The sequence below is a fragment of the Lichenostomus cassidix genome, chromosome 2, assembly GCF_008360975.1.
Source record: "Lichenostomus cassidix isolate B80296 chromosome 2, HeHo_3.0, whole genome shotgun sequence".
In the NCBI taxonomy this organism is placed as follows: Eukaryota; Metazoa; Chordata; class Aves; order Passeriformes; family Meliphagidae; genus Lichenostomus; species Lichenostomus cassidix.
Window position 1 is genome coordinate 22,205,793 of NC_139482.1, and position 1,153,433 is coordinate 23,359,225.

The window sequence follows — 1,153,433 nt, forward strand, 5'->3', positions numbered from 1 at the left end:
CATTTGCTTTAGAGCCCCACAAGTCTTACACAGTCTATTTAATAGTTAAGTGAAGCTGAGCTTCTCCAAGGCAGGTCACAAAGGTAAAGTGCAGTAGAGCATTGAGTAAAGCATATCTGCACATGCACAGCTCAGATGTACTGTGTAGGCTCAGCATTTCCCAGAATCACACGGCTGATACACTCAGGTAAATCCTTGCTCATTCCAGAGCAGACTGCTTTCCTGGGGGCAGCTGGAGATTGGAAAGTAATGGTTGTTGGAAAGATAAATTGATCTGGCATCGAAGGCTTATGAGCCATCAATCTTCTTCTAGGGGACAACAATGGACTTGACTGTGCACATGCAGTACACTGAATATAAAATGCGGTGTGACACATGGGGAAAAGGGCAATTAGGAATTCTGCTTCTGGGACAGTCTGCAGCCTCTTCCTAAGAAGCCCTGTGGAGGCTGAAGGGCATATTACTACAATGAATAGAGCATTTGGATATTATAAAATATGAAAGGATAATTACACAATTACTCAGCCATGAAATTTTACATGGCTGTGAAGAAGCATCTCTGGTCAGACTATAAATTCCTTTTGAAAATAAGTAAAGTAACTAAATAGTGATAGCTTAGCAGTAAAGTTGCTTTTTTCTCCTCTTATGCTTTTCTTACCTCCTTGTTTTTCTAGCAGGTTGGATGAAGAAGAAGAGCAGCTAGCTAGGAAGAGAGAGGAACGAAGACTACAGTCTCTTCAGAGGTAAGTCTTGACAGCTTGATATATAGCTATACACTTCCTGATGATGTAGGAGTATTCTGCTTTTCTAAGGAATACATGGAGTACTGAACAAAGAGGCATTGTGAACTTAGACATGACAGTGTCAGACTTTTACAGAAACAGGACTTTATTATGAGATTGGTGAACCTGATTAGGAGCCGTATTGCTGTAAGTGAACAGAGAGCAAACAAGGTGATGCTCAGTGTAGCAGGTACCAGGAGTGCTCTGTGCCAGTCAGGAGCAAACAAGAGGAATGTGTCTGAAGTCTTGTCCAGTCTTTTCCTGGACCAGTGCCTGTCAGTGACATGAGTTCATGTCTAATTGAGGCTGGGATTCAGAGGTGAGACCCACTTGTTGGATTCATTTGATAATTGGTTCTTTTTTCATTTAAAATTTATCTGGAAAAAGTAGAGGAGTTGGTAGTGAGATACCTATTTGAAATCTCGCTCAAGGAGTGGAAAACTTTGGCTCAGATCTCACTTTAGCCTTAATTCCATATTTCCATCCTTTCTGTTAAAGCTGTGTAGCGCAGTGTGAAAAGAAGTGCAAGGGGCAGCTGTGATACAGTGTTTCAAAGGTGTGTAGCACAGTGTGAAAAGAAGTGCAAGGGGCAGCTGTGATACAGTGTTTCTCAGTGAGAACAGCATTCCGACTGATGTAGGTTTTTATGGCTTAGTTTTACAGTGACTTTTCTTGAGTTTCACATTTTTCTTTAGTTAAGCAATTTTTATTGCTAGGGTGATGATGCCTGGTACAAGCAAGGTGTACCTTTTGAATCTTACTTCCTTTCATGGTCTTTATTTCGGAGATTTACAGCTTCAGCAAGACAAAGATGTCCCAACCAAATGCTAGTCTTAGAGCTGTTGCATGTGGGTTTGAATCTTCATGCACTGACAGGGAAATTATTTAGGTTTTCACTTCCTGGTTTTGTTCTCTAAAGACTCTTCTGCCAAGTAACAGGTGGGCACCTTCGCTGCCTTGCTGATGCCTGCTGTTTTCTCTTGAACTCAGATTGATTGTTAATAAGGACAGGGAGCAAGGCATGCTTGCACGTGAGAACTCTTGTAGAGCTCTTGCATGAAGACATTAGGATTCTCTGTATAAATGTGCATAGGAAGACAAGGCAGGTATGTTTCTGACTTAGCACAAAAATGGGAGTCAGCAAGGGGGCCTTACAGATGTACCTGCTGTTGCTCATGTGTCTGACTGGCAGGAGCTAGGAGAATCATTCATCTTGATTCCATGCATCTGTTTTCTTGCTCTGAACTGCAAGGTTATATAAGCAAACACAGCAACTGCTTGCCCTGAATCTGATAATGATTATGACTCTGAGGTAGCGCTGTGATATTAAGCAGCAGAATAGATCCTGTTGTAATGGGTTAAATTGATGTGCTCTTTAGCCTCATACAAAATTCCTAATCTTGCTGGCAACAGAACGAATCGGAATAGGATACAATGAGGACATAAACCAAATAATTTTTCAGAGCCTGATGAAGTGCGAAGTTTAAATGATTAGCTTTTGGGTTTGTGATTATTATTATTTTTTTAAAGTATTACATACTGGCAGTTTTGTATAGCTATTTCCATTTTCTGCTAGCTGCATAATGTGGTTTAGTAGCTTTTAAATGTACCATATTTGAACTTAGATTATTTTTGTTCTGCACAGATTTTAATGGCACAGATTTACTGTTGCAATAGTGCATATTCTGCATTTGTACTCGTTTAAGAAACTGTAAGCTTAGAAGTAACTTTCTGAAAAGATGAGAATTAGATATCTCCTAGTGTAGTTGAGCTAAAAGTATTACTTTAAAAATATGCAAATATTTTAAAAATTTTTCAGGTGTAATAGTGGCACTAGTTTAACACTTTAGATTTTGTGTAAATGCATTTTACTTCTAAAGTAACTGAGAGCTGCTGATGCAAGAGCATTCTTACTTTTCTTTCATGCCTAAGGCACAACATTCCTTAATTCTGTGCTATGCCAAATTTTTTACATAAAGGTATTCACAATTCTGTGCGGGTTTTGAGGTTTTGCTTCTGCTGGATGAGTTCAGTGAACAGTCTCAGCATATATCCTATAAGATTTCTGGGATCTGTAGGATACAAGGACATCATGAATCCAGGGATGGGAGAAAAGCAAAGAAAGCATTTATTTGGGGGCTGAGTAGGAAGGACTACTTCCCCTTTCATTGTTGCAAGGTAATGTCAAACATTATCCAAGAAGAGAACAGATGCAAATTCGTTTTCATAAACATCTGAATTTGTGAGCTGAAAGTGTTAGACTTGAATGTGCATGGAAGGGTAAGAAATAGGTGTCCAGTTTAGGAAATATGCTCACATACAGTTTCTCAGGTAAGTTATGTTGAATATTTGCAATGGATCAGAAAAGTGGGGAATTTTCTACCTCTAAATCCAGTTATAACTACTCACAGCACAGTAGACTGAATGCTAGTGTGAAGGATATTTCTCCTGTAATGCTTTTGTTTCTTTCTTAAGAGAAGCCATCCAGTGAGGAATATCAACATTTTTTTGAATTCTAAAACTATGTGCCTTGTGGTGAAATGTACATCCTTAATTATACTACTTTGTTCAGTTAAGACAGCCCTTACCTGTGTTTGTTATAAACCAAAGACTTCTGACTAGGTGCATAATAGGGGATGATTGTATACCATAACCTTTCCACTGTGATTTGTGTATCAGCTTTAAATTCTTGGCACAGTTAATCTGTAGGAGCTCTGATGCTTCTGGAGTGTAAAGTGTGCTGTACACACCGAGCAAGTGGCATTGCACCAGGCAATTAGCAGCACAGAGCTAATACCAGCTCCATTCTTGAATTAGCCTAGGAACAAGGATCAGTGGGAGCAGACTGCTCTGCCAGAATGATTGCTGCAGCTTAGAGCAGCATCCCTCTTTCCCAGCTTGTCTTGGGAGTGTGTCTGTGAAACAAAAACTGCTTTAATTGCAGAAGAGAACTTAGTATAGTTCTCAGAACAGAGCCCTAGGGTATTTCCATGTTCTGAACATGCATACTTATTGTGTGTGTGGCTGGGGGTCATGGGAAAATACAAGTAGGCCACTTCTAGCAACCAGAGCACCTCACCCTATACCACTGCTTTCTACCTCTAAGAGATTTGGAGGATGAAGTGCTCACAGTAGGCTGTAGAACAAATTAATATTCTCAACAAGCCATTTTTGACAAGCAACCTGCAGAGGAAAACACTACTTTGTAGTCCTTCCTTTCTACTGTGAAGTTTTCACATAGTTTATGAAAATACCTGGGTAGGTGTTCAGATAAATATCATGGGAGGAAAATAGGCACAGCATTGACCTTGTGTCTGTCTGGTTTTGTTGGTTTTTTTCTTGCCATCTTACATGTTTCTTTTTTCTGTGGGTTACAGCCACTTCAAATATGACTGGTTATATCAGTTGGCAATGGAAGGAGAACAGGACTAGCCTGAGCTTAATTTCATGATTTTACTAGTGAATAGTAAAAACAAAGTAAGGAGGCCCAAGTTCCCTAGTGTTCCATGGAATTTCTTTTTGGAAGGTTTTAAGATAATTGCAGCACCTAGTATCTTCTGTCTGTTCAGGTAGACTGTAAAAGTCTGCTGTGTAAGTTTAATATTTGTTTGGATTAAAATTCAGTTAATTATCGATACTTGAGTGTCTCTTTGGAAGATGCCTGTTAAAATGAAACCTAAGGGTAATTATGTTGGCTCTCTGCTTGTCTACACAAGGATGAAACTAGCTGTCGATTGAGAGGGCTGAAAATCACTGGTGAGGGGTAGAGTTTGCACTTAGAGTGAGGGGCATGAGAAGAAGGATTCTTCATGTCTGGAGTTCAATTTTTGACTTAAAACAGATACCTTACTGCATAGCTTTTGTCCCTTATTTGACTTCATCATCTCTAACATGAAAAATAATTTTAAAGCATAGCATTGAGTAGTGAGTCTTTTTCTGTACACTCAATTATTTACAGCTACAAACACATGGTATATTTATATGTTAGAGTTATCTAATTTATAAATAATTTATTTTAGAAGTTTATAAACAAATGCTAAGCAATGAGATCCAGTGCCAAGTATAATTTGGTAGTGGACTGGTAAGGGAGAGCAAAGAGAGAGGCCAGAGAAAGAAAGGATGGCAGTTCATTTGTGAAGAACAAATATGGAATATTATTTTGTGAATTGTTGGTATTGGCAAAAATACTTCCTCACCTTACAGCAGGGGGGAAAACTTGGCATGAGAAGCCAAAACTTCAGCACGTATAAGAAGGAGTAACAACAGTAGTATTAAGAAACAGAACCAACTTGGAAGACTGAAGTGACTTGAGCTGCTCATAATGTGAGTTGTGGGTGGTGCAGTGATTCTCCTGGGTGGCTGATTTAGGGACTGCCTGTTCAGAGCTGTGTCTGGTTCTTCTGGGTTGATGTGTACCTAAGCCTTATTTACTGAGTGAGGATTTAGTCATGGGTGAAGTGATGCCATCATGGCTGCCTGTCAGAGTTTGAATGTTTCACTGATATTAATGGTTTTACCCTTCAAACTTAATTAGATGTTTGGTGGTTTGTTTTGAATAGCCTATGGAAGTATCCTAAAGCCTTTCTACACAGCCTGATTTTGCACATTCTCCCCACCCCCCCTTCTTAAGCAGGTGCTTTCTGAATTCAGAACTGATTCACACTGACTGCTGAATTACTGAGGTTTCAGCAGCTGAAACTGCAGCAATGACTCTCCATTACTTCAGACAGGGTGTGCAAAACAGTGAAGAAATGCCATTAGTACCACCAGTAACAAACCTGGTTTGAGGTCACGTGAAAACTATACTGTGGAAAGGTTTTGCTTTATACAGTACAAGGCTGCTTTAAGCAGAATTTCTCTATTCTCTTTCTGAAATCCCTTGCCCCATATAATATCTTCCTCTTATGTACCACAGAAAGCAGAAATTCAGGTTACCTTCAGTAGGTAAATTTGTGTCCTCTTTTTTTTTTTGTTCTCTTCAATATCTCAATCCTGGCTTTTTCCCTCTGTATGAATTTCATCACCCTGACTCCCCAGTTCCTCTTCCTGCATTTTGGCCAGGTTTATTTGTTTATTATGCTGTCTGGGCTTAATAGTGCAAAGGTATGTAATGGAAATAGGTATCTCTTGGAAATAGTAGTGGAAGGTTTTGAGTCTGTCTGTCTGATTTGGGTTTTCTCATCATGCTCTATATGCATGCTTTTCCAGAAGTGCAGTTGCTGGGAAAGGCCAGTTCATCCCTTCAGTTCTGTTGGAAGCAGGATAATTGCTTCTGTGGACACACAGAATCTGATTAGCAGTAGGAATTGTTTGGAGGTGGAATATGCATAGGGCAGATGGGATCTTTGGTGAATTAAGCTGTCAGTGCTTAACAGTTTTCTACTGAATACGTGCAAATTGGAATCCAGCAGAAGTCACAACTTGTCTAACTGGGTTGAATTTTGAGAGGGGGTAGAAAATTTTATTTTTATTTTGGTTTTATTTATTTAATTTTTCTTAGAGGAACATTTTTTTGACAAATTCTATGTCTTTTCCTCATAATATATAAATCTCTTGGATCATACTCATGAAGCAGTTGTGTAGGAGCTTTTATCTTAGTTTTTTAAACTAAGCAAAACAGATCGTTCCTTTGTAATATAGGAAAACTATCTGAGAAATGGTGCAATTTTTTCAATTTAAACTTCTTTAATTTTTCTCCCCTTCACCTTTGCAAAGAGGAAGGAGAAATTGACTCATCAGACGCTTGGTTTATGTGAATCGTTTAAGTTTGGCAATGTTAGATACAGCCTTGAAAACTGTCTTATGGTCAGACAACATAACAACCCATTTATATTTAGCACAATATCTTAATTTTTTCTCTGCATGGATGCTGTGCTGGATTTCAGACACCAGTAGTTTTCACTTACACTTGCCGTACAGCTTAACCAAAACAGTCATACACCTTTCATCTTTTTAGAAATTACATTGAATTAATATTCCGAAGTATGTTGTATTCACAGCTAAATTTTACAGTTATGCTCCCTGCTGGAAAGCATTAAGGAGTCTTCCTCTGTAGTGTAGTGCCTTGCTCCTTATGCACAGATGAACACCTCAGTGTGTGTATGTGTACATACTTGTGGATGCATTACATTTATAAAGAAAAGTATTTCTTACTGTTTATTGTAATACCTCTTATTTTTGCATTATCAATTAGTGAGAAGTTACAGGATGTCTTATAGATATAGTGTATGTAGATACTTAGAGATAAAGTGTAAATATAAAGATAATATATATAACTGCTAATTGTGATTTTTTTAAAGTTTGTAATGTAATTACCAATACTTATGTAAAAAATGCTATGCTCTTTTTTGGATATAATTATAGTTTGCTTACAGCTCAAAACAGTCTGAATATCTTTTTGATGCCTTTATTTCTTGCAGGAAACATGAAAGAAAACTGAAGCATGATGAAATACGTAAGAAGTATGGTATGTGTCATCTTGTTTTGATACTCTAAATTGATTCTTTTTCCCTAATTATTGTTAAAATTCACAGCAGAAATAAGCTGCTTTATGAGTGGCAGAAGTAATCAAGCCCAGTTTCCTACTGATGCCTGTCTTCTGACACCTGAGCAGCTGATCTCAGCAGTTTATGCTCCTGTTCTCTTCCTGCACTGACTGTCCAACTGGGCAAGAAGACAGTGTGCTAGAAGGGGTGTTTGCTTGGGATGGGCATTTAAATATATTGATTAAAATAAGTGGTTCATGCTGTCTGTTCGTAAGTAAGAGTACTGAGTTTGGGGGCTTATTTGTTTGTTTATTACTGAATGTGATAAATCAACCTACTTGAACTTTGCTACCGGAGTCATGGCTACTGAAGGAGAGACTGACTAGCAGATAGCAAGCTTTTTAAATTAAACTGGAAAAAGAAGGGTGGAGGATGCAGCCTAATGTAGGGATAAATTTTTTTTCTGTGCTTTTAAGTGGAGCTGTGGTCCAGTTGTAGAAGAATATCACAAGACTGTAGGACCTGCTGTGTTGCATAGGAGGCTCTTATTATGTAAGCTTGTCAGTGCTTGCACTTTCCATTTGATTTGTTCATAGGGTTAATAGTACTGTGTATTCAGAGACAGATCTGCTAAAACTCTGCTGCATTTTTTATTATGCAAATTGCACTAATGTCAGAGAAGGTGATTCTAGGGGTCTGAACAGTCACTCAAAGCTGTTAATTTTCATCCTCTTGTTAAACTGATTGGCAGAGTCTAGGAATGCCTGAATGAATCTGCAGCCTGCCCTTTGCCTGATGCAGAAGTGATACAGACAAACTCTGTAGGGAATTCTCTGCCTGGAGAACGTTTGTAAAAGAATGATCCTTTGCTGGAGCAGAGGAAAACTACACTGTGAAGCTTGAGCTACAGGAGAAAGAATATTGTAGAAACTGGAAGGAATTTTTGTTAAAGATCAGTCATGGAAGTTGTTCTGTGGCATTTTACAGGATAATTAACCTTGTAGCTCGACCACAATTCAGTTTTAAGAGGTGCTTGAGTGGTTGACAACAATAGTCCAAATGTAAAAAAGCAAAAAAAAAAAAAGCACAGAATAAAACAGCACAGGATTTTTGTGTTTGTTTCTCCTTAGAAGAGACCTCACAGTCAGTCTTAGGAAGTTTGAATCATTTGATTCATTAGGGCAATGGCTGTGTCCCCACAATAACTTACAGCACTCAGTGCAGATGTACCTTTGCATCTCCTGGATGCAGCCGAGAGAGCAGGTGCTGGGTGCAGGATTGCAGCTCCTGTATCAGAGCCCTGCACTGGGGTTCCATGATGTGAAAGCTGCATTCAGTTATGTTCTTGTGAAACCTGTTCACTTGTCTGCATGGCCCTGCATTTTACTGAAGACAGTTGTCTGTTCAGCGTTTACCTTTCAGACCTTTGTAGAGTGCTTTGCTGGATCTTGTTGGGAGTACTTGAGTTTCTTGAAGGATAAAACTGTATCATGTAATGCCTCTGGAATACATACATCAAATTCAATAAATAAATATTGCATGTAGCTATGCTGTGCACATAGTCATAGGAGAGCTAGTGTCATTTTGCCTCCACTGCCAATAAATTAGTGAGAAACAAGTTCATACATTCATTGTGTTAATGGAAAGTGTTCATTCTTGTAAGAAGTCAGACATACTCACTTTTTCCTGCAGTTGTTTTGCAATGCAGCTTACCTGCACAAGATTGAAATTGGACTATAAAACTTATATTTTATTAGCAAACTTCTATATAAAATTTGACAGGTTTGCTGTATTGTCTAAGCAAAGATAAAATTATATTATCAGATATATTAGTTTGAGGCCTAGAATCTCATGGTTAATTTTTGTCTTAAAGAAAAATCCAAATCTCACATAAACAATTAGCACATCCTGAAAGGGTATATGTAACTGAGGAAAAATGAAATACAAAATATGTATAAATTTTGAAGTCCAAAAATATAATTGCTGTTGTATATATGAGATGCATTCTGATAATATGCAGACAAGTGATTGTCAGAATAATTAAGTGAGACATAGAATAGACTTGGATCTTCTGTCTACAATTTTTACTGTCTAGAAAATACAGATGTTAGCATATTAAACATAATCTAATAAAAATTGCTGCAAATAATTATGGAGGCACTAGATTATTTTGCACTCTTACACACTGCAGAGAGGATTCTCAGTTAAGTAGGCATGGATGAGTGGCAGAATGACAATGACTTTGTTAACCTGACTCAGTAGATTAAGACGATCATGCCTGAAATTTCAGTATTTGGTGGGCTTTAAGGGAGTGCCTTTTCCCATTTCATCCCCCAGCTTTCCATACCCCATTTAAATGGTAATTACACATTTATAATGCACTGCAGGTGTCACTCTAGCCACAATCCTTTGGGAGCATTGGAAGCAATAGAGAGCTTTAGCAACCAGGAGTACACACTTTCAATTGTTTCTTTGTTGCACAATTTGATAGTATTTTTCATTTGCTCACATGTATGAATGCAATATGATTACACAAATTATACGTTGACTCTTAGGAAAAATTTAAAGTAGAATTCAGAATACTTTGCAGCTTGTGTAGTACACAAAGGAACTACAATTTAATTCCTGCTGCATTTGCTTCTATTGTGTATTCAGTATAGCATTAGTGAGATGCTGCTTTATTATTTATTTATTTCAGCATTTTGCCTAGTATTAGTGGAAGGATTTTTTTGTTTAATTTTTGCAGAATGATTACCATGTCATTGCTTTACTCCTGCAAAGGTTTTGATCAGCTGTTTTAATGATATGTAATCCTATCTCCTTTATTTTATGTGAGACATTGATTTTTATATTCAGTAGTTTATCATAGTAAATGTTTCTTCTGTTCAAGGCAGACACTTTGCCTTGACCTTCTTTAGTGTTCTGAGTGCAAGGCAGGAGAACCTTGCATTGCTATACACTGAAAGCTATTTAGTTTGTTTGTTGAGAATACAGTTGTTAATCTGGGGGCCAAAAATAAAGAAGGAAAGTTTAATAAGGGGTGAAGACATACAGCAAACTAGGGTTTTTTTTCCAACCATATGCAGTCTCTTGTAAGTATTTCACTTGTTAATTCTGCATTTGGGCAGTGTTGATACGTGGTGAGAGTCAAATTTCAGTGACTGAGAACCTGCATCGTCAGGTAGTGTACAATATAAATGAATATGCTGGAAAGAAGTATTAATTTCTTTTGACCATTGCTTTGTCATTTCATATTTATTGCAATGCCTCATTATTTCATACAAACTAATGAAAGATACTTGACTTTCAGAATTTTGAGTGTTTCTTAGATATTGCTAAGTAGGTCAAATACTAACCTCAAAATGAGGGTAAATAGGAGTAAGATGTTAAAAGCTCTTGTAAGTGACCTGTGTGTCAATATTCAAGTTCACCAGTAACATGTAATGGACTTGATTGCAAACAAGGCTCCTGAAGCTACAAACATCTGGTTTCTCTGAACCCCTGAGGGTAAATGACAACTTGGTTAGTGGCTCTCATGTCAGACAGGAAACCATCGAGAGACAACTCCCGTCTGGTTCAAGGCAGCACAAGAGCTTCAGCTGAACCTGACGTGCTACCCCATTAGCATGGGCTGCCAGCTCCTCGGACTGGCATGGGGAGAGTGGCTGTGGCAGCTGAGAGAAGCTTTTTGTCATGCCTCTTTTTTGTGTATGTCTCTCCAAATAGTTTTTGTCCACTTACTGGAACCTGATGTTTCTTCAGTAATAGCTGGTGCAAGGGTTGAGCTGCTGTCTCCCTCCTTTCACTTAATGTAATCTTGTGATGTACTTAAAATGCTGAGGACAAAAGAAATTTAAATGCTGGATGCAGGTTTGAGAGCAAGGCTGAGACCCAAGTGTATCAGGTATCATAACCCCTGGTTATCCTCATTTGGAAGGAGAGCTTGCCATTTTTCTTGGAGTCTGTTTTTCCTGGTGTTGCCTTTCAGCTGGTAGAATTATGAGGCAGACACAGTTAAAAAGGGTAAAAGGGTTTTACCTTGGTATTTTAATATGATTTTAGGTGCACAGCTCTTCAAAGGTGGAACACACCGAGATGCACTCACACCGTATAATGTGTATATGATTTTATGGACCTTGCAAATTAGCATATCTGTCTAAAATTCCCCCATAAGAAACTTAATAAATGAAGTCATGTCCCCCTATTCTAAGAAGTCCCCCCCAGAATGAGGCTAGAGCCCAGTTTACAAAACACGTTCCAGAGAGAAGGTTTCAACCAAGGTTGAAACTTCATGTTTTGAGGTAGTATAGGGCTCTCTGGCCTCCCACTGTGAATGTTTGGTCTTTCTGCCTTGCAGAAAGCCCAAAACTAAGCTAGAATGTCAGACTACAAAAATTACAAGCATGTAGGCTAAGGGTACGAAGAATATATAAAGGGTACAGAAAATATAAAGAGGGTATAAAAATGTATAAAAGGGTATATAAAAAGGAAAGGCAAAAAATCATCAGGCATCACTGGGGGATCAATTTCTGAAGTCAGAACCAATAGTATTCCACTGGATTGACCCATAGTTCTTAAAGCCTATTTAGTTTCAGTATTCTGTGATAAAACAGATGAGAGTACCTTACATTAGGCATACTAATGCCTGGTTGGTGGTGATTATGCCTGTTCATTCCTAAACATAATTCAGTAAAATTAAAGCAAATACTACTGGGAATGGCATTTGCAGTGAGGAGTAAAAATGACACATTCACTTGAAATATGAGAATTAGTTTTCTAAAATGGCTTTTAGCTGAGTGGTTTTGGGCAGGGGAAAAATATATTCACTCCTCAGAATGGTGTAGGAAAGGTTTATCAGGACTCTTAAACAATCCTCTGGTTAATTTGAAATTGGCACTACTGGATGTAAAAAATATTTTCCAGGGGGTTTCAGCTGTTTAAGCTGTAAAGAACAGTGTTTCACTGTGCTACTTTCAGACCTATGAAGTGTTGAGTATGTGTCCTGAATGAAATATCAAAAAAATATAATAAGCACTTGCCAAACTCTATAGAGAAAAGTCTGCAGCCTATGTTCATTTTGTTAGGGAATCTGGTACCACATCTTGCCACTTTGTGGAAAGCTTTTTGAAGTTAGATGCATTTATTTGTAGATGGAATTTAGTGAGTGCAGAGAGTTTATGCAATGGCAATTGTAAAAATAGTGGTAATTTCTACTATTGATGCTGATTTTCTGTAAGTGTTGTGTAAATATGTTTTGTATTTCACAGGGTTGAAATACAGAAATACTGCATTTTTAAAAAAAAAAATTGACTACTCAGTTGTGTTTCAGGTAACTAGATATATTAAGATCTATATCCTAACTGCCAAAGTATTAACAAGTCTAGAGGAAGGAGAGGGGAGTGGTGATTGTCTGGGAGTAAAAGAAATGTTTCTTCTCTCTTTGGGTTTGGGTTAAATTAATGCAGGAATGTTACCTGAAGGCACTAAAGGTTGAATGGCAGGCCAAGGATAAGAGGGTTTGTTTTTGTTGTGTATTAGCTTACTTGACAGCTACAGTAGACTCAGTGGGCATCACAACTCTTTGTTTAAATGCATGGAAGGTAAGATTAAATTTTGAGAAGTAACCACTTTTAGAAAGTTTAAAAATATAAAAATTTCAAAATCTGAAAATATTGTAGATTATTTTTGACAATTGTGTCATCTAAGCATATTCTTATTACACAAATGCTTAAATTATTTTCTTTTTTAAAACAATTACAGAAAGGGTTAGTACCTCTGATACAAGGTAATACGAGGTGAATAGACTGTGTGTCATGTTACCTGGCTGAAGCTTTATAAATGTGACTGGCATACTCCTTGGACAAATAAGGGTCATTATATATGAGGGCTGGTTTTGACATTAATATTTTACAAGTTGACTGCTCATAATCTTGTTTATTTGAGTGATTATAGGACTATCCATACTTATTCCAAATGTTTACTGTTCCCTATCAGGTAGTTAGTTGCAGTAACTGATACAGTAATCAGCACTGAGCAGTTGTGCTGCTTGATTGGCATCTTAAAATAACCTGGCAGTTCAAATGAAGCTCACCAGCTGCACAAGGTAGGAAAAAGTGTAGTCTGCCTACAGCACCATTAGGTTTTGACTTTCAGATAAAACAGTGAATGTTCAATGTCTGTGTGCAGGTGCATGTGGAAAAGAGGTATGGTGTGAAAAGGACTGAGGGAAGTTCTTACAAGGTTAGGCAGTGACTGGAATTTTTTTTCCCCCCCACTATTGTGAATCTGAACATTTGTGATTTGGGATTGCTCAGCTGCACTATCTTCTGTCTCCATGCCTAGACAAATCAGCTAGAGAAGAGCCCTTGTCAGACATCAGTATAAAAATCTTGGCAGAAAAGATAGCAGTAGTGTCCTGTCATTTTACAGCAGAAGGTCAGCCTCTGGACTCTTGCAGGACTCCTCTATTTTCAGTCTTCTTCCTACCCCTGTCTGGCTTAAAGTGTGGCTTAAAATCTCTTTTAAATAGTTACTGTGTGGAACAGCGAATGCTCAGCACCTTACAGAGGGTGCTCTGCATATCCAGGCACTTGGCATAATTGGATGGCTTTGCAGTGCTTTCTGTGACAGTGTTCTAGTATAAAGTCATTAAGAATCTTTGTGATGGAAACATACTGCAGCTTGGATTATGTGATGCTCTTGTTCTCGTCCCTGGAGGTTTTAGTGCACATAAGAAGTGATCTTCATTTTTTCTTAGAGATTATTGTCCTGTTGCAGAAAAGCTATAAGTGGCTGAAGGTGACAGATGGTTGGGTATAATTGAAGTAGAACTAAGTCAAAGTAGCAGCATCTTACATTTTAAAAGGATGATGATCTTATGTCACTTGCATTTATAAACTGGCCACTTGGAATCTGTTATTGAGACCTCTCTATGCTTAGGTTTTTGCCAACTTGACTCTCACAAGTGCATTTTTTGGGGTATACCTCACAAATGAGAAATGTTTTTTCCATAATAATTTTTCATAGAGAAATTTTCTCTCCCTGCTAAGTCATGAGATACTTATTCATGATTATAGTCTGAGAAGTAAGAGTGCTTAAGAACACTTTCAATTTATTATAATACTTGAGTGTTTAGGTAATAGAGCAACTATTAAAAGAATTGCCTTTTGGATTTGTTACATGCAGTACCCATTGCAATGAGGTCAGTAACTCAAAGTTTTTCTGTAATAAGAAAATTATAAAAGTAGTCCTGTTTTGTTTTACAGGTCTTCTCCAGGATTCTGATAACCCCTACAGCAGATTTGAGAATGAATAAAGATGAGCACCTTCCACAAGAGCTGTAACTCCAGAATACAGGAAGACAGTTTGTTTTCATTTGCCCTTTGTGCTCTTTCACTTTTGGTTTTTTTCTCTCCAAAGTGTTTTTTCCTGGTTGTAAAACTAGAATCAGCTAAAGACTTTCTGAAATAACATGTTTCTATCTCCTACCTGTATAGAACAAATTTTTTATAAATGGTTTTTGTTGTTGGAAAGTTTGCTGAAGTTAATGTTGGTTATCTTTCCTCTTCTTAAATCTATATTTTGTTACTTGATGTAGGTGGTTAATAGTCACAATAATGTGTTTGAGTTCAGTCTTAACTGCCACTTAAAGCGGTTGTTCTCATGTCTCTAAATAAAGAGATTTTACATATATATATATATAAAATAAAAAGCAACATGGAAGCACAGCTCCACATAGCAGAAATAGTTGATGGAAAAATACATGTTGTACATTCTTGTGGGTGGAGGTTTTTTTGCCTGGAGAAAGATCTTCCAAGAGAGTAATGTGTAAGCATTGAGAGAGAGGAGCATATTTGTCTTTGGATAATCAAATTCAGTTGTGGGAATGTTAATATGTACTTTGGATATAGCGCTGATGTGAAAAAGAAACTACTTCAGTTAGCAAAATTGGAAGAAAGTCATTCTTGAAGCAAACATAGGTATTCCTAAGTTTAAGAAATATTAGTCTGTGTGAGCACTGTCTTCTGCAAACTTAATGTATATTGGAAAAAAAAAAAGGTATAAAGTTGCCCAGATTCTGCAATTTACCAGGGCTGACCCTGGCCAGCAGCTTAAGCACTGCCCAGCTCCTTCCTTCCTCCCTCAGGGGGATGCAGGAGAGAATGGGAACAGCAAAGGCTTGAGATAAAGGCACAATAAGTGAAGGAAAGGAGGGTAGAGGGAACAAATTCTGCAAAAGCAATTGCCACCTCCCAGAAGCAGACCTCTGCCCAGCCTCCCCTCCATTTTCCTTGGTGAGCCTGGAATAGGGTAAGTTTGGGTCAGTTTTGGCCAGCTGTCCCAACCACATCCTCTCCCAGCTTCTTGCTCACCACTGGCCTACTTGCTGGAGCAAACAGAGTGGGGAAAAATGAAACCTTGATGCTGTGCAAGCAATGCTCAGCAAAAGCCAAAGCACTGGTGTTTTATCAGCACTGTTCCTGCCACAAACCCAAAGCAAAGCAGCACCATAAGGGCTGCTATGAAGAAAGTTACCTCAGTCCCTGCCAGACCCAGTGCAGTAAGAAAGCAGTATTTTTTTTTTAACCTTTTATTGTTCTTTTGATATTTCCATAATGTGATTTATTTCCTGTCTTTCTTTTCATAGAGGTGTTTCCTTGAGCACTTTTAGTAGCTGGCAGGCAAAGAGCTCTTCTGCCCCCCCAGTCTAATGTATGTTCCCATTTATTCTGTACACTTTAAATTGCCTCCCTTGCTGTGTATTATCTGTTAAACAAATGTACGATATTGAAGGTGTTTGTGTTATTTTTGTCCACATTCCTAAAATAAACTCTTTAACATCTTGAATATGGTTCTGTTGTTGGTCCATACCATTTTAAATTAACTTGGTGTAAAAGAAGTTACCAAGTATGGGTTTGGGAGAAGGAAGAATATGTGGTTTTCCTGGTTGTCCGTAGCAGGAATTAGATCATGCCTGTGGGTGAGGATGTGAATTGCCATTCCTTGCAGTGTCAAAGAACTTGCCTCTACTTAAGTTTAGTGGCTATCACTTATCACTGGTTTTGGTACAGTGTTCTTTCACTGGCTTTACCTCTGCAATCAGTTTATCTGTGTAGAGTTTCTCAGAAATTTATATAAAAATAGGTTTCCCACTTCCTGCATCTGTATTGTAATTAGTGTTAATGAAATATTGGTCTGTTTTTTCTTTTTCCTTTTCCTTTTCTTTCCTTAACTCATATTTAGCACTTTATTAGTAGGCACTGTGTTTAAATTCATGTTTCTTTATCTGCCAGCCATTGTCAAATCTGAAGTATTATTCAAATGCCTGTCTTAGAAGAATGATGGTCTGTGGTAAGAGTGAGTTGATAGTGTGGAAATGAAACATGCTGATAGTTTTCCCTGGAGATAACTTTTGCAAAAATGATGAAGGTCTGCCTGCTGTCTCACGACCCAAGTAGTGACATTCCTGACTTAATAGAAAAGCATTTTTCTTCAGCACCTGCTACAACGCACAAAGGGCTGTCATGTATTCTATCAAAAATGGGAGGAGGGACAACCTCTCTTACCATTTCAGAGACAGTAAGGTGCTTGGAGAACCAAAATATTTTGAGGAAAGGGAATAGGAGAATTAACATTCCTAAGTTGCAGTTGTGGACATCAAAAGGCAATGGCTGTGGTCAAAATTACCTCATACTAAGCTTTAACTTTAATCTGTAGTTTATGCAAAATGTTAAGCTGGACATCTTATATGCTATATTTTTGCTTATACAGTTAAAGACTATTCATTTAATGAGACTATTGTGGACACCAGTAATAGAAAACTCAAAAATCCTCACAAAATCCCCAGACTTTTCAGATTATTTAACCTTGCTTTTCTGTGTTCATTGGAGCAATTAATTGGATGGAAAAATCCCTTATCTCAATATATTAATTACCTTCCCTGCTTTCCTGTATGTCACTATTTCTTACTTTGGCTTACCACTAGAAGGGTTGCTTGCCTTTGTATTTCAGTGTAGCCACAAGAAATTGGTAAAACAGCTGTAGAACGAGGTATCATTGTATCTTTGTTTTTCAGGTGTGTGAACAAAGCATTTATCATCTTCAGTGTGAGCTTCCCCTCCTCCATGCTTTTTCAACAAAAGAAATAGAAGGTATGCAATATAATAATAAAATAAAAGTAGGAAAAGAGCATAACCGAAGCCTGAGCGCTGGATCTCTGCTAGTCATGTTTTTCTGATTTCCCCATCATCCACAATCTATTCTCTTTCCTCTATATTTATGCTTTTAGTGGTTATTTGTTAATTTTAGTAGTGAAGGTATTGCTTTCTGAAAAGAAGAGCAGTCTGGGAAGTGAAAAAATTAAAACTTGTGTTTTATCTTTCCACAGAATAGAGCTTCCAGTACTCAAAACACAAGTGGGTCAGGTTTAAGAGTGATATTGCTGGGTGTAATTTATATAAGTAAGGAAAATTGTTGTAGATTGAAGTATGTTGTTTTAACTGTGACTTTTTGCCACACATCCTTTTTACCACTCCAGAAATCTTGGATTTGACAACGACTCCATTTAGTTGTCTGAACCATGTCTTTCTTAGTTGTTATTTTATTATTAAATAGACATACAGAAGTAATTTTGGAAAATGATCAATTATTTTTTCTTAGGGTACCTTTGTTTCAGGCTCCCATCCATAGATTTCACCATGTATCCTTTCAAAGTTTCTTTTTACACCAAGCACCTGTGTGAGGAGTGGCTCTGGGCTGTGTGCCGGTGGCTGGCAACCCTCAGATGCCCCAAGTGAGCAATGTGCAGTGCTCTAGATTTGAGCTGGTCCAGAGAGAAATGGGACAGAAACAGTGAGGATGCTTTTCTTCCTCTCCTGAGTGTCAGGGGCCAAAAGGGAACAGGGAGGATGAAAGACACTTAGAGAAGAAATTATGGGGAATGGGGAAGGCAATAGTCTGGAGACAGTGAAGCTGGCTGCAATTACATGTGGCTCTGCCCACAGTTCCTGCCTGAATCTGGGCTTTATCACCTTTGGTTTTGGGGCTCTAATCAGCCAGCATCTCTGACTGCCCCTGTGCTTCAGATCATGAACTGGGGAGGTTACATGGGTGGATGGAAGCTTTTCAAGGCTCACATAGGCTCTCATCTTTCCCAATGCAGGTGGGCTGGGCTTGCTGTTGACTGATTTATCCTTTCTGTGAGTGCTGGAACAGCCATTTGAAGGGCAAAGAGGATGGAACACTTGTCAAAGTATGCAGAAAGTGGCATGTCAGGACTGAAGTATCAATATCTCCAGAGTATTCCTAAGGTCATGTTTCTTCTTGGTGGCACTTGGCAGAGTCCTCTGAGACCATTCCCCAAATGCTCCTTTGTCCAAAACTTAAAAGAAAGGTTGATTCTGATACCTTCAAACAACATTCAAAACCTTTGTTTATTTTAATGGCTTCACGTGGTTTATACTCAGTATCTGGCTGAGCAAATACATTTAGTCTTTATTGTGGTATCATTAAGGCTTTGGACATGGCATGAGACAATCAAATGTTTAAATGTGTGTAAGTGTATATTGGCTCTGAAGCCCAGAGCACTGTTTTGTCAACTTGGTGTCAGCTTCCTGGCTAGGTCTTGTCATGTGTCTCTGGTTTTGCATGAGTTCAAGTGTGTTTGTCCTCAACAACACACCTTAGTTATCAAGAAAAACAATCTCTGCTTTCTTTTCTGATGCTGAGTTCCTTCAAGAGATGTTAAATGTCAGAGATGAGAACAAAGTTCTTTGTTCCACTTTGGCTCCTCCTTGCTGTTTTAAGCCATGGTGAAGTAGTGAAGGATGGGATATGTGAACACAGTGAATGAGCCAAACCATACATGAATGGGAAGAGTGGTGAGTTGTAAAGGGAGGCAAAAGGGAATAAATAGTGGAGAAACACTAGAGCAGTGATCAACAAATGGTGTTCTCTTTTGCACACCTTTGAGATTTGCATTTTTGTATTTTGTTATGTCCTGTCGTCTTTAATAGAAATGAAAATATGCAACTGTACTGTATTGCTACATCAGACATTCCCAGGCTGATTCACTTGCTGTATCAACAGCCAGGCTCAGTGTTTGTTTATAGGAAAGCTGGCTGAAAATCACAAACTTTCCTATCTTTTTCCTATCTTACACAGTTTACAGAGAAAATATTTAGTGGTGTCGTAGAGCTTCTACAAAGCAGGAAGGTCAGAAGGTAAGTCTAGATCTAAAGAAACCTGCAGGTGGATTTCAGCAGCTTAACAATTTATCAGTTTTCTGACTGAATGTCTCGACCATCAGTATGTATTATTAATCAAATGGAGTGACTTTTCTCTTGCTGATATAGCAATTGCTTTTAAACAAGAAAAAGTAATAGAGGGCAGAGTTTTTGAGCTGTCACTTTGAGTCAAGTGCTGGCATGACAGATAAATGGGTGATAGACCAAGCAAAGTCACTTTGAGAACCCTGTAAGCTTGAATCTGTTTGTGTATTAACATGCTGAAGTAAGATGCAGGAAGAAGATAAAGATATTTACAGTTGATCCAGAGACTTGGTGGTTGGTTTTTTTTTTTCTTTTTAATTTGACCTTCAGTCCAATCTGTGCAAGGAGTTGTCAAGTAGCAGCATGGCAAAAAGGATTAGGAAGTGTTTGATTACCCCAAGCTGATGTGGATTTTGATACCACTGTTTCTGTCATAGTTCCTGAGCTCAATACTTCTCTGACCTGCATTTCAAGGGCAACATTTCCTACAGCCCTGATGGTCACCTGGTTTGAAATAGTATTGGGCACTTGGTGTTCTCAGACCAATCCTGGTTACTCATTTTCCATGCATCAACATAGGAATTACACACACATACCACTCTTGCCCTCAAGGAGAGGCCTTTAAGCTCCCATTACTTCATTTCATTATTTCTTTTTCCTGTTTATGAACCTGACACATCTTACTACAAGATGACCTAAGTTCTCAGCCCTGGCAAAAGAGGATTTGCAGCATTTCAAGGCGGTAATCTCCCAAGATGGCAATTTTGCCTCTTGTGTTGCAACATCATAGTTTTCTTTAATGCTGCATTCTTCTTCATGTACATTCTTGAAATTGTAATAACATAGATCACCATGGTGCAAATTCAGATCAGTTACAGTGGACAAAGCTTGTCATCCAGAAAAGCATTTCCATTCTTCAGTACTCACCAGTGGAGATCAGATGCTGTGGATTAGGAGGAGCAACTTCTTTCTGGGTTTTAGACTTCCTGATCTCAGTTATATCCCCAAATGTTCCCTCAAGGGTTACTGTTGCTCAGATGGAATTTTTGCAAAAATCCAAATGTCAGCACGGCAGTGTCATCTTCCTGAGTGTCTCTTGCTGCTGCAAGGGAGCTTCATACCTGAATAACAAAGAATAAAAACATTTAGAGAGTGGGTTTTTATCTTTTTAAACAGACTAAACACCTCTCCTGGGTTGCTAAAATCATGACTATCTGATGCTCTGAGTAGCTCCCACAGAAACACAGACTTCATTTTGGTGCTCAGATCTGTCCTCAAAATTAAGTTGATTCACAGGACTAAAACTGGGTGTCAGTTGATACCTAGTGAATTGGAGTCAGTGGGATCAGATGGACTGTGACTTCTAAGGGGAAAATATATCCCATGTACCCAAATTATGCTGAGGTAGTCAGGATCAGAGCCCATCTCCAATTTCCATTATCAAAATTGCCCTTCCCAGCTGTGAGGAAAATAATATGAAAAGAAGTCACGTTTCTAATTACAAACAGATCAACATAGGAATATATTCCCAAAGCAGAACCCCTCACCCATGATGGATCTTGTCTTTATTGAATGTCCATGTTCTGGGAATATCAGAAGCACCAGCTTCATCAGACTGTAATGTCCTTGATCATACCAAAGTAAGTTAATAAGCTTTTCCCTAGAGCTTACCATGCATTCATATGGGCACCTATGTCAGATGAAGAGGCTGTTTAATGCTGTAATGTGGGGCCATGAAAGTGAAAAAGGAGAATTCAAGACTATCCCAATGCTGAGCTAGTCCCCTCATCAAATGTAGAATATGATGGTTAGCCAAAGCTGTCCAGGCTTATGATATTCCAAAATGGGCAATAAAATGGTTGGCTGCAGGAAATCCTCTAGCACAAGGGTATTTGAGCCTCAAAACTGAAATAGTAGTAAGGGATGGTAGAAACCCTTCTTCACAGAGGAATTTGGAGAATCCCTTTTTCCATGGGTTAATTTTTGACCAGATGCACTTTGTTCAGGGGCTTTGCTCTGGGCTGCAGTGCCAGCTGTGCCTGACACTTCACTCGGGGTTTTGTCACTCTGTGTAGGTAAAACTGTGACTGCCCTTTTAGCTCATTTCTTTTTACATAACTTGCAATAGTTCAGTCACTGGCCCTGCATTTCTATTAGTGGCATGAAACCCCTAATCGCCCAATTAGAGTGTGTAATGATACTGTAAAAATCCCTATTAAACTGAGCAGAGGAATATTTTAAAAAGCTTGTAATAGTAGTCACTAGACATGATAGTAGAAGAGGGAGGATAGATACATGAGGTTTGTTACATGCAGATAACATGGTACTTTCTAAATTGAACTTCAAAGGACTATGCCAAGTTTATTAATGTAATTACTTATATGAAAAATTATAATATAATGAATAAATTAAAAATGTTATCTACATAGTATGTTATCAGTCTCATTTATCAGACTGGAATTAAAAAGAACACAAAGAATTACACTAATTTAGGCTCTTACTTATTTTCACATTCAGATGACATTTATAATGCTTCTAGATCTGTTGTTCAGCTCTATTATAAATCAGATTTAAACAGAGGAAGATGGAAATCTCTTTGCTTTAATTTGGAAGAGTACAGGAAGTCAGTGATGTTTTCACACATATATTGCTGAATTTGGCAACTCAAACACTAGAGCCCTCTCCCTCAGAGAATAAATAGAGAGTTTGGAAGCTGTTGAGGGAGTGGGGAGGTAAAGAAATTAAACCCTTCTACTCCTGTTGCTCACCTACTCCCAAAGGTGAGTTTTGCCTATGAACCTTGAGGCAGTGTTCTCCATCTGCCCCTCCTGGGGAAGGCACACAAGCCCCAGTGCTGGATCACAGCCATGCAGGGATGCTCCAACTGCCTGCCTATGGCCTGGATGTACTACCAGGATGCTTGGACAGGGGAGGAAAAGCATGGTGTTGGCTTCATTTTCATTCATGAGGCAAGATTTTTTTTTCAAAAGAACAGATTTTTAAACTTTGGAAGACAAGAATAGATAGACTCTGCAAATAGACATAACTGTGTCAGTCAGAGAAGGTATTTAATGCCCTCAGGCTAGACACCAGCAGATCTGGTGATCAGACAGTCCCGTGATGGACTTGTATCCTGAATATGATGGAACTGTACTACAATGTTGGTTTTGATCATTGCATTGGTTAGCACTTCCCTTAAATGAGAATCACAAGGGAACTGTCATTTGAACGAGTACCTAATTAGATCACGTTGTGAAGCAAGAAAAGGAGCCATAAAACTGTCTTTTATAATAAATTTCCTTCCTGACATTCTTTTCAGTACACCAAATAGATTAAAAATATATTTTTCCTTTTATTCCCTTGTCACATTACCTGATGAACTCTTATTCTAAAATACAGACACATGGCTTCAGCCAAATTAAGACAGACAGAAATACACTTAATGAAGGAGAATACGGAAGCAGCAAGGAGCATGACTTGGGAAAAGGGACTTGCAGCAAGAAACAAAGCATCAGGTATCTTTTTAATTCATTTTGAACACAGTAAAGCAAGTCTTCAAGATATTTTCTGAAGATCTATGATACAAAACTGTGCTCATTTACTCATCATGAAAGCTGCTCAGCTGGGCAGCAGGGTAGAAGCAGCCTGAGCTGTTTGTCATTACTGGGACCAATGTTCTCGTTGACATCAAACACAGACCATGAATCACAGCAGCTGATTTGTTTACTTGAAAAGATAGATAATCCTTAGACATCCTTGCACCACAGAAAGCCCTGTTAGGTCACTGGCTGTCACTCCCCAAAGCCAACCTCCAATCCTCAGTGTAAAAGTTGAAAAAAATAAAGTGATGCTGTTCTAGTAAACAATTAAAAAAAAAATTAGACACCACCCAATACTGAACTTGGTTAAATGACAGAAAATGTTCTTCTGTGTGAAAGTAGCTATCCATGAACTAGAGGAACTAGGTGAAAAGTTAGTCTAAGCCAATAGAGATTTTGTTTCATTTAATTGGTGAGGAGGAATGAGGTCTTAGTGTCACCTCCTTTGGGATGCTTGGAGCACCACATGCAATTATGAGAGCCTTGTTTTGTGAACTCAGGAAGCCAGAATTATCAGGGGCTTTCCTTAGGACTGTATCACAAACTTTTTTTGTTCTGAAAGACATTTTTCTTATCAGGGACTCTGTCAAGTGAAACTTTCACCAGAAAAAAAATTACTTTGCAGTGAATTTGTCTTCTGAATCACTCCTCAGGGACCTTTTCCCCTGGGTATATGCACTTGTTTATATTGTGTAGCACTTTTACAAATCTTAAAGACACATCCATTCTGGATGACTGTAACTGCGAGAGGAATTTCAGAAATATTGTAAATACTTCAGCAAGTAATTTGGGATTACTTACTTTTTAACCTCTTACTGTAATAAACTGGATCACACTGAAAGTCCTGTCCATTTTACCACATTTTATATGCTTCTTATAAAGGAGAAACATGAAATATATATTCTGGAAATTTCTGTACAAGTAAATGAAGTCCTGCTAAAATACCTTGTGACTGGTTGTCGCTGTTGAGCAGCTAGCAGAGTAATGAATGCACCAGTTCTCAGTGGCAAGAAGGAATGACCTTTATTGTTTACACAAAAAACCAAAACACCCAACACAAACCCCCCCACCACCACCCACCCAACTGGTGAATTTTTAATATATAAACTTAGCAATAAAAATGGGAATGTGAATCAATTCCTTATTTTCATCAGTTAGACAAAAGGATTAGGTACTAAATTTCAAACTTGAGGTTAGGGGACATGAGTGTATCCCCAACTTGAAATCTGTGGGTTTTTAAGTCTGATCATTAAATTCTCAGTAAGATAAATAACTAAAGGACATAAGCTCTGAATAAAGTTGCAATATTGTATGTATTTTGGGATCAATTCATTATGGATGCAAGTATACTTATCTTGTAATAATCCCTGGTTACATATAGACCAACAACAATAATAAATGATTTGAGAGATCCCTGGGGTGCTTGTACCTCTTATCACTAATTCTGAAGCCACAGGGCAGTTCTGGCTACCAGCTTTGCAGGGATGACTCACAGGTCTTTCTGTATCAGACTGACTTCCTTCTGCTTGGATCTGAACCTACTTCTCTGTTAACTCCTCTTGAGTGTCCAACTCAATCATCCCAGTCCACTGCCTTCCTCTTCATATCACCTTCTCCTCACCCATCCTTCTCTGTTGTGCCTCCTTGCATCCAGCTCTGGTACCTCAAAAATGCAGGTCTCAAAGAGACTGCTGGGCCCTTGGAGAGCACTGTCTCCATCCAGCACATCTCACAGAATCACAGTCACAGAATATCCTGAGCTGGAAGGACCCACAAGGACCATTGAGTCCAGCTGTTAAGTGAATTAGGATCAAACCCACAGCCTTTGGTGTTATTAGCACCAAGTATTTGCTCATGATCCCATTTTCCATCACCTTTGGAGAGCTGTATGTTTTACATGCAATCCTTTCAAGGCACAGTGGGATCCCAGTGGGGATTGTTGCTGGGCAGCACTGGTCAAACAGTGCCTGGCAATGCATGAAAGGAACTCTGGGTAGCACAGCCACAGGAGTGAACTGGATCAAGAAGCCACTAAATCTAATGCAGATGCTCTCTGCTCTGACTTGTTCCATGCTAGTTTGTATGAACAACACTTCATTAAAATAACTTGTGTTGTCACTGGCTCATAGGTCAAGCCACCTCGAGTTTTCACAGCACTGTCCTGACAAGACTGTCACAAGTGCTGTAATTAGTTGGTGTTCTTGGAGACCATCACAAATTTATTACAATAACCTGGGCTTTTCTCCTCCTAATTTTGCAGGAGGTCTCACCTTTTAGCATTTACTTCATACACTATTTTTAAAAAATGGAGGAAATTGTCACATCTAATTTTCACAAAGGTCCAGGCACTTTAAATCTGGCAGCTCCTTCTTGTCCAGAGTGACTTTTCCTCTTTCTCCATGCAACTCAAATTGTCTTCATCTCACAGGCTGGCTGCCACATGTTCCTAACCTTCAGTTTTGACAAAGGTTCTTTATCCTGCTTCCAAAATCTGTTTTATAGGTCATCTTTCCAGCTTATCATCCTGAGTATCTCTTTCCCACTTTGTTTCTTTCTGCTGCCTCTCTACCTTCTGCTGCATTAAACACCCCCACCTTTTCTTTCCTTTTAAAACTCCTAATTATATAAATCCATGCTCTTCTTAAGTTATGCAGTGGCACCAACCCCTGCCTCTAATTAGTGTTTCCAGCTCTTCTTCAGTTGAATTTTCCTTAAAATGTCTTTATACATTTTCCTCCTAACTCCTGGAAGCAAGGCTTTAAACAAACACAAAGCCTCTCTTTCATCTTTCTCAAAATCACTTATTTCCTGGGAGTTATACTCCATAGTGGCCAATTTGCTGTTTTCTTGTACTTCTGGCTCATTTTGCAGATGATGGGTACTGCCATCCTTCAGCTGTCACATCTACTGTGACAGTCCTTTGTTGTAAATTTTGGCCATAACACTTTTGTGATAAAGACCATACCTGTACTACCTGCAGGTATTACAAGATATCACTTCTGTGTGGTTTCTTATCTCTATATAAATCCCCTAAACAGCAACCAGAGCCTGTACTGCTACTGCACTGTAAGAAGGACCTGGGCTGAGAGGTCAGGAGCATTCATTTGTGCTGACTCTGTGAAGATCAGCTATATGGCAAGCTGGTAGTGAAGGACAGTATTTAGTTGTGAATTTGTGGCACTTAATTTGTGCAGTACTTCGTTACCACAGTGATGGGAACTAAATAAAACTGTAAGATACAGTTTCTGAAACCTTCCTTCAGCAGACTGCCATGTGGGCTGGACTGTTTTTAACTGGCTTAGGTACTGATTTTGGGATAGAACTTTGCACAAAGAACAAGTGATGTTTGCCTGCATGCCTGAAATCCATCTAGATTTTCATGTTAAGAGGGCAGACCTCCATTTTGACAGAGCAGCCTCTAATGTATAACACTTTCAAATATTTTGTATTATTTTTGAGGAAGGGTTTCTCTCTCCATGGGGGATAACATTCCCATTTATACTCTGTCCTACAGATTTAAGCCATCCAAAAGGGAACAGAGAAATATGAGTAAATGGAGTCCAGCTGCTTCTATAGCATGCTTCTCTAGTAGTCATTGCAAATGATTTAACTAGGTAAGGAACAGGGAAAAACCAAAAGCAGAGCAAGAAAAAGTTGGAAGATCTTAGAAATAAAGTAGAGTTAATATTTCAAGTTTGTTTCCATGAGATATCAGTATATGGGTTTTAATTTTACATGTAGTGCTTAAATATTCACACCTAGAATCAATTGGCTTTGTGTGCCTATGTGTTTTCAAAATCATCTACAAGAGGACCCTTGCCCATGAGAAATTTCCCCTGGCTGTGTATGCCAGTTATCATATTTTCCCAGCCCAAATCAGCAGGGCTTTGCATGTGTAGAGGCACAGACCTTTGAGTTGCACAAATAATGCTACAGTGCTGATGAGATTTTGCTGCAAAGAAAACTTGTGATGTTACAGTAAACACCCTTTATTATGATAAAATGACATGATTCACACATACTTTTTCAGTGCGTCTAAGTGGATCAACCTCAGCCGTCCTGCTTTTTCATTTTGCATAATTTTCATCATAAAAGTATTTCTTGAATACTTTGGTGACTTCAAAACATTGGGATCTAAAATCACAGTAGTTAAGGTCACTACATATTAAATCCCATTTTCCCTTTTACTAGAGTTTTATCAACATGACATAAGAAAATGAGCTCATTAAAAGGTGTTTCCACTTATTTCACAGGAACAACATTCAACATCAATACTATGTTGCTAGGTAGCCAGATGATTTTAAACTGGAAAGCACCTCAGCTTATTCCTGCATATCTAGCATACCTATACTTGCCCAGCAGAATCTCTGAGATGGCACAATTTATGCAGCAGCCCAAACTGTAAAAGATTTAAGTTCATCATTAATAATTATGTTACTTTATTATCTTGAAGTATGCAGGTTTCTGATACATTGTCATTCCCTTTTTTTTTTCTCTGCACATTTTATCCTCGGTGTGTTTTTCCTCCATGTGTACTAGGTCTGGCTGGGATGGAGTTAATTCTCTTCATCTGGAGTATGATGCTGTGTTTTGGATTTGTGACCAAAACAATGCTGCTGTATAGACTCTTTTTGCTATTGCTGGGCAGTGTTTGTGCAGCATCAAGGCTGCCTCTGTTTCTCCTGCTACCCAACCAGTGAAGAGGTCGGGGTGCACAGAGGTGGGGAGAGGATACAACTGGATAGATGACCCAAATTGTCCAACATAATATTCCATGCCATATAACAACATGCTCAGCAATACAGTGGAGAGGAGTGGAGTTTATGTAGGCCAGCTGTCTTTTGCCTCAGGAACAGGCTGGGCATCACTCTGGGGGAGGTGGCAAGTATTGCCTTTGTGTCACTTATTTTTTGTTTTCTTTCTTATTCCACTTCACTTATAAAATTATCAACCCATGAGTTTTGTGTTTGCTCTTACTTATCTCTTCCGTTCTGTGGATGTGAGTAAGCAGCTGTGCAGTGCTCAGCTGCCTATGGGGGTTAACCCACAACTTTATGTCCTGGCCAAACCAAAAAGAATCTATACCTTCCTAGAAATTAACCACTCATGTACATCACAAGGAAGCTGCCTAACAGGGACAGGAACCACAAGTATCAAGGTTAAAGATGTTGTATTTCACTTGCAGCTATTTAACCCCTGATGTGGTGGTGTAAGATAAGAATGAAACCGAAAACAAGTGACCCCTTATGTTGGTACATGAAATAAAGTGACCACGAGAGGGTACTAGAGGTGTAAAACCACGGGTGGCTCGGCAGGTCACCTCTAACCAGCAGTCAGATATAAAGCAGCAGGAAAAACACTTTCTTCCTGTTGTGCCTTTGGCACCATGTATGTGAACCTTAACTCATCCCATCTTACCCCACAGAGCAGCCTTTAGCACCAGCAGCCAGGCTGGAGAGGCAATAGCTGGACCTGTTTGCCCTCCATTCATCAGCAGGGGTGCATGGAATATCAACAACGGGAAAACTTCCATGGGTTGATAAAAACTGGGATTTAATTACAATCATCAACAAGGCAACATACAATGCATGAGCTCTGAGAAGTTTTTGTGTGAGCAAGTTATGGTGTGGATGCAGATTACACAGGCACTGTTCTGCTCTTGCCCAAGTTTAATTTTTGTCACTAATGCATTTTGCTAGCAGAGCTTAAAGGTCACGTCCCTAAGGATATGGCACCATTTGTGTTAGCAGAGCCTGGCTTTCTCTTCAGATAATAGTCATCTTGGATTGAGTATTATTAGAGGACAAGTGAAAGTGAGATTGGGGGAGGGGGGAGGGGGGAAGAGGAGGGGTGTGTGTTATGTGACTTTACATCCATCTTCATCACTGGAGGGTCACGAAAGGATTGCTGTGTGTTAACAAGCAACACAGCTCCAAGCAGTCAGGTCCCAGACGCTGCAGCAGAGAGATCTTTTCAAGGTGAGCAGACTGGCCTAATGGAGAATGTCTCCAGCCAGGGAGATTTATGAAAATCTACTTTATATTGGCAGCAGAAGGCCTGACAAGACAGCGCTCTCCCCAGAGAAGTTACACTGACAGTTTCATCTCCCTAGAGAGCTTTACTGCTCTCCCCGGGCAAACCACTTCATGCAAGGTCTTACTCTGCCCACATAACACCCCAATCAACAGCATTAACTACCTCTTCCACAAACACACACTGCTTGTTTATGTGCTCCTAAGGTTTCTGAAATTCAAACACTTGGCCCAGGAATGTAACTTAAGTACACTGCCTTTGGAGAGCCCCTAAGGAGAAGTGTTCCAGGGCCGGGGGTGGGGTGGGGGCACACACGACAAACACGGGGCTTTAGAGAGAGCTCAGACCACATAAAATTACCCCGTAAAATCAACAGCAAATGCCCTGAGAGCTGGAGAGTGCAGAGATCTGCATTACACCCTGAGCCACCATCTGCACCACGCATCACGGATTTATTTTTCTGTCGTTTCATCTTACCCTGCAAGTAATGAATAGCGCAGCCGTGGCTGCTCCATCTGCGGCAAGGAGGCTGCTGGCACACCCTGTGCTCCAGCCCAATGACCACACTGCTTGGAGCTCCAAACAATATGTTCTTTTACACAATAATGAACAAACTGCCAGCCCTGCTCTCTCCCCTTCCTCGGAAATAACCCACACCTCAGTGTGAAACATTGAAACGATGAGGCTCCTGGCTCGCACCATAGGCTGAGGCAAATGTTTCCTGTTGTCCAACTTGCAAGTGATATCTTGGCAACTATTTTCCCTGCGCTTGATAATACTTATATTTGCAGCGTGATTCAGCATGACTCAGTGTCAGCAGCAGAGGCCAGGATTTGTAGTGAATTCTTACCAAAGCCAGGCAAGGAGATGCTTGGGTCATAAAGTCACTGCCAGCAGTTTTTGTTCAGGGTGTTTCTTTGGAGAGTTGCTGTAAGAAAAGGTGATGTAAACAATGTGCCTGCCTTTTTATAAATCAGATGCCCCATTAAATGCAAACATGCTTTAACTTGGTAAAGGCTTGTGGAAGAAGGCAGCAAACAACAATATCATTTTGCTTGTTTTTCATGTTAATTTTTTTATGCCACAAATTGCAAGACTTAAACATAAAAAACAGAGCTGAAAGCCTGTCCCTACAAGGAAGCAAAATGTCATCATCAGAGTAGCTGCTATCTCTGTGGTTTGCTAATTGCGTGTTTCTGCTTTACTGGTTTCCTGAGATGGATGATGGAAATACAGAGATGAGAAATAAGAACCACCAGCTTATGAGCTTGATCAAAGCTACAAAAGTGATTCCACATTCCTGAATTCAATGAATTTTCAATACTGCTGCCCTTGGAAACAGAAGAGGTTTGGGTTGGGGAGAGAACAAAGAAGGACTTTAACAGAAATATTTCTGCCAAATAAAGACCACGGTGGGAAGAATGACACAAATTGCAGGGTGCAGTTGGAGAATCTGTGCACAGCTGGAAGCTTGTCCTTCCTCTGGTGGGGAAAGTCTGTGCAACATCTCTGCATCCTGACGTTGTACAATTTTCAGAAGACCTGGGTTTCTCTCACTTGGCACCACACAGGTGTCTAATTTAGACAAAATTTCCATTGATTTAAAAGACCCTGACATATGCTTGTAGATCATTTCCAAACAGCTGCAAAGCCAGATGCTTCTCAGAAATTTTGGGTTGCTTGTTTTTCTGTAAAAGAAAGCTGAACCCACTGCAGTAGCCTGGCAGAGACTTGTCCTTCAGAAGTGATAAAGTGATAGTTTAGTAGAAATAGGGAGAAAAAAAATGGAATATTGCTCCAAATTCACTAGGTTCTAGGATCTAGGCTAATTCACTAGGTAACACAGCATCTATCAATTAAGCATGCCTAATTACAGGTTCCTGAGAAGCTCTCAGAAATGATACCCCTAAATGCTGAAAGCAAGTCACAGACTGAATTATAATAATGTTGGTACAATTCTTAGCCAAGCAGCAGAGCTACCTGGAGTGAATGGTGCACACAGAAAATGCAAAGGGCTCAAATGCTAAACTCAGTTTCAGCTCCTGGATCAGAATATTTTATTTATGATGATGGTATTTTTCTTTCCACTCAAAACAGGGGTACTAATGTCAGGTTCAGACAAAGATCAAACCATCAGCTATTATTATGGACTTAAATGTAATTTTTTTAGGTGATTGAGTTAAACATCCTTAAGCACTTGTGTCCTCCTTCCCTTTTTCCTTCTAGTGCCCTTGTCTGTTTCTTCTTAACTTTTTTTTCCCTCCTTTTCCCTGCACTGCTCCCTGCAATGTTCCAGTTTCCACCCTTTCTCAATTTCCTTCCATAAGATGATGTAGCCAACATTGAAAATGCCATTTTAGCTCCTGTTTCAAAGATGCTAGCGGGGTCAACAGGATTCACACTTCTGAAAACCTTTTTATCAAACTGTCTGCACATTCAGGAGTTGTGCATAAGACATTTCACCAGCATTACTGTACTGCTATATGGCAGGACAAGTTCCTGTTACCTTGTATGCCACAAGATTAGTAGATTAAAATAGATAACTGCAATAGATTTCCACCTCAAGATGCTGCATACTGTTGACCCGTGTTGCATTGCAATAGAAAGGGCCAATCCCAGAGCAGACATGCAGGTGGCTTGAACCCAACTCACCTAAACACTTGTCTAGACAAATGTGCTTCTAAAACTGAGCTTAGACACCGTCTAATCCCAGTAAATTGTGTTAGCTGGCCTCATTAAAACCCAAGTTCATTTTAACCAGATAACATGTGTTAAAATACAATTTGAACCACAAACACCTGGGCTTTAAAATCTTACCTAATACATTGCCCTCGAAAAGTACCTGCTTTATACTTTAGACTGGACACGACCATCCATCTTGATGGGCTAAACCGATTTATTTTTCAATAACGTTGGTTCAATTGAGTTAACAAGATCAAAAGCTCCCAACACCCATTAAGTTGCAGGCTAAGGCACATTATGTGGCTGTGCCTGGAGAAGCACGTGGAGAGGACCCCGAGCTCCAGCCTGACGGGCGAGCGAGGTGCCCTTTCGGCCCCACGGCAGCAGCGGGGCAGCGTCCCGCCCCGGGCTCAGGCCGGGTGCCTCGTTCCGCCGCCAAGGGCTCGCTCAGCCGGCGGGGTACCGCAGCGTCCCCAGGGACCGCGCAGCAGCGGCGGGGGAGGACAGCCCCGGGCGGACGCGCTGTCTCCGCTGCTGCGCTTCTCCGCGCCGAGCGCTCCGGCCGGGAATCGCCGCCCCGCTCCGAGCCCCGGGACGCGCCGCAGCCAGCGCGCATCCCTCGGCGCGGCCCCAGCGCTCCCCGCCTGCCCCCCTCACGCCGCCGCCGCCCTTCCTCCCCGGGGCTCCCCGGCCCGCCCAGGCTCCTCCTCCTCCTTTCTCTCAGCGCACCCTCCCTCCCTCCCTTCCTCACGCCCTGCCTGCCGCCGCCGGCGCCCGCAGCCCCCGGCCGGACTTTGCTTTGGCTGCTCCATCCCTGCCGGGCGCTGCTGGCCGCCGGCCCTGCCCTGCCCTGCCCGCCGGTGGGCCGAGCCGGGCAGCCCGGGGCAGGGCGGCTCGGGGCTATGAGCAGGGCGCTGGCGGCGCGGAGCCCAGCAGCACCGGCAGCAGCCGCGGCCGCGGCGTAGGGCTCCGTGCCCGGGCGGGAGCGGCACTGTCCCGCGGCGCCCGGCGGCTCCTCGGGGCGCGGGAGAGCCCCGGGCCGGAGCGGGGTGTCTGCCCGGAGCCGGGGCAGGGGGTGGCGGCTGCGGGAGGGGGCGGGTCGCCCCCCGATGTGTGACATGATCGACTCGCAGTCCGCCGAGAAGATCAGCAGGATGAAAAAGTTGCGGAGAACTTTATCGGAGAGCTTCGGCCGAATAGGTGAGTGCCGCTGCCGGGCCCGGCGGCGCTGCGCGGGGGTCCCGGCAGGGAGGGCAGGGGGGCGGTGAGCTCAGCGCGGCCAGGCTGCAAATACTCGCGCCGACGTCGTCCCGAAAAACGCTTCTTGGGAAGAAAGCTCGGGAAATAAATGACTCCGGCAGCCTCAGCCGTGCTGCGTGGGTCTGTGATGGAGTTACAGAATCGGCTGGGAAGAACAAACTATAAATGAGAGTTGGCTCACGTGTCCCCATTGCCAAAGAGAAACCTCGTCAGAAAGCAATTGGTTATTTTCATTCTGTTGCAGGTCTGGTAATTTATTTTTTTGTATGGGCTGCAGGTTGTTTCTAGTCGAGGTGTGAGATGCTGAAGCAGGTAACAGCGGCCCAGTGATTTAGGAGGCCAGACAAAAGAAGTCTATCTGTCATCTGCTGTGAAGTCTTGTTGCTCTGTCGCTGACATAAAGCATCCTGAGGTAGCATCGTCTGAATGGCGCCGCCAAGCATGTTACCTCCCGGTGCCACCGCACCGTGTTGGGTTTTGACACCAGTTTATTTTGCAGTTGAATTTGTTATCAAGAACAATGCCAAAGAGTTCTAGTCTCCTCGGACTCGTGTTTTGAGTCTTTAGCACACCGTGTTGCTTAATTCACTGTTTAAAGCGTTAATTCCCACTGACATCATCTACACGCAGCTGAGCAGGGAGAGAAGGTACCTGAGAGGAGGTGTGAAGTATCCCCGAGCTGGTGGGACAGAGCAGCTGGCGGCAGTGCTCTAACACACGAGAGCAGATGCAGCAGCCCCTGTCCTTGCAGACCTTCTGTATGGCCCTTCCACAGTCCTTACCCACACGTTGTCCCATTGGGATGTCTTCCCTTACAGCCAGTCTGGCTGGCAGACGAGGGGCAACCTGCAGAGCTGCTTTGTCCCAGTGAGAGGATGTGAAGTGCCTGTGCTGCAGCCATGAGCTGTGGCATTTGGTTCTCCCCCAATGACCCTACCTAGGAGATGCACTGGCATCCTTGGGCATTTTAATTTTTCACATGTTGTGTATGCATTCCATTTACCTTTAGCTTTAAAGGACTGCAAGCCTTTAAGTGTGTGATTGCATTTGAAATCAGGTATTCTTTATTATCCTACTCTGGGATGAAAAAGACTGAGAAAAGCTCATTCTTCCTTGTAAAACCAGAGAGTTTCAAGGATGAATGCAAAGTTACACTTGTGAAGCAAATATCAAGTCACTGTTATAAATCTCTCTGTCCCCGTATGAAAACAGCTTTCACATATCATCAGTCTTAAACTTGTAAAATACATAAAATACATTTGACTGTCTTTCATTAGAAGAAAAAAATGAAGCAGTCAGGTGTTTGGTCTGTTATGTGTCTCTGTGCATGTATAAACACAGAAAGACACTCTTGCACAGAACTGTGAAAGGGTTTTACTAATGGTGGAAGTCATTAACAAAGAAAATGTTTTGAATGAGGATGCTGCTTTGTTGTAACAGTGACAGTCCCGTTAATGCCTTTTAGGGATCAAGGCCCCTCTGGCTGGTAATTTCTGCATGTTTTATTTGGCTCGGTTGGGTGATCATCTCTTTTTGTCATTTTGCACAAATTAAACAAGCTTTCAGTTTACTTGGGAGCTCTGGCCTGATTTTAGATACACAGATTTTTATGTCTAAAAGCACCTCCAGTTCTCTGTGCATATGTGCAGAAGTGTAGGAGTGTGGTCTGGTATGCAGTTTGTTTGTTTGTTTGCTGGTGGTTGTTTTGTGATTAAAACTCAGCTGCTACCAGCAAGTTTGTTCAATCTTCAGATGCTCAAATGTATTGATCATAATTCTGGTAACTGCACTTTAAGCAAAAAAACTTCTAATTTATCTGTTTGAGGTTCGAACATAGTCCACTCCTTGATACCAGAGCCACAGATAAGCCCAAGAAAAGAAACTGTAAACTTGCATACCAGGAAATCCTTGGTTGAAACATGTGCTGTACTTAACTCTTACGTTGAAGTGAAGGAGAGAAAACCAAAACCTCATTAGAAAAAAAGTCTTTCTGAGTATTTGACATTTGGGTTTTAAAGGTCTTTTTGTAAGAGCTGGTTGCTTGGTATGGTTAGCAAATTACAAATTTAATATGTATTTAAGCTGTAATTTTGTCAGTCATCTGTTCAGTTGTGATTTATTATAAATAATAAATTTGTGGCAGTGGTAAAGGCCAGGTTGGATGAGGCTTTGAGCAGCTTGGTCTAGTGGAAGTTGTCCCTGCCCATAACAGGGGGGTTGGGATGATCTTTAGGGTCTCTTCCAACCCAAACCATTCTATGATTCCATAGAACAATGAGGATATATTAACTTCTCCTGTTCTGCTGCAATTTCAGTGTTTTTATAGGTTTAAGTACACAGCATAGTATTATAAGCATAGTCATATAAATGATGTGAGAGTACTGTGGTGTTTGAATCAAATAATTAGTGAGTCAAACCTTCATGTTTTGCAGTAGGGAAGATCTGATGGTCATTCTTGAAATGATAATGCAGTGCTACACCTTCTCCCTGTGTTGGCAGTGTGCCATCTGCCAAATGGAATTCTCTCAATGCTGCAAGGCCCTGAACTTTGATACCAGATTTTGGTACCTAAGTTTATATTAGCCTCTTGGATAAGAGTGATGGAAATGTATCCTAATTGTCATTGGCAGTGAGCTTTTTTTTTTGTTAGAGCTTGCAGGTTAACACTCAATAAACTACCTTTCAGACCACCTTGTTCCCACCATGTAATCCTCTCAATCTGAGAGGTTATATCTGCAATTAATTTATAAGATGATTTTTTTTACAGTGCGCTGAAGTATGTTAGGTAATGTTTGAAGCTGTTTCCCCACCATCTCTAGACAAAACCAGTGTAGGTATCCCTGGGACACAGCAGAAGCCCAAAGGCTACGAAAGGTAGCCTGAAGTAGACTTGACCCATTTTCTTAGCTGTGAACTGATGCTTTGCAGCCAGTGGCTTTCCTGGAAGAGTGTGATGAAGATCTTGCTCATCATGCAAAACTGTGCTCAGTCCTGCAACTCTTAGAGCACCTAGTACTGAAAATGTTTATTTTGCTGAGTTGAAAAGTGTGATGTGTGAAATTGCCCATTCAGTGAGCCTTTTCCTGAGCATTTGCTTTGTGCCATTATATGCAAATCTGGCAGAGGACAATACAGCACTGTGGTGTGCTGGAGGAAATGTGTGTGGCCTGTGGTGCTAAACTAAAGTTTTTATTCTAAAGCTTTTTGTTGCAGAAATTGCATGCTTCCAGTTCTAGAGAAATGAAGTATCTTTGCAACTTAGGTACCCTTTCTCCTGGCAGAAATTTTCTGGTGTTTCCAGGAGTGCCCCACATAAAAGTTATCTCATCATAAAGAAGTTATAATGCTAAGAATCTGAAAAAATATACATAGTTCTTTTCATTCATAGGTTTCTGCCAGCCTATTCATTTTTATATGAACATCCATATTAGTTTAAAAAATTTGGTTTCCTTGCTTGCAGACTGTGTTGGCTATATAAATGAACACACCATAACTGCATGTTAACCAACTTTTAGAGATTCAGTTGACTCACTGTTTAATTTAGCATTTAAACCTTTATTAGGTTTGGTTCTTAGTTTTGCACTTTGATAATTATATAATTAAACTGATAGGGAATAATTTAATAAAATTAATAGTCATCTTTTAGTTATGTGGAGAGTTCTTAGCTATGCATTTGTCGAAGTTCATATAGTACCAGAATCATGTTTGAGATCTCTTCAGCTCATGCTGTTTAACTTCTGTTTTCTTATGCAATTTCTTTAGTCAAAAATTAACACCAGGTTACAAAGAAAGGAAGAAAGAGAGAAAGAAAGAGAGAAAACATCGCTGAGATTGATCACAGTGTGCTGAAAACAGTCTGTGGCCCTTCTGAGCATCCCTGGGCTTTGTTAACAGCTCCTCACTGATACAAAGGTTATCTGCACTAATCTCCCTGATGTACATCCACATAGCTCACATACCTGAGATAATGAGAAGTTCATTTGTAAACAGTTTATTTTTTTTTAAGTTCAGCAGAGCTTTTTTCAACTGTTTAGAAAGGAAAGGATTGCATTGAAGAGAAAAAGATATTTTTAATATAGTTTCTTCTATAAAGTATGCTTCTTTGATGTCTTCTTTTGGAGATTTTATGTAGTGAATGGGTTGAGACTGATATTATTATTAAACAGAATCTGATTAAAAGGGTGGCCAGAACTTTCATATTCTTTTGGTGATTCTTAAAAGCCCTCTTTTAGTCATAGGTAGAAGCTAAAGACAAGCCAAATCTATGCAGTGGATCACAGATTCCCATTTCTTCTTGTTCTGTTACATTGTTTAGCTATCAGTTGTTTGGCTATTCCTGTAATGTTCTGGTCATGTGAAAATCTTGTGTTTTGGTAAGGGAGAAAAGCTTGTCAGCATGACCTAGGTGTGTCATTTACTAATTTATAGCTTGTATGTCGTTGTGACCTGGATGGTAATTGAGAAGATTAAAAGTGTGTTCTTAAAAAGTGTTCCACAGGTTGGGGGGTTTTCCTTCTCTTTCCTTCTCTCTCCCTTTCCTTCTCTCTCCCTTTCCTTCTCTTTTCTTCTCTTTTCCTGACTCATCGTTCTGAGTACTTGGGATTGGCAGTCTGAAAATATTTTGTTCATCCTTCAAAACCGTAAAAATATATTTAATTATCAAAATGTACAATGTGTGCCTCAGATCTCCTCAGCAAAATAGCAGAGTTTGTTTGACTGTTTTTATCACTGAGCATGAAATCTAGATGAGTAACTGTAAAGCAGCGATCTTCAAAGATTTGAAGGAAGACATGTTTCATGTCCTAAAGAAATGGGAGTTTAAAAGCAAAGGAGGCTGGACCTTGCCTGCTTTTCTGTAAAAAGATAATTGGGATTTGTGCCTTGCTGCCCATGGTGGAGATTCTGGAGCTGCAGCACTGTTTGCTCAGGTGGTACTGCCCCTGTACCACCACCTCAGATACAGCTTCTATGCTTTCAGTAGGGTTTTTGCTTGGTTTGGTTTGAGTTTTTGTTTGGTTTTTTTTTTTTTTGGTCTTTTTCTTTGTGTTTTTGTTTGTTTTTTGGGTTGGTTGGGGTTTTTTGTTTGTTTTTGTTTGTTTGGGGTTTTTCTTTGTTTGGGGTTTTTGTTTTGTTTGGGTTTTTTTTTTTTTTTTGAAGCTGATAAGACAGTTGCTCTGAAGACAGGATTTGGAAGAGGTTTAGAAATTACTAATGATTTGAAGGCAGAAGGAGCATCTAAAGAAGAAAAAGAGCTACTGGAGTCTAGATCCTTAACCATGCTGGGTGCTTAAATATTTATCTCCTGCAGAAATATGCAGGAGTGGGAGAAACATTATGCTGCTTACATGATGAAGAGGGACCCTTCTGGGGCAGCACTGCATGAGCTGTGTGGTTGTTCAGATGACCTCCCTCAAACTGCAACCCTTCGTGATTTAAACTGAAAAGAAACAGTGCAATCACAAATGCAATGGTTTATCTAATTTTAGCTCTTCAGGAGAAGGAAACAAAGAGCACTTTCAGGTCATGGCATGCAGCTCTCAGTCCTTTGTGGGTCTGGTTGGGAAAAGGAACCAGTCTTGTTCATTCAGACTGACACAGTTCAGTGGAGATTTAGAGAAATAAATTTTCTTCACATGTCAGTAAAGATGTCCAGGATGCTAAAGGAAAACTTTTCATCAGCTTAATCTTTGCTACAATTCTAGAACTATTCATATCTTAATTTTCTTAGTTTACTAGTTCACATATTTTCTGCACTGTTTTTCTCTTCTTTGTTTGTTGATTGATTGCTTGTTAACAGTGTAAGAAAGAAATCTTTTCTGCTTTGGTGTAAGTCATTAAGAATTATAAAAGTAAAAAAAAAAAAAAAGGAAAAAATCATGCTGCAATGCATACTATTTCATAAGGAGTTAGTACTTGACAAATGGAAGACATGGTTGGGTGTTTGTTATACTTTTCCTTTTTGAAGTTCAGTCAAGCTCTCCATAAAGGGTTTTCACACTCACTAGGAATTAAAAGAAAAAAATGCAAACCACCCTTACAAACTCTTATTTTCTTCCACCTGAGATGATATTTTTCATAAATATGTAAATTTACTTTCTTGGAAACTCTCTGTACAGTTCTACATCCCATACACAGATTCAGATTTTCAGGATAAAATTGTTATTCATGCCTACCTGTTCTTTCCTATTATAACAGGAAAATGATGCTTTTTTTTTTCTTTTCTGGTGGTAGTTACTTTGTGTTCATTGAAATGTAGTACAGATAATAATTTCTTTTTTCTTTTTGTTTTAAAGCCTTGAAGAAGGAAGATAGCAGCTTTGATGAGGTAGGTTAAATATCTTTGTACCTTACACAGTCCAGGTATGCCTTTAGTATTTCTCAGTGGTGCTAAAAGAAACCCACAGATAGTAGTGTTATGATGTGCATGTGTATTAATACAGGCATATTGCTCAAATACATTTTCATTTTCCAGATAAGTGCTGGAAGAATTTGTTAGTCAGAGGGTCTGAATGGAATGCTTAGGGTTTTTTTTGATATAATACAACTGAATGTTTTAAGAAAAGTGGCCATTTAAAGCTGTTCAATGCTGAGAAATGTTGCATGCAGGGAAAATACTTTGTATAACTTTGCCCATGATAATTCCTGTAATTGTAGGCCTGTACTGTAACAGGCAGGGAAAAAACATCACTCTTGAGAGAACACTTTACATAAAGTGCTGCTACACTGGCTTCTTGCTGAATATGCCAATCGAGAGAGATACTTATTATGAAATTAAAAAGAAACCCAACCCAACAGCACAAAACCAGCATCTAGCCTACTGGTAAAACTGATACTTTTCTATCTAATCAGTTTGGCGTCTTGACCTATCTGTGATATGAGTTGCATGTTAATTTGTAAATATGCTGCTCAGGGTTTGTGCTTGGGAGGTCCAGGTCAGTGCAAGTAATCCCACAGAGCAGGTTTGTGCAGGAGGGGGCGATGATGGTGGGATGACTGGTCATACTGTAGTCAATGCTTGCCTTGTACTTCCCTCTGCCACCAGAGCTGGAAGCAAATGGAAGTATTTTCATGTGTTGATGTTACTCTTCTGGCATTTCTTCTTCATTGCCTGCTGTAAGCTTAAATTCTTGGCTGATTACAGTGAGATAGCTGTTGTGTAATGCCAGATTCTAGAATAAATAAATGATGATGTAATGTCCTGGATTCTGGATCAAATCAGACTTCATCTCTTTCTAAACAGATCACACTGATGCTCAAATACAGCAGTAACAATGTAAATGTTCTGTGGTTTTCTGACATGCCTTGCAAAAATCTGTAACATACCTTGACCCCTCTCAGGTCTGGAGCAAAGGTCATGGGGTTGGGCTCTGTTTTCAGGAACTCTGTTGCATCATGCAGTGGTCTTGACTATTTTATTCCTTTTGTAACACTGATGGAACTTGATTCCTCCCTAAAGGTTACACCTGTGCAAATATATGCAGATATGTGGTTAGTAAACTCTGAATTCTTGTTTTACAAATCTGGTCTGGTTCTGGTCAGTATTTTCTTCTGAAGGCTGCAGTGGTATATCTGTGCTATAACCTACTCAGTAAGTAGTAATACCTTGTATTCAATTTGCCTCAGAATTTGAAAGGATCTATTAAAAAGCATTGTCATATGAAGATGGCAGTTCTTCTGTCCCTTCTCCAGGATTGTTGATCTGCCAGTTGCATTTATTTTCTTTAAACCTGGTTTTCCGCTTTAAGAGGAGACAACTTGAGAAAAATTTTATTTAAATTCAAAGGGTTTGGGGAAAAATAATCTTTCAAATATGTTTTTCATGGAATCTGACAGATTGTTGATATGAGCTACTGCAGAGGCAGTAAGGGACAGCTAGTGGGAAGGGTACACAGAAGTATTTTCTTCCATTTCCTGTAAATAGGGAAGAGCTTGATGTGGCATTTGCATCATTTGATTCCATAGTTTTTGGTGTCATTTCGTAGAAGAAAGCAAAGTCTGTCAAGATTTTATGTTGTCCTTATTATCTCTTCAAATTCTACACAACAGTTCTTGGTGATTTTCTAGCCTAAAGCGTGAGTCAGAGAATGAGTTGTACCAGGTATCACTTAATCCCCTTTTTTTCAAACATCCTTCAAATCAGAAGATGAAACTGACATTGGTAACAATAGTGGACCTGATTTTAATGACACCTACTTCTCAGGAAGACAGTATCTGTGAGCAGAGGAGTGGGTGCACATATTGGTCTTAGAAGGCCAACCTGAAAAACACTACTAAGACCATAGCATGATATTAAAAAAAGCAGTTTAGGCTTCTGGCTTGTAAATATAGTATTGATATAACAGGGAAACAGTAATGAAGAAAGTTAAGATGACAATAAGTAGGAATATCAGATAAGAAGAAGAGAGAGGAAGTAGTTTTCCAAGCTGTCCAAAGCTGTCAGCTTTGGGTCTCCTACTGCAAAAAATGAAATAGTCAATTATTGAAACAGAAATTTCATTTAACAAGCAGCACATTCTCCTTGTATGCCTCGTGAAAAATACTCTTCCACACCACTGAAAGATGCTGTGTGTCTCTTCTCAACGTGTGTTTCCCCTTTCCTGGAGGGAGGTTGAGCCGTGAAGCACTGCTTGAGCAAGTAGCAATGAACTTGCAGAAGGACTTTACCCTCTTGACAAGTAGAGGAGGAGGACTCGTGTTTTAGCCTTTGGAGTTGTGACCAGAACAGCAGGAGCACAAGTTGGCCAGCAGGGACCCGAAATCTCTGATGGAGGAGAGAAAGTGGCATGAAGAAGAAGATGACCCTAGTAAAGCCGCGAGGTCTGCATTTGCAGCTGAATGGGTTGTCACCTCATTCTGCACATTGTAGGTGCTTACTTGTTTGTCTCTCAGGAACTCAGGGGAATAAATTGAGTAGTTCAGCAGCTCTTAATTCTACCTGCTTTGATTGCTTGCAGTAGCTGAAAAATGTACGACACTGCAGGAAGTTGTCTGTCGTTTGAAGAGAAACTACTAAAAATTAAGATGTCAGACATGACAGGCAGGTGTACCACATAATTGCTTTCTGTGGGTTATGAAATTAATTTCTCCAGTAAATGAGGACCAAAAGAATTACAAGCAGTGAATCCTTTGTCAGATTTGTTGCATGTCAGAAAATACTTTTATTTGTAGAATTGTTTCAGGGATCTTACTGGTGTATGTCGTCCTAACTGTAAGATCAGAGCACAGCAATAGTGTGAAGGAGTAAGTGTAGGATTTTTCACTTTTTAATATTTGTTATTGTGTTGCTTTGATTAAATTTTGAATGTAAACCCCACATTTCTGTAAATAATGCTCACCTTTGCTTTGGTCCATGAGAACACCTGAATTGATCCATTTAATGGATTTAGAGGTAGCCTGCTCACCTTCCTAAGATGTTGTGGCATCTTCCAGACACTCATGTGAATAAAGCAGTGGATACAGACCACTTCTACAGTCTTTCATTCAAAGCAGTAATTGTATGGTTTTGTTTGTTCTTTTTTAACCTTTAGCCTGTTCCTTTTTATCATACTGGCCACATTGTGGGAACTGAAACACAGGCCTGTGTTGGTATGTATGAAATCAGTGGGAAGATTCTCTGTGTTTTCAGTGGTTTGTGGATTGGTTTCCTCTGTCATGAAGTATCATGAGGAGGGGCTGTTCTTGCCTGTTGACAAAGTTATTTCAGTGAGTAAGGCACCTTCTCATTGTGTCTTGAAATGTACCTTATCTGTTCTCTGAAAATGGCAAACTGAAAACTCCTCACCCCCCAAAAAGCATCAAAACAAAACCCCAAACCAACACAACCCCTCCTCCATCCCCTATCCCAAAAGTAGCTGCCCTCTTTTTCAAAGCAACCTTAGTTTCACTCTCTGAGTGTAGGTAGCACAGTTAGCATCTGTTTTGTTGTTTTAGGCAAAACACTGATTATCTACACTGGATATCATGATAGAAAATGAACACCTCTGAGGAGCAGCACTACATGAAAACAGCAGTCTAAAAACAAATAAGTGTCCCTTGAGTGATCACTTTAATGGTGCTTCTTCAGTAGTTTATCAAAGTTTAGATTAATAATTTCCAGCTGTGCAGGATTGCTTTGATGTATTTGGACCATTGATGTAAAAAGTCCACTCTGTCTTATGATGATGGAATCTTTTTCTTTTTCATTACAATGTGATCAAGGCCAATAACAAGTGGCTGAATTGTAGTGTATTTGTTGGAATAACAGCCAGTGTTGATGTTGTGACTAAACCCATGTCAAGGCTGGTGGTAACCTGTTCCTTTGGTTAGCTGCTTGCTATTATGTTTTATTTCTAAATTATTGTCAGCAGTTGCAAGATATTGGTTTTTGTCTTTCTCTTGTTGGTTTCTCTAAGCACTTAAATCACGTTTTAAGACGTTCAGCCATATGTGTGCACACTAGACAAATTAATGTCACAATGAAATCAAAAGGAAATAATCTTCAGACTCAAAATAAAGATGAATTGCTCTTGTTCAGCTGTATTTTAGAGTTAATTTTTCCTGATATCAAGAGCACCTTTTGTTTTAAGGCCATCTTTCTTAGGAAATTAGGATACTGTGATTGTACCTGCTGCATGCGTAATATGTCTGACTTCACCCAGTAACTTTGAAGCTGGCTGACACTAGATGCTTAGATGCTTGGTGGAAAAGCATGTGAGCTGGCTGAGGAATAGAGATAAGAATCTCCTCTGATGGAAAAGCTGAAATGCAAGTTCTTGTGAGTATATGTGAATGTGGCTGGAGGTGTTACGAATATTCTGACTTCAGCAAAGTCCATAATACTCATCTACTCCTTACTACGTTTAGACTCTCCAACTCTGAAGAAGCCAAATTTCATTTATTTCACTCATGGAACAACTTCTGTGTGTTTGAAGTGGAAGTGTGTGAATGGGGAGAGAGTTCTGCCAAGTTACTTTTTGATTCTGTAATGTGCTTGCTCTCAGTCTCTCTCTCTCACCCCAAATAAAAAGGCTACTCCCTCTGTGGGATGTTGGCATGAAAAATGTCTTGGTTTAAAGGCCATCCATCTCTGAACCAGAACTTCTGTGTAGAGATTATTTTGACTTTGAACAGTTAAAGGAAAGGGTGTAGTTGGAAAAAAGTAAAGCTTTGTAAAGCATGAACAAGAGGTATTTTAAATGCCACAATGCAGGAGGTGCATAATACACTAAATAACTTTTCTGCATTTTTTTACAGTTTTATTTATAGTAAGTAGCTTGAGAGAGAAGTGTATGTATCACGGAAAGACAAAAACCCTTAAAACTGAATTTGGAAAAAAACCCCAGAAGTATAGGTGTTAAAGCATTTTCTAAGTAACACCAAGGAGCTGGGTCAGAAAAACTTAATCTGGTGGTTAGGTTGCTTTGCCAGATGTGTTCAAAGATGGTTAAAGTGTCTGGAAAAATGTATCTGTTCAGATGAATTGTCACAAAGCAAATGAAAGGAAATGTAATTCCAGGAAGAAGATAACTTAGTATTGGAAGTTGCTGCTTTTTGAGTGTCACTTGACACATGACACAGGTGAATATTTTTTTGGTGAAAAGAGGGAGGTAGAGGCTCAATAATGTAATCTGATGCCTTCTGCAGGAGGACCACCCTCTTGGGTTAGAGAGGTGTTTGTGTCTCTGATAGAGATCTTTCCAGACTGCCACCTTTGGGAGGGAAGATGGGTGGGGATGATGTCTCATGATCCTGCACATTACAGAGGAGATTTCCCAGGAGATGGTTTGTGTTCCTACCGCTCCTAATTCTAAGTCTTCTTTTCCCCAGTACTGTTCTCTTACACTACTGAGGATCTGGTGTTGGTCCAGTGGTTCCGTAGCAGCAGATGGTTTAGACATCAGCTTGCCCAACAGATTTACTGGTCTCTGCTGCTGTGTCTCTTTTGAGGCCATTCCAACAAAATATGGATCCGAATTGTGTTGCTAGTTCTCAGGACTGGCATGTGATGATAGTGTGTGTGCATTTGTAAGCAGAATAGTGCATTTCAGGACTTATAAAGTTGTTCTCATCTGCTTAAAGGGAATAGTTTTGTCTAGATTGATAATATTGTTAGCAATTGTGTTTCAGGTAAGTCTGAGAATGAAGGGCGTGAATGGAAAAGAGCAAATAATTGCCGTGTGCTAAAGCTTCTTATTGCATCAGCTGTGGGACAGATGTGCCTTCGTGGGACAGATGTGGCATTGTTCTGTAAAAAATGCTGGTTTGTGAGACTTCTGGTGGCTTAAAAAAGCCCAACCCTTGGGCAGCCTTGCATAATTTCTCAGAGAATTATTAATATTTATATGGTGACTGGGGATTCCTGCTGCTTCCCTGTGCTATGTTGCACTTGGAAATAAATCAGGTTCTGGAAGACTTGAGACACTTCAGAACCCAGTCTAGGTGACCACAATGCAAGCTGGTAAGTAACTGAGAAGTGGCAGGAAAGCCACCAAGAAAAACTGACTATGAAATAGCTGCTTTGTTTTGCCAGTTTCAAGACTTTGAAGCAAAACCTGAGATCATGTGGAAAGTTTTGAGATGTACTTGGCAGTGACTCTACCCATTCAGTACAGGAATTATTCTAAATGTTGGGGGATAGACCTGGTCTTTAGGAGATGAAAGTTTGAGAGCTCTATTTTGTAGCTGAAGAAGAGCTTTAATCTTGATCCCTTGAATCTGTTGGTGGCAGTAGTTTAAATTTTTACCCCAGCCATGGATATGTTCAATTGTGTGTTCTGCCTGGCATGCTTGGTGAGAGTGCATCCTTCCACCTTTTAGAAGGTGTGCAGTATTTTCATGACAGAAGCAAAGTGAAGTCAAGTGTGAACCTGCTTACTCTCCCCCTTCTCAGCCTTTTCTTCTGTAGAAACTGGATGGAAGAAGGGTTCATGTTACTAGTTAATACGCTTGTGTCCTTTGCTAATTTTTTCCTTGAAAGTGGATGGAGCAAAGGAGCAGAACTTGGTCTGAATCCATGTCTGCAGCAGTGACTTGTGAGGATTTGGCCAAAAGGCTGACATATATAGCTCTGTTCTGATCTGCAAGCATTTTAGCTATCAGAGAAACATTGCAAAATGAAGATGAATTTCCAGGCCTAGTTCTCTCACTTGTGCTTGTGTATTTTGGGATGTTTCTGCTGATCAGATGAGAGGGTGTATGCATTCCAGGAATGTGGAGTCTGAATGTAAGGTATTATTATTTTGATTAAGTATGCTTACATATTAATCTTGCTGTTTATTTTCTCGGGACATACAGGACATGGTAATTTATTGATAGATTAAATAGAGTAACAAAGCACAGTATGTTATATATGGGATCCATATCTTCTTGTTCTTGGCCTTGAGGGTAATCTCCCCATTTTGAGGCAAGAAATAATTGTGTCTCTTCCTTGATAGGTCTATTTCTTCCATCTACTTGGACATTATTTCTTTCTTTCTTTTCTCCTCTCTTCCAAGCCACACTACGAACAGACATGTGACTACATCTAAATTTTCTTCTCATGAAGGGATCTAAATGAAAATTATCTCTGTCTATATTTTAGCTTTCCTGAGAAATTCTGCATGTATGATGCCTGATCTGCTGTGTGTCACAATATTGCTGACAACCTTATATTTGCAGGATCCCATCCACAGTAATCAAAGTTCTGACTCAATTGACATCTCTTCTTAATTATTTGTAAGGGATAAGAAAAGGAGATTACAGGGTCTGCCTAGCTTATTCAAACAAAATGGATTATATGTGCACAAAACCATGTCATTTTGATGATATTAAGGCTTAAAGAAATTGTTATTGCCTTACACATCTTTTTCTATATATTCTGGATTTTATCTTTTTCCCCTTCTGGCAAACCTTTCTACTTCTAAGGCAGTTGAGTCAGAGTCCTTCTCGTACCTCCTATGTTCATTTCAGGTATGAAAATTCTCCTTATCAAGTTTGAAAATTCAAACTTGAATATTACTGGTTATTTAATTGTGATGTATTGGCAGTAATTTAATAATTAAAAATAAGTGTGAATACTGCCAAAAACTTAATGATAAATGATGGAGGTAGGGCCGCTGAGAGAGCACATAATGCATTATTACCAATTCTAAGTAACAACTGGAATTGATTGTGTTTGGGTTCCTCTGAGGTGGTTACTTCACTTGAATTAAGTTTTTCTGTAGAATCCAGGTTCTTTTTCAAACTTTTTCAGTTTTGAGAAATAAAAACATTACTAGCTTCAAAAGATACTCACCAATGTGCCAAGCCAGTGGCTTACAATGTTTTTCTTATTGTCATGTACTCAGTAGGGTTTTTCTTTGTACATGAACTTCTTTGATAGCTCATGCATGCAAAAAGATGTTCTTCCACACGTATGTGTTTGATGAATCTTCCTGTTTCTTTTAGTGAGAGTAAACCTCTTATTGCCAGTGGATTATTATTGTACATAATCACACTCAGCACCATTTAGTTTTACCTTCTTCTTTACCTTCCTTTTTCTCCACTGAGATGCACCTTGAGAATCAGGCATGGCAATCCTGAAACTGTACCTGAGGCTGGCTTCATACTGTTCTTGGACTTGTTTTCTGTCATCTGTCTTGAAAATTCAACACTGAAGGAATTTGTCTGAGGTCTCTTGCTGTGATTAGTTAGGCCAGATATGCCCTTCAGCTTTGAGATCTGTAAGACTTTTTGTTATCCCAAATATGTTGTAAGAAGCGGTGCAGAGAATGCATATTTTGGTTTGTATTATTTTTTTAAAAACTGTCTCAGATGAAGTATTGTTCCTTTCTGTATTGTGAGGAGAACATGTTGAAATTCATAGAGAGCTTAATCATTAATTATTTTTATCTTTACTTCTCCAATAATAGTTATTGTTGCTTTCTGACAGAGAAACATGATCTTCACTTGCTATTTTTTGAAAGTTTTTCTATTAAGTTTGGGTTTTTGTTTGGGTTTTTTTTTTTTGAAAACTACCTATGCACAAACCTGTACCATCCCCCTGGGAGACTATGTCCATCTTTTCCTTTATCTTTTGTAGTTAGTTGTCCTCTTGTTATAACAATTTCAGGTTTCATTTTAGTTATTTCCTCTTAACTAGTATGGTGACAAAAGCTGCATCATAGCTCAAATACTGTGCCCATAGCTGTTGGATGGCTCTTAAGCACAGATATACATTGATTTCTTCTTTTTCTTTCCTGTGTTTGTGCCTGTTTTCATTTATAGCTTAGTCTCGGTGTAATTATCTATATTCGCTGTATGCATTTATGCTTTTTGTCCTGCTGCCTTGTCTGTGGTGGAAAGGATGCTGCTGCAGCCCTTGCCAGTTGCTGAGGCAGCTGCAGGGAGTGCAGCCAGGGTGGGAGCTGCTCGTGTCCTGCGTGGAGTGGGCAGGGAGAGGAGGGAGCACCTGCTGCAGGCTGCTGCCTCTGGCAGACACCGGCAGAAGCCACGCCAAGTGTGGGTTGGTGGCTTTCATTTATTTATTGGCCTTCTAAACAGACAGATTTATTAAATGATCTCCAACCTGCTCTCCTTTGTCGATGCCAATTACTGGTGCAGTTTTACAGTTAAAATAGCAATCTATGCTCGCTCAGAAAAGGGGTAGTTTTTTTAGCTTATCCATGTGAAGAATTATGCCAGTTCCATGTGTCAAATTCATTATCATTCTTGTCGTGTCGTGGCTTGTTTAGATGTGGGAAGTCTCTCATGGCTGCAGGTTTGCTTGGTTTGGAGGGGAAAAAAGTTTTTTTGTTTAAAAAAAGAAAAAAGCAGTGATGGTTTACTTTAGCTCTTCATGCACAGAGAGGATCCAGATAAAAACAGGATGTTTGTTAGAGGCATCTCCTGATGACCTTGGAGATGCACAGAATTCCAGAAACTAGAGGACAGCATCTGGAAAAATAATTGAGTGGTTGTTTTTTTTCACTTATTTAGTTAGTTATTACTCTGGTGTGGCTCAGTTAAATGTGACTTGTCTGACCATCATCAAATCATGACAGAAGCTCAGAGAAGATGAAGGGAAATGCCTAATTTTCTTGCCCTTCAAAAAGTATGATGTCACACTTCAGAAGTTTTTTTGTTCAAATCAGCAAGGAAATGGTATTTTTATCTTTGAAAGAAAGTTTGCAGTAACTAAGCAGTTACAAGTTAGACTACATATATTTTTTATGTCTTAAGAACAGTTTTTTTTCTGTGGTGTGGACAGAATGCTTAGTCATGTATTTTATGTGGACATTTAGACAATGGGCTTGAACTATTAGATTTTTGATGATATTCAACAGCAAAAAAGCTATGATATTCAATAAAATGTTCCTTCAAAAGTAAAAAAATAAGTCACTATTATGAAAAAAGTTGTACCATATTTGAACAAATACTGTCACAGAATATGAGACTTTTTCTTAAAGTTCTGTCCTACACATTAATTTTGACAGCATCCTAACTGAGATGCTCTGGTAGGTTTATTTCCAGCAGTAATTATTTCATTCATCCACAGGTGGGGCAGAAATGATGTAGACTTTTACAGTGAAAATGATGTTTCATGTTGGTATTGGCAGTTATGCCTCAGAGAGACACCAATGTGAACCTGTGCCCCTAGGACCCAGCAGAGCTCAGGAGTGTATTCAATACTCACCAACAGGTGATTTCAAGAGGCTGCTGGGATTCAGTGGTGATGCAAGACTTTGGAGCAGATGCTCTACTGTGAGTGAGTCCTCGTCTTGGAAGTATATGTGAATTGAGTTTATTTTATTGTTAAGATTTGGGAGAATACCATGGCTATCTTCCTTGTTCAGTTTCTGTTGCAAGTGAAAAAATGTAGAGAGAAGGCCTCTCTGCATTGTGGAGATGGAATGTGGAGAGGAAGGCAAAAAATGGAAAATGTAATTCTTTTTTCTTGTGCCAAAGAACATAGATGGAATGAATCTGAGATATTCAGTTGGAATATATTAATTTGAATGTGAGCTTGCTTCTTAGCCTTCTTCAATATTTCAAATAGATATTAAATCAGCAAGAAGTTAGACTGAACTGTCATAATTCGCCATCTCACTGTTTTACCTCAGGACCATGTAACTTGCCCTCATGGTGTGTCACTAATGGGATGAGCCACTCTGACAGACAGCAACATCCAGAATGAACCCTATGTCTTCCACCAGGGCCTTTAACTGGGTACAAGATGGAATTTTGCTTGGAGTAAAAAAAGAGATTCACTCTCCGAGTTCAAACCACACTGTTTATTAAAACCTATTATGCTGGGAACTGACCAGCTCTGCAGAAAAGAACCTGAGGGTGCTGTTGGACATGAATGTGAGCCAGCAATGTGCTCTTGCTGCAAAGGTGGCTAATGGCATCCTGGGGTGCCCTGGGAGCAGTGTGCCAACAGGCAAAGGGGAGGTGATCTCTCCCTTCCACTCAGCACTGATTAAGCCACACCTGCAGTACAGCTCAGCTCTGAGTTCCTCAGTACAAGAGGGACATGAAAAAGAGTCACTAAACTGATTAAGGGCCTGGAGCATCTCTCCTGTGAGGAATGACAGAGAACTAGGACTGTTCAGCCTGGAGAAGAGAAGGCACAGTGGGGGATAGTTCCTATGTCTATAAATTCCTGAAGGCAGGAAGTACAGAAGACAAAGTTAGGCTCTTCTCAGTGGTGCCCTGTGACAGGACCAGCAGTGGGCATAAAGTGAGAAGGGAACTGAAAACCTCTGAACATTAGGAAACATTTTTACTGTGAGAGTGACCAAGCTGAAAGAGAAGTTTCCCATTGAGGTTGTGGAGTCACCATCTGTGGAGAAGCCATCTGGACAACCTGCCCATCCTGTGTACTGTGATTTAGGTGGCCCTGCTTGAGCAGATGGGTTGGACCAGATGACCTGCAGAGGAGTCTTCCAACCTCCACCTTTCTGTGACTCATGATTTTTTTTTACAGGCTGCTTTATTTCTGCATTTTTGGGAAGCTTTTTGCATTGTGTGTGTCACATGCAATTGATTTATTGTTAGTTTTGTCATATGTGGTTACTTATAATATTCTAAATGTTTCTGTAAGGAGGAGTGATTTGCTTCATATGTGATTCCATATGGTACATTGCAAATAATTGAGGTCTAAGTACTATAAAGACTATAACAGATACTGTTTCAAACCTCTTGTTTATAAACAAGCTTAGAAGAAATCTGAATGTGAAGATTCACAAGATTCTCTAGAAACATTTCAAATAAAATGTTTACCTTTAGAAGCTCATTCCTGTCCACTGCTCGTCTGCCAAAGACACCTCTGGAAAAGTCCTTCTGTTTCTTTCCCTCCCCAAATCCCAACACATGGTACTCCAGAGCAAGCAACACAGTGCTTATTGCTGTGGTTTGAATTTTCTTCCTCTTACAGGAATCTGTATCTTTGCCTCTCATCTCCTGTTTCCATGAGGAATTAAAAAAAAGGGGGCTCTTGTGCTGTTTGTTTTTATTAATATGCATAATATGTGTATTTAAGCTTCTCTTCTCCCTGCTCTTCCAGGAGGTTAGTTTCAAAAGAGGCTCTGAGGGAGTAACCTATAGATGGAAACCACCTGTATTTATGAACCTTTGAAAGAACCACATTCTTCCAACAGAAATAAAGCATCTTTTGCCTGGAATGATTCCTTCATAGCAAATGTACAGTCATTCTGGGGCTCCAGGCTGATTTATCTGGAAAGGGGAAACATTTGCTGCCAAAAGTGTGATAGCAAAAATAAGCTTTGTCAAATAAAGGGAGTTCTGCACCATATCTTGAGTTTTGCCTTTGTGAAGGACACTAGGAAAGCTGGAGAGGGACAGCATTAGAGAACTTTTTTCTGGTTAGTACTGGGTTTAGGCAGTAGGGTGGAAAGGTAGATACCTTTTTAATGTGTAGTTCTTCCTTCATAAACCCAGGGGAAGGGGCAGTGTCCCATCACACCTACTTCTCCTGTGTGCAACTTTTTCCCTCAGTTTTCAAATTAACTTATTCCTTAGATATGTGTCTAACTTTATGTGGAGTTGTGTGGAGCAAATGCAGACTAGTTGCAACCTCTCAATTCTTGATCTAAAGTGTGGCCTTTGTGTGCTTCTTATGGTGAATTGCTCTGCTTATGGACTTGTTCCTGAAACGTTTGCAGTTCTGGAATTAGCATTAGCATTTAGAAATATCCTGTGGAAAAAAAAACTTGGGAAATGAGAGTCTAGCCAGAATTACTCATTCCTTCATACCAGCTGTCAACAGGACTCCTGGTTGTAATTGTGGCTTTAACACTCTGAGGTCTAATGCTTTATTTCTAGGAAAGGGTCTGTGAGCTGATGGTAAGAGGGCTATATTCTTAATTTGAAAATATTGTGTTGTACCTGTAAGTTCTTTGTTTATGCAAAAAGCTGCTGTCAACATTAACGAAGCACAGCTGAATGACCTCTGTTTTTGACAGAGTGGCATACCTTTATTTCATTTTTCTGCCTAAGATTGGCACCTGATCGCATATTTCACTCCTTTTTTTTCACAGTTCACCCTTTAAGAGGTGAACTCCCTTATATTAGCTTGCAATTGCATGGAATTGTTTCGTAACAGCAGGATGGCGTGCATCTTGCAAACTCATTTATGAAGCTCTGTCCTGAGCACCAAACTTCTTCAGTAGAACAGTTCAAAAGATTGTGCTCATTATGCTAAAAAATGGTACCCTTAGGCTTCTGCTTGATCAAGGTAGGGGATGCTTTAAAACTGGGCCATAATTAATTGCACAGTAAAACAGATTTATTATTAATTTAAGTTTTTAAGAGAAGGGAGTAAATTATGTTCACTCTAGCTGCACAGTTTTGGAAAAGAAAAATATGCATTAATAAACAACTTGTCTGTAATTAATCAATGGTCCCCTGGAGAGGGTTTGCTCCCAAACTAGTTAATTAGTGTGTAAAGTACTAAAAAATTAATCCCAAAACACATCGTGAAAAATCAGCTATGGGTTAATGAATTGTGGTCATTAAAGCAAGACCATTTTTTGGTGTTTATTTGTTTTTTGGTTTTTTTCTCTTTTGTCTTAATGGCCAAAGTTAACAACTGAGACAAATGGAAAGCAAAGCACCAATGTTAAGGTGCATTTTGACATTTCTAATTAATGTGCTATGCCACTAAAAATATCATAAAGCTCTCTCTAGAATTAATGTGAGCTATAAACTTATTGTTTACTCTGGATTGATTTAAAAATGGGTATTGATTACTGTTTTGTTTTTTATTACTTAGGAGGATCTGGGCAGGGCCTAAATATTAGAGTCCTCAAATTCATCATTCCCTATGTTTTCTGTTATCCCTCTTTAATCTTCTGCTGTGTCTGTTATTTTTATCCCCTTTCAGATAGACTGATAAATCTCTTGAATTTGATCAAAAAAACACATTTCAGAAACCTACTGTTCTGGTAACCTAGATGGGGCCAGCATCTTAAGTACATTTTAATAAGCAGGTTACCATGTATTTCTGAGTCGGATTCATATTATTAGTAACTGAAGTAGATTTTAGTATTTGGTTCCTAAATTCTTAGGAAAAGCTTTTGCAAAGCATGAAATGCACTGTGCTTTGTGTGCTGAGAGCCTCACTGGCTTCCAGGGAAATAGAAGAACTTGTCAAAAATGTGTGTACTTATAGAATCAAAGCCTTAATTTGTAAAATGGTACTTAATAAGAAAAATGGGCACAAGGTAGTAATTTTTCTTGTTGAAAACAATGGTTATTGCTCAGGTAAATATTAGCAACCTTGATTGATTGCTCACAAGAAGTGCAGAAGTGATTAACATGACAATGTACAAATCATGTCATAAATTTTTTTGTCCCTTGCAGCCACAGCAGGTATGTAAACAGGTCTTTCAGGTTTTGTTTCATTTTTTGGAAGAAAAAAAGCATGTTACAAGTGTATTTTTGGGAGAAAAAACTAAAATTCTTTCATACTTAAGTTTTCCTTATGAAGTCTCTATGTAATGCTGCTTCAGCCTGATACCTATTTCTTTTATGCTATTTAAATGAAATTTTGATGCATGCATAAGTATCTCTCCCCCCATCACTTTTCTTCTCCACTCCTAAGAACTGTTATGTTATGCTTTAATATGAACAGATGAACTTTTCTTTAGGCTTCTTCTACGAAAATGAGTTTTTTAACTAATTCTGCATTCATCTTTGACTATATGTAACTTCAAAAAATTGTCTGTTTTTAAGGAAGAACATGTTCAAGAAGTAGCAAAGGATATTAGAAATATTCATAATGACTTTCAATCTTTTAAGGTAATAAAATAAACACAGATATTCTTTGAAGTATAAGGGAAAGTTTGGTATTGATTCAAAGGCTATATAAAGCAGTTGTGTCCAAACATGAATGACAGTATGGAATAAATTAATTTTTGTCTTTAACACACAATGTATTCAAACTGCAGATATCGAGGTTAGGCAGGTTGGGTCTTTACCTGCTCATTGAATCCTGTCTTTATCTGTTGTACCTATTGTGTATAAACTTTACCCTCTTTACTTGATATAAATTATTTCCCTTGTGTTAACCAGAGGGATTTGAGAGAGGAAGCTAACAGCTATGTTGCTAGTGTGTTCTCAGCTCTCCTAGATGATAGACACGCTGCCCTGCTCATTCTGTGATTTTAGCATGACACTTTGAAGGGACTGGGGAGGTGACAGCAGAGGGAGTCAAGGATATTTCTTCCTTTGCATGGCTTTACAGAAGGTGTCACTGTTTTCTTTGCTCTCTCTTTGGTAATCTATCAAGGTGCCCTCTGGAGTCCTTGGAAAGGCTTTGCTAGAGCTGGAGAACCCAAGTAGGGCAGTTATGGGACAGCTGTGTTGTCAGGAGAAAGCAAATAGAGTAGGATTGTCAAGCCTGGAAAAGACCACCAAAGAGAATTATGACAGATATGCAAAACTATGCATGATGTGGACAAGTTGAGTAAAAAAAAAAAAATTAAGCAGACAGAGGGAAGTTTTCTGTGGAGAGCTCCACTGAACAGACCTTACTGGCTCATGTTTCTGTCTCTGCCTTTCTGCAGGAAAAGTGCTTCAGGGGTGGTTCTGAGGGTGAAAGCCTTTGCAGGGCTTGGGGTGGGGGTGAGTTTTTCCCCAAGATGTGGGACAGTGAAGCATATCTGGGCAACAGAGCAGATGTTGGAGGAGGGGACAAATGGAAAACATCTGGAGGTGACTCTGACTGGAAGGAAATGTGCACTCCCTGAACAAAAACCACAGAGCTTGTCTATTGAAAGACAAAGACAGCATACTGGCTGAGGAATTTCATCCAATATTGGCATTTTTATGTTTGGAGCTAGGGGTGCATAAATGTCACAGTGACATGGTAATGTCTCTTAGGGATAATTTTGTTAAACAGTACTACTTTTGCTGGCAAAAATCCAGGTGTAGTCTTGGCTTTTTATTGGTTCATCTTTTGCAATTTCTGATTTATCTTACTCAAATGCCTGGCATAAATGAAGAGAAGAAAATAGTTCTTTTTGCAGAAATGAGTTGTCTCTTAGAAGAGAGCTGGAGCTGCTGACAAATCCATCACAGAATAGCCTGGAGAAAGTAAAGACAAGAAGAGTGAAGAAAAACTGGACTATAGTCAAGGATCTGGGTGTTTTCTAGGGAGGCGAAGATGTCTTATTGCTTACATAGTATTCAAAATGTGACTTCACATTCAGGCAGCACATTCTCTAGAGATTTTACAAACTTCACAAGAATGCTAATGAAAAGCAAGTGTTTTATTGTGAAGTTGTCTTCTTTCTGCCTTCTTTAAAATTCTTAAATATATTAAAATAGCTTACAACTAAACTGTTTTCTGTTTAGTTTCTATTTGCATTCCTAGTCAGAATAGTTTCACCTTACAACTTGGATTTCCTGTCCAGTATTTCCAAATGGGACCACAGGGACTTGTTGCTTTAATTTGTTTGTATTCTGTTTCCTACAAGTTTGGCTGTCTCTCTGGGCATTTTTTGTGTGTATATGTGCATGGGCTCTTCTGTTGAACATCAGGAAAGAGTTGTGAATAGTCTCCTTTACTGCAGAAGTGTAGTATGCCTTACTCTTTGAGCTGAGAAATAAACAGTTTGTCTATTCTTCAAAGTACTGAGATTTCAGATCCCCTTTTTGTCTGTAACAGGATGAAAGTCTTCTCTCTCCCCTTCTTAAAGAAGATCCAGCCCACTCTAGACAAGCTGATAGTGTTTCAGAATGTGTATCATACAGCCTAGCTGTGTTTTGTGATCACCAGATAATATTCTGTTTTACAGAGAGGAGGTGACAGCTAGGCCCAATTTTGGTTCTGAAAAATTCTTTCTTAATGGCATTTTTCCAGAAACCATTATGCTTATGCAAAAAAGTGGAAAATTTTTGACCAGCCTAATTTTCTGTGTTTTTCTATTTCCTGACTTGACACATGATAAATGCTTTATATTTAATAAAGATCATGTATAACTTTTGACATGTTTTTTAAAGTTGTGCTTATCATCATCTGTATTTCAAAACCTTTTGTGTACAAGAGTTCAGTTATCTTGCTTGTAGCTCTCATAGTAATATACCACAGGCTATTGTGTGTGTCGACTTCATTTTTCTGCTTTGTATGTCTATTTTTGTGGGATCACTTTCATTTCCTCTTTATGTTGTTGTTTATGCTTCAGAGTACTGCTTGTCTCAAATTAGCATTTTTTTTTTCAGATGGGAACATTAGTTTTTATCTTCACTCTGTAGAGTTTTTGCAGTGGTGGTGCAGTTTGTGCTTCTGTTGTTTGGGGTCTGACAGCTCTGCCATTAACTTCAACATTTCCAGGAGTTCATAAGTATGCAGTAGAACACCTCTGTGTGTAAAAGGGGCATACAAAAATTCATCTGAAAGAGAATAATAAAGTTGGAAGAAACCTCAGCACGTTGTTTTGTCTAGTCTCCCATTTGAATATTTTAGAAAATAATCCTAAAGAAAATACTTAGAAAACAAGGGAGACTGGAGGGGTTGTAGTTCTGCTCTGAATTCAAAGAGACACAGAAGCCCAAAATACTAGCCAGTATTCTCCCCTTTGTAAGGACTCTTTTTTTTTCTTCCCAAAAATAAAGGTAAAAGAAAAAAAGAGTAGGATGTGCCCTTCTGTTGGCATGCAGCCTCTTTCCACAAAAACATTATAATTTACAGTTTTAGCCCATATTTGCCTAACACTGGAACAGAAACTGTACTTACACTATTACTGGGAAGAAATGCTACACTTGCTCTGTTTTGTCCCTGGTTGTTTAATGACTAAAATCTACTTAAAATACTTGCAGCACTGCCTAAAGGTGCTCTGCACAACTGCTGCCATTCACAGAGATGTTTCTTGGTAATCCAGGGTTCTGAACCCTGCACGATGGGGATTCTGAAAGTACTGTACAATACAGAATCTCCTTTTATTCTTAATTATGCCCACATGATCTTGCAATTGTATTAAATACTTTGGTTTCATATATATAGAGTTTGAAAATATGATTCTTCTATTTCATTTCAACAAGTGATGAGTGTTTGCGTCTGTAATAGACATATATTTTAAGCAGCATGGTAAATACATTTCACAAGTATTTACATTAGAGCTTTTTAGTGAAGACCTTATGTGGTGGGTTTACCCCAGACAGCAGCTAAGCACCTACCAACCTCCCCTCCCACTTACAGTGGGATAAGAACTGGACAAGCAAAAGCAAGAAAACTTTGTGAGCTGAGATAAAGACCATTTAGTAAGTGAAGAAAACCCCCAAGTGATGCAAAGGCAGTCACTCACCATCTCCCACATACAGAGTGATCCCAACCAGTCTCTGAGCAGCAGCTACCTTGGAAAGTTCAAACCCCCAGGTTTTATAGCTGATCATCATGTTATGTATCACAGAATATCCCTTTGGTCACTAGGGGTCAGCTGTCCTAGCTGTCTCCTTGCCTACCTAAAGCTCTTGCCCACCCTCAGCCACATCACTGGGACAGTGTGAGAAGCAGAGAAGGTTTTGAGTCTGTGCATGCACAGCAGCAGCAGAGACATTGCTGTGTGACTTGCACTGTTTTGGTTGTAAATACAAGCAGCACCAGATGGGCTGCTATGACGAAAATTAAGTCCAGGCAGCCAGGGGCAGCACGCCTTACCTTGTTGTTCAGTTTACGTTGCTACAAACAACAGTACTTAAATGCTTTGGAAGGACATTAACCTTGACTTTGCAGTACTCTGGAGGCTGGAGCTCCTGCTCTGACGGCTCTAAGGGCACCACGTTTCCCAGAACAGCTGGGTTTTATGAAAGAAATGCTTTCTGCTGTTACTGTTAAGTGAGTAATGATACCAAATGACCTTAAACTGTCTGGTGGCACCTGAAAACTTCTGATAATAAATGCTGTTTCTTAATACATTTTATATTAAATTTAAAAGGAAAGGAGTATAGCTTTACTGATGTCATGACAGATGTGTGTATGAATTTTTATATCCTGATCATACTTCTAGATTGTGTTTCATGATGTGACTTGAAGTTTGTTGGATCTTATCTTTGTGTATCTGTTTTTGTTAGCATGGATGGTATGTGGTGTCTTACTCTAAATCTTTGTGGGATTTCCTTGCTGGGAGAGTACAGTCTAGAGGAAAGGTCTCAGGACACTGAAATCATCAGGAACAGCATCCCAGCTTCCTTTCATATGTCTAGCAAAGACACATTGTCCAGGATCACTGTAGTTGTTCACAGATTAAAAAAAACAGTTCATCCATTCATGCCTTCTGGCCTAATGTCTTGCCGTGTCTTACTCCCCTATCTGTCTGTTTTCCAAGTAGATGCTAATGTGCTGAATGACTTCCATTCAAGAAAGACTGGCCAAAGGACATGCACACAGCCACTGATATGGAGAGTGCCATGAAAGGGAAATGAGGGTATAGTGTTTAAAAACATCTATCAAAGGAAGGAAGGAAGGCAGGCAGGCAGGGAGGCGATTGGAAGTGGGTACACTCCATCTTTTACCAGTGTCAGTGTTGGAGAGAGAATGGGGAACGTCACAGATGGCTTCAAATATGTGTTGAAGGATCAGGATCTACAAGTTGAGTTAGACAGGTCTGCTAGATGATCATAGTGGCAAACAGAAACTTGGAAAGTCATTTGGTAAGATGGAGTGCCTCCTCTTCAGACAGTTAACTGAAATACAAGACGATGAAGTAATTCAAAGAAAGCCTAGATTTGATGTAGTCTACTGAAATATCATCTGTTTCTTCAAAATAAGACAGATGAAGTGAATCAGAATTTTATCATCCCCAAGGTAAAGAGTGGGAAAAGCAGAGGAAGTTAGGAAAGACTCTATAAGGGCACATAAGAAAAAAATTATACTGAAAAGTGATTAAGTACTTCAAAAATGTCATTTTATCTAGGAATTGGGTTATTAACATGAAGCTCTGAATGTGGCATAACAATGTCAACGCTCCATCTACTGGGGTGATTTACTCCTTCAATTATTTTAACTTTGTGAGCCTTCTCATTTGGGAGCTGCAGCTGACAAGAGCAAATTTCTATTCAGTGCACTAGGAAGAAGAGCAGGAATTCCTGTGTCTTTGTATAGCAACTCATTTCACATGCAACATTTCAACATTTATTATTCAAATAATATTGAAGTAAAAAATAGCTTCCATTAATTAGTGAGAAAGAAATGTTGACAGTATTTGAAGAACCTCTGCCATAAGGGAATTAAAACAAATTTCAAAACATGCATGAATAATCAGAAATCTATGTGTTACAGCTGCACTTAAGCCACTGTAGCAGGGCTGTTTCTGCAGGTTTGTTGGCATCCTTATTCAGTAGTGTATAGATAGTACAGCTGTGAGAAAGTATCTGAATCAATTAATGTTGGGGTGCATAAGGACACTGAGGGGAAAAAAGATGTCTTGGCCCTCAGAAATTCAATCTGAACCCATGTGGAACTTTCTAATAGGGCAGGAAAATCTGATCCCTTTCAAGACCAAAACAAAAGTTGAGAAAGGCACATGTGTTGGTGGCCTGCAGGAAGTTTCAGTGTCCAGTATTAGAGAAAAAGGTGTTCACAGTCAAAAACCTGGAAAAGTTTATTAGTTTTCAAAATGATGTAAAGAAGGAGTTCAATAACTTATTGTGCCTAAATTAGTTTATGAACATATGCTATAAATTCTATCAGCAGTGCTGTCTGTGTTTTCTTAGCAGATGATTTTATCAATATAAATTGAAATTGCTTTCATTATATCTTGGGGCATGAGACTCAGGCAAAAAAGAGTAAGAATATGTTGCTTTGCCAGTGTAATTTCCTACTAGTTGTGGTCCTTAGAGCTTGTCTCTGATAGAGCTGATGAGGGAAGATAGTTAATTTGGGTTTCTGAAGTCTTTTTAGCTTAAAGTGCTTCATGCAGAGGGATATAATTTTCTGTTTTACTTTCAGCAATAGCATTTGCATTTGTATGTCGAAAGCAAGTAATGGGAAGGAACTAAATAGTTACAAAATGGAGCTTTTAAAAGTGATACTTAAAATGTTTTTTCAAATGTTTCTGCTTGCTCTTCCCCTTGAAGCACAAATATCCATTTTTTCAAACTGGGAGGCAGATTGGAGTACTTTTCTATCACTGAAAAGTGCCCAGAATATAGTGGTTACATATTTTTGAGGGCAGGAGGTCTGGGACAGAGCCTTGCTGAGAGGAAGTGGGAGTCTCAAGATGTTTCTTTTACTTTCTTCCCTGGCTGTTTTGGGGAATGTCAGCCATCTGAAGTGAACTCTGCATGCTCAGAAAGTAAAACATTTGCCAAAGTAGTTCTGCAGACTGTACAAATAAACTCTGGCAGAAGGATGCCAGAGAAAATCTAAGATTGCCAATATTTGCTGTCATTTCCCTCAGTTTTGTAGCATTACAGAGACCCCTCTAACAAGAAGAAATGCTTTATTTTTTGATGTAAAGACTCTGTTTTGCATTGCTAAGGAATAATGTGTGGGAAAGAGAAGGAGCAAGACACTATCTTTTATTTCGCCTATCAGTGAGCAATTCTTTGAGGCAATAAGCAGATTCTCCTATAGCTGTGCTCAGTATGTTGGAAAACAAATAGGACAAAGCTTCCTTTCCAGCACAGAAGGCAGAAAGCAGAGTGAGAGGGATTAAAAAAAAAAAAAAAAGGTGTCTTGCCTGGCAGTGTCATCAGAGTAAGAGAATCTGGAAGGGGAATGATGGAGAGCACAGGGAAAGACTTGGAAATTGAGTCATTAGTTGGGAACCTATAGAGAGGCTTTTAATGGCATGTCTCTTTGGGTGTTTCCTTTCTGAATCATTCATACCATTCATGGACAAGTCTGTGAGGAAAAATATCCTCCAACCTTTGTGGTTTACATGTGAATGGAGGCAGCTGGTGGGAGTCATGCCAGAGGTTGCTGTTCTGCTGTCCAAAGCAATTGCCTCTGAATTGCTTGCAAGGATTGAGTAAAATGGGGTGGTATTGCTTTATAAAAAGAAGTTTCTTTGAAAAAGGTGTTCTTGTGGTTGTGTTGTTGTGTGTCTTTCAAGCAAATAATGTATAAAATCAGCATCTTATTTAAAGGCTAAAGAAATATTAATACTTTGTTATTAAGGGAAGTCGAATCAAAACAGCTATCTTTCAAAATGACCCTATTTCTGGTGGCTATCCAAGCCTGTGGTGTGGGTTGCAGGTTGTGGGGTTGTATGCAGTGTTCCCTCCTCTTGATCAAGCTAGTCAAATGATCTGCTTCTCATTCCTATTTGGAGGGTAATCTATTCAAGTAGCATTGGGATGCACACTGTGTTTTGGCAAGGTCATTTATTGTGTCTTGCTAGGAAAAGTAGTTTATGTTGATGGTAGATTTTCAATCCCATGCCCCCTGAGCTGTCTTCAGTTGATAAGCTAATTAATTGGTGGAGAAAAATGGTGCTGAGACCTTTGCTGCATAGCACCATGAGCATCCTTAGATGTGGAGGTGAATCAAGCACGTAATCCTAAAAAAACTGCTCATTGCTGGATCTGTGTCAACCCAGAGCAGCTGCTGATTTTGAACTTGGGAACGTTTAGGCTTGATTGATTAACTACTAAAGTGATGTTAGCAGTAGGATTTGGGTATATATTAAGCACCTGATAGGAACACATTATAAATGTATGCAGCTGCAAACTGGTGTCTGATCTAAGCAGCACTGAGATGAACAGGATGTGCTCCAAATGAGGTCAAGTGAAGCATCCTTTTCCCCATAACTGCACAGATTAACCACATTTGTGGGCATTTGGTAAACTTGTGGTTGGAGCAGCAATAGACAAAACCTTTTAAGATCCCTTATTGGCAGAGTCTAAATGTCAGAGTGGAAATGTGGAGGGTTGCAGTCTGTGCATGTGCATACCTTTGCATCCTTAGTTCCTGTGCATCTATGCAGTGTTGGCTCATGCCACAGGTTCAGAAGCATTTAATGAACAGTAAATCCAAATAATTCCTTGTTCTCACTGCCACCGTATTCCGGCAGTGTTAGAAGGTACTTTCTCCCATTGAGAAGTCTGTAATGGTAGCCAGCTGAATAAATTATTTCTTTGGCTGAAGAGGTAAAGAACAGAAGTCCTGCCTTCAGACCTGGGCAGCACATGTTCTGTACATGCCAAATGCATGTTGTTTGTGCTTTCCCTCTCAGATGTGGTAATTTAAAATTTAATCATGTGAAGGATTGTATTTATTTTACTCATGTGTTACTAATCTGTGTAATTTAACAGCAAGTAGGGACATAAACTTCATTAAGAACCAGATGATAAAAAATTGGCTGAGGTCCCTCCTCTCATTCTAATACTGAAAGCAAAAAGTGGCACTGGGAAGCACAAAACCGTGATTACAAAAGCTGTTATTTTTTGCTGATTATTGCATTATAACCTGGGGTGATGGTGCAGGGCTGCTAGAAAGGGTCTTCCATTTCTGCAGTCTCTGCACTCATCTCCTGTGTATTTAGATTTATTTGGTTGGTTTGTTTGCACTGACACTTAGGATAAAAAATAGTCCTTTAGATGACCAAGTGCCTTTTGCCTGCTGCTGCTGGGAGTTGAGTGAGTATCTCCTCTGCAGCTGGGGCAGGAAATCAAAGAAGCCAGTTGAGTTCTCTAAGTCTTCATAGAAATGAGTAAAAAAATGTTTTTCTATGTACAACTCACAGTTTCTTTTTGGTGTCAGCTGTCATCCATTCAGAGAACTCACCAAAACTATGGTATTTGGTTTTGGCAGTATTGATTTGAACTTTTTGATACTTTTATACTCATTAATATACTTTTGATGTAGTGTTAGTTTGAAGGAATTGATAAAATTTCATTAAGACTGTTCTTATGAGATGACTGAGAACATATGAAAACACGTCTTTTTGTTAAAAACACACTGGCAGACATTAGCATGGATATCAGGTTCTCCTAGTTTAAGTCCCGGTTAGAGAAATGTGCAGCTGCCTGTGTTCTGTGCAAATGAATGCTTTAATTCTGGGGAGCAGGCTACACTGCTTCTAAGGTGCAAATGTGTTAATATTTTGAAAAAAGGTACTCTTGTTCTTATATTTAATAAGCGGTGCCTGACACATAAAAAAGCTTTGCATTTTGTTTTTTTATAATGAAATACTATTTTTGTTTTTAAATAGGAGTAAAGGGTATGTGAGAATGCAAACAAAAGCAGTGGAAGTCAGTATGAAAATGAGGACATTTTAATTTGCTTTATGTTTGTAAGTAAGGGAAACTACCTCATCATCAGTAAAAGAATAAAAACCAAAGGAGTGAAGAGGCCTGGAAAGTTTTTGATGTACAGGCAATTTATGGAAATAATAAGCTTTATTTTGTATAATTTTATGCCCTCTAATACTTGTTTTGAAATCAGACTTGAAAATAACTGAACCATCACAGGCCAACACTGCCACCACTGCAGGGCACAAAGCTCACACACAGTGTGAAGCAGGTGAAGCCTGGGAGCTGAGAGTTTGGGTTGCTGCCGCCAGGGTTAGGAACCAATCCCAGCAACAGCACTTAAAAGTTTTTGACACAATTTCTCTTGATGTGACAGCTTATTTGAAGTTGGCCCCTCAGTCTTGCAGGAAGTCTCCTAGGCTGAGGACTTTAGGACTGGTTTGGATATCTCAGGTGTAAAACTACTTGAATGCAGCTGGTTCCATGTGTTGGTAGTGACTTTAGAGAACATGAAATGTACTAACTACAAGCATGTATTTAAACCCACAAAGAGGTAAACCCAAAACCCTTTCAACCTGCTTACATCTGTGTTTTTCTCTTTTCTGGACAGATTGATAAGGCTGAAGCTAAGCAGTGACACTTTGTCTAGTGGTTGTTGAGTGTAGCATATTCTTTGAGGAAATTTTTAGTCCAACCAGTTAAAGATTTCTAGCTCTGGAAGTAAGGCTTTGAGCTGTTGCAACTAACTTGCATAACTTAATATAACTTTTGTGGGTAAGAATGTTTGATATGCTTTCTGGTTTACTACAGCAGTTTTTTTATTGTATAAATACATTTAAAATTTTTCTGGCAGTTACTTTTTTGGGAAGAGTGAACAAATTTTGAGAATGTATCAAGCCTACAGTTTAATGAATCAGCATATTTAAAAAGCTTTAGTATAGAAAACAGATATTGTCCCTATTTGTTGTAAGTAAAGTATATTCAAATGAACTGGAGTGGTATTTGTTGTATATCAGATATTGCCAGGAGTCACTGATTTGTCATTTGATGGATTACTATAATGTGGTAAGACAGATTTTGCATGAGAGTAACTTTTTTTTATAACATTATTTTCTTATTATTTTCTTATTGTCAGAGGAGAGCCCTGAAATCAGGTGTCATGCATGCATTTGACTGACTGGGTGTGAGTTCAATATGAATTAAAACTTACACTGTGACTGAGAAGTCTGGAAAATTCTTATTTGTATGTAACATCTAATGATTTAATTACTTAAGTATGGCCTTTTGATGTTTGAAACTCTGACATGCGCTGGGGTATTTTATATGGAACTGCCTTTAGAAACAGAGGAATTAACCACAGAATTCTCTTGTTGAAAATGAATGCTTTTGTTTCTGCCATATAAAATAATTGTAGTCTCTTGAGCAGTTCTTTCTTCTTGCTTATATCCCCTTTGGATTTAAAGTGTTGTCATGGCAGTAATTTGTAAGCAAAAGAGCTGTTTTTTTCTGTGGGGTATTTTTTGGTACATTCTGTTCTTGATTGTACAATTCTCTCCAAGAGGAGAAAAGACAGCTTGCAGAATGAGGTGCAGCATGGGCTAAAGCACTTGACAACCTGTTTGATTAAGCTGGTTTATGCAGGATAAGTCATATGGCATTTGATGACCAGACTTTTGATTAGTCGTGGTGTTTCAGCAAAGCCTATGTGAGAAGGACATCAACACTGTACAGTGTGGTGAGTTGACCTTGGCTGGACTCCAGCTGCCCACCATCCACTCCATTACTCCTCTCTTCAGCAGGATGGAGGAGAGAGAAAATAAGATGGAAAAAATTTGAAGATCAAGATAAAGGCAGTTTAATAGAGTAAAGGTCACACACGTGGAAGCAAAGGGAAACAGAAGAGTTTATTCTCTACTTCCCATCAGTGTTCAGACACTTCCCAGGAAGCAGGGCTTCAGTGCCCTAACAGTTCCTCTGGAAGACAAACATCATAATGACAAATGCCCCACCTTTCTCCTCCTTTCTCTTGGCTTTTATTGCTGAGCAGACACCATATGGTGTGGAACACCCCTTGGTCAGTTCGGGTCAGCTGTCCTGGCTCTGTCCCCTCCCAAGATCTTGCCCAGCTCTAGCCAACAGGTAGAGGGGCTGAGAATGTTGGAGAGGCAGGGCAGATGCCATGCGAGCACTGCTCTGCAGTTGCCAAAACATGAGTGTGTTTATCAGCATCTCTCTAGCTACTGATACAAAGCACAGCACTTTGAGAGCTGCTGTGGGGAAAATGGGCTCCATCTCAGCCAGACCAATGCATATGGCTTCGGACTCTGCACACTTCCTAGTCATCAGGATCTCTGGAGTTATGATCCTGTTTCCCAAGGCTTTATCCCAGAGAAATGGATTGATTATGGCTTGGACAGCATACTCTTTGGTAGGTTGAAAACTGGCTGGAAGTCTTGGGCCAGAGAGGGGTGGTGAATGCTGCTGCCTCCAGTTGGTGGCTGGTCACTAGTGGGGTACTGCAAGGCTCATTACTGGGGTCAGTCCTGTTTAATATCTTTATCTGGTTTGAAGCAGGGATCAGTAAGTGTGCACACAACACCAAGTTGTGTGGAAGTTTTGCTCTTGCTGGAGGATAGAAAGGCTCTGCAGAGAGATTTGGGTGGGCTGGATTGATGGGCCAAGGCCAGTGGTTTGAGGTCATATAAATGAAGGCAATGTACCAGGTCCTTCACTTGGGTCACAACAACCCCATGTCGTGCTACAGGCTTGGGAATGAGTGGCTGGACAGCTGCCTGGTAGAAAAGGACCTTGCGGGGCTGGTTGGCAGATGGCTGAAGCTGAGCCAGCGTTGCCCAGGTGGCCAAGAAAGCCAATGGCATCCTGGCCTGTGTCAGATAGCATGGCCAGCAGGACCAGGGCAGGGATTGTCCCCCTGTACTCGGAACTGGTGGGGCTGCACCTCAAATCCTGGGTCCAGTTCTGGGCCCCTCAGCATGAGAAGGACATTGAGATGATGTCCAGAGAAAGGCAGCTAATCTGGGAAAAGTTCTGGAGCACAAGTCTGATGAGGAGCAGCTGAGGGAGCTGGGGTGTCTAGCCTGGAAAACAGGAGTCTCAGGAAGACCTTGCTGCTCTCTACAACTACCTGAAAGAGGCTGTAGCCAGGTGGGCGTCAGCCTTGTATCCCAGGTGACATGTGGGCAGGATGAAAAGAAATTACCTCAAGTTGCACCAGGGGAGGTTTAGATTGGATATTAGGAAAAATTTCTTCAGATGAAAGGATTGTCAAGCATTGAAACAGGTTGCCCAGGGAAGTGGTTGAATCACCATCCCTGAAGGTACTTAAAAGATGCAAAAAAAAAAAAAAAGTAAAAAAAAAAAAAGAAAAAAATACTTAAAAGTGTAGCTGTAGTGTCTTGGGGATATGGTTTAGTGGTGGACTTGGTGGTCTTAAGCTAACAGTTGGAATGGATGGTCTAAAGTTCTTTTCCAACCAAATGATTCTATAATTTGATAATTATATATCCTATTTTTTGCAGTAAAGATTTAGGCAAGCTTAATAATTTTTTATATACTGAGAGCTTTAATATTGAGTATCCTCTTTTTTGAAAGGGCTTCTTTGCATTTAATTTGATTCTCACAACCTCCATTCATGGTCTGTTATGTTAGGTGTGTTAATGCATTAAAATTCACAAAGACAGCTGGATAATAAAAATAGAGTATGTCAGAAGAAAATTTAAAAGGCTGTTTCTTAGTCTATTCTTAATCTAATTTAAAACAAACTGAAACAGTTCTTTTGATATATCAGCTTTCACTTCTATTTGGCTTCTTTAGTGCAGTGGAATAATCTATTGTGGGAGAAGTTAAGTGACTTCAGATTGGAGGATATTGCATTAAAATGTGGGCAGGCAAATGAATTCTCTTTGATTTTTGTTTTTCTGGTGGTTTGACACCAGCTGGGAATTAAACTCCAAACAGGCCACTACCCTTCTCCTTGCCACTTCTGGTAAGAGATAGACAGAGACTATGAGTTGAGATAAAAATTTTACTGGAAGCACAAAGCAATGGAATAAGAAATGCACAGTAACAGCAGCAATATTAAGAACAAAAGTATGCAAAAGAGAAAGTGTTTTACACACAGAAGGTGTTCACCACCTTGACTTAGTTCCATGTGGCCGCTGGGACAAAGACAAGATGGTGGCCACTGTCCCTGGGCCCAAGACAACACAAAACAATGGCAGACAAATCCCCAAGGTGAGATTGTGCACATCTCACCATGCTGCTGCTTCAGGTGCTGGACTTGATTGCACACAGCTATTTCCAGCATTGGTGCTGCTGATTTTGGCTGCTCTGCCTGGCTCCACTTGGCTCCTTCAGCTCAAGTTGGCTCCTTCAGCTCAGGTTGGACTCAGCTGGGCTCAGGCTCTTCTCCACCTCTTGGTTCCAGGTGGTGCTTCCCACACCAGCCCCTCTTCTCAGCACATCATGGAGCTGTGTCTCTGAGGAACAGGTAGGGATGGGCGTTGGTGACAGAGGATGGAGTCCACAGGGCAGATCCTGACAACCTGTCTGCTGGAGAGAAGGAGGCTAAAAGGTGCACTTCCAACAGTGTGTTCACCTTTTTGTACCCCCAAAACCAAGCCCCACAGTGATGGTGTGGGTGGTATAAAATAGCAAAAGAGCCATGCCCACACAGTGCTTAGCTTTGCCCCCTCCCTGCAAACAAGACGGTATCTTATATTGAAGGCTCCTGCTATGAAATTAGACCCTCATTGCTTAAATTCAAAGCTGATCACTGCTTAAAAGTCAATACTTCTGTTAACTCTGTGGTCCAAAAAGAGCAGTAGCTTCTGTTTTACAAATTGCCTTGGAATCTTCAATTTCATTTGTAAAACTGTGCCTTCTGTGTTTAGCACCAGCAAGAGGCTAAAGGAAAATCCACCTCTCTCTGTCTGCGTTTAATACAGGAGAATCAAGTTCAGCAAATATTTGAAGACCATTGTGTATTGTGTGTGAAACAAGAAGAAGCAGATCAATACCAGGCAAGCTATTTCCTACAAAATTTATACAAATAGAATTGAAGTGGATGTGGAATAATTTATTCTCCATACAGGATCAGGAAGAATTTGCTGCCTACAGCATCATGTTTAGATTACATATATTTATATACATATATATATATGCATATGTATATGGCTAGCTTATCTACTAGATCACCCTTAAAGCCTGAAGTTACTGCAGCTGAATATTGCTGCCAAAACTGTAAAGGAAATGGGAACTTCAAAATTAGTTTTTTCTCTGTCATATATTGGGAAGTATAAAGATGTCCCACACCAAACTATTATGTTACCATCTGGGAGTTAGCAAATGACACAGCAACTCGTGATCAATAAACCTCCCCTTGCCCCTAGGTCCCCTTGGCACTGGTAGGAGCTAACAGCTGGATTCTAAGTGGATTTGTACAAACTGGAAAACTAGAAAAGCTTAATTTCCCCTAATGGTCACTCTGGGCACTAGGATAGTGCTGTAAAATTGTGATTAGTGGGGATCTGAAGGGCTCTGCTGGTCCCTTCCTACTCTACTGGAAAAAGTCTTTCTCCTTCTCTCAATTTTTTTTTTTTTTTATTTTGGTACAGAACACTTTTGCTATGTTAAAATATAATATACTTGCAATGGGTGGTAATTGTTTTTTAAAGAATATTTTAAGAGTACAGTGAACCTGAATGCTTTTGATCCAATTAGTTTCCAATAGTTGTGTCTCACCCAAAACTGCTTCCAGAGCTATGCCCTGGGAATCCCTACTGCCTGTTGTATCACAACATGCATAACATTCAAGTTGCAAAAGATAAAACACCTGTTTTATTAATTATATACTTTCTCTTGACCATGTATGCAAAATAAATTTTAGCAGTACACTCAATAAAGAAAGTTTAGATAAAATGGATGTTTGAAAAACTGTCTTACTGTGACTGAACTAAACGTTGGTGCAGCAGATCTTTGTAATATCTTTTAGTTTAATTTGTTTCACTCAAGTAAAATATGCCTTCTAACACAAGGTTTGCCAATATATTTTTCATTTACCTTGGTTTTTGTCCAGTTTTGTAGAACAATGCGGCGTTCTTTCTCTGCCAACAAGAAGTGTGTAGCTATTGCTTCATGAAATGGAAGCAGGTTGAGATCTCATAATAAACAGCTCCAACTATTAGTTAAATTATTTTAGATAACTGCAGATTAATTACTTAATACAACATATACCTTTTTATTAATCAAAGTGAATGAACCAATAAGTCTTATGTGCATATTCTTGTTCTATTTCTGTCTCCCCCTCCTTTCATCCCCACACAAATCCTAGTTCTCTCACTCCCCTTTCAAAATGGCCTTTGTTTCCTTCTCTCTGCACATCTGGTAGTCCTGGTCTTCCCCCTTCCCCCTTCCAGCTTGATAGTCTCATTTTTAAAGCTTTGTTCTGCAAAGTACATAATTAAGCAGTAAGACATGACAGGGCATGAATATCATTGTATTAACTGAGGGTAGAGAGAGGGGGAAACCGAAGGAAAACTACAGAGAAACAATACCAGCTGGCACTCCATGGGTGTATAATTTGCAATTCATTTAGAAGAAAGCTCATCCATGGGGTGGAATTTTCATTGGAAAGTGATGGCCAAGCCCATGCACCAAATAGATGCTTCTCAGACAGGAGCTTTGCTTTGCCCTTCGGGCAGCATGACTGCTGCAGCTCTCACTTGTTAGACCTGCTCTGATCTCTGCTGCAGCCAAAGACCTGTTAATGATCCACAGAGGTAGACAGCTCCTTTTGATGGCTGTTGCAGTGCAAGTGACATTTTTCTGCTGAGAAGTAGGTATTAATAATGCCATTTTGTACTTAGCCAAGGTGACTGTAACATCTGTCCAGTGCTAGTAGTCATAACAGCCATTCCCACTTGAAAATGGGCAAAGAAAATACTGATGAGTGGTTGGCAAGGGACTGCAAGTGTGATGTCTGTGCTGCCTATCTCTGTGTCCAAGTGGTGTACAGTAAACTTTGTCTCTGAGGAGGAAGAAAGGGGCAAATAAAGACTTTTTCCTTCAGGAAAAGGGCAAGTTGGTAGCAGTCACAGTGGGGAGAGTTGGGAGAAGTAACAGTGTGCACAGAGCAGCCAGCTCCACTGTGCTAAAACTGGAACGACTCTTTATTTTTCTGTAGATTTGATGATGTATTGGTAATTTATACACTCCAAAATGGAAAAATAAAAGCTGTAGTGACTTGTGCAGTTGGGCTGGGTCAGATCAAAAGCCTTAAAAAGAAAAAAATCTAAGTGAATTCCAATAAAATCTCTTTCCTAGACTTGGTCTGTTTGCATTTCAAATGCAATCCTGAGTTTAAGTGAATCTATAAAACATGCCTACAGATATTTGAAACAACAAGGGATCTGCATGTAAATGTAATTGAGAATTAAACATGTAGTTTAACTTCTTCATCTGTGTGTGTGTGTGAGCATAATGATACATCACTGTCCTAGCCTGTAACAGTACAAAATGGTAAGGGCCAGAGAGGCACTTCATGACAGCCAATAAAGTACAGAACATTTTGTCTGTTTGCTCAGACTTTCATTCCTCCCAGCTGGTTACTGGCTTCCAAAAAGATGCCCAGGCATTGGTCTTGAGTGGTTCAAGAAACACAGAGACGTTATTCAAGAAATCAGTGATACATGGCATGATAAATTGCTTCCTCTTTTGTACATTTGTAAGTCTGATGTGAGACATGAAAATATTTAGATGATCTTGGCTGTTTTCTTGGGGGCACCATCTTTCCATTCATGAATGAAGTGGCAGAAAAATATGCAGCACTAAATGTAGTTTTATTACACAGCCATGTTTATACATATAGGACTTTGCACCATATATGAAAGTAATGTATTTGTGTATGATTGACTACTAGTTTTAATGATGAACGGCCTTTTCATTTGAGAAAGTGGTTTTTAATGTGTTGTTTTTGAAAACAAGTTTTGATACTGGAGCATCAGAACGATAGGAGGACCAAAATTCTTGTGGGCAGTCGTGCTATTCAGAAGAAATTCCAGATAAAACATTCCAGCTCCTTCTTAGTAATTATCCTGGGCCAGAATAGGAGCTGGGACCCACTTTGCTTTCATGCCTTTTTTCCTGGCCACTGGAAAAAGACAGCCTTGTTCTAATTTTATCTTTAAAACAAACACAATTTTGTTAACTCCATTCATCCTGTACACCACCTTACTTCACACAGTGATTTTGACCTTCCAGAATTCCCAACATGATAGTAATTTATTTTTATTTTGCCTTGTCTCTTGGAGGGAGGGCAATACTTTCACCTTCCATGCCAAGGTCTTGTGGCTGCAGCTTGTGTTGCAGATGATGTATTTGCTTTTGTTCCTCATGAACTGGGCTTCATTCACTTTCTGGCTTTGTGTAGGGCAGTGATTGGCATCTGTGAGCAGTGCCTGCTGAAGGTACTGAGAATTGAACACAAACATATGTGGGCAGAACATGGAACTGCTTTGAAAACTGTTGAAGTGATTTTGTTAATTTTTTCATCCTGTATTATACTAGAGCAGTTTTGAGAGGGCTGTCTTGGTCTCTTGGGAGAAATTCCCTCATGAAGATAAATGAATAAATAGTGAAAACTCATTGAGTGATCCCACAGCAAAAAAAAGAACTTACGGTATTTCTTGTATCTTATTATCCAGAAGATGTTGAATGTTGAAATGTAGTAAACAATGGGGAAGGAAAAAACCACTTTTCACTTCATTTTGTGGTGTTTCTGCTGCCTAGATTCTGTCACTGTTGCTTTATGGAGTACCTTGTTTCCACATTTGCATCCAAATTGAGCTAGACCCTTCTGAAACAGGGCAATTAAAAAAAATTAATACTTACTTTCTTCCCCCTGAGATTTAACTGTGCCCACAGCACCATCAAAGGAGTATGGATTTTGACTGAAATGTCATGGAAGTAGAGTGGGAACAAGATGTTCAATAAAGTTGCAGAGCCCTGTGTATCAATCTGTCTTCCAATTAAGTGTATTTAAACCTTGTGAGGCTCTTGCTGCAGCTCTTAGTTTTTTTGTCACAATAGTTCCAGTTTCCCCTTAGGCTTTGTTTTTCACCACCATTCGGTGAGAATACCTTATTATCCTCACCTGAATAAAGTAGTGGAGCAGACCTCTTTAGAGCTTGCGTGAGTGTAAGTAACTGAAAAACAAATTGTTAAATATTTTTCTTTCAGCTTCTGGTGTCTCACATCCTCCTTTCCTGCTAATGCTTTCCTGCTTGGTAGCAGATGCTGTTTGATTTCTGTCATATTTTCTGTGTTTTGGCTCACCTGTTCTGAATTTTTGTCAGAATTCAAAAATTCTGCTTTATTTTCCCTTTATATTTTAAGTGTTGTATCTCAGCCTTCAGGCTTTGCAGCTTCTTCTTTATAGTGGAGTATTAAAATATCTTGTCACTTTAATATAGTCTTGGCTTGCATCAAGAAGGTTCCTGTCCAGATTTCCCAACTGAGGGTTATGGGTAACTTGCCTTTGTCTTTGACTGCATGTAAAAAACCACATTCCTTCTCTGTTGTTGTTGTAGTATCCTTATTGCCATAAGAATAATTTCCTGTTTGTTATATGGTAGCACTTCAGTGTTTCAGATGTTAATGGCAATGGAAGCTCTTTCTGCCCACTTTGCTCCTGTGATTCATTTAATTCTACTTTTTTACCTCATTATATTTACTGTGTTTTCCGTATATATTTTTATTTATTATATAATAAGAGTATACTTCTTGTTTGAGAACTTGATCTTCATTCAAATCATAAAGTCAAGAAACCCATACACCAAATATTTGTGTTAGTAGAAAAATTGCTAGAATGGATCATTGTGTTGCAGTATCCTTTTGTTCATGGAAGATTTTGGGAAACAAGAAGGATTTTGGAGACCACTAGTAAAGAATGAAATATTACAGGAATTGCAAAAGTCTATGGCAAGCTGTGGCAAATTTGGCTGTGTCAGGATGGATATGGCAGGATAATTGTTCTAAATAGTAATAAATATTTATTTAAAGTTAATCAAATTAACCATAAAGTCAATGTAAATGCTACAGCTGGGAGAATTCTTACCTGTTGAGACAATCTGGATGAAAACCAGTATTTTCCCAAATTACTGGGTTTGGAAGTTCCAGTGCAGCATTAATCCAAATTAATGGGCAGTTGCTGCATGGTGGATCTATTTCCTGGACTGCCAAGTCTGCCTCTAACTCTAACATAATGCCTTGCAATAGGAAAATACGTTGTGGGAATGCCATATACAGTTTTGGCAGAAAGCCTATTCTTATGAGAAATCCAGCCCGTGGAAGTATGAATTGGAGAAGGAAAAAGTGGGTGGAACACAACTTTGTCCTATGTAAATAGAGATAGTTTTTGAGTGAAAATAGAAGGGCTTTAATATTCTTGATTATTTTCTGCTGAAAAATCAGCTTCTTTCTCATAAGAGCAGAATAATTTAGAAAAACTTGATGCAACCAGTTTTCAATAAAAAAGAATTTCATTGAAATTGTTTTATTTTGTGATTGTGTGTGGATGTGTTTGGGAGTTGACTGAGTTTGTCTGTGTTGTGGCTTCTTTTCCTAGTCATCAAAGAAGAGCAGTGAAGTCTCAGAGGCAGTTTTCTAATGATATCGTGGAGCATTAGCTATTTAAAAAAAGTTTGGAAACCAGCTGAGATGGACAATTGTCAGGAATTGTTTCAATTTAGGCAGTTAGGAAGTTCTTCCCTGAGAATGTCTTGCTTTCCAATATGTTTAAGGATGAATACAGATGCTTTCCAACCAGTGGAAGAAACTGACAGTCTTACAAGTCTCCAAAGCCATAAACTATTCCCAGTGCATGTAACTTCACAGTAATGTGGTGGGCAGAAATTTATGCTTGATCTCAGCTTGTTCTGTCTGTGCCCTGGAGCATGAAGACTGAGGTTCTTGCAATTTTTAGTCTAGTTACAGAGGCTATTAATCATTATGTTCAATCTCTTCTTGGATACTGCTAAGTTCTTTGTTCAATATGTTCTGAGCTATTGAACCTCACAGGTCAATTACACAGTGTTTATAAAGCTAATTCTAGATTTTGACCAGCAATGAAAACATAACGCTCAGTAGACCAGCTATTGCTTTTAAGTCAGCTGCTGTTTTCTCTGTTACATAGGTGAGTGGAAAAAACCAGCAAACTGAAAAAATACTCAGATTTCATAGAGAGGGAAGGGCAGCTAAGTGCAGATGACCTTTAGAAATTTCTGTAACCTTATCTTTGCTTCTGTTCAGGTTTCTCAATGGTAATTTTGGGGTTAATCTTAATTCTTAACAGTCTGTTGACCTGCCATGTCTCAGTGGGCAGTTTACTCCAGTGGATGGATGTCTGCTACCGTTGCAGTGCTGGGATTTGATTCCCTCCATCTGGAGTAGAGTGATGCTCAGCATGTTTATGTAATGTGAAATTTCATTCTTCACTGCCCAACAGGTGAGGCATCTGCACATGGTGGGGCCAGACAGAGACCTGGGATGTGATTGCTGTGGTTTTTTTCTTTCTTTATTTTTCTTCAAATCACTGATAATTTTGTTAGCCTAATTCTGGTGATGTACTAAAAAAAAAAAAAGGCAAATAATTAAAAAACTCAATCCAAAACAAAATGCCAAAATATAAAATGAAAAAAACCCCAACCCCAGTATTTTGTTATATATTCTGAAAATTTCAGGGAGCTATAGTTACTCTTAGGATAGCTGTCAATTTATAAAGGGTTATCAGCTTCCCAGACAATTTTGTGGACTTGGGAGAAGACCATCTGGAGGAGAAACGGAGCATATCCAATGATTGCAGAAGAGAATCATCACCAGTATCATACTCAATTAATGCAAATGTTCAGCTGCTGAATTGCTGCATAAAAAGCTGACACAACAACACCTTAATTTTTCCTTGGGGAAAATTTTAATAAAACATCACCCTGTTCTGGGAATGAAAATTGCCTATCATTAGGAGCATAGGCCAAAAGTTACATGTTTCTTTCTCTTCTAGGAAGTATAGTAGCTGGATAATTTGCATGCTAGGAAATGAAAACTTTCTCATGAACTTGCCAGTTGTGTAACATGCATTTCATCATGGTGAGTTGAACAGGCTGGGAAGTTTCCTTTCAAAATTAAAGGTGTTTTTAAAGAACATATTTTTTCCAGCTTGAACAGGCAAATATTACATTTCTTCTTTTGAAATGCTTAGTGTTGAGCATCTCTGAATCAGTACTTCCACAAAGGGAAGGGACCTTCTCTTTCTCCTGCATTCTTTTCTCCTGACTGGCCTCTGCAGTGAGGCTGTTAGGGAACTGGCCAAATTCTGTTCCTTATGTAGGAAAGATACCAGACTCACAAAGACTTTCATTGGTAGATACTGAAATGTTTTACAAAGTAAAATAAAGGGTTGTACATCATATTTTAATAAACAGAGAATATTAGAGCTGCTCTGTGATTTTCTAAGCAAGACAATTGTATGCATTCAAGAAGCTAAGAAATAATGTGTGGATTTTTTCCTGTTAAATTCCAAATTTCATTTGGAAATCTTTCAAATGTGGGTAGATAAATTGGACTGAATACTCAAGTTAGCATTGCCATATTAATGCTGTGCCCTTTCAGCTTCCAGTGAGTTACCAGAAAGCACTTTACTGCAGGGATGGTCTTTTCAGCAGTAGAAAAAAATTCTATGGAACTGTGTGATAATTCAGGTCAAGAGAGACCTGAGGAAGTCTCTTTTCTCCTGAAAATGTCTCTTCTCCAGGATAAGCAAACCTTGGACCCTCATACCACCTCCACAGGACAAGTTCTCTAGCCCCCAGCCTAGGGTGCTCTCCATTGAACTCATGGGTTTGTCAGTGCCTGATGCTGAAGGGCCCCAAACTGGTCTCAGTAATCTCAACATGGTCTAACGAGTGCTGAGCAGAGGTGGTGGATCACTTCCCTGGTTGCTGTTCCAGCTGCTGACCCCCACTGCTGCTGTGGTCATGGGCTCCTGTGCAGCTTCACTCTGCCACCCTCCCCTGGGCTGTGTCTACAGATCTGCCCCACACACTCACCCCTCACACTTCCACAGCGTTGGAAGGAGGGAACACTGTTTGGAAAGAGGGAACTTTCTCCCAGATGCAGAACTTTTGTATGTACTTGCTGAACTGCATGAAGTTTCCATCAGGACATTTCTCTAGCCTGTGCAGGTCTTTCTGGATACCAGCCCTGGCATACCAGCATCCCAACCCACCACCTGCAGAGAGGGCACTCCCTCATCTCCTCCAGTTGTTGATAGGGGTGTTAAACAGGACATGTCCCCAGATGGACCCTGCAGTACCTCATTTGTTACCAGCCTGCAGGTAGAGTACAACCCATTGGCACAGTCAGCTAAATTTTTTTTAGCCCAACTAGTTGTCTGCCCATCCAGAATGTAACATCTTAACTGGAACACTACAATGCTGTGTGAGACTGTCAAAACCTAGCTAAAGTCAGTGATGTTCATCACTCCCATGTTGCCCAGAAATCCAGTCGTTGTAACGGAGAAGACTGTTGCTGTTGAGCCGCTAGCAGGGAAAAGAACCCAGTTCTCAGTGGCAAGAAGGAAAGACCTTTATTGTTTTGATTTCATCATATATATAGAGTTTTCAAAGGTCACCCAGATTGGTCAGCCAGAAACCTCCCCCTAGGCCTGATTGGCCAGGCCTGCACCGTCCAAATCCTGGAACACTGTTTTCAATAACATCCAAACTTTATTTATAAAACACAAAAGGAATTCTCATGGGAAAGACCTGTGCTAGCCACAGAAGACAATTTGGTTATTCAGGCAAGATTTACCCATGCTAAACCCATGCCATCTGTTGCCAGTCACCACCATGTTTATGTGCCTGGAAATGTGCTCCAAGAGCATTTTCTCTGTGATTTTCCCATGGACCTAAGTGAGGTTGATTAGTTTGTAGTTCTTTGATTGTCCTTTTGGTCTTTTTCTGAAGAAGGGCACAACAATCTTTGGTCATCAGGGACCTTCTGCAATCTGCATTTCTAAGGGTTTGTCATGTCACCCAAAGGCTACTTCAGGAACTTGCCAGTACTTTATTATCTGCTTTGCAAGCCTGAATTCTTACTTCAGGCTTTCTGAAAATGCTTGAAAGAGAAAAAAGATCCTTTCACTATTTCTTCTAGAAGTTAAAATATTTTTAGTTTCTTTCAGATTTGTTTTTTTCCCCTGATACTCTGCTCCCTATAGAAAATGAAGTTTATATTTATTATGGTGTTTTCAAGTACAGTGAAGGCATTTCCACATTTGTAACACAGTTGATAATATGGTTATGCATTTAACCACATTATTACCAAGAAACTTCAGAAACTGTTTTGCAACATACCTCAGTCTTTTTTCTATAGCCAGAGTTTGTCAGAGGCACTGTGGTTGGCATAAACTGTTTAGAGGAGGATGCCAAGTGCTAATGTAGGGTCACAGTACTAAGGAAAATTGTGGGGTTTGATGTTTGACAGCATTCCCTGTTCTTGTCCTTGGAGGGGAGGTTGGCTAAGATTCTGGAAAAAATGATGCTGACTTTATTTTTGGTGCAGAGAAGCTGTTACGTAAATGCCTAATATCAAAGGTGTATGTGCCTTTGAAAATAACTGTGTGTGCTGGATTTTTTCCTCGCTGTCTGATCTCTCTAGCATCACCTGGATCTTCAACACCAGTAGCTGGTGTTCTGACAGAGCTTATTGCAAAGTATGAATCAGAGCCCTTAATGTTTTGTTTGTCTAAAAGAGCAACCTAGATAACATCTGTGTCTACCCAGCTGTTTTCTTGACTCCAAGCATTACTCATTTGGCTGAACATTTGCTTCACTGACCCTGTTGCTCTTCGTAAACTCTGGGGCAGGATTCTGGAATGCCTGAGCAAATATTTTTGAGATCTTAATCTCTGTTTTGACTAATATGAGCAGTGGCCTTCAGGTATTCCACAAAAGGCTCTTTGAGTATTGTACAAGACCTGAAAGGCTGGCATTTTAGGTTGTATCTGTGCAAGACACCTTGGTTTGTTATTACACAAATCACTCCCATCTCTGGGAATCATTCCCATTTGCCTGGGAAGGGTGTCTGTCACCATTTGCCTGTGACTGGTCTGGTTGGATGATCATCTGCACTGATGATGCAGGTGAGCCTCGTGCTGGTGGTACAGAGGAGCAGCACTGCTCAAGGAGATGCAGGCTGCCTCCCTGCATGCTGCTCCCCCAGCCCACCCTTGGGTGCTTCCTGCTCAGAACTACCTTTTTGTGCCTCTGGTATGCAGCACTAATAGTCACGTATGTGTGGGTTAAAATAAAAATAAGAAACCTAGAATGTCTTGTGTGTTATAAATAGCTGGGAACACATTGTGCTATTTTGGATTTATTAGCATGTAAAGTGGTGAGGTGGGATTTCAACAATAGTGTGGTCACTGTTCTGAGAAACAGACATGTAGCCATAAATGCTACTTGCACGTGCAGGCTATTGAATAGGTAGCATTACCTTTATGTAGCCCTATTTTGTGTGCACAAATACTGCATCCTTTCATCTGTCTGCAGTACAGGGGTGTGTATAGAGGGCATTATATACAGATAGTAAGCAAATTATGCATTATATTCATAACTTCCTTTCCTGTGCTTGCTTAGAGAATAAGTAAGTTATTATAGGCCATTCAGTAATACTGATTTGCACTGCGATAGATGACATATTATAGAAGTGCAATTGGGAATTAGCTGATTAAGTAAGCTGTATAGTGGGCACTCTTACAATACTGCCTGCTGTGTGGTTGATCCAAAAAAGTGAAGTTGTTTCATAATAATATATCCTACAGAAAGTATTTCAAGAAAGACCTATGGAGAAAATTGGCGAAATTTAGAAGAAAAGTATCTCTTTTTCCTATTGCATAAAAGCTTTTTAGGTTGTATATTTAGTCAAATATTTTGCCTTGTGGGTGGTGTTTTATTTGCCAAAATTTATTTCACAAATGCTTGACTTCTTTAAAGGCTATGTATCAGTCAAAGAGTATTCTCCTTCAGTTCTCTGTTATGTGATAGAAACTATTACAGTGTTTGGAATGCCTTTTCTTGAAGTGTTTGCAGTGTGTCAGACTCAACTTTTAACTGCCAGGGAACAGTTTAATGTGTTAATTTTGATGCATGAGTGTGGGAAACCTCTGGGCCTTTTAAAAGAGCAGTTTCTTTGCTGCTTGTAATTTGTGGCCACAGTCACTTTCTGGCTTGTTTTCATGCAGGTTAAAACCTCTTTGGCATCCACAGCAAGGCCCTTCTGCTTGCTGAATTCAGTTAAAACAAATCCTGTAAAGCTCCAGAATACAGTATCTCAAATTGTTCTTTGGAGAATGACTCTTAAATAGATATATGAAGGAAAGAAACTTAATGTTCCTGGTTTTCCCTTTCTCTTTCTCAGAAAAAGAATGGAAAACCAGGTGTCCACATTTTCTAACCTAAAGGTGAAATTTCCTTATGTGATAATGTTCTGTGGCAGCTGATGTTTTTTTCCAGCAGTCTGCATGTCTCAAACTTGGGCTGGCTTTTGTCTAATGGCTAATAATGTCACCTTTATGTGAGTTAGGCCGTTTTGAAGTCTTTTAAGTCCTGCAGATAAAGAGGATTCATACATATGGTGCTGAGCTTTGATTTCTCTGATAGAATACTGTAGCATCTTTCTTCAAGTGAAACAAGGAAATTGGCATTGGGTGTGTTTTAGGATAAAGCCTTTTTATTCCTGCTTTGCTTTAAACCTCAAAGTCTTAGCTTCAGAGGTCTACAGAACCTGATTGCATCCACCTATCAGTCCCCTCTATACCAAAACTGTTGCCTTCCTTTTAAAAATCTATTTCTTTTTTAAAATTATTTTTGGCATTTTTACCTTCACTGCTTGTGTCCCTTGAGCTTTCCTTTAGTAAACATCTGCTAAAATTGCTTCAACCATTTTTAATCTATCCTGCTTGTTTTGCTAGTTTTACTGCCATCCATTTCACCATGTTACAGACTAGTGCAGACTGCTCTTGTCACATGTTGGTCCATTTAAATAAATAAATGTTCCCAGTTTGCTGTGGTTTTCCTACGCTCTATCAGACGGCGCGTTTCAATTACGTGTTTCTGAGCAGGAGACTAGGTAAGTGACTGGAATCAGTGATTGGGAAGGTGAGTATCAGGTCTGTGAAAAATTCCTCTCTGCTCTGTGCACAGGAGCAGCCTAATCCACTGGGATGGCAGCCATCAGAGTGGGTAAAATGTAAGCAGAGGGTTTTGACTGCGCCAGCTGTGCAGCGGAAGAGCAGCTGGAGCGCTGCCGGAGAGCAGTTGGCAGCACTGAGCAGTGACAGAGGGGCTTCAGAGGCACATAGGAGTGTAAACACTTGTCTGGCTGAAATGAGTTGAGGAAGTGTTTCTATACTTCCATTATTAACTGCTCGTGAAAAATAGAGCTGATGTTTTAATGGTAAGCTCTGATATGACAAATAGACTAATGCAGGATGTAGTTTATTTGGGACTGCAGTGAAATCAGTGGAGCAGAAGAAGATTTTCTCTGTAGTTTTGGTGGCATCAAAATATGCCACTGGAAAGTATTTTATGTATGTTCTTATACAACTAAACTAATTTAGCATTATGCAAATAAATAAGATGGTAGAAAAGCATTTTAAAGATAAATGAGGGGAAAAAAGTTGTAAATTTTACATTTTTTATTATGTTATGTCAACCTTTAAAGAATTATTATTCAGAATAGTTTCGGCTAGAAAAAAAAGTTGAACATTTAATTGAGTGGGGCAAGAAATACTCTTCTGCTAAAGTTTCAAGCCAGACTGCTAACCTCTTGAATGTTGAATCAGTTTTTGACAGTAATATTTATTTCTGCAGACCTAAATTTTTTGACAAATATTTTCAGTAACTAGTTTATTCAGAAACTGAAATCTAGTTGGTAGCTGAAAATCAGGATGCTTTGTTCTCACTTCAGTGTATTGATGGCATGTACCAGTTCTTCAATCACCAAAAAATAGCAATGAGGAACTTTTCTAATTTCTAATAACTGCAGACAATAATGTCCATGTTAAAAGATGAAATGAATTTTTGTGGGTTTTTTATTGTCTACTATTTAAAATGGTTTTATTTACTCAAACATCTTAAATAATGGTATCAATGCATTTTTGTTCTGGTTTCCTTCTAAATGCTGCTTAAGACAAATGATATGGAAATAATTTTTATTTATGAGACCACAATTGCTTGGTTTTTAATACTAAAATGTAAATTGAAAATGTGAGTAGATACATAATTGCTGAAGCTCATCATTGTGTATTTCTTTCTTGAAAGAAATTGCAAACTTAATGCAACACTTCCAGTTAGTGAAAACCAGGTCTTTATCACCAGCTGATACTATGTAACCATTTAAGGATGACACTTTGGTATAAACTTATAATAAGTTCTAAAGTAAGTTTTTCAACTTGATTAAAAGGGATGATTATAATTCATTTGCAATGGAAATAAGAAGGACAAAACTTCTATATCTGCCAGAGGCTTTTATTCTTGAAGACAAGAAGTCCTACATAGAGATTGTGCGGTTAGATCTTAAATCTAGCAGTGTTCTGGAAATAAAGGTGTAGTTGAGGACTCACAGCTCATCAAAGAAGCCAAAAGCTGATGGGTCTGAGAACAGGTCACTGAATTTGCATTTGGAGGCAATTCTCTTTTTTTACCACAAAGTAAAGAAAACATAAAGAAAACATTAATTATATTCATTCAATGCTGCCATTTCTCAACAAAGTAATGTACTTATTGCAAAATGTTTTCCCATGATGACCTTTTTTAATTCTTATGTAACCATGTCTGATCTATGTTTCTGTTCGTGTAAAAACAAGAAATGGTACAGGAATAAAAGCAATTTAAAAAAAGAAAACAAAACCCTCTCCTCCCTAAGAACTGAGTCTACCATGCAGGTTATATAAAATGTACACTGATAAGTAAAGTCATGACTTTTACAGTTGTGAGGGAGGTGAAACAAAGCCTGGAGTCATGTGCAATGACTTTCCTATTTGTCTTCTGAAACCTCATTACACTTTGCAAATTTATTGCCTCTATTAATGCTGATCCACTAATGCTAATTCTTGGGAGCTCAATGCAATATATTTCTGTTGATTTTTCACTGTCATTAGTAACCATGAAAATATTATTTATATTTGGATTTGTCTGTGCATTGTTTGGGGCTTTTTTTCTGCAGATTCTGCTCATGAAGCCTAAGATAAATTTTTGGTGACCTAAATTTAGGCAGTGTTCATGTTCTACTGAAAATTTTGGGAGAAAGGGCAGTGTTAGTTCTTCTGAGAGCAGATAGAAAAAAGGGTTTTTTCGTAACATGAAATATGATAGAGGCTAGGAATTAATGTTGAAATGACTTAAATTTGAGTGCCTGTTGGGTGTAGGTTTGTAATGCTTAAGCTTAGGAGGCTGTACTTTAGAACTGCCGGCCTTAAAACTGCTTCAGAAGCATTTTGGTGACACACGTGCAAAATGTGCTCAAGGACTTTGAGCAGTTGGTGGTTGGGTTGGTGAGCAGAGGTAACATGGAGTGTAAGGTGCTGTGGAACCAGAGCAGTGTGAGCCTCTGGTGTGTGGTGATCTGCAAATGTCAGTGTGTGTGAGTCTCTAGCTGTGTCCAGTTAGGGATGCACATGAGTAAGGATCCAGGATCTCGTAGACTGGGTTAAATTTGAAAAGCTGCTTTTTATATTTTTGTTCTAAATCTCAGCTATAATAATTTCTGGTATGAATTGAAAAAATTTGCTGTGTAAAATGTGTTTTAAAAATGCTTATGAAGAGTCAAGACATTATGGAGATGAAGCACTGCTGACTGACCCTGCACTACATGCAATGTCCATGCATTTCAATAATGACGTTACTTTTCCCCATTAAGTTGAGGGAATTACAGCACTTTTTGTTTGAAGTGTTTGCTCTAGTTGTGGTATGAGTCAATTCTATGGCTTTTAAAGTATTGCAAGTGTTCTGTGGTTGTGGCTGCTTTGCAATCAGTTGCAGTTCAGCGCTTACTAAGAAACATAATTTCTTTTTTAGAGGGAATGTTATGATAGAAGCATATCTTAATAGATTACAGTGAGTGAAGGCAATGTTTTTGGAAGGAAGACGTGAAGGGAGGGAGTAAAGATGACATGTTTATGGTATAGTGCACAATACCTCAGATCTAATTTTATTTCATGTCTTTAATACTAATTGTTGATGCTGGTGTTAAGCCAAAGCAATAGCTTAATAGCAAACCTTAAAACCCTAAGGTTGTTCTATTGAGTGGAAGACATTAAAGTGACATAGAATGAAATCTTCTCACTGGAATTTGACAACCTGATAGCAGAATAAAATTTGTATAAAAGGCCAGGACTAAATGAGTGCATTAGATTTCACAGTACTTTTAACCTCAGAACTAACCTGTATTCAAAAACTGTTTCTTCTGGAAGAGAAAGTGCTGTGAGGCTTTTGGCAAGTTATTAAACATCTGAGTTTTAATTTTCCATCTGAGGGAGAAGAAAATTAGTGTTTTTCTCAGTGGATTTTGAAGATAGATTTCTTTGCACATCTTGAATATATTCAGATGTTAGAGTATTAGGGAGGATGGCCTTGAAAATACAAAGATGAAGTCAGACAAAAGCTATTCAGTATTGCTTGCATTCCTTTGCTCCCATAGCACAAAGAAGTTTTATCCTTTCTAATGTGTTTTTTGGATTGGCGTGGTTTTTTTAGCCTTTTGGTCAAAAACAATGAAATGAACCTTTGCCAAGACTGAAGTTTGGCACCTTCTTGTGAAAGAGTGCTTTATTTCTGGTGTTTTAAGTATAAAGGCCTTCACGAGACAGTCCAAGGAAAAGTCCTTTTTCTACTACTGGGTTCTGTTCTAAAGATACTTTATTATAGTAAAACCATGTTTTGCACTGCAAATTAACAGGTAACTGTGCATCACCCTACCTTTCCCCTAGTTGTAATTGTTTACTTTAATAACAAGGGGCGTGGTCATATTTTTTTCATATTAATAAGTTAGTTGGAGTTATGCCAAACTTACATTAACATCTGGGTTAGTTCAGAAAGGATTTACGTGAATTAAAGTATGCCAGTTATATGTAATGTGTGATTCAGGGAATGCTTGTAGCACTGAAGATATTAATTCTTATGTGTTGGTTTTCGGGGTTTGTTTGGTTGTTTTTTGAGGGCTGGCTTTTTTTTTGTGGTGCTCTTTTTTTTCACTCTATGTTTGTATTAATGGTTCTGTTATGTATAACTTCATGGACTGATTTTTGCTAAAGGAAGACCCAAGTTTGTGGGTTTTTTTAATTTTGTGCTTACATAATAAAGTGGGTTTTTAATTTTGTTTGGTTTTAATTTGGATTTTTAGAAATCTGCTCCTAGGTGTTTTATTCTAGAACTAATATTCAGGTTTCATAGTGCATCATATGGAAATGGGTTTGAACCTTTATTTGGTATTCATTTTTATTACTTTGGCTTCATATTTTGGTTAAAGAACAGCTGTTTGATAAGGGCAGGCTTAATGTTGTTTATATTACCTGGGTTTGAAATGAAAAGCAGCAATTAAAAAATGTAAATGAATATTTCTCAAAGGTGACCCCAGGGATGCACTTGATCTGTGTTGTTTGCTACTGTTTATGCCATATTATGCAGTTTAATATTCCATGATAGCTTTCCCCCTGCCCTCTCAAAAGTTGAGCTTTAGGGGAATGAAGTTGGCAGTCAGAATAAAGGCTAAAATATTAATTTAGAATAAGCAAATCCCAAATTCAATCCCCTTGAATTTTGAGATCATATCAAACAATGTACCAACTTGGAAACTTTTATTTCCCAGAGTTGCACACAGACAGGTACATCTTCTCACCTATTAAACTCTCCCTGTCCTGTGACAGAGCATTTCTGACTTCTTCATCTGCCTTGAAATGGCTTGGGAAATGGCAGTGCTCTGGCCTGGTGTGATCCTTGGAATGATGTGTCTGCAAAGATTGTTTCATTTGTTTCGTGATAAGACATCTGCTATGGGAAAGGAAGAATAAGAAAAGGATAATGTGACTATTCCAGTATAGGACAAGAATTTATTTCAGATCTCTGTAAACACTACTGGCAGCTTTTGCTGGTAATCGTAATAAGTAGTCCTCAGTGATCCAACATTACTAAGCTATGCTTTTTAAAGATGGATTTGAATTGCTTAACCCTAATTTCCAGCTCTTTTTAAAAAATACGTCCTCAATAAGCCTATCAAAAAATTGAGTCATTTTAGTTTCAGTGCTTGTTTGAAGCAGAAATATCCCAGCCTAGAAGTGAATATAAGCTTTTGGGGATGAGATGGAGGGCACCCTTTATTCTTTATACTGAAAAAAATCCAAGTTATTTTGCTTGCTTTCTCTCCACATTCATGAAGGAGTACAGGTGCATCCCAGAGTCCCTGTTCAGGCAGACAGAACTATTCTTTTCCTGCCTTGATAGCACATGCATTCTGCAAGCCAGGCTGTTTTCAGCATCACTTTGCAGGTGACATTTTTCAGGAAAGGAGGTGTAGGAATGATGGGTAATTTTAGAAATTACACGTCCTCATTGTCTCAAACATTTACAATTTAGCAAGGGCTAGCATTTATTCCCAAAACAATTTTTCTTCTATGTTTGTAATTTAATCCAGCTTTTCCTGAGGTTGGCACACTGAAAATACTCTTAATTAATACATATTAGAGACTTGTTAAAGCATAACAGAAATTTTATAGGATTTCATATTGTAGAAGCACATTGCAATTCTTTATAGGATCTGTGCTAACCTACCTGTGCATGTGCTAAAGAGCAAGAAGGGACTTCCATCTGGAAAGGGACAGTCAGACTGCTCCTGTGACATATTCCCTCAGGATTCAGGTGATAACCTGAGGGGCCTGAGGTAACTGTGAGGGCAAGGATGCTGCTTTTCCCCCGAGTATATTCAGTGCTTCTAGTAAATGAAATACAGAATTCGAAATACCCTCCAAGAAAAAGGAGCCTAATAAAGAATTTGGAGGATTCAGGAAGATATTGGAAAAGCACATTGGCGTGTATGGATATGCAGGGTAAAAGCAGAAGAGTGGGTATGGAGCAAAGTCAGGTTTTAGGGAGAATGGGCAAGAGTTTAGGACTGTGGGGGAAGATGATTTCTAATATTTGGAGGTCCTCTTGGGAATTCAGATCTCTTTGTGGAGTCTTCAGTCTCCCTATTCTGCTTCAGCAAATAGGTGTGAAACTTACTGATATGCAAAACTTACACACAGCTGATTTTGGGATGGAAGCTGTTACTGCTGTCCCTGTTAAAACTTAATTACAGAAGCCTGTGATCTAGTCCTCCTGTTTATATTGCTGAGCGAGATCTGTATCATCAGGTATTTTAGAGGAAGAAGCAATGTTACATACAATAGTTTTGAACAAAAAGGCCCTGTTAAAATTTACCTGTTAGCTTTGAAGACTGTTTCTTGCACTTATTTTAGTGGGTTTCAGTGTTGCCATTTCTGACAAATTAATTGTGAGCCTTGTAAACTTTGTTCTTGTTCTGAAATGCTTAGAATTCGTCATTTATGTGACAATCCTTTTAGCAATTCATAAGTAGCTGAGAGATAAAATCAATGTGTGTAGTGAAGACCTACATAAAATTTAATCAGGGATGTTGAGTATATCATGTAAACTACTATACATTTTTTTAGTTTTTGTTTGACCAAGTAGGGCAACACAACCCAAGGGGCCTCAACACATGAATTGGTTTTGTGCTGCTGGTACTAACCCTCAGAGAAATTGGGAAAGGTGGTGTCCGCCTTCCCAAACTTGTGAAAACTGTGATAAAACCAATTAGCCATCTGTGCATGTATTGTAATTGGTGGTTTGTGCTGTATTGGGTAGCTAAAGAACAACCAGCCTTTTGTGTGTTTATCTCTCAACATACTGGTTGCACCGAGGTTAATGAGACTCCCCAGGAATATAAACACCTCTGGTGTAAGTGTAGAGTATGAGATGTGTATTTTTATTGCAACATTTCAAATAGAAACTGTTTATTTTGGAAGTGTCAGATATGCGTTTGGCATATGAAATTCAAAGGCAGCCATAAGACATTTTAAAGTGATCTTTTGGGTTTTTTTTCCTATTACTGTGGCTTCAGTGGAATCTTTGAATTCTTCTTGTCTGAATTTTTATTGCTGTTTCTGCTTATTTCTGCTGTAATTGTTTCTGCTAGTACTGTCTTTTTACATTTTAAATTATTTCCACAACCTTTTTTGAGGACAGACAGATATTCTATTAGACATATAAACCCCTAAATATTATAAGCTCTAAAAGCATTTAAGGATATTTTTCAGTCATTTTTGTTAAAATTTTGTCAGCCAGGAGCCATAATTTTATGCTGAAGTACCTTATGCATAAGGGTTCTCCCACTTCTGTTGCGAATCATACCTCAAAAGAGATGTTCTGCAGCATTTACATTTCTGAGGCCTTAAAACATTTCCTCAGTTAACTTTAGGTTGCAGTTTGTCCTTGAAACGCTCTAGGGGAATCATAATTTATATGTTTTGATACTTCTTCTGTTCTAGACCTCTTTTCCCACTTACCATTCATAATTAAATGCACTATTGGTTTTTATGGTAAAACTTTTGTTTTGCTCCTGATGCTGTAAGGGGTTTTGTGAAAAAAAAATTGCTTCTCTGTCTATTAAGCATCTAGTAGAGTGAAGACCTATTTTAATAACTAAGCTGCTAGGCCAATGCTAATTTTATTTTTAAGTATCAATAAGGCATCTTACTATTTGGAAGAACAGCAGAATAATCAAATATCAGTGACTCTGCTTCATACAAGAAGTTTCTAAGAAAGTGTGTTCACTGCTACATGGTTTTGTCCACTAACCATATAGCTCATGTTGTCTCATTTTCAAGAATTTTTTGTTCTTTTCTAGAGAAAAAGGTCAGATTTCTCTTAAGAAAAGATCTGAAACAATACATTGTTATTATTTTAACTGCATTTAGATAGTCATGGGACATCTTAGATTGTGACAATTTTTGCTTTAAGGGGATTTGACTTTGTGCTATGGTACAGTAAGAATTTTTTTCATAGTAATCTTCTGCTAAATCAGTCAGAAATTAAATATACTACCAGGTTTAATTTTTTCCCACTGAAGTTTAGTGTGTCCATGCACACAAGAGAGAGTTGGTGGACACTGCAGGGAGGCTGCTCTTGATCATCTTTGAAAGGTCATGATAATCAGTCCAAGAGACTGGAGGAAAGCAAATGTCATCCAGACCTTTGGAAGGGGCGACAAGGAGGATGCAGGGAACTCCCAGCCAGTCAGCCTTACCTCAGTGCCCAGAAAGGTGATGAGCCTCTCCTGTTGGAGGCCATCTCTGTCCACATTTCTCTCACTGTTTGGAAGCACATCTCTCCACTCCCCAAAACTACAGATAGCTCTCATGAAAAGCTAAACGTTCAGTATTTTGTAGAGTTTTTGGGTTGAAACGTTGTGCTCTAAATCCTGTGGTGGTGATTTAAGTGGAAGAAGACATCTATTCTCAACTTTCAACCTGTTAGTTCTATGGAATCATTCACTTGTTTTGTCATAAACCTTAATTTTTCTCTTCCCGCATATAATGGATTCTTCATCTTGATACAAGAGAGATAGATATAAACTAGATAAATGAATCAATATATTTTTTCCATGTCATTTAACCAAAAGAAGTTACAATTGAATTTTTTAGCCTGAAACGGCATGTTTCCTTTAAAATGTCCTTCCAAGAAATTAATAAAAATCTGAAACAAAGTAAGGAAAATTCTTTCCCCCCTCTGAAATCAGTATTTTGCTCCTTTTAAAATTATTAAAACTTTAGGGGCCTCATGAATTTTTTTATAGGCCACATATTTGCTCTTGAATAAATCTCTTGATGTATAAATCTGTCCCAGCCCTTTGTAGCCACTGTGCTCCATCACATGAAAATCCATGTTCTTCTACTTAATAAGATCGTAGGGCAATAGGGAGTCTATTTTAGAACATGCTGTAATGGGCTTCTGCTCTAGAAGTATGGAAAGAGATGGTCTGGGGAGGGAAAAAACCGCTTAGGTGAAATATTCTGTGAGGATGGGTGCTCTGTGAACATTTAAGCTGCAGTAGCTGTACTACAACTAACTGTATTTTGTAGAGGTATTTTTAATAGTATGTGTAAGAGGCTTTTTTTTCCTTGTCCCTTCTGAAGTTTTTTATCTTCAGGAGCTCACTCCTCCTGAGATGCTTTCTATTTCTCACCTAAGAAATCCTGGGAAAATAGATAAGCTGCTCAACATGCATTAAAGCTTTATCAGCTTCTGGACTGAAGTGCCCTTCAGTGAGAATGCCCAGGTGAATGCAACCCTCTTGTCTGAATTACTGAGATAAAAGAGGACAAGAAAAGCAGTCTGCAAAGGGGTAGTGACCCAGACGGTAAAGGGTTTTATAGGTCAAAACCAACCCTTTGTATTTAACCAAAGAACAGATAAATATTAGTGCAATACCTGCACTTCTGGTGCTTGTTTCCTGTGAGCACTTGACTCAGCATTGCATCAGTCTGAGCTTTGACTCACCTTTTTGCTGATCATCATTCTGTGCCAATTTAATTAGTAAAGAACAAAAGTATGGGTGACTGCAGTGAAACCCTTGTCCGTCAGGTAGTGCAGCCTTCTAGACAAATAGAGCTGGAAGGAGGGGAGATGATTCTCACAGCTGCTCCTCATATTTTATAATGAGAATCAACAATATTCTTAAATCAGATGTTATTTGAGTGTTTCTATTTAGTTTGTCAGCCACTTGTTTAATCTCGTGTCATGCCACCATCTAACCTAGTGTTTTGCTATCATCAGATTTTCCAGTCATTGTGATTTGTGTGATGGTTTTACATCTGTCACATGTGCTGTGTATGCCATGCAGAACTGGTAAAATACTCATTTTTGAGATTTAGAGGTGAATGGCAACTAATCCTCCAGGTAGGAGACAAAGACATGGAAGAGGCATAAAAAACTGATGCATTAAAAAAAGTTATTTAGTTGAGTTGCCCAAGGATTCTGCAATATAGACTGTTTGGATGATGAAATGATAAGGGAATTTCATACTAGTATGTATGAACCAATGCATATGAAGAACTTAGATATGCATGTGTAACGGTGAATCTAAACAAACTACATTGTTCTGGATAAGAATTGTAGGGTCATTGAATGACAGTGTGAAGATAATGATTACATGTTAAGCAGTACTCTAAAAAATAGGCAAACCTTCAGAAAAAAATAGGAAAAGAAAGAACAAAATCGTAGCTGCCATGAGATTGTTGCAGAAATACTGTTTTTATAAATATATTAAATATTAAGCCTCATTATGCAGTCCATGTTCTTCCTGTGCAGGGACCCCAGAGCTGGAGGCAGTGTTCCAGATGGGATCTCACAGAGCAGAGCAGAGGTGCAGAATCCCCTCCCTGGCCCTGCTGCCCACAGTGCTCTGGATGCAGCCCAGGACACATTTGGCTCTCTGAGCTGTGAGTGCACATGGCTGGGTCATGTCCAGCCTCTCACCCACCAGCATCCCAAAGTCCACCTGGGCAGGGCTGCTCTCAATCGCCTCATCCCCCAGCCTGTGTGGATACGAGGGGTTACTCCAGCCCAGATGCAGCACTTGCACTTGGTCTTGTTAAACTGCATGACATTCCCATGGGCCACTTCTCAAGCTTGTCCAGGTCCCTCTGGATGGCATCCCGTCTCTCAGGAGAGCCATCAGCACCATGCAGCTTGGTGTCATCAGCAGATTTGCTGAGGCTACACTTGATCCCTTCATCTGTGTCACTAGTGAAGGTATTAAATAACACTGGTCCCAATAAGGACCCAAACCCAAAGCCTTTCATATGAGTATTGCAAAGTGAAAATGAAGGGAGGCTGAAATCCAGTGCTTTCCAAGAAGACAAGAATTTTGGTGGATGACATATTTCAATTTGAGAAAGAAATGAAGGTGAGCTCATCATTTTGTGTTAAGTTTTAATTCATTTATAGAAAGCTTTCTTCTCCTAGCTAAAATTCTGTGGATGACTTTGAAATAGGGTATCACTGAGCTTTGTCCTTTTATGAGATCTGCTGTAGCAATATATGTTACTCAAAATGAAACATTTTCAGGGATTCATCCCTGGGATTTATACTGGTAGATATTAAAAAGCTATTGTTAATCCTTTATAGCTCTCCCTAAAGAAAAACTCTGTAAACTCTGTCTCTTGTATTCATTATTAAAATTCATATCACAGAAATATTATTATCCTTTCCTGGTTAGCTTTTTTTATTTATTGGATTTTGGATTGCAAACATGAGTATTGTTAGCTAAGTGGGTGTCCTGCGTTACAGCAGCTCTGTGAGGAAGTCCTGAAGAACCTCCCCAGATTGTGGATTATAAAAGGAAAAATTGTGGAATAAAAAGAGCTGGTAAAGAAAGCATGGGAGGCTTATAGTCAAGGGTTGAAGAAGTGCCCCAATTCCATACCCCGGTGGCTTTTGCTGTCCAGGCTGGACGAGAAAGTCGGGCAGTTGACTAGAGCAAGAGCCATCTTGGAAAAGTCTTGCCTGAAGAATCCAAAGAATCTCAACCAGAAGATCACTGGTTGGAGTCTGTGTGGTTTTCAGCTGTGCTGAAAAACATTGCAAACACTCTGATGGCCAAGGCACTGCGAGAGTGCCCCAACTCGGGAATCCTCTGGTCAGAGGCAATTTCCCTTGAAGCGCGGCTGCAATGAAAGACCAAGAGTGTGGATGCTCTCAAGAAGTGTGAACATGACCCACATATCCTGCTGGCTGTGGCCAAGCTGTCCTGGAGGGAGGGTAAAATAACCAAGGCCAGATAGTGGTTCCACTGGAAGGTGAAGATAGACTCTGACCTGGGGGATGCCTGGGCCTTCTTTTACAAATTTGAGCTCCAACATGGTGCAAAGGAACAAAAAGAAGAGGTGAGGAAGCACTGTGAGAATGCCAAACCTCACCACAGAGAGAGCTCTGGTGTGATGTCTCCAAGGACACAGAGAATTGGCAGAAAAAGATTGGTCAGATTCTTGTGCTTCTGGCAGTCAATCTTAAAAATACCTTCCAGAGTGTGCTGGCTGCAGCTGCCTGAGTGGTCCCTGTAGGATTTACCTGTTCACGGTGCATTTGCTGTTACAGCGGCATGGATTTTGGAAGACAGGAGATGGATGGTGACAGGATAGTGCTTTCTCCCAAAAGGAAAACTGTTCCTGCTGCTGCTGCCACTCTCCTTGCTGCCTCTTGCAGACCAGCTCTGGTCCTGCCTCAGTCCCACTTTGGTCTCTCCTTGCTGCCACCACACTGGACAGATCCGGAGCAGAAACCAAACTTCCACAAGAGGACCAGACCTTCCACAGGACCACTGCTTTCAACAAGACTGCAACCATCACTTCAACAGCACTGCAACCACCGCTTAATCGGACTGTGACCACTGCCCTGATAACAGGGAGACAGGTCGTGCTTTGGCTTTGTAAGTTGAGGCCAGTTTTTCTGTATCATTGCATTTATTGTAATCTTTCTACAAATTGTAACTCCAACCTGAAATCTTTCTCAAGGTTATTTGTGTGGGGTTAATTTCTCCCGCTGGTTTACTTTCAAACCAGTACAGTGGGGTTTCTTTATGTGTCCATCATGGTAGATAGGTTAGTTTAATTAAAGCTACTGCACTAAGTCATCTTGCCAGTTGTTATCATCTTCCAATCACAGAGCATATGCTTGAATTTTACACTCTTTGAGTTCTCTTTGGTGTTTTTTAACCATTACTGACTGAGATGTTGATTTAAATGTCTTTTTTCCTAAGTATTCTAGGTTGTGGTGGTATTAATATATTAATTATATTAATGCATTAATAATATTGAGACTAAGATTATGTATATATACAGGTACATCGTAAGTCATGGGAATTACGGTGCATATTTTGCCTAGAATTTTATTTATGTGTTGGAAAGATTCCTTTATTTCAGTAGAGAAATGTAAATAATGTTGACAACACATGTAATTGTATGACTGAGAATTAATGATGCTGCTATCAGCTACTGTCTTGCAAGTTGGGGATGAGGAACTTTGGTGAATTTTGCCTGAAACTTGGTATAGGCTTCATATTCTTTCCAAATAGACTTTGCACTTCTTTTCAGTGCAATTTTAATGTATTATTAAAAGCATGAATACAGTACTAGCTCAGAATTCTGTCTGTGTGTAATAGTTGTGATTGTTTTTGCAAGCATGAATGAGAGAGAACTATTTATTTGTTTCTGTATAGCAAGACATACCTTGTTTTTGCAGGATGAGATGTGCTGGAGTCTCATTTTGGACCTAGCTGGGTGCCCACTGCCAGTGAGGAAAGCCCACAAACCTGCTTTCTTGAAAGTTCCATGTTTTGATCAAGTTCTACACTTGGTATCTGTGTATATTAACTGCTGATCATGCTGCAGATCTGATTGCCTCTGGCCTTTGGGTGTGTTTTCTTTAAGTACTTTTAGCTAATAAGCAGAGGTTAACATGATTCTTTAGAATGGTGCTTGTTCAATACCTTAAACTATGACCTTAAAACAAAGAAGAAAAAAGTGAGGCTTGGGAAATAATATTTGACTTTCCTACAAGGAAATCCTAAATCAAGATAAAATACCAAGTTTAATAGATACACTGCACCCATACGTTGTAGTCTGAATTATTTTATTTATATACAGTATTTTCTATGTTGCCGTTGTTCCCTTTGAGTTTGCAGTTTCAATATTCTTTGTAATGCAAACTGTACCTGCAACCAGTCCCTAAACCCACAAAATCTCCTTTTTGGTCTTAAAAGCTGCAAAACTAATCAGCACTATGTTGCCTTGCATTTTGTTTCAGAGTGACTTTTTAAGTGAAGTTCCACCATACCAGATGATGCAACTGCTATAGTTCAAATATTGGTATTGCAAATCATTCTAACAGCATATTATACTTGAAATAACTTGTCATGCATTCCAATGTGCAGTATTATTCACTGCTTCACTTGCCATCTTAAGATAAAAGTTACTTTCTTCACATTCAATACGTTTGTATCACTGCTGGATTGTTTTATTAAGGTCATGTCTGCTTGTACTCCATGTATTCTAACTCAAACCAAACCCAAACTTCTCAGTTTAGGGAAAGGGGGTCATATTTTACATAACCTATGATAGCAAGGACCTGTACTGGACTCTGACAGGTATCCCATCCAGCTGTCAATTTCTGAACACAACTTCTTAAGCATCTTGTTAAATAATTTCTTCATGAATATTATCAGTGGCTTGTGAAATGGCTTGCTAGATGTCCAAATGACTTTGACAAGTGAGTAAATTTTCAAAAGTGTTTATTTTTTCCTTGTATATTCAGTCTGCAGTTGTCAAAATGGAAAGGTTTGTGTTGAGAAGAAGTGGCTCTTCTTAGGCATGCAGTTCTTTCTGGGGAGAAAATGGGTTGATATGGATATATAAACTTTTACTAGTTACTACATTTGGTTATTACTTCTTGGAGAGGAGGGAAGTGTTAGCTGCCTTTCTCCCTTGCTTCCTGTCTTCCCTCCTCTCAGATGACTCAATGAAGACTAATGAAAATATGAAAATTTTAAGTGTAGCAATTTGCTATTATCTTGGAAAGCTCCAAAGACACCTCTTTATATGTGAAGAACTGTTCCCAAGTGCCACACAGCATTTTGCAGTCTGCCCTGGGATGAAAGTGTTGGCAGCACTTAAAGTACTGATAATGTGAAGCTTGTGTTTGCAGCTGGCTTCCATGGAGAGTTTTAAAATCTGAATCTAACTCCATAATTATTTGACTATTTTTATTTTTAGTTATTGTATTGATACTTTTTTTTAGGTCAGGTACTCTCCCACCCCCTTGAGAAACAAACCAGTCCCATGCTACAGAGGTCTTTGTGTGTTCCATCAATTCCTTTTGTAATTCTAGATAGCCTTTGCCTTCCAGCCAGGTTTCCCAATCCTCTCTGTGGTACCATGGGCAGCAGCAGAGCACATATTTGTGCTCCAGCCAAGTTATGTTCAACCACAGTCTGCAAATGGGGTTGGGAGTAGGGCAAGGGATGGGGCTAGCACAAGAGAAGGAGGGGGATAAGAATAGTAGGGAGTCAAGCAAAAATGCTGAGAAGGCTGCATGGATGAACAAAGACTTCCTAACAAGACTCAAATGTAAAAAGGAATTATATAGCAGTTGGAATGGGGAACAAATAATCAGGAAGGAATTTAGATATGTCTTCCAAGAATGCAGTTACAAAAGCCAAAGCCCAATTGGAATTGGATCTTTTGAGGAAGGTCAAAGACAAAGGCAACAAGAAGGGCTTTAATGAAATAAATGAAACTTTTTTTCAATAGAGTAAAAATAATTAACTTCTAAATATGGGATATTTCTGTGAGTAATATGTCACTACAGAGACGCCCTGCAGATAGAGATTTAGACAAATTACGATACCTGGGCAATAACCAACCATATGAAATTTAACAAGGGTGGGTGCCAGATTTTACGCCTGGAATGGGTCAGTAAAGTATGGAAAAACTGGAGAATGACTGGAAAGCAGCCCTGCAGAAAGGGACATGGGGTCATTGGTGAGTTGAACATGAGTCAGCAGTGCCCTGGCAGTCAGGAGGGCCAACCTTGTCCTGGGGGCATCAGGCACAGCATCACAGCCGGGCAAGGGAGGGGATTGTCCTGCTCTGCTCTGCACTGGGGTGGCCTCACCTTGAGTGTTGGGGGCAGAGGACACTGGAACAGCTCCCCAGGGAAGTGGTCACAGCACCAAGCCTGACAGAGTTCAAGAAGCATTTGGACAACACTTTCAGACACATGGTGCGATTCTTGGGGATGGTCCTGTGCAGGGTCAGGAGTTGGACTTCAGTGATCCTTGTGGATCCCTTCCAACTCATTCTGTGGTTCTATAACTTTGTAGTCTGTTTGGCTTTTTTTCAGTCTCTGTCCCTTGGCCCGAAACCTTGTTTGCCTCTGGAATGCAGTTCCCTGTTTCTCTGGCTTGCCTTCCTTGCCTTCTGTGTTTCCTTTTCCCAGGTCTGTCCACCACTTTTCCCTTAACATGGTGCCTGTCTTTTGGCACATATTGGTCTCTGCAGATGCTTACTCACACTTACTATCTCTTTTTTTTTTCCTGAGCATTCTTCTGTCCTCAGCCAAATTTGATGTTGTCAGAATAAGGTCAAGAAATGTAAATATTTTGAAAGTATTTTCTCATAAAATTTCCACTGGAAGCTCTTTTTCAGGTTTTCTTCTGAGCCTCACACTTGAGAGAGAGTAAAGGAAAATTTTTTTCAAGAGAGTGGAAGTCATGTTTTTTCAGGAGATGTGAAGAATTCTATCTGCTTAGAAACCAAGTTCAGAAACGGAGAAGTTTGATTATGCCCCTGTGACTAGGGCAGGGAAATAGATGAGGGGAAAAGATAACAATTGCTAGGTCATTTTGGAAGCATCTTATAGAATTTGCTTATGCCATTCAAGTTTTATGTGTCACTGGAGCCACTGATCTAGGTTCAGCTGTGAGCCTGGAGCTGAGAACTGTGTCAACACGTGTAAGTCTTGGTCACTATGGTGGGACTTGAGCAAAAGAGTTGAGTGACACTTTCTTCAAAGTGGGACTGTACAGGGGAGCCCATTTCCAATAGTTTTGTGATGAGGGTCACTGGAGCTGCCTGGGGCGTGACCCAGGGCTGTGTTTTGCCTGCTAGTTCATTGTACCTCATCATTATATAAATATGAACAATATTTCAGGGTGTTGAAGATGTCATCTCAGCTGATCTGTACTCTTCTCCTCCTGAAGGTTTTGCTGATGTACATGTTACTATTCCCTGTCCTGGTCAGTCACAGCACTGCACACAGTCTGCCCAGTGCTCCCCCAACCCCAGGAGGTTTCTGGGGAGCCAGGAGACATCTGAAGCACAGACCAGCAGGGGTTGCTGTAGGAGAAGGAGATGGAGAAGATGCGCTGCCTCCTTTTTGGAGAAGCCCTCCCTGAGGGTTTGCCAGGGTTTTCTCCTGCTGCCCTCTTTTCTCTCCTGCCTCACTCAAGCTTGCTTGGGCCGAGTAGTGTATTCCCAGCACGAAGTAGGTGTCTATTGCTTACTCACAGCTTTGTGTATTTTGTGCGTTCATAAATTAAATACTAAGTTTCATCCCTAAAATGCTGAAACTAAGTTCAGAATTCATATTCTGACTCAATCAATTTTAAATGCTTTTTAATATTTATTGTTTATGTAAAAGTGGATGGTGGTATTCATAGTGCTTTTTTCCCACAGATTGCCCATAGATTATTGCTATAATGTCATTTTGTCACTCCAGAACTTTCTGATATCTTTCAGGACTGGGACAGAATTGAATTGGGAATGATTAGTTTCATCCTTTGATTGAATGTTGAGTCTTTTTCCTTAATTCCTGTAAAATCACCATTAGCTATTTTGGCTGCAGTCCTGCGTTGGGTTGAGGCAGTGCTACACTGTAAATCAATATCTTTTCAAAAAGACTGCTGTAAATTGCCTCGATAGCATATGCATGGTTACTTTGGCTGCAATGCTGCTGCAGAGCCTGGATACTCTGCCTTTCTGGGAACTCCACAGGCAAGTCCATCATATATTTTAAAAAAAATCTATTTAGAAACATCATAGTATTGCTGTTGAAATTTAGACAGAGAAATACTGTACCCTCAGTGCTCATCTGTACCTTTTATATTCTACTCCACTGGGATTACCCTGTCTTGAGGGATTTCTTTGTTTGCTGCTTTAGATTTCCCCCTTTCTTAGCTGTAGTACAGCCGTACCATTTCAGCTTGCTAGTGCAGAAAGATGTTGTGAATTCAGTTGCTGAATGAGCCCGGCCTGACTGCAAACACTAACATTGCTAGAGAGATGCCAAAGAGTTGCAGGTGAATCTGACCTGATCTGGGCAACAGCAAAACGGTAAGATGGGGCTTGTTTAAATCTCTGGGATTAATTGGGTGCTGGGGTTTCCTGTTTCAACCTGAAGCCTAGTTATCACATGCTTCCAACTTGAGCAGGATTCATTCTGTGCATGTCAGGGTGGGTTTTCTCGGGAATGCTTAACATCCAGGCAGAGGGAGGCGGTGGGAAGCCGGGAACGCCACATGAGACCTCTCGGCAGCCACCCTGGTGAGATTCCCCAGCAGTACTGCCTGCGGTTTGTAAATACCAGGGAAAAGGTAGGGGAAGCTTAAAAGCGATGCTTTTCTCGGTACAGCTTTGTATCTCTCTCTCTCTCTGGCAGCCTTATTTATAATTGTATTAAGAGGATAGTATGGGCAATTTTTTCCGATACATGCTTGGCTGAACGCCCTCTGGGATGAGTGAGTGAAGGACGTGATCAGCCACTTTTTCATCTCTAACAAGTCTGTGCATCTTGCTAGATCTGAATAATGTCTATAACAGTTACAGATTTGCTGGGTGGTAGAAGATAAAATTAAAATGATCCTTTATAAATACATACTATATCATGGATGTCAGAATATTTTTTTGCCTTGTTAACCTCTGTCATGATTTTATTTCTCTTGCATGCTGTCTTTATTTAATATAACAAAAAGTGAGGTAGTCTTTTTAGGCAGTCGTTCTTGAATGCTTATGTAGGAGTGTGTTGACAGCGGTTTGGATCTTAGAGGAATATTTCAACATATGAAAGCTTAGAGCAGCAGCATGTTCAGGGAAAGAGAGGAGGAAAAGAGCAGCAGTTACCATTAGTACAAGACAGAAAAATTAAAATGTAGCCATAGAATGGAATTATTTGAATGATTTCTGATGACTTAACTGACAGCTAGTGTGTTTCAGTTGTAGATCAAGCCATAGAAAACTTACTCAACAGAAATCCAGGGGAACTGAGCAAAAAATAGTATTTCACCATATGTTCTACTATTTAAAGGAAATAAACTGTGGTAGTAATGGTAGTGATGAGAGATGGTTTTCGCTATTACTAGTTAAGGACAGAAGCAAAGGAGATTTTTTTCTGGAGGAGCATGCTTATCTTTATGCAGCATGTGAATTATACTCTAAGAAGAGATCAGTTGTATATCAATGTGGGATCAAATAACTAGTTTGACAGGGATTCATGTTTGCTTTTTCTGTACTTGCCAATTAAAGGGTTCTTCTTCTTTGTCACCGTATATGATTAAAGGGTAAAGATTCAGTCCTACATCAATTATTTTCCAAAGGTCTCATTATTATTTTGCTCGAGTTCTTTTCTTAAAAGATGCTATGTGTACTGCAATGTAAGTGATGTGAGGTGGTCAGTTTCACGCTATGTACAACCTTAATTTACATAGTTTTTTCTTAGAAAGTAGAGATGCTTTTTTTTTTTTTTTGAGAATTACCCAGAATGTTTCTGTGGCAAGAGATATTTCAGTTGTATTATTTTTTAATTATTTTTATGGAAGTTTTCCTTTGCTTATACTGTCATGCCTATTAATAAATTGCAAACCATTGTTTAATGCATAGAAGTCACCCAGCCACTTGTGTTTGCCCTCATATTGTACAAGGAATGGAAGTCCAGGCATGTGGGACTTTTTTTAAAGCAAATTTTAAGCTGCATTTTTCTCTCAGTTTTATCTTTTCATATATATGTGAAATTTGTTGCTTCCATCATCTTTCTACCTCCAAGTGGTTTTTTCTTCCCAAGTCTAAAGCCATCACCTCTACCTTGCTGTGTTACTACTGTCTCTAGAGTTCTCCCATTTTAGTTTTCTGAGCTTAAATACTGTTTTGGAAATACAGACCCCAAATTAACTAGCTGGAAAAATTAACTTAAAATGTGGAAAATGTGCCCAAAAGTTAGGAACACAGACGGGAAAGGGAAGAAATTTGTAGTTTAATAGGCAGTTATTGCCAAGTGCTCTATGAAGATAAAGATCTTTTGGTGAATCAATTCTGCAGTGAGGCTGGGGTCTGTCACAGCACGAGATGAGGGCTCACCTGAGGAGTGAGTGCTTGCAGTAGTCTCTTTCATGTCCCGGACTCCAGGCGGAAAGAGCTTCAAGGAGTTGTACAACTCATCTTAATGCAAGGTTGGCCAGCCATTGAGGTCCTATAGCAAAAATGTTCACCTATATATGTATACATTTTTTTTTTTAGTTATTTTGCTGTGTAAATCTTACACAAAACTAGTCCCTAAAATCTCTAAAACCAAACCTGTCCCAATGCTTTTGGATATTTTCCCATCACACTGTAAGCACTCGTGGGTTGTTTGGAGAGTTCTGTTTGTCTCGGGCAGGCAGTTCTTGTTTCTCCCAGAGCCCCTGCAGATGAGAGCATGGACAGAGCCGTGAAGGGGCTGTGATTAGGCTGAAGAGCAAGTGTGCCTGGCTGGTCCCACAGGACAGCTGCCACAGGCTGCTCTGCAGGGCTCCAGCTGTGGAGGGAACGGGGTAAGGGATTATTTTATTTTTTAAGGGAAATCCTTGCACAGTGCTGGCTTCCGTTTGCCCCTGCAGATTTCAGCAGCTGCCCTGGGTGGGTGTTTGGGGTCAGCAGGAGTTTGCTGGGGTGAGAGTGTGTGTGAGTGCTCAGCCTGGGGCAGGAGAGAATTTGGGCTGTCATGTATGGCAACTTCTGTATAAATGTGAGTGCAGGTGTGCCCCTTAAAGGTCACAGGAGCTGCTGAGCAGATCCAGACAGCTCTGTCTGTTGGGGTTATTCCCCTTTGAAGTCCCAGAAAGGCAAAAATACTCAGCTGTCAGGCAGTGCTATACATGGTTTGTAAATTGGATTTGATAATACTAGTGTTAAAATGTTCCTAAGTGTTTCAGGTATTGATACAATGATAATTACAGTTTACAATCACTGTTGAAATGAATAAGAGTATCCTATCAAATATTAACTGAAACAACAGAGAGGCTGGGCGATATCAGTTCTCCAAAGCCTGTTTCTGAACTAAAGGAATAGCTGGTGTTCTTAGTTTGGGAAGAGCAGGTTAATTACTATTTTCTGAACTTGAGTTCCCTTAGGTAAGACCATATTGGCTTCCAGCATCTTTAATTAAGTTTTTCTTCTGCTACTGTGTTAGGAAGGTACATGAATGTACTGGTGATGTTAAGAACCTGACCCTTAAGGACTTTATTTTTCTTAATACTCCTATTATAATGTTCATGTCAGCACAAGTTCTCCCAAGGGCAACTCCATCAGTCCTTAAGTGCTCCTTCCACCTACACTGTGACTTCTGGGTTTTGGTATAGCTCAGTAAATACCTTTCTGTGACTGCTTTTTGCTTTTGAGATAAGGATATTATATGTTGTCACAGTTATTGATTATATGCATCTCTTTGATGTGTGGCATATTTTTCACTGATATCTTTCATTCCACTCCCTGATAGAAGCCTACTTATATTTCTAGGTTTAGCAATTTGGCAAAAGCAAGTAGTGAATTAGTAATTTAATATAGTACTGAATATTGAATTCAGGGGGGTGATTTTGTATTACAAAATTTTTGAATCAGCCCAGTAAACACATAATTTTGCCTTTATAGCAAAATACAAAGTAGTATTTGTACCACTTTGTAGTAACTTCTGGGCTTTCTCTCTATTGCTGGTGAAGTGATCTTGTTATTTTGTTTATCATATTCCTGGGTGGATGGGCTTCTCTGAAGTTGCTGTATCAGTTCTGGACTGGCCTGAGGAGGACACAGAATTGTACAGTTTTATCTGTTAGTAGTCTTTGGTTTGGGGTGCTAGTCAGAAATGGTGTGGAAAGAGTGAGTAGAGATTTTTCTTTTATTTTGCAAAAATTTTTAGAAGGTTTTTTTGGAATTTGTGTATGTTAATTCTAGAGTTGAACTTGCTATCTCATCCTGCTGACTAGATCTGCTGCAGCTTCTGACTGAAAACTAACTTAATAAATTCAGCTAGATGTTATATAAATGTAAAATAACCTAAGGTAGTGACAAATACCATATCAGAAAGCTTTGGATCCAGTCTGTATCATTCTATCCAGGAAATTGAATAGAATTTATGTCAGTTATATTTCAGTTTTGCTGTGTTGGATGTTTGTAATTTAATATTAAATTGTGTACAACATACCTGAAGAGGAAAATACCAAATGTCGCCAAGTGAGCAGTGAGGAAATAAAATGACTAGGAAAAGGCATAATGTCCATTTGTATATTGTGAAAGCTCAGCTTCACTTAATTCATTTCTGATGCTTTTCAGTCTAGAGGCTTAGCATGTTTGAATATGTCCTTCTCCAGTTTATTAAATCTTTGTGTAAATACACAGAAAATATATTTAAACCATTAGAGAATATGTGCAAAATAGGTTTGCCCAGACCTTCCTGTAAATAGTGGGGGTTTTAATGAACAAATGGGTTCTGTTAAATATTGGTTATAGAAATTTTATTTTAATGTAACCCAGAAGAGTTATCTTGAAAAGTTCTACAGTTTAATGGTGGGGTGGTTGATTTTGCTGCTGCCCAGGAAAGTGTTGATACTAGCCCCCTAACTTTCAGGTTGGCAAGGAATTTTCTGTATTTGGCAAAGTAGTCCAGATACATGAAATCTTATAATTATAAAAAGTGATTTTACTGCTTGTAGGCAGCTGTGCAGGGAAAGCCATGCAAAATATCTACAATCACTCTCAGTTTTATGACAATTTCTTCATGAGAAGCTTCATGTACTGTAAGGTAGGAAGACTTCTCACACTGATGTTCTAATGATAGATGTGATTTTTGACCAACTTGATTCTTAGAATTTGTTGCTTGTTGAAGGTGATTCATGATGAACTCACAGCTTTGAAGGTGCAAATTGCCACCAACTGTAGAAGGCTTGGCTGCTTTGTACTGTTACAGCTTTTTCTTTAGAATTCATTTGAGCACAGTCATAAGTCTACTACAGCACATGTTTTGGCTTGAACACATCAAAGAAGCAGCAGTGATTTTCACTTCTCTGTTGAAATGCATAGTTGGTTTTGTCTCTTTTTTTTTTAAAATGAGCACTATCTCTATGCTGTTCATACAATACTCATATAAAATTGTAGTTGTCCCTCTTACAATGAGCTCTTCTCAGTATCAGTTTGAAACCTCTCCATTTTAAGTTTTATACATCTTGGCAAGAAAAGATATACTGGGGTGTTCTTCATATTCTAAATAACTTTAGATGCTATAATTTTCAATTATGCTTCTGACTAAACTGAATTGTGGGATATGGCATGTTTTCCAGTGTAGCACATAATGTACTGAGAAGCAAGTTTCATTATCCTCTCTTACACCATTTTGCTTTGAAAGTTACTGTGCTGCTGCAAGTCTGACAAACCTGCAGTAGCTGCTAGAAAATTCCTTTGAGACTTTTCATTCAAGTTTTATATAATTCTGTAACCAGGTCTTTTGTCTGAGGGGAAAAAAAACAGAAAGAACAAGTTAAAAAAAAGAGAAATCAGGTGTGTATGAGATCCAAACACAGGTGAGGACTTTTCATTTAATTATTTGTGAAACTGGGCTTGTCATCCTCATCTGAACTCTCAAACTTCCATGAAAGAAAGCAATGGCAGAAAGGTCATGGATGGCTGTTATTGAGATTTCTGGGAGACTGAATTGAAATGTAGGTTATTCAGCTCTTGGAAGATTACTCACACAAGAGAATAATGACAAAGTTGAAGCTGTTTTTCTGCCTCTACCTTTATACTGTGCTGATTTGATAGAGGATACTTTGTCAAATTCAGTGGTTTGGAAGATAATATGTAGAGGAGCAGGTCTAGAAACACACAGAGAGCTTGTCTTTCCTTGTGACATTGATCTGCCTTGGAGTCTGCATTTCTCAACCTGTAGGGTTGTTGGCCTCAGGGATGAAGCAACTAAGAGCAGGAGAGATTTCTTTCTTGGTGCTAGAATGAAACTTTGAAATGCATTAGCAGAATGAAGCAAACAACTCTCGTTACCTAGTTTATCCTCTGGCTTTTGCTAAAGGTAGTTAAAAAGGAAAAGAAAGGAAAGAAGAAAAATGAAGAAAACAAGGAAAGGAATGAAGTAAGTAAAATTTTGTGTGGTTTTTTTAATGATGGAAATGGTCTGAAGGAAAAAGAGCCAAACTAATTTACCATTGTAGTCTTGAATTATTTCTTGCAAAGCACATTTAAAGCATGTGCTGAAGCTAATGTGAGAGTGGCATGATTTGTAAATGACCATGCAACATGCATGCTGGTTCAGTAATGAAGGTTGTCATCAGACCAGACAGAAGATGGTTGCAAAACCTTTCCACCTGCAAATGCATATATTTCACAAATATGGTTACATGACCTGTTCCCTTCCTCTCCAGTGCTTATATGAAGAGCATATATGTTAAAGGTTTTGAGTGTTTGATGTTAAGTCCTATACTGTCAGTTGCATGACCAGATCTGACCAACAGCAGTGTTTTTGTTGCAGACACTGCTTGTAAGAGGACAAATTTTTTTTGTTTGAGTCAGAAGTACTTGGTGATAACTTTGAAAGAATCAAGAGGCTTGCTAGGGATAGGCAAAGGAGCCTAAAGGAACTGGGTAGACCCCATTTTCGAGGCATGGAGTTGTTTACGATTTATTTTCTTTAAAAACCTTACTGACAGCCTCAGAATCTAGCAAGAATAGGCATTTTGTTGTCAAGTCTCTCAAGATTTCTCACACTTGAACATGGCAGTGGGAAGACTTACTGCATTTATGGATGTGCCTTTGATAACTTCATGATCAGGGGGAGTTTTGGAGGATAGAATAAAATTATAAACCTGTAAACTCAGAAAGACTTAATATACTGTTAGCACAAAACTACTAATAATGCACTTATGGAAAGAAGACTATAAACTTGCACTGGCACATGTAGCCATCTGTTGGAGCAGGAGGCTGATATGGAAAAGGGATTGAAAATATTTTTTTAATCTTTATTTTTAAATCCTGTTCATATGGTTACAGAGGAGGATAGACAACAGATACAAGTGGGTAACTAAGTAAAAGAGTATAGAAACCACCTGTCACAATTTCTTAGGAGAGTGTTTATGTTCAGACACTTTCTCCACTGCTCTTCTGGTTACCAAGGCATCCTTGGCTTGTGCCTAGCACTGGAAGCTTCTTCTCTCACACTGACACCTCTGCTGATCCTCAACTGTGCCCCCCTGCTTGGTTATTTGGAGGAATAGTCCTCCTACCTTTGGATGCAGCAGGTCTGGAACCAGGTTAGTGGAAGCAGCAGCCTGGTTGCAATTCCAGGGAAGGCTTGCATGGCATACTGCATTACATACCACTGTGACAAATGTGAGCTCTGTGCAAGTAAAGGGAAGACTTTATTTGCCATGCTTTTTTACTAACACAGTTACTGTATTTTGGGACATCAGCACAGAAATAGAGCAAAACGCCCCTTTAGATCAGCTCAGTTGAGTTTCTGTCTCTTTTCATGAATGTTAGAGGCTGTCAGAACTTCAGTGTGACCTTTATTTGAGACCCTGTCCTTAGGTGACTCCTCCTGACGTCTGTTGTCACAGAACAGGGTTTTGCTTTGAGGACATATGTAGGTTTTTATAGACCTAAAATCTAATACAGACTCTCTTCAAAACTGGACCCTTTTTCTCTGCAAGGAGAGGAACATCAACTTTAATGGACTGGAAATTCACTTTTCTGAAGTTAGGCTGTGCTACAAACAGAAAAAAAATTAAAGTTTTAGAAATGCTCAGCTTTGCCTTACCATGTTGAGGGGGCCTAAAATAATTTTCAATAATTCCTGATCTCAGGATAGTTCTTGATTCAGGAATGGTGCTAATATTTAGGTATCAAGTTAGCAGAAAAAAATATGTACTATACTGCAGCTCTTGGTGTGTTGGTGGTGAAAGGAAAAAATTGTGTAACCAATTTTAACTTCTAGTATAAAATGTTATTTTACTTGATGCAGGTGTTTGATCTTTTCAGATTTTTATGAAAGTGCAATTCCCACCCCAGGTCTGATCAGTTGGTCTTTCTGTGAGGGTGACTATTTTCTCACTTGGCAATTCAGCACAGACATTTAATCTGCTCATTGAGTTCAGTGTTTCAGACAAACACAGAGAATTAATGTCAGAGCTTCTAGTTCAAAAATTCTCCCATCTGGCACTTCAGTGACCTTTTTATATTCGCCTTCTTCCATATGACAAAGACAGTTGGTTTAACATCAGCTTTGACTTTGGAAATAAAATGACCATTTTGGGCGAGTGCCTTTGAGATGGGCTGTGGGAGGTGTATGAGTAAGTCTGTGGTAGGTACAGCAAGGAGCACACCATATCCCCAGATACCACTTCCAGTCTCTCAGCTCTGTTTTCAGTTGCATTTGCTAGTCGATAGCTAGCATTGCTAGCAATCTCTGTATCCAATTAAAGTTAAATAAATATTACCCAAGAATATGAATTATAGCTCTTGGACACAGAGAGAGGCCATCAGGACAGGAAAAGAAGTGTCTTATTTTACAACCATTTCTTCCTTGCATCTTCCTTCCTGTCCACCCCGCCCTGCCTTTTTTTTCCCCCCTATCTTACTCAAGTTCTCTTTCTGCTTCTTTTAGCTCTGCCCATCAAATGTTCAAACCAAAGGGCTGGAGTAGGTGGTTAGAAGGAGGGGTGAGTGTGTTCAAGGACCTCTTTCAAACATGAGCCTGATTGCACTGGTAGCTCCGGTATGAGCTGGCTGGTGATGTCGTGCAGCATTACATGCTCTACTTCCCCTTTCACAATTTTATTCACTCCCTTATCTCATGTTCTTCATGGATCTTTTCCCATAATGTGGAGTTCTCACCGACTGAGCTCTCTTCTCAACCTGTGCATGTTTCTGCTTGTGAGTGCAGCAGTGATTTGCTGACCCTCTCTTGGGGAGGATGGAGAGTGCTACCAGCTGGGCCAAGAAGAAGCAGGCAAGACTTTTGTCTAAAATGAGAAAGAGCCTCCCTACTCCTTTATTCTGCAAAAAGAATGAATCTGCAGATAGCTGCATTTTTATTTTGAACAAAGCTGCTTATAATACTCCAGGAACATTCCCAAACTGTGTTTTATAAGTAGCAAATGTCAAATTCCAGGGATGCCAGAATCTGCAGATGACTTGTGTTCTCAATTGCCATGGTACCAAAGCATGATAGAAAATAACATGCTTATAAAAGGTAATAAAAACTGGTATCCAGATAGGATTTTTCCAGTGAAAATTAATGGCAGACTTCCATTCTAAGCAATTCAGCAGTTAAATCAGTAGTCAACTATATATTTTTTTCTTTCTACATCTCTCAGATGAATGCAAGTCCTAAGTCTTATTGTCTGTAAAAATGAGATTGTTGCACTACTTCCAGTGGGCTTTGGCTCTACAAATTATAATTTATATCTTCATAACGTTTCACTTAAAAAAGCCCAAGTGCTTTACAAACCTAATTTGTGCTCCCAGTCTCTGCTTGTGATAGGGGTAGGATCACTGTTGTGAACAGAAAAATGGAATTGTGGAGAGGTTAAGCGACTTCCTTACCTCACATCACTCAGTAATTTTTTCCCCCTCAGTGCATGCTAGACTTTGGGTTTCCCTGTATCTGGTCCTTTCATTCTACATCTCCTCGAATGGTGCAAATGGGAGGAATTCAGATATTTCCTTCATATTTTTCAGTAGACGTTTTGGAGGTCCACTCTGGTATTAACCCAACCAGTCATTTTCCCCCCAGATTTACACAGTGTCAGTGACTGAGAGAAAACAGTAGATGGTTGGCAATTTTTTTGACATTTTACATAAGTCCATAGCCACCAGATGACCAAAGTAAACATTTGTAGGATATTTAATGTAGGAATTAAAACCCAGATATAATGCATCTTCCTGAAAGATGTGATGAGCTTCAGAGGAGGGTCTCTTTATGCTGTACAAGCATTTTAAAATCTTCTGTGTGGTAGGATGTCTGGCCTGTTCTGCCAGAATTGGTTGTTCATTGTTACTGGGGAGATCTTTATTCATATGAATAAATTCCACTGATACGGGGCAGTCTATATTTTACTAAGTACCCAAACAGGTGATTAATTCCTGGCTCATTCATGACTGTTTTAAAATTCATGAACTGTAAGACTATAAATTACTTACATGGTTTAACTGATCAGCCTTACTCTTTCCATGCTATATGACTTTAAACAGTAAATTAATTAGTCCAGCAACTTTTAATTCTAAGAATCCTGTTTCTTTGGGACCTCTTAATTTTGCTGACAGTGATGATGTGAAGAAATCTTGCACTGAAACTGTATCACAATAACTACATCTGATACACCATTTATTATTTACACATTAATCCAAAATACAGATTAAGGACTATTGCTTGAAATGAAATATAAGGTGATTCAAAGAGGCATCGTTATTTAGAAACGTTTCTATGAATGATTATACTGATTTTTATTTATTTAATGCGGCTTATTATGGAGCAAAATTACTGTTCTTGTGATTTCAGTCTCTTTCTTAACTTCAGCAGTATTCTTTATGGGCAAAAAATTGGCTAAATGCAGACATGATGTTTTGAGATATGAGAAGTACCATGATGTTAGGGTGGAGGCTGTAGCCCTGTGGTCCATGCTGATGTAACGATGACTAAGTCTGTTTACCCTAGAGCAGCCTTGGGATCTTCTCAAATTGATTGTGGGACTGAGCAGGAGGAGCAGGGGAAAAAATACTGTCCAAGTTGTGCTGTTGTTTGTCATACACTGTCTTCAGATTTTGATCAGCAACCAAGAAAGTTGCAAAGTATAAACTGTGTTGTGCTCTTTTGTGGTTCTAACACAAGAAGCTCTTTCTTTAACATTCTGGCTCTTTTCATCTTAAATAAATGAAAACACCCAGAGAAACAGTAAAATAACTTTTAATACCAAGCTGCACTAACTTTTGTGGTGCTGCATTTTATTTTGCTTTACATTGCCAGAATCCGTGATAGCTCAAGTAATTACTGAAATTGGCATGAATATTCTGATTTTCTAGATAAATCTTCCTTTTGTGATTTCTTTTAAAAGTAGACAAGAGCTCTTCAGGTAGCTTCAAAGTGATTGTGCTGTAGTCTTTTAGTAGCCAAATGTCTCGTCATCTTGTCTCTTTTTGTCTTATATTTTTAGTTGAGACTGAGTAATTGTGGACAAATTTTAAAAGTGGGTTTATTTCAGACAGCAGAGTGTGGAGAATATATATTGCTTGGCAGCAGAATGTGGAACAACTTGGGAAGTACAGGTGTGTATTTGACATTAATGATCCATATGTGAGAAGTGTAATCTTGCATCCTGATGCTCATGGAGAGGTACTTCTCTTGGGCCACAGGCTGACAGGGATCTTTTTTCCAAGATCTGGAAATCAGATCTGGGATCAGGGACTCCCGACAATCAATACTGTTGCCTCACTAGGTAGGAATAGTCATTGCTATTTTCCAGATTAAGTCTTTTCCCACAAGATACCAAGTCCCTGGACAGTTTCTGAGTACTGGTTTGGAAGTACTTTTCCAAAGAGTAATTTAAAACACAAAAAATTAGTTTCTGTAGGATTATTCTGTTTTCTGTGTAGAAGAGCAAAACTCCTTAAAGGGAGGCTGGTATTGGAGTCTAGTTTAGCCTTTTCAGGATTTTAATCTTAGAACCAAAGCAGAGACTTTGGAGGTGAATGTTCCATATATAAAATCCTCTGGTGTGAGTACCATACATATCATTCCTATTGTTTTGTCTTGCCTTTTTTTACTTTTAGAAATTTTGGGTGTTTTTTGAGTTTTTTTGGGGGTTTTTTTTGTGTTGGTTTTTTTTTTTTTTTTTTTTTATCAGCTGCTCTTTGTCTCGGCCGCTCTCTTGCCATTTTTGCCAACATATGTTTTTCATCATGGTTCTCTGACATTCTGGGATTCCTGCGAGCTGGGAACCTTGGTGGCACAAAGCAGCTATTTAGTCTCTTATTTTTCTTGTCTGGGGCCACCTAACATGCCCAAAGTCAGAAGTGTTGAATAGTCCAGTGAATTCTTGAGCCTTTTCTAGCTGATACAAGGTTTGGAAATATAATAATGTTTGCTTGAACAATCCATACATGATGCAGGGGTTTTTGTGTATTCCCTGATAGCTGTTAAGTGTATGAAGTTCATTGGCTTATTTTTAAATCCTGTTTCCTGTAAAGAAGAGCGAAGGCATAAATGAAGATCCCATAACTCTGTTCCCCATAATTATGAGATCTGCTGGCAAAAATATCTCATCTGAGACAGATAACTGTGGTTTCACTGCCCTACTTTTAAAAGCCAAATAGTTTTGGAAATAGTTTATACTTCAGAAAATTAAGCCTTGAATGTAGTTTATGGTAGGAGAAGCACAAAATCATGGCAGTAACTCCTGAAGAGGAAAGAATAACTTCAAGCATTGACATACCCTAATGTTTACTTATATGATGACTTGTTTTTAAGAAATGCCAATTAAAACTGCATAATGATTCATGCAGTTTGCTAGATAGAGGTTTCTTTAAATGCACAGAATATTCATACTGAAAGTCTCTTCCTCTTGATTTTATAAAGCATAGTTGTCATCTTGCATATGACAAAACAAGATATTACTTGTAATGTCTCTACATACATTTGAGATAAGAGCTTTTAATAGTTAGGTGCCCTTGAATATCACCTCTTCATGTAGCACAGGTTTTTGACTGTGGTAGCATTTACAGCATCTCAATGAGTCTCTGAGCTCCACTGTTTTAAGCCCAGCATTACATAGATAGGGAGGGCTAATAAATCATAGAGATTGACTTCCTATATGTAATGGCTTGTTTAGCTTTATTTTTTGTTCTGCTAACTATAGCTAAATCAGATATTCAACAAAATCATGCAGTTTTGAGGCTGCATTGGAAAAAAGTTTCCCTAACTTTCAGGGTTGTCATCTTCATTGAGGTGCACAAGGGTTGTTCTGTGTGTAAAAGAAGAGTTAGTAAAAGAATAGTGCCCACTCTGAAGAACCTACTACTTATGTAGACAAAACAAATGAAATCAGGTGAAAAGTCTGGTCTTACAGGTAGCAGAATGTACATAGAGGGAAAGTCTGACTGTCCCAGGGGATCACACAGGAGCATCTAAAAGATTCTGAAAGTGAACTTGTGTTCATTTGACATATGACAAATATTGTGCTTTAACTGGAAAATGACCCTTAACTCTCTCATGCAAAAAGAAATGTGGAAATGAGAAGGTGTGTTAGGCTTCTCCTGACTACCAGCAAGGAGCTACTGGGTGGTAGGCACTGGTTTACAAGTCTAACACCTTCTAATGCTGAGTATTTGTACATATCCTTTGAGAGGTGGAAATTTATAAGCAGCAGTTATGCAGTAAGAGGGAAAATTATATTTTAAAGGCTGAATTAGTGTAAAAAAATTCAAACCCATAATGTTCCTGAAGGTGTTGTGGTCAAGCTGGTGAAGTCAATGATCATTTGTGTGCACAGGAAGATCTCCAAAGTATGTTATGTTTCAGTTTTGCTCAGCACACTGTTGCTTTTTTGCACGACAAGCCACTACAAAATAAGTTGTACCCTTAGCTGGAGCACAGGAGCAGCCTGTCAGCACTCCTGCTTACCAGGGGCAAAACCTGCTCTACTGTGGTAGCTTAGTCTTGCTGATGGAGGGAAACCTGAAACCACCAATGAGATTATTGTGCCCTTAAGTTGGTTACAGCCAGTGCTCAGTGCTGACCTTTTAGATCTGGTCCTTTCAGATTTCACAGAACAGAGTTTCAGCATGGAGGACTCGGCCTATCAATGGCAGAATGTAAAACAAATGCTTAAATATTGTTTCTCTTCAGTGTTATATAGGCATGGTAGACAGTTTGGAAATGTATACCCTTCAACAGCCTAAGCTTAGCTTTGCTGGCTTCAACAGTGTGCTCAGGTCAGCAGCCATTTGGAGAGAATGTTTTATTTCTGCCAAGGAAATAGTGATATCAGTGAGAGAGAAGTGATGAATGAACCCCTAGTCAGCCCTGGCAGGGGATGTGCTGCATTTCAGAGCAGGCAGATGGGCATGATGAGCAACCTCTACTTTTGCATTTCTCTGCAGTCCTCAGACTTTTTCACAGATGCCAGTTGTGTCCAGCCTGTGCATCCACCAGAGTGTTTGATTTCTGAGTGGGGAGCTGGTTGGTGCTTATCTTGATTTCAGTCATTTGCAAGTTGGAAGCTGGCTATTATAAGATGCTGGTGGAGATTTTTATCCTACTTCAGGTTCAGGCCTGAAGGCTAAAGTGTCTGCCTTCAATATCTAATTCCTATTATTACTTCCAGTCTAGACAATAACAAATGCTTGCATGACCCACATTAAACCTAGACATGGAGATTTTCCAGTGGAAAAAGAAACTAGAAGCAGTATTCGTGGCATTATTATCTATAGGATATTTATGGCTGTGTATTCCAAATATTTTAATCTTCTACAGGTGCCCTGTTAACCTGGAAGGAAGATAAGCACCGCTTTGTAACTTTTTGTCCATTATCTCCTGCCCCTGCTTTCTGGATCATAGGCTTTCAAATGCTGAGAAATACTTACTGATTTATTTGCATCCATGTTGATTAAGCATCATGGAAGTGCTGCTATATTAACATAATTTCAACTTGCATTGATTTAAAACATCTTTGTTTGTAGCAAGCATTGCAAGAACATGGAGATGACAGTGGGAAGTACGTGGGTATGTCTGTGTGTATGAGTTGTTCTAGGGAAAAGAAACCAATTAGTTTTACAACAAGACTAATCAAAAATTCTTTGTGCAGCAGCTCTTTATCTTTTGTCTCTGAAATAACAGGCCAAAATTACATAATTGGCTTAATTTTAGCTCAAAAAAGAATTAGCATTTGGAATGAAGGGGGACTTTTCCTTTTCTCAAGGAAGTTGGGGAAGTTCTAGTTTTGGAGAAATCACTTCAGTGAGAAGAAATGCGAACTCTTGTAAAGCCTGGTTTGTGACAGTAGTGATGTCCTTCATTAGAGTTGACATGGTATGTGATCATTTGGTCAGATATCACAGCACCAGAAACATACTTTAAATTTTTAATGTAGAAAAGAAATCTTTCATCTACTGTTACAGTAAATCATTAAAAAAAAAAAAAAGCACCAAACCCCACAAGGTATAATAATCCAGTATTTCTATAAACAGTTGAAGTAAGTTGGATTTCAAGGCACAAAATTCCTCTGGAAAGATGGCAAAGAATAATTTATTGGAGAAGTTTTTTGGAGATACTTTGATACTTTGGGTTAGGAGGGATTTAATGGTAATTTTTTATTTTTTTTTATATTAACTGTTTTAGGATGACAAGTTTTCAAAACTTAGTTTAGATTATAGCTGCTTGAATGGAATATTATGCTAGTTAAATTGTTTTTATGTGAAGAGTTCAACTGACAGCAAATTAACACTGTCTATCCTTAAACACATGTAAATATAATGGAAAAAGTATATTGTAGATTACTTTCATTTACCTTACAATTTAAAGGGCCTCTTGGGTCTGCTTGCATCATACTTCATAACTTTTCCCTGTAGCCTGAAAGCTGAATATATTTCTTTTCTTTCCAAGTAAAAGTCAAGTTTCTTTTGGGTGAAAACAGAAGCTGAGGCCTCAAATACAACCCCTCACCAACTGTGTGATTTTAAAAAATGTCATATGTGTTAGAGCGTATTGAAATTAAAACAGAAACCTACATGACTGGGGTATCTAAAGCTGCTGTTCTGCTCATTTAGTTCTTTTGAACTAACCATAGCCTATTTTGATAGCTCAAGCAGCAAGTGGCAGCCTTTAGAGCTTGGCAGAGTCGTACTTCACAGTAACAAAGAATTGAACTTCTGGGCTTTAGTGTGCCATTAAGCTGCAGTCTCACGTTTCAGTGGCTGGGAATTGATTTACTGATTTGATTTTCTGAGACATATGGTGATAATAATAATAACACTGTATAAGCATTATTTAAAAATACAGTAATATACCAGTATTGAATCTTTGGAAAGCCAGCACCAGCCAGTGCACAAACTACCATCATTTATTTTAGTTTAGTCTCATCCAATTTTGAACAAATGGAAATCAATACTGCTTGTGGATATCTGTGGCTAGATTGGAGAGAGAAGTGAAGTGGCATTGTTGCCAAGAACACATTGTACAAGAAAACACAAATGTATGAATTTATGTATGTTCCTCTTTTGCCTTCCTTTTTCAGGATCTTTTAATGCATTGTACAAAGACAGGCTTTTTATAGTTATGGCTGTGATGTGTGCATCCCCTATGTAAAATGTATCTGTTGTTTTCAGTTTTAACATAGAAATAGAAAGTGAATGCTTATGAAGTTCAATGCCTTTTTTGATGCTGGCTGGTGCATGGAATGATATCGACTTTATGCCTGTTAGAGTCAACAAATGATGTTTTTCTCTTTTCAGATATGTGTCACAAAGATGTCTACACGGAACTGCCAGGGAATGGATTCAGTGATCAAACCTCTGGATACAATTCCTGAGGATAAAAAAGTTCGGGTTCAGAGGACACAGAGTAGTTTCGATCCATTTGAGAAGCCAGCTAATCAAGTGAAGAGGGTTCATTCAGAGAACAACGCTTGCATTAACTTCAAAACCTCATCTGCAGGGAAGGAATCACCTAAAGTCCGGCGGCACTCCAGCCCCAGCTCTGTAAGTGCACAGTCCTGATGCCTCTGCATGCACCAAATAGTGGAATTAGAGGCACCAGATAAATGTTTTCTTGGTTAAGAAGGGGTTGTTTATTTGGAAATAAACAAACAAAAAAGGTCATTGCTGCTATTAAATAAGGTTTTAATATATTTGCAGTGTTATTAATAAAATAAGATCAGAAAATAGAACTTGAAAAAGAATATGAATTATGAAATTCCTTTCAGATATTATGGTGTCTTACAGGATTTCTAAGCATTTTCCTCTCCTTATCCTGGTATGTCATTACAGCTGCCATAATGTTTATGCAGCAAATTTGGCAGAGGACTGCTTATTTGTGAAGAGGAATTCTTTCCCATGAAGTTTAAAAAACCACATGAATTGCCTTTTTGATTTTTAGATTTCGGTTTTAGAGAAACGGATCAGATTTGGCAGATTTTGTTTACATTTTATAATTCTCTTTTTAAAATCAAGTAGTAAAGATAACATTTATTTCCCTGTCAGAAACTCTGAGAGAGAGAGAGAGGGAAGAGCGAAAAACAACAGAGAAGGGTTTGGCAACACATAACAATAGTTTTATTCTCAAGTATTTTGAAAGAATCTAGATAAATAAAATGTCATGTCCTTAATGAATAATGCCCAGAACAGATTTCCCCCAAAAGACCTTCAAAATTATTGAAAAGCTATATCTGTTATGCTTTGGCAGGAAAAATCCATAATAATGTGACCTTTGAGTTGAAGACTACAGATCTAAGCAGAATGGATGTTACACTTCAAATCTTATTTGGTGTGAAACAATTTAAAAGGTTGATTGCCTCTTCTTTTTCCTTTTCTTTCTTTTCTTTGTTTTGCCCTATCTTCTGGACATCTTCTGTCCTCCCTACAGAAGTTTGACTGAAGCCTGTCAGACTTCTAACGAGAAATGACAGAGGTTCATTTTCCGTAGATGAGCTGTGTTTAACCCGTGTGAATTTAGTGCGTAAGATGTCACGCCTCCAGGGGACTGTCCTTTTTAGAAAAGGTTACATTTTAAAATGTAACCATCTGTAGCAAAAACAAATTTGCTTTTTTCATCATCACTTGGCATTATATAGCTCCTGCCAAAGATATCTCTAGTGTATTCCATTTGAGTCCATGACAGGGAGTTCTTACCATAAAAGTTTTACAGTCATTAAGGATGGATGAAGCTATTTGCACTGGGTTTGCTTGTTTGTGATGCATGATCTTTTTTTTTTTGGCACCACAACTATTAATTTAAATTACTTTCTTTTGAAAATCTTAATTATGTTGTGGTATTAACTCACTCCTCATCTCTACTGTTCCTCCTAGGAACTTACTAATTTCTGTTAAAGCTTTTAACATTCTTCTGTTAAAACTGAAGGATTTCAGTTACTTTGCTTCCAGAATTTTGAAGCAGATATTTTTGAAACTGTTTTTGGCATCTTGTTCTTTTCCAGAGGGCTGGCACTCTACTGCATCCACACAATCTCCTATGATCCCAGTATTTTCTTATGTAAATGATATTAATACTTCCTCTACTAGTATGCTGCTGGTTATAGCCCTAGCTAAACATATGCTTTTGGTAATCTTCATCTGTGCTGACTCACACACACTGGATACAGGAGGTGCAAAGGAATTTCTTGAAATACAATTCTCATTTCTCAACTTCCCGTAATTCTCTCTGATTTTTATAGCCCTGTTTGGTGAACTCAGTTCTTCCTTCTGCTTGGAGGCATTGTTTGTAATTTTTGACATTTCCTTACAATGAAGAGCACTTGGAATAATGACAGTGTTCATACCAATGAAGAGGGAAGAGCAGTTCACAGCAAAATGTGGTGTTAACCCTCTGCTGATCAGGTCACACCTGGTCCTGCCTGGCAGACCTGAGTTCAGCCATTCAAGGCAGAGATACAATCAAGATGCTTCATTCCCATTCCCAGAATCTGAATACATTGCTTGAGGCAGTAGAAGCCCTGATGCACATTTTATAGAGTGATACCTGTGTGGTCAGTTGCAGAAATGTATCATTCTGTGATTTTGAATTTTACTTGAATTAATAAAGAGTTTAGGGTTTCATCTTTTTTCTAGCCCTGATGTTGTCTAGCAGATGCCCTTGCTAGTTGCTTTTCTGATCATAATGTCTTTTTCTTCCATGTCAGCTGCATATTCTCCCTTACTGACTTCATATTTGGTGCTTTGGAAATTCTTCTCTTTTATGCGTTATACCAGTCTGAAAGAGCATTTCAGTTTCTGTAAATGTTCTTGAACATGCTATGCCCTCTGGGTCGTATGGGCTACAGTTGTGGAGTTATGTTTCAGTTTTGGCTCTGCTTTCTGTGATATTCTGATAGAGAAATGCTACCTTCAATTTCCACTTTCTTTGCTTGATTAGTAAAGGAACTGAATTAGACATAGGCTTTCATTTAGTCTTTTCCTTTTGTTGTTTAAAGTCCTCTGTAGCCATCAGGTATGAAAATGATGTTTTACAGAATGTACATGGCTGAGGCTTGCAGTCTCCATATCACTCACTGCTTCTGCTCACGTAAAAGTCCTTTACTTGTCTCAGAAAAATAACATTTATCAAAATGTGACCTGAAAGACCTTGTTTATAATGCCCTGGGGTGTTAGTTTCTGCTTTGATTAATTTCAGCAGCTTTATCACCTCTCTGACAGGTATCAGTTTCAGTGTTTGTTAAAGATCACATAATACTCCACAGGTGGCATGTGGCCCATTTTGTGTTTTCCATACCTTTGAAATGCTCTGCATTTTGTGATGAGAAAGGTGAAAAACACACACAGAGGTTTTGGGGAAGCTGGAGCTCCATGATCCTGCCCACAGATTGTCACTTGGAAAATAAATCTCTTGCTTTTGAACATGGAGTAATTTTCTGCAGTTAATGTCACACCTTGTTGAAACCTGGTAGAATTCCTGCGTAGTTAATTAGTGCAGTAGTGTACAGACAGAATTGAGCACTTTTTTGTTTGTTCTTATATGCAAAACTTAATTTTTACATTCAGAATTTTTCCACCTTCTCCCCTGAAAAAATGTCTATGAGACTGATTCCCAAACTGCTTAAGCTGATTGAAATTGTGTGGTATTATGGGATGAATTTTACTGCAGAACAGAATTATTCCTTTATCACATCAGAGAAGTGGATTACTTGGAGGTAGTGAAGTAGGTGTTGCCTACCTGTGCATCGCCTGTCAGCCACTGTTAGAAGGGAATTTGGCTTTTCTCTGACCCATCCCAACACAATATACGTGTGTGTATATACATATGTATTATATACATATAGCTGTAGTTCTGTGTATCCATCTCTCTCTCTCTCTCTGTTTATAGCTACATCATCTATGTCTATATATATACATCTAATCCATATCAATATCTGTCTTTCTAAAAATCTCATGCTGAGTCCTTTGTCTACCAAGGCAAGAAAATGCTTTTCTTATCTTCTTAAATGAAGAAAAGGTAATACTACAAAATAAGCTAGTTAAAGTAGAAAAATCACTAAAAAACGGAAAAACAAACACATGCCACTCTTCCCCAAATATCTGGTTTTGAAAGATGGTTTGACTCTAATTATCTGAAAATTTTATTTGAGATCCATGCTCTTTAGACATGTGATCAAACTCTCCGGTGCAAGGTAAAGTTTTGGTGTATTCAGAGTACACATTTTATACACTAAAATAGTATTTTTGCACCATATGTAAATAGAATATTGCAAGCTGTATAAACGAGCCATCTGCTCAAGATTTAGTTATGTAGTGATACACATCAGTTTGTTCTCCTTGAATAGCTTGAGCTCCCTGGTGGTGAATTCAAATGTCGTGCTAAGGTGTATGTTACTACCTGTCAGTTACTTTTTAAAAACAAAATCAAGCAAAACGTTCTGCTAACACAGATAAATGTAAAAAATCCAAATATTCAAATAAAAATAATGGGATAAGCAGTGCTTTACTGCATTGACTACACTCTTTTTGGGAGAACAGCCTCTCTTCTGTTTCTGTAACTTTTATTAATTTTCAGTCTTGATATGTGCAACTTTCCTCCAAATAGTACAACCAAAAAGCCATGAATCCTATAATGATCCTGTTAGCACATTGCAAGTCAGTTTTGTGAGAAATGTAGCTTTTAAATAGACACTAATGTCAGGATTTTTTTCCAAAAGTGAGGGATCATTTCTGTCTGCCCAAACAAACACTTGCTGTGACATTCTTGCCTCTCTTCCTCTTCAGGGGCATGCAACCTTCTCCAGTTAGGAACCTGTTAGTAACTAGGGTTACTGCATCCTTCCTAGCTGATATGTTTTATGGAGGTAAAATAATTTCATAGTTCAGTGTAGAGAGTGGAATTTTCTTTACTGGCACAAAGGAAGCGTTAATAATCGTTAACCTGAGGGATACTCTCTCGATGAAAAGGCAGATAAAATGTGGCAGTTGAGCCAGCTCCTGTGCTCTAATAGCCTGGAGAGCAAGTGAACAGCTTTAAAAACTGCATCCAGCCCTTTCACAGAGAGCTGTATGGTTGCTTCTGCCCAGGTTGCTCTTAATTTATGGCTATGTGTTAAAGGGTTAGGAAGAGGGAAGCAACAGAATGGGATCAGAGAGTGAGAGAACTGAGACTGAGGCTTGGTTTGGATTCTTGACATCTTTGTATCCCTTGAACATTGCCCTAGAAAACAGTCCAAAATTCAAGGTATGGTCAAATTGGCCTATTGTTACAGGTCAGAGACAATCTGCAATTAATGTGAAAATTGCATATGGTTTCGTGAAAGAAGGTTTACTCTTGTGACAAAGAAGACAAAATGGTTAAAAAATTATTATTATCTTTTATTCTTGTGATTTAATCTCAGTTGAGCTTCTTGGCCTACCTTTCAAGTTTTTCTAGCAATTAATTTTTTTCTTTTGAGGTGTATAGCAAAGCCGATGTTCACTTTTGATTTTCTTTAATTTACAGAGGCACTGTGAAAATAATATTGTAATGATAGTTTTATGTTGAAGTTTAATATCCTGCAGTTAAAAAAAATAAGGGTCTATTTAAAACTTAGACTCGGGAGTGTGACGGTTAAGTGTGACATTCACAAGCTGTTCTGCAGTTATGAAAAATGCATGAGAACATAACCCACACAGCTTCTATAGGAATAGTCAGGTGATTTTCCGTGTAATTTTCCATTAAACCTTTCTTTATTACATAGATTTTGAAAAATTCTGAGAAAGAGAGATACTCACGTGGCGATGTAGTGCAGGGATTCATACTGCAAGATCTTGGATTAAGCCTTTATCTCCCCTACAGTCTGTACCAATGAAATGGCCATTTGAAACTATGTGGTCAGAAAAGACAGTTTATTCTCATTTCTTTTTTTCTCTGTTATTTTTAATACTCTCACGTCAGTTTGAAATACTAGCTTCTTCTATTTCTGTACTCAACATTTTGGCATACTCTTTCTATCCTTGTTACTATGATCTGTATTTCCTTAACCAGAGGGGAAAAAATATCTAATCTTGCTTACTGCAATCCATGCTGCTAAAAATGCTCACTCCCTGTGCTCAGGGGTGCTCTTAGACTAGCACTGGGGAGAAAATGTAGGCTTATAATGAGAAAGCTATCTAATAAAACTATTTTCAAAGAAAGTGAAATGTGAAGGCAAACAAGTAAAATTCACAGTGAGTTTCCTGACGGAAAAATCTGCTCTGTTCCACACTCCAGTTGCCAATGTCCTCTTGGGGATAGCATGATCTTTCACAACCTGTGCTGACTTTCTCAGTGAGTTGGGACTATGTTCTTCAGAGGTATGAGGACCTTTACTCCCTTTTGTCTCAGTAATTCATTTAACTTTCCCATTTGAGTTCTTTGAAAGATTTCTCCAGAGCATGAAAGTTCACTTTGCAGTGAGTTTTCCAGTTTTATCAATTTCTTGCTGACTGGTTGTTTACAGCCTGTGTAATTTTTTGCTGTTAGATAGTTCAATCTTGGTCACATATGCATCTAGATGTTGGGTTTTTTTCTTAGCTTTGAAAGTTGGGGTTTTTTTCGGTAATGCAGAGCTCTAACGTGGAGCAACAGGCTTCTTTATGCCTAAATAGTCCAAAATATATTTAGTACATAGAAGGGCTGCCAAGCACTGGAACAGGCTGCCCAGGGAAGCGCTTGAATCACAATCCCTGGAGGTATTTAAATGATGTGTAGATGTGGTGCTTGGGGACATGTGTGGTGGGCTTGGCAGTGTTAGGATTGGAGTTGGACTTAGTGATCTTTAAAGCCTTTTCAAACCTTAAATCATTCTGTGATTCTCTGTTGGTGTTTCAGAGGGTTAAAAAGCTGTTAGAGCAAAAGGAATTGAAAAATAATAGCTGTAGAAGTATTGTAAGTTTAGATCTTCAAAAAGAAGCTTTGAAAAAACTTTTACCAAAATACATATGTTCAGCTTAAATCAGTACTGTTTTCCATTGAGAAATATTGTCTGGGTCAAATTGGGAGATTGCACCAGTTATGTAAAATACAGGGGAATTTCTGCTGCTTGTGATGTCTGTCAGTGGCTGATGCAAGCACTGTACATCTGATGTGCTCTGGATATGTCACTCACTATGTGTATTTCAGTCAACAACATCCCAGGCAGAGTATGGGACTCCTGTGTTTTAACCAACACAAATCTCAATATGTATTCCCATCTCATATCTAAAATATGTATTCCCATATATTTTACCAGAAGGAATAAAACACTTTTGAAGAAGAAATTGTACTTAAAAGTGGATTTTCTATACTTGAATTTAGTATTAGCATTTACTAAAAAAAGCCACCAACCTTGCTGTAGCAAGGCATATTTTTAAAACAGAAATGGTTGAAAAGGATAAACAAATGTGGAGATATCTGAATAATGGAATTCATATCCATGAAGCTGAAAAAATAGCCATATGAATGGGAGAGTGTAAGCATACAGGAAAGTAGGCTGAAATGATTATAGTTTTCAGCAGTCATGTGGAACTCCAAATTATTTAGATTCTTTCCATAACCCTTTATTTAGATGCCTTCAAGCTCAAAAGTTAAGTTTTGAAAAGTTATGTATTTTTGCATTATTTTAGTCCATCTTCACCTCCTTTATAATCCATAAATAAAAGGAAATGTAAGAATTGTCTGAACTTCATAGATTTATAGGCAATTTGTAATTAGAAGTTTGCATTAGGATATGAGATTTCATTATAAAAAATTGAGAACATGTTGTGGAAATAGTAAAGCAGTTCCTTCATTGTCTGAAGAAATTACATATGCTGACTGTTTTGGTGTTTCTGGGCTGCTCATCCCCAGCTGAGCAGGCACTGGACAAAGGATGGAGCTGCCTGGGGAGGGTGGCAGGGCAGCCTTGCTTGTTCCCTCAGGACTGAACTGTCCTGATCCAGCCAGTGCCAGCTTTTAGAGCCTTGCCTGTTCTCAGTGAGGATGCAGCAGCTTCCAAGAGGAGAACAAGTCAAAAGGCATGACTTTCAGTCTGTGCTTCTGGCAGCTGGACCACAGAGAAATGAGCTTGAGGTTGTAGGAATAATTGTTGTTGATGATTTACTGCGTGGTAATGGATTAAAGGCATCCTGTTTCCTATCAGGATCTTAAGGCTTTACAAGTTGTTATGACCTTTAGATTATGGTTTCCAGCGGTAGAGAATAAAAGTATAGCTCAGTGTGAAAAGAAGAATGGATGTGAAACACATGTATAAACCCTGTCCTTTTTCTGTCTCACTATGAGGAAGCCAACAGTGAACTATTCACTGTTAACTAGGGCATCATTGCCACTCCAAACAAAGCTACTCACTGTGTGTTCATTGCAGCCTGCAATTTGGGAAATACTTTGCACTCCCTCTTCATTATATGCAAGACATTTAAACATCTAACCACTTATTTTCTGAAGTTTTTTAATGTTGCATTAGTCCATAATTGGATAGTTAAATGAGAAGGCTACTTGAATAAATATTTCAGTCACCTCTATTAGTGACATCTGTACTAAAACTGTGATTTAAAAAATCCTAAAATTTGTTTTTAACCAGGCAGAATGCCTGGTTAAGCACAGATTGGAAACCAAGAATATTACTACCTTATCTATAATGAAGTGTTCCAAATAATGTAGCAGGAAAAAGATCTGAGAGCTTCCATGTGACAAATTTGTGTAAGTCTATTAATACTTAGGAATTGGATAGCAAAATAATGGGTTGTCCTTTGTGCTGGAGAGAGGTGAAAGGGTTCCATTTTGCAAACATACGTATGTGTGTCCTTATACCATTCAACAGAAAGCTGGAATGTTAACGTCAAAAAAGGTGTATAGTTGCCAAAGTGCCAGAATTTTTGCATAGGACAAATGAAGAATAGTTGAGTAAAGACAATATTTGCATTTTCTGGCTAATGGTTAATTGGGTGTGGTAGACAAGTATGAGGCACCAAGTCAGCTTACCTGGGATACCCCAGCCTGTTTAAATAGAAGCAATTTTTAGGGTCAGTTGATATAAAACTTTCAACCATGTTTTAACAGGAATTTACACACACATATGTCCTGTAATGTAATGTTTTTTTCCTTTCAAAAAACTGAAACATGAATACTTTTTGTAATTCAGAAAAAGGGCCTGGATGTGAGTGTACCATGTGTGCAGCTGCACATGGCTCATCCCAGTTGAATTCAACCCTAAACATGCTGGGTTTGCTTGTCTGCTTTTCTTTGTAGCATTTAACCAGAGTGCTATCAAATCAGTGACTGTGTGTGATTTGAGTGTTAGTGCTGACCCTCCAAACTTTCTCTATGGTGTTTTGGTTGGTTTAGGTACAGGATATCTGAGCACTGCAGTCAAAAAGATGCGTATGTGATGGTGAGGGCAGCTGCAAGTCAGTTTCTTGCAGTGTCCATCTGGTCTTGGAGGAAAAATAAAGTGTCCTTTCCTAACAGACAACTGGAAAATGGGGAAATTTGGGAAAATAGCACTTCAAAAAAGTCAAACATTTTCTCAGAATTTCAGTGGAAAGTTTTAATGTCAGGTGAACTTCTGTTTTTGCAGCATTGAGTTGTTCTCTGTTAGGACTGTGTAAAAGGGGGCAACTATCAGTCTGTCACAGAGGCCAGCTGAGCTATCTGGCCCTTTGAGCAAGAATTATTGCTTAGCTTGATTCAGTTTTGGACTCCTCATTCATGCTGCAGATATTAAGGATACAGGACTTTAATAATGTAACATGTACATTAAAGTATGGTGTGATTACATCCACAATCTGAAGACTGTAATCATAATTCAGAATCGAGATGCTATTATTAAAAACGCTTTCCTGTAGCATTTTGACCACTCTCTGAACTATGATTGATGTACTGGGACATTGATTACTTAGAGCAATGTTTTTGGATGGGCTTTGGTCTAAGAAAATAAGAAAGAGAAAATGATTAAACAGCCCTATTAGTCTGATTTTGTAGGGCAGATTAAGGCTGCTGTTTAGATCTCTAAACATAGATAAGATGCTTTCATTGTCAGTGATCTTTTTCCCTCTATGAAGTGATATATGTGAAAAATGAAACAGAACCATTTCTTTGATTAAGAACAAAATCCTTCTCATAGATCCAGTTATGTAAAGGCATGGTTGATAGTAGCAACTACCATCTGGGTTTTTTTGAATGATATTTTATTTGAAAAAATATTAATTATTTTTTCCCCTATTCATTTTTTTGTTGTTGGCTACTGAAAACAGGCATGTCTCTGAGTCTTAAAAATGATGTTTGGTGTCTAAAGGCTTAATCAAAGCAGTTAACATTATGGGTGCAATACATGCTGAAAGGTCATCTTTTTGTTTTGTTTAGCCTACGAGCCCTAAGTTTGGAAAAGCAGACTCGTATGAAAAACTGGAAAAACTAGGGGAAGGGTCCTATGCCACAGTATACAAAGGAAAAAGCAAGTAAGTGGTATTTTTGTTTTTTTCCATTTAATTTTGTGTGTAAATGAATATATGCAGAAAGTATCAACTAAAGTTGCTGAACATGTGCATAGCTCCCTGTGAACCAAAGTGCTACTGACTGCCATGTGCTCTAGTGAAAGAGGCTGAGACCATATCGCACAGGTAACATATTGCCTTCACATCAGAACGGGATGAGGTCCTTGTTAATCTGATGTTTTGTTTGCACTTTAATGTTGTACTACTTTCTTGATATCCACGCCAAATTAATTTCTAGGGGTAAAAGCAAAATATGCTGTCAAGTAGGGTTTTCTGATGGTCTGAGAGCAATGCTGAATATATGTGATAAGTTTTTCATCTTTTGTTTATCATTAATAAAAAACTTTAATAAAACAACGTGAAGGGAATGAATGGAATTTTGGACTACTCTAGGTTTAGTTTGTTTACAAGAGTTTATTTACAATTGTTGCGACTACTCTACCTCAAAATAATCTACTCTGTACGCCAACTATTTTTTCAGCCACTTAAATGTTATTTAATGCAGCTTTTTGTCCCCAAATGCCCTAAGTGCTTCTATATTGCATAAAATAACTCAGTAAACACACTTAAAATATACTTCTTCAGCCAGTGCTTCCATTCAGAGTTATCTGTTGTAAAGCAGAGTATCTCGTGACATTTCACATATTTAATCAAATTTTCATAATCAGATTGCCAATAAAGGAAAGCAGTTCTGAAAGAGGGATTTGGTACATGTGATATCTTTATTTAAGAACTTTTGCTGGTCAGTGATACATGAGGCAACTCTGCCATTCCAGCAGAAAATATCACGATGGCCATGCGACAGAATAAGTACTGAGAAAAAGAACATATGTCCTAACATTTTCCAGGATCATTAACTTGGTTAGGTCCTGAAAATTATCTTTTTTTCACTGAATATTTTTAATAAATTAGAATGAGGGTTCCCTCATCTCTAAGTAGCTTAGGTATTGATGAGCATAATGACAGCTGATAGGAATAAAAACATGTTCTAAATGTAGAACAGATATTCACACTTCTGCCATGCCACTGCAAGTATTGTCTTTCACTGGCAGTTTTCTTCAAGGAAATGCTATTATGTTGTGTTGTTAATGGCTCAGTTATGCATTACCATAAGTTCCAGACATTATACACTGTAAGCTTTTTATTGGGGTCTATGTAATATGAGAAAACAGTATAGATTTCAGCTTGTGCCTTATTACTAAAACCCTTTAATAAAATCACCGTGAGTATCTGGTGACAGTCAGTCCATATGTCTTGGCTTTCAGTAAGACTGAACTAAGGCAACAGAGTCACTGGATGTCCCTTCAGTCAGTGGAACACACTGAAATTTAAAAACAAAGCAAAACCCTTCCCTGAAGCTATTGCATTGAGCGGTGACTTGTGAACATGTTACGAAACATAGATTGGTTAGAAATATGTGTCTTAGTAGAGTTGCCTGCAAATCTGAAAGAAATACTTCAATGATTTTAATGGTACTTGAATAATAAATTGAAATTACTGGGCACACTACATTCTCTATAATAAACAGCTTGCTCTGGGTAAGTAGTGAGAATTATAACAATTATATACTTCTTTATCCTGTTGCTTTATAACATCTTCTGCAAGGTCTTTAAAATGTGTCCTGAAAAAAATATGTTTTACCAGAGTGTGGATAAGAATTCATATGCAGAGAGTATTTCTACTGTTGTAGTAGGATTCCTTCACCTGTTTGAATTTGACTTTTTCCCCCACACTGAGAATTGAATAATTTCCATATTATCCAGCACTATCCAGATTCAGCACCTCCAGTCCAGCCTTCTGTTTTGTGAACTAGAGTTTTAGTAGTGGGCTTGGCAGTGCTGGGTTAACGGTTGGACGCAATGATAGAAGTCTTTTTCAGCCTAAACAATTCCATAATTCTATGGCTGAGACCTGAACCTGGCTGCTGCTTTTCATGCAGGACTGTCTATAGCTTTATCTTAAAATGATACAGGAATAGACACAGATTTTTTTTTCCTAGACTCTGATATGGGTACGAAGGGTGAGACTGTGATATGCATTTCTGTGTTCCCCTGCCTACAGACTCAGTGGGAATACAAATGAGCAAAAGAGGTCTGTTTATTTTGGTATGTGCCCAGTTTGACTGCTGAAGGATTAAGCTCTCATGGCCCAGTGCAGAATGCAGACACAGGTTTGCACATGATGGAAAAACTGGAGCTGGTAATACACAAGTGGATTTTGGTCAAAATGTTTGAGAATCCGTAGCAAACAAATGTAATGCTTGTTGTTTTTTTTTTTTTTTCTGTTTTGCCAGAATGTTTCTGAGATGAGTCCTTAACTGTTGTTGAAGAGGGAAAACTTAAGATTGTATTGAGCTTTTTTGAATGGTGCTTTGTACTCAGAGTTATTTTTCTCACTGTCACCAGCTGCATGTGGCAAATAGTACAGTTTGGGGTTTTTTATGTATTTCCTGAGATACATTTCAGCTTTTAAAATGATTTCCCCTACTGATCATAATGATGGAATGAAACATTCTTAATCTTGGCATACTATTTGGAGAGTCTAAAAGATGCATACCTGTCTGAAAGGACAAAAAATCAGCCATTCCCTTCCTAAAATTTAAAGCAATATATGCAGTAACTTGCTTTCAGGACAATCCTGGCTTTTTACACCTTGGAGCAGGATAAATGGTATCAAGCCCTTGTCTTCCTATAAAACCCATTACTTTTCTATCTTTTTGAGCATCTGTGGTAGTATTCCAGAAAAGTGAAATGAAATGGTCTAATTCCTTTTACTGGATGATGGATTTCTCTTTTTGTATTCAGATAAAAATGAATCCCTGGGGTGAAGAAGCAGCAGAGTGAACAGGACTTTGTTATTGAGGAAAGTGAAGCAGTATTCTTTTAGGCTGATCTTTTTTGTTTATAGGAGAAACAGCCAAGCAGTCATTTCTTTCTGGTTGATGGTTGCATCAATAGGCAGATCTATCTGATTTCATGTCTTGCACATCAGACGTGTGTAATGAAACTCATCTTGGCATGTTCATTTTCTACTTTCATTCAAGCTAGATTCTCATATTTTACTCAGTTGTATAAAATCCCAAGCAGCTACTTACTGCATGAAATTCAGATGACTTTGAAGGGATTTATTTTAATGTAAAATTTTGTAGAAGTGAGCTGAGTAATTTACTGATAACACTGTAAAAAATGATGCAAGATCCACTCTGTATTTGACCAACACCATGGACATTTGCCATACAGTAAGTGCAAAGCAATAGGTGTCCTTTGAATTCCTGCATCATTTCACTGTGTGGTTGAGCTGAGGAGGTGCTGGCTGGCTGTGTATTGACCTGTGTCTTCCTGCTGCTGCTGACCTTCTTCCCTCTTGATCCTGATCATAAATATACCTGAACATACAGCAGTGGGATCTGGCTTGATCTGTGGCACATAAATGTTGATGTGAGTTGTGAGTGTGGAGATGAAGCTGGTGACAGCACAGGGGAGCTGCTGCCAACCAGAGCCCCTTGCAAAGCAGTGTGGAGCCTTGCGTTCCCCCCCTGGGAGCTCTGCATATTGCACTTAAGGGAAAAACCTGTGCTTTTGGCAATATTGTGAGTTGGCGTGCTTTCCATCCTCTCCCACTGTGTTCAGTTGCCCTTCAAGGCAAAGAATTAAAAAAGATTCCCTCGGTTAAAGCGATGTGATCTGTAACTGCTGCTTGCACAGCGTGTGTCTGTGTTTTGAGAGGCACGCCAGTGATATATCCACTGTGATCTTGATCTGCTTCTTGAATGTCCATGTGATTTTTTAATTGTAATTTTTTTTGGCACTTTTACTGAATTGCATGTGCTCACAGTATTGCAATAATGTGTAAAATTTGTAACTGCTCAATCATGACATTTTGCCTAATTTCCCTGCCACAAAATGACATCATTTCAACTTAATAAAATACTTTGAATTCTGGTCCCTATCCTTTTTAGCCATAAGTATAAGAAATCAGTAGAGCACATAGCAGAGTGGAGCACAGTAGAAGCTGGTGCTGCCAACAGGAGCTCAAAGGCTGCAGAGATAGGGCAGTCCTTCAGTCAAGGCACCACTCCCATTTCAGTTTGAAATCTGAATTTTTTGTTTTCAAGGTGACTCCAACTTGTACCCAAAGATAAAACACATTTTTGCAGGTAGCCTGAGCATTTGACATTTATCTCCATCAAAGGCAGTACCTTTTACTATTCACTTAAAAAATCAATAGGGAGTTCATGGTGCAAAATGGAGAGAAATTGTGTTCAGGCAGGCATCGTACTCTGCACTGGTTTCCATGCTGTGTTGTTCTTAGGGCAGCAGGGAATCTTTGAATAATCAGTGGGAACTACCTGTATTTGTTGTTGGTGTGATGTATTGCAGTGTGTGTTACGAATATAGCTGACCCTCATATTTAATAATAGGTGTGTGGATGCTCACAAGAAAAGGGATGATGTGTGTATTTTGATTTTTAGACTTATGCTGAAACCTTCACTGAGGATGACTGACAGGACTAATTGCTGTTCTGAATTTTGTTTTTGAAGTTGCAGAACTCCTTTTACTTCTTTTACTAACCTCCTTGACTGTTTGATTGTGTTTTATGTTCAATCTATTTCAAGTGCCATAAGCTTCCAATGGTCAAGCTGCCATTTTTCAGTCATTCCCCTAGTTTCACTCTGTGCCCATGTGAGCTGTTGTGTTCACAGGCTCCCTGATAAGTTTCATGTACAATAGTCTGGTTCGCAGGAAAGTTTTACTTCCTGTTATGGCCAATTTATTTAGATTGATACTTCAAAATTACTCTGATTCATGTTGTTTTAATGACCTAAACTTTCTTAACCTTTTCTTTATTTCTTGAAAATTGTGTGAAATTAGTGTTCTGCAAATGAAAAAAATTTCATCTGAGGATAACAGATGGCTGGAAAAGGAATACATATTCATGGGTTATGAAAAGGCTCTTTATGGTTACCAACTAGGCTTTCTCTTTTTTCCCCCTCATTTCTTAACTGATTTACTTAACTGACTTTTGTAGGCAAGTCATGACATGGGATATAAAGTGTGTACATAAATTCTTTAAAAAAAATCTCTATCATTGGAAATCTTTAATAAAAATAATAACTTCAAGTTGAACTAGATAGAAAAGTAATGATAACTAGGTGTTCAACTAAAATGCCAAATGGCAGAAAAAATTAATAAAGTAGAGTAAATACTAAAATAAGTTACTAGGATTCTAACTAGAAGATGAGTCATTGACTATATTGATCATTTACTGAGTGAATTTCTCAGCATTTAAAATAAAGATTGGGAAAATTTTTCTCCATAGTTGAATGTATAAAAAGAACATTACACTAAAAATGCTGTATATATCTCAACCTGCAAAGCAGTTTAAAAATGTGACTTAGTATTACTGTGTCACATAGTGGAGGACAAAACTGGAGAAAGTAAGTCTGTTATATTACTTACCCAGGACTGCCCTGGAAAACTTGGTAGAAGAACTAGGATAGAGCATAGTTATGTTACACACACATGATAGACTCACTGGATAGTACCTTATTTGCCATATATGCATGATTGGAATGGTAGGGGAAATGCTGAAGTAATTTGCCAGCTGCCATTGTGCACCAATGCATTTTCCAGTTTCCTGAGCAGTGACATCTCTCAGATCCCCTGTGACTGTCAGTGTGCACAGTTGTAAGGAGCCACCTTACTTATCAGGGATATCTCTATGTCAGTCTTCTGATTCTCTCCATGAGCATCAGTGGGGCCTGGAGAGATGTGAGGGGTGTGGAGGAGGATGGGTCTTGCCCTGCTGCCCATCCCAGGTTATTCCCTTCCAGCAGGCATAGGTCAAGCACAGCCCCTGTGTTTGGATGAGCTGCTGAGCAGTTTGAGCTGATGTGGACTGGGGGTAGGGATGAGGGACCTGCAGGTAAACTCTTACCTGCTCCTGCTCAAGTGGTGAGGGCTGCCACGTTGTTTGCACGAGACTGCCTTGGCTCCTGAGTTCCAGTGACAGCACTAATTAATAATTTAAAACTTTTATCTCTCTTGAAACACTTTGATCTTCTGTTCTGTTGATCTTCTCAGCCCTAATAAATGTCAGCATTATGAGGTGTCTTGAATCCACTGGTTTCTACTTAAACAAGGTAACTTTTTTCTAGAATGAGGTTAAAAAGATGGTGGGATTCAAAAAGAGAGATTCAGGGCCTGTGTTAGTCCCTTGAGAATTTACATTATAGGGCTTTAGCAGGACTGGGAATGGCTTTTGTAAACTAGAAACGTAAGTCCTTTTTAATAAGAAAAATGTAATTTAAACAATGTTTACACTGAACTGCCTTTTATAGTAATGATTAAAAGAAGTGTTTCCCTCAATGTAGAATTAGTTATTTGTTGGTAGAATAATCAGAGGTGACTAAACCTACAGAGAATGTGTCTCTGTCAGGTTTCTTCAAAGGAAATTTCTGGCAGAGCCTGGTTTCATTAGGGCCCCATGGTCTGTTTGGAGCTTTAGGTCTCTGTTTATGACATTAACAGCACTATGGAGTAGATCTACTTAGATATTCTCAAGGTTTGATCGTCAAACTTCAAGCTTTTCCTGTAAATGAATATTTAATAATTGAAAGTTACTTCTCTTCATAAGAATTAGTTTCTTAAAATTAGTATAATAAATTAAAGCATCCTCCCAGTACCATCTACTGATTTTTGTTTACAGAAGTGTTCCCAAGCTTAGCACTTGCTCAAATTATGAGCTCAGCCTCAACTCCAGCCAGTGGTAAAACTCAATGTTAAATAAACAGACTGAAATCAGAATTGGCAGATTTTATGCTAATTGACTCTTTAAAATGTGTATATTTAGAACATTTATTTCGTCTAAATATATCTGAAGAACTTGAGAAAATAGTGTTATTGTGTTTTTTTGTTCTCTCTGTGGCATCATCAGCATTATCCCCAGTGAAGCCAATTAAGTCATCAGTTAGTTTTTATTCATCACTATTATGTGTTCTTAATGATGCAAAAAGCATTAAATAATTTCCAATCTTTTCTACTTTCTTATAAATGGTCATTTTTAATAAAGGTATTTATTTTGGTTATGCTGATATATGCTGGTTTAGAAGATGCAGAATGACATATTCTATTAGCATTTTTTGTAATATCTGGCTTATTTATATTTTTTATAGTATGCAGAGTTTTACTTTATGTTGTGTAAAGCAATTTGGACTAATTTTTCTTTTGCCCACATTGCATATATAATCAGAAATTTGTTAGAATGGATTATGTAATGCTAAAGTGCTGAATTTCCATAAATTGGAAAACTGTCCATCAGCTGCAGGTGTTTTGCCTAGAGTAAAGTAGTTTTGTGTGATAATGAGAGAGGTTTTGTGACTTCTGTACTTTCTCTGAAGGTTTTTGGAGAAAGTGAGTTAGTTTAGGAGGGAGGATGGCTTAGAAAATAGGAATTCTTCAGTCAATATTGTCCTTAATAGAAACTAATGAGGCAGTTGACAGGATGGGCATAAAATGATAAGTGTAATCCTTGACCCAGTGAAGGGTATTGTTTTGAGAAGGTGTGAAATTGTTTGCTTTGGACAGTGAGTAATAGAGGTTGTTTAATGAATCCTAGATGTTAAGAGGCAGCAGTGTTGCCTTTTCACTGTCTAAAAGGCAGTCTGCTGTCAGTTTTTTTACTTGTATTTGAAAATAATGAAAATACTGAGCATGCTTTGAAAGTTTGGAAGACAAATGTGAAGCAATATCTGGAAGGAATTCTGCTAACCTTATCTGATCACTTCTGAAACCTGCAAAGACAAATATTGATAGGTTGCAGAGGTAATTTTAACCAGGTTTCCTTTTTTCAATGTTGTTTCTAAGGAAATTGCCATATGATTTTGACATGGCATCAGAAGTTTCAGGGTGTAATTTCGTGCCACAGCTGTCTTGATCCTGTGACATATCTCTTCACAAAAGCAATGGGACCCAGTTCTTATGTATTTTCTAGTGTGGTTTTCTTTTTTTCATACCTTTATAATTTTATTTTTTTAAATATATGATTTAATTATTTTTGGAAGGGCCAGTTGTCTCTTATTTGGGCTCTCTAAGCAGTCTCATTGTAAAGTCCAGCAGAAATGAGAGCAAATACAAAGCAGTGGCAGGAGTGTGTGGCAAGGATTTAGCAGGAGAAACCTATGCCCTGAGGCAGCCCTTAGCTCATCTCTTCAGCATCATCTAACTGCATCCTGAGATTGCATCAGTGGGAGGATAATTAAAGGGTGTGAATATACACCCTATCTCTTTAATTGATACTTCATAATTTCTCACATCTCCAATTTTATATGCTCCTGTTTATAGAAAATTAAATGAAGAAAAGAAAGATTTTAATGGCTGGTAGTAAATGAGAATAAGGAGGCTGTTTTATTGTGGAAATTATAGATTGATATATTTGAGATAAATGATACTGAAGAGGAGAGTGAAATCCCAGAGGAACACTGCTTGAGATTAGTTTGATTATTTCAATAGTACTAGGAGTTACCATGATGTCTGTGAAAATGATGAGAGGTACCAATGACAGAGGGGCAATGATAACTAAAAAGCACAGCTCACCTACTGCGTTTAATTGTGAATTCTTTGAAATTAGTTCCATACTATTGCTATATTTGATATTTATTCCTCTTCATGAATCAATGGAATGTAGAACTTCAGATTAAAAAGAACATAATCTACACAATGCTGCATGTTATTTGTCTGTCTCTATCAAGAGACTCCATATCCCTGTTTCCTTAATACCTCTTTGATGTGCTTTCTTCCACTGTATTTTTCGTTGCCTTCTCTGAACACAGCACCTGTCCTTTATCTGCAAAATAATCTTGCTTTTCTTACTTAAATTCCCCCTGCAGTTATTTCATCCTTTGTGAAATATCCAAGTCATCCAGGTATCTAAGTAATAAGTATATGATAGGTAGGGTGGTGGATTGACAGAGGAATTGAAAACTGCACATGTATGTGAACTGCATGTCTGTCATCAGTCCTTCAACTTCTGCTTTTAATATGGTTTATTCTCCTGTCTGAGCATGACACATGGAGTTACTTGAGGCAAGGCTTATCTTTTTCTGATGCCATAAGTCCTGTTTAAATCCAAATAAAGAAATATGTAATGTGATCATAAGGAGAAACCCAGATAATCCAGTAGAGTTAAAATTACAATTTTCTTTCAACAGTGACTAGTGGTCTGAGACTTGAACTGGTGCCAGCCTGAAAGATTATGAGTAATTGGAAGGTGATGAGTAAACCATCTTTTGATAACCGGGGTTTCTTAACTTGCTCAGAGTCATTGTGCAATGTTCTGTATAGGGCTAATGAGTTTTTGGTAATTATAAAAGAAGAGTAATCAGAAGAAACAAGACAGTAGTCATCCGTCACTGAATTCATATAACTGCAAAAATTAAAAGCCTGAGGGAGAAGATGAATTCATAGTTGGTGCTTGTCCATATCATCTTGCTTTGAAAATTTAATACATCTTCTAGGGCCTAGTAGAGTAGGGAATTGCCTCCATGACTACAGGAGTGTAAAGGCGCCAATGAGTTCTGGAGCTTTGTGGCTGTAAAGGCTAATTTTGCTTTTACAGAAATAAATCTCAATAACAACAACAATATATTTTTAAACTGTATTATGCCTTTTTGGTAGTTTATCCTCACTATTGCTTGTCATACATGGGGAGTCTGTTAAAGTTTCATAGTATGAGTTCGTTCTTGAAGAGGATAATGAATATCAGCTTCATTCAGTTTTGTTGAGATTTTATTTGGATACTCTGAACCAACTGGATTTTTTTGCAAGGCCTGGAATGTAATTCATGTGTGGTGAAATTTTGAATGCTAAAAGTGAAACAATCCAAATAGATTTTACACTAAAATGACCTGTTGAGAAGATTTGACTCTTGGAGCACAAAATATTTTTAAACTTATAAATGAGAGTTGTTATATTCTAAAAGCAGCTTGGACCATGTAGTCCAGAATGTGCCTCAGGAACAGTCCTGCCCTAGTGGGAAATGGCCAGGATGACCTAAAAATTATTTCATTACTCAAACTTTGTAGCTTTTTGAAGAATATAATTATGTGTGTCATGCAGTGGGAAGGAGGTAATCTGTGTAAATGTGGATATACTGCATGTGAAGTGATTAATGAAAATCATATGCGTTTTTCTTTGAACAGTTTCATCAACTAATGAACAGATATTTTATAAGCAAATTTTACAATGTGATACTTCTTAACAAAGCTTCAGTAACAAAGCTGTGGTAGAAAGGAAACAGACTGAATCACAGCAAACTGAGATAATTTCTTGGATTGCATCTGAGTGTGAAAATATCAAGTTGACATTATGGAAGCTATGAAGTGTTTCTTAGAGTGCTATAAATGAATCACTGGTATTGATAGGAAGAAATTGAGTAAGAACATGATAGGAAACAAGTTCTATTATGAGAAATACTGTTTCTGCTGTAATTTTGGTTTTTCTAAATTTCTCCTTGCCCTCCCCTCTTTCCCTTTCAGGGTAAATGGAAAGCTGGTGGCATTGAAGGTGATTAGATTGCAAGAAGAGGAGGGAACCCCATTTACTGCTATCAGGGAAGGTATGCACTCACATTTAGTGATTATATATGTGGGTTTTTTTCATTTAATTACATTTTGCTTCTTATTGCTGTGCCATGCTATAGTGAATAGCTTGAGTATTCAAATTACATGGTTATGTTCTAAGTAGGAAGAAACTTTGGTGCTTCAAAAACAAAGCCTCTGGTGTGGGAGTTCTTGTTAAAGAACGCAGCTCTGCCTGTGCTTTGGTTCCTGTTAGATTTACTATACAAACGAGTACTTTAGAGCACGTTGAAGGTGGGTGTGAGGAGTCACTGGAAGATGAGGGAACTGTAAGATGCAATTCTTGCCTGCAGGCAGCACCTAGGATGAAGGTAGATGTAATCTTTCATATACACACAGCATGAAGCAATGACAAGCATTTCTTGATAAAGGCAATCAAAAGATCAGGGAGCAAAACTACAGGTGCCTTAGAAGCTGTGTGTAGTTTGTGACTAGCTTTTGTTTGTTTTTCTTTCCCCATGGACTCTGAGTTGTGTGGCTTGGGAATGATTCTTATCTAGCACGCTTGGAGATGCCTGTTAAGCTTTCTGCTCCACTCATTTATCCTTCCCTGTCAACCTCTGTGGGTCCCTAGTGACAGCTGCTTTATCTGAGTCTGTCTGTGTTGAGCTCCTTTACAGAAATTGCTAGATATGCCTTCTTTGTGTGGGCCTTCTCTGTTAGAAGGTACTAAAATTGAGCCTTGGTAGAGCAATAATAAACAATTTACCATCACACCACTGATCCAGACTCAGCTAAAATTGGCAATGAACTAGAGATGAAACTGTTACGACTTTGAGGAACCTTTTAAAATTGTACTATCAGCCTAATTCCCAGCGTGAGATGAGCCAGGGAGGTGCTGGAACATCAGCCCTCAGAGGGTCCTCAGCTGGCCCTGCATGTGAGGTGTGTCACTTCATGATCTTCACAGCCCCAGACACAGCAGCTACATCTCCCTTGTGCCTTTTCCTGCCAGTGTTCCTGCAGCATCTGTGTGCTGTAGGTCTGTCTGCACGATGAGCCCATTCTGGAGGGGACTGGGCAAAACCCCCCATGTTTCATGTGATGGACACTCTGAAGTTAGAAGTCTCTAAACTACTGAGGATTTCCATTCCAAGATTGTGTGTTTTAAAGGTGGCTCTTTCACAAAGGAGGGAAAACCGTGGGTGGCCAATTTATGAAGGAATTTCCACAGTTCTTTTATAATGCTTCATTTGAGTAACAATTATTGAATGATCTGACACATTTATTCATAATGATATCTGTTTTATCTGTGAGCTGTCTGTCCCTGCAGCTGTGCTGTGATAACGAGGTGTGCAGAGGGTTATGGGTGCAGCTTTCAATATTTGTAATGCTGAGTTCAAGTTATAACAGTCTGTGTTTCAAGTATGTTTATTGTTCTTCAGGTTTGTAGTTGATATGGTACTGACTTAATAAGAGAATAGTAAATACGGCTTTCTTGTGCCTTTTTAGTGACACTTAAAAGGTTTTTTAATGTGAGCTTGGTCTAGATGAAAGTTTGTAGCACTCTAACTGTCAAATGCAGTATAATCTATTTTCCTTCATAGTGTGTTGTGTGAGCTCAGTATAGAGAAGTATTCATTAGGAACAAGAACAGAGATTTTTCCCACTTGATATTTCTTTTAAATTATAAAGGCATACTTGCATGAAAATACTTCTCACACTGTCATTGGAGAAGTTTTCTTTTTAGCTGTGACTACAATACTGTGGTTGAAGCCGGTTAAAATTCTGGTGCTTTAATATTAGTAGAACAAAGGTCTTGTCTAGAAAAGCTCTTGAAGTTAATAATTAATACCAATTAAAGTGTGTGGTGTCTCACTGATTTTGATAGGATTGTATGCATCCATTATATTTTTAAGTCTTCATCTAAGCTGAGACTAGATTGAAAGAGTATTAGAATAATAAAAAGGTTTTTTCTTTTTTGATTTGTAGACTCTTGGTTAGGTTGAGTCAAACTTGGGTTATAGGTTGTTTATGGGGGGATTTTTTGGTAAATGAAATCTTGTCTCCTTGATAGCAGAATTTCATTCAGATCTAAAGGAGCTATCAGTAGAAATAGAGTGTTGTAAGTTTTATATCATGTAGAAGTCACACATACCTGGTATGTAAGATGGGAAAGGAAAGATCTATATTTAGTTAGGCTTTGATTTTTTCTGTTGTTGGTTTTGATTTTGTCAGAAACAAATATTAGGACCAGAAAAATAAAGAAAGCTGTATTACAAATGTAATTTTCAGAAGGCAGCCTCATTGATGTTGTACCAGGGCTATAGTATTTGACAGTAACACTACAACTGTGGGCTTCAGTAGCTGTTGCTTTCCTCTTGGCAGCCTCTAATCTATCTTGGGCATGCTGGGTTCTGTAATGCATCCATGGCTGCTGTCAGCTACAAGGGTGGGGGAAAAAAACAAGAAAAAAAGAGAAATTCTTCTGTGACCTCTTGAAATTATCTGATAAGTTTGATATGGAAAAACAGTAAGAATGGGACACTGTGTTAAGCAGTGTTTTCTTATCTTTGATGACTAACTAAGGGCTCCAGTGCTATAATTTAGGCTGGGATGGTTAGAAGAAGAACAAATACCACTGAAGATGAGATCAACTTCTAATTTCAGTTATCTGAGGAATAGTGTTCCCTTAATGGAAAAATGCATATATGGTGGTATGAGCCAGAGGTCTGTTGGAGGGCATTTCTTTCCAAACTCTTTCATAATGGAGAAACCAGGCAGGTTTCACCTTGACTTATTCCTTATTTGCTAATTTTCCACCAATGCAAGGCAAATTCAGGCAGAGGTCTTGTTAGTTGTAAATTAAAACTCCTGTTAGAAAATTGTTTAACATTTCTCATGGCTCCTTGAGTAAAGCAGTGAGAGAAAATAGCATTCCTGCTCGGTGCTCCTGAGGGGGATGCTGTGTGATGTTAATGAGGGGGAAGTTAGAGCCTGAAATCTTAAGCAGTGGTCATGCTGAGGGAATGTTGTCGCTGTCTGTGTACAGGGAAGCATATTGTTACTGTTGTGACAGCAGCAGAATGAAGCTCAAACGAATATAAAGCTACAAAGGAGAAAGACTAAGAGAAGTGGGAAAATGAAGGATATAAATATGGAATGTGTGACTGTAGAGACAAGCGCTAACTTGGTTGAAACAAAAAGTGGAAGGAAAATTAAAAAAACCCTAACAAAAGCCCCAGTAAAGATGCATAAGGAAAATCATAGTTAATTTTAAGGCCTGGGGGAGGTTTAGCTGAAACTTCAATTAAAGCTTATAAATATTTCTGCTTTTACAGCAGATATGGGTTTGTGTCTTCTACCATCAAATATACATAAGTTTGAATGAAAATAGGCAAATGTGGCATATTTGTTGGTGCTGTTCATTTCTATATTGTATTTCTAGAACAAAATTTAGAAGCAGCCTTTGCTAAATGTTCTTTCTACTTGGCCTGAGTCAGATGTACCATCTTGTTGTATGCAGTTTACAGGATGTTTCCCTCTGAATTTACCCCACTTATTCTGAGATAATCTAATTTACTTTTGAAGAGCCTGAGGGAAAAAAAAAAGGAAAAAAGGAGAAAAAAAGCACAACTGATTTGATGTATATACCTGAGTGGGATAAATCTATGAGATTTTCTGGTAACATATGTGAGTGGTTCAGGCCACCATATTACTGCAGTGGTTTAAATGTGCCTGCAACAGTGGTATCTGAGACACTGTGGAGTCTGAAAGTCATTTACATGCTACTTTCTCAATTAAAATAAATTCAGTAGTATACAGATCATCAAATGATTTGTTTTCTGTGTTAGTGCAGTTGTGGTTTATTATTTTACTGTAATGCTCATTATCAACTTTTCAGAGATCAACATCAGACTTGCAGTATTATTAAACCCACTGCAACCAGGAGAAAAGTTCACTGACCTCAACTTTTATCTCAGATATTTCATTCCCTTAATTTCCTGTAATACCATACATTCATCTGGGCTAAATACTGACCTGTGTGGTAGAGACTAATTCTGGGAACAGCTTGATTTACAGTTCTTTAGTTACTTTTTTTTCATTCTGGGTAATAATATTACTTATGTCCAGCATGACAAAGATTTTGCTTTTTGGGTATATATGTAGATAAACATCCCTTGGCTTTATCAGCACCTTGCTTCTGAGGTTAACTTGCTTGCTGTGCTCTTTTCTTGCATAACAAAATTCTTTCCTCCCCATCCCAATTGTGAAAACCTTTTTGCATTTGTTTTTCTTTTTCCACCCTTGGAAATATTGCTGTTTACTATAGCAAAAACCCTCTATTCCAGTGTTTTAGTATATGGTACTGTTTAATTTCCCCTAGGTCTAGATGGTGTTTCAAAGCATCATCTAGTTTTGTAGGTATTTTTGTACTTTGTCATTTAAATGCCATGATTGGGAATCTTTCAGTTTATTTTTCTTTTTATTAATTATTGTGTTTACATGTAATCTATATGTATTTGTACCAATTTGTGTGGCACATTTAAAAGTGCTCAGGTGATAGACAGTCTCTACATCTCTGATTTGGCAGTTTCTCAGATAATAATTTTCCATCTACTTCACTGTCAAAGGCTGTGGTCTTAATGCCATTTATGGATAGCAGCATGCAGAAATACCACATAAGTGCTTTGGAAGCAATCTGCTGTCTTGCATTATGAAATTACAAAGAATAGAGGAATTGCTTAATGCTTTTTTTTAATTTTTAAAGAGGAGTTTATCATGCATACTGAATAAGTTTATTCTGTGAGTTGGGGGAGAAAATTTAGTGCATTTGAGTGCCAGTACAGAGCATGGAAGAGAGATGCTTAACTCTTGGCCACAGAACATCTTCAGAAGTCTTCAAAGTTTCAGGAGTCTCAGCCTTACCTCACTGTGTGGTGGGAGTGAGTCAGGAGGAGGCTACCAAGATGATTAGAGGGATGGAGGACCTTTCCTGCAAGGAAAGGCTGAAAGAATTTGGTTTATTCAGCTTGGAAAAGAGAAGGCTTAGGAGTTACCTTATTGCAGCCCTCCAGTACCTGAGGGGAGCCTACAAGAAAGACAGAGAGGGACTTCAACAAGAGCGTGTAGAGACAGGACATGGGGAAATGGCTTTAAACTGACAGAGTAGACATTAAGATGAATTTCTTTACTGTGAGGGTTGTGAGGCACTGGCACAGGTTGCCCAGAGAAATTGGCTGTCCCACCCCTGGAAATATTTAAGGTCAGGTTAAATGAGGCTCTAGTGAAAGGTGTCCCTGCCTGTGGTGGGGGTTTGGAACTTGAAGATCTTTAAGGTCTTTTCCAACCCAGGCCATTCTATGATTACAAGAGAAACAAAAAATTAAAATCTGAAAAAGTCTCAAAGAAAAAAATGAGAGTTCACCTTTATTCCCCAGGACTTATATATATATAATACATGCTATATATGTTTTATATATTATGATATATAATATACTGTTTCCCAGGACATATATTTATACTTCACAGCCTCTTTGAGGCTAGGAGGTTTTCTGAGACCTCCCTTTCTGAAATTGTCAGGCTGGGAGGGATAAATCTTCACAAAACTTTTATCTGTGGAAAATATAAGTGGAATATCTGCTAAGAAAAGAATACAGGGAAGATCAAGACTCTGCCAAGAGAAAGCTCTTACCTAAGTGAATGTGTAATTTATTGCCCTGTGTTCCTAACTGGTGCACAATGGAAAACACTTCTTTATATTAACAATGCTACAAGTGATGTAAAGCAGCTGTGCTTTCATATTATCCCAGAGAAATAGCAGATTCTGTACCTGTACCATCTAAAGAAGAGCTCCAGAAAATTGTATTTTAACTCAGTAGGTGTAATTCTCGTGACCTCATCCTGAATTATGACCTGAGTTACTGCACACACTTCTCAGCTCAGTGATTTTTGACTGATATGTAGCCTAATGGCTGAAGTCACTGAGTCAGCCAATGACCTCATGGCTCTAGTTAGATGACTCACATTGATAAGCCTCCTATTTATTCACTGTGTCCGAGTGGGTCTGGAAGGTTGTGTGCTGTAGGTCAAGGGCACAGTGAAACACTATCTGCCTATCTTTTGTCAAGAGTCATTGGTTGATCTACTAGTACAAGGTAATATGAAAATTGCAGTGAAATTCCTGTCTTCATCTTCCAGTAAAGAATATTGTTTTTTTAAAATTGGAAGTTAAGTCATCCGCTTACATAAAATAAACCTATTCATTTTATTCAGGGTTGGTTTGGGGGTTTTTTGGTTCCCCCCCCCTCTTTTAATAAGTAAGCTTAACAACTGCTTTCTTTTGAGTGATAGGAGTTTGGAGAACTTTCAGATTTCCTTCACAAAGTCCAGTCAAAAAATTTAAATTTCCATCACTGAGATGCCTAAAAGCTTCACATGTATCTGGCTCAACAAGCCTCAGGGAACTTCAAGAGATTATGTTTAAGAATATGGAGATGTAGCTATTCTGAGCATGCATGTCACAAGAGTTACTATAGGGGGTTTGTGTCTATGTTTTCAGAGTCTGAGGATAAGCTTGCTCTCCCCAAAAGCCACATTGCTTTGGAGCATTTAGTAAAAAAAGAAAAGGACAGTAGCTTGGCTGTAGCTTGGGGAGCTTTTTCATTGCCTGAAGTTGGCAGAGCTGGTGCCCACTGCAGGCTAAATATCTACAGCTCAATTAACTGTAAAGTCCTGCAAAGCCAGTTGAGCTCAGAGTCGTAACAGCTTTGTTTTTCAGCGTTGGTACAAATAAAACACGCAAGCCAAGAACCCCTGGGACACTGGGTCGTTGCATATTTAAGGTCAGGAAGTGTTCAAAAGTAAAGGAGCTCCAGCAATTTTTATTTCTCTGTCTGATCTCTTTCTCTCATGGTCATCCTGCAACCTTACCCAAACTGTGGTTTTCCTCCAGATAAAAGAGGAATACAAGGTTCCTCAATAAGGACGGGCTGGACTTAAAAAAACTACAGTACAATTGGAAAAGGATGTTCCTGGGACCTTTTTCATGAAATGAAGTCAACTTTTAAAATTTCCAAGGCTTTTGGATGTTATTTGTTGAATACCCTCTCATGTTGCAGAGAAGTGTATACTACTTGTTCTTGCACATTAATAACAGAAAAATAGCCTTTGATTTCTGGAGGTTTTTTCTTTTGGTAGCTCAGATTTTCAGCTGTGTTTTATTTGTGCTTTCTCCTGCATGTGCAGTTGTGTATGTCTAAGAGAAGTGTGTTAGAACTTTGGCAGTGTGATACAGAGCTGGAAGCAGCAGGAGCTTTCATCTTTACTCTGCTTTTCCTCCTGCTGTTCTCTCCAACACTGACTGGCTGCTAATTTTTTTTAGTGACAGTACTCATTTGCTTTTCCCTGAAAGCAGTTGGACTGGATGGCTTAAGCAGGTGAATTCCTGGTCATCTAAGATAAATGTGGGAGAGCTAATAGTTTTCCAATCTCATATACAGTGCAAGTTATGATGTTATTTTATCCTGCTTTTCAGTGTGTCCAAATTTCACTCTGCTACTTACTTCTTTTTGGTGGGCCAAATGAAAGCTTCTGTCCATGTGGGGTGGTCAGAAATAGTAGAGATTGAAAAAGTGTCCTGTTTGTTTCTTCGTACCTTGCTATTCACAGACTGAGCATGGTCGTTCCTTTTTTTCCCCCTTCTGCTTTTTTTTTTTAATCAGTTAACAAATTAGCAGTTTTCTCAGTTAGAAAACCTTCAGGAGAGCTGGCATTACATAAATATGGCATAAGTTATGGTATTTCCCTTTGAGATTCATGTTATCAATTTTAAACTCTATAATGAGCTCACAACACATAGGAAAAGTGTCGTGCTTTTCTGAGAATTACAAATGCAAATTCCAAATTATCCAGTTTCATAGACCTAGATTTGTTCCACAGAATATTCCATCCCCTCTGTCCTCCTCCCATTCCCCCTACAACATTTTATCTGTGGCCTGCTGAGATGGAACATGACTGTATCAATTGAATCTTCATTCAGTACTTTTGATGTTCAAGCTGTGACCTTGTGCCTTTTGTTCTTGAGCACAGTTCAAGCAAGAAAAGAATGGGGTGACACTTTGAGGATTTTTTTTTAATATGATCATTTTGCCATCAAGAATTCTTTCCTCATCCTTGTTATGTTAGATTAATGGCAGACATTTCAGGCTCTGCCCTACTTCCACTGAAAAAGTTGCCTGTGCATCCTCATTGCTGACATGGAAAGTGTTGGATAAGGGATCTTGTGCTAATTCCAGCACTGGAAGCTTGCAAATCCATTAGTTCACAGGTGCTATTGAACTCTTCTCATTATGGCTTTTGCTTACAGTTTCCTCTCACCTGAGTTTCAGGGCTCTACGACTTGGTTTTTTGCCCCTGGGGCTTTCTGCTCAGGACAGTTTTCTTCTGCTCAAAAGCTGTTTTTCCTCTTCCCCGTGTAATGCAGGAGTTGGAACTGTTGCCTTATAGATTCTGCTCTGCTGCTCTCGCTGTCCCTGATAGTATGACAGGAAGGGTAGAAAACACATGACTATTAGAGAATATGGAAGATATAAGAAGGATGGCTATCCTTTCTTCATATATAATGATAATATACATCTATAAGTCACACAGAACCCTTATGCAGCCCTCATGGCTTTCTTGTTTGAATGGAAGTTGTTGAGAGTCTGTCTTTTTGTGCTGTATGCAATTTTAACGTCCTTTTAGAGCACATTCTGCTACCATAAAATGTAGAGCTAAGTTAATCCTTTTCCAAGTAGCTTTAGGTTTTACCATATCCCAGCTGGAATTGACTGAATTGGTGGTACAGAAACCAGATTCTTAAGATGAGTGGAGATGCTAGCAAGTGATGGCATCAGCTTGAACTGCCTGGAGACCCTCAGGCACCCATCCAAGTGCCAGTATCTTCCATGGTGAAATAAAAATTTGCTATCTCTGATGTTGAGGCAAAGAAATGTCTCCTGAACCTAGTTAGTTCTTCTAATTGTTTTTTCTGTGTTATATGTCACTTTTGCAAAAGGAGTAATCTAGGCAAAAATATCATTTAGCCTTATGATGAAAGTGGTGACTTTAAACTTGCACAAAGACATTTGTCTGTCAAGATCTCTGTGTGTGTTTTTCCACTGCTGTGTCCTGGATTTTGAAAATACCAAAGCGAGGTGGCAACTCAGGGTTTGAACCAGTTCAGTTGGCTTCAGTTTTATCCATGGTCTTTTGAACATGTAAAGCTAGTAGATGACTTCTATCTCAGAAGAATTGGTTTCAGCTTTGGGTAAATTACAAAATAAGGATTTCAGAAGGTTGTCCAGTTTCCTTGTGCTACAGCACTCCCCCTTGAAGGAGATACACCACTACATATAATGAAAGAAGAGTATGGGTGCATGTTGTGCGTTCATGTGTCTCCTGGATGTCTTTAAGAATTAGAAAAACCAATTAACCCTGTCCCCCAAAGAACAAAATCCTTTGTGAAGGGTCACATACTGTCTTTGATCTACCCAAACAATGTCTAATGTCAACTGGACATGTACCCAGCTCTCGATAAAGTAAAAATGCTTCCTGTGAAAGTTGCTCATCAGAAGACATGTCTGAGGAATGTCACCATCTCCTTGCCACTGAATTCAGTCATCATTCATAAACATCATCAGAACAGCTCTGTGTGTTTTTAACACAGAAAGATCATGAATGAATTATCCTAATTCTCTTGATGTGTATCAATTATTTAAACATTGTCTTGCTTCTTCTGATGTGAATATAACGAAGATATGCATGTGCTGATGCTGGATCCACAGCAATGTCTTTGTTTTCAATGCTTTTGTCCACAGCACAAGAAATACTTTTTTTTCCCTTTGAGAAAAATCCACTAGTTTATTTCAAAATTGTAACTTATAAAATTAAGCACCTTCAGTCTCTTTACAGATACAAGACACTATTCTGTTTTAATATCTAACAAATCACTCCTATATCAATGGGAAAATGACACTTATTTTCAAATGATGGAGCCATGACGGAAGTAGAGACTTGCTAGTTGAGAAGACAGGCAGCCTGAGAGGATGAGACTACTGCAGTATTTTGTTTTACTGCTTTTTATTCCCATCTTCTGTGGTAATGATTCAATTCTTCCTTAAATATGTTGTGTATATCAGGAAGTAAAAAATCCCAGTATGGTAAAATTCTGTGTTTAGATCACAGTAATTTGCTGAATGTTTTAAGCATGAATTGCTTTTAAACTTTGAAATAGTTGAGAAATATTTTCAGCAGCCTGCACCTTTGTACTGGCAGCAAATACGGCAGCAACCACTGTAGTTAATAAAAAGCACTATTACCTTTGTCATAGGAAGGAAAAGATCAATTGTAATCAAAACAGTGAAAAAAGTGCTAGCAAATACATGTTATTTTAAAGTTATATATGTGAGAAAAAATATATTCTTTTTTTCTGTTTCTTCACAGGCTCCTTTTTTTCTTTGGTCTACCTGCTGTCAGATGCTGTAGGCACAGTTTCTGGGTGAGACCATTCCTTTGGGAGACAGCACTGCTCTTTTTCCTCTTTTGTATTTTTTCCATAGCCTGAAGATTTTGTTGCAAACATTTCAGTTCAATTTTTCAGTTTTTTTGCTGGGAGATGTGGGAGATTATTATTCAGGACTTCTATGGAACTGGAATACATGCTTCATAATGGGGTCTCTTCTTCCAACATGGGTGGAGTTACTGCTTTTCAGGCTTTATAATCAATATGAAGAGAGTAGCATTTAAAAATTAGAATTTGACCTTTACTGTCTTCTTCAAAGCAATGGAAATGAATATCCACATTATTTTACTTCAGAATGTTCCTCCCGAGTAAGCAATATTAAAAAAGAAGCTCATAATGTGCCGCATTTTTCTGCTGAGATGAAGGGGAACTGGATGGTTCAGAGACTGGTAATAGGATATGTGACCTTCCACCTCTGACCCATTTATTAAAATACAAGCCATGACAATGGAGTCTAAACGTCATCACTATGGGATATTCAGCTGTAGAATCTGGAACTGTGTATTTCTGAATTTTTGTGGTCTGAGCCACTTGCCATAAAATTCCACAGCTTCTCAGCTGGCAGCAGATTTAGCTACAGCCAATTCAAAAGTGAATTTAAAACAAAATGAATGAAGGAAGCCTTGTAAATAAGGATATTTTAGGTGTGCTAAACTCAATTATTTCTATCTGTTCTGATCTGATCTAACTTGTTTGTCATGTGTGTTTTGTGGTGCTTGTTTCAGTTCCCTTAATGAGTGCAGAAGTGGTATAGACCAGTTTTATTTGACTTTTACTTTGGGGTGTTAGGAATAGGTTAATTCAAATAAGGATTCTGTGTATTTTGCCTTGAGGAGATGCTCAAAACTGGCACTGTCAATGACAGGTAATTTATATTATTTAACCTTTTGCTCTGGACCTCATGTGGAAGCTTCCTAACACCCCTTTTTTGTCTGTAGGCAACTTAACATGCAGGTTAGCTCTTTGAAGCTTAGTTGTACAGCTTAGGTAATTAGATTCACAGGTTTTACTTAATCTTAATTATCAGCTAGTTTTCCCTGAGCAGAAGCAATTGATAAAGTCAAGAGGGTGACAAGAATGTTGGTGTACCATCAAGGTAGCTTTGCCCATGGGCTGGTGGGAGTGCCAGTAGCTGGCTTCCATCTCAAAACATTCTCCCTTCCCTCATATCTCCTAGAACTTGAGAGGATGAAGTGCTGTGGTAGGTTAAATGCAACTAATCAGAAAAAAAAAAAAGTAAATCAAAACTGCTTGCAAACTAAAAAGAAAAGCTTTTTACACATTTCACACACACATTCTCACACACTTTGCCTTCCCTCTATTTCTTTGAAATCTGGGACACATGCTTGCTCTTTTGTGTGCTCTGAGAGTTCCAAAAATGTGTTTAATAATGGCAAGAACATTTTCATTCAGGCATTTGCTGGATTGTGTGAAGTTTTTATTAAGAAAACAAGAAGACACAAAACCGTAACCATTTAGCACATTATTCTCTGGACAAGATAAAAATTTGCTTTTGTTGTTTCATTTTGGGTTTTTTCAGGGCAGCAGTGTCTACATTGCCATTATTAGGAAACTGCCAGTTCTGAAGGGTCATCTAACTCAAGCAAAACCCAGCAGGTTGCAGGCGCATTGACAGAAAGCTGTAAAGAACTTTCACACTTCTCCAGATCACTTTATTTCTATGTATTTCTAGTTTTAAAAGATATTTTTCAATTTGCAATTACGTGTTTCTCAGAAAGTCTTGGTTATAAAGCTGACATGGTTGAAATACTGGCTTTGCATCAAGGTTTCTAACAGAATTAGCATTTGAATCACTTGAGGCCCTATTCACAAAGCAGAGGACTATTTGCATAATCAAAAATGCTTTATTTTGCATGCCAGTGGAGAAGCTAAGGGTTGTAGCTGTGGCTCACAAACAAAATTCAAGTGATCACATTGATGTGTGTCTGTGTGCTGCCGTCTCTCAGTCTTGCTTGCGCAAATTAGTACAAATGTATATAAAAGCAAAAGAAAAGGTTTTGGAGCAATGTATGGTCTCCATTAAAAGTCTGCTTAATCAGGCTTTGCTGAAGTTATCATTGTAAGGATTAGATGGACTTCCTACTCTTCCAAATGTGAATGAGGTTTGGGGGCACTTGTTCAGCTCTGTTGTTGCAAGACAACGGATGTCTGTCTAAAGATATGCGCAGTAAAAATTTATGAGCTTGGAAATTGCTTCTTGTGCTGAGGTCCAGCTAAATAACCTATAAAAGTATATATCTGTGGGTAGTGTGTTCGAGACTGCAACACCTTTCTGTCAGATTTCTGCCAGCAGTCCAAGAGGCTTATGAATTGCATTAATAATAGTCCCATCTTGCCATCAGCCTGTGCGTTCATGTTTTTCATCCATTTTTATGGCTGTGGACAAGAAAGTAGAATGTCACATTCAATTAGACATGAATAACTCCTGGTCACAGTTCAAGAGCACAAAGCAACTTCTAACCTCTCTGAGGCAAAAAAAAACCTTTGAACCTTAAAAATCCTCCTTAAATATCAGGAGATTTTACCCCCTTTTTTTTTTTCTAGAATGAACTTCTGTTGTGTTATTGCTGTTGAATCAAGTTCTTTAGTAAAGTTTGCATGGTGTAAGTTTTAGTTCCACAAAGATATTTGGTTATAATTATTACAGCTTCATATTATTTGACCTTAAAAAAAAGGGTATGCCGTGATCTAGCCTTTTACTTGCTAATATATGTCAATTTATTCAATATAAAAATTGTTGACACGATATGGATTAAATTAATTTATTTAAAAATGTACAAATTAAAAGCTTGAGGTCTAAATAAAAAATAAAAGAAAGTGAGGTTGAAAGTAAATTAAAACTATCTTCAATAATAGATATAATCCTGAAAAGACAATTTGTATTTTTGAGCCTTCAGTGTCATACAGTACAAACTTTTATTCTGGCATGTGTGTTTGTTTGTTATATTCAAATTATACCTTTGGAGTAAAAGTATGTCTCAGATGCATCTAGATCTAGAAACTAGACTAGAAATTCCATTAATTCCTATTCCTAGAATTTTAGGTTTCAAAATACTCCAGAGTCTAAGTGCGTCATTAATAGAAGTATCTCCCTTTCTGTACATTGCTTTGGAGCTGTCAGCAAAAGGTGAGTTTTACTCTGATTCATACATCCAGAGTTCTTTGCAGAGTTTGCGGTTTTTATGGTTGACTGAAGCGCATAAATTTAAACTAGTTCAGTTTCTCATTCATTTTTTTTAATTACAGAGGCCATTAACCTTGTAAAATCATTGACAGTTATAAATCTACATCTTTGAGAATTATGTAAACAAGTTTATAAAAGCTCCTCAAGTGAAATGAAAGCCAAACTGTATACAAGGACAAGGTTTTATTAACAGCACTTGTTAAAGCCCAATAAAATGTTGGAAAATAGCTGCAGATAATCACACACTCCTTAATGACAAAGACACCATTGCATTTGCTATGATGTGTAGCACTCATGGTACAGTTAACATTAAAGATACCTTCAAGATACAGATACACAGCTGTAGTTTCTTCTCAGTAAATGGTTCTTAATATTTTAGATGCAGTTTATTGTGGTCAGAGACTTTGGGAGAGGAGCATGTTTTACTGCGTCAGACCAGGTTTGTTTATCTGTGGAGTTCTTGTCAGGTTTGTTTCAAATGTTATCAGGTTGTCATATGACAGCATCTGAACCAGCTGGGGTAGAGGCATTTTGATGGACCTCACAGAGTCTGTGATCTGTCATCACTGGGTTGCTGAGCCCTCATTAGAAATAAATGAATAGTGTTCGTCTGCCTGTTTCATGGACTGATCTTTCCTTTTTTTTGTTTGGGAATATTTCTGTTCTGCTTTCATAAGGCTGATGCTATTTGAAAGATTGAACCATGTTGTGAATTTAGGGAGGATGTGAATATTAGCACTTTGGCTGCCACTATTTTAGTATCAGTATCTGAACTGGAATGTGCTCTTAGAGTTTTTGATGTAATCAGTTCTTGATTTTTAGCCAAAGCTTTCTGGCATGTGTTGGAGCAGGGATTTAGTATTCCTCATTTATCAATTTCCCTTAGAGGTGCAGTTTACTGTTGCAGAATGTCTGATATAACATACATGCTAACTAGCCACACTGAAGGAGGAAAAAGATTCATTAGTGCCCGTGGGTACTTGCTTCTGTCCTAATTCCTGTGGCCTTTTTTAGGTCAGAGTGTGTTCATTTGGGAGAAAAAACTGGCCCATAAAAATTTGGTGGCTTTGTTGAAGTCATCCTTTGATTTACTTGGCATGAGGTGATAAGGCAGCAAATCACTAGTAAAGAGCTCCAAGGACTTCACAGTGCTTGAGCTGTGTTTTCTGGCATACTAAGACATTCTCACTTTAGTTGTAGAAACTAAAAATGCATTTGCCCTTTTGCAGTATCTCAAAATACTGCAGATGAGCTGTCTTCAAGAGTTGCTTGGAAAAGGATTATTTAGAGAAACAAAACATTCCAAAGACTTTCAGAGTTTCAGAAACTGCTTCAAAGCACTTATGACTTTGCCATATTCCTCAACCTCGGTCTTATGTGCATGACATTGTTGCTTACACTGACCTTAAATTTCAGTGCAGTTGCAGTACACCAAGGAGTCTTTTGTCTGTGTTGGGCAAGTTTGTTTGGGATCAGTTGGTGAGATTATAGAGTCTCATCTTTGACCATCTGGTCGTGCTATATTTATAAGGAGATTATATCCAGGAGTTTTGGGGTATTTAGGTGCCATACTGGCAATATTCTTGTAGACTGAGTGGTCTGGTCCAGTTTGTGCTTGGTCAAGTCAGATTAACAGCTGAAATTTGATGTTTCTCCTTGCTTGGTTTTTGCAAGTAAAACGGAGCTCATCAGGTGGGATTGCTGCTACACTTACTGATTCAGCCACTCAATCGATTGGTATTTTATTTGCTTTGTCTTTCTAATTGAAAATGGAAGTTATAGGGGAATACAATCTAGGCATGTTGTGCTCCTTGTAAATCCTGCTGCTTAAGATGCCCTACTTGTTTTCTGTTCCATTTCTCCTCAGGAACAAAAACCCTCATGCCTCATGTGTTTGGTTAGCAAGTCACTTTTTTGTTTAACTATAATAATTAGTAAGAAGGATTTAAATAAACAACTAAAGAATTGTCTTTATCTCTAGGCTCAGGTACTATGTGGGATGGTGAACCAAGATTTAAGCTCTTGGGTTTTGGCTTGTTGGCTTGTCCTGAGCCTGTGAAAGTGCCCTTGTGAAATTTGCTTTTTAGGTGGTAATTTTCATTATACAGGTGTAGACCTCCCCCTCTGTATTTAGTTTTGGGTTTGGATATTTTTTTTCTCTTACTTACAGAGTTATAAACTCTACATGCATTATCCATGCATTTTTCTCCCCTTTTCCCTTCTGTATTCCCTCTAGCTTTCTTGCTTCCCTTTCTGATGTGCACTGGCAGCCTGGAGAAGACTGTCCCACTGAATGCTTCTGGGCAGTGGTAGGGAGGAGAACTAGGAGAAATGGAGGTTAGGAATAGATGTTGGTGTGAGGGTCACACCAACTATCACAGTGGGTTTGGAAGAATACAAATTCCAGGCTGTTCAAAGCAGCAGCAGAGGTAGAAAGCAGTAACAAGAAGATGGGAAGGGTTGGTGACTTTGGCTGGCCTCAGCCAGGAGACCATGGCATGGAGAATGGGGAATCTGATTGGACAGGTCTAGCATTTCCAACCCTCTGTGTCAATAGCAGGGGTGAAGAGTGAGGAGCGGAAGTGAGGCATAGGACCTGGAGATGCATTCAGGTTTGTGATTGTGATTTGGGGGAAACTGTTAGAATTGTTCTCCTGATGACACTGTCCTATCTATAACGGATGTTGGATTCTGTACTTCTTGTCTCAAACTTCTCATTCTGCCAAATACCTGAATGTTTAAGCATGCTCAGGGATGATGGATTCTCAGGGAGATTTTAGCTGCTTAAGTGCAGCTTTAAAGTACAATTTTCCATCTACTAGATGTAAACTTTGAGAAATTGGACAAATTTTCACAGAAACTAGAAAAATAATTTCCTTGACCTGAAGTGTAACTTTTGAAGGCCACCTTTCACCTTCAGATCAGCAACATTAAAGAGCATATTTGTTCTCTAGCTCTCTCTTGGAAAAGAGCTGACCTGTTTTAACTGGAACAAATACTGTTAGACACAAATTGGAAAAGATGACGACATTTGTTTAAAGTTTGTTAAGGCAATAGTGTCATCTTAGAGGAATGGGTACTTTAAGAAGCAGGGCTATCAATTTTGCTACTGTCATTGTTAATTACTATGATTCTATAAAAAGCATTTTTATCTGGAAAAGCAAACAGTAAATTGCTGTAATTATAATTGATGAATGACAAAACAGGATGGAAGAACTGAGTATATTTTCAAGGGGGCTGGATGTTTTATATCTATATGTAGTAGACAGACAAGCTGTTGACTGTTGAGTTGGCCTTTAAAAAAAAATTCTTACCACCTGTGGTGTTAATGGGTTATGCTCGAAGATCCCTTTAATGTGTTTTCTCACATTTCTTAGGAGTGGTTTAATTATGTCATTTCTCAGAATGACTTCCAGTATGATTTAGATCCATAGTTTGATTCATGTCATGCATCTTCACAGGTAATTTTGAATCTGTACTTGAAAATTATGGGTATGTTTTTCCCAAAAGCAGGAGGATAGAAATCACTACCTTACCTCAGCTAGGTCTCCTCTGAGCATCACTTAACTGTTGTTTCACCCTGTCACTGTCAGCTATGGCTGTCAGCTCCGTGAAGCTGAGACATTCCTTCAGCCCATCTTTTCTGTTCTAGCACTTCTCCTGCACTCTATGAGGGGCAGCTGCTTTTTAAAGAAACATGCAGAGCTTTCTGTCTTTAGCTTATGTAAAAATTTTTGTCCTTTACAACACATATTTCCAAGCTGGACAATGTCCCCAGCGTTTCAATAAGTGCATGCTGCTCCAGAGAGTGACATGATAATAACAGGTCTTCACTGTCATGTAAATGTAAATTCATGAAGTTTGCAGTCATACTGATTTGGATGTAGTTACATGGTGGGGTGAATATAGCAAAACTGCTGGGACTCCCAGTTTTTCTGTTTTGTCTCCATTGCTTGTACTTTAAGTTCAACTAACATTGGTGGGTACTATGAGCTGCGAGACTAAATGACAATTCAGTGATGAGGTGAGAATCAAGACAATACCTAGAGACCACAGGGCAAAGGCAGAAGGACGAGAGTATTTCTGTTCCTTGTGAATTGATGGGGACTTTACATGTGGAATGGACACGTAAAACTTATTTTCAGAGTATGTGCTCACAAAGTGGATGTCCAGCAGTGTTGGCACCAAAGGCCTTTGTTGGTCATGGTAAAGCATGTCCATTTCTGATACAATCTCTTTCAACTGGTTTAGTCTGGAAAAGAATTTAACCTTCACTGGGTTTTGCTGCTCTGGTGTCTGCAATCTTCCTTCATTGCTTTATTGCTTTTTTCACAGTAGGAATTAGTTTACAAGTTACTTGAAAGAATCTTGCCGTTTTGTAGTTTGCAGGCTTAGCATATTTTTGGATGGGAAAGAAAAAATAATTACAAATTTTATAAAAGGCATCAAAGAGATCTAGCCTAAATTAAGGTTATTTCCTATCCTTAAAAATGTTTTTTAAATGTTCTAGATATTATTCATATTCTAATTATGCTTAAGAGCCTAATTGTTTTGAGTTGCTTTTTAGGGTAAGTTACACTGTGACTGGATTTTGTTCACTTTATTATGAAATCTTTGGTTTTTTCCACTATACATTCTGTGTTTTTCTCTTTTCAGTTACAGAACAGTATGCCTTATTTTCACTGTGATTGATTTTGTTTACTAAAATAGTTGTAAAAATAATTGTTTTCTCTCTTTCTACTGAGTCTGCCTTTCTATAACATCTAAACCATTCCAAAAGAGACAAAGCAATGCTGCGAGCATTCCAGCTTTATTTTCCACTTATGGGCAAAGAGGCATGTTGAGCCTCACCCACCCAGAAGAAGAAAATTTACATGATATTTTAAAGGCTCCTGTCTCGCTCCCTTTTTGAAAAATAGCAAGACATATGCCACAAGCCTTTTTTTCTGCTGCCTGAAGTGTGTGCTGACAAATGAGTCTGCTTTTCGTGCAGTTTTTTTTTCTGAAGGAAATGGCCCACTGAGAAATAGAGCAAAAGTAATTTTTTTCTAAAATAGCTTTTCTGTAGAATTCCTCATTTGTAAGTAGTGGCTCAATTATTCTATAGACAACTGAGTTTCATGTCAATGCAATTTAATTATTTCCTATGATGCCTTTCTGTCTTCTGTGTACAAAAAGAAATATATTCATTGCAGGTACATAAGGTTAAGTGATTTCTTGTCATATTGATGCATTGGGAAAAGTGAGTAACAAAATGCTCACCGACTTCAGCAGAGCATGAGGTTCAGTCCTGGTACTTGATTATTTACCCCCTCATTTGGACAATGTCATATTAATATTGCAGGTATACTTTTTACAGCAGAGGATCTTTATTATGGTTGCAAAGTCAATCATTCAGAAGTTGTCAGAATAAAGTTTACCTGTGAAAACTTAATTTGGTCTCTCTACCTGTACTATTCTTTCCTTAATTACACAACAGCACCATGTTTGCTCCTGCTGTGTGATCTCTGCCTGTGTCAGATAATGATCGATTAATTTAATTTAATGTTCTTGATGGGTGGCTCTAGCTATAGGCACCTACTGTGCATTACTAAAACACAGATGGTTTTGAAAATTTTATAGAACACTCGTCACTCTACTCTGACTACTTAAATATTTGTTCATCTTGTCAGCACCCCACTTGCTGAGAGTCCTTTTAAATGATGATTTTGAGATGACTTTCAAATTATTTGCATAACATTGGGTAATATCAGTGTACAGGGTTGCTTGGGGTTCAGTAATAATTGTATGCACTCTATGGTTCTGGTAAGTGTGAATGAACATCAAAAGTTGAAATGTTCAGAAAAGGAGGGGCATGGTAATGATATCAGCTTGAGTGAGTTAAAGCGATGCTTAGCCACTGATAAGGTAAGGGTTAGGATCAGGCTGATTTTCTTCTGACTTGGACCTGGTGGAGTTTTCAGCTTCTCTGATGAATTGGCAAGATCCTTACACTGTTTATTCTGTCTGTAAAAAAAATTAAAGACTGGGAACAGTTAATGGGTACAAGCACACAAATTGGCCACTGCAGGATAAGTTAGGTTGTGAATTAGCAGGTTGTCGAAGTGTGGGATAAATGCAAGATAGATGTGAAGCAGCTGTGAGCTGAAACTCTGGCTTATCTCCTGGTAGTGACATCAGGAATGTGTCTTTCGGAGTTCACATTGCGGCAGCCATGTAACTGTAGTCTGTCTTTGTTTTGAGTGCTTGGCCTGGCATTCTTTATTTTAATTTGGATTTTTCTTTAAGTAATGTTCTAAGTGTAAAAAAAGCCAGTGGAAATCCATATTCCATTTTCTAGTGGTGCGTCTGCATGCCAATGTTGTATTATGTTTTCTAGCTCTCATATGGACACGTCCTGCTTGAACTGAAATGTTAAATGGTAGTTTGAAGGTTGCCTCACTCTGGGGACTGAAATTGTAGGAGAATGAGGAAAACTGCCAGATGTTTTCAGCGATTCCTGCTGAAAGCAGTGGGAATCTTGGTTTCTGGTATGGACATCAGTGGAGAATATGTGCTAGTGTCTGCAGGCTCTTGTGTACTTCCCCTGAAATGTGCTTGTCCACCCCATGCTCTGCATCCTGTCCTGTTTCCACGTCCTGCATTTTTCCACCTGTGAAGGATGTTTGTTTGTCCTCTGGCTTTTCTTTCTCCTTACCCAGCTGTCCTAGCTTCCACTGTGGATCACAGCCTCTCGTGTCATCTCCATTTTTTGGTATTCCTCCTTCCTTTCACACTGCTGATAGTCAGGCTGATCCAAAGAGACAATTTCCAAAGCTTTAACTTGACCACATGTAGAGTATTTTCATGGAGATGGCAAAGCATGTATTTCTTTTTTAAAGGCCTCTGTGTTTCCAGATTTTGAGTCTCTACTCCAAAACTTGGGGTTGGGAGGTTTGGGGTTTTTTTCAAAGGTAAAGTTACTCAGTGGGTTACAGAAGTCGTTACTAAAGCCTGTTTTTTGGGAGATAGGAGGACCTGTTTAGGCTGAAAACTTCCAAAGCGATCCTAAAGCGGAGAGATATTTATGTGAAGACAGTGCCTGAAATTCATCACGATAACAAGGCCAAGACCAGCCAGTGATGGTTTTATAAATAGATTGTGTTATTAGTAGCGGGCATGCTATGTGTGCATAAAAAAGTAATAGAAAGGTTCCTGCTTTCACATGCTACCTGCATTATAGAGTTGTTTTCTGCACACACTGCATATTTTTGGTTTACACAGTTTCCTCCTCTTGAATACTGATGGATAGGGAAGGCAAAATATGACTGGCTGGTACAAGATAGGAGTAGCATATTGCAGTTGCTTGCCACAAGAGTCTGGCTTTAATAGGATGATGTCTCATTATTTTTAACCTCCATCTGTACTTGCGTTGGAAGAGCATTGGGAACAATACACAATGCATAAATTTATATCTAGAGTGTAATGAAAGAGACATTCATTTCATATGGCAGCAGTCTTCTGTATAACTGTTAGGATAATATTTTGTAGTGCTTTTCTGAGCTTATTTGATCAGTCCTTCCAGTGTTTGGTTCCAGTTCAGTAGGCAAAGAGATTTTAGCAGGTTTGTGACTTGCCTTTTGCTTTGGGGGCTACAGCCATAACAAGAACTTTTGAAGGTGCCTATGTGTGGTTACACACGCCCTTTTTCTGTATTTCTTCTCCAAGAGCATACTATACTTTCAAGAAGGAGCAGCAATTAGAAATTACACAAATTAAAAAAGTATTTGGTTAAAAGCTCAAGCCACTCATGTAAGCCTGAATTGAGGCTGAGGAGGTAGATGAAGCTATTTTGATCCACGTAGTCCCTGCAGCAAAGCAGCCTACAGAGGACTACCAAGTCCTTTCTTGCAAGCATGTGAAACACTGTTTGCCTCCCTAATGCCAGAATATCTCTCTTTTTTTTTACTTAATGGAAGCTGGAATAAGGACATTTGTTAACTCTAGGAGAGAATTTCATGAGGTTGGAATTAGGTGTAAAGAAGGTAATTGAGCTAAGCTTATATAATAAATTATCCAAAGTTTTCTGTTCTGCTTTTTCTTCTTCTTGTAGCTGACAAATTCTTTTGAACTTTGTTATGAAACTTCCTCCTAGAAAGTTTTCTAAGCTGAAGAGTGACCTATATCTCTTTACTGCATTGTGTCCACTAAGATCAGAGTGGAAGCTGAGCGATTCTGTGCATTTATGGGTGTGCAACTCTAAAATAAATTACTTGGTATTATATATGTGCTATAAATAATGATCATTCTCCAGAATATATCCTGTGGCAAGAAGATGGGAAGTTTCTGGTCAGTGTGGTCTTACCTATGATGTACAGTTTTCACTGAATTGAATTTTTTTATGTTAGGGTTATAGGAAAGCAAAGCTATTTGCTTGTAGTAAATCATTTCAGATGGCTGAACTGGAAAATGGCAAAGTGTAGATTTGGGGACTGCATTTCTGAGGAGGAAATTACTGCACATTTATTGCAGCAAAACCAACAGAGTGCTGAATTCCTGTCTTTGTGGTAGAATTCTAAGTAACGCTTTGCACACAGAAATCCCTGCTGTGTGGGAAGTGGATGAGAAGCATAAGGGGCGTTGTGCTCTCAGGCCAGAATTTGGAAAATTGCTATGAAAGATATATGGATTGAAACATAAATTGCTGGGAGAGAAGCAGAACTGTAGTTTGTGCAGGCAGTAAGACACATTTGAGCGTGTTTGTTCAGAAAACATGATTATAGAAAAAAAACCACCCATGAATGTTTTCTCACTAGAGATGCCTTTCCAGGAGAGCTCAGAGACTGATCTCAACTGTGTATGTGAGGAAGCTGGCACTCTGACAGAGAGCACCGTTGTGTCTGCAGAGTGTGACAAGCTGCAGAATTTTAAAGATAAGTTGTTTGGCTCTGAAGCACAGCAGCTTACTTGCTTTCACAGATTTGTGTTACTGACTAGAATGTGTGTGCTTTGGCATCTCAGAAATCCAGCAGGGCAGCAAAGATGCACAGTTGCATTAACAGTATTAGAGAAGTGCAAGCTTCCATGCTGTGCAGTCCTCAAAAGCCTCCTGATGAGAGAAGTCCTCCTGGAGTGGCAGTGAGAAAGGGTGAGCACTGCATGTGAGTAGCAGCATGAGCAATATTTAGCACTGGTGCATGGTAATCCCAGAGGATACCACAACTACTGCATACCAAGGACAGCAGGCATTTTTACAGTTATACTTTTTCAGAAAAATGCTGAGAGTATCACAGCCTTTGCATATAGTTGGAAATACGAGAGAGCATGATCAGCAGTCGTACATTATGGTGCATATAAGCAGCATAGGGCTGAGTTCTTTTGCCACTGCTGAGAAAAGCTTCCAGGTCACTGAAACATCAGCCAATTTGAAAATCATGGGCTATTCTTCTGTCTAGGGCCACAGTGACAATTTGCGATTTTTCACAAAGTGAGAATAAAGTGACAGTCAGGAATTGAAAGACTGATCAAAGGACCCTAATTAATATTCAAGCTTAATGTACTTACCATGTCTGAAAGTGCTATCTTTGCTAGTGAAAAATTCCTCCATGTGACTTGGGAATCAATAGTAATAGTTTTGTTGAATTTATCATACAGCTGTGAAATGTTACTTTATGAGATATGGGAATAGCCTTTATCAAAATACTTCCAGGCTGAGGCTGATCTAAAAGTCACAAGGCTTTGTTAATGGAGTGTCAGGCTTGAGCTGATGCTGTAAACCCCTCAGGGAGCGAAGCACTGATTTACTGATGCTACTCAGGTTTTAGGTAAGAGTTGGCTGCAGTCCAGCTGGCTTGCCTTGCTCGTGGAGTGAGTGCACTTTAGAATCCAGCTCATCTGGGAACAGCAAAAACCTCCTTGACCAACACAAGCGATCTGGCAGTGTGCCAGGAGCTCATAATAGATGAGAGCATCCCCTTGTTGGAGAAGAAGTCTGTGATGGTTATTCAAGCAAATGCAATGTGTTTCCTTTAAGTATGCAAATATGGTTATTAGCCCTTGATGGAAAGTGTGGAGTGTTGGTACATTTAGGCGCTCAGATCATGAGCTTGTGGAAAAGTCACAGAAATTATCACCTGGGATATTGTTAATTGTTTAAATATGTCAACAATTCTCCTTCCCTGCTTTTTACTGTTAGAATTTGCTGTGTTGTACTGTGCAAACACGGGTGGCAGAACAAGTACCTGGCCGTTCAAACCTGTGAAATATTTTGTCCAAAGTGTTTCAAAAAAGCATTTTAACATTCCTTGCTGCTGTTCCTCCTTAGAACTCTTTGGAGAAATTAATTAAAAGTGCTGCCATCTGTTTATCTTACATTTCATACTGAGGGTAAAAAAAGGAGTGCCAGTACATTTGAAGCAGCATTGTATAATTTTGTTATTAAAAATACATGGTAAGCATACAGTGAGGACTAGTACATTGGTCCCAGTTTTGTGAGTTCTTGCAATGCTTTTTCAACAACATTTTAGTCTTTTTATCTTGAAAGAAAACAACTCTGTGTGAAATCTGTGGGTGATAATCACTGGATGGAGATGGCCTTCTCTGAGAGAATTATTTTGTTCTAGAAGTAACATCAGGCACAGCAGCACCTGACTTCTCACTAAGCTCCAGTAGCAGCTGCATTGGCAGCTTCAAAGGTAAAGTCAGTCTTGTCTCAAGTTGATGCTGACAGATTCCCTGGACGCTTTTTTATTCTTTTGCATGTGGATTTCTGGGTTTTGTCTTTGAATTAGTGGAGTTCATCCAAAGTTCTACCTCCTTTGAGTAAAAACTTGCCCAAAAGAGGAGGTGTATAGGTCATTTGTTCTGAAAGGCTGTTTTTCTGGAAAAGAGCTCCATATGATGGTTCATATTCCATTTTGTTTTTAAAGTACTCTGTGGAAGAAGAAACAGCTTTTCTATTTCAGGCAACTTTTTTTTTTTCTCTTTTTAATGTCCGCCTCCCCCCTCTTTCTTTTTTTTTAAATAAACAAAGCAGTTTTCACAAGACAGGCAATCTTAATAGTAACTCCTGATAGAAGAGCACGTGGGGTATTCTCTTACTTTCACCAGTTATGTTTGTTTTCTCACAATATAAATTGGTAGTGTAATTGCTTATTTCTTCAGTGTAAAATTAGTGCAATTAAGATGATTTTGCTCTCTGTACTATATTACCTACTGTATTTCACTTGGACTAATGGAGAAGACAGAAATTTCACCCTGCAGGTGATATTTTGTAGTTCTTGTAATATATGGCAGATGTTGATTACTGAGGCTGTAAAAGGGCAGAATTGGATATTAGAGAAGATAAATAAGAGTGGGGGAGGGGACTGAAAGGGAAAACCAGTATTTGCAAAGACCTCGCGGGAAGCTGCTTTCAATGTACTGTTTAAGTTTTAATGACCCATATAGAGATTCTAGCAACAAATAATGGCCAACTAGAGGAATTAAAGGCCTCAGGTGATGATCTGAACAGCAAAAGCTGTCAGAGGTCATAAATACTATTACAGTTCAACACAGGCTCTGCTAGGAGGCAGTTTTTTTGTTCCCAGTGTCTGTGAATGTATGGTTGTTCAAATTGGTTTGAGGAAAACGCTGGTAAAATCTCAGTTACTTCAGGCGAACTTTTCTCAGGGTTTCCCCAGGTTGAAAGTTCTTGTTTCTGTTAGAAGGTACCTTTCAAAACAGTTGTTTTTTGTCCTTTGTTTGTATCCATAACTTTTTCCACTAGCAATTTTTCATTGTTGTCTTTAAAAAAACCCCTAACATATCCAAATCTCTCTGAGCTTTAGCTCCAAGAAACTCTCAAAGTTATTAAGATGAGGATCCCCTGAAAATTGCGCACAGCTCTTCCGTATGGAAAAAGGCTTCTATTTAATTTGTGGAATGTTAAAAGTTGCTAGACATGCATTGTTGACTAGTTTAAAATACTTATTTGTAACTGAAGTAGCTGTTTTACAGCTCAGTGGCAACAAAATCACAGCACAGGAAAGGTTCCTCTGTGCTGGCTCTCTAAATAGTGTGAGCTGTGGAGTGCAGGCCAAAGAAAGCTCTTTTGAAATTTTTCTTCTCAGCTTCCAGCCAGGTTGTAGGGCTGCCTCATTCTTGGTCATAGAGCTTCCTCCTAGGTTTGGAGTCCTGTCATCATGATGTCTGTGATGATACTCACTTTGAAGCAGCTTTTCCCCTTTGCTGTGTGCCTTCTGCCCAGGATGCGCTCGAGTTTTGCTGCTAAAGATGCTTGTGGAGGAACAATGATGCAGCCATATGCCATATTGCTTTTGTGGTGCTTCACAGAGTGATTAACTTGCCAGATTGATCTCCCAAAGACCAGAGTGAGAGATGATATGTACTTATCTTAATTCAAAGCAAGATGACCCCTGGAGTTACCTCAGCCTGATGGAAAACCCTGAATAGGACAGCAAGGGGTAATAGTGCTGTGGAAACTCTGTTTCCATTTTGCACAGTGAAGGATTGAGATACACATTTCGTCTTTCATTTATTTTCTTTGACAAAAGTAGAAGGTGACAGAAGAAAGTTCCACATTATTCAGTTTAGAAATATGCCATTCATTTGCATGTCTTTGTATCTATTATTTACTTGCTAGGGTGACTGATAGTCCTGCTCAGATGTATGCATGAGATGACAAGGCACCGATGACAGAATGACATTGGTAACAACACATGGCTTATCAGCATATATTGCTAAAATATGCCATGTCTTGTGGAACATTAAATATGTAGTATGGAATGAACATTAAATATGTATTATGTTGTAAAAAAATTTAGCGGAAGAGATTACCTGAAAGTTCACTAGATAAGTCTTTATTTGTCTTTTCTGAAAACATGAGCTAGTGCCAGTAAAAAATATGAGAAAATACCTTGTATTTATTCTCATGGGCTAATACAAATGATTTCATTAAATTTGTGTTATGTTTGAGAGAAAGGAGAATTATTGCTTAAAACCCTCTTCTTAGGATAGATGCTGCACTTTATTTAGACAGCAACTCTGTTTTACTGGATAGGAAATATTATGTTTTGAAAATATATGCTTGACTTTTGTCTGAGACAAAAATAATTTTCTTTGAGTGCAGTAGTGCTCTTGGTGACTGGTTGCTCAGACATGAGTGCTTCACCTAGAGGAGTCTGCATAAAGAAAGACTCTATTGCTGCAGCTCATTTTGGCCTCTGAGTGAGGTTGGGTTTGACCAGCAAGGCGGAGAAAATAGCATTGAATGGGAAGGTGTGATCTTCAAAAACTGGATGCGTGGAACTCATGAATATAGAAGATACTAATGTACAACTATTGTTTGCCAAGTTATGAAGCTCATTTAAGTCACAAAAAAAAGGAAAGCCAATCAATATAAAATATTTGGATCCTTTTTAAGATAACATGTATGTTTTGCTTTTCAGCTTCTCTTTTGAAAGGATTGAAACATGCAAACATTGTGCTGCTTCATGACATCATTCACACCAAGGAAACCTTGACACTTGTGTTTGAATACGTGGTAAGTAACTCTATGTTCTGGATGTGGTCCAGAGTGTATTGAATTTTATGGAAATGGTCTCTTTACCATCAGTTATCTATGAATCAGGGCCAAATAACCCTTTGCTTTCTTCAGGAGAGTGATGTCTATAAGAGATGAAACTTTGTAGTGGAGTGAGCTTAAAGTGGAAAGCTGGGCTAAAGCAGATCCAGAGATGGAGAAGTGGCTGCTAGGGCTCTTGAAGGACCTTATACTGTTGAGTTGACTTTTCAAACTTACTCTGCTTCCTAGTTATAGTTTGTTTATTGGAGCTTTTTCTTTATTGATGTGATCAGGTGAATTTAGAAAAGTGAGAATAATGTAGGGAAGAAGAGCAGTATTGAAATGCTTAACAGGTAGCTCCTTCATGAAAAGCATATATCAAGTTTAAGTGGTGTTTATTGTGATTGGCTTCAGCAGAGTGTCTTTTTATAAGCAATGTCAGTTAAAAAAATGTCTGGTGGATGTGGTTTAGAATTTGGAATTTTTTTTTTTTAATTTTGCCATGAGTAATGCTTTACCTATTAATTAAAACTTCAATTTACATAGTAGGAAGTGTAAGGATCTAATTGTGTTGAGAGTATTACTTTCCAAAGTACTGGCCTTGGCCTCCTAATTAATCTTTTTAGTTTTTCTGAGACAAGCATATGGCATTTATGTAGAACTACTTTAGCATTTAGCTGTGGAGTTATGCAATGTACTATCATAATTAACGTTCCAGTTTTCACAGATGGGCCCAAGAACATGTAATTTAAAAGAAACAAATGAGTTTAGAAACAGATTTTCAGTATAATAGCAATTATTTTGTTGTATTCTGTAAGACACTGCATTTGTAAAGTACAGTGATTGCTACCGTTACTCTGAATACATCTCTGCTTAAGAGAGATGAAATTGTTTTGTGTGTTTCTTGGGGGCAGGCCTTAATTTTTACATGATAATGCACACAGCATCACAGAATATTGTCTGGAGAAGCTGCTCACCTTGTGTATTTACGCAGAAGTGCTACACTGTGAGGGTGTGGGAATTGAGCTGCAGCAGCCTGCAGAGCATTTGATACAGTATGAATTTTTTTACCTCAGGTATTGGAACAGTAATAAAAATTTAATTCCTTTTCTTAAAGTCAGTGATTTTCCTGCTCCTGACTTACACACTGAATTAGCATAGGAAAAGCCTTGATACTTAATTTTATGTAATGGTCAGTGTACACTTATTTGCATATCTTTACATGAATACATGTTGCAGTCCCATTTATCAGCAGCTGTATTTAGCTGTATTCCTCAGAATTGGTTGAGAAATTAGATGTATAGAATATGTTTCTTCCTAAAATATATGGGTTTGCCTATTATACTAATTTCAAATTTCTGGATTTTACATTTTGCTTATTACACTGATACAAATCTCTGGATTTTATATCCAGTAAGGTTGTTTAGACTCTGGCTCCCAGCCATGTGTTATGTCATTTTACTGTCCATCACAAATACAGACACAGATTAAGCTTCATGCAGTGGCACATTCTTCTGGATTCCCTCAGCTGTTTTTCTACAAGGTAACAACCCTGCTGGTGGTTGCCCCTTTTGGTTCCCATGGTGTTTGGTGGATGTTTCAGAATCTCATTTAGTAGTGGTTTCTAGCAACTGATCCAAGTAATATTTAGTCTTTAGGCTGGTGGGCAGTCTCTCAAGGTGCTGCTCAGGAAGAAGGGAAGGATACTTTCTTCTCTCCAAACAGCCTGAAGACTGTATAATAATGATATTTTAACATACTCCTGTGCTTTGAGATGACAGAATTGCTTGACAAAAGTTTGTTTTCGTTGTTAGGTAATGTGAAGTTACAGTCTGATCAAATAGCTAATGCTATGTGATAATACTTGAGAATGCCCACATAACCCGAATTGAATTCTTGTGGGTGTGCATGATACGGGTTATAATTGCATGATTGCAATGATCTCATTCGTTCTTTTTGCTAAAAAGCTTCCATTCAGTGCATAATATGAATGTGCAGAGGCAAAAATTACAGTTGCCCATTTAAATCTACACATTTTGGCTGGTTGAGTATGCAATCTAGCTGTGTAATTGGTGTTACTGAGCTTTCTATCTGTAATGTCTGGTTTGTTGTTATTTTAACACCTGTACATGGTTTTGCTCAATCATATGAGTAATTTGCACTGGAATAAGTCAAAATATTCTGTGATTAAAATTACCTGGTGGTGCACGTTTCTGAGTGACTGAAACCTAACAAACCTACAAGGGATTGAATTTGATTTATTTCATAAAGTGACATCATGGAACTGATACACTATTGCAATTGATCACTACTGACCTTTTCAAACATAATAAAAGACATTTGAGTGAGGTGTCATGACTAAATTAGGAATGAACAGTTAGTGATCCGAGAGTTCTTAGAAAATGGAAACTTTGGGTTGCCAGGTTGGTAATGGGAAAACAATTGGGAAAAAAATATTGGTGAAACATCTGAGGTTATCAGAGGCGTTTGGTTTCAGCATTGACCCTGAAAGAGTAGAATGAAATTTAATTTCATGTAGCACCTTTCATTGCAAAGTGCATTACAGTAATAAGTTAAAAGCTGAAAGCAGAATAGCCTCTGAAAGGAAACATGGCAGTCATTTAATTCTCTGGGTCCCTCAAATTAGCTTTTTTTTAATACGCATGTCTGTCAGATGAAAACGTGACAGAATTATTTAACCTTGGTGGTCCACAAAGCCAAGAAAAGTCAATCATTAAAAATTCTGTCTGAAAGTTGAAGATCAGGAGGAATGTATTCTCCATAGAAAAATTTTGGTGGTGAATGTGGAGCTGTACATTTCTGTGGAAGAACATAAAGGGATCTTGCTCCTTTTGAATGAAAGAACTTATTTGAAAATAGTTTAATACAGTACCTTGTTAGTAAGGCATAATTTCTTTTTGTTCTTTGTTAACTCTTACATCAGCACATTGCAAAGGATGCTTAGAGCTCAGTTTTATGGCTGGATGACTGAGAGACATTGCTTATTACCTATGGAGTTTTGAGAATGAACTGCTTGGAATTTCCTCTACAAAACCTGAATGGCTGATAGTCTTTAATGTATAAATGGTAAAGAAAATTATTTCTGTATAGTTAACTGGGAACTATAGCCAAACAAGACCTGAAAACTAGATTTTGATAAATTTGCAGATGCTGTCTGAGACTGCAGTGACTTCCCAAAGTAAAAGGTCAGTTCAGCTTTACAGTTCAGTGGACGAGTGCGACTGTTCCCATAGGTTTTGTTCTCTTCCTGTCCAGGCTCTGTTTAGGTGTTAGTTTAGGTGACCTTATGGGGATGGTGGCTTTAGTGCAAGTGTCACTGGTGCGGCCAGCTTTGCCCGAGGAGGTGCTGAATTTTACAGGTGAGGTCTCAGACATATTGAGAGATCTCTGAAGGTTGGCTCACATCTGTTTGCTCTAAAAGGATCATTAGTTGCTACCGTTTGTTGCTTCAGTTGTTTATTTAAAAGGAAGATGACTGAATTTAGAAACATTTAATTGCTGAAAGGCAATCCTAAGGAATATGTATTTGCTACAGGCTTGCTAGATTGATAATGAGTTTTTTAGTATTATGCATAATTATGTAAGTATATTATTATCAATAAATGAACCAGCAGTTTGTCCTATTCCTGGCATGTAAAAGTGAGCTTGTGTAGCAATACTTTACATCATGCTTTCAATATTTATGAACTGGGTTTGCAACAAGAGCAGATACTTATAATTGGGAGGATGAGTAATGAGCAATATTATGTCTGCCTCAACAGTGAAAACGCTCCAGACTAATCTAATAACGTAACTGAAACCCAAGCATTTGCAATTACCTTACCTGTTTTAATATTGTATGTTAATACTGTGTGGTTTTGCTTCTAAAAATTGCTTTCCATTGAAGAAGAAAGTTTGACTCATTGCTTCATTACAGCAGCTAAAATAAGTTATTATACAATGAGTTAACTTAAAAAAGTTCATTACATTTCCCTCCCATTTCCTGTTAGAAAAAAACAGATGTGGGTTTCTCATTTTAAAGCTCATTGGAAATTGACATACATACTCTGTATCAGAATTAAGAATTACGCAGCTGAGATTTTGAATTTGTCTTGGGAGAGATTTTTCTTATGTAATACTTACAAAGTATTATGCAAGAAAATGGGCAAAATGCATTACCTGCGAGGATCAAAAATTTTTCTATTGAAAAATTTCAATTACTTGTAACTTCTGATAACTTGGATCAAACACTATTTCTCGTTTTCCATTTTTATTTTTTTGACTATGGAACAAGAGTTGAAACTAAAGGTAGGATGGCATTGATTATTTGTGAAAATAAACCAAAATAGTCCCATTTTTTAGTGGGTGAGAATGCAGGGAAAATCAGTAGTGTCCCAGAGCTGCTCTTGGGCTCTCATCAGTAAGATCCTTCAGTGGTGTGTAATACCTAGGAAAAAAACAGCACAAGAATGAAGGAGGAGTCTTCTCGTCCTGGACTGAGAGTGAAAATTATTTGGAGCCTGAATTACATTATTTTGGTGTGAAAGTGAAAGGATGGGTGATTTTCTTCCCGTTTGAAGTCAGGGTGCCTGTCCAGCTATGGTAAGCAAGGGTTGAAAGCTAGTGAAGCTCTGCAACAAGCCAGGTGCCTCCAGCCACCTATTGTCAGACAGCCTTGCTTACTGTGAATGTGCTTGTCCTCTCTGGGATGGAGCAGAGTCAGAGGACTCTCAGCATGGGAACAGTGGAATTTAGTGGTTTCCATTTACCTTGACCAGAGAAGGAGCTGTTCCCCTGTAGTTTAACCCCTGCCTCATGCCCCAGGTTTGCCTCAAGTCAAATTGCAGTCAAAAAGATGACAGAATAAGGCTGAGAGTAAACAGAGAGAAGGGAAATCCTGTGCTATTGAGAAGAGGCAGTAAGGGAATACTGCTCTTGGGAAAGCCTTGTTTTTCAATTTTTAATGAGCAGATCAGAGACAGGAGCTGCTGATGTCCAAGTATAGGTTGGAAATGCAAACAAAATAAGCTTCAGGAGGGAGGGATTGAGGTGGGATTTCAGAAGGAAATTGCTTAGTGTTTTCCTGAGGGGTAAAGACTGCGCTAAAGACTGTGCCAGAGGTGGGAATCAGCTGGAAAGAAGAAATGAAAAATTATATTTAAATTTAAATAAAACCACTCCTTCTAGGCTAAGAAGTTTACACAGGTCTAGCAAGGACAGATGTTACTCGTGCAATATTCTTGGGCACATGGTGTGACTCTTGGGGATGGTGCTGTGCAGGGCTAGGGCTGGACTTGATGATCCTTGTGGGTCCTTTCCAACATAGCATATTCTGTGATTCTGCGACCCTGACTTTAAAGGATTTCCAAATGTTGGGTAGTCTTCATATGGAGGGCACATGCTGATAAATAGATGTGTTAATCAAATTAATCAAGATTTGCAGTCCAGCAGGCAGGAAGGCTGTGTGTATCTGAATGACCAATTTTTGTACAATTTACTAATGGGTAGGAAATGTTGTTTAGATTTGCGGTGTGCTGTGACCATTTAGTAATTAGCATCTAATATTTATTCTTTTTTAAGTATTAACAAGTGTATTCAGTGTAAGTGTTAAAAAAAACCCAAAACAATACACAGAACAAAATCAAAGCATAAGAAACATCCAGAGTTGAGCTGACGGGTGGAGTACTTGAATACACATGAGATGTTCTGTCTTCTGACAGATCCCAATTAGTTTTTCCCTAAATTACAGATAAAAATTCAAGTGTCATTGCAGTCCATCAAAAACATATGCATGTAGTAAAATAGCAGACATGCATGTGCATAGCAGACATGCCAGTGATGACACTGCTAAGTACAGGTAAGGCCACCATCCTAAAGAGTAAATTTGTACACAAAAGGAAGACATGAATCAGCTGGAGACCTGAGGGGGAAAAAGACAAGAATGAGTAAACATCAAGAATAAAGCCTTCTAAGGAAAAGTCAAACTAAGTAGGGCTCTTAAGAGTTGTGGATAAAAAAAGGATGAGACATTTACAACCTTTAAATATATCATAGAGAAAGTCAGTGACCTATTTCTATGTGAATGGTAAAGAGGATAAAAAAGAAAATCTGAAATTACAGTAAGGAAGAGAAAGATAAAGCTCCAAGAACTCTTCTTTCATGGTAACAATAATAAAGCACTAAAGAAGCTACTATGGGGTGATGGTTTGCCTAATACTGTCAGTTTTTGAAGGAAAATTTAGGTAAATAATCAACAGAACTATGCCACTGATAGTGGATATATTCAAGATTATTATTTTTTCATTTTGAAGTCCTTTCTATGTGTATCTTTCTGCATCATAATTTTAATCAGCAAAATATGAACACTTTTAGTCTTTCAGTGAAGTTAATATGCTGTTGTTTTCCTCTGTCAGGAACTGAAGAAAAAATGTATTAGTTTATTTTACTACTTTAAACAAAATTAAAAAAATAAGTCCTTCTAATTGGAGGCTTTGATTGTTTGTGTTGGTTTTTTGGTTGGGTTTTTTTAATAATTAATTATTTCTGTGTTATAGATTTCTGGAGAGCTCTACTATCAGTACTTCTGGTGGCATCCCATATATTCCTTATCTTTTAATTTCAGTCATAAACTGGCATTGCCTAAGTCCCTCTGAGGTGAAGCCTGACAGTATCTCAACTTGTGCTAGGGACTGTCCAGTCCAATTAAACTTATTTTCCTCAGGCTCTCTTTAATAATATGGGTTTTAACTCTTACTTAATTCCTCTTAAAATGTGAAGCTCTGATTTATTCAATGCAGATTGAAACAAACAAACAAACAAACAAAACACCAATCCAAAACTTACTGTTTGGAGAGTGATGATTATAGTAATTCTAAATCTTAAACATAGATTTTTCCTTCCTGAATAATGTATATAGCTTTGTACTGTTTTAGTAATATTGATAAAAATACATCTATGCAATCTTTAAAAACAGAAACTTGGGGTGAGTAGTTCTGGCAAAATAATAGTAATAAAAATCCTGAAGTAAGAATGAATAAATCAATAATTGCAGATATCTTTATGTTTATGGTTCTATGATATAAAAGATAATTAAGAAATGGTGAATAGGGGGAATCAAGAATCAAGCCTGAGTAATAAACAGAGCCAGCTCTTGAAAGTTAAAAAGCCCTATTAATTTTTTCTGTTTTACTACTTTGTGTAGAGAAAATCTAAGGCATGGAAGTATCATTTTTCTTTTGTGTGCCTTGCAGTCTGAACTGAGTTTTTCCCTATAAAATTTTTATTAATCTTACAGTTGTGCATGGACAATTAGGATTAGGATGCATGACAGGGAAAATTCACTCAGCCACTGTGAAGAGATGTCTACATAGGATGTGGAAGCTTTTAAAGGAAGCCTTTGCACTGGTAGTTTCCTGCTCTGAAGATAGCATTTATTTTGTAGCCCAGTACACCACCACAGGAAGGGTTCTTGTGCCTGCAGAGCTTGTTTAGATACAACTGTATTATCCATGGTCAGTGCCATGCCAGTATTAGTGTGGATACTTGACTAGTGTGGCTGTACTTAGACTGTCAGCCTCCCTGCCATGTGTGTGTTCTGCTTACGTGGTCCTGGAGCAAAGTACTCTCACCATGAGCTTATGGGTATCTTCCGTAAAGATAACAAGAAGAGTTTTAGTATCTTCAAATTTCTTTTTTATAATTTTTGTTTGTTTGTTTGTTATATGTGCATATTTTGGTCAGTGCTGTGTAAGCTCAATGACATAACAAATTAGAGAAAAGTGCACATGCACATCCTTGTGGGCAAATGTGTTACAGCTTGCAAAAATTATCCCAGCTCTGTTGGTTTTGGGGTCTCTAAGTCTATCCAGTTTGCACAAGCTGATGGTTTGATGCTGGGTTTTGATCAGACTGAACAGGAATTCCTACTGATTTTTGCAGTGTCATTTTTTGCTGAAATTATCTCACTAAATTAAGTGAGTTTTATCTCCTTAACCTGATTTACTAAGAACACAAAACTGTTAGAATTATTAAGGCAGCAGAGAACAAGGAGGAGGATAAACTGGTATCTTTAGAAAATTGTATTTTGTTGAAGATCTGTTAGATCATTCAGCAATTTTTCCCTCAGTGGTGTGTGTTTCACTTGTCTGTGAGGAGCCAGATTATTTTCTGTGAAATGAACAGGGGCTTTGTATCCATAAATAAATTTATCTCTTCTAGTAACAGCCAAAAATCAGACAACTGTGCATCCCTTTTTCTCTCTGGGATTTTCAGATAGGTTTCTATCTGTATTATGTACTCCCCCACCACCTAGCCTCCTTTTCTGTATAGTATGGTTCATGTATTTTGAAGTATACTTATCTTTGTTGACAGTGTGAGAGAAATCCAAGGCACTAAAAACATCTGTTAGCAGAATTGTTTTCATTAAAGGTGTCTTGTGGGGCAGTTTCTTCTTTCTTGAATCCCTAATATATATCTTTCCCCTGCTGCTTAGCCCAGCTGCTGGTGCTGCTGCCTGCTGCTGTTCTGCTGCAAGTTGCTTAGGTCTCACCCAGAGATAACTTGTAGGGCATTTTTTGTTAGCATAGCTAGCACTGTGTCGTCTCATAGATGGAAAAAAATGCATTATAGAAAGCCACAGAAATACAGGAAAATGAGACACTTTTGAAAACACCAGTGACATGAAATAAGTCTAAACTGTAGCACAATAATCTGCAGAGCACTTATGTTGGAGGATACATGCCATTTAAAAGGAATTAACTTTTTTTGTTCTCCTGTCACTTCAGATATTCCCGGTGCCCATGCTTTTATTGGTAAATTATATTATCGGTTTAAGAATTTGTTGGTGACAAAAGGGAAAGTATTTTAGTCAGGAGAGCTGCCAGGGCATAAATAATGTGTGCTGTCCTTTGAACAGAGAGGAATGGCTCACAACAGCCTCGCTGCCTCAGTGGAGCAGCACAATCTGTCTGCTGCATGATGGCATCGCTGGCAGCCAAATACTCCCGTTTTTGTTTTAATGGGAGGGTTCTTTCACATTGCTGGTTTTACATGATGGGAATGCAGTTGGAAGTGCTTCCTGTTCCATTCACAAGCCCCGGGCTCTCTGCATTTCAGCTTCAAAAATGACAGCTGAAACCAATTAGGCAGAATTATGGGACGTCTAAGTCACATGGAGATTTATCATGACTGAGGAAGAGGAGGGAAAGAGAATGTATTGCATGGGAAGTAGAAAGGACTAATTTAATTAGAAGAGAATGACAGTCACGTTATTATTATGGAAAAGGGTCGGCAAAGTAGAGATCATTTCATGTCACTGGCTGTGCCTTTGAAAGGAAACGTCCTGCCCTTTGTCCGAACACGTTTGTGTTCAATAGCAGAGCCTCTGATTTCTGAGCAAGATAGTTGAGCAAAATAGTTGATGTTAAAGTGAAGCACTGAGCATATCTGAGGACATTTCTAGCTTGTGGTTTACTCATCTATTCATAATTAGAATTCCTTCAAGAGGAGAAAGGAAGAGTCTGCACCATCAACATTTGTCTTTTTTTTCCTGCTCTGTTTGCATACTCTCTCTTTTCCAGAACTAGGATGCAATGTATATAAACCTTGCTTCAGCTGTATAAATATCAGCCAGAATTCTTTTCCCTTCAGCAGATGCTTATACACAGTATGCTCACAAACATAAACACACATGTGTCTACTTACATAAACCAGAGCCTTGGTGAATAAAAATGACCTTCATACAATTATACACTGCCCCAAGTTTAAATCAAAACCCCAATTCATCAATTCATTTCTTCATTTGAGCCTGGAAGACAATATTTCATAAGTAAATCATGCTTTTTGTAGAGTTGTCATGGTAGTTGATGGTATGGGGGAAAAATGAGGGAAAAATATTACAGAGGGAGTCCGAGCAACTCAGCTCTTTTTTTTTTTTTTTGTGCTTATACGACTTTGTTGATACTTGTTTAGGCTATGAGCAGTTATGTTGGAAAAGTAACTTAATCTCTCTCTCATTTGCAGGTACTTGTAGGAGTTGTGATACTTGTCTCCATCACAGAGAGGAAAATATTTGCAATTAATCAAAGTTTGAGTCAAAAATGGACATTGGCTGATGTGCTTCTACATTCAGTTTGGAAATAAGACTAGCTGAACCAGCATTGCTGAGCATGAGTTTTCTCTCCCCTGTCCTCAGAAGCATTGTGCAGTCTCTGCTCTGTCTAAAAATTGTGCCATCTAGCCCAGGAAGGGTCAGGGGTTTCTTAATGGAGGTCTTGTTACTTGATACATGCACTGAAAAAAGGGTTTGTGTTTTAACATACTGAGAGAAGGTAACAGAAAGTTGTACAGAACCTTCTCGAGGAGGTGTAGCTGTGTGTGCCAGAACCCTGAAGTCAAGGCGGAGCCCTAACAGTGATCTTCTGGCATAAAGTACTGAAATACCATTATTTGAAGGCAAAAATGCCAAAGTCTGCTTCAGGTTGCCTACACTTACTTTTACTTTCAGCCAAAATGGCCAAGATATCTTGAACCTGTATCTGGAGGATCCTTATTTTAAATACTCAAGCTGTACAGAATGGTCTTGGAATTTAGAGGACAGGTACCCTTTGTGCTGTGGGTAGCATCGAGCTATTATTTTGAAAATTGCTCCAAATTTGGTCAAGTGATAAGCTTCAGAAAAATGGTAAATTGTACTTAAGAATGATGTCTTTGGAGATTCCTCCTCTCTTCTTGAAGACTTGTCTTTAGTCTCTCACTTCAAGTATTGTAGCTATTCATTTCCAAGGAAGTGAGATTGTTTCTTGGGAAGCCAGTAGTGCGAGGAGAGATCAAGTTGTTCACTGAAAGCACAACAGGTTTTGCACTAAGCATTGTTAGTGAGGTATCAAAGCAAAGCTCTTAAAATTGGAGGACACCAAAATAAAGATGGCCTGTGCAATCTCCTTTTTTTCCTCCTTGTGGAAGTGGCTGTTGTGCAGCTCTGCAGAGAATTATGTCATGAAGGCCTGTGGTTGTTGAATTTCTCTCATTTTTTGTGAATGTGGGAACTAGGGTGTCTTTTGAGGTTCCTGCTTCATTCAAAGTACCATTGCAAGGCAGGTCAGGTAATACTGCTGTAGAGAACTGGGTTCCATCCCTGCTGTATTGGGAATTGTCATCACCAGGAGAAATCACTGTCATCACAATTCTGGTATGACAGATTTCTGCTATTCAGCATGAGATTCTCAGTCTCCTTTGCAGAAGCATTACACATTTACAGCTGTAACTGAGTATTGCAGAGCAACTGCAGTGTTGCAGAGTAGTTGAGACAAGGCTCTCAGCCAGGCATGAGAAGGTGGAGTGATTAGGTGGATGATCATGATTAGATTTATTGTTAATATGTATTTAAATATTACCAATGCATTATATACTCTTTTGCAGGCCAGTGTGCACCAAAGTCAATAACAACATATCAGCTTCCCCATCTCTGGAATGCAAGCATCCAGAAAGTTCCTTCTGCAATGCACACCTGGTGTTCTTGGCTTAGGACAAACCATATTGCTCATCAGGCAGCAAAAATGAAGAGGGTGTATGTGTGGAGGGCAAAGGATGCACATGAAGATCAGAATATCTTTCATTACCACCACAGTCAGTCAAAACACAGAAGGCAAAATAGCTCCAAATACTCTGAAAAGTCACCCCCAAAGTTCTTTAAATAGAGTTGCCCAGATCAGTGATTTTTAAGATTTTTTTTTCTCGTTGCTTCAATTTCCTGTCTGATAAAAGGAAGTTATGCCTTATGTCCCCTGCATTGCAATGAAATTATTCTATGTTTTTGAAGCATATCAATAGCATAACAATAAGCGCAGTAGGAAAACCTGTGATATTAATATTTCTCTCTTCAAAGTAATAAAAAAGCCAGACACTGCAAGCTGTTTGAGAACAGGAAAAAAATCCAAACCCTTAACCATAAAACAGCATAACTTTTTAAAGTCAAGTATCTCCTATACTGTTCAGTAAATATGTCTAATCCTGGGAAGGAAAAAAAGCATGTGATTACATTACACCTTTAAAGAGTTATCATAATACACGTATAATGGGGAAACAAAGGTTGGATAATCCCCACTAATTCTGGACTTCCTTAGCTTTTGAGTTCTTCTCTATAGAAACTTGATTTATCTGTTTATTGTTTTTTGTGTAGCTGTTCTGAGCAGAGGAGTGCTAATAGAATATTTGTATATTAAGGTGTGGGTAAACTGGTGGAGTGTAAAGAGCAGGAACTAATGGGATTTTGAACTTAAACTAAAATATCAAATGTTCTGTCAGCATGGTATGACTTTGGTGGTTTATGTGTGTTGGGGATTACCAGTATGGCTGATAGAGTTGTTAAAAGCTAGCTTGAAGCATAATTGGTCTAGCCAGACCCACTTGGGATCAGAATGTGTGCAATTACTTGGAAGTCTCTGTACTTCATTCCCAGTGTATACTGCTTCCCTGTGAGGTGGTCTCACCCTCTGAGACGGTGGAGAATGGACTGTAAAAGGTGTATTGGATGGTTTGTTTCTTGTCTTTGTACCTTGTTTCAGTATTGCTTTATGTTGTTGCCAATATGTAATTGTATCTAGAATTTTCCTTTAGGGTATATATTTTATTTGATCAAGGTGGTGACCACAGCAAAGACTCCAGTGTCAGAGTGTAGCACGCTGTATTTGCAGCCACTCTTCCACTTGGGAAAGCATGCTGTCTTCCACCTTGAAATACATCATGAAAAAAAGCCTCCATTCATCTATATGGTACCAATTTCATGGAATGGCATTAGAATACTGCTTCCATCCAGCTTGCTCTCTTGTTCTCTTTTTTAATGCTTTCCTGAAACTTGCATTCATATTGTCTTCTTCAATGTCAGTTGTGCACACAAGCACTGGAGCAGACACTTGGCTGCCAAAAGGGAAAACAAGTTTAGAAAGAGCTGTCTCGGCAGCACTGTCAGTTTTCCTGGCTATACTAATGTTTAATTCAACGTGCATTCAGTCCCTACCTTGGGAAAAGAGAAGCAGCTGATGCTGCCTTTGCTTTGCTGCTACCTTCTTTCTTAAAACGTGAGGAGCAATAGTCCAACGTTGCAAGTTGCTTTCATAGTGTGCACCATAATGTTTAATTACTTTTTTGAGAAGGACTCTTAGTTTTATGAGAGCAAATTGTTGAAATATTTGAACAGAAAAGAGATTTAATTTCTCTTCCCCATCTGAATGAAGGTTTGGTAGAGATTCTTCTGTGTCTGTAGTGTGTGTGTGTGTGTGTGTGTGTGTGTGTGTGTAGGGAAAAAATTAAATGCGAGAAGACTGCAGCACAATGACTCTGCAAGGTTTCCAGGACTCTGAGGAAATTGCTGCTTACACTGAATTTTAGGTAGATGTGTTCAATCAGTTTTTGAAGGTTTTGATGGTTAAACTGATGGCAGAAGGTTATATCAGGCTCTCAGGTGTCTTCATCCTTGGGGTAGGAAGAATAGGTTAATGATGGATAACACAAATATGATCGTTGTTGATGTTTCTATATGGAGAAAATGCATCCAAATAGTAACTGAAATATAAGTGTAAGAAAATTGAGTTATCCTCACCATTTATTACAAGTATATTGGAAATAAAAAATATGACATTGCTATTACTAGTGTTGTGACTCTGAATAGGAGGAGAAGCTTTCAGTGAATAAAAATATGCAGTTAGTGGGTGGCATGGTAGGGCTTCAGGAATGGGACTTTCAGAAGTGACTCTGGTTTTGTCTTCCTCTGGTCTGGTTTCTGTCAGCTGACCAGTTGCAAATAGTAGAAATCAATAGGAGGTGAAGGAGGCAACAAACTTCCCACCTCCCAGGTTGTCTGTTGCTCAGAAAGGCTGACAGACTGAACTGCAGGGAAATGGTAATTCCTCAAGCCAGCCCATGTGAGGGAGTGTGCTGAGCTCAGGGGCTGTGATGCCTGTCTGAGGATGGGACTGCTCTTCCCTGGCCACTCTAATGGGCTTTCTGAAGTGAAAATCCAGGCTTTTCTTTAAACTTCTCTTGAGCACTGCAGGTGCTAGCACTATTCAAAGACTGGCATTTCTCTTCAATAACAGATAACCCATTAAAATTAGTGGATTCCCACAAATTTCTTATTTAGCACCAGCCATCACCTGTAGTAATGGTATTTCAGCTGATACTTTGTCAGAGGCAGACTTTTGTGCTGGGATCAGTACTCAAAGCCTGTTAGTTTACTAAAACAAAAGACAAGGTTAGCAGGTGACTTTGTTTAAGTATGTTTTCTTAGTAAACATATGAGCAAGTAAAAATGTGTAAGTACAGCAAGCAAGACAAAAATGTGTGATGTGGAGATGGCATACTGAAGGATGACTGGTCCATTTGTGGCTTGGTTTATTAATGCAGTCCCAGAAAACTAATGGGGAGAATGGAAGAGGAATATGTCCCTTAAGGCTAAAGATTTTACAGAAATTAGGAATAAGTCTTTAAACTAAAGTTTTTCTGCAAAATGTACTTCTTTGACACTAACAATCCACTGGTAGAATAGTTTAAATTTATCTTTAAATTTTTTTTTGTAATTGCATTCACTATTTTGTAAACTATGAATTGAAGAATTGCTAGCTGTATCTTACATTTTGGAATAATCTCTGTTTTGTTGTATTTAGTGTGGTTTGCCTGTTTGAGTGTGCCCTCTGCCCTTGAGATACACACACAGCTCATTTTGGGGTTTGAGCAATTTCCTGCAGTCAGGGCTCTCATTCTCTTGAAGCCATGTAAGAATTCCTGAAAATAGTTCTGCTAGTGCAAAGCCTAAGCATCCAGTGCATCTTATGGCTTTGCAACGTTAATTCTACATGCACAGTGTGGTTTTTGTAGTTTGTGATTTCAGCAGTGATTATGCAGGACAGCTGTGGCCAGAACAAATTTTGTGTCTTGGGTGTGAACTCTCCAATGTATCTGTGTAACTCTGCAAAAGAGAACTAAAGAATGCCTCTTGGTTTGGGAAATGTTGCACAGAGAGACCATTTGGCTATGTGGAAAGCAACTTTTGTCCAAAACTCTCACTTTGAAAGCTGCCTGTATTTAGTTGGGCTGTTCTATATGTGAGGCAGGTATTGCCAAGCAGCTTTTCAAGGAATGTTGGATGATTTTTACCAGATGTGTTCAGAAACCAGATGTGGAAGGCAGAGTCTGTCTCTGAGTATTTGCTGGTTAACCGAGTACATATTTTTTGCTTTTTTTATTCTGAACATAATTCCAGAAGCTGCGCTGTGCAAACACATCAGGGAAGTAACATGCGACTTGACTGAAACCATGCTGCTGAAGTGTAGGAATGCAAGAGAAGAATTCAGAGAAAAGTGTTTCCATAGTGAAAGCTATAAATATTTATTTATTAAAAATAACATTTATCTATACATTGCAGGACTGCTTTTTTTTTTTTTTTTTTTTTTCTGAAGAGATTTTATGCTATGTTTGTTGGGAATATAGGTAACTAGGAAGTGAAAACACAGGTTTTGAATTTTCCATGAATCTTTTTTCTAAAGCATCTATATTTAATGGCTGTACATGTCCATAATATGTGCTTCTTTTTGAGCCGAAACATTCAGTACTTTGATATGCACTGTCTTTCAGCTTTATTTTCTAAACCTTTAAGCCATCTTCATCTAGAATCACTATAAAATTATATTTAAAATGCAATGTTTTAATGTGAACAATGAGAGTTGAGTGTGAGATTCTCCTGTTAGGTTTTTCCTAGTCTGTGTAGATATTATCTTTGTGGTGTTGATAGTGATACTGTCCTTACAAGTTTTAGAATACTAACATTTTAGATATTAAAATTCAGGTAATTAATCTACCAAATGCGGGGTGTTGTTAGAAAAAAAAATTGCATTTGTTGAATATTCATATAAGTTATCAAGGCTGTGAAATAAAATGTGTAAAGGTACAAGTGTGTATTTGCACATGTGTGGCTGAAAAAAAATCTTATTTTCTGTTTGTTCTGTCCGCTCATAAGTAGAGGAATATTTATTGCTGCAGTCATATGGATATTAATACAGTTTTCTCCATTTGACTTTCTTTTAGCACACTGATTTATGTCAGTACATGGACAAACACCCTGGAGGGCTTCATCCAGAGAATGTGAAGGTAAGAGTCAAAAAGAGCACACATTCAAGGCAAATGCAATATCAGTAACTTTGTGGAAAAATGTCATGTCAGTTGTTTCATAGAAACTGATTGCTAGCTAAAGGGAACATGACTGGCATATGAATTGTATTTTTAAATATTTGTTTTCATTAAAAGTGATTACAAATTCAAGTATTTGAGCATTCCCACAATACAATTTCTGAAGTTTGCAGAATTGATTCAGAGCCAAAATATATTTGTGAATGCTGTTAACAGTGTTGATAATCCCTCCCCTCCATTCAAATATTTGCTCTTAAGACAATACTGCCCTAAAACCCCAGGGTAAACATGCTTTAGGCTGTCTTTGCTAGATCTTCAGTAGGGTAAGTCAGTGTGGGTTCACCAAGTTTGAGGAAACTGTAATGAATTGTATTACCTGCATGTACTGCTTTTATATGAACATATAGAATCTTCCCTAATCTTTTTGCTCCCTTACTTGGATGAGATCAGCATTTTCATATCTGATCTCACTATGGAAATTTTTTTCCTTGTAAGGTAGATACTGAGAATCATCACACAGGAAGGAGAGAGTTTATTAGCAGGATTTAATGGAAAGATAGATGAGTGTAGACTTGATCTAGTTACTATTTGGGAAGTCAGCCAAATTATTTTAGCATCAAATGGAAGCCAATCAGACGTGCAGAATATGTTGTGTGTGTATAGATCATTCAGATGATACTTGTTACACTTGTCTTGCACTTTGACATCAGTCCCATTGTTCTACTTTGGAAGTGTTTAAGTCTTCACTTATACTGAGAACTTTATTCCAGTTTTTAACTTACTGAAATGTAGAAGTTCATGAAAACTCTCTCTCTCTTTTCTGGAAAAGTCAGAAGGCCTGTTTGGTTCAAAAAAAAAAAAAAAATTTTAAAAAGAGGAAGTATTTTTTCCTCCGCAATAGCTGATCATTGTTGCACTTCATGTGGCTTCATTTTCTGTGTTCTTTGAATGAAAAGTGGAATCTACAACATATGAATTTAGATGAGAATTACTGCCATCTAAAAAAAATAAGGAAAGTTCTCCCTCATGCATATATTTGGCCAAAAAAAAAATAAAGGTTATTTTTGAAAATACCCAGTGTGTATGCTGCACGGTAGCATCCTTGTAATGTCTGTCACTCAGACATTTCACTAGCATGGACGGGGGAAGCCTGTAGGTCTCATCTTGTTGCCTCTGTGAGTATGGCAGTAAAGGGGTGAAGTAGGACCTACTTTTCCACCCCTAAAACTTCTGAGCTTTCTTCACTGCTCAGTCTCCTAAGCAGAGTTTCAGTGTTGACTGTGCTTGTTAAAACAAGGGGTTTGTGTTGCACTTCCCTGTGGGGACACTTTTACATTAATTTCTCTGAGTTTTGGGATGAATGGAGATTGGCTTTGAAGGTTCTTTGTGCTGCTTCTGATTTGTAAGTCTTACTCCCAGGCTGCAGTGCTGTGTAGCTCAAGATCTGATATGGTCGTTGTAGCTGTAATTGTTCCCTGCTAAAAAAGACATCATAATTCACATAATTGTACTTGTATTTCATCATATCAGGGCCCAGTGAGCTTGTCTTTGAGGCAGATGGATATAATAGCTGGTCTTGCTAGTGTGTCACTCCTCTAAATCCTAAAATACCAGTCTTTTAAAACAGGAGCCTCAGAGGTAGCTGTAGCAGCAGGATTTCCCTTTTAGATTTTGCTGCAGGTATTCCTGTGGCTATCTGTACCATCTAACAGTGCTCAGCAACACTTTTGAAGCTTATAGACACATTAGAAATATTTCTTTGAGTAGCCAAGTGTAGAATCCTGATGTACTGCTGGTTCAAGTTTTTTGAAGTCCAGTGGATTATTAATAAAAATAAATTCGGTGGTGGGTGAGGGGGAGAGCGGGATGGGGGAAGGAAAAAGAATTTGGAAGTTGGAGTAGATGAAAGTTCAATCAGCAGATGAAACATGAGCAGTCCCATTGAACAATTAACCTTTTTTTTCCTCTTAAATAATATTGATGAAAATCAGTTATATATTTTTAGTAGACTCTCTTGTCAGGCCAGCAGCAAAGGCTAGCCTTAATCACCCAGTAATTACTAAAGGATGATTTCAGGTCCTACCATTTTAATAAATGACTCAGCCTGCTTGGGATTTTCAGTGCAATACCTGCTCTCAAAGCTGAGTTAAAAATAGCATAACAGTGATTTCTTCAGCTGGGAGGACAGAAACCCAGTCACGTATGCTAAAAACTCCCACACCTCCACCAGCCTGCCAGACTAAAAAGCTGGCACTGCACTTTTGTTCCAGAGGAAGTAAGATGGTCATTTCGTAATATCTTAATGCTTTGTTGTGCTCTACTCAGGTTGTTGACTTATGCAATTGAGGCTTTGCCACCTGTTTTGGCTTTAGCTTCTGGACAAAGTTATCTATTTTGAGCCACAGCTGAATTCTAAGGGTTAAGCTGAGCCATATTAATTAGCCTTCTCTCCCTGCCTTCTTTTTAGAGGTCCTTTAGTAATTTCTCTGTTAGGCAGACTTTTGGACAGTGTTTGTTCAGAATCAGTGGTTATGTGATCCCTAAATCCATTTTAAAAGCTTCCAGTTGAGCAATTATATTCCAGTAGCAATAAATTAGTCTCGGCTCTCTGGGGCTAACCTGTGGGATTAAGCCATTGATGCTCTCCCAGTATGACAAAAGACCCCCTGCCTTTTAATTTTGTTCTTGAGGGAAGTACTGCCTACTGATGGATATTCCTTTCTGGCTTGTTGCCAGTTATAAATACAAAACCACATACTCACACATCTTTCTTTTTCCAAAGAATATGTACAGTAGTTCCTGTAAAACTATTTTATAGCAAAGCAGAAGCAAAATCATTATTTACTTACATTTTGGTTTCTACAGGATATCTTCAGCCTAATTATATTTCTGAATTTTCTCCGTATTTGCAAGCTTAAGACAATGCTTGTTCCCTCAGGCTTACTTTTAAATGAAGATTTGTAAATAGAATAAAATTCCAAATTACTTTGATGGACACACATATTGCTGTCCCCTCAGGTGTTGTGTTTGACATTGCCTTTCTTTGCGGTTTTAAATAGGCTATTTGCTGTCACTTTACTATGTTAAATAAAGACTAAGCAGGATATTATAAGTATGTGGAAGTATAAAGAAGAATGTCTCAACTGACAGCCATAGAAGTCTGGGGACAGTATGCTTGGGAAATGAAACAATATTACTTCCCAAAGTATTAAGTTTAGCATTTTTATTGGTATGCATATATTGACACATAATGATTTCAGACTTCTATAATTCATGGTTGAAGGTGCAAGTCTTACAAATAACATCAGGCTTTAAACCCTTCAAGGAATTTGTGTGTGAAGCTGATATGTTATTTTAAAAATGCCTCTCCCTGATAATGTTAAACCAGTTATCCTGATGACATAAACGTGGTCAGGTACATCTTCATCAGCTGGAAGGGAAACTGGCATAGAGCAGTTTCAGTACATAGATTCTGCAAACTCCATTAGCTCCAAATACACAATTATTTACATCTTTGGTAGCTAGCAAACTTCCATGTCTACCATTTATTTATAGCTATAGATTAATATGCTTTGTACTGTGTTATAGTTAGAGGTGTTGAGAAAAAAAGGTAATCACTTAATAAGTCCCTGTGTAGTAGGCATGGGCTCATCTTCTATTGTCTGGCTTCAAAGATGTCTTTCTCTGTTTTGCCACAACTGAAGGCAAGCAATAAATCTTAAATACATGGCCCCATATATAATTATGTTCCTGCTGGAAGCTACCACTGCAGCCTTGTCCATGACTGGAAATAGGAATTGATTTATATGTGTACTGTGTGGTGCTTGTCAGGATGCAAAATGTGCTGTGGCAAACTGAGGTACAAGATTTGCTCCTGACTCTTCCTGTGCTGTTCCTCCTGGCCCAGACTGCTGACTTCTGTACTCGTGGCTTCCTTTCCTACAGTGTTGCAGCCTTTAGAGCTATTCCATGCTCAATTGGAACATCTGGGTTGCTTCCAGCAGCAGGAGCTCTAATGGGTTGGAGCAGCTAGCTGTCCCTACCATTGATATTTTATTTTTTTTTGTTAGGATCTTCATTCTGATTTATGTCCCTTTCTGTCTGGTACAGGGCTCTCTCCACCAGTCTTTTGTTTTACTGTCTTGGTTCTTCTGAGACTCTGTTTGCAGCTGTCCATAAATGTCTCTGGTTTTGTAAATTCATAATTTAATTTTTAAGTATCCTTTTATTTGTGTATTTCAGTATGTCCTGTGAAAACGTTACTGTTCTTAGCTTCTTCTAACTTTCAAATATCACCTTTGTTTTAACTGTGTCTTTTACTCCATATTATTACATTCCCAGTAATGCACACAAATTCATCTTTATGCCTTGATGCATTTATTTTATAGTTGAGTTTGTTTACTGTAACTCTTATTACTGGTAGAATAAGTGGAGCAAAGGCTTGCATCTGTCATGCCTGCATTGCTTGTTTGCATGCCTGCCTTAAAAATCAATCCATTAATGAAAGCTGATTTGCTTCTTAATTAGTGATGCTGCCTTGAGATGGCTGGAGTCTTTTGAGAAAAGCATCCTGAATTTTTTCTCTCTGCCTTTTTTCTTTTACTTGCAGTGTTAGAGATAATATTGATTTGTGTGAGCATTTGACAAAAAAACCCCATATTTGGCAATATAAAAAGGTACTTGCCTCTGACCCACTGTTCCTTAATCTGTGCAACACCAGCCTGAATTATAACGGGTTGTCAACCAGAAAAAAACTGTCCCTGTCTCTTAATCACTCTCAAAATCTTTTACTTCAGGCAACTTGGAAGCCTCCTGTAGTCTACTGTGACCAGAGGCAGAAGGAACTTCCAGTTTGTTCTCATTCTATCTAATATTGCTGCACTGATTTGTTCTTTTCCCTGGGCACCTCTTCTCTTCCTAGGGCCAAAAAGTGATAAGAAGAAATAGGCAGACCCTCTTGTGGAGCTTTGCATGCAGGGAACAAGAATATTCAGCCTTCTCCCAGAAGCTTTCAAGACTTCAGCTCTTACCCATCTCAATTTTGAGCCTTCCTTTCTGCTAGGAAGCAGGGCACAGCAGTCTTCTGTGCATAATGGATGGATATTTTTGAAGCAAAACCTCAAAGTACTAAGCCCTACCTCCACCACAACCTTTTAAAATATGTTTTATCACTGTAATACTGAGTTAGGGTATATGGCAAGACATGGATTGGAATTTGGGTACTAAGTTTCCTAGGGCAGCCCGATAATCTCTGTAAAAATATGCTTATGTTTCAGCAAAAAAATTATAATTGGTTTGTCTTAAAACTTTAAAAAAATATTTTAAAAGAAATGTAATAGCAATTAGTGACACATAATGGGCCACTGCAACATTTTTCTGTGCTAATGTTCAAGAAGAGATCAGTCAACTTTATAGGAACTATGTAGTTTAAAAAAATCCCAGATATGATAAAAATATTGGATTTGTTAAACCAAGGGTTTAATGCTTGTCTCCACCTAATTGGATTGAAAATGTTGAAATACACTGATTATTATCTGATATTATCTGAAATCTCTGGCACTTAGTCATTTATGGTATTCGTGTATTTGTCTCTGTACTGTAGCACTGTGAACATTGTCCTTAACTAATAGTTGCAGTTTTTAAAGTTAAATCTGTTTTTGTCAGATGAGTAATTTTGGTGTTTAATGACTAATGGGAAAATGAATAATCTGAGTCAAAGCCATAGAGTAGTTGTCATCTGATGTCTTCTGTAAATATTAATATTTATCACTGAACTGATTACAGCTTTGGGATGATGTGGAGTGCAAAGGGTAGGGAAGCATTCAGAACACACAAGGGTTAGGCAGCTCCTGTGTCCTATCCATATGAGGCTTACTGCATTTAAGTGACACTGCTTGAACTTTGGCAGTAGCACAGCATTGCATACTGACTCCTGCTAAGCAGTAGCTCCATTTATTATTAGTAAGACACAAACCTATGTGCTTGTTAGAAAAGCATTGTATCTGAAAAGCAGGATAAAAATGTTTTAGGTTTCAGGTTGCAGTTGTGTTAACTATACAGACTTCCTTAGCTTGTTTCTGTTTTCTTTCCATTGTGTGATTGTATCAACATGCGTGGCATGGACGGGAGGTTTGTGTTCCCCCTTTTTCTGTGGAGAGACGTGTTGGATTGCGCGGCCAGTCCTGCATCCCCATGTGACAAATACATGTTACATGATGCAGGGAAAGCTGTGGGGTGTGAGCACCTGGGTGTAACTAGAGGTGTCTGACCAGGAGGTTGAGGTGCACAGGGGCGGGCAGTTAAACCATGGCCATAGATCCAGCTATGATGAATTTTCATGTCATGGACTCACTGGGCTTTGAAAAAAACAGTCTTTACTCTGAGGTGAAAACCTGCTGTGGTGGTCCTTTTAATTTTATCTGTTGTTACTGGAAGCAAATCTGACTAATGTCACACTTTTGAAATCTCTCTCCTACTCACTAAAATTGGTCATGCTGCTGATGTGAAGTTGAATTAAAAGTGTATTTCAGAAGATACGTTAAATAAGAAGTGATGCTGTTTAATGTGGTTGATAAGTTGCTATTTTTTATTCCTCATTCAGTGAATTAGCAGGTGTGCAGCAGACAGAATAATGTTATGCCAGATTAAGGTTGTCTTTTGCACATGGCATTGAGAATTGATATTTAAATTAGACTTTTTAGTTATCAGACATTAAATATGGCATCAGCATTTCACTCTACTTATGTCAGTCTTGTCACTTAATGATTTGATAATATGCACAACTCTGAACAGTTAATGCAGAATCTTCATTAGCGTGCTAAAATTCATGCTAGAAAAATGTCACTTTCATAAGTGCATTTGTAATTTATTGTCTGTATGATCCTCATGATTCACATATGGCAAGAAAACATATGTATTGTAGGGAGAAAGAGAACACTTTAAAATCTTTAAAATTGGTGAGGCAACAATTGCCACTCTGACCCAGTTCAGCATGAAAGTGAGTTGATGAAAGTAGAAAAGCAGATTCAATTGAAATGAATTTATTTTTACTTCTGCAATTCAGAAGAAAAAAACCTGGGTCTTCCTCTTATTGAACATTAGCAGATGACTATAACTGATCATAAGGGAGTGTCTTTATACTCAGTTAATTAAGCACACCTTCCTCATTGCAAATGACTGTAGCAGTACCCAGAGGGGACAAAAAATGATTAAAAGAGCATCAAAGAGAATAGAAGTTAGCAAATTAACATATTCCAAACTCTTTCCTTTACAGTTCTGCTGCAAATAAGTGGAAAAATTTGTATATATATATATTTTTAAGCAATGATGCGACGCACATTCCCAGTGGCTGTATCATATGCATTTCTGTGTGACATTGCCTTTGGTAAGACTCTCCTGTAAGGAATGCAGGAGCAAGTTAGAAACCTTTGTAAACGGATTTTGGAGTGTATTATTTTAAAAATCTTTTGGTGACAACTTTTAATTCCGGAGAAGTCAGATAGGAGAAACCTTTTAGTGAGATAAAGCTCATTATGATCCTGAAAATCCTGCAGATTCAAATAACTCATAATTTTTAATTCAGATTTTCCTTATTCATAGAGATGCAAATATTTCTCAAGTCAATACTTTGTTCCTGGAATTTCTTCTTCTGACAATATAAGCAAAATGGTCAACAAAGCTTTGACCTAAAAAGTTCAATATTTCCCCAGGACATAGTTAGAAGTGAAAAGTTAGATTTTATCTCATGGTTATTATCCTGGTTGAGAAGAGGGAAATTAATAGCAAACCAAGAGTGATAAAAAAGATTGTGTTTGATGAGTTTTTGACAAGCTAGTAGAAGTCACAGAGGGGCATTTTTCGTTGCTTCTGTGATAGTACATATTACCGAGTAGCTTTTTCTTATGTTAATGTTTTGAAAAAGATAGTTCTAAAACTCCCAAACAATCTAGAAAACACAAATGGAACTGGAGCAATGTGTTCAGTTGTGTTTATTTCCAAGGCTGTGAGATGATACTGTAGTGATTTATTCCCTCATTTTGCCTTTTTAAATAGCCAGTAATTTACAGAAGCCTCTACTATCCTCTGGATGATAGGGGAAACTTCACTGGTTGCAAGCATGAGATGGGATGTCCCAAGTTTGGTTTTTTTTACTGATATTTTTAAGTTTGATGGACTATTAAGACTGAATATGATTTGATTCGTGCTGAATACACACATGGGAATTCAGGTGATTGTGTGATACCCAGACAGTGTTCTTTGATACACAGAGTAAGCAGGAGCATTTGTGTTATCAGTGATGGGCGATAGGTATGGTATTGTGTATTATTGTTCAAAAGTAACTATGCTAATAGAGCAATATTAGCTTGCTAAAGGAAACAAAGGCTTGCTTTCAGCTTTCTTCAGAAATAATGTTAACTCCTGTTATCTCAGCCTTTTTTGCAGTCTTAAGCTGCCAAGAGAAAAGAACCAAGAGCTTTGAGCATCTTCTGTAAACTGAAAATTCTGTCTAGCTTTCTATTTCTGTGTTTATGGTCAGGTCCTCTATTCCCTTAATACAACATGCATTAAGGGAGCTCAAATGCAGAAAATATTTTAGAAATCCCCCTGTGCCATCATGGAAAGATTTAAAAAAACCCTCCAAAGGCATCATTATTATGTCCTCTTGGCCAGCATTCTTTCTGTCACTGGAGTCCTCAGTGCCTCAGCAGAGACTGTGTAGACATAGTACATTTTCTGGAGAATCTCCCTAGGCATGTTGAGAATTTCTGCTTTTCTCTTACCCCAGTATCCTTTGCCAGAAACTCTCTACCATCACTGGCAATGGAGGGCAACTATATGGAGTCATCTGAGTACTTTACACAGATTACTTGTACATGAGTGATCCTCTTTATCATAACACTGGAAAGAGCTGTCTGAACCTAAGTCAGACAGTGTTAGCTGCCCTCAGTCCCACCCTTCAGATGTGTTTTGTATAGCCTGTGTCAGTGTCTAACTTACAAGCTTGTTCAGAGGCCAGCAGATTGTAAAGCTGTCCACAGCACATGGGCCACCTTCATGTATGGCTCAGGTTGTACACTGACCCAGACTCAGGAAAACACCAGGAAAGCTGCAGAACAGCTGGGCTGTTCATCCAGACAGCTGCAAGTCTCTCAGAAAATGTAGTATTTTAAAACTACTATGGGCTTTTGGTCAAATGTTGCATATAACTCAAATGGCTATCCAGGCTTTGCAATTGAAGGACTGTGTAGGTGTTAATTCACCCCTCTGTGGACTTGAGGGCTTTTTCTTGTAAGTTTTAAGAACTGCTAATGTTCTTTTAATATCACAGTCCATAAACCCTGAATTAGCTTTGACCTGCATGCATTTTTCTCGCTGACGATGAAAATTCTTCATTAAAATATGTTGCTCATTAAAGTGAGAGCTGCATAACAGTCAAGGGAAAAAAGGTATTTTTAAATGGCTATAATAAATAAGCTAGACTTGAAGCGACAAGTGTCAGATTTTTTTGTCTGAACATAAAGCGTTGAGCTTTCTAATGTTAAGCTTTGCTGAAAACCTGACTTCTAGAGACAAACCCCTGCCCTGCTTTCTGTGTTTTTCAACTCTCTCCACAATGACCTGTGTCAATCTGTGAGTCTGGTTTTATCACCAAAACCTTTGTTCGTAGTAATAAACTAGAAACTGTATACAAATGATGTCTTCTTTAATGATGTCTTAGGTTTTTTATTGCAGGTTATTCAATACCTACACAGCCTTGTGTATGACCATGCAAATATTAAAATTACCAACATAAAAGCTAAAGAGCTATGAATCTGTGCTGTTTTTACTCTCACAACCAACCTGTTGAAATACATATTGAATTAGCCATTGTCTCCTTTCAGAGTTGTCCTCTGGTCTGCAGGGCTGCCATCCTGGGGCTTTGGGGAATGGCAGTTCAGTTGCTTGTTCAAAACCCCCTGAAGAAGCCCCAGGGTGAGGTTTCATAATGTTCAGAATTGACTGAGGTGGAGGAAGGAGCAAGATGAGAGTATGACCATGGTAGGGAGTGTGTTGCTTTCAGATTGGGTATGTGGGTAAGAATTGATAGTACCCCATCTAGGATTCATTTCTGTCCTTGTGAAGGTAATGTAGATAGTCTGGAAAGAGAATGGGTTTCTTGGAGAAGGCTTTCCTCAAGATCAGGAGAGGGAATTTGACTGTGAGGGCAGAAGTGCTTTGTGAGGAATCAGAATCTTTTCTTTTTGTGGACTGGGGAACCATTGGGAATGGAGAGGCATCCCTTGGTATTTTCTCATCCTGAGCAATCACAAGGGGCTGTGGTTTGCAGAATGCTTTGCTGCCAGATGTTAGGCTTGTGTTCAATTAAATCTTTTCACATTTAATACTGCCAAATAAAAACAAAGTTGAAGAGAAAAAGAGAAAGCAGCAAAAAAATATCTGAGTTTACCCTGTAATGAATTCAGGAAGAATTTTTCCCCCTTCTCTTTCATGATCTTCCTCCAAGGAGGTGTGAGTGAATTAATTAACTTTTGTGGAAGTACTTAATGAGTACAGCGTGTCTACAAGTTTGGAATAAAACTACATTCCAAAGCTGTCCTCAAGAGCAGATGTTTATTCTGTTTAGCTGTGAAGTTGTTGGGCATTTTGTTTAACACGTTGTGTCAAATCACTTGACTCTTTGCACTAAAGCCAAATGAAAGACATTAATAAATATATTTTGAGTTATTATAAAGATTACAGTGCTGTAAGCTACCACGATAATTGAAATTTCTTTGCGTATTTAAAAATAATGTTTGAAATTAAATGCCATTTATTTAACCTAGCAAACTGGTTATTTTGCCCATCTTTTTTATTTTAAAAAATGTATTATTTTGAAATAATTTAATAGAGTTTAATTGATATTTTCATGCTGTAATGAAAGCCATTTCTGCTTCTTGCTCTTATTAAAACAGTTTTTATGGACCATGAATTCCACTTTAACCACAATTCAAAAAAGAATGAGCATGTTACTTATGACTTTCCTGCTATTCTTTGTTTCTGTATTTTGCTCTTAGGTTTCCTCAGCACATTGTTAGACCCAGCCCTGGCAAGAAGGTGATTGATATGGCTCTTTGTGCCCTGGCTAAATAGCTAAACATAGAGTGTATTGTGTCTGCACTCGGGGAAAAAATGAAATGCAATTAAATTCATTTCAACTTCAGTAACATGACATTTCTGTTTCTTTCATGTCAGCCTTTATTCTCTTCTATAATCAGATTTTGTAACCCTTTTTATAATGTCTCTTCACTTCAGTAATCACTAAATAGGATGCTTGTGTTGCAAGTTAATTAGAAATTCTCGTGTGCCTGGGTTGACTTTTCCCAACTCTTTGGTGTGTTTTCCACGTCTTCCTAGAGAGAATGTTTCACTCTCCTCTGAGCTGTGAGGCACAATGTATCTGTTCTTGAATCCTCAGTGTTTAGCTTTGGAAGGGGATTTTGTGTTCCCAGTTAGAAACTGAAATGTTTCTTAAAATATTTCAGGCAACAGGAAGAGTCTGTATATTAGCATAGGTTTTTCATAACTGCAAAGAAGACTCCTGAGAGTTCATTCACCCTTTGTGTTGACAAAGCCCATGATGGTTAACACAGCTTTTCACAGCAAGTCTCTGTAAGGATGCAGGAGAATGATGCATGCAGGAGATCAAAGGGGAGGACAAAAGATCTTCGTCCAGCTCTTTGTCCGTAATTGTAAATTGCAATATACACAATAGTAATGCATAGTTTTAGGGGTAAGCATTTATAGAGTCCAGGGAAAGACTTTAAGAAACTGGAGGGGGAGTGAGTTAGGTTTCTATCTGAATTTACCTTAAAGATTATTGTAAACAGGTTTCAAAAGTCGTCTTTAGGTTCAGTGAGAGTCATTATTTCCTAATGAAAAATACATAAGAAACTGCCATTAATATAAACTTCGAAGGATAAAACCTATTGTACTTGCAGATTTCCTTGGGTACACAGGCATTATTGTTATACTATTAATTTCTCCTTTGTTTTAGCCTCAGTGTCCCATCCCCCGGCCTTATCTCCCCATCCCTATCCACCCTGTACTGTTGTTTCCTATAATTAGTGAAGATACACATCTGTCTTCAGGCTACCACCTAATCTCTGAGGCCATATGGGTAAATGGAATATAATTATAATTTGGTAGAAACCAAGTCTTCTGCACATGGTTGTGTTACTCTTGTTCTTTTTAAAGCAGGCAAATTGAATCTATGATATAGTAGGGTTTGGAGGCTGGGTTTAGTCCCTACAAAGTAAGTATTTTTCAGATGGAAATTTCATTGTGTTAAATTTGGGTGGGAATTAGCCAGTTTGGGAGGAATTCTGACACAATGTTACCGCAATATGCAAGCACCCTGCATATTGTGAAGAAATCACCTGTGGTTATATGCAAAATATTAACAGAGGTCATTTTTTGTCCCCCTCTTTTTCAGTTATTTTTATTTCAGTTGCTGCGAGGACTGTCTTACATCCACCAGCGTTACATTTTGCACAGGGACCTGAAACCACAGAATCTTCTGATCAGTGACACGGGGGAGTTAAAGCTGGCAGACTTTGGTAGGCAAGCAGTTAATTACAAGTCTCTTATAATGTTGTAGGAATGTCAGACAGATGGTTCCATTGATTTCTCTTCCCCCCCACCCTATTCCTTAGACACACCTTCTTCATTGTAGATAATTGCACATTTTTCTCCTGAGTGAAGAAATTGATTATGGTCAACAAAATGCTTGATTAAAAGGGAGCAAGTGAAAAACAAATACCTACTCCGGTTCTCTCAAGGAAGTTAATGCTGAAAGTATTTCCATTTTATTTACCATGAGACCTCTGAATTAGAATTAAAAAACTTTAAAAGGAGAAAAAAAAAAATAGAGAGAGACCTGAGGAAATACAGACTGTATGAAAAACACAATCACTTTATGGAAGCAGCTCTAGGGTTGTGGAGATTTGGATTAACTTTCATTAAATGGTCATTGAAAAAGACTGAAGGACACAAGAATAAGCGTTCCTTCTGAAGAATAAAGGACACTAGGATGACTTGGACTGCTTTCTGTATCCATTAGTTCTTTGTGGGGCAGCCTTGTGTGGAGTATAAAATCAGGATAAATTACCCACTGAAATGGTAGCTTTTTGCCTATTTTTAATTTTTTAAGCCATTTTCTAGTGGCTACACCAGGGCAAGTACTCTTTCCTCTGAAAAACCATTGTGAATGCAGATGTGGAAAATGGCAATATTTTTCTATATTGGTTTTCACACAAGGTTGTAGGAATTTCTTTCTTTCCTGTATGTCAGCTTCTCAGTTATTGATTCCAGCAGAACTTCTGAAGTAAATGTGACCTATTGGTTTTTTAAAATGTGTTTTATTTTTATGGCTGCTATCCCCATCATGCTTCACATTTCATGCAGCAGCAGTAATGAGTAAACCTTGTGTGCTAATTGGCAATTTCACTGTTAATGTAGTCATGAGGTTTTGTCTTTTAATTAGCATTACTGCAATTAACAGCTCAGTGTGTATTTGCTGTGCTGGAGAAGGGAACAGGACTTAAGGTGGACACAGTCTGCAAGAAGTGATTGCCTTGGATTATTAGGGACAATAATATTGTGTTGGACAGTTAGGGAAATAGTATTTGAAGCAATTGTTTCCTGGTTTTACATATGATTTTTTGTTGTCATTTTTCAAAATTTGCTATTTCTTTAAATATATGCTAAAAAAAACATTCCTGGATGATGAGCATTCATCTTTTAAGTACTTGAAACAGGTGCATCATTCAGTGTTCTTGTAGTGAGATATGAGTTAACCCTCTGTTGGTGTTGTGCTGTTTAAGAATTTTGTTGTATCATTTATATGTATGGAACACTATGAGCTAATCTGACTGCCAAGTATCCTCTTATTATAAGCCTTTCAGGAGATTGTAATGATGGTTCTGTAGCTTTGTTGGATGCTGAAATCCATACAAGATCTCAGAAACTCTTTTGTGTGTAAAATATTTCCTATGGTGTGAGGGTGGGTTGCTGAAGCTCTGTGCTTGTGTGGCTGGGGAGAGGGAGGCTGCAAAGTTTTTAGCTGTGTTTTTAAGTAAACAGAAAACAGCCTGCCTTTCACCAGCACTATTACATGCATTGCTGGAGATGTGAACTGATCAATGAAATGTCTAACTCAGACATAAGTTGCCTCTGTCTGGTTGTGTTGCCTGGTGTTGCCATAGAGCAGGGGAAAGGGTGGGATGCTTATTTGCGCCCTGCTGCAGTAGGAAATGTAACTATCACTTCTGATTGAATTATTGCCTCCTTGTAGCACTAGGCTAAATATCCCAGTGATGACATCAAAAGCAGGATTTTCACAGCTTTGTGTTGGCAGGACTTTAAGGTTGACCATTGTGTATGGTTTTGATACAGGGACTAGAAATGTATAAGTACAACCAGAAAGAAATACACAGTGGTAGACACATGAATGTGTAATACTGTGCGAAAGATATTTTTTCTCTTTTAAGGTTGTCTTGACATAACAGAAACATCTGCATAATCTACTCTTATGCACAGAGAGAAGATTATATATCTCCCTTTTTTTTTTTTTTTTTAAGCTAGATTTTCTTTCATGGCTCATGACCTCATAAAACTGAAAACCAGATGGGTTAAATTTCTCCTCTGAGAACCAAGATGAAAAATTAGAAGTGATGAGGTTAAAGTCTGAAGGGTCATGACCTCTTTCACTGGAAGCATGAGAGATGAGAGCACACCCACGTGCTCTCTGTGTGCCCCCATGCATATTTACTTATTTACATGCTGTATTATTATAGCTCATCTTCCACCTCCCTAGTATGAAAGACTCTTCTTAAGATATAAAATACAGTCCTGTTTCTCTTCATGTTTTTCTCCCACGAATGACTAATTTGCAATAATGTGTTTGGAAAGGAAGTCGGTTTAGATTGTATACTTGATTAATTACATGAGGAGCAGTATGGAAATTAGAAAGATGGTTGCTTTGCTTTCAAATGCACTCAAAGAAGGGGACAACCTATCAAGAATTTAGTTTCTGACAGAGATAGGATTGACTTTGCTAGCATAATAAATATGAAATCCTAGAGCAAAGGCCTTTTAATCTCTAAGGACAAGACCTTCAGATTTTGGTTTCATAAGTTTACCAAAAAATCAACATCATGTCTGAAGTTTTTCATTTGGCATCAGGCTTATTTAATCTCTTCACTGTGGGATATCAAACACTTAAAAGCAGGCTAGTGGATCATACTTCTTGAATAAACAAGGTGAAACAAAGGCTATTCATGTCTGCCAGTGCCTTGCACTGCGGCTGAAGTGGAATCTTTGAATAACTGTGGGCATGTGCTTTTCTGTAGCAGGGCTCCCAGACATAAGATACTCCACTGTGTGGGAGTGTCTTTGTTCAGATGAACAGCGATTTGCTTTTCTGTCCATTGTGCCCTAGCTGCTAGGAAATGAACATTTATGAGAAGACTCAGCAGTCAAATGAAAAGGAAGAACAGAATATAGAGGCTTTATCAAATTAAAAATGGATAAGCTATAAAAAATGGCTTTCTTGAGAAGATATAATAGGGGAGACTACATCTTGAATAATTGTTGCTATGAAAAATAGTCCTTGAACACCATACCTGCATTCTTTTTTAAATCTAATTAAAATTCCAGAGTAAATTAAAGTATATTAGGAATTCTTATGGAATGAAGCACAAGAATTATGTTTGATCCTGCAGTGTGAATTAGGCTAACTGTCTGTAAGTCTGTTTATTTCTCCCCCCCCCACCCCCCCATATATCAGTCTTAGGTAGAAATAAAGTCTTTTAAACCTCTAATGAGTAATGCCATAAGAAATTTGCCTCTGTTTTCAACAGAAAGTCTGGTAATCCTCAGGGCCATCAGCCCCCTGAGGTGGCAGACATGGACAGGGAGCAGAACAGCGCCCCTGCAATCCAGGAGGAAGTAGTTAGTGACCTCCTGTGCCACTCAGACACTCACAAGTCTGTGGGTCCAGATGGGATTCATGTGAGGCTATTGAAGGAGCTGGCAGAAGAGCTCATCAAGCCACTCTCCATAATTTATCATTGATCCTGGTTAGCTGGGGAGGTCTCAGGTGACTGGAGATTAGCAAATGTGACACCCTCTACAAGAAGGGTTGGAAGGAGGATCTGGGGAACTACAGGCCTGTCAGTCTGACCTCAGAGTCAGGGAAGGTCATAGAGCAGGTCATTTTGAGTGCCTTCACGTGGCACATACAGACAGCCAGGGAATCAGGCTCAGCCAGTGTGGGTTTGTAAAAACCAGGTCCTGCTTGATCAATGTGGTTTTTTTCCGACCAGGTAACCTGCCTAGTGGATGAGGAAAGGCTGTGGATGTGTCTGCCTGGGTTTTAGTAAGGTCTTCAATGCTGTCTCCCACAGTACTTTGCTGGTGAAGCTGGCAGCCCATGGCTTACACAGATGCACTCTTTGATGGGTTAAAAACTATATAGATGTCTGGGCTCAGAGAGTGGTTGTGAATAGTCACATCCAGTTGGTGGCCAGTCACTAGTGGGGCTCCCCAGGGCTCACTATTGGGGCCAGTCCTAGTGAATATCTTTATTGATGATCTGGAAGAGAATCCCAGTGCACCCTCAGTCTGTTTGCCAGTGACACCAAGCTGGGTGGAAGTGGAGGGTAGGAAGGCTCTGCAGTGGGATCTGGACAAGCTGGATCGATGGACCAAGACCAGTTATATGGGATTCAATGAGGCAAAGTGCTGGGTCCTGCACCTGGGTTGCAACAAACCCATGCAGTGCCACAGCCTTAGGAATGAGTGTCTGGAAAGTGGCACTGGAGAAACGTTACTGTTTTACCCTTTTCCAAGAGGGGCAAGAAGGAGGATCTGGAGTGCTGCAGAATTGGTCAACCACTATCGCTGAGAAAATAACGGAGTGAGGCTTCTTGGAAGTAGCTTCTGTAAGTGTGAAGAAAGTGTTTGCCAGTTGTAGTCGAGGTGAATCATGTTTGATCCATGGATTGCCTTCTATAATGAAATGAGTAGCTAGAGTCTCCCAGGACCTTAAGGGTTAGCTACCAAGACCATGGTGATGCACAGCGTGATGGTGCTCTTTGCTGAGGTGCGCAGTGGGAGTATGAGGGATAATGGCCATAAGCTGAAACACATCTGGCTGTGAAAGTACTTCAGCACTGGAGCAGGCCAGAGACGGTATGAAATCTCTGTTTGCTTCCCTGACCGGACTGAGCCTTAAGCAATCTGGCAGATTGAGCTAGGCAAATACTCCTTCCTGTGTGGTTCTGTGAAGCAGTGAACACCACGCTTGATTTGTTTTGTTTCTCAATGATTTGATTCGGTATTATTTAGTTATTGTATATGCTGATCTAAATCAAGATTGGCTAATCAGTTATGTTTGCATGCAGATTATCATACTTAATAAACTCCAGCACCAAGTCCCTAAATAGCTGATGATAATCAGGTAGGAAGTGGGTCCCACCTTCTGTGTGGGACTTTCCAGGAAGGACTTACTCTTTCTGTGCCTCGTTTCCTATTCATATACAGGAGCCACTAGCAATCTAATATTCTGACACCTCCAGGAACAATGTGGACCTTTAATCTGATCATAGCGCAATTACTCTTACATATCCTTTAGTTAAAATAGGTTTTTGCTTTCCTAGTTGAAAAATACGTAGTTGTACTTGTTAGATATTTTCAGATGAAATATTTACATAGCTTTGAGGTGACATCACCTTTCAATGCACTGAGAAAATCATCAGGTCATGTGTGTCGAGAAAAAACCATTCAGACTTGACTAGCATGTGACTCAGTAAAACCGCTCCTGAAGCTGTGACAGAAACTGGCCAAGTCACTAGTAGGGCCCTTGGTCTGCTTCTGAGATGATCAGCTTGCTGCTGGGGTTTGTTTCTCAGGGAATTTCTTGTTTGTGGATCTTCCCTGCAGCTGCCTTTCTCTTTCAACTCTTCTCTTAGGCCTGCAGCAGAAGTGAAGTGCATGAAGTGCATGAAATGTGTGAATGTGAAGTTTGAAGACTTGTTTGGTCTCTGTTTTGGATTGTGCAATTATTGTAAGTGCAAGGACTTTCTGTGTAATCACATCTTTTAACTGGGATTATTTTTACTATGTATACTGACGTTTTTCCTGTGCTATGGATCCAAGACCTGGTGTATAAACTGTGCAGGCACCTGCATAGCTTAGGTACCTCCATAGCAGGCACACACGTGCGAAGTACGATTTTAAAGTATGGAACAACAGGTCTAGAAGTATTGCTTTACTGTAATTTTCAGGGATAGGACAGCTGGATGATTGATAATTTTCTAAACTGAAAAATTTAGGAAAGACTTGATGTTTCCTCTCCCTCCCAATCCTTGCACAGATTTTGGTCATTTTAGTACATTAAAAAGAATCTTCAAACTGCAGTAACACTACCAAAAAATTCTAGTGTTGCAAGGAGTGACAATGAGTATCAGGAACTTAGTGCTTTAATGCTTGTTTCTGAAGTAAAAGTGTTGCTCTTTCTCATCTGTGGGAGTGGGCTTTGGGGAGAAAAACCAGCATAACCTCTTCATGAAAATGTCTTCCATTTAGTCTCTCAAATAACACTGACCCTGAAGCTTTTCCTGACTGCTCTTTTTTATCTTTGGGGATCTCTTTGGATGAGTAAGGATTTGCAGGAGGTCTGTATTATGGTGAAAGTCCTACCTTAAGCTTTTGGACTTCTGTTAATATAAAGCCCTCTGATGTAATAAAAGAGGGAATCAAGTCAGTGTGATTCAACCATGCATCCTTCTAGATACATAGAGTGATTATTAATGGATAGCAGGAGCAAAGAGACTTAAGGATTATAATAAAGGGAATCATACTCAAAGGAGTTGCAGTTTAAAACTGCAACTGAGTATTAGGATGTTTCCATGAATTTTTATATGGATTTTTCTGTGGAGAGCATGACAGGGGTATATCATGAGGGAGAAAGTTATTCCTGTATATCTTACTGTTAAAATTGCTAAAACTATGTTGACATGTTGAAAAAAATCCAGTTTTTTTTCTTCACAGCAAGAATCCCATAAGAATTTCTTTATAATGTACTGTGTAAAATTCATATGAAAGGTTGAATAGCATAAAAGATTGCTTGCATGGATAACTGTTATGTTTTCACTGTGTAAATGCTCCACAGAGTATCAGTTCTTGAAGCTGCTGATATAAGGAGTTGTCCCAGTGCCCAAAGGGCTGGTATTATATTGTCAGTAAAGCTTGATGAAATTGTTAGCAAAACTCCTCTGGGAGTGCCTCTAGTTATGTAGGCTGGCTCCCTTTGGTGCCCTGTCTTTAAGTGAGCCTAAGGAGCATTGCAGCTACCTGGCATTTGGGGTGAGCTGTGGGAGCAGCCAGGTCACCCCTGGGGCAGCTGGCCCCACACAGCTCCTGCCCTCCACAGCAGCCCTGCTGCAGGCACTGGTGAAAGGCTGGAAGCTGTCTGCGTATTGCTTATCAGAGGCTGCTGCTGGTAAAGAAAACCAGTTTACACCAAACATAGGTCCACAGACCCTTCTAACACCCTGTCTGAGTTGAACATGGAAAGCAAAGACATTTCTTTCCCATATTCCTGTGGGAGGTTGCTGCTACTGCAGGTGCAGCCTTTTCCTTTCTGGCAACAGCCTTTGAAATCTTTAGAATTGGTTCATGTATCCCTCAGGAAGGACAGTAATGGGTTTCTTTGAGGACTCTAGTTGTATTAAATACCAAGAAATGAAGATGACTTCAGTGACAATGTTGTGAGGAAGTTGAAAAAAAAGGAAGTGGGATCCTGGAAAGTGAACCCCAAACTACTCAAACCTGAGTCAGCTTGCAGGTCTTTATAAAGCACAGCTATTTTTGTGATTAACTGTAAATACCTCATTTTCCATGGAGAGCAGAAGCTGCTGATGCTGTTTGCAGTGCAGTTGGGGCTGGAGCAGAGCAGACTAAGTGTGTTTGTCCTGGAATAGCCTCCATCACATGTTACTGACTCAGGGTAAAAAGCACTTGCTATACACACTTTCTAGATCCAGGCAAAATGAGGCTGGAGCTTAGGAGCAGAGCTGATAGATAGCTATGGCACCTTCAAACCTTTTTTCTTGGGGGAAAGATAAATGTTGTAGGCTGCAAAAGCTGTGGGCACTGTGGGCCCAGAGACCTGTGGCAGGCTGCCATGTTATTTATTTTGCTTTCCCAGGATGATACACTTGCCTAGACCTTCCTTCTCAGTTTCTAATGGTATAACTGGCTGCTGTGAGCGAGCAGCCAAAGCTGCCTCCTTCCCTTTCCCTCCCAGGGGAAAAGGCTTCATATGCTATGCTTGTGACGTTCTGTTGTCATGCTCAGATCTGTGGTGAAATGGGGAGGGAGAAGGGTAGGTGGCAGAAAATTTCAAACAACAACAGTGCAAAGGGGGAGATCTGATTTCTGGCATTTGGGCTAAAGGATTGTTTCAGAGGTGAAGATGTAGGAGAAGGTGTGGTCTAGTGATGCTGGAAATGTTTTTTTTCTTCTCATATTCATTTGGTTTGTCACTCTCACCATGGATCTCCATCTAATTTGCTTTGTATATCTGATGGTTTTATCAAGGTTCCAGTTAAAAATTACCCTGTGAGAGTCAACACAGGAAGAATACCTTGTGGGCAGAAATTGGGTTTCATAGTCTATGAAGAAAGAATAGATTTGACACGAGTTCACTCTCTGGAGACAGCAATTGCAAAAACTCTGAGGAGGTTCTGTATTCAACTAAGACTTGAACTTCTCCCTGCCAATAGTTAATGCAAAGTAGAGCCACATACTGAATTTTTGTCTGTGCTACTCTTCACTGATTGCTTTCTAACAATTGAAATTAAAATTCTTGAAATACCAGTCTTTTCAGCACTTACTAAAGCAGATGTTGTAACTTAAGCTCTTCCCACTGAGACGCACTGTGTAGGATTATTGACTGAAAAGGAAAATGTTTTATTTTTTAAAAAGCATGAAGGACCTGGAGATTGGTGTGACTCACTAAATGGGTCCCATGTTAAATGCATCTCAGATTACTTAGGCTTCAATCCAATTCTCTATTGTTACAAGTTAGAGTTATATCAAGCCTTTAAATAGGAAGAAAGCATCTTAATTATCCATTAAGGGCAATAAAGGAAGTTGGTTACGACACCATTAAAACAACTGTGATGAAAAATCTGTTTCAGTGTTTTGTACTTAAGAAGAACATGGGATTTGGATGTTATCTTTCCTGCAGCTAGCTCAGTGCTGCGTTATTATGAGAATCATGATTTTTTTTTATTGCCTTGTATTGCCCAGCTAAGTGTGGACTAGACTGTTATGTGACAATTGCACAAAAGACTTGGAGAACTGTGATTTGCTGTCTGTACAAAAGAGATCCATCCATCCAAATAAATCTCTAGGTGTATCTAAAACAAATATTGTTTTATTTGAAAACAAAAGAGCCTTATTCAGTCATGTGATGGTATTGTATCATTTTTATATGAGAACATTTTCTCTTCCTATATGTCTTGCTTCTGTCATAGCCTTAGTTCATATCCTTTTGATTACCATGGCTGCAAGCACCTGTATTTAAATATCAAATTTTCCTTAAAACTTTATTGTTTTGAAGCGTCTTTGCTCGTTTCTGTCACAGCTGTAACAGGGAAAAATGCTGTAGAGAAAGGTACTACTTATGGTAAAGCTTTTGAATATAGGCTTTTAGGTAGCCACAGAACTCTCTGTCTTTGCTTTATTGCTCTGATTATGATTTTGCTTTATGTTTCCTTATTTAAGAGAACATACTGTATTATATAGTGAGAAAATTATGCCAAGTTTTAAAGTTATTTTAATGCCATTAGTGTGTTAATATTTATGCAGATTTATTTTACACAGGAAATAGTCAGCTATGTAGATATTAAAGGTTAACTGGGAAAGGTGTGGATTAAAGAAGAAAAAATTCATCATCAGTCAGAACAAAAATATTGATATGCAAAGAAAAAGATTAACGTGAACAGAACTGGCAGTTCATTAAGAGAAATGTGCCATTTAATAAGGTCTGAAATAATTCCATAATTGAGGTTGCATTTTAAAGAAACGGTGGCTCTGTAATTTATAACATCATTTGTTTTGTCCCAGACAGTTTAAAACCTTACCTTTCTGCAACACAGTCACTTTTTATCTAGGTAATTCTTAATAATTTTTTCATTCCTTTAGAAAGACACAGTGCTAGTTGTATTAATATATTCATAGATGCATAATTTGTCCTAATATAAATTTAAAACATGCTTGCAGGGCTACCTGCATTAAGATGAGAATTTCCCCTGCATCAGTCTGCCTTGATGATAGCCAGAAGTGATCAGGGAGTGCTTATCTTTGCAATACTTGACACTTCTCCAGCAATTTCCATTTCCAAAAACTATACAAATAAATGATAACTCCAGGTAGCTACCCTTAGGTGTATTACAAATATCCAAACTTCTTTTGACCTTTTGGTCTCATAATTTGAAAAACCCAAAGTTAATGAAAGTTAAAAGGGGGAGATGGGTTTCAGCAGCTTTTTGTCTGGGTGATGTGGGAACATCAACCACCTCGTTGCATGGGGAGAAAAAGGTGCTGAATAACTTATGATTTACATGGTAGGGAGAAAGGCAGGTTAGATGTTCACCTTGTTAAAGGTCCTCAAGCTCTTCTCCAAGGTCAGTTTTACCACCTTTGACTTTTATAGCTTATAATTTGTCAAATTGTACAGCAATTTTTTTGTGTGGTCATTGGAAATAAGGTAGGAGGAGATTTGCAGATGTAATCTCTTTTATTCCCACCCACATATGCATATCCTTCTTATTGGAGTAATTTTAAAGTCATTCGGGCATCAAATTTATTTGCTCTTGTGACCATATTTGCTTTTAAGGATACATCATTGCAATGTTTTTTACGTTATTTATAGACTCTTCAAGCAGGCTGGAAATTTGGTTCAGCTCTGAACTGTCTGTAGACCTTAGGAAAAAACTAAAAAATCAAAAAAAGGTGAGGGGAGGGTTAAGAAAAAGGCCAGCAGATCACTGAAATGTAGTTAATAAACACAAATGCCTAATTTTAGCTTCTTGAAATTTTGGCAATTCCTTGGCCATTCGGTCTTACAGTGCTCAGGATTACCACCAGCTTTGCTACACAGCTTGCAGGATGCAATACTAAATGAGACATGCTTACATGTACTAACAATTGGTTCATGCATGCAAACTTGATACAGTAAATGGTTTAAATAAAGCATGGAATGCTTTTATAACAGTATGACAGTAGAATTTTGTTGGTGGTCAAAATGCTATTATACAAAATACTACCTTTGCTTGCAATTTACAAGTAATTTTTATTGAGCATTGCATTCAGAAGTACATTCATCATCCTCAAGTTAAAGAATAGATAAAAGAATGGCTTGGTTTCAGTACAGACAAATTTTCACTTTTTTTAATAGTTACAACACAGGGTTTTGCAGTTCTACTGATCTGGTAGGCTTACATCTGTATATAAAGGGCTAGATTGGGCTGCACAGCTCCAGCTTTGCCATTCTCACATTTTGGTGTACATTATTGCTTTAGAGAAAGATGCTGCATTAGGAGAAGTCATTTTTTAACTATATATTTCCAGAATCATAGTGTTAAGGAATAGCCTTAATGCCCTTCTAATGTAACTTTTTAAAAAATGAAATTGTCTGTTTTCATTTCTTCTTTTTCTTTGACAAAATTGTATTAAGAACTGATTAGGTGACTGCAAGAATATGGATGCCTTATTACTGATGCAAAGTCAAATAATCATTTAGACCTAAGCATATTGGAATGTCTCTCACATAAAACTTTTCTTCTAAGATTTGTGATTCAGGTAATTTAAGATGACATGTACATTAAATGAGTTTTGAGGAGTGATTCGGTTGAATGGGTGAATTTGAGACTCAAGAGATTTCTCTTGTTAGATGTTGCTTTATAATGTTGCTTTACAAAAGCAACAGTCCTTACACAGCATTTTGTAATGGCTTCTCTCTTAAAAGCAGTGGAAACAATTTTGAAAATTTGTGAAATCTTCAAGTTATTTAGTAGCTATTTTGTTCTTTGTATTTAAAAAAGCTTTTATATAATTGAATTTTCTTTTTCAGTTTTGTTAGTTTTGCACCAATATCTGTTTTCAGATCATTCTCTGACTTAAGCCTGTGCAGTCAGATGTGGCTTTAGATACTGTGAGTGTTACCTAGTATGGGAATGTATGTACTAATGTGATAACACATGCAAGATGTACTCGAGTTCTTTGGTAGAACTCCAAGGCAGTGTTTTACCTACTAAGGGAATACATGAGTTGGGAGATATCACGTTGTAGCAATGAGAAAAGTCAGCTGAATATTTGTCTTATCTATAAAGAGTCTGGCTCAGGTCCTGGCAGCAGCCTGGGTTAAACTCCATGAGCTCTAGAGAGTTTGTGCCAGGCAGGGCAGCTGTGGTTGGTAAGGTGAGGCTGCATGAGGGACCAAATGCAGTTGCATTCTGCAGCACAGGAATGAATGTATGCTCAGGTGACACCTTGGCTGGGAAAGGAGGCATGTCAAACCCACCTGCACTGGCTCTGCAGTACAGGGGCCACGATCTGGTGGATACTAGCTATGAAATTGTGTCATTTATATGTAAGTCAGACTTTGTATTGTAGGAATTGGTGCTTTCAGTACCCGTGGGGTGACAGTATTTCAAATTCGCAGATTCCACTCCTGCAGGGCAATGTCAAATGGCAGCATTGTTTGATTTATAAGTAAAATTCTTGTGAGATCTGATTTTCAAAAATACTGTTTGTCTATAATGTTAATATTGTTTAAATACTTGCTTTGCCATGTAGCCTGTTCTTTTTAAACTACTTATCCTAGAGAAATTCAAATAAATTTGCAGCTACTTGATTATGCTTTTAATAGCTGACCATGACTTGAGGTATGCTCTTCATCAAAGTTGTCCAGATATTTTACAGCTAGATAGGAAATGATAGATCAGCAAAACTGATCCCACTGGAATAAATCAGTCCATAGAGTAACATCCCAGTAGCCATACTACTGTTGCCTTTTGTCCAGCACTACATGGATTCACTTCACTGAGTTGTGGTCCCTTCAAGAGGTGGAGAGAGCAGTATGTGGCATCACCTTGTCACTGCTAGTCTCTACAGTCAGCTAAGAAACAAAATTACCTGAGTATAAAAAACTGGGATTAGATGTTTGAACATAAAACTGTCAGTGAAACTTAGCTTTTGTGTTTCTGTTTGGATGACTGTAAATCACTACAGTAGCACCAAATTGTGTTTATTAAACAGTTCTTCAGCTGTCAGGTTTAATGCAACATGAAACTAGAAGGATTTAAATGGTACTGATGCCCTGCATACAATTGGCTTGCATCTGGTATGTGTTTAGACCTCTTTGCACATGAGTAGAGAGGGAGGCAGTTTGTCTTCATGATGATTTTCTAAAAAAAGGTAAGTCTTGGAGAGCACAGAGCAAGAATATTTATTTCTTTACTGCTATGTTGTATTTAACCTGTCTCATGCCAGACATCGAGTACCTATCAAATGATAAGTTATCCAGGTACCAGTTGAAAAGGTTTGGTTTACTTTTACTTGAATGCCAGATGGAATCATCCAGAAATGGCTCTTGCAGTCCTGCTTTTAGTTGTAAGGGTAGAGTTCAGAGTAAAATGTTAGCTTCAAGCACAATAGCCTGCAGTAGGTTGTTAGCTTCTGTGTTTGGTGCTCGATGGACTATTATGCTTCAGCAAATAGGACATCTGTAGTCTCAATTTGTCTCCATACAATGCTGTTCTCCTTAAGCCCTTTTTTCCTTTTCTGGGTTCCTTTGATTTGTTAGGGAAAAATCCCAATGGCAATGAAACATTTATACCTCAAAACTGTATGAAAGTGGTCTGTTACCTTTCTTGTCTTCAGCAAGTTCATTACTCAGTTCTTAAAATTCCACATATAAATTATTACTATTACACAAATACTTGTCCAATATTGATTAGGATCACTCATTCATAGCTGCTTGCCTGTTTTCTCTCTTTTCTCAAGGAATATTAAAATATCCTGAGATGCATTACTTCTCAGTTTCAATGAAAATTATTTTCTGCCTGTTTGTCCTTTCTAGAACTTCCTCCCTGCACTCTGCAGATATTCTCAATTTAAAACCATCTGTTCAGCAATTGTTAACTCTTTGCTTCAAACCTAATAACTTCCCTGTGGAAAGAGTAATTCTGACATTTTCACTTACAGCCTTATTAGCAAAGTGATGTGTTCCTGCTGGGACATTTATAGGAGTAGGGGGCATCATCTTCTCAGACTTTTTGTAAGACAACAAATTGTTAAATTAAAATCCAGAATTTGGAAACCAAGATTGAAATCAATCTGCTGTTAAGACAATTGTGGGCATGTATACCACATCCATAATGAGTCCAAGTCTTTTCTGTAATGCAGAAGTTATCTTTGATGTGAAATTGCTTACTGTTTTTGAGTCCTGTTAGCTCTTACATCCTTGTGAATGTTTATAATGTTGACGCAGTTTGTTTCCTTTTTTTTTTTTTTTTTCTGCCTACACTGTTATTTTTCTACTTCCAGACTGGGGAGGCAATTTGAACATATTCATGCTGACTAGAATGCCATAGGAGTAAATAAATTTTCCTGGTGTCAAAAGTGGAGTATGTATTTCTTTTGTATTTCTGTGCCACTTTTTGCATAGTACCCAATTGTCAGTGTGTTTTTTTTCCTGCTCATAGATAATGAATTAATTTGTCAGTCATATTCAAAATCAGTGTGCTTTTTTCAAAACATATTAGAAATTCTTTATAAGGATTTTAAAGCAAAGAAATAAACAGCTTTATTGCTATGATAGCTTTCAGACAAATTAACCAAAGGGATCTTATAATATGCAACCAAGACCTGAGCTCTTCCTTGTATCCCTCTTTTCTATTCTGTATGATCCTTTGGATGGCATAGGAGGCAGAGGAGAGAGTCTTTAATGAAAAAGATGACACTGGATTTGTTGGAAAGAGACAACCACTTTTTATGAGTCCTAGAGTCATTCTTTCTGGTAGCAAGAAAAGTATTTCTGTGTCTCCCCATTCTGTAACTAGTGTTTGTCAATTGGCAGTTGAGTCCCATTCACAGACTAGAATAATTACCATCTGTGTTACTGTAAGTGATTGTCTGAGGACATACATGAGATAAGACATGGAGGGAAAAATAATCTTTTATTAGAACAGCTGATAACAGCTGGGAAAGCCAGACAGGCTGAGAGGCACACATGCCTTTTGTCTTACTTCTCTCTGTCTCTTGAAAACTGACTCCTGCACTCCAGTTTGGGAGACTAGTCATTGCTCAAGTGCATTTTGGGAATACTGATTTGAGATCCTAATTAGGCTCTCCCTGATAGGGAGTAACTTTTATAAATGAACAGCACTATCATAAGCTAATGGCTATATTAGGACCAGGAGGTAGGATATTGTAGGTAATTTATCTTATTTGAGAGGAATTTAACTCAGAGGCTCTGGTAAAGCTGCATGTTGGAAACAGATGAATTCAGACAAACAGCAGAGGGACCTAAAGGCTGCAGGACACTTTTGATTGCCAAGAACTTGCTTCTAGGTTAGATTGCTGACTGCTTCATTGAAGCAGTGTCCCTGTCTCCACCCATCTACTTCTTGGGTTTTTGTTGTCACTCAGGTATTCACTGAATAAATGTGCTTCTGTTGGAAAACAAGTAGCTGAGTAAATAGGTTGACAGTTCATGATCTGCAACAGAATACATTAGCAATATTTTAATATTATTACTGACTCACAGTTACAGTTCAATAAGCCATTTATCTCAAACTAAGTAATTGTTAAATAAACAAAACAGGAAACTTAAATGGAAGGACATAAAGAATCTGAATCAAGGAAAAGCAACAAGAAAACCCCTTTATTTTTTAGTATGCTTGCTAGAGCCCTTTTAATTGTATCTAAATCAAAATAATAAACTGCTCAACACATTTAAGGTATAACAGAAAGGGAAACCATGGACATGGTTGGTAAGCTTTATTTTTGCAGACGTGACTGGTTTTCTCATTTGCAGAATCATATTTGCTGTGAACAAAGGCTTCCTGATTGTCATATGAAGTTGACTAGAAAGCTATCCTGCAGCTAGAGAGATATCAAATATTAATATTTATGCTCATGTAGCCAAAGGTGTGTGTATTGGATAGGTCTTGAGTCTGGATGTAGCTACAGCCTCTTGTAAAAACCAAATATGATTTAAAAATTACAGTGATAAATCAGTGCAATATGTTTTGTCAATAACTAATCCTAGGTAAAATCAGATACATCTTCTGAGTCTAAGATACAGACAGATGAAGCAGAGACAATTGTGTTTACCAAGGAAGAAAATTTTTTCTTACTTTTTTTTTTTATAGTTCGGAGTAGGAAGCAGCAGGGGATTTTCTGTGTTAAAGACATAAACATACATAGGCACAGATAGCTCACTCTGTATTTTAAATGCAGAGCTTCCCAGGGAATCCTGAGCTGTTGTTTAATGAATGAGTTAAAATTAAGTTGTGGTTTGTGTCACAGTGCAGCTAGATGATGTTGTGCAAGCCTTGCAGTATGTAATGCATCAGAACAGTTTCTTCTTTTATTTAGGATAAATAATGGTCATAGAAGTCAGTGCCTCGAGAACATTAAACAGTGCCTGTCCTTCCCATAATTACACACAAGCTCCCCAGTAGATCTGCTACAACCTCAGTTTTAATAACTGAGCCTTATGCCTGGATTCCTTCTCTCAAAATAGGGCTGCAACAGCAGGACATTTGTCGACCTTTTATCTTTCATAAGACACAGGAATTGGAGGGGAGTTCACTGCTTGTCAGGGGGTCCTTCCTCCACCTTCCCAGGCTAAAAGAGTGCTCAGGCAGCAGTATGTAAATATTGGGTGCTCACCTGGTGTTCTGCCATTTACCTTTTGGCTTTTATGCACACTGGCCATTAAGGTTTGAAGTTTTGATGATCCCCCATAAGCTCCGTTTTTTTTAAAATGAGATTGTCATTCTTCCTGTAGTGTAACCATGGAAACAGACAGGGAACCCTTAAAGAAAGTGATCGAACATGCTGTGCTAATTAATCCTACCCTTCAGTTTTCTTTCAGTTGAAGGATGTGCTTAAATAAATTTTGCATGAGTAAGCATATTTGGATGTGCAAAGGGGTATAAAATATGTAGCAAATTTTCTTGCAGAAGGATATCTGAAAATAACCCTGGTTACTGTCATCTGTGTGTATCTGGACCATCAAAACAAGAAATGCAGTATCTGTTCGGTGTTTCACATATATATTTTGATAGCATTCCTTTTATAATGTAAAATATATCTGAAAGATGAGAGTACTTTTTTCACACCTCACACGCGATGAGACACATTTGCATTAATTTTGAGGCTTTGAGTGGAAGTGTTCATTATTGCAAATGCATTCTTTATGCAGAGCATTATTCAGAAAAAGCAAAGGTTGTTCCCTCCCTGTGAGAAAGCAGCTCCTCTGAGGCATTAGCCTGATCCAGGTCCCGTCAGTCCTGCACAAGGGGAATGACTGACTGACTGAACAGTGGGACTGTGCCAAATTTTTCCCTTCCAGATTTTAGCTTTTGTGAGTATTTCCCTTGGTTGTTCACTCCTCCTTTCCACTGAGACATTTAGTTTTCAAAGCAGTGCATGTGGCCAACTGGGAAACCCTTTGGCCACAACTTAGCACATGTGGCTTGTACTCATAAGCCTTTTGTTTTAGTTTAAAATATTTCAGTGAAACCTGGTGATGCTCTCTGATACCCATGTAGGGCCTTAGCTTGCTTTTACAAATTAAGATTTTGTTTAAACATTTCTCAATTCCATTAATGATCCTCTTGTAACTGAAAAAGCAGGTGCAGCAGCTCACCTCCAATGAAACTTTCATAGTGTTTTGGGAGTGAAGAATGGATTAAAGAAAAACATTTAGTTGTCCAACAGGCTGGGTCTAGCCCAAAAGGGGCCATAATTTGAAAATCAGATGGATTTACTTTCACCTGGAATGGATTAGAGGTGGAGGAGATCTAGAAGCATTATACTGAGAAAACAGTATAGGTGGCGTTCCCAGCAGGAGAGGAGGACTGGTTCCATGCTGAACAGTCACAGGAGAGGAGGAAAGGTGTGCTTGGGCTCACTATAACACTTGTAAAGCTCCATCCTGGTCAGTAAAGTGGCAGAAGCCAGCCGGAAAGCATGGTTATGGTATTGTTTGCAACATGATTTCTGGTATGGCAAGTTGGGTACTCATTCCTCTCTACATGGGAGATTTCTGCAGTGTGTGGATTAACAGCTTTGTGTCATGGAAATCTGAGTTTGTCATCCCATAAACTCCACAGGATTTTGAGTTTTCCCCAAAGTACATGATGTTGCTGGCTTCTTCAAGAGGCCTTTTCCCCAGCTGGATATGCCTCTTCTCCTATGCTTGGTAGGAAATTAGAATTTGCAACCAAATTCAGTCTTCCTCAGACAAGGCTAATGGGAAGGGCTCAAACAGGCAAGAAAGGATGGAGTCATTCACCATCCAGGCTTCTCAAATACCTTCATAATTTTTATATTGCTTAATAGTAGTAGGTCCATATCCACAAATTCAGGGAATATTGTTTCAGTTTAGTCCCATGGAATATAGATGCTCAGAAACTCAGGCTTGTTAATGGTTCTGTGTGCCAGGAATAATAACTGTTCACCAGTTAGAGCTTTTGGTGTTTTCTGGTTTCCTAGAAGCAAAAACATTAATCTGGAGGCAGAGTAACTGTGGAACATATGATGTGACCTCTCCTCTGGACTCTTTGGGGCTGTACTTGGCCAGCCCTGGATTGTCTTTGTAACCCAAATTGTTCATCAAGCTGATGGCCAGGTGCACAAACCTTAAAGAAATGGAGGTCTGAAAACTTTAAAACATAGGTATTCATGTTTCAAATGTAATTTTTAAGAGAAGAAATCATGGCATACAATTAAAATTATTCCCCTGCACTGGTCTAATTGCTATAATCAGCTGATAATGCAATCTGCTGGCAAGATTTGCCATCATTGCTATGGAGATGTATTCACTGACAGTAAATGTTCTTAAATAGCTTTTCCAGTGTATTAAGAATAAAGGGGCAAAGGACTCTCATCTGCAATCTTTTGGGAATTTTCATGTTGCTTATTTCTTTCTGAGTGTATGACTTTTCTTCTTTGTTTCTGTAAGGTGTAAAAGCATGACCTTCTGTTATAGTAATTTGATTTGTTTTCTGAAAGGAAAATCAGCTGCTCAGGAAGACACAAAAAAGCACCCAGTACTGCATTCTCCTGATTTCCATTACTTGTGCATGTCCAGTGTTCCCAGCAAGGAAATGGATGGTCTCAAGGCAGTAGCTAGGATCATATAATTTGGAAAAAGCATTTTCAGGCCTGTGATAGGAGCAATCACCTTAGCCCTGGAGATCTTTTTCCATTTTCTGGAGAGAGTCTTCTGTAGAAGAAACATACTTGTAAACTTCTGGGTTTAGCATATGATGATCTCTCTTTTATATGAGATAGATTATGTTGTAATGTGAATTATTTTAAATGACTGACAAGCTTAAAAGACAACTATTGTAAATATTATATCTTTAGTAGGCCACAGATTTCATTGAAATGGTTTCTGAAATTGGAACACTGCCAATACACAATTCTTGAGAGAGAAGAATTTTTCACATACAGTTTTCTGCTGCATTACTGCAATATTAATATTTATTTGAATCGTAATGTGTAAGTGTGTCAAACATAAACTTGAATAAGCAGGCTGGGCTTTGCAGTGTAAGCTGTGGAACATTTCCTTAGGCTTCTCTAAAAAGCTGAATCTCATCTGTGGCATCATTTGTCTGGGAGTTTCCTTTTCATTTTCTTTTTCTAGATAGCACTGAAATGGAAGACTATCCATGCCTGAGGATGAGCAGTTAATGGCAATTAAAGTCTTTATTTGTCATTTATTTAGGTATACAATAGTATATCTATGCATCTCTCCTGGGCCTGTGGCTGTCATTATGAAAAACATATTTCATTATCTCTTCATAATATTCACATACTCTGTTTAGCCAGGTACTAAACAATAGGTGCTACTATTAAGTAATATGCTCCAGTTATAGAAGAAAAATATGCTTGCAACATGCTGTCACATTATGTGATATGTGCTCATATATCCCTTTAGACTGTGACGGTACAGCAAACCATTTCTTTGCTTTGTGTAAATGAATTTATTTGTGTTTACCCCACAGGTCTTGCAAGAGCTAAATCAGTTCCTAGTCATACATATTCCAATGAAGTGGTAACCCTATGGTACAGGCCTCCAGATGTCCTTCTGGGATCAACAGAATATTCCACCTGCCTTGACATGTGGTAAGTGTAGATGCCAAGACTTTATGTAGATGCTTTAGCTCTTGGTTTTTTTAGACATGTAAACCAAATATGTAGTGAGATTGTTGGTACAGGTTAAAAAAAGTGTGTGTAGTGATAGGTGTGGTTCACACAGGATCTCCCTAAAGGAATCCCACCTGCCACCCCACTGGCTGGCAGCTGATCCCTGCTGTTGACAGAGCACCCATTGGTGCTTTGCAAGAGACTGAGTGATCGCTGGACTTTCGTAGTCTTAGTGTTGTACTTTCATATGATATGACCCTTGTTTTGCAAAACAGTCATTCACCATGCCCATTTGCGGCAAGGAAAAAACCAGAACTCTGGTTGTGAACATAAAACCTCAGTTCTTAATCTGATGTACTTGGTAGCAGTAAATATCATTGAATAGTTTTCTTTCACACCTACAGATTTTATTTAGACTTGCAGGTTTAGAAGAGTAGTTTGATTTGTACAATATGTATCACCTTACTCATTTTTGATGACAACATTTAGTCCTGTGTTGAACAAGGAACAAGGAAGGTATTTGGTTTTTTTACTGTTACAAACCAAGCTGGAGGTTCTTTGTTTATTCTGTAGGTTTTGAGATCACAAGATCTCTTCAATCTGTACAATTTCTGAAATATGGAAAAAAATCCTCTTCCTTGCAAAGAAAGTCTTATACTCTGGAATACGTTTGGGTTTTGTTTTGGTTGGTTGGTTATTTTCTTTGGGTGCTTTTTTTTTGTTTGTTTTGTTGTGAGGTTTTTTTGTTTGTTTGTTTGCTGAGGTGGTTTTTTGGGGGAGGGTTTGTTGTTTTTGTTTGGTTTTGGTGGTTTTTTGTGTGTGTGGTGGGTTTCTTTGTTTGGGTTTTTTGTTTGGTTGATTGCTTGGTTGATTGGTTTTGGTTTTGGTTTTTTAATGCATGTCTGACTTTTAAAACCTTTACATCTCATTCACTTGAGAAAAAAATATATTGAGGAATTTTCAGAAAAATACAGTAAATTTTTTGCTGTTCACTGAAATATCTGTCTTTAACACAGGCAACTCAAAGTTATGATTATAGTAAAATCTAGAGGTAAATGTAAAATAAGGTTAAACACACCTTATGTTTTCATGTGGTATGTGAATAACATTTTTAAGATAATCTTGCAGTGTAATATTGAAACTGAAGACCTAGCAGGAATATTTTTTTGCTGGGGAAGGGAACAAAGCACAGCTAAGTTGTGTTTAGTCCTGTAGCTGAAATCAGAGATTATGGGATGAAAACCTAGTTTTTCCTGAAAATCTGACTCCTGGGTGCATGATTTAGAAATCACAGGATCATGGCATGTGAAGTGGTTACAGAGTATATATACTAGAATATCTAACACTTGAGAGAGTGTTTAGCATAACTGAGTCCTGGCTGCTGCAGTTCCTTCCAAGAGGCAAGAAAGGGAGAGTGAGAAAACTTCTCCAAATGTGAACACTGTGGTATCCCAAGTGTGCCAGAGAGGCAAAGGTAGCATCTTCTGTATCAACTGGTTTTCCTCAGACCATTCCCCACCTCACAGATCTAAAATACTTTCCTTCTGCATCTCAGTTTCTCATCTATCCTAAAACTGTCCTGTTTTCCTCAATATCAGGTCCAAGCTGGTGTCTTCACAGGTTGCATACAATCTCTGCAGCCCATCTGCTCCTGATGGTTTGCAACCACCACTTTTCCAAGTAGTACCTCAGACAGCCTCAACAAGAAGCTCAACTTGCTTGGGGTGAGGCAGGACAACTGACTTAGAGGATGGAAATTGCTTGGAGAGATAAATGGTCCTTTCTGCTCGTCTTCTCACAGTTCCCTCTGCATTTGTTCAGTTCTTGAGTCATGCCTATTTGTGTATCTGCATGTACACAAGTCAACTTGTGAACTACAAGGAGAATATATGGAAACAGCTAAAGAAAACTTTTAATGCTTTAATAGAGCAAACTGCTCAAAAAGCACTTTAATATGTTTTTTAGTTAAAAAAAATTGGAGATTTATTTTTGTAACTTTTCACAATTTAAAAAAATTCCAAAGTTTAATAGCTTGTCAAAAATACATCTTTTAACGTTCCTCTCAATGATGATTCTAGTAAAAGAGCTGTTAGAAGGTCCAAAGTATGTGATATTCCTGTGATAAAGATTAAGTCATACAGCTAATTAAAAGCATTTAAAATGTACTGTACTTGCAGACTGAGCATGTCCTTCACAATCATATGTTTATATCCAAATTACATGGGCAACAGGGAAGATCAAGGAAGGACTTAAAATGCTACTTCAGCAATCCAGGTCATTGTTTTGTTTCCTGACAAAAATGACACAAGAGTATTGGGGAAGAACACGATAGTTATATCTTCAATGATATCAATAAATTAAGTTCTCTTGAAGAGAACATTTCATATAGGCCTAAAAAAGATGCAGGTGCTCAGAGACAGAGGTGATGTGTTCTGTTTCAAATGAAAAACAATGTCATATTCCTCTTGTACTCAATTTATAGTCTTTACAATATTTTCGCTGCCCTGAACAAACTGAGAAACTATGAAGAGCTTAGGAAAAAAGGCCCTAGTGGTACAGTTTCTTTCACGTGGCAGCAGTTAGTATAGAAGCTCAGCCTCTGCTGCATCAGAAATCAGATGAGAGGCAATACATATTTGCTATGGGTGAGAGAAGAGCTTTAGGTTTTTACTGCTATGCTTTGCTGGGCTACCCGAGACATCCCTTGCGGTTTGATTGCAGAGATGTTAGCTGCATGTTGAGGTCACTTGTGCTCACTTGGCACAGCTGACAGTGAGCTCTGCTGGAGCACAGGCAGGCTTGGGGCTCTGCTTACACAATGCTTGTACAGAGCTGAGACATAATTGCATTAAAGCCATTTAGTGGCTGCCCAGAGTGGGAGGAAGGGAGACATGGAGAAACCTGTCTACCATCAGATTCCAAGATAATTTGGTAATTTGTTATCAAAAGTGTCTTTGTAGCATTAGCATTTTTATGCAATTACTGGCATTATGTCCTTATGGCAGATAGTGTGTGCTCTCCTGTGTCGTTATTGATGATCTACATGATGACAAAACTAGGCAGCCACTTCACTAAATATTTAAATAATGTTAAGGTAGAAAGCACAGCTGTTTCCTTTATTTAGAGGAAAGGAAAAAAAAGAAAGTCAGAGGGTGTTTTCTATAGCCATGATAAATGGCATTTCATGGTGGTTCCCCAGGAACAGAAAGTGAGGCTCCCACTGAGTAGAAGATCAGCTGCATGAAAAAAGAGTCCAAATATTAACCACTGGACAGTGGCTGGGAAGCAGGTGGCACAGGCTGCAGGCTATTTTTACACTTCATTTGCTGGTGTAGAGAATTAGAATAGTAACTAAAAGCTAATGATCCACACGCAATGTTACATTCTCCTGCATTCTTTCATAAATAGCCACTGGCAATAAAATAATGTTAATGAAGACGTACATGCAATAGTGGTGTCAGGCTGGTGATGGAAATCAGCATGTTGGGCTTTGTGATTTACTGCTGACAGCGTTTGATACAGCAGGATTATGTGAATGTATTATACTACCCATGACTGCATCAAAGAGTTGTGATAACCTTTGATATAGCTTTTTTTTTTTTCCCCTCTTGATGAGGACTTACTAGTAGCTAGGAAAATGGTTTTGCATTGCCTCTGGTGTAACTTGTCCTAATCCTTGAATTTTACAGTCCTTTGAAAGTCAATGCAAGGAAAATAGGCTTCAACACATAAAGGGTTTATGGATTACTAAAACCCATATATAAGTAACACAGAAACATAGGGGAAAATCCCCAAATTAACCTATTCTATTTGTTCCTTACAGGAAGAGTATAATATTAGTAAATGAAGCAATTTAAACAGGCTATTAAATCCATTTGATTCTGGTAATGCATGTGCTGCTGCTGCATCTGGGTTGCTTACATCAAGAAGTCACTAGGGATATTTTATTTGGAAGTGCAGCTGGCTGTAAACTGTGTTTGCTAACAGCTGGCAATTTTTTTGCATATCCTCTTGTTTTGTTAAAAAACCCTCATGTTCTTAGTCACAGTATAGGTAACCTAAGCAGTTATGGGCCGGGATATATTTTAAATTCTCTTCTATTAACCAGCATCAGCTACGTTTTGTGCGGCAGAACAAATAAATTAAAATAAGGCGAGTGAAATGTTACAAAATGGCTTCTTAAATCACTTTCACTTTGTAACATCTGGGTTGTTATACATGAGTTCAAATCTGAACTTATTTTAGGGAAACCTATTCACAGGGAGATTTTCTATCTTATTATTAGAAAAATAAATTGTATTTTTCAGGAACACACCACTTTTCACACATAGCCTGCTATGAGTATGTATTTGAGTGCTCACTGTAATTCATTACATGCTTTCATGAATATTTGAACAATGAAGACCTGCAACCGTAATTAAGATATTTATTACATAAAAATGGGTTTTGCTGTAGACACAAGTGCACCAAATTATGGTTTTTACACTGGGGACATTACAAAGGCATCTTTATCCTGTTTCTCCTGTAAATAGTTTGCAGTGAGAGAAATGTGACAGCAGTAGTCCCAGTATGCCCTGAAGAAATACTTCTTGGGGCCTGAGAGAGAAAACAGCATAGGGGAAATTAGCTCTTTTGCTCTTGATGTTCCTCAGGATTATGACTTCCACTCCAAAGAAATGCTAATGTATAGGATTAGGGTATTAAGGTGGTGTTGCACTCACTATGAAGGTATTGTTATTTAAACTTCTCTCACTGTCAGTGAGTTCTTCAAAAGTTTTATCAGCTGAATTAGCTTTTGATTGGAAAATTCTATAGGCTGAGATTTATAGAAATGCTATGGGTGAGGAAGTGAGGAACTAAGAAGCTGTATGGGTCTGTAGTTATGGGAAGAACATTTCAGTTCTGAAAACTATTTTTATCCATTTGGAACATCAGATTTACTGTTACTTTTGCATTGCTAGATATACATTTCATGTGTGTAAGGAAAGTACATTATAAAGGCATCTGGATACAGAAGAGAAAGCCAGAAAGAACATGTTCAACAAGGAAGTGTCTCCTGAAAAAATGTTGCTCAAATTTGAGGAGTATTTTCTTGAGCTTATTTTCACTCTACTTTTACAGAATGTAAATATCTTTTACAGAATGACTCTACTTTTACAGAATGAGTCCAATAGAAAGAATCCTGCAAGAAGGGATCATGTAGAATTTAATCCCTCCTGAGTATAGTATTTCTTACTATAGGAACTGAGCATTGCTACAAAGAAAAACAAATTTCTGGAGCTTTTATTTCTGGGTATTCAGTGACAGAGGCAAGAACATGACCACTCTATTCTCTTGTAATTACAATTACTTCAAGGCTGACTGTAAAGAAATACCTTGAGCTATCATGGTCCCAGGTAAATTAGTTTTCATTCATTGCATATGCTCCCTGCACAAATTTTAATGGTTTTTGTCATCATGGAAGGGAAATTTTGATTCACTCATTACTTCTCATGTGAGAACTACAATCTGTTTGCCTTATTGCCACTGTATTTTTATCAGACTCTATCACCCATCAGATGTTATTTTTTATGTATCAAAGGGGTAATGCTCATGAAAAACAAATTCCAACCAACTTCAGCATTTGTGGGTATTCTGGCAGTGTGCCCCTGTAGAAATAAATCAGATTTTTGTCAGCTAAGGAGAAAAACATCCCTTGCTTTACATTCCTTTCCCCCCGAATTTGTTTTCACAGTTGTGTTCATAAGCAGGGTGATAAAGTAACATGACCCTTTTTTCCTGAATAAATCAGACAAGATAAAAATCTCTGTGCCCTTACAACGTGTGTATTGCTAGGATTTTGTAGAAGATGCTCCAGTATTACATCTTGGTGACAAATCCATGAAAAAGTAAAGCAGCAGGATTTTGAAGGGGAGTGTTTGTGGGGTTTGTGGAGTTTTATTTGTTTGTGTTTTACTTAGTTAGTTAGTCTTTTAATCCTGATACATTTAACATTACAAACTGTGTGCAGTTTGGGAAGCTTGAATTAAAACTCTGTTGTTCCTTTGAATTTCAGAAATCTCACCAGGAGAATTGCTAAAAGTAATTAGTTTTCATTAAATGCCTTCCCCTCTGAAACCAAGCCCAGCACACAGAAAACAGGCTTAATGACCAGATAGAAATATTATGTAAAGACCCAGCATAGGTTTTCACTGTGAAGGCCATGCTGAATATTATCACCTGCACTGATTCTGCTACAAAGCAGATCTGTCCAGGGCAGAATATTCAGTATTTTAAAAAATATATAATAAGAATGTAGGGTTTCAGTGTTCTTGATTTAAGTATAAACTAAAACTTGGTTTGTAAACAGCTCCTCATTCTGGAGTGTGTCCATAGTAGTTTATGACTACATCAAAAAAAATCATAATATTAACTGAAGGAATCGTCCCTTATAATCTTTTATATATATTGCCTTACCAAGGCTGTTATGCTATTTTTTTTTCAATATTCAAGTACAGATATGCTGGAGATTCTTGCAGCAATAAGTATCTTTGTTACACAGAGACAGAAATGTGAGTCCTTAAGCCAAAGATATAAAACCAATCCACCAGTCAGCAAGGTAATTTTAAGAGAATACCCTCCTGAATTATAAAAGTTGTGCAGAGGAGGGAAAAAAAAAGAAAAAGCGGGTGGGTTCCTGAGGCATTCAACTTCATTTTTACAGGCTCATTTACTATGTCAATTGAAATGCAAGAATAACCATTCAGCTGTGCTAGTAACTCTTGCTCTGTACAAGGCTGTATGGTGACAGCCAGAGTCCCAGAAAATTAAGCAGGACAATAGAAGAGCAATATTAGATAGCATGGCCACGTATGGTCTCATCAATATATCAATAGGTTTAGTCATGCTTTTTGTCATCAGAGAGTAAACCACCCATTTCAGCATTAAATGGCTGTCACTTTTGCTTTGCAAGTTTATCCTATGCCATTGCATTGGAAAGATCTCTGAACAACATTGCAGCATTTGGCTTATTTATCCAAACTCAGAAGTCTTGTAAAGAGAATAGGAAAATCTGAAGACACTGAAATTTGTTAAGGTAATATTATTTTGTCAAAAATTATTTTTCAAGTGCTTCCTGAAAATGTCATTGTATTGAACATGCACAAATTTACCTAAATAATATACTCTTGGAGATGCATGTGCATTAAAGCCTCTATTTCATAATTTAAGAAGTAATGTTTGCACCACAGAAACTAGAGATGGGAGTGATGTGTGAGATCATCTTATCCACTCTATTGTTAATGCAAGTCTGTTTCCTGAAGAATATCCTTAAATATTTCAGCTTGTCTACTTTTACATGACTGTAACTGTGCTTCAAGTCCATTGGGAGGCTAGGGTATAGCACAGTTATTAATTGTATTTCCCTAATACTTACCCTAAAATTTTTATTTCCTAAAGGCATTCTGCTATTTCTAGTTATACTATTTTGGACCTACCTACCATTCCTGGAACGGTTAAAATTGTAATCAGTTCTTCCCTGTCCTTCATTTTACATAATTTTAAACAGAGTCATCACATTCTCCCTGTCCTTTGGGTTTTCTTGTAGCCAGGAATGATGTAATTCTCTTAATTTTTCTTCAAAAAACAGTTCTTCTGGCTTGAAGTTTTGCTTCATTCAAAAACATCTCTAAACTGTTCAAAAGTTTGTGAGGTTTACACAAGACAAAATTTCAAGGCTTTCTAGAGACTATTTCTTTTCTCAATCACAGTGTGTGCACTTACAGTTTGCAATTCAGGGATCCTATAACAGATTTAAGTTTCTATTTACTGTAACCCTAAAATTCACCAATACACTTATGACATCTAATATACCATCCAGCCATCTTGAAACCTTTATATGCTACTATGACTTTCTGGGTATTTCCTAGCCATTTCCTAGTTCAATGTCATACTTTTTCTGTATTATTATTATTATTTCCCCCTTTTTTTAGTACTAATTTAAACTTCTCTTTCTATGATTCATCAATATGCTGAACACCATAATCTTTGAAACCAATCATAAACTTAATTTTCATGTGGGTTGAAGGGAAAAGCAATTTTCCAGCTCAAATCTTGAAGGTTGCTCATATTTCTCTCCCCAGTGATTATAATACCCTTTTGATTTTTGTATTAGGTGTTGATTTAAGTCCAGTGCTCTTTTGTTTCAGCTTATGACTAAATGGAATTTTAGGCTGCACAAGAGTCCAAGACATATAATAGGATTCTTTTTTCCAAGCAGGGAATTTTTCTTCAGTGCTGTTTGCCATTCTTACTTGATTTTTGGCTAATACTTGTGTCAGAACCACTAAAAGTGGAAAAATAATTTAAATAATGTAAACCAACGAAAATTTAGCAATATCATCCTGCTGCCCTTACAGCATTTCTGTTCAAACTGCTAGATGAAGCTTCTCTGCAGATTTGTGTATGCCCTCAAATAATACCCTGGTTTAATCAAAGGCCTGGTTTCTGGTTACTAGAATATAAAAGTAATCCTCTTTTATTTAGTCTAAGTTCAATTGTTTTTCTGCTTATCTTGAATAAATGGCTCCTGGAAAATCTTGAGATTTTCCTTGCCTGAGATGCTGGTACTGTTTGTAAGTATTTGACTAAGACATATTGTGCCTATCTGTGCCTAATGAAGCACTAACCAGACTGAATGATGAATGGCAGTTTAATCAATTCAGTTCATTTGGTAACCAGCAGAAGCATATGGAACATAAATTTTAACCTCTCTTTCATAAACACCTGGTTTATTCAAAAATTTGACCACAACTATGCTTTTCAAAGTTTTCTTCCACTTTTCTATGCCAAGGAGAAACTTTACTTAATATATCTATGTTTTAGGATGTAGAATTAGAAAATAGTGATGTATATTTAATTTTATTCCTCAAGTTGTTTCACTGTCAACTCTCAGTATCCTGGAATATAAAATTATTTTATTATTGGGTATTAGAGATTGGGTATTGGGTATTTTGACCTGAGAGATGAATAAAGCATGGGTTATTTACTGATACTTAAGTAGTATCTATAAATACTCAGCTCCAGTCTTAAGGAAAATACGCAACCTATTTTCATTAAGCTGTTTTATTCTAGAACCACTTCCTCACCAATATATGCACACATCTCCTAAAATTAAATGCTGCTTTCTGAATGCATCATCAGGATGCATAAGAAATGAAAAGGTATGCAATTACTACATTCCAAATAATTTACTTCTAAAAACAAAGTTAAATTAGAGAATATTGCTGGGATTTTCTGACACAGAAACAACTCTCAGTTTTAGGGGGAGGTGGTACCATAGTTAGAGTTGCAAATTCTTAGCTCATTTTGATATATATTTTGGGGATTTGAACATGTTATTACATTGAGTGAAGAGGGTTTTGTGTGGCTGCTTACACAGACATGGTTGTACAGCATATGTGGGTGTTTGCATATGAAAGTTGTAGAAAACTGTGTGCAGAAAAATGTAATTGAAGAAGTTGAAGTATATAATCAAATTCTGCATCCTATTGATAGCCAAGAGGGATGTTTTCTCTTAAAATTATTTTTGCTGAGAAAACAAGCAGCTCTTGAGCTGTTTTCATCCGGAAAAGACACAAGTGCAAGTTTGTAATTTGCTTTCCTTTTGAGACACAGGAAGTTTACAGATTATCTGGAATTTGAGATAGAGTCACAGAAGCTTTCCTCAACTTTTGAGAATGCATTCTTTGTGTTGTAGTTAGTGTGCCTCAGATATTTTTATTGTCTGATTTCCCAGTACTTCTGCCACTGGCTTAACTCAGTAGAATGAGGGGGACTCGTGTGAAGCACATTTTGTGGGAAACTGTGGAGAGGAGCTGTGAGGAGGTAGCTGTCCCCGTGGGGAGAGCAGGGAGCCTGTGGCTCAGCCCACTGCAGGACCTCTCAGCCAGAGCTTCTGGGGAATGGGGTCAGCAGCTATGGGCTTGGAGCTTCTTTCATTTATGCTGGAAGAAGTGAGAAGAAAGTCCAGCAAGTACATCCCCAAAGTTACCAGCATTTGGGCAGTAGCTTAGGTCAGTGACTGTGAGTAGCCATGTGCCCTTTTCCTTTTTACTCACCTTTTCCTAGATTCTCTTCCTATGCTAAGCCCTTCCAGTGTTCTTCCATGTCATTGTTCTGTCCCATTCAGCTTCTCCTATGGGAATGTTCTCTCACTGCCATTCCCACATCTCCAGAGTTTATTTGGGAGTGTGACTATTCTGCTTGGGAAGCACTAATACAGAAATCAGCGGCTCTGCCTTTATTGGTGTCAACACCTACCAACCATATTCCTGCTACCTCAATACTTGTCTACAAACACTGGAGAAGTGTTCATTTGTATTCATTGATTTTAGCAAATGCACATGCCTGTCCTCCTGCCTGACATCAATTTAAAAAAAAATTAAAATGCTGGTAAAGGATACAAAAGCATTGTTGTTGGCTTTTTGGTCTTTAAGAAGTCTTTCTAATGTTACCTTTTTTTTTCTCCTTCTGTAGGGGAGTTGGCTGTATCTTTGTAGAAATGATTCAAGGGGTCGCTGCTTTTCCAGGAATGAAAGACATTCAAGATCAACTTGAAAGGATATTTCTGGTGAGTTCTTTATTGCTGAAGTAAGATGAAAAAGGATTGATCAATAAATGTTCACATATTTATTTGTGTTAGGAATTAAAGTACTGCTAGGGCCGAGGCTCAGAAGCCCAGTCCACAAGCTAGATACAGTTTACTTGATACATTTTGTGTAAAAAGTTCTGTTCCTAATTTTTTTCACCTAATTTTTTTTTTTTAACAATGGGGGTTTTGCAATTGTGGAAAAGCCTTCCAAATGTAAGGCAATGGAAATCCAGTCAGTTTGTCATCCTCACTTTGCAGAGGATGACTCTGGATGGCCTTATTAATGATCTACTAATATTGTAGTGTTAATGCCGAGTATTTTTTTGTTATATAGATATAAAAAGGATATAAAATAAGATAGGAAGTGAGGTGAGAAACAGAATAGGAAATCTGAAGTCATGCTGATACTCAAGTTCAGCAGGGGTCCTTGACCACTGCTTCTGCAGCCTGGTTGGGGTCTTCATGTGAGTTGCTCAAAGGCACTGATGGCACATCCACATTGGGAGTGAAAGAAAAGGTAATTTATCTCAAGCATAATGATAATTTATGCATTTTTCTACCAAAGGATGTAGGTTTTGGGTTTTGTTTGTTTGCTTGGCATTTTATCTTTGTTTGCTCTTTCTTCTGTTTTGCTCTGGGTTTGGCAGTTCCCTTACAAAATGTTCAGGAACAACTTTTCTTGACTCCCAATAAAGGTTTATATTTACTCTGATGCCTCCTGGGAGTTGTGCAGTTGTGGAGTGGGTTTATCCAGAGATCCACTTCTCGCCCAGATGAGCCTGAGTGGCTCCTGGTACTGTTGGTGCTCATCAGGGAAAGTATTGTAGGAGCAGCATCTTACCTTAACCTGTCAATCTCTGGTCTTCTTCTCACCACAAATTTAGATGGGAAACATGAGCATGCCTTTGCTTTAAGAGGTTATTTTGTCAGCAGTCATTTATTTCAAATGCAGAGTGTTCGGTATCCTTTTTTAGTCCAAGGGGAGAGAAAGAAAGTCTTTCATAATATGTTTAAAAAATTTACATTCTTCACTTTACTCAGACTTCCTTGTACTATATCTCTTTCGTTGGGACATCAGGGAATTAAGCAAATGCTTTTAGGAATGACTCATAAAAAAAATGTCCCTCTAAAACACAGCCTTACTCGATTGTGATATAAATATAACTCATTTTCTGTAAAATATTCTGTTATTCTGCCCTGTTGGCTAATACTCTGAAAATTCTGTGCTGTGAAAGAATAGCTGTTGCTGCAACATAGTCTGGGAGCAGCAGCTCTGAGCAGTTCCTGTGACGTGTCTCATTGCTTTGTTGGTTTGCCAGCTCGTGTATTTTAAGCTAGCAACTTCTGAGCCAGTTTCCGGCTTTTGCTTTTTTAACTTATTATGCTTCTCATTTATTGAGTTGAAATTTTCTCCTTATTTATAGAACATGAAATTTTGAAAGAATAAATTCCTCTTTGGGTCTTCATCTTGATTATTGCAGTAAAATCTTATCGACTGTTTTTGCTGTTGAAATTAAGGATCCTTGTAACAGCAGAAATCAGTCCTTTCTTTAGCACTGCTTTTTTTGCAATTAATCATGTGAGATTGTAAGATACAGTGCAAGAAGTGATAGGTAAATCATATAAATCTATTTTTGTATGCCTTTCGTAAACCTTTTGTGTACTTCCACTTTTTTCTCTATCCTCACAACTATTTGTGTTTTAAAATGCCAAGATAAATACCACCTAGGATGAGGCCTGCCAATTTTTTTAAATGTTGTTTTGAAACTGCAGTGCCAGATACTGAGAAGAATGTTTAAATAACAAGGGATAATTTATTGATACTCTTTCTTTAAATTGATCTTTTGCAAACTGTCAAATAAATAGATAAAATTTTGGTCTGGATAGTTTTATGGTCCATTGCTAATCAGAGTTAATTTTAAATCCCAATTAATTAGGCTTTCTAATGGAAGTGTCTAGTTGCCATTAGCTAAATAGTTTCAGTGGGTGCCTTCCTAATGTACTCTAAGCATCATTAAAGCTTTAAGTTATCTATTTAAAAGTTATAAACCAAAGGATTTTTCTTGTTTGGGTTTGTATTTGAGCAGAAGGATTAAATTTATTAATTCTCCAATGAATCATATATAGTATGGTAGTTAATAACACTGAAGTACAAAATTAATCAGGTTGTTTTACCAGATAACTAATATGATTAACTCCCACACAGTGAGCACTTACACAGCTGGGAAAGAAACAGGTCAACCAATAAAAGACTTTTCCAGAAAGTCTTCCCATTGTTCATGCTTTCAACACCCTCCAGTGATGGTTTACTTGTAGCAGAGGGCTCTCTTCTGAAAATGGTGTAAGGTACAGTCCACCTTCACGCTAGTCCAGTAATCCTTTTGTTCACACCTTGTGCACAACTCACAACAAAGAGGAATATTAATCTGTGTCATGTCTCTGTTACTAGACATAGCTACATGCCCACAGTGTGTAAGGATTCTGGTTGCAGCTTTTAGGGAATTGGTTATGTTGTAGTAGGAAAGTGGAAAAATGTAAGAAATAGTAGCCAAGAAAATGGAATAAAAGTTAACATTATTAACAGTTTAAAAATCTTAAGAGGCTGTTTGATTTCCTATTGTTTAGTGCCTATTATTATTTAAATGAAATTAAAATACCTTTTATGTGCATTGTTTTAGCAATTATCAAGTTGTAGTCAGAGAGATTCCCTAAATGTTTTTGTGTGTTTCTACTACTGGCCTTCTTCACATATCTACATAGAAAAAATAGATGCAACACAACACACCACATATGTTTCTTCCTCATTATGAATTATGTTTATTTACATTTCATAACAGCTTAATTAAGTGATTGTGTACAGTAAATTAAGAACAGTGGTTGATCTTTCAGTTTTGTTTAGGGACTTTTCTCTTTAAGCTTCTGTCTCCTGACTTCTATTGATTCAATTTGTGGGTTTTTAAATGGTAATATACACTGATTCTCTATTTCTGTTACAGCAGCTGTTTTTAATAAGTGTACTCAGGTTCTATTACAACCACAGGCCTCAAAATAATAGCAAGAGTTTCTATACAGGATCTGTTCTCAGAATCAGACCAGCACTTAGAGATGTTGATGAATAAGCAGCTGCCAAGTTGTTATTGTCACACTTTGGATCTGATAATATGAATTCTTTTCCTGCCTATCCTTAAAAGTGTTGATAAGTCCTTTAAAAAAAAACCTATGCTTAACAAATTAAATGGGAATCACACATATAAGTAGGTTACTTTTTCAAAGAGGTTTAACAGTAAATAAAGTGCCTTAATTCAGAGGTGTTTTGATTTAATCAGTGTAGTATTACACCTTTGCTCCTGTTTTTTTTCCTGCATATTGAAACTGGGGTTACTTTCTGGATAGAAATGCATCACGGATAATAAGAGAGGAAATTAATCATGAATTAAATCATAAAATCATTAAGGTTGAATCCAACCTTTGGCTGAATACCACTTTGCCAACTAAATGATAGCACTAAATGCCATGTCCAGTCATTTCCTGAACACTTCCAGGGATGGTAACTCCACCACCTCTGGACAGCTTGTTCCAATGCTTGACAACCATTTCAGTGAAGAAATCCTTCCTAATGTCCAGCCTGCACCTCCCTAGGCACAGCTTGAGGCCATTTCCACCTGCTCTGTCCCTGTTTTTTGTAATTACAGCCTGTAAGAGCTAACAATCTCTTGCCTCTAAGTATTAAACTAATGATGTGTCATCATCATTTCCAGCAAACTTTTTCCTTTGCCATTCTCTGAGACAAGCGGCTTGGGGTTTTTGTTGCAAGGTGCTTAGTCTGATGGACTGATGACATGAAGTGATAATCTCATAATTTCTATTTGGTCTTGTAATATGTGCACAAGACAGGATGAAATTTGATGGAGTGCACATTGAGCAGTAAAACCGTGAGAATAGGAAAAATATGTGAGGCAATCTGTTGAATCAAAATAAAACTACACAAAATGGGAAAATATCATTTGGCTTCTGATTAGGAGTAGCTAAGATCTTTATCAGTCGTTTATTCCTGTCGATCATTTGTTAACATACATATCTCTATATGCAAACTTTGAGGTTTTCAGATCGAGGAGGACGTGCCATTGTAAATATAAAATTTAATTATGTTCAGAAGTTCAAGTTGCACCAAATGCCCTCAAGCTAGCCCCGTACCATGGAAAATTGACAGCTCCTTGGATCTGGTGATGATCAGTATGAATTAGTTGAGTGTTAAAGCTGATTACACTGAGCAGCCTGCAGTGCATGCCACACTGGAGATAGCAACTTGGTTACAGCTCTGATTTTTATATAAGCATGTGTTTTTATACTTGCTGTTCTTAACAGATTCAAAACAGATCAGAGTTGAATTTCTTGTGTTAGCTAAACTTTTCTTCTGCAGAGATTTTTTTTTAAGTGGGGAGGTATTTCTGTCTTTTCTATTTTACGTGAGCTTTCTGAGAGCCACAATTGATCAAAGTGAATTTTCCTCCCAGGCTCTGAAGCCTTCCCGATAAGGGAATAATCTGTGCATTGCCTGAACTTTAGCCTTGGTGCCAACTACACTGCAAATTAGATTTCACTGCAAGAATAATGTACAAAGAGTTCTCCTGGTACTTTGTAGCTCTCTGCACATTGCAGGACAATGGCATTTAAATGCTGGTTTGTCTGCAAATGGGCATTCTCTCTGCAAACATGGTTGGGGGAAGCATGTGCACCGCAGGAGCATCACCCTGCAGGTAGTGTGTCACAGCAGGAGTGGAAAATTGCAGCCAGAAGCTTCTGTCTTTTCTGACACACATATCGAGCAAGCTGAGGACTCCTCTCTGAAATTGGATGCTATTGCTCTGTTGGGTACCATAATATGCAGTGTTACAAAGTAATTAAAAGAGAACAATTTCTATTTGTTGAGCCCAGCAGCCTGATCTGCCAAAGGGTCACACCAGAAACGCCAGCTTTCTGCATGGAGCTGTGCAGCAAAAACTCACAAGAGTTTGCCGTTTCAGATAGCTATGAAAAATGACACTTTAATTTCAACAGGAATAGAAATGTTGCTTCTGTTATTGAAGATTTAAAAGGCTATAAATATATATATACATATATATATACATATATATATATATATATATACATGCACACATGCTTGTATATATGACTGCTAGCATAAAGTGTCTTGTAATGCAGGCTAGTCATGTTTCCTCCATGACTGCTGTTGACAGGCATTTGTGAAGCTCCAGAGCTTTCTCACTGTGGTTCTGTATCTGAAGGTTTGCTTCACGTCACTGACCCCCTCTGAAGCCTGAGATAATACCTTTCAAGAGTGTTTAAGCTTATGATGGACCTAAAGAAAATGTGCCTTCTGGTACATTGTATTAATAACATGTTTTGGGAAGCTAGCAATTCTAAACCCAAGGGAGGAGTACTTTAAACTATTGGATTTTGAAGTTCATCTGTGTAATCAGGTACTTAGTCAAATTTATTGGTCTTTTATTTCTGTTTCATTATTTAAAATGTGTTTTTCTTTCACTTGGTAAATACATTGGCTCTGAAGCACAGCTTGTTCATCTCTGATGGAATAGATGTAATTGTGAGGCCGAACGTGAGCTGAAATTTTATTTTGTGTGGGTGTGGTGTCTATGGTGCCATCTATTTATCTGGTTGGATTAATCTGTTGTAATATAAATAGTTCTTGCTTAGAGGGCAAAGTTTGTGCTTTCCTCCCATATCTTTCCATTTGTTTCCCAGCAATGACTTCATGAGGAAAATGAGGGGGATTTTGAAACTAATTGAGTAGGAACATGACTGCAGAGTTCTATCTTCTATAACACAGTATGTAAGTAGAATGAGAGAAGTGCAATCCTGCTAATGAATCTACCTCTCCTTTGCTTTATAACAATAACATGCAAAATATTTCACTTCTTTTCAGCACCACTGAAAATTAATTACATAAATAGCAGGCTTCTCTACCTCTGGGTCTTCTCTTTGAAGATTTTAGCACTTACTCAGTATTTTACTGTAGCTGCCTGCAGGTTTTGCACTGATACCACTTTTACAAGGTTCCTCTCTGGGCTTTATGTCTTATAAGAACTTCAAATGAAACTAATTCTAAACTAGGCAAGTATGAGCAAAATTAAATTTTAAAATGAACTTTAAAAAAACAACATAAATCTTCTATGTGTCCATAGAAGAATCCTTGTAAAGGATTCTGGGTTTGTTTTTTTATTTCTTTTGTGCAGTTTCAGCTCAATTTTTGCTCTCTGACTGCACTGTATTGTTTTGTGTTCCACTGCGTGAGTAGACTTTTTCTCATACAACAGGGCACAAGGTAAATTATGTTAATTTGCATTTACTTTTTATGAAGAACTCCCATCCTCACCATGTCTGAGTAGCTATAGTCTGTGCAGTTCTTTGCCTTATACCATTAAACCCGTATTGTACTGGGCAAACAACCTCGGCCCAGGATTTAAAAAGAGCAATCTTGTAAAAACGTAGGACAATTTCTAGGAGTATTGCCTATGTGTATTAGGAAAGGAGGCTTTAAAAAAGATGTATCTCTCACTCTGATAACATTTCATTTAGAAATTTGGACACATAACCTTCCATTCATCCATGTTTAAAGTCATAAAAATAGCCACCAGAGTGTTATGGGCACTTGCCAGGGGAGCTACCAGCTGGTAGCAGGAAGGGAGAGATGGAGAGGAAATAATAAATTAATGTGTAACCCATCTTTATGTTTTGAGGGTTGGCTGGATTTCAGGCCAGCTAGTCACACAACCTCAAGCACACAGGTGTCATGTGCCTGAAAGATGTTCCTGTCCAGCCTGCTAATTCTGGGCAAAACTCTAAGCATGGGTGGGCTGGCATTACAAGCGTGTGGCTTATTATCAGCTTGGTAGTGCAAAACATGAGGAGTAATTGGCCTTCAGAAAAAGAAAACAAATTAAGACATGGTTCAGTGGAAAACAATGGCTTTGAGGTTTTCTTTGGAATCAGAATGTTTACTTTCTGCCATATTTCGGTTGCTGAATGAGAAATGGGCTATAATTATAAGGAAGCATTGTTTCTTTTCCACACTTGCCTCTAGCCTTTGAGAGGGTGTTTACAGGCAATACATTGAAAAAAAACTCCTGAGGCTCAGCTGGTGCAAATCAGTACCTGGTGCAAATTGATGCACTGGTTTACATCTTTTCAGGCACCTTCCTTCTTGGCCCCTGAAACCATAGAAATATACTTTGCCATATAAAATCCCTCTCTGTGCAGGTTGTGTCCACATGTGTTATGGAGCTGTAATTGCAAACATTTTACTAAGGGAGCCAAAGCCCATTCTGAGCAAAAGTGTTCTGCTATCCCAAAACTTATTCTACAAGATAATATTGTACTACAAAAACCTAAGGCACATTCAAAAACTTACTCTGGCATGCTGGCTTTATTTGCTAGGGAAGATAATAAATGGTGAGGCATCAAATAGTTGCATTCCTTTCTCTTTCATAAGTAAAGAAACAATGTTCATTGCACTTGAGTCTTCTCTTTTTGCTTTCTTTTATTTGTGTCTGAATTGCACATTGATTGTCAAAAGGGAGTTTTCTGAATAGTATCTTGGTGGCAAAAATTGTTGATTATTATCTGTAGCAAAAGTTGAAACATCCCTAAGGTTGAAAATGTCTCAAAATCAATGTGAGGCTGTTTTAGATGATGATTTTGGAGATGAGTTATGAGAATCTAAGATTGATAAATCTTGCCTGTCTGCACGTGTTTCACAAAAGATTTCAGGAATAATAGCTGATTTCTCCTGCCCTCCTAAGAACTGGTAAAAGTAAATAGCTCTTTCTATCATGGTGTCTGGAAGAAATTTCCCCTGCAGCCTATGCACATGCTTCAGGTACCATTTGCAGTAAATGTAATTTGAATAAAGATAAACTTTAATACCTGTTTTAGTGTTTCCATAATCAGTGCCCTAGACTAGGTATTAATTTAGCAAGATGCTGATCACTTGCTATAAGATTGTCTTCAGCTATTATTTACCCAGTTTTACCTAAGCTGCCAGTCCTTAGTGTCATTCTGTAGGCTAAATGTAAATTTTGATATAAGCTTAGTGATTTCAAGAGGCTTCAAGTTTTCAAGGGCAGACATGGATACACCTTGAGTGCTTCTCTAGTTCATTATATGACTATGGTTCAATAACTTAGGCATAAAATTTTCATATGTTGAAATTTTTGTATAACCTCATCTAAGTTTTAATTTTACATATAAAAATGCTGTCACACCATTTCTGTGTCTCTGCTATTTGTGTGTTGTCATTTCTTATGAGACTTACACAGAGAAAAAAAAATCCAACTGACAAAACCAGTATTAATAAGTAGGAAAAGGAAAGAAAAAGGGCCACAGAAATGAAATGTATTCTGCTACATAAGAAAATGTAAAAAAAAAAAAAAAAAAAAAAAAAGGCCTCATAAGATATTGAGACTAGGAGAATTACCTGACTAGGATCTTAATGCTGCACGTATTCTCAACTGTCTGAGTGTGAAATAAACAGAGCAGGTTCTGAGGTATGCAATATTTTGTTTTATTCCTGTGCTTTGGTTCTTCCTTCCCCAGTCTTCCGAGCATTCCATTTAAAATAACTTGGAGGCTAAAGTGGAACAGGATTCTCCAGCTGTCAGTTGCAGGAAGAAAAATGTCCTGTGTTCCCTGTTTGTCTTTTGAGTGTGCATGTATATCACCGTGTAGCAGTATTTCTGGCAATTGAGGTTTGTTTCCAAGTACATCACAGAAAGCTAATGATATATTTTGTGAGACCATAGTGAGAATTCTTCACAGTACCTTTTCAGGGCAGAATGGGACCCAAATGGCTGCAGTGCAGGCTCTCAAACCTGCTGGTGATGGAGCAGAACAGCATTAGGTAAATTCTTAACAGAAAGGTAGTATGGTCCAGTTCTCACATAAATATGACTACCCTGGCGAGGACAAATCAAATAAATTTTTTAGCGTCTACTTAGAACACTGGATGATTACAGTTGGATTTCTATATCTTTTGATAGGTGAGAAATCAGTTGACTTTGTAAGCTTTCAACTTGATTAAACTTTATTACATCATAAAGAGGGATTTATTACTTTAGAATAATGCCTGCTTAATTCCTTTCACAGTTATTTCAAAATATTCTAAATTTACTTTTCTTTTTCAAAATGGTGTTCTTTGAATTACAACTAATTTTCATCTTAGAACATATTATATTTGCATTTTTAACCTATATGTCCTGAATGTGGCTGTTTTACAATAGCTTTTAATTGTGTTTTTCTCATAAGAGAAACAAAAAATTCTGTATCACCGAATTGGCCCTTTATAAAGATCAGAGGGAAAACAGCCAAGGATTTTATCCATCCTTTAGGTATCCTTCATGTCTCATCTTGGTGTGCATCCATAAAACATATTGCCCTCATTACTTAAATAGAGGCCTTAATAATTTGGATGTTGGAAGTGTTGTGGATTTTGGTATAATCTGCTCTGGTCTGATGACTGAGATATTTGGTTAATGGCATTGCTATGCTGCTGAGCCAGCTCATTAGAGTCTGTTAGTATTGCTCCTTCCTCTTGGAAAGGAAGGGGTAGGGATGAGGTCCTGCTGACCTCACTGCATCATATCACTTTATCAGCTGCTCAGCAGTTCAAAGCAGTTCAAACTGTAGCCAGGGAAAAATCATCTTTTGTTTGTTTAATTCATCTTTTCATGAAAACTCTGCAATACGCTATTCCATAAAAAAGAAATTTCAGACCAGTGAATGTAGCTGAAAACTAAGGGTAACGAAACACCTATTTGTTACTAAAGTCATCTCTTCATTTGGCTTCATTTACTTTCAGTAAAGTGTACTTTTGGTGCAGCTTCCTACCACTTCTGCTTTATATTATCTTATTCTTGCTGATGTTCTCATGGTTTTGTTGCTTTTGTGGCCTTTTATCTAGCTTAATGATAACATTGTGCTGCTCATCTGCATTCCTCACATAGTCAAGAGATCAGCTGTGCCTACAGTGTTGAGAGGTTGATTTTTTTCTCTGATAACTTGTGTGGTTGATTGTCCATGTTTCATTGGTGCAACATCTCCCTTTCTTCTATTTCAGTGACATCTTTAAAATGCACTTCCCAAACACCTTGTAACATCTCATGTTAAAGTTGTCATTTTACTGTTCTTGTATCTGATGCCTCATCATTTTTCAGCCTTTGTGTCGTCAGTATTTTAGGCAATGCATTTCTGTGGACCTTAACCTATTGGGGGTGGAAGATAAGAAATCGTAACTCCAGTCTTTCCCTTCCTCTCTCACGTTATTGACTACTAGTGGTACTGAAGCTCATTGTCATATATCTGTGCAAATTTTCTTTTTTTAATTTGTGTGTCCTATTTTTTTAGTTATCCATTTCCCCCTGTGGATTATTTTTATTCTGGTTTTCTGAAAAAAAAGTGGAGCATGATGTACAGGTGTTAAGTAGCTCCAATCTTTTGAGAATTTGCTGTTGTTCACTCACACTTCATCACTGATTATTTCAGTGCAAGCCCCCTCAATTCAGTCTGGAGCGGTAGGCAGTATGTTCCCTAAATGCTGCCCAGTCCTTTCAGCTCCCTTCTCCAGTGTGTAGCAAGGATCAATTCCAGCAGCTCCCTGGAAGTAGTTCCCTTTTGCCCAACAGTAGTGCTGCCAAGAGCAGGAGCTGCCCTGTAGATGCCTTAAAGTTTAATTGGATACAGGAGATGACTACTCTCTAATCCCTTCTGCATGGTGTTTTTGATAGCTCAGAAGTCATGGACGAAGTTACTGAGTGTACAAATGTCAAAACAAACAAGAGGGCTCACTGAAGATGGGAGTGCAGCTGCCTCTTGCAGTTGAGATACACCAGCTTTCACCTTCATTTCAATAGGCAAAATGAAAAGTCTAAGGCTATCTGCCATCTGTTTGTTAAAGCCACAACTGCTAAATGAGCAATAAATGGTTAAATCACAGTTTCCAATTTTTGAAAATTTTATCATCTCAACATTCTGCACTCTTTAAAAACCCACTTTTGATCTCAATGTTTGGACATGTACCTCATGGTGTCAGGACAAAAGACCCATTCCTCTTAATGGATTTGCCAGGAAATAGGTAAAGAAAGTGTCAGGAAAATGGGTAGATGTTTCAGGAAAGAATTCACTGTGAATTTCCAAAGTGCTCTGAGTGAGGTGTGTTAGCTCACTATGCTGCAGTGGAGGGTAAAGGTCCTGTTCAGCCAGTCTTCCCATAGATCCTACCATCCTCTGGATGAGAATTCAAAATTCCCTGGGATTGTGCACTGACCCCACTTAAAATGTCTCGGCTGCTTTTATAGCCACTCTCTCTCCATCAGATGTAAGCTGACATTTCCCCCATTTTTAGGGAAAAAAGTATTTCTCTACTTCCATTTTTCATTCTGCTTGCTTGTTCTGTGCCTGTGATTCAGAAGGATAGTATAAAACTCTTTTCTTCTGTAGCAGCAAAAACTGCTGTTTGGAGTGAATACACCAAGCATCATGCTGTGTTTTGTTACAGGAGGCACACTTCGAACTGTATCACTTGAAATGGATTTTAAGTGATAAGGTTAGACATTTTTAAACGTGATTTGATTTGGGAATTCTGATAAGGTTCAGTGTAGGAATCAGCTGGATATCTAGACATCCAAGAAGAGTACTCTTATCCATCAGATATACTCCTCGCAACTGGAGCTCATTATTAATGCCCTCACTGTTTCAGGAACATTGTAACACCTGGACCTGCACATTCTTCAAATGGCAGTATGACCGGCTGCCTTCATTTTCCACAGATTGTAGTTTAAAAAAACTTGACAAAATACCCACTGCATCACTGAGCTCCATGTGGCTGCACAAATCTATTCAAAATTGAGACTATTACAAGATCAAGACCTTAATTGGCAAAATAAGGAGCTGGCAAACTTCTGGATGATCTGATCAGATTCTACTGCCATGCTGTTCTGTGATGCTGAGCACCAGGCTTCATATATAGGTCTCCATGTCTGTTACCTCCCCTGATTTTTTAGGTCAGAGACAGAATTTTTATGATACTGCTCTTTTTTTTTTTTCTTCCCCAGACAGTGAGCTCAGTCAGCCCGGCCATAGTGTTCTATCTGTTTTACCACAAGAGCTTTCCTCTGCAAGTGTATTTCCATCACGTAAGCAGCACATGTCATGAGCCTCTATTGTGCTGTGCATATGCTGTTCCTTGGGCGTAAGGAATGGTGAGTCCTGGTGTGTTGTCATAACGAGGCACAATCGCTCCTCCCATGTGTTGTGACTGGGCACCAGGCCAGAGACAAAATGTTTCCAGAGAAATACAGTCTGCATTCACTGCTTTGGAGTGGGGAGACATTGGCTGGTTTCTGTGAAAACCAATGGGTCAGGTCCTGGTGCAGTTGTAATCCTAAAGGGGAATGGATGTGATCCCAAATGTTCTGGCTTGTTCAAACTGTTGTAGTTGAATGACACTATAGTGAAGAAACATAATTTTGTTTTAAATAAAAATGTTTTCCTTGCTATTTTTATGTTGATTCATAGGAATATGTGTATTTTGGTCTGTTAATTATTTAAATAAGCTTTGCAGCTGAATGGCAGCTTTTAGCCCTTAAGTTTCCTGATGCAATGGTGTAGCCTGGAGTGTGCCAATGAAATTGGACACTGCAACACCAGGTAGGAATTCATGTGTGTTAACTGAGCCAGTTTTACAGTCTTCAAAAAGACCATAAAGCCAGCTTTATGATCCAAAGGGAGCATTGCTTTTCTGATAAGCCAGTATTTCCAAAAAACCCCTGTGTAGTACATACCTGGAATTCAAATGAGCCAGCTGCTGAGCCAGCACAGCAGGGCTTCTGGAAGTGCATTCCATAAAAGCCTCCCACAGGGTTTTGGCTTTTATTTTTATTCCCCTTTTTCAGTTGAAAAAAAAAAAGTCAGTAAAAAAAATTAGAAATAAATCTTTAAAGAGCATGTTTAGGAGAGGACTGTCTGTTTGGGTGGATTATTCCAAAGGCTTTGCAACCCAGACAGGATAGGAAATGTGAAATGCAGAGTATATGCCAATCTGTACAGAGTAAATCAGAGCAGATTTTAAAGAATATATAAACAAGTATGACTTGTGAGCCATGGGGTCCTTCTGGCAGAAAATTTCTGGTTTTGCAGTAAAGAAAACTGTTCTGTTTGTTCCCAAACAGTAAGGAAGAGACCTTCCAGCACAGGTATCAGCAGCAGCTGCTTCTTCACATGTATTAACACCAATCTCTTCCTTGGTGAAATCATTCCCTCTCTGTAACCTTACCTGAGAGCTCACAAGCTCTGTCAATGCCAGGAGGGGGAGAGAAATCTCTTGAGGTCAGTTTGAGTCTTCTGCATGAATTTTCTCTCAAGTCTTTTCCTGATCAACTGCTTTGAGGTCTGAAAAAGCCTTCCAAATTATTTTCTCTTCTTACTAAGGATCAGTTTCATCCTGTTAAGGTCTTTTATACTTTCTGCAGCTCTAAAGCAACTATCAGAGACACTAAGTCTAGTTTATTGTCCGATTTTTTAAATTCTGATTATGGGATTGTTTGCTGATGGAAGGAGACACCTGAGCACTAGTGGCTGGGAAAGCTGGAAGGACAGGTTCTCTGTTCTACTTTTAGCAGTTCAGCATGGAGCATCACTCACAGAGGAGCCATCTTTTCATTTTGGTATTAAACAATCTGCTTTTACCATGTACATCATGGTTTAATTAACTTTTGATTTGGCAAAATTGCTGCATGGTTGCACTGGTTTGAGGGAAAGTGCAGTCTCTGTCAGGAGCTTCCTTTTTCCCCTTTTGCTGCTAATTTCAGATTAGAGATTGTGTCTCTACTGCCTAGACCCCTCTGTTTTCAAAATAAGTTTGCCAAACTCTTTTTTCTTACATTTTTTTTAGCATTCATCACATTCACATAAACATTTTTGTAAGAATCACTAAATAGAAAAACCAGTTTCTTCCACCATGTGAACTTTGATGAATGTTGTAAGTTACTAAAATAGAGCCTTATGATGAAATGTGCTGACTCCCTGTAGGAAGAGGATGTCACAGCCCTCCACAAATTGTTTCACACTCACTTTTTTCTTGTTGTGAAATTTAGATTAAATACTCTAGTTTTTGCGCTCATCCTGATTCAGTTTGGATAACGGACAGAATTAGTTTCTAAAAGTCACCTCACCAAATCACAGAAACATCCCTGTTGAAGTGTAATAAGCACTGAGTAGGTACTTTTTGGAATAAACCAAACTCTTCCCTGGCTGAGCAGTTAAGGACACTGGCACGTCAGAGCCCCGTGGTGCTTTGCTGCAAGGCTGGGGATTTCACTTCATCTGGAGCTGATGCTCTGCAGTGCTGTGTCTGTGGTGAGCCTGCTCAGTTCCTCCTCCTCCTCGCAGCTGTGGCTCCCAGCTCGGGCAGCAGAGTGGGCACAGCCTGGCTCTGGCAGGGCTGGCAGGGATGTTTGTGCAGCCCCCAGTGCCCCTTGTGTCCCTCCCCTTGGCACAGCTGCAGTGCTGTCTCTGCCAGGGTCCCCCAAAAAGGGAGCTGTGGGTGCCGTGGGTATGGAGAGAATGGTGAGTTTACTTGTGCTGCAAATGGCATGGAAACAGTGCTGGGATAAATTTAACTTTGCAATGCAGACAGCTACTAAAATATTGTTTATATACATAAAGTAATGTTGGAAAAAATCACATATTAAAAAGGTTTCCTGGCAAGACTTCATTGTGTTTTGCCTCTCTGGGGAAAGGAAGTTAAGAACAGTTGGGCCCTCTACTGTTTCAGGTACCTCATTTTTCATCCTTGACAGAGCTAAAGCACAAATATTAGTTGAGCTTGATTTTTTTTTTAATGAATGTGTGTTATTAATATTTTGTGGGAATGTTTTGCTTCCTTCATTCATACTGGTACATTACCTCAAGGTTTTAGAAGACAGCTTCATCATAAATCACTTATGCTCCAAAAAAGTGGTTCTATTACCCACACACAATGGAATGCTGATATTCTGCTTGATGCCTGAGTCAGTCTTTTGTTGAACCTCATTGTGTTCTTGCTGCTTCCTTTTTCACCCTAAAGAATAAGCCTCAATAACATCCATTTTTTCACAAAACAGCATCACTTTATGTACAGCAAAAACAAGTTTATGGGGTTGGTGAGGAGATGCCTTCTCTCTTTTGTGTTACAGTTGTGTTCTGACCTCATCATCTGTGTAGCAGGTACTTCATAAGGCTCTTGAAAGGATTTAATACCTTCCATTTTTTTGTTTGTTTTGTTGTTTGGTTTTTTGGGGGGATTTTTTGGTTAAGACCATGCTTAGATCATTCACAAAATAACTTGCAAAAGAAATACTCCGATCAGTTTGTTTTCTAGCCAGCCTTGTTTTCTCTTAAATCCATAATTCTGACTTATCCTCCTGAATGAATGCAGATCACATTAAAAGTATTCTTGTGCACATTACCAGTGTGCATGCAAAATTGTGGCTGTTGAATTTCTTTATCCTTTTGCCATGTATTGTGACTGCAACTATTTTTTTGAGACTTTGGTAACATTTATGGGCACATAAGGAAGCAAAAAAAAATCGCCACCTGTTTTACACATAAAATTGAGAATTTGAAAGTCTGATTTTGACTGTAATGAGTTATGTGTTCTTGTTTAACACTTTTGTTTTGAAGAGGAATCATACAAGTTATGTTTTCTGTGTTTAATCTGTTGCATTACATTTTCTGTGTGCTTAACCTGTTTTAACTGGCATTTCATTTCTTACCTATGTGGGAATAATGAAGGGATATTTGATGACAGTGACTAAAAAACCACAGAAAGTTTGCTATGTAATAAAAATATTTTTTACTAAAATATGGTTTTCAGGTTCTGAACAAGGCCTTTATTGTTTTCTATATGGGAAGAGGCTGCCTAGATTACATAATCTTACTTCAGTTTTTTCAACTTTGAATTGACATGGATTCCTGGTTTAGGAACTGTATATAATTTTTGCCATTCATTTAGTGAAGTAAGGCTTCAACAGTCTAAATCTTGAGGACAATGAATAGACATGTTGTCTTTATTTTTCATGAATCCAAATAAATATATTGTTGCCATCTTAGGTGATAGACATTGTTTCTTTAACGAAAAATGAGGTGACTTTTTCACTGTAGCTGTGAACACTGGAACATCCACAACATTCCCAAGGATAAAATGGTTTGGTCCCAGCCTAACAAACCTGTAAGTGTGTTACACAAATTGATAGATTTACAGACCCTTATGGAAGCTGAACTGCGAAAGCAAACCTCTGAGCTCCTGATGTGAAGAAATGACTGGTCTTGAGGCAATTCCATTTCTGACTCTATCTTTTGTATATTAAACTTGAAACTCAGCTGTCACCACTGTGCCCAGCAGAGAGTTGAAGGAAGCCTCATTGCAGTTGTCAGTCAGCAGACTCTGAGTCAGCATGCATAATACACGAATAGTTGATGAATTTTTTTTCTAACCTGTTATACTAAAACTGAATGCTAAGTTGAAGGATGAAGCTCATCCTTTGGTCCTCACTGCTACCTGTGCTTTGTGCTCACTGACATTATCAGGTGGCAATACAGCACTTTCCAGATTGTGAAAGATGTGGCTCAGATCTACTGACCCTGCTCCTCCGAGGGGGAATGTGGCTGTAGGTGGATCATCTGGACAGATGGCTTAGCACCAGCACAGACTGTGACAGAGAGGGATCACATAAGCTTCCCCTCTCTTCCAGACCAGAAATTCTGTGCTCCATCTGAGAGTGATGGAGCTGCTGTAGAAAAACCCTGGAACTCACACTGTTTCTCAAGAGCCAAATCTAAAAGAGTAATGTACTTTCCTCTAATGAAAAGGAAAAGAACTCCTAGGTTTTTGACTAAGTTGAAGACTTCATTAGATATGTATTTTTTTGAAGAATAAAGCAGATTTTGTTGAAAAACTGAGCATCTGAAACCTCCAAATATCACTGAACAGAAGGAGATTGCTGATTAGGAAATGGGTTTGCAATGCTTATTCTCTTCTTCATTTGATTAAGTTCAGTTCCTCAAACAGCTGTAGTCTCCTATTGCACATCATAGGCAAGGATTCACTGAATGCAGTGTGTTTTACCTAACAAACAGGAAGACTGGAAAAGAGATCTTGAACATTCTTAAAAGGAAAAACAAAGTAAAAGAGCATTTTTGCATCCAGTTTGTAACTTTTCCCAGTTAAAATTCCAGGGTGTTTTTCAACAACTCCCCCCCCTTTTTTTTAAAGGAAAAAAAAGCATTCTCCTGACACTTTTTTTTTCCTAAACCTTGTTTGTTGTCAAGTTGACCTAACATTAAAAAGATTGAAAATTCTGCGTATTACTTAGCCTGATTTCCATAACTCTTGTCTAAGGGAAGGCAGCTCATTTGCATTCTGGTCTTGTCTTTCATTCTGCTCTGAATAATGCCACAGGCTGCATATTCTTTGTCCGGTTGAAGTCCAAACCGTTGCCTTTCTTGAGGATCATCAACTCTAACAAGGGTTAAAGCATTATATCAGTAATATGCAGCTTTGCATACTCAAAACTTGGAGTGTAAGGGGAAATGCTTTTCTTTATTAATTATGCCAGCAGTTGGGAAAGAGCTGGTAGGAAGGATTTGCACTGCTGCTCATCTAATACATGGCAGTAATGTGGGATGTTTTTGCATTCGAAGCAGAATGCAGGACAACATGACTAATTGTGTTGGTAGAGTGGTGCAAAGCTCACTGTAAACTAATTATTCCCTTGTACACCAGGGAGTGATGAGTCTTTGCAAAACCAGATGCTTAACCCAAAAGTTCCCTTATATTAAAAAGTAAGGGAATGCAGTAGCCCTTGATGAATTTTTGTTGCATTTTGTAGGAAATCTTTCTATATCATGGAGTATGTGTATGGAGATTGAACACCAGGTTCTGTTTTTATAACTTTCTGCCAAACCCTAATGATATCAACTGGCAGTACAGGTGTTTGACCCTCAGTACCCTGATATATTGTAAATCTGTTATTTTTATATAAATAGACTTCTCCCACTACAAATGAAATTAGAATCTGATCCTGATTTTTAATAGCAAGTTTCAAATGAGAATGTCATTTTCTCTCCCTTGTCAGAGAATAAAAGCCCAGAGTGTTGTCAGCAGTGTGGAACAGCAGAACCTCAGTAGATTTTCTTTGCAGTTTTCTTTGGAGTTTTCCTTGCAGAAACCATAACCACCCTGCTCCCTGGAAAACATCAAGTCCATTCAAAATGTGAGAATTGTACATTAGTGTTGTGCAACTAATTCAATTTTTAAAAAATAGAATATTAAACTATGCAAGTTGAATGCTTACCTCACTGAGAAACATATTATCAGTAGAGAAAGCAAACAAGTTAGTCTTACTTTTCTGAATATTTCTTGATGCTAAATAAGTTTATTTCCAGTGTTAAGTTGGTGCTTGATTGCCATGACAGAAGTGGTTATTTTTATGGTTTTGGAGCATGAAATGGAAAGAAAAAGTGTTAAAATGTAGAGGAGGCACAACTCCTGGTGGCATGTTTGGTATGAGAAGTGGTAGACCATGAAAGCTGGGGCTAGGAGGTCACCTGTGAAATAACAGCTCCTGGTGTTCAGTTGTTGTCTGGGTCTGGGTGATCAGTCTTCACTGCTGAGTGACAATGTATTGGAGTAAAAACAGAAGACTGTTGGGTTCTTCCTTCTCCATCTCCCTTTTCCATGTGGGTGCCTTAATTCTCTTTTGTAAGCTGCAAAACAAGGCACATCCTTCTCCACTGTGGTGTTATGTGTGAACTCCACTTTGCTTTGTTTATAGCAGGTGTAAGAACTCATTGTTTTGAATTGCTTAATCCCACTTATGAAAATGGGATTGATTGCTGCTTAGGATAATCACTTACAAGGTGATGCTTACAAATCTCTTTATGTTGAGCTTACCTGGGAGCAGTGACTGCTTCATCTTATTCAAAACCACAGTTGTTTCACCACTGCCCTCTCCTTCTTGTTTGTTGGTTGTCACATATTGTGAATTTATCTATTGTATATGCTCAAAGTTGTGTGCAAGGAGGATGATCTTTACAGTGTTTCTACCAGGCATTAAGTGTTTGGATCCTTGCCTGAACTACAAAGTGCCTCTACCTTGAAAATGGTTGGCATTTAGATGATAGGAAACACCTAGTTGTTTTCAGCCTGACTGCTACCCTTGAGAGAAGGAATAAATATTTTAGGTGGTTTGAGTACTCCAATGCACAGAACTTGATTGTAGCTGGCTACTAAACACTGTGGCAGCAGATGTGCTAGAATATAATTTAAGAAATGGATTGGAAAAATAGTGAAACAAGAAATAGTGAGTCACATATGGTTCATTTAAAAAGTGAAAGGTTCAGATTTTGTTAGCTGGTTTTAATTTCCATCTGTACAGTTCCTTAGCTGCCTCTGTCTCATCTAAAATTTTAGATGCAAAATTTTTAGAGGCAAACAAGAACACACTTTTAGAGGAATGTGGATAATTTATTTAATATTCAGGAAAAATATATTAATAAATAATATATCTTATTTAATAAGAGAATGTTCCTTCGATTCACTAAGAGGGGTTGCAAAGTTGAGAACTGTATTTCTAAATATAAATTGATGCAAGAATCTCTGTTTTTGATCCACGGGCTCCCTCTCCTGGTCTGGGAGGTGCTTGGCACCAGGAGCTTGATTAATGCAGAAGGTAAGTGGAAGCTATTTGCAAATTGATTTTGTGACATAGTGTCGACGGTGTCTGCTAACTTCCTCAGTATTCAATGACAAAATTGTGCTCTCTCTAATAGCAATAATGAGATGAACACGGGTGTTGGGATGAATCAGGGCTGCAGGGCCAGGTTTATCTTATTCAAGTGCCAATTAAGATGTATCACAAGGACTGAAAGCAGTGTGCTACAAACAACAGTTACAAATAAAATCAGTGAATTTGCACATCAAAATAACTGTATGAATGCATACTCTCTAACTGCACTGACACTGTCATCTTTGTCACCCTGGTCTTCTGCTTTCACCTCTTACTGATCATACTACATCCAAGTTGGACTCTTTGCCCATTGTATTTGATTGTGGAAAAAACATCTTTGTGTTAATATTCTTAGATTGGAAACACATTACTATTGCAAACTGCTCAACAAATTTGAGGTCCTAGTCTCATAAAGCAAGTATTGTAGGGGGAAAAATGTATCTATTTTAGAAGTCACTTACTTTTGCCTCAAGTTTTTAAGCTCATTTCTAAATTAATTAAATAAATTTATGTCAGAGTTGAAGAAAATATTTTGTCTTTTATCTTGCCAGTCTTGCTTCTAAGAGCAAGATTTTCAGATTGAATTTATCAACATGGACTTAAAAAATGAAACAAGTATTCTAGAGTGGTGTCCTTTCTTTAATGCTCCTAATTCATATGTATAATGCACAAAATAAATCTCTTCAGTTCCAAATAATTTGGAATAGATGTTTTTCACATTTTTTGGAAAAAAAGATTTTCACGCTAACTTTGGGCTTCCTTCATTCTGATTTAAGTGACCACAGAATGTCATAGGGACACAAGATATGAAGGCCCAAAAGATTTATTTAGATGACCTGCAGTGCAGATAGAGGCAGGGCTAGGACAGGCTTTTGTGCACTGATTACAATGCAGAACAAGCATCAGACTAATGTGAACTACTTTCACTTTACCTTATCACTTACCCTTTTATTCCAGGGCCTAAGATTATAGCAAATATTCAAAAGAGTCTCTAGCATTTTCATTCATGTTAGAAATTGAGTGTAAATTTTTGAAAAGAAAGATCTTACTAGTGAAATATTGAATTCCACAGTTTATTCAGAAATGTGTTTCTAGATCTGCTAATTTAAGTGCTCCTCTAGGCTTTACTGAAAGCAAGCCTTGACAGTTTCATGTTATGAAGCAAAACCAGGTTTGGGAGAACCACTTATAGCAGTTCTCTCAATTTCCTTACTACTTGTGCCAAGGACACGGAGAGTGAACTTTTCATGTGAGGAGAGGATATAAGATGCATGTGAGAAGTGTTAAATACTTTGTTGCTGTAAGCTGGTCTGACTTACCAAGTAGGAAAGTTGAAGTGAATAGAAACAAAGGACAATGCACCAGTCAATAAAGTCTGTATCTCCTAAGAATTTACTATTTTAATGTATACTGCAGCTGCTTTAAAATAACAACTCTTTGCTGTGCATTCTTGCTCATGCCATACTCTTGATCATCCTCTTTACCATCTGTGTAAATCTTCTATCCTAACATCTATCTGTTTTCTGTTTATCTTATTTAAGTTTAGAGAAATTGGAGATATTTCTGAGCTAAATTATCTAGCCTCTGTAACACCAGTGCTCTCAGACAGCTTGATACTTGTCAGTGGAAGGTAGCTTTAACATCCATTGGTTAAATAGGTAGCGTGACAAGAACACAGCACTCCCATCTGCTTTACTGACTCCACTGGTACATTGAAACTGTTGTAATCATTTAACCTTTTGTACCTTCTTCCTCCTCCCCATCCCCCAGTTATGAAGACTGTTTGAAATTTAGGTTGTAAGGTAAATTGAGCTTTCTACAGTGTTATGACTTGTTAAGTCTTTTCCATTAAAGCAATGTGTGTTTTTTAAATTTTTTTGTGTACAGGTACTTGGAACACCAAATGAAGATACGTGGCCTGGAGTCCACTCTTTACCCCATTTCAAACCAGGTAGGTTGAAGTACCAAGTTCCTCCAAATTCCCTCCCTGGAAGTACACAGCAGAGATAATTACATCCCTGCCCCCAAATGATCAAAATGACCTGGTGTGCAGTGCATGAACCATAATGCACTTCTTCCAGCTGCTTTTTATTGTGCTCGAGGTGGGGGGATTTCTTTCATTTAATTTCTTTTCTTTCTTCTTCATTTTCTTCTGTTTATTACAGTATGAGCCCTGACCTGCTTGCGTTCCTCAGCCACTGAGTATTGTACCTTTCAGATGCTGATTCCTAGTCAGGATTGCTTTTCCAGCAGAGCACACCAAACTCTGACAAATACTAAAGGAAACTAAAGAGTAGAGAAAAGACGTTGTGAAAACTGAAGCTATTACTAGATCCTCTGTCAGTATCATTCTGCAAAGGTTAAATTTTTTAATAGGTGTTGTATTTGAAGTTGTCATACTCTATAACCATCCCTGAAAAACTGTTTCACCATCTCATACCTTTTTGTGAGAGGGAGCAGTTTGCCCCCTAGAGACTAGAAGGACATGCTCAGTTTTATTATGCTATATATGTATGCATGTTTATATATGTAATATATATAGTCTTGTGAACTTCTGAGTGGGGATCTTAGAAATATGTTTTTTAAACATGGCAGAGCAGGTGAATGAGTAGGCTGGAGATGAGGCAGAGGAGTTGTAAAGGACAAAGAGATGTAGATAGCACTCAAAATCAGAGAGGGAGAAAAATAAATATATTGTAGGGCTTACCCTGACAGAGACACAAAGCCTTGAGAAATAGGAATGCAGACAGCTTTCTTGCACATTGCTTTTCAGTTTCTGTCCTACAGCTGATTTACTGCTGTATAGTGAAATCACACTCTAGTGCTCTCTAGTTAATTAGTGGGAACTTCTTTAATAGTTTTTCACTGAAATAATAAAAATACTACAGTGTTCTTCCCTTAAACAATGTGTCATTAAGTTTGTAAGCTTTTGTCTTTCTCATTCTTGATACTGGTTGAAAGGTGAGCATATACAGAAATACAGTGGTCTGCAAAAGCAGTCCAAAAACATTGGTTTTAGCAAGAATAGTAAAGAGAAGGAGAAAGCCTGAAGGTGTCAGTGACTGTTCTTTGGGTCAGTTTGTTTTTATTCATCTATGAAATACAGGAAAGTTTTGAACAGTAGATGGCAGCCAAGAAATTTCCTGGTTTCATTTTTCGGTTTGGCTTCCAAGTGTGTCAAGGGATGTGGGTTTATTACCACAGAAGAACATCAGGAAATAAATCCACTGTAGGCACTTCATTAAATCTAATTTTTATACAGGCATTGTGTTAAACTTGCTCTTATTTTCTCCATCCCAGACTATAGATTTTTTTCAGCTATGAATACATGATATTTATACAAATGTAGAGTGGGGACAGGAGGAAAGGTGCCTCCAAAATAGAAAATGGTCACTCATTATTTTCACCATTTCTGCATGGTGTGGCCTTTGTTCTCTCAGATCCTTTCCACATCTGTGAAGTATGTAGAGTTTTAAGTCAGAATAATTGCTATTCTTACTGGAAATCATTTTTAGGGCCTGTTAATGCAAAGCACTGAGCTCCTTAGTTCCCTTGCACTGTGGAGGTCTGGGAGCATTCAAAAAATAAAATCCCTGTTCTGTACCCATATTGTGTTGTGCACTCCCTTTCTGCCACCCTATATCCTTGATGACTTTGGCAAAAGAATTTTTTGTTTGTTGTATGGTTCCTCATTTGCTGTTTTTAGAAATTACAGCAATAAAAGGCATCATCTAACTGGACTACCAAAACTGGCTTACATACCCCAAAACTGAGTAATTGGATTTTATACTGGTAAAGTGTGGAATGGTTAGAGCAGCAAAACACATCCTTCTGGGATCTTACTGGAGTACCAGCATCTAAGGTATCCTCTGCACAAAATGCTCTGACCTCTGGGCTGGGCTAGAATGAATACTATTTGCTCAGGCCATTAAGGTCATTGGAGATGTTTGGCCAAGGCTACCAGGTTCTCTGTTGCTTCTTAAAAATGTGCTTTCTCTCAGGCTGTTCTGTGCACAAAAGCTTTCTGGCTATGGCTATGGCTATATGCTGCATCATCTTCCACAGATGCTCAACCAGCAATGCTTCCCTCCCTGATGGTCTGATGTTGCTGTTACACTCTAGTTTTCCTGTCTGACTTCTTAGGAGCAAAAATGAAAGCTGAAGGTTTAATAATATGCTTGACAGTTGCACTCAGTGATCCTTGTGGATCACTTCCAACTCAGAATATTCTGTGATTCTGTGAAGATGACTTAATCTGTTTCTTTTCTTACCAAAAGAATGAAGGAAGGATCCTGAAATATCTTGCAAAATCTGAACCAATTCCATTATTCTTGAGGATTTGTGAAATTACTGTGTTTAAATATAGGTGATCTGGGGTTAAGTAACCCCTGTGCTTTGCATGTGTTTGTAAGTCTTAAAACTGATAACTGCTAACAGTAAGTGTGATAAATTGAGAAGTGCAGAGATCATTGGTGGTGAGGACATCAACACTCACTCAGGCAAGGCTTTGATTCTGTAAACTGAGTTGTGTAAGCATAAAAGAAAAGCATTTGAACAGAAAATATCAGTGATAAATGGCTGCTATAGTTTAAAAAATGCTGGGCACATTAAATGCCTGTGGATTTGGGAAGACTATTGAGAGTCAAAACAAATTTCATTGTATTTTTTGTTTGTGTACAGACTTCAATAACTAATTTTCATGCTGTGATTTGATAGGGCACAGTCTTGTGCTGCAGAGAGTTAATCACAGTTTACTAGGAGAAACGTCTGGAAAATGTGGTATTAGTCTATTCTCCTCTACAGTGGCCAAAGGGTCTTGATTATTATGGAAAGCAGCCAGTGCTTTAATAGCAATGATCTCTGACGTCTTAATATGTGGGAACATTTCTGAGCCTGAATAAGGAATGTGTTCCTAAGGCTAGTTGTGGGTGGCTCTAGGTCATTTAAACCCCTAACCTAGGTGATTTTAACTGCTTGTAATAGTGACAATAAAATGGTCATGATTTTGTTTGCCATCGTAAAAGTCAGAAAACAACTTGCATTTCATCTGCCTTCTTTGAGATTTTCTCTATCTTACAAGTGCTCCCAGTAATATATAAGATATATGAAGCTAAAAGTTGGCATGGTCTTTGAGCTTTCTCTATGCCTCAGCCTCCATCCTCTCAGTTTGTGTTTGCACCTGTGCACAGAGACACACATGTCCTGTTTAGTAAGTTACTGAAGGATAATCTAAATAATGCATTTGAAAATTCTGAAATAATTCAGGAGTATTTCAGTAACTTTGGGTTACCTCTGGGATTCCCTTTGAAACTGTTATGGATGCTATAATCTTGAGTGTCTTCCTGTACTCAGGTATCACCAAGGAAACCTAACCATTCTGGATCACTGTGAAGGTAAATTATCTGCCCTCAAACAGGAAAACAGTTTGAGGGAATTGTTAAAAAAGTGCTAGTTGCTGTTTCAATAAAATATTGATGTTTAACCCACATGAAAAGCCCGATGTTACAGGTTATTGGACAGACACTTTAAATGATGAACATGACCCCCTAGATCTTGGAGAACGTTTTCACTGTTTGCACTTTTGTTGCAATACTTTAGGAAATATGTAGATTTGCTGAGCTGAAACAGATCCAAACAACAATCCTATCACTGGACTCATATCTCCAGGAATGAAATCAAAGTAGGCATTAATTATGTCTTACCTGTACAAGTAGATGTGAAGCAGTATTCAAAAAAAAAGCTGCTTCCTTGCCAGTCTTGTGTCCAAGTCTTCCTGATTTTTTGCACGTTATGCTCTTCATTGTTATGAAATGTTCAATTTTTCTTAGTCTGGAGTCCTATCAACTTTTCCTCTCCAGCCATTTCTCCTGGATTCAGAGTCCTGTCCAAATAATTGAGCAAGATAAGCCTTTGGATAAATATCTACACTTAAGCCAAGTTTTCACTTTTTTGACATTCTCAGTTAGTGTTTGGGACTGATGCTGTGTAACCTCCATCCTGGGAAGTTAAATAGAGATTTATCAGGAGGTACTGTCAGTGAGTAAAGTGGGAGAAGGTAAGATGTGGTCACAATAGAAGATAAATGAACTGACCGTGGCAATGAAGAGATGGTAATGGTCAAGGAAAGGAAGGAATTTGTTAGGAAGGTGGAGAAAACATGAGAGTGCTTTGTAATGTTCATTGTGCATCAGTTTCTTTACAATACTGTTTCTAGGTGAAAGAAAGTTAACTATTTAATCTTGGGCTGATGGTATAGGAGCCTGAACCTCACAATGTTCCACAGATGATCAGATACAATAGAGAGTAATAAACCTGTAAAGGTGCCTTTATGAGACAATCGAAGCATCTGCTGAGCACTGATTTTTAAAAGAGAATCCCTAAAGTCAGGAAGAAAAGAGGTAAGAGAAAGAATCTCTCCTTAAGGAGAAAGCAGAATACAAAAAGAAACAGTGAGAAGAAAGCATTCATAGAAAATACTGCATAACACAGATTTTGCCAGGGACTGATGGGTACTTCCATGGATTTATTAAAAAATCACGAGCCTGCAACTGACAAAATCACTGCAGAGCTGGTGTTCTAACTCAGGAATTCTACTTTGCTTCCTAGGTCATCAATAAATATAGATTTGGTTTAGAAATATGATCTGCCTACATGCATCTTAACAGCTGATTGACAGCCAGAATTTTTTTCAAAAGATTAAGTCTTCATTCAGAGTAGAGCTGGACTAAGAGACTGAACTCCTTTGGCACAAACTCATGAACATACTGTATATGAGAACATATGGCTTTTCAAACTTTCATAGCAGTTTTTCCTGTAGAGTTTCACCAAAGCCTGTCAACATTTTGTTACATGCTGAATCAATATCTTGTTTGTTTACATCTACATTGATGCCAGGGAATGTTCCCAGGCAATGTGGGAGCCTCTGCTGTTAAACTGTTAGAGCAGCCTCTGGCATGCCTTGAGCTCATGACAGCTAGCACTTACAAATAATAGATTCCTGAGCACTAGGAAGCTTTCTTAGGGTTAGGAAGTTATTGTGGGCCAGGGACTGCTCCCTGTAAGAAGTTCCCCTCTCCTGTGTTGGAGGATGGAATACTAATAAGGGAGGTGCTGCAGCAGTGCTTCAGGATACTGATAGTGTCTCGGCCAAACAGTCTCCAGCTCATTTAAATTACTAGTATAGATGTACTCTTCAAGAATTTGAGTACTTAATGAAAGGAGGGATATTTGTAAAAGAGAATTAATTTCAAATTTCTCCCTCTTGTTTGACAAAACTAAATGGTATTGTTTAGTGTTTCTTCCATCTGTGGTATCCACAGCCGAAGGGAAGCAGAGTTGTCAGTGTTTTCACCATTCTTTAAACAAAATTCCATTAAGCTGAAAAGTAAAAGTAACTTATTTGCAGGGGGGGCAGGGTAAGCACTGCTAAAAGGTTCAACCATTTAATGTAGAGCTCTAGTGCTTTAGACAATGCTGGGTATTAAAATTACATTTTCAAGTCATGCTCAGGAGAGGGTTTAGAAAAGAGCAGCTATTCTTCCTCTTTACACAACCTGTGCTCTTCCACAGCAAGTGAAATGGAGAAGAGGAGATGGGATGGAGGGGAGGGAGTTGTAATTTTTCTCAAGATATTTGGCATACAACACTCCAAAGTCTAGTTCACGTATTTGATAAAACTCTGGTTGTGACTCAACTTTGGTAAAAACTGTAATTGCACATTAGCTCTGCAAATGTTATAGTGCTTGAATATTTGCTTGTCAACATGGATGCTTGTCTTTATATCTTTAACTAGCAAATTTTGAATAATTTTAGCATGGAATCTTTACTAAAAATAGCATATGAGTCATATATATCACAATATAGTGTTAGTCACGTTAGACTTTTAAATTAAATGTAAAGAAAACCCTTTCAAAAAACCATGAATTAGACTTTTCAAAATATTAATTATGTTGATGTTTAAATATTTGCATTTAAGCTAATCACATTTGGTTTTAAATAGAGAACATTAATCAAGAAATGCATATTAGCCATCATGTTTTGATTAACAACATAAAAAATGCCTTGAAGTCAAACTGCATTTTAAGTTCTTTGGTTTAGACTAGAAGCTGATTATCAATACTGTTAAAAAGAAGCTAAAAATCAAAATGTGTTCTGCTTCTAATTCCTTCTGTAGCTTTTCTTGCCTATCTTAGGTCCTTTCAAAGCAAATGTGGCAAAAGTATAATAGTTCATGTGTTTTTCTGACTGATAAAAGAGGAAAAATCCCTCATCTTTTTTTATGTCACTTAAAATGCAAGTGCTTATTTTTTCAACTCTCACAGCAGACCAGTGTTTCTGCAGTGGTCTGCTAATAAGCTCACTAGTGAGTTCTGCTGCAACTGATGTCTGTTTGAACCTGCCCTTGATGCAGGGCTGTCAGATGGAGCATGTTTATCAGGCAGATAATGATGTTTGCCGTGCAGAACATGTAGGTATATGTGTGGGCACACAAGTGGAGATGCATATAGAACAGTGTTGCTGTAGAGTGGTTATCTAAAGGAAATAAGAAATAGAAAGAAAGAAATGCTGTTATTTCTAAGACCACTTAATTACAGTGCTGAGTGTAATGGATTAGCTTTCTGGCCAGGCTTTTTTTCTTTTTTTTCTTTTTTTTTTTTTCCCAAGGCCTTCAAACTGGCTAGAATTTGGAAGCAGTTGTTTTAAAAACATAATTTTTTTGATACATCAAGTTTGTCAAATCGACTAGCTCAAGAAATTTCCTTCCTCTGGTTGCTCATTTTCATTTCTATTTTGCAGTTGTTATTCCAATAGCTTTGTCGATGCTACTGTTTCTGGGGCACAGTCCTAAAAACTTCCTTGGCAAATGAGTAAGCTGTGCTGCAAGGTCTGAAGCAAAGAGCAGCTCAGATCCTTGTGCTGCCAGAAGAACATTTGTGTCACTGCCCCAGTCACCATCTCTGAGTGGGTTTTGTGTAGGGCCCAGCAGAACAGAGTCCTGGTTCTGAGGCTGTGGATGTGACAGGTTAACCCAGACCTTTTTATATCCTTGGGACATCCTGAGAGTGAAAGGTATGCCACAGGAAGATGTTGCTACATCTTTCCAGTCAGAAATATACTATATGTTAGATCTAATTTATACAGTCATATACAGGCATCTCTTTACACTGAAGTTGATTATGGACGTGCTACTTAATCAAGATGTGGCTAACTTCTAAGAAGCAAATGGCAAACACTTTAGGGTGCTGTAGGATTCAAACAAAACTAAAAATATCCTCCTTCTTTTGTTTCACATAAGTAAAATTCACCTTTCACTGGGTGAAATACAGCACCCATGTGAAAAGCCAGCTCTATAACAGGGAGACATAGTTGGTAGTGAGGATGATGACTGTGTGTTTGGGATAAAATTGTAGAGGATCAAATTTTGTTTCCTGAATTTGTTCCCAAAAGATTTGCAAATATTGAAGTGCTTGCATAAGGGAAACTAAAATCACACTTTTTACTTAAAATTTCAGATGTGCTTGCTGTGTTGGTCTTCCATAGTTTTTATTCAAAATAAACACATTTAATAATAATAATCTGAAAATATTTGAACTCTGGTATACATACCTACAATTTGAACTGTAAAAATTCAACATACATCTGAGATCAAATCCTGATCTGTAAAAGCAGAGTTTTTCAGACTTCTCTAATCTCAGAACAATGAGAGAGAGCAGCTGCCTCAGCAAGATGGTTCACCTTGTGTTCTTGGGAATGGTTTGAATGTGCTGGAGGATGGCTGTGTGTGGGTGATCATGTGAGTGTCTGCATGAAAGTCTCATGTGTGCACGTTTGCTTTTCAGTTCTGAGGGAGAGGTATTAAGATTTTGCTACACAGGGTTTCTTCCACAGGGTTGGACTGAGATTGGAATTGCCAATACTCCTGCCTCTCAGTGTCAGGCAAAGATTTCTTTATCTCACATACAGACTTATGTTACTATTCTTCATGAACAAATCAATGGGAGCTTCTGAAAAACAAATACCAAAGCTATATGCTTGAAAGTGTCATAAAATGTAATTTCATGCAGTTGGTCACAGTCAGATAGTTATAGCTTTAGATTGGGTTTTTTTTACCTCCATTGAGCAGTGAAGGACAGAGGCATTCATACAGGTGTGTGAGAGTTGTTCACTCTGAAAAGTTACTCAAGCAAACTTGGGGAAGACAAGTTGTGAGACTGAATTCCAGTTCTGTGACTAGTTGGACACAAGCAGGAGATGCTCAGATTAAAGTTGGGAGGTTAAGTTACCTCTTTTTTTGCCTGTGCTGGGACTACAAGTTTGGTGGTTTTAGGTATGTAATTTTGTGGTTTCACAGTCCAGGACTTGAAAAACTGCACCATGGTGGAGGAGCTCAAGAAGATTATTGTAACTCCTCTGTTCTAGCAACTCTGAAATCAAAATCAGCTGGTTTTACTGTTTCTTTATTCTCTAAAGGATGAATTCAGGAAAATATTACAAGCTAGCATGTACACAAGGATGTGCTTAATTAACACAGCAGTCCGATCTCATTATCTTGTCCATGAAAGTTAGTAAGATTCTAGTTGTAGCCATGACCACAAAATTATGTAGAAAAATGTGAGCTGTATTTTATCAATGTGTGGTTTCTTTTTGTAAAAAGCATGTCGAGTAAGCAGTCTCTCATCTGCTTGGAGTAGAGAGGAAAGAGTTGCTACCAATAGTTAGGAGCAGCATGGTTTGCAGCACACAGCATATTCAGTAGAGTTTGAGATTAAGGACTTTGGGCTAACATTTGCCTCTCTATAGACAGGGTTTTGCCCTCTCCTGTCTCCCCCCTAGTTTTCCCTCTCCCTGCCTCAGAAATATGATGTATTAGGTACTTAAAAAGATGTTTAGACTAGAACTGTAGACAGCAAAGGAAGATCACTTTGAGTAGTCTGTTTGTTTGTCCCTTATAGCAGCATTTAAATAACTGGTTCCAGTGTATCACTTTTGCAGTAAAAATTCATCTGGCATAGCAATAGTTTTTCAGGGTTTTTGCAGAACTGGAAAAGATCTTTGGGCATTAAAGCCTTAAGGCAATTTGGCCAAGTGGGTGACTCTGGGGCTTTCCTCCCACAGTAAAAATAGTTTAAATTGATTAAAGTAAGCATCTGATAATCTGGTCATGAAAATATATTGTGTATGATACTTCTCAAATGTTTTAAGTGGATGTAGCTCTGTTGTAGTCAATGTTGCTGTGCCAGTTTGAACCAGCTCAGTATCTGACCAAAACATATTGCAGAATGACAGATAAAATCAAAATCTGGGTCTCTCTAGGTCTAGGTTACCTTTTCAGCAATACTTCAAGTTGGTTCAATTCTCTTTCCACCAGCATTTTTCTGTACTGAAATAGATTAATGTGCAGATTTACAGTTTATTAGCAGAACTCTCATGTGTATCTCAGACATGCTGCTACACAGCACTGTCCAGCTGCATTTTATTTTTCAATCCTTTGTCATAGATGAATTGACAGTGTTATGGTTGGACAATTTACTTAAAGAGTATAGAAAGTATTTTTTTCCCAGTTTTTAATGGGTAAGTATCAGTTCACATATATGTTTTTAATTCCCATTTGCAAACTGAAATTGAAAGCTTGTAGTCCTGTAGCTTCCAGTTGCCAGTACACTTGTCACTCATATCTAGAAGAGAGTAATTTAATTTCTTGGACTGCATCAGTATGGTTAAAACAACAAAACTTGTAAATGTGAAGTGACCCACAGACAGAGTTTGCAGGTCTACTGATTGTCAGTAACTTCCAATAGTGAAGTCAATGAGATTTGAAGGTTCTGCATTTGTCTTTTTAGTTAAAGGGGAAGAAAAACTAAAAAATATGTATAGGAAAGAAAATCAAAGCATCCACATTGATGCTAAGATTTTGCTTCTGCCTTGGTTTTGGCATCTTTAGAACTGACTGTGCATGAAGTGTACATGACGACTTTAGAAAGGATATAAGCAACTATACAAATACAGAAATTTGAACACAACTCTTTCAGAGTAACATTTACAGCTGTTTTTCACAGTAAGATGCATGCAGAGCTGTGTGCATATATATTAGAAATACTGTTGCAACTGTACAGTGGGTCTATTAAATGCCACACATGGGTGGAGAGGAAGCAATTTTTTTTTTTTTAAGATTTTTTTGCAGTATTTTTTAAGTCTAGAACTTCTTCACAGCAACTAATGCAATCACGTTAGGGTAGTTGGCCATGGTGAGTACCAGTCTACATGAGAGGATTTCAGAGTTACGAGTGTCCTTGGAAAATGTTATATTCTCCAGCTGAACTGTGTTTGTTACTACCTGAGAAGCATTTAGGTCCTGTACAAAAGGCTAACGAAGGACTGGCCTTTTATTTCTTCAGCAGCTTACATTGCATTTTCCTTTTTCAACTGGAGTCCTACTGCAGATCAAGCATCTTCTTGGATGTGAAAGGGAAATTACTTCTATCTGAACTGAAGAACTTAATGTTTGAGTAAATAAGCTGTCATTGCACTTGTTACTTCTCTCATTATCTATATGAATTCTTTAGAAAATAGACTCTTATGTGGCCATCATGTTCTGTGTGGCCCTGTGTGTCACAGAGACCCATGCTCACTCTTATGCTTCCTGAGAAGCACAAAAATATGACAGCGAAGTTGTAGAGAATTATATTTGTCATGAAGAAGAAAAAAATAGTGGATTTCAGGCTCCTTTTTTTTTCCCCTAGCAGTCAAAAACTACTTTAGAAATAATGAGAAAACTTTCCATTTCTGTTGATGCTATAGGTCACGCTAGTTTGGTTTGATTTGGTTTAACAAGATGGGTTTTTTTTTGGTTTTGGTGTTTTCTTTTCTTCTGTTTGTATGACAATTCATTCTAGGTTAGTTTTCTTTCCTTTTCTTGGGACTTGAGCTGCAGGAGATACATAGAAATGATGAAATTATAAAAATTGACAGTAAATAAATACTTCTTTAAAGTAAATCCTGGGTTTGGTGAAGTAATTGAATATTCCTCTTTTTCTCACAGAACGGTTTACACAGTACGGCCCTAAAAACCTTAGACAAGCATGGAATAAGTAAGTATTTTTTTTTTTTAATGCATTTTTTACTCTTCAAGGTCATGCTGAAGTTATCACATCTAACTTGAATGGTTCTATTATTTTCAAATAAGCCAGATTTTAGTTGCCATTTACTTGTAAATAGCAAGAAACTGCATAGGATTGTGTTTTCTTCTTGGGGGCTGACAAGTGTATTGAGCTCATGGAGAAATGCCGTGTTGTTGCTTTGTGCCATCAGTTTTGAAACTTGTTCTCTCTGTTCATCTATAAAAATTAGGAAACTTTTAAATAATATGTTTCTAACCCACTTTTGAATGTTGTTTTCACATGATCATCCCCTGTTGCCAGGTCTATCTGGTCATTGCTGTGAGCTGCTAACCATACTGCTGTAGTCTTAATTATCATGACTAAAAAAAGTCAATGTAAATTCACCGCTTTTTTTTTTTCTTTCCAATGTTTCCTAAGTGTGTCACATTTACATCAGATGGACATTGATATAAAGGCATTATGCTCAAAGCCCAGAAAGGTTACCTGATGAGCATTCAAATTAAATACCACAGCACTGACATTATTCTGAGTAATCATCTGCGTAAAGTTTGCTAGAAGATTTCTCAGCACATGTAGAATCTTCGTAGACAGGATATTTGGACTGCACTGTCTTGAGCAATTAATAGCTTTTATATTTTGAAGAAAGCATACAGAGTTTGAGTTGGATGACTGCAGCTATGTCAACAACTTGCCTTGCCAGAAAAACTGTTAGAATTTTTCTCCACCCTCTTTTGACCAAAAATCTTGCAACAAGGCTAAGCCTTTGCTGCACCAACATTGCTGTTTTCTTTCTGGTACCAATTCAAAATTTTATTTTTGCAACTAACTGGCTCTCATGTCAGTAGTTTACCAGGGAGTTCAAGAGATAAGTTCACCATGGAAATTGAAGACACTAAATGTTTTGATGAAGAAGCTTCCTTGTTGTAAAGAAAAAAAGTTATTGATAGACTAGAAATCCAAATGCTTTTTCAATATCTTAGTTTATTAGCAATGAAGTGTGTCTACAACTGCAAAATCCATAGCATGGTCACTTTTCCAAAGTGTGATTAGGTTTATATTCAGTTTGCTGTTCTATTACTTTTTTTTTCTCTGTCTGTTCCTTCCCAAACCAATTTGGTCCTGTGTTTTGGATTGAAACACAAATGGATTTTTCATTTAAAAAAAAACCCAACAAGTTTCAAAATTGTGTTTGACTGAAGGAGGAGGAATCTCTTAATGTAGCAGGATTGTTATTAAAATTAGATGTTAATCGTTGAATGTGATACCATCAATGTTTTTCCTTTGAGTCAAAACTTGCACTTCTGTAGTGCCAGGCATCTTCCATGACCCTGTAGCTCTCTTTGGAGTACTACTGGATCCTCCGTGGTTAGCAGTAACTTCCCAATTCCTGCAGTGAGAAATAAAGCTGGCACTGAAACCAGTTCAGGCCTCCACAAAGTTAAGTGTCACCAGCCTGCATTAATTGGCTTTCAGCATTCCATAGAAAAGTTCCTGGCTTGACCAGTTCAGTCTAGGAGCCTAATTTGGTGGATCTTGTGGACAGGTGCATCTCCTGTTTACTGCAGAGAGAACAACAGGAAGATTAACTCCACTTATATTTGACTTTTGTAAATATCTCAAACCATTTTGCAGGTTGTGATCCTTGCAGGCATCTTAGAATGTTTGACACTATGTAAATCTAATTCCTTGGAATACAGTTGAATTTTCTGAAAGTCACAGTTTTCCTTTTAAAAATTAAGTCACTATAATTGCCTGTATTTTGTCCTTTAACAATCAAAAAACTTACAAGTTCATTTTTTCTTTAAAAGTAGTTAATGAAATCCAAAAGCTTGGAAAAAGCAATTATATTACAACATAGGCAATTAGATCTGGATTGGGAAAGAAGGACAAGGAAACTAATATTGATGTGAATCCGTTTGCTTGGAGGCATATATTTGCATAAGTAATGTGAATAGATACTGGCATGTTATTCCATCCATCCTGCAGGCCTGGACTCAAGTATTTTGTCTGTATTTTAACAGCAGTTAGACTATTAAAATATAGCAGTTATGTATTAATAAGTACAATAATTTGTTTGAATTTGAAAAGTTGCTACCTTATATTTCCTTTGAGACCATTACATGAAATTTCTCTTTTCATAAAATACAAAAAAAAAAAAAAAAAAAAATAGAACAAAATCCAGTTTGCTTAAAACAGCTTCAGTCTCTGAGATTTCATAATTGACACAAGTTCTGATCACATTACAGGCTGACTCAAATAAGACCGAAGCTTTTTAAATTCTATGAAACGTCTTCAAAAATATTTATACATTTTCAATGCTCTGCGCATAAAGGATTTGCAATTTTTCAGCAGAAATGAAGGGATTGAAAGAGCAAAAGCAATGACAATACATCGAGATTGGTGCTTCATATGCATATTTCTACTATAATAGGAAATATTCAGCGCCTCAAAATTACGTATCATTTACATTTGAAATGTAAAGGGCTTTCTCTTTTTCCAGTGTAAATCTTTATCTGTGTGTTGTATTAGAGCACTGTTTGCTTGCACAGCTGTTGTTAAGGATGTATAAACATTTCTGTTATAGGCATCATTTTCCCAAGGGTTTATAATTCAGCTGTAAAACTTAACACATGGATAGACTGATTCAATCTAGAAATTTTCTTTCTTTCTTACTGTGTTTCAAAAAGCAGCAATCTCCAGTCTTAAATTCAAAAACCTTTTTAACTTCCTGATTTAATTTGTGGAATATTTTTGGTGACACAAAATATGTCACATATATAATTGTTTTAAGGACAATGAACTTGAAACCTGAGATGGGGAGAAAAACATACAGCTTTTTGTTTTTAAATATGCATTGGTTTTGGTACAGATTTACTTCCTCTCAACATCTTAGTACCTTTGAAAGATATACCTTAAAGAGCAGTGTTTATGATCTTGTAAGGACTTACCTGTATGCTTAACTTCTCTTGAGGTGAAGTCCCATTACCACATTTTATAGGGGAAGAATTGAGATACAAAAAAAAAAAATTAAAGGATTTTCACACAAAAACTGCCATAGAAACTGTACAACAGTGACACTGAACTTCATGCCCCCCTGATTGGAAGAGAGCACTTTTAATTTTTTAAACACAAAAATTTCACTATCTCTCGTTTCATCTTTCAGGCACAGACTGTTCCTTTGTCTTGTTTATATATATATATATGTTTTGAGATCATGGCATGTAAGGGTGAGCATATGGGCTTAGAAGCCTTCAAAGAGGCTCTTACCTCAAAATGTGCATTGTAATTCAATTTATTTAAGGGGAGGTTAGTAGGAGGAAGAATAATACTCTTGCAATATCTACAGAGGCAGCTTCATGTCTGTAAGGCAGAAGGAAGACAGTCAAAAAACTCCAACCCCATACCTTCCAAAAAAGTCACAGATAGTAGTCTGGGGGCAAAATCATTGCACCTGGCCAACTACATCAGCTTCCACGAGATGATTTTAAAGGCAGAGCAAGACAATGAAACAATATTGTACACAAGTCAATTGCTCTTTAATTCCCAGTCTAGCTGGGAATTCGTTAAAAGTGTGGAATTTGACAGCTATGAGAAAGTGAAACCCAGCAGGATCATTATATAAGTCAGATCCCTAAAATTCTTAAAATAGAATTCCCTAAAATTCTTGAAATAGAATTGGTTAATATTAGAGGCTTCTTTTGGGAAGTGTTTGAGGGAAATAATATAACTCTCACTTACAGTGAATTAAGTTCTTTGCAGACTTTAACACTGAATTTCTTCACTGGTTGTCAATCTACGTAAAGATTATAAAGAGAGTATTTACTAGATAAGATGGAATCTATAAATTTTGTAGTAATGCTTATAAAGTTAAGAAAGAAAACTTGCATTGATATTTGCTTCTATCTAGTATGAAGCTTCACCTACATAGTATGACATAACATACTGTGGAATGTAATTATAAAATGCTGGTCTAAAAAGAACTAAGATGTGGTAATCTGATCTTCTTATAGAGTTCATAATGAATTATATTTTCACCTTTTTTCCTGAACTTTTCTGTTCAATTATCTCTACACAATAAAAACCAAGAACAGCTCTGCTTTCAGAATGCAATGCAACCGCTTTCAATTTGCAAAAGCTTCTCCACAATAATAAACCCTTACAGAAGAATAACAAAAGAGAACTAATTATCCTTGTGTATATTTGGTAGGATATAAAAAGCTTTTTCAGATCCTTCTGCCATAATGGGTTGTATTGTGAGAAATTAGGTTGGAAAGAAAAGGTGCAGTTGAAAACAAATTCTGCTCTGCATAAATAGGACTACTACTTTGTAATTCCCCAACATGGCTGTATTTATGATATAAATAACACTTTATTCTCACAGCCAGTCCCACTGCTGAGGATTTCTTGCTTTAACAAGATGGCCTCTGTACTTGAAACCTCCCTTTCTGAGGCCAGAGTGTTTAAAAGTTGCATTCCAGGATGGACTAGCCTATTTTGGGACTGTCATTCAGTGAAAACTTCCTGAAGAAAGCAAAGTGAGTGAATAGACACGAGTCCATGTAGTTTGAGTCTCTATTTTGTTTCAAGCATGGCACAGACTATGGAATTGCTTAGAGCTAAGACTCAGGAAACATTTTGGTTTGGAGTTCTGTTGTTTGGTATTTAAAGAAAATCTTTGCCTTAGTTGGGTTTTGACTAAAGAAAAACACTCTTCTAATTGTCATTTTTATCCCTTCACCTCCTGTCCCTTCATCAGCATTGCTCATTGCGACACAGCGTGTAGTAGTACTGAAGGAATATTCGAGCTCTCCAGCACAACAGAAACAAAAAGCTTTAGTGTTGTGGAAACCTTTCTGATGGATAAACCCAAGAAGCAATGAGGATTTCAGGCAGTACCGAGCAGAGGTGGGCTGGCTGTGTGCTCCGTGTGCAGTGTCAGCACCTCGCAGGGATGCTGTGGCAAGGAGGGGCCACGGATCACGCTGGAGGGGCAAGGATGGAAACTGGACACAAAATGGAAATATTTTTTAGAAGTATATGTAATGTAGAGGCATATAAACCTGCCTCTGCCTCCTGAGGGTTTGCACTGATACTGCTGCACTGGGAAAAAAAACCAAAAAACAACGAACACTTTGTATTTCCCGGGTTTTTTCCTGTTTCCCATGGGTGCGCGGTTGCCGGGGTGCCTCGGGGCTCATGTCGCGACAAGCCCTGCGATAGCGGCTGGCGTTCCGCGCGCTCCGTGTGCGGCAGTGCCGCGCTGCCCGCGCCAGGGGGCGCTCGGAGCCGCCCGCCCGTGCCGCCCAGCAGCGCCTTTTGTTTATTTCGCTGCTTCGCGGGGTTTGTTAAATTAATTTCAGTCTGCTGGAAGCTGCTTGTTTGCACTTAAGCGCCTTTTCTTGCGCCCGCGTAGCGCTGTTTGCTGTGCGCGTAGCGCCGCGCTGAGCTGCAGGCGGCGGGGATTGTCAGCCCCGCGCTCCGGAATTACAGGATGCTCACTGAAGCCAAGCGCTGAGAAAGATCTCTGCAGTTTCTCCATTTATCCTCTCGCCGAGCTGAAAAAAAATCCTATCTGATTTACATTCCAATCATTCTTTCAAATTGAAGCAACCACAAAGTGCCATAATGTTACACCTTTTAAAACTGAGGGGGAAAACTATTCCTAACAGACCTCATGGATACAATGTTTATCCTGACAGTCGATTTATTTTAGCTTTATTCTAAATTTCCCCTCTTTTGTGTAGCTAAGCTTTAGGTATTGTGTTGCATCTTGTCCCAGTTAAAAATACTAATAAGCTTCCTCAACTGGACCACAAAGGCTTTTGTCATTTTTGTTTCAGAGTACTAATAACTCTATGTTGCTTCATTACTAAAATTACATTTTTACTGCCCTGTACCTTTCCCATCCATGACAGCAGTGAAAATACAGCCCCAATGTATATGGATATTCTTTGCTGTCTTCTGCAACATTTAATTCAGTATCTGGCACTGGGCTAGAGTTTGTTGGCGTTATTAACTCTGGACCACTCTCTATTTGGGGTTATTTTTCTGTGGAAATAATTGTTTGTAATTTTCTATGCTCTATACTGTTTTAAGATTTTCTGCCCACATATCTCACTTCTGTTAGTTTCTTTGTACTCATGTCTTTGTCTTTTGTGGTGATTTCAGCATTTAGTGCCATCTAAGAGTTGATTCAGTATGCAGGGTAACCCTTAGTCCAGGTCATTAATAAAGATGTTAAATAAAACTGTGACTAACGCTAATCCCTCTGGCACACAGCTGGACACTTCCCTTCCAACTCAGTACATTGCCACTCATCATTACCCTTTGCTTATGGTCTGTCAGCCAGTTTTCAGTCTGAGATAGTGTATCACATCCCAGCTCTTTGGAGTTTGTCTGCAGAGCAAGATTTTTTTTTGTAGGAATTGCATTAAATGTTATCTTTTGTTGCTTTGTTCCACCAATGGTTAAGTTCACTTTTAAAATTAATTTGTCTGATGTCTTATTCATTAATCACATCTTCTTTTGACTGCCATTTTGTCTTGTTTCTTCTGAAATCAAATTTTTTTTCCATATTACCTTTGTTTGTTGTCTGTATATTCTTTCTGTGTTGTGTATCAATGTCCAACAAATATTTGCCAAGATTCTCTTACTTGAAAACCAGAAAGGAAATATGGGCTTTTTTTTTTTTTTTTTTTTTTTTTAAGTCTAGCACAGTACTTTAGAGTGCAGAGCAAAATTAGATAATGTTACAGTAACTTATCTACAGTAATAAGCCTATGAGGAGAAGTGACAAAGAAGAACTAACTATTCTTGTGTAGAATTCCTGGAAAGACTTTTTTAAAAAGGTGCTTTATGTTTACTTGCTATCCTCACTAATTCCTTAAGAATTCCTTAGGATATTGAGACGTATATCAGATAGACATGTTTATTTGGTGTTTCCAGGTATGATTTTTTTTCAATGTATGTTCTTCATTAACCTTTTTGAATACTTTCTGATCAACTCTTCAGATGTTTCCAGTTGTTCTTTCTCCTTATGCATTTCTACATGCCAATGCTTTAATAATTTCCCAGAATTATGTTTTTTGGTAGTCTGTTACTCATATGTTGCCATAGTGTCTGTGTTCATTTCTTGGTTTGGAGTCTAATACTTTCTGATCAGAGGCACCAGGCACCAGTATTTCCTCATATTTGGAATTCTGTCCTCTTGCTTGAGTTCTGTGCTGTTGGTTTATCAGCTGAAATCTCTCTTATTCAGATAATGACACTGCTGACAAAGTTGAGTCTCTGAGATATGTCTTAAAAATATTTGTCTAAGGAATTGAAGGCATACTGTGAAGGCAGTAATATAAGTGAAGTAGACTTTACTGCTGGCTCTCTCATTATTTGTATGTAGCCATTAAAGGCAAGATTTTTCCAAAAGGGGAGTGAAAATGATAGGCAACTTGAGAACTGGGTTGGCATTCAAAAGTGCTTAATGCTAAGCAACTGCTCTTGGCTTATGTGGCTTGATATTATCCTCTGCTGTTTGCTCTGTATTACAGATAATTTTTCTTTAACTGAACAGTTCCTTTGATTTCTCATCTCAGAAATGTAGATAATTTTGAGAGATGGTGCAGACAGGCAATAAGTATAAAAACATGAATAATGTTCCTGGGTTTTGTCACCACTGCAGATGGTTTAAGCCAGTCTCAAAACTCATGCTGTTTGTCTCTGTTGTCAGCCAGAGATCTATGACAATAGTTAAGATTTCTGCAGTGACATAAACATTGTAAACTATCTTTGCCTTAGGCAAATACTTATTTTACTGACTTCTATGAGGATCTTATGTGGGGGTTTCAGTGTAATTTTGACCACTGCCTTTTCTGTGGTAGGATCACAGGTATTCAGGTGATTAATGCCATTCATAAGCATCTCCTGTGACTGTCTCTCAAAATTCATTCAAGAAAATCTTAATCACTTCCTTTCCTGCATTTTTGGTTGTGTTACTTCATGTATCTGCCTTCAGATTTCTGATGTCTTGCCTGCCATACAGTACAGAGAAATGAGAATTTTTGCTTTTCCATGCAGGTTTTCTTTTCCTTTTTATTAGTGATGCTGAAATACATATCATTGTAGTAGACTGGTGAAAACAGTGATTTTTTCATACCTTTAACTTATTTGCTAGCCAAACAGCTTAATATGTTAATTTAGCAATTTCTTTAAATGACCCACCTTAGAAAGTTTTAAGCTATTGTTTGAGAATTTGTGAACGATGCTGGCTGCAAGCAGGTCGTCATGTATATATATATATATATATTTTCAGTGCCTGCTTGACCCATGTCAAAATGGGAAGATGGGAGACTCTCCCCCTGCTGATGCATTGAAACACAGAGGTTAGATTATGTATCTGCAGCAACACTCTGTGAATAACGAGCCTCAGCACAGGGCTGGTGCACCTGTCATTGCTGGAGGGCAAAGAGGCAAGTGGTTCCAAAGGGAACTGACCTTTTTCTTTCAGGCATTGAGTCAATCCCATATCCTAAGGCACACATTCTGCGTTAAAATTACTATAACTCTCCTGGCATTAGGCTGAACAACAGATTCTGGTGAAAATGGAAAAAAAAACCCTCAAAAATTTGATGATGGTGGTTTGTCTATTGTTTATAATTAAGCCTTTATAGGAAATATATTCTGTAATTTTGAAAAGCATTAGCAAACCAGTTCAATTTTCCTCTGATAAAGATGAATTTAATTGAAGTTTAAATTAAAATTTTGAAATTCTTTGCCTGAATTAGCAGCTCACTAGATAGCAAAATGTAAATTACAGTAGTTATGACAAAATGTGATTCACAAAAGTCTGCATCCTTTTAAATTCTGTAATATAGTGTATATCCACTGGCTGCTACCTCAGCTGAATTTCTATCCTTAAGATCTGATTTACAAATAGACAACTTTCTTTTAAATTATTCACATCTCGTAATAATTGATGTAACAGAGTTGATCTTATGCTGGAGCATATTTGATCATAAATTCAATGAAAACAGCCACCATCTTTGTGATGTTTGTCCAGCTAAATCCTTCAGTGACTAAAATAATAAAGATGCCAGCTGTGTTTGTTTTGTGATCACTGCTGCAATAGGAGGCTGAAAATACAAATGAATAAAAGACCTAATTTTTCATGTTGGATTTATAAACTCAGAATCTTACAGTGAGGAATTTAAATTGAAAAAATAAAATTTTTATTTCTGTTGTATTCTCATAAAGGTATTGTTTGCCTTTTTGTTCCTGTTGTTTGGGAATACAGAATAGTTTTAAAATATTGATACTATATGGATCCAAAATTGCAAAACCCAAGGAAATCTTGTAAAAGGATGTTAAATGCATGCTTTTCTCTGACATCGTTGCATGGTAAAAATGGACTATCACTTTTGCATTGCCTTAGATTTTATAGCAGTTTTAAAATTCTGTTTATTACTGTATCCTGTTAGTGTGCCTCAAACCAATTTCACCACCCTGACATAAAAAAATCATGCTCTGGATCAGTACTGGCCTTCCTTCAGCATTATGACTTCTGCAGAATACTGTTACATTCCTTTTATTTCTTTCATATTTGATCCTTACAGTGCCCTTGAGTCAAGCTTTATTCAGCAACCATGAGGGCATGAATTTTCCTGAGATGTTGACAGATAGTGTTTGGTGAATACCATTTTTCTGTCAGCTACAGCCTACGTCTGTGCTGCAGACTAAAGCAGAGCCAGGGACTATCTTCTGGCCCCGAGGCCATGTGGCAGACCTTGGCTACAGCTGTGCTGAGGAACACTTGGGTTTGCATCTCCTGTGGGCTTTATGTGCAGCTGCAGGTGCAGTTATTATTTTGGGGTTGTGGAGCATTAGGTGTTTAAATAAAGATTTCCAGAATAGCAGGACTCGTGTTACAGACCATAGAAATGGTGTTTCTAGTGTAATATGTGGTGTACCTTGTGTGCAGGAGCCTAGTGCCTGCTGCCTTTTGGGAATGGTCTCTGGTTTGAGTTGTTTCCTGGACTGTGTCCAGGAGTGAGTTTGGAGCATGCTAGTGGATATGGCCAAATATTCCAGGGGCAATGTGGACACTCAGTAGTTGAGCAGTCAGGCTCTTTCACTAGCCCTGCTCAATTCAGCAGTAAGTCTTGGACAGAGAGATCCTTGCTACTCCCAGTGCACACCTGAGCATATTCCCAGTGAAATTTCCTGCTCTCACTGTACTCCTAGTATTCTTTGTCACTTAGGCCTGAAGTCTTAGGAAAGAAAAACAAGAAATATCTCTATCCTGTGCATCCAGAAAGATAAATGCATTTCAATTCTTTTCTTTCCAGCTTTTCCAAGATACCTTTTTGTCTTCCCCAAACAACTTTGTCACTCTGATCATGATTATTGTAATATACTTCTCATGTCCTCTCCTGATCAACAGCCTCATTCAAATCATATAAAAAGCAACCAGAAAATTCAGTTTATTTTTTTGTGTATTGTTTGATTCTCATCCCAACACTGGCTGTTTCACTCCATCATTTTTCAGCCCCTACTTATCCTTTTCAAAATCCTCCACAAATTTGCCTTTTCCTCCCTTTCTTCACAAAGCTCATATTTCCTATTTTTGTGTCAGTGATCCCTTTCTCATATTTAAGACTTCTCCTGTCCCCTAGATAGTTCAGGCACACTCACAACTACTGCTTTCCTTTCTGGGAATCAGATGGGCTTATGCCCAGACAGTGAATTTATCAGTTGTTCGTAGTACTTGACTCCAGGCTTCTTCTTCTCAGTTGGGAATCTGCTAGGACTTGTCAGCCTCAAATATCTGCTTTTGCAGAATCTTAATGTTCATTTAGCACCCTAAAATGAGATCCAAATGTTTATTTACCTGCCCATCCAGTTCAATGACAGCACACATGACCAGAGCTCCATGGATTCCACTATTCCATGTGTGCAATATCTTTTGAAAATCCACCTGGTCTTTGGGTTATTAGAAGTAGCCTGAGCTTTGCTGGCAGTTAATTTTTAGTGATAGCTGGCTCTTTGGGAAATCTGACCTTCAGTGGTTACTGTTATAGATAACAATTTTGATTTTAGTTCTTAAATCACCTATGCTGATTTATGCTTAAATAGCAGTAACTCCCTGCTTAGCTGTCTCTCTTTCATGATACTTTGACAGGATAGGATTTGCAAAAATAGTTCAGAGTTGAGTTCTTCCCTACTGCAAGCCAATTTCTGAGTGCCAGATAACACTGCATCCTCACACATATGTAAGTACAGGCACTTAGGATCCACGTGTTTCAGTAATTGGTAGTTAAAATAGATGGAGTTTGTGACTTGGTGATTCACCTCCAAGAGGCTAATAGATAAAATGGCATAAACTCTTGTGTCAAATTCAAGCAACTTTCTAAAATGACATTTCAATACAGGCATGTGTGGATATGTAGAGTTTCACTTTAAAAAAAATCAGTGCAAAATAGTGTTACATTTTTTTCAAATTGCATACTAGGGAAATCACTGATTTCTTCTTCCATGGTGGTCCCCAACTAAGAAACCTCTTTTTTTTCTTTTTCCTCTGTTCAAGTTCAAAGTCAAATTCATACATTAACACAAGCATATTTGTCTCTTAACAAGCATTACTGCCATTGGTGTCAGGCACTGGATTTTCAGTCTGCCTGATTCTCCCTACTCAAAGAGGACCTAATGTTCACTTTAGAAAGTTTCTATCTCCATCAGTGTAAAGAGAAAGTGGTGTGCTAATTGGGAGAGTGGATCTGGAGGAGGAATGGCACTTCCTACACTGCATTGCTGGTGTGAATGTGGTGTCCTATCCTGTGTTCTCCTGTAATGTCACCTGAACCAAGCACCCGAGTCAGGGAGCTTCAGCTAGCTCCATATGATGTAAGTCTGTCTAAATACAGACATAATAATACATAATAAAATATTCTTGACTGCATAGCTTGAATATATTGCCCACATGCTCCCATTACAACCATCTCAGTCTCCTCCTCTCAGTGTTTACTAGTCCTGCATCATTTCCCTGTTTTGCCTTAGCTTAGGAATATAGTTGCAAAAAGACCAGGATGCCTGCTTTTACATAATTGCTTAGTCTCCTTGGGTTCAGCCAGGCAACTCATCTGCATAAAGTTAAATACATGCATATGCCTGGGGTCTGTCTTCCTGAGTTTTCCAGGCTTGGGGCATTCTCTCTGCCTCCAAATCTCTATCCGCCTTTAATGAGCTGTATAAATAAATACAAAGTACTTCTGTAAGTTCCATACCCACAGAAATATATTTTATTAGCTGAGAGGTATACAGTAATAGAAGAGATCAGACCCATGCAATGTTTTAGGCAGCAGTGGGAGGACAGGACAAGTAGCTGCTTCCGAGTAGTTGATGACTCTGCAGCCCCGGCAGGACAGATTTGTAGGTTAACTGTGATAAATGATCTTTGGCTTCACTGACTGAAGCAAGGTCACCCTTCTCGGGGCACTGCCTGCATGCTGCAACCTTGTAGCAAATTCTTGTTGAAGGACTAAGCAAACAGACCAGTTCTTATTTACATTAGAAAGAAATTAAAACTTCACAAACCCAAAATGATAAAATTCCAGACAAGAGGGTAGAGATTCATAGAGCAGTATTAATTTTCACTTACTAGCACTTAATTCTGTCTTTGTTTTGTTTGTTTTCTAAAGGCAATAGGTCCAGAAAGACAGCTGGATAAGGGAGAATATGAAGGACTTTGTTTGCTTCCCTAACGGGTACACCCACTTGACAAATTTTAAATTCAGAGTTTGTTTTTTTCTTTTTCTTCAGAATATCTTTTGCATGGATTAATTTGGAGAGAAGCAATTCAGGTTGTTGAGGGTAGGATGAGGAAAAGCACAGAGCTTTGACTGCATTGTGTGCCAAAGGTTTATTTCATCTATTTTTATGTTGGGCGGTGGGGGGTTATTCCCTCCTTTTTTTTTGTTTTTTGCTTATGTCCAGCCAGTGAGGAAATAAATATGTGAAGAAAGAATACTATGGAATCCTAACTCCGCTGCTATATTTTCTTCCTTTTATCATGCCCCAAGATTCACTGAAGTTGATATAAATTCACCATGCCTTATTTTAAAAAGCATAACAGAAAGGCATTCTTCCTCTAAGAGTCAGACTGTAAAAGGTGATTTTCTTTCACTCAGTTTGGTTTAAGCCTGTAAAAAGCATTAAGTGAAAAATCTGATATATTTGTTAGGGCATTTATTGCATTACTAACTTATATTTTCAGTTCTCAGTGAAAGGTTTATAGAGAACATAAACCTTGAAGAGTTTTGTTCAGGATTAAAGTTATATTTTCTCCATTTTCTGGTGAAATAATAGCTCATAAAATGATTGGGGTGTTAATAATTATTTTTAGCTCTGTATATTTTCCAAGGGTATTCTGTTCAACTAGCTGAGGTGCACAGACAGCCCTTAAAAAACATTCACCTTGATCAGAAGATTCACACCCTTTAAAGAATTTGAAAATAATCAAAAGCCTCTGACTAGATGTGTCACCACTGTGTTGTTTTTCTTCATTAATTGCACTTACAGCAAGCAAAGATCTTCCAGTAAACTATAAATCTGGCACATTCGGTAGTGGTCTGTCGTGGTGTAAGTAATGTGCTATGTCTTCCATAATTAGTATCTTTAATACTGGGCTAATTGGGATTCTGAAAGAATTAGAATAGTTGATTGCTGGTGGTGGCATGTAAAATCAAAAAGAAGTAATTGCTAAATTCTTTCTGGGACAAAATGGTAAAGCATGTTCTAATTAAAATTTCTTAGGAAATACTTTTTCTGGGAAATACCTGTATCTAAGAGAAACTGCTGAAAACTGAGTGAAATAATGTGAATTACTTAAGGTAGTCTCATTTAAACGAGTTAGTTCTGATTTTAAACAGTAGCAAAACACCGTATGCAGCAGACATGTTGCCTGGAATATCATAATCTCAGAATTCCTAGGAATTAAGGAAGTTATGTGATGATATCACAGAAAACTACATTCTCAAGAGCTTAGGGTATGTTATCACTGGACATATATTGTATTTTTGCTGTTTAAATAAGCTTTTCTTCACTTTAGTGTCTACCATGTAGACTCCATACTTCTTGCTTCATTTGATACTCCAGAATACCTTATCCTGGCAAAAAGATGCCTAGCATCAAATGTAAACACTACTCTGTGTCAGAATTGTAAGGAACGAGTAGGAAAAGTATCTGGAATATTTTCAATGAACAGTATTAGCAATCTTCTTGCCCAAAGCTCTCAATAGCTGGTGCTGGGTTTCGTTGCAAGGTTTCATAGCTCAGCATATTTATTCTGAGGCATCAGAGCAAGAGCTAGCTCAGGTGCATGTCAGAATATAGGACAAAACTCAGAATACTTTTAGGTCTGTTGTATATTGACCGATTCTCCTTAAGCTTAGCCTTTAAACATCAAATCAACCAAATTCCATCTTTAAAAGTGGTGTGTTCTGTAATGCTGTTGATGTTCTGCTTCCTCTCTGAAGCAGACCTTCCAAGCTGGATATCACAAGCATCACTGTGTTGAAGAAATCCAGTAATACATCTGAAACAGACACTAAAACACTTCAAATCTAGTGCAGAGTGAATCACGGAGAAATAGACTTATATCTGAAGTTTTTGTCTTGAGTTGCATTCAGTGATGACACACACAAATGATGAAGCTGTAATTGAGCATAATGGCTACTGTAAAATGTGAATTGCCTTGAGATGTTGGATCACTTCGTTGTCTAGCTTAGGTGTGACTAAACTGAGTCTCAGAGGCTTAATGTGACTCATGAGCTGTTTAGGCATCTTAATTCTCTGTTCTGAGAAGTTCAGGAGCTGCAACTGTAATTTTGGTTTACCTACTGGGTCAGTAGATTCTTTTAAAAAATTACCAAGTATATACCACTATATGGCATTATATTATATATCTATATTAATTAAAATAGAAAAGCTAGTTATCTATATTGTTAGAACCTTCATTTGTTAGGTTCACCTTTTTTCATGAAATTCTGTTTGTCTTGGCTGCTTTCCAGCTCATGGCATCTGTGCAACTGTCAAGTGAGAATTAGTTCAGACAGGCCAGGGTTATTATTACCTTCCTGGAATGCGCTGAATGAACTTACCTCCACAGCTTTCCAAATGGGCCTCTGACCTCTGCTACATCGACATTAACAGCAGTGCCAAGGAGTCAAACACTGACACTTTTATTTTTATATCTGTTCCATATCAGTGAATACTTATCAGTGAATACTTATCAGTGGTTTTCATGGCTTTTTTTGTAATAATAAATATTCTTACCACCTTTTCCGTACTTCAGTGGGTGAGACTGCTGATGCTGTAATATGGTAATACAATTAAAGGGGATCAAACAAATTTTTAAATTTCCAAAGAGATCATTTCACACACAACCATGGAAATCATGATGGTCTGAAGACTGTGGAGTGCAGTGTTGAGCAGGAGCACAGAGCAAGGACAGACACTGGGAGCAGAATAGCCACGTTAGTGCAGGCTTTGTCCCAGCCTAGCTCATCCAAGAGCAGGATGTTGTGCTAATGTGGCAATCTGGCTTCTAGTCAGGTGCTGAGCTAGAAGACTCCAATTTAACCAATGGCCTAGGGAGCCTGGAGACTGGATTTTCCCACCCTGCCTGTGTGGAGAGCTCAGTGTTTCTGAATTTATTGTCATCACCTCAATTTAGGATGAGCAAGAGCAGCATCAGGTGTTTGGAGACATGCCTTTTCTAAGGAACTGCACAACCCAGGACTGCTGTTGGCAGCCCCATGCAGGTATGGGGTACAATCCCAACAGTGACATGTCACAGTGACTCTGCTTGATTGTATTATTTACTGTATAGTTTGATTTGAAGTACCTCTAATATTCTGCTGTAGAGCAAATTCTCTATTTTGTGATTGATCAGCAACAAGTAAAACACTGCTTCAGTGAGCCTTCAAATGGTTTTGTCTCTGTTTGTTCATCAGTTCTAGTCCTCCATCACCTTTGTGTAAAACACTGAAAAAATGGTAACATCTTTGCTCTGTTAGATTCTCTTCTTGAGGTACTGCTTTATGCCTTCATCTGTATCAAAAGCTAAAAGCCTCACATCAAAACTTGCGTTCACTTGTTGTGGTGGTTCCTTGATGGCTAAATAAACCCTACAAAAGCTCAGTGGAGGCACACCAGGCGCGTGGGGGAAGCAGCTCCTGCACGCTGGAGCTGGCGCGTCGGCTCTTTGAAGACAGTAGGAGCTCTCGGCGTGGCGGAAACAACAGAAAGGGCTGCTGGAGTTCGGAAAATGGAAATGCTGCTTAGGTAGGCCCTGCTCTGATTGGCTCTTCACACAGCTGCTGCGGCTAGCATCACGAGTATATTCAGAGGTATAAATATCAAGGCTCGTGAGGGCACGTCTGGATCAGCTGGTGAGAAGGCAATGAGTTGGCAAAGGAAGTGTTAACTACCATACATGGAATTGTACAGTTTTGTACTGAACTCAGGAGAAGCTAAAGCCTGGGACAAGAGGGAACACTGCTGTCCTCAAGCAGATTTGGGTTAAAATGGGGAATAGAACCATTGAGGCAGTGTGCTGGTAGGTGAGGTACCACAGGGACTGTACAGGAGCCCTGCTGTTGAGGGGAGCAGAGCATCCTCTGTGAAAGTAGCTGCAAGGGTTGCCATATGGCCTGCCTGGTTTACAACAATTTGCTAGTTCTCTTCATACCATTAAACTTTAAACTCTGCTAAATGGTGTGATTGTTCAGGTTAACTGTGGTTTTGTCTTTCAGCACTTCAGGTTGCAGGAGATTGCTTAGAATAAAGAAACAGCTGAGACTTCCAAAGGGAACTAGGTGCCTCACTCCTCTAGGCCATGCAATAAATGCCAGTCGAGAAATGAATTAATGATACACTGCGAGAATCACATCTTCACATGGAAAATGTGCACAGTAAATGATTTTTGCTTTGGGAAGTATTTACCTCATGCTGCTAGGAGCATATAGACAGCATATTATCTCCATTTGTTTTAATGCCCATTTGTCTTAATTATTAATGTGAATTTGAACTGCCTTCTTCATTGCATTTAAAAGCAAATCACCCCAAGTTCAGAAGTTCACTGCACATGCCCCAAACTTTTTTTTCTCGAGAGCTTAAACCAAACTTCAGTGATCTTAGTCATGTTCTGCTTGACCAAATACTGACCTTCCTCTGCAGTAGAAAGACATTTAAGCCTGTTTTCTGAAATTAAATCAAATTCTTGTAATCCAATGAGATTTACAACTGCTCAAGTCTAGTCAGATTCATATATGTTTCAAGTGAGACAGGTTCATATGGTGTTTGTTTTTCTTGAGCTAAGGCTGTATAAAGCATTTGGGATTAAATTGAAAATCAATGAGTTTCACAAATGTCATCAGAGTAGGTATGTAAAAATATTCCCAGTATTCCTCCAAACAATATCTACACATTATTTAATGCTCGTTGCAAAGGTTTCTCTGTATTCTGCTGTGCACCACATTTTCTGAAAGTATGTGTGCTGTCACGAGTAGTAACTATTCCTCAGTGATTAGTGTGACAGTAAGTGAAGCGTGAATATTGAGACTTGCCATATCATGCATGCCAAGTTCCTATATGGCCCAACTGCTGTGAGACAAAACATGCTATTATGTTTTAGACACAAAGCCATATTGTATGAAATTCCATCCTGTCTCGTACTGAAAGAGGTGTATTTAAAAATGAAATCTTTTTTTATCCTTCAGTTCTTTTTGTTAACTCCTGCATTAGGTATTTAACTACTGAACGCCATCAGAAAATTTAGCCTTTTTTTTCTATAGAGGAATCAGGTTTCAAACTTAAATCAGAGAAAATTGTTAATGTTTTAAGGAGGATATTTTAAAGAGACTATTGGTGCAAAAAAAAAAAAAAAGGAAAGATAAAAAAGCAATCATTCTGATGCTCGTTCCAGACCATTGAAGTTATGCACTAAATGGGGTTTTCCAAACAATTCTGATGTAGCAGATGTAATTTTAATACATGATCATGCAGTACATTTTTCATAAGTAAAGAATAGCTTGTCTTTAAACAAAGCAGCAAAATCAATCATGCATTCCACTAAGGCATCAGTTTTTAATACTGACAGCCTTAGGAGCCCATATGCATTGCTTTTTGCAGTGTCCACTGACTTCTAGTGGTGACTTTTGAAGAAGACATGAGTTTTGGAGAAGAACTTTTTCATTGCTGTGGAAAGATCCATAAACAAAATTAGAATTTTCATGTAGAACTTTATAGATACAGCTGAGCTAGGTGAAAGTGGTAATTTGATCCATCAGTTACTTGGATGTTCTTCTTTGGCCTGTCTTACACAAGAGGTGACACTCAGTCATTATGGTCCCTTCTGAGTGTAAAATCTATAAATGCTCAGAAACATAATACTAATAATGTAGCAACTGGAATCTTCAAAGCACTGACCAACAACTAACACCAACCCCACAAACTCAGCACTACATGGAGTGTGATCAGGGCAGATAGATCTAATAATTATAGCAGATTGAACTATTTTTGCAGACTGTGTGATTAATTTAGTCTTCTTTCTATTAATTATAAAACCAGTTCTAATTATGACTGATTTATTCATAATTATTCAATTAGTTGATGTGCTTATGTTGCAGCCCTAGATATTTTTGTTGGATTTATATTGTATTAATGTATAATCTGCTGATTATTTGATGTTTATCTTTGGTTTCTCCACTGATTTCAGAAATTTATCTTTTTTGTGTCTGAATTGGGAAGGTGACTTTGGCTTTCTAAACTGTTCTTATTCAAAACACTTTCAATTTATATTAGTGATTCTGAATTTCTTGCAATAAAAATCTTAGCTGTATCCCGGGTATGCTGGTGACCGTTAATATAGTCAAAATGTCAGCAATACTCTGTTTGAGGAACTACAGGTGCCATCTGTAATTTCATCTGCAATTCAGAATTTTTTAATGTTTGAATGTTATTTTCTTTTGCTTTGCATTGCCTTACTTAATTAGCACCTTTGCTATACATATGGATCCGCTAAGGAATGGTGTAATTGTTATATTGGAGGGTAATATTTCACTTCTTACTTGAGTGACTGCGTTTTTCTTAATTAACAGTAGTTCTCATTCAAGACAGAGTAAGTTTACTGTAGTTCCTAAAAAGTTTGCAGCTACCTCTGTGGAGAAAAATTGTGTTGGCAAAATGGTTTGACTGAACCTCTGAACAATTAATTGGTGCAGGGGGGATTAGGACTCAAGACAGGTCTCACAGACTCAATATAATCACCATTCCATGGAAATTTTGGATGTGTAGAAAGATGAATGCCAGTTCTCCTTGAATATTTACTGCTTCTTTTCCTTTTCTTTTTTAATAATAACCTTTGTTGCGGTATTTTGCTGTGTTCTGTAATGAAATTATCTGTAATTTTCACAAAAGTTTAACTAACATTTTCAACAATCTGGCAGTTTAAATAGCCTGGAATTATTCTAATTTATAATGTAATTTATAAGCAATGACTTTCATTCAAGATGTTTTTCGTTTATCAGAAACTGAAAATGAAAGCAGAAAAAAATATGCCCATCAGAAACACTGGAGTTCAGCATCTGTTTAACCTGAAATAGCAATTCTGAAATCTAATCCTGGGAATTCTGGGAAGATTATGACTGATGAGATATAATGTCTTAAAGTGGTCAGCACTCCTAAGCAATTCATCCCTGGGTAATTTCTGGACACATATCCTGCCAATTCTCAAGAAGAGATCAGATAGGCACAGTATTCAAATTTCTATCTAGGGTACAGTTGCTAGAAATTAAAAAGACAGCCAGTGGCATACTTTTTGAATGATTGCAAATATCAGCATATCATACATATGCCAGTACATAATGTAGTAGAGATCCTTTTGCTTTTTTTATTTTTCACACTGACTGTAGTATAGACATGAACAAAAAGTTGTGTCTGGGACATTTGTAACTTAAAGTTCTCACTGTAGTAACCATTTTTTTTATTTAGTGGTTTTAGTGTTGCCTGTTCTATGTTGAAGAGACAGTTTTCACCTGTGTCTATACTGATTCATATAAATTATGCCATATCAATCTGATAAAAGAGTAATTCTGCTTAATCCATTTTCTTGAATTGTTTTCTGGAAAGTCGGCTTGAGCGGAAAAAAAAAGAATATTTGCATGAAAAATGCTGTAAGATTATTTATTTTAGACGATAACATTTTTGAAATGCTCTGTTATTTTGGTCTGCAGTCTACTATCTACTGCTGTTGGGAAACCAGTACATTGAAAAATAAAAACCTTTTATACACTTTGGCATTTACCCAATGAGAGATCTTTACTGATCAAAGGCGTGGTTGAATTTCTGAAGTTTCCTAGTAATAGTAGCAACAGGATGTTAACAAGATTCAGCTTCTTTTTTTTTTACTGCATTTCACAAAAATTTGGTGGCTTTGGAAATTCAGGAGGCAGCTATAGGTTACTAGACCCAGGCCACATCTTGCTGATTACCATTTTACTTTCTCCACTCCAAGTCTTTTACTTCTAGGTTGTATTTTCTTATAATATTCCCAAGAATTTATGCCCCAGTGAAAGAGCAAGTTTTCTCAGACTTCTGTAGGAAGCTTAGAAAAGATAATTCACTTAAATTTACTGTTTGCTTTGCATTAACACTTAATGAAGAGTCAGCTCTCTGCCATGTGACAGTACTTCCTGAAAGACAAATGTCTTTGTGAAACATGGTGCATGTGTTGCATGTTAAGCATCGCTGGATTTTAAAATTTGATACTTCACAAAGTTGTGCGAATGTTGCTGTTATTGTAAGCCTGGATTTCATGCATTTAGATGGTAATAAGCATTTGTTTCCAGCACTGTAAATTTTCAGTCTGTCAGTATGCTCAATAAAATGTAAATGGAAGGATCAAAACAGTTGCTTTCAAGATGCTGTTGCTCATGATGCTTTAGCATACTAGGCAGGGCATATATGATATGGTATATTATATGCTCTGTAGTTGTAAAATTTATATCAATTTTGAGCTGTCAATACAGAAATAATTCATTCACTCCCTAACCTGAGGAATAGCTTTCCTGGCTATCAAGACTTGGTGTTTCAGCTGTTCTGACTGGAGATGGAATTAGTAAACAGAATAATGATACTGTTTTTCAGAAAAACCTTCTTGTTTATGTTTCAGGCTGAGCTGTGTGAACCACGCAGAAGATCTAGCCTCCAAACTACTCCAGTGTTTCCCAAAGAACAGATTGTCAGCACAGGCAGCTCTGAGCCACGAGTACTTCAGTGATCTGCCCCCACGGCTATGGGAGTTAACTGATAGTGAGTACAACCACCTCCAAACGGATTAAAAACAAAGATTCTGGCTCAGGCAGATGCATGTGTGTATGCTAACCCTCACATGCAGACAGCTTCATGGACACACTCAGCCACATACAAAATACGTGACTGCAATTGTGTAGATTGAAATTACATAGTTAGCTTGACACAGGACAAAATGGATTTTTTTTTTCTTTTTGCTATCTCTGCTCTGCAGTCTGCAGCCTGCTATCTTTGTATTTGATTATGTGTGGAGCCAATAGAATTCTCTGAATTGTCATAAAGCAAAAGGAAAAATGCAATTTACATATTTAGTGCTTTTCACTTATAACATACAGTACTTCTTAACTAGCTGCAGCACACAGGATAAAAATCCAGCTGTGTTTGATTCACAGAATTTCTATGTGTTATAACAGTAACCTTTAAGAAAGGACTTGACATTCAGAAGTCTGAGAAACACAAAGTAAACAATCAGTTAATTTGCTGAATTAGACTGTGTACGAAGAGGATGGCAGATGATATTCCTAACTAAGAATGCTTTCACAATGTACATACATCTTTTTGTTTCTTTTATTAAATTGAATGCATTCCAATTGACTTGGCAGAAATGTTCCTGTCATCATGTTTACTGTCAATTATCTTTATAGTAATTTCAAATAATTTCTATTGTATGTGTGCATGCTGTTTTTCAGTGTTAAAAGCACACTACTATTTATTCTGGGGCAAAATAGTATCATGAATGATAGTTTTTATTCAAAGAAGGTTCTGTTATTAAAAAAATGTTTCACAAGGGAATAACAGTCAGCATTTTGCTTTAACTCACTATGGTAGAGAGATGCATGCTTGCATTACAGCACTCTATGTTCTTTTCTGCTTTCAAACATGCATCCATTAGCAAAAGATCTAAATCCAGTACCTCAAGGCAGGAAGTTCAGAGATGCAACAATGGAACATGTGTGTGTAACTATGGCTGGTTTTAAAGTCTGCTTCTAAAAACTGAGCTCTCTTTCTGCATATTCATCAACAACAGAATCTGTTTACAGCAGTGTTGGTATGAAAACTTTTGTCTTCCTAAAGTTTATCTTTACCATCCTCAGCACCTGTAGTAGTAATGTTTTGAGCTGGTTCTGTGGCTTGGCTGTCCAAGTGCTCTACTCCTAGTTTTGCTCTGAAGACCACTCCCCCATTTGTAGAATATGAGCATTAAAATCAAAATAGCACCAATAATTTCTGTCCATCACTGTCATACACTGTGTTCCTGCTCTGCAAAAAGATTCCCAGTTTCCTCCTCCACAAGGTGAGGACCATATCAGAGGAGGACCCTGACATGGTCCTCCCGTGACGAAACCCTCCACTCAGTTTGCTGCCTGTGGTACTTGGTAAGCTGAAAATTTAAAGGTTCAGGGTAAATTAAGGCTACTGTTGAAAGTCTGCCTTTGCAGAAACTGATGCAAAGAGATTTTTTTCTCCAGGACTAATGAAACATCAAGAATGCCAGTTCATTTATCCTATTTCCACTAAATGGAAAACAAAAATCACTCTGCAGTGGTGACATCTCAATCCTTCTGACTGTGTGATTTAGTCTAGCCAGGATTTTGAATTCTGAATTCTGCAGTAGTAGTTTTCTGTTAATATGGGCTTATTACCCACTTGCCACTTAGTTTATCAGTCAGTGGTTAAATCCAGTTCTATCAGTGAAGTAAATGCCTACACATTATCACTCTGCAGCAGGCTGCCAACAGAGACAGTCTTGTCCTAGTCATTAACAAGCACAATGTATGCAGAACACCAGAGGGGAATTAAAACCACAAAAAATACCTCAGGGTGGTATTTTTAATATGAGAATTTAATTTGTAATTTCACAGATTAAGAATTTTGGCTGCATTAATCCTTTTATCAGCTCACAGCAGGTTATTTGCAGAAGCATAACCATAAGGCGATATTCATTGGCAGAAACACGTCTTTGCATAACGTTAAACATCAGGAGCAGTGAAACCTTTTGAAGGGGGGAGAATAAAGATGAAAAATCATTATATTTTAAAGCAAGGCTCTTCTAAATGCCTCCAGTAAAATTTTGAGTTACAGAAAGACTATTTCTGTGTCTAGCAGATAATCATTATGAAGCATAAATCCAGATGCAAGAAAGGACAATCCCAGTATCAAATACTACAATCATTTCTATTTAGTATTACTTGGATATACTTGTAAACATATTTACAAAACAAAGAAGTCATATACTTTGGAGAGTTGGAAAAATGTTTACTGTGTAGTAAAATTACCAGTTTTTGTCATTCTAGCTCTCTGTGCTAATATTTTACATCGAGAAATGCTACTGATAGTTAATTAAATATAGTTATAAACACATTGAGTTTTTATGTACAAACAAAATTACTGCTTTCTAATTCAGACACCACTGTGATTTTGCAAATCTTTAAAGTGAATAGCATTCATCATGGAATATATTTTGTCCAATTTTATCCTAATGCTGAATTGCAAATTTGGGGATTTAGTACTAAAAACCAGGGAAAGACTCATATGTGGGTAGGAAGGCAAATAGGAGGAATCAGTCAAATGATTTTCCATCAGAAAATTGTTTCCTTGGAATCACAGTATTTCATAAAATTATGGTGACTCTGCCTACATTGAAAAAGTAAAAATGAAGCATTTGACTTTCTATTCTGGTTTTGACCTTTAGTATTATGTATTTGTAGTCTATGTAATACTGTACAATATATTTTTTTGATGTGGTTTATTTTAAAAATGTGTGCAAAGTTAGTTCAGGTGAAAAGCACAATTTTGATTTTTTTACTTGGCTTAGTTTCAAATCAAGGCATACTTTCAATTGCGTTGGAAGTTCAATTTCCAGATAAGCTCTGTCTAAGCCACTTTCAGTTTTTGAAAGTACTACATTAAATAGGTAAGAGTAATGCAGTTCTGCTAAAAACACCTTGTCTAGGAATACAGTGGAATTTATGATGTAGCATCTCAAACCTGAGCAGTTATGCAGTAATCTATAGATTAATCCTTTTTACTAAATATGTGTACTTGTTATTATCTAGGGGGAAAAAGGCAAAAAATCACTCCTCCCACTTTTCTACTTTTATATTTGAGAGCTCATAATCATTTATTTGCATAGAATATCTGCTATTCACAGTGTGTGTTACCAAGGATAGCAGAATAAGAAATGCAAGTTGAGATGTCAAACCACAGTGAGAAGGGCTGTGCATAAAACAATAGCCAGGTCTTTTAAAGACATATAGATTAAAAAGTAGCTCCAAAAACTTGCAGTTATGCCAGCTGTTAGTGCAAAAAAGAAAACTCTCAGGGCCTTGAATAGTTCTTTAGCATTTCCTTATGGAATCTTGCAGAGGCAGCTCTCTTGAGGATATTGTTATTTGGAGGTTTGTTTTCAGGAGTTATTAAAGTCATTGATATTTCCCCATGAAATTGAGGCATTCTAAGCAAAAATGAGTTTTTATATTCTCAGTATGTTAGTCCTTAACCATTTGCAGTTTGATTCCTGTCATTATTATCATCATGTCTACTAATAATTAGTTGCCTGGTGTGATATTGAAGTTGTCAAGGTTTTTCTAGCTCATGCAAAAGGGGATTGCTTCATGTAACAGCCTTTTGAGTTATTAGGTTATTTTTAACAAGCCTAGTTGTCTTTAATAATTCAAAAAAGAAAGTCAAGCAAGGTAGTTCAGTTCTACTGACATCAAGATTCTGAAGATGTAATATGTGATATCAAGTTATTGAAAAACCTTGCTGCATGTTTTACCCTCTTATTTACTTCTAAGTTCTCTCAGCAGAGATTTGAAAGTGGAAGTTATTAATTGTGTAGCAGTGTAGAGGACAAATAAACACACACAATCTGGAAATAGGTTTTTTTGAAGATGCATGCAGCTAAGAATATTTGCATCATACAACTTCCATCATTCTGCATTCAGCTTCTTTCCATTTAGAATTTGTACAGTGCTTACTTGCAGAAATAGGTGGTATATGTAAAGGCTGTATATATTTAGTGCGTTGTGTTTGTCATATATATTAAATAATTATTTTTAATTTACTGCTTGTACTGCAAAAAGAAATCAAAGTTTCTGAACTGACACTCTTTTTTACAGTGTCTTCTATTTTTACTGTACCGAATGTAAGATTACAGCCAGAGACTGGAGAAAGCATGAGAGCCTTTGGGAAAAACAATAGTTACGGCAAAGGTGTATCGAACAGCAAACATTGAAGAATACCTATGTTCACAACTGATAATGCAGGTAAGACATGATTATTGGAAAGGATATCTTTGAAAATGCTCTCTGGTTTTCTTTAGAGAAACAAAATACAAAATTCACCTGCACGTGCCCATGGGCAGGCTGATAGTCTGTTTTCACAGTGTTGCAGTCCATATGAGGAGTGTAAGTTCTGAGCAGGAATGAGTGTCACTAACAGGTTGAAAATATTGCAGAAGTCAGTGCTAGTATATTAAACAATAGTTTGTCCTTAATTTGGACTGATACTTTTTTTCTTTTGCCCTGATAAGATATGCAGAGAGAAAATACCTCTTGCCAGTTTTGTTGTTAAACTTTGGGGCTAAGATAAGAAACTGTATGATTCTATGATTTAAGGTCCCTCACAACCCTAACCATTCTATGATTTTGTTATTTAGTAGGTTGGTAGTCTTGACAGCAGAAGGATCTTGATAGAGAAGGAGGTACTATCATGTTAGTGATTATAATCTATATCATTGGATCAGCTAATAATGGTTTTGTTTAACCATAGTTATTCAGCAGTGAAATAGTGTGTAATATGACTTCTGGTATTCTAAGAGTAGAACAGAACTTGGGAAGGCCAGGTGAATAGAGAGGCACTTAGCAAATTACAACAAGGGAATGGTGGTGTTATATCATGGTATTAATTCTCTTCTGCCCATATGCACCACCGCAGTGATTGTTCAGTGGGATTTAGCGCTTGACAGACTCTTCCAGATTAGCAGCATTCCCTTATATAGCTGCTTTGATTATGTTTCTACCAATGGTTTCATACCACAGTGTTTCACAAAATACCTAAAGTGCAGATTCTTTTCATTCAAAGAAATAAGGCCAAGGCCTGCCTTTTTTTTGTTTGTTTGTTTTTAAAGATATGGTTGCTTTCTCATGTTGAGTCCATTATAACAGTTTGTTCCAGACGTTCTAGGAGCTGAGGTAAATGCACATGCTGCTCATGTACCTATTTGAAGATATAGTCTCATATAAATGTAGTTGATATTCACGTGATGTCTATCTTTAGCTAACTCTGCTTTTCACAATATCAGATATAACTTTCTCCAATAAATTAAATTTGGGTTTACTGTTGTATGTTTATGTACAATTTGGTTTTTTAACCCTGTATTGTTATGGAGTCTTGGCCTGACAAGCAGTAACTACTGAAAAACTGGAGTGAATACATTTTGGTGCTGACAGCCTGCCCCAATTTTTGCACAAGCTCTTCGCCAGCAAACCGTTTAAGATTCTCTAATGTCAGAAATGAGGCTGCCTCAGAGCAGTCTGTTTACATCTTTATTGACAAGCTAATCCCTACTTTTTCCTGGGGCTGTGTCCCTGCAGACGTCTCTTCAACCTTGTCTGTTCTGACGTGACATATTATCCATCTAAAGTATATTTAGAATGTGCCCATCTGTGCTAAAGACCTTTGTGTAGAAGCTTATGTACAGAATCTCAATTCTCATGTACAGAACCTCCTTTCTGTTGCTTCCAAACCAATGTAAATTTTCATTTATACAATATGCAATGGAAGGTTTGTATGTGCAAACGAGCATGTAAAATAGCACAAAAGAGAACCAGTGGATCATTCTTACTGAATATCTATCTGAGCAGGTACAAATTACTGTTTTAAAATTTTATGTGTGAACAGAAAGAGAGAACCAGATGTACCCTTTACGTACATCACTATACTGTTATGGCTGCTCAACCACAGTTTTAATATGAAATAGCATGTTTCATTGTGAAAGGTCTGAAACCACTTAGCAAATGTTGTTGTGTGTACATTATTGATCAGTTTTCCATTGTGGCTTGTGACTTTGTTCTGTTAGGTGCTTACAGTGCAATAACATGTCAGCTCCCTGCTGTAGTATTTGACTTGTGACATGAGATGGGGACCAGCAGATAATGCTGGAAAAGTAGTAGTACCAAACAAAGATCCTCTTACTGGTACCATGTGGAGAGCTGGGGATTAATGAGATGAAGCTAAAATACCAGGACAGGCAGGAGGACTGTGGACATGGAAAATGCGTTTGGATGAGGAATTATCAAAATTAGTGTAAACCTTTAAAGGAATGAGACTACCAAGCAAGTGGAGGTGTGAGTCAGTGTGGAAAATGAAAGGAGCTAGGGAAAAGGACTGCAGTTTTGGTAATGTGAAAAGAAGATCTGGTGAATGTCAGGTGGCTGTAATTTTAAGAGTAGAGTAGTGACTGGCAAGTAGGATGTTCAGTCAGTCAAATGGATGAGTAATGAGTCAGTTACTCTAGCAGAAGACTAGAGTTGCAGTCAGCAGGAGAGTAGCATTAGGGAAGGGGTATTTATTACAATATATTCTGTCAAAGTCTCCATTCAGAAGGCCCACTGAAGCAAAAAATGCATGAATAGCAAAAGGAAAGATGGCAGTAGCTCTCGAGGACCATGAAGTTAACAGGTAAACAAGGCCAGTAGAGGGATGAAGGCAAGCAGCAGCAGATGTTAAAATGTCAGCAAGCATGATCAGATAACATCCTAGCTAGTAGGATAAAGGAAAATTAAAAGGGACACACATTGCAAGGACATAGATATTATTATTAAAAAAAAGCAACCATAGGCAAACAAAGGTTTCTAGCTTGTCTCCTGGACAAGGTAGGTACATATGTGTGTTACTCATCTTCCTGGGGTCACTTTATGCATTTATAGAGGTGGCAGAGAAATTAGCAAGGGCTGGAATTTTGAGGTTTTCCAGTGTCCTTCAGGAAGCTGTGAAAGAGAAAAATCTGTCGATAGTCACTCACTAAGTCCTCTGACACATGTGTAAAGGGAAGGTTTGATTTTTTATATATTGTTATACATTTATACCTTGTAAAGGAATTTATTAGAGGAACCCACAAGAAACACAAACAAGGAACCATGTTCAACCACCTCCAGAACCTGGTCCTGAAGAAAATTCTAGTCCGTCCTTCCTTCCTTCCGTCCTTCCTTCCTTCCTGCCTGCCTGCCTGCCTTCCTGCCTTCCTGCCTTCCTGCCTTCCTGCCTTCCTGCCTGCCTGCCTTCCTGCCTTCCTTTTGGGGGTAAATAGGAAATTAAACTGAGAGACCCAATAAAGATGCTGTGCCAACTCTTTCTGTGATAAGAAATTATCACCTCCTGCCGTTCTCTCACACACTTGCCAGATGTTACTGCCCTGATAGTGTACCTACTGAATTAAATCCACTTCTCTTTAGGGTTTGGAAGGCAAAAAGATTAGGGCAGGAATGGCTGAGACATCATCTGCTAACTTTGGAGGCAGCAATCTCTGGCAGATTGGTGAAGGAGAGGAACTAAAGGCAGTAAATTTTTAATTGGCTCCATCATCACTGATTAAGGCTCATCTTAAGCCCTCGGACATTGGTGCATCTCTGAGAATTTCTGCTGTCTTTAAAATACTGTAGTGCTTCAGCTGCCTGTCTGCAACTCACAAATCAACTTACCACTTGAAAAAGCAGTAACCTAGGACATGTTTCTGAAAACCTAGATAGTGTCTGTCAGACTTGGACTAATAGGGTCTTTTTGGACCACAATGTGTCATTGTCTTAGGCTCCAAGAGGAGACAACACATTATTCCAGTGCCCATGGGGAAAAACCTTTCTAATTTGGAGTTAGCAAGGTCAATGCTGAGGCTGCTCTCTACTGGAGAAAATTAGCAAATATGTGGTAATGAGCATCACTGCACACAGAAGAATCTGTCAGCAGTGAATTAGATGAGGCCTTTTGACCATATCCAAGCATCTTTAAACTTTGTGATTAAGCAAAACATTTTTGTTTTGTGCCTGGTGGTTTTCATTGACACTTTTTTCTCCATGGGGAGGAAGCATCTCTGTGGAAGCATTCCCCATCTGTACATGTCTTGATGAGTTATACTGTATATATATATATGCTGTCGTCATCCATCTTTACAGATCCTGTTTTATTGAGACAAGAATGGACCCTAAGAAACTCTAGAGCTCTGTTTTCATTTGGCTAGTGGAATACATGGCTAAAGCTTGTTCCTCTCTGGAAAAGGATGAGTCAAATAGTAATTGAAAAGACAAGGCATTACCTGATACCAGATAGCACGTGATGTTTCCTTGTGGTGATTTATAATCCCCAGTTCCCATTGGTGGACCAGAGACACGAGATGTGTTTCTGGCCTATTGTCTGCTTCCTGGAGCCAGCAGGGACAGCTTCATTCAGGATGGTAGCACCATATGCTTTTAAAGTATTTAACCTGTATTACCATAATGAGATCCCCTGGCTTTCTAAATCTCTTTGACAATTCACTGAAGCAAAACAAAAAGTGGTCTTTATTTGTATTGCTTCACCACAGGCACATGCATCCGAGCAAGCCTGAATTTCAATCACAGGATGCTGAATTCTTTCTTCTGTGTCTATTTAAGCCAGCAACTGACACCAGCCCAGCCAATCAAAGGGACGATGGCGTCATTCGGGTCAGCTCAGCTGTGTAAAACACAATAAAGCTGAAGAGGTGACAGTTATGACCACTATAATGGCAGAAAGTGCTTGTTATTTGGTTGCTTCTGACCAGGGGTGTTCAGCAGCACAGAATCATTATGTAAAATTACCTTTTTCTCTTTGCTAGCTAGAGAGGTGACTGTTGTTGCATCCCCATGCAAATAGTTTCATTTTTGTTTGTCATCCTCAGTTTCAAATTTATAAATTGTTTAAGAGTGTCTCTTCAGCACTGCTGTGTGGGAACATAATTTTTGCCTGCCTTGCCCTAGTCAAGCCACAGGGAAGCTGCAGTCCAGCAGTGTGTGTGTCCAGCAGTCAGTATTGAAAAGTCATTTTCATTCACTACTCCCCTGCATTTACTCTGTTCTGGGTATCCCAGCGTTGCTAAAACACTGTGGAAAACCATATACTGTGCATCTAAGTCTTCATTTCTGCAGCTTCAGGGGATAAAACTGTAGTAATTACAGTGGATAAAGGTTTGCATAAAAGAGAAATTCTGGACTGAGAGACTACATATCAGCCAGATTTTGTCACTGTTGATTTAATAAAAGGCTGAAAGTAGCCAGTAGTGCTTTATATGTGTGAAATCTAAAAATTCAGTGTAAAACCAGGTTGGGAGAGAAAAACAGAGCTATAAAAGCGCAGCAGTTACCAGTTTAATTTTTTAATGCATTTTTTAATAGATGGATTCAGATAAACGTGTACAAACTGACATTGTGCTGCTGCAGTCGAAAAGATGGAAGCCTAAGCACTGAGGATGGGAGGTTTAAATTTCCCTTGCATCTTTTAGTGCCAGACAGTGTCTATACATGAATGTTGAGGGTCAGTTTAATTATTTAACTAATACTGGATTTGCATAAATTGGCTTTCCTGAAAAGGCTAATAAGATGCAGTTGTGGTGGGCAGCTGAAAGCAATTTGGGTTTGAGTCCAGTAATGATAGTACTAAACAGTGTAGAAATTGTAACATCAATTTTGTAAAATGTTAAATTGGTATTAAGCCGTGAAAGATAACTGAAGAATCTAAGATATTTTTTGGCTCTCTAGTGCTTTTAGTGCCATTATTTTCTTATGTTAACAACATAATGGCTTTATGAGACTGTTCCAGCTGTGCTTTACTTAATATTGAAGAATAAGATCACCACGCTGCTAGAATATACCCTAAATTTAACACACAAGGGAAAAACTCCAGGCATTGGTCTACATTCTACTTGTGATATCTATTATCTTATTTCTATTGATCTAAGATGAATGTTATAGACAGAATTTTGCCCTCTATTTAACCATGAAGAAAATCCCTCCCCTCCCCATATTGACTGGACTCTGCACAGCAGGTGAAATGGACTGAGCAAATGGCTGTCCAGGGCAAGGCTGCTTTCAAATAAACTGCCCATCTTACCTCAGTGACCTGTGGTGACTGAGGATGGAAGAAATGTCCCTGAGGTACCCGGGCAGGCTCCAGTAAAGGAAACCCACCACCCAATCAAGGCTCATAAGGCTTAGAAAATATGTCTGATGGTGTTTTTGAGTCAGTTCTGTAACAGCTCACCTTGTCTGCTGCCATGTGAAATGAAGTCACTTCATTGCACTCTGTGTAAGTAGTAGAATGCACAGTCTCTTGACTTTCTTTATAAAAAGGGTTGGTAACCTAGAGGTATGGAATGCACAGAGGTATGGAGAATGAGTTGGGAAGGATGCCTGGTGGTCTTGCTAAGGAAGCTGAACACCAGTTGTGCTGAGAGCCTGTCCAACCTGGAGACTGAAAGCCCAGGACAGCCTCTATGTCTGGAAATAAGTATATGGAAATAAGTAGGCATGATCAAGATTTCTAAAATCATGGGAGTCTCTTTATGAAAGAAGAAGGAAAGAAAGGAAGCAGAACAGAGAGGGGAGGCCTTCACATTTATTGTTACATACTCCACTTGGTAGGACAAGTATTTCAAACCTCCATTGCTAGGAGATACTGATTTCCTCCCTGCAGTTACATACTCTATGTCATTCTGTGGGAAACTAGTGGCTACAAATTTATTAACATTATTTTTTTTAAAACTGTAGTGCATCGTGGCCAAATCAACTGCAGAGCTAGCAGAAGGAAAACAAAGCCTAACTACCATCCCAGATAACTTTTGTTGAAGGACAATACTGTATTTCCTTGTACCATGGCATAATATGGAGCCTATATTCAGTTCATTTCTAATGCATGATAATTTGCCTTCAGCACTGTGAAGATTCATTTTCAAATAATTTTTAGTGTGGAGGTTTGTAATGTAACAGTCATTTATGCTGTAGGAAAGATATTAGTGATATTTGCATGAATGCATGTGCTCAGTTGCAGTGCTGTTTATTTGTCTTTCCGGTTTGTTTGCTCATAAATTTAGGAGACGAAAGGTGGAATCCTCTGTGCCATAAGTGCACTGTATTGCATTATTAATATTAGGAGGGTGAGCAATTCCCACTAGACAGTCTTTGTGGTCTGTTCATGCTTAAGAAGTGTCTAGGCATGAAAGGCTGTTTGAGTTCCAGTGGGCTGATAGTCTGGGATGACATTTGAATGCGGCGAGGACAATGTCTAGATGACAATGACAGGGAGGGAGGCAAAAGCGGGTCTCAACTCTCCCTATTCTCCCATGGACAGTCACCTCTCCTTTAGGATTATTTCCTCACATGACTCCTCAGTTAGGCTTTGTCTAAGAGGAAAGTGGAACCACTGGAGGGGAGAAACTGAGGTTTCCAGACAAAGCAGAGGCTTCCAGTGCTGACACACAGCCCATAACCCAGAGAGACAGCAAAGCTAATGAGAGGCATTGCCTCTCAGGCACCATTTGCAGCATTCACAGTTAACAGAACATTTTACTTTCAGCCAACTTGTAAACAAAAAATGAATTTTAGTAGTTCCATATACCAGAATTTTTTCTGTGGAGGACAAGCTTTGTGGTGCCATTCCAAGTCTGTAGTTTACATTGCCTGATTCTCTATGAAATAAACAAACTAAACCAACCACTGCAAAATTGGATCTTAAGGCAACACCCAATAAAGTAAAAAAGCCCTGAATACTCCTAGCTGTGGGAAGATTCTTGCCTAAAAATGTAGCAATCGTTTACAAGTCAGTTAATAAATTACATTAATTTATTGTGCCCCATAAGTGGGATGAGGGTGGGTGGGTTTCCTGCTAGTGTTAATTGTTAAGTCTCAGGAGGAAAACTCAAAAAATTCAGGAAAAAATACCAAATTCTCAGATAAAAATATCTAATATAGAAGAATAGCTCTGGCACAGCATCTTTGGATATTTTAAGAAGTGGGAACAAAATTGAGTATTTCCATAATTTTGTGGTCTTGTTACAAATTATTAACATTGTTTTGGGCCATATATGTATTTTGAATTAGTAATTATGGGTGATCATTCTCTGCCATTAGTAACCTAGATTTTAATTCTGTACAGCCACTTCTGAAACTCTCTTTTGATGTAACGTAAAGACTAATTGTCGATTATATTTTCTGGCTTTTTTATTGTAACAATAAAATCACAGCCTTTTTCTTTTTCTCCCTGAAATTTTTATTTTACAATTGTTTTTATACCTCTCTTGTTCAGTATGTGAATTACATGTGTATTAAAATCTAGTTAGATTACAGTCTGAAGGGAAAGAAAATCTACACAATTAAATCTGTCCTTGTGTGCTTGAAAGATTCAGCACTAAGTAATCTGTCACATCATAAAAGGAACAAAAACAAAACAACTGAGTCATTATCATGACTCTGCTTGGTTTCAGCCCATGAAGTGACATCTAGACTCTGCAGATACTGTATTTGCTGTTTTATGTATCTGTGTGCAGACATTTGTAAATACGGAGGTGTAAATTGTGCCAGCATTTAAATTAGGTTAAAAGTGCTATTTATGGCTTACATCAACAACAAAAAAATATTCATAATCATCCCTAGGTGAAGATACTCATTTAACGAGCTTACAGCTCCTAATTAATTCTGTAAAGAACGCCATTTGGCAGAGCAGAATTATGAGGTTTGCATATTGATGGTGGCAGGGAAAAATATATCTGTTTTCTATTTATATGGTAAAATTAACTTCTGTTCTTTTGAAAATGGCACATCTCAGAGGTATTGCTTTCAAAATGATCTCAGGGTGTAAAGAAAGCAGTAATAAGAGCACCAGGCATTCAGTTCTGTCCTAATTTTCCCACCAGTTTTTCAATGTTTCAGCTGCCTCAGAGACTTAAAGTACTCTCATTAGGTAGCTGCAGAGGCTGCCTGCTCGCCTGCTCCATCACTCTCTAGCTGCCTCTCTCGCTCCCCCTCTGTTGCTCTCCCTTTTTTTCCCCCTCCTGCCTTGGGAGTGACTGTGAAGATCATTTGCTGGCGTGATTGGCAGGTTAGAGCATTCGATCAGATGAGTTCCTCTTAGTGCAGGTCAAAAAGGCTGGTTAGCAGGAGCTGTCGAAAAATGCCAGCAGCATTCGAAATGGGAAATGTCATGACTTCCAGGCAGGGGGTGCCACCTGGAACAGAAAGCCCCCAGCTCATTAGCAAGTTACAGGATGCAAGCTTAACTGGAGGGAGCAGAGGAGGAAAGATAATACCCAATAGGGAAAATTATTGTGAAGTGGAATTGATTTCATGTATAATTTGTTTATCACTAGAGGGGACAAATGCTGTCCTCCTGACATGTGCGGAGGAGTGTGGACTATGAATGAAGCAATTTAGCATAATCTCCAGGTTGAGCTCTGGATTTAAAGAATGCCAACTTCTTTCTTCCCAACTGTGGAGAAGTGATCAGGTCATGTTGTATTAATTAAACCTGACATACTCTCAAATGGTTTATCTGGGCAATTTTAGCAATTTAACAGAACGCGGTAGATATGAGCTGCATTCATTATTAACATGGGGCAGTGGTTTGTGTTCTGGATGAAGTGGGGTTGGGGGTTTTCTGCAAGCTGCTGTTGTAAAAAGACATGTTTCTGTTGCAAGTCAAATTATAAAAGAGCTCATTTTTAATGCTTAGTCGGACTGCATAAAATCAGAATGCAATTTCAGTTGCATGATATAATTTTATTTCCAAGAAAAACTATATACCCTTAGAAAGTATGGCTTTAAAAATAAATAAAGCATTCAGGCTTACTGTATAAAATTTAATCTGAAATGAAGACTACAGGGTCTGCTGCCTGTCATGGACTTAAAGAATGCATATATAAAATATCAGCATTACAAAATGCTTAGTCTTCTCCAAGATACTCTGTAGTGGTAAAATTGCAAGCAAACTCTTCATCCCAGGCAGTTCAACAAGCCCCTGGCTATTAATATTGCTAACCATTCATTTGCTTCATTGGTCTGTATTTTCGTATAAAAGGCATATTGCATATGAGTAGAAATGACTGCATAGATTTCCTCCCCTCCCCCCCCTCCCCGCCCAGTTTTTTTCAGAAATGGTAAGAAAATAAGATGGGATCATGGTACCTGCCAGACTGCTTTATCATGGTATCTTTGTGCAGCTTTGTGTCTAGCTCTGCTCCTCTGGAAGACAATGGGAGAATTCCATGGATTTCAATGGGAGTGGGGCTGGCTCCCTTATCAAAACTAATGTAGACACAACAATACCATCTCAGGCTGAAAAAATGAGACTTAAAAGCTGAAAGAGTCCCTGAAGAACTATTCTGCGAACTGTATCTCTTTTTGTTAAGGAATTCTGTCTTTTATATATTAAACTTCTCTCAGAAGTTTGGAGCTCATGCTTAAGCAGTTTCTTGGTTGGATGCTGAGGAATGTTTTGCTTACTGTTCAGATTCTTGATTATTTTTTTCAGCTTTCATTTTCTTCTATCCATCAAAGTTTTTAAGTTGGTAATGGAGTAGCTAGCATTTGCTTTATTGAGTAACCACAGGCTGTTGGATTTCACTTTCTCCGCCTAATGTGAATCAGATTTTAAAAAGGAGTTTCTTAATCAAAATATTTGTACAGTCTTACAGATGAGTGTTTTCTGTTTGTATTTCATGAAAAAAGCTCAGCATTACCAGCCTGCTAGTTTGCAAAAAAGAAAAGTTACTAACGCACTGTAAGAAGGGCATTCCTTACCTTCCAGATACCTTTTTAGTGTAAAGTTCTTTCAGAGAGGCACTGTGAACACTGACTGCTGTAGTCTGCACTAATGAACACACAGGCTCAGTCCTTTGCAAAGCTGAATGAAGAGAACAAAATATCAGAATAAAATATCCTCTGTGCAGATCCTGTGGTAGAATTTTTCTCACCTTGGGTAGCTCTGCAGATGCCCAAGCAGCATTTAAGTATTAACTATTAAAGTAAAAAGCTGGAAACTAATTTGAAAAGTTCAGAAAGTATTCATTACTTAATGTCTACCCTGGTACTTTGTTTGGGGAAGTGATATGCATTTAAATTATTTGAATAGAGTTTGAAAATTAGGCTTCTTTTGGGAAAAGAGAGTAAACTGGGAAATCTCCTAGTCTGTTAGCTCTATGGAGTAAAGACAAGGATCACTAAGCACTGGACAGACCTGCTAGATTTTAACCCTGAGGTATATTTGAGGGACCTGTGGTAGCTGTAGTGTCTGTCTGCATCTGGCAACGGCTGCTTGGACATGAGCAGAAGGATGTTCTGGCTCTGAAATTTGGCAGGTTCAGATAAGCTCTTTTCTAGGACTATGCGTGACACAGGTTATTGACCTGTGCATGTCCTAGGTTCATGACCAAAGAAGTTATCACTCAGAATTAGAAAAAATAGTTAAACAACTAATATTTCCCACATAACTACATTTTCTGGCAAGAAAAAGAGAAGTGTAGTCTGAAACAGAAGAAAGAATTTAATCACTGCTTCTCATTTTTTAACCAGACAACTTCTGGTTTTTCCAAACTGACAAGTATTTTCTTAACTTCTAGGAACTTGATAATTCAAATGATGAATAGTCGCCAGAAAAGAATCAGTAAATTCCTTGCTCCCCTTCAAAACTCATTATTCCTGCAGTTCTTTGTCATTCACTCAAATCCTGACTTCTCTATTCTAAATAAATAGTGGTTTGTTCCTTGACTCTTTAGGGAAGATCAGGCAGAAGCAATGAGTGGGAGAATCACATATTCATCATCTGATTTTTATATCTTTTCTCCCCAAAATTTCTGAGAAATCACTGGAACTTGCTAGTGATCCAATCTTTGTGACTCACTTTTCAGGTGAGAAACTCTAACGCACAGTCCATATTCCATCAGTTGCTCCTTTTATCATTACTTGTGTGTAAAAACACTTTCTGTATGAATTACCTTTGTCTTTTTAGAGGGCAGATATGTAGAGAGTGTTGGAAAAATCCAGTAAGCCCTGAGGTCGTCTAAATAACTCTATGTAATATGAGCAGCTGTTGATGAAATGTGGTTCAATCAGTAACATTTCAACTTTTTCTTTAGGTATTGTATTTCAAATTAAATACAGCAGTATAAAACAATCCATAAATTGAACCTACGACTGGGCCATACCGTTTTTTTAATGGATGTCTGTAGTTCTTGCCTTTGATATCATTCACTTTTTAATCTTCTTTTTCATCTGTGTTTTTAACTTGGGCTGCAGTAAAAGGATATCTCTCTCAAAATTTTTTTCTAAGACTTTGCCTACCACTGTTTTGGGTTTTTTTTACTAAGTCTTCCCCCCTGCATTAAATATCCCACAAATTATTTACATATACTGCTAAATCTTGAAGGAGGTATGTGTAGATAGATTGAGCATATTGAAGATTTCTTGGCCTGATCCTGTCAAAATCCTTGACCAGGAACTTTGTGCATAAGTCTTGATTTAGATTTTCCTAGTAGTTGGAGCATTGCTTTGGGATCATTAACCCTTGCCGTTTTTCCTCAGAGAATGTAAAAGCTGATATTTTCTGAATTGTCAAGTCCTGGACTTGCTCTCTTGTGTAGGCTGTCCTCCTCTGCCAAAAATCATCTCCAAACCTCACAATTTTCTGGGAGACTTCCGTAGCAGCTTGTGTGATATCAAAAGTAGAACTGCTAATGAGTCACAGCACTGCTCATGCCAGCAGACGGCAGGACATAGTCCTCTCTCCTTCATCCAGACTCCTAAATGCAGGGCAGAGAAACTGTAGCACACCTGGGGATTTAGAAAGATGTTTGAAATGTGCCTCAATGGAGCAGAGTGATTTAGAAACCTAATTTTCTTTCTGTGAGTTACTGTGGAAGAAAGAGAGTAAACGCAATGCAGTCTGAACACATGAGTCCTTATAGAATCATTAGAGGTAGAGAAAAGGTCTTCAGGGTCTGGACTGGAGGAAGAAATGCTGCTAGAGAGCAGCTAGAACACTGCAGGCAAAAAAGCAGGACCTCCACCAGGTGAAAACTGCAAAGCTTCTTATCTGTGTGGTGTTTCTCAGCTATTTTATTTGCATGGAAACAAGCATAGTTTCTTGCTAACAAGCATCAACATTTTCAGCTCATGTCTATTGAGAGATGCTCTGTTTTAAATTTCTGTTGTTAATCCACTGTGTGTTGTGATCACAATAATGCACAGAAGTTAAACAAACATCCCCCACCCCCAAACCTCCTCCCCTAAGAAAACAAAATCCCAGACCATGATGATAAAACAGATCATTAAGGTTTTCAGCAACAGCCTGTCAGCTTGGCTCTTAGTGTGTTTTTGCCTGACATTAAAAACCATATTGATCCACAAATTTGATATAGTCTAGAAATAACGGGAGGGAAAAAGGATTTTAGAAATATTTTACCCACCTTACTCTTCAACATTACGATTATTTTTTCAGAACAGAGTTTGTACTCCAGTGTTTGAACTAAAATAATTGCAGTTTTTTAATTCTTAAATATTTTACAAGTTTAAAGCAAATGTGGTATATTTGTAGATGGATGCTACTAAAAGGTGAAAACAGGATCTTTAATATGTGAACATAGGTAAAATGAGTTATTACATTACCTTGTTTTCTGAAGTTTTGCCCTCTCTTCTTTAGCTCTTTCTTTATTTATTGACTTTAGTTTTTACATTATGCCTGAAACATGGAATATAAATTCTGTATTTCAGAGATCTTACTCACCTTTGTCATGGAAGGTCCTACCACATTTTGTGGCTCTGGAAAAATATTGAATAAGAATAAGGAACCTCAGTGCTGTATTCAGCCCTTTTGGCACAGTTGCTGAATTTGCAGTGTTAACACACAGTCCCCCAGCACACGCACACGCACATCATGCATTCTTTGCAAAAGGCAGTGATTTCTTTGCCTCTGGAATGGAAAGGAGATTGGAATGTAAAGACATTTAGCTTTGCTGTCTCTTGCTTTTGTACATGCACTATGCACATTTATGATGGAAAGGTATCCAGTAGGTCCCAAACTTTCTGAAAGGCAGGAGAATTTCAGCAGATGCAAAGCATATAAGTAAGCAGAGAGTGCTGTCAACCCTTCTTTCATTTAAACTAAACCAGAAAACAGATAAGGGCAGACTTGAGATCATATTTTGCCTTTTAAGGTAAATAATCCATGTCAGATTCCCAAAGCTTCCCATCTCATCAGTGATAAACATGAGCTGGATCCATCATACCTTATCCCTGTGAGAACCCCACTGCATGCAGTAGGACATGGCATATGTTTGTGCTGTGGGGAGGAGGGAGGAATAGTGTGTAAAGTGCTTTTCATCTGCATAACTTGAACATTTTAGCTTGTTCAAATACATATACTCTGGTGCTAATGGAAACAGAGATCACTTATCACCATATCTAAGGAATTAGAAATGTATATTCATGGCTCCCTGTTACCCAAATAGGATGTCCATCATTCTGCATTAATGACATAGCTCTATTCTACTCATTTCATTTTTCTTTATGTTTTACCCAGCTGAATAGCTCAGTGCTGCCATGGGGTCCTGTATCGTATGGCAGACTTTGCCTTTTGAACTGCCCACATCACAGTTTTCTGCAGCTCCCTATCTCCACCGTCATTCCTTTTCTTTACTCTAAATGTTTCCAAGGAGGAAGAAAAGAAAGAAAGAAAAGATTAAATAAAGAAAAAAAGGCGGGGGGTTGGGGGGGAAGGAGGGGAGAAAGAGACTGCTGTGGAAAAATAAAAGTTTAAAAGAAAACCAGAATGAATGCTTCACTTGTTGGCTTTTAGCACAATTACCATACCTTAGGAAATATGCAGGGAATAGTTAATTATGACTAAATGAGCTCCTTTTAGAGTTCATGGCAGGCCCCAGCATCCAACTGTCAGTGTTGTGAAAGATTGAATTAAAAGGCTGGTCCCCCTGTCAGCCGATAGGATGGTCTGCTGGGGGAAAATAGACAGTGAAAAGATAGCTGGGTTAGAGTAGCCTCAGCAAGAGAAACACGTATAGCATTTGCATACTTCTCCTGCAAAGGGGGTTTAATCCAAATAAAGGAGGAGATTTCGGTATTGTCAGCCAAGGCTTTGTTCTTTGTGAAGAGCATAAGGAAATCTGATGAAGGGGCCTTTCTGAAGCCCTTGCACACAGACTGGAGGTTGTTCTAGTAAAGTTATATACTTTGGGATTGTTTACACACTGTTGTCTGTTTGAAGATCTCCTAAACTGAAAGACTCAAAGTATTCCTCTTTGCTAACACAAAAACGAAGCATTTGTGTGGTAAAAATTACTTACACTGCAGACCTGAACAAGTTCTTTTCATTTATCTTCACAGAATACCCTAAAGTTCCTTTTTTTGGTGTAGGCAAAGTTCTCCAATACTTCTTGGCGAATCATATATCACAAAATTTTTTCAGACTAGGAGAAAAAAGGGAGAATTTTGTTCCCAAAATGCAGAGAACAAAAATCAGATACTCTTCAGGCTTGAGGCAGACGAAATCTTGATTCTTCCTCCAACACAGTTCTTTTTTAAACAAATAGAGAGTTTCATACCAACTAGAAACAGTTTTGAAATTTAGTTGGGGTAAAGTGTTGTGTCTCTACTAAGGTCTCTTCTGTACTTTGTGGGTGTTTTTCTCACCTGAAAGATGAGCCAGAAGCCTCAAACCTCTTTTGTACTTAATCTGCAGACCCAGCTCATGCCTTAAAGCTTTTCCAGCAAAAATAACTGATCTGTATTTAAAAAAAACCTCAAAACTATTTAGAGGTGGTGGCAGGGAAGTTACTCCTCCTTAGAATGACTATCCATTTACAGTGTATACTGCCCTCTTCCAAGGTTTTCACATGGGACAAAGAGCATAATCTCAGAGATATGATTAATATTTAGGGACCAAATAGGTAATTTATCAGCATAGCACCTGAAATAGATGGCTTTTGCTTTTTGTTGCTGCAATTTTTTGTGTGATTGCCATAGTCTTAATGATATTAGCTAGTACTGAATTATTTATTTGGATGGTAATACTCATGGAAATAGTGTAAATATTTTTATTTATATATGCATAAATATATATACATGCACATATATAATAGTATATATATATGTATAATTTGTTCTAGAAATGTTTCTGTACATACTTAGCTCATTTTCTCATCAGTTTCATAACTAATAGTCATTGTAAAGCTACATATGTTTCTCTGTAATGCTTTGTGAGTGTTAGGGTGAGCAACATCCTGGCCTGAATTAAGCTTGAATTTGCTCTAGTAGAAGTGAATACTGTCTTTAAGGCTTGGTGCAATTCTGGGAAAGAAGATGAAGCAATTTTTAAGATACCAAAGAATATGATGTTAGATATACCTGTGTGGATGTATTTGTATTTACAATTGCTTAATAGTTATAATTAAGGGGAAATAATTACAATCTTCTTAATATTAATAAATGAGTCCACAGATGATGAAATCTGGCTCTCAGTTATACATGCTGTGACTTGTTTGGGGTGGTATTTTTAACCTGAAATGCTTCTTTATGCTAAGAGACACACATATGTGTTTTAGCTGAGATTTTGTTTAGCTATGATAAGTGTGAATCATTAAATACTTAATCATCTACTGGCCTTATTTTCTCCCACATGGTTGTCATAAATTCTCACAGAAACACAGGCAGAAGCAAGTCTGCAATCAGTAGGCCATAGGGCACCTCCAGTCCTCTGTCGGTGCAACTTAAAAATCAGTTATCAGAAAGGGGAGGTGGTGGAAAATGTGCTAAATCCTGTAGCTTGCTGAGCATTATCTGCCATCTGCACTCAAGAAAAGCCTGAATGAATTTCAGCATCTTCCTTTTTCTTCCACCCTAGAGAAAACTGGAAGGGAAGATCAAATTTTGGTAAAAACAGGAGCTGAATTGAGGCATCAGTTGGAACACAGTGTGCAGTTCACACTTTCTCTTATTAGTTTAACTTATTCCTTAAAGTGTTTACCTTTTCCCAGCTGAAGTGAGTAGTGGAAAATAAGGTACAGTGTTTTGAAAGGGTTATTTGCCGAATGGTATTTACTGCTTGGAAGCATAGCAGTGCAATCTGTAAAGTAGTTTTTGACTGCCTAAAGAGACAAGCAGCTTGAATCCAGCCTGGGTATAATGTAGCCTGCAATTTGAAAACAGTTACTTTTATATTAACTCATAAGTTTTTATTGCTTCATAAGAAAGTTATAACATCCTCCTACAGCGCTTAGCTCCTCAAGGAGATAAACTCCTGTGACTTTCTCATGTGCTGGCCATCTTTGTGCAGCCTTCACTGCTTATAAAGAACTCATACTCCAAAACACACTGTTGGGAAAACAAAGGACGGACCGTGGTGCTAATAAACATGTCGTTTAAACCATACAGGAAAATGAATGTGGTTTATTCAAACATCCCTTCTAAAGAATAGCTAATGGTAATATTTTAGTAACACAAAGAGGGAGATCTTCTAATGCTCCCATTCCTGGGCTCTGTTTCCACTGAAGGCAGCGGTAGCTGCACGTACAGATCCAGAAGACTTGCAACTTGAATAGCATCTCATACGGAATTGAAGAGTTTTTAAAAAAATAGGAACTGGGCTCACTCCAGCGCTTACAGTCTGCGTGCAGTGAAGTGGTGTTTTCACTTTCCATCTCCTCCTTTTTGTTTCACAGTAACGGTGCAATCTCCAATTAGAACTCACCCTTTGTTAGCAGTAGTCAACGATGCCTCATCCCGGTTTGCGTTTTTCCTGTGAGAAGCGTGTCAGAATTTGGGGGGACTAAATATACTCCTTTGTTGGCGAGCTTGTCAAGCACCGCGCTCTGTTCGCTTTCCCACCAGGAAGGTCAGGCCGCTGGGGGGCCTCTCTATTTTCTAAAATGATCCCTACTGTCTGTCCATGCTGTCTGACAGATTGAAACAGTTGTCTGTGTCACCGTTTTCAATGCTTTTTAAATGCCTCACTTTCCTTGAAAGACATAAAATATGTAGGCAGCGGGGGGAAAAAAAGTAAAAGGAGCTATACTTTTTCCTGCTTAAAGAAGCATTGGGTTTTCTTTTCTAAAGTAAACTTAATTTTGTTTAAAATATAAGATGACTTAGGGAAAAAAAACCCCACCAGCTAATCTGGAAGACTGGGTAAGTCACAGCTTACATATTCTGTTTCTGAAACCTCGTTTTAAAATGAGGGCAATAAAATTATTAAACACACATTCATTCAGTAGCTGAAGTGAAACAGTACATTTTCTTTGTTCACTTATATTTCAGTTTAATATATTTTGATCTGAGGTATGTATAAAGCCTGAAGAAATTGGTACTATGCTGAGCCTTCAATACTCTCCAGATAATTGAACTAATTAAATCTTTACCAACATTAACACAACTCCAGCATTCCGTGGACAGTGGTTAATTATTGCATGAACATGGCAAGCTTAAATTAAACAGATGAAAATAGAATCCTGTGGAATGGGTATTGAGTTTATTCTTTATTCATCTTTTGATAAGGTTTAATTAAAACTGCCTCTCTCCATTGTGGTGAGAATGAATGTGCTTGTTTTCTTAGTGAAAGCCAAATTATTCACTTCAGCCATGGTTCAATAATCAAAGCATTTGCAAAGTTTTGGGTTATATTGTAGCTGTGGAGATATAATTGCTGCAATTCTCTATGAAGGCTTTATCTTTTTATTACATTGTCTTTTTTTTTTTGCTTTATTTAGTAAATTAGAGCATCCATTTTCTGATTCGCTATTTTAATGTGCTTTAAGCAGGGCATTTTTGTCAACAGGGAGTGAGCTGATGAAAATGAAATTTAAAATAAAATATTGTTTCTAATAATTGGAAGGCAAAAAAAAATCCAAACAAATATATGTTCCAGTCTTTTAGAGTAATACACAAAATAAAATTGAAGCACAAAGCAAAAGCTGTCTTTATCAAATGCTGAATATGAATAAAGAAATGGTCATTTATTTTTATGACAGTAACAGAAGTGTGGATGTGGTGACTCCCCATGCTTATACTGTGGCTAGTTGATCACAGAGCAAAAATTGTTGAAAGAAACATCAATGGCTCATAATGATAGAAAATGCAAGATTGTAAAGTTACTTGAGCTGCTTACTTGTGTATGAAGTGCAAACTGCAGCACTGGTGATATAATGGAAAAAACAAATCCTTGAGAGTCGTGAAATTTTGAGCAAGAGCAATGGGGTACAACTGCAGGAAAATGAGAAGCATTCGTGAGCAGGAGTGCATGCATGCAAACTGCTGCCATTTGTGTTGCCATGGACTTGCCTTTCCATTTGGAAGGTTGTAAATCTGAGCTTCAACTCTCCAGCTGCAAATTAATGTGCAATCTTTGAGAAATAACACAGCAGGTAGGAAATGGATCAGTGTTCATCTGAAAAAACGTTTCCCGCTCTCTTTTCATACAGTTCTGCAGGTGGCTTAGATGGACTACCAAAAGGGTCATAGGAAAAGTTGCAGTTTTATTTGTATTCTGGTATATCACTCCGTTGTGTTTTGGAATGACGTCCTGGCAGAACCTTGGTTTCCTGACAGACTTTCCATTCCCATTTATAAAATATTAATTTCACTTTCTGTGATTTATCACAAACATCTATGCCATTGTTCTGTCTTGGGCTCATATTGCCATTAGGGGATTCCAGGCTGGCATAGTGGTTTTGATTTAAGGGAGGAAAATGTGTTTCCTTTTTATTTTGTTGTTCTAAGAGTTGTTTCTCTTAGAGTGAATTTCACTGGGTAATAAAAAATTTAAGACTATGAGTGCACCAAAGGAGAAAATAAGCTGAGGAAGGAATCTCTTGAACCATGGAGTTGGACTTAACTAGTAGTTCTTTCTCCTTTTCAGTGATAGTCAGTAGTGTGCTGGGTGCACGTCATGTGAATCCAGAGCTATTTGGAGTCACAGGACAAAGGGTTATCTGCTGGGAAGTCTTGGTCAGAAATGTCTTGCTCATGTTATTTGTCATGAAGGGATAGCATTTGAGTCTCCGCCAACCCCTGTTAAGGTTCTGTAAGTGCAGCCATTTGTTTAGACTTTACACTCAAGTCAAGACTTGGTCTATTCTGTTTCTGGAGGTATGGGAATATGGGAAACACTCCATGTTAGCTGTGCTCTGAGTGTGTGCGTATGGTCAGTCCTGTCCTAATGGTGAAAGTTTTAATGGTGTATTCTACTTCCCTGCTGACAGAAATACCCTCCTAAATATGTTGTTAGGTCACCTCTGAGACCACACATCCCCTTTAGTTGTTTGGAGATTTTTCCAGATAAACCGTTCCTATTTTGTGAAATTTAATTTTATTTGGCATGAAGAAAATAGCTGTGGAAGAACTGTTAATTTAGCTGAGTTCCTTTGTGTTACATTTTGTCTTTCAAAGCATTGGAAATCTGTTATTCCAGGACATAAATTTCTGAATTATTGTAAGGGCTTTACTGTATTTTGCATGAATAACACTCTGTTAGAGGTGTGCTTCCTGCATGAAGAGATTTTTCCAGCATTTGCTACAATTACAGGCTTTGGTTCCACAGTCATTGAGATGGGGTCTGGGCACTCCTGCTTTCCCAGCAGCACAAATTTGATGTGGATTGAGAATGGATGCCTGATTTTATTTGAGGAGTGTACAGTGGCTCCATGGTGGTTACTAGGAACCACCATAAACCCTGCTGGTTAAAAGTTAACTCATCAGTTTAGGGGTTTTTATCAGACTTGAAACAACAGAGGTAGATTGTGCTGGGTCAGCATGATTTTCACTCAATCATAGGAGCCTTAAAGCTGGATTTGTAGCCTTGTCACACATACTTTTGTCAATCAGATTTTCCTGAACTCTTAACGGAAAGAATCATCTTCTAATACTTGGTTACATTAAAATAATTTTGCCCTATAATTTATTTTTAAATTGTGATAATAATCTTGAATCAGACAGGAAAAAAACTGATGTCCTGGAAATAAGAAAGGGTTTCTAGCTGGAGTTGCTGAAAAAACTGCTTGCTCAAGAGATCACAATCTAATCTGAGTGGATTGAAAGATTTGAAAGTATCTTTAAATGTGAAGAGATTGTTGCATGTTAATTATTTATTAATATATGTGGGGTAATACCATTAGCATTTTTGAATATGGGCTGTACTTCACTTTGACAGCTTTGCATATTATCCCTACAGATGTCTTAATTTAGTGAGATTCTTAAGCACTTGGATAAGTCCAGGCATACACCAAAATGTGTGTTAATGTGTTTATTAAGGAGCTTCCCAGCTGTCCCCCAGTAGTCATTTGGTAAAGCATGCCTACTGAGGAGAAGCAAGAGGACAGACTGGACTGTCATGACTTTTGACTGCATTGATTCATTTTGACATAATGTGAATAATTTTTTGTCTAATGATGATTCTCGTTCCTGTTTATCAAAATTGCTACACTAGCAAGAACAATTCTGCTTGCTTCCTTCATTTTTTTAATTTGGCATAAAAGCTACAGGAGTGCAAAAAGGTGATTTCCCTAAAAGCAGGGCCATGTATAATTTACAGGGCTACCACAAAGAAATCCTAATGACTTACACATAACAAGACTATTATTAACTAACCTCCAGGCACAACATTTACATGGTAATATGTTGTCATCTTTGCTATCAAATACTAATACAATCTCCTGTTTTCTTTTCTTTATGGCTACTATGTCATGATGATCAATCCATGTATTTGCTGTCAACTTTGTTATTCCTTCTTCTTAGGAACTTCTTCATTATCTGCAGAACATGACTGGTCACTACCCTGAAGTGCACAATAAGGCCTTGACATTACAATATTTAAAAAATTGCTACATCTTTGCCTCTAGAAATGTTGATCTTTGTTTAGGAATGTGTTCTGTGTATTATGGAAATGTCATTATTTTACATTTGTCTTAGGATGTGGCTTCCCTGGCTCAGAGCAAGTCTATGTTCAGTCACACCAAGTACCATGCAATAGAATACTAAATAATACTCCTTCATGCAGAGATCTCAGGCCACGTGTTCAGCTTTGCAGACTGCTACACCACTCTGCACACAATCTGTTTTTATTGAGGTAACTGGCTGGCCTTTCCATTCAGGATTCATTCCTGCCTGTTCAATGATACTTAAATGCACCAGTCATATTAATTTGTAGATGGGAGTCTTGAGTAATTATTGAATTGCTATATCTTAAAAGAAATTCATGGGGCCTTATGCAGACAGATAGGAAAACAGCATGTAGATAAAGAGGATATTGCTTTAGGAGAAATGTTAATGCACAATTTCAGACAACCCCATGAATGCATATTATTAATGGAATTCATATTATTATTAAGAACTAAAAACTGGGACAGAAGTAAATTGTATTTATTGAACTTTCTTAACTATAATTATGTGAGAAGTCTTACAAAAATATAACCAAATTTTTGGGGCTGGAAAATATTGCTAATAAGTTCCTAGTGTAAAGACTTTGCTCACTTCCTCATCTCCTTCAATGAATGGAGTCAAGATCCAAGTCTCTACATTGATGCAAAAAACTGCTTGTGATGAGCAGGAGAGGTGGTAGACGGGAAGATTTTAGTCCATTATTTTTTGAGAATGCTGTCAGAAATGTCCTTGTATCTATAGAAGACAAGGTAGCCCTGTTTTACCTACTATGTTAAACAAGGTAGCCCTGTTTTACCTACTGTTTAAACTATACTGGACTTGATCCTCTGAACAAGCAAACACCAAGTGATGCCATTTCAGACAGGTTCAAGAACCATACACCAGTACCAAAGGGAGGAGGTGCACAAAGCTTGACTAAAAACAGAATATACAAGCATGTCTCTGATTAAGTCATGAAGGTTCACAGTTAGAAAGATACCCACTTCATTGCCTCTTTATTTCTCTATATAATCTTTATTATTGCAGATATTTCAGTCTTTACCTATGAAGAGATCTGGTCAGTTAACCAGTAAAATAATACCACAAAGATTTCAAACTCAAGATGCTTCAGGTAACTTTGGGGGATTTTTCTCCTGGAAAATACCCAGAATTCTTAGTAGTCAGGCTGAGGAGTAGCCTTGTCTATTATGCACAGTGCATTGCTGGAAAAGAAAACAGAACAAAAAACCCAAGAAACAAACAAACCCAACAAACTAAATCAACCAAGCAAACAAGTTAAAGAAAGATCCTGTTCAAGTGAATAGTATTCATTTATGGAAGAGCTGGGGAGTTCGAAATGAGCTGGCATGTTGTAACTAACATGACACCATACAGCTATCTCTGATTGCCATCACCCATCACAAAGGGTCAGAATCTAATAGAGATGAGCAAATATTGACAGCAAAAGGCATAGAAAGGAAGATGACCTTATGATAAACTTGGATGCAGAGTGGGCCTTTTCAAAGAACAGGGCAGAACAGGCTTTCAAATTCAGAAGCAGAGAAGGCATGTTCTGATATAGTGTGGAAGGAGCTTGACAGAAGACTTCTTAAAAGACAAGGCTCTATATTTTGCTGTCACATGAAACTGTACAGGTTTGTCTGAGTGATTTGGCATTAAAGGCTTCAAAAGATTGTTTCTCTGGGTATAGATAAACTATGTTTTTGAACACATATTGAAACCTTTCACTGATTTTAGCTGCTCCTCAGGCCAAGAACTGACACCCCCTGCCATCCCTGACCAAATCTGCAGATACCATTTTCTTATGAAAGAAATACAGAAGTGGGAGTTAAACCTTTCCATGTTCCTTGGGGTTTTATACAATGTTTCATCATCCCAAGGAAATATGGTACTCTTAAGTGAAGAATCAAATCTCAAAGCACTACACTAGTAAATGAAATCTCTTTTGCACACTAGGGACCTTTTCATCATAGTTTTGTGTTTCAGGGGATTTCACAACCTTTACTTGAGGGAAACAAATATTCAAATCCCAGTTAGACCAGAATAGAGGAAATATGCCAGGTTCAATTACCGCTGGAATTAGCAGCCTATGAGAATTTTGCCATTTGCATCTTCACCATCTTTTTCATGAAGTTTTGCATAAGCTGTTTCTGGGATCTGACAGCACAGAAAAGGAGTGACCATTTTAAAGGTAATCAGAAGAAAGGAGCTCCCAAAGGTCTCAAGAAATGCTGTAGTCCTGAGCAGCATGTTTCAGGGGAAGTCTCTCTCAGTTTTTAGTCTTCAGTTCTATGAATTTTCTGAAAGAGAAAATCCACCTTCAAGTACATATATATTGATATTGATATTGTTGCTTATACTTATATTTATATATATGCTTATATTTACATTTACATTTATAGTCAATCTTTTTTGAAGACAGTGAATTTGCAAAAACCATTTCTCTATTTTTTTCTTAGTTTGAATTAGATTAAATGTATGAAAAGCACAGTTTACTACTTGGTGTTGAATGTCATTCACACTCAAAAAAATGAGCAGAAAATGCTTGTGAGATATTTTATATATCTGAACGCCACAAGAAAGATGGTGATGTCCATTTATATATGAATAGCAGAAGAGAGATGGTGAAGTCCCTCAATAAGTAATGTCTATGGATGATGATAGCCAAAGAACAAATTAGTCAGTATGGACTGTGTTTTCTGTGGTTCCTCTGTTTGAAGCTAGTGCAATGTAATAGTGTTTCACTGACTGTGGCAAGGACCATGGATTTTCTGGGTATTTGAAGCTCTGTGTAAACCTGCTGACTGCATGTGGAATGTGGATAGCTTTGATATTTTCAAATAAGTACTATTCTAGATCCTGTGTAGCTTTGGGGGCTTCTGACATATTTTATCTATTTCTTTGTCCTTAGAGATTGATGGATGGAAATATGATTAGCTTCCACACTTATTAGCTCACATGCTAAACCCATCCCCCGTCTGTAACATTTTTAGAATACGCTGTCTACAAGATGTTGCAGCCAACTGTAGCATATCGTGTCCTTGTTTCTGAGGCACTGCTAAGTACTTAGTATTGGCTATCCTGTTCCCTTTCCTCCTCTCCTCTATCTGCTGTGGCTTCCTTCGCTAGGTGAGGTGGACTTTTTCTCAGTTCCAAGCTCCATCTCTACACAAAGAGAAATACGTTGGGAGAAAAAGTTGACATTCGCTGAAAATTGCAAAGAATGTTTCCACTCAACATTTTTTTTTGCCTTTGCTTCATATAATGGGACTCAGATTTTTACTAAAATAATACAAAGGTTGACTTAAATCACTGATATTGCCTGCCTTAAAGAGGTAAAAAATGTTATCTCAGGAAATCAGCTGTGCAGCACAGTGGGAGGGTAGACCCAGTCTCCATTTGTGTAAGAAATGTAAGTTCTGATTCTTCTCACACTTACTGCAGGACAGGGAGGAAAAGCTCTACTGAAGTCAGTGAAGTTGCACCAGTTTAAAAATAACATGAGATGAGAAAAGAATCAAGCCCCAGGGTGTTTCAAAGCTATGTGCTGAATCACTGAATCATAAAAAATAGGGCAGGAAGAGCCTTGAGAGGTCATCTAGTCTATCCTGCCTTCCCCAAGGCAGAATCAGCTCTATCTGTGTCATTCTGACAGATGTTTGACTAACCTGTTTTTAAAAACATCCAATAAGAGTGATACCACCCCCTCCTCTGGGTAGCTCTGTTCCAGAGCCTTTCTGTCCTTGCTGTTAGACATCAAGACAGACTTGGCTGTTCCTGCTGTGGTTTGAATCCATAGTTACTTCTATTTGCTAGAGACACGAAGAACAGTTGAATTTGCAAAAGCAATTTTAAATTTATAAACACATCACAGAATATTCTGAGGTGGAAGGGACCCACAAGGACTGTCAAGCCCAACTCTTTCAGTAATGTCCTATACAGGGATTCAACCCACAACCTTGGTGTTATTAGCACCATGCTCTAACCAACTGAGCTAAACTTTGGTCCTTTGTAGATTATAAAGTGACAGGATTTTTCAGTCTTAGTAAGGGATTTTGGCTTTTTTAACTCTGTAGGATAGTGGTGGAGGACAGAGGGTTTGTTTGGGATTTAGGAAAGACAGATTGGAAATTGAAGTTACATATGAAGAGGCAAATTCCTACCCAGCAGTGAGACCTTCTTTGGACAAGTGAGTGGATTTTCTTCCAGTAGAAGAAATGGTTTAATAATATAGATCTATAATAAAGTCATTCTTTTCAAGGGTGTTCCTATCAAAAGAAAAATTGGTCTTGGGGCTTTCAGCAAGCAACTTGATTAGGGTAAAATAGTCAGTAGGGCCTATGAAATCCCTCTAAATCCCTCTGTGATGGCTGTCCTTCAGATGAAGGCCATGGACATACTAGTATTATTAAGTGACAGTGATTTTTCACCAAGAGTGTACAGACACATGAGGTTCAATTCACATTGTAATGTAGCTGCTCTGAAATATATTCGCATCTAACACATAACACATATTTGGTTTTTTGTAACCATAGTTCCTGGGAGTAGGAGTATTTGGTGGTACAAAGTGATTTTTCTCTTCAAATACAGGAGAAAACTATTATTTCAGACAAATGTTTGATTTGGTTTTTTAAATGCAGGTAGTTTTAAAAATAAGGTTTTTAAAGTGCAGGTATGCTGTTTGTTTCTGTTATCAAATTACCCTGATTTATCATTAGGCTTCATGTTAGGGATCATTACCCTGCCATCAAAACTGTAGAGGATAAAGTAAAAGTCTGTAGGGACCACCTTTGCATTACCAATAATTCCAGGTATGCTTGGTTCTATCTTCAGACTTTTCAGCATGGTTCAGGAAAATGGGCAGGCTAGTGTATACTACTGAGCTAAAACTTGTTGGAAATGGGTCAGAGTAGCAACTAAGCAGTGGAGCAAATTGCCCCTGATTCTCAAACTGAAATGTAGCAGCTTAGCCCTATGCCTCTATCTAATCCTCCTTCCTACTAATTAATGCAATGAAAGTATCAGCCAGAAAATTTAGCACTTCAAACCTGTCTCTTATGTTTACACTTGCTTAATGTACAATGATGTAATTTTTATTTAAAGGAATAGTAAACCTTTTGAATGTCAAACAGATTGTACTACCAAGATGCATCATTGCAGGCCATACAGATCGCTTTGTTGTGTTCAATCTAATGTAGGTTTTCTTCATTTCTATTTTTAAAACTACATCAAGAGCATATTTTTTACATCATTATAATGAAAATAATCTTACAGGCTGGAAGAGATTTTGTAATTCTCTGCTGTTTCATCTGTTTTGGTCCATCCACATTTTTCTTCTTTTTGACCTTACCGTACAAATCTGTAATGAAAAATATTGATTGACTCTTAGAGTAGGGGATTGCAACGTCATGATTTCACGCTCAGTTGTTGGCTAACAAGGGTCCTTAGTTTTTATGTACAGAGGCCCAGTTGCAAAAACAAAAAAGAAGAACTGTATTAGCCCCAGCTGCCAAGGTTACAGAGCAAGCGGCTTAGAGGGCTCTGGGGTTCCAGGCGAGAGAGGGATTGTCTCTGCCCAGCAGGTAAGGGATAGAGCTAGACAGACACTGTTGTGTGCAAGATACAGACTGACCCCAGCAATTCATAAATCAAAAAAATTACGACATTTTCTGCTTATCAGTAAATGAAGTAGACACTCAGCTGTGTAATTAACCCTTTAAATGTTCAGCCGCGGTGCAGTTCTTTTGAAAGCTCTTTTCTGAATGTCTCCCTCATAATATCCCGGGAATATCTCGGGTGTTCAAGGTACTCATGCACTACTGGCAGTCTGTTATACAGTATATAAATACTTAAATATTTCATATATCCATTCTAAGGAGTGTTTTTCCTAGTTCTTAACATTTCATGTTTCATTGTCTATAGTATGTGTCACTTAAAACATTATACTAAATTCTCTGAGCTGGTATTGCTGCTTCAGGTGGAGATCATGGACTATATGAAAGAAAAGTAAGCCAGATACCCAGTCCTTACATGGCTCGATTTCAGGCAAATCTATGATTTTAGTTGATGGATAACTGATCTAAAAAGTCAGCTGTCAAAGTTGCTCAACAATCCCAAGCTTTCATTTTATCTATGTATAGGCTTTATATAAGGCATCAAGTTACAAGCTGCAGATAATTTTAGATTCTTAAACTCTTTATCTTTTATTATTTTGTTAGTGTTCTGTTTTAATAATTTCCATTTTAATAGAGCCCTGTGTGACTAATTCTCAAATTGTAAGCACAAATTTGGAAGGCCATCAAACTCTGCCTCTGCATACCAACACAAAAATCATTGCAGCTTTAAAAAACAGTAGGAAAACAGCAGACAGCTACTGCAATGATTGCAAGCCAAGATGAAATAAGCAGACCCATGTAACACAGTTAACTTTTTTCTTTTTTTTTTCTTTTAATGGAGCTGTGTCTGACTTTACCCTCTTTGGGTTTTTAATCTCTGCAAGGCAACAGCCTTATCAAAGCAGCCTTATGCCCCTTCTCTCTTGTCAGGCAAACTTGTATATGGTGAGTGCATTTTTAACCCTGACCCCAGATCCTCCCTAAAAAGAATTCCACATAATTCTTCAAAAGATACTTGTAAGGTTTCTTGATGCAGAGTCCTTTAGTTTAAACAACAGCAGAATTGTTAACTGCAGAACAAGTCAAAGTATAGGAAAGCATGGATTTGCTCCTTCAGTCTGTCATTGCTACATGGAAGGAAATTTGCAGGCACCTGGGTTATGTGTCCAAAGGTATTTTTGAGCAAAAAAGCTCCTCTTGGTGTTTGCTTTGCCCTCACTCCCCAGGAGGAGCTACTGTCCTTTGATTCTGCATTCGTTGTCTGTCTCTTGGGTATTGTATTTGTACATTACTAATCATAGATTTACTATGATTCAAAGAATATCCATTAACTTAAGCTAATATTCATCCACATACATTGTCTTCTTTCGTGGACTTTCTGAGGTTTGGTAATCTTGGCTAAATTTAGTAGGCAATGTAACCAGTATTTTCTTTTTCAGACTAAGATTAATGCCTTAATCTTAGTAGGGTATTTTCTCACGCAACTGCTAACACTCACTCTACATTTACCTTCATTTGGTGTTATCCACATGCTATTTTCCTATAATTCCACTCTATCAGGATGCTGCTTTCTCATGCCGTTTGGGTCCAATTCTGCCATTTGAAAAAGTACATTTAGTGCAGCACACTTCCCCCACCTCCCCGGGGTATCTGATCTATCATGTGTATTTGCTTGCTTGTATTTCATTATCACCTTCTATTCACATTTGCATTTATAAATCATGCATGAAATTCATTTGCAAATCTGCAGGCCTTCTTCTTCTGCAGTATCCCATAATGTAGTTAATATCCTTTAATATAAAATAAGCTACTTTTTTATTGCATAGCTTAATATCACATATGAGATTTCTAGGGTATGATTTTTTTTCTTTTTAGAAGGCTCACCAAACTGTGAGAATATTTTTAAGGCTATTCTTAGGGATTGGGGAAAAAATGGCCGTATTTATCACAGTAAATGCTTGCCATATTTTGCTTTTGAAAGTAAAGCTACTTCTAAAAAGTATACATGCAGAGCAGAAGTTCTTATGCCCACAGACATTTCCATTTTTTCATACTCATGTTGCTTAAAATCAGATGAAAGAATTTTTAGAAAATACCTGCTTGGAAAGTTTTAAATTACTGATATTTTTTCAGGTCAAGTTCAAACCTTTATGCAAAGCTTTTCCAGCACTAGAATGTATTGCTTGTCCTATCAGATAGATAACTATCTAGTTAACTGAACAGAAACATCAGGCAGTATGTTATTTCTGATCCTGTGTTGCAGAGCATATTGTTTTCCTTTTAATTAAATTGTTCCATGGTGTTCTACCCTTAAGATTGTGTGCTTGCATTTCATTATCACTTGTTATTCAAACTTGCATCTCATTTGAAATTTGCAAACCTGGCAGGTTTTTTCCTATCTCTGCTATAAATTATTACTTCATTTCCCATCTCATCTGTTAAGAGTGCAGCCTATTTTTAATGGTGTTTTCTCATGTGTAATGTTTCTCCAGCTCTGGATTCAGTCAACTTCGACTTCATTTCCCCCCACAAACCTGGCTAGATCTCCATGATTTTATTACTTTTGATTTACTTTCCTCATGCAGCTTCCATCCCGATTTGCTGTTTTCCTCCTGCTGCCATAGAGCACTTCTGTTAAAAACTCCTCCTTCTGGTTCAAAATAAATGAAAAGGAAGGAAGTAATATGAGATTTATGGAGTGAAAAGTACACTGGTTTGTTTAAGAGGGGGCAAAAGTGTAGTTGGTTCCTGTCAGCAAAGAAAGAAGCTTCTAGCACATAGTAATTTTTTATTTTATCCACTCTAAAAAGGCTAAGAAATCTGTACAGCTTGTAGCAATCTGTACAGCTTGTAACCAAACTAGGTACAATGTACTCAGCTTCCTATTAAATAATTATTGTTATTATCTGCTTGCAGTATGTTTAAGAAACTATCCATCTCTGCCACTAAGCTTAATGGTAAATTGCTTTGATATTTGGATTGCTTAGTTTGTTCCCCATTTGTCTGGAATGAGAATGAAGTTGGTTCCATTTTTTTCCCTCAATCTGACCCTTCATTCCCACCATGTGTGTTTATGGGATGCTTAAAATTACCCATGGAGAGGCAGAGGGAACAGCTGAAACCAAGATTCTGGATAGAAGCTGCAGGAATTTCAAAAGGTGTCCCTGAGCGTTCTTTCACTCTTCAATTTTATTTTTTTTTTAAATCAAGATTGAAACTGCCTCCTAGAAAACTATTCTCATTTTTTACATCCTGGCTTTGCTAGTTTTGCAATCCAGCTGTGAAGTGTACATCTTGAAAGCACGCCCATGTACACACACTTTACATATTCACTCTGAATTTACCATGCTGTGTTTTTACAGCCCCACTGCAGGCCTCTATGGAAAGACCACCATAGGAGCTGGATGCAGAGGACAGGGCTGGGGTGTGGGCTGCACGTGCTGATTTAGCCCTCCTTTGGCATTGCTCTTGGGGGCTTGGGCTGCCCTGAAGCCCCTGATGGAGCCTGATCCTCTCCTCCTGCTCAGACAGAAACCGGAATGAAAGCAGGGTTCATTTGGCATTGCAATGAATGGCAGCACTGCTGAACCCAGTGCCATGAGCAGAGCTCAGAGCAGGCATCTTTGCAGAGAAAGCCTTTCCCAGCCAGATAAGAAGTGTATGGTGGATAGAGTTGTCCTGCTGCTGTTGAACTCAGAGGAGTTGAATCCACGGGTGAGCAGTCCGTGCCAAATGTTACCTGCCTGTACACCAAGGATCTGACCTGCATGGGATCATCTGCAGAGCCTTGGAGGCAGATTGGGCCATAGGTGGGAGGTGAGGAGAAATAATGGGATTGCAGCTATGTGGAACAACCAGCCATTCTTCATTTCCCATAGGGTGGAAAGCAGGAGGAGGCTCTTGTCTCCAGAACAGTGTGGTCCTCAGCTGTGCCAGTTTCTATGTTTCTCACAGGGAGTGAGAGCAGACTTGTATCTTTTCTGGTTATACAAGCTCAGTGCTCTTTTATTTGGCTTAGTATTTAGTTATTAGAAGCTTTCCTGTTAAAAAAAAAAAATCTGGGGAGAGAAGTCTTCATTATGTCTTTAAGTGGCACGGGAATTCAAGTCAAAAATAAAGATTTCCTAAAATGTCATTTTTAGGAGATGATAAAGTTTTAACCTAAAACCAGAAAAAGGCATGTGATAGAAATATTTGTTGTAGCAAACACATCTAACTTTAAAATTACAAAGTATATGGATAAAACATGTCTGTGTAGAACCAGATTGTAAAGACAAACATTTACACACATACCTCAGGACTGACAATAAAAATGGCAATCACATTGCTTATCAGTGTTCTTATCCATTTAAGGAAAATGCTTGTATATAGTGTTAAAGTCTGTGAACACTTTATTTAATATTCAGCAAACATTATATGTTGGCAGTAGAAACCACGTATTATAGGCTTGTGGTTTGAATTATGGTTACAGTGCAACACTGATCTTGCAGTCATTTGGCTATGGAGATTGGCCTCTCAAATGAAAAACAGCACCATTTTTTGACAAATATTGTCTGGCACCTTTACATTTACTGTTAACTGAAAACATAAATGCTTGCTCAGGTCTCAGGTTCATTGAAAGATGTAGACTAACATTATGGATGGTATCACAAGAGGAAACAAATAGGAATTTAGGGCTCTTTCTCAGTTTTTCAAGTATATTTTCCTGTCAGGAAGCTTCTGGAATTAAATAGTGGGTTTTTCCCTCATCACTTAATCTCTACTACAGTAACTGTGAGGAGCATGGGCATGATGAGAATTTAACATGATCTGTAATCCAGAGCTATCTTTAACTCAGACTTTTCCATATATAGGAACATTTGCCTCAACCACTCCTAGTGTCCTCATAAGTGAGAGTATTTCTTGGTGTGGGAGGAGAGGAGGTATAATGGGAGAAAATATGTATAAAAAGCTTCTTTCTCAGCTTTGCCATATAAGTAGAAGAATTGACTTAAGCTTTGTACATTGCTTCCAAGTCTTGCCTCTGTCTTCAGCTTTCAATATTTCACATTCCTGACAGAATGGCTAAGCAGGCAGACACCTCTGCATGTGGTTCTCTTCCATCACCCCTGGCTGGGGAAGTGCTGTGGATCCAGTTGGAGTCACCTACCTACACTGGAAACCATCAGCCAGTTAGATAAACAATGAAAGCATTGTATAGCATCTGTGATAGTGAAAGGTAATTACTGGACACCTGAGGTTTGTTACACACTAGTGGAAAATGTTTAATTACTACTGGCAGATATTTTTCTTTCTGCTGATGAATTTAGAGGCTGTTACAGATGACTAGAACAGTTTTCCTTGTTTGTATAATGCTGTAAGATTTTTACCTACTATTGTAAATACATATTCTTTTCATAAAGTATTGTGCTTTACTGCAGAAAAATGCAATTTGTATGACACATACTGATGTTGAATCAAATCACGGGATTAGATATTGATTTGTTATTATTGTCAAGGTGCCATTGAACTCCAGCTCCAAAATTACCAAAATTAAAGATTAGTAGGAAAATGCATACAATTAAACATGAAATTTAATGTAAGAGTACCTGTAGATAACTACACTATGACTGTAAAATAATGTTCTAGGCTTAGAATTACATTTCTCAAAAAATTGCTGAATGAGCTTACAGGGTAGGTAGATTGTCCTGAGTACTCGCATGGTTAGCTGCCTCCCAGTGTGGAATTTGCAAGGTTCCTGCAAACATGAAAACATCCATATTGAGGCAGGCTAAAAAACATCAGGATGTATATTTTGTCCCTGACCGTTGCCATTGGCAAGTGGTAGAGAAAAGAGCAGAGGATGACACAAATACATAATACTGTGTTTTCAGTCTGCCTCACAAGAAATCTTTGGTGTAGAAACTACCAAAGATTGAATCTGGAGTTTTTTAGATCACATAACCATTCCCACGTCCTCTACCAAACCAATCTGTTTCTATTTTTTATCTTCCTCTGACCCACTTAACACTCTGGGCTAAGCTTTTCCCCAGTACTTCCAATTCTGTAGGGAAAAAAAAAAACACGTTTTTGAAAATAAAACCATTTGTGGATAATTTAAAAAAATGAAAAAGGATAGTAGCATAAACCAGCAGTACTGAGTGTTCATACTTAGGTATAGGGCATGTCCCTGAAAACACCTGAACTTCCATTTGAAACAGTGACATGATTTCATATCTTTTCTGTAGGATCTGAATCATTACTGTTTTCTGATGCTTTTCATCAATGTTAAACAAGAGAAAAGAAGTTCCTCTGGGCACCCTTTCCCCTGTACTAGATGAAAACAAGCAAAATTTGTAAAACACACCAAACCCTTTCTCACTGTGGTCCTGCCTGGTGATCCATGACTGGGGGAGTGAAAAGCAAAACAAAGGCAAAATGTACTTCAACCTGCCACTGCTACATGCACAATGAAGAGAATATTTTTATTTAAAAGACAGAAGCTGAGCAGCAGTTATTTAATCCATGCTGCCTGAGGGATGGTGGGGGGAAAGGGTATTTTTGTGAACTCTTCAATGGCTCTTGTGCAGCTTGATGGCCATGGCTCCAGCAGAAACCAGAACTATCATAACAACATTGCAATAGGCCAGAGTTATGTTGCAAGCATTTTCAGAGTTATACTTCACAGTCACATCCAGTTAGATTGCTTCCAGACCTAAGACATTTAGTTTGGTGGGGAAAAAAATGAAAAAAGACAACCCCACAAAAAGCCTTTATCTAGCTGAAAAGAATTTTCATGTTGATTAGCATGTATTCATAATTGTGAATTTGCATTCTATAGACTTTAATTAAACAGTCCCCTTTATTGGAAGTATTATTCTGATTGCTGTCATCAGCATTTGTTTTGTAACAGTGCAAAAGGGACAGTGAACTGTGCTAAGAAATCCTCCTCTCCAGGGACTAAGCTCCTTTGTGTGAAACTTGTGTGCTGGGATGTGTGCACACACCTAAAGGATGTACTTAGCCTTCAGATAATCTATTTAATTTATACAGTTAAGTCTGCCTAAAGTGTATGGGTGAAAATGGAAATGTGCTTGTGTTTGTATACTCAGGAAAAAAAGCTAATTGTATGTGTAAGTGAACTGTAAATATTAAATATTGGATAACATGGCATTTCACTGCTGTCTGTGTAATCTACCTTTTTTGTTGCCTTGCCATTTGTGAGTTATAGTACCATCCCTGTTCATGATGGTAACACCTCTAGCCCTCAGCTTACCGCTATACTGACCAGGCAACATCCACTCACACACAGAAGAAAATGAAATAACACTCAAATAATCTAAAGTTGCAACTGTTGAGAGTGTTTTTTGGGGTTTTTTTTCAAGAACAGTGACTTGAGCTCCACACATACTAGTATTTCCTACCTATAGAGTTGAAAGCAAATGATAAGCCCATTTCAAAGTGTGGAAATTCCACTTACTAATTGTTTGTTCTTGACAATGTGAAGTGTTTGACCTCAACTCTGAGGTATTTCTCCATAGACAGAATTGCCATGTCTGGTCCCAGACTGAATTATTTAGAAGTCATGTCTTGAGCTGTCAGCCTGCAGAGCAGCTCTGTCACTGCAAGACTTCCTTACTAACTCTCCCAGACATGCAGCAGGATTTCTTACCAAAACAGAAATGCAGATAGGGAAACCAGTGGGAAGCAGAAGATGAGAATGCAAAGGGTAACAAAAACAGAAGAGAAACGTGAAGACTCTGGTTCTTTGTTATTGTTTAGGAATGTTTAAAGATGTTTCCAAAAAATTTGTATGTGTGTGCAAATATTATCAACAATTTTACAAAGAATATAAAATCAAAGGCTTAGCTCTTCTCCTTGTGTAATCAATAAATGTAGAATTTTTGCCAAAACCACAGCTACTCATTTGTTAAAAACATACAAGAATCACAAAGAACTTTTCAAATGTATTACAAAGATGAGGATTGCTGTGAAAATATTCTCCTACATGCCTAAATTATTGCAAATACTGTAAAGGGAAGGAAAGACTGTTTTGCAGATGAAGATTATTTGGTTAATGGCCGTACCTCTGTTTTGAAAGCCTGAGTATATTTCTCCTAAAGATCTCAGTAGGCCTGGCCTATATGTGCATAAGTATATAATTTAGTTTTATTTATTTTAAAATTAAACAAGTGCATAAATTCCAGGCTCATGTGGAGATTCCTAATCAGCAATTCTCTCTGTAATTTTGGAAAACAAATCATGGGAGCTTTGTGTAAGAAAACAATGTGCCAAGTAATGAAATCATTATGAGCTAATTGCAAGTTAACTACTTTAAGCTAGCTACTGGTTGCCCTACTCCTCTAATATGGGTCAATAATTATATATGAAATTATGTTACCAGCAAACCATAATAATTATAACCAGGATGTTTTTAACACAGAATTATTGGAGAGTTCTCAATTTTCCAGTTCTGTAGCCTAAAATGGGAGCTTTGTACAGGGCTGTGCTCTGAATCATCACTCTGGTCACTTGAAAAGTGAAGCTTGTAGTGGTGCATGTTGTTAATTACAGCATTTTGGATGTAATTATCATGCTTACAGGATGACTCTTGGGGCTCACTGGTCTGCATGTATTGATTATCTAGCTGGCTGACCTACCCAGTGGAAAAATGGTTATGCCCCACAGAAAAAGAGGGAAATAGTCATCTATCATGTGCCCAGTAACATTGCAGAAGAAGGTGGGGAGGTTGGGAATTCAGGTACGCAGACTTGGGGCTCTCTGTGTGTCACTTCTCAGCTCCTGCTGTGCTCTACAAGCTGTAGGAAACTGATCTCTAACCTGTGAATAATGCGAAAAGAAGGAACTGATGGGAGAAAAATATGTACTGTACTATGGTTTTGCAATAGAGAGTGTGGCAGATAGGATTTCAAAGTGAAGTGGTTGACAGAATTTCTCATAATTCCAGTGAAAATTTCTTTTTCAGATATGTTTTTCTTATGACTCTTTGCCCCTTCCATTTTGTCAGGAACTTTTCTTTCCTTAGAAAGATCAGTCCTTAGGATTAATTTTATTTTTTTTAAGAAAAAGCTGTATTCCCATTCTTACAAGAAAATAAGACAGCATTTGCAGATTAGGTTTTTTTTTCTCCAAGACCATGGCTTAGAAGAGCAATCTCAAGGCTGAAAGCCATGGGAAACTTTCCACTTTTTCATATTTCCACCACCAACTGTCCTTAATCTTTTTCATTTATTCAGACATATAAAAAGATAATTCACTTAGGATTGAGAAACCATTTGTAAAGCAGGTGAAGTATTATTTGATGGGTCGACTAAGACAGGCAGCCCTTGTGTGATCCTTTCTGATCACAAGTACAACACTTAAGGCAGCAGCGGGTGCGTTGGTGTTCCCACTGTGGGAGGGGAGCGTTGTGCTTGGGCAGCAATATTGATGTAGAAAGCTGCAGACACAGCAGGGACAGGGCAGGGGACCAGACCCAGGGACCAGACCCAGGTCAGCATCAGTGAAGCTGAGGAGAGACCTTGGCACTGCCAGGGGTATTCATCCGCATTTATTCTTCAGTTCAGTCTTGGCAACTCTTGCCTGTCCAGTGCAAAGGGAAGCCTTTCCCAGGAAAGCAGGAAGAAATGGTCCTGCATCAAAGATTTTCTGCTTAAAATAAAACAAAACTGGAGAAATCCAAAGAGAAAAAGCCCATTCACGCGGAGCTCTGGTGGCTCAGAAACCTCTCAGCAGCTCAGGTGCATTTGGGCCAGTGGTTAAGAAGACAGGGCTTCAGTGTGGGAAGAGGCAAAGTGGAGGAGGATGCCTTCAAGTGAATGTGTGTGTCTGGGAAGATTGGGTAATGACTGGGTGAGGGCAGGATGGTAATTGGCTGTGAAAAATAACTGCAAATGTATGTGTAAGCGAATGCCAGGCATGAAGGGTTTTGTGAGGAAGAGATTAAAGGGCTTACTGTGCAAGTGGGTGTTGGTATTTATGGTAAGGAGAAAGGGAGGTTTGTAATTTACTTGTGCTTAAGGTGGTAACTTTTTTTTTTTGACAGCTTTTTCAATCTTTGCCAGGGTCAGCAATTTTTAAAGTGATCCCCATGCCCATAGCAGATGCCTCACAGAACCGGATTAAACAGTAAAACTTCAGAACTTTTCTGAAAAAATTTGAAGGTCACAGAGTCCTGCTGGTTCAGATATTTGGGATGTTTTAGTCTAAAATACACCATTTGGATTGTTTCAGCAGCTCATACTTCACAACTGTACAGTTTGTAATCAGGATGCTTTCTCCTTTTTTATTCTTTGCACCTACATTTCTTGTTTCCTATTGCTGAAAGTGATTACCAGTAATTGTAAAGTTGTGGAAACAATTTTGAAACAGCATAAAACTGTTACAGTGTCATCAACCCTTTAATTTTGTAGACAGATGTAGTCTGATAAAACCCTGTTGCCTGAATACCTCTGCTAGCTTTCAGCTTGCACGAGATTGCTAGAAATAGGAGACATTGCTTAGTGTCTAGTCATCTCATTTGGTGCATATTTCAGCCAGAATAAATTCTCTGTTGCCCTACCCATTTCCTTGTTTGCTCATGCAAGATGTCAGGTCAGTAACTCCTTCTTCTCCTTTTTCTCCTTCTTCTCCTTCTTCTTTTCTTCTTCTTCTTCTTCTTCTTCTCCTTCTCCTTCTTCTCCTTCTTCTTTTCTTCTTCTTCTTCTTCTTCTTCTCCTTCTTCTTCTTCTCCTTCTTCTTCTCCTTCTCCTTCTTCTCCTTCTTCTTTTCTTCTTCTTCTTCTTCTTCTTCTCCTTCTTCTTCTTCTCCTTCTTCTTCTCCTCCTTCTTCTTTTCTTCTTCTTCTTCTTCTTCTTCTTCTTCTTCTTCTTCTTCTTCTTCTTCTTCTTCTTCTTCTTCTTCTCCTTCTTCTTCTTCTTCTTCTTCTTCTTCTTCTTCTTCTTCTTCTTCTTCTTCTTCTTCTTCTTCTTCTTCTTCTTCTTTTCTTCTTCTTCTTCTTCAGAAGCATAGCTTTGTTCATCTGGTCGAAACACCCTAACAATGAGAATTACAAATATCTGGATTCTGTGGACTCTATACAACATGACATAGATGACATTCAATATCCTGTAACTGTCCTCTGAAACAGGCAGATTTGGGAGAGATTTGTGTCTACACACAAATCAGAATTATGTGTTTGCTACCTATCTATTCTTATTTTTGGGTTATCTTAAATACAGCTACCAATTTCATAAAAGTGAAGTTTCATGAGGAAATATGAAAAAGCATTTTTTGGGAAAGTATTGACGTATGTATACAAGGACAGACATTTATGTATATTAGTGTGTAGGATTCAGGAAATGTGAACATCTGGTTTCTCTTAATAGTCTTTTCTACTATTTAATTAATAAGAATTATTTTGATCTCATTCATGTCTGACCTGAAGAATTCATGAAATCTAGTTCTCCCTCAAGTCAATACATCTCCACTGTGTATACATATTTGACGTGTCTTTGTGAACTTAGTCAATCCATCTATTTGAAAGGACAGTGTGAAATTCTGTATTAAATCGTGGTCTGCTACACACATGTCCATTCTCCTTTTATTTTCTTTGAACACAGAACACAGTAAAATGTATTGTACAGTGTACCAGTTTGATATCACTTTGATAGACATGATGTGACCTTATATACACACTCCAATGTACTCCAATCCATGGTCTCCCAGCTCCCACTCTGCAGGATTTTTGCGATGTTGATGGAACCCTGTGCTTTCACAGAGCAGCTGCAGTGACCCCTCGCCCTGCTCACTGCTGCTGACAGCTGCCTACCATGTGTAGAGGAAACCTCACAGACAAAAATCTCCCTCATAAAGCAAAGATCTTTAGATAAGCATGCAGGCCTGATCATGCTACTACTTTAAAAATAAATAGTTTAAACCCAGAACTTTTGGTGTGGTGCTAAAAGAGCGGTAGCTAAATATTCAAGCCATTCTGCCTGGTAAAAATAATGGATATGTGACACAGTGTCTCCTTTTAAAAACAGAAAGGAGAAAACTTCAGTATAAACAATGAAAGGTATCCTAAGTGTAAATAATCTGCATAAGAAATTAGTTAATCTGTCTGTTAGGACAGGTTTGACTTGCTAAACAAGGCTCTCATCAGGTTCTTCTGGTTTATGTTTAAGAGCAGTGTCACAACTACCTGAAGTCAGAAAAACATCCATACAATTATTCATGTATCAAATGCAAAAAGTTTATTATTTCATCCAAATTGTAACTTTTGTTACACGTAAATACACACGGTGCATTTACTTCTATCAGGATTTTTATTTAGGAAAATATAAAACAGAAATGAGAGCAAGATTTGAAAATAAAAGTGAAGAACAAAGTTGGGGATGATGCTTATTTTTTTTATATTAAAACTTGAAAAATTATGAGGTAAAAACAGGTTGGTATTGTACTTCTTAAGGCATTTCTTCACATACAGTACCAAGAATTATATCATTGCTAATGTTTTCCCGCTGAGCTGCCGTCATCTTTTGTCTTGCTGTCGTAGTGTTACATTGATGTACCTTCCCCATTTGGGTAGAGGTCATTATCCTCGTGCCCGGCTGCATTGCCTCTGCTGTGCAGGTTAACTGCTTGAGGTCTTTTATCTAGACAAATGTTTTACCAGAGCTTTTGCTCCATGATGACACAAACTGTTCCTCAGAGGTCAAACCCAGATGAATTAGCAATGCTGTTCCCTCTATATTCACACAGTCATTCAGAGACCCATGGGAGTTATGGTATCAGCTTTGTGAAGTGAATAAAAATAATTATTAAAATATCCTTTATTGTTGCAACGTGGAGTTTTCTTCCCCTGAGTAAGTACTTGTATGTTGTCTCCATTTAGTACTTGTGTCACTGTAAAACTGGCTTGTCAAAAAGAATGCCATTTTACAATCAATTTTGACAAATGTATGGTAATCATAATAGCCAATTTTTAAAAATAAACTGTGTTCATAATGAGCTCAAATCACAGTTCACACATTTTTTATATGTTAGCTAATTCTATCAATATCTTCATTTTAAATAGTAGCTTTGAGACTATTAGCCATTCCCTGGGCATTTCTGGTAGTTTCTTTCTGTGCATGAGTGATAATCAAGAGGCAAAATAACAAGTGAGAAAATGCCCTAAAGCTTGCTCAGCTGGGCTCAGATTTTACAACATCTACTTTTTGCTATCAATTATAGGTTAAAAGGTCTAACAAGTACATATCACCATGCCCATAATTTCAGTAGATTTTGTCACCTTAGTCCCAAACTGGAAAAGATGTGTACAACAGCTAATCCTCTGCATCTCTTCATAGGAATTTGTATGCATTCCTTGAATTGTTAAATAGTATTTGATAAGATGTTGCTGAACGAAAGCAATGAGCACCGTAATTTGTCATACAAATAAAAGTTTTTTTTCTTCTACAAAACTCAGTTTAGGAACATAGCTGAAAAAATGTTTAGCTTTAGGGATGTGACTAAGACCTAGTGAAACAAATGAAGTTTCTGGAGGTGCCAGTGTGGGGACTAGGAATCCTTCTCTCAATCTGGACTAAATTTCCTTTAAAACTTAAAACTTTTAAGTTTAAAATGACAGAAGCAGGACCAAGGTCACTTGCCTTCCCAGAGATCTAAAAGTATCAATGCATAGTAGGATTTCAGTATTTATTGCTTTAGCTGCAAATATTTAATTTATGTTGAAAATACCAATACACAAATTTAACTCAGTAATTCCCATGTCTTCCTGTCTCCTACTGGGAAAACCACATTGGCTTCAAACAAGCTCTGTGTGGGTACTGGCCTCTTTGCACGGAGCCCCTGAAAGGGTCAGAGCTACAGTAGTAAAAAAAAAAAAAGATCATTTTTATCCATGTGTGTGCATGAAAGCAGAAATATATATATATATCTCAAGGTATGTCTTGTTGCCTTAGAACTTAAAGTGCACCTCTGAGCTTTGGAGCCAACACTTAGTGGTCATGGGTGATAGCTGCAGTCATGTTAGGAATACATCTGCTGCACAGAGAACCTGGGGGAACACTGCTGTTTGTATGAGCAATATATTAATTTTTTGTTGGTTCGGGTGGTTAGGATTTGGGGCTAGGATTTTTAAGCAGATCTGATTTAGAACTACACACACAAATACTCTTCTAAAGTCTTGTTTGTATGAAAGCATTGGGAGCCAGAGAAAAAGAAAATTGTTCTTCAGTCTGAATTATGATTTAGACCTGGCAAACACTTAGGTTTTGGGACCGGTTTCACTCTGGAGTGGAGGGATATTTTTAGCTGAACAGGAACTGATTCAATTAGTGCTTAAATTAATGAGTGATGTCTTTTCACTGTCTGCTGTCCCTACTGGGGATTAGGCGCAGTCTGCCAGGAAGGATGCAGGGCTCATCTGAAGTATTGAGGCCATGAGGATGCAGCAAGGGTATAGAGAACTGGCATTTTTATTTTTCAGTTAGGGCAATTAGTTGCATTAGCCTAATCATGTCCACATAGCTTGGTTCTCTATGAAATTTTCTGCTTTGGTACTAAAAAAATGATCAAAGACTGACACTAGAATTTGATTTTTGTTTGTTGTATGAGTTCATTTAGAGTATGCCAGCAGCTGCTGCAGCCAGTGAACCTAAATAAATGCCTGTTGGATATCTATTTAGCAGCAGGCTCCAGTTTTTTCAACACCGTCTCCATGTAACCTTTTTATCTAGTTCTTGTCTTTGACTTTTCATATTTTATATATTTAAACCCTTGATGCAGATATTTTGCATTAAGTGCTTTAGAAATCCTGATTTACTGCCTCAAGGGATTAACCAGAATTCCAGTATTCTTTCTTTATCTACATTCATTTACACAGACCATTTATTTCTAATAAGTATATTGGTCAGACCATATTTCTCTGCAAACTCTTAAGCCCTGAAAATAAATTCATGCAGTGACATAATCAAAATAATAAAAACTGTCTTGCATATTGATCTTATTCTTGCTTTAAATATCACCTTCCAAAGGCATGGTGGGTTTATATTCTCCAAGTAAACACCACATTTGAGGTTCATGCTGCAAAGCTCTAATTTTTAGTTGACTTCCAAGGGAATTTAATCAAACTACAGGATATATGATTCAAAGCAAAAAATGTAATTAAGAAAAATCTTTTTCTGTAGGCAAAGACCAGCTTGTTTTCATTAATTTTATGAAGAATGTTGTTTTTCTTGGCTGAAAACTTAAACTCATGGGACAAAGGAAGATTTATGGGGTGATCCGCAAAATCACGCAGGTTTTGTGTTGCAATGCTGTTTTTGCAGTGACCACTAGAGTCCCTATAGTTGGAAGTTTATCAGTATTTCTTTTTATAAATCTCTATTTTCAGAAGGGGCTTTTATTCAGAGATTAGTTTTGAGCTAAATATATGCACACAAAGGCTCAGTGTGTATGTAGTGTGGTGAGCATGTATATTTTAATGTAAACAATTTATAACATTTTAAGAGGTCTTACGTTACAAGTAAAAATGAAACTGAAGTAAGTAAGAACAGCTATTTAGATCTTCATTCATATACTGCTTGTGTTTCTTTGTCATTATGCTTTATTTAAACATATGGCAAACTCTCCAGCAGTTGCTGAAAGCCACTAGTGTAGAAGATCAGAGACGTGATGTCTCTTGCCCTACTCCTTCAAGGTGTCAGTGCCCCTTGTGAGGTGCTTGGGCTGAAGATCTACGTGTCATATAAAGTTTTCATCTTTGTGATCATTAGAGTGGAGGTGCAGAACCAGAGACACAGCCAGGTTATTGGGTGGCACTTTGACTTATTTCTCCCTTCTGAGTTTTGACCCCTTAAATGTGAAGTTCAAATTCGGGTTTAACTTTGACATAGGTATTTTTAAACCAAATAATGAGTTTATTTAGTTAACTGTATCAAATGAAATACCTTTTGTATCTTTAAAAATCTCTCTTTGAGAAGATCAGTAGTTCACGAACAGTAATGAAACAACAATCTTAACAGAATGCTCTTTCATTCCCCATAATGTCAGCAAGAGTGTCTACTTGTTTAATGTTGTAGTAAACAGAAAAGTTCATGGTTCAGTGCTTAAGCCTCTGAGCTGTCTCCCCAACTGTTCCTGGCTGCCAGTACTTTACTTACTCAACAGGAAACTAATTTAATTAGTACAAAGAACAGGCCAGTACAGATGCCTGTATGAAATTCTTTCAGTTTTTAGAAGGCACATGTTAAACTCCCTACATGAGACGGAAAAATGGAGATTGTAACATTTACACAATGAAATATCTGTTAACCTGTGTTATCAAAGGCTGCTGTCTCAAATTATGTTACTGTGGTCTTGCAACATCAAACCAGAAAAATATTTCAGTTGAAAGGCAAAGAAACTGATAGTAAATTTAAGACAAGCTTATGTTTCATATTAGGAATCTCTTCATCCAGTATGTGACTAACTGGGAAGATGTACCATTAGTTCTTAGCAACACTGTCTTCTTCTAAAGTCTGCTTCACAACATTTATTTGAGTGGCAAATTCAAGCAGTACTTAAGAAATACAAAAATTAAGGTTTCAAATTTAATTTCCTCCACCTGTGGTTTATGCACTCATCTACAGTTTTCATTTGCCAGGATCATATATTCTTATTTCTTTGGGCCCTCAAGTCACTTTTCTATAGGATAATGGATTGTGAACACAGATTGGATAGCACTGTTTCCTTTCATCTTCATCATTCAGTATTTCATCCTATGCATTATGGCTATAGCACCCATAATCTGCACCAGGTATGGAATCATTAGTTTTCATGGTGGCTTTTCATGATGTGCATTCTGTCTTAGTTCTTTGCCAGTATTGTGAAGCCACTTTCACAGTACCCCCATGAGCTGACATGCTATGAAGGTGTCCATTTTACGCACCAGGAGCTGAAGCACAGGTATTAAAATGGCAATTGTTAAAAATTAATCAATTATTCTTGCCTGATTTTTCAGAGCTCCTTGCATCCTTTAGTGCTCAATATGTTCAAATTGGATTTCATTTTGCATTGACCTCAGTTGGAGGAGTGAATGCTCAGCATATCTGCAGCCCAGCCAGGATCCATCTTGGATTATGCAGAAAATGAGAGAAGCCAAGTGAATTTCTGTTGGGAAAAAAAAATAAAAATAGGTTAACATAATTTCTCCAGTATTACGTAGGAGCTCTGATAGTAGTTTTTGCCATTTTGGAGCAACTATGGCAGAAGCAGGACTCAAATGCAACTTTCCAAGCATTCAGCTACTGAAACTTATTTTTTTCTTGTCTGCCCACTCAACTTACTTGGACCTTCCAACTTCCACAATAAAGTATTTGAGGGTCTTATTTTCAATAAAACCCTTTGTCTTGCAAAAACAACCTATAGTTTGAGCAGCAAATATGGCAAAGGTTTCTTTTGAGACAAGAAAATTATCTTGTGTTAAAGACTACTACAGGTGTACAAGGGATTAGCTATATTGCACAAGCACTTTAATTCCTTTCAAGAATTGTAATTTCCCAAATTTTCAGAAACTGATAACGTGGAAGAGGTTTTGGTGTATGGAATCATGCTGATCCCTTCTTTCACCTTCATCGAGATGTGTTGCCAGTGGGATTCATACCTTTCCACCCTCAGTGTGAGGTCGGTAGGTAGCAGTAGGAGGTGATTATCCTCTGTGTCAGGCTGACACAGGAGAAAACACAGTGCATTGTGCAAACAAGCTTACCTGCTGTTTGTTGGACAGGAGATAATGTTGTGTGACCCAAGAACAATAGGTCCTCCTGCTGCTGCTGAAGAGACAGGAAGCCTCCTGGCTATTTGCTCTCTGCTGTCTGCCCACTGCATCTCCCTGCCTCCCTCTGCCCTTTTTCCTGACAGTCACATCTCTGTTCCCTAACCTGGTGCTTCAGTCTGTTTCCTCTCTCCTTGTCAAAAAGGAGTCAGCCATGGGATTATGCACAATAATGCCTGTCCTGATTACTGTGTGTTTAACTTGAAAGGTATTTTTAATATTGCTCAGTGCTTAGCAACCCCACATTACAGCACCTCCCAAAAAAACCCCTTCAAAAATAGTCTTTGCAAGGATGGGAAGAGTCCATCCCTATCTTATCAAAGTTAAATGTTATGGAAGTTGGTTCTTTCTTTTTCAGCATATTATCCTTCTGACTGTTTTGTTTGCCTGACTGTCCTGGTCAAAGATTAAATGACTGAGAACATGGCAAATCCTGGCTTTCTCGTTTAACCAGTATTAATCACTTGACATTGCATTTAGAGCTAGTTTGCACAAGATATGTGAAAAGCAAAGAGTCTCACTCGCATGCTGGCTTAACTGCCAGCAACATTTTCCCCTCCCATCTGCTGTGTTCATTATTATTTAAAAGCATATCAGGAGACAGAATTGGATTAGCAGAGTGGGTGGCACCAGTGGAAAACAAGCTCTGTGTTGGCAGTCACCCTGCCAAGTTCATGTGAAATTGCCCATTTTAGTTGGCAGCTTCAGCTTAGCTTGGTGTGATGACATATGGGCCTAGAGGGTAAGAATCTATTTCCATATTATAGCAGCTTCTGCTGTGAAACCTCGTAGTTTGTAGCTGTGTGACTGCCTGGCTTTGGCTGCAGACTCCCCTCGTGGTCTGCTCTGCCACACAGGGCTCCTTGGCCATCATCTTGGCATTTTTCCAAGGTCCCCTTAGCAGCTCTTCCTACGTGTTGATTCTTGGGTTGCCCCCAGCCACTCTGCTGGTCCCAAGCCATAAGCATGTTGAATGTCAAGAAGCAAAACAGGGAAGCTCATAACTCCCTCGTCTGTGGCACCACCAGAATCAAAGGAGAGAAATCAAACCCTTGCTTTGACTTTTAAGGGTCAGTAGTTTCTCAAAACAGCAGGGATATGTATTTTATGTTTGAAAAATAAATAACATAGCATGTAATTTATACACTGGCTCAAAACTCAATCACCTCATAAATAGGCATGTACAAATGAAAAATTAACTTCTTAAAATTAATAAAAATTCTCTGTTACAAATATTAGTGTTCTAGAATTTTCCAGGATATGATTTCAGTGTCCAGTGTTGTCTATTGTACTTCTGCATAAAGGAAGTTTCGGTGCCTTGCATTAAAATCCATGTGACAGGGATACCACCAACTAAGTCAATTCTGTAAAATAAGCTCAAAGATATTTCAGAAACCAGACTGCCCCTAAGTCCCTCAGCTGTGATTAGTGAGTTAACAATAACATTTCTTATTTCAGAAATCTTTTTCATCCTCTACTTACTATATAAGGAAAATAATTAAAATAACTCTATGCAAAGCCCTTTCAAAGCACAAAGAATGTATCTCTCTGAGTTTACAGTACTGTTATTGTCAGTTATTACTTGATGGAATAAAATGTTTGAGGAAGGAGAGTTACAGGCTGTTGACATGCCTTTAAACTATTTATTATAATTTCTAGAATTTCCAGTGCCTTTTTGATCACTTTTTTTTCTTTTTTCTTTTTTCTTTTTTTTTTTAATACTTTGGACACTCTCTACTGCTATATATTACTTCAGATAGCTTTGTTTTGGGGATAGTGAAGGGGAGCAGAGAAATCTTGCTGTTAGGAGTATATAATCCTTTTCTGTGCAATGTGAAAAATGGGAAGACCTTATTCCTGTTAATCCTTGTTATCACAGCCTGTGCATGGTAACAACCCTGGTCTAACATAGTTTGACAAAGGTGGACAAAACATGATGCATTATGATGCAATATCATAATGAAGCCATTAAGAACCCCCAAGCACTTACAATGAGGAGATGAGTTGGACCTTGGAAGATGGGAGTTGGTGCACAGGTCTGCCTCCCCACCTGTGCTTGTCTCTGCTCATGCTGCAGTGGGGGCTTCTTGTGCATGATATCACTGTTGTCATCTTCCTGCTGTTAATTCAGCAAGGATGGGTTGAGAGAAGTGTCAGTTAAGGGGCAAATATGTCCCAGTCAATGATCAAAAAACAGCACTTTTGAAAAGGAGTGTATTTATCACCAAATGGCTGCAAAATTTGAACATAATGCACCAGTGAGGTGGTTAGATGGTATCACTATAAATATATCAAACTAAAGGCCTGCGTTTTGCAAGGATTTATTTCTGTGATGAACCCAGTTTTAGAAGTCCCTGCTGGGGGTGAGAGATGTGATCAATGCTCAGGCTTCAGTGGCAGCGTCTTTGTTACTGTCTATGCAGAGACCTGAGCACATCACTTAGGCACAAAGAGGCAGCTTAGTTCTTTGTTCATTCTTTATACGAGCTAGTTACTCATTTCTTCATACATAACTGCTATCATTCTTCATAGCTAAACTATATTTTATTTCTGGATGAAATTAGGAGGCTTTTTGGAAGGGTCTAATAATCAGACGCCTGCATTTTAAGGTGAAAAGTGCTAATGAGATACAGAAAGTCACACTATCTGTTTGTAGAGAGCAATTCAGTGTTCTGGTGCATCTATTTCACCTCCTTTTGATATTTAAACCCAGAGCATGACGGTTACACAGGAGCTGGGTATCATACTGTATAATTGTTATCTGTCCATCTGTTCTGCTCCTTCTTTCTCTCCTTTCCTGTAACACTTTTCAGCCTCATATCTTCGGTATTTTTCATAGATACAATTTACACTTTGCACAACTCAGAACAAACACAAGCTAATCAGGTGGACTGAGCTTCAGTTGCCCCAAACAAATGAGGACTTACTGTAGTTCTGTGCTGTTCAGTAATGCTAGAGAAGTTTCACTTTGAAAAAAGCCATCGCAAATGAATTTATGTGCCCACCCAGATTTATTTTAATTAAAATCATCCATGAGTCTTGGCTGTTGCTTTGACTACTAAGTACTTACAAATAAGCTTAATAGACATGTTTGTTTTTTCCGCAGCTGTAAAAATATATATTCTGCTACATGATTGGGTTTTTATCTGATTTATTTAAATAGAGCTAAGTAAAGATGCAGTTTATAGGGAAGGTTAAAGGGTCAAAATCCTATTTAATTAACTTATACCCACTTGGGAAGCAGCCAAGGTAAAAGAATGCAGTGAAAGTAAGCTTCAAATAATATGAAATCTTTGAAAAGGACTAACCACCTTTGGTGAAAGGCTTTCCTGTTCTTAACCTTGTGTCATTTAAACTATTTAAATGAGCTATGCAAAACCTTACATTTATAATGGAGCTTCAAAAAAAAAAAAAAAGATTAAGTATTTCTTGCAGTTACAAGAAAAGCAATGCTTATAGCACTTTTGAAAGAAAAGTCTTCAGTACTCCATCTTACCATGATCCCTGTCTTTGCATACCACAAAAGGCACAGTATGTTGCACCTGATTTGACATCTACTGTTTCTGCCACAAGCCTCTCAAGTGTGTGAAACTGCTTTTTAAAAACATTTAAGTCTTTTAAAAAACAGAAAGGAAGGGGGAAGCCCCTCTAATATCTGAAGGAGGTCTGATTTTCAAAGAGTGTAGATCCTACTTGGTTTCTAAAAGCTGTGTCTATGAGAAGAAGAAATCATGCTGGATTTCCCAAACCATGCATAATATTTGAACATAGTAGTCATACATGTGGAAAAGGTTCTTACCCCTACCAGAGTGGGAACTCTGAGAAATAAAATTACTGAGCCACTTTGTGATCTCTTTATGTACTAGATAGTATATCTTCATTGCTTTAGAGATGCTCTGTAGAGGTGCTAATTCTGGAACATTTTTTCCATTTAATACCACTGAGATTGAACTGGGGAAATATTTCTGCTTCAGTGCTCCATATGGTTTTGTACATAGAAATAGAACTGGCAGGGAAGAAAGCAGCTGGCCTGAAGCTGCCAGTAACTATTTCTAATGTCACATATTTTCAGCAAAAATCCCAAGTGGGAGCTGGATAGGTGAAAGGACGACATAGCAGTATTCAGCAAGTATCAGCACACCCTCTAGGGAATGAGCATGGAGACAAGCAATATCTCAAAAAGACACCCTTGCATTTCCTAAACTGGGAGTTTTTTTCTCCTGTGTTCCATTCTAGTCTTAAGAACTCTCAGGCTGGGAAACAATTCAGCTTGAAAATGTCAACTGCAAAGACTTCCTGATATCTCTGTCAATAAACACCATTGTATGGCATTCATGGTATGGGTGGATATACAGATTAAGACTTTAGGACATAATCATATTTGAAAATATATTCCAAAATTTAAATACATCTATTACTTAAACTTGCCATTAATATAATAGGCTGTAATCGTGGGGAAGATCCTTCTGCTTCAGCATGTGAGGTCTGTTTTCTGTCTAATTTATATGTGTTTAAGGGTTGCCATGCTGTCCTAAAAAATGTATTTTAATTGACATAACCACTTTGCCATGATGTTCAGTCTCTCAAAAGCCACAACAGCAAACAGAATGTACAACCAGATGGTGTTTAGCTAGAAGGATCTTTGCTATCCAGAGTCCAGCTGCAATGATATCTGTTCTGTCAAGATAAAACAAAGGCACTCATAACTCCACATTCCAGATTAAAAATTCCTTCCTGGTTAGAAAAGTATTTTCTAGGAAAAACACTAATGGAAATAAAAATGCAGGTGAGAAGTTGGTTTTTGTTGGGGTTTTTTTGTTTGTTTGTTGGGTTTTTTTTTTAGTTTACCCATCTCTGCTTCTTCTTCCTTCTGCACCTGAACACTCACTCTCTCTTCTCAAAGAAAAAAAAAAGGAAATAACTTAATTCCAAACTGCCTGTAGGTACGTGCAGGCTACTAGAATGATTTTGGTCATGATAAACATTCACACTTTGTTTTCTTAATGCTTAGCATTTATCTGTGGGGTCTGAGGTAGTTTATAGTGTTGTGATCCCTTGCAGAGGTATCTTTAAATTCCAAAGAATCTTTGTTAGAGCAAAATGGTCCACACCCATCTCAAGACTATCCCACAGCTACTCTGCACTGATTACACCAGCAGCATAAAATTTGTTCCAAGACCACTTAGCTTTCAAGAAGTAACTTGACTAATATTAACAATCATATGTATACAAAATGCCCTATTTTTAAGTACCTGTGGATGCTTTAATTTTTGCACGAGGCAGTGCTTAACTTTTGGGAGGACGTGAATACTAATGAGTCATCTGGCAGGCATTTAGTCTTTCATATGTCATTTTGTCCAGCAGACTTTGCTTTGGGGATAAAACCAATGACAGGGAAAAGCAGGAATAAATTTCTGATTATTTTGTCTGAAGATAGGTACTTCTTGTTGTATTAGATGTGGAGGAGTGGAAGGAGGTGGTCAAGCACATAATCTCATATGGGTTTTGAGTTAGTCAGCTGTTGTGTTTCAGATAAAATTGATTTAAAAATATGCTTAGGTTTGAGTTGATAAATAGCACTGTTATTAACAGTAACCATCATTCCTGACACTGGCAGTCAATAAGTTTCATTCATGGTATTTGCAGGGCACAGTTGATCAGCTCTCCCTGAACTCTAGGCTTGTATTCTTCATTCAAAGCTAGACAGTGACCTGTATTAGATGCTTTTCTATCCCATCTGAATTCTCTGAACTCTGGTTAACTATGACTGGAAGCTTCATAAACCGTTAAACATCTCCTTGATATGTTGGCAGGCCAACATATTTTTACTGCTAAAATAAATTAGAACCAACCAAAAAAATTCAAAGAACTTCCAGTCAGAGGCATGGGCTCCCAGCCATCTCTTGTTTGCTGCTCCCTTGAAACATGTACAGGAGATTATCCTTATTAGGCTATTTTACGGGTATTCCCAGATCTTTTGAGTATGGTTTTCTTCCTTTTTAATTAGTAGGTCATTATGTGACAACTTCTGTCTGCTCCCCTAAGTGGCTGGCTAAGGCAGATTTCACAGTGTTTCTGGATACCTGAAAATAATTAGCCATTTGTGAGTCGGGAGGTGGCTTCAGATGTTAGAATGTGAAGCTTTGTTCTTAGTAATGCACCAGGGAATGCTGCTGCTGAAAAATAAGAATGTTATTCCATCATTTTGTCTTTGCAGACAAAAACAATGTGATAAGTTTCTGTCTAGCTCTATCCAGGCAGCCTTCTTGCTCCCTCACCAGTTTTGAATCCCATTAGCTGTGATGTTGCAGGCATTTGGAAGTTTGGTGCAAACTGAATCACTGCGAAATTCTACATAAAAAAGTCACTTCTGATATTTTTAGTGATCCAGTGTACAGGGAGTTCCGCAGAAAATTTTACAAGTGACAGGGGCACAAGTTGCAAGGCAGGAGCAAGGCATGAGGTTTGCATCAGTGGGAATTTCTTAAGCTGGCTCTGCCACAAAGGTAACACATAGTACAATGGTACCACAGCTCAGCTCACTTGCACCTAGTTGCTTGTAGTTGAATCTCCCCTCCCTTGACTGTTTAGCTCTGCAAGAGTTTACCAATGAGAAGATGTGTTAGCAGCACTTCTGAAGCTCCTTTATTCCAGAGATGGGTTCAAACCAGTAACAAACCTGTTAACCAGGGCATTAATGCCTTTATATCATCTTCCAACAGGTATTTCCTTTTCTGAGTTCTGTTAAATACAACTGCAACAGATAAGCTTTTCTTTTTTTTCCCTTTCAGATATTTTAATTAAGCTATCTACAAATTTTGTTCAGACATAGCATTTACTTACATATTTGAGAGATGAGACCTGGTGCTACCAGAGATAAGGATCCCATTGTGAGAAAAACACTGGCAAAAACTGTAGGTTTAGGTTCTCTCATTATAGATCCAGAGGGACAGCATTTCTCTAATTCACATTTAGTCAGTTCCTCTTTGGCAGGCTTTTTTGCAAGTTAACAGGGTGAGAAGCATAGCGATTTAGACATGTTAATCAGACAGAAAAAAGGTTATAGGAAGTTGTAGGGATTTGGCTATTTGTCAGGTTTGAGAAGTATATTCTTGCAAACATTTCTGTTCTTCATGTGTTTCAAAACCCTCAATTTGCATTTTTGTTTTTAATAAGGTTTCCATGGCTTTGCTTGCAAACTATATTAAGCTCAGTAACACTGCTATTTTTGTAGTATCTTCATCTGAAGTACTAGTTTTCCCAGAGCTCACTCACAGAGGACTGTGCTTTATTCTCAAAAACTAGAAGACATGTAGTAGATTCAGTCCTGGCCATTTTTCATGTGAAGCCTTATTCAAATGGTAATTGTGAAAGGCTTTGTGGACTTTGTTCTCAACTCAAAGAATAAACTTCAGCTGTGGGCAGCTAGGGTAGGAAAGAATTTTTGCTGAAAGACTTCTATAAAACTAATTTGGAAGTTACCACAGCCACTCAAAAGTTAAAAGTATACCTACAAATCAACTGTGAAACCAATCACATTATCAAATAACACTGGAAATTAATACTGTGAATGAAATATATTACAGTGAAGATCAGGCTTTGTATTCCTTTTCTTCTCCTCACGAGACATACTATGAAGGAATTCATTATAATATTTTGTAGAGACCTGTGTGCAAAGTAGGCACAGTTGCTTTGCAATTATTGATATGCATATATGCTACTTAGCAACTGATGTATAATTTAAGTTGGCTCTTCAGAGTCAGCTTTCCACACTGGACTATTGGGGGCACATTTACAGAGTCTTCAGTGATGCAGGACTTTCATTTTGAAATCTTACTGTGCATAAAGGTACAATTTGGAAAACTCACAGTCCAAGTAAAGATTTCAAGTATTACCAAATGTTGCAGCTGTTTGAATATTGTATTTTTTATAAATATAACCATATTTATATAATTTGAACTATTGGTGGATCCAGCTAAAACTGGGCACTAATTTTGGAAGACACTCTAAACCCAGAGGCTGGGACATAAACCAGAGCCCTTGCTACAAAACAGGTTGCAGTGGGATGGAATTACTTGCCTACAGTCATATTCAGCAGCAAAACCAAAATCTTGATTTCTGTTTTCCAGCTCCATATCCACAGTGCCATTAACATCTCACCTTTCAAAGGTTATATCACTTATTTAAAGTATACTCATAAAATAACTTAGTTTATAATTGTATTACTATTCTGATTTTTTATTTTCTTACTAGTTTACAGTCCATATCTAGCACTCACTTCTTTTAGGGTCATCTCTTGGCACCCACCCTAAAACTGCAGTCAACTCCCACACACAAATCTCTTTATTTGGAGTTGCAGGGCTCTGCCCAGAGGCAAAGTCAATCTGTGAAAAATTCTTAACACAGCAATATGTCCATAAGAATCTGTACTATGATTTATATATTACCACCGTGGAGAAGAAAATACAGCAATTTTCATAACTTTAGACAGAGTCTGGGAATACCCATGTGTATAAGAATACCAATGCAGTAACTCAGACACAAGAGAAAAAGCAGAAAAAATTATTCAGTAAATCTTTTGTTACTTATTTGACAAATATGGTTTACTGCTACATACTGATGGCAGTTATTATTATGTGTAAGTATCCTGCATAGTGCTCCATCTGTAAAAGAGTAGTAGCCAACAATTGCCAAGAAAATCTAGAGGTGTCATTTGAACATTAAATGATATTAAATTGCTAAAGAAATATAAAATGAATTGGTAAAGATGTGGCCTGCATGAGGGGAGAAAGGTGAGGATATTCTCTCTTCATTGAGTTATGCCCCATCCTAGGAATAAGACTGGAAGTCACATTTATAGTGTGTTTTGCAAATGAGATTACACCTGATATTTTGGCCACACACGTAACTTGCATATTTTGCTAGGGCTTCTTTACCTCTTTAGTTACAGGGGTGCAGGATCCTGAGCTCACACTATAAACTGACCTTGTCAACACAAGCTTTGACAGAAACTGAAATTAAACTGTAATAATTAAGCTTTGTAATAAGTTGCTTTGTAGACACATGACAAGGAAGAAGATACTTGGCTTCAGTGCTACCTTAGAAGTGATGCAAATCCACTATCTTCCTATGTGTTACAGGGCTTTTGAGTTTAAGAATCACTAACCAGCCTATAGTTGAAAATATTTTCTTCAAACCCAGTTTATATTAAAAAAAAAAAAATTCACAGTTTTTCTAGTGTATCTGTTTTTGGGGGTTTTTTAATACATTTTTAATGACAGCCTTAAGTCTTGCCTCTCCTGTGTATTTTGGGGCATGGATAACTAGATAAAACTAAAGCCCAGCAGAAAGCAATTTAAGTAACCTCATATTTAGCCTTAGTGAACAGTATTCCTCAGGAAACCACAAACAAGGTATAGTCCATCGAAGAAGAGCTTCCAACAAAGCTAGGCTGTATACTGAAATAATCTTTGAACTAGCACCTGTGAAGATACACAGAGCAACTTTATAGGCATCATTCTACTGAGCCTTGTCCATGGGGTAATTCTGAGCCTGAGCTAACAACTCTGCAAATCATTTATTTTTCATATATAAGAACAAATGTATTTCTTTCAAATTTCACAGAAGTAAAACTTCCATGTGAAGGAAGGCACACTATACAGTGTAACAATTGCATATTTTAAAGCATATATTTATAGAAATGTCTTTATGTAGCCACCCTTTCCACACACATTCAGACTCATACATACACATTATTTGGATGTTTGCATTTGTGCACATATATTATAGACATAGATATGAAATAAAACATGTGTGCGTGTATATGTATATATATATATATATTTTTGAAGGGAGAAAAGGATTTATGGCAGCTGGCCAGATTTAATTTGTCTGCTTGTATTTAGCACTTTAGGGCTTATATACTCAGTTTGCTCAAAAGAGTGAAGAAGTACTCCTTGCTTATGCCTCAAATCAGAAATGCATGAAGTGCAGCTGCAGAGATAATACATTCTCCCCAAAGGCTTTGGCTGAGCAAATTAGGTGTCAATGGGGTGCCTGCGCAGGCAGTACTCTCTCTAATTAGTCTCTTGAGCCTAGTTGGTGGCAGGTATAAGATGATCTAATCAATTGGTCTGTGTCTGATGGTACGTGTAAAAATCCTAGCAGGCAGAGCTGTCTCCCACAGGTCACTCACCTGCACAGCAGGAACGCTCATTTTCATTTTTCATCTCTTCCATCACATGATGCTGACAGTTGGTTTTAAGGAAATTGAATCCAAAAAATATCTAGTTCATAGGGCATGTAGGTCAAAATAAAGTTGCATTATGGGTATTGGTGATCCAATTAATTAATATTTATAGCAACAAGTTGCATGTAGATATTATCTGAGTGCAAATAGTATTGCTAATGTTTGGTTGGCTTTTTAAAATGACTTCTCTAACAAAGGTAGGAATAAAAGGTGTGGGGAAAAATCACCTGTTAATACTGTACTTTTTTTCAGAGAGGATGAACAGTATCTGTGGTGTCTGCATATGTGGTAGAGGGAGAAGCAGAAAGAGTATTATTGCTGATGATCTTAAATACCTCCATATTTCAGCTCATAAAGAATACAGTTATCTCCAGTTGTCAGCTCACATTTTTATTTTAAAACTGGAATACTCTTATAATAATGCTAAATCAGCTGCCACATAAATAGACCTGCACTCTGAGTGTGCTTTGAATGCTAAAGACTCTGCGGGAGCACAGCTCCACCCGATGTGATAATTTATACAAAAATTAAAAGTACCTAGAGAAGGATGCTGATGCTGCCAAAAAGAGCATGTATTGAACTGGCATTTTACAGGGAAGGACATTATTTTGCTAATTAAAATAAAGAAAAATGTTTGGGATTTAATCACCCTCCTCTGCCTCATGTCTTGAGAGCATGATTAATGTTTAAATTACAAGCTTTGGTATCCCTTTCTAGAACCATTGTTACATCAACAGCTACTCCACTCTGAAGTTGGTGTCTGCTGTTCCTAAGGTGGATTAACACTCCATCCCATTTGGGTCTGGGACAAACAGAATGTATGCAGCAGCAGATTTCTCTAGGTAACAAACATAGAAATGAGTCGCTTCATGTAGATTACTTATTTCAACTACATCATTAACTTGCTTGTAGAAAGCTATTAGGTTTAGTAGAGATGTCAACAAAACCAGAAGTACCAGGAACTGTGGTGAAAAAAGTTCATTTTTAAGGCAGTCTGTTATGTTTCAGGGTTTGTTTTTGTTGTTTTGTTTGTTTGGGGTTTGTTGTTTGGTTTTGTTTTTAAGGAGATATGAAAGAACCCTATTTTGCTCTTGGGAAATCACAAGTTGTAAATATTCCATTTAACAATTTGCAATTTTATAAGCAAAGCTGTGACCAGAGGCCATAAACAAAATCTGCAAACTCACCAGGCAAAACTTTGATTTGTATGATGAGGGAAATGTAAAAATTCTAAGGAAGGATATTTCTAAAATATATCTTTAAAAATGCAAACATGGAATACTAAGCCATCTGGGAACTGAACGGCAGCACTGTGTGGAGGGCTCTGCCTCGGGTCTTTGTTGTGTGAACAACTGATGTTTCAGTTCAAGAGCCACGCTGAAGAAACAATGCTTTTTTAATAAAAAGATTGGTTCACACCAGTCTAAAATGTTCTGGGTTTTTTATTGCAGATTTTCTGCTGTGGATAAAGAGATGCTCTCCTCTTTTTCCAGTTTAGGAGAGGTGGCTATTTGATGTCTCATCTTAAATAAAAATAAATGTGAAGAGAAAGTGCACAGTGATTACAGCGCTCCTCTGACAAGTGGCATATCTGTGTTCAGTTTTTTCCTCTTCCCCAGCATAGAAGAAAGCTGGCACTCCACAAGGGCTCTCTGAGGCAGGGGAAGGGATTGCACCTGTTGACTCCACTTTTGAATTGACAATAAACATTCAGACAATTAGGGATTCAAATGCAAACATTTTCTATTCCTAACCACCATGCTTGTTGTGTCATGTAAGGATTTCATACACAGGGGAAACACCTTGGCTGCCAGAGCTGAGGGCTCAGCCTCAGAATGCCCTGCCCATTCAGGCACTGGTGCAAGCAGTGGGTCTGTCATGCAGGCTGAATTCCCAAAATTGGCAGGCTGTGCATTTCAACATGCCTGCAGAGAGACTGAGACCACCATACTGTTCCCTGGTTCCAGTTGTACTGTGTCTTCCAGCTTTGCTCAGCCGGAACCATTGGTGAAATGTGGCATAAAACCATGTTCTTTTCCAATGATCTAATCCAAATCTTGAGCCTGTGTAGAAGGTGGGGGTGATGTTGCCCACCATACTTTTACACAGGCTGAAAGCTTCACAGGAAACCAGTTGTAGACTTGGCATGATAGGATCCAGCAAAGCTGGAGCTGGTGGAATTGTGATCATAAAACTGTCAGCTGCCCTATACTGAGCCACAGCAGGAAACCTGTAAACTCTGCTACCCTTTCTTAGTCTTCACCTTTGTACCTGTGGTCTGCATTGGTGCTGGCAGTAGCTGCCAGTGTATAGAGACTTTTTTTTTCCCCATGTGTTAAATGGTAACAGCTCTCAGTTTATTAATTTCTAAAGAATTTCTTTATGTTCTAGGGCTTGATTCTGGAAGTGCTAAGCTTCCAATGATGGTATTCCCTGTTTCACAAGCTCAGACCCTACCCTGGAGAATATGTCATCAGCTTTGCCTACAGAGCCAAACTTGAAACCAGAAAATGTAGTATTGTTACTGGAAAATTGTAGCATAATCCTAGGAGAAGTGTGATGCTTATCTCCTTTAGAAATTGTCTGGAGGTCTTCTGATACAAAGGGAAAGTTCTGTGTAATTCATTTAATTGCAGCTATTCTCAAGTCTGAGCAATTTGATAAATACTGGAAAAGCATCCATCCAGAGACTTTTCTATCCCTATAATTTTGTTACCTGTCTCAGATGTCCCTGCTGCTTATGCCAGTCTTTGGAACTCCAGTAATTTGGGCATAGCCTTAAATCAGGCCAGCTATTCTGGATCTGGGCAGATGTGGCTTCCAAATTGCAAGCCTGCCTTCCACAGCTGTAATGTGGGTGGCAGTGGGGGCACCTGCAATCTCAGCATTGGAAGGACCTTTGAGAATTTAGTTGCTTCTTTCTAAGAAGGAGCTCCCAAAAGGACATCCTTAAAAATTGCTTTTGAAGGAAGGGAAATCTGGAATTTGGGGAATATTATCAGCGGTGTTTAGTCACTGAGCAGTCGTCAATCTCTGCATGTTCGGAACACTTCTTTTTAAGTTTTTGAAAGTAAACTAAATGCATCAACTCAAATGTATTCCTTGAAACAAGATTTATTGGCATTTCAGCCAAGCTTCTAGACCCTGGGGAAAATGGGACTTTCATGTGGAATAGATAGTCCACACAAACTCTAGACACATTTAGGAAACAACCCAAGAAGGACTCTAGAGGTGGTAGACCAAGCTCCAAGAGGGCCCAGGATGCTTAAGAACAGGCTTTTGTTAATCCAGTTCAGGTATCCTGCTGCTTAAAGAACAGAAGAAGAGCTGTCAAGAATCATGACAGGAACCCTGGAAATTATGGAACTTAAGATATTGCGTAGACATTGGGGTGCTTTGTTGAAAGCCACAATTAAAATGTTATGCTTGAAACTGCAGTTCAAAACTGATGCCTTGTTTTGCTCCTGCTTTTGAAATGAGAGCTAGACTAGATTCACTGGCACCTGCATCCAGTTTGATTTAAATAGTTTTAGAACATGCTAATACAAACCAGTTCCATGCTCAATGAATATTTAATCATTCTTTTTTTTAAGTGATGAAATTCCTTCACATCTGACTGTCTTCCTGCAACTGCATTTTAAAAATGTATCACGTCTGTAGTTCTAGTCTTGGAGAACTTAACAAATATATTTTCAGAATTTCTCAGAAAGTCTCACTTTATTAGTTGGCATAGAATTTTAACTGGACATTTGTTAAGAGTTAAATATGTTAATTATAAAATCATTTTAGTGTCTTCAGTCCATCCAGTTCATCTATCCTTCATTCAGCCTTCACGTGGCTCTTCTTGTAGTTATTGGATGCTTTGTTTTGGTGTCCCACATTCTCAGCCTCCCTTCTGTTTTGTGCAAACCTCAAAAACATCAGGATACCTTCTTGCAAGTCCAGCCATTGCTCTGAGCTTCTACATCAGTAGAGTGAAAGACAACATAAGTGAAGCTATTGATAGTGTTTATTTTTGTATTTGAAAAGAGAGTTTTTAGTTATCTGCCTAGTAATAGAAATACACTCAAATAGAAGTGGATACAATTAAACACAGCACACCAAGAAGCTCCATAACCTGGTTATGTTTCCAGAAATGTTTGTGATTTTACCCAGGGTACCTCAAACAACTCTTGGGAAGGAAACCTGAGGAGACCTTTTCAGAAACTAGTTGCAAGCATTGTTGGGGAGGAGATCACTAGGGAGAAAGGGGGCAAAAAGAAAAGGGGGCAAAAAAAGCTTGTAAACTCCAGAAGCTCTGCCAGCATTTTTAGCAACCTTCCTTTGCATTCAGGGGGTGTGACCCCCTTTAGAAGATGACTGTGTGTTTATGGCTGTTTATAATTTCCATGGAGAATGTTAGTGCTAATGGCACCTCTGAAGATTAGCTCTTGGGGCAGAGACGCATGAATATGGATTAATATATATCACTTAGGCGACCACCCTGAAAACATTGGTGTTTTAAGTTCTTTTTCCTGAGGTACCAGTTCTAAACATGCTTTGGAAGTCTGCCCTTCACTCTGAGCTTGTGTCTTCATAACTGGCTTTGGACTAACCTATCTTTTACCACGTAAAAAAAGCAAACATTTTAAAATGCAATTTATGAAGCTTATTATAATTTATATTGTTTCCTTACAGGATTAAATTTACCAGGTTGGAGGAGGGAAACAAAAACCTAATGAGGAGGCCGACACCAGGAAGGAACCACGGCCTGTTTCCTTTCTTTCTCTATGGTGGATTTCATTCAAAAGAAAATTGAAGCTGGCAAGACCCTGTTTTTCCCTGCAATTTATTTAAAACCTTGCACGCATTTGGATACCTTGTGATTTCAGAGAACTATGTGAAGATTAAGCTTTTGCTTACTGATACATGGCATGTACTCTTTCAGTCTTTTGTGTTTGATTTTGTTTGATTTTCCACTGCAGCGCTGCATCTTTGTAAGGATTTTATGCTTTCACCAGCAATGTCTTAAATTCTTTCAGACAACACATTTGGTGTTCACACTCCTTCAGTAACAACTGTACAAAAAGAGCCAACAGTGGCATAAAGGACTGTGTGTTTTCTTTGAGGGCTGTGCATAGTTTGCAACCACTGGGAAAACTATTTCTTCCCAGGGCAAGCCCAACTTGTCTGATCAGCTGACAATTACAGCACCTTGCCACTCTTCCTCAAGTGTTGTTGGGTTGTTTCTTTTTTCATTATCCCCTCAGACCATTCATATCCATTTAAAAACATGGCAATAATTGCATGTTTACTTCAGTACTCTAAATTTGGTTACACTGTTTAGGCTATGTAGCATGCCAGTTTTCAAAATAGGCCTGTGAGAAGGACAAAGCAAAAATTATGAGATGTATGCAGCTGACAGATATACAGTGAATTCTTTATGGTTTTATTCCCTTCAAGAATTTATCTTTCTTTTATGGGTCTTGGCTAACATCTCTATGTTTTTCCTCACACTAGTTACCTTTTGGAATATTTTCTTGAAAACAGTGATGATGAAACTGTTCTGTTTAATTCAAGGCAGATACTGAGGTACAGAAAAACTTCTGTTGAACGAGCCATTAAATCTAGCTCTGTTACTTTGCCACGTACAAAGCAAGGTGGAGAATTCTTCCCATCCCAGACTGTTTGCTGTTCCACACCAAAGCACCTTTCGAGTTATTTTCCATAGGTATTCTGAGCTGATTGGAAGGCACTACATGATCCTTAGTCTTTAGATAGGTTTTCTGAATGAATCATTCAAATGCAAACTTTGCAAGAAACTAAGTTGTGTGTGTGATTTTAGAAAAGGAAGCCCCTGCTACATTTTCGCTGGGGAGAGCATTGTGTTCAGGGGTGTGAAAAAAACTGCCCCGACTGTTTACAATGCTTTGCATTCAGAGGGGTCAGGGTATGGTGCAAAAATCACTGTTGAGTTATAGTCCTTCTTGGACAGAAACACTTGCTAGGCAATATTATTCTACACATAAATTTGACATCCTTTGCTTGCTGGATGCATTGAATTACATTTTAAGGAAGTGTGGTAATGCTTTGGTTAGCTTTCAGTGTTTAAAAGGAGGGGAAAAGGATTTGTGCTACTGCCATCTTATTAAACTCCAGCAGTGTTTAATAAGAAAAAGACACCCAATAAGGCAAATCCTTGAATGCACAAGTAGCTACAAAGGTCTCTTAATGAACTAGGACAGGAGTCTACACTTTCAAAGAACTGAACCATAGAAATATTCTCAATATTTGCACAGCCATTAAAAGACAATTTTCCCCAATGACATCTCTGTTTGAGGATCTGATAAAAGCCATCTGAAAGCCACTTTCAGTCACAATCCTATTTAGAACTTAGTACAGTTTTCTCCTGCATTTACAGGGGGAAAAGTGACCACTGAACTTTTGAATTTATCACACACTGAAACTGCCTTAGACGTGGTTTGTTTGGGTTTCATGTTTCTTTTTTTTTGTAAGAGAAAAGTCTTTTATACATTATCTTTGCTACTTAAATTGTGTGCAGTTTGATGATTAAAATTAGCTATTTTTAGAAAAAAAAAACTTGCTGCAAAATCTGAAGAATTTTTGAAAATGTAACAGAGATTTTGATTAGGAATATAAGGGTAGTTTCATAGATGCTTCTACTTGACAGCTTAAATTTGAAGGCAAGCAATTACACTGCTCATCTAACCATCTGAAGGTTTAATATAGAGAATAATTCCCCAACTGTTCCCACAAGCCTAGCACATTACTATCCATAGTGACTCACATACAGTGTTTGCTTAAGGTACATATATGTGTGTGTGTGTGTGTGTGTGAACACGTGTGTGTGTGAGATTATCTTCTATGCCCCATTCCCACTTTCAAGCAACCACTGAAATAAAGTAGGTCCAAAAATCTTGCAACTCAATTAATTGCCTGAAGGTAAGTTCATTAATGTCTAGGTTTCTAAATAGCAACTTAATCTTCAGCAGTAATGAGGTTATCTCAGCTACTGATCATTAAGGAGTGACCAGGGTCTCTTGCTTCTGCACCTACTTTCCGGGCACCCCGACTGCCTGTGGTGACTTGGTTTGCTGCTCTCCCATGGAGGCTCAGGGCCCTGGGGACGTTCTCCTGCCACTGAGGTGACCTAGGCTCAGCAGGATGGTGCTTTTGACATGTGCACTGCAAATTAATCTCCTGGAATATCAGATCTGCTGGGAAATATCAAGGGTGTTTTTAGAAAGTAGAAGCTCCTTTGGCCAGGGAACTAAGAGTTTACAACACAGCCTTATTTCCCTCTTCTCCCTTCCAGCAGAGTCCTTACCTGCATGGTTAGCCCAACTGACACCCATCAGTTAGGACCCCCAGACAGCTGCCTACCTCTCCAGCTGTTTTCACCACAGCTCTTCTCAGTGTTGCAGAATAGACTCTTTAAACCCCATCAATGTTCTTGAGACAGCTTCAGCAAAGATCAGTAGTGTTACTCTCTTTTCCTTTCAACCTTCCCAAGTAAGTTCCCCAAAGAATCTTCAGAGAGTCAGCAAGTAGCCCGGCCTTCCTGATGTGCTGTGGATGCCTGGAACATGATGTTTCACATTGTCAACACTCAAAAGTTGGCTTCAGTGACCAATAGTCTCTGGGCACAGTCCTGGAGAAACTGTGGGACTTGCTCAGAGTCAGTAGCCAGCAGCAGAATAACTTGCATTTTCCTACCACTTGGCTGAGACCCAGTACATCTTTCCTGGTGATAGTTGAGAGGATGTGGCTTTGCTGCAAGATGGGAGAGCAGACACAGGGCAGCAGATATAGCAGGCAGATAAAAGGGGGAGGACATGTTCTGACTCTGTATGGGATCTAATATTAAGTGAACGGGGAAGGGAAGATGGTGATAGAGATGGTCTGCATGATACAGAGAGTCCTTACAAGTTCAAGTTCACAGAACCTGACTTTACAAGTCAGCCAGCTGGAGATGGCTCAGTCCTCTCTCCTGCTGGGTTTAGAGCAGCTCTAATCCACACCCAGCAGGCACCACCCCAGAAAGGACACTCCAATAGTTCTGACATTACATTACTGTATGGTGTCCTGGATCAGTTGGGTCCTTTTAATTCTCACTCTTATTTTTAATCAGAACCATGGCTTAGGACGAGTCATCAGTACAACAGTGAAAATTCAATCTGCAGTAGACAGAGGCACAGGGGGTTTTGCTTTCTCTTTGGTGTGAAGGGGTTCTGCACTTCAAACTCCTGGGAAGAAAAAGTAAGATAAATAAATAAATACCCTGTGGGTTGGTGGGTGACGTACACCCCTGTGTCAGTGCACGCAACCAAATGTGTAGTCAATGCTCTGATATGCTCACATACAAAATATTCATCTGTGAATATTACTGGGTTTGTAATCATTGTTATATAAAAGGTTTAGGCTGTACAGACTGGGGAGCAAAATGCAGATACCCCATATAAACAGAATTAGGTTGCATTACTGAGCATAACAATACTCTCCCCTACCAGCATTTAGGTGGAGTGACTGTATGTTACTGCCTTGCATTTTTCACATAAGCAAAAAATCTGAAAGTAAAGGATGCACTAATAATTCCCATCCCCCAAAATACATTTCAATGGTGCTGCATACAAAATTCCTGCTTGCCAGCTTCCATGCGGATTTTTGTATGGTGCACTAAGAGGTGTTCTTTTTTTAACAAATAAAAAAGGGGAGGGCTGGTACATGAAAACAATGTTAATGTAATTAAATATATATATACTTCAGAAGAACAGCATAGTAAGCAGTACAGTAAAATAAATGTCGCATTATTTGTTACACCTTGTAATTTGTCTGTATTATGAAAGATGTAATGGTTTGTCAGCTGTAACTGTTGTTTTCTTGTAACATCATATTGAATAAAGTGTAGCAGAATCTCTCTTCTCCTTTGTATATGTGATCTAGACCTAACCCAAGGAATAAAGGCTTTCTTTTCCTTTTTGTTCTCCAAAAACCGAACAGGGAAATAGTTGTAAACAAGAGATTTTTAAGGAATGAAAAGTACTTGGAAGCAGGCAGGCACTAGACAGTAATGACCTGAAAAGATTAGGCACTGATTCAGTCAAACATGAGCTTCACCAAAACTACAAGACAGTGCTGACTACACAGAGCAAGATTCTTCGCATTTCTGTCTGTAAGTTAATTATTCGGTGTCTCTGTTTTGTTATATATGTGACAAGAGACCTCTTTACAGTACACTGGAACTTAACTGAAGTAGTGGAAAAGCCAGTATTCTGAAAAAAACCAAAATAAATCAACAGGTCTGATTTAAATGTATCATCATATGGAGGAAGAAGTCTGTTTTATTGCAACTTCTCTTGAAATAGAAAACTGCAAATTCTGGTAGAAAATCAAGCAAAACATACAATATGCATTTTTCACAACTTTGATGTGGAAGTGCAATTTATCCGTGTTCATACTTGATCATTTATTTCAATCAGTGAGCGTGTACTGCCTTGATTCTTTGTCGGTTTTTCTGTGCATTCATACCATTAGATATGTAGGTGCTTGCCCACACTATATATTATCAATATGTGCGTTCAGGATTTTCTCCTCCTTTCCATTGCTTCTAGCTTTTTTGGTACCAACATTTTGCTAGGACTTATTTTTAGACAATGAATGCTAAATCAATGCAGCTTGCACAGACCTCGTTAGAGTATTTGCGTGAAATGTCAGAATATGCTGTTTTAGCAAACACAAGACTCTATAGGAGTCATTTTGATCTGGGAAGGGGGATGGCTGGAGAGCAAGTGCTCGTACTGTGTAGGCTGATGGGGCAGCAGCACTAACCTAGAATATGGATAATGGAGGAGCTAGATTATAGTCTTGGCTCCAGCTGATTAGAACTATTTGAAGATAAAAGGGTCTTCCTTTGAGCTAGCACAATATAAGGCTGAATGTGGGCCTTCAGTGTCTCAGGTTTCATCTGGTAGAAAAATGTTCTGGCCCAGTTCTGATTAGAGCACTTTCAGGAGAAGAATCCTCATTTTTCAATCTAGAAAGTTGCTGCAGAATGACATCATCTGCACCCAGAGGGCATTGCACAAAAACAAACTAAGAAAACACATGCATGCTCATCTATTTATATTTTTCCCCCAGTTCCCACTGGCTAGGGCAGGTTTAGGAAGGTGTTGCCTTTTTATAGTCTAGATGAATAATTTGTATTCCTGACTCACTACCTGTATGGCAACTTTAACCTACAAATCCCTCAGATACAAATGAGGACCAAGAATTATTACCTAAAAAGGTTTGTATGTTTGAACACAGGATACCAGGAAGCATGTTCAGAGTCAGCCTTTAATTATGTAGTATAATCCTTAAAGCCGTCTCCTGACCCCCTTGGCTGCACTCCTAGCCTGTTTAGCCCCAAGGTTTTCTTCCTAAACTAGCCTGGCTGCTACAGCAAAGCAAGAGATGCATTTAGCTAGAATAGCAGCCACCCCTCCCCCGAGAAAAGAAAAACCAGAGGGAAGGTGTTGGAGCAACCCTGTGCCACTGGGTTAACACATACAGCTTCTCAATAATGCCTCTCCTTGTAAACCTCTGCAAAGTAAACCCTACAGCAGCGGAAGCGCTTGCTGCTACCAGTGGGGGGTGGTGTTATGGACATTAGATTTGAGAGGCTTATATAGCACATGGGCGAGGATAAAGGGATACAAATCAGAGAGAAAAAAAAAAAAACAACTGAAGAGATTTAAAAAAAATATCCAGGGCCAAGTATTTACTGTTCATTTCCCTTGCGAGTGGTGTTATATATTGTCTGCAGTGAGTCATGCTGAGAGCGAGCCAGGCACAATAATAGCTGAGAGCAGTCCTGCAGCCCCTTCGTTATTGCTTCTGCTGGCTGATACTGAGTTGGGCAAAAGAAAGTGATTCCAGAAATATTCCTTTTTTTCCCCTTTTCTCTTGTTTCCCAAAGGGCCCAGTAGTGATTGCTGGGGCTGTACTACCTTGAAAGAACTGCTAAATTAAAATCAAACATTTTAAAATTAATTTTTCAAGGACCCATATGGTGATTCACATAAAAGACGTAACAGTTCTAAGCGCTATACCAGATACTGCAGTGCTGTATATCCCAGTAAAGTCTTCATGCCTAAGAAGATTTATTATATCATAGAAACATTTCAACCTCACCTTTCAACTGGAATCAGGATTATGGTCACAAGGGTAGATGTTAATTTTACAATCCAGCTAATTATAAATTTGTCCCCAGCTTTCACCTGAGGAGCTCAGAGATATTTGTGCATCAAAGAAATGCGCATCCACAGCCCTGGAATATATCACGCAGATGCAAAGATACGTATTTTCGTTAAAGAAAAAAAACCTACCCCAAAACCCAAGGCACAGATTCAGTTTTTTTATTTTCAAAACTTTGCATGGGCAAAAACACCCAAGAGAGTATTTCACTTGGTCTTTGGTGATTCAAAATACTTTATTAGAACAGTTTCTCACAACAACAAAGTGTAATTTCTGTGTTCAAAACAAGTCATGTTTCACAGTACAGAGAGCTCCAAAGACATGCCAGAGTGTTGTGCTCTAACAGGACTGTGAAGAGTTGTTCATTGACCAAATGCCCAGCATCATGTCAGTGTGGAGAAGGAGAAATTGCATGTACCATCATTTGCTGGGAAATACTATAAACATGAACTGCCACTTGGCTGCATCAGGAGACACAACTTCCAGAGATCATTTCAGATATTCTTCTATAATTTCAATTTTTTTTCCACAACACACAATATACAGAGCAAAGGAGAAATGAGTTTCTGCACGGCAGGCTGTACTCTACAGCAATCCCAACAAGGAGTATTTTGGAACACAACTGCCTTCTTGGTGGGGATGTGAATCAAGCTACACTTCTGATTTCACATATCCACAAGGCTCTCTCCAGAAATGCCTGTTTGCATCAGGGCAACATACATGTTTTCACTACTGGCTTTTCAGCTTGCACTCACGCACGTGGAGTGACTAATTTGGAATAGCAGGAACCTGTAATTTTGGCAGCGGCTCCTTCAGTGGCCAGAGGTATCCTACTCTTCTGCCAGTCCAGAGACAGCAGCAAGTGAGCTCTGTTTGGCAGAATAAGGATTTGCTGCTCCATAGCTTCAGCAGCTCTTCCAAGCTCTTCTGTTCTTCTTGCATACACCTGTTGGTGCAGCAGGAGTGGAGACAGAGGAAGCAGGAGAGAGGGCATGAGACAGATGCATGTGTGGCCTGGGGGCAAGGTCATGAATCTGGCAGTGGTTAGGACATGGTCACAGGCAAGCTCCAGCATTTTAGAAAATTCCCTCTTTTCAGAAATTTCCCAAATGTTCTCCCTACTGCTAGCTGGGCCTTTCTTTTATGACCCACACATGAGAAAGGGACATTTGGATATCCTTTCCCCAAGCACCTGCAGTTTAGATTTAGCACAGCCAATTGATCAAAGGAAAGGGGAGAATCTCAGAGGGTTTCGGATGAGCCCTTACAAGTCCCTAAATATGAGGAAGTGTACTATACATTCACCACCTGTAATAACACAGAGCTATGAACACCCAGGTGTGTTTCTGCAGCGTTAGCCAGCAGGGCTCCCTATGACAGCATTGCCGAAGTAAACAATACCCAGTTTTTGGGAGAGGATGCTTGTGACACACCCCAGTTTGGCAGCAGTGCCAGATGGGCTGAAGGAGTCACCAGTTAAAGCAGGGAAAGAAAGGAGCTGGGGCCCGGGAATAACATCAGCTCTTACCGAAGGCGTGATGACACAGGGGAGCTAAAGCAGCTTTGCTCCCAGCTCCTTGTCTGAAAAACACCAAACCATCGGTGGCTCACTCGGTGGGATCTCCCAGCCCCTTCCCCCCACGGGGCCGTGTTAGCTCTACGGGAACTTCATGGTGAGAAACCGCAGCACCCTTCCAAACACTGGGCCCGGTGATTCCCGCACCTGCAACTCAGGATGCTGAGCTGCTTTGCACCGAAATGTTTTGACTGCAGGAATCTGTCTGGCAGGAGGGAGTGCCAGGAAGGAACAAGGAGCACATTCAGGTGCGCTGGCTGTGCTGACACCAGTGAGATGCCCGGTTTGAGCAGACAGGCTTCGTTCCCCACAGGGGCCGCGGACACGACGGCTCCCGGGGCATGGGGAGGAGGGCCGCTGGGAGGGCAGGGCCACAGCCCGGGGCGCCGTTCGCGGGCAGTCCCACGGAGGGTGCAGCTCCGTCCCGCCGGTGCCCGACTCCGCCGTCGTGCCGGGACCGCCCGCGCAGGGCGGGAAGGGCTGGGAGCCGAGCCGGGAAGGGCCGGGCTGGGTCTGCGCCCGCTGGGAAACGGGGAGCTCTGGCGCCAACGTGAGGGAAGAACAGCTCCGGAGTGCTAAATGCCGAGCTGGGCAGAGTGCGGCCGCCCCTGGGTTTGGCGCGGCGGAGCAGCCGTGCTGCTGGGAGAGGCGAGATCGGGGAGGGTCTCGCTCAGATTTTCCGCAGGTTGCAGGAAATGCCGCTGTGAATATGGGGATTCTCCTCCCGTCTCTCAGTCACGGCTTCAGGCTGTCGGGCAGAGTGGGTGCGGGGTGCTGGGACACGCCAGGCCCCTCGCTCCCCTCACGGCTTCCACAGCCTGGCCCTCAGCGCTGCTCCGGCCAGCCGGCATCCCGCCGGCCCTGAGGGACCCCAGCCCCAACCTCGCCTCTTTCCCACAGCCATCCAAACGCTGTCACCTGCAGGGCTTCACAGAATCATAAAATGCCTGGGTTGGAAAGTGTCTTAATCCCCTGGCTGTGGGCAGGGACACCTTCCACTAGACCAGGTGGCTCAAAGCCCCGTCCAGCCTGGCCTTGAACACTTCCAGGACTGGAGCAGCCACAACTTCTCCGGGCAGCCGGTCCCACCATCTTAGCACATCTGGAGGCGCTTTGCTGCATCCATCATTTCATGTGCAACACCTTCAGTCTTGTTTGCTGTATTGCCTCGGATCCCTAATCTGCCTTAAAATAGATCCATGCAGCAGCTGGTGCAGCAACCGGGCTTTGGGCTGGTGTGTGAATACCTGAAGATGGAATTGGAGTTTGCCATCACTAGAACACAGTATCAAACTCATACTTGCCCCCGATGCTGATCTTTTATTAATTTCTTCAACACAGAGAGAGAAAAAAAATGCAACCAAGTTCTTTTAAAGGTATCTCTGGAGCCTGAGTTAGAGAAATGGCCTTAGGATGATTTTTTTTTCATTTTTTATTTTTAACATGAACATTTACTTAAAAGAGAGAAAGAAAATGTGCTGTTTAATCTCTCTTTAGTCTCTGCCTGGTTTATTTTCCACACATATGATCTCTTTTGTTTTCTGGTAGTAATCACCTAAACAAGTGATTAACAAATGATCAGCCTGCACTGTTCCTATCAGCAGGATGCGAGGCAAGGGAAAAAATGCAGAAATCCACACTGATTCTTTTTCTTTCATAACTCAGTACTACACTGTCCCAACAGAGAAATTGGGGTTGTAGCAGCACACACACTTCTTTCTTTTGAGGTGTCCCTCAGCATTTACACAAATCTCCCAGAGCTCTCCCCGCACCTTCTTTCAATTAAATTGCTTTTCTTAACTTAATCTGGGACTGTTTAATTAGAGCGGTTGGAAGTTTTTCCCCAACAAAGCAAGGTTATTCAGCAGCTTTGAAACCCACTGATTTATCAGGAGAGAAGGACTTATCTTTCAATTAACTTCCTTCACCTGTAGATTGCCAAGAGCTCAGGTTTCTCAGCTCAGTGACAGGATTCCATTTGAATGACTGCGGGGTTGGAGACCTCAGGGATTTTTGTTTTTCGCCACGGAGCCAGGAGCCAATGCAATTTTCCAGTATGTGCAGCTATAGGATGCCAGAAATCATTGACTATTTTGGTTTCAGACTCCACGGGCTTATGTCATGAAACTCTCAAAACTGCCATCCCCAGATATTTCAGTATTTCAGTTTAGACACCATATTTCAATGTTCATTTCAAAACATTTCAATGTTTTGTTTTTAGTTTGGATTGATGGGTTCCCAGAAAACATTTCCCCACGATAGAACGAATTACTGATCATCATAAGCAATGGAACTTACCAAGAGGGATAAGAGGCTTCCCTGGTTGGAGGAGGCACTTGGTAAATTCGGAGTACCAACTAAGAAAATAATGACTTAATAGATAATGCTACCACTTACGAAGGGGAGATCTGGTTTTAATCTGGTTTGAAATCAGTTGGAAACCTGGTAACCCTGAATTGTTGGGGTTTTTGGGTTTTTTGGGTTTTTTTTGGTTTTGGGTTGTTTTTTTTGTTTGTTTGTTTTTGTGGGGGTTTTTTGTTGTTGTTGGTTGGTTGGGTTTTTTTGTTTGGTTGGTTGGTTGGTTTTTTTTGTCTTTTTGCATTGATTTCAGTAGCATAAGGACTTAGTCCAGGATGGCTTGCTAAGATAGACACAGCAGTTTAAACACAGATTGGAGCTGTGTCTAGATTCCACTTTGTGAATGTTGATGAGTTATGCAAGCAGGAAGTCAACCTTGATTACCTTATAATTTGTTAATTATATAAGCTGCAACAGCTACATGGCTTACCAATGGAGAAATTTACATTTTGTCCTGTTTAAACATATTTACAGATTTTACCGGTATGGTTGTTTCATAGTTGACTTTTTTCACCTTGCGGTGATGACAGTTTTTTTGTCTGCTATGTATACAGATATATGCATTTCTGGGAAAAAGGAATGTGATTGTCTAGGCAATGCAGTTCAGAAGAAGGAATTCAAGAAACTGCATCATAGGGGAAAGACTAAAATCTTAAATTTCATTAGCATAAACGTCCCATTTGCTGTCTTGGCAAAATCAACAGCTACTAGGCTTTAAACCTATTTACAGGAGTAAATGCTATCATGTGTAACTTCAGTACTAAAGGAAGAAAATTTCATCTGTAGGAGGTCATTATTTAACAAAAATACATCTCTATTCTGTTAATTGTTGTGCTAAGAAACCTTTAATGGATAAGACACTGCAGTAGGACATAGAGGTTAAAGTGAAGTCATTTACATTTTATTTTGTTGTACTCAAAACTGGTTGCAGCCTTTGCTTTCTGCTGTGATTTGTCTCTAATCAGCATTCCCACTGTTCTGAAAAATTGATTTGAATTCTAAGTTGATACAGGAGATGCATATAAACACATCTCCGCTCCCCTCCTGTGAGGGCAATTTATGCAAAATAAGTTTAGGGGCTCTGGGATTTAAAGTTTACTGACTTTTGTCTGTGGGAACTGGAGTGCCACTTTGCACATCGTGAACATTGTTTGTGAATTACCTGCCTTAAGGGGGATTGTTAGCACATGAATCAAAAGTGGCTGACTAATGTAGAACATCTCAAACAAAAGGATTAGACAATAGCTGAGACGAACCAAGATGCATTTTAAATCAGCTCAAGTTAAATTAGGTGCTTTTTAGTCTAATACTGCTCTTAAGTATAATGTTGAACACTGGCTGTGAGAATAGGCTGATATGTGGAGAAAAGGCTGATATATGTATCTTCGTGTATCTATTTTTTCTTCTCCTTAAAAGCAGTCTACTGCTTTTACCCATGGAAATGGTACTTGCTCGGCTGTATGCACTTCATTCATAAAGGAAGAGCACTCTATTCCTCCATGCCACAAAGTCCATAGTGATTCTCCTTTGATTCTGTGCATAACACTCTGGGGAATGAGACGATTATGCACACATATTTTCTTGTATTTTTATATTGAAAAAGAGTGGGTTTTTTTTCAGATGCTCCAGAGTTACATTCTGCTCCTACTTACAAATATTTGCAGCAGCAGCCTCAGTATGATGTTTGTCCTTGAGAATCCTGCTACAAAGGCACCCATATCTGAGTTCAGATCCAGTCCTTTGAGATGTGGGATCTTGCAAATGGTGTGTAGCATCACTTCCAAACTTTCCGGGAAAGTTTAAAGCATCTGTGGACTAAATGCTACTCAGCTTGATGACAAATGAAGAAGATTATTTCATCTGGTGTAAGAAAAAACCAGGCAGGTCTGCAGGGTGCTTCTTGCTGTGGCCTTACTTGGCACACTGATCTTCTGGTTTGCTGAATTCCCCCTTTGGGTGTAAAGACACCTAGCATGCTTTGGGGGTAAAGGCCTAATATGCTGCCTCCCTCCATCTCCAAACCACACACCATGGGAGTCTGAGAGAGATAAAATCGAGTATTTTGGACCAATTCTAATCCTACTGAAATGAGAGCTTAATCAGAATTTAGCCCTTAAGTGTAGTAAAGGTGCAATGTTTACTGCAAAGAGGGAGCTCCATGTTGGTTGTTAAAGAGAACTGGTGGGTTGACCTTCAATAGATGCCAGTTGCTTATCAAGCTGCTCCATCACTCCCATCCTCAGCAGCATTGGGAGCAAGAAAATTAAATGGAAAAAGCTCATGGGTCAAGGAAAAGGCAGTTTAGTAAAGCAAAAACAAAGGCCATGCACAGAAGCAAAGAAAAACAAAATATTTATTCTCTACTTCCCATCAGTGTTCAGACACTTCCCAGGAAGCAGGGCTTCAGTGCCCTAGCAGTTCCTCTGGAAGACAAACATCATAATGACAAATGCCCCACCTTTCTCCTCCTTTCTCTTGGCTTTTATTGCTGAGCAGACACCATATGGTGTGGAACACCCCTTGGTCAGTTCGGGTCAGCTGTCCACATCCTCCCCTCCAAGATCTTGCCCAGCTCTAGCCAACAGGTAGAGGGGCTGAGAATGTTGGAGAGGCAGTGCAGATGCCATGTGAGCACTGCTCTGCAGTTGCCAAAACATGAGTGTGTTTATCAGCATCTCTCTATCTACTGATACAAAGCACAGCACTTTGAGAGCTGCTATGGGGAAAATGGGCTCCATGTCAGCTAGACCCAGCTCAACTGGGCAGCAGTTTTACTCAGGGCAACAGCTTTTGGAACTAGAATGCTGAGCAACCAGACTGATGTTCTAAGCAAAGAACTAGCAGTACTTCTTATTTTAACTAGACCTGTGTGAATGGTCATATTTGGAGGAAAACTGTGCTGGCAATGTTTTAGGGAAAAAAGGAAAAATATTTTTGGATATAGATGAAACCAGGGTTTTTCAGATTGTTTGTCAGATAGGGAGGGTTTTTTTACAGGTTGAATAAATATTTCATATTGATCTGGGACATTTCTAAAGGGCATGGAAACAATGTAAAAATAAACTCATGCAGGATGACTGCAGCAATGCTCACTAAATTGAGGAGGGCATATCTCCTTTTGCACCCAGTGGTGCAAACTTTGACTTTTTAAGTAAGAGAATCCAACTGCTCCATAATCCCCAGGTTTTCCTCTTAGAAAAAATGTCCTAAATGCCAGGCTGCCCAAACCATGCCACACAGGCAGATCAAGTGAAACTCCTGAAGTGGATGTTGCCTGAGAAAGTAGCTCTGCTGGATTCAAGGCTGCTGAGCAACTTGTACACCGTGGGGTGGGACAGGTCAAACCGCAAAGGCTGTGGTGATGTGCACTGCCTTATGTCCCTGCTCCACCACCAGCCCAGCCCTGCTCCTAGTGTTCTGAGAGATGTAGAGCTCCCAGTCACTTGAACGCATTGGTATTTGCAGTGAAGAAAATTGACTGTGGCTGCTATAGATGATACAAAGGAGCCTCTTCTGAAGGCTGATGTGTCAGCATGTAGCTTGTGAACATTCACTGAATAAGAAAACAGGTGATGATTATGATCTGGGCTGGTATCTAGGGTACTCATCTAAATTTTCCACTCTCTTTCTCAAAGTATCTTCAAAGTGAAAAAAATTTGAGTTGTCCCACCTAGAATCATTGTCATTGTGAAGTCGGTTAGGAGGCCCATGATTCTAAGACCCAGCCTGAAATAAGGTAGGAAAATGAGTGGATATTTGTGTCCAGTCTCACAAGATGTAGTTGTTGCGGCATAGCGAAGTCTTTTCCCATTTTCTGTTGTTTCAGAAATCATTTTCAAGACAGCTTGTAAGTCTCGCATGAAAAGTCAAAACAAAAAACTTTTGCAAAACTACCAAAATAATCCTTTCTATGTTTTATTTCAGGTGAAACTGTTGACTAAATTTGACTTGATGTTACAAGTGTTTACATTTTTCTGTGACTAAGTGATTCCTTGCTAAGTCTGTGCTCAGCTTTGGCTTGAGCTCTGCTGTTAGTTCACCCTCCTTGTATTCTGCTTTGGGAGCATTTAAGATACCTGCTTCATTGCTGAGCCCCAGCCTGCTCCACAGGGATGGATGGACATACTAGCCTTGCGGTTGCATTGACTTTTCCAGCAAACTGGTTTCCACGATAAACACCTGAGGCTTTAAAGCAATGTGACTTCAGTCCTGCCCCTCCAAAACCCTCATCAAACAGCTGTTGTCTATGCATGTTCTACTCTGGCAAACATTTCATTTACTCTATAATCTGTGGAAAATGTAACAATTGATCTCTGAGCAATGTCACTAAAAGCTGCAGCTACTTTGCTTTCACTTGGAGTGTGTAAATGGCTTTTTGACAGATTTGACTTCTGGGCAGTTCCTGGCTGAAAATGCTATCATCAGCATTGATTTCCCTCCTGACCTGCCATCCTGGGATTGAACGGCAGCCTGGAACTATCAATATCTATTATTGGACTTCTTAGCTCGTGTGCACTGCTCCTCAGCATACTGAAAGTAGAGCTGGGCCAGAGGCAGATCTTCATCTTCAAAATGTAGGTCTTTTGAGTACACATCTTGGAGAGCCATGAAGAAGTGAAACTACTGCTTGCTTGCACCATGGAGCTCTCCACCCCCACTGAGATGCCACATCCTGCCGGAGGATTTTTACATGTAAATCTGGGTCACCCTGTGTATCCCCATCTTCTTCTCTCCAGCAAACCTGGCTTCTTTTTAAAGCTCCCACTGAAAGTGTGAACTCAGCTGGGAGGGGGGGTGTCTGTCTGCTTTTCCAACTTGCACATCGCAAAGCACAAGAGAGATGGGTGATTTGGCTCTTGCCCTCTCAACAGCTACAAGCTTCAGAAAACCACAGGTGGTGTTTCCAGCTCTGCTGCCTGCACTCTTTATCCAACAAATGAGCAGGTTTTCTGCCTCAATCCTGATGCTACCTCTTCTGTGGATGTGGGCCCTCCTTGTGTCACTGTTTTTAGCTCTTCCTCTGTCACTGTAGGTTTCTCTGGAAGTGAAGTGGCAGCTTCCTTGTGTGGGGTAGCTTTGCTGCATGGAGACCCACAGCAGGGCAGCTCTCCCCCATGAATGGCCCAAAGAACTCAGCTGTCAACTGCATGGGGGCTCAAGAGACCAAGCCCATGTGGGTCTGGAGAGCACTCAACACCTTCCAGGGCTTTGTGTACACCGTGGCTGTATCCTCCCTCCTCAAAATGGCCTTAATTCTTGGCACAAAAGTTCTCCAGTCTTCCAACCCCATACCCAGCTGCCAGTATGTGAGGAAGTGTCTGTGAATTTAAAAAGCCCTTAGAAACATCTCTAAGTTGTCTGTCAGCTCTCAACATTCTCCAGCCAAAGTATGTCCTGCGCTGGAGGTGGGGGCCTGTCAGGGGACAGCAAATGCCCTTTTACTGCCCCGTGAGATAGCAGCCTAGGTGAAATGGCCAGGAGCAGCCATAGCAAACCAACTAGAGTGTACCTGCTGCTCATTCCATTCCTAGCTCTGCTGAACACACTGCTCGGCTTGGACACAGTCTCCTCCTTGCCCTTTACATCCAGATATCTGAAACATAGAAGCTGCTTCCTGTGCAATGTAGTGTTGTGCTCTTGAAAGAAATCTGGAACTGAGTTTACTGTTTATTAGATCATCTTTAATTTGGGACATCAGTGGGAGTTTTTTGTATTTATCCAACAGCTTTTCTCTGTATGAACTCTAGTTCCCTGTGTTTCCCAGCTGTAGCTCACATGTGCTTCTTTATTTAATGCCATCAGTGGATATACTTAATGAGCAGAATCTTTCTGTTGGTTTATGCTGGATATTTCTAATTGCCAAAGTCTCTTCTTAGTGGTCTCAAATTAGCTGTTTTACATGGTCACCCTCTGGATAGCACAAGCCCGTATCATACCACGGACCAGGGATCAGGCTGGAGATCCTGCAAAGACACAAACATGCTGAGAGGAACATGAGCTTTCCTCATCTCCATTTCTTCAGAAAAACAGGCCCCACTATCCTGCCTGTAGTCTTGCCTGTAACTCTGGTCACATTTGTGCATATATGTTGTTTTCTGAAATGTCTATAGAAAGTCCTTCTCTAGCAGCAAGTGAACTTTGCAATACTCAGTTATGCTGCACACCGGGTCTCCCCGCTGCAATTCATTCCACTCTAAAGGTTTTTTCTAAAGAACAAATCTACTGAAATGGTTGTTTCTGGCTGGGCTTGGGGTTATCGAGATCCTCAGGAGCAATAACTTTCTGCAGTGCCAGACCTAGACCTCTGGTGAATGAGCAAACCAGCTCTGTGCCTGGAGTCTGTCAGGGAGAGCAGTAACACAGCTGGTTTTGCAATGCAGCCAGCACTGGAACTGACAGCCTGAGGCTGGAAGTGTTCTAGTGTGTGTATCCTCTTCAGGCTTCATCACTCAGCTGAGATTTTCAGCAAGATGGATTAGAGGCAAAATCAATTAATCAGCTGTGGAATTCCTACTGAGGATGAGATGTGCTGAATCCCTATCACTGTGGAAATTAAGGAACTGGTGGTGAGCATCTGTGTATAAACCAGATTTATGACAACCTTCATAGCACAACTGATTTCTTAAGAGCCCTTCCAGCCCCAGTTTCTGACTGAATGTGAGAAAGTTGTTGCTTGTTTAAACTATGCAAAAAGGGATACAGGGAACATTAAGAGCCATGGCTACTGCTTGAGATTGTTTTCTAAATCACATGCTTTTGTGACTGAACTCAGAAACAAGCTGCATCTTAAAAAAGCCAACAAAAAAATTGTCCCATAAAGTAGGAGCGTGGATGGTCTGTTGTTAAGAGATGAGTCCCAACACTACAATCTGGTTTTCAAAGCAAATTACTAGCTCTACTCATCCTTTGCTTGGATGAAGATACAGCTCTTGAAATTTGTGCTATGGTCAGCAGACAAGAAATGTAGCTACTTGGGCTTAACATTTTTACTCTAGGCTATCATACTGATTGCTTTTACAGATATTTTATTATTGTTCAGGAAAAGAGGAATAGAATATAGCATACTCTTCCAAACACACACACCCTTGTTATAAAACTATATTATGGGAGACATTTCTTCTTAGGCTTGATTTACCAAAGCAAGATTTTAATTTTAAGTGTCACAGACACTTTTAATGTATTTTGTGCTGGTTTGGGTTTATTTTCCTGGTTTCCATTTATTTCATGATATTGCCGGGGACTCCAAGACACAGCCAGACAGATCTGCTGAACACATGAATACTAAGGAAGTGGTTTCCCTAGTAACAATAACCATGTAACAGCTCACACAACTTCCTGCCCTTCCTTACGGGATTTGTTTGTGTGTTTCTCACTGGGTTAGATAGAGGAGACACCAAAATTGAGGCTGGCTAAAAGGCATTCAGGATGAGCTTACTGGAAGTGGGGAGAGTAGAAAGAATGACTGCTGCATTGAGTCTGGTTTTGGTTTGTCTTATGGGAATAATCCTGGGGGCATGCTCTAGCTGTCTCAGAGCATGGGTTGAACAGACTCTAGTACAACTCAGATTCATATTTCAGAATATTTTTTACAGTTTGTTGGGATTTTTTTTGCGGGTTTTTGGTTGGTTTTTTTTTAACAAATGTAACTATTGTCAAAATGGATTAAGTGCAGCTTTGAGTCAGTAATCGATTAATGGAAAACAGAGTGGGGGAACAAATACAGACCTTAAATATGCAGCCTCAGTGCAGGACTTACTGCTAGGACTTTAGAGACGGTGAATTAAGCAGCATTTGGGAACATGGACAGATATGCTTCTGGGTTCAGACTGCTAGTAGGGGATTGTCTGGCTGGCATGCTCTTGCTGTGGAAGAAGAGGGGAGATTCATTCTCTAATACATTGCAAAGTATTCCTCAAAGCAACTGTACTGCTATTCAGGTGAGGATTCTGGTAGGCATGTTATCTGTGATCATTAAATTGGTTATCTTTTTAGTCTTCTAATCAACTGGTCTATTTACAGCTCACTCTAAGCCAGGTGAAGAAATCTGCAGTACTAAACCCAGGTATTAAATCTGCTTCTTCAGGCATTGAAAAGCTGAATTCCTATACTTCATTAACCATTGTTCATATATGTATATTGAATGTTGTGACCACTTGTGTGTCGTTTCCTACATCAAAAAGACACTTTTACTGAAAAATAAAGCTTAGTATTATCTGTCAGTTCTCTGTAAAGCTGTGTCTTAAGATGGATCTGTTCCTGAACAAGCTGAAATGATTTTGTATGTTGCTAGAAGGAAGAACTGATAAAGGCCAAACTGCAATCAGCTGTGAGTTTGCTGTAAAGATAATAAACATGAACAGAGACTGTACAGAGATCAGCCATGTTTTCCTTTTTCAAGATCTTTGACCACAATGAAATCATGACATTATCTTAAAGCTGACACATGTAACTCTAGTCATACAGATATTTACAGCTAAAAATGATAAGCTTGATCCTGAGAGATGCTGGGTACACCCATCCTAGCTGCTTTTAATGGCAATTCTGGGTGTTCAGAGCCTTTGGATCAGATTAAGATCATCTCAACAAATCACAGTGAGGAAGACAGAGAGGAAATGGCTATCAGAAAACCAAAGACAGACTAAGATTTTATCCTTATCACACTGAGATGAGGTGCCTCAGAGCAATATACTGATTCTTTTCTCAGGCTATATCAAATATCAGGACTGGCTGTAGAAATAAGCATGAGCATATTTGTAATTAGCACTTACACTCTCCCAGCATGTAGAACTCCCACTATCACAACACTATCTTCACAGGTACCATATTTTAGACTAGGAATTTTAAGCTGTTTAATTGGGGTCTTCTGTAAACCGTGTTGGAATTCTTATTGCCCAAAATCCATGTCAAACCTGTGTGCAGTATCATCTTGGCAGAGAACAATAGTGTTTTGTGCTCTCATAATGAAATAATGTTGTCTTCCCAGATGAACACATATTAAGTCCAGTCATGTAAGAGAACATTATGCTCTTAGATAGTAAGAAGGAAAGAGTTAGTAAAATCTACTTTTTGATTTTAAAATTTCCCTGGAGGTACTGAGTCTTCCAAATTATGATATGCTTTTGAGACTTTTTTTCAAAAGTTTATTTTGCAAAATAAACTTTGTAATTAATACTGACTAACTAAATAAAACCAGCAGGTTTGCGTGTCTAATGACACGTACATATCAGCAGCAATCCTATAAACACATATGCAGATGTGTGCATCAATTCAGATGAGCACGGGAGCATGGCTGTATTCAATTCTGAAAAAAATAATCCAGCTCCTAATTATGCACATGGTTGGCTATGCTGATATAAGGCAGTGTATTCATTCTGTTTTTCTAACTGTGCATCAATGGACCTAAAGACTATAAATTACTAAAGCTGAATCAGATGTGTAGTAGAAAATTTAAAACATTTACTATTTTGTCAAATATCAAAACATTCTTGTTTTCACAGGGGTGTAACGTGGACCTTACAGGGTAACAAGAGCTATGAGTAATTTAAAATATGTGATAACCTTTGCATATCACAGATACTCTTCTCATGAATAAGGAACTTTTCACTGTAGGAAGACTTTTATAAGACTCCTGCTTGTTTATCCATCTATTTCCAGACTAAATTTACTGTAAAGAGAGAGGTTTTGCATCTGCCTATGTCAGTTCTCCAGTGTATTGAGGTCAGCTTCCATTCTCCTTGACTCTGATGCCTGCCTGTATAAACACAAATTCCATTTCCATCCTATTATTTTTCTAATCAAGGGTTTGTCATGCAAAAAAAGATCTGAGGTGACTGTGTTTTCCATTATGCAAAACATTCCATTATGATAATATCTTCAGGATAGTCTTATAAAGGTGCCCTGCCCAAAGACATCACAAATGAGAGCACTGAGATGGTTGAAAAATCCTGCATAATTTGCCCTCTCATTTAACATTCAGGCCACAGAGTTCACCCTAATTTGCCATACACATTTCCTCTGACATCCTCGATCTGTACATATGGTAAAAATAAGAATTGGCAGCTTTCACTGAATAGACTTCTGTTAAGTGCTTATCAAAAGAAGAAAAAAGGGGTTGTAAAATGCAGTCATATTTAGTACATCCTTCGTTTTCTTTTGCTTTCTCTGCTAAACTCACACTTAGTAAAATCTACAGTCAATGAAATTTACCTTTTGAGCTCAAGTTGTTTCCATTCAGAACAAAGTAAAAAATACGCCAGCAAAGAAAACCTGATATTTCTTAGAAATTCTCTTTTCTTTCTTATGCCAAATCCCAACGGGCAGGGCTCCACAGAAAGGGAGTTTATTTTCTAAATCCTTTGAACACAAAGCTCTTACATTTTCTAGGACAAGATGTTTTCCTAGACAATCTCAATATTGTACCTTTGTATTATTAATACTTTTGTCATAAAGACGAATACACACATTTATTTTATTGTATATCTTTAATTTCCATTAGATGTCATTTCAATTATTCAAACATGAATTGGTTTAAAAACAGACTCCTGTGAAGACTTGTGTCTGAGTCTTGGCAAGCACATCATATTTCTGCAGTTTCTGTGTATTTGGTTTATCTGTTCTTCTTACCGTGCAAATGTGTGTGTTGTATGTGCCCATGTGCTAAATACATAGGTCAGTGAATCTGCACTGACAGCTTTGTTTGAAAAAACTTCTGAATCTGTGGGGCTTTTTAACAAGTTTTTATAGGTGATGATTGTTTAGCCAGACAGATACATTTTAGGTCTGTAGAAAACTTAGGCATTTTAATTATAATCCAAAATAGATAAATGGGTCTTCTCTTCTCTGGCTTTCTAGAGTGTCCTTCCAGATCTGGGGAACACAATGCCATTGCTGGTCTTACCTATTCAGGGATTATTCCACTATTAAACATAGCTTATTTTAATGCAATATCTGGTCCTAAATTTGATACTAGCTTTCAGGCCTTGAATGTTTTGGGTTTTTTCCCTTAAGTATTGGTATGGCCTGGTGTATCATCATCATCATTATAATCTTTTCAATTAAAGTCAATCCCTTGCCTTGATTTCCTGACTCAGTCTCTGATATTTTAAAATGTTTTCCATTTCTAACTGCAATATTTTAAAGAGCTGTCTCCAGTCTTTTTCACAATTTTATCTCATTTACTGGAGCTGTTTTCAATCCATGAAGTAATAATGAATTTGAAAAAAAACCCATATGGATTGTAGATGTATTATCCTTATTGATCCATAATCTCACCATCTACTGTGCAGCATTTTTGACAAAGATACATGACTTTTAATTCACCTTTACTGACCCACTGATGCTGAACTAACTGATGCTGATGTGGATATAACTACGTGTAGGATTAGACTTCTCTGTAACTTCCCTTATTTACGTATCAGCACAGTATGTACTCTTCCTTCTCCAAGATGCAGCCATCTTGTCTTCTTGGAACTAGTTTCAAGTTCAAATCTACAAAATCAGTTTTCCAGGGTGCCAAAACATGCTTTCATTAAATCAGACATATTTGCCAGTGATCACATATAATTTTATGTTTACTGAAAAGCTTTGCTGTAGATCTTTAAAAATCATGCCCTCCAAGGCATCTCACAGCAACATTCATCTTCACGATTGAAAATGAGTATGGTTACATGTCCCCTACTGCTAAATTAAAACTGAACTTACCCAATTGATTGACATTTCTACCATTTCTTACTGCACTACAGGAGTCTCAACATACACCTTTTATAACTAGTTACCTGAAACTGCATGTCCCCACCCTCTATATTGTACCCACTCAAGCCAGTTGTTCTCCTCCAAAAGTTTTAACCCACCTTTATTATTCTCCTCCCATCAGTTGTCAAGAGCGATAATTTGATCAATAAAACTTGGGTCTGCTGTGAAGTCACACTGTTTCTGGCCATCTGCTTCCTCTGCCACTGCCCTTAATCTGTTAGTAAATATGTTCAGGATTATTTTTTCCACCAGTGACTAAGGTTAAGTCTCTGTAGTTACCTGGATCAGCAGGGTCTTCCTTTCCCTGCAGCTGGTAGAGGTATTGCCTTTAGCTGCTTACGTGCAACCTCCTTGTGTTCCTTTATGTATGAACATCTATTTTGGCCTCTTTGCTGGCCCTTGCACTGACAGCTTTCAACAGCTCAACCATTACTCTTTCTGTTCCTGCAGCTATCCCACTTCTGACCACTTTTCTGTTCCCACTTTCCTTTGTTTGCAAGCAGTAAGTAGAACCAATAAACACTCAACATAGCTACCAAGACCTTTCAAGTGAGTGATGCAAATATATTTTGTATTTAAAAAAAAACCAAAACATGAACAGGATTATTGGACCAAGGCCCAGCTTATCACAGCTGTATACACAGCTAATATGGCCATATTTCTGCTATTTTTTTGAAGTCTGATTTCTTCAAAGTGGTTCCTAAAGCCCAAGTTTTCATCTTCATGGGAGAGGATACAGCTTCCAAAAACCATCCTATGTCCAATGCTAGGCAGCCAGATTTAAAATTCTTGGTTGCAGCAGGCAGTTGTATGAAGCCTGAAGGCCAACATAGGCCGTCAGGTCTACTCTGTCAATCTCCATGGTTTAGCAGCAACTGTTTGGATTAGAGTTTGCTGCATCCGTTACCTCTCCTGCCATTGTGACTTCCATAGCTGCTGCTCCTCTCCTTCTGCCGGTGTTCCAAAAAGCAAGCCAGCATGGCACTGGATGTACACAGCTAAAATGCTCACAGTACTATCTGCTCTCTCTTGTACCCAGTGGTTCTAACCTCAATTGAAATTGGGTCGAGAAACTGCATGCTCAGATCAGCTACCAGAGCATAACAAGTTTCTGTGCAGCTGCTGATCTGTGGTATCTGCTCATTCTTTGCTTGAAGTGCAAAGGAAACAGGTATGAAACTGTAAAATCTTGTGTGATCTACAGGCTGCAACTCTATAATTGTGTTAGTCGTACACACAAAAAATTAAGCACCACTGTCTGCAGTCCTGGGCATCCAACTCCAGGACTGCAGACATCTTGAAGATGCTCACTGCAAGAGCTTTTCAGATATCACCATGTTTTTAATAATTCTCCTTGACTTTTACTTATTCTCTCTAACTGCCCAAAGCCAGTGAAACAGCCGGGCTTTCTGAGCCAAGCCGCGGCAAAGCTCCGTCACGCTCAGTCTCACAGTACTGCTGTGCCTGCTCAGAACTGGGCATCTTCTGCCTGGGGCAGTTCAAACACCAGCTGTTCCTGTGCAGGAGCACAGCAGAACTGTGAGGATAAATGAGAGGACATATTCTGCCTCCATTGCTGGATGAATCTGAGGTGGCTCTGTAAGAGAGGAGATTCTATCTGCTCACTACCAAGGGGATCAAGTTCTGCAGTACATTTCCTGGAGGAAGTGGTTGCACTTTTCTAGCTGAATGTGTGAACAGAGCTGTGCTTTCTGGTTCACTATCAAGACTATTATCTATAAGAGAGTACATTCCTTTAATTAAACAGCAAAGGATGTGTTTACTTAATTCTACTTTCTATTGCAAAAACACATGATAGTGGAAATTATGGATTCTGGTGTCTGCCAGGTCCCTGATACCCTTATGTGTTTTAGAATCTAGGCAATTAGAGAATTCATGTGGTAATTCCTCCATTATACTTTTCACACTAATATATTTTCTTCTGAATTTTTTAGTCAAATTAATTGCATTGAGCCTTATTTTGGGTATACTTAGCATACTTCTAAAGAGACTTATTAAACGACTAATTTTTATCTCACTTAAGAATTGCCTTAATAACAACATTCAGGGAAGCTGGTTCCTGATCTGATACAGTGATAGCTTCAATTTTTATATGTTGTGTTGTCAGGCTGCTTGTGAGATAATAGAAAAGATCTACTCTTGGCTAGGGAGAGATGAGATGTGAAGTTTTCTCTGCTGGAGTGCATATGCCTTCAGACATCAAAGCTTTTAAAACTTCCCATACAGCAGAATGGAAACTGGACATTTTATCACCTGGGGTGCTGCATGCTCCCTACTGCTTTGTCTGCCCAGCAGCTCCCCAGGGCCAGAGCAAAAGCTGTTCACATTAGAGGTCAGAAGTGATGGCACACTCCTGGCTACAGCTGCGGGCATCCACTGACAGCAGCCAGATGCCAGGACAAAAAACCCAACCAACCAACCAACCAACTAACCAAAAAAACCCCATTTTTCTTGGGAACTTTACTATGACAACGAACCTCATGAAAGCATCTATCCTGGGCAATTACAAACCAAGCACCTGCAAGAGACATTTCTTCGTTCTTTAAAGGCTCTGAACTTCAGCTCTCTCTTCTCCTCCAGCATGGTGTAGAAATAAACTGTAATCATGTAGCACTGACATTCTGTATTATAATGTTATAAGATAGGATCGATTCTGGTTACAGATTGGGAATGTCCACACACCCAATTTCTTTAGCATTAGTCTACAGCAACATGCAAGAGCTATGCATGATGAGCTCAGAGGCAGATGCTATGTGGGCTGCACAGAATTGGTCAGGGAGCAGCAGTGAGAAAGCCACAGCTGTCTTCTGCGGATGCAAAAAGGGTGTCTGAACAATGTCAGCTATGAGCAATGTCAGATATTAATTTGGTAGGGTGACATTTTTATTTATTTTTATTGGGTGATTATCCACTTGTGAGAAATACAGGCTAAGACTTGGGTCTGGGAAAACAAATTATGTCTGGAATTTATCTTGATAAAATACAAAGGCAGATTATGTCCCTTGCGTTAAAAACTGTTAGCGTAAGTATGAGATTGTGAGTTCCTTGGTTCTTTACTGCTTTAAGAAAAGAGAGAAAGAGAATTTAAAAAAAACCCAAAAGTAGTGAAATAATGACTATGTACATGCAGAGAGGACTTGTAGATTAAGCTGGTAGGTACTTCTGCAACATATTCTTGCTGATTTTAGGTGTCACGTGCATTACCTCAGCCAAAAGACAGTGATCACACATGCTGTAGTAAATAACCCTCCCCATGGTTTTTCTTCTTGTTTCTAAAAGATCATCTGAGACTCTTGGACTGTTGAGGTCTAGAAAAATGGAAAAAAGGGGGAGACAATCATTTTGAAAGCAATGTATATGCTGAAGGAAATCTCATTTGCACGTGCAGTCAGAAGCAGCCCAAGTGCCACTGTCTATACACAGGTGAAAGGAACATGAGGTGAAACATTTGGACTAAAGGCTGTGTATCTATGAAATTTCCACTTCAAATCCCAGCCAAATCTTCTCTGACTGACTTGAGATAAATAAGTACCCAACACTAATGAGCAAAGTTAAAATGTTGGGCATTTTCAACCTCGTTTTTAGTTGAACAATTCCATTATCTTAGTTCTTGTCCAATTGTTACTCCAAATGTTTTACAATGTAGTTCAGATTTGAATCCTGAGGATTCAAATTCTCATCCTACACCGGAATTTTAATGTTGGTGACCATCATTGTTGACCATCTGCCTCTGATCAAATTTCTTTTATCAAGGCTTTTTTTAATATGTATTCATTCTTATGCATTCCTATGAATGTGAATATGTATTCGTATGTATTAATATACATTTAATATGTATTTATGTATTCATTGAGGGTTTACTGCACAATATGACAAACACCCATTGACAGTGGCATGTTCTTAGGCTTGTCAAGAAGCAGTTAGGACACTCTGCCTCCTACCCCCAACATAAAAGGGGTAGAGTTTGTGTTTCTTCTTGCACCATTTCATCTTTACCAAGGGCTGCTTCTTCTCCCATGAAGAGAGCTGCCCTACAGTGTGAGTAGTGGCACAGGGAGATCCACTCACAGTAGATGTAGCCCACGTTACCTAGCTATTAAATTAAGTCCATATGCCCACTCCAGATTTTTTTCAGTGGCAGGTAGCTGTCTCCTCACTGCAGCAGAGGGGTACAGCCCCTTCAAAAATGCTCTGCAACCCACACTGCTAGAGATGGCAAGACTGCTGTTCACCACTGTCCTTGGACTTTCCCTTCATATTAACTAATAACACGTGAGCTGCTTGCATGGTCTGATGTGTAATTTAAATCACTATTGACAATGACATGCTGAGAGAGACATTTATTAGTTAGAGCGTAAAAGGGAGGCAGGGAGAGGAAACTGGCGATGAAGCAAGTCAAGTAAATACATAAATATAAACAAGCTTAGTCAGAACATTCATCTGTCATCTTGATTGCTTTTCAGATAAAAGAATAGATATTAAGAAGCTTGCATACTGCTGTGAGAGAGTTTAAGGTGATAGCTTGGTCATGGCCTAATACAGACTCATGTTAACAGTCCTGCCATGCATAGCAGGGGGGAGGTGTTAAGTGATGGCCTCAAGTCCTGTTGCCCCTCTGTTCAGGGAATGAGTCAACATCAAGGTGACTCAAGGTCGTTTCTACTCCCAGGCTTCTCAATTTCCCTTTGCCGCACAGGAAGGAACAAAACAGGGATTTCTCCCCACATTTGCCACCTCAGCAGCTGGTCCACCTATGACTACATTTTTTTTTCAAGTCAGAATAACTAATGATTACATTTTCTTTGGAAAGGTGTAGTCTGAGCTGCAGTTTCATGATTGCTTCATGCCCATTAAAGCTGGGCTGTTGCTGACAGGAAGCATTTCCTCCTCTCCCATGTTTCAGCTCATGCCTTCCTTCCTTTCCCCTCTGCTGGCACTAGCACCCCTGCAGCCATGCCAGGGGCTGGAGAAGGGAATTGCTGCAACTGGAACCAGAGTAGGCTTTGCTGGTAAGCTTTCAGCTGGGTCAGCACATTGCCCTACTTCTCTCCACTGCCACTGGTGCTGCTGTGGGAGAAACACCAGGAGTGGGACAAGGTTTGGGACCATCTCCCTCAGGGGGCTTAAAACAACTGTGATTTGCAGCCCTCCAAAGCTTTCCAGGGAGCAAAAATAGACCTCAGGAAAAAAGAATGTGTGTGCCAGCTTTAGGTTAAATTCCTTTTTCTACCACAGACTTCTTACCTGACTTTGAACAGGTCATTTTAATCTCTCTCTGCCTTAGATTTCCCTCTCCAAAACAAAGACAAAGCAGTGCTTTTATCTTTTAGAACAAGCACATTAGAGTTTTGAGGTGCTGAGGTGCCCAGGTACTCTGGGAATAGGGGCACAGAAAGACTTTTGATAAGTCTGCAAATATTTTTAAAGTCCTTCTGCCTCAAGCTTCCCTTTTTAATTGCCTTAATTGTAGACATCATTTGTGCTGCACAACTAAGGTCTTTGTAGCTTAGTATGTGTTAAGTATCCACACTTTTGGCAAATCATTGGTATAACTGAATTCCAGATAATAGAATTGAGAGTGTAAATCTGACATATATGACAAAGGATGGAAGTGGGATTTTTAGGCTTTAAAAAGCATTTTCACTGTGTTTCAAGTTTCAATAACTTTTAGTAGTGTCCCTCAACAACAGAGTGAGCAAGCACTCCGTGGTGAAAACACCAGCTGTGGTCTGGTTTACATGCAGTTACCTTCCAATCAGTCATACCATAGCAGCACTCACTCCATCTGAATTTCAGCCTGATCTGAGGAGATCGATCCAAGCTCATCAAACCTGACATTGTCACATTTTGTCCAACAGAGTTAATGTGTGGGTTTGTTTGACCAGACCCATCACTTGCAGGGCTTCAAACTAATACCCTTGTTTTAATACAGAGCAGACAGAGTGGTTGTTTGCACCACAAGCACTTTTTCAGAAATGAGTGATAGTGCTGCATCAATACTGTCATTGTGGTCCCCTTCCTAGACTAAAAAGCTCTGCTTGCAGCATAAGATTTGAAATGTTTATCCTTTGAAAAAATATACTTGGTGTAGCCATAACAAGTGGTGGAATATCCTTTTTGCCTCAGAATTTGAGATTAGAATGTCTATATTTATAGCTAAAGAAGGATACCACTAGAAATAAATATTTAGTAAGGTGGTGATAATATTACAAGGGCAGATCTTCATTCAAGAAGAAAAAGTCAGTCTTTTATTTACAAAGAGATTACAGAGTAGTTATTCTGGGATGCATCTGTCCAACCCTGGCAATATATTCTAAAGGGCTGATTATCAGTAAGTACAGGTACCAGCACTTCTTACGTACAAGGTGTTTGAAAGATGCTGGGACCAGGGATATTCAAAGTCATTGGTCTGTTTCTGAAACCACTTTACCACATACTCTTTTTTTGACCTTGGAAACACATTTAATTTCTCTATATTTAAGTTCCTGCATTTAGAAAATGGAGATTAAGAATGTAGAGGCAACACTGCTCTAAGTTTATTGATATTTGAAGCTTTCAGAGCTTTAATGGGTAGCACCAAAGGCAAAGAGTTCTTTACATTTTACTGAAGTGATTCGTTTTCCAGTAGAACACACTGTCGTACTGCAAATCTGCAATGAGTAAGAACTTGCCATTTTGAAGAAACAACTAATTTAACTAAATGGTTTTTCAAAGGCACATAGAAAAATAGGTGCAACCCCATCATGGAGATAAATTTATATCAGGCTGAGTGCCTCATATTGATTAAGCTTATGTCAGCAAGGAATCAACTTGCTAATGCCATGAAAGGCACTTTTACACTGAAATAAGAGTGTCTACACAAGGGATTAGTTTAATATTGACATTATTTCCTCCAAATAAGACAAGCCTTTAAGTCCCATATCCCTAGTGCAATGCATTGTGAATCTAAAAAAAAAGTAATAGAAGTGACATAGCAGACATGGCAAAAACCAATTAGTGCCTGCCCTTGGTACTCTGAGTGCTACACTGGCTCACAATTAGGCTTGCTATGATTTGAAGCATCTTTAAGCCTGCTGCTATTGAACACAATATGTGGGAACATGGTTTGTAAGAATTGACTCCGTGGGGTTTAGTTATGGGGGTAAAAATAGAGGCGAGAGATCTTCAAAGCACGTGGGTTTATTGCGAAATAGAGTGGGGGTGAGAGGCCTGCTGAGTCGCAAGACGCGACTCCAAGCAGGCCAGCAGAGAGGAGAGAGAGAGAGAGAGAGAGAGAGCAGGAAGAGAAGAAGCTAAAAGAGAGCGATTTTCCGTTTACAATACAATAAATTGTCTTCTCTGTTGAATATTCAACTCTTCTTTAACCAATCTAAGACAAACTACAAGTCCTACAGCATTTACATACAGCCTATAAGAATCATCACATTAGCATATAGGGTCTTGTTTCAAACCTTAGAAAAACTGCCTTTTTGGGATTTCTATCAGGCAGGTAAGGTCAGCCCTGGCCCTTGGACTTGCCTGGGCAGAGGGCATTGTTCAATCAGGAAGGGGGATTACCTGCCTTGGCCATACCATTGTTCTCTAGTTACTCTACAACTCGAATCTTGTTTTCATTTTAATCTCGCTCATATTTCCCATATTCTCATCATCTTTTGCAAGGCTATCATATCTGTAAGTCCTTCCTATTTCATCTTCCCCAACAATGGTTCTGTCACATTTTTTTAATGTTCTAGCAATGCTAACTGGCATATCCCAGAGATGTGAGTTCAAGCCTGTTGTTTCATGGAGGCCTAATTTCTACAGCAGACTGGCTGCCACTATGAAGTCACTAATACATTATTTGTGAGAAGGAGGGAAAAGTACCTCCCAAAGCAGTTTTGTGAATGCTTTTGCTTGCTATGGCACCTGTGTGGACAAAGTTTAGGATGAGCTGCTCCTAGCCCTTCTCTGCTAAAAGGAAGACCCAGACTTCCAACTCTGAACTGCCATCACATACGTACTTGGAAGAATGTAAGTGTAGGCACAGGGAAGACTTTAAGTAAATATTTAAATCAGTCTGCATTTTTAAAAAGTCATGATGTATTCAAAGAAGAAGCTATACAACTGTAAAAAAGTATATAAATAGAAATATAAAACTCAATGGCTTTGCAGAAATACTAACTAACTAATAGTTATACATCCACCTAGCTATAGTAAATGGCAGAGGAACAGACAATGTCCAAAAGAATCACCATCAGCAAAGTACTTCCTGAGTTTTAACAATGACTTCAACATTAATGGGTAACAACACAAAAGAGACACAAGGTAGATATCCGTCTTTTCCCTTTCCATCCTTTCCTAATGCTTTCTATTCAGTGCTCAAATTTTTATGCATATACTTCCTTCTGAATTAAAGAGCTCTGAAAATTGAAGAATAATCATGAAGTCCTTGTCTCTCTCACTTTCCAGGTAGAATATGTAAGGACAGGCATGACCAAACCTTGTTTTCAGTGGTGTGACTACTACTGAGAACTGAAGTGGGAAAAGGAGGTATTTTCATCTGAAAATACAGAAGTACATAAGCATGCCAGAATCTTCTGGATGTTACAGATTCATTCAGCCAGATGTTGCAGTAGCTGTGTCTCCTGGATATGGGCTCATTCCCGCTGAGCAGGCTCGAGGCTGAGGTGTTAGTGCAGTGGAATACAGCTGTAGTGGAATCAGGCTAGTATGACACTTTAAGATAAGGAAACAACTTTTATAGGCTCTGTATTCAGCACATGGATGGCTGAGGGGAACAGAAGACCTGGGACACAGAGGTGACATGGCTTGTCCTCCTGGTCTTCAGTGCTGGGAACTCTTGGATACATTTCTTAATGTCAGCAATACCATATGAAAGTACATGGAATTACAGTAATCATCCCTCGAGATGGCAAATATGTGGCTTTCCATCAACAAATCCAAATCCAGTAAAAATGATGCAATCTTATTAGTCACTAAGAAAAACAGAGGCATCACAAGATCCAGAAGCAAAGAGTGCAGATGCACCCACTGACCTGGGATAGGTTAATGTTCTGACAGGGATATTAGGGAAGGAGAGACTTAACACTTGCAATTGGGCTAAATGTTGTGGTTGGGTATGTGAGTGATACAGAATGACTACCTGTGACGATAGGAAATTAAATTTCATCATCCTGAAGGTAACATTCCCTACCATGAACTTTGAGATTTTTATGAAGTGCTCCTTTTTCTCCTCCTTGAAGACTGTGGGATCAGGCTAAGGCTGGTTTATCTGGGGCCCACATGGGATACTGGGGTGCTGCAGTGTTGAGCAGTTGCTGTGCAGCCAGGGTCAAAGAGTAGGGGAAATGCTGCTGACTAGAAAAGTCAGCTGCAGAATTGGAGGAAGGTCTAGAACACTACTGCTGTCTATCCTTAAGACAATTCCTTTCACACAACCAACCTATAATTTCCAAACCAATTTATTTCAAAATACAGCTGACCCCTCCTGTACGATGAAGAATGTATTTAGGGGAGAAGTGCTTACAATCAGATCCTTGTGGCACATTCCGTTAAGTCTTGCTGGGCATTCTGCCTCTGTTTACACTGGTTAAATATTTAAAGTTATCTTTACAAAGAAAAGCAAAAGCCAAACGTTTTCTTCTGAAGGGAAAGTCAAGATTATCCTTTAACATGTACCAAGCCACATTCCATTGAAAAAGGCTTATGCGGGCTGATTCCCGCTCTGATCTCATCCTGCTCACTCTCTAAATAACATTCATGAAAAACACACGCACACCTAAAAGACATAGCAAAACAACTTTCCTCCACTCTATCTCCCCACCTCACCCACACCCACACCCACACCCACACACCTTTTCAATTTGTGTATCTTGAAATAGTAATGCAGCAAATATGATCTGAATCTCATTTACATCAGTGGAAACGAAGAGTCATTTCTTTAAAAGGAATGTACTTGAAGCACAGCAAGAGCAGTGTGAGGCCAGAAGAGCTCATCACATAATTTCTCCTTGCATCACAGCCTTATGAAGCTCTACTTCTTTCCCTTGCATCTGTGAAATCAGCAGGTCTGCTCCTGGGAGTAAGGATTGCCATCTTAGGCCCTTAAATCAGCCTCTCTGTGTTTGAAGAACGAGAGTCTGTGTTTTCAGGCACTGTATGTAACTGTAGAAGAACTTGCTCAAGAAAGGGAAATAAAAAGAAAGTAAAAATGTTCACATTCCCTGAACAAAATGAGCTGTGATCTGCAATTGCCCTTTTAAGAGTTGTGACTTTTTCTTGTTCTCCGGAAAACTTCTGGCAGCAGCAGCCAGGCTGCAGCCCCTGCGCCTCTCACCCCAGCGCAGAACATGTCAAGGAAGGCAGGCAACATACGGCTTTAATTTGCAAGGGATCATCTACATTTCTTCTGAACAGAAAAGAAAACCAAATCAAATCTCCACATACTCCATCTATCTTGAATAAACAGCATTAAGGAAAAAATGCTGTGTGTATTGGGAGGAAGAGACTCTTTGTAGTCTGCTTTGACTGTACATACCGCTTCTCCTCATGCCTCTAAAACATATAAAATCCTCGTAATGGGGGGCTGACTTACACCAAAGCTGGCCAAAAACTGCTCTTTAATCCTAGCCCGTGCTACCTGGTAGAACATTCATGTCACAGTAGGTATTACTCAGCAGGAATAAATTCTATTTCTCTTGTTTCCATAACCCCCAAATACAAATAAAAGTACAATTTTTAACCTAAATTGACAATTGCAAACTAATATAGCCAATTAATAAAAGGCACATATAAAGGCACATGGGATGAATTTTTGGCTAAGCTGACCTGGGCCACCCTATGGTCAGAGAATTACTTGGTATCTTGTAAAATGCTTGTTAGTAACAACTGCCTCTGCACCGAGGTGACTTTCTGAGCACTTGGCTGTACAGCCCAGAGACCCTTTGCTGCAGAAAGTATTCTCGCTGCTGACTGCACCATCCCTAAAGTTTATGTTCAGCTCCTACTGATTTTCTTTGCCAATCACTGCATGTGTTTGTTATTTTTGTCAGCACAGGCATACTTCCAAGAGTCTTCTAGATGTTCCAAGAAATGGTCAATGTCCAAGGTTGGCTTTTAAATTTTAAGGATTTTGTTCTTCTGGCAAGACTAGATCTGTGAGATGCTTTGCCCATGGCCCTGGGGCAGATGGCTATGTCATTGGCATGTTGCAAACTGAAAAATATCTTATCATCCAACTGTAAAAGCTGCTTGGGAGTCTTGTCCAGGTACTTTCTCTCCAGAATTTTGGTTTGTAGATCTCTGTGTCAACTTCTAGTATCAAATGCCTTACTTTAAGGAGCATATACTATCTGGATTAAGGATTTTGTCACCCAAACGATATAGTAGTTTTAATATGGAAATGTAAGGATGTACCTTATTTCATCTTACCATTTGGGCTGTATGACACTGTAATCATCTCTCCTTCATTTCACTGCATTTACAATCTTTGTACAAATTCTTCAGCAATATGCCTGTCTGTGCATTGTGAGGACTTGATGTGATGTATAGTGCCAGTACTCAGAGCTGAAATGAGACCCACCTGAGATGTGAACCTGTACTCTCATTTGGAAACTCCAAAGAAACTTCATTAATGTAGTATACACATTGTTGCCCATCATAGTTTACATATTTTAATCCCTCTCTCTACCCAAATCTCAAAAATCCTTTCTTTCCATACAGAACTAATGGCTCTGCACCCAAAAAATATTAGCTGTTCCTTTCAGCCAAGATTCATGCTCAACATGAGACAAAAATCAACTTTTAACTTATCCTACTGTATTATGATGATCTTACTTTTAACCACTTATTTGACATTTAAATAATGTCAACCTTGAATGAACTGAAAACCTAATTATTTAGGCATAACTTTTGCTTTAATTTGGTGGACAAACACACATTATGTTATCATCTGGGTTTACATTTTATTCATTTGGGTGCTCACAAGCCTTACTGTCTACACATTTATGCTTCTATTTGGATTCTTTGTATGTAACACAGGTCTATGAGATAAAGCTGAATAATTTTCTCTCGGGAAACAAGTTTTCCTTAAGTGCTGTGGAATGGAAGCATTCACTCTATCCTATTTCTGCCAGTCACATAGAGGAAAACAAGAAAATATTGTGATGACTTCTTGCTTTGTTTCTTTCCAAAATTAAAGATTTACATAACTTTTAGTTTTTTTCAGACAATCCTCCATCTCCCATAACAAGTAAAACAAACACAAACCAGCACTCTAAGGATAGTATTGGTACATAAAGAATGTAACAGGACAAATCTCAGTACTCTGCCTACCTGCCAGAGCCCAAATATCCCCTAATGGCTAGTATAGCAAGTAACATCAGCACATTGTTTTGAAGTAAAAGCTGAAATTCCTTTTTATTATTATTCAGTGCCCAAATTTTAGTTTCTTTCTGAATGGAAGATTTTCTTTCCATGGCAAGGGGGAAGAGTGGCTGTGCTTTAAGAAATACACTGTGTGTCTTCGTAAGAACTTGATTACTGTCATATTTACCTCAGCGAAGGTGGCATCCAGTCCACTCTCTTCTCTCCAACTGTCACCCATGCATGATATCTTAGGAGCCATTAAAAGAACAAGGCAGACACACAGGAATAGTTTCCTGTGGATATGATGTGCAGTACTGGGCTTGCATGAAGAAGTAGTATATTTTATTAGACCAAGATATATAGGTAGAAAAATAAGACAGAATTTTGGTCACATTTTTCTGCAGCTTAAGAACAATCTTCAGAACAATTGCTTACCATTTACCAAGGTATTTATTAATTAGGCCACCTCTCAAAGGAAGAAGATGGTAGCTTCAAAATAGAGAGATGTTAATGTTGGGAGAAAGTGGCACTTATTAGCTAAGCAAAAAGGAGAGACAATTACTTTACAGTCTGTTGGAGAGGCATAAAGTGTGGGGGGGAGGTGGTATGTGGAAGCAGAAAGAAATTATAATGTACTATCAGACCAGCATCTCTACTGAGTCCACAGTTGTGAGCAGTTAGGAAACCTAGTTCCCATGTGCACTTCTGTGGGACAAGTTCTATAGTTTCCCTTAAGGATCAGGTCTGAAAGGAGAGAGAGAATGTCTGTTTTGTGAGAAAAACTTCACAACCAGCACAGTGGTTTGTTTGGTCTATGAAGATGGTCTCTGGGAGTTCGTGCTGGACCTGAGTGGTCCTTTTCAGCAGTAGAACTACAAGGAATGCAGCCGTACTCTGGATGAAGTACAGCCCTGGAACATCAAATGTAAGACAAGGTATGCTGGTGATTTGATGGCAGGGGGTGTTCATTGCTGTAGTAGTGGATGGGCATCGACACATCTGGTATTTCTTGCTCAGGCACAGTTTAAACTGATCCAGTGTTTTGGGCCACAGAGGATTATGCTCTAATGATGAGTTTTGCGGTCTGGGGTGTTTGAAATGTAGGACAAGTGCTTCTGGGAAGATTCTTTCCACAAAGGATTTTCTTCTGTTATGTGAAAAATCATTAAACAGTTAAAATGAGCAAGTACTAAAACTTTTCTGTTTTTTCTTCTGTACTAGCTGGTCTGAAAAAAATCCATTATGTACATGTACAAACCTTTCCTATATACACTGGTCTTTCTCCTAGAACAATCTTCTAGGTTATTAGAGATGGTGTTTTTCAGTTTGAGAAGTGTTTCCTTAATATTTCAAACACAGACCCCAGTAGCTAGAATTTCAACCAACTGATGATGCACTCAGGCATCTTAATTATCTCTCCTGGATTGTGTGATGTGTCCTCTCAAGAGGACAGGCAGAAAGCCAAGGAGGTTTCCCAAGAATAGTCAGAAATTCACGCTCATTTTTTATGAGAAAGAGCATGTATAATACTTCTTCCTGTCTAAAGATCCAGTGTTCAGTCTTTTGAGGATGAACAGAAAAACAATACTGCTATTTAGGGCTGAATATAAATTATGTTTTGTGCTAGAAAGGAGTTAATAATTTTAATCACTGATGTGGATCTGAAAAGAAAAATCTGTAGCTTAAAACTATATATACAATTTTTAAGGAATCAAACTTTTCAGCAGAAGATGGAAAAGGTATTTGTGCATTTCATTTTTGAACTGTGGTCCTCTGAGAAGAGAGCTCTTTATAGAACTCAGTGAACCTCAGTAAACGAGGACATCAGCAATTGACATTTTTAAGGATGTGCAATTTCTAAACATGATCCTAGTCCTGCAGTCGTTACACAGCATAGATTTTGCTATTAATTAGTTTGAATGTGGGACAGTACTGCTGGGAGAAAGAAAGTGGCCTAAATAGCATGGTCCAAATTTTATCTGTAGTTATCCAAGAAATATGGAGGTCTTTTATTAACCCTTGCCACCTCTGACAGCTGGAAATAAATGCTGGACTTGTCTTACTACTAATGCATTTTTGGAACTCAATTAACATGTAAGGCGGAAAGGGTGGGAGCATGCTGCAGCGAAGGAAGACAGCTGGTGGGAGAAGTCCCATGCTTGGTTCAGCTCTGAATGGCAGAATTAACCTTCGGACAAATATGAATGAGAACATTTGCACACATGACGGAGAGCCTTAATTACTGAATGTCTGGAGAACAGGGCAGGGCTCTTCTCCTCTCCAGGAGCAAACTTTATTATTCTTATTCAATTCCAGTGAGTACAGTAAATCCCCCATTCAGCCTTCATGATTTTTCTGGACTATGCATTTTGGGAGAGCCAACAGGACCTCCTTTCTGTTTGTGCAACGGGGCTTCAGACATGCAAAAATGGCCACTGCTGGTGGTCACTGTATGCCCATTCACCCCCTCCCCAGAATATAGCAAGAATTTCAAAAACCTGACGGGAGGTATTTCAAGCCACACAGCATTCGACTTGAGTTACACTGGAATAGTTGCCCACTGGGCAGAGGGAGGGAAGGGAAATGGGAAAGCCCTGCTGGGATTATTTTCGTATCTCAGGCTGCTGCTGTGGACACGATGGGAGGAAAGCGCAGATAACACACTGGCAGCAGCTCGGCAGCGAGCTACTTAAAGTGTCTCTGGGGTGACGCCAGTTTTAGCCACTCGATCATCACCGCGTGTGCGATGTGCAACATCGCGGACTGTGCCTTCGCGCTGCCGCGGGTCCTGCCCGCGCCCCAAGTGACCGCAGTGTGTCTCCCACGTTTCAGACCCGCAGAGAAGCCCCCAACTGCACCGCTCCCCGCAGCAGAGTCTGACAGCGGCGCGGATCCCTCCTCCAGCCCTGCCCTTTGCCATGTGCCAAACATCGATTCCCCCGCCCGGGATTAGCCCGGCTGCTTGCACGGCGGGGGGCACCGAGGGTGACGGGCCGCGGCCCAGTCCGGGCGCGCCGCTCAACGGCTTCAACAATCGTCACCACCGGGGAATCCAAAAGCACCCCCGGGACAGCCGGGCCCGATGCGCTGCCGGCCGACGCGGCACAGCCCCATCCCCCGATCGCCCCCCCGCCGCGGGGCCCCTTCCCCAGCGCCGCCCCCGCCGCCTTTGTGCGCAGCGCGGGGCAGCCCCGCGCCCGCCTGCGCCCGCCCCCGGGTGAGGCGTTGGGAGACGGTCCCTTACGCAGGAAAGTTCGGCGTCGGTTTCAAGGCTCCTCCCTCCGGTGAAGGCAGACTGCGGGGCGCCTGGAAACCGGTCGGAGGGAGCGCGGCGCGGCGAGGCGAGGGGCGCGGGCTCGAGGGGCCGGCACAAATGGTCAGGCGGCGGCGGCGGAGGCGGCGGCGGCGGCGGTAGTGGTAGTCGGAGGTGCGGTGGACGCTGCCGCCGGTGCGGGCAGAGCTGCGCGCTGCGCTCCGCGGCCGCGTGAGAGGCGGCCGGGGCTGCCCCGTCCCTGCCAGCCGCCCCCTTCATGAGTCGCAAGTTCGGGCCGGGAGGAGCAGCGGCGGCGGCGGCGGCGGGGCGGCGGGAGCCCGGCAGGGCAGGCGGCACCGACTGAGCATGGCCGAGCGGCGCGGGCCGGCGGTGAGCGGCGGCGGGGAAGTTGGCAGCGGCCGGTGCCCGCGGCTGCCGCTGCTGCTGGCGCTGCTGTGGGCGGCGGCGCTGCCGGCCGGGGGACAGCTGCCGGCGTCGCAGTACAACGGCGAGCGGGGCATCTCCATCCCCGACCACGGCTACTGCCAGCCTATCTCCATCCCGCTCTGCACTGACATCGCCTACAACCAGACCATCATGCCCAACCTGCTGGGCCACACCAACCAGGAGGACGCGGGGCTGGAGGTGCACCAGTTCTACCCGCTGGTGAAGGTGCAGTGTTCGGCCGAGCTCAAGTTCTTCCTCTGCTCCATGTACGCGCCGGTGTGCACCGTGCTGGAGCAGGCCCTGCCGCCCTGCCGCTCCCTCTGCGAGCGCGCCCGCCAGGGCTGCGAGGCCCTTATGAACAAGTTCGGCTTCCAGTGGCCCGACACGCTGCGCTGCGAAAAGTTCCCGGTGCACGGAGCCGGCGAGCTGTGCGTGGGGCAGAACGCCTCCGAGCGCGGCACCCCCACGCCCGCCCTGCGCCCCGAGAGCTGGACCAGCAATCCGCACCGCGGGGGCGCCGGCGGCGGTGCCGGGGGGCCGGGGCCCGGCGAGCCCCGCGGGCGCTTCACCTGCCCGCGGGCGCTGAAGGTGCCCTCCTACCTGAACTACCGCTTCCTGGGAGAGAAGGACTGCGGGGCACCCTGCGAGCCCGGCCGCCTCTACGGGCTCATGTACTTCGGGCCCGAGGAGCTGCGCTTCTCCCGCACCTGGATCGGCATTTGGTCCGTGCTCTGCTGTGCCTCCACCCTCTTCACTGTCCTCACCTACTTGGTGGACATGAAACGATTCAGCTACCCCGAGCGGCCCATCATCTTCCTCTCAGGCTGCTACACGGCCGTGGCCGTGGCCTACATTGCCGGCTTCCTCCTGGAGGAGAGGGTGGTCTGCAACGAGCGCTTCACCGAGGACGGTTCTCGCACCGTGGCGCAGGGCACGAAGCGAGAGGGCTGCACCATCCTCTTCATGATGCTCTACTTCTTTGGCATGGCCAGCTCCATCTGGTGGGTCATCCTCTCCCTCACCTGGTTCCTTGCTGCTGGCATGAAGTGGGGCCATGAGGCCATTGAGGCCAACTCCCAGTACTTTCATCTGGCTGCCTGGGCTGTACCGGCCATCAAGACCATCACCATCCTTGCCCTGGGACAAGTGGATGGGGATGTCCTCAGTGGCGTCTGCTTTGTGGGCATCAACAACGTGGATGCCCTGAGGGGCTTCGTGCTGGCCCCCTTGTTTGTCTACCTGTTCATCGGCACCTCTTTCCTGCTGGCTGGCTTTGTGTCCCTCTTCAGGATCCGGACCATCATGAAGCATGACGGCACCAAGACAGAAAAGCTGGAGAAGCTCATGGTGAGGATAGGCATCTTCAGCGTCCTCTACACGGTGCCAGCCACCATCGTCATTGCCTGCTATTTTTACGAGCAAGCTTTTAGGGAACAGTGGGAGAGGAGCTGGGTCACGCAGAGCTGTAAGAGCTATGCCATTCCCTGCCCCAACAACCACAGCGGCCACCACCCGCCCATGAGCCCCGACTTCACTGTCTTCATGATCAAGTATCTCATGACCTTAATCGTGGGCATCACCTCGGGCTTCTGGATCTGGTCTGGGAAAACCCTGAACTCCTGGAGGAAGTTTTACACCAGGCTCACCAACAGCAAGCAGGGCGAGACCACCGTCTGAGACCCCTGCCTGCCAGGCTAGGGAGATGCGGGCAGGCGGAGGACTGAGGCTCTGCCTCGGGAAGCAGCTCCTTATCCAGCCTGGGCAAACTTTTGGGACTGCGAGTGGCTTCCACAGGCGGTGGGGAGCGGAGGATGAGCCAGGGGGACCCCAGTGTCTGGGATCTCCGGGCTCTGCCCTCCCCGTGCCGCTCGGGCTGTCTCCTCTAGGAGCTGAACGCACTGTCAGGTTGGGGGAGAGGGATGTAAATAGCCTCTGTAAGATTTTGTAAGTATATTTGTATTTAAATTACAAAAAAACTCACTTTTTTAATTATTTAGGACCCTTCTAACCCGTCTGCGGATTTTACTTCCTCGCTTTCCCCCACTTTTTTTTATTTAAAGAAAGAAAAGGCTTTGTATTTTTATTTCGTAGGGCAGCGTGGGAAAAGCTGCCGGTAAGAGAATCGAAAACAAACCCCTTTCTTCTCCCCCACACAGGTTTTGTAATGGCTTTGCTTGGAATTTCAGCTGCATGAGCAGCAGGGCCCGGAGCGGGGCTGCGGCCGGGGGCGCCTCTTGACCCGGGCTGGGTCCCGGCCTCGGCCCGCCCGCGGGAGCCTGGAGGTGGGGATGGGGAGGAGCGCCGCTTCCCGGCCCCGGCCCTGGCCCCGGCCCCATCTGGGGGCACAGACCCCCGCCCGGCCCCGGACGGGGAGGACGGAAAAGCGCCCGGCCGTGGCGCTGGGACGGCGCTGTACCGAGCCCCGGCGGGGAGCCCCGGCCCCGCTGAGCCCCGGCGGGCCTTTCTGGGGCTGCAAAGAGCAGCCCTGGCCGGGCGGGCCTGCCGCTCTGTGCAGGGAGAGCCCCTGGCAGTGCCGGGGCTGCCGCCCGCCCGCCGCCGGGCTTACAGCGTGTGGCCGTGCGGCGCCTGGCTGGGAGCAGTTGGCCCGGTTCGGTGTAGGAGTTGGGGCTCAGCACCGCCTGCACCTGTAGCACCTCCGATGGCTCGGGAGGCGGATGGCGACAGGGACACACCGAAATTCCCTCCTGTGGTTCTTTCCTAATCCCACTTTGCAGTCCGGGGGCGCCCCGCGGGTGCTCGCACCGCCGCCTGCCCCGGTGCCTCCCCGCCGGGCTGCTGCTGGCTGGGGTCAGCGGGATCAGGAAATACGGGCTCAGTAAAAAGAGCTTCGTCAGAGTAAAACGCAGCATTCCGTTTGGGGCTTTTGTTTGTTTCCCCCCTGCCCCCCAGTTATGTTCGTACACGGTCTCTTCATATGGGAAGCACTGGGGCCATTGCCGTTCCTCTGAATTTCAGTTCATTGAGATTTAATTCATTACAGATCATGAGGGTCTGATGATTTTTGCCAGTAGTAAAAACAATGGAAAGGAAAAGAGAAGACCAGAATGCTTAAGCACTCTGGTGGGATGTGAGACCTGAAAGATCCTCTGCTGTCTTTTTTCCTCTCTTTTTTCGGTACAGAAATAACGTTGCATACTGCAAGGATAAGATACCATGTGTGCAGTATATCTACTACCTTGTATGCTCCTGGGTGTGTGGGATTGTGCTTCTAATACATTAAAAAAGTTAAAGACAAAATTGTAACTTTGGACAGATGCATTTGAATATGTAGACCTCTGTATGAAAAACAGCAGAATGCTTCTCTCCTGATTGTATTGTTTTAAATTTTTGTTTTATATTACAAATGCCTGTATTTAGGTTCATAAACATTATCTATGGCTTCCATACCCTGAAATGCAAAATTATTTTAATTTGGTATGCATTTATTTCTGTTCATTATCACAAGATCATCTATATTTATAGAGGAATAGAAATTTATATATATTAAATACCATATTTTTAATTTCTCTGAAATAAATTGAGGTTTTGTACAAAACTATCTTGTCCCTTTACGTATTCCTCTGACTAACTCATGCTGTGTGAAAGCAGTGTATATATTAGAAGATATGTGGGATTCCTTCTTTCTTATGTTGAGTTCACAGTAACAAGCTGGAATTCACTGTAGGAATTCATTGTTCATTTTGGTTTTTATCTCTGGGCTGGTCTAGATTAATCCTTCAAAAGAAGTAATGTAAACTGTTCAAGATCTCTGACAGGGTATGGTCGGTGGTGTGAAATCCAAGAAGAGATCTGCTATGTGGCAGGAGAAGAAAGAAACTCACCAGTTCTCTTTTGGTGGGTTGGTTTTTTTTGGTTTTGGTTTTTTGTTTTTTTGATTGCAGAAAAGAGTTCTCTCAACTTAGCCTTTATTTTCTTTTTCTTATTAAATTATAAAAAAATATATATTGTCACTGCTTAAAATGACACTCAGAGTATGTTGCAATATTGTCAGGATGTTTTAATGAGTAAAATAGTTTTATTTTCCTGAATTTGGAATGTTTGGTTAATCCAGAGTTAAGTGATATATTCATGGATGCATTTCAGCTTTATGAAAAGTACACACATTCTTTAACCTTTCAAGACAATACTTTTTTTTTCTTTTTTTTTTCCTGTAATTCATTGTTCAAAGTGCCATTCAGTAAGTGTGGGTTTATTAGGAAAGCCTGGTTACTTTATCAAATTTAATTTTTGATTTTTAGTGTTATAAGCTAGTAAAGCATTTAATTCTGTAGATATGAAGGCAGATAATAATGATTTTTAGCTTGTTTACTTTTTTCAAATCATGATGCATAAATAGCCGTAGAGAAGTATGGGAAGCTTAACAGAATTTCTCTAAGGTGAGACAAGGGGGCAGGGTTTTCTCATTATTTTAACATTTGTTCTACATAAACATAGTTCCTGCTTTCTCAGATATTTGGATATTTTTCTCAAGTTTTTTTCCCCCTTTTTTGGGGGGGTATTTTAGCTTTTAAAATTGTGCTGTTCAGCACTCTGCTAATTACCTGAACTACAAGCCATTCACTTTCAGTTGCAATGGAATTCTTTTTGGTCAGTATAATTACATTTCAGCTGTTTTGACTGATCTGTTTTCTTGCAATAATGTATGTGATTTATTTATGCACGGGAGAACACATTTATTTGTAACAGAAATGTTCTATTTATGGTAGGGATGGGAAGACCAATTTTTAAAAATACTTCTCCGAAATGAATAATGGAATTTTTTTTACAAGAAGTAAAATGTCAATATTTACAGTTCATGATTTCCAGCATGTATCGATCCCCTTCAGTTCTCTGGAATATATTTTTTTAATTTTTTTTTTTCAGAGCTGAGGCTCCATGTTCAATCTTGGATATTTTAATAAAGATACTAGAGAGCACAATATGTTCAGGAATCAGTTGAAAGAGCACCCCCTGCTTTTTTGTTTGCTAATTTTTGTGACCCTTCACAGGGCAGTAATTTGCAAAGGTCACAGTCATCACTGAATACTGTGGTGCTGTGTGGGTCACCCAGCTTTTTATATTTTATTTCTCAAGACATAATGGTATTTCAGGTACTTTATTAACATGATACAAAGATGTCTTTTGCATGGGACATCAGTAGTGGTTTACTGTAAAAAAGAAATCTGTCCATTGCTCCAGGGGGTTTGGATGGGGTTCTTTACAGCATAGTCTGGGTTATTGATGGGCCATGGTTACCAGAGAAAATATCAGTATACAGTAAGCAGAAAGTATCAAAGAAGCAGGTTTGCCCACTTCTCCTGTCCCTGACAAGAAGGATAATATAACAAAACTGGTATAACATAGTTTGTTGGGCTGAAGTTCTTGTTAAGACATTCCATAGCCAGCAGCTTTGCTTTGTCTCATGGGATATATTTATACCCTGGAATGAAGGGACACTCAGAATCACCATTCCCCTGAAGAGGGCTGTAGCCTGAAGAGCTGGGGATGTTGATTTACTGTTCATCCTTCAGTAACAGTAATGCTCTTAATGTAGTGGCAAATTTGTGGTATTGGAATGAAATTATATGCTGTTTCCATAACAAATCCTATTGAGGAAGAGGATTTCTGGTTTGTTCATACAGTAATGCCCAAAATTTCTGGTATAGGCATATATTTGTGTGCTTGTATTGTGTTTGGTTTTGGTTTTTTTCAATAGAGGGGCAAGACTGGAGTCTAGTGGGGCTCAGTTCTGCCCTCTGGATGAAGCCCACCCTTCTGCTTCCATCCCTTTGCACTTTAAAAAAAGTTACTATTCAAAGGGATTTTAACTAGGTATGAGAAGAGACTGTTTATTTCCAGGATGAGCATTTTTCAAAATAGGCTATGGGCTAGTATCTCATCAGTCTTTTGCCAATCCCAGTGACAAGAGACAACTTCCAGACTGACATTGTAGTCCTTTTGAAAAGTTGTGCACCTTGAAGCTGACCAGAGAGTAATCATAGGTTTGGCATGACACATACTTTAGAATTATTGAGGGTACTCTTACAAGAAGTTTGCATTTGTGTGATGTAACTCCACACCAGTGCTGCATGGCATCGGAAAGAGCTTCAGTTAGCAAAACTCAAGAAAGATGAAAAGGTGCTGAGTAAAGAGTTTAAATGCCTACCTATGAAGATAAGGAAACTGAGGCACAGCTCTCTTTTTATCATGAATTTACCCTCTAGTGCTCAGGCACTAGAATTGCATTTTATTTCATAGATAATTCCAAAGACAGCCCTACAAGACTGGCAATACTGTGCAAAACCAGTTCTGAATATCAGCCTCAGCACCCTTTTTAATTCTATATTTTATTGGTTGCTGTTTGCATTGCTGGACCCAGAGTATCATTGCTCTGCATGTTGTGCAAACTTGTAGTCAATGGATCATATGGATTCTGAATTCAAATGTTGATCCAAAAATGGAAGTCTGTAATCTGCTTAGTCCCATTGGAAGAGGGGGTTGCTCTTGCATCCATAACTGTGAGAGGTTGTTTTTTTTTTTAATATTTATTTGTAGATCTCTTGCCTCTGTTGTTCATCACTTGAGGTGTAAGGCTCACTTGAGGTGTAAGGCTTAAGCAATGATTAACACTCATTTGGAGAAGGAGAATTTTGTTTTTCTTGCTTTGGACTGACCCCATTGCTCTTTCTGTGTTTGCAGCATAAAAGAGAAATGCTTTGTTCTGGTGTTCCTGATCAATTTTGAAATAGCAGTACCATAATTTAAAAACTGGTTAGCAGGTAGGAAACAAGACTTGTCTTACAGCTGAGCCCTTGGTTTTCACAGTTTAATTTTAGAAGTTTACAAGCATTTTAAGATGTGAAATAGCTTCTTAAACCAAGTGTGTCAGGACTAGGTCCTGGACACATTGCAAGCATTATGAGCCCTAAATTAATTTGTGAATGGTTTTAAACACCATCAGCACCCAGTGATGGTGTTAAAGCAGACTAGATAAGCCCTGTAAGTAAAAGGGAAAGGCGTAATTGCTTTTATGGGCCAACTTAAATTCATTCTGCACCTTTTGTCATTTGAGGTCACTAAATGGAGAAGCAAATGTAATTTCTGTCATATGGGAGAGATTTTGGTGAATTAGCAAAATAGACCTTAATAAACAATATGTAACTGCAAGTGTAACATCTTTCAGATAAAAGCAATACCACTTTGATAGTTCAGTTGTAGACAATGCTTTTAAAAAATTTAAATACTTTCAAACATCCTGATTTTGTAGGCCATGACAACTCTGTTTCAGATCTCAGCTTGTGTTTATTCTATACTTCCAGTGTAACCACATCAGAGAGTCTGCCAGGCATGAGGTCTTGCCCTTGTTTGCATTCAAATCAGCAGCATTAAGTTGCTTATCTTGAGGTTGAGTAAATAAACTCTGTTTTCTACTCAGACAACACTTAATGAAGACCCAGACCTGCATTCAGCCACCGACCTCTTATGAAGTGAGACTCTACAAGCCTTGCCTTTTTCGTGTATCCTAAGGCTTTCTTGCAGTGTGTGAAACGTATTGGGCATGACCAAGCTTCACTAAGGGGGCAACTTCACAATAACCATTAAATTGCTGTAAACATGCTGCATTGGGAGGTTTCTGTCAGCCCCTATGTAAAGTGTTTTTGATGGGTTATCTTAGAAATAACTTCTTCAGAAGTGCTAAAGTGATAGACTTCTATTTGCAATTAGCTGTCATTTGGATGGTTGCGTTATTAGTGGTCTTCAGCATTTAATAAGGTGTTATCCTAGGCTAACATAGAATGCTACCCTATGTCAAAAGTGCAGCACAGTAGGCAGAATTTTTTCTCCTTACGGTATCATCAGGATCCCTTTGGGCGAGAGAAAAGGGTATTTTTGTGTAGTGGTAGTACATCTTGGCTAATATTAATTACTTGCTGAAACACAAATATAGAAATATTTATGTGGTAGCTCGATGACAAAGACCACAAGAAAAATGAAAATGTCCTGTATCCCTCAGGTGGGATGCCTTGATGCTGTTTTGTTGCATACTTGTTCGTGTAATTTAGATCCCATATAACTGTTTTACATCCTGTGACACGGTGCTAGTCTCACTGGCTGTGTTCACCTGCGACTAAAAGTGTGGCTCAGCGATGCTGTATGAGTTGTCATGTTCTCTTGTTCAGGTTAAGTGCAATTGCTTTGTTACTGGTAATTTGTTTGAGCTCCACTACCAAGCTCAGAACACGATACAAGTTAAGAGCAGGGCTGCCAGCCACAGGACTGTGCAGTCCATTTGAGCAAGGCAACATGCCAGCCCCACCCGGCGCCTTGCCCACCCCCGGTTCAGCCTGTAGCTCTGCTGGGCACTGCTCTGTCACTCTCCCTCAGAGGTAGTGTTGGCCTTTTGCTGCAAACTCCATGGATATGCTACTGGCAGCAGCACTGCTGAAGCTGTGCTGAAATGGCTGATTTTCCTGGCTGCCCGAGCAGTGTGCTGCCTCTTTGTTTTTTCCCCCACCCACCTAGGGCGGAGACTATCCTGGCTGCTCCTAAATCCCTGCATTTGATGGAGGAAGTTACGGGCAGTTTGTGCCATTACATCCCCAGCCAACCTTCTGTGGCTCCTGTTCTACTGCTTTCTTGCCTGTTACTCTCGGGTAGCTCCTCTGGAATTGTCCTTGCTCCAACCATTATCAGAATATAACTTGGTCAGATCCCCACTTATTGAGAACTGACTGTGCAGCGTTCATCATGTTCATCACAAAGTCATTGCTGTCCAAACAGAGAAGTGACTTACTCTCAAGGTGTTTGACAGCTTCTTTATTCATGATATTTCACTGTTAAATACAAACACAAACACTATCCCAAAGGAGCTGATCTTGAGTTAATACTGTGAATACAGAGTGGGCAGGTACCGATTTTCCAGTTGTTCAAATTAAAATATGACTGTGCATTGTGGTAAATTCACTCTATGTGAAATTGAGAAGAAAAGGCTGCAGCACACCTTCATGATTGCCTTCAGGAAAATGTGTGTTTCATTTATAGCCTACTCATCTACAAATGCATCTAAAGAGGAAATAATAATAAAAAAGCCAACAGAAAACCTCAAGGTGGGTTTCTCAAAATATTTATATAAATGAAAAAATTGCAGGAAAACCAGCTCATCACAAAGTCAGATTTTGCTATGGCTCTTGTTAACTTCTCAGTACTTATTTTTCTATAATGTTGAAAGCTTCGCTTTTATTTTCTGTGAATGGGGAGGGTAATTAGTCTCTTCTTAGCATGAAGCTGTCTCTTAAAAGACTGCAAATAGTTTATTTATTTACTTCTTAATTAAGAAAATAGCTATTCTAATTCTGAGGGAAGTGAAAGAAAGTTTTGCAACCTACTCAAAGGTTTAGCATTTTGTAGGATTGGGCACTTCAGTGTTAACAAAATTAATAGAAGCAAATGGTGCTCACCTGTAAGAAAATGGATTTTGACCAATTCCAGTTAGGAGTTGCAACTGGGATGACTTAACTTGGTGTCTGAGCACAATTTCCACTACCTGACACAAAGATTTGCAGTTCTGGAGTGATGGAGCATCTCAGCTCTCAGCTCATGGGTGTCAGCAAATGGGGAGTGCTGTGCTGAGTGCTGCTAAGCCTGGAGTCCTTGGTGTTGTGTTGGGGCTGCTGTCCCCAGGTGTGAGCACATGGAGGAGAGAGCTAGAAATCAGGGCCTGGGTAGGCAGCAGGCTATGGTGTGCAGGCAAGGAAAAGTCACAGAGGCAGGAGGAGGAGGGTTTGCAAAGGTGGAAGGCAGTAGAAGATGGCTGTCTGCACAGGCCAGGTTCGAGATGTTTAACTGGAACTCATGGCAGTGCAGGATTTGTGTCCCTCTTGCCAAGAGTAGCCGAAGACCACCATAACTCATATGTGGGAAGAGGATGGCTTTCCAGAGCATGCAGAAACCATGGGCAGGTCCTCCAGCACATGCCCCAGAGTCAGGGAAGATGGAGGCAGGGAAACAGCTAGTGTGGGTGTTTCTGAATCCCAACAAGACAAACCCTCTTTGTTGCATCATGGAAGAGGGGCAAGTGGAGTGGGCTGCAAAGCAGGGGCTGAGGTGATGGTGGGATGGGGAGCAGAGCAAGGCGAGGAGCCCAGCCAGAGCAGCTCTCTCTAGATGGCAGCCACAAGGCTTCCACAGGTTTCCCTGGATCCTGTTTTCCACTCCAAGATTAAAAGGGTTTTCTGTGTTTCCAGCTGACTATTTCCTTAAAGTGGGCAGCTGGGTCCAGTGTTTCTTAAGGTAACTTTACAGTCAGAGTAAAATCCCAGCTCTGCCGAAGGCAACAGGCAATTGCGAGCCTCCCATTGGCCTCATGAGGGCTGTAATTTCATCTTGGCTTCAAGATGCATTAGGAAGTGCATGGAGATCCTGGGAACAGGAAAAGGGAAAGTCAAAAGTAAAGATTTCTCATCCAAAAGTTTTTCACAGTGCTTAGTTAGTTTCATCAGAATTCAAAATGTTTTCAGTGTTTTTCTGGTTATCCAGATACTATCCAGAGGCAGACATTATCTAAGCATCTGAGACTTCAGTACCTCAATCCTCTGTTCTGTAAAAAAAAAGATACTAGTTCCTCAAAAATTATCAGTTACCAAATGATTGTTTAGGTTTTTAGGTTCCTTAAAAAAAAAAAAAGAAGAAAATAATCTTTGTTTGAAATGCGGCTCCTTTTACTTCTATGTGTGCTGACAATCTGAATGTCTAGCAGGTATTTCTACTATGATTTGGTTTTCCAAATCTTTGTAAAAGTCCCATGTTATACTTTCTCAGAAGTGGTGTTTTCTTGCAGCCGTTGTGGAAATAGCTCTTCTGTCGCAGCCAGCAAGGGGATGTGTACCATTTGTGAAGGCAGCCTGGAGAGCAGGCACAGGCAAACTGCAAAACAGCATAACTTGTGGAATTAACACTTCACGTTGACACCCATTAAAAATATTCAGAGATTGACTCAGCCTGCCCATGTTGCACAAATAACATGCTTGGCTCTGAGTGATTCAAGATCTTATCTGCTCTCAGCACAAGTTCACTGTGGAGGGCCTGATCCTGTTCTCATTAACCTACAAAGGAGTTTTGCTGCACACTTCAAAGAGAATTACATGAGCAGCATTTGCAGTGAAGCACACATAGTTCCTGTATCTTTTCCCTTTTTTCTTTCTGTTTTTAAAAAATTGTATTCCAAACTGCAACAAAACAAAACCAAACAAAAAAACTAGGCTAGGAAGCAGTTGAAATAAAGCTGCTGTCTGTTGAGCCATGTTATTGCTCGAGAGCTCTGTTTGTTTGTAGTTCTTAAGTGCAAATTGAGAGTAGAAACCAGAAATAGCTGAGAAGGGTTTGGTTATATTTGTAGCTGAGTACCGTCCATTCCCATCATCTCCATAACAGGATCCTTGCATTGCCCATGGTATTTTATTTGCACCTTGCACAAGTATTTGCAAAGATGTGGAGCAGAGCCAGTGTGTGCAGCCACTGATAATGTATCCATGCAAACAGCAGTGCCTGTGGAGGTCACTGCAACAGCTCTGCCCCCGGGAAAGGAACCGTGCTCCTTCTTTGTTTTCCCTGTGCACAGCTTTTGAAAAGGAGGAGACATGTATGGAGGAGGGATGGGATAGAGCAACCATTGGGGATTTTGTTTGGTTTTCTGTTTCTTCCATGCTGTCAGGTTAAATAAGAGAATGAGTTCACCTGTATTTTGCCCTTATGGTTTTACTGCTTTGTAAAAGAAAAGCCTTGTGGCTCTACAAATACTGCTGGTTCGTTTGGCAGAGGGAGCAGCAGCGTGTCGCTCAGCCATTCAACACACTCCAGGTGTTTTTAAAACCCTCTTTGTGGTAGAAGGGCATGGCACTCCAAATGCATCACCCACAGTGGTGTACAGCAGTGAATGCTCCTAGTCCAGAAGAACTGTCCCTCCTCTGGAGGCCCAGAGAGACTCTTTGCCTCTACTGTCCCCTTTCCTCCATCGGCAGGCCATAACCACAGCATCTGCCTCAGTTCAGATGCTGATCTCTGCTGCCCATGTTTGCCCATGAAAAAGCCATACAAGATCATCATCTGCTGCTACCTGAAACCCAATGGTACTGAGATGGTGACAAACTCAGATAGTTACTCCCATTGTCTCCCCAATTCAAACCTTTAGACTTCAGCTTAAAGGGTCTTGCATTCCCATTTCCTATGCTCTGAAGCTTGCTTACCTAGTTTCAAAGCTGTGAAGTCATCCTCTCTGGGGGATGCTCTGTGCTGTCCTGAGGGAGCAAACATGAACGAGCTTGCTTCTAGTCTTTGAGGGTTTTTTCCCCCCTGCCCTACTGTTGCCCTGTTTCATTCGCAGTCAGTCTTGCCAACTCCTCACCATGCCAGAAGATGGTTTCCTTACCCCCTTGCTGCAAACACCCTCTTCTCTCCTGGCTGTGGGCAGGCATCCCTCCAAGCTGTTTCCTTCTCGCTTTGGCAAGTCTTCCAACGTGAGGATTCAGGCAAATGACATGTGGGGACATGAACCTCTGCTCTTTTCTCCACCACAACTACCTCAGTTACTGGAAATTTTGCTATTCCCCCGTGGGTCCTGATGAGTGTCACCATCCCAGCCTGTATCACTCTGCACAATAATTCATTGAAATGCAGTGTGAGTCCGAGTCTGTAGTTCAGGCTTAGCATGGCAAGCTGATTTAAGTTTTGGGTCCACATGTCTGCTCTAAGGCCAACAGAGTAGGAATAGGACTCAAATTTTCTGTATCTCCCTTGTATATCCTGATAAATAGAGAATGTGTCCTCTCTTTTTCCACAAAGTAACTGCTAAGCATCTGAGGGTTCTCATAATGCGAGATGGGAAGAAGCCTGAAATTGAAAAGTTTCAGAGGACAGGTAGGTGACCTGTTTTCCAAGCCTTAGTAGGTGACTTCTTTTAGGTTGGTTCTTGCCTTCTGTGCTGTCTTCTTTCTGGTGTCAGGAGAACCCAAAAACCTTTCTGAAAACTTGTATGGATGGTTCTGCTCTGAGCTCCTCTGGTGGGTGTCACCAGGGATGTTCATGGGGAGGCCCAGCGAGCACCCTAGTCACTGCTGTGAAGACTGGGGGCAGCAGCTTGGCTGTCAGAAGCCACTGTGCTCTAGTTAGTTGGGAATGCTGCAGGGGCGAGCAGAGACATGAGCTTTGCCCTGCTGTCACTCTGCCGCTCCGGACTGAAAAGGACGTAAGCAAGGACAGCACACAAACGTGACAATAGCTAGTTTAAAAAGCCTTGATGTTCTACTGTGGTGTTCCTAATGGAAAAGAATGATTTTAGATAATCACAAAAACATGTCCTGTGGCAAAAAGCAATCCCTACTACCTCTGAGTGTGTTTAGAAGATGACACGCTCTTGGCAAATGCTTCAATAGCCACTGAAATGCCCAGTGCATGTTAATGATCTAACCAATAAGTTATAGGTTCTTGGTTTTTTTGCAATTCATTGAAGAACATTGACAAAACTGCAAACATATGTTTCTGCTGCTAAAGCTTAGTCTTATCACAGTTTGAAAATGTGGAAAATCAATTACATGCTTTGAATTGCTCCCTTTATTGCTATAAAAGAATTTCTTCATTCTTTCAGGATAGTGTACACTTGGTAACATCTACTGCTAACAGGCTGTTAGGACTTTCTGCTAAATTAATACACTACAAGTAAACTAAACAGAAGGCCAGTGGAATGCTAAACATCCACTTTCTCCTCTGTTGTGGCTGTGCTGCAGCTTGGGAACCCTCAGCCTTGTTGCTACAACATCTGGACAACATTTGGGGCTGTCTCTCAAGTGCACGGGTGTGCACCTCCGGTGAATTTTAACTTTCAACATCTCTCTGCCTCTAATCTATATTTAATGTTTCATGACTAGTAGTCAAAGAAACTTCAGCTAAATATCAGGTTGGAATGAAAATGATCCTTGGGAAAACACTAATTTTCAGCATTCGCCAGCAAAGTATCTGTGACAGAGACATTCCCTGGAGATTTGTAGCCCATTCTCTCACAGTAATAATAATTAAGACTCGTGATTACTGTGCCCACATAATCAAAGATCGCTTCATAAAATGTACTCCCTAAAGGGACGAATTCCCTGCTCCTTACTGGATGTCAGTCAGAGGGATCAGCACCCCCAGGGATCTGGAGTCTTTGCTTGCCCTTTTCATTACCGTGTTGTTAGCATTGTGTTACTTCATATTCTTCTCAATGCAAATGAGTAGGTAATCATGTGTAAATCGTGCCCTCCAGAAGGCACATGTAGTGAGGTTTTTTTCCCCAAATCTACCACAGGGATTTCTCACATGGAACATAATTACATCTCTGCCATATGGGCTCATTTATATTCTATTACAGGTTAAGCTAATACGACTCAGAAATATGCTAAAAATACCTCAAAGTATTTTGAGCACTGTCAAAACACTTGTCACTTCTTTCTTGCCTCTTTGATTGTGAATGACTTTATATTTATTTAGAGATCCACAGTGCCAAGTAACTTCAGAAAAACAAAATCAGACCAGTCTGTGTTGCCCAGTGTCCAAAAAATACTTTCAATTCTCTCTCATGACATCCTTCTTCAGTAATGGCAAATAGGTGGGTGAACAGTGGAACAGAAAAGCCTCTAAGACATATTTACCTGCAGCAACACCTCAGTGGGTTTTAGATTTCCCAGGAGGAAAGGAACGTGCATTTCAATCATGTAGTTTTATCATCATTAGGCTGGATCAGGCTTGTGTTTGATGTAATTGCATTGTCCTGGCAAAGCTATACCTGCACTTCAGCCATTATAAAAGTACAAAGCTCTCTGCCCACAGAGGCAGGGCTGCTGTGGAAATAACTGCTGCCTTAAAAAATTGTGGTAATATAAGAATAGGTCACCTTTAATACTGGAGTCACAGAAGGTTATATGATATTGTTTTCAGAACTGAAGTAGTAGATATGAGTATGTTATTTTCCAATTTCAGCACAACTGTTTAATTTCACAGTAATATTTTATTCGACAAGATTTTTTAATCATTATTAATTCACTGATTTTTAAAACTAATACCAGTAACACATCTGTATAAAGTCTGAGTCTGCTGCAATCAATCTTAATTTTCTTCTTTTTATTCATAAATTCAGTATTTCACCCTTTGAAATTTGATCAGGTTTCCTTTATCCCACTAACTAAGAAGTAAATGTAGAAAGTAATACACAGGTAGGAAGACTAGGCCAGAGGATGGGAGAGGACCACACTGGACCTGCACATGATATTTCAGTTGATACTTTACAAAACTGGTGACTGACTTTTGTTCCAAGGAGAACAAAATTACAGTTCTTGTGAAAATTGCATCAGAGTTTTCAAAATGGCAGCTGTATGTTTCCTATAACCAGGAGATAAAATTCAGTCCTGGTTTATAAAGTCCTTTGAGGTTTTCAGTGAAGAAAATTCTGTGTAGCTATAAAATCCATTCTATAACTATGAAATAAATTCTGGTACCTCTCTAGAATTGATTAATATATTTTAGAGTGTGTCCAGAAAGTGTTTGCTTTCTTTTTTTGCTTTCTTATTTTACTATACAATAGCATAAACTTTTAGATTATTCAACATTTGAACACTAAACTTGACCTTTACTGAATGCTTTTTGCATGTTTTCAGGGAAAAATAATTACTGCTAACACATTGTGCTCAGACTTCTGTGCAACAGCATGTGTAAACAACTAACATTATGTGTATGAAAAGCCCCCTTGAAGTCAGACACTTAAGTATTTTTCTGGATCAAAGCCTAGGAGCTACAATGTCTGTAATTGTGCAATCACATCAGACTCAGAGGAGAGTGTTTCCTTGGAGTTTACCTTGTTCTTGAAAGATACATTTCAAAATCAGCTGAAACAACAGGGTTTTGGTCAGAGGTATGCACTGGTCGTTGCTGGATAAGGAGAGCAGTCTGTTTGACTGTGTTTTCAGTGGAGAAAGGGAAAAATTTAGGCCAGCTACAAGTTTATTTAGTTACCCAAGGAAAGTATTTTTCCAGCCTTCGTAATTCCTGAAGCAGGGTAAAGGACACTACAGTGATTTCATACCTTGGGGAGGCATTAAAAAAAGAGTGGTCTCCAGAGTTGCAGAACAAAGAGAAACAAATTTCAAATCTCAGACCTAACTCCACTAACTAATGTTTTAATTCAGCTGTCACAGATGTTTGGTTAAAGAACCTGCTATACAATTTCTTTTGCAGGTTCTATAGCCCTTATTGTGTAAAAACATCCTGAGCCTTTGGAAAAGCAGCCTCTCCTAACATACACAAAAGGGTGTCTTTTTACACAGCATCTCGACAGCTTGCTTTCTTTTTCTTCAGGCAAGGTTTTTCATTTTCATTCCACAATTTCATTTATTGCAAAATAATAATGGTCACTGTGGATACTGCACTGAGATTGCTGTGTTCATGTCATGGTTTCATGCTCATCCCCAAGCATCCACCACTGCCCGCTGCTGCAGTTGCATCAGAGTGGTGGCACAAGGAGACAGGCATCCTGGCATCCCCATGTCCCACCAGACCATGGGCAGAGGCAGCAGAGATGGCACCAAATCAGTTAAAAATATTCCCATCTATTCCAGACAACAACCTTTCCAAGGGAGGTGATGACTGCTAATATGCCCTCCTAGAGTTCTCCTTTCTTAACTGCGTGCTGGAAGCAGCAATTTGGTGATATTTGCATTGCATATTTGTCAGTCATATGTCAGTATGTCAATATTTTCCTCTAGAGGGTGGGCAGCCATGGACTTTCCACAGAGATAACTAGCTGGTTCTGCATGTCTATGCTCAGTTCTGTGTTCTGGGCGAGGTGTTTATTTGCAGTCAGTGCCTGGATGGAAAATTCTGGCCTGCACTGAAAATGGGTGCATTTCATCATGCATATGGTTTGCAGGAATAGGGAAATCAAGGGCCTTTGTCTGAAAATTTGATTCCTAATATCCACACTGATGGTTTAAATCAATCATTCCTGGATAGATAAATCATCTCATGATTAAGTTTGGATCTTCTTTGTTATTTGATGGATAAATGTGAAATTCTTTCACTGTCTAATGTGGTCTACTGTCTGCTAATACCCAGCTCCCTGAAACCCTTTGTAAATCATTATAGTTGGCATCATCTATTTGGCTAACACACGGTGTCTGCTAACACACAGTGTCTGCTTTCCAAATCTGTGTAGATGATAATCTGTTTTAATACCTGTACAAATCAATTAAATTTATTTTGTGCACTGCTCACTAGCTGCCAAATTGGGTGGAGAATAGAAACACTTAGCAGGGGAATCAGACTCTACATAAACGTGCATTAGATGAGCCTTGCAATCTGATTGGGGGAGGATGTGAAATTTAGCATTTAATTTCCTCATCTACAAACAAATGTTAAAAAATGGCTTCCAGAAGCAAAAATATAGGGCAGAATTGTAGAGCCCTTACTCATGTTGCCAAGCAGATTCTTATTGGATTTATCCCACTGGAGCTTAATAATATCACCTCCAGGGTGGCTGAAAGGTTGCAGAGTTGCTTGCAAGGCACTTTGAGGCTTTGTCTACCACAGAACGTAGGCAGCATATCTTCAAACCTCCTCATGGGGCCAGACTTCTGACTCCTCCTTGCTCTTTCTGATCACCACTGATGGAGTGTAGTTTTGGAGTCTAAATGTAAATGTCCAAATGGACTGGTGGTAAGACTGATGTGTGTGCTGAGGTACCTGGTGGACTCTGCAAGAGGATTTGGGTTCAGTCTTCAAGCCTGTGTATCCCAGCTTTCAAGCCTTCATTTTAGACTATGTGAATTCTGTCATTTGCAAAATGAAGCTTTCTTTAAGTAAAAATTATCTACCTCCATTTCTCCCCTCACACCTATCTTCCTGTAGATAAAATGAAGTTGCACTGGGAAAATTTAAAGTTGACCATGACCATAATGCTTTTTATTAACAACTAAAATCCATATTTAAGCATTGACACAGAGGGATTCAAGAAAAAATTGCTAAACACATTTCAAAATACAGGGGTAGGAGGATGGAAATCAGTGCCAAGAAAACTGTTGTAAGGCAAAGTATCTATCAAGTGAGTGCTGCTAAAATTTTGCAGCATAAAACACTCTAGAAAAGGCCATTGTCAGAGGGAAGATGGATTGATTCATCCCAGTATTACAATAACATTCCTGATTTCAGGTAGTTGAGGACAGTTTAATTTTATAAAGAGCAGTACAGCATTTGTTCACTTGGTCTCTCACTTGTGAAAAAAAAAAATCCCTCCTCACATGCATTCACAATTCTTGTTAAAATACTCCATGGTATCAAACTCCTGGGGTAAGAGAGAATATCAAGCAAAAATGATTAAGTATTTTAAGACTGTTCCTCTCAGAAGAGAGCATTATATGCCCATACCCTTCTAGTTCTTTTGGAGAATTTCCTGGATAATGCAGAAAGAGGGCAGGCAAGTTTTTTATTTAAAAGTAAGTGCACCAGAATTTTTTCAATTGATTGAGAATTTTTATTGTGGGCATGGTCTGATTTTCTACTAGTTTGTATCCTCCATGACTGTTTGCACCAATGAAAAGAAGTTGTTAAGTGATGCACATTTTTATTGTGCCCTTGTTTAGCGGTAGTGCTTGTAATATGAAAGGTAGTGCAGCATTCAAGATGTACATGCATTTACCAGGATAATTATTATCCTCAAATATTAATGTGATTTGAATTTAAATGAGCAAAGAATTGCAGAAACAATGTCATATCTTCATCTCCTGGTGAGTAACAGGAGTTCTAATGTTGCAGCTCATGGCTCAGAAGCCAACATTATATTGACCATGAAGCCCTCAAATAACAGTGACCTCCATCACTGATTGTGTGAGCTGGACTCCTCCTGGTGACCTAGAGGCAGAGAGGCCATACATTTTCTCTTATTTTGTATGCCATTCAATAGTAGATACTGGGTTTAATTCTATTTAAGCTCTTGTATGCTACCCACCACTGTAGCTGAATGCTTTCACTAGAATTTTTCTGAGGGGAGAGAAGGCAACAAGACTCACATGTTATTTCCAGTTTTCCTTTGTCTTCCTGGACATTTATGGAAGGTTAGAGACTCTTCACTTTACTTTTTCTTTATTTTTTTTTTCTTTTTACTAATGGAGGTGGATTAGGGAGCTTGTCAAACACACAGAGCTGTTCAAATGATGTCTGCAGCATTGACTGCTTCCTGGAAAGCTCTCTGTCTTATATAAAAGACATTATTCCTTATTACAGAGAGATCCTTCATGCCAAAGTAATTCAGTAGTCAAGTGTATTCCTTGCCTCCACAAATTTTTTAGGCCATTTAATGGGAGCATGATTCTGAAGAGAATCTCTATAGGCAGTCAGTGTAGTGAGTAGTCGGACAGTGTTTACAAAACAGTTCATGTCACTGATGGGGACAAAGAGGGCTGCAAGTTACAGTTTCCATAGGCTATCATTTTCTCAGTAGACTTGCACTACCATCATTTTTCATATGTGTAATTTCTTCACAGTCACGGGTATTTTTTACACATCCTTTCTATTTCTCATGCGTGAGTCAAAGTTAGTGCCCAGCTGTATACATTCATCTGCACTGAATGGAACAGGTTGAACTCAGGTTTGAATTTAACCCTGTGAGTTTGTCCTGTCTCCATCAATATATGGTTAACAGATGAAAGTGTACTTTGGCTATTTTTGCATATTTAGGGAAAAGATGCATGTGTTTTAGCTGGGGGATAAATGCACAAAGGAATGAGAGTAGCCCTTAGCATCTTCTACTGCGAGTGATCTTTGAGGGGTTTAATGCTAGTTAAAGGTCTGTGGTATGGTGACCCCATTTACATGTAATTATTCAAAGTGCAGAGACTTTCAGAAAGACATGGACATTTATTTATGTGTACAGTGCATTAAGGCATATGATGTGCAGGTGGAAATATTATGGGCACCACAAAGCAAAAGCTGAGACTGTGACCCCACTGATTTATGGCTCTCAATACAAGAGATGGACAAGAAAAGCTGCACTGTGAGTCATCCTGACTGCACTTCAGGGGATGATGTACTGAACTGACCATTACTGGCATGTTTTAATTCTGAGATTTTGAGGTTGGGTAGTGCTGGAAATAACCCAAACAGTGACAGGAGAAAGCTGGAGGTGCATGGTGCACTGCAACGTGGGTGTCCATGTCATTGACAGCACATGTCATGTGGTCCTGTGTTCCTGGTGGGGGAAAACGACCCCAGGACCATCTGACAGCATGGATGGTTTAACTGGTTGGCAGTGGGCACCCAGCACTACCATAGTATCAGCAATTCCCACAAGACTGAATTTCCCTATTTACAGAATATATTGCTTTTATCTTCCAGATCAGACTTTAAAAATCCAAACCAAAACAAAACAAAAGAAACCCCAGAAAGTGAAAATCAAATAATTTTAAAAGAAGTTGCTGGTCAGCAAAGAGGAGGAAACCATCTTGCACTGGTGCTATTCTGCATCTGCACTGAAACACAAGACAGCAGCTGCCTTGGAGCTGCCTCCACAGCAAGGACGGACATTCATCTGCATTTAAAGATTCAGTGCACAGAAAGCAGAATGACGACATCTCCTCTCATTTCCATGCCCAACAACATGCACTCCAACACACAGCTATGCTTCTTCTACAATATCCCTTTATTTTCCTATATCTCTGCTTTTCTACCCCTTCCTTTCTCAAACCCTTCTTTAAGCTTTATATTTTATTTTGTTTAATTTGGAACTTATGCTCTTCAGTGAACAAATCTTTCTCCCTTTGTCTCTCATTAGAGCCTTCATTGCTTTACATCCGCTGGGAAGAACTGATCCAGTTATCTCCCAAATTATATTTCAAGAGTCTGCAAGCCTGACTTCACAGATAAACTGGAGAGCACCCCAACTGATATAAATTCAGGGCATAGCCTTTTGTGCTCCTTTCAGAAGTAGATGATGATTACCCAGTTTTGCTATAACATCAGTTGCTACCAGAGGGAACAGCATGCCCTGCCATTCCTAGTATTCAGACATTATATGGTGATTGTTATTGTCTGTTATTTTATATTAAGGTGGCAATTAGCACACTCAGAACTTGATATCTCCTGTTCAAACAGAGAAGATGGTTACATTCCCAGACTTCTGACGGACTAAACATAAGACAAGAGAAAATAGATATATCCAGCAAGCAGCTCAGATATCATGGGAAATGGTTATTGATGCAATGAGTCACAGCAATGCCTTATTATAATTTCTGCAGGCTCCTTTCTGGCTGCAGAAGGCAGAAACCTGTCTTGTTTGATTTTGTTTTGTTTGGAGAGTGACAAGCTCTCCCTCAGTCAGATCTATACTTTCCTTATACCTCTGCATATGATTCAAGCTTAGCTAATATAGCTATGCATCCCTTCTTGGAAGGGACATATATTTTCCATAAGCAGCAAAGCCAGTGTCTTTCAGCAAAATGTTGACTATCTAATTTCATCTCATTAGGGTAAATATAAAGCAGCCATGTCCCTGGACAGTGGTGTGCTCCACTCAGCTGATGCAACACTTCTTCAACAGTTTCAGATATCTCCATTTTACTGTCATCATGATTTTTGTAGGCAGGGAAAACACTGCTAGCACCCTAGCAGTCCTGGGGATGTACTTAGGGAGAAGCTGCCAAAGAACATCTTACTGCATTAGTGTAATGGTGTGTACATTTGCTTTACTTGATCTCACGTAATCCATCAAAATCTTCATGAATAGAAAAGGTTGAATCAGCCTTACTGATAGAAATTACATTCCCACTGTTATCTCCCTGACAAATCAACTCCTCCACTGCTAAGGGGTTCATATTCCTTTGATTTACAAGGTGCTTGGTAAAACTGCACTTCCTGGGAAAGTAGAGGTTTAAAACCATTGGTCAGAGAAAGCATCCAGTCAGAGGCTGTGCTTGGTGTTTGCTTTTGGTTTGCTGTTCATATCACAACCCCTGCTTTATTAGAGGAGAGTGACAGAAAGAAAAAAAAGTGAGGAACTGCTAAAAGGATGTCAGTCTCACCTTCCTTTAAGCACACATTATTAGGGAGAAGATTGTTTAGTTGTTTCTAATTTTAAGTGTTTCAAAAGGAGGATGTTAAACTCTGGAGTACATTCAGTGAGAGGCACTGAAGTGAGTTTCTCACCATCAGACAGACAAACTCAGGAACAAGGTTATGGAAGCAGACTGCAGGATCTCGTAACTGAGCCTCCTAGGGAATGCTCAAACATCTACCAGAAAGGGGTTAGCATCAGCAGCCTGGCTTTGGAGCTGGGAGCTGGACCTCTCCTTGTCCCTTCTGTGGTTACATTTGGGAGAGTTCACTTAATACTGCTCCCCTGAATTCCCATGGCTACTTCTGCATTCCTCACTTCATCCCTAGCCTTAGAATGCCTGCTGTAATTAACTGTGTGCCATTGATGTGTTTTATGAAATAGAAAAGGAAGTCTTGCTAGTGAGAAAAGTGGTTCCTGCCAACACTGAATTTTTATAAAAATTTAATGGAAGCTATTTTGTAAATAAATCCTCAGTTGCAGGTGCTGTGAGTGAGGATTTTTCGGTGTGAGATGAGAAGGCTTCAGGGAGCCTCTTAGACAAGGTGAAGGTGAGTGTTTGGACACTAGCTTGGCCCTTGGCATCCTCAGCAGCCCAGGGGTGGCACATTCCAGCTTAATACCTGCTTCCCCAGCAGAGATGGGAAGAACTGTTTGAGCAGAAAATGGTACCAGAAGTCAGATGCTCAGGGCCGACATCCACACAATCACACCTAGGAAATATTTGAACCATGCTACCTTAGACTCAGCCCAGATGTCAAGGTACGGTGAAGTGGCTTAAATGCCCTTTCCTTCTCTGGGTTTATAGACACCTCCCTGCAGCTTCAGGTTGGTATGATTTGTTGTGTCCTTGATGGATTGCTCTCAGCAACTGTGCACTCCTGTGCCCACATAGTGTACCACCAGCAGGTCTCTTCACAGTTCCAGTGCTGCAGAGTTTCAGGAGATGCTCTGGGGCTGTACCTGTGCCGCCTGCCTGGCAAGACTTTTTATTCACCAGAAAAAGACTGAAGGAGGGGTGCAAACTGTACCTCTAGGTTTTATACCCAGTTGTGCCATTGACCTACAGGTGACAAAAGAGGTTCTAGTGGGAGGCCTCAGCCTTGGTCCATCTGTCATTTAATAAAAATTATGCAGGTTATTTCTAAACTATGACTGTGTGGCAATATTAATCTCCAGGTATTAGGTGAGGCTGTTAAATCCCCTTTTCCTTCCTCACCACCAGTGATACCCACCTCTGTCCATTTCTGCTGGCACCTCCTGAGTGCTCTAGGCAGCAGGAGACCCACTTGTCTCCCATCCTGAGCCAAGCATGGGTATGCCCATCTCATGGAGGCCTTGAAAACTCTAATGGAAATCATGTTTATTCTCCCCTCTTCCTATCTCCTTTTGTTGGCAGGGATGGTGGTGGTTGCACAAGCACTATCCTGCTCAGAAGTAAAGCAGTTGCATAGACTTGCTCAGAAAAAAAGAGTAATTTACTTTTAGAGAAATGCTTACAAAGGCAGAGTGCAAGTCAAAAGAGAAGGAAAATAAGGAACTTAGAGTGGTTGGGTTTATCTTGCTGTTCAAAATGTGGACTCATGTCTGCCTGCAGCCTGCTTTCCAGCCTGAGCTCCACAGCTGATTGCATGGGATGGAGTCAGAAGGACTGCATCACCCATGTTTCTGGGGAGATTTCAGGTTATTAACAGCATCCTCTTCATGTATGACATCCACTCTTTCTTACCTTTCCTGCTGCTCCTTTAGTGTCCCCATCTATTTCTTGCCTAGCTTTCACGTTTCACCCAATCTTGACCAGAAAACAATTGAAGAAAAAGAGCAGGACTTCTGTGCCTTTTGGTGCATTTTAGCTAAAATATTCATCACAACTGAACAAAAGTTGTCCTTTTTGGAGTTGAATGATCTTTCATGTCAACATCCATGTTCCTCAATATTATTTTAAAACCACTTAGGATGGCTTCACTGGCAGCTTTTCAGAAAAAGAAAGCTATTTGAGTGTTTAGAGGAAGAGTTACATTTCCTGATCTGATATTTTTCAGTTCTCATCACAAGCTGTCATTTTTCTAACTCAGAATTCTAGAGTACTTTAACTATTTAAACAGTGTTTAATAAATTCCACAACCAACTGTTATAATAACATGAATAGAGAGGAAAATCAACAAAAATTGATCCAGGTCCTAGTTTTGTGACATATCTCTCTCCCCCACACCTGATTTTAAGATGCCCAAAGTCCTAAACAGATGCTCTGGCACCATTTCTAAATAAATAAATGAAATTAGCTCTGTAACTTTTGTATTATTCTCATTTTATTAGTCTGATTTATAGAGATTAAAGTTTAATTTGCTTGGACAAAATGACTCAGATTAAATTCCTGCTCAGGAAAACTTTGGGATAGCAACGGTTTCTTTGTTTGGAGTTTACACAGCAAAATGAAGTCCTGCACCATATCTAGGGGTCTTTGAAGCTCAGAGATATCACTAGCAAATGTTAGTGTTGTGAATCTGCTCTCTACCACCTGGCTTAGATACTTCTTCCCTGGCTTTCTCACTGTTGTTTTTTCTGGCTTATCACAGATAAGCTTTGAGTACCCTGCTGTGTCATGACCTCGATGATGGAGGATGTTTGTGAGGAGGGCAGCAACTTCTGCACAGTGACCAGTGACTGCTTTGCTACTTGTCTGCCTGCCTTCTCACTGATTTCCAAAGAAGCCATCGCCTGCTGCCAAGCACCATCCTTAAGCTGTTTCATCCTGACCACTTAACAAAATGTCTTCCCATGGGGAGAAGATTTACGTGAGGAATTCTCTGGGGTGGGAATCAGGATAGCCCTTCAACCAGCCACTCACACCTGCATTTTATGTTGCCACACTGAGCTGAAGAGTTCAGAGCATGCTCAGCTCTGAGCCTGTGCTCCTTGCCATGTCCTATTTTGACCTTTCCCCTGAGGTCCCCTAGTGATGAGAAGATAATTCAGATCATTTGGTCTCTTGGGACTCCCACTAAGGGGAAGAATAACAATTCATCAGCAGCTTTACTGATCTGCATAGAAATTCAGGCTCCTTTTATGGTGACCCTACTGGCTTGCCACATATAGCTGTCAAACTTTATGCTTGTAATCCAGAAAGGCAGCTAGAATTTTCAGCTGTAGGCTGTCAAATGTCATATTCATAACACATTGGATTAAATGATAATAGCAGAATAATTCCTTTAATAAGATATTTAAGGCATATTGAAATAGAGACTTTGGGGGAAAAAATAAATAGGCATTTTACAGAATCAGAGCAAGAGAACAGATTGTTATTGGTAATTCAGCAGATCTATCCTAGTAGTGTTACACACACACTCATGACCTCAGATTCCAGTGAAAGCCACCAGACTATTAATCTGAAAACTGGTGCTGAAAATCTATCACTTCATGATGCCCCTACTGTGGGACATCACTTACCTTTCTCTCTTTTACACAACTGCCTAGTCTATGCAAAAACTAAAATTACTATGTGAATGTGAACTGAAAAGGACTGTTTAGATCGCCAAGCCCAGCTACTTGTTACTGCATTTGACCATTTAATAGATGTTCAGCCACAAAGGAGCCACAATAAGCTTGCCAGCTCCCTATGACAACTTGCAGGTCTATAGCAAAAGGTCCAAACACACTGACATACATCACAGAGACAGCTGAGGGGATCAAGGGTTTCACTGCTGATTTCAGTTTTCATTAGCAGTTATGATGTCAGTTATTTGTCAGGTGATCCTAAAGATTCTACCACATTATCCTACAGATAAAGGTAGATAACACTCGATCACTCAGTCTGATTTTGGGGAAAATTCCTTTGCTGCCCCAAATCTGTCAAGTGGCAGGTATAACCTTGTGGGTGTAACTCAAAGGCACTCAAGGTGTTTATATTTCAGCAGAATCACCAATGTATCCTGCCCTGTCTCTTGTTGAGGTCTGTCTCTGATACTTCCGATGGGAGCCAAAAAAATCACAGCAGTGAAGTTTGTGGGAAGAGGGGAAATAAAAGATCTTTATAAAGGCCAAGAAAAATGTGAGGCATGAGATTACGTAGCTGGGGTGCAAATGAACACAATGAACAAATGCCTCCTTCTTTTGAAGACAAAGGACAAAAGGACTCATCGCAAGTTTAAACTTCTGACACCAGGATCTCCTCCATAGCCTACCACTCAGTCCCATTCAAAAAGCTGTAAGACTCAATTTTACAACTGGTGAGGATTTTTGCATCTCTTGGCTGGTCAGGAGTTCAATTTGTCTCTGCTCATCAGTTTGAAAATATGTTCCCATAACTTATGAGTCTGCTTTGCATTTTATTTGCTATAATCTTAAGCAGAAGAAATTCTTTCTTTCACTTATACAGGACAGACGCAACAGTACAGTTCAATTGTCATGCCTTTAGCAGAATTTTCTTTGCTTCAATTTTTTTTCAAAACATGTTATGATGCCAAGTGGGAACACATACCTGGCTGCTTTAATTGCATGGAAAAACTGTCACCTGTTTTATTTAGTGATCTGCTTCTATAAATGTAGACGTACTCACACTGGAGGACCTTAGAGGCTGCTTAGCTGCTAAGATGTAGCCTGTGCCCATAAGGATGATTGTTAGACAATGTCCAGCTGTTCCATTCGCACACACAATGAACACAGTCGGATGTGATGCTCAGGAGCTTGTCTCTCCCCATCTTTGAATCAGAACAAGATGTTTGCTGACCTTTCCACAAGTGACCTTTGGTCCCTAATCAGGAGGATATCTTCCCTGAAAATACATACAAGCTGAGAAAGTCATTCATTGGCCATAAGAATAAGAATTTTAATTTAAATGTTTCACTTTGATTGTAAGTAAGAACTATGCATATATAGGTGGATACAAATATTTCCTGCTTTTGGGTCTCCCTAAAACAGTTCATAGAGTTGAAAAAAAAATAAAAAGAGACTTTTAATAAGCTCTAGCCCAGTTTAATTAGCTGGCATTTTTATAACATCATGTCTTTAGAAATGCTGTAACAATCTATAGAGGAATATTTTTTCATAATGCTGTGCATGAGACAAAACCAAATTTGAGCAGTTTCCTCCGTTGCTGTTAATAAAGGATGTGAAAGCGCAGTGTCTATATAATAACTTACAGCTGTTGAGAAGCTATTTTAGTCAGTCAGTGCATGCACCAAGTTTACAGTCTCCAAATACCTGTGGTCTAGCCACTTCAGTCTGCTGATTATTTAGCTGGAATAATCTACCCTTAGCTCCTCTTCAGTCCCCTCCACTCCAACAAGGACCAAATGCGGAGCCATTTAAAGAAATCCAAACGTGGCTCCTGGGCACCCCTGTGACCCCAAGCCAGACCCTCCCCATGGCTTTGCTCTGCAGCTTTGGGCTGCCTCTGGCAAGGGTGGCTGCCACAGCCTGTTCAGACCTACTGGGGCCAAGGGTTAGGGGAAGTGTCACCAACAAAATGGTGGTTTTTGCTTGGTGGGAAGAGGTGGTTCCCAGTGCTCAGCTGGTGATCCCGCTCAGAGCCCAGCATGGAAAGTCGGGAGCTCAGCCACCCAGCACGGGCAGGAGGAGAGGGAGCAACAGAGGGAGATAACAGGGGTTTTTTATATGTAGTTTTATTTCTTTGTGGGCAACACAGAATCATTATTTCCTCCCTTTTTTTCCCCCTTCCTGCTGAATTAGGGGAAATTTCGTATCCTGATATGAATGCAGCCTGGCACTGGATGTTTGATTATTTAATTATGATTTTTTTATTATACAAAAAAATTATTTTCATTTAATTTGATCATTACCTCTAAAATTGCTTCATGCCTTTAATATCTAAGTCAGTCTTATTCCTAAAATGGAGCATATCTTTCTAATGAGCCCCACAGATTAATTTATATGCTTATTTCTGCCAATTATTATTCTTTCTGGGTTTTTTAGGGAGGAGGTTCACTGTTTGCTTGGTGCAGGATTTCATAAGGCTTTTTTTGATCCAATTCTTTTAATGAGCATTGGAACCAGTCTAGGAAACCATGATAGAAGGTAAATCCCTTTTAAACAAAAAATATTACAGCTGAGTTATCTGCTGCCTCTGCTGGGGTTGGTAGGGTTGTTATGCTTTTGTATACGAATTGCTTTGGGATAATAATGTTTTCTACTTGCTTATACATTTTTCATCAGACAATCAGGAAAAAGGTTGTATCGTACAGATCTGTAACCGTAGCTGCTTTCCTGTCCTGTAGCTGCAAGGTAAAGATGAGATACATTTTCATACTCAGAGAAAAAGGGTCAGAGTTAGAGGGGAAAAAGTGCAAAGTGAAAGTGCAAAGCCTTAGATATAAGTTGCTAGCCCCTAAAGCAGGTGCTAACAAGACCTTCTTGACAACCACTGAGTTTTGTGCATAGCAGAGGAAAAGTTACAGCTGAAAGAAAAGAAGCAGGCAAGGAATAGCATTGTACTGTATCTGACTGGGATTATAGCAGCTGAATGAGTCATTGTTATAAAATATGGGCAGCAGAGCGTCCTTTCAAGTCGCTCAACACAGACTGAATGCGGTTCTGACCAAGATGACAAAATTCATTTTGATTGAATAGTTGTCCATATTTTTAAATTAAATGCATGTGGGGCCATTAGCTCAGCTCCCCGTCGAAGGCGGCTGCGCCGCAGCCCTGCCATATGTTTGGCAGTGTTTGAAGCACCTGGCATCCTCCAGAACAGACAGTCACATTTGAATGGGGATAAATATTGAACCGTCTCGCAGCTTTCTCTTCCAACTCCAGGGTAGGTATTTTTTACATTAAAAAAAAAAAAAAACATAGCACAGTAGAAAAGGTTAGGCAAAAATTTATGTACATAAAGTGTTTTATAAAACCAGAAAGGAAGAGAAGGACAGGACTGGCAGGGATCCTGGACTCCTCCTGTGTCTGTGGAGGACAGGATGGGCAGGGACATAGAATTCTTTCTTTGTCTAAAGGCTTCAGGGACTTGAGAGCGCAAAAAATACAAATAATAATTTGTTCTTTTATTATGGATTTATCACAGTATTATTAAAGCTAATATGCAATTTCTCAGCCTGGAACAATCACTCCCACAAGTCCCATCCCTATCAAATTTTCTTCTCTTTAATATCATTAAGAAATTGATATGCTCAGCTGCATGCTGAGATCAGTCATGTCCTTTGGCTGAAAAACGAGCAAGTTACTTTGTCGTCGAATAAGGTTTAAATGTTTAGTGACCCACAAATCTGAATTTCTACCAAATAGAAATATCGCATGTCCTTGTGCTTCTCCTGGGTAATTTTTCGGTTTCTTTTTCTAAGTATTAGCACAGATTAATGGTATGTTTTGTGATTTAAAGAGCTATTGATTACATGGGACACAGTTAGAGCAGCCTCAATTACATCCACCACTGAAAGGTGAACTCAGGCAGGAATAGGTGAAAGCAAAGGCTAGGACAATACGCAGAGAACAGAAATCCCATCACATGACAGAATTAAAAAGGACTTTGCTAGTTTTATGTTGCAAAGGAAAGTCTTAGAGAAGACACCATTTATTTCTCTAAGCATGTCTCCAGGAGCAAAAGGACCTTTCTTCTGAAGGGCACTATGACACAAGGATATAAACCGTGTGAATACATTCATGTTGGACAAAAAAAAGTCTGGCAATGAAAGGAGTGAGAGTCTCAGCTGGACTTCTAGGAAGTTACTGGGGCCTAAAACCACAGTTTGAAGCTACTTTTTGATGACTGTATTCATGAAGTGTAATGACATGGTTGTCTAGAGTAGCAGGTAAATGACTTTGATGAGAAAAGAAAGAGCCTTCTTTAATTACTTTATCTGTGTTCCTAATACCAAAAATGTCTTCCAAAATAGATTGATGAGGAATACTGAGGGTTTCTCAGCACACTTTCTGTCTGCTGATAGCGCAGCATTTCTTCTTTTCTTTTAAAAACAGTGCAAACATGGAAATTAACTGAGGGTTTATGTTGTTTCACTCCTTCTGAGGATCATTTTCAGATCCCACTTGCATCATTTTTCTGCCTGCAGCTGCTTCCACAAACATCTCAGTGGGTGGACTCCATCTAAGAAATCCTTGTGCTTCTGCCAGGATTTCTTTTCTAGTCCAGCTCCCCACCTTTTAAAGAAATTATAAGAAGTACATGGCAATAGTGATGCAGAAAGGCTGCTGTCCTGGAACATAGGAATTTCTGACAGTGTTTTATAAGCTAATGTGGATGACCAGCTCTGTAAGAGGGACACTGCTGTTTATTTTTCTAGATAGTTATTAGGACTGTTCTGATTTTTTTGTTTAAAACATTAATCTGGGGTGATCCATATCCTATACAGTGTTGAAGTACAAATGAGCAAAAAACACAGCCACTTCTTGTGCTCTATTTTTTATCTGGAAAGAGGTGAGGTGTAATAATTCAAATGAAAATCTGCTAAAATGAAGGAGTTGCACGTCTATACTGGCCATTTTTGGTCCAGCTGAGCAGTGATGGGCATTACCATAGGAAGGTGTACATTGCCCACCTTGCTCAATGTGCATCTCGCTGGAGAGCCTGTAGGAATTCCAAAAAAGCAGGACCAAAAAATTTAGGGATAACTGCAGTCTCATTTACTAGCACCAAGCACTACTAGAACTCCATAAAATTGAAAGTAAAACAAGGGCATAGTGATGTGATACATCTGCAACTCTGCATATCAATATGTTTCATTCATAAGAGGAGATTTGACCTCTGTGGAATTACACTGCTCACTGCAATGAAATGGTTTTTGCACTAACAAAAGCCGAGCAAGGTCATTATCTTCATTTCCAAGTGTTTGAAAAATAAAATGGAATAGCCTTTTCACCCATATGTGTTATTTTGCTTGTTGTTTAGAAATCGTAAAAACAGAAATCTCAGACCGTTATTTTCTTGTCCTTATGGTACCAAAGAAGAAATATATCCTTTGGAAACACACTAAAATAAAAACAGTGTGAAGGAGGAATTCCTCAGGCCAGTAGCCTGTAATAACAGCAACCATCTGTGTTCAGGTGCCAGAAAAATGAATACATGCCACACTGTCCTATCAGCCCTGCTTAGGCTCCAAGGCTTAGTTGTACCAGCTCTGAATTTTTTTGTACAGTCCTTATTTCAGGTGGATAGGTCAATAATCACACCATATGCTATCAGATGTGTATATCAGCTCACGTCTCCAACTCCATAGCTGCTATATAATACATAATAAGCATATTGTTTCATGGTACAATAAATTACTAATACATTTCACTGAACATTTTCTCCATCTTTTTTTTTTAATCAGTAACTTCATGGAAATTCAGGGGAGGTTTAGAAACATCTGTACAGTTTTTTAATAGTTAATAGGTTTCTCTTTTTAGATTCCTGTAAAGGACTAGGGGTAGAAGCACTTCATTGTTTTGATTCAAGGTTTTTTTTGTTCACTAAGCAAAATAGTGATAAAAGCTGTGAACTTCATCAGTAATAGTATGTAAGGTTTCAGATACCATCGCTGGCTTGAACATTTTTGATTCCTGCTGTCTGGGTTGGCTTGCAGGATATGTGTTGCTTCTCCCTGGCCACAGCACTGCTTTATCTTTGTTCTGCTATAGTTAAATTGCTACCTGGGCATGTTTGTATTGTTACATGGGCATGGTGACCTTTGGTAGTAAATCATTTTGACTGGGCTAGATTGGGTTGAATTGCAAGGAGCAAACAAATGCATGTTTGTTTTCAATTTAAGAGACAGAGCAATTTAGATAAATTTAAAGTTTGGTAGCAGGAAAGCATTCTAAACTGTGTGTTTATATTTCATTACCCCAACTTTGATATCTCTAGAGTGTGAAATTTATCATATATAAAAAGAGACATATTTATTTATATACATTTATATGTGTACGTGTACGTATGTGTACAGCAAAACTAATGCACAAATAGGTGTGTATTGCATACATGGTAATAATATAGCTCCATCATTAGGGAAACATGGAGACATCCATTCTGAGTCAGTTGTGTAGGTCCCTCTGAGATCTATGGAGAGACACAGCCTGTTCCAGAGGGTGATCCATATTCATCTATTCAAGATGAGAGGTTGCCTGCTGAGAAATCCTATGTGACTAATTCAGAGCAAATACATAATGTTCAGAATGCTAAAGTTAGGGACAGGAAACCCAAACCAACTGTGTTCCCAAAAGAACACTCTTTTGTGGAGTTAACTGGTCATGTACCACTTCTGGTTCCTACTCGTGTTTTTTGTGGTGGCGATAATAGTGATGGTAGATACCACCAAGTTAGAAAATATGTTTTCCACTTTAAATTAGAAAGTTTTGTGGGTTTTTTAATGGTTATGGTAGTTGTTAAAGTAAAGAGGAAATTGTTCATGTTGCCAATTCATCTTTTTTTTTTCTCCTTAAAAATGTCTTTGAAGCAGATAATTGTATAAATATGACTTGATCACTGAAATCACTGGGTGGACTTTAAAATTGTGAGGGAAGAAGGAAAAGGGAGGAGAAGAATTCATGAGATCTACAGTAAAGAGAATTATTAATCTGTAGAAATATGTGCCTCTGTTACTATTGGCTCCGTGAAAAACTGATTTCGTATGTTATAACGTGCCTCCTAAAACTGAAAAAATAGGAATGGGTGTGGAAACCTAAATTTGTACAGCATATGAACACTTCGATCTCTTAAGAAGGCAGATGTAGAATAAAATGTAAATTAGATCAGGAAAAAAATGCAAACCCATAAGAGAAACAAAATTAAAACCCAAAAATATGTCTCCCGGTTTAACAGTGAGATTTGGCGATAACACCTTTGGGAGCTTCTGAAAGGAAAACTCAGATTCTTGGCTTAATGTGTAGCACAAAAATTGCCCTAAATATAAATTTTATCTCTGCCTTTCCAGTGCATTTTGAGAGCCAAATTCCAGCACTGTCTGAGAGAATGTTAGTATTTCTCTGCAGTGACAGTTTGAATCAATAGTTCATCCTATAAGCAAAGAAAATAATTGTGATAAAGGTCTTTGCTTAAGTAAAACAAGTGGAGAACATGGTGTGTCTAATGCAGCCTTGCTCCTGAGCTACTGTACAATAGCATGCAGTGCTCTGCAAAATTTGGAGGATGTGGTAAGTGAACTAAAAGAAATAACTGCACTTCCAGAGATAGTAATAATCTGGAAAAAAAAAAATCATTAACTAAGTTAGTACCATTTTGCTGTTATCTAGGATGAGAGGATTTAGGGCTCTAGTAATTTGCAAAGCTAATCTAGTTCAGTCATCCGCAGACTGTGACCTTTGACAACCCTCCTGGTGATTGGAAGAATAGAGCATCTGGATGTCAAGAAGATAAGAAGGTTGGGAAGGCAGCTGGGTCTGGAAGAAAAAGCAACCAAACCCCATTCTGTGGGGTTAATAAATACATCTTTTGTTTAGGTAGATGATGGATAATTTGGATGCATTAGCACCTAGTTTTCAAAAGTTGCTGTTAAATTAATATGCTTCAATTTCACAGAGAAAACTAAGAAACTAAGAAGAAAACAGAGAAGCTAAGAAACTCTATGCCAATTTTCATAACTTCAAAGTTATATTGCTTTCTAAATTAGATAAACAGAGCTTCCAAAAATTATGTCAACTCTGTGTCAAGTTGGCATGAAAAAGGAGAAACACCCTATGTCAGTGTCATTGAAATAAACAAGTTAACAGCTAGTCGTAAAGGCCATGAAGGGAGTAATTTAGGAGAATATGAGTTCCTGACTCCGGAATTCCAGTTTTCTGACCCAAACAACAGCACTCCCACACACTGGGGAATGTGTGTATGAAAGAAGCATGGGAGTGCCAAAGCTGGAAAGCTGTATCAAAAAAGGCCAAAGACACAGGAAACTGCAGATTTGGATCTGGATTTAAAATTAACTGCTCTGGACTCTGTCTAAAATTGAGTCCAACTCCCTTGAGTTTTGGGTAGAGCTCAGCATCTTATGGCAGGGAAGTCATTGAGAAGAGGCAAAAATGAAATGGCAATAGACATTAAGGATGGCAAGAGGGGTAGTGCTGGAGTAAAGAAGACGCTGCTGAAGACAGGGGGTGTTTTCAAGGCAACTGGATGCAGAGAAGGACTTGGAGAATTGAGAGAGGATGAATAAAGTGGAAAGAACTTATGTTTCATGATGGCTCTCATATGCCATCAAAACATGGCTCAGCTTAAGTGATTAAGGCAGGTTTGGCACAGAATTGCTCTAAAATAGAAATATGGAAAATGAATCCTGCTTTTAATTTTGCAGAAATGAGTCCCAAAGATTATTCAAATATCAGTGTCATTTTTTAACCAAGCTTCTCTATTCTGAAAGCACAGACACCTCTCAGTCTCCCCGGGGAGATAAGTTTCCTCTTTAGTCTGGTTCCAATCTCAGGAAAAAATAGATAGAGACATGAACTACAAGTTGTTTGTATGAACAACCTCGTGTCCAAACCTCTTGAGCTTTATCCATCACTGGTGATATACAGTCTTAAAACAAAAGACTCGATGGGAAACAATTATTAACATTTATCACTGCTTTGGTATACTGACTTGACTGAACTAATAATAATGATAATGATGAGAAACTTCAAGAGATTTATGCAAGCCAAATACTTGTTTCTTTTTACTAAGATCTTCAATGTATCTCTGCCATTTTTGGAAGCCATCATTTTTGTGAAAATTCTTTTTTAAAGGTTTTTTCTTGACTTTGTTAATGGTCTTGGGATTAATACAGCTAATGAGATAGAAAAAAATCTTTGTGTTGTATTTAGATTGGGGATTATCTGAGGAATACTTGAAAAGAAGCCAACCTTCCCCTTCTTATTACTATGTCCATCATGCTTTCAGAAAGATGCATCTAGATGTATAAAAACCAATCAGATGAAATGCTCTGCTTGCAGCTGTGATTGTAATGGGGAGTGGCACACCCTCCAAAGACAGAAAAAAAAAATTAAAGAAAAGACTATCCCAAATTCTTTTAAAGGTCAAATGTGGATTAAGGTTTGCCGTTGGAAGCCAAATGCAGGAGGACATCACCATGGAGTCTGGGAATTTTCCATCTGGGATCTCTGTTTTACAGCGGATTCATCTCTGTGTAATACAACTACAAGCAAACATTAACACAAATACCAAAGAGACAGGAATGATCCAGATCCATATCTGATGTTTACAGTTGCCTCATTTCCGGTCTCCTGATAGAGGTACAAGCATAACAAGTGCAGTTCAAAGATGATCTGGAGCCAGTGCTATGCCTTCTTCCTCTTTTTTCCCCTTTTCCTCTTATTTTCTTTCAATCCAAGACTGGCTGAAAGAGATATGACTCCTGCTGTGAGAACAGTCTATGTCATCAGATTTCCTCACACATTTTCTTCCATGATTTATGGTCATGGAAAGGAGTTTGAAGATTTTCTGAAAGACATCCTCCTTAGTCCTTCCTTCAATCCTTTTGGAAGGCTTGGGATGGAAAAACTAGACCCTTGAGAACAAAATAAGAAAAATTACAGGAAATTGTTTCTTCTAGAATAGAGAAAAGAATGGAATAATGTCTAAAAAGATGTTATTACTGATTTACTTTATTGCTGCATTTACTGCTTCATTTCAGTGGTTTAAACCACATTCAACAATGAACAGTATTCCCAGTGAAATGATTAGGTATTTCCAGTGCATTTATTCTGTAACTAAACTTTCCAATGTTATGGCAACTATAATTCCAATATATTTTGGACCAAATTTATTGTTAACATGTAATACTTCACTGCAGGTATTATATTCCTGTGAATGCATGTATGGGGATGTCATGTAGGTTTTCAAGCTTTTCTTTTAGAAATATGGGGGTTTTGTATTGGAGCCCAAGATAACTGTTTCAGACCTGAATGGTTAACATTTCCTTTGGTTTACAAGACAACGTGGCAATGCTCTCCAGTTTATTTCCCCCCCTCCCCTCTACTTTATAGAGGAACTTTCAGGGGAAAATACTTTTTCTTTTATGGGTAGAAAACCTGTCTTTACAGCGCTGTCCTCTTTCTCATTTTATTTTTTTAAAGTATATTTTTGTATTTTGTACACACATGTAGGAGTAATTGTTGTATTCCTCATCATTAAAGCAAAGAAATGTATTACTACATATATTTCGATTACTCCTCAATTTTTCTATTTTCAAAAAAAGAATTAAGAATATTTGTTTGGTTTTTTTAATGAGAATTTCATATTCCTAGCACTTACAAGAACTCCAGGTCTCCCTTAGAGCCACAGTAGTCTATTCAGAAAGCTGATCATCTTTCAGGAGTCCTAACAGCTATCTTCAAATACCATGTTACAACCAATTACTTTCACCACTACCCAAATGCTGTAAAATTTGGGAAAAAACTCTCTGCACGAGAACTTCAGTGAAGACTAAATATGTTATATGTGATCAAGCAAGAACATTCTAATGATTCAAAGAGAAAGAACAGCATTTTTTTATGTTACAGAATGAAAAATTCAAGTAAAGGACTGGAAGAAACATCACTAGAGGACTTGCCACAAGATACACAGACAGAACAGCTGGACCTTGTGGCCGTGGAGTTGATGTTGAGTTGAAACAAGAGAATGAACAGATTTTCAAGCTATTTAAAACTTACATCAAAGCAGGGTAGTCTTCCCAGAGGAAGTCTGCACTGGCAAATGCAATGTCCACAATTTAGGTATAGTTTGAATTTTACAAATATCCTTTATTACTTTTCAATTAGTACATTATGGTGGGACAGAAAGAAAAAGGTGCTACTGCAGGGGAAGAACACATTCAGGACTGCACTACATGTTCTATGGGACAGTATTTTTCTCCTCACAAGAAAGAAAAATCTAGACCTTCATCCTGCTGCATAAAGGTCAAGAAGTTTTGCCGAAGATTCTCAGGCATCAGAATTACTCAAAATATATGCAGCAGGGCTGCTGCCTGTCATTATAGTATTTGATGTGAAAGATTTATCTGTCTTTTTTAGTTTTTTATCCTGAACTGACAGTGGTATAATATGGATCAACCAACTAATACCACACATTTGTGTTATGTCATGAAACATCCTTGACGGCTCACAGTTTCCCACTTAGTCAAGTTCCTTTGTCACATAAGTGGTGTTTGGGAAGAAAATGCTTGGCAGTTCCCAAATCCCCAATCGAAGCAAGCTTATACAGTGATAGAGTTTAAAAATATGTGTCCTATTCACATGCCATTCATTCTTTTCACATTTATTCCTATGAGAAATCCTGCACTACATATACACACAGCTTGAGCTATATAACCTTTTCCAAGACCAGCTTCTGCAGCCCTGTCTGGATGCTTTCTATGTAGGTACCAAGTCCTCAGATTCACAAGGAATTGGCAGCCTTTCATGCCAACATTCACAATTCCAATTAAACTCTAAGTTGTTGGTCACAATATGCATTTCTTATTTAGATTATTCTCATGAAATTCTGAAGATGGAAGCTGCTGGGTATTTGCATGTATTCTGAGGAATGCAGGGAGGGATTTTTATTGTTACCATAAGGTTTCTCCTGATCGCTCTTCAGCCCCTTATATGTTTTGTATAATGGCAAAGTGACAGTGCTGAGCTGGGTTTTTAAATGCATGTCTATCTGTCAGTTCCAATGCATCTCACAGTGGCATGTATTAACTTATCATGCTTGAAAGTACAAAAAGATTATGCTGCGGTGAAATGTTAACAAGGTCATATCATATACACACTAGCTCGTTGCACTTTTCTTCCTTTCATTGCTCCTGTTAGGCATTATTCCATGTCATGCATAAATAATGTTGCTCTGGAGAGAACATCAGTGTACTCTGTATTACTGGTGCTGCCATACCATCGAGACAGTCTGAAGGTCTGGAGTGAATGTCAGAAGATGTCACTTGCTGAATTATTGGTACCAAGCCATCAAAGACAAGTGTAGTGGATGAATACAGGTATTCATGAATAGATGACTTTTGCTTTGGATTGCCACAGCAGTAACCATATTGAGATGGTTTTCATATAAATGAGGTTTGGCAAATCACTGTCTGGCACCACACATCTGCTTTTATGGGACTTTTGTGCAGTTTGTCAGACTGTACCAGGCAAAGCATGTGGAAGATCAGAAGAGCAGCCCAAGCAGGCAATTTGTGCACCAAGGAAATATTTCACAAGCAGAAAGCTTCAGCTACTGAAAGCTCTAACAGAGAGCCAGAGATAAATAATTTTCCCACAATACGGATCTGCAGGGCTATGGTGAGCATGCCAGTACATCTGCTGAAAGACCTCATCCCCTCCCTACTCCTCTGCTCCCAAAGATCACCAGCAGCAGGCTTGGACCTCCACAGAGTCCCAGCTCCAGGTTTTTCAGCCAATACCATTGGGTCTCTCTGAAATCTGTGTGGGCTATCTAGGCCTGCTGCCTGCTTCCCACCCCTTTTTATTCCCTCCAGATGGAAAACTGTGAATTCTAGGCTAGATATTCCTAGCAGGTGTTTGGTAAGAGACCTGCTTCAGCCTTTGACCCACAAATAAATTACCACCCACATGCAAATTTCAGATTTAATTGTAAATAAATCTAATACAATCCATGAGCTTTTGCTTGAACATCTGTCACAGTCTTTTTTGCTGGTGTATTTTTTCACGTCTATGTATATTTTTCAGGAAATCTTATTTTTTCCAGGCTGAGATTAAGTCAAAGTAAAGTTATCTACAGCAAATACTTTATTCCCATGGGCAGCAAACAGCAACAATGGTCAATTACAAATGGAGCCATAGATGTCTGCAAAGGGGGAAGGGGAATAGAAAAATGTTGTTGTTGGTAGAGAACAAAAACACCTGCTGCATTATTATGACTGATCCCACAAATACTGCTTGGTTTATTTCAGCTCTAATGGATATTTTTGCACAAGTAGAGAGTCATTTTAGTTTACTCAATGAGAAAGGAAATCCAATGCAAAATCAGGTTCAAACCAATTGCAGGATTAATCTGTTTAAAGTAGAGTTGCAGGTAATGCAGGTTCCCCACCACATGAACATCTGCATCCAGTCTTAGAGTCCCTGAACTTGCTGTTATCACTCTCCAGCAATGTTTGCAATTATAATGGCAAAGAAAAACTAAATGTTGGCTGCCTGAAATACAGATGAGTCGCTTTGGTGATGTAACTCGTACAGTGTTTGGTGGTCTTTGTAAGAACTCTGATTCTATGCTTCTAATACCATGAAGCTTTAATAAATCACAAGATAATTAACAGAGACGTGAATAGATACGTAGGGAGTGATCAATTGTTGTTCTCTGTTCGGCTGCTAGCAATAGCTGATATTTATAATTCTCAATTTAAAGAAGAAAAATCTCAGTTTCTGACTCTGGAAAGATGGAAATTCCTGGATTAGAAGACTGTGAGATAGGTAGCAACTTCTCTGGGTGTGGCATCCTTCTGTGGGATTTGATTTCTTCCCTGAGACCATGAGGTAAAGCCAATTTAAACTCAGGACTACTATTTCATTGTAAATCCCAAACTCTAAAAGACCTTCTCTGGGGTAAGCCAGAGAGTAAGAAATGAAGCAGGTGTTTTAGGAGTCAAAGACCCTCAGCTCAGGACAAACTATCACCTCATGAGGGCTCAGAGGTGGAGCAGCCACTCTTTTCCTACTTGCCATGGATAACTTCATGGTTACAAAGCAGAGTCATGATGGGCTTGATAGGAGATGCCGTTTTTGGGGACTTTGTGCTGCAAGAGCTGCATTACAGTGGGCTTGTGGTAGGAGTGGAACCCTGAAAGCCCAGGGGTACTTGGGATGAAGGATTTCTCATGAGGAAGCAGCCGAGCCACAGATTGAAGTTTGTCCTTCAGGCAAACCATGAGACAATTTTGTATGAAGCCTGGCAGTTTTTGGATACACCTTGGACTTCATTTTACTTCAAATTCTTCTCAGATGACTTCTTTACATAAAACTCTTCAGCTTAGTTGGAACTATTACTTTCAGATCAAAAACATTTCATCAAATCATTCTAGACCAGCTCTACCACTGAGTCTATTTGGATTGTGTTACTTTGGGGTTGTCTCAATAAAAGCAGACTATCTAATTTCACTTTAGCTTATAGTTTCTAGCATGTATGTTTGAAAAATGAAACTTCTGTCCCCAGTAAAATCCCAGTTTCAACATTTGTTTCATTTTGGAAATAAAATTTAAAACTATGAACAAATTGGTTTAATTTGGTTTGCATTTAGGTCATCAAGATATCAGAAATGGACTTCAATTTTCCTGTGAAATTGTTCAGATTTTCAAAAATTCTTCTCTGGAAAAGTGCCACAGGCTATTTTTTCTTGTTTCTAATGTAGCCATTCTCTGCTACTCAGAGATTGCTAAAATGAACCCATTCTTTTAAATCAGGAAATGTTATTCCTCCAATGAATTATCTATGAATAATTAAAGATAATTACAAATTTTTGTCCTGTATCTTCTATTCATCCCTTCCACCTGAGCTCTTCAAATTTCCAGCTTAACTTCTCCCATGGAGCAGCCATGGTGATCCTACTGTATATTTTTTTTGGATGGGCAAGAGCACAGCTGGGTCCTTCAAAAGAAGTAGAACAAGAGGAGAAGATGTATGAATCTGAATTTCCCAGGACTCTCTGCATCCTGCATAAGTGACCTGTTTCAGGGTTTCCTCAGGGAGAACTCCACATGTGGCAACTAGACTAATCAAAAATAATGTTGGCAGATGCAGACATGTACCATCACCAAAATAGTTTGACCAGGAAGGAAAATCTGCTGTGTGAACTGTCACTTTTTACTAAGTCACTGTTGCTTCATGAAGTTTTTCCTTGTATGTAACTTACTACTCCATTTCAGTTTTAACCACAGGTCGTTACTCCCTTGTTTTGTAAACTGTCATTTTACTTGATATATTAAACTAAAGGCTAACGATGCTTGCCATTTCTGTAGCATGACTAATGCCTTTGGACTTGAACTTCCAGATAACCTCTGGAAGTATATTAATTTCTGTAGAACCTACAGTGAAGAGGGTTATTAGCATGAAAGCAAAATTTCAGCTCTTTTACAAGGAGGAATTCAGCACATAGTCTGATATACTTATGACTTCAAGAAAGCAACAAAACTGGGGAAGGTTTATTTTTTGTGGTGAAGGTGATGTCTGATTGCTGTTGAATACTTTTCATGTATTTTTAATAGTTAAAATTCAATATTCACTGAAGGATCAAAGCACAACAGGCCAAATATTACTCTCAGATGTATATGTTTGGCTCATACTTTCTCTGGGATCACCTGAAATTTGAGGCACAGCCTTTTGCATCGGACACTTTGTAACCTGGTGGAAATGAGGAGCTGCTGCTCCTGTCGGCAGCAATATCCCTCAGGCTGCTCTCTCAGTGGTACCTTGTGCCTGTGGTACCATGGGGCTGACATGCAGCTTCCAGAGGCAGGAAACAGGCAGAAGAAAGTAATGGATCTTTCTGGGGTATCGAGTTTCTTAGAAATGCCTCAGGTTCACAATTCCTCATGCTAGCTCCTCTCAGCTTCTGCCAAAGCAGCTCCCCCTCATTTCTGCCCCATCCACACCCTCACACCTCCCATCTTTTAATCTGACATCTTCACTCATTGTAACCAAGTCCTGCAGTGCAATCCTGGTGGTGCCAGGCACTGGGGTGTCTGATCTCCTCACGCTCTGTCCTGGGCAGTGGGTGACTGTCTGCTCCTGCCATGCAGCACAGGGGACATGTGCATGACAGCTGTCCCCAGGCCCTATTTCCATACCCAGCACTTCCATCCCACAGGGACTGCAGGGATTTCTGTTTGGGCTAAACACCACTTTTCCTACCACTCCACTTAGTGCACGAGGTCCTGCGTTTGCTGTGTGGGCTGCTCAGACAGCTGCCCCTTGTAAATCCCTCTGGATTGTTGCTGTATTAGCCCAGTGATGCCCAGTGGTTTAAAGAGAGCAAAGCCTGTCTTTGATGTCTATCAACTGGGGCATCCATCTGGGACAAAAAAAAGGCAGGAATTTCACTTCTCCATCTTCCAATGCATATTTAAATGCCTTTTAACTCTGTCACAAGTATTTGTTGGAACATGGCTGATTCCAGATTTTCCTCTCTACTGTAAGCATGGGACTATAAAGTCACTGTGAGAGTCACTTCCTTTCTAATCAAAATAATTTTTAATTTATCCATGAACATTCAAGCAGCAAGAGCAATTTTCCATACATTTATCCCAGACTAACATGGTGGCCAAGTCTCTTGTGCTGATCTTGATTCACATCCCCTAGAGCAGAAAAGGAAATTGAACATGATTTCTCACATTCTAAGTCAGTGTACTAAACCTGTGGCTGTGAACTGAAAGCAGACATCCTCATCATGTTTAGGGAAAGAATAAATTATATGCCTAGAAATTTGTGAGAGTAATGCTGAAAAGACATAGGTTTTGCCTCTCCTGTTTTTGGACCATGGGTTTCTCCTTGTTATATTATCTTCCATTAATTGCATTGTGAGATGCCTGTCAGCATCCCCATGTCATTGAGACAGGGAATGCACTCAGTCCAGGGCTGCAAGTTTCAGTGCCAGGGAGGAGTTAACATCACATTCAAAAGTCTTGTAGCAACCAGGTCCCTTCTGGGATGCTCTTCATGAGCTGGGTTGGGTGAGCAAACACAGAATCTCTTTTTCACTTGTGATTTTTGAGGTCACCTAAAACTGTGGGCTGAGATAGCCAAAGCTCCAGCTTGAAGTGGGCAATCAATGGAGGATGGATGCCTTGCTGCTACTGCTGCTGCTGGAGCAGGAGATGAGCACCAGCAACAGTAGCCCTAAGGCCAGCCTTGCAGACAACATTTGGGATTGATATGGGAATAACGGAGCATGGAAATAAAACTAGGCCAAATATTGAGCGAACATCTGGCATGGGTGCTTTCAAACCATCGTCTGTGCTTCATTCTGCTTGCCAGCACACATCATTAACTTTTAATGTAAAGAGCAAACAAATGTGTTTGTGAGCAGGGTGATTATTCTCCATACATTTTTTTCCATCTCTAAACATGTTAATTATGGGTTACTCTAAAATACTCATTAATGTTAGCATTCTAAGCAAATATTTCTGTGACTTGGAGAAGCTCATGAGGACAGTTTGATTCTTGTCCAAGCATTTGAAGGGCTTGTGTTTATTACACCTAAATATTTATGTGCACCCTGCTGTGCTGTCACCATTCCCAAATGTTCCCAAAGTGTTACTCTATACCACACTCTTCCTCAGTTTCACAATAAGTCTACCATTCAGGATCTTTGTGCAAAGCAGATGGCAATTTTCATCTCCCAGATAAGGAAGCTGCTTACTGTATTTGGAATAAAAATCATTGAGAGGCCAGGAGGACATGCACAAAATTGCCATAATTCAGGAACTGACTCAAATCGGTTTATTCATCACTGACACCAGGAACAGATTTTTCCAGCCTCTGGTATATTCTGATCTCACCGTCAGAGCTATCAGTATACAAACACACAGTCCCAGGATGTAACAGGTTTCAGCTACAATCAGTTGGAATCAGAAGAAAATTCTGCATTTTCGTTGTTCTGAAGTTAATTTTACATAGAGAATTGCATACACAATCATATTCTATAAAGTGAACAAAATATATATGCTCAAGCACCCAAAAAAAGGAAAGGAAATTAAATAGTCAATTAAGCATTTGTGTCTGGAGCTAAAGGCACTTCACAGAAAATACTTTGCAGAAGGTTAAATGGGCTGCAGGTCTTCTCCAAGACTACTAGCACTATTCAGAGCAATATGTGCAACTCTAAAGCAGCAGCTAGTAGACAATACCCACAAATGAAGCTTGTGTTTCTGATACTGACTAGATTTGGAAGTCTGCAATGAGGAAATGGTTTACAAGGAAAAACATTTTTAGGAGCCGTCATTATGAAATACTAAACTAGAGCTCCAGTATTAAATGAAAGGTTTTCTTTCTTTCATAGGAAAGCATATTAAGAAGATTTACATAGGTTTGTACAAAAGTGAAAAGACAAAAGTGTTACTTTCCAGGTCTTCATGATCCCTCAATTAATCAAATTATGCTTATTAAATTTCTGCAGGTCAGAACAATTTTTACACATTCAAGGGTTAACAAAAAACTTTTCAAGTCAGGATAGACCTCTAATATACTAAAGAAATTCTTCTTGTACTTGGACTCCAACAAGCCATGAAATATTTAAACAAAAAAAGCTATTTCCCCAGTTACATGGCAACATTGCAGCTTTAAATATTAAAAACAATAGCACTGTAGCATTCTAAGCAAGTACAAGAGTTCATTGGCACCAGATATCTCTCATCTTCTCTTGCCAGAGTGGCAAAAAAGATACTTTATTATAAAAACAAAGAGAGACTAGTGAGGAATGCACACTCCCCAGATTCCTTCCTATCAGAGCATGGAGAAAGGAAATATCTTTCTGATTTATCTATCTAGGTATTTATATAGCACCATTCTCGAGAGTATCTGGATTTGTGGAGTGAGTAAGGCAAGAGGGACCATTTGCTTGTTATGGGAATAAGGTACATAATCCCCTGTGAGTGTGTATAACCACAGCTCAAGTAAATAGCAGCAATGATAACTTTCCAAAACATGTGAAAAGACATAAATATATATATACAGAAAGCTCTTTGTTCTCGGGTCGAAAAGTGACACAAAAATATGCAAAGAGCTGAGAGTAATAGTTGAAGAGAAATTCATCCATGCAACAGTGATGATGTGTCTTGTTTGTTAAGCTAATCTCTTTATCCCCAGTCAGGTGGGCAGATATTGTGGTAAATCAATTTGGAGGCCAAAAGCCAGAATTAAATATCTCAGGACATGCCTGTTACTGAGTTCAAATAGAGAACCTTCAGCGACAAGCGCAGCAGCCCAAGTGTTAATACAAGACTCCTGGCTTTCTATTTCATCCTAAAGTCTAACTCAAATACTAGTTTTATATTGCCTACTTGGGTTTTGTGGTCTGTGCAGCAGCTTTCCCAGTAATGTATTCTTTGCATCAGTTTCAACCTTCTACCCACCACAGTTCTCATCTTTTCCTCTTCCCTATCTCTCCTTCCCTCACTCCCCTTACTCTAGTTTCTTCTAATTGTTTTCTCACACATTCTAATCTCTTCTAATTGTTTCCTTCTGTCTCCCCCCACAGCCTGCACTGTAAGAGATCCCTTAGATAAACAGATGACAAAAATGAGGAAAAATGCCATAAAGCACAGGTCTGGCTGCAAAAGGACTGTAGTAAGCCTGCAGTTTTTCCTGTAGTAAGCCTGCAGTTTTTCTCAGCTTCTTTGCTCCCTTGGTGCACTTGTTGCCAGATTGATGACTGAGCAACAGAAACACACAAAGTCCCTGCCCTTTGCTCTGTTAGCCCTGAAGGGCAGTGTGGCCAAGGGAGGTGGTTTAACTCCTTTTGTGTGCTGTCAGCACCTGGTTTTTGTACTATAATTGTGTCCCATATGCTGGGACTGAGTGGGAACTGGGCAGCTGAGGAGCCATGCACGCTGATGTCCTGCTAGCTCTGACTATCCCATGGCTTCATCATCCATGGATGGTGGTTAACATGGGAAGGAAATAATATCCTTTTGAAGGACAAATCCAGGTGCTGTAGTACTGATGTCTGGAATTCCCTCTGCTTACATCTTGTTACTGTGACTGATCTGAAAGAGAATAAAGTTCACCCTCTTGTTAGGCACACTCGATCTGTCTCTGTGGGCAAGGGTGGGCAGAGGCAAGCTGCTCTGCCTGTGGCCCAGAAAAAATATTGGCTCCAGATTCATAAAGTTAAAGAAGTCCATCACTGAGCCCTCATTATACAAATGTCTATTTGTGCAGTTTCTGGTCCAGGGCAAGTTCACCACTGCCCAGCTCTGCAGACGGGAGGAGCTTATGCACATCTGCCTGCACCTGTGCATCCCAAAAGAAGTTTGAATGCCTGGCATGGGAAAAGGGGCAGCGAGGGCATGGGAAGTCCTTGCCATTCTCCCTTCATCCATGTGAAACAAGAGGCACTCCCAGCACTGGCACAGAGCTCTTTCTACTGATCTCCACATGTCAAGTTACAACAGCTCCCAACACTGCTTTTCTGTAACAGGGATCAGGAATACCTATCGGTGCTCAAGGATGCTTAAGGCTTTTCATTACAATAAGATGAAGATAAAGGGTGCTATCTACTGCAAACGCGAAGTCTAAGCTGTGAAATCAGCAAAATTTTCCAGTGCTTAAGAAAAAATAAATCAGAAACCAAACTTGACTTTTTCCTTCCAGCTTTGCCTGGAACAGGTCTCATTTGTCAAGGAGCGCTACATAATCACCCCACTGCAGCTTCCAGATTTTCCTAGTACAAAAATAAAAGTATGGAAGGCACCTATCTATAATACTGCAAGATATGAGAGCACAGCCAGTTTGGGAATATTGTTAGCTAGGCCTCATTAATAAAATAAGGCTAATGATTTATTCATATCCAGGACAATAAGAGGACAATGTAGAGCAGTTACATTAATGGTAAGTAGATGCTTTGGGGGAAAAATGTGAGTGCTAATGGAAATTAGTTCTGTCTGCTTCAGTGTTTTGTATAAGACAGCGTGGGTGATTTTTCTGACCAAATCAGTACATTAGGGACACAGAATTCCCTATTCTACATATTAAGATAGGAACTAGGAAATTATTCAGCTCAATGTAAGAATATATTATTACTTCAGTGCTTGAGTAACTCTCTCAATCTCATTTCCCCACATGCAATCTTTTATTCTATCTTTTCACCCTCATTTTCCAGAAGTCTTGAACTTGCTACTGTAATTATGAATGCAGAGATTATTGCTGTGAAAATAACACTCTGAAAATGGTCTGTGAAGACACTATTTGAAATGGTTACTATTTAAAGCTGACTTAGCTCTACTTCTGCTGTGCAAAATTATATAACGTGCCCTTCCAGAACAGTCCTGTAACATTTAAACTAGTGGTGGAAATTTTTTTTTTCACTAGTGTGGATTTTCTGCTCAGAAAGCAGACTATGTGAAATGTGCTTTTCTCCCCACACCCAGAATCCTTGTGCTGATCATCAAGTAAAGTCGTGGAGTTCCTTTAGGCACCTTTGTGGTTATTTGGTCACTCAATAGTGGCTATATTTTATATGGATTAATTAATTCGTTCATTCGGAATTCAGCATAGCCAAAGTGTGAACCTTCAGTTCAGGACAAGTGCCATGCTCCGTGTGTCCCTCTTCACAGCTGTCCAGTACCAGCTGTGAGTCTGGGAGCCACAAGCCCCAGGCTTTTTCAACCATTTTTCTATACCAGATGTAGTGTACATGCTGACAGCTGACCTACAGACTCTCTCTAGGGTGAAATTTGGAACAGGAGAGAGAGTTGAAAGTTGCTGAGATCCCCTGAGGTCCCAAGAGCAAATGCTGGTGGCCTGAAGGGTGGCAGATGAACAACCCATGTGCCCGTGGTGGCTTGAATCACTTTGTTACTGAGCTGCAGCATGAGCACAAACATGGCTAAATACAGGTATTATCTGATGAGCAGTATCTCGTAACTTGATTTTAAAATTGCATTTATGTAAAAAAAAAAAAAAGCAAAGAAGAGATGAATTATGCACTATCAATGACAGTGTTAGGTTACATGATCTAGCACTCTCCTATAGTAATACCACTGATAAAAGAGATGGCTATTTGTCCTCCATATGATAGTCCTCTGTTACTAGTATTTTGAGTATATCTGTACTGGTAAATGAAATGGAAGAAGGTCAGGCAGCTGAGTCCAAGACCTGGCTGCTTGGTCCACGTGCTGGAACTCTGTTTTCATTAATTTTAACGCAAATGAGGTGAGAAACACCAAGCGAAGGGCTAGGTAAGCTACACAGGAGTAGTAAACAAATGTACAATTGTATGTAACCTAACATGTAGCCTATCATGTAGCCTAACACCCTACCTTCTCCAGGCAATCCTGATTTTTTTTCCCCTTGCTTTTTGCCCAGATAATTTCTTATTTACAATGCCATGTCATTCAGAGCTTGTTGATACATAGGTTTAATATTATTTTAAAGAAACTACAAGTTTTGCAAAGCAGTTACAGTTCTTGGTTTTTCTCTTTGTCACATACCTGAATCCATGTTGAGAAGTTCTAAGTGGTAGGTAGTCTAGGGGAAAAAATGGGAGAAAACGGAAACACACACTAGCATGTCAGTATCAGAAAAATCAGATGTTTTGGTGGGGGAGCAAGAAAAGGGTTTTTTCTTTTTAAAAAAATTTTACAGAGATGAAAGCAGAAGGTAAAATTCCATTCTTTGACCAGTTCCAGGGCTTTGTACTGGCGTAGAGGAACTGTCAAATAGCTTCAACCACAATTGTCCTTCTCTTCAAGACTATTATTTCTCTGCTAAGTTTGATGATATCACCCACAAAATTTAGATCCACAATCTGTATTTCACGATATTATTGTGCCTGTACATCAGGTTTTGGGTTAAGCCTATTAATAATTACTGTAATTGCTCAAGCTCTAAAACCAGATTTTCTTTTATATGAAGGGTCTGCCTCTGATCTTATTCTTGATTTATATACCCATAAATCTGTGATGGATTGAGCCTGAGTTGAACTGGCAAAGCGGGGGAGCTGCATGGAGTGCCAGTCAGGCAGTGGAAGGAAAAGAAAAGATGTTAAATTGCTCTTGTGGCTGCCCTGTAAGCCTGTCCTGTAAATTATTGCATCAAAGTCCCAGGAAACTTCAGTGGTAGAAGTCTAGTCTGAAGCCTGTAGTGAGGTCTAACAAATCACCCTGTAATGCCCAGGATGAATGAATGCTTTATGGGCTTTTGAATTGTCTATATTTCACCTCCTGGACAGGTTAATACTATTTCTTTTTAAGCCCAGACAGGGCCAGAGTCTCAAAGATCTCTCTCCTCTACCCTGTGTTGCCTTTTCCCTCTTGCAAGGCACAGGAACAGCCTGCACTTCTCTCCCTTCTGGTAGGTCTTCCCATGGCCCCATTTTCTCACTCATACGCTCAAAGGCATCTGATTTCTATTGAATATTTTGGCAGATCTACTGCTCCAAAGCTTCCCCCACATAGTCTGACCACACTGGATCAAGAACCCTCTCTTATACAGGTGCTGTGCCTCCTTCCTTGTGTGTCCTGCACTGGGCAGATTCATTGCCAGTGATACCTTTCTAGCCTTGATGCCACGTTCTTCAGGTTTCTGCTTGCTGTTAAGCCCAGAGTTATAGACAGAGCTTCTTTCTTGGCATTTGTACAGCCTGTGGTGATGTTGTTTCAGAATATTTCTGTGCCACAAGTGCTGCCAGCCCTGCTCACTAAATGCTTTTTTTCTGCTTTGCCCACCTCTTTCTGTAGATTTCTGGAAAACATCAGGGAGTAACTTAACGTCACCATTCAAGTCCAGGTCTTCCTAGCACTTGACCTTCAGCCATTAAAGTTTATGCTGCTTGTGCTGTTCTCTCTTGTATGTTTACTTCTAACTTATTTTCTACAGACAGAAATGGGTACAGAAACCAGAAATGTGTTACCCTGAGAAGATAATCACCAGTTTCTACTTATAAATGAAACAGGGCTCCTCATGAAGATGTCATAAATTTTATACTAAGGCAGAAAAATTAGGCAAATAATTTTACTTTAATTTTTGTAATGGTACAGAAATTTAAAGGAAATTTTCCTGAGCAGTCATCTCAGGATGGCTACATTTAGCAAGTGGTGTGAATTTCAGGGCTTTGTCTTACACTTATCTACAGTTTTTCAAGATGGCTGCAGCAAGTTTTGGACATGCAAAAGTTTATTCTAAATAATAGCTTTTAAGAAAAGAGTCAGTGCTTTTAATGCAGCAATTAAATACCTACATTGTATAAACTACCCCCATATCCATAACTATTTCCAACCACAAAACTGTTTCTGCAGTTTCCCTGAAAAAAAAACCACCTAGATATTTCATTTCAATCTGTTAATGTTATTTTTTGATTACGTTAATGAACTAACTTAATGGTGTTTATCAATAGTTTTCTTCTTCATGGTTTAGGAAACAAATGTATGTGCAAGGTGCATTATATAAGGCAAATTCAGTAAAAACACATTGACATTTGAATGCACTTACAAAGCAAATTAATGCAGAGGCAGGCAGAAAGCAGAAAGGTAGCAGTATAAGAAACCTGAATGTGAAAGCATCAAATTCAGATAAATTGAGCCATTTCACCATGATCAAGACTGTACACAAATGTACAAGAGGAATGTCTCTCTCTTTCCCTCCTCCCCACCCCACTTCAAGGCAGTGGCACCCAGGGAGCTCAGGACTGAGGTGCAGTTTAAAGTTCAGTGGCTGTGCAGAGCCTTGCTCTAAGTGGTCAGTCCTCCTCTTCATCTACTTATCTGCAATTCCAAATCAGTAAGATGTTCTATATGACAGCCAAGGAAAAGACCAAATTTGTATTAATGTCTTGGGTACATCCTGACACTGTTGGTCGTCTTGCATGCTGTGGAGGAGCATGGGGAGGGATATGGTGTCTGTCTGCCTCGCTGTGCTTTAGTTACCCCCTCACTTTTCTGTGCTGGAGGCTGCAAGGATTTTGACCCGACACCACAGGCTTTCTGTCAGCACCACAATGCTCACATGGTATCTGGATAAACTGATCTAAATACAAAAGCCTGTCCCTTGGTATAAATAGAACTGTCACAGCAGATCAGTTTTATTTACGTCAAATTAAACAAAATTCTGCCTTTTGGCTGAGAGTTAATAGCTTTCAGCCAAAAGCAAATTCTTACCTCTGAGTTATATAAACCCCCTAAGTAGGCTGTTTATAATACAAATACTAACAGGCATGCAGCTTCTATGCAGTGGTGCTTCCAGGTAAAGCTAGCAGAAAGATCAGCTAAGTATCACAGCAATAGCAAAATGATGCTTGGTGGTGGATATGAGCTCCTTACAAAGCCCTGCAAGGAGGCACCAGGCTGAAGGCTGAGGCTAGGAGACATTTATTTTTAGGCTCTTGGTTTTTAAGGAGAGCAAAGGAACCGAGAGGGGAAAACAGTGTCAACAGTTCACACAGATTTGCTTTTCATGTTTGGGAGAAGCTGAGCTAGACTGAAACTATAACTATGATGGGATTTAAGAGTAGACACAATAAAGGCATCCACAATCTATACCTGTAACAAGGAAGGTCACTTCTAGGAGTTTTTGATGTAGTGAAACTTGAAAAATATATTCATTTTTGCCCAAAGGCAGAGGCTGGCATGGCAGCTTGGGGACCACAATGGTAATTGTTCCTAAGAGGAAAAAGAAAATGTTCCATAAAGTTCCAATTGCCTTTAAAAGAAAGAAACATTTGAAGGACTCTTCGGTGCTGTTCCAGGTTCAGCAGAAGGAAACCTCTCACATAGGGCTGCTTTCATCTGCAGGTGTTGCCGCAGTCAACACAAATTGCTGGAGAGAGGAGGTCAGGGGTGGAGGGAGGTGTTACTGTGACAGCAAACCAAAGCTGGGAAAAATGGAGTTTAAAAACCAAAATGTACCATTTTTTGTAGAGCACTGAGGAGTTTAAAATCCAAAAAACAGAAAAAAGGGGAGAAGTGGCAAAGAGACATCGGTAAGAATTTTTTTCTGGGAGGTTGGTCTTTATCAGTTATTTTGTTGCATTGTTGATTAATGTAATTGAAGTATATATAACTGAAACAGAAAGGGAAATAAGACTTCTTCAGGGACCCATTAATTTCTTAAGGATAAAGTGTTTGAAGGTTCAAAGGCTTTGTAAAGCTTATTTTAAATTTAAAATTTCCATTGCCAAGGGATTGATTACCATTCTTGCTTTAGCTTTGTCAAACAATAAGTTGATCCCAATCCTTTCAAAGTTTTATGGTGATGTACATACAATATTCAGCTAATTGTAAGAGAGGACTATCTTCTATGCTCAAGGACAGCTATTTCAAAAAAGGTCTGCAAATGTTCTTTCAAATGTTTGAAATCTTGGAAACTGCAGCACTTGGATCCACTGTTGGAAGTCACAGTATTTTGAGGTATCATAATGACTTTTGAATATATCTTCTCATTGGGAAAATTATGTAACATCATATATGTCAACATTTTGGGGTATGTGCAATACTGGATAATAATGCAATTTCAAGCCATTTAATAAAAACTACATCACTCTGAAAAGTGCTCTTGTGGCAGGCTGAGACTCCTGTTATTCTGTTAAGCTTTTTTTGTTTAATGTGACCTCATCAACCTGACTCATTTCTCTCTCCTCTGACTTGTATCCAGGTTTGTACATGTCCTGAAGCAGGGACAGATTTTCCTCTTCCTGTGACAACTACTACAGTGGGACTCTCATTTTAAATGGCAAAATTCCCATCATAGCAATAAGTAAAGGGTTACTTTATTTTGCTTATCTTGTGAATAAATTGGCAGAGAGTAACAATTCAGGCACATGTACACACAAAAACAGGAATGCTTAAAAGCATTCACATAAAAAATGTAGTCAAATAATTATTTTTTGGTTTCCAGAATTTTGATCTTTCAAAGAAAACTCAGATACTTGCTTTCAAATATTTTTCTTTTTTAAATGCAGGTTAAAGCTCATGTCTCATTGGAAAAATAATCTTTCATTAAAACAAATGAACAAACTTGTCAAAACTATCAAGATGATTTGTTATTTCTATTATAGCAGTAGTTAAAGACCTCAACCATTTTTTCTAGTCAAATCAAAATGATTTATTTGGTATCTTACACTTCACTCAGTAGGACTACAGTTCACTCTGCCATGTAGTAATTTCTAAAGCTTCACAGTACATTAAAGGAGGCTCTTTCAAAATAAAAGCACATCTGGAGCATTTTTTAATCAGAAGAAAATATTACTGCTTACTCTTAGTTTTCTACTCTCCAAATGTTGTAAAATGGAGCTGTTATTAAAGATGGTGAGATGAAATTGGCTTGAGCTGTAAACTGTGTTTATGCACTCCAATTTTGGATGGGTATCATGTGTCCTGACTCTCCTATCTGACACAGAGGAATTGGATTCTTGAGGCAGGAAGAGATGAGGACAGCAAAGGAGCCAGTGACATAAAATGTTGTCAGTTCTTGAGATTTTATTACAAGTATTAAAATATTTGATATTTTTCTTAAAGCCTCATCTGTGTAAAGAAGCTGTTAATGGCAGCCCGAAGTTCCATTTTAGGAAAAAATGTGTAGGCTTCATGATTGCATTCACTGGCATGACTCTGAAAACTCAAACCCAGAAGGCAAATAAAAAGCATCAAAATAAGCCATTTTGAAACAAGATTTTAAGGCTCTCTCCTGAATTTAGACAATCAGTTCACAGTATCTTTGGTGCTAGTAATTGGTAGCATTTGCCAAAACTGCACCGTGTGCGTGGATTGGAGATGGAGAGAGCAGTGGGGCCAGCAGTGCCTGCTGGGGAGCCAGAAAAGGAGCCCTGAGACACATAACGCTACCTCCATGCATCAGAAAGACTTTTATGCTTTTATGTTTTTGTCATTTTTTCAGCCAGACTGGCTAGAAACTGGTTGTTTAAGCCACTGGAAGTTCAGAGCCTGAGGAAGGCAATGCTCCTGCGTGTATTCCCTGGGAAGTCACCCTGTCATCTGGAGGTGGAGGGAGGCAGTGTAAGTCTTTAAAGATATATTAAATAGGCAAAGTCACTGTTTACAGTCAAAAGCTGCTTTTTAAGATTTCATGAGTTCTTTATTTAAAGACAAGCAAACAAATTCAGGTCACCTCTTTATCCTGCTTAATTTAGGAAGGCAACTCTTCAAGCAGATTTTCCTCCTCTGTTTTTCCTGCTGGAATCATCATCATCTTGGGCACTGAATCAGGAAAAACAAGAAAGAGGGAAAGGCTGAATATGATTAATCTGATTTCTTATATGAATCTGTCATAACAAGGTATCCCACAGTGCATTCCAGTCCCTCAGCACTGCTGCAAGACACACATCTCACCTGATGACTCTCACAGAAAGCCCCACAGCAGGATAAAGGGGGAAATAATTCTTTTCACCTATAGGAAAAATTTTAAAACCCCATCAGAGGCTGTGTGTTTTTCTCAAGTTTTCACCGTTTTTCCTCAGCAATAGCAATGTATCATCAAGTTTGCTGGGATAAATCATAGCTGGTCTCGAAAGCATAGCCCCCACCTCACTGGGGAGCCAATGATGCCCTGATGAATGACTCATCCACCCTGCTAGCTCTCTGTAATGAAGAGCATTTGCGTGGGCAGCTATGTCCATAGTGACAAAACTACGTTATAGAGGAGCACAAATAATAGCTCCTTGCCATAGGCAGCTCGTGGTGTAAACTAAGGGAATACACACAGCTCCAGCATAGCAACAGGCTGGGGGGAAATCTGAGAGGAGGGAACAGGAGGAAATACTGTTCCTGGAAAGTATGTTTCACAAATAGAGCAAACAGTGTGTTTCTCTAATTCCTCATGAATCTTCCAGGTTAACTCTGACGCTAGTGGGGTTGCTGCTGAAGCAAGTTAACAAGAACACAGAAAAAATGTGGTTTGTGGTTGGAATTTCAAAGAAATAAAAGCAGTGCATTTTTGGCCAGGTGCAACTTGCTGTTTAAACTCTTCTGCTTACTTTCACAGCAAAATTTAACTGGTATGGCCTCATATCCTGATGGTAGCTTGGTGAATCAGTATTGTTTGGGGATCATGAGCTCATTTCAGTTTCACCTCAAATCTCCAAAACGATGTCTATAAATTTAATACTTGCAGTCTGAGCTCAGATGGCTCCTTTCTGATGATAAGGGGTGATTGGGGGTCTGCAAGAGCAGGGCAGAAGGCATGGAGAGGCACACTGAGATGGCAGGGAGAAGCAGGCAGGATGCAGCTCTAATATATATACATATATATATCCCCAGCAGCACAGCTGCAGCTACATGTGAGCTTATGCTGCTGCTTTTTGTTCTCTCCTAAACAGCAAGTGAGCCTTGTGTCTGTAACTAACAGCGAGAGCTGTGTGAACTCTGGGTATCAGCACCAGCAGACCAGTGTTTGCTCAGGGTTTGTCAGTGTCTGGATACAGAGCAGTCCTGCAGGAACAGGACAACCCTTTGGTCACATGCACATCTTCTCGTGCATGCCACAGAGCTCTGTGTGTCTGGGAATACAGGCTGTGTCTGCAGTGCTTGGAGAAAGTGCCTGTGAAAGTGGGCCAGTGGGAAGCAGTCAGGGATGGGAGAAGACAGAGGCTGGCATGGAGGATGGAGAAGCATCAGCTCTTCTCTTACAGCAAAGTACAGGGGCAGACACATGAGGAACAAACCAGGACACATTGATGCATTGTCTTACACAACTTCTCCCTTGAGTTATTCAGCTGTGTGCTGCCTGTTGCAATAGAAAGGGCCAAACTGTCCCTTTCTATACTGCACCTGTTCTCATGAAAATAGCAAAGTACAGTTATAGCTGAGCTGAAATATTCATTGTCCCTCTGAACAAAAGAAGAAAAAAAGAGAAGCCTTCAGAGAATTCTTAAACTCCAAACTGTGTACCCATGCTCACTTCAGTCAGAACCTGAACAAACCTTCCTTCACAGCAACTCATGTGACAGCTATCATAGGTGAATGGTGCTTGCTACAGCATCTGGTGAATGAAAATACACAAAAGCCTTCATGTATTTTAGTACTAAGTCTGATTTTACTGCTTGACTCTATTCATTTGACATTAAACCCAAAAAGGGACCACCCAGCAATTATATTCCACTCGCTCAATGATAGCAGAAGTGATCTTTGGGTGATGGCAGAGGTATCTTCAACCACCCCTGTCTCACCTGGAAGTAGCAGTCTGTTCTTTCCCACAGCTCAGCTGGCAGTGCACTTACCCAAACTGCAGGAAAACAAGATGCAGGTACCTTTCTGAGCAGATTTTTACCCACATTACAAAGGATTTCCTGCCCTTTTGGTGGGGGTGGTCCTTCCTTCTAAAATTTGCACATTCACCAGGCAAAAGAGAGAGAACAATTCTGTGTTGTAATGATCCCTGTGCCAGTGCAGCACTTGTGACTGTGCTATTTACATTAAATATCCACAGAAGTGGAGCTGGAATCCAAGTCTCAAACAGCCAAGATCTACCTGTGAAGTTCTAGAGACTTTCTCAAATTTTGCCAGCTGCAAAGGTATCCCTTGTCATAGATTATCAAAAGAACTAAAAGATAAGGCAACTTTAGTGGCATCAGTGTTAGGGTTGAAATCACACAAACAGCAGAAGAAGCCAGAATGGGTCTTTTGAGTCCCCACTGACACCAAGTGGGTGGATTAGATGTCCAGCGTGGTCCCCACACATCCCATGGACACCCCTCTGTGGATATAGTCCTTTGCTTTAAGGTATCTCTTACATTATGGCATTTTATAAGTTTCCTAAAACAGTACCACCTGTGATCTACACTAGTCTAAGCATTTAATGACTTGGCTAAACCTTCATAGCTAATAGTTAAATTGCCAAATGCTCCATAAAAAAAATATGCAAACAGTTTGCCAGTTAATCATCTATCATAAATGGACTTACGCAGCTGCTGAGATATATAATTGCTGTTTCATCAGGGTTGGTACTTTATTTACATAATTCCCTTACTGATTTTAACATAGATTTTTTTTCAGGGAAATACGGAGAGTGAGAAATGCTAACATAATGTCTCATTAAATGCAGCATGTTAAAGAGACAGTTCTGGTCACAGCTGGTGGATAACAATAGTGAGTTTCTTTGATGTATTTTGAAAAATAATTGAAGTTTGTGTATCTGTATACTTACATATCTACATATATATGCACACGTTGTTATTTACTTATACAAGGTATTTGTATGTAAAATAGGCCTACAAATGTTTGTGTTAACATATTTAAATTAAGATCTGTTAAAAGTGCAGAAAATAGGTCCTTTATGCAAGTGAGAAAGATAAAACATGAGCAATAAAATATAAATCAGCATTTTTTTCTTTGATTCTGTTCAGTATTTTTGATTAAAGGGAATATCAGCTGCAGATAGAATCCAAGACATACAAATTAATATGTTTGCTGGCAGAGCATATTCAGTGGTTTAGTGGGGGTGTGTTTTTATTCTTTCTGGTTTTGTTTCCTTAAAAAAAAATTCCAGTTCAAAATGTAATGCACACCTCACTAGTGTTTTCTAGTGAAAGTGTTAGAAAAGAGTGATTGATAGCTTTCTGATTTTATGTCACCTTTTCTTTGTCAAGCTCTAGAGAGCAGACAAAATTTCTCTAAGCCTAGAAAATTTTAATGCTAAAATGATAGCTTCCACAGTTGTAGAAATAACAGTAGAAAGGAGAGTACCTGCAATACCCAGGGCTGCTTTCCTTGAAATGTTTTATTTGAATGGAAGCCCTGCACATACTGACTGGATATTGACAGTATTTGTATTAGAGAAACAAGGATATTGAGAATAAAAAAATTTAGCATGTGGGTTGTAAGTGGTGAAGGTTTATGGGGCTTTTTGTGTTTTGGGTTTTTTTTTGTTGTTTGTATTTTTTGTTTGTGGGGATTTTTCCCCCCTCCTCCCCATCATTCTCTGTTCTGTTTTTCTAGATCTAGGTGCAAAAGACAGGAATAGGTTCTAGAAGACTCCTTGTTACTTTGGGTGTTACATTCATGCCTTTGAGAAGGGTTAAACTCTCTCCTTTGATAATCGTGCTATAAGAAAACTACAAAATGTCAGTACTCTCCAAATTTAGCAATAGGGTTTACTGGCTTGGTAAGCTCCATCTTTTGTGCAGGTCTGGACTTTGGAGATATTTATGAGGAAGATATGTCCATTCCTCTATTTTGCCTCTTCTCTACTGTTTTCATTTTGATTCTTGAACTTCTATTAAATTATATTCAGCACAATGCCAGAAGAAAAATATTGGAAAACGTGCTTTATTTTACCAAACAGTAGAGCCAATAGCTATGCTTTTTCTTCCCTTCCCTTACCAAAGCTTTTTGATTTTCGACAGAAAGACCTCTCTTTCAAGTGCTAGGTAAAAGCAGTCTGCAGTCCCCAACTGATTTTTGCCTCTTAGCTATAAAACATAATTTCAGCTGAAGCTGACTTCTCTACATCTACCAACACTGGACAGAGATCATCAATGTTTCACTGTCTTTCGGTCATTGTAATCTGACATGAATTTAAAAAAGCAATTGAGTGGAGGGCACAGAATACTGTGTTTGTATCTGGATTTCCCACATACCTAACTTTAACATGCAGGTCTCTAAGTTTCATGCCTGTAAGGTCAAACATTTGACACTAGAGAACAATGCTGGAGTTGGCTTGATTTGACTTTAATCTGGCCTCTTTGAAAATATTCCTCATGACAGTCTTTAACAGTATGATTGTTATGCTTGTTTTCTTCGCACAGGGTCTACAACTGTACTTAACTTGCTGCTGCTGTTTCAGGTTCCATGTATTTGCATTCCTGAAAATCTGGGAGGTTTTTTTCTTCTTCTCTCCTTTGATCTCATGAAAACATCACCTCTTCCTTAAGAACCTGGGGACCGTTTTACATGATCAATAACATTACAAGATAAAAAAGCAGCTCTTTGTGATTTTGTTTGCAAAGGAATACGTTTGTGATTCATGACAACAAAATGAGAACCATAGACTTGAGAATGTCCTGTAGTGCCTCATGTGACCCAGGAGACATTTTCCATGTCTGGATGAAACAATCCTTCACAATTCCACAAGCCCTTCCATGCAAGAGCTTTCATGCTCTGAGCAATGGCCATCCTCTGTTCCAAAAGAGTCAGGGTGCCCACAGAAAAATGAGCATGTGGTCACTTCTTGTGCAGCCCTGTCCTCTCCCACGAGTAGCAGGAGAGCAAAGGGAGATCTATAATACAACCTGACTCAGGCATTTCCCATCTCTTCAGTACTTTGCAGTCTTGGTGTCCTTTTAACAGTAGTCTAATTTAATTCCTTCCCTTTTTATAAAATGTAAAGCTGAAAATGTCCAAGTCATTGTCCATATCATCTCAGGAGGGTTAAAAATCTCCAGGTTTCTGGTAGTGGGTATCTTGAAGCAACCAATGGCAATAGCATGCCGTTTGAGCCATCTCCTGAAAGGACTGCCACGCTGTTTCCATCACTGGTTTCCCAGGCATTTGCTGATAGCAGACAGTTGAGGATCAGGTCTCAGGTCCTGTGCTGGTGGAAGCGCTCCCCTTTCATCCTTCCTCCCCATTTATCTCTGGCACCTTTGCTGCCTTCTCCTGCCACTTGCCTTCTCCCTCTTGTGCTCCTGCCTCTCATTAGTCAGAAGTGATACAGGCAGCAGCTGGAGTCATGGGGAGGACTTCTTTATCCAGTGTGCTCACACATGCTGGGGCTTTAAAGTTATAGAGCTGGCAGTTGGAGCAGTTTGCATTGCTGAGCCTCTCAGTCCCCGTCTGAACTAGTCCCTCCTGCACCCACATGGACAAAACAATGCCTTTTCCTCCCTTAGCCTCATTCTCAGAGCCAGAAGAATTACTTTTGCTGAAAATTTCTCCTAGAAAATCAGCCACAGCCACAGCATGATTTTCTTCAATGCCAAAAGATGGTTAAAAAGTAAAAGTTCTAAGTAGGTGCAAATAAGATCTGCCAGCTCCAATAAAAAGTTATAGACAGTGTGGGCTCATCTCTCCTGACCTGCCCAAGCTGCCAGGTACTCAGGGATTGATTGACTACCAGACTATTACAAAGTAAGTCCTCAAGATGAAGCATGCACTTGTGGATTTATAGGTCTGGCAGCCAAAATGTTCTAATTTTATTTTTCTTCACAGGGCAATGATTTCACTCCTTTCAGTTTTTCAAGAAGTAATATGGACTTGAACCTTAGAGTCCTATCTCTTTTATTTTTTTCTTAAGCCACTGGGTCAAACTCTGTCCTTTAATGTACCCACCAAGTCCCACTAATGTCAGCTTTCCTTCAGAGGATGAAATAATATGATTTAGTCCCAGAAAGCAGACCTCAAAGTCAGAGGCTTTTATAAGCATGCTTCTTAGACCAACGGCTTTAGCAGGTGGATTCCAAGGATTTTATTATGAAGAGCTTGACATGGAGTGAAAACTCTGAGCCATGAGGACATGCCCTTTCTCTCTGCCAGGCTGTCATCAGATGTGCTGAGCTACAGGTCCTCTGCCTTTGTTCCAGCTGATCCTGGTGGTGGTTTATATTTTTTACAAGGGGCAAATATCTTTTACAGTAAATATTTTTTTTCTAGAATTAGACAATGGTAGACATTTGTAGCACTAAGAAAAGTGTATTCAGAATAAAACAAGTTTAAATACCTATAGGTCACTCAAGTGTTTATATATGTTAATGAGGGAAAATACTACTTTATAATCAACACCATATACTCTATTAGGTTCTTGCACACTAGACTGTTAGCTTATCTGTAGACTCAACAAATTTCAAGGTATGTTTCTGCTAGTTTACGAGGGCTGATTTTACATTAAATGCTTTTAAGCTGTTATTTATTACTTTATGCACCTGTGCTAATAAAAACAACTTTCCTCAAAAAGTGAGAAATAGGTCCTAGCTTTGACCATTACCATTGCTACAAATAATATTCAATACGAAACTTCTGAATCATAAATGGAGTTAATATTAAATGATTTTCCTTTTTTCTCTCCCAGATCTTTTTTATCATTTAAAATTTTGTCAGATTTCTACAGGCCACCTGCAAAGAACACATCTCAGGTTCTTGTAGAGCTTAGTGGAGATTGAAAAGGTACCAAAAATTCTGTCTGACCATTTTCTGTCAAAAGTGCTTTTCCCACCAGCTGATGAATACTGTTTTATAAGTTCTTGTGATGTTTCTTGTGAGAGGTGACTATTCTGTCTGTCTGTACACAGAAGTGTTTGGCAGTGTAAGCTGGACCCTCAGCCATTTCAGCGAGATCTGAAGAGCTTTATGAGCTCTTTGCTTCAAGGCTGAATTCCCCTAGCAGTGCACCTTGAATAAATGCACCTTGTGTCAGGTCATTGTATTTCCCCTGAAAAACAGCTGATTTTGTTTGTCCCTCACTTTGTGGGGAACTGAGCTCCAACTTCAGCAGGCAGAAGAACATTTGCTGTCTTCTAAGGAACGGTGTTGTTTGCATTAAACTATTTTTGTAAGTAGGGGGTTGGGCCCTCTGTCTGTGAGAAAATGAGAGGGTTCAAGGTGGCCCAAGAAGGAATAAGTGTTGCTTAGGGTTTTTTTTTTAGGCAAAGCTGTTGCTAGAGTAACTGCTGAGCAAGGTGATGTTGCATGGCATGAGAAGCTGAACACAGGTTTGTGGCCACCAACCCTCATTTGCCAGGAGGAGTCCTGAAGGAAGATTAAACCCATCATTCCCCCCAGCTTTTGTTTTTATTTAATCCTGCTCTGATTTGCAGTCAGACCCCTTCTACAGTGCCCTCCCTCATTGCCTTAATTTTTCAATCTTACAATAACAATAAAAGCAGTTATAGAGCCTGGTGAAAAACAGATGTAATCCTCATTCATTTGCCTCCCTGTGCAATCAATGCCTTACCTGAGGTTGCAGGTTTCAGAAGACATTAAATATGTTCCTTTACAGTTGTTCAGGAGGGCTGGGAAGATATATTTCATACTGTTTCATCATAGTGTTGTTCTGTGACAGACATTTCACACCTCAGCATTTTCTAGGACACAACACAGATGCTCAGCAGTGAACCCTCTCTGGGGAACATCTCCTAGTGACACAAGTGAAAAAGCTGTGGGTTGGGGCTCACCAACAAGGCAAGAGGAATGGGACATTATCAGCACTCACAATTCTCAACAATAATGGAAAAACACAATTAATTTTGTCGAAAGCATTGTGAAGATATAGCTAGAAATTGCAGTTTAAGGCATGGGATGCTTTGTATTATCTATCATTAGAATACATTACTGGCTTGCTCTTTGCTCTGACATGGAAAGTTATACTCTTCATGTCTGATATGATCTTGCAGCTATAGGCTGTAAGCTGCAGGACTCTGTGAATGTGCATGTCTTCAGAAAGCAGACACTCCCCAAAGAGCTCACCTGTGTCCAGATGCCATTTTTTGCTGTTGTTTACATTCTTGTGCAGATAATATTTATGTGAAGGTAGAAAAAAAAGAAATGTTTTGTTGAAATTGTAGATATTCAGGGTGAGAATTGGTTTTAAGAATTACTCCAACCACCTTTCTGTCCTTTCCATCCTCCCCATCCTCCAAAACATGCTAAATGCTTGTGTCAATGTCATACCTGCTGCTGGAGATTTTGTGCAAATTTAGTGTTTCCATTGTCAGTATTATAAAATCTTTTCCATTACTAGAGGTGATTTTTGTGCTGATTGTCAGAGAGAAGCTTTTATTCTGCAGCCTCATTGCCTTGTGTTCAGCAGCACAATCCTTAGGCTCCATCTGGCAGTTATTCTGTAAGCCCCCAAGCACTGTGACCCACAAGAAATGCTTCATAAGCAGCTTGTTGGTGTCCTGCTCTCCCTTGTGGCTGCAGTGGCTGCAACTTTCTGTGGCACAGCTCTGGTCACAGCTCTGGCACTGGCCCTGCAGGGCAATCCTGGCCTCCCACAATTCAGTACTGTCTGCACCAGCTTGAGTTGTTATCTCATGGATTATGGAATGTTAGAAGGATTCCTGACTTTGAGCCCCAACAGGACAAAGGGAAAGAAAAGCAAGGGAAGAAAATTCAGGTGTTCTTGTATCAGCTCACTTTTCCTTTGCCACAGTGTAAAAACACTGCTGCATTTACCAGTGGGAAAGCAATGCAATCTCTTTTCTGGCATCCACACTGTCCATCTTGCCTCTCCTGCATGTGCCAGTGTGCCAGGCAAGCCAAGCCTGCTTGCATCCTCTGGAGACACACTCAGTTCATTCCTTTTCAATACCATCAGAGCTGCTGTTGCCAATGCTTTAATGGGTTTTAAAACATCTCACTTTTTTCCCCCTCAATTCCTTCTACACTTCCTGGTTAGGGATTGAATTAGAACTACTGAAATGCTTCCCAAGAGTTTTCCAATAACACATTGATGCATTTCCAAGATTTCACTGCCAGTAGGAGTCAGATGAAGTTTGGGCCAATATCAATGTTTACAGATTCTTGAGTGAGCTGAACTGAATTTGTCAACCTGAGCTGTCTGATATTCACTGCAACACCTGTCTATACAAAGACAGTTTTAGCTCTCTTGCACTCATGACTTCTTATATCTTGTCAGTCATTATGGCACACCTCTCACATTGGAAGGTCTCACAGAAAACTTGTCTTTGATCATGTGGAATAGTTGTTTTTTTAATGGGAAATTAAGGCAACAAAAAGTACCGAGTGTGACTCACTTGCTTAGTTATAAATATCTAAAATAGGTCAGAGCTAAAACTCTGCTCATCACCCTGGGGTCCTTTGCTAGCCTAGGGAGCAATCCACCTCACCCCAAAGCAGGTGTCAGACACCATCCAGGTCAGCAGGTCACAGCAGTGCCCCCTTTCTCTGCTGGCCACCAAGACAGGACAGGGTATCCTCCTGCTCAAGGGTGTGGGTAAATTACACAGTGAGACGAGATAAATACTGAAAATTAAAATTTTTGAAAGCTGTCTTCTGGTAAAGGATATGGTGAGTCAGTACACTGGGAAGCAATTAATAGAGATTCATTGGGGATTTATTTCCTCTCCCGCCCCCTTCCTTTTTTTTCTGTCCTCAGTCATATAGCTATAAATAGAGATGAGCAGTTGAGTGCCTGAAGCAGTCATTTATCAGCGTTATCTCACTGAAGAGTACCATTAATTTCTGTATTAAAAATGCCAATTGATTGTAATTTTCTCATTGTTACTGAACAACTGCAAAACATTTATTAATTCGTGAAGTGGAATAAACAAGCAGATAGCAGCCATACACACTCACCACATTAATCTTCCAGACTGTGGCAGAGAGAGGGAGAAATCTTCCTGCAAGGGTGGATCTGAAGGATTAGTTCATTTTAGATCACACATCACAGATTATCTCTTTTTCATTTTACGAACTTCATTATGGGAAACACCAATTAGGAGCCTGCTGGTGCTGCAGGGCTGGGTCATGGCAACCTGTGCCTCCTGTTCCCACCACTGATGTAGGAGACACCCAGGGCTGAAATGATACTACACAGACAAGGAGAGCCCTCCTGAGCATGGTCTTGTAGAAGTTTCTTGTATTGTCTTCACCGAGGAAGAAGGGCCTGGATGTGTGTGAGCCTGAGGAGGGTGGAAATTGAGGAGGGTGGAAATTTCCCTAGAGGTCAAACAAGCATGGTAAAGGTACTCTGACAGTTAAAACAATGTTCCTTATTGCTCCTTGTTGCCCCTTGTCTGCTATAGCCTCTCCTTCCTCATATAACTCATTGTCGAAAGGCAAATCTAAACCCCAGTGGAATGCAGAGGAGACCTAAAGTGAAACTTGTATGTTGAGATAAGAATAGTGTAATAAAAATTAAAATAAAGTAAAATACAATGATGATGGTAAATCATAATAATAATGCTAATAGAAAAGGGGAAACCATATTATGTATAATGCAATTGCTCAGAACCTGTTGATCAACACCCCTTCCTGAATTCAGATCAGTCACCATTCTGGGCAAATCTCCCCAGTTTATATACTGGGCATGACTTGTTATGGTGTGGAATATCCCTCTGGTCAGCCTGGGTCACCTGTCCCAGCTATGCTCCCTCACAGTTTCTTTTGTGTACTTCCTTTCCAGCAGAGCATAAGACAAGGAAGTCCTTGACTAAGGATAAACAGGACTTAGAAAAAAAACTGAAAAACATCAGTGTGTTATCAACACCATTCTCATTCTGAATCCAAAACACAGCACTGTAACAGCTCCTGAGAACAAACTCTGCCTTAGATGAAACCAGGGCACAACCTTATATAGAAAATTGCCAACAATTGCAGTCATTGTAAGACAAATTCAAATATGTATTGGCAGAAAGGGCTGCTGAAATGAACAGGGAAATCAGGTCCTTGTAGCAGAAAAGTTGAAAAATCTGGAGTTACTGAGCTTATATCTGCCGGAGCCAGGAAGGCTGGGTCACACCTTTTAGCATTACTGACTGCATTTCAGTGCCCCTTTTGGATTGTGGCACTAGGCACTTCTTTCCCCTTCTCTTTGGGGTCCAGCTGATCAGCTGCAGGAGGTATCAGCTGGATATCCTGGGATGATGGGTAATGTGTCCTGGCATCATGTGTGGCAAGAGGAGGAAAAGGATTACCCTGAGTTAAGAACACAGAGTGAAACAACTTCCAAAAGACTGTAGCAGGGGCCTCCTATACCCTATTCCACTAAATGTTTCATGACACATACCAGTCGGTGGACTGGTCCTTTATCTGGCCAAGTGGCATTTTTCCAAGTTCATTTTGATCATTGCTGTCACTTTTGACACCCCTCAGAAGACACCTTCAGTCCTCATGCTGCTTATCATTGAGGGCCTTCTACATTTTTTGGTAGGAGAATCATCTAAGCTAGGAAAGAAGCAAAACCACAGGGTTGTAACAAGAAATCACACATCAAATCTCTATAAGTAGTATTCACTTAATTTGTAATTACTTAACAGAAAACTCAGGCAAGTAGAAAACCACGTAAACAATATGTGGCACTGCATAGGAGTAAAAGCTGTTAGAATGTGTACTGTTTGACAAAAAGTAATCTTAAAACATTAAAAGAAAAATTAAGAATATGTGCAGAAAGATTCCAGAGGCTCTCTAGACATAAAGACTGGCACTATTTTACACAACTGGTAGCCAGCTGAGTTTTTAAACAAAATGGAAGACTAATGAGAAGTATTTTTTAATCACTCTTTGTTTTTTCATATCCTTTTACAGCTTCATATCCTTTAACAGTTATCTTTAGTTTCATAATCCAAACATTCTAAGTTATTTGTACAATTTTAAAATATAGACTTGCTCTAATTTAAACAAATCAGACAGCAATCATAGCCCTGCATATACATTTTACATTCTTCTGTCTATTTTAATGATAGTATCCAAAATAAAAAGATAATAACTACATTTTCAAAAAAGAGCACCTTCAGAGGTCTATGAGCTAGTAAAAAGTTGAGTTCCTGTGTTCTTAGCAAACACAAAATAGAAATTATTTAGGATTACCAGTATTCTGTAAGAATATACCTTGTTTTGGTCCTTAAAGGCAGGAAAATAGCCAGACCCTGAGCAGTAATTGCACTCTGACAGTTGCCCTGGTCTTCTCCAACAGTTAGTAAATGAATGGGTCATTCCATAATGGTCTTCAGTGGCCAATTGGGTCCAGAAAATGGGGAAATGCCTTTAGAAAAACTCTTCCAAACAGGGTGCTCAGCTCTCTAAAGGTCATTGCTTCTCACCATGGATGGAGAGCTGTGTGCATGAGTTCAGCTGGAAGACCCTGATATCTAGTGTTTTGCCTGACTCCCCAAACTGAGGCTAAATGCTGTGCACATAACATTATTCATACAAAGACTTCAAAACACTTTCCAAAAGAAGTTCTTTACTGGGAGGGTGGGGAGGCACTGGCACAGGTTGTCCAGGGGAGTTACAGATGCTCCATCCCTGGAAGTGTTCAGGGCCAGGTTAGATGGGGCAACCTGGTTTAGTGGAAGGTGTGCTGCCCATGGCAGGGGCGTTGGAACTAGATGACATTCACGGTCCATTCCAGCCCAAACCATTCTATGATTCTATGATTTTAAATACCCTCAGGGATGGTGAATCAACCACTTCCTGGGCATCATTTTCCAACATTTGAGAACCCTTTTGGTGAAGGAATTTTTCCTAATGTCCAATCTAAACTTTCCCTGGCATAACTTAAAGCCATTTCCTCCTGTCCTGTCACTTGTTACCTGGGAGAAGAGTCTGATCCCCACCTCACTACAACCTCCTTTCAGGAAATTGTGGACAGCTGTAAGGTAGCCTCTGAGCCTCTTTTTCTCCGGGCTAAACAACCCCATCTCCTTCAGCTGCTCGTAAGGCTTGTAGAGAGTATAAATATCTCAATCACACTTTTTTAACTCACTAAATATTTTACCCTTTCTCCAAAAAAGCCCTAGGTGTGGTGCACAGAAGCAATTAATAAATTATTCAACTCAGTCCCATGACTTTGTGCATTAAAACATAAAGCCTCTGACCCCCTACAACATGAATGTTTTAACGATTAAAGAGGCGTTGTGGCATAAATAGGTCAATACAGAGCTCTGGAGCTTCTTTCACCATCTGAATCTGACTTGGTAGTCTTTCTCTCTCTAATTATAAAATCCCAGAAACTGAGGGAAATACAGAGAAGCCTGAAATCCTATAAATAACACATAGCAATGCTTGGCTTCTTTGGGGTTTCTCAGGTGTTGTCATGTTCTGAACCGTGCAGCCAGCATTCTTCATACATTAATAATCAAGAGAAGAGACATTAAAGAAGAGGAAATATGTGAATAATACAAGAGACAAGGGAAAAATAATGAAAGCAAATGTCCTTCACCTGACATTGGGCATGATCATTCCATCCCTCTGCAAATACATTTCTGGCTTCAGGTTTGGTAATGAGGCAGTAAGTTGCTTATGAGTGCTACAGAAGGCAGATAAAGACAGCTATACTTCCCGATAGCTGGAGTTTGGTTTTACACAGCACTGCAGAATTAAGCCCTTTAAGATAACAGGCAAAAATTAAAAAGGCTTCTTAGCTTCATTTTGTTTCATGGGGTTCGTGGCATTCCCTGGTATTTGGAATCTGCAGAAAAGCAGCTTGAGAAACCAAATCTGCAACCTTCCTGTGCCAGTGTCCCAGTCCCACCTCTCTTGGGAAGGCAGAGTGCCTGCTGGTAACAGCAGATCACCTCCATCAACACCCACAGTGAAAAGGTGATTTAATCATTGTTATACCGTGATCATTTAATATCTTTCCCTAACCCAGAACCAACATCCTTTTTATTAGTTCTTACTCCCCTGACATCTTTTTTCCCCCACAGTGAGAATTCCCCAAGCTCTTGTTGCTGACACTGGCTGCTTCCCAGAGGTGGACAGGCAGGATATTAAACCCATCAGCACTGGTGTGCCTACAGCTCAGTTGCATGTTTTGCCCCTAAATGAGGCAAGTGGAGACCCCAAAGACCTCTTTCACTATCCTGCCTTGTTCCCACTCCATCTCTGACTGCCTAACTACCTCTCAGTTGCAGAGGTACCAAAGCTAATGGTTATGCCAAGATGTGGAATCAGCACCTCCAGATTATTTTTGCACTTCAGTAGCTTTATTTATATATAAATATTACTTAATTTGTCAGAGGAAATTATTGAGGAAGAAGAAGTCAGGTGAGGAGTTTAGTTTCCCTGTGCCACATGTGGTCTTTTGAAAATGGCAGTTCAAAATCACAGCTCTTTCTTGTGTGATGCACTTACAACTCTGCATATGCAAAGCCCTAACCCTGAACTGTCCAACTTCATTTTGAGTTTTGGTTTTGTCTGAGGATAAACCTAATCTAATTTTACTTCAGATGTCTAATAATTATCCTAATTAAAAAAACCCCCAACACTATAATTAACCTAGCTTAATGTGCACCCACAGAAGATCATTCATCCCAACTACTTGAGTGTTTATTGGAAAAGGGGAAAATTTCTCTTTTTCATGCCTTCTTCACTGACTTTAGGCATAGCTGGTTAGACCTCCAAGGTCTGGTGAGATAATTTCATTCCACAGTGACTAGCTGGGAACTTAGAAACTTCAAGGGATCAAATCTCACAGACTCTCTGTGCTATTCATGTCCTTGAACCTTGCTTGTACCCAATGCCTCAACATAACATCTGGTATATGCCACACATTTAAATAATATTTAAAAGTAATAGGCAATGTTAACAAAAAAAAGCACGGTATGAACACCAGAATAACTGTTAAAACAGATACATTTTTCAGAGCGGAAACAACAGGTTTCTCTCGCCTTTCTCTAACTGAAATTTCAAGAAGAACTTATTCCATACTGAATCCATATACAGAAACAGATAAAGGCTGGAGAATGGGCAGACTGAGAGCAGCCCTGCCATGAAGGACTTTGGGGTGCTGATGGGTGAGAGGCTGGACATGACCCAGCCATGTGCACTCACAGCCCAGAGAGCCAAATGTGTCCTGGGCTGCATCCAGAGCACTGTGGGCAGCAGTGCCAGGGAGGGGATTCTGCCCCTCTGCTCTGCTCTGTGAGATCCCAGCTGGAACACTGCATCCAGCTCTGGGGTCCCTGCAGAGAAAGGACATGGAGTGAGTCCATAGGAGGGCCATCAAGTTGACCAGAGGCATGGAAGTACCTCTCCTATGAGGAAATGCTGAGACAATTAGGATTGTTCAACCTGGAAGAGATGACTTAGGGGTGACCTAGCTGCAGCCTTCCAGCACCTGAAGGGAATTTACATGAAAGATGAGGCAAGACAAGGCCATGTCTTAAAGGACAAGGGGGATGGGTTCAAATTGAAAGACAGTCAGTTTAGATTCAATTATTAGGTTGGTGAGGCACTGGAACAGGTTGCCCAGGGAAGTTGTGGATGCCCCATCCCTGGATGGGTTCAAGGCCAGGTTGGATAGGGCTCTAAGCAACCTGGTCTAGTTGAAGGTGTCTCTGCCCATGGCAGAGGCATTGGAACTGGATGAGCTTGAAGGTCCCTTCCAACTCAAACCATTCTATGATTCTATATTCCATCAAATTCTCTTGGTGGGTTGAACTTGGCACATCCTGTTGAATCATACTTAATCCTACTAATGTTCAGTTAGAAGTAGTGATTAAATCTTCTTAGAAATAGAATAAATATTTTTAATTACCAGAAATAAGTCTGAGAGGAGAATATGTAGAGTATGCGGACAGAGAGAAAAAAATAAATAAATGCCATGTGGGTATTACATTTGATCCCAACACAGCCACGATCTTTACTGGGACTCACATTCTTGGAAAACTGCCATTTTTATTTAGCAATAGGTTTGAACTTTTGAAATGGAATGCAGATTTTTGGGCATTATTGTTGGCACAAGGCATATTAGGGTTTTGGTTTGACCAACTATAGAAATAGAGTCCAGCAACAAACATCTATTTGCATGCTACATATGGATTTGTATAAATAAATGACAGATTACATATAAGCATTCATCCATTCTAATCTGTCAAAAACCAGTTATGCCTTATTTGGCCATTGGGCTTTCGAAGCCCAGCTGAAAATATTATCCTTTTCCCATCTAGCCTTAAATAACATGCAAACAAAATAAACTGCCATCTTTCTATTTGAGTGAAGAAATATATCTTTGTCATGTTAAAACACTTAGAGTGTGACTCTGTTTTTTGTGTGACATGCAGGGACTACATTCTGGCAGAGGATGGGAAGGTGTGAGGAATGCCAAGTGGAGGCCACAAAAGTTTCAATATAATATTTTTGGCTGACCCATCTGAAATCTCATGTGGATCCTTAAGTACTGAGCTCCTTGGATTTGGAATTAGTTCCTTCCTACTCAGCTCAAGCAGAAACACCAGCAGTCTGCTAAGTTAAATTTGTATTAACAGGACAATAGTTTCTGTCTTCATTTACACAGACTTGATGGGCTTTTTTATTGACAATTATAGTCTGTGGATAAGCTATCTTTTTTTGCATGTACAAAAGGGTCCATGTAATACCCATTCTGTATACTGTTAAGAGACTTATTATTCTAGCATTCTGCTTTCTTCTCTAGCTTCATGTCATGCCTCAAAAATATTTATATCCTCCTATTGTGAGTCATTTGCCTCAAAGTTAGAAAAAAACCATGACAGTTGGTAAGCTCTCCTAGGAGTAATCTGCTAATAAAATGGCTACAGATTTCTGTCCAATACGCAGCCCACTAGCTGGAGCTGCTCTACAATGCAGAGCTATGGATGCTTCCTGCACGATGAGAGATCCCTGCATTTTGTGCATGGGGAATAGACATAGGAAACTACTGTTTAATTTTCTGCTACAAGAAAAGCCCAGTGTATCATCATCCTGTACTTAGGAGAATTTGATCTTTAGGGCTACTGGAAGTCGATTCCAAGCAAAGCATGAACTGGGCAACGTGAGCATTTCCCATTACATGTCTTTGCTTTCATGCTCAGTGCAGTACTCTGGTTCTTATTTGTGAGTGCACCAACTTCCCAAAACTGGTGCTACATCTAACCAGAATGGCATTATTTCTTCCCTTTTTTCCCTTGGTGAATGTAGTTTGAAGAGTATTCATTATGGGTTTTATTCTTCTTTGTAATAAGGCTGTGCTGACACTAGTCATTGAATTAATGAGGACAGGTGTCTTTTTGTATGTTCTCCCTCCTGTTCACCCTGTTCTCCCACCCCCTCAATCCCTTTCTTTGAGTGGAGATCTGCTGTTTCTTTGTTCATGAATAATGTGCTGGTTTTCAACTCAATTAGTATATAGCATTAAAAGAGATTTCTCAAGTGTTGTTACCTGAAGCTCCCCCCCTCACTGAAAACACTGTTATATACTGCTTCTTCTATATATCATGTAACCTAGTCAATAGCTAAAACATAATATCCCAAACTGGAGTGCATCATATTTTATCAATGACACATGAAGGTGAATTCCAGCTATGGAATATAGGTTTGCAAAGGCATCTGTCCACCAATGTCCCAGCAAGGGACACAAGAGGATGTGATCATGGAAGTATGATAGTTTAGTTTTCATTCTCTTTCACTAAAACAGAGGAATATCAGAGAAGTGAATGGATGTCAGCATCACAAATCACAACACAGAAAACAAAGACGTTTTGATTGCATATTTGATTGTTTTTTGAAAAGCTTAAGGAGTGGTTAGAAAGAAAGGCAGTATTAGAATGGGCTGAATAAATCTGCAAAATGGGATTGTATTTGCTACAGGTGATGCTAAAGAGCATGATATGGACATCTGATTTTTTCAGTGAATGTTTTATGTTAGGACAGTAGGTTGTAAGTAATACATCCATAATCCAAAAATAATATCTAGCAGTCTGAATAGTCTAACAGGAGAAAGAATTAGCTTGGAAGCAGGGAGTCAGAAGGATAGTACTTCTGGACAGGTAATTACTTGGGTCATAAGAACCAATACTAGCTGCAAGTTACTGGGTTTGTATTTTGGGCCAATGTTTACTAGTTTTCACTTGTTAAAACTTAGTGTGCAGTTGTTGCAGCATGACAAGAATATTTTCTTGTACTTTGAATAAGTGTCAAAAATAATTCAGAAATACAAGGTATTTATAAAGAATATGATCCTTCCTAAGTGATCTCTGCCATTTTGATAACCAAATATTAAAAGGAAATTTTCCACATTTTTTTAACTTTAATTTTGATTTCTGTCAAACAAGTAGCATTTTTTAAATTTCTTCAGTTGAGAATTACTTTCAAACTAATATAAATAATAACAGTTCTTTCTCAATTTAAATAATTGTATTAGTGATTAGAAAAATGAAACTGTCTAATTACAAAATAATTGAGTTTCAAATTGTAGAGACGAACAACAGTAAACTAAACTTCATGTTCAAAGTAAAAATTAACAATAGGTTATAAATATTGTTAATAAAAATTAACAATAACTTCAGGGGTTGATTTGATGAAGTCATAAACTGGCATCCCCTTTTTCATCTTCTGTGTTTTCGTATCCTGGGTTTGAATTTTCCTTGAGCTGTCTGGACTGAATTGAGCACACCAACAGTTTTTAATGGGCTAATATACAAAATAGAGGAAATGTACAGGAAGGCACACGGCCAGAGAAGGCAGTGGCAAATGTCAAGCTTCAATATCACAGCTTTCAACTGCTCTTTTGAAAGTTCAGGAAAACAGGGTGGAACTGTAAAATTCCACTGTGAAACTTCTGTGAATTTAACCTGGTTTAGAACATAGGGCAACTCCCAGATTTTCTCCATCCCTGTTCCTCAGGTGTCTGCCATGGAGCAAGCTGTCTGCTCCTTCTGTCCTTCCCTGGGGCAGCATAAGAAGTGGGAATTGTAGGCCCTTGTGTATTTATGGCAATGACTGACTAACAAGCATGGCCTTTGGCTCACCAATATGTTATAAATTCACTCTTCCCCAGGAATAGTCACTGTCACTTTTTAGTCTTAGCCTCCTTCCACTGGGAAGTCTACTTCCTGCAGGGGTCTTTCCTGGATAGTACTACTTCTATAAAGAGAATGATTAAATACACACTGAGATGCCTCAGAATTTGTCCCACTGACAATATTTCCCCCCAAAATCTTCAGCTATCAGAGTATACATATATATTTTCTCTTACTCTAAAAGGTTGGATTTCAGATTCACATAGGATTTTCAGATCCTGCTTGGATAAAGTGAATGTCGGTAATCAGAAATAAGTATTACATGCCTCAGATAAAAATCCTTTCAGGTCATTTTCATGGTAAATATTAATAGCTCATGGTAAAGATTAATTTACCATTTTCATGGTAAATATTAACATTTACTATTAATAAATTACAGTTGCTGTCTGATTGCACTGTAGTAGCTTTCTGGTCTATACCAGACAATTAAATGCATCATGCAAAGGCCTAATTGGCACTATTACACTTTTTAATAATCTTTGGTGTTAGTCATGTTTTTCTGAACTTTTGCTCATTTTATGAGCTATATAAACACAGGCGGATCCAGTAATTTGCTTTAGCTCATTCCTGACTTTTCCCCAAAATTTTGAGCTTTGATTTTGTAATTCCTTTTAAAATCTTCATTTTGGGAGGTTGCATATATATTTTTAAGAATAAAATTATTTTAAAACACAGTTAAAACATTTTAGTTGAAATCCCAAGATAATCTGTTCATTTAGGGTAATTGATTATTGATTCTGGGTAGATGCATAAGAGTGTGCTACATTAGTACATAAGAGTAGTGAATTATATTACATTGTGCACTACATATGTACATTAAAACCAAAACCTTTGAGGATAAAATCCTTTAAGACTGATAGCAATTTACTTAACATTTTCCAATGCCAATCTAAGAAACTTTACAATTTTTTCTAAAATATGTAAACAATAGATGTTCCAGTTGTGCTGAAATATGTATGAGAGGAAGGAGTGAAACGAAATGGCAGAAGATCTGATTTAATCCATTTTTTTATAGCTGTGGATAATATGACCAAGTTATGTAAATAAATGATTCACTGCAGAAAGGTCTAAATTTTATAAGCCAATCCAACAGTTTTAGTTAAAATTGATGACTTTTTTAAAGGCTGTTCTATCATGTCTGGAGGCATTGCAGGCAGATCTTTTTATTGATGTTTTTAAACTCAGATATGTGCATTTTGTCTTGATGTCTAATATCCACGGGTGTGTCTATTTAAAAATGATCAGCTTAATGTAACATGTAATGGGTCATGCATAGTGTTCTCCAGATCATTAAAACCACCCAGATCACAATTACCAATTATTCCAGTTATTAGATGAGGTAGGTCACAGTGTTGCAGAGTGAGCTCATCCTTACTCTAAATGATCTGAAAGCTACATCATCTGCTATAAATACATATGTATGTATCTCAGCACACAGGATAGCAGTATACAGAGTGGAGGAGCATACAGCAAAACAAAATGAGCCTATGATGGGTGCAAGAAGAGACTTTGTGGCCCAAAAGGGTTATACTTCACATATTCCCATCTGTATTTGACGTGTTTTATTTCTATTCTCCATGTTCACCCTTTAGTACAATTATTTTCAAAGTGTTTTATCAATTTCCTTTACTGTAACTGAATCAAGCATTAAAATGTATTTTTCCAGTGAATTAATTACAGCTTGTTGAGCAGAAATATATAATTAACATAAAATATAATGAATTAATTATTTGGCTATTATAAAAAAAAAGAGATAAGTAGCATGTAGCATCACGTGAGTAGGAATTGGCACTTTTCTGTGTCCTCTTTTGCCCTTGAGGATTGACCTCATTATTAATGGTTGGATGTATAAGACATAACTGCTTACAACATCCTGAGATGTAGCAAAACCAAAGAAACAGCTTGAATGGACATCAGTGCTAAGATCCCATGAGATAAAGCTATTTTTGTAAAGCTGTTAATTGTGGTGACTAAAGGATGCATAAGGATTAAAATTACTGCCAATAATGCCACACACCTCAGAGCATCCTCCCTTCTCTAAAATCTTCTGGTCTGTAGTTCTTGTAACTCAATTGCACTGAGTAAATTAGAAGTTCAAGGACAAATGTTTTCAAAAACAAGATCTCAAAATCTGTATGTAACAGATTCACAGAGTTACACCATATACAGTACTAATGGCAGAACTACTCTTTCTTTTGAGTCCTATAATAAAACAAAAAAAAATCATTCTGCTCCACAGCTTAGTGCCTAACTCCTTGGTGCTACTATTGCCCTGCAAAGGGGATATTAGGCATTTGCATCTACACAAAGATGTGCTTGCTCTGAGCCCTAAAAAAATGTGGGTTCTAGAAAACAGACTGTGCTCATTGCATGAGTAATTAAAGGTGTTTCAAAGAGATCAGTTTAAATGGTGTATGGGGCTGTGTTCTATCCTGAATTACACCAGCTCATGCACACTGACACAGACATACAGACCTCTGATCCAGCAGAACAAATAAGTGCCAAGGAATGAATACACTGATTTGGCTGGGAGGATCTCTGCTTGTTTTGCAGCCACTAGAAGAAAAATCCTTCCTCTTCTCATCTAGTGAGCAATGGTTTCCTTCTGATAAAAAGTGCTAACTGAACTATTTTTATCTGGTCTCTGAGTTAGTGAAATGTGAAATATTTGCTGCAGATGAAGCTGAGTCAACAAAACTCATTGCATTCAAAATATACTGCCATGTGGGTGTTTTTCTCCTGAAATGTTAAGAGCTGAAAAACTAGTGCTTTTATCCAACATGCCATCCAGTCATCTGAACAATTACTTGCTTAAAGCAAATGACGTCTAGATACTGGAGAGAGATAAAGTTAAAAGTCAGTTCATTAAAAATACTCTTCTACTCAAGAAATGATTTGGTTTTTGAAGTAAATTGAACATAAATGGTAGGAAGGAAGAAGAAAAATGTGAAAACTTATCATACCATTTTAAGTTTGATTATGTCACAGAGAAAGCAAATGGCAACAGAGTATAAAGGAATCTAATCCATAAAGGAAGAGAAAAAGGTTAAAGAAGTCAACAGTAATTAAATGGTGATTGAAGCTGAAAGAAAATTGATCTGTGTTAGCTGAAGGCCATTCCTGCCTTTTGGGATGTTATGCATCAGTGAAGAGAGGAAAGAAAGGTTTTTCTTGTTTTGATATGGAAATATATGTCACATCTTCTTAGCCTATGGTGCTGTGACTCAAAACTGCACTGAGTTTCTGGTACACTGATTCCAGTGTCCTATGCATGCTTGCGGGTATTGTGTAAAGATAAGATGCTCTAACAAAGCTTGGCAAGGTCAAAAGGCATGGGAGCTTCAGCAGTTTGTATGTGGTTTTGTCTTGGGGCAAAAAATAAAAGCAGCCTAAAGCAAATGAATCTAAATAGGGGTAGCAGTGACACATCGATGCAAAAGCTGTGCAATACCCATGACTTGGGATGCAGTGATCCACCTACCAGTCACTCAAAGCCTGGCTGTTTGGCCAACTCTTCTGGAGGGATAATTGGAGGTGCTGCCATTAATTGATGTGATAGGAACATATATATTGCCACTGAAACATATGGAGAAGTTTTTTAAAAGTCAACAGTGATGCCAAATAATTTAAGTTTTGGGTAAGTGCTTCAGAGGCTACATTTAATAAATTTCTCTTGGGACATGAAGAAATGAGGCTAAATCTGCCATTCTGCTCAAGGTAAATGCTGTCAGTTACAAAAGCATAGCTAATGCCACTGTAAACAATATTTTCCAGGTCAGGTGAGAATGCACTACATAGAAACCTTTCATTCTTGCAAAGATCAGTGCCACTTCCAGGCACCTGACCCTTGTAAGATGGGCCACAGCCCCTGTTGTGAGACGAGGAACAGGGGCTGCAACCAAGGCTCAGCACTACATATGAGGAGAGCTTGTAGCTCATTGTGGCAGGAGAAAAAAATTACCTGTGATGAAGAATTATAAACCCAACAATATTTACTGGTTTAAGAGACCAAATCTTATTGTGATTGTTTTGTCACGATCTCTGTTGACATCACTGGGAGTACTGAGTGTGTAATGAGCCAGTAGAGCAGGTTTTGGCCATAGCTACCAAGGTTTGTGAAATAAGTGGATTAAAACAAGATCAAGCAATTTGCGTTACTTAGAGAATAACAGGCAGCCACTAAATGTTCTGAGCTACAGTTTTGATGAGCTTTTTGCCACTAGAGAAAGCTGTAGATACATACAATTAATAACATTTATGTTAAAAAATACATTAATTCCTCCCTCAGTGAAGAACCAGGACAACTAACAAATAAAGCATAACAACCTTTTCTCTCATAAACCACTACTGATGATCTTTCCCTGCTGCAGTGAATACGGCACTAGTTGTCTGACATCATCTTGTCCGAGCTTGTCAAGTATAACAAGGATAAGAATCATTTGAGATACCCAATTCCAGCTTCCAGATGTAGGAGATATAGGATAGAAACATTTTTCACATATTTAAAGTCTAGGATGAATGTCAGTGATCCAGTTTTCTCCAGTTAAGATGGCAAGTTTTCACTTCTATAATTTCTTTGTTTACTAATACCTTAGTTGTACACTGAAGTCATTCACTCAAGCACAAAAAAAAATCTGCTAAGTGATGGTTCAACAAATTACTTTGAGCTTGTTTTAGTTAAAAGTAACATAAATTTCCAGTGTTTTCCAGTGGTCAAAGAAATGTTGTTTCCTTAACTTTCTAATTAAGGGTTATCACTCTTTAATGATGAGACGCAAGTAGAATAGTACATTCTATCTACCCAGCTGCTTAGGTATAGGCTTCATGATGCAGCTCTTCATTCTGCAGATCACTTTGAGCACTCCAGTTATTTCTTTAGCTTCAGCAAAATCTCCTCTGCATATCTCAGTGTTGTAAGTCCAACTTTTAGCCAGCTTTTAGGACATCCAGTCCTTTTTGCCTTGCCACAGGTTACACTGAAGTCAGAGTATTCCAGAACCTATTGTTAAAAGGATATTCACCATCTTTTTCTCCCATGAGAAAGAAATAATAGGCACACTATGAGCTATGAGGTCTAATTAGGATTAATTCAACACTAAATTCCCACACTTAGAGATTAAAGCTACAGTAATATTTTATACTGCAACTTGCTATATCTAGGGCTAGTGAGAATCTTCTTGCTTCAATTTTAGGCACCTTGAAACTCCAAGTATACATTTCTGTTGAGGCTATCCAAGAAGAGCTCTGTGCAGATGGAGATTGGTGTGCTGGCACCTTTTGGGCAAAGGAGGTCATGTCCAATGCCAGCAGCTTGGTCAGGCAGGGAGGTGAGGAGGGCTCTGTGCACCTCCAGCCCAGGAGGCCTTTGGCAGTTCTGGGTACACACCATACAGAGCAATTTGTTTATTCCCTGCCTGTCAGCCACTGCAGATGCTCACAGGCTCACTCCCAGCTTGTATCCATGTGCAGTGTGATTGTCCTTTGAGGTTTAAAATAGCTCACATTTGCTATGCACAGGTGCTTAGGGCTGTACAGAGCGTACAAATGATCTGCAGCTCCCCTGGCACTGGGGTTTCAGTTCATCTGTCTAAATGCAGTCACCTACTGGGCTGGCAGATACATCTGAGCTGTCACCCTGGGCTCGCTGTGCAGTCCATGGGATGTACTGTAGACCTCTAAAGTGGGTCAGATGAATCATTCCTCAGAAACTCTCTCTTCTCTCTGCTGAGCTTAAGAGGAACTGGGGATGACTAATTCAGATGCAAACATCTACATTGCAAATGTTTAAGGTTAGGTGGTGTAAAACTCAAGAAGATGAGTTAAAATGGTAGGCAGCAATTCAGTGGGAGTTTTAAGAGTCTCAGTAAAATACAAATATTGAAGTCAGGTGCCTAAGTAGTAGTGAGTGATATAAATATCTTTTACGATTCAGCCCTTTGACCTAAATTCAAAGGTACACAAATAACAGAATTTGGACTTTTGAATGAGAGGTCCAGTTCTCCCCTTGGTACCTCAGAGGAGATTTCCAGCATGCAGGAGACAGTACACCAAGGGTAGCCAGACCCTGCAGCAAAGACTTGGACCCTGAACAGCCTTCTGAAACCTGCATTTAAACTGCTGCTGTCAGAGGACTCAGACTTATCCTTTATGTCTCTAAAGACTGGTGTCTGGACAAAATATTATTTTAGTATCTCTTTCTGTCTTCTGGCTCTGCTCAGTTCAGTTTCAAGCTGAAAACCCACTGAGTGCTGACTGAGTCCTCACCATGCTCATGATGAGTTTGAATCCATACTTCCCAACGTGTTCCCTAAAGACCAGGTTACAGTGTCTTGTGGACGGAGAAAAAAGCAAAAAGACATTCCTTTTTGCCAAAGTTCTTCTTTGTGTTGATTCTTTGAGCTATAACGATAGTCAGTATGGCTCTGCAGCTTGGCAGCATTCACTTTTTAAGGGGGACAGCTGAGTCCTGCTGCTGCACTAAAAGCCATACATGTGTGTTATTGAGCTGCCATGTAACATGTAACAGAGAAAGACACAGGTGACGAGAGTGAATATGAGCTCTCCCTTCCAAAATAAATGTTCTGTCACCTAGGCAACACTTTAAAACTGCTGTGAGAAAAGGAACATCTTCAACGAGAAGAGATGAAAGGGATATTGTCCAAAAATAGCATATATGCCTTTTGATTAGGGCATGGATATAGATCTGAATTATTCTTTCAGCTGTTTTCTGTGCAAAACCAATTTTTGTAAGAATTTTGTGATTGTGCCTAATTCCAGCTAAGCATATCAATTAACATAGCTGGATAATCACTTCTTTGTATAGCATGAGGCCATCCTTCAAAAAACTGAAGTCATATCCAAAGAAAAAAAATACAATAATAAATTCTGAAATTTTGAATATTAAAATGCAGTAAGGTCAGCACAACTATTAAAAATATGTTTTAAAGAGTAAGACTTTCTGAAACTCTGCAGGACTGCAAGTCGATCCTGATACAGGAGGAAAAAATCACTTCAGAAAAGTTAATTATTTGCATCAGTGTTCACTGTGGAAGAAACTAAGGACCTTTACATTCTGGAGGGATTTTTTTGGTTTGGTTTGGATTTTTGGGGTGGTTTTTTTGTTGTTTGTTTTTTTGTGTTTGGTTTTCAGTTATTTTGTGGAGGGGTTGATAGAGCATCTCTTTGAAATTGAAATTTCTGCAAAAAAAGATAAGGAACAAATGGTCAACTGAACAATAAAAAAAAATACCAAGAGCAGATGTTATTCAGCTTGTTGTTCTAGGACAAAGCAAGGATGCAATAGTGGAATTATTAGCAAGTGTGTGTAATTTCTTACCTCAAATTGCCTGAGCAGCAGGACTGAAGAGTAACAAATGGGGTGTCAGTTTTTAGAAATTATTCCAGGGAAGATCTGAGGAACTGCAGGCCTGCAAGATTGACATCTATACAGGGTACATCAGTAGCATGTTTAATAAGAATAGAAATAATGCACATCTGGAACTACTCCATGTCTTTGTCTGTGGAAGTATTGCTTTATAAATGTAGAGTTCTTTAAAAAATAAAAAAAACATGTAGATAAGGCTGACCTGGTAGGTACAGTTTACTTGGATTTCCAAAAAGCTTTTTACAAAATCCCTCAGTAAAGATTTAGCTTTTAAGAAAACTAAATATCTGGGGGATGTTTAAAAGGGAATTTTTGTTTAGATTAATATCTGAATGAAAGACAGAAAACAGAGGTTAGGAGTAAATGTCTAGTTTCACATTGAAATGAACTCACCAGAAGAATTCTGCAGGGACTGTTTGATATATTGAAAATGTTCTTCAAAAGGGATGAGCACTGGGGTCAAGTTTGCTAATTATACTTAGTTACCCAGAACATCAAAGGACAAGACCCAAATGTAAGGGACTCACTAAGCAACTGGGCAATAAAATGGTAAAAGAGATTCACTGTTAATAAATGTAAAGTCATGGGCATGAGAAAATTCTAACTTCATGTAGAAAATGGTGGGCTCTGAGATGATCTCACCACTCAGCAACAAGATCTAGGTGTGAAGGTGGGTAACTATGAAAGTCTCATACAAATATTAATTAGTGGTCAATTCAAACATTAAGAATTTTTTTAAAGGAGTAAAATGAAGAGCACCGCTCTGCCACCACATAAAGCCATGATTTACCAATGTCCTAAGACTCTACAAATTGTTATCCCCTTGTCTCAAAATGGTTGCAGCATACCTAAACAGGTTCCAGGAGATGAGGTCTGATAAAGAGGTCAAATCTGTGAAATCATCAGTGGCACCAAGAGCTAGATAGAGAATGTTTACTCACAGACTCTTCTAGTGTCAGACCTAGTGGGCATGCAATTCAGACAAATGGAATGGAAAACAGTCAAAGGCTGGGTGTGAGCCTTAATGGAAAGTACCATGCAGACTTGATATGCTCTTATTTTTTTCCAGGGACATGTTTCAGGTTTACATGTTTCTGTCTCCTCTGCTGGAGGCATAAAACAGAGCTACATTGACATTTGATCTGAAGTAGTAAGGTCATACTTATTTTCAAATTATTTGGTGTCGATATGTGTTCTAAAGTGGAGGGCTTGTAAACTAGGGGGCTTGAGGGCTCTAAACCTCTCCTTGGGTAGGCAGGTGGTGGATGGAAGTTGTGAGAATTACTGTTTGTACAGTTACTCCAAAGTCAGTTGTCCTTTTCAGATTTTACAGAAGTACTGTTGGCAGTTTCACACTGGAAAAGGCAAGGACTGAAAGGACACATAAAAGAAACTGCTCTTCAATGAGACAAAAGGATGTCTGAAGGCCAAGACTAACAGACTGGCTGAGTTGCAGGAAAGTTTGCTCCTCAGCTCTCTCTAGATCACTTCATTTGCACATAGAGGTATGTGGCTAGCACAGGTTTTTCCCATGAGAATTCTTCTTGTGTTTTATAAATAAAGATAAAGTTTGGATGTTATTGGAACAGTGTCCCAGAACTTGGACGGTGCAGGCCTGGCCAATCAGGCCTGGGGGAAGGCTTCTGACCGACCAATCTGGGTGACTTTTGAAAACTCTGTATATATGATGAAATCAAAACAATAAAGATCATTCCTTCTTGCCACTGAGAACTGGTGCTTTCATTACTCTGCTAGCTGCTCAACAGCGACAGAGGGAACATTCAGTTGTGCAATAAATGCTTGTGTGGTGTCTTCTGCATGAAACTCCAATATCAGCGAAATCCAGAATCATGTGTTCTACTTATTACAAAGACAGCCATATGTTTTCTCAGTCAATATGAGATATTCTCCTGGATATCTCATCTTCAAATGTCTGTAAATGCTCTGTTGTGTTTCACTTTCCATTTTGATGAAGTAAAAAGTGCTTCACTTTCCCTGTGCCATCAACCTCCCCAGTTCTACTGAACTAAACTTCCAGAAATACTTATCTACTAGAACACAGAAGTTGAAGAGGGATTCTTTTTATTGGTTTACTAAAATTCCATACTTGCCAATACTGTCCTTTGCTTTTGTCCCAACATTTACATGATGGTGTATTTGACATCAGAAATGGAATATACTTCTTTTGTGCTAATCAGTGTAAAACCATAACCAGCTAGTTGGAGCCAAAATTTTCCAAACTCTGATATAACACAAGTAATTCCTTCTAGATTTCACATATAGAAAAGAAATACATACTTAATTTTGAGCATAAGAGTAATCCCAGTGACTGCAACTGTGTTTGGGATAACAGAACTCCCCAAATATCTGCCCAGAAGTTTTTAGGGTATGGGACCAAAATTCCTATAAATTTTCACTTGTTACATTGCTCAGAAACCATACATTCAGGGTTTGGCTCTAACTGATGTGTTTCCAGATTCTTGTAGCCTTATTTTATGGGGGATACTTTGCTTTGATATGAAATAAATTACTCAGGGGAATAACTCACTTACCACAGTTATTAACTACTGATCCATGTAAGGCCATGAATATTTGTTGATTAAGCAGGATTTCTTAATGGTAATGAGCATGACTTTTGTCATATTAAGTCTTCAGCAGTAAATCCTAGACCACCTGAAAGAATGGAAAATACTAATAATTTTTCATTTATGAGTTTTTGATAAAGATATAGTAAAACTTAGCCTCTGATTATTTCACAAAGGATAATGGCAACAAGTACAAAAAGCAAGTTCTAAATAGTACATGACCAAGTTATCTTGCATTCAAACATGATTCCTAATTATTTCATTCTGGTGAGAAAAATAGTTAGTAAAGGGTCCCCTTGTAAAAGTATAAGCTCAAAAGTTTTTAACAAAAGGAAGTAGTTTCCACACAAACCTGAATCATTAATCTCATTGCCAAAGTTCCAGAACCCAAAACTATAAATAAATTTAGAAAATAATTGCACAAATTAAGGGAAAAGAATGACCACTAAGTCCTATTAAACCCAGATACTTGCATATAAGTTTCAGCTGTTCTAGTCCATGATTCATAGATTGCCAAGGACCAGAAGGATGTAGCAGTGAAAGAAACATGGGAGAATTGTCATCTGAGAATCTTTTCCCAGACAGTGTCAAAGTCAAATTAATGAGGTTTATGGTCTCCTAGTTACAAGGAATACTAGACAGTTTCTTTTAATTGTAAACAGAACAGGTCTAAATCACCTGTTCTTTGAAAAAGAAACAAAGGAAAAAGTAAAGACTTTTAACAGTCTCCTGTACCATCTTTTAATGGCAGGTTACATCCTATGTAAATAGTTCTGATATCCTAGCTAAAGAATCCAAAATGTGCACTTAATGTTACTGTATTAACAAAAAATAAAGGGGTTGGGTTCCTTCTATTCCCACACACTTACCTGCTCTCCTATTCTAAGTGATTTTGGAGAGCAATTATGATCTAAAAAAAGTTTTATTCTGAGAAGAACTCTTTTATTCATGGTAGAACATGCATGAATTTTACAGATCTCCACCAAAAAAAAAGTTTTTTGTGAATAGTTGGTGAAAGAAGCCTAAGGAAAATGTGTACCTAATCCTATTAACTGACTTAATTTAGAATTATTAAAAGCCTTGATACACAGGATTTAACACAATCTTTCTAGCAGGGTGTGATGTAATCTATTTTTGTTCCTCAGCTAGCAGATGGCTTACCTTTAAGTAATTTCCAATATGTTAGGAGATCAAAAGCCATCCTTATGCCATGGAGGCAGTAATCGTTTCTCTCTGCTGGGGGTTGCTTGGTACTGTGGTGGGGATATGCAAAAGCTGCTGGCATTTCCAAGCACAGAAGGCCGACATTTCTTCAGACTTTGAAGTTAATAATCCTTCAGAAGTTGAAAAACTGAGAGATTTTCAAACCCCTTTTAATGTTCTATATGCCATGTGCTAAAGTAAATATCTGTAAGTAATCACTGTGGACTGGTGCAAGGCAGCAGTGCACACACGAGTGTGGGGTGTGAGGCACCACAGCGTGGGCAAGGCACTCCTGTCCTGCTGGGGAAGCACTGCTCTGGGTGAGGAGGCTCTGGCTGGGTGGCACAACTCTCCCCCAGAGCCCTGCACTGCTCTCAGCTCAGTGCACACCAAACACCCAGCTGCAGCTGGAGCACCAGAGCAGCCCTACCCATGGCTCAGGGCATCCCTGGGGTGTGCTCTCCATTCCCAGTCTCTGCTGGTGGTAGCACCATGTGTCATGGATTCACTGATGGCTTCCTCTCTGCAGAGAGAGCAAGGCTTGGTTTTCCTGCAAACAGCAGACTCAGCCCTAGAACGCCTGCCAGCACTTGGGTACAGACAGTGAAGGGGAGGCGATGAGGATTGATCACAACAGTGTCATTGAGAGTACACTGCACAGTTTTCATAGCAGACACCCTAAATTGCCTGGTGTCTATCCCTATATCAACCTCAGAAAGCCATTTCAGTATAGATAAATTTAATTCCCTCCTTGGATCACTATGCCCCAGCCATGACAAAAAGCCCATCCCACCCGGGAAAGAAGAGCACCCACCAAGCAAGGAGCAGTGAACAGGACAGACCCTTGTTTTGGAGCAGGGGGCTCAAACATTTTGAATAAAAAATGCCAAGTCTTACAAAAATTTGCTTACTGGACACATTTCTGGCTTCTGATCACATTATGTTTATGTGGTAATCACAGTTTTTGATCTTCCTAAATTAAAAATAGCAGTTAACATTACAGTTACTCTCTCAATATAATTTAGTGGTTGGAAACTTCTAACCAACTTCTACAGACAAAGGGTGCAAAAATTAGTACTCAGAAATAATAATGACGGGGTCTGTATTTAGGTGTTGCTAATACTGGCTCATTAAAATATTTAAATAATTTAAAATCAATTCTGAAATTAGGTTAACCAATACAAAGGTCTAAGATTACAGAAATAACTTCAGGCCATTTCATGTTAAATTAAAAATAATACTTGAGTTAAACATACTTATTCTGGAAATTTTAAGAGAGTCCCACTACTCAGGAGTACAGTTTCGACAACTGAACACCTGGAAAAATGTTTGCTTTTGCCAGCTGTAGCTTCTCCACAGGTGTGGAGAGGGTTTTCATTGCATTTGGGTTTATTCAAGACATTCATTCAAGCTGAAAAACTGATCACATACTGAAAAAACAGGAAAGCTTGTTATTTTCTTTCAACCTGTGAATAAAAATTGGGTGATAGAGACTTGGATGTATTAGTTTAAACTCTTGAAAAGCAAAATGTTCAGAAAACCTCAGGGGTATTAAGAAAATACAGACTATACTACCATAGTTGATTTTAACCCATTTTGAAAACAAAAAATCATAGGTTTCCATAACATTCTAATTACCAAGAAACATTTTTACAGAAGTTTCCTGCAAGCATCCAAAACCAATTTATAGGCTATTCCTGAGCCAAAAAGTAATCATCTGGTTGGTAGGGAGTATCATATACTGTTTCATGAGCATAAGACAATGCAAAAAAAAAAAAAAAGTGTAACATGCATTATGCCATAATATCATTACAAAAATTATGTGTCAGACACAGCCACAGAAAAGTGGGTGGATATTGCCTGGGTGGTTTGAGGTGCCCAAAAAAACCATCTGCTAGTCAAGGCATCCCAGCACACAGACTGGGATGCAGGGCTGGATGCAGGGCTGGATTCAGGGATGGATGCAGGGATGGATGCAGGGATGGATGCAGGAATGGATTCAGGGCTCCTCGGGTCCCCACACTGAGGCAGAGCTGCGGCTGCCACGGCCAAACACCCCGGTGCACAGGGGATCAGGAGGGCTCATTAGCCACTCTCTGCTGAATTCAAGCAAGTGCAGAAATCTTCTTTCACTGTTTAACTCCCCCAGCAGGAGAACTGACTCAAAGAAAGGTTAGGGCATGACCACATCAGGGTTCCATAGTGAAAAGAAAGAAATTATACTGAAAGCATGGCCAGGGGTATCACCTTGGTCCAATTTACTTCTGCCAAGGTTGCAGTGAATGAGGCAACAGCTTCGATGTGTTCACAGGCTCAGGAATCAACTTCATTTGTCCAAGCATGAATGTGAGGGAATATCAAACATGGCATGCTCTGGGTTAGGGTTCAGCAACTGACTGCTAGGAATTGGAAAGAAATGTTGCCAAGGATACTCTTTATTTGCAATCGTGAAAAGCCCTTCATAAATAGTCTATTATTTGGGGCATACTGTAAGTTTCTGGTTTATTTGGGAAAACTAGAGATAAAGACATAACAAAACAATAGCTGCTGATAACCATTTTTATATTAACTGTTGTAGTTAGAACGGGCTCCTGACATCTTGCAACAGTTTCAGCTGGAGAAGTGCAGCTCCCTAACTCAGGAGCCTAGAGCTCTCACCCCGCAGCTTGGGGAAGCCTAGGGCAAAGCAGTGGGCTCAGCTGTAGCTGATTCTGTCCTTTTTCTTCCTGACTTCTTTTCCTGAGACCGTAATTCTCTGTGCATGGAGATTTACCCATCTTCTCCAGGACTTCTGTGCCTGGAATGACTGTGCACCACCTCCCCTTGAAAACCTTCTCTGTGTGCCCCACTGTGCACAAGGATTTCTCAAATGCTATTCTCAGGTGGTCTGGGTGTGTTCTCCTCCCCAGCTGCTGCTTCTCTCCCTCTGTGGTCTCACCTCTTCGCTTGTCTTACACTTCATACACATCAATAATTTTTTTCTGATGCCGTTCACCTGTCAGTCTCCAGAACTGAAAAACTATCTGGTTGATACTTATTTTAAAGTTAGGAAACTGAGGCTCAGAGCAGGAATGTGCTTTAGTTAATGTAAACAAGGATCCTGGTGCTTTAGCCAGTCATCTCTGTTTCCTCCCTAAGCTCTCCACTTCTAATAAAATGAGCCTTTACTTTGACTTCAATATCTTTCTCATTAATGAGAAATCTGCTCTTAAGGGAGAGCTAGAATTAACTTGTAGTCTCACTGGTCAGTGCTCATAAAAATGAAATCTTTTCATTCAGGTCGAATCACACAGCTTTAAGCAACTAATAATGTGCTGTGTACCACAGAGGGAAAAACAGTCAGCCATCCCACATTAGGAAGACACCCTTGTATAATCAGGGGAAATCAAGTGAGATTTCCTTTGGTGGCACATGCCTTGCAGAAATATCTACTGCAAAGCAGTCCCTTTGCAGCGACTCGGGAAATCAAAAATCTAAGTTAGCAATAGGTGTCTGAGGAGGAGTATGAATCTTGTAGCCATTAAAATAGAAGGGAAAAATCTTCTCTCTGATTTGCACTTGCATTTCTACTGGGTATTCTGTATTCTTCCCACTAGCTAAAATGGACTGGATGCCCAAAGGAAATAAACTGAATGAGTCCACAATAGGCTGTAAACAGGGAATAGCCAGGATCCATGCCAATTAAAAAAAAAAGCACGTCCCCAAGTTTGTAGCTCAGTGTCTAGGATTCAAGTCCCTGTCTGAGCACACATCTGCAAAATACAGACACCTTAGCAATGCTTCCCAGGTATACTTGCTGCCTGAAGTATCAGCTGAGGAGGAAACTCAAGCTGGCATATTAGCAAAAGCAGAAGACACCAGTTTCTTCCAAGCACAGCACAGGGAACAATTATGCACAAAAATCTCTCTGATATGTAATCCAGTGCAGGCCAATGGTACACAAGCCATCCCATCCCATGGTGTCTGGACATAAAGGGCTTGTCAAAATGAATATGAGATGACTACTATGTGTCAGTATATACAGGAAAAAAAGCATAGCACAGCAGTGACTGCACAGCACTTTCTATATTCCTACTGTGTAGCAGGCAAAGATTTTTCAGTTCATACATCATTCACAACTTGCTACAGGGATTCCACAAAGCCAGTACATATCCTTTACACAAAGAAAAGGGGGGGGGGGGGAAAGAGTAGATTTAGAAAATAAAAGATTCTGAAAATGTATCTGCTGGATGAGTAGTCAGTGTCAGGGGCACAAACAATACACAAAGGTTAGCAAGAAGTAAAATAAATAAGTAAACAGTGAGATCAGCCCTACCCTGTCCAAGTCACTGAGAAGCAGAGTTCCCTCCAATACCATGGTGTATCTTCTCAGAGTAGAGAGAGCAAGCAATTGCCAAAGTGTTTTCTTCCTCTTTTCCCATCAAGTTTTTGCACCATTTGGCATACAGCAGGAGAGGAAAAGGAAGAGAAGACTGCATATGAAAATCTATGGGGGTGAGCTGGGGAAATGAACTCCCCCAGCTCCAGCAATTTACAAGGTAGATGTCTCATCTAGAATACTTATTTAGGCTCTTTTACAGCATGCAGAGGGAGAGAGGCCCCTCCAAAGGCCATTCTTTTTTCTCTCTTCACAGGCTATTGAGCAAACCCAACAACAGCAGAGGTGTACCGAGATGGACAGTGAATAAGCACAACTGCATTTGCTCTATAGACAGGACACCCACCTTCTTGACAAGGGATTGAGCCCAAAACCTCTCTTGCTGAAAAATTCTCATCTTTTCTGCAGAAGAGTGTCTGTATGGGGCAGACAGGGACATCTATGATGTTCTTATTCACCAGGGGGTATATATGGAGAGTGAAACACCATGAGAGAGTCCTCTATAGTAAAAGCAATTCAGAAGGCAAATTTGCAGCTAGAAAGTTCAAAGTCAGTGGCAAGACAGAGCAGATTAATAAAGATCCAGATAATCATTTCTGGTTAGACCCCTTTTTAGGGATTGAAAGAAACAAAATGAAGGAATCCTTTGGTATAAACTATTTGTGAAACAGACATAGTGCCATGAAGAGAAATGCACCAAAAATTAACTACCTTTGTACCCTCAGCTCCCCCCAGATTTTGTTAAGAAATTACAATAATATCTAGTAACATTAGAGGCTACAGATAATGCCTGATGTGTTCCTTGAGGCACCATTCTAAATCCACTATTTAAGTAAAATATGCTGAAGAGAAAGTTTTGAAGGGCTTCATATAGCATTTATATCACTATGGGTTCTCTGCCATAAGCAGTGGTTAAAAAGTAGTTTATAGATACTATATTACAAACAAGACAGTGCTGAAGCATAGTGCCAAGCCCAGATCTAATCAAAAAATGTGTTTTAACTCTGAAATAAATACTGTAATGCAGACTGCCTGCTAGTTCAGTTTCAACCATATTTTATCTCCTGGGGTTCTGAGCTGATTGTAGCAGAAAAAGGTGCCAAGACAGTCTCTGATATTAAAATATATGGGTTACATATGCACCAAGTTTTATACACAGTTTAGACTTCAGTATCAACAGCATAAGGCAAGTTGAGATGTAAACTGTTTTCAGATGTGTCCACAGGCTTGAGTGGAAAAGAAAATATTAATGGTATTCAAACTGATGGCAGTCAGGATCCAGAAGGTGAGCTACAAAGTTCTGAAGGGGAGCTGCTGTGTTTCTCAAAAGCTATAACCTTGACATTGGGGTTAGCTCTATTTCTCCCTTATACAGCAAAGTGTTGCATTATGGCTGTCTAAATATTCCTGGAAGCGTTTCAGAGATTTTGTGACCCAGATGTGGATTATGTGTAACACTAACTATGTACATGCTGGAGATGATTATGCTGGGAGCTTTCAGATTCCATTCTGCACGTGTAGCAATGAAAAGAAACTTTACTTGTACTTATGAAATTCCTTTTGACCAGAAGAAAAACAGAAGGAAACCCCCTTTGGAGACTTCCATAATGGGAAACAGGAAACAGGGCTGTCGAGTGGAAAGTTTGCAGCACAGGAAAAACAATGGACTATATAAACATAAATGCCATTATCAGATACTCTGCAATGGCCTTGCAATAGGTCTAAAGTTGAAAATATGCAGTGGTTTGTGTTTTCATTCAGATCTAAAGATTTCTTTATGGGCTGTTCCGGTTCCTGTTGGGATCAAGTGGTATTTTGATACTGACAAATGGGCATAGGTTAAAATACAGGGATAATGGTTTAAAAATACACTATTTATGAGAGTTTTCAGCATCTTGACTCATTTTTGCTTCTTGTTTCTTGTATCTTCACAGGCAAAGAAGTGAAATTGAAGCAGTTATAGCAAAGCTTTCTCGGGTAGCAATGCAACGAGTTTCAATGACAGCATCTAAATGCTAAAACCAGGATCATGGTACTGCAAAATTCCATCCATGACTTTAATTTCTCTACAGGATTGATAAAAGGCCAGTTTTTTCATGAGCATGGGAGACTTTGTTCTAGAGAGAGTACTGTATCTTCTTTCTTAGACCTCAGTCAAGCACCCTCTTCCAAGGCTTCCCTCAAAAGAAGAAAACACAGAGTATGCCCCAGTCTGGCTGCTTGATGCTTGGGGGCTACAGAGGAAGAACTTGATTATTTATTTGGAGTATTTCTACAGCACACCAGAGGTCAGTGATGGTAGATACTCTGCACACAGATCCCATTTAAAACAATTTAAAACCAGTCAGCAATTTCTAGGGAGCAGAGCCTCTTTGGCTCTCAGTGAAAAACAAAGCAATATCCAGACAGCTTATGCTACTTTACATTTATACTTTATGGTCTGTGTTGCAACAAAATTCTCTAGAACAGAGAGGAACTTTCTCCCAGAAGCTGCCCTGTTTTAAACTCTAGGTTCAGAGAGTTTCACAGATTAATGTTATCACCAGTCACCCCACTGAGGTAGCTTCTTTGCATTGATGATAGAGAAGGCTCTGAGACACAAAAGTTTTGTCCTTGTTCCATAGGTTTTGTGGTACTGCAAAGAGGAAAGGAAAGATCTCTGATTAAATATGAATGTTGATACCAATGTGGTCACTGGTACCATTATCAGTGATGGAACTATACATGCATCATTTCAAAATTTTAAAAACATTCATTGTAAAATGTTTGTTTCTTTGCACTACTTGTAAATTCAGACTATTTTGGGCAAATGCTGTAAACACAGATTTAGGTCAGAGGAATTCCACCCCTCACTTTCACTTGCCAAGTACATCCAAAAGCACAGGAGTTGTCACTTGCATGGTTTCACGGTTTTACCCTGAAAAAGGTTAAATTCAGCTCATCCTTTTCTGTAGCATTGGCTGTTTTCTGAAGAGACAGCAAAGCTAAAGATGGAGCAGGACAGGAAAAGCTCCCTTATACACCTGCTGCAAAAGGTTTTCCAGAAAGAATATATTCTTCTCCAGGTGGGATATTCACAGCCTGGGCTTGCTCTGCCTTCAGTAACAGAGTAAAGTGAAGTCTTGCAGGCTACTTCCTCTCAGGTTCTATATGACTGCCATAGTGAGAATTGGATATTGTTGTTAGAGTCTCTAAACTGATTTAGACCTGATGAGAGAGACCATGTTATTGATTAGACATACTGAATGTATCACTTATCTTTTATCTTTAGAGATACTTCACAGCTCTCTTGTTACTGCTGTGTTTGAAATTGTATAGTTCGTATATATCAATATCTTCTACTTTGCTACAGCCAACACCAAAGATTTCTAAAAAGTCTCTTCTGCCTCAAGAATCAGAAATTAAATATTTTTATGCCCTCTAGAAAATTATCTCTTTCATCTCAAGGAACTTCACTGGCAATGTTTTGATCTGATAATCGGATTACAACCATGTTGAAAGATACACCCTCAAGTGAATGAGTAATGTAATTTCTGTGTTGCACAAAAGAGATCTGCACAAAAGAGATCTGCCCAAAATGGTACCAACCACTCTGGATGATCTCTACCATCTTTAAATAATGTGATTCAATCGAAGCCGGTTGGTTTAATACGAACAAGAGTGAATTAGCTAAGTGGAATCAAAAAATAATTGTTTATCATACAAGTATTAAGTTTGCCCTTTCACCCTACCCTTACTTGCAGGGTGTTCCATCCATGCCTGGCAACTGATTTCCAGTGTCCCTTGGGTAGCCTCTGCCTTGGTGGCCACCCCCAGATGGGAGGTCTCTGCTGAAGGAGGTTCTGTTTTCCCTGGCTCAGCTAGTAGGGTTTCCATTCCCTGTGCCTGGGAAAAGGTCTTTTGTCTGTGATGCTCAGTCACACTGAGGCTCAGGGTTGATCAAAAGTCCTATTCCTCGCTTCTATTTTCAGTTTCTTTCTTTTTCAGAGTCTGTGCAAATGAGGCACTGATTGGTTATGTGAAGAGAGCACAGAGGGGGCACGTGCCCTTTTAGTCACCCCTTACTCCACACTGTTCTGGATGGTTCTCCCAAAATAGTGGTTAAAAAGTGATGATTATGCTGTGCAAAGAGTACAGACAAGGGTTTCAATTTGTCACAGTATTCTCTGCATTTTCTAGTTCTGCAGTTCCGTGGAGGTTTTCCTAAATGAGCTGTGGCTGAGGGAAGTACAAAAATTAACTGCCTCTCTTCAGGATATAAGGTGTAAAATTAAAGCGATCAGAAAGAGGAAACCACGCTTATATCAGCCAAAGGCTCAACTTCTGTCAGCTCAGTGCAGAGCTTTCCCCACCATTGTCTGCCCTTGGAATTAGATTCCAGTTGCCGTTTTCTGAAGTACCTCATTGACTACAGCTTAAATTTTCCTTATGTATGATTTGAAAAGCCTGGCTATACTTTCTGTTCACCCCAGCCACATCATTTTCAATGACTGCTTTATTCTGGAATTAATGACAGAGCATACTTTGTGGTCCTGTTGTACAGATCCTAGGAACAAATGACTTCAGACTGCTCTAGTCATCGAGCAGAGATAGGACCTCCACAGCATAATTCATCTTTCCTATCTTAAACAGCTGTTTTAGGATGGAATAAATCACCCTCTGGAAGTGTCTCTCTCTCCTCTTTGACTACTAAGGGGCCCTAATGACTGGCAGAGAATAACCACCTAACTTCAGAGGTATAAGATGAAGGCCAATGGATGTCATCATAAACAGGAAAGTGAATATTTCACCTAGGCTGCATTCCTTAACTGGAAGGGGGCTCCAGAATATTTTAGCATCCACAAACTTTGTGTCTTCAAAGAAAAGCTCATTTAAGGACTGAAGAAAAATGTTATTGAAATGCTACTTTGTTAATACCTTAGAATAAGAAGGAAATAGCCTAGGGAGAACATTAAATACAAACTGGGAGCTGCAAACAGGAAGAACCCCAAGCTACATTTCTTGACTCTTAATTTGCATGGCAGGATTATGTTAGAAATAAGAGAGAGGATATTTTGGAACCGTTTATGAAATCAACAGTAGAATAAAAATCAAAGAAATCAAACCTTTCATTTCAGAGCATAAATTATTAGGTGTATATAGTCATCTGGCATCCTCCACCCCATCAGAACACTGGATAAGATTGCATTCCTTCCCTGGAAATGGCTGGATGGTGTATGCGACTTGGTGCACTGTGAGAGATGTGGTAAGAGAACTTAAAATGGGGCTTCTGGTCAGTAGCATAGCTGCTGCTGCTTTATGCTGAACCACAAGTCCAAAGTGTGGTAGGAAGTTTTATTAAATTTCTTCCAAAAATTAACTTGTTAGCCACAGAAGAATAACGTCTCCCAGAAAACTTACTGTGTTCCCTCTGCCCATCTGATCAGAACAAACAACTTGTTCCACAAGCAGTATATAAAAAGAAACACTTAAAACTCAAGAAAAAGTTTTCAAGAAAATTAAAATCGCGACAAATAAACTCAGAAAAAGAATTTTCTACCTCAGCATGTAAGGAGCTTTTATGTTTAAAATCTTGAACCTCTCTCAGTGAAAAACAAATAACAGAATAACATGTTTGTAATGTGTTGCTGTACAGATTTGACTTCAGGCATAATTACCCTATTTTTAATCTTTCTACTTTTAAACTAACCATTACTGCAAGGATATCAGTAGAGGTATTGCTCATTTTCCTTATCCAGTTGGGGGACTGGCAAAGTTGAGGGAAAGGGTGATTTGGGGACCAGTGGGTGATGCTGCAAGTGAGCTCATTTTTAGTGTTCAGTGTTGCTTAGACACACAACATTTACCTGCTCTGGGACAGGAAAGGTTGCACATGTATGCAGGAACAAGAGATGATTTAGAGACAACAAATGTTGCAGAATACTTCATGTTAGGAAGGCACAGGAGAAGGAAAATAGCTGGAAAGCTCATTAATTTAAAGTCACACTTGGTTTTTTAAAAGAATTTGTAATGAGTAATGTTTTACAGTGATTACTTTAGTCACTCTTTAAACATGAGATAAAAAGCTTTTCAGTGCTGAGTTTTCCATCCCTCATCCCTGAATATTTCCTTCATCCTTGAATATCTGAAGTTACTGGAGTCCCTGTTGTCTTGGAAGACCACTTTACATTTAGCAGTATTTTACATGCTGTGTCCTCATCAGCTGAAGCCCAGCCATAAATAAAGCCATCAGCTCATCCAACAGGAAAACATGTGCTTTAGATTCATTGTTATGTAAAGGGTCAGTGCTGTTCCTTTTAGATTAATATTGTTTTCAAGCAATGCATAAGGCAGACTGCACTGCAAATGGACACATGCATTTAGCAGCTACCTTATTTTTTCAACATAAATTGGATGTTCTGAGTTCACAGACTGAGCTAAGCACTTGAAATATCATCCAGGAAGTGCAGAAGCTGGATGCATAAATAAAGCCTATTGGATTGTCCATAACATAATTGGCACTACTATAGCTACTCAGGTGTATCCAATTGCTTGAAACTGCACATCTTTGATGGTACTGTTTTTTTCATGGAACCATATTTCCTCACCCCCACCCTCAATAAACAGTGATTATTGTCACAAATCAAGAAGAAATACCTCTGTGTTTTTTGACTCAAGTCCCTGTTGCCCCACTGAGTATCACAGGCAGCTCTCTGCTGCAGAGCTTCTCTCTGCAAACTGACCCCAAGGAGGTTGTTCTTCTATCAAAGTGAAAAGAGTTAAAACAACAGGTGTAGTATCAAAGATGACAAGCCTTTCCCACCTTCATCTCTGAGAAAAGCAGCAGCATAATGAAGATAAATAGGAATTTCACAGACAGGTAATCACATGATAACAGATCCTTGTTATTTAATACCACCAGAGTTATTTCAAATGGTGTTAGGACTTGCCTGTGCCCACCAGGATCAAGTTCTGCTAATCAGTGATCTGTAAATGTGCATGGTTCATTAGGGCCCTGAGAACAGCTGTCTGTGTCTGCTCAGGATCAGATTACAGGATATCATTAACCTGGATTCTATATCCGCTTCAAGGCTTTTGTTACAACTAACTCATAATTCTTTTTCTTTTTTTTTTTTTTTTCAAATTGTCCTGGAAACCAAGAGAGTTAAAGACTAAGGTTTCTGTTTTACCTGCTTCTGTTCAGTATCATTTTAATGTACATTCAAAAGAAAGCTGTAAACATAATGTTCATTGTAACTAGTGCAATAAAACACAGAATAGTTTCATGCCTCTTACACATGTCTGTGCTCAAGCTTTACAGTTAAATTGTTTTAGAGGAACTACTTAAATATACTCTAATCTCCTACTGCCTGTAAAATATGTAAAAATGCATGTATAAAAAAACCACATTGTATATTTCAGAGTAAGCTTTTCAGTTTAATTCGGTAACTTTTATCTGATAAAATAGTACATTGGTTTGGCTATTACTGCATAACTTAAGTATAGTTCCAGAAACATAAGGCTGAACAGTCCCTTCCCATGAACTGTACTCTAATTATAGTATGGGCTGCTTGATTTTAAATGCTTCCTACTACAATAAGAAATTTATAGGGCATATGTAGGGGAAAAAGGTGGTGCTATTATACTTTCTTTGAGGCAATTTGCTTCTTTCTACTTTTTCTTCTTCCTCAATTTTAAAAGAGACTCAGTAAATCAAAGAAAAATATGGATTCACATTTGCTGTCATTGGGAGCAGGAAAAAAAATCAATCAATACATTAATGGCTGAATTTTATTCAATTATCGTGGCTATTATTCTCCCAGGGAAATTAAACAATCCCAAACTGGATTAATGAATCATTCAGGCAAGTAACAATACCCAAATTCAGTAGTCATTAGGAATAATTACACTAGCAAAAAGGCAGAAAAGAATGCTCTAACAGAGTCATTGTTGTCTATAGCAAATGTGAGTTGATAATATACTGTTTTACTCATGTCAGCCATTAGGCAATTACTGCTTAATAGATTTGTTTTTAGACACTAGGCCTGATTGTTCACTGCTGTTCTTATAAGCAGATTTCTTGCATTCAATATGAGTATGACCAAAATCTACTTATTTCTGCACATGAAACAGGATTAGGTTCCTAAAACAGCTGGAATTCCTAGAACAGCTAAATAGTAAGATTAATTAATTAATGCAAACTGCAAATATCTGGATACAGTATGATGTTTAAGATAGGGCTCTAGGGTAAAAAGCATTTTTGAAAGAAATATTGTGGATATTGTGGCCAAAACTCCATCTCTTTTAACAAGCCCTACTGAAAATACAGATTTGGTGTACACCAGGTATTCGTGTAGTATTCTAAATGGAGTGGCTCTGAAGTGAGGCTGACAATCCATATCTTGGCACAAAGCAAATTGATCAGTTCCCTCCAGGAGAAGTTTGTAAAACATCTGCAAGAGGGGTTGGGCAGGTCCCCTAGTCAGTAAATAAGCACTCTTCCTCTGAGTCCCTCAATATACTCAAATGGAGTGATGCTTTACAGTTCAAAAAAGCCCCAAATTTATAATATCATTTATATAGAAGCAAAGGCTGCCTGAAACAAAACAATACATCCACGGAGCTTTGAGGTCTCATTTATGGAGCCCAGTTGTGTTTTAGGCTCTTGATTGTCTCGTGTTTTTCCTGAAAAAGCTTTTCCAGAGGGATGACTTTAGATTGTGATAGTTAGCCCTTGAAGCCTGAAAATTTTGGCCACACCATTTAGCTTTCTGTTGCCTGAGTCAAAAAATGTTAATGCTCCCGCTCTGGCATGGATGCTTAATAATATAAGTGAGCAGAATTAAACACAGTTGTGTATGCTGTGCCCTTAAACCTCTGGCTGTGAAAATGTGTTCATTTTTGCTCTGTATAAATGATGTGCTATATACATTCTCTTAGCAAAAGACAGGCAAAATAATACTCAGATTTTAAACAATTTCAGATGATTTTTGCTTAGAAGAAAAGTGCATTTGTCTTTAAAAATTGAAGGTGCTGAGGACAGCCTTTGACAGAAACTGCATGAGGGGAACTCTCAGATGCTGACACACTGACCTGCAGTGCTTGGCTGCAGGTGCTAAAAGCCCCTTTTTAATGTTCCCCTTTAAGCATTCATGCTCATAAGCAGTTGAAACACCCTTCAGGGGCAGCTAGCACAATTTCTTTCTGACAGGACACCAGAGCATCTCCAAAACCACTGAGAGCCCATGCACTCCCTGGGGGTGGTCTGGGCTGGCAGGCTGCAGGCAGTGGTCCAGGCATAACAGGACAGGGGAACCCCACTTGTCCCAGGACAATGGACATGGGGAAAAAAATTACAGGTGGGATTTTTCTGGTCAGTTGCCAGATCTTGCAAATTGGTCAGTTCCCTGATGATATCCTAGCAGGAAATACTTGGCAAAATCTTCTTTCTGGTGTTCACAGTTTGCTAGTCCATGATGGCAATTTAGATGGAGCAAAAAATTGAACTGAAACCAATTTGTCTCTGGAATATTATATTAAAGCAAAACAAACAAAAAATCATTGGTAGGCAAATTACTTTAGCTACAATGCAGGCACTGCAGAGCTAGAAGGCTTGTGGCTTGGGGTGGCTTTCTCCCAGATGGAAATGTTGCCACAACAATGGGAAGCATTTTGTGGGTGATGTTCTGTATACCTAACTTCCATTCTGGTGCAATAGCTCAACACAGAGCACAGACCAGACAACACAAAGGGACAGAAGGGTAGCCTGGGCAGTGGTTTGGGAACTTCTGAGCTGTGTGAAGGCAGTGGCAAGTTGTGTGAGTGAGGAAACACATATCTAAGCATTTCTCAGCATGACTGGAGAAAATGCATCTCCTCTGTCTTTCCGGAGGTAACCTCCCTATAGCTAGGAGCTTTAATGGTTGTATGTGACATTTGCATGCCAGCCTTTAGGGGGAAAGGTCCCATACTATTAAAGCCACAGCACTGAAATTGTTGGCTAAGCTGTGTCGTGGCTGTAAAATGGACTAAGCAATAAAAAATAAGATCCATGACTATTTATTCATGAATCATTGCTTAGCACTAATAGTGTTTATTAATGAAAAAGTAAAATATCAAGCCATCAGGTAAGAAAAGGTAAGTTTCAAAGGATTAATAAGCTACAAATTATTGCTCTGAAACAGAATACAACAGATGAGGTACTGATGGTTTTTCACAAAAGATTCATCATTTAGCTCTGTTCAATGGCTGCTATTGAAATTCTGGCAGGACTTCCGTTTTCTTTTGCAACTCTGGGGAAGAATTAATGCTGGAATCTGCTGGCAGGACAAATCACAGCAATGCACTTGATGTATTTTTCAAAAGCATTCACTTTAATATAGGAATCTTTCTATCTGACATAGCTTAGTGAGTGAATGGCAATTAAAGGTAATCATTCAACTCATTTAGTGTAATTTTTTTTAAATTCTTTTTCCAACTGAATAATAAGCCTGCTGTAAAAGAGAATGTTTCTATACCGGCTTGCTTTTGATAAAGCAATAACAAGAGACATAACAAAATGCTGTGATGAAAACAAAGTCACAGCTCAGAGCCTTTTCTTACAGCTTTTCTTGCAGCTGTGGCCCAAATTATAGGACTTTTCCACACATTTAACTCTGGCTCTAATTTACAGTAAGTAGTTTTACCATGGACATCTGGAAATATGTGATTTTTCTTTCATCACATTGATTTATATGACTGTAATTATGACTATCATGGTGTCTGGGAAAAATACTAGTTTCCCTGTTACCTGCTTGGACTTGTTATGTTGTGCAAATTCCTGTAGGGCCTTTTCCAAAAAAAAGCACATCGTTATCCTGGCTCCTTTATCCTGTTGTCCTGTCTGGTCTGTCCTGAGCATGCAGGAGCTGGGGCACAGAGGGACAGGCAAATGTGTCAGGCTGCCTGTGGTGACAGCAGCAGGGATCACCACGGGAAGCCTGGCTTGATGAAAGCTTTGGATGTTTCTTCATAAAAATGTAAACCCTTCTGCCCCCGTGAAATCAAGGTCAAAGATGAGGGTGACTCCTTTGAGTTGTTCCTCTATGCATAGCATTGAGCAGATACAAATATCCCCAAACTCTCCAACACTTGAATTCTAGATCCAGATCTGGGCACAGCTTTTGCATTTTGGGCTCATTTCTGAGTAAGCAGAAGCAGTGGTACCCCACTGAACCAACATTCACAGCTACAGTCAAAGAGACATTAAAACACAGCAAAGACAACTCCCCAGTGCAGTTAAATTCCCAGAGAAGAGACTCAAGCTGCTGCTTTGGAAGTAGCTGAGGAAGACTCTCAGATGTCCCAGTCTTTTGCACCAGCTTGCCAGTCATTTCTTTTCATCATTAAACTCAGCAAGAATCATTAACACAGTAACTGGCTCACCTTCACCTGTGAAAAAAAAGGTCCTATAAAAATCGCATTGAATTCTCTGAAGATTCAGGGCAGGAACAATCTCTTCTACTGTGAACCTGTGATCTTTATTGTCTCTAAATCAAGAAAGACCATTATGAGAAAAGATTGCTCTGGGACTATTTGGGGAAACTGGTGCAGAAACTGGGGTATGCATAGAGCCTTCACTTCTTACAGGAAGCAAACCACTCTGCTGTGCAAGCAAATCATTAGGGTTGATTTGGTTTAATTGACATATTTGCATGGTCGGCATGAAAAGGCATGATGTGGGTTAATTTTTAGTCTGTCTTCCTGTGAAAATGAGATTCATATGGCTTTGCTGTTTCCATCAGCATACATTTTGACTGTTTGTCTTCTGGGCTTTGACATAGATCTATAAAGTTTCTACGAGCTGAATGACAACACCTAGCCACTGGATGAGCACAATATTATTGCCCATAGTGAGAGACAAAAATCAGTGAGTGTCCTCTCCTTTATGAAATGCCCCAGAATCTCAGTGTGGGACACTGACCCTTGGGAAGGCAGGGCTGCTGCTAGATCTGCTGCTCACAGAACAGCCTGCTTTTTTGGGCAATATTTAATGCTATCTTAATAAGTACTATTTGCAAGTTATTTGGGTCTTAATAACTTAATTACCCCGGTTCCTACAGAAACACAGCCACGGGATAATTGCTATTTGTGCAACTGCTTTGGTTTCTACAGACCCATGCCTTGTCAAAACAATTTTTCAAGATGTTACACATTTCAACCAAATTCATAATAGTGTAACTTCTCAAAGATCATTAATTTTCTACCAACTAATTTAACTGGGAAATAATCTACATTAAAAAAAAAAGAGAGACTGTGCCAGTGTCCTGACAAAATTCCTCTAGCAAGGAGTTCCCACTTTCCTAGATACCAAAGGCATGAATACTCTGGGACCTGCAAGTGCTGTTCCACACTGTTACCCTTCTCTTTACATGTGTGAAATACATAGACCAAGTGGAAAGTGGCTGTTTAAAGTGGCTAAGGGCATCCATTAACTTGCCAAGTATATTTACGGCACATCTAAAAATGGTTGCTAGGATAACTAAAATGTTTATTGGCAGAATATGAGGAGAGAATTTTATAAAATGTTTGTTTCTGGACAATAAAAAAGGAGAAAGGGGTGATGATTGTACCTCTGAATGTCTGTAACTCAAAAGCTTGCTCAGTCCTAAATCCCAGCCCATTTGTAATGATATATAAATGTCATGCATTCCATGTCTGAGTAGAAGTCAAGCTAAGGACACATGACATCTGCTCCAGATGAAAGTAATTCATACTCACAATGTAATTCCATATATATAACAACTTCCTCAACTTTTTTTGCAGTTACCGAGAAATTATTTGGGGCATATGGAGAGGAATGTCAGTGTAACAGTATTGGCTTGTTCAGAGAGTCTGCAATTCAAATTCTCCTTGTGAAGGTGAGGGTTAATAACTCAGTTACTACTATCTTGTAAAGAATTATCCATTTGTCACACACAGATATGTGAGAGATTTCCCTGTGCTCAGTTGTATGCTCAAAAATGTGGCTTTGCTTATTTTTCTTGTGCAACAAATTCTGCAGGCTTTAAGTGGAAGCAATACCACAGCACTGCTCAGTCACAGAGCTCTTCATCAGCTTAGTAGTTCTCAACCACATGGAAATCTAGTCAGCTGGTACAGTGCTCTGCAACAGATTATGGCTTGCCACCACTTTAAGGACACGCTCCCTCCCAACATACAACCTTGCTGGTATCAGTGCCTGCATATTTTACACCTTTTATGTTGCTGAAATTGTTAAATATATTCAGTCTTTCCTTTGGCACCCACATCTGTTAATCTGGAGACATAAATTCGTAAGGGCTCAATACTCATCTAATAAAAAGTTGGTCTCTGCCCCAGTAGCATTTACTGCATCATCACTTTTCTTACAAGACATGAATTTTTCAACAGCTTGTGAAAAGTTGTGAACACAGCCTTAATTAAAACCACATTCAGCAGAAAGGTATCTTACATTATGAGTGAAGGAAAGATCTGGGTAATATTAAGCAGCTGTTAAAATACACAATTAAGTCAAGCTAATTGTTATTACTGGCAGCCTCAATGACAGATGAGCAGTGAAACGCTTGACTGAACAGGCCTTTGGTCAAACAACTGGTGTTGCTCAGCTATTCTGCAGTAGGCTCCTGACCCCCACTGAATACAGAGATGTAATACTGACAGTCAGATAAACAATGGAATTTGTAGAGTATCAAAAGCATTGTCCTTCCTCCTGTTCTTACTGAAAAATACCGGCTGGCTGAATTCAGAGTTGAGAAACCCTAATGAGAGTTCATAGGTTTGAGAGACAGGAACCACAAAGGCAGTGTGATCTCCTGACACAGATTCACAGCCTCTTCCAGTAATTCCCATTCAGTAACTCACAGCTGAACTGGAACATAGTCCATTAAACAGACATTCAGACTTGATTTTATAGATACCAGGGATGGATTTTCTCCATATTTTTCCAGATGTTCTAAAGATTCTAATACAGGTGACAAAGCCAACATAAGAATTTCTTGCTTTTCCCTCCCAGCCTCTGGCTACTTCTGCTCACTGTGATGTTGCTCCCTCACTTGTGACAGTGCAGCTCTTTGTAGACCCACGCTATAAAACAGATTACTGTAATGATTAAAAAAGCCCATGGGAAACTCTCAATTTGACATAATTATAGAAGAAACATTTTGTTAACTGCCTCCTTATAGTCTGAGGCATTGCTGCAAACTTGATTTAGTCTTGTTCCACATGATTTGCACTTATTTACATCCAAGGCATGTATAAAATGCCACCTTTCTGCTACGGAAAGGCTTTACAACCACAAGAGTTGTATTGCTCTCACTTACTCACTAAGAAGCAAGGGAAGTTTCATTGTAACTGTCAATTAACAAATTACTGGAAGGGTGAAAATTGAACATAGTAATTTAAGCAGCAGGACAAGAACATGGGAGATCTCTGATTTAGAGAATGAATTTTTTGCCTAATACTTCATGCAAAGTATTTCAGTCAATATCTCACTTTTCTTCTTAGTTTAGAATTGGGGGTTCTGGTGCCTTTCCTTGGCAATTCTTCTCTGTTGACATCCTAAGTGCCTTTTTGATCCTGTAGGAACCTAAGAAAGATAATTTCCTTACAGCATCAGCCCCGGGATTATTTTTCAGTATTTGAGCCTACCTGGGAGAACCAGGGGCTGACAACCAGTTCCAAAACAAAACCAGGCCTCCTTTTTGCCTTGAGCTATGTGTAACTTCTACACTCGGAGGACTTTCACATCAGCTGATCTGGCAATCATGCCTGGCAGTAAAATGTCCAAAGGAATCATTATCTGCTTCAATCTCTGCTCCTTGGCCATCCTGATCACAAGGTACCTGCACTGCTTCCATACAGCCCAGCTGTTCATCAGGAGCATCCTTGTGTACATGGGAAATTGGTTGTTTTCAGCAGCCACACCACGACACGGGAATTTACTCTTGAAGGAATTTAGCCTCTTGTCAAATTCTGTCTCTTTCACACCTCCACTCAATGGGGACTTCTTGTCCCCACATCCCTGGAGCCATTTACTGCATGCACACCCATGGCTGAAGAGATGGAAAGGGAATTTTTATGCCTTGGGGCTGGTTTTGCTCTGACAGGTACTTATAGACATGGGGAGGGGCATGTGGGAGGAACTGAATAGGACAGAATATGCTGCCAGGTCTGTTTGAAATCTCTTTCTTCCCAGTGAGGTGGTTCTGATTGTGCCTTCATCCTGTGCAAAGACTTTATCATTCATTTAATACAGCTTAAAGTGCAAAGATAAGAGTATGGTCTCTGTGTGGGGGACTCGTCTAAGGCTGCAGTTCATTTCTGAACTGGTCAGCAAACAAGAGCAGTTACAGGAGGGAATACAAGTGAACAATGTAGACCAAGCCTGATGAGATCTACAGATGAATCATTCTCTTTTCTAATCTCTTCCTTTAAAGAAAAAAGAAAGGAATAAGACTGGAAATAAAGCACTAGTTTTTTAACAGTGTGTGCAATTAACTATTGAAACAGCTTGCTATGGATTGTCCTTCATTTGAAGGCTTTCAAACAAGGCAGAATGTCTTTCTAAAAAAGATTCAAATAGAATCAGCCTTGATGGCAGGATTCCTATGTGGTGTGAGGGCTCGGATGAGATTTCTGTTACAACACTCCTAGCCGCAGATCCCCAGTTAGTTTCACAGTTGTTGCTCTCCCTCTGCATGGTAGGAAAAGGGTATATTGTTTTAATTAGACAGTAAAGCAATATTCTAAATCATAGAGATTATATACATATATTTTAATATAGTTTTAGTTTTGGGTTTAGTTATAGTTTTAGTTTTAGTTTTGGTTTTAGTTTTAGAACATACAAAAAATCTGCTGTATCTCCACCATGCCTTCGTCTTTCCTTTATTTATGGTGATTAAATTTTTAAGTTTCCAGCTTCTGTGACTAAAGGCAGCACCAAGAATAGAAGGAAAGTATTTTTTCTAAGTCTGCTAGGATTAAATACCAGACACAAATAAGCACCAAAAAAAGCCCCATCGTATAAAGATGCACAGCAAGGTCAAAGATTTTGATACATGTGTGTGGCTCAGATAATGGGGCTTTGCTGCCTATCATTATCTCCCCAGCATGATCTTGAAAGTGTTGCTTTTTAAAGAATCACATAGTGCTTAAACTTAGGCAGATGATGACATTTTGGACACCTAAGGTCACCCAACAGCTGCACTGGCTGGTGTGCATAACACAGGGCCGCAGAGGAGGCTTGTTCCCTTACAGAATGACAGCAGGATGACAGGAAGGAGAGGCAGGAGGCTCTTAAGTCTTATCAATACCTGTGCTTCACCATGGGGTTACTCAGACAGTAATTCACTTCCCTGCTGTCTAATAGGTGATCCACATTTGCTTTTTTGTTTTTTAATTCAAAAGCATATTCATTTAATACAGCAAATAAGTATGAGATTAAGACTTCTGATGGCCTGCACTGGTCTTTCTTCATTAATTTAAGATAGGGTTTTATTATGTTATCTGAGAACTTGTCCCATAACAATTACTTGCATAACATCTGTGACAGGTAACTGATTCCAAGAGAATTACAGTAAAGCCAGGGCTGTCAATGAACCTTCCCCATGGTAATCTAAGCTACTGTTCTGGTCTCTTTTCAGTGTTATTTATGGCTGGCTAACCTGACTACCAGATAGAATGTACATAAACCCAGCCTTTAAAAGATCTATTCCAGATAGCAGATTATCTTGGAGGTAACAGTGCTTGCGTTCAACATTTTGTCAAAATACCAAGCTGGCCCCGTGGGAGGCTTGAAAATATCTTCCTCCCCTTTGAGGTCTTGGTTCTGCTCAATGTGACCTGTACAGCAAACACTTGGAGACAAGGGTGTATAGTTTGAGCTTACATTTTCAGTCTTACTGCAATTATAATAATTAGAAGGATCTGACACTGGTCTCTGTTTTCTTTCTGAGTATTAATCCTGTTCATTGTCACTTATAAACATTGACCAGCATTCTAAACGGGTTCATTAACTGCAATTTTATTAATAGTCATCCCAAAGGAAAGGCATAAGCCTAAGACAATTGCCTGCATCTACTTTCCAAAATCCAAATTCAGATCCCTTCTCAGAAGGTCCCTATTTTGACACATTGAACTGAAATACACAATGTGTGTGTCCTAGCCTTCAGGCTTATCTGGAATCTACATCTGAACAATGTTAGGCTTTCAGCCTCTATATTTAAGAAAAATTTAACGTCTCTAAAAGGTCATGATCTAACAGCAGAACTCAGACAATAAATCAGGACAGCTGTCACTATCATTTGGTCAGAAATGAATACTAAAATTCCAAAACCAGAGATCTAAAAGTTGGAAATTAGATAAAAGAAAATGGAATAACAATAGAAAACAGTTTAAAAAGTGGCATGTGGGTTATTTTTTAGTGAATCAATTGTTAATGGAAATTTCCTCTTTTGCAAACTGTTTAAAAATTATGGTAATTCCTTGGTTTTCCATAGACTTGGTTGGGGGTTGAGCCTTTAGATGTGGTGGAGGGGGTGGGGGTTTTTTTATGTTTACTGACAATTTACTACTCATAGGGAGGCCTATAATATGCAGTAAGGTGGCATTTGCACTGTTTTCTCCTTGCTTAGGAAAATATATTCATGTACACTTGAAAATGTCTCTACTTCAAGCAATATTGTCCAAGAAACCATCACAAATGCTTTGGTCTTCTTGCATTGAGGGCAAAACCCCTAAGTCAATGCTTTAAAAATGTATCCTGGTGTTCTTTATATCATTTCCAAGGCTGAGATACTTCAAATATCCTTTCCTGAACTGCATCTCTGTTGAGTGCTCTTTTAAAAAAAAAAAATAAAAATTAAACTTCTGCTATTGCAGAGCAATTCTTTCCAGAAACACCAGCCATTTTCTGTCCCATCCTCAAGTCATTAATCCATTTTAAAGGAAACGTCTGAATAAATGTTTATGTTTCCATTTTCTTTTTTTGTGCTGTGTCCAGAAGATGTACTAATGCTGGCTACACAGAGCACTCCCTCTGCAGCACCAAAGTAAGGTTGTCTGACCATCTCCACTCAAACAGAAACCAGTTCTATACAGCACTTCACACGTCTTTTCACACTGAAACACTGAGAAAACTTCTACCCAAAGAAAGGAAAAAAATCATTATTTCCCAGTGGCTAAGCAATATGAAGAAATCTGATCATAAACATAACCACCCAGGGGACCTCAGTACAAGAAATAAGGATAATCTGAATTAAAATGCGTGAATGAGACACTATTAATTTAATTCATTAAATTAATTTAAATAATTAAATTGAGCTATCTACCAGGTAGGTGACTAATGTACATTTTCATCAGAATTACTTGATAAGCAATGGAGAAAGAGGGACTTTTTCACAGTACATATCATCCTATTTCAATATAAATGTTTACAGTAGGTGGGGTGATAACACTCTAAAGATGCATATCTTAATATAGGCTCCATCCAGAGAGACTAGATAATTTATTTAGGCTAGGCACCTAAATTTCAGATAACTAGAAGTAGGAGTGTTGGATTTTGCCCTGAGTGCCTGGCTGAACAAAGAGTATTTCTCAAGTTACTTAGAAAATGAATGCCACAGTGCTTAAGAAAGCTTCTGATTACTCACAGTCCTTTGTGGGCTTCATAACCTGCAGTGCTTTGTCCAGGAACTGCTGCAGAAATTACAAACAGACTTTGGAGAAACTCACATAACAGAGCATCCCATGTTTGTTAAAAGGGAGCAAAGCTCCTGAGTGCATGGTCTGGACCTCACCTGGACCTCCCAGATGGACCTGAACTAACCAAGCCTTGCTAAGATGTGCTCTTAATTCTGCACCTTTGGGGGAAGAGGACTTGGGATCAGTAAGAGCAATGGACTTCCAGGGCCACAGGGCTGAGCAAGCAAGCATTCAGAGCCCTAGAGAGGTGTCTCAGCTGCTCTTCCCAAATTTCTGAGGGCCCTGTTAATGGAAACACAGAGCTGCCTCAGCACAGCACCGTCTTCTTTGGGGGGGGTCTACTGAGGGGGATTGGGACTCAACTTACTCCTAAAATAAGCTTGGCTGTGCCCCTGAATGGCCCTGCTGGGTCAGTAGGACCACCTCAACCTCTCTGCTTTCAGGCCATGGGTCATCCACACTGCAGATAAAATCCACATTTATCCATAATTATTTTTGTTGATATTGCCCTAGATTGGTGTCTGACGCAGATGAACCTTTCCACTCAATACATTTATAGCACACCTTCTGTTGTAAGAACATTGGTTTTAAATGCCAGACTTGAGTTGGTTGAGCTGAAATGTGCCTTGAGCCTCAGGCTCAATAATTTCCAAAAAGTCATATTTCCTGACTCAAGAATGAGAGTGGGGGAAAATTATTTTTGCCCATGTGGAAAACTATTCTGTCAAGCCTTTATTTAGTATAATTTCATTCAGCCACACTTCACCTGGAGGACTGGAAACCAGGCCTGTGGGAGATTGAATATCTTCCCATTCAGGATCACAACATGGCATTAGGTTACATGGCATTAGGTTACCTAATGGGCTCCCAGGAGCAGGATGGGCAAGAAACTAATGAAAGCAGCTTCCCAGCAGTTTCTCAATATCGGTCAAGCTTCAAACGGACACATGCATAGGTTTTACGTGAAAGCAGCAAAATAGAAACATCTCCCACAAATATTACAACAAGTTAGTTTTTAGTCTTTCCTCACCATTAATAGCACTCTTAATAATTCATATGGAGGTAGTGAAGACCTTAGATAATAGGATGATTCAGTTTTATTTTTTTCCAAATTTAGTTTTTACTGAAGTTAGGAAATCATACACAGAATCAAAGTTAAAGGACTGTTATCAAGATGAAAATTTCAGCAATTCAGTGTGAATACTGAAGCTGCCACCGCAAGCTTAATTGTGTGTCTTTGGTGTGCGTACATTATGATAGCCTTTAATTACAGAATCATGGATTACTTCGTGGTGAGGTAACCTTTTCTCTGAGACACTGCTAGAAATTTGCTGGTCTGACATCAGGAACAAAGGTTGGAGTTTTTCTCACAAAGCCTCTCCTGCAGAGTAAGACAAAAGGAGAGACTTTTAGAAGGCTGTGCTTGCAGCCTGCTATCACTGCCACGCCTTGACCACTCCCAGCTCAGCAGCTGAGTTGTGTTCATTACACCAGAGGTGTGGACCTTGCCTTAGAGGAAGATAGGGAGCTGTATTTTGTATGTGAAAGAGTACTCTGAATAAGGCAGGGAGTATCTAGGAAGGTTGGGGGAGGATTTTCAGCTTGTCAAGAGATAAGGAAGTTTGATAATACTATGAAGAGCTAGAATTTTCCTCCTTTTCCTGAGGAATTTTGGCAGTACAAATGAAGCAATGAGTTTACAATATCTTGGTAGCCTCCTAGCAGCAAGGAAGTCAAAACAAAGCCACAGAAAAGCAGATGTACTGGCTGTATCTGCTTTTTATTCCACTAGACCACATTCATACAGACTATTTTTGCATGCATATTCACCATTCTGTTCACAAGGCCTAACATACATGGCTACTTGCTGCAGGGTCAGTCTGTGCTGGCTCAAGCCTTGTGAAGGACACACACACTAAAAAAGGGGGAAACTTTAAGTTTCATTTGAAGGAAAGCTCAGGATGGCATTATGTATTAAACCAAATCTGGGTTAAATCCTAATTAAATTGACCAAGTTTAGGTATAGTCTGTACTTTTATTCAACTACTGTTTCAAAAAACAAACAAAAACAATTTTTTGTTCCTTTTCTACCAACATAGGCTTTCAGATTTTCTAGCATTCATGAGGATCGAGTGAACACTTATTCATATAAATGCATGTTTTTTGACATAACCATTGGCACATACGTAGCTGCCAGAAGAATTAGTGAGGAGGTGCAGATAGGAGTCCTTAAGTATGTTGATTTTCTACCCAGCTAATTCATCTAATCTTGATAGTATTTGTAAACGCCTTGCCCAGTTTCCAAGGGAGAAAAAGCTAAAACCAAGACAGCTGGTGCCTGTCTCAGTCTGTGTAAGGATGCAAAACTGGGAGGCAGTCAGAAAAACAGTGATGCTCCCTTTTCACTGGAATGTGTGATTACTGGTTATTAGTCAGGTGCCTGGAGCAGGAGGAGTTCAAGAATCCATTCAGCTTTGGAATATCACCTAGCAACAGTGTCTCAGAAACCACTGCTCTGAGGGTTTTTCCACTTTATTTTGTTTTTCAAATACAGGGCAAGAGTGTGCAAAGCCTCACATGAGATCAAAATCTAAGCAAATCAACATTCAGCATCCACCTAGCACTGTAACAGGATCCATAAAAATAGGCTGCCTTAGACTACTCAAATTATGTAGAGAAATTATATTCCCCAAACATTCGTGCAGATAAAGTCAGTTCCACTTAAAACTTCACTGGAAGTTAGCCATGCACAGAACATGAAATCCCTTGATTTAAAATATGCATGGACAGGAAAAAATGCATCCAGCCATCTTACAGATCCATGCTGGCATTATACTACTACAGAGACAGAGGGTTACTGTTAAACAGCAAAATGCAATTACTTAAACTGGAAATTGACCTGGGCATGTCTTAAGATCTGATTTACGGGGAGATGGCTCTACCTGAATTAAAGTGCAAGCAAGATCTAATGGCAAAGTCAAGAGTACGGATTTTATTTAACAGTAGAATGTGAGGTAGAGAGAAAGAAGAAGAAAAGAGAGGGAAAAGGGTAGGAGAGAGAGACAGAATAAGCAGAAGATAGTCACAGTCTCTGGATCTGTCTTGTTGGTCTTCACCTTGGTCCTCTTGGTAGGGGTGGTATTGAGGTAATTAAAAACTTTTCACTCTTTATCTACACAATTCTCTTATTCTCTTGGCTAAATGATTCCCTCACTTCTAATGCTAACTAGTTCTTTTGAATCAGTGGGTTGTTGAGTCTGTGGGTTTCTTTAAGTTGGTGGGCTGTGCCTGATCTCTACCTGCCAGAACTACCTTTTATCAAGTCAGAGCAGACTTCAGCACAGTTACTGAGCTGACTTTCCTTGTGGATTCTTTGTGTCCATTATGAGAGCTCCCCCAACTCTGTTTACCTCACCCTGGGCCTGATATAATGCTCAGACAATAGTATCCCCTTTATCTTATCTCAGGTTCCCATCAGATGGCTTAACTGTACAGTCCACTTTCCAGGAATCCACAGAGGCATATTGGGGTGGGGGGAGTTAGGTGGAGGAGGTGCTGGAAAGCCCTTGGTGGTGGCAGATGCCATCTGTCCCATAACTTGGGGTGATCTCTGACCAGTAATATGGGTATGGGCAGCTGTCCCTCCACAGTTTACCACAGTGGGAACCCTTGACTGGCTGCATTCCCCAGGAAGTGCTAGCCACACCTCACCAGGCTTGGAGCCAGAGCCATCCTGCTGCTCCATTCCATGCTTATCTCATGGCAAAGGTCTTCTGTGGTCTTAACAGTGTTTGAGACAAGCAATTGGGAAGTCCTTACAACATCCTCACAGCAAGTGAACTACTACTGCAAAAAATGTTACTATTTTGAGACCTAATCCTAAACACCCTGCAGAAAGTTTTTGGGATGGGGATGGCTTTCTTCCCCCTTCACTTGTTCTAGTTGCCATTGGATTGTTTGGGTTTTTTTAAGTCTCATCAAGATTTCATTTTAAAAACACATCAGAGCACTACCATGCTAGGTCACTGTCCTGCAGGCTGCTGGACGAAGGATGGTCTGTATCTGTCACATCAGAATCTTCATGTGAGCTTGATAAGGAAATATAGAGCAAATATTTAGTGCATTTTTTCAGTTCTCAAAACTTTAATCTTGCATCTGTGAAAAAAGTAGGCCACATATTGTGAATGTCTCATCAGTACCCCATGGGGACAAAATGTGTAATAGTATTTTGACTTGTATGCCTGTAGGAGTTTCTGTATACTTCCCTTTTTCTCTTTCACATACACAGGCACTATTTATTATTCAAATAACCTGATGGGTGTTAAAACTACTGTGATCCAAAGAAGCAGTAACGAATTTGTCTGTATTGTTTATAAGGCATATTATCATAATGAATTTTTCAATTAAATGTAGTAATGATAGCACACTGACAAATGAAATGCTTAGGCAAATAAAGAGGTGCTTTGAAATGTAGAATTATTTGGAGTCAGCTGAGGAAGAATAAACAATTCTAAAGTATAGGTTTATGAGAGAGTGGCTGGATCTTCTTGCTCAGAGAAGTCCCCTGTCCAAACTCACTCTAATAAATTCATAACACACCAGGACATCAAGTGCTTGCTGCCACAGGTTCAAGTGAAATCAAATGCAAGTTATAGTCTCCAACTCACAAAGGAGAAGCTAATGGTTAGTCAGTGGAATGTGAGAAAACATATGAAAGTTTAGAGCATCAGCCTTCAAAATTGTGGACAGATGTAGCAAAATAAAGAGTGAGTCTTTCTATTTACCTTTTGATTACGACAGCTTGGCACATTTTTCCATGTACAGGCAGGAGAGGGAGGCCTCCCTTGGTGCAGAACAAAGACAGTGGTGCCATCTTCCTTGTGTGACCTGGGCAATTAACCATTAGTTAATTAGTTGTGTCCACCCTAAGGCAGTGATGTTAGTGGAAGTCCCACACTGGTGCCCAGAGCCTCTGCCAAATCATCATCTTCTACCAGAAAGTCTACATGCCATATATCCTCCTCTCCTCAAATTAAACTTCAGGTGGCAAGTAAACTTTATACATAGGAAACCACAGCAATATTTAAGAGAAGTAAGTCTTCAAATAAAAGATTTGTCTTGTCCAGCTTGACTTGCCTATGGTTTACCCAGCTCTGCTTAATTTCATGGCCCTCTGTTTCTAGCTCCATAAATAGTGACAAATAAACACTTTTATAACATCTCCTCCTTACTAGACAACGAATTTAAACTGAAATTAGTCACGTTTAAAAGTGCCTATTTTCCTGTTTTAATTACAAAAAATTAGGTAACTAACTCAAGTATATATGCAGAAAACCAAAACACTGGCATGTAGTCACATGTTGGCATTATTTTGGGTGCATTTAAAACACTTAGTAGAATTTTTAGAGGTACCTGTGGCCCAGATTATGCGAGGTACCCGGGCTTCTATTTACCTCTTTAGCCACTTCCAACAGGTATGTATGTGTATATATCAGAAACCCTTGTCTGATTCTCCTGAGGTCAGTGAGTGAGGTGGGTACAGAGGGAATTCTGGGTTATGCTATAATATTTATTGTTTCTCACTTTTCATTATTCCTGTGCAGCTAGGGATCATGTGGCAAAACCAGACTTTCTTATCATATACCATTTTCCACAATGGTCCTTGGCCTCTGCTTTGCTGGTCCAAAAATCACAAAGCCATGTTTATTTTAACATCTCTAGAATGTAAACCAATTCAAAAATATGAAGATAAAGAGAAGGCATAACCAGCTAAATAGCAGAGTAATAAATATCCAATGATGTTAGAAAGCTTTTTGCAAGATACCAAGGGGAGTTCAGTAACTCCTTTAAGATGAAAGAAACAGAAGTAAATCATCTTGATGGTATTTATTTACTTCTAGCATTTCTCTCAGCTGCATCCCTCTCCTTCAGTACCTTACTTTGTCAGCTTCCTGTGTTGGTTATCAGGATCTCATGGAGGAGTCAAATCTGGCAAAAGCAAGAGGCAAACATGGGATAGGGCCCCTGGGCTTGCTTATACAATGATTTCACAGACAAAAAGGTGGAGGGTGTTTTACCTCTGAAACGTGAAGCTCATGCTAGTTGTCTACTGTGAAACCATGGTGGAGACAAGAGTTAACATCCTGATGTTGAATCTCTCCTTTGCCATAAGAAATTGCTCAGGAAAGGCTCTGATGGTCACTGCAAAAAGTCCTACTTGCTGGGAGGGCTGACTTGTGTCTTAACAACAGTCTTGCTAAGGGGATAAGTGTGTCCAGTCATTCAGCATCCAGCTTCTTTTTCTCGGGCTCTTACTCCAGAGCTTTCCATCTGAGAAAGGCCTCAGGGAAGGACTGTTATTTTCTGAGAGGTAATTTGGAAAAGACAACCACAAGTAGAGAAGTTACATGCAATAATGTAATTATTGTGTGTTAGTTGTCTCGTTACCAAAACAAATTAAGCAACAGAAACTCCCATGCTTTCATTTCAGAGAAAGTCAAGATAATTAGTTCTCTGAGCTTTCCAGGCCCACTTCCCCACTTGTGTGTAGGGCTGTGTGCCACGGCTACCACTAAAGAACAAGTGGTATTTTCACTCATGTAGAGATGATTTTTTTACTGACTTCAGAGCTGAGAGAAGGGAATGGTCTCTGGGTGAGGATACAAGGGAGACAAAGGGTAAAGAGGAAACAAAATACATCCTCCTCCCTCAGAAGTGACAGCCCAGCTGGTGTCCAGGTAGCTCTTGACGGAGAGGAGAAGGGAGAAAGATATCTATTATTGCTCTCCCTTATTAGATGAGGACGTGGATAATATCTCCATTGAGTATTTCCTATGGAGGTTTGCATGCTGCACACCATATTTTATCAGCTATGACCCTGAAGGCACAGCACATATCTTGTGAAAGATGTGTTCAGCCATGGCTGCTTGAACTTGCATGCTGATTATTTTTCGGGGACAAAGAGGATTAGAGGTGATAAAATCCTGCATTTCTGTAGGATCATTCCTGAAGGACTCAAAAGACATTAATTAAGCTTCCCAATAGACCTGTGTGTAGTGAAGCAAAATGCAGTACAAAGAGATTAAAGGTCCTGTTTTCAAACTCGCTTCCCAAAGTATCTTTAGTTATGGTAACTTTATGCATCCACATTTCAAATCATTTGACAAAGACTTCTACCTGTCCATGCAAGGAGGCTACAGCTGCCCCAGAAAACATCTCAGCAATACAGCTTCTGGGCCATAACCACAAAAAAATGCTTCTTCCCTCTTACAAAAGTTATTCCAAGTCAGAGAGAAGTTTATTGGTAACTGAAAATCCACCTTGAAAATAACCTATTTTGAACTTACTTCTAGGAAGGTTTATTTAAAGTTTCAGAGGAATGTGCCAGTGCTTATTTTAGGAGCTCATTCCTTTCCCTCTTTTTGGGTAAATAGGACTTTTGTCTTGAGCAACAGAGTCCTCAGGCAGGGGGTTATGAGGCTAGAGATTCCCAAGCAAAGGTATGTGCTCATCTGGCTGGTGAAATCCTTTCAGCAGGAACATTCCCTTGACCTGCTGTGTAAAGTGTCCAAAACCACATTTCAGGAGGACAGGCACCCCTGGCCCCTTGTGTGTTGTAGGTGGAAGAAAGACATAAAACATAACAGATAAGCTTCACATACAACTTGGCCTGAAAGGTCTCACTGATTTTACATTCTTGTAAAATCAAACTGGCAAATGTGAAAAGAGCATGATAAACTCACTCTTCATAGTGGGGTTTTTTCCATGGTTACAGTGATCTAATCCTGCATGAGCTCAGTTAACCAGGTTGCATAATGTTTGGCTCCCCATTCTGAAGTCTGTAGCTATTATACTGGTTTCTATGTAATTTATTTCTGGTCTTTCAGCATTAGGTAAAGGCTCAGTTTTCCATGTTAAAAGTAATTGTTTTCCATGGAAGGGTCCACTTTCTGTTTGACTCCCTTCAATCTCATGGAATTGCAAACTTGTAGGATTAAAGAAATGTCTAAGTCTAATTACTATGTCTAATCGCTAAAAGAATTGGCACAGAAACTAAGGTTAAAAACAGATAAATGTATTTCCATCAGTGCCAATGCAATGGAAAAAAAGAGAAAATAGGATGGAGCCTAGAGAAGCTGCTTCAAAATTCACATATATTTTCAAATTGCATATGTCCAGATTTTGCAATCCCCTTTCTTTCTATGTAAAAAACAGGGGGTTGGGGTTTTTTTCTGGATTTGCTTGGAATTTCTAGAGTTGTCAGGTACATTTCAAGCCAGATACTACCAAGCAGGCCATATGGAAGTCCCTGACTTGTTCCTGAATGGTATCTGACACTATGGGAAGTATCAACAACTATGTGAACATGGATTTTACATATATATATATATATGTACACATATATATATATATATATATATATACACACACACACAAACATATATATACCATGACTCTTCTTTGCTATGCCAGAAATGCTGCACAATGACATAGCTGCCCTAGCGAACAGAAGCTACCTTATTAATGTCAAGGGAACTCACTGGGCTTTTCATTGCATGGCCTGGCTTTTAATAGGATAAACTTCTGCTCCTGGCTTTGCCACTGCTTTGCACAGATTGCTTAGACAGCCCAGCAATGCTGTCACTTGTGCACAGATCCACAGCAGTGACACCAGTGTCACATCCAGCCCCATCTGACCTGGGACCTGCTGCACATGCTGGCGTCTCCTGAATGTTTGACTCTGCAGCAGCACAGCCAGAGCTGCTGCTGTGCTCAGCTGTGCCTGAGGGCTGCAAGGCATTCACCCATAAAGTCTAGACAAAGGTAGAAAATCCTAAAAATCTGCTCTGACAGGATTTTCATTTAGATAAAGGAGACCAGTCCAGGAGACTTTGGCTTGCAGTCACATTAGGAAAATTGTGCTTTTACTAGTACAGCTTGTTCCATTTGAAAAGTAAAATTATTTTACTAGACCAGTGCAAAGTAATCCTGCTTGTCCAACAGACTAAGTGTACTTCATTCCCATAACGTACAGGAACTCCTATACCAGTAAAGCATTCCCAGTCTCAGTACAGCCTGTGTTTTCAGTCATTCATCTACAAAATGGTAGAAAACATCTCTGAAAAAAAGGGTATAGTGAGAATTCAGTCATCAGTAATGAGAAGTGCTTTCAGATCATCACAGAGAAAGTCCAATTGCATAAAGGATTATATATCAATATTATATAATCTCTTTCATGGGTTTCTGGCTTTATAAAAGCATGGAATGAAAAATGGTCCTGGCTTGCAAACAAAAAGTGACTGCTTTGAGTGTTTTAAAATGGTGCTTTACTAATTTGTTAAAAACCAAACATAAATCCATGTAAAACCTATGAGACACACATCTCTCAGCTAAAAACTGTAAAGAGCATTTCTAATTGTCATCATGATTATACAGGTTTTCTTCTGTCATACTGGACCAGCTCTTCATGTATTTCAGCTTCCATTATTGTGTCTACATATGGCACATACTAGCTCTTCATGAACATGGAAATTCAGTAAGACAACAAACGTCTCTTTAAATAAAAGAGATCAGAATTAAAAATACAATTTATTTCTTTAAATCCTAAAAACCAAATCAGTAATTAATTTTCATGAGGCTGCCATATGACATTTGTTTTGTTGGATGACTCATATATTTGGACTTTATACCAAGCCATGAAAGTCCTGTCTGGCTTAGAATTTCCTAACTGAATTTACATACTGCAAATGCTGTTGAAAGTGTTTACAACCTCCAAAAGCATTTAAAAATTGCGATTACCTGAAAGATCCCAAGTGAAGGGCAAAGTGAAAGAAGGAGAGAGATCACTGACCATATTTGGCAATTTTCCTGTTATTGGCAAGGCCAAATACCATCAAAAAATAACAACATTTTTACACAGAGTAACCCAGATTGTGCCTGAGGACATCAAATTATGGCCATTACATATTGCAAGATCCAAAATGTGTCTCTTTGTTTGCTTCCTGAGATATTTATGGGCTCTTGCACTCCCTCTGCCATGCCCCAGAGCAGCATTAGCAGCGCTGCCAGACCTGCAGGGACCAGGCTTGCCTGTGAGCCACCAAGGCAGCAACCCCTCAGCCTCACCCTTCTTGTACTCATTTGAGAGGAGCAGGAGAGGAGCACACACTGCTCCTGTCCCCATCACTGCTCCTGTCCCTGGCTGCCTGCCTGCCACACATTTCCCAAGGCTCCTCTCAGAGCTGGATCACTGCCTCTCTGGGATGAGGGACACACATCTGACCATGCAACTGGGCTGGTGCTGGGTGTAGCTGGCGCCAGCAGGACAGCAATTAAACCCTTTGGTAAATGCAGTATCTGTGGGCTCCAGGGGGTTAAATGAACAGCTGAAGGGTGGTTTCAGCCTTCACCAGCCTTGGGCATTGGATTACAGTGTTTTTTAAGGCCCTACTCTTCTCTGTATTGGCAGAGACATTCAATTTAAAAAGAGGTCTGTTGTCAGACGCTCTAATCCATTCAATAAGAGCAAACTCACCTGGTTAAGCCCAACTACATAAACAGATTAGGCAGCTGTCATGCACCAGCAGGCATTGTATAATATGAGAAGACACAATATGATAAACAGCATACATATTGTTTGGAAATTTCTATCTCTTTTGGTTGAGATTAAATACTTATGGAACACACAAAGGCTGACTTTTATTTGACCATTGTCTCTGTTTCTCCAGGACAAACACTCATTCAGTAATTCATCACACATGTTCCATTCATTCAAGCTTCATGCACACCTTGTACACTGTGGGTCAGATTTTCTTCTCAGCTGCTTTCTTCACAAACCATTGGAAATCAATGGATGTGGAAGTGATTCACAAGCAATGAAAACAGAGACGTGCTTTTTTTTTTTCTTTCACTGGGAAAAGGCTTTTGGGATCATAAGCATGAATTTCAGCAGAATTTGGGCTATGATACAATGACTTTTCAAGAGGATTTAAGAAAAATGGATCTACATCCTCTTGCCATATGCTTTCTGCTATGAACATCTGGTTCCAGTGAGATCTCACTGTGGGATATTTTGTAATGCAAAAACGTGTTAAGTGACTTTTGCTCAGAGAAAGGCTTGGTCACAGACCCTTTGTCCTCAGTGTTATATGAACGTAAGGCTCCAGTCTGTACGCTGCACGTCTGGGGATAATTAAATATCTGCAACCAACCAGGAGGCATTGATCTTAGCAGGAATAACAGCCAGGCTGCAGACAGACATAGTGGAGTTTGTTGTGTGATCTGGGTGAGATGGAGCAACATGGAAGAGAACCCATGGCACAGAAAATAGCACAATATATCATGGGCTAATGGTATCAATTTTTTTGCTGACTACTTAGCCAGTCATTCTTTCCTCTGAAACCATAGACTTTGGCAATTAAAGCAAGGCAAAAATACAATTTTTCCTTAAGCAGTCACTGAAACTTAAACCTGTTCATTGACAAAATTTATTCATGACCTCTGGTAATTTCTAACTTAATGGACTGAGACTTGAGGGTTTATATGTCTTCTTTCAAAAATAGTATATATTCTGGATGTATACACATAATGAATATACATTATTATAGCTCAGTTTTAAGGTTTTGATTTCCCTAAGTGGCTAATGATTCTGCCTTTCAGAAATCAGATGTCCACTATTTTTGGAATCTTAAAGCCTCCTGAGGAAAATCAAGTTGAATACTCAGAATCTGAGATCCTCACTATACAGGCTCTAGTTTATGAGCTTTTGCCTCTCATCATCTCGCAATTAACTTCTTGCATTGTTTGTATATATGAGTGCATCAGTCTTGCCAGTCACCCTAAGCAGCTTTTACCCAGGTGATAGAGAAGGTGACTCATGGCTGAGCCTTACAGTTCATTGCCACATATAATCCTTTTATCCAAAACCTATATAATGGGCAAGTCGATCAGTATTTAAATCAAATAAGAGCAGCCTGTTGCCATTTTCTCTATCCAAAACAGCTGAATGGGTGCTGTACCTGGTGTAATTAATACAGAAAGTAGACAGGAAGAATGAGGAAACAACAGGATTAGTCTGGTAGAAGTTTCCTGGAAAGGCAGATGCTCTCTGGGTTAGAGGACTGTAAAATAGCCTGAGCAGGAAGGTTTGCAATGGGGAGGGCTGAAACCAGGAAAGTGGCAAAAATGTTTGTCCAAGCTGGGCATTAACACACTCAGGCAGCAGAGTGGCCAAAAAGGGGAATTTTCTGGGATTCAGAGCCAGAGAAGACTGAGATGTGGGGCTACAGCAGAGAGATCAGATAAAGAGAAACAACGAGACAAAGCTTGCACTACTGATGTTGGGAAGCCCTAGGAAGGTGTTCAGGTTGTCAGGTATGCAGCAGGCACAAGCAGTGAGGAAAAGCTTCAGGAGTGGACACTACTCATGTAATTGGGCCTAGAGCACAACAAGTTTGGTTTTCAAAAGAGTCATAGTACTTAACCCTGTTGGCTTTTTCTCAGAGACATAAGACTTTTAGCTTTTGGAACCAGATTTACCAAGTCTATCCATCCCTCCCTATGACCAGAGGTGTTCAGGGTGAAAAGAGCTTCTGGTAGCACATCTTTTGTGAAAGTCCAACAACTCTAAAGAATTTCCTCCACGATGCTCCTTAACTGGATTTCTGTAACTTTCCAAACACTCTGCCAAGACCAACACTCCTTCAAAATATTTGGCACAGTAGGGATGGTGGCCTCTGAGGTGAAGAAGTTAGGTTCTTTTAAATGGAAGTTAACTCTGAAACCCAATAATGCTAGATTAACTTTAGGCACAAATTTTGAAGTCTGACTTCTTCCCAATCAAAACATTAAAAAATTAGGAAAATCTGTGCAAACTGCAAGACCACCAGCTCACTGTGGTTTTGTAAAATAGGTGGAAGGGACCTATTGAAATAAGCTTGGAGGACTGAGATTTTCTCTCTTACTGTTACAAGCTGAATTAGCTGAAAGCACAACATGGAACTAGGGGAGATATTCAGGTTACTAAACATAGGTGACCAGTGTAATTTCAGATCATTTCTTGTGAGCTGACAGGTATATGGGAAACCCATGACCTTCTACAATGAAGCAGGAGACCATAGGTCATCTAAACTGTGCTGGACATATATATTTAAGTACTCAAATCACCCCTTAGGTGTGTTCCAATGGAACTATCATGGCAGTTTGCCCCTCATGCTTTTAGAAATCCATCCCTGAATAGCTTCAGTGTGTCCCCAAAGGTGATTAACAGGCCTGAGGTGAACTGGCACATTTTGTACCCCAAATCACTGTGGGAGTGTGTGCTAAACCAAACCCTACTGTTCCCCACCAGGGCGGGGAGCTGAACCAAACCCTTGTCCTTGTGAGGAAGATCTGACCCACTCTCACCCCACATTTGTCCTTCACATGCCTGTTCCAGCTGACCGTTCTCTCCCCAGAAGTTTCTGCTGTCTCACATCTGTTTGCTTGTTCAGTCACTCTACCAAATACATAAAATGCTCCAGCTTTACATATCTGTGTATAATGAGATGTAACACATTTTGTTTAATGCCAGGAGTGGTCTAAGCTAATTTCCATAACTGCCTTGGATTAAAAGCACTGGGGCAGGTGGCTTCAGTTTGCTCCATGGTGTCCTTGGTGCTGTGAGGTGTCCTCTCCTCTCCCACCTGCATGGACAAGATGTGTGGCTGAGCCCAGGGCCAGCTCCATCACTGGCCACGTGCCTTCCCTGTGCTGGGAGCCAGCAGCTCTTTGGTGCTTCTGGTGCTACGGCTCAGTATGGCATGAAAGCAATCTTGTCAGTCAGGGAGAGAAGCGTTATTACTCAGATCAAAGTCAGGATTTTTTTTCTGTTTTGAGTCACGGCTAGAATTATTGCGCTGTATCTTCTCTGTCATATTAAAATTTTGAGTGACTTTAACTCAAAATAAAATACTTCAACTAGTGCAATTAATGCTTTCAACACATTTGAGCATTTGAAATTATTATCCTTGACTGTGGCATAAGAGTGGGGAAAAAAAAGTAAGAGAGTCTGAGATTCTAACTTTATTCCAAGCATTAAACCATGTATAAATTGTAAGGATTCTGGACAAGGGGATTATAATATGATCTCAAGTTATTAAAAGGCTTTAACACACTAAGAGAGTTCGCAGCCTTTGGCGCTGCTAGCATAGAATGTTTCGGTAATGCTTAAACAACTTTTCTGCAGATTCTCCTTTTTTATTTTCTTTGATCATTTTTCTGTCTTCATAGCAGTAAAGCGAAAAGTTACAAGCATAACACCAGAATGTCTGGGCAGACCAGGCACCAAAACAAAGAACCCTGGCTTCAAATCATGTCATTTAATTGTCTTCCAGTTGCCTCTCAGCTATCAAAATGCCCAGCTATTGAAAGCTAAGACATGTTGTTCTGATGCTTAAGAATAGGGTAAAGTACTGATCTGGCTTTCCACAGCATTTGCCACTGGGAAATGTCAAGAACCTCCCCAGCTAAATAAACCAAAATAATGTCAAACCCTAAACGGCCAAAGTAGATGATAAGTAAGAAAACCCATCACACTCATACAGCATGGCATTGTCTGTGCAGACAAGCAGAGAGGAAGCAGAAAGCAGGAACCTTTATCCTCTGAATTTCCCCTGGAAAGGGTGACTATTACCAGATATAGAGGACAGGCCACTAGCTGGGAAGCAGGGATCAGCCAGCAGTTGAAGCCACAGCCACTCTGAGTCTTAGGGAGGCCAGCACAGCTCCACTTGCAGGAGAGCTGCTGCCCCAGCAACAGGAAAGTGGCTAAAAACCCCAAGGCAAGAGCAGCAGTAACCAGGCAGACTCAGTAAATTCCTGTATGGGAGGGCAGGGCAAGCAAGTCAGATGGAAATTTCCACCCCAGGCAGTCCGTGGGGGAGCTAGGGCAAAAGGACTCTGCAGGGCTCAAACACTCTGCTTTGTTCATCTTATCAAAAGTGTGCAGGAACAGATTCTGAAACACTGGGGAATTCAGAGTCAGGGCAAGATGCAGAGGAGCAAACACTGATGCAAGGGCAAGAAGACCTCTGCAACCAGAAAGCCCCAGTGAAACCATCATATCATTTACTGCATAAGGACCTAAGCACTTGGAGCATGGGACAATTTTGAGAAACCAAGAGCTCTCTCAGACATCAAAATTGAAGATATGGGTATATAGTTGTCTTTACTGTCTTTGTCTCACCAAAAATCTTGTACAATGAACACCTGTAGTGGTTTTCTACCTCTTTTCTGCAAGACATTCAAGCACAGGCGGATACCAGCAGCAGAACCTTGCTTCTGTCCTTCATAAAAGAGGCCATCACAAAACAGTGTAGCTTATCTTTCTATAGCTATCATTCATTAGCATGGCACCTTGCCTCCCTCTGATTCATGGATACATCTTTCAAAATGAGGCGAATGACAGCATGGACAATAACTGAACACACAGGTGTTTCATTGTGTAGTGTGCTGAACAAGAAGTACACCTTTGTGGCATACATCTTCTCCGTGGTTCCAAAGCTTAAAGCAAATATGAATAAATTTAACTCTGCTTCACTTCCTAGGGAGGCAGATTTCTCTCTGTTTTGTAGAGAGGTAAAGCTAGGCACAAAGGGCAAGATTTTCAAAGATATTGAAGTGCCTGAAGATGGAGAAATGCCTTTTGGGATTTGCAAAAGTGCTTATGCAGAGTAGGTACCTGCCTCCCACTGAGATCAGTGTTTTGTATCTGTTCAACAGATGCAAATCTGACAGCTGGCTCTGTTAGAACAATATTTGCTGAGGGTAAACCAACTGCGCACAACAGAGAACAGAGACAGGACCCATGCTTCATTTTCCTCCTGACACAGAACTGGCAGGACATTCACACAACACAGAGATCTTGTATTCTGTCCACGAGGGGCTTCTGTCCACTGTCGTTCATGCTGTGCCACACTTGGCTGGTCTCTTGCCATAACCTCACCATGTCCAGGAGCTCCTACAAGTCACTCAGGGGAACCTTCTGCTATTTTTCCTGAAGCAACTGCCCTTAGCAATCATGTCAGCCTTTTCCTGCAGCAGACATTCAGCATTCACTCATGGATTTGCCTTCTATTTGAAATAGTTATTTCATCTTTTAATGTCTGAAGATCTAAATAATTTTTAATGTATCCGTTTTAGGTATCCAACCCCTAGTGCCCTCAGAAAAGAATATCCAGAGACTTCTGGGCTGGGTCTGGAGAGAGTTGTATTCAATTCCACCACCTAATGATGATTTTCCATATGAATTTAGCAACTGAACTATGATCAATGAAGACAAAAAGACCGGGACAGCTAACATAAAGGTTTATATATCAGCAAAATTCCAGTTGTTTAGTCCGTGTTTGGACATGCCATGAAGCCCTTCACCTGCTACTGCCACTGCATACTGCAATTTGACACCTGTGTGACAGCCAAGTCTGTCACTGGGAGCTGGAAGGCTTCAACCCCACAGGTGTGTCTAGGGCACAGCAGGTATGTCTGCAAAATCATCCAGAGTCTGGGGCACAGCAGCCCTTGTTCAAAACAATGTCCAAGCAGCTCCTGCCTGCAGCTCTACTGACACCACCCCTTCTCAGAGATGGATAGGATTCAGGTCCCTTCATCAGGAAGGATTCAAACCCACATGTCCCATCTCCAGCTAAAGGACAATCAGGCAGGCAGGCAGAGTATACAAGAGCAAACAGAGCTGGAGCTAAGCAGACAGTAAGGGGAACGTTCATGTGCTGAGCAGACAGTAAGGGGAACATTCAAGTGCTGAGCAGACAGTAAGGGGGACACCCAAATCCCTGTCCCTGACCTACTGCCTATGGACTTCGACCACTGGTGATTTAAAGCAGTGTTCAGCTTTGTGATAGTCATTTGCATGTCATGAGTAATTTGAGACAAGCATACATCTCTACATATGGTCTGGGCCAAATAAGCATTTTCATATGGAAAGGTGAAAACGTTTAGGCAGATTTGGTGCTGTGGCTTTTTTGTGTGCTTGTGACGAGGAGTTTGTTGGCTTGAAGGCTTGTGTTAAGCTAAGCCCATTCCAACCCTCACAGGCTGGAGGGTCAGCACTGTAATCCTGAGCAGGATGCTTACTGGTGAAAAGCACACTCTGAGAGTGAGGAGCAAAAACAACAATTGAAAAACAGCCTGCAGCAAAATTCATTACCTGTGGATTCAGTGCTAATGTTCCAGGGTTGTACATGCTGTTCAGTATTTTATCTGCAGTCAAACCAGATATGTGAGCTCCCAAGAAAACATCTCTCCTTGCCACAAAAAGACTGATACTTCATATTGAGGCAGAAGGAAAGGCAAATAAATTTAGGAAGATATTCTATTCCTCACTAAGGACTTTTGTGGTAATTGAAACAAACCCCCAAGAACATTGGGAAGAGATGCTCCTCAGCACAGGCAGCATGGTGTGGCTCAGTGTTGGGTTCAAAGGCGAGCACATGGCTGGTGCACAGCATGGCGTGCATGGGAACAGCCACTCGCTGGCAAGCCTTCCTCCTTTGTTCAGTCACTCTGTAGCTCAAAGGAAGTTTGTAGGACTGAGAATGTAATATTGAAAAATAAGCAAAAAGAACTTTAATTACATACTCATCACTGAACTTTATAAATGTCAGAGAGACACTGTCAAATTCAAAACACATTTGAAAACACAATTTTGCTATTGATATTCTTTGTTTTCAAAGCCAGGGAAAATTTAAGACATATTTACTTTTCTCTGTCAATAGTGTTTATTCATTTTTAAGCATTTATACACTTAATTCATTGTGAAAAGCAACACAAGTTTGTTTTCCATTCCTCCTCTCTTTGTATCACTTTATGTTTACTGGAAGCAAACAGCAAAGAGCTTTTTAATTTCTTAATCCTTTATGGTTACAATCTTTAAAACTTCTTCAAGGAAAAACATGCTTGTTTATGTTGAGCTCTCTGTCTATACCTATACACAATAGAGACAGGGAAATACAGAAAATGTATTTTGAATTTGTATGACCTGATAGCCACTCTAGTTCCATGTTCTATAAGGCTCTGCTTATCAGCAGAGAAGACAATTCACAGCAAAGCAGGAGGGGAAAACAAATGCCTAAATTCAGTGCCTTACCTGAGCAGGTGATAAGTAATTGAGGTAAAGTAGGTAATAAAATCTTTCTGGAGATACTAAAGCCTTGACTAAAAAAAGCCATTCAGAAAAAAACACATCTCAACTGAAATTCAAGTGCTAGCACCTGATTTTATCCGTGTTGCAGCACATGTGCTGATTAAACATCAGAAAAGTGGTGATAAATTCTTCCTTATTCATGCTGCTTACAGATGATTATAGCAAAAAATCTGTTCCCTATCTAGTTCCAGTCAAAATGACAGATTATTTTGATTTGGTGACACTAACAGACCTTAAGTGATATAAATTGGTCAAGTTCATCTTCCAAAGACAGAACCATCATAAATTTGGCAGTTTCATATAGGGACAGTTTAAAGTCAGGCCCTGGATTAATCACTCTCGGGACTGGTTTTCTGATGATCTCTCCTAGCTCCCTCCCATCTGCCACCAACCCAGTGAAACAGTTTCTCAGCAGGGCAGGCTGCTCCTGGCTCCCAGCCATGAGGAATATGTACATCAGGATGTTTCTTAACTCTTTTTATTAAAGATTCCACAAGCTTGCCCCGGGCAGGAGACTGTATAATTCTGCTGACGAACAGTACATGCCACTCTGAGGGCAGTGCTCCCTGCTATCCTCCCTTTTTGGCTGCAAATCTGTCCCAGCATCATCAGAGTCTTCAGGTGGACTTCATCAGTTGTAGTCATCTTATCAGCTAGGCACAGCCTCTCCTAATGTCTTGATAAATATTCTAGCATCCCCATATCACTATCAAGAGATTCAAATCATGCCCAGTACTTACTGCTGCTATTACTACAGAGTTACTGCTGATGACTCTTTCACTTATCTCTGTAACCAGAGACACTGAATAGTTCTTTTTATGTCTCCACTCCCAGTCACCAAGAACAAAATTCATACAGAACTGTCCTCTCCCTGGATGGGAAAGCATACTGCCCATGTGAAATTTTAAGAGAAGGATAGGTCTGTGTGTGAAATGCATTCCCACAGTCCCATCCCTAGCATGTTAATGTAAATGTGTACTGCACCTGATTCTTTAATTTCTGACACAGGAACACTCTAAGTCCAGGTCTCTCACAAGGCCACCTTGTGCTTGCCTTGGGCCTCAAAGCATATGTGGGTGAAATAATTTATATTGTTACTCTTACACTCCCTGCATCCCAAGCTAACTAAATATGTATGATACATATTTTGGCTTCAATTGGAGGAATATGATGGCTGTCTTAGTGATTTGCAACCTTTTTCTCATGCAAAGCCTTCATCTTTAATCCTCCTCCCATACATCTGGGCTCTAAGATGTTCTTCTCCAAATAAAATAGTCTGTTTGAGATTCTGTGCTCCAACATCAAATCTGGGGGAAGAATGAGGTAACAAATTAAACATACTTTATTGCCACTTGACAATATTCAAGTGAAAGTCTTGAAGATTAAATCCTCCCCAGTACAATGAGAGTTTACATGTAATTTTTAGCACTGTCTAGATTGCCCCCAGTTTTTCTGAGATAACCAGGGCAGTTAAGATGAAGATGTGTGGTTTTCCATTATTTTTCCTGTTTTAGAATGGCCTTACATTCAGCTTGGGAGGACTGAGAGGTGCACCACATAGTAAAGGAGGCAAAGGCAAAATGGTCTTTGTAGTCTACCCTGATACAGAAACAATGAGGAGATGGTTTGGAGAGATGCGAGAAGGGTGAAGCAGAATCACAGTGTGGGAGAGAAAAAGTGAGATGAACCACGATAGAAAATTAAAGGGAAAACTGAGTCAGGGAAGTGAAAAGAGAAATTGGATACGATGGGAATGAGTCAAGAAAAAAACACGTAAGATTGAAGCAAAAGAAAAACACAAAACATTGATGAAAAGTAAGGTTTAAATTGAAGACCTTTTCAAGTTTATGTTAGCCTAGCACAATAAACCATGGACCTCAGCACATGACATCATGTGGACACATGCCATGGGAAGATGACTGACAGGTTAATCAACTGACATCACGGGGAGCAGACACATAGAAGAAAATCATATTTAACCTGACAGAATAATTACTTTCATCATCCCTCATACAGGTCCCCTCGGGCAGAAACCTGACTCCCAGACCAAAAGATAGGGAGAACTATCACCACAGACAGAAGTATTTTTCTCCCTTGTTACATTCTGAGGCATTTCTTCCGTTCTTCAAGTCGGAAAACCATGAGAACAGAATGTATTCTATGATCAACATGTAGCCAGGATGAGTATTTCCAGAACCAGAGAATCATTTAATAACATCTGCAAGCAAGATGTCTTGGGAGGAGGGTTCTTTTTTAAATCTGCACTCTCTGCAATCCTTGCGGTTGATATAGAAAGCCGTTTATATTGTGCTGGATTTTCACTTAAAGACTGAAAACAGCCACCAACCCTTCCTTTCCTTCCAAGGATTCCTGTTGTGATGGGACACTGTTTTGAGAGCAGAAGAAAAATGTGAGTACTGAACTACTGTATGGGAAGTCCCCATAAGTTATGACTACTTGGTGCTCTTCAGATGCAGACCCAATTTGAACACTGGTAACCATAATTCAATGATTTGAGGTGATAACAATTGACATGCCAAGTTCAATTTGAGTTCTGGCAGTGTCTTTCACTTTCACCAGGGTTTAAGACCTGTCTTTGATTATAGCTGCATTAGTTAGCAAGGGAAGTGATGCATTATTATAAAGCTCATCAAAGGAAAAAATTCTATAATTTATGTGCACAAATAAGCTATCTTCAATTTTTTCCAAATTCAATTAGTGATGTAAAATGTGTACTTTCAGAACAGTGAGGTTAAATCAGCTTGTGTACAAGCATCTACCTTAATGATGACTTTGGTTTGTATGCTCAGGCAAGTGACATCCTCCAGCTGTGAAATGTCCCACACATATTTGACACTTTGGTTTTGTGCAAGGTTTAAATGACTGAGCAGAGGTCTGTCAACACTGAGGCTGCCCACATTTCCACCACAACAGTTTCATGCACAGCCTCCCAAGTTTGCATGGCGCAGGTGCTAGATAAGGAAACACGTGCATTTTGGAACCAGCCTCAATTTGGTTCCTCTCACTCACCACTCCTGTGCCTTGTGCAGATGGGGATACCTCATTCCCTCGCATGCTGCCAACTCCTCCCACACACTCTGGCCCTCCCAGCTCTGCCTGCACTGCCCAAAGAGATCCTCAGCAGATTGTCCCCACTCTGAACTGGTGCCACAGTGGCTTGACTTGAGATGCAGACAGACAAGGAAGTATTACCTAGGTAGAAAACACCACCACCAGAGAAAGTCAGCCAGGCTCTAGGATAAACAAAAGGTTTCTTTTCCTCACCCTCCAACTCTCTCCAGAAATTCCTTCTGAATAATGAAACAGAGAAAAACACCCTTCATATGGGACTGCTTGTCCTATCAGACACCACAGAACTGCAGAAAAGTAGGCTCTTCTTTGATGCCCCCTACCACCACCTGCATCTAAGTCTGACCTTTATAATCACACAGATCAGCCTTTCAGAACTGGGGGAGAGGGGCTCAGAGGCAAATTACAAACCACAGCAGGATATTTTCTCCTCCTAACTGTTCTCAATGTCAGGGTGATCAGCCAAGCCTTCAGAAAGATGCATCACCAGTCAACATGTCATGGCAAAATCTGACAGTAGAAAGTGTTTGGCTGTTTATTCAGAGAATATATTTGAATAATGAGGACATTCAAGAAACCATGCTGCTGCTGCGCTCATGGAAAAAAAGAGCAAAAGGCTAACTTTGCCAAATAAATTACGTGTTGCAATTTTTTTTTTTCTCAGAGCTCTATGTGATCCAAGAGTAAAGAGCTACCAAAGAAGCTCTTTACCCAGACAAATGGTAACTTGGTAAACAGGATTTCCAGCTCAGAATTCAAATGTGAGAAAAAGCAGAAGTATCTTGTTTGAAAAATGTAGAAACACAAGCAGCAGAGTCTCTTCCAGAAAAAAAAGGTATGGAGGACATACAGGACATTCAACACACAAGTTTTCTTTCTTTCACACAAGTTTTCTTTTTTTTTTTTCCCAGAGAAGCTATTTCCAAAAATTATGAACCCTAAGTTAGAATTGTATTTACTAGGACAGAGAGCATTTTCTCCACTTCTGTTGGCTGCAGCTAAGGTCCCTCCAAGACCCAGGTGTAACATTGCTGAAATTCTCTGGCATTTGCTTGAAGGCCCAAAAGGTGCACTCTCTTTCCGTTTCCATAAAAACATCCACAATGAGCTTTTTGTGGTGACTTATACTCTCTTCCTGTTCACAACCTGGTTGCTATGTGAATTTCTTGGTTTTGACACCTCAGATTTCCTACACAGTTGGTGAGTGGAATTTACCCACTTGTGATCCAAGATGCAGCCCCTACAAGAGCTCCTAGAGACAGTCAGAGTCTTTTGAATGCAGCAATTTACAGTTTTCCAAGGAAACTTCTTCTCAGACAGTTTTTCACTAAACATTTTATGGACTTTAGCCTATTTTCTTACCTTTTATTCATGAGTAAATTCCTTTCTCTGCATTGCTTCTAGATGACAGTTTTCCTTCTAGCTTCTATGTAGGCAGTCAAGAGTATCAGTGTCTCTCCCTCTTACTTTACCTCACTTTCTCCTTTCCCACCGTTTCTCACCCAGACCAAATGCAGAGGGAGAAAGTCACCGACAAACATTACCATTTTGTTCCTTGCCTTGCACAGCTCTTTTTGCCTGGGGCCATGCCTCGAGCTGCTGGCAGATACTGCACAGCAGAGCATGCATGAGTAGCCAAGGTTGTTCCACAGTTGTGATGCTCCAGCTCCAGCTTGATGGAATGGATATAGCTCGAGGTTGCTCACATAGTCCTGGCAAGTGCAGCTTCCAATGTCTCTTCAGAGACATATTATCACTCTCTGTTTCCTTTCTGGCCTCTGAAGACACCCTGCACAGTTTTAATGAGCCTGACCAAATCTGTAAGTCCAAACACTGTACACCAAACCTTGCTGTTTATCTTCCCCTTCTACTTCACAGATAAATATGATAAAATAAGGTGCTTAAGATTCGCTGCTGATTGGAGCTATCAGTCACTGCACTTTTCAAAGGTGACCCTTGTTTCATAAGTATCTCTGTTTAGGAGACTACTTCAAGATTTGGAGTTATTTTTTATGCCATTCTTGCCGTTTGTGGTCTGTATATGCTGATGTCAAGGCATTTTTCCTGAATAAAATCTTACAGAAATTAGATTGTTTCCTTATGCCAAAGGACATTCAGCATCATCTAGCCCATTTCATTGTACTTCACTATTCATCTACAACTGTGGTTCTCATTTATGTAATCTTCCTGTGTGGCCTTTCCTATGCTTCCTTACATGGCTGCTATCACATGCCTGCCAAGTTGGGCTCTACTGGATGGCTGGTGCTAATGGAGTTGAACACTTTCTGTCATCCAATGGTACATTGGCTCTGAAAATGAGAATATGGATTGCTTAGAAAAAAAATTATCTGATTGATTATTTTTAGTTTACTCTTCTACTGCACTGGGTGAAGCAGCTTGCAAAAGGCATGATCGCTGCTGAGCAAGAACAATGAAGAAGTATTATTTGTGTGCAGACTTCCCCACAGACTCTATCTTTGACGCCAGCTTAAAATGTTCCCAGTCAGTGATGCATGGAAAATGTTCAGGATGCAGTAGACAGTTCTACAAACACCAGAACCAATCACCTGGGAAACAAGAAAAACAGAAAGTCAAGTCAAAAAGTATTTCAGCTATTGAACAAACACCACCCACCTCTAGGCGAGTGGCTAGCAGCCTGAAGCAATATGTGTAAATCCTTTTTAGGTGTTCCAATTTTTTTTTTTTTTTTAATGTAAGGGAGAGAATCATTTCCTCTCATACTCTGTGTGTGATATTTAAAATCTGCTGTGCAATGGTAAAACTTATAGTCTCCATCCCATGTTATTCAATGTAATTTTTAAGTTGATGGTGAAATATGTTTGTGAATCAAGTAGGATAGAAATAAGAATTAATCTAACTTGATAGAAAAACTCAAACCTTTGGCTCAAAATTCAGAGCAAATGAGAGGTATGCTTCTCATACTTTGCCCTGAGTCACAAGGAATCTGGAGCCCTGTTAAATAATCAGTAACAGGTATTGCAGTTCTGGAAATTCAAGCCTAAGACTGAGAAGAACATAAGAAGGCAAGGTCTGAGCTATTTCAAATGTTACCTACAGAACCAGTTACGTCTCCATTTCTTAAACTGCTTCAGGAAACAGTTTCTCTTCAATAATATTCCTTTGCATTCTTTTAAAATAGAAGTTCAAATTCCATACAGAACGGGTTCAGAGAGAGGAGTGCTTAGTGTGAATCCTTCAGTTTGCCTGATGCAACTCTTCATGGACCATTAAAATATCTGTGTGACATTCAATACAAGTAATCAGCTGAAGAGATGAAACTGGTGTCAGGCTACTGTGTGATGCACTGATTGCCACTTTTTTCAGTGTCCATGCAGTAGCCTGACAGGACTTACCTACAGGGTCACTTGGTAAAGATTCTTGGGTCCCTTAGAGCACCTTTCTTTATGGAAAAGAAAACTGCTGGCTGTGGGAAGGAAAAGGATGTTGTGCATCTCAGACCTCAGGGTGGGAAACTTATTTGGGGTTAGTTTATGTTTTTCTGTTATCACAGACAGAACAGAACATAGTCTCAAGAGTGATTTGCATGCATCTGCATGACCATGTATGGCCAAAGTTTTAAATCATTAGTTCCATTCCTGGGCGCCTCTGATTCTGGTATTTTGAGGGCAGTGGAGAGGTTATGAGTGCTGAGCCCATCTGATAATTAGGCTCCTAAGAAAGCCATTCATTTCAAATTTCCCAGAATGGAGGCACCTAAAAATCATGGCCCTTATGGAAAATATATTTTTAAATGTATAACAATTGTGTTTTGGTTTATTTCAAAATGTGTGTATGAACCACAGTAGAGAATTACCCCTTCATTAACACCAGGAAAAGTAATGACAATAAACCTTCGGTGCTGTTTCTGAAAGGGAATTGCTCAAGGTTAAGAGAGGTAACCTTTGAACTGGTGTATGTTTTTAAACCAGAAAGATTAAAAGGTGAAAGTTGAAAAGTATATATTTTAAATAGCACCAGATGGCTGTGGTGCAAACACAAGGCTGAATTCAAGCTGCTGTGCAGTCAAAGCACATGCACTGGCCAGGACCCCACGGGTGAATTACAGCCTCTGTGTACGCTGAGGGTCTCCTTTATCTGACATGTACCTATGCCTGCTCAGTATTCAGCCAGGGACAACTTTTCTTTCTTAATGACTGTTGGATGAATAGGGCCAATTCTTCAGCCATGAGAGCAATTCCCAGGGCCTGTAATGAGAATTGAGAGCATATCTGAGGACAGAGATTAGCCCACAAATGGTTTTCAACTTTTTTTGATTTGTGGACCCCTTACTAATTCACTTGGAGAAGTGGAAACCCCAGTGAAAATTAACACATGTGGATTGCTATTGAGTATTTATGAGTTTGGTTTCCACAGTCAACTCTTGCAAACAATTTCAAAGTTCTCTGCAGACCCCAGACTGAGACCATCACTGAAAAAAGCCTCTTTCACATTCCATCTAGTCCTCCCTTTGCAAAACCTAGTATTTTAACTTAAAACAATCCTCTCCCGATTTCACTACTACCAAAATGAATGCAGCTGTACAGATTTGACTTTACCTTGCACGCTGATTTGAAGGTTAACCTAATTTCTTTTGCTCTTTAGTTCTCACATTTATATGTCAGCAGATATTTGGTTTGCTTCCTCCCACACTCCTTGGTCATTTTTCTATCAGACAGCTGTGCAAAACTAGCTGTAAATTATACAATAATCACTTTTTTTCTGGACTTATGGTGTGGCATTATCTTATCGGCTTGTTATCTAATCTGAAAAAATCTTTTTCCCTATGGGAAGCATTCTATATGTTGATCAATTAGATTTATTGCCTATTAAATTGACATTTAACTTGGAATAATAATCTCAAGGAGAAATCCAGATTGTATGCTATGTGGCCTTGATTCTTTCCAGATCAGTCTTAATTCTCTGATTTCTTCTAGTGTTATCCTTGCTTAGGCTGCTAAAGACATCTCCTCTACCTGCTGCAGAGACCCTTTAAAATATGAAGTCGGAGTGAAGAGCAGCATTCTTACAAGCTCTCCAAGATATTATACTTTTTTAAATATTCTTTTTTCAAGTCTCCCTGCTTATTTCATTTTTGTGATTCTTTGATTGCAAGCACATCAAAAAGAGTCGATTTGTATCACCGTGTTTGCATCTCAGGCAACAACAAGGTCTTTGAGCACTACAGAAATATAAATATTAAAGAAGGAGAAGAATTATTCCTAGGATGAGGGTCTTTTTTTCATAACCTGTCTGTGCTCTCCATCACTTCTCTTATACGATAGGGTTCACTAGCAGGTGAATAATGCAATGTGAAGCTGTAAAAGCAGCACAGTTTTCATTTTATAAAAATTACATTTGTTGAGAGGAAAGCTGTGGCCTTATTCAGAAAACAACACAGATAGAAAGAGCTATTTCCTGCAAAATGATAAAATCTTTGAGTTTAGAAATGGAAAATTTATACCTCAAAAAAGTCGCATCATTTGTGAAATTAAAGGTGTTTTAATTGTTTTGCAGATCTCTTCAATTCCTAGCACTATTTTGTAGTACATGCATCAGGCTTGCATGCTTCATAACAATATCAAACTGTTCCCTGTATTTAACAGCTACTGTATTAATTTCACCAGTTCTTGACACACAGAATTAAAATAAAGTAAGGAGTTCTATTTGTGGCTAGAATTTTTGGCAGCCCAAAGTAGTCCTTACTTTTGTATTTGCATAGAGGTATGGTTATTGTCACGTGTCTAAACAACCTGATTTTAACCCTTCACCTTTCCCAATAATATAATTATTTCGGTAAATCCACTTATTTTGCTTTCAGATGTTCCATGACAAGAATCTTAATGCTATAGTGAAGTCCATTAATTGAGCCATAAGTGACTTGTTTCTGACCAATTCAGGGTTTTCTCTGTTCTGTTCACTGTGGCTGCAACATGTTCTACATGCCAATGTAATGGAAAGTGTTTTCTTCATGCCTTTCAAACAAATTACATTTATTGATGGTAGGAGATCCATTTACTCACAAAAATCCTACAACTAGTTTTTATTATTCTTCTAAGAGTTGTTCTCTCACACATGCAGAAAAAAAACCCCACAGAAACAGACACACAAAACAAACAAAAATAACCCAAGAACAACAACAAAACCAATTCCAAGCAGCCAAACCATTAAAATCACAATTATCAATAAATCCACATCCTCATTATGATTTGCATTTGTGTCAGTGTTTGTACTGGGGGTAAGCCTGGAGTAACTCCCCTGAAATGAATGAAGTTGCATACCCAAAATAAAACCACAGCAAGATCTTAATCTAGCCCTGTATCTCACAGTGCAGACGTGAAGATAAGTATGATGCATATTTTAATATGATTTTATGTACTGGAACATTTTGAGGCATAATAATTCATATATTGTGTTATTCACCTATTTCCTATAGAATTTATTAACTAGTTCTTTCTTTTGGAGGAGGAGAAGAGTTATGCCTTAAGACTAAAATAACTTGTGTAGAATAGTAATCAGAGAGTTAAGGTAAAGTTAGCATGCATCCTTCATACCACAAATGTGGTTTCAAGGTTATTCAGCAGCTGAAAAGAGCTAGATTTATCTGACCTTCTAAAGAAATCACCTATGCTAAAAAGGATAGCAACATTTTTTGAATTCTATTGTTAAGCTCTTTATTCACATAACTACATTGCTAAAACATCTAAGACTGTTTTCAAACTGAACAAGCCTTAAAACTTGTACAACTTAATTTTTTCCCCCGACTTTATGTATGCAAATGAGGACAGATTTGTTAGCAAGCTGTCATTTACTGGTAGGTAAATCCTAGATCCCTGCTTTATGAACCCTGTGACATCAAACTGTTGTAGGCAAACTGTTCCCCAAGGCTATATAAATGTGTTGGCTCGCTTTTCTTAAGAGAAAACCATTTGATACATTTGATACAGCTGAAGAGATTTTATACAGCCTCTTGTGACACTTCATTTAAATGCATTAATTATTTTAGTACTTCATGGCTGCATCAACATAGCTTTCTATTAGTGCAAGATAATGTGCTTTTGAAGGCTTCTACAGCTTCAGGTTTACAGCAGGACTGTACTAGAAGTCCTCCTTGCAAAACTGTGTGCAGTAAATTAAGATAACTAGGCTAAGAAGATAATTGGTCATTACACTTTAAAATCCCTGCCCAGGGCCTCTTTGAATTTTTTTCCTGGTTCCTGCAAATCTGTGCTGTGGCAAATTTCCAGTATCCCCATGTCAAAAATACTGAAAAGAAAAATGAACAAAACAAAATGACAGAATCACAAAATCAGTGAGACTGGAAGGGATCTCTGTGGATTATCTGGTTGAGCCCCTCTGCTCAGAGCAGGGTCAAATAGAGCAAGTTGATCAGGATTATGACCAGTTGGGCTTTGGAGATGCCCAGGGATGGACATCAGTCTCAAAAACGAGTTCCAGTGTTTGATCACCCTCACAGTAAAAGTGTTTCTTCTCGACATTCATGTCCCTTGCCTCAACTCAACTCCAGATGAGTTGATGAGTTGATGTCCCTTGCCTCAACTCAACTTTCCTAGCCCCATACCAGCACACTCAGACAACGTCTCTATGTTCCTCCTTGGAAATCCAACTCTGGTTCCATTGCTTGTAAAGTTTCTTTTTACTTTTGAGTTTCATCAGGAGCTCCTTGTTCGTCCATGCAGGACTCCTGGATTTCTACTCACAGGGTTGGACCATTCTTAAGATTGGCAGATCCTTGAAAAGCAATGTTGCTCCAACAGCTTAAAAATACCAGCATTAATCTCTTCTTCAAACTGCCATTCATTATCTCTCTGAGATGTTACTTGGCTGTGGTTGGTGGCAATAGGTCCTGTCTAGCCTCTACTGGAGGGTGTATTTCAGATCTTGCTCTCTGAGGCTGCAGTCAGCCTCAACAACCAAGGCAGCAGCTGAGGAGTTCCTTGTCTCTTTAATGCCATCTTGCAAAGCAGCTTTATAGCATTAATAGAAGATGTGAGGGAAGGAAAGAAAGGCAGACATCCAAAACTCCAGCACCTCTTGAGGGTGTATTCTTTGTCCAAGATGGATCCCTTCCCACTTCCCCTGCCTTCCTTTTGCTTTATCTTTATCTCTGGCCCTTGGGAGTGTAGGTTTAAGATTTAAATGAAGTATGACTCCCTTTTCCCTGATAGCTAGCATCAGATTTCTTCTTCCCACAGCCTCTTGGAAACCTACCTGGGTTTACATTCCAATAGTATTCCTTAATTAGCACATTCCTTCAACTCCACTGGCTTCTTGCTCTTTCAATTCAACAATTCAAGACAGCTACAGTAGTTTTTGAATCATGCAACATCAGAACTGTTAAGTTTCCATACTTCTCATTAGCTTTCAGAATATCTAGGTCACTGTGAGTTTTTAATATGTGACATATTCATAAGGAAGATGGCTAACATGGCATTTAAGTACTTCTTCAATATATATAACTCTCTTGAAACTGTAATGCACAGTGACCTATTGCTTGGGTGTAGGCAAACCGTGACTGTCGTGTTTAAGGAATACAAATTCTAACTCTCCGTCTCAGAATGGCTTTTTATTGGGTTGCTTAATAAAAATCCAAATACTTTTTTTTAATACATTAATTTTCTCTAATTTCACATCAAAGGGCCTTTCTGAATGGTGTTAATTGTCTTTGAAGATATTACATGTTTGGGCAAAACAATCCACAGTTTTGCTATATTCATTTAACTAGAGAAGTGTGTCAAAGAAGGAAAGAAAAGAAAATGGGATTATAAATATTTTTTTAGATGACTGACATATTTACTATTGAAATTCATTACATCTCTGATTTTTCTGACTTTTAGCTTATAAATATCCAATGTTTTCATTTCTTATGACTCTATTGCTAATCACTTAATATTTGTTTTTCCTCTAAGCTTTGCTCTTAATGTTGCAGAATTGCTGGCAAATCCCCACTGTACAGCAAAGAAAGAAGACATCTATTTTGCATTGCCTCAGAAGTCTCACTATTTATTATTTTTAATAGTATGATTTTTAAATATGTCTTTTGACAATGAGGATGGTATTTTTGTTGAAGTCCAAAGCCGTCATTCAATATGTGACCTCATCTAAGATATTACTTGTTAAAGATTTAACCACAGATGAATTAATAATTGTAATAATAGAAGTATTATCATAGCACTTTTGATCACCAATCAGAGGCCAGGTTGACATTATATGAGCACAGAATATAAGGATGGTCTTTCCTCTGAAAAACCTCACACTCTCAGTCTATGATACAGATGGATTAAGGCAGAAGTAAAAGGCAGCAGTGAAATAGTGGGGGTGAGTGTGGTAGGCACAACACAGCAACAATCTCACAATTGGTAATTCTTGTAGGCATCCAAAGAGAAAAATTCTAAGGCCAAGAAAGAAGGAAAAGGAAAGGGAAGGAAAGGTTCTAATAAGTAAAATAATTTGGATGTACAAATGAGCTCAATTTAAAGAGAGAAGAGGAAAGGGGAAAGAGGAGCGTTCTGCTGTTAAATGATCCCCATTTGGGCCTGTGGACAAAGTGTTCCATGTTCCTCCCTCTATAGGACAAAATAAAACCTTGGGCATTGATTGCACAGCTGCAATTTCATGGCAAAGCCTCCAGATTCAGAGCTCGAACATACTGACATCTGTCCCATTTTTAGAGTCTGACAGGAAGTTTACTCTCCTGAGCTTGTGAAAGGCATCTGAGTTCTCGGGCTTTTCATGACTCGTCTCCTGCTGCTATAAAATGAAAAACATGATATCCTGCTTTTTGCTTCATGAAGCAATATCAGAATCTTCAAACCATTCTAGAGTTGCTCTTTACTGGAAAGATGAACTGTTCCTTGAGAGGTGGCTACTGCATTCTCCTTTTGTCTGCGTATCCCACTGTTTTTCCCCATAAAACGACTTCAGTGTGCTGCATAGCCCACTAATTAAATGGCATTTATCATCAATTAACCGGAACCACACAACTTCAGTGTGGGTACTTATTTTGTCTATCTTGTCCAGGAGTGAGTATCTCAGGAAACCTGAGTGTGTCTGTCTCCTTGCCATGAAAAAGGGACAGGCATTCCCAGTATGGACTTCAGACCATTTGTTCGTTGCTGTTTTGCTCCCATATCCACCTCTTTTCCTCCATTTTCTGGCACTACAGCAGTTTTGAACAGCAGCCATTGAGCGCTCCAGCCAGATTTTTCTCAGTAAAACACCTTCAGTGGTGTAGAAAGCCAGGCAGTAAAGCAATGGCAAACAGACCAACCTTGTATGTTCCTCCCCACTGTCCTCACCTGCACCCAAACCCATCAATTTATCTGCCACCAAAGCACACCAGCTCTGGATGGAGAAGATCCACCATTTGGACTATAGTACTGGTCTCCAAGCTTCTGGGCCAGCTTTAGGAATGTGTTTTTAATATTCATTGTTCACTTTGTCTGCTACAGATGTGCACAGTGCAATTATTATAATGCTTTGCACATGTGGTGTTATGAAATGTGTGCCTTTAAAGTCATGCCAGTTACTTTTTTTTTCCTGTAACCCAAATATATTATTTCTACCTATGTTCCAGTTACTTAGTTTGCCACACATTTAAAAAAGAATACAAAAAACTTTATTATAAGGATTAAACTAACAACTGTGTAACCAAAAGAGAGCAGATCTGTTTTCTCCATAAAAGAACAGGCTTTTTTCATTTGCATGTTTAGATTTTTTTTCTTGTGCTCCCACTCCTCAAGACAGACACAGATGCTCACACAAGCATCTCTCTAAATACAAAATACATGCACGTAAGCACAATTCCTACTGTACAGAAGGAAATAGCTTCTTAGCTGGGAAGCCATGCTCTATCCAAACATTCTCATCTCCAGCAAAGGATGTCCTTGCATTAATCACCTTCAAGCTTAACCATTTCAGCTTATTGTACTCAATGATAAAGCTTCATCCCTTGCTCTGAAAACAGACACTCATCAGAGGTCACTGGCCCTCATCAGTCCTTTTTGGCATCTCACTTACCATGGGGTACAGTTAAAGTAGATTGTAATCGGATCCCATTTGAGGACCTTGGTGGCTCTGAAACAGTATGGGATCTCTTGGGATAACAGTGCCTTCCTGAAAAGATTAGGTGATCGACATATCAATGTGGGAACGCATGGAAAGCCTGAATGCAGGACACATGTCTTACACCAGAGTCAGGCACAGACCCCTTGAAACACGAACTACTTCCTGCAGGTGTCTTTGCGTTCAGAAGTATCCAGTCTGTCCAGATCCCTCCATAGAGCCTTCCCATCCTCAAGCAGCACAACACTCAAGTCTAACTTGGTGTCATCTGCAAGGTGACTTTGGTCTATAGGTTTACGCTTCTTTCCGAGGAGAAAATGGGCAAGCAGTGGGAGACAAGATGTAGGTCTGTTCATCCAGGCCTCTTTTCAACACAGACTCAACCTGTGTCCATGATATATACACTGGACCTGGCCTGGGTATAATAGCCCACCAGCAGGGGCTGCTTTCTGGGGTTTTAAAGGATAACATTGAATTAAAAAGGCAATGATACTAATTATCTTTATGTGCTTTCACTGATCCATGCTGCTTTAGATATACATTACTGCCAGACAAACTAGCTGCAATTTCCAATCTTAATTTCTCAGAACAGGATCAGAGCTTTGACAATACATACATACACCTCAACAAGAGTGAATGTTACTAAATATTTAATGATGAACAGGGCCAAAATCAAGTGGGCTAAACAAGGACATCTGATCTCTGACTAGAGAAAGAAACAAGTTCATTCATAAAGAACATCATATTGAAAGTTAGCAAGAGGAATTGCAGGAAAGACTGATGATACACATAACTGGGCACTGCACCTTACAAGGAAGGGAGACTACAGTCACAGCAGCAGACAACCCACATCAAGGTGACTCAGTCTTTATTACTCACATGAAAAGTACCAGGACACAGACCGGCTGTTATCCCATGATTTTCCATACTGATAAATACGAGCACAATATCTGGCAGTTTTGGTCATGCCTTTGGTGCTTTCCCCAGCAGGTCCTCAGTGTGTCCAACAAGTGAACATGGGATGAGGACAAATCCCCATCGGCAGTTTGCATGCAGTAACTGGGATATAGAGGGCAGGAGAGTTCAGTGCTACAGGCATGAGCCATGCCCTTTCAACTGGCCAGAGAAAAGGCTGGGTGTACTTTATTTCCTAGTACAGATGTAGCCACCAATGTCTTTGGCATAGGAGCCAGTGAACTCTTTGGTTCACTGAAGGTCTTTGGTTACAAAGGGGAGAATCCTATATTTCTAAAATAAATTTAATTATCTACCAGCTAAATGGCAAGCCATAGTGAACCTCAATTTGTTTGATGTTGTGGTTTCATTCAGTCAATTGCCTAAAACTTCAGCTCTTTTTCTCAAGCACATCCAGGCTTCTTTACTCTGGAAATCTCAGAGGATCAATCTCCCTGAGGAGATTTTCAGTACACCTTCACTCAGACTGGGCAGGCATGCCTTTCATGCTGTGTTTTGATATTTCCCCATCTTCTGGCTGAATGCAAGAAGTAGGAAAGCTGCTCAGAACTTAATTTAAAAGGTAAACTGAGCTCTTTTGAATTTCAAAAAGTCTCAGGATGGATCTTCTTTTATCAGAGACAGCTTATCCATCCCTAATTCAGAGAGAAACGTAGGGGTTCAGATCAAAACTTTTTGATCTGGCTTCAGATGTTCTCAAAGTTCAGGGGTATTTGGATCTCAGGTTTTGGTGGGGGCCCACCCGTGATCTCCAGTGCCCACCGCTTACCTGTCTATTCTCTTACACGTAGTTTTCTTCTTTCTAGCTTCCCTCCCCCTCCATTGTTCTTCCAAGATTAAAGCTTTATTATTATTATTATTATTAGCATAATTCCTGTAAGAGATAAGAAGCTCCCCACTGTATCTTTATTAATCCTAGTTAAGATAACATTTTTGAAAGCAGACAGGGAAAGAGATTTACAAAGAGCAAGAGAAGACAGTTGCAGATCAGCACAGCAGGGGCAGAATTTCCTACCCTGTCTGAACCTGTTTACAAAGAAGAGTGGGTTAAAAATTGCCCTGCATGTGAAGTCACACACTAATATACATGTACCTTGGTGAGTCTGAGACTAAATTATGTCTCCCAGTATGGCCAATACTGTAATCTTGCTGTGGCTGCCATCATATTTTGTCTTGTGTGCAGACCCTTTTATACACAAAACTATTTGTGGCTGTAATGTCCTGTTATTGAAGCATGAGTGTGGCTTGTGGATTCAAAAAGGAAAGAGGTTTTACCTCAGGAATGGGAAACTGATGGATTCACACCAATAAGCCGGCATGTGCACCGGTGTTTGCTGGGATATTTTGGTTAGTACCAAAATATTGATTTCTAAATACATACAGAAAATGCAAACCATGTAGCGTTATCCCAACACTCTGAGGTTAGGAAAAAAATGGTTGTGATGGGCAAAAGGAACATACAATATACACAAAGCCAGCAATGCAATGTTGATCTATTTACAGTCTTAACAGCCTTATTAAGGTATTTTTGTTAGTGCAGCTACAGTGATACTACACAGTTCAAATTGCATATCATAACTGAAGTAATGTATACACAAATTTTATAGCGGTCTTCTCTGGTCTTACCATCAGCCTTCTGCTGACGCTTAATGTCCAAAAACTGATGGTGTCCATTTGTGCAAGGCACAGAGAGGGGTAATGTGAGTCTTAAGTATCCCAAGTCCTTTGCTAGGAGGAGTATGGTGTTGGTGCTGAAGGTTTCTTCCTCCTTCTCTGAGATTGGCTAGCAGCCATTTTTATGTTTGCTGACATGCTGTGCTCTTTTCTCTTTCATCATCAGTCTGCAGATCCACATTTTATGTCCAAGTACTCTCTATATATGGTGCATTTTACATACATGGGATACATCTTGTTTCTCATGGTGTAGTGGTTTGACCCTGGCCAAACACCAGGCACCCATGACAGATGCTCACTCACTCTACCCTTTCACAGCTAGAGAGAGGAAAGAAAAAAATTAAACTAAGGTTCATGAGTTGAGATAAGGATTGGGAGAAAACACTCCACGCTCAACTTAGAGTTACAAAGTGAATTTGTTACTAACAGAATCAGAGGAGGATAACAAAAAGTAAAACGAGCCCTTAACACACTGTTCTTCCCCCCAGCTCCTCCCTCCTTCCCACTGACAGAGCAGGGAACAGAGCATGGGGGTTTTGGTCAACTCATCTCTGAGATCTTCTTCCACTGCTCGGGGAGAGGAGTCCTTCTGCTGCTATGCTGTGGGGTCTCTCCCACGGGAGACAGCTCTCCAACTTCTCCAAATCTCACAAGCAGCAATCTGCCCAAAACTGCTGCAACATGGGTCCACCCCACCCAAAACCACCCCCACCACCACACACCCCCCACCCCACGCCGGGTCCCTCATCCATGGGGTGCAGACCTCCAAGGCCAGGCTGCTCCAGCCTGGAAGCAAGGAAGGGCCCCCTCTCTCCACTGGGACTCCCTCTGGACCACACCTTCCTCCAGGCATCCACCCACTCCAGTGTGGGCACCTCCCCACGGCTGTGGGTGGATCTCTACACCCCCTGTGTGCACCATGGGCTTCAGGGCTTCACCATGGTCTTCACCACGGCCTGCAGAGGAAATTTGGCTCCCGCAGCTGGAGCACCTCTTCCCCCTCCTTCTCCACTGACCTTCGTGTCTCCATGCTGTTTTCCTCACATGTGCTCACCTCCTTCTCTTCTCTGGCTAGGAAAAAATCTGTGTGCTCCTTTGTTTTAATGCTATCAAAACATCATAAATATGCTATCACAGAGGTGTAACCAATCTCTAATTGGCCCAGCCTTGGCCAGCAGCATGTCCATCATCTTCAGAGCCATCAGGGATTAGCTCTGCTGGACATGGTGGAAGCTTCCAGCAGCTTCTCACAGGAGCCATCTTTGAGGCTCCCCCACTACCATAAACCAGGCCAAGTAAAACCAACACACTTGGTTATCCCTGAGACTGGTTGACCAGACATCCAAAGCTTCTTTTGTTTTTTGAACTAGCACCAGTTTATAGCCCTCAGGTCCTCTGTATCTGTCTTTGCCTGTGCTAACAGGTGTTACAACTCGGAGTTGTTCCAAGCGATGGAAAAGCTAAAACCAAGCAGGTACCACCCCAGCCCCCAACAGGTAACTGCTGTTACAGGCTGAATCAAATCGCCAGGTGGGCCAAGTCCAGACAAACCCAAAGAGGTCTGTACTGGTAGCCTAATGCAAAGCCAGACCTGTTGTAAGCAATGGAAAGACCAGATTTACTGAGAAAAAGCCTTCAGAAAATTTTTCTCTCTGTCTGGGCTCTACTGCTTTTTCTGACTTCAACTTCCCATGAGAACCTGGTCTTCATCCTTCAGAAACTATTAAGAGTAAACAAAATATACTGTCACCTTAATACAGCGCAATTAGAGCACAGTGATAGAAATGAACCAATCGTTATTTGTTCAAAGGAAAATCTCTGGTTTGGAAAAACCAAAGAAGTTAAACCTGAGGAATCACATTTTTCTGGCAAAGATCCTAGAAGACTAGAACCTGCTCTAGAAAGCTTTTGACAATCAAGTGAAGGAAATATTTATTTTCTACCAGCTATGAATGCTGAGAAACATCAGCATGGTGGAATATCTTAAAGTGATTCATCCTATTGTGTATTTAATTTTTCCTAAAACTGGGAACATAATCATCTACTCAAAATGGGAGGATTACCTTTTAGATACATAAACAGATAAAAAATAATTTCATTATTAAAGTACTGAGAAAATTAAATCATTCTCAGAGACTAGATGAACACCGATAAAGCCTACTTATTCCGGAGTGAGCTTGTGGGGCAAAATATCCTGTGATATTCACCACAAGCAAAGATTATGGAGAGCATAACGTATTGAAATCTAAATTAATCCTGCTTATTGACTGATAATATGCCCTGATCCTGGGGGAATATGTCTAATTTATTACTTTTTAAATTGTTTGGATTCCTTTCGGATGAGCAACTCCCCAATTTATTTTCATTGGCTAACTGTGAGGGGAAAGGAGTCATTAAATATGAATAGGGATTATTTTGTTTTGAAAATGTATTGTAAAAAATTCACATTCAGCCAGTGCTGTTTAGGTTGTATGCTTTTTCATACTGCAAGGAAGAAAGACAATTTGGAGCACAGACTCTAAAAATTAAAATGAAAATAAGATGCTTTGTATTGTTTCCTAGCAGACAGCTATTGTCGTCTGAGTTTTCCTCTGTTTCAGAAGCCTCTCTCCACAGAACACATGCAATACAGACTGGAAGAGTGGTGCTGGTACAGGAAGAGGGAGAGGATCTGTACCTAACTGCTGACATATTCACAAAATAGAAAAATGGGGAATAATAGAAAATATTTTACTGTAAAATCTTAAAGGGCAACTTAGCCAGGGGGTATTACTTGATATAACCCTTGAGGCTGACCTAGTTTTAGTAAGGGTTCTTGGCCCTGGCTGTAGATTGGCACCCTACCATATTTAACACTGTGTTCATAATGCAGTCTTCAGAAAGACACTTTGTTAGTTAAAAAAAAAAGAGAAAAAAAAAAAGAATAATAAAATAAATTACGAAAATGCAGGTCCTGACCTAGGCAGTCTCTCTGCACAGGTGTTGCTCCTGTCTGAACTCACCTCTTCTATTGCCTTTGTGCATTTCCCTTTCATGGAATCTGGAGGCCCCTACTCAGTCCATCTGTCATGAGGTATCATCTCCCTGCTTTATTGATGTGCTCATCGTATTTGTGTTGCACTGGATTCTGTCAGGTCTTTAAAGAGGTGAGCATGTAAAACATGCAAGCAGTGGATGCTGTGCATAAAAGGATAGTTGGCATTGTGGTTTGTACTTCATTCTTATTTCTTCTCCAATATCAATAATTGTTAAAACTTTAGTCTCAGACCTATATGAGAGATTCAAGTGTCCAGCAGTCTAGTTTTCTACTGTCTAATTTTCTATTTACCTAATAGGATTATGCTCTTCTACCTTTATTACAAAGCATCATTGTTAGCTTAGCAGTGGGAAGGCATTAGACAACTGTTTTTTATCTTTCTTTGGTCTTCAATAAAACTTTCATGGAAATCCTATGAAATTTGGTCATCCTTTATATTATTTGCCTAGAGACTGCCTAGGAAAGAACAAAGGCTTCTCACTGGATTTGCCTACTATTCCCTACTACTGCTTGTAAATACTACCTATTCAAGTCAGCATGAACCTAGGCATGACAAGGGAAAATCTTTGTCTGAATTTGGCCTGATGGATGATGTTTCTCACTCCAAAATAAAATTCATTGCCTTTCACAGAGTTTTTGCACAATGCACAATGTGTTCCTCGACAGGATCAATTTATGCATGGAATGAACCAACACATTGTCTGCAGTAAAAGGGAGAAAACAGATATGCTTTGTCATACAGTCTCTTCCCCTCATACTCTGTTCTCAAGCGGAACAAGCTGTGGACTCCAGACTAACGTACATGTGACAGAGAAACCTTTAGGTAAGGTCTAAGACTGGGTTGGTTCCTTTTTCCTTTTTTTTTTTTCTTTTTTTTTGAGTCATTGGATTTTTTTGCCTGGGGAGCTGTGATCCCTTTCCAGATTATAACATTAGCTTGTGGGTCCCTGGCAGAACGGACAGTACCAGGGATTCACTGTTTCCCTGACAAATGGTGGCCAGCTCAGGGCATATCTCTGGGAGCCAGCAATGAAGGGGCAACTTGCATCATGAAGATACAGCAGCTCAATGTTGTCTTTCACCCCAGGCCAGGGTTCACTTCTACATCTTTCTGAGATAGAAGACCAGAGGTTTGAAAGTGCTCAGATACACATCATCTAGCCCCTAAGTGTGCTGATGGGACGGAAGGATGTTCTACTCATCTTTCCTCTGCATCTAGCTCTATGATGCCTGTTAGTTAAATAAGAAATACTCAAATTACATCACTTGCAAGTGAAATATGAAGACAGGTGAATGCAGCAGCAAAGGACTTACTGGCAGATCCATGGTCTATATAAAACCACAGAATAGTCTGGGTTGGAAGGGACTTTTAAAGGTCACCTAGTCCAATCCCCCTGCAAGGAGCAGGGACGTCTTCAACTAGATCAGGTCGCTCAGAGCCCCATCCAGCCTGGCCTTGAATGTTTCCAGGGATGGGGCATCTCCTGCCTCTCTGCACCTCTCTTTGAATAGTCAAAGACGCAGACACTACAGAAGGAGTAGAAAAATAGATCAGGCATAAAGGGATTCTTCTCTAAATGTGCCCTTCTAGCTTCTGGCAATGTGAACTTCACGGAATTTCTGAGCCTGAGTTCATATCCATGTGTTTCTCATGATGAACATTCTCTCTGCACTGACTCCTTGCTTTCCTGAGCATAACAATGCCCTGGTACCCTGCAGTAACAAGTTCAATGGGTTAATTATATGTTTTGTACAATGATCAGGGCATGAAAATTTCTGGAATCAAAGACCATGGTTACAACAGAGGTGTAAGAAAGATGCATTTTGCTTGACAACGTGTCATATTATGTATTAATGCAATTACATTTTATTCACATGGGCCTTTATTGCCTAATAGAAAAGATAACAGAATTTAATGTTATACAGACAATACAATTTGCAAATATCTCAAAAAGACTTGTGCTCTCCCATTTTATTTAGCAAAATTGCATAAAGGTAATTTTCTTCCTTCCAAAAAATGCAATTTCATTTGAAGCACAACAGTATGGGAGATCTTCATACCAAACAGTCAGCAAATGTTTTTGTTAAATTTTCTGCAAGACAAGAAAATACAAATCAGGTTTGTAACTGTTCATCAGTTAGATATTGAATCTGTAAAATCCAAACTAGCTATTTGAAATTCTGCCTTTCTATTTCCTACACTGAGTGCTTTTGTCTTTGACCTATTTAAAATTAAAATTTCCCATATAAGCTTTTAAATATAAAAGCTGCTGGTGACTACATCCAAACTTCACACAAAATCTAGCCACACTGTATTGGAGACTCACTGCTGTGATGTTTAGGCATCATAATGTGATTATAATAAAAGCTGTTGAGGTCTGGGGTCAAGGTTGCTCAATGTTCTTGTTTTGACAAATGATCTTTGCAGCATTTACATATCATAAGCTATGTTTAGAATTAAATGCTTCAATTAAATCAACAACTTGGTTTTGCCCTCTGGGGTGATAAACAACCAAAATGAGATGTGTTTTTTCTCTGTCCACAGCAAGAGCATTGGAAAGAGAGAGGGAGCAATAAAGACTGTTGAAAGGTCGTTCTGATAAAAGCCCTAGTTTCAGTTTTACTCTAAGTTTCATTCTGATTGGCATTTTTGTGGTCTGTCATACCAATTATTGGAAGGATTGCCAACAGAGGTTGCACAAGAACTTTTCCCACACTCATTTCTACCATTCTGGTTCAGAGAACCTCATTCTTAATTTCCTAGCTCAGTTGTGTCACAGAGCTGTGTTTTTACAATCCTCACAGCAATTCCAAGATTTTCCCAGAGATTAAAGGAATCAGAAGCTTATTGTTTATTGGAGACCTACACTACAGAGTGCAGCAGAAAGGAGGATAACTCCAGCAGAAGAAATATATTCTGCTTCCTGAACAGACTCACTGGTCCACCTACTGTCCTCACTGATTATTATAGTGCAAAGATACTTCTATTAAGCATAATGATATTAAATGGACCTGATGCGATTTAACACATTTATGAGAGTCTTTCATGTCTCACTGTAGGAGGTTGATATTTAAACCCTAGTCCTCACTGAACCTGAAAGCATTAATAATCCCCTTCTCTTTGGCCCATATGCAGGCTCATTACAGTTGCTCTTTATAGTTATCTATTTTCTCTTAGGCCCTTATGCAGAAAAGAACCTCTATAGAGGAAAAAGCTTAAGCACTTGATTAACTTTAAATACATTGGAGTCAGTGCTCAAAGTTAAGCAGGTGCTTAATGCTTTCTTGAATCAGGGCCTCACAGCCTAGGGTTTCTGCCTCTGTACTGGTTCAAAAAATAATGCTCTAGAATTTGGTTCTGCACTCAACTTCATTGATACAAATCAGGAGAACACCATTTAGATTAAAGAGTTTTGTTCATCTTTGCCTTTTATAGAGTCATCTAGAAAAATGGGTGTCAAACATTACTATTGGGTATGAATGAATGAAGTAAACTTTGCATTCACTTTTGTCACAATTACAGAAGACACATGGTTGAACATCAGCAGGAACATCAGAAGGAAACTACAGCTCAGAGGTGGTGGTGGAACACCAGCATAAAATAAGAGAACAGGATCAGGCTGACGTGATTCATTACTTGACTCCGTGAATTGCCTCCAGACCATTGCAATGAGGTGGATAGAAGGGAGCTGAGCAGGGAAGAGGGATTTGTAGGCAGTGATGAGTGTCCTAAGCAAGACATGATGTGTCCTCCATTGATACCTCAACAGTCAGACCTCACTGCTGTCAGTGTGCACATGAAAGAAGGCATGTGAAGACCATATTCTCTATCCTCTTCACCTCTAGTTACTGTTTTCCTCTCCCTCAGGAATGAGGAGGGTCTTTGTGCTTCAAGGGAGCAATACTTAAAACCCTGGATACATCCAGTTCCTTTCCACAGGTATGAAATTGATAATACCCCTGCAAAACTCATTTCAACAGCTTCTTAAATCTGCTTTCATAAGGGAAAAGAAGTATCCTTATATATCCTAACTTGTTTGGATTTTCCCAGTTTCTAAAAAAATGAAAATATCAAGTGGCTATGCTTCTTTGCTCGTGGAATCACGTCAGCCTGGTCTCCATGACACTCTGGGACACAAGGGCAGTTGCAAATCATCCATTTCCTCAGACACTAAACTGAATCTGAATTCCAGTAACAGTCAATCCATTAATGCTCTATGGCCACTGGTAACCTGTGGACTTGTCTGATGGTATAGATCAAACCTATATCCATGAAATGGTATCTGACCTTGCTGGGCAAGTCCTAGACCTTAATCATGTACCTATTGCCAGAGATGTTTGCTTGGTCTATAATTATAGATATGCACTCCAGAGTTTCAGCTGCCCCTCTACCTTCAGCCTTCATTGCTGACATTAAATGTATGATGTGAAAAGGATTTCAGGCACATTTCATGCACTTAAAGGGTAACTACATAGTAGCAAGGGCAAATTCACAATTTCATTTTTTCATCTTCAGAAGTGTCTCTGGGTTTTGGTTTGGGACATACCTGAAGAATATTCCTCAACAGGACATTAGCCTGGATGGACTGAAGCCATAGGGCCAGCTCTTTAACCACCATTCAAACAACTTTATTTCACAGCATCAGCCAAGCATCCCAATTAGAAGCTGGCATCACTTGTCACTGACAAAATGGGATTTAAGAGTATCCATTTGCAGGCTAAATAAAAGGACAATGAGAGCAGATGGGACTGAGGCTTTGGGGATTATCCTAAGGCTCGGATTATTCTCGAGACCAGCCAGGTACAGCATAGATACTACCTACAGAGTCTCAGGTTCAGGATAGATGTAGCTCCTGGGAGCAGGGGATATGGCATACAAAATCCAGAGCTACCATTATCGCTGCCTATGCACAGCACATGCATCTCTCACAGCTAGAAATAGTTAACAGACATAGAATGAGCACATGCAGAGCTGGTAGATATGCCCAATTGAATGAATCAGTTTATATATTTAATCCTTCTTAAACAGGTTTATCCTCCAAAGAGTTTCTCATTTCTTCTTCTTTTCCATGATTTAGCAGCCAGCAATCTTACAGCCCTACTGTGCTTAGAAGGGGGCTCCAATTTTTTTATTTCTAACAAGGTTTCCAGCAGATTTTGAATGTCATACAAGTATTCTATTTGCACATTAACTTCTTTCAGACTGAACACATCCAGAGCTAAATTATTATTCTTGAGATCCATAAAGGTAAAAGAGCCATCACTCCCTGTTCTGTGGAGGCAGCATCAGCCCTGGGCAAGGTTTAACAGCCACTTTTCTTCTGAACATCTACATTTGAGAAACATTTAAATATTTAATTCTCTTTTTTCCTCACAAGGAGACTTACCAACCACTGTCATTGGGTGGGAGACCTAGAGCCACATGTACAAGAATGATCCAAAAGTTCAAGTGTGCATGTTTTAGGCAGCTAAAGTGAAAGCAGTTGAGCTTGTGCTCTCAAGTCTATAGATTTGAAAACCTAGGACTCTATAAGAACAAAGCTGAACTGAGAATGGCTGTGAAATTCAAACATTCAACCAGGTAACAAGATTAGTTATTGAGCATTTTGAGACAAAGAACTGAAAAGGAACAGTACTGCAACTGTCAGAAAAATTAGGTCTAGGTTCATTAATAATTCACAATAACTCATGGAGGACAGGGCCTGTTGCAGTCCTGATAAATAAATTGAATACTTATCCTTTGACCATGCTTCATGTGAAACCAGCTCTGATGTGAAATTCTTTATCTGGTAACATTTTATATGCGAGCTGATTCAGTTTTCTGCTGCATGCTACTGAAGAAGAAGTAAACTGCAACAAAGATGATTTCAATCTGCAGCTGGAAGTAAGGGTATCGTCTGTCCCACTGCATGATGAGCTCATCATTCTGAGGGAAATGAACACCATACAGCACTGTCTTGCAAAAGTTTTGGATGGCACTTTCATCCAAAAACAACAAACAAAAATTTGGCGTGATTTCTGTCATACATAACATCATCATCAATCATTTAGCTCAAACATCAACATATCCATTAGATAATTGCATATCCAATGACATACATTCATGAAAAGATACAGGCCATATGCTGATTGGAAATTATTACATACTAAAATCTGATACTTATTTATACTGACCTTTGCCATTTTCTTGCAAAAACCACAGTTATCCTTCCAACACAGATATATGTTTGGTGTGATATTTGTCCATGAGAATTTAGTATATTTCATGAAATAATCTTGTAATAATATTAAACATGTTTGATATACTTGGCAATATGTGGGATGATATAAATCAACCATGTCAATCATCAGCACAAGTTCTGAGGCACCACAGGGATCACCCTGGTTCAACTGACATCCTTAGCCATCTGATGAGACACACCAAATCTTATAATACAAGCAACCCCACAGTGATCCTTACTGCAAGCCTCCATTGAAGTATTTTTGGCCAAAAAAAAATCTAAAACCAAAACACAACAAAACCAAACTAAAAGCATTCTATTTTGAGAACTAAATTTAAAAAAAAAACAAAAACAAACAAAAAAACCCCACCAAAAACAAAAAAAAACCCAAACAGTCCAAACCAGAAGAAAAAGTGAGAACCTAATTGCAAAATTATCTCAGTATTGCAATATTACAACAAAAACTTGGAAATCACTGCAGTGACAATTATAGCAAAAAAGGTATCAGCTGGAAAGCAAGTAATTCTGAGAGGACAAAAAGAAGATAGGGTACAAGGATACCTCCATCTCCCTTGAATCAAAAAGATGCTCAGATCTGGGTTTGTTAGCAGTAGCTGCAACAGACAATCCTGTGGCACAGGAGATGTGTACAATCAAGAAGACATTTGATGAACCAAAAACCAAGCATGAAACACCTGTTCTTCAAGACACGGACATGTAATTCCTGAGCTTCTCTCCTTCATCCTCATGCTCAAACATACATCTCTCCACTGACTCAGCTTGGATTTGATCTGTTAAGTACTAATGCCCTGAAGAGAAGGTGAACGCTTACAGAATACTTACAGGACTTACAGATTCACCACTCTTGTGTGGAATTTTCCATTTTACTCATTCAGACCTCTAACTTAATGAAATTTAGGTAACTGGTGTGCATAGTTTAACTACCTGCACTTCCCACAGAGGTGACAGGAACAATAAATTTCTCTGAGGACATGCAGGTGAAGATGCTGTTACATTAGATTAGGTGCTTCCCTCTTTCCATTGACTGTATCAGAATGAAGGAACCTCCAGATATTAATTCACACCCGTTAACTGAGAATTTTACTTCATATGGGAAATAATAAAGATTTAATACTTCTGTCTGCTCCATTCACATCTACTGAAACAGTCTAAGTAGACTTCCTCATTATGCCTAAATGAGGGGAAAATACTGTTAGGGTCTTTCATCCACTAATTGGCACACAGCAAATGACAGATAAACTGCTCCCAGCCTCACTGAGTCCACACTTCTTTGTACCAGAAGATTTCTGTAGTTGCCAGGCCATGGGAATTTGCAATGCTCCACATCGCCTGCTAAAGCAGAGCCAGTGGCAGACTGGACGGCCATAGACAAGAGCAGAAGCAGAGGCACTGCCATGTACCCTGACAGATTCTGCTGAAACTTCAGCACAGCAAAGAATTTAATCCCTTTTCATGGAATAGCTTTCATTTTTGTAACCAAAGACTACTGTAAGAAATACATAATAGAAATACTCTGTATGGAGTATCTCTACATACTATGTGAAGTATAATAGTTCTCCTTTTTTGGACTACAGCAAAAATAAATCCAAACTAAATTAATTCCCTGTTCTTCCCAGGGAAGTCCAAGATTTCCTCCTTAAAATTATCCCACCATGATCTCTCTACCTTGATATGGTAGTGTGACCCTTCTCATTAAAGCACAAAAAAAATCTATGGACAGTTGCTTTATATCAAGATTCAGAGGTACTGCAAATGGGAAAGTGAAGTCAATTACATTCTTTTGTTTTGATAAAAAAGGGAAACTTAATTGAGAAAGAGGAAACTTTTCAATACAAGGGTTTTTTTTTTTTCTAAAGGAAAATACCACTTTGAGAAAAATTACCCTCCTACATCAGGTATTTCACTTTATATTCTGTCTCTGTTATAAAAACAACAAAAATGGAGGAAATAACTTAGTTTTCACCTATTCCATGAAAATCCAAATAATGTAATGAGAACTGTTGTCCATGGGAAAGAATTTACTATAAAGAGTACAGAAAGAAGGAACTTCTCAAAACTTTTTAACTGTCAAAACTCTGGGGTCCAGTAATTTAGATTCTGCCAGAGTTAACTCTCAAAGTTGTGTCCTGTAATGAAAATGTAATTTATAAATTTCTGCCCACTCTTTCTGGGAAAAAAAACAGATGTTATATCTGTAACACTTCTAGGTATTGAAAAGGTGACTCACCTTTTTTGTTTTCAGTAGCCATATTTTGAAAGAAAATGGAAATGTATGCTTGGCAATGGTAAGGAATGCAATAGAGTATTTTTAAATGAGGGCTCAAGTTACTCTAGTATTAAGAATTTTGGAATAGATCCTTTCAGTTAGATATTGTATTCAGACAAGATTTTGGTTTTATTCTTCTTTTATTTTTGTGTTTCTAGAGGTGAAGAAGCCCAAAAAAAGTAATGAGGACACACTTGAAAAATCACAAATTAATATTACTATTTGGCATTTGTCTAAAAAAAGCTACTCAGTAAAAGCAGACTTGGAGCTGGTTTAGCACGATGCTGGTCTCCACCCCAGGTGAAAGGTTTGTGTCTGAGACCAGACAGGGTCACAGGGTTAGAGAAAGCATTGCCGGTGATGGCCACAAAGCATTCAGCTACTAAGGATGAAGAGCAGCTCCCTGTCCACATTTTTAACCTCCCCTGCTGTTTCAACAGCTGAACACTGGCATATGCTAAAAAAAAAAAAATGGTCTGCCACATTTCTGGCCGAAGAGGGAAAAAAGTGATGTAAGAGGAAAAAAAGCAGCAAGAAAAAGCCTGATGCTGAACACAAGCAAACTGACTGAGCACACAGGTTAGCTTCATATGTTGATATGACATAGTCACAGTTGGGTGAATTAATGAGATGTCAACAGTGGTTAAGCCCTGTAGAAAAGGGGAAATGCCAGTGGAAGCAGCATGCCCCATGTCCATCATTTGATACCTTGGTTAGAAAGTATCCTTATGCAGCACTGGTGTTTTTATAGCATTGAAAACATGGTATTATTTGAAGCTAATGATACAGGTTATTTATTTATTTTTTTTATTGGGTTTTGGGGTTTTGTGACGTAGGATAGCAGCTGGAAGGCAAAACAACTATAGAAGCCTGCATTACAGTCACTGAGAGGACAATACTTCAGCAAAACAGGATTCCAGTTCTCCCTAAAGCACTGCTGAACATGGGACATCCCATGTCTGATTGCAATTTTTTGCATACTCCCCATTTCTAAAGAAGAGATAACAGCTTCCGATCCCTGTGCTTTTACTAAGGATCCAGCTCAAGTCATATATCACTCAAGTGGAGTAACAGCACCAGACTACTAGAAGCTCTGTGCTACAGGAATGAAGAAATAGTTCTGGCATAGTCATCATTTTCCTTCCTGGCAGCTGATATGCCAGAAATTTCCATATTGTGGAAATTGCCTAAGAGAGGCAAAAGCTGTTGCTATGAATAAGAATTAGGTACTGAAATGTACCATTTTTAATCCTACTTTATAAGAGCTGGAGAAATAATTCGTGCTCCCCTTGTATTTCCTCCCTGTCTGCTGTACTACTCAACTACTTCTAAGTGGAGGAATCATTTATATTTAGCACAGCTTCTATTCTAAACTTCATGTATTAGTAAAGTTAAGGTAGCTCACTTGGTGCTGCTGTTTGCACAGCTGGATATGTCAGCTACAAAAAGTTCATATTTTCTAAAATGAACTTAAATCCACAGCCTACATCATCATATTTACATCTTATTTACATCAACCACAGTACCGCATTGTTCCCATAAAGAAGGTTAGTTTTAGTGAAGTCATGTTCTTAGTGCAACCCTAGAAGTGCATAAATTTCGACAAGTTGCCTCAGCACACCCTCAGCACTGAGTGTTCACCTTCAACATGTGTCCACATATCAAGTATTATCTAGAGATGTCAAATGCCAGTGCCATAGTCAGCAAGCAGAATCCTGTCCAAAGACACTGTGTGCTGCAGACATGCCATAACTGTGTACAATATCTTTCCATTATTCATGGGCAGGTTCCTAGTTCACAAAATTCAACTGCTTTACAGGTGAAGATGTACCCAAGCAGCCTCCATTTGGAGAAACCTGTGGTCCATCAGAGAGCATGACTTTGCTTTCAGCCCCATAGGAGGTGAGTCTCTACTGCTCTAGGACCTGAGCTACATGTTTGCTCACTGCTGTACCCCTGGAAATAAAGACCATACAGAACCCAGGAAGATGGAGAGGATGGTTCAGAGCCAGCAAAGATAGGTCTTATCTCACTTAGGCCAGCTATTGGAGGGAAACAGGATCCTATATGTATCACCATGGTCAGGTATTGGTTGCACTGACTCATAACTCCATTAGCATTTAATCATTACGCAAATCATTATGCCCTAAATTTATTCAAAATTGGGATTCTCTTCCTAGCTCATGCAAAAGGCCTGTTTTATTAGACTGGCTTGACCTTTAATTCCACAGCTGCCTCTGCTTTCTTCTGTTGTCTTCACATTAATCCTCTCAACCCTTCTACTACTACGTGCATCTCTTTTCTGTTTTGATGACACTTTTACTTAGGCTTTTTAGTTCTGAGGTTCCCAAAATGGGCACACAGACTTTCAGGAGGATTGTGTCTATACTGCATGACATTGTGCTGTATGATCAGGTCATTAATGTTGATTCCTAGCTCTACCTTGGTAGAATTTTTTAACATAAGTTGATTTGACATAGATTTTTACCTCGGTGACTGTCCACGATTATTTCAACATTAGTTTCCTGCAGGGAATATTTTTTAATTAGCTAAGTCTTTCAGTTTAAAAGCTAATCTTACAAAGCTGATCTTGAACACAAAAGTCCCCAGGACAAAAGAAAAATAACTGCTAGAATCATGGAATCATGGAATCATTTTGGTTGGATCCCACAGACTTGTGTGTGTGTAGCAAGTCATTGGCCATTTGCCCTTGGATTGTAAGGCTTCATTCTGCTTCCCATCCCTGTCTTCCAGTTCAGGGGACTGGGTACCTAGGGAGCAACTGTTCTTACCATTAATGTCTGAAGCAAAGAATACATTAAGTATCTCAGCCTCTTCCTCATCCTTTGTTATGTTTCCCCTCACATCCAAAAAAGGATGGGGATTCTCCTTGGCCTGCCTTTTATTGCTGATGTATTGGTACAAGCATTTTATCGACTTCTAAGGCAATAGCCAAATCAAATTCTAGCTGAGCTTTGGCCCCTCTAATTTTCTCCCTGCATACCCTCACAATATCCTTGTAGTCCTTCTGATTTTTTGCCCTTTCTCCCAGAGGTCTTCTGAGTTTTTTGCCCTTTCTCCCAGAGGTCAGCCCTTTCTTCCTGATTTCTGGCCAAAGCTCTCTGTTCAGTCAGGTTGGTCTTCTTCTCTGCCAGCTTGTCTTAGGCACGTGGGGACAGCCTGATCCTGTGCCTCTAGGATTTCCTTCTTGAAGAATGTCCAGCCTTCCTGGGGTCCTTTGCTCTTCAGGACTGACTCCCAAGGGACTCTGTCAACCAGGCACCTAAACAGGCCAAAGTCCACCCTCCAGAAGTGTAAGGCAGCAGTTCTCTGATCCTCTCCTTACTTCTCCAAGAATCAAGACCTCTGTCATTTCACGATCATGCCCAAAATGGCCTCCAAACATCACCTAACCCACAAATCCTTCTCTGTATACAAATAATAGGTCAAGCAGAGCAGCTTTGATGGCAGAATTTGGTGGCAGTCTCTGTATCCCAAGGATGTTTAAGATTTTTCATGGTTAATTTAGAAACAAGCTTTCTTTTAACTTCAGTCTAAAATATTTGCACAGCCAGGATAAACATAGTAGATAGGTGGATAAGTAGCTATTTTCAGAGTGGAAGAAAGAAAAACTCTTGGAGTGTCCTTTTGAAGCATTTCATGTTCAGATTTGATTCATAATCAGAAATAATCATGAGCTATTCTCATATTCTTTATCTCATCATTTAAAGGGAAACATAGCAAATGCCAAGTTATTGCATCTGTGCCAAAAAGTAATTTTATATTCCTTGTTGAATGAGACAGAATAATAATTTCTCTGTTCTTTCCAAATGAAATTTGATGATAGAACAGGAATTAATGAACAAATCAATATACGACCATCTTCACTAACAGCTTAAGAGGAACTTTTGGCAGTCCTTACACAAACAACAGTACACTCTACCTGGCAAAAAGCTAAAAAGTAAACTCACTTGTGCTTGTGAACCATTGATTTCAAAAAGTCTCTTGGTGTCTCAAAGGAAACTTGAGCAAGTCTAAGAGTGTATGATCAGCAGAGATGTGGTAACTAAGAGGGGACAGAAAATGGAGCTTCCAGCACAATGGAAATAAATTGTTAGCCACCTACTGAGGCCTGTGAAGCTGGCAAGAGCTAGGAGAGATCAAAAACATGCAATGAAGTGAGATGCCTCTGTGCTTGAATACATAAAGCAAGGCCTACTGCAATACCACTTTATGGTTTTAAGAAAAGAGAGAAGATAGGTAAAATGTATCAGAGATACTGAGTACTTGACTGTGTTTCAGTATACCTCTCAGAGCCTTACCTAAAATATGAAATCCATTTGCTTGGTGAAGCAGGATTGATGAGTGCAGGTGAAGTGTTTGAATGCTGAATAATGATTGAGAGTGACATTACAGCTCAGTTTTCTTTGGGGCAATGGCCCAAGAAGTATATGATCAATAAACACAGACAGCAGTGAAGCAGGAGGATGAGGACAAAAAATAAGGCAGCTTCAGAGATTCAAATGTGGGCAGAAAATAATAAATTAATTCAACAGAAACCATTTCCAAAAGAAGGAGGGCCCTGAAAGGTCACTTTAACTGATAATTTCCCCAGTACAGAGACCTCCTTTCCCTAGCTGGTTACATCAAGTGGAGAAAAATGCAGTCTAAATCCTCATCTGAAGTTAACTGTGGCAGTAAAAATACTATTAATGACAGCAACCTTGATTCAAGAGGAGAGATAAAGTTGAAGGATAATGAAAATGCCAGACTGATCATGTCATGAGTAGCAAATCCACAAATGTGTGATCTGAATAGTGCTCATCTGAAGGAAGAAACTGGGGCAAACTTGGGCAAACATAATTAGGGAGTAATTAAACCCTACCTACAAGATAAATAGATAAAAATGTTGTAACAAAAAACCTCACTGCTTTACATTTCCTCTTTTAGAAGAAATATGACAATATATTATATCCATTTTAATTCTTTTACTTCACTGGTTGTTAAAAAGTGCTCAAGCAGCCAGGTGAAAATTACCACCAGGTGAAAGACAGGGGAGCTGGCAGAGAGCTGCCCGAGCCCTGGGGGCAGAGCCAGGGGAGGCAGAAGGGAGCGGTGTGGAGGAGAGGTATCACCAGCCTCTTCTTTGCTGTGAGCCATGCAGGAGGGTGCAGGTTGGAGCAAGTCTTGCTTTCTGGCTTGTACACCTCACTCCTGCACACCGAGAATCTCGGTCAGGCAAGAGAGCCAGGGCAGACTGCTCATGATAGAGCCATCTAGTTTATGATTTTGGAATTATTTTAAAGACAGCTGGCAAGGGAATGCTCCTAAATCCTCATTGTGTTAATTGGCTTTTTCTAACAGGGCAATCCCCATTTATAAAATGTGGTTTCCATAATAACCCGCTGAATAATCTGTGGGAAAAAAAGCACATCCCTCTCATGCTTGAGATTCATGCATCAAAGCAAAAGGTGAGGTTTGATGAAGTCAGCCTGCACAGCATAATGAGTGTAACACTGCATCAGCAAGGTTTCCTCCAGGAGATAACTATGGTCAGAAAATCATTATAGCAGTTGCTGTTAATAAGAGGGAGGAAGAATGATTCACAAACAAGTCCTGTAAGTTGCCTACAGGAGCACCACGGGGAGGAGTCCTGTTACTCATTATGCTGTGTGTCAGCTCCAACGAGGCCAGAAGCACAGCAGAACAATGCTCGTGACGTCTTGGGTGGCCAAAGGTTTCTTACATTGTTTTCACATTCATTGTGCACTTGAAATTTTCTCAGAAAAGAAAGGAAGGTTTTAGGCCCGCCTGTAAGAGGCTTATTCCCCATATAAATGATATGACTTGCACTTGAATTATATATAAATGTATATATACATCTTCACCACCCCACAGAACATAGGAAAAAGTATCTGGTTTTAGCACTTTTCCAGCTTATCATTCAGAAGAGTAGTGGAAAGAATACATAGGCTTATACCATGGTTGTCCCCCATTCCTTTTATTTGTATTTAATTTTGCAGGGACAAGGTTCATTTTGTAGACAATTTCAAGAAGGAAAATTCTTTTATTCCGCATTTTATTATTATAAACGCATGTGGAGTATGTCGTGTGGTTTTTCAGGCTGTATGGAATGAAGCAAAAAGGAGTTTTCAATCTTTTAATGCTCCATGCTTGGGGAAGAGGCATAAGAAAATGGTCCATGGAGATCCTATATTATTATTTGAGAGATTTTTATTTTTCAGGCCTGGTCAGATTTTATGACTGGCACATTTCCGAGAATGCACCTCTTGAGCACGGAGGTTTATAATGATTTCTCCTTACGCTATTTATCTCACCCTTCCAGTTGCAGTGCATTTATCCTCACACAGACAGAAGCATGACAGGAGGAGAGGAGACATCAAAGAGATTCTGCCAAACAGAGGAATATGGATTTCCCACTCCCCCCCCAAAGGATATTTTCAAGAAGATGCAAGGTTTTGCAATGCACAAATATATTAGCAGTGCAAAGCAAACAGGAAAGGCTATAACATTTGCTGAGTTCTAGTGAACTAGCTCAGACTGTGTGTAGAGGGGGAGAAGGATCTGGGGCCTGGCAGTTTTCTCTGAAATGCACAGAGGTTGTGGGGTGTCCTCTGTGCTTCCCCAGTAACTGTTCTTCCACCTACTGCAACCCAGAAAATAATTTGCTCTCAATCCAAAAGGGAAAACACAAAACAGCTGATTCCCATCTGATTTTTGCAATATCTGGACTTGCTGGATGACTTGTTCCCTCCATTTCATTTTAGCTATGTAGCACAGCAGTTACTTTCAGCATCTCTCTGCTGGAACACTGGCAGGGTAAATAATAGACATATTTCTTAGCAATCCCAACTCCTTTCTTTAAACACTCACACCACACATTTTTCAACACAACGTTTGGGGAGGTGACACTGTTATTTATATAAGAACATATTCATTCTGAGATGGGATCCTGGACTTAATGAAAGTCATTACACAATGTGGTTGCAGTGGAAGACAGCTGAACACAGTCTACTAAACTTTAAAATGTTGGAACTTACAAGCTTTTTTCCAAGTCAGAAAAAAACACAGAGATTTTTAAACTTTAAATCCACCTTTAGTAACAGGTATAATCTTAAATGGGAAATAGAGAAGACAGTATTGTATACCCAAAAAAAAGGATGAGAAAGTACTTTCAAATGGATTTTCAAAGGTACTAAAGGAGTTAGGTGCTCAAATCTTATGGGATGGCATAAGTAGATTCTTTAAGCTCCATTGCAAATCATAGTGGTAATGTCCATAGAGAAAAGGTGTATTTTGTAGCCAAGGCACTTAACTAGGACTCAGTAGATTTGGGATTCATGCCTACCTCTGTCTAAATATGCAAGCAATTTTGCCTCTCTGTGCCTCAGTTCCTCTTTCTACATAGCACTATTGAGGCTGCATAGAGAAGTTCTAAGGATGCAGTCACTGTAATGTGGGGGACACACATGGTTATTTAATTTATAGTAATTTTTGACAACTAGAAGTTAAGAAGTGGGATTGAACATAAGACTTACTTTATATGCACAGAAGAATATTAATAATTCTACCTACTCAGAAGAAAAATAAATAAAGCAAAACTTGCTGTTTCCCTGGTAAAAATATGTCACAGATTTCCTCAGAACCTTAAGGCAATTCTTTCCCCCTAAACAGGAAAATCTTAGTCATTATTATGGTGAAATAGCTTCATTCTATGAAGTAATATCTAACCTCATTAAAAAAGAAAAACAAAACCAGGAATGCATACAAAATGGGATTGTGCATGATGTAAAACACTACGACCACAGTGTGAGAATGGTCACAGAAGCAATGCCTGGTATTGCCGTCAGCAGAGCCAAGCAAGCTCAGCAGAGCAATAAAGTAGCTGAAATTGGAGATATACTCATCTGTAGACTAAGCTAAACATGAACTGGGACTTCAGGTCTCTTAGCTTTGCTGTGATGCCAAGCTTTGGGCTTTGAAACCATAAAAAAGGCAGATTTGCCTGATAGTGGGAAACTGCATCAAGTGGGAATGGGGATGACTCAGCCCCCTGGGTCTCCCAGTGGACCCATGCTCAGGAATCAGCTTTTGGGCCCTCCAGACAAGACAGCACCATCAGCCACCCTCCACCTTGATAATCCAACTAATCCAATCCCTGACAGACAGTCTTGTCTGTCCTTCTCCCTGCAGCCCTCCAGGGAGGCTACCCTGGTGTGGACGTGCATCAAGGAATACTTTCTCAACCTACTTGCTATTCATGAAGGAAAGGTAAAATATTTCCTTTCTCCTGGTTAGTCCTGGCTGCTGATGCACTTTGGTGCTCTGGTTTTATTCAGGCAAACTTCAGGCTCTGCCCTCAGGGCTGCTTGTCAGCAGGACTGAGAGAAGGCAGTGCAGCAGTGTATCTGTCATTTGGGGGTCATCACTTGCCACAATGCCACTGAGGATACACTTCTCCTGGTACCTTCAGTAAATCTATATGTGGATTCTTCAGAGGAAAATATGTAGAAATCTGGTCGAGGGAAATGCTGAAGAAAAGTAGCCTACAGGAGCAATCCCTTAACAAAGTCAATCCAAAACCAGTGCAGAAAGATTTTGCAACCACTCAAGATATGCCAGTTTCTCTGCTCCATTATTCCCCTTTACTTGGGTCAGCTTCATCTCAACACAGCAGAAAGTTCTCTTAAAATTTCTCTTGATATATTCAACACATATCTTATATATGCTTTCATCTTTTTTCACAGTGTTCTGGACTACATTAAAATAACTCTGTTCTCGCTGGGGACATCTCTGATTACTCTCTTCTAGTTATTTCTTCTTTTGTGTTCAGAGAGGAAAGGGGTTCAAACCAGAAACCTGAATCTTCAGGGAGAATGCAGACTTGAGACTTGAATTACCTTCTTCAGTAAGTGATCCTGCAACCTCAGACCTTCCTCCAGAGGAGACATGGGGATCACCATAGCCATGGCTTACTGTCATCTACCTGCCCTGGTGCTCCTCTTTGCCTCAACACCATGGTCCCAAACTTGCAGCTTAGCTGAAACATAAGAGGGAAATCACACCAGTTTTCTCTGTGTCCATATTAACTAAGATTTTAAATACCTTTGTTTCTGCAAGGGATTTAAACCATTTCTCCAGATCCCTCTTGAAGTGCAGTGTGTTAAATTTCAAAGGCACGTTAGGTTTTCTTCCTGTCTCTGGTGTCCAAACAGGATGAATCTGCATAAAAGGATGTCCACAAATGAGAAAATAGGACCAGGTCCACTGATTCCATTAGTTTATGCATGAGAGAGCTGAGCGGGCAGTTTATCGCTGTTTCCTTGTATGTAGGCCAACTCTAACTTCTGGCACTTGTCCCAGCATAGATGAAAACATTTGGGGTATTAACAAGGTATAGCTGGAGTTGAAAGCACAAGAACTGCAAGAGACACCCTATATTCCCTGGATGTTTTTCCATCTCAGCTGGAGAAAGCAGATCTAAGTCTCCCCCCTTTACTTCATTAAAGTGGTTCAAATTGGAATGGAGCAGGAGAAAAAAAAAGGCAAAAGAAAACAAAAATACTATAAAGCCATAGCCTGTAGATAAACAGTTATCAGGATTACCAAAACAAAGTACTTGAAGGTAGTGTGTGTCTTTAGAGGTGATCAGTTCTCTGGAAGATCCAGAGGTTTCTTAGAACTTGCTCAGAAATAGGTCCCAGTGGTCCTGAGTCTCCTGACAAACCAATATAACCATTACAGACTCCATCAGCTGGGCTGCAGTTATTTCATCTGTGCTGCCAGGACCAGAGCTATTCATCCATCCAGCCACAGCTTTCAGATCTTCAGTAGCAGAAGACCTCTCTGGAGCTCTTGTGAAGGTCCAGTGGCATACCCTTCTCATTTGGGAGCACATTTCTGACTCTGTGTGGACCTCTGCGCTGTTCAGAGCATGAGCCAGATGAATTACAGGTGGTCATCCTGGAATTCATCCTCCATACACCTCACACATGTACAAGGACATAGGATTTTATCTGATACACAGAATTATAACTCTGCCTTTGATACTCAGGCCTCACTTCGGAAACCCTGCTCCCAAATAATTTATAAATAATTGGCAAAAATAGGTTGATATAAAACATGAGAGTAAGATAAATTATAATGTCAAGTTGATAAAAATGCAGAGGTACTCATGCCTGCTAGGAAAGGATTGAGGGGTGAGCCCACAAGATGGAGGATTACTTTGTGTGTATGTTTGGAGGTCTTAAGCACCTCAGGGCATCCTGGCAGACTCCACTGAGGAACTCCAGCAGTGGGAGCACCTTTTTACCTCTCCTGCCCCCTTTATAAAAGGACGCATTAATCTCTTCCGTGTATTTATGGCAGCCTTTACTAGCTGCATTGAAACAGTTCACCTTGAGATTTGGTTCAAACACAGCAAGTCCCCTGAGTTTTTTCCCCAGCTGTTAAGAAAGAAAAAATTATTTGAACACTCACTTCAGGAAAGCTGCAGACAAAGGCATTACCTCTTCCCAGATGTGGATACTGCCTGACTTTGAAGTGAATCTATTGAGCCATCCTTGAGACTGTTCTGCATGTTCTGTCATTATGTTAAACTGTTAATTGTCCTACTTTCCAACGTGATGTGCATTAGAGTCATTAAGACACACTGCTGTGGCAGGTTTTTCTCTCTAGTTATCCAATCTACTTTAAGAAGACATGTATTATCTAAGTCTCTGAGGTCTTGAGTATTTTCACCTGTCCCATGAAAACTTGCCATTTATTCTAATGGAGGGAGAAATCAGGCTCAAGATGTTCCACTGGCATGAGGAAAGATTCACAGGTGAAAATCATAAAATAATAAAAGATACACAAAATATTTTAACTTCTTAAATTTTAAGGGAGCATGGTCACTTTTCTGGGAAGTTGCACATGAAGCTTACTGCCCGCACTTTAAAATGTTACAGTGCTTTAGCTGACCAACTCAATTCTAACAAGCTCATTGGTGTCTGGAATAAACAGAAGCATTCTTTCAATGGTTAAAATCTGTAGATAAGTGTTGGGGTTAGTTTGTTTTCTCTGGAATAGTAGCACTTTTCCAAAACACTCTGTTTGCTCCAGTCCTCTTCATTCCCTTCCAGTTTTAATACAGTACAGTTCACTAGCAGGGATACTGAATACCACTAACAGGGAATTCAGGGATACTGAAATAAATCTCCTGTACCTTCCCCTACTGAGATTAGAATCTACCCCTAAATTTATAGCTCAACATTAGCTCAGTGTTCAAGTTTTGTTTTCATTTTTTAACCAGAAGGTCCATTACATCCCCACAATTCTCCTGGCTGGTTCACAACTAGAGAAATACATAAGAGGTCAGAAAATTTATTTCACTGCTTCAACAAGAAATTAATATAATTGATTAGCCACAGTATCTCAAGGCTTAGATCCATGCTTTGCAGAAGAAATTCATAATATCCTGAAAGTTGAAATCCTGAAATATCATTTCACTGCTGTGAATAAGACCAAATCAGCTATTCGCTGCACTCAGTAAAGATACAGTATAGCGAACAGAATGATAAGCCTAGCTCGCTGTTAGCACTGTAACGAAAGCAGCAAACCATGACAAGGTTAATCCCTGCCATTAAGAGTGACTATAACACACCTTGTTGATATTAATAAGGTCTTTGAGCTTTATTTTATAAAAGGCTTAATAAGTCATAGTGGGAAGTTGACCCAAATATGCTGCTGATGCTTTTCTGTCATCGTATGATATGCCTACTTTGCAACCGGTAGAGTAGGATGCTCTGTAGACCCTGTTCCTTAATCAGAGATTAAAGCAGCTATCGTGGTTGTAGATATGGAAAACTCTAAGAAATTGTGTGCGTCTTACAGAGTTTTACAGTGTCATCCAAGACCTATTCTGAGACCCTCAGCACAGCCTATGGAACTCACAATGAGGATTCTAGCCTCTGCACCCCTTCTCTCCTGCATTTCATTTCTCTGCTATAAAAGTGGAATAATGGCAGCACTACACTTTTACGTAATCCATTCCTTTATTGTTAATAAGATGGCAAGATCTTTAATGGCTACTCCATTGAAATCTAGCAAGACTAAAACCCCTAAAAGAGCAAAGCATGTGCCTGAGCAGTCACCCATGACATATAAACTCTCACAGCTCTTACTAAACTGCAACTGAGGCCTGGTTTTATGTGCAGAATTGAAAGATAAAATGCAAATCTTTCCTAACAAATGGTATATTCAGTGCTCCGAGGGTTTGAGGGCTTTGTAGATTTTTCCCTGAAGTCTTATTGGGTGTTCTCTCTGTTCAAAACTGTTCCACAAGCAATTCAGGCAAGTAGCCTGCAGATTGTTAACAAGCAATCTAAAGGATATGTCAACAAATTGGCAGCTTAGCTCTGTTGACCTGTTTTAACTGAATGCATCAGACCCATTATATTCTCTGTGGTTTTTTCCCTGTAGTTAAATTGCTGGTACAGATATTCACATCAGTTTTAAGGTGCAAGAACAAAGTTATTCCTGACTTGTACACCAGCCATTTAAAAGAGAGCTTCCCATAAAGAACGGTGAAGCCAAATCATCATCCTTAACCAAACTTCCTCATAAAGTCATCCCTTCAACACAGTGCAGTAGTAAAGTAAAACCTCATTACAGGTAGGTGCTGAGAAGAACAGCAGCAGCAAAGTGGTTTTGTGATACCACACCTCCATGCTGCAGTCTTACGCCAGCTCAATTCTACCTCATCCACTTTCCTCCTCTATTTAACTGTGAGAGCTCTGCAGATACATGGTGGATCACATCCTGCTTAATGGAATATGATGTAACTTGCGGCCATGCAAATATTAATTTTACTGCCAAGTTAAATGCCTACTAACAATCATGGGTATTTTGCTGTGAAGATGAACAAAACAATGAAGTTTACTAGAGCTGAGAAGAAATCTTGGGTTGTGTTTGTTTCTCTGTTTCTTTGTTTTTAGGCATGCAACCTTCTTGGTAAGCTTAACCCAGCAGGTATCTAAAGACCACACAGCCCCTCATGCACTTTTCCCTGTTCCCGGTGGGTTGGGGTACAGAATTGAGAAAAAAAATTAAAATTTGTGGGTTGAGATAAAGACAGTTTAATAGGACAGAAAAGGATGGGATAATAACAATAATAGAATTAGAATGTAGAAAACAAGTGACTGCTCACCACCCACCAACTGATACCCAGCAGCTCCTGAGCAGCAGCCTCTGACCACTTTCCCCCTGGTTTATATGTTGATCATCATGCCATATAACATGGAAAATCCCATTCGCCACTTTGGATCAGCCAACCTGGCTGTGTCTCCTCCCAGCTGCTTGTGCTCCCCAGTCTACTAGCTGGTGTGATAGTGAGAGAAGCTGCAAAATCCTTGACTAAGTGTAAAAATTGCTTAGTGACAACATCAATGTGTTATCAATATTATTCTCATACCAAATTTAAACCATAGCATTGTGCCAGCAATGAGGAAGAAAAATAGCTTTATCCCAGCCAAATCTAGGACAGTAATTGAAAGTAGAAAAGGTTCAACTCCTTGGTTGACAAATTAGAAGTAAAGCTAGCACACAAAGGTGACTAGATGACTTTAGTCAGGGTGTCATTTTCTCATGTCCCAGTCCCGTATGTTTGCATGCTCTTGCCCTTGGTGTGTTCTTGATTTCTCCCCTCCCTAGCAGAGTGCCAAAAGCTTTCTTTCTGATGTCTTTATGGCTTCTGTCTCATCAGCCCTGCTCTAAGGTAAGCAGGTCATAATTATGGCTTTCTTATGAGAGAAAGTCTTATGACATGTATTTTTAAGCAGTTTCTGAAGGCTTTGGGGTAGATCTTTGTCTCCAGGGGAGCCCACTTCAGCCCCATCTCACAGTGCCATTAACATAGAAGCCATAACTGCCCATTTCTTGGGATACTCAGGGAACACAAAACCAAGGAATACATATACCAGATGGGGAATGGCAGCTTCAATGCCCTTTGTTTTGTTGGCTTGTTACTAGCAATCTTTGATTCTGAGTGTGTGAAAAATTGAGTGCAAAATGCCACAAATCATTGCTAAAATATTTATGAGCACAAAGATGTAACGATGAAGTTCTGATGCTGTTATCATGATGAGTAACGCTGCGTATGCGACCTCAGCACAGCTCACTCAGTGCCACTGTAATTTCCGTTCAAGAATTATTCATCCCAGAAGAAGGTCATGGCACCTCAGTGGGTTGTCATGAATTTCCCAGACCGTGTATGAGCACATGTTTGGATTTAATGAAAACAGCCCACTCCCAAAAGTTAATGATAGAGGTTGTTACAAGGTCTAAGCAAAGCAATTATTTTAAACTATAAGCCAAAAAAACATTCCCTTTGTTTGTTTTTCTCGGAGTTATCCTTGACTTTCAGAGCTGGAAGACAGCTACAGGCAAGAGGGCAGCCAAGGTAGTCAAGGAGGAGCTGCAATTAATTTCAAAAGCCCCTCTGAGTAGTATGGGGAGGTGCATGAACACCTCTCCTGAGGCTTTGGTGAGGAATAAGGTACCCATCTATACATTTTAAACAGGAACTGCCCCTAAGTTCACCTGCTAAATCAAAGGCAAGTCCTGGTGGGAAACAAGCAGGAAATGAGACAATGCCGAAGATAAGGTTATAAAGGAAACTTTGGGGGGAAAAACATAAGCAGCCAATAACTGGAGACCACATCTGCCTGATGGAAACCAAGTGAGTAAGATTTATCTTTCCCAGACAGTGCTGAAGAACAAAGAGAAAACTGAAATGCTTAGAGATCTGCAGGAACTGGGAACTCGGGTTTTCTGCATGTGCACAGAGGAACCCAGCAAAAAAGAGAAGGCTTCTTGCCACACCCAGAAGTGGGAGCAAGCAGAGGGAGAGAAATGTGCTATTGTGTTATCCTTTGACTGTGCGTAAAGTTTTGTTGAAAATAAACCTTTTTCTTCAGAGATGCTTTATGCAGATGTCAAATGTTGGGGCTGTTGTGCTAACCCAGACAACAAAAAGGCAGAAATTACCTCCAAAATGCATACTAAGAAGGTTCAAACTAGTGGAGTAACTCTGGCTTAAATGCAGATTGCTTGGAAAAGGAAATTCTGGAAGAAAATGTAAAAAAAAAATTTTAAAAGGTTGAGAAAAAAGATAAAGGGGAGAGAAGAGAGAGCTGTGAAGAAGGGAGACTAAGAAGAAAAAAGATAGCATTCTGTTTCATATTTTAGTCCTCCTCTTTATCTCCCATATGTTTCTTTTTAAACATTGCAGTTTCTGTGACACAAAATAGGCAGCATAATATCCTTGTGCCGGTGCACCTCCGGACATAATGCCTGAGACTTGTAATTTTTTGTCATCTAAAACCAACCAAAAATAAGAACAGTATGACATAGGAGGTAGGGTAGGGCTTGTATTTTGATGCAGTAGTCTTGGAGAATGCCTACAGCTTCCAGCTTCTGTCTTACAGAAACCTGGAGCGTCACATTTGCTCTTCAGTAATTTCTTACAAATTGAATACGATTCAAGGCCCTTCTCTATTGTCCAGAAAACCTGTTGTAATAATATTTCCTTCTATTTTTTTTCCCCTAAAGTTTCTGATATGGTCTGACATGGAAGGAATAAACTTATGCCTGCATTGGAAACACATGGGTGCCGTACAAGGTGGAGCATACACAGACATGCACATTGCAAAGCTGCTCCTGGATCTCTCAGTCTGAATGTCACCATCAAACACTTCTTAGTGCCCCATTTCAACTGAGATTTACTAAGTAGCCAAAAGTCTGATTTTACTTATTTTGATGTAAACGTAGTTAATTTTGTTGTGGTACATATACATACTCCAAATATGAAGGTAAAAGAATTTCCTCAGGATTTCACCCAGAAATATTTCCAGCTGAGATGAATATAATATGGTCTTAAAAGTTGACTGTAATGTTAGGTTATGATGCCCATAAAAATTACTTTTAATTCCTTTCTTTGATCTTCAAAGTGAATTTGTCATTGGTGTATCACAGGGTTTGTGTTCTGTTCCTAGTATTGATTACATACTTAATTTCCAGTAGATTAAAAGGTTTATTCTTGTTAATCTATTTTCTACTGGTTTAATGGATTTGGGCATAACAAACTCAAAGATGCTCCTTATTCTCAGACCCCAAAATATGTGCTTAAAAATATATAAAACATTCTAATCACACTGCTCTACAATTCCTAATTAAAAGTCTATTTTTCCTTGATATAAAAAGGGAACTGTTATATATCAGCATTCATATAAAATGAATCTTACTCCAGCAAATTTAGCACAGATTTAAATAATGAGATATGCCACACTTTGGTGTAAAATGATCAGAAAATTGATGAGAATTGCAAAGTTGGGCAGTTTATTCTACTTTGACAATACTGGTCACGCAAATCCAAGTCATTTGGCAAAGATGATGTCAGAGAAAAGCTCCTGATAAACACCACTGCTATTGAAGCTGATATAAAGCAAACATAGTAAAGATAGTGCCATGTATTCCTTAAACAAAGCAGGTCATATCTCAGAAGCAAGGAGATTTACTATAAACTTACTGACAGGTTTGTAGCTGTAACCTGATAGGATGCACAGCCTTCCATTCTCTGAGCATTGTGTGCCTGAGGGAGCTTTTGTTGACTTGAATAGATTTTTTCCTGACTAGTACCAGCCTAAGTGAAAGAATCAAGCTCTGCATGTAGACATTCTGCTGGTTAACTAAAAACCTGAGGGAAAATTGGATGATGGCATTCATCACATTTTCTCCACCCCTAAGATGTTGCAAGATACGATCAAATGCATTGCAAGATGTTTAATCTCATTTGCATATTTTCCCGTCATTTTATGCAAGACGCTGGAAAAAAAAGTTGCGTGAAGCAAGTATCGCTTTCTGTGGACAGCAGATGTAAACTATTTTAAGGTGTGTTCAAGGACAGTTCTGCTCATTTTAGACTTCCTTTGGTGGTTCAGGCTTTGCAGTTTTTTCAGCCTTAATTGTTATGCAGAGCATTGAAAGCTATTGAAAATTTCATAACATTTGTACTTGAGAGACATGAGAGTGTAGTAGTACAAGTCTGATTACTTTGGTTTAAAATATATTAATGCGACAGATTATTTTTTTAAATGTAATTCATTTCTGGCTTACTTGTGGTGACTTGCAGAGTGGTTAATTACTGCTTGGAGGCAAAAATTGTGGCACAGAGGTCATTAAAAAAGAGAAAGATTTAGGGAGTGCAAAAAAAGGCAAGGGTTCATTTTTTTAGGTCTGGTTACTTTGTCCAGAAGGGGATACATTTTTATAGCATGCATAAAGCAGAAATATTTATCTTGAAGCAAAACCACAGTATTTTCCTTTCTGTTTTTAGAACCAACTGTTTGATTGCTCTATAATATTGTTAGACAGATCTTTCATTGTTACTAATTTCAATTGCAATACTTTCCCTGCCATTGAACTGGAAATTTTAAGGTTATTTGACTTAATATTATAGGTAATTCTCAGCTCTCCATCAAATTCTGTTTGAAGAAGGAACATGAAGAAAATTTCCTGAAGAAAATGTGGTGAAGCTATAAGAAAAATTGAAAAAAATCTAAATATTTTTTATTATTTAATTGCATTAACTTCCTATTGCCTCAAAATAGTCTTGAATTTGACACCTGCCATGTTAATACAGAATATTTCCTCTCATCAACATCATGCCTAAACTCATGCCCAAGCTCGACTGCCTCCTGTTTCCCAGGAAACCTGTAAGAAACTGGTAGAAGCAAAAGCACCTTGCAGACTCTGATCCAACAGAGTGAGTCAGGTTTTTAGTTGCACACCTCAGCCTAACCACAAACCAAGCAAACAAATTTGCTGTCTCAGAGACCTGATTAGAAATGGGATTTGTTACTGCCTGCCTGAAAGCTGGTAAAACACAGAGGCAGAGAGCAGGACTGTTGCATCACCTTAGTTGATGGAAGCCAAGGGAATAACATTTCCTCAAATGTATGGGAGTCCAAAAAGTTTATTTTGTAATGGGAAACATAAATATTCGTGTTTCGTGGAGTCAAATAGAGGTGTTGAATTTTGACAATTTAGGAAGAAAAAAAGTGTGTCTCTGGTTTAAGTGCTCAGACTCCTACCCAGAAAAAAACCCCTTGTAGCAGATATTTATCACTCCATCTGGATTGTGTACAATTCACAGTCTGGGTTTTTTTTTTTTATTTGCTTCACACAAAAAGGCATTTTTCCTCCATCTTTTTCTATTCAACCCGAAGTTTAAACCAAGATGGTTGACAATGGCAGGGAGCCCTGCCTTCATCCCACAGCACCTGTTTGCTTCCCAGGATTCTGTACACCAAGAAGTCACTTTTCAGTGTGCTGGGCCATAGTCCATCCTCAGCAAACTGAAGCAAAAATTAAGCCATTGGACATTTACCTGACTTCTTCATATCTCAGAGTGGTTATATTTTATTGATTTGATTAATTTAAGGCTAAAGCCTTTAAGAAAAACTGGGTTCTAACAGGCTCTGAAATAGATTTTGCTTTAATTAGGCACTTGCCTCTCCCTTGAGAACAGATATGCATTCACAGATACACACTTTCTACATTGCTAGGATCTTTCCCACTGCTGGCACAAGCTCCTCAGTAACAGGAATAATTGTTTTATGTGTGTACAGGATGAGCTGCATATATTATGATTTCTTATTTTATACCTTCTCTTCAGTTATTTTATATGTATCTTACTTACCTTCTCCCCAGGAATGGCCATACCAGGTCATATCAAAAGTCCAGCAGCTCATTCTCCTCTGTGATTGGAGCCAAAAGTAGATGCTTAATAAAAAAATTAAGATTTAAAGACAGCATAGAGCATTACAACCTCATTATACACTCTCAGTTTCCATTTTCTGTGAATCAGAGAAGTCAGCATGACTTAGAAAATACAGATAAACACACATAGAGGACTTTCAGTCATAGAATTTGTTTTAATCGCTGAACATTCCAGACTTGGATGACTTGCAAGGATAAGAAAAACAGCTCTCTGCTGCCACTATGGGAGAAAGGGCAATAGCTAACTTGGGCCTACTTTATTTATGTATATTAAATTGTGAAAAATACACCTATGCTTCCTGTTGTATTTTTTAAAGGGATATTAAATGGCACATGAAAATATATTTCTTAAAGGGGGACTGAAATGAGCCCTGTAACCACATAACACCCCAAAGATGCACTCCCTTGCACCCAAGAAGTTGTAGGCAAGTGGGAAAGAAATGCTACCAATATGTCACGTCAGATATTCACTGTTAAGTTTCTACTGCCTTGAAGTGGAAAAGATCAGGAGGAAAAACTTATTTCCACAATCACTATCACTAGGTTGCTTGACAGATTAAACTGAATTTCCTTGAACAGAATTATGTGTTCTGTCCTGGTTCATTGACTTCATTATATTCTTATTTCTGCCTCCAGAGCTCATCTTTCAAATATTTAATTTAAATAAAATGATTTTTCTCTTTTTAGTGTCAATACCTCTCATTGACTGTCAAAACCATTCCTTATCAATTATGTTTCATATACTCAGAGGTGCATGAGTACACATACACCTTTATCCCCCTTTCCCATTTTTACACATACCTTTTGTTTCCCTCCTCCTCTCTGTCTCTTCCATGCAGCTCTGAGGGGACAAATTCCATTGTTGAGACACCAGTGATGTTGCACATGGAGGGGACAGAGTGCAGAGCACCAGTGTGATGTGTGATGTACCTGATGTGTGCAGCCTCAAGAAGCTCAGCTGAGCAAATGGCTTCACTGCACAGCTGACAGCCAGGAGATAAGGATTTGTGTTTGGCCAGAAACAAATAAAAGGTAGAAGGTATGGAATTATGCTTTCTGCATGTAATTCAGCGTATTTGGATTAAGCCAATAGCTTTAAACAGCTCTTAAGTCCAGATGGTGAAAACATTACTGTATGCATTGATGTTGAATTTTGAGCAGCAAACCCAGCAACAAACAACTGTTTCAGTTTAGGACATGTGCTGGAATCCCTCAAGTTTTCATTTTTGTCTTCTTGCCTTGACCCAGGAAGCACAGGGTTTGAACTCAGAAGTTCAAGCTTATTTTGTTTCCTTGGCATGGAATTTACATCTATGCCCAAATGATAATTTTTGTTTATCAAATATGGAAAGAACAGAGATACTCTAAAGCAGAATCTATATGCCTGTAAATTCTTCAGGGATTACACAGGGGGTCTGCCAGGAGCCTTTAAACTCTGTTATTATTAGAATAATTTCATAGGCCATGTATCCAGCTGCCCACTCTCATGATTTTATCAAGAATCTCCCAGTAGCAGACACAATATTCTCTTCTGGCATCTGGAGATTACATGACAATTTCCACTTTCATTTATAATGAAAAGAGCTCCCAAGTTCACACAGAAGATCTTGAAACCAGGAACACAATATAAGCAGCAAATAAAAAGACCACCTTTTTTTAAAATTGATTTTGAAGCCTGTCTCACCAGAGTCTGAAGGCATCCCTTATGATTTCAGGCTGGTGATTATTGCAAGCAGTTAAGGCTTAGCTCTGAGGCTGGCTCTGACCCCTGCAAATTTGCACAGAGCTGGGATTTAGGATCTTGGCTCTTGGTCTGACTAATCTGGGAAATAAAAGACATGTAATAAGGAAGAAAGTACTGCTAGGGAAACAAGATATCTAGCACTCAGTGAGGGACAAAGCCAAAATGAGGGCTGAAACCTCAGCAGAGACAAAAATGGTATCAGGATCTTGGTTACTGTACGCCTGACTGTGGTCCTCATCAGCCATCAATTGCTTTGGGATTCTCCAAGATAAAGAGACTGCCCTGAGTACCAGTTATCATTACTGAACCATGCAGATCTGTTTTCACAGCTGGATGCCCTGATGCCCACAGCTAGTGCTGCTTGAAGCAGTGCTCATTCAAGCCACCTGCCAATGCAACTCCACAGATCAGCCAAATGCCAGGATTGAAAGTGTGTCTTTGCCTCAAAATGAGTTTCTTTGCAATTTAAATTAGATACATCAACCTAATGTTTGATGTCCTTAGTGACATTTTGAAGGACATCCCAAAAAAAGAAAACCCTGTCCAGACAACACTGGCACTCTATACATTGACAATAAATCTTTTCATATCTTAATTTGCAGTATGAGGAAAAATAGCAAAACTTTAAGAAAGGTAATTAATTTCTACACTGATAAGAATCGCCTTTGTAATGCAGAAAAACATTTCACTCTTTTTAGACTAAAACCATTAACTACTGTTCTGAAAGAGCTTATCTCAAAACCCCTCTCCCCATTTCATTAAGTGCCAAGATTTAATCAGGCTGAGTCAGGTGAAGACCAAGAGGCAGGAGAGCCCTTCACAGAGGAGACAGGTAAAAATTCATACTTCCTATTACCCCATCTGAAGTAAAAGGGAGCTGGCCTGCTTTTAGCCTTTTTTTGGTGGTTTTAGTATTTGCATGTCTAGGAGTGGCCTCTCTCCTTCTCCACAGAGTGCTGACTGAAGGAGGCTGCTTTGGAGGGCCAGGAAGGCATTGTTCCAGCTAGGCATGAATAGACCCTCAGCTCATCCCATCCTCTTCCTAGCACCACAAAGGCACAGTTAGGATGTTGGATTTCAATGTGTAACGCTCCCATTAAAGCTTTCACAGAGCCATTTAGCTCCACACCGTTGCAGTTGCTGCCCAGACTGGAGTTCAGTGCACCCCAGATCTGGAGATGGAGAGCAGATGTGCACATAGGTCTGTTTATGAACCCACCCCGGTGGGAACTCTGTGAACTCATGCCTGGAGCAACGTGGAAAATAGCTGGTGCATCAGTTTAATAAACTTGCAGCTTATTTTGCCTTCAGTTGCATATGTTTGGATCAATGACATACTGTTCAATCCATTTCTAATGTTTTACTGGAAACTGCACTTATATTTTACCTGGTTTGAAAACACAGCTATGTACTATATTCATTGCCACTCAGCACTTTTTCTCTGAATCCTCATCAATTTCCAGGCACTGCAATGCCCTCTTTGCCCTTGTCCAGTTTGAAAGTTAACAGAGCTTTTATTCAGTGAGTGGCAGGCTTATTGGCTGTCAGTCACTAAATGGATGTGAGAAACTTTTTTTTTTTTGATTTCTGAAAAGATAAATTAAATTAATGCTTTACCTTAGCTTTTGATTGTTCACTGAAATTCAGCTAGGACTGAACCTGTTGGTGATTTTATATACAGTGACACAGCACATTCAGGGGAGAATCCCATTTGCAGGGATTACTGAAGGAATGAGGCTCCATCTGTCCCCTGTGTCTGGGTGATATGGGGGAAGCTGGGCCTGCTAGCACAAGGCTGATCCTGTCCAGCCAGGGCACACATGCCAAGAAGGCAAGAGGTATTTTTTTCCATAGACTGTCTGAGGAGGTTTAGTTTCCAGAGCATTCTCTACTGGTCTGGACTTCTGTGGCCAGGTTAACTTTGTCTCAATACATTACTTTTACATACTTTGGGAAAAATTCTCCCTTACACTTCATGTTCCAGGGAAGGAGTGAGTGTGCAACAGCAGAGTCCTGCCCCTCCCCATCACAGAGCATAACCAGAGACAGCAGCCAGGGCACAAGTTCTGAGAGAGAGCTGCTAATTTTCTAGTGGTCATTCTAAAGTCCATCATTCTAAAGTCCAACCTACAAACCTCTCCTGCACACACAGATTCTTTGCCCAGTCTTATAAAGGACTTGATTTCATTCCCAAAGGCTTCCAGGACTCAGCTTCTCAGCCTGCCTATCCCCTGCTATGCTGACAACTATTTTTTCCTCATCCATGTATTCAAAGCAGAAGCTAAGAATGCAAAGGTTATTCACTTCCAAAAGCCTCTCTCCATGGACAGGTCTGTGATGTCTCTCATGATGAATAGCACCATGCTGGCATGCAAATTTGCTAAATGTAACCAAGGAAACAGGGTCCTTACTTAATACCATACACTTCTCAGAGCATTTGCTGGAGGCAGAATCACATCTCTGGTATCTGTATGCTGTCACTCACCTCTGGGAATGCAATGTAAAAATAATTATATACGTATAATGAAGAATAGGAAAGAAATATGTTGTATGTAAATACAGCCAGACCCCTCTCAATAAATTGACTGATTTCACCAGGAAAGCTGATGGAGCAGAATAACAGTACTGATTTGGTTTTGATTCCCAGTGGAAAGCAGAATAGATTAATAGGAAAAATGCCACTGTTTAGGCCATCTAGGTAAAAATTTTTTGTTAAAATGTATCTGGCCATGTGGAAAGGTCTGACATGCTGGGATGGGAGCAAGATTATGGCATGTGTGGACATCAGTGCTGTCATAAATAAATGACTTAAACAAACAAACAACTCAAGATTTTGAGACAGCCTGAATAATAGAAGGGCTGGTGAGAGGAATTATGAGTTAATGAACAAAAGCTTGATGCTGCCCTGATGTGCCAGTCATCCATAATACACCCAGACAAGTGCCTCCTGGAGAGGATTATCTGGGGCATGAACCAGGGAATATGAACTGCGAAGGAACTTGAAAAGGGGTGAAACTTATGCCTGGGTTTGGCTGATGCTTATGGTCTCTGTGGATGCAGCACACCTCTCATGGGTTTTTTGTTCGTCATGTTTTCCACCATTCCAGCACTAGGCCATGCTTAACAGTCCACTTCCACCTCTGGCAAAACACCTCTTACAAAGCCATATCAGAACAGGATGACAAAAGGAATACCCTCACCCATGAGAAGGGCAGAATTCATTTTTTTGGGAAATCTGTGCTGCAGACGTGATGCCAGTGTGAGTCAAGCTAACAATGAACCTTTCAGAGCAGTCAGAGTAGCACAGGGCAGAGACAGGAAGCCACTGGAGAGCTGTGAAGATACAGGGTCAACATGCAGTTCTGGGGTGGCAGTGGGACAGGAGAGGGGACTATGCTGGAGTCAGCAAACATGAGAGAGAGAGGAGAGGTGATTGTATGTTGCAAAGTCATGGAAAGAGTTAGGTCTTTCAGAATGAGCTAATTTTTAACTAGAAAAATTGATAAAATAAAAAGCAGATAGCCAGGATCCTCTTGTCTTCTCTCAATCTCTGACATTGATCTTCTGCCTCCCTGGGTTCTTCTTCAAGTTCTTTAGGTTTAGAGGTCAGGGCTCCATTCTGCTAACCCAAATGTTAAAAAACATTTTAGACAGAAGTAACATTCTACCACTTACTCAATGAACTGTAATATAAAAAATCTCAATCTATATCTATGAATGGGACATGAATCAGTGAAGAAACACACATCTCGTAATATCGTTGATGATGAATGGAAACATTTTAGCTGCTTCAAGCAAATTGCAAAAGAGTTCAACCATTCAATACATTTTGAAGGAGAACTGCAAAATCTGGACATCCCCCAAAGCTTCTGGAAGTTTATCTAAAGTGTCCTAGAGTGCTGATGGTAGGAAATGTCAGGAAAAAAATGTCATTCTATGGTTTTCAGTATTTCCCGACTTCCTTTAAACCAGCAGTACCCAAAAAATACCTGTGGTATTTTCATAATTCCACTTTTTCTCCCACAGATTCCAAAAAGTGCCAACATGTGAGAAAACATATAATTTAACCTTATTTCTAACCTCAAAAATTTTCATATTGGAAAAGCTCAAGTTAATTGTTACTTTCTGTTACATGTGTTGTTTGTGTCTCCTTATGGCTCATCCATGACTTTTGTGCCAATCCCAATGCACTTTATAACAACAGGACTTCTGGAATTCTTTCTTTTTTTTCACATTATGTTTTCTCAATTCATTTTATAAAAAAGGATGTTACATGGAGCAAAGACACCTTTCTTATGTGGGTGGTGACTTATTTGATGATGGCCTTCAGGTCCCAATCCATGTCCCAAACCTTAACAACTGTACAGCTCTGTGTGACTCAAAAGTCAAGCAATATATACTAATTTTGAATGTATAGGATACTGAATGAAACCCAGCACAGCCCAAAACCTAGTGCATAAGTGCCAAAAGTTTGCTGGGAGGTTTATGAAATCAAATTGAGCTCCCAGTTCTGCACATTCATGACAAAAGAGCCTCATGTGGCATCATGATGTCACTAAGTGCCACCAAGACTGGGTGCAGACTGAATGTGGAGGAACTGGAAAATCCCTTCCATGAGATAGCATTGATGGCAGGATAAGATACAAGGAAGGTGGCATATTAGCTAGAGAAAACATATTAGCTACAAGTGATCTGTGGGTTTAGGTTTTTCTGTGACAGTATAAAAAGTACAGCAGGGAACAATTGGAAACTGACAGAAGAAAAATCAATAATTTTATTTAAAATAGTAATCCCAGCATCATTGTCACTAAGAAATTCTTTGAAGTACTAGACAGATAGACACTTCAGAAGATTAAAAGGACAAGGAGTATTTATTTAAGAAAATTAAGACAAACATATATAACATAATGAATAATACCAAAAATGCCAAATGGCTTCTCTTATTTACTCTACTTAATTTACCTTGGGCCATAGTACAAGACCATAAAAGTAATGAAGGGAATGTTAGAAGTTAAAACAATGAACACAGATAAAAGCAAATACTTTTTAGAAAAATGTCTGCAAAATAACACTTTCCCTTGAATGATTTCAAACCATTTTAATGAAGTTAGGCCTCAGACTTACATTTGAGAAGACTACACAAGTAGGTGATTTGCAAACACCATATAGAAAGTTTGCATGGTAGTTGACAAAAGAACTGATTTTCTATTCTCTCACTGCCTTCAGACAATTTAGAATTGCACTACGGAGTTGCTACAGGACATTGTTGAAACAAGTGACACAGAACTTTTCTGTGTCTATTAAGAATATTGTATGAATAGTAAATCAGAAGATAAGACTCTGTATATGTCCTTGTGCAAGCATGTACATGATTTTAATCCCATGTACACCATAGAAAAAGAGGTAGGAAATCTCCTAAGGAAAGAAATTCAAAGGAACCAATCTTATTGGATTAAGTACTTTACAATAGTGGCCATAAATAAAACCTGATTAATTCATTAAAAAAAAAGCCCCATGCAATAGGTGTTTCTGCAACCCTAATAGGTATTCATAAATATGATACATACAGAATACACCACTGTGGAAGAGTGAGCCTGAAAATGATCCATCGTGAATCCTCTGAGTAAAAGGTGAAAGAATGTGGTTTCTTCCCTTTGCACAAATACTAATAATAATATTAAGGGGGAGAGGAAAAAGATATTTATCTCATGGAAACAAAAAAGCAATCAAGTGTGGAAATTATTTAAGCGTTGGTGGTACACCATATGTTTCAACCCCAATTTAGAACCAGTACTGCTCTTACTGGTAAAGAAGCTACTAAGGAAGAAATTAAAGTGTGTAATTAATGTTACAACATTACATTAACACATAAATAATTTCTCTGGCAGGTCATACAATTCACATGCATATTTTATTAAACTGTAAGAAATAATTTTCTGAGTGACCCTGATCTTCCTGCATGCTTTGAAGTTTGAAAGCCAGCAGTATAGCCTATAAGTTTAAAGAAATTTAGAAAGAATTGCGAAGTTAAAAGGTACTTTTGATGTTTGCTCTTTCTCTTCTATCACAAGGGCATTCAATACAGAAGGAGTAGAAAACATTAATGCCTATGAAATTTCCATAGCAATCATGCTCATTTAACTCTTTCTAATCACTTAATATAAAAGGCTGGAAAGTGCTATTCATTTAGAAGGGGTGTGAAGATGGTGCTAGGAATTTCCTATCTCGTTGCCCACAAATCCTCCTCTTGCTGTCCTTGCAGACATTGCTGGGAGTTACTGCATGCAGGGAGAGCACCTTCAGCTCTCAAAGCACACAGCAGCTCTTTATGCCTCTCAAGGTCAGATTCAGAGAATACCCCTTTGCCCTGGCAGCATTTCCAGTATCTCTGGTCACACAAAAAGGCATCAGATTGCCAGATGACCTCCCCTCCTTTGTCTAAACAGCCTTCTTATCCTCACCACCCAGACAACTGCATCCACAAACATGCTGGACTGCAATGGGACACATCTGTAGGGCACAACTGTGTGGTGGTCAGGTGATTTTTAGTTTCCCTCTTTTAAAGAATGTTGAAAGCTGATATCTGGCTGATAAATGGGGCCAGGCTGGCTGTGCTATGAATATCTTCCTTTTGTCTCACTCACAGTTCTGCAAGCCTAGTAGGAGCTGAGCCCATTTTCTGGCATAGAGCAGAGGAGAAAGTGCAATTTGAGCAGTAAATGAACACCAGAACTGCTGAGCTTCATGTGAATTTCCCTAAGGACAGATATTCATTTTACCACTGGTAAATCTGTATCCATTAAGGACACTTCTGACCAGTAGCACCAGCAGAGTAAATGCCTTGGTGAAAATATGTCATCTTTAAGTGTGGCAATACCAAAGCATTGTAGCAAACCATACACTTGACTTTTTGGTGGTTATTCTTGAATTCATTGTAAGTTTTGAGCTGAGAAAGCAAATGCAGCTTGTCAAAGAAAATATCTCACAGGGAGATTTCAGAGAGCAGTAAGTTTGAAAAAGGAATCAAAAATGCCTCAGAAAAGGTTATAAACCCAGCTCTACCCTGTCTCCTGAGCACAATGTTCCAAGCAGTCCCACCCATCTTGTGTATTTAAGTGCAATTTCCCATTAAAATTTAAGGATCAGAGATTAAAGGGGTCGTGGGTTATTCATCTCTACACTGAACTCTATATAGTACTTAAAGACAGAAAGGAACACACCCACAGGCACTTGGAATAATCCCTACATATATGTCATGTGAAATATCATGAGATTTTTAAAAGCACATTTAAATCAATTAATCATAATAATAATTTCACAAAGCAGATTTCTCAGAAGTATTGATTTAAATTCCTGCTAAACTGTTAAGTAAAATTACCTGGCCACCAAAGATGAGGTTTTAAGTCTCCCAGTTGGTGCAACAGTCTCTGTTTGCCAGCTGTATTGTAATAACCGAAAAGTTAACATCTCTGACTTTATAATTATTTGAATTTTAATGAACAAGATGAATTAAATCTTTCAGCTTAGCTGCTTATGCTGTGAACTAGCCTGAGTTCCTGAAAGATAAGAAATATATTGTGCTTATTCAACAGCTTTTCTGTGTGGAGACAGAGAGAGGAAAAGAAGCCAGGTTTCTGTGGAATTTAAACTCATTATTAAAAAAAACTTGATAAGGGTAATTATGAATATGAGTTGTAGAATTAATTATTGAGTTTGAGAAGAGCTCCAAAATGAGAACATGGTTCTTTTACCATGTCTAGGGATAGTGTGCTTTCCTAAAGAGGCAGTGTCTGTCTGAATGTCACATATACACACACACACACACACACACACACACACACACACACACACATATGTATGTATGTATATGCATATGCATCTGTATATGCACATGTATATGTATATGTATATACATACATATATATGCACACACATATGTATATGCATCAGAACATTTTTCCTTGTGCTCGCAGCAGTCTAAAAACACAGCTGAAAGAGTATCAAAGAACATATAATTTCTGCCAGTTTTAATTCTTTTTTCCTTGTTGCTGAAGCTTTTATCACCCTCACTGGTATCTACATTTCACACAAAAAATATTGAACATCTTTTAAGTTTTTCCATTTCCCTCAGAATGAAAGGGATGCTGGTACATTGGTGCAATTTTCCAATAACATGAGCAAACAAAATGAGAGATAAGTAGATGGTGAAGCTGGCTCATTTCCAGGCTGTAAATTCATTACCAGCATGGCAGATCTTGCAGCCAAAAGTATCAGATTTCCTATGCACAACAAAATAGAGAAGGCTGTGAATATTATTATGAATCCATTTTCCTTTTTGAATTCTGCACTCTGCAAATAAAACAGACATAGGTGCATCATATATATATATACACATACATACATACATACATACATGCAAAGACTGTCTTCAGCTACATGGATACTGTTCAGCATGAAAATTTACAGCTCTAAGTGGGGGATTAGCAACTGCTTGGGGATTTAGCCTCATTTTTTATGCAAAAATTCCAATCAGAGCTTAAATAAGGAGTTATTGATGAGCGAGATATATTTGCAAGTGTATCTATCCAGTATTGTTCTTTGCTTTCTGTCTCCTGCTTTTCCATGTTAAACACCAGAAGCAATGTTTTAAACAATAGGAAATGTAAGTCTCCACAATCATGTGTCTTTAAACTGTGCACACTGCAATTCTTTGAGTGAGGATTAGTATATTTTTATGTCATTTTTTTTCCTATCACACATTTTTTCCCCGTGAGATTTTTAGCGTGCTAAACACTGAAAAAATGCCTTCATTCCCCAGAATTACAAAATAGTCTTGGAAGAGTAAAAGAGCCTCTCTGTCGCATACCTTTAAGTTTGAATATTTTGATTTCCTGTGTAATTTCAATTTCTCTGTGAATCAGAACTATCTACAGTAAACAGAAAGCGGAACTGGAGCTTGCTGATGTTATGGTCTGCCAGGAATAGGAGCTGTTATTGCAAGTCTGAAGAATTTTATACCTCTCTGATAGCTTGTATACCATCTGAATCTTATTAAACTGCTTGTGCCTGACCTGGAGCCTGGAGCCTTGGTGAGGAGCCTTAATGCTAATAACAAAATAGACCTTAATGAACCACAGCTTCAAAGAGAAATAATAACAAATTTGAATGACTTCTTGGAAAGGATTTTACTATCAGCGGTGATTAACAAAATAAATAATATGCCAGGAAACCAACTGTGGACTGCTACATTTGTTTGTTTCTGCCTCTGTTTTGACTGCCTGACTGGTCTTTGAGCTTCTTTATCCCAAAATATGTGCCTCAGCCAGATGCCAAGATTAACATCCCTGTTCCGTTCACAGTGTGAAATACAGTAGGAGGTCGGCATTAGATGTACCTGCAGGACTGACATTGCATATACAGTAAAATTATCAAAAATGCAGCAGATCAATGTGCAAGAGAAAATAGAGCTGCGAAACACAGGAGAGCTATAGATACAGAATTGTTTCTTCCCCTGCTGCAGAAAATGGTCAGCCACTCATTAGCTAAGGTGGCAATAAAACTGTAATTTGCACTCTGATAAACGTCATCATAGTATTCTGATCTGCCCCAAAAGACACAACATTGTATCAACACAAAAGAGAATACTCAGGAGATTTCCAAATCCATATCTCTTTATCAAAATTTAATCTGCAATCCTTAAGCTATTTCAGATAGAATGGTTGTCTAGTATTTAAAGACTTAATGTAAGAAAAAAATGTATTTGTAAAGCTAAAGAAGACCAATTAAACAGCTTCTGACTAACAGATCATTAAATAATCAACTTGATTTAAAATCTTGACATAGTTTTGCCTCCATTCATTAAATTCTTGCTGTTTATTCCCTGGAGGTTTCCATAATTCATACTCCAGGTGTACTGAAAGACGACAGGTCACAATGTTACTGAGTCATTTGAAACAACGATAGAGAACACAGATGTTCTGATTTTTCAAGCTGGTTGGAGTTCTAGACATTGAAATCAATAAAATCATAAACCAGCTTGGATGAGCTTTCAGTGATATTTCAAGAAATGATCACTGAGGTTGTCAGAGGATGTCTGTGTGTGTACACTGTGCATACAGGCACACATACCTGACTTACTGAGGGTAGGAGCTGGACTGTGGGAGCATCGTTTTGGGGCTGTGCAGTTCCACCCACCATGGTGCCCCAGTTTTCAGACACTGTGGGACCTGCCAGCAACAGGAATTACTTCAGGCAGCATCTGTGTGATGTGCCATCACTTCTTCAGACAGTCTCTCCTTGCCCTACATATAGAAAGAGTAAGGAGAAAATTCCAGCATAAAAGCCATCAGGGCTGAAATAATTTTGACCCTGGAGCAGAAGGTTCCCAGCATGCCATTGTCACAAATGACCAGCTATAATGCTGTTAGACTTTCAAATGGAAAAAATTATATTTTTTTTGGACTCACAATTTTCATGCCTTTGAGGGCTTTATTTTTTAATGACTGTAAGTGTTTGGAAATACTTTCAGTGTGTTCTCACCTATAGTTTATACATCTACTATTATGATGTCACATCAAAATAGGAACAGATTTGAATTTTAACCATCCCTCAATTTTGCTTCTGTGTGAAGTGCAGATATAAATCATTTTCCAACCTGGCATTTTGTATGGACACAATACATCCCTTCCACACATTCTAAATATAATCATTTCGGTTTACAAGCCCAAATATTGTTATGGATTCCCCTGCTACAGCTTCCCCCTTGCGTGGAAGAACAAGCTGTGGCTCTGCCTCCTGCCTGCCCAGCATCCGCAGCAGCGGATCAAGGAGCTCCCGGCGCGGGTCTGGGAGCAGCAGCAGCAGGGGCTGGGCACGGGGGGGCACAGACACAGGGAGGGAGGCTCAGCTGCCTCCCCTGGCCCGGACATCAAGGGCTCAGGAGAGGGGAAGGCGAGATGGCATCCTGCTGGGAGAAGGAGGAAGGAGGGAGCCACCGGGCAGACTGCGTGTGGAGAGGCTGCAAAGGAGCATTTTAGAGCACCTGGCAATTTTGGTCAATCTGGGCACCGTTTGGAGCCTTAATCCATTCCTGATCATAAGCAGTGAAAGCACAGACATGCCGGTGACAGGGATAAGAAAACAAAACCCTAACACAGGCAGTTTTCCTTTTGGTATTTAGCATCTCAAAATCACAAGTGAATTGGCAGTCAGACTGGCAACCCTGGAGTCAGAATTCAACTAGTGTGTTGCAACTTTGGAGCTTTTGCTTTGATTTCCATACCAGACCCATATTTTTGTCAGTGAAACAAGCATATTGGACTCAGATGCATAACAGCATTATATTATTGAGAAAGAGGTAAAATTTTTACATTTTTAGGTTATTTGCAGCCACAGTTTATTTTCTTCATGCGTTGCTGCAACTTGATTATATAAATGTCTCAGGAGACAACATATAAACCATTGGATAATAAAAGTTTTAAATAAACAACATTTCAGCTTCAATGTGAATTTTTAAGATAAAGAAATAAATTTTGTGGTGCACAAAATGGGCAGTAGGGACTCAATGAATCCTGACAGGCAGATTTACTCACATTTTCAAAGTACTTAAAGGGGAACTTCTAAATATTCCTTTGCAGACTAATAGTATATTACAAAAAAACCCTAAACCATTGTCTTTTATTAGTGGCTTTTATGACTCTCTAATTTTGCACTTCATTGAAGAAGTGAGTATTAAACACCCTGCCTGGTAAGAGCAGTACAGTTCCAATTCACATGTTATCTGTACTCTTTCATATTTATTTTTCAAAAATTATATTTTCTGAACTGCTGTTTTGAGTGCCAGTTTTACCTCCTGGCGAAGTCGGGGTGCCCCGGAGTGTTTAGGGGAGGTGTTTCCCAGCACTGCACAGAGATGCTGGGCTGACAGAGCTGGGCTGACAGAGCTACCACCTTCTGCCATTTGTGGGCGTTTGCTGAATTATGCGACCACCCACAGAATGGTGAGATGCTTTTGAACAAGAAAGAGCACCTCTCCCTGCCATACAGCTTTACATTTGGATTTCCTGTGTAATTACAATTTAGCTGGGAATCAAAACCATCATCAGAAAACAGAAAGGGATTTCTGATCTGTTATGTTGTGCCAGGAACTAGAGCTCTTACAAGTCTGAAGAGAGCTGTACTCCTGCAACTTCACAGATGAATCTTGTTAAATTACTTGTGACCAAGTGGAGAACCAAAGCTGACTTTTGTGCAAAGCCTCCAATATTATCCCTAAGACAGTCTTTCCAGCAGCAAGCAGGGTGGCTCTCTTGTGGTACCCAGGGGTGGGGCTGTCACTAAGGCCCTCAAAATGCCTTCTTTACATTATGCAGTAACTAAAGAGCTCCTGTGAATGTTCACCTTACCTACAGCTCAGCAGGGAAGCACTAGCCTCAGGAGCCTTAAGTTTTTACTGTTAGCCAAAATGTATCCAGTGAAGTTTGATTCAGTCATTTAATGTTTTAGCTCATTGTAGGTGAGACACCCTGCTCTCATTTCAGAGCTCCATTATTTATTCAGCCAGGAGAGGAACAAAGCTCCCCCTGGCTTGCTTCCCTGCTTCCCACCTTAGCTGGGAGCAACTTATCTTCCTGCTCCTACTGCTCCACAAACATGCTTAAAACATCCCTTAGACCCTAGAGCTCAGATGTGATTCATTCCTGTAACAAACCCCCCTAGGGGAGTAAACTATTTGCTATCTCTCTTTTGCAGAAACAGCAAGGTGATCTCCCCATGCTGCTGACCCCAACAACCTGTGTGAGAAAGCTGGAAAAAAAAAACTTTTTTTTTCTTCTTCTGCAATGCATGCTTCTTTTCAGATTCCTCTTTTCCTACAGAAGTACAACTCAGGTAGGACCCAGTTTCTCACAGTACTCCCCAGTGCCAGGGGACTGATGCCAATTCACCAATTCCTGGTAAATTATTTCCTCCTGAGAGTTTGCCAGACATGCTTCCCTCTAAAAACCTCCAGCCACCCAGATGTACCCAAATTATACACAGGGAGATCTTGATAGGCTCAGAAGAAAGAGATAAAGATGAAAGGTTCCCTATTCTGCAGGTATCTAGCCCTTTCGTTCATGAAAAGATGTGTCTGCAGGGAATACAGCAGCAGACCTTACATCCAAAACGTGCCATCACCTTCTTCCCATTCTATTCTGGGCAAGTCTGTCCATATCTCTACCTTAAAAAGCTTATTACCTTTTTTTTTACCCCAGCTTCACAGTAGTGTTGCATTACAGCTCTGATGCTGCAACACTGGGGCAGCCTTTCAATGAAGCTCCACCAAATTAAAAGAAAAATAAGCATAAAAATATTAATCACGGAATCTTTCACACAGATATAATGAAAGACTTAATAAACAACATCTTAAGCTGCATATTTCGTTCTCTTTTTTTTCTGATGTTCTGGAATGTATCTAGAATTTATATGAAGTGCAGATGAATCAGAGTTTTTCTTCTTGTCTCAAGGTGGATAGATGAAAAACTAACCTGGGCAACTTTGCACAAAGGTGTGACAACAAATCATGTTACAATACAGAATGAATGAAACAAAATAAATTTTTTTTTTCTGAATCCATCTGGCCTCAAAAAAGTACCATGAAGGTAACAAATAATAAAGAAATCTCCATTTTTAAAAAAAATTGTGTCTGAATTAATCTAAGTAGATAATAACATCTGAAAATCCATTAGTAGCACAAAATGCAATCTCATAGCAACATTTCTTTATTGTGTGTTTCCCAGCTGAAAATGAATTACAAGAGTCTTGTATGGATTAACAAAGGCAATTATTTCAACATCTTCACAGATGTTATAACACACAAGGTGTACCTAACACCACAGCAAAATGCCACCATGCAAATATTTTTCACCTAAAAATGTATATTGAAGCTTTTCTGTCTTTGGGGCATATCAAGGATGTCTCACTTCCTCCATTTTTATTAAAATCAGAAATAATACTATATGACATCCAAGTAGAAAGGTTCAGAGACTGAGGATGCCCAGCACAGAATCTCTGCAAGGTGTGTTTGAGGGGTGCCTCTTGCTTTTCAAAACAGATGTTTATATCCCACACATACAGGTGACATCTGTTCCTAATTAGTGGCATAAAGTGCATTTTCATAGTGATATTTTTTTGTTGATGGGCAATTTGGTGAGAGTCGCCCCATATGTGAAATATGATTTAGGCAAACCAAAATGGTCTAGCTGCCTAATTCACACTGTTAATGAGTGTGACAAGTAAAGAAGTTGTACAAAGCACATGTGATGAAGGCTGTACACTTGGAAGGACACCCTAGATCTTTGCAATACCAGCAACTGTATTGTATAGAACAGTAAAATTTGTAAGTTTTCTCTGCTGGTGGAAAACTGTTCTACCTCTAGACCTGGGTGAACCTGTGACGATGAGAAAATAGAAACACCTCTTCTTTGGCACGAAGGAAAAACCAGCATCCTCCAAACTGGATTAAAATGGAAAATTTGGCCTTGAAATTAAATACAAACATGGGAATGGGTGTGGCATTGGCCCAAGGCTACTTTTCAGATATAGCTCACAGTAATTAGATATCAGAAGTCTGTAAAGAAATGCAATATCAAAAATTAATTTTCCCTACCAACTATTCACCTGAAATTCTGACAACTGTGTTTTATTAAATCGTGTCCCTTAGTGTGGCAATTTTAAAAAAGAATTGCAAGAGGTCTAGACATTTTAAAATAATTTTATTATATCTATTTGTATATGTGCCTGTGTTTTAAAAAATATACATTTCTTGAAGAAGAAGTATGTCATTATAGGTGCCCCACAAATCACATCCACCAGAATTGCTGCCTATCAAGTGACACCTCTGCTTTTCTCTACTGTATCATAATCCTTATTCCCAACAGCTCTTACTGGAAAGGAAATACCACATTTTATAAGTGTTGCCTAGTAGCTCCTGTCAACTGATGAAACTACTGTTTTTGTTAATTTTAGGGTTGCATATTAAATAATAATGAGTCTTGTGAAAGGTAGTGGGTACCTCTTAAAACATGCAAGTTGTGTAGATGATGGATTGCCTCTGATAAACTGTTTTTTAACCTGCTCTGAAAGCGAAGTAACTTTCAAATGCTTTTATGTGCATAAAGTTTCTACTTTTTATTTGATGTTACTTTTTTTGGTTATTTGAAGAAATCTATAGGGGATGGAGTCATAAAAATGCACTTTAAAAATGTGTGAGTCCAAATAGAATCTAGAGTGAGAGCTGACACCATGTGCTTAGCTCAGTCTTTGGTGCCTCTGCACAGCAAAAGTCTCTCAGTAGAAAAATTCTGCAGCAATGCCATGACACAGAAGGAGAGTTACGGGTGATGTTTCAGCTTTCTCCTTGAACTGACTTCTGTCATCATCAAAACCAAAAGGAAAAAGATCTGTTTGATTAACTTGCCTATCCTCCCTTTGCAGGACTATCACTCAGTCTTTATTTTGCCCTTTACACTTGGACAAGGTGATTCAGAGAATCCCAGCTTACAATTTCATAAATTTGTGTTTTGCAGGTGCTGGAGATATTTCTATCTGGTGTTTCTAAAAACTCTCCATCAGGCTTTGTTCCACCTTGCTGAGATATTCCTAGCCTTAAATTAACACACTTCCAATTCAGATGCTGTCTCAAGGGCACAGCAGTCTCTGTGTCAGTTTCTACATCAGGTTTCCAATCCCTCCTCTTGGCAACTGCAGAAGAGTAACATAAATGCTACTGGATCAGACCTAGGACCCACCTAACCCAAAGTCACAGTTTTGATTCTGCCAGGACAAAAACCTTCTAATAAAGATGCAAAAGTGGCAGATTTTCAAAGCAGCTTATCTCTCATTTAAAGTCCCTGGAAAACAACCAGTCAAAATCTTTGAGCACAGGACATATGACTTCCCAGGCTCAACTGAGTTCAATGGCTGAACATTTAAATGTGACATCACATCTAAATGTAATGTTCAAAATATCCATATTTTCTATCCTCTACACATAATTTTTCTTCTTATTCCTGTAAATATATTTTCTTTTCGGTGTTTTTCAGCTACACCCAGCAGCACATATTTCCAGAGGTCATTTGCTTGTTAACACAACATATTTTCTTTAAAGACTTTATGTTCCTTATATTTATCCTTTATTCAGTAGCTCTGCTGTTGTACTTTTAGCACTCAATACAAATTCTGCTTGTCAATTGCTTTAGAGTATCCTTACACATAATTATCCTATTTGCTACAGTTAGCTGAATTGGTTTTTACTAAATAATATTCTTTTTTTTTTTCATTTGTCATTTTTATGGGACTGCTGTTATTTTTTTCTGTGGGACCTTCCATCTTTCTAATAACCCTTTTCCCCTACATAAAAATCCTTCCATCTTCAATCTACTTGTGTCTCTTTTGATTATTTTTCTAATCAGAAATTAATACAATTTACCACAGGAAGGCCTTTTTCAAAATGCAGAAATTTTAATGATGCCTTGGCACAGACTCAAAGCATTTTTTTGAGATATGAGGCTACAATGAATTAGAGCCCAACCTTCTGCATGAAATATAAAAAAGGCTTTTCAGTCTGCACAATCTTGCTGTTGGTTTTATGGAACTGTCTGCCATGATACTGACAATTTGGTTATGTTTCGAGTTTTCCAGGGTCTTCCATAATCCTGCCAAATTAAGCAATTTTGTCTCGTGTGAAAATTGTCTCAGGTTTCCATTCTCCTTCCCAGACAGTAAAAAGGTTTTAACCAACACAATCTCATTAGAAGTAAAATATTCACACAAATAACTGTTAATACTGTTGAAAATGTACTGTGTTTCCCATCTTTCTCATGCAATACACCTTCTAAGAACACAACAATTCTTCTCATGTTATGATTAATTTTATTTTCCAAGCAATTTATGAGTGATCTCATCAAAGGGCTGTAAAGGTCTACATAAAAGTTTTCTTTAATCCTACTCAAGGTGCTGCAGAACATAATTGCACACAGAAAACACGCCTGACCTTGCCGCACCTATGCTGAAAATTGATATATTTACATGTTTTCAGTGATTTATAACTATGTTCTTCAATTTATTTTGTCATTATATAACCCTCATGAAACTGATGATTTCACCAACCAGTTTATGTTCAGTGAAAGCAACACAGGCAAAAACTCCTGCATGTGCCTGGGGAATGATAATCCCATGTGCCAATACAGACTTGGGGCTGGAGAACAGCTTTGCAGGAAAGGAATTCAGTGTCCTGGTAGACAGCAGGTGGAACATGAGTCACCAAGCAGCCTTGCAGCAAAGACTAAGCCACATACTGGGCTGGATTAGAAGAATTTGGGCTGGAGGATCAAAGGCTGCCTGATGTTCTGCACTGGTGGGATCACATCTGGCATACTGTGTCCAGTTTTGGGCTACCCAGTACAAGAAAGACACTGGCAAACTGGACTGAGTCTAGTAGATGGCCACCCAGATGGAGGGCTAGGGTTCAAGAATAGAGCCTGAGAGTGCAAGGTTTTGTTCTTAAAAAAATTTGCTAAAGGATATTATATGGCTGTTTTCAGCATTTTCAGGAAAGTGTAGAGGGCATAGAATACACAGACATGCTTTTCCCATGAAAAGAGAAGGTGCAAGGGACCAAATTGTAGCAAAGGAAATTGGTATTACATAAGAGGTGTCACCTGATGTTGTACAACACTACAGAGACAGATGGGTTCTTTCAGGTATCCTTGGTAGATGAGGATGGCCACAGGCTTCTATTATACTTACAGCTTTAATATTATATAAAGTCTTCAGCAATCGGCACAGCTTATCATTACACAGAAGTTCTAGCAATTATCATGGGGTTTCTGCCACCTAACATTTCAGTTACCTAGATTTTTCAGATGTTTTGACCCTTTTGAAATTAGGTCAGGTTCTTAATAATCATCACAAGTTACAATAATCACAATCTAGACTCTGACTTTAAAAAGTCCTTGTGTACTCAGAGTCCTCAGAAGAAGAAGGATGAAGGCAGTATTGGTCCTCTGTTCAGTACTGAAGGTGCTCCTTCTTCCCCCTCCATCATGGTTTGATCATCCCCTGTGTCACAGCAGGAAAAATGAGGGCTTTAGAAGTCTGGCTGCTGTTGGATCCACTTCAAAATCTATTTGGATAATCTTATGTATTTATGCTTCTAGTCTGGGGTTTGGTCTTTACCTTTTACCAGAAGTTAGTGGGTTCTGAAGAGGCTGCTAGGTACATTGCAGGAGACAGCAGGCTGCAGGTGAAAATGTCTCCATAATGATATTTATCTCTTCCTTTCCACTGTCTCCTGACTACGAGTTGCTCTTGTATTGATGTAGTGGTGATGCTCCTAGCATACATCAGGCTGCAGTGTGAGCAGCGTGTTAGACAAAATTTGGGCAAGATCTGAGAAAACAGTCACAGGAGGCCTCCCTGAGCACTGGTGAATCACAGGTTTTGCTCTCTGAAATATGTCACATGCTACTATGCTTCCCTGGGCCACAACAGGTGTTACCAATGCTGCACCGGGGTCAAGATCAGGGGGCACACTGTGAACAATAAGTTGTCTAGAGATGCTGTAGGATCTCCCTTCTTAGAGATATTCAACAATCCAGTCTAATTTTAGTATTGTCCTTTGAAGCGTTAGACCAGAAGTTCCTTCCAACTGAGTTATTCCATGATTTTCCAGCCCCAAGTAAATATTTTGTTTAATTTTAATGAAGGTTTCATTTTAGTGATATAGCATCTATAAAAGTTCCTTTTCTGCTCATTCTCATTCACAAAATCAACATGCCTAAGAAGATGGTTGTTCCCACTTGTTTTGCTGATAAAGAAGGCAGCAAGAAGGATTTGGCTGCTTTGATAAAAGTTTACTGTCCTCCTGTCTTTGATAAAGAATTATTTCTTGTTGCTTTTTTTTCTCCTGACAAACTTGTTGGCATCTTTCTTGTTTTCCAGAATATAACATTGTGTCTCACCACTTAGGCTTCTTTCTGTGGACTGGTCTTCCATTTTCTGAAGCCACCTGAATCACCAGCACTGCAATTTATCATGGGAGAAATTAGGGCTTTACTTCTTGCTTTTTTGTTTGTTTAGGGGTGTGTATGTTTTTTACTACTTTGACATATTCTGCTTAGAGCACTTAAAGCCTGTTCTGGAAATATGCATTTTCCCACTTTTCGTTATAGAATATTTTTAATTTAATATTTTTAATTATTTATTCTTTTTCCCTTACTCCCTCAGGCTACTTTTCAAAGTCAATCTAATGCAAGCATAGCACATGTTTGTGTTCTTTTAATTTAGTTTTGCTTTTGTATAGAAATATATATATCCTAGCGTGAGTCCCTATTCCTAGTACAATGCTGCAAAATGTCATAAAATTCCATTCTAATTCAAGTGGGGTTTTTTGTTGGGGTTTTTTTTCCTGCTTTGACAATAATGATCTTTCTATACCTGGGACTGAGCTTTTAAAAATATGTGCACTTTCCTTGAACAACAGACCCTTACATATTTTTTTCTTCATCTCTGTCTCTTGTACATTGATTCTTCCATGACTTTAATTCCTAGCAATCATACCCATTTGCCATGCAGGGTCAGAAGTAACTGTGTCACCTGGGCCCTGGTGCATTCATTCCCCTCATTCCCCTCACCATTTTAGCCCAAAATGGTTCCTCACATTGCATTTTCCTGCTACATTTCTAGCTGCAAAGGGAAACAAATCCCATCCCAGGAAAAGGATGACTCTCTACCAACAGCCAAGGGAACACACTGGAAAGACACAAGCAAGAACATGAAGTTGCATCACCTCCTTGCATTAGATAATGTCTGTCCTTCAATCACTTCTGCCTCCATATTTCTTCATTCTGGAGGTTGAATTGTTATCATGATCTTCTCAGAGTTCCCAGAAGATCAAGGCTGTAGAGTTTTCCAGGGTATGTGGTGTTGGGATTATGTGACATGTATGGGTTATTATATCATGTTCATTGTGGACTGAACCTTCAAATGACAGGAAATCAATCTCCATGCAGCAGAAGCAGCTACTGCTTTTGGTCTCAGGTAACCTACAGAACATTTATAGATAAATCCATTTCTTAAACATCTTGTGAAGACAGTGCTTTCATCATTTGCTTTGCCTTCCTCTTATTATGTGTAATTATAATCTGATTCATTTGAAGATTTCTTCTTTTTTCTTATCTAAATAGCAGTATCATTTGGTCTAGTGAAAGACATTGGATATGTTTATGAAACATAGGTACAACAATAGAACTGTATTCACTTAGCCGAAAAACATAGTATTTCTAAATAGCTGGAGACAGTCCAAGATTACAAAATTCACATCCAGAATGGAATTTGTCCTAAATTTGTGTGGTTTCAAACAGGACTGATGATCCAATGTGTTTAAGGGAAAGAATTTCTCTTCCAGTGGGCTTATCAAATTCAGCAGTTACATGATTCTTTTTTTTCTTCAGAGCAATGTCTGTCACCAAACAATCATAATAGATTTGTTTGGAAAAATTATCCTTTCATTTTCCTCCACAGATTGAGATTGTCCAGGCAGAAATATGTTTGCTAACTGCAACTGTTAAACAAATGGGATTGCAACTACTTTAACACAAGATCTAACTTAAAAGAAATGTTTCTAACTTTCTTCAGATAGCTTTGTTTCACCCCAAACTAGCAACATTTTGTTAATGGGTTTCAATTACAAAACTTAAGTTGAATTGCTTGACCACTTTTTTTCCATTCTCTTTTTGTGTAATCCTTGGCTCAAAGAAACTGCACCATTTTAGAAACAAAGTCCTTTTTAAATATATGAAATGGTCAAAAATTAATGTTCACTTCATTCATGTAGTTTTACTGCTTAACAGAAGAATCAAGAGGAGTTTTGCAACAAGACAAATAATTTCGTTTCTTCTTTAGACTTCATCTCATATTTGGCATCACATCAGTACTTTTTAAAAGAATGAATGTTACTGTCAAAGTATCTTCTCACTGGAGAAAAATGTTCCTCAGAAAAAACTCGAAGAGGATAAAGAAGTTCATTTACTGGGTGTAAATATCTACAAGAGAGATCTTTTTTTCTTTTAGTTTCAACATTAATAGTAGTTTTTAGACATGAAATGCGCATTTCCCGTGAAGCATGTGCTTTGGTTCACTGAGTGCCATGTGGTAATGCTGGAAACCCTTGTGAGTCCTGACTGATGATGTTTGAACAGAGGAAAAGGCATCATCTGTCAAAGTTAAATCTATCATGCCTTTTACTATATTTTATATCTGGCTTGTATTCAACAAATAATCCAAAACGTACAACAAAAAAAGCTGGGAGCCAGCATCTTGAAATATGACCTATTTGCAAGTAATGTTTCAGAATGTCACTTTCAGTTATCCCATGTCAGTGATTGATTGCTTGTTATTGCTTATGTGACTAATGATAAGCATGATGAGTTGACACAAAATTTCGCACTACTTACAGCTTGTATTACTTGTTTTGTCACTCAGAAATAACCCTGCTTATTGTATCACTCACATAAGGATTTATTTGCAGCACATAATAGCAGAGTTAAAACCAGACATTCCTGATAATTATTCTTTTCAGTGATAAGTCAAGGTTCTTTTACTTGATCCAAAATAAAGAATTTCGTTGCTCAGAAATGATATATATGTGACCTGACCTGGAGCATACCAAGTCAGACAGCTGAATGATGCAAAGCAGACAATGAAGCCTACACATGCATTTGTAAAGAAAAAGCTACAGTAAGACAGAAATAATGAAAGACAAAAATGTTTAAGATCTCAGCTCCCATTCCTTAATTTGGTGCACTGTTCTCCCCAATTAATGTAACAGAAAATGTCCTTTGCTGAGTTTTCCAAGGGAGCAAATGGCATAAAATGCAGTTGACTCCAGAGTAGAGCTATCTGTGTAGTTATTATGTTCATATCTTACCTTAGGAACTCTCATATTTAAGGCAATTGCTACTTAAATGCTGTTTAAGTATTAATAGAAGTGTCATATGCAAGGTCTAAGTGCTAATTATTTTAGCTGGAGCTGGTAAAATTACAATTATGGTACAGCAACCTGTTGGGGCACTGCACTTTAACAAAAAAAAAAAAAAAAAGGCAAATAAGAGAGAGACAGGAGAATAAAAAAGAATAAGATACTTAGAAAGTATGATTTTTATGGGATGATTAAAAGAATTTTGCCTTATTAGTCTAAGACATAGAGAACTGTGAGAGGCACGAGAACAGTCTTTCAAAAAGACAACTGGTCTCCAAGTGCAGAGGGGCAGGAACAGAAAAAATCCATTTATTTTGCTGTAAAAAAGGTAAAAGTCAGAGGCAATGAAAATTTTTTAAATGGCAAAAGCAGGCAACCATTGCAAAAGAAGAAAAGAGGAGGTGATGGTATCTGCTTTCTGGAGGCTCCTTAAGGGACAATTTAAAAAGCCACAAGTTATTCAGGGGTAAACCATAAATATCTTGCCTGTGTGCAGCTGGCTGGAGTCGGTCACCTCAGTAAAGGGTGTTAAAGCCAACATTGTGTTCCAGTACGGCCAGTGAGGAGAGCAAAGCAGCAAGAACAAACACTAAGGCTGCCAGTGCACTCAGTGGAGGAGTCCAGAAGGAGCATCAGCATCAGCCCAGCTCAGGTAAACAAGGCAAGAGTGGCTGTGCCTGGCCAGACCTGAAGCCCACCCTGCACTGTGTGCTCCCTCCAAATCCAGCCAGAGACACAGAAGAGCTGGAAAAACTCTTTCCTCAGGGCACCAGCAGGCCTGACTTACCCGCTCCAGCACCCAGGACCCCATTAATCCCCCCAAGACTCCATCTAACCCCCCCAGGACCACCAGTCCCTGCCCCAGTGAAGCCACAGCAGGGCTGATCTTCAGTTCCCCACACCCTGCCCTGCCCAGCCAGGAGCCCCCATCCCTGGAAAGCCTTGGTCTACACATGCACAAACATGCAACTGTGGCACTCCCCCAGACCACTTCTTCAGTGTCCAAAGCTTTTCTGAGCAGCCAGGGAGTCATAGAGCTGGGAACAGAGAACAGAGGTTGTACTTGGAGGGGATGAGACCTTTGGGAGGCAGTGGCTACATATTTGTAAGTTATGATTGATTACAGGGTAAACACGAGGAGTCTGTACAATGCAGCATCCAAAGGGCTCTTTGAGCCCTGGATAAAGAAAAAAGAAGAGCTGAGAGCAGAAAAACATTCTGCTTTTATGAGCAGCTCTGGCAAGATCAGTTCTGGAATATCAAGTTCATTTCTGGTATCTGCATTAGAATAACGGTGTCGAAATTTGAAGATGTTACAAAGAGAAACCACAAAAATAACTTCTGACTTTAAATTAATACCTTGTTGAGAATGTTTCAAAGAAGTTCATCTCTTTGGCTTGTCAAAAGAAAGATGCAGGAGTTACCTGACACTATTCTCTAAGTACTTACCAGATGTTCATAATGTGCTCCTTAGCCTACCAAAGAAAAATGGATCAAAGACCAATGGTTGAAACAGACCTAGGAAGAGGAAATGTATCTTAAGAGCTATGGGTGATTACTCCTTGGAAAAATCTACCAAGAAAAATGAAGGATTCTCCATTTCTTGGGGTCTGGAAATCAAAACATAATGCCTTTCTATAAAATAAACCCAGGCAGATGAAGAAACATACAGAAGTTCTAAATGAGTGAAATTCTGCATTTAAATTATATAGAATTTCAAAATATTATTTTTTTGACCTTGATTTGTGCACTTCTCGATAGGCAAAAATCCACAAATATTTTCCAGTTCTTTTATTTGCACTTCAACTGCAATACAATCTGGATCAGATTTAAAGTCATGATAGAAAGAGCTAGTAAAGGAGAAAAGCAGTATGTTAAATCTACCTGTTAAACATGTTCCTGTGCCAGGTCTGCAAGTAGTTAATAAAAGAAAATTTTCTATATCTTTGGCTCACAATAAATGACCAATTTTTTAGCTTAGGGAAAAGAAAATATATAACTTGTAAATGTGAACTTCCTTAACTGACATCTGTGTAGGAAAGAAATCTCTACAGATATATCAGGCAGACACATATCTGATAATCTCTTCCACTCTGGCTGTGTTTCCTCTGGTGCAGCTAAAGCCAGTCCAGATTGAGGGCTAGAGGCTCTTCCCGTTTTTTGATTGAGCAACCTTTCTCTCTCTTTGATACGGCTTGTCACACCGTGATGAATGTGATGGCAGCCTTCTCTGAAATAAGTCACTGGGAGACATCCAGGGTCAACAGACAAAGCTCAGCCATACATTTTGCTCACTAGATATAAGAACTCCACTATTTCTACAGGCAGCTGGGAAAACCTGCTAGTTTCTGAATTTAGTTTGCCTTCTCATAGGCTTTTGACTACTGAATGTACAGGATGGTGTAGGTTGTTAGCAAAGTGAATGATGTGGGGATACTGGGCAGGGTCAGCAGCCCAGATCAGACCCTTCCACAGCACCAGCAGTGTGAACCTCCCCTTGGATTTTGACCCAGAGAATGTGTGCAGACACTTCTCTGCTCTCACACTGGAGCTCTGTGCAGAAAAAACAGCTCCACTATATGGAGCAAAAGTTTCCCTCTTCTTCTCTGCCTACTTTTTCCAAACATCCTACACTCATGCTTGAGAGTACTACCCACGTCCCAACCATAGGATTCCAAACTGTCCAAAATGTCAGATGGAACCAAGCCGTGATAATAAACATTAGCATCATTTGCAGGGGAGTAAGAAGAGAAGATACCCTTCAGAACCACAAAGGCTTTTTGGTTATCTTGAAACTACATGCAAACTGCAGTGCAAACTGTGTAACAATCTTTCTGCAGGTTTCTCAGGAAGTGGACACAAAATAAGTGACCCCAAGCAACAAAGGATGTCATTTAGTGCTCATAAAACTTTGCCATATGAGTGACCAGGCTGAGAAAATAATGCAATGCTCTTATTAATTTATAAAATATTCAATTTATATTCAATTCTGAGGAAAATGTCAATGTTAATTTACATTAAAATGCTTTAATTTTAATATAAACCCTATTTGCGCAACAAGGTAATTAATTTTTTGGCTCTGTTATGTGTATGTACCAAAGTATAAATACCTTTGAAGATGCAGTAGAGAAGGAGCAATATATAAAATGTCTACATTTCCAAGATGTTTGTTTGATAAAATGCATGTACACACACTGCTAATCTCAAATCCTTTCTATTTCAGAAGGAATAGACTCATTAGTGAAGCATTTCCACAAACATTGCTGAAAACTTTATCAAGATGCTTTATTGTCTTTTCCCCCATATTGATATCATCCTGCATATTAATTGTTCATTGAATAAAAACATTTGCAATATAAAAGTTAATGTTTCAATTATGGCAAGAATTCCTCCATCATTTTAAAAGTTAGAAATATGTGGGAAACTTGGGAAGACTGGTGACATCAGTACTCCTTCAAAAATGTTCAGAGCAGTGGTGCAATCTTAAACAAAATGTGTATGTTTGGTGTATGAGTGAACTCCAACTCTGAGGATCCAAATACAGTTATTATCTGGGGTTTTCCCATCACTGTTTCAATCTTGAGGAGTCCCTCTTCTTTCTCCTGTTATGTTTCAACTTTGATAAGTGCTCATCATGCAATTACTTTTACTCCCTGTTGGGTTTATTCTTACCAACATTTTTAGTAACATTTTGTAGTCCAAAATGCCCTTTTTTTCTAAGGAGATTTCTGAAGAAGAGCATAACTTGGCACAACTGTAGGTTTGCACACCACAGGCCACCTTTCACCCACCCCCTCCCTCCCATCCACCAAGAGCAGTATAGACAGATATTGGAATTACCAAAAAAACCCTAATGGATTCCTGGGCTATGACCATTCTTAAAAACAGTGGCTTACCCTCTAGTCTGGAAAGCCCCGTGACTGTGCTTGAGAAATGTGGGTCATCACATCTTCAAATTAAGGGATCACCCATGAAGTGAATGGCAATGGGAATAAACAAAGCAGTCCTGATTTCTAGCCAAGGGTTAAATGCTTTACTGGTGTAACTCCATTAGCTGTTCCTTCACAAAAATCAAGACAGCTAAATTAATTGCAGTAGAAGTTATGTCCATTGTGAGCTGATTCATGTTACCAAACAATTTTTTAGTTACCAAATTGTTTGCTGCAAACTTTGTTCTGGAAAACAGCACAATACCCAGTCAGTGCCTCATGTGTATTAAAATTCTTTGCAATTTTGGAATTCAAAATTATTTATGTCAATTTTGTTTTGGGTGGCAGCAAATTATGACTTCACTCAGCAAGAAAACATTTCCTGCTGCTATCTCTTAAAGACTGCCTGCAGTGTTTAACTATCAACTGCTGCATCACACAGGCTGGAAGGTGACCAATGGAATGTGCAAGAAGAGATTAGAATGCATTTTTGTCATGTGTTTTCATTTCATAAACTCTAGTCTCTGCAGCCACAAGTTTGTCATTTGTTATGTGGTTTTTTTCAATGGCAGTTTTGTCTTATCTGATGTTGAAACTCTTCCATGAAGCTCTGAACGCTGAGGCATAAGAAAGAGAAATCAGTTGGAAATATGTTCATGTCTATCTCTGTGCTTGACATTTCTCCACTGATAAGGTACAGCTAAATATTGACTTTTTAGTTAAGTTCAGATTAGCTCTCTGCTCCATGGGCATTGATTGTAAACCATTATCTTTTCCTCATTTATGGGCGCCAGTGCTTTAACACAAACAAAAAAAAAAAAGACAGAAAGAGAAAAAAAGAAAGATGTAAGACAGAAAGCCAAATGGAATGGAAAACATGTGTAATTGTCTGTAAAGGTGTTGTTAAATTCTGCTAGGAAAAAATAAAAACATTCTTGATGTTTACATTAAAAAGCTATCCTTTTTTCATTCTAGGAGTCACACTGTTCAAGTAACTTTTGACCCATTTAAGGAAAATGTCAAACCAAGATTGCCAGCAGGACAAAAACTGGGAAAGATATAAAAAATTTTTCTATCATTACTTAACTATATGGCATTAAATAAGCATTACTGAAGGTATTGCTCTATAGGGGCTTAGTGGTACTGCCAGTTCTATTTCATTACCCCAGCTCCTTGTCTCAACCCAGTAAAATATTTTGGGTATGTTAAAATAAGAGCAGATAAGAGAGCAGAATGAGGTAACTCTATTAATTTTTTAATAGCCTTTGACCAAGTCCCTCCCAGAGGCTCTAGAAGAAATTAAGAGATCATGCAGTACAAGGCAAAGTACGCTTACAGATAAGAAATTGGCCAGGAGATTAAAAAAAAAAAACAATTGGATGAACAAGTAGGAAATCTTCAGCTTGCCAAAAGCTGGCCAATGTGGACCCCTGCGATTCTGCTCCAGAGAGGTGTCACAAAGGAGGACATGGCAAGAGAGGTCACTACTTCAGCTGCCTGGGGATGTCCCTTTGGGTGTCACAGCCAGCTGGAATAGATTAGGATAGCACATACACAGATCTATTCTGAAGTAGCTGCTGCACACTCACTTCACACCATTCAGTTAATCCCATCTAACTTCTGAGTACAAACAAGTATTTAACTTCACTGGGTCTAAACCTGGAACAGCACAGGTACCTTGGCTGCCCTGAGCAGGTGAGATGCCTGCTACACTCAGGTGTCAGAAGGAGGGGAGGGAAAGGGTGGTAGAGAGAGGTCTGGATCAGGGAGGCAGTTAGCATTAATGCTGACAAAATCTGTGTCTTTTCCTCCGAGATTATAATCAGGCTTGACCTAAGAGTATCAGCTAATTAGTGCATACATACTGGCTTTTATAACTTGAACCCTGCTGGTCAACACAGACATAGAGTTAGGTTTTAAATTTTTGATTAGCACATTGTATCTCCGTGTGATCCCGAATCAATATAGAAGGCTGTCACAGTAGGGACAAAGAAGCTGCCCTCAGTGAGGCAGACCCAGCCGATGACTGGATCAAATGTAAAGGGAAAAGAGCTCTTCTGACTCTCAGCAGTCACCAAGGATTTAACAATAAGTTTAGGGATCATTTCTGCTGTGAAATGTATCAGCACTGCCTACCCTTGAATCAGAAACTCCATGTGTTATCCTGTGCTCCCCTTCTTCATTGTGCCTGGGTGCACAGTCCACATTTCAAATCCTATGTGTGAGTACATTGCAACAATGGCAGCTTAGTTGTAGGAGTTCAACTAAATTAAATACTTTATGTTGCTTATTTGCAATTTCAAATGGAAGCACCTGCTAAAAGAGGACTCATCTAGACACCTGGTTTTCTCTTCTCAGTTTTGATTCAGAGCAGAAAAGGGAAGGGAACCTCAGAATTACAGCATTATAGTCCCTTTAAATAACTGTTGAACCTTCTTTAGAGGGAAGTTAATGGGTCTTCTTGTATCTCAGGTGGAAGTGCATATGCCCATATTCAGCATGGGCTTGCATGCTCTTGATGGCTTGGCCATCTTCTTGATTGCTCTAGGGCTCTCCTTCCTTCCTTCTCTTATTTTCCTTTTTTCCTATAGAAAAAAGTTCAGAAAACGTGGCCTGAATGTTGAATGAAAAAAAAATCACATTATTTAATTCCATCTGTATTTTAAATGGCTGTGTTTTGGACAAATCTGAATGCAATAAACTTTAGCTGTATTTTTAAAAATCCATGAAAAATAAATGACCATTTTTCAAGCACCCTATTAGCTGATTGATGTTTTCAATTACCTTTCTTCTATGTCCACTAAAAGCTCAGTCAAGGGCTTGCTGATGCTAACAGACATCTTTCAAGTTGTCACAAAAAGATTTCTCAATCAAACCCTAAAGGCACTATTTTTATCAGTATTTGTCAAGTTCAGCTCAAAATATTAAAATTAAATGAGAGAAATCCAGGTCTTCAAGGCACTAACTTGAATAAATACCAGAAAATTAAACTAAATTCAGTCATGTTTCCAGCAATTCCACTCAATCCAGTGGCATTTCAAAGGTTTCAGATAACAAGAGAATTTGTCCCAGTCACTGTTTTGCAGTCAATTTACACTCCAGAGTTCATCGACTTCAGTGGAAATTCCACCATGATAACCATGACAGAGCTGGGAATGATTATATGCATTTAAGATATAAAGAGCTAATGAAGCATGCACAAATCAGTTCAGTATGTTGAATATTCTCTCAGGACTGCTAGCTAGATAATGACTTTAGTAGATTAAGAGTTATAAACAAGATTCTTCTTTGTCTTTATCTTCTAATTAAATAATGACTAACCTACACTTAAAGTAGTGATCTACAAAGTTATTCAAAAGACAATTTAAAGAGCCAATAGAATTCTAGAGATGTTTTCCCACCAAAAGTGCTTTCCCTTTTGTCCTAAATGTTTCCAGTTTTAACTATAGCAATCTTGTTCAGAAGTTTAGGGAGCAGCCAACAATACATCCACTGTCAATTTTCATTTATTGATAGTTAATATACTGATATAGGCATTCCCTATTTGTCTGCAATTATTAGAGACAATTCACATTACACATATACATATAAAATTAGTAGAGTATTGAGCAAACTTTTGATTTCTTTTCCATTTCTTTGATGGTAAAAAAAAAAAATCACTATCTGACTTTTGGAGCATGAGAAACAGCATGGAAAATGCTGTCAGGGACTGTTACACAGTCTCCCAGCATTGATTCCAGACAATTCTTTGGCAGCTAGGAAATCATTCTTGATTATGTCCTGGACACTTCGCCCCATTCTGCCCTGTAATAGCCCTTGACTGACATAAGAACCTGGACCATCACATATAACTGGATCATCATCAGTTATAGGAATGGAAATGAGAGTGGGTTCTGATAGAGCTGCATGGGTGCAAATTGATGTAGGATGTTACTTGGGGTTTAACATATTGTCTTCTATCTCCAAAAGCACAAGGCGCTAGGCAACATTCAGGAGATGGATGGTAGATTTTTTTTCTGTTTCCAGGAACTCACAAAGAGCCTGGCAGCTCTTTCATGTGTTAATCCTGCTGGCAGACCTAACTCAGAGTTTCCAGAGACTTGCCATTGCAGTGAGATGTGGAATGACTATGCAGTTATCTAAATGGAGTGCCATCAAATGCAGGGATGTTCAGAGAGCTGGAAAACAGCCTCTGTAAGGTGCAAAACAAAATTATTGTAAAATAAAAAGCCACTGAATGCAGAAATAGCTCCAATGTGATTATACATTATCTCAAAATATCGTGTGTGACAGTAAAGATACAGTCATAAGAACTGGGATAACATTCAACCCATCACATGATTTTTAAAAAAGCAATCAGGAAGAAACAATCATCCTGATAGATAAGGAACAGAACAAACAGAACAAAGTACTGCTAATCCTTGTTAGATTAAAAAACGCCCAGCTCTTTGTGATCTTATTACCAGACACTGTTTTCAAGGAAAATTTCATTGTTCATACCTGATTTTTTTCCATATTTTGTGTGACCAGTATTAGACCCTTCCAATCTCTGCCTTCTCCACTACCTGCCTTCTGCTTATGTAAAGAGTAAGGGCAATCCAAGGAGTAGAGATTTCCAGTGTGGCAGCCCCCGATCAGAAACTGGAGGTTGTACCACAAGTCATCAAAAAAAAAAATTTCTCTCACACTTACTCAGTATGCCTTAGGCTATATGCAGCCCATGGCAGGACTGCATGCATAGCCTGTGTGCAGATGCGAGTGTAAACTGGAGCCAGAACTTACAGTTACCTGGAAATTTTAATCATATTTCATACAATCAAAAGAAATGGGAATCATATATGGCACCACCACCAAAACCTTCTGTGTTTGTGGTTCTTTACCATATTATCACAATTATCCATTCCCATATCACTTCATGGAATTGTTCAAAACTGTGCTTATAATCACAATGACAAAATTTCACCCTTCCCTCAGGACAGATGGACTTCTGATTCCTGCTGCACTCCAGCAACTGCTGTAATCCAGAGACCTACATTGTACTGGCAGACAAAAAACGAGCTGCAGGCAGAAAGCTCAGCATCACTGTGAGCCATTTGAAAAGCCATTTGAAGGCCTACATAGATCTAAAGGGTTTACCTCTGCTGGTAGCTCTGAAAGATGCCCTAATCTACTTTCAGCTCTAATGCTCCAAAGAATGGCAATGACAGATGGAATAACAAGAGAAGAGGTGGGATAGTAGGGATGACTGAAATCTCTCATCCATAATGTTGGCTTTAATCAGATATAAAAAGAGAAAAATTTTAAAGAAAGCAAGTTGTACTTTGCAACAATCCCATGAACTCTCAGAAAATAATCAGTCAATAAATTTCTTACCAAGCCAGCCTGGTTTTGATAGGTAAAAGAAAAGATGTATGTTCATGAGAGTACCAATTTTGTGAATACCTTGCTTTCATACTTGCTTGGCATTATCATCTTCCTGTCTTTCCAAAGACTTTGCAATATGTATGAATCCCAACTTGTGTATAAGCATTTGCTGTTTCAAAATTTTCCAGTTAAAATGAAAATAAGTTTGTGTTACGAAGTAGGGACTTCTGGTTATTACTTCTCATTTTGTACCAATAGCTACTTTAAAGAAAAGCTAGCATGCTTCTGAGCTTAAAAATCCTTGCTTTTTCCTGGAATGAAACCAAAATAAAGCTCTAATCCTTGTTACTTAAATGACAGATTACTAAAATTTTAAACAAATACAAAAAACTTTTCTGAAAACGAGGTGTCTACATGGTTATGTAGGGTCCCTTTATCTCCCGCCCTTTGTGTCTGATAGCAACTCCACATCTTTCAAAACCAAAAACACGTCAGTCAAAACTTCCAAGACTGAAAATTTCCCTTTCTTTCTTCACTTGCAGTTAACAGCCTAAGTTGTTTTGTAATTGCAACATGAAAGTAAAGCAATCGTAGTACAACCTTTTCATTACTAATTAAGATTTAAATGTATTAATAAGTTTTTAGAAATAAATCTGATGAGGACACTTGTGAGAGACTCATGGACATCTGCTTGTCTTTATGTGAGACAAATTTGCTATCATATAAGTTCCCAGAATAGTCACATTGGCACTGCACCCCGTGACACACACTGGTCTATAAGTTCAGTTATTTGTTCTTCATGTACTTCTTTAGAGGTTTGCCCTTTCAAATTAAAACAAACAAACAAACAAAAAAGAATTTTCATTGCAAAACTTTTTTGAAAGAGTTAGTTAAACATTGGGCAACTGAGTATTAACAATAAAAGTTAACTAAAAGAATGCTTTTTTCCAGTTGTATGGTGCCATGGAACACTTACAACAGGATATTTCTGCCCTGGTCTCTCTGCCTCCCAAATGACTTCAGAGTTTATTTTTCCATGGTTATTCTTTTTCTATTCTTCATTATTATTTTTAAATATGGGTCTTACCCCTTTCTGGTTTATGAATTCATGAGGGGAAAATATGTCGTTTCCTTAAAAAGTTTGTCGCTTTTTTAATGCAAATTACAGCAAAAGGAGCTTTATTAACACTCCATTATCTGAACTGAAAGAGGTCTATGATACCAGGTCCAATAGGTAATGGAAAAATGTAGGAAACATAAGTTCTAGTAGTCAAGCACAGATTCAGTATAAATGTAACTTGGCCAGTGCTGACATAGAGCTCATAAGCTCATGCTGAGCAAGTTGAGAACTCATACAATCCACATCTAAAATGCTCCTTCATGGTGCCTTGCTGGAACAGGTCCTTAACGTATCTTTTGGTTTGGATGGAGAAATAGTTGTCAGAAAACATCCCTCCAATAGGAAAAGCAAGTGCTGAGAAGATAAAACATGGAAATCTCCCAAGGGCTGGAAGTAAGACTCCTGCTGAATATGCAATGTGGCTCTTGCACCAAGAGGGGCTGGGGAACACCACTTGATCTGTGCTGGCTCTGTGTCTTCACTCAGGACTGCATAGGAAACAATTCCCTCTCACAGTGTGAGGAGGAGTAGAAGCAGGTCAGTACTGGCCAGTATGAGGCTCAGAGGTTCTGACACTAAGAGGAAAGCATCAAATTAATCTGTTTCTGCTCAGCATTTCCAGATTGTTGATTCTCCACAAAAGTACCCCAGATCTACCAGGATAAAAAGTCCAGCCTGTGCTAGGTGCAGAAGCAACAGTACTGTCCCAGGACCTAATCTGGGCATGAGAGAGGTACATCCTTCTCTATGTAGATCTGTGCCTGAGCTAAGTACCAACACAAGACACTTTTCAAAAGCCTAGGCAGCAGACAAAAGAAACATGTTGTATAAACTAGTAGGCTTCTCAAGGATGTGCCAGTGGTGTATGCTTTGCTAAGTGCATCAAGATTTGCCACGCATTTTTATTAATTCAATATGGCTGATCTAGTCATAAAAACAGGAAATGGCAATAGATTAGCGCCTGGAGTGTGTTTCATATGGGATTACATTTAATGCTGAAATTCCTGTCAAACTCTTGACTTTTAAAATACTGATAACACAGTACATACTGCGCACTTTTTTGAACACTTGAGCAATGCATTCCCCACAACACAGAGCCCTAATAATCAAGATTGCATTTAGAGAAGCTTAATTTTCATTCTATTAATCTCTCCAGTGGTAAGAGTAATTATTCAGTATTCACTAAGAAGCAATCCCATAACATGCACAGGGTGCCAGTATGTTAGCATGGTTTGAATGACCTCATAGTGAGAAGAAATGTTTCTCTCTCACCATCAAATTATTATGCAGGTCCTTAAAAAGACTATAAATTGTATTCACTGGATATAAAATTCCCTCTGCTACTCCAAATTACCTCCAAAGTGTCCTACCTTTTTTAGTATCATCTTTAAGGTCCCCTTTCCAAGACTACGTTTCATTTTATGACTCTCTCTTTTTTTTCACCGGGCACCTTTGTCCATCCCTACATTCTGCTAAGGACTTTTACTATTATTCCTATTTCTTATTTCTCTTGTCTCATCTGAAGCCTTTTTAAACACCTCTTTCTGTGTATTGTGTAGCCCCTTCAGGTGAGTAAGGCAGAAAGGCAGTATTTGAATAGGGTAGGAATCACTGAATGCTAACTAATGATTTTTCTTTGTGTTGAAGCCATTTCAGTTTCCAGGAAGAAAAAATACCATTTTCACTGTGACTGTTCTTTGAAGGAGATGTATCTTCCAACCAATTAATACCTTCCATTGTAAAAGATGCAGGACAGTGAAAGACTAAAATGGTGTCCTAGATGACATGTCCCATATCTGTAAGTAACTAAACCTCCAATGTAAATGTTGTACATGCCTACATTATTTGTCTCTCGCTGTCTCTTGTGTTTATTTCTTTCTGCAGATTCCTGTCACATATTTTGACTATCCTGAAGACAAAAAATATCTAATTTTAGTGCACCCAGCACATCCTGAGTCATTAATCAGGCTTGTGGAAACCTCTGTAATATATTTCATAAAATAATAATAAAATTAGTACAGGATATGGCAAATATTGCAACATGAGAACAGTCTATACTCTTTTTAAGATTTTGCCCTCTGCCTCTGATAGGCAAACTCCTGCATATTCTGACTTGGATGTTTGTTCAGCCACTGTAAATTCAAGAATTCAGCTAACACATGTAGCTTAGAAAGCATAACTGTGGTCACCCAGTGCTAAGTGCCACAGGGAAATTTTATCTCCTGCCATTTCACTTCAGTAGGTAGCCATGGTGCCTGTCCCTATCTGCAGAAGCTATCTGATTGCTCTTCCTTTTCCACATGCTTAATTCTTCTAATTCTTATTTCTAATTATTATTCCATCATTTATCTCAGTCTATCATCATTTACTTCAGTCTACCCTCAGCTGCTCCACCTCTGTCTGTATAAACTTTGACTACTCCTAATTCTTCTTCCCCATCTGCACTTTCAACTGCTTCTTCACCAGTTCCTTCTGTTACAAGTTCGTCAGAGATGTCAAGCTCTCCAGGACAGGCAAACATATGTCCTCATGAAACAGGAATAAATTCAGTATGCAGTATGTACCCAGACTCTCTTCTTGATATTTTAAGGAGCACAATGTAATGAATAAGCTTATTAATCACATTTGGAAGAAGCCAAATTCCTTCTGTATAAGCATTCTTGAGGGCCTGAGGGTACTATAATATTTGTTTCAGGGTTTATGAAGATGGTGAAGAGCCAGATTTTGAGAGAGGAATTATTAACTGCAACAAGCCTGCCACCTCTAAGATGAATGTGAATGATTCTGTAGGAGTCAGCACCACATGCACATTTTTTGGCTTCCTGGCATCTCCAAAGGGAGCCAGACTCAACGTCTCCCTTCCAGAACAATGCCGTCTAGGATAATCTAGTGTGAAAGAAAAGCTCATGGCATGCTCTGTGGAACTGAACCACCACAGCTGCGAATATTATTTTTGAGTCATACAAGTACACATCATACTCAGCGTAGGTGTGTTCTCTGTCTCTGAGGATGCACTGTCCGTGGAGAGTGCTCAGAGTCATGTTAATTCCTTCTACCGCAACTATTACAAAGAAATATTTGTCTGTGTTAAAGAGCTGCTGTATGAACTGGAACTATTTATTTTGATCTCCAGGAAAGAAGATTGTTGCCATTGTTTCGTCTTTGTGTTGAGGATTACTCTCCCCCCACTGACGGGAAACTCACTTCTCCTTGGGTGGGTACTGCTCCAGGCTATGCGCTGGCCAGAGGAGCTGTCAGAGACTGACTGGTGTCAGTAGCTCTCTCCATGCTTCACACCAGCTTACACTATAAGGAGAGTGGCTCCTGGTAATTTGCATCTCAGTGAAGTCACAAAAAGCCTCTTGACACAGTTTACATTTGCAGAAGACAACTGCCTCCTCTGTCCTTCAAGCTGGCATGGCTACCATCCTGCTTTCTCTTGAATTCCCCTGAGGTTAACTCTTCCTTGTCCAGCACTCCATCATTTATCTCACTTCATCCCCCATCAGCCTGCCTCTTTCAGCTCTCTCCACATAAATTTTGACTCTTCCTTAGAGCTCAAAATCATTTAGGCTTTTGCAGTGTGTATGCAGCTGTGCTCATGGTCAGATCCAAGGTCTGCCTGACAGCCAGTGAAGGCCAGGGTGAACCTTAATGTGCAAGCAATGAGGAAACCATTGAGTGTGACCTTGAATCCTAAGCTAACATGACAGTATAAACACAGTCCCAGTTATTGCTCATATGTTCTTTGCCTGTCTGAACAATCTCTCTCTTTTTCTCTCAGGCTCCACCATTCCCCCTCACCAAACTTTCATTGCTTCCTCCACCATTCCTCACTCTCAATGTGAGATTGGAGACCTTTTAAACAAGTTGAATGGAGGTATTCAAACAGTACAGAAAGGCCACTAAAAATCACCTGGTCCTGAATGGCTTCACATAAGTCCATGCCATAATGAAGTTCAGAGTCTATATTTGGATACTTGAAGGCCTCTGTAATTTTTAAATCAATCAGTCAGTGATTGCTCAAAATTATTTCAGTACAGTCCTCAGAACTCACCTATGTAAGAGAATTGTGAATCCTGTCCACAGTGTCATGATCTTGCCCACTTGTCCTTCTGTATGATTAATCAGCACTAGTTCACAAAAATATTGACAAAAGTGGCCGTCACATGTTCATCCATAGTAGAGACAGAGTTAGAAGCCAGAAGGCACCTCAAATCCTGCTTCACTTAAATATGGGGAGTAGAAGAAAGTACTATTATGCTAAATAGTTATTACATGGTAAAATTTTTGTGCCCTGCTTTGCCTTCACAAAGGCAAAATTATGAAATTTCAGCATATTCCCCAGCTGCTGCCTTCACTCTTCATTCTGATAATTGTTTTACAGGCAGGAAATCCCATGATTTATCAAATTACTTTTTAACGAAGATATAATAGCAACTAACAATAAATGAAACTAGAGAAGGCAAGAAGGACCCATAATCACAGCCAACAACTGAGTCTAGAAGTGCCAATCCTGATGCTAATTTAATATAGGATTTAAGAAGATTTCAGAAACTATTATAATAATTTCAATTTCCACTGCCTCAGCAGTCAGCTAGCATTGGACAAATGGCATCAAAACCAAAACATTTTTCTTGCCCCTTATATATAGTTCCTCCAGTTATTTCTTTTATCATGATATGGCACATCTGAAGAAAACAAAAATCACAATGTCTGTTAGGATATAGAAGACTGGTCTCAATTAGGGCTTACATATAAATTTCTTATGGTTTTTCAAAGAAATTACTTTTCAGTATCTAGTTCTCAATGAAAACTTAAAGGTTTTCATCATTTTCCCTCGAAGATCCTCATAAGCCTGGTTTTCATGATGAACAACACAATAGATCAGTAAGGGATGGCATATCATAGAACAAATAAACTGAGCAACAGAGAATGACAGACCAAGAAGAAAACCAAACAGAAGATGTAGCAAGTCCCTAACTGCATGTTTGAGTTTTGACTTTTAGACAATAATTGTGCTGATGGTCAAAATTTCTGGGTTCTCCTTTTTACCTAAATGTCGGTATTTTTCAGTCAGCCCTAGCTCCATCCTGATACTCGTTACAAACACCCCATCTAGACTGCACAACTTCTTTCTATTTTCAACTTTCATTAATTATATAAGATTTTTTCCTCTATGTTCTCTGTGCTCCAATGTTTCTAGACACTCAACCATTCTGTGACAGACAGACCGGGATTATATCAGCTGTTCTTTTCAGAGTTCAATAATTTTAGTATGCATGCAATTCTTTTTTCTTCTCCTTTTACAAACCTGGCTGCCTGTGACAAAGAGGAAGTGTAACCAGCCATTCAAAACAAAGTAAGTTGTAGCATTTAGGTTAGGGTAATATGCTACTCAGAATACAGAAAAAAGCTTGTTCTAACTCTACTGTGTTTGGTGGGTACACAGATGAACCAAAACTAGTCCTGGTTCTGGTGAAGAACGCCGTGACAACAATCTAATATACTATTTGCCAAGGTAGGTGGCATGCTGGAATTAAGTGATACAAATTAATTCTCTCTTGAGATGGAAACAGAGTGCCAAAAAACATTAACATTCAGGAACGTATCTGGAAAAGGTGCAGGACACCTGCATTTTAGAGGATGCAATGATGGGAATAAAAAGGAAGGTGGGAAAGTAGACTTGCATGAGGCGATAGGCAGAGATTTATAAAATGAGAGATCTATAAAGTTTGTGTAAGAGAGCATCAGCTTTCCGTTGCTAGAAAGCCATGTCCGCAGCAAGCATTTCCCAAGAGTATGCAACATCAAGCAGTTGGTATGGAAACTGAGATGCATGAAAATATAACATCAGAACACTACTGAGTCAGAGCAAAGACACTGTCAGCACAGTATCCTGCATCTGAGAGTGATTGATACCAATTCCTTAGAGAAAAAGCAGAAGAAAGACAACAGGTACAAAGTGACCTCTGCCAACTATATACTTTCTGCAGAGTTGCCTGGGAGGAAAGCCTTCTTGAGAAAGTTAGCAGTTGTGGACAGAGCTGTATCTGATTTCCTCGTTGAATATACTGTGTTTGGCTATCTGTAAAACAGTTTCCTATTTCCATTTTGAATTACAAAAGAATACATACAGGTTTAAATACTCTAACCTTGTGTCTGGAAATGTCATGGGGGGGGCAGCCTCTATGCTTCATGAGTATCTACTTTTTTTAGTCCATCTTACCCATCCCACCCAAAGAAAGGTCCAGCCATGTTATGTCCTCCTCCTCTGAATTTATGTCTGGCTTACTTCTCCACCTAAGAGAGTTCAAAATCTTCTGAAGCATAGTCACATTAGCCAATTCCCTCTGCTGTCCCTATGTGACAGATAAAATGGCCAAGTGACTTGTTACCTCGTGCTGAGCAATGAAAAGTCAAGGGCTGCATCAAGAAGGATACGAACACATAGTTTTATCTCTTTAACAAGTCATCTCTGCTATAGAAAGAGCTCAAGTGAGTCCAAATGGAAGCATGCAGAGAGATAACAATCTGTTATGATTATACTTTTCCTGGGGAAACTGTCAATTTCACTGGTGAATCTATATAGACACACAGAATACCTGGAGTAAGAACATCCAAAACCTTTGCTCTTCACCACCACCATCACAAAGTGCTTGGAAAGACATGGTACCTGGATGAGTTCAGCCTCCCTCCACTGCTGCCAGCAGTGTTGCACTCAGTACAACTCTGAAAAGAGTCAGCTCCAGCTCTCAACAACTTCTCTGGGAAAAAAGCAAATAGAAAAGCCATGTAAAATGGAATGACAGTTTTCTGCTATGTTGCCTCTACTGCTCATCTGCTTCACATATCAGCTGGCCATCCAAAGTCAATGCTTTTAACATAAAAATAATGTAAATAATTCTAGACCAATGTCTTTTCTCCCACATCAAACAGGTTTTTTTTATATTTTCAGCTAGTAATTTTATTATTCCAGCAAGCTTGACTCTATGTGAGCAACCTTCACCATCTCCTTCAATCAGTCCTTTTAAAACATCATAGCTCACCTCAGATTGTCTACTGCAATTTCTAGATAGGGCGATTTCCAATAGCATCAAAAAGGCAATCTAAGCAGCATGTTTCTCTCTTACTTTTTTATGAATCCTGTGAAAAATTTGTCTTTTTTTTTCTGCACTGAGCTTGAGGCTGTTAGACCGCTGAATGCTACACCAGCCAGCATGACTTCCAACACCTCACAGTGAGTCATTTACGTCTGAATGATTGTTTCAAAGCAAACAGTGCTGTACACTTCTGAGCCCATAGCCTCCTGCTCCCCAATCATGAGACTCAAGTCACAGCTATAAACTGTGTGCTGTACACACTTTGCCTTAACTCCAACAAGTAACTCATCTCTCACCATCATGAGAATTGGCACTTACCGAAAGAAAATAAATTATAGAATCATCAAAAGGTTTGGGTTGGAAGGGACCTCAGAGATCATAAAATCCCAACCCCCCAGCCATGGGCAGGGACACCTCCCTCTAGACTGTACTCCCAAGTACAGTCCAACCTGGCCTTGAACACTGCGCGGGCTGGGGCATCCAAAACTTCTCTGGGCAACATGTTCTGGTGCCTCACCACCCTGTAAGGAATTTGTTCCTCACATCTAATATAAATCTACTGTCTTTCAGTCTGAGCCCATTCCCCCTATCCTGTCACTATGGTTCCTGATAACAGGGCTGTCTCTGGCTTCCCTGTAGGGTCCCTTCAGACACTGGAAAGTTGCCATGAGGTCTTCACTCAACCTTCTCTTCTAGAGGCTGAACAGCCCAAACTTTCTCAGCTTGTCTTCATAGGAGAGGTGCTCCAGCCCCCTTTCCAACTTTGTGGCCTCCTCTGGACTTGCTCCAACAGCTCCATGTCCTTCTCACATTGGGGCACCAGAACTGCTCCAGGTGGGATCTCACAAGAGTAGAAGAGAGGGGCAGAACCTCCTCCCTCAATCTGCTGGCCACAGTCCTTTGGAGGCAGCCCAGGATTCCTTTGGCTTTCTGCCAGCTCATGGTGAGTTTTTCATCAACCATTACCCCCAAGTCTTTCTCCACAGGGCTGCTCTCAGTCACTTCTTCACTTATAGTTATTCTACGTTCTATTCACGTTGTAGAATCAGCTTTTTGAGTTGGATGCATTCTCCTGCTTTACTGATATCCATTCTATTCCACCTAGCAGAAGACCTGCAATTCTGCAGGTTGTCTTCCTGTCATGAATAAGGAATTCCATGGGATACACAAGTAGTCAGTACCAACAGTAGTCAGAGCAGACAGAGGTCTCACATCTTGATCCTAAGCATCTGCAAGTCCCATAGATTGCAAATCTCATTTCTCATTTCTCCTTAGAAGTTTGACTTTAACATGTGTTGTACATAATTAAATACTTCTGATTTCAAAAACCACAGACTAAAAATCATTAGTCCATGCTAAATTCCCTTTATAGTAACCACCCTCAGATTTGGACAGCATTCTGAAAAGTAGTAAGTTAAACATACTCATCTATCTTTACAAATATAGTGAGAGGAACAATAAAATTACATTTACAAGCAAGAGAGAATTTTCAATAATTCCAGGAAAGGCTATTCTTATGGCAGGGATTATAATACAAATAAGAAATGGTATAGACTTAACCCATTTTCTTTACAGTCTTAAGACTGCAATTTTGTGGTTGTAATCTAATGTCATGCCTTTGCTATTAGTAGATTTTCTCCAGAGTCCAGACAGAAGTAGACATGTTCAGAAAGACCTCAGGAATATCCTGTTTTTCTGGCACCAATTTAAAACATAATTCTCATTAGATTGCTGCCTCTTTTTTATTTGTGGAATTTTTTTTTTCTAGAATTAAATATGTTTTGCCTTCAAAAGAAATCCTGTTGTTTTAAGTGACAGAGAAATTCTCTTCAGATCCTATTGCCAGAACCAACATTCTGTCATTTCTACCTCAGTTTATTTTGTGATATGTTGATCATCTAACTAGAAGTCTGATATTCAAATTCAGCAGAGAGGAAAGGAGCGCACTCTCATGCCCTCCTTGTTCTTCATATCCAAAGTCAGCAGCAAGGATCCCCATTTAAATAAGAGCAAGATTGAACGGATCATCAGAACATCAGGTTTTAAGCACAGGGTTCAAGTCTCTCTCTGTAGTCAGAAAGGTGCTAAACAAAAAAGCTGTGCCAAGAAAACTCTAAACACTAAAGCAACAAGGATACCACAAACAAGTGTTGTGGGGTTTATCTGGTATATTTAATAAAACAATGTATTTCCACAGATTTGAGGCTGTCTCCAAAACAACCCAAAATGAGAAAGTGGCACAATATCAGAGGGAGACTAGAAGATTATCCTGTTTTATGAAAGCATGAAGAATCCCAGACAGTCCCCATATCTGGAGGGGTACGCTGGCTTCTCCTGATCATTTCGGAGGGCCAACCACTTTCCCTCCTGACCCATCCCCCAGCTGCACAGAACTGAAGAGACGTCTTCTCTTCCCCTCTCTGCCTCCTCACTTTGTTCCCACTGGGACAATGGAAAAGGAGCTAGACTACAATAAAACCTCGTACATATGCAGCCCTGCCTTCCTCAAACTCCCAAGCAGATTTTCAAATGAGGTAGGAGAGCAGTGTGTCTTTTCAGTGCCAGGCAGAATTCTGCCCCTTGCTGATGTATTTCTGGGTAGGATGTTTTGTTGTGTTTGGTTTCTTTTTCTTTTCAAGCCAGTAGCAGATGGCTCACCAGTCTGATTTCATCTGGCAATTCCCCTGCTCCTGTACTGCCTTCACGGACCAATCCACAGCCACAGTATGGGGCAGTTCAGAGCTTTCTGGTGCAAAATTGTCACATTTATTCAGAATGATAAAGTAAGATACTAACAAGAGCAGTAAGATACTAATAACAGCACATTATTTTGAGGTTTTGGCTTATTTCTTTCGAAGGTTTCCTTCTACATTCAATCCCTTCCTAAGCTGTGAACCATTCAAACAACACTTTCATATAGCTGAAAGCAGATTTGATTAATATGATTTCTTTGTGAAAATCTGAGAAGATTAAGAAGCAGTGATGTAGAGAACATATGCCCTTTCTCAACATGACATTCTCCAACATTATACAGGGGTCTGCAGAACCTTACAGTCATTATATTGTTCACACTACTGGTATCTAAATAAAGAAAAACCTATCATCAGGAAAGAATTTCACTTTTTTCATATTATAGTTTCAATCTCGTGTGCAGGTCAACAAATCTGCAGCTGTGTATCGATTTCATTCTGTAACTAGGCAGGAAAGGCCACATTTCAAGGGAGCATTTGCAGATTGTTTTCTCCTTTGTATTACAGGTCTTTTTGTGATGGTCCCTTAGAAAAAAATTAAGATTGGCTAGATGACTTCTATGCTCAGTGAAGCAAAATGTCAAATAAATATGTTTACAGGCACACCAGTTTACTGTTCTTTCTCTATGTATCCCATAGTGTTACTAACCATGAAAATACTTTCCAAAATCAGTGGGGGGAAAAAATCTGTCTGGTATTGATTGAATATGGTTTCTCATCTGTCTCATGACCTTTTCCATCATATATAATTAGAAATGGAAAGGTCTTAGCTGCGCGCTTGCAGTACCCTCCAGAATACAGATAGAAGGTTCAGTACTGAGAAACAATGAAAGCATGCAATCCATAGATTCAAGGATGTGGCAATACCTGTAGCTGTTCCTCAAAACAATAAATACAGAAAATGCCAGCATTTTTGAGCTGATGCAGTATAGTATCAGTAGATGTCTTAACTCTATTAGTGTAGTATCTTGGATTGTGTTGCACATTGTAGAGGATAAATATAGTTGCAACCATTTACAGCACAGGAAAACACCAAACCTGTTGATTGTGTGATACAATCTTTGTTACTTGCTGCTGCAGGGATATTTTTATGTCAAAGAGTCAACATGATTTGCTAATCAGTGGTTAAGGAGATGATTATAATAGCTGTTTCTAAAAGCATTTATGAGTCCCTTGGGGTGAGTCAAGCTGCCATTTTTGAAATTCTGAAATCTTAATCAGCCATATTGCCAACAGACTCTTTGCAAGGTTAGGGCAATAGCATTTCTGATTTTGACACCTACATTTTCTTGCTTTTGGCTGGATTTAAAAGGTTTGTATGAATGTCATTATGCACTGCCCCTGACCCCATACGTACATAAGGAATTAAACCACAGAATTGTGTGCCTTTCCCAATGTGAAAAGCAAAGATGCTGGTGATAGGACCATCAAAAAAATAAATACATTTCACTTTCAGATACAGCTCTATTTCCATTCTGATGTGAAAATATTCTAGCAAAGTATCGGAGAAGTTATTATTGAAAATCAGTACTTTGAGACAGATCCTTTCTTCCTGTATGGGGTAGGCCTGCCGCTCAGCAGAATGTGTTGGTTGGCCTTTGTATTTGCAATTCCTGTACAAAATTGATTAAAAGACTGATTAAGAATATGGATAAAATAGCTCTTCAGCACGGAGGATGCTGGATCAGTTCAGAAGATAAGCAACTGCCACCCTCTTGTAATTGGTTGCTGTGTGGTTTGTAATGGACTGTTGCTCATACTGCACAGGACACAACTAAAATGACCACAGAGTCAGAGGAGAAGCCATTGCACATGATGGGTGGCTGAAGAGACTGATTAAATTTTTGACACTGTCATCTCCTTTAGGAAACTTTTCCCACAATTTAAATGAGTCAATGGACTACATGGAGCATAACATCTGATCTAGAGTATCTGCCAATTCCGTGCCTTTCAAAATCGTTCACACACAGAAACTCATGTTTTAAAACAGCTGACCTTCGTTCATGACTCAGATATGTCTCAAACCTCTGAGGACTCTGATTAAGTCGTTTGTAAAATGTAAATCTCTCCCACACATTCAGACCATTTCAATGCCTTTTTTGCTTTCTAACTTCTACATAGACACTGTATCTCCTCTAGGAGAGCAGGTTCGTTGGGTCACCATATAAAAGAGATTTGTACTTCAGTGGTATGCAATTGTCCTGACTGTGAATTAATGCAATCTAATTTCTATTGGATTCACTGTAAATTATTTCAAACATAGCTGTGAACTGAAATAACTTTTCACAACAGAGTATGTACAAGCAGTAAAAAGTTCTTCAATTTGTTTTGACCAGGAATATATCTGGAGAGAGAAACAATAACATGAGTATCAGACTGTCAGCAAAGAACGTATTTTCAGCGAGGCTGAAACATGCTGAAACATACAATTCATCACATCTGTAAAAATAAATAAATAAATCCCCCCAAAACAACAAAAGAGAAAAACACGAATTAGCGTTGTTTCCGAAGCCCAATTCTTATAAAGGAAAAATAAAAATAAAACAAAGATGGTTTACTTGCAAAAGACATGACACAATGCCACCTTCTGGTTAAAATGTGTAGAAAAATATAACAGCTTTATATTGAACACTTTTATCTATTTACACATGTGCATAACTAGATCAGCTTGTCTATGAATTCACAACAGCCATACAGTCTATTTTTTGGACTGCCAGATCCCGGTACATCCACTATTGAACTTTCTGGAGTAGTCCAGCCCAGATTAAAGGCAGAATCCTGGTACTCAACAGTTAAAATTCAGTGCAGGTTTGCATCTTCAGAAAAGAATCTCTCTATTTCATACTCTAGCAATGGGGTTTGGCCTCCAATTTTAAAACACTCATTTTTCATAGAGTATTAGATCTTTTAATAGTGTTTCCTTGTTCAAAGTGTTAGCAATTTTGGCAGCAAAAACATTTTTAAATTAGGCTTTTGTGAATTTTCTCTTGAGAGCATCATGTGTTATTATAGTCACATAGCTAAGAACTCTTAACTCTGCAACACACAGAGACATTTTCATAACAGCTTGGAGATATAAAGGATTTAAATATTTTCCAGTTTAACCAAAATAAGAATCATTTGCCACCAGGGAAGCTAGCAGCTCTTTTAAGATACATTCAATACCTCTTTCCTCTCCTCTGGTCCTTCTGAACTGCCAAGCACTTTAAAATAGTGACAGGACCAAGGTAAAGATATACTACAGCTTATTAAATTTAATAGCTGGAAGAGTTAATACTGGACACACACACACATCAAATTCCTCCAGTACACTTCATCCAGGAGCAGGGTTTGGTCATTCCTTTTCGCTTTTGAAGAAACTCTAGGACTTACTTCAAGATACTGAAGTTTTCCCTAAAGTCTTCTGCTATTCCAGGATCATTTATAAGAAGGGCACACCCATCGTGTATTAGTGCAGGAACTCACCCCTTCACTTCCAGGCTGCATGGTCCAATGGGTCCATGTGGCTAGCACAGACCTTTCCTGTGAGAATTATTCTCTCTCTTCTTCCTGTGTTTTATAAATAAAGATAAAGTTTGGATGTTATTAAAAACAGTTTCTTGGGATGTGGACAGTTCAGGCCTGGCCAATCAGGCCTACGGGGAGGCTTCGAACTGACCAATCTGGGTGACCTTTGAAAAGTCTATATAAGATGGAATTAAATAATAAAACTTTCTTCTGGATGCCACACTCTGAACCTGGGTCTTCTTACTCTGCTAGCGGCTCAACAGTGACAGGTCCAGACTGAGGTCTACAGAAATCCTCTCTACATAGGCAAGCAAAGGCAGAAACTCAAAGAGGACTCGAGAGATATGAGTGAAATTGGTTGTGTTTCCCACTTCTGATTCATCACCCTATTTCAGAACCTCACTTGCCTTACCCATGTTCTCTCTATGGAACATGTGAAGGGAAAGTGGGAAAGGTGTGCAGGGAAGGCAATAGCTGCTGCTCCAGAGGAGTAGCACAGGGAAGCTCCATGAATGCACTAGTATGACACAATTATTACAGCATATTTCCACAGCTTTAGAGTTTGAAATATCAGAACTGTCCCTGGCGGGTAATAAATTCCTGAACAAGAATTTGAGCTCTCTATATGATATGAGAATAAAGCTGATCAATTGAGAGAATTATTGTATTGTAAAACTACAGCAAAAAGGGCACTGTGACAATTACTGGATATTTATTCAACTGATTTTCCTTGAGGAATTTTAATGAGGATTTCACACTCCATAACCACATGCCTCAGATTCTGTCAGTAAAAATGTTAAATGCTTCTGTTAAAGTAATGTGACACTGCTTTTACTGCGCTACTCTTTGCAAGGGAATGATATTTTAGCAAGACGAGAGCATGTCCACTTTTTTTTCAGTTGCACTGAGAATGTTTTCAATTATTTGTGTTCTGGCTGAATCCCTCAGTATGCCACTAGACCCAGACAAAAATGACAATGCTAGCCCCATAGTGGAACAGTTGTGGAAATTCCTTCAGTTTTCCATGCGTAGGTTTCCCTGTGCTCTCTGTGTAGCTCGCAGCAACATTGTGCACAAGAAATGCCTATGGCGGGATCAGAAGTGGCAAAATTCATCAATATTTATACAGACAGTTCCAAAGCTGAACTAATTTATTTGCAGTTATGGCCATTGTGTGTTATTGATAGCTATGATTACAGAAAAATTTGTTTTTGGTTCCCAATGCTTAGATTTAATCTCATGAATATGGCAGGGGGATTCAAATAAAGAAAAGAATCAGTTAAGAGTTTGAAAAATCAGTTTATATTCTTGACTCAGACACTGATCTTCACCATGATTTTCACAGGCTTCATTTTTCTGTACTTCTCTTTCACTTTTGTCTTGCAGGTTATAAGTAACATTTTCAGAAATATTGTCTCTCATTCTGTGCTTCTAATATGAGTTGCCAAATTCATTGAAGCCTCTAAGCTTAACTATACTATACATAACAACATAATAACCCATAATGCACCAAAATCATCCTTCACAAACTGAAAATTGGAGCTTGTTATTCCAAATTGCCATTACTTTCCTGTGCTTCTGACAGCATCCCTCTGCACTTGTTCATGGACATGTCCCAGAATCTTCAGACAATATGGCAGTGTTTAAAATGCAACATGTGAACATATCTTTCAGATAATCTGCACTAAATCATTCATTGCTGTGGCCATTAAAGTATTTCCATGTTTATGGCATGGTCTGCTATTCCTGCTTGGATGTTTAAGGTAAACAATCACAAAAAAGTAAGCGGAGCTGAGTGATCTCCTTGTACGCAACAACATACATTTAGTTTTAAGAAATTAGTATTTCCACTGATGCTTGTGCCAGACACAAAACTGAAATTTCACACTGGGGCTCTGAATTCCTTCTTGGTGTAATTCTACATTTTATGAGATTGCACCAGGAACTAACACAGCCCAGCAACTGAAAATTACTATCTGCCACTCTGGGTTTGGAAATGCGTCGGGAAAAGAAAAGTTCGTTCTTATTGCAGACTTTAATGCCTCTCAGTGATGATAGCTAGAGACTTGATTGCACAGACATTTCACCTGAATGGTTCCTCCTCATTCAGGCATGTCAGTGATACCAACCAGATACAGATATACAATAGATACATTTGGGTAAAAACCACTCAAGGGAATAAAACCTGCAATATTTTTCCACACCAACAGTAGGCCATGCTTTAAAAAAAAAAATTATCAGGAAATCATCACAAATTAAAAAGTGTGCATGTTTGGTTGAAGACAACCTTCACCACTGAAAAGAGGAGGAAAAGAGAAGTGAAAATTCTGAGCTTTTATAGGGTCTGAAAGGGAAATCTCAATGAACAACACTGAAGCAAATAAAAATGCAGAGTACAGAGAGAAAGTATTAAAGTAGATGAAGATTAAATATGACAATACATGTTTTGGAACAGTTATGAAGGAGTGTAAAACTAAGAGTAAACTTTCTGGTGTAAACTATAATGGTGGCTCAGGAGCTTTACATGAGTCCATGCTCTGCAAATCTATCTCTAGAAGCTGTCCTGCCTATAAAGAGACTCTCAAAACCCTAACAAAGGTTGATAAAATCTGAAGGAAAATCTGGGTAAAGACCTGATGCAAATATACACACATCACAGAATGCAGGATAGGATCAGGGCCTTTAAACTGTAAGTTACTTAGGATTAATATAGATCATGTTTGGTTTCCTTTGGGATGTAGCTCTTGGATGACACATTAAAATGGCTACTAGTAATAGCGATGGTTTCAGGTATTGCTCATTTGTGAAAATACCTCCAGTTTTTACAAATGGAAAATGCATTCTGCTACATCTCCATGCGTGGCATAGCAGAGGCCATGGCACCAGCCCTCTCTGTAGCTCTAATCACAATGAGCACATCCATGAATGCAAAGGAACAGGATATGGGATGAAGCACTGGCCTGCCCACAGAGAGGGTGTAGAACTCTCTCCTGGGCTGGACATTGCTTGAGGGGTAAGGAAGAGAAGACAGGATGCTAGGAGTGAAGCCACCCTGCTTTGGGTGGGAAGAGAACAGGTGCAATGAGCATAATACCTTTTGGTCTTGGTGTGAAAAGATGGGTTTTGGCCTATGTTATGTATTTGCCAAGGGGTTTTCCGTGAGAGAAAACCATCTCTCATTAGTGACATACCAACATCAAACCAGCATGACATCCAACAGCAGTGCCAGACATCTGCTGCTCCAAAGGAAGGTGGAAAAAGGGATCAGGCTTGTGGCTAGCACAGACCTTTCCCATGGGAAGTTTTTCTCTTTTCTTCCTGTGTTTTATAAATAAAGATAAAGTTTGGATGTTATTAAAAACAGTTTCTTGGATGTGGACAGTTCAGGCCTGGCCAATCAGGCCTAGGGGGAGGCTTCGAACTGACCAATCCGGGTGACCTTTGAAAAGTCTATATAAGATGGAATTAAATAATAAAATTTTCTTCTGGATGCCATCTTTTGAACCCGGGTTTTCTTACTCTGCTAGCGGCTCAACAGCGACATCAGCTCAGACAGAAGTACCACACACTGTACGGGGGAGAGAAAGCCCTTGCTAATAATGTCTGTGGGGACTAACGTGTTCCCTGGGCTTATGCCACCTCATGTCTTTGCAGGTATCTAGCTAGAAGAAAAGCAATAGCAGCTCTGGCTAACGGGGATTCACAGTCTCACTGGGAAGCCTCCTTCACTCACAGCTCTCCCTCAAATCAACTTGCAAACAGGCATATGGGGAGCTTCACTCCTCTGCATGGCCAAGTGAGATTAGAGAGAGCATTTCGTTTGTGCAGGCCTTTTGGTGAGCACCCACTGAAGGGAATGATTACACAAAAGTCAGTTATTCTTCTGTTAAAATAAACTCCCTTTTTTAAAAAGGAATCAACAAAGCAAATTTTCCATGAAGTTATTAAACAAATTTAAGTTTAAAAGAATTTATCAGCACTGAGGGATTCAAAGAAAGAGAAGAATTAGGGAAGTCACAGCCAGTTTAAAAAGAAAAAAAGAGAAAAGAGGGGGGAGAAAAGGGAAACTGATTTCTTCTGAATGTTTTCCTTAAGCTGAGGAAGTCAAAACGATCGTGAAGAAGAAAGGAAAAATGTGGCATCTGCATTAATCGGCATTAAGCACTTAAAACAAGAAGCTTCAATAACTGTGCAAATTTAAATTTTTGAACTTCTATCCTTTCTATCCCTCCTCATTGATATTCATGGGGCAGTAACCATTATTTGCAAAGATAAAAAATAGTATTTACTCTTGCTGGAAAATGCAGCTATAATTTATTATGAATGCATTCAATTTAGTGTGAATCACTTTGTAAAACTTTCATAATATAACCCAAATAAGAGCTAGACAAACAAGTAAGGTTTTTTTGGTTCAGTCACTAAAGAAAAAGGAAAACAAAATATAATCAGTTGTGTTTGAATCAAAACAGACATTTTATGGTTTTTTGAAAAATAGGGATTGTTTTTTAGCATCAAGCTAATCTGTAATGACTTTTGCTTTCATTTTAAAACTTTTCTTTTTCAGTGAGCCATTATTAAATACTAAGAAGAAGTTTATTGTGCAAATGTCAAAAGTAAACATTCTAGCATTTCTAAAATGATACCCTTTTTTGCTTCAGAAAATTCAGGAATTAAATTATTCTTCTTTTAATATAATATCTGTTTTATTCAATCTTCATCTGAATTTAACTGCGGGCAATTCATATTTGCAAGCAATTTCAGTCCCCAAAAAAATTCTCTTTTATAGTATTACCCCCAAATTCACACAATTTCAGTAAAATGCAGGAGTTACTTCCTATTTGTCTGGAGTTCAAGTCTGCACCTGAAGACTCAGGATATATTTTGAAAATGAGTGTTTATTTGCTTGGCTTGGCCTGACTTTGCTTGGTTGAGTAAAACCAGGCCAAGTTCCAGTAGATCCTGGAGTGACTTTGACTTATGCGTTTGACTGGAAACTCCTGAATGTCTATCCGAGGGGTTTCATGCTGAGTGCTAAAATCTCTCAGCAGGTGAGAACACCTCTACCCTTCAGGTCTACTGGCTCTGAAATGTCCCAAGCACAGGACAAGCTCATGCAGAGCTTCTTGTAATACAGACAAAATAAAAATTTACCACCTCAAACATCAGTATTTAAAGCTGTGCTATACATACCAGAGGTGGCGTGGTGAGAAGTCAGCCCTTAAGGCTGCTATTGGAATGGGAAAGACAAGGGAAAGAATGCTGGGGGAATGTATATCCTCCCTCTGTCCCCAACATTTGCAACTGCTCCAGACATCTCAGCAGAAGCAAATGTGAGTTTCCAAGCTATGGCAGAGGGAAAGCAGGCATAGGCAGCCTGATGGCAGTCCCTCCAAAGAAACATTTGGTTCCACATCCTGCCTCTAGCACTGGCCAAGAGGGGCTGAGGAAGCATGGAAATGAGGACAAGCATGCAGTAATGTCTCCCTGGCTTTGAGCACTCTATGAGCTGCAATATTTTCTGAGCCAAAAATGGCATCTTTGTGTTCTACATCCTTTAATGGATTCTCCTTCTGTGGATTTATCTAATTCCTTTTGAAGCCATGTAAACTTCTGGCATCCTCAGATGCTTGTGGTAATGCCATCTACAATATAACTGTGCTTTTTGTGAAAAAGCCCTGCTTTTGTTTGTCAAACCTGCTATTGCATGCCCCTTTTTGTGCTACCTCCCTTGTGCTACTCATGATTTATGTATTTCTGTTCCCTCCTTCCTCAGGCAAATCTTTTCCTAATCAGTATACTAAGCTTATATAGTCAGTCTTCATCTGGAAACTATTTCATAGCTTGAGCATCCTACCAACCTTTTCTAGGTCTGGTCTACCCTTTTTGAGATGCAGGGGATAAGACCACACACAGTCTTCAAGATATGTCTAACTCACAACCTTACAAAGTACTTTCCATCCTTCTTTTAATTCCAAGTGTCAATTCCAGAGTCAATCCCAGGTGCATCAGTTTACATCTTCCCACACAGAAATATATCTGCTATTGTGTCATTCAGCCAGAACCTTAAGAACCCTTCAAAACTACCCTGAATTGCCAGTAACAAAGCTGTGTCACCTCATACTGTTGACTCCCTTTAACCAGACCAGTATGTATTTGAAAGCAGAGTTCAGCAATGATCTCTGTGGATTTCCACTGGTGCATCAATTAGAAAGCCAACAAATTAACCTTTTGTTTTATTTTCTACCTCCAAATTTTGTCTTTAGACTTTCTAGAACCCTTCATTTTGTGCCACAGCACTTTATTTCCTCAGAAGTTCTTGATGAGAACTGCCTCAAAACAATTCTGGAAAACCCAATAGGACATATCAACAGGATTTTACTGTCCAATGTTGACTGATTCCTTCAAAGAAATCTAGGGTTTGTAAGAATAATTCCCTATGTAAACACAAGACTTGTGTCCTACCCAGTAAATCATATGTAAGCATGTTCACTGGTTTTCTTCTCTGTGATAAGAATCATGTTCATGTTTCTATTCTTTATTATAACTACCACCAATTTGCTAAATGCACTTGTCAGATTTGCCAAGATTTATATATCCTCAACAATTGCATCAAGCCTGTTTTTCAAATTGCATCATTTTCTTTTCCTGAGCAAGGGGGAGATTTTAGAAGACTTAATGCCAAAATTAATAGTTCACTTCTTTCATAGTTAATTTCCTATGTAACTCTTACATGAGCACCACATGCTCTGGCTGATTTGTTACTATCTATAGTTTAAAGAAAAAGACCACTTAAACTATTTCTAACTATTGTTATATATTTTCTTCTAAGACCTCTTTTATGCCAACACTTCCGTTTATAACAGATCTTGAGATGTCCCATTTAAAAATATTTTTTTAACAAGAATGCACCTAACCTCCCACACTGAATATAGCTTTCAAGAGGGTGGGTTTTGGTTTTTTTTTTCCTGCTGTTGTAGTTGGATCACAATGTTTGAAAAAGCATTTTAAACTCTTTTGCAAGAAGTGCAAGGATGGTCACCTCATTAACCAAGTCAGCTTGGTATTGTATTATTGTCATAATCTGCATTACTGTCATAAGTTAACACAAAAGGAGGCAAAAGGGATATATAAGTTATAGATATATAAGTTATTCCTCAAAAATAATTATTTATTTCTTAATGTCTTATGATGAGTGCGAAGATGGTAATCCTGATTTCACAGTATTTTTCTATATCACATCGGAGCTATTTACACACAGCCACCACAGAGAGTGTGAGGCCAATCTGCAGTGAAATATCCAGGAGGATTTGTGGAGTGCACACCCAGTGCACTCTCCTCAGTACCCTTCCCCTCTTCCTTCTTTAGAGGGAGTACTGACAATGGCTTTTTGCTAGTCAAGCAAAACTGGCATTTTATCTTCTTTACCTTTCCCAATGAATTTGTGAACTCTGAACCACAATCTGGCCAATTGTTTTATTTGCCTGATATAACAATTCAGTATAAACATTCCCTGTCTCTAGTAAGCTCAGTTTAAGATATAAAAGGGGGTGAAAGTATAGATTAGATAGTGCTGAAACTAACTTTGAAGTTATCATATTTAAGTTAAACATTAGTGAAATCAGAATCCTTCATTTGGAGCAGGGGTTAAAAAATAAAGCAAAAAAAGGAATAACAAAGCAAAAAAAGGAATAACAAAGCAAAAAAGTAGATTCGAATAAATGATGTCTTCACATATTTGCTTAGGCAAGTGTGCTTCCCACCACTCAGAGCCCAAGGCATTTCCCTCCTCATCAAGGCTGTCACAGGAAAGAAACCTGGCTGGGTGAGCTTGAATGATTCATTGCCTAGTCCAAACATTTTGGGGAATGACCCTAAGGTGGTCAGAGCCTCCTTGTCATACAGAGGCCAGACAGTGACAAGCCCTGGCATTATGTCTGACAGCCATAGCTTCTGTGCAGCTTAGTCATAGAAATGATTCATCATACCTTCCCTCCGAAGCAAGATCACCATACACTGTTGTAGGAAAAAGGTAATTGTCAGCATGTGGCACATGTGCCCGTGCAACTTACCTCCCACTCACACAAATGGGCAGCTCTTCTGTAAGAGGATAACAGCTTGACAGTGGAGGAAGGTGTTTTCTATTGTGGGTCTAAGGCAATTTCTGTCATTTATTTTAAGGTCTGAGTTTTGGCTAGATGTCGAGATTAAGTGAAAATATTTTTAGCATAAGACCTTGAAAGGGAAAATGCTGATCTAGTTATCTATCTATGGAAAAGTAAGTTTCATTGATTTTTCTTTTTAAAGAAAACCATAGAAGAAGGTTTTGAAACTGTCAAAACATTTTTTTAAATTTCAAATTTGGAATTCCTTTATACTTGTAGTATTAAAATCAAAAAAATCTAAAAGCCGTAAGGTCAGAATTGAAAGCAAGCATGGTGAACTTATTGCAATATTTCAGCTAGTGCAGTCTGATTACCCATTGCATTATTATTCTTGTTTATAAATGCATTTTGATTTTTCAGTCTGTTTTTAGACAAGAGCCTTTGAAAAAGTGGAAATTGATACAAAGTGGGCAAATTGATTTTCCTCCCAATTCCAGCTAAAACCTAAGTCCATCATCCTGTGCTATTTTTGGCCACAGATTAACAAGTCCTGTAGAGCAGAGGACAATTTTGTACTTGGGGCATTTTGACTGGTAGAAAACACACAAACCCTTATAAAAGAATCCTGAAGCTAAACCTTGAAATTTTGTGCATGAAGAGTGTACTGCTGTCTCTGGTATCTAACTTTTTTTAAATTCAGGAGCCAAAATGTGACCTTGGTGAACTGGGTGGAAGTTTTGCTAGAAGGTTAGATGGGACCTGGACCTGGCCTCAAATTTCTGCATAGAAGTGGCATTGATTTGAGGGTTTGCATCAACAACATGTTTTATCAAAGCATCCTATCTCACTTTCATCCCACTGCTGCTGCCCCTTCTGTTACCATGCTGACCCCTTGTTCACACCACAATATTGGTTCCCTCTGAAATTGAGATTTGAGTCCAGGATTTTACCGATAACTTTCAAGGTTCTTCAAGCCTTGACCCCTCTGTTCTTGCATAACCTGGTCCACATTTCTGCTTCCTTTCGTAACCTACTTTCTGTTTCTCATTTATGTCTGCTCTCCCATCACTTTTTAAGTCGACTGTGTCAAAATACACTGCTTTTGCACAGTTGACCCCAGTGTGGTGGAACTTCGTTCCTCTTGATATCTACAGATTTGGGAGATAAATTCCCTCCCTCTACCTCTCCAAGATTTCAACAGCCTGTCTCATAGGGTACAAAGTGTGGTCAGGCCATGTGATACAGCTTTCATTTCCCCCAGACCTCCTCCCTATTCAATTTTTTTAAGTTAAGGTCAGGCTGTGTAAAAGAATCAGAGCTCACAGCAGAATAATTGGAGTCATCTGAGACTCACATAAAGGTCACGTAGGTTAGCGCTTTTGAGGAATCTGTGATAAGGCAGTGCCTGAGAGGGATTTGTGATCCAAGGCAATATTTCTGCTTAGTGTAATTTATGGGAGAATTTTAAACAAATTGTAGTAAGGATGAACCCCCTTTTCCTGTGCTTCTTATCATAAAGTTTATGAGTATTATGTGCAATATTGGACATGCAAAGTTCATGTCCACTCGTTTTCCGGAAAACTATTAGTTTTAGTTGTTGTTACTGCTGAACTCTGCTACTGAAAGCTTTCTTCCCACATAAATAACTTGAAGACACTTCAAGTATCTTTATGAATTCATTCCTCCTTTAACACATTGCCTTTTAGAAGAGCATGCTTTGATTTTGAGAGACATATGAGTTAACTTGGAAAATGATAATTTCAACGCTGTATTGATTTAGCTTAGAATAATCATTTAGCTTTTACTCATACAATTTTGTATTTCAGAAAACCTTGGAAACAGTTGCATTGCTCACAGGTTTCTTAAATTAAAAAAGGAAAAAATGCTCTTTCATATTTTCCCTGTATAATGACAATTTTTTCATTACTGTTCCCAGTAAGTTTTATCTTGGTTATGGATTTTATTATGATATAGGAATTAATCACACCAGTCAAGCATGTTTCTTTATAAAGGTGTTTCTTCCTGTGAAGCATTGTTCACATCACAGCAGATTCTGGAATGAGAGCTGCAGTATGCTTAGCACTGAAGGGGGCTGAAGAAGATTCTTCACCAGGATTCTTCTGTAAATCACTTGATTATTTATTTTTGTTAAGCAAGACTTAAAAATTCATAAGAACTAATTCTAAGACTATCTAGAGTGTTCTGCTGCTGCCCTCACTGAAATGTGCAGTTTTCTCTATTTTTGACCAAGGCCCACAGAAAGAAGATTTTAATATAGGTCATGAATTAAGTATATACCTTGTGGGGCTAAATTGCAATGGAGAGGAAGTGGAGACCCTGGTGTGGATGAAGAACTTGACCACATTAGCGTGGGGCTTTGTAAAAACATATGAACAAAAAAAGAATACATTTGTGCTCTGACCTTCTCTTAGGAATAAGTGTGTTTTTCTTTCTGTCAGTGAACACTTCTCACCCTATGCCAACTTGTCATCATATAAATCGACTTGAGACATCACACAGCAGACATAGAAAACTTTATCTCTTGCATTCAGATGTTTTGGAACTCTGAAAATAATATAAGGCAACAAATAGTAATCTCTATTTTGCAAAAACAGAATTCAAACCTCTCTTTCAGCATTTTTTTGGACTCAAGCAAAATAGCACTTTCAAGTGTATATTGGGAAAAACAGCACTCTTTCATTCTATTCGCAGTTCACTTTTCCAGCTGTGCAGTGCCCTGACTTGTGTGTGCCATTTCAGGGCAGGCAAATGTCCACAGTGATACAACAAAGCTCAAACTTGCATTGAACTTTATCAATTTGTGAAGTCTCTCAGACTCAGGTGATTTGGACCTTTCAAAGAACAATTCAGTTAAGCCCTGCTTTGGCAAGAACAAATACTTCATAAATGTTTATCTCTTCATACCACACTTCTCTCCCAAACTGACTGCCATGTCATCAAAAATTCCACCCAAAAAATGGATGGAATTCAGAAAAGTGACTATATCAAAAACATGTGATGTTTTGCTAAAGAGAATGATTCTTCACCAGTCCCTCACAGTAGGCCCTTACTTTATAAGCAGAATTAAGCACTGCTTCCAAAATCTGTTTTCTGCATAGTTTACAGACCTTTTCAGTGATGCGGAATTGTTGGGTTTTCTAACCAGCAGATATATGAGTTGTAAACATTCCTCAGGAGTGCAGTGTCCCACAGCATAAAAAAAAGGAATTCTTTTTCCCCACTCTTTTCCAGATCTTCTGAAGTGTAACAGATGGTTGTTATTACTTCTCCTTTTGGTTTCTATTCCTTTTATCTTTACCCAAAGTATTTCACCACCACATATTTGTACTGTCAAATTGCACCATGGTGGAATTATGCACACTTCTGGAATGTGGGATGATCTCTTCAGTTCTTCAGCCTTCCTACCACTTCCAAATAAATCCTCACTTTTGCTGACATTCTGCTTCTGAGAATCATCTTACAAATGGCATATTTTCTCATTCACCCTAAGTCACAGCCTCTGCAGTTTAGAGCAGCTTTCAGGTCTACTGTTGTTTTTCCTTACTTTTCATTTCAAAACATTTGAATATTAAAATACTTATAATACACAGTGCCTTTCCCAAAAATTTGGTACCAGAGTGTATCTCAATCTGGACAAAAGGCATGATCCCACAGTGCTGTGGCACAGTGCTACAGGTACTTCCAGTGCTTTGTCACCACCAGATTTGTCATTGCTTTGGTACCTTGTTATCTTCCTCCAGACATAATCTTGCAGAGCTGAAAATTTTTCAGATGCATCTTTCAAACTTTATTTCCCTCTTTATGAGAGCATGACTGTCTCCTAAGGAAACTATCTTATCCTTCCTTTTCATATGGGCCCTTCAAATAGTGAAAGATATCTTTCAATTGTTATCATATTGCATAATATATAATTTAAAATTAACATTACTATGAAGAAAAAATAATTAAATCTGTGGTCTGTTCTAACTCCTGTAGCAAAAACATCAGCTGGCATTCAATTAGTTAGTTAGTGTCCATTTATACTGCTCTACAATAATGATGTACAGTTTATTGTTGGACTCATTTGTTCAGTCTGGCTATGATTAACTTCACAAATTTCATCATTATTCAAACAGATCTTCCACTATACAGGTCTTATATTGTACTCTTATCATACCCATTAAATAAGCTAATGTGCTTACAGCACAAATATTCTCAATTAGTTGCATTTACGCTACAAGACCATTAATTCTGAGTACTAATGCAAGAAATATTTTATTCACATCTTACACTTTTCTGGAGATAACCATGTTTATCAAAATTCTTGTTATGGTTTGTGTTTGTGGGACGGGGTTAAAGAAATTACAAATCCACTTTGGAAAAAGTATTTCTTCAGAATGTTTTAGCCCACTTGTGGCCCCAAGAGGTGTGTCTTCAATGCACTTGAAAACATTTCTATATGGGCAACAAGAGCATGAGTTTTAATATGAACAAAACAGGTATTATAGGAGAAGCAGCATATGAAAGCAGCAAGAAGCCTTTGAGGTTCAAGAGACCTTTATTATCTTCCTAAGGGGCCTGTTTAGCTCTGGCACGAAAAGTGATTTATATACATTTAGTCTTCTATATTTTCATAGGAATAATTATTTCTTCCTGTTGCAGTTTTCCTTCTGTTGCTACTTTCTCCCTAGTGCAGTTTAACCTCTTAGTAACACATAGTTACAAAACTTTGCTTGCAACATTAATTTCAAAGAGGTATCTCAACCTCCTTTGAAGGTTGCTTTAGTTCAGTATATGCAGCATTTTTCCTGCATCTAGATTTTTTCCCCAAATTTAGTTAGCTATTTTTATCAAAGATGAGCAGAACTGCTGACAGTACAAAAAGCAGAAAAGGCAGGGTCTCACAAATGTGAAAAGGAACAGATCAGTGATGACAGCCTAAGTTGTGGTTTATTGCAAATTGCATACGCTTCTGCTGGAAATTATCTCTTTATCTAATATGCATCAGGTCATCCTTGCTACTCTATCTTTAGTTACACAGTTCAAATGTCAATAATGGGCCAGCTCAGTAATGGGCCAAGATGGCAGGTAAATAAAGGCATCTAGAAATGGCCTCACATCAAAGAATCTATGTGAAACTTAGATTTAAAAATCAGATAATCCAGAGATGGCTGAATTTTTTGTGTGACTAATCTCTCATCTGTAGCTGGAAACTGAGAGCAGATTGTAGTGAGTGGCAATCCCTAAAGTGAATGGCCTCCTAAGCAATTCATGGAGGGCCATATAATTCTAGGAAGGGAGAATATTTTTTCCCAGAGTTGTCAGCCTTCTGTGCTCAGCTCAGGCTTAGAAAAAGAAGCTAGACATTTTTTCTTTCTTACACTTTCTTCAATAATACACAATGCTTCTGTAATTCAGAATTCCCTCTTTACTTTACTACTGATTGAAGCAGAATATGATCTAGTTTCCTTTCCTTCTAGGAAGCTGTTTTAGATCTGCTGCACAGAAAACAAACCATAAAAATGTGGTTTTGTCAGTTTTATACAAGTAGACAGGACTGAAAGACATGTGGGGTTAAAGGTTGAAGCACTTTCAATTTATCATCCAGCCCTAGTTCTCAAGTATTTCGCTGTTCAATTTTGCAAGCACAAGACAGCAATTATATGTGGAAATTGAGAAATTAGAACTCTTACCAAGCTCAAGTATTTGTATAAGGGCACAATTTGGGGGGGGGGGGGTAATTTTTTGTAAGGCCATATACAAGGATTGCAATGTGGTTAAAAAATGTACCTGAAAAAAATAGAATCTGTTAAATGGTTGCTGACCTGAACACCTATACCTGTATGTGGGGGGCAGTGGTTCTAAAAACTGCCCTTAAAAGAGAGAAACATTTCTTCATATCTTTACGGATAGCAAACTTTGGTTTTTGAATACGTGGTGCCTCCAAGTATTTCCAAGAATTCTTATTATCCAGCTCCATAGGGATATAAAGCAAGTGAAAAGCATTGAATTGAACATTCCACAAACATATATAATGATGAACATTTAAACTCTGAAAATTGTGTTCACTACAAACAACTTCTAGGTTGTGCTACATTTAAAATCATAAGCTTGATATGAGGCTTGATTTTCAGAGCAGTCTTATTCCATTCTCACAAGAAACTGCTACAATTTTCCAAGCAAAAATTTGCATAAGTGTGTTATTCCATGACTGATCCTCCTTCCAAAAATCAGAAGTGAAGGAAGTGCTCACCTGTTAATAAGGAGATTGAAACTATTTTTTTTTATTTCCATTTCTTCTTCTTTCATTGTCAGCTTTCTTACTCTTCCCTTGATCCACAGGTGAAACTAACTTGCAAAGTTTCCTCCCTACTCAGATATGAGTGACCATCCCCAGGGACATATAATCTACAGGATACAGCTCCTCCAGATTGAAAGCCAGATTGTTAACCAGGGATTCTGCATCTCCAGTTCATCAAAGCCTCAATTCTGCTCAGAAAAAATGCAGTAAATTTAGGACAAGACCTTACAAGTTCATTCAGCAATGCTTGCTGAAAGCTGATGAACTCTTTCTGAAGACAAAAAGACAGGTAGATATTTATAAGCTAATTGTGTCTCTACTAATCTTCAGAACACATGCCATGGCCATGTGAACAGAGGACTATGGCAATCCTTTTAGTAGGAGCTGTAAAACCCCAAGCCTTTTGATTCATTTTATCCAACTAAAAGATTTCCTTTTGGATCAGAGAATTTTCTGTGGGTTGGGAATTTTAAGAGCTGACTCTCACTTTCTGGGAAGTTAAATTATGCATGAAACTTGCAAAGTTTGCTTGTAGTGATTCAAAGCCAGTGTCCATATTCTGTCTCATACACTGTCTGTGCAAACCAGGAACCACAATGTTGCCCCCGGCTTTCTTTTTCATTGTCAATATCAGTCTCTCAAAAAGCCCGGATGAAAACTCTTGCTACCGTGATTTGGGGATGGATGGTGAATTAAGTAGAAATAGTTGCATTAAATCTGTTTACAAAGTGACTGTGCACAACTGACTAGGGAGAACTGTCAAGTGCCCTCAGAAAGAATTGAAAGTCAGTTCCAAAGAGAAAACTTGCGAATGCTTTGAGGTTTACCAAAAACACATCATTTTTTAAGTATGTTTATACATTAGAAACAGTGTTCACTTAGGGGTAGGATGATGCCCTACTTTTGTATCAGCAGAAGGTCCCAACACAGAAGAAGTCCTACAACCAAAAACCCCTCTGACAGTGCTACCTTTTTCATTCAGGGCTTCTGTCTAAGGAGAACATCAGAAGAAGACAAATGGCAATATTAACTCTGTCTGCCTTACACGAATTATGCCAACAAAAGCTTTTGCACTTCCTTGACTCCTGAAGAATGACAGAGGAAGGATTCCTCTAGAAAGGAAAATGAGTCAGGTATTTTCTAGCATCCAACCATGCTGCAACGAAGAGTGGGACAATTTGTCTTCAGAGAAGGTGCAGATTAGGCAGGCTTTAGTCTCTTATCAAAGTTTCTACTGACTGTTCTGCTGCAGAGCATGTCCCCAGCCACATGTACCCTGAAATGTAAAGTCAGGAGCAGCAACAGTATTTTACAAAAGGAAACAAAGTTCCACTGCAATTTTGAATAATATAAATTCAAGTAGCAACACTACCCAATTAGAACAATAGTAACTGGAACATAATTGAAAATTCAAGAGCAGTTTGGATACTTAGCTTCCTAGACTCCTTTAAAGTAACTTGCTGAGGGAGTAGCATGATGCTTTAAAGGTAATTATTCTGGTAAAAAAAGTTTCAGCTGCTTGCCATGTTTTTTCAGCTTCATATTTCATTTTGGATACCTGAGGTATAGTGAAAGCAAAGACAAAGAGAAGATGAAAAATCTTTAGTTACTAAAAGAATATTTATTTTAGTCATCTTGATTAGCCTTAGTTATTATGTCAAACACTTTTTATTCTGTTTATGGAATATAACACCTCTGTAGGCCAGATGTTCAAAATGTGCCTAAACTCAGTTTCTAGTTATTTGAAGCAAAATCTCTTGCATGGGCCCTTTTTCCTGTTAGCAGCTGAGAGCAGAAGTGATTGAAATGGCCTTTACATCAATCAGGCTATTTAAAAAAAAAAAAAAAAAAGGGACACACAAATGGTGCGCAGGAGTTCTGGGTTTAAAAGCTGTTATTTGTTAACACAAACAGTAGCTGACAGAAGAGCACATGCAAGTGACTTAGGCATATATGAATGGAGATCACACTAAGTCTCTGAAAATTTGACCTTCACTAAATTTGCCATACATAAATTTGCCATTCTTATGCTATCTGAACAGTGTTGTATTTGTTACATAGTAACAAGCTAGATTTAACCTTAACTATGACTGATAGTTTAGGTATTTTTATCTTTCAGAGCTCTAGATTTAGGGCCAAGTCAATGCTGTGGATCCTTCAGTTGTACTGGAAATCTCCAGTGAATATTCTCCCCTCATTCAGTGAATATTCTCCCCTCATTACAGACAGTAAAATTCCATTAATATCAATACTAGTTTGGTGTGTAGAATACACAATACACATCTATACTGAAGTTCAAGAATCACAATTTTGCTTTCTGTTTTAAACTTCAGCTCTTTTATTGATTCTTTTTCTGCCCACTCTCCTCAAGGATAAAATTAGATTGCTTGCAGAGTTCATTATAAAATTATAAATTGAGGGCAAAAGAAAAAAATCAATTATGAAACTTGTAGTGATTAATATGTCAAACAAACAAACACTGCCAATTTCCCGATGTTTTATTTGCTCATTTTGTAAGAGACACTGAAAAATAGCCTCAAAAATATAAAAGTGAAATATTGTCTTCTTTCTGGGGAATAGAATCCACAAGTTTAAATCATTAAACTATAATTATACTCTGAACATTGGAAGGATTTACAGTAAAAATATCAAGTTGAGATTAAGTCAATAAAATTAATCACTCGTAACCCTGAAGGAGAAAAAGGGTTGAAAAATGCTTCAAAATTGAAAACTACCATGAGCAAAGGGACTCAGGGAATTCATTTTAGTTCACCACAGCCAAGTTCAAATACAAGCTGTTCTTTGTTATTCAACCTGAGGTATTATTTTTCATACAGACGCTCACATCTGACCAAGTCATAATCACATACTGTAGAGCTTTCTTTATCTGATTGTAGAAGTTTCCTGTTTTAGCTATATATTAACAATGAACTGCATATGGATGGGGTGGTGCCACAGAGTGGACTCTATTCTGCTCACCTAACCACATCTATCAGTGTATTAAGTGCCTTAAAGCTGGGACTTGAGCAATGGGTGGTAAAGTTGGTCTTCAGTCACTACACTCTCTCTCTTACATGGGACTAACAAGACATTTTATATTGTGAATTCTTTGCTTTTCTGGCAGCACAGACAGCTCTCCTGCAGCTGTCTAAGAGAAGGTTATGAATTGCAATAACCTTTTTTCTCTCATCTGGGTTTAATGATTGACCATGCTGTCTAAAACAGTACCTCTCCACCCCAAAAGGCATGTTTTACCCATGAGAAACTGCAAACAGCAAATGTAGCCATCTCCCTTCCAAGGATCCACATGCTCAGATGATGGACAGAGACTTCTTAGTAGAAATTATCTAAGAAATGAGATGTGAATATAAAAAGGTTGAGAAGGACATAGCAAAGGTCGTGTTAAGGAGATGTGATCAAGCCCCTAAGAAGTAATTTGTAATTCAAATAGAACATGCTTGTGCTTTTGGGTCTGAAGTGACCTGGTACATCTACTCTAAAAATCAAGATGTGTCTGTGAACTGTGGGACTGTGCACTACAGTTGAATTTTAATTTGGCTGCGGAGATTTAGGTTCTTCCTCTAGCCCCAAGAAAATTAAAACCAATTAATGAGATCTCTTTTGCTGCAGTGCAGCCATCTCTATTCATTCAGATATTAGCCATCTGATTTTACAGCTACAAAAGTGGGGACAGCTGTGTTTGAAGACTTGGAAGGAACGGAGAGAATTGCTTAATACATGATGTGAAGTAACACTTCCATGCGAAATCAAACAAAGTTCAAAGATTTTTTCAACGAGTGCTTTGAAAAACTACCAACTCAAGAACTATTTACATTCCCAGAAATAGGGAAGTAGGGGGTGCATGAAAAAATGTATATGCCATTGCCCATTCATAAGCAAAATCAAACATCACAGCCAGTATTTGCAGTGAAACAGTTTCAGTGAGAGTATACCCTATGATAGTACAGTTCCACATGATCAGCCTGACATGGCTTTCTTTTCAGAATATTTGCAAGAATTAGCTGAAACCTTTGCTTATTTACAAGATTTGCACCAAAGCTAGTTTAAATAGATGACTTTTTTTTTTTTTTTTAAGATTTCCAGAAAAATATAGCAGCCATCTGCAGGCAAGTTTATTTCTGAAAAGACATTTATGAATTTACATCCAACATAAATAAAGAGCAGTTAGGCAATTAAGCTGGGAAATGTGCATTTTTCAGACAGAAAATAAACATTTGTTTCCAGCCAGTTGATGTACAAGTACCACAATTTAACATGTGAAAACATAACTTTCTGCACCCAATGTTGAGACTGAATTTCGTCTTTGAAAACAGAATGTGTAAGTGTTCTTGACTATGTGGATTTTTTTTATTCTTCTCCATGTGGAAGATGCTAATCTTCTACGTGATTTAAAAGCAATCATCACTCACAGCTTTATCCTTACCATATATGCAAGGCCTTCTTAATGAGCTGTGCCTTGCCACACTTTTTCAGGCAAATGGCTATTTCAAGTCAAAAGGGAATTTTGCTTGACTGTCCTTGAAAAAGGACTTTGGGTAAATAATTCCAGGAATTACATTTAATCCTATCACCTAGTGATATAGGCAAAAATTTAACTTTATTTTAGGCTGCAAATTCTCAGGTGGAGAGCACTGAAGAGTACTATATTTGCATCAGTAATTCTATTGTAAAGATAGTTTTCCTCCCAAGCACCAGTTTTCATTACTTTGCTCAACTAGTACCTTTGGCCTGAAACATTTTACCCTCATTTCTATCCCCACTGAGTCTCCCTATATTTTGTATATTTGAAGAACATCCAGCTATTCCTTCAGATATACAAGACTTAAAATAATGTAACAGTATTATTTAGCCAAAGATCTGATAAGATATCTTTGGAATGGGTTAGGCAGAAACTGTTTGGCTTAAAAATATCACATGTAGCATCTGTGCAGCTCCTTGTGTGGAAACTGATGGATTTTTGTGATAGAAGAGTTGTGAAAGAAAAGAATGAGATAGTTAGAAGCCATATTATTTTCTAGAGTGTATACAAGGTCTTGGTGCAGCAGCAAATCAGCAGATGACTTTCCCTCTCTATGAAATCCCAATAGCATTATTAACAGGAAACTGCATTGATGCATTTATAACAATTAGTCTTAGAGTTAGGTAATATAAAATGGGAATATAAAATATGTGACCAATGAGGAATGTGGCACAAGGTTGTTAACTCTGTCATTCGCCTGGACTAAAACTGCATTTCTTATGCTCAGGAAAAATGAGGTGTGACAGGTATGATGGTCTTGCTAAAGAAAAAAAAAGATAATACACATATTTGGAAAATTATTTTCTTTTAAATAATACCTATAGATTGCTGTTATGCTCAAAGCTATTAAAGCTGAAAAGAATAAAATTATTACAATTTTTTTTAACAGTAGAATTTAGGTGTGGTTCCCCAACCTGCTCATGGAATAAAAATGTGTTTGGAAGGAGTGAGCTAATGGTTTCTGAGCTGTGCTGTACCACTCCCTAAAATCTCTAACAGTATTAGCAGCTAGTCCACATTATTTAATCTCCATAGTATTAACTTTCACCCACACTTATATAATCTTAGCATTTCCCTAGTTTTACTTTACCGTTTGTTTTAGAGAAAGGAATGGATGTGGAGGGCAGGTCCATTAGTGTCAGTTGCACACAATGATCTAGAAGCACACCTTGGCTACACAAGTCCCTGTATAGAGCAATTGAGTGCCAGGATCAGAAGGATAAATAAGAACAAACATCTTGCTATTCTTGCCCTGTATCTTATATATGTACCCTAAGTAGTCAAAATTACCTACTGTCAGGAGGAGTCTGTGCTAGCCAGGTTTGAGTTTATGGGGTACATTTTTATAATCTTAATGTTTGCATTTTCACAGTACTCATCACAGCCTCAGCTAAGGTTCAGGACCCCCTCTGCTAGATACTGTACAAACACAGAAAAACATTCCTGTCCAAAAGGACTTAGTAAGGCAAAAAGTGGAATGGATACACTTTGTCAGAGAAGGGCACAGAAACACCAAAACAAGTAAGAAGCTATTTGCTCACTACACAGAGAACAAAATCAGCAAATATATATCAAGTGTTGTCTAACTTCTCTCCACTCCCTCTACATACTGAGAGGGTTGCAAACTAACCCCGATGTTGCAAGTGGTATGCACTGTAGACTGAATTTGAACCCCTTGCCTCTGGCTAACAAAAGACAGTTCTCTGCACCATGGAAACCATAAGCTGTGTATGTTTGGAGAGAATGGCAATGCTGCAATAATAGGTGAAATCCAAAGCCCTGTTCTAAACCCTATGTGCTGCAACAAAAAGGCTTCCTGCACCAGAAACACACGTAGAGTGTTCAGGTAGTAGGACACAGAGTGCTACCACCTGAGAGATCTGCAAATAAAGATGATGGAGGGCATCACTCCAACCCAGAATCTGAGACCACTGTGTCCCACCTGTGAATTATGGTAGTACAGCACAACCTTCAGACTCCATTACCTTCAAAGAACAGTTTACTCCATGTCTGTGCAAACATTAAACTCACACACACATAGCTTTTCTTTCCCTTTAATTATGTTTCTTATGACAGGCAAGCTGAACTTTAACCCATATGGGAGCTCAGAAACACAATAATGTGCAGCAAAGTCAGTTCCGAGATGCACAACATCCACGTAAAATCTTGAATATCTAGCCTTCAAGTATCTAAATCCTCACTGTAAACCATAGTAAAGTCAAGCTAAGAATAGTCCCCTGATGCTCCAATATTCCTCATAATTGATTTTCTATATAGATTGCAGTGAAAGGTTTCCTAGATTCAGCTAGTCCCAGAGTCCTCAGTTAAAAGGACTAGAGTCTCCATGGATTACTTCCTTGTTAAATGAGATTTAAAGTACTACAGCCACCTGAATATATGCAAAGGGAGACAAAATCTTCCATATCTTGAAGAGAGATTTGTTTTTTAAAATCTAGAAAGTTTTCTGTGCACAAAGAAAAAAAATAAAAGATACAAAAAAGAAAGATTAAAATAAGTAGCAAAAGTAGAACACAGTTTAAAAAGTAGAAGTAGTAGAAGAGAGGGAAAGAGAAGGGGGGGGAAAGGAAAAGGAGAAAAAAAAAGAAAGATAAAAAAGTAAAGAAATGAAGCCATATTTAAGCTTTAAATTTTTCATTCCTTAAGAATCCTGCTTATTTAAACCAGACTTTGGAAACCTTGCTGTAGTTTCAGACTGTAGAGCAACAATTTGCAATGCTAAAGATATTTCCTTTTGGAGTACTAATCCAGAATCTCCTTTTTTTTCTTGATTTAAGAATATTTTAATTGGAAAGATTATATTTTTTTTAGTTCACTTAAGCAAGCAGTTTTCTTCTAAAATATCTAGATTTCTGTTAGCACTGTTAACTACTTCATCTTCCTTCCTATGCACATACACGTCATGTCTGGGGCAAAGCAAAATAAGAACCACATGTTTCTTATAAACATTTAGATGCTTTGCATATAGATGGTGCTTAGCTGGAACTACTATAAAGGAATAAACCAAAAGGAAACAGTAGGTGAAAGACTCAGCATTTTAGTAAGAGAGCAGGAACATAAGCAATTAATCATTTATATGGAAAAAAGTGGAAGGCAATAGAGGAGGAAAGTAGTTACAAGAGAGGAAAAGGTTTGGTTAAGCTTACATTTGAGGAGAGCCTCTCCCAATCACAGTTTGAGTATTTTCTAATATACACATCCATGGCTACACTCTGCCTTGACAGAACCGACATGAAATCCTAAACATTAATTTTCCATAGATATGAGTAAGAAAAGAATTTGTCCTTTCATCACTCCATAAATGTGCTGAATGTGTTGTTTACATTTCAAGTGTTCAGAATCAAAGACAACAATATTACTCAGACAGGATTAATTGCATCTGGTAAAACGCAGACTAACTCTACTAAAATAAATTCTGATACTTAATTTTGTTGAGTAAACTTCAATAGATTTACAGAGATTTATCATTGTGTAATTCAGATCAAAAGCTAATTCAGTCAAAAGCAGTATCAGAGTGACTAGTGCCAGACTTGTCAAGCCTCATACTTCACACACGAGACATTCCTCTGGCTCCATCTCGCTCTCTTCAGTGTGGTGTTTCTGTCTCAGGCGACCACACAACAGCTCCTCAGCTTCCCTCCAGCTCTAGGATCCAACACCAGATACATGTGTTTAGATTGCTGACGAGTCATGCTTGGCAGATGGGGTCCCGGGTGCATAGGGAGGGATGTTGGAGCAAGCTCCACAGCTGGGAGGCGTTGTTCTTGAGGGACCCTCTGAGTCCTGCAGGTAGGGAGCAGTTCCCCAGCTGCAGCCTCACTCCATGGTCTCTTCCCCACGTGGCCCAAGCCCCTCATTCCCTCTAAAAGCACAACATTCCTGTAAAAGCAGAACTGAGCTCTCAACCTCAATGATAAAAATATGTAAATTACTTCAACGATTCTTATTATAATGAAAAGTTTTCTAAACAGAACCATAGGTTGACAGTAAGAAATTCTTCACAGTAAGAAATTTTGCATTTTCTTAACATTTTGTGGAACATGATAGCTCATAATTATTGAGTTTTCCGTGGTAATTACCATAGTGATGCACTATAAATTCAGTGGATAGTCCCTGTAAAATACATTTTCCTCCTAAAAAGAAGAGAAAAGAAAACTAAGTACTGTACATTGCTAAAGAATGCCAAGTGTGTGCTTTTTTTATTTTCTAGGCTTGCAGCCACATCCAGGCCAAAAAATGACAGGCAAATGAGAACTGAAAAGTTCTGAGAAGGGTAATCCCAGTACATTACATAAAGATACATAGAAACTTCTTCAGTTCTTATAATGATGCATAAAAAAAGATTGCTGTTTTCTGAAAATTTTTTGCAATATCTACCTGATTAGTGGATAGTCCATTGTTCATTAAATTACTAACCAAAATATTCCTTTATAGCTAAACCAAATTATCTAATAATAGTAGTCTCTGCTTACAGTCCTACTTTTGATTTTGATTTGCAGAGATAGTCCGGCTACCCTGAGATTATTTCCTACAAATGGAAAAAAAAAAAAAAAAAGACAATGAGTTTCAGGATTTTAATTGCTCCAGGCTACAAAAAGGTTAAGAGCCAGATTCTGTCTCCATTTTGCCAGGCCTGGGAAGAATGGGGGCTGGGAGACAGGGTAGGGGGTCAAAACACAGTGAACTTCACCAACTCTTTTATCTCCATCTTTCATCCATTATCTTCATCACCCAAGTGAAATTGTCTTTTAAGGATAATTAGGAAGCAGTTCAGTTTAGAGCAGCCCTGTGGCTTTCCTAAAACAAATGGTTAGAAAAAGAATGATAGAAAATAGCCTCATTTTTTTCTGACATGGAAGCACAAGGGACTTAATGAAAAATATACAGAATTAAAACCAGAGAAAGCTGAAGATTTCCTGGCTCTTACCTCTGTCTGAAACCCCTTATTCCTCATTCAGACACAGAGGTTACTTCAGAGCTTCATTCAAACTAAAATCTCTAATGGGATTCTCTACCAGATAAGGGTATAGGTCCTTGGACTACAAATTAGGAGGTAAAAGTCACTGAAATTCAGCAATGATCAACTTTTCAGTTCACTCTCAACAATATAAAGTAGACTGAAAAAAACTGTTTGAATCTCAATCATACTTGAATCCTCCTAAAACAAGCAAACAAAAACAACTTTTGAGGAAAAATACTTTGTCCAACTTTTTTCATTTCAGGGTTCTTCCCACTCTTGAGAAAAAGCAAAAATATTCAAGATGATGAAAAGATACATGTCAGGCAGTCTGCATCTCACTGATGCTAACCTAATCTATCAACAGCCTGGGAAATATGTGGCTTGACAAAGGGAAGCAGATGTGCTCTTAATCCTACTGAAGTGAACTATGGGATGAGTATCCTCAATCATCCAGAATGGTTTTTCTGGTGCCCTTATGTCTCTTGGTAAAGGCTGAACAGAGTTATTTGTCATGGAATCAGACCTTCACTTGGGATTTGTGTACTTTTTAGTCCTTTGATCATATGCCTCATATTTTACCTTAACTGAACCTTCATGGACTTTTGAAGATAATCATTGCTTTCCATTTTTCATCAGAGAGAGCTACTGGCATTAGCAATCATCCCTCTCTGCAAGCACTTCTGTTGAAATTAGGAGGCCACTTGCCCAGCCTACTGACAGGCAAATAGGATGCAGTAGGTGCCAGATTCAGGCCTTTTCTCAAAGAACACTTGTTAAATCTTTGCTACTTGATGTTGATTGGAAGCTTGATTAATCTTTCACTGATGAGATCCAAGAGAGGTGAGAAAACACCTTCAGTGCCAAAATGGGAGCAGTATTTATTATACTTTGTTTGTGACCAAGATACCATGGCTTGTGCACAGTGTGGAGGGAGCAATCACTGAGCTCTGCCTGGCACTCTCTCCAGCACTGTGTCTATGACAGGCTAAGGTAATATCAGCCCATTTTTGAGACAGGAAAGCTGCCTTTACCAGTTTTCAGTGAAACTAGTTTCCTGCTTCATCAGCGTGTAAAGGAGAGAAAGAGTCATCTTTTGTTAATGAAGCCAAATGTCCAACTCAAAAGTCTGAAAACACCAAAAAAGAATACACCTTGTATTGAAACACCATGTGCACAATGAACCAAATTCCTTAGGCTTTTGTAGGAAAGAGCAGAGAGCAGGTCTATGCAATCATCAGTGAACAGCAATATCACGAAGAGAGTATGAGCCAGGGTCAAATCAACAGTCCTAGCTCTTCTATCAGCAATTTTCTCCAAGACTAGAGTTCCCTTAATCATTGTCTGTTCCACAGATTCATCAGAACAAGTAGAGAAATACACAGGATATTCCTCACTGCAGCAAACCTAGACTGACTTTTAGCTACTGTTCTAAACTCCACCAAAGCCAGGACAGTCATTCAGAATTTCGGAAGTCAGTAAATGGTTCATTTCCTCTGCACACACAGTGCCCTTGGCAAAACAGTATGTGCAGTGCAGTATAGCAACCCTCTTACTTTGACTGAGTAAGCAGTGTAGCTTTTGTTTGAACATAACCTCCTTTGCAAGGTATTTAAAAATGTGGCGTATTGGATTGATCACAGGACAAAGCATTGTGCACCATCACACAAAAGACCATCAGTCTTTTGCTTGTAGGAATAACAAAACAAAGGACAAGTGATTACTTATTAATATCACATGAGGCAGACAGAGCTCTGGCTGAAATACAGGTCTCTTGCCACCCAGATCCAAGTGAAAATTGCTAGGCCACAGTTCCTACAATCACATTACTTAACCTTTTCATGTCTCATGCTCCCTCAAAGTAAAACAACATGTTATAATACTTTTTCATATTCCACTCTTCTTTAACCTGACTGGTGTGCCTAACATTCATAGCACACTTTGAAAATACAAGGTACTCTGTAAGAAGGCAGAAAAAAACGTTCATGGTTGCTGCTTTGTTATATACAGAAAGAATGAAAACACAGAGTGAAACAGCTACAGAGGCAGAGGCAGTACCACAGGAGTTTTCCAAAGCCCAGACCAGCTCAGGATAGACAACACGAATGAACTCATTCTGTGGCACTTTGCAACTCTGGAACTGGACACTGGTGAACTAGTACAGATGTTTTTACCATGATTTGACAACCTTCTTTATGCAGCTAAACTGTTCATTGACAAAAGGCAATGCTTTATTATGCTAACTGGAGAAAATGGGTTGTTTTTTGTAAAATTGACCTGTGATACAGGAGTTCTGGGTTCAGCTGCCATCTCTACCACATATTCCTGTAGGACCTTGAGCTAGTCAATTGCTCTTTCTATTCCTCAGCTTCCCCTGTGTAGCTTTTTCACCAGCAAAGCTGCCAGGATTGACAAAGGAATTGCTGGAAAAAATTCTACAGTAAGTACAGTAGATTGTATATGACTATCAGGGCATAAGTGATACAAAATCTATGGCTCTGTATCTTCTAGATAGAAAGTGTATGCAAGTGCTCAATTTTGCAAAGTTAAGAATTTCAGCTGGTTCTATTTAACATTTTCTTAAGCATCCAATTTTTTCTTTCCCTTAGCTGCCAATGTTTTGTGATTAGAAAACATTTTGTTCTCAAAGTCTCGCCATGTTTTCATTGCCATGTTTTTATGAACTAAGTGACAGAGGAGATAAATGAAGGCTCAGCCACCCATGGTTTGAAAAAAAAAAAAGAAAAAACTTCTTAACAATGGGGCATAAGAAACAGCTAGACAGATGATTATCTACTGGTTACTTCCATGAAGTGGTTTTGAAAGATAAATACTTAAATAAAAATTAGAAAAAATATTATATTTTCTCTGAATTGTTTAATTTGTTTTATGAAATAAAACCACTCCCTTTTCCCCATCGTTTTATATTCCATATATTAGCCTCTAAATCAATTACATAGGCACAGACAACGCCAAGGAATACAACCTCATACTGTAGGTGTAAGCCATGATGAATAGGAAAACTGCAGTGAAGGTTGAAAAGCATTTAGTAGTCATAAACCCAAAATTAAGGTTGTATCTTGTTTACTGAATCACCAGAAATCAAAATATAGTATTTACCTAAACAAGATTTCTCTGTAGCCATATATTAAATATACTCCCAGACTTTCAAATTAGCTACTCGTATTTCACAATTCAGCGCTGGTGTTTAGACTGAATTTTACTGTTGCGCTTACTCCATCTAGCTGCAAGCTGCTGGAAGGCCAGCTAGACAAAGACAAAACTAGTCTAATGGAAAGGAGTGCAAATCTTATTTAACTAAAAGACAGAATGTTATTTTTTACACAAATAAATCTTAAGACATTTTGAGTTGTGATCTCTGAGTACTGGCTCATAACCCACTGAGAGGATATTCTATTGTGTATTACTAACACACTTGCAGCACTTCTGCACTTTACAGAAAACCTATGTCACAAAAGCATTTTTAAAGGTGCACAGTCGCACACTGAGAAGTTTAGAAACAAAAATTCTTCAGGGAACTGAAGTCATTCCTTTAGTTTGCATTCACTATGTTTCAAACTTCTATCAGTTTGAAACACTACCTTCCCCTATGGAAAGGTAAAACGAACCAAAACCAGATCATCAACTTGTTGATCTAAATTCTCATCTGCTTACACAGCAGCACTCCCCATGACCTCTGCCTGTCTCAGTCTCCTTGAGAACCACATAGTCCTTGCCCCTGGGCACATGGAGGAAAGTTCCTCTGCCCATTTTACAGAATTACAGATCACAGAATATTCTGAGTTGGAAGGGACCCACTAGGACCACCAAAGTCCAACTCCCAATTGAGTAAGTTTTTGTAAGACTTTTATTTCCAGACAATTCTTCATGCTAAGAAAGAATTCAACAGAGCTGCCCTTTGCTTTCCCTTGTCCCATTTGCTCTCACCGCCACACAAAGGCAATGAATTAATACAGAGCAGGGGAGAAGGGAACAGAGAGCACAGCAGAAGACTTGAGAATGAGCATGGTTAGAACACCTGCAGGAATAAGACTTCACAGGTAGAAGGGGCTCGGGAGTAATGGGCACGCTGGCAGTAAGCCAGGGTACAAAACAACTCTGTTTGTACAAATTAGTTATACATTTACTTCTGCCTAGTAAAAGGTTGCAGGAGTTTCCTGTGCTTTTGTAGCACATTATTGGCCATTTGTAGGTGGCATAAAGAAGAAATCACTCACAGTGAAACAAAATACAGTGGAGGAGGGAGGAGGTAAGTGGAGAGGGATGGAATTTCAGTTAATAAACTGTAAATACATAGTTACAAATAAAAATGTATTAAATAACAATCAATACTGAAAGCATTTTTTTTTTGTACTTAAAAGCTTCCCTTCATGAAAGAAGAGGTAACTGAATGAGTTGCTGTGATTAGAAATCACTTAAATTCCTTTAAAACTTTTTCCTTCACATTAAAGAGAGGCCCAAATTTAAGATGGACCTAGAATGTAAACAAGACCTATTGTCCCACTGAATTTTCAAGAAAACAACTGATAAAGAGAGAAGCTCAGTTTAGGGGATCCATTCACAAACTCGGCAGTCAAAAAGAGCTTGCTGACAGTGAGAAAAAGCAGAAACAAACTGAAGAAATCAGATCGCCAGAAATTCCCTTAAATGTGATAATGAGTGTAGCCTGGTGGTCTGTACAAGTGAGACAGAGCAGAGGAGCAGGAAATCAGGGACAAAGATAAGACTATAAACCAGCAAACTCCAATGAGTTCTACACAGAGCCTAGAGAGTAAGTAAAGCGGCTACTGCCATTCTTATATTTTTGGGAAATTTTCACCTATAAGGAGACTAAAGAACTGATAGTTTTACTATTTATTATAACTTATTCTTAAATCTGCTAGCAGTTTCTTTGTTATTAATGGTAGTTGCAATACTAGAGCCACACTGTCTTACTTACACATGCTGTGCCATGAAAATCAGCTGGGTTACTCCAACCGTTCAGGAGTGAATTTGTACTCTTGGTAACGAGTAGGGGTCTGTGACTGCCTCATTTCCCCTCATGTGTGAAGGTTTCATAAGAACCTACTCTCAACACAGTGATTTCTGCTTCAAACCAACCCTGAAAATTCCTTCTCCTACAAGCCCTGTGCTAAATGAGTCAATAGTCCACTCTACTTTCTTGTTTAAATGTGGATTTCAGAAGCTTATGAGAAAAACAGAATTCAACAAGAACTATATCTTTTATCATTAATAATTATATTAGTTCCTCATCCTGTTCTCTCCCTATTGTTTTTTTCCATAATATAAGGAATCATAGACAGTCAACTCCAACTGCAAATTCTTTGGGATAGTGTTCTCATTTTTTGTTAAATAGCTACCCTGTTTTAGGAAGAGATATTAAAAATTAGAATCAGCATGAGTCTATCTCACAAAGTATACACCCAATCCTCTTAGTCAAACGTGCTGTCCTTTCCTGGGATGCCATGCAGAATCACACAACTTGTACAAAATTGTCAGCACTGAGCGCTGATGAGGTGAAATAATAGTGTGTAGGTTTTTGTACAGCTATAATAGAATTCTAGCTGGTGGCAATTCTCCTCCTGTTCCAGGTTTCCTCCAAGTGAAAAAACATTTTTAAAACAAATAATTTTAAGGGACCATAAGGCATATACAAAAAAAATAAATGTCTAGGGCATCAAAAGCCCAAAGTAATTTTTATTTTGACTGCCAAAGTTTTAAAATTTCTTTTTGGCTTTGCATACAAAGGAACCATTGTGAGGCTTTTAGCGGCACTTTTTCTGTCTCCCCTTCATCTTAGAAAACTAGCATTAATCATTAAAAGTCTTTTAAAAATACCATAAACATAGAATTTGTGTGCCAATGTTTCAGCTCTATTAACATGAAACATTTGGAATTCCTTTTGCCCCCAGACTTTAAGTCATCTGTGGCAGCAGCCACTGAACAGACTCTTTTACTTGCTTTGCCCTGGCTCCCAGTACCTCAGCTAATCTAGAACCTTTTTAACCCATTCCTGTGGGCAGAAAGTCGCAGGCTGGCTCATTAAAGGAAGTGAGATCTGGATTTCTTCTGCTGTTGCACGTGCATTTTCAAGGGCCCATCTCAGACAGGAAAGTTCTATCTTACCTTAAATTAGTCATTCTCTTCTAAGACTGATTTACAAGTAATAAGTTTTCAGTTGCCGTGCCGTATTTGAGTGTCTTCTTAAATTTTCTGATTTCAGACTGTGTCAGGGAGAAGCTGATTGTGCATTTATTTTACTGGAAATTCAGGATATGGCTTTTTACAAGGATTCTACTCTTAACATCTTACAGCAATGGCTGTGTGCCATTCATACACATCATTCCCAACAATAGCAAATCTATTGTTTGGCAAAATTGAGATGTGTTATTTTTTCACAAAAATAACACACTGTTTTTTATTTATCTTATTATCATTCTTTCTAATGTGGGGAAAGGAAAGGAAAATAAAATTAAATTATCATTTCCCTCCTGAGGGAATCTTTTAAGCACCACTTATGCCTCTCTCTACAGTAAATTGGAACTTCCTGAATAGCTGAACTTGTACCTAAGATCATCTGGTAGCAGAGGATTTCCACTCCTATAGCTCATGTCTGCACATTTCCTACATATGAACACATAACCTCCCACTATGCAGTGTAATGAAGTCAAGACATTGGCACAGTCATAAGATAGATTGTCTTTTTAATTACCTCTGTTACTGAGCTCCCAGAGCATTAGGAATGTAAGAAGCTTAGCAAACACTGAAATGTTTACAAATAGGAATAAGTCCCAAGACAGGTCCAAGTCAATGTTGTCGCTGTTGAGCCGCTAGCAGAGAAAAGGACCCAAGTTCTCAGTGTGGCAAGAAAGAGGAAGTTTATTATTTTGATTTCAATATATATAGACTTTTCAGAGGTCGCCCAGATTGGTCAGCCAGAAACCTCCCCCTAGGCCTGATTGGCCAGGCCTGAACTGTCCAAATCTCGAGACACTGTTTAAAAAACATCCAAACTTTATCTTTGTTTATAAAACACAGCGGAATGCTCTCACGAGAAAGACCTGTGCTAGCCACACAATGTCTAAAGTGTACTAAAAGCTAGGACACCTACTTAACTGAAGCAGCCAAACTAAAACAAGTATTTTTGTCATCAGTAGCCTCCCACAAAATGCATAAAAGCCTGGTAAGATATTGAGGTCAGCCTCACCTCTAAATTTATCACCATGTTTATAAATTCTCTATTCTACCACAGAGCAAAGAGCAGTATTCTCATTTAAGTTGAGAAAAATTTCTTTGTATGAAAACTTCTTGAAAGTTCATACAAACTACAGATTCTAATCCACTTGCCACTTTGGGAGCTCTGTGCTTACTCATCTTTCTCTCAATTCCAGTTGCAGAAGTATTTTCAGTGAAAGACACAATGGTTGGTCTAGACCAAGTGGACCTTATAAGTTAGGTCATAGTACCCCAGAAACTAAGGAGTTCTTCATATTTGTCCTGGGATTGAGCTAATTTTCTTCTTTGTAGCTGGTACAGCGCTGTGTTTTGGATTTAGTCTGAGAGTAATGTTGGTAACACACTAATATTTTTTTTGTTGCTAAGTAGTGAAAACATTAGTGTGTCACCAATTTAGTCCATAAGTGAAGGACTTTTCAGTTTCCCATGGCCTGTCAGAAAGAAGGTGGGAAGGGGCACATCCAGGACAGCTGACCTGAACTGAGTGAAGGGATATTCCATACCATAGAACATCATGCCCAGGATATGAACTGCAGGGGGTCAGCAAGGAGCTGTATGTCACTGCTCAGGGATGGGCTGAGCCTTGATAAGCACGTGGCGAGCAATTGAATTGTGTATCACTTGTTTTTCCTGAGGTTTATTACATATTTTCAAGCTGTTTTCTATAAGAAAAGAATTGTTTTTTAAACGTATATACTGTGTAAACAAAACATAGCACATTCCTACACACAGTACATGTGCAGGCTGGTGCTCTGAATTATCTCAGAGTCCAGATGTTTTCTTCAAATCCCCTTACTTCAGAAACCATGAGAGAAAATTATTTCCCTCCTGAAATTTATTCTCAGTGAAAAAGAAACACTGCCATTTATCAGCTCTGGCTGGCTGATTTTGGCCTTCCTGGCTGTAATATAGGCAAAATATTCTGTGATAAGAGGATTTTTATTGGGTTTTAATCCTTCTCCACGATGCTGAGACAAAGTGGGTTTAACAATCTAGGCCTATATAGAATCTTCCCATGATTTATGTTGTGGCTTCTTTAACAGTCATACAATTCCTGCTCTGCCACCATTTCTCCCCTGTCACAGCATTTTTCCTCGGGTCTGCCAGTAACATACTGCCATTTTTTGTTCCAGTCTTTAAAATAGCTATCATCCTAGAAATATTGAAGAATTTGTATCTGTGCTTTCTATAGCCACATACGGTAGAGAGGAGAGTAAAGTAAGATGTTTGCTTTTCAGAATAATTTTGATTCAGAGAAGGTGGTTTTTTTCCACTGAGAAATTTCTGCAATGATAAAATATATGGAGAGAAACCATGTGGGAGGTAGCACCCACCATTTACATCCTCTGATAGGATCTAAGAAAAACTTACTAGAAAGAAGAATGAAAAAGCATTACCAGAAAGATTCCTACTATTTTTCAGGGAAAGATTAGAATCAAGAATGGAAACACTGAAAACAAAATTCTGCTTTTCTGAAGGTTTCAAGTTAAAAAACATACCTTATCCAGAAAGTTTTGTAAGGCTGCACAATGACAAAACAACCAATCTTTCTTATGTATTTTTCATATAAAATTGCAAAGTTTTTTATATTCCCTATTAAGCTAACATCAATGATCACACTGACAACATACACATTTTTCTGTATCTAACAATGTTCAAGTAAAATACACTAGAGACAAAGAATAATTTTCTTTGGAGGAATCTTTAGAAATCACCTTACTCTCCATCTTACAGCATACTACTTTCAAAATTAGATTGGGTCACACAGGCAACAGTTAGATACTGAAAATTTGCAAGGGTGATTATACCACAGATTTTCTGGGCTGTCTGTTGCAGCACCTAGCCATTCTAATTTTTCATACCTAATCAAAGAAATCCTCTTGTTGGCTTCTGTCTTTCACTGTGTACCTCAGAGGAAGAGTCTGGCTCCTTCTGTCCTGTGATTGCTGTTTAGGGAGCAGAAGCCTGCTACTAGTTGAGTCCCCACTGTTCTGCCTTTCCTTGTCCAGGCTGGACAAATGCAGTTCCATTAGAATCTCCTCATTTGTTCAGGTGCTTCTGCTGCCTGAACATGTCTCAGTGGTCCTGCAATGAACTCTCTATTTTATTAATGTCTCAGCTTCATTCAGAGACAGTCTCAAGGCACAGTCCTAGTGAACAGGATGGCTTGAACAGCATTCAGAGGAAAAATCAGGCAGGTTATATAAGCATCTACAGAGAAGTGTATTTTGACTTTAAAAACAAAAGCATCAAAAGGGTGATCTTTTCCTACCAAGAAAGATCATGTCTGCTTTGAAACATACCATGAACTTTATATCTCACATGTACAGTTATTAGTTGGAACACAATATCACATTAATTACTTCCCAAAGGATTCCATACGCTGATTTACTGCTGTCAAATACAATGAGCCTTACCTTTTTCTAGTAGCCAATGGTCACTCATTTTTTCCATTCAGAAGCTAGTGATGCTGTATTTTGCCTTTGTAAAATTTCTGCTTTCATATACATACTAATAAAAAAGAAGTTTGGATTTTTATTTCATCCTCTGCATTCCTTAAATAGAAAGAAAATACATATTCCTTCACAAAAACTTTGGTTTGGGGTAAATGATACACAAATTTGTCATTATCTGTAATTTATCATGCAGTTAAATTATAACTTCTAATAATTAAGTCATTTTTCAAATATATCTCCAATTATTGTCCTAATGATTTATTATATTAATCCTCTTCCAGTAGTAAAAAGGAAGCAATTGCTGTTCTAGTCTGGCATGCTTCATTCCAATTTTTACTCCCTATAAATGTGTTACAGTTCTTCTGCTGGCAGTCACAGAAACTCTCCATAAAAGCAGCATTTACTGCAGTTTCTCTCAGAGCCAAGGAATACATATGAAGCTTGACATTCTGGAGTATCTGTTTTCAAGCATTGATCTACAGTAGTCATTAGAATTATTGCTCTTAGTATTTTACACTGTCTTAAAAGTGCAGCTTATGGCAATTTTTATGTGTTCACTATAAAAGAAAAAAAAGGCATTGCATAAAAATGAATGTTGAAATGGACAAAAAATCTTCACACAGTCACTGTAGGTCTCTGGAATCTCTGCTTTATTGGTTGCTGGTGAACAGCATTAAGAGAACTAAAACCCATCTCAGAACTCCTGAAGGCCCTTCTCATCTTAATTATGCACCAACTGCAAATATAGAAAACCTGATATTTTAAAAACAAGTAATTCCATTAACTCCTGAGGGGTATGCATCATTTTTATCTTATCTCACTTTTCCCTTTAAACAGCAACAGCTAGACAATAAAAAAAACTATTTTTGCACTCTGATTTTCTGCTGTGAAGAAGGACCAACCTTCTAATCATAACACTTTTTGAACCACAATAAAGACAAAAATGAAACTTAAGTTCTTGCTGAAACAACTTGGCTCAACATTTCTCATTTACAGGAGTCAGGATCAAGCCTTCGTGGCACCCCTGCCCTTCCCAGACAGTCCCAACAAGAGGAAATTGTGAAAAACACAACTGTGGAAGAAAACTAACAAAGAACCACAGCTTTCTTGTTAACTAAAATTACATGTAGAAAAACTAAATATTCAATAACAAAAATAAATTGAAAACCTGCATACACACAAATCCCTGGATTAGATTTTTCCTAGATTTCTGACCAAAGATAAGGAGCTTAAGACTATAAACTGTAGCCTAAAACATCAGCCCCACAACCAGAGATAGCAGTTCTCAGTTGTTTTCTTTGAAAAATGTCTAAAGAAACTCAATGCAGTTACTTACTTCCTGCTCTGTAAGACCAAAACATTTCTAGAAATTGTCTTTAAAAAGCCACTTGGTTTCCACTGAACACGAGTGGCTTCAGGCAGCAGGTATGTCACCTACCAGTTCTAGTCTGTTCAAAAATATTATTTGTGGTGCTCTGTTCAATTGATCACAAAGGTTTTTAGATAACAACCCAAGAAAGTGAATACCAGTATTGCTTTTCTCCACATGGCTGTTACTACAAGAATAAAGAAAGGACTCTAGCCAATTTTCCAGAGTATTTTTAATTTTCACATCACCCATGGTAATGTTTGCCCAATGTTTTTCAAGAAACTCATAGGAGTTCATGGCTAATGTTAGATGATGCTGCTAGCTTCTTCGGTCTTCAGGAATTTCTTCAGGCCCTGCCTCTGATCATTCTCCTAAGAACACACAATGGCTGTTGTCTTACCGTTTTGACATCCACTCTGACACATGCCAAATTGCTCATGTGACTCTGCACTACCACTAATCTATTATGTTCCTTCTGGAGCCAAAGTAGGTACCAGTCTGAATACAGCCCACACAGAAAATCCAATAGCTAGAAATCATTAGAGATTTAATAGCTGGAAATCGCTTGTGTTAGAAAAGCAAAATGTTCCTCACATGTATTGATCAGTTGACTGCCATGGGGATCAGAAACTGCATATACCCTCATATGACTCTTCTTGAATGGTTCTTCATCTGGAGGTAAGAAAAAGAAAAACCATGCAATGAAACCAAGATGAATAAAAAAGAATGTACTGAGGCTTATTTTTTTCACATTAGCAGCAGATTGAAAAGAGAAAAAACTCTAACCAAAATAAGAAAAGGTAAGCAATTATTTTTTTAACAGATAAAAATTATCCAAAAGTTAGTAGTAACCTAAACTGTTAAAAAGTTAATTTGCACTTCAAACTCAAAAGTGCAATACATGAATGTTTGATCTTATCACGGAGCCAAATTAAGTCACATTAAAGTTTCAAAGCTTCATTTGTAAGAAATGTAAAGCAGAATCTGCCACCCTCAGAGAAGGAATAGCTAATATGAATTGACTCTTCTGCTAAACTTCCCCAGTTTTGCATGACCTCAGTCTCAGAATATTCAGCTTCATGCACTCTGTCCTGAGAACCAGTACAAATTATGGCCTCTAAAATGCCATCCAGAATTTTCTGTTAATGTTTTCCCCCAAACATTCCCCAGTTTTGCCTTATAAATAAGTGTTCCAAATAAGAGCTCAAGAAGGAGTCCTGTAAGGACAGTATCTAGGGTTTTTTCCAAAGCAATATCATTCTAAAGGAGGCTTTGTCAATAAAAATGGGATATCACAACAGCTGATCCTGGTTAACTTTGTTTCATGGTTACAAAGAAATCATACATTTTATTTTGTAAAGATTAAATATTTTACAAAATCTTATTGTGGCAATGAGTTCAAAAATTCCTTAATAGTAAAAAGCACACCTTTTCAGAGTTCATCTTTATGGTTGTGAAGTAGTTTTCAATGTATTTCAATTGTGTTTCACCATAATGTGTCATTTCTTGGGCTTTTAAATAAAGTTGGTTGTTCAAAAAGCCCATGTTTTATAATTTTCCAGCATGGTCACACAGCTCAGGAAATGACATCACTCTCCTAGTGCCAAGAATCAGATTGGAAGTCCTAAATCTCAGTACACTTTCTCAGCCAGTGACGCAGGCAGCCTGCTGAAGTGAATGAAACCTTTGTCCTATTCAGTGAAACTTGGATTTTTTCAAGACTTTTTAAAGAACTCTACAAAATCTACCTGTTGAATATGTCCACAAAGTAAGTTTCCAAAGGTAAAAATCTAAAAAGCGACAACATAGGTTTCAGGCCTTTCAGGTTTAACTTCTGGCAGTGTTCCTGAGTTTTAAATAGCAACTGATTTTTACTTTTAAAAAACCCCCACTATTCAAAATACGATCCCTTACTTTGTCACTTGCAGATTCAGAACAAAAAATAGGCACTGCAGTAACACCAAAAGGAACACCAAGAAGCCATTTCTTTCCCCAAGTTTCATATCAACAATTTAGAGAACGCTTTAGGCAAAGACCAACACACCCCACTACGGTAATCTAACTGCTACATATGTATGATTACAGTTAAAGAAGATCAAAATTACGGTCCAATCCAGGTGACTATCCAGTATACCTTTACTTTAAGGTAAGCTGATTCACTCTCCTGTCCCTGTTCACTGTTTTGCCAGTAACTCTTGTAGCATGACATGAGGAGAGGCCCTAAGCTATGGTCCCACCAAAGCAATACCTGACACCATCTGTTTCTTTTATTTCTTACACAAGTCTTTTTTTTTCTTCCTTCCCCAAATAGCATGAAGCCAGGTTATTAATAATACTTATGACACTGAATTTTCACACTCTTAAGCCGGGTCAGTGAATTTAGACTAAAAAGCTCAGTGATAAGCCCTCAAGAGTATGGAAACAACCTATTAATTTTCTTCAAGCAGTAGACGCATACATCCATCAATGCTTGTCTCTCCCCTACTGGGGGACAAAGAACTTAATTCGCAACATCCAGAGCACATTGAATAGATCACTGATGAAAATCACCACAATTTTTTAATCACCAATGAGAGCCATGAGGTCTTCTCACTTTTGTAAATGCTCAGCGTGTTTCAGCAATGCACTGTCAGTTTTTACAGAGCTAAACTTGTGGCATTACAGGAACATGCATCACTTCCAGCTCTACAGCAGCTGAAGAGCTTGCAGAGAGCCACTTCAGACCTTAGATACTGCCGGTTCTTGAAACATACAGCAAACATGAGGTCATGTAATATTCTCGAACAATATGATTAAGGCTACTCCTTTAGCAAATATAAATCAAGTTCTGGCACTGCTTTGTTCTCTCCCTTCAGCCCTAAAGTCCTGCACAGAAGTTTATTAGTTAAGCAGTATTGCTTATTTCTCTACATCAGGAACCCGTTTCTTCTGTCTTGGCATCAGAAGTATAACCTCTGTTCATGACAATCCAGCTACACATCAGCCACACTTTTGGAGAACCGTTGCAACTTACACCTTGGAAGAATGGGTAAAGTGAGTGGAAAATTACCCAAGGTCCTTTCACAGGGGCCAGTAAAAGAAGTAGTTTCCCAAATGACTATCTGGTTTTTCCTCCCCTAAAGCGAACTTCCCAGGCTTTGACTTTACCTGCGCAAATGGTCCAGTAAGTGCTTTATTTTGTTTACACTGAGTCATAACCCTAACACAGAGATAAACAATTCAGATTGCCCTGGATAATCACGGATCTGCCATTTCCAGTGCTGCTCAGCACGGAGTTTGCAGCAGTTGTGTCACAATTCTCCTCATCTCTGTCAAAGAAATGCACAACTGGCCCATGTCAATGGAGGAGAGAAGTAAGGACACAAAGGATAGAATTGCAAGGGTAAATATTTATTCATGCACATGAGGGGTACCAGCCAAAATGGGGCTCTGTGAATGTGGCTTTCCACAGGTTCTTCTAGCCTTCAAACATTTAGGTACAACACAACTTGACTAATCACTGCCACCCCCACTGCTGATTAGCAATCATAGTAAAACTTTACAAAGCAGCTATATTTTTGCAGGATTCTTGCTGCCTGTCTACTGATCCAGATGTCCCTGGAGTCAGTCTTGCCAGTTATCTATGACATGAGATGACACTGAGAGGGTTTCAAAGACACGTCAGAGAGGCTGGGATGCTGGTGTTATCTTGGTTGTCCAGGCATATCCCTTATCCTTCGTAAACAGCTCTAAGCTTCCAAGGAGCTAAGGCATTTACTTCTAGGACCAGGTAGTGCTTTAGTGAATCATGAACAATACTAAAGCGTCCAGTAAAATACCACTACCTCATTACATTGCAGTATATAACATGAACTAACATATATATTAACTCAGTTAATACACTTCCACGCTAGAAAGACTGACTGATACAACTGTTAGGGAAGGGAATTTTTGTAACAATTCCTCGATATGCTGCAGCTGCAGGCAGGCAGTGGCAAGGCACTTGGGCTCACCGCTGTCCCTCTTGCAGAGGGATTCTCTGTTTTGTCCTCTTCTCTTGCCCTAGCGCAGAAGACAGGCCCTGCGTGTCACCCCTTGGGCCCTTTGGATCATCTGCATTTAGAACCAAACCCGGCGGTGTGACACTCCCGGCGCTGGGGGCTGTGGCACGGACAGGCCCTGCCCTGCCCTCAGGCGGGACCCGCCCAGAGGCACGGCCGCCTTTGTTCCCTTCCTGAGACGTTTCCCTCACGACTGCTTTTGTAGCTAAGCCAGTCGCCAGAAGATGGCAGCAGACGATAAAATATCCCTGAATTTTGGTCCCATCTATTGCCCACAAATTGGTGACCCCCCCGCCCCGAAAGGCGTTTACAGCAAGGCTTCCATTCGCTACTGCAAGCGGTGGGCTACAAAGCGCTTGTGCGCAACTCGTCTTTTTTAAACCGTCGGGTTTATAGCAGCAGGCAGAAAACAATTTGTTCTTTAAAGAATGTTCAGGTTTGGTGACAAAAAAAGCTGGTATGCCAAGGAACGCAGGCTGGCCAGCACCACGGCTGGGGGCTTTGAAATCACAGAATGGTTGGGTTGGAAGGGACCTTTTAGATGTCATCCAGTTCCAAACCCTCCACCATGGGTCGGGACACCTTCCACTACACCAGGCTGCTCAAAGCCCCACCCAGCTTGGCGTGGGACATCTGTCGGGATGGGACCTGACAGCAGACAGCTCTGTCTTCACAAAAAGCAAACAAAGAAAAAGAATAAATCTCTCCCAACACGATTGGATCTAAATTATTGGATCTGCTTTAAAGTCTTCATGGTTACACCTGCAGACCCCAACCAGGCGCTGATGCACAGTGTTTTGTGGGTGAAGCAGGAGGAGCATTCTCACCTCTTGATGCACACCCCAGTGGGTTATGTCTGGCTGGATTTGCAGTGCACACAGCATATTTTCACAGCAGTTCAGTAATCACAGAATCATGGAATCACAGAATCATACAATGGCCTGGGTTGGAAAGGACCCCAGAGTTTATCTAGTTCCAACCCCACTGCCACGGGCAAGGACACCTCTTACTAGACCAGGGTGCTCAGAGCCCCGTCCAACCTGTCCTTGAATACTTCCAGGGATGGGCACAAATTCTGCAGGCAAACTGTTCCAGTGCCTCAAGACCTTCACAGTAACAAATTTTTCCCTAATAGCTAATCCAACCCTGCTGTCTTTCAGTTTGAAGGCATGCCTCCTTGTCCTGTCATTACATGCTCTTGTAAAGAGTCTCTTTCCATTCTTTTTTGTAGGCTCCCTTCAGGTACTGCAAAGCTGCAGTAAGGTCATCCTAAAGCTTATTCTTCTCCAGGCTGAAATAAATCCTTTTGCCAGGGTGTTAGTGAGGTCTTTGGAAGTCTAAGCACTTCTCCCAGCTCTGCTGTGTCTGCAGAACTCTTTATTTGAGGTGGCAGAAGATTTTCCTATGAGTACTAAAGTTAAGTCTAGATAATTCTGTGTTCTTACGGGATTACCTGGCATGCCAGCTCTTTTCCCCCCATAAATAATATTAAAAAAGGCATGAGTCCAAGTGTGGTACAATGATTAGAAGTAATTCTTATTGAGTAACTACATTTTTAATGTATTTTGAGACATGCTAAAATATGAAAAGAACAAGTATTTTCCATTTTAGCACCAAAATATATTAAAATAGCTAAAGTTTTAGGAAGTTTTAGCTTCTTCAGATTTCGTAATTGTTGCCTGAAGCACTTCACCTCATATACTGTCAGAAATTCTGGAATTTAAAAAAAAAAAAAACCCACTGGTAATGCTGATCTGTCAGGTGAACAGTCTCAACAAATTTGAAGAGAAACTGGTATTCTCACTTGTGATTGATACTGTGCTGAAAGGTGGACATTCTATTTAATTGTTAATTTCTTCCATGTTCTAAATGGAGTTTCATGAATAACACTTGACCGTATAAAATAGCAGAACAGTAGGAAAATAACTACCTTTTATACCTTCATATGCAATAGGCTGAAGAGATTCATATTCTGAACCTCCATGTAAACTAGGACAATTGTGACCAATTATAAATAAATATGTACCATAATAGTTCTACATATATCAGATACAAATAACTGTTTTTTGCTAGAAATTAATTTTTTGTTGGTACCTCAAATATCAAGTGCGAATTTGAAGCTCCTGGTTCACTTAACTAATTAGCTGTGTTTGTTGCAATCTTACTTAAATTACGTTCCTTGATACATTATGCCTGCAGAATAAATTATTCATCTTACAACTTCTTAGATAAAGAGTCTTGCCTCTTCCTAGCAACCATATTTTCATCAAAGCAACAAACATATACCACAGGATTTGTCTTAATTAATTAAATGATAAGGAATAGTCTCAAATATGCCTCCAAAAAGGTATGTGGAGCTTACAATTGGTCAGACTATAAGCTGTGCAATTCCAGCATTCACAAGACAAAGACACATCTTCAGGAGGTCTGTGTTACTGTAATAGCACAAGAGGTCTCTGCTTTAACACTTTTGTATGAGTTATTTTATTGTCTTTTCAGCAAGAAGACAAGTATGTGGTTTTGGAAAGAAAAAAAATGCTTTTGTGCATTTTTGTGCTTTTGTGCATTCAACTTGACTGTGTCTGACTGAAGCTAGCTAGCAAGCCCACAATCATTCATGTATTAAATGAATGCATGGATCATATGCATGGAAGGCTTTAGTGTCCAATTTCTTCTGTCAGCTCTTATAACAAAACCCAATAAAATTTACTTTAATTCAGAAAAAAACCCCACTTGCTGTACAGACATTTGGTGAGACTCTGGTTGCAATGGTTAATATAGATTTGCCTAACTTAAGATAGGGGCTAAAAATTGTGCTTTTTTAAATTGTTTCTCCATATGTGGGAACACTTCATTTTCATTCTTAGTGCCTGTTCTTTTCATAGGCTTTGGTGCTTTCTTTCATGTAGCAATACATATAAGAAAATAGAAATTTCAGCTGTTACATTGGAACTCAATTCTAAAATAATCAGTTGCCTCATTTAGTAATTTTCATACTGTTATGTTTTACTGGTGACTTTCAAAAGGAAACAGAACCAAAAAACCCAGAAAAAACCCATCAACAACAAAAACAGCCATCAAACTTTTCAAAGCATAACATGTTTTCCTTACATCTCTAGCTCACCTACTTTTTAACCACCAAGCCTTACTGTTTATTCTGTAATGGCATCTGGTGTGCTCTGCTTTGAAGGTAAGAACATTTGTCTCTTTCTAAAAGACAGTTCAAGCTGGTCCTAACATAAATAACACACCTTGAATATCCCTGAGGTGAAAATTTTTATAACATGTAGTCAGACTAGCTAAATAAAATAGACCAAGTTCTACCTGAAATTTGAGTTGACTTGCATTTGCTAACAAGCAATTAACAAAATTAAGTAATTCTCCCTCAGCAGTACCTCCAATGGGTCTCTGAAATCAGGAACTTTAAATATTTATACTTGAATCACCTGCCTGCTACAAGCAAGCCAACCAAGCAGCACTCTGGGAAACTGCAATGCCAAGTCTCAGTGCAGGTGAAGAGCACATGGTAGGGGACAGAGCTGGCACAAGAGACTGTGACAAAGGCACAGGTAAGCTAGTCATTAAGTCAAATTCATATTCCTCGTGCAAGCTCACACCAAGGTGGAGGGAGATCTCTTTGGTTACCATGCACTGTGACAGGTATGCACTGAGATATTTCTGTACTTTCAGTACCAGCTGCCACAGAACTCCCACTAGGTTCAGTGGAAGCAGATCCATGTCCTGCTCAAATAAAACCTCCACCATGGTCATCTCTTAGACAGAGGCATCTCTTATTTTCACACTTGATGCCTCTAATATTCACTATAACAGAATGTGTTATCCTGCCAGGTAGGTTTTGTACCGCAGATCAAGAGCCATGGCAGAACCATCAGCCGTACTGTGATGGTGATGAAAGATAGTCAGGTCTTAGCAAACACTCCCTCTCCCTTGCCATTGTCTCTCATGGGCAATATGACTTGTCTTAAGGTGAGAACACGAGGTGGGAATTGCAGGAGGAACTCTCTGGATGCTCACATAATCAAGGAATTCCAGAGATGGGGGATTGCTACTGACTGTGGTATACATCAGCCTGCAAGACTCTATAAATGCTGCTGAAGACTGGGCCAACTGAGCAAACTGGTATCCCGAGTTTGCAGACAGCTTCCTGGTGAATCCCCAGGCCCACAGGGACACCTGCAGGGTATTTCCAGCCCTAAGACAGGGAACACTCACTTTTGCATGGGTGAGTAATGGTACTGAGATCTGGTAAAACACAAAGACAAAATCCTAACATAGCTACATAGGTGCTTTGTAATTCTGAATTCTGCAAGGCTAAAGACTGTAAACCTGCTCATTTGTAGCCAAACCTGCTTATATTATAACCTTCTATACCTGCTTATATTATATGACAACAATGACAACATTTAGATGCTGTATTAGCAACAAATCTAATCATAATAATCCACATAACCAGTGTCATATTTCTTGTGCCTGACCAGGAGTCTTCTCTCTATCACTCTGCTACACATATGTATCAGAAGGTACATATCCATTAATAGGAGGACTACTCCTTTACCAAATTTTGTTGACTAAATACAGACCCTTTAAACAAAAAAAACCCAAAAATTAGTTTAAAAACCAAAAAGTGGCATGGCCATTGTGTTGGTGCTAGGAAAACATCTGACTGCTGTCAGATAATATTTTTTTCTTACAAGCTGTATCAGGGAATCTTATGTGATCCATATAGGGGTCTTTCATTCTAATGTATTTTTGTTGAAGAAAATAAATTAGAGTTGGATAGGTTTATTATTAAGAGGTATTGCTGAAGTTATGGTGTCTGAGAATACACAATATCTGTTGTCCTTACCTGTTGGAAGAGGTTGTATCATCAGTTTATGCCTGTGACATATACTTAGCTTTTGCATATTATTTGCATATGTGATTTACCAGCAGCATGTTGTGATCTGACAGCCCTCTGATTCTGGTTTCTGTGGACTGTGACAGAATTTGAATTTCCTAACCAGAACTTTGTGATTATCATACGTGGTCTTTAGGCTTCATCTTTTGGCTTCACAGTCCACTGAAGCATCACAGTGAAAGTCACCAGGCATATAATCTCTGAACAGTGAATAATGAAAACAGAAGAGGTAGGAAGGATGTGGAGATTCATTGTTAAAGAAAATGCTGTAGATGAAGAAGTCTTTGTCCTTGTCCACAGACAAACACAACTAAAAATCAGTTTTTATGTTCAAAGCTGGTTCAGCACCAGTTTGTGTGAACATTTTAAATAATACATTTAATTATAAATAAAAATTAGACTAGGCCAAAACACTATTTGTTCCTGTTTTGGAGAATGTCTGATCTGTTTTTCTTACCTTAGCAATCTGGTTCACTTGGCATATGCCATCAAAAGCAGTTTACATGTACGACTTATGTGAATTCAATGAGTGATAGAAAGTTCATAAATTTTTAAAGCAGTTATTAGCTTGACTATTCAGCACCTTCTTACATTCTTGGGAAAGTGAACATTATTAGTAAATTCAGAGAATTAAGCAAACAAGATTAATGCCCTTCTGTAGCTGAAAGTTTAATTAGCTAACCAAGTTATGAATTCCAGTCAGCTTGCCCTGCATGAATGATAAAATAAGAATTAAAATAGCTGAAGTAGGAAATCACACTGTATGGATTTGGTGAGAGAAAGTCCTGTTCTTCCAATGTTGAGAGGATATAGAAATATTATTCCCTGGTATATTCTATGTAGTAGTAATTTCCACAGTATTCTGTTATAGTTTGTCAGTATAGTTTTCATGACTTTCATAGTCATGAATTAGGTGTTAAGCTACAATCCACTAGAATTACCTCGATATAAGTCTGTAAGTAAATGGAAAATTAGGCCCATCAATTCTTAGCATTAACTCAAGAGCGCATTTAATTATAGGATTCGGGAAGTTTGTAATTGTCTTTGAAACAGGATATTTACCAATGAAGAAATTATTATCAAAGTGTCATGTGTGTGAGATTTTACTGACATCTGATAGCTACTTCTACAACAGTGGCCTCTAACAGTCAAGAGGAATGTCACTGGCACAGAAAAGGTGTTTTATTTTTCCCTCAGGGATCTTTGTAGTTGCTGGGAAAAACAACTATTTGTGCAGGCTTTGAGGAGGTACTTTATTTTACTGACTAAGGAATATATTTTTAAGAAACTAACTCAATTTTATATTCCTATAAATTTTTTCATCTTTAATTAATTCTTCTCATTTTCATCTGCTGCTTTCCTCTATAACATGATTTTTCCGTAATGAAATGGCAAAATCTGAGAACTTTAACTGAAACATATGGCTTGCTTCAAATATGAAACAACAGATAATGCAGACATTTGTCATTCCCTATGATGGATGGTGTTTTCTTTGGACATAAATTGCCTACATTCCTTTTTGGCTAAAGATTGAGAACATTGTTTTGTATACACAGGAATTAACATTACCTGTACCTATTAACAAATTATTTCAGACTTTTCCATAAAATGTAATGTGGAGGAGGAATGGAAAATCCTTTAAAGTGTCAAACTGTAGATTTAATTTACTTCGGTAGTAACATGGGTGTGGCATTCTGTTGCTAGGACACCTAATTTTTTTTTTTTCAAACTTGTTCCTGGTCAGTAATACCGTGCAAATAATGTTTCCTTTTGTATTTGTTTGTTTGTTTGTTTGGGCGTACCCAGTCTTAGCCGGAAAATTCAAACAAGGAAAGAAGGTATACTAAAGAAACCATGTTCAAAAGATCAGCAAAGCTGAGATCTAAGTTAATTCAGAAAGATTTTGAATTTTGCATTTAGTAAAGCAGCAGCATGATTCCAAATGAAGAATAAGGAATCCGTTCACATTGCGGCTGGTACACGTTGCTGGGAAGCCTTTTTCCTTCCTTTGTGTGCAAGCCTGTGCCATCCATCGCTCCACCACAAACGGAACCCACCTCAGGGGGAACTGAAAGAAAAAGCACAATAGGACCACGTGATACAAATTGCTATTACCCTTTCAAGGCACACATTCAGACTATTAAATGATCTCAGAATATTGCTTTGTATTTGCTGAGGTATAGAAATTGTATGAGCATTTAACTGCCACGTGCCATATTCCCCATTGTGCTTTCAACACATTTCTTCCAGCCCGTCTGGCACGACGAGTGCATGGTAAGTAATTTTAACGGGGGGCTGCGCATCCTTTGTTGTCATCTTTACACAGTTTGCGGCATGCTCTCGGGAAGGTCGTTGTATTGCCAAGTTTTAGATCGAGCTGTAGCATCCCTGCAACTGAGTTAGCCGCGTGCAGGGGCAGACAACAGCTGGAACATCAGAACTGTCAGAATTAGCCTTGTAGCCAGAGACACGGGATTGGCGGGGCAGCAGAACTCGGGTGCTGCCCGTCCAGAGCCCCGTGCCGCAGTCCAGCAAGCGCCAGGCGCCTCGGCGGTGCCGTTCTTTTGTGGGCAGCGGGAGCCCCCCGCCTCAGCCCGCACGGCGCGGGGGTGTGTGCAGGGGGTGTGTCCGCCGGCCCTGCCCGCCGGCCCTGCCCCAGCCCGCTGACCCCGGCGCCGCCGCTGCCCTGCAGGGGCCAAACCCGGTCCCCCGGGGGCGGCTCTGGCGTCTCGGCGGCACCGGGCGGGCGGGGGCCACCGGCGGGCAGAGGCGCCGGGAGCGGCCGGGGCTCGGGGAGGAGGAGCTGGCGGCGGCTGGAGGAGGAGCGGGCGGCCACACGTCACTTTCCCCGGCCGCGTGTTTACGTGGAGCTGAAGATGGCGGCGCCGGTGGCCCCGCCGCTGCAGCTGTCGTCGCTGTGAGGCGGGACGGGACGGGACAGGACCGGAGAGCGAGCGTGTGCGCCCCGGCTGAGGGGAGGGCGCGGGGCGAGCCCCTCCTCCTGCTGCCGGTAACACCCTGCTCTCCCGCACAGACGCCATGGAGGACGAGGAGCGGCTGAAGAAGCTGGAGGCTGGGAAAGCCAAGGTAGGAGGAGGAGGCGGTGGCGCGGCGGGGAGACAGCGGGGCGAGGGCGGCGGAGGGTTGTCAGCGGGGCCGGGCCGAGCCGCGCGGTGCGGCGGCGGAGCGGGGCTGCGGCAGGGGCTTGGCGCGGGGCCCCGCCGCGAACAAAGCCGCGGGCGGAGGAGGCGCTTTGTGCCGCCCGCCCCGCGCTCCCCCGCCCGCCGCGGGGCCGGGCGGCGCTCCCGGCCGGGCGGTGGGTGCCAATGCCCGGCGACACCGGCCCCGACAGCTGGCACGCCACAGGTGCCCGTCACGGGGTCGGACGGTGACAGCCCGGACAGCGCCCGCTGCGGCGCCGGGCGGAGGAAGAGCCCAGGAGGAAGGGGAGGAGGAGGAGGATTGTTAACCTCCTTACCCTTCGCAGCCGAGGCGCGAATCCCGTTTACCTCATAAGCCTGGGAAACCCTGTGAACCTTAAGGAAGTTTATGAAACCGACAGCTGTCCCTGAGTGTGGAACTAATGCCGTGCGAGAGCCTTAGGAGGCGGAGGATTAGCGATGCCTCCAGCGGTGCGGTGCGGTGCCCGTAGTGGCGGGCTGGCAGTGCCGTGAGTCACCCGCGGGACCCGCCGAGCGCGCCGGCAGCCCCGCAGAGCTGCTCAGGCGGCACCGCCTCGGGGCTGCCGGGCCGCTCAGACGCTGCTCTGCGGGCTTACCCAAGGGTTAATCGGGGAGCTTATCATTTTACTCTAAGCATGGCTCAGTACGCACCGGCTGCACAGCATTTCACCTTCTGGGCAGCGCACCAGACTACACTTTAGGAGGACCTCTTCTTTACTTCAAAGAAAGCTTTGGTGTGGTCAATGAGATAAGCTAATTAATGGCATTTAGATAAAATTAATGTTTTGGCGTTAGGTATCATCTATTTCCTTCCTGTAGTCATAGCTAAATGATAAGAGTTCCGAAGTTAGTCAAGTCATTCATACTAAAGATACGTATGTAACTTGGCAGGAGCTAATAGTACAGGCAAAACAAAGACAAGCTAAAGACGAAACTATGAAACATCACTGTATTATTTATGTGGACTATGGAAAAGAGACAGTTCATCTGCAAAGTATTGAATAGGTATTTTGCTGTATTAGTAAAAAACTTCCTAACTGTGTGTTTCAGTTTGGGTTCAAAATATCCATTTGGAAACTCTCCTAGATGAAGTTGTATGTTTGTACAGGAAAACCTGTTCCTTAAATGCTTAGTGCAAGAGTGGTGTTTGCACAACATTATGTAGTACTCATAAAATGCACTGGGACAAATTAGGTCCTGGTGGCAGTACATTTTGTCACAGATTGGCTAATTCTTTTTGCAAAAAATTAGAAAGTAGTTCACAGAGAAAATGGTTGGAGTAGATTTGCCAATATTATAAATCACAATAAAGAGTTTATCAAGAGAATTTAGATTTTTCTGCCCTTGTTGGCCTGGGATTAGCACAGAAAATTAATGACAATTACTGAAAATCAAACAAAAAACCAGGACTCAATCAGGAATTCTGTGGCTTCCTTCATACTTTGAGAAATGGCATGTACACTTTACTAATTTATTTTGTATTTTAAGAGTCCTGTCATAACTTTCACTATTGTTCTAGTCTTTTCTGTCTAAAACCTAATTATGTTCTTCTAAGTAAGTATTTGCCTGAAGACTTTAGTATTTTATGCTTTTAAACGTCCCCTGTGATTTAAGTCATTATCACTCTGAAGCTATACTGGTTTATGTGAAAAGGGACTATAAAAGCAGTTTGAGTTTCTTCAGATTTTTCATTAGTGTTCTGTGTAGGATTTACCCCTTTTTTACATGTGAATGGTATGGTTAAATGTGTTGAACAGTGGAGATTAGGTCACAATCTTTCAGTGACAAATATCACTGATAAAGGCAGAAAAGAAGAAATTGTGTTAGCAGAGAATGGAAGCAAGAGTTGCTCCTGCAGCTTCTTTTCTCTTTTTCAAACACATTCACAGTAGCAAACCAGTGCATCTCCAAAAATTGCATGGCTCCGATGAATATTTTCTGCAAACCACAGCAATAAGCATCCAGAAAACTTTTGAGCTGAGAGTTATTTAAATAAAACAGCTGAGAAAATGTGTTTATGTGTTGTTACTGTGCCAAAAAGGGCAGGTATTGCTGTACTGCAGATACCTTAAACCATCCACCTGCAATTACAAATTTTAAGTATAAATATGATGTTCCATAAACTGCAGGATGAATGTAGGTAGTTGGAAGTCTGGTAAAAGAGCCTAGTGGGTGCCCTGGAGGTGGCTGTTATATTGCTGACTGTGGAGTTACTCACAATTGAGACTTGGTTTCTTGTTTGGTTTGGGTTGGTTTTTTTTCTTGTAAAGTAGGTACTGCCAAATCTCAGTGTGTGCATATTAAACCGTATGGACTTTCTTGTTCAACCATTTGGTTGTTTTCTGAGCATAATATCAAGTAGGCAAGTGTGGAGTTTGTTTTTAAGTGAATTTATCTGCAGAGGAACTTTTTCTTGGCATCTTCCTAAGACGCTGTCCCCCCACATGGATCTTTTACAGAGAAGTGTATTAAAAGTGGATTTTCTGCAACTGAATTTTCTTCTGAGTCCTCCTTTATTGTTACTGGAAATGAGAAGCTGCACTGTGAATTTTACCTTGATTGAGTGATGCTAAGTGTACTGAAGCTTGGTAGAATGGGTCTCAGTGTGAACATACAGCCTTTGCCAGTACATAATTTGAAAAATGGAATAAAAAGGTCTTGATGGATGCTCACCATGATTCATGTGTACCTGCTGATTTTTGGAGACTACACCAAGTCTGTATTATGATGCATTTGCACCACATGTTGTTCTGTCTGTTACAAGCCTGGAAAGGCAAGGGAGTCACAAAGTTAAAACCAGTAAATTACATGCTCCTTTTCCCAGACCTGTAGTCATTCATTTTCTTTTGCCACAAGGTAAATCTGCTGAATATTAACCCAGCCTCTGTAATTGTCTGTCTCCCTTCCATTGAAATGATCTTTCAGCTCCTGTGTGGAGCTCTCTTCTCCCCAAACAGGTCCTTTCTTTATCTTATCTCATGATGTCATTATGGTGGAGCAAGAACAATGTTTGTTAGAAAGGCCAGGTAAGGCAAACAGTGCTGACTGTGATGGAAAGTGGAAGGGAGAAGCTATGTTCCAGCAGTAGAAATGAAGATGCATGCTATTAGGTTGATCAGTGCCCTAAAACACACTGACATTAGAAATCCAGCAGATATGTTTTGTGTCTTGCTGAGGAAATTCTGGAATATTGTTGATGGCCTGAGATAGTGATTATGTATCTGGTCTTAAAAACTACTACAGAGGATGGTGGTTGAAGGTCTTGATATGGCGTTCTACGTGTGGATTCCTGTGTGCATCAGTTTGCTTGGAAATCTCATCTAACATTAAGGAGGGTACTATTTATGGTAGTTGGGTTGGATATTTTAATTTCATGTATTCATTTAGCAGCTTAGTAGCAGGCTTGTCTTATCAGGATGTGGCACTATTTCGATCAACTTTCAAAACTACAGAGAGTAGTTTGCTATCTTCAGAATAAAAATACCAGTGATTGGATTCCCTTGTCAGAAAGCGGCTGAGGGTAATTTGGTGTAAAGCTTTTGAAATTTATAAAAATAATTTTTGTGCACACATGAAAGGCACCGCTATTATAACTGGCAAAATTGAGATGAAGCTACCAATAGCAAGTTTTATGAATGCTCCATTTTACAGTACTGAAATTTTATTTACGAAGTATTTAAATATGTGTTTAAATATCTATTGAGGAAAGGGCACTCCTTAGCTTGTTTTTTTGCTGTGGGAAGGGTGAACAAGGGAAAGAATTTCAGATCTAAAGTTAGAAATACATAATTTAATGCCTTGTTTTTCAAAGCTTTTATGCATGTTTGTAATACACCATTGCAGAGTTCTAAGAAACTTTGTAATTGTTGGGGAATCTCAAGAAATTAGTGAGTTGATTTAAACACCTGAGAACAGAGAAAGGCTGTTACTGCTTTTGATCTATACCAGAAAATCACTGAGCTGATGGAACTGTTGGAAGGTGTTGGTTGGGGAAGGACTAATGGCTCTCAGTGGACAAGTATTACAGGCTGTATAACTAATTTGGCAAGTTATCTTCACAAATTGAATAGTCAAAAGAAATAATTGCATATTTTGTCATCTGGTCATGCATGTAAATATTTCAGATGGCTGAAGATGAAAATTATATGTATTATTCAAATAGCATTGTCTAAGAGTCTGGGAATGTTTGCTGTTTGCACTGTTATGTCTTTCCTACTCTTTTGAGGGGAGAAAAATATTTTATTCACTCACATCTGGCCTCTTTGGACTGAGTAGTTTTGGAATTCAAGGAAAGGTGTTGGTATGTTGGAGTTTTTAAAAATGAAACACTCAAGCAAAGCATGGAGTAGTTATGTGTCTCAGTGATTAAAGCTCTAATTTAAATCCCCTAGAAGAACTCAAAGTACAGATTGTGTGTAAAACACAGTCCTTTAAAACTCCCTGTAATTTACCTGAAGAGGAAAAAAGGCAGTATATCACTGGTTATTAAGAGTTTTTCATCGCAGAAGTCACAGTTCACAGAATATTCTGAATTGAAAGGGACCTACAAGGATCATCAAGTCCAACTCTTAAGTGACTTGAAAGAGTCACATACAGGGATTGAACCCACAGTCTTGATGTTATCAGCACCATGCTCCAACCAACTAAGCTAATTTCAGGGTCAGTCAAATTAAACAGATTTAAAATTTACATGTCATTAAAGAACTGGGCTACTAACACATCATCTTTTGCATTCAAGTATAGACTGTTCATTTTGTTTATTCTGTCTGCCTCAAATAACTTGAGCAAAAGTAAACAGAATTATGGAAGGAAGAATTTACTTTTCAGTCTGCCTTTTCCTACTCTGCTTTTCTCCTAAAAGAAGTCATATTTGCCATATCACAAAGTGCTGGTTTCATCATAAAGCCCTAGTCATCGTGGTCACTCTTCATAAATTATGGACAGAAGAAACTTTTTGAGTTAGAAGTCCACAGAATGACAGTAGTGCTTTGTCTATATCTGAAGACACTGATATGTATTAAGGGACAAGAGAAGAAGCAACTGGATCACTCAAATTTTTTGGAAAGGTGTGGGAAAGCTTTGGCTTGAGAGTACTCTGAAACTATGAAAAAATACTATGAAGAACAGTTTATTTGGAGGAGCCCCTTTTCTTGCACATGAAGATCCTCAGAAATCTGTATCTAGCTCCTAGGCATTCCTTTATTGTATTGCTAAGCTATTTCCTTTTCTAGGGCCTTCTGAACTTGGGGGTTTGGCTTCTTTTCTCTTACAGGCTTCAATCTACTCTCCTTTGCATCTCTGTGAATTTTAAATGCAAATAATATGATGTATGTGGAATTGCATGTGTATATTTTCATTATGAACATGAGTAAGCTTAAAAGCTTACTTTGTCTTGCAGAGAAAATCACAGATAAAAGGACTGAACGTTGCTCATGGAGAGAAACCATGTGGTTTTAAAACTTTTTAAGTAAAATAAGATAGGGCAGAAATTGAGTAGGGGTGAGAAAGAAACAAAGTGTGAGCTTGTTGTGCATGCATTTATTTTTATTCAAAACAGTACATACCTGTGTTGTATTGTAGAAAAAAAGATGTATATACATTTGAGATGTTATTATATTCTGTCTAGATAATTGATTGCTACTGGGGTGGTACATAAGCTTGGATGAAAGATCAAATGGAAATTGTGAAATGATTTTCAAGACATCATGTTACTAGTAGTGGAATAATTGGTATGATGAATTAAATTTTTCTTTTGAGGATATTAGGACTACCAGCTCTTTACAGTTTACTTAGTGTTCTTTTTTTGCTTTGAAAAAATAAAAAGAAAATTTAAGTGTTTTCTCGTGTTCAGATTTTTTGTGGACTCTATTGGATATTTGTAAAAAAAAAATTTAAAAGATACTTGAATTGAAATCTGGATTTTCAAATATCTTTTAAATTGAAACTACTAGAAGTGTTCCTGTTTCCAAGTGTGGGTTTTTTTCATATTGTTGTTTTGATCTCCATTTCCCTCATTCCAGAGATCTGCTCTTGTTTTTGATACAGGACTTGATTATTGGTTTAGGTGTTTTTATCAATATACCCTTTTGTTCAAGTCTTTAAAGTAGCTCACTGCAATAGTGGTGCAAGGTAGAATGAGGTTAAATTTATACTTGCTTTCTTCTGAGAATGCAGAGAAATATCACTTCAAAATAATCTTTGTTCGTTTGCCAGTTCAGAGAGAATTGTTCTTTAGTTCAAAATGCCAGTGAATTTCATAAAAATAGAGAAATAAGTCAACACAATATTGTTAGTAGCTCTGCGAAAGCAAGTGGCATTGTAAAAATGCAATTTAAATTGTTTTCTTGTTCCTTGTGTAAGGAGAAGGAATTACAAAAAAGAAAGCACAAAGTTGCTCTTTGCCTACTTTCAAGACTTCCTCCATATTAGCACTCGTCTCCCCCTCATTTCTATTGTGTTCTTTCCAACTACTTATTTTCTTAGTATGCATGTTGCAATAGCAAAAGAGATCACTGCAACATTTGTTTCCCTGTTAAGCAGAATCTAGACAAGTTTATTTGTTGATAGTTACTTGGAAATAAGTTTGGTCACTACCACAAATTCATTCTAAAGAACTTTCAGTAAAGTGTATCTGATACTTCAAGGGAATTGGACTTTTTGGCATATGTAGGTGTTGCCAGAAAATCCTGTATTTTTTTGCTGACAGGAAACAACCAGTCAGTTAGGTGTTTTTAAATATTAATATACAAAGGTTTTAACTGCAAAACAATATATGGTTACTCAAGCACCTTAAGAGTTTGGAATAGTGAAAAATGTGATGAAAACGAAGAAAAAAGGAAAAAGTTGCTGAAGTAGATCTGACTTTGTTGAACTACGTTACATTGTAACATGATTATATACTAGTAACACAATTGTTTCGAGTCCTAATTTAGGGTCTGAAAGCTCTGTCTTAAATATCTGCCCCGTGGAGGATCTCAAGGATTCCTATAGATTTGTTTCAAAATAATCTTGTTACTAATCATACAAGCTAACATGTTACTTTGAATTTGGAATGATAAATGTACTACAGTTTAACAAAACACAGTTGATAATTGCAGTCTTTTAATGCTATGTTGAAACATAAAGTAAATAGATCTTGAAAATTATGATGATGAGACACTTGTTAACTGCAGAGAGTTGGCACACCCTATTGTGTTGATGGTTCTGGTGTTCCTCTTTATTGAAGGAAACGCTGATCTTTATTTTCACATGATTTCTTGAGAAGCCAACCTTTTATATTATAACTACCTTTTCTACAACCGGTGGAGAAAAGGCAGAAGAATTAATAAAAGTGTTCAGATTTCTTAGAATTTGTAGTCTCTTGGAAGTATAGAATCAGTTCTCCTGCTTCCCTCCTCTTCTAAACATGAGCCTCAGCAAACTTCCAGACAGAACAAATGCAACAGCTGTCAGCTGGGCAAAAGAATGTGAGACTGTAGATACCAAACACTAAGTTTGGGGTAGTGAGGGAGCGATCGAATCGCTGTTGTAACAACACAAAGTTGTATAATCATGGCAGAACAAAGAAGAGGTGGTCTATTGGACTATGCTTCTAAATCTCAAAACACGAAAAAAATTTAAAATTCTTGGCAATGGGAGATAGTAATGGTAAAGAGATTATATACCATTTTTGTGACATTTTCAGAGGAAAGGAGATTTGATGAAAACTGTACTGCCATGGCAAAATTGCAGCATGTCTATAACACTATGATAGCAGACAAAAGACCCAAGAAGATTGTTGGAGTAGAAGAGATGGAGTAGATGGGATTAGGGGACTGAATGTGTTTCTGTGCAAATATTGATAAAATAGGTGTTCCAGAGAATAAGCAGAGTAAATTGCATAACAGTTTATTTAAATCTGACTTCAGTGGTAGGCTGTGATTTGATAGAAGACGTTATCCCTTAATCCTGGTTTTGTTTGCTGACCTTTCTACTTGTCGTTAAACTCTTCTCTGTGAAGAAACCTCCAATGTACAACCACAAAACAAGGGGAAAATATTTGAGTATTCCTAAATCCTTTCAGATTGTCTAAGGGAGGTAGCCAATTTAACATAAAACCCATATATTTGCAGATACATATATGCAAATAAATATTGAGAATATATATTTTCAATTAGAAGGTGTATAGGAGAAATTACTTACTATAACAGGTAATGCTCCTTAACAATGATAAGAAAACCCTGTCTTGGTATGTTCAGTTGTATGCTGTGCTAGTTTGCTGCATTAAAAGAAATGAGGGACGTCCTGATGCAAGTCTTCTTAAGATGGATGTTTTAGATTTTCTTCATTATTTGGAATATATTTCTGGCATTCAGTTTAGCTTTCTTTAAAAAACCCAACAAAACTCCACAGACAAGACTGCTCACAAAACTGCAGAATCAGTGTCTCTGTGAGTTTGCTTTTCTCACGATTCAGCAGCGTGTAAAAAGTAATAAAAGCCTGTCAAAATAGTACAAGCCTGTCAAGCCTTGCACACTGAGCATGAAATTCATGCAGTTGGTTCTTCCCTTATGTCTGCTCTGCTCATTGCAGAGCTGTCTTTCACAAGCTGCAGTTGGTGGGCTTTATTCTCACTCTGTCCATTCGGTGCCAGACGTGCCACATGGTAGGAATTAATGTACAAGTGCTATAAACAAGGTGGGAAAATGATGACGTGCAACTGAGTTTAACTTGTTCTAAAGTATTTGCAATTTATTTTTAAAAAATCAAACCCACAAACATTTCTTAAAATGAAAATTTAAGTTTTGTTCTGTTTGTATACAGAGTTGAAGGACAAAGGTGGCCAAAATTCCTATGAATAATCTCTTAAAAATGTATTGAAATTTTCCAGACTACTTTTGAAAACTCAACACAATATTCCTGAAAAGATTGCATTGACAACTGGATGGAAATCATCACATCACTTGTGTTTATTAACAAGGAATGTTATCAGCTCCTGCTTAGCTGGAACTGAATTTAAACTGTTGATCTGTATGTGAAAAGCTGATTGTCTTGTTGCCAAAGATGTAGCCTCTCAGATTCTGTGCAGTTGGCACTTGTCAACTTGAAAAATATTAAAGTCTCATGTTGGTTGTTAATAAAGTCTTATTTAGACATAGTCTGTTCATTCTAAAGGTGTATTTTTCTTTCAGACTTCTTGATTAATGAGAAATTAGATACAAATGCAACTCTGCAGATCTTGCTGTGCCTTTATATATTATCTCTACCTGCTGTGTTTTAGTTTTCTCAGTTTTTGATCCTTAAATATCCCTGTCATAGCTGCACTTTTACTAAAGAGGACACAGTGTGGAGAGGAAAAATGTAAATGTATTCTATGTAAATGCAACTAAATTGGTTTCCTCTTAGGAGGAAAAGTTAAATTTACATGAATCAGGGTAATGTAAACAGTACATAGAGACTCAAATCTAGTTTATGCTTTTTTTTAACATCCAAAAATACTTTCTTCATCCCTTTTCAGCCAATAAACTCTTCTTCCTCATTTAATATAGTGACTAAATGTTACAGTGCAGGAGGAAGGAAAAACATGCATTGTTGGGAAGCACAGGAGGCCTGCTGATCAGGACAAACATGCAGTGGGCTGCAGCCCCTTTCTTGCAGCATCAACACAAATGACAAATGCTGCTGTGATTTAAGTTTCCCTGCATTAGCTATAGAGAAGTCTGGACAAAGCCTCTTCAGATACAGATTCTCTCCATGCAATTTTTTATGTGTTGCAATATCGTTGCATCTTAAAAGGCCTGTGCCCTAGAAATGGTAGTTTTTTTAAGTTAACGGATTAGAATTTGCAATTGACTATTTGCAGTGTGTTGTAGAAGAATGAACTATGGGAGCTGGAATGAAGTATTGATTAGGATCCCACAGGAAGTAGCAGTTGCCTGACTATGATTTTCTGTAGACATGTCTGGATTTTTGTTGTAGGGTCCTAATTGGTATTCATGATTTTTGAGAAAAGTTGATTATCCCCAACCCTGGCCCCCTGGAAGGTACATTGATGCTTGATAATACACTGGAACCAAGACTGCAGTTATCCTGCAGTTATCAGTAAGACTCTGCATATGCTCATTAGGGAGTCTCAAAAGACTGACAAAGATTGCTCTTTAAATAGAACTGACTTTTCTGAATGAGTTGTCAACATTAAGGTCCTTGGGGATCTGCACAAGTGTTAATAGAAGACTCCCTTTAGGTAACTGGGGCTCATCCGACAGAACTTGCTGAAAGTGTTAAAGATTTTTGACACTGTTTACATCATCTTATAAGCGAACTAAAGACTTGGTTAAAGTACAATCATCATTTCATGGTTACAAAGGAATAGAAAATTGGACTTAGCATTATTTGTTTTAACGGCTTACCCTCAAAGTAGGTGGTCATTGAATCTTTCACAAAGCCTATGTCACTCAGTATTTACATTATTACCAGCAGAAAGAATGTGTGGTTGATCACAGACAGTACTAAACTGAAGTGGGTGGAAAACATGGTGAAGAGGCTTAGAATTCAAAATAATCTGGTACAAAAGGACGTGGAAGCAACACTCAAGGGGTTTTTTGCCTGTTTAATGATAAACACTGTCCTTGGGCTTCCGAAGTCCCTGAGTTTAATGGCAGAATTGGAAGACTGAAGTATTATCCACTGTACAGAAGGTGAAAGCGGGGGCCACTTGAGCAGTTTTGATGTATACACGTTTATGGGACTGAGTAGGATGTATCCCAGCATCCTGCAGGAGCTGAGTGCTATTGTTACAAGGCTATTTCCTTGCTCCTCTTTGAAAGGTCATTGCCATTAGGGATTTCAACTGAAGCAGGGGGGAAAAAAGCAAACATCTTCAAGGAGGGTGTGAAGGAGTATTGGGATCTATAGGAAGGTCAGCCTGGCTGCAGTCTCTGGGAAGATGATGGAGCAGATCCTCCTGCAGCCCATGTTCAGGCACATGAAGGCCAAGAGAGGGATCAGAATTTATCAAGGGCAAGTTAATTGTCCTCTATGATAAACTGAGTGTCTTAGTAGATGGGGAGAGAATGTTGGATGTTGTTTACCTTGACTTTAGGAAGGTATTTGATGTGATCTCTTACAGGCTGTTTGTAACCAAATTGGAGATAGGGGTTTTAGATAGGTGGTCTGCCAGGTGGGCAGAAAATTAGCTGGACTGCTCTGCTCACATTGCTGAAGCAAAGTCCAGCTGGTGGTAAGCGGAGTTCCTCAGGTGTGCAGTTGTTTTGTAAGTGACCTGCAGAACTGGAGGGAGTTTGCCTTCTGCATGCTCATAGATGATACTGCCTGAGGGAGTGTGATTAATGAATTGAAGTGTGAGGCTTCTTATCAGAGACACTTTGACAGTCTGAAAGAACAGGCTGGCAGAAAACCCGTGACATCATAGCAGCATGAAAGGAGGTAGAGGGAAGTTGACATGCTTTCCCATTGACAGAAAGGATTAATTTTAAACTTCCATTTCATTTCTGGGCTGTAAAAGTAGCCTACAGAATCTGCTGGTGACTGAAGGAAAGAGGTGATACTGTGTGATCCAGCTTTAAGTCAGGAAGGGATCCTGCATTTCTCAGCAGTGGCCAGCACTGTTGCTCACATATCCTGAAACGGGAGGAGGACCCCCAAAATTGATTTCTGCCTACAATCCCAATTTTGGAAAAAATTTTGTTGTCATGAGTTCTTTAAGCCAAACTGTGCTTTTCTAATGTGGTCAGTGTGGGTAGGTAATATTCTTGGGTTTTACCTGAAACAAGGTTAGAATAACTTGAGGGATATTATTTGGTAGCATCATAGCTGTTCTCCCAGGTGATAATGGGCTGATGTGATCGAACACTGATTGAGAAATTAAGGGGTGCTAGAAGCCAACAGAGCCCTCTTTTACCTCTCTCTTGCTCCTCCTCCCCATATAATTGTTTCATTGCTCTATGTATTAGGGTGGTTGGAGAATGGAGGAAATAGTTCAATACAAGTTTATTCTTCCCAAGCAACTGCAATAAAATACTCCTTTTTGCTGGGAGAATCACATTCAAATACTTGATTTCACAGCTCCACTCCAGATTAGACACAATATAAAGCTGATTAAAAAAATACAAATAAATAGGCATGTATTCAGTAGTTCAGTACTATACTACATCTTGAGTAGCTGGTTTAATCTCTGCAACAAAAGGATTATATAAAAACTTCTTTTTTGTGGTGTAATGCAGTAAGAAGACTAGCAATTAAGATAATTTTTGATAGTGTTTCACTCTTTTTGTACTCCCTAAAATAAGTCTTGTCTTTTTAGGTGTTGTCTTCATCTACTTAGTTTGGGGAAGAACACATTTTTAATTTGTACCATAATGTCCATGTAACTGTAGTTGTGTGGGGAAAATGGGTTTCAAGTATTTTACTAGGAATCCACTCGAAGTAATGCACAGAATCCTATAACACAAGTGAAAGTAAATTTATTCTGGGGATTTTTCTCCAGATGAAAACATACAGATTTTGGTTATAGTTATTTCTTACATAAAGTGCATGTAAGGAAAAACATAAATGAGTCTGGTAATGCTCAAAATCAAATATAGTGTAAGTCATTTGTATTCAAGATACCATCATTAGAAACATGCGGATCATTACTGTCCTTCTTGAAGCTTTATATTTTCTGGTTTTATACTTTCATGTTAATAGTTCAATATTTGTAAAAGTGAAAAATGTCAACCTTAACTTTTAAACATGTAAGACAATTAATAAAGGGAATAAAGTGTCTGTGTTAGATATAAACTTGCAGGTTGCCAGTAATTTGATGACAAGCGCAGTGTGGAGTTACTGGCAACTGTTGCTTTGGCATAGTTTCATATTTTTAGAGTTGTTTTCTAACTGGCAGGCACAGATGGCCACAGGTTGTGATTTTGTGTGTTTCTGAATTAAAGAAAACTTTTATATAGTATTTTAAATTTCATTGTCTAAATATCGTGTTAATTACTTTATATGGGTTTTGATATTAATTGGGAAATTAGACATGGAATTTTTAGAAGCAGCTATTTTTTTGCTATTATGAAAGCGTTCTGTGCCCAGCTAATAAGAAGAACATTTGTTCTCATTAAGCAATCAATCTTATTTTGTGGTAGTAGAAGTTGTTTAAAGTTTCCTTGAAAAAAATTAATCAGATTTGCAACCTTAAACTTGCTGATAATAAAGAACGTTCTGCCACAAAGTCAGAATAGGTTGTTTCAGTGGTATTATAGTCAAAAGGCCATAAAGTATTTAGGACTACTCTTTCCTAGAGTTCAAAATGCTTTTAGAGCAACCCTGTGAACTTCTATTTGGAATACCAGGCTTGTTCTGCGTACTCTGTGAAGTTCGGTGTGGTATATAACTTTTTCCCCTCTCAGATTCCTGTTAAAAATGAGAACTAAAGTCTGTATTCTAGAATGTGATAAAAATGCAGTTATGTGTAGTTAATACAAAGAAATTGGTAATTGAGGAGAAAAATATCACATAGGAGACATGAAAATATTTTTTCTTTTACCAGAACTTGGCTCTTTTCATCTTTCAACTTAGATTTAAATTTAGCCTTGGTTTGGGCTCAAGGAAAAGATAAACTCATTTTTTCACTGCCCTAAAGTCTCAGGAATGTTTTCCTAAGGTTATTTTTTGGGGAAGAAGGGCAGCATATGAAGAAAATTACAGAACTAAGCAGAAATTTACTAAACACCTGACTGCTTCAAGTATTTAATGACATAATTTCATTGCTTTTAGGCTGTACCTATCCTGGAAGACATTTCTTTTGACTTGAGTATTTTCTAAGACCTAAATATAGTGGAATTAACATGCTTAATGCTAAACCGTGTTACTGTATTGCAGTTGTTTTCTTAAAATAGTTATCCTGTAAGAACTCCGAGGGATTAATTAAAGACGTCTCCAGCTGTTGATTTCACTATATTTAGTCCAACAGCTGACACAGCTATATGTTTGTTGGTGTTTAACAGGTGTTAAGCCAGTTGCTTTAGGAAGAAATAAATTGAAGTTACTACATAAGCAATGCTCAGATTGTTAGTGAGTTAATTCTGGTGATGCAGAAGGCAATATACTGACATATGTCTGATGACTCTGCTGCTTCCCAAAAATTGAAATTCTAAATAGATTAATGTTCTAATGCCTCTATGTTGCTACTATGCTGTAAAATAAATGTTTGGAGTTTATTTTTTCTATAAGCCTGACTGAAGCTTGGTAACCGTGTAAGTCCATTACTTCTTTCTGTATTTCTTGTGGTATGTGGTATATTCATCTTTATGGTTTATTTAAATAATTAATTATGAACAGTTCATGAAGTATGGTTCTTAAGTGATTTTTGCCTTCTGTTCTAGAGGGCAGTATCTCACTTTTACTTTCAGAAGATAACTCGTTTCATGAGGCTGAATTCATCAGGAATTGAGTGGGAGAAAAGTACTTAAAATCTTAACCACATTTGTAATTTTATAACCTTACAAAAATGTCCATGCAGAGGCTTGCTGAAGAGTTCATCTTTATGAAATATTGTACTAATTATGGCTTCTAATGATTTTTCTGCCAGGTGTATTTTGTACACAGTTACTTAATCTGTCCCAAAAGCTTTAAGATGTCATACCTTTTGCAAGTCCCAGGCATTTTTGTTTGTTAGTTTGTTTGCTTTTGTTTTACCTTTATCTTCATCTGATCAGATTTATTGAAGACAAGTTTTGTGGTGATTGCTGTGTATGCCTTAGGCCAGTAGAGATACACAGCAATCCACCTTCCATTTGGTTGGTGTCATATGTATCATATGTACCCTACCTAATTTGATTTACTACATGCCCCCAGTGGCTTAGATTTATTAGTTATCCTTTAGTTCTAACACAGTATCTGACAACTTTAAATTTTGGCACCTTTTCATTAAGATGAAGAGGTATCATGTTATACATCAAGACTGTGACAGTTAAGGTCGTGTCTCCTTCTGGAGCTCAAAAATTTTATTTATTATTCTGTCTGTCATAGCCTCTACCACTTACTGTTCAGCTGTTAAGTGTGACTAAGATATGATCATTTGATAGCTTGACTTAAATCACCAGAGATCAAATTATCTGTTCACTTCCTAAAGTCTGTCTTTTGTTTGTGTCAGCAAAACATATCACATCCTGTGTTCTCATTCATAGGAAACTGATACTAAAATCATAGTATGGACTCTTACATACATCTTGAAACAGCAGCTGTTTCAGTTAATAGAACCTCATCTCTATTTACATCTTGTTTAGGGTCCTGCACTTCTGTGAGCTTACTGTCTTTAAATGGATGTCACAGCTGAAGCTGACTGTGTCACATAGTCTTCTGTGGATACCATAAAACCCCAGCAAAGCGCCTGAAGATAAATATTGATACTTTTGTCTCTAAAGGGTTGTGGGATAACATGTTCATACAGTCCAATGAACAGGACTGTAACTGTATGGAGAGCAACTAATGCTTTCAGAGTATCTAAATCTAATATTAGAATGCGTTTTAAAGAATGAATTAGTATACAAACCCATCTCTGGGTGCAAATTTTCAAAAGACTTTTATGAGATGTGAAGGACGACACGGCAAAGCAGTGAAGTATTCTAGTTCAAAGAATTAGTGGAGAACATCATATGACTCATTAAAAACTGTCAGTTGAGCAAAGTAAGTAGTAAAACCTTTCTTCCCTCATTCTTTTATGAAGTTAAAATTATCTGAAACATTTGAATCTCCTTTATTAAAATTTATTAGGCAAAATTTTAGCTCTGGCCTGGAATTTACTGCTATGGCAAGTTGGATTATTTTAGAAAGGCTTAGGGAGTAGAGGAGGAAACATATTTTTAAACATGTTTGTGAATCCATTCATTTGCATTGTGATAAGTCTTCCTCCTTCCCCACCTCCCCTCCAAAAATTGTTTCAAAAAGTTTTAGAATGTTGAAAATATTGAAACAAGCTTCTGTGGCCCTCTCATTTTTGTCACTAACAGCTTGTCCCAGTCCACTTATTTGCTCTGCTCTTTGGGGACATTCGGTACCAATGAGGATCAGACAACTTGTTCACCCTCTAGATCAGCAGAGAGACAGCATTCAATATGAGAAGAGTAAAATTAAAAAGTAGATAGGCTCAATAAATAACTTACGTGGAAGCAGTTTAGTTAAAGACTAATTGTTGAGCAATTTTTTAGAAGTTAGTTTGAGGCATTGCTTTTCTTCAAGCAGTCCAGCACTGAAGTGCGTTTGGTGTGCTTGTGTCAGTCACTGTAACCTTAGAGAGAATTTTCATACACTTAACTTCCATTCCTTGTCCAGAAAATAACCCAGCTTTAATGAACTTAGCTGTTCCTAGATCTGTTCCTATTTAAACTCTTGGGACGGGGAAGAGCAGACCAGATCAGAACCACACTAATTCTGAGGCTTTCCAGCTCACAGTGCCATCTGGCGGGGTTCATTCCAGTTCAGCGCCCCTGGTAATTAGCACTGCCAACAGTACTCTTAACTTGATAAAGACTGCTAAAAAGAATTGCCTGAGGTGCTGTTCCTCTCATTATCCTTTGTTGTCCTTCATGATACCTCAGCTATAATTGTAAATTGGTGGTGATCCCATTGGTTTTCTTCAGAGGACTGCAAAGGAATGGCTGTCTCAGAAGCTGAAAGACTCTCTAGCTTTTATTTAGGAAGAGACTATGGGATTTTTTCTTTGGAAATTTTCATAGTCTTATTGTCATCAACTAATACTTATGAGCCACTTAAGTCTCCATAAGGGGAGGCATTCTAAAGTCTTATTCAAGCTGTTTGGAAAAAATCAGACTGTGAATGCAACATAAAAATCAGTAGATTGGAAATACCTCATTCCTGGGTGATTATTTCTTGTTCATTCAGCCTAATGTTTCCCATTTAGTAAATTCAGCATCTGTTGAATGGAACAAATAACATAAAGCTCTGTTTGGCTCAACAGCTAAGAAGATTGAAACTTGCAAAGAACGTTAATTCTTTACTTACAGTTTGGATTTTCAGCTATGTGACATAATATGTTTAAAGTATTTGCAGGTTGCTTGCTCAGTTATCTTCTTTTTGTAGGTATTTATCTCAGGATTTGAAAAGAGTTGTGATTCTCTCTTATTTGTTGCTTAGCAAAATAGAATCGGTAGACTTCACTGGGAAGACATCTGTTTATCCTCTGTATTTGATAGTTTTTCATTCATCTTAATTTGAGTTATCCTTTCCTTAGTATAGACATCAGTAGCCTAGAAGAAGCAGGCACTGTAAAATTACCTACACTTCAGGAGTTAATGCTTTGCCAAGACAACCTTCATGACAAAAGTGACAAAGTACTTTCTTCTCTAATACCAGTTAACTGTTGAATATCTCTTTAGGGGACAGTGTGTCAAGCTTTTAACAAAACTTGGTGGCCTAACAGCAAATTAGTCGTAAACAGCCCGGGTGAGATTTACTGCCTGAATCTCAGCGTTGCGGTCTCCTAGCGTCTCTTCCTTATCCCTTTTGAGTGCCTCTTACCTGCTGCTATGAAACATAAAATTGGTACTGTGTATTGGAACCATAAAACCAGGTCATGGGTGAGAGAGACATTATGGCCAGTGGTTTTTTTCGGTTATCCAGGGAAAGCTGGGATGGATAAACTTATACCACAGCAAATGTCAACTTCTGAACCATGTCAAAATTTCAAACGCAGGTTGGCCTTTTTAGTTTGTCACTATTGCCTTACAGAACACACTGGTCAAGACTTCTTGGGATGTATATGTGCTTAATAAATTATCAAAACAAATCCTGCCTCAGGGCTCTGCTTTTTTTTCTTTTTGTGTCACTGAAAGCTTCTGTAGGAATAATTGCTTACCTGTGGTCAAGGGGAGTGGTTACTTGCCCTATCATTACTGGGGCAGGTGATTGTTAAAGTAATCCTTCACCTTTTAAGACAAGATGGCAGTCTGTCTCAGTCTCCATATTTTGGTTTCACTTTTACTCTCAGTAATGTTTCAGAATTTATACCTTATCATCATTCAGTGATGGGGATTAGGAGCAATATCATTAGAAAAGCCCGAGCCTTTCTATCACAGGCCTGTTTATGAACTACCATGAGTTTCATGATATATCCAAGTCTTATTATGTACTTGCAGCTGAGTCTAGGGTATATTGTAGTTACCACTTACACAGTACAGTTTGCCATAATGCATGTTATGCATTCAGATGCAGTTTAAAGCAGACTCTGTAGCATTCACTGTATATGCAGAATAAATACAACTTTCTGAGACAAATTTGTGCCTTTTGTGTTGGTGCAAAGTTTCAAGCAACAGGTGACAAAAAATTCTATTTCACTTTTTCTTACCCTCAGGACACTCAGTTGCAGATACTGCTCCTGTGGAGACAATCAGTCTGGTAGACAGAAAGTTTAAAATATGCTTTCTGCACTTAAATAAAACATTTGCATTGAAGCACTGAAGTCAGGATTTGTTTGTTAGCATCAGTGGGGCTTTTCTGCTGTACTGTGAGGCAGTCTCAAATAACAATTGGTATTATTGTTATAAAATTCTGTTCTACAAAACAGGATTGCATGGGGGTTTTCAGTCATACCATAGGTATTTAATCACAAAATGGGTATTTTAGTTTTTTACTGTGGCAGGCATTGGGAGTAATTTCAAACTTTAATGGTTTCTCTTCATTGCTGCCAGGTCATGCTGCTTGCTCTGCGGTAGCTTGCCAGGTTAACTTGCAGGTCTTCTTCAGCAGAACTACACACCACTCTAGTCAATCCTCAGCTGTTACTGTGATGTGGGGTAATTCCATCTCAGGGGCAGGATGTGATGTTTATTTTTATTAACTCACACGCGGTTCTTGTTGGCTTAGTCTTCCAGCATATTGAGGTCTCTCTGTATGGTGGTTCTTCCTTCTGCAGTATCTGGCTTTCCTCCAGTTTGTTGGGGTCCATGAACTTGCTTAAGGTGCATTCAATTTTATAATTCAAATTATATATAAAGAATATTATAGGGCTGTCAATTTGTCTTTCAGCCACTAACTATTGCTTTTAGCTAGAGACCAGAAGATTCAGAAGTCCTTGTCTTCTTACACTGGATGAGTGATCTGAATATGACCTGGTCCAGCACAGAACATTTCTCCCTGGACACCAGCCTGTTTGAGAACTTCTGATAAGGAATAAGTCCTCATCTGTGAGAGGGACGCATTCATCTGAAACTTAAGCAGTGTCTGGAACATCTTTTGAAGTTATAGTAGTTGAGAAATGCAAGATCATGATGTATATTTTTCATTCATGCATTTTTTGTACTGTGTAAAAATAAAAAAGAGTAATTACTTGCTTGTAGCAGCTTGTCTGGAGCTCCTTTTTGTTGTCAGTCTGTAAGTTTGTGACTCATCCTTTTATACTTTTTCCTTAAATGAATAAAAAAGAAACCAGGGGTATTGTACTTGAGAGGAGCTGTGAGAGATGAACAACACTCTGCTCTTTCTGTAAGAAGTGTCTGCATAGCACTGAATTTGAGATGTGTTTGGTTTTAGAAAGTTGAAGTTTGAATCTAATAATGTTTGTGCACATGAACTATGACTGTATAGCTATACTTGTACAGGATGTGCTATACCTATGAATTGCTTAAGAATTAGAAGCTGTTTTTTAAACAGTAACTACAGGAAACACTGTTTTATCTTATTTTCTGACATCGTTTTTTGGAAGCACTGAGCAATTCCAATTTTTGTTTACTGTAATACCTCTGAAAATGAGGCTGATCTCATTTAGATCTGAGAATGTTAAGGAGTAACAGGTGTTCATAAAGGAGCATCCAGTTTTAAATGGTTCTTAATGTGTTTCTTTTCTAAAAAGTCTTTTAAGCATGTGAACTAAAAATGTAGATATCAATGCTTTACAAATATAGCTCCATTGATTTCAGGGATTTTTTCAGTATTGTCATTTAATCACTTAGTCGGGGATTGAATGTCACAGCTTTTGTTCAGATCTTATTTTAAGTGCTTAAGAGGAGATTAAGTTTTGCATTCTGTTGGAGCCAAATTTTATTTTACTGTGGACTTTTACTCTAGAAATAGTTCAGTAAGATTATATCTGAAACTAATCAATGGACAGTGTAACCCAACAATCCAGATTACTGGCACAGGTGCCAAAGGTCAGAATTTGCTGAAGGTAGCTGAATAAATAAATAATGATGATGTTGTAATTATAGCAGTACATTAACTATCATAATTGACATGGTTTACACAAGTAATCCTCTCCACTCTGCAAGTTAGTTTCTTTCTGTCTCAGGAGTATTTAGTTCCTAATAGCAATTGATTCTTCTCCACATTTCTGACTTTATGCTGGTTGGAGGATACCGGCATTTAAAAGTGAAGATAATGTTGTGCCAGGGGTTGGTAATTTTGGGGCAGTCTGTGATGTGGGAATTGGTGCTAGTATATTGCTTGGGGATTCATGAGTAGGAAGTTCTAGTTATAGCTAGATAAATGCATATATCATCTAAATACCTTAATTCTTCTATTCACTTGTTCTTTTACCATGGGAAATTATTTTGAAAAGTATACACATTATCATTCTGCATGCTGCTCTGTTGTAGTCTGGAGACTCTCAGTAAATGTTTTTCTGTTTATAAGAGACAGCATGTCTTGTGGTAGAATCTGGTGCTAATATCCATTTACCATTTTTCAAACTGGTGGAAAGCTGATTAGCTGTTGTAAATGCCACGTCTGAAAATCTGGAAATAAACAAGTAATTCTTCCTGCACAATTTTATTGCCCCTTTTTATGCATTAAAAGAAAGGAAACATATTTTCATTCTCATTTTCATTATACACTAGATATTTGATCTAAATATTTCAGGCAAATTTTTTTTTTCTTAAATGCTGTGAAGTGAGCATGGCTTTTTCGAAGAGGATTGCTTTTTTGCCCAGAAGCAGGGCTTGCAAAAACCTGTGAGCTGGGAATTGTAAGTTTTTAGTTAATTTAGATGCAAAAGCTGAGAGTCAAAGAGCAGAATTGATTGTTCTTCACTACTGAAAAACACAGGTGAATTTTTTACCAGGGCTCAGTACTGCTTGCAGGATCCAAGCAAGGTCTTATCAGCATGATGGGAGAAGCTGGCGGCAATGTCTTGACAGACAGGTGAATAGTGATAAAAAAGCTCTGGATTGGTTTGCATATGTGCTACAAATGTGTTGTTAAGTTAGATCGTGGCTGACTGTCTTCCCTGTGCTCTCCCAGAGTGAGGTGCTTGTTCTCTGTTGGTTCTCAGAGGCATATCAATGCAGAGGGCCTGTTCTGAGTGTTCTTCAGCTTCTGTTTCTTTGCATCCTTCCTGCTCCATGAGTACCTCCTGTGTTTACGTGCTTGGCTCTTGCTTGCAATTTTTGTAACTCAAGAGAAACTTGATATTGAATTGTTTCAAAGCTGCAGATTCAGAACTGATGGAAGCAGCATTAAGTTCTCCACAGGCTTAGTTCTGGCTTAATTAAGCTGGTGTGCCTGGAAGACAGTATAAGACATCGTATCAGTCTGTATTTGTTTCATGTGTTTTTCATACCTGAAGAATCTGTTTTTCTAGAAATACAAAATCTGGAAGTATTTTTCTTTTTAATTGAAAGTTTTAATTCTAAAGAATTTGTTTTCCTCAGCTCCCATGACTGCTGGTGGACTTTCCCTGCTTGTCATTGGAACAAAGATCCTCAACCCTAGCTCATAAGAAGGAATTTGGTATCTGAGACTCCCCTGTTTCGATGTGAGCATCACAGAATGTGTTTGGCCAGCAGTATCTTTTGGCTGTGCTGCTTCTCTCATTCTAGCTTTTAAAATTTGATTAAAAATATGAATTTGAAGTTATGTTTCATTAGTAGCCAGACAGTTCTGTGTGTACTTAAATGTGTGGGCTAAAAAGTGCTAAGATTTGTGCATGCAACTACTAGTGCAGTTATTTCCAAAGTCCTAGATGCTCATACAGAATTTGTCAGTTGAGAACTTGTGTAATACAAAAATGTAGCATTTTCATTTTCACATGCATTTAGCTTTCATATGTGCTCACCTTCATCAGTTTTTAAACAGAAAAAAAAAATAGGATCTGCTTATAACTGCCATGCTAGATTTTAGTCTGTTAATTCTGAAGAAGTGAAAGTCGACAACTTAATTTTGAAAGGAGGGAAATCTGGCAAACCCAGATGCTTCAGTTAAAATATGCAAAATACTTGAGGAGAGACAAGGAGTAATTCATTTGTCCTTGAGCTACACATCTAATTTTGTAGACAAATAAAGACTGCAAAGCTGCTTTAAAAAAGCCAACTTAACTTTCCATTACAGAAGGTTTCAATCAAGTTGGGGAAGAGAGTTCTTGACCAGTGGCACTACATGTCATTTATTAGTTAAAAATAAAACAAAAAAAGCAAAATCTCTCAGTAGTTACGCTTGAAGTCAGATTGTCTGCTTTGTGTCATTGGGACATTTGAACAAATTCTGCTTTTCTTTTGAATAAACTGAAAATATTCTATTGAGATAAACTTACAATTTTAGGAGAATGTAGTAATATCCTAAGGGGACAACTGGAACCTTTACTCTTCCTGTTTTTGTGAAGCTAAATCTTTGTTTAGTTGGGTTTGGAGGGTGGTGGATTGGTTGGTTGGCTGTTTTAGGGTTTTTTTCTCTTAAACATTGAAGTAGAAGGAGACTCTCCTTTTTTTTCCTGTTTAGAATTTTTGGATTTAATAGATTTTTGGTGAAATAACAAAAGATACCTGTTTAAAAAATAATTTTTAAAAAATCCTGAAGTTGAACTAATTAGAAAAGTAGTAGGGAGGAGGTAAGTATTAAGTACTTAGGTGAGCATATTTGGCTCAGCAAATCTTCATGTCCTCCTCCTGTAAACAGAGCAGGAGCCATATGCCAAGCTGTCCATCGTCCTAAGGAAGGAGAGGAGGCTGAAGAAACCCACAAAGAAACACAAATAAAGGGACAAAAGCATAAGCCAGCCGCAAGTCAGAAATGATCTGTCAGTGATGCATTTATTTAGATTGGAGCTTCTCAGCTCTCTTGGGGCCAGATGAGAACTAGAAGGCACTTCAGTTGACATCCTGCGCTGTAACCAGTGACTGGGAAAGGGGATTTGTGTGTCCTGTTCCATTTGGGTGTTCCTGAAGAAGTTGGATGGAAACCTGGCTTTCTCGACTGGTGAATATCATGAGCAAATATGCTAACTTTTCTATATTTTTTTCTCGCAGTTGCAGCATATTTATTAAAAAGCCATGATATTTGAGTATTAGTTGACGTTGAAAGTTTAAGGCTTTAGGGTCTTTATTTGTATGCTTGACATTGGAGCTACATTTATGAAATGTATTGTAGCACTTAATGTTGGATGCTTCAATTGGAAAGTAATAATCCTTGTTTTCAGATTTTATTGATAGAATCTTTTTAACTTTGAATTTTAATTGGTAAAACCTGATGTGCTTGTTTCTCTTATTTGAACAAAAATTCTGTTCTTGTTAAGAAAAAATATTTTAAATGGATTTTCTTGTGTAAACCACTGTAAAGTGATTAAAAGTGATAAGCTCTTCAAAAGGCAGTGTCTTACAGTATTTGAATAGCTTACATACTAATTGGTTTTTAAACTGTGTGCCTGGCTCACCTGTGACTTTTTGTTCATCAGCATGTTTTGCTACAAGGTAGTGTGTCTTGTAATCTGCTTGCTTTTTGGTTTTGGACTATTCTCTTATTATGTATTTTGCTGCTTTGCTATTTCTTTATGATGCTTTCAGTAACTTGATCAGCTTTTTGAGTTATAGCAAACTTTTTTTAAAACTTCATATAGTACTTGCAGGAAGAGAAGTTTGCTTTTATCTGTCTCTGAAATAAAAATTAAAAGGAATTTCTGTAAATTATTTTCAGGTTACTATAAAATTTAAAAATGAGATCAGGTTATTTCATCGCATTTGTCCTTTATAATTACATTTGTACCTTTGCCTTTAAATGTTTTAATTTCTAGGTGCCCATCTGTGAAACTTTTGAGTATGAAACTGAAAAGGAATTCATTAATGGAGTGTTGGTTTACATTTAAGATTTTGTTAAAGCAAACTATGTAAATGGAAAAATAATCTGAGTCTGTCTCACACATGCAACTTTAACTTCCAGTACTGATTAGTTTGAAGCTTTATGCAGAATAGTGGCTAAGCCTTTATAGAGGATGTCATTAGTAATAAAGAGGAAAACTTTCACCTTTAACAAGATTTTGTCTTCTATACAGCTTGCCCAATTTAGGCAGCGGAAGGCGCAAACTGATGGTCAAAATGGATCAAAGAAGCAGAAAAAGAAGAAGAAAACAGCAAACATCAAAGATGAAGAATCAATACAAGATGGGATTGAAACGGATCGATCTCGGGGTGATGAAATATCCACGTGCAGCAGTCGAAGGGGAGCAGCTGCTACTGCTGACTTTGCTATTATCAGGACTTTGCATAGTGGAGAAATTATCAAACACACCCAGGCTTACACCATTGAGGTGAGTTTCTCTCAGGCTATAACCAGTCACTTTTAGGGGTGAGTGGGCATAAAAGAATCAATTCATTTTGGGAGTGGGACTAAAGGAATTGGGTGAGATTTTGGATACTATTTCCTTGCTTCTTCTGTCGTAGTATGTCCAGAGAAGGCACTTTCTACCTGCCTGCTGGTGTCATGTTTTTTACTGTAGTCAGTTCCCTCTAGATTATGGAAAGTTTGTTTGTACTGCTATATTCCTTAAAAATGTGTAAATTAATTTGGTTTTATTTGAAGTTGCAATTTGCAGTGGATTTTTAAGCTCTGCACTTATGGCTACATGAAAATGCAAAACGAAGCATCTTTCTTGTGTTCATAATGTAATTTGAGTCACTCTGGTTAATGAGGAGAAGAAATGAATTTAGAAATCACTACTGGGAACTGGGTGGCTTGAGGCATTGGTAAAAAGTTACTCTACTTTTACTACTTAATGAAAAATAGTCCTGATTGCTGAAAGTGGCTGAAAGTACATGCTCTGCAAAGTTAGTGAGATGCTGTGTGACATACACTGGCAGTCCATTTCAGTTCTGAGTGAACATGAATTCGTGTAATGTCATTACAAATAGAAGGGACAAGAGAGGCTGATATTATTTACAGAATAACTTACTCCACTTGTGAAACCAGTGCTAAAATGATGAGTGGCATTCTGAACAAGCATCTCAGTGCAGATTCCCAGCTCTGTGCAGATGAATGCAGTGTCGTTTCTGAGAGATGTGGTGCAGATGAATACTCTTCATTTTGATTTGCCAGTCCTGTGCTAGGATACACCATTTGTAACAATTTTGGCTCCATTATTTAATTTCCAGCAACCAAGGACTAACTCAGAAATTACAGTTTTTGGAAATTTTAAAAAAATTTTTGTTTAAAAAACCCACAGACTTACTGTGGTGGAGGGGCAGGCAGAATAAATCATACATGCAAGCCTACAATATATCAGTACACTAGATATTTTGAACCTTATAGGTATGTGCCTTTAATCTGTAGCTTTTAATACTTAGAAAGCTCTTGTTAGGGCTTTAAAACTCTTTGTGGTAACTCAACTGTCTGTTCAACTCAGATTTTCCTAGAAGAGATAAGAAATTTAATAACAGAATAACTATTTTCATAGATGAAGATGTGACTTTTTTGCCTTCTAGAAAAAAGAGAAGGGTGTACTTGATGAAATGCATCAGCCTATCTACAGTTAGCAAGAGAGGACTGCTAAGAAAGAGAGGTGTTTAGAGAGAATTACTTAAACTGTTGTTTTAATAATGCTGTAGTCCACATAAATATAACAACTGTATGAAGTAATTTTCTTAATCAGGTATATTTTGAAGTTGCAGATGGACTCTGCTGATGTATTTCCTTTGTTAGGATAAGTATCACCACTACAATTGGACAAACAGGGTAAAGGACAGAGTCATAGAATGACTTTGGTTAGAAGGGACCTTTGAGGTCATCTAGTCCGATCTTGAGCTCAAAGCAGGTCTAATTAGATCAGGTTGGTCCAAGTGGCCTGTGTTGGCCTCTGAATGCATACAGTACAAGACATAGATGATTTTACAAATGGAAAAAGTATCTGTCCTGTGGCTGCTAAAGGTTGCATGCATAGATACATTCTTAAGATGGGATGTGATTTTTCTGAGGTCTGTTAGTCCCAAAGCAACTTATGTTTAAATAAGTAAATATGGGGATACACTGGGGATTCTGGTTTGTTGGGGGGTTTTTTGTTTCTTTCTTTCTTTTTTAGAATGCAATTTTAAAAGAATAAGCATGGTGATCATGTAAATTTGTAATTTGACTCTGTTGAATTACTTAGTGACTTTTAAGCTAGTATTCACTTACCCCCCAAAACAACCTGTTCCCAACTGGGAGAGCATTTTCCTTTGTTAAATGTGGTCAGTGGCTTGCTTACTCATAAAAAAATTATCAGTATTCTGTAATTTTGGAAGGTGATTGCTAAAGTCCACGCAGTGTTAATAGAAGAGGAAAAACTCTGAAATAGTTTTAGTGAATCTCATAATTTCCTGGTTTTAGTCTTATAAGTGCAATGATTTGGACAGAGAGCCTGTATTACAGTAATTGGATTGGAGCTTGCTTAGTTGAAATGGCAGCCAATGTAATAGGCAGTTTCAGGCTAATCTCTGCAATGGAGAATTACAGCTTTGAGCTGTTTGCTTTTTCGCCCAACATTAAATCTTTATAGGCTGCTGTGTCAGAAGAGTGAGACAGGATTACTGGAAGCATTATGCAGGATCATTTTCTAGCTAAACTTTCATTCTGCTTATGTATTTCATCTTTTCCTGGAACTGATATTCAGAATTGTTCTTTCTGTACCACAAAATACAGACTCAGAACATCTGACTGTACAGTCTGTCTGTCTAAAAATCTTGACTGGGCTCTTCAGTGGTAGTTTTGTGGGTAGAGGTTTATCTCCCTGCAGTTCTAGTATGACTTTTTTAGCCATCAGTGGAATTAGCATGTCCAAATACAAACAAAAAAGGGTTTTCTTACTCAATATAAATTTCAGAAAGTGAAATAGAGATGCTCCTCTGGGAGCTTATTTCCCATGTGAAGGTAGAAGAGTTTTCTTTCAGAAATAACAAAAGTGTTTAGAGTACAGTGGGTTTTTTTGCAGTTGTCCATTTCCCTTACCCCTCTGCCTTTGTTCGTAAGGGTGGGCTCCTCTATTGCCCTGTGTTCCCTCCAATTGCAGAAACTAATTGGAAGAATTCTGGAAGAACTACCATTGTTTAGCCATTATATTTTACCTTCCATCTGAACTTACTTGTAATCTCTTAAGGTTTTCCATCCACTGTTGGAGGAGCAGTTTATTTACGAGATTTCTTAGAGAAATGCCAGTTGGTGTTTATTGGTTAAAGTTTCTTGTTTCGTGTTGAATGCTTTTTGTCTTGTTCCCACAAAGAAAAAATTTTTTGTATTTATTCTGTTGCACCCTGATATCCTTAGGTGTTGACATCCACACTGTCCTTTTCCATATAGAAGTAAAAATAACCTAGAACACACTGTAAAATAAACTGGAATAAATTAAAATCTTGGGTTTAGAATTCCTTCTTTTTGTGATGTCCTGCAATTAAAAATAGAAGAAAGCAAAAGCCATTTCTAGGGTAAATAATAATGAGATCACCTTTTCTGGGAAGTCTTGAAATGATGAATTGGAGCACACTGCTTTGTAAGAATGTCCTAATGCCAGGAAAGCAAAAGAAATTAACCTGTTTCACAGTAAAATTGTCCTTGAGTCACCTGGGTAGTAAAAGCTATTATACAAAGCTTCTTAGAAAAGAAAAGTTCCAAGTTCTGTGATGAAGAGTACCTGCTAATTGACTAAGGTTGGATTAGTAACTCGTCTTTTGTTTTTCACAGGACAAATCCATTTGATAATAGTTTTAGAATAGCTTAACTGTTTAATGAAGTAGGTGATAAAGTTTATAGTTCCACATTCATTGTTTTATTTCTAGAAAGTATTCCTGTTGTTAGTGCCTGACAATTTGACAGACAAGAAACAGGCAAGTTGATTAAGGGGACACTGGGTCGGATTCTTGAGAACTGAGAGAAGGAGGAAAGTTTGTAAGAAGAATGGAGAAACAGAGTGGATGCCTCAGTGAGGAAAGTCGTTAAGTGGTGAATGTGGTACAACATTCCTATGATGGAAGCATGAAAACAAAGAGCAGCTAAAGGCTTTAACCAGAGAAGAGATATTCTTGGATGTACAATAAGATGGAGGATTTGAAAATAAAAATGGATACATGTAGTAAAAAGTAGCTATATTCATTTCAGATAATATAGCATCCATTGAAACGTGTTTTGAAACTGAAGAATGAAGAAAAGCAAATGTTTGGAAATAGTCTGGTCAATAGTTAAAGTCAGTGTCACAAGAGAAGGTAATAGATTCTCTGCAACATGTGGTTCTGATCGAAGCCAGTCATCTTTCTAGTCACCATCTGGCCAGAAGATTGCCAGGATAACTTGCCAAAGTTCTTTGATTCATAAGACAACCTTTTGTATTATGCCTTCCTTTATCTCTGTAAATACTGATATATGGTAGATTTACTGAAACAGAAATTACCTGTGTTGGAGAATGGTCTTTGCAGAGTTACAGGGTATTTCACTTTAGATTAAACATTTATAAAGCCATGATACCAAAGAATAGAAACCTAACTGAATGCTCAGGTTATGGCTGTTGATGGTGTTCTCTGATTCAGGAAGTTGACACTCTGTAGAGTCCAGTACCTTGCTGCAGGTTATATTCAGATTTGGCAGCAGTTTATCTCCACTAAAATGCACTTAATTTAAATGTGATCATAGTAGATTGGTTTGGGTCAAAAATTAGTAGGGACTTTGAATTGAATAGTTTAGATATGAGGAACTAAGGAAGGTATGATAAGGCAATATAAGAGAATAGCCCTTCATATTCAGAATGTTCTACAAGTACTAAAGACCCATAAAGTACAGGATGACCTAAAGAGAGGGTTTTATGACTGGGATATTCTGTTTCCCTTCTCTTTGCCTCATTTCTAGTCATGGTCTCCTTAATTAGACTTACTTGTGATTCTGTGTGAATAACTAGAGATACATCTGAAAATGGCCAAAATAAGTCAAATAATAAAACTCAAAATAATTTTGTCAGTAATTAATGCAGACTTTTGTAGTTACATTTTTGTGACAGTTTTCACTGAAGTCATAAAAAAGTCAGTAATTTCCCTCAGGTAGAATTCTGTTCCGTGCATGTTATATTTACCATCATCCATTGCAACTGGAGTAGTTTAGTACAGGATGTCATTTCTTGCAAAATGTTTTACTGTCACCTATGGAGGTTTCCAAAGAAACATGAAAATCACTTTTCAGTTCTTATGGCCAGTTTTGTATATGAACTCTTTTGTGAATCTTGGGAGAATGTTGGGTGTCCAGTGTCCAATAATGTGACTTTTGAGCAATGCTTAACTGTTACTCTAAAATAGGCCTGCTGTATTCCACAGGCTGATACTCCTTTGTTTGTTTGTTTTTGGGGTTTTTTTGGATTTTTTTTTTGTATCAGCTTGCAGTGTTTCCTCTTAAGTGTATATGCAGATGGGACTTTTTAAAATTTTCTGAATACTGTTATCATTAAAGGTACCACCTGCAGAATTGATGGAGATAGTTGCCTGTAAAGAGTCTTTGAGATGTCTCTTCAATGTGTTTTGACAATCAATTGCATTGTCAATGAAAAATACTAAATAAGGAGTTAAAACGATTTTGCCAGAAGAGAGTAACTGTTTGCAGTGAGAAAATGGTGTGGGACATAGTTAGTAGAATAGATGCAAAACAACTGTGAGGGTATAACAAATACCTATTTCAAATTCCATAAAGCATTGAGAGAACTGATGAATACCTTTCTTGGTATTATCCTATCAAAAGATGTTGTGTTGCTAAGAGTGTGTATTAAGAATTTTTAAAAATTATTTCCTTTGAGACTGGACCCCTGTGGCTCAAATGAGCTATGTAAAACCTAATTACTTCTGTTGATCAAAGAAGAGAAGCATACAGAACAAGTGGCTTTAAAATGGAAGAAACTGGATTTTGAAATGAAGTTGGTCAGGTCTTAGGAAGTGAACATAGCTGCTTGTAGGGCAAGATGACTGTCTGTAAAATGTTGACTACTTGTAATGCTACAGATTCTGATAGCAAAAGAATAACATGAAGTCTTACAGTGCTGAGGTCTAATGTGTGAGCTCATAGAATTTAATTCTCTTTAACTGTTTTTTAGCAGGGTTTGGATGATCCCCTTAGCACAGGAGACTGATGTATTTAACTGGAGTTCATTTGGCCATCTTTCTGTACTTAAAATCTTAGAATCCCTTGCCAAAAATACTTGGTTTTAGCATGCAAAAAACTTTCTAGATCCTGGACTGAAGTAAACATATTAAAAAGATTATTTATGCTGCTAACAGATATTGTACACCTGAACTGATGGAGCACTACGTGGTTTTGACAATTTTTTTAAAGTATTTTAGGCTTTTTTTGGTTGTTGTTGTTTTGTTGTTTGTTTGTTTTTACATTTTAGTTTGGTGTTCAGAAAGGACCAGCAATATATTAACTTCTAAAAAAGTATAATATCTGGCCTAATTGCCATAACAAAGTTAGAGAATTGTTTTCAATAATCAACTTCCTTTGGGAATTCATTTTTTCTCACTCCAGCCTAAGCTTCAACCTACAAATTTTTTGCCCTTTACTATAATTATCTACTAGGTTTGAGTTTATCCCAGGATGTACAAATTCATTTTTAATCTTCCCTATAATTAAGGGACTGTTTATATAATTCAAAAGCATTACATGGAAAAACTGCTGAAGAAGTTGGACTACTTGTTTCTGGTTTTTGGAAAAAAATATTGGAAAAGTGCCCGTATTTCATGCTGTATTTAAAGATTTGAAGAGTTCTTACATCTAGCTATATATAAAAATTTATAGGGATACTTCTGCACTTTTATAGCAATGCTTCTAATCATTCTTTGTGAAGGCTGCTGATTTGGAACAAACCATGAAAAATTGTAGGAAGATAATGACCATATATTTGTTATCTGTGTTATGAAAAAAAAAACCAAATAATGTAGTCTTCTCTGATTTTATTTCTTCCAGAGGATTTTGTCCTAGACCAAGGACACAGACAACAAAAAAGATGTGATTTTTTTGTGTAACTATATATACACAGATATTCATATATATATAAATAATATTAATAAAATATATTTGTGTGAAAATTCAATATTTTAAAATACTGTTTTTGTATTCCATTGCAGAAACACTTTTGTCACCCTAGAGTTTTAAAACATAATTTTGATTTCTGTTTCAGTTTGTGTCTTATTTTTGAAGTGGGCCTGTTTTTATTTTTAAAATTATATGCACTGTGTGAATTTTAAATTCCAGATAAATATTTTAGGCTAATGTTGTGCACTATGTACATAAAATAATACCTTTTTTTAGGTTGAGTACATTTTGGAGCTGCATATTGGATCCAAAATATGTAGAATCAATATTGTTAGGATTGTAAAAGCTGCAGAGCTTCAGAAGATCTGAGTGCAGATTACTTTCAAAAAAACAAAACAAAAGAGTTAACATTCCAAATTTTACCTGTCTCTACTGATGCAAAACTTATGATGCTCCTTTGAAAATAAGCCTGACAGAATTCAATATAAAATTAGAACATTAGAACTGATTTAATGTGAGGCTGGCTAACATGTTAAGTGAATTTTGGACAAGCTCTGTTATGTACACATCAATTTAGCCAAAGTTGTTCTAACTCATGGTTAGACTTCCCAAGCTTTCAAGATCTTCTTTCAAGTGCACTTATTCCATGATAGTGCACCTTATATAAATAATTTGCATCTTTTCCTATGAACATTTTGATTCTCTAACCTGATACATTTTATGTAGTTCATCAAGATAAACTGTATTTCTTTCAGGTGTCTGCCATGGCACATTTATGCTCAGTTTGTTAAGGCTTTGTTTCTTTAATTCCTTTACTTCATTAGATTACAATATTTGAGTCCTTGTCCTTTTATCTTCCCTTGGTTTCCATGGAAATTAAAGGATAATATGAATGTTTTTTAAAATTCTAGTCAGTCTCAAAAGTCTTGCATGTATGAAAATTAGGTTCCATATAAGATTGTGTTCTTAAGCCAGCAAACTTCCTAATTAGGTAAAATTGATATATCAGAGATAAGTCCTTTTTGTGGTACTTCTTAGTTATTCTAAAACAAACAAAAGTAAACGCCAGAAAATTAAGTTAAATATCCAAAATACTGTTTTGTACCTACAGGATGTTTGAAGATTTTGTCATGTAATTATAGTGTTTCTGTGATCGTAGTTCAACAGTAAAATAACTTTATTGAAGCTGGGATTTCAAGCAAGTGAAGGTGACCTTTGCTGTAGATACACTCTTATCAAATTCATGGACACCTCAGTGTTTTCAAATACTGTAAAATAGAAAATGTCTTGTTCAGTATTTTAAGAGTGCCATCATTGTAAATATTTTAATATTTTATTTTAGCCAGAAAGTGAAATTTCCACCACAGTAGAAGATTACAGTTCTGAGGTAAGACTAAAGTAATGCTTTTCCTAGTTTTTCTTTCAACCTTTCCTTTTACATGTTTGCTGCAATGCTGTGCGTAGTTTTTCAAAACAAGAAGGAAAGAAAGAGCAGATGAGACGCTATAGACAAATCTGCTTCATGTTATTACTGGTATGATCAATGTACCACTAAAGCAAGCATCATGTCAACTCCATGGTGGGTGGCTACTATAATAAATAATGCAGTAGATATATAAACTGTAGCAATGTCATCCTTAAGGTCGTATCAATGCTTTGTATTGCCATGGGAGCAGTGGCTGTGCATAATCTCTACTAATTTTCTGTGGGAGACTATTTAACAAGTCGATTACATTTTAATGAGTTTCAAAGCAGCCTCAGCGACTGGCTGAGTGTCAGTCTGCTAGTGGGAGATGGTGAGTGATTGCCTGTGCATTGCTTGTTGTTTGGCTGGTTTGTTTTCTCTCACTTATTAAGCTGACTGTATCTTAGCCCACAAATTTTAGTTGCTTTTGCCCTTCCAATTCTCTCCTCCATCCTGCTGGTGGGGAGTGAGTGACTGGAGCAGGGTCTTAGCTGCTAGCTGGAGTCAGCCCACGCATCGGCATCTACAATTCATCTCTGTCACATTGAAGGGTAGTTGTGTATATGGAACTTGGGTCCTGTCAGATAAAACAGTGATGTTTGGAAGGAGTAAAATACCTCATGCGTAAATGTCAGTCAAGAACATGCCAGCAAGAAGTAGCCATGGAACATCTAAATACATAAGAATTGGTTTTAGTTTGAAAAACCTAATTTTTCATGTCTCAAACAGTCACTTTCTCTAGGGACAGTCAGGGCTTTGTTTTGCAGTTCTCTGTGCTAAACACTTTAGAAAACACCCAGAATCTTAAGCTTGGCAAGAGAGGATGAAGTAAATCAAGTGAATCTCATTGCTGAAGTAAATTTGGTTCAGAATACTTTGCTTTTCTCTTGATTTAGCCTTTTCTTATTCTGTGTATTAGAATAACTATTTCTTCCATGCTAGTATTAAAACTGCTTATTAGGAAGCCTAAGGAATATGCACAGCAGGTGATATGTCCCATACCTGTCACACACTGCATGGTGCTAAAGGAGAATCATTACTGCAGGGGGCAGTTTAGGCATGCCCTGAAAACAGGAACAGCTTTTCTTTCCCAACAAATGACCTTTCTTCACTTGCTCCTTCTCCCAGGCTATTCTCTTGATCAACTCTGTATCTGTTTTGTATCACCTAGATTTTTCTAAATTCTTGCCTTCTCTGTAATGGCTCTTGCCAATCTTTTCACCTTCGCTAGCCCATCTCCTTTGTCTCCTTGCTTGGTTTCTTAGCTCTGTCTTTTCAGCCTCTTTCTATTCTTCCTTTGTCTTTCTCAGTCATTCTGAAGCCCAGTTTCTTTCCCTGCCTTTTCAACTTACTCCAAGCATTGTTTTTTGTTTCTTATTTCAATATTTTTTCTCCCTCTCCCTTGAAAACCTATTCTCTTCTATTCTCTATTCTTGAGATCCTCCTAACGTTCAGCTCAACTTGTCCTAAGGTGCAAGCAGTAGTTTTTCTGTCCAACCTCTCTCATCAAATCCCAGTTACAGTTTCTTCCATAAAGTTGGTCTTGGCCTTTAGCTGAATGCTTTTGGAGTCCCTCTTTTCTCCAGTTTGATTCTTTCTTACCCACTTCTTCTCCCTGCCCTTGCTTATAAGCACCCCCAGTTCCTTCTGGTGCATTGGTAGAAGGAACCTTGGGAGTACAGGGAAAATGTTCCCTCACATTCATTATTGGTTACTTTAAAATACAGAAAACTGAAACACATGGACCCTGGTCAACTGCATTTATTCTCACAGCATAATTTTTGTGTTGCAAATTTAGAAAAAATACATCTGAGATTGGCACTTAGAATCAAAATATTCCAGCAAAGCTGCTAGGGAGTGCCAGAAATGAAAGAAAGAGAAGTATTTTTTATGGAGAGATAGGTTCAAGGGGTTGAAGCAAATTCTACCTGGGGGGAAAAAGTCAATTTAGAGATATAGTACTTTTCATAGATGAAATGTGATTTAGTTTATTCAAGGAATTCAAGTAGCAGAGAACAAAAAGGATGTAACTTTGCTTTCTGTATGATATGATCATAGGGCAGTATGTGCACATGGTTTGCCATTGAGAGTGTAGCAGACAATTTTGAAGAACTGCCGTGACTGTACTGTACCTTTTTAGAATATGCATCACCATGGCATGTGATTACTTTTAAATGGAATTTGCAGTATGTGAAGAATAAACCCTTGAAAACAGGTGACAATGTCATTGATATTCATGTATTTTTGTGAGTGAGGCATATTACTTATATAATGAAATGTGACTGAAATTTTAAACACTTCTGAGGTGGTAGGAAGCAGTGTTGGAGACTGATTGCAAAAGCTCAAGAAAACATATCTTTGGACAGGGCAACAGAATACAGAAAACATCTGGTATAATGCCTCATGGTAATTGTGGATATGTTTTGATTTTAGTGTTTTGGGCTTCAGTTGCAATTGAATTTAACACTCCCATTGTAACGTGAAGTTTCACATCTAGACACTTAATTTTACCTGCTTCATTCTTAGAAGATTTCCATAGGTACCTGCAGAGGATATTAGGGAGCAATTTTTCAGATACAGAAGACAATAGAATTGCAGTTGGAATGTTCCTTTTTAAAATTACAGATTTCCTTAAAAATGCAATGACAGATGCATTACTAGGCAGTTCTCATTCCTGTGAAAAGACTTCCTACCTCGCTGAGAGTTATTTTCTAAGACATAAATAGGCAGAACAAAACTTGTAAATAGGAGCATGATGCTGGCTCTGGTGAAGAACAAGCTCAAGTGGACAGAGTTGCAATCTTTTCTAATAAGCTCTTTTTAATACCAGTTCATTACAATTAGTTGGTATCTGCAATAGGGAGGTAACATGTTCAGGCATGCTTATATTTTACGAGCTGATTTTTCAATATGTTTCATATCAGCTGCAATGTTACTTTTGTTATTAAAAGCTCTGCTCCCATTCATGGAGACACTGTGAATAAAATGATCTGAAGCCTTTTCAGCTGAAGATGAGAATAAGTTAAATTTTGTCTGTAACAGTGTAGTTATGAAGTTGCATAAAATCCTGAGGTTATATTTTTTCAAATACGACTTCAGAATGCTAAGAAACCACATATTTATAGAAACAAAGGCCTGTTGATGCATCTTTTTCCTCATCGATAAGAGCATCTGTATTATTTTTTTGTGGTTTTGTCAGAAATTAAGTTGAATTATAGTTGTCATGCTTTGAATTCAAATAGGTCATAAATAGGTTGTTTTGTTGTAGTTGATAAATTAAGTCAGATGTTTTTAATTCTTCAGCCCCTTCTTTAAAGGAATTGGGTGACATTCAGTGATAAGTGTTTCCCTCTTTAGGAGACAGCTGTCTAAGCAAAACTGAAGTTATGTTTATATAAGAATTCTTGTCTTGAAGGAAATTTATTGTAAATACAGTCTTTCGTTTAGTGCTTAGCCACCTTTCTAATACCTGCATTATCAAGGTAGTAGCCAAACTGAAGACTGGTAAATCCCTCATATGACCAGCTTGTCTTCTGGGACAAATTCCTCATTTTGAGCAACAATGACACCTGCCTGCATAGCCTTAAATTACAATGGTGGTTAGCTATTTAAGGTTATGGTTTGAACTCAGAACTAAGGGAAGTTAGGCTTTTTCCAACAGGTAGAATTTGGGAAGACTTTATAACTGTGTAAAGTTGCCCCCATACATTTTCCAAATGCCTCAATTTTATGGTGAAAGACTGTCCTACCTGATTTTTCTTTTCTTGACCCTCTTTCCAATATGCAAAGTATACCTCTGAAAAGGTGGTTAATTCAAAGTCTCAAAAGTCGTTAGTTTTTTAAAAAATTTTAATGAATTTCCATACCCCAGCTGTAACTGTTGTGTGAAGAAAACTGCTACTTTTCTGTTAATATGTAGAAAAATATATTAAGCCATGATATTTTAAAAAGTCATGAGTAGTTCTTCTTCAGAAATTATTAACCATAGTTATATTATAGGATTGTGACTATTTTCATCAAAAACTGAAAATGGCTTTTGTTTATGGAGTGTAAACCATCCCCCCAGAAAACCCAGAATATGCTGAAACTCATTTTCCCATATTGACCTAATTCCTAATTTTAGCTAAATTTGAAATAGTCAGTTTTGACATAACTAGAAAATTGAGGAGAGGCTAAGAACATTGACAAGAAGTGTTCCAGGTCTAAATATTAATTTTTATGAAGGAATCAGATGTCCAAAATGTAGAAGAAAAGGGGGGGGGGGGGGAAACATGGGGTAAAATTGTTAATCTGTTCCAGATGCTTCTGTATGTTTCTACTACTAAATCAAACAAGTCTTTTAAGCTGAACAGTATGTATTGATTTATGCTGAGCATAAATTTATTATTTATTAAGGGAAATCTCTGTAGTACTGGTATTAATGTTTTAAGCAGTTACACATTATATGTTATTATTGCGATTTTTTAGACACAATTTCAGATCTTCCAAGGTGTAAGGAACATTAAACAGGGTACAGTGATTTCATAAATGTACTCCTGACCTCTGGTGGCAATTGTCATGAATCACTGCTTTCATTCAGTGGTGGATGTTGGTTTTTCTTGTGTTTCTCAGAAAGAAGACTCCTTCATTTTGCCTTAAGCATATGTATTAACTGATGCACTGTAGATGAAACCTTTCTTTCTAGCCAATAGACTACAAATTATATTTTAATTTATAATAGTAAATATTATTTATGTGAATTATTTTGAAAATGCAAGGAAGGAACAAAAATCAGACAGAATGTCGTTTGAAAGACTTCCATAACCTTTGTCTGTTTCATATCTTTTGTTCAACAAAACTGTGGCTGCTGACTAATGTATTGTAAAATTTATTCTATTCTTATTTTGTGATTATTTGCTTATGCAATTTTATTCAGAGCTCTTGTTACTTCTTGGTTCCATTATGTTAAAATGGATTCTTTCAATGGTTAATTGTTTTTTTGAGGTATGGAACTAAGCCCATCCTAAGTAATTAAGGCATAAGAATGTTTCAGTGTTAAAGGCGAACTGCAAAGCTTTTAAAGAAGAAATTATAAGAATCTACATTAAGAGTATTTATCAACTTGCAGAAGGTCTCTGGATGGGGAAATCACTGCGACCATAAGTGAAAACTCAGGAGTGCTGTAAGCCTTGTGGAAAATGAAATTAAGGCATTTTGAAGCTAATAACTCATTACCAACTGTCTGTGTGCTCTTAACGCAGCAGAATTTGTCATGCCTGGGGTTTCCAGGCTGCTCCCAAGGTTTCCCTCAATACAGCTGTGGGTGTCTGGCTGGTTTCTTTCACAGAATGCAGTGCAATTTGTTGCCTTGTCATGTTTCAACTTGCACTTTGCCTGAAGACATAAGACATTTGAAAGAAGAAATCAGATTAGAACAGCATGGACTCCCATGTTGCTGTGTGCATCGCTTGGGTGATGTCGAAGAGTTTGATTCCCATGAAATGGAGCAGGATTTCTGATGTTCCAGAGAGTTGTTTTGAATGTATGTAGCAACATCTTTTGTAGAATTTAAGCTGCTGAGGAGTCTGGAACATCTAATGAGATAAGACTTTTGTGCCTTTCCTATTAGCTCTTTTATTAAATAGCTTTGATAGTTGCACATAGCCGTGATTCACAGGAAGAGAAGCGTATCCACTGTGGTAGATTACAAGGATTGTACACTGCATCTTTATCAATTAAGCCTAAATAACATGGGATTTACAAAGGGGAAAGGAAGGATTTCATAATAGTTTCTATTAAACTAGTACTGTTATTAATCTGGGATATGCTCCAAAATCTAAGTAAAGACATTGGTGCCAGGCGCTGTGTAGACATCTGTGTGGCTGAACATAGAGCAAACATCTGGCAATACACAAATGATAGACAGTGCCTCTATGAATTGCCTGGACTGTTCTTTGCTGCAGTTTTCTTTATTCTTTCTAAAGTAAGGTAGTAATTTCTGTGGTTTCTTCTTTTTACTGAGAAAGGCAGAAATTCAAAGGACACTGTGTCAGCTTTGCAAATTCTCTGATGCAGATTTATTCATTCGTTTAATACAAATTCAATGACTGTACTGATCCCATTTATAACAGTGCACTTATTGATTTGCTCAGGCATGATAGTTATTTGTAAGTAAGCCCTGATCTAGGCTATGGCAGACGTCTGAGCAGTACAGCTTCTTTTTTTGATTTAGTCATAGTATTTGGATCTGAAATACTACGATGCCTTTCCATTTTTAGTACCATTATTTTTGTTTCAGGCTCTGATGTAATAAACAGCTCTGAGGGGAAATGCAGCTGTGCTTGCTTTCTCATTTTTGAACATTGATCTGTGGTTTTAAAAGCCTGCCTGTGTGATTGTTACTCACGTGAACACAGCATGTTCTTTTCATTTGTTTGTTTTTGTTTTTTTTTTTTAACCTATGAGTGCTACTTTGTCTTATGCTTGCCTTTTGGAGATTTGGTGGTTTTGGTTGGTACAGTGTGTAGAACCAAAATCCTCATAGAAGCTGAAAGGGCTTGCAGTGTTAGGTGAGTGAAAGAGGATTTCTTTTCAAATGTCTTATGTGAAATGTATAATTTCTGCTCTTTTTCAAATTCACAAAATTCCTTCAAATTGAGAATGAAAGTGTGATATTACCTTTTATCCCCTGTCAAGAGATATGTGACTTTCAGAAAGACTAAGACTTGTGGTGTATAAAAATCTGTCCGAAAGCATAACGATGTTTAATAACATAGAGAAATATTACATGTACAATTTAAAACGGAATAGTACTGTATTCAAATTATTTAAAAGATAAAGCTTTGCATTGGCCTTTAAATCTGAATTCCTTTGTTTTCTCTGGATGTTGATTCATAGTAAGGTTTTGTTTTTCGACAATAGTATTTATTTTTGCAATTTTGGGTGTTTTGCCTGTTATCTTATGCTTACTTTGATGCAATTTGCTGTATAGAAAGCTATTTTGTATTTCAAATAAAATAATTTTTTGTTGCATAACAGTTCCCACGGTTTGCCACATAAGGTTCAAGTAATTGGGAAATAGAAATCAAGCATGATTTCAAATAATGTATTTAGAAATTGTCTTTATACAGGTAAATGGTTGCAGTTTTGTGACAAGAACAGCTATACCTGCAGTCTTAATCAGGGTACAGTATTGCAAATTGAATCGTAATACTAATAGAGAATACTAAAAACCTCGATTTGTTTTGAACAAAACCTGTGTTGCTGACTAATACTTTATTTTGCATGCTGTGCTCTGCATCTGCATTGTTTGCTATATTAATATAGTGTATCATTAAACTTGGAATGCAAACCAATTTACTCCATCTATTAAGGCTAAGATCATGGAGCACAACTTGCAGAAACATTTTGTGTCAGTGCTTTTGAGGTGTGAATTATACTAACAAAGGAGGTTACTATGGCAATAAGATCTTTGATTTTGTATTGTATGTTGATGTTCTACAGTGGCATTTGGTACAGAATTTGATGTTTGACTTTACTTACTGTGACAAAACGTAAAAACTGGCATGTAAAGGAACTTGGATTGATTTAGGAAGAAGAATTTGGAGTTGGAGACATTCATTCAGATCATGGAATGCAGCACTCACACACACAGCTAGAGGTGATGGAGAATCAATTGCCTGGGAAACAACAAGAGATTGAAGAACTAAGCAGAGAGATAGAAGAAATGAGGGCAGCCTATGGTACAGAAGGATTGCAACAGGTATAATTACCTTATGTTGCTTTCTACTTGCTATTTGGTTACATGCAAAAATGCAGAGCATCACCGGAAAGAGTTCACGCTTAATGGCAGCTGTTTAGAATGCACTCAGTGCATGATAAAGTATTAATTACACCTAATTTCTTTCAATTATATACCATGTGTTCTATTACTTTGAATAGCATTTCCATTGTGTGTCCTTTTTCTCTGTATTTTGTGACTAAAATTCAAATTGTCTTTGCAGTGAGTTCCTTCAAATTAGGAATGGAAAGACAATTTTCTTTAAGAAAAGCCCTAATTCTTCTCTAGTTATGCAAAGACTTCTATGCAAAGGCTTTAATATCTTCCTGTTCCTCCCAGATAAAAAATACGCAGGTTTTACTCCCTAAGGAATAATATAACTGAACCAAAATGAATTTGTATGTCAGACTTCACAGTCTGGAATTCAAAACCAACTGTGTCAGAATGTTTTAATTTAAAACACCTAATAATTTGGGGTTACAGGTAAGCTTTTCTTACTTTAGAAATACCACTGGAATATAAAGTTAAGTTTTGAAGTAAAGAGTAATCTTCCAGTTTAAGCCACTGGTGCAATGCACTCAAGTCAGTTTTTTGTTGTGCTTCATGTCTTACTTGTCTCTCTCCTAATTTGCATTCAGGTCACATCACTGTATTTTGCTATTTTTTTGCAAAGTACTATAGAATAAAAAAAAGTTCCAATATTCAGTTATTTTCACTGTTGCTATCACACTATTGTTGCATTATTATTATTTTAATTTGTATTTTATCTGTGAAAATAGATGTAATTTTATCCACCATAGCACCAGTTAAGTGGTTGCCCCAGAAGAGGTGGTTTGTTATTTCTTTGTCTGGTGTTGAATTTTAATTACTGTGTCTTGTATTTGCTGTGCTAAACGTAATAGTCATAATTACAGCATAATAAAGAAAATAAGTGTGATTCTAGTTTCTAATGATTGTAACTACTGTTAGTTTTTCCTGAAAGAGTCGAAAGTGAAAATGTTTGCATTTCTTAATGGCTAAAATTACAATTTTTAAAATAAAATAAAAATATATTAAAACAAAACTGAGTGGTTTTGGGTTTGGGACTGTGGTACTATAATATTTGAATAGTTGCAGTGTATTTTTGTGTGATAGTGGTGCAGTGCATAATATCTCAGTTGAGAAATGCATATAGTTTATTTTTCAGAAGAAACAAAAGAATTGTAAAAGGGGAATGGGGAAGATAGTTGTGTGCTTTAGTTCTGCCTGTTTGTCAAGATCAGAGATTGAATTTTAAAAAGTTGGAAATTATACAACATTGTGTGCATTGGAACTGACATATTTACTTGTTCAATTTCATTGAACAGATGCAAAAGCAAAGGTGTAGCACACTCAGGTTCCTGAGCTCTTCCTAATTTTCTCTACTACAACAAACATATAGTATTTCCATTGGACGTGTACTTTTAAAGTAGGAGGTGATGCCAGTGTTCTAAAAAGAACTTTATCTGGAAGCATTACCATGTTAACAGCCAAGATTCAGCAAATAACTCAGTGAAGGTTTTTTTGGGGAACTTTGTAAACAAAACAGTTACAGAAGAGGACTAATGGTTTAAGCAATATGCAGTATGTAGATGCAATGTTTCCACTAGCCTTAAATGAGTTCAAATTGAAAAAGGGGCTTTAAAGTGAGAAACGTTTATTTAAATGCACACAAACATATTGCCAATTAATATTGTAGAATTTCTGACTGCTTGAGTGTAATCCTACAAAAAAATAAAACAGTTGCAAAGAACTTTTTTGTACTCTTATAATTTCCTCATCATTGTAAATTACAAAAGATTCATCTATTAAATGTGCTGTATCCATTTTGCAGCTTGATCTGATTTTCTTATGTAGTTATGAATGATTTCCCTGGGTTCAAAGTGTAGGACACTGCATGGTATCTATTACATGTTTTAGTACAATGAATGCTATTTGTTGCACTTCAAGTGAGAGATGATATAACTTGCATTTATTATGGAAAAAGTGTGTGAACATGAATAGTTTTACAAAATTGCTGAAACACTATTAGTAGATATTCTGACTTCCTTTATGATGGTTTGTTTATGTGGCCACACTTTTTATTTTAAAAGCAAGTTATATATTTAACTAATAAACCTTCTTAAAGTTCAGATTTTCTTATTTGATAACTACATTTTATGGAGGGATCATATGTTGTTCAATGAGGGGGAAAAGCCCTGGTTTGGAAATTTTTGGAAATAGAGTTTGTCAAAATAGAAAAGCTCTACTAGTGAGACACCTTTCAAACAGAAAGGTTAGGGATCAGTTATTCCTGCTTAACTAAAATAAGCTAGTATTTTTTGTCTGTGGTTTTCACATGCATTAATAGTTTAAATTTTATCTTTTATAGCTGCAAGAATTTGAAGCTGCTATCAAAAAAAGAGATGACATTATCACTCAGCTCACTACTAACTTACAGCAGGCTCGGAAAGAGAAGGATGAAACCATGAGGGAGTTCTTGGAGCTTACTGAGCAAAGTCAAAAACTGCAAATTCAGTTTCAGCATGTGAGTTAAACAGCTACCAACATTTATTTGTGTTTGAAAATAGGTGTCACTTTGGAGGCTCTATAAATAGCTACTTCCTGCAGAAAAAGTGCGCTTTTTAAGAATCAGTCTCTTATTATAGATCAGCAGCCATTTTCCTGGTCCTACAGTTGTTGTTATAGTACGTTTTATTGTAATAATCAACTATTAAATTATAAATATTAGTTTGTTTCCTTTCCTATTATGTGGTAATAGCTTCTGATATATATGAGTTATGGCAGTTATCCTGGGGAGAAACACTTGCGTAATTAGTTCTCAGAGCTTTGGGCGGAAATGTTCCCTTTGAAATCAAAACATTCAGCCATCAACTTCCACGGGCCACAGATCACACTCCAGTCCTTCCTATATTTTTGGATAAAAGCAGCCTTGGTGGTGTTATTGAAAGGTAATTTAAATAACAAAGTGAAGCTTCAGAGAAACATTCCTCTAAAAAGCATGGTGATTGAGGTGCCATAGGCACACAGACTACACCTTACAATGTTGCAGTTGAATATTGTTGTATTTTATGCTGTTTAAGTACATTATATAGCTTATTTTAAGCTTCAAATTGATTATATTCTGAAGCCTGAAATTTTATTATTAAAAGTCGGATTATGGGCTCCACAGCTGCAACTAGTTAGTTTTACTACGTAGTGATAAATCTGAGATGCTATTGTCCTGTGTTAATTCAATGTGAATATTTAATTAATATGAAATATGTTTTTATTGGTTGACCATCCCAAATTAATAAGAATGTTTGACTTTCTCCAAAAGAACTTCGAAATATTTGGGCTTGTAATGTGGAAGAAGAAAGGAAAGATCACTATTTCTGTATGTAGTGCAAGCTGTTTGTGAAAAACCTGATGTATTTTATGTTTTATTTCTTTACATTCAAGTTGCAGGCAAGTGAAGCCCTAAGGAACAGCAGCCATAGTTGCACAGCTGCTGATTTACTGCAAGCCAAGCAACAGATCCTTTCACATCAGCAACAGCTAGAAGAACAAGAATGTCTGCTTAAGAATTATCAAAAAAAGAATGAAGAATTTGAAGAGCAGATTACACATCTTCAAGAGAAAATCACAGCATATGAAATGGTATGTTCCTCACTGTAAAGATCTCTTTTTCTAAACAATTCCCAGAATTTTGTAATTCCTTTGAAATAAAAAAGCCAAATCACAGATAATAAGTGTGTGGCATAGAATGCATACAGATTTTAAGTTTTTGTCACTGTTGCTGTTAACTAACACAGATTATGTATATAGTTTAGATCTGAAAAATTTATGTCAGTATTATGTAGTGTGTTTTAAAAAGTTGTAGAAATATTTAGAGCAAATTATGAAACTAAACTGTATGTTAAAACGCCTTCAATAAATGGCATTATTTTAGAAAAAACCCACTAATTACGTGCCTGAACATTCTCTGCATTAAGTAAAGAATGAGTTCTTTCCTCCATGGAAAACATTTTAAAAGCACCTAAAAAAATTAAATGTTATTGAAAGTGGTAGACACTGGGGTGTAGAGAGAGTAGGGGAGGGGCATGATGATGTGGGTGGGGTAGGGGTTCTGAGTTATTCCAAGAGTACAAAAAACCTCCAAATGAGGTCAACAAATAATTTATATTTATGTTTTATAAATGATCACTAGCCTTCTAAGAATGACTAAATAGCTAAGACTGTAAATGTTCTTATATGTTCAGATAATTAGCTAAAAATAAGAACATGGTTTTGCACTTTTTTTTAAGGAAAAACAGAGAAAAGAGGGAGAAGATTTGAGCAAATTACAAGAAAAAGAAGCATTAGTTGAAGAGCTGGAAGCAAAACTTGGAGAAGAGGAGAAAAACTCATTTCAGCTTCAGGAAAAATTATCAGATGTCAGTAAATTACTTGAAGAATTGAAAGAAGAAATTTCACTAAGGAACCAGCAGATAAGTAATATGAAAGTTGAACTTACCACCTACAAACAGAAAGAAAGACAATGTTCTGATGAAATAAAACAGCTAATGGGAACTGTGGAAGAGCTGCAGAAACGATGTTATAAAGACAGCCAGTCTGAAGCTGACATTGTGCAAAAAATGGAATTAGAAACACAAAGGAGACTGGCACAACTTCAGGCTGAATTAGATGAAATGCATGGGCAGCAGATTGTACAAATGAAGCAAGAATTAATTAAGCAACATGCAGTGGAAATAGAACAGCGTCTTTTGCAACAAAAACTAGAATTGGAGAAAACTTCAAGTCTGTGTTTTAATGAGAATGTTGATAAAGATCAAATGCATTTAATGAATATTAAAATTAATGAATTGAATGTGAAATTGCAAGATGCCGATAAAGAAAGGGAAAAAATAAAGCAAGAATTGTTGCAACAGATGGAAATTATTGCAACAGAGAAATCTCTTCAAGAAACTAGAATTGAAGATCTTCTTCAAGAACTGAATTTTTCAAGAGAGCAGATTCAAAGAGCCAAGCAAACTATCATGGATATGGAATCTAGATTAAATGAAGCTGATAAATACCAGTTAGTGATTGAAGATTTAAAAACTCAGCTGGCTTCTGCCTCTGAATTTAGGAAGGATTTGGAATTAAAACATGAGGCAGAAATCACAAATTACAAAATAAAACTAGAAATGCTAGAAAGGGAGAAGGATGCAGTTTTGGACAGGATGGCAGAATCTCAGGAAGCAGAATTAGAAAGACTGAGAACAAAACTTCTGTTTAGTCATGAAGAGGAACTTTCCAGGCTTAAAGAAGATTTAGAAAAAGAGCATATGGTGAACATGGAAAGCCTTAAACACAACTTGAACATGCAGCATAAACAGCAATTAGATGAAGTGCAAAATGAAATGAGTCAAAAAATAGAAGCCATGAAATATGAAAAGGACAACTTAATCACAAAGCAAAATCAGTTGATATTAGAGATTACAAACCTGAAAGATTTACAGCAGTCTATTGTAAATTCTAAATCTGAAGAAATGACACTTCAAATCCATGAACTGGAGAAGGAGATTGAAGTGCTTAGGCAAGAAGAAAAGGAGAAGGGTACCCTTGAACAAGAAATACAAGAGCTGCAGCTTAAAACTGAGTTGATGCAGGAACAAATGAGGGAGAGAGAAGATAGCCTTCAAAAAAAATGTTTAGAACTAGAAACACAAAATAAAGTTCTTAAGGGGGAAAACGAAACTCTGGAAGAAAAATTAAAAAATATGTTGGTAAACTCTGAAGAAAGCATACTTTGTAACAGTAGTGTTAGCTCTAAGACAGAAATTTTGGACTTGCAAAAGAGAGTAGAAAAGCTGATTACTGAAAACGAGCAACTTAAAAACCAAAACAGTATCCTCCAGGGGGATACTGAAAGGCAGAAGAGTGCCTTTTCATTGGCTGAGAAGAAACTTGAAGCTAGTTACAAAGAACTGCAGAAAGAATGTGCAAGTCTTCTGAAGGCAAAAACTGAGTTAGAAGAGAACAAGAAAAAGCAGGAAGTTGAATATAAAAGCAAACTCAAAGCTTTGAATGAAAAACTCTGCCACTTACAAAGCAATAGACCAGTTTTATTTAAAACTAAACCCTCTGGTTTTGAAGGGAGTAAAGAAAGAAAGGTGTCCAGGGAAGACATATTTGAGGCTGGAGAAGTTGTGGAGAAAGATGCAACAGAACTTATGGAAAAACTTCAGGTTACTCAGCGTGAGAAAGTGGAATTATCTCTGAGACTTTCTGATCTCTCTGAACAATTAAAGTCAAAGGATAGTGAAATCTGTCATTTAAATGAAAAAGTCAAATCCTTAAAAGATGAGAAAGAGAAAATTCTAGTAAAATGTAAAGAACTAGAAGTCAGAGTTAGTAATGTTCAGAGAACAAATAGTAGTAGCAATAACTCTAAGACAAAACGCTCTAAAGGAAAATCTCTAAAGACTGCTACTCCAGCATCTGAAAGTAGGAATAAACCCCCTGGTCCAAGGAGTAAAGCAGATGAAGGAATACATTTAGAAGGTAATCTAAGTTCTGGTAAAGACTGCAGTCATGAGGTAACAAAAAGAATGGAGGTCCAGCAAAGGCTGAAACCAGAACAGCAAACGCTGAAACCAGAACAGCAAACGCTGAAACCAGATCAGCAGTCTCTTGTAGAACATTTGCATGGGATGCCAGACAGGCTGACAGAGGAAACGTCATTAATAGCCACTGTACAGAGTGAAAATAACCTTCAGCAGCAAGTGGATGCCTTAAAATCAGAACAGGTATGTTAAATAAAACAATATAGAGAATAATTTAGCTATGAAAATTTGTAGGAGTTCACACTTGAAAATTTGTATCATATTTTTTCCAGTTAGCTGCTTTGAAGTATAGGTGTGTGAAGTATTACTGTGGCCAGTGGTTGAAAGGGGTTACATTAATGACCAGAATGATAATCACAGTCAATGTGTATGAAGATGCTTTTTGAATTAAAAAGATACTCTTCTCTTACATTTAATTAAATCAACAGCAGCAACAAAAATGTAAGAAGACTACCAGAGCACTTCATATTTTGGTGCAGCATTTCACTTAAGGGGAAGACTTTTTTGGACATAATTTTTGTATTCTGTGATTAATTTTTCAGTTCTCTAATCAATCATCAGTCATCTTTGACCAAACTTTTGAAATATCTAACTTGTGAAATACTAATATCACATTATCAATTTTTTTGTGTATGTGTGGTAATCACTTCTTAAGAAATGTATCTGGAAGTGATAATGAGAACACATATCGTGTGATTCTAACTATTCTCTTGAGTTTTGCTGGAGTAATTTTGCTTGTATTTCTTGGCATTGTAAATTAATTGTAGCTAATATTGAAAGGATTGTTATTTGTCAATATAAATAGCTAACTACTGAATTACCACTATTTAATTAGGTGGTGGAATCATAACTCTGGCTTTAAATTTGTATTCTCTGGTGAAGTTCAATAGCATGCTGCAAGATCTATGCAACCAAGTGTTCTGTGGAAATAGATGTTAAACATTCTGCTACTAAATTTTTAGATTTTTTTCATGTTAAAAAAGTCCACCTAACAGTGAACTAATACCACCAACTGCGTAATATTGTGTTGTAGTTCATTCATTTCCTAAGAAATAAAATCACAAGCAAAGCCACATTGGAAACAGTTGAGAGATTATAAAAAAGAGCTTTAGCTTTGTGATGGTTTGGTTTAGGTTTTTTTGGTTGATTGGTTGGTTTGTTTTTTGTAAGGCTGTGACAAGGATCTTCCAATTTCCTGCCATATGACTAAAAATCATTGTGGTCCAGAGGTGTCTAAAAACCTTTTCAAATTTCAGCTCTAAGTAGCTCCCGGTTGACATATCCCAAACATCCTTCTTCTTGAGCAGTAACATCCCTGAAGGGCACACTAATTCAATTTTTTAAGGTCTGCTAATAATACAGTCTTTTCTCTGTGTTTGGAGTACACTTTCTTAACAACTCCATTAGTGATATTGCTCTTGCTTCACTGGGTTAAAATTCATTGGGATTTTATTGCTGCAAAATAGGAATTGAAACATACTGAGTTTTGTTGATTTTGATTTTAATTTTAGGTTGAAAAAGTGTCTTACTATTTTGTTAAAACTCAATTTTCCGAACTATGTATATTTAAATTTACCTGACGCATAGCGCATACGCAGCATTCCATCCAACACATTATTAATTATTAATCTCAGAAATTTCCAAAGATGGGTCTCTTTATATTGTTGTTTCTCACTCTTTGTAAATTGTGTCTTTTATTCAAAGACTGATTTACAGCTACAAATGGAAGCGCAGCGGATTTGCCTATCCCTGGTTTATTCAGCTCATGTAGACCAGGTTCGGGAGTCCTTGAAAGCAGAAAAAGAGAGTGCACTTTGCAGTCTTAAAGAGGAACTTGTTCACAGTCACCTGCAAGAGATGAATGATCTTAAAAGAATGCATCAGCTGGAGCTCCAGACCTTGAAATTTCCACAAGCAGGTAACTTGACCAAAATAATGAAAATGAAGCCCTGTCTGAAAAACAGTGTCTTAAAAAAGCTCAACCAAACAAGCACAAGACTTTGTGCATATACCTGTCCAATAAATTGTTTGTATTGACCATTTTGAAGTGGTTTTTTAATAAATTGTTTAGCCACTACATGTACTCAGGTAACTTGAAAAAAAAAGTATATATATTAAAAAAAGGGAATCAAAAGTATTACAACTCATTGCTGTTTGGATTAACGCAATTAAAATTGTTTCTATTAGCTCAGTTGCAAATAGCTATATAGTAAATTCACCTATAAGGTGAAATAATAAGCAAACGCATCAGCAAAATGTTTTTGGACTTTTTCTTTTCTCTTTTCTTTGAATTGCTGCATTGACTCCCTGTGCACATTAACTAAACTTTGGTACTACCTTGTGCCTCAATGAGCTTTAGTGCTATCATGATGGTTTTCTATCCCAGCTTTTTCTGTTATCCCATGTTTTGCCCTTGTTCAACTTTTTTTGTGTAAGTTCTTCTCCCTCCAGTATATTTCTATACATGTCTATCTTGCTGGAGGTCACTAATACACAAAGCCATTTCTTAATTCTTGCTCCTCTAGAAGTGCAGCTCAGTTGTAATAATTGAAACTGTCCATGTGTTGGAGCAATAAAGAGGGGAACAATAAACCATGCCTTTCTTCAAGCTGAAGAGGCAACCTCACTGAGGCAGGAAATTAGGCCTTTGAAAAGTTGTTGTGCATCTAGTGTTTAAAAATAATATTAATAATTTGTATTCATAGATGATGAAGGGAAATCTACACAGAGACTCATAGAAAAACTGAATGAAGCTGTAACTGAGGAATGTTCTAGGCTGGCTCAGGTAAGATTTAACAAAAAGCCATTTTTAAAATGAAAATCTGGAAACCAAAAAATTATCATTACAGTGAGTCATCATATTTTTCTACATTATTTTTGCAGGTTTTCTTTGCAGCTTTTCTCTGTGCATTGATCTCAAAATAGAGACTGCTAAACCTGAGCTTCCAAAATAACATTGCAAAGTGTTCTGTATTTTTTTTCCTAAACTGGTTTATGTCCTTGTCTAGACAACTCTTTTGTCTTATACATAGTCTTAATCTACTAGCTAATGTTGGTCTCATCTGTACTAGTTTGGAAGTACTTTTTTCCTTTCTCTTTGTCTCTGGATATACATTTTTGATTCAACAGTGATGTCACACACATATTGATGGACAGGACATCACTTCTCATATCTGCAATAAGATAGTAATTTCTTTCTTAGCTGCAGCTTATCTTTCAAAGACTTAAAAGTGTCAGTCTAAAAAAAATTACTGTCTGTATTGGTTTTAGTAAATAAAAATTATAGTAAAAAATTAAAGCTTATATTTGTCATCTACCTATAATAATATTTTGCCATATTGTTTTTTGTAGTGTAGTAGTAATTGATGGCCCTTATGGGTACTTTTTGACCATCAGTTAAGTTACTTATTAGAGTTATTTCTAGATAAATTAGGTTGCTTTTGTCATTACAAGCCATGATTTTCAAGTCTATAATACTTCAGGTGAATGGGATTTATGATTTGGGGTTTTTTTTTCTTCTTTGAACTTTTTTCAACACCATTTTGGAAAAGCAAATAGCAGAAATTTTTAACTTGAGATCCAGCATAGGAGAGATTAAGCTATCTGCATGATAGCTCACAGAAAGCAGCAGCTGAATGAGAATGCTTGGCATGAGTTGTTTCATAGTGTGAAAAATGCTGCCCAATTGTATGTTTCTTTGTCAAGCTTTCGGAGAAATTATGATTTTAATTTTGTGAGTAGAATTTTGTGGTTTTGAGCACAAAATCTTTAAATAAAGAATTCCACTGTGCTTTGAGAAAGATTTCTTTTCAAGTGTCCTTAATCTTCAGAAATCATATGGATAAATCTTCTGTTTGCCTGCCCATTGTGAATATGGCAGTGTTCTGCTGACCACATAGCACCAACAAACATGGGGTATTCTGTTCATTACTGGCTTTTTTTATGCCATACCCTTTCATCTGATTTGTTCAGCACTTAAAGAACAAGATGAGCTGTAATCCCTAAAAAGATACAAATTTCTACTGTAGGGAATCCTTCTTCCAAGTAAAATTGCAGTTTATGAGAATGAGACATTTACACTTTAAGTTTGCTTTCCACGTTAATATTGGAGGTCTTTCTCTACAAACTTTTAATACTTGGCAGTTCCAAACTAAATAATAATATGAAAATGTACACATTTATGTTTTAGCTGAAAAGTCTTCTCATATCTGTTTGTTTTATCAGGAGATTTAAAGATTGTCTAGGTTCTTACGATTCAACAGAATATTTATGGCATTGTTTTCACAGAAATTAATGCAAAATACCACTTTCCTCCTATTTTTCTTACTTTCTTTGTGAGTTGCGATTAATAAAATAGAAAAAATTGTTCTCTTTTTTTCATTTGGTATACAGGTTTTGTGTGACAGTCAGAATGAACATTCTTCAGCTGCTGTAGAAGTTGGTGATAGGGAACAGGAAATTTTCCGTAGACCTGCTGTAGAAGAAAAGCTCAGTGTAGAATTACCAATACATAGAGGTCAAGCTCAAGGTAATGGCTTTGTGCTACCATGCTGGTTAAAAGTACTTAATTAAAGTTTTTCAGACTGGCAATTTTGCCATTACTTTTCAGGTATTAATTCCTGTGCTTAAATAGATGTTTTAGAGATTTCCTCATTATGTTGAATTCTTATTTATTTTTATTATGGATATTTTCTTATGCTATTTTAATTTTAGTGGAAATTGGTGGAAAAAATAGTTTGGGGTTTTTCTCTTCCTCCTCTTGTAGAAGAAGCAAGCAGCCCTACCAAAAATACATATGTCAATACATATAAAAATGCATTCAAAATCTGGAAGGGCTTCACTTGTTTCAGTATTTTGTAACATTTTATCAGATAGTTCTTCAGGGGACAGCTTGTGAACAAATCATTTGTATTAAAATTTATGGTAGAATGATTGTTTTCTTTTTTTAAAGTCTCTGATTCTTTGTGTAATTTAACTGTGCGAGAACGTATGGATGCACTTCTACGCAAGATAATGGAAGAATACAGCAGGCTGAAAGCACTTCAAACACAGCTGACAAAGGATTGTAAACAGGTAAACTTTTATAGCATAGGGTATATGAGCATTTGAATTTTCTCTGTTGCATAAGTTCCTCCTGGATGAGTGCGGAAGTGTTTGAAAATGTGTTTGTGTATCCTGGTTGAGTGGCAGAGCAAGGCAATGATTTGAGGAAATGAAGAAAGCTGCAGTCCATGTCACAGAATTGTGGAATGATTGAGGTAAGGAGACACCTCTGGAGTTCATCTAATCCAGCCCCTTGCCCAAAGCAGTGTCAGCTAGAACAGGTTGCCAAGGACTGTGTCCAGCTAAATTTTCAGATTTCACAAGCCCAGTGGGCATCTTTCTCTTCTTCAGGTTATACATGCCCAGCTCTTCCAACCTCTCCTTGTACAACAAATGCTCCAATCTCCTATCTCCTTTGTAACTCTGCTGAACTCATGCCAGCATGTCCATTTCTCTCTCATACTGGAAATGAAGCGTTGGATATATTTTTGTGCTGCTGCTAGACAAATGGTTCTCAATTGCATTTACTTGATTTTTAGGTCAAAGAACCAGGGCTGTCTTCTTCAGAAAGGAGGAAAGAAGAGGAGCCTATCCATCTGGAAACAGGAAAGGAAAGTCTACAGGCTCCTTCACAGAGTCTAATGGGTAAAATTATGTATATGCTGTCTTTAATGTATGTATATTCAGAGAGAAAGAAAAGACAATGAATTTGAATTTTAACTGATTTATAGTTTACTACTAATAAGAGTAACATAAGACATTTTTTCAGATTTTGCAGTACAATTCTCTGGTTTTCTTAATTCTGTAAAACATTTCAGAATTATGTTCTATGATACATTTTTGGTTTAGTCTTTTTTAGTTTTCCACAATTAAAATTTGTTACCCATATCAAATATTATTTTGTAAAATGGAAGATTAGGTTATCATTCTTTTTTAAGGAAAAGTAGTTCATAGGATGTCAGAAATTTTTTTAAACTACATTAATTATTCAGTCCATCGCTGCTAAATATTTGTGAGGAAGTTATTGTAGTTTCTTTCTTTCTCACCCCGTGCTTCAAATAATCTATATATAGATCCTACAATTCAAGAATACTGTTCAAAGGAGATAGGAAACCTTAAAAAACAGCTTGGGGAGCAGCATGCTCAAGAACTGGAACACCTCCGGTCCTATTTCCAACAGCAGCTGAAGGAAAGTCAAGAGAGGTACACTACAGAGATTGTCCATCTGCAGGATAAACTTCAGTTTGCTGGGCTATCCTCTGACCACACAAGGTATTAATCAGTTTTTCAATGGTTATAACTTTGCAGTCATTCAAGAAATGTTTCAAATAACCATTCATTTAAAGCTATGTGTTTTACTTCAAGATTCTTTATAAACATTGCTCTTCTGTAATTTTGTTCCTTCAAGAGTTGTTAAGAGTCTTACAAAGAAGTTACATAAACATTGCAAATTAGGCAGTGCAACATTTTCAGTTAATAGAGGAGAATTTTATAAATGGAATAATGTATAAATGTAATTTCATATATATGAGCTTTATAGCAGCAATTTCAAAACTTCAACCTCAGTAGACCACATTTAATCCTCAAAACTCCAGGCACTGTCCTTTACATCTAAAGACATCTTGTGTAGATGTAGTTGCTTGAAATTAATTATTTTGTGGGATGATAGGTTTTAATAAAGTTTGTGGTAAAGTTTAGGTCCACTTAACACATTTGGGTTTTCACCAAGTCATGGGCAATGAAATACTGATTTTTTTTTTTAATTATTATTTCCCCTCTCTGCTTTTTATACCTTTTTAGTGTATCCATGGACTCAGAAAGAAAGTTAAAAGAAGTCTTCAGGAAAGTAAAGTGCACAGAAAATTTTCATCAGAAAAGAACAGATAAAGCATTAGAGGTATCATATAACTTAATTGACAGCTAATATACATGAGAGTGACATAATTTAGATGCTTAGGGTTCTAAGATGAAATAGAAATATGGACTAACAGTTGGTAATATTAAGGTAATTATGAACTTAGTACTGTACTATACTATTAGTCCATGTTAGAGGGAAAAAAAATTAAATTTTGCTGAAAAACATATATAGAAATTATGATCAATAAGACTTGCTTTATCGATGCTGGGTTTAAATCTATTTTATCTCTGAAACAAGACATTTCAGTTGGCTACTTCTTCCTAAAGTGGAAGAGAATGAGTGTTCAAATTCTGGGATTTTTTCAGGAATCTTTAAAATAATTGTGACTTTTCTTTAAACATGAGTTATGAAAGGGGCAATTTAAGTGAAATCCCTGTACTTTTGTAGTACACACTGCACAGTTTAGGAAAAATTTTGGAAAAGTAATCCCAAAGATTTTAATAGACCAAGTGGAAATGGGAAAGACCCCATGCATTCCTCCCCTAGTAGTGCTGGAAACCTGGCTCAAAAATTCTGCATTTTGCAAAATAGTGATGCTGTTTTGTACTGTGATTCTGTGCTTCCTGACCTGGTTTCACTGCATGTGACATCTCAAATAGTACTGGAAGAAGAGTTGTTGCAAACTCAACTTTCAAAATTCATTTTGAAGCGAAAAAAAGGCAAAGTCTTTCACCTTGTTCTTCTGTGTTCTGGTACAAAATTACAAGATTTGTATGAGATGAAGAAAACCTAACTGAGGAAAAAATCTCTTGTCAGATTGAAACTTGATACTAATGAAGGAAAATCACAAATACATGATCAGAGATTTCATCTTTTTCTTACAGCTTGGTAGGGAGATGGAAATTCAGAATGATCTGGATGTTGTTCAATTGCTACAAAAGCAGTACCAAGAAAGATTAGAAGAAGAAGTGGCAAAGGTATTACTTTTGTTGCTTTAAAATATGTTTTAAAAATCTGTTATTTTTGTTTGCCATTTTCAACCCTTTTGACAGTTGCTGTACCACATGCTAGCTTTTGTGTGATTTATTTACGTGGAATTCATTTACAAGTTTCATTTGGATTCTGAATGGGAAAGTCTTAAAAAAATTCTGAAAGTTTTTGGGTTATTTTAGCCATCTGTCCTATTCCTAACTCATAATTTCTATTCATGTGGGTTGTAGTGGTGGTGTTTAAAACTTCAAAGGAAATAGACAACATGCTACCATATTCTGCACTAGAATTTACTTTAAAAATCCAGAGACTTAGAGGGTATTTCTTGCTACCATAGGCTTAACAGCAGGTCAGTTCCAAAGATTTGTACTTAACAGTTTCATACTATTTTCTGCTCATATTTTATTGTGTATTTTAATATATTGTGTAAAATGCATTGTTTTTCTTTGGATCTGATAACTCTAAAACATGTAAAGTAAAATTAGGATTTTATAGCTAGAGTGTATTTATTGGTTTGTGGATTTACTTACTTTTTGATGTGCAAAGAAGTTTCCACTTCTTTGCAGAATAAAAAAAAAAAATTCTCTTATTTGCTGCCAAGAAAACCCTTCTTCATGCGGAAAGAAATGTTGCATTTTGTTAAGATCAGTTTAAGCTTAAAAGACAAATTCCCATTTTCTGGAAAGGAAGAGTTTGGTGTTTTCACATGTAGCACTTCTGTATTTATTATACTATTTTCTCACACTTTTTGTTGCTTGTGCTATAAATGACTGACTGTATTCTAAATCTAGAAAAGCATTGCTCACATGATTGGAAAAAGGGTTTATTTATATTAGGAGGAGAAACTTAGCAATACAAAAGTTAACAGCCTGTTGTGACTGCAATTGCAGTTAGTGCCAGTGGTTTCTTTCTGGTCAAGTAAAATTCCTGTGCTGACTATCAAGCACATGGCACTGCTTTCTTTATACAGTCCAAAATTCCATGTTGGTCAAACGTGGTTTGGGACATGGTTGGTCAAACATAGGATGCTTGGTTAGATAGAAAAAGCTTTGTGTCAGTGTGCCAGGACTTTTTAAAATTTCCTAATAAGATCTTTTTTTAAAAGAACTCCATAATTCCATGCTAAATAATGTATTGTAATTGAAAACAGCATCTTGGTTTATTAAACTGCCTTAAATACAGCATGTCTGTATTTTAAGATGTGACCATTTTCAAGATTGACAAAATATCGTTGTTCTTTTACCTTTCTGTTTAGCTTTGGGAACTTTTGCTACTTACTTTTGCATTGTTGATGGTTATCTATGAGATTTCGTCAGTAATAGGAGATGCTGTGAAGCATAAACTAATACAGACTTCTCTTATTTATTCAGGTTATTGTGTCAATGAGCGTAGCATTTGCCAAACAGACTGAATTGTCAGGAATTGCTAGGCAGAAGGAAGAAGAAGCACCAACACAGACTGTACATCAAGAGGGAATACATTTTGAAATTAAGAAGCAGCACGGTGAGGAAGAGGTTGACAGTCTTAGAAAAGCAACAGAAAAAGGCAGTAAGCAGGAAGAAGAATTGAAATCACTTTGCAAGGAGCTCAGTGAAAAGTCTGGAGAGATGAACTCACTTGGAGAACAGCTTCATTCTAATAGCAGCCCTGATTGCATGTTAGGACAGACCATACATCAGTCAATGATTTCTGAAGAACCTTTTTCCCATAGCAAAGGTCTTACAGCGGAAGAAACACCAGTAAGTGATTTAAAAAAAGCAGAAAAGAAAAAAAGATAGAAATTCCATTTAAATATCTCTCTTCCCTTTTAAAGGGTTGACAACTTCAGACTTAAATTATCTACCCTTCTTTCCTGTGTGCTATGACAAAGGAAGGGAATATGACACCAGCTGTGTTGCCGACAATAAATTGTTTAAAGATTTTTTGTAAGATAGTTTATATTCTAGTGTTTAAACAAGAAACATTAAAAATAATGCATAAACAGTTTGAATCTCTTGTGATAAGGGATGTCAGCTGAACACAAAAGTTATTAAAGTGATGTAAAGCATATAGTTAGCATTTCACAAATGTGGGGTAGGGGCTAGCTAGAATAAATAAGGTAAAAAGCAGTCATAAAAAGCATAAAAGTTAATACCATTGACAGTTATTGGAAAAAATTCTTTTAAACAGAGAATAATTCTAAGCCTTCTTGCCTTCCAAGAGGCAGGCAACACGATAATGCTTTCACGACAGTTACTTTAATTTGTGAAAGTATTTTCTAAAATTTGTGTAAATATTTACTAGGAACAGCTGTTGAACATAAAATGCTAAAATAGTTGTCCTGTTTCAGAGCTATGGTGGGATGTCAGCCACAGACACAGAAACATGCAGTCAGCTGCTGTTGTACGAGGAGCGCTTGGAGGACATGCGGCAGGAGCTCGTGCGGCAGTACCAGGAGCATCAGCAGCAAACGGAGCTGCTGAGACAGGGGCACATGCAGCAAATGGAGCGGCAGAAGGAAAACCAGGATCAACTCCTAGCAGAGCTGGAAAGTCTTAAAGTGCAGCTAGCTGAGGTAATGCAGAATTCAAGCCATGAGTTAACATGGGTTAACAAAGGGACAGCACCAGGCAGATTTTTATATATTTATGCATTTATATCTATTTATATAAAGGGAGAGACATGCATGTATTTACTGTGTGCATGCATACACACTCATGTGCACACACACATCTATTTGTGTGTGTGTGTGTGTGTGTGTGTGTGTGTGTGTGTGTGTGTGTGTACATAAAAACACAGATCTGCATATATTTGTAGAAGACACATTTCTTCAATCACTCAGTGATGGATTGATGTAAACTTCTGTAAACATGAAGCAAACCTGCAGTGCTGCACAGTAGCCAGAAGAGTGAGTGCAGATGCACTGTCAGTCTTGCCACTTTCCAGTGGAGGATGTGCAGGATGCAGGTTAGCAGCCATTTACATCAATGAAGCCACCAGCCATGGCTAGAAATAATATAAAATTCTTTGTTTTTATCATGCTAAATTGAATAGTGTCAGTGGCTTCCAGCAACAATATGTTTTGGCATTTGGGGTTTTTTCTCCCCAGTTCTGGGAGATAAGTCCTTACCAACTTTTAGAATAAAACAAAATCTGTGGAGTTTGGTGGGAAACATCAATGTTTCTTTCCCTTTTCAAACTTAATTTGCTGTCACTCTGTATCTATTCAAAGCTTGCAGTAGGTGTGCTAATGAACCTCATTAGTTTGTCTTCATTATTAATACTTCAAAAATGATATAATTTATAGACATGTCTTTCAAGGATTCCTTCCATTGGAACACAAAGTGAACAGAATGCAGAAGAATATGTTTTGCTCTGATTTGATTTCCACAATGTAACATTACCAAAATGCACATGAAGATAGTAATCAGTGAATTCTAAAATTCTTTGCTTTCACTGTGGAGTGGAGCTTCAAACCTTTTCCAGATACGGTTCTGCTGTGTTTGTTTGGGCTTGAGCTCTGGAATCTAGAAAGCCAGTCACTTGTACCTTAGGAATCCTTTCTGGCAACATCAGGTGTCTGTTTCTCCTAGATGCTGATAATCTTTCCTTTTGATAAACGCATACTTTCTCCATTTACCTTTTTCAGTTGATAACTGCATATTTGTCAGGATTACAAATTTCTGAAACTGTTAAAAATCATTAAGTAGAACTTAGGCTGCTGGCTTTTTTCCAGGTTTTAATGCCAACTGTTTATGTTCATGAGAACTGCATAGGAATGTATGCATTGTGCTTAAGCTGTGAACACTTCTAGCTCTTCTAAAAGTGAATGTGCGTAGGCTTTTTATAAAAATTACTTATTCTCATCTTTTTTCTTCTGCAAAACGTTATATAGCGTGTAATGTTCAGAAATTCCCTCCAGTTTACGTTGTGACTGTTGTTTTTCCTAAGGAGCAGTAAAATGGTATGAAAATCTTGAAGAAGGTTTAAGTATTTTTTAGTTGTATTCCATTCTAGAAAGCTTTCAATGTTTTTGTAATGATTTAAAGAGATGGACTGAAATTTCATTGTTCAAGGTCTGTAAAAAATTAAAAGTGACAGGACTCACTTTATTCAGAAGCTTAAGAAACTGTGTGAGCCTCTATAACACTTCTTTCTTAGCATGTCTCAATGGAGAATGACAGCCTGGTTGCAGAGAGAGAGAGGATGCTATTAGAAGAACTGGAATCATTAAAACAACATTCCACACCTGGAAAAGAGAAGCTCCTTTGTGAGTTACAAAACAGCAGCACACAGACAGAGGTAAATATGGACTTTGACTTTCTGGGCAACCATGGCATATAAAACCAGTAAACAATTACTTTTCATTGCTATCTTTTTTTACGTAATATATTTTTCTAAAAGATATTGGGTATTGCTGGAACAAAGCAGCTTTAAGATTCAAGAGGTGATACTGGTAGACATAGTTTTTTTTATACAGAAGCTGGTTGAACAGCTTGAAGGTGGGGATTATCACTACAGCTATTTCCTTAAGTAAACTAATTTTTTCATGTTGCTGTAGCAACACCAACAGAAAATACAACTGTTTAATCAGTGTAACAAGGGTCGTTCTAATTGGCCCTGCCTTGGATTTCCTGGTTTGTTTGTGTTAATTTTTTTTCCACATAGTAAGACTTTTACTTGATTTGTAATTTGATGCAGACATATTAAAAAAGAAATGACAACTAATTTAGGTTTTAAATTTTATTTTCTACTGTATATAAGAAGACTATGTTGATTCTGACATGACAGGATTCCTGTCCTTTTTGTTTTCTCTCCCTCTGCCAAAACTTACACAGAATGAAAATGAAAACCAAAATGATGAGAGAGAGCAGATCTTTGAGCATGAAGATGGGGGAAGAAAGCCTGATGAAACACCTTCAGCTCTTCTTTCTAAAGAAAGGTGCTTAGAACAGTTTTGAAAATATTTTTCTTAAATTTTGTTAATGATGTTCTTGTAATTAAATTAATAATATTTATAAGCTTTATTCTGACTGATGATAATGTGCATCTTTTGTTCTAGAAAACCATATTTCTAAGTTTATATACTTTAGGTTAAATAGTGTCCTATTTTTTATAAAACCTAACAATGTAATAGCATAGAGGATGAGACTCTAATCTTACCCTATTTTACTATATATTTCATATTACACATGTTGAATCATAAACATTATTTATACACTTATATTTATGTATATATTGTATGTACCTATGTGAATTAAGTTTATATTAGTATGATTGTTTTATTTTATAATCTCATTTGACTGTTCTGTAACTTTTTTGATCTGTGTAGAGAAACAACTTCTTAATTGTCATTTTGAGAAAAGATTAATTTTATAATGAATACTAAGCAAAAGTAGACCTCTGCTTTAAAAGAACAACTAGGTAAAATGCCAAGATAAAAGGAGAAATATGGATAAATAATTTGATTTTTTGCATATTTTGTACAAAGAACTGACTTTTTACACGAAAATATATTTAGTATTTATATGATTTGGGATTTAGCCTTAAAAAAGAAATCTTAATTTTGCTATTTCAATTGCACATATTTTCTGGTTGCACGGCTGTGTAAGGGATAAAACTCACTTGGAAATCAGGGAAAAAACAGAGGATTGATTAGTTTCTGTCCTGCAGGCATGTTTTTCAGAAGGCAAATGAAAAACTCATGAAGATTCTTTTAGAAGTTGTGAAGACAACTGTGGCAATGGAGGAAACAATTGGTCAGCATGTTCTTGGGTTACTGGATCGGTCTGGGAAAGTCCAGCCTTCCAAACAAGCTGGATGGGACATGGAGACAGAAGAGTCAATAAAACCCTGCATCCGTGTGGGCTATGAAAAAGGTACTGATTGTATGGTTTTATATTTCATGAGAAGTATTGTTTGCATACTTTAATTACATATTTAAATACCCTTAATTTTGACATTTTAAGTTAAACTTTTTTTGAAAGAAAACACCCCACAACCTATTTTTCTTCTGAATGCATGTGACATCTCTGCTTAAGAGACAACATTTCAGGAGTTGCCTGGGTCATGCCCTGTTGTCGTCTGCCCCACACCAGTTACAACTCACATCTAGGGTCCTATTGCAAAACCTGCAACAGAATGGGAAAGTGATTGAGAAATCAAAAAAGAAAGCAAAAAAACTTGTGTTGAAGGAGGCAAAGGGAATGAAACATAGCTCAGGCCATGGCATCTTCCACCCTGCTCTGTAGGTGTGGGGAATGGGAACTAGTGTCAAGGGCTGTATCTCCACCGGTGCACTAAAAGTACATAGATGTGTTGCTGGTCACTGAGGCCAGCTGGCGTGGGACAAGCCTGTACATATGTGCTTGTGGACTTCATGCGCTTCCTGAGGAGGTGGTTGCATGCAAATCCCATTTTGGACACAGTTCCAAGAACTTCTTAGCTGCCAACACTTGCCCATCAGCTGTTCCCAGGAGTGCTAGTTGGCACAAGCCTGAAGGAGCATTTTGATGTTGTATTTAGTTGCAGTGTCTAAGAGCTCTGCTGGGCTCTGTTTGGTTTTTTGTGACTGCACTAGGATAGTGTCTGTCCCTTTCTCTTTTGAGCAAGAGTGGGTGCTCAATTGTATGGCCATTTAGGTACCATTAAGTTTGTGCATATGCATCCTGGATCTTGTAGGGAAGCAATGGACAGCATTCAGCCTGAAACACATTATACATCTGGCTTTGGCTGGAATTTTAACTACTATGAATGAGAAAAAGAACTGGGAGTCAAATACCACATTTCAGTATTAAGAAAATGTCTTATTATAGGATAATAATACAACTGGTAACTGAAGATGAACTTTACCTCTTTCTTTCAAGATGTAGATTATTGTTTAATATTGATTCCCTCTGGCTTTAAATATAGGTCGTGTTAAGCCTCAGGGCAACTTAAAGGTTGTATGAATTTGTAACATAAAGACATTTTTTCAGTTGATCACTCAAAAGGTTATCTGCAATGAAATGTATAAAGTTGTAGTCTAAAAATTCTTGAATTTTCAAGTTAACAGTACTTTTATGCTTGTACTGCTGTTTCATTTTTTAAAAAGTAACTTTTGCTTTCTGCACATTTCACATTTAATTTAGTTGTGAGAAAAATTATCTTTTGAAACTTCAGGGTTTTGAGTCTTTGCCTTTTTCATCAAATTATAGATTGGATAACTAAGCTTCTGGCCTTAGTTTTTAGTTTTTAATGCGTTCACTTTTTGCCTGTTTCTGCACATCAATGAGTGTACTTGTATGTGTCACTAACTATTAACAATTAACAATTCTTAATATGGATGACTTGCATTACATATATGTAGCAAAACACAGTTAAAAAGTACCTTTATTTGTTGTTTTGACTTATTCCTGGCTTTCATAGTACTACTGTCTAAACACACAACATACCATATAATTGGAATGATTTGCTAATTTCTTGTGTTCTGATGAAAGAGTACTTTCTTCAGGTAGAAAAAAGCTCTTTTCCATTCTGCTAGTGACAAAGGTTGACTTTTAACTCTTGTAATTGCTATTAGTGTATTTTGAAGAGGTATGCAAGGTTTCACTGTTCTGTAAGAAAGCAGTGTGTCTGTTTTTGTAATGCCCCTCCTTGGTACAGAGCAGCATTCGAGCTGTCCAGCTACCAGTTGTTTATTCCACTATCTTTTCTGCATGTTTCCTTACACTCAGAAATAATAGTGAAGGAAGGACTTACCAAAGTGAAAAGTGAAAATTAAAGAAGAGCCAAGCTTACAGCAGCTATAGTGGCTGAATGCATGGTTTGTAATGTATCTCTGGACTTATATTCACCGTTCTCCTTTTTTTGCTCTCAAAATGATAACGCAGCATCCTTTCTGCCAGTTGGGTCATGCAGCCATAATAGTAGTTGTACTGTGGTTGTACTGTTTCATCAGATGAAGTATTTGACCTTTCTTCAAATGGAATTCAGTGACAAATTCTGTTAGTGTTTTCAGCAATGGGACTATTGTTATTCATTTCCTATACTAACACTAAATAGCTTGAGAGGACAAATTTTAAATTTTTTCCCCATTGTTTTATGGAAGTAAGAAATAGATAGACACTGCCTTTGATTTTTTTTTTCCTTTTTTTTTTCTTAAACTGTGCATGTTATTGTATTTTCTAGTACCTAGCCAAACAGATCTTCCTTTTTAATTAGTGAGGAAATCTGTAGGAATAAATTTATATCAATAAAAATCTAATAATAAAGTAGTAAACTAATGTGTTTATTGAATTCTCTCTGACCTGCTGAACATAATCCATATTTATTCACAAGCAAAATTCAGTTTACTGTTTTTGCTGAGTTTCAGCATTTTTAAAAGCTCAATCATTAAGGTCATATACTTGTAACCACGCCTGATTTATAGAGTGCATCAAGGTTTATCTGGGACATTGACTAGGTTATCTACAACAGGGTGTTATTCCAGAAGAGTGGGTAAAGTTCAAATTTCAGTCATAAAACGTATCATTGGGAGTCAATGGCATTTATGCACAGTAATCTGGTGAGTTTACTTGGGGAGAGGGACTGCAGCCTGTGAGGTTATGGCATTCCTTGAATATCAAACCTTCTTGCCTACTTTCTGAACTTCTTATTTCTGAGCAGTTTACCAGGCAAAAGGTAGTAAATAGTTAAACACTGCACTGCCACAAAACTGACTTTTTGTTTTCAACTTGTAATCCCTAAGCTTTAATTGCTTAGTGGAATCCCAGGAGTAAACTGAGATAGTGGCTCTACATGATGCAAAATACGTATTGCTTCATAAATGTCAGTCAGCAGCTCATAAAGAAGTTCTGTATCTGAAACTCCTGAGCAAGCACTATATAATTAAGCACTTTTCTTAAGATTTAGTGGGCCATGACATCTGATGTGTTGAACTGCATGCTCCATGGCAAAGGAAACAATATAAACCTTTGTTTCTTTGGTTGATTTTTTTTTTTTCATTACAAGGAGAGAGTTTACACAAAGAGATGATAGTTTTACTTAGGCCACTTATATCCTATTTATTATTTTGTATTGACTGGAAAACAAAATTGGAGGACAGAGAAATTTGATTTAGTTCTATTGGGGTGGGAGGTTGAACAGCATCATCAGGATAAACAAAATGGAGATTAGACATTCAGCTGCCAGGGTGATTAATGAGACTGGACAATATTTCTATTTCTTGCCTCCACCACTGAAAATCATGTGGAAAGATGCTTTGTACTAAGACCATTTTGAGGGGGAAAAGATACGGAGACTTTTACTGTGCAGTTAGGAAGACATTTAAAATGAGTTTGTGTTCTTAAGTTCCACTTTGTAGAAATCATAATATGGATGCTTGCATTTATCATTTGGGTTGCCAACCCCACAGTATAAACAAAATTATTACAAGGTTTTTGTATATTTAATACTTTTTGGTTTTCCTTTGTTATCTTTAAGACTAGTAAAGTTTCCATGTGCCAAATCATACTTTTGGCAACTGCTCACTTTTTCTTTCCTCATTTTTTATTGTATGTTACAGGTAAATTATGATGTTTCATTCTGAGATATTTCATATAGCAAGATGGTATTTTAATGTTGATTTATTTTGTATTTACCCTGAAGACATGGAAGTGAATTACAAAAGAATGGTCATAAGCAAAACAGGAGTTTAAAGTCTTATGAGTTCCTGGAGGCCAGTTGGTACTGTTCTGGTCACTGGCAAGAAGAAATAATATTAATGATATTATTAACGTAAGAGACATATTCTGGACCTGGCTTTTAAAAATTCCATTCTGAGCTGGCATCAGTGTTTTGAAGCTTTTCTCCAGAAGTTTCCAGAGAGCCAGTTCAGATGATTTTGTAACCAACTGCACATTTCTGAAGCAATTTTGTATAATCTTTATTTTTGTATTTTACACACAATCATCATTGCACAATTCAGAGGTACCTCTCAAGCAAATAATTTATTGAAATGGAAGGATGACAGGACATGAATTACGGGTTAAACCTGAGAAGGAAAACAGGAACATTGCATAGATAATTTGTACTCCATCAGGAAAGGATAGGATTGTGCAATAACTAATATATCATTGTTTTATCTTGTTTATAGCTGTGCTACTGTACTGTGGGCTTTTATTTGGTGAGATCTCTGAAGCTAAGCAGGGTCTTACCTGGTCAGTTCTTAAGATGAGTGGCCTCCAAAGAGCATCAGGTGCTGCAGTAAGTGTGTTGGTGGCTCAGCAGGGAATATATTTTCCTTCAACTCAGTCTTTAACCAATACTTTGGCACAGCATTTGGAAATACTTATGCTGCTCGGTGTCCATCTCAAATGAAGGTCCTTTCTACTCTGAGGATATTAAAGCTTCTGCAATCACTATTGGTATTTTGAAACACCCAAACCCAGCCCAAATTTGGGTGGTAAGAGATTAAAATGCTATTGAATAAAAAAATGTGAAATTGTTAATTTTGCAGCCTTCCTTATACTGCAGGGGGATGAAATATTAGGGTACTATGGGAAAGTTTTATGGTCTATAAACTCATTTCAAACGTTTGGTGTGCTGGCAGAAAATGACTGCTAGCCACTGCTAGGGTGATTCCACTACAAGAGCTGATGACTGAAGTTCCAAAGTGCAGTACTCAAAAGTGCTTTGAAATCCTGTGTAGATGAAAGGTGCCATGTGAATGTATATCCTATTCATCTGGTTATTTGTTCCATTCATGCATACAGTGTGCTTCTGTTTTTCCCTTTGGAGTGTGAAAACAGTTTGTAACATTATATCCCACATATCTAAAAGGAGATATGAAACAGTGATAATATAACTAGAAGAAAAAAAATTAGTAAATGCATCTACATTTGAAAATTCTTAGCAATTTTAAGAGCAAAGTAAACAAAGTGAAACCTTCCTCAGTTAAAATTGCTATAGATTAGTTTGTTGTGAATGGGTCATTTATATAGCTGCAGATACTATTGTCAGAATACTTGCAGGTAGGAATGTATCTTAAGTACACCGGGTGGTTAATCATGTTGCAGCTTGTTAAAAAAACTAAAAACAAACCTCAAAACTAGAATCTGACTTGCTTGTAAGGTTCAAACAATATCAACAGGAGTACACATATTATTGTATGCCTGCCAGTATTATTTACCTACCTGATTAGGAGTCAAAAACGATGAGACCTAACTACATTTTTAAAGGCAATTTGTAAGATTGACCCGTTAAAATTTCAATTCAATTTCTGTAACTAAACAAACTGTTCTAGTTCAGCAGTCACAGTTGGTGTAGTAACCAGGAACTTGAATTCAAAGATAACCCAGTATTGCAACTTCATTGCTAAACAGGCATTGACTATTCTTAATTTATTGAGTCATAACTGCTATTCCTGAAAAATAAGACATTTTTTGAGAAAAACCTAAGCAAGAGCACCTAATTGATAAAAAGCACCACACCAAAGTATTTTATTTTAAATATATTTTAGAAATACACTTCATTTAAACAAACTGTCATTTTAAAAAACTTTCCACCGTAGCATTTATTTCTGACATTTCAAATCTATCAGCCTAAGGACATAACACTTCTTCATTTTTAAAAGACTTTATCAACAATAGTTTCTACTGTCTTAATGTGCCTACTGTATTGTTCTTTCATACTGAAAGTGTGATTTTAAAACATCTCAAGATTTTGCTTTCACTTACATTGCTTATATAAAGCCTTGAATTCTAAATATAGCAAATTAGCTATTTTCTAGATGAATGACTATCAGCCTAATACCATAGGCAAACTTTGTGTGTTTGGCTTTTCAGAAAGAATGGATAATGTCCTTAAATGGAATCAGAACTCAGGAAGATTGAGAAGCAGGTGCCAGGTGGCCCAGCAGTAGGGAGAGTGGCAGTCTTGCTGCACTGTACTTGATTTGTTCAGCTACCCATTTTAGTAAATGTTCAGTTCACTAATAACAATGCTGAATATTGTTGTTCTGTATTCCAGTCTGTTTGTCCTGAGAAGCCATCTGAATTGCATGCGTGCCTTTCCTTTTACTCACTTGAGTTTGATTCACTGACTTGAGCACTTATGCATTAATGCACAATAACATAATTAGGTGTTGGTGAAACAGGGACTGAAAGTCTGTTTCTGGTTTTGTTTGGGGTTTCTTTAAGTGATTTGTATTTTAAAGACAATCTTGCAAGTATTATCGCAAGTTATTCTAAGTTGTAAGGGTTACTGATTGTAACAAAGGTTTGAAGATGAGTGTCAGAGCCCCAAAGCATACTGAAAGTATATCTAAAATATTGTCTGTTAATATCTCCTTTTCTCTTGCACTTCTGCTTCTTTTTAATTAACACATTGTTTATCTTGTTTGTGTGAGTTTTAGTATGCAGTATTTCCCTTTCTGTTTTTGTGATCAAGACAAATATTTTAATCATTTTCAGACTTGTCTTTCTAATTGTAACTCAGTTGTACAGTTTTTCATGTTTTGAATTGCTAAGAGTTCATGTGAAAAAGTAACTATTTTTTTTTCCCAGAGTCCTGTTCTTCTTATCATGGTAGTAGTATGGGAGATGATGATATTAACATGTGGTCAGGAACAGCAGATGAAGGACTGCTGAGTCAACATCTTGCAGAAAGTGGGATGGAAATAGATCCTGAAAATGAAGAGCTCATTCTGAATATTAGTTCTCGACTGCAAGCAGCTGTTGAAAAGCTCCTGGAAGCTATCAATGAAACTTCAGATCAGGTGGGGTGATTTAATTGAGAAGCATTTTAAATTTTGTGTCTCAATTGGGTTTTGTCTTTATTTTTCTTGTGAATGTGTTCTCATAAGCCTAAAACCCATAGGCTCATTTTTTAAATAGCTGAAACAGTGCCTCCAGCCAAAAAAAAAAAAAAAAAGACTGCTTCAGCATGCCTTTACTGATGAATTTGGTTTCCTGGTAGAAGTCTGCTTTGGTCTGCAGAGGAAGCCTGAATTTGGGCATGCTTGTCAATCTAGGGCAGTCTTTCATTGCTCGTATGGATCATCTGCATTCTGCTGCAATCCAGAGATGAGACAGGAGGTGTCAAGGCACATAGAGCTGGCCCTTGTGAAGAGGGAGGATTAAGAGGAACTGTGCCTAGTTCTCTTGACAAACATTTTAGTCAATTGACTGGCCAAAAAGGTAGAGCTCTCCTGCTATATCTTCCAACTATGATTTAGACATGGCCAGTTAAGCACATATCCACCTTGCTATCAGAAAAGGAGTCTGCACTCCAACATTTATGTGAGGTATGTGATTCAGGAATAGTATCCAAAAAAAAGGGCAATTTGCTATTGGGGTACTTTGTATGGTGGGATGTTAGTTGCTGTCTGGAGTACTTCCTTGTTAACTGAAATGGGAGCTTTATACCTAGCTCAGTTCAAATCACACAGCTTAAATCGTGTGCTTTTCTTTTAGATTGTGTACATCTCAATTTGAAGGTATCAAAGTACGCAATAGTTGTATACATAGCCCTAAATACTTTTTTTTTGGTGATTGATATTTTTACAGTAAGTATTTGCTTTTCATGATTCCAGTGAAAACAGTGTATTCTAGACAGGTTATTTTTATGTAATGTCAGTTGATTGCGAAGGTTTTATTTTTCCTTCATAGCTGAGACTTGCCAACACCAGCAACAGAGTTACACCTCAAACAAATGCAGTCACATTTTTTTTATTAATGTAGATTATACAAAGATGGATTTATCCCTGATGATCATATATGTTTGGGTTTTTTCTTCTTAAAAAGTTCATCTGTTTACACATTTTCCCACAGTATAAATATTGACGCCTCTCTGGCTGTTCTGGAGAAGGACTTTGCAAATGTTCAAGCTTGTCTGCTTTGAAGTGTGTGTTGTGTGTTTACTGGATTATACACAGTTCTTGTATATACCGTGATATACAGGTGACTTGAAAATTATTTTTAAATATGCAGAAACTGAGTATTTTTTTCTAGTCTGTAATATTATATAATCTAAAACTGGTTGCGGGCAGAAAAGATTTTAACCTTTCCTTTAATCCGTTGTGTTGTGCATACAGACATGTACCCATTTCTTCAAATAAACTTAAAAGAGTAAGAGAAAACCTGGCAAAATCTTCAAAGTAGCTGTATGAGGCCTGTCTGACCACACGCTTTCAGACCTGAAGTGCAGTTTGAAACTTGAGGCAAGGCATATAGTGGGTGTATTAATTCAAATTCCACCTGCTGGTGTTATGTATAGGTAAATAAACTGAGCCACTCCCCTGAACTCCTTCAGTTGGGAGATACTAGCAGGAAGCCTTTAAAACAGCAGAGTTTGAGAAAGTTCTTCCTGTTGAATTAACTCCAGGAACAAGGATGAATGTGAATGATGACATATGTGTATTTTTCTTTCATTTGCCGCAGTGGAGTTGGAAAATTTTTAGTTTCAGTTTTGTTAGCTTGCTTGTCTGCTGCAGCATTCTGAGCAGGTAGAACAAAACTGTGTTTCCTTGCCTTGGAAATTACTTGCCAGTTGCTATTGGAGGATTTCTGTTGGTTTGTGAAACTTCTTGAAGAAGGATTTTTTGGGAGTGACCATACGAAGTTTTCCAGTACCTCTTTATTTGGGATTAATCCACTCCTGAATTTCTCTTCTTGAAAAGGGATCTGAGGCTTCCTGCTGATTCTGAGTAGGTTTGTCACTGACTGTGCTGATACATGTCTTCAGACTGTTAAATGCACATATTCTGTTACAAATTCCTGTCAGCAATTTCTAAAGCCAGCCTGGCTAGTGCAAAATACCCACAGGACGGTTGAGAAGACAGCAAGAGCAATATTTTTTTGGAATGGATTCTTACCGCACCTACTGGGCATCTAATCTGTTTAGTGGTTTGTGGACTGAAGGCCAAGAAGAAGACACATATGAGGTTGAATCTCGTGTGCCTTTACCTTTTCCTTTTCCTTTCACTGAACACTTGGATGAGAATAATTCTGTAGTTGTAAATACTTCAATTTTTCACTTCAGCCACAAAAAAAATGGGCACATTTTAAAAGTTGTGTCTAAGATCTCCTTGCCTACACCACCCTATTCAGTAAGTATACAAGTTTTTAAAAGAAATTAAGCTTTAATAGAAGAGAATGCAGTGAAAAATTGTATAAACTTTCCTATTTTGTTAAAATTATTATGTACTGCTGACAGGCCCTTTTCCTTGTCAGTTTTTAGTGGGCACTGAAAAAGCCTTAAGTAAACAATTCTCTGATCATTTCTAACAAAAGAAATTTACCAGACACAGAAATATGTTAAATTCCAGATATTTGAGATCTCCTTTTAAAGCACTTCAGTGTTACTTATAACATTTGATTTTTCTCACTGAGAATAATTCACTTTGGGGGAGAGACTGCAGTCAAAGTTGTTCCTTTTAGCTTTGGGGCACTGACTAGTAACAGTAACCAGCACAGGCTGGCAGATTGCTCACAGTGATCCTGTGGAGAAATTGTTGATCTTTAACAATAGTGTTTGTGTTTGTACTTCTTTTTTGTTTTGCCCTGTGATATTTTTAATATTATTTTGGGTTGTTGTTACTGAAAAAATCTGGAAAATAATTTTTATTCTGAGTTTTAGCTGGAATATTTAATACATTTCAGGAAAACACTTTTACAGTTGTCTAGGAACAGTAAATCTATCATATGTTTCCCCTTTTATCTGAGATGGGTCTTTCATTAAGCACCTGAAAATACAAGAACAAAGTAATAGTGCTCTGTGATTTTTAAAAATTTCTCAAACCAGTTGTAGTATTTAGACCTTTCTTTAACAACTCTCAGAATAAATAATTAACACGAAGATGTTAATGATGTCAATCTAAAAAGGAATGCTGTAGAAAAGAAATCAAGTATTTAAATTCAGTTTATTATAAAAGAAATTATTGATTAGTCAGGCATTCTTTTCAAAGTGTAAGTGAATAATTTTGTGTGCATTATTCTATTAAATGTTCCTTAGGCCATTTTTCTGGGCTTTTAGAGCAAACTACTCATATTAATGAACTTCGATGGAGTTAGTGAGAAAGCTTTTATTTTTTAAGAAGTTGAGAGGTAGAAATATTTTGTAGAAAATGTAGATGTTACTATCTTTCAAATATCTGCCAATAACCAGAATATTAATTTTTAAAAAACCCAAAAAATAATTTAAAAAACCCCAAATGAGCAGAAGATATGTTATTTCATTTTCTGACATTGTTCTTATTCAAAATAAGAACAATTTTGAATACAAGCTACACATAGAAATCATGCAACATTCAGGTGTAACTATTTGTGTTTGTGTCCCTCAGAGAGCTGGGTGTAGACTGTTAATAGTTGAGAAGTAAAGATTTTGGTAATTAATTCTTAGATGGACATTTTGTGTTATCAAAACTTCTAACAGTGTTCCTTTTTTATGCATTATTTTGCTTTTGTAATTCTAATTTTAATTAGTTCTGAAATGATCATTTTGGGTATGTCTAAACTTGTAAATATGCAATTTTATGCCGCCTGGTTTTCCAGTACTTCAGGATAGTGGCACAGTGAGACTATGCTGCATCTGTGTTAGTGCATATTAAGAATTAACCCACCAGACAAGTGAAGAAGAACAAAAAAAAAAATCCTTAGTAATTCTATTAGGTGGGCACAGTTGGAAGAAGTATTGCTGTACTCCCTTGCTGGTTGAAATGTGCGATACACTCCAAATTCACATTTTCCTGGTCATCTCCTCTATCTTCATGTTAAGGAGAAAAAGAGGTGAATCATCATTTGAGTCCATCTATGATAAGGCTTCTGTGAGTTTTCTGCAATGTTTTTTAGCCATTCTAAGTAAATGGTGGGTGACAGCTTACTTGTATTTAGTGCAAAACTCATGTGTAAATAAAGGTGAATCTAGTGTAAACTCATAAATCAGGAATTACCGGAACAAAGACACGGATTTAGCCAGGTGGCTCATGGAGTTCACCATACTGACAAAGCCTGTTTGCTTAGACTGTTATAAGTCAGTCTTCATCTTGTACTCTGCAAATGGGTGTTCAGTAAAGACTTTATCAAATGTCTAGTTAAGTTTTGTGAGACTTCCCATCACACTGTAAAGGAACTGTAAATAAAATAGGAATGATAGAATAGGTGTTTATCTAATTTCTGTATTTTTTTTCCTGTGATAGCTTGAACATGCTAAAATTACTCAGACAGAACTCATGCGAGAGTCCTTCAAAAAGCAACAAGAGGCCACAGAATTTATCAGGTATCAGGAAGAGCTACAAGAACGTCTTAATGAGGAAACCAAAGCCAGAGAGCAGTTGGCTTTGGAGCTTAGTAAAGCTGAAGGTGAGTAGCTTTTTTGATGAGTTGTTGGACTTTGCACCCACTTACTTATTCATTGGGTCAAGAAGTTGAGAATTTTATCAATTTCTTTGCATATTTTAGAATGTTACCAGCCTTCTGAAAAGTTGTGGACATGATGACCTCTGGAGGTCCCTACCAACATCAACCACATTCTGATTCTGGTTTCCAATTTTGACTCACTTATTGTCTGAAAATATAAGTGATATTATTAAAAATAATAGGTCGTGTATGTGTTTGGATCCTCAAAATTAATTTATATCAACATAACAATTTTGTTTGTGCAGATAAGCTGAAATATTAACAGCTTAAAATAATGAATAGTGGAGGCTGGAAGGCACCTCTGGAGATCAACTATTCCAGCCCCTTGCTCAAAGCAAGATCAGATAGAGCAGCTTGCCTAGGACTATGTTCAGTCAAGTTTTGAATGAACAGCCTCTCTGGGTGGCTGTTCCAGTGTTTGACCACTGGAGCATGTTCCAGGGTTTGAAAAGTGTCAACAAGGAGAAAGGAAAAAGAAACCAAACTTACTGTTGTAAGCTGAAATGCAGTTTCTCATATTTCAGTTTGTGCCTGCTGCCTCTTGATCTTGACACAGAATCTTCACTCTGAATGTAATTATATGGTGGGGATATGTTTCAGTTTGCACTGTTTGAAGTGATCTTTTAAAAAGTGTATTTGCAACTGCATTAAGGATGCAGTTAAAAATTGTAGGATCTTACAACAGAGGAAATCTAATATTTTTTTCTGACATCAGGAAGATATGTCCAAATCTGGCAGACGCTTTATTTGTTCTCTTGTTTTGATAGCTCAGTGTTTTGTAGCCACCCAACATTTCTGCCATTATCTCTAATTAGCATCTGGAAAAGACGTAAGAAACACCTGCTCTATAGGTAGGATCCCTGTAGTAGTAAGGAGAAAGATCTTTTTAATAGTTTCTAAGCTCAGCAGGCTTCTCTGTTTCAAAGTGGGTGCATAGAGTAAAGTTTGATAGCCAAATGTTACTCTTCAAGAATGCTACCCTGCCAGGCTTCCTCTCTTTTTGCACAGACAGATAATCCATCATGATTTTGCATGCTATTAATAGCTGGGACACACATAAGCTGACAAGCAGTGCAGGTTTCTAAGCCATGTGTCTAAAATGTGGTGTGAGGGACAGTTGGTGGCCTGTCACTTCACACAGCATAAATGCTGTATGTCAGCAGCACCAGTATTGGCTGCAGCATTTGAGTAGCTTTAGCAAAACCAGAATGGATGAAAATTTCAGTGGGAATAGATTCAAATCTGAAATAGGTGTTACTACTTTTTTTTTTCAAGAGTAAGTTACGAGTGAAAAAAATTGTTTGGAATACATCTTAAAATGCAAAAATACAAACTCTTCCACAAGATATAAATGACCTAAGAATTTATGTTCTGACATGGATAGTTACGAAATGTTTAGTATTGAAGGGTTTCAGAATGTAGGCAGCTTTATGTTGCGGCTTTCTTTGGAGGATAATATTTTGTCTTGATAGAAATTTTACTCACAAATCTTCAATAATAAAGTAAAAAAGCCTAATACATTGGGACAGAATAGCTGTGTTGATTTGATTATTGAACAGGTCTAGAATATAAGAGACAGAATTAGATGTTAGTTTTAGCCCTTAATTGTACCTTGATAAGCATATTGCACAGTTGAGCTTGTAAGTTAGGTGCATTTGAAATTAATGCACTTGTAACTGACTGGCACCTTTTTTTGTTGGTGTTCGTGTAACCAAACAAAGATGCCATAGAACTCCTCTTATTTAATTTCTGCCCATTGAACTGAGTTGCGAGCATACTCTGACAAACTACATTCTTTTATCAAATTCCTTAGGTAGGTATGCAGAACAATCTTCATTACATATCTGATGGTACTTGGTTTTCTCTTGAGATAAAATGTGTCATTTGTGATCATTTCTTTCTTACCACAAAAACTGCTGCAGCTGAGACATTTTCAAACCCCTTGTTGTTTTAGTGGTGTCAGGTATGACTTATCTGATGTGATAGAAAAGCTAATGCAAATTTGTTCACTGAACTCTGACAACTTTCATTACATCTCTTAAAAAAGAAAAAAAACTGGCAGAAGTAAATACCACAGCCTGTGATTTTAGCAGACATCATTGTTCATAACTTTGTTGTGGGAGTGTGCATTCCATTTGACCTGGGAATGCCCTCTCAACCTCAAATTTATTAAGTGGGAATAACTACTGGAGTTTGTGTTGTCTCAAACTTTTGAAAAGCTGTTAATGGTGTTACTTGTTCAATATTTTCTGTTTCAATATCTAGTCCTATACATCTTTGTTCTCTGTGAATTTCAAGTCTGGAAAAAAAAGATAGGTCTACATTGTTAACAAATGGAAATATCTTTAGTGTTTTACATTCTCAAGACAGGGTAAAATCCCTTTTAATACTGACTCAAGACTAGATTTATAGTGATTTATACTGAATTTGTTTAAATTTCTTTCTCCTGTGTTTATTACATACGTATTTTTCCTTGGCTTTGGAATTCCTCTTTTCTACAGAGATTTTGTGCTGAATAAAAATTAGGAGCTGTATTTGGTATTCTTCTATCTTTCCTGTAATTTGTTCATCATGAAAGGATAGCAAGGACAGCAGTAAAAATTGTCAGGTGTTGAGTATCTTAACATGCATGTGCATGCAAGTCAGAATACAGTAGTTACTTCAACAAGAAAAAAATGGGTTTCGATTGTCTATTAAATCTGCCTCCAAATGGATATTTTACAGGCCTCATTGATGGTTATGCAGATGAGAAAGCGTTTCTGGAAAAACAACTCCAGGAAAAAGTAGATGTAATTGACCATCTTGAGCAAGAGCTGCTGTGTACAGGTAACAAATTGCAGGAGTTAGAGGCTGAACAGCAGCAGGTCCAGGAAGAAAAGGAATTACTCTCCAGACAGAAGGATGCCATGAGAGCAGATGCGGGGCCAGTAGAGCAGCGTATGTATTCATCTCAGTCTTTCTATGAAATTTCCTTGTACTTTCAAATAAAATAATAAGTAGTCTTGGCAAAGGCTTCTCCTCAGTGCCTTTGTGATCATTAATAAAAATGGGATAGGGCCACATGTGATATTTTCACACCTGTTGCCTAATGTTAGCATGATAACTTTTCTTGATATTTAAACAAGAAATGACTGAATTTGTGTAAGTGTTGAGAAATTGCAGTTGTTCTTTAAGCCGGAAACAGCTTTATCTCCAAAAATCTGCTTTTATTTAGATTGCCACTGGAGATGGAATAACAGCAATTATTATTATTATTATTATTATTATTACAATAAAATACTGTCTAAATACTTTCCAAACAGACTTAAAGACTAGGAAGCATACCCACCAGAACATAAGTGCACTACATGTGATGGCTGTATTTATTTTAGGCACAGAAGATAAACTTTTCTCATAAATTCCTCTTTCAGGGAAGAATAGCACAACAGTTGCGTGATAAGGAAAGCCTTTTATCTACCAGTAATGAAAGCTTTCAGCCCTGATGGTGAAAATTTCAGATATATACCATGTCAATGTAATCTAACTAACTGCTTACTCAAAAAAAAGCATTTACCCTCATAAAGTCAATGTATCTTTTAATTCTTCCTTAAACTAATAACTGAAATTAATATTTAATGTTTGAGAGAGGAAGAAAATAAGAGCACTGGTGTTTTAAGAAGTACTGATCTGTTAAGGATTGCAGTGCTTACATTGTAAATAGTAGGAAGAAGTTAATTTTATTTGTTTTCTAAAACTTTATACCAAGTTATAATATTGCATTTTTATACACTGCACATCTTGTGTATTTGCAACTTCCTCCGATTTTCTGTAACAATGAAATTTTAAGAACAGCCTGTTGCTTCCTACGCTGTAGTAAAGAAGATCTTTGTCTATGATTCCACTTTAGTTATTTGTTGTATTGTTTAGACTTTTAAATATTTTTTAGGTGTTTTTTCATTTGTAAGAGCTGTAAGGATAAGCAATTCTATAAATATGTGTAGGTACTTATATCATGCATACCAGAATAACTTGCCATTTTCCCTAAGTTATCTCAACAACTTTGTCATTAAATGCCACATCTATCTTTGGCTTCATTTTCTCTTACATTGTTGCACCACAAGAAAACTATAGCTGGCATGTGAATTACTTTGCTTCTTTTTTTTGTTTTCTCTCTCTCTATTCTCCTAGGCCTAGTAGATGCTGCAATCGATGCAGCTTCCCAAGCAGGTGTGTTTGTATGTTGCATGGCCAATCTGTAACTGGGTGGAAGACTTACACGTACTGACATCGTTAATCAGGATTATTGGGCTTTTGGCTTACTGACGTTACTTGTAATTCTTACTGGCCTGCAGCTTTGATGTTGTATTTCATACTCAGTTCTACATTTTGCTAACATTTCTTATAATTTCTAAACATAATAAGCAAATTCATCAATAACCATCATCTTATTCACCTATGAATTATAGTTACTTAGATGGTATTGGAGGGATATTCTTGCAGTCTTTTATTCCTTTTTATCTTCAAATACATCTGAGTCATTCACTGTGATAATTAAACATTTTATTATATTGAAATATAATGGTTGCCTAGAAATGAGAATTGGTTAAATATGATGTAAGATGATGGTGCCTGAAGGATCTTTCTTCTCTAGTGAAAGTAAATTTTATTGTTTCTGTCTAAATATCAATCCTGTTTTTAAGATTCTCCAAAAGTAAGTGCACTTTGCTGTTTGGGTTTTACCTCAAGGGATTTGTACGGTTCATTAATAGGTACTTCAGTGGGCTGTGGCTTTAAGAGTCTTAGATGGTTTGGGGCTTTCCTATGTATGTGCTTGCTGGCTTTTTCATGATGACTCAAAATTGGGCATTCATGCAGTCACTGATTTTGCAAGCTCCAGTTGCAGGTCAGTAATTTTCCTCTCTGTCTGCCCAGCAACCTCGCTAAGGCTTTCAGTATTTCCCGCAAATTATTTATATGTATCACATTAAATAATGAAGTCTGGGAGTGGATTGATTTTACTGGCGATGGGGATGAGAAGAGGGTTGGGTTTTCTGTGCATCGTTGTTAATTCCTGTGCTGACTCTAGCTGTGGTTTGACCCCATGCATTTTCTTTTCTTTTCAATTGTGCAAAGGCCTTTTAAGTGTTATGAAATGTAAACAGGGAAGCTATCTGATACAACTTCAGTAACAGTCCTTTGACAAGTAACTAATGGATAGTAATTCTAATACAAATTTGCCTCAGTCATTATCATTATTTCTCTGAAGAAAACATATTTTTAAAAAAATGAAAAATAGTAAAAACCCAAGCCAGTTCACATCCTTCTGCAGATTACAGCATGGATACCTTGGGGAGTGGTTTTGCTTCGTAACATTGCTTACTATTCATATCTAAAAGTAGTGATGCTTTTATTATACTCAGAATTACTGGAGGAAACAGAAAAGCTAATGAAGGAAAAAATTGAAGTGCAACGTCAAGCTGAAAAAGAGTATGATGACCTTCAGAAGCAAGTTAAAGTCTTGGAAATAGACTTGGAAGAACAGGTCAATCGTTTCATAGAGCTAGAACAAGAGAAAAATGCAGAACTAATGGACTTAAGGCAGCAAAACCAGGCCTTGGAGAAGCAACTTGAGAAAACAAGAAAATTTCTAGATGTAAGTATGGTAAAAGGGTAGCACTTGCTCTGAGGGCTGCTTCAGGGGGAAATGCTAATTTTTTTCAGATTTTGAGCAAACATAAGCAGATGATAGTAACAATGTTGTAGGTTCCAGCCCAAGAATTTAATAATGTTTTAAAAGTTGAAAATTAATTGGAGGTGCTTGCTTAGGACAGTTCTGTATTTCAAGCAGTTTATGATATTCTTCCTGAGAGCTCTTCATCAATATTAACACAGAGATAATTTCTGTTTTGAATTTCTATTTATTCTACATTTATCAAAGACAAACATTAGGGAAGAAATCATGAAATATTTGCTTACTGTCATTTGTGTTGTATACCTGGAACAGAAGAAACAAACCTGTCATTTTTGTGAAATATTACTTGACATGTCTCTGCTGTGCTAATTTTTTTATTAAAAAATGTGAAATTTATTGCCCCAAATGATAAAGATGTTAATGGTAGCTGCAACAGGTTCTCCTACCTTAAAAATACTGACATACTGTTACCAGCCTCACATTAATGCAAGTAAGAAATAATAATACACTTAACTTGGATGGTTTTTAAATCAAATGGTGTATCCACATAATGTCTTAACTTTCAGGAGCAAGCAATTGACCGAGAGCATGAGAGAGATGTATTCCAGCAAGAGATACAGAAGTTGGAACAGCAGCTTAAGGTTCCCCAAAGGAGTCAGCCTGTCAATGAACATCAAACCAGAGAGGTAACACATTTTACTTCTTGTACTTAATGAATATAAATGACAGGTTGACAGCTGTTAAGATACTATAATGAAGCTATTTTATGGTGTATTACTCTGCATCCATTTGCAAGCCAGAAAAGTGAATTCCCTGAGACTGAAGGGTGAGGTGTTGAGGAAAAGTGGTGAAACTGTGTTTGGGGTTTTTTTTAGGCTGTTTAGTTTTAGTGGCAGACATACAGAAATTTCTTAACTTTCAAGGCTCTCTTGTATAACTTAACTTAGAAAATCCACTGTTCTCAAAAGCTTGTGGAAATATTCAAGACTATTTTAGCAATTTTACATGTTCTTACATTGCTTTTTGACATCATGTTTATAGCACAGGTACACCACTGAGGGAATTGAGTTACTGATGTTTAACACCTGAGATGTAGTAGCACTCTCTGTGTACACCTGAACCTCCCCAATGAAAGTCTGTTGGCTCTGAAACAAATGTAGTGACTGTAGAACAGCAGCTCAAGGGAATCACAGAAAATTCTCAGACTCAGCAAAATCAAGAAGTGGCAGCAGTGCAAATGCTATATATAATAATGCTTTTGCAGATTTTGTTTGATGAACTGTCAAATTACATCTTATTTTTTGTGGGTTTTCTTGTGTACTGCATTTTGATCAAGACTGATACTTCTTCATGATTTTCTTCTTGATTTTCAGTATTAAAATGCCCTCTATTAGGTTAGATTATAATTTTCAAATCAAAGGTCTTACTAGAGTAGTTCAGTTGCTGTAATTCAATTCTTAAATACTAGCAGTATTTGGTATTCTGTATCATAGAAAATAGTGGAAGGTGTCCCTGCCTGTGGCAGGTGTGTTGGAACTAGGTGATCTTTAAAGTTCCTTCCAATCCATACCATTCTATGATTCTAGGATATAGTTTAGGACCACAGACAGTAGTAGGACGTAAATTGATAGTTGTGAGATCTGAGTATGAAAGTACTTACTTGTTTAGAATTCGTGTGTTTAGAACCATGTTTCATGGGGTTTCTAAATATATTTTAATACAAAGGTTTGTATGGAATATGACAAAGTGTTGAGTCAGTACTATGTGATGTGGTTGTCATCAGCCGCTGTGAACAATGACTCTTCTGGAATTAGTTGGGTACATATTAAACAAAACATATAGAGCAATTCTGCATCCATTTCCTTCTGTTGCCAGGAGTGTGCACATTCCTCTCCTGCTGACATATTACACAGATGAAGGTGGCATGAGCACAATTACTTTACCTGGACGAATCCAGGATGTTCATTTAGGGTACATTTCGTTACATCTCTGTTTATTATTTGCAGCATGGATACCATATGAATTCCTGGTTAGAATTCTCATATTAAAAACAAAATTCTCCCAAGAAAAATTCAAATTTGATGGCATAATAAAAATTGTCCTATTTGCCTGTTCAGAATCTACAGTTAAAAATCATTCTGATTTATATGTACATACACAGATGTGTGTACTCTTAAGTTGGCAGATATTCTACAATTGAAATTTAAAGTGTGCTGTAAAATGAAAGACAGCTGAAACGGATTAAAATTTTGAGATTAGTATGTGATGTTTTAAATTAGAAATTTTCAGTACGTAGAAAGCCAGTAAGATCATGTGTGCAAGCACCACAGATGTAGCAGCTGGTTTAGATATGGGTGATGTTAAATGTAATATGCTAGAAAGTATAGATAGGATTTTCAATAATGTATTAGATTTACATTTATCTTATAAAATGTGCTACATGGTCTTACTATTTAGTATATTTTGATGTCACAATATTCCTTGAAATATTTTCTAAATATACATATTTTCATTAGTTATCATGTTTTTGAGAGAGCTCTTCAATTTTTTGTAGTTGTACATTTTTTTTAAATCCTCTTCTGCTTTGCAGGAATGCCATGTGCTTTTTCGCTTGATAACTTAATTTGTTTCTTACTGTTGTTTCAGCTTTGTCAAATTATTCCAGGGATGGTTGTCGTAGAGTTTGCTCTAGACTTGATTTTTATTTTTCCATTTCTCTCTCAGGAGTTTTCTGAGGTCACTTCAGACTGTGATGTTACTCATGGATGGATAACGTCAATAATACCATCCTGTCAGCTTTATGTTCTGGTCCTCTTCTCTCCTGTCTCTTGAAATGCTTTGAGTCTTCTACCTTTTGGCTACATCATAACTTCCTAATTGTAAATACTGAAATCAGTTTCTTGAGTGGGACAAAGATCACTTTCTCTTTCTCTTGCTCAATTGCTAGTTTTGCTCAGGTCTTAACTCTGTACATCATACTGTGAATCTGTTATGCATCTTTCTTATCTGTAATTTCAATTAATAATTTCTGAAATACAGCTAGAAATGGGTATATATTACTATCTCTGCTACTTCAGTTACTCTTTTAATATGTTGTTTCTGAGATACATACATCTGATCTAATGAGATTCAGAATGTTTATTTGGATGTTTTGTCCCCCATAGAAAGTGAAATTAGTGCATCCATGATGTCTGTTTGGTCCCATTTAAGGAACACGGCAAGAAAACAAAGCTTCCTGTCTTTTGTGATTTAAGTATAGCAATTCTCTGCAGTGTTAAAGACCCGATGAGTTTTAGGATATTTCTGTTTGGCACTAATCAGCTCCTTCTTTTGAATATTCTTTTGAATAATTTTGTCACAGATTTTTAGAACTATAATTTTCTTCAGAGGCAAATAGCATCTTGAGCATTGGGTCAAGACGTTCCATCGGTAGCTGTTAAAGGCTTCATTGCAGTGGGCTACATAGGGATGCTGTGCTGCTTGCTTTTAAGTGACTACAGAGTCTGAGGGCTTCAGAAGGGCAAGATCAGTTCTAGAGAGTGGCACAGAACATACCACTTAAATAATGCTGTTTGTATTGCTGGATGAAGTACTACAGTATTCTGACTGTACATTCTGTTTCACCTAAGGAGTAGGAGTTTCGTTATGGGAGAAAGAGAGGAATATTTTCTTCCTGTCAAAAATGCATGGTGTTGCTATTGCTAGCAAACCCTTCCAGTGTAGTACAATATAATAATCTTACCATATTGTCGCCAGGTTGAACAGTTAACAAATCATCTCAAAGAAAAAACAGACAAATGCAGTGAGCTTTTGCTCTCTAAGGAGCAGCTTCAGAGAGATATACAAGAACGAAATGAAGAAATTGAGAAGCTAGAATGCAGGATAAGAGAACTGGAACAAGCCCTAATCATCAGTGCAGATAACTTGCAAAAGGTATTACTTGGTCAAAATTTATCAAGGATTTACTACTTTCTTATTTTCTTGAGACCAAAATAGTGTATTTTTTTAATCTGATAACTATTAATATTATTTCTGTTTAAAGGTGGAGGAAAGGAAACAGTTTGGCACCATCATAGTAAAGGGAGAGTTACCTCTTGAAGTACAACTGCAAGCTGAACGAGAAGCTGTGGACAGAAAGGAAAAGGAGGTAAAATGCCTGTGAAAGGTTCCATGTTTCCACTTACATTTTGGTTTTCCAGTTTTTGCCTTTTGTTGAGTTTAGTGAACTTTACAGATGAAATTTTTTACAGTTAGAGACACAGCAGTCCAAATCCATTTGAAATTCTCTTGTGATCCATGATAGTTGTTTTTTCTATGTTAATATTTATGACTTGCGCGAGTGTTTCTGAAATAAAAATTCAGCCCACATAAGAAAAACTTCATGGCAATTCCAGCTGATTTTTTTAGTGGTGTTTAAAATTCCATTCAGTTTAAGCACTCAGAATGTCACTTAGTACACATTCTTTTGTTTGTGCACAGCAAACCAGTTTACTGTAGACACTGTACTTGAAATTTATGAGATTTAATTTTTTGCATGGCTGCCTACTCCTTTTCCTGCTCCTTTTGTTTGGAAACATAGGTAACGAACCTTGAGGAACAATTGGAACAGTTTCGAGAGGAGCTAGAAAATAAAAATGAAGAAGTTCAGCAATTGCACATGCAGCTAGAAATTCAGCGAAAGGAGTCCACTACACACTTGCAAGAACTTGAGCAAGAGAACAAATTATTTAAGGTAACCATGTAACAGAGAAGCCTAGAGGTTTATTCTCCTTCCTCCAGTGTTGCTGTTGAGCCGCTAGCAGAGAAGGAAAGCCCCGATTCTCAGCGTGGCATAGAAAAAAGTACTTTATTGTTTGAATCCAACACATATATAGAGTTTTCAAAGGTCACCCAGATTGGTCAGCCAAAAACCTCCCCCTAGGCCTGATTGGCCAGGCCTGCACTGTCCAAATCTTGAGACACTGTTTTTAATAACATCCAAACTTTATCTTTGTTTATAAAACACAAGAAGAATTCTCATGGGAAAGACCTGTGCTAGCCACACTCCACAGAAATAAATTCTTTGAAAATGCCCAGACACTAAATTCTTTCTCTTTCTCAAGCATCCCACTGTTCAAGTTGCCAAAATATTATGAAACTCATATGATTACTTCTCATTCAGTGAAATTTGTTTATTTGAATTCCTACACCTGAAATACTCATACAAGAATATGCACAAAATGTTACATACAATTGTAACATGTTTTTGGGGGTATTTTTGGCAGGATGAAATGGAAATACTAGGACTTGCTATCCAGAAGTCTGAAGATGCCACCATAAAGGACCATCATTTAGTGGCTGGGAGGCTCGCTCACATCATGCAAGAAAAGGATCAGGAAATATATCATCTTCATGAACAAATAGCAAAACTGCATCAGCAGCTTGAAGTCACAAATGACAACAAGGTACATACTTCTGAAATCCTTTTCAGAGTCCTACTTTGTGTTGCTAGCCCCTTGAAGGAAAAACCTCTCTCTCCCACCAGTTGCATTGTCTTCTATTGTTGCCTTAATTTAAAAATGCAAATGCTTCCATTTCAAGCAATGCTTTAAACCTAATGTCTTTTTTCTCTTTAGTCTCATTTATGACAGATGTGTTCTGCTTCCTTTTCTTTGCAGTTCTTCTGCCTTATTTCTGCCTGAGTTTTTGTTTTAAATTCTTCTCCATTCCTTACTCTTCTGATACTTATGAATATTTAATGGTATGTGGGTAGCTGAATTCGATCTCAACCGTCGTTTTAGCATCTTCCTTCACATGACTTATGTTCAGTGTTACATTCCAGCGACACCTGCTGGATCGTGTTGGATTTTAAAGCATTTTTAGCAGCTGAACTGAGCTCCATGAGCTTGTGTGAATGCTTTGTCCTCATACAAGTGTTGGCAACTTCTCTTAACCAGTTTCAAGCATGGAGATACAAACAAAATGCTGTGTTTTAGTAGAAGTAGACAGGAATAAAGAAAGAGGCAGATTCATCTTTTATTTACTGAGCTTTATCACCTGTATCTTTCTCTTACCTATCAATTATGTGGCTTTTTGATTATCAGCTTCATCTTCTTTTGGCTTATTTCCATTTTTATACAGATATAAAACACTGATTTTTTCAGTGGCTGAATTTTGCATTCTGACTATTTTAAATGTCATTCAGTAGTCACAAGATTTAACTCAAAAGCAAGTTAAGAACAGGGTTTCTGTTATCATTTGGTAGTTAGCTGAACATTTAGGCTAACATTCTACTAGGGCATATTGAATCCACTAAAATAGGGCTCTGAGTGAGCTGGATAATTTCACTGAGTCTTTATGTGCAAAATTCAGTTATAGTGGACCTCGGTGAATAATGACAAAACTTTGAATTGGGTCTAGTGAACTGGATTTAGGAAATACCATACTTCAAGAATCCAGCACTGTGCTATGCCATACAATGACCCCAGTAACAGAGTTACAGTCCTTGCCTTGAGAAGAATACCTGAGATTCAGTTATAATTAATTTTAATGATTGGTTCTTCTCCTGTTGAAGAAGGAGCACAATTTATATGAAGCTTAATTTTCTTAATTTCATCCTCTGATTTGGTTTTATTTTTCAGGTCATTAAATAATTACTCTGCTTGATTATGAGAGCATTTTAAAATATTGATAGATTACTCTTGAGTTAATCCCTTTTCTAAGTCCCTTAGACTTCTTCATCCCACTAAGTGCTTTTCTTTTAATTAGTGTTTTTGAATTCTGTGGGCCTTTATTCCATTATGTTATGAAGAACAGAAATTGTTATGCTGAGTTGATAGCAATCACCTGGATCACTGTGCTTTCTTCTGCCTGTGGCAGCAGGGTTGAAACTACATGATCTTTAAGGTCCCTTCCAACCCAAACCATTCCATGATTCTATGACTTGTTCAGATTTTATTTAGTGTTTTTGAGCTTCTTCTAGTCTCTGGATTTTTGAAATGAAGTTCTTGGCTGGCAAACTGGCCTTTCTAATTTATATGGTCACCCTTTTTTTAATATATATTATGCTTATTACAAGGTTATCTTATTCTATTTAACTAAATAAGCATAGTGAAGTAGGCTTCACTATGTCTATTTGAGTAACAAATTTAGTAATCTTTCATCTTTTCTGCGTGTTTTCTTCATAGTTCTAAAAGATTGTATTGGAGTTCTTACCTATTTTAGACACCATAACTGATTTTATTTTATTAAATGTATTTCTAAATTATTTTCTGTATATTTTCTTTTGCCTTCTACATTTCCACTGCAGAAGCACTGTTCACTTCAGATCTCCAAACACTCACTTAAAAAAAAATCCATTTTGTTTCTTAGACTTACTACTTATAATCTGGTCTGTCTTTATTTTGTCTTTGTAAAGACAAATTTTTTTGTCATTCTTCTACGCTCAAATGAAATTTGCTTCCACTGCAATTTAAAGAGAATGTTTTTTAACGAATTTTATAAAACTTACAGTATTGGGATCTAATTACTTCTTTTTTATTCCTTTTGCTAATACACTTTTATTTACTGAATTTAGAGTTTATCAACACTAGTCATTCAATTTTTTTTCTACTTATTTATTAGAAGCCAGTATGTCTTTACTGCATCATAAAGTCACCACCTTCATATTTGATCAGTTACATAATTTTATAAGTTTCTTGGAATTTTGAGCCCCTTACACAGCCTGTAATTTAAAGTGTCTTTAGAAGCAATCTAGGCAGGTATTATTCTTAGTCTCTTCATATTTTCACCAGTCTCTGAATTTTGTTTGGATAATCACATGCGTTAAAAAATAAATACTTTTATACCTTTGTCTCTCTTTATTTTGATTTAAACTGTAGCACAAATAAATAAATAAATGTGCTCTGGGTCTGTGTGTACTACTTGCTCTGCGTGTTTGTGCGCACATCTGCATGCGTGTGTGCATGCACACATAAACAGACAAACTCAACTGGTTTGTGATAGGAAATGTGTGACAGAAAATGTCAGAGTCAACTGATAGGTGTTTTCTATGGTCTCAGATTAAAAAACACATTAGAATGGTATTTTTCAACACAATTGGTAAAAGGTTTATTCGTATTTAGAATATATATTCAACTAAATTGGCTGTGTCCTATATAAGCAAGTATTGTGAGCACTTAAACTTAAGTGTTCCATAGCTCTGTGAATGAAACAAGTGCTTTCACTTCATCTGATGCTTTAATACCTATTTTTCAGTTCTTTATGGCCACAGGCTACTTTGTCAGTCCTGTTTGAAGACGTCTCGATTCTCATAAAGCTTTAAAAGAGACATCACAATAAGAAATTCACTGAGAACTTTCTTTTATGAGGTCTTTCAATGTTTGGTTAAACTGTTTCTGTGAAGTCCAGGACAAAAATTATCAGAGTGTTTTTGTTTGTTTTGTTTTTCCCAGATTATTGAAGAGCAAAATGAGCATATACGGGAGCTTGAAGCCCAGATAGAATGTCTGAAAAGCGATCAAGAATGTTTGAAGAAAAGAAACGATGAGGAAGTGGAGCAGTTGAATGATGTAATTGATAAGCTTCAGCAGGAGCTGGCAATTATTGGACAAAAAGTACCAGCAGACATTGCTGCTTTTCAAGAAGATGCTGACAGTGCGAAACACACACTTGATGCAGTTCTGGCAGAAAAGGAAGCTTTGGAAAAGCAAGTCGAAAACATAAATGCAGAGGCTTCTCAAACAAAAAATGAGCTTGAGGAAACCAAGTTAAAAATGAACCAGTTAAAGCAAGAAATAAGTATGTTAAAAAAAGAGCATGAAAGAATAACAGAGAAATATAAGTGTGCTCTGGTCCAAGGTGATAAATCAAAACCAGAAGATAGGAGCAATAGAAAAACTGAACAAGTGGAAGGAGACTTATGTCAGGAGACAGAGCTGCTAGATCAGTCCCAGCTTGGGACTTCAGATGAGAATGCAAGAGTCACCATTAGCAAGATGGAGACACAACTGCAGCAGCTCCAGGCATGCATTAAGCAAAAAGATTCAGAACTGTGCCAGTCCTACAATGAAATAAAAGACGTGAAAGAGCAAAGCAAAGCTGAAAGAGAAACACTTAAAAAGAGGATATTAGAACTGGAAAAGACACTAACGGAGAAAGTTGCTGCTGCTCTTGTGAGTCAGGTTCAGCTAAATGCAGTTCAAGAGCAGAGAAGATTCATTCAGGAGACTCAGGAAGCCTCCAAATGTGTGGATGAAGCAAACAAGAATACCCAAACAGAGAGTTTGAGTGATAGAACTGAAAATGAGACAGAATCAAAATTATCACTCTTAACACAGAGGCTTAGTGAAATGGAAGACCAACTGGCAGTGGTAAGTCATAGCTTGGAGCTAGAAAAGGAAAAGGTGAAAGTTGCACAAAAGGAAGCCATAGTGAAAGAAGAGAGATTCTTAAAGCTTCAGCAATTGCTAGAAGAGGTTCAAGAAAAACATACAGGAGAGATTCAAAAATACATTAAGCAAGAAGAAATGCAGACATTTCAGGTAATTAGATGCCATTTTCTGTTGGCTTGTTTTCACTAAAACCTGTTATTTTATGTAAAGTATAATGAATTAAATGGTTCTTAATGAGAATAACTATAGGAATATTCTTCTGTGTGTAGCACTTCCATTTCTATATTATTCCTACAGTTACAAAGACAAGAAGGATGTTGTTTTAGGGGAATCCCACTATTGGTTTCCATCTTGCTTTAAAAATGCCTTGCCTTTTCATGAATATAAGGTGGTTTTGAATTTTGGACATATAATTTCTTATTCTTAATTTGACTTGACATAGAATGGAATGTAGTACACTTTTACAGCGTGTGTAGGTAGATAAAAATTGAAATGATAAAAATTGTCTGAGAGGATTCAGAATGATAGGGGAAGTGATACCAATTTGTCTGTGCAGGGGTTTTTTGTATGGAGGTTGCTTTTTTATGTATGTTTAATCTTGGTTTATGTTTTCTTATTTTCCCATCTCAATTCCAAAGATACTTCCCTCCAGTAGTTTTTCCAGTATTCATTTCCATGCACCAATGGTTTGTTGCCTCTCAATTTAGAACTTTCAGTCAAAATTGACTGTGCTTGATAGTCCAAACATGGGCCTGATATGTCTGAATGTGAGAGTTTCAGTTAACTTGAACCAGTACCCAAACCAGAACCCAGTACTGGACAAGAAAAGGTTCTAAGATCTTTCATCCAAATACAAATATAAGGCATTTATGACATTCATTATAAGTTAAATAATATTATCAGACCTCATTTCCTGCTCTCTGTTGACCTTCCTCCCTGTGCTTTCTCTGTGGTGTATCCAATTTATGCTTGCAGTTCAGTAAACTGTATGGTCTCTGAATTTTTTCATGCTGTGTTAACACAAATAATATGTTTGTTTTCCCCTTCGCTCTTTTCACTTTGTAAGTTGGTGTGAAAGTGATCAGTGTCATTGACACTTGATTCTTGACTGTTTTCCATATCTTGTGTTGCCATGTAGGCAGGAGCACAGCTCATGGAAAATCAAAAAGAAAATGTGCTTGTTAATGAACTTGAACAAGTTAAAGAAGAGGCAGCTGCTGCTAAGGAAGAACTGAGCAGTTACAAAGAAAAGGCAGAAAAACTTCAGCAAGAACTAGCAGTAAGAACCAGAGTGTTCCGTATTGTATTTAAATCAAATAATTATACAGGACTTACTGTTCAAATATGCATGATATAGCTTGGGGTTTTTTAATCTTTCACTGAGAGTGCCACTAAGAAAAACAGTCACTCGGTGCCTACTGTCAGTGGAACAGAGCTGACAATTGCCAAAGTACATAGTTTTGCTGCAGTGCTACAGTGGATCTAGAGCTGTATTTCTTAGGAGACAATATTTTCTACCATGTTTCATAACTGCTTAAAATAGTACTAAACTGAGTTGTAATGGTTTAGAGGGTTGCTTGGATTTCAGCTATTTTTTAAGTATTTGGAAGGACTGCAATTGAGATTCTCCATATTTACAGGTAAAAGAGGCAAGTCTGATACACCTTCAGGAAGACCTGTGCAAAGTCAAAGAGAACCTAGTTCAAGCAGAAGAGAGGCTTGCAAATTACCTTAGAAAGGACAAAGAAATGATGAAAACTGAAAGCAAGAATGATGCAGAAATATCATGTGATTTGTTAACATGTGAGTCTTCTCTAACTGGAAGCAGCTCCTCATTGCAAACAGACAAGACTGTGGACATCTCACCAGTCCTTGTTAAAAATGAAGAAATCCAAACTGATTTGCAAAATGGATGTTCTTCAGAAGAGATTGCAGAGATTGTAAGAGAATTTACTGAAAAAATCGACCAAATGCAAGAACTCCACGCTGCTGAAATCATGGACATGGAGACAAGACATATCTCTGAATCTGAAGCATTAAAGAGAGAGAAGTTTGTTGCAGTAGAAGTATTGACTGAAGAATGTAATACTTTAAAGGAAGTCATAGAAACTCTACAAGCCAAAGAAGTATGTATCTGCTTTTATAATTACTGAAATACTTCGGTTCACACTTTTGATCTTGCTACAGAAATTCCCATTTAAAATCTGTTAAGTGTGAACCGCCACATACTCAGCAAAAAACTTTTAAGTGTTCTAATGTTTCCATGGCCCTGGGAGAGATTGTGAACCCCTTTCTCAACATTTAGTTTGCAAGTGTGCTCAACTATTGGGTGCTTCCTTGTGTTTCTGCCTTGGACCTGCCCTGTTCTGTGGAATGGGGACAAGTGTAGGTCACCCTGTGGAATGCCATCTCTCTCATGTTCAGTTTTATTACTTTTATTGCAGAGGAGATGGAACAAAGAGGTTCACATTGTTTCCTGCTTCTTAAAAGTTGCTTCCTTATTGAGTGGGTGAGGGTTGTTTAAAGATTTGCTTGTTTTCCTTTCTAAATACAGAGAATCCCAGGTTCTGGATTAGCACGTTCTCCACCATATCAAGCTAGAGATGGAGGTTCTAGTGGTAAGAAACTTGTTTTTACAGATTTCAAACAGCATTATAAATTAAATCTGCTTTTTTGATATTAAGTTCCCCATTAAAGATTCTGTATTCTAAGAAACCAAAACAGCTACTGCCCAGATTGAAGCAGAAGCCTGTTGCACTAACAAAAGGTTCTGGGCCTGCCATGTCTATTAATTTGGTACAAAAGGAAAATGTCTGGAGCGGAGATGGGTTTAGTTGAGGCATCAGATGCTAATTTTTTTTCTTCCCATTGAAGTTCCTATATCCTTTTTAGCATTACATTATCTCTTCTGCGTAGTTTCATCATCTCTTGATAGTATTTAAAGTTACAGCTCCCTAGCAGTAGGAGATGATGACAGATATTAACTTCTCCAAGTGCAAGCAAAATTATTAGAGTGGTCCTTTTCATAGGCTAGGCTAAGCATATTAAGTGTGGGTCATTTGGCAGAAGTGTTTGTGCAAGTAGTTGTTTCTCTTTTAAAACTAAACTAGGATTTTTAAGTTTGGTTGTGGTTTTATTTTTTAGTTTTGTTTTGCTGCTACTACTTTGAAAAACTATAAAACAGGTAGTCTCCAGGCTTAGAATGAACCCTTAGTGACCTGCAACTACCTGTTAAAACAACAGATAAAAAATACTCTTTTGATGCCTGTTCTTCAAAGCTTCACAGTAATCCAGCTTTCATGTTTTTCTCTTCTTTTATTTTAGACTCCAGTTCAGACTGGAGTCAAGGAATGTATCTTGCTCAGACCCAGGGATCCGACACAATATCTGAAGGAATAGATGAAGGTGAAACTTCAACAGATTTACTTCCTAAAAAAATTAAGGTAAAATAGACCCAATATTTTTTTTATGAACAAGAGTGATACTACTGAAATTTGAGACAGGCTTCTGCTTGATCATTGATAAGAGAGCCATTTAAGTTTTAGTGTTGACTATTTTAATACATTTTAAAATATTTCTGAATGATGAGATGCATTTTTGCATTTTAAATTAGGCTAAATAAGAGTTTTGTATCTGTAGGCTTGTTCTCAGTTATGATTATGAGGAATAAAATTACTGTCATCATTTATTGCAATTTTGTTGTATTAGCAATAATGTCATGATCATATATTGCATAGTTTTATAGATTCTATTTTTATAGCTATGGTATGAAAACAAACATGTTTATTATAAACAGTAAGGGTATCATGCTTTAATTACATTTTTTAAAAAGTCTTTTTTGACAAAGCCCTAGCTTCATAGCAATTTCAAAAAGTGAATGGCAAAGCTCACCTGGAAGCTTCCCAGGATTTTGTTTTTAAAATGTCAGTTTCCATTAATAGCTATTTTAAAAACTAAAAATTGATTTGACAGATGTACACTGGAAATTTTCATTTGAAACTGAGGAAAAGTACAGGTATTTAATAAGTTTCTGTCTGAGATACATAAAGGACTGAGTGACACTTCTGTCCTTGATACAAGGAAGCAGAGTTTCCTTATGCTGATCAAACTAGAAGCACCAGTTTTCCAATACATACGAAATAAGGTTGCAATTACTGTTGTAGTTATTATTATATGTTGTTATTACTGGCATTACTGTTTTCTTTTTGTTTTTATCTTAGGGTTTGCTGAAAGCAGTCCATCATGAAGGCATACAGGTGCTGTCTCTCACTGAATTTCCATATGGTGAAAGAGATCTGTCACCTCATAAGCAAGAGCCAGAGTCTTGGCTAGAAGAAAGAAAAGCTTTCCTAAGCACCATCTCATCTTTGAAAGACATAATTGCAAAAATGCAAGTTCATAGAGAAGCTGAGGTATAAATAATATCCTAAGATTCTGTCTGAACAAAAAATAATTTATTATAACCTTGTAAGACACATTCACTGTTCAGGTTTAACTATTTAAATACACTGTTACAAGGCAAAATATTTTTTAAATGTGCCATAAAACTGCATCTTGCATTTTATGGTAGTAGTCTGTCTTAAATTACAGCTTGTATTTGTTCGTCTGTTCATTGAAAACTCTTGGTTAGGTATAGATCCACCTTTTAAAAAAATTCTATTTCGAAAGCATGTTCCAGTAGCAGTTGAAGTTGATTTTTTAATGCTGTTATTTATTAGCTTGTTAATCAGTAATCTGTTAGAAGTTTTGCTTGTTAAATTACTCCAGTTACACTCTTGGGTATATGTAGGTAGTTTCTATTACTTCAGCATTTCCTTTAGCATGCAAAGTGGGCAGATGGACTTCATGCCATTTAAAATCAAATCTTTTTCATACACAATATCTTCACACTACCACATAGCTCTGGGAGAGCCTAGGAAGAGATGTAGTTAGTACATAATTAGTAACTACACAGGGCTGAGGTTTCAGTTACAAAAAGCTAAATTGCCTCCATCTAAAACAAAGCTAAAAGTTTAGCTTTTGTGAATGCAGAAAAATTTGTAATGTGTACAGTAAATGCATCCATTTGGATGGATGACTGTTACACAATGATTAAGAAAAACTAAATATTCCACTGAAAATGCACACTTTACATAGAATTACAATATAATCTTTCAACTCTTTAAATTGTTTTTATGCCACTGCAGATTTATGCAAGTACTGAATCTCCTGAAGGTGTGTCCGACTGGCGAGGAGAACTTCTACATGCCATTCAGCAGCTTTTTGCGAGGGAACAAAATGTTCTTCTTGCTGCATTTCAAACTGAACTTGCAGAAATGGGCACAAGAGATGCAGCAATGTTGATGAATCAGTTAGAGCACAGACTACAAGAGCAGGTAATATAAACCATACTGTAGTCAAAGTGTTTGTCTACATTAGATTTTAATTTTAAATATATAAATCCATTAAAAATATATGTATTAATAGTAGTTTTGACAGTGTAAGGATGAAAACAAAGACTTGCAGGAAGAAGTGGTGTCTTTAAAAAGAAAAATGATGTGGCATGGGGAAGAAGTTTTTTGGGTGCACAAGTTGTAGAATATATACAGCCTTCCGAGATTAATTTGAATTTAACACAATTGTCCTGAGCTTGATGTCATTAAGTTAATTAGAATTATGTTACATTATCTAAGAGAAAAGGTAGCTTGTTTATATGAAACAAGTTGCAAGCAGAGGAAGTGATAATGCTGCTGTGGGACAGAGAGAGGTCAGTTATCTTCTCTGGAACATGGAAGGATTAGTGAGAAAAATTGCAGTTTGCCAGAAAAGTGATAGCTCTTTTCAGTCTGTAATTTTGATGCCTAGTAGAGAAATAAAATAAAAAACAACAAACAGCTCTTCAAAATATTATAATACTGACTTAATTGAAAATGTTTTGAATATATATGCATTACAAATATATAAATAACTGTGATATCAACACCTTAGATATTCTCATAAAATCTGGAGTTTTACTTAGAAATGTTTCTTATGCTAATAGGCTACTAACCAGAGAGCAGCAATGGACTGTCTTCAGAATGCAGACAGAAGAAGTTTGCTGATGGAGATTCAAGTATTACATGCTCAGATGAACAGTAAGAAAAGTAACCCAAAGAGAGAACAAGAGATTGATTCAAAAAGCCAAGGTGACTAGTGTGGTGATATATGTCTGTTTCCAAATGTTCACAAGGCAGTGCTTGTAATGTTGTACGTGACAAAAATGGTGACTTTCTTTGCTCTACAATTTTGATATGCTTGTTCTGAACATGCATACTTTTATCTTCTTCAGTCTTATTCAACTAATTTTGCAAAAATTAAAATATTATCTTTTTTTTTTATTTGTATCAAGCTGAAAGTGATACAAAGTTATGTTGAATTGCTATAAAAGTCGAGCTTGAATTTTAAGGCTATTTTCCATGTATATGCTTCACTATTTAGGTTCAGCAGCTTTGAAATTATCTAAGTTGGATAGTCAGTCATAATGCAGAAACTAAGAAGCAATTAGAATGAAGAACAAAAAGTTCAGAGAACAGGTATTCTTTAAAATTAAGTAAAGCTCACTATCGGTGTTTCGTTACAAATATTAGATCACAAGTATACATACGTAGTATATCTAAATTCAGTTATGTTAATCATTATCCAGTTGAAGCATATTGATATAGTTGCACACATTTTATAGCCTTTAAGAAATTCAGGAGTTGAAGTGATTTCTTGAAATGATAATAGGTATTCAAGTATAAAAGGCATGGTTTTGCTTTATTCCACTAATGAAAGAATATATTATTTTAAAATACCACTCTTAATGATAGCCTTCTGGTCATGCTCTAGCTAGGGGAAGCTTTACCTAATCAGATTTTGTTTGTTTATGAAGTAATTTCTGTATTAATGGTGCTCTCATTAGAAATGCTGGAGTATAATATGCAGCAGAAGCAGTTGCAAATACTGGAGATGCAAGTGGAGCTCCGGAGCATGAAGGACAGAGCAGCTGAGCTTCAGGAGCAGCTGAATTCAGAGAGAATGATGGGCGCAGAGCTGAGGAATGAACTTGCACAAGCCAAACTAGAGCTTGAAGCTACCCTCAAAGCACAGCACAAGCACTTCAAGGACCTAGAAACCATCAGGTGTGGCTTCCAGTGACAAGCTTTCTGTCTTGACTGCGAAGATTGTCTTTCCTAATCTGAAATCATAATACTGATTTTGTTGAGGACATGTAGTATAAGTGCTTCTCAGTATTTCTGTAAAACCCATCTGACAAAAAAAAGACTTGTTACATGTGACGAAAAATGTATTTCAATTCATAATTTGATTTAATGCTTTAGTAATTATAAAGTTCCTTTTTAAGGTTTGGCACATTAGACTACTGTATACAAGTTAATAAGTAGGCCATATTTGTTAAAGGTTTTTAAAACTGAACATGCGAAAAACATTGCAAAGTTAAGATGACTTTGCAAGTACTTCCATATGAAATACTATTAAGTGTTGCTTTGATGTAGTTGATAGCAGAAGTAACAGGCCGCAGATTTGGCACTTAAGAAAGCCATTAGTATTTATGCCTGAATCAGAGGGATGCACCCATGAACAGTATCTTAATGTTCAGCTCAGTGATAACACATTAAACTGGAGTTTAAACTGGGATTACTTTACAGATTACTTTATATCCTTTACAGACCATCAGAAGCAAGTTTCTTTCGCAGATGGATGCAAAATATATTTGCTAAAAATGAAAATTCAGGTCATAGATTTCTCTTTTTCCCCCAATATATATTTTTTCCCTTGAGAAACAGGGTAGCAAGATGCACTTCCAGTGCATTCTTTAAGATTTTGGCCAGTGACTGGATTAGGTTGAGCACTGACTGCCTCTGAGACCCCACAAGTGGCAGCTACAAAGTGAGCAGGATGGACACACTTTTTGTTGTTCGTGACCTATGCAATTCTTTTGGTTTTGAGTTAGTCTTGTCTTTCTAAATAGGCTTTTCACTGTTACTCTGCTGCACTAGCAGTGTTTTCAGTGCACAGGATGGAATAAGTACCAAGTAACTGACCATATCATGATAGGATTAGAGCCATTGCCTAATGTAGATGTTGCCCTGTTCTCTTTTAGGACTGAAGTTAAAGAAAAAGCAGCTGAGCTAGATATTCTCAAGGATACAATGGCAAACGAACAGAAAAAATCAAGAGAGTTACAGTGGGCTTTGGAAAAGGAAAAAGCTAAAATGGAACGCAGTGAGGAAAGAGGAAGAGAAGAGCTTGAGGTATTCCATAATCCCAAGTGGCCTGGAACATCAAGGAGCATGAAAATATTCTTTTGGTTAACATTTCATCTCATCTTATATTTTTGTCCAATGCATACTTCATGTTCTGTCTTCAACTGTAGTATTATATCATCTATAGCTGAAGAAAGATGTATAGAAGCTGTGTAGCAAAGTAAGAAAAAGGTCTGATGCACATTCCATTTAAATCAATAGGAATTTTACTGTGCTTTTCAGGCCCAAGATGAAAAGATTCTATAATGGCCCTCAGTTATTCAAGGGGACAGGATACTGCTAAAATGGTTATACCCCACCACAGCCTGACTCATAAAATATAGTATTTAAGAATATGATTTAAGGAGACATATTGTTTGTCACTATTTAAAAAGTCAGCAGTTTCACCTCATGAAAATCAAACTAGGGAATTTACTTTAGGAGAAAATGCTTCATTAGTATCTTCCTTGGTACCTCTGCAGTGTTTGCTATAGTGAAGGGGAGAGCAGGTATCCTGATACAAGACAAAAGACAAAAAAAGCAATAACTTCAACAGCATGGATTTATTTACATCTTCAAATCTGAAGCTGAAAAATCATTTTCACAGTTTTAGAAAATAAAAGCAGCTGGCTGTCTTCGACTTCAGAACTACAGCTGTTTGTATCTCACTATAAAGTATGTGTTACAAAGATTCTTTTATTAAATAATCTGATTTTAGAATAAAGACACCTGTAATGTATTTTAGTATCAGATGTAACTGCAGCATTCAAAGTATCATCAGAGCATTAATTGTGAATAGCAAAACCTGTTAAAAGCAGCATGTGTAGAGGTAGCATATTTGCAATTTGCAGAAGATAATGGAAAGTATACACAAATGGTATTAATCAATTCTTCTCTTTTCTTTTGAAAGGACTTAAAATTTTCTCTTGATGATCAAAAACAAAAGAACTTAGAGTTAACTAAACTTTTGGAGCAGGAAAAGCAGCTGTCAACTGATCTGCAACAAAAAATTGAATCCCAAGAAGCACTCAGTGCTGCCCAGCTGTCACGTGAGCGAGGCCGGAATTCTGAGTTGCAGGTGCTTCTTGAATCAGAGAAGGTTCGAGCTCTCGAAATAAGCAGTGCCCTAGAAAGGGAAAAAGAGCTATGTGCTCAGCTTCAAAGTGCTGAAGATAAGGGGCAAGCTGGAACACCTAATCCATCTGAGGAATTGCTTAAAGAGCTACAGAAGCAAATGGATGAAAAACATGACCGTATAGTGGAGTTAGTAAGTGAGATGGAGAAGTATAAACTGGAATCTGTGCAAGTGAGACAGCAAATGGAAAAAGAAAGGCAGATCCAGAGGAAAGCATTACAAGCAGAACAAGATGCTAACATAATAGCACAGAAGAAACTCCATGAACTGGAGTCCAAAGTAGAAGACCTTCAGTGGCAACTTGGAGAAAAAAAGCAAGAAGTTTATAAATTAGGGAATGAAACAAAGAAGTTGCAGGAGATAATCCAAGATCTACAGAAAAAAGAGCAGGAGGATGAAGGAAGAAAGGAAGCTGAAAGGACACCAAGCCACAACCCAAATGAGGTACCGTGGGACTGAAAGTAATGTGTAATACTGAAATATGCAATTTGTCTTTAATTCTTTTGCTCAGTTGTGTGCCTTTACTCAATCTGTAAAATAGCCTGCAGATTACAGAATACAGGCACAAGAGAATGGAAAAGGGAAAGCATTCCAGTTTGCTACCTAAAACTAATCACATGCTTGCTCCTGAGAGTGAACTGGAGAGGAGCATGAGCAGGAGAAATGCATCTGGATGTATACACACATTTTGTGCCTAAGTGTAGGAGAAGAACATTTTCTGCAACCAGTTGCAGGGATGAGCTGTTTCTATTCAGGAATGCCCCAGGTCACTGCCCTTAATCTTTAGTTCATAAACTGCAAGGGGTCTTTGAAACATTCTAAGTGATCTTCCAACAGCTTCAGGAAATAAATGAGTTATCAGTCAAACAAGCATATGCATGAGTATGTATATGTTTGCAAACAAACCAGAAGAAAGAAATCAAGGTAAAAGTCAATTTAAGAATAATCCTAATTTTTAGATGAATGAAAGTGGTAACTCTGTTGCCTCTGAAGTCTTTCACTCTCATAAAATGTTTGGAAAGTTTTAGAATTATTTTTAAATTACTTTTAGAACTTTTTCAGAAACTTGGCCTGTACGAGGTAAGTGTTGCTGGATGTGTGATTTGTGGATAGGCACAGAGAGGACTGGCAGGAGACTTGTTTGGTCGTTACTGACCATGGTTTTTGCTCATCCTGACATCATTCTTTTTGCCAGTTACCTGTATGTGGAGCCAGGAAGGAAATTTTTCTTTTCATCTAATTTGGCTGCTGGTTTTTATCTTCTGAAGCATTGGAAACTACCCACAGCTAGAGGCAGGATGTTGGGTGTATTGATAACTCTGATAGCAGCAGCCTTCATGCCCCACTCAGTTTGGGCACCTTTTTCTTCTGCACAGAGGTAACTGCTAGCACTGTGGTCAGCAAAGAGTCTTCCCTTGGATCAGGTTAGCAGCAGCTGTTGGGGTTTTTTCCCCTCTCCATCAGCAGATAGTCTGATCTGTTTTGCACAATCCGCCTGGAATTTCAAATAATGAATCTCTTGCTATTTCCTGTGACATTTGCAACACTCTTGATTTTTTTTCTTTGGTACCATGCTGTAGACAAACAGCCAAAGGCAGAGCCATGGACTCAGGGTTCTTAGTGAAGGATAGCAGTTCTTCCATGGCAGTGTTGGGAGGTTGTTACTGGGGAACACCTCTTCAGTGCATTGTTTTGCTTGTGTTAGCATCAGTGGCATAGTTGCCTGTGTCTGTGTACTGACCTCCATGACCATGGTGGTCTCTTTCAGCCCCTGTTGTTCTGACCATGAATTGGTTGCCAACACACATAGGACCACTTGCCCAAATTCCTGCACAACTGGAGCTGCTGATGGATGAAACAGAAAGGCTTGATGACTTCCTGCTGAGTTTTTTGACTGTATTCACACTGTAGCTTCATGATTGCTAGATCTTAGTCAAGAAAGACACTACACCTTTCATAAATGATAGTTTAGTGCTATACTACAGCAGTGCTGTAGTCACACTAAACTTCTTTCTATGTCAGAACTGTGTCTGGGTGTGTTGCAGAATTATATGTTTTCATTTTTACAGCACTGGATCACATACATTCTGTGTATATATAAAATATATATTTCTTTCCAGACGACCTGGGATACACCCAATGACAGAACAAGAAATTGGGTTCTCCAGCAAAAAATGGAAGGAGCTGAGACAAATGAGTTGACTTATCGTACACTGACAGGAGATCTCTCTGCTGCTACTGAAATCCTGGAAAAAGTCAGACAAAAGCTGCAAAATGCATCTCCAAAGCTGAAGCAGTTGGCTTGGAAAGCTGCTAGCAGGTTAGACCAGTGTCGCTGTTGAGCAGCTAGCAGAGTAAAGAACTCAGTTCTCAGTGGCAAGAAGGAATGACCTTTATTGTTTTGATTTCATCATATATATAGAGTTTTTACAGGTCACCCAGATTGGTCAGTCAGAAACCTCCCCCTAGGCCTGATTGGCCTGGCCTGCACCGTCCAGATCTTGGGACACTGTTTTTAATAACATCCAAACTTTATCTTTATTTATAAAACACAAAAAGAATTCTCATGGGAAAGACCTGCACTAGCCACAGACCAGTCTTCAGCTATTTGGTATTGTTAATAGCAACCAGCAAACTAATATACTGGGTTTGAATTATAATTAACAGACTGCAGGATTTAACTGAGATTGGAGTTGTCCTAGTTTTATAGTGTATGCTGTTACTTGAGATATACTGATGGAAGACAGGATCACAGAGTATCAGGTGCTGCTCTAAATCTTACGTATTTTAACTGGGTCCTTTTTAAGGTACAGCAAAATTGTCCTTTTTTCTCTGAAAAGTGATATGGTTTATCTGGTATGGTGGAGGTAGATGGATTTGAAATAGTAATTAAACAGTTCATCATGTGTAAGGGGATGAATATAGGGATTATTGTTCTGAATCATCCTCAGGGAAAAAAATTATGGTCATGTGAAACTGATTTTGATTCTTATTTTTTGGAGGTTATTATCTCCATAAGATTAAAAAATATTATGGTCCATCGGAAGTTTGAATCTATTTTTATTTTGCTGTGATGGTCATTTAATATGAAACTTCCTTCTGAAATATTTGGGCAAAGCAGAACCACTATTTTAAATGCAGTTTTTAGCAGTCGCTTCATGTAGAATATCTTTGTCTACAAATGAGTGGAAACTGTTCTATACCCTTTTTTTTTTTGATTGAGCCAATTTTGTTTAGATTCACTGAGCAGTCTTGAAAATGTTGCCCTGTCTCCAGTAACTGTGCTGAAGTGACTTGCTGTAGATCTCTGGTGCCCCACGGAATCCACGGAAAGCCCAGCTAGTCTACTCCTGGTGGCAGAGTTGACCTGCTGTTGAAACTGTCCCTTTTGTTTCAGATTACAGTTTGAAACAGCAGATGACCAAGACTTCGTTGCAGTGCAAAATGCTATTGAAGAAGTTATTTCAGAACTGAAAATACTGCCTGGATTGTCCAGTCTGGAAGAGGTGAGAGTCAGTGCTGTAACTTTGATGATAAGCTGTGAGTAGAAACCAGCAAGGAGTTTGTAAGCCTGTACTTATTCAGGTCTGTACTTCATAGAGGAAAATTCCAGTGAGTGTTCTGATTGGAGTTGGTAAAGTGAAGTTGGTAAAAAACCCTTTTCTTCTTTTTTTTTTGTTTCAATTTTTAATACTTTAAAAGTGATTTTTCAACTTTCAAATTAAAACTTTTCCAGTTTCATTATAAATTTCTGCATCTTGTGTTTTTTCTTTAAGAAAAGATATTTTCCTTTCAGCAGTAATCCTGTAACTGAGGAAACTTTTCTCACTATTTCCTGATGTTAAAATCAGCATTTAGTATTTACTGTATTGTGTTGACAGAACACATTTACTTAAACTGCCATGTATTTACCAAAGGAAAGGCCACTGAAGATGGAGTAGCATGCACCTGTGTAAAAAATGCAGTGAGATAATCTGTTGCAAAGAATTCAGTAATTTTTGATTTTTAAGTGAGCTTTATTTGGTCCTTATCTGTATTTTAAGTAAGTGTATTCAATGTAACTTGAAAAAAGTTTTGAGGCTTTTCTTTTCCTCTAAGTCACATAAACATAGTAGAAAACCTTGCAAATTGTTATAGCTGGTACAATTGAGTTTGTATGAAAATATTCTTGTACAGGAGAAGTATAGACAAGGAAGTCACATTAATCTGTAGTTTGGGTGTACACTGAAGTTTTCTATATACAAGTTGATACAAAGCTATTCTCATTATCTACTAAAGTTATTCCACTGTAAGCCAGTTGTTTTCAAATTGGCAACTTGGATTCAATAGAAGTTGAGTTTGGTTTTCTTTCTTCCTCATAGCTGAAGCTGGTGCTGCCACCAGGGACTCCATCCAGCTCACTGACTGAGAGGCTGCTGAGGCAAAATGCTGAGCTGACAGGCTTTGTCAGCAGACTGAGTGAAGAAAAGAATAATTTGAGGAATGCTGTTATGAAACTGGAGGAAGAACTGAGAAGATACCAGCACAGACAACCTTCTGCAGACTATGTATGTCTTTGGTGGTGCAGATGTAATGAGTTATGTATAGAGACATAAAAGCATAATTCGTTGTCCTAGTCATGCAGTTGAGAGTGATCAAGCTCTCTGCATTTCTTGGCTTCCCTCTGCAGAGTAAATGGGTGTGAATTATTCTTGTTCAGTGGTCAGTATGTCTCAGCTCACTCTGTTAAGTGTAAAATCTCATGATTTTACCCATCTTCTTTTTGTAAACTACACTTTTCTTTTAAATGCCTTGTGCCTTTCTTTTTTATCTGTATCTCATGATCGTGATAAGCAGCAAATAGATCCAGGTAACTTCAAAGCCATGAAACTAGTATGATCTGATTGAGGAGAATTTTTTTGGAGAAGCTTCATTCTTTTGATACATTGCTCAGGCTGCTAAAGTCACTGTTTTTGAGATGTCAGAGGGCAAGGGTGGCCTCACATCCAGCAAGTGGATAGTTTTTCTCATGAGTTTTATGAGGTCTCCACCAAAGCAATGACTAGAATGATACAGCTTAAGCTTTTCCAAATTTTGTGTTTCAAATTCAGTTCCTTTGTCTTCAGTCTTCTAGGCACTCATCGGATGTTGGAGTTAATATTGATGCTCTTGTTGCCTCTGAGAAGGAAATTTGGAACAGAGAAAGGCTGTCACTGCAGAAATCTTTGAAACAAGCTGATGCAGAACTCTCCAAGCTGAGAGCAGAGCTCAGGAGTGAGGCTTTCCTCAGAGAACTGGGATCAGATACTGAAAATGCTGTTTTAAGGGTAAGAAGATTTCCCCCACGTACTAACTACAGCTGCTTTTTAAATTTTGATTTGGGCCTATTTTCAATTGTGTTCACTCTGCTTATTCTGAGTGAACAGATATTTAGTTCTAAAATTTTCATCCTCAGGTACCTGACTATTATTTCTTCTCTCCAAAAATGACATGTAAGCACCTATGTTGTCCTTCTGTGTGTGCTTTATTTCTTGCTATTTAGGTGATCCTCAATATATGAAGCTGCATTCAACAAATGTGAGCAGCAGCACAGTCTTCTCCATGATACTGAGAAATGAGTAATCACAGAAATGCTATAGAAGTAACAATGGCAAAAGTCTTGGAACTGTAGTGATGCTTGGAGCTTATGAGGCATTTTGTCTTTTTCTCTTGTCGCAGAGAATTTATGGCAAATACCTACGAGCTGAGAGCTTTCGGAAAGCTCTCATATATCAGAAAAAATATTTGCTGCTGTTACTAGGAGGATTCCAGGAGTGTGAAGAAGCCACACTGGCCCTCATAGCACGGATGGGGGGACAGCCTTCCTACACAGACCTTGAAATCATCACACATCATTCAAAGGGTTTTACACGATTTCGCTCTGCAGTAAGAGTGTCCATTGCAATTTCAAGGTAAACTGGAGGAAGTTACATTTCAAACACATATGACTGTGCAGTTTAATATATACTTTTCTAGCTCTCTAGTGAAATCTAGAAATTGTCATGTTCCCTCCTGTTTAAAGGATATATTTTTGGTAGTGATGAATATAGTAAAATATTGTAGGGTGACAAGGTGAACTGAGTGTAGGTAAAATCTGTTATAGGAATAAGCAGTCTTATTGTAGTTGAAAAGGACTCAGTATTTGATAATCACAGATGGAGTGTACTGGGTAAAGTCATACTAGTTTTTAAAATTTTGAGCAATTCTAAGAATTGCACTTACTTACGAAAGGGTTTTTCTGCAACTCAATTTCCTTTCAAGATTAAATTCTTACATATATTACAGGTATAGGAATTAATTTTTCCACCTAGGTAATCCTTTGAATTTCACAAGACTAAAGATGAGCAGGAATCAGTGAAGAAGAAGTAAAGTTTATTACTGCATAGTCGGGCCATGTTGCTAACAAACCTTCTGCACACAGGTTTGAAGCACCAAGCACTTCTGCTTGCTCTTGTTCTGGGTCTTGTCTGTAGTGTAAATTCAAGGAACTATTCATGCATCTGTTGAAAGTGAGACTTTTGCTCATAGTACTCTGCAGGTGCAGTTTTGGGGCTGCAACAGGGCAAAAAAGGTATATTTAGTAGGATTTTTTAATGCTGATGTGCTGTTGCTTAGGTGCTTGAGCCATTTACTGTCTACTTGGACCTATACAGCACCTCTGGAATTGCACAGGTGAAGCTGAAAGCAGGTTTGGACAAAAGATGGTATTTCTTAGGGATGTGCAAAAGCATGTTTTGTATTTGATATTCAGGTTTTAGACACATATCTGTTAATTTTTCTTGCTGGTCAAGAAATTCTTGAACTTCCTAGAATACAAGAAGCAGATTATTTTCATCAGACTATTTCATTTATCCTGAAGCTCTTTGTTTTTTGGTTTTCTTATTTGAAATGCAGGATGAAATTCCTGGTTCGTCGGTGGCACAGAGTTACAGGTTCTGGTATTCTGACTATCAACAGGGATGTCTTTAACCAGAACACAGGTAAGTCATAGTCCAGTAATGACAGAAAAAATAGTATTTGCAAGTCATATCAGTGCTTGATGGAGATGGTTTTTAATTTGTTTTTTCCTCATGTGGAATGAAGCGGGGGGTGTTCCCTCTTTCTTTTGCTATAATTGTTTGGATTAACCTATTTCTGAGTTTCTATGCTCAGCAGAGACATGAACCTATTTGCTTTCTCTTAAGTTTTGTTTTGCTCCATCATGGGTCAGATTTTTAAAAATACAGAAGTTTTCCCTATGGAGTGTGTTCATGAAAGCAGTTTCAGCTGCGTCATTGGAGTTTTTGTAGGAGATCTGCACTGTGGTCTTCTTCTTAGAGCCAAAAGCTTGTCATTCTTTTGTTACAAGTTTAAGTCTGGGAAATAACAGTTTTCTACTTGCTTTTTTTGTAGGAGTCTAAGGAGGATCAGAAGCTTCTTTATTATTTACTGGGTGTTTAGCACTAAAACCTTTGCTCAGTCTGTGAGAGTTTTCTCATTGGCATCAGTGAGGCCAGGATTTCACCTCTGCATTTCCCTGAGGGAGTCTGAAAGTGGTCTACATTTGTTAAATGCCATTTTTGTGATATCCAAACAGAAGACTCGTATTTGAGATTCCCAGTAGAGTGCAAAAGGTGCAAAAAATAATTTCTAATATTCTGTGTATTTTGTATTTCTAGGTAATGAGTTACGGCCTGATTCATTCTCTGGTGGCATGGATCTTTATGGAGAACAGAGGCATTCCTATAGATCCAGGTCAGGCATGGAGTCTCCTAGATCTCCTGTAAACTTTCAACATAAGTACGTTTGGGGTTTTTTTTTTAATTATTATTCTGTTTCAGACAGTCTAACTAAGTGAAAGCATCAGTGTTTACTGCTAAGGTTTGTAATCTTTGATGCTGTAAGAGGAGGGGCTGCCTCAGGGACCCTCAGCCAAAGGAGGGCAAAAGCAGGGCTCCCCACTGTGGCTGAGGGTCACCCGTTACTGTGGGCTGGAGCAATTGCTGTGGTGTCATGGCCAGAGTGTGGGTGGAAGCTGCTTGGTAGCTCCACTGCTTGTTCTTGTTTAAACCCTTCTGGTTGGCTGCCCTAAGCTGTGATACCAGAAGTATCAGTGAGGCAGATGCCAGTGAAACAAGTTATTTTTCATTAAGTGCAACATTTTTATGAGTTCCATCATCAGCCTTTGATGAGCTTATATGAAGTTGTAAGCTCAGATCTTCACTATCAGATTGTAGCCATTTTTGGATTTCATTTTCATGTAAACCACCTCAATATTTGTATGATCTTAGTTTGTCATGACCATAACAGTTTACATGGAAAAAACTTTATCTCCGCCAGTGTTCATTTTTAATTACAGAGTAATGAGGAGAGGCAGAATCCTGTTAAGATGATGGTGTCCTTGTTGGCACAAGCTTCTTAATAGAAAAGCGACCTTCAATTTACCATGGCTTCTGCTGCAATCTCACTAGGAATTTGCTGGTCAGTCTAAGTCTCAAAAAAAAATGCAGCAACAAATCATGTGCAGTAGAAAGAACAAGCAAGTGAGAAGAGTGGTTTCCCTGGCTTGGGCAGTGTGTGGCAGGGAAGTGAAATGGGTATGATGTGCTGGCTACCACATGGATAAGCTAAGGGGCATGCAGGCCATAAGGTATCCCTACCCTACAGTATTTTGCCATGTTGCTGATACTCTTATTTGAAATTTCCCTTTTTGAAATGGTGTTGTTCTGCCCCTAGGTTCCAGGGGATGCATGCTGATTTAAACCCAGTTTCCTTCGCCTGTCCTCAGCTGCAGAATTACGATCCCGAAAGGGCTCTGACAGATTACATCAATCGTCTGGAGGCACTGCAGAAGCGCCTTGGCAGTGTGCAGTCAGGTAGGGGCTCAGGCACCCTCCCCAGCACCCCTGGGGAGTGCTAGGCACACTGCCAAGTGGATGCTGGTTCTCTGAGATACACAACAACTTTGATTTTATCCATTTTCAGTCCTAAACAAGAGGCATTTCTGAGCTGTAGCAATAAGCTGTATTAAAAGATTGTAAAATTCTTTGAAAAGAGATACAAGCATGCTTTAATTATACATTTTGAGTTTATTGGTAACACTTCACTCTCCCTGATCTCTAATGAACGTGCAGCAAGGATTCAGTTGGTATCTCAGAGTTTTAGTTATATGGAGAAAAATGTACCCAGAAGATTGGGATGTGGAAGAGGAATTTCTTCTACTGCTTTGATTACAGAAGTTACAGTCAATTTGTCCCATAGATGATGGCAATTTTTGTGCTGCAAGAGGAATACAGCAAGAAACTTGTCAGAACAATGAGATGAAATTTATCAAACTTGAGTTTTGAAGTTACTGTGTTTAAGTCTTCCCCAGCATTTGGGGAAGTTTTGTTCTTAAAATATTTGATCTTTAAAAGTCCCTATTCAGTGATTTCCCATGTAAAATCTTTTGTCCTTATTCAGCTGAGTATACTTGTTCCAAGTAATTCTGATGACAATTTTTCTCCATCTTACAGGTTCAACTTCATACACTCAGTTGCACATGGGTATAAGAAGATAATAATACCTTTCAACATCTCCACCACTGGCAGTGATGCTAACAGATTGCCTTCTGTAAATCTGTGCTCTTTCTGTGCTTTTGTATAATGTGTATATTGTGGGACCAATATGAACACAGCTATACGATTGTATACAGTTCCATCCTGGCACAACCCACAAGACTGGGATTTATGTATGTAGGCACTTTGTGTTCATGAAAAAAACAACAACAAAACCCGAACAAAATAAATACCCAAACAACCCTCCCCCAAAAAAAGCCCCCAAACCCAAAACAAAAAACCCTACCATTAAATTACATGTATATTTGTGGAATGCTAATTTAAATGATTAACTTATGAAGTGTGTATTTATCAAAAGGGTGCGAAGATGAAACTTGTGTATTAATTAAATTGAGCTACATTCAGCAAAGTTTACTTGCACTTTTTCTGGCAAGGCTACTGAAGTTACATTGACTCTCATAATATTTGCTACTGGCAGTGCAGACAGAATATCACTTGTAGAGACCTATTTTTGTAATGGTAGAAGTTTTGAATTTTATGGGTATTTTGTCAAAGTACTGAAATAAACATGACTTCATGCTTCTAACTGTGTTCAAGAACTGCTTCCTTATTCACTTGGAACAGATTGCTCCTGCCTGAGTTCCTCCTGCTTGTAGTGGCTGCAGCTTTACTTTGTACAGATTCCAAAGCACTGCTATCAAAGAGAGGGACAGGGACAAGCCTGGCTTCTGCAGACCCTGGTCACATCTGACAGGGCTGGGAGGGAAGATCCTGTCCTCCCTCAGCTGCTGTGACTGATAAAAACTCAAGGTTTTAGAACAGTTACACTGAGTTTAGACCAAGAAAGACAGGACAAAGCCCTTGTTACACTGAGCACTGCTGAAGGAGGCATGACCCCACTCCAAGTGAGAGGTACAAATTTACTGATGAAACCTTTTCATCAGTATGAAAAAATAACTGACAGGGTTGAGCACAAGAAACTTCACCAAGAAATTTGTTTATAAATTTAATTCAAAATTCCTGTGAGCAAGAGCTCATTACCATTTATCATTAGCACTCTTGAACCAAATACCATTTAACAATCCTGCATGAGTCAGTATAAACCCAGACAACATTCAGCTATTTCACTCAATTTGTGACCCTTTTATACACAAATACGTTATTTACAAAATTCATGTTGTTGGTATCTTCATACTGTTACTTTCACACTTTACATTAAGCTTCCAGAGATCACTATTTTCAAACATTTTTTAGGGAATTACTTGTTGCTTTCTGAACATACATAAGCATTTCACAGCTACTTCAAGTTAGACAGTTAACTGGCTCATTCGTGAGAAGACTTACCTGTGAACATTTTGAACTCTGCCTCCCACTTAGCTGTACAGTAATATTTTTGTAAATCAGTGAAGACCATCCCTCACTTGCTTGGAACAGAATCATAAATGCCAGAGGAAGGGCACCAAGTTGAGTCCCCTGTGGTACCTGTTCCCTGATGGCTTTGCTGTAATTGGCTACATAGACAAGGTAGGCAGCCTTGCCCCTTGGTTATCTGGGGAAAGTAATCTTCAATTATTTTTCAAAAGCAAAGAGTTCCACTTGTAGAAATTATTTTTTTCTTCATTAAAGATCTGGCATGCACCTTAAAAGTGTTACATCAATAGAAAAGACATTTTTGCTTTAAAAATGCAATGAGAAAATTGTAGAACAAGCAATTATACACAGCAGCAGTAAATGGTGTGGACAAACAAAACAAATGCAAAGACTTTGCATTTGGTAGCCTATTGTTGCTTTCCTAAGGGTAGATGCATCAGCTTCCATTTGCCACTCATTCTGTCACAATTTTATTCAGGAGTCTGTTAGTTCACACAACTTAAATAGGTAAGGTTTTAGCACCAGAATTTACAGTGACCGCCTCTTGTATCTGATAACAGGGTTATTAGGTGTGTGGATCATTGTTGTGTAATTTATAGTTGGAAAATAGTCATTGACGAGATCGAATTCATACAAACGAAGCAAAGTAGACCAAATGGTCTTAATTTGAACGTAAGCAAAGTTTTCTCCAATGCAGCGATGACGGCCTAGAAGGAAAGCAAATAAAATGCAGTTAGAGTATTTTATTAAATGCCCTTTGACAATCAGCTAACTTCAGAAGTTTTATGCAGACAGTAGTTGCCCATTTCTAAACAATCTGAGGCCCTGATGTTGCACATACCCCATTCTGTAACTCCATCCAAGTCTTATTTTTCTAAGTTGTCACTGCATAAATCAGACAAGTAAGTGGAATGAGATTGTGCTGTTCTGTCCCCACTAGAAAGCATTAATTTATGTATCAGCAAAGAAGCATTTGCAACACTGAGAAATGAGATCAGCTGTAACCTCATCACAGCAATATGTGCAAACTGTTCTGGAAGCTGGGACTCTGCAGACTTCTGCTCTGCCTTCAGCTGAACTTGTGTTACCAGGTTCATCCTTGACTTGAAAAGATTTGAGTCAGACATCACTCCTGCTAACCTAAAGGTGTTTTGATTACTGCTGTGAGAGATATATACAGCTGTGACTAATGCAGAACTATCAACTCAATTCTTTTAACAGGACTTTCACAGTAAGAAAACTTTCAGGCAGAAACAGAAAAAAAGAGATCTGTTCTCAGATGCTGCAGTGTGCAGAGGTGCTGTGGAGATGGCCTGTGTGAGCTACCTCAGCACAGCCTCACTCAGGAAGGTGGTGTGTTCCTACTCACCAGCACCAAAGGGAATGTATGCAAACTTCTCTCCAGCTGCTGGGTTATCTTGGAGATACCTGTCAGGCTTGAAGTCTAGAGCATTATTCCAGGAGTCTCTGAGTCTGTGGTTAACCGTGGGAGAGACACACACTTGATGGCCAGGGGGAATATTGTATCCAGCAACAGTCTACGAGGGAAAAGACAAGACCTCACACATCACAAAATGTCTCAATTTTTCTGTATAAAGTGTTGCCTGAAGTGTTACATCGTGAGGCTTTAATTTCAAGAGATTTTGGCCAAGTGTGTTTAAAATTAATGCAACCTAACACTTTCTCTCTTAATTGTATGGGACACAGTGTTCAAGTAGTTGCAGAAACCTTCAAGCTGCTTAATAAGGCTGGCAATTCTACAAGGAGATTTTTTTTTTAATTAATAAACTTAAAATTTATTGAAAGCCATTGTCATTGAAGGGACATAGTTAAAAAAGAGTATTTGAATTTTTTTATGTGGTACCTTATTTGTACAAACAGCAAGTTTTCTTTAAGATTTACCTAGCTTGTACTAAGTACCAAATTTTTCCATGACAGCAATTAAAAATACCTGGCAAACAAAAACACTATTAACAGTGGCACCAAACTAAGCTCAAATAAGACTCATAGCTACAAGAAAGGGTCAGTTTTGCTGAAGAACACTGCATATGGCTGTTCCCAGGTCCCAGAGCCTGCCAGGCAGAACAACTCCTATTCCCTCGGCCTCTCACCACAAGCACTGCAGCCCCCTCCTGTCCCAGTGGCTCCCTGCTTGTTTCACTTCATCAGTATCTTACTTGCCCCCTCTTGGGGGCTGGAGGGTCCAAAACTGGACACAATTCCAGATAAAGGTAACAAATACCAAGTCCAAGGTATTAATTGCTTTCCTCACTCAACTCAGGCTACACTACCACTGACAGAACCCCAGACTGCCATCAGCTTTCCTTCCTGCCAGCAAACAGTGGTCACTTGTGTTTCCTTCTGCCAGTCAGGGTAGCTCTGACCTGGACTGTTGCTGCTGCAGTGAAATCAGCTCCAAAAAGCATCCTCACCTGGGGAGTTCTGGCCATTCTCATCATGGTCATTATAGGAGGTCTAAGCCTTAAAGTTTCTTTCAGACAGCGATCCAGCAAACTAAGATCCTTGAGCTGAAAAATACGGATAAAATTATGTATCAAAATATAGCCAAGTTTTTTCAACACAAAAAAATGCTATTTTATATAATGTAAAAACAAATTTTAAAAAAATCAAAGAGTAAGCAGCTCATATTTATATGTACTTTATTAGCTACACCGACAATTTCTTTTTTTTCCATTTGATTCAATTAAGAAGGAAAAAATCACTGGCCAGTGCAATCAAATACAAGTAGTGTCTTAGTGATCTCTCTCATGAGTATTTTTTGTAACATGATTAAAGAACAATGTCACACTGCATTGCTCTCCTCAGTGGGAATATGCAGATCTTCCTGTTCTACAGAACATAATTTATTACATGGACATAGGAACTGCAATTTCCCTAATAAACACTGATTAAAAAAACAGTGTCAAGCTGCAAATTTACTTGTACAGGAAGAGGGAATGTACTGACAAACAGTTATCACATTCATGTTTGATGATCTTCTGATTTTTTTCCAAATAAGCATCTAAAAGTATAAAAATACCCATCAGGACTATAGGAACATACAAACCTGGTCATAAGTTAAGGGTGGCAAGTCATCCCCACACACTGCTTTCTGTTCTGCATAGCACTGTTCCTGTATGGGTTTGTCTCTGGCGAGGAAGAAGCCGAGCCAGGCGCTGGTGGTGGAGGATGTGTGCTGCCCTGCCAGCAGCAGCCCGATCAGCATTCCCGCGATTTCATCGTCCGTCAGCGCGCGGCCGTCCCTGCATCCAGGGCAGCAGAGTTAGAGCTTCGTTTGGTTTCATTATTTAGCACTGCTGCTTATACAGTAGCATTTACAATTTCTTCTAATATACTCCTTACACCTACTCTTTCACTGCCTACCCTTAAATAGAGAGGCAAAAGATCTAAGGGTAGGGACAAGGGAGAACAGAGGGAGACAGACTCTAGGAGCCTTAAAAAATATCATTCCCCAACAGCCAGCAAAGAGAAAGGGAACAACCTCAGCCACCTCTTGACCACCGATGAAAATCTCAGAAATCTGAATTACCATTGACAAGTGAAGTTTTAAACCAGTTTTTAAGAATACAACTAGGACAAATTGCATGTAACAAAACCAATTCAGAACATGAGGGAGTATTTCTTGGGTTTTGGTAGTTAGTTTTAACTAAAGAGCTCAAAGCTGAAGTAAATCTTCAAGTCTTTAAACCCTTGCCTTACTTGTATGAAGCATCAAGTAGAGTTTGGAGCATGTCATCCTCCTTTTCCTCAGACTTTCGACGTTTCTGGATAACCTTGTAGAAAATATTCTTGATTTCTCTGTGTGCTCGATCTCTACGCCTGTGATTCAAAACACTTCCATTAGCAACTTTATACAATGTAACACAAAATACTTATAAGGATTTATTGGGATGTCTAGAATAGCTTCCAAACAAGAAAGGGTGGGGATGGGGGGCGATCCAAACAACAGTGATGTTTAAATAAAATGCTGAAGTTGCTTCCTCTGTTATTCCTGGTACCTGAAGCTGGGCAGAGGCAGCCAGCCGGGCAGAAGCCAAGCAGCGTGAGTGAAACCCCCATCCAGATCGGCATACAGCTGAGCCACCTTCTCGTTCAGCAAGCCTCTGATTTCTTTCCCATGTAAGCAATGACTTGCTGTCAAAATGATAAGTTCTGAAAGGGCTTCAAAAAGGTCTGAGGAAAGATTTGAAAAACATTACTGAAAGCGCTTCTCAGGTGAGATGTTGCATTTTACAGGTTATCATTTTTATTTTGTGTAAGTAAAAAATAGGTAACTGGACATAGATTAATAATTTAGAGTTTTGGGTTGTTTTACTAGGAGAATAAAGCAGCCAATTTAAAATTTCTATGTCTTATCAGATGTCTCTTCAAACAATTTTTTTATTAGATCACTGACTTCAACTTGTTTTTTCTAAGATATTTCTTTCTAGACATTTTTGTAGCAGAGTTGGTAATTCTCCCAAAGCAAGCCATGCATCACAAGCTCAATCCTAATAAATGTAAGTCATACGAAGATTTAACTCTGAAATCCAAATCCATGTTTTGTTGCTTACTGAATTATTTTTACATAGTAGTATTTATACACTTAAATATCAATTTATATATTACCATGTTAATAACTATATTACATATAAATAATATAAATTTAAAATAATTCAATATATTAAAATGTGATATTATATAAATTTTACGCATTTAAATATAAATATAAATATGCGTGTTTAAATAATATTTGACACTGTTATGTAACTGGGAGCTTGCAACAATGACGAATGGCAAGTTGGGAAAGGGGGGAAATATCAATTTCACTTAGGCCACTAACCCAACCCTATCAGCTTCAAAAATGCAGTTTTTCACTACAGAAACTCCCAGAGCTAAGACCTTTAACACAGGCTCTCTAGGGAGTCAGAGCAGCAGCTTTTCCCAGGGACTAGGCAGTGGTTACACTGAGCTGACTGGTACCATCCAGAGCACAACAAGTGCACTATGAGCTGACTAAGAAAGCAAAATTAAGATAGTCCTTCATTCCTTCCAGTGATTTTCTGAGCAGCTTTATTCTCCAATAGCCTTGATTTTAAAAAAATCTGTATTTTCTCTCTTCTGATGTTCAGTACACTTTTACCTATGTAATTTTAAATTTTTTTAATATTGCAGTACATCATTTACAAAAATATACTGTATTGGCCTTAATTACTTCCTGGAAAATTGGAGGAAAAATTATTCTGATCTTGCTTACTTTTCTCTCCACTCTCTCCCCATGCTTTGAAATACTCCTTTGTTTCTTCTTCAATCACAGATACATGCTGTCTAAATTGGGCAATGTTTAGCCCAGTTTTAAGCATCTTCTTCTGTTCCAAAAATACCTAAAAGAACCAAGACAGAAAAAGCAATCAGTACAAGAATCGTTATATTAATGTAATTAAAACTTACTAACATTTGTGCTATAAGAACATCCAGAAGTAAACAGAGATTATGATTAGGACTGCAGGGTACAGCAGATACTCAGTTTTAAGTAATGGGTAACATGTTTTGCCCCTTCTTAGTGTTTCAAGCAATAGATCAGAAACATCCAACTAAAATAATAGCTCAAAGGAGCTGCAGTTCTCTCTTTTGGAGTACCAAATAAAAAATTATTTTAGTATCTTCATTAAGCTTTAGCCCTGAAGATAGATTCAGAGTTCTATTGTGGAATAAACTTTAGTTATACAATCACAAACATAACCAGCGCCGTCTTTGCAAAGTCTGGATTCAGCCTGTGCTCCCTGACATGCAGCCTCCTTGCTTTCTCTGCCTCTTCTGTGTTCTGTCAGGCAGAAGGACCCCTGGACTAGAGATGATCCTTTCTTTCACAGAGGAAGTCAGACACAGAAGCAGGAGGCAAAGTGCTTCCTAAGAAAATAGTGAGTTTCACACCCTTCTCACCTCTTCCTCTTATCTGTACAGATTCATAGCTAACAAACCTAAAGGTGAAAAGCCCTTCATTAGATGAGAACCATTCCATGAATTGACAGGACATCAACTCAGAAAATCATTCATTTGATTTTTAAGCCCAAATGATGAATGAGACATCTGTCCAATAGCTCTGCACTGTACCATAAGTAATACACCAAGAACTGTCTTCCCACCAAGGGCTCCTGCAGGTACGATACAGAACAAAAGGCCTCAAAAGAAAGGCTACTTCCTAGAAGCTTCTGTTTTGAGAATGCAGTGGGGACCCCAGCAGTCTGTCAGAGGGTACACATGCCACACAGCAAAGAGACATGCACATTTTCCCTTGCAACATGCTAGCCAGTCTCCAGCTTGTTGGAGACAGGAGTGCCACACAGGAGTGAACACATCCTCTGCCACTGCTGCTCCTCTCAACAAAAAACTATCTGCAAGAGGCTTGGAAGGAGGAGACAGAGTGAAAAAGAGTTGGTATATTGACTATGGATATTAGGAAACAATTACCAGAACCACTGGTAAATCAGCAACTTACTCATTTTTAAGAGTGGTGGTTCTTCTAAATACGTGCCTGAAAGTCATGGTCAGAATGAAGAGATACTTAGCAGCTTAAGCAGAGAGAAGAGCCTCAAAAGGAACTTCAGGATGACCCATCAATTGTAGAATGCCAATGAAATTTTCCATGACTCTCTAAATGCCTTCCCATTATACGTCTGAAATAAATCGTGTTAGTGACACTATGCAAACAAACCAGCTCACCTCTAGCAGAGTGCTACCCCTCTAGCTTCACAGAGGGAAACCACAGATAATCCGTGTCAGAAATAATTTAAATGTTGGTAGCAAGTTCCCTGCATCTCCTCTGTGGAAAAAGACTAATATTTGTGGGGAAAAGGCAATTTTCTGAGGAATCTGAATCTGTAGAGATAAGTCCTTCTGGTATCAAAGGTATGAATTAAGTAGACTTATCCACACACACCCAAGGCTTATTGAGTAATATGAAAAGATTCATCTCTTGACTAAAGCAGAACTCAAGCACACTCTAGGGAAAAAGAAAACCTAGGGTAACTCTATAAAAAAAGCCTAATTTCAGAAAAAAAGAAAAAAAAACTGTGTGTGGTGGGCCAGTGAGGTAGGCCTTAATCATCCCTATATGCCTAAAGTATGTGGTTGTAAGAAATGCCCATTTCCGAGGAGCTTACAGAAAATTCAATAAAAGTCCTGATGGATAAGATTAGATCCCATCAAAGAACTAGCTCTTGCATGAAGACGCACATTCAAATCCATCGACGAACTGAAGAGCATGAAAGCAGAAGTCAAAGCAGCTGTAACAAGTTGGCAAACTTTCATAGAATTAAGGACAGACCATGAACTTTCAAGTTTCAAGCAGACATCCTGTGACAGTCAGAATCCACAGAACAAGAACATCACAGTGAAAGTCTGGCCAAATCTTAGCAGTTTGTGATTCACAGACACTTTTCTGAAACTCATATATACCAAAGAACAGGGAAAATGTATTGCAGACAATCATGCACCCTCCATACTCCAGCAGCTGCAGAAGTGATTCACAGCTCCTTCCCTGAGTTTTAAAAGAAGACCTCCAACTACCCAAACTTGTAGAAACAGGTCTGTTGGAATGGTCCCACTTATGGAAGAGATATCCTAGGACACACCTAGGAGGTAAGAAATTACCTCCTACTTGTTATCCAAGCTGCACACCTGGTTTCTTCTCACAGGGGTGAGAGGAGCTATGCAAATCCATCAAGTGGAAAAGAACTTACCACCCAACCAACCAATCCTCCCCTGAAACTGCCTATCCATGATTTAGTACTTCCTGACAAAGAAGGAGACAACCAAGTTCTCCTTTACCTATTTCGAAAGTAGCAAGTTGTAGGTAGTTAGCTGCATATGAGATTTCCAAAAGAATGGGGTAAGAACAATATGCAAATTCTGTGGATTGTGGCAAAATGCCAGCGTGGAAGCAAAGAGAGTAGTGATTACTGCCCCTAAGCCACATCATTAACAGGACAACAAGCACAGCACGTAGGCAGGGATAAATGAAGAGGCATGATAAGGAAAACAATTTAATTGATGGTCACAGAAACAAGTCAAATGACTGGCATTTATACAAACAAAATGAGGCCAAAACTGAAAATCCAAAGGTAAAGTATATCACAGTGCTGCTTCTGCCCCCCAACTACTCTGCCATACAACATGCACTGAACATAGAGTGTTCAGTGGACCAAGTGTGGCCACAGAAAAGTTGGCTTCTGCAGTTTGAGAGTCTGATGTGACAGACCACCCTCACAAACAAGAAGGCAGCCAATGCTTTGCTCAGATACAATGCCACAGGACACAGCCCCTGTGCTCCATGCAGACTGTATTCTGCAAACATACACAGAATGATTTCTGTCTGAGCAAGACAAACCTTACGGTGCAAACTGTTAAATTATTACTGCCATGTGTAGATTTGGTATGGCATAAATGGAAGGTTATCACTCTTGGGGCTTTCTCAGAAGAAAGACCTAAAGTTGCTTGAAGGCAAGAGTGAGCTGCACAGAGCAGCATGCTGCAAGTGAAGTAAAAAGTGACTCACTTACTAATTTTTTCCTCTGTGATGAGATTAGATGGTTTCAAGAACAAAAGATAACATCCAGAATGACAAATGGCTAGGTGGTAAAGAAAGCAACCTGAACATGCTCAGTCTTGATTATGCAGATCAGACTACCTAGTGCAATATGCCATCGTTGTGTATGAACACAACCCCATCACACAGAGCCAAGAGCTCAGGGCTGCCCACTCAGCATTCAAACTGCACTGCTTTTCTACTCATATGATATTTAAAATACAAACCGCATTAGGGACGTCATAGGCAACTCCTCTGCCAAAAACTGGTGTAGTTAACCGAGAGTACACATCCTCTGCATTCAAATCTTCGTTTTTACTATTGAAGAGTAGAGCAGCAGCATCACTACCCAGTAAGTATGTGAATGTCTTGCCAACCATAGTGAAACTGAAGACAGGCCCATACTAAGAGAGAGAATAAAAAAAAAAAATTTATTTTAAATAAGAACACCAATCATTAAATCCCTATCTCTGTGTACAGTCTTTCATAAAGTACTTTTTCTCCTAAGAAGTATCCAGAGATTTACTAAAGATAAAAATATTTTAAACCAGATTTAAATTCTGTTCTCAATGTACATACTAGTGATATCTAATGTTATAATGACCACATGTGAACGTGCACATTTTAAAACCATTTATTTCAGAAAACATAAATAAAAGATCAGTCACACTAAAAAAATTAGCAGAGAGATTGCAGCACATATTGACTCCAGTAATCTACAAACACTGTCTCAAATAATTCTGGATGTGGAGTTATGCATAGATATTTAGGGGCAAATAAGATTTTGAAGTTTAAAAGACATCTCCAGCAGCCCTTCATGCACCAGACTTGGCTTTGTCTAAGCTAACCAAGCTAAGATTTAAGTTTATAACTCTAGATAGTTTCAGACAATGGGAAACAGCTTGATAAATCTAATTTAATTTGAATTAAGGCTCTACTGATTTAGTTAATTTCTTCTGGGCTGTTAAACAATATAAAAACTACTGAGATTTTATACACCAGTTCTTTTAATGTCAGAGAGGCCTTAAAATTCATCAAGCTGCCTACAGAGGTCAGCTACATTCCAGCCTCGTCACAGATTATAAAGAATGTGATTAAAAGTTACCAATTACAGCAAGAAATAGTATCATGAAAATGGCTTTTTAATTAACCCGTGATTCAGCTATGAGTATTACCCAAATGCACAAGCCTATTTTGACATGTGAATCACAAGAGAGAGCTCAGAAAACACTACTGCTACATGAAGAGATCTGAAGATCCCAGAGCCTACTGTGCACACTCCATTCCATATTTGAGGTGGTAAATGAGAAAGAACCGATTTTAAACAGGTGCTAGTCATGTGGGAAAACATACCTTGTCATAAGCATTTTCCAAAAATTCAATGGGACTTTTTCCAAATGCGATTGCATGGCCAAGGAAAGGGATGCCTGATGAAATAAAAGGTGGATAGTTCTGCGGAAGAAAGAGGAAAATAATTACTGAGTTTTCTTCAGAGATTATCACAGAATCATGAACAAATAGCATATCCTGAGCTGGAAGGGCCCCACAAGGGCTGAAGCCCAGCTCCTGGCCCTGCACAGGACCATCCCAGGGGCACAGCATGTGTCTGAGAGAGTTGTTCTAATGCTGCTTGAACTCTGCTAGGCTTGATACTCTGACCACTTCCCTGGCATGTCCCAGCGCCCAAAAGTAATCAAATCATGCCCATTTACATCAAAACTAACCATATAGGAAGTTTTATACATGTTTGTTTAAGCTCCTTTGTGAAAAGGCCAACTTTAAAAAAATACTCAGATGTTCTGATAGAACTATATCTAAAAGCAGCAAGCGTTAAAATAAAGTGAATATGATTAACATTCTCATACGCTGCCTCTGAATGTAGAGCACAAGGATACTGCAACCGAAAAGCAGGCAGTCAGGAACGAAACAGCGCTGGACGGCTTGTCACACGGGCCCCGCAAGCAACTTCAGGTAGCATCGGGTTCCATACATATGCGAGCGCCTTCCTGTAAGCTCCATGGATGGAGCAGTACCGGGAACGGGAACGCCCTTAGCCTCCGCTGCCCGCGGTCCAACCAGCCGGGCGAGGGCGAAGCCAGCGCAGCTCCGCAGAAGGCGCCCCGGGGAGCTGCTGGAGCGCCGCTCGCCGCCGAACTACCGCTCCCGTCCGCCCGCACTGCTTCCCCGGCAGGGCTGTCCCGCGGCCAGCGCACCTCTGCTCCCCCGGCTGCCCCGGCCCGCGGGCATCGTCCCCCTGACAGCGGCCCCCGCCCCGGCCCCGCCACCCCGGCGCTCACCTTCTGCTTGGAGCCGAGGTGCCGCCGGTACCCCAGCTGGAACAGGTAGCCGAGGCTGAGCGCGAAGGCGGAGGCGGCCAGCACCAGGGACAGGGGGTTGCCGACGGCCACCCTCTCCAGCAGGGACCCACCGACCTCCATCAGGCTCAGCATCTTCTCGGCGCCCGCCGCCATCCGCCGTGGCTCCGCGGGGCAGGGCGGCGCGGCGCGGCAGGGCCGAGCTGATCCGAGCCCGAGCCACCGCCCCGCCGCTGGGCTGATCTCTGCCCATGTGACGATTGCCGCCGCCGCAGCCAACCAGCGCCCGCGCCGCGCGGGGTGACGGCATGGGCCGGGCTGCGGCGCGCGCCATTGGCGGGCTGCGCGCGGGGGAGGGCCGGCCGCCTCACGGCTGCGCCGCCCGAGGGCTCTGCCGGCTGAGGGCCCGGCTCGGCCCCCTGAGGGCTCTGCCGCCCGAGGGCTCTGCCGGCTGAGGGCCCAGCTCGGCCCCCTGAGGGCTCTGCCGGCTGAGGGCTCTGCCGGCTGAGGGCCCGGCTCGGCCCCCTGAGGGCTCTGCCGGCTGAGGGCCCGGCTCGGCCCCCTGAGGGCTCTGCCGGCTGAGGGCCCGGCTCGGCCCCCTGAGGGCTCTGCCGCCCGAGGGCTCTGCCGGCTGAGGGCCCGGCTCGGCCCCCTGAGGGCTCGGCCCCTTTAGTGCCTGAGGGCTCCGCCGCCTGGAAGCTCGGCTCGGCCCCCTGAGGGCCCGGCCCCAGCGGCAGCACGGCGCTCGGGGGTGCATGTGAGCAGCTCCAGCACCCGGAGAACGCGGCTCCTCGGCAAACGAGGCTCCTGACGGTGAGCCGTCCCCCGGGCAGCGCTGCCGGCGCCCCCGCTGACAGCCCAGGGCGCTGGTTTGTACGGCTGCACGGCACGCAGAAAGCGAGAACAGCTTATTTGAGTTTAATTCCACATGCTCCAAATGTTTAATGTCAGAAGAGCCGGGTATTGCTTCTGAAATGAGTTTCCACTAAGATCTAAGGGTTTAAGATCAAATAGTGCCCACAGCTCTGGAAACAGAGCTCATCACAGCCCGCTTTGGTTGTCCATATACAGTTTTTTAATTCAACAGGAATGCATCTTAAGGCATTTTCAGAAAATTCTATTTTGGACTCATCTTTTCAAGGCCGTATTTGTTCACAGAGTGAGTCCAGTCAGCTTCCATTTAAAGGTTTAAATGTATAAGTCTGGGAATACTAGTAGGAAGCTGGGTTGATTATTACAATGAGATGTTCCAACACGGTACAGTTGCAAAGATTACCTGTAATGCTTTTAAAATAACTTTTTTTGCTATGTTCAGAAACATAAATTCTTATAAATTCTTCACTTTTCTGAAGTAAACTGTTGTCATCAGCTCAGTACTTTTAGTTTTGTTGACTGGAAAAGGTGCACAGGTATAAACATGAGCTTATTGTTACTGATTGACATTCTTACAGTTTTTTAAAGTGTGTAATATCCTCTGGTAAACCCTGTATCAATGTTGAGTACCTTCAAACTCTTCATGTTAGCAAAGGGATCCTGTAAAGTTTTCAATTTGCTGCCTGCAAGCTCTGAAGTTTCAACACTTTCCAATGCCAAAGGAAATTCATCAGTGCTGTAGTGATTGAGAAAGAGTTCCTTAATATTTACAAGCTTTGACAATTCTTTTGGGAGTCATGATATGTCACTGGCTGTTAATGATGTTTTATACTGTCAATTTATGAAGAAAGGACATTTTTGGTGGCAATAGTGTCAGTATATTTCTTCCATGGGACAGGATTTCCAGATTAATTACCTATATATGAATGCCTTTTTAAAAATTTTTATATAATTATTGCATTAATTATATTTAAATTTATACAGGATAGTAATAGTTTTGTACATTATTCTTGTATCTTTAACCCACATTAATAACAATTCTATAAGGTAAAGCAGAGCTTTTGCAAACTATGTATGTTGTTTCCGCTGAACCTGTTATCTCTTTTTTCAGTCACAGCCCACCTTTAAACTGCATCCAGCTGTAAGCTAACAGTGGTCAGGAAACCCCCACCTTCCTGGAGCAGTTGTTCTCTGTCACCAAGCAGCAGCAGCAGAACCAAGGACCTCTTGGACAAACTGCTCACTGGGGCAAGAGGAAGTCAGTTAGTCCACTTGGTAAAATTCGTGCCTCTCTTTCACAGTTTTAAGTTCTTGGTTACTCTTTTGGCTTACAGGGAGTGGCTGAATGTTCTACTCTCAAATCTTTGTTTTTGTCAGCTGTACAGGTTCTTGCTTTTTCAGAAAGCACTTGTTCAATGGACTGTAGGTGTTGAGCTGGGCATCTCATGCTTACAAAGGCACAAGCGTCAGCTTTGCCCACCTTGCAGCTCATTTTCATTGGGTTTTTGTTTGGTAGTGATTAAAGGGTTGTTACTAATGGTCTGTCTCAGCAGCGTTGGATTTCTCTCTGTTCCCATTTTTCATTTCCCCACTTCCAGCTGAAAGGAGTGCTCACACCTGCCTTGTCACAGCAGGGCAGCAGAAGCTCCCATGTACCCAGGTGCCAGAAGCCTCTGGGTCTGCAGCACAGGGCTCTTGTTACTCAGTGGCTCCACTGACGTGCAACATCTGCAAACCTCTGCTTTGCCATCATGCAAGTTTTCAGGTTACCTGGTGAATTCCTGAGCAGATTCCAAGGTGCACTATCTTAATTTAGAATCACCATGGGACACTGCCTCTGGTCCTCTCTGACGCTCTTCTTACATACCTTACAAAGATGAGCCTGTTACAAACTACTGCTCTTTGGCAGTAACACCTGCTTGGTGTAACATTTGATGGCACTTTCACACAGGCTACAAAAGCAGAAACACCAAATGTGACTTGTAGCAAACCATTTATTAGGTAGTAATAAATAAGAATTTAGCAGAAAGGACTATACAGCAATAAGGCATATTGATAGTATAGTTAAATAGGCAACTGACACACCTTCTTAACATTTTCCTCTAGTTTTCTAAGAAAGTGCTATGTAGAGAAATGTATTTCTGATACCAGTGCCAAGTGATAACAGGGATGCACAATGAAGGACCTGACTGTTGCATTATTTACCTCAAATAAAGTATAACAAGCCATGAAGATTTACTGTTCTTTAGGCCTGTCAAATTTAAGTAGAAAAGTATAGCTTGCTAAGAAGAATAAAAAATACAAGTCTCCTATTCATGTTTTTAACAGTTTACTACTTTAATTTCTTAAGCTGCACTTACTAGTAAGGTTTGAGTAAAGTTACTATACAACAGCACAGTTCTTCACATTCATTTTAGCTTTTATTTGAAAACTTAGAGGCAAGTGCTAACTTTAATTTTTTTAAAAAAGCTTTTTTTTACAAAATATTGCACACTGTTTTAGCATGCAGTTTACACGGAAGAAATAGTCAAGTGCACTTAAAACCCTGAAATACAACCAGAAACTTCAAAGATTTAAATTACAGTTACTATTTTAATGTACAAGGATATGTTTCAGACTGCATAGGATCCGACCTTACACCTGGGACCCAGCTTGTTGAGCCCCAGTCCTGACTCTACAAAGAGCAGGCGGAGTGCTTTCAGATTGCATCTGACCTCCTTGCCATCTTCATTCCTGCATCCTGCACTGCTTTTAGCCTGACGAAACTGAAGTCAGTAATCAGTAGGAAAATTAATTTAAGAGAAATAACTTAGTACCTCCTGTATCAGTTTTTGTTACTGCATATATGTTGCAATCCAGGGTAGGATTTATCATACTTTCTGAAGTCCTCTGAGTAAGGTTCATCTGTAAATCCATATCTCCCTCTCCTCCATACACATATTTTATATTGCACAGCAAAAGTAAAAATCCATTTTAAAAAACAAGCATGCTAAACATTCAATATGGCTTCTGAATGATTTAAGGTATTTCCCTTTTGGCATCCTCATGCAATATTTTAGAATAAATATGAATACAAAGTATGAGAAAGTTACAAGTAAAAATAAAGCAAGCTAAAATGTTTGTCAGAAACCAAATAAAAAAAACAAGTTTATCAAAAGTAGTTGCTCAAAGGTCTAACTGGTCTTTTAAGCATTTTTATCAATAGTATCTTAAAAATACAGGGTGTCTACAAAATACTGCAACATATACCACCTCCTTGATGTTCCACACAACGACATGAAAGGTAAATAGGTTAACTGAGACTTGCTTAATGGCACTGGAAGTCCCATATTTCTCTGGGAACAAAAGCTTTACTGGATTCATGCTCGTCAAACTCGGTAAACCATTTACATTTCGTTAGCTTTATTGGTTAAGCTCAAGCCCTACAATAGTTAATATTTGAAACACAAAAATATTTATAAAAATAATAAGATATGTTGTATAGTTTTTTAAAAAAATAAACCATGCAGCTTCTGTACAAAGTTAAAAAACTGTACAAATTGACTTTTCTATTGTGTAAAATTCATGTACATGGAAGTCATGTTTATGAGGAGGAACAATTTGTTTTTTGCTTAGCCGTCAGATGCCATCTCGTAACCACTGTTCATATCGATCACTCGTTTCTTTCAGGAGGCATTAACTGGCCATTTAATTTCATCAGGAGTTTTACAACAAGTCCTGCCTATGTAAAGGGATGCAATGAAATTCTATCAGCATTTCAGAACTATGACAATCAAGTACATGACAAAAGCAGTTCTCAGATTTATCCAATCTCAAACTCTGCGAGTTTTGATCACGAAGTTACTGGCTCCAACTCTGTGGTTCTCATTATATTTGGAATTAATCTTAGAGAATGAGGGATTTGAACATATGCAACTAACAGTTTCAATTAAAAAAACCAGTTTATCCTGATGATTATAAATGCATTTTATTTGTTTTGAATTCTGAAGGCTTCATATGCTAAGAAAATGAGCAAACATTCTGAAATATTAATAAGAAAGTTTTAAAATATTTTTTGGGGAAGCTTGGCTTAGGCTTCTTTTATAATGTGCAAGGGTGGTCAATCTCAAGAGAAAAGAGGCTTGTGTATATAATTTAGGAAAAAAATAATTGAACATGAAGGATGAAAAATTATACCACTTACCTGTTTGGTATGCACGATAAAGCTCATTTTGTTTTCCAGACTGTGGATTTGAAAACATGTATCTCCATCTCCCAGCTGCCACATAAAGCAACCGTACTTTAGGCTGAGGAGTAAAGCCTACAATCAAATGTAGGAAACTGTCACTCAGAAAATATTCTCCATACTTGCAAACTGAACTTCCCTTCATTCACAAAGACAGGATTCAGACTTAAACCACTACATTGCACAACACAGTTGTAGTTCATAAGGTAGCAAAGAGAAAAAATACAAGACTTCGTTAGTGACTTATAAAGATCTTAAAATCTTGGAAATTTTCAGTCAAGTTTAACTAAACAGTTGCATGTGAAATTACTTCTAGTACAAAGATTTTAAGAGAAGAGTATTAAATTTTATAGTTATCACTGGCAGTTCACTTAAAGCTGACCTTTGTTTCCATGTTGAGGAGGTGAAGCCCTTTTACATTTACTCCTACGTACACTTTGATGACTTTATGGCTACTTGAGCTTGCTTTGGTGAATATCTGTCCTGTGAAAAAAGCTGCTCCATAAGTAGGAATTTCCCAGCAATTCTGCAAGAACATGCGCTGAAGGTGATGCATCTCCTTACTCACACCTTCACTGGTGCTGAGATTCTATAAATAAAGGAACCATGACAGTCAACAAGTCTTTCCAAACAGTTGTGATTGTTTGAGGAAAATCTGCTGTTTAGTGCAATCCCTACTAAATGCGTATTTCCAAAGTGATTTCCCATCAACCATCTTCCTACAGCTAAATTAAACCTTAGAGCTACGGCATGGCTCAATGCTGTAAGAGACTGAGGCAAAACCCAGATACCTAGATAAGCCTCAGAAATCTGAGCACAGCCACGTAACCTCTGAAGGGCCCCACAGCTTTGCCTCTCTCAGAAGTAATTCGGATTTGGGATCAGCAGCTATGTGCCCATCTGACACTAAATGCATTGCAATCCTTAAAACTATGTATTCTTCCTTCTTTAAGGGGTCCAATCCAGTGAGACATGTAAGATGAGCAAGTACCTCCTTCCAAAAACATGGATTGTTTTTTCTTTTCTAAGCGAAAGAGAGGTGCAGATCTCTTTTCAATAGTGGAGCCTCCATTCACAATGAGACAGTCTTCTGTTCCTTCCTCTTCAGTAGAGTACAGCAGTCAGAACAAACTATGGCTGGAGTGCTCCTCAAACCAGACTGATACCAACCACTTTAACAAATAAAAAATTGGTTGGGCTGTGCACAAGATGAGAAGTCACAGACGTGAGGGAGAACAAATCTTCAACAGTTAGGGGGGCATGACTGTGGGTGTGATAGAGGGGATCAGCCTCTCTGGATCCACACCCTGCACTGCAGCTTACCTGAACTCTATATAGCCAGTTCTAACATGTAAATCTTCAGGACAAAAACTGCAAGTGCTTTCCCCTTCCCTCATGCCTCACACCCCAAAATAATGGCCTAAAAGGAGAAGTCAAGAAAGCTATGCTCATTCTTACATTTAATTTGATGACAGTATGGACAACTTTGCTACACCATAGTCTTAGACCACCATCACCCCCTTCATCTCTATTAGAAAGAGCAGGAATGATCTGTTGGTTTTTTACAAAAAAAATGTGTGAGCACCAAAAGGAAGTTTATGATTGAGTAATCTCACCTCAAAAAGAGGGGCAAGGTTTGAAAACATGCCCTGGGTGCCTCTGCAGTGTTTTGTGGTAGCTACCTTTAGTGATGCACATCAGCTGGTACAGTTCTCCTGACACACCTCACCTTTTCCACAATTACTTGTGAAGATCATAAATTTAGTCTAACCTCACTTGGGACCCACAGCCCTCAGTTAGAGTCATTTTACACAAGCAGCCCACGTGCACATTTAAAAATTTTGCTCAATTAACTGCTCTAATCAAAGGAGTTTGTGTGTGTGTGCACATATGCACATCAGCAGCACTACCAGGTTCCTAACATACAAGTTACACTGACAAAAAGGACTTTGGAGATCTATTGCTACAAGCAGACATGAAAATGTTAGTCAGAGTAGATTTTTTCACATCTATGCCTGAATTGGAAGTGTGCCAAATACACAGCCAACACTTAAGGTAAATGAACAGATAACAAACATATTTACTTCTAACAAAGAGATCATCTGTAATTGTGCAAGAAATATATTCCAACAAGCCATCCCAAAAATTCAGAACATACACATTTTTAGCTTTTTATACCAGTATTCTGTTCATTAATTGACAGGCAAACAGTCAAAAATGTTTAACAACCGGATTTTCTACTACTTGCTTATTTATCTCACCTTGTATTCATGAAGTATCCTGTTTGTCCAGTGAGGAGCTTTACTTTTTAGTTTGGTTATTGGTACGATAGATTTAAGGTTTTCTTCACTAAGAGAAGAACAAAAAGGAAGAAACGTTTTTCTTCACTAAACAAAGTAAGAAAAAAGAACAGCGTCTGCCTCAGTGTACGTTCAAGCCAAACACTGAGCTAGACAGTCAGCTCTTACTCTATCTTGCCTCATCAGATGAGATGGTTTCCTAAGATACAGTGTGATTCTCACTTAATGAAGATGCAGCTTTACATTATACACTCTGTGTCACACATCACGGACATGGCATGGAGAGGAAATGCCAGCAGAACACGTGTCTCGTACGTGGTTAGAGAGCAAGTACTGGAATTAGTGAATTCCAGTTTGAAAGCCAAAATTATATAGAAAATGCCATTTACATCAGTATATCACACACTCAAGAAAACATGACAGATTGTATATACTCTTTCTTCCACTCCTGTAGTCAGCACCACCAAGGACTCAGCCCAAATAATTTCCACAATAAAGTTATATATTAAGTGACATGAAAGAGAAGCTACTTACATAAAGTGCCTTTTTCAAAAAACCCAAAGTGCAGGAAACAAAAAATACTAAAACAAACAATGCTAGCCTTTACTGGTTTGCTTTTATGTACATTTAAGACAGTTTCAAGACCTAGTGATGTAACCTATTTAGTAATTTTTAAACTGTATTTGGCAGTAATTGCGTAAATGATCTACCAAGTAAAAACCCTGCACAGGACAATCCATCAGTAAGTTCAAAGATACACTCATACAAACAACAGCCAGGATATAGTTTGAAACTACCTGTCTTTGAAAAAAACATTTATGTCAACTAGCAAAAAAAAAAATCAGAACATAAATCTCTTCATCTATATGAAAAAGAACTATGTGTATATGGATTGAAAGCGTGCTTAAATGGCTTTTTTTCTGGCCCAAACTATCTTTGCAGGTAGTCCTGTCTGTAGAGCCAAACACTTCCATTGAGCAGGATCAGCTTGGACCCACAGTACTGATATGCCTCAGTATGGAAAGGAACACCACCCTGCAGCTGCTGGGAGTCAGCAGGGAGTAGTTCCATACAAAACTCAGCTGCATTAACTGCACACTTGTGCAGGCAGTCCCATTTAAACCCCGTTCTCCTTATGCTCCATCTACCAGCTGTGTAACTCCAGGACAATATATGCAAAAACCCACCAAGCCAAGGCAGCTCAGTTGATGCTGTGAATAAGAGAAGATGGGAAGCACAGCGGCTTTCCAGAGCAGCACAGCTGCTGTTCCATGAATGAAGTGAGGTGGAGATGGCAGGGGGTAAAGGTGCACTCAATAGAGAACTGGAATCTTGATGGGCTCAGATACTGCTGTAGAAATGTACGTGGGAAGAAGAAGCCATTTCCCAAAATAGCTCAGCTACTGTTGTGCTGGCATGCAGAGGGAAGGGGAGAGAAAAATACCATCTGTCTGAGCCCTGCTGGTGCTATGGTTTTGACCAATTTAGTGCAGCATTTCTCCTACAAATGACAGAAGAGAAACTATATCTCTACGTGGTCTGTCCAAAGGAAAAGAGGGAAAGTCAATCCCAGACGTTGGTCTAACTGCCATAATAAGTTTCTTCAGCATTGTTCAAAGCCTCAGTCCTGTCAGAACCCTTCAGTCCTGTCAGAACACTTCAAACGAACCCTTACGCATTGTGGTATTACTGTAGCTCAGGACAGATTTTAAAAAATACAGAACCTCTATCCCTCTGTCTGGGACTGCAATAATTAAGATTTATACATTTTCACACACTATGTCCAGCTGCTAGTAAGGCTACAAGGGTTATGTGATTACTCTGAACTACAGCTCAGTGATGGAGAAAACCAACAAACATACCTAAAATTTGAGAGTTCCATATAAGTGCTATCTAAAAAGACTTCATCTGAACACATAATTTTAAGTTTTAAACACACATACTTACTTTAGAAAGCCCTGTTTATGTTTCTTGCTCTCATAATTTCCATAGACTATTTGTAGAAGCAGACTTGCCAGTGTAATCAACTTTGCATCAGGTGATGTATAAAAACCTTTCAGTAAATTGTATCTGGCCTCATCAAAAAGTATAAGAATAGCCAATGGATCTTCAATCTGTTAAAAAAATTTAAATAATATGATTTCTTTGTAAAAAGGAAAATTAGCTTAGAAACTATAAATACAATTTCTCACTGATTCAGAGACAGAAGACAAAGGTGTGATCCTGACTGAAGTGTACATTTTGGTCATGCTTTGTAATAGAAAAAAATACATGTTTTCGTTGATTTACTTCAACATTTCACTGATCTAACACCCAAACGAAAGGCAACTAGCATACCATGCCCAATCAAAAAGTTTGCAGAAATACTGATATCTGTGAATTTTTCCCCTGTGAATTTATTTTGAATAATATATTTGAATAATACCACTGAAATTGACCAATTAAATAACTGAAAAACAACAGCACAAGGAAGAAACAATCAGGCAAGTTGTTTTTAGCTGTATGACAGACAGAGACTGACACATGGAGACGTTGGATAAACCAAACTGAGAGGGTGAGAAAGAGAGAGAGAACAAAGAGATGGCAGGAAGGCAAGAGAGAGGTAGGGAAGAATGTGAAGACTCAGACTATTACAGAAAAGGAAATGTCAGGTTTGAGTAACTTTGGAAATTACTACAGTCACTACACACTGAGTGTTGATGGTCAAAATGTTCTGAGTCTGACCATGATTTCATTCATTCACTTCCAAGTGCTGACCTTTTTTTCTATTTCCAATGGAAGTCTCACATCTCTTCTCAGGAAAAGCTGCGAAGTTTCCCTTTGAGGATCCAAGTTTGTCAGTTCAGTGAATATTTCAGGCCAGTCTCGAATATGCTGCAAAGGCTTGTGATATGGCTTCAGCTGGAGACCTGAAAAATAAAAGGGTTTGTTTCTAAATAAACAAACAGAATAGCCCAGCACATGCACATACATATAAATTATTAAATGCTGCACCAAACCCAGAGTATCTGAAATTGAGGCCTCATTAACAAATATTTTCCCTATGTTTTCTAAACTGCTATATTGAAAAGGTATGGAAAATATGGATTTATTGACAAAACTCTTAGTATCAATTCACTAAACACAATAGTGTTGAAACTTTATTATTTTCAGTTTCTCAGGAGAGAAGTGGTATTTGAAGATTTAACGGAGTACCAAGACTGACCTTAAAAACACAATAATACATGAGAAAACAATGTTGTCTCTGTTGTTATGGCAGAAATACAAAGTCCAATAATCTTATTTCTGACAGAAAAATACAGATATCATTTATCTTATAAATGTATTTGCCCTTTTTGTGTATATATATAAAAAACGCTTTTCAGAACAGACATTTTTCTTTCTAACCTGTAAAATGTCTTGATTCTGAACAGGCTAAAGTCATTTAATGTTTCATGTTCTCCTGTGTTTATGAGAGCTCAGAAATTAATACAGAGCTTTCATCTACAGTCCTACTGTCTACTAGAGTCTGAATCTTTGGCTCACTCACCCTGCCTGTCCTTAGATTATCACTTGGCTTTTTCTAGGAGTGAGGTTCTAGGAGGCTGTGTCTGCCTCATCCTCACTGTTCTGGCTTTCACACTGTGGCATTTCACATTATATGAAAAACTTAAATGAGTATTTTATAGTGCAACATCTTGCACTGAGAACAGTCTGTTCATTTAACTTATCCATCTTACATTCAAACATAGAAAAGCATCAGATGTCCTATAGGCAAGGAACCTACAGTCCTGACAGTCACAAACTGCAACATAGTTCATAATGAAACTTGTCCATTAGTCACACACCTTGACTCTTTCAGGCTTCTATTTATCTTTTGCTATATATCTCAAATAAACACTGTAATATACTTTTTATTTAGATCAGAAATCCCAAAAATACTACAAATATAATAGTGACATTATACATCAGAATTCTCTCCCATCAAATATATCTAAAAACTCGTTTATCGAAAATTAGTTTGGTGCAAAACACAGGAAAATTCATATGATTAAAGGACCTAAAGAAACAACATTAATCACCTTACTTGTAATTAGTAGTTTTAAAAAGACTAAACATTGGTAAAAACAGTGACATGCTTCTAGACTCAGATACTCTGGGAATAAAAATACAGATAAATACCAGGATAAGCTACTAGTAAGGCCTATGACAGCCAAGGTGCCCTGTAACAGAAAGGCACCTGGAACAGCCCCATCTTCCTGGATGAAATACATTATAGGTGCCCAGATACAGTCAGACCTACTGAGGGTACCCAAAGTAAAAGCTAGAACAGAGAAGCTCTCCACAGCTCTGAAAGCAGTTTGGAGACATCAGGCTGTAAAGCCTGTCAGAGAGGATGTTTCCTACTCTACTAAGACATATTACTTTTTCCTAAAGGCAAGCAGAAATAAACTGTGATAAACCCTCAAGTATAACCATTGTCTTTTTTACTTACTGAGGTTCTCAGAACAGATCCAGATAGTGAAGTACTGCTGAGTTTCTTGAGACAGGCGCATGCCCTCCATTATTTGCTGGACAGTTGTGTTGTTTCCATGTTTCAGCTCGACAGAGCGATATGACCCATCCATACGATAAATTCTTGCCTTTTCATACTACATCAAAATGAAAACATTTGAAACAAAGAGCTTGTTAAAATCCTTCATGTTGGTGCTTCTAGAGAAGAAAGTAATTCTACCGTAAGTCACCAACATCTGTAACAATGGGAAAAAGAATATTGCACAACTCCTGCATATTTATTATTTACCAAAATTGCTTGTTTCATGTCCTGTGCAAGTTCTCATACTGTGCTTTTTATACCAGTAACTCCAAGAAAGATCTTGCTGGTATTTTAAGGACTTCTGTTGAACTCAAAGGCAAGCAGGTATTTAAAAGTTCCATGAGGAATCTGGGCTCAGCTGCCTATGCACATCCCAAAATGTTCACCTTGCTATTACTGGCAGGTTATGAATTTTCCCCCTCTATACTAAAAAGACTTATTTTTAGAGGCAATCACCACCCTTTGCTCAGAACTCACTACAAGAAGAATACAATTTCACTAATCTTACAGTGGTCCCGTAATAGAATCTAAATAAATTCAATAAATTAAGTAATAAGTAATAAGTAATAAGTAATAAGTAATAAGTAATAAGTAATAAGTAATGTTCCCCTTCAGAACTCCCATAGCTTTCACCAAATTGCATGTGAGTCCACAGTATGTCTCCTGAAAGACATATATAAATGTAAATTAGGTGCTTAAAGAATATATACACAAGTCATAAATCAATGAAATGTCTTGTTTTCATTTCTGTAACAGGTTAGATGTTTCAGCTGCTTGAATAAAAACGTTTCAGGAATTTGTTATTTCCCTTCCTCAAATCTACTAAGTCATCAAGAACTGCGTTCCTAAAATCTTTTAGAAAAAAACGGATGCTTTGGAAAATGACAACTCATTGAAAATGAGGTTGGAATGGAAAACATCAGTCTACCTTTGCTGCAGGAGTCACTGTCACTCCTACTGTAGTAATTTATAGGAGGGATAATTTATTGTATTAATTAAATAGTAGTAAGTGACAACATAACATCATGCATTACACTCTGCAATCTACTTAACTCGTGTGCATTAGTCTGAGGAGTCATTAGACACACACATCTCCATATGAACTACTGCACAATAAGATCCCTAAAATAAAGGTCAGTTCCTTCCTTAATTATTTTGGAAGATCATTCATGCAGAGAGAAATGAAGATAATTTAAAACATCTTGAAGAACTGACAGGTTTACTACCACCTACCTACAGTGATACAGGTTGCATCGGAAGTCAAAGAAAAGAAACTAGTAGGTTTATATCATTTGGCTAATTTTAAATCTATTTCAGGGTAAGAGGAATTGCATTGTAAATTTTGTTTCCTATCCAGGCTAAATCTCCACTGGCTGCCAAGGAAGCCTACACTGACTAACTGATGAAAAGCTATTTCACAGAAGCCTACATTTAGCCAGCTGAATGCTCCTGTTTATCAACATAGAAGATGACAATGCATAAAGAAAGCTGATGGTTGTATGATCAAAAATAGACATAAAATCAGTAGCTGATGTGATGCTCCTACAAATAAATTGGAGCATCATGTTTACATGTCTTACATATATTTCTCGAGCCATGAAACAGAACAGAAACATTTAAAGAGACAAAATGTCAGTTTGCCAATATTTACACTAACAATTCCAGTGTGCTGCACATTTCCAGTAACAGCTAGAAGTGACCCTAACAAGATTAAGTGTAAATTAAACTTTAAACTATTTAGAAAGTAAACTCATACAGGTTTATTTATGGCTTCCTTCAGTAGTTTTGCAGCTTCTTCCCACTCATTTTGTTTGTTCTCTTCACAGACATTCAGTGGAGATCTTCCTTGTTGATCAGTAATGTGCTACAAACAAACAGAAACACTGATTCTACATTGATTTCACTGCAGACAGGTAAACATTTACACATTTTTGAGATAATTAAAATCCTTGATACCAGAGTTCAAACTTTATATACAGTTCAAAATTTATATACAATGGCAAAAGTAGAGGTAATGAAAAATATTTAACCATTTTTTGGTAATCTTTTCACAAGACCATTGTGTTTATACATTGTGATCTGGACACCAAAATATTTCTCATTCACAAGCTAGAAACTGTTGCTAAAACTGCTATTTCTACACACAAACAGAACTTACTCTGTCAATTTCTGGATGATTTAGTAGAATTTGTACTATTTCAGCATGCCCACCTCCAGCAGCAAAATGAAGAGGAGAGCTAAGTTGGCCATTCAGAAGATTTGGATTGCATTTCCCTTTCTCCAACAGCATTCGAGTGGCTTCAACTTTTCCATACCTGCAGACAGGTTTAAATCAGAACAGACACAGCAAATATAAAATATTTCTTTTCAGATAGCCCTAATTATGAAAATGTGGTTTTTTAGCACACGGAAGAGTGTTTTGCTTTCAAATTACACCAGATACAATGGAACATAATGAAGTTTGTAGAAATTAATATCAGTCTCTGACAGTTCTACACTTCTTTGGTAATCATTGGTCTAGTAACCTTTTATTAGATTCATTATAGCTAAACTGAACCTTGCTTTAAACTACCTAAGTTTGGGTAGTTGTAGCAATTCAGTCATGGCAGAACAGAGTCCAGCTTTGTCTGGACAAAATAATCAGTGTGAGAATCAGAGTTCAGCTTCCGATTGTCATGCAGATGGATCCTAAGGATTCTTAACCTTCATGCTTATAACTGGTGACTCTTGTGTATACTTCATATATAAACTATTTACAAACTTTCTGACAAACACTAAAAACCAAGTAAGATTAGGGGTTTTTTATAACCAAGTTTAATTTTCATGTTATTCATATCATCAGACATACTGACCACTCTATATAGAAAAGACTAACTTCCATAAAGATAAAACAAATGCATTTTTATGACTGAGGAAAGCTTTCAAGCACTTACAGATTAAAGCACAGTTATAGTCAGACACGCTGACCTCTGTAAATCACCTAGTCCAGCTTCCCACTCAAAGCTTGACCAGCACCAAAACATGCTCAGCTCAGCTACTGCTCTGCTGTAAAACTGCTAACAGACTTTAGCCAACAAACACTGTGAAAGTTACCACACTGAAGTAGACCCAGTGCCTCCAAAAGGAATTAGAATAAATACTCAGGACAGATACAAGAGTCAATAGGTAAGTGATGACATCATCTCCATAAGTAGTCTCCCCCAAAACCATTCAAATTAAAATTATCTCAAAACCTAAAGCAATCCTTTTCTTCAGAAGGTTAACAGTAATATATATTAGAATCAAAGCATTAAAAAGTCTAGAGGTTTTTTATTTCTTTTTTTGAGGCTGATAAATTACATAAATGACCACGCTAACGAACCATGATAGCAAGAATGCACTTGATTGGCAAAACTCACCAGCATGCATAATGGATTGGTGCCCAGTGATCACTATCCAACTGATTAACAGAAAACTTTTTATCCAGAAGGTGGCTTAGTAAATCAGAGTCACCTTCACAAGCACTGCGGTGAAGAGGGAAATCATCTACCCACTGGTGTTCCCTATGAATTAAAGAGGAAAAAGGAAAAACATCATTCAGAAATATTACAACAGTTGAGAACATCAACTTTTTAAAAATTACTAACATAGCAGTAACTGTAGATCTACAGAAGAATGAAAGAGAAGTTCCTGCAGCTAAAATGTGCCAGTATTCATACAAATGAGTTTTTTGCCATGCAGTAATCAAGCCACAGCTGTATTTACTATAGTAAGAAATGCTTCTCTAATGTTTATAATTTACAACTTTCTTGATTCATCCTCTAACTGTTGTGTTTCAATACTTTGAGACTTCAAATAAAAGTTCATTTCAAATACGTATTTATACAGAGAAGCCTAAAGTAACAGGAATCTCATTCTAAGTCTACCAAGTGCTACTGTAATAAAACAAAACAAAATCATCCATTAATGAAAAAGGAATGTAACATAATACTTGTCCTCTGTGACACTGCTCATGCTACGTTGCCACTTTTCTCTTTTAGGAATCTGAATCTTTGAATAGTCTGGGGCTCCAAGGCCAAAGTATGGATTTATTACCACCTTGTCAACCTGTGAAGACATAATTTAAACACAACTGAAAAAATATCTTACTGAGATTTGGCTACACAATCCCCCATCCAAGCTGGGTAGTCTCTTGAAACCTAAGTACTGATAATAACGTTTTATAATGTATGAGAATTATGATCAAGTATGAGGATTTGAAAAACTAGTGCACATTTACTACTAAATAAACAATTCTGATGTGAGCACGCACTCATATCAAATAAATGAATGAATTTTAAAATGAAAATGTATGTATGTTTCACAAATACAAAACGAAAATATAGTTCTTACCCTATTGGTATACTGAAGGTCGGATCCAAACAAAGGGTTATAGATACATATATCTGCTTTCTCCAATGCCAGCATTTTGCTCTTTATTTCCAGGGCAGTATAACCCATGTGTAACGAGCTCTCTGTTTGACCAGGTTCTATAGCATAGGCAGGGTTTATTACATTTGTTTTAATTCTCTCAAGAGGAGATGGTCTGAATAAAGCTGGGATGGAGTGAGACTGGGTGTGCCGTTCATCCAACCACCTGCAGGAGAGAATGGGCAAGTAATTCATTTTCAGGTAGAAAAGGACCATTTTGGTCATGCGTGTCCATTATTTTGTCTGATTAAGGATTGCATGTATGATAATCCCACACATTAATTAAAAAAAATTATAATGTGCACAGCCAATTTTATGACTAAATTACTCCCCGAATGGCAAATGTTAACCACACACAGTTAAGCAGTTGTATTTGCTCAACTTCCTGTGAATGCAAACTCTCAAAGAAAAGGAAATGATACACTAAGAGTAACACTGGTTATAACCAAAAAACTTAACCACACCATGTCACCATTTCACTTACTTTCAGTTTATTACTATTACTACTCTGAACAAATTTTGAAAGTTAAAGCAGTTTTTTTAAGAGTGAGTTTCAATATCTGTACTGACTTAAGCCTTCCAACTTACATGTTTCATTAGGGAAAGACGGGAAAGGCAAAAAACCAGAAGGTCCAGTTTCCAAACTGCTAAGTCTCTTTCACATAGGCTACCACCTACCTTTTTATAAATCTGTGCTGAAGTTTATTCTCTTCGCAGTGCACTCCTACTGACAGTATTGAAGAGTTTTAGAGCTTTCTTATTCTGTGCAACTGGGGGAACTCAGTACTGTACACCTGCTGCATTTTTTCCTGCCACATATGCAATATAACACAGGGCTCAGAAGTTGTTCATCATGAGTTTTGGATAAACATATTTTTACTGAATTGCTAATTGTTTAAGTGTTAAATTAAGTGGTGCATTAAAGGTCTAAAGCTAGGTTTGCATGTAGGTTACTGCACATGCTTTCTCACAAGCTTGAGGTAAAAACGTGCTTTGCTGAATACAATAAATTCTGTTTAGTGATTGAGCCTAGACATATAGAAGAAAGAGAAGTACATGCTTTGGACATCCACTGACAGATAACTTGGATCTTGTCTGTCCCAGAATCATATGTAAGGATGGCAGAAGGTAACCTGCAGTTCAGTACATATGCTTAGGCCTATTTTTAAGTCCTAGATCCAAGTTACAGTGTTCTGCAAAAGCAGCATTCTCTTCACATACTCATGGTCCTGCTAGAAAGAAATTGTGGTCATTGTGCTAATCAACACCCTCTAAGGTATTTCAGGCATTTTCTCTAAAGATTTGGTACATAAATTAGTTATGGCAGTTTGAATCTTTGAGAAATATTGTTTCAGATTATGTACATAGAAATAAAAAATATAAACTATTTTCTATTATACCTCCAAGGCTTCCTGTGAGACTTGAAACACTTTTAAGCACAACTTAGAGCCTGGAGGCATTCACTAAGCAGCAAATAAATGTAATTGGTATGATGGTATACATGGAAATACTACAACTCTACCAATAAACTGTAAAACCCTACACACAGAACCATTTAGGTAATAGCCTGTAACATGATTTTTTACATTAGACAGAAGTTTCAGCTGAGTTTATTACTGCAAGTAAGTTCATATATAAGTGTGTCTGGTGTTTCTTGGTTAAGTGTACATTTAAAAAAAACAACAAAAAACCCTCAAAACAACAAAAAATCTGCTCATATATTCAAATTTCAAACTACTATAAATCTGGCCAAACAGCTAATCACCTTTCTGAAAGTTAAATCCCTACTGTAAATATATTTGTGTGTCTGGGCAAGATGCGCTCCCTTTCTACAGGGAGATTTAATTTAAATGCCAATTTTAATGGTATACAATTACAGGATATTTTTACTACACTCTGGCAAATGCTTTTACAGATGACAATTATGTCATTTACAGAAGATTAAACATTATGATTTTACAAAAAATTCACTGTGAGCATGAACTTCCAAAAAGCTACTTGATTTAGATAAACACACCATTCTTGAGTTTGTAAAAAGACTTTTAGAAATGTGTTGTCAAGGTTTCAATTTCTGATAAACATGAAGAAAATAACATGATACCATGATGATTTCCTTCTTATTCACAAGAATGCTATAAATACATCTTACATTGAAAAATTATCTTTTTAATATATATTTTGATATAAAATATCAAGCTTTTAATTGGAATGTATTTTTACGGATGGTGTCTCTTACTTATCCAAGGCAATTAACATCTTTGCAGTAAGCGTAGCGAAATGTGTGCTGGATTCACTGCAGACTCTCATGATGTCTTGTAAACAGTAGAACACAGGGCATCCAGGACTGTATGTGTATTTCGTATTGTCTAAAAAGGAAACATACTCTGAAGACACATGAGTGAGAAGGATCTTATTTTCCCTTCTACATCTTTTGCAGCTACATGTCCCTAATTAAGACTATATTCTAACTTTAGACTAGAATGACTTAATTTTCTCCAAATAATAATTGATAGCAATTACATACAATCCTTACATAGCAATTCACAACCCAACAGGGTAGCCTTAAAACCCATAAGTATCCTGTCACTATTCCATCAGTGTGATCAGATTCATTTAAGGAAAAAAAAGATGATTTAGGACTAGATGAAGATGAAGAAGTTTTCCCAAAAGCACACAGACACTTTACTTCAATATTTTTAAAAATACTTGGCTGACAAGTAATTTACTTTGCTTTCTAAAGACTTTATTTACTGTTTAAAGACTTACTAAGCATTCTTCTCTGAGAACACTGAACTGAGTAGGATGTCTTACAGTTGCATTCAGCAAATTCTATACAAGTTAAGGCCTGTGTTTTGAAATACAACCAAGTGCAAATACTGCTTAAACCAGAAACATGCTATTGTTACAGAAACAAAGACAATACATTAAACCCAAGCAGTTTTCCTTGATTTTAAATAACTTCTTCAAAGTTTAAAATATTCAGGGAGTTTTGCACCTGACCACAACTTTTAATGCTTAAATACAGAAAAAGTCATACAGCATATTAAAATATATTATATAAATATATCATATGTTATTATATATATATATATATATTTTTATGAAATCATGCATATATTCGTATATCAACAAGACAGATATATACAACTTAAATATATCATATTAAAAAAAAAGCCTCTCAAGTGAATTTCTGCTAAAATGGGTGCAGCTTCACAAATCATGGTCAATGTTACCTTTCACAACAGTTGGAACAATGTAAAGAGATGCCTCCTGGCCAGCCTTCTCTCCATCCAGAGGAAACTTCTTCATTAACACGACACGCTTTCCTAGCAAAGTATATAAAACAAACAAACAATGAAACAATTAATTAATCATCAAAACAAAGACAAAGGTCTATCTGAAAGCTTACCAGACTCAATATTCCTCATTTCTAGGTAGAAAAAAATATGATTATGAGCTATAATCTAAAGCAAGCTAAGAAAATCTAAATACCTATGAAAAGCTAACAAACATAAATATGTATCTACCCAGTAACATTGAAAAAATGCCATGACAGTAGCCCTTTTTAGCTTTTCTGACCACAGCTGCATATTTTAGCAGTGGCCACACTAAGCTGTGCTTAGACCATCTGAATGAGTTGATTTAAAACTCTCCAGACTACACAAGGAACAGAGTTTTTGCTTTTACTAGGCATTCTTCTATGTGTATTAATTCTGTTATTCTGTGTTTGCTGCATAACGAGCTTTGTTTAGTCCATTCAGCTGCAGCTATTGCCACCTGCAACATATTACCATGTTTTACCAGCTATTCCTTTGGTAAACTGTCAGCAGTGCATTGTCCTGCTCACACTGTCAACCTGCCCAGCATAACCTTACCTACAAAATAGAGATGAACTACGCAGCAAAGACCAGAAGTCCTTTAGTCTTTAAGCTTTATACCAACCTGAAAATGTAATATGCTGGCTAAAAAATTTTTTCAGCACAAAACCTCAGTGTGAGGTGCTTTGCTAGATCAGCTATGTAAGAACAAGGAAAAAAAATATACTCATTAAATTCCATCTGTAAGTGATACAGTTATGCTAGAAATATTTTCATATAGATTCTCTCTTCTAAGCAGGACTTTAGAATCTATCAGTTCTCCAGTTCAAGTCAAGTTTTAGCTGAAGTTATGGATACAAAAGTCAATTCAATCTGGTTTACTGGAAGTTTAGCTATAAATCTGAACGTGAGGTGAAGAAGAAGCACAAAGATTCATTCATTAAAAATCTTTTCGTAAGCATTTTATAGAGTTGGAAGGTAAAGAGAAACAAAGGTAAATTAAAGGTTTTAGCTGTGTAGTTGGCTTAGGTTTTTTGGATGAACCTCAAAACATATCTTTTTTTCTTTTATATTAATTTCAGGCTTTTGCACAACCATGAAATGCCAATTTAAAAAACATTTTTATGGTGCTAGCAACAATATATTAGATTAAAATGTTTTTACCTTTAATACCCTGATTGGCTGGTGAAATTGGTCTGGTGGCTTCTAATACATAATCCAAGATGCTCTGTGTTATCTCAGTGCCTCCTTGAAGTTTAGTTTCCAGCAAAACTTTCTTCCTTTTTTTCTTTTGGCCTTCAATGGGAACTTCAAGCAGCAAAATCTTTCAAACAATAATGAAACCAAAGGAGTTTAAGCACAACTGAAAGAAGTACAGAACTTAAAAAAAAAATATTATTGTTATTGTTATTTATTGTGTCACTGTAAAAGTCGTAACAAAGTTCAAGAAGTACTAAATGTTGAGGAGCAGGATGAAGTCAAAATGACCTCTTCTGCAGGTTAAAGAGTAAAAGACAAGGCTACATTTTCTTCTATTATTCTACATTTACTTTATTATTAAAAAAAAAACAAACAACTTATACATAAAGAACATAAATGGTTTTACTTCATAGGATTTAGCTCGATATTCCCGAGAATTGAGGCTAGCAGTATTTTTTGGACGAATCACAGCAACATATGCATCTCCAATGTTTTCTGGGTTTCCCATCTCTCCTTCTTATTTTATCACTGGAAATAATGAATAAACAGGAAGAAAAGGTTCAGCTGAAAAGAACATCCAACAGCACACTAAATTTCAGGATATGCAGTGCTAATATCCACTGATGCTTTGCATTATTCATTTATTGTTCTTTAGCTGGAGAAATGCCAATGGCTGATATAATTCTGCTTCCTTTTCATGAAAGGGGAAAATAGTACGTCATATAGATTTGATACAAATAAGCTTGTTCTCTAGCCCATCTTTAAAGCAAAAATAATGGGGTTTTTTTTCCCACTTTGTACCTATCTTCCCCATTTTGCAAGCCAGACAAAGGGCCAAAGAAATTTAGAACTTTGGAAAAAATATGAAATTGAAAAAGAAAGCCATTTTAAAGTGACAAGCACTGTAATTTATACAATGTGCTGTAACAAGTACTGCACTTCTGTGAGTTCCACATGGATTTCAAGAAAATACCTGGTTTTCATCTCACCCCCTCGCAAAGTAGAACACAGTCTCGCCTACAGCCAAGTAACAAAGGTGATAAACTATAATATGGATTCATTTACTTAGTTTTATTTCAGTGGGGCTGCAAACTGGTACACAATTTATTCAAAGAGAGCTTCTGAAAGGAATATATCTTTAGTTTCTGAAAAAAGGGGATAGAGGCTTTCAGATTTAAGAAGACGCTTTGCTTACCCTTCTGTTTAAACCAAGGTGACAATTCCTATAATCACAAAATTTTATGGAAATTATATGGAAAACCTCCCAAAGCTAAATCACTTCATATATCAGCTTCCAGAAAGAAGGTTATGTCTGAGCATTTCCACCTTCCAGCTGATCATTTTCTTCATCTGCAAATGAACACCCTTTCATTCCATAGCATCAGTAAGCACATGCTTTTTGCAGATTAATTCCTCCACAGATTTTAAATGTTAGTGCTTCTAGCTTCTCCACCTCTTCCAGAAGAAACAGAGGTCTTCAGATTCCTATGCCCTTAGTCCAAAATTTTTCCTGGGACCAAGACTACCTGAAAAGATATTAAAAACACGTCAACATAAAAAGCAGCATGAAAGTTTTCACCTTCAGTTTAAATAAATATATTAGTTAGAGGATTTAATGATGGTACGTGAACAGTATAATATCTGAAGAGAAACAGCTAATGATTTGCATTACAGTAGCAACATACTGACTTATTAGAACTCATACTTTAGGATCTTTAGAATTTTAAAAGGAAAAAGATACAACCATCCCTTGTGCACAGTTGGGAAAGGCCTGCTCCTTGGGTTTCCTTACATGTCCTTGGATACACAGGGTTTGGGTCACAGGCTTGTGTGGAAGGAACCTGCACTGATACGGCCAGGCCACCTGGGTGACAAGTGGCGGGACAAGTGAGTAAGCAGCGGGTGAACTCCCTCTGACACTTCTCTGGACTAAATCCAGAGCGGAATGAGCATGTCTGTGAAACCGACAGCGCTAAGACTCGCAATATGTCTCCAGAAAACAAAAACTGAGGATGAAGAAGGGTGGGGCTGTAAGGATGTGACAATAAACACGACTAGCTTTAGAAAACACCACCACGAACTGATCCTGACCAAGCCCAGGCGCTAAAAAAGGCTGCTACCCCAACCCAAAGGCTGCCAATCTAAGGCACACGCCTCACCCGGGCTTTTCCCAGAACCGCCGACCCTTCCCGCCTCCCGCAGGACCCGCCGGGTCGAGGGCGGCTCTCGCCGGGACTCCCGGCCGTGCCACCCCCGCAGGAAGGAGAGAGGCCGGCAGCCTCGGAAGCTCCCGCAGCGCTACCTCGTCCCGGCACAACCGGAGGGCGACGGGCGGGAGGCAGCTCCGCGCCCAGCATCTCCCGTCCCACACCGCCCAGCCGGGAAACGCCCCCGAAGTTCCCCGGCCGCGCCCTGGAGCCGCCGGGCACCGGCCGCCCGAGGGGCGCTCCCGCTAAATCCCCGCGGAGGGGAGCGGCTCTCCCGCCCTCGGGACCGCCCCGGGGCCGGGGTGAGGGTAGGCGCCTGGGTCCCGCTCGCTTTCTGCCTGCCTTGCCTTCCTCGGTGGCGCCCGCCGCCGCCTGCCCGCCGCATCCTCCCGCCGCGCCCGCCGCCCAGGCCCCGCGTCTCGGCCCGCTCCGCCCCGGCCCCGCCCCGCTCCCTCCCCCGGCGCGGCGGATCCGCTTCCCGTCGGAGCCCCGCGGGCCTCGGCTGCCGATGAGTTTCCGGGTCGGCGGCCTGAACTTGTGCTGCCGCCGCCGGTTGTTGACCGCGGGCGGAGAAGGAGGGAGCGAGCCGGGGCTGCGGGCCGGGCTGGGAGCAGGAGGCGCGGCTGGCGGGCGGGGAGGCGCCGAGGCGGAGCGGCCGCCTGGGCCCGCGGAGCACCGCCGGCAGCAGCTGTCAGCGCCGCCGCCGCCGAACAAAGGGGTAGCGAGCCGGCGGCAGCCGCAGCGCCGTGCCCGCGCCGGGGGCTGAGTGACAGCCCCGGCTGCCCGCGGGGCTCCCGCTGGAGCGGCCACTCCAGAGGGCGCCGCACCCGGAGCGGAGCGGGAGAGAGGAGCGGCCGCGGGGCACATGGAAGCTCTGAGTGGCGGGCGCGGAGGCGCTGGGAAGGGCCGGGGAGAGCGGCTGTGAGAAGCCGGTGAGTGCCCGCGGCGCCGGGCGAGGCTCGGGCGGGGGCTTCGGGAGGGCGCGGCGAGGGGAGCCCGGCCGCGGGCGAAGCCGGCAGGCTCCGCACATCGGGGCGTCGGCAGCGCCGCGCATGGCGGGGGGGCCGGGCCGGGAGGCGGCTCCGGGGGCGCCTGGCGCGCTCGGCAGGCGAGGGGAGCGGAGAGGGGGCGGCCGGAGCGCGGAGGTGAACGAGCGGCGGGTTACCGAGGCTGGTGCGCAGGGGGCTGTGGGGAAGGGGGATGGCGGGAGCGGCTGGCCGCCGGGCCGGGGGATGAGGGGGCGAGAGGCCGCCTCCGGCCCGGGGTCTCGGTCGGCGGAGGGAGGGAGGGAGAGCTCGCCCGGGAAGCGGCCGGGTGGGGAGGGTCGGGGGCGCTGCCCCGGGGCGGCCGGGAGCGCCGTAAAGTTTGGAGCTGCCCGATGGCCTGGCTTCAGCGCCGTCCCGCTGCTGGGCTCGAGCCCGCCTTGCTCGCAGCCGGGAAATCCTGCCTGGAAGGCAGAAGGGAAACAGTGTGAGTAGCCGGAGTGAGAGCGTGTGCTGCGGGGTGAGCTATGCCACAGTGACCTGGCTTCCTGGCTCCGTAACGCCAGCAGAGCAGCCCTTGAATGAAATTAAACCTTCGCCATCTCGGGGGAGCTTATATATATATATATACAATTTTTTTTTTAACTCCGTGGAAAAAAATTTAGTCTTGATACCGTAGCAGTTTTCTATAAGTAGCAGTATCTCTCTCCCAGGCATGTCTAAACACATACTGGAAATTGGGTAACTTCTAAAAATTAATCTTAATAATTCATGATTAGTCAGTCTGCCTTTATTTACAGTTCAAATAGTATGCAGAGGATATACAGAGTCACGAAAACACACTCGACAGAGTAAAGCACTAATGCTATAGCTTTAATTGTTTGCATGGATCCATCCATTATGACATCCTTGATTGCTCCTTCTTTGAGTGCATTTCTGTGCTTACCAGTTCCAGAAATTGAGCTTTAGTTGTAGACATAACATCAATAATATGCTGTAATTTAAGTACATTCACTAAAGAGAGATTCGGCTTTTGAGAAGATTTTGGCTGTAGAGGTTAGTAATGAGAAGAGACTGTGTCTTCATTACTCCTATGGCTCTTTTATCCTTACTTTCATCCTTTTGATTTTCAGTATGAAGTGTGGTGTATTAATTTCTCTTTAATCTCTCTTGTGTACAAATGAAAAGTAACCTTCCTCCTTGGGGGGAAAAAGAAGGCTTTAGTCATAAGGAAAGCAACAGCATTTTTCAACTACTTAGAACACCACCTTGTTTCATTAATGACTTGTTTCATTAAGATGTCTACATAGAAGTGAATTGGTAGCATTTATAGCAACTTTTCTCTTTAGTGGCCATGGAAAGAGTAAGTGGTTGTCTTTACAAATCACACAAGAGGCTTCTGGAAACTTTAATTCCAAGCCTTTCTGTGGTGCTGTACTCAATCAATTCTGTACTCAATCAATTCTTTCTTCAACAAATTTTACTTCAGTCTTTAATCAAAAGAATAAAATATTTTAATAATACAAATCCTGAATTACAATATTACTATAAACCTACTAAAAAGCTAAACAATGTTAGTGGTGCTCTGTGTTCATATATATATATATATGCGTCAGCAGAGCATTATGAATGAAAATTAATTTTAAAAGAAAGAAAAAAATATACAACGGTGGCACCATAATAATAATATCAATAGCCAAAACCCCAAAGTTAGGCAAGTAAGTTTTATGTAGTCTCTTTAACTTTAATTTGTGCCATACACATTATGGTATATACTAAGTATAAGGACTAGGTATATACATATGTAAGTACATCATTAGACTTATTGCAAAAATCATGGAGGTTCCTGGATTTAGTTACATTTTTCGTATGGGTTTACATGTATCTATGTTCCTATCTGGCCTACACACTTCAGAAAATGAAAGAAAATTAAGCATGTAAATGTGAAAAGGAATGCCTTTTAAAGCTGTCAGCTTTTATTCAATGGAACAACTATTAAAATGGTTTTAGAAAATGTCATTATGTCTTTGCTCACTGTAGAAGACCTTGTTGACGTTATGGTTGATTTATTCTGTCCTGAGCAGTTTATCACTCCTGGTCTGTGACATCTCTGCTGTGATCGCTTATCACTGCATTTCTTTTTGTTTCAGTAGTAGGGCTTTGTTTATTAATCATTAACTAGTTTGGCTAGGTTTTGTTATGTTCTGGATTTTTTGTATGTTTGTTTTTAAGTATTTTTGTGTACTGGGGGATTTTTTGTTAGGTTTTTGTTTGGGGAGTTTTGTTTGCTTGTTTTTGAGGGCTTTTGTTTGTTCGATTTATTTTTGCTGTTTAGCTATCGCGTAGTTACCGTTACCTGTGTAGTTCATTAACTTCACCTTGGAATCTGATAACTAGACATTGCTGTCAGAGTTGTCACTGCTGAAGTTTTGTCAGCTTTGCTAAGGTGACTCATTCCAGTAAGAAAGAAAATTGAGAAGCTGGAGGTTACCAATACGTGTGCTGAACCAATTATGTTTCTAATCACATTACTGTGTTTCCATAATTGCTAATGATACATAGCAAAGAGAGATCTGTTTTTCTTGAAGAGTACTCCTATGGAAATTCTGAAATGTTCAAAATTACATGGGAAATTTTGTTTTCAACATCATTATCATCAGACAAGGCTTTTACTGCTTTTGCTTCCTCCTTCCAAAATACATACCACTTACTTTTCCATGATGCATTACAGAAATCACATTTAGGTGTAAATTTTAGGGGGAAAGGTTATTTCATGCAAGACTATATTACATTTTACATTGAAAGTTCAAGCCAGGTAAGTCTGCCTAATGTTTAACAACTGCTTTCTTCATAACTGCTGAATGTCTTTGAAATTAGCCTTTGTGACAGTGAAAGGCCAAGTGCAAGGTCCCCATCTGGGTCAGGGCAACTCCTGGTATTGATACAGGCTGGGGGATGAAGGGATTGAGAGCAGCCCCACCAAGGAGGACTTGAAGGTACTTGTGGATGAAAAACTGGGCATGAGCTGGCAATCTGCACATGCAGCCCAGAACGCCAATTCTGTCCTGGGCTGCATCAAAAGCAGTGTGGGCAGCAGGGTGAGGGAGGAGATTCTGCCCCTCTGCTCTGCTCTGACCCCACCTGGAACACTGCATCCAGCTCTGGGGCTCTCAGCACAAGAAAGTCATGTGCTGTTGGAGCAAGTCTAGAGGAGGAACACAAACATGGAACAGCTCTGCTGTGAAGAAAGGCCAAGAGAGTTGGGCTTGCTCACCCTGGAGAAGGCTCCGAGGAGATGCTCTTGCAACTTTTTTGAGATATAAATGTAGCCCACAAGAAAGACTTTTCACCAGGGCCTGTTTTGACAGGACAAGGAACAAGAGTTTTTAACTGTTTTAGATAAGGCAAACACTTCTTTTGACCTAAGCTTATTTTTAGTACTGCTAATATCCTTGAATTTTCTTAACAGAGGTTTTGTTGAAGTTGTTCAAGAGATATTTTCATTTGGCGGCTTTCCTTAGATTTGTGTTTTAAACTAGATAAATTCTGAACTCTGCCTTTTGGAGGATAGTCGCAGCTAAAATGCGGCAAGAGATTCTAAATTGATTACTGGAGGGAAATAGAAGGGTCTCTCTGCTGAATGCTTGGGATCCTTCCTGGCTCAGGTGGCATTATGGAGCAGCTGTGTGACAGTGTTGTAAGCAAAGTTACTCTTCTAACTTTTCTTGTTCAATTCTGTATTGACAAGGGAGGCAAGGGGACGAAATGAATCCTCTAAAAGTAAGTTTTATTTTGGTGCATAAACTTATACCTAGAAATCAATGTTTGCACACAGCCTTCAGTAGAGTATTGTTATTTTTTGACAATAACTTAGTGTCGTTTATATATTACATTCTGGCAACTGAGGCACTGTATTATTAATTCTGTATAATAGTTTTTATGTCAGGCTTCTATGTTGGAGAAGATTTTATTAAATTTCTTGGGATTTTCCCTACTTAAGGGAGTTTCCCAATGGCTTGTGATTACCATTTTGATACATCTGAAGAACTTGCAGTGGGCATGGTAGAGAAGATTCCTTATGTTGTCTCTGCCTGGCTGAGTGCAGTGCCTTAAGGGATAAGGGGCAATGTTGACAAGTTCCTGCCCAATGCAGCAGGTGTCTCCTCTGTGACTGCCTTACCTTCCCAAATGCCCTCATATAATACTTAGGAGCCTCTGCACATGAAACCAAGCAGTAAAAAGGATGATGGTTCATTTGTCTTGGTGCTGCCAAGGTTGGGTCAACCTTTACCCTGCATCAAAACTGCTCCTACAAAGCAAAAAGGATGGGTCATTGTCATAGGAGACTCTTTTCTGAGGGGAGCAGAAGGCTCAAAGAGAAGGACCCACTTCTTGGGGAAGTCTGCTGCCTCCCTGAGGCCTGGGTTAAAGATGTGGAGAGAAAGTTTCCTATGCTGATATGGCCCTCAGATTAATATCCATTCTTGATTTTTTTTTTTAATTTTTTTTTCCCCAGGCAGGTAGCAATGAAGTTATGACAAGAAGTGTGCATGTGCTGCAAAGAGACTTCAGGGCCTTGGTTAAGGTATCAGGAGCACTGGTGGTGTGCTTCTCAATCCTTCCAGTTGCAGGGAATGATGAGGGAAAAAACAGGAAGAGCCAGCTGATTGATTCCTGGCTCCAAGCCTAGTGTCACTGGCAGAATTTTGGAGTTTTTGATCATCAGTTGGTTTACATGACACCAGGCCTGCTGGCGACAGACTGTGTACACCTGCCTAAAAGGGAGAAAAGGATCTTTGCACAGAAGTTAGAAGGGCTCATTAGAAGAGCTTTGAACTAAATTTGAAGGGGGAAACTGATAAAACCAGGTTTACTAGTGATAAGCCTGGGGACAGCACACCCATGTTTGAGGAATGGTGTGCTAGTGATGTCCTTTGATCTTTCATTTCATTGAAGATAGGGGATGGAGATCCTTGTGGCAGCAAAAACCAGTGGTTATCCATGTGTTAGAAATCACAGAAGCATCTGAGATTGGTCAGACGGGAATCAGGACTTCTTCCCTGAAAAAGGTGGTGGTATAAATAGCCTGATTGAATTGCTTCTGCATCGGTGCATGCAGCACGGGCAACAGACAGGAGGAGCTGGAAGCCATTGTGTAGCAGGAAAACTATGATATAATTTCCATTACGGAAACATGGCCATTGTGTGATGACTCACAGCTGGAGGGCTGCAGGAGATGCCTGTAAACTCTTCAGAAGGGATAGGCAAGGAAGGAGATGTGGTGGAATAGCCCTGTGTTTTAGGGAGTGTTTGGATTGTCTAGAGCTTAATTATGATGCCAGTGGGGTGTTTATGGGTAAGGCCAACAGTGCAGATATCCTGGTTGGGAGTCTCTTGCAGACCATCCAGCCAGGTTGCAGAGGCAGACAAAATATTTTCTGAGCAGCTGTGAAAAGTTTTACAATCATTAGCCCTTGTTCTCCTGGGGAACTTCAACTCACCAGGTGTCTGCTGGACATACAATGTGGTGGAGAAGAAACAGTCTAGAGGAAACCGTTCTCAGAGAATGTAGAAGAGAACTTCCTGACACAACTGGCAAGTAAGCCAACTAGGGAAGGTGCCCTGCTGGACTTACTGCTCACAAACAGAGAATGACTTGTGGGTGATGCGTTGATTGGAGGCTGTCTTGGGCACAGTGATTGTGAAATTACAGAGTTTTTAATTCTTGGAGAAGTAAGGAGCAGCAGAACTGTTACCTTGGACTTCTCGAGGGCAGACTGGCATATTGAGGAGACTGGTTGACAAACTTCTGGGAGACATTCCTGAAGGGCAGAAATCCAGGAAGGATGGGCATTTTTGAAGAAAATCCTAGAAGTGCAGGAGCAGGCTGTCCCCATGTGCCTTAAGTAGAGCTGTTGGGGAAGAAGACTAGCCTGACTGAAGAGATTGTTCTGGTTTGAAATTAGGAAAAATAGGAGTCTATGGCCTCTGGAAGAAGGGGCAGCAACTCAGGAGGGCTACAAGGATGTCATGAGGTTATGCAGGGAGAAAATTAGAAGGGCCAATTAGAACTTAATCTGGCTACTGCTGTAAAACTTGATAGAAAGTGTTTCTATTAATACACCAGTAACTAAAGGAAGGCCAAGGACAATCCCCATCCTTTATTGGATGAGAGGGCAAACAAAGTGACAAAGGATGAGAAAAGAGGCTGAGGTACTTAATGCCTTCTTTTCCTCAGTTTTTAATAGCATGACCAGCTGTTCTCTGAGTACCCAGCCCCCTGAGCCAGAATGAAGAGACAAGGGGCAGAATGAAGGCCCTGTAATCCACAGGGAAAGGGTCAGAGACCTTCTGCACCACTTACACACTCACAAGTCTACAAGGCCGAGTGGGATCCACCCGAGGGTACTGATGGCACTGGCAGAAGTGCTCACTGAGCCACTTTCCATTATTTACCAGCAATCCTGCTTAATGGTGGAGGTTAGTAGAGGTTATTAAATGTGACACCCCTCTACAAGAAGGGTTGGAAGGAGGATCTGGGGAACTACAGGCCTGTCAGTCTGACCTCAGGGTCAGGGAAGGTCATAGAGCAGATCATTTTGAGTGCCTTCACGTGGCACATACAGACAGCCAGGGAATCAGGCTCAGCCAGTGTGGGTTTGTAAAAACCAGGTCCTGCTTGATCAATGTGGTTTTTTTCCGACCAGGTAACCTGCCCAGTGGATGAGGAAAGGCTGTGGATGTGTCTGCCTGGGTTTTAGTAAGGTCTTCAATGCTGTCTCCCACAGCATTTTGCTGGTGAAGCTGGCAGCCCATGGCTTACACAGATGCACTCTTTGATGGGTTAAAAACTATATAGATGTCTGGGCTCAGAGAGTGGTGGCGAATAGTTAAATCCAGTTGGTGGCCAGTCACTAGTGTGGCTCAGTATTGGGGCCAGTCCTAGTGAATATCTTTATTGATGATCTGGAAGAGGATCCAAGTGCACCCTCAGTCTGTTTGCCAGTGACACCAAGCTGGGTGCAAGTGTTGATCTGCTGGAGGGTAGGAAGGCTCTGCAACGGGATGTGGATGTGCTGGATTGATGTGCTAAGGCCAATGATACAAGATTCAACAAGGCCAAGTGCTGGATCCTGCCCTTGGGTGACAACAGCCCTGTGGAGCACTACGGGCTTGGGATGAATGAGTAGCTGAAAAGCTGCCTGCCAGAAGAGGACTTGGGAGCTTTGGTCGACATGATGTCAGCTAGGAGTAGCCTGTGGTATAACTTAGTGGAAAAGTGATGAAAGAATGTTAGTGGCTAATTGTGAAAATTCTTACACAGTTTAATTCTGTGGTAATTGTCCTAATTAAAATACTGACCTTTGTAAAATGTACTATAGGGGTTAGTAATCTCTCACTTCCCCTACTCCCATCCTCACCTTCCTTGAGGAAAGATACAGTTCTGGATGTATCGAAGCTTTTTTTGGGAAAATACACTTAAATTTAACATGTATAAAGCCAATTATATATGCACTAATAGCATATTTCTTGACTAGTTTATATAGTCTCTGTTCAATTGTGATTAACTGTACATAAGTTGAAAACTGATTCTCTGCCCAAATACTTCACCTGGTGATCACTTTTCTTGGAATTTAACATGAAAATCATAAGATTTTTTCTGCTTTATAAGTATAATTCTGCTTTTTAAACAAGCCCTGCTTGTTCTTATAGCAGGTACTTTAAGCAATGTAGGAACATTGTGTCCTGTTTCTGTGCAGCTGGTTTTGGCCCTGGTTGTAAATTACTCCAAATGAAATAACTTAGAGGAGGAAATTGTATTTGATATATTTATTAGTTTGAGTCCACTTAGGATTTCCTCTTCAGGGAACTTCCATAGATGTTAGTTGGGGTAAGCAGTGCCCCCCTGCCCTTTTATTTCAAATGGATTTCTAATAGGAATTTTGAAGGCAAAGTTATGAATGGTATATTTCTATTAAAATTGTTGTGTAATACTAACTGCATTAAAAAGCAAGGATGCTCAGATGAAGCACTGATGATAATTGAAATATTTCCTGTTATGAATCAGCCTTTGGAGAAATAGCTGAAAATTATGAGGAAAGGTCATGATACATACTTGTCAATGTTTTTGCAAATAAAATACGTCAAATAGTGGTTCTATTAACATTTATTGTGGATGTAAGAATAGGCATTTTAGGACAGTTGTAGTTTAATAATAAACTCTTCTATGTATTAAGGTTTTGGTTGCTACTATACTGCTGTGATATGCAGTTGTGTGTTTTTCTTTCTATTTCTCTTAGTTACTATGTGTGTAAGATGTGCAAGGCTGGATGCACACATCAGGACTAATTTTTGACCGTAGCAACCTGTAAATGCTGTTGCAATAGAATTGTCTCCTGAAGTATTCTTTTTGTTACTAACGTGCCTGTGTAAATTACTTGCAGAATTGTCACTTAGCATTTTTAGGCTTTTTAATCCAGGTGGCTCTGTTGTGTTCTACATCTCTAAGCAGCTGAGGAACAAGTGAATATATTCATCTCTGGTTAACTCTATCAAGTTGAAAGACTACAGGCAGACATGTAGAAAATTTCTGACAGAGTAGAGCCTAGAAAATTTCTTGTCAATCTCTTGAATCAAAAATGGTGAATTTCACTGATGTGAAGAAACTGCAAAAATGTGTAGCTACTAAACTACGAAGATCAAAGTTCCAGCTGTACTAATAATGCAGGTTATATATTTTAACATTTTGAGGACTCATTGCAGGTTCATTCACGTTTGCTAAGTAGTTTAAGTTATCTCTATACCCATAAGTTGAGGATTTTGATAGTTTAAAGCTCAAATCTTGAGACCCAGCTGTATAGCAGACTTCATGACAGCAGAACACAGTTCCTCAGCAATGATCTGGCACATCTATTCTGTAGAAATATATCTACTGCAAAATCGTGCTAGCAAATAATGTAGGTCTGTGAAACATTGTGAGTTAAATAGTCTAAGAAAAAACATTTGTTCTTTGTGAAGGAATTCCTGTTACTTGCATTCTCTGAAAGTTTGTATATGGAAGTGCACAGCCTGCAGTACTGAGATGTAACTAACAGCTCTGTAGCTTATTGCAGTATAAATATACAATGGCTCTTAATTTAGGCCCTTTTCCCAGACTTCTTGAGAGTCACTGACACAGATACTTTGTGTATTTAGTTCTCCATATTTAGAAGGATGTGTTGGAGAGAAATCTTTCATTGGAGCTATTTCAGTGAGTCACCAAGTGCAAACTGCCCATTAAAAAAAAATACTGAAGAGGCTTTACTTGGTGACTTACTTGTGTACTGAAGTACTAGTTCTTTGTAACACCCCATTTACCAACCTGTTAATTAGTTAAAATTAAACTGCATGGAAGTCCTTTATCCTTTTCAGGACATGATAATTAGTATTCAGTGAAATTAAATAGTTCAGCTTTGCATTTATAATCTTAATTAACTACCTGGATGAGGTGATGGAATGCACAATCAGCAAGCTTGTTGATGACACCTGGTTGTGTGGGTTGGAGGGCAGGGCTGCTCCTCTGAGAGACCTTGACAGGCTGGAGAAGTGGGCTGACAAGAACCTCATGGTTGGTGTTCAGCAGAGTCTGAACATTGAAACAACTACACAGGCAGGAAACCCATGGCTAGAGAGCAACGTGACAGCAAAAGACATTGCTTTCCTGGTGGACACCGTGTTGAATCTGAGTCAGCAAGGTACCTTTGAGCAAGAATGAAGCCAGTAGCTGAGAGAAGTGAGTATTTCTGTCAGCTTGACATTTGTGTGACGGCATCAAAAACAGTGTCTGGTTTTGTGCCCCTCAGTATAGGAGAAATGGTGACATTCTGAAGCAGGCCTAGAGGAAGACTGCCAAGATAATTAGGGTACAGAAGCACATAATGTTAAAAGAGAAGTGGAAGAGCTGGGTGTCCTCAGTGTTCAAAGAAGACTAAGGTGGTGGATCTTGTTTTCAGTTAATGGGAGGGTACAGAAAAGACAGAACCAGACTCTCTTCTTGGAGGAGCTAGGTGACAGTGCTATAGGGACAACAGAAAAAGTTCCAGCAAGGGATGTTTCAATTAGACATTAGGAAAGATTTGCATCATTGGGGTGATCAGATGTTGGGATAAGTAGTCTGAAGAGGCTGTAGGATCTCCATGCATATCTTGGAGATACTCTAATCTTAATTGAGAACGGCCTTGAGCAGCCTTTGAAGCTCTAAAGGCTGCCATGAGTAAAGTATAGAAGCTGTTGACCTTCAGAGGTTCCTTCCAATATAAATAAGTTCTTCCTCCATATCTCGTTATATGGTTGCACAACTCCCTCCTCTGCATACAGCTGGTTCTGACCCAGCTGAAGTGTTTGGCCCAGAGAGCTGGGGAGTTCTGTAGAAGAGAGCAATATTGTTGTCTTAAATAAATTGCACTACATGGCTCAAACCCTGTTTTTCAACCTGACTTCTGCATAGTCAAAGATTTTAAGTAATCAGTTCAATGCTTTGAATTATCACGTGTCTGTCATGAAATAGACTAATCCTTAATGAGATCTTTTTTCAAGTGTTTTGTATGTTAAGGGTTTTTTTTTTTCTGTAATATGGATTACTTTTCCCTACTATGAAGAAGTAGCCTGATTAGTTGTGCGTTCTTTCAGGCAATGAAGTAAATTAATAATTGTAATGGGAATACAGGCTTATTCTGGGTTTTATTTCTTTGTTGAGGTTGGGTATTTTTTGGGTGGTTGGTTTGTTTGGATTTTTCCCCTCCCAAAAAATTTACAAATTCAGACTTTCTCATAAGCAAGCTGCCTGAGGTTTATAATTATTTGCTTAATAAAGGAATAGAAAGTTAAATTCACTTGTCTGGAACAGGAGTTAGACAGGCGGCATATTCTAGTATAAAATACTTTGTTGTAATCTTTAAAAAGAAATAATTTGGAGGGTTTAGTCTTTGTTACTCTGGATATAATTGCAATGTAAAGTGTGCAAACCTGAGTAAAAATCAAATAATTTTACTGTAATTGCAATGTAAGATGCCTCTTGATTTGGTCTTTATTTCATGGATATACCTCTTAAGTTTATTCAGAAGTCCTGTTGATTTCTGTGTTGCACGTATTTTGCTGCATGTATATATGAGTGAGGAATCATTATGGAGAAGCAGAGTTTTTGAATCAGTCCTTAAGAAGATGATTTGTTAACTTTCTTATCCCTCCCCCCTTCTTCTAGCTATTTGTATGGTTTTCTAAGAAGATAATGAGTCAAGTTTCTCTGTAATTAGTCACGAGCATGAAAAGTATACTGAATTAATTTCACTTTTTTGTTAGGTTGTGGTATTAGGGTAGCCATGAAGAATTACTAATAATTCTGTCCTTCGTTACTTTGGAAAAATTCAAAGGTTCTCAATTTTAGAATCTACTCATGAGCACCAGAGAAGAAATCCTAAACCCCAAAATCATGTGTTTTCTGTGAATAACTTCTGTATGAATAATATAATTTCTAGCAAAACCAAACAGTGTTTTCTGTGAGTCTTCAGCATGTTTTAGCTTCTTCAAAGGAATGATGATATTCAGATCAAAGCAGACTGGGTTAGTGCTAAATGGAGGTGTTCAAAAAGGTTTCTTTTCGAAACATAAAACCTCAGTATGAACTTTGAACAGAAAAATATTCTTGAAACAGTCTACCCATGGCTTTTTGTGAAAGTAAATCCTTTCACATTCCTGAAAGCCAGACAGTCCGCCCTAATCATGCCTTGCTTTAGCTATTGTATACTTTATTTTCCCCAGTACTGCCTGGGTCTGTTTACTGTAACTGATGATTCCTGTTCTCTTTTAAACTGCCTACCCAGCTGCTGTATCCAAACAGCTGAGGGCACAAGATATATTCTGATGCAATAATTGTATGTTGTGGCCCTATTTCCCTACTAGGGATAACAAATTGTTTTTATTTAAATGTGGTACATTTAAATGAAATTAAAGTGGCTTTAAAATCTATCCATACAGAGTAGAAGCAGTATTCTGTTTTCAAAATGGATTCAATGAGATATGAGGCTGTGAAATGCAGAGTTTTGGGCTTTTTTAAATACAGTCTGCCATTCCAATTGATTAAGGAAATAAGATTTCCATGTTACACAGACACTTGATTACATCCTGAAAAAATGAGCAAGCTATTGCATAGATGGATTATATGCCTTTTAGAGTAGGCGGCTCCATCATCCCTGGTTCCTGGAACATTCCAGCCTCATGCCTTTCTGTTGCAACACAATAGGTTTTCACACAAACCACGATTTGAAAAGGGAGTCTCTTATATTTATGCTCTCCCTTTATGGAGGTATATTTTTATTATTATATATTGTTAGTCATGGCCAGTTTTTAAGCTGTTAGATGCCTGCTTCAGAGGTACTTCTTACTTCATAACAAATAGTGTTAAATTTCTTTCATTTCTTGTCTATTGCTTTTTTCCCTTTCTGTACTTTCTAGAGAGTAGTTTAGTGCGATTAGAACATCCTTCTTGCTGTGCAGGACATTGTATGAGTAGATAGGGTGATACCAGAGTCGATTTTTAAAGCTGTTTGTGCCTGTTGAAATTTTCAGAAGACCTTAAATCCTCCAGTGAATATCTCAACCCTGCTGATAAAATATTGTTTCTTCATATCCAGCAGCAATTGAAAATCAGGTCCATGGATTGTTCCCCAGCAAGTGTTAAGTCTTTTATGAAATGTGGTGAAACAGGATTAGTGATACAGGGGAGAAGGAAGGGAATGTTGTTAAACGTCCCTCTTTCCCAAAGTGCAAGTGGAGAGGGACTCCATTAGATCTATTTCTCACAGTTCCTCCCTTCAAGACTGTGTTTGTTCAAAAAGCTTTGTGCCAATTTAGTAGAGCTTGTTCTCACTGGAGTCCTGACGGGCCCCTGCAGCTACACTAAACATTTTTCACCAATACCTGCTTTTTAAATGCCAGGGTAGCAGAGCTTGGATTTTTCCCTCCAGTAAATGCAAGTTCACCTTTGTCCTTTCACTGCCCATTGGAGAGGGACTTTAGTTGTCTTTCCACATAGGTCTTGCTTGCCTAGTGTCAGACACCTGAATAGCATCAGCTGCTGCTGTTAACAATTGTGTGGGGTTTTGCATAATGAAATTAAAACTGGACCCAGACAGGCGTGCCTGTTTTGCTGACATTTTTGTAAGGGGCTGAGGTGAAGTTGCTGTATCAATTATTTGTTATGAGTTTGCATCCTGATACAATTTGATGCCCCTTTATACACTGCCCAGCATGTGTTATTGCAAGCTTGGCTGCAGTTTGCAGTAGGCAGTGCTGCCTTTGGTACTTACATGATGCCTGCTCTGTATCTGCAGTCTCCCACTCCACCCAGCAACATCTTCTAGTCCATTCTTCATCCACTATCCCCTTCTGAGTGTATGGCTGCTGTCAGAGTAATAGCTGATAAAATAATGCTGGGCTACAAAAGAAATTTCATGAAAATTGTTTTAACTTTAGCTAATGCAGTGGTACTGCCTTGCCTCTAGCACCCAAACAACTGTGGGCTTTGCACATTGGTGGTGGTTGCACTTCAGTATGAACAAATATTGTTTTGAAAGTATTTCCACTCCATACAGTACGCAATGGTACAAATAGTCCTGCCTCCCTATCACTGCTGCCATGCTCTGGCCATTTGGACCATCAACATCCAGGTGGGAAACCCAGAAGAGGGAATTTATCTGAGTTAGATCTATTCTTCTCTGTGCAGTCACACACCAAAAAAAAAAAAAAAAAAAAAAAAAAAAAGCAAAAACCAAACAGAAAAAAAAACCCAAACAAACAAGGGGTAGTTTGGAAATACGGATGAACGGAAGGGGTGGATCAGAAACAAAAAGGGCAGGATCAGCTCTGGTGTCAATTAAAGCCACTTTAGAAACTACAGTGTACGTTTCTCAAGCAACATTAGTGTCATAAAAAGATATTGGAGGCTGATTTCCAGCCTGCTAAGTGCATGCTTCAGAGTAACTATAAAAATTACGTTATAATTTCTGAGGCTTTCAGGGAAGTCTGATAGAGGTCACGCACTGATCTGGGCAGGGAAGTGGACCCGGGGAGGAGAACAACCCAAGAATAAGTAGTGAAAGGAAAAAAGAAATGAACTTTTTGTGGCTTTTTTCTGGCAGAGAGTGGGGTTAGGGAATGTTCTCTTGTGGTGCCTTTTACTTTACAAGGAGGAAGAGCTATTCTTAAATTAGTGCCTATGTGTTACACTGGCGCTGGAGCAGGTTGTTCACAAGGCGGTCACCACGGGATTCCTGAGCATCACAACTCTGCAAGCTGCTGGAACTAATACAGCTGGTTCCCCCAGCTTGTGTCTTGTCTACCACTGCTTGTCTTTGCTTCTAAAAATCTCTGCAACTAGCAGTGGGATTTTTCTTTTAACAAACTCTGTATTCTTGGACCTTACCCCAGTGGATTTCTGTCTCATTTTCAGACAGCCAAATATAAGTTTGCCAGTACCTAGTAAATGCTGGCTTGATGATTGAACTTTTCCTAGGCATAGGTCAGTCTGCTTAAGAACTGCTTTATGAGTCATGGTAGAGGAAGCTGAATGGGCTTGTCAAGCTGAAAGAGAGACATGGTGACTTAACAGACAGCAGTAAACTCACTCTTTTGCATCAGCAGGCTGGATTCCATAGTCTCAAGTGGCCATTCACCATATTGGGCTGGATATCTGCTGTCAGTGCTTTGCAGCCAGGTTTGGTAGACATTAAACTCTTCTCTTATGTGAGGAGGTATGCCTAGCTGTGGAGGCAGCAGGAGGGGAATGCATGTTCCAGTCCCAGCACCACAGCAGGAAAGCCCATGTGCAGATGTCCTCTGTGACTTTGTGAGCAGCGTTCGGAAATAGCATTGGCTGAGAACCTCCTGTGCAGTGTCACTGACACCTCTTGAGTCAGGAGGGTGACCTGGATCTTTCTGTTCTGCAGGACCTCCCTGTCTAATGTAGCAGCAAATAAGGGACGCAGAGGTCCTAAAAGTCACCTTCCCTAACCAGAAGTACCAGATCCATGGGTGAGGTAGCTGTGTGTAAGCACTGTCAGTCATTCTCTTCTTGTGAACAACTGAGAACTCTATGAAGCAGATGTGGAAGGAACAGAGGCAGTGAGGAACATAAACTCTGTGAACTCCACATTATGTATTTGATAGTAGATGTTTTTGAGAGCAAGCAGTAGTAGAAACAAAGGCAATGTAAGTCTGGTGAATGCTGTTTTTAGAGCACTTGCTTTCAAGCATAGGAACTGTGTGTAAAAAAAGGTAAGGCAACATCTTTCCATAAAAAAACCCCAAACAACAGAAACATCCTATGAAAATGTGGACAGTATACAAAGGTGAACGAGTGGACAAGGTGTGAGAGGATCTTGGGTACTGGATAGCAAGCCAAAGGCTTTCACCCAGGAGGGGAACGTTGTGTGACCATTAACAATCTGATATTCAACAGGCTTAAATTTGGTACCTCAGGTGATCTAGTTCTGTGACAGGCCAGCATAGCTGTCAATTACAATCTAAATATTTTTATAATTATTCCATTTTTTCTAGACTGCAGTGTTCTGGTTTAAAGTATAAAAAGTAAAGTGTTTTCTGACTAATAAATTAAACTGTATATAGTGTTGAATGCTTAAGTCTGTTTCTGAATAGAGAAATTTTCTTCATATTCAGAAGACCAGTGAAATTTTTCACGTATGTTTTGGCTATGCAAGGGTTTTCTGTACAGTGTCTCCTTGTTCTTCCCCTGGAAACATGAAGTGAAGAGCAGTAAAGCGAGTGAGAAGCATTACAGACTACAAGAGAACATGGGAGCAAAGAAACTGGTGGAAGAGGGGAAATTTTGGGAGGAAGTCTCCTTTTATTTGTTGTTGCAATGAAGTAGGGAGGAGCAAAGAGAAGCAAGGTCTATATATGTGATACCTTGAACATTACCAGAGTAAGAGAAAAAACTCAAAGGACTACTTATGCTTTCTTCTCTCTTTTGTTGTGTCTGGCTGTAGTCTTTCCTTGATAATTAATTCAGCATCTCAGAGAAAGAGGTCCTTCACGAGAAAATGGGGGGGGAGGAACCTAATATAATGCAACATCCTTGAAAGACAGAATATGACTATTCTATCTTAATGTAAAAAATATTTTAGATGTGCTTCAGGGGTTTCCTGCATTCTGGCTGAATCAAGCAAGGTGAAAGGAGATTAGCACAGACACCATCACTATATCAAGTATTATTTGCCAAAGTACTTGGTGATGAGAGCCAGGGTCTGATTTTGTAGGTCTAATCTCAGAACTGACAATCTATGTTGAATATTTTGGAGAAGCTGTGGAAATTCTGTTTCAAGTTATTTTTTCAGTTCAAATACGATTTTATTTAGAACTCTTGTTGTTAGTTAATATTGTGCAACCCCCCTGCATTATGTCATATTTAACCTCTCTCTTAAGAGCTAACTTGGTGACAGATTACTGGAGGTTGGTTAACATGATGCAATTTTTAAAAAAATCCAAGACAGACTTGTTGAACAGCAGATGCCATAAGCAGGGTGCCTGTTCCTGGAATATTAGTAGAAGTGGTGCAATAAATGTGATGTTCTGAGGATCAGTCAACATAGCACCACAACAGAAATTCTGATCTCACAAACTTACAGATATTCTTTGAAGAAGTTGGCAAAATATATTTGTTATAATCTGGTTGAATTTTCAAGTGGCATATCCCATGATCCCTTACGTAGATGTCTTAAAGAATCAAAACAGCTCTGGGAAAGAGAGAGGTTCATTGGATGCAGAAGTCAGTGATTAAAAGGTGGTTATGGATATGGATAGAAATAGAGACTGTTTTCACAGTAGTCAAAGGTTACTGACAGAGTCCCAGATAGATCAGTGCTAGGACCTCTACTGTTGAATGTGAGGATAAATAATATGGAAAAGATGGTAATTAGTGAGATGATGGTCTCGGCAATACTACAAACAGTGCCCACTGCAAAAGAATTTTATGAGACACAATGGTAAATAGGATATAAAACTCGGTATAGCTAAAGGTGAAAGATTCATGGTTGGGGGGTAAAAAAAGGGTCCTAAATTTATATAGAATGTTATTATCTTAATTATTACAGTTCAGAAACAAGATCTCGAGGTTATATTAAAAACTCTGAAGAAAATAGCTTAGTCCTTAGTACCAGTTCAAAAAAGCAAATGAAGTGTCTAAATAGAGGCTGTGCTGCCATGATGTGAATCCATGCATTTTGCATGTTGTACATAACTCCTCTTCTCCTAAATTAAAAAGGTGTTAGTGGCATTGGAAATAGATCAGAAAAAACCAGAAAGGACCCTAAAAATAGCACAGAATCCACTTCTTCAGAGCTAGGGCTAATCAATCTGTAAAAGAGCAAAAGATTGGTACGACAAGGGTGATCACCTATAAAAGGTGATACGATAGAAATCTCTAAAATCACTAGTGGAATGGAGAGAGCAAATATGAAAAGTGTCTTTGCTGTCTACCTCTCAGTTCTTGTAGACAGTGAAAATGAAATTCAACAAATTGCAGGTTAAAACCAGATATTTCTTCACAATGAATAATTAAGCTGTGAAATTTCAGGACGCTCTGACTGTTAAAATTTTCCATAGATTTGGGGAGGTTTTGAACAACATAGTGGATGAAAAATGCATTACCGGTTAGTAATATAAACCTAGCTTTTCTGCCTCAAAAATTCATCAGCTGGTAAATTGTTGGGGACTGGGAGAGTGTTGTGTAAAAATATCTATCTGTTCTTGCCCAGTTTTTGTACTTTTCATTGGTACACTCAGCTGTTAACTCTCTGGACAAGGAATTAGATGAGAGGTATCTGATCCAGTATAGCCATTATTATGTTTACAATACTTGAAAACAAAATGGGAAATAAAAATGCATATGTTGGTGACAACAAACTTTTAAAAGAACTGAAACTATATATTGTCTGTTTGATTTTATATTTGTGAAGTCTAAAACGAATAGAAATTTGGCTGCAAACCAGATATGAAGCTGTTTCATGAAAGCACACAATAAATTGTATTGATCATTAAAATGTTGACATATAAATAGTAGAAGTGGTAAATTAAATCATTAGAATATTATCTAGTTATCATTAATAATGTTTGAGTATCTGTATATTGAAAATCATCTTCAGCTTGCCTTAGCTAATGTTTTGAAATAGAATTGCTGTTTGGGATCGAATTATTTCACAATAGTTTTTTTCCCATTTAGAATTTTAGACATTTATTCCTAAGCAAAATTCACATTTATTTTTGAGGATTGACACTTTTTTTCACCAGTCAGTCTGAAATAACTTCCAAAACAGCAAAGGATTTTTACCAGTCTTTGTCAGACCTAATTTTTAATTTATGCAACAAACCTTCCAAATCTACAGAGCTGAAAAAAAATACTGTGGGTTTTCCTTTTTTTGGTTTTGTAAAGTCTTATTTCATATTTTTGCAATTTTTTTTTTTTTTTTTGGTAGGAAGCCAGGTAATTTTTCAGATTTCCAAGGTGAATATCAATTCAACCCATAATCTCAAGAACACATTGGCTCCAAGAATCCATTACAACTTTTTAAGTATTGGACACTGTGGATGCAAACAAAAAGAAGACTCATTAATAGATATCAGTGATGAGGAATTCTGATTTCAGGACAAGATCAATTACTACAGAAATTTCTTGCTTTAGCACATTATTCATTATCTAATTAAGCTTTTTGCAGGTCTTTTTGTAATAAATAGGACTGACTGCCATTGGTAAATATAATGGATTCTATCAATTTCTAAGGTTTCAGTCAAGGAAAACAGTTTGTCGTAGCATGCAGAAGAAGCTAAATAAAAGAGGAATGTAATTCCTTCAGGTTTTCAACATATTCTAAACTCACTTTGGTGTTTGCACAGAATTCCTCTGGAGAGGATATCTGAGATTCTGCCAGAAGTTCAGCACCACCCTGATCCTTTCTAACTAATTAAATCTTGATTTTCTTAAGCTCAGGGATAGGAGCCCTTACTGCCATCAAGGATTCTTTATTTCACAATACCTAAAAACTTGCTCTCTGTCTGCTCTGGAAAATCATGGACTGTTTCACAAATCTGGGCACTAGTTTTCCTTTGGAATCTGCTGGTCTCCATCTTTATCTTTTGCTGTATCAAGTATCCATTTACCTAGGTCAGACATTGCTTTGACATAATAGTTTCGGATCATCAGGTTTGGCTGAGATTACATCTTGCCTCAGATACCTTTGAACAACCTTCTTGTCTGCCTGCATTTAGCTTTTAGCATAACCACATGAAGTCCAAAGAGCTGTCTGGATCTGGTTTAATCCACTCTCATGAAAATTGCTGTTAAAGTTGAAAATCATTAAAATACTTTGAAGGATGGATAATTTGATTATATAGGCTGATTATGTGAAGTATGATGTAGTCTGTGTGCTAAACCAGTGAAACAAAACCATTCCTCGCTTTCTACAGCTGTATTGCAATAATTTGAGATGAAAATCTACTGCAAACTGGTTAGTATTAGTCAGTACAAATGCCACTGGATTTGTTGGAGCACAGATGCTCTTTTATTGTTATGACACATTTCTGCATGAACAGAGAGTTTTTTGTTTTCAGGCATAATAAGAAATTGAAACAGTGGATAGTGAAATGTTCCAGCAGACACAAGATATAAGAATCTGGTGACCTGGATGTTGTGGTTCAGAATATAAAGAATGGGGCTTAGATTAAAGTTTTGCTATTTAAGAAAGACTTCAAGAGACAAACGTAACAAAACTTCTAAAAGAATGTTTAAAAAAATAATTACTTCTGTGTTCACTAGTATTGTTTGGGAATGTGGGTTGAAGTTTATGCCAGGCAGGAGTGAGCAGAAAATTCCCCAGCTGATGGTCCCAGACTTCTCAGCAATATTAGTTGTGAAAAGAATGGAGGGAAAAAAATTAAAATTCTTTTCTGTCATAGAGCATCTGCTTTCTTTGCTTATGTCTTAGACTTTTAATATAAATACTAATTTTAAAGAACACTATGACATTTGTTTTTCCTTAAGCTTGGATGACAGGAAGGGTAATAATACTAATTGTTAGTTTATATTTCTCTTTGTTTCTGAAGGAAGCTTCATTATCCTGACTGGAGCATCATATTGACAAGTAGAATAGGTACATACTAACTTCGAAAGATTCAGCAGAAAAAAAAAATCATAACAGACTTATGCAGCCTCAACCATTTCCTAGAAATAAAAAAATGCCAGAATAAGAAATATTTGTTCAGGACAATCACAATTCACTTACTTGAGTAGGCCCATTATTAATATGTCCTTTAGTTAAAATAAACACCTACTAGTTTTGCCTTATTTGTCTTGCATGACAATGGCCCATGGATGATGAAAGTTTTGTGGAATCCTTTCTCCTTTATATTTTCAACCTACTGCAAACTGTTTTCCCTTATTTCCTGTACTTTTCTTGCTCCTGGCAATCCAGCCAGGCTTGTTACTTTAGCTGCTCTTTTTCCACTTACCTTATCTGGTTGCCAGCAGGAATAGTGCGAACATAGCAGAAATAGCGTAACTGTTGTGTCTTCTCTGCCTGGCTTCAGCATGACCCCTGGATGTGATCATGGAGAAAGTTCCACTAACCATCAGACACCATGGCTGTACAGTTAGTTATGATCCCAGGGTCTGGACAGTTACTGCTGGTGAAAGCTTCATGTAAATCGTTGAAGAACTTCTCCATTAAAGTAAGATTTTACTGCTTGGGTAAAAGAGATTTTCTTTTTCAGACTGGTTCTTGAAAGTCTTTCTAATATTATGCTTGTATAATGTTCTGTTTCATGTAATTCTGATGCCAGATGGGTCAGATTTTGCAAAATAAGCAACTGATACCTTGCACTTCTCCTTCCTCCTTTCCTTGCCTTACATGGGAAAGGTCAGTAATAATTCTACAAAGAACAGCAGTCATTTGTATTGTAATAGTGCCTGCATCAGCGCCTAGGTATGTTGATTATGTCAGTAGGAGAACTGATAGAAGAACTAATAGAACAACAGGTCAAGGGAGGTTATCCCCCTCTGCTCTACTCTACTATGGAGAGATGCCACTTGCAGCACTGTGTCCAGCTCTAGGGTCCCCAGTGCAAGAAAAACGTGGACCTGTTGGAGTGAGTTCAGAGAACTGTCACAAAAATGGCCAGAGGCCTGAAACACCTCTCCTATGAAGAAATCCTAAAGGGTTTATGATTGTTCAGCCCAGAGTAGAGAAGGCTCTGGGGAGACCTTGTTGCAACATTTCAATAATTAAAGGGGGTTCTATAAAAAAGATAGAGGCTTTTTACCAAGGCCAGTTTTGGCAAGGCAAGAGTCATTGATTTTAAATGGAAAGAAGTCGATGTGGATTGGACAAAAGCAAGAAGTATTTTATGAGGGTGGTGAGGCACTGAAACAGGTTCTCCAAAGTTGTGGATGCCCCACCATTGGGAGTGTTCAAGGTCAGGTTGGACAGGACTTTGAGCAGCCTAGTCTGCTGAAAGATATCCCTGCCTATGACAGAAGGCTGGACATTATGACCTTCAAAGATTCTTTCCAGTACAAACCCTTCTGTGATTCAAGCTCAGGTAATATTGGATTTCTTTAAAATCTTCATTCTTTCTCTGTTTTCTTTGTCTTGATATTCATCTTCTAGCTAAAAATCATTGCCATGCAACAAGGTTGTCTTTCATTGTAATTACAGTGGTGTCAAGAATAATCTTCCTAAATACACTGTATATGACATTCTGTCATTACATTTTGTTATCCATGTCCTTTTATGTAAATTGTTAAACTGTTTGTGTGCAGTGGAAAACCAGCCAAATATTTCAGCAGAGGTGTTCTGGCAAAAGTTAAAAATACTTCTTCAAGTTACGTGTTTGTTTAAATTAATTTTAGGTTTGATCTGATATATCCTTTGCCATTTCCCTGTCAAAGTCAGAATTTTGCTGGGGGTATATTGAACGTTTTATCAGAAGTTCAGCAGTTGCAGTTCTGCTAATTTTCTCATGTACATAAGGTGCAAGTGATGATCCTTGTCACTGCAGTTACCTGAATAGCTTGTTCTTAGCTAGCAATGATGACTCTTGAGACTGTGGCAAGTCAGCACCACGACAAGCAGGGTGCATACCCTTGGACTAAAAAGAGTTAAATAGTTCATGAAGCTGTCTCTAAGAAATGTTGTAAAATGCTTCTGAAATACTACGTAGAAAACATACTTTGTTACAGGAATCCATCTCATTTTAGACACACAATGATCTCCCAGATTCTGTGTTTAGACCTTAAATGAATGTGTTGCTTTGAAGGAGTGCTGACTAGTTAAATTACCTCTTTGTTAAAAGGAAATTGATTTGTTCATTCATCTGAAAAAAATCAAGATCTCTTTGAAAGATCAGCGAGGTCACATTGTCTTTTAGCTTTACACGGAACAAAACCAGCACGTAAGAAAGCTTCCAGGAAACAATAAAAGTATCTGCATGTTTCTTTCTGGCCTGGTAGGTTTGTGAACAATGCTCGTCATCTGTCTCAGACAGTTGAATGTGCTTTCTTCACCTCCCACTTGAAAACATGGAAACAAATACTCCTTTAATGTAATCAGAGTACATTTTACAAAATTTCATTTGTAGATAGTTATGAAATAAATATAATGCACCAAGGACTTAGTCTAGTCTTAAAAAAAAATTTAGTCTAGTCTTCAGAGTGTAGCTTGCTTAAGTGAAAGTACGGAACTCTGAAAAAATTGCATATTCCTTGAAATGGTGTGCAGTGTTCTTTCCAGTGCTTTAAGTTACTTGAATAATAATAGAGAAATTACTGTAAGTGTTGGTTATTTTATTCAGAACATGCAACCTGTGGAACTATCAGCAGTCTACAGCTAGAGCACCAGACCTCTCAATAGTCTTGTTATGACCCAAGAGTCAGTGATAATATACTGTGATTGTTGCTTTCCTCTAACAATCTGAAATACAGCATATTTTGTGAGATTGGATATTGAAAAATCTAGATTTGTTTCCTCACCTTTTTACTTTATTTGAAATAAATTGCTGATTATAAAACCAGTAGTTTTTATATTGAAATGCCCTGATTTTGGATATTCATTATTTCCAAATGACACCGTATGCTTTTAGAAGGGAATGATGCTTCTTATGTACAGTCTGACTGCAGGTGCCTGACCTTGTGTAGCTATCCTTGCATTTTAAGACTTACCTTGTAGGCATCTTTCATATTTATAAGATCCAGTAAGAGTATGACCCTACCAACTAATACTCTTTCATATGAAAAAGCTTCCTCAAACTGAGAGACTTCTGCTTCAGGAAGATGCTCACAGTTTCTAAATGTATAAGGGATTTTCAGATTTTACTGTGGAGTATCTTCGTGAGCAGCCTTACGTTGCCATCCTATTTATTTTTGCTTTCTGTGGATGTACCTTGGCAGACATTAAGTTTTGTTTTCAATTCTATCAGTTTAACACCACTGAAAAGGAAGTTGGCATTAAAGCTTTTGGCTGGCCAGATTCTACCAGAGGCTCTCCAGAGGGTTGACTTTGGGCCCTTGCACAGTTTCTTGTGCTTCTTGTGTTTACTTGTGCTAAGCTGAGCAAACATACTTGAAAAATACATCCTGGACTCAGTCAAGGCCAGGGTCAAGGCGGATTGTATATAAATTGGTCAGTCAAGTTCCTCATGAGGTTTTTTATAGCTCTTCATGTTGCCATCTTCATTCCTCCTTTCGTGTTCTAGCAGTGCTCTGTACTAGTACTAGTTGTCTTTATTCTCACTTTTTCTAGGCACATCAATCTGACAGGAATACACAAATTCCTTCAGACTTTCTGCCCCATACAGCATCAGTCTGTGAGTCCCATCTGTCCATTACTCTCTGAACTGTTGGCCTGTAACTCTTGGTGGTGGTTTCTCTGTAGTTTTTTTGTCAGTTGAATTGTCCTTAATAAACTGACAATGTTTTATGCACTATATCTAAAGTGTACTGTTACTTTAGTCTGTGGAACAGGTTATTTTATATTAAACAACCTGTGTGCTTGGGATTAAAATAACAGAACTATGTCTGTCTGTAGCTTGGCTAATGAAATATCAAACATTTCTTTTTGTGCTTCTTCCCCTTCTGATCAAGATGGAGGAGGTCTTAGGGTGCTAGTGTCAGCAGATGCTAGTGTCAGTAGACTACGTATGAATATTTTCAATTTTAGATTTGAGTAATCTATGTAACCTGCAGATTGAAGAGCTAGCCTTAAAAAAGTTCTGCTGTATTTTATGCCTGGAACCTAAAAATACCATTAAGAAGAGTATCTTCACCCAGAGAGTGGTTGGGCCCTGGAACACACTCCACAGGGAAGTGGTCAAAGCAGCAAGCCTAACAGAGTTGAAGAAACTTTTGGACAACGCTCCCAAGCACATGGTGTGATTCTTGAGGTCATCCTACTCAGGGTTGAGAGTTAGACTTCAATGATCTTTGTGGGTCCCTTCCAACTCAAGATGTTCTATGATTCTGTAATTTCTCTTATATCACTGACTAGAGTACAGCAAATTAAATTATTAAGATTATTAAGGCCTTGACAGACAGTTGCATTGGGAACAATTACAAAGTGCTATCTGGATTTCGCAGAGCTTTGAGGGTTTTGTTGTTATTTTTAAAGTAATTTTCTACAGACATGAGGCCCTGGAATGAGTTTTGAAATGAATCTGCAATTACAGTTCAGACTAATGGATATTCCAGAGCATAATTACAGAATTATAACTCTTTTGTTCCACCCTACTGAATTGCTGTTCACTAAAGGGGAAAAAAAAAGGATACACCACAATAGATTGCTCCTTACTTGTGCTGCTGGATATTTTCCCCCAGACTACCTGCAGAAACGCAGTCTTTGACCAGCTCTCACAGTGTACCTTTGATTTGGCTGCACAGTATCTTGTCTTTTCTGCCATGTGTGTATGTACCTATTCCACTGTGGATTTACCATATTTCATTTAAATGATGAATGCAAGTATTGTAGACAACACAATTAAAATTAATGTAGTAATTACTTCAGCTACATCTATGCAGAGTTTTTTCTTAAACTCTTTCTAGTCTATGCTGCAGCTGCCCCAGTTGCATCCCTTTAAATGTATCAGTGCAAAGAAAACCAAAGCCATTCAAAGCCATCCCCTTTTCTCCACAATCTATGATTGTGAAAGAAGTGTGCTTGAAAGAAAATACTCCACCTGGATGAAAGTTTACCGCTGAGTCAGTAAGCCAAGGTCTCAAATTACTGAATTGAGCAATAACTTTAACCTTCAACTTGTGGGTACATATGCCAGCATAAAGAGATTGTAACCTAAGTTGCTAGACTCTCTATCCCACAAGCATATAAATGAGGAAATAATTAATTCTCTCACTAGCCCACACTATGTTTTATTCAAGTCAACTCTCAACATCATTGTCACTTTTCAACCTTGGTATTTAAAGCACAGAGAATGTTATATTGGTGATCATTGTACAAAGGGTGAGATGTTGGCATAGCAATTTTTTTTTTTTTTGTTCTTCATTTTGAGGTGTAAAATGTAACAGTTTGATAATGTTGAACCCCATTCACAGAGGTTTAAAGTGGCAGAGACGCTTTCGTTATTTCTTGTTGATGATTTAGAACTTTTGGCACAAGCCTTAGCATATTTCAGTGTGTTTAAAAAAAAAAAACCCAAAATCCACCATTACTTTTCTATAACCAGTTCTCAAGCTTTGCAAGTGTGTTTATTACTTCAAACTTTGCAGAAAAGTTCTTGCAGACACAGGTATCCAGAGAGAGCAATTATTGATTAATTAAAATTTGACAAATCTTAAATCTTTACTATAAACATGTAAAAAACAGATTTAGCCTAACTTTTTCTGCTGCATCTTAATTATAGGCATCTGTGCCATGCATACATAAAATAGGCATGTACATTTGAATGCTTCATTCTTAATTTTGTTCTCTTGGTAAAATGAACTTTTTTTTTTTACTTTGTGTAGACAGGAGAGGGTAAGGGAAGATGAGGAGCACTAAACAGAGCTTTTTCTGCTGTTTCTGGGAGACAGCCTGGTATTCTGAAAGTTCTTGAACATAACTTTTGACTTGCTTCACTTGTGTTAGTCTGTCCCAGAAGTGAGGATAAAATTACTGACATCACAATGTGACACTCATCCTAAGCACACAGGTTACAAGGTTTTCTCCTAAACCATGAAGTTGTTTGTGGTTCCTTTCTGCAATAAATTGTGATTTATAATGTAGGACAGACTGTGCAGTAAACATTTTAGAAACATAGCTTTTAAAATTGAGCTGTTTAGCTGCAGTATCCAAAGCAAATAAAATAGCTACCTTTTGAGCTAACTGTGCTTGAAACAGAAGATGCTTTTAGAATGCAAATTCAAAGTATTTAATACTTTCAGCAAAAGCCAGGTACTTTTGAAAAACAAGTATTTTTCATACATTTTATCCTTTTTGTGTTAGCAATTTATCGTCACTTGTCTTTTCAAGGGTTTAGAAGCCTTGTAGTAATGTACACTAATTTTAGTTAATGTATTTTATTTTAATAAGATTTAAGTATGAGGAGCTACATAGTTGTACTTTTTTGAGCTTGGCTCACTTAGCTGTTCCACAAGAATGTTCTTATAGTTTATATCACAGACTACTTAAGGAGTAGTTTTTAATGTTTTTAAGCTGCAATTTGTCTTTAAACTTTTTACGGTTAAACTGTGGAATTACAGAGTGTTACATTGTAAAAAAAGGTTGCAAATTATTATTAGAAAAATCCCAATCTTTGCTCATCATACAGACAATAGGTTTTTTTGGTGCAAGAAATATAACATTTTCTTCTCATAGTTAAACCTGAGTATTTTTTTACTGATTTTGATAGATTTTTTTAAGCAGTGTGATGTAGTACAGTCTGTCTCCCTTCCTTTTTATCATTCCCCAAGGTTTAGAACAGCTGCTGTATCAACACGTGCTAGTCCTACATTCACTAAGAAATTTTGTTTCAGTATTAAAGCAATTAAAAATGTAAATTGGGAAAGGTATGCCATCTCATTAAAGACTTGTGTGTTCAGTATATGGTTCTTAAATGAGTGTTAGACATATGATGCTTCAAAAATACTTCCCTGATCCCCCTTGTACAATATTTTACCATTTTTCACAAGTTTTTAGCAAAGGGCTGTGGAAGTATTTCAATGGAGGAACTACTTCTAAAATCCAGCTCAGTCATTGCAGTTGTCCTTCTTCAAACTCACTTCTATGATGATGCCCATGGAAAAATCAATAGTAATTGGGTAGCTGGTGCAACTGCTCTCAGAATCTCAATGCTTCCTTGCTCTACCCATGTCTGTCTTTATCCACTCTTTTTTCATCTTGTACTCAATCTTCAAGCTCCTATGAGAGTGGCTGTCTCTTTGTTATATTTTTATAGAGCTGTGATATCAAAGTGTTGCTTTTAGCAGTGTTGCTAATAAGCCATAGAAATTACTGCTCATTGCTAAAGCGGAGAAGCGTGATGGCCCTGATGGAGTTTATAAGAATCTTTCCTTAAACTTTAGGGTGGGTTGTGTAACCAGTTTTTGGGTTTTGTTAGGCTGGAACTTCTATCTGGCAATAAAGTAAAAAATATTCTTTCAAATTTTGAGTTAGATGGTTGATGTTTGGAATTCAGAAATAATATGGGATATATTTTGCAAACATTACGTTTAGTTTTTCCTATGTTCTTTGGTGTAAAATGAAATTTGTGGTTATGATAAATGTTGTAAGATTATGCTAAAGGCTATGATACAGTCTTTCTGTTAGCACAGAACTTGAAGATTTAGTGAATAGATCTACCTACCAAAAATATCTTTTCTTTGTCCTGTAAAATTCTATTCAAGTCTCATTTTATTTAGATAAAATACTTGAAAACTGTCATGTTTGTGTGGTCATTTTTTCCCCACTGTGATGTGGACATTAAAAAATAGCCTAAGGATTTTAAATGCTGGGTTTATACAAAGAGCAAAGCAAGACCAGTGACACTAACACAACACACTACCAATGTGAGCCCAGTTTCAATGCTGAAACTGCTTTAGCAACACCTTTGTTCAGCCCACAGGAGCTTCCCAGGTCCCTGAGACTGACTGGCTCATAGCCTTCCAGACCACTTCTCTGCCACCTGTTTCACTGGAAATATATGTATTATATGCACTTCACCTTTAGAAACATGAAATGACAGGCTGAAGGAGTGAACCAAGTTTTCTTTCCCTGAAAAGGAATGCCTGGTTCCAGCATTCCTCATTGACTTTCTGTCTTTTTATCCTGAGAATGTAACTGCTCTGAGAATGTAAAAGCTCTTCATGGAAAGATAACTACACTAAAAGGCATCAGACTGGGCCCCTTTCAGCCATTCTCAGATCCAGAATTTTGTTGCATCTGCTGATATTTTGTCCTTTTTCTCCTTCAGTTGAAGTAGAGGCTTCCTTGGTGGCAGATGCAGTGGGGCTGTTTGCTGAAAGATGAACTGACGACTGCAAATGGGCAGATCTTGAATATTTTACAGAAGGGCACTCATCAACTACAGCAGCTTGAGAGAGGCAGCAGCTGTCACATCTTTGTTTCTTCTGGACTTCCAAACATGCTGGGAGCCAACTGTTAGAGCCAGAGTACAGAGACAGCTTCTCCCTTGTCTTTCTGTTTTTCTGCTGGCATGTTTAATAGCAATTCAGAAGACAAAAAATATGACCGTGTGGTTCACTGAATTTCCAAAGTATAAAAGACTAATGCCTGTTGTAGTGTTAAAGTTGAAAGACCTTGTGCATACTGTATAAAGGTGACAGACAGTAATATGGTTTAACATATAATGTGTTTTAAATGGAAAAGTGTTTTCTGGGTTAATTTTGACCCTGTCACTTCTCTCCTTGCATTCTTCCAGAGATCAGTTTCTTGCTATCACATCAAATATAAGCTGTTTGCCATCACCTGAAGGGCCTTCATTGACTATCCCCATTCTATCATCTTTCATTTTATTTTGATAATGTGATGGTTATATTTACATTAGCCTTTGCTAAATTTTCAATACCTCTGCATTCATTCTTGGGTTTGTGTGGAGTTCACTTGTGTCTATTCAAAGTTATATCATAGCTCTGTCTCATATTCCTTCTTAAAATTCTCCCTTTCCTTTGAGATTAATTTCCTTTGGAGTCTGGTCCTGTTAGACAAACATGTTTTTTACTCTTTTTATTTCATTCACCTTTCTATATCGTGTCAGTGTCATATATACCCTTTTATTGGACACATAGGCTGTAAGCTTTTTTAAATAAAGCAGATGTCACTGCTTTTTTCAGTGACTTACATGCTACAGTCTGCATATTCCTAAGATTTCTGGATGATATGATAATGTACATAATAGTTCAAGCAACATGCCTACATCTTTTATATTATTAGTCACTGATGACAGTACAACATCCTAATATACCCATACTGCATCAAAAGTAAATAAAGTTTATTCAGTGTACAGAAGAATTAATGAAATGTACAATTTTTGCCTTTTCTGCACAAAAATTACTTGAGCTTTTTAGTTCACCCCACAGGGACCCTAACTTCTCCCATGTATTTCCATACCCCTGCTTAAACCCATTCAGATCTCATCTTCAATATCTCAGTAGCACCACCCTGTCCCCGATTCCTCTCAGGTGCCTGGGGGCACCATCTTATCTCCTTCCACTCTCAGTGCTCTCATTCATCCCTATCCAGGTTTGTTAAATGTTCCAGTTTGGGCAAGAAGCAGCATGTTCTGTAGCTGATGCAAGCTATCTGTGTGCTAATTTCCAGAAATAAATGCATGGAAATTGGTGCTGTTACCGTCTAATTTCAAAGGATTTGTGCTTTTCTTAGTGTTATAGGCATTAGTGGACCTTCATTATTGATTCCCATGAAGATTCTGATATCTTTTAAGCATTTGTTCTCATCTAATTTAGTTTATAGTCTTGAGAGCTACTGATGTTAGATAGGGATTGACAGAAAATATAATACCACAAACTAATCTTGTTAAATGTAAGTGAAAATCATTCTTTCAAGTTATTTTTGAAATCATGTTGAATGTAATATGAACTGCTGGTTGACTGAACAGAGTATAGAACTTCTCTTGGGTTTGTACGCTAAAGCGTGAAACTGTCCAGTATTTAGAGTAATGCAATTAGTTTTGCATCAGAAAACACATTAAATTATGGCACTGAGAGCTGTGACATAGTAAGGTGAACATGCAGTGGCTTTCTTGAAGAATACAAATATTATATTTGCATAGTATCTGCATGTGTATATTATTTTAAAATCTATTGTTGACAGAAAGATACAAAATGCTGCAGAATCTAAAGTGTGATTGAAGAATCTGGGCTTTGGTTTGTGTATATACCTAAACATATGAAAGATGCCCATTTGCTTTTAGATGAGTGCCTACTTGTGCTTCTATGGGTAACTGGTCTCAGACAACATGTTTAATAGCACATGGAGTCAGCTGATACATCAGAGTCGTTGTTACGTCACAACAGCTCAAAATAAGGGTTGTCTTACCAAAATTTTGCAGAAAAAAGGATGAAAATGGAGGCCACCAAGGCCATCTCTCGTTCTCTTGAACATACCTGACCATCCTGATGGGATTAGCTGGTGAGACAACTAGTGTGAAAAGCTCCAGGGAAACAGAAATATGTCATTGCAGCTGTTCCCCAGGTTTCCTCAAATCCTCTTAGTGTGAATTTTATCCACATCCTGATTCCCTTGGATTCTCTGCAGCTCCAGACCCCTTTGTTTCATCTGTCTACAAAGCTGGAGGGGCACCAGTAACTGTGTTGGAAAGCCAGTGTATAAATAGTAGCTTTGAGATAGTCCCAGCAAGTTGAGTATAAGGTACTGAGCTCCTGCCCTGTCTGATTTTTTGTGCACAACATAATTAGTCTCAATCCCCTAACCTGCTGTGCCTGGCATATTTGGATCCCAGTGTGTGCTTTGTGAGGTGAAAGGTCTGGCATGGAGCAGTCTGGATGGGATGACTCATGCGCAAAAGGGACCTCCTAGAAGGTTCACTGTGCTACCAGCCACAGCCTGGTGCTGACTCCCCTGTCTGTCCCCCTGACATAAACCAACATGTGCTCTTTCCAGCTGCACAACCAGGTAAGCTGCTGCTGTCCTGTCTCGTGAGCAGAGATGCTCTGTCTGCCCTGTCTTTATGCAGCTCAATCTGCTGGTTGCCTCCATCAGGTAAAGGTGAGAGCCTGGGGAGCAAAGCAGCTGGAAAACACTTTGAAATACTGTCAGGTGCAGTTGGTTTGTGCCAGTACAAATGCCAGGCATTTTATGGACCCATTCATTGTAGATCTAAGTGTAAGGGCTTAGATGTTTAAGAGAGTCTGCTTAGCAGAACTGTTAAGATGGGGTCATGGTAATTTCTGTATTCATGGGCATTCATCCTGCTGGCACAGAAGGGTGCTGTGTACACCCACCTACACAAGCACAGGTGCTTCAAGCATATTTTAACATTATTTTCTTTAATTAAAAGTTAAACTGATGTCAGCTTTATTACATGGTTTTGAAGATTTTTTCTTCCTTGTTTAAGAATTTTGCTTTAGATCTACTCTGTTTTTTAAGTAATGTCTACTTTTTAATTCATTTCATTCACAGAAATTCAGTGTTCATGCCAGTCTTCTAATATCGGTCAATATTAGCCATTTATTTTCCATATATTTAAAAAGTATAGGTAGTGAAGATATTTGCAGATGGAGGGAGATGGCACAATTTATTAGGGAAATAATCTATGAAGAATCGGGAATTTGTGTGTATTTACGTAGAAAGACTTCAGCAGTACATGAGGAGAGTTTACAGGCCCTATGTATTCTTCTTTGCCTGCCTATTTACAGTGCTCTGCATTAATTCATCTAGGAAAAAGTGTTTTATGGAATAACTGGAATATTGTTTGTCTTTTTTAGGCTGTGAAGCATGTTACAGAACTGTACAAGTGGATGAAGGGGAAAGGAAGAAGTGCCATTGATAGCTAGGATAGCAACATGGGAAATACAACCACCAAATTCCGCAAAGCTCTTATAAATGGAGATGAAAACTTGGCCTGCCAAATCTATGAGAGCAACCCTCAACTAAAAGAAACTCTTGACCCAAATACTTCTTATGGAGAAACGTACCAGCACAATACTCCGCTCCATTATGCTGCTAGGCATGGAATGAATCGTATCCTGGGGTAAGTAGCACTTGAAGTTTGGCTTGGGTGTGAATAACTGCCCTAGCAAATGCAAGGGTGTCAGCCAGGTTAGAAACACCTGATCTGGGTGCACACAGGGGCACACATACATGTGCACATGTAGGTGTGTGGTGCACACACAGAACTTGGAACAAGTTCAAGTAGTAATAAAAACCATGCAAATTAGCCTATAATCACAGACTGATGTAACAGTCTTTAATTTTATTTCACTATCTGTTCCTTTAACATTAGTTTTGGGCAGTTTTAGCTTGCTTCCTGAAGACTCCTGTACACTACAGTTCTTTGAAAATAGTGACTTCCACCATTCTTGATGTATTTTCCTCTCTTAAAACAATCTGTTTGCAAAACTGTATGGATACGATACTGATTGTAGCTACTTTTATTTGGTACAATATGTATTTGTTCTTGTGTTATTCAGGCAGCTTGTATTTTTTTGTGTAGGATAACAGTGAACATTATTATCTTGATAATAAGTAAGTTTATTATTGCTGCAGTCAACATGGACAGCAATCCCTAATGTTGGCTATTTCCATTCTTTTGTATTTTTGTCAGTGCTCCAGTGCTCTAAGATCAATTAAAGATTACCATCTTATCTATGTGCAGATGTTGCAGACACAAGCTGTTCTCCTCTTTTGTGAAGGTAGTACCAGGCAGGCATTGCTAAACCTCTTCTTCAGTATGCAGTGTGAGAGAGAATTTCATAGGTATCCTCTTCCTTATATTAGGAAAAAGAACAGAAATAAATACTAAACTGTGTTATTGGTAATATTCACTTAATATCTGTGTTTATGCCTAAATGGGCCTGTAGTATTCATAAGGTTCATTTTGTACCTCATATGCTGTAACTTACCTTGCTACCTGGCCTCCTAACATAAATTTTTCCTCAGTGTTTTAGATTCATCTAACTGGTTTTTTACTTTATAACTTCTCATTTACCTAAATTTTTGCTAAATATTTTTATCTTCTTCCCCATGTATTCTTATATTTTTAATTTGATGGTTTCATTTCATCACTGAATCTTTTTGTTTGTTTATTTTTTCCTTCATTCCTGATTCTTGAATTACAGAAAAGAGTTAACTAAACTGAATTTAAAATAGTGTCCAGTTTTTACTTACACTTTCCATGTGATTTTTTTTTCCTCTGAGATTTTCAGGCTATTTCTCTCAAGAAAATAGGTCTGAAGAAATGATAGCCTCATGGAAACAACAAGGACATGTGAAATTGTTTGCACATATTAAAAGAAATAGTCATAATTACTGACTTCTGAGCAGTGTATTAGTTAATTCATATTGCAACGTTATGATGGAATCTCAAATAAATGCTTTGCATTAAAAAAAAGAGTAATTTAGAAATGCCATTTTGCTACTACCTACATGGGACCTTTAACATCTGACAGATTTTTTTTCTTTTCACACATGTCAAACTTTTTTCTTTTCACACATTTCAAACAAATTATCAAAAGAATCATTCTTTTTCCTCATTTGAGTCTAGGGGTTTTAATGCATTTTTTGCCCCTAAACATAGGGGAAGTGCCTTTATCTGCTGGAGTCTGGTTTTGAAAACCCAGACTGTTAGAATTGTAGTAGTTGTGAGGACTAATTTACTAAAGTTTTTTTACTATTAACTTTTCTGGTGTCTTTCTAAGGGCTTCTCTCTAAGATGTGCTGCACAAAATGTAGCTTTTTTATCTTAACAAAGTAGTAAAAGTGAACAACTATAAGCCTTACAGTGTGTCTACTTGCAAAGTTGATAGCAGAAAGGGCACAAGTGCTTTGGAGTTAAGCCTCTTGTTTTTGACACAGAAAGTCCTGGATATGGCAGGGATTAAATACATTGATTATTAAAAGGAATGCTTTGATTACTGATAAAGTTCAGTACCTAATAATAATTCATTTTAATCTCTGTATTTTGAGAGAAATTTACAGTTATGAGAAGTCCATAGTAGTATAATATTTTATATTTATCTTTTCATAAAACATTTTAAATATTGGTGGATCTGTAGCAACAGTAACTACAAGCTCTAGCATTTACTGGCATGCATACTATATAATTCAAATTTTCTTAATAGGCTGAGATTTGTATTATTGTAGGTGGATATGAGCTGACGTGTTTACAGTTTAATGTGTGAGATTCTCTCAAAATAGAGCAGTGTGATGCAGTTGTTGGTACACCTTTTGCATTACAGAATACATTGAGAGAGATATTCTGGGATGTTTAGAAATATCCTATCTGGCAATGCTGAGGCAAAGGGACAAATTCCCTGTTCCCACACGTGTGACTGTCCAAAGGCACAATGAAAGCACAGGCACCAGGTTTGCAGTGAAAGGGAGTTGGGGACATCCAAGTGTAATGATCTCAGAAGGGAAGAAACGAGAAACTGGAGAAGAGGTGAAAGGGTCACAAAGCAAAACTCCCAACATGGACAAACTTGGTATAATCCAGCATGAAGTCTACTGGCACAAACTTAAGCCAACAAAAATTTCTCAATGATTTCGAGCTGCACAGTTATTATGCAGCAAGTGTTTGAGTCATCTGGCTGCTGTGCCTTTCATCCAACACGTACAACCCAGAAACTGTATCGAGATGTAAAAATTTTTAAATTTGCTGTTAATTTCACAAGATTCAGCAAGAATGTGTTAAAATGCTAGTATTGCTTCTTGATCATTTTAATGAGTATCACAGAAAACTTTAGTATACTAGGAATGTTGAAATAAAAAACAGAACATACTGGACATTCCATTAATGTATAACTTGGTCTGCAGCCCTAAATAATGTTTACCTGACATACCAGTTTGTTTTAACAGACCATTTAATGTTTAAAAACCAAAAATTGCTGACTACAGCTAATGAGCACAAACAAGAATTTTCAAAGGTTTGATCTCAGGCCAGTAAGCTGATCAAGAGAGAGGAGCCCCTGCTCCAAGGCTGTCACAGGATATCCCTCAAAGCCCAGCCATGACACCTGTCAGGAGGAGCTGACAGAACAGAAGGGCATTGTACTGGGCTCATGGAGCAAGGTTTTGGTAGCAGAGGGCTGTGGGGGTGGCATCTCTGAGAAGAGATCAGGAGCTGCCCCACACCAGACACAGCTGGCTTCTGCCAGCTCCCAACCAGCCCACCCACTGGCCAAAGCTGAGACTATCAGTGATGCTGGTGGCGCCTCTGGGATTACAGCTCAAGAAAGGATGAAAAATGTTGCACAGCATCTGTGAGAGAGGAGTAAAAAAAATGTGTGAGGGAAACAGCCCTGCAGTCACCAGGCCAGAGAAGGAGGGTGAGGATGTCCTCCAAGGTGTTGGAGCAGAGATTCCCCTGCAACCCGTGGTGAAGCAGGATGTCCCCATAGCCCCTGGACATCCACACAGAGCAGAGAGCAACACACACAGGTGGATGTGCCCTGAAGGAGCCTGCAGCCCATGCAGAGCCCATGCTGGATCAGGCTCCTGGCAGGAGCTGCACAGCCTGTGGACAGGAGCCCACACAGAAGCAAGGTTTCTGGCAGGGCCTGTGACCCTGTGGGGACCCACACTGCAGCCGTGTGTTTCTGAAGAACAGTACCCTGTGGAAAGAGCCCACACTGGAGCAATTCATGAAGCACCCACATACGGATTTTGAGAGCTTTATACAACATGCACATTGGTCTCATTCCACTACAAACATGTATCGTGTTTCCCTATGAATGAAGGTCTTGACAGAAGGTTCATATTTAAGAAGATAGTTTAAATTTAATTCCCTAAATGTTTATAAAAATATTACAGACAAAGCACACTGGAAATATGTTTTCTTTAGAAAATGCAGTCTTCAGATGATCAAGCCCATCTGATGCCCTCTGCCTTGTTTTTTTCCTAAGGTACATTTTAGACCTGACTGCTTAGTTTGAAAGAATTGCTTTCAATGTGGAGAGTTACTTAATAGGGTCTGGCTGTTGGTGAACCACTCCTGAGCTATGACAAGAGAACAGACTTTCCAGAGGCTGGTTGAGATGGAGTGACTGGAAATCACGAGGACTTACTTGACGTTAAAAGGAAAAAAAACCCTTTAGATAAACTGTCATTTTGCAATATATGTGGTGTGACTTTCAGTTTTGCAGCTTTGCTGGGAAGCTTTTTGGATCAGTGACAGATTTTCCTCATTGTGTGTTTCATACTGCTACATCTGAGCACTTCATGAGTATTCAAGCCAAAAGTGGATTGTTGTAGCAGTTGCTGCTGGTCCTGGCCTGAAGAGGGGGAGGAGAAGGAGGAGACAGAAACATGAGGCTGTGGGGAGACAGGACAGGTTTGTGAAGCTGATTTTCTTCTAGAACAAGAAAAGCAAGAGTTTCTCATTGCAGAGATTCTGGAAGTTGAGGTGATTGCTGAAATGAAAGAAAAAAAAATCAACCCCAAACCAATTTCTTTTAACATTCTTGATGTCTGTCATTCAATGATAGTAGTAAAGCAACTCTGGCAATGAAGGCATAGCTAAGCTCATCAGAGAGAAACATTGGTAAATGCACCTGGGATTTGTTTACAGGAAGTATCTCTTGTTTCCTTGCTAGTTTGGGAAGTATTTTTCATTGCAGAAGAATGACAGAACATCAAAACAATGGTGCTTTCCTCTAGGCTGAAATAAATATTCATCTCTTGGAATTTCATCTACAGTCCTCTTCTGCCTGTTACGAGGTTTCAATAAGGACTGGTCTAAGCAATTGTAATGCAATGAAAAAAGTGTATTGATATTACCAGTGTGTTATGGAGGGTGAATTTGCCAGAAACTTGTTATCGTCAGAGGGAACGCTGCATTTGCCACAGCACATTCAGGAATGTCTCTTCCCATGCCAGGTTTTGTTGGCTTTTATTCCATTTTGTTCCATTTTTATTCCTTTTATTCCAGTCATGTTGAAAATTAGTTTTGGATGATTTTGAGGGACATGTGTGTAGACTTTTTCAGAACAAGATTTCTTTGAAGTTGAGAGGATATTAGGATTTCTGCACTGCAAAAATAAATGTTAAGGAAAAGTATTGAAGAAAATCCTGTTAACTTCTTTGCAGATCATCTGTCTTTAGAAAGGAGCCACAGTTGCTTGTTTTCTGATCAGGTTGAAGCTGCCGTGAGTTTTAGATATTTTCTTCCAAGATGGAAATCAAAAAGAGGCTACTTCACTGTTTTGACAGACAGAAGTTCTGTAAATATTTAAACTTTAAGATCCAAATAGACCTAAATCATTCATGCTGAAATCTCCAGAAGGGTGCTAAAAACCATATTTTTTCACTGTTGAATTTCTGAACATCTATTCAATGCTTTGACAGTAAGTCTGGTGTCCCTTTTTAAATTGCTTTCCTAACTTCTGATACAAATGTGAGCAAAAGAAAATAGTAAGTTTAATACCAGCTCTTTGTATAATAAGGGCAAATGCGAAAAATCTGGAGTTAATAACCAAAACTACAGGATCCCAGTGTAAGGAAATTTGTATCAAATGTATGGATGTTTTCAAGTAGGTGGTTTAGAAAACTCCTGGAGGAGTTTTTTTAGAATAAATCTAGTCAGAAAAGTTAGTGAAGGCAACAGCACAACTCATGCATTGTGAATTTGACCATAAAGTATTTTAAATTAAATGTGTGCTAGAAGTGCCTGTTTCTTCTCATTGATTTTAAAGGAAATTTAGGAGAACTGGATCAGCTGTAGTTGTCTGCACTTTAGGTCACCAGAGATGAGAAGATGAATCTCATCCTACATTATACAAACATGTAAAATTGAATAGTAAGCACCTGCAAAGTTGTAAATTAAACACTTCGATGGTTTTACAATATGAGAAATAAATGCTCCTTGTGGGAGATACTGCTTGTGGTATAGTGTTAAATGTTTTCCTTTTGTGCTATTTGCTGAATGACCTGTGCAGTGTTTGGATCAGTCCAAGTTTGTTTTGTTGTCGTTGTACTCAGCTGCTGAATTGGTTCTGTAAGACTCTTTTTAGATTAGTTATTTTGTATGGTTGTGAGTCTTGGCCACCTTTAAAAGATTTTGGAATATGAAATACTGAAGGGAGCTTTTTATTAGATGTAAGAGAATAATATATGAAGAATATGATCTAACTGGGCTTTGTGGGCATGTTTATAAAGAAGAAAGATAGCCAAGTGAATTGAGGTGCCCCTGATTTCAGTAGCAGAGCATCTGACTGCATGGTAGAAAATAGTCATTTATAAGGTCATTTTCATCGTAGTTTAAAAAGCAGTCAAGATGATGGAGAAACAGTAAAAATAGAAAGCCTTTAAAACTGATCAAGTTCTTACTGTGACTAAATCCTGGAGAAAACTGCCAAAGGCAGAAAACAGAGGAGATTCTTAGAGGAGCAGCTACAGATATCAAGTAGCAGCAGTAGCATTTGCTGTGTTCCTCAAAGGCTGCCACCCAGTTGAGCACTGCCTTCTAAAGGCAGGATGAAAAACTCAGACCCTTATCTGACTGACTTCCTTGTTTTTCCTCCCCTAAAGTCTCAGTTAAAAGCAATTCTCACTGACTAGATGTGTGGGGCCTCCCAGGGTATCTTCCCTGGTGTTCCTCATGACTTCGTCACAAAAGACAAAACGGTAGACTTTATCCTAATCGTAGTCTGACCTACAAGCAAAGCTCAAAAGCCAATCAGCTGCTATGTTTTCAGCTCTTAAAGCTGACTTTTTTCTATCTGACTTCTGATTATTTTAACCTTAGTAGGTTGAAGATATATTATGCCAATGAGTTTGTTGCTCACAACACAGCCTTTGCTCTCCAGTTACAGCTGCCACTCTTGAGTGTGTTATTGCTTCTTCTTGCTACTACATTTTTTTGCACCCTTAGGAAATTGTTCCTATTTTCCTTTCTTTGGTGGAAATTAGACACTGCAGAGTAAGGCTGCTTTGTTAGGGATTGGTGAGATGAGATAAATTAATGCAGTACACCATTAAAGGTTTCTTATTCTGTGTTGTCTGTTCTCCTTAGTAGAGCCATCATGAACATTTTACCACAGGCAAAGTAAAATTTTATTTGAGTTACAGAGGAGTATGGCTTTGGTCCTTGCCAACCAGAATGACCACATCTTTATTTCAACTAATGTTGTTGCCAGGTAGAGTTTGTGACTGTGTCGAGTTGATTGGTAAATACTGAATCAGTGTGTCAAATGGCTTAACTTCACCCTGGGGTTAGAGGCACATGTGGCTTCCTTACCAGAGAGATCTCTTGGTGCAGTAGTTACTGGAATAACGACTGAGAGACTTGCAGTTTCTGATAAACAGAAGTAACTTTTTCAGAAATAACTCTTTCATTTTTAGACCTAAATGCAGAATCCAGGCAAAATACTCAGTGACATTGTATATAGACCAAGTTTTCCTTTTTGGCCAAGGTAAAGATTGTGGAATGATTTGATTTTTTTAAATTTGCATTTTTTTTTCAATTTAATGTAATGAAGTTACATCATTGGGGCATGTAATGAAAATAAAAACTAGTGTCATTAAAGGTAAAGCAACATACAAATTGAAAACATTTTTATGGAGGGAGAGATAGAGAAAGATGACATTTTCTGTAATACATTCATAGTTTTTAACAAATAGAAATGATGCGAAGCTTGCTAGTATTCACTGTGTAATTTCATTATTGCTGTATAAATAGTATCAACACTAGATCTCAGACACTGCCAGGTAATTTACAAACTGATACATAGGTAGTTGTCCTGTGCAGAAATACAAATCTGTGTGTTTAAAAGGTGATAACACACTTGTTGGTAGTTTCATGTTTACTATTTCATCTGACAATTGTTTGAGACCAATCTAAAAATAATAGCCAACAGTTACATGAGAAGAGAATTCAGCATGGTTGGTCTTCTCGGAAAAAAACTGTGTTCAAAGGAAGGATATGGAGACAGAGCTGGAAGGATGACACCTATGTTTGAGAATTGGTTCTAGCTGTCATGAGATGTATATAAGAAAGGGCCAGAGACAGAGATGCAAATCACACAGATTTTGCCTTACAGAGTATTGTCACAAAAGCTGCTGGTAAGCAGCCAGCTTCAGTGGAAGCTACTTCTAATTTGGCACTGAGCTCCATTTCTTTTGAAATCTCACTCAGAATATTGAAATAAAAGCCAGAAGTGGTGTGGGATCTTGGAAACAGTATTCCTGACTGTCCAAGTGAAGGCCAAATTTAAGTAACTCAAAAACAATAGTGTTCTGGTTATAGGTAATTCACTGATGTAATAGATACATTTTTGCATCAGGAATTGTTTAATCTCTGGTTTGATGCTGTTGTTCCTCCTAAAAGGCGTAGGAACCATAAATAAAGCATCATTTTTTTGCCCACAGTATAACAAATGTAAGGGGTAATCAAGTTCTGTGTTCCTCACTTTCAGAGTGCACTGTCTTTGGATCTGTGCTCCAGAATTCAGTTGTATCTCCTTGCTGCTCCTGCACATTCTCCCTCTTCTTTTTTTGTGTTGTACCAAGCCAACGATTGATATCTATGTACAGAAGGTCATACTTAATCATATTTGCTGACACAAAATCCCTAAACCAGAGAAACTTTTTAACCTATTTGCATCTTTTTAGTAAACAGAATAGGAAGTTCTTTATTGATGCATATTTGTATAGGACCTTTCTTAGGTACCTTTTAGCTGAAGGGCTACTATGGTAACATGAATCAGTCCAGAGCTGGAGCTCAAACCTAGGTGCTACTTTTAATCACTTTAACAGTCTTTTGGAAAATGGCTGTTTGGAGAAACCATAGGTGAAATGGTAGCAACAGAGTGGAGAAAAGATGGTAAGGCTTTTAAGAGCCAGTTTAGGAGAGAGTGAAGACAGTGTTTGCATTCTAGATAATATTTTTGTACAGAACATTACATCAAGTCCATAAGTGAAATAGGCCCAGCAGAACACATGTTGAAAGAGTCAAAGATTTCAATTTGAACCTTAGATTGCTCTAAGATGTGATTCATATGTGCCATAGTCTGGAAATGCTTCTCAAATTGGTGATTTTCTCTGAAAATCTGCAGAAATTCTTTGAGTACTCAGGGAATTATTTAACCCATTTTGCCAGATGTACCAGATACTTGGTAGGGGTCATATGAATGGGAAAAAATGAGGCATTTCTATTTAGGAAAAGTATGGGATTGGAGGCCAGAGTGGAGTACTCGACCTAAGGGACCTTGAAATTTCTCTGAAGATTTCAAACTTCAGAAGAAAGAATTAACTTTTACAGACTTCCATCAGGAGTGGAGACTAGCATTGACAGCCTCTCAGATGCTTCCCTTGGTTTTAAACCAAATTATCACTGGTATAACCTCACTCCTTACTACAGCAGGATATTTCTAGTGTTTATGGGAATTCTGGTAGGGTTAGTAACAGTTGTTAGGCAAGGGGTCAATTGAATTGGGGCTTACAAAAAGTCAGGATAATAGTCTATGGTTTTTCTTTCATGAATCGTTAATGTCCTGTCAGCTGATACTTTGTTTTAGAATAGGAATAGTCATTCTCTCCTGTCCAGGTTTTTACTGCATGCAGGAGATTCCTGGGCTGTAAGGAACACTTACGAATCTTAATGAAACTGAGAAGAAACTTTTAAGTACTAATAAATAATTTTCACAATTATAATGAATAAAAGTATCAATCATTATGTTTAATAGATGTGTCTTTCAACATCAGGTAAAAATAATACTCTTCACAAAATTATTTAAAACAGTAATGACTAAAAAGATTTCTTCAAGTGCTTACTAGTACACTGTAGTTGTTTTGTTATAGTATATTTGGGAGAAAAGTACTTTTAGTTATTGAAATAATCATAGTAATTCAAGGCTTAATGCATCAGTATTGGCCAACTGTGTTGGAAGCTGAATGATTCAATAATTGTATGAATTCATTGCAAATGAGTTTTAAATTACTGGGTAACATGTCTTGGCTCCTCTGTGTGTTGTTGTAACTCATGGCTTACCCATACTTCTTTTAATGCTCTTAAAATACTTGTATTAATACTCACACTTCTCTTAAAGTTAGATTTGTGCCTTGACTGGAGCTTGCAGTGTCACTTTCTTTAGCAAGCTGTACTTACAAGGGCTGTCTAACCCCAGGAGTAGATGGGATGTTGTGAAAGGGAATCCTCTGCAGTTTACCCTGTTGCTGCAGCTCATCTTTTTCTCTTTACTTGTCTTGCTTAAAGCAACAGTGCAATTTTCTGTGTAGTTTATACAGTATACATAAGTGCTTTGCATTCAAAAATTGTTATGTTTCACTGTCTTGGAGCATATTCAGACATGCTTTAGCCTCCAGCTGTCAGAACTACTTTTGTAATTTCATTTTACACTAGTTTTTAATTTTGGTTTTCTTTTCAATACATGGGCACATTTTTCTATGATTTTTTATGCACACACATATAGCATAGAATCACAGAATGGTTTGGGTTGGAAGAGACTTTAAAGATCATCTGGTTCCAACAATATATTTATATATATAGCATTTGTTTAGAGAGAGAAACTATAAATGTGGTGGTTTTCCTGCCCCAAACATTGACGTTCTTATTAAAACCTAAAGAAATAGTTGTGTTGTTAGTTTCCCAAAGTGAGGACATGTCCCAGTTGTTTATTATTCAAATTCCCAGCCTTGTGATCTCAAGTTTCTTCCTGCTTTTCTGCAAATACAGATAGTAGTAGGTGTGAATGTAACAGCCCTTTCCTTTTTGTCACTTTTTCAACACTTTTTTGATGCTTTTGTCACCTCCGGCTTGGATTCTGCAAAGTGCTACAGATTGAAGCAAAATCTGGAAACTGCAACTAGAGTAAAGTCTGTCTGCCTTGTGGCTAAGTGATATTTCCCATAGGCACTGCATATTTTCACTCTATCAGTACATTTCCAGGCAAAATTTAGCTTCTTATATGTCTGAAGTTGTGAGCTAAATTGCAGAGATCTACAGCACTGCTCTGTGAAATCTTATGCACCAAATACCACTGTTAAAAATGGAGCCCTGTTGGGTAATGAACTTGTGGATGTAAAATATATTAATTTGCCCTTTTTTGGATACTAGTTATCTCTGAACTTTAAGTCGTGGATTCGGCTGGGCCTTTCAGGATTGGTTTGACTTCCCTTACACTGAAGAGCTGATCATATCCAAGTGCCTCTGTAGAATCTGTCTTGTCCCCATGGAGTTATCATTGTCTCCTTCTTTCCCATTTCCCTCCTTCTGTCTCTGACTTTCCCACCTTCCTTCTCCTCCTTTCCTTCTGTCTCTAGTTTCATACTATGTAAAGCTAATTCAAACAAGCAAATATATTTTATGGATAGTAATACATGGATAGGATAGTGTTCGATACTGGTTAGTCTTACCATTTCATGTAATTGGCTCTGAAGCATTTTGCCTCTGGAGCTAAATCCCTCCCCTCTGAAAACAAACAAAAAGCCTCAAGCAAACAAAATATGCTGTCACTGTTTTTTTTACAAGATCTTTAATCTCAAGTTTGGCATATTCATATTTCTCAACAAATGCATCTATCATGGAATAAAAGAGAGATTTCTCTAAGGAGCATTTTCTGCTGCCAAAATAGGGCAACACTGAGGAGACTGTTTCGTTTTTATTTTCTGAATACTTCGTTGCCACATATTTAAAAGAGCAGTGTTTTAATAGTAAGCTTCATTTTAAATTCAAACTGCTCAGAAATTTTCAGGAGGAAGACAGGCCAGAAATCAACTGACCAAACAGCTATTCAGACATTCTTCTATTGCAGGACTAAATCATCTGTGCATAGTTTTTTCTACTGAAATACTTGTCCAGACTATTTTCAATAATATCTGAAAGGGAAATTCTTGTTCACCCTGTATGGCTTCTTCCTTTGTTAATTAAATTGTTTCAGGATTATTCTTTGTCTTGAACAAAGCATGGGTGAATTTAGAGAAAGAGAAAGGTGGGATGTATTCAGGGACAAAAGAAAGAGGAGATGACATTTAGACTTGTAATTGTAGCATAAGGCAATAACTGAGGTAAATAACTTTTTTTTTTTTTTTTTTGGTCAATTTGGATGAGTTTGTCAAGTTCTCACCACTGTTCACCAAGAGCAATGTTGTCTGATTTTGTGTATAGGCAGCACCTGCTGTCAGGTGGCTGAGCTGCCTGAAAGTGATTGAAACTGTTTTTCATTAGTCTTAGGGGTGTGGTCAGGGGAGGGTGGAACCTGCTTCACTGCACTAACTTAATAAGGATTCCAGAAAAACTGGTTTTTTCATATTTGCAAACTGTCAGCCTGGAGAGGAGACATACGATGACTTGTGTGGGCTTTATGTGTGAGGGAGTTTATGGGAGCAGTGCAGGCATTTTTGCAGTGACTTCTTGAACATATGTGCCATGCTTCAGATTTAGCCTGGTATTACCTTTCTGGGAACCTGAGGGAACAATACCTGTTCTTCCTCCTATCACACGGAGTTCTTTCACCATTGCTGTCTCTGTGATCCCAGTCCTTCAAAGAGCCAATCTTTCCTCCCTGCCATTGCCTACCATTTATTCTCCCTTAAGAAAAAAAATATTATTTTAGTATACCTCAAAAGGCTAAAGCAAGTTCAGATTCACAAGGCTTGTATGATTTGTCTCAGTTCTTCCATTTCAGATCTGGATTGTATCTATTATAAATCCTTGCTGGCAAGAAGCAGCAGGGAGCTGCATTGTCTCAGGTGCTGTTAGGACTCAGAGCTCTGATTCTAAGAATTAGCCTGTTTCCCTTTCATTACTAAGGTGATCCTTTTTGCTGGTAATAGGTTATTGTCCACTTTGAACTGCCTCTAAAGCATTCAAGAAAACACCGAAATTCTTGCCAACTTTTGCCACCTATATAGGGAAGAGTTTGCACTATGTTGCACTTCCATACATTCTAGAGCGAAAAAGCAAATAGTCGTTCCTCAATGCATGCAGTTCTGGCAGGAAAAGTATTTTAAATATTTTAAGAAGCAGTAAGTGCAGCATTGACATCTGACTAAAGATACAGCAAAGGAGAATGAATTTTTAAGAAATTACTCTGTCATTATCTATTTGCAAACTACCAAATGCACTACTATTCAGGACAGAGCAGAAGAAATAAAGTACCTATTTCATCAGTCTTGTGAGTTAATAACATTTATTGCAATGAAACACAGAACTGTAGAATAAACTTTCTCATACACTGACAAAGTAATTGTGTATGGTACTTAGTGATATTTCTATAATTCATCCAGATCTTGGCTCTCAACTCCTAAGAGAAATGGAGGAGAGCTGTCCAGTAGTAATTCTCTGTCAAAGAACATTTATCACTAGCATGGCTAATCAAAATCTTTGCAAGAAGAAGAGAGCTGTCATAATACACCCTTCCCACTTCAAGGAAATGAATGGAATTGTGTGGTAATTGTTTTTCATCTATTTTTTCCCCTCTTGCAGAACTTTCCTTTTTGTCAGAGATGGTAACCCAAATAAACGGAATGTGCACAACGAGACATCTATGCACTTGCTGTGTATGGGACCTCAGATCATGATCTCAGAGGGAGCTCTTCATCCTCGCCTCACACGACCCTCGGAAGATGACTGCAGGAGAGCCGATTGTCTGCAAATGATCCTGAAGTGGAAGGGAGCAAAGCTGGATGAAGGACAGTATGAACGAGCAGCCATTGATGCTGTTGATAACAAAAAAAATACGCCTTTGCACTATGCTGCTGCCTCAGGGATGAAAACCTGTGTCGAGGTAAAAATCCATATATAATTATAAGTTTATATATGTTGTTATGAGTAAGTGACATGCACAGTATTTCACAAAGCTTTTTTGGGGGAGGGGGGAAATGTGATATGGTATATTGAATTAACTTTTTTATTCTGCTTTTCATTAATTGGAAAAAATTGCAAAAGTAAACAGCCCAAAACATACACTGTAGAGAAAAATGAAAAAAAATAGATTACATATACATTAACTTCATGACAATATTTCCTCAACATAAAGAAGACTTATGTAGGCATATAAAAATTTGGATTAATTACAAGACTGTAACAGTGGAGAAAAAGCTTTAAAGGTAGGCATAGGTATCCTATATGTGTAAAGAGAACTGAAATAACTACCTGAGAGAAAATTAGAGCTCTTTTTATTTTGCTCTGCAGCTGAGACTGGAAATGTTGTTTCAAGAACAGATTTGATGTCTTTAATTTACAGTGTCCAGCTCTCTTAATGTTTGTGGAAGTAGTGGATAGTAATGAGTGATTAGGAATGACTTTTGAAGGTCTTACATCAGATTTATTTTTAAACTATATCAAGTAATGAGAACTAGTATTTAATTGTGCTGGTAATTTAATACACATTTTCAAAAACAGCTAACATCTTCATAAGTCTGTCTATTTTAACATCAAGATTTGTATTTTCAATGGCAACAATTAATTCAGAGTTCAGCATTTGTATGTGAAATTTACATTTTTTTTCTTCTGTATATAATTTTATATTTATTCAGATTATGCTCAGTAACTTAGTATCATCAGCAAAGTTTATCACCTCTTTATTCACCTGCTCTTTTAGATAACTACTTCATGTCATAAACAGTCAGGTCTGTGAACTGATGGACTTCACTTGGTGACTTCTCTCTGCAGTAAAACCTGATGATTTCCCTGTACTTTCCTGCCATTCTCTGGAGCTGTTTTTAGTATTGATGTTACTTTTACTATCTTCTAATTCTGCACCTTGACAGATTTAATCAGTAAGCTGTATATTATAATAAATAGTTCAGAAGTTTCATATCTGAGTTTCAGTAGGACTCATGAGTACAAGTACCATCTGATGCTGGGTATTTATATTAGTGTTTTGTTTATTGATTTTTCTAGAACCTCTTGTGCTGAGATTACAATTTGAAAGACTTTCTTTTATGTCTTTTGTGAAGTATCCACAGAGAATCCGGACTCCAACAATTTATACCTCTTTTCTGCTATAAGTTATATAATTTACACTTTGTCCAGCAGCCAATTTTACAAAAACATTGAAATATTTACTGTGTGGTGTTTTAAAATTATTTATTCTGAGATGCTATGCACGTGGGATACTGCTCCAAAAACTATCACAGTCTTCTTTATTGTGATTTTGCATTTACCATTCCCAGACTTTGTTCATTACATATTCTTCATCTGGAGACAACTTCAGCTTATTTTCCATATGATTCTGTCCTGTTTTTCTCTCTTCACAGACTCTTCTGATGTTTCTGGAATTTTTTTCCACACTTATTTAGTATCACCTTTTGAAAGTAGGCAATGGATTTCTTGTCCTTTTACTGCATCTGTAAATTTAATGTATCTTTGGGAATTGTTAATGAGTGGTTCGTTGATGGTAACATTTTGAATTAGGTCTTGCAGACTACTCTGGACAAAGTCAGGAGCTGCTTCTCCTCTCATGTGTTTGCTGACTGTTTTGTCTATCATGCAGTCACCTGTGTAGTCTGAAATTTTAATTTAAGAGTCACATATTAGCATACATAATTTCTAAATATACTTGGGAGATGCAAAACAGAAGTTCCCTTTATTTTTGTGATTTCTTCCTTGCAGCATTTCTATTCTTGGTAGTCATTTTACCTTTAATGTTATGGTTTTAGTCACCAAAGCATTTTTTTTGTTTAATTCCAGAATTGTATTACCCTGGTATTTGTTGATAGAGTTTATTTATTTATCAGTTTGTTTGTGGTTTATTTCAAAAAGATTACATAGCATCACCTTTCCAGTACTGTGAACTTCTCTGTGATCCTCACATTATGTTTGCTGGTTGCATTCTGTCAAGTTTCCAGATATTGCCTGACAATTCTCATTTAAAGTCTGTCATTTCAATTCCCCAGCCTCAGCTGTGCACCCACTTGAACTGGATATTCTTTATCTTCTGGTTTTTTATTAGTCCTTTCTATAGAAGTTCAGTTAGCGTCTTTTTATTTCCAATATCCATCACTTCTTTCATTTTGTTGGTATACAGATCATCCTTAGTTTTCTGAGCTTCTAATGAAACTCATCTTCCTTATGCCATTTTCTGTGCTATTATTTAAGCCTCTGTCTCTCTGGTTCCCTGCTCAGTACTGAGAGGAGTTAAGAGGATACTGCTGTTAGATGCTGATATTTAACCTCCAGTAACACAGCCTGAATCTTGCCCCAGTACCTCCTCTCTTCTCTGCCCCATGTTTAACAGCTCCTGAAGCTCGACGCTGGCAGTTTGTCTTCAACATGTCCTTAGAAATTATCTACATACTTACTAATTTTCACCAGGGAGGCAAGTCACCATGGAGTCTTTGCTAGCTGAATTATACTCAGACCTAGCTAACTATGTACATGGTAACTGAATGATATACAAGTGTTGTCTGGGTCTTTCTGTCATCTAAAATAAATCATGGTTATAAGATAGACTTAGTACCTCTTGTGATGTGATTTATTTGTAAACAAGTATCAGGATGTCTCCTAGATCTGTTACTACTGCTTTTATTTTGATTGTCAAGTTTTTATTCTTTCTGATTTGATAAACTAATTGCAAAGGAATGTATAAGGTGCTCTTGTTCTCTTAGTGCCACTTACTGATCCAGATGGCTGATAAATTCTGACTATAGGCATTTCAATCACAGGTGTTCTATCTATCCTTCCTCAAGATGATACATTTGCTTTTAAACATATTTTTATGTACATTATTATACAATAGAGCACAAATGTGCATGTCATATGAGAAAATGGGATATATCAGCAGCAATTAGCATTTAATGACCTCTGAGCAAACTTGGTGAAAAACAGTCACATACAATGATTTGACATAAGAAAGGTTGTTTCTGCTAGAGAAATGGTAAACAGAAGAAAACTTTAGTAACAAGTTTTGAACATATTTCAATATCTGATATTTACAAACTTAGACTTCACATTTACAGGAGATTTGAACAAGGAGTCTTCTGCTTCTACCTTCATGTCCCCAAATGGGGCTATACAGTGGTATTAGTGATAGACACAACTGTTCAAAAGTTTCAGTTTCAGGAGTGTGAAGCAAATGGGCTCATGCAGTAAGATCCAGGCAGACTGTAATGTCAGAAAGAATCAGGGCTGCTGCAGAGTGAATTGTGGCTCTGGAGCTGGGCTGCAGCTTTTAACTGCAGACTGTAAAATCAATTCATCTTAAACTCATCATAAAAGTTCATGGTTTGTGCTTCTCTACAAATTATCGTTCTATTTCTCAGTGTCACTAGTGTGATTCATTAGATAAATCCAGTGACTAGACTGCTAGTTCCCCATTTAATTATATAAACTGGGTTATGTTATCTTGACAATACGTACTGTGATTGAGTAAACAATTTCTGGCTCTAATTTGCTTTCAGTATGTCTTTGAAGAACAATTTGCAGTCTGATCCACATGGATTGTTAGTTGCCAGAGTTTGGACACCATTATGTAGTCTTAACTAGTCATGGTTTCTGCATTAGAAATGTAGTGTACACCCCCAAGTTCAAACTTCTTTGTGTGCCCTACCATGGGATAGAGGACCTTGGATCTGAGATGTCTTCAGTCCTCCAGTCTGTGGTCTGTAGTCCTTCTAACTCCTTCAGCAGGAACAGGTTTGTGACAGATACAGTACATGCCTTCACCAAGCCTGAAACAGATTGGTGAAGGAATTCAACAATTATCTCTTTGTTCCTAGAAGTATTTGGGGATTAAAATTCTTAACAAAACAAAATGAGATTAAAAAATGCATTGCCTATCAAGTTGTCCTCTCTCTCTCCAGTAAACTGCAGGTCACTTAGAACCCCAGGAATGCCTTTTGCCCATTTTTTTTTGTGGTGGTTACTCTCAATTCAGAGCAGCATTCCTCTTTCATTGTCTCCTTCACTTTTCAAGACCTTTCAGGAAAATCCCAGTTCTGTATCTTTGCCTGTCCCTACCACATCCAAATAAGAAAAGGAAACCCCAAATATTGATCTTTGGAGATGAAGCACCTATGAGTTGACTTGGTCAGAGCTGATAGTCAAATGTACAGTCTTGATACTGCCCCATTCACATGTGTTAGATTTCTCCTCTGACCAAAACAGCTGTGTGGAACCCATTGCTAAAGATAGTTTGGGCAAAGTCAAGGTGCTTACCTCAAACTACTGAATGGAAAATAATAATTTTCATGCTGAATAGATTTGATTTTATGCATATATGTTCCACACTATCACAGTATATTTGGCATATTAAATTGTATTTTTGCAATTGTTTAAATTGCTAATATGATTGTTTAGGTTATTAATCTCAATCAAGCAACACAAGACTTTTTAACAGTGCTTCTAGAGAAATATGGCATGACTATTAAAAACAGGTTGCTTTGCACGTTCCTCATCTTGCAGATTAGATTTTGAGCTGCATAAGTCTGTGGACTGTTCTTTCAAATACATATTTATATTTTTCTTTCCCCTCAGAAGGTGTCTTAGTTGCCTCAGTTAAATTTCTGTTAGATGTTAAAATTAACAGACAGAATGTGGTACTCAACGAAGTTTTGGCAATGTTAAGAAGTTTAGCAAAGGCAAAGGTTAAACTGTTGGCTGTGTATCTTGGTAATTGTCCCAGTATTTTCTGTATTTCTGCCTGATACTCTGCTATGAAGATCAAAGACTCAATGACACTAATATCTTCTCAACTAAATCTTCTTGTTGCACTGGTTTGCAGTCTTTTTGGGGTTTCATGTCTTTTTATTTTGGAGAATGTGGAAGAGGTTTCCCAAGAATCTATGAGAATGAACCTGGATTTGTAAAAGACATTCTGTATTTTCTAGGCAAAGGAAATTTTCTATTCTGCTGAAGAAAAAATTAGGGAGTGTCAGATCATGATCTAAAAGGTTTGCATGAAGAACAGATCATTTTAGAGAAATTTGTGGTTTTTTTAGAAGTATAAAAATTGCTACCTGATTTTTGAAATACCCTGGATAGTGTTGTTACAGACACCATGATCTGAAGGCAAGATAATGTTTTTAGACTTCATTTAGAAACAAGGTGAATCATTTTAGTAATGACATAAAGGTGTCATAATAAATCAGCAGAATGGTCCATTTGTGCCTTTGAAATCTGTGGCCTATGTTGTCCTTGCTTGTATCAGGTCAATTTATAGCAGGAGACCAAGTTAGCAAGTTAAGGAGAGCAGCACAGGGGTTTAACAGCTAGAGACTGTATTTTGGGAGGGTTACTGGCAAGAGACAAGGTGTGAAATAGCACAATGCTAGACTGTATTAGAATCACTAAAATTAGTGTTATTTCATTTCCCTGTTTTCGTGTCCACTGTTTTCATGTATTAGAATTACTAGAATTAGTGTTATTTCATTTCACTGTTTTCATGTCCACAAAAACAAAGTAGAGCTGCCAGTAGTATTTTGTGCTCCCAATTAATTGGTATCCTCTCATCTCTCCTACCTAAGGGATCTCCCATTTCTGTCAGCACAAGTATACAAATGGTGGAATTGTACCCCTGTAGAAAGAATGTTCAAAGGTGTTTCTAGCTCTATCTTGGCACATGCTTGAGGACCTCAGGCCCCTCATTTTCTATGGGGCACTGACCGTATCAGTGAAGCAGAATTTTAGTTTTTAAAACACAGCAGAAACATACTGTGCAGCATTGCCTTGTACCATATTTCTAAGATCTTGTGGTTCTGTGGAATTACAGAATTATAGGTGGATATAGGTATAATTATGAATTAAATCAAGCAGTAATTTATTCAATAACAATGCAGAATCTTTGCTTTCTAAAGACTATTATTATTATTATATTGGTCTCTCGTTTTCTGGTTCATTTTTTTTTTCCTCTTAATTCATGTGCCTTTTCTTCAGGGTATTATTAGAGTTGCTAATTAATAACTGCTTACTTTGCCATTTTACTTTTCAGCTTCTAGTAAAACATGGTGGAGATTTGTTTGCAGAAAATGAAAATAAAGATACCCCATGTGACTGTGCGGAGAAACAGCACCACAAAGAGCTGGCTCTTAACCTGGAATCTCGAATGGTATTTTCACGTGATCCTGAAGCTGAAAGCATTGAAGCTGAGTATGCTGCTTTAGACAAAAAAGAGGTCAGAGGATACTTTAAATGTGAATTATTGTACACATTTATATTTGTAGCACTTACATTGTGACAAAAGTCTGCAAAGTATTTCAGTAGGTACTGTACTTTGTACTTGTAAACAATTTTAGCGAAGCTCTTTATAATTTTCAAGCTCAGAGAACATAACAAATATATTGTCAAAATTAAACAGAAATTTCATTCATATCTTAATTATGTGGACTGTCTTGCAGGCTGTGAGACCAGAGGGGATAGAGTGAGGCCAGTAAACTTGGAAACAGTTTCTCTAAACCAAACTTCTTTTTAAGGTTTTTTATTTCTTAAGATACTGTTTGTCTCAAAAATGAGGACAAAAGACATTCTAAAAAGGCGTAAACATGTTGAATAGAGTAGGAAAACTGTTCTGGTGGATCTTCCTGGACTGAGACTGGGTTGACTGTTACAAAAACCAACTGACTAGTGCAGGACTTCAAAATAGTGCATTTAACTTTCTTGTTTTATAACATGGTGCCTGAAGCTACTGCATACCAGAGTTTGGATGAAAAACAGGTAATAATAGGTGATGTTATTTCCAAGTTAACTTTTGAGAGAGACAATTCACTGACAAAAAATTTGCTTGAATTCTGTTATGCCTTACACATGACTGTGATTTGTCAGGGATAATTTGACCAAAAAGATTCTGAGTACAAGTTCCCTTCGCATGCATGATCAGATATTAGTTAACTAGAATTCTAAATAAGAATATATAGATAAACTATATGATTCAGTAAATATTACAAATTAATTCTGTTTAAATTATAGGACAATAGATTTCTCTATGGTTACTTCCTTTAGAAATAGTATAGCTTGGCTTTTTACTAGCTCAGCCCACTTGTGACCTAAGGTTGTTTAAAAGAAAATACATGAGTAGGCTTAGATCACATCAACTGTTCCCCTGAAAAATACTACACATGGTCACTTTTGTTTGAGAGTAAGAAAGTCTTTGCACTGTGCAATTAATTTTTTTACCATTTTTCTTGTATAAATTCAAATATAAACAGCCTTAATTAGATTGTTCATTCCTAAATGAGGCATTTTGAGATGAGGTTTAATATACTTTGTACATTGAAATAGCAAATGTAATTAACTCATTTTAATTTCTCTGAACATCCCCATATAGAGACATCCAAATTGTAAGAAGATAGTTTGAAATTATATTTTCTCTCTTGGCAGAAACACTTTAAAAGGCTGCAACCGTTTCTTGCCACAATTGCTGTTTACCACTCCTTTGGTTATACAAGTGGAACTCTTAGGCAGGTTATATTTACAGCTGGATCATAGCAATGTTTCAGCTTCAAAGAAGAAAAAGTTCTAAAAAAGTTGTAATATGTAACTTCTTCATTTAAGTTGAATAATTGTTATCATCATATTTATACCAAGGGTTTGCTGGCACATACACCAACACAGTTAAGAAGATGGGGAACTTACAGATATGGATGGGGCAAATCAAGAGCCACTTGAGGCTTTTTGACAAGAGATTTGTCTTGTGCCTGTTTAAGGCAAAACCAGCTTAAAGACTTCATAGTTATGAGGGACTGTACTGTTGTCCATCTCACATACCAGGGCAGCTTTTCCACACATTCTAAGTGTTCACAAGCCAAAAAATGTCAGCCTGGAAGTTGGTACACCAATTGATGACCTTGGGGATTTACATAGAGCAATTCTGTCTTCATAAAGACAGAATTCTTCCTGCTGGTGTGTCCTCCCTTTCTTTATGACTTTCCAGTGGGATAATTTCTCTAACTTCTTGTGTATCTCTAACAGCACAAGTGCTAGCACAAGGGAGATGCCAAGTGCATGTAGCTAAGGGAAGTTAATTTTTCAATCTTAGCCCTCAGAGTGGCCAAAACCAGTTGAAAAACAGCCCTAGAAAGACTTGAACTGAGCTGCTATCCAAATGACTGCTTGTCCTCATCCTCCAGGTCTGTACACACATGTGTGGGATGGACAGTGAAAACTGCACTTAACACTGGCTTTGATGCCTCCATCAAAAGCCCCAGAGTGCAGATGCTTCACCAGAATTTTCTCCCAAGGATGGTTCTCTACTTTTTTTCCTCTCAATTTCTTTTTTATATATTATTAAACACTGAGGGACTGAGTGTACAAATACTTGTTTACATAGTATTCAGCTTGTAATCCTTTCAAAACAGAAAATATTCATTCATGAATAATTTAAAAACTTTGAACACTAAGAAATGCATTTTCAAAGGAACTGCATCTTTTGAATGAAGGTTAAAGGAAAAGATAAAACATTTGAAAATCATGAATAGGATTTCTTCCCAGGCAAAACAGCCAAATGGGCTTAACTCCAGTGTTTATGATATTCACAGTAGTACCTGGAATGATAATATCTAATAACTACCCTTCCAAACCTGCCATGTTTACAGGAGAGCACAATCCTTTTTTTCTTGATTCTTTCCTCTTTGTTGAATTATCTAAAAAAAAAACTTCCTTATATAAAACCTAAATTCATCTTCTAAATCTAATTTAAGGTATTATAAATAATATGACAGTAAGGGATTGTTCTTAAGCTGTTTACTAGATTTTGGTTGCTCTTTTGCACAGTCTTCACATTGCTGTTTAGTGTAGCATGAGAGAATATTTGTTTTGGTGATGTATCCCTGGGAGATAACAGGGTCCTTCCTTTCAATCAAATCATGGAATGTTTTAAACTTACATAAGAAACACCTGGGAATGAGCAGTACCTTGGTGCAGATCATCCATAATAGTTTTGGCTCTCAGTCAGACCGGTGAAATACCTTGTGCAATAGCAAAATATATAATTTCTTCATTCATTTTACATGTGTGCCACTGAATACTGTAGAAGTACACTGCTAGTGAGTATATCACGGATTTACTGAGGGTATAATAATTGGAATGGTTTTCTTCAGTTCCTGAATGGATGTCATATCAATGTATAAGTAATACAAATACCATAAATACAAAGAGTTATCTTAAATTATTAAAATTTATTTTATCTCTACAGATAGAGAATGGTTTATTAAGTGAAAGGAGAGAAAGAGACTACAGTTAGTTAAGATATATGTACTCATATAAATATAGTGCATATAATTTAATTGAATTAGTTAAATGGAGTATAAATAATTTTTAATATATTCCTCCATTAACTATAGAACTCCATCCACCCTTAAAGAAGGATGTTTACATGAAGTTTTTTTACACCATTTAATTATATAGTCATCATTGTAGCAAAGAATTATTTTTCCCCATCTATTTTAATGGTGCTTTAAAGGAGAAGAAAGTAATAATAGTTTGAAATGAACTGTTAAAATAATCAGCTTACATACTAAAAGTACTTTCAGGAGAAAAAAAATTGTATAATTTATGATATCTAAATATTAGTGGTAAAAGGTTGAGAAGAAAATAATTTCAGAGAAGGGCTCTTGAGAATAGAGAAGGGTTGGAAGCTGTGGTGAGGAGCTCAACAGTGCATTAAAGTAGTAACTCATAGTATATTACAAAATCATTATTTAGTTAAATGATGCTAATATTGAACAATGTCTTTTTCACAGCAAATATCAATAAAGAGCTCCTCCACAAATTACTATAAAAGGAGGTATCTGAGCATCATAAGCTGTAATCAAAATCCTTTATAGCACATGGTATTGCAGAGATAAGTCATCAGGGTTTGAAGTAATTAAAAGAAACCTCTGTGATATTACATAAATGATGTACATCCTTGTAACTAAAGACTGTATCTTCACAAATCTCTGCAAGACTTTTCTTGTACACATTAATATGTTTAAGGATTCCCATTGTATAAAGTCTTCACTCTGGAATTTCCTGATTAAACTACTTAATAGTGTCACCCTAAAATTTCTTTTCTTTCAGCTTCTTCTGTGGGTTCATATATTATTTTATGAAGCAAATGTCTGAAGTTTCAAACACATTCTTAGTAAATATTTCCTTCATTACTTGAAAAGGTAAAATTAGGATTCTTAAAAACTGCAGATCCAAAACTCCCTGCTGGTTGTGCTCCAGCTGAGATAATATAGTAGTCTGTTACTCAAGGGGAGATACTTCCAAGTGTTTGACCTAGAACCAATCAGTTTAATATAATTCTGAACATATCTCCATTTCAGGATAAAATTCCAGGTCCTAAAATATGCTTTTATGTTGCAAGCTGAACAGAAAAGACATTTTTTCTTATTATGTATATGGTCTTCAAGAATTGAGTACTGTTGTGCAGACACAGCTGATTGTTTTACAATTGCAGTTCAAAATGGAGCTCAGATTCAGTCATGACCATTTTGCTTCTATTTTTTTGCTGTACTTAAAGCACAATTATAATCATTCCAGCACACAGTTGTTTGTATCCCTGTCTCTCTGAAATGTTTTTTAAATTATCTCTTTTGTAATAATTTAAGAAGGTCAGTCAAATTGCAGCATGCTATTAATCTAAGTGGCCCAGATTTATTTCAGTGCAAGCCATTAACGTTCAGATTGTCCTTTACTGAGTCATGCATGATCAGCAATGGAAGGACATACAGAAACTGCCTGAACTTGAGCAATCAAGATACAGGTCAGGACACTCACAGGTCATTTCTCTTCTGCTTTGCTTGCTTTCTCAGAAAGAACAAAGACCCAGTGCATATCTGTGGAGCATTACTCTTGCTGATCACAAAGTCTCTGATATCAAGAAGCACCTGTTTATTTCACTGATTAGCTAACAGGAGATGTCCTTGTGGGAGTCAGTTATGGTTTCAGATGCATTATGGAGTTTATGATGATGTCCAGAGTATAGGGAGCAAGTTATATTTTTAGAGTGGGTATCTCAAAGAACAAAATCATTCAAAAACCCAGGGTATCCATTCTCCCCATCTTCTGCCTCCTGCTTGTTATCATCAAAGGGGAGAATAGACTTTTTACTTGGATTGTAACCTTTCAAGGACAGAACCAGTCTTTTGCTTTCTGCCTATGGATGTATGCATACATGTGTGTCCTTATAATCTAGAGCTGGAGAGTCCTGGACTGTGGTCTACATAAAATCAAAACATAAATAGTAAATAATGGTGCATAGTCTTAACTGTGGTTATCTGTCATCACTGCTGCTATGTCCTTTTGTCTCCAAATTGCTGAAGACAATTGCCACTTGGTGGCCAGGTTCCTAATTAGTTCTGAGCATGTAACACTTTATGTTAAATTCTTTAAATATTTTGTTATCTATCCTTTATATAAATAATAAAACCAGTGCATGTAAGAATAGTGTTTTTACATACCCTTTCTGTATCCATTCTCTGTACATACCCTACCACTTTTTTTTTCTCTTCCTACCTTTGGTGCATTTTCTCTGGGCAACACTAACAAATACATTATTTGCTGTCATAGTCTTCCTTTCTTAATTTTAAAAAGGAGTCTGCAAACATCTGTGTGTATCTCTACTCTCTCGGTTACAGCTAATTCAGAATCCTAAAATTACTTCATTTTGTCTTTCTGATTTGAGCTTTTCTAATGCTATGATAAGGGGATGGAGCTCCAGATCAGGAAGGCAGCTGGATGATCTGCTCTGTGTAGGGCTATCACAGTTGGCCATTGTTTCTCAAAAAGAGTTTTCACATCTTCATGTACAATATATCCCTTGCTTGGAGTTAACCAAAAGCCATCTGGACATGGTCCTGGGCAGCTGGCTCTAAATGACCCTGCTGGAGCAGGAAGGCTGGAGCAAATGATGTTTGCAGGTCCCTTCCAACCTCAACCCTCCTGTGTTTATATGAACATCAAATTGTGTGTCTCATCTGTCCTATTCAGGACTGACTTCACTTCTGAAAGGGTGGGTATTGCCTCAGAAGACCAGTACTGGATTCTGCTCATAAACTTCTCACTGTCTAATGTCTCAATGTATCGTCCTCCAGAGCAATTCAGCGTTAACAGGTCTTAATTAATGTATAAAGTTAGTGTCAGAGAATATATATGCAATGTATGTTAACCTGTCCTTTCTCTGGCTCCTCTCTAAATCATTAGGTCAAATGTAGTCATGCATTCTCATACCCATTCCACAATATCTGAGGTTTAATCACTGAATCAAAGTTCATCTGGATTCTGTGAAAATCTAGCTTTTTTTGGGAGAGAGAGAATCAGTGTTGGGCTAGCTTATCATTTGAAGGTGACCTCCAGCTGCAATGGAGGACTCTAGAGATACTGCTTTTAGATTTTGAAGTTTACAAAAATCATGCTATAAATATTACAAAATGACAGTGTTTGCACAAAGCTTTGCATGGTCATTGGTGTGCACAGTGAATAAATTTTGTCCCATACTGCCTCACAGTTGAGATGGGGATCAGTGACAGTATTTTGGATGCTTCCTTTTTAATACTGCATAAGAGGTTAACTTGAAAATCCTAGACATAAATTGTCTTTCTTCTTCTTCTCCTTCTTCTTCTTCAAGCCATATGAGGGGCTAAGACTTCAAGACCTGCGAAGGCTTAAGGATATGCTGATCGTGGAATCTGCTGACATGCTTCAAGCCCCACTCTTTACTGCAGAAGCTCTACTTCGGGCACATGGTAAACCCAGACCTTAAAGTCCAAAGAAACTGCTTTCAGCAAACTCAGAATCACAGTTGTATGTTTGCATTTTATTTCCAAGTAAAAGAGAAGTAATGGTTAATCATATAGCAGGAAACAGACCACACAGTGCTTCAGAAGGAAGTACAGCTGCAGTATGTCAAAAGTATTGAGGCAGACAGGGAAGCTGATAGGAAAGTGATTCAAACTAGGAATTAAAATGGAAGTTTAACCAAAGCAATGTGGAAAAACAGAACTGCCCTATTTGGGTGAGGGACACAGGAGTAAAACTTCCATGGTTTTACATGTCTAAAAAGTCAAATTCATCAAAACTATTTTTGTCAAACCATTGGTTTTCTGCCACTATGTATTTGTGTATAAAACCGGATCAAAATCTTTTTATTTATTTTTTGTTGCAATAAAAGCAGTCTGACCATTGTAATGAGTGGTTGGAAATTGCCTTGGGGTTTAAATTATATGAGTGTATGTCCTTTGAAGGATGTTTTATAGTTACGCTTTTAATACAGGGTATGCTTTTCCATGTGCATATCTGTAACTAGTATATTTTCACTGAAATAAATCTGTATTCTTTTTCAAGTTAAACTGGGGTTGTCAGAAAGGGGATATACTGAATTCAGTGTCTTTGCTCCAGACAAAAGTATCTCTGAAACTCAGTGTAAGCTTTAGGCTTTAATTCAGTGATTCAAAACTTATGCTTACTGAAGCATCTGCATTGTTACTTTACGCCAAAGGAGCTACTCAGGCAGTTAATGGTTTGCATGCTCATCGCTGTGTTGCTGGATTAAGCTTTCATACCCTATTATTTTAGTGGGCTCCTTGTGAAAATCAGTGGGAGAGGGATAAGTGAAATAGAAAGACATTATTTTAAACCCAGCTTTTGGTACACTTTCATGAGGGGCTGCGGTACCTGCAACTTATCTCTTTTTACATTATTTTCCATAGCTGGTATTTGTGTTCATTTTAACATTCAATTAAGTAAACATTAACTTGTGCCAGTTTGATGATATTTAAGGCACAGTCCTTGCATATATTTTTGTTATGTGGATTCTTTCTTTAATCAATACTTGAATGCTATGTAGTATTCCCAGAATAGTCTCATTAAGGCTAAAATCATACATAGTTGACTGATTAGGATCCATAACCTGTGCAGATATTTTGAAGAGGAGAATTATGGCATTACTGTTCAAACTCTCAGCTCAGTCTGCAATTAGTTGAAAATCAGTGAGGTTGCTGTATACTGTGGAGAAATGTCTGCCAGCATCTAGCAAGCAGGAATTGAAAGTTGAGAAGAAATCAGTCTGTGTTGGAAAGGTCATTCTCCTGATGTTGCCTTAGTGATGTTCTGGTAACTTAATGCGATTGGCCAGTGCACAGAAAAAAGCACAGACAATTAGCAAGTCATGAGAAAGTAGACTATTTTGCCTGTAGCTGTATTGGTTCAGGTTAGTAAAGGCAATAACTCAGGTATTTACAGAGGTTTAGACAACTGAGAACCATCAAATGACAAACTGTAATTTTTTTGCATTACATCTTGAAATTCACAACAGAATAATGTGAAATCTTTACTTAATTCACACAAGGTATGAAGAGCATGTTTTAAATTCTATGAAAAATCATTTTTATATACTAAGCTTAATAGTTTACACACATATAATATTTAATCCAGCAGACTGTGCTTTCTTTTATTGTACAAATATATCAATTTATTGACACAGGCGTTAAGAGTGTATTTTTCTTTTAATTGAGAGACAGAAGTATGTAGAGTTAGAGCCAAGATAAAAATTGTTATTGTGGCAGTCACAAAAACAGATAACTTGACAGTTTTTCTACAAGTGTTTTTCAATATTGGCTTTGTTTCTCTTCTAGTTCCTTATACAACAGTTGATTTCAGGATAAATAAGAGGCAGTTCAACAAATATAACTACCTTTCAACAAATATAACTACTTTGTGATTTACTACAACTCATAAGTTAGTAAAGAGAACACAGTGGATCCATTTAGTAATGTCTTAACCCTTGCTAATTTTAAAGATACAGTGCGACAAAGAAGGTCAAGAAAATTTCTAGCAAATTTTATCTGTATCTTAACATCACTCAGCCCCCCTCTGAAAGGTTATAGACTCAGGGTAGTATGAAAAATGCTGATAAAATTTGTAATTTTTGAAGTGTAAATGTGTTCATGGTCCATATCTTTAAACAAATGAAATTAAACTAATCTCTGATATGTTTTACCTAAGTAAGGACCTGATCAATAAATCATCTCCAGCTCAAAGAATTTTTTTTGACAGGCGCAGTACTTTTCCTAAATTCAGTGTTTAGAACGCAAATCTTTTATTTTCCCAGCACCAATACAGTATAGGAATACTATTTATCTTTTTCTTACAAAAATAAAGTTCATTCAAAATAAAACATATTTTGGTTAACAACATTGATGTTTCTTTGGGAGTACCCAGTACTCAAAAAATGCCCAAACTTTAAAATATTTATTTAAAGCGATGGAAAAAATTGGGAAATTTCTCTTTATTTAAGAAATTCAAGTTTGTGTGATCTGCACATAGTGTTGATGGGCTTAGATTCAAATGTGTATAGGAATTTGATAGACATGTTTAAATGAGAATTTTGAAGTATTTTTGGTAGAAAAACCTGCTATTCTTAAGTTATCTTTAGCATTACTCTTAGGAATCAGAAACAGAATGCATTTCAAACAATTGTGAAAGATTTGATTTAAGATATTAATACCTGATACATCTTGTTTCACTAGTTGTTTTTTGTATAAAAATGGGCAGTCTTAATTACAAATAAAACATTGACTAACAATTATAGAATAAAAGGTAGTAAAAACAGATGAAATTTTCTTTGCAGTCAGGTGGGATTTTTTTGTTTTTCTTTTCTATTTTTTCCCTCCCAGAAACACATCACTTATATGCATATATATAAAGACTGGTAACTCATTAGGTCACAAATCCTTTTGTAATCCTGTTGGATCTCAGTCTTCTTACTTTATTTCCTAGCTTCATTTTTTTTTTTTTAAAAACCACAACAGATCAAAGTGGATCCATATTAAACAATTATTTTTTTTATAGAAAGGAAAAATAATGAAAATTCTGTAGTGTGAGGGCTGGTATATTTTCATCTGTCTGTGAAAGTCAGTTCAGTTCTGGTTTTCAAGTAAGCCTCCTAGCTACTACAGTTGCTGTAAATAAATAACAAAAATAATTTTAAGAGTGAATGAGGTGTTTGTGATGCAATTATTTACAAAAATGCATTGCATTATGGATTATTTTGGAATGTGTTCTTTAAAATGTAATGTCTGAAGTTTCGTTCAATCACACTTTATTATACTTATTCATTTTCTTAATGTTTTGTGTAGTGTTTATATATTCCTTTGAGGATGCAGTTACAAAATACATTTTAAACCTTGTCAGGTGCATAATTTCCTGTATCTCTGTATTTATGGCAGACTGGGACAGGGAGAAGTTACTGGAGGCATGGATGTGTAACCCGGAGAATTGCTGCCAGCGCTCAGGGGTGCAGATGCCAACTCCCCCTCCCAGCGGATACAACGCGTGGGACACGCTCCCTTCTCCGCGAACGCCGCGCACCACTCGCTCCTCTGTCACTTCCCCTGATGAAATCAGCCCCTCACCAGGAGACATGGAGACAGCTGTGGTAAATTTATAAATAGAGCTGAAACCAGCAGGGCAAGTGAGCTGATTCCTAAACACAGTGCACCTGTGTAGACAGGAGAGCTGCCAGAAATACCTTTGTAAAAGTGTGAAGTGTTTCTCTTTCCAGAAGTGGTGAACAGAGAAGTTGACGCCTTAAACATTCTATATGATAAAACAGTTGAGCATTTGGCTAATATAAATCATTCTGTTTTTACCTTGGCTGTCACTCACAAACTCTGATTTTATACAGCTACAGTCACATCAGTGCATTTGGCTCTTTTGAACTTCTCATCTCATCCTTATCAAGATGTTCACTTTCATTGTATCCATTTCCCCGAATGTACCCTGTTCCATGAACCCTGCCTTTTGAAAATTTTTCTTTAGAAAACAAAATTGTCTTTGTCTGCATTTTGAAATGTCAGCCCACTAGTGTACTGTAAGCTTATAATTACTTTTACTATGTGTGGGCTGCTTGAAGCAGTTTACAAAGCTATTGCAAATTTGAAATATGAAAGCGCCTTTCATTAAAATCAGTGTGGTTCTTTTGGAAGACAGAGTTCTCTTTTTAATAATCCACAGCTGCAGCATTATAAAATTTTGCTCCATGATCTAAGCATTTTTTTTAGAATATTACATGCAATCTTGCAAATGGATCATTCCTAAATCTCATATTAAAATTAAGATTTTGTATTCCTGCATAAAAATATTTTATTTTTTTAATTGTAAATTACTTTAAAAGAAGCTATTGTATATTTATTTACATTAGCAATTAAATATTGTCTGTGAATGTTTCCTAATTAAAGTGTTGAACAGAAGATTATATGTCTTCAGTTTTATATTGTGTGTTTTGTTTGTCATTGATGGTCCATAAGCCAGGAATGCAGGTTTGGATAATGATTGTCATTACAGATCTAGATTGTCATTACAGATCTGTCATCTACAAATCTGGATCTAGTGTGTCTAAATCCAAATCCAGTCACACATTTAGTATTCCTGTTTGTTTAAGAATCTTACCTAAACTATCAAATCTCATTTTGCCAGGAAAATGGAAACTAAAAGGAATAGATAAAATAAAAGTGCAAGGTATAAAGCTCCTTTACATGTTGTGTGTTTGCATCCTATTTTATAAACAGGTTTTTACTTTATTTTTTTAACTCAGGGCTTCATGAAATTCCTTATTTTAAGGATACATTTTAAACAAAATTTACAGCTCATATAAATTTAATAGAGAATATTTTTAATGCATTGTCAACTTTTAAGATATTTAATTTTGGCAAGACAATAAGGTGAAATGAGTGAAGTAACAGCACATATCGTCACTGAGTTTTACACTTTAAAGGCCAGCTTTTTGGTTTGACTTTGTTTTGGCTGTAATACAAGAGCTTTTAAAGTGACATACCACAGGCTAACTTTCTGAAAATGTCCTTAGTGTGTATAAAAGCTAATACATTGAAAGTTGAAGTACATTTTTATAGTGTCTTTGTTTCAATGAAAAATCCTTTTGCAACATTAATCCTATTAATGTTGAAGAACATAAATAACTATTTCCGTACATAATCACAAGCAGTGAGGATTTTCATCCCTATGCTTTAAATATTTCAGAGTAAGGGTCTCAGTATTCAATGTTATTTTTTCTTTAGTACTTACTTGTATAAAATTCAGCAGTTATATCTTCTGCTGGAGTATTTGTAGTGTAATTTATCCTTTATTTTGATTGAAAACCTCCAAGTCTTTTTAAGAAAATAGTATATATGTAGGTTTTTACTTAACATATTTGCTGCTGCTGCACACCCAAATTGTTCCACCTTGCTTTGGACCTGACTGTGTGAGATGTTAAACATTTCCTGTAGCCTGTATCATCTCCTAATTCATTTCTGGCTGCATTCTGATAAAAATGCAGCTCTCTTTTGTACCTAGAACTCTAACTCTGATTCCAGCACTCTGCAGGGTGAAGCACTTCCTGAGCTCAAGGACACTACAAAAGGCAGCCCTGAATACACTCTTTGGATAGGTAGCTGTAGGAACAGAGATACACAATCTTTCCCATTCCTGTATCTTAAATAACTTTTTTTTTCTGAATGCAGTTAGATTTTTCCCGTACTGAGCACTTCTCTAAATTTTTGCTGAGATTTTTCAACATAACACACTCTGTTAACAATACAAAAAGCTTTAGGGTATTTCTTAATCAGAAGCTTTTTTTTTTCATCTACAGTGTGACATTTGCATGTGTAATATTTCTGTGTTTGAAGACCCAGTGGATATGCCTTGTGGACATGACTTCTGCAGAGCATGCTGGGAGTCGTGAGTATATGTACTTTTCTATCATTTGAGAAACTTTCAATTTGAAGAGGAAAGGACAGAGACCATAAACAGCTAATGTTAAAGTACTGTTGGGGTTTCAAAGAGTTGCTGCTTTGAACCTATCGAATATTTTAGTTGTCACTCAAACAACTGTTAGCAACTGGTTTGTGCTTACGTAATGTTTGTTTTGGTCCTGACTATACAAAACTCTTAAGCAAATGTTTTAAGCTTGTGTGTAAATAGATAAGCCTATTCTTGATTTGTTCAGTGTGTGTGTGTGTGTGGTGTTGGCAGCATTGGGGTTTACACTTTCTAATTAAACACCTGCTTAATACTGTCTCTGAGTTTAGCACACTAAACTTAAGCATTGTGCATCCATTTCCAATCAGAAAAGCAATTAAAATGCTTTCTTTATGTTGAGGGTTTATAACTGAGGGGTAGATTTCACTTAGAATTTCTATTAGTCTAATGCTCTTGTTACTGCATAGGTCAGAGTAGTCATGCTAGGGAAAAACTCAGATGGGGACAATTATGGTAGTATAAATATTAATCACATTTCCCAGGAATAATTATAGCTGTATGCAGTGCTTTGTATTCATCTGTGTCCCCATTCAGGAGAGTGTACTACTTGATCTGTGCCCCTGTAGTGTCTTCTTGCAGCATCACCTCAGCCCAGCTATTCCTCCTGCAGATCAGCCCCATTTGTATGAACCCACTGGCCCGATGGCTAAGGAAGAGCACTTTCTTTTCCATGTCAGCTTTCCAAAGGCAGTTCTTTTCAGCAGCAAGAAAATTGGTAGTTGTGCTTCTCTTGCCTTGCAAATCACTGGGCAGCATGTAGGAGTTAACAAGAGATCACTGGTTTGACGTGGTGCTTCTAATTTGGCTGCTGGTCTGTGTGTCCTTTGTGCAGGACACAGGGTCCACTCAGAGCCACGGGCTCAGAGCCACAGCTCAATGGCAAGCATTTGTGGTGCCACATCTAGGGTGGAATTCACCCTTCTGAGCCAGTCATTTCTAAGTCACTTGGAGTATAGCCAGCACTGAGTTTTCCAGCTCTGAGATACGAAGCTAAGATGGGATGAATTGACAAGCGTCTCTACCTTAACTATTAAAGGATCTCAGGTGACTACTTTAGAATAACTGCCTGGCCTTTCAATGATTAAAATTAGAAGAGTATCATCCTTGATGTCAGATTAATAAGTCTGTTACAGCTTTGAAACTAAACAACTGTTAAGTCCAGCTTTCAGCAGATTTCTGAGCTTGTTCTGTCTTGCATTCTGGTGGTCAGGGACTAAAACGGTCACCATTTAGACATTTGTGTCCAAGAGCAGACCTGGTTTTATTAGCACAGTTGTAGAAATCAATTGCATATTAAATTAATTATTTCCCAGATTAATTACACTTACATATTCTGTTTCTGATTTAAGGTAGAAGTAATACTCAGTTTAATTAAACACTGCAGAGCTGTCTGATAAATGCCAAGGATGGAAACCACAAACACATAGGGCTAATTATTGCTGATGATGCTCACATTTGAACCATGACACTGTTCTTTTTTTTTCTTTTTTAAATTATGTTGTTCATCAAATTTGTAGCTCTTTTGAGCAGAAAGGGATAGTTCTTTTTCTCTGTTTTAAAAGTGATCATTGTGAATATCTGTGAATATAGTGTAAAGTGCTCAACAGCCTTTTAACTTCTACTTTTTATTCACAAATACTGACTGACAAAATTCTGGCAGATTTTTGAATCTGAAAATTCAGGAGGGTGAAGCTCACAACATTTTTTGCCCAGCATACGATTGTTTCCAGCTTGTGCCTGTAGACATCATAGAAAGTGTGGTTTCCAAGGAGATGGACAAGAGATACCTTCAATTTGACATTAAGGTAAATTATCAAACTGTTCTTGAGCTCTTGAACTCTATTTCATTTTATAAAAAATAACTTACAGCTTCTGTATGAAATGCTGCAATACATCTGTAACTTTCCAAGTAGAAATTAAAAAACAAATATGTATGGTCTCTTACATAGCATAATATCAATGTTTGCTATAGCACTGAGAAAAAAGAAAGAACATTTTATTGTAGTCCTTAAGTAGGAGTGACATATTTCCACAGTATGTTACCTAATGCAGTATTAATAAAATCATTTGATCAAACTCATTTTTGTAACAGGTAATATGAAGGTTTTAATCAGCCAGAGTTGTGTTTGCAATCTGAAATTTTAAAAGTTTTCAGATTATTTTTACTGCATTCAGAAATAGTACCTGTTGCCTTTTGAAAAATTTACTGGTGCAATGCTTGATATGATTGCTATTTATGGGAAGAGGAGTAGGAAAAGCTTGATTTGGTTTTCCTGGTTTTTTTACTGTATTTGTTTTTGTAGTTGCAACTTGTTTTTAAAAGCAATCTTTTAATTCAGCTTTCTCCTTTTATACTAGTGTAGTAATGAACTAGTCTTTGAGAAATGTGCTACTTTATCAGTGGTGTCAGGGCAGAAGTAGAGAAGTGTTTTTTCATTTACAGTAGAGTACTTTCTCTGCGACAAGTCTCTTTAATACACAGTAACACTCTTACACAGTAAGATGCAAGTTAAATTACCAGATCTGACTCATCTTCTGCATCTTTTATTTCAAGTGACTGGTGATCAGCATAGGTTTGAAGCAAAGTGGTAGAAGTTCCTTTTTCCTCCTCATTTATTAGATACAGTTTTTACAAAAGAAGGCTTGTTGCATTAACCAAAACAGATAGGAAATAAATTACTGAGTTAGTCTAATTCTGATTTCCAGTTTATAGTGGGATTTTTGTTTAATCAGTAAGGTTTAAATTCTTTCCAGCTGAAAGAATCAGTTCTGTTAATGATTGTATTGCCAGTGCATATATAATAAAAGTTTACTGTAAGCCACATCACAAAGGAATTAACTTGCACAGATTGAACATTTTGTTTGGAATGTGAGTAATTTCATTCTTAGTGTAAGTCTGGTACTGTTGTTACTAAAAAAAAGTGAAATTATATTACTCCCTTTCTGTAAGTATATGTAAAAGTCTATCGTTGTAGCTACAAGACTGTCCTTATGTTTTTTGGCTTTGTTCCTTCAAGGGAAGATTATGAATACAGATTGTTTTATATCAGTGATGAAATCTGATCTTATGTGGTAAAATATTTTCCTTTTTGTCTTTTTTTTTCCCCACAGGCCTTTGTTGAAAATAATCCTGCTATTAAATGGTGTCCTATACCTGGCTGTGAAAGAGCAGTAAGGCTAACAAGACAAGGGTCAAATTCAACAGGATCAGATACACTTAGCTTCCCTATGCTAAAAGCCCCTGCAGTAGATTGTGGAAAAGGACATCTTTTCTGCTGGTTAGTACTTGAAACTTACCTGCATTTCCATAAACTCACAGTCACTGCTATTCCAGGGTGTAATTAAAAAGTCCCACTTGGCACCAAGAGTGCAACAGAAATTAGTATGGAATGGTATATGACTGTACTATCCTCTATCCATGCACTAAATAACCTCGTGTGCACAAATGTTGTAGGATTTTGGGGGCACTGCAAAGATTTATGATACAATAGTGATTATTGGCTCTGTTAGGTGCAAAACAACAGCATGTGGAGTGCTGTGATGTTCTGTTCTGAGAGGACAGAGGATAAGTGGGATATTGGAACAGGGATTTTTGTGTCTGGATAGTTGTATAATTAAAACATGGCACATTCTTCTAGTGTGGAAAACCAGCAGTGTTTAGCTCTTTCTGAATTTTGGTAGAATCACATCAAAGAAGCTGGAGTTTAAATCGGGTCATGAAGAACCATTTCCTTCATAGCTATTCTGTTTGCAGGACCACTCCAATCTTGGCTTCACTTTAGGTTCAGCACTTTTTCTTTCTTTTGTCTTCTACTGAGTTTTAAGATGAATACAAGCTCAAGAAAGGAGTAAAAAGCCAGGTATTCTTTAAAACATCTTCAGATGGTCGATCTTCAGAACTTCTAGAAAAGGACATAACAGCATCAACAAAAGTGAAAAATATTTGGGATATTTTTCTGAAGTGCAGAACACAGCCCTATCCTAGTTCCTTCACATTATCAGACTGAAAATTTATGACTATTGTAGCTGGACATCTTTATGTTCTTGGAAAATGAAAAAGGGTCAAGCAAAGTGTAGACATTCAGACAAGCTCAGCAATTCTTCTTTTCATTTTTCACTTGAAACCATGATACAAGGACATCCTAAATCATCTGTTTGATTCCAAATATCATAACTCTTTAAGATGCATCTGATTTTAGTTCTGTTCCCATAAGAATGAAAGAAAGAAGGGTGAAAAAAAAAGAAAATACACGTAATGAAACAACCACAAAAGCCAGAAAATAGAACTTCTTGGAAAGAGGTTATTTACGATGGATGGAGAACTCAGAACGAAACAAATCCCATGGAAAAAAACCAGAAAATGTTTTCTACCAGTGAACATACAAAAAACTCAGTACTATTCCACAGGAAGGTACCATCCTCTCATCCTTGCTTCTGATTACAGACAGAAAATCAATTTTTCCATTAACCTGAAGAAACCTGAGACCACTTCAGTGTCATATTGACATGAACCTTCAGACAATGGGAGCTTCTGCTTCCTTTACATGGACTGAATGTATTGGCCCCCCAGAATGTTCTACAAGTGTGAAGATGTCCTCTGAGTGACTAATTTTTAGGAGAAATGGGAGTTTTCTGTTTGCCAATAATATTTCTTAAATTATTTCTACATTAATGCTTTGAAATATTCCACAAGCAAATGCAGTTAAGGTCTTGAAAAATACCTCATGTCAGCAACAAAATTTCCAAGAAGGCCTGTCCAAACCCCCTTTTTTCATGCCCACAAAAGTGAATGGAGAGTTTCAGCAGTGGCAAGAAAGATTTGCTGTCAAACAAAGCATCCTGCAGTACCTCAAATCAGAACCATTTGCTAAGGACAGCCATACTAGTCTTACAGTACAAAAACTCTGCATGGATGAATTCCTCCAGAGAAAAAAATGTATTCTCAGTTTTAGAGGGTTTTCATCATTACTGTGTGTTTAAAGGGAGCTTGCTTTGTCTCTTTCAATTTCAATCAGCACATCCCACAGTCCCATATTTCTGTCAGTTCTGCAAGTTTTACCCAGGTAATCTACAGCTTAGACGTTGTAAGAGCAATTGATACTGCATTTAGTAAGAGATTCTTCAGAATTTATGTATAGAAAACCAACCCCTAGGTAATCACTTACTTTTTTTCAGATCTATAGCCCTCCTGCTCATAAAAGCAAAAAAAAATCTGAGCCTATTGAGCAATTTCTTTTTTTCTTTCTTTTTAAGGTAGGAGCAGGAATGTTCCTCTTCAATACAGAGTTCCCTGGAATTTACTCAGTTTCCATTACCCACCACTAACAGCATCTTCAACAAAATGTAATCAATTGTGGCAGATACAAAATTCTATTCCCTTTCAGAAAAAGCATTCTGAATTATTTAAATGTAGTACACATGAAAACTGTGCACAAATCCTACATCAGTTTATTATCAGCTCTAGTCAACATATTAGAAGCCCCTTCATTGCAGTTTCAGAAGCACAAGGAATTGTACCAAGCACACACTTCTGGGAAATAGTCTTAGCAGGCAGTGCACACTTGGGTTTGTACCGTCAGTCCTCACTCCTTTCATCCTAGATATGGACCAGGGTCAGAGTCTCGTTCTGCAGGAGCAACAACTCTTCCAGGTGCACTTGGGAAGCCAGTTTTTAGTTGGAACAGTGTTTTGCTGTTTTGATTCAAAATTTATTATGCAATACAAATATTACTATGAGGGGGGGAAATAATCTAGAACTACATTCTTCTTCGATGATGTTTTTAGCCCTTCCATGAATTTTAACTTGTTGTGTTCAAACTTGCCACAATTTTAATAAGTGTGTACTGCGCCTTCAAATAAATCACCCTGCTGAGCACTGAGCAAGGCATCTGGGGAGGCTCATGCTGGTAACTGGCACAGCTGCTCAGTGTTAGTTCCTTTCATTCACTGCTGTCAGGAAGTCTATCCAAAACACAACTTTCATAAAAACATTCATGAACAGTAGGCTCAATGCTCTTAGTCTAGTAAAATGACATCCCACCATAAAAATCCTTGTTTTGGGGTGGGCTGACGAAGGAGCTTCTTCCATAAGAAGTTGTTCTTGAACAACTGTTGTGACTATCATATAGCTAGAGATACAAAGATTTAGGTATAGGTATGACTGCACTTCATTAAAAATCCACAAATTTACAAATTTGAAACCATCAGAGACACAAGTCTCTCCTCCCACTCCCCATAAAAGATTGACTAATCAATCACCTTTTAACTTAAAACAGAGCTTGTCAATGTTAAATCGTTGCTAGTTTCAGTCCTTTCTGGTAACAAATACTACATGAGAGGGTCTTGGCTCTCTTGAAGTCAATGACTTAAGTGTCCTGCTGTCCCACAGATGTGACAGGTGTCAGCTTTCAACCAAGGCTGAAATCACCTTATTACAGACCAGTTATTCATTCCAGTATAATCTTTCCCAGCTAAGATCTTAAGTCCAAACCAGAGATCCATGTGTGCTGAATTTAAGCTTTTTTGTTAGCAGACTAGTTAAGGGGAAAAATGTTCAAAACTGTTCCCATAACTTTTTCTTTGTTCCTGAATTCCTGCTTAAAATGTGGGCAAGAGCAACCAGAAGAGTATTGATGTAGCTTCTGAACCTGCACTACAAGATTGCAGTTCACCATTGGATCTGCAGCAAACTTGTGTATGTTCTGATGATGCAGCTGGTGCCCATCTGAAATTATTTTCTTTGATATGGCAGATGTCTGAGGCTATTTGCTGCCATTCCAGTAGAAAAAAAGCAGTTATTACGAATCCAGAGTGCATATTGAGACATCCACACTGAAGCACCATCTGGAAGCCATATATCTGCTGCCATTCTGTAGTAGTGATTGCCATCTTTAATCCTAGTTAGAACTTCAGGAGAAGCTCAGGAGACTCATTACTCTACTGTGTCCATGTAAATAAGTTCCAGCCCCCTTTAAGAGACTCTGGTGAAAAGAGTAAACATCCATAAATACTTAATGCTGGTGCTGAAGGGCTTCGAGCTTGTTCTAGATTAAAAGCTTGAATCTAGTTAAAGGTTGATTATTGCAACTGAACAGATGCAAGTAATTCTACATAAAATACATTTCTGCTACAGCAAGCTACCTTTATCCTTGCATTTGGATAAACTCTGCAGTCTGGTTTACCTTTATGACAGAAACTATACTAGCACTTTTGTGGCACTAAAATCAGACCCAGGTTTGATTTACCCAGGTGTAAGAACAAACTTCAAGCCAGCTGATTTATTTCAGATTGTAATTTTAAGAAGCATCTTTCCTTTCCTGTCTCCTTTAAATTCTTTATTAATAATGTTCATCTGTGCTTGTGAGCAAGTAATGTAAGTGTATTTGAAAACAATGTTATTTAGCTGGCTTTTGTTTTCCTGACTTAATTAAATTTTGAGCATGCTTTTTTTGGGGTTTTTTTTTTAGCTTCAGCCAATTTTAACTTTAGTTCTAAATCTCTAAGTTATAAGTAATTGTGTATACACCTTCTTTTTTAGGGAATGTCTTGGTGAAGCACATGAACCCTGTGACTGCCAAACCTGGAAGGACTGGCTACAGAAAATATCTGAAATGAAACCAGAAGAACGTAAGAGTCGCGAGGGGCTGACAGGGAGGGCACGGGTGTTTTGCTGCTGTTTTGATCTTTTGGTTTTAGGCAGATTTTTTTTTTTAGTTGCATTAAGAAAAAAACGTTGGTTGAAAAATAGGGTAAAAGGGGAAGAAAATTATACCCCTGAATGAGTGACTCCTTCACACATTAACTGCCGCACTATAGTAGACTGTTCTTTGTAAAACATTCCTCCCCGTAAATACATGTGTGGTTCAGTCAGGGTATGCAAAACTCCTTCCATTCCTTTGAAAGCTTTGTTTCATTAATTAGTTAATTTATTCCTGAATATAACTTCATTTACCCTGTCCAATTTTAACTTTTAGCCCAGTCTGCTCCCCTGATTGAGTAGTGTTCATGAAGATTTTAATGTACTTTAAAACTAATTCAAGCCAACAGGTGATAATAAGAGTGAGGTTGAGGGTGAACTGCAAGGGAGTTGTAGGAAATGACTTAATGGTATTTAACATTTACTAAAAAAAACTAATAAAGGTTGGATTTACACAGGACAGACATTTTTCTGGTCAATGTTAACAAAAAAAGTAAAGATGACAGCAATTTTAATGCAATTAACTTACCTTGGTTACCACAGTTCAGAGCCTTTCCATGGTATGTTATAAATACTTTGGAAATCATAGAAAATTTTACAAAGAGGCAAAATACACCCTACTTTGTAAAATGATGCCTGTTTTTTTAATATATGTATTTCCCCATTTATATATCGTTATTGCCATATATATTGTGTATAAATTTGTATTAAAATAGATGTGTGGAAATATATAGAAATAGTAAGTGTATTAATATTATACATAATATGTGTAAATTGGAAAATGTAATAATAAAATATATGTGAGAGAGACATATAGTGAAAAACTTAAATATTTTCTCAAGAAACAGGGAAATGTGCATCTTTCCTAATCCGATTTTCACAAAAGATTATAAAAGTACAATTTTCACCTCTCTGTTTTTGCATGCTCCATATCCTCCTGTCACCCTCAAAAAGTTGTGGGAGTGAGTGAGGCCTATGAGGATGCTGCCAACTGCCTGTGGTTGCTGACCAACTCCAAACCTTGCGCCAACTGCAAGTCTCCAATCCAGAAGAATGAGGGCTGCAACCACATGCAGTGTGCAAAGGTAAGAAGGACCCATTAGGTGATTTCTTGTGGGATCATAATTCAGGTTTGTATGTCCTGTGTCTATTTTAGATCACAGATGTCCAGGACACACTCTGAAGTGTCATGCCTGGTAGCTAGTGGAACCTGTTGGAAGAATTAGATAATGAGTAAATGGCAGGTTACAGGTATTTAGAAAATGTTTAATATTTACTGAAGTCTGTTTGGCTGACAAGTGTACATTGTAATGATTGAAATTTCATAAATACCTAAGAATTATTAGCAATACAGTGTGAAACTCAAGGAAACAGAAATAATTGATGATTTAATAGTCACTAATAATGTAGAAGAGAAAGAAAAGGTTTAATTGGCATGTGTAACATTTTAAGGAAGGCTAAGCTCTAAGGAAGGTTTTGCCTTACTATATTTTTCTTTTGCAATATTTCTCTAACATAGCAACAAAGCAGAGACGTTTAGGTGGAAAACTGTAAATGGGAATCAATCAGTAGGAATGGAAAGACAGCAGAGTGATTCCAAAGGAAATTTATTGATGACAGCAGCCAGAAAATTAGTCACAAGTTTGCACTGTGCTACCAAAATAGAAAAAATATTTTTGCCATGAGTTCAGTATCATTTGAAAATGCTTTTTCTTTTGAGTTATTTAAAGGCAGCATATTTAGAAAACTGTTTCTTTATGTCAGAAATATCTTACGTAATTACAACTATTACCTCTTTGAGGAGCATCATTAAAAATAAGAAAGTAGCAAACACTTGACATGGTTTGCCTACAAGAAAAGGCTAACAGATTTAGGCAGTAATTCTCTTTATTTTTCTGAAAATGTGCAGGTCTCTCTCTATTGCTATGCAGATCCCATGTTTTTTATATTGTCACATAGTCTCTCTCTTTCTGTGATACGAATTGAAGATTGGGGCTTTTTTTGGTATCATTGGCAACAGAGAACATTCTCCTCCACTTTGATTTATGCCAAGTTTGCTGGTTTCAGATTTTTGGGGTTTTTTTGTCTTAAATGGTTTTTAAAAGAGCTCATAAATTCCATACTTTTAAAAACTGTATAAGGTGTGCCACTGTGCTCAGTTGAACAAAATGTGGCTTCAGGCTGGAGAAGACTTTGGCCATTAAACACTGATGAATGTAGGTAATTTACCGTTCTGAGGCACTGGCTGGCAACCAGAGTTCTCTTTTCTTCTTTGATGCTGTACCTTATATGCAGCTTGAAGTGTCCTTAAAATATATTCTTTGTGTCATGGAGAAATCTCTGCAGACAGCAGCTGCCTCCCCTCAGCCTGGTGAGGAAGGGTGTCCTCAAGCTCATTGCAGGGCTTGGACACAAGGAATAGTGTTCTTGTTGCTTCCTCTGCTGAAGTAACGATTCCTGATGAAGCATCTGCCTTTTTTTGCAGGGAGGTCTGCTGAAGCCCACTAAGTGATGGGCTATGGCTGCTTCTTAGCATGCAGCATGTACCTTGGTGTAGAGGAGGATACTCCTTACTCATAAAATCATGTTTGTGTACTTAAGCAGGCATTTTCTTACTGTTTTATGAGCCCAGCTTCCAACAAGTCATGGCTTACGCAGTCCTGCTCTCTCACTCCACTGTCTATAGTCGTTTTTTAACCTTATGGGTACTTTGATTTCAAGGAACAAGAGGGGGTTCATAGATAATAAATTGCTGCAAGTTTTGTGAAATGTGGTAGCTTTGTGGTGCAGAGACTTAATTTGTACTGCCACCAAGAGAGAGGCTGAAATACCTACCCAGCTGTTACCTGCTCAGCAATTACCTGCTCTGCTTGGCTCAGACTATGCCCAGGCAGCAGATGGGATTTGCTAAGCCCAGGTGGTGATGCTACAAGGCTCAGTGATCATAAAGACACATAAAACAGAGCTCGGGAGTTAATCACAGAATATGCTGAGTTGGAAGGGATCCTCCAGGATCATCAGGTCCAACTCCTGGCCCTGCACAGGACACCCCAAGAGTCACACCGTGTCACTGAGAGCATTGAGAAGTCCAAATGCTTCTTGAAGTCTGGCAGGTTTGGTGCTGTGAGCAATTCCCTGGGGAGTAACCACCCTCTGGGAGAAGAACCTTTTCTTGCCTTCGAGGGAGTCAACAGCTCCTCCCCAGTGAGTGTCATGGGCATACTTAGTGTTCTTTTGAGTCCTGTGTCCAAGTCAAGCCATCACGTAACACGGTTATCCAGCAGTGTGCTGGACATTTTGTCCAGAAGGACGCTGGGAGAGAGTATCAGAAATTTTGCTGAAATCCAAAAAGATTACATCAACTTGCTTTCCTTCATCAGCTACGTGGTTTGCCCTCTCTTAGAAGGTAATCAGGTTCATCAACAAGACTTCCCCATGAAGCTGTGCTGGCTGTGACCAATGACTGCACTGTCCTCCACGTGTTTTTCAGTACCTCCCAGAGTAATCTTTTCCATGATTTTACCAGGCACTGAAGTGAGCCCAACAGGCTATAGTTTCCAGGGTTGTCCTTCTTGCACTCCTTGAAAATGAGTTTGGGTGTGGGAGGTGTGTAGAAACAGATGATGTGGTTTTGAATGTCTACTGAGACTGAGTTACTGGGAGGAGGGTCTGGGAACATTGTGTGAATCATGGGTTTTGAGGAGGCTTCTGGCGATACGAGATATTAAAAGATAAATATAATGGAGTGGTCAGAAGGGAGATAATTTGGGAAAGATAATTTGAAGGATTATTGCAGTAGGAGCATATACACATAAATTAATAGGAAGTCAAGCTTTATCAGTTCAGTTGCTTGTGAAACAGCTTCTTTCATATGATCTTTTGAATATTTTGTAATGATTTTTTTTCTTATGATGAATATGAATGGGTTTGAATGACAGGCAAATGGTGCAGTGATACACAAAACACTTCTATACACAATTGTTCTCATACTTCATTCTTAGTGCTTCTTACCATTTTTTATAAGCTAGCAGCTTTTAAAAATGTTTAAAAACAAGAAAGAACAGCACAATAGCAAGAAGAAATATTCTAGTCTGCATTGCTTTTTAGAAGGAAATCAGGAATACTGATTTTTGAGACAAAATTAGCAAAAGTACAATGCAAGAATTAGATTTCATTCCTTCCTGTAATACATCTAAATGATTGTATAAAATAACTACTGACAAACACATCTGGTATGGAGTAGGTATTCCTGGAAAGGTTAAACTTATCAAAGAGAGAAGAAATGCAATTTAATTTATCAAATGCCACTAATAATACTCAAAGCTTAATACTAATTAATGTAAATTTTCTCTCCTCATCTATAAGACAGATAAAATAAACATGATTCACCAAATTGTGAAGTCTTTCACTTATCCATTCATAAATAGCTTCCAGTTATTTTGAGATTAACTAGCTGAGAAGTCACTGCAGAATTGAGAATACTTAACACAGTTTGATCTTCTCTGATGCAGAGAAGCTTGCATAAGTCACCTTACATCTCCTTGTAAAGTTTTACCTATTTTGAAAGCCCTTTACTAAGTCAATGCAGAAAAGGCTCACCTGGACTTAATCAAATTTTATGTTCAGACTTCTGTCTTGCTTTAGTAGTTATGACTATTTTGTGTTAGGAACACCACATGGCAAAAACACCAGTAATAATGGTTTTTAAACTAATATTAGGAAAAAAAATTCACTCTTTCTCATGAAGGGTTTCTGTGTTATTTAGAGAAATGGGACTGGTTTTTTAGCAAGAACAAAAAAAAATAGGCCTGATCAGCTGTATTTGCCATTTGATTTATTTTATCCACTTAAAACTTAACATGTGGATCCAACACAGTCTTGTGATCCAAGGAACAGAAATTATGACTGACATGGCTTGATATGGTTTGATAAACAGATCTCCTTAGTAAGTAAAGTAAGGAAGGAGGCTCCTCAAAAATTTTTTACACTCAGAATGCTGTTAATTAAGTTATCCACAGAGGAATAATCATGGCTAGCTGCAAATCTAAGACATTTCAACTTTTTTTTTTTCCTTTTTTCTGAAGTGCAAATATGACTTTTGCTGGATATGCTTAGAAGAATGGAAGAAGCACAGTTCTTCCACTGGAGGCTACTACAGGTGCACTCGCTATGAAGTTATTCAGCATGTAGAGGAACAGTCCAAGGAGATGACAGTAGAGGTAACAAATGAATGTGTGTGTTTGAAAATAGCACTAAAGCTGCAATTCTCCATTTAGGATAAGGTTAATCAAAATTCTTCCAAACCAGAGTTCCAAATGGATAAATACAACCTTAAACATATCAAAGAGACAGAAAGAAAGCACTACTTATTTGTGGATACATAAGATTTCTGCTTTTGACTTTGGTAATGACCACTGGTGACTTTACTCAAGTAATTTTACTTCTCTGTGACATGGTTTCCTTTTGTGAAATGAGCATGCTGGTCCTGTAATAAGCTGGTGTGCACTACAGAAGATATGTTTAAATTCTGGCTTTGGAAAGTTGCATTAAACAGCAGGCACTGACAATGTATCAGTTCTTTGGCTGCAGTATTTGCAGCCTTGTGAATTTCAAAAATTACTTTTGTCTCTTTATTTACATGGCACTCTGCCTTGTGTACAATACTTTATATATAGTCTGAATAGAAACAGTTCATTATGTAATTATATCTAATGGTGATTGGTGTATTAAATGATAATATTTATTTTGGTTTCTTTTGTTTCCTCATTATTTTCCAGGCTGAAAAGAAGCATAGAAGATTTCAAGAGCTTGATAGGTTTATGCACTACTATACAAGATTCAAGAACCATGAACTTAGCTACCAGGTGTGGGTCAAGCCATTTTTACTGATGTTTGTTTCTGTTTCATTAATCCAAAAATAATTATCTTCATGTATTCTATTTATTTTCTTTTTCTAGTTAGAGCAGCGCCTTCTAAAAACAGCCAAAGAAAAGATGGAGCAGTTGAGTAGAGCTCTCAGTGGAAGTAAGTATTTGCTGTGATCCATGCCTTTGATTTGAAATCACATCAACTCTGCTATGGCTAAACTGTTCTTTTTTGGCTAGAGCTCACATCAGTCTGCTGTGTGATGTGATCCCTGCAGTACTAGAACTCATAAACATTGAATGAAGGTTAAATGTACAGTAAATCTTACCTATTGCAAAGCCTCAAGGAGGAAATAGCATTAGTGAGGTAGAAGCTAACGTTCTGGGCTTATTTCTTTTAGTAGGAACACTGTGCAGTCACTGAGAACTCGCTGCTCTTTACTTGCAAAATGTTTAACTGTTACGTGCAGAAGTAATGCTGACATCAGCAGGAAAATACTTTCCCAATGCTTGTTTCATATTGCAGCTGAGGGAGGCTGTCCTGATACCACATTCATTGAAGATGCAGTGCAAGAGCTTCTAAAAACTCGCCGCATTCTTAAGTGTTCTTATCCCTATGGATTCTTTTTGGAGCCTAAAAGCACAAAGAAAGAAATATTTGAACTTATGCAGGTAATACATGCATATATTTTACTTTCCTAATGGCACTTTATTTTTTTTATAGTAGTTATCAGTGTCTTTTTGCCATTTTTGTAGTATAAAACTGACATAGCTGTTTTGTATGTGTAACCAAGTTTGGAAAAGTAGCATTTTTTTTTTATATCACTTCGCAAAGGAAAAGAATAAGGACAAATGGAAGGGGAAAGAAAGAAAGAAAAATTCCTGTTCATCTGATTTCTGAGGGTAACATTTTAGCTTCAGTCTTCTTCTCTAGCTTCTCTTTTATGTCTTTCTCTACTGATGTGCTTGATATCTGGGTGGAGGCAAAATTGGGGGAGTTCCTGGAACTGCTGCCTCCTTTCCTGTCCCTTAGGTCCCTTGAAGTTGTTCAATATTTCAGAGTGCAGGGAAATCCTGCTCCAAGCTGGAGGACAGAATGTACATCAGTAGAAGAGCAGGCTGTGGAACAGACATTTTGGGGTATTTTGTTATTTCATAAGGCATTTTCAGGAAAATGGATATCATTCCACTCAGTATTTACGGAGAAGAGTCCTTCCTAATTTGTATTTCACTGTAAAACTGGTTTTTTTCTGTATTAATTCTTGCAGACAGACCTAGAAATGGTCACTGAAGACCTTGCACAGAAAGTGAACAGGCCTTACCTTCGGACGCCTCGCCATAAAATCATCCGAGCAGCTTGTCTCGTGCAGCAGAAGCGACAGGAGTTCCTGGCCTCTGTGGCCCGTGGTGTTGCTCCTGCAGACTCTCCAGAAGCACCCAGGCGCAGGTAATCCACCCAAAGCACTGCACAAGTCAAATAAAAATAGCTGCCAAAGTGGGTGAATTCACTGCTGTTCTCTGACTATGAATGAGGTAGATGTTAAGCATGGTGGTTGTAATTCACTGTGATAGTGATATTTGCTTGGACATTTGATCCTTGTGGAATTACAGCCTTTGGGAAAAATGTATTTTTCCTTTTGAGGATCACTGCTCTGTGTGTTGCTACCTAAATTGCTTCCCCATTTGTGATACATTAATGATTAGATGTCATGGGTCCATTTCACTTTTTTTTCCCATCAAGCTTTTCACTAAATCCCTGGCATACTTCAAAAATTTCTTCAGTATTTGCTAAACATATCAGGCAGGTCTGGAATAGTCAACAATTCAACTGCAGTGTTTTCAAAACTAGTTTTGAATCAAGAATTAAAGGGGAAGACTTGTTAAGTTTAGAGAGCTACAGTTGCACTAGTTTTCAGATTTCAATAGGTTTTGAAGCTTTGGAGGTTGTTCATATTTGTTCTATTTCTAAATTTGATTGTATATCTTTCCATTTTATAGCTTTGCTGGTGGAACATGGGATTGGGAGTATTTAGGATTTGCATCCCCCGAGGTAAACTATTTCTTTTTACTTTTTTTTACTTAGTTCTGCATATGCTAGAAACACAGGCATGATCACAATTGCATGACAAGCTTCCTTGTCTTGAGTCAAGGCATTTCAAGTTGGTTAAGCTTTCCATTTCATTTATTTCACAATAGAAGGAAATATATTCATAGCTACTTGTGCAATGACTCTAAACAATGCCTCTAACAGGGATATATATATCTAAGGTGGCATTAGACAAGCTATTTTGCATTCCTTACTTTCCAAGTGCATAACCAGTTTTAAAATTGAATAGAAACTGTTTGTGTGCTGGAGAACCTTAAAGTAATTAATGTATGAAATTGTGTAGATTACTTCTGAATGCAATATCAGTTCAGCAGAATTTGACCAAAAGTCTTAAAAATTTCCATCCTCTGTCACAATCCAACAAAAACATGCAGGCATACCCCTAAATATTGTTAAATATTTCAAATATTTATTTTTATTGTTATGTATTGAAGCAGGATGGAAATCACATGCTCAAATGACATGAAATTCTGCTGCTTTACCAAGAATGAAAATTATAATATTTTTAATTAATTTTCTACGATCTGTATATGGGAAAGAGTAAGTAGTTTTTGAGATTCTGCTCTAAAAAATGAGAAGCTTCATATAAAGCTTTCCTTTATCATCTTAATTTTTATTTAATGTTTTGAGAACATTAGATTAAAGCATTCAGTCAGGAAGGAAACTTCATTTCAACATTTCCTTGTTTGCTGTTTTCTTTCTAGCTAGTCATTTTTAAGCATCCTAGAAAACTCCATGTACTTTTTCTATATATTTCCTTTGCTATTGTTGGTGAGCATCACGCTGGTGAGAACATGGCTCGCTTCTCTACAAAAAATCAGCTGCTTCTCCTGTTCAGTTCCTTTAGTTCTTTTGAAATAATCCCACATCTGATAATATCAAGCTCATTGTGATGTTACTGTATCAGTGGAACTGGTTATGAGAAGAAGCTGGTAAGAAATGTGTTGAAGAGCTGTTTAGCAGTAGGTGCAATGGCAGCTGTGCTTAGATGATCTGCTTCTGAGTTTTTATGATTTGCCTAAATGTGGCACTGTGTGATGCAAGTTGGTTTCCTTGCTATGTAGCTATCATGAATACTTGCAACCACCTATGCTAAAGGAATTTTGTAGAATTAATAATGGTCATCTTTGTTTATTTTAGTGAACTTCACTGCAGAATATTTTACATAGAGCCATACTTTTGCTGACAAGCAGTAGAATGACTGTAAATAGCAGATTATTATAGAAAATTAAATCTTACTGGTTTTACCAAGGAATGCTGGCTGTTGTAGAACTTTGTGAAACCAGGATGTTCCTACCCTACAAAATTAAAACTTCTTTTGCTCACATGTAGAAAATTGTTCCATGTAATGAGAAATAAAGTTTCATATGTAGTAGTAAAGATCTCTTTCTAAAGGTTAATAAAGCAACCAAAAATTAAATGGCTATTGGTAAAATCTAGTATTTTATTGCAAACAAATGAGAGCTAACATCTGGTGTGATTAATAAATCTTAGTGTTCAGTGATCACTTCCCATGATTCCTTTTCTCATTAAAAGTGATAGAATTATGTATTTTTGTTAATCATTCAGTTACATTGTTCTATATCAAGGTTCAGTTTTCTGTTGTTTGAGGCACCACCTTACATTTAGAAAATTCCTGAGATCCCTAAGAGCTGGAAGAATATTTTAGAGAAGAATCACTTCATATTTGCCTTGTTTCTTTATGGTGTTCCACAGACAAAAAAGCATAATACTACTAACTGCTGTTGAAGACAGAATACTGGGCTAAATTGACCTTTTGTCTGGTCCAATAAAGCTACTTTTTGATGTTCTTACCATTTTCATGGATAAAAATCTGCCCATACTCATGATTTGATGACTGTTCATTTTGTCTTGCATATGTCTTTATGAATAAGAACTTGGTCTGAGAAAGTTCATGGTAAGAAAACATACTCTTATAATACCATCTACAATAATGAGGTCATTGTGTAAGAGAAACAACACTTCTGGATTCAAGTTTTAGGTACTTTAGATGTTGATTATGAAGAGTTAATGTAGGAAAGGAAAATAAATGATACTGTTGTCTTTCCCAGTTCATTTGGCCAAATAAATCCTTTGGATTACAGATTTCCCAACTTGGAGCTCACAGAAATAAAGTGTAGTGTTCTTTTCTGAAGAGAAGAGTGAGTACCTATGTGCATAGTTTTATTGCCTTGTGTAAATGAATAACTGAAATTAACACAAGGTCCTACCACACAGTCAGGCTCAGTGTCAGCTGGACATACCAAAAAAGATACCTAGAAATTTCCCTTCAAACATAAAATTAGTTCCTTAATATTAGGAAAGATATGCAAATCTTAAGAAAGGTGTGCAAATCCAAATATTAGGATATTTAACCCTTGGGATGTTAGCTTGATGTGGTCAAGAATCTTTTCCATAAATGTTATATAAACGGTCTTTGGTAAGTACCCATGATATGAGAAAATACAGGCTGCAGGAGTTCAAATCCGCATAGTATGGCTCATGAGCAGCTCAAGTTAAACAAAAATAGATGAGATTTGTAATTCATGGAATAAAAATCCATCAAAGACTGCTCAGTAGAAGAGTGTCAGAAGTGGCTTAAGAAGTTCCATAGTGTTCTGGAGACTGGAAAAAATAAATGAAGTCCCAGTGTATGTCTGCCAGCTTTCTGTAGTCTTCTGAAGGTTATTTTCTACTGGCAGTTGCCGGCAGCCGAGATTCTGAGATAATCTACTGGTCTAATTCACATCAATTGTTTTTATGTTCTAAAATCACTGGGTACGCATTTATTTAAAAGTATGTCAGTGTGTGCATAGATAAAGTTTGGCGTCAAAGATTTTAAACAAAAAATGTGTTCTTGGAATTCTTAAAAAAGGAGATTGCAAGTATTAAAATATTGGTAGTGTATCTAGTATTTTTCTTTGCTAATTCATTGTTTTATAGATTTAGGATTACCTTGGATTTTTTTGTTATTTATGTTAAGCGTTGCATGATACAACTTGCAATTCATTTTTCTGAAAGCGGGTGATTTTATAATAAACATGTAAAATCACACATTTTTTATAAAAATGTGGTGCTTGTTCCTCAGAAAAATAGTACTGCATGCTGCCCTGTGTTTTGTAACCTTTGGTTTATGCAGGAATATGCTGAATTTCAGTATCGGAGGAGGCACAGGCAGCGTCGACGTGGAGACATGCACAGTCTGCTGAGTAATACTCCAGACCCTGATGACCCCAGTGAGAGTACATTAGGTAAGGACCTCTCTGGGGCTGCCTGTTTTCTCTTCCTGTTTCAGAAGTTGCTAGTAGTGACCACAGTGTTTGTTCTTCCGTGGATGCACTTTAAAGAAGTTTCAAATACATTGCTGTATTTTCCAGGATAAACATTAAGGCTTGTCTCTGCAGTTTTTTTAATGTGATCTTAGAAGTGTTGTTGACTTCACTGTGTCTGCTTTCTTCTTAAAGAGAAATGCATTGATCTCCCCACTAACAACTCCTCAGCTGTCCAGCACAGGTTTGCTTTTCTGAAGAAATTTTGAAGGTCACTTGCACATACAGAGCTCTCCTACGCCAGTGAAAAGAACCAGTTGTGCATAGAGTGTAGAGGCTACAGGCCTGTGGAAGAGAGTCACAAGGCTGTATTCCAAAACTCTACTCAGAAGCTGTATGGGGAAAGGCAGCCAGGAAAGAAGTTGGCCTGAGCTGTGACTTCCATAGTGCTGCTCTTCCGAGCAGGGCTGTGACTGCTAGCGCGGTCCCTTAAGGTCTCTCTGTGACTTGGCTGTTTGAACTGGCTCAGTTCTGCCAGAACCTTAGCAAAGGTATAGAAATAGCTTGAGTCCAAATGATACTGTGACACTTTCTGCAGAGCTGCCAGTCTGTGTGCTCAGTCTCTTAGCCATGCTGCACGAACTCTCATCGCTGCATCTCATGAACTAGCTTGTTCTTGAAAACCAAAAGGAGAAATCCTTTACTGAGGAGAAAGGATCACATGCATCCTTTATTTTAGAAAAAGTAATCAAAATTTTGGTGAGCTTTGGTTCTTCCGTATTACGAATAAAATGCAAAACCATCATGTTAGTTCAAGAACTAGATTTTGACTGAACACTTGGGTATAGTAGTGATGGCCAGCACACACTGTTAAAGCACACAAGAGAATATTATTTTGTCTCAGTCTATCACATTTTGAGTTTTGGAGTGGAAAATTCCATTTTCCAAAGTTGAAAGATTTACATTTATTTTTATTACAGAGCAGTTTTTTCTGGAAACAGCATCTTCTATTTTTTTGTTAATTGTTTTAAGAAAACAGCAATGTCAGTAATTGCTGAAGTATTCACTAATGACTTTACTCTTAATTGTGCTGCAATGTTACAGTAAAAATTATTATAATCTTAACATTACAGCTGAGGTTTTGTCTTTGACAGAACAGAGAAGTGGGCAAACATAGTTCGTAATCCACCTGTAAATGCATCCTGTGTTTGCGTCCACGTGCAGTAATTTTCAGGGCTTTCCATACATCATGTGTATGCCTTAGAAGCACTTTGCTCCTTCTGCCTTTGCTCCCATCCTTTGGGAGCATATTTGGCATAGCCCATCCTTTCACAGAGAAGAGTGCTGAGGTCAGAAAAGCTCAAATGAGCAGGCAGTCACTCCTAAAACAGTGGGACTGGTTTCTCACCACTGTGTAAGAGCTGGTGTGGAAGGAGTGGTTTGGATTATTTCATTCAGAGTGAATAAAGGAGCAAAATTACATAACTAGAATCCAAAAGAAAGAAAGAGATTCTGTCAGTGAAGAGATTCTGTCAGTAAATAATAGTGGAGGAGGCTTCCTCGCTGGTTGTTCAACTGTTTTTGTTTCAATTGCCCAAACAGACACTCAGGAAGGTGGCAGTAGTAGAAGACATGGCACCTCCATGGTGAGTTCAGCTTCTATGGGTATTCTGCACAGCTCTTCGCTTCATGACTATACCCCTGTCAGTCGCTCTGAAAACCAGGATTCTCTTCAGGTATCTTCACTAATCTCTTTTCCATTCTGTCTGCTTTGCTTGCTCTCTTCTGCTCTGCCTTTCTGTGTCATTTTGTCTCTCTGCAAATTTTCTTAATTCTTCAATGAGAAAGGCAAAACCTAGGACAACAAGTTACACAATCACACCGGTAAGTGTTGCTAAACAGTCGCTGACGTAACATTAGTCACTTTTTAAATCACGTTGTCAGCTCTTTTGGTAAAAACTTATTCTTACAAAGGACATGTACAAATAATGAATGAATTTCAGATTTGAGCCAAAATTACTTTTCATCCAAAATACGTAACAAGGTGCAAGTTTTATTCTGAGAGCAACCTTGTGTATTTCCACAGGCTCTGAGTTCTCTGGATGAAGATGACCCAAACATCCTGCTAGCTATTCAGCTGTCATTACAAGAATCTGGCTTGGCCATAGATGAAGAAACTAGAGACTTTCTAAACAATGAGGCATCTTTAGGAGCAATAGGTACCTCTTTGCCTACAAGACTGGACTCTGCTCCCAGAAGTATAGACAACCCAAGGGGTGCTTTGAGCAGCTCTGAGCTGCTAGAACTGGGTGACAGTCTGATGAGACTGGGTGCAGGCAACGATCCCTTCGCAGCCGATCGTCTTCATTCACACCCCTGCAGCGATGCAAGAAGTGGATTATACTCAACATCAAGTGATGCTGATTCCAGCAGTCAAGATCCCAATACCAATGAAAATCTACTTGGAAATATTATGGCCTGGTTTCATGACATGAACCCACAGAGTATTGCGCTGATCCCCTCAACAAGTACAGAAACAGATGAGGAGTCACAGCAACCCAGTACTGAAGATGGGTCAGCAGGGCAACCAAATCTTACAGACACAGGGCTGGAGCCTCAGGAAGAGCATGCACTGTTTGAGGATGCACTCAAAAACGAAGGCAGAGGAACCCAAACAGATGAAAGCACTTCTGAAGAAAATATTATTCCAAGTGAAACAGTATCACAAATTGGTGATAATAACAGGGAGGTAACAAGCACCCTGGATGCTTCAGGAGACAGTTCAAGTCAGACTCCTCAAACCTCAAGTGAATGGACTGAACATGTGCATCTGGTGTGAATAAAAACCAGTAAAAGAGTGGAGTAAAAGAATGGCAATGACAGATGGTACAATATGTGGAGTAAGGATTGTGGAGGCTTTGATCCACATAATTGCAGCTCAGTTGTAACCACTGACGTAACAACAGATATTTAGGGGTTCTCTTGAATTGTAGTTCTTCACAATAATGTGAACCTTTCAAGGAATATCCTTTGCATTTAATTAGGTAGTATTTGCCTTTTTGCTCTCAAGAGAAAGGAATAAGTAGGTTGTATTCCACATTCCTAATACAATGCAGCATCTGTTTAGCCTTAGGTTGATGATCCTTAACTTGAAAGTACGGATTAAAGGCTTACACTGATTATTTTGGTTGGTTTTCCTAAGAAATAGTTTATTCCATTTTTTAGAACTCATTATTTCACCAAAATAACATCTAGCAGTTCATTTGCATTTTGGTTTTGTTTTCCATAACTTTTCCTTACTCATTTTTCATTTTTGTTAGCAGTGTGAACGGAGGTATTTAATGCTTCTCTGTAGTACTGCTCCAGGAACAAGTTTTAGGGGATATTCTTTCCCTTTAAAATCAAAGATTTTTTCATGTCTATTTACAGTCCAAATGTGCCAAACTGTGAAAAGTTAACTGGCAGTAGCCTAATGAAACAGTGCAGTGTTACTCTATCCAACTAATCCCACAATTCTTAGCAGTGAAAGAAACCACTGGGTAGCATTGCTTCTCTAAATTTAACTGGCATATGTTGCCATGGTGACTGCATTTAATTAAATGTAGCCTGTATCTTAAGTTAATAAAACCTAATGCTGCTGTTAAACAGTTATTTTAAATATTAAAATACAGTGAGTTAGCAGCAGCTATGCTGTATTTTAAGAGACACTTTAATGGAAGTGCAATCATAGTTCTTTGTTTTCATAATTCTACAAAGCATTTTATGCACTGATAGTGCAATTACTTTTAATGATAACATTTTATAAAAACATAGGAATACAGAATTTTCATATATTAGCCAGTCCCACAGTTAAAAGTTCAGATAACATATTCTGCTCAACATGTTACGGTGCCTTTGCCTAACCCAACTGGATAGTTGCCACAGTTAAACAAGTAATTCAAATTCAGTGTCTGTTCTGGAGTAACTATGCTATTAATTGCAAAGACCTCCATAAAACCACCCATGGCCTTGCCTTTACAGTAAATAACTAAACGTTCAGTCAGTGTTTTTGCATATACAAAACACTACTAGGTATTTGTTCAATTGCACAATATTCATTTGCTGTGTGATTACTGTTTAGTGTAAGAAAAAAAGTTAAAAAGAGAAAAAAAAACAAACCACAAAAAAAAACTTTTCCTAGTTGTTGTACTGTGAAAAACAAAAATACTGGTTTTAGATTTGCTTAAAATCATCAATCTACAGTTAGTGAGATACAATGGTACAGTATGTAATTACAACTAGAATAAGTTGTTCAAATGGCTGTTTTAATTACATATAATCAAAACTTTTCATAACATGAGCAAATTACATACACTCCATTTTAAGTTTTGCTTAACTGTTACCAGAGATTTGTTGATATGATATAAAAGTTTATTACTACTGAGTGTGTATAGGCAAGTGTCATGATAGCAAAGTTTATGTATTGATTACTGTGAGTTCAAGTGAGTGTTTTGGTAACTAATTCATGCAAATCCAGCTTTGGAACCTTGCCGTTACAAGGTTCATATTAGTAAAAAATTAAATAAGAATATTTTATCCCTACCCCATAAATACCTTTTCCATTTTTCAAGCATCTGTAGGGAGAATTAATTAGAATAGTCTAAATAATTTTCCAACTTCTCCTCTCACCACCCTACTCCTGACATAATATTGAGCCTTTGAAAAATACCTATAGGTATAAAGTCCTTTGAAAGAAACGGTCCTTCATAAACTGTCATCATGAATTGGTCTGAAAGTTGTTTAACTCACATAGCTTCCTTGAATGGTAATTTCTGAATAGAAAGATTCTCACAAAAAGATTGTGTATTGCATTGAGATGTTTTGCAAAGTTGCAGTAAGATATGTAAGAGTGCTCTCTGTGAAGATAGTGAAGTTTGTGGGTTCTGGTTTTTTGTAGTTTGGTTATAGGTTGTGCAGTATATCCATTGTTTCCGTGTTACTCTTATGAGCATGAAGTTACCTATTAAATTTGTATTTTCTTGGTACTTATTTTAACACCATAGTCATTGACTTTACAATTCAAAAATAAAAGTTTGGCAAGACTATTTTGTAAACCTGTTAATTTTATAATGTAAAAAAATTACTCTAACCTTGAATTGTTATTTGCACTTTCATAGTCTATACTTGATACATTCCCACTTTATATACAAGTAGGATACTACAACCATGTAGATGTTTGGCCAAATGAATGCTGTTAATAATATGTAAAATTCTTTGATTAAACATTTATTACTTAAACTAATTCCGTTCTGTCTCATTACATCTTAGAATTATTGTAGCAGATCCTTGAGACTGCTGACAGACATATTTAGGATATGTCCAATTCCATGCCAGATTAGTTGGACACCATGTAGTAAGCTGAATGTTTTCATTTGTAAATATAAGGTACTACCATTGAGCTTTGAAAACAAAATCTAGAACAGAATTTGTCTTAATTGCTACAGCTGTTGTGTGCATTTGTTCTTTGTGGAGTTATACCTCGTCACTTCAAATAGTGGTACTAAAGAGGGGGGGACTAATTTTTGTGAAAAAATCTGTTAATTAGTGTTACTTAAGTGCCACTTTATTTCCACTCTTCCCTGTTACCAGGAAATTCCAGATAGCCTCTGTTACATTAATAGCACTAAACTATTCTGTTCATTGTTACAGTAATGTCATCAACTTCCTCCACCAAGCATGCCAAGATCATGGAATCACAGACTGGTTTGGGTTGCAAGGGACCTTAAACACCATTTTGTTCCAATCCCCTGACATGCACAGGGACACCTTTCACTAGACCAAGCTCCTCAGAGCTCCATCCAGTCTGGCCTTGAACACTTCCAGGGATGGAGCATTCCCAGCTTCTCTGGGCAGCCTGTTCCAGTGCCTCAGCACCCTCACAGAAGGCATCACACTGTACTACTCAGGGAGGCTGGTAAGAATGAAAGCCAGACATGCCCACAGTGATAGTTTCTTTACAAGCAATTGCCTGGCTCAAGAGATAGCTTTAACATGCTTTGACAGAACCAAGCACTCGTGGTCATTTTGTGTTCTCTGCTATTGCTTTACCTACCCATTGTTCTCATGAGGGCCAAAAACCAAAGACCTCACAAAATCTGGGGTTAATTCTTGGCTCTTCCACGAGCTTGAATGAATAAGTAAGATCCAGAAGCTGCAAAGACAGATGGGTGCTACTTAGCAAGGAATAGCTGTGCAACACTTCTCAAGAATAGCATCAGTTGTGGCTCTAGGAATTAAGGCAATAAAAGCTGCTTTTCTCACAAGAGAACCTTAGAACAGAACCATGGGGAAATGCAGAGTGCATCAGTCCATCTGATTCAAACCCAACTTCATGCATTTACAACACAGATACTTCTGGAGGTGCATCCTCTGCAGCTGACTGGAACAGTGACACACAGACAACAAGAATAAAGGATTCTCCAGCTGTGAGCCAGCTGACTATGAGATAGCAGTAAGAAGCTTGAGGAAGCAATGCAGTTAAATCCACTGCAGAACAATTCAACTACTCAAGCAGGAAATGAGCAGTGTGTGGGGAGGTGCATCACTTCCAATAAAAACCACTCTCACCAAGAGCTCCCAAGAAGAAACAGTCCTGCACTGACAGCCAGTGTGTCTCTAACACAGCCCCACAGTGGAGCCAACATTTTATTTTCTCCACTTCTTTATGAAGTCTACATTGGAAGTTCTACAGAGCAGGGGTGGGCTCTGATATCTCCAAAGGGCAGCCATTTTCTCTTATTGTAAAAATAAAATAGAGTGAAAATACACATTAATTGGAAGAAAACATTTACTCTCCAGCTTTAGCTGAGCTTACACTGTGCAAAATGCCTCAGCTGCATTAAGCACTTCCAATCAGGCCACAGACTGAGTCAACCCACTTCAGCTTCAAAGAGAGGCTAGTTCTGTTAAGGAGAATCAGGAAACTGAAAAGGATGCTGAATATTTAGGATCGACGTTGTAAGGCTTGGGATTCTCTAGAGAGGGGTACTTTTAAGAAGTCCTGACCCCACCTCTCCTACCCATAGCTACCAGGTATTCAGCATCTCTCAAATCACAACATTTCAGCTATTGCCTAGCAAAGATAAAAGACATGCTGGATTTAATTTTTGACAAAATATCCTAACTAGTGCTCTATGTGTTACCTTCCAGGTGAGGTAGGGGGTGATGAGACAGCACTGACAGCAATCCCTGCCTCTCTCTGGTCTTACACAAGGCAAACAGAATAATCATACCAAGTACACTGTAATCTCAAGGTGTCATTTTATTGTGGTTCCATTGAAATGACAGAACCACACTTGTCAAGAAATACTGATCTAAAACTCCTTTTGACAAAAATGCTTCTCTAAACCATTTTTTAATTATCTTAAAGTATCACCTCAGATTAGGTTTCTTAAAGCTTGAGCTTTATTGGCTTGGGGTTTTTTATTCAAGTTTTTATTTAAAAGCAGGTTAATCACAGTGGATAAGTTACTAACAATACACAGCAGCATATTTATTAAAATTATACACATATAGGTAAAGCACACACATTCTACATTTGTGACAGGAAAGACCCTGCACATGGTTTCAGAAAGACCCAGGGGTTAGAAACCAGGAGTTGGGAAGATGGTAGAAAGGTTATAACAAAACTGGAGTTGAAAAAACCAACTATTGCCAATTTTATTTGTTATCCATTAAAAATGTAACTCATAAAAAACCACGAAATAGAAACCTTCACAACGTATTAGATAGTTATCTGGACAGAAGCAGACTTTGTCACTCATTTCTAGCCCATTTCTACACAGACTAGTGAGGCTAGTGAGAGGGCCCCAGCCGTGGAGGGCAGCTGAGGTGGGGGGTTGGGAACAAAAGCTGGCAGAAGCTGCAAAAAAAAAAAAAGTGGTGGGAAGAGTTTAAGGGCTCTGTGAGATCACTGATGTGGAAGATAAAACTACAGAGCAATGCATTAAAGAAGCAGAAAACAAAAAAATTGCACCTGATAAGTATAAACAGCTTGAAAAAAAGATGAAGGCAAATCAGGATTTGAATCAAAATTGAGAAATAGATTTGGCATCCAAGACAAGCAAATCAAAGCTGGTGTGAAAGAGAGGCATTCAAGAGGTTAAACGTAGCTGTCCATGAGCCAGGAGCAGCGCAGGCACACCCTGCATCCTCTGCACGCTGCATGAATGGAACATCTGTAAATAGATGCCTGCAAATTATGGATATTTGTGTCCACTGAAGACAAAACAAAACCCAATTTCATTTGCACCAAAGAATGTTTAAATGAACCCTAAGGATGGAAACTGAGTATGAGAACTAGGAGACTGCAAATCCTCATAGCATGAGTGGGCATTTCTTTCATAACAACAGAGCAGAGAAACACCTACATGGATGGCCAGGGGCTATGTGAGTGGCAGGAGGTGAGGCACCACTGTTAGATCCATGGTTCCTACATTTGGCTCTCAAAGCTTTACATGTTCATTCCCTGGCTTTATAAACTACTTGATACGTGACTGAGAGTCCATGCAAGAGGGACAGTTCATCAAATCATTGATTGGTTTGTGTTTGAAAGGGACCTTGAAGATCATCTAGTTCCAACCCCCGGTGCCATGGGGAGGGTCTCCTTCATTAGACCAGGTTGTTCAGAGCCCCATCCAACCTGACCTTGAACACTCCCAGGGACGGGGCATCCACAGCTTCTCTGGGCAGCCTGTGTCACTGCCTTACCCCCTTTGAAATACAGGATTTTTTCCAAATATCTGCTCTAAATGAAGCCAAAACTGGTGTACGTTCCACCAACACTTTCTCCTGAATCAGGACAGCCACTGGAGTCCATCTCCTGTCCTCTGATTTTCTGTTGAGCAGGAAGAATGACAGCTGTAAATCCCTGGATGACAGCACCTGGAGTCCCCCTGCAAACAGGAATGGAACGAGAGGCAGCTTCTGTTGCACAGAATCACAGAATGTGAAGCGTTGGAAGCTGCCTTAAAGATGATCCAGTCCCGGTCCCTGCCATGAGCAGGGACATCTCCCGCTAGACCAGACTGCTCACGGCCTTATCCAGCACGGCTGTGAACACTGTCAGGGACGTGCCATCCACGGCCTCCCTGGGCACCCTGCTTCAGTATTTCACCGCACTCACAGCAGAGAATTTCTTCATAAGATCTCACCTAAATTTTCCACCTTTCAATTTGTACCCAGCCCTCCCTGTCCTGTCACTACAGCTCCTGACGAAGAGTCCCTCTCTGCCTTCCCCGCAGAGCCCCTGCACACACTGGAAGGTGCTGCGAGGTCTCCACAGGTCTCTCCTTCCCTCGTCCCGGCTGAGCAGCCCCACTGCACCCACCGGGGCTCCCGCGACTGACGGCACAGCGCTCCCAGCGCCGCGGCTCCGAGCCCCAGCAGCGCCCTGCCAGCGCCGGGAGCCGCTCAGGGCCGGGGCCGAGCCGGGCCGCCGCCAGCAGAGGGCAGGGCCGCTCCCGCTGCCGCTCCAGCTGCCGCTCCCCCGGCCGGCCCGCCGCAGCCACATCCGCCGCCGCCGGGAAGGGCCGCTGAGGGCTCCCCGCTCCCGCCGCTCGCTGCCGGGCCCGCGGGCCCCACGCCGGCCTCAGGATGCCGCTGGGGCTGAAGCCCACCTGCAGCGTGTGCCGCAGCACGTCCTCCTCCATGTGGAAGAAGGGCGGGCAGGGCGAGATCCTGTGCAACAACTGCACGGCCCGCTCGGCGCCGCCTCCCCCCGCCGCCTTCGCCACCACCTCGGCCTCCGCCCAGCACAGCAACGGCGGCGGCGGCGGCGGGGGCGGCGGCAAGCAGGTGAGGAGGCGAGGGTGAGGGCGATGGAGCCGGTGGGGCCGGGCGGGACGGGGCGGGATCAGGGCCGGGGTGCTCGGGCCGTGCCCCCAGCGCTCATGCCGCCCTTCCCCGCAGAGCAAGCAGGAGATCCACCGCCGCTCGGCGCGGCTCAGGAACACCAAGTACAAGTCCGCGCCCGCCGCCGAGAAGAAGGTTTCCACGAAGGGCAAGGGCAGGAGGCACATCTTCAAGCTGAAAAACGTAAGGCGGATTGTGGCAGAGCGCGGGGCCGCGGGTGGGTCGGGAGGCTGGGCTGGGGCGGACAGAGCCCGCGGGAGGAGGGGAATGGAGACCGCAGGGTCGTGGGAGTTCAGCACTCGCTGCTCCGTGTTAAACCCTGCGGGTGGAAACCTTCACTCTGTTGTGTTCAGCTTTAAAGTAAAAATGTGCGGTAGTTTTCTTAGAGTATTCTCTAAGTAGCTGTCTGGATGTTGTCTAAAAGGAAAAACAATTTCTGGTTTTGTGGTTGATACGTTTTAATGCTCTTCGTTTTTTATTTCTGTTTTCTTTTCTTAGCCTATCAAGGCTCCTGAGTCCGTATCCACTATAATTACAGCAGAATCAATTTTTTATAAGGTAGGGTTTATGCAAATCTGTTTGCAAAAAAGGTCATCCTGCTTCTGCTTCGTTTCAAGAATTATCAGGGACAGTGAAAGCACTAGGGATATAGTAATAGGAACTGTTCTTCCTTGCCTAACAGTTGTGTAGGATTTTGGTTTGCCATAGTTATTGCTACTAAGTCTTGCAGGGTAGTTTACATAAGTAGTTTAAATAATTACCATTGTCCCCTGTTTTTTTCTTCCAACAAAAAATGCATCTCTTTTTTTTTTTAGTAATTATTGCAGTCATCATTTTTAAACTTTCACCATGCAGAAGTCAAGCAAAAGTGACTGGAGATGATGATTTAGATTAGTGTGATGTTTCCTACATTAAGCACAGAACATACTGCCCATAGAGGGGGTGGGCTGCAGTGCCCCAGCATCTCAGCTGGCTCCCATTTCAGAGCTCATGCAAGCTGTCTCAAGCACCCTGGGAACAAGGGTTGCACTTTGCAGCAAAGCAGAAGGGAGCCTTCTCACATTCATGCTTGAGAGAAGCTCTAAGAGCATGCCAAGGTGTTAGTGTTTTCAAGTTCTGAGATTTGCTTTTGTTTCCCAGCAGTACAAGCAAACAAAATGTTTTTTCCCCCTTTACCCCCCACCCCCTAAAACATCAGGATAGGCAGTGGGAGACTGCAGAGCCGGTGATGGGCTGAGATTCCATACACTCTCTAGGGACCTGATGCTTCACACATGCCATCCCACATGAATCTCTTGTTTGCTGTTGACCAATGCAGAAAAGAATTACTGTCTTGTGTGTTTGTTTTTATCAGAAATTCCTAAGACTTATGACAAAACATCTGTTTAACCTACTTATGCAAAATGTTGCTACTTCAGTACTTTGCAGTGTTGTTATGAATGGGATTGTTTGGGAGGTTTTGTGTTCTTTTTATCAAGACTGGTATAATTTAGGATAATTTAGGGTACTGATACTTAAGAAATAAATCAGAATGTGAAGTGAAGCTGACAAAATCAGATTGTTTGATTTCAGTGTCGTTTGTATGTCTTCCAGGGTGTATACTATCAAATTGGAGACGTTGTTTCGGTGGTTGATGAGCAGGATGGAAGAACATACTACGCTCAGATCCGTGGGTTTATTCAGGACCAGTACTGTGAAAAGAGTGCTGCACTAACGTGGCTCATTCCTACACAAGCCAGCCCCAAAGACTGCTTTGACCCAGCATCCTATATCATAGGTAATCTCTAAGCCTTCACTTCATACAGCTACTTGTATGTGCCTGCACTAATGCAGTTGTATTTTTTAAATGAACATTTTAGCTTGTCAAGGTGTTTTATGCAAGTTCCACATTTTAGACCCTAATCCTGTAAACATCTCATTTACTGTAATAACACTTTTTATTTATCTTGTGTATATAATATGATCACCACTACTTCAGTTTGTGATTACCTTGTGCTGCGATTATCTGAGTGTTTGTGGGGACAATTACAGTTGTGAAACTTTCAAGATCAAATTCTTGCTCTACAGATAGGTTTAAACCATAGTAACTTTGATTCTGATACACCAGTCCAAGTTGTTTCTTTTGTAGTGACCTGAATTACCTGATCTTTATTCCGGGTATTCAAAATATACAGTATGAAAACAGTGGCCTAGAGACTGTTCTGCTACTAAAGATAAAATTAGTAATTCGGAGAAGTCCTTTTGACAGGCAGGACACAAATAGAATATATTTAAAATACATTAACTACAGGACTTCACTCAAATAACCAGAATGCTTCAAATGGGACTGGGGGGGAAGATCAGCCCAGCAAAACTAAAGGTAGAGGTTTCTTGCGTAATACTTGAGGCTACTTACCTAGGAAAGTCACTGATTGCAAAGACAAATTCTCCAAGGGAGTGTTGGCTTTCGTTGCATATTTTTAAGTAATATACTCAATTTTATGCCTTTAAGTTTTGTCTCTTAAGATTTTTTTTTTCCCTAGGACCAGAAGAAGATCTTCCAAGGAAAATGGAATATTTGGAATTTGTTTGCCATGCACCTTCGGAATATTTCAAATCTCGATCATCTCCCTTCCCTACTGTTCCTACAAGGCCAGAGAAGGGCTATATATGGACTCATGTGGGACCTACTCCTGCAATCTCCATTAAAGAAACTGTTGCCAATAATTTATAATTTTTTTAAGGAATACTTTGGACTACTTACTTGGGGTGTATCCTCCGGTTTGTAAACCCCATACAAGAAATTCTAGAAATTATAAAATGTGCCGGTTTACTTTACGGATTATGGTATTTATTTATTTTCAATATATCAGATCTTTGAAGTTTTCATTCCAGTTGATTCATCATTTCAGTGCTCTGTTCTTCAGATGTTTTTGCTCATCTTGGGACAAAACCACAAGTTTCTTGTCATATTTGACTTCTGAAAATGTCTTTGCCTTTAGTGTTCATTCGTACTTTTTAAGTTATTTTCCAAAAGAGGAGTTAAAACACATAATCATCCAGCACTTTATATAATTGTTTAATTTAGTTAACTGTGATTGCCGTTTTTATTTACTTGTTAAATAATTTACGACTAGCTTCCCATAAACACAAAAATGGTCAGTGATGCAGTTAACAGTTCCATAATACGTGGAGAGGAGTGATCTACCTGGATTTCTCCAGATTAAAACCTCATTCACAAGGAGGAACTCTGTTTAATGATCACCTTTTAAGCGAATTTTGTTCATCTGAATCTGAAATGTGGGCCTGTGTATGTAGCTTTCTGCTAAACTTCGCTTACATAAGGGCATAAATTCCCTGAAAAACTGGATGCAAACTTAAAAACTAATGTTATTTGTCATCCTGGCAGAAATATATCTGTGTTTCCCAAGCAAGCCAACACTGACATAATATTTGAGTTTCAGATTGTGCCTCTTAGCATGGTCTCTTAAAATTGATTTTTAATTGTTTTTTCAGTCTTTGCAATTAATGACGGTAAGAAAAAGAATGGTCAAGCAATTCAAATGAAAAGAAAATTTGGTAAGGTAATTAAAAAGTAATTTTATACATTGACAATCTCAGCATAAAAAGGAAGATACTTAAATAGCAGAATGGGAGAAATGTCACATATTAAAATACCAAAAAAGTTTTCTGCCCTGAACTTTTTACAAGCCAGCCAGCTCCAAACACTATGGAGATGTGGTTGTACAGCCTGAATTTCCAGGGCTTAGTGGTTCCTTCTGCCTGTGAAGAATAAGAGCTGTAAGTGGCCTTAAATTTAAATATACAGATATTTTCAGCCTTTTTTTTTGTATGAACATACGTGACCATAGCACCCAGAAGCCCCAAATCACCTTTAAGATACTGTGTGAAAATAGGCTTATGTTTTAATGTTATGAAAGGCTATGATTTAAGATGTAACATATTTGAAATTTTCAGGTGTTGGCAAGTTTTAATACAGTGGGGCCTGTGAGGGCAGGAACCAGATATATTTGTCTTGGCCTGCAGCCTCTGTTCTGCCCTCTTCAAATACAAGGAATAACAGTCAGCCTTAAGGGAGTAGATGCTAAAGTTAAGGGATACCGTCAGTAATTGAAAATGCTCACAAATTAGCAGCAGATTGCTAATACAGAGTTAAATCTTAATCCTCGGTACTTTACTAAAATGAGATGTGTGCCCATGTTCAGTGTGTTGCAGTAATTAATCCCAAAGTGACCTCACTTCTCTCCATTCTCTCAAGTCCTCTGTGTTGTATTTTTGTTTGGTTGGTTGGTTTGTTTTTTTTAAGCATTTCTTTATTAACAATTACAAGAAAATAAAAATAACAAGTCTTATATTTGCAGTAACCAGAGTGGCTCCCTTGACTTAAATGTTCTCCTTCCTTTCTCTGCAGTCCAAAAAGTTTTCATTTGAGATCACTGTGAAGTCCCTGTGCTGCCTTGGCATAATCCATGGACCTCTGCTTTTCTGTGGGCTGTCTTACCTTATCTGAATTATCAAGGTTGGAAAATACCTTTATGGGCATTGAGTCCAATGAAGCTTAGATGCTTTCCCTGTCAAATCCTAGGTATAAGGAGGAAAGTAATGCTTACATTGTTTTGGTTTTTTGAGTTCCCACAAGTACGCCAAATGAAAAGTATTTTCTTGCCATTTGCCTTATTTGTCAGTAAATTGTAACATAAAAGGGACAACTCATTTTTCATCAGCATACACCTTTCTAAAATTTAGTGCTACTGGTGATTCAAGTATTGTACTTCCAACTACAGTCTAAACAGACAAAAATACTTTTTTCAGAGAGCTATGAAACAATTTCCTGTAGTAAATACTAAGTATTTTTACTTTAGTTTTTTTATACTGGGAAATGTTAAAAAATAATCCAAATGAGCAAGAATTCTGATGGTAAAGTCTCAAAAGAGAGTGGACATGCAGGCAATGACTGTTATTAAAGTGTTATCACTTTATTTATAGGTATTTGAAAAGTTGCACTGTCCTGTGTTTCCTGTGTTGAGAACATCACCCAGTAACACATGGAAAATTACTGACTGTCTGGACAGCTTCTTGTGGATGGACATAGCTGAAGAATGGGACCTCCAAGAGCTATGTCTCTGAAAATTCCTCACCTCTCTCATAGTAGGAAAATGAAGGATGAAAAAGGAAGACCTGCAAAATGGACTCAACAGCAGAAGGGGTATCAGAGGATCCCATGGGGACAGATTTTGATGCCATGTAACTGAGGGAGCTGAGCTCACCCATTTCTGTGTTCTAGCTTGGTAATCCCTTATGCCAGAATGTAGGTAGATTTCATACTTGCATCAGTGGACTGGGAGTGGATACACTACTACTGAATTTCTGGCTTTATGTTAAACTTCAGACCTTTGTGACCAGCCAGCAGTCATTTTCATTAAGACATGTTAGTTCTAAAGATGGAACATGTAGCCAAGAGCTGAAAGTCACAGAGCATCTGTAATATACTGAGTAACACACAGAACATGTGGCTTGTGTCCCAGGCACACATTGCAGGAAATTTGTATGAGGAGTAGCCCTTACTTTCACCTGTACTTTATCAAAACAGTAGGTACTGGAGAAGAATTTGCATTTGGGCAGTTGCTTTGCTGCGAGCAGAGTGCTGCTCTCTGGGAAAACGTGATGCAAACACAGTGGATAAACGAATGTGTGGCTCCTTGGCCTCCTAAAATGAGGCTGGGGTTCCTCTCTTGCTGCTGGGCAGTGCCACATGACAGTCATCTCAATCATCCTGGCAGAGTCTGGGTACACACAAGGCCCCAGAGCTGGGCCCTACAGCTTGACATCCAAGCCATAGCAATAGCTTTGCTTTGTTGTAATGCAGCCTTCAACTTTAAAAGGAATATTTGACAAGAAGCAAAGAGTACATTCATTGTGGTTGGTAGTATATTGTATACTATGATTAATAAAGGCTTTAAATGGTCTTACAGAACTGAGAACAAAAATATTAATAAACATTGAAGTTTCAACTGCTCTTTACAGTTACTGAATTAGACAAATAAATTACAATTTTATTCTATTTTCACGCAGAGTTGGTACATCTGTTAGATAGGAGAGTACATCCCTCCAAAATTATGAAATATGAGCATCATGTTCCCAAGCAGAAATACAATAGCTCATAGTTGTTAATAGTTCTTTTTGTGTGCTCCCCACTTCACAATCTTGTGATCATTGACAAGAAAATTTTGTATTTGGCAGTTGTTTCTCTTTCACCCACACAGTCACGCTTACCTTCAGGAAGACTGCATTGGTATATTTTTTTTTACTAAGCTCTTCTAGTTGGTTATTTGTTATTCTTGAATTTGGCTTACAACTTCAGTGAGGTTATTTTTCTTTTCTAATTTGGTAGCTTCAATCACAAGAACAACTTCATGGACAGTATCTCTATGAAATGCTTAAGTGCTTTGATGTCTGTTTAATGAAACAGAAGTATTTCTGGAATCCAGTTTTGATAGAAAGGTTGTTTTAACCTGAAAATATCAAGATTATCCTGTGCTGGACATTTAGACTCAAGAACAGTAAACCCAGGCATATCCTTACATATGGCAATTTGGACTCCTGAAAAATCCTCTGAACTCCATTTAGGGAGAACAGAGCAGGACTGTTCCTCTTTTCTCATGATGCAGTCTAGGGGCAAAGTCGCTTGATAATCCTTTTCAGTGTATGTAGTATCCTACACAATCGATGTTCCCTTTCTTTCCAGTTAGATTACTTTTGTATAAAATTACATTGGAAGGCTGCTTGTGGCAGTGAATCTGAATTATGTAAGCAGAATTTGGGAACCTCTTCTCTCCCAAGGCTAGATGTCAGTAGCCCATTAAGAATTAAACAGTAACCTGTCCTTTTAATCTGTGTGCCCTTCTCAAGTATCTGTTTCCCAACTTGTGGGAATCCACATACAGAATTTTCCAGTTACTCCTCCTCAAGGAGTTTCTTAGAGCATTCTTGGGGCTCTTTTTCTAAGCTGTGTCGTAACAGATTACTGCTAGGCAAGGTAAAAGATTTGTCTCTTCTTCATGAGAAGCTGATTGGAGGAACTGTGGAGGAAATGGAAGTAGCTTCAGCATTTATTGTTGGCCAAAACAAAACCAAAGGCAACTACTTCATGCCTGCAGAGTCTGCAGAGCCTGACTTTGGTCTAATTGCTCCCTTGGTGAGATAAGTGGAAATGATATTGTTGAAACTTAACATATCCATATAAGGCTATACATAGAAACAAATACTGTGGGATAATGACAGGGACACATATTGCAAGGTATTTCTTTGGTAGGCTTTCTAGTCAAGCTTAACCTGGCAGCAGCTCCTGAATAAGTTGAGACAATCAGAAAGGAAACTGAAACATTTGCCTCACCCTTCAGTGACCAGCAATATTTTTGACACAAAGGGAGGAAAAAGTAAAGGATGTCTCTTCTAGAAAATTATTGGAAAAGTCAGTGCAAGATCTGGGAAAAATATTTTTTAAAAATCTCTTAGGAATTTGGTTTTACACATTCACATTCTTGCCATAAAGGACTGGCACGTGGGATAGGCTGTTTGTTTCTGACTTCCCCAGTTGTTCTGTATCCTCTGATGCAATGGTATGTAAACAGCCACAATGTTTACCAGCACACATGCAGCAACAGCAAGGGTTTTTTTCAAAGAATGCTTTCTGAAGTCTCTGTTTCTTCTCTAATAATTTCTAACAACATTCAAATTCCTCTTAACAACAGGCTGGTGTTTCATGGGGGATCACCACTGAAGAGTAATGAGCATTAGACCCTATCACATTACTTTTTCTTTCCTTTTATCTAACAAGACATTCCATCTGGCAAGTATAGTCGAGTTTTGTGAAGGTCTTCTGTAGTGTTTTATTACAACCTTTGTTTTTTACAGGCCTGAAAAGCTTACTCATCAGGATTTTGTTGCGTTGGTGCTGTTTCACTAGTAAGTCTCTCAAGACCAGATGAGTATGTTGAACACCAGAGTCTTTCTCCACAGCACCAGTGTTCCACACCTGCAGTGCCAGGGCACAGGCCCTGGGCTGTCTGGTATAACACATGGACAGACTGAACAAGTCCAGCAAAGGGCCTCACCAATGATCAAGAGACTGGACATACAAGGAGTCACCTGAAATACAAGGAGAGGGTGAGAGCTGGGACTGTTCAGCATGCAGTAGAGATGACTTGGTGGGGGAGGGAAGCTTCCTGATGTGTCTGAATACTGGATAGAAGTATTTACCAAAATTAGAGGGATCCACAGTGACACAATCCTCCTGCTGAGCCCCTATAGCAGCACTCTGTTAATTTTGCAGTCTTAGTTTTCTCTCACCAAACCTAAATATTGGAGCAAACAGGGAGTTAATTCTGTGAATACTTAAAAAAAACCAAAAGAAAAGTAAAAAACAAAGCAAAAAAGTTCCCAGACAATACTGTCAATTGAGTACACATTACAGACAACAAAGGGTTTTTTTATATTTAATGTATGAAAATGCTATCTAGTGAATACAGGCACACAGAAATAATCTGAAAGGAAGCCCAGAAGCCAAAAATAAATGCTTCCTCAGAAAGTTCTCAGCATGCCTATACAAAAAGTTGCAGAAAATGTTTGAGAGATGTATACGTTTAGAGAGACCTCATGAATATACAAAAACATTTTGTCAGCTACAAAAGTTCAGCAAAATTTGAATATGACCTGACCCAGTACTTTCAGTATTCTGATTAAGATATGCAGTCCATAATATACTGTAATGTGCACTACAGCACAAGCTTTGAACATCTCAACACGATGAGTTGCCATATCACTGCCTGCTTGGGATAAACTTGAAATTAAATAATTATGTTTTGTTTCCTCATTTTTAATATTTAGAAAACCTCACGCGCTACAAATTCTCACTCCACCCAAGATTCCTACAAATGTCATTATTTGCAAAGACAACTCCTAAGGAACTCCAGGAAGTAAAAGTTCACTGATGAGGAGGCCCTGATATTTACTTTCCCTGCCATGTGCAATGTCTTTGAATGTGAGCAAGACCTTCACAAGCAGTGAACCTTCAGCCTTTGATTCTGGCTACAGAAAGCAAATACCTGAAAAAGGATAACATTTTAAAAAGACAACATCACAAAGAGCTGTTCCACAGCACTCCTTGCATGAGAGCATATTTAGTGTATGTAACCTCTGATGTATCCTAAGCAGAAAATGGAGACTGAGACATTATTTATTTTTCACAGGATCAGCTGCTGTGGGATGGCAGCTTCTCAGTTGCTTTTCTAGCCCAGTTCCTCCAGCTATTTATGATATTACATGTACCCAAAGAACCTGTCTATAATATTATCAATGAGAACATTTTCAGTTCCAGAAAGCTGAAAAACACATGGAGATCTCTAAAGAGTTAATGTGGTCTGTGATCCATGCTGACAGCCACAGTGACAGTGGGGATTCAAGCTGCCTCCCTCTGCTGGGATCAAATGGGATGGGTCTGAATGCTCAGGCTCCCACGGTCTGACAAAGGCACAGATGGTGTCTAAACACAGGCACCACACTGATCAAGCAATTAGATCATTAGGACAACTTCAAGATAGCTAAAAAAAGTGTTATGCACACATTTGTGTGTATCCAAAATACCCACTTTTTTATACATCACCTTGAAACTGAATTTTTAAGTGACGTTCCTTGTAACAATATACTCTATCCATTGTGAAACCTTGTTTTCTATCTTGGAAGAGGACACAAGAAGTCTGTGTCGTTTCACGTTTTGAAACATCACTACCATCATCACCGCATCTTTGGTAAAATGTTTTACTGTTTCGCCGTCACTATTGGATATTTCACAAACAGTTGTGAGTGCATTTATAATTTTCCATCAAGTGCACAGATTATGAATATCAAAACATTTTAGCCTGAAATACTAGTGAGCACTCTTTTGTGGACATTCACAAAATCAAACATTTCCACAGAAAAGAAAAGCAGTTTAAAGTACAGAGAAGAACGTGGAAAAAAATTGGATGTGACAAACAATAATGTCCTCAGTTATGCAGCCCCAATCAGAATAGAATCACTGATCATGCTGGTTTGAACTAATGAAGTTTCCTAAACTCTGGAAAAACTGTATTTCGAAATTTTTTGTTTGTTGACATTTTCTTGTTAGCCGTAACTAAGAAGAACCTTCTTCAAAATCACATTACGCATTTCCTAATTATCTGAGTAGGTTGTTACAGTAGCATGTTCTCCCTTCTGAGGGTCAGAATAATATCTTGTTTACAACACTTTGAATTCCATCATAATGGAACTTGGTCTTGAAAAACAAGAACTGTTCTTCATAAAATACAGTCAGGGAGTTTCTCTGCATTTTGTTACAGTGCCCAAATTATAATATCAGTGCCCAAATTATAATAACTCTGGCTGTTGTTGCCAGAGTTGGACCCACCTGAGTCACAAGATTGAAAATGTGCAGAGATGAAACTGTACAACTGCTTCAAAGCTGAGAACATGTGCTGCTTACAAAGTAATGAGAAAAGCATGAAAATCTGAGATCAGTATTATTGATACCTGCTTTTTAGTTTCTGTAGGGTGACTTTCAATTTTTCAACGGTTAACTGGAAAGGGTGACTTTCTTCATCAGTCACCTACAGAAGAAAAACATATCAGTAAGAATAAAAAGATTGAATTTTCAAAGAGGGAACTAATGTTACACAACTTATGTGGCAGATATATCTTGCAGTGCTTAAGGGGAAACATTTGCAAACCAAATTTACTCGTAGTATGACAGACTCAGAGCTGACAAATGTCAGTGCAGAACAGTGTCTGCACAGAACGAGTGCAATCCTACACATCTGATGACACCACCCTCCTGCCACTCTGCATATTCAGGTTTTATTGATTGTTCCCTGTAAATGTCAGTTAATGTATGTGAATGGCTCAAGCTCCATCTCACGGTGAAGAGGCTGTATTCCACCATATAGCCTGTTTTGGAATTCTTATCACCATAGCAGGGAGTTGGAATAAGATATCCACCTAAAACCAGGAAGAAATGAAGTTAACATTTCTCATAAGCATTTCTCCCTCCACCTGCTGCCCATGCCAGCTGCTCAGGGAAGGCTCTGCAGTGGCTCCCAACCATGGCCCCTTAGGACAGACTGACTCTTCCTTGTGCTCCATGGTACAGGGGCCCTGCATCCCTTACAGAGAGAGGAACAACCCCCATGTGTCTCATGCCACCCCAGCACTCTGCCTTCTCCCCGCTGCAAGAGTTCTGCCTTAGACCCACTGTCCTCACCAAGACATGGCTCAGTCCTGCAGTGCTGGAAAGCTGGTGAGGAAGGACAACAAGATGCAATCACCTAAACATGGGAATAAGGACTGAGATCAGTGTAGAGGCAGATGCTGATGTGGGGGAAGCCAAGACCTTTTTCTCCCCGGGATCCATAGAAAAGGTAAGTTTCAATACCCTGACTTCAAGTGGGGTATTTTTTGTTTTTTTTCCTATGTCTGTGTTTCAAACCTGTCCTAAATGAACGACATTTTGAGCTTTTAAAAATAAAAAAAATGTCTTTTAGACATTTAAGAAATGACCAAGTTTTTAACTACTGGAAAAACTGCCATTAGAAAATGGGATAAGAGTTAATTCTTGGCAAACACTGAAATAGTAAATCACCAAATAGCTCCTGTTGTAGCCTTTAAGTATCTAAACAAGGTTGTGATACTCTAGTTATAAAATTACTTCAAACCATGTGGATGGTTTTAATCCTCCCATTGCTAATGCTGAAGTTACATAATTTGGCATTGACAGCATTTTGTGGGTGGTTCCAAACATTTTGGGTTTTATTCTTTGCTTTTTATTCCACAAAGCTGCTGATCTCTGCGAATAAGGGGAATTTCCCAACACCTACATGACCTTAATAATTTTCGATGTACCAAAATCCAGTGTCAATGTCCACTTATCCTCTGGGTCTCCAAAGATCAATATGATGCTATAGAAGTGCCTGTATCAGGCAATAATCCATTACTGCAGAATCCCAAGAGCTGGTTTTGTGTAAACAATGAAGAAAGAGGTCATCTTTTTGCATCTAGGAGTCCCAGACTGACTTTGCCCTTGAGATACCAGTTTTCACTAAAACATTTCAACTAATTCAAGCTATTAAAGACTTTCGGGAGATGGTGTGGGACAGCAGTGCTGAGAGATGCAAAATCTGTCCTGGTCACCTAATAGCAGCTGACATGACTCTGCTGCTGTAGGACATTACAGGAAGGCCACATACATGGAAGTCTTAAAAAAGCCCTGCCAGCTGTTAGTAGATAGAGAAGATTGGTTTTTCCCACTTCTTTCCTGTTAATCTGACTTACACTTGCGACCTGAACACCAGCAAACTGATGTAGCATTTCTTTACCAACTACTGTTTGAGCACCTGAAAGTATTTAATTCTTGATGTCTTTGCTGCATCACTGCAACAGCAGGCTAAAGCTTAGTCAGTCAACAGATTTCCGTTTCACTGTGCCTATGACAGATTGTTACTGTTTGGGCTATTTTAGAAATGGGAAAACTAAAGCAATTGAACCTTAAAGTCAAAATTCTCAAGTGGTGGCTGTAAATTGGTTATTCCCAAATGATGCCTGTGAGAGAGAAGTGAATCCCTACCTGTCAACTGATATTGACAAACTGTAATCCAGTCTCCCAGTTTCATTCCACAGGATTAACTCTGCAAATACCTGCTGAACTCATGCAAGAAACTCTGTTCTGCTTCTGGTCTATTCAAAGTTCTTCCACTGCTTATGGGTTTGATTGTCATCTTAACTTCTTGGAAAGTAGGCTTCACTCCCACCCTACTACATGAGCTTATTAGCTGTTAAATAATAAACAAACAGTCAGATCCTCATGGAATGATACAGCATACATGGATTTGACTATTTTCACAATAACTAGGAATTATTAAATTAATTAGTCAAGAAGTCAAATTATAAATTATATCAGTAAGATTAAAAAGTTAATTTTAACTATTAATTATATATATATACACAGACAGATAATTTCAGTAAAATAGCCTGTGAAATAATGAAGTTTATACAATGCTTTTGTTTTGAAATTGTATTTTAAAAGACTTGTTTGCTTTTAGGCTAGAGAAATTAACTATGTTTCCTTAATGTCACAAGAGAGGGATGGGGAAATTCCCTGTATGACATTAAATGCAGACATTGGTCCACACAAAATTTAGACTTGTTTGGTGAACTAAAAGCTGAAGCATATTTCAAACCTAATATAAATTACAAAATTCATGTGTTTTAACCAGGCTGTTAACTGTCATGCTTTAAATATTTCCAAGCAGAGTTCTAGCTGGTGGCATCTTTTATGAAACATGAGGCTAAGTAATTTAAGCCTCAGCAGATGTTGCTTATCTTTTAAGTTAATTTCAAATGGGTTAGGAAATCTTTTCCATTTTTCCCTTTGAAAATGGAAAAAAGTTTGATTCCTGAAGGAGTTAGACAGTCAATCAACTCGTGAAATTTTTGCTATGCACCAGAAATACTGTTTCCCAAAGAATAGATGTGATTTATGGCAGTGTACCATTAACAGTAAAAGGACCCAACACATGGGATGGGATTTAATGTGCCCCAATGTCCTCAGTTCTTGGAAAGCAAACCTGTAAGATTTTCATAATTAGGAATTACCAGATTCCCTCAACGTTCACACATATAAGCCTCTCAGTAGAGTTAACCGCACCAATTAAACCAGGATTTAACAGAACTGACCTGCTGCCTCACTTTCTGTTCCCCCAGAAACTCTTTCCAGTCAACACTCAGTCCAAAATGGCAGATCACTTCAAAACAGGTACACTTTTCAAAACTATCGCTTGAAAAAAATACCAGCTAAGCAGCTGAAAGAAGATAGCTTCAAACATAAAATCAATTTTAAGAAAAATTATTGGATAGTAGTAGAAACCAAGTTCCTATCAACAAATTGAAATAATCCCTTGCACATTGGAAAAAGGGTTAGTGTTTACATCATCTACATTTAACACTTGTTTCTTCAGAAGTCCCTCAACTACGGGGAAAGACTTGAAAGCAGCTGAGGAAAGATCAGCTGACAATGACAGCTGACAATGTTGGTGACAACAGAAGTCAAAGAAAAAGATACTCCAGGTTGTCAAACCTTTGTAAGGGCTGTGAACTAGTAGGGAGGCACGGACTTTGTTCATTTTAGCTTGCTGGTTCACAAAGTTAAGTTCTTTACTTGATGGAGGAGACTAGAAAACAGGTTCAAACATTACATGCACTGTTTGTCTGCCAGTGGTATCATCATGAGCCACTGCAGCTAAATCCTACTGCCCTACAGAATGTGAAACAAATGTCATCAGTCCCTTTTCTCTCTCTTGGAGCACTCTCCCTACCAGGCCCCACAGCCCAGCCAATGGTTACTGCACAACACTTGAATCGAAGGGATTATCCTCCTCTGAGGTACAGGCTTTATGCTCCTTCTATATCAGACTTAGGTTTGTAACAGATCTCAGATAGGCTTCATTTACATTCTCTACTATCTTTCAAGGTAAGATGCCAATGTAATTCAGAATGTAACCAAAGATCACCTAACAGCAGATAGTTATTCACTGACCTACTTTTATGGAATTGTCTTTGTTACCATCATGATTAACCTGTGACTTGGCCTTCAGATTTAAGTATCAGTGCATTATGAGATTATCAGTACTAGCAAGGTTAAATAATCTCCATTTTTAATGAATTTGGTACAACCATTATCCAGACCTAAATTGAAGAACAGATGCTGCTGCTAATTTTGGCTAATCTGGATGCTTTTACCAAGCAGAAAGGATGTAATAAACCACAGTATTCTTTAAAAAATTTTGAAAAGGGCAGATCAAGAAGACCACCTTCTTATAGAGGCACTGGGTGTAGAAAAGAACCTTTGACTGAAAAATCATTAAGCCACTAGGTGAAAAAGTGAAAAGCTCTTATTGGTATCTGAAAAACTGCAGGCCATAATCAATGAAATTAACTGGGCTGAAGTTTCAAATGCAAGTATTTGAACTGAAGATAATATAATACTTCTTTGGGTTAGAGATTAAGATTATTTTGAAGTGGAAGCAAAATGCTGTGAAAGATGTTTCATGGGAAACATCTCCAGTTTTCTTTCCTGCCTTCTCCTCCTTTCCCCCTCCTTGTGTTAAGACCTGGTTATCTACGAATCAGCTGAGGAAGTGACAACTCTTTAACAATCTTCACAGAAGATAATAGTTGTGAATAATTTCAGGATGTAACATCAGAAAGCTTCCAAGCATCCAAAATGCTTTAACAGTCTCCAAGAAGAAAAAGTAGGGATAAGAAAGCACAGCTGTTGTGAAATGCATTTTGGTATTCTGATTAAAACACAGTGGCAGAAAACAAGATACAATTATCTTGGTCTGGTTTTTCCTGCTATAGCTGGAAAAGTATATTCTTGAAGTATTAGTCTAGTTGCCTATCAGTATACATATGACATACCACCCTCCTCTAAGTCCTCTAAAAGCCATTAGAGAAGGGTTTTACAGATTTTTTTAAAAACATATCCCCCATTAATATCACAGTTTATTTGAACAGATTCTATTTGTAGTGAGCAAACAGGGACAAGAAATAATTATCAGATTTTGGCAACTAAATTGATAAAAACCAAAATTTAAAAGTTTATACGATAAACAACTGGACAGAACATAACCAATGTTCTCTCAAAAAATTTAATATCAATCTAAAGGAAGACAATTTTCTTCAAAATAAAATGTGAAATAATTTTACAGCATGTAATTTTAAAAGAAACTTATCTTCAAGTGCTGCATTAATAAATCCATATGAATATAAATAATCTAATTTAATCACATATGTAATTTCCAGTAACAGTTTAGCAATTACAAGAAATAGTTACAAGTTACTAAGCTAGAGTCATTTTTTGTCCTGGTCTGAATGTTGAGCCAATCTGTACTTTCCTCTTCTTGGGATTTTGAAAATTATCATACCTGGAAACAAAAAAAGACATTAGCAAATTCTTATGAAATGCGTTTTTTGTGTCTGCCTCTTCAGATGCATATTAATGCACCACAGAACTACAGATGTTTAAGTGTATTTTTTTTGGAAATGAAGAATGCCCTTCTCCTCAGACCTGGGGACCTGGAGAAGTTTTCACCCACCCTGCTTCCTTTTTTCTGGCCCAGCTTTTTGATTTCCAAGTCCAAGGAGACACATTCTCCTTTTCAGTAAGTTTATTCTTCTACAGATCATTGCCTTTCCCAAACATGGCAGCTACAAACACCACTATAAAGGGTCAAACTCCAGCAATTTGAAAATACAAATTGCTACTACTAAGTGCGAGCAGGAAGGACCTAGCTCTGAAAGTTAAAGAGCCTTTTTGTACTAGCTGTTAACATAATACAAGGGGTTCTGGTCTATTATTCCTAGGTCCTACATGAGTAAGAAGACAATTCCTTGGTAAAATAGTTTCCCACTATGTAACTTTGTATTTCTTAAAAAACTGCTGTCGAAGCAGACTGGCTATCTGCTGCCAGTCCCCACATTTATTCAAAACTATTGTGTTTCTGATGTATAAGGAATGTGACAAGACCAAATCTCCACTGAATCCAAAATTACAAAAAAAAAAATACTTACAGTTCAGTAAAATGCTTCCAGTCCTCCTGACTAATGGATGGTCTCATACCCTGAAGAGCAGTCATCAGATGAGACTGGGTAATAGTTAAAGTGGTCTTGGGAAGCGCTGATTGATTAAGGGTGCTGTCCTCCTTGAAAAGAGAGCCATGGACAGACCATGAAAAATTTCTATAGAAACACAGTGCCATCAATATCATTAGCTATGGAACCTCCTCATTGCATATACAGCCAAATGTATTATAAATACAGCCAAAACTTCCCCCTTTCCATATTAATAAGTAATAGAAATAACTGTTTAGTTATATGAATACTAACATCTGGCTTATTTTCCCCAAACTAAGTATCACTTATCTTTGCTATTTTTGTTACATAATATTTAATATTACTGCAGAAATTTTTAATTGAAATACCAAGAAGTGTGGGAAAACAACAGAGAAGTGTTACAACTAAATAATTTTTAAAAGTGCCATACTCCATTCTTGCTTCTGTAATTGGCCTTAGTAGCATTGATTTCAGTCCTCAGGTGCTCTGCTTGCTGCTCCTGGTTCTCCAGGGAGCCTTCTTGAGAAGCTGCTCTAAGCATTGTAGGTTGTGAGGACGCAGCATCTCTCTGAGAAACGCTGGTAAAGTCGTAACTTATGGAGTTTGGACCGGACAAACACAAAGAGCTCTAAATTGATCACAAAGAGAAATACATTAACTCATTTTGGATTCAAAAAGAGCAACTCCATCATTAGGCATTAGCCTACAATTCAACGTAAGCTTGCCTCCACTGCCAAAAAGAATACCTTCTCTTTAAAATATATTATATACGTAATTTTTTGAACAGGAAGATTTAGGTTAATATGCCAAGGTGTTTGGGTGAAAGGACCAATTTGAAAATGAAGTGTTTCATGTCTGAAAAATACATAAGTATTTTTGTAATGGCCCATCTCAAAAAGAACAAAGGTGTGCTTAGTTCATTACTTTAATTACTTATGAAAATCAGTGCTTCTGAAATCTGGGCAAGTTTATGTAGTTAGCTTTGGAATTTAAATACTCATCACCTCCAGATTCACTGTGCACTTGATAAAACATCACCTTTTAAATTCAACAACAACAAAGTCCCTGTAGAATCTTTGCTGAAGAATTTTCACAGTCAGAGGAAAACTAAGTCTCTAAAGATATACTATCATCCATAATGCAGGATAAAATATACCAAAGCACCTTAGCAGTCAGTAATTATTTCTCCAATGTCAAGGCAAGTTATTTTTGATAACTCTTGTCAAGGTAAGTTATTTCGGACTTTAAGAATCAATGCAAGACAGTTTTGAAAACAGGAGTCTAAGAACTTGGATTACTACTTGTAGTAACAGTTCTACAACAAATTTTGAAAATTAATTTCCCACAGATCACACACAAACTCTGAAATTATCTGTTCACTGTAAGGAGCTCAGAGACAGCTCTCTGTCAGCCAAGAGAGAGGAGCTGATCACTGTGCAGGTGCTGGGCAGCCAACCTGCACATCCCTACCTGCAAACTGGCCAGAGAATATGCTGCTTTCTGTGCAAAATGATACTTCATCCGGAATTCTTAAAGACCATGATGGAAGTTAAGGCTTAGTTTTGTTCTTTACACAATTCCATGGTCTGATTATTCTTTTAATACACAATTTATTGGAAATTGAAGAAGGTTCATTGATTCTTGAGACTGAAACTTAATTCTTGAAAGCTGGATGGTCATTCTTTAGTAATAAAACTAAGTTAAAGAAAAAAACCAAACAAACCACCAAAAAGTCAAAAATTTCTTTAGTGTTAAACTTTGGAAGGGAACAAGCCATTTGACCGATTTGACTAATATGAATGCAATTAGCTTAATTATAAGGTATTAAGCAGTATTCTGGGATTTTGCTTTTAAAGTCCTGCAAGGTTGCTGAGAAGTCCATATTGTATTCTCACAGATCATGTCCTTCCATCCCCTTCCCCACTGTGGACTACTAAATGTAATCTGAAGACAGTTTGAAGGTCAAAGCAGACAAAATTGTATTTACAAACTGAACCAGGCAAATGGTATGTTTTTTTTCTGCTTCTCAACTAATAATATTTAGAAAATTCAAAACATTGAGTAATTTACCAGTTCTGAAGGAGTTCCATTTCCCAGTTCTGACTCATAAGAGCTTCCAAAATAAAGACGATACATGTTGGACCTTGGATCTTCAGGAAGCAAGTCAGACATGTCTAAAGAAATGAGAGATTGCTCGAGCCCTGCTTCTCCATCTATTGCTGAATCATCTGAGCCACTGCTGTGGTTTAGAAAAACCATGGAAGAGAGACTGAAGTCACTATCAGAACTAGATCCAAAATCCTGTAACAGAGAACAATACATTACAAGAGTTAACTCCTAAAAAACTACAATCTGAATTACATGAAAAGATTTAATACACAGTGCAAATGAGAATATCAATTTACATTTGACTCTAGCAATAATCTTTCTTTAGGAATATACTTCCAAATATTTTGCCAAGAAAATCCAATACCTTTAAGCAGAACATTCTGTCTTTCATGCTAGAAAAATAATTTCAGGAGATAATTTTAAGGTTTTATTGTTTCCACTGTCTCACATGCTCAGCAACTTCAAGTGTTGGGAAACTTCATGTATGTTTTGTGTTGAACTGTACCACTTCTATCTCAACCTTACCATCCAAACAAATTAGTATCTTGCATAAAATGCTCTAGGGAGATTGAAGTGAGTCTGCTTTTATGGTGCCTAATTGCTGTACTCATTTTTAGTCATAGCCAACACATTTTAAATGCTGATGTGGAAATGAGAATTGTTGCTTTAGACTGGCATCTGCAAACCTCTTTCATTGTACACCATTATCCATCAAAAATTTCTGAGCACACTCTACCAAGTATATGCATATTTGTCAGTTATATACATGTACCATTGAAGTTCTCATATTTTCCTCCTGCAGATCGTTGGACTGCCTTGTGCTCTCTCTGGGGTGTGCACATACCACCCTGGAAACTACTGCTTCAGACAACAACCTCCTCCTATGATGGATAATCATGAGACAGCAACTACTTACTGATGCTACAAGTGTACGGAGTGTTAGGGAAGCCATGCTGGAGATCCCTCTCAATACTAAAAGTTGCATCCTGAGACCCCAATGCCTTGTTAACAGCTGGGGCAAAAAGAATTCAAGAGGTCTCCTTGATTTTGCACCCCTGACCCAACCCCTTCCTTTGGCCTCCAAGCAGTGAAGCCATACCTAACCCTTTCCAGGTAGAACCAGAGGACAAGCATTAAAAATGTGAAAAGAGGTGGCTGAACAGAGGCTAAAAGAGGAGGGATCTGTCAGTCACACGAGGGGTACAAAGCAAGGGTGGGCTCCTGTACTTTGGAAGTTCAGGTTCTAGCTGGTGCCTGGAAGATGAGCCAGAGCTACCCATTTCAGGTATTGCCATCCTCTCGCCACTTCTCTCCCGACCTCAATCAAACAATCTGTTGGAACAACTCCCCATCACCCACCAATTTCTTATTTCCTCCATCATTCAAAATGTGCCATCTCAAAACTGAATTTGCTATCTGCTCTTAAGAAACTCTGTGTGGGATCCCTCCTATCAATCTGTTAGTTGTTCCTTACAACTGTGGTAAACACATTTAGGCTTATATAAATCTATTTAACAATAAACACCTATCATGAAGTGAGAAAAATCACGTGTTTAAGAAGTATTCAAACCAATTTGTTACATTATTCTTGTATTTTCCTGCACACATATTAAAAAGTTAATCCTCTGTATAAAAATATAAGAAAACAAAATTTTGCTAAAAAAAATCCCATAGATACAATTAACTCTTTCAAACATATCAACATAAAAATAAAGAAGAGAGACTTCTTTTATATCAGTTTTATTTACCTGTGTTAAGTTTAAATTTAAATTAGTATGGATTGCCTCTAATTGGGCATTGTATAATAAAGCTTTTAGGTCAGCCCCTGTGAACTGTTCTGTTTTTGCTGCCAAATCCTGAAAGTCCACATCATTTGCCAAGGACAGGGAATGACTGAGAGCTTTTAAGATTTCACAGCGTGAATTCTGTAAAAAAGGAAAAAAATAAAGTCAGTAAAGCAACCTGTTATTTTCCTTGTCCTGTCTGCTAGATGGTGCTTTGGCCCTGTCACCAGCCACTTCCTCTCTGAGGGAGGAAGGTTCTTTTTTCAAGAAGATACTAACCCCCAAATACTAGAAAAGTACTACCCTAACCAAATGCAGTATACAAAGACTATATTTCTCTAATATATCCAGTCAATATCTGGGATTTTTATATATGAAATACATAAAAATATGAAGGTGAGCTCTGCTCCTCGTATGGCACTTTGTAAAGTGATGTGTGATGGAAGTGAACAACTTCTGTTTACCTGAATGATCTTACTCTAAACCAGAAGTTTAAAATAGAAAAAAAAAAGGAAGGAAAAGAGAGTATATCTATGCTTTTAAGGATAGAGCAGGATCATCATATGTGTTTTAGAGTGAAATGATGTGGTATTTGTTAATTGTGTGAACTAATCTGAAAATGAACACTGCTAATATCTTCTCATAAAATGGGGAATCAAAGACACATTGTATAGCCTCAAAGCACTGGCTATGGTGTAAGCAAATGGCATATCCACTGGAGTCATAGTTTGAAGATGGAGAACATTATACACACTACACTGCATCCAATCTTTCTGCAGATTAGTTTCCTGTTTTGATTTAATTTTTTCTTAAATCAGCTAGATCCACAGGATATGACTTGATCCTGAAGACTGTGGTAAACAGCCTTTTCTTTCCCCAGTTTTATGCTAACACACTGACATTAAAATCAGTGATTTTATACTGTTGTATAATTGGAGCTGGGCAATCAAGTCCACCTTTTCCAGGTTTGAAATGCCACTATACATAAAGACAAGGAGAATAAAGCCCATTAGTTTGACTTTATCCTTGCCTCTCATGTGAAATTATTTGTATCCTCACCTGATCAGGAGGTGGGCAGTACACGCATTTATCCAGTCGACCTGGCCTTAACAAAGCAGGGTCAATCAGATCTGGGCGACTGGTAGCAGCTAGCACATAAACCCCTTAGGAAAATGCAGAAAAATGCCATTAACATCTGCTGAACTTCTGCATAAAAAGGAGCATACAGGTGAATTGGTACCTTGCAAGCCTTCCACACCATCTAACTGAGTCAACAGCTGGTTAACCACTCGGTCAGTAACTCCTGTGTTGTCGTGACCTCGGCGAGGAGCAATAGAATCAAACTCATCAAAGAAAACAATACAAGGCTTAGCTGCCTGAGCTCTAAAGGGAAAAAAAAAGCAATACTTATAGTCTGTTTAAGTTTCATTCATATACAGAATTGCTTAAAAATATTAAAGGTTCAGAGAACAATTGTATTTAATGACAGAATAGAAAAATCTGTTTTCTGTAGAATTTAAGAGGTTCTGAAACACTGGATTGCAATAGAGTCACTGCTCATTTTTACGACATACTTTGCACTCACTTTATCATTTCTAAGTGCTCAACTGTCATATTAATATACATGAAAGGTCTAAAATCCAATCACTGCAGGTGAGTTCTTGGCTTATATACACCTAACAAAAAGACTGCCTACATGATAAGATGAGAAGCAAAGGCTATGTAGGATATGTTGACATTAGTGAGCATTGAGGGCCAGTAAGAGCAGATTTGTGAAAAAGAACTACTGGCATTGAGGACCTCAATACCAAGTCTATATGACCCTATGTATTGAGTGTGCATTACTACTTGGAGTGCAGTCAACTGTCTTCTGGAATCATCTGGAGGAATTCGGGATGTGTTTTCCACGACAGTTCTGTGATGTGAACCAATGTGCTGTAGCTGAAGAGAACTGGGAGTTCAGTTCCAAAAGCACACTACGGACTGGAGCCAAAATGTGCAGTTCTTAAACAATGATGGCCAGGTTGAACCTAGCAAGACACACACATCAGCACAAGTGGTTATTTCAGATGCTTTTATGATCTGATGCCGTATCTCTCCTCAGATATTTCTTTATTTTTTTTCCTTTGTGCTTCAACCAATAAAACTAGTTGATAACAATACATATCTTTACAAACCAAACCTGTTAAAGATATCTCGAACTGCTTGTTCGCTTGCTCCAATGTATTTGCTGAGGAGCTCTGGACCCTAAAAAGATATGATCAGAAAAGAACACTTATGACATATTTCTTAGCTTTAATGTGTAATTTAATATCAGCATATACTCTGTGTACTAGACTGAATTTTCTTGCAACCAAGACTGGCATCTCTGAACAGAAGAGCCAAGGGGTCTAGATAAGCCAGAAGAATTTTTCAAGCATTCCAACTTGTGTAAAAGTAATCAGTTTAATTTTCCTTCTTCCACAACAGAACATGTGTTACAGTATCACAAGGCAAAGGTTTACACTGTATTTTAAAAATGTTTAAAATATATTGCTCAATTTCATTGTTCAGTGGAATCAAAATCTGGGGTCTTTTTACAAAAAAAAAAAAAAAAAAGAGAAACTAAGAACAACTAATCAAATTTTTTAATTCTGCCTAATGAATAAGTACGCAAAAACCTCTCAGTAATAAAACTGTGAAGTTCCAGAAATAAGATATCCAGAGGGTTATCCACAGACAAGCAAAATTTTAAACATGAATTTCTTACTTTAGTATTTTGCCCTCACAAGCATATAGTTTCAGGTACGATGTAAGGCTATTTAATTCGGTTAATAAAATGAATCAATTAATCTTAAAATCTTGCTACCTTGATGCTGATGAAATTCATCCCACTCTCTCTTGCAACCACTCCTGCCAACAGTGTTTTTCCTGTTCCAGGTGCTCCATACAGCAAAACTCCTGATCTTTGTCGTATGGGCAGGTTTGCAAATAATTCTGGATACTGGAAAAGAGTTTTGATATATTCTAAAATAAGTAAGCGTTCTGTAATGTACTGTTACCTCACTGACTAGTGAAGATTTTTGTCTGAACAGAATGCATCTAATTTATAACATCACCAATATTATCTCAACAGCTTATCTGGACTGTTTTTAGTTTACCTGGGGCTGAACTAGCTGCCTAGGTTTAATAGGTACCCAAAATACAAACAAGTGGGATTTTCTACCAAGAGGAAACAGGACAGATTAGGGATAGACTACAGCTGTATATCGTCCATACTGGCAGTTCTAAATTCCTGTTTTAATCACTGAATGACATGATCTAATATACTCTTCAGTCATTTCTCTGAAGACTCAATGCTCAATGGTTCATCTCAGTGTTCAAGTTTTAAGCAAGGCAGAAAGGCCAAAGTAAAATAGAGAGAGACTGATGGATTGGCATTCATCCAAAAGAAAACACTCCTCTAGCAAAAGCACTGCAGAAGACAGCTGCAAATGTTGTCTCTGCAGAGTCTAATCACAAGCCCTGCAACCGAGTGTGGCAATACTCCAGTATTGTACAGCAACACTTATCTGTAGTAAAGCTCAGCCATTGCCTTCTGTATTTGAAACAGAAAGGGAAGGAGAAAGAGTTTTCCAGTAGCTGAAGAGAGCTGAAGATTGGAAAGCTACAAAAGTAGCTTAAAATCATGCCTGTCAGTTTTCTATCAAATACTGTGCCACACCTTAAAACATAATTCTTCCCTATTAACATTTTGTACAAAATTCAAGTAACTAATTTAAAAGAACTTAGTACCTTGGCAGGTAACATGATGGTATCCCTGAGCATTTGTTTCACATCTTTTAAGCCACCAATCCTGTCCCAGCCAATGTCTTTAGGTTTATGAAGGTTGACATTTCTCAGAGCTAATGGAGTAAAATCTTTTAGAGCCTTCTGAAAATCCACAGTTGACAGGTTCAAATCTGCTTAAAAAAAAAATCCTGAAAAAACCCAAATGCACAGACTGCCAGTAACGAATTCCTAACAATGCGTAACAATTAAATAAATTTTAAATATAAAATACCAAAACTGGGAGTTTATTTCTGTATTATTCCAGCAGTTCTGGATAACAGAACTAAGACTATGAAATAAGAGATTTTGTTGTCAACATACCACCATTATCCAATGCATTCCGGTTAGAAGCACAGGTATGAATGGCACGATCAACCAGCATAGTAAAATCTCTAGCAACAAATCCTTCTGTTTCCTTTGCAATACATTGGAGGTCAAGATCAGAGAAGTCCTTTGGATCAGAATTCAATTTCTTCTTCATTATGGAATACAGCATTTCACATCTTTGCTTCTGAAAAACAGAATTGTGCAGCAAGTGTGTACTGAGTTTACTATTTATATGGAATTCTGGAATTCAAAGAGTAAATAGGTATGACTTACTAAGATTTCCTTAAATATTTGCATAACACCAAACCTTTAAATGACAAAACCTAAGCAATAAAGACAAATGCTAGTTCTTCAGGTGCATGTCAATAAATTCACCAGATTTATAACTTAAATATTCACCTTACCAGAGCTACTTTAAATTCAACAATAATAATGAAACGCCCCTCCCTCCCCAAATTCTACTGTTTTACACCCAGTTTTTCTATTTCATGGGAAAAACCTTTCATTTTGTCAATATGACTAGAGAATATGTCTGAGATGAAATATATTGCACCAGATAAAAACATTTCAGATAATTTGGTATCTTTTGGGATCTTGACTTTTCCAATCTCATCCTTATTTGAGTATTAGTATTAAAAACAATAAAAGGAGACTTGCAGGAAGTGGGAGAAAGTTAAACTGCATCTAACACAGCATCCCCTTCTCAGTGGCTTTTAATTGCTGGCCTGTGACTGAAGACATGCAGACAGGAACAACTCTTATTAAATACAAATGAGTCATTAGGGAATGAAGGTTTCAAAGTATCTGCTTTCTCCTGCACAGAAGTTAACACTGCTCATCCTTCTCTCTATCCATTTTTCTTTTCACACTGGACTATGTTCAAAAGTAAAGGGGTAATATTAATATAGGAAACAAACCTAAAACTTTCACATGAAATTAACATTTAAATGTTAATAACATTTTTAAAATACACACTCTAGGGACACACTTACTTCCCTGAGCTGTGAAAAAACATATGTTTAATTTCATTTATCTAACTTGATGACTTGCATGAATTTATAAAGCAGCTCCTTTAGCATCCTCTCACAGGTAAAAGGAGATGTGTATATCTCACCTGTGTTAGACAACCTGACTTGTTTTATGTTGAACTGAAATGTCCTCCGAATACAGCATTCTCTTACCACTGAAGAGTGGAGCCAGTTGGGAGTTTTCACTGGATTACTTTTTTTTTTTTTTTAACTTTATAATAATAATAAGATATAAGTTCTGAGGTATTTAAGTACCTCAGAAAGAACTTCTAAGATTTTCTCATCTTTGGGTGTAACCTATTATTTCTGCAGCTGTTCCAGCATCATATTTGAGGCTGCTGGGAAGGCAAACAACATTTCAATCATTTTTATTTGAATTTACCTGATCTGGAGATCGGATACATTTGAAGCACTGAAATACGTGAGTTCCTTGTGCTGAAACCAGGGAAGGATGAAGGGAATGTTCAGACTGACTTGTGGCAATTAATGCAATCAAACTCCCCATGGAAACAACTTCTTTCATCAGATCTTTCAAAACTAAACACAGAAGATATTGCTGCATGAATTGCAAAATAACAAAAATAACCCTAACCCTGGAGAGCAGCATTAGTGAACACAAAATGTAACAGCTTTATAATAGATTATTCCCACTTTTACAATTTTTTTAAAACTAGGAAAAAAAAAAGGTATAGTGAGAAGGACCACACATTCCATTAAGAAAATGCCATCAGAAGTGGTTTTTAAAACCTGATTTTGTAACATCACTAATGGTATCTACTTTTGTGTGCTATTACTCTCTCCATGCAAATAAAAAAGGAAAAGTTCTAAGAATAAAAACAAATCTTAAGCCTAGAAAATAAGTGCTCTAGGAAAAAAAAAATACACAAAAGTAAAAAATTAAGGATGCAATGTAGATCTTCAAGAAATAGTCTTTAAAACTCTAAAGCTCTGCCATATTTATTATACCTTTAAATAATAGTAATAAGAAATCCAAACAATTCTGCATCTAAATTAAGAGCACATTTTTAAGAGAGAAATTATAGTAAGATTTTCTGAACTTCAAAAGCAATTCAGAAAAAATTATGCCAACTCCCTCAAACTAAGCTAAGAAATGGAGAGTACTTTTGCTATGGCTTTATTAATCTTGATCATTTAGATTTAATTTTAATTTGCAATTTATCACAGCCTAGACTTTCAGGAATAAAAGGGAACCATATACACAGTGTAAAACTACAACTTATCATCTTATTTTTAACATTTGTGAACTATTACATTGTAAAGGAAAACGGAAGTTCTACAATGTGTACCAAGTTGGATGATAAAGAAATTGGTACTTATCTAAAAGAAGTTGGTTCTAAATATCAGTAAGTTATCAAATTGATGTATCATTGTAATTATAAATAATTACAGAAAACAAAAAATCAATTTATCAGTAATTATCAGTTAAAGATTCATCTGCAGTTTGTAATCAATTGCAACGTATTTGAGTGTATGAACAATATAATGAACAAAAAAGGATGGAGAAGCCTCAAGCACTGGCAGTGGTACTGACAGCAGGCAGTACCAGCAGCAGCAGCGCTGGAAGTACACTGTCAAGGACTACTCCAAGATCCAGAGTGGGTTATTTTGATTCATCTAGTGGTCCACAAATGCCTACATACCATAATTTGTGAACCTCTGCCTGAATGGTCCAGAGGCAATAATGATACAGACAGAAATGTTCAGGTAAGACAATACAACTCAGGTGCAAGAAATTCTAAGTTGCATTATATTTTTATCCAGACACAGGTAGCACAATATTACCATAAGCAAGTCTGTTGCTTTGAACAGTTTCAGGGCTGTTCTCATGCTCTGGTGTAGAAGGTACTCCAACAATGTGATCAAGATCATCCATCAAAAGAATAGATGGTTGTCTCCACGCTGCCTCTAAAAAAGCTTCTTCCACATTTTTCCTTATGTTTACCAATCTTTTTCCTAAAACAAAATACTATTAGAATGATAGAAAATATCAGGAAAAAAATCAGACTGACTACATCTTGCTCACCATGTTTTGATTTGTCTGTCCACATCTATAAATCCAGATACCAAGATTAAACCAGAGTCAACAATCAGTAGAGTCCACATCTTCAGTCAAAAAAGTTCTAGAAGGTTCCACATATTCTAAACCATCTTACACTAAACACTACAGAAGCCCACAAGCCTGATTTCCAGACAGGTAAAACCAGAGAAGTATCAGCAGCACTCTAAAATAGCTGCTAAAGAGCCCTGCAATCTGAAGAATTTTCCAGGGCAAAAGACCTACCTCATTATCAATCTTTCCCCTTTTCTCTGGTACAAGGAGCTCCAGCTTAAGCAGTGAATTAAGCAAAAAGAATATAGCAAAAAGAATACAGAGGCAATATAAGGGCTCTGTATGACAACAGTTGAATATTAGAAAAGCCAGTAAAATGCAAGAGCAGAAAAAAGCCTATTTCATTCTCCTCCATCTTTGCACAAAATACTTGTTTTGAACTCACAAAACCTGAAGAGTCATCTCATCATCTATAATCACAAGTGTTAGAGGCCTATTGCCAAATACACTAGGTTAGTAAATATGCCACCATAGATATCAGGTTTCAGTTGGTTGTTTGACCCTTCTTTGGTGCCTATGTCATCCTTTCACGGAGTACAGGTATGCTTTAATACTTATGGATTTTGTTACGAAAATATTTGTTTCAGCTAGCACAGCTGAAAAAACACACAGATCAACTTTTGCAACTTCTTCCTACTTTGCAACAATTAGAAACAAGCATGGCAAATAGGGTTTGAATTTGGCGGTGGCATGTGAGACACAAACTGATAGAAATGTGAAATAAATTTACAGCAGCTGTATTCTCATCAGACTGTTAAAGATTCTTATTATGGGGCATCAAACATCCTTGCAAAAACAGCAAAAATACTAGAAAAATTAGTAACTTCATAACTGTGCCTTTTCATCATACAGCAAACACTGTAGATTAAAAAAAAACTATTATCATACCTCTTAAAGCTTTACAATCAATTACTTCTACATGAGCATCCAGTCTAAAGAAAGCTTCTTTGCAGATGGCCTTTGCTAATGTTGACTTTCCGGTTCCCTACAAAAATAAATGTGAGCTAAATTAAATTGATAGAACCAATTCCTTGTGTTTCTGTGGTTTTGTCACAGTATGCACCAGTCAACAAGCTGGGGAAACCATACACACACTGAGTTTATTCCTCGCTAAAAGTATAGATGTATTCTGCCTCTGTATCACTTGGTAGGGAAAAAGCCCTAGAGTGAAACAAAAATAAATTCAGAGTGGGTACATCCAGAACAGTGTTCTGATTCCACTGAGCTCAGTGTTAAGACATCTGCTAGGTTCAGTGATGTAGGGTATTAAATGGATCACTGTAAGAGGCAACAGGAAAATAACAGTACCAACTCCACTGTCATTTTATTTTAGAACACAAGAGAAAATATATGCTTATTTTCATTAAAATACTTCAAAAACAAGAGGTGTTTATCATAATATAAACACAAGGTAGATTAATCCCCTACTGAAATTGCACTGGTAGCAATCTTTAAAACGCACATATATATATATATGTGCATGTGTGTGTGTGTGTGTGTGTGATAATGTTTTACTGAATGACCTCTGTTCCATTAACTGCTCTTTCATTTCAGCTTGTTCTTTATTCTTTGGAACTTGCATAGTATCAAAGAAAACTAACACCAACCACTTTGTAACTATGGGAAGCAATACGCAAGGGTTCGCAAGGTGAAAGCAGAATTGTGTACCTTTCCTCCTGTGAGAAGCACCCCTCCACTTCGCAGTCCCACAGCAATGGCAGCCAGCTTTTGAGATAAAGGACGCCCCAGGAGACTGTGGCTTATGTGCTCAAATAAAGATGCTCCTAATTTGTCCACTCCTCTGTAGGGTAAAGGAAACATTAAATGGCCTAAGTAGCATCAGTGCACACTGTAGGCAGTCAAAGTTTGCACTATGGGGAAGTTAGAATGCTGACATTGTACTCCCAGTTACCTTTCCCAGCACTGACAGCACACTACCACAATACTCCAAGCCGCTCATGTGTCCTCTGCTTCATGTTGCTACACAGTACCACTGTTTTCCCTTGTACTGATGACTCCAGCACTCTGCTTTTCTCTCCTCAGCTGATGATTTGGATAAAACATTTAGGAAATACAGTTCTTTGAGATCCTTACTATTAAATGTAGTTGAACAAGTAAACAGGTTGAAGTTACTGCGCGACAAGGACTGGCAAACTACATACCTATCATAAATTTTGTTTTATTTGAGCACCTCAGCTAAAATCACCCCACTATCCCTTGCTGCTATGTAGAAGTCTGTTCATACTACTTAGAACAGCAAGAATTGCTAAACTGTCAGTATTTCTTCTAAAATTCAGTTCTGAGTTTCTAGTGTGAGGTGGTCTCAGTCCTGAGACCTTCCATCCTAGTGACAGACATGCCAAAATTTTCAGTATGTGAGTACCTTTAGACACATGACGTTTTCTATTCACTGCAGTAAGACCATTCAAGGACAAAATTAACCATCTGCATAAACGAAGCTGACAGAAGCCAAATTATGCAGAGTTTTGCTTCATTTACAAAAAATCTGCATTTCCACCAGTTATTTTTTTCTAATTCTCATTCCCATTCCCTCCCATGTTTTTTCTATTAAAATGCCTCACCCTAAATCGCTTAGTTTGTGGTACGGAAGGTTCTTGTCTCTATCAGGTATAGGTGGCTGGATGTCATCATCAGCTTTTCTACTTAGAGGACGTAAAAGAACCTACAACAAAGGAGAGTTAGCACTTTAAATTACATGTAACTACAGAAGAAGGATATGAAGTGACTAGCCACTTCTGGAATTGTGCAAAGAAAATGCTGCATGTATGCTTTGCTGATGTTTACTGTGTTTGAAAGAAAGGTACATTGGTGAAACGGAATAGATACAGCTACTTCCAAAACACATTCTAGTGTTGACAGTGATTTAATAACGTAAGATTAGATTCTGGGCCAAGTGCTGTTTATACCAGACTGTGCAGCCCACTGTCTCTTTCCCTACCTGCACCTTGTTCCTGTTCCTGTGCCCTCCCTGTTGTGCTGGCAGGAGAGGTCATGAGGCAGAATAGTGAAACAGGTCAGGTACCTGACTGAGAGAAAAGTAACTTGACAAAACATCTGGCATGAATTTTTCACTCTTGCTCACCATGGAGCTAGTATGGAAAGCTGGCCATGCAAACAGGGGTTACAGAGGTCCACAGGTAAGAACAGGCTAGTAGGAGATGTTGACACTGCTATTAAGAAATGCATTTTGCTCTTTAATCTTAGTACCAGTCATTAGAACAATTTCTAGAAGCCTTCTTGTACTTTACCACTAGTAAAAGGAAGCTCTTTTATTTTAACGGCAATTCAAATTTTTGAGGACAAATTGTATTCTGAACAGCCCAAAGATACTTAATTGCCCACAAAAATTTCATTATGTGTTTAAAAACAAAAAAAGCATTATCCCATCCTATAACCATACCCTGAAGTAATGGGCACTGGTTCAACCAGAATTACTAATGGAAGCATTAATCCTTATATTGAATAGAAATCTTTTTTCTCCTGAGAAATGACATATGGAAGAAACAGAAGGCACAGAAATTGTATCAGAGCAAAGCCAGGGTGAGTGTGATAGGTTTGAACGGGGAATATGTCTCATCTTTGACAGAGAAAGTTACTGTTCCTGCCAGATACACTCAGAAGCGATGCAGTTACCAAAGGGAAGAACAACTCTAACCATGATACAGATACAAGTAAGTATAAGGATGCTCAAACTTGGACAGTACTGACTTTCCTCTCTTCTGATTTTTCTGAGAGTTTGATGTGGACTATGAAACCCAGTGACAAGCATGGCATGCCTGGAATCTCAGCAGGGCCTCAAGCTACAACATAACATAAAGGATTGCAGATATAATTTAATGAATAGACTGACATTATTTACTGTAAAAGGGAAATTGAAATATATTATATGCAAAATGTAATATATTTTAAACAAGTATAACAATTTAAATTACTTGATACCTGATACTATGTGATATTTACTTGTATATTTGTCTTTTGCAGCAAACTGGGACTCAGTATAAAAACATTCTCAGACTTATTTTCTTCAGTGTGCATGGGATGCGCTGCACTAAGGCCAAACTCCTCTATTCCTGTAAAAACACAATGAACAACTATTAAAATTCCAAATAAATTCAGTTTGCATTCCTCACAAGAGAAAATAGATTAGAATATTACTACAATATAATCCAAAATGAAAGAATAAAAAAGGTTAATCATTAATAAAGGTAACACAAGCTTACACTTTCAGTATAAAGAGGTATCAGTTATGTTAAAGGCTGTATAAAGAAACGGTATACTGGCTAAGTAAATTCCACAGTAGACAGGACAGTATTATCCTTGCCTTCTTTAACAGACAGATGTATATTGTCAGTGCTTGTCATTATCCACGGGTGATCATCAGTAGTGGAATCCCGAAGCCAAGAACTGAAAGCACATTTAACATCATCTTCATGTATATCTTCATGCTAAATAGGGAAAAGGAAAGAGGTAAATAAAACAAAACTAGGTGTTAATAACCAAAAATGTTTTCTTCCTATGCATGAGGCATTTGTTTCTCTTAGGGCAGCAGAGAGATGTAAGATGTAATATTTGCTAGGTTTGAGCCCATATTAATGTACTTAAAATGGTCTAATGCAAAATTATTATCGATTATTGTTGCTATTTTGACAGTGACTCTTTATACCTGAGACATAATTTAACAAAAAATGTGTAGTTTCTCTACCAATGCCATTTCTCCTTCATGTTAACATCAGAAATTCTCACAATTTGATAATAATGGAAAACCCTATGATTTTAAAAGGTGCTATATCTTTTAATAGCTTCAGGAAACAAGAAGTCAAAATCCTGAAGTTCAATTTTCTCCACCCTCTGTGACATCTTCTGTTCCTTTACACAGAAAATTGTTACAATTAGCATTATGTTAATTAGCATTAACATTGTAACTTAGTTATCTAGCAAGAGCAACCCAAAATTTAATGGGTGGATGTTTACAGTACATTAATCAAGATACAAATACCAGACAAGCTCTGTTTAAGTAGATCACAGAAACCTATAAACTTAAACTTACATAATAAAATGAAAAAAACAAGGAATTATAAAAAAAATAAATTCCTTTGGAATTATGTCCATAGCCAACAACAGACAATTTCCAAATCATCGCCTAACGAATTAAAACAAATAAACATACCCTCCCCCCTCCCCACTTTGACCAGAGCAACATTATCCGTTTTCCAATATATGAACAAATATGTGACCAAGAATATCAACTCACTAAGTTCTGTTTGGGATGCAGTGTAAGAGAAACAGGAATTTTAGGAACAGATTCAACTGACTTAATTCGGACTGTTGAATGTACTTCGATACGTAGTTTTTTTCTCAGACCATCTGGAATCTGAAATATTTAAAATAAAAGCAAAAAAAGGGAAGTACTAAAAAGCAAACTAGTTATAACATTCCATTTATAATACTACATCAATTTCTTCATCACTAATGGAACCTCTCTATTTGATCACTGATCAAGAGAATTAAGAAAAAATTTATAAAACTGACAGTGATATCCAAACCTTGCTCTTACACACACACTTCTAATTACCTTTCATCCTATTTGTGAAATTGCTCACTACAGCTAAACCTCTACTAACTTCTTTGAATAAAACCCAAAAGCTCCAAAATGAGGAATTAGGAGGAATTCTTAGCACATCGCAAGAGTGCTCTTAGGATAGGAGAAACACAACAATTTAATTTCATTTGCCGATTTAAATTAATTTCACATGGGTAGGTAAACATACAAAGGCCATTACAGAGACCAGAACTAAGCAGACCTGGAAGAGGTAGAGAGAAAATCCAGTCTCCCTAAACCATACTAGTCAGTTTACCCTTTTAAGGAAATTCATTTTCAATTAAGCTGTGATATTTTAAGCTTACACCAATTTGAAAACATCTCATAAATATTTATTAACTCTGATAGACTTTATGATTGCTGGCATACAGAAAATTATTACTTTTGTCAAAAGATTTTGTGGCAAATACCACTGCAGTGTCTTGCTCTCACTCTTAACAAAGCAATAATTGAATGGTGAGAAATGTACTATGTCAAAATAGTCTAATGGTGATTTGAAGGTTTTTTTGGTTTTTGTGGGGTTTTTTTGTGTGTGTGTGTGTGTGTGTGTTTTTGTTTTGTTTCTGTTTTGGTTTTTTTGTTTGTTTTGTTTTTGTTTTTGATGTCACATGTGCTTCCAGGAAGGAAAGAACATCATCAAGCAGCAGTTCTATCAGAACAGGCTGAAACATCAGTATCTCCATACCAGGATTTGTGCCACCTTGCAAAACGGCATACAAAAACTAAAATACAAGCTGGTTATTTAAAATTAATTTTTGAGATGTATTTTAAAGACAATATGAAACATCAGGTAGCACTATGATTCATGGCCCCATTACTTTACAGTTTGATGATCTCTAGGGTGCAAGGCACATTTCAAAGTGTTAACTGATGAAGAGTCTTATTATGCAGTACTGAATGCATGTAAATAGATACTTTTACTGTCTTGTTAATACAGTGGCTACCTACAGATTGTGAAGAAAGCATATACTGGCTTCAGAAACATTTTCCTCGCTTGGTGTAAAAATGCTAAGTGTGCAGAAAGCCAGAGTACATAGTACATCTTGCAGGATGATGGTAAGTAATGTAGCCAAGAACGAGTGCAAAGCATGGCTCTAGTAAACAGTATTTGATTCTAGTAAACTCCAGAGATTAACACAAAGCCCAAAACTGCACATTAAGTAGCCAGTTCCACCACTAACCAATAGAAAGTATTATAAAATAAAATGCCCAAAATACACTGTGCTCAAACTGACCCAAACTCTTCCAACATGCAGGACTTCCCCACTGTGGCCATACTCTATGACACTCTTTAGGTCTTCAAATCCATTCCAAACGATTTGAACAACAGATCCCTCACTGGATGCTTGACTGCTATTCGAATTCAAAGGATTTTTGTCTCGTGTACTAGTCAAATGATTTTGCTTTTCAAGTGGCAGATTTTGTTTTGCTTCTTGATGACGCTGTCTTGGGGAAAGCAGCTCATTTATTTTCCCATAAGATACTACAGGATTTGGATCCAAATCAATATATTCTAAATTCCACGGAAAAACATGAATAGCATTGCATTTCAGAAACGCATGAGTGGTGGATACATTCTGTACGCTGGGAGGCTGGGACTGACATACTCTAAAAATGGAATCCATGTGAATTAAGTTCAGCAGCTTGTCTTTGGAGGTGCTCATTTCATCGATATCACACGAAGTCTTTTGTTTCTGCTCAGATGTATTAGAGAAAATGTTCCCTATGAAATTCCATATATTTGGGAGAACACTTAAGCCAAACGTCACGTTTGCATCAGCCTTACTCTGTTCAAGGACTCCAGGCTTTAAGTAAGGTTGTTTGGCAAAAGGATCCTTTAATGTTTCTTCTTGCTCCATGTTATTTTTCACAAAATTTTTGAGCAGGATGTCACTTTCTGTGGAAGGTGTGCTGGTGATGTTCTCCTCAGGTCCGTGTGTTTTGGGACATACCAGAAGCTCTGTGCATGGCTCTAATCTCCCATATGGGGCTGCTGGCACAAGTGTACCTAAGTATGAACAAAAGATGCCAATAAATGCATCCACTCCTGCAAAACAGCTTCCTGGGGGTGCCCGAGAGCCTTCAGTGCTGCTTACCGATTCTGATGTAAACATGGGTGTGCTGTTCAACCCAGACAGGAAAGATGGCTCTTGGAAACACCACTCGAATCTGGTCGAGAAGATGTCTTTCAAGAGAGGAAGCGTGCAGCTCCTGGGGAAATGTGATACCATTATAAATTAAATACTGCACACATTTTTTACATTTGTTCGAAGAAAAAAACTTGTATGTTTCTTTCTAATATACATTTCTAAATATAAAATACAACCAAACTCCACCACATTTAGTATTTTCTTAGAGGCTGAAAAGAATGGGGCACTGAACTGCTTGAGTCAGAATCTCTGTCATCTGTAAGACAAGAACATGAACAACAGAAGGAGTTTTATTACCAGAATTTCCCAATCATCTGCTGTGAGTGGTTCCACTTCTACTTGCTGACAGGAGGACACGTGGGAACAGGGTTCAAGAAATACCTGGCAAAAGTAACACCAAAATATTTAACTTTTTTTTTTAAAAAATATAAAAGTTCCATCTTTATTTCAACTACATAACTGGCGTCTCCTTCATTATGTTTTCACTACTTGGAACACACATTTATTATGAAACACAGCAAATGTGTAACTCCTGAATCCGAAACAACAGCAAAACTACCTAATTAATAATATATTTATTAGATTGTACAGATGATTATTCCCAGGCAATAGCTAAACATAAAAGGTTTTCTTAGGTTTCCTCTGTAAATTGCTTTCCTATTGAAGTTTATTAATTGCTAGAACTAAAAAGGGTAGATACCTTGCTGCTCAACTACTAAATTGGAAATTACTGCAGACAGCACACAATTTCTAGCAAAGATATGTTTAAAAAAGTAAACAAGGTAAGATAATACACTGCTCTGGGTCACATTTGTTGATGCCTTCTATTATGCTGAACAAAATTTTGCACTTGAGAGAATAGACATATATGAATATACTACACAATAACACCATGTAAAGCAATACTTTTCTATTCTTGTTTGTTTAAATCTCTACCTATTAATAGAAAAAAAAATCATTCAATTTGGAGATTTTAATAGTCCCATGTCAGAAAAGTCTGTGTGTCTCTTGGGCATCTCTGCAATTTCTGCCCAATGAAATAGTTGTTTATGAGAAGTTTAACAGAGTGTTCAAGAGCAAGAGGTGACTATACAAGAGGTACATTTATATATATATATGTATGTAAGAGGTGAATACACATATTCCAAGAGAAAGGACACACAGGGACATACGGTGAAGGGGCAAATAAAGGGATGAAAATTTAAACTCCAAACAAGTTAAACAAGAATAGGCAGGAAGTCAATAGTTACTTTAAAACAAGCAAAATATTCCCATTCCCAAATTTCGCAATTGCTGAAAAGTGTATTTTCTTAAAATTAGTGTCACTGAAGATAGTTGCCCCAGCCTTGCAAAGACCTATCCACAAGCCTATCCTAACTAACATAGTTTAAGCATTGATTTAATGAACAAATCTTTTCATGTTTCAGACATTTAATGACAGTAAACTTTCCTCATGAGCAGATGTACATGAAGAAACTATCTAAATACACAAAAGAAGGTCATAGCTACCTTGTGAAGTGTCACCTTTCCACTTATATTCCAATACACTGTTTAAATAGGAAAAAAAGATAGTATTTCAAACCTGTTCTCCATCTGTGATGCCAAGTTTCTCTGCCAAATGTCTGTTAATCTCTGCAATATTTTCACCCTGGTGACTTCGATGCCTGATTTCCATCCAGCTCAAAAATACCGGCTGATGACCACAGGATACTTTCACAGCTTGGCCCTATGAGTTTCAAAGAAATGAAATAAATATAAAATATATAAAATAAATATAAAATAAAATATAAAATTAATATAAAATTAAATAAAATTAATATAAAGTAAGATGACTATCAGACAATCTAACCCATATTTGATTAGAGAGAGCAAAGGAATTAAAGATATTATCTGGCTTTTACACCTTGTTTGCACAACTCTCAACACAGGAAGTGCACGTTGGTTTCAATTCTTAAACACCTTTTCATTTTTATGGACTATTTTTAAGTAAGGAAATTAATTATTTTTCTTTCTTTCTGCATTATAGGGTATCAAAAAGTATTTTACAGAAATGTGTAACTGCACATTTGTATTTCCCAAATGAGGAAAAGAAATAAACATATACTTTGATTCACAAAAATTACAACATTTCCGTGGTCTCCAAGAGTGCTTCTGTGACAAACTTAAAATAAGTCAAAAATCATATCAACTCAGACCAAAATGATATTATCAATCTGTTTCAGAACTGCTGAGGTATTTGGTTTTCAAACTAAAGAATCTCAGTATGTTCAGTCAGTTTCCACAAAGACGCTGTATCTTACATGGTATCATTCAACTGAAAATTTCTGTAGTTTTTTTAAAAGTTACCATTTTTATGAAAATCAAGTAGCCAAAACAATGTACACTGTGGATATACCACAGATTTACTTGTTAACATAGTGATGTTCTGCTCTTTCTCAACTGTATTCTAACAATTTCAAGCATTATTTTACCTTTTGGTAAACTCTGAAAACACTTTCAAAGAGTATCTGCAATGGTTCCAAGATCCTTTTATCACATGTAATAGTTAATTCCCTGTATTCCCATAGAAAAAGCATCACTCTGAGTGTCTAATCTTCACACAACATTGGGTTTTGTACAACATTTTGTCATTCACTTATGCAATGTCTTCTAAAATTAGATTCAGCTTTTGATTCCATTTATCCCCTTTTTAACATTTTTATTCATGAGATGAATGCAATACGCTATTTCTACCAGGTTTTCAGTGATTCTATCTTTTCATTTTGCAGCTCAGGTTAACCAAAAGGAGGAGTCCACCACAAGAAATTATATTCAGAATGACACTACAAGACTTCAAAGCAACTGCACTCCTTTCTCCTCTCTCTTGCCAGCAGATCTGTAGAACATTCAGAAACTGCAGCTGAAATGAAGCTTACATTTAATACTGCATTTCTTCCAAGTCCAACCTCCTTCTACTACCTCAACGACGGAAAAGCAGGTTTTACATGCCTGGATTGTTTCCTATTGTGAAATGTCCTTTTCGGCCTTGGGAAATCGGGAGGTTACCCACGCCGAGAGAGGCCTGCCCGGCCCAGAGGAGCTGTGCCAGGACTCCTGAGCTTTGCTCGCATCTTTCTCGGCTCATCCCTGCCACTTCCCACCCTGTTCTGCTGGCACTCTTATTTCTGCGCTGATGGCACAAGAGGCACAGAGTGTCTCTCCCCCCGTTCGCACGTGTGAAATGTTATTTACAATGTAAGCTGCACTCCCTGCAATGACCTCGCGTCCTCAGCAGGGCTCTGCGTGACGGGAGTCCCTTTCTGTAGCAGCACCTTTTAGTTATGTAGACGAAGAATGAGGACTCTGCATGGATTTACCACCTCACCTCCTACCTGAGTTATACATTTACACATAAACCGCTTAATACTGGCGGGTTACTGTGAAAACTGGTGTGAAATAGGGAGTGCTGAGAGAGACGCAGATGCCCAAAGTGCCAGACCACACTGGGGAATATAAATTCCGATTTCTCCCGCGTTTTATTAGGAATGGGTGACGACACTGGGCCCCGCAGGAGGAGAGGGAAGGAGGGGTTCCCCGATGTCTCCCCGCGCGGGGCTGCGGGAGGGCCGAGTCGTGAGGGAGGAGAGGAGGGCGCTGTGTCGCCATGGCAACGCGAGAGGGGGGGCTGCGCTCACGTAATCCTCCCTGCCTGTCCGAGGCGTCCCTCGCCCGGGCCGCGAGCGGCGCCGCCCCGGTACCTGCTGCAGGCGGAGGAGCGAGGCCAGCGCGGGCGGCAGGTGCAGGAAGCAGTCGCGGGTCCCGCTCAGGACGATGGTGGCGGCGGCGGCTCCGCCGGGGTCTCCACAGCCCCACATGGCCGCAGCCGCCGAGCCCCGCGCGCCCGCTCCGCCCGGGCACGGAGCTGCCTACCCGCGGCGGCTGCGGGGGGTAATTGACCCTGCCACCCCCGCAACAGTGGTACAACCCATTGCCGGCCAATGCGGGCGCGGCGTGTCCCCGCTGCCCGCCTCTGATTGGCTCCTGCGCCGTGGGCCGCGGCCCCTTCGCCCCGCCTCACGGAGGGCGCCAATGGGGGCTGTGCGTCGCAGGGCGCGGAGGGCGATGGGAAGATGGCGGCCGGCAGCAGCGGCGGTCCGGGCGCTCCGTGCCGGCACCACGCGCAGCTGGGAGCCTGCGAGTCGCGCGCCAAGTACCGCGAGGGGTGGCGGCCGCGCGCCGTGAAGGTGGGGCGGGGGGCTGGGGATTGGTGTCGGGAGGAGCCGCCAGCGTGAGGGGCTTGGGGGCGGCCGGGCCGGCAGTGGCGTTCCGCGGCTCCCGGGGACGGGACGGAAAGAAGGAGGCCCTGGGCCGAGGCAGGAGCTTCTCGTTACTGCAGCAGAACTTTGAGATTTGGCTAGCTGTGTGTGCGCCCAGTGTACAGCGAGCTGCAGCGGCACTTTCTAGGGCTGGAGTGAGAAACGATCATAGAATCGCTAAGGTTGGAAATGACGTTTAAGATCACGAAGCCCAACCCGCATCTATCTCCAGCCTCTTGTCAGGGAGTTGTAGAGAGCGATATGGTCTCTCCTGAGTCACCTTTTTTCCAGGCTGAGCCCCTTGTGCTTGCTCAGCTGCTGCTCATCAGACCTGTGATGCAGACCTTTCCCCAGCTCCGTTGCCCTTCTCTGGGCTTGCTCCGACCCCTCAGTGTCCTTTAGAGAGGACTCCTGAACCGAACCGGGATCTGAGCTGTGCTCTCACCAGTGCCGAACGATGGTTACTCCCTGCACACACACAGCAGGCACAGCCCTTTCACTGCCACCACCCTCCTGGGAAATTTCAAACACTCCATGCTTCACGAATTCTCAAAGCTATTGCGCTCTATTACTCTTCCAAGTGTGCACGGTGGGGCAGAGGACAGAGAGCTTGTGCATCCTCAGAGGTATGAAGGCCACCAGAGGCATGCAGCCATCCCTGGGCACTGGAGGATACACACAGGAGAAACAGTATGGATGCCCCAAGTGCATAAGAACCCTTATTTGAATCCCGGACAAGAGGTAGAAGGACAAACCTGCCAAAAAAAAAAAAAACCACCAAAAACCCCAAAAACACACTGCTGCCACATTGCTGCCACACTGCTGCCACACAAAGAACTTATGTGATCTGTCTGTGGTGACTGTTTGTTATAGTAGAAGTTTGAGAGCTGATTTCCCGAGCAGTTCCTACTTGTCCAGATTTTTTTTTTTTTTGAGAAATATGTGTAACTAGCACGGCCTAAATGTTTATGTTTTAGGTTGGGTTTTTTTTTAACAAACTCAGAATTAATTTCCTTTGATCTCAGGGTTAAGCTGCCTGTTGTACATAGTAAACCATCGAAAAGCTTTGCTTAGAGTCAGTTACTACACAAAACAGAATAGAGTGGTTGACTTGATTTTTAACCTGCTGGGAGAAGAACTTGTTTCTCTCAGCATCCAGTTCTTATCTGTATGTCTTAAAAATGTGCACTGTTGGATCACCATGGCAAGGAGACAGCTTACACACTAGGATCTGCCCCAGGGAATTGTGGCAATTGTTTTTTTCTTTCCCATGTGGAGAAAAACAGTCTTCCTCACCTGCAAGACTTCTCTACCTATGGAGAAGACAGGTTTTTCAGTGGTTTTTTCCTGTATTTTGACAGTACCCCTTATGAACTGGTTACTAGTAAGTTTTGCATGGAAATTGGCCAGAGACTTAAAAGATTTTACTCAACAACTGGCAGTAGAACTCTGACCTTGTGCAGGAAAGTCAAGTCTCATTTGTATTTTATGATGCATGAGAAGATAAATTTCAGTTCCTGCTCAGTGATGAAGAAGTCCCAAATAACTGCACTTACTGCCCAGCTAAATAGATTACATAGGGGTTTTCAGCACCCTGAGAGGATTTGGAGAACAGAAAACATGGAGAAAATGCCTGCTTTTGCAATAAAGCAAAAATGGGAACATTTTTGAATATTCGTTGTTTTTATTTTTGTTTTTTCAGGTTTACACTATCAACTTGGAGTCTCGCTATTTACTGATACAAGGAGTTCCAGCACTAGGTGCTATGAAGGAATTAGTAGAACAATTTGCATTATATGGTGCCATTGAGGAGTATCATCCTCTAGATGAATATCCAGCAGAGCAATTTACTGAAGTCTATCTTATAAAATTCAAAAAACTGCAATGTGCAAGGTATTGGACAGGGCAATATCTGCCTCTTGCTGCCTTAATCTTTTACACCCTTCTTTACTTGCAATGTGTTAAGTTGCTAGAGAGTTGGAGTAAAATCCTCAGTTTTGCCAATACAATTTAATTCCCTTCAGGGTGGCCAAGAAAAAAATGGATGAACGAAGTTTCTTTGGTAGTTTGCTGCACGTGTGCTATGCTCCAGAATTTGAAACAGTCCAAGAAACTAGAGAGAAGTTACAGGACAGAAGAAAGTATATAGCAAAAGCAACAAATCAAAGAGGTTTGTGATTAAATTTCCTGTAGAATCTTGATTAAATTCCCTATAAAATCTTAATGTTCTTTAGGGGTGGGTGGGGTTTGGGCTAAAGTGCCTGTTAAAGGAAACACTTTATACCTCCCTCTTTTAAAGATGCTGTAGTGGGTTGATGCAGGCCAGATGCCAGGCACCCAACAAGGCTTCTCACTCACAAGCTCCACAAATTGGACAGAGGAGAGACAATTTAATGAAGGGGTCATGGGTTGAGATAAGGACTGGGAGAGAGATCACTCACCAAATACCATCACGGGTAGAACAGCCTCTAATTAGAGATATGCATTGAATTTATGACTAACAAAATCAGGGCAGGATAATGAGAAGTAAACTAAGCGTTTAGAAACACCTTCCCACCACCCCTCCCTCTTTCCAGCTCTGCCTCTTACCCCAGCAGCACAAGGAGACAGGGAATGGGGGTTACAGTCAGTTCATCACCTGAAGCTTCTCCTGCTGCTCAGGGAGAGGAGTCATTGCCCTGCTGCACCATGGGATCTCTCCCACGGGAGACATTTCTCCATGAACTTCTCCAGTGTGAGTCCATCCCATGGGCAACAGTTCCCTGCAAACTGCTGCAACATGAGTCCATCCCATGGGCACCAGTCCTCCCCACACTGCTGCAGTGTGGGTCACTCTTCCACAGGGTACAGTCCTCCAAGGACAGGCTGCTCCAGCCTGGGAGCAGGGCCCCTCTCTCCACGGGTCTCCCATGGGGTCACAGCCTCCTCCAGGCATCCACCTGCTCCAGTGTGGGGCTCCTCCATGAGCTGCAGGGGGATTTCTGCATCCCCATGGCCTTCCAGAGGCACAGCTGCTTCACTAGGTCATCACCACAGCCTGCAGAGGAATCTCAGCTCCAGTGCCTGGAGCAGCTCCTCCCCTTCCTTCCTCACTGACCTTGGTGTCTGCAGGGCTAATTCTCTCACGTCCTCGCCCTGCTCTTCTCTGGCTGCAGATAAAACTGCACGACCACTTTTTGTTTATCTTACTTTTATTAAATCTGTTACCACAGAGGCGTTACTGCCATTTCTAATTGGCCCAGCCTTGGCCAGTGGCATGGCCATCTTTGGAGCCACCAGGGATTGGCTCTGCTGGACACTGAGGAAGCTTATGGCAGCTTCTCACCCTGTAGCCCTCCCACTACCAAAAACCAGACCATGCAAACCCAATACAGATGCACTTTAAGTGTGTTTACAGGAGAATGGAGACATCTGTCAATATTTAGACAACTATATCCTTTTCAAAGTAATTTTTTGGCTTTCATTAAGACTATAATAATGAAATGCTTGAGCTTTAATAATTAAGTATTTCCTTCACCTTCTGTTTTAACTGTTAGCAGAAATTTAAAGCACTGGCAGGAAATTTTGGACCATATTTTCACCCTTGTTCCAGCTTCCTCAGGCATGCCCAAAGGGACAGTTTTGGAAGGAAGATGACTATACCAGAACCTTGAGTAAAATTTCTCAAGCCCACATCTTTGCACTGGGGGAATGTTAAGAATGGATTGTGTTTACAAAGGCTCCTGTACTGCAGAGCTCCCAGTCAGTACTGAAGGCTGGGCAAGCTGAGGAATAAGGAAATTGCTGAGCACAAGCTTCTCCTTTCTTGTGCTCACATACTTAGGTATCATTCTTCATTGTGTGAGGATATTTAAAGGAATTAAGCCCACTGATTTTTATCATCAAAACATCTGGGTTTTCTCAATATTACACACCAGCAAAGGCACTAAACCAGAAAACTGGTTTGAAGTTGCATTTGTTAAATTTGAAGCTTAAAAAAATCACAGGTAGCTGGGAATTGAATATCACTGATATTGTTTCTGCATTTATATTAAGAGTTTTGTTCTTGTGTGTTAGAACTAATAATGACATGAAATAGTGAAGGTGCATTTTTTTGTTGTTTTAAAGATTGCTTTGTGTTAAAGAAAGCAGAGGGCCCTAAGAAGACAGCCTCAAAGAACTCTGAGCATGACTGTCCATGGAGTACATCAGGATCACATGTAGCCAGTAACTGGGATCCATCCTGCTTTACAAGTTCTCATGGGATATCCCACAACACAGCATATCCATCTGGGAATCAGAATCAGAGCCTATTAACATCTCCGCACTATGATAACAGTTGTGCTGAAACTTCTGGGTACTTTGGTCAAAACACATCCCTAACTCCAACTGTACATCCACAAGGACATCCTTCACCAGTTTCCTTAATGCAGCAAAGAATGGTTCCAGCTTACAATGGAATTGACAGGTTTATGCCTCGCACAGCTCACCTGCAAGAACGTAAGAGGAAGAGAGAAGAAGGTAACAAGTTTTCCTTCATTGGAACAAGTGAGGACAATACTGAAGTTGTTATTGGTCCACAACTACCAGAAATACCTAAAGTGGATATGGGTGACGAGTCTTTGAATACTTCAGCTACATTAATTCGAAATAAACTGAAAGAGGTATGGATTCTTAAAGTTCTGGTAGTTCAAACATAGGTGTTTGTTATCCCTAAAAATAGTGACTTTCTGGTAACTTTACTCAGCATTTACTCACTATTATCAGGTTATCTGCCACTTAAAGTTAGTGCTCTTACTATTTAATTCTTCCATAATCTTGAAAATTGCAGGAATTTCTACTCCAGACCTCTTACACTACAGTTGAGAAAGTACAAATGTCAGTGCATGATCTTAAATGATTTTTTAGTAAACCACTTCTTTTTCCCCCACATGGGGAGGCATGAAGACTTTGCAGGTAGTCCTGCTGACTCCAGATGTGCTACTTGTATCTGGTTTCTTAAAGGAAAATAATGGAAATCAGAGTTCAATGTAATTTTGCTCTAATATTTCTCATGCCATTAAAACCTGTACAGAATCACCAATTCCATGCTGAGAAGTGTGAGTTAAGCTATATAGCCTTTTATGGAGGATATTAATCAATTAGCAGGTCAAACATTCCTGATAGAAGATTTCATTTAAATTACGATATGAAAAAGCTCCCTTGACTATGACTAACTAGATTGATTGGAAAGTGCTTATCTTATAAATAAGCACCCCTTATATTAAATACATTTCTAAAATACATGTCAAAATGCATGTTCCTGCTTTCCCTTAATTTCCTGAAGTACCTGAGTTTAAAAAGCACACTACACCTTCCTTGAAAACACCTCTGGTAGAAAGAAGGGTGATGACATATGTAATGCTCTATCACTGAGTGTCTGAAATCAGCTTGTGTAGTTAAATACAAAAATGGTAGTGCTAAGTCTTCTAAGTTTCACCATTCTTGTGTTTAATGCTGTCTTTAGTGTTAACTTTTTTCCTCTAGTCAGCAGGAAAATTCAGTACAAGTGTGATTATAGTAATAAATCCCTCCCAGTACTCAAATCTTGGAGATCTGGCCTTACTCTTAAATGAGCATTAAAAAAGTAATGGTTACAGGCTACTAAATTCTCTTCCCCTCCAATTTAGGTAGCAGATTCTGTTTCAACGACGTCTGTGGAAAAGCCAGAGAGCAGCTCAGCCAAAACACTTGTAAAGCAGAGAAGAAGAATATAGATACTGCTGGCAGCATCTTCCAACAGTCCTTTTGTACAGAATTTAGTTAAAAATATTTTTTATGTAAAAAATAAGACTTCCTTTATACTGTATTTCCCAGTGATTCCCTGTTAAAAATTGTATCAATTTGTTACTTGGAATTAAGAAACCAATATATTATATTATTGTTGCAGTGTTGTTCTGTGTACCTCATATAGTAACATATTTCATAACTCATGGAAGAACTATTTAGGTGGAGTTACAGAAGTAAATTCTGTTTATTCAATAGCTTTTACAGCAAAGGAATACTGAAACTGAGGAGCAACATGAAATTATGACTGTTTTTACTATATCACGAAGAATGGTGAAGACGAAGACCCATTTTAACAGTATTCAGCAATGGAGTGACAGCTTGGAGTTACTGTTTAGAAGATGCCCCGAAAACCTGCTGTTCAAATGCCATACTGCTCTATTTAAAAAAAAAAAAGAGGAAAAAAGTTAATTTTCAGTTAACTAAAGGATTTGTATTTAGTCAGAAAAAGTACTGAACTGAAATGTGTATGCAGTGAATACAATCTCTTGCTTTATAGCTTAGGAAGGGTAAATCCATAGCATTAATGGTGTCATCACCGGCAGCCCAGTCAGAACATTCGAAGTTGTAGCTGAGCAGGAAATTAAAATTGTAACTGCTCAGCAGAAGGAATATGTGACCAAAGAATGATCTGGCAGGGAGGGCAAGAAGGCCCAGCTGCAGAATGAGATAAACTGCATGGAAACAGAAATACTAGAGCCAGGGATGACAATGTAAAGGACTAAAATTTCCATTGGTGATGAGATTAATATCTGCAACATTGTGTTGCAACTACCCTGGAGTGGGAGTGCTCAGGGGCTACCTTCCGGCAGCAGAACTCGCACTGAGGGGATGAGCCCAACTCTGGCCTAAGATGCCCCACGCTGACATTTACAGGATTGGTGCTGGTGCAAGTGTCTGTAAAGAACTGGCTTGCACAGTTTTTTGAACTCAATGTTAACTTACCTTTAGGTCTGGCAAACATGGTCCAAAGGCTTCTAAGAGAAGGCTTTCATCTGTGACTGCTTTTTCAAAGTCCTCAAAAGAAAGCTTGCCATCATGATCGTGGTCCTACAAAAGGAAGGAAACGCTTCAGCAAAGGATTATTACTTGTAGTTTTGTTTAACAACTGTTTAAAGAACATGGATTTGGTTTTTAGTTTGATTGTGTGCAAGTGGGGATCACCAGGTTCTGCTCAGAAAAGATCTGTATGACTTGCCTCTATATCAGGCAAAAATTTTGGGGTTGAAAAATTAAGAAGATGGGCTTAAATAAAAAGAGTTGGGATTCAAGACCTGGTTTTAAGAGACATTTTTTGACCACCACCACAGAAGGGGAGAGTATATGTCTTGATTTTATTAAAATATTGACAGACAGTCCCTGGTTGATCTGGATGTCATAGATTAGGACAAGATTCATATTAATAACCTTGAATTTACTATTCTAATAGAATATATAAATTGGATAAAGACATTTCATGATCAATTGATAAAACACAAATGTACTTAAAAATGAAACTACTGCATATGTCTATACTGATGGAGTAAATGCAGTTTACATTTTTGGGTTTTCCAATCCTGATGGGCTTTGGCTTTGACTGGACATAAACAGATGTGTATGAACATATACACGTGCTAGTTTATAAATAAACTTCACAGTACATTCACATACTAAATTAACAGTTTCATGTGAGAATACTGGACTGGAACTCATTAGATCTGGATTGTATTTCTGGCTTTCCTCAGGACACTTGCAGAATCCCACTGTTAATCAGACACCATTTTTGTTACCTGACAGAAAGGTTTTAAGTATTGGTTAATGAATATTTGAAAGACACTCAAGTATCACAATAAGTAAGTACTTGCCATTTTCTTCAATGCTATCTCTACCAAGTCCTTAATTCCCTCATCAGGCTCTTCATCTGCTGGTTGTATGAGAAGGCTGTGCTTCAGCATTTGAAACATTTCCTCTCTCGAAATGTATCCATCACCATTCAGGTCATAAACTTTAAAACAGTCTTTTGAAATAAATATTTCAGGTTGATTACAAACTATAATCACATGCCATTAAAGCTGTTACTTACAGCTGTTACATTTATACGATGTGAATTGTATGTTATACAGCATAATCCATTGAGCCAAAGTTATCATATATATATAAAACACTCCTGGCAAACACTTGTGACAGACAACACTGTGCATCACTACACACTAGTATCTTCTATTGTGTTTACAGCAGTAATGCATATTTTACTGCTTGTAGTTGTACTGACACACTGAATTACATCCTGGGCACACATCCTAATGCTGTGACATCCCTGACCACTTTCCAGATGAATTTGTATAGTGTATTAGGGATGGCTAATGCTGCAACCTGGGAACTATGGAAACAACATGCTGTCATTCTCCTTTTTCTATTGCCCTATTTTTTTCCCTGCTGCCTAAAATTCTAGAGTTCTTGCTATTTTTTCTCCTCCATCTTTCTCCATCATTACTGTGGAGGTTTTCATTAATGTCTTACAAACGTTTTTTGATCTGTGCTTCCAAGCTGAAGAACTGCTGGAGTTAATGCAACTGCTGCTGTGTGCCCACTGTGCCAGTAAATGAATGTTGGCACTGGTCTTCATTGGCCTGAGACTGGTAATTAGCCAAAACCACACTAGAGATACATCTGCTTCTTTCTAATTTTGTGTGTGAATACAAAAATATATATTTTGTCAAAACTGTATGCTGTAGAATAAATTTCAGTTCAAATTCAAGATTTTGTAAAAAAATAAGTTGGTGGCTGTGCTAACAGCAGTTTACACAGAAAAACTTCTGTCTCAGAGAAGCCACTTCAGAACTCAATTTCATTGCATTACACTATACAGAAGAAAACGTCTTAATTACCAAATATTTTAAGAGTAACTGCTAAATTATAACAAAAGTAATGTCCTGAATCCAATCATTACTATTAAATATTAGCACACAGATCAATCTCACATTTCATCTTCTCTTCCAGTGTCCCTCGAAGTAACACTGCTAAGCCTTCCACCCATTCCACCACAGTGATGCACCCTTTGTTGTTTCTATCGAAAGTGTCGAACACTAGGAAATGTATTAGATACATTTTAAATTTATAACAGGGAAACAAAATAAAGGCATGTTTTCTTAAATTCAATAAAATTACAGATTATCTTTTTTTCTGAAAATGTTTGTCTGTCTTCACCAAGATATGATTACCCTTCTTGACTCTAAGATGTAGCAATGAAAGCGATTCTGCCCCTCAGTTTACTGATCTTCCACTCCACAATCCTGCCTGGTAAGGACTGTTTGATCTATTGCCTTCCTGACTTAAACTACAGGAAGTATGCTTCCTTGCAGATGTAAAGCAAATAAACCAATATCCCTTAAAATAAGGGATAATTCTGCATACAGATTAAGATTTAAATTACTAGTTTTTGTCTCAGAAAATCTTGGAGAAATTAATTCTAGGAATGATATATATTAAATACACAAAGAAAAATAACCTCCTGTCATGTCACAGAGTTATTTTTCTTTTCCCTTCCCTAAACAACTTTTAATCTCACAGTTCCATTATTCATACAGCCTGTAATAAAGTATTTCAAATTCAAGATGGAATTCAAAGTATCAACAAGCATCTATAATAATTTGCATTTTAGAATATTAATTAGTAAATTGGCTGAAGGAACACATCTATATGCAGAGCCAAACATTTTTTACTTAGAAAACAATAGGTTTGCTTTTGCAAACTGAAATCAGCCCCTTTACAAGTAAACATTATAATAATTTTTAAGAATCTAAGGGAATGTCAGGTATCTTCCAAGACCCACTTGTTGCATAAAACTGCAACAAGTTTTTATTTTACGGCATGTAAGTAGCTCTCCTGCTAGAGAGATGGAGAAAGTTGAACCAAGGGGTGGCTCTTGGCAGCCAAAGGCTGGAACAATGGCAGACTCACGTCTGCTCTGCGTACTCCCTATGACACCTCTTCATCAGAGATCATTCCTTCAACTTTCACAGTGACTGCAAACCTGTCCCTCCTTACCAATCTGTGGAATCACGGCATTTTCAAGGGGTTATTTGGCTCTTTCCTCTCACCACCTTGTACTATCTGCCTAGGCCGTTCAATGCTGTTCACAGAGCCTCTATTCCCTAAGTTACTCACTTAACAGAATGCCTTACTGGGCATTCAGGCCTGAGCTAGAGCTGTCCCTCGGCAGCAACCACAGCTCCCAGTGGAGCCACTGCAGAAAAGAGGGAAGTGACAGGACACTGCTCTCTTCTGTCACAATACTACAGCGACTGCGACAGAAACAGCCACAGGGCAGCACAGGTGCCTCTGGCTGGTCTGCCTCAGGCTAGAGCATGAGCTCTCCTGAAAGGAGACTTATTCCGCATAAAGGAAAGATGCCATTTTCTCAACCACAGCGCTTGAGCATAACTCCTTTGCTGTCCTGGCCGGGATGAGAGGATGCTGTTTGGTGTGGCCACACTCATCAGGTCGGGAGCACAATCCTAACCCCTTCCAGTTGTGTTCGGAGCGGTGTGTCCACCTCACCTCGGTCCAACACCACGTCTCCCGTCATGCCAAAGGCGCTGTACACCACATCTCGGAACACCATGCGGTCGAAGCCGGCCCCAGCAAAGTGGCTGCTGGCCTTGGCCACCAGCGTGTCGAAGAGCCTCATCAGACATTCCACTTCGCTTTTGTTAACTGCCCGGCCCAAACACAAGCAAACACATGTGTAAATTAGGCTGGTAAAACATGAGGGACACAGGGATAGGCCAGGGCCGTGGCCCCGATGCCCGCCCGCCCCACCCGCTGTTCTGAGGGCGCGCCGGGGAAATGCCTGCCGTGGGAGGCGAACAGAGCCACCGAGGACAAGCGTCGGCACAAGGGGCGGCGGCTCCTGCAGGCCGGGGGACACTCACAGTGCTTGGCGGATCGGACCAGCGACTCCACCAGGAAGGTGCCCGGCTTCCTGCTCATGGCGCCGAGCCGCTGCGGCTGCCGCTGCCGTGACAACGCGGGGGAGCAGCGCGGCCTCCCGGGCGGGCCGGACACCAACACCAACACCGGCGAAACAAAGAAAGAGCCTTGCCGCGCGTGGGAAAAACTGCAGTTGTGAAAAATAAAATAACTGCATTTCAAAGGTCTAAAAATTCTTCTGGAAAAGAGCTAAAAGTTAAATGCAACATACGATAGCACTTGTTTAGCTGCTGTCAGAGGGCAAAAAGATATTAAAACACTCTTATTTCGACATTGCTCGTTTTCTACTTTGTCCCTCTGCTGAAACTTGGAGCCTGGGTGTAGGTGCCACCCAAAACCCCCATCACTGTCTCACGACCTGACCAGCCTCCACCTTTCCTTCAGGAAAAAGGGAATGCAAGAGGAGACTCGGCGTATTTGTTATGTATTGCAAACTGCAGCACTTCCCTTCCAGTGCTGAAGCAGCTTTCTTGTGAACTGACAAAGCCCATAAGCATCTTAAGCGGCTACACCCCTTCCCAAGCATGACAGCAGCACTCGAAGCCTACAGCTGAGCAGAACAGATAGTTACAGCCACACAATTAAAATGACATACCACCTTACGTATTTGGAAGACTGGGTCTCATTTCCGTTTTTATTTCTTTCTGTGGCAGGTGGTTGTGTAAAAGTCAAATAAGGTATCACACAGGACAGAGCATTTATGCTATGGTTCATTACAAGTTCTTTTACCAAAACTGCAACACCACAAAAAGAAAACAACCCCAACAAAACTAAACACAAACCCCAAATCAAACCCCTACTGTTCACTGCATCTTGCCTTTATTTTAACCTCACTGACAAGAGTGTCTAGAATTGGTAACATCAAGCCCAAGAGCATAAAATAGTTGATGAAAATATTCTTACTGTTGTTTAGATGCACATTGCTGCAACTCAGTGGTTGTATTTTCCCAAGAACTTGAAGACAATTTCTCTGTGCAATGGCAATATGAATTGGAATTATTTATACATAAAATCTTTCTCTCACAGATTTTAGTTATGGTTTGCAGACTAATAATCAATGTCTTAAAAGTCTTGAAATTCTTGGCAACACAACATTTGAAACATCCTTATGAAACAGAGGTAAGTTCTAAGTTAGCACCTGTGCAATGAAAAAAAGGGGTGGATCAAAAATATAATCTATATTTGACTACCTGGGATGGATGAGCATTTGTAAAAGGCTAACAGAAGGCCCAGCAATCAGTATTTCAATAGAAGATATAGTGAGAATTTAATGTAAACTAAAATCAAATGGTTGCTCGTGTTTTCTTGAGTGCACATTTAATTTAAAAAAGCTTTCTTTCAGTTATCTAAAGCAACTAAATTAAAGTAACACAGCTTTATGACTTAGGTCAACATTCTGTAGCCCTCAAGTACAAAAATATAAATACAAACTGTTTAAACAGTATCTTTAATGAGATTCTGGCAGTAGTTTTTTTATCTAACAAGACACGTCACATAACAGATCTGCCACTGAACTTGCTTAGAGTAAAATCAGCTTCAATATGAAGCTGTTAAGGTATCAAAACCCTGCTTTTTACATGCTAAATATCTTCAGCAAGTGTGCACTTAAAACACAGCAATGAACTTAATTATAACTAAATACATACATAAAACTCTGCAAGTGAAACGTAATTAATAGAACTGGTTACAACAAATGATTACCTGCATTTTGTTAATTTAAAAATGGTACAAATCATGCAAAAAATTTCTAAATATAATGCAAAGAAAGCTACCAGTGTTTGCAAGAAGTTTTCAATTAAACCAAAATTACATTAAATGAAATATGCATATTTACTAGCAAAGGTTTATCGCTATTTCAAAGAAGCAGAGGTAAAATCTTCAGGTTTGGACTGTCAGTTATACTGCAAAATGTCATTGCTCTTGCTTAATGCAGAAGCACATGCTTGGAAGCTCAAAACTGCTTATGCAGAAAAGTCAGCTGACTTTCTGAAGCTCTAGCTTCCCAGGAATGCAGAGATGCATGGATTAAAAATAGCAGAGATTTGCAAGAATCAAAGGCAAAGGCACCCGATTCAGGTAGCCAAAATGGTAGCATTCCCTTTCTCATAGCATGGAGATGGTAATGGGGCAGATGATATACATTTCTACAAAGGCAGCCTTTTAAATGTTATCATTAATTTTCCATTAGCAGACACCAACTTGTAGCAGTTTATGCATAATACTAACCTGCAGGATGAACCTGGGATTTCATTTGTCCTGATTTACAAATAAAGACTATTACTAATGCTTTAAAAGACTATTTTTACTATCTAAAAAGTTTAACTCTTATTTTCCGGTATTTTACACCTCAGCTGGCCTACCATCTCATATAGTCTCAAATACCTTACACTGCTTACTGGAATTTTATAAAAGTTGTACCTCATGTATTAAGCAGCAGGCAATAACAATGGTCTTTCCCAGCACAGCTGCATCTGGCTGGCTACTGAAAGATTAGGAATACTTCTAAAACACAGGAAAACTCATGCAGTTTGGTAAAGTTTGCTGTCATTTCACAGTTTAAGTTTCCTTTAGTCATTGCACTTCTGTTGATAGTCTCAGATTGTTTTAAAATATTATTCTGAATCCGAATTTGAACCAGCAGTCTTCTTTTTCTTCTTTTTACCATGTTTCTTGTGCTTCTTTCTCTTTTTTGTTTTATCCTAAAAAAAAAAAAAAGTTGCTGTATAATACAATTGCCATCTATTACATTCCGCTAATGCAAAATGAGAGCACAGAAAGGGTATCTTTGCAAAGACATTTCAACAGAGATTTCTACAGAAGCCTATAGAGAAATCACAAAAAAAATTAATCTTTACCTATCAATTTGCACTATATTGAGCAGTCTTCAATTTAAATTTATCTCCACCATGGTATGGCTATTTCACACCTCTCATCACTGTCACTATTACATTGCCTAATCTTTTAAATGATTTTCAGTGCTTTATAGATTACTGAGAAAGTAATAAGGAAGTGCTTTGACAAGTAGTGACATTTTACAGATTTTAAAGTAAGTGCTTGAATTCACTGTGCAAAATTAAATAGATCAATTGCATGTGGCTAGACTACCACTTGCACCTTGTTTAAAATAAAACAATTATGATTTCAACTGTAAATATAAATACACTCAAATTAACCCTACTGGATTCTGAAGTTAGTATGCTGATCACTACAACACAGAAGCTGAGAGATGCAATCTTGCCTTTTTGCAAGCAGAATTTCAACTGAATTCTCAAACAGGTGTGGCATTACATAAATGAAACAATCAGTATAAAAGGTTTTTTTTATACATATTCCTTACACATAGAAACTTTTTCTTAAAAAAACCCCAAACATAATCAATCACTACAAATGTTAGGGCAAACAGTTCATATGATTCTGAAAAAACAAACAAGTTCCCTGGAAAAATGTGTACTGAGTATCAGTGTAGACCTTCCCTTTGCCTTACCTCATCTGGACAACTAAGATGCCTAATTAGGAACACTGCTGCTGACAGGGGAGATAGACACACAGACATCTCAAGTGGGCATTCAGGATCCCAAACCCACTCTACTCATCACTGAGGAACCTCACGTACACGTGGTAAATCTGCATTCTATTTAAATCACTGCTGAACCTTCCTCTCACTCTTATCAACAGACACCAGTAACAAAATTAAGAGAAGTAACAGGCTGCTGCTGTTATTTGGTTGGGGGAAGAGTTATAAGAAGAAGGTAAGCCATCTCTACTGCCTTTCCACAGTGGTAGAGAAGGTTTGCCAAGGAATTACACATAACGTTAACAAAGGAACAGCACTGATGTCTGTCTGTGTGGCAAACTGCTCCCCTACTTGATACTATACAGGTATTAGTAGTTCTAGGAGGTTGATATGGAATAAAATATATGCTACAGTAAGTGTATAAATCTCAAATCACATATAGGTAAAAGAGTGGCAAATCCTTCTTTAATTTAACAACTGAAAAAGTGACCTCAGGAAGTAAATAGAGAAACTGTTAGATGTAGCAGTAGACTACTGCTGTAAAACATTTGCATTACTGAAAAATGTGAAACTAGAAATTAACCAAGTACAGAGTATTTATATCCTAAAACTACAGTGTAAGAGGGATACTTGCTGTTTTCTCTTTTTCCTCATTGCTTTTCTTCTTTTTTGCTTGCACCTAAAGAAAATTAAACCAAATGTAATATCCGTAAAAAACTGATTCTCAATGAAATTAATTCAAAATTACTTGTAGGTGATAGAAGCTAGTCTAAACAATCCTTAAAAGTTCATTTTAAAAAGAAAAATACAAACAATTTTGAATGCACTGCACTCCTGAATTGACCTGTACAGAGAAGAACAGTTTCAAAAATATATTAAATCCAAGCTAGACCATTCATTCACTCATGAATAAGTAAGCTACAAGCACTGTAACAATTGAAACTGAGGATTCACACTGACCTCCTCTGTCTGATCCGACTCAGATACAGATTCTGACGATAAAGGTCCTTCACCACGATCGGCTTTCTTCCTTTTCCTGTGGTGATTTTTACCTTCCTACACAAAATCATGTATTTTGTGAGTAAAGTTGAAGCTTTCAAATTTTATAAAACTTCTGCTTAAAATTTAAGATTGAAGTATCACTTCTAAGTTGTGAAATATTTTAAAATATTATTGACATTAAAGTAATTACCCATCATCATCAAATTACCCTACCAAACTATTAAAATGCTTCTAGTGAAAATAGTAATTTTCTGTATATTCCTTGTTACCAAGATACAGCAGCTTTCTAAAAGTGAGAGGAATAACAATAGTCTCTTATTCTAAATAATAACACATAGAGGAGTGAGCATTTTAAAATAAAATGTTCCACCACTATTAAATAATGAGTAACTGACGATGTCTCAATAGATGCATACAAACACTGCAGCTTCAGATTCTTGCTTTGTTCATGAAAGAAAAAGCTCCCTCTATGTTTGTGTTGAACCAGGACAAGCTGTCCTTGCCAGCTGTACTTCCAACACATTGTATTTCATTCCAGTGCATTTGAAGGACAGTTTTTTAAAAATTTTGATGCTGCACGACATTGCTCTGATGAGCTACTTTTCTGCTCACTGCACTTCCTTTGCTCTGCAAAAGGCAATGTGTTCCTAAGACTGAAGGCACTTTCACTCACTTTCTAAGACCAGAAACTTCCCAAAAGAACTCATGAAAAGTACATAGGCTGCAGCCCATCTGAGACATTGAGGATCTGCAGGTAGGGGAGGACGTCTAGTGCCTGAGTGTCCTTTGCTTTCAGATGTGTGAAAGTAGTGTTACAATAAGGGACTGTGGTAGATACTTGGTCTTGAAGTGAAGCCATTTAAGAGGAGTTGATGGGGAATGGACACTGTAAAATAGATGCAGGAGCAAGGGATGAGAAATCAGTATATTTGCCTGAATTTGTACATCAAAGTCAATACTATTGACTGGAACAGTAGAGGCCAACACGGTAAGAAAGAAAGTAACTGGAGAGAAAGACTAAGGTGAACTCCGAAAGCATTTTTAGTTCACCCATAATGCAGTAATAACTAAAACTGAAGTCAATTAGATTATTTACATTAAAGATAATGAATGAGTGTACAAAATGGGGTGGTGGTGGGAAAGAGAAAGGATTGTCATGCTTAGAGAAATGACAGAACAAGGTAGCTTTTCTTAAGCTAAGGCATTTTTCTCTGCAATTCTTCAAAGTTGTTGTAAGTATAGTATCTATAATTATGACTACATATAGATAAAGAGATCCTCTGCATATGTTTCTTAATTTACAGCAACAAGCCAATAACCTACCACACATGCCACTGAAAATACAACACATTTTTAGCTCAATTTGACAGCTAAAGGTAAACTCCAAAATACTAGAATGCAGCTGATCTACTATAGCAGATTAGATATAGTTTTAATTTACCTTTGCAACAAGAAAAGATCCAGTGATTTCCACCAATAATTACTAAAACAGAAGATGAATCCAACTAAAAGTCTCCTTCAAATTAGGTGCACTGAATACTTTCTGACTGTGTGGGTTTGGACAGAAAATTTCCATAGGTGTAAATGGAGGCATTCAATTTTAAAAAAAGAAAGCTCCATTATGTATGCAACATGCAGTTCTGATCAAAGGATTTCAAGAATAAAAATACCTTCTCTTTTTCACAGTCTTCCTTTGACCTCTTCTTTTTTGTGCTATCCTAAATAGAAAGGAAAACAAACCACAACATAATCATTTCACAAAAAAGGTAGAAATCCCCAAAGCAGACTGACCAATAGTCTTTTTATGTCTATTGAAAGTAATTTTTCAAGATTGTCTTTTCTACCTTGCAGTTAATAATAATAATATAAAGAGCCACAATTTTGATGCAGCTGCTAATTTCCTGATCCAGCAGCATGAGCAGGTCTGTACAGAATCAGGTAACAGCATCCTTGCAGGACACTTAGAGACCCTCTGGGAAGGACAGCAGCTATCAATGCTGTAACCACATATAACATGTAACAGCTGGGAGTTTTTATTCTTTATCAATGTCCATCTCTACTGATCAGATGGGGTTAATCAGGTATTTCCCCAGAGTCTTCTGTAGAAAAGGTATCTCTGGGTGCCTTTATGTAGCAAAAGTTTTTAACCTCCCAATAGCACCAATTCATAGGTGTCTGCAAACACTCATTCATTACAATTTATACCCCACTAAATTGGGTATTCCAGTAAAAGCCTGTGAGAGTCCAGACACAGGATCTTAGAAAGTCCCTGTATTATTAATATTTAAGATAGAAGTACAGTTACTAACACTGTAAGACAGAAAAATGCTAACATAACAGAACAAACTGCCTCATGTATCTTCTTCACTTTTTTGTTCATTCAGTAAGCCCATGTATCTACATTACTGTACTTCAGAAAAGGAAAAAGACAACTTCCATTTAATATGCCTTTGGGAAAGGCTCAGTTTTCCAATAGAAAACTACTCAGATGTTTAGAAATGCTCTGGCCACTGGTATCCTGCAATACCTGCATATTCAGAGATGGTGTTCAATTAAATTGCATATTCAAAAGAACATTTTAAGTGTTAATGTGGTAGCAAAATGAAACATTTGAGCAGCACAAAAGCTGCATGTGTCTGAATTCAGAAAAATAACTACAAATTGCTGTAATAAAGCATGTTCATTTTCAAAAACCAAATTATTTCTGCTAGGCATTGTGGTCAGTGGAGGCAGATTTTGTATCCAATGTGGAAGATACAAGTGCAGCTCAGGCCCAGCGAGAATACATAGTTTTAAATGCAGAAGATGAAAACCCATATGAATATGTTAAAGTCAGAAATCTTCATGTTTTTGTAACACCAACCAAGAAAACTTGCCAAGAGCAATACATGTGCATATTCACCTTGCTGTCTGACTCAGATTCTGAAGTTGTGCTTGCTGAAGATTTCCGTGAGGAGCGATACTTCTTTTTCCTTCTTTTCTTCCCTTGCTTTTTATCCTATTCACAGATATTGTAGAAAGAAAAGGAAAAACACAAGCTTGAATTTATTCTAACTAGAATTAAAGATTTGCATTAAATGTAAAGAAAAGGAAACATCAAATTCCTACATGTTATAATGCTCTCCTGAGGAATAAAGTACACTACAATTGATTCGTTTAGTGGAGGACCTTCATAACTCTTCTGCATTGAAAAAATGCAAAGTGGTGAAAAATCCAGGTTCTCTAGATTCTGTTTATTATTTAGATGTGTGCTGCAGAATCTGATTATCTGTAACAAAGATTTTTGCTAGACAGTAAAAATGGTATTTTTGCATTTTTATGATTAGATGGGGGATTCTATTAAAAAAGCAAATCAGTATTAAAATGGATGCAGTTTACATGCCAGGACGCCAAAACCTTTAGTGTTCATATAGAAACTACTGAACATATATATATGTCTAAAATTCAAAACTTTATTATATGTACCAAATGCATAAAAACTAAATGGTTTTATCCAAAATCTGTGTTAAATAAACCTCACGATCAAAACATGACAGATACCAGTAAATTAGCTCTTACCTCATCTTCTGAATCAGATGAACTGCTGGAAGAATCAGAGCTTGATGAAGAAGAGGAAGATGAAGACAACTTGACCAAACACAACAAAAAGTGAAGCTTGTGAGATGCAGCATTTTGTCTGGCAAATAGTCAAAAGCCCATCCAAACACTCCCTTTAAAATTTCTTCATTTTCAAATCAAAACCAATAAAATTTTACTTCAGAGATGCTGGTCTTACACAGACTTTCTTAAACAAATGTCTAAACCACTTCTAAAATTTTTCATTTAATAGTATCTATTTAATGCTCTTTTCTTCCTTTTCATCTTCCTTGTACAGAATGTATGCAAACTCTTTCTAAATAAAAGTAAGTTAATTTAACATCTAAAATCAAAATTACAGCTATACTTTCTCTTTCCAAGAGAACTTAAATAACAAACAGGAACAACCCCAAAGCAAAAAAGCCAAGAAAACTGAAAATTTTGCTCACCCTATTAGATTTCTTCTTTTCCTTCTTCTTTTTCTTAAAAATAGAATAAAACAACTGTTACTTTGGCATAATTTTCTTTTGGCATGCATTAGGTTTATGAACTTTGATGATGGCTTTTAAAATTATGTATTTATGAAAAGTTTTATGGAAAGTATTTATCAAATTCTGTGTTGGCAGCATTGATGATGAATCCAGTTCCAAAATGTGTGCAATTGAAAACAACTTACCTCTTTCTTTTTGGAGGAGCTCTCATTTCCACCCAGTAATTTCTCCCTGTGTTTTTCCAGTTCTTTCCTCCAATTCTGGAAACAAAACCAAACAGAAACAGTGACAGGAAGGTAATTTCTGAAAAGCTTTTTTTTAAGTTCTCCCCTACCTGACATTATAATTTAAACAAATACCACAGAAAATAAATATATAATGTTAACCAGAGCTGTAATACACTTGATTTTACAGAAGATTAATATTCATCAAAATACAGTGTTAGCTCACACCTTAATGTTCAAGTTATTTGGCTTTAAGAGATTGCCTTTTAAAAGAGATTTATCTTGAAAATCATCAGTTATGGTATTTTTGCTTTTGTATCACAGTTTCTTGCATGAGCGCTTTAGAAAACCAGGGTACCCTACCAGAAAAACTGTGATTTTGTCTTAGTTCTAAAAATCACCTGAAACAAAACTTCAAGACAACTTCTCCTGGCCCTTCTTCAATGTATGGGTGTCTCTAGTGTCTGTTCTGAGCCTTGTTGGTGTCAGCAATAATTATATCAAATTACTACACACATCTTCATAGAAATGCTCTTATTTTGTTAGGCCAAGCACACTAGCTGAATGAATAAAAGTCTCTTCTCATTTCTCCTTTTCAATTCCCCACCTGGTCTCTAGGTTTATCTAAAATGCCCCCTTCAAGAGCTCTGAAACATCCAACCTGCCTCCATCAAAGTGAAAGGCTGCTGGGTTCAGTCTGCACTGTCAGACACACCATGTGCTCCCTTCTTCATTATTCTGATCCTCACAATGAAGCTGTATTGGTACTGTATTGGCAAAACAACAATGATCCACATGTTGTGCTGAGGGGACAGAAATAACAGGGATCAAGTAACCTGTGCAATGCAGGATGACACACAGATCCCCATGGCAGCACACTATGAATTAGCTGAACAGTGCTGCTGAAGGACAGGGCAGATTAGCCAGGGTACACTGCTGTGGGTGAGGTGCTTCCAGGGACCAAGGCAGCATCTGGGGAACAGTGAAGGGTTGTGTACTTTGATGCACCAGGTGCCCAGAGCTACCTGAGGGGTCTCTCACAACAGCCTGTTCTTCATTATTTTAAAGATTGTGCTAGTGTTTGTTATGTTTTAAACAGAAATGTCCAACAACTATCAGTAAAATAGGGGAGACAGCTCCTCATTCAGAGACCTGTTATCTTTTCAGGCATTCAGAGATTTGTTCTTAGGAGCTTTAGTAATAACTCATGGCCATTTCATGATTCCCGGCATCCCTTCATTCCCTTCTGTACTGAAAAGCTGTTAGCTTCTATGCATGCCAATTTCACTTGTTTCACATTAAGCAAAAATAAAATCAGGAAAGGAATATGATAGGATACTAAACCAAACTCACCAAGCTAAAACCCAAAGAGTGCAGAACAACTGATCCACTCAGAACAGCACCCCATGGCCCTCCAAATCCTGGTACAACTTCTTAGGCAAAAAGGAACAGCAAGAGTACTATGGGGACTGTGCCCTTCCAGGGGAGGAGCATAATCTACTTCAACCAGAAACTTACACACAATGATGAAATTACTGCCTGAAGCTTGTCTCAAGATACCAGGACCCAAGAAGGAACAGAAACAGTTAAATTCATTGTATACTAATTCCTCCCTTGTACACAACAGGAGTTGCATATGAAACTTTCTAAACTGTGCTGATCTTCAGCAGGTACAGAACACAAACATCAGAACAGCTGCATTTATATCAGGGAACCAGCACATATTGTAATCAGCTTAGGACAAGTGAAAAACAAGTGCTGCATAGTCCTATCTCACTGAAGGCCATTCTTTGTGCCTTCTCCCATAATTATATTACATGTATATTCCTTGCAAAAGACATCTGTTTCCAGTAATACACTTTTTTGCACTATACTTGGATTCTGTAACCTTAAACAAGTGAGTATTAGCACAAAGCACTTTGGTTTATTATAGCTGAAAATGCACAGTTTAATTTATTATTATAAGCACAGTTATTTGTATTAATATATTTAGATTTATGACAAGGCCAAGTTTTATTCACCGGCAATTAAAAAAACTTTTTATGCAGTGTTTCTCTGAACTGAAAGTAGCTCTTAACTGGTTAAGTTGTAAACTTAACTTCCAATATCAATGAAACAAAATAGTTGCTCATTAAAAGCTCAAGTGAAGTGAAATATTATAGCTACTTGATACTGTAAATGATAACAGAAGAAAAGTAGCATGTTAGATAAAAAGAATCATGTATAAACAGCTAATAACATTACCAACCTCATTCATCTTTTCTTCAAACTCAGCCAAAGCCCTGGATCCCTTCTTTTTCTTTTCTAGTTGCTCTTTCACTTCTTCCCTGTACAAAAAGGATGATAGATCACAACTTTGATAATTAAAAATACCTTCTTCAATGTCTAACTTTATTGTAGAGTTTTTTTGAAGTTTAGCCTTGGTTGAACTTCCAAGAGAAGAAGAATAAAAGCATCTTAGATGTTACACATATGGTAACCTAACCCTAATAACTTAAGTACGGTAGTTAAATCCCTCCAAAAGATCTAAAGCGAACTTTGCAATTAGGTAAATTGTTCTCTAATGTCTCATGAGGGCAGGCAAAGGGATTGAACATAATGTAAGTTGTTGATTGTATCTCAAAGTGATGGTTTTGTTGAGTAGGGCAAACTGGATTCTAAGAATATACTACCAAAATGGTTTTTTTAGAGATTAATTTGTTTACAAATTAAATATGTCTACAAGATTTAGGTATTACAATTTGCGAAAGAGGCAAGATGACAAACATTTTCCTCTTCTGAGAAACTGTTGCCAAAAAAATACAGACAAATGAGAAATACACATTTCAAAATTAAATTCTATTGTTTTTAGATGAGAAGACTGAACACATGTTTAGAAAATAATACCTTTGTCAGAGACAAAAAATCTTCCAAAATTTATGACTGGATATTCTGGGGAGGAGGTAGGTACCAGTGATGTTTTGGTAAGAGAGGACAAATCTTTCACTTAAAAAGTCGGCAGAGTAGACAGGCACTGCCACTTACCATGTTGGTCTTGGCCTGTTCAAGTAGTCTTGTATTGTTGGTCCTGAATTTGGGGCAGGACCTCGTGCTCTGGCCATAGCTATGGGATTCATATAAGCCTTGAAAATGAAAACAACAAAAAAGAAATACAAAATTCATCAGTTGCACTATGATACCAAAATTTCTTCACAGAAACTTTTTATCACTCCCTGAAAAACAGCTCTGACTTGTTTCTACGAATATCTAAACTGAGTTGATTCAGTCTGGCAGAAAGACTCAGGTAAGTGCTTTCAGTTGGAGTTACACTGTGGCAGAAAGAAGTGATCCACAAAAGGACCATGCTCCTTACAATAATTCCCTTCCATAAGCAACGATTTTGTAAACTAAGAATAGCATAATGATTTCTGAAATATTCTTCCTTGGGATATAGAAAATGTAATTACATTTCAGTGCTCACTCTCTGGGACAACTGATCCTATGCCTTTTAAGTTCTGTTTGAAATTGCTGACAGTTGAGTCCTTCAATTCTGCATGAAATTTCTTGCACCAAAACAAGAAAGCAGTGGTGCTTTGCTACAAATATACACGTATCGAAATTCTGTGATTTAGGGCTAAGCAGGAAAAATCCACAAAACCCAAACATATGTAACCCCAATGTTATGAGGTATTCTATCTTTCAAATCCATGCACCCTCTTAGTGCTATAAAAGATTAAATTAAAATTTAGAATTCATAATCCACCTCAGCAGTTAACGGAAAAACTCTTCCATAATTTTTTATGTCAATCATATTTTGTTCCTGTGAGAAAGAGGTACATATACCCCCTTGTCTCATTGGCTTTTATCACTATATCATCCCAACACTTCACAATTTATTTCTACAGAACATAACACACACTGTTCTTACTGCTCAGTTTGGAGATGAGGAAAAAGATCAAACAGCCAAAAGAATGATTTGCTTTGGTAGCCCAATCTGAGACAATTTTTTAAAGAGTACTACGTTTTGTTGATTCAAAGCAAAGACTGGACTACCTGTGTAGCTCTCACATGTCCAACACTACTTCTTAGCAGGCATTTAGAAACCACCATGCACAGTAAGTGAGCATTTGTGGAAGCTGTCAGAAGCAGCAGCTGCTGCCTCCCCTCCTGCTGCTCCCACTGCAGAAGCAGTGACTACAGCAATGCTGAGTTTCAGGACTGGACTGCAAGCAGGCTGGTGGCCTTCAACTCTTGGGGATACATTTAGTCCTGGAAGAGGGACTCCAGGCTCTGCCTGGGATGGGGCACCTGGCTGGAAGGAAGCACTGCCTGCACAAGTTTGGTTCAGATCCATCAGCTGGACCACTCTCAAGCAATCCGAGGACTCTTTCAAGTGGAGCATTTTTTGACTCAAGTTGACTTTGCAACTCTAACAGTGACACTTGCCACCATTTCTTGGGGATTTGCTTTGTTGCTTTAATTCACACAAAAAGGTAACTAACATGAGCAAATGAACACTGAGGTGCAAAGCAGAAGGATGTGTGCACTCAAGTAGTTACAACACTTAGGTATTCACACTACAAATCAAAAAATTAATAAAACTTTTGTGATTGAATTCCACTTTGAGTGGAAAAGGAGCTCCTTTGGGAATGCAGGACAGCACTATTTGAACACTATTTTCACTGTTTTTAAACAAAGGTAATTTCAACATACTAGACCCATTAGAAACTTGGTTTACTCCAGTGAGCACATCGAATTTTGCTTACCATTCAAAAATTGGTATCTGAAAGTTCTTCTTATACAATTAAAAAAAAAAAAAAAGAGGTCTCTTGCTGCTCTTAAATAAAGATAAGCTACTTTCCTATCTGAGCCAACAAGTAACAAACACCCTGCCACCCCCCAACAAAACTCTCTACCTGCAAAAGAGGCTACAACTGTCAAATATTGATTTTCTACTTGCTCAAACTGGCTAACTGGCTAGGAAGCTTCCTCCCTTCAGTGATTTTCTTTAACCTTACCACAGCAAGTACATAATGACTCTGGACTGCTCTATATTCCATGATTAGGAAATTTATCTGTCTTACATTTGTCTTAAAACATGTTCTTATAATTTCAACCAAGTTCATTTATGAAGAATAACTTCACGAATAAACATTTCTGAAGAGTATTTACCCTACTTTGCCAAACTGCATGTCACTAGCCAGAAGGAGCACGGAAATGCACCCTCAATAAAGAAAGTGATTGTGTGCACATTCATTTTCTTCTTTTGGCAGTTTGCTCAAACAGATATTAACAAAGGTTGCATAGCTCCCCTGCTCATGGAAAGTGCAAGGCACCTTCAGTCAGGCAGTGTTCCGTGGGAACGCAATACTATCACTTGCAAGTATTCTGTAGATGTGAAAAAGCATGTTTATTTTCCATCTCCAAATAGTGAAAAACAATGGTGTATTTAAGAAGGGACATGGAAATCTTCATGATCATACATGAGGAGCAAAGAGTCCTATATTCTAACTTGTCTACACTAGAAGCATGATAGTATAATAAACATTATATAGGAACATAAAGATTTGCTGCCATTGGTATATCCCAGCTGTCCCATTAAAAGAAAATAAAGAATAAATAAATACACACCTGAAACCCTTACAGCACATTTCAACCATTGCTCCAGTCTTGGAGCCTAATACATTGTCAACTCTTTCTTAGTATACTCCATTGTTTTTGATATGTCAATAAAGCAACCAAAGGGACTTTGCCATTGATCTGCACAACATCTGAATCCTTCATGTCTATTACTGTACTATTCCACCAAGGTATGCAAAGATGTGAATGGATCTGAGTACAAACTCATAGCTTATACAAGAAACAAAGAAAGGGGAAAAAATAAAAGTATTATGTGCTTAATCACAAAATTCAGCAGCAAACTCACAATGTCTAAATGATTATGAGTAGAAGGTGAAAGGCTAACTGGTACAAAGACATTTAAAGAAGAACAGGAGGAAGGATGACTGTGTTACTGCTATGTATGAACTCAGGCTCTGCAGTCGGGTGTGCAGAAGTGCATTTTGTGCCCGCTGAGCGCCGGATCCCGAGGCAGCAGAGTGCTGCGCAAATCTCAATTTCTGATCTCTCAGGTACAGCCGAACGCCAAGTTTGAGGAAATGCGACTTAGCAAGGATCAGAGCTACTTCAGCGAGTGCTGCAACTCCCACTGGGAACATTTTATTCTTGTACGGAGCAGGCCAGCATCTTAATCGCCTTCCCCCGACAGATCACAAAGCGGGCGTCAGTCACGACGCTGCCGGGTTTGACAAGGCGATCGGAGGCTCTGCCAGGGAGCCCCGAGCACGTGCCGAGGAGGGACAGCCCACCAGCAGGGCCCGGGCAGCTCGCGGGGCGCCCCGGGCCGGGCGGGGCAGGGCGCAGGGCAGGGCACGGCCCGCCTTTGTCGCCGGCCGGCGGGCCCCGAGCGCGGCCGGACCGAGTCCCGGACCCAGCCGGCCCTCGGCATGCTCCGGCCCGCCACGGGCAGCTCCGCCGGCACCGGGCCGCTCTCGTCCCCCGCGGCAGCCCCTCCCGTCCCTGCCGGCGGTCGGAGCGCGGCGGCGGCCGGACGGGCCCGCCCGGGCCGAGGCAGCGCCCGGCTCCCCACGGCCTCCGCGCCGGGGCCCGCCCGGAGGTGCCGCCGCCGCGGCCGCCCGCGTTACTCACCACGCGGTTATCCCGCTTGCCCATGGCGCCGCCGTGACCCCGCGCCGCGGCCCGCCGCCGCCTCGGCCCGGCCCAGGGCCCTTTCTTCCCCGCGCCCGGGAAGCCGCGGCCCCTCTCGGCCCCGAGCGGCCGCGGAGCTGCGATGGCGGCAGCCGCACAGCGCCGCCTGCCGGAGCCGCGCGCCCCCGCGCCGCCAGCGCCGCCCCGCTCCGCCCGGAGCCGCCCGCGGGGCCACGGCAGCAGCGCGGCAGCAGCGCGGCAGCAGCGCGGCACCGGCAGGGAGCGACGGGCGGGAGGGCAGCGCAGCTTCACTGCAGCGTGTCCAGTGGGGCGGTGGCACCGGCGGGGAGACGCAGTCAGGCACAGAATCACAGAGCGGGACAGGCTGGAAGGGGCCACAGCGGGTCGTCTGGTCCAATCGCCCTGGTTAGGCGGGGTCGGCTTAGAGCACATGACAGATTGTGTCCACTCGGTTCTTGAACATCTCCAGGGAGGGAGACTCCACAGCCTCTCTGGGCAATCTGTTCCAGTGCACAGACACCTGCCCAGTAAAGTTCTTCCTCGAATTCAGGTGGAACTTCCTGTGCCTCAGTTTCCGCCCCTTGCCTCGTGTCCCATTGCTTGGCATCACTGAGAAGAGTCTCATCCATCCTCTTGACACCCCCCGTTTAGATATTGATAGCATCAGACATTAATGAGGTCCCCTCTCAGTCTCTTCTTGAGGCTGAACAGATCCAGCTCCCTCAGCCCCTTCTAACAGAGGTGCCCTATCCCTTCACCATCACTGCAGCCCCTCGCTGGACCCGCTCCAGGAGCTCCATGCCTCCCTTCTCCCGAGGACAGCCCTGGTGAGGGGGCGCAGGGGTGGCTCTGGGGACAGCCCTGGCGAAATGACAATGTGCACTCGTGTCCTGGCGCGCCCCTCTGCACTCTGCCTTGCGGGAGAGGGCAGCGTTTCGTGGTGAGAGGTTTGCCTCCTCCCGATCCATCTAGTAGTCACTCACAGAGGGAGCCGCACTGTTCCCTTTGCCTTTTGCATTCCGTAGACGCAGAGACTAAGGTATTATGAAATAGCAGCTTGTCCGGACATGGAATGCAGTGAAATTGGGCCCTATTTCGGCGGGAGGGGGGCGAGATAAGAAAAAGAGGAAGAAAACCTGTGTACTCATCCCTCGTTAGCCATCTGCACTGCAAAATAAAGCACAGTAAAATCGGCAGGGTTAATATTACATTAGGCTAATGGAAGTGCTAGGACAAGCCCGGGAGTTATCAGGATCTACTAACTCAGAATTTCAAATGTCTTCTTCTTAAAGCATTACCATTAAAAAATTACTGCATGTTAGTCACAGCTTTGTAAAATTGGAGAAAAGTAATCACATGCTAATATGTTAATCATACCAAGCATAAATGAGTTTTGTTACTGAAATAGCTTTGCTGTCTTCATATTAGGGAAGAGCTGGAAAAATTGGTGAGCCCACGGGAATTTGTGAAACCAAATTGCTTAGTAAAACCAAGAGCAGCCTGTGAGGAACTAGAAGGAAAGTAAGAAAATGACTATACTAGATTTGCAAGTAAAATTTGTTCAGCTGCAAATTAAATTTAGTGTTCAAAATTACAAGATAGTGCATAAGGGAAAGGATAACTTTTATTCCTCAGAAAACAGCTGGTATGTTCTAAAACAAGGACGGCTACTTTGGAAACACACCAGGCAGAAGTTCTCCTTGAGCTGCCTGCAACACTGGAGAAGTACACTGAAAACCGAAGAAAAAAATGGCTTTAAAATACACAATGCAGTTAGGAGTATTACCAAGTCTATTATGATACCCCTTTTGTGGAGCACGGTGAAGTCCTTGCCCCGAATGCATGTTCAGATTTGGACATTCTGGAGTTCCCCAAGCACTCCAGTTTCAGGTGGCTCCCCCGTGGCACTGCACACATGCAGGCTGTCCCAGTGCTGCTGCAGCCCTGGCAGCTCCAGGGTGGCCCAGGTTTGGAGCACAGCTTTCTGTGTGTCCCCAGGTTTGGAGCACAGCTGTCGGTGTGTCCCCAGGTTTGGAGCACAGCTGTCGGTGTGTCCCCGTGCTGGCACAGTGCTTGGGCTGCAGGGCTCCGTGGGCTTCAGCTCAGCTGCAGCAGTGTAGGTAATGCCTAAACTGCATCAAGTCTGCCAGGACAGGACCACTCTTCAGAAATATTTTGGCCATGTTTGAGCTAAGGGTTTATTCACCCCACGCTTTGTGCTGTGAGGCTTTGAGCCTGGTGCCTGGAGATAGGAAGACTTGCCATGGCAGGAAGGCAGGGGTGCAGGGTTCCTCCCCATGCAGGCACTGGGGAGGAGGGAGTCCCCTGCTAGGCACTCCACAGCATTTAATTAAATCCTAATTAGCTTTTCTTCCCCGCGCTGCAAAGGCTTGAAAGTCCAGCCAGACAAATCAGATTTTTGAAAATGGACGACAATACTTAGGGAAAGAACTGTGAGCCAGAAGACTAAAAGATGACCTTGTTTATCAAAGGGGTAGGAGGTGGGGGAGCAACACACCTGATGGGGTCAAAATAAGAACTCATACAGATACTGTAAATCTTGCTTTCGGTTTTTCAGTAAATGGCAGGCCAAAGATAGACAATTTAAAATTATTTTTAAATTAGTATTTGTTTCTATGGTGCTAACAGACATGTGACACCTAGTGTCATTAGATAATTTCGAGGCAAAGAGTAAAAGAACTTTTATGTGGGTAATGGGAAGAGTAACATTTGTGCTTTTTCCTACAAGGTCCTTTGTATTTTGTTTACTGGATTTTTTTTTGTTTAATATAATTTTCTTTTCCATATTTGGCTGTTATGAACTCACCTTCTCACAGATGAGGGCTGAAAAATTCCCATGTGAAGAATCTGTTCCATAATTGTCAACAGACTGTTGGATTTTCTTCTGTGGTATCTTGCTCTGAGCACGGAGATAAAACAACAGAGAGTATCCAGCTCTCTATCTCTTATGTAATGTTACATATTTCTATGAGTTTTCCCTTTTTCACAATGCATTAGCTATGGCTAATATGGGTATTTGTGACTCTGGCCTCACTGCAGGTCACTTTGTGTCTGTCCCTGGCTGGACTGCTGCTCATAATCGTATAATGTGCTTAAAGACTAACTTGGAATGTCACATAATGTAAAGGTAGCTTTTTATTTAGGTCTGTGTTACACCTGCAGTTTATGTAACTATGCTTGTAAAATACTTTCATGGTTCCTTCAAGTTTCTAAGGGCAGCACAAAGTTTTGATTCTAAGTTATAAAATCCTTTGAGGCTTTAGCATCTCGTTAGCTTTGCATTCATTTCTGTCCCTCTGTCAGGTTTTATCCAGAAGCTGACATCTCTGAATGCTTGAGCTGATAGTTTTTAGATTCCTGTATCTGGTGGCTTGTTGGAAGCTGCATTAGCAAAAGCTACTTGTATCTTGCTCTAAAGAGAACTTAATGAGTTTTACAATAAGCTGAATTTGAGGTGTTTTATGAGGATTGTTCAGCTGAAGTAAAACCAGAAAAAATGCAGCTGGTTTTAGAGTCTGACATGTCCTTTTGTGTTGGTCTCAAAACACACACTTTTATTGTTTCTATATAACCAGAAATGTTACTAGTCATATTTATAGCCAATCAAGAAAAAACAGTCAATCAATAAAGTGTGCTCAGCTCCTTAAAAGATGAAAACAGAGGAATCTTTAGGAATACAAAAATACCATGCATGTTTAGCACAACAGTTGGATCAAGTAACGTTTGGGAAAAAATGGTGCATTTCATGGACGGCTGAGAGCCATTATAGCTGAATTAAAGCACAGTTTGCCTAGATGAAAACAAAGATTTCAGTAAAAACAGACCAAAGCTGAATCATAGAGCAGCACTGCAGAGATGTTTTGCCTTTGAAAGAAAAAGTGAACTCTCAGATTTTAATTTTCTTAAAAACGAAACTCATCCTAGGTAAGCAAAATAACTAGGAACGAGTAATTGGGAGAAATGAGGGTAGATTTTTATAAAATTGTATATAATAAGGTGCTGGAAAGGGTGTGCACGTGCTTATGTTTCTGTGTCTGGTTGTGTGTGTGTTTGTTGATTTTCAAGAACACACAGGGCGTTGAGAAAAACACTTGCAAATATAAAAACTAGAAACCAATGTTGCTAATTTTCTGTATTTAATATACAATACTTACTGCATTTGTATTCATTTTACATTTTTAGATAAAAGAAAAATATTGCTAGAAGGGTAAAGCAGTTTTAAATACAAAACTATTTTTTTGCCTTTTTACTTTTCAATAATTTGGGAACTAAAGAGAACTAGACACTGTGAAAATGTTTATTATATTGATTTTCATACTGAACCCTCAGCACCCAACAATAAATACACAACTTTGCTTTTCTTGCACTGCCAGCAGCAAAACGTTCAGTTCCAAAGGACTGTAATTCTGATATAATACATTATTGATAACTTTCTGTGTGCCTTAATTTAATTCTGCTGTATTGACACGTTAGTTTTGCAGTCAACCATCTTTACAAACTTGTAAAAGCTAAAGAATATGTTAATACGGTAAGGTGCATGCTCCGATGAACTTCAATGCAGTCAACGTAAAGTAGCCCCAGCAGAGGGTGTTCTTAAAGCAGAAAGCCCCATAGGGTGACATTTGGGACACAGAGCAGGCATGCAGTTAGATCAAAGGGCTTTGTTCGAAAGCTTGCAAAGGGAGCTCTAGAGTTTCCAAAGTGTCTGTGTTACTTCCCAGCCATTCTGTACAGCAGAAACATACTTTTCCCCAGTGTGTATATGGTAATCAGCAGCTGTGCAAGAAGAGGAGAGAGTCTGCAAGATTTCCTGTACAGTAATGGTGTACAATGTGGTGTACAGTAATGGTGTACAATGGACATACAAGACTTTTATATACACAGTTCACATGCTGTAGCCCCTTGATGTCATACTGGTGACTGAAAGGTAAACCAGTATACTTGAATAAGAATTCAAGAAATCACTGTTACATTTTTCTGTACCTCTGCAGGCGATACTGTATTTCACACAGAAGTGATTTTAATGCTGAATGCAAAGAATGTAAAGAACACTGACTAGTAAATACTAAGCACACAGAATAAAAATCAAAATGATGCACCTTTGAAAGAAACAGTAACACACGCACCTTTTCATGTTTGTACCCTGATTAAAAGAACATCATGAATTTCAAGTATGAAATGATACAGTGAAATCATGTCCTGTGAATAGGTATCAATGGTAGTCTAGGTAGTACAGTTTGCACGGTAGGTAACTTTCCATCTTGCAAAACAGAATCCTACTGCATATGTAGGTAAAGTGACTTGAAATGCTCAAACCTGACATGCCAACTGTTGCACTGGTATAGACTGACACAATGCTGTACAAGTCAACAGGACTATGCTGATTTTTACCAGCTGAGTATATGCCCTAAGGTGAATGAAGAAAAGTATTCCAGACTGCTTTGCATGCTTTCCTTGAATTATCAAATCCTAGACAACTCCAGAGCAAATAGTATTTTATGATAAAAAGGTGAAAAAAGAGAAAAAAATTAGGCCAAACAACATTAGAGGCTGTTTTAATCTGAATATTTTTCATGGGTTTTTTTTGGTAAAATTAGAAATTAAGGTATTGTGAGAGATTTTGATTTGCTAACGGATGTTGGTCTGGTGTAATATCAATTAATAAAGTTACTCTGGATGTGTCTCAGAAGCTGTCGTCACTGTTCATAGTATTCTGTAAACCTGAAACCACAAGTTTTAATAATGCCTTTTGAGAACGTTACTTATCTTGCAGATTTGGAAACCAGTATCCTGTGAGAGTTACAAATAGGCGACTTTATACAATTTCTGTTAACTTCAGTGGGATTTGTAAAATGTAAGGTAGGCACACATGGAGCAGTAAGAACTGAATCTTATTTCTGATACATTTCTGTACCAGCATCCTGCTTTTCTCCGCATATCCCAATGCCACTAAGAAGTGCAATTCTGACCTTTTGTATAAAAAAAAGCAATGAATAGAAGTTTTTAGAGAAATAATGTAACTAGAGTTAAGATTTTTATCACACATTACAATTTATATAGTATTCTTGCTGATTTACTAAGCTGAAGTATCTTTATAGACCTGAGCTGCCTGACACTGAAATTTGTAGATTTACAAGGCCAAATTCTTGGTTTAACTGTAGTCAGTGGAATTACAAAAGAAAAAACCATGCTAAATGATTTAAAATACTTTGAATCTCCAATCCTATTTCATGCAATTGTTTTTTCATGCACAAAAACCACCCCCAAACAAACCACCACCAATATTTGCTGCCCTTATGCTTTTATTTGCAAAACAAAAGCTTGATTGCTTAGGCAGCAATCTTACCTCAAGCCCAGATGGGCAACTTTATCATTGCAGAAAACTTTCTTCAGTTACAAGATGCTGCACAAACTTGGCCCCTGGTTGAAGCATCTGGAATCAACAGATATTTGCTGGGCCTTCTACAAACAAACTAAAGCCAAAGGCAGCCTATGTAATGTTTTTTAGTTTTAGTTTTACAGACAACATTCCCCCACTATGTGTAAAATTAGCTCTACAATAGCATTTCAAAGTTATCTGGTTATTCCTTTACATATTAAAACAAACAAAAATGCTCTAAAGCATAAAAAATACTAAATCTGAACACATATACTACTCTAGTTGCAAAACTCAACATACAGTATGAAGCTTATTTATGATTTTTTCAGACTGATCTATCTTCCTGCCTCACTAAGAAGCTTCACTTCAACCAACAAAATGTGTACTAAATGCAAATAAACAATAAAGCAGCAAGACTCAACACTTTTTTTTTTTGCAACTACCCTTTCACAGGACTAACATATTTTCATAAGAAATAATATACTAAATCATAATAGCAATAATTTAGATTAATGTCAAATAACTTGAAGATAAATGTGTCCACATCTTCAATGAACACAGACTCCATTTACTGGTGTCTTGGTGCTGTTATTAACCATGTGTCCTCACAACTACAGTCAGTTACTAAAGGAAAGCCTTTTTCTGCAAATACTTTTTCTGAGCAACTATACTCACACGAGTAAGCCCTCTCTGCTCTGTGGGACTGCTCAGCTGAGGTACAGTATTCACGTGTTTGCAGACTTAGGCCTTCGGACTGAAGAGTATCAAGCTAGTGAGGAAGTACAAATACACACTGTAACACAGAAAGTAGAAGACAGACATACAGACGAAAGCACCCTGTGATGCCTTTGGGAGTTGTAATATGAACATCATTTCCAAAGCAGACAGTTCCAACTTATAAGACAGCATTTTGAGGGTATAATTAATTTTTCTTTAACTAGAGCATTCAAAGACATTATACTTTTAAAGCTGTTCAAAGTAATGCAGCAAAATATTACATTAACAATGAAATTCATGTGAGATTCAAGGGCAGATATAGACCACTTAAATGAACTGGAACTAAATGGACCATAAATACATTAATCTGAATACTTGTTAAGAATTTACAAGGAAATTAAAGACTGCAAGGAATGAATTAATGTTCATTTACAGGCTTGGTTTCAGTGCGAAAATTATACAGCTTTGTGTAGAAAACAGATTCTATCAGAAAAATAAATGGCACCTTTCTATTTTCCCTACGTTAAGTATTTTAAAATGTGTTTCTTGCCCTAGGAGAAGGGACTGCCTTGTCTGTGAATGCTCTTACAGTATGTGTTTCCATTGGAGCTAGCTCTCATTCCTTTCCAAAAAGCACCATCATAATGTAAACTTCTTTTGCTCACATTGCTGTGACTCCAAATGGGTTGTAGGAAGGGAGTTCAATCTCCTGGCAGAGATTTTGAACACTGAGGAGAATGACAGTGAGGTTGTTTTACAGTGCTTAATGGAAGGCAGATGTCATGGATATTGAATTCTAGTTGTTGGAATTAAACAGAGAAAACTTCACTCTAATAACCAGTGACAGGACTTGAGGAAATGGCATGAAACTGAGTCAGGGAAGGTTTAGGTTAGATATCAGAAAAAGACTTCACCCAGAGGGCACTGGAACAGCTCCCCAGGGAAATGATCACAGCACCAAACCTGACAGAGTTCAAAAGGTGTTTGGACAACACTCTTAGTCACATGGTGTGACTCCTGGAGTTGGACTCTATGATCCTCATAGGTCCCTTGCAACTCAGCATAAGCTATGATTCCCTTAATATTGACCACCACAGAGTTATCAAAATTTTCAGACAGTGCTGACCTTCTCTGTTTTTCAGATGGTAAACTACAGGGTAATGCGTTCCTTTTCAACTTACTATGCATGATAGAAAGGAGAATGGCAGTGGTGGTGGTGAAATAAAAAACAAATCAAATAAAATCAAAACAAAACAAAGCTGGAACAACACGGGGTTGCTACACATCTAAGGAGAAAAAGCCTCAAATCTCATGATGCTGCAGTCCTTCTATCATGTTATGATAGGTATTCAGCTCAAAATGTGCACGGCAACCAGTACTTTCACACAAGCACATCCCCACTGAGCTTACATAAGCCACCTTGGACAGCCTCACATCCACAAACTTCCTGCCAGCATCCAATTTCTGATGTCCATTTTGTTGTAGTTGCAACCCATGGTTACAGCCATGTTTTTTAAAAGGGACTCCAAGATAAAGTCGCAGCAAAAAATCATGGCCAGATTTGGGTCTTGCTAGAAAAACACTTCTTATTGAACTAGCATTTAGCTGCAGACTCAGGCTATATTTTAAACCCATTATTTGGTGAATTATTTTCTATCATAGATGAAGGATCGTTGTTTGAGATACACATCATATACCTGGAACACATTTTGTCTTTTCCCACAGAATGTCCAGAATTCAGTGTCATCCTTTTTGTGTAGTGGGAGTTTTCTTAGGGGAGTTCTTAAAACACTGCTGTTTAAAATGCAAAAAAATAGAAGTCAACTGTCATACAAACAGTAAGCATACTGTCCCCTTTAGATGCTGGGAAAATTTTTCCTCAGGAGAATATTTTGGTGGTTAAGGTCTGTTTGTGCCTAGTACTTGTGGCAGGGCTGTGTACTGTAAACTGCCATAGCCAAAAGCGAAGGAACGAGTTTGATTACCTGCATGAACACAACTTATCTTTAGAGTTGGAGTCTGTTGCGTAGTTGCTCCACCCCATGCTGGGAGGAAACCTCTTCCTGGGAACAGTCATTCCTCTCTTGGGGAAGGCGAGAGGAAGGGGGGTAAGCAGTAGGAGGCTGGTATTGCTAGCCTTGTTGGTATCCATCAAAAGCTTCTGTATAACAGAAGCATCATTGTGTGGTTTTGTAAACATGCAAATCACAGACAATTGTTCAGGGATCTTCTGTACTTAGAACATGATCTTCTGAATCAAAAGTTGTTTTGGCAGATCAAATACATTATGTCTGATCTATTCTAGCTCGTTGCTTTGCTTGAACCAAGAAGTGTGAAAGTAGCACACAGTTTGCCGTATTATACTGCATTATTTCCTTGTCCATAATGAGAAGCAAGGCAAAACTAGAGTACAAATCACTAGCTGCCTGAGACTGGAAGCTGCAGAGTCACACGGCAGTAATTTAGCTCACAGCTACTTGAATGGGAGTGGAAGTACCAGCAGGGTAAGATACAAATGACAGGTAATTGTTGCTGCAGTGAGAGGAAGCAGAGTGTTGGAAAACTGCTGAGGAATAGACTGCTCAGGGCTTCCTTCACAGTGTCACAGAAGGATGATCCGGGATAAGGAAAGGACAGCCTGGGTGGCTGAGTGATCTATCACTGTATGTATTTAACAAACGCCAGGGAACTACTGTGTAGAATTAGATGTTTCCCATCCCTGGAACTGTGAAATTCGTCTCTGTGCCAAGCCTAGTTGCTCATGCTTAATGGAAGGAACAAAATTAGCCACTCTGTGCCAACACCTACCCTTGCCACCCATGCACATAGACTGAACACAACAAAATGCTATGCAGGCCTCCTATTCTGCATTTCTAGAAGCAGCGCAACAATAGTTAACACGTTGGCACAGCAGCTCAGAAAGCTCATTCCCACTGTACAACCTACAAAAAGTCTTTTCCCGTGGCAGATGATTTTGCATTATTATTTACACGGGGTGTTGGGCAGACTTGCTAAGCTCTCAGACTTGCTTCTGTAAGATGGTGAACCACCTGGACTGATCCAGCAAAACTCGCATGAGGATAACCTTGTCAAAATCCTTTTGACCAAAGGATATTCAATTTGCAGCAGGAGTCGACTTCTAATGCACAACACTGCACACTAATAGACACTGCTAGTGGCTCTCCTGCAGCAGAGCTGTACATTTTCCAGTGTCTGCAGCTGAACTACAGGCGCTGCCTCTGTGGACAGCTTAATCTCCTCTCAAGCTGTCTCATAAGACCTTTATTTATATCTATGCAGAAAAAGCTCTAGCTTATGCAAAATCTAAAAAATAGAGCTGTTGCTATGTTGAAAAACTGCACTGGAACTCACGACTTAAGTTGGCATAAGTATCTGGCACTAAAATCCCGTTCATGAGTCTTGCTTTATCATCTTATGCTTATGAAAGTGAATGACAGGAGAAAATAAAACAACTGGAAAAAAAAAATCTTCCCCTTATGTTTCTATGTAACTTTTCCACATAGTCAAACTCACTTGCCAACTCTCCTACTCTCTGCCCATTTTTTCTATCATTCCATCACATCACAATTTTTCCTCCATCTAGCTACCCGAAATTGATCCTAACATTAAAGAGCTAAGGTTTTACTTTTTTAAAAAAAGGCTGAGATTTAGCATAACATAATGTACGTGTGAAACATGGAATAAAATGAAGGGCTCCATATTGTTGAACATTGATTTCAAACACTTTAGGAGTAATTGTACAAAGGAATCTGTCAGTTTGCAAAAATTAGTTTTCCATTCAGTGGCAGAGACTGTTCTCTGGTTTAAACAGGAGCATGTCAATGGGAGCAAGTATCCATGTAAACACTAGAAAATGTGGTTTTTTTCAGGCATGTGGATGGGCTTAAGGTGCAGAAAGCTAATAGTGTGAATGCAAATTTAGCTTGCTCAAAAATGGACACTGAGCATCAGAGCTTTACAACACATCCTTGTAGATACCAAAGTAAATCACAAGTTTAACATGATGTGTTTTCCCACCTCCTTTCAAACAGTACAGGTTGCTTTAGTGCAAATGAACATTTAAGTGGTAGTTAGAATAAATTCATTCTTGTATGCTTTTCTTCCATGAAACCCTATTAACTTTTCAAAGTGAAAAAGTATTAGTTTCAATGCATATTTAATACACATTATTTGCATTTAAATTTTTCACATTAAAAATACGCTTATTTTCACTCATCCTGACAATATTTTCCAAACAGTTCCCTAAAATCTTGTTTTTAATCTTTACTAAGTGTCAGTTGTTTGTGGGTGCCTTTTTTCCCTTTTTTTTTTTTTTTTCTTTTTCAAAGGCAGCAGTATATTTTGCCTGATTCTTTCTGGAAACAAAAAATCTGCTCTACCACAATCACCAACAATCAAAATACTATAGCAGAAGTTCCTTTTACTTTCTCTAGCCTTGCAAAAGTCTCATTAACATTGGGCTGGATGAAACCCGTCAATATATTCTAACACAGATAAAACATGTAATGTGAAGGGGAAAAGACCATTGGTTAATGAGTTTTGACTTATCTTTGCTGTTTTGCACAGTCTTTCAATGAAGGCTGGAAATCTAAATACTGCAGAAGCTTTCACAGGACTAAGTCAAAGCAAATTTTCCACTGACTTTACTCACTGCAGCTTTGGGTTTTTCTGCCCAGAAAGCAAAAGGCTCATCTAAAAATGGTGCTGGTTAATTTTAGTTTCTGATGAGTACATAAAGACCTGATGGTATTACTAGGCCTGGAAGAATCACTTCTGAGAACAAGTTCCCACTTGATTCATTTCTGTTTGGGTACCTATCACTGAATTAAAAACATACACATTATTTTTCAGGAATACTTTTTAATGGGAAAATATATGAGTTTCAAAATTTTGACTGTTACAACTAAGCAATGAACTTCAGCTGGTTTCTCCAACAGTCTAATGAGCCATTTTTCATATTATTGGTGCACACTACTCTTAACTGGTCTTTATGGTTCTTATATTGTATATACATTGCATATCAGTATGCAACACTTGCTAAGCTTCAAACTAAAGGGAGGAAACAACACTTGGCAAAAGTGTATTTGTCAGTTCGTATGTTCACATCTTTCTTCTTTGAATGGCCTGGTCAACTAAAATCAATGAGAAAGCTTCTTCCTGTTTTACATAAATTATTGAGATTTGACAGTTACAGAGTCTAGTCCAGAAACTAGAATTATATTACAGCCATTATCTAATAATTTGCAAGACATAGACAGATAATAAAATAAACAGCTCACAAATAAAACTCCAATTTGAGTCATACAGCCTGTTAGACTGCTAAAATTGTAGTAATGTTTTTGCACATCTGAACTGTACTTGCACAGAAAAAAGATATGAAAATAAAACTTAGAAGCTTAAACATATAGAATCCCATTTACTTTTCTAGAAATGCTTTCTGTTTTGTTTCATTGCAAGTAAACCTGTATACTCAAGGCTTAGTAATCAAAAGGAAATAAAAGTGATAGCTTATTGACAGTCAGTTATTGAAGATTTCACTTCTCCGTGAATGTAAAAATATATTTCTTAAATTTCCCCCCACTACTGCAGTTTGGAAAAATGCTTTTTCTAACATACTAATTTCAAGAAAATAATTTGCACATTTAACAAAGTGTGAAATCCTGTTAACATCAAAAAAGATCTTGATATTTAGAAGCAGTTTTGAAGCAATAAAATAAATATGTTAGGTTCCTAAGCTTGCAATCAATTCAAGCTTCAAGCATAACACAACAAAATCACTCAAACAGCCTAGTATCTTCTAATTCACATTGTATATAAAAGTCAATCTATTCCTGAACCTACTGTATATGAAAAATACTAGCCAAGTGGTTCTATAAAACAGAGTTCTTTGAATAAACTTCCTCATTATTCAAATGTGTCTTATACATGGAGCACAATTAATTTAGGTGACCTTTTAAACCAAACTGTGTGGTTTCTGATTCATATATGTATTTGACAACTGATGTGTTTTCAGCTGTGAGTCAGGTAAGTGCTTCCAAGTTTGCTGGCTAGAAGACCAAAACAACGTTATCTCTTTATTTTCCGTATTAAAGTTGGTCTAATACCTAACAGCAGAGAGAATTATATGTATAATAAAACATGCTTCTTAAAGACAGTGAGTGAACTTGTGAAAAGCAGCAAGGCACAACATTTTCTTCTTATTCACCAAAACAACCACTGAGTATAAAAACCAAGTAAGAGTTATGATGCTGGAAACCCTCTCCTATGCAGAAGATGTTCAAATGCTGCTGCAATTTGGTGATTCCTTTCATTAAAAGGGCTCCGTACACATAGCACTGAATTTCTTTTTTTTTACAAACATGGCATCCTCATTTTTTGGTGTGTTTTAGGACACAAACAACAGAAAAGATGCTCTAATATTGACCATTGTGGACTAATAGGCTGGAAAAAACCTGGAGTGTGGGCACAGCCTACACAGAAATATGCACAAATCCTGGTTATAGAATTTTACTAACCACACAGAAGGCATCACAGGAGTACACAAAACTAAGCCTAAGCAAGGAGGTGCACGAAGTTATTTTCTCATCACTGGTTTAGGCTGCGGGACTAAAAGAAGCAACACTTGGTAACAGGAATGTAGGGGACATTGACACTGTGTAGCTATTGAAAATCTGGAAGAATCTTGCTGGAAATAGCACCTGTGAGCATCACTGAAACCTGTTTACATAAGGGAGCTGAAGAAGAAGAATGGGAAGGCTGGTGTGAGCCTTCAGGGGGAAGAGAAAAGGGCTGCACCAGATGGATTGCTATGGTTCAGCAATTAGGACTTCACTAGCTGGCTTTGGTGATTTTTTCCTTGGCTATTGGGTCTGGCTTTTTCTGCAGAATTATGTAGTAGTGATTAAAAAACGGTTGGTGGGAGATAGAAATTGCTCCTTTCATTACTTAGAACACCCTGTTCTCTATTAAGAAGAGCACAGTGCCTGGCTGTGGGTGTTCTAGGAGCTATACTTAATACATCTTTTGTTATTCAGCATTTTTAGCTGCTGTTGAACTGCTCCTGTGGAATACATACAGGCTTAGATATCACTAAGAAGAACTGCACTCTGAAGTTTTATTTAAAGGTGTATAAAGAGTGTTCATCACAGCACCTTCTTTTCCACATACACAATTCCTACATCCTACACATATGGCAGTTATGAGTAAAGGTACTGAAACATTAGAGCCATACCAGGAAAATAAGAAGAGCAAGGGCACGGGTTTGAGCACAGTCCCACAGCTGTCTGTGCTGTCTAATTATAAACACGATTCCTGGCATGGTATTAGCCAACGACAGTGCTTTGCCCAGCCAGAGAACAGGCTTTCTCAGTTTACTAGTGTAAGTGAAGCCCCATATGGTTTGGCAGGGAAGAGTGGAATAAGATTAAGCCTATGGCATATCAAATGGAACTTCTTCCTGAAGAGATTTGGAAAAGGAGGTAATTTGAAAAATTGTTGGTCCTTTGAATCCAGGCCCTCGCTACCACAAGGACCCCATTAGAGAAGTATTTTCCCTAATCCTGCCAAGACAGAACTTAGATTTCTTGGTTTTGTTCCTGCCATTCCCTCTGGAAAGATGTTCCAGAATGTGACCATTAATGCAGCCCTTTGCAAACTGTTCTCCTGAATACTCTCATTTATAACCTGATCCTACTATATTAGACAACATACAGCACCATGTTGCAGAAGCTCTGCTTCTGATTCCACAAGCCAGCCCCTGTTTTTCTCTGCTGCTTTCTTAGCTCTTTGTCTGATACTACGACTGGGAAGTAACTGCTCCAGTAGTTAAATTCCATGTGATTTCCATATTCTCATTACTTTCTGGGCCAACACTAACCTTTGGCTTAAAGTGTTCTCTCCCCTCCTTTCTGTTTTTATCCTAACAATTTATCTACATTCAGCAATCATATTCTTTATTCTTTAGCTTTACTAAGCTTAATAGAATAGATTCTTACATGGAACAGATGCACATTTCTATCTGAGAGTTTTAAGCCTAATTTGGAAAATATCATCTCCTCCTCTACATTTTCACCCTACATTAGTTGGTGGAGAGCTCTGGGAGAATTCCCTGAACAGTTGCTGGGAAGGCACACCAGCTGAATGCCCTGATAAGGTATGTATCATAGATAGCTCAGTGCTAGGTAAAACGTGGAATGTCTTCAAAAGTGCTAAACTCCATAGAAAACTTCTAATTACTACTGTTGCAAGAGTCTCCTGACTTTTGGCTCTGTTTGTTGTTCTGATTAGTGTTTAAAAGTTATTAGCAAAAATTCACTCTGGCCCATCCTTCCCTTTGAATGTTAAAAATTGCTCACCCTTGGGTTCATTGACCCACACAGGAATAGGGGTGGGACACCACCAGTGCGGTGGGTCTGCAGTTCCCCTTGGGCGCAGGAACAGAGAGAATGACAAAGGCAAGGCCAAGATTAGAAGGTTTGCTGCTGTGACAGCTCCCTGGCCTTCAGCTTGCTGCTCATAGAGCTTCCAAAATTCTGATGTTACGCATCTGTGATATCTCTGCGTGCAGACACCTCATGCATGCCCTTGCCAGGCCTAATTTGCAACTTGCCTGCTCACGCCGGTAAAGTTTTTCACAGGCTCCTTCTGGGCATGAAGAAAAGCACAGGCCACTGCATGCAAGCATGCAAGTGGTCCTTTTAAAACCTGGCTTGTTTAAAGTAGACCTAATTTAACCATATACCACAGACTTTAATGGCTAACAGTAACGAAAAGCTTTATCCAGGAGACAGGTAAGATCCACTCGCTATCCAAGCACTGGGCCGTGACCCAGACAGTGCAGATACCTGAAACAGAGTTAACAGTGAAGTTCACCACAGGAGCGAGAGACCTGCCAGTGAGATGGCTACAAATTCCCCTGCCACACCTGGAAAAGTTACATTGCTCAACTCACTGCTAAGGACCTGCTTCTGCCAAGCTTGCCGTGGACAATGATATAATGCTGGCTCACTACCTAGACAAGATGAAATAGAGACAAGGAAGAGAGAAGCCTAAGGGACTGTCACAGGAGTAAGCAAAGCTGGCTGCCTCACTTAGCATCAGTTATACTCATTGGACCAATATTTTCTCCGAAGTCATGTCCAGGTAAATGCACTGAAGTCATGCTAGGGAACAGCTTTTATGGATTTAAAGTATTTCTTTTTCCACAGTACAGTATTAAAAAAATAAAAGTTTCTTTTCAAAATACTGAAAATATATTTTAGTTAAGGTAAAAATACTAAATATAAAAATTTCAGGTAATCTTTAAAATAACTGTGCTATAAAGACAAGTGAATTGCTTAGGTATTCTGACATTCAATAATGGCACATTAACCTTAGTGGAGAGTCATGTGCCAGTGTACCCACATGGTGGTCTAGGAGAGAACGTCATGCATTACTGCATAGAAAACAAGCCTGCTTAGTAAGTGACGTGTGTGAGATTTTGAGACAGTAACGTTCATGCACTTGTGATGCATTGGGGGTGTTGCAGGTAAAGCAGCACAGTATACAGCGTACAATGAAGCACAAATACTTCTCTGTGCTTATTACAGCTATAGGATTCTCTGCTTCTGAACCAGAAGTATTTTTTCTATTTTCCTTTTTGGCTGACAATGAAAGCAGGTTGAAGGCAAAAATCTGTGTTGATTTTCATTGGCTCTGCTCATGTATTTGAGCTGGACATGAGAAAATTATTTGGAATGAGATGAAGAAAATATGCTTGCAGCTGTTTCCAGGGGGGAATGATGGGTTAGATGATGGACTAGAATGTGTCTGCATTTCAACAAAAACTGACCATTTGGAAAGTGAAACAGTCTTTAAGAACAGGACAGTTTTTTGAAACGTGCACACAAACACAGCTAGATAATAACTCGTTTGTGTATGAAAAAACCTAAAAGCTGAGACATTTATTATAATCACCATCATCACTGTTATTTTTATAGAGCAATGAAACGATAAATTAATTAATCCAAGTTTTCAAGTGGGAAAGCACCTGCATATATGCTATGAATGAACAGTAGCTGGGTGTATTAACGCATGTATCAGTTAACTGCAGGTTGCAGAGATCTGATATTTCAATGCCATTCTTTAAATATCACATAGTAATAATAATAATAAAGTACCAAATCATGCTTCAGCAGCTAGAGAGAGAGAAAGAGATTGCATCATGTTTTGGCAGTGACTCGATCATCAAACACTGGCAGCATTCAATATCAGGAACATAAAATGGCAGCAAAACTGGTCAGCAGCTTCTCTTCGTCTGGAGTTTTCCCAGGTAGATAAACAAAACAAAACAAAACAAACATAAAGCTGCAATAGGAGCAGGTCAAAGCCCTGACCCTTGCATTGCTCTGATAAAAGTAAACTAGACTGATTTCCATGGATAAGCACATCACAATCCCAAAATAAAAGATAAGTGCGTAAAACCTCCAAACAATGATCTTCGCTAGGACAGCTATGTGGTTTGTATGGGACAGTGGCCTTGCCAGCTACATGTCTTTTTCATTTATGGTTCATCTTCAGTCAGCACTTATGATGCATTCACCTCACTGGAGTTTTGGCTGGATGACATGTGACAGTCCAGATTCTCCTTGAATTTCTCCAGATCATGGAAATATGGGTGAGACAGGGCAACATACGCAGATATTCTCTTGGCTGGGTTGAACGCTAAGCATTTCTGAAAGTATGAAAAGAAGTTGGTTTTAACTAAAATGTACAGTTAACAGTGCTATCATTGCATACATACATTAATGCATACCATCTTCAGTTTATGATCACTATGAGACCCAACAGGGTCTCAGAAGGTGGTGCACAATGATCATCATATTAAAACAAGCAGTGGGGTCACAGTGTAAGAATATGGCCACCTCAAAAATTACACGCTAGAAAATTCAAGTATTCAGAGACTATCAAATCCCAGAATACAGGTTTGCTTGAATTTATATGCACAGGACAGTCTTCATCTGCTTAAGTTCTGTGTTCAGTTTCCCCCTCTTCTTCCTAGCTGCACTTTGATGGCCTTCCTTCCAGATCTGTATCCCAGCCTTTGTCCAGCCAGCATTGAAATCTCTCCCCCAGCCTCGCGTTTGTACTTTGACATTTATTTCATTCACCTCCAGATATTATTCTTCCTGCTATTTTTGTCTAACCACTTCCTAGTCCTCCTACTTTCTTTTCTTTGATCAGAACTTCTATCATTTAACTTCTGAAATTTAATTCAGTGATTTTCAGTCCTATTCTCCCCTTTCATCTCCCAGTTACCATGTCTTTGCCCGGCAGGAACAGATTTCTTTGCTATCCCACCTTCTAGGCAAAGATACTTACCTTCTTCCTCCTGCCCTCCCTCCCATCATGCCTCACACTCACTGAGCTCTCTGCCATGTATTAATCCTTGTTCCCAGAATCTAATTCTTGTCCCATGTCTAGCTTCCACTTCCAGACTGTCTGCAAGCACAATAGATATGTTTCTCCCTTGTCATTTCAAGTGTCCAGATGTAGTCCAGCTTTCTGCAGCTAGGAGCTGAAGTCATGAGGACACTGGTAGATCATCTGCTGTTTAGATAACCTTGGCCAGAGGCAGCAGCTCCTGAAGAGATGCATCAAGTCTTTCAAGAATTGCACTGAGCCCACTCTACCTAGCTCATATGAATCAAGATCTTTAAAAGACTTCCAGAGAACAAATTTACCTAGATTTCAACAAGCACAGCAAGAGGCAAACTGATGCAAGGTCATTCCCTATATTCCATTCCAAGACTGAACTTCAGGACTGGGCTTTCTAATATATCTATAATAATGATGCAAATAGCTCTACCACCACAATTTGTTTGCTTCTGTTCAGCCTTGCCATTCACAAGAGGCAATAACTGGTGAATTCCAAGTCTCAGGTTTTCAGCATTCACTGGAAGGCATGCAGATGTAATCTGCCATTACAGCCTACTTCCTGCTTTATACTGGGTCCACCATACCATAAAGAAAAAGGCAGATCCATTTTCATACTCACATCACGCCTATACTGTAAGAAGGGCTGAATCAGTGGCACTGCAGTGGTCAGTAATGAGGATCTAATCATAAAAGGTCAAAAAGATACTTCCCTGACCCAGGTCACTAATCTTGAACTATTCTCAGCTCTGACACCTCTTGAGCCAAAGGCAGTGTCTCTGTGCTGTTGTTTCACAGATCAACATGAATTGTCTTATTTATTTTTGACCTTTTTTTTAGTAACTCCATGAAATGGAAACGTCATTGTTTCTCGGGAAGTTGCATGCACAGTGGGAATTACCAGTCACATGACTTGGGGAACAACAAATAGAAACTCACAAGAAGCAAGTCTTTGCCTACTTCATCAATATCTGGTACAAATTTTTCAATAGGTTGTGCGGGTCTGGAAGTAAAAGCATTTCTTGGAAGGGCAACGTCATTAGGCCAGTCCTCTTCTTCTGGGAGTCCAATCACACTGTAAAATGAAAAACATAATGTTAGGTCTGAACATTTATGCAGTTTCCCCTTTATATTGGTTACAATGAGTGGCAGCTTACAAGTATTTTTGTTTAAATGGGCTTAAATATTTAATTGTACGGTAGTACAATGATCTCTGTGAATAGAAGCTGATGAACATAGGTGCTCAATGTGCTTGGCAGAAATAATTTTGGGGGCAGCACAATTTTCTGCCCTAAGTCTCAATTTTCTGAGTCTTTTTGTTGAAAAAAGGCTGAGTGCTTTAGAAGAAACTTGCTCAGCTCTTGACTGGATGGTGCAACATATGTCACTCCAGGATGATTAAAAGCAGCAAGTTTCAAAGGGGAATTGCATGCAAGGATCTTTTTTCACAAGAATAGGGACTGAGAGAAGAGTGTGGGTCAAGATGAGGGTAAGGCAATAAAAGGGATGTTTCATAATGCTTCAAAGCTATGTGCGGTAATTGTTGCCCAAATTTAAACAATTTATTTGCTTCACAATACAGGTTTTAAAGCCTCAGTTTAGAAGTGGAAAAGGCACTTGAGTGTCATTGTGGTTTTACTTTCAATTGTGTTTTAGTTTTCCTTTACTCTTCAGCAGAATATTTTAATTTCTTTTAATATTTAATTTCTTTATTCTTTAAATGACAGAAGATATTTATACGTATTAAATAATTACGCTGAGGTCTAAAACCCAAGTAAATTAAATAGTAGGTAAATCACCAATGATGGATTATGTCTCATACATTTCATATTTTAGTCTGACGCTAATATTTGTGGAGTTTAAAACCAGCTTCTGATGGAAATTCTGGAAAAGATCACACAATACTTGTCTGGTTTCAGGGAACATAAATTTTTATAACCTGTAAAATCGAGATTTTCAATGGAAACGCTGACAGGGTAAGACAAGAAAAGATATAAAATAATGTCGCTGGATACTCAGGCCTGCACAAAGCCCACTAGGGAGCAGCATCGACCTTTTTTCTCACTGAGTTTGTTGCAAGACTGGGTGAGGCCATGGGCCAGTGACACTGAGGAGGTAAATCCTAGGTTACCTCAGCGAACATAATGGAATTACCCCACCTCTACCCACATGGACTTTAGATTGTAATTTGCCTCACCTAAAATACCTCTGAAAATTAGTATGTCCTCAAAATAAGAGTATAGCTGGAAGGGCAAAGCAATTACAAACTCAGGACAATTAAATTCTACTAGATCTGAACGTATCATAGCTGCTGGGAAATGCTAAGTTAAATTTGTATGAAAAACTGCATTTGCCATTTATCACCAGTGGGGTATGAGGCAACCCCCCTTGGCCACAGTAGTTAAAGCCATTTGATTAGATATGTCAGGATCTGGACCCATATTAAATATAATACAAATAGCATTGCAGATGGGAGAGTTAAGTATTTCAAGTAACGATGACATTTAACCTGTCACTCAAATGTGTTTGGTTACTCCCACTTCTTTTGAAGAGTGCATGGCAGAGCATGAACAGGGCAGAATGGGCACAGGCACAGGCAAAGCTAACGACAAGAAAGCAGGAGGCAGCCTGTCAGGGGCAGGCTGGACAAGACAGAGTGGAAAGGAGAGACATTTTTAGTTACACACATCTAGTATTGAAAAACCCTTAATAATGACTGTCTGAGTAGCTGCTCTCACTCTAATGGTCTGGGTTCCACCACCATTTCAGTGAGTAAGCTTGGGAGTATCTTGGATGTTTCACCTCCTGCCAAAGGCTCAGCCCTGGTCTTCAGAAATGTTGAGTACTTTCCACTCCCACTGATCACAATGGAAGACAAGTCTGCTCAAACCATTGCAGCTTAGCCAGAAATCCATGAGGAAATGCCACATGCTGGTAGTGTCCTGGGAAAGCAGGAAAATGTTTTGGGCTACGTATGAGGGATTTACCCTCACACACAGTGGAATTAGTTACTGACACAAATCACAATGCACATGCAAAGCAAAGGCAGACCACGATCTCTGAAAAGAATGCATCAGTCCAGATTGCATGAAAATCCTGAAACTTCTTTCTGTCCAAACTCATCTCCAGAATGAGTCACTACTGTAGAAAGAAACAACCCTCCTAAAAGAAGAGTTATGCCTAACTGTAGGGGGTTCTCCTGCTGTGAAAACACAAAATAAACACTACTTGGCATAACCCCTCAGAACCCAAGACAGAAACTTTTCAACTGTTTTAGAAGAACTGCACAAAAGAAGCAAACCCAAACGTTGTCTTTAAGTAGATGTGCAATAAGGAATTTCTTCTAAATTTAGCATGGCATTTTTTTTCTTAGTGAATTCTTTTCTGCACAGGTAATCTCAGATCCTAAGGATGGAAAGATCCCCACTGGAGGCTGCCACTAGCAGCTATGCATTTAATTCTAGCCCGCTTCATTTTAATTTTCCCCTTAAATGTCAGAAATGGAAGAAATAACAGATATGTCTTTTTGAATTGTAAAATATGTTGCATGTATCAAAGCTGTCTTCATTTAATAAAGCAGAATATTAAATGGGCTAAAGGAGTAGTTTTGGCAGAAGAAAAAGTAAACTTTAAGGACTGATTTTTCTGGATTGGGCAGGAAGAGCTATTTAGCGCATGACAAATTAACCACACAAGTGAGTCACATACACTGGTATGGTATGCAGGAAAGGGAAGTCAACTTTGTGAAATCAAGACCTGCAATTTAGGAACCCCATATTAAATAATGAAAATGCTTAGAAACAGATATGCTATGATTTGAGAACTGGAAAAATGGTTAAACAGAGAAATCCATTATTTCTTCAGTTTAAGCTTTTCTTAGAAATTTTCCTATCTTCTCTTTGGACTATCTTCACGAGAATAACATTTTGGAATAATACTCCTCTCTCTCTTTCTGTGCTATCTACTTCTTATTTCATCCAGATCCCTGGATCCCTGCAGCCCCTCCATAGAGAAAGGGAAGACAGAGGTGCAGAGGCAAACAGGCATTCATTCTCTGGACTGGTACCAGCTCTGTGTGGCTTTGATTTCCTAACTACATGGTATGTACATCAGATCTTAAATTTACATGCCTCTTAAAAACACAGAAATGCTCCTTACTCTGAAGAGCTTTCAAAAGAAGAAGAAGTAATATAATCCCACTTAATTATTATACGGATAACATCAGTAACTTAATTTTGGTTCAGAAATATTCTACCTTGGAGAGTTTCACTCCATGCACCTTCTTAACGTATTTGATATATCTGAAAAACACAAACTCCTAGAACTGTAAAATGGTTTTAAAATAAAGCAAATTCATCTCTGACAAAGCGCATGTTAAAATGCTGATACTCCCTCTGTTCTTGCAGTTACCCTCCTGACCAAAATACAGACTGTTAACAGGCTACACAATATGTTTTAAAAGAGAATGTATTTTTGGATGTTCAGAAGTATTTTCTGCAAAGATGCTGTTGGTAATAATCTTAGGGATTTCAGTTTTAATGTATTCTAATGTTGTTTTCTGCAATATACAAAGAAATCACCGAAAAATAAAACTCCTTGTTTACATGAAGAGAACCTCTTGGACTTAACTGTTTATGAGTATGTATGAATGGTACATGCACAGTATGTTTAAGAGACTTAAAAAGCCCAAACCCAGAAGTCTCGTAACTTCCTGACGATGGCTGTCAGTTTTGCAGAACTATATTCCATGTTGCTTCCTCCTCCCACTCTGACACAGAATACACGGAAATATCATGTTGCATATGGTAGCAATAGGAAATATGTTCTAGGAATACTTTGTTCTAGTCACATTATTGCATAAAAACACGGCAAAGAAATCTCATGGGGTTTCAGTGTTAAACAAGTATTGGCAGAAGACAACTAGTTATTACTTACTCAAAGATTTTTCCTAGTTGATCAACATCTGAATTTCCACGGAAGAGTGGTCTGAAAAAATAAAAAAATGTTTTTAGGATGTGACTTGCTTTAATTAATGTAAATTTATATTTGTCATTGAGAGTTGCCAATGTAGGGAGAAAACGTGGGGGTTTTTTGAAACTTCATATCTTCTGCTTCCATGCTTTATCCAGTCTTTGAGTGAACCTTTCAAGTTTCTACTAAAACTGGTAACAAAAGGGGACAGATGACACATATTTTGAATACACTACTTTTGAAAATTTAATTGTGTCCTTTTGCATGAATGAAATAATTTTCCCTCAACTAATACTATCCTATGAATTACATCATTAACAAAACAGTTTTCACTACACAGAACACTTAAATAGCTGCTAAGAGAGACAAAAGCAGAGTGAATGCCATGCAATTTGTTGAAACATAATAAAATTAGAGATTAACTATTATGAATATAAATTCAAAATTAAATTTCTTGCGTATTGTATATTGGAAATATGCTCCCAGGTTTAAGGGGTCAAATAAATGACAATGGATTCATGAAGGTCTGTAAACAATGGGGTGTGAAACGGTACAGAATTTACCTTGAAGTAGAGGAATACTTCTGCTGCATAAATAAAGATATGTTCAGGAAAGAAACAAATTGTTAGGCTGAAGGCTTTCAGAAAAAACAGTGACTAAAAACACTTTCAGACACACTTTTTCTTTTCAAAGTGCAATTTAAAATATTCTCACTCATCCTGTATAAAATACTATCACCCCATAGTGCCTAGGTAAAATAGGAAATTCTGATTTGCATGGCGGTTTCGCTGTATTGCCAGCTTTGTGTTGAATTCTGTAAGGTGTGAACAACAGTGCAATTTTATGTTCAAACTCCCAAGATATTCTAACATTCTACTGATAGATGAGTAAGGATCCAGCCAAGAATCAGAGCATCTGTGAGGATCAGGCCACAGATGTCGTATAGCATTTTGGTTCAACAAATGGTAGATTGCTACAGGAAACACGACTCACACACACTGCAAACTGAGATAGTAACTTGGGTTGACTGATGGCCAGGCTGCCCCTCTCTTCTGGAGCACAGCTCTCCAAATACAGTGCACCTTGTAAACTCATCGTTGCAGTTTCTAAACCTGTTCAGCTGAGACACAGTGACTTGACAAACGATGCATAATTCCATGCTTTCACTGACAGCCTTTGGTTATGGAGAAACGTCCACTCTCCTGCCTCTCTCTGCATACTCCTGTCTGATATGAGTCCTTGACACCAGTGACAGCCAAAGGCATCATTTCACTGCTGCTTCTCACAGGAGAAGATCTCTCACTTCTAGACTGAAGAATAAGGAGTAGTCAGCTATGGTCCTTCCACTCTCACTGCCCATATGCAGGAGCAGGTTTATGATGCATATCTCCTTTTCCTAACCATGAGTTACTACTGAAAAACGGCGCTTTCCATCTTGACACTCTCACAAAGGCAACAGAGCTCCATGTCACTGTCTGTCCTGTGGGTCCATTCCAAATACAGTAAGCAGACACAGAGCACTACGACAGTTCTTAGTTAGACGTAACAATCTCTGCAGAAATCTGGGCCACCAAGAAAAAGCACTGAACTGGCAGACATACTGTTCTTTGATGAACTCAACATACATTTTGCCTCCTTGTTTGCTGCCATTCAGGTCATGTTGTACCAACTCATACTCCAAACTGCTTTGTGCAGTGACATGGGGAGAACGATTTAATCAAGTCTGATTTGAAACCATCTGACATGAGATTTGATCTGATGGGGTAAAATGGTAGCCTGTTACTTGTCCATAAAGGGCTTGCTTTATTTTTGATTCTGAATAAATCATAGCGGGATGTTTTGCTTCCCAGATACACATGATATTTACTAACTGCAGCCACTTTGACAAGACCATTGCAACTCATACTTTGGGATTTCTGTATTTAAGCTTTAAGGTATACAGCACTACTGTCTTCTACAAAAACCCAAAGCTCAACCCACTCTGACAGGAGCATTTACTTCTGCCCTAGGTTTTGGGCCTGATTTTCAAAACATTCAGTAGCTACAATCCTAGCATTGTTTGTGGCAGCAGACATACTCTCTATCTTCCAAAGTCAAGCAATATTACAACCTTAGACATTTTTTTAAACTACTGCTTGAAATTATTAACATATAGTTATTTTTAATATTTAATTTCGGTTCTAGCACTAGAATATTGGGGCCCTTTAAATGAACAAAATCTACACATTTAGATAATCATATCCATGCAAATGGAAAGCTGATTTAATGTTTTAAAATGTATGCTGAACCTTGCATTAATGTGAAAGCTTGGCAAAGGCAGCCGTGTTCGCAAATCACCTTAGGCAGTGTCATGCCAAAACAAGTACAATTCTTGGGATTTTTAAGGAAGGCTTTTCCCATCATTGCTGCTGTCTCAGATTCACTAAGGGCTGAAGCAAGAATTTAAATTCTTTTGAAAGTGTAATTATACAGTACAAGGTGACCTTCCAACATATTTTGATATTTCATCATAATGGAGTGTTATTAATTCATCTTTCAGCCTCCTATCCATCCCACCATCATAACTACAACAGGATGCCAACTCCAGGTTAGGCATCACTAATATAATGTAATTTGCCTCATGAATTTTGGCTAGAGGTTCCATTGGAATATTGGATGGACGACTGGGGAAACAGATTCACCTAATCAGCAGCTGTATGAAATTCTCATTTCACATTTTGGCACTAATTAGTCTTTTGTAATGACTTGACAGCTCTGCAAGTCCAGTACTCATAAAATCTTTCACCTCAAGATGATTTTGTAACAGATTCTTGAAGGTGGACATCAATTCTCCCACCACCTCTGAATTGAGAGCATACTTAGCAGTCACAGAAAAGTAAAATTTCACCTTTGTTCTTTGTATCTTTCACTTGACTCATACACCCACTCACTCCCTGAGGTTTATTTATGCAAGCTTGATCCAAAGTCCTTTCTTGAGCACATGTTATCTTCTCTGTGATCATAACCTGTGTAAGACTAGTTAAACTCTGGAGCATGATTTTGTAGAATTCCTTTTTTTCTTCAGGAGAGGCATGGAGCTGGGTTTGTGTCCTGTGGCAGGGGATGTGAGTCCATCCCCTGGCTTCAAAAAACACCTAAAATCTGTGAGTACATGTACCTCAGGAAAGAGGGACATTCCAATGGCTGAAAGAGCTATCCATGGAGACATACTTGCCTTTTATGTGGTTCCTCTATCCTCTAAAACACCCTTGCCTTGACTGCTTGCTACAAAATCCATGCTCTGAAGGCTCCAACACCATTGTTGTTACTACACAGACATCGAGTATCGAGTAAGGAAGAAGATGGGACAAAAGATTTGAGTGCACCTACATAATTTAATTTCCCTGTTTGCCTAAGATGTCTCAGATGCTTCCCATTTTGTTGGTTGTTGCTTCTTTGATTTTTCAAGAAGATGGTAGAAGGAAAATGTTACAGGAATATGCAGCTATCCACCTTGTTTGATTACTCCTTCTCCTGGCTTTGGAGCTGGGCCATTATCCACTGCCTCTGGAATAATGCCAACTGTATGGAAGAAAACCTTCATGTCTACTGTAGGACCACAATGCCCTTAGCCTACAGATACGAAGATATGATGGAGGCATTGTATTTCTACCCTGTCCTGCTAAAATAAGCTCCCCCTGAGCCAATAAGTACCTTAGGTCCTGAGGTACAAAATGTGCAGCTGCATGATTAAATGGATATTAGCTATGAGTCTGCATTGTGACTAGAGAGACACGGACATACTGGAGAGACCAGGAAAGGGCCATGAGCATGGTTAAGGAACTGGACCATCTGATGTGAAGAGCAGCTGAGAGAGCTGGAACTGTTTAGCCTAGAGAAGTCAATCTCAGTGGGGATTATATATATATATATATATATATATGTGCACAAATACCAAAGGGAGGGTGCAAAAAAGATGGAGTCAGGCTCTTTTCAGTGGCACCCAGTGACAGCACCAGAGGCAGTGGGCACACGGAGAAGCAAAGGAATACCCTCTCAATGTAATGAAACAATTTTTTACTGCAAGGGTGACTGAATATTGGCATAGTTACTCAAAGAGAGTATAGAGCCATTAAAAAGCCATCTGGAGATGGTCCTGGGCAACCAGTTCTAGGTGGTCCTGCCTGAGCTAGGGGGCTTGGACCAGATGATACCCAGAGGTCCTTCCAATCTCAACCATTCTGTCATTCTATGACAGTACAGAAATAAAAATACAGATCACAACATAAGGTTGCAATGTAAAACCTCACAAATCCTGAAAAAGTTATCATCTGCTTATAGTTTAAAAGGGCTTGCACCACTAGTTTTCTGGCCAAAAAGCTCTAATGCTTATATACAGCAGAACAACCCAGATTTAACCATTTATCGACTTTAGACTCTTATTTTCTTGTCCATGCCTTAGCTCATGCTTTTGTTTCATGCTGAGTTTCACCCTTACTGAATATTCTTTCTATCTGAACTGGGTATTAGTGTCTGAAAAGTTGAGTACTTGATTTTATAGACATTGTGTTTCATGGCTGCGCTACTCAGTAAAGACAGAGATATAAACATTGCCTAAGCAAGTCTCCATGAAAGTATTTTCCCTGGTACAACTCTGTGGACATGCCAAAGCAATTATTAAAGTACTGTATACACTGACAATGCAATGACACCCAAGAGATAAATGAGATTTAACTGTACATTGGCCACATACTTCCAGACTTTACTTTCAGTCTTTGGTGTACAAAGCAAAGAGTATCTAAAGCTTTTAATAAGAGAAGTTAGAATTTTCATAAAGATTGGAATTAAACATATTGGTAGGCCCTTCTTAGTCTATACTACAGTGCAGACACAAGGAAAAAAATCTAATAAAACCACATGCATTGAGGCATGGGAAAAGATTTCTGAAGGTTTCTTGACAGTGACTGACATTTTGAACTAATTAATGACACTCTGACTGGAAACTATCTTTCAACTTCTCACTCTGGTAAAATGGACACATGGAAGAAAGGTCACGTGAAGAAAAAATGGTATTGAAGAGTAAAAAAAAGGCAAGAAATACACTTTCTAGCCAAAACATATTACTGAGATCTCATGACAGTTCTGGAGTTGCCAATACAAGTGCTTCCAAGGCTAGACAAGATATATAAGAAATAACTTCCAAAATAACTACTTGGATTCTTTCTGCTAGTCCATTTACTCATTGAGGTGACACCAGCAGTTGGGAATTACATCCCCTTCCTTGTTATCACAGAAAACCAATAAGGATATACTCTTAATTACCAACTCGAATATGTACAATATTCTTAGTGAAAAGCCTGTATATTGGAGATCCATGAGTACTCAGGGAAGTCCTAAAAGGACTCCCTAAATGACAAGAACATCATGGTGGGAAGGATACAACTTGATTTTTGGGCAAGTGGGGCTTAGACACTCTGGTTGAGGAGATGCCAAGAGTTTGTTTTGGGAAGAAGAGCAGTGAATTCAGAACAGGTAGCTGCTGCTTTGAAGGCATTACACAAAATGAGGGAGATGTTGAAAGTCCGTGCTTATTTGACATAGTGAAGAAAAAAAAGTAAAGAGAAATGATATAGCAATGATTCCTGGAAGTTGTACATGGAATTTTAGAATCTGATAGTGTTGTAGCAGTTAAGTCTAGGAGCTTGTATGTCTGTGTGTATAAGAGCAACAAAGTGATGGTGAAGAAACTAAGAAAGCTAAAGCCAAGTAACATTTGCCAAGGAATCCTGCATCATGCCATGGAAAGCCTGCCAAGCTATATAGTCAGAGATGTATTAAAAGGATGGGCTGGGCTTTTTTCTTTTCATATTACAAAATGTGAATAGCTGGTAAATAATTTTGTCAGATTCTTAGTTACTTGTTATGAAGAAAATATTTTCGTTTTAAGAATTAAAACCAAACATGACCTAAAACTGAAATTATGACATGACTAGAAATAACATGATCTGGACTGTCCTGTGGAAACCTTTATTCAGAGGGATTATTTCTGAGCAGATTCCTCACTCTTGTTCCTATCACTGTTTCTCTTTGACAAATTGCCTGGACAAGTCTGTACTACAGGTATGAAAAGGGTGAGTAAAGCAAGAAAAAAAAAAGTACCACCTTTTAAAGACGAAGATCATTGGCCTTTTTGATATATAAAATGAATAAGGCACAATATAAAACTTTAGTCTGAAAACAGGCCACATTGACAACATTTCACAGTCTGGACAGTTACCCACTTCCAGTCACAAGTGACTTGCCTCAGCTGTTGTGTAATTCAGAGTTCTCATTTTAAACCTAACATTTTCTGGTACTTCTCTCTCTCCTTTCCCTTTAATAATATCTCTGTGTGGGTGGGTGCCAGACACTACATAGGAAGGGGTTACTTCATGTAGAGGTTATTATACTGGATCATAAATTGCTCAAAACTTTTACAAAACTTATCTTCTCTCCTCCAATATACAAGAAGAAAGATGACACAGATAAACATTACGACTGAGGAAATACTCTTCAACTAAAATCTGACAGAAACCAGATTGGCCATCTTGAGTTTCTCATTTTAGTCTTTAAAAGCCCACTTCCTTTCACTCAAAAATCTATTATTCTTCAAGTATAATAGTATCACAATCATGAATAAGATCTCTAAGATGGGGCTATGTCAATGTTTAACTATTATTAGAATCAGATCTAATGCACCAAAACCTATAGTAATTGTTATTTTCTCTGCAGTTTCTCATGTCACCCAGTAGACAGAAGCAGATAAAAAACAGAGGTAGTTTTGCAAATTTCCAGTTCTGTAGTGTCTTGAATTTGCTCTCCATTGCTATTTAAAATGAAGTAAATGAATCCTGAAAATAAAGATAATATTCTGACTCCCAAATGCACATATAGTCTAGTTCATAAGAAACGTAAGGGATTCTTTCTTGAACTGAGAAAACAAAGAGCTTTTAGAGCTGAGTGCAGATACAAGCCAACAAGTAAAGGACCCAATTTCAGATGGACACACATGTTCACTTCGGATGTATAACAGAAAGGGAAATGTTAGTGAAACAGAAACCAAACAGAAGCACCACGTACAGCTTTATGACCAAAGCAGGGCCAGCCTACTTTGTAGAGTGAAGTTGATACATAATGATCTCCATAAGTAAGAGAAAATATAACCATCTTCAAAGTTTCCTTAAGAACTTGCAAAGGAAGATCTTTTTCTGGGTGCTTAAAATTTGCTTGATACCTTTCATGTAAGCATAGTCCCAGGTGGCCTTGGAACAGAATCACGGGCCTTGTCCCCCACCACTGACATAAAAGGGAGCTTTATCACAGACATCAATGACCTCAGGTTGAAACCAATTGAGATCTGGTTTCAAACCTCCTTTAAGAAAAAAATAAACATGCTTCAAGAGAAGGATACATACATTATATATGTGTATACACATATATGTATATACACCCACACATATGAAGCTCCCAAAAGTAAGGTAAGTGCAGACGTTATCTTTGACCAGAATACACTGTAACATAGGCAGATCTCGTCTGTTCCTGGGCAGAGCTGCTTCAGAATTCATCACTGAACATTATTTTTTGAAACAGATGAGCCTTGATAGGTTGAGTGTCCTTCACTTATTCTCTCAGCACAGACGTCACTGTTGTCTTATCTGTGGACATTTGTTTCCCCACAAGATTTGTAGGGTTATTTCACTAGGGCTTTAAGGGTTTTTATCTCAGCTCAGGAAGCATGATATAATACTGGCACCTTGAAAACCGTCCCAATGTTTGAAGCAAATTCTGTAAATACATACGCAACTGACCTTGGAAAAAGGGAAGGGGAAAAAAAAGTGTGGTCTCTGCTCAGTGTGGAAAAAGAAGCATTCTTTTCATTTATACTGACAATTCTACCATATGACTGAACTGTCTGTGTACTAAACACCCACTTCATTACTATGCACAGTTAAATTACATCTACTTGTCCATGAGCAGTTTGAAGTTTAATGATGTAACTGAACACCAGGGTTCTGCCTATTTCAAGGAGCCTGCAAGAAATACTGATATGACACATACAGTATGGGCACTGTCTTGCCACAATCACTTATTTACTTTTATGCATCCTCTTCTCTCTCATGAATTTATTTCATAACCGCTTTTAAAATGTACACTCTTTAAAACTGTCATGCTGCTCTGCCTTTCTTGTGCAACTCAGTTGTGGGGTTTGAAGGCAATAATTGAGGTATGGATTAGATAAAGGCTGTCTTATGTGGAAGGGTAGTAGCCAAGAGGGCTCCTCACTCTCCTGTTCATTCAAACAAGCAGTGGTGCAAATCAGTGTGCAGGACACTGCGCAGGCAGTGTGTGTGCGTGTCTGTGCAGAGCTCCTCATGCCTGTGAACAAACTTGCCCATATTTTCCTAGAACAGATCTATATCCTCCTTCCAGAGCACTTCAGAGCTGTTTTTCACCACTTCGTTCATTTAACTTATAATTTTCTCCTCACTTCAAAATCTAGCAGACAGCACTTCAAAATGACACATTTGAGCCCGACTACGAAGATACTCTTTAATGCTGTATTTTAAAGAAATTATTTTAGAATATCTATATCACAGCAGAAGACCAACCTTCAAGATAAGCAAGAGGAATTTTAGTTTGTTCCTAGTCTTTATCAATCACGCAAAAGAAATGAAAGCAGTCTTCTACATGAACTATCTACTCCTTTATCTTGAATGAAACGCCACTGTGAAAATCTATTCAAATCAGAGTTTTCAGAGATAAAGAATTAATTTTTTTGTAGTTCCACAGTTTTTCTTACAATGTCAAGATGACTTCGAGAAAGCTCATCAGTTGACATTTACCATATTTACTGGTGTAAAAACCCCTTTTAAAACGGGCTTTGCTCTGAGAGTGCCTCTAAGGCTGGACTAGTTTTAATCAAGGGGATATAGAACAGGTTTTGAAGTCTGAGGCCCTCTAATTAAAATTCAATAAAGTTCCACAAACTGGATATACTTTTAATCAGATTGCTTTCACAGTAAAGCTTTAGGCTAAAAGGTTTTGTGCCATTAGGTTGTCTTCTCTTGGAATAAATTCTTTTAAACCAAATGGCTAACCCTTGTATCAGGTGAAAGACTATGCACACATAATTATTGCTCAAAGGAAACTAACTCTTACCAACCTGTGATTTTTCCTTATCAAAGGAGAAGAAAGTTAAGGAACGCATATAATATACATACTGGTTCATTCAATCTGTCCAAAGGTACTGAGTAAATTAACATCCAAGTATATGTTCCCAGGTCTTCCAGGGCTTTCTCTCTATCTCAGTAATGCTAAGCAAGGAGCTTCACAGACTAAAGTACACTCTATGGATAACAGAGCTTATACTCTAAATACTTAATACAAAATAATGTGAAAGGATAATGTCATAAATGTTTTATTTTCACCATTATGAGTTACACATAAAATGGTACACCTATTTGATTAAATTATTAGTCTAACTTAAAAAAATCCCCCCTAACAAACTCTACAACTGGGAAGAGTAAGGCAAAAAAGCAAATATCTGACTATAAAAGCATCAGAAAAATTCTGAAAGTCAACCTTCTCTGTCAGCTGCAGTGGTATAGATAGAACGACAACAAGGTAATGGAGGCTGCATATGGGCACTCTGTGAGACTTCAGAGAAAGGGCTTCAAGAGATGTCAAATTCCCATGTTTGAAGGGAACCACAGAACTAAAAGATGTTCTCATAAGCTAGAACATAAAATTCTCAATACAGAATAAAATCTAAGAAAAAGGTTTTTTTTTGTTTCTTCCCTTCTGGGAAAACATTAAAGGCTAAGAGAATGAATCCTTTTCTCTTCATCTGGGCTTCAGCTCCTCCTGTGTGGTATCAAGTACATGTTTTGGTCTGTGATCACTTTATTTGTCCCCATATTAGGTGTTAATGGCACCTGTCGCTCTAAGCCTCTCTAAATTTTCAGATAAACCTGAAACATCAGAACTGTGCCCACCCACAACTAACATGTCTCATCACCTTCAGCTGTAATAAAACCCTCTTGGTCAGAAAAAAACTCTGGATGTGGATTACAAGCCTTCAGACAAGAAAGGCAGGGAAAACATTTCAGTACTAAGTGGCAAACTGTTATGTGAGCAGAGGTTAAATTTCAATTTCAACCTTTTCCCCCAGCTGCTGAGTCTGAGTGTCAAAAGACATGAAAGTGGATTAGAAGGACGGTGTGAAGAAAATACTTTAATTTTTAGCAGCTGTGCTGGCTTACAGTGAATTAATAAACACCTGCAGAAATGCTTGAGATAGGCATTTAAGGTAGAAAGTTAAGTAAAGCAACCACCAAGGAAAACTGATGTAGTTTTCACAGGCCAGTTAAACTAGATACAACTTTGCCCTAAACAATACTTTGTCCCATGCAATACACTCAGGCCAGAGAAGCTGTGAGATTTGCATTCACTGGCCCACGACAGTGCACAGGAATCGGAGTTCACCTACTAAGACCTCTCTGGTTAATTATACTGCTCAGCTTTTAGTGATTTCACATAAAACAATTTCTTCCCACTTGAATCCTGACCAAAAGAAAAAGTTAATTTTTATGTTAAAGAGGAAACCCAAAACCTAAATGAAGGTGATGACACTGCTCAGATGCTACCCTCCCCAATGCAACTGCAGCACATTTTGTGCTGTAGGTTTGTGTGTTACAAGGTTCCCCAAATTATTTTTGCAACAATTTTTATACTATTGTCCCTGCTTTGCCATTACTGAACCACAAGCCTTGCTTCTGTGCTGTCTGGGGCACAATTCTATTGGCTTTTGACATCATTTTAGTGGGAAGAGCACACAACTACGGCTTTACAGCATGATCACTTCCTCAGTCTCTGAAGTACTGAGCACATGTAGCTCCTTGAATCACCCCATATCTTGGATTTTTTGCCCCCACATCACCACATTGTTCATCACCTTCATGTCCACTACAAGGAGTTCCTCAAGATCCAGATGGAGATGGCTGTCATTTCTGAAAAAAACCCCCAATCTAATTTGTTCAGAACTAAAGGAAAAACAGAGTCTTCTTCTGGAGTGAGCGAATAATCAAGTAAAAGCTTCTTCCCATGGCAAGCCATAAATCAGACTCTTAAAAGATCTAGAAGATGAGCAACACCTACCTCTCCTTTTGCAATTACTTCTCAGGAATGGAAAAATTATTCCAAGGCAGGAGAGAAGCAAGCAAGCCTGTTTCTGTGCTTGAGTGGGTAGGACACCCACCTAGAACACGGTTCTGACTCTGTACATGTACTGTTTCATTGCTAATGGTCTGATGAGATCTAGGTTTAACTGAGTATCTTCATTCTTACAGCGGCAGAGTATGATTCATCACTGCCAAACAGGCTTAATTTAACAGCTACAGACAGAAACATTACAGAAAAATCTCCTGCTATGCATACTTCTTTAGATGCTGAAAGCTTGCTCTCAAATTATTTGGATATAAAGAGCACTTAAAAAATTATTCAATTGTATAGAACAGTGTGTATGCTGTACTGACATAATCTAATAAAAAGGATCTGATAATTCACTGTAGTTGGTGAAATTCTGGATGATATAGCTCATTGAGTAATGTACCTTCAGGTAACTGATTCAGACTCAGTAAAAATCAATAGTAACTGAATCTTCATGCCAGTTTACTCCAGCTCAGTAGAATAAATTAGTGGAAATGAAGTAATCCCTTGGACGAAATTCTTATTTGACAAATGTCTATATTCCAAAAGCACTACTGGCAAACCTAGATATGTTAGGAGAGAAGCTATGAATATGGACAATATTTAAATAAAAGAAGAAATACTTTCTCAGAGTTTGTCTGAAAGTTTCATCTGGACAGAACACATTCAGTTCATCTATAAAAGGCAAGCAGAGCAAATTATGTATGAGTTTCTGGAAGAAGTCACATGGTTTGACCATGCCAGACAGATGGTTACTAAAAGACTGCAAAACGAAGCATGCCACAAGCATAAGAGAGCAGCCAGGCATATCACATGCTGACACCAAGAGTTCTCCACTTGTCAAATCCTGGCTGTCTCCAGCAGTCACCCTACCGTGGTAGCTGTGTCTCACATGGACTCATTCGTACAGGGCCAGCAGGTCAGGCAGAGCAAGCAAGCAGAAGTAATGGCAGTGCCACAGGCCTTGTGCAAACAAATACTAGAAGCAAGGCAACAACATGTGCTTTCATATCACAAGGCAAACTATGGCTCCAAAAAGAAGAAGGGACAAAATTAGGGTGACTCAGTGTGAGCTGTATCCTGCCAACACCAGGCCCCTGATGGCAAAGGCAGATCCAGCTACGCACAGGTAACACGTGCTGCTCTGTGGCAGGCGGCACATCCATGCCGGAGAGACTGTGGTCACCTCCCTTCCTCACCAAGCTAGGACTCCATCTAGGTCCTTGACATCTGCAACTGCAGACAATGCACAGACTCCTAGAACAGCTGTCAAGTTCTTTGGTCTGAACCCTGCAGCATAGGTAAACTATCCCACAGAAGCAGTGGGGAGCTGCCTTTGGGCACTGCGCTTCCCTTGGAGATTCCCTTTTCCAGAAATCTAAGTATCTAACTTCTTGCTTTCTCATTTGAGGTCTCCTCTCACAGCCAATTATTTACTTAGTACAAGGTAGTACAACGTCTCAGAACGTCTCTGTTATATTTTGCTCTGCCGTCCTTAGCTGTTTTTAAACTCCAAATGTCTGTTTCTTTAGGTCTGCTTTTCACTTCTCTCATGCACATTTATTGGGTTTTCTGAGACGTAAAGAACATCTAACAGCCTTGGTGACCAATTACATGTGGAGAGGTGCTAGACTGAAGCAGCTGAAAAATATGAGACAGGTTTGTCCTATATACTTCTCAACTAGTACACACTGTCATCATGACTGACCAGTGGTAGCTAATTACTAGATTCCTTTTCTGAACAGTCAAATACAGAAAACTCAGTAAAGCTGCCCAGATAAAAATGTCTGACTAGACACTCAATTTGGAAAAAAAACTCCCACACTTGGGAGCTCAGCAACATGAATCACGGTTAAAGTCTATTCTTTTTTTCCCCTCTCCAGAGTGCATCAGTGTCCAGGAAAGGATCCCAGGAATTTAAATACCTTTTTGTAGCCATTTTCCTATGAAAGAGAAAAGTAAATAAAAACAGTGTTTAGTTCTATTACGAGTGAAACAAAAGTACACAGAGCTTCCCCCGGCCAAACTCTAGGCAAAAAGCAAAGTCTCTCCCAGCCAAGTTCCTGCAGAGGGAAGCTGTGTAAGAGCCAGGAGACCCTTTCAAACAGAAAGTCTTTGGGCAGCGTACAGCTGGCTATCCCTTTTCAGGCTAGAGAGCAAGGGGCATGGATAACATTGCTCTGCTTCTCTCCTGTTCTCTGGCTGGTGGAGTGACTGCTAAAAACAACGTGCAGCTGGAGATCCCACCTAAGCAGCCCTTGGGCTGCTCTGGCTTATCGCAGGTATGAACTTGCCTCTGAGATGCTCCAGAAGACACAAAGGTGGTGCACCTTCACAGCAACTGGCCAGCAGCTGTGTCCAGCACAGATCAGATCCAGATGTTTCTGCTACCAGCTGCATTTCCAAATATCCACTACAAATGCTACAATGTTAATACCAAGGACTTAAAAATACCTACATCATGACTGACATGTTGTGGTCTTTCTCTTAACCACAAGGTCTTTTCCCCTGACCTCTGGTCAGACTAGTTCAGATTGTCACAGACTGGAATACCACATGTCTAAGAAAGGCATACATTTTTAATGTCTACGTGTTCAGGGGGATTTCAGATTAGTGTGTGATCTCCAATGAAGAAACTACAGGAAGCTTTCCACAAGACCGCTCTTGTGAGGTCCCATCTGGGCTTGAGCTGTGTGCAGCCACTGGCTGCCAGCCCAGAGCCACCCAGTCCCAGTCCCTTGGCCACTGCCTGGCGCGACTTGACCTTACACCTGAACCTAACAGTCAAATTAAACTCGGTCAGCTAACACCATTTCTGTGGGGCTTTGTACCACTGCTTCGGGGTTCCTCTCTGGTTTTGTGTCATGGATTGTGGCAGTTTTTGGTTTCTATGGTTTATCAACGGTTTCCCTTACCAACAGATCTATTCCTCTGACTGAAAGTCTGGCACAGCTGGAAACTAGAAGGAAAACCACAAGTGAATGGCCTGGCACTTACCACTCATCTGCAACCACAGACTGATACAGTTACTGGATTTGACTAACGGCTATCAATCACCCCAACTGCAGACAAATAGATATCAACTAGAAAAGGCTTGAGGGAAAATGTGAGCTAAAAAACAATACTGTATTTTACTTTTGATGAGGTGACGCTGTCTTAGAAACACATTTATTTAATACTTGGTAATTATGGCGTTTTTCTGACTGTAGGCCCTGCTCTCCATTAATGTGTGTTTTTCCTTTGCCTAAAGTCAATGCAAGTTCTGCCTTAAAGGTCAAGTTAAACAGAAAACAATCCTGATAATCCAAAAACTGGAATAACACGAACATGTGCAGTCTTCCGCTTTCCCTTATGTTAAATTTCCTTCAGTTTGAAGCACAATGTCATTGTTGTTCCATCAGATCACTAAGGCCACTAAGCTAAAATGTGGCTTCTGTCATTCAATTTTAAAAATATTTGTAAAAAGTCTTTGTAACAGGCTGGCCACTTATCTGGGGGGAAAGAAAAAATCCTATTTTATGAGGTCTGGTTTGGAAAAACAATCAGCCTCCCACACACACCTATGCACATGAATGGCAGAAGAATAAAGGATGAAAAGTCCAAAGCACGGAATTTTGAATGCTGACAAGATCTTTCTAAGGAACAAACCTTCTCCCAGTACATTTGGTCTGGACTGTGGTGAACTCTTATGGCACTTCCAACTTAAATCATTCTTGTAACAAAACAAGACAATTTCCAAAAACGGCAAAAACAAACTCAGGCCAGAGCTGTACAGTACTTTGGTTCAAAGGCTGCAAATTAAGTTGTGTAGCTTTTACAGTTCTAAGCTGTAACATCTACCATTGCTTGTTAAAGCAAAAGACAAAACAGAAAAAAAGAAGTTGTTATTTTAATTCTTTCTGCTACCAAGATCTAACTGTAAGCAAGCACACACGTGAATGATTACACTTTGGAGTTCTTGGTCCACTAGATATGCTGGTTTAAGGTTCACTGGAAAACACCAGATAATGTGATTGCAAAGTCTGTGTTTAAATTGCTGCGTGATAAAGAGAACAGTTCTGTCTTAAACCACATTTAAAATGTTTGGCAGTTTATATGGAAAACCTAACTTATAAGCAGCATTCATGGCTGTACTTAGTTGCTTTTTGCCATGTCTCTACTATCTTGGTTTTATTATACCGTTCCTCCCAACATCCGGTTATACATCCTATTTTTTCTTTTGTTAACAGATTCCTCTGCTATTCTCTCTAGTTCTCTCTTCTTTCCAACCTGAAAAAGATTGAAAAGATATCACAATTCTTTTCTCTGCTTTTTAAAGACATTTCAGAAATGTGTTGAAAATAAGAGAACACAGCATGAGAAGGAAAAGTTAAGCTAAGAACTGAAAAGAAGTAGAAATTTTCCATACGGAGAAAAACAGGATCTAGTACGCAAAGCCAAATATTCCTACTGCTGCATAGCTACCATGCCCACTTGAAACAGTGAGGACTAAACGATCAGATATGCTGAAGCATAGGAAAATAACTGACAAAGAATTAAAATGCATCTGAAACGAATCTGTGTCAAAGCAACATGCCTCACAATTTGCTGCATGGCAGTACTCGTACTTTAGAGGCTCCTTATTATCTTTAGAGCCTCTTTTCAGACTGTGTTCACGGTACTGTTCTTGTATGTGCAGAAAGGTAAAATAAAACTTAAGTCTTCACTACCACCAATCAGAGTTGTCTTTCTTTCTCGCGTTCAGTAGGTCCATTATTTCATCTGCAATATCCATACACACAGCAAGAAGTTAAAAATTCCATCTGGTGACAATTCACAATGGTGTGCAAATAAAGACAATTTTAAAAAGACAAGGAATATAATCCTACCCTACAGAAGGCTAATCAGGCCTTCTATAGGGAAGGATCAGGCTAAGGTATTATCCATTGCTTTCAGTTTGAGACAGTTCTGTTTATGGCGGTTTATATGAATGTGTAGTCTCTCTGCTCTGCTCCTGTCCAAATCTAAGTATCTGCAGTCACATAATTGATGTACTTGGGCTGTGGCAGGAATATGTCCTATACTTATAAAAACAAGCTCTCTGTTCAATTGCAAAGTATTTTATATAATAAATATATAATACTAAAATATATAATACTGTCCTGCTGACTACGGGCTTTAAACAAACGTTCCTGCTTTCCCAACGGTTTGAATAATGGAACAATATTAATGGAAGTAAAAATGTAAGTAATGACATACTCTTACTTTATTTGAAGTGAGGATCATTTAGCACACAAAAACCTCACTGTCAGGTATGCACTTGCGAAGTTACAGATTGATTATTCCTCAAGATCATTCAACAGCAAAGCAACTCATCATAAGGAATGACTAACCCAGGTATGTCACGAGCAGCAGATATAGTACTTTCAAATTTCCAAGCAATTTTCTGCAATAGCAGCATTTCTGTGAACAATTTTCCCCAAAGCCCACTGTCCTCTTTACTTCATTCTCCAGATGAAGAACACACTCAGGTCATTGAGAACGTGTGGCTCTCTGTTGAACACACATTGCCAGATGTATACCTAATTCTTTTTTCGAAGTGCAACCTTAAAAGCATGTATCTGTGAGAGATTAGCACCTACAGGAACAGTTAATTCAGACCAAATGAGCACATGATGAAACTGATGATGGTTAGGACAGAAAGAACTGGACTGCAGATATCTTCAGAGAGAAAAGCTGCCTGTCCCATTCAAAGCACCAGGGAACCTGCAGGCTCTGTTACAAGTTATCACTTCGTTGCCTCTGGTAACAAATGGAAGGTGCACCTCCTTCTCTGGATAAGGACACGCATACAGTAGCTCACATCCTCATGGCCTGAGTTCCTTTGAAGCTACCTTTCTGTGTGCGTGTGTGTTTGTGTGTGTGGTATTTTAGCAGACAGATAACAACAATCACAGTTCCAGAGTGCATTAAATTTGTGCAAATTTAACTTATACACATCCTTTTGCTTGTGCTATGCAAAAGCACAAAGCTATGCAAAAGTTTCACGAAGCCCAGAAGACACTGTCAATTCCATCATCAGCCTCAGCTTTCAACTCACAGCTCTTCATAGCTCCCACACACATTGCAACCCTTATTTCAAACAAAAGTCCCACAGTCCTGGGTTTATGTCACAGATGAGACAGCTGAAAGCTTGAACAGCATCACTGAAAGAAGTGCAAGGCATGGAAGCTGGGATACCACTACGCAATACCCTCTCCTTCCTTGCCAGTTTGCAGCACTTTTACAGCAATCACTTCAAGCACTGTACCGTGCACATTGACAGAGAATAGCTCGGCCACTCTTCGTGCCACTCTGTCACACTGAATTGTTTCTGAAGTGGTTACAATCCCCTTTGAAGTCAGGGTTAATTTCAGCAATGATTTCAGTGAAGCCAAAAGACCTCACCACATGACCCAGCTAAAAAGAGTTACTCTTTCCCCTCAGTGGTAGAAATTCAAACTTCCCTATCTCCAGCTTCAGGTTGTGTAGACAGCTTAAAAAAAGGTGTTCCACCTGGCTATTTCCTTCTGCAACCACTTGACCATCTTCATCCCACAAAGCATTAACTGAAACTTCAGCTGCAGAGCCCACTGTCCTTCCTTTGCTCATGAGTAGGGCAGAAGTAGAAGCAAGGGGCACATTCTGAGGGGGTCCAGCTTCTCAAAATCACAGAAACATTGAAATTGGAAGAGATCATCAAGATCATCCAGTCCAACCGTCAATCCAACATGACCATAATCACTCCTAAACCATAGCTCTAAGTGCCACATCCATCTCTTGAACACTTCCAGAGACAGGGACTACACAACTTATTCCAATGCCTGGCCACTCTTGCACTGGAATTTTTTTCTAGTATCTAATCTGAACCTTCCCTGGGCTCAGCCTAAGGCCATTTCCTCTTGTTCTTTCACTTGAGACTTGGCAAAAAACACCAACCCCCACCGCACTATAACCTCCTTTCAGGTAGCTATAGAGAGCAATGAGGTCCCCCCCAAGTCTCCTTTTCTCCAGACCAAAGAACCCCAGTTCCCTCAGCTGCTTCCCATGGAACATGTTTTTTAGACTCTGCACCAGCTCCATTTCCCTTCTCTGGACACCCTCCAGCACCTCAGTGTCCTTTTTGAAGTGAGGGACCCAGAACTGAACACAGCACTCACCAGCACTGAGTACAGAGGGACAATCACTGCTGTGGTCCTGCTGGCCACACTATTCTTACGGTCTCCTTTCACAGACCCATTCTACCACCTGGCTCTGTAGCTGGCACAGGAAAGTACATGCAATGGATCTGATGACTGTACTTCACACTGTACTAATAACCTATGTCTTGTTTGGAAAGGGGAATAAAGATTTATTCTATTTTAGTTCTGTAGATGATTTACAATTACTCAATACCCTAAGACATCGTAGCTAAAATGAATATATGTACTGCTAGTTTGTTTTAAATCTGATGTTTTATGATTCTAAGCAGCCAGTAGGTCCCAAATCCAGTGTTCACATCACCAGACGAGGGTCTAAGTTTTGATTTTATCACATCTGTATACATTACCTAAAACAACAAAGTTCCAGGCTCATGTTTTTCTACACACAATGATGTACCTCCTCTAATTGGACAAATTTAAACCATTGAAAGATGACTTATATGCCAATAGCTTGTTTCCCCTGTGTCTGCTGTTTGTGTCCACCAGGGAATTTGACCCATTATAGGTATTTTAGCAGTGTCACACATCTCTTATCTGCTGCTACAATTTTCAAGCACAGTTGGTAATGCAATAACTGTCTCACACATATTAGGAGTTGACCAAGTAGGCTGAAAAATGAGACAACTGCTAAAAGCATGATTTAATATTTAAAAATGAATAAATAATAACCTCATACTATTTGTGCCGACCTTGCAGCTTATGAATTTCTGGAACTGATGATTTTACCAACAGCAGGCTGATTAAAACACCATGGAGCTGGTGCATGGAGCCGGAACAGTCTCAGTAAGAAACCCATGCAAATGGAATTAATTTCCCTCCAGGGTAGACGAAGCTTGTTGCACTGAGATAATACTGTTTTACTTTTAGTTTGGGGAGGTGGAAATGTTTTTAGTTCCGTATTTACTCAGGAGACAAACTCAGCTGCTTGTGTAATATCACAGTTACACATGCCTAGCTGGAATTGTTACACAGATAGCCTGACTCGTGAGTCCCACATGCACACCTACCAACCTCCTGGTCTGAGCAGGACTGAAATAATGTAAGAGCATGGTTTTGAAAACTGGGCATGTATAGATGCATTAAGAACTAAGCACCAAAACATTTTGACATTTCTTCTCAAGACTGCCTACCCAGAAGAGAATCCAAGACCGGTGATCCGAGCTTTCTTTTATAGAGCATTTCACCCAGATCCGAATCTGGGATTCCAGCCTTTCATACTCATTCACCTGGATTAAGTACTACCTAATTGAAGCAAGAAGACAGTCAGTCCCTTCTTCCCTAAAACACTGGTTATGACTTCCTACTTAGGAGCCGCCCACAGCTCTTGAGCCAGCTGGAAGAGTTTTATGTATCCAGACAGAAGTGAATGTTACTCCCGTTTTTGCCTTTCTCGTTAACTAGGTGTTCACCGAGTAGAAGGTACAAAGTCTTTTCCTATTGGCCTGGAAAATGCTCAGCCTCAAAGTGAAACCCTTTTATAAGTAATCCTAATCTTTATCTGAACATTAAAAAAGCCAAAGGACGTCCCCATGCCACCAGGCCCCAGTCAGTCCTGCCAACTGTATCTCTGATATGGTAGCAAGCCATAGCATGCCTTACAATTTTCCCTACTGGTTTTTACTATCCATGCACCAGAGCATTTAAATCACAGGCACTCTGACAAATATGATTACACTTTCATTGACACTCCATCCAAATGTCTAGAAGTCACTGCAAACTGCTTAATTAGAGCGGAAACTTAAAAACTGAAACTGTCATATGAGGAATTTTTCAAGTAATGCTTTATTTTGGGGGTGCTGTCATCAATAGTACACATGGACAGAAAAGACACACAAAGCAGAATAGTTTCTGCGTACATAAAACACACCTGAGTACTGAGCAGTTTATTGTGGATCTGTAAAGAGAAGAGGACCCTTCAGAATACATCTGAGGGATTTTAGGATACGAACTCTACGCATTTATTTCTGCAGAAGCCTATACCAAAGCCTGTACCAAAATTAAAATGTGCAGTTTTAAAGGAGCTACGACTTTACACAAACCTCAGATCACAGGAGGAGCAGAGATGAAAAGTGTCATTTGTTTAGCTGAATAAGCCAAGATGAGAGAAATGTTCAAATTTACTCTAGGTGTGTCTATAAAGAGATATAATTAATTTTTTGTGTCTAAGTTCTTTATACACTTCTGTGTATTTCAGATCAACTTCTTAAACAAATACTTGATTTGCATTTGTCCTAAATTGTTTTAGATTGAGGGTGATCTAAATTGAGGCGCCATCCACTTAAAATATATAGTAACCTGTAACATACAGACTGGACCATTCATGCAGAGCTCACTTTTCTCCTACACACTTATCCAGACTTAGAGCACCTCACGGTGCTTGTGACAGCCTACAAAACTCCATGCAAACAAACCCAAACTGTCCAATGTCTCCTTGACATAAAATGGATTCTGATATGTTTTCTGATGCTGTGCAGTGTTTTATTTTGAAACCTGTTCCAGTGAAGTCCCTGGGATATAAAAAAGACCAGAAGAGTCTCAGTACATTTTGTAAAAATCACAGACCTTTAAAAGAGACCTTTCAAAGAGAAGGCAAAAGACAGTAGGAAAAGAAGGCAGAAAGCACCCAGTAGGACAGAAAAAAGAAAAGGTTGTCTTAATATCAAAACCATGTCTACCAAGCAAGTTTTAGCTGCATTCTCATACTCTTATCCTATCAACACCAGTGCAAATACAGATTGGTGATTACCCAAGGGCACTACCATTTCCCAGCAAAATTGCTATTGCATTTATTCAATCTTTTGGATATAATCCATGCAGCTTGTAAAATTTTACAGTTTATTGCTACCAAGGTCACAGTAACATGGGCTTTCTTTTGCAATCCATCAGGAGAATCCGAAAGACAACACAGATCATGCAGAGAGTATTGCAACATTAACCCATCACAACAGTCCATGGAGACACCATTAAGGCTGTTTGCTGCAGCTTTATGGCAAAGAGCCTTGAGAACAGTCTTCCAAATCATGCTTGTACACTAAAGTATGTAAAAGTCATACTGTTTGCAATGAACGAACACAGTACATACAGACTTGGCAGATTCCTGACCTCTACAGTTTTTGACAGTCTCCCAAATTTAAGACTGAGAATGTCAGACTGACCCTACATTTGGCAAGAAAAATAGAAGTCCTGGTTTATCAAACTCTGGCTCAAATCAGATCTCATTTCCATATGAAAAAAAATTCTGATTTTGTAATATTAACATAATATTTGCATTTGTATATAAGTAGAAAATTTAATTTACTAGATGTGGAGACTCAGCAAAGCTCATACACCACTACAAGAAAAAATAAATTTAATTGGTGGAATTTGTATATGGCAGTATTTATCTGTAAAAATGCTACAAATTAAATGAGAGGAAAAGAAGAGTTTTAAGCATGTAATGAAGTTCTGCATTCATTTTTTGGCCTGTATCACTCTTACTGCAAATGGTAAAATGAAGTTGTTGACTCTGCTATTTGAATCAGAAAAGCTATAAGCAACTTAATGCTATTGTGAATATGTCAGTACATGGGCAAAGAGTGAATCTTTGAAAGTTTGCAACGGAGGGTTTGAGTGATATTCCTAAAATCCACATTCTTTTTTTCTCTCATTTTTTGACTTCATTTCTGAGTCAGGGGGTGGAATATAACTCTACCCATGCCATTTAACCAGGCAAGAAGCCCAAGAAAAATGATTTTTCCATATAACATTAATAAGTAGTAAAATTCCAAAGTTATTTTGCAAGACTTCAATTAGTATTTGAACTTACTGTGTAAATTAAATAGTTGTTTCTCAAGCCCCTTATAGTATTGCATCTTCTTGTAAATTCTACTGATCTGGGGTTTTTGGCCACCCAGTGTATAATTTTCTTTCACATTTTCTTTCTGCATATTCTTTGGCTTCACCACGGGTGGTTACAAAATGCTATACAATTTCTACATGGAGATCACCTAGGTGATGTCAACATGCACTTTTTGCTGTAAGCTCAACCAAAATTCATGTGATTAAGTTAGTACCAAGACAGATTTACCCTGTCAAAATTCTTGCAGGTTTGTTCCTCTCCACAGCCTTGGTACAACCTCCATGTCAGTGACTCTCCACAGGCAAAGACCAATACACAAGAGTTCCTCTTGCATTCACAACTCACCTGCATCCAGCTGTAATATTCTGTATCAAGATAGTTCTGATTTTATAGAATCAGCTAGAAAAAAAAGCTATTTATCTTGGGATTTTTTTTACTACATTTAACATCTCTCTTATCCTCCCCTCAGGCTACATAATTTAATCTTAAAAAAATCTTACCTTTTTTTCGTACCTCTAAAAAACAACTTTACAGTGACTTCTTAGATCTCAAATATCCCAAGTGCAGACTACCAGCAAACACCTGATGCTTCAATGCACAAACTCCAGAGGAAGAAGACTCTGATGACCACAGTGCCCTGCCTTCCTCAGGATAAATCCTTTCCAGAATCCAGCTTTATTTAAATTGATCAATAGCCTCTCTCACCCCCTTTTATGTGCATTTGGATTCAGGTTCAACGGGAATACAACAGTGCTCATGCAAGCTTTACCAAGAGCTGAGGTATACTCCCACCAAAAGACAACAAGAAGTATGACTTTGCAATGGGCATTTCTATTTTGCACTGTAAATAAAACATCCTATATAAACATGATTTGGCGTACCGTAACAGGCATTACCACACATTTTTTTAAATGAGAAGCATGAAGAAAATGAAACTGTATTTCTTACTTTCGACGGAACATTTCTGCAAATATGCAGCCAACACTCCAAAGATCAACTGCTGTTGCATAACTGGACTGAAGCAAGACTTCAGGAGCTCTATACCACAAAGTAACAACCTGCAAAACAAAAAGGAACAGAAAAGAGAGTGCTTAACTGCAGAATTACGACCTCCTAAGTGTTGTATGTACAGCTTCCACTTAGTTTAATCGATATTGCAAAAACTCACATATTAGGGCAAAGTGGTTTAGCCAGCACATAGAAAAGGGTCCTGTATGGCAAATCTCAGTATCTACAGCTGCAGTGATGATGACTCAGGAAGTGATACCATTTCTTGGTAACAACAGTGCAATTCAGTGTACAACAAAACTATAGTTTCAGAGTTCAGCACTGGAGTGACAATCACAGTACCACATCTGTACTGATCACACTACCAGAAACTTTTTTAAGCTTTTGCAGTTTACAAACCCCAGACACGTTCCAGTGGAGATCTGGACTCTCCATAGGGCAAACGTTAGTCAATTGAACAAGGCCTTGTTTTCTCAAACAACTTTTGTGGATGTAGATGTAGTCACCAAAATCACAGAGGAACCAAAAAAGTCAGGGAATACTGTTGATTTACCCATAGGACACATCAGAAACTGCAGCATGTCTGTTCTCAGCCCTTTACAGTTTATGTACTATTTTCTGTAAAAGAAATGGGGTTAACTCAAGTGCATGGGCCAATCAGGCCCCAAACTTTTGACCTGTCTAAAAAGTTCTCTCTGAAGAAATTATAATTTTTTTTATCAGCTGGATCCAGATTAAGTCAAACCCTTCTCAAAGCTGTCCCTTACCAAAGGCATCAGTGCTGTCTACTGTGGTTTCCTTGCACACAAAGCAACCCTAAACTGTCAGTTTTTAACTAAGCAACACAGAGCAAGGATTCCTGGCAGATTCCTGACCTTTACAGTTGTGTGACTGTCTCTGCCCACATGCTGCTGGTTAGATCAGCAGTAACTTCTCTCATACTGTATGTTCAAATGACACACTCTTTCCCACGGACATATGCCACGTAAAGCGCCTGCTTCTAGGCTGTTCTTGTCCTGGTGGTTGTCACAACACATTGCAGAGACACAGTGGGAATTTTACTGGCACTGCTCCATTGATGTACTTTGATGAGTCTTCCACACTGGACCCACAACAGAGATGGGACAGTCCATATTTATCCTTTTGTATCCCACAAGTAGACCAAATACAGATGAGGCTAACTATATCTTCAGCATATTTGCAGAAGAACACAAAGAGCTTCTGCAGAGTCCTGTATGAGCTACTATCTTGCTAGAATAAAATCTCAGAGCCACAGGAGTATTAGGCTCCTGAATACAGTTATAATCCAGCCATAACAACACATGACTGTCAGCTAAGTGCCAATATTTTCTTACTCTGAGCTATAATTTAAATCTCTGACTATTAATATGAGGGTTGGGAAGGTATCTACAATTATTGTGTTTTGCTTCAACAAACATGAAGGTGGGAGATGCAACATTCAGAAGCAGGATGAACCAAACCAAAACTGAAAAAAAAAAGGGATACAAACAAAGAAAAGTATAAGAATGAAAATAACTTTTAAAATTATGTTAACTAGGATAGCGACTTCTGAATTTCAAGACCAACACAAAGAAATGTGTAAGAATAGTGGGTTTTTTTTATGATAACAATGTAATTGTCTTCTAAAGAAAAGTAACAATGGAAGCAATCAGCCGAATTTGCTGGTCAAAGCCAGATGAAACAAAAGCAAATACAACATTTATTACAATCATTACATGCCCTGACAGCCTTTGGAACCACTGAATGGCTATTGAAGGGAGGTTCACAGATACTTGCAAGAGTGGTCATATTTGCTAACAGTTCTTTGAAACACTTTGATGTTTATTTATAAAACTTGTCTATGAAACAGTTCAATAACACAATACAAAGTATTGCACTGGCAAACTACACTTCCAGATATCTATCCATAGATTTGTGTGGAAGTTGGGCATTACTTAGCTCCATTTGTCTTGTTCCTGATTTGCTACCATATCAATGATGTTTTATGAAACATTTCTCTCTACAAAAACCAGAGAAGTTTCTTCAGAGATTCACTCCAAGGAAAGAAGACAAATATAACTGGAGGTCAGGGATTCTCTCTGCAGCTGCCCTGTCCGAATCAGATAGAATTCCTCCTAAAACACTTTATTTTTCCTAATGCAGATGTAGGTCTCAAATTGAACTATGCTTTTATTCTTGCAGTATGTTTGTGGAAAAGCTTATTGAAGTAATATTGCTTTGAGAAATTAGATACAACAATTTCAACTCATTACTGTTTGTGAATGGCTGGGTGTAGTGTCAGGAGGAAGATCTTTGATCTGTGGGAATACCACCAAACCTCATGATTCCTGGTTTGAGATCCACATAGCCCTTACAGAGCGTAAGGATGATTTATTTTCCCCGATCCCACATGCCCTGCAAGATTAGGGCTCTGCATTCTCACAGGCAAAGATTAGGGCTCTGCACTAAAAGGCAAAAAACTGGGGGATGCATGGTTGTGAGACCATATGCCCCAAACTGAAGTCCTCTCCAGGGAAGTGTGGCACAGTAAAGCTGCTCCTTTCCCAAGAGATGCATGGCAGCACATGCCTGTGTCTGTGCTCACGCAGGGGAGCTGTTTTCAGACAGCTGCGGAAGTGTGCAGCACGCTGGCTCCTTCTGCCATGTGACCCCTCACTGGCACAGTTCCCCAAGCATTTGCACCCTGCTGTGCTCCATGCATGTATACACAGGGGACTGGGAGATTTTACTTGAATAACTTGGAATGTTAACCTGCAAAATAGAAGATTTCCAGAAGACTAACGATTAAATTTCAGCTAATGCCTAATTGTGTTATAGTCAGAGAGGAAAGAATCTGTGTTGAGCTGTTTTGATATTTTCTGTCAATAATGTGTCATTATAAAAGTCATCAAGTAACCTTTATGGTTTGTAACACACAAGTCTGTGTTTCAAAATGTGAACCTGAAAGGGATCAAAATGTACTAAATGTCAGTTTGCACACATGTAATACCACAGATGACTCCTTCTGTGGTCAGGGTCTTCTCCTGAAAAGCACAGGATGATGTATATGATGCAGTGGTTTTGACAGTTTCACTCTCCCTCTTACCATAGAAACCAAGAAAATATTTGTGGACATTCCATTAACATTTGTAGAGAAGTAGAAATGAGAATTATTCTGAACACAGGATATGGTGAGGCTGAAGAAGCAGGTCATCACTTCCTCTTTAGTACGGTTCTGAGCAAAAAAGTGCCTTGCTTAGGTAAGGCACACCACCAGGGAGACAAGGTCTCCCTGAGCAACAGCACACTTAACAGAGCTGCTTGATGAAGTCCCATTTTTAGGATGAAAAAAAGCAAGCACCTGAATCACCACATCTCACTTAAATTCTGTCTCTCCTGAAAATCTGACACACATGAAATGCGGCACACAGTGATTGCTCTGTAGGAAAAAGGGCTCATGCTCACATTCTGATGGAGACCCTAAATCATGCAAAATACTTTGGAGGTTGTAGACTTTAGTGACCATGTTGCATTTTAGTCCTCTCACCTAAGAAACTTCTCTCCATTGCCTCCTCCTTGCTTCTCCTCACCCTGGCTGGTCTCTTCAGTTCCTCTTATACCAGCCAGGTTTCTCCCAATGTCCCATGACCTCCTGGCCCCTCTCCCTGCCTGCCTGCCTCTGCTTTCCTGTCACGCCCCATGGCCCCCTGAGAGCATCACCAAACATGCCTAATTCCCTGCTGCTCCTGTGCAAATGCCCATGTGGACACAGCCTGCTGCCCCCACTACACCCCACATGCTCTGCCTTCCCCCACGTTCCCCGTTGGCTCCTTTGCACTCCAAGTTCCCTCAAATTTCACACCCTGTCCTCTCCTTCCAATTGCCTCCAACTGCTCCTGGGCAAAACTAGCTACTTATCCTGCTTTAGCTTCTTAGCCCACTGCCCATCCGGAAGATACCCTGTAACATTTGTATTTAATAGATCAAGCCACACGTGGGAAGATTGGGAATATTCATACACTGGAAGAAGCAGGTACCTAAAGAAGTAACTACGTTCCTTTTCCAGTGCACATTCTATGTTTCCACTATCCAGATAAGATTGGACGGTATCAGGTAAGAAGGATATCTGCAGTAGCTGCAGATCCCTACTTCTAACAATTTAGAAGTTAATAGATTTAGGCAGCACTTCAGGATGAAAAGAAATGTGTATCTGAGAGGCAGCAGAAAGGAAAAGAACATCTGCAAAAGCCTACTGAGGCTGTGTCACACCCTCTAAAGAAGGAAATGTGCTCAGTGAGAAGCAGGAGGAAAGCTGCATTTAGAGTCAGAAGAAGAAAGAGAACTTCATTTTGAAATAAAACTTTCTGCCTTACTACACCTGACAGATGTTGCATTCCAGCACCATCTAGCCCAAGGAGTTTCAATCCTGCACTTCAGTGGTACCTTTTTCTGATGAAAAATCAAATTAGTCGGAAGTGTCTACTCACTACCAATGTTAATAGAAGATCTAGGCATTGTGTCAATCTCATATAATTTCTATTTACTTTACAGAACAGATTTTCATTTTTGCGTAACTGCTTAATTTAAATGGATCTGCACAATATACAGCCTTTCCAAATATAGTTGCTGTCTGAATAGCATTCAGTACAAAAAAGACAAACTGTGGTTTAGGGATGGGGTTGAGTAACACAGACACAAAAGACTACATTTCGGTTTGCCACAGACTTTAAGTACAGACCAATGCCCAGTTGCACAGCTACAGGAACAAAGCAGGGATCAGACTGTAACACAGCAGCTATGTCTGTGCTAGGAAATTAAATGGGACAGGAAATGTTCCTTTGGCACTGAGACCAAAAAGTACAGAGTGGCCTATGTCCATATTATTAAATTCTCAGCCTCCCAAAAAAGGTGACTGCATGCAAACTGCTTATTGGGAACGGTCTTTGGTCCATGCTTAACTGCCAGCACCTAGGAACTGTCTGGGGAAGGGCTGGCTGGAATAACGCATGCCAGGAACCATTCTAATAATTTAACAGTATAGACAATTGAGCTCCAGTACCCACGAATGTTTTCTGGCACTCTTTAATCTACCAGCCAGTGAGTCACGCTGTGGCCCCGGGTCTTCCTTTCACTCCAGAAAGAAGGCATTTTGCTATGCTTCCCTCATCTCCTCTGATTCAGAGGTGGCTCCACAAGAGAGATGGGGTGGGGGAGGCATGGCCCACTCCTCATCTCACCCAGCAACTGGTCTTACTTTATCCTAAATGTGTTGTACAGGTCAGATGAACACACACTGCATTTCCCTACTATTTATGGGGAGAATCTGACTGGCCCACATGTAGACATCTTCCTTTTAGATATCCAAAGCTGGATGAGACTAGTTCTACTGTAATTAGCTCTGAAGGGGCTTCAAAGAAGCCTGTGAAAACTTTTAAAACACTACCTTTCATAGAAATTATGCTACAAAGGAAATTAGCGAGATGCTTAAATTCATATTAAATATCCTTGAATCCAAGCAAAATCCTTCTTGTATATATTTTGCTTTTGTGATTGTGTGTGCTGGTTTTGTTAATGATACTGGCCATTAGATGTTGGCTTATTTTGTTACTTGAGGCACTTTTGTTACTTAAGTTATTTAAATGTCATGAAAAATTACTTGTAAATTTACTTTTTAATGTTCCTTACAGTGATTCTTAAAACTCAGTTTTTCTGTTCAGTTCTCACTAACAAGACTTTCACATGATCCTCAGGACATCTTTTTGACCATTTTTCATTTATTTTTGTCCTTTATTTTTGAGTAAAATTAATCAATATAGCTATAGAATATATGGTGCAGGATGTAGAGTCAAGCTCTTTAGCGTCACTTCAGGATCTTCCAATTTCACAAAAAATCTTTTGCTTCAAACTGTTCATGAGGACTCAAAGTGGAATCTTTCCAACTTCACTGTGGATCAGCTACTTCATGGCTTGTTTTTCAGGTCTGGGACTCTAAAAGAACTTGAAGAATTTTCTTGAAGCTTTGTAAAAAATTTCTCCTCAGCTATATGACTATGCTTGACACATTTGCCACAGACCAGTTGGAGAGGACAGAATTACAGACAGCATACTGATTGAAGCCTGAGTTCAATCCCCACTGCAGAGAGAGGCTCCGTCTGCCTAATCCACCTCCCTCTCACTTGGTAGAAACACAGTGTTGAAAAGACTCCACAGAGACTGAAAAGAAGAAATGTAGTTTCTTAACTGAATATGCTAAAATGGCTCACTGGTCTGACAGTGTAACATTGCTTAAAATGAAGCCACTGTAATATTAAAAAGTGTTCAGAAAAAGTAAGAATTTGTTTAATAATGTTTCATTGTCTTCAGTTTGCAATATGGACCCTCAATCAGGACTGAGCAGGACAGAAGCGGCAATCCAGAGGGTTGATGACACTAGGTTGTGACATGATGGAAACTCTGCAAGATCATGGGCCCTGACACTTGTCCTGTGGGCTGCTCTGAGTCCTCCTGGCAGTCCAAGGCAGCCCCACTTTCCAGCCCTCGTGTGTAACAGATGCAGCACCACCCCCTCACCATGCCCTGCTCTGCTCCAGCAATGATGACATTCCCTACCTCTCCTTCAACTTCCATGCCCCCCAGGAACACACCAAAGACATTTGGAAGTGGATCACACCTATGCCACATAGGGAAATGGTTTTTGCGTTTTTGTGTGTCTGAGTCCCAGGAAATAAGGGAGGAGGTAGTCTGTGGTGTGCTGGAGGCAGAAGCAAGGAGAAAGGTGAGGAAGGGAGAGACAATACCTCATTCCACCCTGCAGCACCATGTACAACAATTCCAGCACAGGCAGAGAACATTTTGAAAACCCACCTGTCCCACAGGTGTAATGAAGCCTAGACAGCCGATTTTAGTGTGGGCTAAATTTTAGCTTTTTTACAATGATATATTTTTCCTCTCTGGTTTGGAATAGGGGTGTGTCTGCTTAACTTGCTGGCAACTGCCTCACTGTATTTTGCTATGACTATCCTTAAAGCATCCACTGAGAGCATTCTGCATTTATGAAGCAAACCTAGGACTCTCTTTAATCTGTCTCTAAAGACCTATGATTATTCCCAACTGTGATACAGAAGGTAATAATCACTACATTACATGACGTGCTTTAGTTTCCAGAGATAATATCTGTCTGAACAATCATATTTGTTTAATCTCTTTATTGAGTAGTGGTTCTTCCACTATTATGTAACTGTTTTCAGTTCCATCACAGAGATAGGTATAGCTGTCAAAAATGTTTCTTTCTTAGAGAAAGATGATTATAGTTTGTCTGTTTATAGAAGCATTAAAATAGTATCCCTTTTAAAGTAAGTGTGTATCAAACTACTCTGGTGGCTTTTAGAAAGCACTTCTTGACAAAAGATTTAGCATACAAAACATGAAATCCTTTCAAGTGCCATGGGTCTCATGAAGTGCACATGCTAATACCAATTATACTCTTTATCGACATTTATCTCCATTAGGCACAAGCCTAATGAATTGCTTTATGAAAAGTGGAATGAATGTTGTTATCATTCCACGAGTTGAATCATCAAGCAAAAGATTATTTATTTATAGAAGACATAAATCCTGATCATGTGTTATCACCCTCTATCCAGTTGCTGTTTTAGAATGTGATCTCCTGTTTTTGACGCTCAAAAATTTCTGATTTGAAGGAAACATGGTTTAGCATCTACTGGAAGATAACATGACAAATAAAGAAGCCATTCATTTCTCAGATGTTCTGTACACACAAAACTAACCAGAATTTTCCTTTTTTTATTTCTAGGAAGAACCACATCACTCAGTGTGACAGTGCTGCCGAAGAGCACTTCTCGGTACATCCGTTGTCAGGAGGCGTGAATGTGTGCGTGCGTGCGTGTTTGCACACCATGTGTGTAGCTGAAGATACTTTACCTACATTCAGTGGGTTTTACCTTAAAAGCCTCTGTGCACTAAACATCTGTGTGGAACAGCTACTAGAAAGGGAAACTGGCTCTTAACATGAGGTTGTATTTCAACCACTAGCGATTCAGACCTTACCTCAAAACTCCTACAAGGAAATACATTTCTACTAAGCAGAATATTTCATAGAATTCTCTACTGACACAATATAGAGAGAATTTCTGAAAGACTACCTGAGACCTCAGGTGAAAAGTGTTTTATCTTTATAAAAAAAGAAAGAAGCAAAAGCAGTATTGGCAACACTACTTACCCGATCCACATCCCAGAAAAGTCAAAGACTTGCCAGGTCTTATGTATTGAAATCAAAACCATGATACTCTGTTCTCTGAGCTGCAGTGAAGCCTTCTCTGGAATATGGGACAGCTCAATTCTTTACAGAAATGGTCAGCTTTGCAAGCAACGAGACTTGTGCTCATATTGCAATGTCTTGACAGACAGAGATACTTAACAACACTGAGAGTGACAAACTTTAAATAGAAGTAGCGATTCTTCAATCATGCTTCAAGACTCAACAATCAAATCTGTAGACCGAAACAGCAAATTCTAATAATCTATCTCAGACCTAAAATACCCCACAAAGGCAGGAAGAAATAAACACTATTGTCTTCTTATGCTGATCAAGTCAAACACGTACTGTAACGAAAAAGACATTTCATTCCACAATTCCAAACAAAACTAAAACTAAAATGTCCTAGAAGTACCTAAAAGGTGGCAGCCTAAGACTGTGCCTTGGAATACAGACCTTGTGCTGGGTCTGGCTGCAGCAATTTGGCATGTTTCCACTTACTCAGTCACCTACTGGCATTAGCTAGCTGAGGGAACAGTCCTAATTTCTAGAACCAGATCTTGGGCTTTGTTTCAGTTGCTTTCCTCTACATCTTTAAGCCACAAAACCAAGTCATCTAGCACCCTGCATATTCCCACTGGCTGGCATCCACTTCTACAGTCTATCACATCACCTATATCCTGTCCCAGGGAGCAGGAGAACATGTAGCTCTAACTTGTGTCAAAGACCAAACTGTGGTCATCTCCATGCTAGGATCCCCCAAAGCTGCCCTTTTGACTGCCTGGTCTTTTCTTGGGTTCATGAGACTAGAGAATCTGAGCATTTCCACTTACAGTTTGACTTGGTAATGAAGACTAGCTTTCCACTGCGACTAGAAAACCAGAGTCTGGTTGATAGAAAAAAGTGTTCCCACTTCCTGGAGTGCTGTGTTGGACTCCAGTCCTGAACACAAAAATCCCAAATTAAGCAAAACCATGAAGGCCACCACAGACCTCTCTCCCATGGAACTTGTGCCCACTTCTGTCAAACCATCTTTATCAAAAAGAGGAGATGTACAGAGAAACCTCTAAGAATGGATTAAACTGGGCCAGTTCTCTATGTAAGAGGCTTTACTGTGGACTGCTTGGAAGTCTAGACAGCAGAAACTCAGCGCAAATTCTACAAGACACTGTTTTCATTCACTTGAGAATGAAACTAAGAAACTAATGGCATGCCTGGAAGCAAAGTACCAATTTCACTGATAGCCTGGTAGTACATAAAGGGCTGGTGGAGCAACATCTGTCAGTGATGCTCATGTGAAGCAATAGCTTACAGTTAAAACTCCTTAATTACAGCAAAGCTCAAAGAGAACCCAGGGTTGCAAACTAGTCACCTTCTCTGCAGTAGAAGCCTCACTTGGGATGTACCTGCCCTCACTACTTCACAAGGTGCAGACATCAATTGGATTATCATCACGATGACCATCACAGAGCTGGGCCTTCCTATACCTATGGCATAAAGAATTGGAGCACTGAACACTGCAAATCTGTTCTACATTTGAAACTAAATGCAGCAGATTATACTACGGCCTTACATAAATGTATGGCTTTAAGCTGAAGTAAGTAAAATCATAAATTATACTATAGAGATGAAGTTCCTATGAAATACCTTTCAAGAACTCCTTGAAATTACATTTGGAAAACAAAACCACTTTCTAAAAACAAATGTGAAAAGACATTTGCAAATACACACCAAAAATATGAAAAAGTTGAACTTTCTACATACAGATGCAATGTATGCACAGGTGTATGTATTCATATACACTTAAAAGTACCACAGATCATTAGAAATTAAATATTAAAGTCTTGAAGTGAACATCAGCAGGCCAAAGCCCTGCCATGGACATGCAATTTCCAGCCAAAAGCAAGGACTGGAGAGAAAGGACAAAAGGAATAAGCGGGATCTTCAGACTGTCTGAATCTCAGATTTAAGTAGCTTTGTGAGCTTAAGACCAAGAAAATGCTGGGCACAATCCACTGAGTTTCCAAAGCTCTTTGTAGGTACCTTTAGCTATCAAATTATTCTTACTCTGAAAATGTCTGTGGGTCATATGTGAAGATGGTCACACACATCAGAAATACCTGTGCTGCAGAAACAAGCAGCTGTGTTAGAGCTAAAGCACTACTGTGCATGATGAATTTTTGGTAGACAGATAACCTGGGTAAATGGATGTTTTCAACAGAAATCCATAAGGAGTCCTACCTGGAAAAGCTTGTAACTAAGAGTGGTGGTAGAAGCAATACGTGTTTACATCCATATTAACATCTTGTGCAAATGTTATGAGGTTAATCTCAAAGTGGAAATGCATATGAAGGGGATTTAATTGGCACTTCCTACACCCAAGCAAATTCTTTGACCACTAGGCTGGGGGTTTTTTGTGTGAGAGCTCCTTCCTTGCCTCTGCTGAAGCCAAGTCACTATTCTGCCAGGAGTATATGAGTCATGGGGCAAGACTGTGTCTGAAAGCAGCTGAATGCTTAAGAACAATCAGCTGGAAGGGGCAAGGAGCCGAGTTTCTGGATATTGCTCAGGAATGTGTATGCATTTTACATTAGACCATCACAGGATAAAAATAAAAGTAGGTATTAATTACATTAACCAGGCTGGATTCTACTTTGTATCTACACAGACTGTATTCCATCTCTCTGCTTCTAATGGATGGGACTCAAAAAATTCTAGAAGACAGCCCTCTGTTACATTCTGTAGAGAAAGAAGCGACATCTCCTCCCTTGTTACTTGATACACAACTCAGTAGCTAAAACTTAGGATTCACAGCACAAAGCAAAGCCCAAGATTCTGAAAGAAACCAAAAGAAAATTTCCTCCACTTATAAATGTTGTAGGACTTTCTGAACTGATAGTAACTATCTGAAGATTTAGCAGAAAACCAGAATGTTACAGCTGGTCCAATACTAGACCTTGATAGGCTTTATTTCTCGAGTTTAACTTTAAAGCTTGTATGATTATGTTATTTTCAAGAAGCCACATTCCAAGGAGAATGAACTGCAGATATAACATATTATTTGGATGAAGAAGACCTGAATTAGTCTAGATCACTGAAAACTCTACTCCAGAGTGGTCACAGACATAAAAACATAAAATGTTTGTTGTGAAAATAATATTGTAAATCAGACTTCTACAGATAACACTCTCAAAATTGATACAAAGCATCAATTATTTAAGCTAAAGAGATAATAGCTTTAGACAATACGAACAGGAATGTTCAAGGTAATGAGTGCTTTCATGTTACAAGTTCTCAAGTCTGAGGGCACTGCATCAGGCTAAAGGACAATGAGATAAGAACAATATTGCTAGTTACTAACAAATGGCAGATAAAAGACCTCTTCTGGATTCTGATTAAGTGACAGCATTCTACACATTCCTGTGAGTTGAGAAAGTTTGCCTGAGAACAGCAGCTATGTTACACGTGAAGCACCACTAAACAAGCGTATCTCTATGTTTTCAAATTCCAGGGTGAGTAATGGCTCTTTCTCCCATCTCTTTAACTTGAACAGAAGCTCCCTCTCCTTCTGGACACACAGGAATAACTTGCTGTGCTTCAGTTTCCATTAAGACGTATAAATGTATATGCTGAAAGTAAAGAGAAGTTCTGTAGGATTTCGTGGCTGTGAGCCAATGTTTACAATCCCCTGGGTGGGAAATGACGGGTGAAAGGCTCTCCATGGCAGGCTGTAGGAGTCTTTGCTGTTGCCGACAATGACCTTCTGCCTCTATTTTCAAAGTAGCTCCCTTGTTAACTCCTTGAACACTGTGTGCAGAGAGGCCTTAGAGAGGAAACACTTTCTCTGAAAGCTGAAATCCACTTTGAAGCATCTGTTTGACAGACTCCAATTTCAGCAGTGGTTAAGGGAGTGTGGACTAATATGTGTACTCTAAATCTGCTGCTGGAGTATGGCACTGAGATGCAATTTTAATAGTCCAGAACTGGGCTTAGCTGTGTTCTGCATGATCCTAAGTGAATGTTCTCAGCTTCAGGGAAGGTACATCAACTTACAGGCACACGGGTTTGTCAAACACTGAGCACACTGAGTCTCCAGGACAGAAGGAAACACCCAGTTTATAGAGATACGTTTTAATTCTCTCTGGCCAGTCAGCAGCAACGTTGTTTGCTGGTAGTGGCAGTACCTTCTCTTGGGGTGTCCTCGGAAGAAGAATGATACTAAAAATTGAAGACAGGCTGAACTGCCTTTGGTGCAGTGAAGATATACAACAACAGAGCAGCCAGTATGGAAAGAAGATGTACTGCTTTAAAAGGTTTTGCCCCTCTCCTGCCTGATAATGTAAAACACAATATTTAGGAGATCTCTTCATGTGTCACATCCCTTTTGCTGCTCTGTGAATCACTCATGGCTCCAAATGGTTCAGGAGGAGTCCTCATAAAATAAGATAAAAATGGACTTACAAAGAAGGCCCTCTAAAATACTTACTGCAATATATACTCATCTTTGAAAATAAGAGAATAAATCAAATGACAACTAATAATCAAGCACTAGTGTAGATGGTTTAAGGTCTCACAGAGGGAGTTGAGTGCTCTCATGAAAACATCAGCCTTCCTACCAGCTGACCTTAAAATATGTTTTCCCATCATCTTTGACACTTGCCCAAGCCTTTTCCCCACAAAGATATGTTCTCAGAAACAATCACTGCATGCAAAAAATTCTCTACATATTCCCTGAAAAGGAACAAGAGTGGCTGCCACGTCCAGAAAACATTCACAGCATTATCTGCCACACAGAGACAGCAACATCTATCCCCTCCTTGAACTTTCAGAGGAAGTCCTGTAAATAACATCCTCATGTGGTCAGGAAATACTTGTGTGGCTCAATGGATGCTGAGAAGGAGAGAAAAGAGAAGCAGTACCAGAAGCCAGAGCTTCTGCAGAGAAACCAAGCCCAAGTATCAGCAGCTCTGAGATTGACACAGACCAACAACCCCTAAAGCTGTTGCTTTGTCCAAGGTTCTAAACTTGAAGAGGTACAGGACAAGCTGGTAGGACCTCAGTTGTTCTTCTGAGGCAAAAAACGTTTTGCATGAAATGGCTAGTGTTATGAGGCTGTGTCAAAAAACGCAGCTGGACATCTCATAAAAAGCTCCAACCTAACTCCAAATACACACGTAATTCCTAGCGATTTCTGTGGAAGCTCTGGTTAGAGGTGGTGGTAAGAGGAAGACATCTGCAGACAGGGAAATCATTGATACGTAGATCTATGCTTGTTTTTTATTGTTAGTACTTTAAAAAGTAGTTTTAGAAATAAAAAATTAGAAATACTCTGTGTTTTCTAAAGAGTATACAATTGCAGCTAATAAATACAAATTTTTTTCTCGGAAAATGGCAGCCTGCAAGGAAAATAATTTTTGATGACAGCAAACAAAGAACATATTTAGTTTGGAATATTTTTTTTTCTGGTAATATGAGGTTTTGTTACTGCTGTTTAAAATCATTAACGATCCTGGGATCAGATACTAAGTGTTTTCAAGGGATAACAGCATTATTGCTTTTAGCAGGATACACTCAGGCTGAATAGAGCAAGTTAGTTTTTGTTATATGAAGCTTTTACAAAACATGGGTCTAAATGACCCCTTCTTAAGCTTTTTTATTTACAAAGCATCTTTAAATACCAGATAAACTTTGTTTTGTTTTGTTTTAGACTACTGCATGAAAATCCGAAAATGAAACTTCTTTGAAAAGAAGTAGGAACAAAACTAAAATAGCTCATGAGCACAATCCAGGAGAAGGAAAACAGAAGTGAACAGCACAACTAATGAAAAAAAATGAATGGATTTTCAGTTACAGCAAAGGTGTTACCAGAAGCAATAAAATAAGCTTCTAGTACTACTTCTGAATAATTTAAGTGTTAGTCTAGCAACATGCCTTGAAATCACTTATGTGCAGAGCAGTATTTCTTAAAACAAATCTGGGGTGTAATCTTCAGGTTGAAAAATAATGTAGTGTACTGGAGATGACTTCTCTTAACCATCCTGCTGTTCCTGCCTGCAGGACCTGGGATGAACAACAGTTGACTGGGAAATGCTGCACACAAGAATGCTATTTGTGTGCTGTATCTCACTGGTCAGGCCCGAGTGTAATTTTAATCAATTACATCTCAGGCAAGTACAAAGTAGATTACATACCACTCCCACAGTAAGTGATCTATAAATCAGCTTATTTTTCAAACTTTAAAAGACTTTTATTGTCTTTGACTGGAGAAGGAACCAGTGTACTTATGAGAAGTGAAGCCTGTTCTAATTCATCTGACTTCCTGTGAAGTTTTAAGTTTTGCAGTAAGTAGCAGCTCACCATGTGCAAATATATGTTTTTTATTTTTATTAGGTAAAAAAGGCAAGTCTACTGTAATTTGGAAGGTAATTTCGGTATTGGTACATTTATGTTGCTAAGTAAGGACTTGCTCTTGAACTTCGCTGATTTAGGGGACTTAAGAGTGTCATGCCTTCCAGTGATCAGGAGCAAGCTGTATTTATCTCTCCCATGGATCTGACCCTTTTCTTCACCTACTGCTTTTACACCACTTTGACAGCTTGTTTCCAACTGACATCCCTAATTGTGAATAAATTACACTTACAGATGCTACTAGGGACATCTATAATGTGTGGAGGGTCTTTACAGAGAATAAGAATCTGCTTCCACATGTGATAGGACACATGATGGTTGATTACAAGGGTATGAAGAAGGCATCCATGGACAGGAAGCAGCACAAGTATTGGTAAAAACAAGTAATTTTTTAAAATTCCAGTGACCAAGGGCCACCAGTCACTGGAAGATGGTCCAAGTACATCCAAAAATGCTGTATAAATAAATATACAACAACTTAAGGTCATAACAATAACTTACTTCTCATCAATTGAACCTGTTGTAGCTGCAAACCTGGTCACTGCCTAGTGCAGCTGGTCTTCCTCTCTGTACATATTGACAGCCTTCACACCAACTTGCATTTTCTTTGGAGAGATGGCCTAATACCTGCAATCTGTTCTTGTTTTTTCTCTGCTACGTAATAGTACAGCAAAATGACTTACAACATTGCACATAGCAAATCAGGAGTATGAAACTTCCTTAAAAAGATGCCAATACCTTAACTGTTTATAACGAAAAAGAAAATAGAAAAACAGTATCAAACTAGCATGTTTATGCAGCTTTCTATTTTTATCCAAGCATTAATGCTATACTGTGGGCTTTTCCCTAAAGCAGATAACTGTAAGGTCTGATTTCATTGATGAGTTTAAAAAGGCAGCATTCACTGCTACTGAGGGTCTCCTTCTTGCAGCTGTTGCTGTGATGGGTTGTATTTAATGAAATTTTCTCCCTCTTCCCTCTGAAAACTTAATACCTATAATTTAACATTTAAACCACAGCTTCTGTTCAAACACCTCACAACAATAACAATGCATATGTATTGATGTAATTTTATTTCTTGTAACAAAATCATTAGATTCATGAGGCAACAACTAAACTGCTCCATACACAGTATATAGTTAAAACTGCAGAACTGAAGCCAAAATATGCACAGCTAAAAGGAATGTTACAGGGGGGCCTCTCTTAGTGAACAAAGCAGGCTCAGTTTGGCTCTTTTTCCCTAGCGCTACCACATCCGCACATCGTTAGTTGGAAAATTCCAGATATATGCTGTAATTTTTTGTGCTTTTTTTTCCCAGTACACTTGAGGCTTTAGTGTCCAGATGCCATTTTCCCCCCCTTATCTGTCCCTGCTAGTTTGGGTCTTTGCCAGCTGTGGTCAACAATTAATACAGCAAAAGAAAAATACAGTACACTCCCTGGCAACTGGCAGAGGCTCACAGGAAATACCAAATAAAAACTTTATTATGTATTGTTTAACTATTTTGTTTGCCTGTGGGCCACCCTGTTGTTGGTGTAATTTAGAAAAGCATGCTCCATCTGGATGATCTGTGCGCAGGCTCATTGTTCCCAGAATCTGTCACGCACAATCACTGCTTCAGCCTGTGGCCCTCTGCAGAAAGAAGCAAAGGCATGGCAGCCCTCCAGCCTGCATTCCTTTTCATTAGACAACTTGTGACCAAATGTTAGAATAGAAGAGTAACCTTTTAATATTCATGTAATTAATTTACTTTCCCCTTTAATTATAAACCTTCACGTGAAAAGAAGAAAATAAAAAGACTTCCCTTCATGATTCTCCTCCCTCCCCCATCCTTTCTATCTGCTTTCTGGGACATGGAAGGTGCTGGTTTCATTATACATAGGTACCAGTACCTCTGTCTATTGGGAAATGTTGGCAGGCTTTTAGTTTATGTATTAATTGGTCTGGTACATGGAATAGATTCTGAATTACAATAAAGTGGGAAAAATTAAATTCTTTTTTCTATACGCTATTGCAGCATCTGCTTCCTTGTCTTAATCAGCGGGGTAATCCATTGAACACAAAGCCATTCTTCTGTATTTGAAAACACAATAGACATCTAATTGAAGTTCCCTTTCACAGTAAGGTCAGCATATGACTCAAAATACTGTGTCAGCTGGGATTTTGGCTGTGCTGGGCTAGGTGTATAGGCAGTGCTTTGTCAGTTCTGCTTTCCTGGAAAATGGTAGCATTTTTCCTCTTAGGTTAGACCAATGTTGAACTGGCTAACATGATGCAAAAGTTTGCTCCCTACAACTCAAAAGTTCATCTGATTGCAAGGGAAAATATCCGATGCTTTAAGGTCTCACCATATGAGTTAATTTCAGCACACTGAACTGGGGCCCATATTTCCACATGGAAAGTTCATCTTTTACTTGCTACAGCCCATTCAAAGGAATCCAACTGCAGTAGGTTATAATTTGAGTAAATGAAGCTAAGGTAGAAACTGCTTGTCTTCAAGGTAACATTTAAGTTCTTACTGCCTGATTTTGATTGCAGTTTCAACAGGTGACATGAAAGACTCACAGCCACTGGCATATCAAAGGATGGGGGCTGAAACACAGTCAAGTATCCTGTATAAGATGCAATGGTTTCTATGGCAACTGAGGAAATGTTAATGAACTTCACTGATTTTTCTTTTATTAAATAGGTATACTGCCATGTTAGGTCTGCAAGTGATCAACATATGTATTAGTGGTTTGATTAGTTCATGCATCAACCCATCATTGGAATGGAAAGTAGCACAGATTTTCTGTTGTGGTCACTTAGGCAAAAAGATAATGTAACAAGTCAGAATGTTTTAGATGAAGGCAAGATTTAAAAAGTGGAAAGTCTTTCACTTTGTAATAAAACAGCACTTAATTGAGGTGGAACAATTCTGCCTGTTAAGTACCTTTAGCAGGGAATATAACAAAAAGATGACTTTTTAATATTAATTGCATTTTCAGGATATAATATTTCACATATTCACTATGAAAGAATTCCAGTTATGTGTCAAATTAATCTGCCTGCATATAAAAAAGTAGCATCTTCTGTCCAGAAGGCAAAGCAGCAACTGGAAATAAAAGTGAATTCAAACACTCCTTGGCCTAAAGCAACAAGAAATTAAAAAAAACCCAACCAAGTATAATGCAACAACAAAAAAAATCCTTGTCATTGTACTTAGTATGGCCTAATTTTTCCTGTCAATGCAATGACTGTCCTGGTCTTTTTATGCTTCCTCAATTTCTTTTTGCACTCTTTTCTCCTAATTCCCTCCATGTACTCTACAGAATGCTATGGATCCGCCATAAAATATACAATTTTTGTGGGAAAGAAAGATGTTAGGAACTGTGCTAAGCCAAATTCAAAGGAAGAGGTAGAATGGACTATATTACAGTCAGAACTCTACCATTTAGAAAAAATATTGAAGTATACTAATGACGAGTCATTAAAGACGTAACAGAGGTCAAGCTCCTCCCAGGATTTCCAGATTCTTCCCCATTTTCACTTCCTGAGCAAGTAAGCTTGAATACTAATATAAAAACTCAGTAATTAAAATTTACATTAATTTTAATGACATTACTCAGAGGATAAAACCATGAGAATGAAAAGTAACATACATAACTACAACGCGATGCTTACAGATATCAAAGGGGAGTAATATATCCACATAAAGCAATCTTCTTTCCCCTGAAGAGCAGGAGATAAAGTTAAAATCCTTGATTAAAGTAATTATGTTAACTAATAGAAAAAAATAGTCTATTAACTACGAATTTATCACAATGGAAACATTTAATAATTGGCTGTAACTACATAATATGGTAAAATGTCTCCAAAAACGGCTATGACAGAAAACTAGATCTTGACTCAAATTTGTACAGCTTAGAACACAATGATGTTCTGTTCCATCATGACAGAGTCTCAAAGGATCCAGCTCTGCCGAGAGGATTATAATGCAAAAGCTTAACTGCAGATAAATGCTTCCCTGATGTCAGAACACAAATCCACAGGTTCTCTGAATGACCTCAGCCTGATGGGACGGTGCTATAACATCCCATTCCACTGACCAAATCTGAAATCCTTTACGGTGTACAAACTGTCCCAATGTCATACGTCTACATTTACATGCCACGCAATGAGAGATTTCCTGAAAAGTGTGGTGGAGGCATGTAGGAATCATTCTGCTGAGCTTCTCACCTGGACACAGTGCTTACACAGACTCACTAGCTCTTGGAAATACCCAAAGCAGTTTTCAGAGCAGGATATTCCAGTCCTGAAATGAATGTTCAATAAGGATTAAAGGGCTTCTCCATTTTAGCACATGCCTCACCAGGAATTCTTGAGAGGTTTGTGCTCATATCTCTGAATGGGTCTACAGCTGAAGGGATGTGTAGGGAATCCTCAGAAGAAAAAGTCAGATCCAAGAAGTATGATTGCCTATTTAATACTTATGCTGTTTTTTTCAGACTTCTGGGCTTATTTGCAGCTACTGTCTATGGACCTATTCATGTTTATCATAGACTCACAGAAAACGCTCAGGTTTCTGAGAGTTTCTGAGAGATCCTGAGATCCATCAGGATCTTTGAGTCCAACTCCTGGCTCTGTGCAGGACACCCCAGGACTCACACCAAGTGCCTGAGAGCACTGTGCAAACCCTTCTTGAACTCTGTCAGGTTTGATGCTGTCATCACCTCCCTGGGCAGCCTGTTCCAGTGCCCAATCACCCTCTGGGTGAAAAACCTTTTCCTAATACCCAACCTAAATCTCCCCTGACTCAGCTTCATGCTATTTCTTCAAGTTCTATCACTGCTCTCGAGAGTGAGGAGATCTGTACCTGCACCTGCCCCCTCTCTTCCCCTTGTGAGGATGCTGAAGACCACAATGAGGTCTCCCCTCAGAATCCTCTCTTCCAGGCTGAACAGACCAAGTGACCTCAGTCATAAAGCTTCCCCTCCAGATCTTTCACCACCCTCCTGGCTCTCCTTTGGACACTCTTCAATAGCTGAATGTCCTTTTTATATTGTGCTGTCCAAACAATATAGATATCTTCTCAAGTCACCAAGGTGAAAGCTTCTCATTTGACTAGCGACACGGAAAAAGAAAATGAAGACCTGAATATCAACTGTATCAAAATCTTGACTTACTTCAACTTCACAGAAAGCAGCAAGGGATCAGAGAGCCTATTTTAATGGGTATGAAATACAAAATATATGGCTCCATCCCTTCACCTTTAGCTGCTCTTCAAGATAAAGGATAAAACGCCTTCTATTTTTTATCCTAGTTATCTGTGTACTGTAGCTTACGATCACTGCTTGTGATGCTACTAAAGACATAGAGGAAAATTAAAACTCTTTGATTTTTAGTATGACTTAGAGCCTCAGGCATTTTGTGTATTTCTGACTTCCTTTGATTTGGGAAGATATTAATAGTCCTCTTATAAAGACTTCTTTTTTTCATCCTTTGGCATGAAAAACAGTAATAAAAAATTACTAGTGGAGTTCCCAGCATGAAGGGTAACACAATACACAAAGTGATATAGATTACTCAATATAAAGAAGAATTAGCATCCACTTATCACAAATGTTTTTATATCTAGTCAGTGTAATAGCTTCCTCAGTTCAGTATGAATCTAAGAGTTCTGAAGGGATTTATGCCATTTTACTTGCTAATAGTGTAACGTCAGATTACATTCGCAGAATATCAGCTGCAGGAAAAGTAAGTTCGACATATGCATAGCAGTTCTCCTCTCAGACAACCTGGTCTTTGTACACTATGTTACACCCTAAGGACGTAGACAAAGGCAAAAGATAGCTCCTTAATCTTTTCCTGGTGAATCCATCCTTAAGAACCAAATTTCTTTAAAAAGGTGAGGGCTGGAGCTACCAGACAGATCTGGATGATTAATAGCACTTAGAACAGAAGGGAAACAAGAACATGTACACATAAAGTAAAAAAAAACCCCACAAACAAAAAACCAACCAAAATCGTGGGATGAAAGTATTTATCACTGCTTGTAAATTCTAAGAAAAGCTGTAGTTTTTGTCCTTGCTTTTCTTTGAGTTAAAGTCCAAGCCTACAGAAGGGGATAATCTGTGAATACATTCAGCTGTGCATGACCTCCATTTCCAGTACCTGATGGCTTGATACTGAAGCAGTGCAGAAGGCAATGTCACATGTGACTATACACAGAAAATGCACAGAGCCTCCTCACAGCAGGGTGGGAACTCCACCCCCTTGAGGGCCTCAAAAAATCTCTGCAGGGTAAACATATAGCTGATGTTGTAAACACAGAGTAGAGCAAGGCAGAATTCAGAAAACTCAGGATAACTTCAGAAGATGTTTACATTGACTATAAAAACATAAAATGGTGTTTACATTGATACAGGCTTTCTTCTTTTCTGGTTTAATACAGATTCTTTATTCAAACTTGTCAAAACCTAATGTAACACACCTAATTTTTAATCTGAATTTACCTGAAGCAAACATTTTTTTTCCCTTGAATTCACTTGTTTTATGTAAATTGCTTTTTAACAATTGCATCTATTACTGCTTGCATCAAATTTCATTTTATATCACAGAAATGTTACTAGTTCGGTAGTTTTGCTGATTGCTGAATTTACAAAGATATTTTTATTTTTATGCAGCAATAATTCTCAATTGGCTACTACAGTTTTAAATGATGCTCAAAAGTATTATTCAACAATGTCTTTAAATGTTATTTCACATTCTTCAACCATCATAGGATTTTTCACTCTCTCTTGCATTAAAAAATGGATCACGGGCAAGGCCTTGAGAGAGTTTTAATACGTTAACTTGTCACTGTCATCTCAAAAAAAAAAGAGGATTGTGTTCTACAAAGTACCAATGAAAATTCTGTGGCCAAACCCCATGAACTGGATAGGCACTTTTATCAATACCATTTCCAAAAACCCTTGTTTTTCTTTGTTTACTCCATTCCTCCAAAGAAGTTTGCGTGTTTGTTCACAGAATGTGTTTGTATTTTTCAAACAGAATATGAAAACCTGGAACGAGATCTTGGCCACACTGAAGTTAAAGGGATGTTTTCCATCAACTGCATGGAAGCTAGGATTTCACAGCATGGAGATTCATTATTATTGTGCCAGTTTACCATGCCAGTTTCCCATCAGCAAAATTTGAAGCTAAAACCAAAGTGGCATAATTTTCTTCTTCATTTGTAGAAAAAGGTCCTTGCTAGGCAAATTACTATACCTACAAATACCAAGCTTTGTGTTTAAGACTCAGTTCATGGAATAAATACAGTTTTCCTACAAACTCAAGGTTTTTACATTTTCAGATATTGACAGTAATACAAATGGCCTTGGTTTCTGTTGAAAATTTTTCACTTATCCCACAAATGACTTGAATACATCAGGTTACATTGTATGACACTTTACAATGTAAAGTGCTATTAATGTCCTCTGAAATTACAGTTCAAACCATATTTAAACCTCAAAGCCAACTTCCCACAAACCAGAGAAGTCCACACTGGAAAAAACATGGGGGTCTCCCCAACTCTGTTCAATCACCATAATTTTTTCTCTAGAAAATCTCGTTGCATTTTTCATAAATTGATTTTTTTTTTCACAGACTGCTGAAAACTAGTTTTCTGAAACTAGTTTATGCACTGACTTTGGTCCATTTAACAAGGTCAGACTGTTTATTCTTGACCAAATTCTTTCCCACTGTAAAAAGGTACTTTTAAATGCCACATTCCAAAACAGTGCCAGTAAGTCAATGAAGCATATTTTCCCACAAGAACTGATACCATGCACAGGCTCCTCCTTATTTAATTCTTCTAGTGATTAAATTACATAAAGCCCATGATGTCTTTGGTGTCCCAAATAATTTAAATCTGTCAATCTGCAGCGCCAGCTGTCCCTTTATTAACTTAAATAGTTTCATTCATTTCAAAGCAATTCTGTCTGAGCAGCATTAGACAATATACCGAGAAACTAAAAGACATTTAAGTATAAAATTTAAATATAAAATAAAAGTACACCAAATGCAAAATTCACTGCTGATTTAAAGACAGACCTTCTTATTTGCCTTATAAATTGGCTTAGTTCATTGAAGCCTTGCAGATTTATATCAGCTGAAGTATGTGGCTATTATGACCTACTGCAACAGACTTAAGAAAATGTAAACCAGTAAAGCATTTTCAACTTTTTCTCTGTGCTTACAAGCTGGTTTTCATTTTATGGAGCAAGAATATAAATATGTAAACAAAATTAAGGAAAATACCATTAAACAAAATTAAGGAAAATACCATTATATTACAAAGATACATGTCTACCTCTGATTCTCTCTGTTTAGATGTTGTAGTGAGCATGTTTTGAGATGTGTTTTTTCTTAATGAAACATGGCATCCATATCAACCCAGCATACTAAACTTCACACCAAGATTTTAAAATTCACCAGTAATCTTGTTTTGTATTTTAAGAATGACTTGACTGTTTCTCTCCTTGCAAATGTAATATGAAGCAGAACTGTAAAGAATCACGTGGAAAAATGTACATATAAATAAAATGGGGTTAAAAAGCATCAGTTGCATCTTTTTTCAGAGAGGTACTGTCAATGAAATTACAGCACCAGTGGTGAAAGCACATTCTTTGAAGTAATATATCTGCAAGGTAGCCAAAACCTCTCTGCCTGAAATGGACATAAGAAGTAGATATTATTCTTATGGAATATTAGAAGAAATTTACTCAAATATTCACACTGAAGGTGTTTAAAAATGAAGTGTTTTTAATTATAATTTGATTTCAACAGAGCAGCTGAAATATACACCCACTCCCCCTACCAATTAAAAAAAAATTCAAAATTTCTCCTGTAAGTTTTTCTCACAGGAATTTGAAAACCTTCAACATGACTCTATGCACTCTAACATGAAATCCATGCCATGTTCCTGTCTTGCACTTCAAGAACCCAGCCACACTGTTCAACAGAAAGCATTAAACAAACTCTGTGTTTCCATGAACAGTCTTAACATCTTGTGAAAAAAACCACCAAACTTAGTAGTACTCCATGCCTTGTAGTCTACCCTGTAAAAGAGTTAAAATTTTTCTTCTCTATCACTTAAGAAGTGACAGGCTTTATGCCAGAGTGAACCAAACTGTGAGTTTGACTATTCCATGAAGCCAGTCAGTAGAAGTGCTAATACAAACTGGCATTTATTTTGTATCTACTTCAATGTTATTGATTTTCCAAGTAGATTAAAAATTATCACGTAATTATTCTCTGAAAACGATTGCCATGAGTGGTATTACAAGATGTTCATACCACTCTAGAAATCCTCAACTGACTTACAGTACTCCCAAAGATACTACACATTGCCAGATCCTGAGATAGCTTTCATTTTCAAGCTGATACCTTTCTTTAAGGGATAATAAGATTCTCACAGACTTAGACCTTGCATTTTCTTATGCTTAAGATGTTTCTCCTATGTATATAACGATGTATACATACACAAAACTTCCCATGCTTTTCAAAGACACAACATCCTCAGGCTGTATTAACTGATAGTATCTTTTGCCTGAAAATGTAATCAAAATAGGGAACTAATTAATTTTTATAGAATATGTGGGGAGGGGCAGGAACATGTGAAATGATGATGGAAGTCAAGCATTTGTTTTATTTCATCAAAAATGTGAAGGAAGTCCTGTTTTCCCAAAAAAAATCAAGCAGGAGGATAATTTTTGCTCTACGACTTATTCCAAGTACCCCACCCAGAAGCTCTCAGCTTTCTCACCATTTTGCTGTGTATGTTCCTGTTGATGCCTGTGACTTTTGTGTCTGTATTTGTGCAATGCTTCCCCCACTGCTCCTCTCACTCTCATCTTGTATTTCCATTCAGATTTCAGTCAAACCTGCTCACCCACATAGCTTAGATTCCTAACTGGCCCTGCGTATGTCATGTATTTTGGACGATTTCAGCTATATATTATCATTTCAGCTATATATTGCACAGAAGTGCTTAACTACTTTTACAAATTTATCTAAAACATACCACTGCTTCTATGCTTCAATTACACTTCATTTCAGGTAAAGCTGTTTCAGCTCTGCCCACATTTTGATGAAATCCTTGAAAATGGTGCTCTTTATGATGCACCAAAAGCCCAAATGGTAATGGTATCAGGATTGACTTGGGCTGGATTCATCCCAGCTGACTTAAGATCTCAGTACTGCTTAGATTTCACAGCTGAACTTATCCCCTTTGACAACCAGTGGAAAGAAGTAGGTACCCTATTGGAGTCTAAGCTATGTTAACTGTCTTCTTTATACGGAGGTAACTCATTTTACTGATTACAGTGATTAGATTACTTTTTGTTACTACATACTTAGTGAACTGAGGCTACTTACTCAGTGAACTAACTTAAGAATTTGATGTCCACACGTTGTCAGATAAATCCCACTTACAGTATTTCTGTGTCAGGAGATATTCATGTGGACTTCCAAGTTCCCTTATTAGTTCTTCTTCCTTCCTCCATTTCCTTTCAACTATTTCTCAGATATCTCCAAGAAATGGCTTTTTGTTTTAACAATAACACAATAATGTCTGGGACACACCTTCATAGTTTTATCCTAACTGGGAATGCATCACTACAAAAGTTTTTTCAAATTTCTTTTGGCAGTGCACATGTATTTCATATGTGCTCAGTGGGGACTGGCCAGACAACTGGCAGAGTTTGCTGTGGGATGCTCTTGACTTCCTATTCACCACTCCATTTATTCAGGTCAGCATTGGACAGTAGTACACTCTGAATTTCTTCAGTATTGATTTCTACCCCCTAATTTCTCCTAGCCCTTTGGGACACTATCAACTCCCCTTTTTTGAAAACTTTTGCCCATGTAATAAGCCATTGAGCATTTTTAACTTATGAGACATTATCGGCAACTTTTCCTCAGAAAGGAAAGCTCATCATCTGATTCCTGTAAATCATGGTCCCTGCAGATCCTTGCAGTGCACATGATGTAAATGTAGATTATTAACTCATACCTAGACAAAATGAATGCTGAGGCACACTATAGGTTCAATGACTTCTATATGCTATCACAATGCTGATTTGTGCTAGTCCACAAAGGTACACAGCTAATCTCCTATTTTGTATGAAAAGCTTCCAAACTGCAGATTCTTGATATTGATTTTCCCTTATGCTTGCGTGCAACTTGCCTGGGGTCCCACAACTAGTGAAGAATTAACTCATTATAATGCATGCTACTGTCAGGCCTCTTGTCCTTTGTTTTGTGTACCTTCAGCCATCTCAAAAAATTGCCTACCACTATCCTCCAGCATTGACTGATGCGCTTTTCCGCTCTGAGGTCCAAACATATCCATAGCCAAGTGGTTCACTGTGGCTCTCAGTGATACAGTAGCAAGTTGGATCTGTCTTCTTCTTGGAAAGCTACTTCTTCACTGTACGACCACTGTATGCACTTGTTTTCCATTTTCTCTGTGCCCTCCACTGAATAAAATTCTTCCTTTAGGTTAAGAAGGGACTTCCCAGTCCCAAAATGTGGAACAGTTTAACAAGCACAGCTGAATCTTTCTTTCACTGATATGTTAGTTACTGCCTGATGTTCCTCCACACTACTTGCAGATTCTGTATTTCATCTTTAACTTCCAGACTAATACAATCTGCTATCATCATTGTGTTATCCAAAGACGATTTTAAATTCAAATTCCACATGCCAAAAAACTTTTCATCTCATGTATCATAATGCCCTTGCCTGGAAGCTTTTAATTCAGCAGAGGATCGATCATTCCAGCTGCCCCAGTGGATAAGCCATAAACATCCATTCCTCAGTAAACTACATGAAATGAGAATATAAAAAGCTTTTGAGGATGCATCTTTTTTTGCCAACATATTCTTCACTGTTCCACTTAATGTTGCACTTGCAATCAGACCTTCACGAAGGCACTCAATCTGTCCTATCCTCAAACTTTCTCTCCTATGAATGACAGGGAAGATACTGTAGAGATTTACACACCTCTAGATGTCTGGGTTTTGTTGAGTGGCGTAAGATGTGACCATCATCCACACTTGTGGCATTTCTGTGACCATACTATCCATACTGTAAGCTCTAGGATTTGTACCCATTACTAGCAAAAACAGTTTTGAAAGGGTTTTGAAAAGTGATAGGTGAAGGGAGAAGAACACGTAAGAACTATTTCTAACACTGTAAATTAAAAAGTCTTACTCATGTTAACTTACACAGCTTTTCAGCTCAAATCATTTTGCAAAGTTGAAATGCATAAATAAATGTTCTCTAATGTCCAGTACAGGTAAGTCGTTGTGGAGTTGACAGTTCTGCAGAGCTGCAAGTTTCTTGCCTTCATTGGACACTCCCCCATTCACAGATTGTGCGTGCAATGTAACAGACCTCTTATGGAAGCAATTCACCATCCACTAGGCATTACTCCTCCTGCCCTGCAGAACAGAATTTATGCTTTTTCAGATCCTTTGTGCTAGGAATGATGCTGTTGAAAATGTTTCTTCCAAAACCAAGTCATTCAGTGTAAGTACAGATGAATAATCCATGCAGTACAGGAGAAAAAAATACTGTGGACTGTCTTTTCCACTAGCTACTCAACGGTTCCTGTCCCAGCCAAAGAACTCTTCTCTGAAGTGCCTCCAAATATTTTCTGATAGTGTACTTTTCCCCTCATCCTTTGGACTTGCTTGATACTACATACTTCTAACAGTTACAGTGAAAAGCAAGTAGTACAGCATTAAGGGTACTATTTATTCACTGCAATAAACAATAATTATTTTAAGACAAGGGTATTAATTTTGGATGATAACAGCCATACAAAATATAGTACAGTCCTTTCTGAATCACAGCTAAGGGTAAAGCCCAAGAACTAGCTGAAAGCACATCTCTTTCTCTACATATTTCTTCAAAACTTATTTCTTCTTTCCTGCTAGTGAACAATGAACTAGCTGTTTACATGGCAGGTTTCCATGGTTACAATCTTGCATGGGGCCCACATGGTACAACTTATATCACTGTTAAATCAAAAAATATCTCCTGCTTCCTAAGCAGAAAGTCCCTACTCTCATTATTCCTCTTTTAAATCCACAACAGGACTTCAGAACTCAATCGGCATGAACTTGCAGGTGGTTGCTTTCCCTCCTTTTTTACATCAGTTTTCTGCTGTTTCTGTGCTGAGTAGATTAATTGCTTGTTTTTCTTAATGCTAGGGGTTTTTTTGTTTTTTCTTTTTATGATCTGTTCTTTGTCACTCAGGCCCAGTAAATGATGAAAACTCTGATCCTGTTTCAAATCACGCAGAACTTTAAAAGCAAAAATCTACTGAGTCTTCAAATAGTATGCAGTTATTCAATTTTTAAGTTATTTTTTTCTTCTTTACTGGAAAGCTACTACAAGATGCCAACATCATTATGATAGTTGCCCTGGAGAGCAGAACAACTTGCTGACTGCAAACGAATTATCCACAAATCAGCTCTTCCATGCTGATCGCAAGTTTAAAGTGTGTTTTCATAGCCTGTATCTGTAGAACAAGTTTGCCTTGCATTCATTACAGAAATTTCCAATGCAATGGTTAATTTATCTGCTCTTTTAGCTGTTCTGATTCACACTTGAATTCTACAGCCTTTTGCAGCAGACAACAACTTTGTGCACTTTACAACAATTATAGGTTTTCTTTTCAAATCTCCTGCTTAATTTTATTCAGTATGTCTCATTCAGTAACAAATCTATGACCATATTGCATATTTCCTAGAATCAGTTATACATTTTACTAGACCAATTTCAACTACCGCTACTCATCTGATAGACCTAAACAAAAACTCAAGCCCCTGCTTGTACTTCCAAGGTCTGACTTTCAGTCAGGAGCAATTTATTAAACTATATTGGGAGGTTTTGATATATACTAATATATCCTGGCTGGTTTTGTACTTTTGAAAACCATTCTACAGTCATCTTTCATGACACATTCAACTGAATTGCTTCTTAATCTTTGCACTTATGTGACTTTTGCCTGTTTTATAAACCATAGTATTTTTACTATTTACAAAAAAATGTTGTTTATCTGACCAGAATCTCTTTTTCCATTGTTTTTTAAACACAGAATTGTTCTGGAGTTTCACACAAGCAGATTCTGTTATAACTGTATCATCTTCTGATTCCTTTCAGTAAGAATATATTCCACTTCCATGGCAAATATTACAGATCCCCAGATTGGTTTTGGCTTCTCTGCTTTACCTTGATTACAAAACCCCATCACCGTCGGCCTCTGTGGTATCTGTGTGTTGTAAGACTGCAAGTGTCCTTGGGTGTCTCTCTCTTCTTCCTCTCTGTAGCTTTCAGTATGCAAGCCCTCTCTGATTGATGGCTGACCTTGACATGTATATCATGGCCTTACAGCAGACCTGAGCAGCTGAGGCCAAGTATAAATTCTGACGCACCGCCAGAGCTGGGCTACCTAGAAAGGTTACCAGAAGTCTCCTTTCTGCTCCTTTTCCTCACTATACATATAGTGTACGATGCTGAAATCAGCTTCCCTGGGATGTTCAATAGGCATTTCTATTATCTGAGCTGGGAAAAAGTAAGTCTACAGATGCATGCAAAGTAAAAACAACTATAACCAGTCTCCTAAAGGGTTCATTTTTACGTCCAGGTAAAAATGAAGTTTACCGTACTTCCACAGTAGTCTATGTTCCTACTTACTTGCATGTGCTCATTTTTGTGTTCAAGTCCTTTTTGAAGACTGTTTTTGTTAGCTACTTCCAAGTTTATCCAAGCTTTTCTGGCATCCCCTGTTTCATGGAAGGTCCGATCAGGTTTTCAGCAGTCAGGTACACTGTCATTCATTGATGTGACTTGCCAGGTTCATCCATCATTTCCAGATGGGGAACACTGCAGCCAGAATTCCCACTCAATCTGGACTTTTTCAACTTCCTGTCCATACAAGGATTCAATTCTTGCTTTCAGATCATCTTTCATCCCTACTTATGAAAATTTCAGGTTGTATTTTTGTTTCTTTAGTGAAGGGTCTCTTTTTTTATATCTCATTTTAATTTTTTGGTCTTTCATAGCCCCTTATTTAAACTGTAGCCTCCTCTGGTTTTTAAGACCATCTCTATTATTTGCTCTGTCTCATCTTAATAAAATTTCATTATTTCTTTCTTTGGAAAACAAGTTTTGCTTTGACATTTATGCCAATCCATCTAGCCTGCTGACAGCTGTTTCCATGACGAGTGGAGCTCGTGAAGTGCATTTCTGACAAAGTTGACTATATAATGCACATCAGATCTTCAAGGGGCAAATACAGAGATATGAAACTGGAATGGACTACCTCAGTCATCAAGATTTGCCAACTTGCATCAAAGAAACTCACCATGCTCCCTCTCAAAGTTATTTATATTTCTTGCCTGCACTGGTCCTACTGTAGGGTGCTTCAGAATGTCACTCATTTTCTAACTTCCTGAGACAAGTTATTTATTTAAAGTTATGTAAGTTAATTTAAACTAACTAGTTCTCATGCCTTCACTGCTTTTTTAACACGTTCTCCTCATCTGGGTCCTTGATGATGTTTTTAGGTATCAATTTTATGCACTGTTATGATTAATTTTGTTAATGTAATTCAAATTCTTCTTGCCTCACAGAAGAGAGTGTCCCTTGTTCTCTGATTGTTACACAGAAATCTGTCCTTCCCCATGACAGTCCCTGTCCAAAAACATCTCTCAGCCACAGAGAAACTGAGCAGCTTACAGCATTCTAGATGAGGTCTGATCAACTGATTTGTGTTGTGGCATCAGTATTTTACTATTTCTTCAAAAGTATCCTACATGTAACAGTCCACACTTTCATATGCTCTTTTCATGCATCTAAATGATAACTCATAGTCCATATGTGATCTCCACAGCTTGCTACCAAAGTATTTGTAAGATCCCAAAACTGAGGAATTAATCTCATAGCTCAGTAATTCTTGTAGCGAAATGTACCTTCCTCTGGATTTGTCCACCTAAATGCTGAAAATGGGAAATCTCAAGCAATCTAGCTGAATTCTTTGGTGCCCTATAATCTACTGAGATCTGGAAAATCTAAGGCTAATATACTGCCATTATCTATCAAATTATGTATCTTACCACATTTTGCAAGGATGAATGTATTACAGGTATACCTAACTGACCTCTTTAATGCAACTACAAGGCATTGGTCATCTGCTACCATTCAGCATATAGTAACAAAGAATATAATGGAGTTAAAATAAGAATGGGACATTGAAGGCTGGATATCAAGGAAATTTCTGAAAGTGATTAAATAAATGTTTTGGAATAGGCTCCCTGGGAAGTGATGGAAACCCTGTTTCTTGGCACATTAAAGTTATAGGCAAAACATTAGAAATGCAACAGAGAACAATCTTACTTGTTTCACAAAAAGGACTGGATGATTTCTCAGCTCTTCCCCTTTTGAGATCGAGAATTCCACACCAGCAATGCTGAACAACTACTGAATATTGTTAGGCTAAGAGGAGTTTCCTGGGCTATACCTGTAGAAGGGAATTCTCATTTAAAAATGCCTTCTACAGCAGGACTTCAGCCAGCGTGAAAGGAACATTCACAGTTACTTCCCTGCCACTGCAAAAAAGTGTCAACGACTCATTTTTATTACACATTAAGCCCTAAGAGCATTTCTGTCAGCACTGTACAGACACCTGCCTTCACACTGGAGCAGCAGGAGCTCCAAGGAGAGCATGCTCTTTGGTCTGCTTCTCTTCCTTTGGATGTCTCACATTCAAGTACCAAACAGGCCCATGCCTGCTTACTCAATGTGCTCTGATAAGAGCATAACCTGAGGCTGTATTTCAGTGTTTCAGGATGGTTTGAAATTATGTGGGAACAATTTTGTAAATACACTGGGAGAGACCTTGTCAAACAATCAAATTGTTTTTACAATCCAACCCACTCAATTATCTCAGGGAGTAGATGTAAAAACAGACCCACTTAAATCAACAGAAAAATAGTACAAGGAAGATGTAAATCACTGGGTGGGGGAAATGCACCACATATTTTTACATCTGAAAACAGAAGACAGAAGTATGGTCACACAAAAGCAGAATGATCTTTTAGAATATAGAGAAAATCCGCAGTAGTAATTTTCTCCCTTCCTTTCTCCCTTTTACAGCCTCTGCCCCAATTTTTTTTAGCAGGTTAAGCACAGCCTGTTCCTTATAAAGTCAGTTCTATATCCTACAGTCTGTTCACCAGATATTTCCTTGAAAACTCTAATGCAGTACTATACCATTACTATCTGTACCATTAGTAACTACTAACTGTACGATCTACTATATCTTGAGAAAAGAAGAGGAAGAGAAAGAGAAAGAGAAGAGAAGAGAAGAGAAGAGAAGAGAAGAGAAGAGAAGAGAAGAGAAGAGAAGAGAAGAGAAGAGAAATGAAGAGACAACATGTCATTCTATCTTCACATCAACATGTGAAGGCCTATTTCCACTGAATACATTTTTCTTACACCAATGGAATGGTGCTGCTGCCAAATGACACCAGATTTCACCCTGAGGTGAAAAGGCAATGCCTCACGAAAGCAGAATTAAGAAGAATCTGAGTAATATTATCAGGTGCCAGATTTAAAACAAAATAAAAAGCTTTTCTCACAGTGCCGAAGTTAACTGTAGCCTAAAGTAGAAATTATTCAAAAAGTAAGCAGATTAGTTTATGAAGGATGTGTACTTCAGTAATTTTTATAGACAATGATCTAGATACAAGCTCCAGCATTGGAAATTGCTACATTTCTGACTGCTGAAAGCTGTTTCTTTCTCTCCCTCCTAAGCACCCTTTCTGGAACATTATCCTTTGAGAGAGCCAACCTTTGGTCCAGCCCAGCAGAAACTTCCTTTGCTCTGATATGAACTCTGCTCGAAGTTGCACCTCTTTTCCTTTTTTCCACCAGCACAAGTTAAATTTATTCTGCAGGGCTGCACTAGTGCAGCTGCAGGGCTGCCAAACATGCTCAGCTCAGTGTGGACCAATTGTCCTCACATACCATATATTCTCATGTTTGCAGCTCTGGAAAGGGGTTTTCTCACACAGAAAATATTCTCATGTGAAGCCAATTTGCTTGTTTACTGTGAAATAATTTACTTTCTTTGAAAGATTAAAAGATATGCTTTTTATGGTTCATGAGAAACCTGGGTCTGAATCAGAGCACAGGGTTGCATTCTCTGCATTCCTGACAGGTCTCAAGGGTGAGTCCTGGCATCAGCTGCAGAGGAGCAGCACAAAGCGCTGAATGCAGGTCTTGGCATTGTGGGGGTAAAAAATACTTCACTGATACAGATGTCTTTAGAAGTTTTGTTACAGTCAGATACAGTAATAGCCTTAAACAAACCAGTTAACTGGTTCATCTGACACCTTCAGAACAGCGTAAATCAGCATGAGCTGTGAGGTTTTGAAAAACATTTCTGCCTTTGAGTTACTTTAGTTATTCGAGGCCTCAGTTGAACACTTCAGATGTGGTTTCATATGTGACTCCAACAAATCTAAGGCTGTGGTGCCTAGGGAGTGGATGACCCCATCTTTCTGCTCACCCTCCCCTGTATGTGAGTGCTTTCACTCATGTGGCCACACAGTGATTTGCATCTACTAAGACACCTGTAAATTAGTAACTACTTTGTACAGGGTTCATTTTCAGTCAGACTGCAAGGGAACAACCACTAATGCTGAAGAAGGGGAAGTGATGGAAGTGTGCAGTCAAAAGCAGGGCCATCTTTTCATGGATCCTTATGCTGACTGTATAACAGCACCTGTAGACTCTCTCTAGGATGTGTCTCTAGAAGTAACAACCTTGTCAGGAATCCTCTCTCTCTATGAGAGCAGCTACTACGACTCTTCCAGACAAGCCTTAAAATTTTAAAGATTCTTATGATGAGCAACAAAAATTAAGTTGGTTTTGACAACTATCTTATATGATTATAAGGTACATGAATAAGAAACGTCTAATTTCCTAGTTTCGTTCATGTGTATTTCTATACTGCCCTTTGGTTAATATTGTGACATTGAACAATCTGTTTTGTCATTCTTATTTTCATATAAATCTGGGTCTTCTTAGTGAACATCTGATCTGAGTCAAGTCATCATAAATATATCTTAAAATGTTTTTAGTCATCTGCAGACCTTACAGTCAATGTGCTGATAATGATTTTTCTTTTTGTTCTTAAGATGACTCCAGAGATAACTGACTCATTTCACGTGATGGAAACAACCTTCCTAGAGGATGTTGGGAGGATACAATGCAGATCCTTCCAGATATTAAAATATCAGAAAAATTGACTAATTTTTTCACAAAGCCAGATGTGGACTTTTTAAGCAGAATTGTGTAGTAGTAGGGAAGATAGATTTTCCTTAAATAAGACAACAATTTTAATCTTACTGCACTTCTGAACAGCCACAAACTCTCAGCAGCAGCACTGACAAGCTCAAACCCACGTATTTTGATCCACTGGATGTCTGTCTGTGACTAATTTTCCTTTTCAGGGACATTGGGGTGGACTAGACAAATGCACCATAATGAAATAAGTGGAGATGAGGGCCCAGATCTCAGGTGATGTGGTTCCTCACAACAGTGAAGTGCATACCAAAACACTGCCACTTCCACTTGTCAGAGACAGGAAGAGTTATGATATTATTAAACTATGCGTGAGATAAAATCAAGTGTCACTGTACTGATTTGTACTGATTTCATTACGACATCTTGTAACACTCAGTTTAACCTGTGGCAGGTGGTTGCTTAATTTCCATAGGTCTCCTCCAATGTCTGATGGTGACTATGAGCTTTAAATAGATTGTCAAATCAGGTCCATTTACGGATCCTCAGTGTATCTCAGGTTAAAGCTGCACTGCAAGAGACTCAGAAGAGGTGGACACTAAAAAAAAGGGGAAAACCCACAAAAGCAAGGCAAAGCAAAAGAAAGTTCTTTGTCTGGGTTTTCATTGATCATACTAGCTCAGACAAGAGCTTACATTTACATTATTTACTAACGGAGGGCATTTAATGGAAAATTACAATGGAACAGAGGGCAGGAAACAGAAAACTACTCGTTCCTCTTTGGAAGAGAGTTTTTTTGTCTTTTTGTTGTTGTTTTTCTTGCTGTAACTAACTTACATATTTGTTTCTACAAACTAAGCCTTGTTAGTGAAAATTATTTTATGCTGCCTTGCTACTATACCAACAAAACGAAATCCAAGTTCTTGCATGATGTGACATGTAAACCATTTGCACTGAAGTGACTGCCAGAAATGAATGGAAAGTTTTTATCCTGAAGAAATAGTCAAATAAAATACTAGCACAATCTAAAATTATTTACTGAAAGTAACTGGAGAATATTTTGTGTCTTATCTTTTAAAAAAATTTAGAGCATTAGCAGAGAAAGTGTTTCCTTCTGTGTTGGGTAAATCTGAAAACAAGTGGATTTTATTTTAAGAAGGAAGACATAAACCAATTTTGTTGGCATTTCATGGGGAAAAAGCCCTCAGTAGTGCTGACATCTAAGGTAAAGCACACATGTTTTCAAAGAAAGTATTATAAGTGTGTTACAAACACTAACATTTTGCCAGTTCACTCAAGATCCTGATACAGGTCAGGTTTTAAAAGCTGGACAGCCTCAGCTCAACCTAGATGCTTCAACAACTCCATGCACTTATCTCAACATTTTTGTATGCCATGATTCAGCTTCATTTCTTTTCTTTAATGCATTCAAAAGGCAACGAAAATAGATATATGGATTATTCCTTTTTGACTATACAACTTCAGATTTTCCATACACCCACTTGCTCCTTTGCTCAGAGAAAGTTAGAACTGAGTGCCCATTTTTCTGCACCAGGAAAAATGTGACAGTTCATTAGCTTTTGCTCTTCAACTCTAAAATTACAGTCACATCAATCTACCTCCCCTGTCCTATGGAGCTTCTCTGTTATCACAAAGCCTATTCAAAACTTCCCCAAAGGCCAAGACCAACACTTGAAAAAGAGTCTAACTTTGCACGAAACCAAAAGCATGCCCTATTACCCAGCATCTGAGACACCCCCGCCCAACCTCATTCTTTCTAGTGCTGTTATTTCAGACCCGGATCAGGTCTCAGTCTGAACACAGCTGGGAGCAGTGATCTCCACCCTGCCCCCCTGAGACTGCGTAACATTAGTTTGAATCTTTTATTCATTCACTGACAGAAATATCAAGAGGTTTCTTTAAATGACAGCAATATGCCTGGACTACTGGTCTGCCAGAAGGATTCTTTAGCATTGTGTAAATAACTGGCTGTTAGAGGGAGAGATTGCTTTGAAGTTACCATTTGCAGCACCCAGAGCACTTGGGTTGGATCAGTTTTTACCAGGTTATTTTCATGGCAAGCTCTCTTTGTCCCATCTGAAGAGTTTCTTTGTGAGCAATGAATGAGGATGCATCTTGGGAATGGTCTGACACTTCAAAGGATGATTCTTGTAGTTTATCTCACAGTAAGCTTCTCCTCTGAAGGAAATGCTGCAGAGCCCTTGCACTGATCACAATGATAGTCTTTTATCACTGAGCTGTCTGCACTATCACTATCCGAAGCAAATCTTCGCAAGCGATGACTTCTATTAATTGATTTATGTGTATTTTCTGTCTTTTATAATGCAACCCTTTTGTCGGCAAACACTTCAAAACAAAGCTGGTCTTGCTGAAGTCCATGAAAGTTTACTCATTGCCAGGTGAATAACTGCAATTTAGACTACTTTTGGAATGGTAAAGTCAAGAATGTCTTTATGTTTATGAAGAGAAGTTTGGGGGTTTGGGGTTGTTTTGTTCAGCTGTGCTTCCTGCACTAAGTTTCAATGGAGTTTAAACACATTGATCATATTCTAAGCAACACACTCCTATAGTTTTCTACATACCCAGAAAAAAGTGTATTTTGAAGGTGTTGAACAACTGAATGTTTTAAATAATTTTTAACTTAAAAAGACCACGGTCATAGCTGTTTTTTTTAAAATAAGAAAATGATGACACACTAGGTTCTAGGTATGAAAGCCATTACTTATGTCTGTGTCCATATACTTGATTTATCCTTGATCACAGAATAATTCAATTATTTTAATACTCTTTAGCTTAGCTGCAATGACACTTGGATGCTTATCTGAACACAGTACAAACTTGTATGTGGATAATCCCTTAGTATGAACAACTCTTGTTCACAGTAGTGCCAAGAGTACCAGCTGATGGGTTTTAACACATAATTTCTAGCATGCAATATTAGATACTCGAGCAAATGCACATACTTTAAAAAGTAATTCCTGCAATGTTCTCTTGCAAGCAGGTCTTTTGCTGTGGTAGATGCACTCTGTTTCTGGGTCTTTTGAGCTTCCTTCCTAAGAATGCTACATGACCATGGAAAAACTCCTGCTCAGTTCTGAAGGTGTATTTCTTCATTTCATGGAGAACTTTTCAAAATTGTCCTGCTGGAAACCTTATAACATTCTTCAATTTTAGCTTAAATAACTTTATGGATCAATAGAAACAGTCATTGAAGTCGTTACTGACTGTTAACTAGGAAAAAAAAAATAAGAGCAATCCAGGAAGAACCTTTCTCTCCTTTCCTTCTGTTTCAATTTACATGACCCATCTTTCCTGATCTCAGCAGCCAGATTCTTTCAGTTTTGGATTAGGCTACATCCAACAAACAATGAAAAAAACTGGCCCTAAAACACAGCACAACCTAATAATAAGAATGAACTGCTTTTTATCAACATGAGCCAGGTTAATTTCTGCAATACAGTGTAAAATGCAAAGCACATCCTTTCAGTTTCTTTTTTCAGCAGTTCTCCCTTTTCTGTCTTTATCATAAGAGTCACTGTCACAGCAGTTGTGATATTCAGAATAGAAAAAGCAAACAAAAAATCAGGAGCAGGCAACAAACCCAAAAGATGCCCAACATGCACACAGCATGGCAGCTCCTCAATAGGCTCCAAGAGATGCTGTGCCAAGCTCCAGCAGCTGATTCTGAGGGCAGGGCCAGCAAGTGTGGAAATGGGGTCAGAAAGCAAGGAGCTGGCAGGGCTTCTCCAGCATTAATGCAGGCGAGGGCTAAACCTTCTGCAAGTGAGCTCATGTCTGAGCCAGGGCCAACCAGGAGAGCTGGTGGGAGAGGGGTAACAGTGGCAGGAGGCCTAGTGATTCTGGGGGTGCTCTTTAACATCTGGCTTGAGAAACAGCTGTGATTTTGGCTGCAAGGTCCACTTGAGCTTCCTCCAGCACAGCCCTATTTGGAATCATTCAGTAACATATGGAAGCAAGCACTGAATCCATATCCACAGAGGTGGAAAATCAGAGAATGATGGTGTAGCATTTCCACAAGTATCTGCTGGCTTTTTTCAGGCAAGATATCCAGGGTTCAGCAAGAGATTTATCTTAAAATGGCTATTTCAGAAACTTTAACCCTACCTGCCTGACTTAATGTACAAAGGAAGTCAGTATCACTACAGAAGCTTGACTGATGGGAGTTTCAAAAAACTATCACATATTTATACCCCAGTAATCAGTCATGATTTAATTTAGAGACAGTAGACAGTAACTGATCACTTGCACAATGCAATCACAACTTCAATCCTGGCTGGAAAGCAATTGTTTTCACAGACACAAGTAACTTCAATTGTAGATATGGTTCACACTGCTATATTAAAAGAAAAATAAAAGTCTTCAGAAACTTACAACTGAGGTAAGAGCCATCTGGAAACTGTAGATTCGTGCAAGGCCAAAATCAGCTAGTTTTATCTGCCCATTGCTGGTTACAAGGATATTTTGGGGTTTCAGATCCCGATGCACCACACGATGCGAATGCAGAAAATCCAGTCCCCGAAACAGCTGAAGCATCATATCCTATATATAAAGAAGAAACCAATACACAGTTATCAAGACAAGGTGGCAGGCAAACAAGTAAACCCCTGCCATAATCTGCAAAACTAATTTAATAAATATTGACTTAAATTTATGTGCACAGGAGATAAAACCAGCTATTAATATAAAGTGGACAGGATGTTGCTAGAATGAATGGAATTGAACCAATGTCCTTATCAAGTTAATGTATGGTTTCCAGTTGAATTATCTGAGGTTGATTAACAGTAGTATAAAGATTAGTCAATATACTTTAAAAAATATAAAAATTATGTCTCTAAATCCCAGGACACCTTCAATAGAATGTCATCCAAGTAAGGAAAAGACAGAGTAGGTTTTTACTCTTAACTTTAAACCACATGCCACTTTGCATTCTCACTAGCTTATGCTTTGTCCTGCTGTGGTGAAGTGGAATTTTATCATTCATTTTAACAGGCACAAGGGCCTGTTTCAACCAAAAAAACTGTATAAATGACAAATTTAATTTTATTTAATGTTACAGAGGGAAAAGATTCTCTTGGAAGAACCTGATGTTTAGAACTCACTGAATAGGAAAGAAACTACCTTAAGATGAAAGTTTAGAACCAAAACAGTATAATAATCGTAAGTGGCAGTTCTGATTCTTCTTTCTGTTTTGTTATAGTGATACAATCTTCCATGACATTTCCACAGCTGAAGAAATTATTTTATCTGTACTCATGCTTTGACATTTATCTTAGTAATGTGAAAAGAATGAACCACCAGACTCAAAACCAAATACTAGAAATCCCCTGAATTCCAAATTAGAAGGATACTGTCAACTCGAAAACTGTATTTGCAGAACAGGCAGTTACAAGAAGATGCTGCACCAAGACAGAAAAAAAATGGATAAGGAAGTTTATTTTTTGCATGCACTTGACTTGAGCACATGACACTGCAGTCCTGTGTATGCTGGTGGCATACACCCTTTCCATAATCCATGCAGCAGGGCGTCCTCCAATCCTACTGTCAGCAATCAAAATCATCTTGGAGAAGGGCAAGGCATGAAATATGAGAAAAGGGAAGAAGGATAAATTGAAGCTGGTTGCTTTTGCTCCTCTCTGTGGACTTGGGCACGTCACAAGTAAATATTCAAGGCACACTGTTGAAAGGAACTGCATCTGAACATGGGTGTAAAAATAGCTCAAAACATTCAGCTTGGCAATATTGGTTTAGTTGGATGCATTTTTAAGGGACACTTCACAGACACTGCTAAATAATTTAATACAAAATTGTTATTTTCCTGAAATGCTGCCTGACCATCTCTACAGAAAATATTATAAAAAGTAATTAAAAAATCTTTCACCTGACCGCTGAAAAAGACATGGCCATTTCTGTATACAGCCGGCTCATAAAGCAATCAGCTTTTATTTGAAGATCCCAGTGATTAAGACTGTACCATGAAATTATGGATGCTGTGGCAGTATTAAATTATCATCACCTCTGAAGGAAGGTGGTAAACTGAGAACCCCATTTCCTGTCAGATGATGCCTTTGATTTCCTTTGCTTCCCCAGGAAAAATTTGGAACTGGTAATTTTGACAATTGGTATATTATGGTTTGGACCTTTAAAATAAATATACAAAGTGTATTGAATTCTCTTGTATTTATAAAATTTTTCATTGCAGTTCAGAAATTTTTAAGAACTAGGGGTACAGCTCTGCAGGTTTCAGTCATCAGTAAAATTAGCACATGTCACATCTGCTCAGTCTGTGCCATTCTGGCTTTTATGAAATCCCTAAAGTCTTTGCATCAGTCTTACAGACGTGAAGAACATGCCAAGAACATTTAGGCATATAGTCATTTTAAGTATTAACTTAGTTGTTTCACTGAATTTGGGCCTATTATTTTTTTCATTCCAGGCTGACATAGTATCAAATAAGAAAATTACTTAAAGAATTGCAGAATTAGTCAGCAGATCCTGGCAAGTCCCTTTTTGGTGATATTTATGTATCCTACTCATTTGTCAACTCTGTAAACTCATTCAGGCAGTTACCAACATATCAAGAATACTTTTTCCAATAACTGATGCTGGTTTTGTTTCAACTTTCCTCCTCAAACTCAGCATAACACAATTCTGCTCAGCACATTTCAAGCTGCAAGCTATGTCTTCAGTTTCTAAACTCAGAGTCTTCTTCCAGCCACAGGTAAAAAAAGAAAATATTTGAAAATGGAAACTCGTATATCTTTGCCTCTACCCTTCAGACTCAAAAGATGAATATTGTTTACAGAAATTCTCTTCACACACAAAAAATGAGATGTGCTGCAGAGAAGTGTACTGGGAAAGTGTAAATTTAAAAGGCATTAGAAAGAAGAAGAGCAACTGGAAGGAAAAAAGTGCTATATCTCCTCTTCCAGGAAATTCAGAGTTAGTCCATATAGGCTATTTTCTAGTATTCAGGTTGGACTGTTGATTACACTCACTACTTACTAATTACAGGTATTAACAGATTTCAGTTCAAAATTATCTTGGAAGAACAGCCCAAAGTTTCATGGTGTAAAGGCAGCCACTTGGATGCAAAAAGACTGTTTGCTATTTGTGATTCATTACTGTCCTGTTTTTAAATCCTCACCAACTTAAAAAAAGAGCAGAAGCCAAAATCACAACATAGGCTTATTATTAATTATGAACTTTAAATACAGAATACCAAATGGAGCAGCTTAGAATTTTGTGCTGCACATAAGCCTAGTGAAAAACCATTAGGCCTTCCATTTGGAAAATTATTTCATTCACTTGGTCAGCCAATTGCAAGAAACATCAGACTGGGTCTGGACTGTGTGCTTTCTTTGACAATGTAACTAACATCAGAAGACACTAACCTTTGCTAGCAAATTGGATAAAGGCCGTAAACATGTACAAGCCAGATCACTACCTAATTACATCAGGATAATTTCACTCATCTGACGGAAATGCATCCATTTTTATTACTGATGAATACCCAGTATAATCTCAATTACCAGGTTCTAGAAATAACTGCAGGAGAATCTTCATGTGCCTCCAGGATTAGTTTTTTCCATGACTGCTTTTTCCTGAGAAATTTTCTGTGGTAGACAGGCATACCACACTTTGGAATTACAGATAAAATCATATTTCAAAAGTTATTTGAAAAATGATCAATTCTATTCAACAAATAAGAACCTTCGAGCCTTAGGAGATTGAAGGAACAAGCTCTAATGAGTCATGATCAAACCTTTGCTGATGTCTATCAGTGTTCTTTGGATGTTGTATGTTTGCAAACAAAGACACAGAATGTGTCTTTTCTGAAGCTTCTTGCTTCAGACGGGAGATTTCTGCCATGCTCTAGTATTCACAAAACCTATGACAGGTGCTGTTGCTCAGGTTGAAGATACATACATACATTATCCCACTGCAATTACTTTCAGACAATCACAGCTTAACAAATTTTTTCCTTTTCAGGATACATTTTCAATGCCATCTATGTGCAAATATAAATATTTACCTATAACTCAATTGAAAACTGAATTATTTTGTTATGCAATTAACAAGTACACTTCATTTAGAGGAAAATATGTAGCTTTAATTTTGTAAAAGTGTCATAATGGAAACAGGAGCAAAATTTATTACAGAAATGGTGCATCTTTGCTTGTTCCACCATTTAAGATACTGACGATGATTGCTCAGTCTGATACTTACTGAATTTATCAGCTCTGAATGTCAGGACCAAATTATGATGAATTTTTCAAGCAATACCATATTATGCCATGACTCTCAATAATGAACAGAAATATGTCCTGTATATTCTTCCTCTGTCATCAGTGAGGATGCGGCTGGGCTTGGGCTAGGCTGAGCAGCTGCTTCTGCTGCCTCTGCCAAAGGCAAAGGAACAGAAAGCCCTGATTTCCTACACACTTTTGTCCCCACCTTGTCCTATCCCTTCCAGACTCTATACTTCACTGACCCCTCTTAACCCTCCTCCAGCATCTGATCCATAAATCCCTTCCAAGCCATTGGCTTTCAAATACTACTCTGATCCTTTAAGAGTCACCCACCATCTTGACTCCCAACAAAAATACCTGTCAATTATCTGCAGCAACTTATTGTTTGTTTAATCCAAAAGAAGATGGCATGGCTTTAATCCAAAAGAAGATGGCATGGCTGTCTACCAAAACATTCAAATATCTACTCAAAGACAAAAGAAACTACAGAGTTTGGTGTCGGTGCCTAGGCACCAGCAGGCAGGACTGCAGGGGCCACAGTCAGGGGAGACCAGGGACTGTGCCCTGCCAGACAAACTCGGCTCCAGCTGGCTCCAACAGACCCACCACAGTGTATGGCTGGGTCCCTCAGCCACCATGGTGGCACCTATCTCCATGAAGAAAAGGCTGGAGGGAAAGAGAGGACAAGAACAAAAGGAGGGAGCAACTGCACAGGGAACACCAAGGCGAGAGAGGACGAAGAGGAGAAAGAGAATGTACTCCATTGTGGAGCAGATATTCACACTACGCCTCATGGAGCAGGCAGATATTCTTGAGGGAAATGCAGCCTATGAGACATCCTAGGGCAGAGCAGGCAGAAAGTGTGACGAGGAAGCAGCAGGAGAGAGAAGCTGCTTCTGTGCTGCTTGGGCTGGGGAGAGTCAGAACTGATGTGTAGCCTGGAAAAAGACAGGGGAAGGTGTTATTTAAACATCCGCCTTTTTTCACTCATCACCTGAATTAGCAATTAAGTACCTACCTTGACTGGAATTAGACTAAGATGATTAATCCCAGGATAAGTCTATTTTGCCTGTCATGGCACTTGGTAAGCAATCTTCCTCTCTTATCCCAACCCAAGAGCTTTCTTGCTCCTTGTTGCTCTCTACCTTGTATAGCTGAGGTGGGGGAAGTCAGTGAGTGCTTGGATGGGAATTTGACTGCTGGACTAGGCTAACCCACCACCATGGTAAAGTATGGATGCTAGATTTTTGTCTTGGTAAAGGGGAACACAGTGAGATGCAACCTGAAGGAAAACACCCGGAGTAATGTCTTCAGAGAAACATGCAGCCTGAGGTAACATACGCTTATGACTGGCTGCTCATTATGAGAAGCTCACGCTTTTCCTCCACTGGCTAGGATGAGAGGAAAGAAAAACCTTCAAGCAGATTGCTCCTCATTATAGTGATAGCAGTCCCTAATACCAAAGAGAGTAATTCGGTGGAAGCCCACAAATATACTCAGTTTTATCACCAAATAAAAGCAACACAGTACAGAGCCTTGCAAACTACAACAGACCCCAAATTTGTACTAACACAGAGGCTTTACGTGGCTTTTTTTTTAAACCTGCCTATTTTCCTCTTCCTGCTCTATTTCTGTGCTAACATTTTGTAAAGCACAATCCTTTGGCATATCCTAACCTTTTCCCTACTCTTCTGTGGAGTATTTCACGCACCTTCACAACAACTTGCATCCTTCACCCAGAGTTTCTGTCTAACTGTAACTCACTTTTCTCTTTTTGCTGAGCAGAATGGAATGTCCCTGTTTTAGATGGCAGGTGTTGGAATACTCATCCTGAACATTTCCTGTAGGAGTGTTTGCGTAAAAGGCAACCACAAGTGTAAACAAAGGGGATGAGTTTTAGACAGCAATGTGTGATGAATCAGTCAAAGTAGTTTCATGAAAAGACTCACTGCCTCTCACTGAAACAGGACCTTCTCAGAGCAGAAGGGGAGCAGGATGGGGCTTCTTTCGTATCCTACTCAATTATATAGAATCCGCAACCACTGAATTGCTGTCAATTTAAAGGGTGATTTTACACATGCCGGAATTAAAGTTTAAAGAGCTGTCCCATTCTCTGGGGCCTATTTTTGAAGCAGAATAATTACAGCCCTTCTATGGTTATACTTTGTAACAAACAGTCAACATTAATTAATGCCAAAAAAACAATGGCATTCCTGAGGAATTACACAGTACAGATACATGAATAGAAAAAGACATGATTAATGTTGTTACACTGAATCCCAAAGGCATTAGCAATAATGTAGTGATTCCCTGTTAAATGCAGTGATTTTCTTTTTTAATTTTTGTCCTCTCACGAGGCTGGGAACCCATCACACTGGCCTATCTAGAATAGTATGACTGTGATGGTGGGGGCAGATGTAATTTGCCACAGTCTACTGAGCTGCAGGATGCTCTTCTCCACGCAGCTGGCTGGATGCAGTGGCTGGGACACAGTAAGAGGCAGACAGATCCCTGCCCTTGTGCCCTGCTCCTTTTCTCAGAAGAAAGCTATTCTGATCAGTCTCCCTGCAGGGAACTCAAAAAGGGGATGAGGAGGCTGTCTTCGCCTTCACCATAGCTTCTCAGGACTCATGCATGATCCAACCAAACATACATAGGATATAGAGCTCCTAATTTTCCTTACATTGGGTAACAATTTATGTCAGAGTAGTTCTATTGCTTTCCATAAAAGAATTCACAGAGTAAAAGTCATTCCTTAGAGGAGAAGACTGCTGTGATATTCCTGTCAATTAACTCCTGTCAAGTACAAGGAGAATTTGAACTTCCCAGCATGTTCAATTTAAATATGTTCACTGTACTGGTAAGAGAACAATAAATTCAAATCATCCCTTCATTTAGCCATATTAATCAACCTTACTATACAAGATAGCACATTCATTTTCTGTTCATAGAGTAAAATACTGTGCAGAGAAAGATACAGAAATTTTATTTAGTATATTATCATTATCTGCTGAGCATATGCAAGGAATTGGTCTAATAATTGTTGGTGTTTTATATGCTGATGTCCTAAAGGTAAATAATTTGTTGAAAAATAATTAAGTTGCATATATTTTTAAATATTAAGTAAAATACTTGTGTAATTATCTTTAAATTGTAAAACTATTTTAACCATATAAAAGACACTTTAGTACACTTAGAGTAGATTAAAAGATATGTTAAAATATATTCTGATAAACAGTCTCTAATCTATTTTAAACTACATTCATGAGAAAGAAAGCACAGTTCATACAAGGGATTTTGGATTATCCAATTGTTAGGCTGAAAAACCCTACAGACATGCACACTCACAGAAGTACGCGTGTATGAACATATTTTAATGTTTAGAATAATGCCATTGAAGACAATGCTATCTATGGTAGTCCACTGCGATAAACTCTGAAATGAATACAGTTGTTTGGTTTTCTGTTTTGTTGGTCTTCTGTTTTTCTTGGGGGTATTTTTGTTTTTTTTTTTAATGGCTAGAATTGTTTGTGTAGCAGTTTAAAAGATATAATACCTGAAGGAGTGGAGTCTATAGAACAGTTCTGAAGACTGTTTTGGTTGCTACCGGAATAGCAAGGTAATCAAGATTAGAAAGTCCTAAATAAATTACTTTAAAATACAGTAACTGGTCAATTAGTTCAGAGCCAGTCTAGCAAAAATGGCAAATGTCACTATTATGCACAGACCAGCCTGCATTTTATGAATATTGTATGTCAGACCCAACCAAAAGTACTGCAACTGTGCACAAGAGTCAGGAAAAATGCAAAATTTTAACTGAATTACAAAGGTCCATAGTAGTCTTCAAAAAACTTCAAGGCTTATCAATGCTATTGCATTGTTGTAAGCTTATGATGGAATTTTATGTATGTATATCACAGCTTTCAATATCCTGAGGCACTATTTTCCTTTGTTATGCACCTGTATGCAGACAGAATTCAATTCATAGCCCCCACAGCAGGTTTAACATGTTCAAGTCTCTTTGCTTAAACTTGCCAACTGCTCCTTCTGAGTTAGAAAGGAACTGAATTTGTATTGCCACAGGAGAACCTGACCAAACATATTTTGGAGTGCTCCAAACATTCTTCAAAAACCAGAGCTCACCAGCAGCAAACGCAACGTAAGAAAAGCTAGACTAAGACAATAGATGCACCTGACTGTGTTCAAGGAACTGCTCTGAGTAACCTTCTGTCTGCCCTCCTTAAAACAGAGACCTGGATTAATATTTTAGGGGTTGGTATAAGTTTCAATCTAAGTACATGTCTGTTTTACCAGTATCTTAATGCTGACAGATTCCCACACTGATCTCAACAGATGTGAAATGAAGACCAAATTCAGTGTATAAGATGTCTACTCAACATCTGTGAGGGACATATGTACATACACATGCCTGGGCACACACGTGGATGCATTTTGTTTAAGTATATGTAAGTCTTTCCACATAAATTTCTAATTTTATAACTCAACACCTGTCAAGTCAGTTTGCAGTCCAGATCTTTCAAGTTTTACTTTTTCATCTGCTGTTTTTCATATTTGATGAAAAGAATGACTGAAAGGAAACCTATATGATTATTCTACTTCTGTTGAGACATTCAGTGTACCAAAAATTGTTACCAAAGTGGAATTACCAGACATACAAATGAAACACACAACATCTCCCATCCGGCTACTGGTATCTATCAGATAAAATACACGTGAATTCAATGAGAATTGAAGAAAGGGGACATTTGTTTTAACATTCTGACAGAAATTGGCAAATGTGGCACTGTTAGCAAGACTTGTCTGGTATGGGAAAATTTTACAGCAGGTAAACATAACTTTGCGATTAACAGTCTTTTACAGTATTCAAACCCTTCCACTCTTTGTGCCCTGTAGAAAAAACAACAGGAGGCACAGCTCTTAACAGAATTTTTGGATCTGAGCCTAGATAAGCAAAACACCCGTATTTCTTTACTGTATCTGTGGATGATGATATCACAGTTTTGTACATCCCCAAGTACCTTCTGGGAAACCTCCTTTTTTTTATTACAAGCATTCTGTAACTGTATTGGAGAGAGTTTTTCACAGAGGTTCCTGGTTTGACAAGTTGTTACCACTGTTCTTTTATTCCTCATACCATCTGAAAAAGAGATGAGGACCAAGCAAATGTACCAAGAAATCCCCCAAACTCTTTACTGCCTCACCCAGTTGGTCAAGTTCCATACGAATGACTTGAAACAGTACCTGTGATTTGTATGCATTGGCTGTGAAGACCCTTCTAGCACATGTCTAGGGATTGACATCAGCCCGAATTTGGTATCTAAGCATCACAGCAGGTGACTCGGGATAGCTGGTACAAAACTGCAGTTGGAATTCTGGAGCACATTTTTCATACAATTACAGCTTCTTTAATTATGTTTCTCAACAGGACAAGTCACATTCTTCCTTCAGCTGATGCTGTGAACCTCTTTCTTCTGAGGCAAAATCCAGACTTCAGCTTGACTAAGTCAATCTGCTCTGGAACACTGTGTATACTCCCCTATCTCAGTAGAGTTTAGTGCTTTCAGTTTTTTAAAAAGACTTTTGATTGCTCTTTATATGACATATTTAATTCTCTCATTGTGGGACATCATTGCCACTTCCTCTTCAGAGTCTTTGTTTCTGCATTACTACCCATTTGTATTTTGGGACATCATCACTTGTTGCAATCCTTGTGGAAGCTCTCCTGATGTAATCAAAGAAATCAGTCCATCCAGAAAATCCACAAAGCTGGATGTGACTCCCTTAAACTACTTTGGTATGCTTTGCGGAGGAGTTCACAGAATTCACTGTCTCACTCCCTCTGCCAGTATCTACAAACTACAGTAAATTATCAATCACTGATGAGTTGATTGTCTTCCTGCGCCTCTCACACCAGTCCTTACAAGGAATGGTATCAACATACAAACCCTCTCCTCTAGGAAGAATGCTGCTCCAACAGCACTACCGCTCTACCAGCACCTTCCTGATGCTGTTGGCTGTAACAGCTCTCCCTAATTTCTTCAAACTCCATGAAGGGTTAAAATACGGCATGTGTTGAGAGACGACACTCCTTGCTAACAGGAAAGGCACGTTGCTCTGGGGCCCAGATCTCGGCTTCTCCTTCCCTGCAGCTGTCTGTGGACAGCAGCTAATTGTATCCACTTGTTTAACCTCAGGGATAACGTCTGGAGGGGACCAAGTGCCACAAGCGTACTTTTTTTTTTAACGGTCATTTCCTCTCTGGTGTAACTTGCATGACAGCATGTGACAAGCAGAAATTAATGGGGACACTGCTGTGCCAATACCTCTTGAATTGCTTTGACACTGGCTGCAGGCTGCCTGCTTGGCCACCCAGCCAAGACCTCACATGAAATGTGGCAAGGGGCCCACAGCTCTATTCACTAACAAGCCAGCTGGTCAGTGATTAGAAAGCTGAAACAACGCTGCGCACATACATCAAGAAAAATGCTTTACAAACAGCTTCGGACTTAGGTGGTAAAGTATCTTCGAAGAGTAAATCTCTAAATTTATCTGAGGGACTGTTAACTTAAGCTAATGTTAGAGATAAAGCAGAAGGCCTTGGAAGATCACTAGCCTAAGTTGTCACCTAAGCGCAAGAAGGGCTAACCTCAGAACAAAGACTAACATCTTGATGTGCTCAAAATCATGTGCAAACAACTTAGACCACATGGACTCTGGTCCAGAGGAGCATTCAAATTATGTAAATATATAGAGATTTATGACAGACTACTCTTCCTAATGGTCTATCAACAACTTGGCAACATTACTGACATTTCTACAGAAATTCTCATTGAATCTGTCTGCAGTGTTTATACTCATTTATTTATACACTGATACATAACAACAAAGGATGAGACTTTAGAAGCATCCCAAGGGAATTGGATGATCAGATCTCATACATCCAAGGCAGCTTTGTACCTTTCAGTCCAGACTTTTTTGAAAACTGTCAAATCTTTGGCTAGACACAAAGGGCTCAAGATTTTTCCTTTAATTTCTCTCTTCAGTTACTTTTTGAAATAGTAGCCACTAAAAGTGCATGGGCTGTTGATGAAACACCTGATGGCGACAAGAAAGTAAGTTATGCTTTTTTAAAACTGAGAAAAAAGCAGTGAATAGGATCCTAGAGATTGGGAACACAAACATCATTTAAAGTCAAGACTTGGGCACCTAATTCCTAGGGCTCCTTCACAGTTATAAACTCATTCCAGCAATTTTTGTTTAATGAAAAAGTTGTTTAAACTTATTATAACACAGGCCTGATCAATCTCCTAATAATATAAGGAAGTATATTTGTGGCTTATATAGAGACGTCAGGGCTCAAGGCACTGTAAAAGGAGGTGGCTGGACAGCAGAGTCACTTTCTTGGATTAGAAATGGGGGTTTACTGAAGAGTTTAGACCTAATTTTGAGTGCTTCCATCATAAAAACTGTGGTAAATTCAGCATAGTCATGAATGGCACTTGCACGCTGAGGAAGAAGATGGCCTCATATTAGGCACAACTCAAGTCCAGTGAAGTTACTGTACTTTACCTATCAATTTTCAAAGACCTGAGCTGGTCCTACTGCTTTTTAGTATTTCCATTCTCCTCTCATGCTCACTGGAACCAACAGCACCTTCAGAGAGACATAACCAACCTTCTCTGAGACAAAAATGTCAGCATGACACCAGGCATCAAAATACTACTACTCACTGAAGTTAGACACTCTCCTAATAAATAATTAACAGTTTTTATTAAAGATGTGAACACAGAGGAAAGTAATAACACAATCCTTTCCTAATCTCTCCAGGGAATATATAATAAATAAAGCTCAATTGTGTACTTTTTAAAAGTCACTTCAATACTATCATTTTTTTTGCTTGTAATGTGCTTGGCACAGCAGAAGAATCGTGATGCTTGTCAGGGCTGTACAATGGCTCAACACTGGGGTCTATTACTACCCCAGCTCTAGTAACAGAGTACATTTAACTTTGCTGCCTCTCTTGCTCCGTATTATAAATTCAGGGACAATGGTTAACTAATTCATGAGTGTTGCAAAGATTAACTAGTTAATGTTTGTTAAATACTCCAGAGAACTAGAATTTGCTCTCAGTTACAAAGGCTTAACAACCTTCAAGAAAATCGAAGATAGGCAGTAAAGATTTTTTTTTAAATATATAATTCATGGGCAGAAATAGGCTTCAAGAAAAAACTGGGAGGGGACAGTGCCCTACTGGAATCAGCTTGCCCAGGATCTCCCATCTAAGAACTTTACATACAGTTTTGCAATGCTGTTATATAACTATTTGAGCTTTCAAAATAGTCTTCAGGATGAGCATCTCACTGATGCCTTACCACACCTAAATTAACAGTGGGAAACAAGAGAATTGTTTCTTGGAAGCACTCAGCAGATTGAGTTGTTCTCCATGTTTACAGCAGCAATTGGTATGCAATTCTATTAACTTGAATCAAAAAACTAACGGTTCCTGAACCAACAGCTTTACAAAGGGAACGGGCAAACCCCTCATTCTACAGACAAGGCAAAGAGAAAAGATTTTGCAAAAGGAATTGAGCATGTACACAAAGTCTTTTGTTTTCACTGAAAGAATGAGAAGTTTGCTGGCTGCACCACACTAGGGGAATGGCTACTCATTCCATTCCACTTACAAGGTCTACCACTGTCTCCTTTCTTTTTTTATTTCTTACCTTTTCCTTCTTTCTGCCCTTCATGAGCCCTGATGCCCCTTCTTCCCCATTCCCAGTTCTGACCCTTTTTGCCATGCCTGCGCCCTGTTCCACTCCATGCTCACTCTCAGCGCCTGTGGTCCTACTCCACCTCTTTGAGTTGCTGCCTCCCACAGCCCAGGTGATAACTGAGCAAGGGTGGTCACTGGAAGATCCCAGCTGCTAGCACTCCTCAGCAGCCCATCTCTGGATTTCAGATATAACAAACTGAAGCAGGCAGTGATGTGACTGCAATGTTTGCTGTGGCTGCAATGGTGGGAGATGGTCCCACACATCTGCTGAGTCTCTCCAAAATGACATGTGCCACAGCCTCTCCAGTTCTGAGTAAAATGATACTGATTTACATTAGCACATGCTAGTGTAAACCTTGACTTGTTTTCTTTTGAACACCTGACTGATTAAAAAAAAAAGCAGATATCTTCAACTTACAGTGACACAACGAGCGATGAGTCTACTTATTTCTTAATGTCAGCTCAATACACAAGAATCAGCTTTACTTTGGGGATGAGGGGAAAGGTGCAACATGAGAGCTGGCAGTTTTCTTGGGAGGGGAGAAGATAGCCTCCAGTGTTTCAAAGAGAGAGGATATCTCCTCCCTTCACGTCCTCAATTACTAAACAAAACAAACTGTAAGACATTTTTAATAAAAAGCCAGAGGTATGTTAGAAGTTAGTGTGCAAAAAGAGCAATCAATGGAACAAACTGCTTCCATGAAGATATGTCTTTTGAAAGTGGAGTGTCACAAATGATGCATGTGAGAAATGCAGCTTGTGACAAATGCAACACTACTTCTCAAAACCTGTGACAAGCAGAAAAGCATGCTATTGATTATGCAATTTGGAAAATAAAACTACATGTATTCTTGTGTATTTTCACTGTAACCCTTCATGGAGAACCAGTGAGAAAAAAGTAGCTATGATCCAGACAACCTGGACCACATATGTCTGTACTTTGCTGAAGCAGGTCCCAGAAACGTAAGTCTTTTATTTTCCCTATCAACAACAACAAAATAATTACAAATCACACAATACAGTATCAAACCCTATGTTATTTCAAAACTAATCAATTAAGTAGAAACAAACTGTATCATCAGAAGGGCAAATGAGAGAGGCTACTGATCACTATCAAAGGACTTCTGTTTTCTTTTGTTTATTAAATAGCAACTGTATTATTTACTGCAGCTTTGCAAGCTAGTGAGCAGCTGGGTGTGACACATTTCCATGCTCTGTAACCTCTCCTTATGCTTCGTTAGATTCCTTATCAGGACCAGAAGAAAAGAAATCTCTCTGTTATGCTTTTCCTGTGGCAAAGGAAAAGACAAGATGATGACTTTCCAGCTCATTTCACTTCTACAACGTTCTCATCAATCACCATGGGGTAGGTCTTTGTTATTTTCACTGAAGGACTGTTCTTAGTTTTCTGTCACAATAAAGCGTGACTCCACTAATTAGCAAATCAAGGTTACCTCTACCACATTTGCAAAAGAACAAAATGCAAACATAAGGCTAAAGCTACTTCTGAAATATTTTCCAAGGCCACAGCTTCACACAGAGATAAACCTAAGTCAAGCTAGGTCTAAATTCCTTTCATTGAAGCAGAGGTTAAGGTCTGAAACACTCAAGAGTAGATGATATAAGGAAGCTAAAATAACCATTTCATCAAGAACCAGAAGTTTTCTGCTTGTTTTGCGACTTTCTGCTCCAGAAACCAAGCAAAGAAATTGTGGTTTATTTTCATATTAAACCCTCTGTGAAGCATTCATCTCTCTGCAGTTTTGGTTCACTATAGTTAAATGGTTATATGGTTCACTATATATATGCAGCTTGGCCTCTATTCTCCTTTTCCTATGTCTTCAATAAGCACTTTAAACATCATCAGGAATTATGTCAGCAAACAAAAAGCAAGAAAAAGGATATCTTCTAATCAAGGCAAAAACATAATACAAAATGCTTTGTAACATGGTCTCTCCTCTATGTTTTTATATGTATTTTCCCCTATGGTCTGTGTTGTTTCTCACTGAATGACAGTTATGCACAACATACTATTGTAATAACAAGCATATGGCTCAGAGATCGCTGTTGACATTTTCAAAACTCAATTTAGACATTTTTATTTAAACACATGAAAGACATCTGTATACTATTTCATTAACTGCATTTTACATTTGTAATATTCTATGTATTCTCCTGGAACTATTTCCATTAAAATGCCAACTCTGGGTTTGGATAGCAAGTATTTCCTTTGTAACTCTAAGGGAGGAGTATGTTACTGTCAAAATTTCTCTCTAAAAAGTCCTTGCTAAAATATTTACCCCGCTTGTCAGAACAGCAATATCTGAAGTTAATTCCAAATGAAAGAATATTTTAGAATGAATCATAAACTAGATGTTAGAAAAAGGTAACATGCTGTCATTCCAATGCCCCTTCCCTGCTGTAAAACTAAATGAAAAACAACCCTGCCTTTCCATCCACAGAATATTGTAACATTGTGGAGTCTTCTGAAGTTCCCTAATTGTAGTTATGCAACAGAGCTATCACATCCTAAAACAAAGGACAAAAATTCAACAGCTGAGTTTATTGGCTTGGAAATTAAACACTCTTAAGAGATGGCTAACATGTCTTCTTGATTATTTTTGGCATTTTAAAGTTACAGTGCAATGCTTCTTATTGCACAGACAAAATAAAAGTGGGACATTTTAGAATACTTAGAATTTTTATGGCACTGTTTGTAAAGGCATATTTAGCAACAGTGAAAACTGTTGAGCAGTAACTTTATTTGCAATTAAGCCACAAATTTCAAAGCGTCCTTTAAGGTAGAAGACACTGTTCAACGTTAATAAAGACAGAATGAGATGGCATTTATTGAGTTGGTCATAATGGTAAATACAGCTTCTTCTTGGAAATGGGTGTTCTCAAGGGTCATTATTTTCAAAGAAGGCAAATAGGATATTCTGTGGCCACAACAGCGATGATATTAATGAAAACTGGATATAAACAAAACAGTCCACCAAACCTTGTGATCCTTGGCGCCCTTTGGCATTACTGAGTCAATTTACCATGCTGACCAGCTATGACACATTTTTGTGAGTAGTCAGGAGTCTAGTTCCAAATGCACAAACATTGCTTACACTTCAGTTTTGAGGGAAGATTACTTCTTCACTCTGACAAAGCACTTAAACACAAGCAAAACACATGTTTTATGACTAATCTGAGGCTAAGGAAACAACGGTTTCAATTCTTCTTTGTTCTAACCTTAGAATTCATCAGGTCAGTAGTACCAGATAACAACTGATTCTCTTCTGTTAGCTCCTCTAATTCAGTCTTTCAAGCTCATTTTTAATACTGCAGCAATCTGTTGACATAAAATTAAGGAGAAGCTTAAGAGCTTTGCTGAAGCAGAGCCTCTGCTCCCTTTGGGGTTTTTGCTTTGGGATCTGAAGTTGAACCCAAAGGTGCAGCTGTATATTCCAGCATGAGTCTGAATGTTTTATGTGTACAGATGTAAGTGGTAGTACTGTACAGCTGTAATGGTAACAGAGAAGTAAAAAGAACCTAAAATAGTGATGTTTATGAGTCTTTGGACAAGGTTTCCAATCCAAAAACGAAGGACAGATTTGGTCTGGGAGCTTGAATCTTTGTTAGTTTGCTCTTTCTTAATGGCAAACAATTCAGGCTTTGCAGTAAAACAGAAGAAAGGCTGCTTGCTAACTGCTGCTAATAGCATTGCCCCGCACTCACTCCTAGAGGAACCCTACGAATCCCACAATTACACCACAGAAGGATTTGACCCATAGCTGTGCTGTGGAGTACTAACATTGCCAAATGCTACAAAACCACGTCTGATGTATTAAAACTAAAGTAATTATTTAAATTTATAAATATTTTCCCTTGCTGTCGCACCACAAACAAACAACAAACAGTATTTCTGTTATTTCACTCATGCTTCCATTCTAAATTTTCTGTCTTCTGGCATCTGCTTGTGAATTTACTAATAATGTGTGTCTTTGTTTGGACTTCTTAAAAAGGATATTCTCAAAATGGAAGGAAGCTCATTTTATTTCACTTTGAAGCCTGAGAAACCTGCAACATGAACCATACGCTGATTACAGAGCACTGATATATAAAGGAAGCAGTTGTATAAACGTGTGAAATGGCTGTGGTAGGGAAAGAGCAGAGCAGTGGAGAATCATCGCTCCACACAAATAATGCTACTGCAGGATCTGATTATGACAACTCATGTTTAACAAGGTATTGTGTAAAGGGGAGTCAAAACAGAGGACCTATTATGGTGGGCACTACACAGTCAAGGGTTTTCACACAGCCTATTCCATTAACAGCTCACAAATAAAATGGACAAGACAGACCCCAGGTGGAGAAATAGTGTGACAGTTCCATGATGCTACATTTTTAAGGGAGTAGTCAGGAGGGCATAGGCAGAATGGAAAGAAAAGTGATGGAGAGAAAAATTCTGAAGGAAGGGAGAGAACAGAAGAGTTCTTTACCACGTAAATACAAAGTGAAAGTGAGGTGAAGAAATTAAGGTGAAAGAAAAGGATGGAAAGAGGAAAGGGCTTGAAAAATAGGAATAACACAGGCAGAGAATACTGAGCTAAAATCACTGAAAGCAGCTCTGAGTGTCATGCAGTTTTGGCTTTGGCTGCTTTAGCAGCTGAGTGTAGCTGGCTGATGCCCCTGGCTGGTGCTTCTCTGCAGTTCTGTGCCTGATGGCCTGAGGACAGGAAGCAGGGAGGAACCGTTGCTGCTCTGGTATCCACAGGGGCGGGTGGGACGGGAGCTCTCCATGTGTCTCTCATCTGACACACTGAGTGGGAGGGAGAGGCACAGCCTCAGCTGGGTCTCCTTTTATTCCTTCCCTATGAATGTAACAGCTCAGCTGTCCTCCCGGGTGATGAGCTATCGATGGACTCTGGGAATCAGCACATACATGTGTGTATATTATAATAATATATTGTATGTTTTCTATATTGTGTGTGTGTGTATCCATGTACGTGTATACACATAAAGGCAACATACACCAAACCACTCTCTAGGTACAGGAGGAGAACTGGTGTTACCCCTTATGTATCTGTGTACTCTTTTCTCTAAGCAACTGCACTGCCAGTTCTGGCCTTTTCTGGGCCACACCTATTTTGAGAAAATGAACTCTGGAGACAGTAGAGTGATGATCATAGTTTCCCTCTCTCTCACTCAAATAGCAGTATTTTTTTTTCTGCAAATACGCTACAGGACTTCTACAATATACATTTGTATATGTATGGGTGTTTACATGCTTATATATTCATAAGTGATAGAAAAATTCTTAAAGCTGACTTTATGTTGTACATATGGAAATATGTAATACAAAAAACTCCATCTCTGCCCATTTGTATGGAACTTTGTTTTCTGGCATAAGCTAAATACATCTGCTACGGAGGAAAAGAAACAAACAAAACTTATCTTAATTAAATCAGTATGCCACTAAAGTAACACACTTCAAATTAATTTTTACTGTGGGATACAATAACCTGCCTATTCACTGGCATAAAATCAGTGCATACTGCTAATCCAAAAGTATTAAATTTCTCTTGGGGTGGAATAGAGAAAAGTTTTGTGGAAAAATAACTTATTTGATTACTATATTATCTTTTATTAGCTATGAGTTGTCTGTGGCCAGCTCTTGAATTATTTTACACTATGGCTCTATAATTACTGTGAGTAAATACAAACACTTTGTAAATATTCTAGTTTAGAGAATCTGAGCTGCAGTAACTTGGGTGGACTGAGATGGTAAATGTATTCTGCCACAATGCTTCTTGTCCCAGATCAGCTGAGTTCAACCCTTAGAATCTGGAGTTCAACAAGGAAAAATATGTTGCCCAGTTTTCCCAACTATCTACCTTGCCCCAGTTTGTCATACTGTCTACTCTTCCCCATCTTTGTGTGCTTGTTTTGGGGATGAATTACAACTTTGTGGGTGTAAGGCAGAGGGGATTGATTTCCTTCCAGTGCAGAAACTACTATTAAGAAAGTGATTCTTATCTACCCCCACAAAAATCTAGAATTGCTCTTGGAATGTCTCCTCTTTATCACACATCTGCTGCAGTCCAGCCTTCACACTACTTGTCACAAGTAGCATATGGCTTGTAAGCAAATTTAGAACATGGGTAAATCCAAACATTTCAGTCTATTGCTCTGCCACTGCTTTACGTGCAGAGAAAGACTGTGGAAACATGAGTGACACTTCTGCTGATCACTGATGCAGGATGTGCTTGCAGAGCACGTTACAACTGTGCACCACCATGAGACAAAGGAAAGCATCTCAAAAATACTCCCCACTTGGAGGAACTGCCACTGGCTGGATGCAGAACAGTACAGAACTGTCTCTGACATGCTGCCTGGCAGCTTAGCCTCACTTCTACACCTGCTTGAGCATTACTTGTACCACGTGCTTCCTTTCTTTCAGTGCCATCTAAGCATTTCACATAGCAATTGGTACCCAACTGATATTCCAGTAGCGAAAGAACAGTGCCATTAACAATCTGAGAACGTCTCAAAGGAATGCAGAGCAGTAGGTTCCATGAGCTTTTTCATGCATCACATCTACGTCCAGCTCTGCTAAACTAACAGAAATTAAATGAGCTGATTGAAATACTTCACTTCCAGTGTTTGTAATACTGCAATTTTGCAATGACTTGATCATAAATCCCATCCTACCAAAGGCTCAATCTTCTTCCCTGCCCACAATTCAGAATCTCTTCAGTTTCTTAATTTCCTTTGACTTTCTGAATAAAGATGATTTCTGGCCCTCCATCTACTGAAAACAATAGCTTCCTTCTGACTTCAAAAAGGATGTGTCCCTTAGGGCCCTACTGGACTGCACTGCTGCCTTGAGAGTTTGGACTACAAAAGAAAAGTAGGTTGAGATGCCTATTTACAGAGCCCTTGATAGACATAATTTCACAGTGACATTTCTAATTCAGTGTCATTGTTTTGAAAGACTAAAATTATTATTTCAGGCAGGTTTCTTTCATGCATTAAGCTACAGTGTTGCTTGACTGCTTTCCAAACTGGAACAACTGAAAATATGTGAAGTGCTTCAATGACTTTAAATCACTCTAGTCAGGACAGAGTGATTTAAAATTATTGGAGTGCCTCACATTTTTATGAGCTCTCAGTTTGCAAGCAATGGAGGTCTGAGCAGTCCTAGGCTACAGCACTGCAAAAACAACTATACATTATCATCATATTGAAAAAGTTTGCATTTGAATTTGGAAATGGTAGGAATTTGGAGATATTTAATGCCACTATAATTAAAATCAGTGGCTGTACACTAACACTAAAAAGGTTCAAGCTAAAGAATTAACTGCATGGATCCCACTATACTGCGTATCTATCCTGTGAGCTCACTATTCTGTGAGCTGCAGTCCCTTTATTCACAGAATCAAGACCCCTCCAAAACCCTTGGTCAGGTTGTACATTGCTACCTGCTACCTGCCACAGGAGATGTAGCTGTGTCTCTACATGCAACACAGTATGGGAAAGAAATTGCACCATCTACAATAGAGGGAACCACCACCCTGGAGAATATTCATTTCTAAAGGTTTAGTTCCTTCAGAGCTTGTGCAGGACACCTGCTCTCTTTCCTGCTACCCTTTCACACTGAAGTCCAACCTCTAATAGCAGGATAACAGAAGAAGAAAAAAAAAAAGATTTATCCCACAATGATATATCAGTTTAGCCCTTTTGTTTTCAATTTATTTATACTGGCAACTCTTCTTTGTAATACAGATTCAGAAAAAAAATTTGTTGCAAAATAATCCACAAAAATGAAATCCATAGCAGCTGTAAATAGGCACCATTTCACTGAATCTAATGGATTTATACCTCTTAGTATCAGCTGGGGATCTGATCCATTATTTGTATATTCCAAATTCCTCACTAAGTCTTGCATCTTTCTTTACCATAAAAGTACTGACAGGAAAATGATAATGACAGCTCTTCTGTTAGTATCTTTCGTATTAATTCAAGCAGGTTCTTTTTTTTAGTGACTTTTAACTTTGATGTTGTTAAATACAGCCACACTCTGAAGACTCTCAGTACTGGTGAATCTGTTTTCCTGGAATATCTTGATTTATTTTCAGAACTGCATGATTGTGTGACATCTGCTTCACATCTCATACGTGATCAACTGAGTAGGTGCAACCATGGCATATGGCTGATGAGTCACTTCACAACAGTGAACATTGGTCTGTTTTCTGAGAAACAGCATCTTCATATTAATTTTCTAAGAGTCTTGCAAAGATGTGACCAGTCTGCCTGGCTTGATAGCAGGTAATGTAAGTTAAGGAAATGCACAGGGATGCAACAACAACATCTAATCTTTGACTGGGGCTAATATTTAAAAATTCAATTTATGGGCTACTATCAGATAAGTCCACGAAAGGGAAATAGGTTCAGTGCTGTACTTTCTAAACTTTAAGCATCTAAATACCAAAATCTCTATACCCGAATCAGATGGGTATGTTGGCTTTCTATGCAAAGAAGAAATCAAAAAATATCCACAGAAGCCATTCACTTGGGTAAGGAACCAGGACACAACAGAGAAAAGCATATACATTGAACCCTGCTCATTCTGTTATGTGGCTGCCCTGCTCAAGGCTGGCGGGAATACCATGAAGATTCACATATCACAGATCTGGGTAGAAGAACATTCCCAGCTTTTGCAACATCCCATGATAGATAACATACGCACTTGCTATACTGGAGACCTTTGATCTGTTCCCTCCTGTGCTGTCAGATTGAAACAGGCACAGCCCACTAAGCACACATAGCCTAAATTCTAAATTCCTGCAAGAAAACTATTGCAAGAAGCCATAAGTCTTCTTATAATGACATTACCTCAGAAAGTTAACTTTGTTAATTACTAAAATTAACCTCAGTAACAGTTTGCTGTCCCCTCTCACTGTTACAGACTCTCTGCTCCAGCAGAACAAGATGACTGGAAGAAACTCCAAAGAACCTTTCCTTAACCATTTAATGTACAACTTTATTTACTAAGCCATGACACACATAGATTCAACTAAATATTATTAAATATATTGCAATATCTTAAATCAATAAGCATCATCTTGGTTGCGCATGCATGATTTCCACATTAAAAATGTAGTTAACGTTATAACAACCATATCCATATCAAAACTACTTAGGAGCAAAATAAACCATGCCAGTCTCACAAGTATCAGAACAAAATGTGACTGTGCAGCTTAAACATGCTTCAGTCCCAAAGGCTAAAACATTAAAATGCTTAAGTGGTCTGTTAACTATTTTAAAATATCATCCTTCTGTGAGAGACAAGCCATTCCCACTTCCACTACCCTTACGTCAACTAACAAAAGTTCCTAATGAGCCAAGTCTCTCAGAGGCTCAACTGCTAAGACCATTAACATTACCAAAGACCTGTGCATGACTAACAGCTGTGTCCAGAGGAAACTGAACTCATATCTTCCATTTCCACATAAACTGCTCTGAAGTTAAAGAGTATCCCAGGAAGAAAAGGAAGGGAGGAGACGATGGGTAGAGAGGAAAGAAGGAAGGTGTTACCATTTCTGATTCTGATTCATGCCATTTGGAATATATATTAATCAGGTCTGACAAAGGAAGCCAGCAAGTGTGAGCGTGACTACAATCCAGCACTTACAAATACTTATTAAGTAGATTAAAGGCTGAATATAGTTCTCTTTCAAAAGTGAACATTATGTCCACAAGTTCGCCATCCCTCCAGCCCAAAGCAGATTCCATTAAATAATAATGGAAGAACTTCAGCAGAAAAGATTTTAAATTCCTCTATCCAGAATAACCCAGAACTCAGAAGCCAGAGCCACAGAAATAGACTAGAGCATCCACACTCCTGGTGACAGAAAGGGGAAGTGAGCATGTCTGCTCTACATCCTAGGTGAGTATTCCCACTACCAGGCAATGTCTCATAGGAAAATGGCCTCTCTTCTATGATGTTATGGACACCTGTCTATATCTTCCTAAAACGCCCTCTGGGGTGACTCCTAATGCAGGGCATTAGGCATTAGAAAGGCACTGCTGTGCAGCATTAACAAAAAAGTTTAAATGATCAATACAATTAATTTCTTTGGATGCTACAGTCTGACTATTGCCTGCAAAACATAAAGGAAATTTTTAAAATGGTACCGATGTCACTTATATTTCTTGACAGCTGGTAACCAAAAACCCCAGCATGCCCCAAACCAGCAAAAACTGAGCCTCTCTTCCCTGAATGTTATGTAATGATGGTAGTCAATTCACACAGAAAAGATCTTCTGGGGCTGATACCTCTCTCATAGTAATTTTATGTCATTCAAGTTCCACTAACAACTGTTGATTTTACACCATGGTGCCAAAGAGGTATATTAGATCCTTCAACTTCAAGCTATCCAGAGCTTACTTGGCTCATTTGGCACTTCTGTGTTGCTGACACATGCAGAACTTTAACAGATGGTCTTACAATACTGGCAGTTGTTTTGTACTGTGCTGGCGGTGAGGGCAAATACTCTACACAAATTGTCTGCAATTCTGGAAAATAAATGAAGTACAAATCCATATTAACCTCAAAAGCCAAACTATAAAAAGTCAGATTAGTCATTTAACGATGTATGTGCTCTGGGTTAAATGCTCAGCTGCTACAAAATTGTAGTACTTCCCCGCAGACAGGAGAAGTATGTTTTGCTTCAGTTTTTACCAGGATTATCCATACAGATCGCATCATTAGAATGGTATTGAAATATACTAAAAACAAGCCTTGAGACCCTTCCTCACGTGATCAGCCCTGACTATCAGCAAAAGTGCCTGACTATCAGCAAAAGCTGGGTGTTTTGACACAAACATGAAGGAACAGGGTGCAACTTAAGTTAACAGAATCTTTCTTTTTTCCTATGCCAAACAGGATTCAAGAAAAAACACATCAGCTACTGTGAAAATGTTGAAATCAACAGCGATGACCATGTAAACAGCAATTTTACATTTTTCATCACCCATTTAAAAAGAGATTATGTACCACAAGCTGAATTTTACAGTCACTAATTTCACTGGTTGCAGTGGAATTTACACTGTACATAAAAGACCAAAATTGCTCCAATTTGTTTCTGTGTAGCTTTTCTATTTTATTGTGCCAAACTATCAGATATAGCAACTGGGTTGAACTAGTAAACCATGTATGCAGAACAGGGCTTTTCAAAAGTAAGCACAACAATTTCCTTCATCAGTATATAATCTCCATGAAATGTATATTCAAACATACATATTACAGTCTAATAGTGCAATTCTAGAACAGGATTTTTGGAAATCACAAATACTTTAGTACAATAATCATGTTCTGTATTTCCTTTAAATGAAACATAGATCAAAAGATACTTCAAACTGAGATTTCAGAGGATTGGTCTTTCAGTTCCCATCAATTTCAACATATTTAGTTAGACAATATGCCTGTCACCTTGCATCTTCTTTTCACAATGTCAGTTAAGTTGAAATACAATTCGCTTAAGAAGCTTTGAAGTCCTAGGAGGAAAGCAGAACCTTAATAGCATTATCATGTAGCAGTCCTACAATGTAATAGGTACATTCCTGTCTTCTTCTGACTGAATCAATGCAGCACGCATTTTTAAAAATTTTATTTTATCCACTAAAGCTGGTTAAAAACATGGTTGCTGGAACCAATACTAAGCATATGTGACTTTGACACCAGTGAACAAATCTTTATCCACTTTAGTTCTAATTTTACTGAAGACCAAATATCTCCTAAATTTGAAGATGTCGAACAATTATTAATACAACTAAATTTCCAATAGTTTTTGTGTTTTCTTTTACCCAATGTGGACTTTTGCCAGACTAAGATGATACAACATACTTCCAGAAGGTACTTTGTACAAGTTCAAGATAATGCATCTGTGAAACCACAAAATTATTTCTACTCATGAAAACACGAAAATCGGAAGAAATGCTAAACAGACACGGTCAAAATGTAGCAACATCAATTCCTCTGCTTCTCTTCCCAGGTATAAACTTTTTGTTAAACATTTCAACGTGGCACTTTGCTGTGAAATTCCCAGAAAACCAGAGGAGTTGGTATATGCATTTTATAACCAACAATGCAAGCACATGCTATCCTAGGTAGAGGTCCTCCCTTACAGATGCAGAATATGAGATAATGTGACAACAAAATTTCATGATCATCCTTCCAGTTATATAGAGCCTTCCCAGCTTATATAACTGGTCATGACGCCCTCCACCCTTCAGCCCATCCTCTGAAGAGCTCACCACAGGTCCACAATGAACATTTGCTATTACAATGCACAGAAACTCTTCTGACAAGAAGGACATAAAACAAAAGTAGTCTCTTGGGGAATTAAAAGGCAAAGGAAAAGGGATAAGGAGCACAGGATTTATTTTATCCATTCTAACAACATCCAGCACTTCACCTTTAACGGAAGGTTCAAGTAGTCTCTGCCTAAACAATAACAGAATCATCTGCTGGCAGCTGCAAGCAAGGGTTATTCTTAATGATTTCACAGAATCATGGAAGCATAGAATGGCCTTACTGGTATTGAAAGAGACCTTAAAAATCATCTCGTTTCAAACCTGCTGCCATGCCCACCTTTCACTACACCAGGTAGCTCAGAGCGCCATCTAAGCTGTCCTTGAACACTTCCAGGGGTGGGGCAGCCATGACTTCTCTGAGCAACCTGTTTCAGTGCCTCACCGCCCTCACAGTAAAGACTTCTTTCCTAATATCTAATCTAAACATACTCTTTCAGTTTTAAACCACTCCCCCTTTTCCTGTCACTACATGCTCCTGTAAGTTGTCTCTCTCCATGTTTCTTGTAGGCTCCCTTCAGGTACTGAAAGGCTGCAATTAGGCCACCTCTAAGCCTTCTCTTTTTCAGGCTGAACAATCTTAGCCTTTCCCTCGTAAGACAAGTGCTCCATCCCTCTAATCAACTTGGTGACCCCGCTCTGGACCTGCTCCAACAGGTCCATGTCCATCCTGTGTTTGAATGCTACATTTGGTAAAACAGTAGAGATTCAGGAAATTTAGACCTCTGAAAGAGGAAAAAACCACAAGTGAAACATTGCCACATAGAGATTATATCTGTTACTCTGTGCTGCAGTTCATGTCCCAAACTGGGCACTACTCAACTGAGATGTAACAAAATCCTATGGAATCAAAACACAGTTTGTCTCTCTGATTTATCTCTGAAATATTATCTCCTAAAATCTTTCTCCTTAAATACCTTTATAGTTTCAGTAGGCACTCCAGGCTCTGGAACTTTATCCAAGTAAGTAGTCAAGTCTTGATCCACGTGTTCAAACACTAATGTTAACTTGGTCTCTCTGTCTGTTCGTGACATGGTGCACACATCAAACAATCTGAGAGGAGGAAAAGAACAGAAGAGGTTAAGTATACAGGAACCAGTACAGGAAAACCTTGCATCTCAAGCATGTCCCTTTCAATTTCTTACAGTATATAGATGGAAAAGAGCCTTCCAAAGGCAGACCAATCTTTGAGCTCTTGATTCATCAGGTAACAGTTGATATATCAAAATTACCATCTCAGTCTTTCACTTGTGAAATCTGAAATAGGACTAATTATTAAGAACTCATCAACTACTGAATGTAAAATAATTACATGAAAAGAAAATATTTTTTTTGACACAGCAACTAGAGTTAATACAGAAAATTACTTTATATTTATCCACATTCTAGTCTCCAGCACTCAGTTATTAAAAAAAAAACCCAGGAAATATTTTTGAGAAAAAATACACAGACTGTTTTCAGCTTCTTTCCACATAACTCCCACGTTCACCATCACACAGCTCTACAATTAAATCTTCTTCTTCAGAATTTTTTTGCTGATTCCTCTAGCAAATTTCTGGATTCAAGGAATACCTTCAGTCAGTACAAAGTTTGGAAAAAAGCTTTGTGCACAAGATGTCCCTACCTCTTTCATAATTTTTGGTCATTCTTTTACTGAAATTTCTTTATCATTTCACCTTGTTGCACAACACCAAACTAATTTACAAAGCTCTTCATAAGACCACATTCCTATCTGATTACTCTATTTTCTATTGTCTTCTCTTTTCAGGTAGGATTTCTCTCATCTTCTCCACTTCACAGACCATGCCAGCTTGAACCACTGTTTTATCTTTTCGAAAAACATCTGCCTATCCTTCTATGCTTCACACCTATATTCATGCCAGTGACTTTCACTATTCTTCCTCAAGTCCCAGTTCTAAAAAATCCTAACAGAAAACCACCTAAACAGCCAGAAGGACATTTCTTCCCTGCTCACATACTTTACTCCTGTGCTTATTAATTTAATTTTACACCGTACAGATCAGATCTCATTTCTCTCAGAGGCGAGGCAAAAAATGAATCACTACTTTTACTAGGTGACAGTAGATTTAAAAAATGAATGGAGTTATTAAGAAAAAGGTCTACACAGCTAAACTGAACAACGTCTCACTGACAACAGACCAAACCAGTGTTGATACTATGGCTTAATTTTTTTCAACATCATAGCAGTGATGTTGTTGTATTACTTGTCATCTTTCATCCTCTTACTTAGAATTACTTTATTAGAATTATGAAGTGCAGGATTTCTGGTAATGTTATCAAGTAATATTTTTCTTGTTTGTTCAAGGATTGAAGGCTTTATATGCAGGACCTGAAGACAGCTGATCACACACAATGCCTTGGGGGTCCCTGCTTTTCACAGAGGACATCTGACAAACAGACTAGGACAACATGTACTTGAGATCTTGTACTGAGATTTCACTTCTTACCAATATAATTCAGAAGAAAAGGAAAGACTAGAATTGGCATAACCACCTGGGAAGAATGTAACCTGGGTTTGAGAGAGCAGTATTTTTCACTTAACATTTACCATGGTACGTCTGTGCTCTGACTTTGACAGCATTTCCTAAATAATCTTTGGTCAGACACTTGAAAATTGTTTATTAGCCACCATATTTGGAAAATGCATGCATGTACATTCATTTTAGGTTAAGGAAGCTTTTGAGCGAGTAATAAATTGGGAACCAGAGTTCCAGAATTTGGAAAGACTGTTACCCTGCCTCTACTAGAAGACTAATCTGTACTTTATCTGTATTCATCATATGAACAAACAAACATTAATTATTATGGTAACACAGTGACTGTAAGAGAATATGTCTTGGCACGTTTCTCACAATGACACATACCGTTCTCTAAGATTCCCTCAATGGGGTGTACATGTCCTGTACACAGTAAATAAGGTTTGTGAAAAGTCACAAACCTTCCTGAAAAGTGAAATTTGCTGGTATTTGGCTGGAGGTTTATAATCTGCAATATATTTATATAAATCAATGTGGAATGTAGCCGGACTGCCTATAACCCCAACACATGCAAATAGAGAGGAGCCAGACAGGTCTGAACATCTGAACATAAACACTGGAAAATATTTCCAACTGTATGATTCCTTTGTGTTGACCTACATTTACCTAAAAATGTTCTAGAACAGCCCTTTTGCCAGGTATTTAATGCACTGGCAAAAATAGATTTTCAACTATAGCAGAGTTATAATTCAAGGAAAAAGGAAAAAATATTTCACTGTATTAAACATAGAAGCAACATGCAATTTCCAACTTGCTGTGGAGGAAAATGCTGATTCTCTGTTTAATTCTTCTGTATGCGGGTTATTTTGATTCTGGCATTTTCTGGCACAGCAAAAGAAGGAACTCAGTGAAGCACAATTCTGATTACCTTTTATTAAGTAATAATATTATCAGTGAGTAATAGTATTATCTTACCTTTTTATACATTCTTTACGTGAAACTCTAGATGCTGTACTGTTAATCATAAAAGCTACAGATTCTGCACTGGGTTGGGTAGAGGCACATTGTGTTAACTCACAGAAAATACAGCTGGCTACCTCAGAAAGATAATAATTTAAATTGCAGCTTATATGAATCAATGATATTACAAAAATACAACATCTGGCATTACTCCTGCTAATCATTCCTGCAATAGACTGAGAAAGACACACAGCCTCTATATTTAGTAGTTCCTACAAGGACAAAAGTACTTTTTATAAATTATACTCTTTTCCATTCACTGTGAGAATATCAGTGATAAAGTTGTCTTCTTTAGTTAGGAACATGCTACCTACATCGCACATCTCTGAAGCCATTTCCTCATGATTTTCTGTATGTGATGGGTTAACATCCCATGTGATTGCCTCTCTGGAATAGGAAACAGCAAAAGGCCGTTTATTTGAAGAGTTACTATGTGGACACTGTCCTAAGTGAAGTAAATGTACCTCAATTAATACAGGATTTCCATACTGAATGCTTTGTAAACACAAGCCCTGCCCTTCTATTGTACTTACAAAAGAAATGTTTGAATTATTTGATTAAAGTAAGATCCGCTATGGGAAATCCTGCAAGTATTTAACAAGATGTTTGGCTGGGAGTCACACGCCGCCCAACATGTTGATCTGAACTGGAACACTGTTGAAGAGATGCTGACGGAGAACCTATGTTTTAATGCAGACATTTTTTCAAGTTAATTGTACTAAAGTAGAAGCTTATCAGATACAAATCTCTGTCTCTATTTTATGTCTCTCCTTCTATAATCTAGTAGAATACCTGCCTTCCTAGAAAAATACTTCGGCTTTTTTTGCATGCAGAAAACCGTATGATGCGCTTTGAAATCTCTAATGTTTCTTACAACATATGATCTGACAAATGCAACCTCAGTTCCCCTTCATTTTACAATACGAATACCTGATGCTTTTATAATGCTTTTATAATAACTTTAAAAATTATTGCATCTGCTGGCTGGTACTAATTTGGTAACTGATCTCAGAAAGTCCTTAAATGTTATTGGATGTGCTTGTGAGATGCTCTGAGAATTGCTATGAAGTTTACCACTTTCAAGTGACATAAACACTTTTATCCTGAACACACTGAGATGACAGCAATGGAGATTGGATCCATCACCACAAACCACCTGCAAGAAATACCAAAAGACAGATCTGGCTTTAAGACCTGAAATAACTGTAAGACATAATTTCTCTCAGCTATTGTCAAACAGATGAGTAGGTACATCTGAAAAATTAACTGGATCATAGTCAAAAGGAAGACCAAAAATTAAGTATTTACTGCTGATGGATCCAAAGGCTTACTGCTATTTTTACTGCAGGACTAATCCAACATGAATACATACATATGCCTGTAGGGTCACTCACAGCACTGAACAAAACCAGTCCTTGCCCCCTAAAGATTTCTATTAACATTGATTTACTTTAATTGTCTTTGGAACTGTGTCTTCCTAGAAAGAGTTACTTCCTAGCTTATGCATAACAGGGGAAGATAACTGGAGCCTTTGATTTATGTGTAGGAGAAATGCTTTAGAAGATTGTGGTTAGGTAAAGAGTGGCATAATAACATGCTACAGTTTTAAGATTTCACAAGTCTGAGCAAAAATACAGATGAGAATAGTTTGGTGGCTTCAACCTAATTTTGAAAGGTATTTATCTGCTTGACAGAAAACCAGCACAGAACTTGTGTATTGACAGTGTTTATGTAAACACCACAAGAGCGGGATACCAAGACTATCACAGGTCACGATTAAAATTTATTGACAAATATGGGGAGGAAGACCTGAATAACTTCTTTTACTGCCTTTGGCTCAGGTTAGTCCTGGAAATTCATAATTTTTGAAGGGCATAGAAAATGTCTGCCTCTCATACCTAAAAGTATTGAAGAACGACAGTCGGTCATCTTTTTAGTTCAAATTTCAGCAGAAGCCTTAGACTCTTGTGCTCTCAGGAAGCCACTCACCAGGAAGTCCTTTGTTTGCCCCAACTTTGTAAACTATGTACTCCTCGAAAAAGAACAGTTTTACCCCTATTTTTAATATAAGTTACCTTTTCCTTTCTTCCTTTTGATGACAAAAAAGACTGCTGACAGAAACGAGTCGCTACTTGGAATCACAACTACCCAATGTATTGTAACAAAAGGGTCATCTCTCAGGTGAGGAAGGCAATAGCTGGGCAACTGGAGTGGAACATGTGCACTGGGAGAACCAAGTCCCCCATTGCAAAACAGGAAACAGAGCTTCCCACTCTGAAACATATGACAAAGCTCTTTCCCTTTGTTCAGGACATACTGCTTTGTCTCATTTTAATCAGCAATCACCTACTTCTCCATGCAACTCAAAGCTGGTATTTCAAATGCAGAGCTTTCTTGCTCAAAGGAGCCTTAGTAAAACACTTTTAGATGAAAGAAAGCGCACATGCAGATGAACAGACCACAAAACTCAAAGTACCTCATATTTAAACTGCATTTTTCCTGGGACAACATCCGTAAGACCACGTAGTAATGCAAGACCTAAGTTCAATTTTCAGAAGCACATGGGGTCTTCAAGAGATTCCCAACATGCTTGTCACACCATCTTCAGCTGCCCCTGTGTGTATCAATGCTTAAGATATGCCGCCACAGCAGAGTGCAGCATTAACACAGAGAGATGCCAACTGCTCCCAACAGAACCACCAAGGTGTTGGAAACACACAGCGTGAGGTCACAGCACTGCCTGCAGCATGGCCAGCGAGCCCAGTCAGCTCCATCCAGAAACAGCCAGATGCCCAGGCTTGGGTATGTCTACAATGGTCATGGTAACTTTATCTCTTAAATCCTTATTCTCTACTTTCTACTTTCTTGAAGTTTGTGAACAATTCTCCTTCCAGGAAAGAGTAGCAGGATCACTTTCTGTCTGCAGAAGAAATGTCTTTCAGGCAAACAGCAGTAAAGGCAGAACTTAACATCAGATAAAAGAAATTAATTTATCTAGGACAGGCTGATGTTATGTAGATAGATGTTTTCAACTCTCAAGTCACTCAGTCATTATTCGCTGCGCACAGAGCAGACGAGCTACCCCAGAGAAGCAACTGTATAATGAAAGCAAGGCAGCAAAAAATCCTCTTCTGGAGACCTACTCCAGCAGAGCCCAGCCAATATTGTTGCTTATAGCCCACTCACCAGTGAGGTTTAAGGGAAGGAAGGGGGACATTAGGATGACAAGGCAATCGTTCATCTCTAAGCTGAACTTGGTGCTGTAATTTTTTCCAGTCTCTCTCCCTTTCTGACTTGGAAAAATTATTTAAAATGCTTAGCTGTATAAAAGAGGTTTTTGTTCTTTAAGTGTGTGTGAGGAAGAGACAGAGAAAGTGACAGAGAGAAATAGATGCTCTTGAAAGCGAAGTAAATAGCACTGGCTAAAGTCCGATAGAGTGGGCTGACTGGGCAAGCGTTCAACGTTCAGTCCTGACTGCAGCCCTGACCTGCAACACCCCTGCTCTCCTGCGCTGGGCCCCATTCGAGCAATGACGAGCCCTGGTGCCAGACCGAATGGTTTTGTGATGCAGACAAATGTCTGCTCCAAAACTAGTCTTCATTTTCAGCAGAAACCAAGATTTGTCCCCACAGGATGAAAAGGCCAAGTACATTTTCTCAGTGTGTCACCCAAGCCACTGAAAGACGCAGTTGTTAAAGAGTTTTACTTTAAGGAAAAATAGGTCTGACAAGATGTTCTCTGCACCGTTCTTTGTTTATAGCACCATGCTGTCTATTTTAGCCCTCACACTGCCATTTCTCCTTCACCTTCTTTGCAAAGGGAGATTATCTTTAATAGACAAGGACCAGAAAAGGATCTGGTAATACTCCGTAATTCAAACTATATCCTGCCTTGCAGAACTTCACTCCAGGACTTACCGTACAGCTTACCAGTGTTTAAAATGCTTAATGCCTCACCAGTGCACGAACAAACTCACTGCAATTGATTTTATCCAAACTGGCCACGCACTGAGCCCTTGACATTACCGAGGGAAAATACCATCTGGGTGGTGCCTAAACACACTCCAGTGTGCTGCCCTACCAAGCAGTCTGTCCGAGGACAGGCGAGGGACACGCCAAGTCACCCCCAAATCAGAAAAATAACATGGCCTGTTATGAAGACAGTCGTTGACAGATTGTTTAGGATCAGCAATAGCTGTCTGACCTATTCATAGTCCTCTCATGTGATCCTTCAACAAGCAAATGTACACTGCCTTTCAAAGTCATGTACACTGCCGCTATACCGTGCTGTGAGTTTCCAGTAAGCGTCCGTAAGCTTCCAGTTCAGAGTACAAATTAAAGATGCTCCTGCTCCACTGGCAGTGTGTTTGCATCTGTTGTTAAGTTTTTTAGATCTTCTTTATCATACCTTTCTCAGGGAAAAGCTGTATTCCTCTTTAGATTCCATAATTTGCCCAACATGTAAGTAAAACTTATGCCTGAATATTGATTTTGTTTAGTTCAAATGAAAAGAGCCCAGAGGTTATTCGGGACTCCCAGCTGAACATGGTACAAGATGAGATACAACAAAATCCAGTCTTTACTCAGGTTTAGCTCACAAACTGCTAGTTACAGACTCCACACTTCAGTTTACATTTTGAATTTATGCCTGGGCCAAACCTACAGGACCTAAATCTAAGCTGATCATCTGTCTTCTAGGTTTAAGTAAAAACAACTCATCTTCAGAAGATTTTTTAACAGTAAAAATTATCATTCATTCTTCAGTGTCTTAATAATCTAATCTATCTACACTACCCATGAGACTTAATCATTATGCCAACACATCAAAAATAACTAAGGAAATACTAACCCCTCACTTCACATCACTAAGTGTCCACTGCAAAAAATCAAATGTACTGTTTGATACTCTGTACCACCTCATATAGTTTTTTAAGTACTTACAATATCAGAGCAGTTTTTTCAGGTGCAATTCAGCTTTTTTAAAGTTGTAAGTAAATCCAATGCAAATTTGAGTACAAACTCTTGCTTTTTATAGATGCATGGGGGAACCTAAGAGTAAAGAAGCAGCTACTGTAGAAGGTGTCAGAAGAGGTCCTCTGTTTTGATGTTTATCACCAATCCAGGGGCTGCTGTTCCTGAAAGACGTCCAGGTTGCTCTACAGCCACAATTCTACTGGAGGATGATGGCTGTACTGAAAACTCATGTGCTTTTTGAGTCCTAATTAACCACCCAGCATAGGCTAAGACCTCAGGATTCAAGCAACCTGTGTAGAATAGAAACAGCCTGACTGAGAGTACTTCTGAAGGGCATAGTTGTCAGAGACACTGAAAAACCAAAGTAAGGGGCCTTGCTAAAGGCTGCAAATACACCTGAGCCCTGATGATGTTGCTACAACTTCCCAGGATGGACCAGTACTGGCAGCACCTGAAAGAAGTCCAAAGCTGGTGATGGTGAAGAGAAGGGGAGAGAGAACAACAGATGGAAAATACCTTGCTGTCATTCTTTTACTGGTATTAACTATTGTAATGACTTGTGAGCCACTGACACACTAAAGCCTTGTAAGAAAGTATATTTCTATGTTTCATAGGTAGAGTTGGGACCGAACAGTCCGTCTTTCTCCAAGAAGGATCAAGAGATGACTTTTGAAAAGGGAAAACTTCCACAGGTTAACAATACCATGAATTCCACTGCAAAAGCAAAAGAGCACAAAACAGAAGAAGATGAAAGCCTTAAAAAACCTGAAAGGGTAAATTGGCTAAAGTTGACAATACTAAACATGCACAAAGTAAATAAGCGGCATATATGTTAGTAAAACAAGATGTTAATAAGAAAATAAAATTCATTCTTTTTAATTCTTTGAATGGTGTTTTCTAATGTATTCAAGGAGTTACTCAGGGAATCTACAGACTTTTTAATGTAACATGCTGTATATCCATGTATTAAACTGAAAGCAATTGGCAGACAAAGGAGTAAGCCACAGTAGAACATTGAATGGTTCACTCTCATGCCCATTTATATATATTTGTGCTTATTATGAGGTATCATTTCTTATACAGAAGTTCTTGTCTCTCTAAAAAGGAAATCTTTGGTAGAAGAATAAAACTAACACCACTGGGAAATCAGGTGAAAACTTCTAACAGCCTGTTTATTGCTATGACAGCATGGTCAGTTGACATGACAACACAAGCTTTGAGTTGCAGTACTTTATGGAATTTTTTTAGACCTGTCAGTAGAAGAATGCAATTCTGAAGTTATAGTACTAGTGTGCAGAGTAAACCTGCCATAGATCTTTACCATGCATGATCCACCAGCCCTGAACTAACAAAGAACTTACACTGCTCTTAACTTCCAGCATGCAAAAAAACTGGGTGATTTCTAAGTATATACATTACCTAAAGCTTCATCTGCCTTATCTGCCTGGTATCTTTCAGAAATGAAAGCAGAGAAGAGAAAAAAAAAAAGACAATTCACTGTCTGTGCACAGTAATAAAAATCAAAAAGCAAAAAAAGGTAATTTTCATCTTCCTTATACTCAGCCAGTCATTACTGGGAAAAAGCAATGTAAACTGCTGCCTGCCATTTCAACCCCCGTCTGGTTTTCAGCCATGCAGTGAGAACTCTAAAACTCGGGGCCCAACATGCATGCTCCGCTTTTGGACTTCAGCATCCTTATCGGTACCGCAATCTCTCCTTCCTAACTCTTTAGTTACCCTTAGCAGTCAACTCCTGAATATGGGCATTCTCTGAAAACTATGTTCATTATGTATTCTAAGGCATTCATCACAGTATTTGTTCTTAAATTCTGAAATGAGTAAAACTATGAACTGCTGCTTTCCCAGTCTTAACCTGGGGGACTAGAAAACAGCAATAGATATGAATAATTTTGTTATCTTAAAAACGGAAACAGCAATTTAATACCAGATATTTAAACTGCACGAAAATAACTTTGAAAAAATGTCTACATATGTTAAAAGAACCTGCTTATGGATTCAATAGATCTGCTCAAAATTTTCTGAAAATGGATCAGATGTATCTGCCCACTTTCAACACAAGCGGTTAGGTGGTAAATGCAGTTGCCACATTCAGCAGTAAGCCAAGTGAAAAATCAAAAAGGTGTGTACACTCTGTGTGTCGATTTCCACAAATTTGTCCTGCATGAGGTTATAAGACATAAAAATAGATACGCAGTTCACAGTGCTTTTTGGATACACGTGGTATGGGGAGTGACTGTGATCAGGCTTTGATGCCAGACGTATTCCCATTAATGTTCCTGAGTGCCACGATGCCAGCGGTAGCATGAACTTCAGACAAAGGGAAGTGCACTCACTTCAGCAAAACCTGGAAGGGAGCAGAGTGAACTCAAGCAACCTTCCAGGGGCACTGTACTGTATCCTGTCACCACTACCCCACATGCTATGAATGACATCACATCTGCCCAAAAGTAAACAGCACTCAGCTGATTTCCAAAAATCAAACGACAAAGGCAATTTGCTCACATGGGTAATAAAAACAAACAGGATCTGGCCAGGTTTTTTGAGGCAGTCAGATCTATGCACATAAACATTGCCCTCTTCCTTTCAAGTCGCATTGGAAAAGCAAGACTGAGTGGCAGAATAATAGATAACCTTATCAGAAAAACTGTGCGGGGATATTTATTCTAAAACCAAGGTATCAAAACCATGGGACTCCAAAGTACTTAAATTCAGCAGAAGGCAGATTTAAGGCTTGCAAGAAAACCAACAATATCACTGAACATAGCTGGTTTTGGCTACTCATCATCAGACAGATCAAATGCCATCCATCTATACCACAGCCTTGCGCAGCTTGTGAAGCAATGAGCTCTCCTCTCAGCTTTCACAGAAGAGATTCAACTCCTGTAACAGAGCTACTCAGTGGTTGGTGGTTAGTTTGAATGGGTCATGGAGGTCTTCATTTATTCAGGGGAAAGAAGTGAGTTGATTGGACCACACTGGGGAGGGTACTGTCCCTGCTTGCTATGGAAGATGCCTAGATGACTAACTCAGACAAGATGCTGAAATGTCATTGAATTTAGGAAAGATGACCCTTTCCCAGAAAGACTGTAACTGATCAATTTTACTTGGTGGGATTCCAGATTCTGCTCAGTTCATTTCTGAAGTTATTTTAAAATACTTCTTCCATGGGGAAGTTAAAACAAAATGAGAGAGAAGTAGAAAGAAAAAAAAACAAGATACTAAACAACACCTCTACCCTATTCGCTCAACCCTCAGAAACCAGGATCAATCCCAAACAGCTCAGCATATAAGAGTCTTTACCTAGGCCTCATGAAGTAAGTACATATATTTAACTGGCTTTGGCTCAGGTCCAGAATTTCCTCTAATTTGAAAAGGAGTTTCACCTGTGACAAACTCACAAGACTGAGTTTAATATTTGTGTTCTGAAGAATAGAAACAAATGGGACTAATAAATCTTCAACAGAAATTTACAAGATTCTTCTGGCTTAATAAATTTAGCTGGGGGCAATTGCTCTTAAACACTCAACACATAAAAAGGGATCCTTTTTTCCATTAGCATGCAAATTCCTTACATGTTTCATCAGAATTACATCCTACAAGTGTTTTAAGTGGTGGACATCATAGTGCTTTGTTTCCCATTCATGGCCATTCACATGTGGCCATGCAAGCTCCTTGTCGGTCTTGTCATTTCCTCTATCAAGCTGGTTTTGGTTTTTTTTTTTTAATTAATTCATAGCATATGCAAATTAAACAAAAAAAATCTATTTTTGTAGGATTCTCAGGTGCTTTCATCCTCCAGTTCCAAAGGTGGATGTCTGATACATGCTTCCTCCTTTTCCAGCCGGTTTACATGGCCCAGTGAGCCAACCATTTAAAGATTAATACACAGGGAGTGAAGTATTCTACAGGCTGTATAGCTCCTTAAGTATTTCCTTTAAACTCTTGCACACATATGTAAAAGAAAACAAAGATTATTTGCAGAGTTTGGCAATGAAAATGAGGTGTTAGTAGCATTTTGAGCTGGCAATAAATTCTATTCGACTGTTTTATTACTACAGGGCAAAGGCAACTCTTTCTTTTGAGGCATCTTTCAGCAGCATGAGATGAGGGTTTACATTTAAATGTATAGATAGTTTTGAAATAAATTCAGCGTTTTGTAAATTACAGTTTATGTCAGATGTAAATACACAGCAAAATTGCATTTTTATTATTTTGCATACATCATCTTTCACATTTCTGAAAGAAATGTGCAAACTGTAACAAATCTCACAAAACAAGGTCTGGCTCCTGGAGTGCTAAAACATTTGTACATGTAGGCAAATGAACACAAGATCCATCTACCTGGGCAGTGCCACAAAGCAGAGTGTGCTCTGTGATGCCCAGGCAGGCAGCATGGGCCCAGGCCAAGCTGAGGAGAAATACCGGGTAAGCCAGAAATTAGGTTCTAACCCTTTCTAAGCCATATATGAATTGTTTTATTAATGTAATTATTTTCATCTCAAGAATGAGTGAAGAGACAATAAGGGCTGAAGGAGTTGCTCCTCATTATTTTCTCTATTCCATCCCCAAACTCTACAACCACCCTTTTTACCTCTGTTTGGAGAAACAGCAAAAAACACCCCAGCTGATGGTCTTGAGCCTTTGTAGAGTTGACTAAACAGGCAATGGTACACAGCATACAGAACCACCACAGCCTACAGAAGCCTTTTCTGTGGTCAGCTTGCCTACTCCAGTGACACACTACTTTTTTCCCCCTAATTTTCACCATTTTCCCATCTAACAGAAACAATTACTCCTCTTAGTTCTACTTTACTGCTTCTGTTTATCTTCAATTTTAAGAAGTTGTCAAGGAGAAGACAAATTGTCACAAATACAAGAAGTATGTAATCATGCTGGACATCATTATAAACGTACAATTTTTTATGTAAAATTTCAGGCTTACTGCACCACAGGCATTGAACTACCAATTATATCAATTGCTCTATCATGTAACTTCTCAATTTTTGCATGAGTGAACAGTGAACAGTTACCAATGATAACTGGCCTACAAAGATATCTTTTTTTCACTGACATATTCAATACACAATGGAATAGGAGATAGGAAATGAGATTCCAAACTCAAGGAATAATTAAATTGGATAGATACAGGGAACACATTAATGAAATGTACAATCTTAGATAGCAAAGATGTGGCTCCATTAATAGCATGGAGAAAAAAAGACATCATAAAACTGCCAAGGTAAGTGATTTAGGAACAAACATCCCAAATTACAAAATAATCTAGATATTTAGGGTAATTAGTATATTTGAGAATCAAATATACTAATTTGATTGTCCGAAGTCTCAATGATTCTCAATGACATCTCCATGATTTTCTCCATGATTAGTATCCCAATGCCTAAATCACAATATAGGATTGGAAGAAAAAACTGAGACTAGTTGCCTGCACTAATAAGCACCCGCACAACAAACATCCCAGTTGAGGATGAGTAGATACCTCAGGTCACAAGATGCTTCCCACTCTTCCACACCAAATGCAGAGCTAAAAGGAGAGCTCCTGCCCTGAAGCTTTTCCTCATGGCACACTTTAGTTTGAGAGCCTTACCATCACCCCAGGTCCCTGAAGGAGCAGGATATGTGTGAAATAAAACTCCTAAGTTATTCCAGGAAGCTGACCTCTACCATTTTGCACAGGATATTGAATAGACCCCAGCTGTCTCCACTTACAAGTGAGTTAGTTCACATGTTTTATAAAGATCCATTCAGCTGCTTTCTGAGTTATTGCAGAATTAAAGTAACTTTCTGCAAAGAAAAAGACAAACTACCCAGTGATTTCCCTTACCTACTTTTCATGCAGGCACATCTTGGTTTTCAAACATCTCAACTGGTATCTCTATGTTCTAATACAAGAATCTGTCTCTCGATTCTGAAAATATTTGACTGACAAATATCTGTCTCAAGTTCATTGGAAGAAACATACACAGTAGAGCTTTATTTTTTGCCAAATCGAGGAAGACACAGTAGTCTTCATTTCCATGGATGCCTCTATACACAAGCACTTAGGGTGTATGACTACTCATGATTTTCTACTGAAAATAAGTGACCAATGATAGAATAGCCATGATAATCCATGTCCATTCAGAAAATTTTAGCTGAGTTATTTCAAGAATGCAACAGGCTTTTAAATAAGCCTCCATTTAAAAGCTGACAAATGATATTGCAATATTTTTGTATAAAGGATGTGCTCTGGGATGACTGACTTCTCAAACTGAGTGAATAATGCTGTTAAGGGATGGCAATTTCAAACTTGGAAGAAGAAAGCTTAAAGTGACCTTGAATTTTACAAGACTTGAAAACTTAAAAAAGTCAATATTAAAAGGAGATACATAATCATGCCATCAAAATATTCACTAAAACCTTAAAATATATACATTTGTACTGCAAACAAGAGGGGAAAAAAGCCATCTATTAAAAAAATTAGTTCTGCAGCTTTTAAACACTGACATTCCCTGTTCAATTGGCTGCTGCCCCAGTGAGGTTAAGCCAATAGATGTTTACTTTTTTGGATACTGCCTGGGATCTTTGCCACTGACATTAGGATTTATAATTTTTATTTACTCTTTCCAGAATACATTTAATAAAATTTACTATTTTATTATACTTAAGAGTAAGATGGCATTTCAGTTCCATTTTCCAATTTTTAATGCCATGAAACTTTTTTTGTTAAATTAGCTTTTGTGATGTTTTTTTCCTGACTTGCCCTGATCCCCTTTCCATTTTTTTTAAACTTTGAAAAAGACTGTTCAGACATTTTTAAAGCACAGGCAATAAACTCACTGCAGTCCTATATGTCTAACAATCCTAATCCATGTTACAAAATAATAATTCTCAACTTAAATGCAGTGAAATCTTGACATTTTCCTTTTCCACATATACACACATACATGTGCAACATGCATATCCAAACAGATTAATAGAGCAAACAGAGCATTAATAGCTCCAAACAGAGCAGCTTATTCGCTTTACTACTACTATATTGCTTTAATAGCTCCATAATAAACAAAACTGTTTTCAAGCCTGTTAAGACAAATTATAAAACAGACACCACATAAAAAATCATGGAGCAGAATCTGTTGGCATTACTGATCTGCTGATTTTAATTTTGAAAGCTATTACTGAGCAATGTGGGCTGACACGTTTTGAAATTATGGAAAAAATAAAAATTTCCCCAAAATTCTTCCAAGAGATAAAGGTATAGCACTGCTGCTTTCCAAAAACTCAGGTCTTGGCTAATTCAGGCTGGAATGTGAGATCGACACCAAAGTTTTCCAACTCTTTGCAACTCTACAATCATTCAATTTGCTGAAAATGAATCTGAGGCAATGAAACTACGTGCAGCAGCAGAAATTTGTCAATAATGACATAATGAACCCACTGAGTGGCAAATCCTGTATGAGACCAGTATGGCAGAGTAAAGAGTAATGACAAAAAGAGAAACCACAACTGAGAAAGCTTTGAAAGGTGCCTTAAACTACTTGTAGACCACATGAGCAGCCATCTCCAACACACATCTTCAGTTATTTTCCTCTTGTAAAACATTAACAATTTTTGACCAAAATGGCTTCTACTGGAGCTTGAAACAGGGTGCAGGTTAAGCAGGCAATGCCCATCCATCCCACCTATAATCAGTTCCCTTTAGGACTGTAATGCCAAACACAAACTAGAAGCAGATTGTCTGAAGTCAGCACGTTCTGCAGAAGCCCACACTCTCCTATTACAGAAAGTACATCATTTTTGCCAACTGATAAAAACAAGTGCCTTGTACAAGCTCTTACCAACAATCCACATACGACAGACTTTGGTTAAAAAAAATTCCCCTCTAATACTCACTTCTTCTTCCATCTAAATTCTCATAATGCAGGTATCATCTAATTTCAATACTAACTTTTTTTTCCCACACCCAAAAGAATTTCCTATTTGATTTTGTGACGTCTGTTATTTACTGTACAAATCTTCGACTAGCATTTCCACTTTCCACCTTCAACCTTTACTGACTGGCATTAATCTCATTGAGATCGAGCAAGCTACAGTTGGGTGGCCACTCTGCATTAGAATCAGAGAATAATTTGGGATGGAATGGATCTCAAAGATCATCTACTTCCAAACCCTCTACTGTGCACCTTTCACTGGACCAGGCTGCCCAGCACCATCCAGTCTGGCCTTGAACACTCCCACGGATGGGACACCACAGGTTTTCTGAGCAACCTATTCCAGTGCCTCACTGCCCTCACAGTAAAGAATTCTTTCCTAATATCTAATTTAAACTACTTTCAGTTCAAAGCCATTCCCTCTTGTTCTGTCACTACAAGCCTTTGTAAATAGGCCCTCTCCCTTTTTCTTGTAGGCTCCCTTCAGGTACTGGAAGGCCACAAAGCCTTCTTTTTTCCAGGCTGAACAAACGCAAATCTCAGCCTTCCCTCACAGGAGAGTTGCTCCATCCCTCTAACCACCTTAATGGCCCTGCTCTGGAGTTGCTCCACCAGGTCCATGTCCTTTCTGTGCTGTGACCCCAGAGCTGGATGCAGTGTTCCAGGTGGGATCTCACAGAGCAGAGCCGAGCAGAGCAGAGCAGAGCAGAGGGGCAGAATCCCCTCCCTGGCCCTGCTGCCCACACTGCTTTGGCTTCAGCCCAGGATACATTTGGCTTTCTGGCTGGGTCATGTCTAGCCTCTCACCCACCAGCACTCCAAAGTCCACCTGGGCAGGGCTGCTCTCAATCCCTTCATCCCCCAGTCTGTGTTGATACTGGAGGTTGCCCTGACCCAGGCGCAGCATCAGCACTTGGTCTTGTCAAACCTCACAAGATTCCCATGGGCCCAGTTCTCATACTTGTTCACCTGGGCTCCCTCTAGAGTCAAATTACCATTTCATTGTACGCCAGGGTGGGCACCGAGGGTGAGTGGGCTGAGTTATTCTCTTAAAGCACATGCTCACTCTGCATTCACTGTGGGGAGATCCTAAATGACTAGGGTGGAGTACACTTTGAATATTCAGATGGTTAAAGTTAAGTGTCTGCTTACAATTATCTCACATTCCTACTTTATTTTGCTATGCATGCCTATGTGTACCTTTTGTGAATCCATCATGATATACTGGAGCACAGCCATAAAAAGGGTGAAGAAAATCTGTGGTCTCGCTTTGACATCTCCCATTCCTTTGGAGAGTTTAAGAATACAACAATCTTAAACTGTCCTGCTGTATCTAGCCTCCAGGAAGAGGATAGAGATCAAAACAGCAGCCAGGATTTCAGTGATTGGAAGGAGCATCACGTCAGGGAATGGTGTATGACCCAACTGACAAAACTCATGATTCTACAACTCTCTATTTAAGTATCCATCATTTTAAATCTAAGCCTTTTCATATAATTCCTCTTGACTGCTGAATTTTTGATTACTTCTTGTTTCTTAATCTCTCTTTTCTAAAGCCTATTGTTACTATGTCAAGTTTGGGAACCATCCCTTTCCCAAAATGTAAGACTTAATTATTGTGGCCACTATGACTGTGTGTCTTATTATAATTTCTTAAACCAGTTATTGCAAGTTACTTCAGGCTACATACAGAGTGATCTCTCTTTTTTGTACTCCAGGAACAGCTACTTCTTTGATGGTATCTCTGTTTTGTCTTTAAACCTTGTCTATTTGCCTTTAAACTTTGTCTACTATGAACAGTGGTCAAATTGTCCTTTATTACTATTTTAGTGGACATAGTTGACTTTACAGTTCCTTCCAGAATTACAGACTTAATATCCTTTCAATGATGTACAAGACAGCAAAAGATTTATATTTGCTTTCATTACTTAAGCTTTGCTTCTGCAGAATAGTCCTGTCCACTCTCAACTTTGGGTTATTGGAAACTAAGCAGTCTTAGAACTGTATTTGCTTACAGACATCTCAATATCCTACTGATTTGGAATATTCCAATATACTTTAGATGTCTTCTAAGAAGACTACCTCACCAGTGTCATCTACCTGTCTGTGATTTATCTATATCCACAAGTACCATTCATTTTTAGTCAAATGCATTACCTGACTCTTCTGTACAAATCCTAACTATTCTTGCTCTTGTGTTGCCATGATCCTCAGTTCCAGTTACATTTATTTGTATTTAACTCCTGCATAAACATTTGCTTCTGAAATAACTGACATCTCTAAATTATGTTTTACTCTGACCAAATAAAATTTAAAAGTAATGAAACCTTCTTGAATTCTTAAGAATAGAGACATGAATACTAAGCAACACAGAATTAAGAAATGCAGGTAACACTTTTTTTTTGTTTTAAATTATGTTACAACATAAAGGCAGTATGATGAATGAGATTCTGTGCAATGAAGAGATACAGGTGCTCAGTTCTGCAGAAGTATTAACTTGTCTGGGCCCTTCTGTGAGTTTAATGAAACATTTTATTCTAATTTTCAGACTACAGTCATTGATTCCAACCTGTCTGGATATGGGTATTACTGCTTTGAACAAACCTTGTTGCTCAGCATTTTATAAAAAGAGAGATAAACAGTGAGGCAACAAATTGATTAGAGATGTCTGCGAGGAAACCACAAAGATCAGTGGGTAGGCCTATCTCCATTAACAATCTAGAAGGTTATCTAAGGATAAACACACTAATTAAAAGTGCAGATGCTGCTTAATCTCTATGTCATAAAGTTCACAAAGTATGCTGATAGACAAAGTTGGCAAAATGAGATTCACTTTATAATCTACTTCCTAGTAGAGGAAAGTAATACAGGTCATTAACTTTCACTGTCCTGAAGAAACCTGGAAATCAGTAATAAAGGTTCTACTGCTGTGTCAGTGAGTAACATTAGACATAAATTTCAATACTGTACAGAAAAGTCTCTAACTGTAGCTCTAGAAGCCTATGCACTTGAAGAAAGAAGATGTACACTGCACTGAAATGATAGTATCTGTGATGCAACCTGGAGTTGGAGAGCTAACACAGCACTGTACAAAACGCGTAGGTGACAACACAGAAATAGACATCGAGGGTTTCAGAGGATACATACTGAGTTAAGAGAGGAATTGTTTGTGGTTCTAAAAGGGATTGCAATTAGGAGTGATACAAGTCAACAAAAGTCCTAAATCTGTACCAGTGAAAAACCTAACAAATAGACTTTTTTACCCTAGTTTGCTGAGCTCAGTAGCTGAGCATCTAAACTCTAAATGGTGAAGTCTCAAACATGCACCCTTGACAGGACACCTCTGCACAGTCTGCCTGTGCTAATGCATTTTTGTTCATCTTAACATGAGGACCTTATGATTTGAACAACGAAGGCTGTTTGAGTCAGTGTAGCTCTTTAAATTCACCAGGAGAAACTCAAGCCCTAAATTTGTAACTGGATTCTTGGATTATCTGAAAGATGTGTATGCAATTCTGCCCTTAGCAGCAAGTGTTAGGCTGCTGACACAGATGAGCAGTTAACTATGCAGACTGCTTTTCAGAACATAATGCAAGAAGCAGAAACTCTTCCTTCAGATGTAATCCTCTGGTTAAAATACTGTATATATGATACTCCACTACTGCAAAGTCAGGGCACTTGAAGATCAGGACAGTATTTTCTAGAGAACACCAGCTGACTATAATTTATCGAAAGCCTGTCATTTATTATGAGACATATTTATATTCTAGACAGCCACAAGAGTTTTTCTAGGAAAACTATGTGATCACCAGTGAGGAAAACTGAAAAGCAAAAAACATATATAATATATAATATTGTGAAACTGAAGTATCTAATTTGATCTTTAATATACAATGTAAAAGAAAATCATAAGGTATTTATATGATGAGGAAAGGGGTAGAAAAATAAACTCAATGAAAGAATGTGGGAATCTTACTGAGCCTTATGAAAAGGGATGCAGTTTTAGCTTGGATATAATGTATCTATGAGAATCCCACCATATTTATATTTATAGGTGGGATTTCCTCATAACTTCAAAATATTGTTGCTAGGCATGTTTTATATTTGTTGTAAATAGAAGAATTTCATATCCTATGTATGTTTCTAGTATCACGATGTTTTTAAAAAATGTATGATCCTGTATTTCTATGCATTAAACATTTCCAATTTGTTTTTGTAGAAAGGAATCCAATTCCTTGTCACAATGAAGGGAAGTTAAATGTGACATTCAATAGCTTCACAGCCCTCCGTTTTTTTTGGGAAAGAGCAGAGCAGGCAAGGTCCTCTAAGGTTGTTTCACTTCTGTGGTAGCTGTGTATCCAAATGAGTCCTCCCCCAAACATCTAAGCACAGTCAGTACATTCCCAACTCCTACAGCCAAGTTAAACTGAAAACGGTCTTAGCTCAGTAATGATTGAGGTGGTTTGCTCTAATCAAATTAAACCAGCCAAATGTTCTTTTCAAAGGTAACTGTCTACTCTGCAGCTGTATGCAAAATACCACATCAAATGTGAAAAAAAAAAGTGATAGAATTCTATCCTTACAGTACAGCCCTGGCTCCACAGATGAAGAGAAACAAAAGCACCAGTGCAGCTAGGAATTACGATCACAGAAAGCTCCTAGAAATATGCTAACTTAAGAAACAGTGAACAAAGTACTGAAATTTCCAGTTTATAATTAACTGATTTCAGGGAGAAGGGAATTCTCCGGCATTGTTAAACAGCAATTTATCACACTGACCACACTTCAAATAGATATTAAAAGACTAGCCAAAGTTTCACATAAAAGAGGAAAAAAAATCACAGGCTTTTCCATTCTATTTCTCACCATTTCTCTGTTTCTATCAAAATATGTAACATTCTGCACTGACTAATATTTCAAAAGTCCACACTCAGTAGGTTTCACTTAAACTCAGTATGATTCATCTGCACTTGAACTGAGCTTTCAATCATTAAATATGGGGAATTCCTGTAAAGATGAATTAATGTCTGAGTTAGTTTTTTATTTTCTTTTATTAAGAGAACACCCAGATTAATAAGCAGTCAGTGTGGGTACAAACGCTTCTAAAACAATATAGAACTTTTTGCTAAGTTTATAGATTGTTTGCTAGGTATATAATGGGAAATCCACCCTAGGACAACTCTACCAATATGAGCAAATTGGTACACCCTGAATTTAGGTATGTGTAATCTTCATCTGATCCTAAAATTATGTGAGATATTTCAGAAACTAGAAACCCATCTTCTTCTGAAACCCTAAAAAGACATCTGAAGTGTCATACGGAAGAGTTTCTTACTACTCATGTAAAACATTTTTTGTTCTGCCTAAAGAAAACATGACTGTGTTAGAATTTTAAAGTCTGTTTTTAAAGGGATTATTTAGCAGACAATTTCCTTCTTTTACTAAGGATGGGACAAATTTTCAAAGGTGAAGGATAAATAAATAGGAAAATCAATACAATAATTTGGATGCAATGAGGTATTTTGAAAAGAGTTCAGAAATCAACAGTTGCATTTCCACTCTTTGATGATCACCTCATCAAAAGCTTCCCAAATGGCAGTTTCCCAAATGGAAAATGTCAAAGTACACGATGGAAAAAACCAGTCTGTGGAAAACTCTGAAATGGTTTATTTATTAAATAAAAATGCTTTAGAGTTTAAAGGTATTACTGTTAAATAATCATGCATGCATAAGTACAAGTATTTTTCAGAATATAAGACATGAAGAACAGGTGTAGGTGGAGAAATTTCCTCTCTTTTAAAAGAAAAAACTTGGCTTAGTTATATACATATATGGGCACACTTCTCTTTTGATAATTTGTTAGATCATTAAGAATCAGCTTGCTCAGCAATACTGGAAAACAACTAGGCTTCATACCAAGAATGAAAACTAAGTTGACTATATACAGCAAAGTTTTGGAATTAACTGCAACTTCTATTTTATTTACTGTTATGAAATTTTATAAAATCATTTTAAAACTTCAGAACTAAATTACATCACCTAAGAATTATTACAATGACAAATAATCACTCCATGTCAAATCCATTTTAGTGCATTGTCAGCATGGTTATATTACTTATCCTGCATGATTAATTTTAACTTTTAAGAGAAATATTCTCTAAAAATAAGGCTTTAATCCAATACATGAATAAGAATCAGTATCTGTGATTCATATTCTGATGTAAATTGCCCCTGAACTTTACCCAGAAAGATGTTCTAAAATTCAGTGCATTCTTGGTAGCATAGCTATTTCTATTTGATAATGCACTTAGACCTGTGCTAAGCTTCAAACAATGGCTTAAATCCCACTGAGCACACCTGAGTGAGTGACTTAGTCACAGACTCCACGTCCAGCCTACTCTCTGTCAGACACTGGGAAAGCACTTTTCTTCTCCCTGCTCTGTTCCACACTCCAGCCAGAATAAGTACCATGAAGCAAACTGGAAAGTCCCAAGTCCCAGGTGTGGATATCCACCCTCCTGACCTTTTCAAGGCTCAGTTTTGAATCCTGGACCCCACTCCATTCCCTTGCCTGGAAGTCACAGCCTGTCATCAGCAATGGCTGTGGTGAAAGAAGTTGGTTTTCCATTCTGGAAATCCATTCTGGATTTAGTCTTGCTGGCAGGACCCAGCAAGACTAAATCTCTCCAAGAGCAGCACAGACATAACCATCCATAGATTTAAAGAGGGAAGGGAGCACTGGACATAATCTAAAATGACTAACATTTACTCACATAAAGACTGGAAACATGTAGATTTAGAATGAGATAAAATACTTTCTTAAAATGCTCTTGTACTCACTCCAGACACTGAATTTCCTAAGGCTCAGAAGTCCGTTGCATACTCAACCCTTCCTTCCTGCCATGCTCTTATCTTGTCCTGTTTCTGCCAGATCATGTATTAAAACTAAATCATCACATCCATAACTAATAAACAATTCATATGGTCAGCAAGAATATCCTTGTTTTCCCTATGCACGCTCACTCTGTAAGGTTCCAAGCAGATGACGACAGGCCAGCATTCATGTCCACTCTCTGTCCAATGCCATCTGCCAACTTAACAAATTTCTCCAAGTCCTATGTACCCTGTCCAGTGGCTACCACATCACTGCCCTTTGCCCTCCTGCCATCAGAAAAGCCGTATTTCCAGGCAGGCAGTCCCTTCCTTCCCAAGACCTTTGCAGTGTCCCTCCTTGCAGTGGTCAGTCAGTGCAGGGATGATCTCCCTTCCCCTCTGACCAAAACTGCTCTCCGGCCTGGAAATGCCTTTCTCCTGCCAAGGCACTTCCCGTCTTCACATCTGCCTTGAAGACCATCCTGTTTGTGTGAGACTAAAATGGACTCTGAAGCTCATTCAGTTTTTCCTTCCCATTACTCATCCACCATTTCTACCTCAGCTGAGATTCATCTGCCACACAAATACTTGGCAAGTTTCAAGTTCAGATTCTTCTGCTCCACATCCCTGCATCTTATTTTACTCTTTCTGTGTGCAAGAGAATCTCTCTAACTAGCAATGTAAAGATCACCATTTCTTTGTCTCCAGGGGCCTGCCAGATGCCATACTGAGTGATGCTACACAAAAATAAATTGTATCGCACAATACAGCACACTGCTGATGTGCAAGAATGACCTCACAGACTAGAAGTTTAACATTAGCTTGGCAGAAAAAAGAAGGAAGGAAGCAGAATGCACTAGAGACAAACACCCCCTAAAATAGAAATGTTTCACTTGACAGGATGGAACATCTCAATGATTTTGAGAAGATCATCCTTTCAGCTTATTAACAGTACAGTAATAAAGCCAGAAGCCAACACCAGCATCACCAAAAAGTAGAAAGAGAAATAAAATTAGCTACTGCCTTCTGAAATTTTTCCCTGTGTATGCTCCCCCACAATTTCCGTTTAACAAACAGAAAAAAGCAAAACACCTACATGCTCAAATTGCCTTGCAAAAGGTTAGCTAGGTATTGATGAGGCGCTACTGATACATTCTGAATGTTCTATCACGTCAGACAGGGAACACTTATAACACTTTATAAGACACTGATAAAAAGACCTTCAACATATAAAGAAATTTTAAGCCCCAAGCCATTTATACACTTCTGGGACCCCTAAGCAAGGTCAAGCAAGTGCTGGTTTTTATGTCAGCCTACATGGGGATGGAGGAGTGACGTGTGTGCCTGCCTCTCTACCCCACACTCAGGTGGCCTTGCCAAGGCAATCAGTTGACGAGCTCCATCAAGCACTCAAGTGCAAACCAAGAGACAACAGCATGGACCACTGGACTGCAAAAGCAGGGGAAAACCAGCATGACATGATTGCTGTACCACAGAAAGCAGTTTACAGTGCATTTATAGTTCCATGGACATAACATAAAAACTTGAACATGGTGTAACTGTGCAAATAGTCGTAATTACTGTGTTCCCCCACTGATTTCTATAGCAAAAAGAAGGAGAAACAGAGTTAGACTTCCAGCTAGGTGGATCATTCTGGAGAACCTAAGTCAATAAGCTGGAGCACATATTCTTCAAAGTAACAGGGAGAGAATTAAGATTTTTAATTCTTATATGGTTATGATCACTTTGAATGGCAAGATCTCTGACACTTTCCTTTGAAATAACAACCCAGACTAGATTAATAGGTCGTATTCAATATAATTTTGGTTATTTTAAAATTGAATAGTTACCAAACTATGAAAATACTAAAAAAGTTGTATTTATGAAATAAAGTTATGACATAGGAAGCAAAAATATACAGCTTTGCATGTTTGTTAAATTTGCTTAAGGTTTAATGCTATTAAAACTGTTAAATATAAATATGATAGAAAACAAGCATGGCAAGAATTACAGTAGTCTGTCTTGTGTATCACCTTCCCAGAGTGCAAATTCAGAGTGTGATGATGATTAAGATATGGGGAAAATTATTCATCTGATTACCAGCAGGAGACAGATAAAATGAATGCAAGTTACAGTTGAATTTAGCATTATAATCACAAGAAGAATTTTTACAGATATCTTGCAGCAGAGTTTTACACACAGGAATTTCCTGAATCTAGTATGTCATTTATTCCTGGCAAAGTCTGTTCTGTTCTTTATCTACATATATTTCATTTTTCCCAACCAGAACAGCACTAAGCTATATAAGTGCTGGACCAACTTTTGCCAGATTTACCTACTGTATATATTAAAAGTTTTGTTAAAGCATTACATATTAGTATCTGAAAGATAAGCTAGAAGAGCACCTTGATCGTCCTACCAGTTACAAGGGACTTTTCCAAGCCCATGACATACCTAATTTTAGAGGAATTTACAGTAAGCTTTACTCTTCAAGATTCTATTTTTAACTTTGTTTTGTGAAAATAAACAGAACAGAGTAAGGTGTCCTGGCAGAGAGAAGCTCTATACAAAGGGCAAATGTGAACAGGAAAGGATTTTAAGCCCATAGCAATTATCTTTACTGCCTTTTCCCCATGCCTTTCTAGACACCATTCTTAACAGTCTCACAAAATTTGAGATCAATCCTCCAGGCCTTATTTTCATTACAGTACAGATTTTCATTACCATCACTGTTCAGATGAAGATTTTATTTCCCTTTGATTCTTTTCTTGCACCCTGTGTTATTTTATTCTGCAGTGAAGTCTTACCTAATTTCATTACCTATCTTTGTAAAAGCAACTGTGCTGTAAAAAATGCATCTCTTCATTGTACAAATACAGAAATCATAGACAAAGGAACACGAAACAAAGCTCTCATAATTAGCAAGCAGCAGCATGGAAAAATATGATAAATATTATGTTTAAAATTATTCTGAGCTATTTAGACATTTCTCCTTCATGGAGAAAATTCTTTTCCAACCCTCATGCCAAGCACTGGAAACCTATTTTGGCTCTAACCACCTCCCAGAGGAAGTGAATCTACAACAGTTTAGACAAACCTGGGCCGGAGTAGCAATGCTGGTCCTGAATCCTGCTTGTATGACCAGCAAAGCCATGGAGCTCTACCTCTGCCTAGAAAGTACTGGGTCTCTCCTTACCACACTGTTCTTCATGTTTAGCACCATTTCATGGCAACAGAGAAGCCATGGGCAGCTGAGCTCCTTCCTGTACTCTCTGGAGAAGCCATCTGAACCTGACACTTAGCTTAAGTCCATGTGGCCTGTGATGTCTGCCATTGCTGTCAACTGATGCCAGAGCATGACAGCAGAGCATAGGGCCTGTGCAGCTCATCTGTACAAAGCCTGCCTAAATTTTGACTCACAGAATGACTGCTGGTTTGCATTGAGCGACTCATGGACCACACATGCCACTACTCAGAAACACAGTATTTGCAGTTCCAACTTAGCTCTCTCAGGCTAGCTGCCTGTAATATCCAGAAAAAAAGCTAGATGCCCCCTCAAAATAAAAAATATTTGGTTTTAAATATTCGTGCTGTTATCCCAGTGCTGTGAAAACAATGTACATTTTAATCCAGTATACAGACAATGCATTTGGCATTGTTTTTATTTATTGGCCTGAACATGATAGCACTTTTCAGAATGCATGCCCAAACAATTAACTTTTTTTGAGCATAATATTTTCAATAAGTAAGTACAGTTAGATCAGCTGCTTAAAATTGCAGAACTTCTTTTATAGTATTTCCTTTTCTGAGTATATTTACATAATACAAAAATAGATGCTTAATTTTGATAAACTGCAAACTCTCCTGCCACATTTTGTAACAGAACTGGGCCATTTAAATATTTTCAAGTATTTTTTCCATTTTAAGGATATGATTTTGGTCACTCCAGAGGGCTCCAGATAATTGCTCTACAGATCAAAAAACGCACAAAGGATGTGAGATTTGAGCAGCATTCCTCCCATTTTAGAAGACATGATGTTTAAAACTACTTATCTTGCCCTGTCTTTTTGTGGAAAAAGGTGTGCAACCAATATCCCAGGCACCCTGATACATCACCAACCAGTCCCTTGTGTCTGAAATGCTGCTTATGGCAAAAGGTACAGGCTTTGCAACACCACTATGAGGACCTGGAACACATTTTCACAGATTTTTATACTGAAATCACATTCTCATATTGCTGGTTGAAATACTCACTGTTTTGCAGAGAATTAGCTTTCATTCAAGCTTGTAAAAATATTTGAAGCTTCAATGTATTTATGCAATGCTCTGTTGAGATTCAACTTCACTTAAATCAAGTAAAAGAAGCCTGCAGTTACATAGTCAGTTCTTCAAACAGCTCTTTGGAAAACAAGAACTTTATTTTCATGATTTAGCTGCATTCAAGTTTAGAAAGCTCTTAAAAAATCTTTTACATGACATGGGAAGATGTCAATGGTGGAAAAATTCTTAATTACTGTTACGTTGAATGAACTATTCCCAAACAAGATTTAGCTTTCAAATACATAAATGCCTACACCTGAACAACTATGTCTGCATTTCCTCTCATAAATTAATGGGTTTAATTTATAAGATTTTGACAACTCCCAATTATCACTCTACTGCCAAGGAAGAACCTTGTGTGTGGTCCTCTAAGCCAAGCCACTTGATTCAGTGATCAAACATATGATGTCCACACAAAGATATCCCCAGTTTTGAAAGATGCTGACTAAGCTTCTGGCATTACCTGGTGCCAGCCAAAAGAATGGTTGTTAACAGAATTGTGGATTTGCTTGATGAACAATGGAGGTGTGAGCTGCAGCCTGTATGTTTCCCATTGCTCACTAAAGTGAGACCAATGACATGCGCCCCATGATCAGCATTTCAGAATACATATACTTTGCCTATTCAACTTTGACATAAAGGAGACTGTTACATTATGCTGCCTTGAAATGAACAAAAATTAATTCATCTCTACCTATTGACTTTTGTAATTTATTGTTCTCTGTCTCATCTTTCCTCTTGCACCTAATAAACATCCCCTCATCTCAGACCCTACAAAAAAGGATGATTTCAGGTGCAAGGCATTTTGAAAGTCACCTCTAACTTCAGAGTATCTATCTTTCTAGGACTGAAAGAGTCTTGGTGTGAGGTACAAAATGTTTTCCTTTTGCTCTGTAATAAATGTGCAAGTAACACAAAGAACGGGGAATACTCTTACCACCACCAGCAAGATCCTGACCAGTTTCCATCTGGTATCTGCAAAATGAAACTTATTTCTTCAAGTTCATAATATTAACAAAAGATGCTGAAGGGCTGCTGAAGGTTTTTAGCTACAGAAAAATGCAAGAGGTTACAATAGGGCTAGCCTTACCATTGAGAGCACAGGTAATTTATCCAGGACTTATGCTATCGACGCAACAGAAAGGAGATCCTGAGGCCACTGCCACCATTTTGTGAGCAACCTGTGGCACCTGTACTTCTGCCCTCCTGGTAGCACAATCAGCAGCTCATGGTGAAAATTAGTACCTCCACCATAAGGCTGCCTGAGAAGCTTGAAGTCTTAAGCTGTTACTTCTCTTTAATCACAATATCTATAGCTCTCTATAAAAGCATCAAAAAATGCAGAATGCACATTCCACTACTGCTCTCATTCTTGCCATTTCTATAATGTACAGAGCTGCTAAAAATCAGCTGCAGCTGGCAGGACTATTAGTTCAGACAAAACCAGGGAGAGGTTGGACTTTTTTCATTTTCTCTAATGCCTGAGGAAATAGTATATATATGGCTCCCTTCCCATCCATTCCAACACTTAAATCACACACCTATGCCTCTGGAGATGGGTGTTTGTGTGTGTGGGAGGCAATGCACAGGGATGAGGTGAGGTCTGGCAGGCAGCACCATGGCCTGTTGAAACCTCAAACCACACTTCATGTACACAGTTTAGTGCTCACTTCAGCCACAAACCCAAACTAGTGTCCATTCCATTTATGGCCCCAAACTCCTACTTGCCCAACTCATGTGCTAAACGCAGGACCCACTGATCAGGACACTGGCCCCACTTCCTCACCTGACCACGTTGGGGTGTTCAAATGTCTCCAGGTGCCTCAAAACCGCCACCTCTCGGATAGTGGACAGCGGCATTCCCTCCTCGCTGGTCTGCACCCGCACCCGCTTCAGCGCAACAAAGCGACCTCCATTCTTCAAGTCTCGGGCTTTGAACACCTTCCCGTAGGCTCCTTCCCCAATCTCAGCCACACATTCATACTGCTGGTCAGCCAGGTTTGTGCTGTCCTTATCCATGCTGGCACCAGTCCTCTTCCTCCTCTCCAAGTGCCTCGAGGTGGCTCTGAGTCTCCCTTACTTTCTGAAAACCAGTACTTTGCTTGGGTGCAGACTGGCCACGCACTTGGTACCTCTGCCAGAGAGGCAGTAGGAAGCTCTTGCCCTCCTGTTCTCGTTCCTTTTCTGTACTGGCCACAGTGTGCCTCCTCTTTCGGCCACCAGGAATTATCATACAGTCTTTGGGAGCATTGCCTGTGTAAAGCCAATTAAATCTGGAGGACAAACCAAGCAAGAAAAATTAGTTTAGTTTACTTCATTACTTTGCATTGTTCAAAACCTGCTAAAATTAAGCTAATACAGCAGATAGCTACACGCGAAGCGAAGCAAAATAAAATCCTGGCGGAAAGATATGAACCATGAGGGTGACATATGTATCAACAACCCAAAGTGGCTGATACACTACAAAGTTATCATGGTCTGTGCAGATGGCCGGGCGCATGGCTACAGAGCAACAGCACACTGAGGGGTTTTACTGAACAATGGGCTAAAAAAGATGACCCCATGAGATATGGGCAATGGCGATGGCAGAGCTAACCATGCACGTGTGAGAAGTTATGTCCAAGAACTTATGTCAGGACTTCGGGACTCAAAGGCTTCTCCGTTGAACATGGTGGAGTCTTGGAGATACATCCCATGCTATATTACTGTCACTTGCAAGTAATTGCATTTGGAGGTTTCTGCCTTGGTCTGCTCTCTCCTGTGCTAAGCCCTTTATGAACACAATCATGAGCACATCGCAAGAAACAAGGTCTTGCCTCAAAGTGCCTGTGGAGAGGCGAAATACTTATATTTAAATGACAATAACATGTTATGAAGCACTGTGTGCTGAAGTAGATTCAGAAATGTGCACTTTAGCAAACAAGCAAGGGTTTTGGCTGTAGATACTGCTACATGTGTCACTGGCAGGTCCTTGCAAAGCAGCACGGTGAAAGATGTCTTCAGGAACAGCATGCTCTGCTGTGGAGTGCATGAGGCCAGAGAGCAGAAGCAATTCCTTCTGCATCCAGTTTCATCCACTTTCTGCAGGACTGGGCAAATCCTCTCCCCTCACAAAGCTCCACAACAATTCCTTCCTTACCCCAGACCTTTTTTAATACAGCGATACTGTGACCTCCAGGACTGTAGAGATCTTCTACACGGCAGTTTTACCGTGATAGGATGAAACACCCCTAGATAGCTCAGTCGGGGACCCCCTAAGTGGGATTCACGCACAAAGCCACACACTTAGGCTGATCTGACACCTTAGCTGCAAATGGAAAGCGCAATCTGAAGGAAACCTGTGCCCGCTGCTCATCCCTTCTCCCCGGCTGCAGCCAGAGGCGGCTCCCTGCCTCGCCGGCTTCAGCTCCCAGCACAGCTGCCACCGCACCGCGCCAGCCACCGGGCAGCCCCGCGCCCCCGCCCGCAGCATCACCGGGCGCCACCGAGCGCGGGCCACGGCGAGGGGAGCCCTGCCCGGCCCGAGCCCGGCGGAGCGGGGAGCCCCGCGCGCCCCCGCCGCTGCGGGATCCCAGCCCGCCCCGAGTCCCTCCCGCCCCGCGCCGCCGGCAGGGCGCCCCCGGGCGGCGGGCAGCGGCGCCGCGCGTGCGTGGCGGCGGGGCCGGCGGGCCTCTGCTGCGGCGCGGCCGCGTGGAAACTTACCCGTGCTCGCCCTCCCCGGGCACGGCAGGGCACCGGGGCTGCCCCGGCCGCCGCTGCCCCCGCCGCGCCGCCGCCCCCGCCGAACTACCCTCCGCGGGCGCCCCGCAGGCGGCGGGGGGTGGCGGCGGGGGACACGCGGGGAGCCGCGTCCCCGCGCTTCCTCTCAGCGAACGGGGCGGGGGGGCGGCCCGGCTCCGCTGCTCGGCAGGACACCGAAGGGACCCCCCCGGCGGCTCCCCCTGAGGGCACCCCTTCCCCCGCGGGCCCCTCCGCGTCCCCGCGCCGACCCCGAGGGCGTTGTGGCGGCACCGCGGGGCGCGCTGCCCCGGCCCGGCCGCCGAAGGGACGCGTCCGCGGTGCCGCCCGCTGGGGAGGGGGGTGCGCGGTGTGGGCTCCCGGGCCGGGCGGGGAGGGGGCGGCGTGTGGGCCACGCCGCGGGGCCGGCTGCGCGGAGCACATGGGCGCCCCGCGTTACCTGGTGTGCGCCACGACCGCCTGCACCGCCACCAGTTCCCCAAATAATCCTCAGCCCCGGGGGGTGGAGGGGGGGGGAGGGAAGGGGTGAGTCCTCTCTAACACAAACCTCCCATTGAGCGAGGCGGGGTGGAGAGCCGGCCCGGGGTCTGCCCCTTCACATGGCGATGTCTCCGGCAGGTCCCGGCAGCGGCCGCCCGGGCCACACAGGTAGCTGATCCGCGGCTCGACCGCCCTCGGCTCGCATCCTCCTGCCGCCGCCGCCGCCGGGCTGCACCTTGGCGCAGAAGGAGCTCGCACTCGTCCCCCCGTCCGCTCCTCCCGCCCCCACCCTGCCCGGGGAAAAGGAAAACGCGAAATAAAAATCGCGGCCGGCGGCCCCCGGGGAGCTGCAGCGCCACGACCGCAGCCCCGCCGGCCGCAGCCTGAGGTGCGGGGCTCGGGCACCCGGCCCTCGGCGCCGCCGCCGCTCCGCCGCCCCGGTGCTGCGCTGCCGCTCCTCGCTCGCTCCCTCGGCCTCTGTTCTGCCTGGGAGCAGCAGCAGCTTGCTGCCTTTTTTTTTTTTTTTTTTTTTCCCTCTCCTCAACTTTTTTTTCCCTTGCTTTCCCACGCTGGCTGAATGTGACTTGACCCCGTTTCAAAAAAGTTTGACATAGTGCTTCAACATTTCCGCATTCCTCCCCGACTACAAAGGCTGCAGCCGCCTCCTTCTGCTTTCTGTCTCTGCTCTCTGTCTTCACACTCAATGAAATCCTTCATGTGCCCCTGCCAAAGGCAGCCGCATACCGCAAGGGTCGCCGCGAGCGCCGCGGCCAGGCATGGCCCGGGGCGAGCGCCCCGGGGGGTCCCGGCACGGCCCGGCCCGGCCCCAGCCCCGGCCCGGCCCCGCCGCGCTCGGCGCTGCACGGGCGCGGGCTCAGCCGGCTGCGGCAGCACTGAGAGCCCTGACTCATTCCTAGAGCTCAGCGTGCGAGGCGCTGGGAAATAACCCTTTTGGGGTTTCGGTTTCTCCCCCCTCCCCCGCCCCTATCATGGGAAATAACTTTTTTTTTTCTTTCCTACAGAAAAAAAGCGAATTCTTATGCGCTTTTTTCTTTTCTTTTTTGTCTTTTTTTCTTTTTTTTCTTTTTTTTTTTTTTAAATTTGCTACTTTCCATTCACAGCGCAGAGCTCCGGCAGGAAGTAAGCGTCCATGAATGCTTTCGGGAAGCATCAAGAAACTTCATTGCTGAAGAACCCCCAATCACAGCAAAGTCGTTGCCCCGACAGGATTGCAGCTGGAGATGCATGGGGCAGGGGGGACTAGGGTGTACGGAGGAGTAGGATGCACGGGCAGCTCGTTCTCCAATGCAGAGAATATTCTGTAGGCAGTTGGTTTCTTCAAATACTGAAATTCCCTGCACGAAAAAAATTTAAAAATCACAAAACAAATACCAATCGACTCTGTCTTCGTGGGGGGAAAGCATACGGCCTTGTTCCCAGTTCTCTCAGCTGGTATCCTCCAGCACATGCTCTTCCGGACCTCAAGGATGATTATGATCCAGCTCCTGAACCACCTCTTACACTGGTTTAACTGGGAAGGGATGGACCCAAATCCCCTTATACAGTGAGAAGTGTAATTTAACTAAGTGGTTTTATAACTGCAAAAAGTGTATGTCTAGAACTTGGTGCTATGCACTGATTTAGAATAACTTAAAAAAAAAAAAATATATATATACTGTACAAACGAAAATAATTCATATCAGAAAAAAGCATATAATTATCTGGGCTCACAGTGCAAACCAGCACATATGAAATCCTGTAGCTTAAATAAAAGCTGACTTCACAACTGACCCCCGCAATTCCACATGCCCTTCCTATTTCTGAGATGTTTAGAAGCAGCATCCAGAGGGCCAGTGAGGAGAAACTGGCTGGGGGCAGGAGGGAGACCCCTGATTTCCCCCAGAGAAAAGAGGGAGCTAGTACCACCCACGTTCAATGAAAAGGCAAGTGGCATGTGAACATGGGCAGGAGATGGTGCATACTTTTTAAGAACTTTATTCATGCTCACAATATATTTTAGTTTAAATCACAGAAATTCCTCAACTTCCAAAGTCCATGATTTATCAGAAAAAATATGCTGAAATTAACAGCAATCCCTATAACATTTAAATGTGAAAGTGTCACAGATTAAAATACATAGATGAAATATTTCTTTTTAAAAGATGTGAAAAATCACATTTCAATGTTCATATGTTCACTATCTCCCTTTGCTTTTTTGTTTCATAATATTCATGCCTTTCCTTTCCTTTCCTTTCCTTTCCTTTCCTTTCCTTTCCTTTCCTTTCCTTTCCTTTCCTTTCCTTTCTAGGCAGCTTTAACCAGATTGGGACAAAACCCTCCTCAGGTTCCAAAGGCATCAATTGTCTCACTTTACATGCAATAGGCTTCACTTTTGGGAGGTAGAAGGGAAGCCTTGGTTGCTGTCCCCCCCTGAAGATCTCTGGATCTTTAAACTGCAGTCGGTCTCTGTTAACTGTGCTGTTCCCAAGGAGGGGCTGAGGGGCACCAGGTCCTTTGGCCGGTTAAGTGTGCAGCCTCACATTCAGGATGAACATAGAAAATAGATTTCTGCATTCCCCTGGAATTTACCTCTGTGCTCAAAGGTGCTGCTTTATGATTCTTGTGCTAAACAGTATTCACCTTTTCATCCTAAACTCTCTCAATATTTCTGGGCAATGTATGTAATTGTTCAGTCCTTCAAAAGTATTCTACCTGCCTTTCTGTGTGGTGATGTCAGGAGAGATTGCCATGGGAGATTATTTGCTCATGCTGTCAAACGGAATGAATTTATAACAGAAGAATGCCACATAATTAATGTGGCTTTATATGCTCCTTGGAGTCATGGCAAGGGACTTTAAAAAAAAAAAAAAAAGATGTGACTATTTTTTTTCCCCATCTGAATGTCACATGGTCAAACTACTCTGTCTCCCAAAGTAAAAGAAGCTATACAAACCTCTAAAATCACCTAAACTAATTTTCATAATTTTCTTTAGGTACAAGTTAAGTGATTTCAGGAAGAAATTTCCAAACATGATCAAATATAAACACCAGCTAAAACAGATGATATTACAAACAATTTGTTGTAGAGGCTGAAATTACTTACCTGAAGTGTCAGAGTTCTTTGAAAATATAAATTCTACTACATTAGTTTTAGAGTTAAAAATCAACGAGATGTTTCTAACAATATACATTTTAGAATAGTTGTAAATTGTAAAAAATACACTGTGAATAATAGATATTTTCTTTTCATTACAACTTTTAAAAATGTTTAATCTTTTATGTTCATGAAAACAACATGCTACTTTTAACATGTCTGATTTAAAAAGAGGTAAGTATACCTTTACTTTTTCTCAACAATGGAAGTTTCCCCATACAGAAATTAAGAAATCCTTTATTTCTTTTTAAATGGATGGTATTTTAATTTTTTGAAATTTACAGCTGTTTTTGGAAATCAATGTTTTAAGAAGCTTATTAAATATTGTTATGAAATTAATTCTGACTACCATTTGTAACTATTTCTACACTTATGTAATTCAAATGTATTTTTTTGTTCTAGAAATACAAAAGTGTGGGAATGTGTATTGAAAGAGGAAGAAATTTCTTTCTGCATCACTGTTTTCAGATTTTACATCAAATTTTCTTTATGAAATTACGTTTTTCAATATTTTTCAATTCCAGTATTTTAAATTCTAATTTGTTTTTAAATTACTGTAATTTCAAACAAATTAAGAAGAGAATCCACTTATACTGAAATGCATTTCTAAAGGAAAATTCTAATGTATTATTTGAATTAAACTTCAATCAAATTCCATTAAAATTAAAACCAAATTATGCTATGTGCTGTATACAAATCGCTTTCATAAAATGAGGTCTGTACTGTTTTGCTGAAAATAATGAATAAGCCAGTGGTGTGGAAATGGATAACAAGCAATTACCAGAATGAGTATAAAGCAGTTGATTAAAAGAAGCTGGTAGTGGTGGGCAATACCAAGAATTGTGATGAATAGACCAAGACTTTCAGAAGTGATGAGACAGAGTGTATTGTTTTGCTTTGTGCATTTTATCTGTATTTCTGGAACAGCTGAGGTTTGGCTGGGGATTCACAGTTTGATCTTATAAGAAGTGTTCTGCAGAACAACATGAAACTTCCTTTTCAAAGAACAGATTTTCATAAAGGTTTTGGAAAATAGTTTGTTTTTATTAGGGTGTTATTGTCGGGTTTTGTTTATTAACTTGCATCTTCAGTCTCAGCTAAGATGATTTTAACCAGTTTTTCTAGGCATTTATTCTCAAGAAAACACCAGAACTGATGAGATACCAGCTATTGTTGTAGTAGAGATGCATCAGTCAATTATTGTGAATTTGAACATTTAGATTTTGTTTTAAAACATTAGCATAAATGATGGATTTTTAGATGTTCCAGTTAGCAAGCCAAAATAGGTTCTCTAAACAAAAAAGTAGTAATTATACTGCATAGAAAATTATTCCTGAAAAGATATTTGAGATATCACATCTAATACCAAAGCTGGGAAATAATTGTTCCCACCTATCATTAGCCTTGTTATAGCTGTGTGAAAAAGGACTGTAAATATATACTACATATTTTATAGCTACTTTTACTGAAGCATAGGTGTAATGAGAAAGATTATATAAATGAACACTAAGAATTAATTTCAATGTGAAATATGAAATTTTTTTCAAATGTAACTTCATTAAACACATAAAAATTCTAACATGTTTACAGAAAAATAAGTCATTAGCATTCACACAATGTTTTAACTATTTCAAGTGAGAGAAAGTACTATCTAATCCATTTAAAACATAGCAGCCACGACATAATTGGCACTGATTAAGGCATCTAAGCCAATTACAGTATGGCTGTTTAGTTTATTTTTCTTTCAATCAGACCCTTTGTTTATAGCAGATAATTTTATGTTTTACAAATTGTATCTTTCTGTTTTTACAGTAATAAACTATCTTGTGGGGCTATTGTTTCTTAGTACAAAGAACCACAACATAATGTCAGGGTTTAAACGTACATGTATTTCCCCATATTTGTTTGTATATGCTTTAGTAATTACCAGTGGCAGAAGTGGCCAAGAAACTTGCCATGTGAAGAGCACACCTATAACTAACACAAGCATGTTTGCTTCAGTAGTGTCTGGATACTCCTAGGAATGCACCTGAGAGAATCCATCAGCCGTATTTTCCTATCCAGCTCTGAAGGCAAGAGCCAGTGAATTTCATTGTCTGTCTTCAGAAAGCTGACTTTTGGGGATTATTATGCAATGGATGATCAAGGACAAAATGCATACCTACTGTGAAGAAAACAGCTTGCTATCTGTATTTGCCGTGTTCCCTAAAGCTTTAGCTCTGAACTGGGTCCCTTCTTGGACTCCATGCTGTGCAGCTTCATACTGAAAGGCAGTTTGCACCAAACGGCTTGCAGTCAGAGCCAGCGACATGGAAGAATGGGGAACAGAACAGATTCATTGAAAATCACACTGCAGATCAGTAGTGAAAGAGTACAGCAAGAAGATGGAGACTCCTGCAGCCCTGATCCTATGATCTTGCTCAGGGGTAGATATGGCACGTACGCCGCAGAGAGTGTCCAAAGTGGTAGGGTCCTGGTGGCACCTTTTATGCCACAGGGCTGGCAGCCAGGCTGTGCCACTGTGGAAGATGCTAGGTAATCCAAATCCCTAACAGGAGTGACAGTGGGGAAACAAGCCAGCACAGTCTGCTGAGATGGGCGCTGCCAGTTCATTCTGGGGCCCCATGGCATGAAGCACAAGCTGAAACTCCCAAGGAGCTGATGCCATCTCCCATCTGTGGTCTCTTGCTGGCACTCATCCTTTCAGCTTAGAGTGCTGAGCTGAAGGGTATCTGTCTTGGCCTCAAGATTTAGACTTTTTTGAAAGGGGGCTCACTGGGGCAGAAATATCAGCCACCCTGAAGCTGGCAATAGCCAACAATTGAGGGACATGGTAGAGGAGGGACCTGAGTTTTATTTACTTCCAAGTGTTTTCCCTAATTTGCAGTCATTGCTCATTGGTGTTATATTCTACACTTCTTTATGGCAATATTTGGCATGGGTAGGAGTCTTCCCTCTTCCTTTCTGCTCTATTTGTTTTAGTGACTTTTTGCATATGCTCATGTAAATGTATTTACATCTGTGTGTATATATTCATTGCATGGATATATCTTTCTTCATGCCATTTGTAGAATGCTTAATCTGTTTTCTCAAAGAATACCCTGTTTGATTTGAATGCCATAATCCCAAACCTTTTGTGTCATGCAGGTCTTAAAGAGTGACTCAGAATATGACTTATTTTAGAATGTAGCTATGAGCAGGAAAGTTGGCCACAGAAAACAGTACTTTACTCAGCTGATCTGGTGCCAAGTAAGCATAGTCTTATCTGTTGGTAACAGTGACTGAAACAAGATTTTATACATTTTTCTGATGTCAGTATTTCACAGAAAGGGAGTAGACTTTGAATGCAGGTAATACATGGACCAAGTTCTTAAGCATGTTCCAGGTGTGGGCTTTCCTGTCACACAGCAAGAACCTACCTTAACCCAGAGCCCACGTGCATTTTTGTGGTGGATGGCCAATAATCCTTTTTTGTGTTGCACCTGGGAATTTGGTAAATTTGATCTGGAAATTGTCAGTTCAGCCAGAACCTCAGCATGCCATCTGTATTGTCCCATTTTGGAGAGAAATGGTTTATTTGCTTCTGCTTAATGAAAAATGCAGTAACATTTTTCATAGCATGCTATAAAAACTGGTGTCTGAAAAAGGAACCTGCCCAAAGAATGGTGCCACTGTAAATTAATGAATATTTAGCCAAAAAATCAAATAGAAATATGACTACATATGATCTCTGGTCACAGCCAGTAAATACAAATGTAATGAAAATTAAGTTACATAGCATTTGACTGCAGAAGAGATGAATAGTGCAAAACTGCTGGGAGCTGGTAAGGCACTGGTGTCCAAAGCTCTAAAGCAACATGGTGTCTTATCGGTCAGGTGGTGAAGGGAATAAGGAATGGCTGCCCTTCAGCAGCTGCAACAGGGGGCAATGTTTTCTTAAGAAATAACTGAGAGTTACATTGTATCACTGATTGATTTATGCTTGTCTACTACAGAATCACAGAATCGGAGAATGTTTAGCGGTTGGAACAGACCTTAGAGATCACCTGGTCCCAACCTCCCCTGTAGGGACACCTTCCATTAGACCACATTGTTCAAGGCCCCGTCCAACCTGACTGTCAGAACTGTGCTGGTTATTGATCTGTATCAGAAATGATTGGCTTAATTTGCAGCACAGACCTATGTTAGGCCTTAAGAAACATCTCCTAAAGACAAGTGTATAGTGAAGTACAAGTATTCTGGTGCAAGGTCAGGCAACCAGAGTACTCAAACATCTTTTGGTAACGATCTAATTCTGCTCCAGAGAACTGGGATGGACTAGGTCATTCTGCAATCATCTCCCATCTAGCTGTATGCATTTCTGATGATGTACCATTGCTGAGTACAAACTCAGAGTATATAATCATCAACAGCAGCTATGACAGAATGCATATGTTTTTAAATTTTACATATTCTGGAAAAGCACCAGGAATGTGGAGACTCTAGCCAATTGCTGTGTGGCATTTCATAGCAAGTGTTTAATACTGTTCACCCAGTTTACGGTGTCACATCAGTGCACCCACCTCTATTTTTTCCAGTTATCTGGTTAATACATAGCAATGATTTGCAAAAGGGAAAACATGGTCTGCCTTACTCAATTCCATGGATTATAAAGCTGGGATAAGAAAGAAGATGGAACTTTAACAAAAATCAAAATTAGTAGTAATGACAACAAATTATATCAGCCAATATAATTTGCTTGTATTGGGCATCTGGTGATGACACTTTCATGTAAATTGTCATAAAAGACAAACATAATGCTGTGAATATTGGTAAATGATGCCAATATACTTACCAACCACATCATTTAAAACAGCCATGCACTTTAAATTAGAAACTCTATTAAAGATATGTTTTTCTACATTATATATGTTACACTGCCTAAAAAAATTACTATATTATTCTTATCTCTATGAATCCCTTCTCAGCTCTTCAACCTAAGAAATGTTGAAGGAATAGTTCTGTTTTTGAGTGGAATGGAGGGTGTTGAGGATTATTCATATCATGTAGTTCCACAGGGTAGCGACTGATGGCTTCTGGTAAACAATTCTTTAGTATTGTCCATGACAGAGACTTAGAAATACAGTGTGATTGAATCGAAATTGTAACTGTTGTTGATTTCATTATACCGCAAATTTGGTTAGACCTCAGTATTTCTAGAGCAGGCACGAAATGCAATGCATGCTGAAGTAATGTAGATAACAGTGGCTATAAAATGTTGCTGTCTACAGTTTTAAAGGAAAATTAGACTTTGCAAATATGGGCAGCTGTGTTATCAGGATAAAAACATTTCTACTGGTATTCTCCAGAGTATGATATGATCTCATCACACATGGATTAACACACATAACTTCTATTGAAGTCAATCAATGTTCCTTCCATAAATCCTCTTGCTTGTCCACAGGAATAATGTATCCCTTAAGGCTGCAATACAGTTTAATCTATTTAGTAAACGTAATATAATACAACAGTATGAAAAAACTTGGGAAACTAATACTGAGCATGTACTAACTCATTTTAGGAACACTCCAGATTCATAGATACATGAGTTTATTATCCACACATACTAGAAAGCTTCTATCAAATATAATTTTGCAGTAGATTATGTACAATGGATGGCTGCCAATACTCCCTACTTGTACGACCACTATTATAGGATGGTCACTTCTGAGTGTGTAGTCTGGTCTTCATCAAGAGATACTCTCCTTAAGCTGCTATAGAAAATTTTTTTGTTTGTTTTTATGCCTAATGCAAGATATGTGGTATGGTTATTAAAAACTAACATTGATGTCAGGATGTGGCATTTCTAATTTCTCAACCAAGCAGATGAGATAAACATGGAATTTCAGGTACCCCATAATGCCAACAGTTAATTAAAAAAAAAGAAGAAAAAAAATAGCAGCTATACTGGGTCAGAACAGAGATCTCTGTAGTGCAGTCCCTGACAATGGTTAATAGTGTATGCCTAGGAGAATGGTATAAGCACAGTATTATAAGTTCCCTACTCTACTGTTAACACTTTCAAGATAAAGGAAATTGTCTGATACCTAGAACTAGGTGGTAAACCCCAACAGTTGAAGTTCCTGGCCTTGCCTCTGCTTTTAGCACATAAAGCTGAGCAAATAAGAAACAGTGTGTGTGCACCAACCCAGACATTGCTAACTTGATCCCCCTATCCTTTTTTTACAGTGTGAAGACTTTGAAGGTCCTTCACAAGAGAGCACTGTCATCAGTCACTGTCATTATTTATGACAGGTAAGTAAAGCCATTATTTACCTCCCCCCTAGGTAAGAATATTCCAAACATTAATGGGAAATTGCATCACCTTATGAGCGTGGGTGCACATACATGTATACACAGCTCAAATATTTTTCTCTGAACAAGATCTAACATTGCTGACAAAACCTCACCAGATATTCAAAAGAGATGTCATAAAAAGGCAAAATAATTACCTGATGATTAAGCTGCATAATTGCATGTTTCGTGATAATGTATATTTCTATTGAAATCAGAATTAATAAATGACAAAGCTATGAACAAAATTGAACCAAATACTTGGATTCCTTCTATGTCGAGAGACCTGGGAGAGCTGCAGTACTCCCATGCCAGGGCAAGACCAGGGTGTGTGGCTAGCACAGGTCTTTCCCACGAGAACTTCTTCTGTGTTTTATAAACAAAGATAAAGTTTGGATGTTGTTAGAACAGTGTCTCGAGATTTGGGCAGTTCAGGCCTGGCCAATCAGGCCTAGGGGGAGGTTTCTGGCTGACCAATCTGGGTGACCTCTGAAAAGCCTATATAGGTTGGATTCAAAATAATAAATCACTCTTTTCTATGCTACGCTGAGATTCCGGGTTTTCCTTCTCTGCTAGCGGCTCAACAGCGACAAGGGTGTGTACAGCTCCTTCTTCCTCTTCCTTTCCCTATTCTCTATGCCTCACTTTTCTGCAGAAGGTAAACTCAGATTTTTGGGCTGGACAGGACTGTGGAAACTTCCCACCAGAACCCAGTAACTTAATGGGGTTCCTCACTACCGATCAGCTTAGATGTGCTTCTGAGATTTCTAAAACCCAACTAACATATCTAATGTATTACTTTTCTATTTCATAAAAGCTTTGCCATGTCATAATCTATTGCACATATTTTCTAAGTACTTAGGGAAAAAAGAAACCGGAAGCAAGAGCAGAAGAAAATGAAGGAAATAAGTGTACACAGCCTACTTCATCCAGCCTGTCCATTATTGGTAAGAGCAGCTCATATTGACATCTTCAAAAGTCTCTCTGCTTCACAGATCTGTTTTCATGTCACAGCTGAAAACATCGACCAGCTCTACCCTTTGGCACAATTTAGTAGTGAACCTCTCCATACTAATTCTATGACAGAATGTTTCAGTTTATTCTTATATATGGCTCCATTCCAGGAAAGACTAATGCATCAAAATATAACTTTCAAGGAATTTGGCTGTCCAAATCACAGATTTATAATCACAGTTCCAGAAACTCCCATTCTCCTGTTGCCTAAACTGAACACCAAATTCAGTAATTCAGGTTTCTGCATTTGGGGACACAGCTGTTTCCAGAAATGTCCACTGGTAATGTAGCACAAAAGTTATTAGGACAGTAACTTAAAAAATCTTCAAAGAACAATAGGCTTCTCATAAGTTTATCTGAAGTCAGAAGTTAGACTGGTTTCTTTCCAAGTATGCGTTTACATATTGTTTCCACAGTCCTTGAAAGCTCTTGACCGTTATGAGTAACAGCTTTGCCATAACACCTGCCATTCCGAGAAAACCAGATAGTTGCAGTTAAAAGCTAAAGGTGTTCTTGTATTTATGGTATAGAGTACTTTCCCAGTGCTTTAAACCAGTGTTTATCAGAGACTAATTATTCAAAGGATTCTGTTGCAAGATAAGGATCTTATTGCATTTTTCACCTCTTTTATTGCATTTCATAAGCACACAGTAGCTGAAATACAAACATGATGCATAGGACTGGGTTTTCTCTTGAAACCATGCCTAAAGGAAAAAAAAGAAGTCATGTGGCATCACAGAAAATATTGCTTCTGTCAAGGTTCCTTCTATCAGCTTCAGTCTCCTTAGAAAATGATGAATTGTTTTGTTTGCTGTCCGAAAAATAGTGCAAAAGGTTGAGATCACATGACAGATGATTTTCTTACCATGCTTTGCATCACCAAAGGATGCATTCCCTGACCTCTATGCCATATTACAGTTGAGAAAGCAGCTAGAAGATCAATGTTTTCCTTCAGTGTTGTTAATTAAAAAAATGACCCTGACCCCTGAAGAACTTGGAAACAACTTAAAGCTCATAGATTTGAAGTTTTAGGTAGAGATGCAGTGAGTTTTAAGGGATAGGTAATGATCATTCACACATAATCTCAGTGTACTCTATAAAGACCTTCTGAAGCCCTGCAGAACTGCTAAACTCAGTAAAGACACTGCATGAAATTTAAGGATAGGAAAATGGGGCCAAAAAGACTAGTGCAAGGCAGAGATATGGAGGAAAAACTGAATTTTGCCATCTTGGTCTTTAAGTGGGCTGTTCCTGCCACAAAAAAGGGAGTGGCAGGGCTAAGGGACGAGCTAGGACAGGACTCTGGGGAGTTAAGCTGGATTGAGCTGCCGCTGCAGGAGGGAAGGGGAGGGATAAACAGAAGCACTTGAGGCCTGCGGAGGTTGGGGCCAGGCTGCCCAGCATGGGCACCAGCAGTGCCATTGCACCCCCATCTTCTGGCGAAGCCAAAGCAGGTGGCAAGGCCACAGACACGGGGCTGCAGCATTCCTCACCTCGCCACACACACTCATTCCCTCATTTTGCCATTTTGTCGTATGCTAGGCTTGTTGAACAAAAGCAATGTTGATATGGCCATTCCCCCCCTGTTGCAGTCATGAAGATCCCTTGCTGCTGCTTTAACATTTCTTTGGCTTATGTACATGCTTTCCTGGGCATGGAGTACATTGTGTTCACCCAAACACAAGCTGTCCCTAAGCATCAGAAGCTACAGTATAATGACAAGTGAAGCTGCCGAGTGATGTAGAGGAGAGGAAAGGGTACTTGTGTATGTCAAAGGATCTTTCACTTTATACAGGGCCCAGCAATGATGCACTACAGTAAAAGGAATCATTCTTCAAGAGTTTGGGTTCAGCCTGCCAGAAAACTGTGCTCAGGGCACTCTCAGACTGCAAGAAGGAACTGAACTAGTGTTCACTGAAAGCATAGAAAATTCAAGGCTTTTGCACGACCAAAAGAGGCTCAGTACCTTTTAAGACTGAACCTACAATTAATTAATGGTGCTGTTTGGATTTATAGCTATGATGTTTAAATTTTTTTTCCCCAAGTAGAAACTACCATATTAAGAGCTGACTGGAAATTTACAGACACCAGGATGCGTTAAAAGCGACAGCTTTTTTGTATGGGATGTGACAGCTCCTCTAAAAAAAATTAAGGTTTGAGGGAGAAAAGCATGCAAATGGGATGCCTGGTTTTCAAAAGTCCATCTGCAGCTTGCATGAGCTTCCAGGGGAGCTGCTGGGAACTCAGAGGCTTTCAAGGACTCTAAAGATTTAAAAAAACAGGTCTATTATTTAGATGTCTAACTTGAGGCTCCTGCTTCCAAAGTCATGTTTGATATCTCCATAATAGGTTGGGAACTTATTCATGCACCAAAAGAAAGAGATCTGAGGGTAAAGATTACTGACTAATTTCACTTATTATCCGTCAATAAAATTTTTGGTGCTCATCATCCAAAAGAACAAATGAAAAAGATGGGAATTTAAGAGTGCTGCAACAGACTCACTGTTCAGTAATGTTTTATCAACACTCAATTTTTCATCACAGAAAAAAACATAGGAACGAAACCAGTAACTGTGGTTATTGCTTATCAGCTACCCAACAAGAAATTTGACTCAGCAAAGTAAGCTGTCAGTGGTGCAAACATCAGATTAAGCACACAACTGCCTTTCTGCTGCAGGGTAATAACCAATGTGCTAACTTAAAATGAAACTACAAGGTGGTTATTTGGAAATTGATTTTTATTTAGTTTTTCAATCTTTTAGTGGAAAGGAAACCTACATTGTTCTTGAAAAACATTAATTTTATGGGAGCTGCTGCTGAATTTATCCATTGCAATAAATCTGTAAAATTATAATTTTAAATTAAATTAACAAGGTTACTCTGAATTTAAGCATTTTACTTGCCAGCACAGGAAACCCAGTAAGGACTCCTGCAGTATATCTGTACCAGCTCAGACATTCAGAATATAGAAGCTGAGCAAATTACTGCCAATTAGAAAAAATATCACTGGAGATCTGCATAACGGTATCTGAAAGCCTGTAACTGCAAAAGCTGAATCCATGGGTAAACATATGGGAAAAAATGGATCTGGAGAGCCAGGTTCCCACTAGCTCTGTTGAAGTCCACTGAGACAAAGGCTACACATTTCTCATTGCCTCAGAAATATATGATAGTCCTAATGAATTAAAATAGTCTCTGGAAAGGCATAAAAATAACTGAAATGCAGAGAAATGCAAACTTGTCTTCCCTAAACCTTAGTTTCACCATTTATGTTATGAAAATACAATATAAATAATTATGAGTTAAATAAGCATTTTGATGTGAGCAAGAATCAAGAATCAAGATGTAAGCAAGAGCAAGAATAGATCTCTGAGATGTGTCCTAGCACAGCAGATAAACAAGTTAATGAGGAATTTGCCATGGTTCTGCAAATGTGCTAGCTATACACTCAGGAGCTGGTCATTCCCTATGATGCTAACAAAGACCAGTTTCATCAGGCAGAGGCTCCTTCAAAATGTTTCCTCTAGTTGCAGATTATTGTCTGATAGGAGCTGTGTGCTTATGTTGCTGTGCTGAAAGACGCCCATAGTAGAAAGGCACTATGGAGAGGTCCATCTTCCTGAATTCTAGCTGTCTAAACTTTATACAGCTACTCCAAACAAAAAAGCTGTTTTCCCTCCATAGTTACTGGAGGCTAAGCACTTCCTGAGAATTAGTCATACTATTGCTATTAACCATCTTATTTTAGGGCCAGATGACTCATGCTCTAAGTAGCTATGTCTTTCTAAACATAACACCTATCTTTTTGATCACTAAAGGTAGGTGAGATGAATACCCTCTTTGGTGTAAGGGAATGTGCCTTTCCTTAAGAGAATTGTGCCTAACCAAAAAACACTATGAATGCTCTGTGCCCTCCAAATTGGAGGGGTGGTGGTAGTTCAAGCAACTAGCTCATCTTTTTTGGGGTGGATAAACGATAGGATTTAAAACGGGAAATCAACGTCAGCAGTTTCGCTTTGGAACCATATCATCAGGTGATAGACTCTATGTCCCCAATACCAGATGTAACAGAAGTAAGACTGTGATTAGGATATTTCAGGGTATTTAGACCACTGGAAAATTTAAAAGACAAATAATTAAGGAGAATTATTATTATCTTAGTACAAACAAAATGTTTCTAATAGCTTCAGTCTGAAAGATTTTCAGCGCTGGCAATACACAGCTTGAAGAAATCATGCATGCATTATTATAACCCTAAATATCAAAATTTTTTTTAAGATCTACAATTAGGTTATGTGGAGAGCCTCTGGATCCCATGCCCGAAGCCTTCCGTAGTGTTCTGTTCCCTTGCTCTTTCAGGAATCTCTCAATTCTGGGCTACTTCTGATTTTAATTAAAGGGGAAATAATGATACGAGGTATCTTCTTTCAGAAGGGAGAATGAAATTTATTAAAGGCAAAGAAATACTTTAGACTTAAGGAAGTAGGGATTATGAATTACAGGAAATATACTATTATATTAAACATTCTTTTAAATCAGCATGTTTTGGTTTTTATCAAAGGTTTGCTATCAAAGTCGTTCCACTGACTACCTTTAGAAATGGATCCCAGGAGTTTCCATTCTTTTTGTGTTTGTTCATTTTATCAAGGAGTGGGAGATTAACGTTAGAAAACAGGCAAAAATACTGTGCCTCAAAGTGTGCCATAAAAGATGGGTAAATACCATCACTCCATGGGCAAAAATCTACTGACTATATTTTAGGCAGATCCACTGACTGCAATAAGAGTTGGAATGAGTACAACCCAAAAGTTGGCTCCTTTTAATATAGGAAGGGAACCTCTTCTGATTTGTATCTATTTCTGTAAAAAAAAGTGAATTAGAATAGTTGTGTGAATTAAGTTTAGTATAATTTGCGTTTTTGTAGGTATTTTTCATTGGAATAGACTTTACTAAATAGAGTCTTTAAACCACAGGGCCCACAGTTCAAGCCTTTTGTCAGTGCCACACTTCCATAAAACAAAGTCCTCCTGTCAGGATTATTTCAGTGAGACTTACAGGGTAACGGTTGGTGATGAGAGACAGTCTTGCAAAATTTGATGATATTGCAAAGTACTGTAGTAATTTAAAATACACATCTTAGGAAATGCTAAACTCTTTTATTTAAACTTGAGATCAGTTTCCTTGAGCATCTAAATTACTGTTGAAGCTGTTAACCTATCCTGTGATCAGCTTGGGGAAGAAGCTATTTTCCAGGTGAGTTTTGCTATATAGTTGGGCCAGACTCCTTCTCAGCCCTTTTGGTCCTGAAATGCTGCTGCAGTATAGAAAAAAATAAGAGATTTCTAGATGTACAATTTTAGTTGGGTCAAGAATATTGTAAGAGAATCATTCTTGTGGCATTCTAAGATCTGACATCTAAGAAAACTAGGAAACAGGGAAGCTAAAATGCAAAAAAAAGAAAGAGAAGGTTGAACATATTTTTCAGTACAGTAAAAACCATAAACCAGCATGAACTGAGAAGAAAGCAATAAATACCCTTTAGTTTAAATTAAATTCAAATTATGTCTGTTGTGTATTGAATCACAAAATGGTCAAAGTTGGAAGGTATCTTTGGAAGTCATCTGCTCCAATCCCTCTGCTCAAGCAGGGTTACTTAGAGCCAGTTGCCCAGGACATGTCCAGATGACTTCTGAGTATCTCCAAGGGTGGAAACTACACGATCTCTCCAGGCAACCTACAGCATTTGTCCATGGAAAGGAATGGATGTAAAAGAAAGGCTTTGTTTTTTTCCTGACAGGACTTACAAAAGTACATTTCTGTGAATCATCAGCTGCTTCTTTCCCTCTTCATGTTTAATGGACATTGATAACCTAACAGTCTCAAGATAAAGAGAAAACTGATTTTAGTGAACTCCACATATAGTCTAAAGATAAATGTTTCTGAAGAGGGAACATTATCTTCCACTACACAAAATAATGTGTAGTCTGTGGGTCTGGAGCCACAAATACAGCTTCAAGGCTTTGTGTGTGTGTGTGTCTGATGGAATCCAGAGGAGCTAAGGGAATTCCTGTCTGTGGCTGGGGACTGCAGGAGAACAGTGCTTGTTACAAGAGTGATCCCTGGAACCTATTCAAAACAGGACAGGGACAGCTGAGCAAACATGGCATCAGGGAGGACCCTTCCTCATTTCTCTAAGTGGCCAAAATAAGGAAAAGGACAACAAAGAGAGAACAGCCCCACACTGTAAAAAGGGTTTGGAGATGAGACTGGGGAAAATAAATATTATTAATAGAAGCACTCTTTATTCCCTGCCAACATGTTCAAAAGAAAGTGGATTCTGATAAGTGGAGTGGTTGAGATCCACCATAAAAGGCTGAGCTTTGTGCTATGGCATCTTTACGTCTTCTGATGATCAAAGGTCAATGCATTCTACTCTTTGATGGTATTTTGTTTAATAGTGAAACTTGAGGAGGACAATTCTTATTATCCCCATTTCTATGTGCCTATGCAGCTCTATTGTGGAACAATTATTAAAAAAAAAAAAAATCAACCAAACTAGCACAGAAAAAAACCAAAACCAAAAAACCCACCCCCAAAACCCAACAACCCAGCCTAGAAGCCAGCGGCAATCAAATAAGAATGTTTTGCTCTTTAAGCTCCCTCTTCTGGCTCTGGACTAGTAGTTTTCTAATAAGCACTGTTGCTGGAATCATACTTATTTCTGTTAACTGAATAATTACTTCACAAAGAAATGAAGAGGAAATGCTGAGGAAATGGGAGAAACTCCATTCTTGCTCAAGAATAGAACTAAATTGATATCCCAAGAAAGCTTAGCATTCCTAAGGTGTGGTGGCAAAAGGAATTTAAAACTTACTCAATTACTAGTAAATATACCATATTCAGTATGTTGAGATGATAAATGTTTTAGTTGTAATGCATTAGAACCAGTAAATATTTAAACCAATATCCTTCTACAGCTTGTGTGACTCATTTGTCAATAACAGCTGTACTTTTTCCACAGTAGCTTTAGCAGACCATAAAAAACTATCTTGTAGCCTAAAATATGTGAATTCAGAACTTGTTGACAAACATAAGCACAATAAAGATCTGGTCATGTCAAAGATGGAATGGCACAAAGCTGCAGCAGAACACAGGTACATATTTGGCTTAAGGCATGCCAATATCTTTTTTTCCCTCTGGTCAAAAAAAATAGAACACAGGTCACTGCTTGAGGAAAAATGAAATTTTGGGTGTTGCACCTTCTCCCTTCCCTCCCAGGGGCTTAATATGTGTACAGAGCTAGAGACTTTAGCAATGGTATACCATTTTGGTTTTCTGGTCACTGTTTTCAACTAACAGAAAAGCTACAACAATCAAGCTTGCATGTTTTGTTGGGTTTTTTTCTGAAAAAGTTTCTTACAAATCTGATAAATCTTAAAGGATTCAAAAAGTGACTTAGAAAGCATTTTAAAAGGCCTCTTATGCTGTGGGAAAATTTACAGTTAGTCACTAGCTAGTTTTTGGGGAGTTCTGGGTTGTGTAGCTTGCACTCCCACAACAGTCAGAAGGAGCTGTGGGTGGGTACCTCTGAAAATCAGGTCAGAATTCTTTCAAGACAGAAATGCCAGATATCAGGTACCAGATTAATTCTTGGGTTTATCATGCACAATAAAGAGTTTATACTAAGCAATTAATTTGGCCAATGTTTGTCGATTTGTTTTAGCCCTGTAGTTGTTGAATCCATCTTTCTAACCTGCTGGAGAACTTTTGTCTTGATCAGAATTGCCAAGCAGTTAAAAAAATACCACATCACTTGGCTTCCAGGCTGCTGGGCTCCCACTGGGATAAACTGAAACCCATCCTGTCATTTCAGTGGGGGGGATAGGGAGCACAATGACTACCATAAAAGACATTGATTTAAAAATAAAAGAAAAGAGGGGACCCTTCCTTAAAGAGAACCATGAAATATAGACTGAAAGGGATCCTTTTCACTGCAGATTCCCTCTGCATTGCCTGATTTGCTTGCTATTAACGATCTGAGAGCAAAGTGTTCTTGTCTTAAATGAGTTTGATCCCTGAGCTCTTACCCACCTCTTCAACCTGTGTTTTCCACTGCTGTATGCAGATAAACTTGAATATGTCTTTCTCAAAATGGAACAGTGCTGCAATACAGCAGCTCTTAAAAAGATATATATGTACAATGCCTATGAAGAGGAAGCCTAACCTTACTGTCTAAGGGTATCTATGTTGTTTTATAACAGTTAAACTACAACACAGGGGCAGTAAGAGTTTCCCTTATCTCTAGGATGCCTAATGCTTTCAACTACATTAAAATATCATTAATTTTGCTTGAAAAGTTTACATATCTCTGTGGTTTTCGAATAGGCTTTGAAATTTGGTGGCAATATAGTCTTGGAGTCAAGAAAATGCTTTTTCTGGGAATTATGTAGATCTGTTCAAAACCAGCCAAATTGTAAGATCTTTTCTGTGTTTCAGATGGCACAGCTTGGTTTTGGCTCAGTAACAAAGTTCTCTGAGATCTGCTAATGCTGAATGAGCATTTGTCCAAACTCCTAGCCCTACTGTCAGTACCTGGAACAAACACTCAGATAGGACCCACTGAACAGATCCTTCCCCTTATGCTTCTGCCATCATTTTCACAGGCACCCAAGAGACCATTCCTTCTGGATCTTTTCTCACCGAGATGAATGAGTTTTTACTGTATTTTCATGCTGATGGCTAGTTGACCTGGGACTGCAGAACCTGCAAAAGGATTCTCATTCCTTTGGGTGGCCAATGCCATCTTGAGATTCTCCTGATGCCTCTCATCCAATCCAAATATCGGGTATTGGCATATCTAGTGGAAGGTTCTTCTACAGATAAATGCTGTGGTGGTTTGAGTAAGGGACAGACCTTCTGTCAGATAAAACATGTCAGGCCTATGTTTGACTGCACTTTGTTGTTTAAATTGAGAATAATGCTTTCCTCTCAGTCTTAAAGTTGTAGTTGCAGCCTAGAGACCACTGCTGTTATGGAGACACTACCAGGGTCTGGAGCACCTGTGAGGAGTGTCTGAGGGAGCTGGGGTTGTTTAGCCTGGAGAAAAGGATGCTAAGGGAGAGTTTATCACTCTCTGCAACTACCTGAAAGGAGGTTGTAGCCAGGTGAGGGTTGGCCTCTTTTCCCAGGTAACAAGTGACAGGATGAGAGGAAATGGGCCCAAGTTGTGCCTGGGGGTTAGGTTAGAAATAAGGAAAGATTTCTTAATTTCTTCACTGAATGGGTAGTTAGGCATTGAAACAGGCTGCCCGGGAAGGTGGTTGGAATCACAATCTCTGGAAGTGTTCAAAAATGTGTGGATGTGGATTTTATGGACATGGTTTAGTGGTATACACAGCGATGCTAGGTAGCAGTTGGACTTCATGATCCTTGGAGGTCTTTTCCAATCTAAATGATTCTATACTTTTTGAAAGTATGCAGGGTGTGCAGGGTGTTTTAATCTTAAGCACCTACGCCTTGAGAGGGGAAGTTTGAGCACTCTTATCACAGGGTGGACTTGTAAAGCTACAAATGCTAATGAACAAACAACTAATGAACAATCCTTTTATAACATCCAACTTGCAGTCTTGCAACTACCTCCTGCAGTGCTGAATTTCAGTCAGACTGCACACTGCTGAAGGAAACATTTCCTATTCTTCCTTGGAAAAACACTGCTTTTGCATTTCTCTCTCTCTCTTTTTTGTTGTTGTTGTTGTTTTGTTTTGGTCTTCTGTTGCACAGCCGGGGACAGCAGATGAGCTGTGAGCTTCTGTGGTTTTCCTGAGAATTCTCAGTATTTCAGTCAGGTACTTTTAAACTTTTTGTTTTCTTTGGGATTAAAGTACTATTCATCTTTACAAGCTCTGTGTGTACATGAGACTATTTATCCTCTATGTTATCCATCATTTCACTCCGCACTAGAGGACTGTAAAGGTAAATTAATACACAAAGGATACCTTAGCAGAACTGACTGTATAATTTCTAGTTTTTTGTTCTGTATCTTGAACAACAGGCAAGTTTGCCTGCAATTTGTAGACTATTTTGCAAAGAGGTAAGCAGCATTTAATACCACTATACATGCAAATGACTATTGGTTGCTGACAAGAAATAAAAATGCATTTTATTGTAATTCTGTATCTTCCTTTGAAAATTATTGAAGTTTATCAGCAGAAAAAAAAAGATGGTTTTAAAATATTATTTCTCATATGGTTATCAAAAAAGGGTTTTATTCTCCAGTGTTCAAACACCTTTAGCCATGGTACAAGAATTCCTAGAGAATGTGCAGCAGGAATTGCTGCTTCCTACAATACTTATTCATTTTTATCTTGTTCTAAAGAAAACAGTTAGGAAAATGAAGATTATTTTATTTCCTTTTTCAGGTATTATCAGAACTTTTTGAAAACTGCTATGTTTTTAATGAGCAATTACATCTGTTCTTCCAGTTGGTGTTCAACTTTGAATACAATGCCTTCTCAAAATAAAACTTCCTCTTTCAAAGCATGAGCTCTAAGTGTATGTAATAACACCATGCCCATAGCAGCACCTGGGAAATCTAACTCTTTTTTTTTACACTCCAAAGAGCACCTGTTCATTATTACTTTGATTTTGTAATTTTAAAAAAATTTAATTCAAACAAGCCGTTTGCTCAATGATCCATGATTATTTGACTTCCTTATTAATTTATTATCAAAACTTCTTGGAAACCACATGAATTACATCTCCCACATTGTTTTTTATCTACAGATTTATAACCTCCCCAAATCCTGTCATGTTATAAAATGTTTACTTGCACTTTGCAGTTTCCATTGGATTGTGAGGAGGCCAGGTAGTACTGTTGTTCCAAATCCCTTCTTTGATCACTTTTTAAACATTCAATAACAGCACCGCCACAGCTTTTAAGATTCTTAATATCACTTGTACTCTGAAGAACATATTGTTAAAGTCTCAGCTTTTTCACAACTTAATTTCTTAAGGTTTCCCATCCTTACCCACTCCAGTGAGTTCTATCAACTGATTTTTTTTTGATTGCCCAGAGGATCTTCCAGGAGAAAACGTACTAAGACTGTTAGTCTGTGTGCCTTTGTGATGGTACTGTTTTAGAATTTTCTGCTCTGATGTTCATATAAAATATTGTACCTCACTTCTCAATGTGACTAATTTATACCCATTGACATGGCCTTGGTCTTTAGTTAGGTTAGGATAAAAGTGAAATATGAAACTGCAAGCCATGGTGCTGAAAGACATATTTCAGTGGTGGTTTCTCCACTTTCTTGTTTACTGTTGGGACAAAGCTAAAGGAGACATGCTGTATCTTTTGAATTAGAGCTAACTAGATGCCTTGACCATTAATCCTATGACACCTAGTAAAAATGGAGTCACAACAACCTGATTTTTAGCCAAGTTCTGATTGAGAACCACTATCCAGTGTTCTGACTATTCTCTGTTTTCATTCATTTCATAGTGCAAAACTGGGCTTTAACATGCTTTAGGAACTGAAGGGGACACAGGGTCACAGTTTGATCTTTGATTGAGTACAAGCCATATCTTTTTACTCTCACTACCTGCATCACAGTCTATTAGTATCACTCAGCCTGTGCTGAATGTAATGCCTTGTGTTCAACTATGCTGCAGTTTTCACCAAAACATCTATTTTTTTTTTTTAACAGATCCACCAAGAGACTGAGAATCAATTATTTGCTTTGCAAAACATTTAGCCACACACTCATTGGTAGGGTAATAGGATCTTTAAGCTAACAGGCTGAGCCAAAAGATTTCAACATTCATTTGTGAACTGAAGATTTTGTTCATCTCCATCATCCATCAGTTCTTGGCTGGGTTTTTTCCTCCATTTCCTTTAAAGACTGTCTGACCAAGATTAACCTGCCAGATAAATCCCAACACCACACAGCAGATGATTCTTTTTCAAAAAAAATAATAAAATGTCACTTACAGGAAAAACAGCACATGACAATTTTGAAGTTTTCATTAATGATTCGGTTTGTTCAGCAGCAAGCTATTGGGTGCATTGTACAAATTTGCAATATGTTAAGGCAGGAAAAATGATGAGGACATTATTTTGAATTTTTTACAAATCACGTGATTAACAAAAAACTTTTTAAAATGCCAATGTTTTCTGAATTTTACTATCATTAGAGGAGGGTCAAAGGGAAGGAAGGAAAATAACCCAGAACAAAGACAGGGAAAGAGGGAAGGGAAGGGAAGGGAAGGGAAGGGAAGGGAAGGGAAGGGAAGGGAAGGGAAGGGAAGGGAAGGGAAGGGAAGGGAAGGGAAGATACAATCAGCTGCATCTGTAATTTATTTTAGATAAATGTGGATACAAATGAGAAGCTATCTGCCTTCTTCCAAGAACTGTGAACACAGAGATAATATTCCATGCTGCATAAACAATGGTATGTAAATAGTATGTAAAAAAATTAGCAAGGTCATTTTACGGCTCTTCATAGTGACTTAGTATTTTGTGAATTTTCTAGCTTATGCCAGCTGAACTAAATAAAGGTTTAATTAGATCAATTAAATAAAATTATTGAAAAAGTGGGGTTTGTCTTATTAGATAACCTATCAAATAGATCTCACAGTATTTTCCCCCTTTCTATCTTTCCCTTTCTCCCCTCTCTGATTTTGCATTGAACTAGAAGCCTGAAAACCTTAAAAACTCATCTGTAAGAAAACAAACAAACAAGCGAAATAAAAACAAATAATAATAAAAAACCCCCAGGACCTACAAACAGAGGTGAGATCTACTGAAGGTTTTATGAATACTCTAGAGAAATTTGTTGTCATGTTTTTGATAGATGAAATATTTGCTTGGAAATTCTCCATTGGATGAATTAGCTAAACTAAATTTGGCTTAGCTTAAAATGAAAATTTTACTTAAAATTTTAAAATTTGGCTTCTGAATTTTCTCTGAAGAAGTGGATTCAATGTGTGGTATGGTTACAGTAAAACAGAACTAACATCTGAATTCCACATTTTCTCTCATGGCTTTTTGGTGGGGAAATTAACAATCAAATATTCTGGTCTATTTGATTTATTTTCAATCATCTGAGCATTTCAAACATTTGCAGCTATTAATTGAAAGCTTTTCCTAATAGGACACCTTTAAAAAAGATTTTAAAAAATTAACCACTATATATATTTATATAAACAAATACACATTTCTAAAAGCAATCTTATTAATACAATTTAGAGACTCCTATGAAAGTGTGCATTGTCACCTGAACCATGAGAAATGTCAAGCTATATAACCTTAAAACAATGGAAAACTGCCTGTAAGAGGAACCTGTGCTCTAAAAGGTAGGCGTAAATATGGATATAAGTATTTGTGACTAATCATAGAGACTTTGTGAGAGAGAATACAATTGTTAAAACATTGGTTATAGGTTATTAAAAAAGTCCATTGGTAATGGATTTCAAAAACAGTATATTATATTCCATTTTACCTTTGAGGGGGTTGCCACATACTAATTTGACATAATAGAGGAGCTTGTTAAAGATATAAGTGACCTTCTGATTTAATGAGTGCAATCCATATAGCATTGCTCCTGTGAACCCCTCAGGAGACAGGGATTTTTCGTATGATTTTCCAGTTGCAAATTTTGGATGAACTCCAAAGAATACTGCCTGTCATGCCAACATCCTGGGAGATTAGCTCAGTTATTAGCAATCAACAATCCAATTTTTGGCTTTCTTCAAATGAGTGACTGGTCTGTATAATCCAAATGATGAATCTCCTCTTTAATCATTATATTGTTCTTGTGAAAAATAAATAATAATAAATTACCTAACTAGGGATTAAATTAAGGTATTTTGGCTGTTATTTTGTCAACCAAACCATTAAAATATATATGTGACCTAACATTTCCTTTGTTGATATCATTCACCAAGCCTATAACTTCAGATGAAGTCTGCAAGAGGCAGCCTGATGTCTCAGCACAGCTTGCTTGGGTAGATAAATAAATAATAAACCACATCAACATAAACAAACCACTTAAAGAGAGTTTAGGCCTCTCCTCCCACCTAATTTATTAAGTGTAATTATTCCATAATATAGGAATATAAGGTGCTCAAGGATGTCCACAGTTGAGGGTTAATTTGTATGAAATTAGGATCTGAATTAAAGGAAAAAATTACTTTTCCTCATATTCTTGCAATTTGGACAGGAATAAGTTTAACTAGAACAGCTATTTTTATGCCCAGAATTAGATTAATGATTGAACTAAATAAAATTAAGAAAATCCATTATTTCATACTCTATATTTGAGGTAGATAAAGAGTATTCATGTGGGATGGGGAGCAGTTTCACTGGTTATCCATGTCTTCTTGTCCATGACATCTTAGTTACATGCTTGCACTACTCAAGGTTCATCACAGTGTCATTTAGACGTAGCAGAGCTCTTTGTAGACAAACCCTAAGCAAACAAACAGAGAAGCCTTCTTCAAAAACCTGTTCTGAATGGGCCAGAATGATCTAGACGTCTGGGCTAGAAGAGGAAGGAAGCAAAACTGCTTGTCAGATGCTGACTAATGGCCACCACGCCACATGTGGTTCACAGTGCCCATGAAATCAGGACTTCCCCTGTACACCATCAGCTGGAGTCAGTTTTACCATTGCACCATGCCTTGCTACAGGCAGGGTCAGCCATGGCCATTGCATGTGACACTAGGGGTACAATACCTGCTGAACAATCATATGCGGCGGAAGAGAAAGGAGCTCAGATTTCTTTAGCTCTCTCTGGGAAAGCTGTCTCTAACACAACCACTTACAATTCCAGAAATATGGGAGGCAAACTTCAGCATCACATTTGTGCTGAACTCCATTATATTCTCCTCTACTGGTATCAGAGGACCTCAAATACAAATGTAAATTGGATTCACTATTTCTTTTGCACCCTGCAACACAACCAGCCCTACTTCCTATTTAGATCTTATTTGTCCTTTTCTGCTACTTTTTTCCTGCTGTCTCACAAGAGTCTGAATTAGTCAGCCAGGACAAATCTAATCTTGCAACACTTTGCTGTGATTAGTTTGGCAAGCTACAGACCATTCCCAAGAAGTGCAATCTTGGTTAATAAAACCCTCTCTGTTTTCCATAGACTAGTCAAAGGGAAAGTAAGAGCCAGCCAGCATGTAGAGCCAGCAGAGAAAAGCTGCTGTCCAAGAATGGCTACTGGGCTTGTGTGCCATACGCTATACCTGCAGTGTTTCAGCAGCTGAACTGAACTGTAGCATCACGGTTCAACATTTTTTAAATTTACCTATGGTTTTTCTTTTTGCTTGATGTCCATATATATGACTCTGCCTTAAAAATAGGGATGGAAAAATCTCACCTAGAGATTCTGATAAAATGCTAATATATTTTATTTGGTCTAAAAAAAGAATCCATTTGTATTACTAGGACATGTTCAGGTAAGGTTATACCTACAGAAGAATTCATATGAATACTGTGAGGAGGAAGAGGAGAACAACATGTGGAATAAATCAACATCAAGTCCAAAACTGCTTTTTTAACATCTCTGCATGCATGAGAGTATTTATTGGGCTATATACAGCAGTCCTTTTCCTCTGCTCTCTTCCCCTTGAGGGTTAAGTAATTTCCTCAAGGATTGTCAGGAAGATGCTTCCTTCCCTTTACAGCTGAACCCTCTATCTAGGGTAGCCTTGTTCTGGGAGAGCGTTGCTACAAACTTACCCAGTCAGTATTTTCCATCCCCTCCCAACCTACCTATACCTAGTTCTGTTTCACAGACCTCATGAGAACAGCCCCATAATAAAACCATCTCTCCTTGCAGAAGGGTCAGCATGGGGCTGCTGACAAAAAACAAAAGAAAACCAAACCACTGTGAGATACAGCATTTTACAATTTTCAACTTTTTTTTTTTTGATAAATGGGAACACAGAAAAAGGCTTCAGACACACATTGGTTAGACAGCACTAACAGCAACAAGAGCCATTGACCAAATGGATAAATTCGCTCTATCCACTTGCAAGATCTTCCAAATTTCAGGTAGCCAACTATCAAGAGCCCACTTCCTTCCCTTCAAAACTGAACTAAGTTCAAGAAGAATTTCCTTCCCTTCTAATGTGACTCCCTGTCCTCTAAGGCAAAGCCTTTTTATAGCAGCAGTTGCAATTGCACACAGCTGGTCAGCTTCCTGCCCCTCCTTGGGGCTCCAGTTAACTCCTTCCCTGCCTCTTGGTGTGTGTGGATGTGTTGTCCATGGCTCCTCACTGTCCTCGGAACTGCCCTGCTCTCCATGGCTATCTGAGCTTTCACAAACTCTTGCTGCACCACTAATTTTTTATCTCCTACCTCAAGACTGAGCATATTCCTTCGTAATTTAACTTGCTCGATTAAACAAACAACTTTTCCCACTGAATTCACTCCTTGCTTTTTAAATACTGAACTGGGGGGGAAAAAAGCATAAATGACGGAAGCTTTGACTACGTAATGATGCTTTCTAGAAAGGCACTGACACCTGGCTGCAACGTGTCAATTCCTCCCAGAGTGTTGCTGTGCAACTGGGACTCCAGAGGCACCGGCAGGGTCAGTTCAGCCCAGTCAAATCACTGACATGCATATGCATGATTGTGTATACATCTGGAACATCAGTCTTCAATAAATGGCTTAAGGAAGATAGTATCTTCAAATGTGTTTTTAAGGGTCATTAAAACCAAACTGGGGAAAGACTGACATTTTCAAGGGAAACTGTTTGTAAATTGGCTGGAGTATATGTCTTCACTTGTGAAAAAGAAGTGCAGCCCCTTCAGTTTTCATGTTCCTATTTGGCTTAAATTTTCAAAACAACCAGTTCACCTTTGGGCAGAAATACTGTCCATTTCAATCTGGTGATCAATTTATTTTAAAGGCAGAGCGAATTTTGGGAAAAAAAAATAGATTAATAGCTGAGGAGTTTTTTTTATTAAAGCTATCAACAAGAAAGCAGCCTCACATTCACACCTCTGACCCTGGTACTGCAAACAGTCAAACGTGATAGCTCCAATGAACATGGATAGTGAGAATTCTCTGCACAGTGTCCTTTGTGCATATGCAATTCCAGGAAGCCTGAGCTAATTTATCATGCTAATATCTCAAAATATCTGGGCCTGAGTGTCTGCAAAAGGGGTGATTATATTAAAACATGTATTTATTGGAAGTTATTGTTTGTAGGCACGAGCTCTTAAAACAACAAAATAAATTTTCACAATTACATAATTTAACCAAAGCCAAATTTGAGTTTGTTATTAGACACTGAAATCTGTACTTTATTGCACCTAAAAGGGAAAAAAGTCTAAAAATAACACTTAATTATCTGCTGGTTATTTCCAGACACACAAAGTGCTGAGGTTTTGTCCTTCTTAAGAAGATTATCTTCGCTTTTTCCTCTGGAATGCATGTAAAACAGCTCTTGCCTTGCTGCAAGCTTTAGGAAAGAAGTTCACTGCTAAATTACCTGTTGTCTGGGGACTTAACATTTTGAAATAAGCTGCTGAAATTGCATTTTAATAAGGAGTCTTGACCTGTACTTTGTATTTCCCTTCAAGGCCCTACAAGCCATTTTTCTTATGGAGGTCCTGACCTGAGAAGCTCAACCTGGATAACCACAGCCAGAGGGGGATAAAATGCAACACCTAGGAGATTTCAGTAAATGGTAAAACCATTCCAACTTAATCTGTGCTAAAATGCTTGGAATGTGAGAGCCACCGATGATGCCCCTTGTCTGTGTGTCTGACTGAATCCTTTCTTTTCTGGGAGGAAAGCAGAGCCTGGGAACTAGGCCAAATGCCTGCCACTTACCTTAAATTGATCAGCCACTTTAAGATTAAAAACACTGAAAACTGCAACACCACGAAAACAAGGCTTCCTTCACATGAAACGCAAAATGCAACATTGGACTTGCTGTGATCTTTTTTTCCATTTTGCTCAGTGTACACTTTTTTCCATTTCTGCTCAAAGGTAGAAGCCAACAGTCACAGCATCCTGGCCAAGTATTCATTAAGGTTTATATAAAAAGAAATTTATGGTTATTTAGGAGTTGGCACAAAAGCACGTTGTTGCTGGAGAAGAAATATAGTTTTGAAACAGTTTGAAACACTGGATGTCTTATTTGAGGTAAAAGCTATATTCTATCATTGCCTGTTGTATTTAAAGAAGTATTGAAGTATGTGATTGGGATAATCAGCAGGTAAATTTCTCAGTGGTTTTATGTACTATAAATATTTAGTCAATTCAAGAATTTACTTTGTTCTGCAAGAATTATTTCATTGCTGCAATAAAGATAAGTGTGGAGATAAAATAATGGAACAAAGTCATCATTCATTGAAGCAGGTGCATCTACATGAGATTAGTTTTTTTCCTGTGTCTGTCTTTTCTGGAAGAACTGATTAAAAGAACAGTACCAAAAGCCTATTTGGCAGAAAAAATTAAGGTTGGATTCATATTCAAATAAGGATATTCCTAGATGATAGTACTGGCAAAGTCTAGCAGGATGGTACTTTGTCTTCTAGATTTAACATAATTTCCTGAACTTTCACAAGAAAATCAGAGAAGACATATTTAAATCAAAATTATTGTTGCCTGTATTTTGATTTTTCTTTGTGTGGAGGTAGCTAGAAATACTTTAACACCTGAAACCTGGTGTCCTGTAATTTCATCGGTTCTCAGTGCTGGATGCTTTAACTAAATTACTATTCAAACAGTTTCTCTCTCTGTATCTTGACACAGTGATAAAAATCACCCTAATGTAAGATACTGGTTATTCATGTAACATCATGACACTGGTGCTGTGCTTCTGCAGCCTCTCCTGTGGGAGCATCAGTGAGCTTGTGCTGGGTGGACTGAGGTGTCCATCCCAGCTCTCTGGGGACCACCCTGAGTGTTCACTCAGGGGCCCAGGGTGAAGACGGGGGGAGTGTGCTCCTGCTCTGCTGCTGCTGTGTGCCTGCCAGCAGCTGGATTTTCTCTCTTAGGGGAGTAATTTGCTTGGTTTTAATCCTTTTCTTCTCATTTTCAGGTCAGAGCAAGCAGAAAAGACACATGACTTTCTGGCCATGGATGTCTTAGAAGCTGTAAGATGCTGGTTCTCCAATGAGTTGGCTAATTTAGGGGGTGATCAGCCAGCTAAAGGAAGCCAAAAGTAAAAGAGAATAATATACTCCCATGGAGGCAGATTAGATTGGTTAAAAGAAGAAAAGCTCATGTCAGGTTTACAAAACCTAATACTCAAGAGTGTCTGATTTTAGATTTGTCTCTATGTATTTGTGCTTGTGTGGCAACCTCTGAAGTCACTGAGCAATATGGCCATGGAACAGGAAGACAGACAGTTCTAAGGCCTGGAGATCTCTACACATAACTACACAGCTATGTGGGAGCAGGAGGAGCAGAGACGAGCAGAGACATCTCTCCTCTGAGCTTTGAGGAATTATTTTGGTGCCTTCTTGCCCCCTGCATGAACAAAGTTGAAAGTAAAAGAAAGCAACCGTTGCTCCAAGGAATTTTTAAGATAAACTTATAGTGGTAGCATCCATTCCCTTTTTGAAAGTGCAGCCAGTAACCTTGGAAACCTTTTTCCATTTTCCACCAAGATAATATATAAGCCCACTTGTGGATTTACACACTGCATAGTATGCCTCTAGTGAGAAAGTGTCACCTGAAAGACAGAAGGCAATGAAGAATATTTACTTCAGTATACATCCTGGAGTGTAGAGATCCCTCAGAAAAGGCTTAAGGACATTGGGTTAATCAATGGTCTCACTAAATGCATAGCTAAAGGTGTGGACTGTGGAAAATAATAGGAGTATTGCTTTTGGAAATCTGTGCGTTTGAAATTCCTAAGCCACATGATGTATTTTCATAATAGATTTTCTGCAGGTGTTTTTTGAAACCATTTAGTAATGTGTTTGTGATGTAATTACTGTGATGTAATTACATGCTTTATATTCCTCTTATTTCAAAGCTGCTGTCTGAGAATTTTATCTGGTGATTCTTTATTCTAAAGAGAGGTGTAAATGAGCAAGTTACTGCTCCAACACATCCTCTCCTTTCACTATCCTCTGAATTTCTACTCCACCCTTCATAAGTTTTTCTTCACCAGGTCTGAAAGTCCCGGCCTGAGCAATGTCTCCATGTATATATGTCAGAGTAGAGATGCTCTGATTATCAATACTGTATCCCTGTGCCTCTTCTAGTTATGTCATAAATATTTAGAGAAGTCTTCCCAGAACAGTAAACAATCCTAGTTTTTTTTTTGGCACAGAATGATAACATGGTTGCATAATGTTATTTCCCCACTTTATTCTTGCTTTATTTCCCAACATGTTTTTATGGGGTTTTTTGAGACATCTTAGGCATGGAACCAACATCCTCAGAGAGCTAACCAAAATGAGTCCAAGATTTCTCTTTTCAGTGCCCTTTTTAGTGCACAGTTACTTTATCAAGTAATATCCCAACAACCTTCTTTTTCCTCTTTGTATTACAACTCCATAGAGACTGCAGGTAATGAAGCCTAACTATTTACTTTTACCTTTGTCCCCTAATTGCTAACTACCTTTTAAATTCATGAAATTACCTTCTTTCAATGGCATTTGTAATAATTTCTGTTGAGGTGCATTGTCAAAGATTTTTTTGAAGATCACTGATGCTGTATAAACCACCAGAGCTTTTCTAAAATAGAATCTGGCAAAAATCTTCAATGGCCAGAAGAGGTATGACTTTTCTGCAAAAGATTTGTCAAAGTCTCTTCTGATAGCTTCTAATATATTTTAATTCAATATTTTAATGTCCTTTTTCTGGTGCAGAAGGAACATTTGTTCACATTTTACTAAAACCATAAAAAAAAAATTGAAACATATTGGCCAGCTTTAGCTCCTTTAATTTAGTTTGTTATTGATTTAAGTGATGACATAGCTAAATAGCACATCTCATAGTTCAGCAACATCTGGTTCTGGTGATTTGTTCCTGTTTATTGGATAGATTTGTTTGAAACTTTTGCTGACATGTCAATTTGATACAGTGCCTCAAATTCTTCACTTCTGAAGAAAGGCTGTGTTGATTACCCCAAAGGCTCTTTGTGACAAATATCAATACAATAACTCATTTAGCAACTTTGCCACGGCTGTATCTTTTTCAAGTGCTTATTTTAAACTGATCACCTATTTGGCAGTGTCTGACAGTCTTTCTGCTTCTGATATGTTTGAAAAAGTTTTTATTCCTAATTATCCACTCAACTAGTTATTCCTCAAAATATTAACTGACCTAGTTTATGATGGCTTTACATGCCCAAACTTACACACTCTAATATTTTCCTTATCTGAACACAACTTTTAGTTTTTGAAGGACCAACTGCTCTCTTTACATTTCTAATATGCTTATCTACTGTTTAAATATGATGATTCTGTGGGCGAGGGTCGGTCAGGCTCTTTGTATGACTGTTCAAAAATCTCTTTGGATTGATATTACTCCATCACCTTGAGATTATAATAAGATGCCAGTAAACAATCTTCATGCCACATGCAAACATTTTATGCTTTCAGATTATATTTTTAAATTTTATTTTTAGAAATGCCCTCAATTAAATGAAATGCTACTGGAAAGTGTAGCATGTCTTTAACATCCCTCCCAACCCAAATTGTTCTGTGATTCTGTGATACTTTCAGTCTTGCTGTAAAACGAGTTTTGAATTGAAAAATGTTATCCCTCTTCTCCTGTGAGTTCTTCATTGGTCATCTCTGTACTGCTTAGAACTACAACAAGAGCTGCCTTTTCTCTTATGAATTGCTAATTATTTGGTCTAGGAGGGCTACAAAAAATTCAGTCTCAACACTGTAACCTTCCTTACACAATCTACATGGACATAAATAAATCCTACAGTTATTTCTTTTGCTTTTTATTTACAAATATATTTGCTTTTTGTCCGGTTGGCTCCAGTGTCTCCCTCCTATGTCACAGTCATTGTTACTCTCTGAGCTGGGTGAATGGTGGGAATGACATGATGTTATACACTCAATATTTCACTCTTGTGGCTTTCACCAGTTTCTGCCTTCTACCTGCTTTTTTAATATCTTAATTTATCGTTTGGTATTTCAGCTCATTCAGCTATTGTTAGACTTGTAGCATATATTTAGAAATCCTTATAAGTTTCTTGTTAGCCTGCAGGTCTGTTTTTACATCTTCTGCTTAAAGAATACTGCGTTCTTCTTCACATGTATCAACTTCTGTTCTACCTTTTATTTAAGGATACAGGGATTTATAACTTCCTATCTAGAGTATGCAGTATTCAAAAATCTCCCTCACTTGCCAACTTTCTTTAAAACTTTAAAAAATTTTCACTTGACCTTTTCTATTTTCAGTGTCAGCAGCCTGATTCCATTTTTGTTTAAATGAAGAGCATCCTTCCTGCTTGATCTATTAAAAAAATCCTCTCAGAAATCAGTCCCTTCTTTCCTTTATTATTTTTACCGCCATGCACTGAAATATAGTTTGCTGTTTTTCCTGGTTGCATTGATGGTGAGATAGAACCATTGCCACAATGCCAAGCACCTCAGCTGGAAGTAAAAGATTTGCTTTCCAGATGCCATAAGGTTTGAAAATTAGTTAATGCCTGTATCTGAAATCTGTGGATTTTTTTTCATCTATCATGTTCAACTGCTAGGCTTTAAAATATACTAAAACATAACAGAGCAGAGTTTAGGCTCTGTAATTTTTTCTTTCACAAACCTAAATGGTACTCCTAGCATATGTATTGGTTTTGCATGGCCTGGTTTTTGGCAGTGGGGTTAGAAATGGTGGTAACGCCTCTGTGACAACATATTTAAGAATGTTCTTAAATATATAAGAATGTGCTATATTACTACCATTTCTAATTGGCCCAGCCTTGGCCAATGGCATATCCATCTTTGAAGCCATCAGGGATTGTCTGACCCTGCCAGATAGGGTGGACACTTCTGGCAGCTTCTCACAGAAGCCACATCTGTGGCATCCCTGCTACCAAAAACCAGGCCATGCAAAACCAATACAACATATGTCAAAATTTGATCAAACTTGGAGCCTACAAGCTATCCCTGAAATTAATTATCAAAACATAAATGCTTCTGAAACTGGCTAAAATGTAGAATTAGAATTTATTTTTGCAGGATTTAATAATTTGTTGAACTCTGAAATTTAATTTAGTGTAAATAATTTCCTAAGTCAGTGACTAAATTTTGAAAGCAGAGGTCACTGAGGGATTTAGTTGGAAACTTCTAGTTTATGAGTAGCTAAACTACAAGTTCACCTAGGGTCCCTCAGGAAGTCTAAACAGAAAATACTTGAATCCATGAACAGGGTACACTGTGTAGGTGAATATGCAAATATAATATCCCAGTTTGCTTTTGTCTTTGTCCCTTGCCCTAGAGAAAGTGAAACTAATGCAATATTTTTGAGGTCATAAAAGTTAGTTAGATATCTGTCCACTAAACGTTAATGATAATTGTATCCCATACATCTCTTGAGACTTTGACACACTTTCCTTTTAGACTCCATAATGAGTGATGTGCTTTTGAAAATGTTTCCCAGATGTAATTTTTTTTTGCATAAATAATATTGTATTTGAAAAAAGGAACAATTAAATCTCAGAATTATACTCCTGAAATGTAAGCAGAAATACAACAATCCAGGGGCTCAGAAAAATCAAAGGATCTGTACATCACAGGGACACAAAGAAGAGATCCCAAGAAAAAGAAGAAATCTTTGATCTCATCAGTTTTATATCAGTAACTTAAATGTTTAGTGATTGTCAAGGACCTTGTAAATCGTTCTTTGTGATTGGATCTACCTCCTGCAAAGAAGCAGTTCACAAAAATGATCAGAAAAATGTTATTTTCTGAAATGAGGAGCACATAACTTCTTAAATGAAACTCCAGAAGAAATAAAGCATGGCTTTAGTTTAGTACCAGAAAGGTAAGCAGGAATAGTTCAGCATTCATTCAGAGAATCATTCAGAACATCAGACAGTCAATCATAGAATAGTTTGGGTTGGAAAGACATTTAAAGGTCATCTTATCAATTTCCTGCTGCAATGAGCAGGGACATCTTCAACTAGATCCAGTTGCTCAGAGCCTCATCCAACCTGACCTTGAATTTTCCCAGGGATGGGGCATCCACCATCACTCTGGGAAACTTGTTCCAGTGTTTCAACACAGTGATTGCAAAAAATATGAATTCTCCTATCTCATCTAAATTGGCTCACTTTTACTTTAAAACCGTTACCCCTTGTCCTATCGCATCAGGCCCTGCTAAAAGTTTGTCCCCAACTTTCTTATAAACCCCCTTTAAGTCCTGAAAGGCCACAATAAAGTGTCCCTGGGGCTGTGTCTCCTCCAGGCTGAGCAACCTGAACTCTCTCAGCCTTTCCTCATAGGAAAGGTGCTCCAGCCCTCTAATGAATTTGGTGGCCTCCTTTGGACCCACTCCAACAGGTCCACATCTTTTCTGTGCTGGGGACCCCAGAGTGGGATGCAGCACTCCAGATGGAGTCTTGCCAGGGTAGAGTACAGGGGCAGAATCCCCTCCCTCACCCTATTGGCCATGTATCTTTGGATGCAGCCCAGGACAAAACTGGCTTTCTGGGCTGTGAGTGCAAGTTTATGACTCGTGTCCAGCCTCTAATCCACCAGCACCCCCAAGTCCTTCCCAGCAGGGCTGCTCTCAGTTCCTTCATTCTGCAGCCTGTGTTGATACCACGGTTTGTCTTGACCCAGCACCTTACACTTGGCCTTGTTGGGCCTCATGAGGTTGCCATGGGCCCACTCCTGCAGCTTGCTCAGATCCCTCTGTATGGCATCAATCAAATGCACCATACAGCTTTTACTCATCTGCAAACTTGCTGAGGCTACACTCAATTTCTTTGTCTATGTCATTGATGAAGACATTAAACAGTGCTGATCCCCACATAGACCCCTGAGGGACACCACTTGTCACTCATTTCTGAGAGGACATGGCGTTGTTGACCACTGCAGTGCCTCATACCCAAAGTTGCCAGAATATGTTAATGGCTGTACACCACAGTTTTTCTACTGTTTGTGCTGTACACAGGGCAAATGACTGTCAAATGTTTTAAAGTTCTGACTTAACAAAGCACTAAGCACTACGAGCAACAGAAGGATTTTTGTGATTGATTTTATATTTTTAAAGGTCATATTTTAAAACTAAATTTAAAGGTAGAGAAAAAAATAGGAAAGGAGAACATGCATGGTTATTATAGTTCTTAATACAGAGTAAACCAGCAAATAACCTGCAATTTCTGCATCATTTTCTACGGGCAAAAATGAATGTCTGCAGGTTCTTGACTGGAAGTTTTGGACCTTTAACATTAGACCTAAATTAGGACATCAGACTAAAAAAAAAAAAACCAACAATATTCTTCTTCATTCTTCAATACCATTACTCTTTGAATCCTGAAATTTGGAAAAAAATTGTCATCTTCTGCCTTGTTACAAGTATTCAATTGCAAAATTCCAATAGCTGTTACCTTTGACATCTTCCTTGCGTGAGCTGTGGAAAGGAAGGAAAGATGAATGCTGAAAAAGAATCTGGCAGGCTCCTGAAGTCTCTTTGATTTTTCCCTGTTCAAAATTGGCTTTAGGAAAAGGATTGCCCTGTGCCTGCCTTGAGAAAAAGGTAAAGATAGCTATAAGAAAATTTGCTACATGCAAGAAACTATTTTTCAGTAAAATTATCTGTCTGGAGAGTGTGATTAATGTAATTTTCTTCCTATTTTGGGGAAAGTTGGCCAGGAAACTAATGAAGGTAGGAAAGCTCACCCAGCCCCCTTCAAAAACAAACCCCTCAAAATAGGGTAAAGCTGGGGCTGTCCTGTGTTTTTCCCAAATGTTGTTTTGCTGACATATGTCTAGCCTAGTGTGATTATGCCATGTTTCACTGAATTAATCAGCTAGAATGGCATGAATCATAATAAGAATTGACAGCCTACTCTGTTTTCTTTGTACAGGCTTCAAAATTCAGCAGTGAGCACCACTCAGAAGCAGTGGATTGAAATCACATACAGATTTTGGACAGTCATGAACATGAACAATTGAACACCCAGAATGGACTTTCAGAATGAATCTGAACAGTGAACCAATTCTTCCCATTTTTCCAACACTGAATGGAGTTCTAGACACTCATGAGGTAAATGTCATTTTCTAGATAGGGCAAAAACTATGAAATACCAGAGAGAAGCAAGAAAAATATTCTGCCTACTTTCTAACTCATGTGTCTTCCAAAGTAATATGAAGGTGGATCATAACATATTCAAAAGTGGATATGAGGAAAAGTTTGGAAACAGTACAAATTTTTGCTTAAGAGTGGGCAGCCTCTTGGACTGTGTGCTTTTGTAAAGCTCCAAAATTATCTTATTTATTTATTTAAATGAGTTCTTAAAATCAAACCTTGTTAGCTCTAGAATGAGAAATATTTTTACATTAAGTACAACAAAAACTTTAACTGACATCTTCCACCACAAAGACATGGTTGAAATGGATCCAGAATAAAAACAGTCCTACATCCAGGCCTCTTTATCACTGTGAAATTATTTATTAAAAATCATAAAAAGAATCATTCCTCAAAGCAGCATCAGATAGACTTGCCTCATCACTACCAGATGTTGTCTAACCTGTTTTTTCCTTCAACAACAGGGATTCACACTTTCCAAGACAATCTACACTAGTGCTTCCATAAGTTTTGAATATTTTAACTTCCCTTGTTAGATTTTTTTCACTTCCCTTAAATCAGTTGTTCCAGCTCCCTGTCTGAAAACTATTCGTTAAACCCTCTTTGTTGTCTTTGTCTTTAGATATCCTTCTATAAAGCCACAAGGTACCAGTAATTCTTCACACTTAAAACCTTCCTCAAAATATAGCCCTCCCAGAGGTCTTCTCCACACCAGCCTGCATCTTCGCCAGATAGACTTGTTAACAAACAGTGAGACAAAACTAAGTTAATGCTAACAAAGAAAAGACTGCAGAATTAATGAGCTATGCTATTTAATTCTCTCTCTTATGGTGATTCAATGTTTGCTTACCTCGCTTCCCTGTAATCTCCAGTGTATACAAATACCTACTCCAGAGTGTTGGCTGCTCTGGACAATGAGATTATTTTCTTCTTTGTAAACCCCTCAGTTATTGTTGTCACTTTCCAGTGACAGGAGTAATGAAAAACATATATTTCATTTATATTGTGATGGGCTCCTTCGCCTTTCTCTGAAGTGTTGGGGAATGTGACTTAAAATGTGTGTAGCCAGCTGGCCAAGGTGCCTGGGTGGCCAAGAAGGCCAATGGCATCCTGTCTTGTATTGGACATACTGTGGCCAGCAGGACCAGGGAGGTGACTGTGCCTCTGTATTCAGCACTGCCAAGGCCATACCTCAAACACTGGGCTCACTTCTGGGCCCCTCACCACAGGAAAGACATAGAGGAGTCCAGAGAAGGGCAATGGAGCTGGTGAAGGGTCTGGAGCACAAGTCCTGTGAGGAGACACTGAGGGAGCTGGGGGTGTTCAGCCTGCAGAAAAAAGGAGGCTTAGGGGAGACCTTATCCCTCTCTACAACTCCCTGAAAGGAGGTTGTAGAGAGGCAGGGGTCAGTCTCTTCTCCCAGGTAACAAGTGACAGGACAAGAGCAAATGGCCCTAAGTTGAGCCAGGAAGGTTTAGATTGGAAATTAAGAAAAAAGCATTCATGGAAAGGGTTGAAAAGCATTGAAACAGACTGCCCAAAGAAGTGGTAGAGACACCACCTCTGGAGGTGTTCAAAAAATATGTGGCTATGGCACTTGACATGGTTTATGGTGAACGTGGTGGTAGTGCTAAAGTGAAGGTAGGATTTGATGATCTTAAAGGTCTTTTACAACCGCAATGATTCTATGATTCTCTGAAAATGCAGAGAAGAAGCCTAAATAGCTGTGCTGGAGGTGAGGTTACCTGAACTCTGCTTTGGAGGATTCTGAATGCTTTTGGTGTGGTTGGATTTTTCTTTCAAATATCTCAATAGTTCCAAATTTTAGAGAAACAAACACTTTTACCCTTGTCAAGTTCACAATAGTAACCCTACAATATGACAGTCAAATCACAAGGGAAAGTGAAAACAGTGTCCATTGCAGACTGGAACCTTTTGCAAAAGCCCGTGACGACCTGCCTGCAATATAATACGATGACTCTCAGAGACCTACACTGGAAACGGCTATCAACAGAAACACATGAAAGCAAGGAAAATGTATCTGTCAAGTAGATTTACTATGTTCTATAAAGCAAATAGGCTACTTATGTTTTTAAATTTGTTGATCCATGCAAATAAGATTTCCTTGCATGGCTTATTGCTAATATAAGATAGAAAAGAAGCATCAATAAAGTAGGAAAAACGGTATAGCAAAAAAAATTTGTTAATAATATATCACTGGCAATACAATTACATGCATTGTTTTAGTACATGATTAAATAAGTGAATAATTATAGCCATTTTGAACTAGAAAATTTCCTTGGTCACCAGTATCCCTTCAAAGGAACTCTGGCTGATAAAATGTCAATAAAGTGCTGCTGTTCAGGCATATCAGATTGCACTTGATTACTTTAAAAAAAATATTTGCAGTTGAGGTTTGACATACAATAAAATGAAATTACAAAGGAGACCGGTTTTCTCTTTGTTAGTAGCAGCTGCAGATATTAAATCAGCTGCTCCAAAAAGAGCATAGCTTACAGAGCACTTCAGAACAGCTCATTTTTCTCCATCCAACTATTTGAATATAGAGTATTTGAATCAACTTATTTAAAACCTTTGAGGTTTTTACACTGATAGAAAAAGCAAACAATGAAGTGACATGCAAAGTAGATCTGGGATCATCAAGGTTCAGAAAAATAAACTGTTTTAATAAAGTGCCCAATTAATAAAAATATCATGCTTTCTGGACCTTAGTCATCTTTCTTCACCCTTTTGTAAAACAGTGGTGTCTCTAGCAATCTAAATTGAAATACAGTGTACTTTGCAAGTGACAGAGCACATTTCTTCTCTTAGACCTGAAAACGAAAATTAAAATTGTCTGTGTCTCATTTTTTTATGTGGTTTGCATTTTTCTTCCGTTTGTGACAAAAATACAGAAGGCTGGCTTAACAAAGATTAGCAATTTGATTTAATGCCAAAGCAATACCAACACAATTACATTAAAATACACCTTTGCAAAGAAGCACATTTTCGCAAATAAGCACATGCAGTTTTCAGTTTCTTCCTCTTAAGATCTTTCTAAGCTTAGATCAGCTTTTTTCTATTGATGCATGACTGCCGACTGGAAGACAGCTATGAACACTCTCTGGTCCAGGTCACAGAGTTGTGTGTAGTACAGTGCAACATCAATGGAAAGCTATTACTATCTACTGAGCATACAGCGGCAAAATGAAATATGTATTTCAGTCCAAGCATCCACATCACACACCCACACATTTGCTAGCAGTCCTCTCTGTGTTAAAATCCAAAACCAGGCATTGAATTTTAGCTGGTTTTACTCCTCAGAGATAGCCCAACCTTTCAGGTGTGAGGGATGTTAAAAACATAATATAGAAAAGTTTACTGATTCATTTAGTTAGTTTATGTACACACAGACAGCAGCAGAGCCAAACGAACACTGCAAGGAGTACTTGCGCAGAGCTCTTTACATTCTGAATATCTCTTTATTCTTGCTGCTACCCAGGCACTTTTGAGGTGTTTGTTTGTTTGTTTCTCTTCTGGGTAGGAGGAATGGGATCCAAAGGCCTAATTATCACAAAGCCAAACTGCAAAACATGAGGTGAACCTCCTCCCAGTGAGCAGCAGTAATGAGTTTCAACTACCATGCAGACTGGTATTTATCACACCTAACTTCAGCCATTTCAGAGCTGTGCCTGGTTGTAGCAAGGCATTTAGGGTCCTTCTACAGTCAATGGAAAAACATGAGTAACTCCTGAACGTGGTTTATCCAGCCCATGTTACACTATTACCTTAGGGGGCTTCTTCGTCTCTCCTCACCAGAGAGAAAGTGTTAAGGATGAGCTTGGACTAGACACCAACATTTAGGTGGCTGAATGTGGATGTGGTGAACCCTATATCCAAATGTATTCCAACAAGAGCATTCCAGTTACTAGTCTGATTTGAAAAGTTTGATGTAACCCAAACCTAGATCAGCAATCTAGGGTCAAGGTTAGTTTGGTAGTTTGACAAACAGGTGCAGTGTTAGACAGGCAATAAAGACAATAGCCCCTGTTCTGTGGGGAGTGACTGCAAGTTTGTAATTTGGTAGTTCCTGACCATGTACACATGTAAACTGATGTCTTCATTATCTAAGTCAATAATTAGGCCAGAAAAATCTCACTCAGATATGATCCATTGTGTTCTTGAAAAATAATTCTTTTTTAGAGCTGATATTTTAGTCGTCTCTTTCATTTGCTGTAACATTACTGTGAAACATTTTGTGTAACATTACTGGAACCCTCAGATCCTCTTTACCTTTTTTTTTTTTTTTTTTCTCTTTGTCCCCTCCAATACCAGGAACAGGTTTTGTAGCTTCATTACAAAACAACAAAGTAGTTATTCAGCTATGGAGCACATATACCTCCTTGTTCAAATTGCTGAAGAGGAGCTCCAAGTAAAGAATGGAATGATATTGTCTCTCCTATCTCTTTTCCTAGAATGAATGAGGAAAAGGACAGGAATCTTTTCAATTGTACACAACATAAACTTGTATCCCACATCTCCTAAGCAGCACTATAGAGTTGTACAGTTCAAAGAGTGAATGAATCCTACATAAATTTTTAACAGATTTCTTTTTCAGTCTACTGTCATGCTGTAAAACTCTGATTGGTACTTCCTCCAACTTTTTATTCTAAGTAAAATACTCTACCATTCTAGTTTTCACTTCGCTTCTTATGCTTTACATCAAAGTGCTCTTCTGCCCGTAACTAGATAATATTGAACATTTTGAGATTTTTATTCATTTCCCCCTTCTTATTTCTCAGTCCTTTGAGTTTTCAACGCATCTTTTAGAAGTGTTAAAGTGTCTCTTGGAAGTACTGGGGAGCTCTAACAAGATGGAGGAATCCAAGCTGAAGATACTCCTTGAAGAAGAGAGAGTAATGTTTGCAACCATTTCAGGAATGGACTATATCCATGTGGAGGACATTGAAAAAGAGGTTTGAAGCTAATGAAGAGTGTGGATCTAGATGAAAGGAAAATAGGGTATTTTTTGTGTTTCTTGGAAGGTACAACAAGTCCAAGTTGTGGACACAGAAATGAGATTTCTCAGTGTGAATCCTGTACAAATCATACAGTTTATTTCAGTTTCTTTTAAAAAGCCAGGAGATGTTGGAGAAGCCAGCTGGCGTCTTATGGGAGACCAGCTGAGCCCTGAGATCACATCCTTACTACTGGGCAAGAGCATGAGAAAACATGGGAGCTGCTGCAAACTCAGTTTTTTTCTGTGGCCCTGATAGCTGTATTAATGATGTATTGGAGAGACACACAACCTACTCTGACTGAGCAAGCTACAGATAACCAGGTGGAAAAGAAAAAGGCTCTGGAAGGTCTTGTCTCCAAACAGTATATATTTCAAGTAAAAATAAATCATCATATATTGGATTTTATTTGATTATTTTCAATGCTTTCCCTTCATATTCGTCTTATAAGGCATAACCCCCTGCCAGCACTAGAATGGCACATATGACATGAATTACTCACACCTACACACGTCCTAGTTCACCTTTGTGTTGCACTGGTTTAGTACCTTCACGTTTCTGACTAATGTGAATCTGAGAGCCCATAAAGTACTAGTAAAATACAACCAAATTCTAGAGAACTGCTTAAAATCTTGTGTGAGGTATATGTCAAATTGCTTTCATGGAAGTTTGTTTGTAAGCAGAAGGGAGGTTCAATTCGATCCCCGTCACCTTACCAGTAAATGCTCTCTTGACATCCTGAGTCCTTAGAATAAATACACATTTCTCCATGTGTAAGATGTCAGCATAATCATCCCAAGTAAGAAAAAAAGCAGAACTAATCAAGGTACATAGAGCTGGGGGGAGTAGAGGAAAGATCAGATTTTCAGGAAAAAACCTGAATTCTTTGAAGTCTGTATTTGAGATGAGGAGGCCATTGACAGACATGTAATTACAGACAGAAAACTGATAGATGTGTGATTACAGACAGATGGTTAGCTCGGCAGGAGTTTCTGACAGCTGGGCTCCAGCACTTTTCTCCTAAGTCTTTATGACCTGATCTTTCTTCAGCACATAAATATTCATGTACTTACATTTTTATGTATGATTTAGGTGTAAACCAAGTAATGGTTCTACAAGGTGCTGAACAGCCTTGCTTTTAAAATTAACCGTGAAAACTTATGCCAGGTGATTAAATTTAAGCAGACCTGCTGGCTTTATTGGGCTTTGTAAATCTTTCTAGTGGATTCACTGCTCTGTGTCTCAACTGTCATGGGTAGGTTTTATTTAACCTGACTTTGGCCAAGTGAGGTGTCTATTTTAAGAGAGTCTTCAAAGCACTCTTTGACACCCTGGAGAGGAATGATAAGCTTTAGAAGGAGATTCCTTATGCTCCACTAGGATGTCTTAAGCATGTGTGAACAATCATGCCTGCTAATTAGTTTGGATTAATTTTTAGATTGGTTAATATTAAATAAAATGAACATTTGCCTAAACCTCATTCTCTGGAACATTAAAAAAAAAAAAAAGAAAAAAAAAAGAAAAAAAAAGAAAAAAAAAAAGGGAAACAGAGGAAACTCTTCTTGTTTCCAACAAACTTTTCCAAAACAAAAACAGTATGATGACTAACTCTAGCAGAGACTCTAACAGCACTTCTGTGTTCATCAGTTTGGGTGCATGCTTGAATTATGCACAAAATCTGTATTAGGACAAGGCATAAACAGCCACCAGCCTTTCATTTCTAGGCAAAGGACATCAAAATAGGAGGGGATTGGGATGGAAGGGAAGTAACAGTTTGCTCTAATCAGGTTCCCAAGCTACATAATCTGTGGTGATCATCTTGGGGCAAACTAAAACAATCCCATGAGACAGAAGTCTGCTTTTCCCCTTCCTTTTTCTCAGACTTAGCTCCTTCTAACCTCTCTCTTCATTCTTTCACTCTTCATACCATTTTCCTCATCATAGGCAGGGCAATAGATTAGATTTATTTTATAAGAATTGCAAAATCTGAGGCACCTTAGACAGTGACATACCAGATGGACACTTCTTTCATGATTATCGTAATTTTTTACAAGTAGATCAAACACTATCTCATTTTTTGTCTCAGCAGCCCAAATGCCTTGATAGTTGAAAATTAGTTATTCTGTAGATGTGGCTAATAGGTCCTGTTACTACATCGCTTGTCTGATGTTTTAGTTTAAAAAAAACCAATTTTGGCTAGTCTTCCTGAAGATATTTTTTCCTAGGGTAACTCCATATTTGCTAAAGAAACTTAAAGCAGAAGCATGAAACATTGCAAGTCAAATATCTGTAGATTATCTTCTAGTTTTGGACCTCATCTCACATGCATTTAGAAATTAGTCCACTGTGTTTAGCTCCCAGTCAAGTTGTGCAGCATTACATCATGCTGCGGTTTCTACAGGCAGCTCAACATCAAAATTACCAGTGTGAATTTAGAAGCAGTTGCTACTTTTGCAGAGCTGTCAAAACCACACACTGCCGACAAATATTTCCATATCGTTAATTAAAATGCATCTCTGTCTTCTCTGCTTTCATTACTAGAAATGAAATGCTTTCATTACATGAAATGAAACATTTCATGCTAGATCTTCTGCACTTGTCTTGAAGGCTCTGTTGAATGTAATTGTTTCAGACAAAACGAAGCCAGGGATAATTTACACCACTCAGTCTTTGCAGTATGAACATGGTCTTACTTTTGAAATTAAGAGGTCACTAACCAGATGTGATAGGTATTATTTGCTCTCTTTTGATTTTGCCATGCTCTCTTTGTTGCCACTCATTTATAAGATCGTACTTTAAACTAAGTGTATCATATGATAAGATCCAGAAAAAATTATGTAACTTCAATCATCCTAATTGCTAGTTATAGACAAACTTTCTTAGCTCTAGCACACAGGTCTAGAATAAAACTCATGTTATAAACCAAAAGCACAGGCATTCTGTCAACTTTCCCAAACAATTCAGCAATTGTTCCAACTTGTGAGATACAAAGTTACACACTGATACTTTACACCTGGAAAACTGTTACTCTAGTGGAGACAGTGAAGTCGCCTCCTGCAAGATCCTGTAGTTAACATTCATGGAGGCATCCAAAGACACTCTGTTTTATACTAGAGTAATTGATGATGACTGTCTAAAACTGTGCTCTATGTTACATGCCATAGAGCAGGCCCCAAATGCAGTCCATGGAAATCTTTACTCACCAGTCAGGTAAATGTGTGTCTCTCAGAATAAAGCAGGAGTGAAATATCTATGGTTTAGTCTCCAGTATTGATTTTATGGCTCCCAACCATGCTATTCTTGTATTCCTTATTCCTACACTGTATAGTGCAGATATCCAATTTGCCAGTGTCTAAATGGCCTTAAAAAAGACAGAGTTTCTCAGCTGTGCATGAACCAAAAGCAGCAGCGCACTACTATTCTGCTAGGTATGTTTCAGCAAGAATGAAGCTAAAACACCATTAGAAAGAATGGCAATATTTAAAATCAGCAAGGACTGCAATTTAAAAGAAAAGCTTTTAACTGCATGTAAAGAGCTTACGTGAGAAGACCAGTTGAAAAGAGGGGGTTCCTCATGTGCAGTTCCTATCGTCATGTATGAAACTGGTTTTGATTCTGTTTAACTGCACTCATTGTGACATTCTAGCAAAGCAAATTATGACTGAGCCTGGCTGGTAATTTGTCTGATGCTTGAATATGCTTGTTATATAGAAGTCCAATCCTATGAAAGAAGCTCTTGTGAGAAATTAGTCACCATAAGATGTATATCCACTGTAAAATGCAGAAGACAGACTCTAAGCCAACTCATTCAAATGCCTCTTCGGGATCAAGGAACAATACCCATGGGTTGTACTTTATTTTTTTACGTTTGTTTTACAGCATTACAGAACATCCTGCTATACATTAATTAATTCCACTTGGTTAAGATGAATAAAGCTACTGGGGAGCATCTCAAAACTGTGAAATAATCTGCCAGTAGATTGGGATCTGCATATATCAATGGCACTGGATATTTTCTTAAGCAAATACCTGTCATATTTCTCCTGTATTTACAATTATTTTAAGAAGATTTTTCTTATTTTAGGCTGTAAAGGTGCAACATCCAACCCTGATTTGCTTATTTGTCTAAGAACAGCCATTACCATCAATTTGTAACCCCAACAAAAAACTACTATGATCCCATATAGTCTGAAGTTTTCCTGATTTTACTGAATTTAATTTCATTTCTTTCCTTTTCTGCTAGGTCCTCAATCAAATCTCATTTTAAGCTCAGACATTCTAATAAGTTAAAGCAAATAAACAGTAATATTTTGCATTTTAGCAATATTCTTTTGTAGGCTCCATAGAAAATGTATTAAGAATTCATTTGTTTTCTTTCCTTCGACCAACTCGGTTGTACTAGGGGTATAGCTATAATCCAGTCAGTCACAGAATTGATTTTTTTTTTACAAAATCTGAAAGTAGTCCAATTCTGCTAGTAGAATTTCAATATCTGGGCTTTGATTGTATGGTTTGTAAACTTAAATGTACTTAATGGAAATATTTAAAATTTTCAATTTTTTTTCCCTACTAATTTGCACTGTCGGTATACAAAGACATTATTTTGAGTTTAAATTTCTGCTTCAAACCAGAAATCCTTATGGCTTTCATTTATAAACTAGAAATCCCCATGGCTTTCTTTTATCCTACATGAAAAGTATAAATAATGTATTAGAATGCCCCCTGGAGGAACAATGGCAATTGCCATCTATTTCAGCCATCATCTTTTCAGGACAGAGATCTGAGAAATCTCCAATTTTAGTTCATTCCACCACTGACAGCTGTATTAGTCAGTTAGAACAAGATACCCTCTTCAGAACATGGAAAACGTAAGGAAGTAGGATTCAGATACCTTGTTCCCTATTTCAAAAGGAGAGCACACTGTTTTTCTCTTTGGGGCAGGTAAGAAAATATATCCTGTACATATCTACAAGCAGATATCAAACATGCTCTTTGCCTGTGCAAATTTGGAGCTTTACACTGATTTCAGTCTCTCACTTCTCAGACATGTTACTAAGATTGGTATTCTAGTGTTAATGTGCAGTTTAGATAAAAGTCCTTCTCTCCAAATGTATCTTTTGTTGGCCCCATGGCTGGTGCTGGACTCAACATATGTCTCATTGTAATGGAATGGGGGAGTTGGGGCAAGTACAAGGGTGGTTGCTCCTTACACAGGAAGATTTGAGCAGATGAAGAAGGAATGACCAGATGTTCTACATGTTATTCCTACTAATGGCACAGTTTTAGGAGAATATACAGCCCATTTGGAGTCACTGGAAGATAAAAACAAATAACCCAAATCAATCAATCAATCAATCAATCAACCAACCAATCAACCAACCAATCAAACAATACCCAATATAAAACCCCACCAACAACCAAAAAAGTCACCACCAAATGAAAAAAAAAGAAAACAAGGGTAAAAACTAACCAGAAAATTCACTATTTTTTAAAGCCAAACTGCAGAAGACAGCAACCAAAAGCAGCCTCACCTCAGCCCCATGTCTCTTAATTGGCCAGGACACTGTCTCCTCCCCAGGTGTAGTGGAATTTAATCTTATGCCTTACTCAATCAGAAGGATGTGATTTTTGGAGGAGCACTTGTGGATCATAGAATTATTTTTTCTGAGAGATCTCCACATGTCATAAATAGAGCCAAAAGAGGGACAGAAGAGTGCTGAAACAGAAGAGTGTGTCTTTCTTTTGTAGTATCTGTATGTGTAGTGTCATTCACTGTGAGGCAGGAGAATGATGTCTCAGACTGTAGCCCACATTCTCAGCAGTCACCATCTGCTAGTAGAGACAACCTTCTGTGTTCTTTTTGTGATATTTGGCATGATTGATAAAGATAAGAAGGGAGATGGTACTACAGATCAGAGATGTAGAATAGATCCTGATTAGTACTGATTTACAGCAGCAGAGGACTTGGCCCAGTGCTCCTTACTTAGGGAGACACCAGGAGATACTTCTCTGATGAAAAAACAAAATATTTATATTCCCTGAATATTCTACTAATGTGTGATTCAGAATGACATAACTGGATGAGTTAACCAAATTCCTAAAATGGATTAACCCAACCCAGCTGTCTCATTTAAAGATGATTTAATTAATGAAAAAGAAAAATTGCATTTTAAAAAATTTAAAACAGAAGAATAAGGCAATGAACATGCACAACATTTTTTTTTTAACTAGTTGAATTTGCTGATCTGAAACCATCTAAACGAACACTGAGTTTGGAGTTCATCTCTGCCACAACTCTAACACAAGTGGTCAGTCTCCAGAATTACAGTGGCCTGAACATGGCTGAGGGTGCTTAGACAAACTTATGCCATTTATTTAAGGAGTTTGTGAGTCAAACTGCAGGAAATATACCTCACATCTCCCACTAAAAACAACAATTAGAATCTATTATATAACACTGTAGATTCATTAAAACAATGAGAAATTTACCCTGACCATCACAGATGTTATCAGTTGTTTAAGCATTGTATCTTTTCATTTGATCTGTTTTTCAAAAATAGTAGAAGATTGAATTCTTCACATATTTCTCAATATATGGGACTTTTACTGTTTAAATTCTGAAGAGAGTGAGGAAGAGATGGTCAATGAGATCTTGAAACACAACATTAAAAAACAAAAATTGAAACTAAAGCACCTGTGTTTTCTGGCTAGACAACAGTATATCAGCCAAAATAGCTGTTTTAACAATTCTGCCTGTGTTAAACTAGCTCCCCATAATTCATTTCATAATTGGGAAAAAATGCAGATTTTCTGACATCATTTCAGTCCAGTGTTGGACACACTGTACTACAGAGAATCCAACAATAACCACTTATTTTTACTCTCCATGATTTCAGAAGAATCAATTCACCCAGACTGTATGAGGTGGCTTTTAATTAGGGCTTTTTGGTTCAAAATCTAGACACAAATAATAAATTTATATTTCAGTATAAATTAAATTGTATCTATGAACTTGTATTCTTTCTCTTTCTCTTTTCCTGCTTTTAAAAACAAATCAAAGAACCAGACCCAGAAGTTTCAGAGGCCAGAATCTGAAAACTAGATGTTGGACTTTGTGGAAGAGAAGAAAGGTGTCACCTCTCCATTTTGTGGTTTGGAGTTATATTTAAATGTTATCAGTGGGGTTTTTTCTCTTCAGTCACTATCTCAGTGGCAGCTGACTCGTGTCCTGTTACTTGTTTATTACTAATTTTAAACCACAGGCCAAATCCCTCAACTGGGCTCACAATTCCTTTGTGTCACATACGAGTAAAATCTGTGAATTTCAACACTCCTATCTTCTTCTGCAGCTGAGTGGGCTGTTAGAGAAGGAACTGATTTTGGACAGGAAATTATCTTCCCATGAGAAACTGAAAGCAAGTCTAGGACAATAATTAATACAAAGACTGCAGCAAAGTCCTGATTCTGACTTTGACCATCTTGATGCAAATCCTGAATATGATCTTCTCAAGTTTCTCTGAATCTATAGACAGGAGAATATAATTTGACTTTGTCTTCTACAGGGACCCATTCTGAGAGTGCTCTCATGTTTTTCATGTGAAAGCTTTCTGCTGAGAAACTAGCAGGTGGCACTCAGCCTGCCATTTCTGGCTTATTTTGCTTTACCTGATCTGATTTCAGTGAGATTAGAGAAAGAGATGCAAATGGACACAGGTGTATGAAGGGAACAGAGGGGATGCAGCAAATGTAAAGGGGGCAGGGATGGTGCCCATTCAATTCCACCTGGCTGCCTGTCTCCAGGGTGACTGCCATTATCAGGGAACACAACCAAGTCCTATTTTTAACTTGAGTAAGAAAACAATTGTACTCTAGTTCATATTGAAAATCAATTTAATAACATTCCTATCAGGGAGAGAATGGCCAAGATTCTGCAAGATCGACTTGTTAAGAATGGCTCAAGTATTTCAAAAGTAAACAAAACCTCAGTTGTCTCTTGACATGAATCTTTCCAGACTCCTTCACTATCTCTCTGTCTAGCATAATTTAGCATTGAGTGGGAAGGGGATATGGAGACAGAAATGAAAAGGAAGTGAAAATGGACACAGAAAAGGAGAAGATGAAAGTAAAGAGCAGCAGAAAGAGGTGGAGAGAATAACCGCAAAATTCTTCTAAAAAGATCTTAAAAATTGCATGTCACATCAAATTCTTCAAGCACAGCCCATGACCAAGAAGCAATGTAAACTTTCTCATGATCTAGCATTCAGTTTATTCACATATTGCATAATAGCAAACATTCATAAAGGGATTACAAAGACTAACAAATGATTAATGACTATTATATGTACACTAGAGACCTGAATGATAACACCTGGATTTAGGTGTAGCAGCAGAAGTGTTATACATGTTTAGAAGAAATATCATAAACCTCAAATCCTTTATTAGAAGCTTATTTGATTTTGCAATTCAGCTTCAATGTACTAAAAATTGTCAAAGTTTAAAGTTTCATCATCTCTGGAACCAAGTAATTGCATTAAAGAAGTAGTATTTCTGAGGCAGTATTTTAATTTTTACTGACACAACATCATGTGATCTGGCTGGTATTCAATGGGAACAAGACTACAGCAAGATTTGTTAGCACTGTAGGCAGAACTAACAACATCACCTACAGCAGAGTTATTCTGACACTTTATAAGACTGCTACTAGCATACAATTTCATTAAAATATGATTTCTGGAATTAAACTATCCATATCCTGTTTCAATCTGGTTAGTCTTTGCTGCAGCTGAAACATTTCAGATGTTTCCAAAACATAATTCACCAGCAGTACATTATCTTTGCATTATAAATACCTAAAAGTGCTTTCATGAACAGACCCAAGCATCATATTTTGCACCAGAGATATGTAATGAAAATAAATTTTAGAGTCTAGAAAAAATGTACCAAATTAGGCCAGTTTGTAAGAACTTGAACCAAAATCCAAAATCTGGATTTTGCTTATTTAAGTCTTGAAATAATCTGTCTCACCTGATCATGCTTGAAATCATGCCCATGACAATGACATGAGAATCTTCTACCTGGATGCTAATTAGACCATGGCTGCAGACAATATCCAAAGTCAAGCCTTCACTGCTGTAGCTAGGTACCACGGCAAGCAACCTCCCAAACTTCTGCGTATACAATTCAGGGAACACCCTGGATGAAGTGACCATGGGAAAAAAAGGATTCATGGCTTATGGGAGTAGACTTTGAAGGAAATTATAAGACTAAGACCGGGAATCAGGAAGGTTAGAAGCATCATGAAAAACTGGGACCAGCTGAGCGAGTAGGGGCTGATAGCTGGGACTCACACCAGGAATGATGGGGAAAGAAGATGGACTGAGGAAGAGTGAGGACAGATGGGCTAGTTATTGAAATGAGGAACATCAGGCAGAATCAGGCAGAGTGTTAGCACAGGAGTGCTGGTGTGTCCACACTTCCCTATGACATCTGGAGCTCAGCTGAACACCTCTCTCCTGTCTCTAAACATCAGTGAAGCTCAATGGAAAAAGGCATGTATCACCCCATCTTGTGTCTTCTCCATGTCAACTTGTCCCTTTTAACAATTATTTTGTTGTTTCCCAGGCCAGAAGTCAGTTTTGTGTTTGACAAAAGTTCACTCCTGTCTAAGGTGATCATGATTTTTAGAGGACCAGTATGATTTTCCATATGAGAGAAATGGTACAAGATCATGCAGAATCACAGAGTGGGTAAGTTGGAAGGGACCACAGTGGGTCACCTGGGCCAACCTCCCTGTTCACAAAGAGCTGAGCAATATTTGGGTTTTAGATAACTTAGGATTACATGCAATTGCACAGCACCAAAAAGACAAAGGCACATAGTACTTCTATAATAGTGTGAGGAGGTAGTTATTGTCAATGGTGACTGTGAATACAAGTGCCCCTGAAGATCATCCACTGAAGTAGGACAGGCATGCTTAACGTCTCGGTGGTTGATAAGTAAATGGTTGCTTAAAATACTGTTATGTGTCACCAGTTTCTTATCACACTTTTTCATCCTCTATAATCACATTGACATTTGAAGCCAAAAAAGTGACAAGAAATTACATTACAACTATGGTTCAGCTCACTGTTTGACTATGTGCTTCAAGTTCAGTTTACTATAATACGGAACAGTGTTGCCTAAAAATGGCCTAGAAAAGGTGCAAACCCCTATGAAGCATCTGTAGGGTGATAAACCTGTATCAGAGTACCAAGCACAAAGTCCTGCTAAACTGGTCTCTAAACATGATGTTGTATATATGCTGAGTATCTGTTGCTAAATGCTGTTCTAGGAGATTCGTGTATTAACAGACATCTTGGCTGAATGCTTGCTCAAAACCAAATTAAAATACCGTATTTTTAAGAAACCAGCTAATGCAGGCGAAATCCATGTAGCTCACTCTCTATTTGAAACCATGTCTGGAAAACTCAACTACAATTCTTGACAGTTTTGACAGAAATTTGACTGCATATTTCTGACGGCAAACAGCAACAGGAAAGCTCTTGTGAATGAAAGCAAATAACTAAAAAATAATCCTGACTCAATTCTAATGTATACCATTCCATAGCAGCAACAAGACACATATTGGCTTTCAGTTCAATATTCACATGAGAATAAAATAGGGAACATTTTCATTTATTTGGCTACATCTAGAAGAATGATGTCCACAGAACTGTAGGGATATGGGTTTTACTATAGTTGATTAAAGAATGATTCCTTAAATTCAACTACCAACTGTTCTGACATGAGATTTTTAGAGACAGTTTTCACAACCTTCCTTTGCATTGTCAAATAAAAAAATAACAGTGTCAGAGAGATCTAGCTATAGCTGTATTTTTCAGCTTCTTTCCTAAATTGCAATGTAAAAGGAAGAGCTATTTTTTTTAGCAGTCTAATTAATTTTTGTGTTAAAAAAATCTAGTATGAAATACTAGCATTAAAACACATAGACACAATATTGATTCTCTGGCAGGAAACGAAAACTGTTTAAGAGATTTAGACACAGAAAATATGCACATTTTCAAATATGGTCATATGCAAAAATAATGAAATTTGCTGTAATAAATGTCAACAATTAGCATCAAATATCATAGAGAGTAAGTAAACTAGTAATAGATGTGTCTCAAAGAAATTTTAGTACAGCAGTGTATTTAGTATAACCTCAATATAGTAGTGTAATGTTTTTTAAAGTCATGTAATTTATAGAAGTCAACAAAATTAACTGGCATAAAATCCACAAAATCCTTCCCATATTTGGAAGGAAGAAATACAAATGGTGACCTCAGTTATTTGTTATTTCAGAGAAATAGCTGCCTCTTGATGCTTTAGAACACATGTAAGAGAAGTCCAAGACCTTTAACAGAAATTGTTATGGTTCCTAACTTTTGTTCCAGGCAGGCTAGGACTACTGATACCGAGCCAGCTCTGTAACTGGCCTAACTCCACTCACAAAATTTGGCCAAACATGAATTTGTCACATTGATTTCATGTAAAGGTCAGATCCTGTGCGGTGCTCGAGTTTCTTTCAGAACAAAATGTAATACAGGAAGTCTCTAAAACCACATTTGGAACTGAAGGCTCTGAATGACTATTCTTCCTATGACTTCCATATAAATAACTGAATTTGTATTTTCTAGGGTTCTTACAGTTGTCTATTTATTTATTTATTTATTTATCATATTTACTAGAAAAAACAATAATTTGTTTTCATGGATACTAGACAAACAATAGAGAAGGTAACCCATTTTAAAGACTGCTTGGATGGATTTTCAATCATCTAGTTTATTGCAGATATAGAAACTGTTCTGAAAACAGGTTTTGCAGAGTTAGAGTGCAGAAAATAAAGGTTCTGTGACCCAGCTGAGGAACAAAGCCTGTGAAGATTACACATAGGAAACACCAGGGAGGAAAGCATGGAAAACAGATTGGAGAGCAGCAGATAACTGGAAAAAACAGGCTGGCATCTTTGATGAATCATATGGATTGAGAGGGTGACATAAAAAGAGGCAAAATAGTCCAAATACTGCAGACTTGGTATGCCAGGCCAACAGGTTTGTTTGCAGCAGTTATTCCCAAGATTCAAATTTGAAAGACAATAAATACTTATGAGGAAGCTTTTAAATTGCCATGGTGAAAGAAAATTAGCAGTTTCTTAAAGGATTCACTGTTGGTATGAGCTTTGAAAATAAGAATCTCTGACTGACCTATATTTTATACTAAACACTATAAATTGTTCACTCACTGGAGTAAGAGAACTGTGATCTCTATACAAGTTCTCTATTTTTGCATTGCATCTGCTGAGAATCTGGTATTTCCCACATATAACTAAGATTTCAGCAATGTACACAATTGTGCAATGTACCCAATTGTGAAAAAGCATGTGCAAAAGCCCTTTATTTCTTGTTGCTTAAATGCTTCTACAATGACAAAATGAGAATCGTCGATAATGTCTTGTGTGAGGATCCGAATGCTTAACTGGTTTCTGTAGCAATAAACTGGAAGGTACAGGTGAGTTGGAGGTGAGTTGGAGGTGAGTTGGAGGCTTTAGTTGTTTGGCACTGACCATAAGGAATGCAAGTGGAGGTTTAGGCAAATTCCCTGGCTCTGGGTGATTTCTGAATACCCCATCTGAGACAGTGGCTGGTGAGTTTGCCATGTTGCACAAGGATAGCTTAGGTCTAAGTCTCTTTACAGGTATGAGTAAGAAAAAAACCCCAAGAGAATCCTTGCCTCATGTCAGTTTGGAGCAGAAGAGAGGTAGTTTCCATGCTTTGTTCAAGAATCTTAGTGCCAGACTGCAGCTGGGATAGGCACATTGCAGTGCACACCCTCAGCTCGAGACAGCCCATCTCTTTGCAGCACGTCAGTGCTGCAGCTGTGGGATGCTCACCTCTTTAAATGCAAGACTTGTTTCTCTAGTCCCCAAACACCAGCAGATGTTTGGAGTAGTTCTGTGACAAAGGGGACTTTGACCCCAAAGTCAACGTACTCCTCCTGCAGTACATTGTAAGCAGAGTGACTATCAGTAGGCTAAAAATACATTATCTTCCCAGCTTGGGGAACAGGTATCACTAGTGATCACACATATGGAAGCTCACTGTACCAATACAGAGACATTTAGCAGAAAAACATCAAAAATACAGCAACAACACAACAAAAAAGTATGGAAAAGGAGTCTTCTGTGTCCACCAGAGCGAAAATTTTTTTAGCAAGGCAAGGGTGATACCTGAGTGAAGTGTGTGCTATCTTGCCCCACTGTCCATTCGAAATACAGATAACAAATGTACATGGGGAAATATCAAGTTCTCACATCCAAGGACAAGCACAAATTATGTCATTGTCCTCAACAGAAGAGAAATATTCAGTTATTCTTTTACTGTGTGCAAGGTATTCAAGGCCTGTCAGATTGAGGAGATATTTTGTTTTACCAGTTCGGTTGCAAAACTTTAGTAATTTCTACGACCACATGGATATGCATTTGTTTAATCCTTTACTTTTAAACTCATTCACAGTATTTTTTATCCTACCTTCGTAATTTTTTTATCCAGTTTATCCAGGAGTGGATTGATTTTTCACAGTAATCCATTTACACCAGGACTATAAGGCAGAGTGTCCTGGCCATTGTGTAAGGCTTCAGTCCCACTTCTAATTGCTTCTGGTAACATTTCTTCCAGTCTACTTCTTCCTGCCCTTGTACCAGACTGGTTCTTATTTCGGCACATAGTTTCTTGCTCTAGCTCATGCCTTTCTTATCTTGTGTTGATACTGGTACGGGCTATCAAGTTCTTTTTTGGCACATTTTTGTTTCCTGCATCTACTCACTGCAAGAAGCTGTGCAATCAGAGCTCTGTGAAATTGTCAAGCATTTGTCTGAGACAATAAAATGTAGTTTCCATCTACTGCCATGCCCTATCTTTTATGGTTGTTTCCAAGATATTTTCATATGCTTGATTTTAAGTCCTTTGATATACAGCTTCCTGGTTTACCCCTTCAATGCATTGATAAAAATACTGCAGTTCCCAGGCACTAGTAATAATTTCAGTGAATTTTTACATTTTTAATTTCAGAACTGCACCTATTCCCCTGCCAGTTCCCTTTTAAGCATTTTGCTGCCATAGTCAAAAGTTCGAGTCTTACTTGATAATTTAATTTTAAATATTTAGATATGCATTATTTGTCCTTGATGGGTTTTTTTTTTTGCCTGTAGTGCCTATAATCTTGTTGTTTACATATTTTCTTCCCGTAATATACCTAAAACTGTATTTTCACTACAGATACTGATTTACTTCCTATAAATATTGAATTGTGGTGTTGTGTTTATACCATCACAGATAATTCTAACTTAAGAGTTATTTTTCTTCACTGACTTACTGACTTTATACAGATTGCTATTTTTTTTTGATCTTCAAATTTCTCCTCTGATCTGGTGGTTTGTCTTCTACTGTAATCTCTTTAACAATTTCTTTTTTTTTCCTTAACTTTTTTCCCTGAACTATTTCCATGCAACTAGGAAAGTAATTTTCAATATTTGTTCTCTTCAAATTGTCTAAGGATTTAAAAGTACCCTACCATTTCTTCTTACTGGCTCTCATGTGACATGGTTATGCCTATTGTATGTGCCTGGATTTAAAGTTTGCATAATTTCCACCTGTGCTGAACCAGTCCACAGTTATGGATTTTCTGTACATTCCTGAATCCCAACAAATTTCCTTTACTTTCTCATATCAATCCAAAATTTGTTTACAAAGATCAATATTTTTAAACAAAATACAGTTTCTATAAAACCTGATTCAGTCTTTGAAGTGAAGAGCCCTCCTCTTAGGTCTGATTCTAGTTCAACACATTCAGATGTTGCATTTGTCATTTTATTGAGATTAGTGGATTTTCTTCTGACTCACACTGGTATAAAGCAAGGCTCTGCTCCTCTGATTCACAATGACCGAGACACAGAATGTAACAAGCTGCTCACAATTTCTTATGCTTGCCTCATTTCCAGGTATTAGGTATAAAAGTGTTTCAGCTCTAGTTGGCGCTTGCATGGTTCATTTAAAGTTGTCTTTGGTTTGGTGGACTTCCCCCAACTAACAAACATATTGTATTCAAATGCAAAAACTAATATCAGAAGTGAAAAGAACTGTTAAAGACATTTCTTTGGCCTGACTCAGATGAGTAATGAGGATACAGATTTCCCCCAGGAAAGATTTGTCAGCTTAATGTTACCCTTGTGAATTGTATTTCAGAAATAAATGCATGAACTACTTATATCAGCTGAACAAATCAGCGAGACTATTTAAGTTAGAAGAAAGATGTTTTGTTAAGCCCTGCATCCCTAAAATGGTATAAATTTAGGTTAACTTTATTCTCAACAAGCTTCTCAGTTTACCGCTACTCTTCCTTATCCTCAGTTCCCTGTAAACTCTAACTCTTCTCAAGGTGTTCTCAGATGTCCAGCCTCAGAAACTGTGAGTATATGAATGCTATTGAGTACTGATGTTCATGCTACATCAGTTCACTTCCTTCAGTAGCTGATGTGTGCAGAAGTGTAGCTGACAGGTTAAGGGAAGTCATTCTATTCTGTTCAGCACTTGTGAGACCAGATTTGTGGTAGTCTTCATTCTGGAGGCTCCCTACTGAGGCTTTTTAAGATGAGTTTTTTTATATGCCCATGGTTGAAAATTTCACAGCCTCTCTTGGCAACTTGCTCCAGTGCTTCATAACCCTCAACAGTTCCTTCTTCAGAAATTCAGAAAGTGGTTCTGTTTCCATATAATCTGTTCTTGGCGCTTTTCACTTTTTCTATACTAAAAATCAAGCAGGGCCAGGATCCCCAGTTTTCCATACTGTTTAATTGTTATATGGACATGTTCTTCATTTGTGCTTGTCAGCAGTTCCCCAACCAGTATTTTGGAAAGGCATTTGATATGCACTGTGAATCATTGTAATAGTGACTGTCCACAGCAAAAAGTTCATGTGTCCACCCGGTGCTGCATGAAAGAGAAATAAGATGTATGAACACATACCTAACCCCTTTTGCTTAACCTTGTGGCTTAAATGTGCATTAGAACACGAGAACAATTTAAAGTATTAAGGCCTGAACTCCAGGCCCTGACTGAGGCCTGAACAACAGGCCTTGAGCCAAAGTTGATCTCTAAATGAACCTTCCAACCAAACGTTATATGTATCTGCTCATTAATCAAGCATTATTAGCAATACGATATATGTATCCACACATTAGCAAAACATCTGTTTACCTTTTCCTATTTGGAAGCAGGACAAGGCCATGAAATCAAACATCTGGCCTTGTTTGGAGGTGTATCATCAAAGATCCTTGGTTCCTCCTTGAGCTCTGGCCCTGCTTTGGGGGAACCCAAGAGGAGGATGAAAACAGATGTTCCTGCACTAGAAGTTATGGTAGCTTGTTTACTCAACAAAATAAAAGCTGGGCCCTCTAAGCAAAGTTTGAAGCCTTGCCTGAGGATGAATGGAGCACACAGGATTTTCCAGTTACTAGGAGTGGCTCTCCAGTCCTCTGTTGTAACAGGGGCTTCCCTGGTTGATGTCTGTATCCAGATGATGGCAAAGTTTTTGGGTAACTACTGTTGTATCTTTCTTAACCACCATAGGCAATCTTTTGCAGTAATGATTAGGTACATTGCTTAGCTTATCCTTTTGTGAATCTTTGCAGTTTTGCACTGTAGTAAAGGACACTTATTCCTTAAGCTGATGTCTGTGTCTTTTGTGCTGACCCTTTCCACTGGCAAAACAAAATTCCAAATCTGCTCTGTGTAGTAGTATAGCTGTAGCTCATCCTCACAAGACTTCAGTGCTTTTTTTCTATTATCATGAAGCACTAATATAGGCAGTTGTTGCTGAAAATAAGTTGTTATTATTATTAAATAGAAATGGTAAATTTCTTCTGGCACAACAAAAACCGTACTCTGACCTCATGATGAGGCTTGAATTGGTGAGAAGGGTACAAGGCTAGCTATCCTAGTAGGATCCAGTGGAGTCACAGAGACGCCTGCCTTCTCAGTTTTATTTTCTCCTTGTCCTTGTATAATCTGGTTATAGTTTGCCTCACATATACATATACCTGTTTCCTTTCACTTCTTCCACTCAACTGATGCCCTGTTCTAATCTTGGTTCATATATGCTGTTCATTTACAAATAAAATTGTACATTTCTACTCTTGTAGAAGTGCTTGTATTACACTTGTAATGTAAAGGCACACCACACATCATAAATCTAGAATTTTTCTTTTCAGGTGCCACAGACTTCTGTGAAAACCTTTGCCTTGATTTGACTGTCCAAATGGAACTGCTTGAAGATGCAGGGAAAGAGAAGTTAGCACACAGGCTTTAAAAACTTTAAAAGAGGTGGCAATGCTGAAGTGTATTGTATTTGATGGTGAGTCTCAAGTGCCAGAAATTCTGTGTGCAGCACTCTTCCAATATTATGAAAAAAGGGAAGTTTAAAGGAGCTGCCAAAGTTACAGCAAGAAAAAGGTTGAAAACTCCTGAAACAAACTAATAATACAGCTGAAGTCCCCATGCAAAAGTGGACCAGAAAGGGTATTTCATTGTCAAGATACACAGCATCTCCCAAACTTTTAAATCTCAGCTGGGATATATTATATACATAGAATAATGTGTTTTTCCCTTGTAGTTTCAATGGGGTGCAGAATTAGCTTGCTCTCTTTCAGGCTCTTAGTAATACACTGTACTACAGCAAGGCACAATTTATACAACCGAACAGAATTGTCACACACAAAGAACATAAGACACATCTGTATTATGATGTTCCATGGCATCCACATGTTTCCTGAATAGTCACAATAGTGGTGATAATGAGGGTTGTGTAGAAGTCATAAGCAGAGGCAAAAGAAAGGAAGTATGTTTCTGCAGTTACATGGCAGCTGAAATAGGTGTATGGTTTTCCCTTCACTTTGAACAAGGCTGCAGTACAGCTTGTAGTGTACAAGTACAGCTGCAGTACACTGTACAGTACAGTACCCAGTACAGCTGCAATGAAAGGATGTGTGCAAGCTGTGTAAGATTCCAGTGGAAATGCTGCAAAGAGAATAAATAACTCCCTGTGTTTGTGGAGGATCTCATGTAGCAACAGTCTAATTCTGCCTTTCTCTCAAATGGAGAGCATCCAAAAGTTAAACCTCTGATGGGGCCTATATTCAAGATTAAGCACTCAGCCTTTCAGCCAAGAGGCATGACTGATTCCTAGTTTTAGGACACAAAAATGTTAATGTTATATATATATATATATATATATATATATATATATATTATAAAACATTATATATTTTTTAATTCTTTTTTTTTTGGGTGAACATTCCTTTTTTAACCTAGGCCTTCTTAGGACTAATGAGATCAGCATAGTTTTTATACTGATGTACTTGTTCTACCTGCAGGTATCTGAGACTATTTTTCCACATATGTCCTGAAAGAAACTATAGGGAAAAAGCCAAAGGAAAGATAGTAGAAGAAATGTTTGCACAGATGATGGAACATGCAATTCTGAGTTAGCTTATTTTCAGGTGCAAACAAATACTTTTCAGGCAGTCTGAGTAACATTTCCACACCTGAACTATTACTTACTATTTAAAGATCATCACAGTAAACTTTTTAGATTTAGGAATGTTAAAAAAATTTTGCGTCCTAACCAGACATATTTTTAACCTTGATTGCTTGGGGAGGAAGGGGAAAAGATAGGTTATCCTTTTGTTTTTTGTTGAATAGTCAGCATCCTATTCCAGGAACAATTGATTCTGAAATAATAAAGACTTTCCGGCTCTCTAGAACTGCTTAGGTTTTTACTATTCCTTTTGGATGATGGTTGCCTTCTGCTTATATTTGCTGAATGCATTTATCCTGGCTGACAGGCCTTCTGATACCTTTAGAGTTGACTGCAGGGCTGCGTGTGAGGGGGAGCGTGCACTGATCCTAACAAAACACCTTGTTTGCATGGTCTGTCCCTACACGGGGGACGTGCTATTTTCTTTCTTTTAAGTAATCACCACAATGACCTATTAGACCAAACGACCTTATACTGCTGATAACAAACTGCCTGACCTTATACTGCTGTTAACAAACTGCCTGAAGGAGTATTGACCACAAATACCAACCCTGGTATTTGTCGCTCTCTCTTTGTGGAACTTTCCAGAAAACACTCCACTTGCAGCTGCTCCAGTATCAGATCTGCACTGATGCGACTGAGTGGAGCTGCGACTGACTCCCTCATAGGCCAATGATGACCTTGCCAAAGCCAGTGCTCACCACAGACTTCTGCTCACCACAGATTTGTGTTTTTCTTATTGTAAGCAAGAACTGGATGAGAGGGGAGGATTTAGAAGCTGATCACAGCAGGACAGTTACTGAAATACATGCTTTGACTCCTCTGAGAGGGCTTACGCCTCTTCACTAGCTGCTAGGAAGCCCTAGAGGAGACTGTCCAGGTACCTAAGGAACTGAAACTGGAGAATTTAAAGCCCAACCTCCACAACACAACTGAGGTGAAGTATTAGGGCCTACACACTAACAAATTATTTTTGTGGGTGAACTTCTGAAAAATGACTACTGTTTTTTTACTGTGCATGGTGATCTTGTGTGATTAAGCTCTATATAGAAACCATTTAAA

At 38.6% G+C, this 1,153,433-nt stretch overlaps 14 protein-coding genes and 4 long non-coding RNA genes across 37 annotated transcripts in view; 10 read left to right on the plus strand and 8 right to left on the minus strand.

Annotated features, from left to right (window-relative positions):
- PTTG1IP2 (PTTG1IP family member 2) overlaps window positions 1–16,114 on the plus strand; it is a 25,746-nt gene extending 9,632 nt beyond the window's left edge. The window contains exons 5-7 of the mRNA XM_085050687.1: window positions 675–743; window positions 7,202–7,248; window positions 14,533–16,114. Coding sequence (XP_084906813.1) covers window positions 675–743; window positions 7,202–7,248; window positions 14,533–14,582 — 166 coding nt within the window. The 3' untranslated portion in view covers window positions 14,583–16,114. The remainder of the gene's footprint in view (window positions 1–674; window positions 744–7,201; window positions 7,249–14,532) is intronic.
- Window positions 16,115–32,595: 16,481 nt separating this feature from the next.
- Window positions 32,596–549,232, plus strand: CDK14 (cyclin dependent kinase 14). Of its 4 annotated transcripts, none has more exons than XM_085050690.1 (15): window positions 32,596–33,050; window positions 39,404–39,435; window positions 115,258–115,503; window positions 125,315–125,409; window positions 135,980–136,059; window positions 163,218–163,312; window positions 179,411–179,473; window positions 191,985–192,108; window positions 211,873–211,993; window positions 222,530–222,623; window positions 244,370–244,433; window positions 255,522–255,570; window positions 276,821–276,960; window positions 281,082–281,228; window positions 549,212–549,232. In XM_085050690.1, the coding sequence occupies exons 1-14, from the start codon at window positions 32,960–32,962 to the stop codon at window positions 281,195–281,197; spliced, it is 1,410 nt and encodes a 469-aa protein (XP_084906816.1). In that variant the 5' UTR covers window positions 32,596–32,959; the 3' UTR covers window positions 281,198–281,228; window positions 549,212–549,232. The 4 variants fall into 4 exon arrangements, with proteins under 4 accessions (XP_084906816.1, XP_084906815.1, XP_084906818.1 ...); XM_085050689.1 differs by lacking the exon at window positions 549,212–549,232 and adding an exon at window positions 341,241–345,480 and having other exon boundaries at window positions 32,597–33,050; XM_085050692.1 differs by lacking the exons at window positions 32,596–33,050; window positions 39,404–39,435; window positions 549,212–549,232 and adding exons at window positions 98,699–98,841; window positions 341,241–345,480.
- On the plus strand, window positions 379,107–383,126 carry FZD1 (frizzled class receptor 1). The gene has a single exon (XM_085050688.1). It carries the CDS (start codon window positions 379,490–379,492, stop codon window positions 381,245–381,247), a length of 1,758 nt encoding a protein of 585 aa, XP_084906814.1. The 5' UTR covers window positions 379,107–379,489; the 3' UTR covers window positions 381,248–383,126.
- LOC146440959 (uncharacterized) lies at window positions 422,248–425,919 on the plus strand. The gene is made up of 3 exons (XR_014850381.1): window positions 422,248–422,336; window positions 424,153–424,238; window positions 425,545–425,919. It is a non-coding gene; the product is annotated as an uncharacterized LOC146440959 (long non-coding RNA).
- A 97,462-nt stretch (window positions 549,233–646,694) lies between the features above and the next one.
- On the plus strand, window positions 646,695–753,990 carry AKAP9 (A-kinase anchoring protein 9). 6 transcript variants are annotated; one of them, XM_085050694.1, is made up of 51 exons: window positions 646,695–647,019; window positions 671,365–671,619; window positions 679,678–679,722; window positions 686,910–686,963; window positions 687,371–687,541; window positions 689,949–690,104; window positions 691,019–691,216; window positions 691,864–694,350; window positions 695,872–696,085; window positions 696,873–696,952; window positions 698,560–698,695; window positions 699,119–699,240; window positions 699,750–699,855; window positions 700,284–700,482; window positions 701,011–701,107; window positions 701,953–702,045; window positions 703,429–703,797; window positions 704,388–704,612; window positions 706,199–706,339; window positions 706,876–706,979; window positions 707,711–707,916; window positions 714,562–714,773; window positions 719,193–719,355; window positions 722,137–722,349; window positions 723,580–723,618; window positions 724,812–725,044; window positions 725,650–725,769; window positions 728,840–729,016; window positions 729,126–729,230; window positions 729,663–729,815; window positions 730,348–730,527; window positions 733,516–734,604; window positions 735,593–735,733; window positions 736,095–736,580; window positions 737,009–737,072; window positions 737,779–737,897; window positions 738,675–738,866; window positions 739,641–739,829; window positions 740,474–740,618; window positions 741,374–741,593; window positions 742,574–742,724; window positions 743,626–744,294; window positions 745,971–746,170; window positions 747,248–747,356; window positions 748,212–748,397; window positions 748,956–749,156; window positions 749,548–749,780; window positions 750,763–750,848; window positions 751,527–751,647; window positions 752,584–752,723; window positions 753,363–753,990. In XM_085050694.1, the coding sequence occupies exons 1-51, from the start codon at window positions 646,972–646,974 to the stop codon at window positions 753,404–753,406; spliced, it is 11,886 nt and encodes a 3,961-aa protein (XP_084906820.1). In that variant the 5' UTR covers window positions 646,695–646,971; the 3' UTR covers window positions 753,407–753,990. The 6 variants fall into 6 exon arrangements, with proteins under 6 accessions (XP_084906820.1, XP_084906822.1, XP_084906821.1 ...); XM_085050696.1 differs by having other exon boundaries at window positions 751,527–751,602; XM_085050695.1 differs by lacking the exon at window positions 723,580–723,618 and having other exon boundaries at window positions 646,696–647,019.
- Window positions 753,991–754,385: 395 nt separating this feature from the next.
- On the minus strand, window positions 754,386–765,889 carry CYP51A1 (cytochrome P450 family 51 subfamily A member 1). The gene is made up of 10 exons (XM_085050700.1): window positions 765,660–765,889; window positions 764,716–764,814; window positions 763,590–763,766; window positions 760,033–760,159; window positions 758,795–758,969; window positions 758,496–758,615; window positions 757,843–758,038; window positions 757,208–757,303; window positions 756,145–756,313; window positions 754,386–755,482 (listed from the first exon to the last, which is right to left on the minus strand). The coding sequence occupies exons 1-10, from the start codon at window positions 765,831–765,833 to the stop codon at window positions 755,304–755,306; spliced, it is 1,512 nt and encodes a 503-aa protein (XP_084906826.1). The 5' UTR covers window positions 765,834–765,889; the 3' UTR covers window positions 754,386–755,303.
- Window positions 765,890–766,173: 284 nt separating this feature from the next.
- Window positions 766,174–770,002, plus strand: LOC146440962 (uncharacterized). Of its 2 annotated transcripts, XR_014849734.1 has the most exons (3): window positions 766,174–766,490; window positions 767,662–767,825; window positions 768,149–770,002. It is a non-coding gene; the product is annotated as an uncharacterized LOC146440962 (long non-coding RNA). The 2 variants fall into 2 exon arrangements; XR_014849733.1 differs by lacking the exon at window positions 768,149–770,002 and having other exon boundaries at window positions 767,662–768,087.
- Window positions 768,527–788,133, minus strand: KRIT1 (KRIT1 ankyrin repeat containing). 2 transcript variants are annotated; one of them, XM_085050708.1, is made up of 17 exons: window positions 788,071–788,133; window positions 787,024–787,145; window positions 786,582–786,741; window positions 785,334–785,426; window positions 784,337–784,466; window positions 782,023–782,266; window positions 781,622–781,737; window positions 781,050–781,193; window positions 779,810–779,966; window positions 779,408–779,515; window positions 777,550–777,706; window positions 775,833–775,984; window positions 775,023–775,189; window positions 773,037–773,124; window positions 771,158–771,364; window positions 770,734–770,850; window positions 768,527–770,271 (listed from the first exon to the last, which is right to left on the minus strand). In XM_085050708.1, the coding sequence occupies exons 2-17, from the start codon at window positions 787,123–787,125 to the stop codon at window positions 770,203–770,205; spliced, it is 2,211 nt and encodes a 736-aa protein (XP_084906834.1). In that variant the 5' UTR covers window positions 787,126–787,145; window positions 788,071–788,133; the 3' UTR covers window positions 768,527–770,202. The 2 variants fall into 2 exon arrangements, with proteins under 2 accessions (XP_084906834.1, XP_084906832.1); XM_085050706.1 differs by having other exon boundaries at window positions 787,813–788,083.
- On the plus strand, window positions 777,706–781,801 carry LOC146440964 (uncharacterized). Its single transcript, XR_014849735.1, has 3 exons — window positions 777,706–777,975; window positions 778,408–779,564; window positions 781,671–781,801. It is a non-coding gene; the product is annotated as an uncharacterized LOC146440964 (long non-coding RNA).
- Window positions 788,095–789,863, minus strand: LOC146440965 (uncharacterized). The gene is made up of 2 exons (XM_085050709.1): window positions 788,920–789,863; window positions 788,095–788,143 (listed from the first exon to the last, which is right to left on the minus strand). Exons 1-2 carry the CDS (start codon window positions 789,689–789,691, stop codon window positions 788,103–788,105), a joined length of 813 nt encoding a protein of 270 aa, XP_084906835.1. The 5' UTR covers window positions 789,692–789,863; the 3' UTR covers window positions 788,095–788,102.
- On the plus strand, window positions 789,615–878,962 carry ANKIB1 (ankyrin repeat and IBR domain containing 1). 5 transcript variants are annotated; one of them, XM_085050701.1, is made up of 20 exons: window positions 789,615–789,756; window positions 821,819–822,084; window positions 835,495–835,795; window positions 841,940–842,122; window positions 848,558–848,675; window positions 852,156–852,364; window positions 854,576–854,664; window positions 856,406–856,550; window positions 857,857–858,023; window positions 862,283–862,371; window positions 863,396–863,526; window positions 867,526–867,660; window positions 868,219–868,305; window positions 868,399–868,465; window positions 868,832–868,977; window positions 869,574–869,752; window positions 870,304–870,355; window positions 873,552–873,663; window positions 875,284–875,417; window positions 875,768–878,962. In XM_085050701.1, the coding sequence occupies exons 2-20, from the start codon at window positions 821,897–821,899 to the stop codon at window positions 876,518–876,520; spliced, it is 3,285 nt and encodes a 1,094-aa protein (XP_084906827.1). In that variant the 5' UTR covers window positions 789,615–789,756; window positions 821,819–821,896; the 3' UTR covers window positions 876,521–878,962. The 5 variants fall into 5 exon arrangements, with proteins under 5 accessions (XP_084906827.1, XP_084906831.1, XP_084906830.1 ...); XM_085050705.1 differs by having other exon boundaries at window positions 875,284–875,327; XM_085050704.1 differs by having other exon boundaries at window positions 873,570–873,663.
- Window positions 878,963–883,206: 4,244 nt separating this feature from the next.
- On the plus strand, window positions 883,207–887,936 carry GATAD1 (GATA zinc finger domain containing 1). 3 transcript variants are annotated; one of them, XM_085050714.1, is made up of 5 exons: window positions 883,208–883,515; window positions 883,630–883,755; window positions 884,071–884,130; window positions 885,166–885,349; window positions 886,095–887,936. In XM_085050714.1, exons 1-5 carry the CDS (start codon window positions 883,315–883,317, stop codon window positions 886,283–886,285), a joined length of 762 nt encoding a protein of 253 aa, XP_084906840.1. In that variant the 5' UTR covers window positions 883,208–883,314; the 3' UTR covers window positions 886,286–887,936. The 3 variants fall into 3 exon arrangements, with proteins under 3 accessions (XP_084906842.1, XP_084906840.1, XP_084906841.1); XM_085050715.1 differs by having other exon boundaries at window positions 883,636–883,755; XM_085050716.1 differs by lacking the exon at window positions 884,071–884,130 and having other exon boundaries at window positions 883,207–883,515.
- A 1,776-nt stretch (window positions 887,937–889,712) lies between these two features.
- LOC146440968 (uncharacterized) lies at window positions 889,713–894,687 on the minus strand. The gene is made up of 3 exons (XR_014849736.1): window positions 894,139–894,687; window positions 891,832–891,926; window positions 889,713–891,720 (listed from the first exon to the last, which is right to left on the minus strand). It is a non-coding gene; the product is annotated as an uncharacterized LOC146440968 (long non-coding RNA).
- A 4,605-nt stretch (window positions 894,688–899,292) lies between these two features.
- Window positions 899,293–923,159, minus strand: PEX1 (peroxisomal biogenesis factor 1). 2 transcript variants are annotated; one of them, XM_085050710.1, is made up of 24 exons: window positions 922,967–923,159; window positions 920,812–920,955; window positions 919,527–919,610; window positions 919,176–919,290; window positions 918,315–919,087; window positions 916,732–916,851; window positions 915,802–915,925; window positions 915,441–915,550; window positions 914,042–914,142; window positions 913,128–913,260; window positions 912,348–912,444; window positions 911,132–911,302; window positions 909,711–909,865; window positions 908,295–908,484; window positions 907,938–908,104; window positions 907,012–907,146; window positions 906,346–906,410; window positions 905,404–905,546; window positions 905,223–905,326; window positions 904,128–904,304; window positions 902,341–902,571; window positions 900,701–900,898; window positions 900,229–900,359; window positions 899,293–899,582 (listed from the first exon to the last, which is right to left on the minus strand). In XM_085050710.1, the coding sequence occupies exons 1-24, from the start codon at window positions 923,081–923,083 to the stop codon at window positions 899,498–899,500; spliced, it is 3,870 nt and encodes a 1,289-aa protein (XP_084906836.1). In that variant the 5' UTR covers window positions 923,084–923,159; the 3' UTR covers window positions 899,293–899,497. The 2 variants fall into 2 exon arrangements, with proteins under 2 accessions (XP_084906836.1, XP_084906837.1); XM_085050711.1 differs by lacking the exon at window positions 922,967–923,159 and adding an exon at window positions 922,601–922,868.
- Window positions 923,160–923,296: 137 nt separating this feature from the next.
- On the plus strand, window positions 923,297–929,431 carry RBM48 (RNA binding motif protein 48). The gene is made up of 5 exons (XM_085050712.1): window positions 923,297–923,452; window positions 925,227–925,417; window positions 925,549–925,694; window positions 927,632–928,167; window positions 929,173–929,431. The coding sequence occupies exons 1-5, from the start codon at window positions 923,339–923,341 to the stop codon at window positions 929,257–929,259; spliced, it is 1,074 nt and encodes a 357-aa protein (XP_084906838.1). The 5' UTR covers window positions 923,297–923,338; the 3' UTR covers window positions 929,260–929,431.
- A 63-nt stretch (window positions 929,432–929,494) lies between these two features.
- CLXN (calaxin) lies at window positions 929,495–934,766 on the minus strand. 2 transcript variants are annotated; one of them, XM_085050719.1, is made up of 6 exons: window positions 934,243–934,766; window positions 933,869–934,024; window positions 932,290–932,394; window positions 931,174–931,325; window positions 930,275–930,379; window positions 929,495–929,707 (listed from the first exon to the last, which is right to left on the minus strand). In XM_085050719.1, exons 1-6 carry the CDS (start codon window positions 934,298–934,300, stop codon window positions 929,657–929,659), a joined length of 627 nt encoding a protein of 208 aa, XP_084906845.1. In that variant the 5' UTR covers window positions 934,301–934,766; the 3' UTR covers window positions 929,495–929,656. The 2 variants fall into 2 exon arrangements, with proteins under 2 accessions (XP_084906845.1, XP_084906846.1); XM_085050720.1 differs by lacking the exon at window positions 932,290–932,394.
- Window positions 934,767–934,904: 138 nt separating this feature from the next.
- Window positions 934,905–949,938, minus strand: FAM133B (family with sequence similarity 133 member B). 2 transcript variants are annotated; one of them, XM_085050717.1, is made up of 11 exons: window positions 949,795–949,938; window positions 946,132–946,229; window positions 945,356–945,434; window positions 943,069–943,143; window positions 942,842–942,874; window positions 942,375–942,443; window positions 941,719–941,814; window positions 940,487–940,534; window positions 938,775–938,870; window positions 938,449–938,493; window positions 934,905–936,999 (listed from the first exon to the last, which is right to left on the minus strand). In XM_085050717.1, the coding sequence occupies exons 1-11, from the start codon at window positions 949,816–949,818 to the stop codon at window positions 936,913–936,915; spliced, it is 750 nt and encodes a 249-aa protein (XP_084906843.1). In that variant the 5' UTR covers window positions 949,819–949,938; the 3' UTR covers window positions 934,905–936,912. The 2 variants fall into 2 exon arrangements, with proteins under 2 accessions (XP_084906843.1, XP_084906844.1); XM_085050718.1 differs by lacking the exon at window positions 938,449–938,493.
- Window positions 949,939–953,953: 4,015 nt separating this feature from the next.
- Window positions 953,954–1,092,805, minus strand: CDK6 (cyclin dependent kinase 6). The gene is made up of 8 exons (XM_085050721.1): window positions 1,092,030–1,092,805; window positions 1,089,531–1,090,017; window positions 1,061,028–1,061,163; window positions 1,035,073–1,035,240; window positions 996,569–996,678; window positions 973,301–973,351; window positions 969,305–969,440; window positions 953,954–967,664 (listed from the first exon to the last, which is right to left on the minus strand). The coding sequence occupies exons 2-8, from the start codon at window positions 1,089,761–1,089,763 to the stop codon at window positions 967,518–967,520; spliced, it is 981 nt and encodes a 326-aa protein (XP_084906847.1). The 5' UTR covers window positions 1,089,764–1,090,017; window positions 1,092,030–1,092,805; the 3' UTR covers window positions 953,954–967,517.
- Window positions 1,092,806–1,153,433: the final 60,628 nt, after the last annotated feature.

Coding starts and splice junctions, on each gene's coding strand:
- CLXN (XM_085050719.1), bottom strand. CDS start 934,300: ATGAGCAGGAAGCCGGGCACCTTCCTGGTGGAGTCGCTGGTCCGATCC. Junction 930,380..931,173: donor AGATAGCATTGAAGAAAATG/GCAAGTACTTAC, acceptor TTCCTTTTGTAG/GACCACGATCATGATGGCAA. Junction 929,708..930,274: donor CATGTTTGCCAGACCTAAAG/GTAAGTTAACAT, acceptor TTTTTTAAATAG/AGCAGTATGGCATTTGAACA.
- CYP51A1 (XM_085050700.1), bottom strand. CDS start 765,833: ATGGCGGCGGGCGCCGAGAAGATGCTGAGCCTGATGGAGGTCGGTGGG. Junction 760,160..763,589: donor CCTATGACGTCCCTAATGCG/GTTTGTATTTTA, acceptor TGGTTCTTTTAG/GTATTTTTGGAACAGAAGAA. Junction 757,304..757,842: donor CACCCTTAACTTATGACCAG/GTTTGTATGTTC, acceptor CGTATTTTTCAG/CTCAAGGATCTTAGTTTGCT.
- GATAD1 (XM_085050714.1), top strand. CDS start 883,315: ATGCCGCTGGGGCTGAAGCCCACCTGCAGCGTGTGCCGCAGCACGTCC. Junction 883,516..883,629: donor GCGGGGGCGGCGGCAAGCAG/GTGAGGAGGCGA, acceptor CCTTCCCCGCAG/AGCAAGCAGGAGATCCACCG. Junction 884,131..885,165: donor CAGAATCAATTTTTTATAAG/GTAGGGTTTATG, acceptor TATGTCTTCCAG/GGTGTATACTATCAAATTGG.
- ANKIB1 (XM_085050701.1), top strand. CDS start 821,897: ATGGGAAATACAACCACCAAATTCCGCAAAGCTCTTATAAATGGAGAT. Junction 848,676..852,155: donor AGCTCTACTTCGGGCACATG/GTAAACCCAGAC, acceptor TATTTATGGCAG/ACTGGGACAGGGAGAAGTTA. Junction 868,466..868,831: donor GAGTAGAGCTCTCAGTGGAA/GTAAGTATTTGC, acceptor TTCATATTGCAG/CTGAGGGAGGCTGTCCTGAT.
- AKAP9 (XM_085050694.1), top strand. CDS start 646,972: ATGGAGGACGAGGAGCGGCTGAAGAAGCTGGAGGCTGGGAAAGCCAAG. Junction 671,620..679,677: donor CCCAGGCTTACACCATTGAG/GTGAGTTTCTCT, acceptor ATTTTATTTTAG/CCAGAAAGTGAAATTTCCAC. Junction 738,867..739,640: donor AAGTTCATAGAGAAGCTGAG/GTATAAATAATA, acceptor ATGCCACTGCAG/ATTTATGCAAGTACTGAATC.
- CDK14 (XM_085050690.1), top strand. CDS start 32,960: ATGTGTGACATGATCGACTCGCAGTCCGCCGAGAAGATCAGCAGGATG. Junction 192,109..211,872: donor GTTAAAGCTGGCAGACTTTG/GTAGGCAAGCAG, acceptor TTTACCCCACAG/GTCTTGCAAGAGCTAAATCA. Junction 244,434..255,521: donor TTTACCCCATTTCAAACCAG/GTAGGTTGAAGT, acceptor TTTTTCTCACAG/AACGGTTTACACAGTACGGC.
- FAM133B (XM_085050717.1), bottom strand. CDS start 949,818: ATGGGCAAGCGGGATAACCGCGTG. Junction 942,444..942,841: donor AAAAGAAGAAATCTAATAGG/GTGAGCAAAATT, acceptor TGTTTGGTCAAG/TTGTCTTCATCTTCCTCTTC. Junction 941,815..942,374: donor CATCTGATTCAGAAGATGAG/GTAAGAGCTAAT, acceptor ATCTGTGAATAG/GATAAAAAGCAAGGGAAGAA.
- CDK6 (XM_085050721.1), bottom strand. CDS start 1,089,763: ATGGATAAGGACAGCACAAACCTGGCTGACCAGCAGTATGAATGTGTG. Junction 969,441..973,300: donor CAACTAGGAAAAATCTTTGA/GTAAGTAATAAC, acceptor TTCATTTTACAG/TGTGATTGGACTCCCAGAAG. Junction 967,665..969,304: donor TAGGCAAAGACTTGCTTCTT/GTGAGTTTCTAT, acceptor TCATACTTTCAG/AAATGCTTAGCGTTCAACCC.
- RBM48 (XM_085050712.1), top strand. CDS start 923,339: ATGGCGGCCGGCAGCAGCGGCGGTCCGGGCGCTCCGTGCCGGCACCAC. Junction 923,453..925,226: donor GGCGGCCGCGCGCCGTGAAG/GTGGGGCGGGGG, acceptor TTGTTTTTTCAG/GTTTACACTATCAACTTGGA. Junction 925,418..925,548: donor AAAAAACTGCAATGTGCAAG/GTATTGGACAGG, acceptor AATTCCCTTCAG/GGTGGCCAAGAAAAAAATGG.
- PEX1 (XM_085050710.1), bottom strand. CDS start 923,083: ATGTGGGGCTGTGGAGACCCCGGCGGAGCCGCCGCCGCCACCATCGTC. Junction 909,866..911,131: donor AAGCAACAGACTTGCTTATG/GTAATATTGTGC, acceptor TTCTGTGTTTAG/TTTTGAAAGATCTGATGAAA. Junction 904,305..905,222: donor ACTGCCCACCTCCTGATCAG/GTGAGGATACAA, acceptor CCTTTTTTACAG/AATTCACGCTGTGAAATCTT.
- KRIT1 (XM_085050708.1), bottom strand. CDS start 787,125: ATGGGAAACCCAGAAAACATTGGAGATGCATATGTTGCTGTGATTCGT. Junction 785,427..786,581: donor AGCCAATCAGGGTATTAAAG/GTAAAAACATTT, acceptor ATACTTTGCTAG/GAAAGCGTGTCGTGTTAATG. Junction 773,125..775,022: donor CATAAACAGGGCTTTCTAAA/GTAAGTATGTGT, acceptor TTCTTCTCTTAG/TGAAGAAAACCTTAAATCTA.
- FZD1 (XM_085050688.1), top strand. CDS start 379,490: ATGGCCGAGCGGCGCGGGCCGGCGGTGAGCGGCGGCGGGGAAGTTGGC.
- LOC146440965 (XM_085050709.1), bottom strand. CDS start 789,691: ATGTGCCCCGCGGCCGCTCCTCTCTCCCGCTCCGCTCCGGGTGCGGCG. Junction 788,144..788,919: donor TCCGGTTGTGCCGGGACGAG/GTAGCGCTGCGG, acceptor ATATCTTTTCAG/GTAGTCTTGGTCCCAGGAAA.